This window comes from Podarcis muralis, chromosome 10 (genome assembly GCF_964188315.1).
Source record: "Podarcis muralis chromosome 10, rPodMur119.hap1.1, whole genome shotgun sequence".
Taxonomy (NCBI): Eukaryota; Metazoa; Chordata; class Lepidosauria; order Squamata; family Lacertidae; genus Podarcis; species Podarcis muralis.
In genome coordinates, this window is record NC_135664.1 from 18,028,667 (window position 1) to 19,182,099 (window position 1,153,433).

Below are 1,153,433 nucleotides of genomic sequence, written 5' to 3' on the forward strand. Positions count from 1 at the left end.
TGCTGCCGCGCCGCCATCACGCGATTTCTGTTCTCATCCTGAAGCAAAGTTCTTATCCCGAGGTACTATTTCTGGGTTAGCGGAGTCTGTAACCTGAAGCGCATGTAACCTGAAGCCTCTGTAACCCAAGGCACCACTGTATTATTATGTATTTATTATTATTCTTATTCCCCCTCCCCACAACCAGGACTTAGGGCAGCACATAAAAATCAAAACAAATACAGATAAAATACACATAGCTAAAAGCATAAAATGTTATTAAAAATAATGAAATTATCTGCTAAAATGCACACACACACACACACACACACACACAGAGAGAGAGAGAGAGAGAGAGAGAGAGAGAGAGAGAGAGAGAGACTGACTTACGTGCAACACATTATTAAGACCTTTTTCCTTAAAAGCAGAAATGTTCCCCAAAACAGTCACCTCAGGTGGCACACTGGGGACATCTGGGAATGGCAGCTGATCTGGGTCCTGAGGAATTTGCCACTCACCACCTCCTGTGCTTATCATTCCCTCCTCACCATAGCTGTCAACTTTTCCCTTTTCTTGTGAGGAATCCTATTCAGAATAAGGGAAGTTCCCTTAAAAAAAGGGAAATGTTGACAGCTACGCTCCTCACCCACCCACCCCTCTTCTCTTGTCCAGCCTCTGTTTCTCCTCCACCACCTTCAGCATGCCTGGGCTCTCTCAGGCCACCTCCAGTTGCCTCAGGTGGAAGTGGATTGGTGGCAGCAGCAGCCGGTACTATTTTCTGTTTGTAGCAAAATGTCCTGGGCTACCCTGCACCAAGATCATCTTTGGAGGTTCTCCTCAAATTGCCTCTGCCACGTCAGGTAAGGAATGTAGTGACAAGAGAGTGAGGCTTTTCAGTGGCAGCACTCCCTTTCTGGAATTCCCTGCCCTCTCCCAAAAGCCTTTGTTATTTGTTTTGGACCCCACAAACTGCTTGTTACACAGAAAGGAAGAACTGAATTCTATGTAGTATCTGCAAGCTGTTCCTGCTTTTGCAAGGAACCTCAAAGATGAATATTAAGCTCACCTTTGAACACCTTGTAGGATTTTTGTATGTGCTGAATTCACCGCCTTGGCATCACAAAGAAATTTCATGCGGTCTCCCCTTTCTGCTTTTCATACAGCTGAGAAATCAAGCGTTGTGTTTAAATACGATTATGTAAATAGCAGAAATTAAGAAAAATTGGGAGACTATTTGTGGGAAATGCTTTTCAGTGAAACATTTGGTCCTGGCAAATATTAACCACTCTCAGTTCCAACCTGATAATTGCTACCTGCCCAGATTTTAACTTGTCTGAATTAATTTTAAGATGTATTTTAATTAATTGATGTCTGCTTTTATGCATATTGTGTTGTTTTTATGATGTTAGCCGCTCTGAGCCCAGCCTTGGCCGGGGAGGGCGGGATACAAATAAAAAATATTATTATTATAATTATTTTCCGACTGGCATCACATTGCAGGTCTCATTGCACTCTTCCTGTTTGTGGAAATTCTGGATCATCAAGCGCTTAAGCCAAATGTTAGTGCCGGCAAATCACAGCTCATAAAATGTGTAGCGTTTCTTGCAGCAACATTATGCAACAGACACCACTAAGTGGCAGTGCTGCGCAATTCGTCATCCCCGAAGCTGCTCTTACTCTCTATTTGCCGGTACCGTATATTCTGCAGCATGTCATCGATGCTTAAATCCTTCATTAATGGTGGCTTTATACCTGACTGTCTGCACATCATTCTGCCTTATTAGTGGTTCTCTGATGCTCCCCCAGTGTTACTGCATTATTGCTACTTAGAGAGGCACTCTTGCAACAAAAGCGGGGACCGAAAAGACAGGCTAAACTGGAACACCTGTAGCATAAAAAGCTGCAGGATTTCAGCATGAAGGCTGTGGGACTTTCAGCAATTAGAAATGAAGCAAAACTTTTGCAGGCAAAACACTACTGAAAGCAGGATTGCATATAACTGTCCCTACACCATGCTGAGCTCAAATAATAAACGCACAATAAAAAGGACACCTGGAAGCCAGCACACAAGCAAAAGGTTCGTTCGTCTTTTCTTGCCCAGGGGGGCCACCAGCAAAGGCCTTTGCCACACTTGTTAAGTTGTGAGTGAACATATCAGACGACACAGTGATTCTTCAAACAGCTCTTGTTTATTCACAGGCCAGAACAGAACTGAACTGAAGGGTTCAGCCAGCCTGCTTATATAGAGCTCCACTACAACGCAACAGTAACCACTTTCTGTAACTATCCAATCACTGAACATCACTTTCAGTCCCTTATTTGCATATGTGGACCTGAGTGAAAACTATCTACAGTATCCCCTTGCTGGCCCAGGGTGAGAACTTCAGTACATAACAACACTGTCATAGAATTATAGAACTGTAGAGTTGGAAAGGAACCTCAGGATCATCTTCTAGCCCAGGGGTCAGCAAACTTTTTCAGCAGGGGGCCAGTCCACTGTCCTTCAGACCTTGGGGGCGGGGGGCGGACTATATTTTGAAGGGGGGGGGATGACCAAATTCCTATGCCCCACAAATAACCCAGAGATGCATTTTAAATAAAAGCACACATTCTACTCATGTGAAAACACACTGATTCCCGGAGCATCCGCGGGCCAGATTTAGGCGGCAATTGGGCCAGATCCGGCCCCCGGGCCTTAGTTTGTCTACACATGTTCTAGCCCAATGTAGGAATATGCAGCTGTCCCGTACGGGGAGTGGACAGACAACCTTGCTGTTATCAGCAGCACACTATCTGAGCTATCCAGTTCAAATTTTGTTCTCATACATCCTGCTGATCAAAATCTGGATGCACATTTTTGGCTCTCGAGCTCTTGCGGGAGTCTCTTTTGGAGACGAATGTCTGTTGGTCCAGCACTCTGGCATGAGCCAGCTGATTTGCGACAGAGCACGAGACCCCAAAACCACCAGGACATTCTGGGATCCAATCAAAAGCCAGGATGGCTTCTCTAATTTCCTGGGTGTCCCACTCAATTCAAGACAGTTGAATTGCACTCTTTCTCTAGCCCTTTCAGCTCCTAGGTATCCGTACCTTGGTTGTTTCCCAGTATGTTTCCAAGCACAATTCAAAGTGTTGGTGCTGACTTTTAGAAGACATCTACCAGACTTTTAGAAGACATCTGAAGGCAGTCCTGCTCAGGGAAGCTTTTAATGTTTAATAGGTTATTGTATTTTAATATTCTGTTGGAACTAGCCCAGAGTGGCTGAGGAAACCCAACCAGATGGGCAGGCAGGAAACAAACAAACAAACAAACAAACAAACAAACACAGGAGTGAGCAGCTGTGGCGCTTACTATGGAGGAAGGCTCCAGCAAATCATCTGTTGTTGTTCATGTTGGGAAGGGGGGCACCCAGGACCCCGCTGTCTTATTTCACGTTGCCTGCTGACCTTGGCACCGAGTGCCCACCAGGACAGGCAGAAATCTTTGAGTTTTAGAAGGTTGTTGACAAATACTCCCTCTGAACAGATGCGCAAGCCAAGCAACACAACTCAGGTAGCAAAACTTGCAGATTGCTCACTGCAGCTGGACTTGCTCATAACAGGGGGAGGTGAGGGGAGGAGAATGCACGGTCCTTTTCCTGAATGATGCAAGTTAATCTGGCAAGATGAAATATACCCAGAGTTGAGAGTGAATTACATGCTCTTTATTCAGCTCGTAGTAGCAATGAATGAAACTTTCCCCAAAACTTCTAGCTATATATACATATTATTTACACAATGGGCCCTGTGTGACTGGCTAACTCTGGGCTGCTCCTGTAGGCCAATCATATCACTGATTCACTTCCACCTGGAGCTGGATTGGGTGGCTCCTGCGGACCAATCAGACTGCTGCATTCTGGATCCTATTGTTCTAGGATTCAGCTCAGTACATAACACAAGATATTACACCTGCCACCCAAAAAGACCTCAAATCCACATTTGAAAGGTGCTGTGTTAAGTCTGTTACATAAAAAGCAATGAAGGGTCTTATGGCACCTTAAAGTTTAACAGATTTTATTTTTGCATAAGCTTTCATGGCCTGGAATCTGTTTCATCAGATGCATGTATGTGTTTGTACACACACACAGGCACTGTAGTAAGTGGGAGTTGAAAGCTGTGGCGTGACAGAAAACGAAATGCAAAACTACAGATAGTGACATTTCAATTGGAGCTAGAATGTATGCAAAATAAGCACAGTTGACCCTTCAGAACAGCAGTGATAGGTGATAAAACAATTAACTCGGCAATGCGGCGTTAATTAACATCTGTAGTGGGAAAGGAAACATTGTCTCTATTCAGACCCAAATGAATAGAGTTTCACGCTCCAGTTTCATGCTGGAGGCTCCTTTTGAAATCCCTTTGTTCAAGCAAGGCCACCTTAAGATCAGTGTCAGAGTGTCCTGATAGATTGAATATCCACCCCCCCCTTACAAATATTGCCATTTTTGATGTCAGATTTGTGCCTGCCCATTGATCGTTTTGCATAGCGTCAGGACTGTTTCTCCCGCGTCGAATCCAGAAGGACATTACTGGCAGATGGCGGGGTATACTTCCCTAGAAGATAAGCAGTGAACAAAAGCTGCTTTCTGCTCCCACCCAAAGACATTGCTATAAATAACAACAACAAAAACTACTAATGAACTGAAACACTCAGGAAAATTCTCTTGGCATTTTTTAACCCAGATGTTTTGGGGTTATTTTGGAGGGAGGTCTGGCTGCCGAGGAATGCAACAAGGCAGTCCAAAAACAACCACCACCCTAACCAAGGTCAGAGACACTCCAATATGTACTTCCAGTTCAGGCAGCTTCAAGGAACTCCATGAGCGAATCAATGATAATAATAATAAATATACTACTACTACTACTACTATATTATTATTATTATTATTAAGATTTATACATCGCCCTATACCTGCAGTTCACAGGATAATTTCACAATATAAAAACACAGAACACATAATCAAAACAAAAGCAACTGAACACCTCTCATCCAAAAACCAAACCAAAACAAGAATAAAACCACTTTAAAAGGGCATTTGATGACAATCCACCAAAGGCCTGGTGAAAGAGGAATGTTTTTGCCTGCCGCCTAAAGGTGCACAATGAAGGCGCCGGGTGAACCCCCACTGGGGAGAGGATTCCCCAAGTGGGGAGCCACCGGAAAAAAGCTTGTTCTTGTGTTGCCACCCTCATGGACAGTGGGATAGCTAGCCATTTGGGTGCCCAGGGCACCATGCACGCTGCACATGGAGGACGGGGCTGTCAGGAGTTCAGCCTACACTTGAGTAGGACTCTGGCAGAGACACATGCCCGACTGGCATGTTCTCTCCCTCCTGGTTGGTCGTTCGGGAGCTTCATAAGCTTTCTTCCGCCTGAACATCACAGCGACCGATGCCAACCGACACCGGCACACTTAGGGATCCACAGAGTTTGCGCAGTTGCGTGACAGACCTCAGCAACTCAGCATTTTTGCTAATATACTTTATTTACATGTAAACACACACAGAGCACTGCAACATGGCTCCCTCTCTCTCTAGCATCAGGCAGCAAAGAGGGGAAAGAACAAAGGACAATAGTCCCATTTCACGGAACACAGTAACACAAACATCCTGTCTCCGTCACTTCCCACTCTGTGGAGTCAAAACATACACCGTCATGTGATAGACAGAAATCCCATGACTGCAGTCACGGAGCAGGAATTCTAACAGGGGCAAGGGGGCCTGCAGAGCAGGATGCATCAGAATCCCAGCGCCCAAGCCCTGCTCTAGCACCCTGCAGGCTCGCGTTGCTTTTTTGGGCACCCAAGCCACTGCATCATGCCCAGGAGAGATGCGTGGCTCAAGCAAGTGCCACACCTCTCAGTGTGGCACCCAGTGCCTCCCGCCCCTCCTTAGCTATGCCTTTGCTCAGGGAGGAGGCACACAAAGAAGGGCTCAGGAGATGATCTCCAGGACCGGGTAAGTACATATGGAATTATTCAAGCTGCCTCGTCTTTCTTTGGTATTTGGCTCACTGAAAGTGGATAGGAAGAGAGCCAGTGTGGTGTAGTGGTTAAGAGCGGTAGTCTCGCAATCAGGTGAACCGGGTTCGCTTCCCCGCTTCTCCACATGCAGCTGCTGGGTGACCTTGGGCTAGTCACACTTCTTTGAAGTCTCTCAGCCTCACTCACCTCACAGAGTGTTTGTTGTGGGGGAGGAAGGGAAAGGAGAATGTTAGCTGCTTTGAGACTCCTTCGGGTAGTGATAAAGCGGGATATCAAATCCAAACTTCTCCTCCTCCTTCTCCCCCCCCCATGTAATACCAGAACTTGGGGGGCCATCCTATGAAGCGGAATGTTGGAAGGTTCGGGGCGGACACCAGGAAGTTGTTCACACAGTGCAGAGCCAATCTACAGAATTTGCTCCCCTAGGAGGTAACTATTGCCACCTTCCCACTCACACTTTACAGCCCTCCCGATCTCCCAAGTCTCCTTGCAGCTCCTGGTACAGTGGTACCTCGGGTTAAGAACTTAATTCGTTCTGGAGGTCCGTTCTTAACCTGAAACTGTTGTTAACTTGAGGTACCACTTTAGCTAATGGGGCCTCCTGCTGCCGCTGCTGCGCAATTTCTGTTCTCATCCTGAAGTAAAGTTCTTAACCCGAGGTACTACTTCTGGGTTAGCGGAGTCTAACCTGAAGCATAGGGACGCGGGTGGCACTGTGGGTTAAACCACAGAGCCTAGGACTTGCTGATCAGAAGGTCGGTGGTTCGAATCCCCACGACGGGGTGAGCTCCCGTTGCTCGGTCCCTGCTCCTGCCAACCTAGCAGTTCAAAAGCACATCAAAGTGCAAGTAGATAAATAGGTACCGCTCCAGCGGGAAGGTAAATGGTGTTTCTGTGCGCTGCTCTGGTTCGCCAGAAGTGGCTTAGTCATGCTGGCCACATGACCTGGAAGCTGTACGCCGGCTCCCTTGGCCAATAATGCGAGATGAGCACCGCAACCCCAGAGTCAGTCACAACGGGACCTAATGGCCAGGGGTCCCTTTACCTTTACCTTTAACCTGAAGCATCTGTAACATGAAGTGTCTGTAACCCGAGGTACCGCTGTACTGACATGTGATGTCACGTGGCTCTGGCCACCCACTGCCCGCCTGGTTTACACAGGAAAAACTGATGGTGGCGTAATATACCTTCTCCTTTTCTTACAGACCTTTCTGTAGCAATTTTTTTCATTAAGTCAGAAAAAAGTATTTGTCCTCTGTGACTTCAGATGTGTCACAATTGCTGCTGGGTAAAACCCGTTCTGGGAGGAATTGGGAGGGGAGCCAAATATGCAAAAGTGGCTCTCATACCTCAGTGCTGACCGAGTCAATTTTATATATATTTGGTACAAATGATGGGAACAAAAACACACACACTAAAGCGCTCTCCCCCTCTCCCTCTCCCCTTCCTTCCACTGCCCGCTATGCAGCGATCTGTAAAAGGAACCTACTCTGATGCAGTTTGAAAAGTGCATTTTGTACTTGGCCGTCCCTTTGATCAAATTAATCTGAGCCTTTTTGTCGTCCTAAATGGGGGCCTATGGGTTGACAATGTAGCTGTTTAAAGGGGATTTTAGGGGATAATAGCCAATGCAAATAGTGCCATGAGAATGGCAACTTTGCTTTTGCACTCTCTCAATTACATAGTAACGGCAAAGGAGGCTTAAAAAAAAGGGGGGGGGAGAAAAAGAATTGAAATTTTGTGGCCACGCCATCTGGGATTATTTGAGGGGAAACCAGTTCTGAATGCTGCAGTTGTATAAAAAGTTGTATGAAAGAGTGGGCCACTCTTAAGCTGACATGTTTCAGATGGTAACCTTATGCTAACTGCTGCAAAGTTGGCTAGCATTCCCCCCCCCCCTATATTTCTTCCTTTCTTTTTGGGTTATCTGCCCCCCACCCCACTCCTAAAATGTCTTTTGGGCTTGGAAAAACTTTGTCATTGTCAGGAAATTCAATTCAAGCCCCTGGCAGCTGCTGATCCTGTCATTGTTCTGATCATTATATATATGCCACAGAGATGAATGTAGCCCAAGCCTTTTAGTGCCTTAATAGGTGTCTGCATAAAGGTCATTTCTTCTTGTGCCCTTGTTTTAACAAAAGTTTATACACAAACAAGTGCAGTGAAAACATCCAAGTTGATCAGGGCGCTCCTTGTGACAAAAGTGACGAGGATGGGTAATGGAAACCTATATGAGGCATGGAAGATATATCTGGCATGCCATTAAAATCCTGAAGAAAAACTGCACCGCATCAACAACGGCCATATAGAAAAATCGTTTCGTAGATTTTCCACCTCCAAGGGGTTGTATAGAGCTAGAAACTGTTGAAGTATTTTTCAGGTGCAGCTGGCCTTTGGGGCGGTGTGTGGATTTGATGCAGAATTTTTATTTTATTTTAATTTTCCGAGCACATTTCAAAGTGTTGGTGTTGACCTTTAAAGCCCTAAACGGCCTCGGCCCAGTATACCTGAAGGAGCGTCTCCACCTCCATCATTCTGCCCGGACACTGAAGTCCAGCGCCGAGGGCCTTCTGGCGGTTCCCTCATTGCGAGAGGCAAAGCTACAGGGAACCAGGCAGAGGGCCTTCTCACCTGAAGGCAGCCCTGTTCAGGGAAGTTTTTAATGTATGACATGTTAGTGTATTTTTGGCCTTTGTGGAAGCCACCCAGAGTGGCTGGGGAAACCCAGCCAGATAGGTGGGGTACAAATAAATAATAATAATAATAATAATAATAATAATAATAATAATAATAATTATTATTATTATTATTATTATTATTATTATTATTATTATTATTATTATTATTATTTTCATTTATATAACACTACCGTATTGGCCTGAATATAAGCCTCACTTTCCCCCCAAATTCCTACTGTGAAAAGTTAAAGTGTGGCTTATATTTGCGAACTTACGGTATGCAGCTGGGAGCGTAGCAAAGCGGTGCCTGCCCCGCTTGTAGTCCCCAAGGTATGACTGTATACATTATTTACACAAGGGGCCCTGCATGATTGGCTAATTCCAGGCTGCTCCTGTAGGCCAATCAGGTTGTGGATTCACCTCCTTCAGAAGCCTGATTGGGTGCTCCTGCAGACCAATCAGACTGATGCATCCTGGATCCTATTGTTCTAGGATTCAGTTTAGTACATAACAGTATAATTTATCCCTTCCTTTGACTGTAACAGGGAGGGGGGAGCGAGGGAGGGGACGCCGACCCTCACCTCCCACTCTGGCCAGTCAGCTGGCAGTGCTTGGAAACGGCCGGTTGCTGAACCCTGGAGTCTCACTCCTCCCAGTGTGGTGTAGTGGTTAAGAGCGGTAGTCTCGTAATCTGGGGAACTGGGTTCGCATCTCCGCTTCTCCACATGCAGCTGCTGGGTGACCTTGGGCCAGTCACACTTCTTTGAAGTCTCTCAGCCTCACTCACCTCACAGAGTGTTTGTTGTGGGGGAGGAAGGGAAAGGAGAATGTTAGCCGCTTTGAGACTCCTTAAAGGGAGTGAAAGGCGGGATATCAAATCCAAAATCCTCTTCTTCTTCTTCTTCTTCTTCTTCTTCTTCTTCTTCTTCTTCTCCCTGATACCAAACTGGAATGCTAGTTCCCAGTGTTCTTCAATCAAAAGAAAAACAAAACCTCGATTTCTCCCTGCGCAGAAAATTAGGAAGCTCTCCTACAATATCTCAGGCTCCTGACCACAATTAACATGGCATGACTTAGCTTCCTGGTGATGGCGTCACCTGCCAATGAACAAAGATTCTCAATACTCAACTGATCAGAAGAAATGCAGGCAACATTTTTTGGCTTAGTGGGGCAGATCTTTATCTCCCCCACCAGGCCAGCTACCTTTGTTGGACTGTGCTTAGAGATCTTTTATTTCCCTTCTCTTCCCTCCCCCTCCTCTTTTATGAAGATCACCCGCTCTGAGACCCCACAGCTAATTCTCCCCTGGCCTCCTCGCTTGCCCAAGTAGGACTAATTCAGCCAGCTAGCCCTGGTGACCATCTAATGCTTATTAGATGGATTTTCCCCAAATTGATTTCTGAACTTTGAATTTTATTGTTATTCATGTTTTTATATTGTATTTTATGCTGCTTTTAAAATTAAGTGTTTTAAATTTGTTGTTAGCTGCTCTTTGCCCGGTTTTCTGAACCGGGAAGGGCGGGGTATAAATAAAAAAATATTATTTATTATAGTCACATGGTTTACAGCTTTGATTCACTTGGTTCACGCCTGCCAGAGCCAGCTTCTAAGTATCAATATGCGCCCCCTGCCCTTTGGGCAGAGGCTTGAAAGACCTATTCTCACTTTTCAGCAAGGGACCAGTTTCCCTTGCTTATGAAAAGTGATCATCTTCAGGCACTCCACCTCCATTTTAGAATTTTCTGCAACAATGCACAACCCATAAATTTGGGAAGGCTAACAACAATTTCACAGTCAGAGGGTGTGTTTTTTTGGCCAACAGATGTCAGTCTTGCAGTAGTCTTTTCAGCCTCACTCCCATCTACGCTTCCTATAACCTTTAGTTCTGACATACTGAATATTATGGCATCCCTCCCCTCTCTAACAAATGAAAGCGAACAAATTCCACTGCAGCAAAACTGTCTTGAAGCTTATTTTACGTGGACAGGCGGAGTCCCCAGATCCCGAGCGGTCCCCCCCCCCCCCGTCATGTGGAATAACGACTCAAGACAACATGCTATGGGATTAAATTGGCCACAACTTTATTAAATTTCAAATGTAGGTAGACCTTGGCTCAGGCATTGGGCGTTCTCCCTCCCCAGTCCCCAGCCGGGGACCTAGGGAGCTTCAGGGTTATCCAGTGTGTGTGGGGGGGGGTGGGCCGGCTCTGGAGGACATATGTTCAAGCAGAGATAGCCGCCCCCGTAATGCCGCCGCTGCAGGGGAGAGCAATGACGACCTTTCGGCGTACGGTCAAAGCCTCCCTTCAGAAACCCCTTTAACAGGGAACCCTGGTATCGCCGCCGCAAAGAGGAAGATGGACTAAAGGATTCTGCCCAAGGCCTGATACTGCCAAAGTTGTGACGTTTTGCTACAGGAAAGGCGAAACCTGCCAATGCAGGGAAATTCCTTTCCGGCCCTTTAACAGCGACCTTAACGTAGCAGCGCCCGCATACCTGTGAAGAAAAGTTAACCTGCAAAACTATGAAGAAAAGTTAACCTGCAAAACCTATGAAGAAAAGTTAACCTGCAAAAGAAGACATTTGAGGATTCCCAGGTAAGATCCTCCCTCTATTGTGTGGGCAGGTAATCCCTCCCCTACCTGGCCTGGTCTCCTTGGCAACGCTTCCCCCAGGTGGGATTGGACAACTGACTGAGGTAGGCGGAGACCTCCAGGTATCCCACCTGAGGGAAGGCAAAGCCAAGCCTATGCTGATGGAGCTGCTCCAGATCTAGGGCTGTGCCCGTCCACACAAAGGGCGCCCCCCGTTTTAAGCGGGGAGCGGTCATTCCTGATGCTTCCTGGAGACGAAGCAAATTGGCGCAATCTTTTAGGAATAAAGTCCTTTCCCCACTCCATTGCAAAAAAAAGAGAAAGCAAAACCAGCTACAGTGGTGTGCAGTAGCGGAGGTGCACAAGAAGAAATGAAAACGAGGATGGGATGTGCTGGAGTTGCCAGTGTATCTAACTGACCTTTGGAATCCATCGCTGCAAAAAGTGGCGGCAACACTAAGTTGGTGATAGTGCCCTTAGACTATTTCTGATAAGGACTGGACAAATTCATGGAGGGCAGGCCGGCCAACAACTATTGACAAAATGGTGTCAAAACAGACACCCCCTTATTCAGGGGGAGCATAGTGGTGAGAACCAAATGGCTAACAAGGGAGGCAGTTCAAGGCTGATCCATTAGAGTGAATGGGGCACTTCCCAGCCAACCTTAGTCTGCCCTCAGCCAGCTCCCACCTGCTGCCTCCTTACTTACAACCAGTCCAGGGGGTGGCAATGGGTGTGAGCTTCCTTCTCCTTATTCTCTGTGTTGCCTTTGTCGAACCAACAGGGAGGAGGTTGTGTAATAGGGAGGGACTGGCTGGATGAAGAGGAAGAAGAAGAAGAAGAGTTTGGATTTGATATCCTGTTTTGTCACTACCCTAAAGGAGTCTGAAAGTGGCCAACATTCTCCTTTCCCTTCCTCCCCCACAACAAACACTCTGTGAGGTGAGTGAGGCTGAGAGACTTCAGAGAACTGTGACTAGCCCAAGGTCACCCAGCAGCTGCAGGTGGAGGAGCGGGGAATTGAACCTGGTTCACCAGATTACGAGACTACCGCTCTTAACCACTACACCACACTGGAGGAGTGGTGGGAGGCACCAGCTGGGGAACCTCCCCCAAATGAAATCCCAGAGGAGGAAGGCTCAGAGCCAGGGGGGGTTGGTGGTGGGACACTGAGGAGAGGTTAGATGGGGAAGCTTGGGAAAAGAAGCAGTATACTGAAGGGGCAACAAGGTTTAGTGAGCAAGAAGAGTCTGTGATAGGGAGCAGTTCAGACTCAGAGGCAGATGCAGAGGAAGCTGTCAAGAGACACAGCTAAAGAATCCTGGGAGTCTCCCTGTCCTGCTGCAACAAGTTCCGCTCCCCCTGTTCTCCCAAGAAGTGCAGAATGAGGAGGGCAGGACAGGTGCGCAGAGGCAGTTTGAGAATGCTTGGGAAACGGCAGGGAGAAGAGCCGCCTTAGAAAGCGTGGAAGGAAGGTGCAAGACCTGCTAGGAAAGGTTGCTAAATTGTATCCTGTTTCCTTGAATAAAGAGCGAACTTCACCGACAGTGGAGCCTTGTGTCTTTCATACTGACTCCAGCCCTGACAGTTAGACCCTTGATCCATATAGCTCATGCTCATCTGCACAAGCCTTCCTGTCTTGCCAAATGAGATTCAGAGGCAATAGAAACACGAGTGAGAGAGAAGATTAAGGATTTTTATTCTAAACAGCAAGCAATATATACATTACCAAGCAAGCACTTCAACCTGCCACTTGGAAGCCCTCAATAAGCGAAGCAATAAGCGAAGCAATCCCCCAGGTAGCATTCGTTTGCATGGCCCTGTGGCCATCAGTCCGTGCATCAGCATCTAAGAACTCGGCCCCAAACCATCCGATTTATAGATAGATAATCTGTTAGCCTGCGTGGCTTCCCTGACTGCCTACATGCTACTAGCTACATGCAGAATATTCATTAGCCACCTTTTCCAATGTCTCACGTTCTACAAACAATGTCCAACATCTAAAGAAGGTACCCAGCACTATCACTTCCTTCCAACAGGGCTAGGAAATTAAAGGCTGTTCTTCAGCCGTCAAAGAGCTTAGAGAGGGAGAAGCAAACAGATGCATGAATGATAACCATGTTAGAGCACTATCTCATCGAAATACAATTATCTTCCAGGTAGATTGCCCATACACCTTTCCCAACCAGTTGCTTTCAGAGATATTTTGGATAATATGTATCTAATACTGAATAAGGTTGAGTGCCAGTAAAAGTGAATCTGCCTCTTTTGGGATCTCTACTTTGTTTGGCTCTATGCCCTCTTTGATGTACAGAAGTACTTCATTCCCACTGTACCCTGCTCTGCCCTTCCTAGTATAGAGGTTATATCCTGAAATAACCATATCCTAGTAGTCCCCACCCCCCATTCCAGCAGGTTTGTGCTATGCCCACTATAACTAATGTACCATCTGATTGTTAGAATTCCTGCTCTGTGATTGCAGTCATGGGATTATTGTCTATCACATGATGTGGTATGTTTTGACTCCACAGAGTGGGAAGTGACGGAGACAGGATGTTTGTGTTACTGTGTTCCGTGAAGTGGGACTAATGTCCTTTGTTCTTTCTCTTTGCTGTCTGATGCTAGAGAGAGAGGGAGCCATGTTGCAGTGCTCCGTGTGTGTTTATATGTAAATAAAGTAGATTAGCCAAAAGGCTGAGTTCGGGCTGAAGAAAGCATTTGAAGCTCCCGAACGATCGACCAGAAGGGAGACAACATGCCAGTCGGGCATGTGTCTCTGCCACGGTCCTACTCGAGTGTAGGATGAGCTCCTGACACTGATATCCTATGTTTAGTTGCAGTAATCTGTAATACTTTACTGAATATTAGTAGTTGCAAAGAAACAATGACCCCTCTCTGCGCAAAGTTGCTAGGGAAGAGGGATTGCTTGCTAAACCACTCTGGAAATTGTAGCTCTGGTGGGGAGAATAGGAGATTCCTAACAACACTCAGGACCCACAACACACTACACTTCCCAGAGTTCTTTGAGGGAAGCCATGACTGTTTAAAGTGAAATGATACTGCTTTAAGTGTATAGTGCAGATGGATGGGGCCAGTGTCAAAGAAATTACATCTTTGAAATAATAATACAGCTTTTTTTTCTTAATATCTTACTTGTAGGAATATTTTCTAATAGCAGAAAAACACCAATAACATCATTTACTAACTTAATAAATAAAAATGTACTGCAGCATTTCTTTTAGTTAATGTAAACATAGCCAGTGGAAAAGAACAAAATATATAATTTCTCGAGAGATAGTGATTGCACTCCATGTAATTTTCAACAGCAGGCATTCATTATTGCTAAGTGTTTTGTTACTATTTCGTTTTGGGTTGCAGAGTAATTCTCCCCCTCACGCTTTCACTTGAGCAATTTAATGTTTTAATTTGATGCTGAAGGTAGCATGGGAAAATGTGATGAAATTTTGCATCCATATAGAAAGTATTTGGAATAATCACAGTTTGTAGCAAGCTATCAAAGAGGCAAATGAGATTTAAAAGAAAAAATAAATCAATCAATTAAAAACCATGTTCGACAAATACTCTGTTATGCGCCTCACACATTTACATTTTAGAACAAATAAAAGTAACTGAAAACTTGCCAGAATAATTAACTGCCTGTAGCTTATTTAAATGACATCCACATTGCACTGGGAAGTATCGGGAAGGAATGAACCCATTTAGGATTCTGTTCTATCCATTGAAGAAAATTGGCGCACTACTGCTGGCTGTTGATAAGGCAATCTGGAAAAATCCTGTGCTCACAAATACACGCTATACGGCTCTATAGATAGCTGTGCTTAGGACATTTGCATTTTTTATATGTAGCAATAATGGCGCGGAACTGTGGTTAAATATTCAGAGAACCTTGTTTACATTTTGGAGATCGCTTAGAAACAAAAACAACCCAGAAATCCTACTTAACACAAAACTAGTAGTGTGGACCTCTGTATCCTACATGTTTACTTGGAAGTAAGACACACTGTGGTCAGTACAGCTGCCAGGAATACTAGTAGGGTCCAGGGAAGGATTAAACCCCTAAAATCAGGCTTCCTCAATCTTGGCCCTCCAGATGTTTTTGGCCCACAACCCCCATGATCCCTAGCTAGCAGGACCAGTGGTCAGGGATGATGAGAATTGTAGTCTCAAAACATCTGGAGGGCTGAGATTGAAGAAGCCTGCCCTAAATACTGATGTCTTGCAGAACATCTTCAGGAGAAAAGGCTAAGCAGTAAACTATACCCAAATCTGAAGCAGAGCCCCCAAGACAGTTGGATAGCACCTTGTACGAATCCCTCTGGCAACCCCTGCAGCAAAGCTGGTGCCAATGTATTGCTCTGCTTTCTTTTGGACCGCATCAGTGTTGAATGGTCTCCGTAAATTTGAAGGTTCATTATTGCTTTACAAGATGTGTATTTCTTTAAAGGCCAGAGCAAATAACGTGACCTAGTTTTATAGCTGTGAAGCAGTATAGCAGGTGCTATTAAGTTGTGGTAATTAAGCTGTTGGGGGACGCGGGTGGCACTGTGGGTAAAACCGCAGTGCCTAGGACTTGCCGATCGTATGGTTGGCGGTTCGAATCCCCACGGCGGGGTGAGCTCCCGTCGTTCGGTCCCAGCTCCTGCCCACCTAGCAGTTCGAAAGCACCCTTAAGTGCAAGTAGATAAATAGGTACCGCTTTATAGTGGGAAGGTAAACGGCGTTTCCATGTGCTGCGCTGGTGCAGGCTCGCCAGAGCAGCTTCGTCATGCTGGCCACGTGACCCGGAAGTGTCCTCGGATGGCGCCGGCTCCCGGCCTCTAGAGTGAGATGAGCGCACAACCCTAGAGTTGGACACGACTGGCCCGTATGGGCAGGGGTACCTTTACCTTTACCCTTTACTTAATTAAGCTGTTGGGTATGGTATATAAAGAGCAGTGTGTAGCTCCAAGCACCCTGGTCATGCTTATTGATATATTGTAATTTAGTATAAAAGGAGTTTTTGTTTTTGTTATTTGTTATGTACTGAGTTGAATAGGATCCAAAATGCAGCAGTCTGATTGGTCCTAGAACAATAGCATCCAGAATGCAGCAGTCTGATTGGTCCACAGGAGCCATCCAATCCAGCTCCAGGTGGAAGTGAATCCGCAACCTGATTGGCCTACAGGAGAATGCCAGAATTAGCCAACCGCGTGGGGGCCCATTGTGTAAATAATGTAAATAAAGCAGATATTTTGGGGGAACTTCCCTTCCTCCTCACCATTATGAGCTGAATTAAGAGCATGAAATCCACTCTCGACTCCGGAGTATATTTCATTATTAAAACCTAGCAAAAGTTATTTTGTGTTTCTTGAATGTGTGGTCTCCCCAGCATGCTTTCTGCAGCGCAACTAATCTGCAGTAACCAATAATCAGTGAGGCCGAGAGGGCGGGTCTTGTTGTCTGGGCAGCCCAGGACCTCCATACAGGCTTGTGCTCCAAAGACATCACTTTAGTGCTGCTATTGCAGTGGTTTGACTTCACCCCTGGAGGCACACTCCATTGTCTCTTGAGACAGACAGATGCCAACAACAACACCCTAACCGTTCATCAACGAAACTGATTGTTAGTAAGTAAGCAGCAAACACCATTTTTTCTCTTCACGTGTTGCAAAATATTGTGAAGCTTTACAAATGGACTAGGTACATTCATGGGTGACAATACATCAGTGCTCATTAGCCATCACAGCCAAAGGAATCTGCCATGTTCAAAAGAAGCACACCTCTGGATATGAGATGCTGCAGACAGACAATAAGGAACGACCATTAAAAGCATACTGCTTGTGAGTTTCCATCTGGCTGGCTACTGTTGGAAGGAGATTACAGAATGCTGTAGACAGATCTTGGTTTCATTCAGTAAGCTAACATTCTTATCCATTATATTAGAAAGATCAAAGTAGCAAGAACATATCCAAGCTTCAGCATTTTATTCCATGAACATTCTCCAGCAAAATAGGAAAGCACAATCAACTGTCTCTCTAAACTTCAGAGCTGTCATCCTTTCGTGGGGCTTCCAAAATCAACAGCCACTTTGCAAAAATGATGAGCTCCTTACTAAAGCAATTTGCTCCTTTTTAACGAGGACGGATAATGGAATTGAAAGTAGATTTGATAGAACAATGGATTGCTTAAGTAAAATAAATGTTTTAGCCACCCACCAGCACCATTCAAAGAGACACTGGACATTAACAATTCAATCTTAATTAGTGGAATTTAGGGCTATGATTAGAGCACACGTGACCATCAGGAAGTCAAGCTGCATATAGTTAGCCACACTGTTACCAGATCTGCTTATGTGCCTATCTAAACACACATGCACACAAACCGTGGTGATCATGGATCTCTGTCCTGAACCCCTGGCTTACCTGGCAGCAAGTCAGTGTGTCATGTCCCCAGATCAGAGTCAATCCATGTGTCCAAAGTCCAAACCAAAAGCACAGCCCTGCAGAGAACCTGGAGCATCCAAACTGAGGTCCTTCAACATATGCAGTTGAGCAGACACAGCACCACCATTTTGCTTCCCCTTTATACTATGCATTCTGATTGCAGCATCTGGGCTTGATGAATTAATAATAATAATAATTTATTATTTATACCCTGCCCATCTGGCTGGGTTTCCCCAGCCACTCTGGGCGGCTTCCAACTGAATATTAAAAACAGTACAGCATCAGACATTAAAAACTTCCCTAAAGAGGGTTGCCTTCAGTTGTCTTTTAAAAGTAAAATAGTTGTTTATTGCTTTGACATCTGCTGGGAGGGCGTTCCACAGGGCAGGTGCCACTACCGAGAAGGCCCTCTGCCTGGTTCCCTGTAATCTTACTTCTCGCAATGAGGGAACCGCCAGAAGGCCCTCGGCGCTGGATCTCAGTGTCCGGGCTGAACGATGGGGGTGGAGACGCTCCTTCAGGTATACAGGACCGAGGCCGTTTAGGGCTTTAAAGGTCAGCACCAACACTTTGAATTGTGCTCAGAAACGTACTGGGAGCCAATGCAGATCTCTCAGGACCGGTGTTATGTGGTCCCGGCGGCGACTCCCAGTCACCAGTCTAGCTGCCGCATTCTGAATTGCAGTTCCCGGGTCACCTTCAAAGGTAGCCCCACGTAGAGCACGTTGCAGTAGTCCAAGCGGGAGATAACTAGAGCATGCACCACTCTGGCAAGACAGTCCGCGGGCAGGTAGGGTCTTAGCCTGCGTACCAGGTGGAGCTGGTAGACAGCTGCCCTGTACACAGAATTAACCTGTGCCTCCATGGACAGCTGTGAATCCAAAATGACTCCCAGGCTGTGCACCTGGTCCTTCAGGGGCACAGTTACCCCATTCAGGACCAGGGAATCCCCCACACCCGCCCGCCCCCTGTCCCCCAAAAACAGTACTTCTGTCTTGTCAGGATTCAACCTCAATCTGTTAGCTGCCATCCATCCTCCAACAGCCTCCAGGCACTCACACAGGACCTTCACCGCCTTCACTGGTTCTGATTTAAAGGAGAGGTAGAGCTGGGTGTCATCTGCATACTGATGAACACCCAGCCCAAACCCCCTGATGATCTCTCCCAGCGGCTTCAAATAGATATTAAAAAGCATGGGGGAGAGGACGGAACCCTGAGGCACCCCACAAGTGAGAGCCCAGGGGTCTGAACACTCATCCCCCACCACCACGTTCTGAACACGGCCCAGGAGAAAGGAGCGGAACCACCGTATAACAGTGCCCCCAGCTCCCAGCCCCTCTAGACGGTCCAGAAGGATGTTATGGTCGATGGTATCAAAGGCCGCTGAGAGATCCAGCAGAACTAGGAAACAGCTCTCACCTTTGTCCCTAGCCCGCCGGAGATCATCAACCAGCGTGACCAAGGCAGTTTTAGTCCCATGGTGAGGCCTGAATCCCGACTGGAAGGGATCCAAACGGTCCGCATCCTCCAGGCGTGCTTGGAGTTGTTTGGCAACCACCCGCTCAATTGATGAGGCATGTGACTCTCACCTGCTCCAAACCTATCCACTTGAGGAATCACACACCTCCTCCCAGAGCTAGTGAGCTCCACCTAGCAAGCTAGTGAGCTGGGCTGTGGGCCCTTGCCTGCCTTTGCCTCCTGGAGCACCCCACCCGCTGCTCCCTAATGCCTCAGAGCCCACCATGTTCATGGAGATGGGTCCTTCTGGCTCTGGTGATGGGTCCTACTGAACTGGTTTGCTGTGTACTGACCATTACCCCTCATCATCCTCTGTCACCCTGTGAGTACTTCCTACATCTTCTTTCCCATCCTCAGCTTGTCCCAGCGCTGGTTACACCCCTTGCCAGGACCCTCCTCTTCCTCCTCCTCTTCCTTCCCGTAGTCCTGCCAGTTCATGACAATCCCAGACATTATATATATTTGCCTCTTGGTTTCCTCCGGCTTCTTTGCATTATTCAGAATCTTCCCATTTGAAAAGACGTTGGCTGGTGCCTTCCTATGGTTCTCGTTGCTAAACTTCTAATCACGCCTGATTAACATCAGACATGAATAGAATAACAACTGCAGATCAGAGGCAAGGGATGAGGAAATAGATGCAAGGGAAAGGATGCTGGCTAAAGCTCCAGGACAAGAGAAGCCCACTCCTCCAGAGATCAAAAGGGTCAAACTGTCTTGAAAAAGAGAAGTCTGAAGCTTCAGGATGTGTTGGAAAATTCTGAACCACTTGGGCAGGCAAAGTGGGGAAGGGGCTTTTCGGTGGGCATTAACCTGAATTTCTAAAGGGGCTTTCACTGATGTATAGGATGGGAAAGGGTAATGCCATATAAAAGGGCACAGGCAAGGGAGGTTAGAATCATAGAATCATAGAGTTGGAATAGACCACAAGGGCCATCGAGTCCAACCCCCTGCCAAGCAGGAAACACCATCAGAGCACTCCTGACATATGGTTGTCAAGCCTCTGCTTAAAGACCTCCAAAGAAGGAGACTCCACCACACTCCTTGGCAGCAAATTCCACTGTCGAACAGCTCTTAATGTCAGGAAGTTCTTCCTAATGTTTAGGTGGAATCTTCTTTCTTGTAGTTTGTATCCATTGCTCCGTGTCCGCTTCTCTGGAGCAGCAGAAAACAACCTTTCTCCCTCCTCTATATGAATGACATCCTTTTATATATTTGAACATGGCTATCATATCACCCCTTAACCTCCTCTTCTCCAGGCTAAACATGCCCAGCTCCCTTAGCCGTTCCTCATAAGGCATCGTTTCCAGGCCTTTGACCATTTTGGTTGCCCTCCTCTGGACACGCTCCAGTTTGTCAGTGTCCTTCTTGAACTGTGGTGCCCAGAACTGGACACAGTACTCCAGGTGAGGTCTCACCAGAGCAGAATATAGTGGCACTATTACTTCCCTTGATCTAGATGCTATACTCCTATTGATGCAGCCCAGAATTGCATTGGCTTTTTTAGCTGCCGCATCACACTGTTGGCTCATGTCAAGTTTGTGGTCAACCAAGTTATAACAATTAAGTTTCCTGCCGCAGAACTGTGGCACAATTACTGGTAAGTCTTTTTTTTTTTAAAAAAAATATTTTTTATTGCGTTTCTTTCCATAGGTTCACAAATTCAGAAGCATACAAGAGTAAGAAACAAGAAACAGATTATAAAGATAAGAGAAAATAAAAAAGAATAGATATGTAACAGATCATCTTTCCATAATTTATCACTGCCAATTGGACCTCCTCACATCTTCCAGACCTTGCGTTCTTTGCAATAACAATGTCAGCAATTTGTTACCTTGTTTCGCAACTTACTGTAACTTTCAAATTCAAAATGTTGTAACTCAATTTTAGTACCTTTAAAATAAACATAATATATTTGTTTCACATTGTCTCCTCTTTTTTTGTTATCACTTACTTTACCATTTACCTAATCAAATTGCTAAAGCGTAACATTTCCTAATCGTGCACAATCTTAACATTCATACAGCTTATAATGTTTTTGCAAATAGTCTTTAAATTTTTTCCAGTCCTCCTCTATTGTTTCCTCGCCCAGATCTCGGATTCTGCCAGTCATTTCAGCTAGTTCCATATAGTCCATCAACTGCGTCTGCCATTCCTCCAGTCTGGGTAAATCTTGTATCTTCCAGTGCTTTGCGATGAGAATTCTTGCTGCTGTGGTTGCATACATAAACAAAGTTCTATCCTTCTTTGACACCTTCCGGTCCACCATGCCCAGAAGGAAGGCCTCCGGTTTCTTAGGAAAGGTATATCTAAATACCTTTTTCAGTTTGTTATAAATCATTTCCCAAAAGGCCTTCACTTTTGGGCAGGTCCACCACAGGTGAAAGAATGTCCCTTCTGCCTCTTGACATTTCCAACATTTATTATCAGACAGGTGATATATCTTAGCTAACTTGACTGGGGTCATGTACCACCGGTATACCATTTTCATGATGTTTTCTTTCAAGGCACTACATGCCGTGAACTTCATTCCGGTGTTCCATAACCTTTCCCAGTCCTCCGACATAATGTTATGCCCGACATCCTGTGCCCATTTTATCATGGCAGATTTAACTGTCTCATCCTGTGTGTTCCATTTAAGCAGCAAGTTATACATTCTCGAAAGTACCTTAGTCTTTGGTTCTAACAGTTCCGTCTCCAATTTCGATTTTTCCACCTGGAAACCAACTTTTTTATCCATTTTAAAAACCTCTTGAATTTGAGCATAATGTAGCCAGTCTCGCACCTTACTTTTTAGTTTATCCTGGCTCTGCAACTTCCAATTATCTCCAGTTATTTCAATTATTTCCCAATATTTTGGCCAATGGGCCTCCATATTGGGTCTTTTTCGAGCCTTGGCCTCCACCGGTGATAGCCACCTCGGGGTCTTACCTTCTAATAGGTCTTTGTATTTCATCCAGACGGCAAAAATTGCTTTTCTGACAATATGGTTTTTAAACACTTTGTGAGCTTTCACCTTGTCGTACCACAAATATGCATGCCAACCAAAGGTATTGTCAAACCCTTCCAGATCTAGGACATCAGTGTTCTCCAGCAGGAACCAATCTTTCAACCAGCAGAAGGCTGCAGCTTCATAGTACAACCTCAACTCCGGCAGGGCAAACCCCCCTCTTTCTTTCGAGTCAGTTAGTATTTTAAAATTTTATTCGGGGCTTTTTGCCCTGCCAGACAAACCTAGATATATCCTTCTGCCATTTTCCAAAACATTCCACTCTGTCCACGATCTGTAGGGTTTGAAACAGAAATAACATTTTCGGCAATACATTCATCTTTATAGCTGCGATTCGGCCCGACAAGGTGAGTTTCAATCTTGACCAAATTTTCAAACGATTACTGGTAAGTCTTAACCAAACAGATTATATCTAAGAAAGTAACCCAGCACTTGCTAAAGAAATCTGTTTGAATTTCCCTCCAAAATGCAAGAGGAACTTGGTTTAATCGAAACAAAAAATGTTTTCTGCATGGATCTACTTTTCAAAAGAGATAATTAATTGCTGAAATAGATGGGGCACTGTGTTTGGGGACATATATGACTCATTATGCACATTGCAGGGAAATTTCCCTCTACAACAGCCACTCTTAAGAGGTTTGGTGGAAACCTCTGGAAATTACTGATGTGAATTATACGCAGCTCTTGCTGAGCCTGAGTACTTGCTGCTACCCAGTACATTTCTGAGCACAATTCAAAGTGTTGGTATTGACCTTTAAATCCCTAAAAGGCCTCGGCCCAGTATACCTGAAGGAGCGTCTCTACCCCCATCGTTCTGAGGTCCAGCGCCAAGGGCCTTCTGCCGGTTCCCTCACAGCAAGAAGCAAAGCTACAGGGAACCAGGCAGAGGACCTTCTCGGTAGTGGCACCTGCCCTGTGGAACGCTCTCCCACCAGATATCAAAGAGAACAACTACCAGACATTTAGAAGACATCTGAAGGCAGCCCTGTTTAGGGAAGTTTTTTATGTATTTTTAATCTTTGTTGGAAGCCACCCAGAGTGGCTGGGGAAGCCCAACCAGATGGGTGGGTTACAAATAATAAATTATTATAATATTATTATGATGACCCAGAGCAAGGTTTAATCCCAGGACATATAGTTTCAACTGAATGGGTTTCTCAGTAATAATCCCTAAAACCAGTAACTAAATTCTGAAATTAAAAGTGCTAGGGTCAGGGATGATGGGATTGGTTTTCCAGATGTTTCTGGACTACAACTCCTATCATCCTTGATTGCTGGCTATCCTGGCTAGGACTAGTGGGAGTTGGGTGCCCAATAACTTCATACTGTAAACTGTCCTGTGATCTTCAGATGAATGGCAGTATAATGGGAAGGGATGCTGAGGATCATGTAGTCCAACCCTCTGCAATGCAGGAATATGCAGCTGTCCCATATGGGGATCGAATCCACAACCCATGCTCTAACCAGCTGAGCTATCCATCCTCTTAATAAATAATTTTAATAATAGCAATAGTAATAATTGGAATGTTTTTTTCAGTGGTGAGAAGATTGCACTCTACAATTGTTCAAGGGCATCAAGCTTTATAATTTCCACATATTACATGACCATGCCTGGACTAGAACATAGGATTGAGAACTGAGATTTAGAGCAGGAGTAGGGAACTTGTGGCCTGCCATTTGGCCTGTGAGGTGGTTTTGGAGAAGCGATGCCTCCTGCCCTACACCTGGTGTCTGACTGCAAAGCCTGAAAGCAGGAGGCATGGGAGACTTGGAAAGCCTGCCCCTCTCTGATTCTTTCCATCTCCAGTTTTGGAGGTGGAAAGGATCAGTACCAGGCAGGCTTTGCAAGCACAAGTGGTTTGACAGATGAGGCAAATGCAACCCACGGATGACTGACAGGGGGGGTTGCCTGCAGGGTGCGGCCAGATAAAAGATCTGACCCCACAGCCAAAAAGGTTCTCAACCCCCACTTGAGAGCATGTGTTGCATATTAAGGGTTCATGAAAGTTGATCCCATTCATTGTACAACTCAGAAGTCTGATGCCTGTATGCTACACGAATGCAATGACAAAAGAAGCTGCAGAGTTTATCCCATTCACTGAACTACAGTTCCCAGAATTCAATGTGGGAAGCCACATTTGCAGTTGCACAACTGCATGGATATTGAGAAGCAAAAGTGCTTTAGATTGTTACTGATATACTGATATACTCTAAAATTCTCAGGGATGATTCACACCCTGGCCGGCACTTTCTTGATCTCCTGCCCTCAGGCAGAAGATATATAAGCATGATTAGTCGCACCAACAGGGTAAAGAACAGCTTCTATCCGTGGGCTGTTAGGCTGCTGAATGAAAAGATAACAACAGGGCAACTGACTTTCGGATTTGGTGTGTGTGCATCAGTAAACGAAGGGAATTAAAACAAAAAAAGAGCTGAGTGGAGGGTGGTACTCGTGTAATCTCACTGTATACAAGTTGTACAAATGACAATAAAGTATTTCAAATTTCAAATGTCCATACACACACTCACACATTCTTTATTTCAAACATTTTCAAAAGCAAAATAAAACAGAAATACAGGAAAAGGGTTCCAAGGTGGTTGCTTTGTTTTATCCAAAGTATGTAGGTTTATGTTTCTTAATACTTCCAAGAGGAACTTAGCCATGAACAGGGTAGTATCATTTGGCATATCTCCAAGCAGGTACTTAAGGTGGAAGGTTTCAGATTTTCCAGTTAAGTTTACCAATAGGAGCTTAATTAATTGATCCCTAGCTTGTTTGAACTGCTCACAGTAGTAGAATATGCTTTCATAGAGTCGACACCCTGAGAGCACGAGCAGAGCCTATTCTGATGTGGTATACCAGACAGTCTGCTATTTAGTACTTCTTATGGAAATACCTTTAGTCTAGCTTTGGTGAATAACCGGCGATAGTTAAATACAGACACATTCATGAAACATAATGGTAACTGAAAATCATGGCCATAGTGGATTCCAGATGCGAACGGTCCACAGGTTACATAGGATTTAGAGCGAAGATTGCTGTGTGAAATATCTCATAACCTCTACCTCAGGGATTTAAGGGCAATATCATAGTCCAGTTGATGTAAAAAGGATGATGAAATATCAAATCAAGTAGGCTTTTCAGTCCATAGTTTTCAGCCATGAGCTGATACAACTCCTCATTGGTTAGATGTAAACGTAATCCCTTCCTCAGGCCCAATACTGAGATCTTTAGCCAATATTTCAAGGCAGCCCACCATGCTTTGGTGGAGAATGGGCATTCACCTGTTTCCAACAATAGAACTGAGTTAGGGACACAGTTTGGGAGCTGTAGCAGGAACCGAAGCAACTTAGCTTGGAATCCATATAACTTAGAAAATAGACCATGGTACCAGATGTTTGAAGCATAAAGGAGTTGGGAAACAGATTTCGCTTAAAAGACCGTTATGGCTGATGGAACACATTATGCTGCTGCATCACACTGCTGACTCATGTTAAGCTTGTGATCTACTATGACCCCTAGATCTTTTTCACATGTAAGCCAGGTGTCGTCCCCCACCTTATATTTGTGCATCTGGTTATTCCTACCTAAGTGTATAACCTTACATTTGTTCCTATTGAATTTCATAACCCAGTTATCCCATCTGCTAAGGTCATCTTCAATCTCAATTCTGTCTTCTGCTACCTCTCCCAGTTTGGTGTCCTGTGCAAATTTGATGAGCATCCTCTCAACTCCTTTCTCCAAGTCATTTATAAAGACATTGAACAACAAAGGGCCCAGGACAGAACCCTGCGGCACCCCACATCACTTTTTTTCCAGGATGAGGAGGAACCATTCATGAGCACTCTTTGGGTTCAGTCAGTCAACCAGCTACAAATCCACCTAACAGTTACCTCATCCAGCTTCCTCACAAGAATATCATGGGGGACTTTGTCAAAAGCTTTACTGAAATCAAGATACACTACGTCCACAGCACTCCCCTGATCCACCTTGTAACCCTATCAAAAAAAGAAATGAGATTCATTTGACACGACTTGTTAGACTTGGGTCTAAGTAATCACAGCATCCTTTTCTAAGAGCTCTCAGACTGTTTAATTATCTGTTCAAGCACCTTTCCTGGTATTGATGTCAAGTTCACTGGTTGGTCGCTACCTGGGTCTTCCTTTTTCCCCTTTCTGAAGATGGGGAAAACATTTGCTGGCCTCCAGTTTGCAGGGACCTCACCTGTTTTCCAAAAATTCCCAAAGATTATAGATAGAGGCTCTGGGATTACACTCACAAGCTCCTTTAGTACCCTTGGGTACTGGAGGCCCTGGAGATCTGAATTCATTTAAAGTACTTAAGTGTTCCCATACCACATATTTTCCTATTTAGGGCTGCAGCTTCCACCCTGCATCATTTATTTTGTTATTGCCAGGTTAGACACTGCTTTCCTTTTGGATGATGACAGAGGCAAAGTAGTTCTACCTTCTCTCCGTCACCCAATAGCATTTCTCCGTCTTCTCCACGCAGAGGACCTACCACTTTCTTGTTCTTCTGCTTCTAGGCAAACCTCTCTTGCAAGCTCCAGCTTTTTCTGAGCTTTGACCTGCCTGACATTCACCCTGAAACTGTTGGCTACTCGTGTTGGCTACCTTTGTGAATTCCTCTTTCTTCAATTTCATATACATGCCCTTCTTCAATTTCAGTTCATCTGTAAGCTTCTTTTGCCACAGTTTTTTTTTTTAGATGCCTCCCACTTTTCTTTCTTGTTGGAATTGTCTTCATTTGGGTTTTCAATATTTCATCTTTAAGAAACTCCCATCCATCTTGGACTCCCTTCTCTTTGAGTATTTCTGACAATGAGATCACTAGCTCCTTCAGCATTTTGAAATGGGCCGCCTTAAAGTCCAGAGTGCATGTCTGACTATACTTTGCTTTCCGTTCCTGAAATCCAGGAAGGCAGGATCACTTCCTCCAAGGTTTCCTCCAATGTTAAGACAGTAAACTACCTTAAGCTGAACCATTATACAACAACAGCAACAATTATTTATTTATTTATACCCTGCTGGGCAGCTTCCAACAAAAGATTAACAATACATTAAAACACCAGTCATTAAAAACTTCCCTAAACAGGGCTGCCTTCAGATGTCTTCTAAATGTGAGATAGTTGTTTATCTCTCTGACATCTGCTGGAAGGGCGTTCCACAGGGCGGGTGCCACTACTGAGAAGGCCCTCTGCCTGGTTCCCTGTAACTTGGCTTCTTTGCAGTGAGGGAACCGCCAGAAGGCCCTCGGCGCTGGGCCTCAGTGTCTGGGCAGAATCTTGAGGGTGGAGAACGCTCCTTCAGGTATACTGGGCTGAAGCCATTTAGGGCTTTCAAGGTCAGCACCAGCACTTTGAATTGTGCTCGGAAACATACTGGGAGCCAATGTAGGTCTTTCAACGTAGGTGTTATGTGGTATTGGCGGCCGCAATAGTATTTATTGAGCTGAACAAAAGGCAGTCTAGAAGATTCACAGGAAAGCAGAACTCCATCTGCACCACAAGTTAAAGTTGGATGGTAACACTGATTATTTGGATTCATTTCAGTTCAGGCTGAGCCCAGGCTTGGATTAAAGCAGTCTTGGTCTGCTATCCTTTCCCAGCCTACCTCGGAGCAAGCCCTACTGAATTCAGTAGGACTTTCTGCTGAGCAAACATTGTGCTGTTGGTCATTCTGATGGTTGACTTGTGTGGTCACTAGAGCGGGGAAGAACATGCAGCCAAACTGGTTGGACCTGGGAGGTGTATTGTCACAGTGGCTTGTTAACAGAAGATGTTATTGGATGTTTACTGTTCCAACCCATGGCCTTTGGCCTACTAGGTGACTCAAGGTCCTACCTTGACCCACATGTTATAGAACATCTATATGAAAGCACTGGGAGAAGTCATCTGGAGCCTGGGGCTGCAGTATCATAAGAATACAGATGGAACACAAATTTATCTCTTTTCTGCCACTACTCATTCCAAGGATGCTATGGAACTGTTGGACTGGCATCTTGACGTGCTCTTGGCATGGATGAAGGCCAACAGAATGATCTTGATTGTGGGATACAGAATCCAGAACATGGTTGCCCCAATGATAGTGAACAATTTCCCCCAAGAGGTATATGCCTTAATTATTTAAAACTTACTTGCCAAAATAAGTGGCAAAATAAGGGACGCGGGTGGCGCTGTGGGTTAAACCACAGAGCCTAGGACTTGCCGATCAGAAGGTCGGCGGTTCAAATCCCCGTGATGGGGTGAGCTCCTGTTGTTTGGTCCCTGCTCTTGCCAACCTAGCAGTTCGAAAGCACGTCAAAGTGCAAGTAGATAAATAGGTACCACTCTGGCGGGAAGGTAAACGGCGTTTCCATGCGCTGCTCTGGTTCGCCAGAAGCGGCTTAGTAATGCTGGCCACATGACCCGGAAGCTGTACGCTGGCTCCCTTGGCCAGTAAAGTGCCGCAACCCCAGAGTCGTCCGCGACTGGACCTAATGGTCAGGGGTCCCTTTACCTTTACTTGTCAAAATGACTTTTAAGTGGGTTGTAACTTTATAAAAAGATAGCCTCGCATAGTTGAACTATACAGGAAAACAATTACATCACAACATTAGCATAAACATCCATAATTAAAATGTACAATAAACAACCCCATTAAAACAACATAACAATTAGAACAGGAAGTTCGAGCCAGGAGTGTCAGGGAATACTTGTCGAAGCAGGTGTGTCTTCAAGAGCTGGAGGAATGCCAATGTTAATGGGGGCTTCCTGAATTTTATATGTGTTCCTCCCTTGTAAGCTTTAAGCACTTCCATAACGCCAGCTTATTTTTTTGAAGGCTTTTGGATTGGTTGGAATGTCCTGTGTGCATCTGGCTGCTATAATGGCTCTTGTTTCTGCTTTTTCTTTTAATAAGGAAACTCAGGATATGAATAAAATACAGGATATAAATAAAAGACATGTTTTTTAAAAATTGGGTACAGTGGTACCTTGGGTTACCTACGCTTCAGGTTACATACGCTTCAGGTTACAGACTCCGCTAACCCAGAAATAGTGCTTCAGGTTAAGAACTTTGCTTCAGGATAAGAAATCGTGCTCCGGCTGCGCAGCAGCAGCAGGAGGCCCCATTAGCTAAAGTGGTGCTTCAGGTTAAGAACAGTTTCAGGTTAAGAACGGATCTCCGGAACGAATTAAGTACTTAACCCGAGGTACCACTGTACTTAATTTATGTGCTCCCGAGAACCGGGAACAGTGTTAGAAATATTTCAAAGAACTAAACAAATCACATTGTAATAATTTAAGTTGCCGGCCAGAATTTTTGCACAGTCACCATACTGCTGCTACTACATTATGCTGGAGAAAAGTAACCCAGTTGCGGCTAACTGCTATGAAGATGCTACATCAGTATTCAATATTTTAATAGATGTGTTGCTTTGCATGCTCCATCCTTGGATCTCTTTCCCTCCGGAGTGTCTGGTGACACGATTTGCATTCACTGTGGAGAGAGAATTCTTATAAAAGCTGAATGCCAAAAGAGAGTCCGCTGTCATAAAAAACAGAAACCACTTGCCATCTGCCATTTGGGAAGGCTTCCAAAATCACTTTGCAATAAAATAAATAAAGATTGCCACTGGGCATAATATTCAAATAAATCACTTGAGATGAATCATGAAATATCAATAATATGGAAGGAAACCATAAAATTAAGGGTGTGTTTGAGCAGACTATCAGTTGCAACTTCTGATTTGGAACAATCTCTCTGTTCTATTTTATTTTTTTGAAAAGGAATACAGTGGTACCTCGGGTTACAGACGCTTCAGGTTACAGACTCCGCTAACCCAGAAATAGTACCTCAGGTTAAGAACTTTGCTTCAGGATGAGAACAGAAATCATGTGGCAGCAGCAGGAGGCCCCATTAGTTAAAGTGGTACCTCGGGTTAAGAACAGTTTCAGGTTAAGAACGGACCTCCAGAACAAATTAAGACCATAGCGCCACCCGCGTCCCTACAGCTATAGAGTAATTAGGAAAACTATGTGGCTACTTGTACAGTACAAGACAGAGTACCAGTATAGCCCAGGAGACACCTAAAGGACATCTAAGGATGAATTGAGATTTGGTTTTTTGATTAGTTATTTTAGTTTATTGTTAGTTTAATAAACCACCCTACAAAAATCAAAGGGAACAAAGACATCAATGTTAGCTGGCAAAGCACACAGATAATAAAGAATAATTGAAAACACTTTTCGAAGAAAAGTGGCACAGCAAGCAAATGACCAAGCAAATGAATGTTAGGCACAGGAAAATAATTGTGCCTATTAACCCCTATCCAACTAAAATTAGTAGCAACTAAACACATTTTAGCGTGTAAACTCTCTAAGCTTCAATTATACTCACTTCTGTGTATAGTTTGGACTACACTACATATCCCATTGAAACCAATGGATCAGTTAGTCATACCTAACTTAAGTTCCATTAGGTTAAAGTCTGGTTAACCACAATCCCGCCCCCCCTTTTTATTTATTTATTTTCTGTTCTCTTTTGTTTTCTACATGGGTACTATTCCTTCTTTGTGTATTATCTTCTTTGTGTATTATCTTATTCCGTGCACTTGTAATTATGTATGTACTTTTTATTTTTCAATAAAGAACGTAACATTTAAAAGTTCCATTGATGTCCATGGAATTTGATTGTGATTAACTTTTCCTGCAGAAATTACATAAGTTTGCATAAGAAATATAGATAGCCTGATATTTTGAATTTTTGCAAATTGTGTTCAATGGAACTCACTCCCCGCTAGTAAATATGTGCCACAATTAAAAAAAAAAAAGCACAACTCTGTTCCTGCCATTTTCACTGGGAGAGAACCAGCCACTGGCCCAAAAGTTCCCAGTGCATATTATGGAAATGGGGCAGTGTGGTAAGCTGTTCCGATCATAGTATGGGTGGAAACAAGGGTTAAAATACCTCCCACATCTCAATTCCAATTCCTCACAGCTACAATTTAACTTTAAAAAGTGGAAGAATATTAATTATGCAATGCCAGACTCCTTTTAATTTAACATAAAGAAAACTAGATTCCCAAGTGCCATTGGAGAAGTGAAGGGTAGAAACTTTGCTGGTTCATTTAAGATTACATGACGTCAGCATGGACTTCTGTTTTTCATTCACCATGAATGGTCTGTCTCTCTCCCCCCTCCATTCTGCTCTTAGTTGGCACATCCTAGATTATGTTGGAGGCAAAGACGAGCTGGCACACTCCCTTGCCCAAGTCCTATTTTTTATCAGAAGCACATATTTCATTTTCCCTTTCTCCTAGCTGCAAGGTGATTCTTCTACCTAGCCTCTCTGAAACTGGGAGCGGAACAAGTCCAAAAGTTAAAATTGCTTTCGCTTTGTCATTTTCAACAAGAATACGCTGCTAAAATGGCTTTAGAAATATTTAATCAGAATTTAATGGTATGTAGGGTTGGTACAGCCGTGTACAGTGGTACCTCGGGTTACAAATGCTTCAGGTTACAGACTCCGCTAACCCAGAAGTAGTACCTCAGGTTAAGAACTTTACCTCAGGATGAGAACAGAAATCGCATGGTGGGAAGCGCCATTAGCTAAAGTGGTACCTCAGGTTATGAACAGTTTCAGGTTAAGAACGGACCTCCAGAACGAATTAAGTTCTTAACCCGAGTTACCACTGTATTTAAAATATCTGCTGATACGGCTCCCCTAAACTGACAACAGTAACATAGGCAGGACAATAGGAAGCCACCTTATAACGAGTCATACCATTGGTCCATCTAGCTCAATATTATCTACACTGATTGGCAGAAGCTGTCCATGGTTTCAGGCAGGGAATTTTCCCCAGCCCTAATCTGGAGGTGCCAGAGATTGGACCTGGGCTGAGCTGCAGCCCTTCCCTCAAGCCTACAGCACCTGGAATTCTCAGGTGATTCCCCATCTCACTACCAGCCATGGCTGACTCTTCTTAGCTTCTGGGATCAGAAAGGCACGTTCAGGGCAATATGGCTGTAGAAAATGCTCCCCATGTCTTTTTAGGAGTTGAGTGCAAAGTGAGAGTCCCTGGATTTAATGGACTGGCTTACCAACCTAGCAGTTCGAAAACACATCAAAGTGCAAGTAAATAAATAGGTACCACTCCGGCAAGAAGGTAAACGCTGTTTCTGTGTGCTGCTCTGGTTCACCAGAAGCGGCTCAGTCATGCTGGCCACATGACGCGGAAGCTGTATGCCGGCTCCCTCGGCCAATAAAGCGAGATGAGCGCCGCAACCCCAGAGTCGTCCGCGACTGGACCTAACGGTCAGGGGTCCCTTTACCTTTACCACTTCAACATGACTGTCTATATGTAGAAAGGAAGGGACACTCCCAATTTGCATTTGGCTATGATTGAGATGGAGAAAGAGAAAGCACCAAGCGAATGATGGGGCAGGGTGGAAAAGAAGTAGTTCAATTGGGCAGGGCGGAACCACTATGCTAGCCTCCAGACAGGCGGGTCGCTATTGCTTCCTAGGAAGGAGAGGGGCAGGGCAATTAGGTTAGTGTGGACAAACATACTGGCAAGAGTGCCAGATAAGCTCTCCCAGTGCATTTGCACCATGCCAATATCCTCACCGCCTACCCCTTTCCATTCTTGGTAAGCAACAGTGTCCCACCTGCTGGGAAGATAGCATAGTGGCTTCACCTCACCTGGCAAGCCACTTCTGGGTAGGACTGCTCTCTTGGCTTGCAAAATGCAGTATCTCATCTACTGCCCACACTGTACAGTGGTACCTCGGGTTACATACGTTTCAGGTTACAGACGCTTCAGGTTACAGACTCCGCTAACCCAGAAATAGTACCTTGGGTTAAGAACTTTGCTTCAGGATGAGAACAGAAATTGTGCTCCGGCGGCACGGCGGCAGCGGGAGGCCCCATTAGCTAAAGTGGTGCTTCAGGTTAAGAACAGTTTCAGGTTAAGAACAGACCTCCGGAACGAATTAAGTACTTAACCCGAGGTACCACTGTATTTTGTCCTAAAATGCATTATAGTTTCTTGCACGCAAGATAGATACAGAATGAGGAAGAGGCCTCAGAAACTGCCTTACACCAGAGGTCAGACTATTTGTAAACTTAGGTCACCACTCTGTACCTGACAGAAGCTCTCTGGGGTTCCTTTTAACTGACAGCAAGAGTCGGTGTGGTCAGAATCGAAAAGACCGTGTTCGGAACAACTAAAATGAGAAAGTATTTGGGAAGCAAGAAATTAGCAGAACCCAAGATCTTTCATGCCCAGCACAACAGCAAGTCTTTACCTGACCACAGCTTTGTAAGTCGCAGCTTTTCTTCAAGCTATATCTCCAAAACAGTTCAGCTGGAAAGTCTTGGCTGCAATTCTGCATTAAATAGACCTCTTAGCCTTGGAGGGGGATTAATGAACCAGACAAGGTGAATTACCTTTAAAAGCCAGATTGGACTGCTTAAAAGCATATTTCTAAATCACCCATCCTCCAAAAGAGCATAGGGTGATATACAACAAACATACAAACACCATTACACAAACAGGACAGCTTGTTCCAAATGGGCACACATGCTACATGGCTTAGAGTAGTGGAAGAATAAAATCTAGAAGCGATGAAATAAAAACGGTTCCATGATTGCCAGCATGGCCACCTACAGTAGCAAAAAGGCATGCTGTAACATGAACTACAAATATCACCAAAGCAAACCTAAAACACGGTGACAGGTTTCGTGTTATTCACTGTGCTGGAATGGCCAGGATGGCAACAGAAATGTGTTACACTGAAACATCTGGGCAGACACAGCATGAATTACTGCTTCTGTAAATCAGTGCCCATGCCCATGCCATTTCAATCTCCCAGCAAGCCAAGGGCGTTGAGGGAGAATTTCCCACAAAATCTGCTACCGGATCCCAGGACACACAAAAATTTGAAGTAAATGACCCAGAGGAGGAGAAACCTCCTTTGTTTGTTGCTTCAGAGTGCCACCTCATTATTTACTTGTCTTACTTCTTGGGCTGCTGTTCTTTAAGTGAAATTGTGCTTATTTACTTTGGTCTGATTGATTAGGATGCTCTCTGTGGGGCAGTGAGAAACACGTATAGTGGTAAAAGGTAAAGGGACCCCTGACCGTTAGGTCCAGTCGCGGACGACTCTGGGGTTGTGGCGCTCATCTCGCTTTATTGGCCAAGGGAGCTGGCATACAGCTTCTGGGTCATGGGGCAGCAAGACTAAGCCACTTCTGGCGAAGAGCAGCGCATGGAAACACCGTTTAACTTCCCACCGGAGTGGTACCTATTTATCTATTTGCACTTTGACATGCTTTTGAACTGCTAGGTTGGCAGGAGCAGGGACCGAGCAACGGGAGCTCACCCTGTTGTGGGGATTCGAACCGCCAACCTTCTGATCGGCAAGCCCTAGGCTCTGTGGTTTAGACCACAGCGCCACCCGCGTCCCTCTATATAGTGGTAGCCATGCCCAACTGCCCACAGGATAATAACCTGTTTGTGGGGAAGGGTTTAATCACCATAGTTGAGAGGGTAGGGAGAGGGTGTCTGTATTGCCCCAGATGAGGGGATGGTGAGAAAACGAATGCTTCTTGACTTTTCTACTATTTGATTGCTTTTACTTCTTGGACCTTTCTTCTGTATTGGTTAGATTTTTATTATTTCAACACTGGAATGTTTATTGAAGTGAGAAGTAGATAGATGGAGTGACATGTGGTATACTTTTTATATATTTATAAATTTGTAACTATATGTATTGCATTGAATGTTTATGTATCTTGATATGTTTTGCATATGGTTTATTTTGGATTCTTCTTTTAATTAAAGTTTGCATTGAGGGACATTTATTTATGTTACTTAAAATTTGGAATTGTGATGCTGATGACAATTAAGTCGTATTGTTGTTTTGAATGTGGAATTTGTATTCTATAATTATATGTTTTTTGGGATTTGTAAACTGTTAAGGGATTTCTGTTGCATTATGAGGTGGACTACAAATTAGATAAACAAATAAATAAAATGCAAGAGTACTTTATTTATATTAAATTATCTGCTGGAGATGATGCAATATATTTTGTTCCAAGCTCAGATTAATTTGCAGTCCATTTTCAACGGAAATGACCTGGAAGCATCCAAAGAACTTCACTTAATAGAGAAGTTTTGTTACATCTGTTACTGTAAAACCAGCAAGGCAGGAGCTCAAACATCTGCACCAAAGAAGCGCAGAATATCTGTATAAATTATGCAAATAGCATAAATTTGCTTATTTTTCTACAGCCCATTCTGCTTCGGTGCATAGCAACGAAAGCCTTGCCTGCTTGGATATTTCACTGTCCCCTCATCCAATTTGGGAGTTCCCTGCTCCACTTCATCTTTGCGGTCAAAACATTAAAAACACTTCAGTTTTGTCAATGAAAGACAGAGTTTCTCAGAATTATGCTTTTTTCTGCATGTGCACAGAATCTACACGTCTCTCGCCATTAGGGTTCCCCGCGCACCGGTATAAGCAGCCACAACCGGCGTTGTATTTTTTTTTTGTAAACACAGACGTGGCGGCTGGATTGCTAGGGAAAACTAAAAAAAGAGAATTTAGACCAGGCACGCGAAGTCGATCGGCCGGCGGGATTTTAAAAGGCTGCTAAGATGCGCCTGTCGCGAAACCCGAGTAAGCCGGCAATGGCACGGCAGAAAAGCTACCGTTGCGCCACGGATGGAGCCTTTTTTCCCACCAGCGGAGAAAACAGCGCGCCCGGAGAACCCGATGCTTCCCATCCGAGGGAGCTGCGGCGTGGAGGAACTTTCCTCTTCCCCTCGCGCGCTGGACTCCCTTCGCCCTGCGCGCCTCTGCGAGTGCGTAAAAACCATGGCGAGGCGGCTGCTCCAGGGCGCCAGACGTACCCAAGCGCCGCAGCCGGAGCATTTCCCTCGCTCAGCCCCTTTCTAAACGCGGGTCGGAGTGCCACGCCGAGCTCGCTGGCGTCGCGGAAAAGCAGGCAGGAAGGCAGGCGCGGCGGCGGCGGCTCCACCGCCCTTCGCCAAGCCGTGCGCCCTGGCACCAAGGCGCGCGCCACGGCGGCTCCAAAGGGCGCAAGCGAGCAGAGCGCAGCCGGAGCCTCCTGGGAGAGAGGGTGAAAAAAAGGCAAGGAGCCCTTTCTTGCCCCGGCGGGCCTCGAGGTGCCTTCCTTTGATTGGCTGAGGCGCATGCTGGAGAGGAGGCGCGCGCAGGGGACCCCTCCGCCGCGCGCCCAACTTTGCCCCCGCCGCCAACTTTGGTCGCCGTCGGGCGGGAACCCCGCGGAGCACAACAGCCACCTGCGCGCTCGGGGCTCTTGTGGGAGGAGAGCGCGAGCGGGAGAGAGGAGCGAGGAGGCTGGGAAGGGGGCGGAGAGGAGGGAAAAAGCCGGGTGCGGCGCATGCGCCGTGCGCTGCCCCGGGCCTGCCGCGGCCGCAGTCACTTCCTGCCCTTGCGCCCATCCGGCTCCGGGGTCGCGTCGCGGGGCCGCTTGGGCGGGACAGGCGACGGCGAGTTCGCGTCGGGGCGCGGCGACAACAGCGCGCTGCCCTTCCCCGCCGGGCCCCGCATCGTCGGCGGCGGCAGGGTCCCCCGCGCCCGCCTCCGCGGAGCCTCCTCTCCGGGCGCCCTGCTCGCTGTCACCTGCTGCCTGCGCCTCCTCGGAGCAGCCCAGGGGCTCCTTCTTCCTTCCTTCCTCTCCGCCTCCCGCGCGCGTCCCGCCGGCCGGTGGCGGGCAGGCGAAGAGGGGCTTCGCTCACGCCCAGCCGCTGCCCGCCCGGCAGGCACCCCACGCGCCTCGCTCGGGCCGGGCTGGCGTCTCCCGCAGGAGCCTTTCCCGTAAGTGTGCTGAAACTCGCCTCTCCGCCTTCCCTCCGTCACGGGCACCCTTGCCCGCCGCGGAAAACACGAAGGAGATGCGTGTTGGTTGGTTGGTTGGTTTGGCTGGCGTGTGGGTGTAGGCGCGCGTGCCCGCTCCCTCCCCTCGCGCGCCGATGCTGGGTTGTGTGAAGCGGGCGACCCGTGTGACAGGTGGCCCCGGAAGAGCGCGCGAGGAGTTGGTAACCTGGGAGGAGGTGGTGTGTTCGGGGGAGAGGGAACTTGTGTGGAGAGGGATGAGTGCCAGAGAGGGAGAGGGGTGTGTGTGTGTTTGGGAATGTGGGTTCTGCATTGGAATGCTTGTTGTTGTTTTCCTGCATCGGTGATGGAAAGGCTAGTGATGGGGTGGGTGGCCAGGTAGTAATGGTTGGCATGGTCTGGGTTGGCATTCCTGTGTGTTGCATGGATCAGTCCAGCACCAGATTTAGGGCAGTGTCGGGCGGTTCCACATCACAGGGTGCTGAGTCGAAGGATGATGATGATGATGATGATGATGATGATGATAATATCTTATACTGTATTTATGTGGGTATCTACTGAGACGATCTGTTAAAAAGCAACCGTGCCAAATTGAGTTATTGTCAATTTTTAAAAATATAGTTATTGAAAATTCAAAAAGTACATGATTATATGTACACTAAACGTTGTGAGATGTAAGTAAATGAGAGAAAAGGAAAAAGGGAAACAGAACCTGTGTAGAAGGGAAAATAAAGGGGAGAAGGGGGGAAACCCCAGTATTCTTACAAATACTGTAATAGGTTAGGATCTGGTGAAGTACAATGACAACCTTTTAAAGTATACAGTTTTCCCCTCCCCTTTATGAATTATTGTCAAATTAATATTTGGGGTGTGTGTGTACCAAATTTCATCCTCACTCACAGTGCCATATTACCCAGGGGCAAAACTAGGCGTTACTTCACAAGGGTCAAAGACCCAGTTTGGCACTGCCCCTCACGCACATTTGTGGGCGCTGGTGTTCGAAACTCCCACTGTTCCAGGCACATTTTGCGACAGGAAATTTTACCAACGCGAGCAGTTTTTGAGCTCTGGGCGCAGTACTGCGCCTAAGATTTCAGATTTAAACTGTGGAGTGGAAGGAAAGGTGGACCTTTTCCTGCCTCGCCACTTCCAGCTACTCTCTGAAGACTGGAGAAGAAATCCAGAATACTAGGGGGGTAGGCAGGGAAAGGACTAGTCCATGTGAAAAATATAATATTTTAGCTGCTGTTCATTCATTTTCAGCTTTGTATTTTTCTTAGGTTTAAGTTTAGCTCCTAGCTTTCACATCTCAGTTTCTAACACTGGTGTGTAAACACACACACACACACACACACACACACACACACAGAGAGAGAGAGAGAGAGAGAGAGAGAGAGAGAGAGAGAGAGAGGCTGGGAGCCTCAGTGGCATCCCTCTATGCTTCACCCAGGGCAAAAAACGTGGCTAGCTCTTGCATAGCTATGGCACTGTATTACCAAAGTCCGCCCCTGGATAGTCATGACTTTTCACAAGGGGACACTCTGAGGATTTGGCCAAGGATAGCGGGCCAGTGCATTGCCCCCTCTTCCCCATCTGCCAGCCTGCAACGTCTCTTGCCGTAGGGCCAACAGATTGATCCTACATATCCTCCAGCAACAGGATATTTACAGGTGTAGCATTGCTGACTTCTGTGATGCTGATCTCCTTTGCATCATCACATGTTCGAAGCTATGTGCACAGGACACATCTTATTTTGGTTTATATTTGACAACTGGAGGGCAAGGGAGTGCCTAGCTCAGGAATAGGTTTGGATCAAGTTGTTGATCCCTCATTTATGGTGAATGTGAGAATGTGGGGGTGGGGGTGGAACTGCATGATTTGACTTGTCAGGTAAGAAGGGACTGGTTTTGTCTCCTCAGTTGCAGTAGATCGTATGTGGTCATTTGTCTTTACACACTGGGATTGATTCCTGACAATAAAAATAGGTTTGTTATTTACTTACGACGTTTATATACTGCTTAATTATTTCCAATTTATAAGCAGTGTGCATAAAAACAGTCCACAGGAACCGAGACAACAAAATGGGTTCTGTAGATAGTTCTAAAATTGTCTCGCTTAAGTTGTCAAGGGAGTGTTTTGCTGCGTATATGGAGAGGAAGGGAGGCAGGAGGTGTCAAGAGGTAGGATGACTTTTTCGATGGAGATATTTGTGCAGAGAAATGTGCATTTTCAAATATAGTTGTGGTTGCCAACAATTAAACACATTTTTCAGCCCATGGGGAAGCAATAGGTGCTGGTGAAAAGTGATAGAAATAGTATTCTGGGATGTCGTGTTACTGTGACTGGGTACATTTGACATATTACATGTTATAATGCATATCTGGTTTAAGGAGCCGTTTGGTGCCTAGCTGATAGGCTATTTAAGTCTCTAACACTGGTCCACATGCACTGCATACAGACATGGAAATGAGATAGTGTTTGTCAAGGACACAAAGTTTGATCATTTATTTAGATGCTGGTGCTGCAATGCTACATATTCTTTTCTTGGAGGTGAGTCCCATGGGGGGGAAAGAGACTTACCATTGAGTAAACATGCTTGGATTGAGTTGTGTGTAGATCTTGCCATGATTTGTCTTCTTTGGCGATCACTCATAGCCGAGTAAGATTGTCTTCCATGAATATGGTCTTAACAGTGTGTCCGTAGGTGACTGTGGAAGCCAATTCTGGATCCACACATCCTTCCACAGTGGGGACATAGGTTTCCGGGGAGGAGTTGATGATGTTGAGGATTTGCCAAGCATGCCTTCCTCTTATCACATTTCTCCCTTTCATTTTGAGTTCGAGTGTCTTCAAACTCCATGACGCCTTTAGCAGAGGCCAGTTGGAGCACTCGCAGGCCAGTGTTTTCCAGTCGTCGGTGTTTATACTACATTTTTTAAAGATTTGCCTTGAGAGCATCTTTGAACCTATTGTTCATTGACATTACGCTTTCCATTATTATGTTGGGAATAGAGCTGGTATAAGTGGACAACATAGTACCAGTATTTTTCCTTTGAATGGAAAGTAAATGTGTTAAGGCATGGCCTGCAGTGGTTACTCCTGAAGGAGCTCTTGTGGTTCACGATTATTAAACCAATTTATAGACCACTTCAAAACATAAAGCCCTCAATGTGGTGTGTGTACATGTAGAAACAGAATTAAATGTTTTGCTGTTACGAAGGAGCAAGCATCATATACTTTATCTGCAAACAGTTGGACCATTTTAGAGAATGACATTTTGTAGTGCTCTTAACTCCTTCAATTGCAGCATGAGGGAACCTGCCCAAAGTTCTGCAGTTCTATGTATGTAGCCTCAAATGTGTGTGAGGCTGCAAAGGAGATCAGTGGCTTAGAAGCTGGCGGTGATGTGACAGGATGCATACAATTTGAAATCTGTATTGGAGGATATTTAGGAACAAGTTGCATAAAAAATACTGGATTGGTAAATGCACTCCATAAACTTGTATATATACTTTACTCTAAAGTAGTGTATTTCTGAAGTCTTTTAAACTCACTGCTATTCCCCATCCTCCAGTTTTGATTGGATGCTGGTGGAGTGCTGAAAACCGCAAACAGCCCTTTTTTTGAGTAGGCCATCATCTGTCGTTCTGTGAATTATTTCATTCCGATAAATAAAATCATTTGTGAATGTCAGTTTGCATTACAAAATGTTTGTAAATAGGGCTGAGTGAAAATGTTATTTTGGTTACTCCGATGTGCATTTTATAGGCTTCCAATGCTCGGCTGAAAGAATTCAGGAGACTTATTCTCCCTTTTGGATTAAAATGCAAGTCAAGACAATAATTGCTGTTTCAGCACCCTTTTCCAGCTGGAAAGTAGCAAATAGCCATGGGGAAAGAGAAGAAAAGAGATTTGCGAAAAGAGTTCCCAGCAGTGCTTTTCAGGAAGACTACATTTCCCAGACACTACTGTACTGGAGAAACTTTCCCCCTTTACACATCCCATGGGTATTTGCTGTTCTTGGAGCAGTATACCTGGCTAACCAGCCAGGTAACTACTTATAAGCCCTGCTTCATCACAGGGTGGTTCAAACATAACGGGGGGTTAGAGAGAAGGAATAAGTAGGGTTGGCGATTGAGGTGGGACAAAAGGTATTTGTGGGTTTACAGAGCTTAGATCGGCTAATTTGAATTAGCGCTGAAAAGGAGTGAAGAACTTTCCTGATTTGGGAGGGAATGACTTGCCTCTTTTCCAACCCTGTTTGATGCAACTTAAGCTGCCTCTAATTGCAATAGCTATTTCTAAAACAAAATTTATCCATGTATCCATGTCGTAGCAATGGAGGAGTTGAGAAGATTTCATTTTTTCATATGTGGAATTGCTCTTTGTATATATGTTCAATATTCACCGCTCATTCTTAGATCAGTGGTTTTTAGAGGGCAGTCATGTAACACTGCAGAACCTTCTTTTCCTTGGTAAATGATAGAAAATTTGCTTATTTTAGCAGAAACGAGCTACTAGATGTAGAAGGAAAGTAGGGCGTTGATGTAGAAAATGCCTCTAAGGGACAAGTGTTGTCAGACTGACCACCATCACCATGGCTGCTGTGAACCAGGTAAAAGTGCTTTAGTAATCTACCTTTCTTAAAAAAGAAATAAATAAATGCAGTAAGACGCTGTCGGGAAAAGATAGCCTATATTATGCTGCCGTAATGGAATTAGGACATCTTCAAATATTGTTGTATTGCCAGTATTTTAAAAATGGTTGGGTTTTGATGGAGTACTTCTTACATCTGTGTTTCCTTTTTGTAGACTGGGTTGAGGGAGAAGGCAGGGAATAAACATTTTTGGAAACTATGTTTCCAAGGCCTGCAAAACAAAATTTATTCAGCATACAAATAGCTTGATATAATTATATACAAATATTCTGATGTTGGCACGTTGCTGTAATAACCACATGAGCTTAAAAAAATGGCTTGTAACCTAAAAACACTTGAAACGAGAAAATGAAGAGAAATATACACATTAGTATGTGCTTCAACTTAAGATAGGGTACCTACTAACCTACTTACCTGAGCTTGAGTAGGCATGTATAAAAACATTTTAATTGACTATATGTACTGCCACATAAATAGAGGTCTGCTTCTATGTGTATTTAAGAAATACTTCTAACAAGTGCAGATAGGAAGTACCATCTTAAGATGGAGAAAAGTGTGTTTCCCCTTTTCTCTCATATAGTTGGAGTGTCTTTTTAAATTGATCCTTGGTATAATGCATATAGGGACGTGGGTGGTTCTGTGGGTTAAACCACAGAGCCTAGGACTTGCCAACCAGAAGGTCGGCGGTACGAATCCCCGCGATGGGGTGAGCTCCCATTGCTCGGTCCCAGCTCCTGCCAACCAGCAGTTTGAAAGCACGTCAAAGTGCAAGTAGATAAATAGGTACCGCTCCAGCGGGAAGGTAAACGGTGTTTCCGTGCGCTGCTCTGGTTCGCCAGAAGTGGCTTAGTCATGCTGGCCACATGACCTGGAAGCTGTACGCCGGCTCCCTTGGCCAATAAAGCGAGATGAGCTCCGCAACCCGAGAGTCGGCCACGACTGGACCTAATGGTCAGGGGTTCCTTTACCTTTACTATAATGCATATACTGTATGTATCATGTAAAAACAAAGGGTTTTATCCTATTAAGTCACACTTGGAGTAAACTTTTGAAACAAATGGATTTTAATAATTTAAGCCCATTAATATCAACTCATGACTTAAGTGGGTACAACCCAAAGAAAGTAAGTTGCTTCAGAATAGGGTTGTTACCTATATAGAATTAATTGATCAGATGATTACTTGACTATACCGTATATGGCTAATCATCTCAGATTTCTTTAATCGGGTGACATGTCTGTTAGGAATCTTTACAAATAAAAAGCTGTGATTGAAATAAATGTTCTTCCAAAGATGCCCAGTTGCGTCTTGACTGGCTCAACAGAGTTAACAAACACTAGCATAATTCATTACTTAAATTGAGATTAATGCAACTGAGCAGCAAACATAATCCTAATATGAATATAAGTACATGAGCGTAGGAATTGCTAGACAACATTGGTAAAACCTTATGGCAATTATTTCTAGCAATGACGCGTATTCTATCTTTCAAAAATGTTATTTGTCATTTCTAGTGGTAAATGCTTTCTAGATAAGCTGTATGTATACAGTGGAACCTCGGTTTCCAAACGCCTCCGTTGTCGTACGTTTCGGTTCCTGAACGCCGAAAACCCGGAAGTAAATGCTTCCGTTTTCAAAGGTTTTTTGGAACCTGAACGTGCGACGTGGTTTCCGCTGAGGGCAAGAAGCTCTTGCAACCAATGGGAAGTCGCGCCCCAGTTTTCGAACGTTTCGGAAGCTGAACGGGCTTCCAGAATGGATTTCGTTCGGGAACCTAGGTTCCACTGTATCTCTATTTGTGTGTGAATATGCTTTTTTGAGCTTAGCTGAGACAGTCACAGACATTACAGTTGTTTTGGAAATAGCAATAAAAAACCTACATATTTGTCATTTTTGATGTCCAGGCTATATTGCAATGTTTTAATAGAAATTTAATAGAACAGCCTCAGTGCAGTTAACATTTATGTGTGGACATGTACCTTAAGCTCTTTTTTTTACTATTTATTGTGACTATTTTGCAGTGCATATACTGGAACCTGGAGATCATCCTTTATTGCAGCAGCCTCTTCAGACATCAAAATCTGGCATTCAGCAAATTATTGAATGTTTTCGATCAGGTACGAGTAGGTTCTTTTTTATATATTATTTTGCCTTGAAGGTTTGGAATGCTTCAGTGGTAACATAAATAACATCTAATGAACAATCTAAAATCATTATTTCACATTTTAAGAAAAATGGCGCTCTTGGATTTTCATGGATTTGATTTTGGGTTCTATCCAACATTAGTCATATTCACAGTAGAACCACTGGGTTGTAACCAATAAAATAATCGCACATGAAAGCCTACTTCCGCAGGCAACATGGAACCTCTTCTCTCCCTCCTCCACCTCCAAAATCTGCTCTGGGGGTTCCCCCCAACTCTCTGGAGCAGATTTAGGGGTGAGGGTGGAAGGAGAAAGAAGTAAAGTTCTCATATGCCCATGCAAGTTAGTTCATGTTCACACTGATATCCTTGGATACAACCCACTGAAATTACAGTGGTACCTTGGGTTACATACGCTTCAGGTTACATGTGCTTCAGGTTACAGATTCCGCCAACGCAGAAATAGTGCTTCAGGTTAAGAACTTTGCTTCAGGATAAGAACAGAAATCATGCTCCGGCGGCACAGCAGCAGCAGGAGGCCCCATTAGCTAAAGTGGTGCTTCAGGTTAAGAACAGTTTCAGGTTAAGAACGGACCTCTGGAACAAATTAAGTACTTAACCCGAGGTACCACTGTAATGCACATGACTAACTTTAGTCCATTAATTTTGGTGGGTTGGCGCTGAGGAAAGTTCAGCTGGATGCTACCCAATGTTTTAAGAATTGCTTGTTTTAATTATGGTATTGATATTTGATTCCTATTTTGGGTTCCTATTTTAAGATGAGGACTTGGAGAATTTCTAAATGAATAAATAGGTCTAACCAAGATTCACCGACTCTACTATTCTGTTACCAACAGTAAGTAGTCAGTCAGATGTTTCTGGTACCTCCTGGCCTTTGCTGGTGTCCTGCGGTGAATGTTGATCAGACAGGGTGTTGTTGTCATCGTTTCAGCTTTTTAAATGTTCTTCTGTTGTAATGTTCTTTGGTTGTACAGTCGTGCCTTGGTTTTCGAACAGCTTAGTTCTCGAACGTTTTGGCTCCCGAATGCCACAAACCCGGAAGTGACTGTTCCAGTTTGTGAACTATTTTTGGAAGCTGAAAGTGCGACAGGCCTTCCGTGGCTTGTGATTCGCTGTAGGAGCTTCCTGCAACCAATCAGAAGCCGTGCTTTGGTTTCCGAACGTTTTGGAAGTCAAACGGACTTCGTTTGACTTCCAAGGTACGACTTTACTGTATACATCGTAGCTGAGACTGTAGCATTTCAAATTTTGAAAACCCCCTTGGGAAAATTTTCACCACAAATTATATATTTACAATAGCAGTGCAGTTCTGAGATATGCAGTAAAGTTTTTTTTTTTTATCATGGCTTTTGCTGGCAATGGGTGACAGCTGTTATGAGATAAAAATGATGTTTGATTGTTTATTTTACTGTATGATAGTTTATTGACTGCCTTGATATGCCTATATAAGAAGCATAAACAGTCATACCTCAGGTTAAATGTGCTTCAAGTTGAGCATTTTCAAGTTACACTCCATGGCGACCTGGAATTAACGGAGCGCGTTACTTCCGGGTTTCGCCGCTCGCGCGTGCGCAGACGCTCAAAATGACGTCACACACATCCGTGGAAGCGGCAAAACGTGATACGCGCCGTCGCGCCGTCGCGTCTTATGTTCTACTCAGGATGCGAGCGGGGCTCCGGAACTGATCCAATTCGCATCCAGAGGTACCACTGTAAATATTTTAATAAAATATAAATAAATAAATTTAGGTACAGAAAACTGTTAACTGTAAATCTACTCTAACCTTAATCTTGCCACTCCGTTTGTAAAATCATCTAAATTAGTGGCTTTTGCCATATCTTGTAGTAAATTGCATGTGCTTATTTTGTGTTGTAGGGAAGAAGCATTTCTTTGCCCTGTTTGCAGAAATTTGGAATTTCTCCTTTGTGACCTTAGAAATTTTGGGCTTGGGTTGAATGTCCGATGTGGTCTTGTTGCTTTCTGAGAAAAGGAGTAAGGATTCAAAGTTTGCATTGTCAAGCAGGATTGTAGTATATTGTTTCTATTTGAATGGTCTTTTCAAGTTAGGATAGCGATTGAATGGATGTTTGTGTTGCTAACTATAGTCATTTATGGGAGCGGGTGGTGCTGTGGTCTAAACCACTGAGCCTCTTGGGCTTGCTGATCGGAAGGTCAGTGGTTCGAATCCACGTGATGGGGTGAGCTCCCATTGCTCTGTCCTAGCTCCTGCCAATCTAGCAGTCTGAAAGCACGCCAGTGCAAGTAGATAAATAGGTACCACTGTGGCGGGAAGCTAAACAGCATTTCTGTGCACTCTGGTTTCTGTCACGGTGTTCTGTTGTGCCAGAAGCGGTTTAGTCACACTGGCCACATGACCCGGAAAGCTGTCTGTGGACAAATGATGGCTCCCTTGGCCTGAAAGCGAGATGAGTGCCACAACGCCATAGTTGCCTTTGACTGGACTTAACCCTCCAGGGGTCCTTTACCTTTACCTTTACCTTTAAGGTGTTTTTTAGGTGTTTATTGTTTTATGCTACTTGTATTTCTACCTTTCAGTGTTTTAATTGTTAGCAGTTTTTATCTTCACTGTTTTATTGTTTTATACTAATTCCTTTCATATGTAAACCTAAGTGATAATTTAGTTGCAAGGCAGTATAGAAATACGCAGAATAAGATAATAATACTGTGTTCAAAATGGTTGATAAGACAGTACTGGACTTCTATAAGTTTCGATCCAGCCCCTGCTTCCTTCCAGTTAGAATAATTATACTCTACTGTGGAATGGGGCAGGTAAGGGCCAGGTAGTGAAAGCTATAAAGAGGAAGCAGCTATCTCTATCTATCTATCTATCATCTATCTATCTATCTATCATCTATCTATCTATCTATCTATCTATATCAGCTATCATCTATCTACCATCTATCTATATCTATCTATCTATCATCTATCTATCTATCATCTATCTATCTATCTAATCTATCTATCTATCTATCATCTATCTATATCTATCATCTATCTATCATCTATCTATCATCTATCTATCTATCTATCTATCTATCATCTATATCTATCAGCTATCTACCATCTATCTATATCTATCTATCTATCATCTATCTATCTATCTATCTATCTATCTATCTATCTATCTATCTATCTATCATCTATCTATCTATCTATCTATCTAATCTATCTATCTAATCTATCTATCATCTATCTATCTATCTATCTATCATCTATCTATCTATCATCTATCTATCTATATCTATCATCTATCTATCTATCTATCTATCATCTATCTATCTATATCATCTATCTATCTATCATCTATCTATCTATCTATCTATCTATCTATAATCTATTATCTATCATCTATCATCTATCATCTATCTATCTATATCTATCTATCTATGCAGGTTTTGGTGTCCTCGGGTGTCTTCCCGTGTAAAAGTTGGGGTGTCTAGGCGACGTTTCGACGAGGTCTCACTCGTCATCTTCAGGCTGGTGCTTTCGGCTTCTTGTTACAAAGAAAGCACCAGCCTGAAGATGACGAGTGAGACCTCGTCGAAACGTCGCCTAGACACCCCAACTTTTACACGGGAAGACACCCGAGGACACCAAAACCTGCATACCTATACCCGTGAAAATCTACGAAAGCAACTATCTATCTATCTATCTATCTATCTATCATCTATCTATCTATCTATCATCTATATCATCATCATCATCTAAGTTCAAACATCACTGTTGTAATAACCATGGGTCAAGCTTCCTAACAATCAGGCAAACAGTGATTTAGAACTGTTTTTTCTTTTAATTTTCAGTCTACTCAAAACTTCTGAATTTAGCTGTAGCTGGGTTCCAGAAGAGGAACAGCAGACCATGTTTGGTATCTTAATTCAGACATTAAGCCAAGCTGTGTTTTCTCAAACATCTTTCAGTGAGGAAACCACCAGAAAGAGCTGGACCTCAGTGTCCGGGCTGAACGATAGGGGTGGAGACAATCAGTGGTACCTCTGGTTACGTACTTAATTCGTTCCGGAGGTCTGTTGTTAACCTGAAACTGTTCTTAACCTGAAGCACCACTTTAGCTAATGGTGCCTGCCGCCGCCGCACAATTTCTGTTCTCATCCTGAAGCAAAGTTCTTAACCCGAGATACTATTTCTAGGTTAGCAGAGTCTGTAACCTGAAACGTATGTAACCCGAGGTACCACTGTAATTATTAGGCCTCTTACAGTGGTAACTTGGGTTACATACACTTCAGGTTACATGCCCCATTAGCTAAAGTGGTGCTTCAGGTTAAGAACAGTTTCAGGTTAAGAACGGACCTCTGGAACAAATTAAGTACGTAACCAGAGGTACCACTGTATTTGTATCATGCCATTAGTGTAGGGCATCTTACAGAGTTCTGCAAAAAGTGAAAGATGTCTCCCCTCAAGAAGCTTAAAATCTGAAAGACAAGTCACGGTGGGGAAATCGGTTCTACTGTTTCTAGTAGAGTATACTTCAGTCACCCGTACACATTGCACTGAGCATAGTAACACACTTGCACTGCTGTTGTGTAGTACAAAGGAGGCTGATGTTTTCAGTTGGAAAGAGGATGGTGGTAATTTGACTCTGTTTCAGAGCCTCCCGTCCTTTTCAGTAAACATCCGTGCATTGCAAACTCTTATTTTAGTATGAAATATGCAGAAGTGGCTAAAGAGCTCCAGGTTTACTTCAGCTAAGTGAGTTGCAAATTGCACGATTAACATCTTTTAACAAAAATCTCTTGGTTTTAAAGCATAGCTGCCAACCGTCCCTTATTTGGCGGGAAAGTCCCTTATCCCAGCGCTGTGTCCCGCTGCTGTCCCTTATTGATGATGTCCCTTAAATTTCCCGGGTTTCAAAGGAAGCAGCTCCTCTCCCTCCCTCCTTGCCGGCCAGGGAGGAGGGAGGCTCCAACTTTGTTGCTTGGCTGCGTTGCTCACCCAATAAGGAGTCTAAGAATGACTGGGGGGGTGGAGCTTGCATGCCTTGTGCCGATCAAATCGGCCGCATTGCCTGGGGACTCGCCTTTGCTCAGCGCTTCCCAGCGGAGAGGTGACGGTGGTTTTCCTTGCTGCATCCCCTTTGCCGGGTTGCTGCGCTGTGGGAACCACCGCTTGAGGCTTCGTCTCGCTAGGCTGTCTGCCTTTGGCTCGGAGGGGCTCAGAAGTTGAACATACCTGTGCTTGGAAAATCCCTTATTTTCGAGGCTGCTGGTCCCTTATTTTCAAATCTGTATGTACCGTATTTTCTCAGTTTCCCCTCACGCCACTTTCTTACTCCTTGCTGGAATAGCATCTGTAGTTCTTGCTTTTTCTTACTTTCATCTTCATGGCCTCACATATCTTGCTCCCTGTACCTAGTACAGTGGTACCTCGCAAGACGAATGCCTCGCAAGACGGAAAACTCGCAAGACGAAAGGGTTTTTTGTTTTTTGAGCTGCTTCGCAAGACGATTTTCCCTATGGGCTTGCTTCGCAAGACGGAAACGTCTTGCAAGTTTGTTTCCTTTTTCTTAACACCGTTAATACAGTTGCGACTTGACTTCGAGGAGCAACTCATAGAACGCGGTGTGGTAGCCTTTTTTGAGGTTTTTGAAGACTTTGGTGTTTTTTGAAGCTTTTCCAAAACTTTTACGACACCGTGCTTCGCAAGACGAAAAAAATCGCAAGACGACAAAACTCGCGGAACGAATTAATTTCGTCTTGTGAGGCACCACTGTATAGCTCTTTTGAAAAGGAAAGCAACTTCCTGCTTCTCCAATACAATGAGTTCAAAGTGTTTTCTGAACTACCTTAGCCTTGTACTGCCCGCCACTTGGCTTCCCCGTGCCCTATATCCTTGTTCGTTCATCTCTGAACACACCTCCACCCCAGCCTTTTTCTTGTAAATCTAATTTAAATGGCAAGTCAGCTCCATGGCCTGACATTTCTATGTTCTCGAGTGTTTACTTAGTGCACCGACACTGTCAAATGGCAGCAGCAATAATTTATGGGACTACAAATGGCTTTTTTGCTCAGGTGTTTGATATAAGAGAAATGGCAGTGCTTTGAAAAGGAACTCTGAAACTTTTATAAAAGGCATGCTATGGGGACCCAAGTTTGTCTTTAGCTTTTAGGATATTTTACCAGTTCACACCTGATCAATCTGGATACCTGGTTATCTGCCAGGCAAATAAACTTTTGAAAATGGAAATAATGTTCCATATACCAAGCATGTTGTTAAGTGATCCCTTAAACACCGAAATAACAGTTTTACACAGAATTGCAGCCTCATTCTATTGCCCATTTAGTACCATTTTAAGTATTATATTTGCCTGTGAAAATAGTATAAGTATTATGCAGTTGTACTATTGTATGATCCTCGCTTTTGAAACCGTAGTTTTCATTCATTCAATCGATGTTTTAATATTAAATAAATTTGTGTTTTGAGGGGAAATGGACTTTGATTTTATATAATTTATATCTGAAAGAAATAACGCTAGTGAAAAATATACAATTTTGCAGTATTGGAGTAATAAAGGTAAAGGACCCATGGATGGTTAAGTCCAGTCAAAGGCAACTATGGGGTTGCGGCGCTCATCTCGCTTTCAGGCCGAGGGAGCTGGCGTCTGTCTATAGACAGCTTTCTGGGTCATGTGGCCAGTGTGACTAAACCGCTTCAGGCGCAACGGAACACCGTGGCAGAAACCAGAGCTCATGGAAATGCTGTTTACCTTCCTGCCGCAGTGGTACCTATTTATCTACTTGCACTGGTGTGCTTTAGAAGTGCTAGGTTGGCAGGAGCTGGGACAGAGCAACAGGAGTAATAGGAATAATAGGCTGTTAGTAGCATCAATTGGATCTCTACACTGATATTGCTTCATGTTGAGAGAGGTATATCCACATTCACACTTTTAAACAGAACTTTACAGCATCTTGAAGTCCAGATTTGGTTAAAAAAAGAGAGAGAAATATATGGATAAGAATACATCATAGAAAGTATCATTCATTATTCAGTAACTAGATGTTGAAGGGTTTGGAATAAATTACTCAAGATTGTTGTTAGTGTGTGTTCAAGGGTCTAACTGATTTCCGTCTGGCTTTGGCCTGTTTTTGAATCATTCAGTTGGATGATTTATGCTGGGATATTGTTAGGAATCGTCTAATTCTTTTCTGATGGGCCTCTAAACAGCTTTAAATACCATCAACAATGGGCTGTCTCTCTGGACCAGGACATTCCAGAGGTTTGGACCCAGAAGGTGGTGTTTGACGATTTCCGTTCCATCTTATAGTTTTGTCTTTGAGGTTCCCATGCTATTTAACATTCACATGAAGCTGCTGAAAGACGTCATTTGAGGAGGTTTGGATCAAAGTGTTGTCCCATAGTTCTGTCCCTTTATTCTACCTGCTGCGGTCAAAATGCCCCAGTAGAACTGACTTGGGTTGGATAGCACAGTCGCTGACAGAACCAAGTTAGGGGATTTTCCTGAACTTGATGCTATATTGAGTCTGGTGGCTATGAGTGACTTTTAGTAGGGCCAAAGCTGGTGAACCGGTCCAAGCTATCTAATCTAAATAAAGCAAATCTCCCGTTAAATGTGCTCTCTTTACATCCAGACCATATAGTGTACTCTACAACTGCCTTTATAGATTATTTGGAAATTTCAACTGCTTCAGAATGCAAGCACTAGTTTGCTTATGTGAGCCATTGTTTAGGGCACACCACAGGATGGATTTGATTTAAATCAAATCAAATCGATTTAAATCACAATTTAAATCATGATTTAAATCACTAGTCAGTAAGACTTGATTTAAATCATTTTTTTTACAGAAAGACTCATTCTTGCCGGTATAATTTTACAATTTACAACCAGATGAAGTTTTTATTTCTGGAATAATAAATTTTCAGAGTAGTTTTTACAGTTATAGTAGTACCTCAGGTTAAGTACTTAATTCGTTCCGGAGGTCTGTTCTTAACCTGAAACTGTTCTTAACCTGAAGCACCACTTTAGCTAATGGGGCCTCCTGATGCTGCCATGCTGCCAGAGCACGATTTCTGTTCTCATCCTGAAGCAAAGTTCTTAACCCGAGGTACTATTTCTGGGTTAGCGGAGTCTATAACCTGAAGCGTCTGTAACCTGAAGTGTCTGTAACCCGAGGTACCACTGTATTGTCTTTTTAATATTCAGTTGGGAGTCGCCCAGAGCAGCTGGAGAAACCCAGCCAGATGGGCGGTGTATAAATAAATTATTATTATTATTCTCATTCTCATTATTATTATCATTATCATCATTATTGACCACCGTGCAAGCCCTCCAGCGGCCCAAGGGGCCTAAAATTAAGTACTTAAGGGTTGCTACCCTGTACACACTTACATGCGAGTAAGTCTCATGGAACTCAGTGGGGTAACTTCTGGGTAGATATGTATAACATTCAACCATTAGTCTTACTGATGTCCATGGGAAAGATCTTGGCATATGATTAATTGAACATTTAAAGTACTTATCTTCACCTGGATCATGCCTCGGGTGCACCTAGTAGTAACTGTGTCTTTTTATATGTTTCAGGAACTAAGCAACTTAAACATATTTTGCTGAAAGATGTGGACACCATCTTCGAATGTAAATTGTGCCGCAGCCTCTTCAGAGGACTACCGAATTTAATAACCCACAAGAAGTTCTACTGTCCTCCAAGTCTCCGGATGGATGACAGTAAGTTTTGTTCTCTCAAGTCTCTTGTTCAGTCGTACCTTGGAAGTTGGACAGATTCTGTTCTGGAAGTCCGTTCGACTTCCAAAACTTTGGGAAACCAAAGTGCTGCTTCTGATTGGCTGTAGGAAGCCAATCACAAGCCACAGAAGTCCTGTTGGACGTTTCTCTTCCAAAAATAGTTTGCAAACCGGAACAGTAACTTAGGGTTTGTGGCGTTCGGGAGCCAAAACATTTGAAAACCAAGGTACAACTGTATCTCTAAACCTAGAATGCAGTATCTGTGCATCACAGGGTGTCTTTATTTTTCTTATTACTGGCATGGTGCTACTGCATTAATGTGGGCCACAACCAACACTGCAGCTTGGTGGGCACAGCAGACTTTTGTCTGGCCCCCCATGAGTCAGCTCTGGAGGGTTGGGAGCCCCTATGGAGCAGGTTTGGAGGGCGTGTGGTGGAGGAAAAGAAATGATACTCTGGTTGCGCCAGCAGAATTCTGTGACACCGTGCAGTAACAACGGCAAAAGACAGCTCTGTGTTCTCAAGAGCTAACAATCTAAAAAGAAGACAACACTGGAAAAGTAGAAAAGCAAAGGTAGCAATGGGAATATGAGTAAATGCAGTTATAAATATTTGGGCTTCACGTTATCCCACTTTCCTTTCTTTTTAAGAAAAAAAATCTACGATGCACTATATATAAGTGGCCACCACATATCATGGGTAGGCAAATTAAGGCCCGGGGGCCGGATCCAGCCCAATCACCTTCTAAATCTGGCCCGTGGATGGTCCGGGAATCAGCGTGTTTTTACATGAGTAGAATGTGTGTTTTTATTTAAAATGCATCTCTGGGTTATTTGTGGGGCCTGCCTAGTGTTTTCACATGAGTAGAATGTGTGTTTTTATTTAAAATGCATCTCTGGGTTATTTGTGGGGCATAGAAATGTGTTCATTCCCTCCCCCCAAAAAAGAAAATATAGTCTGGCTCCCCACAAGGTCTGAGGGACAGTGGACCAGCCCCCTGCTGAAAATGTTTGCTGACCCCTGTTATATATAAATGACCCATGAAGGTGAAGAGCCTTGGTGGGATGGATCCCTGCTCCTTAATGCTGGCATGGGCCAGGATGGAAGGGGCTGAATAGCAGCTGGTCTGGTTCTTCAGTGGAAGAGGCCATGTTGTCTCTCCCTCCTCTCCTAACACCGTTTTAGAACTGCGTGATTACGTCTGTTCATCTTCCGCACAATACAGCTGTTGCTGAAGAACCTTGAAAATTAAGGTTTTGTTAAAACCACCACCTCCACGATGGCATACAAATCAATATAGCTATCTTCACCCAACAACCCCACCACCACCACTCAAACAAACCTCACTGCTGCCAACTAAAGACAACCAACCGCACCCTGCCCTCCCCATCTTCCTCACTACCAAGGAAATGAAACTAGCGGATAGAAGGAGAATCTACCCAGTTGACCCTGACACAAAACCGCACATGTACGCTGTATAAGAGAATGTAACTTTCACCATCCCACCCTTCTTCCCGCTCTTCTTCCCCAAACATATACAGTGGTACCTTGGTTATAATAATAATATTTTTTTATTTATACCCCGCCCATCTGGCTAGGTTTCCCCAGCCACTCTGGACGGCTTTCAGCAGAATATTAAAATACAATAATCTATTAAACATTAAAAGCTTCTCTAAGCAGGGCTGCCTTCAGATGTCTTCTAAAAGTCTGGTAGTTGTTTTTCTCTTTGACATCTGATGGGAGGGCGTTCTACAGGGAGGGTGCCACTACCGAGAAGGCCCTCTGCCTGGTTCCCTGTAACTTGGCATCTTGCAGGGAGGGAACCACCAGAAGGCCCTCGGCACTGGACCTCAGTGTCCGGACAGAACGATGGGGGTGGTTTGCAGCCATTGTGGATTACAACTGTTTTGGATTACAAGCACGTCAAACCCTGAAGCGTGTGTCCCTTTTTTTGGATTATAACCCATTCTATTTTTTTGGAGGCCCCATTGGCGAAAGCGCACCTTTGGTTACAACCTGTTTTGGTTTACAACCGGACCTCCAGAATGGATTATGGTTGTAAACCAAGGTATCACTGTACTGTATACAACACTTAATGTCTCACATCATATGTAAGTAAGCCACAACCTGAAAAAAGAGACAATGCATGATGTAAACCAAGAAAATCTTTAATAAAAATTATTTTTTTAAAAAGAACACCAACCACCACTACCACTTGATTCCTTGTTGGGAGTGACACCTGTGAAATAATATAATGTAAACATTGTGTTGTTGTTTTTTAATCTACAGACTCTCCTGATGTAAATGATAAGCAGAGCCAAGCCATAAGCGATCTCCTGGAAGCTATGTATCCTAGAGTGGACAAGCAAGACTATATAATCCGTTTGGAACCTATAGAGACAAACCGGAATGCTGTCTTTCAATATGTTTCGAAGGCGGATAGCACAGTTGAGAACATTGAGATGAACGTCACCACCGAACCAGCTCCTGTAGCAGAAATGCCAGAACCTACCGCAGAACCTCCTAAAGCGGTTCCTAGCCCTTCACAGGAAGAAACGGCGGAGATTCCTGTGGCTGCTGCTGCTAGCAAGGTAATATTGACTCCAGAAGAACCGTCTCTGTCCTCGAAGCCTCAGCTGCAATGCGATAAACCAGATTTGGGTCACCAGTTAATTTGCTGCCTCTGTAAAAAAGAATTTCATTCCAGGCGCAGTGTACGCCGGCATATTAGAAAAGTACACAAGAAGAAGATGGAAGAACTGAAGAAATTTATTGAAATTAAAAGGCGGCCAAATCAGACATCTGGAAGGGGGCGCAATAAGAACATTCTTGTAACATTGGGTAGGAGCTGTCCTGTATGCTATAAATCCTTTGCTACAAAAGCCAATGTAAGGAGGCATTTTGATGAAGTTCACAGGGGACTGAGGAGGGATTCCATCACTCCTGACATAGCTACAAAGCCTGGGGAACCTTTGTCCTTGGAATCGGCTAAAAAATCTGTTAAGACCCGAAAACAAAAGTCCCTTAAGGCTGAATACAACTTAACCACCTGCAAATGCCTCTTGTGCAAGAGGAAATACAGTTCGCAGGTAATGCTCAAAAGGCATATGCAGATTGTTCACAAGATAACCCTTTCGGCAAAAAATGCTAAAAGAGAGAAGAAGCCCAATAACGCAGTTAGCACAGACGTGAAAGAGAAAACGGAACCAGCAGAATCTACGGAATCAGTGCCTCCCATCATCAGCTCCCCGCAGAGTGAAACAAAGGGAACAAATCATTCGAATGAAAGGAAGAATGCATCTTCATCGACTGAGAAAAAGAATGCCTCGTCATCCGCCGAACGAAAGAATGCATCATCTGCTGAACGAAGGAATGCATCAGCTGCTGAACGGAAGAATGTATCATCCACTGAACGAAAGAATGCATCAGCTGCTGAACGGAAGAATGTATCATCCACTGAACGAAAGAATGCATCATCTGCTGAACGAAAGAATGCATCATCCACTGAACGAAAGAATGCATCGTCCGCTGAACGAAAGAATGCATCGTCCGCTGAACGAAAGAATGCATCGTCCGCTGAACGAAAGAATGCATCGTCCGCTGAACGAAAGAATGCATCGTCCGCTGAACGAAAGAATGCATCGTCCGCTGAACGAAAGAATGCATCAACCGCTGAACGAAAGAATGCATCATCCGCTGAACGAAAGAATGCATCGTCTGCTGAACGGAAGAATGCATCATCTGCTGAACGGAAGAATGCATCTTCTTCCACTGAAAGGAAGAACGCACCACCCACAAAGAAAATTAAAGTTAAGCCGAGCTCTGAAAATTCTAAGTCAAGTAATCAGTCCATTGCAAGTGGTCTCCGAAAGCCCAGGAAGCCGAGACTTTCCGTTGGCTTTGACTTTAAAAAGCTTTACTGCAAGCTCTGCAAACGCCAATTTACATCCAAGCAAAATCTAACGAAGCACATCGAGTTGCACACGGACGGAAATAACATTTTTGTGAAATTCTACCGGTGCCCGCTCTGCCCTTACGAAACCCGCCGGAAGCGCGACGTGATCAGACATATAACCGTCGTGCACAAAAAGTCTTCGCGCTACCTTGGCAAGATAACGGCGAGCTTAGAAATCAGAGCGGTGAAAAAACCCATTGACTGCGTTTTAAACAAGGTGACGAGAAGAGGCGCTCCGAGGGATGAAGGTAAGCAAAATGGCGCAAAGCCGGATGTCACCTCTAACTCGCCGAGCAAGAAGTACGAAGGGGCTGATGTGGGCATTGAAGTGAAAGTCACAAAGAATTTCTCTCTGCACAGATGCAATAAATGCGGGAAAGCGTTTGCCAAAAAGACTTTCCTAGAGCATCACAAGAAGACTCATAAGGCAAATGCATCCCATTCGCCCGAAGAAAACAATACAACCAAAGGCAGAAGCACGCGATCTAAAGCTCTTGTCTGCTGAGGAACAACTAGTGCCTTGCAAAACGTTTGCCTGAATTTTCCACTGGTGTTTCTAGCTCAGACTCTGACGCTGTAGAACATAAAAAGAATATTGCATTTATTCTCCTCAGCCACGTATTTATAGGATTCAAGATGAATTTGTCTTTGTTCAAGAAAGTGAAGCTAGCACAGTTGTACATGGTCGGTTCCTGAAAGTTTAATACTATTCTGTAACAAGTTGTTTGGGGCATAATGTTTAGCGGTAGGGACCGTAGTTCCAAAGGTTTTTTTAAAATTAACTTTGCACTTCGTTGGTACTGACCAGGTAGAGGAAAGCCTTTGATAGGCTTGAAATAGCCTGTTAGTGCTGTGTTTCCCTGTGGTTTTAGTCCGTTAGCAAATATTTCTGGCATATAGAGTTTTTGCATAAATGCTAGCATACTTAAGATGAGCATAAATTTAGGGTATATAGCTCTATATAGCTCTATAGTTTAGAGTCAACACTTTTGCGTTAAAATTCCGTTTCTCTGTTTGACACAAGATGTCCATTCCTCTTAGAGAAACTAAAATCTCAGTTTTTTCCTGAGCTAGAATTTTGGGACCTGGACCTTTGTAGCTAGCATTTTAACCATAACGTTTGATTCCACATACCCTGTTTAGACACCTGCGGGTGGGGAAATTGGATATTCTACAGTTCAGTGGCAATTTTACATGACATACAAAACAACAGTCTTAACTAGCTTCAGTTGAAATGTTGTTGGGCAACCAACCACCGAGGAGAGAATAGTTTGGTGGGGTTTTTTAATTACTACTTTATACGAAAGATTATTAATCTCTAACAGATGTTTATTAAGAGTATATCTATGTTGATAATTCAGATCCAAAGTTCCCATTAGGTGAAGGTATCTTTCCAGAGTTAAACCACTTGTGGATTCTGGTTTTAATGTGAAAAGGTTATATGTAGACAAGCTTCCAGATATTTGGGAGCTACCTTCAGGTTGCTGGGGGGAAGTTGGTGGGTTTTTTCATTTTGTCTTTTAAAGGCTAAATAATAAAGATATGGGTTATTCTTACCAAAACCACAGTCAGCTTATTGGACACAGAAAGTGCTTCTGGCTTTTGTGTGGAAAATGTTCATGCTGCCTACAAGTAAAGCCCCCCTTTTTAAAGTTGGCTAAATATTATATTGATATATGTATTTCTCCTTAACATGAGATGATGTGTGGTAAAATTTGGAATTAGAACCACTAATATCTTGAAATAGTTCTATGAGAAGAAATATTTTTATAAGCTATTTTCTTAGTAAATGTATTGATTGTTCCTAAAAGGTAACGTCTTGTTTGAGTTTTTCAAGAGCGATTAAACTCCATTAAAAATAGCCCTTTGAATTAATAGCCAGCTTTCTTATTTCATGTGTGCAGTAGTGCTGGTAACAGAAAAATGAACATTTTAAAAGGGAAATTTTGCAAACCATTTTTGAAGCCCTATTCTTTTTAAGGACGTTATCAACTTGGAGCATGCGTTCCAGACTTGGCCCTTACTTAATTCTAATTTTGCTGAACAGATTTTACGTCCATTGTGATATACTACTAAGCAAACACTTGTTGTGTGATGTACTTTAAAAATATTTTTTTACAGATGAATGTATATGAGCAGTTTCTTAGCGTAATTTGAATGAACTGCAATTTGAATTGTATTTTTTTTAGCATTGGCGCTAATTTCAATTCATGGTTCAATACTTTTCTGGGAGTATTAAGTTTGACTGTACTGAACTTGCTGCAAAAAAAAAATGTATAGTAATTTTGCATGGTTAGCATATTGGTCAGTCTTTCATATGGAAGTTTACAAGTGACCCACATTCCCCTATTTTAATTGTTGTTGTTTTTTTAAAAAAAGATTATACACAAGCACTTTAATAGATGCAGTTTAAAATTTTAGTTATTTTTTAAAACACAGTACACTAATGTTCATGTGAAGATAGTAGATGGGTTTTGTAGACAATTCATATACAACCATAGTTCCTTAAATATTGTTTAAACGGAAGATAGTGGAAGGACTTTTTTTCTTTCTCTCTTTTTGCCCACAAGATGTTGAATGACCACTGTAGATGGCACTTGACTTTCACTGTAAAGTTTATGAAATTCTTGCTTCCTGTCTTATTTTATAATCGATTCTATAGCAAAACATTAGTATACCTACCATTATGAAATTTTTGGCAGGTTTCTGCGCTTTCTTAATTTTTAGAAAATGTTTAGTGATTTGTGTCAAATTGCCATAGTTTAAAAGATGATGGGTTAGATCCAGAGGACCTGTGAACAGGATCCCGCTCACAGGACCCTCCTACTGGAGGAAGGCTAATGAAGCCATTTTCACTGATTCCTCCTTCTCCCACCTCCAGAGCAGTGTGAGGTGTGACATGGAGGGCTAGAGAGGAAAGAGGAAGTGGCAAAAACCACCTCGCTTCACCTTCCTCCCGTAGGAGCTTCTGCTGGTTCTTGGTCCCTTCTGTTCACGGAAGGGACTCTCTCTGGATCCAACCCGATGTACAAATGAAGAAATGCCATTTTAAAAATATTGGTCGACTCCCTTGCTTAGGGAATGCCTTGTGTCCATATATACTTTTTTGTATAAAATATATCTAAAAATGTTCATCATAAATAAATAAAAAATATTCTTTTATGGATAGGTAAGTGTTTGGCCTTTTAGTGCTTTGCACTAAAAAAACAAAACTGTGAATGGGAAATAGACTGTAACTGTTGCTGGAAATGTTCTATGTTTGAATACACTTGCTTCTTGGAGAAATGTACTTTATTTGGAAATAAAGCAGACTGGAAGTTATTTGAGGTAAATGTACTCGAATGTTTGTACTTGATTTTATTGAATTTGTGCGTGTTTACAACTCCGAGAATAATATGGGTTATACTAGCCTTTATCTCAGTGCCCAGGTACTCTTGGGGCTAGGGACGCAGGTGGCGCTGTGGTCTAAACCACTGAGCCTCTTGAGCTTGCTGATCGGAAGGTCGGCGGTTCGAATCCTCGAAACGGAGTGAGCTCCCGTTGCTCTGCCCCAGCTCCTGCCAACCTGGCAGTTCAAAAGCATACCAGTGCAAGTAGATATATAGGTACTGCTGCAGCGGGAAGGTAAACGGCGTTTCCATGCGTTCTGGTTTCTGTCACAGTGTCCCGTTGCACCAGAAGCGGTTTAGTCCTGCTGGCCACATGACCTGGAAAGCTGTATGTGGACAAACGCCGGCTCCCTCGGCCTGAAAGCGAGATGAGCGCTGCAACCCCATAGTCGCCTTTGACTAGACTTACCCGTCCAGGGGTCCTTTACCTTTTTACTCTTGGGTCTGATGGGGAGACAATAAGAGAGCAGAAGGTTAGGGATGCTTGGAGAAGGAGGGGCGGACTGGATTGCTTGACCGCGCAAGGGGAACGGTCAAAACAGGGTGTGGTTTTTAACTTTGATTTGAATAGCTGAGTGCAGTGTTCCCCAACCTTGGGCCTCCAGCTGTTTTTGGACTACAATTCCCATCATCCTAGACCACTGGTCTTGCTAGCGAGGGATGATGGGAGTTGTAGTCCAAAAACAGCTGGAGGCCCAAGGTTGGGGAACACTGGTTGAGTGAGTGAAAAGAACTGATTTTTTTGAGCCAAGTAAGTGGTGCTTCTAACTGTAACCTTCAGTAGAAAGCATCCTTCATTGCGGCTTACCACACTCAGTTCCATCCGTTGCTACATCCAGAAAACTCACCTTGACCAACTCAGTTCAGTGTTGGGTTCCTGGGTCAAACTTACCTTCTCTAAGATACAGCCAAACTCCCATCAACTTAGTCAGCAATTATTTAATGATCCCCCTGTCCATTTGCTCTTTCACACTCACTGCTTCTTGACCTTCACCCAATCAGTAACGTTAATGCACGGGTGATCACTGACTTCTCTCGAGGAAACTGCAAGAGAACCTTAGACAACCACTTGCATAATGATTACAGGTAAGTAACTTGTTTTTAGCTGGAATGGGCCATGTGTAAAGACAGCCTTATGGTCCCATCATCTGAGTGCTGATACAGTGATATTTGTGTGTGTGTGTTCACTCTGATGAAAGCCATATAAGCTAGTTTTCTGATCTCAAATGATTGGGCAGTCCAGGCCACTGAAAATGGCAAGTTTTAAAAACAGTTTTCAAGCCTGTTAACTGACTTCTGTAAACTGTTACTAAATTTCCTTCAGGTCGCTTAATCAAGTGTTGACAGAAAGAAATGTTGGGGAAATAAATACATATAAACAGTGCTTTTTTTACTTTAAAAATGTTTAAGGGTACTCTCAATTTCCTTTAGGAGTATGCGTCTCTCTCTCACACACACACACACACGAAAAAAAGCACTGCATGTAAATACACTAAGAAAATTACAGGTCACATTGCAAGTTTTTCAGAGCTATCTATGTTGGTGCAATTTAGAATTCGTGGATCTCAAGAGCCAAGTCTGGGACAAGTATTCTTTGATGAGAAGACCCCAGCAGAGATTAAAAATTACAATACATGGAGCAAAGTAAAGCATGGAAATGTCTGCTGTTAGACCTTTAAAATATGCCATTTCAGGTGAGTTCCAAAGCTTCCTTCTTCACTAGCATAGAAAAAAGACCATGTTTGGTAAGCTAAAAATGGTTTACTTAGAAATTCTCCAAAGGTCATATTCATGTTCTTTTGCATACAGTGTTCAGAAAAAGTTGCACAGGCAGTAAAACTTAGTTTACTTACAAAGTATAATAATAATTTATTATTTGTACCCCGCCCATCTGGCCGGGTTTCCCCAGCCACTCTGGGTGGCTTCCACAGAAACCAAAATACACTAAAATATCACACATTAAAAACTTCCCTGAACAGTAGTGCAAGTTCCTAAATTATTGGTATAGGAACTCAAGGGTGGCTTGCGGTCTCAGGTGGAGCAACCAGCTCAAGCCTCTTCACACATTGAAATTGAGGGGGAACAATAGGATAGATTATCTATTTTCCCCCAAGGTAAGGGAAGTGGACATAGCTAAGTCTGGCAGGACAGCTTACTCTATGGTTTTAACCCCTTCATGCATTAATTAGACTTAAGCATGTTGGCTATATGAGGCTCATTATCCCACAGTCTATAAACACCATTCTTTTGGAGTGGCTGAAGCACCTAACAAACAAACAAACAAACTATATTTATAATTGCTTTGCTCTCCACCCAATCTCTAGGGTGTGTAGATTTCCAAAGACATAGAATCATAGCATTGGAAGGAACACAAGGGTCATCTAGTCCAACCCCTGCAATGCAAATATTTCTGATCACTGGACTCCAGAAATCCTGCCCTAGGTATCCCCAATTGTTTTGTTTTCTTTGTTATTGTTTCCACATAAGCATCTTATCCTCCCATTTCAGGTATGACTGCTTCACTACTAGAAAGATTATTACATGTGTAGGTTCCTGTCTGTGGCACCAAAGACACTCTGAATCAGGGCCTTTCAGATATCTTAGGTCAGGGGTCAGCAAACCTTTTCAGCAGGGGGCCGGTCCACTGTCCCTCAGACCTTGTGGGGGGCCAGACTATATACATTTTGGGGGGGGGAGGGAATAAACCAATTCCTACGCCCCACAAATAACCCAGAGATGCATTTTAAATAAAAGGACACATTCTACTCATGTAAAAACACGCTGATTGCCGGACCGTCCGCGGACCGGATTTAGAAGGCGATTGGGCCGGATCCAGCCCCCGGGCCTTAGTTTGCCTACCTATGACTTAGGTGGAGTTACTTATATAGGAATAACTAGCTGGCTTCAATTAATGATGTTTCAGAAGGGTCGTTGTAGGATGTGGATTCTAAAAAGGGATGCAGGTGGTGCTGTGGTCTAAACCACTGAGCCTTTTGGGCTTGATGATCGTAAAGTCAACAACTTGAATCTGCACGACAGTGGTGAGCTCCCGTTGCTGTGTCCCAGCTTCTGCAACCTAGCAGTTATAAAGCACACCAGTGTAAGTAGATAAATAGGTACCGCTGTGGCGGAAAAATGGCTTTTGCGTGCGCTCTGCGATTTAGTCATGCTGGCCACATGACCTGGAAAGCTGTCTGTGGACAAAACGCCAGCTGCCTTGGCCTGAAAAGCGAGATGAGTGCCACACCCCATAGTCGCTTTTGACTGGACTTTACTGTCCAGGGGTCCTTTACCTTACCTAAAAAGTCACGATGCGGATCTGGGAAGTATAATTAAAGGGGATAAGATTTTATAGCAAGTATAATCTACTCAGTTCATTACAGTCATGCTACTGAGTATTAAAATACGTTCCCACACTACAACAGAATTCAGCTTTCCCCCCTCTTTTCAGCGGTCCTCAACACTCAGTAAACCAGTGCAAGCAATCTGGACCATTCCTGGATTTTAGAACCTTTTGCAGAGCTGGTCCTCTTCAGCAAATAGGCTTAGCAATGTTCGATGTGATGTCAACAATTCTGAACATATTTCTTGTGGTGTGCGTCTTCCCCCAGGTTGCAGCACACACTTGTGAAAGATATATTTGGATCAAAGCCTGCGTAAATAAAATAAGACTTGACTCTTAGGCTTGGTTGTGCAAATACAACCCTGAGTTTGTTGCTAGTGGATAGATAGGCGAGTAAAAACTGCTCCCCTTTGTTTGTCTGTTTCAACAGTTATTACATTATCCAGTGAATAGATGGCAGCATCTCACAATACTTTGCTCTATCTTAACATTTTGTTGAAAAGTGGGGGACGTCAGTAGGCTATGGTACATAGGATTATAGTTGTGGTGGACTATGTGTGTGTTTTAAGGAGGGCATAACGTAGTCACAAAAGCTTACGTCAGCTGCTTCAGTCTGTGGTGAATGAATGAGGCCCTGATTGAACGAGGCTTGCTGTTTTCAGTACACGGTTCACAGCTTTCTAAATTTGTGATGCTTTTCTATGAACAGATGGGCTAGTTCATTGTGAGGTGCTAAAGGTTTTATTGATTAGTGTTGCTGCTTCAGTGCTGCCCCCTTCACTTTTTTAAAATAAGGGGTCCAGATCTCTTTCTCACACTCATTGTGAGTAGGCCCAATACTATGGTTTTGCTTCAAGTATGAGTCACCTTTTTTAAAAAAGGAGCTGAATGGCTCTTAATGACCTGGGGTCTTTTTGCAGTCTCTGGGATGCGTTGCCCCTCAGAGTTTGAGAATGGGACAGGAACAGCTAGAGGCAATCTGAGTTTGAAAGGTGTGAGAGAGCACCTTGTCAGTTTTAAACTGGAGTTAGCCAAAACTGCTCTTGAGTCTTGGGTAGGAAGGCTGCACCCGTTGCTTTTGGGGAATCTGGTACAGGATCAGTGCCTTTTCTGCCTGTTCTAATAACCCTTGCTTTCACTGTGACTGTTATAGTTCGCGCACACACAATCTACAGCCATCTCAGCTCATAAAACAGCTGACCAACCCTGCGATTTAGAAAGCTTTCTATATAGCCTATATTCACCAGACATAGAAAAATGCCCTAGGACATTGCGGTCCCAGTCACAGCACCACCTTTCCCTGTGCAGAGGCTATGGCTAAGGTGCAAATGAACAAACTTGACAAGACAACTACATGGGATAAAAATAGTTGCAACTTTATTGATTTCAGATGTTGGTGGACTTCGGCTAAGGCGTTGGGTATCTATCCATTTCAACCTCCTGCCAGAGGGCTGAATTTTTTTACAGGGTTCTGCCAAGGATTGTGGCCTCCCCAAGATGCCAATCTACAGAGGTGGCCATCCCCAGGTCACTGTGGGAAACTCTATGGCCTGTTTGCCCCACGCTTGGCTTTTGGACAGAGACTTCCACCTAGACCCCTCTAATGGGGTACCCTGAGTATGCACCTATTCTTTGGTCTGGGTGATGCACTAATTCACCCAAGACCTTGATGACTCCACGAGTCAGCTTTTCAGTGTAGCCGGTGGACCAGAGTGGAAGCATTCATTTCATGGTCTGCCAGCAAGGCTCCACCCCTTCAGGTGCCCATGATTGGGCAGTTTGAATTAGTGTATTTGGCAGGCAATCCTGCCCTGCAATGTGGTTCACTGCATGGACTAATTTGCTAGAGCTCAAACCACAGTATTGAATTGCTGTGATTTTCCTCCATCCCTCCCAACGCTTTCTTTGGAATATTTATGTGTGTTATGGTCGCAGGAACCTTATGGGCACGTATTGGATAGTGTCCATCATGACACTAGCGTCTAGTTACACCACCCTCCCTTTCTAGGTAAAGATAAAGGGACCCCTGACCATTAGGTCCAGTCGTGACCAACTCTGGGGTGGCAGCGCTCATCTCGCTTTATTGGCCGAGGGAGCCGGCGTACAGTTTCCGGGTCATGTGGCCAGCATGACTAAGCCACTTCTGGTGCACCAGAGCAGCACACAGAAACGCCGTTTACCTTCCCACTGGAGCGGTACCTATTTACTTGCACTTTGATGTGCTTTCGAACTGCTAGGTTGGCAGGAGCAGGGACTGAGCAACGGGAGCTCACCCTGTCGTGGGGATTCGAACCAGCAACCTTCTGATTGGCAAGTCCTAGGCTCTGTGGTTTAACCCACAGCGCCACCCGCGTCCCATTCTCCCTTTCTACATGTGTGCTATTTTATGCATCTTCTTCAAAGCTTGGTTTAATTTTTTTAAAATTACACCTATTGTGCCACTTAAGACGAACCCGCAGTAATATCCTGTCTCCACAGCAATGTCCCTGTTGTTTCATGGGTCTTTTCTATTTTTCAAATTGGTATCCTTTCTTCATATAAGATGTTTGCGAATAAAGTTTGCTACATGTACGTGTAAGAAGAACTTTAGTATAGGCAGTTAAAAATTCTAAAGGGTGGGGAAAACTCCCTTGCTGCAGCAGAGTACTGCATAGTTTCCCTGACTGTAAAGAAACACACACCCAGCAATGCCAAAATTCAAATGCTTCATACCTTTTGATGAATGAAACCGAGGTGGCAAGGGAGAGTAGCGTGGCAATGATCAGAGGCGAGGAAAGAGGCTGAAACTGCCAAGATTCGCCAAGGATCATGCTATTACCAACAGAGCACCTTTCATTAAAGGGGCCCGTTGAGGAATTGAAAACATGTTTGTAAAGATGTAAACAGGGCGATGGGAAGAGGTTACGTAAATAGCATCTTCAGGGGTTGATGAAATGGCAATTCAGGAGTGAACAGGATGAAGGGAGGGAGGGTCAGGTAATTGGAATGAGCTGGGGGAGATAAGAGGAGCAACAGTCTAGGGTTTGGGACGCTGAATGTAATATTTGGCTTTGATACATCCGTAGCCTAGAAAGAAATGGCAGGTGCATCTCCTCAAACTATTGCATATTGCGACGGGAGGAGATGCTGTTTGTTTAGGTCTGCCCTCGGGCGTTTTAAGGATGACGTTTTAAATAGCTCCCAAGAAATGATAACAGCAGTTTCCTTGCTTGTGTCACATGGAGACTCATCAGGCTTCCTGCATCTCAAAGTGATAAAATTTGTAAAGCTGCAAATCTTTTTATATGCTGACATACATACTCTGACAGTGTAATTTGGTGTAGCTCTATTGAAGGCTCGGGGACAATTCCGTGCTGATTGAAAGAGCAATCCTGTACTCTCTTTGAAAGATAAATCAGCATTGACTTCATTCTGATTTCTGTCTGCCCACAAACCGAGTGGGAGAGAATGAAATGATGGCCTACATTAACTTTTAACTTGTGGGAAAGAATGAATTTGATTAAAAGGCTATCAACTGCTCCGATTTTGCTGTCTTTGCCAACAAGTGATCCTCCTATTGAATACGTTCAGACTGTATTTCATAGTGAGGGAAAAGCTTCAAATAATTCATCCCTATGTATCAAAAGAGGTGTTGTAAGGCACGTTTCTTTGGAACCCACATCACAGTTCTTCAGTGAAAACATTTTTATTCGGTGCTAAATAAAGTGGAAATAACTGAGGCCTTTCTGTTCTGGTTTACATATGGATGTTTATCCTCAGGCAAATAACTCCTGGAGCCATTTCCTTACATATGCCCTTCCTGCTTGGGTTTAGTGTGAATTTAATTCATTCTGGAGGTCTGTTCTTAATCTGAAACTGTTCTTAACCTGAAGCACCACTTTAGCTGCTGCGCCGCCGGAGCACGATTTCTGTTCTCATCCTGAAGCAAAGTCCTTAACCTGAGGTAATATTTCTGGGTTATCGGAGTCTGTAACCTGAAGCGTATGTAACCTGAAGCGTATGTAACCCGAGGTACCACTGTAATACACATCACTCTGTGTGAATGTGGTGTTTGGAAGCTGCAAGACAGCAAAGGACTCCAAGCACACACACTTGGGGGAAATAGATGTGTGTACAGAGTTTTGCCCAGGGGTAGGCAACCTAGGCCCGTGGGCCGGATGCAGCCCAATCACCTTCTCCAGGAATCAGCGTGTTTTTACATGAGTAGAATGTGTCCTTTTATTTAAAATGCACCTCTGGGTTATTTGTGGGGCCTGCCTGGTGTTTTTACATGAATAGAATATGTGCTTTTATTTAAAATGCATCTCTGGGTTATTTATGGGGCATAGGAATTCGTTCATTTCCTCCCAAAAAATATAGTCCGGCCCACCACAAGGTCTGAGGGACAGTGGACCGGCCCATGGCTAAAAAAGGTTGCTGTGCCCTGGTTTTGCCACATGCTTTTGTAACTACTTTTTGGTTTAGCATAGGAGTCAATTCCTAGGGGCCAAGGTCCTAAGTTCTGTAAACAGCCTGCAGAGGAACACCAGCAAAGCAATTATTGTTCCAGGTCTGTTGTTTAAAGATGAGGGGGGCAGCTAGGCTTTCCGTTAATTCTAGGAAAGTCCACCTCTTCCTTCGATGACCTTGCTCTAAAATAACCAATACAAATATAGGTCTTGCTTCCACCTGCAGATCAGAAAAAGTGCCACCCCCCTTTATAGAAACAGCCAAGAAGGTGCAATGAGCTGTTGTTGTTTAGTCGTTTAGTCGTGTCCCACTCTTTGTGACCCCATGGACCAGAGCACTCCAGGCACTCCTGTCTTCTACTGCCTCCCGCAGTTTGGTCAAACTCATGCTGGTAGCTTCGAGAACACTGTCCAACCATCTCATCCTCTGTCGTCCCCTTCTCCTTGTGCCCTCCCTCTTTCCCAACATCAGGGTCTTTTCCAGGGAGTCTTCTCTTCTCATGAGGTGGCCAAAGTATTGGAGCCTCAGCTTCAGGATCTGTCCTTCCAGTGAGCACTCAGGGCTGATTTCCTTAAGAATGGATAGGTTTGATCTTCTTGCAGTTCTTGGGACTCTCAAGAGTCTCCTCCAGCACCATAATTCAAAAGCATCAATTCTTTGGCGATCATGTGTTGGAGCCTTGTGGGTAGTTATTGTAGAACCGTAGAATAAGACTGAATTGTGTCTATTCCCTTTAGTGCTCTAGATTCTTGTTTGTGGAGTGTGTGATCTGTTTAGCCCTTAGCAGGGCTGGCCAGCCCGCCCAGGAGGTAGACTGAAGCAGCTGCTTTGGGCAGCGGAATCCCATGAGGCAGAGCCCCTGTGGGTGCCCTGCCCTAGAGGGCAGCTTCAGGCAAAATCTTGTGGGGGAAAATGGTTAAATCTCCCAGAAGCTGCCATTCTGCCCCAATAAGGAAGATTTTGGCAGCCGGTTGCACCACCTTCATGTTTTGCTTCAGGTGGTGAAATGTACCAGGCCACCCCGGCCCTTACACTGACCTCTTTAGGCACTGTGACAGGAAACAGCAACTTATGCCATTCTAGTATCTTATGGTCTGACTGTGCTGTGTGCTTATGCAGTACCTTGCTTCTACTGTGTATTTATAAAGGGGGGGGGGGTGTTAGGGCTGTGGATGGTTGAAGGGGATAGAATGAAGTGTTCTGTGTCTTTTTTCACATTCTTGCAATCCTCATATCATTAGTTTCTTCAAATAACTGCTGTATTCTGGGAAATAGTGTGGTTTTATTCCTCATGGCAAGAGGCTAAGGTCCTGGCCAGGGGGAAAAAAGATGGATTTTCCCTTTAGCAACAGAAGAAGCTTTGAAAAAGAGAGAGAGAAATAAAGAAGAGTACAAAACAATGAATACAAATGGGGAGCTTGTAAGGAGACTGTATAAAGTTGTTATTAGGCCTGTCTGAGGTCAGTATGAGAAGAAGATTACATGGGAAGATTAGCTGTTGTCAGGTTGCCAGAAAACTCTCATGCTGCTGTTCTTTTACAAAGTAGAGCAGGCTTCCTCAAGCTCAGCCCTCCAGATGTTTTTGGCATACAACTCCCATGATCCCTAGCTAGCAGGACCAGTGGTCCGGGATGATGGGAATTGTAGTCTCAAAACATCTGGAGGGCCGAGGTTGAGGAAACCTGAAGTAGAGGATGCTGAGGTGACCATTCTGGCTGGAGTGGGATGTGGCGTGGCAGCGGCGGGGAGTTAGGGGTGCTAAGGGGCAGATTGCAGAAAATTGGGCATAGGTACCTTCTGTGAGTGGGAATCCAATTCAGATAGAGTAGCTCTGCCCAGACATGGGGGTCAGCTTCTGATCCACACCCGATCAGGCAAATTTCTGGGGGGGAGAGCTCTCAAAACTTAACGGCAGATCACCCTGATTATATAGGTGAAAAATTATTAAGTTTTGAAAGATAGGTTTTTTTAAAAAAATCCAAAAAATGACCTCCCCACTGAACAGGTTCTTCTCCACTTGGCACAGAAACACCTTCAGAAACCCCAGTTGAGAGAAGTGTGGAAGATGGTGGAAGAACATTGCACCTTCTCCTGACCTTCATCCACCCCACCCCCCCAGCAGAGAAGTGGCGACTGGGGTTTCCAAACCCACATTTTCTTTCTGAATGTGTAGATTGGCTGTTACACACCGGCACTGGGGGCTGGCTGGCGCCCATGGGGACTGGCGGGTTGGGCAGCAAAGAGGTCCCACAGTAGATGGAGGCAGAGCCTATGCTAATTCTAGTTTGGTACCCACCCTCTTGCCTGCTGAGGGATGGACACCACTGCAAATGCAAGAGGATAAAGCTGACTGGTGATTCGGCTCCCTGCTCCTGATTGCTTCTGCTGCCGCGGCCAAGCCTCCCAGCCGACCAATAGGGTCGGCTGGTGGGTGGGGCTAAATGTGTTTAAACAACCGCGGCAGCCCTCTTCTCTCAGTCTGTTCCTACTTTCTTCGGATCTCCCTCCCTCCCTCTTAGGTCAGCTTCTTTTGCGTACTGACCTTGCTATGGACTTCAGTTGGTTGCCTTGGTTGCCCAAGGGGCCTGGTAGGACTTTTTTATCCATTTGGCAAATTGGCACCAGCCTCTTGGTTTTTTCGCCTACCTCATAGCAATTCGTCACGACTTTCTGGTATTGGCGTTTAGGCATTGGAATATGTGTGCTGTGTTGGAGGATTGGGTATGCGCCATCATCTACCCCTCCTCTTTTGGGTATTCCGTTAAAGGAACCCGGCAGTCGTGGATCCTGTCTGATGCCCTGCTGGTGGCTAGGGCCAAGGCACGACCCCCGGTGATGTCATGGGGGAGCTTCCAGTTGTATTTGCATCAACAAGCTCCTCCTATTGGTTGTTAACCCTGATATGACTCCCGGCTGTGTGGGGTGGAGTCTTGTATTGCTGTTTCATCCAATGGCTAAGCCAATACTACTCACATGCTGTAACCAATAACCTAAAATAATGTGTCTGTGTGTCTTATTATAATCCTATGCGGGTGGAGGGTCCTCGACTCACAACCAGGGGCTGGCTGAGGGCATACTAAGGTTGATGGGGCAGTGCCCCATTTTCCCTCATGGACCAGCCTCCACTACACACCAGTGGTGGAGGGATGGTATCTGTTCAAGAAAGTCATATTCAGAGTAGATCCACTGACACAGATGGAGTTAGGTTAGTCAAGTATATTCATTCAATTAGCTCTACTTTTAGTTGGATACCATCCAGCATACTTTACTCACAGGTATGCTTGTGAACGTGGGTGGCGGGTGTGGTGCGGGTGGCACTCTGGTCTAAACCACTGAGCCTTGGGCTTGCCGATCAGAAGGTCGGGGGTTTGAAACCTCGTAACGGGGTGAGCGCCCGTTGTTCTGTCCCAGCTCCTGCCAACCTAGCAGTTCGAAAGCACGTCAAAGTGCAAGTAGATAAATAGGTACTGCTGCATCGGGAAGGTAAACGGCATTTCCGTGCGCTGCTCTGGTTTTGCCAGTAGCAGCTTAGTCATGCTAGCCACATGACCCGGAAAAACTGTGGACAAATGTCGGCTCCCTCAGCCAGTAAACCCCAGAGTTGTCTGCGACTGGACTTAACTGTCAGGGGTCTTTTACCTTTTATGCTTGTGAAAGCTTTTCGACTCTTTGCTTACCCACCTTATGAAAACGTTGTTAGAGGACAGGAACAGATTTTTAGTATACTAAACCACCTTGAATATGTGCCCTGCTCCGTTGTAATTCTATTTATGTAACTAAGCCAAAATCGCTGGATGCACCAGAGATTCCTGGATAGAAAAAAAGAGAGGTTTTAAAACATCTCTGTATAGTTTAATTAATTCATTGGTGCTTTGCTGTTTTATATATGTCTTCTGAGAAAATGAATGTTTTGATCAAAAGCCTTTAAAAAAACACACCAAAAGCCATTTTGTTTTCAAATAGAAAAATTAATCTATGTTTGAGCAGCTGATATTAAAGGCAATGGAAGATTAGAATTTAGGCTTTGGCATATTGAAAGGCTAAATTAAAGTCTCTCAGACAGCTTCCATTAATTATTATTTAATATGGGTTTCACATTTAAACATGAATTTATAAGTTCTTTCTTCTATTTTTTTTTTAATCAACACACATTTTGTCAAGGTTCTTCATTTTCTCCTAATAATGCAGTGGTTTGTTGAATTGTGGTGAGCCATATTTCAAATAGTACTTGAGCCAAAGTATACATAATGCCGAGAGATAACTCCTCACCTCCTTTCTTATATATCTAAATACAGCACTGGGGAATGTGTAGGGAGTTACTTGGGAGGAGCTGATTTGATCAGGAGGAATTAATATGATCAGGGAAACAGTGGCAGAGGAGAGGTTATTAATCGTCTTTCTCTGTGTTTACTAAATGTCCCATTTACTCTCTCTCATGTGTGTGTAAATACAAGCATGAGATAGGCACATATAGTTTGTCTCTGTCCAGCAAATCTTGCCTTGACAGAAAGGTGCGATTTAAATAACAAAAATGGCAATAGGGTGTGTGTCGCCAACATCATGTTGAGACTTCAGCTTCCAACAGCCCCAGCAAGAATGGCCAGTGGTCAAAAATGAGGGCACCATGTTGGCTATTTCTGACGTAGGGGAAAGGGTTGCTGCTTCCTTGATCAAATTAGCAGCTTTTCCCATTTCCACAGTTCCATTCAGGAGGTGTTTGTTTGTTTGTTTGTTTGTTTGTTTAAGGGAGCCAATCACAGGTCTCACAGTTTAATTTTTAGTTTGTCTGCAAGACTTAAAGCCAAGTATAATTTGGAATACAGTGGTACCTCGAGTTAAGTACTTAATTCGTTCCGGAGGTCCGTACTTAACCTGAAACTGTTCTTAACCTGAAGCACCACTTTAGCCAATGGGGCCTCCCGCTGCCGCCGCGCCGCTGGAGCACAATTTCTGTTCTCATCCTGAAGCAAAGTTCTTAACCTGAAGCACTATTTCTGGGTTAGCGGAGTCTGTAACCTGAAGCATATGTAACCTGAAGCATATGTAATCTGAGGTACCACTGTATAGTCTACACCAGTCGTTTTCAACCAGTGTGCCGTGGCACCCTGTGGTGCCTTGAATGATGGTCGGGGTGCCGCGGGCAACACTGGCCTCTGTCCCTCTTTCCTTCCCTCCTTCCTCTGGTGCCCTCTCATGTCTCTGCTTCCCAAAGGCTAGTGCAGCTGTTTGTTGCAGCAGCCCTGGCTACAAGCTCCTCAGGCAAATGGTGCCTCTGGGGTTGGCCAGGGGGTGCTGGTTGCCAGGAGCTGAGGCAGCCTTGGCGTAAGCAAGCAAGCAGGCGAGTGAGACCAGCCAGCCAGTCCACTAGCCCTTGCTGTTGGGAATGGACAGACAAGCCCCAGGCCCCTGTGGGGCAGTGTGAGGAGGCACCTCTCTTTGGGGCAGAGGCTCAGAGACCAGGAGCAGCAGTAGCCCAGAGGACTCCCAAAGAGAGGGGTGAGGAGGCTGAGGGAACACTCCACAAGGGAGGGTGTTTGAAAAAGGGTGAGAGGCTGCCAGCTTTGCAAGCAAGGGGTGACATAACTGGGCTCCTGAGCCCCACAGGGGTGCCACAGAAAGAATGCAGTTGGTCAAGGGAGCCATGGACTCAAAAAAGGTTGAAAATCTCTATGCTATTGATCATATATATGTTCTGCCCAGACACTGAGATCCAGCGCTGAGGGCCTTCTGGCAGTTCCCTCATTGCGAGAAGTGAGGTTACAGGGAACCAGACAGAGGGTCTTCTCAGTAGTGGCGCCCACCCTATGGAATGCCCTCCCTTCAGATGTGAAGGAAATAAGCAGCTATCTTATCTTTAAAAGACATCTGAAGGCAGCCCTGTTTAGGGAAGTTTTTAATATTTAATGCTGTATTGTTTTTAACACTCGATTGGAAGCCATCCATAGTGGCTGGGGAAACTCAGCCAGATGGGCGGGGTATAAATATTATTATTATTATTATTATTATTATTATTATTATTAATTATATCTTCCTTGTGTTGATACAAATTGGCACTGGCTGCCAATTAGTTTCCTGGCCTTGTTCAAAGTGTTTTGTTTTGAAGTATAAAGCCTTATGGTTCAGGGCTGCAATACCCCAAGGACCACCTCTCCTCATATGAACTGACCTGGACCATGTGATCATCATCTGCTCTTCATGTATCTCCTCCACAACAGGTCTGGAGGGGAGGGAACACAAGAATGGTCCTTTTCTGCAGTGGCTCCCCATTTGTGGAATGCTCTCCTGCCTAGTACCTTCACTTCATATCTTTAAGCACCAGATGAAAACGTTTTTCTATAAACCAGGCTTTTGCCCTTTACATAGGAACCAACTCCAGGGGGCCATGGGTACTTGGGCACCCCCGCTCTGGGGGCCAGGCACCCAGAAAGTCAATTAACAAAGCTCAAGAGAGGCAGCCAGCCAGCCTCTGCGTCGCTACCTCTGAGAGAAGCAGTTCAGCTTTGTCCTCCGCAGCCAACCAGTGAGTCCCCATTTTCAGGGCAGAGTTTCTTTGCTTCCGAGTCCGAGCCCCTCCCCGCAGAAAAGGGTGTGTCACAGCCGTGTCTCCTCACAGATTCTACTCACAAGGAGGAGAAGGAAGAGGAGCCACTGAGAGCGGCCACTGCAATACAGATGTGTGACACCACACGCCTCCAAAAATGTGACATACAGTGGTACCTCAGGTTAAGTACTTAATTCGTTACGGAGGTCCGTTCTTAACCTCTTTAGCTAATGGGGCCTCCTGCTGCTGCCATCCCTCCGGAGCATGATTTCTGAGGTACCACTGTATACAGAATATGGATCTTACATCCTGCTCAGATATGTGTGGCTGGTTGCACAACACTTCGTGGTTCAATCTCTGCCAATGTACTCTTATATGTGACCCACTGTTGATCAATAAAAAACTGGAAAGAAGAATACAGTGGTACCTCGGGTTACATACGCTTCAGGTTACAGACTCCGCTAACCCAGAAATAGTACCTCGGGTTAAGAACTTTGCTTCAGGATGAGAACAGAAATCGTGTGGCGGCGGTGCAGCGGCAGCGGGAGGCCCCATTAGCTAAAGTGGTACCTCAGGTTAAGAACAGTTTCAGGTTAAGAACGGACCTCCGGAACGAATTACCGGTAAGTTCTTAACCCTAGGCACCACTGTACTGGAAAGAAGAATACACAAAACTTCCTTGACACACAAGTGTAATCATTGATGGATGGATGGATTGATTGATTGATTGATTGATTGATTGATTACATTTCTATCCCATTTTTTCTCCAAAGAGCTCAAGGTGAGTTACATGGCCTAGTGGGGATTTTAACCCTGGTTTCCCAGGTCCTAGTCTGGCATGCTAACCATTGCACCACACTGAGGACTGACCGTCCTACTGGATGGACGCAGAAAAATCTGTCTATAGTTTGAAAATGAAAACAGGGTTATAGTTTAATTTACGCTGTGAATATTTTAATCAAAACCATAGATGTAACAAAAACTGTATTATGCCATTAGTGTCACCATAATAAGGAACTTGGGAGATGGCGAAAAGGGAAAACCCAAAACCGAATACAAATGATCCTTAGATAAAGTATTGATAAGCTGGCTCCAACATGAATTTCTGTGCTCCAGAATGTGGAAAAAAATAAATGTTTATACTCTGTTGGAATTCACCTTAGGACTAAATTCAGTGACTTCCAAGAATGAAAGCTAAAGAAGAGGTAGGAACTAGAAAAGGGATTGAAGTTGAAAAAGCAAAACAGAGCAGCAAGCTATAAGAGATTATGGGAGCAAATATAAAAATAGAGGTCAGTTTGAAGAGTAAGGAGGCGCAGTGATGGCTGGGCCATGTCTTTGAACTCAGGCCGATGCTTAGCTTAAAAGTGCCTGGGAAGTCAGACAAAATTTCCTAAATTTTATGCAGTTCACATCTCTTCTGGAAAGTCAACCATGCCTGGTCTACAATAGGTCTTTTCTGTCTTTGAGCCCCTGTAATGCTAGCAGAAAATTGGTTTCCCACTGAAGCAGTGTTAATCCCTTAGCCACCCAACTTGGCTTGGTAAAAAAATTAAGCAGGTATGTTCTGGGATACTTTTTCCGGGAAGAAAGAATGTAAGCATGGATACAGTTGAAAGCTGTGCCTTTCAACAATGGCCAGCCCAAGCATGATGCTTCTTGGTGACTGTCATGTCATTATCTTCTGATATTAATAATGACAATAATACCCTCCACAGGTCCCGATTTTCCAGGGATGGTCCTTGAATTACAGAAGCCATCCCGGTTTCTGATTTGATCCTAGAATGTCCCACTTTTCCTTTTTCCTCCCCTCCACATCTCTGAGAACAATTAAAAGGTGTGTGTGTGTGTGTGTGTGTGTGTGTGTGTGTGTGTAGAAGAAAAGAGTCCTGTTTGTATGGAAAATAAAATCCCTTCACCAAATGAAGGAAATGGTGAAGCTGGCCTACAAAGCTCTTCCTATAATTTTGATGGAAAATCCACTGTCAGTTCTTTAATTGTAACGTTTTCGCAGCCAGACATTTCTTAGGAAATGTGGGGAATGTTTAGAGCCAGTGTGGTGTAGTGGTTAAGAGCGGTAGTCTCGTAATCTGGGGAACCGGGTTCGCGTCTCCGCTCCTCCACATGCAGCAGATGGGTGACCTTGGGCCAGTCACACTTCTTTGAAGTCTCTCAGCCCCACTCACCTCACAGAGTGTTTGTTGTGGGGCAGGAAGGGAAAGGAGAATGTTAGCTGCTTTGAGACTCCTTAAAGGGAGTGAAAGGCGGGATATCAAATCCAAACTCTTCTTCTTCTTTATTCCTTTATTGTAAATGGAGTCTTACACTGTCTACTCAGAAGTAGTATTCAATGGAACTTTCTCCCAGGTAACTGGCTCAAGACTGGGCAGCCTTACCCTGCAATGTTGTTGTTGTTTCTAAAAAAATTATTGATTTTCCAAATTTATAACAAATATACAAGAAGAAAAAAGTAGAAAATAAAAAAATAAAAATAAAGAAAGAACATACAAATAAACACTTAATCCTTCTAAAATCCAATTTAGTTTTCATTGTTAACTGACTTCCTCAAATCCCCCCAACTGAATTCCATTGTATCCCCTTGTAACAGTTTTCCAATATCTTCTTTCTAACAAAATTTACTTTTTCAAATTACTTTCTTTACTTCTTTTCATAATTTCGCCCATAATGTTTTACAACTTAGTCATATTCTATTCCTCAGCCAAATTGATACATTCAAGTAGCTTCTACTTGTCTTATATTACAATATTTAACTAAATAATCTTTAAATTTCTTCCATTGTTCTTGATGTTCCTCTTCCTTCTGATGGTGGATTGTTGTTGTTGTTGTTGTTGTTATCCTGTTGTTTTCCCTGACAGGGATTCAAGGCGTCTTACCACTACAATTTTATTTCATTGCATTTATCTGTGGAAGGTGTTATACAAGGTCCCTTGCCTCCCACATTATTTTTTTACAGCAACCCTCTGAGGTAGGTAAGGTGAGGAGGTTGCAATTGGCTTGAGGTGACCAATGTAGATGTGAATATGACATCTGGGGGGGGGGAGAGAGATGCTTTCTGATGTAGATAGGCTGTTCCTAGTTTCATCGGAGAAATGTTTGAGGGTACTATGTTATGTATTTTTGTGTTTTTACCTTGTAAGGTGCCTTGTGATCATTGGATGAAGGGCAGTGTAGAAATTTAATGACTAATAATAATACCAAAGGACACTTTGGGCTTGTATGTCTTGCACAATAGCCACCTCTAGTCATGTGCTAAATCATTTCAGCAATTCAGAGCAGGTAGCGATCTGACAGAGAGGCTATTAATCAAAGTAAAAAATAAAATAAAAATTCCATTCAGTGTACCCAAACACTTGGATGCATCTAAAGTGCATTCCAGTCACTTTCTTGGTAGATAACCTATAACCTTAGGGGAAGGTTGTTGGTAGAGCACCTGCCTTGAAACCCAAATGTCTGGAACTCAATCCATCACATCTCCTGGCAGGACTGAGAAAGACTCCTCTCTGAAAATCTGGGGAGCTACTAGATCAGTCTTCTTCAACCCAATTTCCTCCAGATGTGGTTGGACTACAGCTCACATAATAACTGACTACAGGTCATGCTGGCTGAGGCTGATGGGAATTGTAGTCCAACAACCTCTAGAGCAGTTTTGGGACTACAATTCCCATCATCCCTGACCACTGGTCCTGCTAGCTTAGGGATGATGGGAGTCTAAAAGCAGCTGGAGACCCAAGTTTGAGAAACATTGCTCTAGAGCAGTGTTTCCCAACCTTGGGCCTCCAGCTGTTTTTGAACTACAATGCCCATCATCCCTGACCACTGGTCTTGCTAGCTAGGGATGATGGGAGTTGTAGTCCAAAAACAGCTGGAGGCCCAAGGTTGGGAAACACTGCTCTAGAGGGCACCAGGCTGAAGAAGGCAGGTGTAGACAGTACCAGATGTGATGGACCGATAGCTTGGGTCAGAATAAGGCAGCTTCCTATGTGTGTTGACCCTAAAGGCAAGCTGGTCTGGAAGCCCTGCAGCTGTAGCGCTGAGCTCATTTGTGTTTCACATGCCTTGATGCATCCACAGGCCCCAGGCATAGCTGGAGGGACAGGCAATGGTTGACACCAGCCACCTGGGCTTCCAAGGAATCTCAGGCAATAGTTAATAGGACCCACCTGGGCCTAAAAGGATTGCATCTTTGCTTGGGCGTGGAAAAGCCATCTCCTTGCCACGGAGTCTGTCCCATGGAATGCTGTGAGCCCAGGGCAAGGAAGAAGCTGTCAGACCTTTGCTGTAAGTTTGTACCCTTCCTTAACAAATCCTTAGACCTGATCACTTTGATGGTTTGGGGCATCTTTCTTTGGAATTACTGTGTAGCCGAGCTCCTGTGAACCCCCCTCCTCAAAGAGTTAGAGGAAGCCATGCAAATTCAATGGGAATAGGCACTTTAGGGATTGATTTTGACTGCAACTCCGGGAAAGGAAAAGAATTTGAATTGCACAACCATGTCAAAATGCTTCTTTGAACTTACACAAGGAACAAAAGCTTTAAGAGGATATTGAATTATGTGCAGAAAAATTGAATCTCCTGGCCCTGAAGAACTAAGTCTAATGCTTTGGAGTCTCTCTCTCTCCCCCCCCCCCCAATATCCCACTCCTCCTCTTCTGGGTGTGAGGACAGGAATGCCCCACATGGGGAAAATGGTTAGCATGTTAAGGTAAAGGTAAAGGTACCCCTGCCCGTACGGGCCAGTCTTGACAGACTCTAGGGTTGTGCGCCCATCTCACTCAAGAGGCTGGGGGCCAGCGCTGTCCGCAGACACTTCCGGGTCACGTGGCCAGCGTGACATCGCTGCTCTGGCGAGCCAGCGCAGCACACGGAACGCCGTTTCCCTTCCCGCTGGTAAGCGGTCCCTATTTATCTACTTGCACCTGGGGGTGCTTTCGAACTGCTAGGTTGGCAGGCGCTGGGACCGAGCAGCGGGAGCGCACCCCGCCACGGGGATTCGAACCGCCGACCTTTCGGTCAGCAAGCCCTAGGCGCTGAGGCTTTTACCCACAGCGCCACCCGCATCCCTTGGTTAGCATGTTAGTGAGCAGCAAAACCAAAGATTTTTGTGGGTGTATCTTGCCTCAAATATTAACATCTGCTCTGCTGGGGGCGGGGGGGGAGGCTTGTAAGAAATCTACTACAATAGGATTTATCTCGGTTATCAGACAGAAAACGGGGGGATTTTTATTAGTATTATTATTTTGCTAGCATCCCATTACGATGACAGATGAGGTGGCAGTTAATAATCATAAATTCTGCAATTGCATAAGAATTTTTCTGCCTCTTCAATAAATCTCTGGAATAAAACCCGATCTAATTACACCATCTATGATTGCTAGTCATTAGGCTACAAGAGTGTGCTACAATTAGGCAAGACTCATTAACCCTAATACCAGGCACGAGACTCGAGTGGCTTGGAAATGCCCTCAGTCTGCCAGCGCCATTTATCATAGCTTGCCTGTTTTTCTACATATGTCGTGCCATTGCTTTGCACCTAAGGCTCTGTGGAAGGGAGCACCCCAAATTCTAATACTCACAGCTGTTATTAGCATGGGGTTGTTGAGAGCTACCTAGGCTGGAGATCAAGATGGACATAGATTTTGTGTTGTTGTTGTTTAGTCGTTTACTTGTGTCCGACTCTTCGTGACCCCATGGACCAGAGCACTCCAGGCACTCCTGTCTTCCACTGCCTCCCGCAGTTTGGTCAAACTCATGCTGGTAGCTTCGAGAACACTGTCCAACCATCTCGTCCTCTGTCGTCCCCTTCTCCTTGTGATCTTTCCCAACATCAGGGTCTTTTCCAGGGAGTCTTCTCTTCTCATGAGGTGAAGTATTGGAGTCTCCGCTTCAGGATCTGTCCTTCCAGTGAGCACTCAGGGCTGTTTTCCTTCAGAATGGATAGGTTTGAGGCGAGTCCCCATGTCTGGGAGATAGACAAGGTACCTGTTTGGGTTGGGGTTATGCTGCCTCTGAAGAAGAAGGTGCTTAGCTTGGACGTATTCCTGGATACATCTCTGTCAGAAGAGGCTCATTAATCTTCTGTTATTAGGACTGTCTTTTACCAGCTTTGTCTGGCTCACTAGCTATGGCCACTTCACTAGCTATAGTCTGACCAGACATGGATGGCGCTGTGGTCTAAACCGTTGGGCTTGCCGATCAGAAGGTCGGCGGTTCAAAGCCACGTGATGGGTGCGCTCCCATTGCTCTGTCCCAGCTCCTGCCAACCTAGCAGTCCGAAAGCACACTAGTGCAAGTAGATAAATAGGTACTGCGGCGGCGGGAAGGTAAACAGCCTTTCCGTGCGCTCTGGTTTCCGTCACAGTCTTCTGTTGTGCCAGAAGTGGTTTAGTCATGCTGGCCACATGACGCGGAAAGCTGTCTGTGGACAAATGCCAGCTCCCTTGGCCTGAGAAGCAAGATGAGCGCTGCAACCCCATAGTCGTCTTTGACTGGACTTAACCATCCAGGGGTCCTTTACCTTGTACCTTAGTCTGACTACTGTAGACCATGTATTGGTAACCTCTAGGCTTGGTTACTGTAAGACGCTCTACGTGGGGCTGCCCTTGGGCCTGGTCCAGGATCTGCAACTGGTGCCGAATGTGGCGGTCAGATTGCAGGTGGCAGGCAACATTTGACACCAATGTTAAAACATCTGCAGTGGCTGCCTGTCTATTACTGTGTCGGGTTCAAAGTCCTTGCATTAATGTGCAAGGCCCCAGACAATTTTGATCTAGAGTACTTTATGGACTGCCTGAACCCTTATATCCCAGCTTGATCACTGAGATCTATAGGGGCATCAGTGGTCATCCCTGGAGTTAGTGAAGCTCATCTGACATCAACACAAAATTGAACTTTTAGTTTTATCGACCCAGGCCTGTGGAATGCTTTTCCAATAGAGATTCAGCTTTAATCCTTTACTGAAAACCTTTCTATGTCCCCAGGTTTAGGCAGACGGCCAAGAAAGCATCTTGTATAATTCTTTAAAAGGTTTTTATTGTGTGTGTTTAGTTGTAAACTACTGATATATTTTTTATGAAATTGTGATATACACTAGTGGCCAAAATTGTGGAAACCTTTTGGTAAAAGTGTATTTCTGACGTTTGGTGGCTCATAACACCACTGTTTTTGGAGTAATACCATAAAATTATATATCAATGGAAAGATAATGTAATGAAGAATGTAATACAACAAAGTTTGTTCAGTTATCTATGCAGTGGTACCTCGGGTTAAGAACTTAATTCATTCTGGAGGTCTGTTCTTAACCTGAGGTACCACTTTAGGTAATGGGGCCTCCCACTGTCGCTGCGCCGCTGGAGCACAATTTCTGTTCTCACCCCTAAGCAAAGTTCTTATCCCGAGGTACTATTTCTTGGTGAGCAGAGTCTGTAACCTGAAGCGTCTGTAACCCGAGGTACCACTGTATTCTATCAAAAGTTATAGCCAAATAACTAGAAAAAGGGAGCACAACTTGCTTAGGTTGATATGCAGTAGGTTTCCTTCATTTGAATGTAGCCAATGAGCATGAGTGTTCAGAGAGCCAATCAGGTGTTATAAGCCATCAAACCTCAGAAATACACTTTTGTAGTCACGCCCTCCTGTCAGATGTGAAGGAAATAAGCAACTATCTGACTTTTAGAAGTCATCTGAAGGCAGACTTGTATAGGGAAGTTTTTAATGTTTGATGTTTTAATTTGTTGGAAGCTGCCTAGAGTGACCGGGGCAATTCATAACAACCCCCTCTTTCTTTTTTCTTTTTTCTTTCTCCTCCTGTGATGAGGCTGCATTTTAATGTTTTAATCTTGTATTTTAATCTTGTTTTTAAGTTGTATTCATTCAACTTGTTTTTATTATTGCTTGTTAGCCGCCCTGAGCCTGGCCTTGGTTGGGGAGGGCGGGGTATAAATAAAATTTATTATTATATTATTATTAGTAGTAAAGCTACCATGATTTCAGATCCATCACTAGCATATGCCTTTTGCTCTAAATCCAGCTTCTTCTAGCCATCATGTTGCACTCTGGAATGGGTCATTCTTACAGATTTGAAGCACATGGTGGAACATATGCTTAATGTCCTCATTGTTGTGTCAAAGAGATATTTCAAGTTGTATTTAAGTTGAGACCTGATGTGGCTTTGGCAATGATAAAACAATGCTGGAGATGTGGTCAGATGCCACTTTGAAATGTCTATGCCCTGTATCCTTCAGCTGCTTATCTGTGCCTGGAGCTTTGATGTCATTGACTATGCACATGCCGTCACAGATCCCTGGCATTCCATCCTCTGGAAAAATAATCTCTCAAAGGACCTGTTGGTGGCATTTTACCATTGTACTGTTGAGAGTGTATTAACTTATGGTCTCTGTGTGTCCTTTGGGAGCTGCACGGTCAGGGGAAAACCAATGCTGTCCAGGGTTGTAAAGACTGCGGAGAGAACAATTGGGTGCACTCTTCCCACTTTGGATCAAATCTACGCTTCCAGATGTCATAAGAAAGCTGCAGAGATAGTGCAGGATAGTGCACACCCCGGAAATGATCTCTTTCAGCTTTTGCCTTCTGGAAGAAGGTACAGGGTTATAAAGACTAGGATTAGCCGCCTGAGAAACAGTTTCTATTCAAATGTGATTTTGGTTTTAAATGCAATGTAAAGTAGTCTCATTGGGAGTATATTGTATTTAATTATGGGGTATCAGAGTTTTTAGGGGGCTAACCAGGCTGGGATAGGTGGGATAGCAGGCTTGTTGGTTTCTGAATGTCTGATGTAGATTTTCAATTTCGTTGTTCTGTATGGGACAATGACAATAAAGAGTATCGTATCGTATCCTTACTGCTCTGCGGGGTAGCAATGCCAAGTGCAATGCCAAGACCCAACAGATCCTGAGAGTGCACTTCCCAGAATCCTTCATAGCATTCAAGGGTTCCTTGGCAGGTCCAGAGGTTTCTTGTCAGGTGGATCAAGGTGGAAAGAACTGCCCATAGGCAGGAAAATTTGGGGGGAAATAGTGGACTATAAAATGATATGCAGCAAAACGAAAGGATAGAGGTCATTGAAAGAAAAGAAAGATGAAGGTGCTGTGAAGGTAAAGGATATACACACTCATGTCTTTTGCCCTGCTGTTGTTTGGAACTTGAAAAATTGTCGGGAGACAAAAGTAATAAGAAAAAGCCCTGCTGTATATGGGGGCATTTTGACTCAGCATTTTGTTTGTAATCGTGGCCATCCAGAACTGGTGATTTATTTATTATTTTCATTTATTAAATTGGTATAGTGCCTTTCACCCACTGATTTCAGGGCGGTTCACAACATAAAAATACAAGATAAAAACCATAATAAAAAGAACCCCCCTCAATAATAATAAAAATTACTTGTACCCTGCCCATCTGACTGAGATGCCCAATGACACGTTTAATTGGGTATCGGATATTAATCCCCTAAAGGTCTGGTTGAAGAAGAATGTTTTCACCTTGTGCCTAAAGGTGTAGGATGAAGACGCCAGTCAAACCTCTCCGTTGAGAGCATTCCACAAACAGGGAGCCACTGCAAAGAAAAGGCCGGTTCTTGTGTTGCCAAATTTTGGGCCTCTCATGGAGGAGGCGCATGAAGAAGGGCCTCAGAGTGTCCAGGTCAGTTCATATGGAGAAAGGTGGTCCTTGAGGTAATGCGGTTCTGAGCCGTTTAAGGCTTTATAGGCGAAAACCAGCACTTTGAATTGCTGTGGTTAGTCCACAGCAGGACATAAAGGCAACAGGGACAGAGTGTTTGACTAGCACTGGAGAGACCCAAGTTCCAATCTCCACCAGTTATTCCTGAAGCCTCCTGAGGGAACTTTAGCCAGTCTCTCTCTCTCCCCCTCTCTCCCTCCCTCCCTCCCTCTCTCACCCTCACCCTCACCTCACAGGGATGCTGTGAGGATTAAAATGAGGGGAGAAGATAAATTTATGCCACTATGAGCTCCTTGGAAGAAAGATGAGGTAAACAAAGAATAAAACAGATAAAGGTTCCTCCGCTGTTGCTTGTCCCCTTCTACCATCAACTGGTATTCCAAGTGTGTCTGCCCCAATTAGCTCTCTTGCCTCCTGTCCACTGATAGATCTGTCTTCCAAACATTTGTCTAATCACATTTAAAGACATCCGGATGGTGCTGTGGGTTAAACCACAGAGCCTAGGACATACTGATCAGAAGGTCGGCGGTTCGAATCCCCGTGATGGGGTGAGTTCCCGTTGCTCGGTCCCTGCTCCTGCCAACCTAGCAGTTTGAAAGCACATCAAAGTGCAAATAGATAAATAGGTACCGCTCCGGCGGGAAGGTAAACGATGTTTCTGTGCGCTGCTCTGGTTCACCAGAAGTGGCTTAGTCATGCTGGCCACAGGACCCGGAAGCTGTACGCTGGCTCCCTCAGCCAATGAAGTGAGATGAGTGTCGCAACCCCAGAGTCGGTCACGGCTGGACCTAATGGTCAGGGGTACCTTTACCTTTAAGACTAAGCCCTCTCCTTGTGGTGGCAAGTTTCACAGTAGGCCAGATGTGGACATGACTGGTGACAATCGCTGCATCAGGCCATGTTCTTTTGGCCAACCAGTTGGAATTTCCTAGCACAGTCAAGGCGTCCCATGTTGCCTCTAATTCCATTTCAAAACTGAGTGAAGCACATCTCGGCCTGTAAAACTGGTTTATGGGAAAGGTGCTTAATTAGGGCATCATCATCAAGCTAGATGTAGAGTACACTTTTGGAATGTGCAGTGTGCTCTTGTAAATGATCTCATGATTGTTATAAAATGGGCTGTAATAAGAATGGCGGGCTTGAGGGACCCATTGAAGGTTGATACTGCACCTCTGCTTGCATAGAGCAAGCCATGGCTGTGCAAGATTAACAAGGTAACTGATGGGAGAATTAGACATGAATGGGGAAGACTTCGATCCAGAATCCCAGATTCTTAGGGCATTTACCCCCAGGGTGCCATGGCCCTTTCTGTTCATCTGTGCATGTGTGGTAGAGGGTTTCTTCATGTTAGCAGTTAAATGCTAACCCTTTCTTTAACATTATAATGTAAGAGCCCCATTTTCCAACAAATCTAGGGCTACCCAAACTGGTAATCAAGTATCTTACTGTCTTAAATACCCAAGGCCATGCTATGAGTTTATGCTCAACACAGCCATGCAGTCATAGGAGCCAGCTCCTACGGGCTGAGGTCCCTTTGCTCCCCCCAATAAAATATTTGAGGGGGCCACCTCCTCATGTTGATGGACATTGCCACTGATGATGTCTGTGTGCTGCACCATGTGATTATGTGGGTGGAGCTTACCTGCTCCCCTTAATTTATTCAAGTTGGCACTTGAATAAATGCAGAGAGTGTATGCAGAGAGTGCATGACACCAAGGGGTAGTAGTACCCCTCATTTCTTGCTATCTCATTTGCTGTGCTGGTTGTCAGCCAAAGGTCACATTTACAGCACATGGCTTCCTAAAAAAAAAAACCAACCCAACAAAACCATGGGAACCATAGTGCTGGGAACTGTAGTTCCATCAGAGGTAAACTACTGTTTCCAGAATACTTTGGGGGAAGGCATGTGCTCTACATGTATGCTGTAGAGGTGACCACAGTATATTAAATTTGTGTATACTATAGTAGGCGCAGATAGATCTCTTGGCAGACTTCTGAGGGATCAGCAAGCATTGTTTAACAGCTGACTGACACCCCCCCCCCCAATTGCTTAACAATAGCAGCAGCCAAAACAAAAAAAATTCCTTCCAGTAGCACCTTAAAGACCAACTAAGTTAGTTCTTGGTATGAGCTTTCGTGTGCATGCACACTTCTTCAGATACACTGAAACAGAAGTTGCCAGATCCTTCTATATAGTGAGAAGGTGGGGAGGGGTATTACTCAGAGGAGGGTGGGGATGGGTGATTGGCAGATAGCTGTGATGAGCCTGTTGACGACTATTAACGACTGCAGTAGGTCTTACAGGAAAAAGCAAGGGGTGAGAAGGTGAAAAATGGCTTTGTCATGTATAGTGAGATAAGAATCCAATGTCTTTATTCAGGCCAGGTGTCTCCATGGTTTTAAGTTTGGTAATGATTTGCAATTCAGCAGCTTCTCTTTCCAGTCTGAATTGCAAATCATTACCAAACTTAAAACCATGGAGACACCTGGCCTGAATAAAGACATTGGATTCTTATCTCACTATACATGACAAAGCCATTTTTCACCTTCTCACCCCTTGCTTTTTCCTGTAAGACCTACTGCAGTCGTTAATAGTCGTCAACAGGCTCATCACAGCTATCTGCCAATCACCCATCCCCACCCTCCTCTGAGTAATACCCCTCCCCACCTTCTCACTATATAGAAGGATCTGGCAACTTCTGTTTCAGTGTATCTGAAGAAGTGTGCATGCACACGAAAGCTCATACCAAGAACTAACTTAGTTGGTCTTTAAGGTGCTACTGGAAGGAATTTTTTTTGTTTTGACTATGGCAGACCAACACGGCTACCCATCTGTAATAGCAGCAGCGAAAAGGCTTCTCTCTGCCTGCCCACTTCTAAATTCAGTTGCTAACATGAACATAACTTAGCGGCGGAAGGGGGGAGTCAAGAGTGGGTTTTTGTCTGACGTGAGTTTGAACTCAGGTTTGGTCCTGAGTTTTCAACCGTTTTCAAATGAACACACTGCGGGGCCATGCAGAATCGACCCGCGATAAGCTTTCATCTTCAGAGCGAAACCACTTTCACAAGCAGCACTTTTCAGGGGCAAATCATATATACAGTAGATTTGGAAAAACCAGTGTTTTCCAAACTTGGGTCTCCAGCTAATTGGGACTACAACTCCCACCGTCCCTGGTTACTGGTCCTGCTGGCTAGGGATGATGGGAGTTGGAGTCCCCAAAACGGCCGGAGACCCAACTTCAGGAAACGCTGATTGTAGATCATGTATCGACAACGCGGTCTCCATTGATTCTGGAAAAGTATCGTGTGGCTACGCAGCCCAAATCTGCAGAAACGCGCAGCTGAAAACAAAACAATAGTTCTTTGGGGGTGGGGTGGGGAGAACCTTTCTCTGTTTTTCGAGGATGAGCCCCAGAAGGTAGCTTCTTACCAGAGGAATTCGGGGCGGAGGTGCGAGGAATGCCTCTTTGAAGGTGGCTGCTGTAAACTTGTGGGTTTGGCAAGCATTTGTGCAGAAAATAACCACTGAGCGACGTGAGGGGAGGAGGGACTTTTAATCCACAGCTTTAAAATCAATTCGCCCAACCGATTGATCGCTGCCCCGCGTAATAAAAGCTGCGAGTGGCAGGTTCTGGACTCCCCTCTCCAGCTGTTCCGCGAGGTCCCCGTAACCCTGGACGGTCCAGACTCCGGCCACGCTCCTTCCTACCTCGCCGCACCTGCCGCGTCCTTCTCCTTTCCTCTCCAGTCTCCAACGCAGGGCGCCTCCTTCGCCCTCTCCGTCTTCTCTCGCTCCCTCCCGCTTTCGTCGCCGCTCTAGTTGCGACAGGGCGACGTCGTCGGTGACTCATCCTGTCACCCGAAGCGAGAGAGTGGTGCGGGGGAAAAAAAATCCTGCCCGGGCAACCTGGGCGAGCCTGCAGTTGCAAGCAGATGCCTGCAGATGGAACCTGTTCACCAAGGCAGCAATGCACCCAGAAGGGGGCGAAGGAAGCGCAGCGCATCGGGAACCATGGGAAACGGACGCGGCGGCGGATTCCCTCTAGGGCCGCTTTCCGGAGAGATCAGAGAGGGATACATCCGATTCAGGAGGAAGAAGCGACCCGGCGGCTTTCCTCCGACGAGAGGGGGCGCCATCGGAGCAGAAGGCTCCGACGCGCGGCGTTGGGAGACTAGCGCCCCTTCCTCGGACGGTTGGACAGCCAGCCGGAGGCAACTCCAGGCAGCGAAGAGGAGGCCTTGCAAAGTTTGATGGGCAGCCTGCGTCCGCCGTCGGGCTTCCCCCGTCGCAAGAGCCCCGAGCGAGTTCTAGAAGGGGCTGCTTAAGACCTGGGCGCGGCGTGACGCCTGGAGCGCTAGCGACGCGCGTCGCTTAATGAGTGTACTCGCGGGCGCGCTCACACATAGACACACAAATCGGGGAAAGGGAGGCTCGCTTTCTCCTCCCGCCCCGCTTCCCTTGACTGACTCGCCTTCATTCAAGAGAAGCCGCAGTTCATACCCACACATTCCTGATTAGCCCCCACCTCCGCAACCGAGCCCTAAACTGGCTCTTCCTTTCCAATAAAACCTGGTGGAAACAGTTCTTGTCCTGAGCGTTTGTGGTGCCAGATTAAGGGGGGGGGGACAGGGGGGGGGTCGGGAGAGAGAAAGCGTGTGCGCAGGAAAGCTTTGCAGGGGAAAGGGGGCGGGGGGGAGAGACTAGATCCTGCTGTGATCTTTCCGATCCACATTAAAAAAAAAAAAATTGGGGGCGGAGAGAGCGCGGAAGAAAGAGGAAGGATTAGCCGATGCAACCGGCTCTGGGAGCTTTCCGTTGTGTTGGGAAGGCTGCGGCATTTCAGGAGTGACTTCGGTTTGGGCGCTCGAAAACTGCCCCCCGAGTGTGTGTGTGTGTGTGCGAGAGAGAGAAGAGGCGGGGAGCAGAATTGGCCGGGATTGGGCTGGGCTGCGGTGGGGGAGGTGGGGGTGTTGTGAAAGCGACGGAGCTTCCCCGACTATCTCCCCGCCGCCACCTCTTTTCCTTTCGCCCGTGGCCAGGCTGAACGTCTGATAAGAGGTGGATTAGGAGGGGAGTTGAGAGACAGACCAATAGCTGCTGCCAGTGGGAGTATTTTGTGATTCACATGTAAGAGGCTCGGGAATCGCTGCCTCCTCCTTTCTTTCAGCACCAAGAACAGCTACAAGTGCAGCTCCTCGCTCGCTCGCTTTTGCTTCCCCCTCCTCGGAAAAGCCAGGCAACGTGCGCGCAAATGGAGCCGCAAGAAGGCGCCCCGAGGGCTCCTCTCCAGCCCGGGTGAGTGAGCGAGCCGGGACCCCGCACCCCACCCCGTCTGCAACTTCGCGACGGGAGCGCATGCATCAAGTTGACCCGGAGTTGGGAGCCAGGGGACTGGATCCCCGGCTGCTTTGATCGCTCTGCCAAAAGCCACCCGGGGCCGAGGCGCCCCGGAAGCCCCGGAGTCTCCCTCCGGCTCCTTCTCGAGAAGTTCGAGGGCGCGGCGATGGAGGAGGCTGGCACCGCTGCCCCGGCGCTTTGCAGCCCTGCCGGGATCGCCGGATCTCCCGCGGGGGGCGGGGAGCGGGCCGAGGGGGCGGGGAGTCGCTTGGAGAGAGAGGTTGGTGGGCTGAAATTACCTAATCCTCTCTCCGTACCCGGGCGCCGCCGCCGTCTATTAATTCCACCACTGACCCCCGCCGCTCCCCGCGCGATGGAGCTGCAAGTCTTGCCGAGCGATTGGGGGAATCGAGGTAGCTTTATTATTACTATTATTATTATTATTTATTAGGCTGAATGCAGTGTGTATGTGGGAGGGGGGGGATGAGAGGAATGATATCAAGGGAAATGGGAGGGGGTGCAATCCAGGAGGGGCAGGAAGAAGAGTGATGCGTGAATGCAAGTTGTGTGGGGGTTTTTTTGGGTGGGGGGTGTTGAGAGAAACCCGACTTGCTCGCCAGAGGAGCTGCCGGGGTTTGTTTCTGTAGCACTTGGTGGAGCTTTCGGATCTGGAAAGACACCTGATGGGGAGCTGGGGAAGGAATTGGCAACGTGAAGGGGCAGTGATCAAACAGGCGTCTTGTGCCTGGTGCAGGGATGAAATCCGAACACACACACAGAGCTTACACCCCAGTTTCGACACCCTTTTTATTTATGGCTCCTCACCACCATCTGCTGATTTTTTTAAAAAAATTGCATATGGCTTTCAGTCCCGAAGACTTTTTTTTATTTGCTTTTTTAAACGCGCCTGTTCCCCTGGGTTTAATCCGGAGTTATGAACCATTCCTAGGGGGCGCGGGAGCACTTGGGGGCTGCCCCCCGAACTTTCCTTTGAAAGCTATGCAAAGCGGAGCTTGGCGAAAGTCCTCCCAGCGCGATTTCTTCCTCTGATCTCAGGATTTAAATTTAAGCAGCTTGATCCACTTCCTCCTTGAACCTCCACCCCCCCCCCCCACCTCACCGCCGCCCGGAGGAAGGAAGTGGAGCTTTTAAGGCTCTTGGAGATCAGCAAGCCCACCCTACTGTGGAGAGGGGGGTGGGGAGAGGTCCCTTGAGGCTTGTTCAAGCTGGTAAAATCGCTCAGGATTGACCCGTGTGCCTCTTCGTGTAAATTGTAAGCTGGCGGGGGGGGGGGTATCCTAGCTGTCAGATTGTGCAGGACCTGACAGGAGCCCCTGGGAGCCCTCACCAATTGATTCCCCAGACTTGTATTTCAGAGGAGGGGGGAAAGAGGAAGCTCTCTTGATATCTCTCCAAAAAAGAAAGAAAGAAAGAAGCTATTTATAGAAAAGAATATGAGATGTCTGCTAATGGAATCTCATCCCTTTTGGAGATGTCTAATCTGTCCTTTTTTTATTTTTAAGGCAGGTATTTTAAAGACAAGTGGGTAAATGGATCACATTGAAAACACATGCCCCCAATAACCATTTCAAACTATCAAGAGCAATTATGGATTTAGGAGAGCAGTAAGGAGCCGGCACACTGACATTTGCCATTACAAGCAAGCTCGGGGGTTGAAATTCCTCACTAAAAAAGGATGTTACATTTCCACAGAGGGATTTCTATGCAGAGGGAAGCAATTGCAGTTCTTCCTTTCTTTTTAAGGAGACAGGGCTGTGGCAGTTGCATCTGAGCACATATGCACACACAGGACATTTGGGAAGACTCGAACGCTACATGCCTTGTGAACCTGCTTTTTTAAGAGAACGAATGAAGCCATTTCATTCTAACATTTCAAAGTCTACAAAAGACTGGGCTGCAATGAGAGATCGCGGAAGGGTTGCTGCTCACCCTTTGGCGGCAAAATACTCCACCTCCCCTTGGCAGTCTTCCAATTAGGGTTGAAATTCCTTAGGTGCAGAAGGAAATTGTATGGGGAAAAGTAAAAAAAAAAAACCAAACAGAACTCAGCCGTCAACAGAGGGCACCCGCCTGAGTGCATTTACTATCCAGATAGCAGCAGGGTTTTGTGTGATTTTTTTAATGGAACAAAGTGGTGAAATCTTGCTTGCTGATTGAACTTCTGGGCCTCCCAGTCTTAAAGCTGTTTGCTTGGAAGGGCACCCCATAGATGTCAGGGGAACTTACCTTGATCCCCTGCAACGAATGGCTACTGTTAGACTGCACTGCAAATATGAATGGAAGATGAGTATAAGTGCTGGGAATGAAAGTGCGGCCGATTGTTTGGGATGAAACTGACTCTGAGAGGTGAGAGGAAGGGGAGCTGGAATACAATGGCAGGCAAGGTTTGATTCAGCCAAATGTATGGAGAGTTGGCAGAGCCAGCGAAAGCTGCTCTTTGGCAGCTTTTCCTGGGTGAAATTGGCAGCCAGACAGGCAGTAGCCTGATCAGACAGTGACCTTGGCAGCATTAGGGCATTAATGTTCACTTTTGGACGAACAGATCTCCAGCATCCCCAGTGCGTTAGGTGAAAGGAGGCCCAGCCTCCTGAGATTAGATATGTGCCCTGTTCCATTCCCCCTCTTTCACGGTCCTCCGACAAATGCATTTATGACAGCCAGCGCGAGGAAACTCCTCCTCTGTTTTTCACGTTTGTTCTCCGCTCTTCCGATCGGAGTATTTTGGGTCACTGATGCAGAACAGGAACTTCCGATAAACTGGAGCTGCAGCAATCTGTTGGCCAGAGCAATGCCTCCTCCAGGCTGATTTGGAAAGTCTGCTTGCATTTCACAAAGGAGACCGGGGATGGGAAGATGCTGCAGTTGAAGGATCAGTGAAGCACAGAGAGGAGCATTGTAGCTCTCTCTCTCTCTCTCTGCACCCCAGTTTCTCAACTCGTTGGGGAGATTTCTCCCCTTTCCTGGCATCAGGATGTGGCTGTCTTTAATTTAACAAAAACCAGAGGGGCGGAGGATCAGTGCAGAATATTTTAAAAAGAGAATGCAGCTGTGTTCAGTGAGGAGCTGATTTTCCCAGATAGTGTTGGAATAGGCTTATTTGAAATACTGTGGAAGCATTTTAAGAGTCCCCCCACCCCATGGAAAACATGTTCTAGAACTGATGCTGGTAAGAATGGCTGTTAGCATTTACACTGCTTTTAGCATTCCTTACAAGAATTATGTAGGATAGTTAAATTCTCAATGCATTGTCAGCTGGGGCTTAGAGACCGTGATTTGCCTCCAGTCACCCACTAAATGGATGGCAGCTGATATGTGAATTGGGGGCTTCCCAGATCACACTCTCAGCTGTCAGCATGGGGCCAGGTTTTTGATTAGGACCACGAACTTGGGAGAAGCACATCTATTTAGTCTTGCTCCCAGCCTAGTGCTGGATCTAAAATACAGGGTACAACTACTGAAACCCTGAGCTATCGCTGTCTAACATCTCTCCTTCATTATCTCCAGCAAAACAGAGCCCACCACCTCCCAAGTCAGTCTTTCCTGCTATCACATAACTCTTGCCATTAGGAAGCATCTCCTCATGTTTACTCATTTTGGGGGAAAGTTATAAAGAGTTTGCTGAGCGAGGGAGAGTTTGGCCTTGCAAATCGTTATGTGCCTTGATAAAGAAGGATGGTTTTGAGGAAGACCTGGTCCTGTAATGATAAGTTGTGAGATAAAGGGACCCGCCTTCTGCTAGTCCCAGGACTGGATCTTGCCAACAGCTTATCATTTGCCTTTTATTGTGGTGTGTGTGTGGAGGTATGAAACTGTATTAGCCGGCAGTTGAATTCTCAGACTTGGTCAGGTTTAGAGCTGAGCCACTGAAATAAACGGGTCTCTTCTGGACACAACTCTGGATACTTTTCCCATGTGGCACCTCAAACAGGGCAGTAAATGGCACCCAAAACGATTGAGAAGGGGCTGGAATATGTTCCCCAGGAAGAAAGGCTGCAATGTCTGGAGATCTGTAATTCAGAAAATAATAATGATAAGGCGGGTGATGTTATAAGCACAGTGTGAAGAAAGGAGATGGAGAGATTGGTAATAGTAAGTTAACTGTACCTGCAATACACACCCTGGCTGATTTCAGGCATTAGATCACAGGGACTAACTTTCCTTAGATGTAGCAACAGCCAAAATTCTTAATGTAGCCAAGAGATGCAAGGTTTGCTACATTCACTGCTGAAGGTGTCCCACACTTTCTGCTGACAGTTTTCCAGCCTGTTAGCAGCAGCGTTCAGCAACACCCACTGCTGTCCACAAAAACCTGTTGCCACCATTTGTCCAGAACAGCTTTCTTAGAAACACCCCCCCCAAACAGCTTTTCATGACATTGGGTGTCTCATTGCTCCCAAAAGCAACCCTTTCCCCTGTACTATGATTTACCTAATCAAAATCCCCTTCCCACTTCAAGAGTTGTTGGCATTTCCCCCTCTGCCAGGATAAAAGCACTCAGGTAGCAATTTAGACCAAGGAATTTAGATATGTGGAAAAGGTTAAGCATCCTCTCCTCATCCTCTGTTGCACTCATCTCCTTCTTGCATGTTTTCCAAAGGCATCTGGTTGGCCACTGGGAGAACAAAGTGCTGGATAAGTCTGGCTTTTAGCCTGATCTAGCACAGCTCTTGTTATGTTTGTGGGTGGCAGACCACTATGATCTCCGGATTGAGCAAGTGTCAGAATTTAATAAATGCTTGGGGAGTTAACAGCAGGAAATTACTAGACCCATGTGTATTAAGCTGTGTACTAGACACATCTCTAACCCACCTGGAATCAGCATGTGTTAAAAGCTCCTGTGATTTAGCCTGGGGTAATGCACCATTAGGACAACCAAAGATCAAAGGAACTCTGCACGAGACGCCCAGTGAGTGGGGCTTCGCCCTACAGATAAAGCCAAGAGCTTGGCGTGGACAGGGGTAGCAGCAACAGAAGCCATGTGAGCTGGAAGCTGAGGTCTGTTCGAATCCAGGGCCGCAGCTATGGGAGAAGCAAGACCCTCTTGGAGTATCAGTGCTGGGAGCCCATCGTAGGGTCAGGTTGTATATGTGTATATATCTTTATACATCATAAAGATACCACAGTCCCCACTGTGCCTTTCCCCCAAAAGAGAGCACGGACCCTGGGTAAGCACACCTGGAACCCCTAGTATCTTGCAACGCTTGGAGATTGGGGTGGCATGCAACAATATGTTCTTATGTTGTGTTTAGTGGCGTTGCTTTGATCAAATATGGAGTTCTCACACCTATCGAGACACCCATATAACATGTTGTTTGGCATTCACCAAGTTTTTAGCAGCAGAGCTGGTAAAATATTGGTGAACTATGTAGTTAGGATGAATAATTCACATCTCTCTCTTTGCAGAGCTTGGAGAAGGGGAATCAACCATTCCCACTTGCTGTGTATATTTAGACGGCAAATCCAGGCTGAGTAGCGTTACTGGAATCCTCTCAGATAACACTGCTACCACTGCCATGATACTCTCCCAGAAGCAAGCAGTATTTGGGGACTAATTTAAGGAGCTTGGGTAGATTTGTTGTCTAAGTGTCCATGATTGACCGGCGTATTTGTCCTTCAGCCTAAGTTAGTCACATCAGCCCGCATTTCTGTGGGGCATTACAGCACCCCTTTGGGCACCAAGGCTTTCTGTTGTGACTGTTGCAGAAAAGTTGTCTGTGTTGCTTTGAGAAGTACTTTCTGCAGCGTAGATTGTGCACTAGAGCTCTGAGCTAAAGTGTGTTCAGCTACCTATATCGATGTGTTGACAGGATGTGCCTGGAGGGGGAATGGAAAGAGTTTGTATTTTAAAAATTGTGCCCCCAATACACACAGACATTGCAGGTTTTTCCTTCCAATTCTGTATTTATAAAGTTTTTGAACTGCAATGGAATTATACTTGAATCACCCAGAACATTTAATTTTTTTAAAAAAACCCTTTTGGTCACCACTAAACCGGTTTTTCAGGATTTGCTTATTCCAGCACACCATGCTCGGCTGTACTTGTTTATTAATTAATAAAAATTATATACTGCTTAATTGAGACTGCTAAGCAGTTTACATAAAATATAACAAGATCTTTAGGAAGAAAGTCCTGTATCACCACATTATAATCAAGACCTCAAAGTGTGTTTATTCACATTTTTCATGTCTCATCTATGCAATCAGCCCAATTTCTAGAGGGCTTTCTATAACTCTTTGTATAGGAAGATCAGTGTGATTTAAGAATTAAGTCTCAGTTCATCTGGACAATTGTAATCTGAATTATTTTCTTATTCTGAATACTATTAGTATTCCCCATGTGGTTTCTTCACACACACACACACACACACACACACACATACACACACACACACAGTGTCTCCCAAGCTGGGACAAATCTTGTGTCTCCTTGCATCATTTGATACATTGAGATTTTGTAGTATTTTTACATATGTTTTCCTCATTTAAGCCATTATCTCTTTGCCTGAGAGATAGCAAAATAAGAATGTGCTGGGCAATGGCGTTCTTCAAACAAAACATTTACATTTTATGTCCTCTTCTATGCATCTCATTTAAAATGACAATACAATGGTGGTGGTGGTGTTGTTTTAATGCCCCGATATTCTATTTTTTTTTTTAACCAGTAGAGATCAGCTGTCAGAACACGACCAGTTTCAGTATTCTGTATAGAAACAAAATGGATCACTGAACTGTGTTGCCCAAACAGGCTTGACCTTGCTTTGAAACGGAATCAAAAATAATGTGTGTGAAGTGGTTTGTAACTCTTGTCTCCACCTTACTTTCATTTCGCATCAGTAGTGTGCCAGGTACCTTACAGAATAAAGATATGAAATCATATCTGTTTGGAGTTGGATAAGGTGGGTTTGGTTGCTTAAGCATTATACGCGGGGCAGCCTCTGAAGACAGTTCAGAAACTTCAGCTGGTGCAGAATTTGGCAGCCAGGTTGCTCGCTGGGGCAAGGTGGTTTGAGCATATTACATTGATCCTGACCCAACTCCACAGGCTGCCAATTGGTTTCCTGGCCCAATTCAAAGAGCTGTTTTTCACCTATAAAACCTTAAATGGCTCAGGACCATAATACCTCAAGGACCACCTCTCCTCATATGAACTGACCCAGACGCTGTGATCATCCTCTGAGGCCCTTCTTCATGTGCCCTCTCCATGAGAGCGGGTGGCGCTGTGGTCTAAACCACTGAGCCTCTTGGGCTTGCTGATCAGAAGGTTGGTGGTTTGAATCCCCATGACGGAGTGAGCTCCTGTTGCTGTCTCGCAGCTCCTGCCAACCTAGCAGTTCGAAAGCACACCAGTGTAAGTAGATAAATAGGTACCGCTGCGGCGGGAAGGTAAACAGCATTTCTGTATGCTCTGGTTTCTGTCACGGTGTTCCGTTGCACCAGAAGTGGTTTAGTCATGCTGGCCACATGACCCAGAAAGCTGTCTGTGTAGAAACGCCAGCTCCTTCGGCCTGAAAGCGAGGTGAGTGCCACAACCTCATACAGGGCTGTCTTAAGCATATGCAGCACTTAAGCATATCCACCCCCCCCCCAGGTTGCCCAGTCCCAGGGTGCTAATGGTTTGTTGTGGTTTTTTTATGTTGTTTTTTTGGGGTGTTTTTATCCTGTATTTTTACACTGTGATCTGCCATGTGATCTTCAAATGAAAGGCATTATACAATTTTAATAAATAATAGAATTGTCAAATTGGAAGGGACCTCGGAGGTCATTGGTCCAACCCCTGCTCAGTTCAGGATCTGCAACTGCAGCATCCTTGAGAGATGGCTGCCCATCCCCTCCTTCAAGAACTCCAGCAAAGGAGAGACTTGATTTGCAGCATCCTAGGGGGATCAAGTAATACAGGCACGAGCAAACAAATCCTCTTTAACAGCCCTCATATGGGAGTGCAGAGTCTTCTCAAGTCAAGTTGTGCAAGGGCCAAACACTCCCTATTTGTATTCATCGGAGTGCAGTCGCTATAAACAAAACTCCCTGCAGTCTTCTTACCAAAATGAACCCGGTACTTTGCACGGAACTAGCATTGCGATGCATTATTTAGAGTTCATTAATATAAAGTACACTACAGCTGACACTGGCGACTTCTGTAAGAAGTAATGAGCTTGTAATAAGAATAATGACTAGTCCCATTAGCCTCTTCTTTCTCCCTACTCTTTCTATTGTCAACATGGAATCGCATGCTGAGCATGAACTTAACTTTGGCCACGTATGGGAAGATGAGGCCATTCCTGCGCATCGCTAGTCATGCCTAAGTCCAACTGACACCAAGCACAACTTGTAGATGTTGAACTGCAATGAGGATTGCAGTCCACAGTAACCAGTGAGAGCAAGATTTGCAGAAGCCACCCGTTCTTACCTTCCAGCAGAACACAATTTAGTTTCTTCCTTTATTCATATATAAAGCAATGGCTTTTCTAGCATTAAAGCAACAGTCTGTAATCTGTTTGGGGAAAAGGCCCACCTTTCACTCAAACTGCTAAAATATCCTAGGCTGGTTGTCCATTGCTACTAAAACGGCATTTACACATGAGTAGATTTCTCCAGAGTGGTTCTGTGCATTTGAATCCACATCTCATTGAAAGCAATGCCATGCACCAAGGCAAACACCACAGCTATATGCATGATCCCATGTGCATCGGAATGTGCGTCTGGTTTATGCTTGTGGTTCCTAGTACAGAAGCTTGCTTATGTAGGAGGAGCTCCTCTGTTCTGTTGGATTAGGACATCTCTTTGTGAGCTTTTTCTCCTCCCACTTATATAGTCTTCCTCTTTTGTTTCTCCTTTCTGAAACAAACTTAAAATGCTTGTCTGCCAGTGATTCAACACACTCCTGGGCCATGTCTGCACCATACAATTTAAGCACCACTTTAAACAGTCATAGCTTCTTCCCCCAGGGAATTCTGGGAGCTGTAGTCTGTTGAGCTGTCAGAAGAGTCCGCTTCCTCTTGGAGAGCTATTAATTCTTGGAGTTCCCTAAGCTCTCAGCACCCTTAACAAACTACAGTTCCCAGAATTCTTAGGGAGGAACCATGACTTTTTAAAGGGATATCATAGAGCTTTAAAGGTATAGTGTGAATGTGGCCTAGGTGACACTTCCTGCCTGTAGGTCACAACATACCAGCTGAAGATAAATGCATTAGTGTATCTGCGTGCTTATTCAACACAATGTAATTTAGATCCACTATGTAGACTCAAGGTATTCTGATCATGCACATTCAGTAAGTGACATGCAAATCTAGGCATGCTTTCTGTATTTATTTAATATGTGGCCACTGGCTGAAACTATACATAAAAAAAATCAACCCACACAACTCTGATAACTTGGGAATACAGTTGGATTAATTCAGATTTATAGCTACAGGAGTGAGGTTTTATTTTGAATAAGAATTCTGACTATGAAAGGAGGCTGTCTGGATTTATAGCACAGCAGGTCAATATTTTTTCATTTGTCTAAAGTGCATTGATAACAATGAAAACAAATGTTTATGAAATTATTTTGCTGTTAGCTGCAGGAGTTCAGACGACTGCATTTGTATTACTGTAATATTTAATATTAATCAATAGAGCAAAAGTGATGTGGTTTGAATAAGCCAGGGAGTCTAATGAAAGCTTTTACTTATTCAATGACATAAAGAGCCTAAAAGTAATTCAGTGCAATGTAATTTTCATTGCATTGGACTGTGACGTAGTCTAAAAATAATGCATTATAAGCAATTCATTTTCTATTTCCCAGACAGGTTTTAGCCATTAACAGCAATGAATCAGATGTCCCCTTGTTTTAGGCAGTGGAGAGTGATCTAACCCTTTGATGCACAAGCATCAAACATGTATGTAGTACTTTATTCTGCTTGTGGGATTTCTTTATGCTTCCACACGCTATAAATGTCCCTACGTTTATAGCGTGTGGAAGCATAAAGAAGTCCCACAAGCAGAATAAAGTACTACACACACATTTTGATGCTCATACATCAAAGAGTTAGTTCACTGCCTGCTGTTGAAGACGGGACATGTGATTCATTGTTGCTGGTGGTGAAAACCTGTATGGAGAACAGAAAATGAATTGCTTACAACGCATTGTTTCTGGGAATACGTCACAGTCAAGTGCAATGAAAATCACATTCCTCTGAATTACTTTAGCTCCCTTATGTCATTAAATAAGTAAAAGCTTTGATCACATGGCCATCCTGGCTATATGACAACAATGTCATATTATGGAATCCCTGAAATAGCTGCTGGAGATTAGCTTATTATGCTTCCCCAGTGTAGTTACAGAGTGCCAGGCTAGGAGGCCCTGGTAGACCACAGTTCAAATCCTCACTCGGCCACCAAGCTCACAAGGTTGCCTTGGGCCAGTCGCAAGTCTCTCAGCCTAACCTACCTGGCAGGGTGGTGGTTGTTGTGAGGAAAAATATGGGGAGGAGGAGAGCCATGTTAAGGTGGAATAGAGAAATAATAAATAAAACTGACTGCAGAGAAGAAGAAGAGGAGTTTGGATTTGATATCCCGCTTTATCACTACCTGAAGGAGTCTCAAAGCGGCTACCATTCTCCTTTCCCTTCCTCCCCCACAACAAACACTCTGTGAGGTGAGTGAGGCTGAGAGACTTCAGAGAAGTGTGACTAGCCCAAGGTCACCCAGCAGCTGCATGTGGAGGAGTGGGGAAGCGAACCCAGTTCACCAGGTTACGAGTCTACCGCTCTTAACCACAGCACCGCAAAGCTAGTCTCGGTGGCTTCCAACAAAATATTAAAATACAGTAATGCATCAAACATTAAAAGCTTCCCTAAACAGGGCTGCCTTCTAAAAGGCTGGTAGTAGTTGTTCTCTTTGACATCTGGTGGGAGGGTGTTCCACAGGACGGGCGCATTACCAAGAAGGCCCTCTGCCTGGTTTCCTGTAACTTAGCTTCTCACAGTGAGGGAACCGCCAGAAGGCCCTCAGCACTGGACCTCAGTGTCTGGGTAGAACGATGGGGGTGGAGACGCTCCTTCAGGTATACTGGACCAAGGCGGTTTACTTCTGAGTAATCTTTCAGAAAAATGTGGAGCCTATGGAGCTATTCAATCAAGCTAACGTTGCAAAGAATCAGTTGTAGCAAAGCAGCAACAGGGGTGTGCGTGCGCTTGTGTGTTTGTGTTGTGCTGGCTTTCAAGACCAAAGTCCTCCTCCGGCAGCACGCATATACAGCTTTGAATATAGATAAATATCAAACTCATTAAGATTATGCAGTCAAGAACCCTGATCCACCATACTGCATGTTGGAGGGTGTTTGCAAGAAGCAGAGACTCGTTCTCCAACTCCCTCTGTTCACATGTGCTGGGCTCTGTTGCTGTTCAGGCTCTGGTCCTGCAGAGATTGCCACTCTACCTGTTGAAAATACGGATGGATGGATGCTCCCATTGGTAGTATCCTCACTGGTGGAAGCAGCTCAAAGCCCCAATATGGGGTGTTGCAGAGGTGGAACAGCACGCTTGCATCCTAAACTGGCCCAGTGAGCTGCAAGTTGTGGTGTTTGTGGGATAGAGGCCTGCTTGCATTTCCAGCTCTGGAGCTGGAGTAGCAGAGCAGCCTGTTTTTCATGGCTTGGCGTGAGTGATGAGGCTGTGGAAGCAGCGGTGGCGCCGCCATAGCCCAGTTGGGGTTTGCTTTGTGCCCAAAGGCAGCAGTCTAAAACCACTCCATAGCCCAGCACAGCAAGACCAATAAAACAATTTGAAACCATTTAAAACTGAGAGGACAAGAGTATAAACAATAAAGGAACTGGCACAGTGCCTTTTAACAAAAAGCAGAGCACGGCAAAATGGTTTTCAAGGCTCATCTAAACATTGGTAAGGGAGGGGCTGAATGTGCATTTCCTCAGAGGGGAGTTCCACAAGTTAACATACCCTCCGCCATGTTGGAGGCAGAAACCGAGACTCAATTCTCCGTAACGCCATCTTCCAGTTTTTTCCTCATGAGAGCACGGCGGTCATTTTGAATGTGTGATCTTGTACAATTTCACTCCACAATTCACCTCAAAGTGCTTTTGGCCCAAAAATGCATGTTTTGGGGTGATGTACAAGATCATGCCCCCCAAAAAAGCGGCGTGAAATTGTGTGAGATTACAATGCCCAAAATCGTGTGAGATCACGATGTCCAAAATGGCTGCCATGGTCTTGTGAGGGGAAAAAAAGATGTCCTGGTTTTTCTGGGACTGTTGACGGGTATGCAAGTATGGGATCATCACTGAGATGGTTTTGTGTAAAATGCCTACCAGTCTCGTTGATCGTGATAAAGGGCCTACAAACAAGGGCCTCTGAGGCAATATTAAGGCCTGGCTCTAATATTCATAGGGGTGTAGAAGGTCCTTCAAATTGCTGGTTTTTACACTCCTCAGGCCGATACAGGGCCATACACCTGGCTTCTAACATTCATACAGAAAATGGGGGTGCTTGAAGGAATAGGGGACATCACAAAGTCACAGGAGTCTTGCTTTCGGCGTGCTAGAAAAATAACCTGCTTCCTCCAAGTTCCTCTTTCCAGTCACTTCTAAGTTCATTCAGTGAAAAAATAAGACGAGAGCTTTCATTTGTGCACCATATTTTGCTGCTTGGGGCATACTTGCATACCTGTCAACAGTCCCAGAACAGTTCCCCTCACAAGAGCATGGCAGCCATTTTGGGCATTGTGATTTCTCATGATTTCACCCCACTTTTGGGGGGGCATGATCTTGTGCATCACCCCAGAACATACTTCATCATCATCATCATCATCATCATCTATACTCTTGCATCTTTAATTTCAGATTTTGACATTTAAATATGAGGTGCATTAAATGATGTGTATAGAAAGATCTACTTTTGCCATTCTTCAAGAGCTGCGTTAAAATTCTGAAGCAGGCATATCCCATTTATAATGGGAACCAATGACTCAGCATATGCAATAATCTAATACCCGGGAATTACTGTTAACTGTAGATACTGTTTTTATTGGAGTGTTTTCTACCTGGAGACACTATCCAATAAATGTAAAGCTGATGTCCAGTGTTTTGAGGTTAAGGGTGACTCATAATCAGCGGGGCCAAATTCTGCTTTCTGAGTTACACAGCTATAAATCTAGATGGATATATATTTAAGCCACTGAAGCTACTTTAGACTTACTTATATGGAACTAAGAGCAGAGAGTGTCCTAGTCGCTTGTCTCGAGGAACCTGAATAGAACAGAATCTGTACAGATTTATACCTTGAGATGTGCCAAGAAGGCCGGTTTGATGGTATCTGGTGTCCTGTAAATCTTGGACTCACAGAGGCTTAACCTAAGCCAAATAATAGGAGGGAGAATGGTGCTATCCTTAAAAATAATATATATATATATATCCTTGTGCTTCACACAACCCTGATCCCTGATACTTCTAATAGGTACACTCTCTCGTTCACACTGCTTCTCTCTGTTTCATTTTCAAGTCTTTATTTTGGTATCACAGTGAGATATTTTTACCGTGAACACAGGAGATTTCAGCCTGACTCATTTTCACAAGCTTTGAAATGCTCATCCATTTATACTTCTCCTGTTAGGTCTATGCCCTATTAAGTTTTAACTGGTGGAATATTCGAAACCCAAACAGGATTCACTAAGAGGTGGTAACTTGGGAAATAGGTCATGTGAGTGGTTAAACTGTGGGGCCAGGGCATGGAATCACATTGTTTTGGTAACGAGTCAAATCACATTTTGGTTGCTTGGTTCATACTTTAGATTTACATCCTACGTTTGGCTATCAACTGGGCTTTGGCGCTGAAATTTGGGTGTCGTTCTTAAATTGCAAAAAGGACTGCTTACCCAATTTTGTGGTGGGCGGTGGTTGTGACCTATTTCAGGAGGCCCCAGTCCCTGGACAGTTAGCCAGCAGTTGGGGGATTCTCCTGGTTGCTAACTTTGCATGTTGTGGATAACCCATTAATCCTAGGCTTGATCCTGTCATGCCCCAGCCCTCCATCAGGAGGCTGAGAAGAATATACAGTGGTACCTTAGGTTACAGACGCTTCAGGTTACAGACTTTTCAGGTTACAGATTCCGCTAACCCAGAAATAGTACCACGGGTTAAGAACTTTACTTCAGGATGAGAATAGAAATATTGCGGTGGCAGCAGGAGGCCCCATTAGCTAAAGTGGTACCTCAGGTTAAGAACAGTTTCAGGTTAAGAACAGACCTCCAGAAAGTTCTTAACCCGAGGTACCACTGTACACCTAATGCCTAAGCCAAATCCTTCCTACACCTGGAATCAATAAAGTTCTGGCCAATTTTAAAATCCCAGAACATTGTATTATCCAGCTTATTCACCTTCCTTAGTTGAGGCCTTGCAGTTGCTTCCACACAGCGCCTTATCACGCCACTGCAACAATGCTAGAATAGGGGTGCCCAAGCTTTTTTCAAAGAGGGCCAGATTTGATATTTGATGAAGTGAACACACATGAGAGCCACTAAAATTTTAGTGGCAAGAAATTGGGAAAATACTAAAACACCTAATATTGCAGACTGGCAAACATTCGTGGTAGAATACTTGCAGCTAGCAAAGGTGACGGGAAGAGTTAGAGGCCAAACAAAACAAAAAGTTCACAAGGAATGGAGAATATTTAAAGAATATTTGAAGAACCATGGTATAAAGGGTAATTTCCTGGCAGACCTAGACTGAGCCTTGTAGTATATAAAGGTAATTGACAATTTACATAGAAATATGATAAAAAAGAAAAGAAATAAGTAACTGTGAGGTAAAAGTTCATTTAACAGATAACATACAATGAGAATGTTTGGAAGTCTTTTTTAAAACCTCAACTACTTTTTCTTCTTAATTTTTTTCTTTTTCTTTCCCCCCCTTTCCCCCCCTTTCCCCCCTTTTTTCATAAATTGTAGTGTCGTGTGTATTGTGAGGTATACAAAGTATCTTTGCTTCAGTTGCTATCATTTTCTTTTTTGTTACAAACAAAACCAGACAGTGTTGTATAAATGTATATTTTTTAAAATAATAAAGATTGAATAATAATAATAAAAAAAATGCATGAGGGCTGACCAAAGTTGTTGGAATGAAGTTATTGAGCTTTTTTTAGGATTAAAGTTGTTGAGTTTTTTTTACCCCAGGAGATAGACTGCCACAAGGGCCGGATTAAACCAATTGGCAGGCTGGACTAGGCCCCCGAAATGGACTTTGAACATGCCTGTGCTAGAACATGAGAAGTGATGCGGGAAAGATGGATCGCAGACCCTCCAAAGTTCCCTATTTTCCAGAGACAGTCCCAGATTTACAGAAGCCTTTCCGGTTTCTGATTTGATTCCAGAATATCCTGCCTTTCCTTAGGACATCCCTACTTTCATCAGAGAAATATTGGAGGGCATGAAGTTATCCAACCCCTGAGCCGTCTGAGGACAGCTCTGTATAGGGAAGCCTTTTATGTTTAATGTTTTATTATGTTTTTATATATATTGGAAGCTGCCCAGAGTGGCTGGGGCAACCCAGTCAGATGGGCCGGGTACAAATAATAAAGAAGCTGTTGTTTTGTTGTTGTTGTTGCTGCTGCTATGGAATAGGATCTCCCTATTTTCACCAGAGAAATATTGGAGGGTATGGGATAGCATGATTTCTTCACATGTCTGTGCTGCTCACCTACCGGAAACAGTTGTTGTTTAGTCATTTAGTCGTGTCCGACTCTTCGTGACTCCATGGACCAGAGCACGCCAGGCACTCCTGTCTTCTACTGCCTCCCTCAGTTTGGTCAAACCTCAATCTTATTAAGGCAGTGGAAGAACACAACCTTAAGTTCTCTATCTGTAAAGTGAGGAGAGTGACATCTCTCAAAGAACTATAGACCACCTATAGAGGTAACATAATTAGTAGCCATATCCATGATAACAACAACAACAACAACAACAACAACAACAACAACAACAATAATTTATTTATACCCTGCCCATCTGGCTGGGTTTTCCCAGCCACTCTGGGTGGCTTCCAACTGAATATTAAAAACAATACAGCATCAGACATTTAAAAATTCCTTAAACAGGGCCACCTTCAGTTGTCTTTTAAAAGTAAAATAGTTGTTTATTGCCTTGACATCTTCTGGGAGGGTGTTCCACAGGGCAGGTGCCACTACTGAGAAGGCCTTCTGCCTGGTTCCCTGTAACCTCACTTCTCACAGCGAGGGAGCCGCCAGAAGGCCCTCAGCGCTGGACCTCAGTGTCCGGGCTGGATAATGGGGGTGGAGACGCTCCATACAAGATGGCTTCCATTTTCCTTCAACCATGTTGCATTTCCGTCCACATGGGCAGCCGTAATATTGCAGTGGTTTCAATATGGTTTCTTTACACAGTGAGCCCCCTTCCCAAACCCTTGAGGTAGACATAAGATGAGTCTACTGGATCAAGCCAGTGGCTCAGCCAGACCAGGATCATGTTCTCACAACGGCCAGCAAAGATGTCAGGTGGGCCCTGTGATTTGCAGCAAATGGCCTCTGGAGGCTTAATGCCTCTGACAGGGGAGATGGAACAAATAAGCTGGTGGCTGTTGAAAGCCTTATGCTCCAGAAATTTGTCCAATCCACTTATACTACAAATACAATTTCATATGATATACAGTTAATTCTTTACAGCCATCCCAAAGTAGCTTTTAGTTTTCAGCTGTGAACATAAAACCCAAACCTGATGGAAGATTTAGCTTTTATGGCGCTTGATCCTCTAATCTGCCATGCAGGACAAGAAACGGACAGGATCAAGTACTGTTTTTATGGCAGTGTTGAAAGTCCTGGAGTTACGCCGTTTCTACAAATTTCCCAGCAGGAATGTTGAATGAGTGAAACAGCTTGGGTCAGTGGAGCAGCGCTGGTGAAATTCATTTCTTCTTTTTTTGTGGGGGGTAATTTTCATTTATTTATTTATTTATTACATTTATACCTCCCATCTTTCCTCCAGGGAGCTTAAGGTGGAATACAGTGGTACCTCAGGTTAAGTACTTAATTCGTTCCGGAGGTCCGTTCTTAACCTGAAACTGTTCTTAACCTGAAGCACTACTTTAGCTAATGGGGCCTCCTGCTGCTGCCACACCGCCGGAGCCCGATTTCTGTTCTTATCCTGAAGCAAATTTCTAAACCTGAAGCACTATTTCTGGGTTAGCGGAGTGTGTAATCTGAAGCGTATGTAACCTGAAGCGTATGTAACCTGAGGTACCACTGTACATAATTCTCCTCATTCCTACTTTATCCTCATAGCAACCCTGTGAGGTAGGTCAGGCTGAGATTGAGTGACTAGCCCAAGGCCTCCCAGTGAGTTCTATGACTGGGTGGAAGTTTGAACTTTGGTCTTCCAGGTCCTCATCCTATACACTTAACTATTATGCTGCACTGGCTCTGTAATCCATGCTAATAATAAATATCACATCACTGATAATATATCACTTCTCATTAAAATAATACTAAGGGTGTGTGCAGTAAAAAACAAAAAATACAAAACCATTTCAACACCTCCCCCAATCAAATATACAATAAAAACATTTCACTATGAATTCAATTACAGTAGCCAGTAATCATCATTCCACTGGTGTCAGAGGCCAGGGAAAGCTTTGGGAAATAGATATGTTTGCCATTTTTTTGCCTCACAAAAAACAGATGTAGGCAGAAGAATGAAAGTACAGGACAATGCGGCGGAATAGCAATAAGATTATACAGTCTTTTCCTTAGGAACATGATTGGGCAGAAATTCCCTTATGCTGATGCAGTTTTGCAAACATAAAGGATGTGCATTATCTCAACAGCATGAGCACTATGTTTCAAGGCTTATATACCTGCAACCCAAAGGAATAGAATGCAAAGAATAGAATGCAATAGAACTGTCGGTTCAGACCTTGTTGGGTTGAGCTTCTGCTGTTGCTTCAGCTCTGCTAATGTAATCGTTGCCTTGCTCTCTCAGGGGTAATAATGGAATCATAGAATTGTAGTGTCGGACATCGTAGACTTGTGCCAAAAAGAGACTTGTGAATGAGTTGTGCATCTTTCTACAATACTGGGTAGTATCTGAAGTGGCAGATTTCCCTTCATTCCCCTCTGAGACACGTGAGCTAAAAGTGCATCTGCGCTTGAAATTCTTCCCGCAGAGGAGATGTTTGAGCCACCCCTTCAGTTTTCCCCCTGAAACTAATGTTTCCAAGTAATGGAATGTGTGTATATTGACAAAGAGCAACCAGTTAATATCTCTGGAGGAAATGAAGGGTAAAACCTCAGCAATAAACTCTGCTCCAGAAAATGATAATAGTGTAATAGCAAAATTAAGATAGCTGAACTAAGCAGTTTTCTATATTTTTCCCTGATATTTCAGGAGTGTCTCCATCTCAGGACATCTTCGAAGGATGTGAACTGCTGATCTCCTCCCAGCATCGGATGCTTTTACCCTAATGACAGTCTGCCATCACTGAAAATACTCCACAAGCAAAGGTAACACATGGAAAAGTTCATCCCAATGGATTCCTTTTGTGAAAGGCTTCTTGAGGACTTTTGTTGAGAAGCAACTACCGCCCTACTGTCCTCCTTTTCTACCTACTGCATGGTCCTATCTTCTGATTCATTGGGCACTGATGGTAGCCTTCAGAAGGGGCAGTTTCAAAGCGTCCACCTTCACCTCTAGCCAGAGAAGAACCTGGGTCTTGGATTGCAACAACACCTTCCGGAAAAATGGTATACGAGGACAAGCATCTAGTCTCCGGCCACTGTTTCTTCCTACTCGCAGTCAAATTGTGTTGGATGCTCCCGATGATGCGAGGAACTCACGGCCAGGAATATGCCCACTCCATCCGACTCGATGGAGATATCATCTTGGGGGGACTTTTCCCTGTCCACGCAAAGGGGGAAAGAGGAGTACCTTGTGGGGAGCTCAAGAAGGAAAAGGGGATCCATCGGCTCGAGGCAATGCTATATGCAATCGATCAGATCAACAAGGACCCTGACCTCCTTGCCAATGTCACTTTAGGCGTCCGGATACTAGACACTTGCTCCAGGGACACCTACGCTTTGGAGCAGTCTTTAACATTTGTGCAAGCCTTGATAGAGAAAGACGGGTCCGACGTGAAGTGTGCTAATGGAGATCCACCTATTTTCACGAAGCCGGACAAGATAACAGGGGTTATAGGTGCAGCTGCAAGTTCAGTGTCCATTATGGTGGCTAATATTTTAAGACTTTTTAAGGTAGGTGTGCTTTTAACTCTTCATCTAATGTGCGAAATGTAATGAACGCAAGTAAGAAGCAATCCAGCTGTGGTTTGGGGTATCCCAGCAAGAACATTTCCCCAGTATAATGCAAACCATAGTTCAAATATTAGGGGGAATAAATTTGCACACACACCCCATTCACATATGTGGTATGTGTTGGAAAATATTTCATATCTTAAGTGTGTGTGTGTGTGTGTGTGTGTGTGTGTGTGTGTGTAAAAGGAAAGGTCTAATGGGGGGAAATGAAGATTGTTGTAGACTGTATATTATTATCAACAAGTGCCATATAGAAATGTTCATGGCACTTCACAGGACATGCTAATGTCCCTGCCCTGAGAAGTTTACAGTCAAATATCTTCTCCCTTTGGGGAGATGATGGAGAACAGTGATGGGTGTTGAATGACAGTGTAGGCTTGTAGACTTGGCGTAGGGGATGAATAGACTTCACTACATTTATTACTATTACCAAATAAGGTAAAAAGGTAAAGGACCCCTGGACAGTTAAGTCCAGTCAAAGGCAACTATGGGGTTGCGGCACTCATCTCGCTTTCAGGCTGAGGGATCCGTCGTTTGTCCACAGACTGCTTTCCTGGTCATGCGGCCAGCATGACTAAACCACTTCTGGTGCAACAGAACACTGTGACGGAAACCAGAGCGCACGGAAACGCCATTTACCTTTCTGCCACAGTGGTACCTATTTATCTACTTGCACTGGCGTGCTTTCAAACTGCTAGGTTGGCAGGAGCTGGGACAGAGAAATGGGAGCTCACTCTGTCTCAGGGATTCGAGCTGCCGACCTTCTGATCGACAAGCCCAAGAGGCTCAGTGGTTTAAGATCACATTACAAGTCATATGTGGAGTTTTTGCTTAGACATGAGTGTGTGACTGTGTTCTAATATTATTTCGAAACCTTTGAAGCAGAAGTCCATTCAAACAACTTTAGGAGTGGCCTAGATGGGATAATAACAAAATACAACAACATAGGGTTAGAAGTAATGCCTCAACGCAGCAGATTAAATTCCTAGGTAAAAAATCCTGTTACAGACTGATAAATCTAAATGGCTTTGACATTAAAAAAAAGGCATTCCCTTGAGTATAAAAATAAAACAGAAATGGTGCCAGGGAAACCTTCCTGGGGAGGGAATTCCACACCAAAGATGGGATGTCACAACTGAATCAACTCTCTCTCTGGTCACCACCCACCTTTCTCCTGATGGCATGCAGACTTGCAGACAGGCCTAAGAGGATGATCTTATTACCCAGACAGATTTGTGTGGGAGGAAAAGCAATCATTTAGACCCTTAGCTATTTTTGCTTTAAAGCAGGGCTGGGGGACCTTAGGTCCAGGGGGCCAAATGTGGCCATTTGCGCTTCTCTGTCTGGCCTTTAGGACTCTCCCCAGAGCACACACTTTCCTCAGCCTGGCCAGAGTGTGTCTTGAACCCTTGTTTGTCTGGATGGGGGATAGAGAGGGGCGCAGGAATGTGTGAATATAGAAACCAGTCTATATACAAAGATAAAAGTTACACTCATTGCTCTAACCATTTTTACCTCTGTCTCTGTACTCCACTGTTATGTGGCCCCTGGAAGGTGGTCCAGGATGGAATTTGGTCCTCGGTCTGAAAAAAAAAAAAAGGTTTCTTATTCCTCACTTAAAGCTTAAGGACAGTGCTCTGAATTGTGCTTGGCTTGGGGGATCCAGAACGGGATCTTTGCGCAGAACAGAAGCCATTGTGTGCTTAACAATTGCTAGCGCAGACTTTTGTTTTGCAGAACTTTGGTTATGCACCTGTGAACTTAATGGATCATTTAATTGAGGTAGATGCAACTATCAATACTTAAGTGTATTCACTGTTGTGGCTCAGGCTATTTCTGTATTTAATTGTAAGTTCTTCTAGACTACCTCTGTCTGACAACACAATTATAGGACAATCAGATCCAAGTCTTACACACAGATCTGCTTGTAAGAGGACCAGGGAGGATCTTTTAAATGGGCAAATATGCCTGGAATGCTGGAAATATTGATCCGTATGTCTAACCAAATTAAATATAATGAAGTGTCATTACTTCTCTGGGAAACTTAGCCTCTTCCTTAATTTTCGCAAGGTTATAATTTTTCCCAGACGAGTCCCAGCAGATTGCTTCAGAACAACAATTGTGTTGACGTGTAATTGATTACCTTCATCATATACTTTATTATGTCCTAGAGCATAAACAGTGGAAAGGTAAACCTGCCACTTCTAGACTCATCAAGCACAGTGGACAGATGACAGAGCCCTAATCAATAAACTCAGTTGGAACTGATTAGGCAGCTAGCATTTAATTTTAAATCCTGCAGGATGGTAAATAGATAATGGTGCATTAGATGGTTTCAGTACATACCATGGATGCTGCCTCTGATTATCTGGAGTGACACTTATTATGCCAGTTCTCTTCTCATCTTCTGTTGGGAATGATCATGCTTATTATGAAGCCTACATACCACACACAAACACAGATGTGTGAACCGCTTCCATTTGCAAAGCCTCCAAAGTATCTGAACTGAATGTTGTGAAAGTTCTATCCTTTTCATTCGTACATGAAAATGTCCGGCAACTGGAGTTAGCATTCGGCTAGCAGTTCAGCCACAAGATTCAAACAAGAGATGGGGGACGGTGCTGAATGCTCCCTTAAGTTGCCAAGAATTAAGCTCTCCTTTTGGAGGATGGCGCAGTTGTCTCATGGAGCCTCCACACTGGCTGTCAACATGGCTCTAAGCATTTAGGGATGGTCAAGCTATAGAGGGCAAGGAAGGGGTTTGACTCTCCATTGGCAACTGTCCAAGGTCACCCAAAGGAATATTTACACCACGGAGACTAGAGATGGACGAATCTCTCAGTTTCATTTTGCCGTTTTTCCATGCTTAAGTTCCGTTCTCTTCATTTCCACATCAGTTTGCAATTTTTGTAAGTCACAAAAATTCACCAAATTTCTTCTAAAATACACGTCTTGTACTTTTGCCCAGTGCATGTTTTTGCAAAGCAGGTTCCTATAATTTAACGCATTGTTCGCTGCTGCCTTCACTAATATGTGCATCTTTATGCATACATTACCCAGTATATATAGGGACGCGGGTGGCGCTGTGGGTAAAAGCCTCAGTGCCTAGGGCTTGCCGATCGAAAGGTCGGGGGTTCGAATCCCCGCGGCGGGGTGCGCTCCCGTTGTTCGGTCCCAGCGCCTGCCAACCTAGCAGTTCGAAAGCACTCCCGGGTGCAAGTAGATAAATAGGGATCGCTTACTAGCGGGAAGGTAAACGGCGTTTCTGTGTGCGGCTCTGGCTCGCCAGAGCAGCGATGTCACGCTGGCCACATGACCCAGAAGTGTCTCCAGACAGCGCTGGCCCCCGGCCTCTTGAGTGAGATGGGTGCACAACCCTAGAGTCTGTCAAGACTGGCCCGTACGGGCAGGGGTACCTTTACCTTTACCTTTACCCAGTATATGCATATTTTGTACACATCACTTGACTGGAGAACTTCATTGCAAAATTTGAAGGTCTGCTTCGTTTCTGGTTCACGTCCTGTTTCAGGAAGTGCAAATTAGGTAAATGTGCCTTTAAATGCAGACTATATCTAACGTCCCTAACTGAGACACATGGTTTTGAAAGAGATGCTTTTTTCCCAGCCATTCCTCATGGCATTCCTTGGAGATGCAGTAACACATCTGGTGTGAATTCACTTGCCTGCAATTTTCCAGCTGCTGCCAGACACGATGAGTGAAAAGGATCAGATCAGTGAAGGCTTATAAGAAATATTGTTCATATTTGTATCTTGCCATTGCCCACAGAGTTCTGGAAAGTGATTTTAGAATCATAGAACTGGAAGGGACCTGAATAACACCAACTGCTTAATGTAGGAAGTCCAGAATGAGAGCACACTTAGTTTGCCTCTGCTTATAGACCTCTAGCAAGAGAGAAGCCACCACCCCTTTAGGGCACTGGTCGCCATTGCTGAGCTGCTCTTACCATCAAGTCATTTTTCCAAAGGCTCTCTAGCTAAATCTTATAACTTAAGCCCTCCTGGGCAATAGAGAATACAGCAATCCTATGAAGTAGATCAGGATGAAGGAAATGCAACTTTTCTGGCTCAGCTGGCAAACAGCATAGCTTAGTAAGGATGTGAGACACATTTCTCTCCCCTCCTGAATCCTTATGCTATAGGGTGCTTAGAATCATGGAAATCATTTTTATATTTAAATGGCTGAGAGTGCAGCATAGAATAAAAGCATCTAAGCACGCTCAAAACACTCCTTTTCTTTATAGCATTGGTTGTGAGTATTGGCTGAGAGGTTTGCAGGGAATTACTCTTTCATACCTTAAAAATCATAGAATCATAGAATAGAATCATAGAATAGAATCATAGAATCATAGAGTTGGAAGAGATCACAAGGGCCATCGAGTCCAACCCCCTGCCAAGCAGGAAACACCATCAGAGCACTCCTGACATATGGTTGTCAAGCCTCTGCTTAAAGACCTCCAAAGACGGAGACTCCACCACACTCCTTGGCAGCAAATTCCACTGTCGAACAGCTCTTACTGTCAGGAAGTTCTTCCTAATGTTTAGGTGGAATCTTCTTTCTTGTAGTTTGGATCCATTGCTCCGTGTCCGCTTCTCTGGAGCAGCAGAAGACAACCTTTCTCCCTCCTCTATGTGACATCCTTTTATATATTTGAACATGGCTATCATATCACCCCTTAACCTCCTCTTCTCCAGGCTAAACATGCCCAGCTCCCTTAGCCGTTCCTCATAAGGCATCGTTTCCAGGCCTTTGACCATTTTGGTTGCCCTCCTCTGGACACGTTCCAGTTTGTCAGTGTCCTAATGCTGCTATAGAAATGAGTGTTTGAAAATGATCTGTCTAGGTGGTAGTTTAACCCCCCCCCCCAAAAAAAATCTGAGTCACTCTTGATTACATTCCTGTCTTTGCAGGTAACTATCATACTGCCTTCTGTGTGCATCTCTTTTTTAATTGCCTGCTCCTTTTTCTCAAGTCTTTTCTACCCCGGTTAAATAATACATAAATCAGAAGTAGTGATAGACATCTTGGTCACTTAATGCAGGGTCAACTAGATTACAGCTCTCCCTCGTTTTTTCCTATTGGAGACAGCAAAGTCGACTGATTTTAGAAACTAATCCCTGTAGAACATGCATTAGCTGCACATTGAGAACAGCAAGAAGGAGAGAAGCCTATGAATTGTCTCCGATAGCAGCAATTTGTCTTCTGAAAGCATGACAGCTACTTCCTGATTTCCATTATGCAATGAGATTGCAAATAACATTCCACCGCAGTCTTAATCAATACAGAGTCACATGGTGCCCCCCTCTGGGGAAGCTCCTACTTACCCATTTAATTGATGTAACACAGTTGCTGGCGAAAGGAGGCGACATCTCTTTCAGGTTTTAATTATAGATCATGCAAAATAACTTTAATGAGAGTGGGGTGGGGGAGAACCCCGAACATGATATTTGAAGGGACTTGTATTTTAGGGCTTATATAGGTGTTTGAGAGTTAATCCCTGAGAAGTACACAAAATTGCTTTGGAATGGAGGAAATCAACATTCTGTTCTTCACAATATTGTCATTGCCGAATCTTATCACATGAGTTCAAGCTGAAGACCAGACTCCCTGAAAGACCTGGGGCAGTTCACTGTCTCAGCCGCCTCTTCCTCAAGAACCACCTCATTCCTCACACTCTCCCAAAGCCATTTCCCAACATACTGTCACACTCTGCTGTGGCTAAGAATAACTCTGGCTCTTGGCATACCAGTAGGAGCAAGATTGATATCCATATTCAATTGTTGCAGAAGTGTGTGAAGAAATTAGTAAAAAGAGAGCTTAGCATCACATCCAAACCCAATGTTGTTGTTTAGTCGTTTCGTCGTGTCCGACTCTTTGTGACCCCATGGACCAGAGCACGCCAGGCACTCCTGTCTTCCACTGCCTCCCGCAATTTTGTCAAACTCATGCTGGTAGCTTCGAGAACACTGTCCAACACTCTCATCCTCTGTTGTCCCCTTCTCCTTGTGCCCTCCATCTTTCCCAACATCAGGGTCTTTTCCAGGGAGTCTTCTCTTCTCATGAGGTGGCCAAAGTACTGGAGCCTCAGCTTCACGATCTGTCCTTCCAGTGAGCACTCAGGGCTGATTTCCTTCAGAATGGAGAGGTTTGATCTTCTTGCAGTCCATGGGACTCTCAAGAGTCTCCTCCAGCACCATAATTCAAAAGCATCCATTCTTCTGTGATCAGCCTTCTTTATGGTCCAGCTCTCACTTCTACTGGGAAAACCATAGCGTTAACTATACGGACCTTTGTTGGCAAGGTGATGTCTCTGCTTTTTAAGATGCTGTCTAGGTTTGTCATTGCTTTTCTCCCAAGAAGCAGGCGTCTTTTAATTTTGTGACTGCTGTCACCATCTGCAGTGATCATGGGACCCAAGAAAGTAAAATCTCTCACTGTCTCCATTTCTTCCCCTTCTATTTGCCAGGAGGTGATGGGACCAGTGGCCATGATCTTCGTTTTTTTGATGTTGAGCTTCAGACCATATTTTGCGCTCTCCTCTTTCACCCTCATTAAAAGGTTCTTTAATTCCTCCTCACTTTCTTCCATCAAGGTTGTGTTATCTGCATATCTGAGGTTGTTGATATTTCTTCCGGCAATCTTAATTCCGGCTTGGGATTCATCCAGCCCAGCCTTTCTGCATATAAGTTAAGTAAGCAGGGAGACAATATACAGCCTTGTCGTACTCCTTTCCCAATTTTGAACTAATCAGTTGTTCCATATCCAGTTCTGACTGTAGCTTCTTGTCCCACATAGAGATTTCTCAGGAGACAGATGAGGTGATCAGGCACCCCCATTTTGTTAAGAACTTGCCATAGTTTGCTGTGGTCGACACAATCAAATGCTTTTGCAAACCCAATATCGTGTTTAATTATCCCTTACAAGCCACAACCCCTAGCCAAACACAATGCATAGCTTGGTGTTGACTTACAGTCAGGGCCGGCCCAATGCATTTTGGCACCTGAGGCAAACCACAAAATGGTGGACCCCTACCAGGGAAGAAGGGATGAGTGAAAATTTATAACAGGCTGCCTCGGCCCTCCAGATGTTTTGAGACTACAGTTCCCATCATCCCTGACCACTGGTCCTGCTAGCTAGGGATCATGGGAGTTGTAGGCCAAAAACATCTGGAGGGCCGAGATTGAGGAAGCCTGATGTATAAGAAGAACAAAAGGGGAATAAACAGACCTTCCAAGTGTCCCTATTTTCCAGGGACAGTCCTGGATTTACAGAAGCCATCCTGGTTTCTGATTTGATCCCAGAATGTCCCTATTTCCCTTGGAGAAATGTTGGAGGGTATGGTAGGATGTTCCTATTTTCACTGGAGAAATGTTGGCGGGTATGGAGTTATGCAACCTCCGAGCCAAGGCGATATGTAACTATACAATCTTTGGAAGACATCTGAAGGCAGCCCTGTATAGGGAAGGTTTTTTTTTTTTTAAATGTTTCATGCTGTAGTATGTTTTTATATATGTTGGAAGCCACCCAGAGTGTGGATGCAGGCAATGGCTAGGGTCATAAGAAAGTAAGGAGAGCCCTGCTGGTTTAGGCTAATGGTCCATCTAGTCTAGCATCTTGTTCCCCCAGTGGCCAACCGGTTCTTATGAAAATCCTGCAAGCAATAGCACTCTCCTCACTTGTGATTTCCAGCAACTGGGTCTGTGGGGAAATGGTGTCTCTAAGATGTTTAATGATTCTGCATGCCTGCCAATTTTCTGCTGAAAAACCACCTCTGACCACCTCTCCCAAGGCTTCAGATACATATTCCCCCTTCTCTACCGAACCATGGGGAGGATGAGCAGCTGCAAGCAGGGAGGGTTTTTTTGCAGAGAGTGGGGGGTGGAGAGGAGCAGAGACAAATTGAACCTGCCTACTGCTGCTTTCCCACTCCAAATCACTCTTTTTTGAGGCTGCTTTTTCTCACTTCTGCAAGAAGTGGCTGTTTGCATAACACCTGTTCACATATAGTCGTTCTGTAATGCTCCTCTTAGAGGGATAAAACATAATGACTGCTGCTCCATGTTTTTATTGCTTGCTGTGTATTGCACAGACCTGTCTCCTTAGCCACAGCCACTCATGAGCCAACAACCTAACAACCTAAAGGCTAACAACCTTTTAGGGGCTGAGCCTAGGGCTTGCCGATCGGAAAGTTGGCGGTTCAAATCCCCGCGACGGGGTGAGCTCCTGTTACTCAGTCCCAGCTCCTGACAACCTAGCAGTTCGAAAGCACGTCAAAGTGCAAGTAGATAAATAGGTACCGCTCTGGTGGGAAGGTAAACGACATTTCCATGCGCTGCTCTGGTTTCACCAGAAGCAGCTTAGTCATGCTGGCCACATGACCCAGAAAAACTGTGGACAAAGTCAGCTCCCTCTGCCATTAAAGCGAGATGAGCACCGCAACCCCAGAGTCGTTCACGACTGGACTTAACTGTCAGGGGTCCTTTACCTTTACCTAATAACAAGGTGAAAACTTGGCATCCTTCACTCATGATGCCTAGGATTTTCCCTGCATCTCTTGATCACACAAGTAATGCATGCTTTGTGAGTGTTTGTGTGTGTGTGTGTGTGTGTGTGTGTGTTGATTTATCGCATCCTGATGTAAGCTGCCTTGAGGATCACTTTGATTCAAAAGTAGGTATAAGTAAATTAATGCTTTGCTCCAATTGCATCATTGAGATGGGCAAAAATGTATAGGCTTCCTTGATCTTTCTCAAGTGTCCCTGAAGGCTTAGAAGATACACCAATCTCATAGCTAGGCAAGAACTGTACTATCTTTGTTAAACAAGAACATAACAGCAACGGGGAACTCCCTACTCCGCCCAGTAATGATTAAATCCTGTGATTAATCTATATACACACTGGAGCTTCATGGGGAAAGGAGCCGCACTCTGGTTGCTTCTGAAGACGCCTTTCTTATCAGTCAGTCCTCCTACTATCCACATGAAAGAGATTGTAATCATTCCAATTAGTGCAGGGAATTGTTCATTTTGCCTCTTTCTTGTACACCCACATTGTACCTAGTATAAATTTGTCTCCAAACAGTGTGTTTACATGATCTTGGGGAAGCAGATGCTGTTGCAAAGGCTGCTAATTTAGACTTGCTAACCTGATGGCAACTCTTTGGCATCAGGAAGGAACTTCAGGGCGTTTGAATCCCCTTCCTTCCAATCTAGCCTGCCGTTATTTTCACCAGCTGATGTGTGCAGCAAAGGTGGCATTTTTCCATCTCCGACATATTAAGCAGTTGGTCCCTTACCTTTCTCGCCCTGATCTGGCCACAGTGATCCATGCGATGGTCACCTCCAGGCTTGATTATTGTAACTCGCTCTATGCCCTTGAAGCTGACCCAGAAACTCCAGCGGGTGCAGAATGCATCGGCGAGGCTCCTTACGGGGTTCTTGCCGCGGGATCACATTCATCCAGTGCTTTACCAACTGCACTGGCTCCTGGTGGAGTACAGGGTCAGGTTTAAGGTGCTGGTTTTGACCTTTAAAGCCCTATGCGGCCTAGGACCCACGTACCTACGGGATCACCTCTCCTGGTATGCCCTGTGGAGGACCTTAAGGTCCACAAATGTCAACACCTTGGAGGTTCCAACTCGCAAGGTGGTTAGATTGGTCTCAACTAGGACCAGGGCCTTTTCAGTGCTAGCCTCGACTTGGTGGAACGCTCTGTCACAAGAGACTAGGGCCCTGCAGGACTTGACATCTTTCCACAGGGCCTGCAAAACAGAGCTGTTCTGCCTGGCCTTTGGTTTGGACTCAGTCTGACCCTTATGTTTCCCTCCCCTTATGGTTTTGATCTATGGGCTACTATTAAAATGAGGCTGCATTTTAAATTGTATTTTAACCCGTATTTTAAATTGGTTTTCCCCCCATTATGTTTTTATTGTAATTTTACTGGTGTTAGGCACCCTGAGCCGGCTCTGGCTGGGGAGGGCAGGGTATAAATAAAAAATTATTATCATTATTACATTTAATTCCTCATTCAAGCTAAATGAGAGACATGTTGCAGACATTTATTTACTTTTGTTAAGAAACGAATGCTCCATCTTTCTGACATCATTGGCAAGATGGCTTGTGAAAATAAGTTTTCACCTGATACATAAAAGATAATAAAGAAGGCACCAGGTGAAAGGTAGTTCATGGTTGAGGTGCCACCACAGAGAAGCCCCAAGAAGCGTGTTGATAATTCAAAATCCTTTTTTTAATCACTGAGAAAGTGTCAAGTGCCATGTCAGAGGGTCTGTACAAACTGAAGTCCGGGTTGAATGGCTCAACAATAAAGCTTCTTCTTGGTCGCAACAGAATCCTGTGTATTGGGCCAAAGATGTAAATCCAGCTACATATCTCCACCCACGTTATTATGTTCATTGGCTCTATTTTGAACTGGAGGCATGCTTCTTTTGATGTGAAGATGGATATGCAAGTTTTACATTGCATGAACTGGAAGCGGCATTTGGGTATTTGCGTGCTGCTAATTTTGGTATATTTCGACAGACTTTTTCTTTTTAGCAAGTAGGAACATTTGTTTTTACTTGGTTGCCTTTGTTCTTCGTGTGTGAGAGAATACTGACTGACACCAGTTACTTCAGTGCTCGTTATTTTGGCTGCCACATTTAAATATCATAAACAATAATCCAATCAGTGGTCTATCAGAGGTGCTGTGGTCCAAATCTAATGGAAAGTTATCGTTCTAAAGTTCTACTGAAACCAGTGCAGTAAGTTACTTGTGATTACTTTCAACTCCATGAACTTCAATGGGCCTTGACAGTGCTATTTTTCTAGAAAAAAAGGTGCCGGAACTCACCATGAATGCCTCCCTTGTTCTCTTATAATGGCAATGGTGCTCACCTGAGAGGAGCTGGAACTGAGTTCCAGTTTGTGGCTGAAAAAAAGCCCTGGGCCCTGGGTGCAATAGCTAATGCATTCCTGTGCATGAATACTCAGAAATACGTCCAGTCAGTTCCCTGTGAGTTACTGCAAACAAGATATGACTAGTTTTGCAGACTAATGTTCTTTCTTTGGAGATGTGAGGGTTCAGGGAGCACAATCCAACTCCCGGTGCCAAAACACTGCGCTAAATATTTTACCGCACTTGGAAGAGATAATTGATTTTCAAATTCCATGTACATTGCTTGGATTGATTAGCATCAACATTAATTTGTGTTAATTTTCTTGAGCTGAAGGAGTGTCAACTTAACAGTGCATTAATTTGGGGTTTTGCAGGAGATTGTAGACTTTTACACCCTAGGTGTCATGAACATGATTCACCCTTTCTGGTGTCTGCTAGGTGTCAGAGGACGTTTCTGTGCTATGAGTGGGAGTGAAAAAACACATACCGGATTCTCAGGTTCAGAACCTGATTACAGCCACAGGGGACCTGTGCAGAGAAAGTGGAGAGGCTAATGCTTCCTATAGTCTTCTTTTTGAGTTTGATTTGAGCCTATACAACAGGTCTGGGGAAACTTTGATCCTCCAGATGTTGCTGAACTGCTACTCCCATCATTCCTGGCCATTGGCCATGCTGGTTGGGGCTACAGTATCACAACATCTGGAGGGCCAACGGTTCCTCACACTTGTTGTACAACCTTAGCACCATATATTAGTTGCACATCACATGCACAATTGTAACACACAACCTGCGCTGTAGTCATAGCGTGAGTGCTAGTTTGTCTTGTCCCAGTTGCTCCTTTTTGTAGAGGTCCGTGGCGATATGATTCTGCTCAGCTCATGGCAGTATTGATGGAGCTTGAACGTACAGGCAGATGCAACCGATGCTTGATAACTTACCATAATGATGTGAACAGATTTTATTGTGCACTTAAACTCAGAGGAAAGTTAAACATCCAGATGCGTCCCAAACTGTTATAGTGTGAAATTATGTGAAAAATTGAAAGGATGCATGAAATTGGAAACCACACAACTTATCTCCAATTCCAAAATTAACTCTCATGTGTATCTGGTGTCATAACTGATCCTGAAGTGTTATATATTATATTATACTTCTTTCCCTTGAACCAGTATATCCCATTCTTCTTAGTGGTTTTATTTTGCTTTAATTTGAAGGTTTCGCTAGGAGGAGATGGAGCCAATTAAAATCCTGGTTGAAGCGAACGTTCAAGACAATGGGACACAATGACCTCAAACTCTCATTTCATATATCTTGTATTTTTTAAATTTAAAAAGATCAAGTTTGCAGTCCTTAGCAGCTGCAAAGCTATTCTTGAAAGTGTGTGGGCCAGGCCTGTGACAATTTCCGAAACTAGAAGGATGCCTGAATATAATTTCCCATGGTTGGGGCCAGGACTTCAGCTTATCATAGCTCCTTGCTCCTCTACAATACTAGCAAAACCAGAATATGTTATGCAAAATAGCTTATGCAAAATAAGAGCGACTCTGGAAATGCACTGAGTTTGTAATGCAGGTCACAGAACTCAGCTTCCTTCGGCACAGAATTGTTATTGATTTGGTGCTGAATTTATTTATTTAGTGCAGAATAAACTCTGCCCTGTATAAGGAGATGCACAAATGGAGAGGAGAAACTTGATTTCCTCTGGCTGAGGCCCAGTTTATGCATTAGCTATGTGGCATGCTTGCTGCAGCGAAACTTCTCCTTGACATTTGGTTTTCTGTACATAGGAATTTGTCTCCCTTGGTGCGAGAAAGAGTGTGCCGTAACAGGAACTCAAACCCGCAATTTGAAGTGCCATAGGCCAGCCATTTGTGAGGATCAGATTGTGTGAATCAGGGAACACTTGTTAGGCACAATGGGGAATTTCATGAGAGTACATGGATAGTTTATTTGAAGGCTATCAACTGCATTGGTTATTTTGCATGTGTCCCAATTTTCCAGGGACAGTCCTGGATTTACAGTCCTGATTTGATCCTGGAATGTCCTGCTTTTCCTTTGTTGTTGTTGTTTAGTCGCTTAGTCGTGTCCGACTCTTTGTGACCCCATGGACCAGAGCACGCCAGGCACCCCTGTCTTCCACTGCCTCCTGCAGTTTGGTCAAACTCATGCTGGTAGCTTCAAGAACACTGTCCAACCATCTCGTCCTCTGTCTTCCCCTTCTCCTTGTGCCCGCCATCTTTCCCAACATCAGGGTTTTTTCCAGGGAGTCTTCTCTTCTCATGAGGTGGACAAAGTATTGGAGCCTCAGCTTCATGATCTGTCCTTCCAGTGAGCACTCATTGAAGAAATGTTGGATGGTATGGAATTATGTATCCCCCGAGCCAAGGAGATAAGTAACTATACAACCTTTAGAAGACATCTCAAGACAGGCCTGTACAGTGGTACCTCTGGTTACGTACTTAATTCGTTCCGGAGGTCCGTTCTTAACCTGAAACTGTTCTTAACCTGAAGCACCACTTTAGCTAATGGGGCCTCCTGCTGCTGCTGCGCTGCCACCGCACAATTTCTGTTCTCATCCTGAAGCAAAGTTCTTAACCCGAGGTACTATTTCTGGGTTAGCGGAGTCTGTAACCTGAAGCGTATGTAACCTGAAGCGTATGTAACCCGAGGTACCACTGTATAGGGAAGTTTTTTTTAATGTTCAATATTTTATTGTGCTTTTATATGTGTTGGAAGTTGGAATAGGATGCCCCTATTTTCATCGGAGAAATGTTGGCTGGTGTACACCCACCTGCCAATCAGCAGACATCACTGGATGAGTAAAAGTCACAGCATTTGGGGCTTTTTAGCTTAGTTTAGGGGAAAACTGAGTAAGGGTGTATTGACAGAGGTGTATGGAATTACGCACAGTGTGAAAAAAGCGAATAGGCATAATTTGTTCTCCCTCTCTCTTAAAGCTAGATCCTGGAGTCATCAAATGAATGTTGGAAGTTCTAGGCAGACAAAAGATCAACACAGAGCTGAACTATATAATTATTTACCACAGAGTGAATCCATTTTACTTTTAAAAGCCCATGAACCTATCTGTCTGCATTTTGGGATGGCTTAATCTACCCTAGGTGAGCTCTTGTGCCCGTAAATTTTACCAACTTTGGCCCAAAGAGGAAGAGGTTACTCGCAATTTTACATTCCCCATGATAGGGAATGGGGAACACAGAATTTCATATTATACGAAGCAGCTTGGAACCCTGTGGCAGTTTAAAGCAGAGCGAGCGCAGAGTGATTTGGGAACATATCCTAATATTTCTTAAATGAAACCCCATCATACAATACTGTTGTAGTCAGGACCTGTTTGCAAGTTGATCATAGGCATCTGGTTGGCTGCTAAGAGAATAGGATATAGGACTAGATGGACTTTTGATTTGATTTGGCATTGTTTTTCTTATATTTTTATGACTTTAATGACCCCTTCTCCCCTGCTGGGAAATGTATCTCTGGTTCCCCTTCTAATTCTTGGAATAACCAGGGTAGCTTCCTGATGAGGTGAAAGCCTGGTTAATGGGCCAATATGGGAAGAAAGCGAGCGGTTTGTACCAGAGAGCAAACGAGTGGGCTGGCAGTTAGAAAGACAAAAAGCCAGAGCTGGGAGTTGAGTGATGTGAGCTAGATGCTAGAAGCAAAGTTTCAGACTGGGAAGCCATGGAGAGTAAGAGGGATGTTTCCGTTCGAATTCAAGGTTGGGGGTTATGGGGGAAGCAAGGCCCTCTTGGGGGTGTTAATGCGGTGAACCCCTCCATCATAGGCTCAGTTTGCATATATAGTGGTACTTTGGGTTAAGTACTTAATTCATTCCGGAGGTCCGTACTTAACCTGATACTGTTCTTAACCTGCAGCACCACTTTAGCTAAGGGGACCTCCTGCTTCTGCCGCGCCGCCGCCGCGCAATTTCTGTTCTCATCCTGAAGCAAAGTTCTTAACCTGAAGCACTATTTCTGGGTTAGCAGAGTCTGTAACCTGAAGCATATGTAGCCTGAAGCGTATGTAACCCGAGGTACCACTGTATGCACATATTATAGAAACACTGCCTTCTCTGCCATGCCTCATTCCAAGGGAAACTCAAACCCAGGTAGGATCCTGGAATTCCTGGAATATTGCACTGCTCAGAGATTGGGTTGGCATGTAGCAATATTTTGGACTTTGGGTGTTATTGGTGCTCACCGTTAAATGTCCTATAGTCTCCAGTTCTGTACATCATACAGCCAACCACCAATAAAACCTATACTGGGTTACAGTTTAAGATGAAAATGCCCTGCATTACCATTTCATCTAAGTGTAATGCTCGTCTGAAGTAAACTTCTATTTGCTGGTGCTGCAGAGAGCCACAGATGCCACACCAGGTCCCTGGCGAGCGCATTGTAACTAAAATAGCTCTCCCCCCCCCATTGCCTTATGTTCATTCCCCACCCCCTCCTCCTAGCCCAGCATGGCACAGTAGAAGCAACGCAGATTTCTCTCTCTCTACCTCCACTGCAGAAGAGGAGCAATCTGTCAGCTGGACAAAGGTGACAGGCAACAAAAGTGTGGCTCTTGCTTTCAGATCTCGGAGGGTGCCCAGTGTCATTTACCTCTTTAGCAAAGATTATGATAGCAACAGGACATGCAGCGTCTGGGGAAGTTGTCTCAGATACATGAGCATAATCTGAACCATAAGCTTTATTCTCCCAATGACAACAAGTGCTGGTTGTGCAACACAGGCGACTCTATTTATGCAGGGGTTACTGTGGCGATCACACAGGGTCTCCGGACCTTTCACCGTCTATTGATCCCTGTGCCACCACTTTATTTCTCACTGCCACCACCCAGGCCCTACCTGGTACAATACTGAGTCCAGTCAGAGCTAAATTGGAACATAAACTTCTGTTTCTTTATTGCAGTTTAACAAGTGCGTGGTTTCATAGACGGTATTGGTCAATTACAATCACGGGGTGCCTATCCAGACCTATAACTTCCACTACCTACTCTCACTCACTAAACCACCTCTCAGATATTTACTTGTCTTCCTAGCTCCTAACTGGTCCTGACTCAGCTTATTTCGCTACACTAACTCAACCTACCCACAGACTCTATCCCAATTCACTCCCACTCCAACCAACCACCCAACTCCCAATGAACTCCCCCCTTCACCCCTCCCAGAGCTGGTTTTATAGTCCCTCTGACTCCACCCCCTGGGTCCTGATTGGGTAATCTGTTTAACTATTTCACCTCCAGCACTCTCATATGTTAACGTCACAGTTACGTACTGGGGATAGCACATGGAAGCCAAAATTGAGTTTAGACAAAACACATTGGGTTCAATGGTGGGTGGGGTTGCCAAAGTCTTCTCCCTCCATGCCTGCCCCCTTCCCACCCACTTTTTCATTATTATTATTATTATTTTTTTGCTGAGTGGGTAAAGCTGAATGTGCAAAAGTTAAATGTGCGCAAGTTGAAAGTTGCCTGTAATGATAATTAACGTCAGGTCTGCACACTCCTCCTCCTCTTCCTGTCTTCTTGGCGCCTTCATGCACCAACTTAGGTTCTTTAGTCCTGGTTTGCCTAAGAATTTATTATTTGAAATGGGAAACTCTGGTTTACATAGGGTTGCCAGGACGCCCCAAAAGTCATTGAGCTTTTTAAGGAACCCCCCTGCAAAAACCCCCACGATTTTTCGATTGCCTTGCCTAAGATCCTGGATGCCTTTGAAACCCTGGTTTCAGCCCTAGTTTAGGAAAACTTTCCAGCAGTAAGAGCTGTTTGACAGTGGAATGGTCTCTATCAGGAGGTTGTGGACTCTTCTTCCTTGGAGGTTTTAAGGCAGAGGTTGGATGGTCATCTGTCATGGACGTTTAATTGAGATTCTTGGGGTCCCTTCCAACTCTACAATTCTATGATACTAATGTTAGTATACCTTAAACCACACTTTGTTCCTCAGAGTTTCCGATTTTGAATGTAAAAGGGAATTCCAGAGTAATTCCCAAGTTTCTGGACAAAAGAAAGAGTATGCTGGTCTGATGCTTGTTCTTGAAAGCCAGGATTGTTGGTCTGTACCCTGAAATGAAAGGTCCGTATAGTTTAAGCTATGGTTTTCCCAGCAGTGATGTATGGAAGTGAGAGCTGGACCATAGTCGAAGAGTTGATGCTTTTGAATTATGGTGCTGGAGGAGACTCTTGAGATTCCCATGGACTGCAAGAAGATCAAACCTCTCCATTCTTAAGGAAATCAGCCCTGAGTGCTCACTGGAAGGACAGATCCTGAAGCTGAGGCTCCAATACTTTGGCCACCTCATGAGAAGAGAAGACTCCCTGGAAAAGACCCTGATGTTGGGAAAGATTGATGGCACAAGGAGAAGGGGACGACAAAGGACAAGATGGTTGGATAGTGTTCTTGAAGCTACCAGCATGAGTTTGACCAAACTGCGGGAGGCAGTGGAAGACAGGAGTGCCTGGCGTGCTCTGGTCCATGGGGTCCCAAAGAGTCGGACACGACTAAACAACTAAACAACAACAACAACAACCCTGAAATGAACTGTTCAGTTGACTTGAGCAGGGATAGCCAAAAGGGTGCTGCTCTCCATTGGCCATGCTGGCTTGGAGTGATGGGAACTGAAGCCCAACCACATTTGAGAGGGACCACATTGGTTACCCTGCTCATACCCTGCTTTTGACACAAAAAAAGATGGATGCTCACTTCTGCTCTCCATAATTCATTCCAGAATGAACACAGCTAGGTTCATAAGCTATTTCTGACAGTGAAGCCCTTGTTTGTTTTGTTTTGTTTTCAACTTCTCCTCCAACCAGGAAATTCACATAGTTTGGCAGCACATCAATTATTTTCTTCTCTCCCCCCCCCCCATTCAGGAAATAAGATCCTTGTCAGGTGTGCAATATGTATTAGGCTTCTAGGCCATACAAAAAGGAAAAGTCTGCCAAGAAACCATGTGGCCATGGACTATAGACCACTTCCTCTCCATGTCCTTGCAGCCCTCATTCAGGAAATGTTTGTGAGTCCTGTTTGTGAGTACAGCAGCATATCTGACCATCAGTTAATTTGATAGAGAAATGTAGGGATTGGGAATCCTTCAGAGAAGACAGACTCTAGAACCCTGACTTGGAGCCAGGAAGCAATGGCTCCTCTCTCCATTTTGGGAAAGTCAACTGAGTCTGGTCGCAGCAGCAGCAGCATCTGAGATACTGGCTTACAAACGCATAGCAACAGATGAGTCGTTATCTGTGGCAGAAAGGCAAAGAGATAAGGGGCCCATAAAGCTCATGAATGCGGGTGCCTCTGGATTTAGTACAGGCTAATATTGTCCTAGGGCTATGCTGAGCTCCTTCCTACCATGCAAATCTAGCGATTGACTACAACAAGTGAAGCACAGCAGGGAGCTTCCCCCAAGCTCCTGTCTCTGGCAAAAATGTTATATATATATTTGTTCATTTCAGCCCGTCACAGTAAATTTGAAGTCTGATGCTTCTGAGGCTTTCTCCACTGTTAACTGGCACTTGCTCCACAAAATGCAATTGAATTACATTTGTGTATACTCAGTTTGCACCGAGCAGGGAATAAGTGGCCCACGGAGTCCAATTTTGGGGACTATGCAAGCTGGCATTTGACTCCTTGGGCTTGAATTCCCAGTCTTTCTCTCTAGCAAGGCAAAGAAAGATTGAACAAGAGAGAGAGAGAGCACTGCAACCACTAGAAGTGCTAGCCTAGCCAGGTCTACTCAGAAGTAAGTCCTATGGAATTTAGTGGCGCTTACTCCCAGGTCAGTGGCATTAGGATTGCAACCTAACACTATAATTTAATTTATAGCTGCACGTTTAGACATTCAGTCCTTATTTGTACTGAATATTGCATTTGCCGTACACTCTAATGCATACCCGATAAAAATAGGGATGTCCTATTCTATAATCATTCCACTCTGGGTGGCTTCCAACACATAAAAACACAATAAAACATTATGCATAAAAAAAACCTTCCCTATACAGGGTGGCCTTCAGATACCTTCCAAAAGTTGTATAGTGGTATCTCAGTTTATTAACTTAATCCGTTCCAGAAGTCCATTCTTAAACCAAAACCATTCTTAAACTGAGGTGTGCTTTCCCTAATGAGGCCTTCCGCCACCAGTGCTCTTCCACCATTCGGATTCCGTTCTTAGACCGAGGTAAAGTTCTCAAACCAGGACACTACTTCCAGTTTTTGGAGTTTGTAAACCAAATCGTTCGTAAACAGGACTGTTCTTAAACCGAAGTACCACTGTATACAGTCATACCTCGGGTTGAATATGCTTCAGGTTGAGCGCTTTCGGGTTGTACTCCACGGTGACCCAGAAGTAACAGAGCGCGTTACTTCCGGATTTCGCCACTTGCGCATGCACAGGCGGTCAAAATGACATCATGCGCATGCGCGGAAGCAGTGAATCACGACCTGCATATGCGCAGCTGTGCAGCTGCAGGTTGCATTCACTTCAGGATGCGAACGGGGCTCCGGAATGGATCCCATTCGCATCCTGAGGTACCACTGTAGTTACGGTACTTATCTCCTTGGCTCAGGAATAGCATAGCCAACATTTCTCTGAGGAAAATAGGGATGTGCTAAGGAAAAGCAGGACATTCTGGGATCAAATCAGAAACCGGGATGGCTTCTGTAAATCTGGGATTGTCTCTGGAAAATAGGGACACTCGGAGGGTCTGTCTAAAGTTGATTTGGTTTAATTGCCACATGTGGCTTGCCCCACCCCACCTCAACCCCCAACCATGGTACAGGAACTCATGGGGAGGCTTCTCATCTTTGAAGGATGGCATCATCACATAACTGCAGTTCACAGTGTTCCTTTGGTCTTGACGGGTAAAACAAGTTTAAAATAGGTCAGCTGTGCAGTGGGAGGACAGCGCTATGTATAAATGTGGAGTGTGGCCCTGTCAATGAAATTGTGGTAATGTGAACTGCTTCATTTTGGGACTGTGTCTGTAGCACATGATGAGCAGTGATTCTGCACCCATGGCAACCGCCTGGGTTAAAATAGCTCAAGGCACCTGTACTGGACCGGCTGTTCAGAGAGACCTCATCTGTGGCATCACGCATTTGATAATGGATGATCAGGAACTGTTTCAAATCCTTCTAAAGGCACAGTAGGTTCCAACAAGGTGTTGCCTCCTTGGTGTTCAGGCCTGGGACAAGAACTCCAAAGAGGGAATAATGGTGCATAACATTCCCCTCTGTGATTGGCAGGTAGTATGAAGGCTCTAGATCAGTTAGTCTCATTAGAGTTGGTATTAGGAGCCTGGCCTCTTGATTCCTCCTGGTATTCCCTTCTTGCTTTTCTCCTTCCACCTCATTGAGTGGTGACTTCCAGGACTCTGATTTTGAGGAAGACACTCCCCTAGGTCTAGATTTGGGTATTGTTATGAATTTGTGGATGTCAGACCACTATAAATTCCTGGATCCAGCAAGTGTTACAATTTCATCAAAGCTTAGGTGTTAAACTGGGTGCCAGACACCTATTCCCTGGACCCAGCAAGTGTTAGAAGCCAATTAGGCCAGGCTAGCTTCCTATGTTCAGGTAATCGCCTGGGTGAAGGGCCATTAGGAGAACAAAGTTAAGGTAATGAGCCATTAAGAAAGCAAAGGAGATGGGTCTCTGTGCCAAACGGTAAATGGATACTTACCCAGGGTTCGTGTCTCATTTTGAAAAAGAGGCACAGTGAACAGTGTGGTGTGTTTATGATATATGGTATATATATCTGGCTCTTAGTTACTGTATTTGCCACTCTATAAGACGCACCAGACCATAAGACGCACCTATTTTTTGGAGGAGGAAAACAAGAAAAATAATATTCTGAATCTCAGAAGCCAGAACAACATGAGGGATTGCTGCGCAGTGACAGCAGCGATCCCTCTTGCTGTTCTGGCTTCTGGGATAGCTGCGCAGCCTGCATTCGCTCCATAAGACGCACACACATTTCCCCTTACTTTTTAGGAGGGAAAAAGTGAGTCAGAGTTTAGTGGTTAGTAAGCTGTGATGTGAACCAGAAGGAAAACAACAAGCTGGAAGTCCAAAGAGGCAGAAAGCATGAACTTTGCCTGTAGGAGAAACAAGACCCTTTGGGGGTTTGATGCTTGTGAACCCCTCCACTTTTAGGTTCAGGTTTCATATATGTGTAAAGAAACATATCATAAAAACACCAGCGTTTCTGTTGTGCCGCATTTCTATGAACCCTGGGTAAGCGCCTGTAACCCCTGGAATCTTGCGCTATTTTGAGATTGGAGTGGCATGCAACAGTATTGTACCTTGCAGTCCTTACCTGGCCACGACAGGAGGGAACTCATGATCATAAACATCTAGCCTACTAGACAGCCCTGTAGCCAGCCTTCCATGTTAGGTGGGGCAGTCGCAGTCCTAGTTTTAATTTGCTCCAGTTCTTAAAACAAGCTATCCTTTTAAGGAAGGTGATCATTGCCTGTCATGTCACACACACACACACACACACACACACACAATTAAAAATCTGGGGGTGATGGTGGAGCAAAGCACAGCTCTAGGGGGACGCTGTACCCATTTGTCCCACTTTTGCTGCAGAGCTGCAGCTAGAACATAGAATGATTTGGAAGCAAAACATTTTTCTATCTGTTGAACTGTGTCTGGGGACTTCTGTAGCTTTTAGCCACGCATTACATTTTTAAAGAAATGTGATGGAGTTGCTTTCTCAAGCAGTATAGCACTGTTCTGCATTTATGGGGGGGGGGGGGTGAGATGACATTTCAGCGCCTTTTCAATATGTATTTAAAGCACTCATGCTGCCTGCTTTTCTAAAAATGTCGCCTCATTTTGGCAGCATTCCATCTGACCTGGGGAACTTGCCCTGTGACATTCTCCTATCCAATACCCATCCATCAGCAAAAGGCTTTTCAAGGTCAAGTATAATGCTAGGTCTCTATGAGGAGAGATCCCAGTACCAAACTGTGTTGCATGTCACATTGCTCCTGTTTAAAGAGGATCTGTTTTGTCCAGCAACTATTCCTCTGAGCTCATGCACAAGGGTTAATGCCCCCATGGTCTACAATTACATTTCATTTGCTTCTGCTGCACTAACTGGTAGCTGATGATGATGATGATGATAATAATAATAATAATAATAATAATAATAATAATAATAATAATAATAATAATAATTTATTATTTATACCCCGCCCATCTGGCTGGGTTTCCCCAGCCACTCTGGGCGGCTTCCAACAAAATATTAAAATACAATAGTCCGCCAAACTTTAAAAGCTTCCCTAAACAGGGCTGCCTTCAGATGTCTTCTAAAAGTCTGGTAGTTGTTTTTCTCTTTGACATCTTGTGGGAGGGCGTTCCACAGGGCAGGAGCCACTACTGAGAAGGCCCTCTGCCTGGTTCCCTGGTTTGGATAGCTCAGTGAGCATAAGACTCTTCAGGGTCGAGGGTTTGAGCTCCATGTTGAGCAAAATATTCCTGCATTGCAGGGCCTTGGACTGTCATGGTCCCTTCCAATTCTATGATACTATGAAATTTAACAATCAGCATCCCCATCCCACCCCCGCAAACTCACTCATCAGTGTGACTGGGAGATGTGAACCAGGAGAGGGCTATATTGTCTGAGGGTTGCACTTCCTTCTGGTGAGGCCAGAGGCAAAACTGGGTAGATCGCCTAATTTAATTTTACCTTTGTAGAATAGGCTAGATTCTACACACACTCTCACACCTGATTCTGTTTTTTAGCAACCCAGAGGCACTGTCAGAGTTCACAGACACACTACAGCCAGACAAAAATAGGGTGAGGTCAGAACCAAGAGGGTGTTGGCTGGGAGTGCTTAATGGTTGAGCCAGAGGGACCTTGAGGACTTCATTTGGCCCCAGGGGCTGAGGTTCCCCACAAGAGAGGTAGAGAAAGGGACTGAGTGTTGCAGGTAACTGAGCTTGGTTACCAGCAGCTCCTGTTGTTGTTTAGTCATTTAGTCATGTCCGACTCTTCATAACCCCATGGACCAGAGCATGCCAGGCGCTTCTGTCTTCCACTGCCTCCCGCAGTTTGGTCAAACTCATGCTGGTAGCTTCAAGAACACTATCCAACCATCTCGTCCTCTGTCGTCCCCTTCTCCTTGTGCCCTCCATCTTTCCCAACATCAGGGTCTTTTCCAGGGAGTCTTCTCTTCTCATGAGGTGGCCAAAGTATTGGAGGCTTAGCGTCACGATCTGTCCTTCCAGTGAGCACTCAGGGCTGATTTCCTTCAGAATGGAGAGGTTTGATCTTATTGCATTCCATGGGACTCTCAAGAGTCTCCTCCAGCACCATAATTCAAAAGTATCAATTCTTCAGCGATCAGCCATCTTTATGGTCCAGCTCTCACTTCCATACATCACTACTGGGAAAACCATAGCTTTAACTATACAGACCTTTGTTGGCAAGGTGATGTCTCTGCCAGCAGCTCCTAAGGAGTGCCAAAGGATAAAGATGACAGGATGAAGCTTTCAACAGAGTAAGAGGCAAAATATACTTCTCCAAGAAACTGGGAATGTCATAAGTAGAGGGCAGGTTTAGGTGGCACTCTTATCCATTTCCTGCAATGCATACACCATTCTTTTCATCCCATCTCACTGAACAATCACCATTCATTTCTGCGATGTAAAGTGGATTGCTTCCCTTGGGGTACTGTTGTGATGAGAGCAAAATCCGCTTCCTGCCCTTGAAGGGGGTAACCACCTCCACTTAAAAAAAGAGGACCAAATGACACTAGCAGGATTGACACTAGCAGGATTGACATAATACCTCCAATGTATAATAGTACTAATTTGAGAATGATGTATGTGATGGAAAGAGGATAAATATACCAGTTGTGGGGAGGGAGGGGGGTCGTGACTCGGCAGAGTCAAAGGGAATGTATGGTGCTATTACAATTTGTTGGAAAAGAATATGTAAGGAAAACAATAAAAATTCACTTGGAGAAAAAAAAGAGAGGACCAAATGGAGATGGGTTTTGCAGTATATTTCCGAGGACAGAGCATGCAAAGACAACTTTAACTAAGCTTAAACTGTAAACTAAAATGGCCATTGTGGTCTTGTGGGGGAAAATGGGAGGTCCCAGTTTTTCCGGGGCAGTTCACAGGTATGGCATTGTCCCAAGATCAGATCATTCACGTTACGATTTTTTGGGGGGTGGGGTGGGGGGTGTATTTAAGTGCAATTATTTACAAAGCCCAGTAAAATGCCTGTATCATGTTCTCATTTATATGGTGAAATTGATGCACTGTATCCCCCCCCCCCAAGTTGGCAGTTCATCAATACAGTCCCCGCTACCCACTTTCTGTCTTTTAATGCAAGAGGAATTTCACGCCTGTGAAAAATGCCACACTGGCAGTCCTAGACATTGAAAATTTCAATATATTCTAGAGGTTTATTGCAAGGGAGAGATTCTTAAGAGCCTGCCCAAGCAAAGAAAAAAAAGGTAGCACACTGTTCAGTGCCATTCCTAAGTATTAGAGAAACAGCTAGTTCCTCCAAGATTTGGGACCTCTTCGGTTTTGTGGCCCCTGCTAGCTAAGCTCCTCCTCCTGCTGCTCTGGCCATTTTCTTCTGCTGTAGTGGTCCATTTTGCCATGTCAGTTAAGTAAGGAAATAATCACATTGTGGTTGCCTAGAAACAGAGCCCCATCCACTCCTTGCCACTACTCTGGCAACATGTTTTGCTTTTTTATCACTCTGTATTTATTTAAAATATTTATAGGCCACTTTTATGAGTAGAACCCATTCACGGCTATATACAAAATGGCAAATAAAAATAAACTTTCCCCAACAAAAATAAAATAGAATACAAAAACCTTCTGTAAAGCTCAAAACGTTAACAAAACTGGCAATAATAAATATATATCCAGGGCCTTTCTGAAATGTGGTGGTTTTTTGGAGATTGAATTCATGGGGCCACCATGGAGAAAGACTTCTCCCTTATGCTCAAACTGGCTGTATTGAAGCTGTTGTCCTCAGAGCTGTCTATCTAAAGTCTTGATCACACTACATCATGGGCAACCAATGTGGGGTCCTCCAGATATTGCTGAGCTATAGATCCAATAATCTCTGACCGTTGGCCATGCTGGATGGGGCTGATGAGAGTGGAGTCCAAAAACATCTGGAAGTGACCATGTTGGCTATACTTGCCACTACTCAATGTCTTCATGGAATCACATGCATGACCTTATGGAGAAATGGTTGTGAAAACAAAAGTGGAATGCAATATATACATATAGCCATCTTTGTGATAGTACCTACTTTGCCCAGGCAAATTCACACTCGCCGTATCACATGGAGATGCATCAGCCTGTCCTGTGATTTACCATTTACTGGGGTCCCATGACAGGACTAGACTTGCTGCCTATCACCTTTGCCCACAAGGGTCAATTTTTACTGTTTAAAGATTGGAGGGTTGAACAGTTGAGGGCTAAAAAAGTCACATGGCCTACTGAAATTTCTTTAATCATTCATGGCAAAGTTGCCAGGTCATATCTTCTGTAGGAAATCCACCTGATTCTCCCCAATAGCTGAAGTACGACTGGTGAGGCCTGGGTTTGTGGGAATGGTGGTAGGGAATCCCCTCTTAGACAGGATACGAATAACCTTGGTCTAGCTCCACCTCAGGACGTGGGTGGCGCTGTGGGTTAAACCACAGAGCCTAGGGCTTGCCGATCAGAAGGTCGGCGGTTCAAATCCCCGCGATGGGGTGAGCTCCTGTTGCTCGGTCCCTGCTCCTGCCAACCTAGCAGTTCAAAAGCACGTCAAAGTGCAAGTAGATAAATAGGTACCACTCCGGCGGGAAGGTAAACAGCGTTTCCGTGTGCTGCTCTGGTTTGCCAGAAGTGGCTTAGTCATGCTGTACGCCGGCTCCCTCGACCAATAAAGCGAGATGAGCATTGCAACCCCAGAGTCGACCACGACTGGACCTAATGGTCAGGGGTCCCTTTACCTTTACCTTTAGCTCCACCTCACAGGGTTGCAGTGAGGACAAAATAGGGGAAGGGGAAAATCATGTAACGCTAGTTGAACACTTTAGGTAGGATACAAGTATGACAGAAACAACCAATAAAACAATCCTTAAAAAATTAAAAAAGCCTCTCCATGATTGCTGCAATTCATTCTGACAAATTATTGGGGCGTGTGTGCATGTGATAGGGGATAATTGAGTGACCTTCACATGCCATACCTTTCAGTTCTCTTCAGGAGTTAATTTCCCGGGCACACAAGAGCAGCAGTAAACCTTTAATACGATTCAGTGTTAAAAGTTTCCCGAAGCATTAAGGAAAACGAATAATTGTCCTCCTGCAAGTCATTTTCCAATCTCATTTGGCTGTCATTTTTCTCAAGCATTTAAAGGGGGGGGGGGAGGAAATAATCCCCTCACCTAGATAGAATTAATGTAATTTCTAGCACACCTCTCTTAATCTTCTTTTATCACCCACTATTTAATACCAGGCTTTTGTTGCAATAATGACAGCCGTTTGTTTCTTCAGTCATTTTCCTATGGATTTGGGCTTCCACTTTTAACAGTCTTAATCTTGAAGGGATGGTAATCTGGATATAGTTTTGACTCCCCCTCCTCCTGGATGGATGGATGGATGTGGAGTTCTTTTGCTTTGACTGTCACGCTGTTCTCTTGAGGATACACAATCTGTAATTACTGTTTAGGCAGGGCTTCAGAACTTGCTTTAGAGCATCTGATAACTTGCATGATAAAACTATACAATGACTCACATAATCACCTCCCATAGAATACAGCAGCCGGGTTTCTTTTTGGGGTTTTTTAACCAGGACTCACTGTTCTGAACATACTTTTTCTGGTTTAGAAAAACTCTGCACTGGCTTCCCATTCCTGACAGGGAGGCTACTAAGCCAGAAGCTCTCAAGCTCTCTCAGGGTGGGAATTTCTGAAGCAGATCTAGAAACCATAGGGATGCTGGAGGCAGTGTTTGTGTGTATACTTCTTTTCCTACCCACCTCTAGCCCACACATATATGGGCAAATGCCTGACTAGGACTGTCGTGGGTGAGAGATAACGTCAAGCCCATCAAATTACTGAATAGTGAATTGTCTTTTGCAATCTTCTTCTTTGGCAGTCACTCGTAGCCGAGTAAGATTGTCTTCCATAAACACGGTCTTAACAGTGAGTCCATAAGTGACTGTGGAGGCCAATTCTGGGTCCACATGTCCTTCCACAGTGGGGACATAGGTTTCCGGGTGGGAGTTGATCACGGTGAGGGTTTGCCAAGTGTGCCTTCCTCTTAGCGTGTTTCTCTCTTTCGTCCTGAGTTTGAGTGTCTTCAAAGCCCATGGCACCTTTGGTAAAGGCTGTTCTCCAATTTGAGCCCTCGCAGGCCAGTGTTTCCCAGTTGTCGGTGTTATACTACATGCTTTTATATTTGCCTTGAGAGAGTCTTTAAATCTCTTTTGTTGACCACCAGCATTACCTTTCCATTTTTAGTTTGGAATAGAGTAGTTGCTTTGGAAGATGATAATCAGGCATCCCCACAACATGACCAGTCCAACGAAGTTGATGTTGAAGAATCATTGCTTCAACACTGGTGATCTTTGCTTCTTCCAGTACACTGGCATTAGTTCGCCTGTCTTCCCAAGTGATGGGTAATTTTTTTCAGAGAAACTGTTGATGGAATCTTTCAAGGAGTTGGAGATCCTGGTCCTCAAACACTGTGCACTTCAAACGGAAGAAAGCTCCATTTGCAGAGCTCAGACAATGCTGGATTTTGGCATCAATGTTGGCCCTTGTCTTTTGCAATGAAGGGTATTTCAGTGATCAAGAATTTGATCACCTGTACATTAAAAACCCCAGATTTTGGCTCCAGAATGGCATAGCCATTCCTTTCAGGGTCCAGTTGCGAGACATAGCCTCTCTCCCTGACAATTCCATGTAGGGTTGACACCTGTCATGTATAATACAAGATTGTCCTGTATTTTAATGTAAAATGCTGCATCCTGTATTGATACAGTTTTGTCCTGTGTTTCAGGTCTTCTCTATCTTTATCCCTCTGCCAAGTTAAGGATCCTCTCCAAATGCATGTGTTTAAAGGGTCTATGAAAGGTCGCATATTTAAGCTCTGCGTAGCCAAGCACAGACAGATTTACAAATTCATTTGTATGTGTGTGTGTGCATGACAAATTCTAGAGGGGCCATCCTTTTAGGCTGTAACAGATATTGCTTTGAAGTCATTTCAGCACCAGATGAAAATAACCTGCCCCCAACCGCCCCACCCCACTCCATCCTGTATTTTACCAGAACATAGGTAGCAACCCTACATTCCATACATTGAAATTTCTTTTAATAGTCCTGAACTTGTTCACAGCATTGGCAATCGGGGTCAATGTGGGTGTATATATATAAAAAGCCCTCCACTTTGATGCAAGATGTTTGTGAAGACCGTAATGAAATTCATGCTTAAGCATTGTGTGGGATAAATTAAAGGAACGTCTCTAATCAGTTCACGTAAAGAAACGTAGACATTTGTAATGTTTTCTGCGTCTTGGAATGAGTCATAAGTTTTTGTCTGGAGGGAGAGAATGTACATATGCTGTGTTTTTGTTTAACATAAGTAGTTCTCCAGTACGTGATAACTTATAATGTTTTATATCCCGGGGATTAAGAATGACATTTATTGTTGGCTTTCTTGGTAGTCATTATGAATGGTATTCATTACTTGAGTTTGGTGCCCATATTATAATAGAAAATAACTTTCCATTTTATGACACTTATCGGCTGCAGCCCTGTAGGCTCCTTCCTGGAACAAAGTTAAAACCACTAAGATATTGAAACATGGACCAAATGAGCCATAGTATTTACTGTCTCATGGACAGATAAAACAAAGTGAATGGGCAGTTTCTCTGTAGCAGAAGTGACCAGGCCTTTGTAACTGAAGTCCAGGGACCTCTTTGCTTCCAAAAGACTGGAGGGAAAAACCAAAACTCACACATTCTTGAAGGTCTTAACGAAAGTATATAACAGTTGCGACATTAACCAGGGATGCCTTTCAGACACAGTGACTGAAAAACAAGACGTTGTTTAAGTGTATGTTACAGTAAGTGAAATCACATGGAATGTGGATTGGCAAAAAGAAGGAGAAATTTCATAGATGGAATCCACTACAGGTTAGCTGCAACTGTAATTCCCGCTGAAATTTATGATACTTCACTGAAATTGAGATGCAAATCACAGTCAAATGCATGCTTACTCAGAATCATGTTCCACTGAGGAAAGAGAAAACTCAAGTGGTCAGAGGCAAAAGAGGACAGGTGTAGATCCTTAGTAAGAGTGAATTTCTGCAAATGTGGTTTGCTGAATTGTGGAGGCACTCAGAAACAGTAAGATGGCAGGCTCTACTTCATTGGAGGCTTTTAAGCAGAGGTTGGATGGCCATCTGCCATGTATGATTTAGTTGAGATTCCTGCATTGTGGTGGGTTGGATTAGACGACTCCTTGGAGTATATTCCATCTCTACAATTCTATGGTTCTGTTATTCTAAGATGCTGATTTTTCTCTCTGCAAAGCCCAGCACAGATAAGAGATGAAGCTGTATGCTTCGGCTGGCTTTAGGTTCTGGCCTTGTTTTTAAATTGCACTGAGTTCTGGAGGCAGCAAGACATCTGGCTTCTGAGTGCCTCCAAAGCCCAGCACTCAGATCAGAGATAGGCCCAAGCCCCTTGTAGGTAAAGGTAAAGGGACCCCTGACCATTAGGTCCAGTCGTGGCCGACTCTGGGGTTGTGGCGCTCATCTCGCTTTACTGGCCGAGGGAGCCGGTGTATAGCTTCTGGGTCATGTGGCCAGCACGACTAAGCCACTTCTGGAGAACCCGAGCAGTGCACAGAAATGCCATTTACCTTCCCGCCAGAGTGGTACCTATTTATCTACTTGCACTTTGATGTGCTTTTGAACTGCTAGGTTGGCAGGAGCTGGGACCGAGGAAGGGGAGCTCATCTCGTTGCGGGAATTTGAACCGCCGACCTTCTGTTCGGCAAGCCCTAGGGTCTGTGGTTTAACCCACAGCACCACCCACGTCCATTGGTATTTTGTGTCAAACTCTGGACGTCCTATTCATTTCTCTCCTTTGATTAGCATGCCTAGCACACTGCAAAGGGGAGTTTGTTTGTTTACTTTTAAACTATTTCTATACCGCTTAATTACCCAAACGTCTAAGTGGTGTTCATAAAGATTAGAGAGCACATACAGTGGATAGAATCAATACAGTTTAATCATGAAATGCAGAAAACTTCCTTGAAATGCCCAGTGAAACAGAAAGGTTGTGAACATGCAGTCGCCTCTGTCCTGCACAGTTTGCATACAATCAAGTGTCTGATGGTCAATTCCTGGATGATAAAGCCATCAAGAATATAATAACAGCTATTAGCCAGGATGGCTATACTCTGCCTCCATGGTTACATCTCCTTCTTTGGAGGCTTCTGAACAGAAGTTGGTTGGCCGTCTGTCATGGATGCTTTAGCTGAGATTCCTGCATTGCAGGGGGTTGGACTAGATGACCCTTGGGGGTCCCTTCCAACTTCTACAGTTCTATGGTTGACCACTGTGAGAACAGGATGCTGGACTAGATGGACCATTGGCCTGACCCAGCAAGACTCTGGATAGAGAGGGTCTGATCTTAGCTGGCAGGGAGTTCTACTGAATTGGGCTAATAATACTGAATGCCCAGCTACTGGGGGATGCAAGAGGTGCATCTGAGCCATGTAAGACCACTAGAAGAGACTCCCTCAAAGATCTTAGTGGTTGGAAAGGGTTATAAGTTATATTTGACCCAAGTTGATGAAGTCTTGCAAATTAATACAAGAACCTTGACCTGGTAACGTATGGGCAGTTGGTGCAAGCTTTTAAGCCCCACTGTGCTGGCAGTAGTTTGGGAAGGTCATAATAATAATAATAATAATAATAATAATAATAATAATAATAATAATAATTTATTACTTATACCTGACCCATCTGGCCAGGCCTCACCAGCCACTCTGGGCGGCTTCCAACAGGATATTAAAAACACAATAAAACATCAAACATTAAAATCTTCCCTAAAGGAGGGCTGCCTTCAGATGTCTTCTAAAAGTCAGATAGTTGTTTATTTCCTTGACATTTGATGGAAGGGTGTTCCACAGGGCAGGCGCCACCACCGAGAAGGCCCTCTGCCTGTTTCCCTGTAACCTCACTTCTCTCAGTGAGGGAACTGCCAGAAGGCCCTCGGAGCTGGACCTCAGTGTCCGGGCAGAACGATGGGGGTGGAGATTCTCCCTACTGTCTACCATCTTACTTTACCCAGAAGCACCTATACACATAAGTGCATAGGCACCTATACACATAAATAAGTACATGCACATTTCTGGCCTTGACCCATGCCCTGATCTTAGCTGAAGAGTGCTCTTTTGTTTTTCTTAATGAACACAATCTCCAAATTTGGCTATGAATTCAGAGCAGCAGCAGCGGTTTCCTATACCCCAGGATTGTTTCTTAAAGCTATAGGTGTTTGTTTCATTCCTGAAAGCAATTTAGCTTTTGCGAACTGAACATCTGTCCTGCAGGCGCTGTAGCTGTGAGTTTAGAACCAAGAGCAATGGGTATAATGATTTGCTTCTCAACCCTACGCTGTAAACTTAGAAATATTAAGCAATGCAACCCAGAGCTCCGATCATTGCATGAACCGACACACCAGCAATCATTTTGACGTTTATAATATTAGCAATGTTCTTCCCCATGCACAGTAGGGGCATTCTTATGTGCAGCTGTATAAATTAGCGCAACATAAAGCATATGTAGATAGCGGTCAATGATTGCACATTTGCATGGAGAAGGAGTAGGTTTTCAATCACAGAATACAACCCCGCCTTCAGTTAGTCAAAGCTAATAACTAGCTGCAAGATCGCATTTGTGATTTGTGCACTTAGATTTCAATTGTTCTTTGTAGATGTAATCATACAAGCATTTCTCTTGCTTTTTTATTGCCCAGCAGTGATGAGTGATGTGGAACATAAATATTGTTGATGCTCTCCTTTGGGTGTGCTCACGGCACACATTTTAACACTTAGCAACGTTTAAACAATATCTGGGAATATCTTTCTTTCTTATAACAAATGTCACTAAATTTATCTATCTTCTTGCTAAGGACACAATCCTATGCATGCTTGTTCCTTACCAAACATGGTGGGGCTTACTTCTGAGTAAACATGTTTAGGATAGCACTGCATGACTCCCCCTGGTGCTGGCTTTTATTCTGACTCTCTCTCTCTCTCACTCACACACACACACACACACACACACACACACAATTTCATTGTGGGACTCCCAATAGATACTTTGAGTATAATTTTGACATGATACACAGTAGGCTAAAGGTAAAAGTAAAGGTAAAGGGACCACTGACAGTTAAGTCCAGTCATGAATGACTCTGGGGTTGCGATGCTCATTTCGCTTTACAGGCTGAAGGAGCCGGCATTTGTCCGCTCCGCAGACAGTTTTTCCGGGTCATGTGGCCAGCATTACTAAGCCACTTCTGGCACAACGGAACACCGAAACCAGAGCAGCGCACGGAAACACCGTTTAGCTTCTCGCCGGAGTGGTACCTATTTCTCTACTTGAACTTTTGGCATGCTTTTGAACTGCTAGGTTGGCAGGAGCTGGGACAGAGCAACAGGAGCTCACCCCATCACGGGGATTCGAACCACCAACCTTTTGATTGGCAAGCCCTAGGCTCAGTGGTTTAGACCACAGCGCCACCCGACCCCTACTCAGTAGGCTAATTGGTATGAAATTCTTTGGATCAGCCTTGGAACCTTTTTTGTGAGTGAGGACAACTATACTTACTCCCCATCTTTGGGTAATCTTCCCATGATGATTGACATGGGTAAACAATGAAGCAAGGACTGGGGACCACCAACTGGGATTTGATTTGAATAATTCTCCAGGGAGCATATCTTCTCCAGGAGCCCTTTTGGGAGGGAGGGAATTAATCAAGACATTTATTTCATCATCAGTTACTGGGTCCCATTCAGGGCAGCAAGATAGCACATGTGTATCTATGTTCTAATGGGAATTCAAGGAGGTTCCTACGTAGATTAAACTGATTGAAGAGAGAAGAAAAGTGGGCATGCCATTGCACAGAGGTGATTTGATTATTAATGGGGACATGGGTGGCGCTGTGGGTTAAACCACAGAGCCTAGGACTTGCCGATCAGAAGGTCGGTGGTTCGAATCCCCATGACGGGGTGAGCTCCCGTTGCTCGGTCCCTGCTCCTGCCAACCTAGCAGTTCGAAAGCACATCAAAGTGCAAGTAGATAAATAGGTACCACTCCAGCGGGAAGGTAAACGGTGTTTCCGTGCCCTGCTCTGGTTCGCCAGAAGCGGCTTAGTCATGCTGGCCACATGACCCGGAAGCTGTACGCCAGCTCCTTCGGCCAATAAAACGAGATGAGTGCCGCAACCCCAGAGTCAGTCACGACTGGACCTAACGGTCACCGGGTCCCTTTACCTTTATGCCTTTCTTGTATTGTGGGACTCCTGTCAAGCCACAAATTGTGGGATTTAGTTTACAGATTAGTATTAATCAGATTCCAAAGAATGCAAAGTCCTTAAGAAAAATCAAGTTTCCAGACCGTAGAACTGTAGTTTTAATACATATTAAACACTTGCAGACAATATTTACTAAATGAAAAGGCTCTTGGGACTGTCAGATGTTGCTGGCCCTCCTTCTGGGTTTTTTTCAGTCCACAAAGATTCCCTCATCCCATCTTCAGAGTCGCCTACAATCTTATTTGCTTTGCCTAGGAATGCTCCATTAGAGGACCCTGGGGACTGGAGTGGCTTGTCTGCACGATTCAGAACATAAATAGGCATTCCAATTCTGCTGAAGATGGTAGGAACAAGAGAACCTTTGAAATATAGAAAGGAGAAAGATATATCTCTTCCTTTTTCTATGAATGGTACATCTAACAGGGATACATTTTCAGTTATCTGCAGTAGTTCAGTTTGCACAGCACAAAGTTAACTTTGAAAAAGCTCCAAACTCCTGGAATTTAGCTCAGCATAACAATTCATTTTAAAACATGCTCATTTCCTATCTCCTATAATCTATGCAATCAACTCCCACCAGTGCACAAGAGCTAAGGGCATCATCTATCAATGTCACTATCTGCCCATTCCTTAATGAAGAAATTACACACACCACAAGTTTGAATGGGATGGAATATTCCTTGTTAAAATTATATTGTCATGGTGATTTTTTTGTTATATAAAAAAATCCTATGAACTTCAACACAGATTTTGTTTTGCTTTTGGGCAATCAGCTTATGAAAGTTTGATGAATTGGCCTTGTTTTCCTTTCCTTCATGTCAAAATAATGATAGCAGATTTACAGTTATTTTGGAATTAACCACTGCATTTCTATTCCTAAAAAAAAAACAAACCAAAAAACGTGAAGTAGAGAGAGAGTATTTTCTACCACCAGGAGACCTGCTTATTTGTCAGTATATGGGGGTCCTTTCAGTGGTGTAGCAGGGTTTGCTGGTGCCCAGGGCTAGCACGGAGGGTGAGCAGAGCCCACTGTTCAAGCACAGCCGAGCCCTCACCACCATTGCCGACAGAACAATGTCGCCGTTGCCGACAGAAGAGCCCCAAACTACTTTGTGAGGCTGGAATGATCCCAGCCTCACAAAGTGACTTGGAGCTGGCAGAGCAATGTGAGAAGGATGCAACAGCCATGCACTCTTCGATCCCAGCCGCACCCTCACTGGGATCAAAGAGCACATGGCTGCTGCATCCTTCTCATGCTGCCCTGCCAGCCCTGAGCCTCTTTGTGAGGCTCTGATCTGAATGATTCGCCTGCTACTCACAAAGTAGCACAGGGTTGGCAGAGTGGCGTGAGTAGCACCCCCCAGAAAAATGTGCCAGGTCACCCGGCAGCCCCCAACGTTATGCCCCTGGGTCCTTTTGTTCATAGCCTGTGAAATAGCTACAGGTATACTGCCTGAATTGGGTCACTCTTTATGAGAGTCACAAATTCATATTCATAATATGTCTAAAGCAGGGGCAGACGTTTTTGTCCTATTGAGGGTCACATTCCTTCGGGGTAATCTGTTGGAAGTCAAATGTCAGGCATGGCCAAAGCTTGAACTAATGACAGACAAAGCAAGAGATAAAAGTATTATGGATTAAGTAATCCAGAATCAATGACTGCCCTGCTTCAGTTTTCACCAGGGCAGAATTCCTAATCCTAGGAAGGTCTGTTCAGAAGTAAGTCCCATGAGGTTTGATAGGGTTACTCATATACAGAGGATCTTTTTACAAAGTAGACTAAACCAATGCAGCTATTATTCTGGAAAGCAAGATAAAGCAATCGCTTTCTGATGTCAGTGTGCAAATATCTATCAATTTGTTCTCTGACATCTGTGTGTGAAAACTTCTTTTCTCCAAGTCATAAAACTAGGGTTTCTTTCTTTCTTTCTTTTTTTAAAAAACTATCATCATAAATTTATTTCCATCAAATAATACTGCCACTTCCAATTGTTCTGAAACTACATAAAAGGAAGGACTGTTTTAAAATGACAGGGAAAATAACAAAGAGAGGAACAGGGAAAAGGAGCACTGATTGCATAATGTAGAAGCTTCAGGGGGTATCAGAGGCCACACAAAATATTGTCAGTGGCTGTATATAACTCCTGGACTGCAGGTAGTCCACCTCTGATCTAGAGAACAATGGTTTATAGTTGAGAGTACTTATGTTTCCATGAGACCTATATGAATTAGGATTTGCAGTGTAGTATCATGGAACAAGCACTGGCTAGGATCCAGAGAGCTACTTCAGATACTGTAAAGAGGTGGGGCACAGCTAGTGGGATTTATGGTTTATAAACAAACAAAGCAAGAGACTCCCTTTGCCACGACACAGTCTGCTTTTAAGAGTCTCTCAGGTTTCCCCCCAGTGCCCAGATCTCATGGGGTGAATCCCATGGATGGACCAGGAGGTTACAGGTCCAGTCACATCAGCCTGGAGCAGAGGGAGAGGAAGTCTGGTACACTGGGTGAAATCTCTGATCAGAACACCAGTAAACAAGACCCGTCAAAGCAAGGCCTTTCAGGACCCTGGACAGAGCCCATAGAGAAGATGAATTGTTCCTATGAGGATCAAACAATATGCTCTGTTTATTGCAATTAATTGCACAACTAGTATTAAAGCCACAGGTTTTCCTAGTTGCCCCAATCTTCATTGGGGGAACCACAGGTTAACCCTTCCGTCACCTGCAATGACCTCCCAGTGGAAGTTGCCTCAGCTAATTCTATCTAGAAGGATGATTTTTGTTCAGGTATCAGCTGTATGCCTGATGACAACTAAGGGCCTCCATGCTGGTTCACATAGTATGCAGTTCAGCCCTCAGGCATGAACATATTCACACTTCTGGGGCTATTTTGGCTATTTCTCTCCACATACCTTTTGAAGTATTCAGGGCTTTAGAGGAGCAGCCTCCTGGCCCGGAGTCTAAAAACTCTCCCTGATTTCTCACCGGGAGTGTTGGGATTTACTTTATTTTGGCTTCAGCCCTGTATACCTGAAGGAGTGTCTCCACCCCCATAGTTCAGCCCAGACACTGAGGTCCAGCTCTGAGGGCCTTCTGGCGGTTCCCTCCCTGTGAAAAGTGAGGTTACAGCAAGCCAGGCAGAGGGCCTTCTCAGTAGTCGTACCCTCCCTGTGGAATGCCCTCCCATCAGATTGCAAGTAAATAAACAACTATCTGACTTTTTTAGAAGACATCTGAAGGCAGCCTTATATAGGGTAGTTTTAATGTTTTATGATTTACTGTGTTTGACATTTTAATTTGCTGGAAGTCACCCAGAGTAGTTTGGGGAGCTGACATAGATCGGCAGCATATTATTATTATTATTATTATTATTATTATTATTATTATTATTATTATTACAACAGGCTGTTTGGGAGCGCATATGAACAAAAACAAGGGTGTCACATGGAAATGACTTATTTTTGAGTGAATAATGTGAAAGCATGTACCAGCACTTTAGATGTGAGTTTCCTGGGCACGTATCTCCAGTGTCGCGATTGTGCATCACCCGTTCTCCCTCACGGAACAATGAATTGGCAGTGCTGTTGTTTTTCAAGCACAAGTCCTATGTCTGGCCTTGATCGCTGAATGAGTAAACATTCTGTGTGACACTTGAAACATTTCAAAAGGATACGTTTCAGGTGATAAACACTTCAGCATCAGAAATGGTATAACGTCGTATTTAAAGTGCTGAGGGGGCCTCAGATGCTTTCGAAGCTCATATTGTCAATGAGCTGCCTAAACTTGAACCAACACAATGAGCGTGTCTAGAATCTCCATTCAATATGCAGTCTTGGAGCGGTGTGCTTTATTTTAGAGTATCTGAGCACCATTTGCCTTGAACGCAAAAAGCACTTGAATGGTATTGTGCAATTCTAGGCAAATCTCTGATGGAATCAAAGCTTTCTGAATCTTGGGCACTCCAACTGTTCCTGTTTACCAAATACAGTTCCTAGTTTCTCCTGCCTGTCCCTAGTAAAATGTTGTGCTCCCTGTTTTTGCCTTGCAGGAGGGATATTGAAAATACGCCTACACATGTATATGTGTGTACAGTGGTACCTCGGGTTCCATACGCTTCAGGTTACAGACTCCACTAATTCAGAAGTAGTACCTTGGGTTAAGAACTTTGCTTCAAGATGAGAACAGAAATCGTGCTCCGGCGGTGCGGCGGCAGTGGGAGGCCCCATTAGCTAAAGTGGTGCTTCAGATTAAGAACAGTTTCAGGTTAAGAATGGATCTCTGGAACGAATTAAGTACTTAACCCGAGGTACCACTGTACTAGACTTGTGTCGTGGATGGATGGAGGAAATAATGACATGGAAGATGTTGTGATGGCCATAATTTTTCTTGTTTACCAAGTTGGGTCAGGGACCCAGTCATCAGGCATCCCAAATGCTGGCCAATACTGAAACACCATTTATGGAAGTTGCATGAACCTTTGATGTGAGTTGCATAAACCATGGTTCAGACTGATATGGTGGGCCCATCATGCAACCTGGAAGTATTGCATCTGAGTTGGACCCCAAAGCTGGGACTGAATCTCTTATGGTGAGCAAGGTGCCCACCCCTCACTTACCCTTGGTTTGGGTCTGACCCATTGCTTCCAGCACCCACAATGAGAAGTTGTGATAAAATGCAGCATAATATAGGAGTGGTTAACCTGTACCCTAGGGGCCTGATCTGGCAGAAAAAAATAAATCCAAGTACAGTTGTAACTTGGATCCCGAATGCCTTGCGAGTCAAACGGTTTGGCTCCCAAACGCAACAAACCCAGAAGTGAGTGTTCCAGTTTGCAAACAGTCTTTGAACCCAAACATCAGATGCAACTTCTGTGGTTTCCGATTGGCTGCAAGAGCTTCCTGTAGCCAATCGGAAGGCATGCCTTGGTTTCTGAACATTTTAGAAGTCAAACTGACTTCTGGAACAGATTCTGTTCGACTTCCGAGGTACCACTGCATTCACAACTCTAGGATGGGAAGAAAGGTTTAAACATCTCTGCCCAGCACTCAGATAAGGTTGCAAACGATAACTTTTGCTTATAATAATTTCTTATACACTTATGTTCTTAATGCTTTTAAATCTCTTAATATAGTCACAGCTATTTTATTTCAATACATAATCCATATGGGTTTGGAACTCTGCATCCCCCCTCCTGCTTACAAGTGTTTAATTTCTTGTTTATTTGTATCTTAAACAAACCAAAAAAGTCTCAAGTAAAATAAGCACAATTTTGATTAACTCTCTTTAGAATTTTGAACAAGTGGGAATTTTAGTAGGGGGGGGAATTAATAAATTATCAGTTTCTGTTCTATAAAAGAGTTGAAAATTGCAGTCCTAAATCAATGTAATGTGGCAACAAAGCAAAATAACAGATTGTTCCGGCTGCTGGAGGTAACAAAATCCTACCCCCTCCCAGAAATATGTGCTCATACGTACTGCTGAACAACATATTCTTCATCATGTTTATAGTGGAAATATTCAAGAGAGGCAGGTGATGAGTTGAATTAAGCATAATGCCTTTCTGGTGGCTTAGACTGGGAATTATATAATGTATATTAACTGGCAAAATAGCCCAGCAGTTTGGAAGCAATTACCACAGTTTTATGTTTCGTGCTCTGCTCATAAATCTTGGTAATGATGGCACCTCTCTTAGGAGCTTACATTAACAGGTTACAGTAATTGTATTCAAACATAGCCAGTGTCCAGCCACATAGGTAGCAAATGTCCAGTCACATAGTATGACTTGAGTGAAAACCTTTCAATGGTAGGCATGGGCAGAGCAATCCAGCCCCCTGATCTTCTGAGCCCGAGTGGGTTTTGCATGAGTGGCAGTGGCGGCATGCCCACAGATTCTGCCCCCTGAGTTGGCTGCCTCAATCTGCCTCATGGATGGGCCGGCTCAATACTCATATTGACTCCCCATTGCAGAAGTTCTCCTTCCCAACACATGGAAGGTGATGAGGCCAGTAACAGTGATGTGGATGGAAGGGGTGGGGACAATGGGCTCATTCCCATTTGCCCTGATCACATGATGTTTGAATGCCTGAATGCCTTCCCCTAATATCGCCATAGCTGGTGTCACTATATCACTTATGGGCATAGCTGTCAGCTTACAGATTTGAAAATAAGGGACTAGCAGCCTCAAAAATAAGGGATCAGCAGCCAAAATAAGGGATTTTCCAAGCACAGGTATGTTCAACTTCTGAGCCCCTCCAAGCCAAAGGCAGAAAGCCCAGCCAGCAGCCAAACGAAGCCTCAAGTGGTGGTTCCCACAGTGCAGCAACCCAGCAAAGGGGATGCAGCAAGGAAAACCACCGTCACCTCTCTGCTGGGAAGCACTGAGCAAAGGCGAGTCCCCAGGCAACGTGGCCGATTTGATCGGCACAAGGCATGCAAGCTCCACCCCCCAGTCGTTCTTAGACTCCTTATTGGGTGAGCAACGCAGCTAAGCAACACAGTTGGAGCCTCCCTCCTCCCTGGCCAGCAGGGAGGGAGGGAGAGGAGCTGCTTCCTTTGAAACCTGGGAAATTTAAGGGACATCATCAATAAGGGACAGCAGCGGGACACAGCGCTGGGATAAGGGACTTTCCCGCCAAATAAGGGACGGTTGACAGCTATGCTTATGGGTTTTGTGAAAATGTGCATGCTCCTCTTGAAGGTGAATCGGTTCTACTGATTTGGCCCCACTGCTGAAATTTACAAGAATTTAGGTAGCAGATCCAATTTGTTTAAAAGGAAGCCGAGAGTAGGAACATAGCAGTAATTTTCACAACTGAGAGATGCAAACAATGCGATCCCCCAAGGATCTGTATCCGGGACGGAGAAAACTCAAGCTGAATGTGCAGTACTCCAAAACAGCATTTCTAAACTGGGTGACTGGACAACAAAATGGCAACAGAGATTTTGAAAATGCACACAGTTACAAGCTCATCTTCATATGTAGGCTAATGGGATCTGAGGCCATCTAGGAAAGAGCTCTGTGACCATGGTGGACAGGGAGCTCAAATTAAAAATGTCAAGTCAATGTGCAATGGCAATGAAAAAAAGGCAGCTCCCATGTTGAGGATTATTGGGAAATGGGCTGAAAACAAAATGGCCAAGCATCCTAATGTCTTTATATAAATCTCTGATGCAGCCACATTTGGAATACTTAGTGTAGTTCTGATTGCCCATCTCACAGAGGATGTCACCGAATACAAAATGATCAGGGAATTGAAGCACGCTCCCTATGAGGGAAGGCTAAAGCATTTAAGCTGGGCTTGTTTAGTGTAGGAGGTGAATGACTAAGTGGGGAAAAACATTAGAAATGGAGAGAATAGATGCATTATCTCTTTCATAATACTGAAACTCTGGGTCACCCAATGAAATTGATTGACACAAGATTCAGAAGCGTTTCTTCATACAACACACAACAATTTACCTATGGAATGATCTGTCACAAGATAGCTCAGTTGGTTAGAGCGTGGTGCTGGTAACGCCAAGGTTGCAGGTTCAAGCCCCGTATGGGACACCTGCATATTCCTGCATTGCAGGTAGTTGAACAGAGCCCCTTCCAAATCTCTGACTCTATGATTTCTGTGAAGATGTGGTGATGCTCAATTACTTAGATGGCTTCAGAGAATGGTGGTCTAGAACAGTTTCTGAGTATAGGCCACCCAACAGCTGTTAGCTATGGCTTTCAATGTAGCTTTAATGTTTATGGGAAATTGCTGGAGTACAAGCAATGGGAGAGGACTCTTGCATTTCCCCCTTGCTTGTAGGCTTCTTATGAGCATCTGACTACCCACTGTTGGAAATAGAAGGCTGATCTTGAAGAACGGTTACTCTGAGCCAGCAAAACTCTCCATATGTTCTCTCTTAAGGCCTCTGGACAGACCTTAATTTGTGATTCATCTTTAGCAATCCCTCCTGTAGTGGCATGAAAGGCTGTATTCCTCATTTATTCATAGGAATGAATATTTTTTTTTAAGTTTTAAAAGCACCAGACAAGTGTGAGAGAGAAACCAGATCTAACAGACTCTTTCTTTTTGTTTAGCCACAGGCTGTTCCTTTCCATCCTAGCTTGGTTTGTCCGCCCTACTGTATCCTTGCATTGATCTTGACAAAGGTTTGGTTTTAGACTAACCATATCAACCTGAGACTGGAGGGCAACGCCTAAACCCCTGCCGCAGGTACAAAAATGCAAAGTGCTTTATCCAGTAATATAGCGGGCGCCTTTGGAAAAAATGATTAAAACATGAGCTGCACACTGTTGACTCACTTCGGCTTCATATGAAAATCTCACCATATTTCAACTACTGCTGTTTTCATCTGATCTGAAAGATGGATTACAGCTCGCCTTGCATGAATGAAGAAAAGAGAAGGAAGTAGCTATATTCCTCCCCCAGTCCCTTTAGCAAGCATCAGATTTTTATTTCAGTCTTCTATTCTTGACTGTGCAAGGTTTGCTTTAATTTTTTTTAAAAAAGATGCAGGGAGTCAAAGAGAGCTTCTGATTCTGCTGCATGTTGAAGAAACCTAAACTAACCACCTTGACAGGTGTCTTGACCTGCTAAGTAGCTGCAAAAAAAGCCTATTCGTATTGATGACTGTATCTGGACCATTTCATTGGCTAACAGCAAGCACCTAGTCAGGGCTGTCAGCAGAAGTTAAGGCCAAATGTGACCTCCGCTCTTCCCCCATAACCTATTTAAGGGTGCTTGCCTACAGGTTACATACATATGTAGATTAAACAGAAGCAAAAACAAATCAGACACATCACAGAAAGTTAGATCCCAAAGTGACAAGTTCCCACTAACTTGAATATAATGATGCCCCTTTCTGCTTTGGCTAAATATCAATCAAGTGATTTCTGAATTTGGGCAATGAATCACTGGCTACATAAACAAGGTGTCTGACAATTGGCAGCATTTGAGACGGGCAGTAGCTTATGAGAAACAGCACTGATAAGAAGATTTAAGAGGCTGCTCTCAGACAGTAAGTAAATAAAGGTCTAAAGCAAGCTTCTCCAACCTCGTGGCACCAGGTTGCAACCCCCATCAGTCCCAGCCAGCTGATAGGAGTTGTAGTATAAACCACCTGGCTGGTCTAAAAGGAAACAACTCTCTTCGCCACAGTTGGTGACTGTATTCTACATCTTTAACCAGCCTTTCTTCTCCTAGGAACTCAGATAAAGGTTACATGGAATTAACCTGTTCCATCCTCCCATGAACCACAGGCAGTTCATGCCTTGCTTAGTAGGAATTTGAACTCTGGTCTCCCTAGTCTGTCCAATGTGCTTTTTTTACTTCCACATTGGCTCCCCAGACAGATTCTGATAATAGAGACAATAAGAGCAGTAGGGACTTTAGTTGTTGTATGTCCTTTCCCTTGGCAAGCGGGTGGCGTTGTGGTCTAAACCACTGAACCTCTTGGGCTTGCTGATCAGAAGGTTGACGGTTCTAATCTGCACAACGGGGTGAACTCCCGTTGGTCTGTCCCAGCTCTTGTCAACCTATCAGTTCGAAAGCACACCAGTGCAAGTAGATAAATAGGTGTGCTGCTGTGAAAAGATAAATGGCATTTCTGTGTGCTCTGGCACTTGTCACGGTGTCCCATTGCACCAGAAGCAGGTTAGTCCTGCTGGCCACATGACCCGGAAAGCTGTTTGTGGACAAATACCAACTCTCCATTGGCCTAAAAGCAAGATGAGCACCACACCCCATAGTCACCTTTGACTGGACTTAACTATCCAGGGGTCCTTTACCTTTACCTTTACCTATGTCCTTTCCAATTATTAACCCTTTAGAATAGATCATTGTGGGAATAACAGGCCCTCCTCCCTATTTTGAGATGTAAGTTTCTTCAGTCATCCAACTGGAGGCAAACGTGCATGGAAGTTGGACCCAGGAACACAGATGATCAATGACAGCATTGATCACCGGTCTGAGAGTGGAAGGAGGTTAGATTTATCCCCCCGCCCCAGCTAATTGGTGTTATTTGAATTTATTTAAATTGAGCTATTTGCACATAGCTGTAGCTGATCTGGAGAATACTCAAAGGTTGCTTGTCTGTGAACAGCTTCTACCTAATATTGAAGTTTACAGGCTAAAACTGCAATCCTGTCCCCACCTGCTTGCGAGAAACCTCACTGATTCCAATAGGAGCAACCATGGTTAGGATTGTGCTGTAAGTATACTTACTTTGCAGCACACCAGGCTAGATCTCATGAATCTACTTGTGTGCAGTAAGTTTTGAACTTTTTGTGGGGAAATGATTGGGAGGTGGGATATTTTGTGGAGCTAACTGTACCTAAATGTATACACTTCATATTAAGTCCCAGATTATTATTATTTAAATAAAGAAGTAGGTTTCTTTATTTGAGACAGAACAAACTACTCAATGGTACTCTAAAGCTTGACTCGAAGTTCTTTTGCATGCTATACATTTCATTATCATGGGAATTTTTCAAATACAAAATAACCTTTTTCATTTGTAGATGAATGTTTTTGGCAGCCTAATCTTTTGATTCACACATCGGGTTCCATCAGATGCTGGAATTTATGTGCTATTTACAAGTCTTCCTAAAAGAAACATAGGGTTATTAAAGGCTTTTTTAATGGGCCCAGTTAACTGCAGTAGCCGTAGTAGTATTTTTCCACTCTCAATGACCTTTGATTTAAACATTAGATTGAACCATAAGAGTTTAATCATGTATGAAAATCACTGTAGAGCATAATCATTTTAGAAAATTACATAATTTAAGGCTATGAGCTGAAGGAGAAAGAAATCTGGAAACATATTGCATATACCTGTATTCCATCTTTCCTACAACAATCTCAAGGTTCCTAAGTTCCTTTTTATGCTTACACCAACCCTAGGAGATAGCGTAGACTGAGCAATAGCGACTGATCCATAGTCACCCTGTAACCTTCATGAATAAAGGGATACACGAATCCAGGTCTCCATTTTAGACTTACTTCCCTAAATATAAAATAAAAAGGTGAGGTTGCTAATGATTTGTGATTTCTGTGAGGGCACATCAAACAATGACCTTTGAGTCTATTGGGATAAAGCTCATTCGATTTTACTTATATCAGCTGCAGATGGGACAATTATTGTGATTAATGTCATTTACAAGTTCGAAACTCTTCACGTTCCCCACAACTCTTCATATATGAGGGGTGTGTGTAAAAAAATATTATCTTTTAGTTAGTGATGGGGGATCTAATTTTGTTTATCAAATACCGGATGGTATCAAGTGTACTGAGTCATTTACTTTGTTGGAGATGGATTACTGTTTGCATGTGCTGGCATGAAAACCAGGTTCATAGAGTAAGCTCTGGTGAGCCTCAGCTCTTAAGTGAACTATGCTTAGGATAATGTTCAAGAGGGCACATAAGTCAAAGACAGCTTTCCCTATTTAGTGGCATGAGACTCCCCAGGGCTTTTAGATGTGAAAGGGGGCAATGTTTGAAATCCTATCTATTTCATATTAACTTACATGCTGACTGGTGAATGTTGCAAGGGAAGACCTGGGAAGGCCTAAGTAAGATAATTAGAAAGAAATCGAGGGCATGTGGGAATAATGAGACCAATGTGAGGGCACAGAAGAAGCCAGCAAATGTAATTTGAAATTTAGAACTCAAGTAGAATGATAGAGAATTTCTTTCTGCCTGATCATCATATCATAATACATACATTTCTTGTCAGTTTTTGAGATGCCTCTAAGATTCTTTAGCAGGTTAAAGAATCACTTAGAAATTGGTCTGATAGAAATAGATAATTTCCTGTCCAAAGTGCTTTTCTAACTATACTCATCTTTTAAATTACACTCATATTTTAAAAAAGTAAAATTATAGATGAAACATAACACATTTGGAAATAGTGGTGGTGGGGGGTGTCACTTGAATTTCAGAGTTAATCACTGAAATATTCAGCCTTCATTTTTTCAAAAAAAGGGGATTTCTTTTCTCAGTTATATTACTATTCCACACATAACTGCAAACTCAGTCAACTGGTATGTGCATCTCTAAATAAGCCGGTTATTTTTAACTCACTAATTTTATCGTATCTTTGTATCATAAAGTTGTTGTTCACATGCAACTTAAGCATTAAGAGTGGTATTTAGTATTTAGTCTACAAGTTGCTTGATCAGGGAATGAGGTATTCTGAAACACTAATTTTTGGAGGAATTAATTTTGCTAACTGCTTTCCACTATGACTCCTAACAATCTTCCACCATGGACAGGCTGCTGTCAGTCTGGTAGAGCTGACCAAAACCAGCACTCTCAACAAAATGCATAGAAGTCAGGCATGAGCAGTGTCCAGATGGTTAAGTCTGGGTAGTAGAGTCTTGAAAGATCCATGAAGACGGAGCATTTCGGAAAAATAAGTTTTATTGACAAACATATAGCAAGGTTGGAGGTAAATGGCTAACTATGAATGGCTTCCCAGAAAGAGAGTGAGTGAGTGAGAGAGAGGTAACAGAAGGAAAGGTGGCATGTCTGCATGGTGAAGAGGTGGAGGGAGGGAGAAATTGCAGTGGGATTTAGAGAAAGCAGGAAATAGATTTAGGGGAAAGAGGAAAAGGGCACTGTTACCTATGGGGGGGGCACAGGGATGGTTGCCCCGGGTGCATAATTGTTAGGGAGCTGAAAAATTCAACACCCAGTGCTGCCTCAATACAGCTGAACACTTCTGTCACTGAGCTGCATTGAAAATGGTTTCAAGCAAACCAGGAAGTGACCTCTCCAGATAACACAATGACTCTCCTTTTCTTATCTCTGCAGCTGCACTCTCCTGGGTGATGTGGACGCTGTTATGCAGTTGAATGAGCATGCGTCCTCTGTCCCTTTCCCTCCCTCCCTCCCTCCGCTCCATGCAGCCTCGGGCACTGGCAACCCACACTATGCCACTGCTGTTACCACCCCTTGCTTATGGTTCTGCCCGGGAAGCAGATAAGGCATAATTCAAGGGCGCAAAGAAGACACAGAAATTTTAGGGGATTTAGGAAAAGAGAAGTTGAAAAACTTGGGGGAAGGGAATGGAGGCATCAGGAAAATCTGGAGATTCTGGGGATGAAAAGTCAGAGGAATTCTGGCATGCCAGGGCAATTCTAGACCTGGGTGGAAAGAGGCAGGGCTGGTAGTTCAAAAGGGTAGTCTTGGGAGAACAATTTCAGGTGCACATAAAGACAGACCATTTCCTTATGCTTGATTAATAAATGGGGACATTAGGCAACAACTTCTTTTTTTGGATTTTAGAGTGGGATTTACAGTACAGTGGTACCTCAGGTTACAGACGCTTCAAGTTACAGACGCTTCAGGTTACAGACTCCACTAACCCAGAAATAGTACCTTAGGTTAAGAACTTTGCTTCAGGATGAGAACAGAAATTGTGCGGCGGCAGCACGGCAGCAGCAGGAGGCCCCATTAGCTAAAGTGGTGTCTCAGGTTAAGAACAGTTTCAGGTTAAGAACGGACCTCCGGAACAAATTAAGTACGTAACCAGAGGTACCACTGTACTTTGTGTCCACCATGTTTTCTTAGCATTCTCACAGCTAGGCAATAGGACGGTGGCTTAAAGCAGAGTATCTGCCTTCCATGCAGGCAGTTCCTGGTTCATTCCCTGCCATCTCCAGGTGGAGATGGGAATGTCCCCTGCCTGAAACCCTGGAAAGTCACTATTGAGCTACAGTAAATGGACCAATGATCTGACTCAGTATAAGGTAGCTTCCTATGATGCTTGATGAGAGTGGAGCTGAAGACATGTAGAGTGTTTACAGTCTGAAGAGGTCCCATGCTAGCTGCACGGTAGGTAGGGATCATTGTCCTATCTATTCATTTGGCAGAGAGAGACCATGAACTCAGTCTCTGTTTAAGCTATGCTAACAGACAGGGACGCAGGTGGTGCTGTGGTCTAAACCACTGAGCATCTTGGGCTTGCTGATCAGAAGGTTGGCGGTTCGAATCCCCACAATGGAGTGAGCTCCCATTGTTCTGTCTCAGCTCCTGCCAACCTAGCAGTTCAAAAGCACACCAGTGCAAGTAGATAAATAGATACTGCTGTAGCAGGAAGGTAAACAGTTCTGTCACGGAGCCCTGTTGCACCAGAAGCAGTTTGGTCATGCTTGCCACATGACCCGGAAAGCTGTCTGTGGACAAACACCAGCTCCCTTGGCCTGAAAGCAAAATGAGCGCCACAACCCCATAGTCACCTTTGACTGGACTTAACCATCCAGGGGTCCTTTACCTTTACCAGACAAAATGGATCCCTTTGGAACCAGAAGGAAGGTATTTGATCTCCTGCCAGGAGCAAAAGGAATCCTGAACCCTTTAGTAACTTTTTATATTGTGGGTTGGGAACCTCAGACCCCTCAGAGCCTCTTTACATGGCCCTTGGGACTCTCCCAAGCCACACTCCCAAGCCACACACCAGCCCTGTTCTGCACCCTTGTTGGTTGGAGTGTGTCCTTAAACTCTTCTAGTGCTGTTTGCTTGGTTGGATGCAGGCTGGAGAGGGGTAGAAACTAGTCTACTGTACACTTTTGCCTCTGGCCATGCCTGCCTCTGCCTCTGTCACTGGTATGTGGTCCCTGGAAGACTGAGCATAAGGCAGCCTTCTCAACCTTGGATTCTCAGATGTTGCTGGACTACAACTCCCATCATTCTTAGCTAGCAGGACCGGTGGTCAGGGATGATGGGAGTTGTAGTCCAACAACATCCGGGGACCAGAAGTTTTGAGAGAGGCTGTCATATAAGGGATTGCAACCTTCGGGCCGAGAAAGGATTCCACAACCCTGGTGTAGATCATTGTCCGTTGACTGAAGAGTAAGGTTGTGGGGTTGCTGGCACTGTGTTTTCCAGTGGTTAAAGTCTCTCACTGGGAAGTTTTGAAAGATGATGCTGGAGAACGGTTTTATTTAGTTTGTTGAACATTTATACCTTTCTGTTATGAAATCAAACTCAAGGCAGCTTGCAAATAAAAATATATAAATCACAGCACAATTAAATGCTCCTAGCAATAAAATAAAACAAACAACAGCAGGAAAACAGCATCATAAAAACCATATCAGCAACAACAGTTGTTCCCAGGAGAAGTTCTCTTCTGTGGTCCCTAGGGTCTATTCTGTTTCTAATGCATTTCAGCATCACATGAACTGCTGGAGGAAATCATCCGGAGCTTTGGAATGAGACACCTAGATCTTTCCCCCGTGCTATCTGGCTCAGGCATGGTGATTTTGTGTTTGAAGTCTCTAGTGGACTAGCTGAGGGATGTATAAGTTTAAACTCAATGGCGATCAGAGGGAGTTATGCATGGTGGACAATGTCAATTCTGGTGATGTAGTGGATATCGATCTACATGTGGTCACCACAGTATGTCAGAAGAAACACAGTTATCATTGGGAAGTGCTTCTGGGTCCAGGATTCCTCCCAAATTCCTAGGATGAGTCAGTGACCAGAAACATGGCCTACCAACTTCAATTAGTACATGAAACATGCCCCTTCTTGAACACTGAAATTTGACTGCTTTAATGCATGCTCTGGTAACCCTCCTTGCTTTTTAAAATTTTCAAGACTTTATTATGAAGTCAAAATAACAATCCAGAGAGAAATACAAAGTAAAATAGGGACATTTTTAATGACTGGTGTTTTATTTTTAACCTTCTGCTGGAAGCCGCCCAGAGTGACTGGGGAAACCTAGCCAGATGCACGGAGTAGGAATAATAATAATAATAATAATAATAATAATAATAATAATAATTTGGAGTGGAGGTAGTAGACACCAACCAAAATCTGCTTGAGGAACTGCGTGGCCTCCTCCTCGTCCGTCAGCGATTCCTTCTCAGCCAGGAAATTGAAGAGCTCTCTGCCGGAGACCAGCTCCAGGATCAACATCACGTGATTACAGTGTAATCTCACTGTATACAAGTTGTACAAGTGACAATAAAGTAATTCAATTATTATTAATATTATTATTAAAATAAATGAAGAAGAAGATGAAAACTGTGTATAAGATGACTGCAACAACAGGTTCACAGCTGTTACCTGATGAAACAAACTGCATTTTCATGAGACAATAAAACTGGCCTGATATGGGAAGAATACAGAACACATGTTCTGTATACCAAATAAAGCAACATTTCATTGGGACTTGCCTTCCCTGTGATTGGCTTATCATATAAGCCAATAAATGACCATCAAATGGAGGCAAAATCCATGTTCATCTGCTCCCCAAGATACCTTTACTTTTTAACTCTAAGTTAGAAGTTACCCTCTGATAACTGTTCATTGGTTCACCTATCCCAGTATTGCCTCCTGACTGGTAGAGACTCTCCAAACCCTGGGCTCTTTTTTCCTTTGCTAGCAGTGCCAGCGATTGAACAAGATGTTTGCACTTCCATTGAGTTGATGGCAGCTCCCCAAGAAAGCTTAGCAGAATTTTTTTTTTCTTATGTAGGAGATGAAATCCACAGGGCAATAAAAACCAAATTTCAAATCAGACTCTAAAAGAAATTAAAGCACTTCTTTAAAAAAAACATAATTTGCTGGATGCATTTGCAACTGAAAACAACTCAGCATGGGATAATTTATCTATCATTTGGGAGCACCCGAGACTCTGCTGGGCTTGCATTTTTTTTTATATAGTCTAGTAAGAAATTTAAAGGAGTTCCATGCCAAAGGTATATGCATGCTAGTGGCAGATTAAAAGAGAAATTGTGACTTCTGATGGAGTGAAAGGGTCTGTTGACTCTGCACTTCTCATTATTTAATGTGCCAGTGTCTGGAGCTTGGCTGAAACAAGGATGGGATAGTCGTAGAACTCATTGGCTTGGCTCTCTGTTATTTTTTGCTAATAAGAAGGAGATTCTGAATGAAATATCTCAAGTGAGTTCTGGGAAAGAATTACATGCCTGGTCTTTCTTTCTTTCTTCTTTTTAGATGCCTAACTGCGAATATATAGCGATGGTGATGAGTGCACCTTTGTATAATGATGAAATGGTTTGCGTTTCAGGGAGTTATCGGGGGGGATGTCAAAGCAGAGAGACTCTAAATTTGTGTGGTCTTAGGGCGTTAAATCTTAAGAACTTAATTCTTAAGAAGTTAATTCCTAAACCATTTAAGTTGCCTAATCGGCTCCTGCCTCTCAATGCAAAATAAAAAGCTAAAGAAAGGGAGAAGATGCAAATAGAAACTTTGCAATTGATCACAAGAAGAAATGCCAAGACTGGGAGATGAAAAACTTTTCTAAGTGCCAATTGCTTAAGCTCATCCCCCCCCCTCCACCCCCGGACAATGAAAGCACCTGCCGTCTCCAAATCAAGGATCTTTTCTTTGCTGGGAAACATGTCTCCTTTCTCCCTGAGTCTATATTTATAGTCTTTCTTCTTATTGTGCCTCTCAAACTTTTCCAAATCAAATACTGACTTGACTTTCCCTCTGGGACTGAAACGGAAGGGAAATTGTATGCAAGCCATTGAATTATATTCTCCTTCAAGTGGTTTAGTTCAGATAAGATATATTTGCCTTCCCAGCAGACTCTTAACTGAAAGCAGAGCGAGCTGGAGAGAGAGAGAGAAAGGGAAGGAGGGAGGTGTGGAAAAAACAATCAGGCTGTTTTAAAGCCTGTTCGTCATGTAAGCTTTTCTGTGCTAAGTGATAAAAGAAGCATCTCTTGAGAACTCTGTTTTTCACTATAGGGGCATCCACTGGACACACCCACCAGATGCACCCACCAAACACTCCCTTGTACTGAGTCCAGTGATTGCTCCATCTACTGGAAGTGGCTAGGAAGCGTCTTTTCCAGCTCTGCAAAGCACCTTTCGCAGGCAAAATGTCTGCTCCATCACCAAACAATGGCCCCTTCACAGCCCTTTGCATGACAGCATCTCAACAGAGATTCTTGTGAAGTGTTTCAGACTGTTCTAAGTGCAGATATTCTCCGTAATTCCAAAGTGAATTCAGCCGGAATGTTTAGATTTCACATTGCTGAATTCCACCCAACTTTTAAGCAGCGTAATTTGACCCAAATACCTTAGGAGGGAACACAAACAAACTCTGGCAGTCCTGATCTCTGGGTTAGGCTACCCGGGATCCCAGAAAAAAAAAGCTAAAAACCAATATTGAGCGGAAATCACTTTGTGCTATTTGAAAGGAAAGCCCCACACCAAAAGCATGCACGCAAGTCTCTGGCTGTCATACGTTTAAGAGGAATGAAAACGACACTGCTAATTTAATTCCATTCATTGCATGCAATTTTAAAATTGCTCAGTGACTATCACAAAACTTGACGTGTCATATTTAAAATTGCCCAGAAAATAACGCTGATGCTGACCTTTTAGAAAGCAACATCACTCTGATCTGGGATGCAAACTACCCGTTTTGCTCATTCACAACCAGCCAAGTGGAGTTGGTGGCTTTCAGTCTAGCAATTTCTTCAGCCAAAACTACCAATCAACAGGAAAGGCCTGTTTACTCTTACATGAAGGCAGCAATGGAGTGCACACATTTCTTTCTGAAAGCAGCTCTTCCTTGCCTATTGTAATGCACCAGGGGTGTGCAGAAGGTACACACAGGAAGCTGTTTATATAGAGCCAGACTATTGGTCTATCTAATCCAGTAATTGTCTACACTGGGGATGGGGAACCTGTGACCCTCCAGATATTGCTGGAATACAACTCCCATCATTGGCCATGATGACTAATGTTTGCAGGTCAATTCTGTGTCCAGGGCAGCTGTCTACCAGCTCCATCTGGTACGCAAGCTGAGACCCTACCTGTCCACAGACTGTCTTGCCAGAGTGGTACAGGCTCTAGTTATCTCCCGTTTGGATTACTGCAATGTGTTCTACGTGGGGCTACCTTTGAAGGTGACCCAGAAACTACAACTAATCCAGAATGTGGTAGCCAGACTGGTGACTGGGAGTGGGCGCCAAGACAATACAACACCAGTCCTGAAAGACCTGCATTGGCTCCCAGTACGCTTCCAAGCACAATTCAAAGTGTTGGTGCTGACCTTTAAAGCTCTAAATGGCCTCGGCCCAGTATACCTGAAGGAGCGTCTCCACCTCCATCGTTCAGCCCGGACACTGAGATCCAGCGCTGAGGGCCTTCTGGCAGTTCCCTCCCTAAGAGAAGTGAGGTTACAGGGAACCAGGCAGAGGGTCTTCTCGGTAGTGCACTCTCCCTGTGGAATGCCCTCCCATGAGATGTTAAAGAAATAAATAACTGACTTTTAGAAGACATGTGAAGGCTGTCCTGTCTAGGGAAGTTTTTAATGTTTGATGTTTTATTGTGTTTTTAATATTCTGTTGGGAGCCACCCAGAGTGGCTGGGGAAACCCAGCCAGATGAGCAGGGTATATTTAATAAATTATTATTATTATTATTATTATTATTATTATTATTATTATTATTATTATTATTTAATTTATTATTTATTATGAACTTTGCTAAAGAGCTTAGAATGACCATAGGAAGCTGCCAGACCATGGCCCATCTTGTGGTGTAGTGGTTAAGAGCGGTAGACTCGTAATCTGGTGAACCGGGTTCGCTTCCCTGCTCCTCCACATGCAGCTGCTAGGTGACCTTGGGCTAGTCACACTTCTCTGAAGTCTCTCAGCCTCACTCACCTCACAGAGTGTTTGTTGTGGAGGAGGAAGGGACAGGAGATTGTTGGCCGCTTTGAGACTCCTTCGGGTAGTGATAAAGCGGGATATCAAATCCAAACTACTACTACTACTACTACTACTACTACTACTACTCTTCTTCTTCTTCTTCTTCTTCTTCTTCTTCTTCTTCTTCTTCTTCTTCTTCTTCTTCTTCTTCTCCTCCTCCTCCTCCTCCTCCTCCTCCTCCTCCTCCTCCTCCTCCTCCTCCTCAGTATTGTCATCACAGACTGGCAGCAGTTCTTTGGTGTTTCAGTTTTATATGCACATTAAGAAGCACATCTAGAGCTTTCTAATAGGGACAGTGTGATTAGGAGGGGAGCCTAATTTCCCTAAAATTCAAAAATTCTTTTGTTAGCCCAGCGGAGAAGAAAACTCTAATGCATATTATTCCCAGTAAACTGTATTTGTGCTCTCCTCACACTGTGTAAGCTCAACAGCCGCTATGAAATACGTGATGAGTAAAGACTAGGGTGGATAAATTTAGTACAACTTGTCATTAACCCACGCAAAGAAAGTCCTGCATTCTGGCTCACATGCAGGTGTTTCCTTTTGTGGTTCATAAATATACCAGCCACTGCTTTAGCTCCTGTAATGCGCTGACCCTGCATTTTGAACCTATCATCACTTCATATGCACATGATTGAATTGCAGTAGGAGCTGGGTCCTAATTAAGCGACTGCCTCTTCTGCTCTGCTAAGTCTTCTACAACATCAGAACTTTTGACGAAGGAAGTGCAGTTTTCTACGTTAAAATTTCATTACGCCAAGAAAATTGAAATAAAGGAGCTAAACCTCTTTGTGAGGATTCTAGTGTACACATGCTCCTTCGTTACTTTTCACGAGTTCTTCATTTAATTCAGAAGCAAGAAATCTTTTTCAGCCTAAAGGCTGCATTCCCCTTCTGAGGGCTGTGTACTAGGAGTGGGAGGAGCTAGAAGCAGAAGTGGGTGGAGCAACAGAGGTGACCAGGGATGGGTGATATCTGATTTTCAACATCACAATTTATCACCAGCTAAACATTGCGATGAGGGGACGCGGGTGGCGCTGTGGGTAAAACCTCAGCGCCTAGGACTTGCCGATCGTCAGGTTGGCGGTTCGAATCCCTGCGGCGGGGTGCGCTCCCATCGCACGGTCCCAGCGCCTGCCAACCTAGTAGTTCGAAAGCACCCCCGGGTGCAAGTAGATAAATAGGGACCGCTTACTAGCGGGAAGGTAAACGGCGTTTCCGTGTGCTGCGCTGGCTTGCCAGATGCAGCTTGTCACGCTGGCCACGTGACCCGGAAGTGTCTGCGGACAGCGCTGGCTCCCGGCCTATAGAGTGAGATGAGCGCACAACCCTAGAGTCTGTCAAGACTGGCCCGTACGGGCAGGGGTACCTTTACCTTTTAAACATTGCGATATACTGAAATACTGTATCACGATATTTGAAATAAGGATGGTGTTATATAGAGGTATTGGCTGGTTTTAAGGTTTTTCCTCACATTGTAATTTTTGCATGGCACCCACCATGATTCATAATATGCAGCCAGGTCAAAAATTATGAAACTGATATCACGATATGGACTTCAAACCAGTTTTGGATGATATATCAATACATTGCCCAGCCCTAGAAGTGACTCATATTTTTACAGTTGACATTCCAGTCAGGCACCATTTATTAATTATTATTTATTGAATTTATACTCCGTCTTTCCTTCCCAAGGAGCCCAGAGTAGCGAACAAACTGCCAACTTACAATCAAATACACCTGAAAGCCATTACAGTTAAAAATGTTCTTTTAAAAAAATAAATATTTTATTTATTCTTAATAAATGATACAAAACATGAAAATAAAATAAACTAACATATACTGATACAAAAAGAAAAAATACATATACCCCCCTATACTACAAACACAAACCCTACATACCCCCGTGACTTCCCTCCACCACTACTCTACTTCCTTTGGTTCAAATTTGAATATTATCATTGCATTCTTTGGGTAATGCATCTCTTATACAGTGGTACCTCAGGTTAAGAACCTAATTCGTTCTGGAGGTCCGTTCTTAACCTGAAACTGTTCTTAACCTGAAGCACCACTTTGGCTAATGGGGCCTCCTGCTGCTGCCATGCCGCCGCTGGAGCATAATTTCTATTCTCATCCTGAAGCAAAGTTCTTAACCCGAGGTACTATTTCTGGGTTAGCGGAGTCTGTAACCTGAAGCGTCTGTAACCCGAGGTACCACTGTAACCCTTTCTACTTATTATTCTCATTTATACTTTACATACTTAATCCATGCATATCAACGTATTCTAATGATCTCGGGGTTGCCAAGAACAGTATTCTTCAGCCACCAAATGCCTGGGTAAACAGAAACGTTTTCAAATTTCTCCCAAAAGTTACTGATGATAGAGACCAGCGCACTTCAGTAGGGAGAGTTTCCCACAACCGAGTGGTCAGTCCCCAGTGGTGGCATTAAAAACAAGGCCAGGGACAGGCAGTCCGCGATTTAGAGAGAACGGGCAAGCCTTAGAATCTGAACTCTGCAGCACATTAGAAAATGTACTCAATTAAACAGAATACGCATTGTACCATGGATGACAATCTGTTGGTCCAAATTGGTCGAAGCCGTCTTAGAACATTTTGCTGCGAATGGGCAACTCTTGCCGCTTGCGTACATGGAAGTTATTTGTGGTAAGGTTGTAGGCACTTCTGAGCAAATCTTAATACTCTAATCTGTCCACTCCACTTCCTTCACTTTTGGAAAACAAAACCTAATTAGGAAAGAACACAAATTGGAAGTCAGAATTAATATTCATTAAAAAAATAGATATATATATATAGGCCTCACTGACCTCTAGGCTGTTTGAGATTTACTTTAGAGACGGATGTTGCAATCAGTTTAATTTACTAGGACAAATGTGGACCATCAAATTTGTTTCTTCCACTGGAATTAATCCATAGGCAGGAACCCACTGGAACACTACCCCACCCCACAAAGTTTTTTATTCTTTGTTTGATGTGGGGAAGGACTTCATTTTTTATCGAGTTTTCAGGCCTGTAGCTCAGTAGACGAGCATCTGCCTTGCATGAGGAACTTCAGAGCTTCTGTCAGTCAGTGAAGGCAATACTGAGCTACATGGACCAATGGTTTGACTCAGTTCAAGCCAGTTTCTGTTGGGACATTGCCTGTGTGCTTCTGTGCAGCTTTGCAGAGTGAGCAATTAGTAAGTTGGTCGAAGGCCAGGGAGAATGACCCATGTGGTGGTGTGGTGTAGTGGTTAAGAGCGGTAGACTCATAATCTGGGGAACCGGGTTTGCATCTCCGCTCCTCCACATGCAGCTGCTGGGTGACCTTGGGCTAGTCACACTTCTCTGAAGTCTCTCAGCCCCACTCACCTCACAGAGTGTTTGTTGTGGGGGAGGAAGGGAAAGGAGAATGTTAGCCGCTTTGAGACTCCTTCGGGTAGTGATAAAGCGGGATATCAAATCCAAACTCCTCCTCCTCTGTGTAGGAGAGTCTTGGAGTGAGTTGACGTTTGTTGAGAGTTAAAATCCATATCTGTAACTTGTATATAGTAACTTGTAAATCTGCTGTTGTACATAATAAATCTCTAAGAAACCAGGTTACTAAAGGTAAAGGTAAAGGAACCCCTGACCATAAGATCCAGTCGTGGACGACTCTGGGGTTGTGGCACTTATCTCGCTCTATAGGCCGAGGGAGCCGGCGTCCAGCTTCTGGATCATGTGGCCAGCATGACTAAGCCGCTTCTGGCGAACCAGAGCAGCGCACGGAAACGCTGTTTACCTTCCCGCCAGAGCGGTACCTACTTATCTACTTGCACTTTGACGTGCTTTTGAACTGCTAGGTTGGCAGGAGCAGGGACTGAGCAACGGGAGCTCACCCCATCGCGGGGATTCGGACCACCAACCTTCCAATCGGCAAGCCCTAGGCTCAGTGGTTTAGACCACAGCGTTTGCTCCTGATCATCCTGCCAGCTTGCAAAGAAATGCTTCCAGATAGTTTGCATATGCAATATTGCGTCTGCAATATTCAACAGTTTCCAATGTTCCTCTCACAAGGGATTGATGCCAAGCAAGCCACAACGAATTCAACTGCTTAGAGATGCGTTGTTTGTTTGTTTGTTTTGTGAATACATTTTTATTAATTTTCCACAATTACGTTTTCACAATTAAAAACAAAAGTTAACTCACATTTCTACCAGATCTAGATTTATGCAAATACAGTTTCACAAGTCTTCTCTTTGTTGATTCTTTGAATCTCTAGACTTCCCTCCATACCTTCTTCTGGTTCCTTATACAGTATAAACAAAGTTCTGCTGCATTTCCATACTTTTGTTGTTGTTGTTGTTTAGTCGTTTAGTCGTGTCCGACTCTTTGTGACCCCATGGACCAGAGCGCGCCAGGCACCTCTGTCTTCCACTGCCTCCCGCAGTTTGGTCAAATTTCTATACTTACATACTTACACTTTTCCAATTATTATTTCCTTTAATTTCATCTAATTTTCTGCTAGTTGCAAGGGTTTACTTAAAATCCTGCTAATGTATCAACTTATTTACTGTATTTTTGCAAATAATAATAATAATAATAATAATAATAGTAATAATAATAATAAATTTATTATTTATACCCTGCCCATCTGGCTGGGTTTCCCCAGCCACTCTGGGTGGCTTCCAACAAAATATTAAAATACAATAGTGCATCAACTATTAAAAGCTTCCCTAAACAGGGCTGCCTTCAGATGTCTTCTAAAATGATTCCCACTCTTTTTTAAACTCCTGGTTGTCATAGTCTAGAGATACATTTTTTGAACCTGGACAGCTCATAGCCTTTGGCTGGAATCTCGTCAAGTGAACTACATGGGGTTAGAACTTCACTTTAGAAGCATCATATACCTTTTTGGTATGCAAGGGGGGGAAAGCTGTACTTGAAGTGATCTTGCTCCAGTACTAAACCAATGTGTCATAATGTAACAACGATTTCAGTAACATAAATGATTTGTTTGCCTTGCTTCATTTTCTGTCTGGCTGATCTGTGTACTTATTTTTGCTCTATCAGTTCTGGCATCCTGCTTTTCTGATTAACAGGCCAATAGCCACAGTATGGCAGGGCTGAATTTCTGCCTTAGACGGAGTTACGTACATGGATGTTCATTTCTGACTAAGTGTCACAGCCCACTCTTGTGAGCTGTTGCACAATGGCCAATATTTTTGATGGCATTTTCAGCTGAGTACATATGGATTCCCCACTCTGTTTCCTTTTTTTTTCCCCCTTCCTGGAGCGACCAACTCAAGTAATGTAGCTTCCGCAGCTGTAATACACTACATAGCCTTTGAAAAAAAGGAGATTGGATTGTCATTTTTCCGGTGCGCGGTGATAATTTTTGCAAATTTTCCTGGGCCCGTTTCAGTAATGGCATGCTTGTTTAGTTTATTATAGACAACAGGATGTTGGAATGATTTACCTGCTCTCACTTCATTCCGCAGCACCTGTTAGAAACTGTGATCACATTCGCACATTTATGCTGTCGTTGGAGCCTATTGCCACATATCAGTGCCAAATCTTACCAAAGTGGAGATCGTCATGCTGCTTGAAATTCTAGACCCGGGCAGGGGGATGATGATGATGATGATGATTTATTTCTATACCATCCTTCATTCAAGAATCTCAGGGCAGTTTACAATATAAAGCACAATACTACTACTACTACTACTACTACTACTACTACTTTATTATTTATACCCCACCCATCTGGCTGGGTTTCCCCAGCCACTCTGGGCAGCTTCCAACTGAATATTAAAAACAATACAGCATCAGACATTAAAAACTTGCTTAAACAGGGCCGCCTCCGTTGTCTTTTAAAAGTAAAATACAGTGGTACCTCTGGTTGCGAACGGGATCCGTTCCGGAGGTCCGTTCGCAACATGAGCAGAATGCAACCCACATCTGCGGGTCGCAATTTTCCGCTTCTGTGCATGTGCGTGACATCATTTTGCATATTTGCGCATGCGCAAATGGTGAAACCCAGAAGTAACTCTTTCCGGTACTTCCTGGTCACAACAGGATGCAACCTAAAAATGCTCAACCTGAAGCAAACATAACATGAGGTATGACTGTAGTTGTTTATTGCCTTGACATCTGCTGGGAGGGCATTCCACAGGGCAGGCGCCACTACCAAGAAGGCTCTCTAGCTGGTTCCCTTTAACCTCACTTCTTGCAGCGAGAGAGATATTTTAGGGAGCAGGCTAGGTCCATTACTTTCATCATAGCAGCCTACATAACACAAAACACTGTTGCTGTACGTAGGTTTTATTTTGTTTTTTATCTTATATTTTGGAAATGTACATCCAGTTTTTTTTGGGGGGGGGCCTAAACTGTAGCTTGTTTAGCTTATACGTAAATCCAGCACTGGGTGACCCTCCTTCTCTCCAGACTGAATGGCATTTGATCACTGAAGCCTGCTGTTACAGGGGTTTGTGATGTTGTGATATCTTATGAGTAGCAAAGTGCCCTTTAGTAGGACTGGTATAAATTACTTTTGTTCATGGAAATGAGTGGTGTCCATTGAGTAAGGCATACTGCACTAGAAGCCCAAGATGTTATGGGGCAGGCTAGTATTCGGATTGGTATTTGGAAACATTCCCTTATTCCCCACCCTACCATCAAGAGTGCGACAATCCGGGCATTGTTCTGTATGCTAGATTGATGGAATGTGGGCACAATTGGGAAATAGCTTTTATGGTTAGATGCAATAACCAAATGTCCTATGAAGGCAATCTAAGTCATTGAAGGCAGAATTTAGGCCACAACTTTATTGATTACAGCAAGTGAGTGGTTGCATAGGCTCTGGTTTTACTAGCTCCCTGCACTGTTGCAGGTAGTGCTGACCCAGGGCACCAGCATAGGTCAGCCTAGGGTGAACAGCTGGATAAGCAGAAAGCCGGGAACAGGCTAACTCCGCCACCCAAATGGCCCCTTGGGGATTGTGCCCCATGGCACGAGCACAACCCCCTCTCAGGGGTTGACCAAACCATCGAGTCCCTGGATTCCTTTAACGGAATACCCTTCACATAGGGATGGTGAGAGCGTTCTGCCATCTCTATCACCTGAACCAGAGCCTATCCGCAACCTTACAAGTTGTGACGATTTGCTACGCGGCAGGCAAAACCCAAATGGCACCAGCCAATCAGCCAAGTGGGGAAAATTCCTGCCGTGCCTCTGTCCCACTGACAGACGACACATGACAGTATAGCAAGGTCAAGCACACAGCCCTAAATATAGGGAGAGGTGGGTGGGTGTTCCAATTGCACGAGCTGAAATAGGAAGCTCTGGGTCATGTGCATGGGTATAAATAGGTCCCTCAAACCGTTTAGCCTGCGTCCCATTGGCCTGATTAAACCCTGCATCAAGGGACCTACCAATTGGGTGTTGTGGCTATCCAATCTTACCCACCCACAACGCAGGGTTTGGTTGCCAGGTCTCACCGCAACACGTGCTCTCTTTAAGGGAGGACCCGATTAACCGAAATGGAAAGCAGTGGGAATGTCTCTGTGGGATCGCTGATCAGATTGGGGAGGGGGAAGCAAGGAAATGAGAAAACTGATGTATCATTTTGAAACAGGGTGATGGTTTGATGGCATGCATAAACCAGATTTAATGCCTTAAAAGGAGAGAGAGAAAATATAGTTTTGAAATTGAACGAAACTAGGAGGATGATAATTAGAATGATGGGTACTGAGAAATGTAAATTAAGTAAGATTAGTACATATCTGTGAGATATTAACTTTCATGCCAAGAAATTCAAAAGTAGAGCATTCATCAGAAAAGAGCATGGTTCACTGTAGACACCACGAGCTGCTTGGAGTGTATCCTAGTGATTATATGGAAATAAACACTGTGCAGATCTTAGGAAGCTATGCACAAGTGACTGAAGAAGCTGTTGCACCACTGGATTTCTAGCAGGACATTCAGTGTCCTTGTTGCTGTCTCTTGTTTTGGGGAGCATGGTGGCTTTTACAGATGTCTCAGGAAGAAATTCTCTACACAGTATATGCCTTAACGAGTGTGAGGGAAAGCTGCACCTGTTGAATTTCCGCCAAGACACAGACCCGCCCAATGTCCAAGTTGATAGGCCAGGACAAAGTGTGGCAGCATGGAGGCTGTTTTGTCAGTGTGTGCAATACATATGATATTTTAAATATATATTTTTAGTGTTCTCAGGGTGCAGGAGGTAAGGTATATGCCTTAATTTACTGTTCTTTTTGGCAGGGGCAGGTGAAGCATGCTTCCTGCAAGTAGAATACAGTGGTACCTCGGGTTACATACACTTCAGGTTACGTACGCTTCATGTTACACACTCCGCTAACCCAGAAATTGTGCTTCAGGTTAAGAACTTTGCTTCAGGATAAGAACAGAAATCGGGCTGCGGCGGCGCGGCGGCAGCAGCAGGCCCCCATTAGCCAAAGTGGTGCTTCAGGTTAAGAACAGTTTCAGGTTAAGAACAGACCTCCAGAACGAATTAAGTACTTAACCCGAGGTACCACTGTAATAGAATCCTACAATTGTAGGGTTGGAAGGTTACCCTCTACATTCTCCTCCTACAGATTCCTTTACGACAGAGATGCCTAGTTCTATATGTGCTGCCTAACTGACTATATCAAAACCCATATCATTCGGACGTACTGAGCAAATGTTCCGGTCTCCATTTTATTTTTCAAGTGGCAAGATGTGGAACATCTTGATTTTCAGAAGAAATACCGCAAGGCTGTTAATGCGTGTTCCGATTAAAGCCATTTACATTCTAGAATCAAGATTTAGCCAACAAGCTACCACAACTGAACTCTTAGAGATAGCAGTGGAAATGATGGTCAGCAAATCTACTTACAGTCTTTTCAGATGCACTTCAAAGTGTTTGAAGTCAGGCACTTCAAATCTTTCCCCCCACCATGTCCTTAGGATCAGGACGCTCTTGTCAGTCTAGAGGACTGATTAATTTTGTTATGTGGAGCAAATGAATTTTCATAGTTCATATGAATGTTGTTTGATCCATAGCAAGTGTGCCTTATTCCTCATGCTATCAAATTATTGCAGCCTATATACGTAACCGAATCGGAGAAATGAGAAGGGGATAGTTTGGTGATTCTGGAAAATTACTGAGGGCACTGTTCTCACAAAGTGATGATATGTCACTATTAAGTCATCCCGATCTTACACACAGGCCCAAAAAAATAGGTTAATCTCCCACATTTATATTACACTTTTCCTCCAAGGAGATGAGCATATTTCTTTGCTCCCTCATTTTATCTTTACAAGAGATAGTGTCTGGACCAAAGTCAACCACTGAGCTTCATTGCTGAGTCAGGATTTGAACCCTTGTTCAAATTAAGCTAATATCTAGTTTGGTCTTTAGTTTGTCATCTCACCTGTGAATTGAAATTGGTACGATTTCAATGGAAGCAAATGGCTGGTTATATACTATTAAGTACTAGTTTGGGGCAACCTTATTTCATGTTTTATGACCTTTGGTTATGTTGAACTCATGTACAAATAAATGGATGAAAACAGGACATGATCAGATTTTCACCCTTGGCTTTTCTATGCAATAAATTGGGATGAAAGGTCTTGTTATGGCCTAGTTACAGCTTGTCCAAAGAATCAAAGATGTTGATTGACAAAATTCAGTTGCTCGTCTCAGTCTGGATTTGATGTTGCATAATCAGGCAGCTGAATATTTGTGTAATTTATTTGTGCAAGTAATTTGTGAAATTTACTGAAGAGTGTTGCCTCTCACATGGACTCTGCCCATGTGGTGATTTGTTGGTGAATCAGTGGCACATGAATTATTAGTATAATAATAATAATAATAATAATAATAATAATAATAATAATAATAATAATAATAATTTATTTATACCCTGCCCATCTGGCTGGGTTTCCCCAGCCACCCTGGGCGGCTCCCAACCGAATGTAAAAAACACAATACAGCATTAAGCATTAAAAACTTTCCTAAACAGGGCTGCCTTCAGATGTAAATCTATAAGGATTTACGATGGTGATTCATATTCTCTTGGCTAACTCCTTACAGGGTTTTTCAGCATCCTGTATATCATTATTATTGGCTGATGCAGATAACCAGGTTACAGGGGGAAAAATGTAAATTTTTTAGCAGTTGCCATGCGCATTAAGAAAAAGTATATAAAAGACCAGAAAATTACTCTTAGCAGTGCAGCAGGGACAAGTGTGGGTTTTGTATTTTACCTGTTTTACATATCTTAGAATTTCGAAAGTTTATAAACTAGATTTTTTTTCAATAAAAATAACCTGGAATATAGTTCTTTGAGTGTTTGTTGGAAAAGAGTATGTACATTTGTGCATATATCTGCACGTTCTAAAGTGAAGTCCCCTCACTTCCACAGTTGGTGTTGTCTCTCATTGAATGTAGACCCTCTATTGCGGCTTTCCTTCATTCCATGCCTCTCGGCTTGCCACAATGCTATTGTCTACATCAACCTGGGTGTGTGTCTGTGTTCTGTGCTATTTGGGATGGTGCATTGTTGTGCTTCAGAATGCATCTCTATGCCACTGTGCTTTTTATTAAGTCTCCGCAGTAGGACACAGGTGCACACACAGCGGGACCAGGTGCTGTTAAGCTTCCTTTGCCAGGATTAGTCTTTTGTGTAAAGACATTGGCAAGTAAAAGTGTAACCACTGACTGTTTCATGAACACGGAAAGGTGTTAATGTATGTCCTCAGCCGGAAAGAGGCAAGGTACAATAATGATTATGGTACTGAAGCCGAACTTGGAAGAGTAATGTTGAGTCGTCTTTTGATGGCCTCTGTGATATTTGAGGGTCTTTTCGGGGGGGTGGTGGTGGGTAAGAACCTACTCCAAATAATGTGCTCGGTGGAATAAGGTATGGTGTCTTGCCTTAAAGTGTGTGTGTGTTACAGAGACTAACAAAACAGAAACCAGCATCACTTAGCTTCAGAGAATGTAGGCTTTCTGACCATTAGATCCTCAAAGCTCTGTAACTGCCGCCTTTGAAACAGCATCATTTTTATCTGAGCAACTGATGAAGGCAGAAGCCAAAACATTTTTCTATAAGAATTTAAGATGTTTTTCTTAGTCACTGCAATAAATATCTGGTTTCAGTGATTTAGTGCATCCTACCAATATCCAAAACAAATGTGTTTAATGCTTTCATTACATCTTCTTCTTCCTCTTTGGTGATCACTCGTAGCCGAGTAAGATTGTCTTCCATAAACATGGTTTTAAAAGTGAGTCTGCAAGTGACTGTGGAGGCCAATTCTGGATCCACACGTCCTTCCACAGTAGGGACATTGGTTTTCGGGTGGGAGTTGATCATGGTGTGGATTTGCCAAGCGTGCCTTTCCTCTTCAAAGCCCATGACACCTTTGGTAGTCACTCCAGTTGGAGTGCTCACAGGCAAGTGTTTCCCAATTGTTGGTTCAGGTAGGTAGCCGTGTTGGTCTGATGCAGTCAAAATAAAAAATAAAATAAAATTGTCAAGTAGCACCTTAGAGACCAACTAATTTTGTTCTGGGTATAAGCTTTCATGTGCTGAAGAAGGTATCTGAAGAAGTGTGCATGCACACGAAAGCTTATACCCAGAGCAAACTTAGTTCGTCTTTAAGGTGCTACTGGACAATTTTTTTATTTATTCCAATTGTTGGTGTTTATACTACACCAAGGGATGCGGGTGGCGCTGTGGGTAAAACCTCAGCGCCTAGGGCTTGCCGATCGCATGGTCGGTGGTTCGAATCCCCACGGCGGGGTGAGCTCCCTTTTTTCGGTCCCAGCTCCTGCCCACCTAGCAGTTCGAAAGCACCCCTAAGTGCAAGTAGATAAATAGGTACCGCTTTATAGCGGGAAGGTAAACGGCGTTTCCGTGTGCTGCGCTGGTGCTGGCTCGCCAGAGCAGCTTCGTCACGCTGGCCACGTGACCCGGAAGTGTCTCCGGACAGCGCTGGCCCCCGGCCTCTTAAGTGAGATGGGCGCACAACCCTAGAGTCAGACACGACTGGCCCGTACGGGCAGGGGTACCTTTACCTTTACTATACTACATTTTTAAAGATTTGCCTTGAGACTGTCTTTAAACCTCTTTAAACCTCTTTTGTTGACCACCAGCATTATGCTTTCCGTTTTCAGTTCAGAATAGAGTAGTTGCTTTGGAAGACGATAATCAGGCATCCGCCTGTCCAATGAAGTCCAACAAAGTTGATGTTGAAGAATGATTGCTTCAACACGTCTTCATTACATCTATGCACACATGCTTTCTGTTCTCTGGAAACACTAGTTTGGGGAAGCTGTTGTGTTGCTGTGCCGCATTGTGCTAAACCGACGTAGCTCTCTCCAGGCTAGTCACAAGCCGAGGACAAACCTTGCTTATGGCTCATGGTTAGTCTGAAAAGAGCTAAACCAGGAGCAAAGGTTTGGATGGCATTGCAGTCAAAGTATGGCTTAACACAATATAGCACAGCAGTGGAGCAACCGTGAAGTGAAGTGACCGTGATCTCCACATTCTTGTTTGTTTATGCTAAGCCATGGGTTTGACTGAGCATGACAAGTGAGCCTGGTTATTGCGATGAAGAGAGTAACTGGAGGAAATTTATTAGAGTGTTTTCTGAAGAGTTTTATGCTAGGTTGCAGGATGAGTCAGTGTGGCCCACACTGCCACTGTAAGTGTGAAGATACACAGAGGCTTTGCATTTCCCTCTCGACTTCTCTTGCCGATTGCAATAGCTGTTTGCTCTGTTCTTTCTTGTAAATGCCACAATAAAGTGCTGGGATTTATAGAAAGCTGCTTGAGGTTTTTGACAGTTTCCACATACCAAGGGTATCCATGTGGTTGGCACACACTGCAAATAGATTACAGCGCTTCCTTTTTCCATATCTGGCACGAAAGAGATCTGTTTCCAGTATGAGCAAACCACATGCGGTCCAAATTATGAAGCTTTACGTTTATTATATGGTTAATAATTTAATGAAACAGCAAAACATAAAGTGGTTTTAGAAATGTTTGCCTAATGGCAGCTTAAGTATGCAGTGTTTTCCACTAAGGTATATATTAGTCTTTGACTTTTAACGACATACGCTTTTAATAAGTTGGTATTTGCTTTGTGATTATTGTGGTCTGATGTTTATCTTGAGATAATGGCTATGGGCTCACAAATAAATTAATCCCCACTTTTTTTTTAAGGTTAGAGAAACTATAAAGAGAAATGCCATTAATGTGAGTCACTAAAGTTGACTGTTTCTAATTTAGTTTGATGCGTACTAGGAATACAGGTTAAAATTGCTGGCAAGATAGATGGATGAATAATTCCAGCAAATTAAGAAATATAAAATGCATTGAGTCAACAGAAGGACGGTGTAATCAGAACATGTGTACTTATATTACAAACATATGCTTGAAAATATTTAATTCATTACTTCAAGTGGATTTTTTCCCACCTTTAGGGATCATTTAATTATTGCCTTTAAGTGTCATCTGCTGGGTTTGTAAATTGCAAAGCTTTTCTGTACTTAATTTCAGCCTCTGTATCCTCGCAGCCACAAAAGAAATGAACTGAACCAATGCAAATGGCAATGACTTGGTACTAAATAATGGGCTTGATGCTAAATAAAGGGAAGTAGTATCTGTGATGGCATCTCTCTCCATACCTGTTGGGTGTGGCTTGCTGGGCGATATGTAGCTGCTATTCTAATAGGTGGGGTGTTTTTGCATACCAGGAGAGACAAGCACAATGCAGACGCATTGGTGGAGTCAATCTGATGCTCCTGTCAGTGTGTTTGCACCACACTGACCATCCTGCTGCCTGGCTCCTCTGCCTTGCCCTCCTAATAAGCTACAGCAGCCCACATGCGGAGCAGCTAATGTAGCGGCTCTGCCCCACCCAGTCCATTGCTTCTGTCTCTGAGTGTTGCTTGTGCCCACCAAATCAGGGCTTTGGGGTGGATTTGATTATCAGCACAGTGCGGTTCCCAAGTACAGCAATTGACTTTCCCCTATATCAGGGGTGTCCAACTTCTAAGAGACTGAGATCTGCTCCCACTATAAATAAACTAGCAGTGATCTACCCATTGGATTGACCAGAATTGTTGAGCTTTTGGGGGGGCAAAGGTACCCCTGACAGTTAAGTCCAGTCATGAATGACTCTGGGGTTGCGGCGCTCATCTCACTTTAAAGGCCAAGGGAGCCGGTGTTTGTCTGCTTCCACAGAAGTTTTTCCAGGTCATGTGGCTAAGCCACTTCTGGCGAAGCCAGAGCAACACACGGAAACACTGTTTACCTTCCCGCTGGAGCGGTACCTATTTATCTACTTGCACTGGTGTGCTTTCGAACTGCTAGGTTGGCAGGAACAGGGACCAAGCAACGGGAGCTCACCCTGTCGTGGGGATTCGAACCGCCAACCTTTTGATCGGCAAGCCCAAGCAGCATAGTGGTTTAGCCCATTCACATCCCATTTTTTTTTTTTTGGGGGGGGGGGGAGTAGGATCAGCCAAAGTTGTTGACCTTTTTTGGGGGGAGAATCAGCCAGTGTTGTTGAGCTTGGGGGGGGGGGGATCAGGTACACCCCACTATCAACAGGTAGGTCGCAATCGATCTGTTATACACCCCTGCCCTATATGAATAAATGGCATGTCATTCTACTTCCTGCAGATCCCTTTACAAGATGTTCAAGGGCTGCAGGGCTGCTTCTGTCTGTTAAAAATAAAAACCGTTTTCTTTTTAGAAATCTGCAAAGGGGGTCAGCCTGTTGCTGGGTGTTTGGAATACAGGCCTGGGGGACATTCTATAGCTCTCAGTGGATATTGTATAGGGTGGGGGTGGGAGACAAGGCTGTCCCCATGTGGGAACTGGTTGTATGCTATACCTCGGGTTACAGATGCTTCAGGTTACAGACGCTTCACGTTACAGTCTCTGCTAACCCAGAAATAGTACCTCGGGTTAAGAAATTTGCTTCAGGATGAGAACAGAAATCGTGTGGCGGTGGTGCAGCGGCAGCGGGAGGCCCCATTAGCTAAAGTGATGCTTCACGTTAAGAACAGTTTCAGGTTGCGAACGGACCTCCAGAATGAATGAAGTTCTTAACCCGAGGTACCACTGTATGTTATGAACTGTCCCCTTTACATGTCAGCCAAACATATGATTGGTTCCTGCCATCGCTTATATTTGAACGACCCAGGTATCTAAAAGATCAGTCTGTTGCATGTGGATAATAAGCCTTCAGAGCTTCTCTCCCTATTGAAGAGGGGCTTTGCAAGGCAGTGCAATCACTTGGAGTGACTTAAACAACCCTCATCAGAACACAGGAAGAGGCCTTCTGGAGCATGGCAAAGGGTCATTTAGTTCAGCTCTCTGTTTTCACAGCATACAACCCAGGGACTCAGCTACATTAGTCTATTTATAGCGTTATAAATGCATTATAACAATATGACACCAGATGGTGATGTAGAGCTGAAATCCAAAGTCAATGATAATTTCCATTGTGAGCTTTAAAACAGGTTTTTTCCACAGTGTTTTTTTTATAGCAGTGCAAATCCAGCCCAGATGTCAATAGGAAGTCCACACAACGGCAATCTCCTCACTCACATTACAGAACGTCAATAATGAAAAACATAATAAAAAGCATACTGACAGACAAATAATAAAATAACAGTCCTCTCCCCCTTTCACTTTCACAGGCCATAGATTATTTAGTAGCCATAGGCCTGGGTAAAGAGAAATGTTTTTGCCTGGTGATTAAAGACATGTAATGATGGCGCCAGGTGAGTCTCTCAGAGGAGAGCATTCCACAGTCAGGATGCCACCACAGAAAAGGCCCGTTCTCATGTTGCCACAGTCCGAACCTCTCTGGGATGGAGAACATAGAGAAGGGCCTCAGATGTCATGGTTGGTTCGTATGGGGAGACCCAGTGTGGTGTAGTGGTTAAGAGCAGTGGACTCGTAATCTGGTGAACTGGGTTCGCGTCTCCGCTCCTCCACATGCAGCTGCTGGGTGACCTTGGGCTAGTCACACTTCTCTGAAGTCTCTCAGCCTCACTTACCTCACAGAGTGTTTGTTGTGGGGGAGGAAGGGAAAGGAGAATGTTAGCTGCTTTGAGACTCCTTAGGGTTGTGATAAAGCGGGATATCAAATCCAAACACCACTTCTTCTTCTTCTTCTTCTTATTAAGGTATTGAGGTCCTGAGCTGTGTAAATGCAGCCAGCATGGCTGCTTATTAGGGTATTTATTACCTCTTTCAGGATAATAAATGACAAATTATCCAGGGTCATAATTTGAGTTGAAGGGCATTCTCAAAAGTGAATAAAATGGCCCATTCGCTATTGGGACAAGCCAAAGTCCAGTTCCACAGGCTGGCAAAAAAAAAAAAAAGAAGAAGAAGAAGAAGAAGAAGAAAAAGTCTATATACTATGCACCAATAAATCCACATGTTAATAAATTACTCTTTTAATTAGGCATAACCAACAATAATTAACACTTGACATTTTAATGGAATTTCCTCAAGGAATGGAAATAGCTGAAATCTTTGTTGATTTTTCAGACTGGCAATCTGACTGCTCCTTCAAAAAGCTTGACCTTCTGTGCTAGCACATTAGTGGATAATGTTTCAATTTCCCTTCATTCCCACCCCCCAGCAATCAATTTTATGACAGGATTTGCAATTTACTAAGTTTCTCTCAACATCCCACCCCTCACCCCTTCCCTTTCGGCCTCAATGCCATGAGCAAATGGCATTGATAATCCTCTGGGTCCTCAAAAGATTAGTAGAACTTCAAAGAGGCGTGGGAATTCAAGAACCCTCCCTGCTCCCTGCTTCCCTTACAATGCATGTGGTAGAAACAAACACACAACAAAGCTTGGAACCATATTTGCATCCTGCAGATCTTTGCACATATATTTCTGGTTGTTGGTTTTAGGTCTCTTTCAAACCATGCATCTAAAGCACTATGATGCCACTTTAAACAGTCATACAAAAGGGTCACCCCAAAGAATTCTGGGAACTGTAGTTTGTTAAGGGTGCTGAGAGTTGCTAGGAGACTCCTTATTGCCCTCCCAGAGTTACAATTTTCACCCATCGATTTTTCTTCACAGGGAACTCTGGGAATTGTAGTTCTGGGAGGGCAACAGAGGTCTCCTGGCAACTCTCAGCGCCTTTAACAAACCACAGCTCCCAGAATTCCCCTCGGCGAAGCCATGACTGTTTAAAGTAGCATAATTCAGTGCTTTAAACGTATGTTGTGAATGTGGCCTTATTCCAATCTCGAATAGGAACACCATCAAAAGACAGTTAAAATGCAGAGGAACGTTTACTTGTAAGCCGCAACACTGAAACACATGAACACCTGTCATGCTTTATCTGGGCCTCTTTACTTTAGTTTATCTGGGCTGTAGATAATTTGGCAGAGCACCACAATTCCCTGGAACATAATGAATGTCTGCTATTTCATATCACAAGCAGTGAAGGGTCTATTCATTCTGAGAATTAGATGTGGCAAATCTGCGACCATGCACCTATCTCTGCTATACCAGAGAATTTCAACAGGAGAACTGTGTATTCTCCCTCTGAATTACTTTATAATCAAGATAAGAACTTTCTGTATGATTTTCTATTCCGGTCTGCAGGGCTTCTGCAAGGCCAACCAAAATCGATCAAATTTTGTATCAACATGAAAGTTGGTTTGCTAATGCTCCTTTGCTCATTGTGACCAGACTGCAGATTCTTATATATCTTCTAGCATATTGGTGATATAATTGTGTAAGGTGTTTGTGTGATGGAGACTGTATTTGTAAATGTGTATGCCGGTATCATACTTCAAACAATATTCTCCGGAGAGGTTTGGAGCACACAGCTACAGCAATAGTTTTTATACTATGCATTGAATAGATAAGCAAACAAAAACTTATATATCACTTCCATGCCATCTTTAACACAGGACTTTACAACTAGGTTGGGAAAGTTTGTGATTATTTTTCTAGCTATTAGACTTTTTCATTCACCCGCTTTATCCTAGTGAATCTCCAAACATCATTGAGACTAGTTCATCCTCTGTACGGCTTTGTGGGCTAAGCTATTCCACCCCTGGCAACACCATATCTCTCAGTACGTGTGGATGGGACTGCATTTAAACTGGGACTTGCCTGACTAGCCCACAAAGGCAAAAATGCAATAGAAGTCATTTGCATGGAGAAGTCCTGAGAGACAATGACCAGTGACTTTTCTCATATTATAGTGTAGCACCCTGCTTGTGGTTAACGCTTAGCTGGAATGAAATATTCAACGCAGCAATAGAGAAATTAAAATAATAATTTATTTGTCAGACAAATAAATGATAGGCACAGTGGTATATGGTTACCAAAGCTCTGCCCCCTCCAGCCCTGATGGCCAGCACTTATATTTCCTCAGCCCAGCCCCCTTGCTCCTCCTTTGGCTGCCTCCATCCAATCAGCCTGGTTGAAGTTCCTATTGGCTGTTTGCTAGAACCAATAATAAAAGATACACCCATTTCCTATTACCTTTTATGGGAGACAAAGAGCTATATTTCCTTCTATCCATAAATGGCAGACAAGTAGCCATATATCTTAGATTTGCCTCGACAAGGCACCTTAATTACCAGATCACCTTTTGCCCTGTTGCCCCTGCATTCCAAAACAAATGGCTAAAACAAATGGCTCATGGTATTAAATTCTATCTAAACAGAGATCTTGGGTTCACATTCTCACACACCATCAATGAAATAAGAATCTAACATTCCTTACTTTCTAAATCCTTTGCATAATTACATTAAGCCAATAAATCTCATACATAACACAGATAGCTTTTTAGAAGAAAAGGCCTTTGCAAAGTAAAAAGGAACTCAGTAAAAACAGCTTCAAAAAGAAGCCTGTTCAGTTTACAACCCCCTTTCCCAGCCAGCTGCTTTTCCCATTAGCTCTTGCCCTTTAACTTTAGGAAAATATGGCTCGAGTCTGATAGGAGGCACATGGTATTATTTTCTGTTAAACAATAAATCTTACTATTTACCAACTCTTAATTAGTGTTTTTGCAGCTTGATTGTATTCTGTAATATGTAGGGTCAGTATAACCTTTGCTCCCAGCCTGTAATTCCCTTTTACAACTTTGAGAAATTTGTCTCCTGCTACTGCTATAAATCAGGGGGGCCCTGTTCAAGAGGATAGACAACTGCCAAAGTACTTAGCCAGCTGCTTTTCTGCCTGGCATGAAACATACAAACATTTGCAAATATATCTTTAAGCTCATTTTAAAATACAGGCCTTGATCAGATGCCTCAATAGAATGGAGAGGGGGAACTTGAAGCAAGGTCTCTCATGCCTACAAACTATTCTGTCTACTAGATCATGGTGTTTTAGGATTTTAATATTGCTATGACTTTGGGGGGGGGCATAAGTATGCCTGACCCCCTTCTAATTCCTGGATTCAGCATGGATTCAATTTCTGGAATAGCCAGGCTATCTTCCTGGTGACCTAATGGCCCTGTAAGTATGAGCCATTAAGGTAACAAAGGAAGTGGCTTTGTGCCAGAACACAAAAGGGTGTGCTCCCCTCCCTCAACTGGCTGGAAGTTAGAAAGCCAAAGGCCAGAGCTGATAATAGAAGTAGATGCTAGATGTAAGGCTGGGAAGGCAGAGGGTCAGAGGCGTGCCTGATTTCTGCTTGAGTCCAAGGTTGTGGCTATGGAAGAAGCAAGACACGCTATCATAGCAGGTTATATATATATGTAAATACACAACAGACTCCACTGTTCCTCATTCCAAGGAAACTGAACTTTGGGTAAGTGCCTGGAATCTTGCACTGCTCAGAGATTGGGGGTGCTGTGCAACAGTATATAGAGAAACACTGAGTGCTCTGTGTTGCCATCTAAAGGTTGCAAGACCAGCGATGCAAACTGCGCCAACACAGTGTCATCCCAAAGTATTTTTCTGCGTATAAGATGCCCCCATGTATAAGACGGCCCCTATTTTTTTAACCCAAAATTAAGAAATTAAGTTGTTTAGCTGGTTGTGTGTTTTTTTTTGGGGGGGGGGGTCACTTACGCGAAGCGCTCACCCGCCTGCCCGCCACTGCCGATTGCTTGCCACAGTCACTGCCGATTGCACACCTTGCCAGAGCCACCAATTGTCTGTCTGCTCACCACCACCAACAGCCTGTTAGAATTCCTGCTCTGTGATTGCAGTCATGGGATTGTTGTCTATCACATGACGGTATATGTTTTGACTCCACAGAGTAGGAAGTGACGGAGACAGGATGTTTGTGTTACTGTGTTCTGTGAAGTGGGACTATTGTCCTTTATTTTTTCCCTTTGCTGTCTGATGCTAGAGAGAGAGGGAGCCATGTTGCAGTGCTCCATGTGTGTTTATATGTAAATAAAGTAGATTAGCCAAAATGCTGAGTTCTGTCATGTGAACTGTGAAGACTCTGCGGATCCCTAAGTGTGCCGGTGTCAGTTGGCATCGGTCACTGTGATGTTCGGGCTGAAGACAGCTTTTGAAGCTACCAAATGATCGACCAGGAGGGAGGGAATATGCCAGTTGGGCATGTGTCTCTGCCAGGGTCCTACTCAAGTGTAGGACGAGCTCCTGACACAGCCCACCTGCCCACTTGCTGCAGCTGCCAATTGCCTGCCCGCCTCGCCACAGCCACCAAGCGCCTGCCCAGTTGCCACAGCCACAGCCAATCACCAGCAGGCCTTGCTGCAGCCACCAATTACCCGCCCAATCACTGCTGCCAATCTTCTGCTTGGTGGTGCCATTGATCGCACGTCCCCCCTCTGCATTCACTATCAGTGTATAAGACGACACCCAATTGTCTTTTTTTTAAAGCAAAAAGCATCATCTAATACACAGAAATATACGGTACTTAAGCAAATACAGGAGTTCATGTTGGTCACTCAGGGGCCTCATAATTCAGATTTCACCATCTCAAAAGCCACCTAAGTACTGTTGGCTGATGGCAGCACAGGTAGACCAAAGCAGCCAAAAGGGCTGTGAAAAACCTTTATGGCTATGGCCGCTGTGTCCTTTGAGCAGACCAGCTGTAACAGAAAAGAAGAAGAGGGGGAAAGATCAGAGGTAGAGGTTGCCCGGTCCAGCACTGCTTTGATAACACCCTCAGTTCACAGTAAAACATATACAGATATGCATAAGCCCGTCCCTTATTTTTACAGCGATTTCTCCTATGCCTCCTCATGCTCTTTACCTTTTCGTTCAAACGTTTATAGCCTGCCTTTCTAACATAAAAGCAATTTGCTCAAGAAAAGAGAACAAACAAAAAACTACCAACACAATCAAATCAGATAAATAAAAAAACCCTTAACAAACAAGCAGCAGGTAAAAGTTAAACAAAGCCACAGAATTAGCCAGCAAAATGAACTAACATGCAGGCCAAACACCGCAGTGCTGTTTTCCAAGCAGGGTCTCATTTTCCCCTTAGAAAGCAGTTGTGGCAACTGATTCACGCAGTATTAACAAGCCACAGCTCATATGCTTCGGATGAGCACATGAGCTCAGATGTGTATTCCAATTTGTCCCTGGAAGTGCATTCAGACTGTCTGTTTTTTTCTCCATTGTGCTTGCACTAGTGTCACTGATTGTTTGTTTCCCAAATCAGATAGGACTGGGCATAAAAAAGATTTGGGATAATTGTTTGCATTAGCAGAACAGTGTCAGGGTCAAACATTGAACCTGGGAGGTGACTGTGGCAGGACTCAGTTCATCAATAGGTTCTGAATACTAATGAAATATGAACACAATAAGCTTTAAACTTTCAAGGGAAAAATGGTGCCAGTACTGTGTGCTGGCATGTACCGCCAGGAAACAAGTCACTGAGGTTGGGAAGAATGGGGCATCACCAACTTCCTTTCCCTTCGGCTAATCTCATTGCACTTATTCATTGGCCTAGCAGATTTCAAAAAGTTGTTAGGAGCACACATTAGATATAACTACATATTGTAGTCCTTGAGGAAAAGATGCATTCTCTCTGTCTCCCTCCCTCCCTCCTCCCCCCCCCTCTCTCTGTGTGTGTAGAGATACCCAAGGACACGGGTGGCGCTGTGGTCTAAACCACTGAGCCTCTTGGGCTTGCTGATCGGAAGGTTGGCGGTTCTATGGGGTGAGCTCCTGTTGCTCTGTCCCAGCTCTTGTCAACCTAGCAGTTCGAAAGCACACCAGTGCAAGTAGATCGATAGGTACCGCTGTGACAGGAAGGTAAATGGCTTTTCCGTGCACTCTGGCTTCCGACATGGTGTCCTGTTGCACCAGAAGCGGTTTAGTCCTGCTGGCCCCATGACCTGGCAAGCTGTCTGTGGACAAAAGCCAGCTCCCTTGGCCTGAAAGCGAGATGAGCACCACAACCCCATAGTCACCTTTGACTGGACTTAACTGTCCAGGGGTCCTTTACCTTTTTACCTTACGTTGAAAAGCAGTTGCAGCTTCTGCCTGTGGAAAACCGCTTCCAGCCTCCAGCCTTTGCTGAGGAGGTAGTAGACTGCTTCTGTGTCTGAGAGGGTTCACCCTACCTCCCTCTGCAACCTTGTTTCTGAAAGCAGCTGATCTAGTTTATCCTACAAAACTTAAAGAAAAGACATTGCACGCTGTGTGTGGGAAGCAGGCTGCAATTGAGGGTGCAAGTTTGGCCTTTGGAGGCTGTCATTTGCAATTACAGAATTGGAGGGGAGGAAGAAGAAGAAGAAGAAATTCTGCACCTAGGGACACCATTGTGGTGGCTACAAAACCCCCCAGCAACCCAAATGCAATGCATTTGGCCTTCTCTGCCTCCCGTCGCAATGATGGCACTTTGACTAGTACAGTAATAGCAGGTCTCCTTTCCCCACCCCCTCCGAATCCTTCTGCGTGTGGATTCCCTTTGACAGGCACATTTCGTTCAGGGTGGCTAAGTGCTGCATGCAAACGGCTGCAGAGCTCGGATTTCTGTCTCGTCTAGAGATCTATTCATGCTATAATGCACCTGCTACGCTTCCTCCCCCCCCCCCCCCACTTTCCAGAACTATTATGTCTTGTTGAATCGTATTTGACTTACTCCTGCCTCGCTGGAAGAACTTGGGAGAAAATGCCCTTTCGGATTAAAGTCCTGAGTGTGCAATCGTAAAGGATGACACACCTGCAGCTTGCAGAGGGTCAGCGGTTTTGCGGGCAGATGGGAGATCCAGTCATATGCACTTACCATTGCAAAAGACTTGGAGAAGGGCAAATACAAAGCCAGGTGCTTTTGTGCAGATTTAATTGCTCATGTCAGGCATAGCTTCTTCTCTTCCTTGGCTAGGAATATAATAGCTGTGAGTAAGTATGGGGTTGATTTAACAGTGTTTAATTTCATTTATATTTTCTGTTGAAGAATAACCTTCAGAGGCTTGGAGGGACTGAGTGGGTTATAAAAGCCAAGAATGAAACTCAATAAATTCAGTCACTATGGTCCAGCTCTAGTTGTGGCTAGTGACCTTAGGTCAGGATCTGACTCTTTGCCCCATCAAAAGATGCATTGCATTTTGCCAGCTCAGTGGGACCTAGATGATAATAATAATAATAATAATAATAATAATAATAATAATAATAATAATAATTAGAATAATATCTGACTTTTGGAAGACATCTGAAGGCAGCCCTGTTTAGGGAAGCTTTTAACATTTGATGAATCATTTGATGATTGTATTTTAATATTCTGCTGGAAGCCGCCCAGAGTGACTGGGGAAACCCAGCCAAATGGTTGGGGTATGTATGTATGGCTGTATGTATGTATGTATGTATGTATGTATGTATGTATGTATTATTGTTGTTGTTTAGTCATGTCTGACTCTTCATGGCCCCATGGACCAGAGCACGCCAGGCACTCCTGTCTTCCACTGCCTCCTGCACTTTGGTCAAACTCATGCCGGTAGCTTTGAGAACACTGTCCAACCATCTCATCCTCTGTCGTCCCCTTCTCCTTGTGCCCTCAATCTTTCCCAACATCAGGGTCTTTTCCAGGGAGTCTTTCATTCATTCGTTCCAGGCTTTTATAAACAACCCCTAAAACAGCAGTTTAACATGAATTTTACTATCTAATGAAACCATCGACCCATAAAATGAAAGAAATAAACCATGTACTGCAGTCACACAATCAAACAATCAATCAATAGCTGAACTGGGTTCCACACAGTCACAAAAAGAGCCGCAAAAACAAAAATGCAAAATAAATAGCAAAAACAGACAGACCTCAGCGTAACACTCAAAACAGAAGTGTGGCACTCAAAACGGAGCACGTTCGGCTTCTGAAAAAAGTGTGCAAACTGGACGACTTACTCCCGAATTTGCAGTGTTTGGGTTCCAAGTTTTTTGAGTACGAGGGTTTTTTAGAAGCAAGGTATCACTGTATATGACATACATACAGTTGGGCTGCCTATGGGTATTTTGTTGAAGAAGAAGAAAATTCCTTGCTCCATTTCCCATTTCAGCTAAAACCAACTACTAAATAGTTCTTTCCCTTTGTGCAAATTCACCAGTTAAAAACATTAGAAAGCCTAAATAACTGTAGGGCTTGTGTGGCTAGGTGGATTGCACAATTTCCTACAAGAATTAAGGGTGAAAGTGGAATAAGAAACAGAAACCATAGAGAAATACAACTCAGTGGTTCCAAAAGACAGGTGGTGGGTGACTCATTTCATGTAATTCTCTCCCATTTTTGACCATTAGTGCACAAGGCAAATGATAGCACCAGATGATGAATCCTTTGCAATTTCCGCAGCAGCACCAAACCGGAGCAAGTTCACCTGAAGTTCAGGCATGGCTTGACAAACTAGAATAAGTGTTTCATAGAAAACCCTCTGGAGGGACAAAAAAACCCCAACAGCTTGTCATAACTTCCTTGCAGCCTCCCAAACCAACAACTGCATGACATTCATTACCTTGGTTCAGCAAAGTGGATACATATTCAGAAGCAGACTTAGACATGGAGATGTAGTTGTGAATGTGGATTTGTTTTCAGGCTAACACACATTGAGATGCAACTTGTTGGATGGGGCTGAGCTGCTGGGCTAGCTTCTTGGCAGGTTATTCACTGTTGCTTGCTGAAAGGGAGACGGGTGAAGCAGCAAGGATGCACACATGGTGGAAATGCACAAGGAGGATAGCAGAATTGGCTCCACCACTGTTTTCACTGTGCTGACTTCCTGCCTCCTCCATTCCTCCCTCCCTCCCTCTCTCTCTGTAAACAACTGTGACTTACCTGCCAGGAAGCTAGCATAACAAGCCACTTCTGTTCACATTGCACTACTCAGTACGTTTCCAAGCACAATTCGAAGTGTTGGTGCTGACCTTTAAAGCCCTAAACGGCCTCAGCCCAGTATACCTGAAGGAGCATCTCCCCCCCTATCATTCAGCCCGGACACTGAGGTCCAGCTCCGAGGGCCTCACTGCGAGAAGTGAGGTTATAGGGAACCAGGCAGAAGGCCTTCTTGGTAGTGGCACCTGCCTTGTGGAACGCCCTCCCATGAGATGTCAAGGAAATAAACAACTCTCTAACTTTTAGAAGACCTCTGAAGGCAGCCCTGTTTTAGGGAAGTTTTTAATGTTTGATGTTGTATTGTATTTTTCATATTTTGTTGGAAGCCGCCCAGAGTAGCTGGGGAAACCTAGCCAGATGGGCAGGGTATAAATTATTTATTTAGTTATACATACATATATACATACACAGGGACGCGGGTGGCGCTGTGTGTAAAACCTCAGCACCTAGGACTTGCCGATCGTATGGTCGGCGGTTCGAATCCCCGTTGCTCGGTCCCAGCGCCTGCCAACCTAGCAGTTCGAAAGCACCCCCAGGTGCAAGTAGATAAATAGGGACCGCTTACTAGCAGGAAGGTAAACAGCGTTTCCGTGTGCGGCTCTGGCTCGCCAGAGTAGCTTCGTCATGCTGGCCACGTGACCCGGAAGTGTCTACGGACAGCGCCGGCTCCCGGCCTCTAGAGTGAGATGAGCGCACAACCCTAGAGTCTGTCAAGACTGTCAAGACTGGCCCGTACGGGCAGGGGTACCTTTACCTTTTTTATATAGATACATACATACATACATACATACATATGTATGTAGGCTGATCGCCGAAAAATTGATGCTTTTGAATTATGGTGCTGGAGGAGACTCTTGAGAGTCCCATGGAGTTCGCAAATTGAGACACTACTTCTGGTTTTGCCGAGTTCTTAAACCGAATAGTTCATATACAGGGCTGTTCTTAAACCGAAGTACCACTGTATTCTGTAGATCAGGGATGGGGAAGCTGTAGCTCGCCAGATGTTGTGGGACTCCAATATTTATAAGCCTCAACAGCCAGGGATGATGGGAGTTGAAGTCCAACCGCACCAGGAGGGGCACCTGTCTCCCATCCCTGCTGTAGAAGCAAAGAACCAGGAGGAATGGTACAAGGAAGCATCAAAACAACAACTATATCTCTTATGTTGCTAGGCAGGAAATAAGCTAATGCACCAATAGGACCCAGGCAAATTCAGAAGAGACCTGCAAAGCCTCTCCTGTCTCCAGAAAGTTCTCCAGGCAATTCGTTCACCCACTTTACAGGGACAACTTGACTCGCGAAAAGGAAAGCAATGGCAGAAAGGGCAAAGGAGGACCACCCTATGTTGGTTTTCCTTGGGAAGTCCTGAACATTTACCAAGAATTATCCCAGGGACCTCAGAAAATCTGAATCTGTTGTGATGTGAGTGTGCAGGTGAGGTGGAGAGCGGTGTGACCAAACCTTACCTTTCTTCTCACTAAAGCACTATATAAATTCTAAGTGCTGTTGTTACTACTTACATATTCCAGAGCTATTTTGAGAAATGTGTTTCTTCCTGCTCCATTGAGGATGTGTATTAACACAATCATTCAATATAAATATGTCTCCTAAGGACGCGTTATTGATTGAGGCATATGTTCCTGTTGTAACGGAGCAAGTTTGAGATGTTGTGTTAGGAAAACAAGAGATCTATTGATTCAGCTTCATTACAGGTCCCGAGGTACCTGTGTTAAAAATCCAGGGTAATGATTGGAAATGAACAGAACCAGGCATCTTAAATTGCTTTAGTGCCAGCTGTGTGACGTAAGAGCCTTTGAAGTCTTCCTTGGGAGGTGGAAGACAAAGAACTGCATTTGCTCACCTTGGCATTGAAAGCCAGAAATGAGTAGGCCCCAAATATTGGAAAGTCCACCTTCATCCCAAGGGAGCTCTCCTGGTAGTTCTGTTGCACTCAGAAACTTTGTCGGGGATGGCAGCACAGGAGAGGATGTTCTCTATAGCAGACCCTAAAATGTGGAACTCCATCCCCATAGAGGGTACGCAACAACTGCAGTGAGAAACAAAGGAAACAAAGAACCCACACTAATCAGGGCGGAAGTTGGTTGCTGAAATTTTTCTGTGTTTTTGAGTTGCATTGTTTTTGTTTGTTTGTCCCCCCTTCTTTTTATTTGTGAACTATGTTGTGTGTTTTTTGTGTGTATGCCATCTATAAACGGATAAAGATTGAATATTAAATATATATACAGTGGTACCTTGGTTTATGAACAGTCCTGTTTATGAACTATTCGGTTTACAAACTCCGCAAAACAGGAAGCAGTGTTCCGGTTTGTGAACTTTACCTTGGTCTACGAATGGAAGCTGAGCGGTGGAAGGACACTGGCAGCAGGAGGTCTCATTAGGGAAAGCGCACCACGGTTTAAGAACGGATTTTGTTTAAGAACGGACTTCAGGAACGGATTAAGTTCATAAACCGAGGTACCACTATCACAGACAGAGGGAGGGGAGGAGATAGATGGCATTGTGGGGGTTGCTATGCAACCAGGAGAAAGGTAGCGTTTAGAGGCTCCTTCTTTTCATAGCTGGGGGGGGGGAGAGTTAACCCACCTTCTCCTGGAACTAGAAGAGCTGGAAGGGTTAAAATGCAACAGCAGTAGAAGAGAGGAAGGACTGGACTCTGGCGCCCTTGGTGCTGTGAAAGGGGCGGTGACTCAGAGTGACCAACTTGTAGCAATGGCGGCAGGCTCGGAGCTGCTCTCTGGATCTAAATTGTAAATAAACGTCTATACAACTGCCAGAGACTCATTCATTCTTATCGGAGCTTGCTAGCCTGCCTGAGATCATTACAGCGCCCATTGATCAGGATGAACCCCCATTGATCAGGATTGATCAGGATGGTCTCTAAATGCCACAGGGTTGACTCACAGCACATCGAAGTAACTGAAGTGAAACATCTAAAGAACATCTTCCTCGGCCCTGCAGAAGAACATTAAGTCCAGAGTCTGAAATTGACTAAATGAACAACTGACTTTACTACAATTCTGACAGTTAGCGCGTAGCTCCTTAATCTCCTTGCAGGTAGTGTTTGTCACTCCCTACTTATATACTCAATGCCTACTAATGTCCTGAGAATCTCATCCAGCTTCCTCCCCCCCCCCCGCTATCTACACTCTTGTGTAAGCATTCTACATCTACCAAAGTGCCCACGTTTACAGAATGCATGCAAATTAACACACATTAGGGAAATTGCCACATGCTGTTTAATTTATTTCAATTATTGGGTGGAGGAGAATGCAGATTCTTCCCAGAGAAAGTTAAACGCACTCAATTTTCTACAAAAATCAATTTTGGGTTTGTTTGTTTTTTAACTAGGGTGTCTGGGATTGGGGAGATATGTGGGCCGCAATGATGAAATGATCCTTCTAATGATCCCTAGATGTAAAAGGCTTTGATCTACAGAGGGAGTGGTTTCAGAATTACTGACATGAGCTATGTATATTTTATTCCAGTTACTGGCACCAGCTATCAAAGATCAGGAGAAAAACACATTTGGCTCTCCCATGGTTCATGTCAGGGTGAATATTGCAATTTCACAATTTCCCCCGGAGACAATTTTAATAGTTGGTAAGGGGAAAAATATATATAATTGCAATATTCTGACTTTTTCAAAAGAATGTATTTGACATCCTTTTGCCTGATGCCATCTCAGCCTGAAATATCCTGCATAAAATGAATAAATGCAGTCAGGACTGGTTATTACATGGACAGTTTTGACACATTTTATTTATTCTTTGGTTTGTTCCTATCACAGATATGAACAAGTGGTGGTGGTGGGGGGATGAAGTGTGGAAATCGATGCAATTAAGTGTTTGATGCAGTTTGAGGAGGCTCTCAAGTGACTTTCATTTCCTGAGAATATTGTGCAAGTGTGTTTTAGAAATGAAAAAGAAATGGATGGCACTGGGTACTTAGCCAGTCTTTGTGCTAATCTGGTAAATAGCAAATGACAGCTTTTGTGTGTGTGTGTGTGTGTGTGTGTGTGTGTGTGTGTGTGTGTGTGTCTGATGCATGGACACTAACCCAGATTGTTCTCAACTAGTCAAACATTGATATTCAAGTGGGGAGTACTGAGTCAGTTGAAGGAAACAACATTCTCTTCAAAGGACACAGATTTCAACATAAACCTACAACTCAAAGGGGTGGGATGATTTTCCACTATAACTAATTTAACTCCTCTATGAGAGCAACTCCCTTTCTTCAATAGAATCTTCCAATGACAGTATGTGATGAGCTTTGTTGAGATTGGCCTTACTGGTGGAAAAGGTTGAGGTTGTTGGGAAATTTTCCATTCCACCTTTAGTAACAGACGTGGGTTTGTCACATGTCACATGTCTGTTTACATTCCAGCACTGTTGCTGGCGTTAGCAGAATGGGGGGGGGGGGGGAATAAGGATATTTTCCAAGGCTACCCCACTGCGGAAGGCTCTAATACAGAGTCTGTTAACACTGCTAACACAGTCTGCTGATGCTAACACTGAGGTGAGTTCCACTGATACAGTGGAGGAGATGCGCCAGATGCGCGGATCAGGAGGAGCTACAAAGGGTGACATGCCCACCAGATATGCTCAGGAGTTTGCTAACACAGCTGTTGCAGATTTAGCTGTGGTTAGTGGCTCGACACAGGTCTTGGAACCCGAAGTCTTGAAAGGGGGGAAAGGGTTTGTCCTCAAGGGAAGGGAAACCACGCCCAAAGGCTGTGAGGGTAGACACTGTTTCCTCAGAAAAGGAAGCAGAACCACGTCCAAAGGCTGTGTGTGTCAACACTGATTCCTCAGAGAGGAACGAAGCTAGGGTTCGAGTCCCAACAAAGCCAAGTGTGAGACTTCCTGATAGTCAGAAGGTTTATGATGCCAAGACAGTCAGAAGTGCAAGATGGTAAGGCCCAAGGCCAGTCCAGTTACAGGTAGTTCCAAGGGTAGAACAGGTGATACAGAGGTATACTGTGTGTATGACATCTGTATGTTTGTTGCAGTTACACTGATGACTGCAACACAGTGCATGAATTGGGGGAGGTTATTGGAGACTCATTCCCCGTGTCTGCAGTCATGGGATTGTTGTCTGTCACATGACGGTGTATGTTTTCATTCCACAGAGTGGGATGTGACAGAGACAGGATGTTTGTGTTACTGTGTTCCGTGAAATGGGATTATTGCCCTTTGTTCTTTCTCTTTGCTGTCTGATGAGAAAGAGGAAGGAGCTAAGTCAGAATGCTCTGAGTGTTTTATATGTAAATAAAGTCGATTAGCCAAAATGCTGAGTTGCTGAGGTCTGTTACGCAAGCTGCGAAGACTCTGCAGATCCCTAAGTGTGTTGATGTCTGTTGGCATCGGTCGCTGTGATGTTCGGGAAGAAGAAAGCTTTTGAAGTTCCTGAATGATCGATCAGGAGGGAGAGAACATGCCAGTCGGGCATGTGTCTCTGCCAGGGTCCTACACGAGAGTAGGACGGCTCCTAACAGAGATCTGGTGGTGATGCCACAATCATTGCCTAGACCACTTTTGCCCCATAACACCATTGATTTCTGGTTTTATTAAATTGCTGAATGGTTCAGTTTTGCCTGTGTTTATTTTTATTAGATGACTCAAATGTATATATAAAACAAAATGTCAAGGATACAACAGACAGCAAATCTAAACGTCAGAGCAAGAGAAACGAGCTTTAATATATTGCAGGTTAAGTTATTTTAGAGATTGATACTCCATAGGCTATTAATAAAAGCAACCAGCTAGCTTTCATCCTAAATGTTGCAAATTATTCATGGGGGTTGGGGGTGCTTCATAATAAGGACATCTGCCAATCAGTCGAATGAGGCAAGTGGGGTTTGGACAAGATGAAGTACCTTCTAACACCATGATGCAATGATGGGAGCTTGAGGCTCTCAGGCAAAGTGGTCATTGTCTGTTGTTGTTGTTTAGTTGTTTAGTCATGTCCGATTCTTCGTGACCCCATGGACCTGCTTTGCAGGGGGTTGGACTCGATGGCCCTTGTGGTCTCTTCCAACTCTTCTATGATTCTATGACCAGAGCACGCCAGGCACTCCTGTCTGCCACTGTCTCCCGCAGTTTGGTCAAACTCATGCTGGTAGCTTTGAGAAAACTGTCCAGCCATCTCGTCCTCTGTCGTCCCCTTCTCCTTGTGCCCTCCATCTTTCCCAACATCAGGGTCTTTTCCAGGGAGTCTTCTCTTCTCATGAGGTGGCCAAAGTATTGGAGCCTCAGCTTCAGGATCTGTCTTTCCAGTGAGCACTCAGGGCTGATTTCCTTCAGAATGGAGAGCTTTGATCTTCTTGCAGTCCATGGGACTCTCAAGCGTCTCCTCCAGCACCATAATTCAAAAGCATCAATTCTTTGGCGATCAGCCTTCTTTATGGTCCAGCTCTCACTTGCATACATCACGACTGGGAAAACCATATCTTTGTCTAGTCTGCATCAAATCAAAGTGGAGCTCAGACAAGAAAAGGCTCTTGGGTTGCTCTAATGGGACCCTGCTGGCTGAAGCTTTGTCCTTCTGCTGCAACCAGAGAAGATGCTCTGCAGGGAGCTGGAACAAACTGAAGCTTCGTGTAAGCTTCCAAGAACTGGAGTGTGCTGGGTTCCACCTGGTTAAAGCCCCCCTGCTTTATTTTGTAGTCTTTGGCTTTTGTGAGGATGGAGGGCCCGAATCAGTCACCCACTGATTGAGGGTATGATAGCAGGGCTGTATCCTCTGGCCAGGAGGACCCCAAATAATGTTCTGGTGGTTGTCTTCTCCCCTACTCCTCAAGGACATCGCCTGAGCACTGTCCTCATCACAGCTCTCACCACATGCTGCAAGTTTTAGGTGATGATGCATATGAGGCATATGATATTGTAGATTACTATAGCAAACCGCAGGTGACATTTTGGTCTTTTTTCATGGGTTATACAAATAAATGGCATTTTTTTAAATGGATCAATTCAGTCCAGCCATCTGGGAGTATCCATTTCTTTTTTAGATATGGTTTTAATGGTGCACAGTCAAAATGGAAAACTAGCAGTTGACATGTATCCAAAACCAATTAACAAGAATGTTATTTTGCTCTATGGTAGTTTTAATTCCTTCTATCTGAAACATGATATGCTGTTTAGTCAGTTCTCCCCCTTAATAGAAATGGTAGCTTTGATGAAAATGTTTATATTCTACATCCTTTGCAGATTCCCTTGAATTAGGCTGTATCCTTGGTGAGGTAGTCACAAATGACATTTATCACCAGTGTTCATACGTAATGCCAAGCCATGGTTTATTTTAACCATGGCTTGTTCCTCCAAAGTTTGGTTTGTTTCCTATCTGTTCTTGTTTTGGGCTTTGTAGTTTGGCAGGTGTCTGGAGTGTCTGAAAAAATTATGGTTAAGCAAGGATTTTGAAGTTTGTCATAATGCCAGCAATACAAACCATGGTTTGAAAACCTGCAGCAAAACTGGGCTTCACATCATGGTTTGTTAGTGGAAAATAAACCATGATTAGTCTGCTGGGCTGGGTTCATAAGTTGAAACAAATGATAGTTAAACGAAGCACATCATAGCTTAGCATTGTGTTTGAACCAGGCCGTAGTAAATCTAGGTGATAATTGTTGCATAACCCCAAGCAATTGCAGAAGTAAAAAAATGTTATTTGTTTTGACTATACCCCCTTGATGAATGGTCTTAGAAAAGTAATATATCATTACGAACATATTCTAGATACAATGCCAGGTTGTTCTAGGCTTCCAATTCTTTGGTTTATATAAAATAGGAAGCATGAAAGTTGAATTGGTTCATTTGGATTTTGTTAGAATTACAGATGGCCCGGTTTTACATGGACATTTCAAATGCCACAATTGTTGTTTCTAAAAAGCATTTGAAACCAAAATGCTTACAAATTCTCATGATGGTAGGAAGAATATTTTACAATTGCTCTGGTGGGAATGTAGCTTGCTTGATAATATGCAAATACAATATATTTTATCTGAACAAAACACAGCATGCACTTAAAATTCACATTTTGGAAGACAAAAGTAAAATGAGAAGTTTAGTTTCAGAAGCCCATGGACTTTAATATGTTGTGAAGTATAAACTAAAGTTTGGATAGATTTCGAGCACTGGAACCAGGGCTTTTTTTCAGCTGGAACTCTGACGAAACTCAATTCCGGCACCGCTCAGGTGGGCGCCATTACCATTATAGGAAACAAGGAAGCCATTCATGATGAGTGTGCAGATAGTGGACTAGGGGGGACTAGGTTAGTCTCCTAAATGTCCCCCTGGAACCTCCTTCCCAAAGCTGGTTTAGGGAGGGAGGCAGGCATGATGCTCTGACAGAGTCCAAAAGCCCTCCTGCCACCTTCCCAAAGCCTGCCCGGCTCCAGAATGCTGTTAGAGCCCTGGCACCTGCTTCCCAAAGGCCAGGAAGCTTCTGGCTGGCTTAGGGAGGGGTGTGTAATGCTCACATGTGCAACAGCAGACGTTATGCATGTAACATCAGCTCCCTCAATTGCCCTCTCAAGCTGGCATCTCTGGCCTTAACTGTTCCCCTGCAGAAAATTTCACCGCACACCACTGGTTCCGGCCTTTTCTAGAAAAGTAGCGTTGATTGGAACCAATATGAGCACACTCATTTAAGAGTCTAGACATGGATAACTCGTTACTGCCATGCAAAGTCTTAGAGAACTTTTACATTAAACACTTGCAACCTCCAAGTTTCAAGAATAGGCTTGGTTGTAATGCTTTCTTGTAAGGAGCTATTATGGGTAAAAGTTTTTTTAACGTACGTATGGGTCACCTGCGGCCCCCGAGATGCTGTGGGATTACAACTCTGGGACGCGGGTGGCGCTGTGGGTAAAAGCCTCAGCGCCTAGGGCTTGCCGATCGAAAGGTCGGCAGTTCGAATCCCCGCGGCGGGGTGCGCTCCTGTTGCTCGGTCCCAGCGCCTGCCAACCTAGCAGTTCGAAAGCACCCCCAGGTGCAAGTAGATAAATAGGGGCCGCTTACTGGCGGGAAGGTAAACGGTGTTTCCGTGTGCTGCGCTGGCTCGCCAGACCAGCGATGTCACGCTGGCCACGTGACCCGGAAGTGTCTCCGGACAGCGCTGGCCCCCGGCCTCTTGAGTGAGATGGGCGCACAACCCTAGAGTCTGGCAAGACTGGCCCGTACGGGCAGGGGTACCTTTACCTTTACCTTTATGGGTCACCTGCAGCCCCCGAGATGCTGTGGGATTACAACTCTGGCCAATCCTGCTGGCAGTGGATGATGGGAGTTGGAGTCCAACAGAATTCTGGGCGGGTGGGGGGGCAGAGAGCACAGATTCCCCATTCAACCACTCTTCATTCATTTATGCATTTTTTTTATGCATTCTTGGTTACTGAAAGATTTGGAAATACTGTGAATTTCAGAGGAGAGCTGCATTTTTCAGTTCGCAAGGTGGGATGTGCAAATTTGGCGGGTTTCCATTAAAATGTGAGCTGGATGAATTCATCCTTCCCCCCTAGCTGGGAAAACTCTTCCCTCCTTCCCTTATCTGACAGCTTAAAGAGGTAACACGGGAGCTGCTACTGTGTAGACTGATACAATGCATTCTAATAGATACTTGAATTCCAAGTATTATAAGACCCAGGCAAGTAATTAATAAAAGGTTACCATGAATCTGAATAAAAAGAATATGCAGACCTTCCTGTCTGGATAAGATTTCTCAGGAACTTGGTGCAAAAAACATTGCTCCAGGAGGAGGCAAATCTCATAATGACCTCAATATGTAGGTTTAATTATACACAAGGAAATATAGTTTAAATGTCCGCAATGCATAATAGTGACTTATTCATCTCTTGCAGGTAATCCTGGGTAGGCAGTTCAGTGAATGGAATGAGATTAGTGCCACATCGCCCTGTTTTTATGCTCCCACGCTGCACACTGTGTTCATCTGTTAGCTTGAATGCTAAGAAGTATGTTTAAAGCCAACCAGCCTTTTTGTTAGCTTCCGACTGTTGTGACATCTGTGCATATAAAGCCAGCATTTCAATCTTCTCTTAGCAATTTCGTGTTAATCGTTGCTTCACTGTATTGCAGGCAAATTAAGTCCCTTTAAAGGATAGGTATTATTATAATTGTGTGGGATTTTTTTTTTTTAAGTGAAAAGCTTTGAATCAGCAGTCATGTGGATTTGTAAAGATTTGGAGGAATGCATGTATTTGTAACAATGTCAGTTACAAATTAATCCATTTCCCCCTGTGACTGGATCTCATTTGGAAATTTAGCATAAAATAGGGCAGCCTTCTCATGGACTACAACTCCCATCAGCCAAAACCACCATGGCCAAGAGTCAGAGATGATGGGAGCTGTTGTCTAAAACACCTGGAGGGCAGCAAGTTGAAGAAGGCCGATGACTGCATTTGTGTCTGAACCATTTTATTTTATAGCAGAGACATCACCTTGCCAACAAAGGTCCGTATAGTTAAAGCCATGGTTTTCCCAGTAGTGATGTATGGAAGTGAGAGCTGGACCATCAAGAAGGCTGATCGCTGAAGAATTGATGCTTTTGAATTATGGTGCTGGAGGAGACTCTTGAGAGTCCCATGGACTGCAAGAAGATCAAACGTATCCATTCTTAAGGAAATCAGCCCTGAGTGCTCACTGGAAGGACAGATCGTGAAGCTGAGGCTCCAATACGTTGGCCACCTCATGAGAAGAGAAGACTCTCTGGAAAAGACCCTGATGTTGGGAAAGACTGAGGGCACAAGAAGAAGGGGACAACAGAGGATGGGATGGTTGGACGGTGTTCTCGAAGCTACAAACATGAGTTTGACCAAACTGCGGGAGGCAGTGGAAGACAGGAGTGCCTGGCGTGCTCTGGTCCATGGGGTCACGAAGAGTCAGACACAACTAAACGACTAAACAACAACAACAACAACCTCTGGATTCGAACGGGATCCGTTTTGGAGCCCCATTCGCATCCTGAAGCGAATGCAACCCTGTGTCCGCGCATCTGCGTCTGCACGTGCCGTGATTCGCCGCTTCCGCACATGCATGTGGCGTCATTTTGAGCATCTGCGCATGCGCGAGTGGCGAAATCCGGAAGTAACATGCTCCGTTACTTCCGGGTTGCCGCAGAGCGCAACCCGAAAATGCTTAACCTGAAGCTACTTCAACCCGAGGTATGACTGTAGTTGTGGCGGCACTGTGTAATTTTATTCGTGGAAGTCAATATGTCCAGCTTATTATGATTCTTATCAATTGCACTTCTATTTAGAATGTTGAGGAATTCAAGCAAGACACAGATTTTTTGCACATTTAATTCAATTCAATGTAATAATGGTAGCAAAATCCTGCAAAAACCACCGGGAGGTTCTGCAACTGCCCATAGCCAGTGGCGTAGCGTGGGGGGTGCAGGGGGGGGCGGCCGCACCGGCCGCAACATCTGGGGGGGGCGCTCACACTCGCAGCTCTCTGCCCCTACCTGGCTCACTCAGGGTTAGGGGGTGCAAATCACTTGCCTTGCCCTGGGTGCTGACAACCCAAGCTACGCCACTGCCCATAGCTAAAAACTTCAGTGGGAAATAGAAGTGTGCAGTCATCTCTGAAGTGCAAAGAGGTTGATCTGCTCTGCTCCTTATCATTTCTAGGTGGAAGAATAGAATAATAGAATCATAGTATTGTAGAGTTGTATGGGACGCGGGTGGCGCTGTGGGTAAAAGCCTCAGCGCCTAGGGCTTGCCGATCAAAAGGTCGGCGGTTTGAATCCCCGCGGCGGGGTGCGCTCCCGTTGCTCGGTCCCAGCGCCTGCCAACCTAGCAGTTCGAAAGCACCCTCGGGTGCAAGTAGATAAATAGGGACCGCTTTCTAGCGGGAAGGTAAATGGCGTTTCCGTGTGCGGCTCTGGCTCGCCAGAGCAGCGATGTCACGCTGGCCACGTGACCCGGAAGTGTCTTCGGACAGCGCTGGCCCCTGGCCTCTTGAGTGAGATGGGCGCACAACCCCAGAGTCTGGCAAGACTGGCCCATACGGGCAGGGGTACCTTTACCTTTACCTTTATTGTAGAGTTGGCAGGGACTATGAGGGTCATCTAGTCCAACCCCTGCAATGCAGGAATCTTTTCCCTAACATGGGGATTGAACCCATAACCCTGAGATGAAGAGTCTCATGCTCTACCAGCTGAGCCATGTTAGAGCAATAGTAGAGGGCTTACTGCAGGAGATGATACCAAATTAACAAAGCCTTAACATTTTCCTCCCCCTTGAGAAGTAGCATACAAGGACTCTACGACATGATTATTCTGAGCCAGATTCCTCCAGTCTCTTGCTACTCCTGAATGTGGACTCTATGATCCGGGCGACCAGGAAAAAGTAGATGTATGCAAGAGGATACACAGAATAACACAGTCTTTTGCAGTGGGCAGTACGATTTTGTATCACCCAGCTGAGAAAATAAGGAGGTTAGCTGCAGTAATTGTTGCAGATGCACAGTCAGGGGTCTTGCTTGCTAGAAAGGCCTAGTTTGGTATTCCACAGCAAGAATACAATACCTGGCACTGGATTTTTAAGGTAGCAATATGCTTTATAGCAGGAGTGGAGTCACGACTGGCCGGCAAAGGCTGCTAAAAATGGCAAGAAAAAGGGATCAGGAACTGAAAGGATTATTTTAGGTCCATTGAGGTTGAAGTCCCTAGCTATTTTTAGCCTAGAGTAGAGAAGGGGTGTATGGGGTGTTATATGAGGGGTGGTACCTCTGGTTGAAATCACATCGTGCTCCACCTTTGGTCCTCACCCTGCACTCAGCTCTCACCTGTGGCTCCTAGAAGCTGTCAGCATGCGACAGCAGCCACATCCTGGGAAACAGCTTTGACTGGCCAGCTAAACCAGGTGAGGGCAGCTGATGGGTTTCGAACCCTCGGTGTGCTGGTCCCGGGGGGAAGGTTACTGTTATCGTAGTCAAAGTTCAATCCTGAGTCACTAGCCTGGAAATAGTTCACAAGGTGTGAGGCGAGGTCCGAAGCAGGGAGCCGGGCGGGGACAGGAACACTCAAAGATCAGAAGCAGGAAGCCGGGCGGGGAACAGGAACACTGGAAGATCAGGTCTGGGTGTGGGTAAAAGCAGGTACTCAACAACGACGTTGCTCCCGCAATCTGGGACCGGGCTGACTGGCCTTTATCTTCTCTAAGGCCAGGGGCGGTCCCGGCCCCCAGAAGCCCCGCCTCTCCTGGCTTTAAGGCGAGCACTCCTCCTGGGAGAAACCAGTTCCCTTCGCCTCTCTGCCCTGAGCCTCTGCAGTTCAGGAGAGGCTGAAGGGTTACTGGGCCCCGGGGGAGACTCACCTGTAGGCACTGAGTCCTCAACCACCTCTGGAGCCAGAATGGATTCACCTGGTGCCTGCTCCTGAGGATCCGGCACAGGTGCAGGCTCCTCAGCATCAAGGCCTTGCCCCAGTTCAGCCGGCCCTGGAGGCGGGGACTCCTGTGCTGGCTGGGATTCCTCCGGTTCACTCTCTGAATCGGAATCCCAGGCCATCACACTCGGTGAGTTAGGGGCTTCCCCTGCATGCAAATACAGGCTCTAGCAGATTAAGCTAGTGAGACCAGTAGTGGGCCCAGTGGTCAAGAAGGTGGTTTCTGTATGTACTGTAGAAGGAAGTGAGGCAGATGAGGCTCATCAACCTGGGAAGGGAGACCATCTAGGAGATGGAAAACTCTGGTCCTAAACCTCCACTCATTCGTGAGAAAGGCTTTGGGGGTAAACTCCAAGGAAAAATCTGTACCGCTGCCTGTGTGAGACATCTTTGGGAGAAATAAAGTCTACCTAAATCTGGAGTGGAGCCCCTAAGACAATTGGATGATACCTTGTATGCCTCCTTCCAGCAATTTCAAGCTGGTGTCAGACATACTGCTCTGCTTTCCTTTGGACCACATCAGTGAGGCTGAGAGGCAGGTTTTGTTGTCTGGGCAGCCCAGGACCTCCATACACATAGCCCAGGCTTGCACCCCAGAGAGGTCACTTCGGTGCTGCTCATGTAGCAAAAACAATGCAGGAGGAAGCAGTTACAAGTTAGCTCTCTCTGCAGCCACAGCAGGCGCTGAGATTCTCCCTGGAGGCACTCTCCATTGTCTCTTGAGATAGGGTGATGCCAACAACAACAACAGCAAAAAGCAGAGAAGACCATGGGGATATCATGATGACATTATTCAAAAACCTGAAAACTGTTACATGGAACAAGACAAAGGCTTGTCTGCTATCCCAGAAGGCAGGACCAGATCTGATGTGCTTCAAGCATTAGAAAGGTAGGTTTCAGTTGAACATTAGGAGAAACATCTAAATTGTAAGAGCCAGTGGTAGCTGGTGCCAATTGGGACTGGTAGACCAGCAGACAGGGAGCTCAACAGTAGCTGGGGCCAGAGCCAATAAAAGGCTAGTTTAGTTTCCATCCTCTTCCCTGCTGAGATTTACGAGGGCAACACTGAGACAGAAGAAGAGGAAGCTGATGGCCAGGGCCATTCCCTTGACTGGTTTTAAGCAAGAAGGCAGGCACATATGACTGAGGGCAAACTGATATTGGTGGAACAGAACTCTGTTTGCTCTTATGGACCATTTGCCACTGGTAAGAGCAGATCAATCAAAGACCAAGTATGTACAAGGGTGATGACTTCTCTCTTTCACTGAAGGTCTTTAGGCAAAGGCTGAACAGCCATCTGTTGAATATCTGCTGGGGTAGCTCGGTTGGTAGAGCATGAGACCCTTAATCACAGGGTTGTGAGTTCAAGCCTCATGCGTTGGGCAAAAGATTCTTGCATTGCAGGGGGTTGGACTAGATGACCCTCATGGTCTCTTCCAATTCTATGATTCCTCTAGGTCTCGTATTCCTTTATCAAGCAGGGGGGTTGGACCACCTGAACCTTTCCGTCTCTATGACTCTAAGATTTAAGAATGATAACAACAACAAAGAGGGCTGCAAAGATGAATAGGGAATGGACATGTGGATTAGGAAGCAGAAAACAGCTATTCCCTCTTCTGGGAGAAACTTTCTTTGAAAAATATGCATCCAAAAATGGCAGAAAGACAATTCTGTACTCCCTGTGGACTCTCCTAATGGTACAGTGAGGGAAGATTATTGGAAGTCATTGCTGCCAGCTCTATTCCTTTTCTTAGCTCTGTGCCAAAACAGTGAAGAAATTCTCATGTGTTGGATGAAGGGTTTTGTTGTTGCACTTAGCTTATTTTCATCTGGCCAGGGAGTGTTTGTGAGGAACCGTTCTTCAGTTTTACAAATCACCTCTACAGTACTCTGCAGGCTTCCTGGGTGCTTGCCTTTCCTGAAATCTCCATGGCATCCTCAGCCAGGCTTTCGTGTAAGCACAGGAAGGATGGGAAATTACGTACTGCACAGCTGACAGCTGTTCATTGCCGTTGTTTCAAGTGAAGTTCTTCTTTACTTCTAATGTAACCAGTGTTTATTATAATTTTTTAAAAAAAAAGGTAGAAGAAAGGACTTCCCCTGAACATGAAATCAGTGAGTGAAATTGGCATTCAGTAACGAGTGTCCCTGGTTTCATGTACTTTGGTTAAAGCTCTATGTGAGACCCTGACTGCATGCACACCATATATTTAAAGCACATAGAATCTTGGGAAGCATAGTTTGTTAATGGTGCCCTGTGATGGGTAAACTACAGTTCTCAAGATTCTAAACCAACATATGAGAGTGCTGGAGGTGAAATAGTTAAACAGGTTACCCAATCAGAACCCAGGGGGGTGGAGTCAGAGGGACTATAAAACCAGCTCTGGGAGGGGCGAAGGGGGGAGTTTGTTGGGAGTTGGGTGGTTGGTTGGAGTGGGAGTGAATTAGGATAGAGTCTGTGGGTAGGTTGAGTTAGTGTAGCGAAATAAGCTGAGTCAGGAACAGTTAGGAGCCAGGAAGACAAGTAAATATCTGAGAGGTGGTTTAGTGAGTGAGAGCAGGTAGTGGAAGTTATAGGTCTGGATAGACTCCCCATGATTGTAATTGACTGATACCATTTATGAAACCACACGCTTGTTAAACTGCAATAAATCCCCGCGATGGGGTGAGCTCCCATTGCTCGGTCCCTGCTGCTGCCAACCTAGCACTTCGAAAGCACGCCCAAAAGTGCAAGTAGATAAACAGTAACGCTCCAGCAGAAAGGTAAACGGCGTTTCCATGCACTGCTCTGGTTTCTGTGTTCTGTTGCACCAGAATCACCTTAGTCATGCTGACCACATGACCTGGAAAAACTGTCTGTGGACAAACACCGGCTCCCTCGGCCTGTAAAGCGAGATGAGCGCCGCAACCCCAGAGTTGATTGTGACTGGACTTTACTGTCAGAGGTCCTTTACCTTTACCTTTTTATGTGCTTTAGATGTGCCTAGTATGGGGGAGGATCACATTTAAAGAAACAGCTAAAAGTCAAATGGCGGGTTATGAAATAGGTGCTGGTGTTCAAACTGAAAATTTAGAATGTATGCACCAGATTTCAATATGTGCACTGGTAAAGGCAATCCAGTGCTCCTGCCATTGCAGTTGCACCATGCTGCCCTCTCCAATTCCCCTCCCCTCCCTTTGCCAGGAAGTGACATCAACCCACTTGGTGAGAAACTAGTATGGCGGCTGTGCCTTACCTGGTGGGCTGCTTCAGCTGTCAACTTTCAACGAATTAAGGAAGAAGCTTACAAACTGATCCTAAAAGGCCAAGTTAAATGGAAAGCCTATTTTATTCAAGCGGTGAAGTTAGGTGTGTTTTAGAACCTTTGAACACACATGCAGAGACTGAGGAAGATTCCAAGTCCAGGCAAAGCAAGTGATGTCACGAAATCTGAGTTTCCCCACAATAAGTAGAAACAGAATTTTAATGGTTCAAGAAATCCCTTAGGCTGTCTGATCATCTTTGCTCTCCTTTTGATCTGCTGATTGGGAGAGCTCTAAAACTATAAAGGAAGAGTCCAAAAGCCCTTCACAAACTCAACTTTCCACTCTCTTTTTCTCCACTCTTCCCATGAATATCATTCATTTGATCTTCAGCTCCTTCATCTTCCACTGCAGAATGTGGACCTTGCCTGGATTTAAAATATTTAGATAAAAGTTGCTTACAGATGGTGGGACATTTAATGTGCAGCTGTTTTAATGCAGTGAGTTTGGTTTGGTTTATTTAATTATTATTTTTTTAAAAAAAGAGAGAAGAAAGAAGCTGGATTTAAAAGTGATGGAAGTATTATAGCACAGCTCCCTTGTTGGGAAAAGGCAACTGTTAAACATTTATCAGTTGGCTGCCTTGTGGAGAAAAAGCGTGCCGACAGCCCAAGCTGTCCTTAGGTGCAGCCTCATTTTCCCAGACTTCCAAAGCTGTGCACAGTGTGACAAGATGAGTGTTAAATGCAAAATATTGCATAATGCATACCGTGACTTTTAATGTCTTTTTGCCATAAAGTGTAGCATTGCAGGGCACGGAGCGGAATGTTTCTTCCGTTTTGTTCCATTCACCCCACATCTTAACATGAGATTCCAAATTCCGCAATCAAAGATTACATTCCTTTGCAACAGCTCTCATTAAAAAGGACTTTTTAATGAGTCTTTCACATGCCCTTACCCTATTAAAAAAAAGAAGCAACACTGAATTTCTAGTACCCCACAGTGCGCAATATCTTTTTTTTTTAATTTACTACATTTACACTGGTATATTGACACAAGAGAGGATGCAAACTAACATACTGTGATAGAGAACGATCACTTATTGGATTAGAGAAGTGTCTGCTCATTAGCACTTAAGAGCTGATTGGAGTAAAACACAGCTGCTGACAAACATCTCTGAGAGGTGTGGGTTACTGCAGGAGAATGATCTTCTGTATGTTCAAAAGCTTCCACATTTTAGCACCCAATTAGGCTCAAAATTGTTTATCCATCTAGCCAAGCATCCATCCATCCTTCCATCCATTCATTCATGACATTCATATCCCACCTTTCCTTCAAAGATCTCAAGATCCCCCTGGTTTGTCCTAATAGCAATCCTGTGCTAGGTTCGTGGAATCATAGATTTGTAGAGTTTGAAGGTAACCTGATGTCCAACTCCCTGAAATCCAGGAATTTCCACAAGTGGTCTCCCATCCAATTTGAAACCATACCGGACCCTGCTTAGCTTTGCTAAGGCCACCGATTGTTGAGTTTGGATGCCATGGATGTGGTTAAAACATAGCTGTCAACATTTCCCTTTTTAAAAGGGAAATTCCCTTATTCCGAATAGGATTCCTCACAAGAAAAGGGAAAAGTTGACAGCTATGGGTTAAAATGGAAGAGGAGGAGGAGGAAAGCAAAATGCGGAAGTCGGGGAAAGGCTAGGCTTCATATTGTAATGCTAAACCACGGCTTAGCATTATCGCTAAACTAGCCTAATATGCCTCTCTGTGCTTTCTCTTCTTTGTGCAGTATGATAATAAAAATGTTCCGAGCAGAACACTGAAGAGCAAGTGATATCTTATTCCAGTGTTTCCCAACCTTTTTTGGGCAAAGGCACACTTGTTTCAAGAAAAAAATATCGAGGCACACCACCATGCCAGATAGGGAAAGGTCACTTTTTACTTATGTAAAAAAAAATAAAAAAAATAGTAACAGCATAGAAGGTAATGGTTATCTCTTTGATGTCTGATGGGAGGGCATTCCACAGGGCGGGCGCCACTACCGAGAAGGCCCTCTGCCTGGTTCCCTGTAACCTCACTTTTCACAGTGAGGGAATTGCCAGAAGGCCCTTGGCACTGGATCTCAGTGTCTGGGCTGAACGATGGTGGCGGAGACACTACTTCAGGTATACTGGACCGAAACCGCTTAGGGCTTTAAAGGTCAGCACCAACACTTTGAATTGTGCTCGGAAAGGTACTGGGAGCCAATGTAGGTCTTTCAAGACTGTCGTTACGTGGTCTCGGCGGCAGGTAGCAGCGCTCACAGCTTACGGACTGCACCGTGTAACAGGTGTCTGGCCCAGCAGCCTAAGGCGGACAAGCCACTGAAACAGGCATTCAGAATCCATTCATTTCATAAAACCTGCAGGGCTCAATCTCTGTGTTTGTGTATGTGTGTGTTTCTGTTTTGCCCAAGGGTCTGGGGGTGGGAGAGAGCTCTTTAGCATGATGCTTTTAAAACAATTAAATTATCAACAAACAAACCTGATGATACAAATAGCAACGTCAGGTGCTACCGGGGGGGGGGGGAGAAGGGGGCCTACTCGGAAGTAAATACTGCGTCCAGGCGCAATTAGCGCTGATTTAAGGTGCACCAAGACTGCCTAAAAACCTCACCAAAGATATGCAACAAAGCGCTTCGTTGCAGAGGGGAGAGTTTGTGCACCGTGGAGGCTGGAGGGCTTCTATTCTACATGCGGGGGTTGGGGGGGCGAGGAAAATGTGCTCCGTGGGGGGGGCGGGGAAGGCAAGAAAAGGAGCTGAGCTCTAACTATAGGCTCCCACGCTTGAGCACGCCCGACTCGGTGGGGCGGACCACCCTCTCTCCTGGAGGAGGAGGAGGAAGAGGAGGAGGAGGAGGAGATTCCCATCCACGGCGTGGCCTCCCGCGCTCCTGAACGGGAAATCTCTGCAGCCCAAGACTCTCCACGAGGCAGCTCCTCCCTTCCTGCCTTGAGCCGCCGCCAGCCGCGCCCCCCTCCCCAGTTATCTGCTGCCTGCCAAGCCCCGCCCCTCTTCATTGTCCTCCCCTTCTGTTTATTCCCCTTCCTCCATCCCTCGCTTTTTCCCTCTCTTTCCTTTTTTAAAAAAAATATTTTCTCTTCCCCTTCTTTTTTTCCACCCTTTCTTTTTTCTCTTTCTCCCCCCCCCCCCCGCCCTCCTGGGTTAAAGGATTTGAGCAATGGGTCTGGAGGTGGAGCTCATCGGAGGATTAGCCCGACTCGCCCGCCTCCCTCCCACGGCACACTAGGCAACGTCCGGCGGCACACTAGTGTGCCGCGGAACACCGGTTGGGAAACACTGTCTTATTCTGTGATGCACATGCCTTGCAAAATCATTTTGTGGCGGGTTCCTGCACAAAACCTGGTTCAGGGTTTGGTGGAAATGAACCACCCAACTGTTCCTTGATAAGCAAGAAGTTACATTGATAAGCAAGGAGTTACAGCAGTGTCCACAGGAGGAAGCTCACGTGTGCTTCCAGTTGCTTCTGAAAGTCATTTTGGAACATTAGGAATACAGTGGAATCTCGGGTTAAGAACTTAATTCGTTCTGGAGGTCCGTTCTTAACCTGAAACTGTTCTTAACCTGAGGTACCACTTTAGCTAATGGGGCCTCCTGCTGCTGTCGCACCGCCGCCGCACAATTTCTGTTCTCATCCTGAAGCAAAGTTCTTAACCCGAGGTACTATTTCTGGGTTAGCAGAGTCTGTAACCTGAAGCGTCTGTAACCTGAAGCGTGTGTAACCCGAAGTACCACTGTACACCCCATGAGCCAGGATTATGATACCTGGAATGAAAAGTATTGTTTTTCCTTTGGATAAACAGCATTGGACGGAGCAATCCAAGCACCCTTTGAACCTGACTGGAGTCAGGAGATTGGGTTGAGATGTCCCTCTGTCCACCCCTGCCAGGCTCTGTCAGTCTCCCCCTAGCTGCTGGCTGCAGAGTGATGCCAGTGTCACTCCACTGGCACATCCCCTTCTACCCATAGAATGCAGGTAATTCTGGAGTCATGGCCCTCTGGCATCACCTGAGGCATCTGACCGAGTTTGGTCCTGATCAGTGCACCAGATCTGGCCTGATACAGCGACCTGCCTATCCTCTCACCTCCTGCCCTGGCTGCCATGAGTGGCATGGCTGCAGAGGTGGTACTCATAAAGCCCTGCCTTTCCTGGGGCGGTTGTGGTGGAAAGCCTAGGACTGCTCATAGTGTCATCACCTAGTTCTTTGAGAAGAGCTGTGCCCATTTCACCTAGACTGGAGAACGTGAAAACAGAGGCGATATCTGTACCTTTCTGTCTTCCAAATATGATATTAGTGGAGCAGAAGCAATGTCACATAAGGAATACAGTGATAGCACATTTCCTGAACGCTTCTACATGCCTGTAGAAATTTGTAAACCATTTGAGATGAGAAGCTGTATCAATTGGCCCTAAATCACTACCTGATGACAGCTTTGCAAGAACTCTGGTTTGCCTCAACTCCCGTTGCAGCGACTGTATTTTGACTTGAGAGTTAAGATTGAACATGGATGCCTTTGTCAGTTTTCCTTTTCCATTGGAAAAAAAGGAAACGGAAGGCAACATTTCTTTGAACAGGAGTGGACTGATTTTGTACTTTTAGCAATGGTTGCTGAATGTGTCGGCATGCCTAACTGTTCCCTACGTTACACAGGCCCTATGAGGAGTTGAAAGATAAATTAACAGGGTGGCTACAATTTCATCAAATCAATGCTTTATGGAATGAACATAAAAAAGTTGGAATGAATGAGAAAAAGTCTAAATACCAGGTAGAAATAATAGAAGGGAAGACCAAACTCCTATCCAAAATGTATAACATATTACTAGATTGGGACACCATGGATGAGGTGGTGAAAGAGGTCATGACTAAGTGGGACATAGACCTGGGATACACTCTAGACTATGATAGGTGGACAAAACTTTGGAATAATGATATGAAATTCTCAGCCTGTGTGGGACTCCGAGACGAAGTTGGCAAAGATGTATAGGACCGGGGATAAGGTCTGTTGGAAATGCAAAAAGAAAGAGGGGGATTTCCACCACACGTGGTGGACTTGTGAGGAAGTGAAGAGGTTCTGGGGCCTTATCTACGACGAATTAAAAAAGATTCTAAAGTATACTTTCCCCAAAAAGCCCGAGGCGTTCCTTTTAGGAATGGTGGGGGATGAGATTAAGAAAGATGACCAAACCCTATTTCAGTACGCAACGGTAGCCGCCAGGATACTGTTAGCGCAGTATTGGAAAAAACCTGACATCCCAACAATTGATGAATGGCAGACCAAGTTATTTGGGTACATAGAGCTAGCAATGATGACACAGAAGATCAGGCATCAGAAAAATACCAAATTTATTAATGATTGGAACAAATTTATCTCATACATGGAAACGAATTTAGGAAACATCAAAATCACAGTAGGTATAATATAAAACCTGCGAGGCTGAGATAACAGTAGGTAAAAGACACTGCAGAAGACAATACTGAGATATAGCTCGGACCGTGGTGGAGGGAAGTCAGATAATCATCACAGAATGATGTAATATTTTAGTACTTTCGTTTTATGTAATTTGTTTTATTTTTGCTTCTTTTGGATGTTTTGTCATGTTTGTGTGTTTTTACATGTTGGAATAAAATAAAGTTTTTAAATTTTTTTTAAAAAAAAGATAAAAATGAATGTGGTGATGAATGTTTTCTCTATTCTTGGGCCGGAATTAAATTTGCTGCAATCTGCTTCAAAGCACCAACTCTGTGGAACTCCTACACTCATATCCAAAATGAAGGTGTGGAAACTAGATTCAGCCACCTGCGGGTCTTCATAACAGTGAACTGGGGGGTAGGGATGAATGGGATGCCCAGAGAAAGCATCATTAGTGGGTCCTGGCAGGAAGTGTTGGGCTAAGGATATGTTGTGTTGGGGTCCAATGCTGGATCCCACAAAGAAGGTGTTGAGGCTGGTCAGAAATTGCAGGACCACAGAGTGACATTTGGCTTGCTTGTTGGGTAATGTACAAAACATTAACAGGAGCAATTGCTGGATTTCTTTTTTATGGTCACAAAGATTTGGTAAAGAGATTTTGTCAGTTTAAGTGCTTTTTCTTTTGGTCCTGTTCTTTATTTTATATATGCACCAAGTGAACCAATAAACTGAAACTGGCACGGGGACAAATAGAAGAGGACGCGTTCACCCCAGTATGGCTCCCCTTTATCACATACACAGCCCAATAAGACAAGAAGAACCCGCCACCAGCATACAAATGAATCTGGCTTCCTTGACCCAAACAAACCCCACTGCAGCCACCCACAGACAACCAACCACACCCTGGGCCCCCAACCTCTCTCACTACCAAGGAAACGTAACAAGTGAATGGAAAGAGAACCTGTCTAGTTGACGCTGATACGAAATCCCACACGTACACTGCAATAAATATAAATTTCACCACCACCCCTCCTCTCCCCCCTCGTCTTCCTGACCTTATACTGTACTCAACACTAAAGTCTCATAACAAATGTAACTGATCTGTAGAGAAGACTGTACAATTTGAAAAGAGAAAGACATGTACTTTTGCAAATCAAGAAAATCTTTAATAATAACAATAATAATAATAATAATATATATGCACCAAGTACTTTCTACTTAGAATAGACCCATTTAATTTAATGGGCAGGACTAATTTAGCCCCACTAATTGCAATTGATGTTTTGTTTTTGAATTATGGTGCTGGAGGAGATTCTTGAGAGTCCCATGGACTGCAAGAAGATCAAACCTATCCATTCTGAAGGAAATCAGCCCTGAGTGCTCACTGGAAGGACAGGTCCTGAAGCTGAGACTCCAATATTTTGGCCACCTCATGAGAAGAGAAGACTCCCTGGAAAAGACCCTGATGTTGGGAAAGATGGAGGGCACAAGGACAAGAGGATGGCAGAGGACGAGATGGTTGGACAGTGTTCTTGAAGCTACCAGCTTGAGTTTGACCAAACTGCGGGAGGCAGTGGAAGACAGGAGTGCCTGGCGTGCTCTGGTCCATGGGGTCACGAAGAGTCGGACACGACTAAATGACTAAACAACAACAATTGCAATGGGTCTACTCTGAGTAAAACTTCTGAAACCTACAATTCTTTCCCCCCACCCCAATTACTTGTTAGCTTCTCCCTGTCATTCCAGAAGGAGCCAGGTTTTGGCAAGTAGATACAACCCACTGCATTTTAACTCACTTTCTATGAGAAATTTGTGTTAGCAATCATTTCAGTGCTTTAGTTTGTTTTTAAGGGGTCTCCGCGTAGTAATATTTTATATATCTGTCTATCAAATGCTACTAACTCAAGTAAAAGCATTAAAATAACATTATAGCTCACAAAATACATAACTGTAAAATAAAAATAAGTGAATATTGGCATCAATTAAAAGTAGCCATGAAACACCCACGTCTTTAAGGCCCATTTAAAAATAGTCCTCCTTGAACATTTACCAGCGAATTCCCAGAAAAGGTTAAGAAAAACCTGGCCCATCCATCATGCTGCTCATGGAAGTTAAATACAGTGGTACCTTGGGTTAAGAACTTAATTCGTTCTGGAGGTCCATTCTTAACCTGAAACTGTTCTTAACCTGAGGTACCACTTTAGCTAATGGGGTCTCCCGCTGCCGCCGCGCTGCCGGAGCACGATTTCTGTTCTCATCATGAAGCAAAGTTCTTAACCTGAGGTACTATTTCTGGGTTAGCAGAGTCTGTAACCTGAAGCGTCTGTAACCCGAGGTACCACTGTATTGGGGGGAAGGAAGCAACAGAACCAGCTGTGGATTGGCCACAGCTTATTTATGAGTCTAGCCAAAATGCAGAGGGATTTTGTCTTGTATCGTCAAGAGTTCATTATTTGCAAGCAATGTGGTCATGCATTGGTCAAATCCTACTTCTCCCTTTTCATTCTAAATCTCAGCAATATTACTATTCCAAAGTGGGTGTTCTCTCACTTTAGTGAGAGAACATATAGATCATGTTATACACTCTTGATAGAAATATACTATTAATTATAAGAGTATTGAATCTGGTAGTCTTAGTGCCACCAGTACAAATTGTTGCAGTGCCAAAGATTAAATTTGAAATCTTTTTTTTTAAAAGCAAAGTGTTAATACAGCACAGGCTTTTAATGCTTAGAACCACAACACTAAAATGACAGTATCAGAAGCCTGCTTTGATCTTTGTCCATCTATGTTGCATGCACTAAAACATCACTTCACTTATTGAACTCTATATGGTGAAGGCAGACAAAGATGGCACTTTAGAGATCTAAGAAACAGCTGGGAATGGTGACCTGCCCCCTGCCCCATGGAAATCTTCCATTTCAAGGCCCTTAGGATCCATTTAATTCCAGCGAAGCTCTCATCTTCACAAAGAACTTGCTGTCGTACAAGAGGAGGTGATAAATATCTCAGAAGACTAAGGCTCTGAATAATTGGTGATAAATATGTAATAAGGCAACATTTCAGCGACACAAGAAAGAGCCTGTATTTCTACTCCAAGGCCTGCTAGTGGAAATACATGACCTGAAACATTAAAACCAAACTGGCTGGTGTCCTGCTTCTTCTGACAAAAAAAGCAATTTTCGTTTTTGGCCCATCAGATGACAAAAGGTACTGTGAGATTACTTGCATGAATGAGGAGATAGCACTGGTCTCCAAAGATATCCAAGGATGGCAAGCGTCAATATGGAATGAGTTATTAGCAATTTGTATCTGGTCTGTTATAGCTTTGGGCAGAGAAAACATTGCTGAGAAGCATGCAGGATATTTCGACAGTCTCTTTATGCCTAGATTGAATGTGGAAACCTAGATTGAAAATGAAATACAGTGGTGCCTCGCAAGACGAAATTAATTTGTTCCGCGAGTTTTGTCGTCTTGTGATTTTTTTCGTCTTGCGAAGCACGATGTCGAAAAAGTTTTGGAAAAGCTTCAAAAATCACCAAAGTCTTCAAAAACCTCAAAAAAGGCTACCACACCGCGTGCTATGAGTTGCTCCTCGAAGTCAAGTCGCAAGTGTATTAACGGTGTTAAGAAAAAGGAAACAAACTTGCAAGACGTTTCCGTCTTGTGAAGCAAGCCCATAGGGAAAATCGTCTTGCGAAGCAACTCAAAAAACCAAAAACCCTTTCGTCTTGCGAGTTTTCCGTCTTGCGAGGCATTTGTCTTGCAAGGTACCACTGTAGTGCTGGAACAACTTCCTTCTCAAAGCTACATCCTCAGGGCTACTTTGTAGGACCTATTTCTGAGCTTAGGAGTTGGGCCTTATAAGACTGCTCCACACTCGTTCTCTGAAAGAAGGATGCTGGTAAAAGCAGATCTGGCATCCCAGGATTTGTATCCTCCTGTTAGTGTCTGGTGGGGAACCCCATGTAGCAGAGGAACTAAAGAAAAAGAGTTCAGAGCGAATGTGCAAAGCTGCCACTTGTAGCTATACCACACCAGGTACAGTTGTACCTTGGTTTTTGAATGCCTTGTGACTCATACGTTTTGGCTGCCTAACGCCGCAAAACCAGAAATGAGTGTTCTGGTTTGCAAACTTTTATTGGAAGCCGAATGTCTGACGGGGCTTCTGCGGCTTCCGATTGAGTGCAGGAAGCTCCTGCCGCCAATCGGAAGCCGTACCTTGGTTTGTGAACGTTTTTGGAAGTCGAACAGACTCTGTTTGTGAAATATACTCGGAGTCGAGTGTGAATTTCATGCTCTTTATTCAGCTCATAGTAGCAATGAATGAAACTTTCCCCCAAACGTCTGCTATATATACATTATTTACACAATGGGCCCCACGTGATTGGCTAATTCCAGGATTCAGCTGTAGGCCAATCAGGTTGCTGATTCACTTCCACCTGGAACTGGATTGGGTGGCTCCCGTGGACCAATCAGACTGCTGCATTCTGGACCCTCTTGTTCTAGGACCAATCAGACTGCTGCATTTTGAATCCTATTGTTCTAGGACCAATCAGACTGCTGCCTATTGGATCCTATTCAACTCAGTACATAACACCTGATGTGCCCTAGTTCCCCCGGTTGGGGGGCTGGGAGGGATACATGCCCAAGGCTTAAGCCAAGGTCTTCCTACATTTGGAAGTTTAATAAAGTTGTGGCCTAATTTTAATTCCATATAACGTTGTCAGAGTCTTTATTCCTTCGTTATGATCCCTGAGGGGCTGGGGCTGTCGCCGCCTGGTCAGGCAATGTGAGACGTTGCCTTGTGCCACAATTCTGAAGTGACACAAAGCTCTTTCCCCATTCTAGATAACTCCCCGTTCTTGTTTTCTTCGGTTGTCTCAGATATTTATACCAGCAGAACTTCTCCCCAGTGCTCTGTTTTGTGAATGCTAATGCCCGCCTAAACTTCTGCTCACCCTTTGAAACACTGGTAACTGCAAGCTCAGTGTTTTGTTTTGTTTTATGTTATTATTTTAAAAAGCCTTTTCTGGTGTCAGGGAGTTATTGCTTTGACTTTCCTTTAATATGGTGCCAAGATTGCCCTGCTCCCCCCGGGAGTTATTAAACATGTTTCAAATCATGCAAGCCCAACTCTTTAAGGGCTTTTAAAGTGTTACCCCACACCACGGGAGCGGAAAAATACCAAGGAACTTTCCCAACAAAATCTGCTGTAAATTACTACAAGACTCTGACAAGAAAGAAAATTGAGTATAAAAATTCTATCATAGGCCTATTGTGCTGTAAATCTTCAGGCAGAGTTCCTCACCCCCTCCCTCAATTGCCTCTACCTGTGTCGGCTTGCGCTTGACTAAAATAAGGTCGATGGTATTTCACAGCTATTAATTGGGCAAAAGAAGATGGGAGAGTGAGAGGAGTAAGAAAGACAAAAAGAGAAACAATGGTAGAATGGCTAAACATTGGGAACGTTTTAAAGGTGCCTTTCCAGGTTAGCCCTATGTCAATACTTCTGTCGCTAGGGTTTGTTTACTGTTTACTCTCCCTGTTCCTCACATGCAGTACTGTTTCTTTTCTGCTACAGTTCATATTCCTTCAAAAACTTCATTATTCATCTCACGGTGTGCTGCAGCAAAATTGCATCATTTACACAATTAAGTGCAGTCATACCTTGGGTTACAGGCACTTTGGGTTGCGCAATTTCGGGCTGTGTACTGTGCTGAACCCGGAAGTACCGGAATGGGTTACTTCTGGGTTTTGGCGCTTGCGCATGTGCAGAAGCGCTGAATTGCGACCTGTGTGTGCGCAGACACACTGCGCTGCGGGTTGCGAACACTGAGGGTTGCAAACATGCTTCCCGCATGGATCACGTTCGCAACCAGAGCGTCCACTGTACATAAATGATCATTGCATCATCCCAACCCATTTGTTTCAGTGCAAAGGAAACACAATGAAACTTGAGTGGAGGTTGAGAAGGGATCAATTGAGCATAATTTCTGGACTGACAGCAACATCAATTGCTAGTCATATTCACTGGATTGCTTTCCATTCTGGAGATGGGGCAAATAATTGCTGCTCCTGTTTCCATATTTTCCAACGTCCCTTGATGCCACCTTTAAGAATGAAGATGTGTAAGACCTGTTCAGATTATGACTTGAACACTAGAGGGCTTTATAAAAAGGTGGATTGGGGTACTGTACAGGTGCGCATAGAAGCCTTTTCCTTGACATTCCCAGGTGTGTTGGGCTCCTCTTTTGACCTTCATGTCTTTAACACAGAGGTCTCCAGAGTGTTTCTAGGCATGTTCAGTTGAAAATACTTGGAAACCTCCCTCAAATCAGGAACGCTGAGCAAGGCTTTAATAAGAGAAACACACTTTATAAAAGCACTGTCAAGGTGAAATTTGGTTGTCAAAACTTTAAAATGACAGTAACCCCCCCCAAAAAAAACTTTAAAATGACAATAAAAAAAAATCCTGTGCCAATTTATACCTCAGTAGCTGAAGATCTATATTGGGTATGTAGCCAGAATTTAGTGAGTTTTTAAAAAGTAAAATAAAATACACATTACCGAATTTACTAGATTGTTGCAGTTACTCTACTTAGGAAGCATTATATTCCATAAACATAAAAATGCACTTAGTGTGTGTGTTTTTCTAATATAAAAGCCATATAAATCGAATGCGTAAATTCCTTATCCTTATGTAACAGAGCTTGTAAACCGTAACAGGTTTATTTTTTCTCCTTTTACCAACAAAATATTTTCAAGAATTTTGATAAAAGTCATAATTTCTTTCATGGTTTCTTACTCAGTGTGTACTCAGTTGAAGTCCTTTGATTGTCCATTCCAAAACCACCTCATTCCCCTCTCATTTTCACATTAAACGCCAAAGGAATCATTGGCGATGTGTTCATGTAATCCCTTTGTCTATCGGAATAACATCAAACAAGGGGGAATGGACAAAACATGGCGCAAATGTTTAATTCTCTGTCACTGGAAGAAGACTGCATCATCTGTTTAATCCAGCTGATTACTTTTGAGCCTGTAATAAATAAGAACATTTATTATGTATAGGACAGCCTGTCGTGAAATGTGCTTGCAGTTTTGTCCCATCTAGGAAGATGTGCTCTCTCATTCCTTAGGGTGGCAATGTTCTTTGCTAATACTATTGGCTTAATTTGTTATGGGGGGACGACAACTGCAGAATAGACTACTGCAGAACAAGGTTGGATTCTGACTGCCTCTACCATGAGGGTTTTTTTGTGGTGGTTTTTTAAAATATGCATGTATTTTTGGGGGGTAGTATGGTGGCTAACTCTTTCTCTAGCAGCCTGTGGCTGGTGTGCTTCCTTCTGGTTTTTGTCCATTCATTTTGTTTTGTTCACCATCTGCACACTGAATTTTTATCTTGAAATAAAGTTAAAAATCCCAGCAAGAAAAAGGACAAACACTGTATAACAATACAGCAAGGTCACCAATTAAGAGAAAAAGGGGGAAAGCGAACTCACTGCTGATAGGCTTTGAATATGCAAGTTTTGTAGCTGAATCACAGGTAGAAAAGCAAATTGTGCATCTATGTGTTTGTTTGCAATGGGATCAGAATGGCTTCCACACAGGAGATAAACAGAAAATGTGCACTATAACTACTTATTACAAACAAACAAACAAACAAACAAACAAACAAACAAACAGGAAATTCTGTTGCCAGGTTTTTAAATAGATGTTGGGTGCCCTTCTGTCGAGGATTATTTAGCTGTGATTCCTAGATAGCCTTGAGGCCCCTTCCAGCTCTGAAATTCTATGATTCTTTGCTTGCTGGATTTGCTAAATAGGTTTGTACCTAATCATGGAGGGCTTCCATACTGTCACTACTTTCGGGTGGGATTCACCTGCCGGTAAATTCAGGTTGTGCAATTGAAGTTGATTTGGGACTCTTGTACAATAAACCCGTTTCCTTAAAATATCATGCTGTTGGTGATAAGGAATGTGACACTGGAAACTGTGGGTTGACAGCTGTTTGATGCAACTAACCTTTCTGCAAACAAATCAGAGTGAATTCTCAATAAATAGCCAATGCCGTATTAACCTCCCTGCAATTTGTGCAAAAAGAAAAGAGAAGAAATCAGGATGAACAGGTCATCTGAAAGTTATCATATTCTCTCTAATTTTTTATCAACCAACTACTGCTACTTCAGAGTAACTCCCAGTCCCATGCCACACATGACTTTGCTGCTGCATACAATTGCTTAGGAAGGTCTTTATACAGGAATCCAGGGTCAATAGGTATAATATGACAAGGAAGCATAGCATTTATAGTTTGAAGAAGAAGAAGAAGAAGAAGAAGAAGAAGAAGAAGAAGAAGAAGAAGAAGAAGAAGAAGGTGGTGGTGGTGGTGGTAAAGGACCCCTGACAGTTAAGCTCAGTTGCAGAGGACTCTGGTTTGCGGTGCTCATCTCACTTTCAGGCCAAGGGAGCTGGCGTTTGTCCACTCCACAGACAGTTTTTCCAGGTCATGTGGCCAGCATGACTAAGCTGCTTCTGGCACAACGGAACACCAAAACGAGAGCAGCGCATGGAAACACCGTTTACCTTCATGCCGGAGTGGTACCTATTTATCTACTTACATTTTTTGGCATGCTTTCGAGCTGCTAGGTTGATAGGAGCTGGGACCAAGCAACAGGAGTTCACCCTGTCGCAGGGATTTGAACCACCAACCTTCTGATCGGCAAGCCCAAGAGGCTCAGTGGTTTAGACCACAGCGCCACCTGCATCCCTATTATAGTTAGACTACAGACAGTCTTATGCAGGGCAATTCTTGGCCATAATTGGCAACCATATTCCAGGACACCCACATTGTTGGACATTCCCACCCAAAGTGAAAGAATAAACCAGTCAGTCCAACTCCCTGTTAGCAATGTTAGGTAAGGGTTTTCTATGCCATCCACGGGTAATAATCTATCTTCTGCTGTTGCGCTCAGGTCTTCAGACATCCCATAAGAATCTGGTTGAGCACTGTGAAAATCTTATAATCTTATGAAAGCTTTGCTTTAGGATTCCTCTGTATTTGTGTCAACCGATAAGGATGCAAAGAGACTGGGATAGAGCATTAATTGTCTCCCTTATAAAACCTATCCTAATTATTGTCCCATGTTACAGGAGGGAATGTCATCCAAATGATGGCATTTGGAGACTGTAATACATAGTTGATTACAGACTGTAGCGGAGGAAACACTAGCATCTACTAAAGATTCCCAATAAATTGGTGGCTGTTTGGCTCCCTCCTTGGTGGGAAACTGGTGCAGGTGTTGCTGATAGTGCCAAGAGATCAGTTTCACTTCTTTTAGAGGTAGCTGCATGCAAGAGCGATCCCCCTTTAGCCAGTCGGTGAAACAAGCAATATGCTTTTCCTGCTCTCTGAGTGTGAAAGCCTTGAGGATTGTGGCGTGCTTCTCATTTTGGACGATGCGACACTGGATGATAAAGCTCTCTGAGTGTGAAAGCCTTGAGGATTCTATTGTTCCTCTCATTCTGGGTGAGGAGGCGCTGATATTGATAGAGAAAGACCAGCGGTCGGGGTTTCTTTCTATATATTTTTTACCAGCATTGCCAAGCAAGTGCATTGTCTCTAATCACTAAGTGCTCAAGGGTGATTTTAGGCTTGCCCCTGCAACTGGTGGCATAGCATAGGTTGCCAACATCCGGGGCCATGCAGAGAGGTTGGGAGGAAAACAGATGGAGGAAACAGGCACATTCAACTGCCTTATGGTGTCTATGTCACCCAGGAGATCACAGCTGCAGAGATAAGAAAAGTCATTCTATGACCCTCAACACTTGCCCACTGCTGCTTGTTCTGGGTGCACTCATTTAGTGCTCTGAGGAAGAGCATACCCATCCTACAAGCAGTGCTATTTTTATAGAAAAATAGGTGCCAGATCTCACCATTAATGCCTCTCTCATTCTCTTTCTGAGAGCCAGTGTGGTGTAGTGGTTAAGAGCGGTAGACTTGTAATCTGGGGAACCGGGTTCGCGTCTCCACTCCACCACATTCTAGACTAGCTGGGTGACCTTGGGCCAGTCACACTTCTCTGAAGTCTCTCAGCCTCACTCACCTCACAGAGTGTTTGTTGTGGGGGAGGAAGGGAAAGGAGAATGTTAGCTGCTTTGAGACTCCTTCGGGTAGTGATAAAGCGTGTTCTCACTAAGGGAGAGCACGTGTTGCGGCTGGGGCCAGGCAAAGCACCCTTTAGTTGCCAGGCAGAATCGTGGGTAAGGAACTGGCCAGGATTGGTGTTGGTGTTGCTGGGGCAAATTATATGTTGCCAATTTGGGGGTGGAGATCAGAGGATATTTAAGCAAGGCCCACAGAAAGTTGCTTTCTCTTTTGCTGTGGGCATCGGATCACCTGGAGCACCTGGACTGTCTGGAGGACAGTGGAGCGATCTTCTCATTGTCTGGTTACAGTTCTTTATTTTCCCCTTCTTTTCAGTCTTCTCTAGTCCCTTAATTAATTTAATTCCCCCCCTTTTTTCTGTTTGATTTCCCACCCCACTCCTTACCCTGCCCTTTGGGAAGATGCTCCCTGTACCTGTGAGTGCTGCCTGTGCATAATCCTCCTGGGCTTGCCTTTCCCAATAGGGAGAGAGCCCCCATTAAGGGGCTTTCTTTTGCAAAAAGGTTTTCCCCATTTTCGTCCATGCAGTGCCACTATATTGAGTTCCTTTAATATTGCAATGAGACTATAAAAGGCAGAGAGCAGAGCAGGGAGGCCTTCACGGCCTGCTCGGCCTGCACATATCATTCAAGCCTAAGCCTGCTACAGTTAGCAGTACAGTAAATTCCCAGCTTACCTGTAATCACTTTCGTTTATAGTATCCTCATAGGTTGGTTTTATTTTGGGTACATGCAGTGCTGTTGGCTGAATTTTAATTTAGCCTTGGGCGGGAGCACTATATTGAGTTCCTTTAATATTGCAATGAGACAAAAAAGGCAGAGAGCAGAAACAGGGAGGCCTTCACGGCCTGCTCGGCCTGCACATATATTTCAAGCCTTAGCCTGCTACAGTTAGCAGTACAGTAATTGTTAAGTCACTGTGACATGTGACTCAGTCTCTCTATAAGTATCTGTTTGTTTGCAGGCTCACTTGTTGCTAATGTATATCTTAGGCAGACAGAGTGGAGCCAGAGGCTCTCTGTGCCTCCAATGAGCACTCTGTGTATGCTCTTTAACTATGCTGTTTTAGAACAAGTTTATTTTCTTCAAGTTTGTTTTTCCCTGATAGTGGCAATTGCCATTTTAGAGATGAGCCATTGTTGCTTAGTGGCTAGAGCGCAGGACTAGGACCTGGGAGACAGGGTTCATATCCCCCACTTAGCCATTGTTATAACAAAGCAAAACAAGCTGCTCCTTTTGGACTATTTTGTTGCTGGGTAGTTTGGCCCATTTGTGATATTGCTCCCAAAAAGAACTTTGGGTTTCTTGAGGAAGTGCTTCCCTCTAAAGGGCAAGCAGGGGTACCTGGACAGGCGGCGGGCTGCCTCAAGTTTGTTATCTCATTGGAAACATTTTTGTCTGGCCTAGCAGGTGATCCTAGGTCTTGGCCCACTTGGCCCTATAATTTGATGGCCTCTGGCAGCGTTTCTGGCCTGAATAGCGTCCCCATGTGGTGCACAAAGCATTGGTTTCACCTGTTCCTCACATTGTTTAGGTTTTTTCTTTTGCAGACTATGACAGGGCCTTTGCAGATACCTCCAGAGCTTGCCTCTCCTGCAGAGGATGACTTGCTGATGCCCCAAGTGCCTTCTTCCAGAAGGAAGCGTCTTCAGAGGCAGAAAAAAGCGGAGCAGGGATGATGCTTACACCTCCTTGCAGGTAAATCATCCCTGGGCTCTGATGATGATGCAGACATCACCTTGGACCTCTTCAGGGGTCAGGGGAGGCTGTTCCGGGTCTTTAGGGATCATCCTGGATAGCTCAGCTGGTCAGCATATGGCGCCGGTAATGCCTAGGTTGCAGGATTGGTCCCTGTATGGGACAGCTGCATGCTCCCTCATCACTCTACCCGGACACTGAGGTCCAGCGCCGAGGGCCTTTCTGGTGGTTCCCTCAATGTGAGAAGCCAAGTTACAGGGAACCAGGTGGAGGGCCCTCTCAGAAGTGGCACCCGCCCTGTGGTACACACTCCCACCAGATGTCTACTACCAGACTTTTAGAAGACATCTAAGGCAGCCCTGTTTAGGGAAGCTTTTAATGTTTGATGCACTACTGTATTTTAATATTTATTTATTTATTGGACGCTGCCCAGAGTGGCTGGGGAAGCCCAGCCAAATGGGCGGGGTACAAATAGATGATGATGATGATGATGATTATATAGTGGGAGAGTGGACTAGATGATCCTTGGAGTCCCTTCCAACCCCACTATTCTATAAGTGGTAATTCACTATGATGATGATGATTATTATTATTATGATATAGTGGGAGAGTGGACTAGATGATCCTTGGAGTCCCTTCCAACCCCACTATTCTATAAGTGGTAATTCACTATGAGGGGAATGTTAGACGCAGGGCTGCCATCATCCCCTCAGCTTGCTAGGATCCCAGGGACGGGGACATGTGGACCACTTGCGCAGCTCCACATTTCAAATGGAAATTCCCTGAGCAATAGAACCTGAAGCTGGTATGCAGGAAGCTGGCCCGGTGGCAGCTTTGTTGGGACTTCTTTAGGGTTTCTGGCCAGCGTTGGCCCTGTAAATTTACACATCATGGTGGCAACACAAGGCAGGGCATCTTGCCCAAGCGAGAGCCGGCAAGCAATAACTCAATACCTCTTGCCCATATTTCCATAAAAATATCTCCTTGAAAGCCTGGCTAAAAGGTTATCTAGATGGGTCAGTGGCTTTGTGCTTGTGGGAAGGGTTTTTCCCAATGTTTGGGATTCCTCTGGCTTTTCAGCCAGTGGCTCGGAATACAGCAACTCAAAAGCCAGTTAGAGAGCTACCGGTGGTAGCCTGAAAGAAGGTTAGGAAGCAGCTTGCATTGGGACGTATGGTGGGATCCCCTTTATTCTCCTTCTAGTCCCGATTTTCATTTATCCCCATTGGGGATTGTCCCTAGGAAGCCCCATATAATTCCATCGGATCCAGATTTATCGCACCCCAAAGGCACCTCAGTGAATGATGCTATCCCTCCGGAATTGTTCCGTGAAATATGCATCTTTGGATCAGGCAGTTGAGCTTACCAACAAATTGGAGGAGGTGCCTTGTTGGCATTATGCAATATTGAATCGGCTGTTAGGCTGCTGCCGGTTCACCCTCAAGATTTTAAGTAGGCTTTAATTGGATGGTCCTTATATTGATAAGGCGATGCCAGTGGGTTGCTCAATAGGCTGTGCAGCACTGAGTCCTTTAGCGCCTTTCTGGATTGAACATTGCAAGTCAAGACTCGTTTAACTGGGGGTATTGTTATGTGGATTATTTTACTGGCTGGTTCATGTGACACCAGCCACTGCTTAGGCTAACTGGACGCCCCTTTATTCCCTGAGGAGCTGGGTGTTCTGTTGGCAGTGGAGGACAGTGGGTCCTACTGCCCCTTTTAACGTATTTGGGGGCTAGCTGGATACCATCGCTCAAACATCTGCTTGCCTGTGGAAAAGCTGTTTGCCTTGAAGGACGTTATATATGAAGCAAGTGTTGCTTTGTCAGATCCTATCATTCCTAGGTCAGTTAAATTTTGCATGCAGGGTGGTTGCTCCAGGCTGCCCCTTCCATTCCTGCTTGGCCAGGTGGTTTCATGGCCCGGGGTCCCTTCATCATCATGTACAGTGGCCTTGAGCTTGGCAGGGCAAGGCAATCACATGTGACCTAACTTTTCTTGAGTTTTCTCCATTGTAGTGTCAGCGCACATCTGGACTGAGGAGTTTAGGGACCGTCAGGTCTGTCTTGGTCTGATAACCAAGCAGTGTGAGAGTCCTGGCAAAATGGTCCTCGTGCTCTGGCAGAGTCTTCGCACTGCTTAAGGTTTAATATTGCGTTTCTGCTCTCTTTATTTCGGGATCATCTAATGTTTTCGCTATCGCTCTATCCTGTTTTTTCAGTTGGAGAGCTGCAGATCCTGGGCTCTGGACGCCCAGCTATAGCCGGATTTTTCCGGAGCTCCCGGATCATCTCTGGAACCTTGGCAGCACTTAGTTTTACAGGGAGTAGCTGCATCTATTGCCCCCTCCACATTGCGGTCCTATAAGAAGGCTTGGACCGATTTTTTGCATTTTACAGGGCGGTCAGTGGTAGGGGAAACGCGCACACCTCATTCTACCGCACAGGTGCTAAAATATTTGGCGCATCTATTTCAGATGCGGCGGGCAGCCAGGACTCTGAGGTTGCATTCAGCAGCAATTTCCTTCTTTAGCAAGGTTTATTTTAATAATGATCCTTGTGGGAAATTCGTTGTGCGCAAGGCTTTGGAGGGTTGGGGGCGTCTCAGCCCGTCCAGACCAGTTACAAGGAGGCCTATAACGTTTGGTTTGTTGACCGAGATGCGATGTAAATTGAAGGGCATCTGTTGGTCCAGGTTTGAGGCTCGGCTATTTTCCGCAGCCTATTCGCTAGCCTTTTTTGGGGCCCTGAGAGTTGGGGAGGTGGTGTTTGAACCTAAACAGGATGGTGGTTCTAGAGGCTTGTTGCTACAGGACGTGAGCCTGTCTCAGTCAGAACTGCAGGTCCATGTCAGGAGTTCCAAAACTGATCAACTGGGTAGGGGAGCAGTTATTCGGCTCCCAGCAACTGGGATGGGGGGCCCTTGCCCAGTTAAGGATCTCCAGAGATATATGGCTTTGCGACCTCCAGGAAGTGGGCCACTGTTCATTCATGAGGATGGGCGGCCATTGGCGCGCCATCAGTTCGCCGGGGTCTTGCGCAAAGTCGTGGCTGCCTGTGGCCATGCAGCCTCTGAATTTGCTCCGCATTCCTTCAGGATTGGGGCAGCAACGACAGCTGCCCATTGGGGCTTGTCGGTTAAAAGGATAAAAGACCTGGGTCGTTGGAAGTCGGGCGCATACAGGGGTTATGTGCGGAAATAATGTTGATTTCATGTACTCACATCTGTTGTTTTACCCTAGGTCTTCCCACTATCCGGGTCTGGATAGTGGGGCACAGTATTGTGCATTGGGCTGCTTGCAGAGCTCGGCAATCCGAATTGGGAGCTGGCCTTGGCTTTCCTCAGCACGTGCAAGTGTCCTGGATCTCCAGAAGGGGGATGCTGTGGAAGGAATTCTTACCGCTCATGCAGAGGCGGGTTCTGCTGGAGGGCCCCCCAACAGTGATTGTGGTGCAGCTCGGGGAAAATGATATGGTTTCCTCTTCTTGTTATGTTTTACGTGCAATTATTTTGCAGGATTTGAGGGATTTGGCGGCCTTGGTGCCCGCTACTAAGATAATTTGGTCCCAGTTGCTTCAGCGTTGCATCTGGAGGGTTAGTCCCTGCCCTGTGGCCACCGAAAGGGTGCGAAAGCGTATAAATTCAGCTGCGAGCAAGCTGGTGTCTGATATGGGTGGGTTTGTGATTCCCCACCCAGATATTAATGTTAAAGCCACTGATTGCTACAGGTTGGATGGGGTTCATCTTACCTCAGTTGGGAATGATGTATGGTTGAGGTCAGTGGTGGCTAAGTTGCGGGAGTGTTTAAGTTTGTGAGTGGTTTGGCGGCGAGCGTAAGGGCTCGGGTGGCGGTTAGGCATTGGTTTATATTGGTTGGTGGAGGGGCATGGATTGGCTGTGCCTGCCCCTCAGGTGATGCTGCTGCACGGGAATTCCGTTAAAGGAATTCAGGGGCTTACCATCCTTTTGTCCAAACCCCTGGAATCGGGTTTGGGCCGAGTAAGGCCCCTAGGAGCATGTGGGGAGAAGCTGAGGGTCTGTGTCGCAGCTCCAGTTATCCCGGAACTTGTTCCTCCACACTGGCTTCCGCTGGAATCCGGAAGTCAGTTCTGTCCCCAAGGCGGGGGGACAGATAGTCTTAACCAATGCCTAAGCAACCACTCACAATTATGTATGATAATAAAGTTGTGGCCAAAATTATGCCAAAAACCTTAAACAAAAATTATGTGTGAAGTGTGAGTTATTGGGGAAGGGGTGTTTTGGGGGACCTCAGCACGCAAAGCGTGTTCTCACTAAGGGAGAGCACGTGTTGCGGCTGGGGCCAGGCAAAGCACCCTTTAGTTGCCAGGCAGAATCGTGGGTAAGGAACTGGCCAGGATTGGTGTTGGTGTTGCTGGGGCAAATTATATGTTGCCAATTTGGGGGTGGAGATCAGAGGATATTTAAGCAAGGCCCACAGAAAGTTGCTTTCTCTTTTGCTGTGGGCATCGGATCACCCGCCCGCCCTCCCTTGTTTGGGCTTCGCTTTGACCTTGCTATTGCCTGTCATGGGGTCGTTCGCATTGATGCGGGGGCCCGGTAGGAATTTTGCCATATGGCTGATTAGTGTGTGCCATTTGGTTTTTGCCTACCGCGTAGCAAATCGTCACAACTTGTAAGGTTGGCGGTTAGGCATTGGTTTATATTGGTTGGTGGAGGGGCATGGATTGGCTGTGCCTGCCCCTCAGGTGATGCTGCTGCACGGGAATTCCGTTAAAGGAATTCAGGGGCTTACCATCCTTTTGTCCAAACCCCTGGAATCGGGTTTGGGCCGAGTAAGGCCCCTAGGAGCATGTGGGGAGAAGCTGAGGGTCTGTGTCGCAGCTCCAGTTATCCCGGAACTTGTTCCTCCACACTGGCTTCCGCTGGAATCCGGAAGTCAGTTCTGTCCCCAAGGCGGGGGGACAGATAGTCTTAACCAATGCCTAAGCAACCACTCACAATTATGTATGATAATAAAGTTGTGGCCAAAATTATGCCAAAAACCTTAAACAAAAATTATGTGTGAAGTGTGAGTTATTGGGGAAGGGGTGTTTTGGGGGACCTCAGCACGCAAAGCGGGATATCAAATCCAAACTCTTCTTCTTCTTCTTAGAATGGCACCTGAGAGGTGCCAGAAGTGAGTTCTGGTGAGTTTCAGCTGGAAACAAGCGCTGCCTACAAAGGGTCTGAGTAGAGCAGCATCGCCATGGCATACTTTCAGATGCAAGATCTCCCTTTGTACTTATTTCCCATTTCTCTAGAAGTCTCTCTCCCTCTCTCCCTCCCTCCATTTTTTGAAAACTGGAGAAATTGCTATTTTGTCATTCCCTCAGGCCCTTCACTCCAAGCGTTTCCTTGAGAGACTCCAATCCAATTAATTGCTAAAATAATGAAGAAAACTGTAGCAAAATAGGGAGAGTAACTCTTTTGATCTTACCATGCGCACGATGTTGTATTGTTTTCCTTTGGTTATTTCCCCCTCCCTTCCCCTGATAGCTGATTGCTATCAAATTTCACACTGGATAGGTTTATATTTTATAAGAAGATGGACACTATTCAGATGTTCTTTTGAACAAGTAGGTTGTGCTTGCGGCTGATCTTATGTTTGGTGTGAAGTCGGAAAAGATCCTTGCAAGTAGCTTGCACATGTAGGTTCTGTCCATGACTGTTTAGAGAACTTTTGAATAGGCAGGGTCCTAATTGCATGGAAAGAGGGTGGCGCTGTCGGTTATACCACAGAGCCTAGGACCTGCCGATCAGAATCCCTGCGACATTCGAATCCCTGCGACAGGGTGAGCTCCCATTGCTCGGTCCCTGCTCCTGCCAACCTAGCAGTTCGAAAGCACGTCAAAGTGCAAGTAGATACCGCTCTGGCGGGAAGGTAAACAGCATTTCCGTATGCTCCTCTGGTTCGCCAGAAGCGGCTTAGTCATGCTGGCCACATGACCCGGAAGCTGTACGCCGGCTCCCTTGGCCAATAAAGCGAGATGCGTGCCGCAACCCCAGAGTCGGCCACAACTGGACCTAATGGTCAGGGGTCCCTTTACCTAGGCTTTTATAGACATTATGCCAAATGCACATAGGGGAACGTCTATCAGGCCATCTTCTCACCTCCATGTGCATTTAATGCCTGTGTTACAGTATACTCGGGGTGTACACAGGCCCAAGATTCACTTTGAATCTGCATCCATGCATTATTATTATTTAATCCATTCTGTTTCCAAGCCACTCTTATTTTCTGTCAGTGTTTTGGGTTCAGTTTCACTATCATAAGGAATACAAGGCCACATTCACTCCATATATTAAAAGCACTCATATATCGGCCTAGATAGCTCAGTTAGTTAGAGCATGGTGCTGCATATTCCTGCACTGCAGGGGGTTGGACTAGAATCAGAGGTCAGCAAACTTTTTCAGCAGGGGGCCAGTCCACTGTCCCTCAGACCTTGTCGGGGGCCGGACTATATTTTGGGGGGGAAATGAACGAATTCCTATGCCCCACAAATAACCCAGAGATGCATTTTAAATAAAAGCACACATATTACTCATGTAAAAAAACCAGGCAGGCCCCACAAATAACCCAGAGATGCATTTTAAATAAAAGGACACATTCTACTAATGTAAAAACACGCTGATTCCCGGACCATCCGCAGGCCAGATTGAGAAGGCAACTGGGCCTTAGTTTGCCTACCCATGGACTAGATGGTCCTCAGACCAATTCTATGATCTCTATTTGGCATGTGGGTTAATGAATATGCATAGGACATTATTGGCCCTATGAGGCACCTGATTCAGGCCTATTTGCGGGGATTTGCGTGGACCTGTTGTACTAGTCAAGTCTGAGTCTTGAATGAAAAGGGAACCATTCATCCGAGCCTCATCCTCTGTAACAAGGAAACCATTATGAAAACTCCAGGGATAAGCTTCTATGGATGCTGTGACCATTGTCGCCAGGCTAGCATTCCAGACAGCAGCATCCCCTGAGGAACTGCAGGGTGACATGCTGAGAAACCAGCGTGACAGAAATTAGCGTTTAGGGGACAATTTTGCTTCCTTTGGAAAAATGTCACATTCGGAAGACTAAAAATGTCAAGGTTTCGGTGCTGGTATCTATAAAGTAATAATCCAATGTTTGAACTGGAAGAATCTTTATTTGTGGCTTAAGGAGATAGCCTAAAATGACTTTTCTTTAATGATGGATTCCCACCCCATGCTTTTAATATGGGTAGTACGGGTCTTTGAGGGCATCCTATTTTTTTAAAAAAATGTAGACTCCTGATGCCCTTCACAATCATCTCCCAACAACAGCTGACACAGTAAACTAGACCTTAGAAGGGCATTGAAAACAAATGAGTCACTAAAGGAAAGATTTGATTAAGGTCACGCAATGTCAATGGCAGGTGTGGGACTACCAGACTTACTAAAGTATATTTCTACTCCTATTATTTTCCCTTGTTGTTGTAGCACCCTGCTTGTGGTTAACGCTTAGCTGGAATGAAATATTCAACGCAGCAACAGAGAAATTAAAATAATAATTTATTTGTCAGACAAATAAATGTGAGGCACAGTGGTATATGATTACCAAGCTCTGGCCTGGCCTCCTGCCATTATGGCCAGCACTTATATTTCCTTAATCCAGCCCCCTTTGCTTCTCCTCTGGCTGCATCTGTCCAACCAGCCTGGTTGGAATTCCTATTGGCTGATTGGTATGACCAATCACAAAAATACACTCATTTCCTATTGCCTTTTATGGGAGACAAAGAGCTATATTTCCTTCCATTTATAATTGGCAAACAAGTATTAATATATCTTTACATGTGTCTCAACAAGGAATCTTAATTACCAGCTCACCTCTTTGCCCTCCTTGCCTTCTAAAACAAATGGTTAATCTTAAATTTTTATCTTAAACATATGTCAAGGATCTTGAGTTTCACATCAACATTGAAAGATCTACTTCATATGAAGGTTTCTAAACAAATGTCTGACAACCATATATATCAGAACTGCTCGGATGGCGTCTCATTTCTGGCAGGGGGGCTAGGCTCATCTGCCCCCCTGGTCTCCTACAGCAATATGACTCTATGAAATAAGAATTTAACATTTCTTTCTTTCTAGATCCTTTGCATAATTACATTTAAACCAATATATTTAAGATAATATATTTCATACATTATCATAGGTAACCTTTTAAAAGAATAAAGCTTCTCAAAGTAGAAGGGAAGGAACTCAGTAAAAAACAGCTTTTAAAAGGAACCTCTTCAGTTCACCCCCCCCTTTCACCCTCCTTTCCAGCCTCAAAATAAAATAGGAAATAAAAAGCCTCTTCCTCTGTTCATACTCCAGCTAGTTGTTTTCCATTAGCTCTTCCTCAAACTCTCTCAGTTTAAGAAAGAAACAGTTTTAAAAGACTTCCCAAAAATGCTTTAAAAAGACTTCCCAAAAAGCCTCTCTTTCTGCCAGCTAGATGCTTCTCCATTTGGTCTTGGCCTTTTAACCTTAGAAAGAAGATCTGGCTCAAGTTTAAGGCACATGGTTTTATTTTCCGTAACCTTGCTCTTTAACCTGTAATTCCAGCTTTTATGACTTTGAGAATTGTTTTCTGCTATAAATCAAAGGGGGGGCCCCTTGTCTTAGGAGAATGGCCAAGGTTTTCTCTATAAACAGTTGGCCTTCTTGCCTGGCATGAAACATTTGAAAATCTAAGCCCATTTAATTTAGGAACCTGATCAAATATAAGCCAATATATGCCTTGATTAAAAATGCAGTCTATATTCAGATGCCACATTCCCCCCTTTCAAGCTCAAGGACCTGGCTACAAAGCGTCCTTGATAGCTTGATCTTCCTAAGTTAAAGCTCTGTATAGGGCCATGATATGAGGTAGAGTTTCATTCGAAATCATCTTGCTAATTGTACGTCTAAAACATGAGATGATACATGGCATCATACATAAAACCATTATTACTACCGTCAAGAAAAACAAGCAAGACAATAGTATCCCTTTGAGTCCTGTGACATTAAGTAACCAATTGGTGAGCCATCCCATATCCCATCCTTCCCATGTTTATACTGGGACATGTGCTATATTCTCCATCTTTGTAGCCAACACACGGATTGCCTCACCATTATCAGAAATGTTAAAGCAACAGGCATTCCCTGTCAAGTTCAAGACTCCACATAGACCTCCCTGCTTGGCAAGTACATAATCCATTCCCATTTTCAGCTGCAAAATAGCGGCTCTACTTTCATCCAGCTGTTATGCAATAAGTCTCAAACTCTGGGCCATTGCATTGGTTACAAGTTCCACTACTGCTTGTAATCGAATTATTCTGTTTAGATTATAAATAGGATCCCGTGCCCCTTGTATGAGCTCACCAGGATTCCAGGAGGCAGGATCATAATAGGCTATAATGCGCTCTGGTGGCCAATCATTAGTACCGCTCCAACTTTGGGTACTTCCTCCTGCTATACGAGAAATATCAGCATTCCTTCGTGTTCGCTTAGCTGAACTAGTGGGCAAATCCACATTGGTGGTAATACCCATCCCAGGAAACAAGTCCCACTCCATTTGGAAGGGAGTTTCTTGTATGCCCATTCTCCACATATCCACCACAACCATCGGGTCTGAGGTTTTTTTGGTATGTGGAGTGTATAAGGCGAAATATCAAAAGGGGTATAGAGTTCACAGTGCAGTATGTTAGATTGCCTTTCTCTGTCACAGTTATGTTCCATACCACTTTCCATGCATGAATAAAAGGAGGTGCACAGGGCAAGGTATTCCGAGTTCGATAGGTAGTACCGTGTGCCCAGGTATGACTATTCTTAATATAATCCCAAGTATAGTGACAATGAGAAGAGCCTATCATGGTAGAATCAGCTGCATCTGATGATTTATGTACACAGAATTCCCCTTGTACAGGTATAGTTGAGTTCCATCCGGGGAAATTCTGTACTTCTGTTTGGTGTGGCATTTCGCTTACCATACCAATGGCATTTAATGGTATCAGTAATAAGGGCATACCTCCCTCTGAATCATCTGGCCCAAGAGAGCAAACAAGGCAATTGGTCCTATTTGCCACATTGCCTACCATTTCAGCTAAGCCTACCCACATATTGTGGTCATGGCTGAATCCATATTTAACAAATTTGGTCAGATTCAAGGACCCTTCCCCTTACCAAGGGATCAGGATTAATAATAAAATCATGTTGATGTCTAGCATATGCATTCCTTCCACAAAAGATTACCTTATTGTGATAGCATAAAACTATTAGTCCCAATATAATTCCCCCAGTGACAGAAATGGGGAACTACCAAGACCAAAACATATATCCCAAGGATCCCCAATGTGTAATATCTCTGATAATTGTTCCACAAGGGGGCAGTCAATCAATTGTATAAGAGAATCTTCCCGCTCACAGTCGCTGGTTCAGACGCTCCTCAAGCTTCAGGCGTGCGCAGGTCAGCCAGCTTCCAAGTTGTGGCTGCAGCAGGCCGGTCGTCTAATGTTGCCCGTGACCTAACCCGTTACCGGTAGGGCTAGATACAGGGGTTTTTAGAAAGAGTCAGTTTTAAAGGATTAGAGGGGTCACCTTTGCACGTCCAACTGCCTTCAGACTTCTTCAAACGAGAGTGATGAATCCAGGGGGTCACCTCAGCTACCTTCACCGCTGTTGGAGTAGAAAGCAAGACGGTGTAAGGTCTACGCCACTTAGGTGCAAGTGGATCACGTTTTCCACTCTTTCACCCATATGCTATGCCAGCCTGGAGCTGATGAATCGGCTTGGCAATGCTGCACGGCGTGTGCTTGAGGGCCCACCTGTTAAGAAAAAAACAACAACAAACAAACAAACACGGGAGAGAGACAAAAACACGGGAGAGAGATTGCACTTATCCCTGTGTCACATGGTCTCCTATTTGTTTGAGGTCAGTTGGAATATCCTGAACAAAGGAGGGCGGCCTCCCATACAGGAGCTCAAAAGGTGACAACTTAAGTCTTTTTGTGGGTGCGCACCGAACACGAAACAGTGTTATGGGTAACACATCTACCCTCCTGAAACTTTAGACACATTAGTGGGCTTCTGGCATGCCCTGCAAATACCTTGCACAAGCGTCTGGCGGTAGGTGGTAAGTCTGGCCAGGTGAATTGCATTGTTTGGATCCCAATTAGGATCTTCCAAGGGAAAGTTGTCTTGGAGATGACGGTCAATATTATAAATATTTCCCACTCTGGCCTGCTCACGCAAATATATCTGTGCCTTTTCAATTATGTCTCTCCTTTCCTCAGTGGTGAAGAGAGTATTACTATTGAAGTCACCAAGTCCATCATAGCCTGAGGTTTTTCTGCGAAAGATGGGGCGTTTTCCAATTCATCAGACTGTAGTTGTGAATGGAATACATTGCAGGGTCGAAGTTCGAGGTGGCCGTGGTCCAGGTTGCCCATTAACCAGCACAGGCTCCTCAAGTGCATCAAATACTCTTCTGAGAGGGGCTACTACGTGACCTTTTTCTTCACTTTGCTCTAGGGGCCTCAAATCATAGGGGATGGTATTTGTCCCAAGGCGTTCTTTTGGCAGCTCTATACGCCTAGCTGTATTGCTTGCTGACCGATTAAGGTCTCCCTGTAACTTCTGTAATAATTCTCTAGGACTTGGATGTACAGGGGTTTGGGGTAGGCAATCAGTTGTTCCACTAAAGGAGACTGTAGATGGAGTTCTACTGGGACTCACAGATGGAATAACCACTTCTGCTTGGGCTTCATTATAGGACTCCAATGCCTCCTGAAGATATTTATCATAATCTATCAAGGAATCAAGTTCTATGACTCCACCCCCATTATTCATTCCACTTTCTTGCCTTGGGGTTACAACTGGTGGAGGGTTTGAATTTGTTTGGCAAGATTCCTTTCCTAGCTTTGGCTTTTACAGCCAATAATTTGCATCGTTGGACTTTGCATTCCCTTATCCATGGAGGATTTTTATTTAATGTGCTCAGCCAGGAATCTATATATGAAAATTGTTCTGGGCACCCTCCAGTTTCTTTGGTGATGTTAGACCAAAGTTTGCTTACTAAATTTATATCAAAGGTTCCTTGAAATGGCCATTCAGTATTTTGTTTTGGCCATTCTAGTTCACATAACGTTCTCAAGCGCTCTGGCGTCCTTTTGACTCCATATGCCCCTGAGAAGGCTTTCTTAAAATTATTTCACATACATTCAAGAGGTGTATTTCCCCCCTTTGAACCCCCAACTCCCATTGTATGGCCCTGTGAAGTATCCACTCAGTCACTCACACACACACCTTACTGGGAAACGAAGTAGCACTCACTCCACACTTAGGTCAGCTACACATTGTACTTTCTCACACATGCAATGCGCAAGATACTTCACCCACACTCTACCTCCCAATCTTCCCTTTTGCCCTACACCAGATCACCATCTGATGTACCCAGCCACCTAGCGTACTCAGTTCCCCTTTACTGAGACGCAGAAGTTTGATCAGGACTTCTCTTCCTCCCAATTAATTGGAGGGCCAAAACCCTTTAGTGCACTTACCCTTAGCTGGTTCCGTTTCCCCCCGGTCCGTCGCCGTCGGTGGGCAGGGTATCAGACAGACGAGACTGCTGCGTTCCCCTGGAAAAAAATTTTCCATTGCGCGCTGAGTAGGCAGTGAGTGATCCTCTGTCTTGTACCCTGCTCAGTAGGCGAAGGGGCTGCGTTCCAGCAGACCACTTATCCGAGTCACGGCACCATAAAATGTAGCACCCTGCTTGTGGTTAACGCTTAGCTGGAATGAAATATTCAACGCAGCAACAGAGAAATTAAAATAATAATTTATTTGTCAGACAAATAAATGTGAGGCACAGTGGTATATGATTACCAAGCTCTGGCCTGGCCTCCTGCCATTATGGCCAGCACTTATATTTCCTTAATCCAGCCCCCTTTGCTTCTCCTCTGGCTGCATCTGTCCAACCAGCCTGGTTGGAATTCCTATTGGCTGATTGGTATGACCAATCACAAAAATACACTCATTTCCTATTGCCTTTTATGGGAGACAAAGAGCTATATTTCCTTCCATTTATAATTGGCAAACAAGTATTAATATATCTTTACATGTGTCTCAACAAGGAATCTTAATTACCAGCTCACCTCTTTGCCCTCCTTGCCTTCTAAAACAAATGGTTAATCTTAAATTTTTATCTTAAACATATGTCAAGGATCTTGAGTTTCACATCAACATTGAAAGATCTACTTCATATGAAGGTTTCTAAACAAATGTCTGACAACCATATATATCAGAACTGCTCGGATGGCGTCTCATTTCTGGCAGGGGGGCTAGGCTCATCTGCCCCCCTGGTCTCCTACAGCAATATGACTCTATGAAATAAGAATTTAACATTTCTTTCTTTCTAGATCCTTTGCATAATTACATTTAAACCAATATATTTAAGATAATATATTTCATACATTATCATAGGTAACCTTTTAAAAGAATAAAGCTTCTCAAAGTAGAAGGGAAGGAACTCAGTAAAAAACAGCTTTTAAAAGGAACCTCTTCAGTTCACCCCCCCCTTTCACCCTCCTTTCCAGCCTCAAAATAAAATAGGAAATAAAAAGCCTCTTCCTCTGTTCATACTCCAGCTAGTTGTTTTCCATTAGCTCTTCCTCAAACTCTCTCAGTTTAAGAAAGAAACAGTTTTAAAAGACTTCCCAAAAATGCTTTAAAAAGACTTCCCAAAAAGCCTCTCTTTCTGCCAGCTAGATGCTTCTCCATTTGGTCTTGGCCTTTTAACCTTAGAAAGAAGATCTGGCTCAAGTTTAAGGCACATGGTTTTATTTTCCGTAACCTTGCTCTTTAACCTGTAATTCCAGCTTTTATGACTTTGAGAATTGTTTTCTGCTATAAATCAAAGGGGGGGCCCCTTGTCTTAGGAGAATGGCCAAGGTTTTCTCTATAAACAGTTGGCCTTCTTGCCTGGCATGAAACATTTGAAAATCTAAGCCCATTTAATTTAGGAACCTGATCAAATATAAGCCAATATATGCCTTGATTAAAAATGCAGTCTATATTCAGATGCCACATTGTGACACAGTTAAGTAGGCCTTATGGAGATGTTAGGGCAATTGCGCACCTGGCTGGTTTGGAACGGGTGTTTCCTTTCTAGCCAACGGGAGAAACTTTATTGCCTTCCCTTGGTAGTGAACAAACGTGAATGCGTGAAAAATATTACAAAGTCTTTGGGTTTAGTAGCATGTTAGCCTCTGGTTTCTTTCCTGTGGCTTTTCAGGTTCTATACTAGAGTGAGGCCAGATCTCAACCTCCTCCCCTCATGAATGTCAACCTTTACATTTGTATGAGGCTTCCCACCTGCCAATCATCTGATGTCATTATCACATCAGGTGACTGGGCTTTGCCTTTGGAAAGTAGTTTAAATACAAACAAACCTCAAAGTGATGGTGCTCACAACTTTTACCTGCATCATGCCTCACTTCCTATGTGATATCGGGGTCGGGCAGGTGGATGTGGTTTGAGGGTGTGTGTGAGAAGGGCTTTGTAATTCAACTGTCAGGTCAGACGTGCCCCAGCCTTGTTATGCACTATGGGGTCCAGAAATCAAGAACCATGTATAGGTTTGATATATTTCATTTATGGATGCTGCTCAGTTTGGACAGTGCTCAGTTACACTTTCATGGGTCCCTTGATTGACTTAGGTTTATGATTAATGTACTGGAATATTTTACAGGGGTTTATAGGACTGTTACTGTCAAGATAAACTCATAAAATTTACAGCTCCGAGCGAAAGTCATAATTTTTAAGTTGTAATTTTTATTTAGTAGCATTACCGACAGCACACATTATTGACAAAAAAACCCAAGAACCCATCTTGAAATGTACTTAGTCATTCTCTTTGGAAACAATATAGAAATCATATTAAATTTTGAGGAATGCAGGGTTTTCCAGCTGTTTTGGTTTTTTTTAAAGAAAAAGAACATGGAGGAGTGAAATAATATCCATGTTTTTGAGGACCCTGCATACAAATTTTTGATATGGTTCCTCTTTGGAATAATCAAGCTTTGGAACACTTTTTTTTTGTCTTTAGAAACATGTGCGCTTTGGGTTGTGTTCATCTGTTTTTCATGCACAACACCCTAGGTTCAGTTCTCTTGCATCTCCAGGTAGGACTGAGAGAGAACCGAGTCTGAAATCCTGGCAAGCCAGTCAGTGTGGACAAAACTGAGCTAAGTGGGCCAACAGATCTTACTTGGTATAAAGCAGCCTTCCTAACTAAGTCCTACCCAGATTTCAGAGTAGGCTGAAATGAATAAACCACTGAAATGAATAAACCTCAGTTATTGAATATCTGAAACACTTCCTATGAAAAAGAAAATTAACTTGTAATATCTGGATTTGAAGATTGAAATAATATTGGCTTTTAGAAAATAGTTGGTTGTCAATTTGAGTGAATACTTTGAACAAGTTACTATATTTAGCTGACAGACAGGGAATCAGAAGTCTTTTCATCCTCCCCCCCTTTCAAATTTTCTTTTTCTTTCTTCTGTTTCTTTTCTCCATCTCCCTTGTCTTTGCTCCCGTTTCTTTTTAGATTAGATTTTAAAAATATTTATTTTATTCTTGTATATTATAAAAAGATACTTCGTATGGGGGAAAAATGTTTGCATATCTGTTGATGAGTATCTATAAAATCACAGGTTTATTATTGGTATTTGTGCCTCAAAAGGTTTACTGATAATTTGCAGCTTAGTTTTGATTGCTTACTTTAGTTAAAGCAGATTTTCAATGTTAGTTAGACTTTCTGGGTCATGTGGCCAGCATGACTAAACTTCTTCTGGCACAACGGGGCACCATGGTGAGTGCCAGAGTGCACAGAAACGCTGTTTACCTTCCTGCCACAGTGGTACCTATTTATCTACTTATGTTGGTATGCTTTCGAACTGCTAGGTTGGCAGGAGCTGGGTGCCACACCCCATAATGAAGTCTGACTGGACTTAACCGTCCAGGAGTCTTCTACCTTTACCTTATACCCTGAGTTGTTTGTTGTTTAGTCGTCTTAGTCGTGTTCGACTCTCCGTGAACCCATGAACCAGAGCACGCCTTGGAAACTCTCACTTTCTTCTCACAACTTCTATTTTATGTCCATGGAGTTTTCATGGCAAAATACTGGAGTGGGTTGCCAGTTCCTTCTCCAGGTGGATCACATTTAGTCCAAACTCTCGGCTAATGACCTGTCCGTCTTGGGTGGCCCTGCATGGCATAGCTAATAGTTTCTTGGAGTTATTCAATCCCCTTCGCCACGACAAGGCAGTGATCCATGAAGGGGATACCCAGAGTAGACCTGTTGAAATCAGGGCACTTCCTTTGTGGATGACTTACATTGGAGATCACTCTTGGCTTGTAATTTACGCTTCAGAGATGTAAAAACTACCTTTGTTCTGTTCCTCCCTCTGCAGATACCTCAAATCAGCTATGCATCTACAGCACCAGAGTTAAGTGATAACACCAGGTATGACTTTTTCTCCCGGGTGGTCCCACCCGACTCTTATCAAGCCCAAGCCATGGTTGATATTGTGACAGCACTTGGATGGAACTATGTTTCGACACTGGCTTCAGAGGGGAACTATGGAGAGAGTGGTGTCGAAGCATTCACACAGATCTCGAGGGAAACTGGTAAGTGGACATCAGTTTTTTGTTTCTTTTGTTTTGTTTTGTTATTTAAAAAAACAACAACTGTGTTTAGTGCCGGCAAGTTGGTTTGGTTCTTCCTGTTTAGACCTGCATGGAATATTTAGCCCCTGCAGATACCTTTTGAGGGAAGTTGCGCATGTGGTGGCTGGTTTTGTTTCTCATTTGTCTCTCAGTGTGACATTTTTGCACCCAGTTAGGAAGGAAATGTTTTGACCAGGAAGCCAGGTAAATTAAAAGTGGCTATCAAAAAAGGCAAGCTAATTCCTAGGCCTGGTTTGGAAGGTAGCAGTGGTAGTTAAATCTTTGATGGTTAGCAAGCGATATACAGCAGAGATGAGGATGCTGTGGCGTCTCCGATTTCTCTGTTGGACTCCAATTCTCATCAACCCAGGCAGTGGTCAAGAATGATGGGACCTGTAGTCTAACAAAACCTGAAGGACCACAGGTTCCCCAGCGCTGATATAGACTGTGTATGTACCTCCTATTGCTTCAGTGTGCAATTAAGTACCTTTATATCAGAGAGTGGGTGTAAGAATGTAGTGTTCTCAAGGATATATGGCTCCTTCATGACGTGGTGACTACACATTGTTGTCTTATGGATTCCATAGGTCAATTCTGAACTTGCAGGCCTCACATTCTGCACACACAGTGAGCCTGCCTTTCAGTGCTTTTACATTGGCAAACGGTACCTCAAACACTCTTTGGGCAATACAACACCTCGAGGAGAATAAGAAAAATATGCATTGTGTGATAATCAAGGATTTTAGGTGTTTAAGTTCTACAGTTGGTATACCTGTTCCATTGCATTTTATGAAGTTCTTAATCTTGTCCATCCATTTCCCCCTTACGTGACTAACTCCTAACATACCCTAGTTCTTAAGTCATTAGCATGAGGTGCCCTCCCCCTTCCACCATCTCTTTGATCTTTATCTTGTGCTCATTAGAGTTGTTCTCTTTTGTCTGGGAAATTGGGTCTTCTTGAAGAACAATGGATTTTTAAAGCCTCCATTAAATGATGAAAGAGAACAGTGAATGGTAGGTGTGGTGGTTGCGGTAGCCATGAAGTTTAATTTGCTCAGTGTCGCTCTTGCAACCTATTCTCAGTGAAACTCTCACTACAGAGAATCACTCAACATACTTGCTACTTTTCCACCCACAGTACCTAGGGCCTATGAGGTGGAGTGAAGCATCCTGCTTCGGGTGGTGGAATCCTATGGGGCAATGCCCCACACACCCCTGCTGCCATCACTGCTTCTGGCATGGTTTTGCAAGATCTCGCTGGAAGCTGCTACTGTGCAACCCGAATAAGCAAGGCTTAGGCAGTGTGTGTGTGGAGAAGGGTGGCATCTTCCTGTTTTGCCTCAGATACCAATATGGGATGGGCCACCCCTGATTGGGTGGGGGAAGTCTTGGACAAGCTGCCCTTTCCCCAATTACTTCAGTGTGACATGTGTTGGAGATCCCTTGTCAGGTGGACCAGTTTGAGAGAGCCCAGAGGCCAAGGAATTCAGCTCAGATGTCAGGCTTTAACAATTTTAAAGTTGTTTTTCTTTCAAATGCAGCTTTGCACTTTCGTTGCTTTAATTGTCATGCAGTCCGGGGAGGCAGACTTCCTTGTTTTAAGCCTTTCCCGTTTTCGGCCAAATTTCAGAATTTAAATTTAAAAGTCCCATTCAATCTTTAAATCCTACTCACGGGTGTTACAGTCGAATTTCAGTTTTCAGGAAGGACCAGTTTGAGAGAGCCCAGAGGCCAAGGTTACTTAGTGAGCTTTATGGGTGAGTGGGCATTTGAACCCCAACCTCGTAGCCCAACTCCACCATCCATTAACTATACCTTCATGGGTCTTATCATGGCAGTATGTCTTTTGACCTTTAAAGCCCTTTGTGGCTTAGGGCCCTTGTATTTATGGGACCGCCTCTCCTGGTATGCCCCGCAGAGGACCTTAAGGTCCATGAATAACCATAGTTTAGAGGTCCCGGGCCCTAAGGAAGTCAGACTATCCTCCACCAGGACCAGGGCCTTTTCAGTGATGGCTCCGACCTGGTGGAATGCTCTGTCCCATGAGACTAGTGCCCTGCAAGATTTAACCTCCTTCTGTCGGGCCTGTAAGACAGAGCTATTCCGCCTGGCCTTTAATTTGAATTCAGCTTGATCTTTCATTTCCCTTCTCTTCCCTCTCTCTCCCCTTTTATGAAGATTACCTGCTCTGGAATCCCACAGCTAATTCTCCCCTGGCCTCCTCACTAGCCCTGGTGACTATCTAATGCTTATTGGATGGATTTCCCCCAAATTGATTTCTGAACTTTGAATTTTATTTTTATTCATGTTTTTATACTGTATTTTATCCTGCTTCTACAATTAAGTGTTTTTAATTTGTTATAAAATTTGTTAAGTTATAAATTTCCCCCATTGCTTATTAAAATTTTGGTCTTCCTGATTTCTGATTCTTCCGGTCATTTTGGCCATTTTGGCATAATCCATCAACTTGATCTGCCATTGTTCTCTGGTCGGGACTTTATCTTCTTTCCATCTCTGGGCCAATAACTTCCGTGCATGCTTTTGTCTGGTTGCAATGTGTCCTTTGATGATTCCTGGATGGAGGATAGGATGGAAAGGCATTTATCTGCATGTAGAAACAAACACCTGGCTTTTGCAAGGCTGGAATGTACAAGGGCAAAAGTCACCTCTTTTGCTCCTTCCCCTCTTCCCAACACTGGCAAACAGCCTCCAGATAGTTGCCCACTAAGCAAGGCAGAGCTCAGGCTAAAACAGGTTCCTCACTCCTACTTTTAACACTATGCAATTTTTGGAAAGATTTTTGGATCTTCCAGGTATTTAATAGCTTGCTGATGAACGGAATGGGAACTGTTTGAAGGATTGGTCTGGTGACTTAAACAAAAAACCCCCAGCTCTTAGTAAAAGATGAATAAATTCCGTATTGCTTTAGGTTATGATAATCTGAGCCTTTAAACATTTTGCGAATGCATTTGACTGTCCTTTCTCCTTGTCACTTCCTTAACTATGCGGAAGAGAAAAAGGAACGGACTGTCGGTTGAAATGCAGCATAATGAAAAGGTCAACGCAGTACCACAATAACATGTCACAGGTTTATATTAGGCATCTGCAAAGATCACATGTAGTACACATCTGAGCTGAATATTAATATTTCCTGGGACAGTGGTGGCAAATGGAAGTGAGAAAGTACTGATTCTAAAAATGTCCAAATGTGAAGATGTAATAAAACAGGGGTGTGGAGTGTTAGGCCTCTCCCCAGGTCGCATTTCCTCTCCTCAGGACACATTCTTCACTTGACTCTAATTATTATTATTATTATTATTATTATTATTATTATTATTATTATTTCTGATTGGGTTGCCCCTGCCACTCTGGACAGCTTCCAACAAAATATTAAAAACACAATACAATATCAGCCACTAAAAACTTCCCTGAACAGGGCTGACATCAGGTGTCCTCTAAAAGACAAATAGTTGTTTATCTGCTTGACATCTGATGGGAGGCTGTTCCACAGGGCGGGCGCCACTACCGAGAAGGCCCCCTGCCTGGTTCCCTGTAACCTCACTTCTCACAGGGAGGGAACTGACAGAAGGCCCTCAGCACTGGACCTCAGTGTCCGGGCTGAACAATGGGTGTGGAGACACTCCTTCAGGTATACTGGGCCAAGGCCATTTAGGGCTTTCAAGGTCAGCACCAACACTTTGAATTGTGCTTGGAAACATACTGGGAGCCAATGTAGATCCTTTGGGATTGGTGTTATGTTGTCCTGGTATCCGCTCCTAGTCACCAGTCTAGCTGCCACATTCTGGATTAGTTGTAGTTTCCGAGTCACCTTCAAAGGTAGCCCCATGTAGAGCACATTGCTTCTCATCCTAGGCATTTTTGCCTATCTGGTATGTCTCCTTGAACTGTGATAATGGTTCCTGCTTCTCTGGATAGACGGTTGGGAGGAGTGTGTGTAGAAACTATGCACTACTGTACAAAGAATTTTTTAATAAATTGGTTGCTCCACCCACTTTTGCCTCTGGCCCCACCCATCTCTGGCATGTGGCCCTCAGAAGGTTGTTCAAATGGGAATGTGGCCCTTGGTGTGAGAAAGGCTCCTTACCCCTGAACTAGACTGAGCTTTCTGGTGATTCTTGGAGGGCCAGGCCAGTGGGCAGGAGATAAAAATGGACAGCAGGGTAGGTATCAGCAACAGCCCTTGTCATTAATGAAATTAAGGGGGGGAAGTAAGTGACTTTTCCCAAGAGGCCAGAATATTTCTTCCTAGGGTTGCTAGACAGTGAAATCCCAAAGAAAACCTCAACAGTATTTATATTTGTGACTACAATGGCAAGGATTCTCTATGCTCAGAAATGGAAGGAGGCGAGAACACCCTCAAAAGAAGAATGGTTGGTGAAAATCTTGCAATATGCAGAGATGGCGAAATGGATGGCACTGACAAAAGATACAAATTCAGAGTCTTTTAAAGAAGGCTGGAAACCCTTTCTAGCCCATATAAAAAGTTATTTCCCATAAGCAAAAACCACAGCAGGGTTTGAAGTGTAAGAAAACAGCAGAGTATATCAAGAGACTTGTTAGAGAGGATGAAATTACATTGATTTTGGGTGAGCTGGGAAGTCAATACAGTAGTTTTGTTGATTTGGAATGTAATGGTTGAGTAACAAAAGCAACTTTTTAAAAAATATTTTTTATTGAGTAACAAAGGTACCGTATTTTTTGCTCTATAGGACACACTTTTCCCCCTCCAAAAATTAAAGGGAAATGTGTGTGCGTCCTATGGAGCGAATGCAGGCTCCTTGGCTTCAGTGATAGCAACGCAAAGCCTCTGAAGCGCAGAGTGAGCACTCCCTCTGTGCTCCTGAGGCTTCAGGTTGCCTTCACTGAAGCCTGGATAGCGAGAGGGGTCAGTGCACAGCGACCCCTCTCGCTCTCCAGCCTTCCAAGGTAGCCGGAGGCTTCGGGTGAGCGCACCTTGACAGCACAGAACACACCTTGTTTTAGAGGGGGAGAACAAGAAAAAAAAATCTCCCCCTCTCTGTGCAGCACCCCTTAAGCAAAGCGGCAGGAGAAATGGAAGGGGCTCCATTTCTCCTGCCGCTTCGCTGAAGGGGCGCTGAGCAGAGAGGGGAAGAATTTTTTCCCCTTTGTTCTCCCCCTATTAACAAGGTGAGTCCTATGGTCGGGTGCGTCCTATAGAGATAAAAATACGGTAACTTACGCTATGGGGAAAAAATTACACACAGAAACACATAGAGGAACACACACAATGGCTCTTGCCAAAGGAGGAAGATCCAGCATGCAGCATCCAGCGAGCTGCACCATCAGGACCATCTCTCTTCCCCTGACATGATGGGAACATGGAAGAGTTGCCTTGATCAAGACATCCCTGAAGACGAATGGCGTTTTTACCAAGCTCTCACTCGGATTGCCAGCGCTGTTCCTTTTCCAGCATTTCCTCCCTTTCCTCAGTTTATCAAAATGTTTGTTGGTAAATTGAGGCTTCCTTCTCCCTAATCTTTCTCATATATATTTTTGTGCCTCGTTTGAGCATCATGTGTCCCAGAGAAGTGACAGCCAGGGAGCCTGAGTCGCAAGCAGGGAAAAGAGCAGCGGCTGGCCTTTCATTTCTCAAAGTCTGGCAGCGGAGAATGATTAAACAAAGTCTCTCTAGGGTGCTGGCTTTTTTTTTTGCTTGGTTCGGTTATTGCAACATTCTTATTACAAAACCCAATCCGTCCCCTTAATGGGATGTGTGGAATGCTGGAGGACAGGTTTTATCCCTGCTTGTGGCCAGTGAAGCATCAACATGAGTCTTGATGGGAAGTAGCTGCCTCCTTTGACAGGCGGTTAAGGGAGAGAATAAAAAACGACAAGGCAGAACGCTCTGGCTTATTATTAAGGGGAAACATTTAGCACCTTCTGAACTCTCTCTTACTCTCTGCTCATAATACGGAGGAGCCGGATCATCTGTCAGTGGGAAGGGGTTGAGTGGGGTGTGCGTGTGTAATTGTTCTGCGGTTTGGAAAGTTTAGAGTTGTTTGGGAAAGGGGTTATTCTGCAGCTACGACGAGCCAGTCCAAACTTAATCCATTCTGAAAGTCCGTTTGACTTCCAAAATGTTCGAAAACCAAGGCACAGCTTCTGATTGGTGCAGGTACCATGAAAACAATTGCCGACAACCGCATCGGACATTTGGCTTCTGAAAAATGTTTGAAAACCTGAACACTTACTTTTGGGTTTTCAGCATTTGAGAACCAAAGCATTTGAGTACCAAGGCGTTTGAGAACCAAGGTACCACTGTATTATGTATGGATGGGAGTCTTAAACGTGGATGTTGGTTTGGGTTGGCAGTGTGAGTAGAAAAGGAAGTGTAGCAAGAAAAGGGCAGGAGGCCCTGCAGAAACGAAAGGTCTGTAGATCAGAAGAGAAGTGCTATAGCTCAGTGTTAAGAGCATCTGCTATGGATCCAGAAGACTGTACTATCTGAAACCCTGGAGAGCTGATGCCAGGCAGTATAGACCATACTGAACAATATAGATGGATCAGTAGTTTGACTTCCTATAAGGCAGTAATGTATGTTTCTGTTGTGATCTGAGAGCTGGTGCTGCTGCATGTGTTGTGTAGCAGCAATCCCAGGAAGCCATTTATAGCAACACAGTGGCTGGCTCTCTGGACATTGTTGTGTCACTTCTGTGCCCTGTATAAGACTTTGTACACCCTTGGAGATGTACAGACAGTAATTTGGTAATGCAACCAAATTGTAGCTGGTAGTGTGATAGAGAGAGAGAGAGAGAGAGAGAGAGAGAGAGAGAGAGAGAGAGAGATGCATCAGCTTAAATTTTGGAGAATATGTCTTGAGTGTATGTGTGCATGGGAAACCCAAAGTATGCAAGAAGACATTAAAAATCTGTACTGCTGGTTGACATCTGAAATCTTTGAAATTAATATATGGCTGAGGGAAAAGTCCATACACGTTCAAAAATTTGTAAATGTCATACTAGTTGCCACTATGCTATGTACCTGAAAGGACGACGATAATTTTGCACTTAGCACGAAATATTCTTTTTAGTTTGACAGGTGGGTGATTGGCTCAAATGTTTTTAAAGACTAATATTGCCTTTTTCTTTAAATAGACAAATCCCTGGTGATAACAGGGATCTTTGTAATCTTTCTTTTTTGAGGCGTTTGTGTTGGGAAAATTGTAAATGAATTTGTTGTGCTTGGATTCAAAGTTAAACGATTACTTACACTGTCACAAAGCAAAAGCATTTTAACACAGTGTCATTATAACTTTCATCCTTTCCCTGCTGAATGTGTATGAGATCTGGATCACAGAGGTCTGTCAGTAGCAGTGGGGACTTGAAAGGCCATCTCCACCCCCACAAGTCACCATGTCGGCCAGAATCTCAGTCTGGCCTTGACTCATATAGGCTAGTCTTTTGGGAAAGCAAATCAATGAATGCTGTTGTGCCAGCAGAATCTGTTGATGTAGCTAGGACTGTCCAATTTTTCATTCTTTAAAGCAGGTAATTTTATCTTTAAATTCAATATTCAACACACTTGTTCTTTCAGTGCAGAGACTTTGGGCTACGCAACACAACTTTCCCTCCTTCTCCACTGCCAGTGTATCCCCTGGACCTAAATCTGTTCCAAAGTCTTCCCTAATCCTCTGGATCAGATAAGGGGAGGGCCCAGGGCAAACAGAGGTAAGGAGAGGAAACACGTTCTGTTGCACCATCAGATAGAACTTATAGTGCATTGGCTGCTGCCTAACATTTAAAGCTCCAAGATCCCAGTTTAAGGCTATGCACATGCCATAAAGGTAAAGGTAAAGGGACCCCTGACCATTAGGTCCAGTCGTGGCCGACTCTGGGGTTGCGGCCCTCATCTCGCTTTAGTGGCTGAGGGAGCCGGTGTACAGCTTCCGGGTCATGTGGCCAGCATGACTAAGCCACTTCTGGCGAACCAGATCAGCGCACGGAAATGCCATTTACCTTCCCGACAGAGTGGTACCTATTTATCTACTTGCACTTTGATGTGCTTTCGAACTGCTAGGTTGGCAGGAGCAGGGAATGAGCAACGGGAGCTCACCCCGTCGCAGGGATTTGAACTGCCGACCTTCTGACTGGCAAGTCCTAGGTTCTGTAGTTTAACCCACAGTGCCACCCGCGTCCCTGACATCCCCCCTATTCCATATATCCCCACCCAACAGCTTCAAACTGTGGAACTGGTACTGTTACATGTGCCACATAATACAGTCGTACCTTGGATCCCGAATGCCTTGTGAGTCGAACGTTTTGGCTCCCGAACGCCACAAACCCGGAAGTGAGTGTTCTGTTTTGCGAATGTTCTTTGGAACTTGAATGTCTGAGGTGGCTTCCGATTGGCTGCAGGAGCTTCCTGCAGCTAATCGGAAGCCGTGCCTTGGTTTCTGAATGTTTTGGAAGTCGAACGGACTTTGGGAACGGATTCCGTTTGACTTCCAAGGCACAACTGTACTTGTGGAACAATTGTAAGAAATTAACACTTTGGTGTGGCAGCAGCACATTTTGGAATTCACAGCCTATTGACAGCAGGCCAATACATTTACTGTACTCTTCTTGGTACCTGCTAAAAACATTTCAGTTTAGGTGAGCCCATTCGGATATATAGAATGCTGACATGTTCTATAGTCTGGTTAGGGGCTTATCTTTGCTTCTCTTTATTTTTATTGTTGAATTCTTTTTGTAAACAGTTTTGAGGTGTGTATTTCCCTCCCAGTCAATAGGTATATGCATTTTATGAAATAAAAAACTGATAAAATTTAAAGTAAGCTCCATATATTACTGTGGTTGGTTGAGGATCCTGAGAATTGCGGCTCTAGGACAGGTAAACTTCAGTTCTCAGGATTCTAGTGGTGTGTGGTTGTGCTTTAAATGTATGGTGTGGATGCAGTAATTCCCAATATGATAAAGGGTCTGGAAATGGTTGAATGAGCTGGGTACGCTTAGCCTGGAAAAGAGGAGACTGAGAGATGTGATACCCATCTTTAAATATCTCAAGGGCTATCACATGGAGGAGGGAACAAGTTTGTTTTCTCCTCCTCTGGAGGGTAGGACTCGAACCAATGGCTTCAAGTTTCAAGAAAGAAGATGCTGACTAAACATCAGGAAAAACTTTCTGACAGTAAGAGCTGTTCGACAGAGGAATGGTCTCCCTCGGGAGGTGGTGGACTCTCCTTCCTTGGAGGTTTTTAAGCAGAGGTTGGATGGCCATCTGTCATGGATGTTTTAGCTGAGATTCTGGCATTGCAGGGATTGGATTAGATGACTCTTGGGGTCCCTTCCAACTCTCCAATTCTATGGTTCTATGAATTCTCCTGATTCTGCTTCTGCTGCTGAATAGCCTTGCTTTCCATAAAACATAAAAGAAGAGAAGAAGAAGAGTTGGATTTGATATCCCGCTTTATCACTACCTGAAGGAGTCTCAAAGCGGCTAATATACTCCTTTCCCTTCCTCCCCCACAGCAAACACTCTGTGAGATGAGTGAGGCTGAGAGACTTCAAAGTAGTATGACTGGCCCAAGGTCACCCAGCAGCTGCATGTGGAAGAGCGGGGAAGCGAACCCGGTTCACCAGATTACGAGTGTACTGCTCTTAACCACTACACCACACTGGCTGTATGCAGGGTCTGCTCCAGGTCAGACCTTCAACCTGGAGCTGAACTTCATCGTTGAGTGCATTTTAACTTGCGAACTGTAATTAATATGAAATACCCAAATTGAGCAACAAAGGCTAAGATACATGTGAATCATCGCCACACAAAACTCTCCAGTGCATTAATATTGCAGGAGCATTAAAAAGAATTCCAGGGGAAAAGAATTAAGCAATTTCACCAGTTATTGCAGAACCTGTTAGAAGTGCAACATATTTTTCAGGATCTTATTGCAAAAAAAGGGCTATTTTACTTCTAACTCTTGCTGGTGTTAATAAACATAATGTTCTGCTACTTCAGCAAGGGGTTCAGCCCTCCCCTCCAAACTGTTTACTTGAGCGTAAGACATCTGCATTAAAAACTATGCACAAAACCATACTTTGCAGTTCAGTTTAATTGGATTTCCCTCTGCATCCTTGTGGCAATGCTGAAGGCTGAGATTTTTCAAATTCACTTAAGGGAACGACGATACCCACTTCCCATTAATTTAAGGAATATAGTTTTGACAAGCTCGGCTTATGTGATCAAGATCTAAAAATTAATTAATGGAATTAATTAGAATATATGATTTCCTCACCCTCTGAGATAGGGCAAAATTGGGATATTCTCTCTCTCTCTTTTTAATGCCTTATAGCCCTAATTTAGTGATTGCAATATGTTTGCTGGTTGTTTAATGCACATGTGTAACTTTCCACCTGCTAGGATTCACCAATTTTCAATGCATGATGAACATGTTTCCTTAAAAATTCATGAAAAGTCCCTATATACCGTATATACAGTGGACCATCCAGATACGAACTTAATTCGTTCCGGGGGTCCTTACATACCCCGAAAAGTCCGCAACATGAGGACTTCCATATGCATATCATCTCCCGAGAGAACAAGCAGCAAACTTATTTTCTGTGTCAACTTAAGTATATTACAGAATTTTAATATTTTTTTGGAAGCCGCCCAGAGTGGCTGGGGAAGCCCAGCCAGATGGGCGGGGTATAAATAAATTATTATTATTATTATTATTATTATTATTATTATTATTATTATTATTATTATTATTATTACCACCCAATGGAATGGTCTTCCCTTTTCTCCCCTGCACTCTATTTTGGGGGAATCTCCCAAACGTCCAAAGTTAATTTGGGAGAAGCCTGAGGGAAGAAGAGGAGGGAAACCCCATTACGCTAGTAGGAGTCTTTGAAGCTGGCTTCCGCTAGCGGAATGGGGTAGTTGAATCTGGTCCAGTATGTTTAAAATAAAGTGTGTATTCACTCTAAATTGCTTTCAGATGATGGTATTCTGGAAGGCTGAATCTGTACAGTCCTGGCTCCCCTTCAAGGAATAAGGATTTTGGCACTGAATTCCTTCCGTCAGATTTCGCTGATAATGTTTTGTTTGTTTTACTGTAACTGCTTCTGTGTGCAGTTTTTGTCTGGATGAAGTGCATGTTTACAGAAAATTATAAAAGGGGCTTGCAATAAAATGTTGCAGTGTAGAATGCTCTCGTTCAGTGTTCCAGCGTGCTATCAATCCTCTCTTGATTGGTTCTTTATTCCTTCCCTGCCAGTTGCCCATTTCCCCCCACTGCCAGCAATAGACACCTAGCATTCTGTGGCCATTAAGCTTGTCTAAATGGGCCGTGTTTGATTTTTCCTCCCTTCATATTTCCCCCCTTAGATGTTCTTTTTCTAATCCTGAAAACCTTTCAGTTTCCCTAAGTATGTTGTTGTTGTTTAGTCGTTTAGTCGTGTCCGACTCTTCGTGACCCCATGGACCAGAGCATGCCAGGCACTCCTGTCTTCCACTGCCTCCTGCAGTTTGGTCAAACTCATGCTGCTGGCTTCGAGAACACTGTCCCACCATCTCGTCCTCTGTCGTCCCCTTCTCCTTTCCCAACACCAGGGTCATGGACCCCAAGAAAGTAAAATCTCTCACTGCCTCCATTTCTTCTCCTTCTATTTGCCAGGTGATGGGACCAGTGGCCATGATCTTCGTTTTTTTGATGTTGAGCTTCAGACCATATTTTGCGCTCTCCTCTTTCACCCTCATTAAAAGGTTCTTCAATTCCTCCTCACTTTCTGCCATCAAGGTTGTGTCATCTGCATATCTTAGGTTGTTGATATTTCTTCCGGCAATCATAATTCCGGCTTGGGATTCATCCAGCCCAGCCTTTTGCATGATGAATTCTGCATATAAGTTAAATAACCAGGGAGACAATATACAGCCTTGTCGTACTCCTTTCCCAATTTTGAACCAATCAGTTGTTCCATATTCAGTTCTAACTGTAGCTTCTTGTCCCACATAGAGATTTCTCAGGAGACAGATCCCTAAGTATACCTCTTGTTTTTCAGGGGTTCCCTATTAGCTAAATAGTCTTTGGCAGTGACATTAATGAAAGTTGTCCAAATCAGCCTATGTCTGTCCCATTTCATTTTTCCAGTCATACCTCTAGGTCTGTTCTGTCCTATTCTGTGCATATCCCCCCCCAATGCATTTCCCCCCCCACTGTAGATAGGGCTGGGCGATATATCAATATATCGTCCAAAACCAGTTTGAAGTCCATATCATGATATTGGTTTGACCTAGCAATATATCACAATGTGTATGTGTGTGTAAACGCACTATGCAAAAATCACAATGTGGGGGAAAACATGGAGCCAGCCAATGCCTCTCCATAGCTCCATCCATATTTCAGACATGATATATTATTATGTTTAGCTGGTGACATATCACGATGTTGAAAACCAGATATTGCCCAGCCCTACTGTTCACATCTACATAGTTCCATTCTTATTTCAGACATCATGATATATCACAATATTTAGCTAGTGATATACCATGATGTTGAAAACCAGATATTGCCCAGCCCCAATTGTAGGCTTTGTTGTGCACACTTTTGGATACATTTCCCCCGAGATACACATCCGTCATTCTTTTTCAATGCATTTTCTTGTCAAATACACATTTTATATGCATTTCAACTGTAAAATACGTATTTCCGTGTGCATGTCTCAAGGGAATCCGATCTCTCCCATGGGGGCAGCCAAGAAGCAGATAAACCCAAAAAACAGTTACAGTGGTACCTCGGGTTATATACACTTCAGGTTACATACGCTTCAGGTTACAAACTCCACTAACCCAGAAATACTACCTCGGGTTAAGAAGTTTGTTTCAGGATGAGAACAGAAATTGTGCTCCGGTGGCATGGCAGCAGCAGGAGGCCCCATTAGCTAAAGTGGTGCTTCAGGTTAAGTTTCAGGTTTCAGGTTAAGAACGGACCTCCGGAGCGAATTAAGTACTTAACCCGAGGTACAGCTGTATTACCAAGTAATTTATTCACTATGCACAGAGAGACAAAAGAATGCAGTCTATCTAGCTAATGGCGTTGCTCCAAGCACTGATGGAGGAACAGGAGTGCGGAGGAAGCGGGCCACCCCCAGCACCACTATTCCGGTAGGGTGCTATCGTGGCGGCCCCCCCCAACACGCACTGCACGGCCCTGCGCGTGCCGGACACCACACCCCCACAGGCGGCATGTCATGCCCCCAGAACACACTCCACGCCCCTGTGGGCGGCACACCATGCCCTTGCGGGTGGCATACCAGGACCCCGGGTGCGTGTCATGCCCCCGCTGGTGGCATGCCATGCCCCCGCCTGCTCTCCGCCCCCGGTAACAGAGCATGCAGCTTCGCCACTGGCTCCGAGTAAAGTCCCACCCCCCTACGTCGTCCCTATTCTACTTCACCCCTGTATCAGATAATCTGAGTTCTGTGCCTCTGAGCTCTCTGTTCTACTACCCTCAATGCCCGCCTGGTCCTGGGAGGGAGTGATGGTCAGGAATGCTTTCCAAGGACACTGAATCTGTCAGCTGTCTGTCCCCTGGTGCTTATTCTTTTTCTTTCTGTTCCTCTTTCAGTATTTCCCAGCTTCTCCACTCTGCAGCCTCTGAACTGTGACCTTCTGCAAACCGCTGTTCTAAATCTATACTGTCCTCCTATTCTCAGGAAGGTTCAGGAGAACGGGCATGTCTTGTTCACCAAAACCACACAGCAAAATCCAGGAGTGCATTATCGGAACAAATTATTCCTCCATTCCTAATAGATGCACATTGCTGTTGACTTTAACTGAAGCTTTTTGTGCACTAAACCATTTCCTTCTATAAATAAAAGGACGAACCATACTTTATTTTTTATGGCCAACTCACATAATTAACTGGAACATTGTCTGAAAGGAATCTGAAACAAAATGTATTAAAATGGGAAACATTCATATGTGCAAAGATTTGCCAGAATTATCTTCTGCTATTTTTTCCCAAGCAAATTTAATACATTTTTAATTATGCAATGTGATCTGTTTCCTGGGGAGTTTAAGAGAAGATAAATTACTCCCTAGTAATAAAATTGTGAGGCTTCTGATTTAGGAGGATACTGCATACTGAGAATAGCACTTCTTGTTACTTTTCTACCTCAGGAGAGGAGGGAAAAGCTATTCTTAAGAGGGGAATGATGGCTTCTACTGAAAACCTCTTTTTTTGCATGTGTCTGTGTGTGCACAAATAGTGAAGTGAAATTAGAAGTCTTTGCAAGGTTGGTTAAATTTACAAAAACAGACCTTGATTTTAGAAAGCATCTACTTCAGAAAATGGTTGATCGATTCATTAGGGATGGAAGGATCTGTCAATCTTCCTTCTCTGTTTCTCATTTTTCCAATCTTAAATTCAGCTCTCTACACTGTGTAGCATTTTGCAGATAAAAAAAGATCCCCCTGAAAAAGCACAAGCATTTCAGTGCAAATTTCTCCTAGTAAATATACTTTTATATGCAATTTTGACTCTTGTACATATTTTTGCAAGCAACTTTCCATACTTTATTTTCATTAACATTTTCATTTTTATGCACACATTTTCCTAGGCATGCTGACTGCTTAACATAGACCAGATTCTATCTATGTAGAAAATGGAAATGTTATGTTTTGCATTCTATTCTACTGTTTTTCTGTTGATCATCTATACAGTGAAATCACACTTCAGATTTGCTAAAGACTTCTTCTGGACTTCTGCTGAGAACTGGAACATTTTAAAACTTGTGATAACAACTTACTCTCTTACCTATCCAAATGTTCTGTACATTTCCATTACCTTGAGAACTACTTATAGAGTTTCTGGAAATCAGTGCTAATTCTAGACTGAAAGCACCACTCTTCATTACTCATTTGAGAAAAATATGCATTGGTTTGTGCCTCTGTAATACTTAGAAAGACTGCTATGTCTCTCTCTTTCTCTTTCTGCAAAAAAGATGCCTGATTTAAATGCAAATTACAAGCTGTGATACAATCACTATAAATTGAGTTTGCAGCAATATGCATATTTTGTAGATTTTTTTAATTTTTTTTAAAAAAGCTTTTATCCCTGGCTGGAAGACAAATTGTTTCTCCGGTTATGCAGATCTTTCTCTTTTACTTAGAAGTTCTGCTGTGTCTTCTCTATCACTTTTGCTTTTGGTGCTACAATGATCTGGATTTTAAGATTTCTGTTTCACTGAAATTCATTTAGAACTCATTGTTTCAGATGCTGAAATTCTATCTAAGACATTGGCATTTCCCTAGCAATTCATACTGGCAGTGGCGTAGTGTGGGGGGTGCAAGGGGGGCCGGCCGCACCGGGCGCAACATCTGGGGTTAGGGCAAATCCACAGGTTAGGGGGCGCAAATCCACGGGTTAGGGGGCGCAAATCCACGGGTTAGGGGGCGCAAATTACTTGCCTTGCCCCGGGTGCTGACAACCCACGCTACGCCACTGCATACTGGCCTTTTTGAAAATAAGGACTACATCAGAGAGCGCACAGAAATAGGGGACAGGAAGTGTGTCCTGTCTACACTTCCTCTTTTCATGCTTTCTACATATTTTGCATTTCTACCATGGTAAGATGCACAAGTCTGTTGAGTGTCCAGTGGAAAGAAGAAACATCTTTTAGTTTGGAAAAGGATGGCTTAAATATAGGGATGTAAGTCTCAGCCCAGAATACCAGGCTTTGAGAAGGACCCCCTAGACCAGGCATGGCCAAACTTGGCCTTCCAGATGTTTTGGGACTACAAATCCCATCATCCCTAGCTAACAGGACCAGTGGTCAGGGATGATGGGAATTGTAGTCCCAAAACAGCTGCAGGGCCAAGTTTAGTCATGCCTGGTCCAGACCAGATCCCAGCCAAGACCGGGAGGTGGAGGTGACTGGCTAGCTGGCCACCACAGATGGGAGCTGGGCCCAGCAGTGAGTAAGTGAATGAGTAGATGGCAGGTTGGACCACCGGCCAGTCTTCTTCTTTGGTGATCACTCGTAGCCGAGTAACATTGTCTTCCATGAACACGGTTTTAACAGTGAGTCCATAAGTGACTGTGGAGGCCAATTCTGGATCCACACGTCCTTCCACAGTGGGGACATAGGTTTCCGGGTAGGAGTTGATCATGGTGAGGGTTTGCCAAGTGTGCCTTCCTCTTAGTGCGTTTCTCCCTTTTGTCCTGAGTTCGTCTTCAAAACCCATGACACCTTTGGTAAAGGCTGTTCTCCAACTGGAGTGCTCGCAGGCCAGTGTTTCTCAGTTGTCAGTGTTTATACTACATTTTTTTGGTTTGCCTTGAAAGAGTCTTTGAACCTCTTTTGTTGACCACCAGCATTACACATTCAATTTCTGAGTTCGGAATAGAGCAGTTGCTTTGGAAGATGATAATCAGGCATCCACACAACATGACCAGTCCAATGAAGTTGATGTTGAAGAATCATTGCTTCAACACTGGTGATCTTTGCTTCTTCCAGTACACTGGCATTAGTTCCCCTATCTTCCCAAGTGATGGGTAAATTTTTTTGGAGACACCATTGATGGAATCTTTCGAGGAGTTGGAGATGGCGTTTATAAATGGCCAACATTTCACAAGCATACAGTAAGGTTGGTAGTGCAATAGCTTTGTAAACAAGCATCTTGGTTTTCCTGTGAAAGCCCTGGTCCTCAAACACTCTGCACCTCAATCAGGAGAAAGCTGCCCTCGCAGAGCTCAGGTGATGCTGGATTTCGGCATCAATGTCTGCCCTTGTGGAAAGATAACTGCCCAGGTAGGAGAAGTGACCAACATTTTCCAGTGTTACACCATTGAGTTGGAGTGCTTAATGGGCCATTGCTGGTGCTGGGACCGGTCACTACAATCCCATGGAGCACTTCATGTAGGCTCTATTCAAGACTGAACTCGGTCAGTGTCAAAATTAGTCCTGTAATGCAATTTCGGATGGTGGGTGGTATATAAATATAGCAAGCAAACAATAGTAGCAGAAACCAGTCAAGTTGTCACTCATCCTCTTCCTGTTACATGTGATGAGTGCTGGATTAGACAGAAATCCTCTCAGGATTCCATGCATATGGGTCGTAGAGCATCTTGACTCTACAGCCAAATTAGCATAGTCCCAACAGTATTTTTGCTCTATTTATTGTTTGGCTCTTCAGAAGAAGAGTTTGGAATTGATATCCCGCTTTATCACTACCCAAAGGAGTCTCAAAGCGGCTAACATTCTCCTTTCCCTTCCTCCCCCACAACAAACACTCTGTGAGGTGAGTGGGGCTGAGAGACCTCAAGGAAGTGTGACTAGCCCAAGGTCACCCAGCAGCTGCATGTGGAGGAGTGGAGACGCGAACTCGGTTCACCAGTTTTGAGTCTACCGTTCTTAACCACTACACCACACTGGCTTTCTTCAGGGTCTTCTTGGTGCAAAAAATTATTTTAGAGAAGTACACTTGGCCCCTCAGGCACAGCAGTGTTGTGGACCAGTGCCATTCTCCCGATTCAACCCAACGATGGGACGCTATTTGGTAGCAGCCACCAGCCATTGGAGACTTTACAGCCTACCTTGATGACCTTGGCTGCGGATGCAAGCCTGCCCGCAAAATTGGCCTGTCGCAGGCAGGCTAGGGGGCTGGCCAAGCCCAGGGGGCAGGCTCAACCCAGTCTGTGGACTTTGCTTGGGTCTCCTCCTGGGGAATATTAGAAGGCTCACAGTTGGGAGGGGGCAGTTCTCGTAACATTGATGCATCTACAGATCAAGACACCGGCATCCTAGTCCTTGCTGCGAAGGAAGTGGCCTTTGCTAATTGGCCTTACAAATCACACTCTTTCATAACAACTCAGTAACGGTAAGAAGAGAGTGCAGTTTCGCCTACACCAATACGTTTGCTCTTGCCACTTTGTCATCATAAATTCTATGCAGATCATAACTACCTGTGCTGAGCACAATTGAGTGTCGGGAAATAGAGCAATTCTCTTACAGCCCCAAAGTTAAACGCTGTTATCATTACTGCTAGCACAGTGGATGAGCTGAATGATAATCACCTGATTAGTCCATACTGAACAGCTTAGGTTTGGGGTGTGCATGTAGGCATGTGATCATGGATGATTTGATTGATTGATTGTATGTTTTCTCCTGCTTTTCATTAAAATCATTAAGTGGTGTATCACGCAGAAACAAAACCACAAGGGAAGCCAGTGCACACACTGCAATAATAAGAGAAGCAAGGAGCCACCGCAACACATTAAGAACAAACTGATATTAAGTGCCCGGAAAGGCTTGGGAAAGAAAAGAAATGGGTGGAATACATGGGAAAATAAATGGGTGGAAAACGAGCGCCGAAAAAACAGTGTTGGAACTTGCCATAACTCAAGAGGGGAGTTGGTTCCATAGGGAAAATATATACAATGGTACCTTGGGTTACAATACACTTCAGGTTACATACACTTCAGGTTACAGACTCCGCTAACTCAGAAATAGTACCTCGGGTTAAGAACTTTGCTTCAGGATGAGAACAGAAATCATGCTCCGGCAGCGCAGCAGCAGCAGCAGGAGGCCCCATTAGCTAAAGTGGTGCTTCAGATTAGGAACAGTTTCAGGTTAAGAACGGACCTCCGGAACGAATAAACCCGAGGTACCACTGTACAATATATTTAAATAAAATACAGTGGTACCTCTGGTTACATACGCTTCAGGTTACATATGCTTCAGGTTACAGACTCTGCTAACCCAGATGTAGTACCTCAGGTTAAGAACTTTGCTTCAGGATGAGAACAGAAATCGTGCTCCAGCAGCACGGCGGCAACAGGAGGCCGCATTAGCTAAAGTGGTGCTTCAGGTTAAGAACAGTTTCAGGTTAAGAACGAACCTCCGGAATGAATTAAGTACTTAACCCAACGTAAGACTGTATACGATCTAGAGGTTTTGTTGTATTCGATGATTCAAAAATCTTGGCAGTGCTCTAAGTCCTATTTGGGAATTATTTTCCTTTATGTACTGACAATTATGGTAGGGAGAGTGGGGGCATGCTGAAGGGGGGGCCCTATCTGAAATGGGGACCCCCTTCCTTTGATTATGCAGGATTTTTATACATGCAAGAATCTTCCACAAGCATAGGAAGCTCTCTGCTTCAGAATAATGCTTTTCAACGCACAGAGAACTGAAAAGATGGAAACCACAATGTACTGGAGGGGGCAGAGCTTGCCAGTATGCCCCCGCTGTTAGCAAACTCACTTAAATCATGCAGGAAGAGTCCAGAGAGAAAAGTCTTGATAACAGTTCACCGAGCAAACTGAACAAAAGCAGTGTATAATTTGAGATGGACAGAGATGTTTTGCCTTTCTTACTTCAGCCCTTGTACATAGCAGAGGGTCATTCAACTAAATATATGTTGGTGGTGGTGGGGAACCCCTGAGAACTACGTAGCCAAGGAGAGCACATGCCACCTCACTGAATATTATGTCACTCTGCTTGGCTGCTAAGCAACACCTCCACCCCACCTCCCTTCTTCGCTAGTTGACTTCAACACTGACACAATTAATTCTTAAATTACAAGGTGAATAATCCCTGCTGTTCTGCTTCCAATACCCTTCATGTGATTGCCATTGCACTAGGGCAGGCTTCCTCAAACTTGGCCCTCCAGATGTTTTGAGACTACAATTCCCATCATCCCTGACCACTGGTCCTGCTAGCTAGGAATCATGGGAGTTGTAGTCCCAACAACAGCTGGAGGGCTGAGTTTGAGGAAGCCTGCATTAGGGGAATGAATGCACAATTGGGGCTGTAGTTCCACTGTATTCTGCGTCTGCTACCCTGCAGGACTTTTACAAGGGAGTAAGCCCCACTGAACTAAGGCCCACTGAGCTAAGATCCCTCCAGGTTGCTGGGTGGTGGTTGTTTGCTGCAGGAGTATTTTTGCCTCACTGATAGTACATTAGTGGTGTATTTATATTCGACCATCTGTTCACCCTTACACTTTATTAGCTGTTCTACAATACTTCCCCAATTATGCATCCTGCATTATTGCTGTCCAGAGGGACAATCTTGTGTTGTAATGCAATAAAAGCAGAAGAACCGCACCCCCTCCCTCTCGGAACGTTTATGGTATGCAAAGTTACAGGCTCTCATCAGGAAGCTATGGGACATTACTGACTGGAAATAAAGCGATACGACCATCCCCAAACTTGCAGGTGCAAATGGCTTTCAGAGCACGATTGCGTGCAACTGGCCTTGATACCACCATGTGCACAAATAATCATGGGTGCACAATAAAAAAAAAAGGACATCTGGAGGGGCTCCTTCTGAAAAAAAAATATGCTTAAGAGCGTGAGGTCACTGTTCAGTTGGCCAAATGTCTAATTCTTCTTCTCAGTTTGTTTGGAAAGCTAAGTGTCAGCGAAATTCCAGGATTGCCTTTGTAAAGGAAAATTATTTTTCTTAAATTCTGAAAGGAGAAATATGATCCTTGTTATAAAACTGGTTGATGGTGGAGGACAAAAAATGGGATTTCTGAACGTTTGTGTGCTGCAGGCTTGTTGGGAAGTCCCTCTGGCTGACATGGTCTTCAGTTCTCTCTAGGGTGTGGGGAGGTCAAAATCAACCCAAAGGTTTTCTTCAAAGAAAGAAAACAAACCTGTTTCCTCCTGGATACGATTTTTAATTGCTTAAGTATATATGCATTTACTTTTTATGGAATGCTTTCAAAACACATAGGAAGCTGCCATGTCTGACCATTGCTCCATGAAGTTCAGTAGTGAATTGAAATACTTTATTGTCACTTGTAAACTTGTATACAGTGAGATTACAGTGGGGACTCAGCTCTCTTAGTCTTAATTCCGCTTATTTACTGACACACACACACCAAACCCGAAAATCAGTTGCTTTGTTGTTACCTTTTCATTCAGCAGCCTAACAGCCCACAGATAGAAGCTATTCTTTACCCTGTTGGTGTGACTAATCATGCTTCTATATCTTCTGCCTGAGGGCAGGAGATCAAAAAAATGCCAGCCAGGATGTGAATCATCCCTGAGAATTTTCCTCACTCTTCTGAGGCAACATTCTTCCACGATGTCATCTAGCGGATTCACGGGACAGCCCATAATATTTTGTGCTGTATTCACCACCCTCTGTAGGCACTTCCTATCAGTTTATGTCAAACCAGCGTACCACACCATGATGCAGTATGAAAGGACACTTTCTATTGTGGACCGGTAGAAGGAGATCAACAAATGTTGATTGACATCATTCTTTCGCAATACTCCGAGGAGATGGAGTCTCTGTTGGGCTTTCTTAACCACCTGCCTTAAAGCACCAGCCTTCTTCAACCAGGACTACAACTTTGCCATGGATTGGCTGGACACAGAGGAATGGTGGGAGCAACTAGCTTGGGAACCATCAAGGGAAAAAATCTCAGAGCCCGGGGAGCAGTGGTGGGATGACAATGCGTGGCCAGAGAAGACTGGGAAGAGAAGGTGTTGGAAGTTGAAGGGGTAACAGGGCTTAGTGAGATGGGAGAGTCTGTGGCAGAGACAAGTCAAGAATCAGAAGCTGGTGATTGGGACGATGGAGTTCAAGAGGCAGAGATGAGTCAGTCTGGTGAAGAGTCATGGCTGCCTCCCCTTCCTGCTGTGACAAGTCCCTTGGTGTTTCTATCTTGGAAGGACCTAGGCCTTCTTTCAAAGTGTATGCTGCTCCTGAAAGAAAAGAAAGCCCATGCTTTTTGTTCTAAAAAGAAAAGATCAAGAAGAGAAGCAGACATAGCATATAAAAGATTTAGGGAAAGGGAAAGAAATAGGCATGACACATGTTTTACCAGGCTTATTTCAATAAGGAGGGTGGGAAGGAGAAGAAAAAATGAGTGGAATAGTCAAGGCAATTTTCACAAAAAGCCATAATAGCTGGTTCGAATTCCCATCAGGCATTTTTAGATTCAAGTCCAGAAATGGAGTTTCTGTTTTCTCGGTACATGATGTTCAGAGAAAAATGAATTTATCCTCTACCTCCCCCCGCCCCCAAACTGGTTAGAGAGTTCTCTGCTTCCTTTTTTCACCCTGGCGCTAATCGGAAAATAGGCTTACTAATTCATTGATCTTCTTTGACTATGGATCCAGTAGAACTGGCGATATCCAACTAAGCAGAATTGCTGTATGTTAAATAACTTGGGCTACTTAAATCTACTTATTTCAGTAGGTTTACTCTGAATATGACAAATGCTGGATATCAACCAAAGTTTAGAAGCTAATGAGGTCTTTACCAGAGACTTGTAAATTAAGCTTGCTTATTGATTTTAGGCACATCAGGTAATGAGGGATTTGGCTAGCATTATTGTATGAACATTCATTCTTTTCCATGTATCATCAAAAGCTTTTGTGCAACTCACGCATATCAGCATTTATTTGCTTATTTTCAAAACACAACCATGTATATATCTAGTTTTTTGTCTAAGGATCTCAAGGCAGTGAAATGCTTCTTCTTCCTGCCATTTTATGCTAGCCTCAGTGATAAGGATGGCTATGTTCTACCTCCACTGTCAACTCAAGTTCGTCTCTGGATACCAGTGGCTGGGAAATGCGTTTGGAGGAGAATGCTGCTGCATTTACATCCTTTCTTATGGACTTCCCACAGGCATCTAGTTGGCTACCAGGAGAACAGGATTACATTGACCTTTGGCCTGATCCAGCAATGCTCTTCCTATGTTCCTATGGCTGGCCTAGCGGGATGTGGGTGGTGCTGTGGTCTAAACTACTGAGCCTCTTGGGCTTGCCGATCAGAAGGTTGGTGGTTCGAATCCCTGTGACGGACTGAGCTCCCATTGCTCTGTCCCAGCTCCTGCCAACCTAGCAGTTCGAAAGCACGCCAGTGCAAGTAGTTAAATAGGTAGATAAATAGGTAAAGGGCATTTCTGTGCGCTCTGGTTTCTGTCACGGTGTTCCGTTGCACCAGAAGAGATTTAGTCATGCTGGCCATACTGTTCATAGTTGAATGGAGAGCTAAGCCTGGGACTCTCTAGCCCTAGGCTGACATTCTGATCTGTACACAACTCTGGCTCTCATTTCGCTTCAGAAGTATGTGTCTCCACAAGTTGTTGTTTTCTAATCAAAGAGATGCTTTTTATGGAAGGTATTTTTCTGTACATAAGAGCTACTGGACTATAAAATTGTCACCCTGCTCCCCAATTTCAGCAAATAGGGAGGATAAAAGAGCTGAAATTCAGAGCCACTATAACATGGGATATAAGAAGTAGCTACAATGGGAGTTGCCTGCAAGTTATCAGATGCATGTGTTTGGCAAAGTCCCAGATAGTGCCACCTTCAGGATATAGAGCAGGGGTCGGCAACGTGCAGCCCATGGGCCGGATGTGGCCCACAAAGACTGTTTTACCAGCCCACGAGCCACACCCGAACCAAGCCGCCCACTTGGCGAGTCCCCCACGTGCTACGCTAAACCAGCGCAGCACGGTGCGGGGACTTGCCAAGCAGTGCTAGAAATCGCATCTGCACATGCACAGATACTGGAAATTGCGTCTGTGCATGTCCAGATGCCGAAAATTGCCTCTGCACAGGCACAATTTCCAGCGTCTGGGCATGCGCAGAAGCAATTTCTGGTGCTGCGGACATGCACAGACACGATTTCTGACATTGTGCTGCACCAGTCCGGCCCACAGACAATCTCTGTGGGAGTGATCCGGCCCATGAACGATAACCTTGCTGACCCCTGATATAGAGAGTCCTTGGGCAATGTATTATCTGTGGTCTCTCTTAACACTGCTCATTAATTCTCTTTTAATTCTCCTTCACTGTTCCTGGTCTGATATGTGAATGACCACACACTCATGCATCTTGCCAAAAGCGGAAGTGACCTGAAAATGTCACTGAAACGTCACAAAAAGGAGTGGGGTGGGGGCAGTGTGTGAGGAGCAGGGTGTTTGCAGGCTTTTTCAATGGGTGCCTCAGAACTTAATCCCCGTGAAGGTCGGTCGCTGCCTGCGCATTGTGATTTTGCTGATCACCTAGCCCTTTGAGTTAATATTTCACTCTGTTCTGTTTAGTATCAGCAAGATGATTACCATTATTTTGGACACTGTCAATACTAGTCTTGAATATCCTTAACAGAGTTTGTCGTATATTTGTACAAAAATAAATGAATCTGGATTTACTTTAGACATGATGCTTTTCACTTGAAAATGCATTTATCTTACCAGTGAAACTAGCACTGGCAACTGCAGAACCCAAGCACAAAACAGGTTTGCTGAATGAGAAGGCCCCACATGTTTATATAGCAGAACATCTTTCAGTATAACATAGAAATCACTTATTAAGATCAATGCAATTTCAAAGGAAATAGGTCAGATAGGAATTTGGACCTGGTTGCAGACACTGCTGGATCTCTTGTTAATCTCTATTCAGATGTTTTTTAAACCTAAAAATCCCCCAATCACAAATCTCATAATGAATTTCTTAATACACTAATCTTTCACCTTTGAAAATGAATTCAAATCTTGGTAAGATTACACATGCTAATTTACATTTAGGGACATTTGATAGTTTTCCTGAGAAAGCCAAATTGGTGTTCAGGGCCCCCAAACAATAATAATAATAATATAATAATAATTTATTATTTATACCCCGCCCATCTGGCTGGGCCTCCCCAGCCACTCTGGGCGGCTTCCTAAAGAATATTAAAATACTATAATACATCAAACATTAAAAGCTTCCCGAAACAGGGCTGCCTTCAGATGTCTTCTAAAAGCCTGGTAGTTGTTGTTCTCTTTGACATCTGGTGGGAGGGTGTTCCACAGGGAAGGCGCCACTACCGAGAAGGCCCTCTGCCTGGTTCCCTGTAACTTGGCTTCTTGCAGTGAGGGAACCGCCAGAAGGCCCTCGGTGCTGGACCTCAGTGTCCGGGCAGAAAGATGGGGGTGGAGACGCTCCTTCAGATATACTGGACCAAGGCCGTTTAGGGCTTTAAAGGTCAGCACCAACACTTTGAATTGTGCTCGGAAACGTACTGGGAGCCAATGTAGGTCTTTCAAGACCGGTGTTATGTGGTCTCTGCGGCCGCTCCCAGTCACCAGTCTAGCTGCCACGTTCTGGATTAGTTGTAGTTTCCGGGTCACCTTCAAAGGTAGCCTCATGTAGAACGCATTGCAGTAATCCAAGCGGGAGATAACCAGAGCATGCACCACTCTGGCGAGACAGTCTGCAGGCAGATAGGGTCTGCGTACCAGATGGAGCTGGTAAACAGCTGCCCTGGACACAGATTTGACCTGTGCCTCCATGGACAGCTGTGAGTCCAAAATGACTCCCAGGCTGCGCACCTGGTCCTTCAGGGGCACAGTTACCCCATTCAGGACCAGGGAATCCTCCACACCCGCCCACCTCCTGTCCCCCAAAAACAGTACTTCTGTCTTGTCAAGATTCAACCTCAATCTGTTCCTCAAACAATTTCTAATTCAGTATGGCTAACGACATCAGATAACTTGGTAGTACAGATGATCTCCCAAATACAAATTCAGGGCCCAAGAATAATGAGAGTTGTGTTCCAGCAACATTTGGAGGACACCAGCTTGGTTCAGACCCTGCTCAAGGTGGCTTACAACATGAAGAAAATATATAACTGCAACATAACAAAAAGTAGTCATAAACAATAAAAGCATCCCAAAATACACAACCGAACTGAACAACTTCCACCTAAATCACAATTAAAAATAAAGATGCAGAACATCAACAGCAACAAGCCCCCACCCACAAAAATGCCCAAGCGCAAGAGTCTGTTCAGCAGCCTCAGTTTTTGTAACTGGAGTCAGTCACGGCCCTCCCCCCTGGGCAGGTGGAAAAGGCCAGCAAGGCAGGGAGCAGGTCTTCCAGGACTCACCTCCAAGATGATCATAGCCAACAAGGAACTCCAAGAACTGTCTCCAGCAGCTACAGCTGTCCTCTGCCCTTCAGCCCTGGTTCTGTTCTGCAAAGTTCTTACAGTGAAAACTCATTGTTCATTCTCTCTCTGTTTAGAGAAACATCACAGGACCACGCTGAAATCTTTCTTCAGAACCTGCAGGTATCTTTCCTTCTCCAGCCTCTTTCTTCTCTTGATCTATAGCAGCTGCACCAGAAGCTCAGAGAGAGACTCCCAGATTAGCAGCCTTAATCCGCTCTCCTGTATATATTTATCTGAGAGCGAGTTCTACTGAACTCACTTCTGAGTAGCTAGATAGCATTGCACTGTCAGAGGTGAAAATGTTGTTGTTGTTTAGTCGTGTCTGACTCTTCATGACCCCATGGACCAGAGCACGCCAGGCACTCCTGTCTTCCACTGCCTCCCACAGTTTGGTCAAACTCATGTTAGTACCTTCGAGAACACTGTCCAACCATCTCGTCCTCTGTCGTCCCCTTCTCCTTGCACCTTCCATCTTTCCCAACATCAGGGTCTTTTCCAGAGAGTCTTTTCTTCTCATGAGGTGGCCAAAGTATTGGAGCCTCAGCTTCAGGATCTGTCCTTCCAGTGAGCAGTCAGGGCTGATTTCCTTCAGAATGGATAGGTTTGGTCTTCTTGCAGTCCATGAGACTCTCAAGAGTCTCCTCCAGCACCATAACTCAAAAGCATCAATTCTTTGGTGATCAGCCTTCTATTTAGCTCTCCTGCAATTAGAAATGTAGTCATCTGTGCATTAGAACAAAGAAAAAACCACACACTTGTGGAACCTCTAGACTGATCATATGGTTGGAGTAACACATAACTTCTTCATTGTCTGTTGTTTCAAACACATTCAAAAAATCTTATCTCAGAGGTCAGAAGGTGCTATTTTTCATGGCAGTGAAGTTCTCCCGTGTTCTCTTAGAATGGCAATGGCACCCACCTGAGAGGTGACGGAGCTGAGGGATAAGAATTTGGTTACCCCTGATTTAAGGCATAATCCACTAGAAAGTTATCTTAGGTTAACCATTAGGTTGGTGGTTTGAGCCCACCCAGGGTAGGAAGATTGCATTCCAGGGGGTTGGACTAGATGATTCATGGGTCCCATTCCAACTCTCCAATTCTATGATTCTAAGCTCCATTGAAATGAATGGGTCCTATGCAAGAGTATTATGTGCTTTTCAGTCATTTCAGTGGGTCCTGCGCAGGAGAACACCTGAAGGGCTGGGTTGCATTATGATCTCAGCTGGCGCGTTGATCATTTTCCCCAGACAAACCCACAGCTGGAATTTCCAGAGATTTTTCCTGCGATGTAGGCCATTTGTTAAACCCTTCCCTCTGTTGTATAAGTAAAGTGAACTTGTGATAGGTTAAGTACAAAGCTGAAGTATGGGGATCATTCATCAAACACAGTCGTAAGAGGGAAAAAGATTGAATAACAAATTTTTTTTCTAGACCTGCTGTTTTTGTCCATTAATCTTGTTAATTGCTGAATGCGCCTTTTCAGCATCCGCAGCTAATGAAATTAGAGTTTATAACAGAATCTTTTTGCGTGTGGTATTTTTAGGTGCTATACATCTCTTGATTTAATATAGTTCCTGCTTTATTCTACGTTCACTGTTGATGTAGCAAACGTTGCTCAGATGGGACAGAGGGAGGGAGGTGACGGCACTTGTTAATATTCACATCTCCTTGTTTGAAAGCTATCGGAAGTAGATGGAGGGGAAATGCAGTGTCATATATAGTCTGCCATTAGGCTCCTGGCAAACTAAAAGCTTTACTTTGAGACAGCAGCTTATTGCTCTCATCCAGACAAAACAAAGAAGAGAAATGTCTTTGTCAGGAGAGAGGGAAAGGAATAAGAAGGAAATGGAGAACCTGGGTGATTTACTATAAAAGTATAAGAGCTCCATTCTAGGGTAGGAATGCTTCCCTTAAGAATCAAGACAGATACTCCACTAAAGAAAGATGGCTTCATCTCAGAAATATAAATGTATAACATCATAAAGGATATCATTTGTAAAGGGGAGACCAAAACACTTCACACCATTGCAATTTGTGAGGACAGTCAGGGATGTTTTCATTCAAATAGCATTTGGATCCATTATGATTATCATGGCATCAAGAGCAGTCTCGGACATTTTGGAGCCTGAGGCAGGGCAGGAGATGGCCTCCTGCCCTCCCATCCAAATGGAGGTACCTGGTATACATTGAGGTGATTACTGCTTCTCCCCCACCCTGGCAGTAAAAATACAACAAAGATAGACAACAATTTGCTGCCATTTCATGACACTCAAAACCAGCCATCTGGGGCAGCACTTTCATGCTACCTAACGGTAGGGCCGGGCCTTCAGGTGCTGTCCCAGGTTCATGAAAAATGATAGTGGATAGTGCAGTCTGGATTATATTAAATTCAGTGTTCACTCTCTTCCACCAAGCCACTCATTGAACTGTGGCAATTGTGATGCACTGGCTCTGAAGGGCATGCAGAGTGCAGGGCCACCCTGGGCAGGAAGAAAGGGGGAGCAGAATAGAGTGCAAGGAGTCTTGTTTTTATATATGTTTTTGCTCCATGTTTTGCTCCTGTCTTCTTTGTTTAGCAGCTGGGACTGTGCATATACAGTGGTACCTCGGGTTACAGACACTTCAGGTTACAGACTCCACTAACCCAGAAATAGTACCTCGGGTTAAGAACTTTGCCTCAGGATGAGAACAGAAATCGCGCGGCGGCAGCAGTGGGAGGCTCCATTAGCTAAAGTGGTACCTCAGGTTAAGAACAGTTTCACATTAAGAATGGACCTCCAGAACAAATTAAGTTCTTAACCCGAGGTACCACTGTATTTATAATACTTTGTATTTTTGCCCCTTTCTAAAATTTATTTATTGGTATGTGTTTTTCTTTTGCAAATCTACCATAAAGGTAAAGGGACCCCTGACCATTAAGTCCATTCACGGACGACTCTGGGGTTGCGGTGCTCATCTCACTTTACTGGCCGAGGGAGCTGCTGTTTATCCACAGACAGCTTTCCGGGTCATGTCGCCAGCATGACTAAGCCGCTTCTGGCGAAACCAGAGCAGCACACGGAAACCCCGTTTACCTTCCCACTGGAGTGGTACCTATTTATCTACTTGCACTGGTGTGCTTTTGAATTGCTAGGTTGGCAGGAGCAGGGACCGAGCAACAGGAGCTCACACCGTTGTGGGGATTCGAACCGCTGACCTTCCGATCGGCAAGCCCTAGGCTCTGTGGTTTAGACTGCAGCGCCACCTGCATCCCATAGAATAAAATAAAATTGGGATTAAGGGGTTTTCTCAGGACCATGGAGGATGTGTGCACACTCACTATTCTTCTGATAGGAAATGCTCTTCTGATAGGAAATGGAGGAGGGCGGCAAATACAGAGAGGATCAAGAAGGGTCTGTTGGGGGGGGGGTAGTGGGAAATGTCCCTATTTTCCCCTGAGGAATGTTGGGAGGGTATGGCATTATGGACCACTGTTGTGAGACTGTTTCTGGCCTCCAGCTCAGTTATGAATGAGGGTGGGAACGTATAAGAAATGTGCAACGTTTAATTTTCGGTGAATTATTTAGCATCTATGTACTGCGAGACCCCCCAAAATGCTCCTGCAGTTATTCTACTGCTCCATTTACCTTGCCAGCCGTGTTTTGCTCCTGTCGTCTCTGTTTAGAGGCTGGGATTGTGCAAATGCCACAGTAAAATCAACTGCTGCGGATTGTAAATGCCAGCATTTTAATTGCCCCTAGTATACAATGGGGTTTCCCATAGTTTGTGTAAAAAACGGTATGTAAGGAAGCTCCCCTGGGAAGTAACAAGATGAAGGGTTTCATCAGCATGGCTTACCTGCTGCTGCTCAACAGGCGTAGCAGTTGGTATATTGTTCTGAAATATTCAACTAGGAAAAAGGAAAAAAGAACAAGTGAAAGGAGGTGGGAGACTAGGTTTCGCTGGCTCCGTCTCTTTTGCACAAACATAACTTTAATGCCACAAAGTAAATTGTCGGCACAGCAGTGTGATTTGAAAGGCAGCAATGGGTTACTCTCGATTCAATGCAGAATTCTGTTAGAAGTGTAAATTATCATTTTGCGCCGGTCCTTGTCGATGAGTGAAAATGAAAACAAATGCTAAAATTGCAGGTGGAAGGCTTCCCTTGGCTGGGTTAATGTTGTGGCATGACCACGTCATTGTGCAACTTTCGTTCCATTAGTGATTTTATTTGAACACATGTGCCGCAGTGATTTCAGCATTTTCAAGCTGGAGCAGAGCAGAGCTGGTCTGTTATTACTGTATGATGCAATTCCCCAAGGTAAACTATTCTAGATATGCTTGCTAGCTGTGGTTTAACCATTGAGCAGATCCTTTCTGCAAGAATGTAAAGAATCAGTACAGGGAGCTACTCAAACATTAAAATGCCAACACACACACACTTTCCCATTGACATCCAGTCTAAATATGGTGTCCATCATTTTGCATGGGGTCATGCAATTGCAGAAGAGCAGTTAATGTCTCTTCTGCAAAGGTAGCTAATTTATTATTGGGTGGTTTATTGGGTTATGCCCTAACTTCCTAGGATATTGACCATCAGAAAGCAGGTGCCTTTTGCATTTCATGGTTTTCCTTTAATGAACTTTTTGATTGCTTTGCCTACTGGAATAAGGAAAAGCTTCATACAAATACTAATAAATGAACACATGAGCTGTGCTGGTTAGAGCATGGTGCTGAACTATCTCAGGTTAACCAGAAGGTTGGTGGTTTGAGTCTACCCAGAGATGGCTGGGATTGTTGAACTAGATCAGGGGTCAGCAAACTTTTTCAGCAGGGGGCTAGTTCACTGTCCCTCAGACCTTGTGGGGGCCCCCGGACTATATTGGGGGGGGGGGTGAATGAACTCCTATGCCCCACAAATAACCCAGAGGTGCATTTTAAATAAAAGCACGCATTCTACTCATGTAAAAACACCAGGCAGGCCCCACAAATAACCCAGAGATGCAGTTTCAAATAAAAGGACATATTCTACTCATGTAAAAACATGCTGATTCCCGGACTGTCTGCGGGCTGGATTGAGAAGGTGATTGGGCCAGATCCGGGCCTTAGTTTGCCTACCCACGAACTAGATGATTCACAAGGTCCCTTCCAACACTATGATTCCATGACAAATCATAGCAAGTTTGTGGAATGCAGAAGAAATATTCTGTTTCCCACCCATATGAACCACTGGGATTCTCATCTCTATTTTGTTAATTTTAAAAATTTTCTGTTATTTTGTCCGGGAGAGAGAGAAAGTGCTCATCTGCCGCTAGCTCCATTTCTGCATTAAGGCTGCTCCTTCATTCTGTAGCCCATTACGAGTGAAAAATACCAGTCTGACACATTCTCATTGAAATCCCATACCTGCTCCTCCTCCTGTTAGTGTCTATTACACCATCTCTCCTGTCTCTTTCATTTGTCCTTTACTCAGCCTCTCCCTTTTCACCCACTCCATTATATGTCTTAGTTGCTGGAGATACTTAGTTCTCCTTGCTGTTCCCCCCTCCTGTCCCCCCCCCCCCATTCTGCCAGGAGACTGTCTTGTTGCTTTACTGAGATGTCACTCGTCTGCCACCTTGTCCTTTAATGAGCTTCTCATCTCTTATCAACAGCACAACATAACTATCTTACCCTCCCCAAGGTTTCATTTTTCTCACCTGCACATTCTACTTTGCCATGTTTCCCTATTAGCTATACCCAATGGTTCCTCCCTCCACCCATTTTCTACTTTTAATGTGTTTGGGGGCTGAGCCATCTCTTATGCTGCTTCTTAGATCTGGGAATAATATGACAGTTCCTTCCAGCCCACTGTGACTAATCTACTTTTTTAAGAAAAACAACAACCCCGACCACAACTGTTGAACAGCCATATTCGAAAATCCTTAATCCACACTGATGAACTTTATCTCCACTCTTCAAAAGTTCATACCAATAACAAACTTGGTTGGTCCCAACAGTGGAGGGATGGCAGATGAAGGTGATGGATTTTTGGGAGCTAGCCAACATGACCGGAAGAGTCTGTGACCAGAGAGGAGGAGCACCAAGAGGATTGGAAGAAATTCAAAGATTATTTAGCTAAATATGTTAAGATAACATAAATAGAATTGCGAGTACCAAATAGGCTGAGGATTTAAAAATGTGATGTTGTAAAATACTACGTTAAAGTTAAAATGAAAAGAAAGAAAGATATACCGTATTTTTCGCTCTATAGGACGCACCAAACCATAGGACGCACTGGACCATAGGAAGGGGAGAACAGGGGGGGGAAATTCTCCCCCTCTCTGCTCAGCGCCCCTTCAGCAAAGTGGCAGGAGAAACGGAGCCCCTTCCATTTCTCCTCCGGCTTCCCTGAAGGGGCGCGGCACAGAGAGGGAAAACTGTGCAGCACCTCTCCAGCGAAGCTCTCCAGGCTTCAGGCGGCTATCCGCAAGCCTTTGGAGCGCAGCGGGAACTCCTCAGAAGACTTGCGGATAGCTGCCTGAAGCCCCCGGAGCACAGCAGGAGTTCGCGCTGCACTCTGGGGCTTCAGGCAGCTTCAGTGAAAGCAACGCAAAGCCTCCAGAGTGCGGGGGAAGCTCTCCCTCTGCGCTTCGGAGGTGTCGCGTTGCTATCACTGAAGCCAAGGAGCCTGCATTCGCTCCATAAGACGCACACACATTTGCCCTTAATTTTTGGAGGGGGAAAAGTGCGTCCTATAGAGCGAAAAATACGGTAATTTGACCAAGTAAATCTTATGTGAAAATAGTTTTGGGAAACTGCTACAATGGACTATATGGAAGTCATTTAACAATGTTATAAAAAATATGGAATTATTATAGTAAGGATGTATGTTTTTGATGTTTTCTTCTTTTTTTTAATATAAAATTGGAAAATCAATATTTTTTTTGAAACCCCCCCCCCCCAAAAAAAACCAAACTTAGTTGGTCTCTAAGGTGCTACTGGAAGGAATTTTTTTATTATGCTTATTTATGGTATGGAAAAATGAAAATTCATAAAGGATTCCACAATCATATAATAAGGAAACGATTGTTGAAGGTATGGGACAAACATAAAGAATTATTAGAAGCCAAGACACCTTGGTGGCTATCACCTATTGAGGCATTATCATTAAAAGTATTGAGGGAAAAGGGAGACTGGCCGACATATAGAGAGTTGCTAATAGAACAAGAAGGGAAATTAGAATTGAAAGAATATGACAAAATAAAGGAACATCTTCAAAGTTGGTTGCTCCACAGGCAACTAAAAGATACAAAGGCTGATGACTGTGTGGCCCAGGAAGAATTCCATGGGCCGCATTGGGAAGCCTGGAGGGCCACATTTGATGTTTATTTCCTATAGAGGTAAATCTGATAGGTGGATGATTTTTGGGGAAAGGTTGAATGGAGAGAGGAGCACTGCCTGAGTGGAGTTCCATTGTTCTGCATTCTCCATCAGGGGGCCAGAACTGTGTGTGTGTTTGTCTTGCATAAGGGCTCCCTGAAGGCGAAGCTCATCCGAGCTGACAAGAGTTTTCTCCACACTGCGGTGATAAAGTAATTCACCATCCGAGGTACTTTCCCCACGAATGGCAATGTTTACAGCGAAGCTTCGTTGAAATACTGGCTTAGCTGAAGTCCTTGAGCAGAAATGTCTGAAATGCACTTCAATATAGTAAAGGAGCATTTATAAATAGTTTATAAAGTGTTAATGAATGTTTAATAGATGTTTTATGAAATGATAAATTTGTCAGGCACACTTTCAGAGTGGAGCCCAACACATTAAAGGGTATTTTTTGAGTAGCATTTTCAACTCAGGCTGCCCACACAGGATTCCCTCCTGAGCTATGGTGACTAGGCCTGGGCAGGGGCTGGTTTGAGGGCTAGAGGGTGATGGTGGCTCCCATAATATATCACAGGTGGGGCTTGTCTGCGCCTTATCTTCCTTCTCCACTGCCTTCTTCCTCCCTGTGCTGAGCGTGGCAGAGGCAGGAGCAGGAGTGATGACTGTTATGTACTGAAGTTCTCACCCTGGGCCAGCAGGGGAATACTGTAGATAGTTATGCAAATGAAGGATCAAAAGTGACGTTCAGTGATTGGATAGTTTGTATGCAAATGAAGGATCGAAAGTGACGTTCAGTGATTGGATAGTTTTAGAAAGTTGCTACAGTTACGTTGTTCTGGAGCACTATACAGTGGTGCCTCGCAAGACGAATGCCTCGCAAGACAAAAAGCTCGCTAGACGAAAGGGTTTTCCGTTTTTTGAGTCGTTCTGCAAGACGAATTTCCCTATGGGCTTGCTTTGCAAGACGAAATGTCTTGCGAGTTCTTGTGAGTTTGTTTCCTTTTTCTTAAAGCCGCTAAGCCGTTAATAGCCGCTAAGCCGCTAATAGCCGTGCTTCGCAAGACGAAAAAACCGCAAGACGAAGAGACTCGCGGAACGGATTAATTTCATCTTGCGAGGCACCACTGTATAAGCAGGCTGACTGAGCTCCTAAGTTCAGTTCTGTTCTGGCCTTTGAATAAACAAGAGCTGTTTGAAGAATCGCTTTGTCGTCTGATATGTTCGCCCACAACTTAACAATGACAGTTTCTCTTCCTTCCTTCCTTCCTTTCTCTCTCTCTCTCTCTCTCTCTCTCTCTCTCTCTCTCTCTCTCTCATTTTCTGTTTTACAATTTAAAATACTCATTTTAAATCCTGAATATATCAATGACTTCCTTTCTTCTCTTTCTTCCATGGTTCATTTTACATATCATAAAGCCCTGCATATTTTACAAAAACTATACCATTTGCTTACACTGTTGCTTACACTGTTGAATTTACCTTAATGCTGCCAGCGTTTTCAACTGTATATAATTATTTCCCATATATTCAATAAACATTTTCCAATCTTCTTCAAACATATGTTCTTCTTGTTCTCTTATTTCTATATGTTAAGCCTGCAAGTTGTGCATATTCTGTCAACTTAAGTTGCCATTCTTCTTTGGTTGGGACCTTGCTCATATTCCATTTGGGGGCTAACAAAATACAGGTAGCAGTTGTTGCATACATGTCAGATGCTGTTGTGGTTGCTCGAGAGGCAGGATTCCGACCTGTCTTTTACAGGCTTCATTTTGCTGCAAACTATTTACAGCGCAGAGAATCATAGGTTCATGTCTGGCTCAATCGCTAGCAGAATCCGGGAGTGGTCTGTTCTTGTACCTCCCCCAACATAAAAGTTTCATCACCCCCAGCCTTTTCCACCCCTCCCTGCGCCTCAAGCTACTGCGCATGATGGGTGAAGGCAGGGGTGTGCTTCCCACCCCTCCAGCTTGCTCAGGTGTGGTGTTAAGGCTCTTTCTAGCATCCTCTGGTTCTTGCACCTCTTCTCCACTGGAGGTGGGGGTTTCCTCCTTGCCAGAAGAGGAACCGCTTCGCAAGATTTTCAGGGGCTCCCTGTAACACAACTCCCCCTCTATCTCTCGCCCCCGCACCGATAGTAGTTCCCTGACAATACATAAATAACCTTTTCTGACGCCTGGGAATTTCAGTCTGAATTATCCCCAACAGAAATGACTCTAGGTTTTTGCGGGGGGGGGGGAGTACTATTAAACATTGTTTTCAATTCATTATGGATCATTTCCCAATAGAGTGATGCCGGTTTCACCCCAGCGCCTCATGGGGTCAGGGCCAACGCTGCATGTTCCTCCCTCCACTTTTCAACCTAGCGATGTATCACTATACAGTGGTACCTCAGGTTAAGTATTTAATTCGTTCTGGAGGTCCGTACTTAACCTGAAACTGTTCTTAACCTGAAGCATCACTTTAGCTAATGGGGCCTGCCGCGCTGCCGGAGCACGATTTCTGTTTTCATTCTGAACCAAAGTTCTTAACCCAAGGTACTATTTCTGGTTTAGCGGAGTCTGTAACCTGAAGCGTATGTAACCTGAAGCATATGTAACCTGAGGTACCACCGTATTGCAGTATTTAGCTGGTGATACATTGCGATGTTGAAAAGCTGTTATCGCCCAACCCTAATGGCGACTGTGTGGCACAAATGGCGGATCAGACAGAATGACAGATTGTGACTCTCGGACTCCACTCTCATTGTTGAGTAGCCACCTGAGTGCTGCTACTGGCTACTTGACCCACTTCCTGGGGCCCTTCTTCCTGTGCACCAGCCAATAGGTGCCTTCCAGAGTGTCGACCCTATGCATCCTTCTGAGATATTGTTCCTCAGACTGAGGCATTGCAGTTGAACAGTAAAAGCTCCTGTGCTGCCTTGTTATGATTTCAGGAAATAATATTTAAACAACAGTTGCTGCCATAGTGGACAAATACAGCTCTGGTGCAATCACTCTTCTGGATGACATTGGTCACAATACAGTACCTTGTGGGAGATGTAATCCATTGGAACAGTCAAGTACAACATTCCTTGTTTCCCTAGCGTGGGCACAGGCAAGGGGATGTTACTCCAATCAGTATAACTTCCTGTTCCACTGGTCTGGAGCATCTTCCCCCTGCATGTGGCAGGAGCCAGCGTGGTGTAGTGGTTAAGAGCGGTGGACTCGTAATCTGGTGAACCGGGTTCGCTTCCCTGCTCCTCCACATGCAGCTGCTGGGTGACCTTGGGCTAGTCACACTTCTCTGAAGTTTCTCAGCCTCACTCACCTCACAGAGTGTTTGTTGTGGGGGAGGAAGGGAAAGGAGATTGTTAGCTGCTTTGAGAATCTTAAGGGGAGTGAAAGGCAGGATATCAAGTCCAAACTCCTCCTCCTCCTTCTCTCTCTTGCTCTCCTCTCTTGCTTGCTACTCTCTTGCTGCCATGCTGCTTTCCTGCAGCCATTTTGTTTTCTTACTGTAATTTTGCTGTCAGCTGGCTCTCAGCCAGCAGCACATGAGCTCAATCTCCATGTGACATGAACTCACAGTTTGTTAAGTAACTACAAAGTGAAGCCTGACTTTCAGGGATGGAACTGTGAACTGAAATGTGAGTAAACTTCTTGTTAATTTTAAGGAAAGACTCTTGTGTGTTTATTCTTTAAAGAGGGAAAAAAAGGGACACCAGGAAAAGTCCAATCTGCTTAACTAAAGAGATTCAATATAGCTTTCTGCTATATTGAAGGGAATCTGCTCTGCTACATCACTCACTAGCGTGAGTGAAGGAAGGATGATACTTATTCTATATATCCTCTCCTACTATCCTTAACATTCCCACACCTTGCACTGAAGAAGAACTCTTTTTAACACCTATACATTGCTTGATCGAGGAAGCTCTTGGTCATTGTTACCATTACGAATAACAACAATTAAAAAATCAATAAATATAGAATGATGGGCAGTGTATCGGATAACTTCTGGCCATAGGGTGAACTCATGGGAACATTTCAGATAGCGAAATGAAGCCACAACCTGCATTGTATCTCTTCATTCTCCCATAGTAGTGATTTTGTCCCACAGTATCCCTTTGTGTAGTACAATTGCTGTTAAACCATGCTTTTGAAAATTATTGAAAAATTAGAGCCTGCCATGTTGTAAATGTATCAGCCTGTGTGTTCAGAAGACAGCATTCACTATGAAGAAATGGCACCTCTTGCAACATTCTCCTGTCAAAAACAGTACCATAACTTCATCTGTTCCCATCAGTAGAAAACAGTTATTAGTATTCGCCTATTGTTGGTTGCTTTCCATGCTATGCCTATGCACATGAGTAGAGGGTATTCAAGTCCGGAAAAAACACACTGCTGTACCAGCAAGATTTCCCCTGCTGAAAAATCTAGCCAGTCTCCTGCATTATTTTTTTAGTGTTTTAGAGGAGAATTACGGCTTGTTTCAGGTGACTCAAGGAAATATTGATTACCTTTGTCAGTTCTTCAAGTAAAGCAATTTTAAAGAGATTTTTTATAACCTCAGAAGATATTATTACTCCTTTTGCACACACCAGCTAATTACTTTATACATCATCTAATGGCATGTAGAGGTGAGATGAGCGTAAAAAGGGAAAGAAACTCTTGCAGTGGCCGAATAATTTCCTTGTATTGCTCTATATAGTATCGTTCCAGCTTACAGTTTTGGCTTGCAGCCACCCAGGGACTTGAAAACTATGTAGTTCCTGCCTTAAAATACCTGGAGGCTTGGAATTTTTTCATATTAGCTCAGTACTGCTAAATTCCTCAGGGACTCTTCCAGTGCCTTGTCTTCCTTAGTCTTGAGATGGCACGTCTAAATCTTGGCTTTCTCAGGGGAGGAATCATTTACCCCCCATGAACAAGCAAAAACCAAAACAAAACCCACCAGCACAATTCTGTGTTATAACATTTACCTTGCGTTGCTCTGAAAACAACAAAAAGAACAAAACAGCTGTAGTATTAACCAAATGTTTGTGTTTCAGAAAGGCATACTCCTTCAATTCAAGGCCGGTGAAGTACTTACTATTTATTTATTAAAATTAGTTATATACCACTATTAATTTTTTAAGAAACTGAACGGAAAGTATACATTTCCTACAAAAGGGTCACAAAGCTTTTGATTCCTGAGTACAGTGGTACCTTGGGTTAAATACTTAATTCGTTCCGGAGGTCCGTTCTTAATCTGAAACTGTTCTTAACCTGAAGCACCACTTTAGCTAATGGGGCCTCCTGCTGCCGCCGCGCCGCCAGAGCACAATTTCTGTTCTCATCCTGAAGCAAAGTACTTAACCCGAGGTAATATTTCTGGGTTAGCAGAGTCTGTAACCTGAAGTGTATGTAACCTGAAGCGTATGTAACTCGAGGTACCACTGTATGCTAAAGCTATCCAATATTAGAAGTGCCAAGGAAACCATAAAACCATACAAAAATGAATATATAAAAAGTTAACATCAGAAATCAGCTAACTATTATGGAAAAATGTATTCTTAGTTGTCCGCATAAGCCTGACAGAATGGAAGAGTTGAAACAGAAGGCACCAGCCGAGTCGCTATTGGCAGAGTATTCCACAATTCTGGGTCAATGACACTAAAGGTTTCTTCTTGTTATCAAAGGAGCCTTGCCAATTCGGGGAATGACCAGCATCGCTCCTGCAGATAATTTCAGTGATTGAGCTGGAATCATCTTTAGCCAAAGGATGAGTAAGGAGAATGTTGAGTAAGAGATGTGTTTTTCAACCGGTAGAAAGGTGAAGTGACTTTTACTCCATTATACTGGAGAGTAAAGTTTACACCACATTGTTCTTCTAAAAAAAGTTGCAATCCAATGCTTGCCAAGCCACTGGATGCTGGTGTATGAAGGTTAAAAGGGTGCTGCCTCAGGAACCTACTAGGGCTGGGCAACATCTGGTTTTCAACCCTGTGATATATCACCAGCTGAAAATCACGATATATCAATATAGCACAATGTCTGAAATAAGGTTGGAACTGTGTAGAGGCAAGCAGTAGGGCTGGGCGATATCTGGTTTTCAACTTCATGATATATCACCAGCTAAACATTGTGGTATACTGATCTATCAGTGTCTGAAATGAGGATGGCGCTATGTAGAGGCAATGGCTGGCTTCACTGTTTTCCCTCATTGTGATTTTTGCATAGTATATACGCACACGTGTGCGTGCTCACACCCATCATGACTTGCAATATATTGCCAGGTCAAAAATTATGAAACCGATATCACAATATGGACTTCAAACCGGTTTTGGATGATATTTTGATCTATCGCCCAGCCCTAGCCCCTATCTGTTTGCCTTGTTGTTGACAACCAGTCCAGGGGAAAGCACAGCCTGACAGCTTCCTCCTCCTGGCTTTTAGTGTTGTAGAACTCAGCAGGGAGGAGGATTGGGAGAAAACTAGAATTAGTTGCCTCTGCTGGTCATTGGCTTTGTCTCCACCTGCTGTTGGTCACCCTACCTTCCTCCCTACTAGTCCCAATGGGCATCAGCTACCACCAGACAAAGGTCTCTCTACGCCCATTGACTTTAGCAGAGATTTGGTTCATCTGGAACACAACACAAAGCCACTTCTACACATTGACTGGGACCCCACATTGCAGTGCTGATATAGGGTTGACCTTAATCACCAAGTTATTTCCTTGTAAGCCATGCCTCCAAACAAGCCTTAGGAGCAATCTTCTAATACTGTATCTAAATGTGTTCTGTTTGGCTTGAAACGTCTGTCACCAGGCCCTCAACAGTGCTGGCTGCTGCTGCTGCTGTTTAGTGTTCAAATGTGAGGAAATTCCTTCAGAAGATGGAGTAAATGGCACGTAGCCTCTATGGAGAATAATGTGCAATAATTGTACTCGTTATCACACAACTGAACTGTGTTTCTGCCCAAGTAGTTTGGCACAGGATGTGAGCCATCCCCCAATTAGTAGATTGCCTCCACTCGAAACATTTCTGGGAATCAGTTTTGTTGCAGCGTGAAAGCACATGCTTTGCGGGGTGAGATAGCACACAGGAAACAGCTCATCATGTGACGTGCCAGTCATGTGGAAGCAGCACACATGGCTCCCTACATGCCAGCTGCATTGGGAGAAACAGTCCAATTGAGTGTTTCCCAAAGCTGGGTCTCCAGCTGTTTTTGGACTACAAGTCCCATCATCCCTAGCTAGTGGTCAAGTATGATGGGAATTGTAGTCCAAAAACAGCTGGAGACCCAAGTTTGGGAAACACTGGTCTACTTAAGTGAATCAGAAAAAGATGGTAAAAGATGAGATTAGGCAGATAACTTGACTGAGGTCTCGTATTAGATTCATGTCAGCACCAGAGTGCTACCAGTTTATGTTATTGTCTCTCCTATCAAGAAGTCCATCTTCTTAGCCTCTTCTCTGCTGATATGGGATACTGTTCCTCCATGTGCTCCACAGCCACATGAAGAGCGCACTCTTGAGACAAATGAAAGTAATGAGGAGTATATCATGTAGCAAACTGGTTTCCTGTAGGTAGTGGCAGAAGAAATGCTTCTTCAAGAATTATGAGTTCCTCATCCATTTTTCTTGCTGCCAAAACACCACGATGCAAATATTGCAGCGTTCTGCCAGAGCTACGTGAATGGATTGCTTTGTGGTTCCCTTGGGATTAATCCAGTGACACATATTGAAAGTTTTGTATGATTGATGGAGATGGTTGCCTGGTTGAGAAAGTAAGGACAAAACTGGCGAAGAGAGTGGGACGACAGGGGAAGTGGGCTTGATCCTGAGAGTTACATTGCTAAGCAGATCACTGTTATTTATCTGGAGTTCATTATCATTCAGACAAACATTTGATTATCTAAATTACAAATAAATGCTGTTCCTTAAGATGGATTCCTGTAGAGAATAATTACAGTTGTCAGCATGCTCTTTGACCTCATGGGCCACAGCGGTATCCAAGTCTCATAGAAAACAATCTCTTACTTCATTGAAGAATAAGAACTTGCTCTAAAAGCAACAGCAGGAAAAATGCATATGTGCAAAATGTCCTGTACTGCTGATGACAATGAGAACAACAACAACAGCAGCAGCAGCAGCAACAACAACAACTGACTGGGTTTCCCCAGCCACTCTGGGCAGCATCCAACAGAATATAAAAGAACACAACAAAACATCAGATGTTAAAAATTTCCTGATGCAGGGCTGCCTTCAGTTGTCTTTGGAATGTTGTGTAGTTGTTCATCTCTTTAACATCTGATGGGAGGGAATTCTACAGGCAGGCACCACTACCGAGAAGGCCCTCTACCTGGTTCCCCGTAACTTCACATCTCGCAATGAAAGAACCACCAGAAGGCTCTTAGAGCTGACCTCAGTGCCCAGGTTGAACTGTGGGGGTAGAGACACTCCTTCAGGTATACAGGTCTGAGGCCTTTTAGAGCTTTAAAAGTTCACACCAATACACTGAATTGTGCTTGGAAACATACTGGGAACCAATGTAGGTCTTTCAGGATCGGTGTTATATGGTCCCAGCAGCCACTCCCAGTCACCAGTCTGCAAGTCACCTTCAAAGGTAGCCCCAGTAGTCCACGTGCAAGATTACCTAGGCATGTACCACTCTTCCCCTCATAGCTGCTATGCAGAAGCATACTGGGTGCGATGCTGTGGGTATTATATAGCCATCATGACAAGTAGCCATGGATAACCTCATGCTTCATGTGTTTGTCTCGTTCTCTTTTAAATTCATTCAAGTTGGCAACCACCACTGCATTCTATTGTATCACATTCCATAGTTCAGCTATGCATGGTGTTATTCGTATGCCCCACCAGTGCACCTTGGAGCCACTGCCTTGAAGACAGACTATTGCCAAGAGCACTTGCAACAACAAGAGCACCATTAAAAGAGGCAGCTGGGCAATGAATAAGGGCCATGGCGATTGGATCAGACATGCAAAGAAAAACTAGAGCGACTGGGTTTTCACACAGACAGGTAGCTGTATTAAAGTCATCAGGATTTAACAAATGTGATGTTGCAGACCTGCTGTGATTTGAAGGGAAGTGACATGCAATTTGAATTTTTAAAAATAGGCTAAACCAGTGCAAATATTAAGGAAGCCCAAATCTCATTTTCTTCTGTGGTGTTTGCTTTCCTGGCCTAATCTGGTCTGTTAACTGTAGTCCATGCAGATTGGCTAGATTTATCTTTCCCTTGGACTTCTTATTGAACATGGTTTGCATGTTACTCTGGAAGTTATGAAAGAAGATGGAAGGATCACTCTTTTTTTTTTTAAATCCCACCCTATACTTACTGTAACATCAAAAACTGTTTTCAGAATCTGAATGGAAATTGGGGGACAGAAATCCTCTAAATGAGGGCCCAGTTAGAAAACGGAGGGGGGCACAATGAATATCATCACACTTGTAATTAACAATGAAGTGGAATACTACATTCTGCACAACTATTTGCAGAGGGTTCTACTCTACTGGGATTTGTGCATGAAGCGTCTGTGTGCTATGAGAGCTGGGGTGTTAAGAAATAGCCATGCTCCTCAATAAATAACATAATTATCTCTTGTTGTGTGGATCCTTTGGTGGTGAAGAAAGGGATCTGTTTGAAGGAGGAGACTTTTGCTGAAAGGAAGTGAAAATTCAATATAAAGCCTGTCTATTTATTGTCCTAGACCTGGGGAACCTACATCATTCCAGATGTTTCTGGAGTAAAAATTGTTAGGATTCTTGCTCCGTGTTTGCAGTCATGGGATTGTTTTCTATCACATGACGGTGTATGTTTTCATTCCACAGTGTGGGAAGTGATGGAGACAGGAAGTTTGTGTTACTGTGTTCCGTGAAGTGGGACAATTGGCCATGTTCATTAGAGCTGATGAGTCCAGAAACATCTGGAATCCCACAGGTCCCCGTCCCCCTCATCCTAGAAAAATGTATCAAACTGTTAATGCTCATGCTATCATTTTGATAGCAGGTTGGCTTTGATATAGTAAACACTGAGGAAGTTAAAGAAAGCGGCAAGAAATTGTTGTATTTATTAGCTGCTAACCACCAGAACGGCTCCCTAGCACAGCTTATTTCTTTTTCATATGATTTTTTGTGTGTGTATGTGTGTGATGTGTTAGCAGCAAATGTGTTAGCAGCCTGGCCACCATCCTGCATCATCCACATTGTCCCCAGACCTAGAGGCATTCTGGGGCACCGTGTGCACACATGTGCACATGCGTGTGTGCAGGGAATGGTGGTGGGAGAAAGCGATGGTCGCTACCATTAAAAGGGGGGGGGGAATTCTCACAAATTTCCTCTGAAAAATGTCTTCTGAGAAATTTGGGCTCAGCGACATTTGCACATTGGAATTGAAAACATTGCACTTCTCATTTTCGGAACCATTTCATTAGCATGAACTATGTTGCTGAAGGCAATCAGATGTTCAAAGATGTGCACAGAGGTAAGAGTGGAGCCTAGAATACCATATGTCTAGAAAGGGTGAAGGGAGGGAATGCGTCTGCCAGCATTTGCTGAGCTATGCAAATGTAAATATAAAGAAACCTTGTCCCCTATTGCAGGGACGTCCAACTCCCAAGAGACTGCGATCTACTCACAGAATAAAAAACTGGCAGTGATCTACCCCTTTTTTGGGGTGGGTGGGTATTTCAGGTCAAAGCTGTTGGCTGTTTTTTAGGGAGCAATGTCCCATTTTTTTGGGGGGGGGAGGTTAGGGCAAAGTTGTTGAGCTTTCTTTAGGGAGAAAAATCCAGTTATGCAGAGGTAAATGTCAAAAGTCGCTCACCCGATGATCGCTAAGGAATCAATCTGCCCCACAGCGAAAACTCTGTCTGCCATTCCAGCGATCATGCAAAAATGGAGGACAGGGGGAGGCGGTGGGGCCGGATGCTCTTATGCCACCTCAAAGGAAAAGGAGCCAGTGATCGACCGAAACCTCCCGTGGATCGACCAGTTGATCATGATCGACCTGTTGGACATCCCTGCCCTATTGCATTTGGTTGACCCAGTCATAGTGCACAGGTCTCTAGGCCCCTGCAGTCACCGCTTGCTACTGCTCAGGTGCATAGATATAGGGAATAAGATTGCCGAATTCTTCCACTGCTAAGAGAAGCAAGGTATGAGCTAGACAATAAGCAGAAGATGAATGGCTGCTATTGACATTCATGTTTAACTACACTGAACCTTGCTGTTGTATTATTTATTTATTTATTGGTGTATTATTTATTTATCATTCATGGCCACCATTAGTACGTCTTCTTCAAATAGTGGCTGTGATGAGAATTTTAGTGTGGAGTGTGCAGCCCTGGCTGGCAATGTAGCTCCCGTCATGTTTTGTAATGCATAACAATTATGATACCTCCCGGTCTGCCATCTTCCCAGAATAGGTGGCATTATTTCTTTATTATCCTGGACAATCAAGGACATCTGGTCGCTTTGCCCCAAGGATATCGCCAAGGATACTCCTGACACGTCTTCCATCTGTACCATCGCATCTGCTCATACTTTCAGAAACCAGGCCTGGGACATTCTGTTCCTCAGAGAACTGTACTTGTTTTCCAAGAGGAAATAAATTGTCGTTTCCTGAGCAGGAGGATGAGAACCTGCATAGATAGTGGGTGAGGTTCATTCTCTGCCATCTGCCTTTCCCACTCTTTAAATACAGTGGTACCTCGGGTTACAAACCCTTCAGGTTACAAACGCTTCAGGTTACAGACTCCGCTAACCCGGAAGTAGTACCTCAGGATGAGAACAGAAATCGCGCGGCGGTGGTGCAGTGGCAGCAGGAGGCCCATTAGCTAAAGTGGTACCTCAGGTTAAGAACAATTTCAGGTTAAGTACAGACCTCCGGAATGAATTAAGTTCTTAACCAGAGGTACCACTGTAGGTATATTTGTAAGAGTCTATGATGAATCCAGGTGAAAACAACAGTCTCTTATTGAACCGTTTTTATTATCACGTAAGCTTTTGTGGCTGGAGTCCACTTTGATCAGACGCATGAAGTGTAAGCATCTGTTTCCAGAAATATATAAACCCACCCACAAGAAGGGAGTAGCAAGAAGTAGGGTCAAAGGGAAATGAAACACAAAAAAGATAGTGAGAAATCAATTGGAATCAGAAGGCATGCAAACGAAGCAGTCATCAGCTGCGAAGCTGTCAAGTTGCCAATCCTGAGCTAATTAACATCTGGAGTGGGAAAGAAAACCCGTTCTACTCTGCTTTGGGGCTTTTCAGGTGGATTTAGAAATGGCCACTGTTTTTTTCCTTAAAAAAATGTTTAGGGGTACAGTGCTACCTCGGGTTACAAACACTTCAGGTTACAGACTCCATTAACCTGAAAGTAGTACCTCGGGTTAAGAAATTTACCTCAGGATGAGAACTGAAATTGTGTGGCGGCAGTGGGAGGCCCCATTAGCTAAAGTGGTCCCTCAGGTTAAGAATGGTTTCAGGTTAAGAATGGACCTCTGGAATTAATTAAGTTTGCAACCAGAGGTACCACTGTACTCCCATTTTGCTACTCGTATTGAAATATTGCCCCTCAATGAGGCCAAACTTCGATTCACAAAATGTTTAGGGGTATGCGTACCCTATGTCCCCCCGGAAAAAAGCACTGGAAATGGCATAAATAAATAAAACTTTTTGTGGAATCCAGCAGTTTCATGCTGGAGCCTCCATTTGAAATTCCTTCAAGTATGTCCACATCATGATCAGTAAGAACATTATAGTCTACTGGATCAGGCCAGTGGTATCCTGTTATCACAGTGCCTGTGGAGAAACCAGCACAAGAACACTCTTTTCTCTGGTGGCCCCCAGCTGCTGGTGTTCAGAATTTCTGCCTCCGACCATAGAGGCAGAGCATAACTATCATGGCTAGCTTTTCATTTTTCCAAGCCAAAGCTCAGTTCTCCACATTTCATCATCATCATCATCACCACCACTTTTAATTTGTATACCATCTTTCTATCTTACAGTACCCAAGGCGGTTTACAAGCTGAAGAAACAAGGAATGTACACCTTATAACAATCTAATGCAATACAAAAATGTTATTTAGAAAACATAACTTTAAAATAAGCAACCAGCATCAAAAAGTAACATTCAACAATCATTAGAATAGTATAGAATAATATCAGCATATAAAAATTAAACAGAAATTCACTCTGAACGATTACACTAAATAATTTCTAAACTACAATCAATAAAACCACGGCAAGCCACAATGCATAAAATAATATAATACAAATTGAGAAGCAGAGACTAGGGGGTGGAGCAAGGCAGGTGGAAGAAGGCTTTGCCTGATGAAGTCTCTCCCCTCACAGTTCTTCCTCCAGGCACAGCTCCCTTAACGCATTACTGTGTTAGTGTGTGATTTCCTTTTGAAAAAAAGCCATTTATTCATCAGCATTTTAGTGTGAATTTCTTCTGCTATACACATTTTTTTGGGTGCGATTCCCCTCAGTGTACGTGCTTTTGCTTTTGATATTTTTGCTAATACATACATTTTAATGTACAGTTTATTCTGGTACGTGCATCTCTGTACACATTATCGGAGCACTTCATTGCAAAATGTGGAGAAGTGCAAATTTCAAAGGATGGCGGTGTCTCAGTTAGCACTGTGCTTCAGAAAGTGCAAACCGGGTAAGTTTGCCTTTAAATGAGAACGGATTCAAATTTCTCCGCCATTCCTACAGTTCCATACATTTTATGGAAATGCTGGCTCTGAAATGATAACAGTAAAAAAAAGTTAGGATTCAAAGAACAACCTTGTTCCCTTCCTCAAAAGGACAGGAACCAGAGAGATTGATTTGTAAGTCAAGAACTAAATGATACAAATTAATCTATGACACAAAATGCACCAAAATCCTAAGAAAGGCATTAAGACAGTAGGGAGTTGATTAATTTGTTTCCAAGAGTTTTGGAGTAACAAGATGAAAAGAAAGAAAGTGCAACGCCACGGTTAGAGAAGTTCCCTTCCTTCCTGACATTTGACACATGGCGAAAGAAGAAATAAGCTTGTCCTCAAGGCTGCCGTCTTCCTAATGTCCCCTATTCTGATCCTTTAACCACAGTCTGAATCCTAGATGCTCAGCACCCCTTGCTTTTGCTACCTGGGCACAGGAAATGGGAAAAGCTTCAGCTCCTAACATTCTGGGATGTAAAACTGTTGTTAAGGGCCCAGAAGCACATGCTATGAAAAAGAGGCAGTCCTAGGAACAAATCCCAATGGCAGGGCATGGTGAAGGCTGCTCAGATAAAAGCAAAAAGGTGACAAGTCCGCTCCACTTCCCAGTGGGGAGGAGTTGCGGTGGACCACGTGGCCACCCACTCCCCTCCAGGGGCGGGGGACAGAGTCCCATGTCACCCAGAGACTTCCAGTCATGCCATCGCCCAGCCAGCCAATCTGCTGGCTGGGGAGGCATGGCCGGACCCCATTTAAACAAAGGTGCAAGCCAGAGAGCTTCCTCTCTCCTCACTTTCTCCGTCTCCTGCCCTCCCTCCCTAATTTGCAGGTTTTGACATTGGCCTTGCTATGGACAGCAGTTGGTTGCCATTGAGGGGCCTGGTAGGAATTTTTCCACTTGGCAGATTGGAATGGCTATTTGGTTTTCGCCTACCTTGTAGCAATCGTTACAACTTTGTAAGGTTTGGCAGTTAGGCATTGGTTGATCTTGTGATGGGGAGGGGAGGTGTGGCCATCACCTGCTCCTCCAAGCTTAAGGAATGTTAAAGGAATTTGGGGTGTGGATCTTGTCCGAAGTCTGGGGCTGGACTAGGGCCATGTCATGACCCCATCGGGAAACCTGGGAGAGCTCAAGTTGGTTTGCATCAACAGAACTCCCCCTACAGGTGGTTGACCCTTACTGGACTCCCTGTGTGATGGGCAGGAGTCAGATATAGTCAGGTCAATTCCAATGCCTAAATCAATACCACTCACATTCCGTAACCAATATAGTTGTGGCCTAAATTTGCCCAATAACATTAACTTAAATTCTGTGTCCTTGTGTCTCATTCATCGACGAGGGGGTGGTTACAGGATCTCAACACGCAAATATTGCTGTGCTTTTGCAAAAGCACAGAAATATTTGCGTGTTGAGATCTTGCTCCAGATGCACTTTGCTGCTCTGTCTTCTCAGCTCTGCCTCTGAAGTGAAATTTCTAGCATCCAGCAAACTATTCAGGGATGAAAGGGAATTTTATTACCAGCGGCACTTCTAAAGAATTCAGCCGGCTAATGGGTGGTGGGCTTTAAGAATGAGCCCCGTGGATCCTGAGCTGCAATCTTGCACAGCGAGGCTGCTGCTTCCATTCAACTAGAACTCCATTGGGCTGTGAGCACAATTTTCGCCTGGGGCTTCTACCTAGCTTGATAGGTTATCTAGGACTGTGCAGGCTGAGGTTTCAGGACTCTCTTTAGGGACATAAGGGCATAAACATGTGCCATATCAGCCCCTGTGAAGCAGGCAATATGAAACTGCTGGACTGGCCAAGGGTAAGTGCTAGGAGCCTTGCTATCTACCTGGGCTTGGTCAACCTTTTGTCTTCAACAAAGGCCCCTGGTGTAATGAGAGTATGAATCAACAGCATGCCATGAACTCAGGATCAGGTTGTAGTCTGAATTAGCCCAATGTCTATGCCATGCTAGTTAGGTAAAGGTAAAGGGACCCATGACCATTAGGTCCAGTCATGACCGACTCTGGGGTTGTAGCGCTCATCTCGCTTTATTGGCTGAGGGAGCCGGCGTACAGCTTCCGGGTCATGTGGCCAGCATGACTAAGCAGCTTCTGGCGAACCAGAGCAGCACACGGAAATGCTGTTTACCTTCCTGCCGGAGCAGTACCTATTTATCTACTTGCACTTGGATGTGCTTTTGAACTGCTAGGTTGTCAGGAGCTGGGATTGAGCAACGGGAGCTCACACCATCACGGGGATTCGAACTGCCCACCTTCTGATCGGCAAGCCCTAGGCTCAGTGGTTTACCCCCCGGGGCCACCTGTGTCCTGCCATGCTAGTTAGCTCTCTGCTAACTAAGGTGGGTTCTAGAAATCACTTCAAAGCACATGTGAGGGGCTCTCTGGTTTTCATTGGGTAGAGCCATCTTTGCACCAGACATGTCCACTTCCAGCTGCATATTTAGTGGCCCTTTGCATATTGGGCTTTTCCACACAAGAGGGGATTCTAGCCCAATCCTTTGTGCAGAGGAGTTCTATGCCTGTACATCTCTACAGGTGCAATACTGCTTCTCATAGCCACTGAACATAAAGTGTGTGTGCTTGCTGTGCACCATTCACTGGCTCAAGCCGACCACCCCTTCATAATTTAACGTGTGAAGGGGTTTGTGTGGACCTCCTCTAATGTGGTTAACAACAGCAGGTGGTTTCATAGGGTAGGTCCAACTGGGAAGCTTGCAGCCAGTTACGGAGCAGCATATAGGAGACGAAGTCAAGGCTGAAGCAAGGCATTTTCAACAGACTGCTCCCAAAAGAGCAGGCACATCATTTAGCCACAGTTTCTAAGCTTCCTTGGTTTCCAGTTGGCTAATATAGATCTTCCACCCTAGCTCATTTTAACAATCACCTGTTTCCAGGATGTAGTCCTCTCTCATTTTCCCTTCCTTTCCAGCCTTTGCTCTTCTGTTTTATTTCCTCAGAAAGGTCAACCCTCTTTTTCTGAGCCTTTTCTGACAACAAACAGTCTCTGGGCCTTTTAGATGATGATGGCAGTGGGAGTTGAGAGGGTTTGGCTGGGAAGAAAGAGGGTGTGAAGAGAAAGAACCGGCAGACCAGTGGATGGCAATAGTCACGGGCAGCTAATACAGGGAGCAACATCCTGCTGCATCCTGCTTGCTGTTTGTCTGGATACAAAGACAGGTGGGCCAGAAGAAGAAGAAGACCACTGTGGTGGTTCTAAAACAATGTTCAGTGATGTACCATGCTAGGATAAAGTGGGGTTGTGGGCACCCTAAAGTGAGTGAGATTGACTACTGTGGAGCGAAACTGAGCTGGAGAAGAAGAGCGAGAGAGACTCTAATTGACAAAAGTGCTTCAAATCTATTTACAGCCTTAGTGTGGGGTTTGGGGACTGAGCCTCGAGGGTTGTTGGAATGTAAGTCTCTGTCTGAGTGCTTGAAGGGAAGGCTGGGGAGTGTGTGATCATTTATGTCAACCTTTTTCTGAGTTGTCAGCTTGGTGGCGAGCCAGTAAATTCACTTTATGTGCAAAGCCGACCTGAAGAGTCCTGTGATGAGTCGGGCTTTTAATCCCCTTTAGTATTAGAGATTCCCCAGGTGAACTCTGAGGTAACTCTGGGACACCTGGGGGCATCCTCCTGAAATTACTTAACACTGGGATTACATAGACTGAGTCAGGCCATTTGTCCATCTAGCACAGCATTGTCCACTCTGACTTTCAGGCAGGAGTCTCTAGGCTTTCCAGCCCTATGTGGAAACACCTGAGACCATTTGCATGCAAGATAGATGCTGTACCATTGAGCTACAGTCCTTCCGTAAAAGGCAAAGATGGTGAGGTTGCTGCTTCTGCAATTGCTGATCCCTTTAGAGAGAGAAATCCCATTGCTTCCACACGGCTTGGATTCTTGCACTCCTGCTGAGTAGAACAAACTTGGTGTCCCCCATCTTCAAACTCGATATTCAGTGATTCAGGCTGCAAGCCTAATTAGACTTACCTGGCAGCAATCCCATTGATCTCAATGGGACATATTTCTAAGTAGACATACATAGGATTGTGCTTAAAAAACAACAACAACAACTTCATTCAGGAAAGAAAGAAACCTCAAAAGTCTCCCTGGCATTGGGGGACAGAATTGATTTCAAAGAGACTGACTCATAGCAGGCTAGTTTGTTTTAAAATATTTGCATAGACGTATTGTGTTCATGCATACTTAAGAGCTTGGACTGCTATATTCTAATAGGAATTAATGTGTCTATTTTTATTCACAAGGACCCCAAAATAAGGTACTTAAAGAACATTAGCGGAGTATAGGGCTTGCTTTTCTGTAATGCATTTTGTTGTTGTTGTTGGCATCTGTCTGTCTCGAGAGACAATGGAGTGAAGGGGTCTCTCCAGGGGTGAAGTCAAACCACTGCTTTACCAGCACCAATGTGACCTCCCTATTAGAATTCCTGCTCCATGATTGCAGTCATAGGATTTTTGTCTATCACATGACGGTATATGTTTTGACTCCACAGAGTGGAGGGAAACTGCTCAGTGGAAGCTTATACCACTGTAACTATTTTAGTTTTGAAGGTGCCACAAGTCTCTGGCTTTTTTGTGGTAAACATTGGACTGTGTCATTTTGGGAACATTGCGAAAATGGGAGGAGAAGTGAAAGAGAGGCAAAATGTCCACTTCTGAAAATGGCCTATGTATTGATTGATGGAACCAAGAGGTATAAAAACATGAATGAAATCAGACCCTCTGCCTCACGTCCTTCCCTTTTGATTTCTTAACATGCCATGTTATCTCTCACAAGGGCAGGAGAGCTAGGAACTTGCTTTGAAAAAGGGAGTTAGAATTCTCAAAGTTTTAAGTTGAACACACGAAAAATGCCTCAGGACCCACATGTGATCTGTCGTGCATGGGTTGCATGCTGAAAAATGTAAATCAAAGAATACAGCTGCCACCAATTATCATTGCTCCTAAAGCTGTTTAGATACTGACTGTTAAAACAATGCCAAATGAAATAGAGAATTTGCATTAGAGTCAGTGGGATTTTGCTTTCTTAAAATAAATGAATGGCTAGCCCCACTGTAGGACTGTGTCTGGGGCCATCTTTCCCATAGGGCTTAGTGGTGCATTGCACCAGGGCGCCAGCCTCTCAGGGGCGCCCCAGCAAGTGGGGGAGCTGTGGGGCTTTGCCGGCGGCCTCCCCTTTCCCTTCATGCCCGCCAGCTGTGCCCTATCAACCATAAGGCTGGCGGGCACGCAGATTCCCTCCCAAGCCTCTGCAGGGATCGCTCTCCTCCCGAGGAGGCTTGGGAGGGAAGCTGCACTCTCCTCCCACGGAGGCTTGGGAGGGGCGCAACTTCACTCCCAAGCCTCTGTGGGGATCACCCTCCCACAGTGGCATGGGGGAGAGTTGTGCTCCCCGGATGGCTGGCAGTGCGCAGCTACGACCAACCCAACACTATCCGTGGTAATTTGGGGGTGCTGGGTGGATATTTGCACCCCGGCGCCACATCTGCTAAAGACAGCCCTGACTGTGTCCCACCATGTAATATTGGATGCTTACAGATGATTTTTTTATTGAGGATCCTGATATATCTGCACACCTCTGCCTATTTGAATGACATTCATTGTGATTTGTTTGTGGGGTGGGTAGAGGATATTGCATTCACATCCTCCAGTTTCCACATTTCCCCATGCATTTCTCTGTCCTTTACTTATCACAAAAAGGCCGATATTTTTCGAGAAACGGACTTGCTGTGCAAGACCTCCTAATCAACCATAATTGCACAACCTGAATTTGTCGGTCTGTGACAGAAAATGAGGACGGTCTGGAGGCACCCATTGCTAAAATTCAGAATGCATGACACACGTTTTAGCATTTCTCAGTGGTTCTGCCGCACTTGGCAGGATGAATGTTTGTATAGCATTTGTCTTTCACTTGCATTGCTCCAACTGGGTTTGTCTGGCAAGCTCTTGGAAACCACAGGTGTTTTTAGAAGTGTTTTTATTTCCAAACAGCTACACATTCGCTCCCATGTGCTCAAGTTTATCGTTTCCTAAATTGTGCTTTCAACTGCACAAATACTTTTTTTGTTCAGAGGGGGGAGAGAAAGGTCACAGCTTGTGTTCTTTGCACCAGGCTCTGCAAAAACTTCTTAGCTTTCCTCTGCTGGCTCCGCGGCAGCACTTAACAAACAAAAACCACTCTTCAGAGCATCACAAACGATATTAATGAGAAGCAAAACATGAGTTCTCACTGCGAAATGCTAGTCAGGAATAGGATTATTTGGTCTGCATCACTAAATCCTTGCTTTCTTAAAAAAAGGGGGGGGGGAGAATCCATTTGATGAAGCTGATCAAAGCTAGTTGTTTAATTAAAAGCACATCAATTTAAAAAGGAAACGGTGCCTCGTTCCTGCCTGAAATGAGTTTGATAAGTAGTCGTTTTTCATATAATACAAGCCCACACGACACACAGAAATGTTTACGTACACATGTATTGGAGGGGAATAGCCAATATCTTGGGAAGCTAATTAAGACTGTGCTTGTAAAAGCAACAACATTTACAGCAATACATTGGCCACAGTGCCTTGTCTTTGTTTGAATGGCTAAATGCAAGGCTTATGCATGTGAATGCTAAAGAGCATTATCAAAGGTTGATCACCTTGGTGGCAATGGCGGACCCTGGAGTCTCAAATTTCAGCAGTGCCCTGTGCAACACCAAAATTCTGTGCCCCCTGCCTCTCATACTCCATTCTACAGAATAGTTGTGGCACACCTGTGACACCCCTGGGGTTTCGCACCCAGTGCAGCTGTACTGATTGCTGTCCCCTACATCTGCCTCTGTTGGTGGCTTCCTGCGGGAGGGCCTTTTTAGTTGTGACTCCACAATTGTTGAATTCCTTCCCCCTAGAACTCTAGGACCTCCTGCCTCATAGTTTTTTATGTTGTCCGAAAAGACTTATTGTAATTCTACCAAGCTTTTCATTTGTCTTATTTTTGGCCAGTTAAATATGTTTTTAATCCAATGTTTGTTTGTTTTGCTTTTAATATTTTCCTTGTGAGTGCTTGCCCTAAAAGATACGGTAGAAATGTATAAAGTGAAACCAACAAATACTTTCAAACCCATATATCAGTATTGGGCTGTCTCTGAAGATAAATGCCAGCCACTGAGTCTTGCCATGCAAAATCTAACGGATTATACATCTAACAGTTAAAATAGGCCAGTCACCCAGTGAAAGAATTACCGTATTTTTTGCTCTATAAGACTCACTTTTTCCCTCCTAAAAAGTAAGGGGAAATGTGTGTGCGTCTTATGGAGCGAATGCAGGCTGCGCAGCTATCCCAGAAGCCAGAACAGCAAGAGGGATTGCTGCTTTCACTGCGCAGCGATCCCTCTTGTTGTTCTGGCTTCTGAGATTCAGAATATTTTTTTTCTTGTTTTCCTCCTCCAAAAACTAGGTGCGTCTTGTGGTCTGGTGCATCTTATAGAGCGAAAAATACGGTATTTTGTTGATTAATGAAGTTTAATTGGTTAAGCAATCAATTAGAATTTGTTTTTGAGCCAAACATGAGGAGACATCCTTTCTGCTTCTTTAGAGAACATGTGTATGCGTCGTACAGAGTTCTTAGATGCTGGGCTCTTTCCTTTATGAAATAAAAGAAGAAATTTTTCTTTAAAGATAGCATTTGCCTACTGCAAATTTTATGAGTGCTTATAATAAGAATAATCCTTAAATTCAGTCTCAGCTGACTGATTGGGGCTGCTTATTTATGTAGCCCTACGTTTAGGTCCTTTGTCTGATTTCCAGCCTAAATTTGATAACATCAGATTTGTATAATTCATTCTCACTACCTTCTTTAACCCGAGAAGCTTCCTTCTTTGTCTGGTATTGCTCATGTTGATTGATTATAATTCAAAGCATATTTGAATGAAGGAAGAGGTGCATAAATCTTCCCGATATTGGTATCTTTCCAAAAGCACTCGGGATCAGCCGGGCAGTGAGCCATCTGCCATTATAAGATCACATAGCCTTAAGGACAGTCCCAGCGGTGCTCGTCTCTCAGAAAAGATGCCAAAGACGCTAGCTTTACAGTTATCACAGTGCAGTCCTATACAGTGGTACCTCGGGTTACAGATGCTTCAGGTTACAGACTCCACTAACCCAGAAATAGTACCTTGGGTTAAGAACTTGGCTTCAGGATGAGAACCGAAATTGTGCAGCGGCGGTGGCAGCGGAAGGCCCCATTAGCTAAAGTGGTACCTCAGGTTAAGAACAGTTTCATATTAAGAACAGACCTCCAGAACGAATTAAGTTCTTAACCCGAGGTACCACTGTACATGAGTTCAGAGAGGAGGGATGTGTGTACTGCATAGCCTTAAGTCTAAGGTAGTGAACTGCAGGCCAAGTGGCCAAATGTGACCCTCTAGACCTGTATCTCTGGGCCTTGGGACTTTCCTGAGATCACAGTAACTGTGGGGTGCAGAGGCATATGTGTCTTGGACTCATATGCAGCTTGTTTAGTACACATGGTAATCAATTGTACTCTAGCACACCCAGGGCCGCGGGACACGGGTGGCACTGTGGGTTAAACCACAGAGCCTAGGACTTGCCGATCAGAAGGTCGGCGGTTCAAATCCCCGTGACGGGGTGAACCCCCATTGCTTGGTCATTTGGTTCTTCTTTGGTTCGCCAGAAGCGGCTTAGTCATGCTGGCCACATGACCCGGAAGCTGTACGCCAGCTCCCTCAGCCAATAAACGAGATGAGCGCCACAACCCCAGAGTCGGCCACAACTGGACCTAATGGTCAGGGGTCCCTTTACCCTTTACCTTACACCCAGGGCCGGATTTAGGTTTGATGAACCCCTAAGCTACAGAAGGTAATGGGGCCCTTTATATGTACAGCTGTCCTTTATCAACAACAAATTGTTGCCATTTTTTTGTGTTGAATAGGATCTACACTAAAGATAAGAAACTTCCTCTCTGTAAACTCCCGGAAGAGTCTGCTAATAAATTAATCTTACAACTGGCTTCTAGTCATTTATTTCCCAGTTTATAAAATGCCAGCCGTTAACTGCCACTTCAATATGCTACTGAGTATTAATTGTCCAGTCATGAGTTCTTATGGTTGGGCTGCATGGAGTATAATCAGCATTTATTTCATCTCGATTACTTAAAAAAAAAAGAAATACAGTATATGACACTAGGAAGAGAAGGGAGTAAAATAAGAAAAAGGTGAGTGGGGAAAGGAATAATACTTTCCAAATGCCACCAGACATAATTCTCCTCTTATTATGTCTGTGTAGCTTCCCTGCCTGCAGTCGTGGTTTTATACCAATGAAAAATGCTGAAGAATAGAAATGGCAGTTTATTTTCCAAAGTGAACTCTATACACATAGCAGGATGATAGAATCTTTTTGGCTGTGTGGGTCTTGGATGTTGTGTTGTTATCTCTAAAAAAAAAAACCCACCCTGCAGCTATATGGGGTTTTTTTGGGGGGTGTGTGTGTTAATTTTGAAGGTTGAGAACTCACCTGTAGATAGAGTACAAAGAAAGGAAAATGCATTTTTGCAGCAGCTCAGAGAGCTAATAATCCTGCACTCACCGTTTCCATGACTGATGCTTTTGCTGCATGTTCTTTTAATTCTTTTTTGAATACCGTATATCTCGACACTGGCTCTTTACCATTCATTCTTTCTTTCGCTTAGTGGAGGAAAAGGAGGAGACAAAGAAGATCAATAAAGCCCTTGGTTATCTCAGATTGTCAATGAGCAGCGCCTTTCTAGCCCACGCTGTTTCTTGGGACGTAGTGTTTGTAGATGACACCCGAAGCAGCCTGCGCAAGGACTGCAGATTTGGTTTCTTTTGCGGAGAGAGAAAATGCCTTATTTGTAATGCTTTTTTCTGGGGGGGGGGGGGAAGAGGCTGCAGTCATGAATAATGCAAGCACTTCCACTGATGCGCGTAAGAACAAGCCTGCTTCTTCTTTTATCCCTATTGTACAGATGGAGTCCGCTGTACAATTTTCCTCACATGTAACTCGCTGCACGCTACTGCCGTGGCCTTGTTCTGCCAGCTCCTGGGCACTTCTGATTCAGTTGTCTTGGTGGCATTTTGTAAAGATGTTTTTGTGTGTGCGTGCAACTTGGTTGAAAATGTGGGCAGGCATTCTAAGAATGAAAGCGACGGGGCTCCTACAATTCACACTTCTGTGTTTGTCATGTTGTTTTGGATGAGCCATGACAGATTTATCACTTTGGGTAGAACTTTCATGTCCCGCAATGCCTAGTTAAAGGCAGTGGAGAAAGTCCCATGAATTACAGTCGGGCTAGGGAACCTTTGGCTCTCCAGATGTCGATGGACTCCAATTCCCATCAGCACCAGCCAAGATAGCCAATGGTTAAGGACGATGGGAGTTGTAGTCCAACAACAACCAGTGTGCCAAAGGTTCATTGTCCCTAAATTAAAGTCAACAAGGGATGAGAGTGTTGATGACTTATAGAAATGACTGTTTGAAATAGAATATTCCAAATACTGTATATGAGTATATCTATATTAATATATTATGCACATTGTATTATCCTATACGTATTTTGCATAATATTTTGTTCTCCCAAGCCTTTGGTGAATTAAACAAGCTATGGCCTTTTAAACTGTGTGGGGCAATTATTGTTTTGTTTGTTATTACATTAATGTATTTTTTCAGTATGTATTTTTATAGTATGTTTTTTCATACTGTAGACTGCCCTGTACGATAATCTCTATTGTCATTGTCCCATACAGAACAACAAAATTGAAAAAATCTACATCAGACATGCAAAAACCAACAATCCTGCTATCCCAACTATCCCAGCCTCGTTAGCCCCTAAAAACTCTGATACCCCATAATTGAATACAATATACTCACATAGAGACTACCTTACACTGCGTTTAAAACCAAAATCGCATTTGGATAGAAACTGTTTCTCAGGCGGCTGGTCCTAGTCTTTATAACCCTGTACCTTCTTCCAGAAGGCAGAAGCTGAAAGAGATCATTTCCGGGGTGTGCACTATCCTGCACTATCTCTGCAGCTTTCTTATGGCACCTGGAAGCACAGAGTTGATCCAAGGTGGTAAGAGTGCACCCAGTTATTCTCTCTGCAGTCTTTACAACCTTGGATTGAAGGCCAGTATATAAATTTAATAAATTTAGTAATAAAAATAAGTCCTTTTGAAAGCTTAAACAAGAGTAGGAAGTTGATAGAACAGGATTGGTCTTCCAGGTGTTTTTGGATCTCAGCTCACATCAGCCCCAGCCAACATGGCCAATAGTCAGGAATGATTGGATTCATGAGCCAACAACATCTGGATGACCTCAGGTCCCTCACCTCTGTGGTAGAATTTGAAATGCAGTGCATTGTGGATGTAGGAAGTAAAGAGACCTGTGGGAAAAATTCTAGTGGGGTACATTCTGTTTCAAGCAGCCCAGCAAGACAAGATTGTAGAGGAAACCAATAACCCGATCTACTTTCAGCATCATCTTGCATTAGGTCAGAACAGGAATTAATAAGGTGTAGGCTTGAGACAAGAGGGTAACAGAAATGTGAAACTGAAAAAGAATGAGATTGTGAATTCTTCATGTCAACCGTACCTCACTTGAAATAGGATACTGGTGACCTTGAAATGGTTCACAAGGAGGGAATGAAAACATTTAAAGGTTAGAACAGTTTTTAAAATAAAATAAAATACAAGGGCAGATTTGGATCATTTAGTTTAGAAAAGACAGCAAGAGAAGACACGACAGGAAGAATGTAAAATAATGAGGAAGTTAGTGAAGACAGATGGCTGGTTCCCTTATATTCAGTCTTGAAATACAAGGATACAGCAAATCAGTGGTCATTTACTGGAATAGATCGGTAGCAAATTTACCGTGGATAAATTTAGAAAAAGATAACTAACTCCTTCACACAACATAATTAATCTGTGGAATTCCCTCCTACGGGGAAATTGAATCAAATAGTTTAATGAGATTTAAATGGGAGTTGGATAGATGTGTGAATAACTACCGCACAGGCAGTTAAGCTAATATACCCAACTTACTTCAGCATGACAAGGGAGCACAAACATTTCCTTTCTGGACAAGAGCTGATGGTGTGTAGGAGTAATTAAAGATTGCTATGTGCAAATAGAAACTTACTTTCAATAGTGTTTCAGCTCCTGGCTGGCTATTTTGCAAATTCTGAAGGAAGGAGTGTGGAACATTGTTGCAGTCAAACCACCAGCAGCCATCTCTTTCTTCATCATGTTTCCAAGCTGACAACATGTGCATGTCTGAGCTCAGACACCATTTTTGAACTTACATTTTGTATTTTTGTAATTATAGTTATTATAAACCTGCCTTCATTTTGCCACTGTAAACTGTTGCTCCAAGACCTAGATTATGTAAGTAGATACTACTTTTATTTCTTCAACGTGTGTGATTGTTGTTTTTAAGGGGAAGAGAATACCAGGAAAATCCAGTCTGCCTTAAACATAATGGATTAGTGTTTCTAGAAGATGAAATCAACCTTGTCTTAGCTTCTAAGTTTAATCTGCCGAGGATGGTACTCTGCTGATCTCACTGACATGAGCAACAAAGAATAATAAGAAACACCCTCTCCTAGTGTCTAAATCCATTCCTACAAGAAGTTCAGTTGGTAAGACTCCCATCAACACAGAGTATTTTCAGAAGCCCCTTCTCTGATTCCTAGATAGTCACAAAGAAAGTCTTCTTTCTGACATCTCTCTACAGAGCTAACAGTATAGTGGCTAGCAGCTGAAAGTGGGATCAGATAAAATGGGGTAGTGAAAGATGTCCATTGTACCCCAAAAACCTGTGGCTTGGGCATGTTTTTCTGTGGTTCTTTTTGAATGGGCTGATGATGAAGAAGAACAGTAAGGTCTACAGAACTGCTTGCATCATCGTTATCCTGAACTTAAATGGATTTTAATAGCATGGGAGCTGCTGGATACTAAGTCAGAGATCATTGGGCTGCCTAGTCCACTCCAGGACAGCCAATGTGGTGGGGTCTCAAATTTCCACAGCACCCTGTGCAATTCCAAATTCAGTGCTCCTTCCTCTCACCCTCCATTCTACATCATGGGTTTGGCATCCCCAAGGCTCTGTGCCCTTTGTGACCGAATTGGTCATGCTCACCTAAATCCGTCTCTGCCTCCATATATTGTTGGACTGCGGATGTTGTTGGACTGATTGGTTTGTCTGCTGATCATCAGGAAGTGCAAAACATACCATTTCCTTGCAGTCTGGTATGCTCAATACCTTACTTCTGACCACCCCTGCAAGAGTCGCTTGATGAGACAACCTATGTCGCTGTGGGTTAAACCACAGAGCCTAGGACTTGCCAATCAGAAGGTCGGCGGTTCGAATCCCTGTGACGGGGTGAGCTCCCGTTGCTCGGTCCCAGCTCCTGCCAACCTAGCAGTTCGAAAGCACGTCAAAGTGCTAGTAGATAAATAGGTACCGCTCCGGCGGGAAGGTAAACGGTATTTCCGTGCGCTGCTCTGGTTCGCCAGAAGCGGCTTAGTCATGCTGGCCACATGACCCGGAAGCTGTATGCCGGCTCCCTCGGCCAATAAAGCGAGATGAGCGCCACAGCCCCAGAGTCGGCCACGACTGGACCTAATGGTCAGGGGTCCCTTTACCTTTACCTTTACCTATGTGTAACTGTGCACGACATTGGGAGAGCAGTGTATAATTCTCTTGGGAATGCCTATTCAACTTAGAAAAACATAACTCCAATGCTGCAGGAATTACAGTACTACCTTGGAAGTCAAACAGAATCTGTTCCGGAAGTCCCTTCGACTTCCAAAACATTCAAAAACCAAAGCACGGATTCTGATTGGCTGCAGGAAGCTCCTTCGGCCAATCGGAAGCCACGGAACCCCCACTGGACATTCAGCTTCCAAAAATAGTTCTCAAACCGGAACAGTCACTTTGCGACATTCAGGAGCCAAAACCTTCAGGAACTAAGGTGTTCAACTTCTAAGGTACGACTATATATGTGTCTCCCTGGCCATGTTGGGAGTAGCCAGATGTTAAAGGACAGCTATAGGTGGCTCACATCAACCTCAGCCAGCATGGGCAGTGATAAGAAATTATGGAGTTGTAGTCAGACCCAAGGTGTACACTGTCTGCTCTTAGGAAATGATACCCAGAAATGCCAGCAATCTGGTCCCTTTGCATGCAAAAAATGTGCTCTATGAGTGTTGATAATGTACAGCTGTTGGAAATGTTTTGATATCTTCTGGAGTGCACTTTCAGTTAAGGGGGGTGGGAATGAAGCCCAATAAACACTCTGCATGAACTGAGCCTGCACCCCTAGAATCATCTGCAACAGATGGTGATTTCTGGATGCTCGCTGAATTTAGTGAATATTCGAACATGCACAACTGCGTTAGCCACATGGTTCAGTATTGTTGGTTATGCAATATTTATATCTAGACTGTGCTGTAAAAACAAAATAACATTGAGACTATTTCCCAAATCAAAAGAATCTGCCTTTCCAACAGCTAAAAGGTTTGCATGATTCTTGTTCAGCGAACAGCAGGTGGCAAGACTTTAAAGTGGTCCCTAATAAACTGAAATGAATATTTCATGCCTTAAAAAGGAATTTTGCAGATAGAAGTTTAAAAAGGTAGTGATTGTCCTGGGTTGATATTTCCCAATTAATACAGTGACAGTGCAGTCCTTTGCATGTCTACTCAAGAGCAATCCCTACTGGATTAAATGGGCCTGGTAAGTGTTTATAGGACTGCAGCCTAAGTTGATGAACCTCCTTGAGATGTGTCCCTCTACTAGCTTGATATTAGTGTTTAAGGTAGCTTCTAAATATTAGATAAGAATTCATAAAACTGATCTTAACATAGCATCAAAGGTTCAACTCTTTCCAGTTGCAGTATTCAAGATCTTGTTTATATTTTACAAATAGGTTGCTAGCAGGACTGAAATGGTCAATCCATTCAGAGTACATTTCATTTCCATATAATGCCTGATGCTGTGGGAGTCGTTTATGCATCTGTGCATATGGTTGTGGACGGATGTGAAATGAGACGCTAACATATAGATCTCACTTCTGTGCACATCAGTGCATTCCAACATGCCATAATGCATTCCAGAGTGCATAAATCTTTCTTTGTGATGTGATTTCAGGAAACTGTTAGCTGTTCAATTCATTCTTTAGTTGTAAACAAGATTGTGCAGATTTTGAGTAATTCCTGAAGCTATAGAAATCTTGAAAGATGTAATTTGTCTATTAGCCGATTATATTGCCACCACCCCTGAAGTATGGTCTTTGATTAATTTGAACTAAACTAGGGGTTAATTCTGTCAGGCTTTCTACATACAGAAATATCATTACTAGTATATAATCAATGGAGAGGCCATTGCATTAATTGTACTGCTCTTTTATAACTTGCATATTTCAGCAGAATTTTTTGTCATGCACTTTAAAAAGAAATTATCTGAAAGGGCAAAGTTTTACTCTGGGGATCCAGTATGTGGAATAAACCCTGTCTTAAGCGTTTTATAATTTTAGCAGAAATGGTTTTACTTTCTGAATTTTGTATTATAGCCAGATTAAGTTTATACCCCCATCACCCCATCTTAATGTCATCAGTTATCTAATACAATAGTTGAGCATTAAAGAATTTAAGACAGTGGCATTAGCTACAAATCCTTTCCCTGCTGCTTTGGAAGAACGTTTGTGTCTTGTACTTGTAAGGCAGACAACTTAGCTCCCTTGCAAGTAAATTAATTTAGTTTATGAGCCCTGCAATTTGGTCCATGTCGTAAATTATCTAATTCAGTAGTTAAGCATCGTAGGAGTGAGAAGCAATGTTGGCTATGGATACAAATCCCTGCTCGGCTGTTTTGAAGAACAACTGTAGCCATTTTCATAAGTTAGCTTCATGCATGGACCAAATGCGTGGAGAAGGCGTTGGCTTTGCTTTTTGAGCCTTAACCCCAAATTTGTGGTCATGTGCAACATTTGAAAAGAAGGGGATCTTACATATGGACGGCTCTGTGTACATAGGGTTGTTGCCAACAATTAGTCATACTCAGAGTAGACACATTGAAATTTATGGAAATGACCGACTTATGACTATTAATTGTAGTGGGTTTACTCTGATTAGAACTTAGTTGAAGACTAGCCATGGTTACTAGCCTTGATCAATATGATGTGCTGCTACTTTCAGAGGCATTGTACCAGTTTCTAGAAATCACAGGTAGGAAGAGTGCTGCTGTGCTTGGGTCCTCTTTGTGGGATGCGGGTGGCGCTGTGGTTGAAACCACTTCTTGGGCTTGCCAATAAGAAGGTCGGCAGTTCAAAACCGCGCAACAGGGTGACCTCCCGTTGCTCTGTGCTAGCTCCTGCCAACCTAGCAGTTCAAAAGCACACCAGTGCAAATAGATAAATAGGCACCGCTGCGACGGGAAGGTAAACAGTATTTCCATGCGCTCTGGTTTCCATCATGGTGTTCTGTTGCACCAGAAGCGGTGCTGGCCACATGACCTGGAAAGCAGTCTGTGGACAAATGCCGGCTCCCTCGGCCTGAAAGCGAGATGAGCGCAGCAACCCCATAGCTGCCTTTGACTGGACTTAATATTCAGGGGTCCTTGACTTTTTTCTACCTCCTTGCAGGCTTCCCAGAGGCATCTGGTTGTGAAAAGAGGAAGTTGGACAATGTGGGCCAGTGCTCTTCTTATGTTCTGTTTTAGAACTTTCGCTGAACATGTGGCATATAATGTCATGGGTGTTCCAGCCGGCATAATTTCATTCCTGCTCTTTTTAGCCTATATGACTCATGAAAAGGGCCTCCATGTACCAGGCAAAAAGAGCAGAAAAACCACATATTGGTTAACCACATTGCAGCTGCAAAAATGCTTAACTTGCCCTGGCCTTAATTTCATTCACAAACTCTGTGATTAGGCTGATTGCCAATGGTAGCCTTAATTTACCTGCTGCAGAACAGGCTGTTGTTAGGATGGCAGAAGTCAACTTCAAACTGGATGGCTGAAAGGATACTCGAGAGAAAATAATCGAGACTAACAAAGGGGAATAAAAGTGACTTATCATTGCGGATGTAACTTTGCTTGCTTGCAAAAGGGAGACGGGGGGCTGGGAGCAGGAACTGAAAAATCCAGGAGTATGAAATGGACTGAAATAAAGGATCCTTTGCTTTTCAGTTGTTCTGAAATTGTGTAGGGTCAAAGACAGCCAGTTACTTCTGAGTAGGGATGGGGGAGAAATTTGAGTCAGTGCACATTTAAAGGTGAATCTACACCATTTGCACTTTCTGAAACTGTATTGAAACTGAAACACAGCCATCCTTCAGAATTCGCACATCTCTGAACTTTGCAATGCATTTCCCCCCAGTCAAATAATATGCACAGAAATGCATATACTGGGGCAAAGTATGCATAAAAGTGCGTATATTGATGAGAATATTCATTATATTGGGGGAAATTGCATTGCAAAAACATGTATGTTAGGCAAATTTGCATACAAACATGCACATATTAAGAAAAATACACACTAAAACAGTGGATGTCCCAGTGTGCGGGGTTCTGGATGCCAGGGCTGACTGGAAGTTTCATAAGCAGAGTGTTCCACCCTTTAAGTCCTGTAAATGTGTTTATGCAAGAACTACGTTTCATGAAAGATTTTGGCCACTAAGTCCTTTGCTAATGGCATGAGGAAGGTCACCAGAGCAAGGCAAGAAGGTGCTGGAAGGTTCCTCATGCAGAGAACAGCTTTCATTTCATTTCATTTTCATAATTCCACGTTGCCTTTATCCATCTTTTACAAGGATTTTTCATCATTGCTTTGTACTCGGAAGGTACGCCACATGTATTGTTTTAGGGATTTTGTCAGGAAGAAGGCACTTTGGTTAAATCCAAAACCTTTGTGCTGTTCTATTCCAGTGACAGGATCCCATTTTAACACACAAGGGTAAGAGTGACATCAATTTGAGAATGTGTGGTCTGTAATTTTATATAATATGACAGATTCTTTCCTTTTTTTTACACTAAGCATTATTTATTTAGACTGTTGTTCTTTTGCCATCTAAACAGCATGCAGATAAAACAAGGATTGTGCTAAATATAGTATCTAGATAATTAGATGGAAATAGCATATATTGTTTCATTTCTAACCATTTTGAGTAGGCCCTGAAGAGTATAAATTAGTTATGGTAATAACGGAAGTCCATATGCTCCCATTTCCCTTGAAATAGCAGAGAAGCTGTAAGCCTTTTACATATGATTAACTAGATTTCACAGGATTATTGACTTACACACAGACCACCCGGTTCACTTAATGCTCATGTGATAAAGAAATGCTTCTGGAAATCTAATTTACAGCTGTTTTTCTAAATCCTGGCTGATCATTTACATACTAGATTTCATTCTGGGATAGGGTTTTGCAGAACCTGAATTGGTCCAGAACCGAAAACTCCTAGATCAGAGCAATATGGTCAAGGACCCATGTTACAGTATTTCAGTGGAATAGCTAGTCCGGTGGTTTCTCACTGTGCTGCCTTCCAGATGTTGGACTCCAATTCCCATCATCCCCAGCCAGCATGTCAGTGATCTAGGATGACTCCATGTTGTTTACCCATGCATCTATGCTAAACCATTCTTATATTCCCACATATAAAAAAGGTAAAAAGGTAAAGGATCCCTGGATGGTTAAGTCCAGTCAAAGGTGACCATGGGGTGTGGTCCTCATCTCGCTTTTCAGGCCAAGGGAGCCAGTGTTTGTCCACATACAGCTTTCCAGGTCATATGGCCATCATGACTAAACCGCTTCTGACACAATGGGTCACTGTGACAGAAACCAGAGCACACGAAAATGCCATTTACCTTCCCACCATCGCAATGGTACCTATTTATCTACTTGCACTGGTATACTTTCGAACTGCTAGGTTGGCAGAAGCTGGAACAGAGCAACAGGAGCTCACCCCGTCACATGGATTTGAACTGCTGACCTTCCAATTGGCAAGCCCAAGAAGCTCAGTGGTTTAGATCACAGCGTCACCTATATCCCTTTATTCCCACATATAACTAGTAGGGGGACATAAATTTAGGAGACTGAGTATATAGACAAGCTACTTGGATGTTTGACACCTATCACTTGTTCTTTGTACAACTTCGCTATTGAAAACAACTGAAGCTGGGCTCTCATTAGGGCCTTGGTGGTTACCAATGCTTCCTTAAGGGAAAGGATGGTTGTGCCCACATTGAAGCAGTTGGTAGCTCTGCCTCTGTTAAAGCAACACAGTCTAGAACAGTGTTTCCCAAACTTGGGTCTCCAGCTGTTTTCAGACTACAATTCCCATCATCCTTGACCTCTGGTCTTGCTAGCTAGGGATGATGGGAGTTCTAATCCCAAAACAGCTGAAGACCCAAGTTTAGGAAACACTGGTCTAAAATTTAATGATCTGGTCAACTATTGTCAGGGTCAAATTTATCATTCTCAACCAAGGTATTGGAAAAGGCTATGAAATCTCAACTCCAGACTGTTTTTTATTATTGTTATTCATTCAGGTACAGCTTTTGGCCTGGTTCAGAATGGAAACAGCCTTTGGTCATGCTGGGGGATGACCTGTGTTGGGAAATGGATTGAGGAATTCAATCCTTTTACATTCTCCTGTACTTCTCAGTGACATTGAAATAACAACTGTATCATTTGGGACTGCTTCTCTGAAGCAGGTCCTGGGTGCATGGTGTTAAGAGTGATTGTCGTCCTTCTTGTGGTGGTTGGCCCAGGACATGTACTTTCTGCACCACTGTGATAAATGTTCAAGACCACACCGGAGATACCAGCAGTGAGAAGTCTTCTGATTCCAGTGTTGCCCTTTCTGGAATTTTGAGCAGATCTAGTATAAGAAGGGTAGGCTCCATCCATCCTGGGACAACTGGCTTTCCTGGAGTGGTATGGGGAGGATGGAAAGAACAATGGCTCCCACACCACTAAGAAACCTTAGCTCCATTGACTCCAGTGGGAATTGTGAATCAACAGTAAGACATAGGACCTCAGCCTTTGTTATTAGTCAATAGCCTTCCAAACTGAATGCACAGTATTCACAGTGTGCCTTGAGATGGATGAATGAAAATAACTCATTAAAGCGAAACATAGGCATTGATATGAAGAACAAATAATACACAGAGGAACATGTACATTCGATATATTGTGAGTATTTCCTTTTGATTGCATTCTCTTATCACCCTTGGAAACAAAGAATAAATTGATTAGGATTTATTAATTTTTTTGGTTAGAGTGCAACTTTTTCGTTAACTTCTCATGTTTACAACAAAATCATTGCCTATCGATTTTCACCAGTGCGTGGAATGATTGTACAGTAGCATTTCTGTTTTAATAAACCCCTTCCCCCTTCTCTCTGTAATTTTAATTGTGCCTTATTGCTGTTGATATTCTGTAGTTCACAGCCCTGGCTGTGCTCTGAAGCAACAGAAGACAATAGCCCTACAGCAAGATGCAAGAATAAAAGCTTGAATACTGATGAGTCGCCTTTCCTATGTTTAAGAGGTCACTTGCAGACCTAGAGCAGAGGTGGGCAATCTGCAGTTCTTGTGATCAGATCTCTGGAAAGAGCAATCTGTGTTTTTCCCAACAGCCCACTAAGTAGGGAAAGAGAGAGAGAGAAAGGGGAGTGGGAAGAAGAGAAAAGAGTGAGTAGCAGAAAACGAGAGAAAAGACAGAGATGGTTTTGGCTCCTCCCTTTGTTTTGACTCTTCATGAAGCCTCTGACAGATTTCCAGAGGGAATGCAGCCTTTGACAGTTAAAAAACAAGTTAACTAACTCTTTATAGAGGCTGTGGCAAAGGCCATGTCCTTTAGTCCTTTTAAAGACCTTGCTTCCAAAGTAGCTGAGATAGTGGCATGTGGGACACTGTAGCATAAGCAGGAAGAGTAAATATCCAGTGGGCTTCCTCTTGTCAGCAACTTCCATATCACTCCTCTTTGGGGGAGTCTCAGCGCTGGCACATCTTTCATAGCTTGTAGTTAGCGGACATGAGAAAATTTTATTTTGGGCAATTTGGCATCGTGGAGGAACAGGAAGCACAGGACTCATTCACTTCTTGATCGCTCCTCAGAACCCTTTGTCCACAGCTGCTCAGAGACTGCTGGGCTGCTCCTCTTGACTAGGCTGTGATTCAAAGAAATGCTTGTTCATTATTGAATTATTCAGCAAGCTGGAGAGCAGGCAAGGACACCTCTGTAGTACAGTGGTACCTTGGTAATTGAACTGCTTGCCTCCTGAACAAATTGGTTTATGAACTTTTTTTGGAAGCCGAATGTCCGACTGCTGCTTCTGTGGCTTCTGATTGAGTGCAGGAAGCTCCTGCAGCCAATTGGAAGTTGCGCCTTGGTTTCTGAACCATTTCAGGAGTCAAACGGAGTCCCAGAAGGGATTAAATTCGAGAGCTAAGGTACCACTATACAGTGGTACCTTGGGTTAAGAACTTAATTTGTTCTGGAGGTTTGTTCTTAACCTGAAACTGTTCTTAACCTGAAGCACCACTTTAGCTAATGGAGCCTCCTGCTGCCGTTGCACTGCCACTGCACGATTTCTGTTCTCATCCTGAAGCAAAGTTCTTAACCTGAGATAATATTTCTGGGTTAGCCGACTCTGTAACCTGAAGCGTATGTAACCTGAAGTGTATGTAACCCGATATACCACTGTATTTACTTCCAGACCATGTAACAAATGGTTTGTTTTTACCATGCACACCGCTTGGCTGGTTACCAGGAAGTACTGCAGCAACTGTAAACATTTTAGTATCATGGCCCCAATCTGGACCAAAATCTTGGGGTTCCACTTATGCATCATGAAAAAGGACACCAATCCACATAACTTATACATTTGCTACTTTATATGTCTAGAAACACATTTAGCAATAATTACTATAATTTAAATAGAAATGCAATCCATTTCACCATAGCAGGTGTATACCCACTCAGTCTGTTCTCCAGGTGCTAAATGTTGTTAGTGCTAAATGTTGCCAGCTGCACTGGCTCCCGGTGGAGTACAGGATCAGGTTTAAGGTGCTGGTTTTAACCTTTAAAGCCCTATACGGCCTAGGACCCTCGTACCTACGGGACCGCCTCTCCTGGTATGCCCCACAGAGAAACTTACGGTCTTCAAATAAAAACATCCTGAAGGTCCCAGGCCACAGAGAAGTTAGGCTGGCCTCAACTAGAGCCAGGGCTTTTTCGGCTGTGGCTCCGATCTGTCACAAGAGACCAGGGCCCTGCGGGACTTGACATCTTTCCGCAGGGCCTGCAAGACAGAGCTGTTCCACCAGGCCTTTGTCCAGGGCACAGCCTGACTCCCTCCCTTGGCAATCTTCGCGGAGCTCTGGCCCAATGGTTGCCAGTGGCTTGAATTAATTAATTTTATAATGAATGATTTTAGAATGTTGTTTATGCTGTACTTTTGTACTGTTTTATTGTTGTTAGCCGCCCTGAGTCCAGCTTCGGCTGGGGAGGGCGTGATATAAATAAAATTTATTATTATTATTATTATTATTATTATTATTATTATTATTTTCAGCTGTCCTCCTGCTCTGCCTTCTTAAGCTTCTTTATCTTTGCATTGGACTTCCACTGGGCAACCCTTCAAGTAGAGGACACCTTCAATAGAAGAATGCCATGTGACAGCCCTTTATATAGAGAACTATCCTGACGTAGAACATGTGGCTAATTCCACATCCCTATATTTTACCCATGTTTGCTTTCTGCATAAGTGTTTCTAGAGAACAGGAATGGTCCAAATGATCACATTAAGAATCAAGGTCAGAAAACGGATTTTTGACAGCGGGTGATTTGGAAGAAACAGTGGGTAGTGGCCGGCCAAGCTTCACTTCTTCGCCCTCCCTATGCAGTCATTAGCAGTTCTTCATTTCTTCTTCTTTTGATGTTCAAGTATGAAAAGTTATTTCATCAAGTAGTGTTCCACTTCTTTTAAGCTGCAGGAGTTGTGGGTTATAAGCTTTGGCTTTTGTGAATTCATGCGTGCGACTCTACAGCAGATCTCCTGCGAAGGTTGGAACTGTCTGTAAAAATATGTCATATACGACTTCTAGAGTTTCTGCTGAATGTGACAAGTCACTTTGATGCCTGGTACTGGAAGCAGTCTAGTAACTCCTGTAATGACTTTGCACTGTGGAAGCAGACAATTGTTTACCTGCTGTGTGCTTTTGATGTAAAGCTTATGGGGTGGGGGGAAAGCTATGTTTTGCTGAGGAGCCCATTCAAAACAAGAAATGGTCTCTACAACTCTGCTGGTGAATAGACTTTTAGGTGTCTCTGCAGAAAGGCATCTTAAATGCAGATAACATGATGAACGTTAAGAAACTCAGAGCAGTATGTACCTATCTAACCTTAATTAGCAAGTTTCCATATTCATTTCGTAGGAAAAAGTAAGCTGTTAAAAATATATATTTATCACCAATTATAAAACTGGGATGAGTTTTCGGACCTTAAGAGAAGGTGTTGAAATGAGTGCTGGTTAAAAATGTGGAACTTTCTTTGGTGTGCAACTCTGAATTTGCACAACGCTGACAAATGTTTTCACCTGATTTACCTTGCTCCCTTATATTTAGTAATTCTCCATGGTAGTTGGCTCCTCTCATCGTCAGTGCTGCAGAATGTAAAGAGGTGCTTCAGACTTTTGCAAGACAGACTCCCATGGTATTCAAGCAGGATTTAAGCCAAAGTTTCTTAAGTTTAATTGACACTGAAATGAGACTGCCTAAATGTGTATTGGTGAAAAGGTTAAACATGTGGATTTTCCATAGAGTGATATTAAAGCGAAGGAGAGCACTTTGAGCTCTTGCTGAGTTATTAATTAACTGATAGTTGTTCTCTGGTAGCTAACATGTGAGTGTTGTAACCTTAGATCATGTGATGAAGGTATTGGGTTGCAAATCTCCATTTTAAAGGGAGTTGCCTTTCAGTCTTTGTAAATGAAACTCTCCTGAAGGGAGAGTAAACATCCTGGAGGATGGAATGTAGGCTGTGGAGAGAGGGGGGAAGGGAGGGAGAGAGAGAGAGTTTATAGGTATGTTTGGATTATTTCATATTATCTAAGATGCTGAGCCTCTGCTGGACAGCACAATACATTGTATGGATGTTGTGGTTGTATCTTTGATGCCTATGTTTTGTTGTGAGTTCTGCTTGCAAAAGTTTGAATAATATTTTTATGGGTCTGGACAATGGTTCATTTCCAAAAGGAGTCAGTTCTCAGGCTTCCAGTCTCTTCAAACTGTACAGTATTAATATCTGCAACAAAGTTCACCTTGGATCCTGTTTCAAACTCAGCCCAATAAATGAATTATTTTTCTTTTTGGAGAGACTTCATTGCTGAATAGCCACAGTCAGCCACCCTTGCAGATCTAGAATCTGGGAAGAGAACTCCTAGGGCAGATCTCCAAGTGAGCCTGACCTTTGATTCCCAGTGTTGTTGTTTAAAAAACTGCATCCTGGTATTACCGTAAGTCAAATTGGAGCAAATAAACCTTAGAGAATTGCAGACTAGCTACAATTTCACTACTACAGCCAGAATGTAATATTGCTGGTGGCTGCCAGAACAAGGGGCTACGCAAAGCCGGGGGGGGGGGGGAGGAGCCCTTGCTGTTTTCTCTGTTAAGTGTGTGGCTACAGCACGTATATGTGTGAGTGGCTATAGTACATATAAGTGCACTAAGGTGATAGGGGCTTTGTTTTAAACATGGTAACATGCCCATGTCATGAAACTGAATGCATATGCACTACTCTGTCTTGTTGCATTCTGCTCTTTATAAAAGTCCTACCAAAGTCCACCAGGCAGTCAATGTTAGCATTCACTGGCATATGTTTAGGCTATAATATGCAGTCTATACAGGTTCAGAAGCAGTATATTCTTGGGCCCACATCTTTAAAAATCTTAATCTGGTCCCTTTCACAATGGCAAAGGAGTCTGCACATGTTCTGAAACATTTTGCCCGAGTTGCCAGGATGTTTGAAAACATAAAAGTAGGAGCCACGGTTGAAGATGAAAACCCATCTTTTATCAGCAGCCTATTTCCATCTGTAGAATAAAGTGTGCCCACTTTATTAATTTTAAAAAGTTGGTGACTAAATACACTTTGAAAGTGCCCTGCTCTTGTTACTAGCCTCTGAGTTCTTTGCCATGATGAGTCAGCTCTCCTAGAAATATTACTGCTTCTGATAGATAGTGCTCTTTGTGCTCACACTGACTCAGACAACTATGGGATAGGAAGCCAGAAGGCAGCAGGAAGGGACCTTTAAAATCCAATACCTCTATTCCCCAGTGCATCATATTACTCCAATTGCCTGAGCAATGATAAATCCTATTGAGGGATAGCGGGATATAGAGCTCATTCATATTTGTGGTTTCCGTAGATATGCAGCCTTCCTCAACCTGGTGCCACAGGATGTTGCTCGACTCCAAATCCCATCAGCTGTAGCCAGAATGGCCAGTGGTAAGGGATGATGGGAGTTGTAGTACGAGAACATCAGGGGACTCCAGACGGGGAAAGGTTGGCATATGTTTACCCATAGCAACCTTTGTTGTTGTTGTTTAGTCGTTTAGTCATGTCCGACTCTTCGTGACCCCATGGACCAGAGCACGCCAGGCACTCCTGTCTTCCACTGCCTCCCGCAGTTTAGTCAAACTCATGCTGGTAGCTTCGAGAACACTGTCCAATCATCTCGTCCTCTGTCGTCCCCTTCTCCTTGTGCCCTCCATCTTTCCCAACATCAGGGTCTTTTCCAGGGAGTCTTCTCTTCTCATGAGGTGGCCAAAGTATTGGAGCCTCAGCTTCACAATCTGTCCTTCCAGTGAGCACTCAGGGCTGATTTCCTTCAGAATGGATAGGTTTGAGCTTCTTGCAGTCCATGGGACTCTCAAGAGTCTCCTCCAGCACCATAATTCAAAAGCATCAATTCTTCGGCGATCAGCCTTCTTTACCTACTTCAGTGTTTATCTGTCCTTCATCCTTCGCTCCACTGACATTCCCCTTCTGCTTCTTCTCAATCCACTCATTCAGTCCACACAGCCATATTGCAGTTGTTCCACAATAACTGAAACCCCATCAGTGGTGGAGGAGATGGAGTACCTGAAGTGCTGAGGTTATCATTTGCTCAACTACTCAGTGATTATCACTCCAGCTCAGGCGTGCCAACTGTGTGGGGCTGAGGTGTCTTTGGGCCCCCCCAATATCTGTTTGAAGGGGGCCAGGCCCCCTCAATGTTGAGGGGACAGAGGGGGCTGAGCGTAGAGCTGAGCTCCTCCTCAGCCTGAGAGAGGAGGAGCCACTGGTCATTGAAACTGCACTGTGCTGAGCTCTGTGCTCGGCCTCCTTCCAGTGATGTGACGCCGCATGCACGTCATGCCATGACACCACACACGTTTCACACATGACGCCACATGCATGCAATGCATGCCAGGCCTCCTCAATCTTGGGCGCGATTCGGCACCTCTGCTGCAGCTGATTAACTATCTCTGTCTTTCAGAGCTGGGAGGTGTAACAGGGAAAAGCAACCAGCTTTTAGAAAGCTCCATGATACATGGTTATGGATGTGTTGAGGAACCTGCTTATGCTGGGAAGATCAAAAAGGGTGCAATGGAACTGACAGAGTGCTACAGTGGAAGCCTAATATGAGGAATCCTAGAAAACAGGCAACCAAATGGAAGTGTTTTGGTTTCTAAAGATATCTAGAAGTGGAAACAGAAAGTAGATGAACTACGAGGGCTATCATATTCACCAAGGTCAACCTCAATAAAACATGGCATATGTTGGGAGAGCTTGTTCTGGACTCTCTCCCCATAGTCACCAAAAGGGGTGGGAAAGAAATTAGGTTCACTTGGTATTTTACTACCACAGACATAGGAACAGATTTGCAGGATCAAGAAAAAAACCAGCAGTTTTCCAACAGTGTTCACTCTGATGCCCCTGGCATACTGAGTCTCTGCTCATTTTCTCTCCCCATCTCTCTCCCTCCCCTTTACCATTAAAGGTACCCCATTCTAAAACATAAAGGCTTCAAATAGCATTGGCCTGAAATGTAGCATATGTTTTATAAAACACATTTATTATACATTCCTTAAATGTGACACCTCTCCTGCTGAACGTGTTAGATTTCAGCCACACTTGTTGTCAACAGGAATCTTGTAAGATGAAGAAATGTGTAAGGACCATCGGGTAATGAATGAATAATCTATGAAGTTAAGCAGTGAATTGCGGATCTTTGTGTTCCCCTGCACATTTTGGTTGAAATAAATGTTTTGGTCATTGTGGCGATCACACAGGGTCCCCGGACGTTTAACGGTCTATTGATCCCTGTGCCACCACTGTGCTCGCTTCCCCGCTGTCATCAACCCGTTACTCTCGGGTAAAACACTGAGTCCAGACATTTGTAAAATTGAACCAAATAAACAAGTTTATTTTATAAGTATTAACAAGTTTATGGTTTCTCAGATAATATTCTTGTCAGTTTTTTAACTTTAGTTTCTTTACCGGCCTATACCTTCCTAATACCTTCTGACTGATTATCTCAACTGTTTGACTGACTCCTCTTAACAGATTCTCTCACTCTCTCACACCAGAGTAGCCCAACCCACAGACTTATCCTCTCCATCTCCTCTCTAACTCCAGACTGACTTCTCAACCACCCTAATTCTGACTCTAACTCCTCCCCTTGGGTTCCTATTGGTTAGTCATTTTACAATTAGTTAACCCTTTCCTTATGAACCCAGTATGATGTCACACACCTAGGAGGGAAAACGCCACAGTCATTTATTTATTTATTTATTTATTTGCTGACTTGTTTATCCAAAAAAAATGTATATAATGTATATTCCACCTTTCTTCTAACAAACAGACAACTATACATGGAAATCTGCTGCACAGAATAATTATCTTGTTAGAAGATGGCTTCAGATCCTCAGATACCCAGGAGGTTCATGACATTGTTTCCCACAGCAGTGCAGAATCGGGTCCCCAGCCATCTTTCCTAGCCTGCCTTCCACCAGCCCTCCAAAATGGTTCTGGCCTGCCCAGCACTCACTCCCCACGTGAAGAAAGCTGGCACATTTGGGAAGAAGGTTATGCTAAAATGTTTCTTCCTAGCTTTCCAGATCAAAAAAGCTTTTGAAGTAGGGGGAACAGAGTCCTATCTATGCTATATCACAACTCTTTCTCTGACTTTTTGAACTGGCTCCTAGACACTTGGAAAGTGGAAGAGAGACATTGGGGACTTTCAAAAATAGGCTTCTGTACACAGAGAAATGCAATGGGAAAAAAGAGTAACACATCATTGAGCTACAATGCCGAACCTATGCTCCAGTGTGTGTTAAAATCTTTTAACAATCGAAAAGGCAGGCATCGTTGTGGGTTTTTATTCTTCAATAAAATATGTGTTTATTGTAGAACAAATGGACCTTAGACATGGTAGGACAGCATTCACCTTTGATGCTAAAGTCTAGTCCTGAAGACAAAGCCATAACTCCTATTCATCCCAGTGGACATTTTCTCTTCACAAACAGTAGCTAAAGTCTGGATGCTTTGCCTGAAACCATTTTGCAGTAGCAAACAAAACAAAACAAAAATGATTCAAGCACATAGAAGCTCATATTTGCAGACCGGTTGCGTACAGATATCACTGCACACATCTTTTGCCTATATGCATACATGGGGAAGAGTTGTGCATTCACAGGGATTAGCACACTGAATGCATGTTGCCTGGGATTCTGCACATAAATGAGCTTGCTTTTCTTTATTTTAGTTTAAAGCCGCAGTGAGGGCAAGGACAAGAGGACATAAGACACATCCTTGACATAATTAATAACCAATGGCAAGATCAAATTCTTAACTGATAACAAACAGTAACAGCAAAATGTCAACACATTCATAGTTCAGGTTGCTTTTGGAAATAAAAATATGCATAGCTCAAATCAGAAGCTGTTAAAAAAGCATACTTCATAACTCACTATGGGAGCATCATCATAACTCAGTATTGGAGATACTTTCATATTTTTTTATATTTTGGAGCTGGTCTGCTTTTAGTTATGGAATGAAGTGAGTGAAGCAAAGAGAAAACCTTCCATCATGGTTTGGGGCTGTATCTAACTAAGCCATCGCATGAGCCGAATGACTCTTACTCGCTACGAGTGATCGCCAAAGACAAGAAACTGTCTTTTTTCCCTGCCTCCCTTTCTGCCACTGACTGCATGTTTAATTAGGGTGCTGAACATGTGTTCAGAGGAGCAGTGGCGTAGCGTGGGTTGTCAGCACCCGGGGCAAGGCAAGTAATTTGCGCCCCCTAACCAGTGGATTTGCGCCCCCTAACCTGTGGATTTGCCCTAACCCCAGATGTTGCGCCCGGTGCGGCCGGCCCCCCCTGCACCCCCCACGCTACGCCACTGCAGAGGAGGGAGAACGAGATCCAAGTGAAAATCTCTGCCTCTTTCTCCTTTCTCCCTCTCCTTGCCACTGCCGCCATGTTTAATTAGAGATTGAAATGTCACATAAACAGGTGATATGGGGAGGAGAGAAGGCAGTGCTGGCAAAAGGCTCTGTGTCTCCTTCTCCGCCCACCTTTGTCATAGAGCACATGTTTAATTTGGATTTAAAGTCACATTTCGGGTCTGTCCCTAGATCAGGTCAGCTTAGGTCAGGGTTATCCTGGGTTGAATCAGGCTCCAAACTGGATTCAGGGGGAAGAGGCATATACAGCCTTACATTTTACACGATACTGTAAATGGCGGTATGTTCATGTATATGCACTTACCGTATTTTTTGCTCCATAAGGCGCACCTGACCATAAGGCGCACCTACTTTTTTTTGGGGGGGGGGGAATTCCAGGAAAAAAAGCCTTGCTCTGTCCCTTCCCCCACCTCCCGCAAAAGCCAGGGATAGCCGTGCAAAGCCTCCCCAGGGCAGTGGGATGAAGGCTCCCCGCTGCCCTGCGGAGGCTTCCCGGGCTACCCCAGAAGCGCTTTCCCCCACCGCCAGCCCCAAAGAACAGGTCGGGGGTGGCAGGGGAAGCCCGGGTCCCCCCCCCCAGCCCCAGGGACTACACATTCGCTCCATAAGATGCACAGACATTTCCCCTTAGATTTTAAGAGGAAAAAAAGTGTGTCTTGTGGAGCAAAAAATACGGTACTTCCTTTGTTGCCACTAAAATACTGTTGGAATGCTTGAGAAACACATTTGGCAGCTTTGCCTTCCACAATGAACTTTCTGAAAAGTATTGTTGACTCATGAAAGTTGGCATACCTATCCCAATTCTTTGCTCTAAGATAGAATATCTAAGATAGAATTGCCTTTCTTCTCTTTTTGGAATACCTCCAACAAATTATTTCCAAGTATTTTTCATTTTCTTGATCCTTTCCCCCCTCCTTTCTCTGAATCTTTTCCAACTCTTTGGTATGCTGTGGTGCCCAGAATTGATCCAAGTGCTTCAGGTGAGGTTCAGCTATTCGTCAATAAAACTGTAATATTTGCTCCCAGGTTTTGGAAACGAAGCTTCTGTTAATGCAGTCTCAAACTGTGTAAGACTTTAATGGCACAGCATAACATAACTGGCTTTTCTAAAAAGTTATGGGAATTAATTCATGCTTCATTTAATACAGAGTTTGATATTAAGTTGGGAATGTAGCCCAACTCCTGAAGTCCATACAGCCCTTTTTCATTTTGTATCATCTGTGAATTTGATTAGTGTACTGCCGACCCCTTCAGCCAATTCATTAGTAAAAATAACTGATTGACACCAGATCCAATACTGATTTTCGCCTACCTAGTGCCTCCAGATGTCTTGAATGACAATTTCTGGCTATTAGCCATGCTGACTTGGGATGATTGGAGTTGCCGTCCAAAATGTCAGAAGACATCCGGTTGGTGAAGGCTACTCTGGAGCACAACGGATGCGGGTGGCACTGTGGGTTAAACCACAGAGCCTCTTGGGCTTGCCGATCAGAAGGTCGGCGGTTCGAATACCTGTGATGGGATGAGCTCCCGTTGCTCGGTCCCTGCTCCTGCCCACCTAGCAGTTCGAAAGCATGAAGTGCAAGTAGATAAATAGGTACCGCTCCAGCGTGAAGGTAAACGGTGTTTCCGTGTGCTGCTCTGTTTCGGCAGAAGTGGCTTAGTCATGCTGGCCACATGACCCGGAAGCTGTACACCGGCTCCCTTGGCCAGTAAAGCGAGATGAGCGCCGCAACCCCAGAGTCATCCACCACTGGACCTAATGGTCAGGGGTCCCTTTACCTTTACCTTACATCTGTTTATAAATTTTATTTTTTCAACCAGATGAGCACTATGCACATTTTTAAAATTTATTTTATTTATTGCATTTATAGCCCACCTTTTGTCCAAGGAGTTCAAGATGTCATGCATGGTTCTTTCCTCCTCATTTAATCCACACCACAACTCTGTGAGGTAGGTTATGCTGAGAGGCAGTGTTAAGTAGGGATTTGAACCCTGGTCTCCGAGGTCCTAGTTTGACACTAACCAATACACCATACTAACAACACTGTGTGGTATATTTTTCTCATTTGATTTTCTGAAGCTTTATTATAATGCAATCCAGATACATTATTACATCAGTTGTTCCCCTAATCTACTAAACCAGTTACTTTGTTGAAGAAAGAGGGTAATAATGTTGGAATTTTGTTTAAAGAATAATAAGAGAATTCCCTCTCTGCATAGATCTAGGTTTGGGGCAAGTACCAGCAGAGATTTAAAATCACAAAACATGTAGCAAAGTCAAGCATGGAAATATAGGCTGCTAGAGCTTTAAAATACCTAAGTTTATACCAATGCTATCCACTTCCCCTTAGTGTAGAAATTGTCCACATGTTTGGTAAGTTAAAAATCATTTACTTACAAGCTCTTCAAAGATCAGATTCATGTGCTTTCTGGCACAGCAGCAAGAAAAGACAGGCTGTTAAACTTAGGTTACAAAAAGTGGCAAATATTTCTAAATTATTTGTATAGAAACACAAATATGGCTTTCTAAAACTATGTGGTCTAAGTCTGAATCATTCAGCTTAGACATCCATACTTGTTGGTTTGAATAGTGGAAAAAATGGTGGAAAGAGGGATAACAAAGAGTTTAGTAGCTCTTCCTCCTAAGGTGAGAGATGTGACCTAACTAAGCTTGATGGGACAGCTTGCTCTATAGCCTTAACCCCTTCATGAATTAATTAGAGTTAAACATGTTGATTATATGAGGCTGGATACAACCCATGGTCAATGATGATGTGACTCAGTTTACCCTTGATAACGACATGCTAATATATTATTAAGATATTCACGTCCTTGCAAAGTATTTGTTCTATCTATTGGGACTGTGATACCCAGTAAAATTAATCTCCTCACCCCCAAACGTAGGCACAATATTGTGATATTACACAACTTCTCATTAGGATCGCAGACAAGAGATACAGTAGGTCTGAAAGTTTCTCATTTAAGAAAGCTCAGGAGAATGGTGTTAGTCCTCAGTGACACAAATTCATTTACGTTTCATAAAGTATTTTTTGTCAATATGCTGCATTTTTATTGTGAGCGATCACCTCTTCCTTTTTCCACTTTGGGTATTGTTGCTAAACACTTTCAAGTGCTTGCTTGTAAAGATGAAAGCAAAGTAGATATTGAGTAGTGTGGCTGTCTTTTTAATCCTCTATCAGTGCTTCACATTTCTAAGAAAAGAGCGAAAACGTGAGTGGTTTATCTTAGCCTTGCTTTTGGCTTGTGACGGACTTGAATTAGAAAACAATTTTTCAGAAGGGTCAAGAACATTTTCCACCCCTTCTTATATTAACATTCTTCTCAAGTTGAGACAGCTTTCTGTAGTTAAGAAAAGAGGTTGAAGGGCAGCCTTATATTTTAAGGACATGCATATTTACTCTTGTAAACGAAAGTGTGGCAAGGCCAAGAGCAGTGCTTTCAAAAGAAAACAATGGTGCTTATCTGCGTGGAACAAAGAGAGGAGGTAAAACCCACTAGTATATAAACATCATAATCCAAGATGACATCTATATAATGAATTTACTGAAATAATTTTTAGAAGGCTTATTAAGGTTGGAAGTGAGTTATTTGTATCAAGAATGTGCCCTTGAAATTATTACTGTGTGATGCAAGCTATTTGTTGCCATTGCGCATGGTTTTAACTCCTTTAACAGGAAATTCCAAAACAAAAATCAGCCTCCGTGATAAAGAGTGCTGAGATTTCAACCAGTGCTAGGGTTGCCGTTTTCCCCGCATAACACAGGATTGTCCCATATTTCAGTGCAAAATGCAACACCTTGTATTGATATAGTTGTTTTGTCCTAATCTCATACTAATTCACTTTGTCCCATACAGCGAGCACAGGCTCCTCCCTATAAACATTTAGGGATCTTTCCCTGTCAGCTTCACCCCAGACAGACCACACTGACACACACTGTCCTCAGCAGCATCCAAAGAAACCTCTCTCAACAGAGAGAAGGACAGAAAACAGTTAAAAATGACAGTTGCTTGAATAACAGTCACAACAGAATGGAATGCCTCTCTCATGTGACTCACACTCAGCCAATCACATGAGAGAGCTACTGCCAAAGGAAAAACCCCATGCTAAAAATACATAGCAATTAAACATAAGCAACATTCCCATTTCATGAAATTAACCATTATCCTTAATCTTATAGTGGTATGCTTCCTCTGCCTCTCTGTGACTACAGATTTAGTTTTCCTTGCCCATCCTAAGCCCTAGGTAGACCTAAGCTGAACAGCAGAATCATAAGCCCCACCAGTTACATCAATGAAGGCACACACAGAGGATGAAAAATAACAGCTGAGTTTCCCCAGCCCATCTGAGATATGAAAAACCACCTGAAATGTTGCTCCAGGCATTTAACATAGATCTTCCATTCCCATATTCTGTTGATTGTTAACCCTAACCCTGTAAAGACTAGCTTGTCACACTAAAATACTCAGACAATGGCGTATTGGCGAAGCGGCCCATACTTTCAGTCACTAGATGTCTTAAAATTGCATTTCCTGGAATGTGTTTTAATTATGGGTCCCAGTAGGCGAGACGACAGTATCAAAATATGCCAGGCGTTTATGTCCCTTGCATAATGAGCGCACACAAGTCTTTAGCGCAAATGAATGGATTACAATTCCCAATGCGCCATGTGAATGCTTTAGAATGGCAGCATGTTTTCCTTTTGTTTGACATCGCTCCTGTCCTCAGTGTTTCTCTAATCCTATTATTTCTCCCTTTCAGAAGTGCAGAATGCAGGAGCTGCATCTAGAGAGGGAAAAAGGCAGGCTGACAAGATCACTTGCTGGATTATGCACTGTTGATAGGTTGCTTAAAATCCAGCATTTGTAATGCAGATGGAAATAAATAGTTTCTGAACAAAAGCTGATTAGAGAATTTAGTCAGCGTTTTGGATCACAAAGAAACTGCTTACTTAAGCAAAATGAAGGAATTGTTGGGACTCCCGGGATTAAAGAGCACCCAGAGTAAGCCTGTTTCTGCATGCACTCTTGTTCTCCCTTAGAAACTTTTGGATGTTTATGCTGTGTAAATAATTTGGATTCCATGTTTGCAACCAGCAGAGTAGTCCCAGGGTGGGAATCACGTCAGTACATCAGTGTAATACGGCAAAGTTCACTTTGGAGAAATGTAAACTCTTACAACCTTGACTGAGATACGTGCTCAGATTCACAAACCAGTATATTCAGGCCTGCTTAAGATGGGATGCAAAGTACTTACCTGTTAAGTTTTCCACATCGAAAGAGATAAGCGAGGGTTGAGACTGTCATCTCAACCTGAGGCTCAAAGCACTGAGAACAATAGGCTTCAGGTGGCTTTTTAATGTACATGCGCCTGTAGCAAACAGAAAGTTGCTATGCTACAACCACTTGGCTAACTGCTCTTAAGGCAGAAGGAATTTGCACAGTTATAGCATACAGCTATAACTGGGACGGGACGCGGGTGGCGCTGTGGGTAAAAGCCTCAGCGCCTAGGGCTTGCCGATCGAAAGGTCGGCGGTTCGAATCCCCGCGGCGGGGTGCGCTCCCGTTGCTCGGTCCCAGCGCCTGCCAACCTAGCAGTTCGAAAGCACCCCTGGGTGCAAGTAGATAAATAGGGACCGCTTTCTAGCGGGAAGGTAAACGGCGTTTCCGTTTGCGGCTCTGGCTTGCCAGAGCAGCGATATCACACTGGCCACGTGACCCGGAAGTGTCTCCGGACAGCGCTGGCCCCCGGCCTCTTGAGTGAGATGGGCGCACAACCCCAGAGTCTGGCAAGACTGGCCCATACGGGCAGGGGTACCTTTACCTTTACCTAGCATACAGCAGCTTCATGCAGTAGCAGCGATAGGAATGGTACCAAACAGGCAAGAGAACCGATTTAGGAACATAGGAAGCTGTCCTATTGGCTTATCTGATTGGCAGTGTCACTTCAGGAGTTCAGACAGGGAGTCTCTCCTAGCCCTGCCGGGCATTGTGGTAATGTTAAGGATGGTATGAGAGGATATATTGATTAAATATTATCTTTCCTTCACTCACGCTACTGAGTCATGTAGCAGAGCAGATTCCCTTCAGTACAGCAGGAAGCTAGTTTGCATTTGAATCTCTTTAGTTAAGCAATCCAGTCTGGCTTGATCAGATTGGATTATTCCTGGTGTCCCCTTTTATCCTTCTTAAAATGAATAAAGACACAAGACTCTTTCCTTAAAAGAGACAAGAAGTTTACTCACATTCAGTTCACAGTATGATCCCTGAAGGCAGGCTTTAGCTAGTACAGTGGTACCTCGGGTTAAGAACTTAATTTGTTCTGGAGGTCTGTTCTTAACCTGAAACTGTTTTTAATTTAAGCACCACTTTAGCTAATGGGGCCTCCTGCTGCTGCCGTGCCGCTGCTGCGTGATTTCTGTTCTCATCCTGAAGCAAAGTTCTTAACCTGTGGTACTATTTCTAGGTTAGCGGAGTCTGTAACCTGAAGCGTCTGTAACCCGAGGTACCACTGTAGTTACAGATACAGAGAAAAATGTGTAGCTTACATCCTTTGTAAGAATTGAAGCCCCTGTGCTGCTGGCTGAGAGCCAGCAGACAGGAAAATGCATTCAGAGAACAGCATCAAGAGAACAAAATGGCAGCAGGAGAGCAGCATGGCATCAAGAGAGAAGATGGCTGCGTGACTCGGCTCCTTTATGGAGTCAGCCAGGGTCATGCCCATCTCCCTGGTCACATGCAGGGGGAGGACACTCCAGACCAGTGGAACAGGTTATGTGTGTAATTCCTCTTGAAATTAATAGTGCTTGCACTGTTATAATTGGACTGTAGACCGCAGAGCTATTACAGGGACATGGAAAGGTTTTGCTGTATGGAGTTCAGTCGTAAGGTAAAGGTAAAGGGACCCATGACCATTAGGTCCAGTCGCGGAAGACTCTGGGGTTGTGGCGCTCATCTCGCTTTACTGGCCGAGGGAGCCGGCGTACAGCTTCCGGGTCATGTGGCCAGCATGACTAAGCTACTTCTGGAAAACCAGAGCAACGCCCGGAAATGCTGTTTACCTTCCTGCCAGAGCGGTACCTATTTATCTACTTGCACTTTGATGTGCTTTTGAACTGCTAGGTTGGCAGGAGCAGGGACCGAGCAACAGGAGCTTACTCCGTCACGGGGATTTGAACTGCCGACCTTCTGATCGGCAAGGCCTAGGCTATGTGGTTTAACCTACAGCGCCACCCGCATTCAGTCATAGATAGTGTTTAAATAAACAGGGGCAAATCATCCCTGAGGACTAGGTGGGGCTGCTGAGAGTTGGCTGTCCAACAATATATTGGGATGGGGGATGCTACAGGTTCCTCATCCCTGATCCATACTATATAACTCCATCCTATACTTACTCCACCTTCTACATCTCTGTTAGCTGAACTATGTTAGAGCTCTTCAAGACGCGATGGAGTGCTCTCTGAAACTTTGAAGTGAGACCTGCTGCCAACCGAGATTGACTAAATCCAGGGCTAAAATAGATGCCTGGTGTGGTTTTAAAGCAGCACTTTTTTTGTACTTGATGCTGCAAGATGCCAGTCAATTACACAGATTTTTTTAAATAACTAACTCTCCTAGCCTTTTCAGCGCTGTAAGTGCCTAATGTTGATTGATCTTGAAAAAACACCCCAAAGGAATCCTTTTCTTTTCTTTTTCTTTTCCTTTTTTTTACTATGCAGACAAAATCAAGGATGCTGCTAAAAGAGAAACTTCAATATTGAAGCATTCTGTACATTTCCAGTCAACAAATTTGATACAAAAGTTTAAGCTCTGAGTCATATGAAGGAGGTGGTGTGTGTGTGTGTGTGGATAAACCAGAAAGGTTGAGAGAGAGAATGCTGAAGAACTTTCTTAAGTGTCACCAGCACAGCTATACACTTAAAGGACATAGGTAAAGGTAAAGGGACCCAAGACCATTAGGTCCAGTCGTGACCGACTCTGTGGTTGCGGTGCTCATCTCGCTTTATTGGCCGAGGGAGCCAGCGTACAGCTTCTGGGTCATGTGGCCAGCATGACTAAGCCGCTTCTGGAGGACCAGAGCAGCGCACGGAAATGCCGTTTACCTTCCCACCGGAGCGGTACCTATTTATCTACTTGCACTTTGACATGCTTTCAAACTGCTAGGTTGGCAGGAGCAGGGACCGAGCAACAGGAGCTCACCCCGTCACGGGGATTCGAACCGCTGACCTTCTGATCGGCAAGTCCTAGGCTCTGTGGTTTAACCCACAGCGCCACCCGCATCCCTTAAAGCACATGGTGCCCTCCAAAGAATCATGAGAACTGTAGTTTAGCAAGGGTGCTATGAATTGTAACTCACTGGGGGGCAAACAACAGCTTCTAGGATTCTATGTGGGAAGCCATTGTCAGTTTGCATTTCTTAGTACAGAAAGTATTGCTCTGATGTGTAGAGATATTTCCTATTCTAATCAATTCAAGAGGGGTTCTGGAAGCTTCTCTGTGTGAAAGAAACAAGCAGAAGGTTCATGACGTTTGGGTCATTCCTTCAGAGAAGCTTCGTACAGCTGGCTTAAACTGGTTCTGTTATCTTTTTCTGTCAAGGTCATGCTGACTATAAAAGTAAGGCCAGAAGGAGCCTGGGCTTCACTTTCTCTTTCTATCTCTCTTCCGTCTGGTGTGGCGTTCTGTGTATAGTGTTACGGTTTAGTCTTATTATAAGTTATTTCAAGTTTAAGTTAAATCTGCTGCAACTGGATTTCTTATGGCCAGTGCCAATCCAGGTTCTGCTGGATGAAATACAATTGCCTCTGGTCTATTGTTTGGGAATCCTGCAACAGGTTTAAGTTGTTGCTCTGCTAACTATACATTGGAATCTACTCTGGATCAATGTTGAGTAGAATTCCATGGCAGCCATGCCCATTAAATGCATGGAGTTGTATCCAGTGTTCGTCATATGCAGAGCGGACCCATTGACATTACTGGACACGACTAACTTAGATCCATTACTTTCAGTGAGTCTGCTCTGAACAGAACTTAGTGGAAGAAAATCCATGGTGTGGAAGTGACCAAAGTGATATGAGACTTGCTTCCAGGAAAGGACTGTGGTTTCAGGGTGACAGGGATGGATACACGGGCAGGAGCACCTCTGCCTGTGCACTCACCACCACATTGCCACTTCCATTCCCCGTAGTGGCAACAAAACTGATTCTGGTAGGCTGTTGCTCAGACTCCACTACACTAGGTGCTTGCAACACCCTGCAAATCAATGTCATTATCCTCCATTATCCTCCATATTGTAGATAGCAAGGGTGGAGGGAATGAGAGTGAAAGACAATAGTTCTTTAAGTAAGTTCACGGCAGAAGTAAGATTCAAGCCAGTGTCTTCCCAGTTCGTAGCTCAGTCTCTTACTGTGATACACCATTTGTTCACTACCGTGAAAGGCAAATGAGACCCGTCCTTCGTTGCATCTTGTCTCCTCTATCTCATCCTGCCTGATTTCATTGTTCTTCCGGATCACCATGATAATACACTTAAGAGAATTCAAGAGGAGATCTCAAGCTGAGTAACATAGACTTGAGAATTTTGGAGGAACCTAGAATTCATTTCGTAAGCGAAAAGGAGACCATGGAAATACTCTACTTAAAGGCCATTTATACTTCGTGTGCATAGGAGAATCAAGTGGCTCAAAAGCTAAATAATGCTCAAATGTGGGCAAGCCCATAGTTTCAATTGGTTGTTGTTGTTGTTTTGTAGCTTTAACACCTGGAACAACGACCCTTCCTCCCTCCTCCCCCGACAAACCCAGCTTCTATCAGATTCTCTCATTTTCCTTTGCATGACCAGGCCAGCAAAATGCACAGAAACGAGACAATTGAGCATAAATAAATTTAGCTACCATTGATCAAAGCCATTGAATGAAGTCCTGTTTGTGTGCTCCAGGATCTGTAATGGATTTTAAAAGTTGGAGTAAAGGATAGCTGAAAGTAAGTGAAGAGGCTCAAAATCCACATGCTAAAAGATTGCGTGTGTTGATCTTTTAGCATTCACGTCACAATTTTAATGAACACAAAATGTCCTCAGTCGCTCATGAGGCCATGCTTGTACAGATGACCCACAGAAGGCATTGGCAGTGGAGAATTAATTGGCGATAGTGAGTGTTCTGTAACCTTCTTGTTACATTTTATTACAGTGTCAGAGGTTTAGATTTTTTTCCCAGGCTCCTTCCTGTTATGGGGCTAGAGTTCATTTATCTGTTTGTGGTAGATCTGACCATCTTAATAAGTCACATGGGACGGCGGCCATGGAACCTGACACACATTGACCATATAAATCTCCAATTTGCTGTGGGCTATGAAAATATTAAATGGCAAATAGGGTCTTGAACCTTTTGCCTGCTGACAGGAGCAGTGACTATTTCAAGTTTAGTCAGCCTGGATTCTTCACAAATGCAGAACTCTTGTTTGCTAGATTATTGTTTTTCGCGTTAACTCCCAGAGCGTTGGCATCAAGGCGTTTCTCTCCAGGAGCACGTGCATTGTAGGAGTTGTGTGTTGTATGCAAGGCTGTTAGGCATCATGATTTGGAAGCTCCCACCTTAGCCTCGAGGTGCATAAGAATTTCCAAGCACTCCAAACGAAGGAGAGGGGTAATGAGCTCTGCTCTTAAATTATGCAGTGAAGGTTTTCGCTCTCCGAGGATTTTGTGCACATTTCAAGCAACTTGCTAACTGTGCAAAAGGAGAGAAAGGGGATGATTGAAGAGGGGTGGCTGGGGTAAAACAGCTTCAGTACAAATGAATGGAAACCACGAAATGGGAATGAAAATGGAGCAGTTTTAGCTTGCACGTTTTCAACAGAAGAAAGGAAAGGCAAGATATAATTTTGGGAAAAGCAGCTTCATTATCCATGTGTTAGGGCTCTTAGGTGTGAACTTGTGAATTGAAACCTGCTTCTTATCATTTCTTTTACATGAATATAGCTTGACTCTCTTATTTTTATTTTTAAAAAACCCATCATGCACATTTTCGGTAAACACAGTCACTGGGGGCAATGTAAAAGAAAAACCAAGAAGGCCTAAATAGCACAGAATGAAATGCCCAAATCGTTAAGCTGCATGTAGCTCTGCAGAGAAAAACAGCAACAACTGTCCTATTAACCTTAGACCAGATCCTCTGGACTGAGTCTATCAGCTGTCTTTGGGCACTGACACTTTTTAAACTGTTCCACTAAATAGGTTCTCAACCCATATGTAGGGTGTGTGTGTGTGTGTGTGTGTGTGTGTGTGTTGCAATAGGACTCGGGCAAAGTCACAGAGAAGTGAGATCATTTGAGGCCAGTGCATACAGAAAGATTGGTTGTAATTCTTTTTAACAATCAAAGCAATGCAATGAGAGTCTGGGGATTGGCTGTTTTCTCCATGGCCAAGTGTCTTCCAATTGAACTGGTCCCTGAGTAGTGCAATAGGTCAGGATATTTGAGCTTCCAAGGACCAACAATGCTTAGGCATAAATTCAATTTTATTATATGTTAATGGAGCCCAATGCCGAATCCTTTACATTTGAGGGAAAGCAGTCACGGGGCCCTGATCCAAATTCTCACCCTATGTCAATTTTCTGCTGACTCCCGCCCCTCCACTCTGACTCCTATATGCCCCACCATGTGATGTTTGCAGAAAACAAAACCTTTTGGGTGCACACAGCTGCCAGGAACTCGGTGCGCCCCACTCAGATGTGCAAGGTTTCCCATACAGCACCTCAACCTGTATGCTGCCTAAAAGCTCAGCCGTAAGTCTTGTGATTCCAAAGGCACTCACATGGGGCTGCTGCCAGTATGACCGGGATCTACATTGCTATGCCAAGTGTTAAGAAGAACCTTGTCACTTCCCTGTTTCTTTGCATTTCAGGCGAAAAGCAAAGTTTGGTTAACATCCTCATCCTAAAGCGATGGGACAAGGGGAATGATCAGTTTACCAAGAGGTTTATACACACATTATGCATAACCTCCAACATTTCTCCGATGAAATTAGAAATGTCCTATTCCACCACCACCACAACAACAACATACCCTGTCCATCTTGTTGGCTATTTGCAGTTTAGTAGCGCTGCAGAGAGCTTACTGGGGAGACCATGCATTAAAAAGGGACTCAAAAATAACTTAAACAAAGTTTTAATTACAAAAACTCCTTATACCCTAAATACATCAACAACAAACCAGACCCAACCACCAACCCACCCCCCAGGGTAATGGGAGAGCTAGGTGCTGCTCCTTATATACTACACCCAATTGCTGACACGGCTTAATCAATACAACTCAGCAGCACCTGCTATGTTTCACAGCTGTAAAGCTGGGTCTCTTTATTTTGCTCTGGCCCGTGCTCTGGCCCCTTAAAGACATACACACTGGGTGGAACAATGATGAACCTTTACATTTAAAGAAACCATTCAACACATCTGACTAGGTTTGCCTCAGCCACTCTGGGTGGCTTTCAACATACCTAAAAACATGATAAAACATTAAAAATGGGGTGGGGGAAACACTTCCTTAAACAGGGCTGCCTTCAGATGTCTTCTAAAGGCTATATAGTTGCTTATCTATATACGTACGTTTCCGAGCACAATTCAAAGTGTTGGTGCTGACCTTTAAAGCCCTAAACGGCCTCGGTCCAGTATACCTGAAGGAGCGTCTCCACCCCCATCGTTCAGCCCAGACACTGAGGTCCAGCGCCGAGGACCTTCTGGCGGTTCCCTCACTGCGAGATGCCAAGTTACAGGGAAACAGGCAGAGGGCCTTCTTGGTAGTGGCGCCCGCCCTGTGGAACGCCCTCCCACCAGATGTCAAAGAGAACAACAACTGCAGTGGTACCTCGGGTTAAGAACTTAATTCGTTCTGGAGGTCCCTTCTTAACCTGAAACTGTTCTTAACCTGAAGCACCACTTTAGCTAATGGAGTCTCGCGTTGTCGCTGTGCTGCCGCTGTGCGATTTCTGTTCTCATCCTGAAGCAAAGTTCTTATCCTGAGGTACTATTTCTGGGTTAGCGGAGTCTGTAACCTGAAGCATCCGTAACCTGAAGCGTATGTAACCTGAGGTACCACTGTACCAGTCTTTTAGAAGACATCTGAAGGCAGCCATGTTTAGGGAAGCTTTTAATGTTTGATGGATTACTGTATTTTAATATTTTGTTGGAAGCTGCCCAGAGTGGCTGGGGAAACCCAACCAGATGGGCGTGGTATAAATAATAGATGATGATGATGATGATGATGATGATGATGATGATGATTATCTCCTTGGTTCAGGGGGGTGTTGCATAACTCCATACCTGCCAACATTTCTCCGATGAAAGTGGGGATGTCCTAAGGAAAAGTGGGATGTTTCAGGATCAAATCAGAAACCGGGATGGCTTCTGTAAACCCGAGGCTATCCCTGGGAAATAGGGACATTTGGAGGCATTATGGTATGTTTGTAAATGCTTGTCTGTATTCACCCTTGATCTCTCGAATTCCTGCTTTTATTTCCTAGATCTCTTGAGACCATGTTTGTATTACCCAGTCAGTTTTGAATACCTCTCTGTTAAATTAGGCACAAGCCACTTTTATTTACACTAAACAGGAATGCCTGCTTCTTTTTTCAGTATAATGGCATAAGGCAGAGAAACAACAACCTTCTTTATGTGTGTGATTCTACCACCACTGCTATGTTGCTCAAGGGCAGTAATAGCAAGAGTTCAAGATCATACCTTTCATTTCCTTCTCCTCTCAGGCTTTTTCCCCCTCTAGGATTTCCCCAGCCAAGGAAAATGATTCTGCATTATTAGCGGAAGAAGGGTAGATTATTTACTTTTGGAAAACAAGTTCTTTCCCAGGTGTTTGCATTAGCATTTGCTTCTCACTGTGTGCAAAAAACAACTGCTTGTCAGGGTCAGCAACAGCAGAATAAAAATTGCTGGAATTTGCATGCTACATGAAGGTAGTTTTGCTTCATGTTTGCGTATGAATCCCAGAAGCCCCCTGCCCCCATTTATTTTGTTTGGTATGATAGTTTGTTAAAATATACCTGGCTGATCATGACAGAAATTTGTAGTATGTGGAACTGGAGGGAAAGGGAAAGCTTGATTACAGTAGCCCATTGTCGGTGGCCATGAAAGCAGCATGAAGTGACGGAAACGAATTGAAACGTTGCAAGTTGTTTTGTTCAGTGTAAACAAAGTAGTTTACACCGGTTTCTGATTTGATCTTGGAATGTCCCACTTTTTGTTAGGACATCCCTATTTTGATCAGAGAAGTGTTGGAGGGTATGGTAGGACGTCTCTGTTTTCTTTTTTTATAATATTTTTTATTAATTTTAACATATTATAAAATGTACCACAAAACTTATCACTTATACAATCTTTTTAGCACCTCTGATGATCCACCGTTTTAACCACTTCTTATGCATTTCTTAACTTTATATTGCCTTTACATCTCTTAACAAATCATCCTCCCCCTTGTCCATTTTTACTATACTTCTAATAATACTCCTCACAAAACTTCTTGCAACCCTACAAACGCCATCTGTTCTTCACAATTACTTTTCAAATAGTCTGTAAATTTACTCCAGTCTTCCGTGAATTTCTGGTCTCACCAGTTTCAAATCCTTCCTGTTAGTTTATCTAATTCTGCATAGTCCATTAACTTCATCCTCCATTCTTCAATTGGCGGCAACTCTTCTTGCTTCCATTTTTGGCCAATAATATTCTTGCTGCTGTTATTGCATATAAAAAGAGCTTCTCTGTTTTCATCAGAACATCTCTGTTTTCATCAGAGAAATGTTGGAGGGTATTCAATTACTGTACCATATAATAAAATGTAATTTAGGCCTATGGAGGGAGGAGGCGAGGGGACAATCCCATTGCACCAGGGAGAATCTGTGGCACATGCAGGTGGACTTCCTTGGATCTCATCCCTAGTTTCTGATTCTCTCTGTATGTTTAGGCTTTTTAGCCGGTTACTTCTGATCATGTCTTCTGCCGCTGACTAACCAGGTCTAATGATGAGAAGTTGTATCCCAGGGATGCCTTCGTTCATGATTGTCATGGATTGTGCATAGTTTGCTCCTGTATATAGTTAAGAAAACTCAATAGGGATAAAGCGTGCTCATACTTTTATTAAGATGAACTATTCCTTAAAAAGAGCACCCTAGTGAATTTCTCGTGACTGATGCATTTAAAAGGATGTATATATCATTAATCAATACGTTATGCATTGATAGAGTTGAAATATGAAACAGTTGAAATAATTAAGATTTTGTGACACCAATGATTAGAACATCACTAATAAAAGGCACTGGAGACTGCTCAGATGGGGGGGGGAAACCTCTGACCATAGAAGAAAGGGCGAAATAGTATGGAGAGTCTTTGTTTCCTTAAAACAGTGAGTGTTTATTACATATTGACTATGACATTAGAGTTTACAAAGATTGGATTTTCCTATATTTATGTAGCTTACGTATTTATTGATTTTGCTGGATTAATATTTTAAATAATACCTTTTTAAAGTGATGGTGTGATTGGGGAGCAGCCGTGAGTAAGGCTGGAATAAGCCCCCCCTTGTTTTTGCACCACTGATGTGTCAAAGGGTACCGATGTCCATAAGGTCAAAATGTGGCAACCCCAGTGTAGTCAGATTGGCAAAGCCTTACTACTCTGTATCATTCTGTTGACAGACTGAAGAAATGACGCAAGGCTGTAGGCAACATGCATTGATTTCCTGCTGTGGAGTATGTAGTGTGTTGATAGCTAAGCTGTATAATTGTAAAGGTACCCCTGCCCGTACGGGCCAGTCTTGCCAGACTCTAGGGTTGTGCGCTCATCTCACTCTATAGGCCGGGAGCCAGCGCTGTCCGCAGACACTTCCGGGTCACGTGGCCAGCGTGACGAAGCTGCTCTGGCGAGCCAGCGCAGCACACATGGAAACGCCGTTTACCTTCCCGCTAGTAAGCGGTCCCTATTTATCTACTTGAACTGCTAGGTTGGCAGGCGCTGGGACCGAGCAGTGGGAGCGCACCCCGCCGCGGGGATTCGAACCGCCGACCATGCGATCGGCAAGTCCTAGGCGCTGAGGTTTAACCCACAGTGCCACCCACGTTTAACCCACTAAGGGTTAAGGCGCTGAGGTTTAACCCACTAAGCTGTATAATTATATCCCCCTACTATTAGTCATTGTTCTGCATTGGCCTTACCCCTTCAATGTTGGGAGAGAGAGAGAGAGACAGAGAGAGAGACAGAGAGAGAGACAGACAGACCGACCGACCGACAGGTGTAATTTCTTGTGACTCTGTGGGAACGTTTATATAATTTAGCAGAGTTTAAACGATCCCCTGTTTGAGTTTATGCAGCGACAAGCGGGTTGCTAACTCATTTGAGTCCTATCAGTAATTATACCTTCCTGGTTGATAATCCCTTTCTGTCCCTCTTAAAGAAAAACACACATGAATCTGAATCATATTAACATAAACTACTTTACTATCAGATTCATTGAGGTTTACACAGTTGTTCCTGAAGGCAGGCTTAGGTTACATAACAGATAAACTATATACAGTGAGTGCTCGGGTTGCGAACGCGATCCGTGTGGGATGCACATTCGCAACCTGCAGCGTTCGCAACCCACAGTGGCGCGTCTGTGCATGTGCGGGTTGCGATTCGGCGCTTCTGCACATGCGCAAAGCGTGATTTAGTGCTTCTGCGCATGCACGACCGCCAAAATCCGGAAGTAACCCATTCCGGTACTTCCGGGTTTTGGCAGGTCCGTAACCCAAAAAAACGCAACCTGAAGTGTCTGTAACCCGAGGTATGACTGTACTATATAGTAGTGTGTCATGAGAAGACTGCATCCGAGCAGTTACCAGTTAACACTCCTTGCAGTGACCAACCAACCAACTGACAAAACTGCCTGCCACATAGAAGCAGCTAGTCCTCTCGGAATGTTGGACTTGACTGACAGCTTTATATCCCACATCTGCCCCCCTCCCCACAACCCCTGGACAAGGAAGCCTGGATAGAGAGCATCCATTTGTCAATATTAGAGCCAAACGAGACTCTGGGAAGAGAAGGAAGATGGGAGAAACAGCAGCATCCGAAGAATAAATGCTTGCCTGTTTTCCTTCTCAGTAGATGTTTTTTTTACTTGCATGTTTACACCGTAGCTGCACAAATGCCCCAGCCTTCCCTGCCAGATCCATAGAAGGAAACTCGGAGGATGCAAGAGGCTTAAATGGGAATGCTTATGGTAGGTCTAATCTCAGCAGGCTGCTGTAGTTGGCATGATTTGCTCTAACCGCGGGTATTCTGATAAAATTGTTATATGTTCTCAGCGAAGCACTTACGTAAAAAGCCTGGTTGCAGTCGGAATTTGCTAACATGAGTTAAGACACAGTATGCAAAAATCAATTATTCTACAAAGCTTTTAAAGTGAGCACTTTGCATTATTACATTATTAACAGCCACTTGGATGGGGTGGCAGCCACGATGGTGGTTTTCCTCCCCTCTGTACTGTAACATAAGAGACTCCCGCAACTTAACAATTTCAGGTAGGGCTACACTTGACTCGGCAATTACCGTTCCTATTGTGGAGCAAAATCAGAAGTGAGTGTTCCCGAATCAAAGCAGGTCTTGGGTGGCAAAACAAGCATGTATATTTTCAACGGCTTTTTTCCTATGCTAGCACAATGCCCATCATTATAATGGGTGGAATGTGTATTATAACAACAGCAGGAAGGTGTTCAATTACTCGTGGGATATGTGTACAACACGTGGTAAGAGATGGGGAGCAGATAGTCTCCAAATGCAGTCCCTTTCCTATTCTTTATGGAAATGCTTCTTTGGCGATCGCATGTAGCCGAGTAAGACTGTCTTCCATAAACACGGTTTTAACAGTGAGTCCATAAGTGACTGTGGAGGCCAATTCTGGATCCACACATCCTTCCACAGTGGGGACATAGGTTTCCGGGTGGGAGTTGATCATGGTGAGGCTTTGCCAAGCATGCCTTCCTCTTAGCACATTCCTCCCTTTCAGGGCCATCTTACCCATAGGCACGCCGGGCAAATCTTTGCACTCCGGCGCCGCATATACTTAAGACAGCCCTGCTCCCTTTCATCCTGAGTTTGAGTGTCTTCAAAACTCATGCCGCCTTTACTAAAGGTTGTTCTCCAATTGGAGTACTTACAGGCCAGTATTTCCCAGTTGCCAGTTATTATACAGTGGTACCTCAGGTTAAGAACTTAATTCGTTCCGGAGATCCGTTCTTATCCTGAAATTGTTCTTAACCTTAAGCACCACTTTAGCTAATGGGGCCTCCTGCTGCCGCTGCGCCACTGCTGTGTGATTTCTGTTCTCATCCTGAAGTAAAGTTCTTAACCCGAGGCACTATTTCTGGGTTAGTGGAGTCTGTAACCTGAAGCATCTGTAACCTGAAGCGTATGTAACCCAAGGTACTGCTGTACTACATTTTTTTTAGATTTGCCATGAGAGAGTCTTTGAACCTCTTTTGTTGACCACCAGCATTACGCTTTCCATTTTTAAGTTTGTAATATGGAAGTGCATGACAACTGTGTTGGTGAAATATGGGGGGGAAATGGGTGAAATTCAGCACTAAGAGCTTGGGCCATGTCTCAAGGAGCCTGCCCCCATGTCTGGATTTTGTTCAGGTTAGCATGACAACTGCACTGGGTAGCTAGAAACAGCCCAAGGCCAAGGGCCTAAGCAATACTCAACCAACCAATAGTTGCTGGAAACTGCAGAAGGAAGAGTGCTCTTGTGCTCAGGTCCTGCTTCCACAGGCAATCTTGTTGCGTGTGTAGGTCCCCAGGCCACCCCTCAAATAACTTCACACATAACACATACTTTAGTTTTGGTTTTTGGGCACTATTTTGGCCACAACTTTATTAAAATACAAAATCAGTGAGTGGTTGTTTAGACATTGGTTATGACTATCTGTCCCCCCGCCTGGGACAGAACTGACATCCCGAGGTCCGATCGGTAGCCAGTAGAAGGGAAAGTCAAACTTGGGGGTCATTTGAGCTAAGCATCGGACCCACGCCGCTCACCCCAGCAGCTCCCCGAAAGCTTGCCGGCCCAGATCCTATGACAAGGATTCCCATGACAGGGATTGGGCGGCCCTGGTCCCATGACAGGGATTGGACGAAATCATGGCAAGCCCCAGGATTCCTTTAACGGAATTCCCTTCAGCGCAATAGGAAGGGCAGGCACAGCCTATCCTGACCCCTCCACCACCAGCGTATTATAACCAATGTCTAACCGCAACCTTACAAGTTGTGACGAATTGCTGAGTAGTAGGCAAAAACCAAATGGCACAGCCAATCACCAAATGGCAAAATTCCTACTAGGCCCCTGCGCCAAGGCAGACGACCCCATGACAGGCAAAGCAAGGTCAACCGGAAAAGAGGGCGGGCGGGCGGGTGATCCGATGCACTCTGCAAAGAGAAAGAGAAACCAGAGTGCACCAATATTTAAAGACTATGGTCCCACCCACCCAATTTGCAACATACAATTTGCCCCAGCAAGCCGGTTATCCAATCACAATGCCAGGCAACAACTATTAACCTGCCTGGCAACAAGAGGCCTGGCCCGGTGGCCCACACCGCAACACATGCTCTCATTTATTGGAGAACACGCTTTGGCCGTTGTGGACTTTGCTGGACTAGCTGGGCCACTGACTTGTCCCAGCAGGCTGTTCTTAAGACCTTATGTCCATGAATTCCATGCACACTCTTGGAGCCTCCCTTCAGACCTTTCTGCTCAGCATTTAAAGGTCAGAAGAACAGAGAGGGCAAAGCTGCGTATTGTGGGCATTGGCAGGCAGGCCCTGTGTTTGCAACACAGTGAGGTTTTTGCCCTCGCATATTAGTTTGAGTGCCTGCAGAGGTAGAAAACCCGTAGGCTTCTGCAACATCCATTTATCTTGCTGAGGCTGAACAGAAAACGTATGTGTTCAAAGAGAGAGTGAGAAAGGAAAGTGTTCTCGATGTAGCCACTCTGTTATGTTCCTCCCTTGCAAATGAGAGAGGGTAGCAAGATGAGTTCTACCTAAATGGTACCACCAGGATATTTGTATGCCCAAAGCTTTCACTTAAATATTCCTCGTACCAGCGCGGCTCAGTGAACTGTCAGAGCGCATGTCTGTATTCAGTACTTCTTACGACACCAAGGCAAACTCCCCTGGGTTTGGCAGTTGCTGTGTATGAAATTCAATAAAAGCCAGTGCAAAAAGCTAATGAAATGAAATATCAATGCACAGTGTAAATGGTAGCAAAGTAAATTAAAAGCAGCTTTGAAATTTTTTAAAAAGACAGCCAGACTAATGACATTGTTGGAACTATTAGATCTAAAATAATGGGGAGAAATCCTTTGATCAGCAACTACAGTGGATGAATTTTGTTTTATTTGAGTAATCTGCCCCCCTACAAAGCATGTTAAAAGCCAGCTAGATAATCTTACATGTTTTATATGCTTAACCTTTATACATTTAAAAAGGATTTTCCTTATCTTCATTTTATGTGAGCCTGGAATAATTTAGATCAATACCTTTTTAGACATTTGAACATTTTCATGGTTTGGACGCAGTGATATATCTATATAGCTCCACATTAAAACGGGGGCAAGTGGATAATTTACAACTTTTCTACTAGTTTCATAATGTGCATTGGGAATAAAGAATAGAATTAACATTTCTTGTTCAGCTGTGCATGTATACATAAAGAACCTTTAATGTAATCTTTAAAATATGTGTGCTTTCTGGACCACATAGTACTCCAAATTTATTATAAGGGTGATCATCATATTTGGCGAAATGTAGTAGAGTCTGGGTTTGTACCAGTTCACACTGTTAGCAGTAAGGGGAAATGTTATTGAAAGCTCCACTGCATTTAAACACCCAACTAATAACTCTGTCCAAGCACAGCATTTGGGAATCAGCTTCACACATAGCACTCAGCCGTGGATTGTTTTAACCATGGTTTGCTGAACAAATGACAGATGAGCAAACAAGCCATGGGTTGCTTCATCCAAGCTTGGTTTGTTTCTCCCTGCCTACCCTTCGCTGCCTACCTGATATCCTGAATGTCTCCATAGCACCCTAGTGTAAAGGTAAAGGGACCCCTGACCATTAGGTCCAGTTGTGGCCGACTCTGGGGTTGTGTACAGCTTCCGGGTCATGGGACCAGCATGACTAAGCCACTTCTGGTGAACCAGAGCAATGCACGGAAACGCTGTTTACTTTCCCGCCGGAGTGGTACCTATTTATCTACTTGCACTTTGACATGCTTTTGAACTGCTAGGTTGGCAGGAGCAGGGACCAATGGGAGATCATCCCATTGTGGGGATTCGAACCGCCGACCTTTTGATCGGCAAGTCCTAGGCTCTGTGGTTTAATCTACAGCACCACCTGCGTCCCTGCACCCTAGTGTAGGGATATGTAAAAGGTAAAAGGTAAAGGACCCCTGGACAGTGAAGTCCAGTCAAAAGCGACTTTGGGATTGCGGCGCTCATCTCGCTTTCAGGCCGAGGGAGCCAGCGTTTGTCCACAGACAGCTTTCCAGGTCATGTGGCCAGCATGACTAAACTGCTTCTGGTGCAACGGAACACTGTGATGGAAATGATAGCGCAGGGAAACGGCATTTACCTTCCTGCTGCAGTGGTGCTTATTTATCTACTTGTACTGGTGTGCTTTTGAACTGTTAGGTTGGCAGGAGCTGGGACAGAGCAACTCAAGATGCTCAGTGGTTTAGACAACAACGCCAAATGCATCCCTAGCATATGTAGACATGCTAGGAGAGGATATATTTAGTAGATATTATCCTTCCTTACTCACGTCCGTGTGTTCAGCTGTGTGTTCCCTTAAAGCGGAAGTTTTGATAGGCTAGTTTTAGCCTTTTGATTTAAGTACGGTAATCCAGGATGCTTCAAGGCAGACTGGATTCTTCTGTTATCCCCCCCAAAAAGAAAACAAAAATTACACAGACAATCTTGTAAAAGGCAATTAATAAATAAATACATTTACTCACTTAGAATACTTGTTGAAGAGCCACAAATACAGCAGCTTTGTTCAGGCATGCTTAACATTGTAATCCAGTTACAAAGACATACTTTAGTTCCGTGGTACCCAACATGGGGCACCCACAGGGAGGCAGTTTGATTTTTAAGGGGGGCAATTCAAGAATGAGTTATTATCAGTTAATGGCCTTTTAGGCTTCCTCCACGTGAATAGGAGTTTACTTTGTGAGAAATAAGAATTATACGTCATGGGGGCAGGGGGAATCAGGATATTAGAGATGCTTAGGTGGGGCATGGCCCAAAAAAGGATGGGAACCATTGGTCTAGTTTAAAATGGAGATGTTCTCACATTGCTGAGATGAGGTGAAAGTTCAGAGAGCAAAGAGGAAGCGCCCTGGCCAGATGCGTAGATTATATGTATGGCTATGCCTTCCCCCTAGGGACGCGGGTGGCGCTGTGGGTAAAAGCCTCAGCGCCTAGGGCTTGCCGATCGAAAGGTCGGCGGTTCGAATCCCCGCGGCGGGGTGCGCTCCCGTTGCTCGGTCCCAGCGCCTGCCAACCTAGCAGTTCGAAAGCACCCCCGGGTGCAAGTAGATAAATAGGGACCGCTTACTGGCGGGAAGGTATGCAGCTTTGTCACGCTGGCCACGTGACCCAGAAGTGTCTCCGGACAGCGCTGGCCCCCGGCCTCTTAAGTGAGATGGGCGCACAACCCTAGAGTCTGTCAAGACTGGCCCGTACAGGCAGGGGTACCTTTACCTTTATGCCTTCCCCCTAACAGGGCACAGTGGGAGTGTCTCTCAGAGTCCTCTCTAGGAAACTCACAGGACTCTGCGCTTCATCTCCTATCATGTGTCTATCTAGCATACATGCATTGTTGGTTTCAGTGCATTCAGTGCAGATCCTACCTCTAGTACTGGCATTACTTCGCCACGCCACCAGCTCCCTTACTATACAAACAGGGCAGGCAGTTTTCCTCTGAAGTTTTTGCCTGGGCATTTTGACTTAGACTTTTAGGTCAAAGCTAGAGAGCCATAATACAGAAGCAACTGCAGCAGCCTGCAAAACTCCATAAAGTATGGATCTGAAGCTTTATTGGAAGTGCTTTTTCTTTGTCAACTAGCCGTGGTGACGGTAGCAAGAAACGTCGTCGAATTTCTTCATGTTTATGAGGTTCTTTTCTTTCAGAGTGCAGAAGTCTTTAGAACTTCAGGCACTAGGCTTTGTGCTCATTGAAGTTCTTCTGCCAAATGGTCTGCATATCTCAACCAGTGAAAATTAGGAAAATAAGAAATAATTATTGAGACATGAAGATAGGCAGGTAGACTCTTGATTACTGTATTGTCAAATTTTGTACAAATGTATACACATCAAACTATTTTAGTACCTTGTCCCTTGCTGAAGAAAAATACAAATGATAAGGCACATGAAAACAATGTTTACTAGAGCAGAGTTTGGAAATAATAGAATCTGGAAGTGATATAATGGAAAAGGGCAAAGGCAAATAAATATATATATACAGAATGTCAGAGTAAAAGCTTTTGTTAGGAAGAAAGGCAGCTTGCTCACACACAACCTTAACAAAAAGCTCCATAGTCCATGCATAGGTGAAGCAAATAAATCTGCTACGTTCTTCTCCAACCCCAGCACTTGAAAGATTGAGCTAAATCAACACCAGTTGCTAAATTGTTGGTCATAAACAAGAAACACCAACCACCATTCAGTATAAATAAGCTCATCGAAGGCACAGTCCTGCAGGTTCACTTTGATCAAGATCCCAACAGTAGATTGAATTTATCTCTTCAGAAGAAACATAGGATTAAGACATGAATTTCAAACCCTTGGAGTATTGAGACTAAACTATGATGCCTCTCTGGTTTCATACCAAAAGTGATTCCCTCCCTCCAACCTAAAATTCAATGGAGTTGACCGGCTTTCTGCTTTGGGAAATTGCCCCAAATCAAGCTTCGACAGCAGCAGTCCAAGACATTTTGCTGCCTGAAGCTCCCCCATTCAGTCAACAATCTCTGCCTTTCTCTGTCCCCCTGAATTCTTCTGCCTGAAGCAACCTTCTCCCTGCTGACTGCTGGGGCTTATCCTGTGCTTCTCATTTCTGACGCATGCCAAATCTTCACTGAGCCTCTTTTCAGCTGTGAAGTCATCCCAGACCATTTCAGCACCCAAGATGCATTTGCCATTCAAGCAAAGTGGATCCGTCCCCTTAATCATATTGCATTGTTCTGTTACCTATTGTTTTTGTTATCTGCTCGTTGCATGAATCCGATCCAGAACCAACGGTGCAAAGAAATGTTAGCATTTTGAAAAACCTTCAAAGGTATGGCAGAAGAGATATGATAAGCATGCTGTGGGAGCCTAGAGGATTATGAAAATATTGGGTGGCATCCAGTGAAATCATCCCGTCAGCACAAGCCTCTGCACCCTGAGCAATAGTACTTCATTTCATTCTCCTTCCCACAAACTGCTCATGCTCCCTCCTCAATCTGATCTGGATTTCCCCCCAACCATTGGGAAGAAATTTGGGGTGTGTGCATGTGGGAAGGGGAGGAGAAGTTCTGTTGCACAGGTGGAAATCCTTGCACTAATTTAATAATAATGATCATCATCATCATCAACTAAGATCATGGCCACTGGTCCCATCACCTCCTGGCAAATAGAAGGGGAAGAAATGGAGGCAGTGGGAGATTTTACTTTCTTGGGCTCCATGATCACTGCAGATGGTGACAGCAGTACGAAATTAAAAGACGCCTGCTTCTTGGGAGAAAAGCAATGACAAACCTAGACAGTATCTTAAAAAGCAGAGCCATCACCCTGCCGACAAAGGTCCATATAGTTAAAGCTATGGTTTTCCCAGTAGTGATGTATGGAAGTGAGAGCTGGACCATAAAGATGGCTGATTGCCGAAGAATGGATGCTTTTGAATTATGGTGCTGGAGGAGACTCTTGAGAGTCCCATGGACTGCAAGAAGATCAAACCTATCCATTCTGAAGGAAATCAGCCCTGAGTGCTTACTGGAAGGACAGATCGTGAAGCTAAGGCTCCAATACTTTGGCCACCTCATGAGAAGAGAAGACTCCCTGGAAAAGACCCTGATGTTGGGAAAGATTGAGGGCACAAGGAGAAGGGGACGACAGAGGACGAGATGGTTGGACAGTGTTCTCGAAGCTACCAGCATGAGTTTGACCAAACTGTGGGAGGCAGTGGAAAACAGGAGTGCCTGGCGTGCTCTGGTCCATGGGGTCACGAAGAGTTGGACACGACTAAACGACTAAACAACAACAAAATAATAATATATTATTTATACCCCGCCCATCTGGCTGGATTTCCCCAGGCACTCTGGGCAGCTTCCAACAAAATATTAAAAATACAATAAAACACCAAACATAAAAAACTTCCCTAAACAGGGCTGCCTTCAGATGTCTTCCAAAAGTCAGATAGTTGTTTATTTCCTTGACATCTGATAGGAGGGGGTTCCACAGGGCAGGTGCCACTACTGAGAAGGCCCTCTGTCTGGTTCCCTGTAACCTCACTTATTGCAATGAGGGAACTGCCAGAAGGCCCTCGGAGCTGGCCCTCAGTGTCCGGGCTGAACGATGGGGTGGAGACTCTCCTTCAGGTAATGGAATGACTTTGAGGGGTCCAAACCATTGTTCTCTCCCCTGCCATTTTTAAAATCAGTTTCCCCTGTTATGCTACACACCCATTATTTAACCCTGTTAAATCTGAAGAAAAAAACCTTCAAGTGGATCACTTCTCTTCACATTTTATCTGTGTTTCAGTTCATGATTCAGCTAACACCCTGGCTCTCTGCCTTCCTCTTAACTGATTCCATGTTAGAATTCTGACTGGAAAGCTTCCATATATTTTCAAATTTGTGTTTGGCCACAGAATCCACTTTTTCAGTCACAGGCTTTACCCAACTAGTTTAAATCGTGCTATTGCACCCATTATTTCTCACCGTCTTGTTCAGAAGGCCGAGAATAGACTAGCCACTCAAATATATACAGAAAGAAATGGCATCACGGCCACAGTAATTCAGAATAAGGAGGGTCCTGTCAGAAAGGTTTTGGCTCTCCCGTCCTCCATTTCTCGCCAAACTGAATGCAAGCAGAGGCTGTGCAGATGGTTGATAAATATCTGCCCGGCATGTTTATTGTGTAGATCCATATAGAGGTCTCTTTTTATGGGCAAGGCTGCTTGAGAGGGACTTGAGGCTGGCTCTGCTACACGCAGCTGTTCCCTCACCTCATAAATGTTTACTACAAACAACTTTTTCAGGATCGCAGGTCAACATGCCAGCCTGCCTGGAAGCAGCGCGAAGAAGCGGTGCTTCATTTAAATGAGGAAAATAATTGCTGCCATTTAATGGTCAGATTCAAAGCAGACAGCCAGAACTGAAGGAGGAAGAAGGCAACGCGGAAGTCAGGGCTGAGAAAGAAAGGTTAAGGTAGCTGGCTTCTTAGTGCTAAAAGCTACACGTAATGAGCTTTTAATAAAATACTAGGCAAATATTTTGTTCTTCATCATTGCAGAAATTCATTCTGTGTGATTCTCTGGTGGGTCAGAAATTGGTTAAGTTACATGGAGCAAAGAGTAGGGGGGGTGAATGGACAGAAAAAGGTATTGGGACTCGTGCTTTTTAATTTCTTTTTTTTAAAAAAAATATTTATTAAAAGTTTTTTAGGAGATACATAAAAGTACATAGCAAACAAAATAGTACAAAACATAAAACAGAAAAAAGAAAAACAAAACATAGAAATCCCTTCAAAATTCTGAATTTCATAACCCTATTTCTTGGCTTCCCCACTCCTCCCTTCCTTGTGTTCCTGTTTATCGTCAGCTTCAGCAAATTCCTACTCCAGATCTCATTTCTATCAAAGTATTTAAATAAATCTTGTCTCCAAACTTTCATCCCTCTTACATTCCTTATTGCCTCCTCATAACTTATTCACTAATGCCATATTATTTTATATTTCACATCATTTTAACATTCATAAATTTTACAATGTGTCTGCAAGTAGTCTTTAAATTTCTTCCAGTCCTTTCCCACCAAGTCTTCTCCCTGGTCTCGGATTCTGCCAGTCATTTCCACCATCTCCATATAGTCAATTACTTGCATCTGCCATTCTTCCACGGTGGGTAGATCTTGCGTCTTCCAATGCTTTGCGATAAGAATTCTTGCTGCTGCTGTTGCATACATAAAAAAAGTACTATCCTTTCTTGGCACCGATTGGCCGACTATGCCCAGGAGAAAGGCCTCTGGTTTCTTCAGGAAAGTATATTTAAATACCTTCTTCATTTCATTATATATCATTTCCCAAAAGGCCTTAATCCTTGGGCATGTCCACCAAAGGTGAAAAAAGGTACCTTCAGTCTCTTTACATTTCCAACATTTGTTATCGGGCAGATGATAGATTTTTGCAAGCTTGACTGGAGTCATGTACCACCTGTATACCATTTTCATGATATTCTCTCTTAAGGCATTACATGCCGTGAATTTCATACCAGTGGTCCATAACTGCTCCCAGTCTGCCGCCATAATGTTATGTCCAATGTCTTGTGCCCATTTAATCATAGCTGACTTAACCGTTTCATCCTGCGTGTTCCATTCTAGCAGCAAGTTATACATTCTTGACAATATTTTAGCTTTTGGATCTAACAATTCCGTTTCCAGTTTTGATTTCTCCACCTGGAAGCCAATTTTTTTATCTAAATTATAAGCCTCTCTTATTTGAAAATAATGTAACCAATCTCGCACTTTATCTTTTAATTTCTCAAAACTCTGCAATTTTAATTTGTCTCCTTCCTGTTCCAAGATTTCCGTGCTTTTTAATTTCTTCATAAATGATATGGATTAGGAGTGAGTAGTGCGGAGACGAAGTTTTCTGATGATACTAAATCGCTCACAATCATTAAAACAGATTGTGAAGAGTTCCAAAGTGACCTCTTCAAACTGAGAGAATGGGCAGAAAAATGACGAATGCAATTCAGTATAAACAAGTGTAAAGTGATGCATATCGGGCAAGGTAGATAGCACAATGGAGATGGCATCCCAGTGGCTGTGAAGAAGGTGAAGTCCATGGAATCATTAGGAAAGGAACTGAAAAAACAATACAAAACTGCTAATAGCTCAGGGGTAGCCAGGTGGTACCCTTGGGGTGTTGTTGGACTGTTGTTGTTGTTCTTCTTCTTCTTCTGAATAATAACAACAACAACAACAACAACAACAATGGTAAATATAAAGGACCCCTGGATGGTTAAGTCCAGTCAAAGGTGACTATGGGGTTGTGGTGCTCATCTCCCTTTCAGGCCAAGGGAACCACTGTTTGTCCACAGACACCGTTCCGGGTCATCTGGCTAAACCGCTTCTGGTGCAATGGGACACCGTGATGGAAACCAGAGCACACAGAAACACCATTTACCTTCCCGCCACAGCGGTACCTATTTATCTACTTGCGCTGGCGTGCTTTCGAACTGCCAGGTTGGCAGGAGCTGGGACAGAGCAACGGGAGTTCACTCCGTTGCGGGGATTCAAACCATCAACCTTTCGATCGGCAAGCCCAAGAGGCTCAGTGGTTTAGACCACCCACGTCCCATTATTATTTACAGTGCCTTTTTCCTAAAAAAAAATGTTTAGGGGTACTCTCATTTTCCTACTCATATTGAAATGCTGCCCCTCAATAAGGCCAAACTCAGATTCACAAAATGTTTAGGGGTATGCATACTTCTGCGTACCCCCAGGGGAAAAAAGCACTGATTATTTATACATCATCCTATACCTGCCTCTCTCTGGGCAGTTCCCATCCGCTCCAGCCAGCACAGCTATTACACAGTGTACCATGACACTCTTTGAGACGTGGGTGGCGCTGTGGTTTAAACCACAGAGCCTATGGCTTGCTGATCAGAAGGTTGGCGGTTCGAATCCCTGCCAGGGGTGAGCTCCTGTTGTTCGGTCCCACCCCATGCCAACCTAGCAGTTCGAAAGCACATCAAAATGCAAGTAGATAAATAGGTACCACTCCTGCGGGGAGGTAAATGGTGTTTCCGTGCGCTGCTTTGGTTTGCCAGAAGCGGCTTAGTCATGCTGGCCACATGACCCAGAAGCTGTACGCCGGCTCCCTTGGCCAATAAAACGAGATGAGTGCCGCAACTGGACCTAATGGTCAGGGGTCCCTTTACCTTTTACCATGACACTCTGGAGAGTGTCATGTTAGCTACTCCTGATGCAAATATTGGAAAGCACCAGACGTATAGATCCGAGTCTTGTGGAACCCCAGAAGACAATTCCATCGAGAAATACAGGAATACTGCCTTCTGTATTCTACCAATAGATACGAGAAAAGCAGTTCCACCTCCTCGCAACACTGTCCAGAGACAATGGCGTACATCTTTCCGATGCGGGAAATGATGTCTAGTTGGCTGGTGTATCCGCTGGGATTAGGGATTGGTTGCAGGTCTGAGGGTATTGGCAGCGAGCGATTGCTCGAGTGGTGGTTAGGCATTGGTAGGGGTATTGTTATGTAAATGAATGGGGGGAGGAAACGCCATCACCTCCCCCAGATTGCGAAGAGTAGTCCAGTAAAGGATTCTGGGGGGCGTGGCCCTGTCCGAAACCTATGGAGGTGAGGGCCTAAGGCATGTCCCCAAGCGGTGACCCCGGGGGAGTTCCTAGTTGATGTGCATCAGCAGATCTCCCCCTACTGGCGGTTAACCCTTCCCGGTCTTTCAAACAAACAGGCTGAAGCCCGATAGTTGGTAGAACCAATGCCTAAGCCAATACCACTCATCACCTGTAACCAATAAAGTTGTGGCCATTTTTAGCCCATTAACCTAAATACTTGTGTCATGTGTCGTTATTTCCACCGGGGGGAGGCGGGAACTCGCCATGCAAATACAGGAATACTGCCCTCTGTATTCTACCAATAGATAAGAGAAAAGCAGTCCCACCTCCTCGCAACACTGTCCAGCAGTGCAGGAGGATAGCTTAGTCAAGTATCAGAAGACAATGAAAGGCTCAAGCGTCTCAGCAGGGACACACTCCCCAATTCTATCCTTGGCCTCATTTGTCATCCTTTACAGAGCTGCTTTTCAGGGAAAGAAAAGCATGTACTTTTTATTAGTGTTTCAGACCCAAAGTTTGTTTCCCAAGAGCCCATTGGACTAATCATGTTGCTTTGTTAGATGTCTTTATTCAGACCAATTGATGTAGCTTAATTTGCCTTCCATTACGCCTGGGCCAAGCTTGAATGACTAATACAGTTGTGAAGTTAATGATGCTGAATAATATCTATATATATTTTTTTCTTTTATAATGTTTTAGGGATAATAGATTTTTGTGTGGTATAGTTTTTGGCATCACTTTTTAAAAAACAGAGCTTTTTAAAAAAAAATGAAGAAAGAAAGAAAGACCCATCATATTACCATAGCTAGCATTTTTTCAAATAAAAAAAAAAGCACAAACCTGCCGGCATTCTTCATGTTGAGAAGTCTATCAATCATGCAGATATAAAAGAAAGGTTATTGATAAATTATCTACAAGGAAATTAGATTCACAATAAAACTCGCTCTTCTTTGTGGTAATGTTTTACAGGAATAATGATGTCCACTAATGCACAGTGTTCACATTTTGTGGTGAAGTTAATTGTATACCTGTGTAATTGCAGGCTTTTCAGAAGCTACTGCCTTATCTAAGCTCATTGCCTCAGAAAGACAATGTTTCCAGTAAACGTTGGAGGGTACTTTTGCAAAGAAGTACTTTTCAAACTAAGCTCTTTCGCTGCTGTTCTCTACAGCATTTCCCCCAGAGCATATTTTTTAATTCCTCTCTTCTACAGCTTAGTATGTATTTGAGTAGGACAATAACTTCATCTTGGGTAACTGGACACTTTCTTCCCTACCCAAAACTCTCCCATTAAAGATTTAGAAGTACAAACAAGCACAGAGAATCTTCTAGGTAATCTTTTTAACCAAGCCCACAAAATATTCATCTATCTCAGGGGTAGGCAACCTAAGGCGCATGGGCCACAAGCGGCCCATGGGGGTCATTTAACTGGCCCACAAGCTGCCCCTGAACCAAGCCACTTGCTCGGTGAGCCCCCGCATGCTGCGCTAAACCGGCGCAGCACGGTGTGGGGACTTGCTTCTGCAGCGCTGGAAATCGCGTCTGTGCAGACACCAGAAATCTTGGGCGTGCATGCAATCCAGCCCACAGAGGGATCTGCACTGGAGTGAACTGGCCCAGGCGAGGTAAAACTTGCCGACCCCTGATCTATCTATTGTGCACTTCATGGGGGTGGGGAGAACTATGAGATATTTGGAAGACAGCTGTACCACAGTAAACATCTCAGCCTGCATTGTTTCTGGATATCCTGCACACCTTACTCTCGCCTGCTAAAATGCCATGAGACCTAGGCTCCATCTGTACCATACATTTATTATACAACTTTAAGGAACCGTAAAGGTAAAGGTACCCCTGACCATTAGGTCCAGTCGCGGACGACTCTAGGGTTGCGGCACTCATCTCGCTCTGTAGGCCAAGGGAGCCGGCGTTTGTCCGCAGACAGCATCCGGATCATGTGGCCAGAATGACTAAGCCGCTTCTGGCGAACCAGAGCAGCGCACGGAAATGCTGGAGCGGTACCTATTTATCTACTTGCACTTTGACGTGCTTTCAAACTGCTAGGTTGGCAGGAGCAGGGAACGAGCAACAGGAGCTCACCCCATCGCGGGGATTCGAACCGCCGACCTTCTGATCAGCAAGCCCTAGGCTCTGTGGTTTAGACCACAGCGCCACCCATGTCCCTTAAGGAACCATACCTTTCCCAAAGAATCCTGGGAACTGTAGTTTGTTAAGAGTGATGAAAGCTATTCCCTTCACAGAGTTACAATTGTTGGAGAGCTTTAACAATCAGTTCCTTTCCCCAGGGAATTGTAGAGGCCTCTTAACAACTCTTGGATATCAGCTGCACAAAATAAATGCCTTGGAAGAGTGCTGAAAAACAAAGATAATGGCTACAAGACACGATGGCTGTGATCTGTCTCTACAACTTAGAGGGACCAATGTTTCTGAATACCAGCTGCTGGAAACCACAGGACAGGAGGAAGAAGAAGAAGAGTTTGGATTTGATATCCCGCCTTTCACTCCCTTTAAGGAGTTTCAAAGCGGCTAACATTCTCCTTTCCCTTCCTCCCCCACAACAAACACTCTGTGAGGTGAGTGAGGCTGAGAGACTTCAGAGAAGTGTGACTAGCCCAAGGTCACCCAGCAGCTGCATGTGGAGGAGCGGAGACATGAACCCGGTTCTCCAGATTACGAGACTACTGCTCTTAACCACTACATCACACTTGCTCTTGTGAGGAGAGTGCTCTTGCGCTTGAATCCTGCTTACGGGTTTCCCACAGACATCTGGTTGGCCGCTTTTGAGGACAGGATGTGTGACGAGATGGGCCATTGGCCTGACCCAGCGGATTCTCTTTTTTATTGTTCTTATGACAAGGTTCAAAGGAATATTCACCCATGAAAAAAGGATTAAAACTGATTCTATCCACACTGCCACATCTGTTAAAGGTTATATATGGGCCTAGCTTATATCGAGTCAAACTATTAAACCCTTGATTGTCTACCTTGCCTTTCTTAAGTCTGACACATAGGCCTTTCTTAGACTCTAAGCTCTGAGACATAGGTCTTTCTTAGCCCTACTTCACATGATCCATTACCTGAAGATTTTAGGGCCTGAATTGGTGGCATTCTGTTCCCAAGGCTTGTATTCTTTTTCTGAGCTATGGCCTCTCTGAATAACAAAAATTGCCCCTGAAATGCTGTCTTCCAGACAGGAGAAACCAATATTTCCAGCACATCACTTACTGCCCTCATTACTTTATGAAGATAACATGGCCATGTTCCCTGGGGAGGCAATTATCTTATTGGGGGCGACGTTCCCCAGCCTCCTTCTTTATGGGTGGGATGTGGACCAGGCAGAAAAACTTGCATCATCTGGCAAATTATATCTGAGCGGGTAGAAAGACTTATGCAGCCTGTTCGCTCCTAATAGGTGGAGAGGGAGAAACAAAACTCCTGAGAGAGACATCACTGCTTACTTGACTAAGCAAAGTAGGTAATAGCCCTGCCTACAAAGAAGGAATCTCACAGAGGACCAGCAGAATAAGGACAGTGCTTGAATGCACCATGGCCAGTTTGAACATCACTGTCATGGTCTAGGGCTCGGTAACAGAGCACATGACATGGTGGCAGGTCTGGTCCCTGATGCTTGTACTTAAAGGAATCAAGTAGCAGGTGGCAGAAAAGATTCTTGCTTGGAACACGTCTGGCAGGGGTGCCAACTATAGGGGGCTCTGGGTGTCTGAGCACCCACAAAAATTTTGTTGTGGGTGCTCAGCACCCACACCACAGGTCCCCTGATGCAACTTCAGGTGCCTTGTGAAGCACCAGGAGTCATGTCTGGGACCTCGCAAGACCTCAAAGCTGCTTTCTGAGGCCAGGGCATGCACTGGGCACTCATAACCTGGGGCCCAAGTTGGCTCCCCTGACATCTGGTAGGAGATAGCTGTCAGTAGAGCTTGAGATTCCCAATCTCAGGGTTGTGGGTTCAAGCCCAACATTGGGCAAAGGATTCCTGTACTGCAGAGGGTTAGGCTAGATCACTGGAACCTAAGCTTTTTGGCCATGCCCCACCTAAGCATCTCTAAAATCCTGATGCCACACCCCTGTGACATATAATTCTTATTATTCAAAGAGTGAAGTCCTATTCATGTGGAGGAAGCCTAAAAGGCCATTCACTGTTGATAACTCATTCTCAAATTGCCCCCCCTTAAAAATCAAATTGCCCCCCTGTAGGGCATGTGCCCCACGTTGGGAACCACGGGACTAGATGGTTCTTGTGGTCCCTTCCAACTCTGCAATTCATATATACCGTATTTTCCCATCTATAAGATGACCCCATGAATAAGACCCCCCCACACACATTTCTAGTGACTAGATCATTCCCCCCCCCCCCCACAGCAGCATCAGGGGAAGTTGCACTCCCGCCAACTGGCTGGGTGGCAAATGCGCCGCATCTCCCCCACCCCCATGCCACTATCCATGTATTGGACGACCCCAGTTTTTTGACATGATTTTTGAGTCAAAAAACCTTGTCTAATACAGTGGTACCTTGGGTTTCATACGCTTCAGGTTACATACGCTTCAGGTTACAGACTCCGCTAACCCAGAAATAGTACCTCGGGTTAAGAACTTTGCTTCAGAATGAGGACAGAAATCGTGCTTTGGCGGCGTGGCGGCAGCGGGAGGACCCATTAGCTAAAGTGGTGCTTCAGGTTAAGAACAGTTTCAGGTTAAGAACGGACCTCTGGAACGAATTAAGTACTTAACCCGAGGTACCACTGTACACAGAAAAATACGGTGGTTGTTTTCAAAAGCATCAGAAACAACACTCAAACTTGCGGGTCTCTCATGGATACAGCTGCCTTCAAAAGTCCCAGGATGGGTGACGATGACATGCCATATCTGAGAGCCAGTGTGGTGTAATGGTTAAGAGCAGTGGACTCGTAATCTGGTGAACCGGGTTCGCTTCCCCACTCCTCCACATGCAGCTGCTGGGTGACCTTGGGCTTGTCACACTTCTCTGAAGTCTCTCAGCCTCACTCACCTCACAGAGTGTTTGATGTGGAGTAGGAAGGGAAAGGAGATTGTGAGCTGCTTAGACCCCTTAGGGTAGTGATAAAGTGGGATATCAAATCCAAAATCCAATCCAAACACATCAAACAGAGCATCATAGTCCATATCACTGAGTGCAAACAACCAGGATGCTGTATCCAGTAAATGGGTAAAACTACAACTGACTTACATGCACATGTTAGAAACCACATATCTGCCCTTTTAACCGCAGGAGTGGAGTTGCTAAGCATTTCGATTCTGAGAACCACAGCCTGTCAGAGTTATCAATAATGGCAAGAGAGATGCCAGCTGATCCTACAATGTTAGCTTAGAGAGAGAACTTCTGGTTATAGACTGGAGACATTAACATCATGTAGCGTCAACCTGGAGCGCGGTACAAAGCATCACTTAGCTTTGGCAAATGAAGTCCTCCTGAACATTTCATCCTCATAACTCTGTAATGGCCACCTTGGCAGTATCATCCTTTCATTTTCATCAGACAAAGGCAGAAGCCAAAATGTTCTGCAGCAGAAATTAAATACCTGTTTGGTTAATCATAATCTATTATATCCGTGATTAACTGAATCCCAAAAGGGAGCAAACTTATGTGAAGTGCTGTGGAATGCTTTTTAAAACAACAACAACAACCCAGCATGTATATGTGTTCCTGCATCTATGTATTTATATACATATATGTATATGTATATGTATATGTATATGTATATGTGTATGTGTATGTGTATGTGTATGTGTATGTGTATGTGTATGTATATGTATACAGTGGTACCTTTGGATATGAATGGGATCCGTTCTGGAGCCCCATTCACATCCTGAAGTGAACGCAACCCGTGTCCGCGCATCTGCAGGTCGTGATTTGCCGCTTCCGCGCATGTGCATGACGTCATTTTGACCGTCTACGCATGCACGAGCGGCAAAACCCGGAAGTAATGTTCTGTTACTTCTGGGTGGCCCAAAAGCGCTCAACCTAAAGCAACTTCAACCCAAGGTATGACTGTATGTATATGTATATGTATCTATATCATCTATCTGAAAATTCAGGAGCTAGGACAGAGTGGCAAAACAGCAGCTGCCCTGCAAGTTTAGAAAGTAGGCCTAACAAGGTTGTCTTTTTATGAATTTTGCGGTGTTTCTGTGGACTTTGAGATAAGGTGTGATGCAGTCCAGAACTTGAGGCGATTGGAATGAGAATCTGAGATTTACTCCTAGTTGTTCTTGCTGGCTCCTGACCAGCTCTGTTCCTGCAGAGACGTCACCAATGCTTACTTGCCCTGAATACCTGGCAAGCCATGCCACTACTTTAATCCCTGCCCATGCCAATATCCAGCCATTCATATCATAGCAGCTGCAACACTGTACACCACACATAAAGCACAGAGCGGGGCCCCGCTGCTTCGATGAGAATCAGTAGTTGAGAAATAGTGACAGAATGTTGTTTCCAGCTGCCCATAATCTCTCCATAAAGCAGAGTGCAGGAACGGACATCAACAGAAGGAAAGGGAAGTTTCTAAATTCCAGGCAACACCACAGGATTCCACAGAGAGGAGAATTTGCTGAGCAGCAGAGATGCATTTATCCACTTTGAAAATACTTCTATATTATCTCTCCCTGCCCCCGTTAAAGTCTGTCATGTGTTTTCTATTGTGCTTTGCACCTTCAGGATTCAGCTGTCAATATGGAAGTGTATTATTGCACATTTAAATGCACTGCCCACAATATCTTCTTTAACAGCCCGTTTTTTAAAAAATGAGCACATAGTGCCTCAAAGCGCAGGGACACGCTTTCATCCCATCTCCAGGCTCTTGAAGAAATGCCATGTGCAGAATTCCTGTGCATTTCTCTGCTTGAGCATTTCCTGGCGTTATCCTTCCGAAACACATTTTGTCATCCCCCAGCTCCTCTGGTTCTGCATGCGCTCCTTAGGGCTTTTATTATTTGTGCTAATCGCTTGCTCTTCCATGACACAGTCAAGGATAATTAGCAGATCCATTCCTAAAACTTTGTCCGCCCCCAAGGATAGTTCACCTTTTGGCATTCAGCACTTAAAAGACACCCGGCCATTTTCATAAGCCTGATTCTCTGAACCAAATCTCATAACCAAACCCTCCAGGCTTCTCTTAAAGCTGCCGCAGTGATAAAACCAACTCCGCGATTACAGGTTTTTTTCTTTAAAAAAGTTTGACTTCAGTAGGATTATTTAAGGCAAGGACTGCCAAATGACTCCTTTGCTCACTGACTAAAGCCATTTCTCTTTTTGCTGTTCCATTACGGAAGAAGTATTGCAGTGCCTTAATATCACTAAACTCTCAAATGGTGCCCAGCAACTGAAGTAGTACACAAGATTTAGTTTTATTCTCGTCATATTTTACAAGGGAAGAGAATTGGGCAGATGGAAATGTACTAATGCCGTCAAGCCTGAAGGTAATTTTTGCTCCGATTTTTACCCTATCCTTTTGTGTAAAGGGGGGGGGGGCGTCATCAGCAATCATAACCAAAAGCAAAACATGTACTGGAGCGACACAACTGCACTTCTGTAGAATAGCCATGGTATAAATCAGGGACTGGGAAATCTCTGGCCCATGGGCCCAATTAGCCGGCTAATGGTTGGTCTTGTAGCAGCTGATTGACATGTCTTGTGAAGTCCCTATCAAAACACTCTACAAGGGCTCCACGGAGCTCTCCAAGGTGTGCATTTGCCTGCATAGTTTGATTTCAAACTCTGCAGGCAAAAAGGGGTCGCCTGACATCCTTGTGACACAAGGTGATTGACAGGTGGGTATCCTGGCCCACCTGTCAGATATGGCCCACAAGGAGTGGGGGAGATAACGATTGGGCCCGCTGCCCAGACCCAGTTCCCTCACCCTGGTTTAAATAAAAGGACTAGATTGTTCAGGATTCTAACGTGGAAGGATTGTTGAGGGCTTTTATGGACAAGTACTTCAATAGATGCGGAATTGTTCCAGGGATAGTCATCATGTGAGTCATGTCATGGAATATATACTGTATATACACATATACACATAAAGGGCATTTTTCAGCAGAACTTAGTTCTGGCACCTCTCAAGTGGGCGACATTGCCATTATAAGAGAACAAGGGAGGTGTTCATGGTGAATTCCGGAACCTCTTTTTCTAGAAAAAGAGCACTGTGTGTGTGTGTCTGTCTGTCACTGGTAAATGATTGTATTTGCTGCACATACAATCTTTCCCTCTTGCACAAGATGTTCTTTCAATTATCTAGAATAATGTTTGTACTTATCCGGTGCACCTGTGAAGTGCTCAGTGTTATGACATGTGGCTGTGAAGGTACACTGAGGTCTTCGTCAGGTGGGTGTTGTGTGTTAAATTCACTGCAAGCAAATGCCTTAGGGAGGAACTGAACATGGACAATGTGGGACTGCTGTTGAAAATAGCATCACCGTCACTTCAGTACTATGTGATATTGCCCTGGCCTTGCCAGTGGCAGCTGATCATCATGTTGAACAGAAGTGGAGTTTCTCTAGGAGTTACCTGAAGCAAACAAGGCATGCCAGCAGAAGCTATGCGTCTTCTACAACATTTCATTGTACCCTCAGACAGACTTCAGTTGTTCTCAGCAAGTGGGGAGGAGAGAGAGGAAGTCCTAGTTTATTCTAGGTCCTCTTTTCTTGCTTTTTAAATATAATATCTGCAGTTAGTAGGCAGTGTTGTGTTCCAGACTGTGCTGCTTAAGATGTTGTGTAAAATTTCTTGTGTGGCATTAACTAGCACAAGAGTGAGAGTGTTAAGACTAATACTTTCATCCTGATGGGCTTGCTCACTAATGTGTGTGTCTGTGTGTATTTTTTTTGGGGGGGGGGCGAGGAGCAGGACCAATCCTACCATTAAACAAAGTGAGGAGGCTGCTTCAGGTGGCCTCAATCTATCTAATGGAAAGGCGATTCCTTACTACACCTGTGTGGTATAGGGGTTAAGAGCGGTAGACTCGTAATCTGGTGAACCGGGTTCGCATCTCTGCTCCTCCACATGCAGCTGCTGGGTGACCTTGGACTAGTCACACTTCTCTGAAGTCTCTCAGCCCCACTCACCTCACAGAGTGTTTGTTGCAGGGGAGGAAGGGAAAGAAGAATGTTAGCCGCTTTGAGACTCCTTCAGGTAGTGATAAAGCGGGATATCAAATCCAAACTACTACTACTACTACTACTACTACTCTTCTTCTTCTTCTTCTTCTTCTTCTTCTTCTTCTTCTTCTTCTCACCTCCAAAAGCTCCCTGTATGTAATAGCAAGGGGCAGGGAGTGGAAGGAGCATAGGTTGAAGGTAGGGATGGCGCAGGAATTAATTTCAGTTTGCATTTCAAGGTGAAATTATCAAATTTGCACTTTTCAAAATAACATGCAATCCGAAACACAACTTTCCTTTAAAATCCACATTTCTCCAAAGGTTGCAATGCAGTTCTCCAACCAAATGATGTTTCCTGATTTGCATATATAGGGAAAGAATTGCCCATATAAATAACATGCAAAAATATTAGGAGAAATTGCTTGCAAAAATAATAATATAATAATAATTTATTACTTATACCCTGCCCATCTGGCCGGGCCTCCCCAGCCACTTTGGGTGGCTCCCAACAGAATATTAAAAACACAATAAAACACGATAAAATTATGCACATCAATCAAAGCTACATACAAAAAAATGCGCTTACAGTATCAGGAGAAATTTGCACTAAGATGTTTTAAATTTTGAGGAGGTTTTTAAAAAATAAAATAAAAATGGTTCATGAATGTGGAGAACTGAATTTACAACTGGAAAAATGAGAAATGGAGAGAACCAAAACCAACAGCTCCTTCCGTATCCAGTTGGAGGGCAGAGCTGCGTGTGTCACTTATCTTGTCCTGTGCCCCCTAAGCTGTTTTGCCATCAGGTGCCATGGAGAATGTTGTACCCATTCTCCAGTGCTGAAGTCAGAGGCGGCTGTTGGTCTGGCTGGCTTTTATTTGTGGAACAGTCGAGGAATCATCCTGTCCTTCACTTCACGCAACAGAACTTCATGGGTTGGCTCTGTGCTCCAACCCATCCCTTTTCAATTGGCAGTGAATATTAGCATTCCACCTTCACAAAATGAAAACCATTGAGTTTATCCAGTTGCTAATATTGACAGATAAAGTCAATTTAGCTCAGATGATACTTGATCTGCGTAATCACTAAAGTAATGCCTCTGTTCCTAAAATGACTGTGAATATATGGAGAGCCAATTATGTTTGCTGGCTGCTGGCCTGAAAGGTAAAACTAGGCCAGACATATTTTGTTTACAGTTGCAATGAACATAGCGTAGCTGTTCATATTTCACTATTGGCCCCTCCATCTGCACATACCTTAAAGCTAAAAAGAGAGCAGGTCAGCATCGGGGAAGTTAGAACATCCTTTAGCTTATTTTCAGGAAGAAGAAGAAGAAGAAGAAGAAGAAGAAGAAGAAGAAGAAGAAGAAGAAGAAGAAGAAGAAGAAGCAGCAGCAGCCATTAATGCATTTCTAGTCTTGTTGGAAAATGGTGCAAATCAACAGATACACCACCTCTAACTCTTGGGGTCTGAGGCTATTAATGAGAAAGATTTGTCTTGATATGGATTTATCCCTTATCACATTAGAATTTTATCTGTACGGGTGGAATTTGCATTTGGGGTTGATAAGCTTCATTTGCAAATTGCAAAGCTTTTATTTATTATTTGTTGAGCTTAACCTCGGTGGAATTCCTGGAAAATAAGATCAGCTTTGCAAGATATGAGCTACCGTGTCAAAGAGCTAACTTGAACTTCAGATTATAAGATTTAGCTTGACGGATCAGTCCGAGCAAACATTTGGTCCAGTTCTCAATCTAGAATCCATTCCTGGGAATCCCAAGCAGCATATGATAGAAAGCTGGTATAGCATAGTAGCTAAGAAACTGAGCAACAGATCAGGAAGTCCCTAGTGAGAATTTTGCCAGGAACTCACTAAAATTTGCCTTAGGTAAGTCACTCAGTGTCCATCCCACCCACTGATGTATTGGGAGCAATAAAACTGGCTTACATTACAGGGTTGTAATGAACACAACTAGATGAGACATAATATGATGGTGATAGCCAATCCCTTTTATTTGTTCAGCACTTCTGGTACTTGGCCAGCTCCTATAGTTCTAATACTTTTTTTTTTTAAGAACATAGAAACTATTTCTTCATATAATACCCTGTGAATTTATTTCCACATTTCATAGTAGTAAGTTTATCATGCCCTTTCTGAAGAAAATGTCTACTTCTGTACAGAAGGCTGGGCTAAAATGTTCTCTTTTGAGTTCCTCCTGAACTGTTGCTAGATTTCAGGGGGACTCTGAGGAACATTAAGCAAAACAACCTCCCCAGTTTCTAGCCTTTCAAGTTCTCCTATCTCGACATATTGCCTCCTTTACTCACCAAAATGAAATAGCAATAGAATTGTGTCCAACACTAAGTAAACTGAAGTTTCTCAGAAGATACTGTTCTGAAAGAATTTCTGACATATTCTCTTTCACCTCTACCAAAGAGGATTGGAGAATTTCCCCTCGCCTCAGTCAAATCCCCTCTCCCATTTCAACATCCACAAATGGTGTGGAGAATTGGGGGAGGGCATTTTCACTTAGCCTTTCCACTGCTAGTGCTTGATAGCTGCAGCCACCTTGAACATGTGGCAGTAACAGAGAGCATGGGGACACTGTGCCATTCAGTTGACCTCCCTCTAGCTGAATTGCTGCTGCACACTTGGGTGCAGATGGGAAGGGAGTGAGGTTGGAGCAATGCAAACATGCTGGCAGTAATGCCAGATTGGGTCTGCTGGTGCATTTGCACCGCACTGACCTCACCACTGCACTGTTGGCCCTTTCTCCTCCTTCCCATCTTGGAATACATCAGTGATTCAGCTGAAAGGAGGTCAAGTGAAGGGTGCAGCCCCATCACACCATCTACAACCAGTGCTGGGGAAGAAGGGTGTGAGTAAACTAATTCTAAACATTTCTATTAAGGTGGCTGGGATGCGGGTGGCGCTGTGGGTTAAACCACAGAGCCTAGGACTTGCTGATCAGAAGGTTGGCGGTTTGAATCCCCGTGACGGGGTGAGCTCCCGTTGCTCGGTCCCTGCTCCTGCCAACCAAGCAGTTCAAAAGCACGTCAAAGTGCAAGTAGATAAATAGGTACCACTTCAGTGGGAAGGTAAACGGTGTTTCCGTGTGCTGCTCTGGTTTGCCAGAAGCGACTTCGTCATGCTGGCCACATGAGCCGGAAGCTGTACGCCGGCTCCCTCGGCCAATAAAGCGAGGTGAGCGCCACAACCCGAGTCGGTCACGACTGGACCTAATGGTCAGGGGTCCCTTTACCTTTATTAAGGTGGCTGGCCCCATGTTCTGATATTTTCACAACAGAAATTAGTTCTTCTTTAGCTGCTGCTACCATGTCCAAATTAATTTCATGAATACAGGTATTAGAATACTTGACTGGTGTTACTGAGTTGGATTCTTGAAAGGGACTGGCACACAAAGAAAATAAGTACAGAGACTTTGCCTTCTGGTTTCATTGTTACAAGTCCCCATTGCTGAATAGACTTGCTGTTTTTTAGTGGCATTTGTATTGCAGCAAAACCAGCAGGTTTAACTTCTGGCTTCATGTTCAGTTCTCTTCCACACTTCCATGCCTTTTCTTTAGATGTCAACTTTAATTTTCCTTTCAATTGCAGTTACATCGGCATTATACATTTTTAAAAATTATTTTTATTAATTTTCCAAATTATTGCAAATCAAACCAAATTACTATAATTTAATGCAATTTCTTAAAATCAGGTTTCCCGCTCCTGTTGCAAACATTATACATTTTTGATACTGGTATACTCAGTGAACTGAAACTCAGTGCCCTTAACAAACTACAGTTCCCATGATTCTTCATGACTATTATATCACTTTAATAGTTTTTTAAAAATGTATGGGGTGGATGTGACCTCAGTGAGGGGAACCTGTAGTTCAGAAACAGAGAGGAGTCAGTACAGTGGTACCTTGGTTCTCAAACGGCTTGATTGATGAACAAATTGGCTCCTGAATGCCACAAACCCATAAGTAAGTGTTCTGGTTTATGAATGTTTCTCAGAAGCCAAACAGTTTTGGGAGTTGAACGGACTCCTGGAACAGATTAAGTTTGAGAACCAAGGTACCGCTGAATGCCAAAGCAGTCGCAGTTTGCAGAAAGTTAGGAAAAGGAATGAAAAATAGCAAGAATGCCTTTTACAGTGGTACCTCAGGTTAAGTACTTAATTTGTTCCGGAGGTCCGTTCTTAACCTGAAACTGTTCTTAACCTGAAGTACCACTTTAGCTAATGGGGCCTCCTGCTGCTGCCGTGCCGCCGGAGCAAGATTTCTGTTCTTATCCTGAAGCAAAGTTCTTAACCTGAAGCATTATTTATGGGTTAGCGGACTCTGTAACCTGAAATGTATGTAACCTGAAGCATATGTAACCTGAGGTACCACTGTATTTTGTTTAGCCAAATAGCATCAGAAAGGCACAGACCTCTATGAGTTGAATGCCCTTTTAGTTTTTAGTTTTTTTAAGTTTAAAAGTTAGAACTCGAGGCGAGTTTTTAATACCACAGAGGTAGGAGGAACCTTGCAAGAGAAAAACGGGTCACCCAGACGACAATTACTAACAAGCAGTTGTAAAATAAAACAACAAAGGTGTGTTATATAACCAATTAAATATTAAAACTAAAACAAGAAGGGGAGTTAAAAAAAGAAACTGCTGTGCAAAGGAAATCATCCGGGGATAGATTAGCTTGTGGGGTGGTTCAAGGGAGGGAGAAAATGTATATTTACAGTGAAAAGACTTTGGGCATAAATATGACCTGACCCACATGAAGCAAAGAGAGCTCTCCTTCCAGCTCTTTTTATGTAAGCGGCTTAAGCAGTGAATGAAATAATAGAGTGTGAACTTGCCAATTAGGATACAGATTGTGGGTATTTGCAATTTAGAAGTGCATTAACTCCAGTCAGTTGTCTCGAGAGCCTATGCTGGGATCTGCCATGGCATCAGGGTACCTTGCAATCAATCCTAATCTAAGATGTTCCAGGGCAGGTATACTACAATTATTCCCTAATGGTGGGTCAATGGAATCTTTTTGATTGGTTGATGGAAATAGTGGGAACAAATATATTCAAGGCCCTCAGTATGATGCTGTCAGTGCACCTCTGGTGCTGACTTGGACCCTGCCTGGCATGGCTATCACCCACCCATAGCTTCCTTCCTTCTGATAACATCAACTGGTGGGTGACAAAAATACATTCAGATTGTGGGAAAATGGCTGCTCAGCTCAAATCTGTGGTGGATAGGTGCAGTCTGTGGTGGAGAGCCAATGTGGTGTAGTGGTTAAGAGCGGTAGACTCATAATCTGGTGAACCGGGTTCGCGTCTCCACTCCTCCACGTGCAGCTGCTGGGTAACCTTGGGCTAGTCACACTTCTCTGAAGTCTCTCAGCCCCACTCACCTCACAGAGTGTTTGTTGTGGGGGAGGAAGGGAAAAGAGAATGTTAGCTGCTTTGAGACTCCTTCAGGTAGTGATAAAGTAGGATATCAAATCCAAATTCTTCTTCTCTTAAAGGGTAAAGGGACCCCTGACCATTAGGTCCAGTCGTGACCGACTCTTGCTTTATTGGCCGAGGGAGCCGGCGTACAGCTTCCGGATCATGTGGCCAGCATGACTAAGCCGCTTCTGGCGAACCAGAGCAGCACACGGAAACGCCGTTTACCTTCCCACCTATTTATCTACTAGCACTTTGATGTGCTTTCAAACTGCTAGGTTGACCGAGCAATGGGATCTCACCCCGTCGCGGGGACTCGAACCGCTGACCTTCTGATCGGCAAGTCCTAAGCTCTGTGGTTTAACCCACAGTGCCACCCGCGTCCCCTCTTCTTCTCTTAGACTCCTCAAAATTCAAAGCATGGTGCCTAGAGCGAATATTGACAGCAACAGTGCTGGGTGGGAGTCCCTTGTTGTTTGAGGTACTGCAGGCATAGGCAGACTCAGCCCGCCAGATGTTTTGAGACAACAATTCCCATCATCTCTGACCACTGGTCCTGTTAGCTAGGGATGATGGGAGTTGTAGTCCCAAAACATCTGGAGGGCCGAGTTTGCCTATGCCTGGGGTAGTGGGAAGGCTGCCAGTAGCCATGGTGGCCCTGCCAGTGTACATGGAGCCAAGCAACTGCCCCAAGATTCTGTTTGCTGACACTTACTGCAGCTGTTTCAGCAATGACTAGACTGTATGCTACTGTGGTAGTTTGGATGACAACTATATAACTACTACAGTTGTACCTCGGCTCCCAAACGCCTTGGGAGTTGAACATTCTGGCTCCTGAATGATTGAAACCTGGAAGTGAGTGTTCCGGTTTTCGAATGTTCTTTTGGAAGCTGAACATCCGACGGGGCTTCCGTGGATTCAGATTGGCTGCAGGAGCTTCCTGCAGCCAATCAGAAGCCGCACTTTGGTTTCTGAATGTTTTGGAAGTCGAACGGACTTCTGGAATGGGTTCTGTTCGACTTCTGAGGTATGACTGTACTGGTGATTTTTATTTTATAATGGTACGCTAGGATCTGTACCATCCCAGGGAGGGACAATGGTATAAATAGAAATGGAGTGAATTGGATGGAAACATAAAAGAAAGAATAGTCCTTCATTTGGAGTTTTTCACCTAAAATTATATTAAAAAATGATGCCATAAGGAAGTAGTTCTTAAATAATAGAGGGCCCTCTCCTGTTGCCTAATTTTCTTTATACAGTGGTGCCCCGCAAGACGAATGCCTCGCAAGACGAAAAACTTGCTAGACGAAAGGGTTTTCCGTTTTTTGAGTCTTTCCGCAAGACGAATTTCCCTATGGGCTTGCTTCGCAAGACGAAACGTCTTGCGAGTTCTTGCGAGTTTGTTTCCTTTTTCTTAAAGCCGCTAAGCTGCTAAGCCGTTAATAGCCGCTAAGCCGCTAAGCCGCTAATAGCCACTAAGCCGCTAATAGCCGTGTTTCGCAAGATGAAAAAACCGCAAGACGAAGAGACTCGCGGAACGGATTAATTTCGTCTTGCGAGGCACCACTGTAATTCTCACATCAAAAGACTACGACACTTGTGCTAATGTTTCATTGACTTAAATAAAATTCATGGCACAATCCTATGGATTTTCTACTCAGAAGTAAGTCCCATTGATTTCAGCAAGACTTGTGTGTAGGAGTGCATCCCAGTGCAATCCAGTTCATCTTCAAACTTCAAAACAATGAGCTTTTTTTTTGACATGCCACAACCACAATCTGAAAGTTTACTAAGAGTGTCAGTTACCACAAATCAATGGCTTCTAGTAAGATTTAATGCAACGATGAATCACTCAGAGGGAAATTCTGGAATCCGTAGACATGAAGAAAAACATTGGGATAGCAACAACAAAGGAGTACAACCCATTAATCCGCAGAGCAGGCTTAATGGTTTTCTTGTGAATAGTTCCAGTTTTAAGAATGTGAGAGAGAGAATGTACAACTTTGTGTGTGATAGAGACTGTAGTGTTTTATATGAGTGCAAATAAAACTGTGCTGGGGATTACGTGAGTTATGCATGTGAAATCTATCTTTCTTCATGCCTTGTAACACTAACATTGGGCTCAACCAATGAAATTAAGGAGCAGCAGAAGAAAGACAGACAAAAGAAAGCACTTCTTCATTTGTTACCTAAGTAATTTAAGGCATTCGCTGCTACAGGATCTGCTGCCGATGTCCTTAGATGTCTTTAAAAGGAGATTAGACAGATTCACAGAGGAAATCTTGACTAATTCTAGTGGATGGGACATATAGCAGGTCCTAGATTGAATCATCATCGTATATTATTTATACCCCGCCCATCTGGCTGGGTTTCCCCAGCCACTCTGGGTGGCTCCCAACAGAATATAAAAAACACTATCAAACATCAAACATCTCCTGCTACAGTCGGGTAACACTCTGAAAGCTTGGAAAGCTTTTGCCAGTCAGCATTGAGAATACAGTGGTACCTTCGGCTACATACACTTCAGGTTACAGACTCCGCTAACCCAGAAATAGTACCTTGGGTTAAGAACTTTGCTTCAGGATGAGAACAGAAATTGTGCTCCGGTGGCGTGGCAGCAGCAGGAGGCCTCATTAGCTAAAGTGGTGCTTCAGGTTAAGAACAGTTTCAGGTTAAGAATGGACCTCTGGAATGAATTAAGTACTTAACCCGAGGTACCACTGTACAGTGATAAGATGGACCAAAGATCTGACTTGGTGTAAGGCAACTTCCTATGTTCCTAACACTGTTAAGGTTTCTAGCTGAACATAACCTTGAGATTCAGGGGCAAGATGCCTCTGGGTTCCAGTTGCTTTGGGAAAACAGCAGGGCAGAGGTGTTGCTTCCAGGCCCTGTTTATGCGTTTTAGAGAAGCATCTGGATGGCCCCTGCTGGAAATGGGATGCTGGTTGGATCGCGTGAACTTTGATCTGTCATTAAGAAAATGAAAAAGCAAGGCAGTTAGCAAGGTTGAGAAAAACAAGGTCTTGCTAGGATGTGGTCCATGGATATGTTGAGGCTGGATTCTGGATTCTGTCTAGGTCAGCAAAGTGTAGGATTAAGGTAACGAAAGCTAGTTCCCATGCCATCCATCATGCTTCTGGGTAATCTTGCATTCTCATAGCCACTGTTATTTGCCAGGAATTCCCGCCCCGCCCTGGCCACAGTGATCCATGTGATGGTCACTTCCTGGCTTGACTACTGTAACTCGCTCTACGCAGGGCTGCCCTTGAAACTGTCCCACAAACTCCAGCGGGTGCAGAATGCTGCAGTGAGGCTTCTGATTGGGTCCTTGCCATGGGAGCATATTCACCCAGTGCTCTACCAGCTGCACTGGCTCCCGGTGGAGTATCAGGTCAGGTTTAAGGTGCCGGTTTTGACCTTTAAAGCCCGTCACGGCCTAGGACCTACAGGACCGCCTCTCCTGGTATGTCCCGCAGAGGACCCTAAGGTCCATAGCTTAAAGGTCCTGGGCCCTAAGGAAGCCAGACTATCCTCCACCAGGGCCAGGGCTTTTTCAGTGATGGCTCCGACCTGGTGGGATGCTCTGTCCTACGAGACTAGGGACCTGCAGGACTTGAGCTCCTTCTGCAGGGCCTGTAAGACAGAGCTATACCGCCTGGCCTTCAATTTGAATTAGCCTGATCCTCTATTCCCTTTTCCCTTTCCTCTTCTATGAAGAAACCCTTTCTGGGACCCCACATTTAAATTCTTCTCTGGTCTCCTTGCTGGCCCTAGTAGGACCAACTTGGCCAGTTAGCCCTGGCGATCATTTGATGTCTACTAACTGGGTTTTCCCCCCTTTTTCTCCCCCCCCCCCCAATGACCTCTGAATTTTTGAATTTTATTGATCTTGATGCTGCATTTTATGTTGTATTGTATGCTGTTTTATGCTGTTTTTACGTCACATTTTAATCAATGTTTTATATTTGCTGTTAGCTGCCCTGAGCCCGTTTTTTAAACCAGGAAGGGAGGGAGATTAATAAAAATTTATTATTATGTTCCCAAACTACACAAGGTTGCACATTATTTTATTGTGTTTCTATTGTTCCTTTTATTTCTTATCTTATATTTTTTTTTCCTTTTGCAATTTGCACTGCATGGAATTCAAATGGCAATGCAATTAATCACAATATAAGAAATAAAAGAAGCAACAGAAATATAATTAAAAATCAATGTGGATATTTAACATGGGCATGCCGCGAACTAGCTGAGGGATGCTTGTGAACCACTGGTGGTCCGTGGACCACAGTTCACGAACCCCTGCACTATTGCATTCATGAATGCCTTGGTTCACCTCTCAACTTTTCTGAACACCACTAAGGGAAACATAATCTTCAAGGGCCAGTCTTCAGGCAGAAGTTGGCATAGGGGTCAGGCATCATCACTGGACATGATGGCTGGGAAATAGCCATTGGAAAGTGCATTCCGGTATGATAAAATGAAAATCCCAAACATCCTGGAAATACCTCTATATACAAAGGCTATAGGACTTCCATAGGAGCCTGTCATGCCATAATTCAGACAAGGCCATTGTTTTGCAGAAGCAGCATGTGAAAGCTGTTTGCAGGTTTGTGTTACACTTTGCCATACACATCGGTTCTCTGTGCCGATCAGGTCTTTCTTCAGCCTCTCACTTCCGAAGCTGTGAAAGCCGGCTCTCATTTTCACAAACAGCGAGGAGTCAAAACAGGAATGAAAAGGGTGTTTGCTTTTCTGCAAACTTGCAAAAATGATATTTGTCATTAGCTTTGCTGGTGGTGAGAGAAGGGCCCTTGCGGTTATGTCTCAGCATATGCTGTTCTTTGTGGCGACACATCCTATGCTGCTGCTGCTGCTGCTTCAGAGGAAGAAGAGATCTTTTTCGGAAACTTGATTTGTGTGTGTAGAATTACTATACGTGCTATATACTTGGAAAACACGCACACACACCTTTTTGACAGCAAGATTTTTTCACTCAACAAGGTCCTGCGCTGTCTTGGAATCTTAAGATGATACCAGCACTGTCTATCATCCCTCAGAACCCAATATATTTCAGTATCCTGAATCCTGAGTGCTTCTTGGTGCTTTCAAAGTAAAGTATGCTGAATTATTAATTCTTTTCCCTCCCATTTAACTCCACCAGAGCACTGCCTTGATGAACTGCACGGTCAACAGATACCATGATGTTAGCCAGTCCCTTTGTTTATTGAATTAGATAAAGGTGCAATTACAGATTGTCGTGGATATAGCAATGTGAGAATCGGCCTTTGTGGGTGGCTACTGGAAGTTGTGGGCTACTGAGTAATTGCACTTGCATTATGAGAGATCATGAGAGAATCACTTATGTTGTAGTGATGCAGCTTAAATTAAACCTTTGCCCATTGCCTAAATCCCCAGTGGGAAAATGATGCTGTGTATTCTCTTCGTCCCAAGGAGATGTTTTCAGTATCATTTCCTAGTTTCTGATAGAAATGGATGCTCTGCACTCACAGTGGTCCCTTCTGCCCAGGGTACATAATTCCCCCTTAGCGTGGGTGTAGATTTCTGGGGTCAGGGCTGTTAACCATCTTAAGATATTTCCTGTAGAGTGGCAGGACATAATCTCTCCCCTCCCTGCCACAAAATTAAATAATTTTGAAGCTTTATAACTGCACTAGCATCTGGCTGTGAGCTAGCTCTTCTGCAGCAAGGAAATAGTTCCTCTTGAGTTATCCTGTCCCGTTGCCTTCTCTCTGTTAAATTTCTGCTTCTGGTTCTTGAGAAACCGCCTGCTTGCTTGCTAACTCCTCCCTTAAGAGTGTTCCCCTTCTTGGCCTAGTTATTTTTCTTCGCTGTCTTTGATCAGTTACTGTAATTTCAGCCAGCAACCAGCAACAAGGAAGGGAAGCCTTTGGCGCTTTTACTGTTTTGCTCCCCAGGCTTGGTTTAGTGATGAGGAGGCAGTTTTGGTCAGCCTTGAGCTAAATCCAATGTTAACCCTTTCACGTTGAATTATTCAGTGTATTCTGTACCAAATGGAAGCCTTTGGGGGAAGAAAAAGTCTGAGAAGTGCGACCCAGAACAACCTTTCCTGACCTTGTGTCCTCAGATTTTGGATTTCCATATATCTCACCATCATTGAACATTCACCATGCTATCTGAGGTTGATGGGGGTTGTAGTCCAACAACATTTGGGGACCCCAGGTTGGGCAGGCTGACCTAGAGAAAGAATTAATGAATGGTTGTCTGCCAGAGGAAGAATATTCCTCTCTAGAAATTTGAGCAACATTCCAAACATCATAAATGCAGTTTTCTAAAGTGTGAATTACACTTGACCAGGCACTGCTCTAACCCTTTACAGTGTTCTATTCCTTCCCAATAGGCAAATAGAGCACTCCTGAGGCTTGCTTGCATTCTATATAATGTTTATTCCTCAAATTAATAATAATTTTTATTATTTATACCCCACCCATCTGACTGGGTTGCCCCAGCCACTCTGGGCAGCTTCCAACATACATAAAAACTTAATAAAAGATTAAAGATTTAATAAAAAAAAACCCTTTCCTATACAGGGCTGCCGGCAGATGTCTTCTAAAGGTGGTATAGTTACTTATCTCCTTGGCTTGGTGGTTGCATAACTCCACACCCTCCAACATTCGTCCGATGTAAATAGGGATGTCCTACCATACCGTCCGGGACGCGGGTGGCACTGTGGGTTAAACCTCAGAGCCTAGGACTTACCGATCAGAAGGTCAGCATTTCAAATCCCCGCGACGGGGTGAGCTCCCGTTGCTTAGTCCCTGCTCCTGCCAACCTAGCAGTTCGAAAGCACATCAAAGTGCAAGTAGATAAATAGGAACCGTTCCAGCATTTCTGTGTGCTGCTCTGGTTCGCCAGAAGCGGCTTAGTCATGCTGGCCACATGACCCAGAAGTTGTACGCCGGCTCCCTCAGCCAATAAAGCGAGATGAGCACTGCAACCCCAGAGTCGGCCACAACTGGACCTAATGGTCAGGGGTCCGTTTACCTTTACCATAGCATACCGTCCAACATTTCTCAAATTGAAATAACAACGTCCTAAGGAAAAGTGGGACATTCTGGGATCAAATCAGAAACTGGAGCAGCTTCTGTAAATCCTGGACTGTCCTTAGAAAACAGGGACACTTGGAGGGTCTGTATACCATAGTTTCCTGTTATATCTGCATGAGGAAACCAGTGTAATGCTTGAACTCTAAGCTATGCTGTGATCCTTGGTTCGTATTGTGATTTGGAGAACCAGATTAAACCAATACCCAGGAACAGAAAATTGTGATAATAATAATAATAATAATAATAATAATAATAATAATAATAATAATAAATTATTTATACCCCGCCCACCCCAGCCAAAGCTGGGCTCAGGGCGGCTAACAACAATCAAAATAATCCAACATTCCAAAAACCTTTCATTATAAAAATTAATTAAAACCAAATTGATGGCAACCATTAAGCACAATTCTGTGCAGATTGCCAGAGGAGGGGGTCAGGCTGCGCCCTGACCAAAGGCCTGGTGGAACAGCTCTGTCTTACAGGCCCTGCGGAAAGATGTCAGGTCCCGCAGGGCCCTAGTCTCTTGTGACAGAGTGTTCCACCAGATTGGAGCCGCGGCCGAGAAAGCCCTGGCTCTAGTTGAGGCCAGCCTAACCTCTCTGTGGCCTGGGATCTTCAAGATGTTTTTATTTGCAGACCGTAAGTTCTTCTGTAGGACATACCAGGAGAGGCGGTCCCGTAGGTACGAGGGTCCTAGGCCGTATAGGGCTTTAAAGTAGGAGTGGTCAACTAGAGCTTAGTTTCGTGCAGAAAGCAAGCACAGAGAAAGGGGGAGGTGGAAGGACAGAGAAAGAAGTGGCACTTTTGGCTCTTCACCCTCCCTCAGATCCTGCCTCACCGTAAGTCAAGATGGTTACATCCAAGCCATCCTTATGTGGCCATTACTTTTTCCTTCAATGGGTTAGATCCAGCAGCAGCTGGATGGATTCAGTTCAAAAGGGGTGAATATTGGATATTATCCCACTGACACAACCTGCTCAGAACATAGCTAAAACCGGAAGACCCCCAACAGTCACAAATAAGCAGGCTGAAGTGCAGGGAACAATACTCTCAAGGATGTTTGGGAATAAGTCAGCTATGAACCTCCTTCCTTGGAGGTTTCTAAGCAGAGGTGGGAAGGCCATCTGTCATGGATGCTTTAGGTGAGATTCCAGGGTTGGACTGGATGACCCAACTCTATGGTTCTATGATTTGGGCTCATATTTAGAAAACATAAATGTACTGTATTTACAAAAGCTATAACAGAAGAAATCACAGAGTATATATATATCTCTTATCCCGTGCCCCCACCCCATGGGCTGGATAGCAGCTAATGCCTGTAACCTTTCTAGATAAATAGTCAGACAACTCTCAACACTTAACACCTCCTATGAAGTATTTATTCATGAATCCTTCTACCCTGCCTGTGTTTGATTTCTTTCTGGTTGGTTAGCTTGTATTTCTGGCTGGTAATGTATTTTAATGCTCTTTTATTGGATTTTGCGGTATAATGTGGATGTATGAAAGCCTTTGAGTTTTTGTAGTGAAAAATAAATCTTGCAGAAACTTTTTTTTTAAAAAAAAGGAAGATAAAGAACAGCGGCAGGGAGGGACTGATTCAGAACCTTCCCTATCCACTCCCCAAGAGCTATTTTTTATTCCTTTACGAGTAGAGCATTAATGCTACACTAGAAGTGCTGACAGTTATTGTCGTGTGCATGCGTGTGAGGGAAAGAAAGATCAAGCAGGAAAGAGCGAATGGGCTGATGATCGATGAATCGAGTGTGCGCTTGTCTCTCTGTGTCCGCGTGTTTGTGTATGTCTGTTAAAGAGAGAGATAATATATATGAACAGATAGAGAGATGGTGGATGATTGGAGTGCAAAATTCATAAAGACAAACTTGTTAGGTCTGCTTTCTAAAATTGCAGGGCAGCTGCTGTTTTGTCACTCTGTCCTAGCTCCTGAATTTTCAGATGATAGATAGATAGATAGATGATAGATAGATAGATAGATAGATAGATAGATAGATAGATAGATGATAGAGTGGTACCTTGGGTTAAGAACTTAATTCGTTCTGGAGGTTCATTCTTAACCTGAAACTGTTCTTAACCTGAGGTACCACTTTAGCTAATGCAGCCTCCTGCTGCCGCCGCACAATTTCTGTTCTCATCCTGAAGCAAAGTTCTTAACCCAAGGTACTATTTCTGGGTTAGCGGAGTCTGTAACCTGAAGTGTCTGTAACCTGAGGTACCACTGCATATATGAACAGATAGAGAGATGGTGGAGGATTGGAGTGCACCTTCATGTGTATGTGTTTTTGTGAAGGTGTTAGAGAAAGAGAGAACATGAATGGACAGGTAGATAAATGGTGTGTGTGTTTGTGTGTGGATGAGAGAATGAATAGATTATGAAAGAGAGGGAAAGGGAAAAGAAAGGAGGGAGAGAGAAAGGGTTGCAGAAAAGGATAATGAGAAAGCGGTGTTTGACTTTGGACACACTCATCTTTGGCTTAACTCCTTTCCATTTAGCATAAACAATTTCCCCCTGATTGAATGTGCCCCTTTATTTCCAAAAGTCATGTATACATTCCAAAATTATTGATAATGTCCATGTTAAGGAGTTAACAATGCTCTTTGGCAATCACTTGTAGCCGAGTAAGATGGTCTTCCATGAAAACAGTCTTAACAGTGAGTCCGTAAGTGACTGTGGAGGCCAATTCTGGATCCACACGTCCTTCCACAGTGGGGACATATGTTTCCAGGCAGGAGTTGATCATGGTGAGGGTTTGCCAAGCGTGACTTCCTCTTAGCTCATTTCTTCTTTTCACCCCGAGTTTGTGCTTCTTCAATGTCCACACCACCTTTGGTAAAGGCTGTTCTCCAAGCGGAGTGTTCGCAGGCCAGTGTTTCCCAGTTATACTACATATTTTTAGATTTGCCTTGAGAGCTATATATACCAGTGGTGTTATTAACTGTTGCCAAACACGGCTGTGCATATGATGTTTTCATCCTGATTCATACATTACCTTTTTAGTGTGGTTGGTTCTAGAAAGCTGATACCCTGTTTTTGGGTCCAAGGAATACATGCATTCATATCACTATCATACGGATGTTTCTATTCAGTGGGTAAAGCGTATCATGTATGGTAGCCCAGATTGCCAAAGGGATTTCAAGAACAAATTCAGTGACTCTCATAAAAAGACCCCAGATGAAGAGGAGACGATGACTCAGAGAGTACCCATTGGATCAGGTTACCTATATAACCAAAACTTTCATTACAAAGGTAGGCCAAATCTATGTCTAGCCCAGGAGAAGCAGATTGCAGTAACAGCTATAGTGTAAAGCACAGGTGGGGAATCTTTTCTGGTCGGCAGGCCAGGTTCATATCATTCCCACCCCTGGAGGGCCAAATTTGACATCAGGTAATGCTATGTTTTGAAGTTCCAGCTGTTTACTTTACCCTAATATACACATTTTGTACACATCACTTGCTAGAGAACTGCATTGGGAAAAGGCAGTGATGTGTTAATTTCAGAGGATCACTGTGTTTCGGTTTGTGTATTGCTTTGGAAGCTGAATTAAGCCCTACATGGACTAGGACCCTCATACCTACGGGACCACCTCTCCTGGTATGTCCCACAGAGGAACTTACGGTCTTCAAATAAAAACATCTTGGAGATCCTGGGCCTTAGGGAGGTTAGGCTGGCCTCAACCAGAGCCAGGGCTTTTTTGGCCATGGCCCTATCTGGTGGAACGCTGTGTCACAAGAGACTAGGGCCCTGAGGGACTTGACATCTTTTCGCAGGGCCTGCAAGACGGAGCTGTTCCACCTGGCCTTTAGCCAAGGCACAGTCTGACCCTCTCTCTCTTTCTGTAATCCTCATAGAACTCTAGCCCAATGGTTGCCATTAATTTGATTCTGAATTGATTTTAGAATGTATTTTAATTAATTGACTGTGTGATTTTATGTACACTGTGCTAGTTTTACCTGTTGTTAGCCGCTCTGAGCCCGGCTTTGGCCGGGGAGGGCGGGATACAAATAAATTATTATTATTATTATTATTATTATTATTATTATTATTATTATTATTATTATTTAGGAAGGGTCACCACTTCTAAATGCAAACTGAATCAAATTTCTCTAGCATTCCCTGCTAGTAGTTCCCTATGAAGTTGAATAGGCCCATACATTGCCTATCTATCATGCCAGTGCCACCATGTTCCATCATCTGCATGCTTCTCAGTTTTGAAGGGGAATGGGAGATCCCAGACCATGATGGCTTTGCTTTGTTCCGTCCTGCTGAGATTCAAATGGGAAATATTTGTTTTAGGAGTTATTTTCTGTAATACTGGAGTTGCATACCGAGGGAACTAATATATGCCAGTATTGTGTTTCCCAGGAAATGTAGGCGGAGAGCTCAGCCACTGCAGTCTTTTCCATAGAAATGTGTGCTTTTAAATACAAAGGGGTCTCTGTAGGTCCTCTATTGTGTGCTTGGCTTGCACAGCCCATTGTCCATGCCATGAACACATGAACTTTGCATTGCAAACTTGGTGTAATAATCTTAGAGAAATTATTCATGGACACAGTAGGGGGGGGGGGGACACAGAGTTATATACAGTGCTTGAGAACTGTGCCAAAATATTGTTTGCTTGCTTTTAAAAGAAGTGAATGTTTTAAAGAACCACAGCATGAGAGCCTTTTGCCTGCATTTAGTAGGTGTAAGACTGGTTTGCAGTTGTAATGGGCTACACCTAGACACTCAAAAGTTCATATATGAGAAAATTAAGGGCAGTTTACATTAGTCAATACTATGATAAGAGATATACTTAGCCCCATTAGCGGCATTCTGCAACTTGAGCCACGCATGGTTAAGTCGTATTCTGAGGATTTGTTTTTTAATGGTGAGACAAATAGCACCAGCAACTCTTTACATTGCTTTTATAATTGGAACAAAAGCCTTTTAAATTGGTATTTCTACATCTGGCAACAGGAGGCAGCTGGAGGCTAATTTCTCAAGCAGATGCAACATATGGACTGAGCTCACCTTCGTGCTACATTGCCATAGTCATTTTCTTGTAGTGGAGTTCTTGTGCTTAACTTTGCGACTGAAGTCAATAAGATTTCAAAGTCAGGATATTGCAAGCATTTGAATGAATGATGGGATGAAAAGGAAAAGGAAAAGCGAGCACCCTGCATGGAAGTTGGTTCTGATTTCCCAAAGTTTTCCTGTTAGTTTGTCATTATATTTAAAGTTCACACGATGAGAATGCCACTCCTAGAATAATGGTTCACCTGGGGCTCTGGGAGGGTGACGTTTGCCACATAGTGCAGCTACTTCCAGCATGGCCAGGGGAGAAGATGGTCCAGCAAGTAATAAAATCAAAAATTTTCCCCTACACACATTTGTAGTGTAGAAAGTATATAGAAAAAGTAGGCTTATAGTTATTTTTAGGGCAATATTTGCAGTAAAGTTGTGCTGGTGGTTAAAATTGAGAATGAGCAAATACATACGATGCTTTATTTTTCTTTCTTTGTATATTTGTGAAGAAAATATGAAACAACTCTGTATGGCAGATTTCAAGAGGTGTGAAATTATCTTAAAATAAATATCTACTTGGTGCTACTCTTTCTTTTTTTAACGTTCAATGCCTCACCAACAAGTTTCCATAAGCTATGTAAAGTTACTAAAAATTTCCTCACATTTAAGGGATGACGAAAGAGTATTTTCTATTCCTCAGGTAAATAAGATGGCCTTTTTTTAAAAGCCATTGGGGAATAAATTCAATTAATCTTGGAACGATTATTGTCAGTGTAGCAATTTCTCCATTTGTCCTTAAAAGTCTTCTTCTTGCTTGGCCCCTTTACTTTTCTAGAGGGAACCCCCCCCCCCCAATTTCAGCAGAAACACAACATTGAGGAAATATAGGTATGTGAAGAGACTGGATGTTTGAACAGACAGTAACAGCAACCACTACAGAGGCACAATATATCTAGCTGGCTTACAATTCTATACTCCAGGGGAAGGGAACCCATGACTCTCTCTCTCTCTCTCTCTCTCTCTCTCTCTCTCTCTATATATATATATATATTGTATGCACACTGCAAGGGGGGCAAGTAGTCCTCCTCCCCACCCCACCCCAGCCCCAGCTGCCTTCTCGGTTTGCTGCCTGCCTCATTCGCCGAAGGGCTGGTGGCAGTGGTGTGAAACGGGCTTATAATAATAATATAATAATTATAATAATTTATTATTAATACCCTGCCCATCTCGCTGGGTTTCCCCAGCCACTCTGGGCGGCTTCCAACACAATATTAAAATACAATAATGCATCAAACATTAAAAGCTTCCCTAAACAGGGCTGCCTTCAGATGTTGTGTAAAAGTCTGGTAGTTGTTCTCTTTGACATCTGGTGTGAGGGCGTTCCACAGGGCGGGTGCCACTACCGAGAAGGCCCTCTCTCTAGTTCCTGTAACTTGGCTTCTCACAGTAAAGGAACCGCCAGAAGGCCCTCAGTGCTGGACCTCAGTCTCCGGGCTGAACGATGGAGGTGGAGACGCTCCTTCAGGTATACTGGACCAAGGCCATTTAGGGCTTTAAAGGTCAGTACCAACACTTTGAATTTTGCCTGGAAATGTGCTGGGAGCCAATGTAGGTCTTCCCCGCCTAGAGAAAGAAGGCACTGCGCTTACCTTCCCAGGGGCTGCTGCCACCACCACCACTGCTGTTGGTGCTTCTCGTGAAGAGCGAGCTTGTTCGCTCCGCTCTCTGGCCCACAGGAGCACCAGGGCTGCAGTGCTGTGGTGACGGGAGGAAGAGGCAAGCGGTGGCGGTTCTGCCAGTCAAACGCCATGCCTGGTTTACCTCAGCATGGTGCAGGGATGTCTCTGCCAATCAAACGCTGCTGAGGTAAACCATGTGTGGCGTTCGAGCCACTGCCGCTCAGCCTCTTCCTCCCGTTGCCATCACCAGGAGACTCGGCTTCATGGCGGGTTCCCGCTTTGTGGCGCGGGCCGGATTTAGGACCCAGGTGGGCCTGATCCAGCCCGGGGGCCTTAGTTTACCAACCCCTGCACTAGATGTTGCGAGACTCCAACTCCCATCAGCCCCAGCAAGTGTGACCAATGGTGAAGAATGATGGGAGAAGTAATCCAGCAGCACTTGTTATTGATCTCCCAGGGACACCATTGACCACAACGCCCTTTTGGAGTATTTTTGGAAATTGGGGAGGCACTGTGATATGGTGGTCCTGCTCCTCTGTTCAAGATAGCTACCAGAGAACAGCATGGGGGAACTGTTGTTTGGGCTCATGATACTTGCAATGAATATTTATCATTCTACTGCTCACCTGACAGAGGAAGTAACATCAGAGTTTCCATATTGTTTGATGTTTCGTAAGCAAAGCAGGAAAAAAAGCTATCGATCTTATTGGTATTATCTTCAAAACCTCAAATGTTCCTGAATGCATTAAGTTGATATTCTACTTCCCATGGCTGTAATGGAAAGGAAACAAGCTATCGATGGCAATGAACACTTCATTTAAAGCATTTTCTTCTTCAGAAGGGGGAAGAACAACCCTTTATTTATCATCTGCACATTCAGCACTTACAATGTGCTTTTTTTCATAACCAGCATTAGGTTTCACTGAAAAACGACAAATGGAATTATAATGGTTATTTATGAAGAACTCCAGCAATAAATCACAACATTTTGCAGAATCTTGAGTGGTTTGAGAAAGAGGCCGACGTGGAAGAAGCAGTTTAAAGTGCTTGTTCTGAGTCAAAGATCCACGGGCACTGAGATCATATATGGGACATTCTTGGTTTGTTTCACTGAGAAATTTGATCCGATTCCCAAAGGCATCTGGTTGGCTCTTTCCCCAACTCTTTCCCCAATTCCTCATAATGAGTATATTAGCACTTTCCATGCCTAACATCACATGAGTGGTCAAGCAAGGACCCTTTTCTAAGGCATGGTCAATGGCCAGGAATGTGGGAAGTTTAATTCTGCAACACCTGGAAGACCACAGATTCCACACTCTTGCTTTAAAGGCAGTATTCAGTGCTACTACTCAGAACAGTGTACTACTCAGAACAGAGAGCCAGTGTGGTGTAGTGGTTAAGAGCTGTGGACTCGTAATCTGGTGAACCGGGTTGGATTCCCCGCTCCTCCACATGCAGCTGCTGGGTGACCTTGGGCTAGTCACACTTCTTTGAAGTCTCTCAGCCCCACTCACCTCACAGAGTGTTTGTTGTGGGGAAGGAAGGGAAAGGAGAACGTTAGCCGCTTTGAGACTCCTTAGGGTAGTGATAAAGAGGGATATCAAATCCAAACTCAAATCCAAACAGATCCACTGAAGTCAATGGATGTGACTAAGGTAGATTCAATGGCTCTACTCTGAATAGATGACATCTTCATTCAGCTGACATAGACAACCCATTATTCCTTCCATTTCAGTCTCTTGATCCTATCTGCAATATGGTGTGATATTCTGAAAACGCATGAGAAGAACTTTCAACATTTTAAGTATATACAAACGTTATTTTTCCCCCTTCCTTATCCTCATCGCTAGGGAGCCAAAGGTTCAGAAAAGCTGATTTGTTGGAGGCTATACACTGATTCCAATGCCCCAGTTCCAAAAAATAAAATAAAAAATGATCTAACATTCCTCTCTTCTTATGATTTCACTTTCCTATTGCCAGTCAGGCATAATAGATGTGTTTGTGGATTATGTTTGCAAACCCTGTTTAAATACGGTGCTTAATGTTTCCCTGTCATGTTATTTCCAGTGTTGATTGGCTCCTATAAATCAATATACAGCTCCTTGCTTCCAACGCGCGGGGTGGGTAGTGTACAGATAAAGAGATAAACCAATTGCTGCGTTTGTCAGGTAATAGCTTGCGGAATTTATTATGAATGCAGTGGGATAGCTGAAGTGCATTTTGATTTGTTTCTATTAGTGTCAAAGACATTCTTCAACGCAGAGATGTGAAGATGCCCAGTGTAGTCATGATTGAATGAACTATTGTAATGATGGAAGTGGCATTTCTCTGGTGCCATTAAACTCTAGGAAAACAACCATTCAGATACTGCAGTGTGGTTCCCCCCCCCCTCTTTCTTCATTCCTAGATAGCCATTCTTTCTGGATGGCAGAATGCAGTATATAATAGATAAGCATTTGTAACTTTTCAGGGTCTATTACATGCAAGGGGAATGGTTTTCTTAAAAGCCACTGCATGACTAGCAAGAGCTGAAAATTCTATTAGTGAAATTTATGAGGTAACATATTGTCCTTCCTTTGTCACTTTTCCTTAAGAATCAGTTTCCCTTCCTGTGCATGGATGATTTTAGGAGGTGACTGAAAGCTTAATGTTTTTTTTCATATATATATATATAGAGAGAGAGAGAGTGTCTTAGAGAGCTCTGAATACTTGGGTAACAAAAAATAACAGTATATTTGTTCACTGTTTCCCAAAGAACCCAAAGCATACGTTGTCAGCTTTGAAGCCCCATTAATTCAAAAATAGCCAGCCTCTTTATCTGATTGACTGTGTGTCAGAAAAGTGAGGTTGTTATTAACGTATTATTTAAATACATTCATGTCAATCTGTCTTTTAAAATGTATGACACCATGAAAGCCCACACGTCAAAGTTCCTGGAGGCTATGGAAGAGTCAACAGCAGAATCCCAATGGGTCCGTAAGTCAGGGCCAGACAAAAACAACCAAGCCAACTTGGAGAGACTTTGGTGATAATCTAACATTATATTAGTAGGTGGAAAGTTTAAAAATGGCACAAGAAATCACATGAAGACCAGTGACAAATAAAATGGAGGGTTGTCTTGCCATTGCCTGCTAGTGGAAGGCATGCATCTCCTGCATAAGTTCCCAGAGAGAATCATTCACATTTCCTATACAGTGGTACCTCAGGTTAAGTACTTAATTCGTTCCGGAGGTCCGTTCTTAACCTGAAACTGTTCTTAACCTGAAGCACCACTTTAGCTAATGGGGCCTCCTGCTGCTGCCGCGCCGCCGGAGCCTGATTTCTGTTCTCATCCTGAAGCAAAGTTCTTAACCTGAAGCACTATTTCTGGGTCAGCGGAGTCTGTAACCTGAAGCGTATGTAACCTGAAGCGTATGTAACCTGAGGTACCACTGTATCGTGTATATCAGGCACGTCCAACAGGTAGATTGTGACCTACTGGTAGATCACTGGGCATTTGTGGTAGATCACTGGCTCCTGCCAAAGAAACTCAAGAAGCTTGGCTCCCCTAAAAAAAGCTCAACCATTTCGCGCTGCACCCCTCAAAAATGCAGCTTTCCTCCTCCCTAAAAACAATTCAACAACTTTCCTCAACAACTTTGACCTGAACCCCCCAAAGGGGGTAGATCACTGCCAGTCTTTAACACCGTGAGTAGATCGCAGTCTCTTGGGAGTTGGCCACACCTGATGCATATCATGGGGAAACCCAGCCAGATGGATGTGGTACAAATAATAAATTATTATTATTATTATTATTATTATTATTATTATTATTATTATTATTATTATTATTATTATCACAGTGGTACCTTGATTCTCAAACTCAACCGTTCGAAAACCAAGGCATGGCTTCCAACTGGCTGCAGGAGCTTCCTGCACTCAAGCGGAAGCTGCGTTTCCAAAAAATGATTGCAAACCAGAACACTTACTTCCGGGTTTGCGGCATTCGGGAGCCAATTTGTTTTACAACTAAGTCGTTCGGGAATCAAGGTACCACTGTATAAGGGCTGGGAAGAAGGCAGTGATAGCCAAAAAAAGTAAGTAAGCCAATGGTCTTTCTTGATGTAAGCAGTGCTCCCCCCCCCCTTTAAAAAAATGTTTAGGAGTACTCTCATTTTCCCACTCATATTGAAATACTGCCCCTCAATGAGGCCAGACTTAGATTCACAAAATGTTTAGGGGTATGCGTACCCCCAGAAAAACAGCACTGGATGTAAGCCAAATTTTATTGTCACATTGGGTCAACTGATCCAACCAAGGATTTAGAGGTTGCCAGACATATGTGGAAATGATACGCAGAAACAATATTGCATGCATAGGGATTTCAGAGAAGTTTGATTCAGTTCACACTGCAAGGTGAACATACCAAAATCACATCTTCTGAAACAATACAAGAACCAACACACATAAGTCCCTCAAAATTCATACTTTTCTGAATTTCATGATGCTGCTCTCCAACCAAGTAATGTGTACAAAAATGCATACTTACCCTGAGACGTATGGCCACTTGGCTGAGATTTCTAAAATGTTTAGTCTTTTTATTGGGTCAGCTTCATTGTGTAATAGTGTAAAACATGACACTGTGTAAACAGCATTTGGTGTAAACAGCAAATTATTGTGCAAGATTTGTTGTTGTTTAGTCGTTTAGTCGTGTCCGACTCTTCGTGACCCCATGGTCCAGAGCACGCCAGGCACTCCTGTCTTCCACTGCCTCCTGTAGTTTGGTCAGACTCATGCTGGTAGCTTCGAGAACACTTTCCAACCATCTCGTCCTCTGTCGTCCCCTTCTCCTTGTGCCCTCCATCTTTCCCAACATTCAGGGTCCTTCCCAGGGAGTCTTCTCTTCTCATGAGGTGGTCAAAGTATTGGAGTCTCAGCTTCAGGATCTGTCCTTCCAGTGAGCACTCAGGGCTGATTTCCTTCAAAATGGATCGGTTTGATCTTCTTGCAGTCCAAGGAACTCTCAAGAGTCTCCTCCAGCACCATAATTCAAAAGCATCCATTCTTCGGTGATCAGCCTTCTTTATGGTCCAGCTCTCACTTCCATACATCACTACGGAGAAAACCATAGCTTTAAATATACGGACCTTTGTTGGCAAGGTGATGTCTCTGCTTTTTAAGATGCTTTCTAGGTTTGTCATTGCTTTTCTCCGAAGAAGCAGGCGTCTTTTAATACTCAACATATTTTGGAGCTAATTTCCTCATGTGGGGCAGTGGCATCACTTTAATTAAGAAGGTATTCTTTCCACAACAAAAAATAACTTTGCCTTATTTTGACTGACCAAATTTGTATCTACATGCCCATTGATAGTCCTAGGCAGCTAGGATTTCCCTCCATCTTCATAATCTAGGTATTGTGTAGGTTCTTATTAACTCTTAATGGTTGTTCCCTACAAATTTAGCATGTCTTCCAAGGCAGTGTATTATTAGCTGCATGTAATTTTAAATTTCTTCATGCCCCAGAATTTCTGCATTGCTGATTGAAGCTTAACTTTTATTTACTAGATTACTGTTTGCCCCTGAATTGATTTAACTGTGGTGCAAATTGTGTTGCCTTGCAATATATTGAAATTATATTGCTCTTGCCTTTGTATGAAAAAGAAGTACAGTGGTGCCTCGCAAGACGAAATTAATTCATTCTGCGAGTTTTGTCATCTTGCGATTTTTTTCGTCTTGCGAAGCACGGTGTCGGGAAAGTTTTGGAAAAGCTTCAAAAATCACCAAAGTCTTTAAAAACCTCAAAAAAGGCTACCACACCGCGTTCTATGAGTTGCTCCTCAAAGTCAAGTCGCAACTGTATTAACGGTGTTAAGAAAAAGGAAACAAACTTGCAAGACGTTTGCGTCTTGCGAAGCAAGCCCATAGGGAAAATCGTCTTGTGAAGCAACTCAAAAAACCAAAAACCCTTTCGTCTTGCAAGTTTTTTGTCTTGCGAGGCATTCGTCTTGCGAGGTACCACTGTAAGCTGTAGGGCTGGAAAGCCACTTGAATTAGTAAGGAAAGAAAGGTGTGCATCAGCCAGGAAAGCTTTGGGTCATGTTCATAAATGCTGTTTTACTAGTTCATGCATTCTAGCTATCACAGTTCCTCTGTACTGTCAAATTCTACTTGATTCTTTTAGAAAAGTTGCTGCTGTAAAATATTCACATTCCATGCTAACCAATGTTTAGCACTGTTGGAATATATCAATCATGAAACAGCAACAATACTCAGTTCAAAGGCCTTCCTAGTCCAGCATCTTGTTCCAATAAAGACCAGATATATGCTTCCAGCAAGCTCAGAGCCATAGCCTGAATACCAAACCCTTCTGTGTTGTCTGCCTCCCAGCAAACTAGCATCCAGAGGTATCCTACCCTTGAACTTGAAAGGTCCATTTAGCTATTGTGCCTGACAAGTAGACACTGATAGATGCATATCCGTAAATTTGACTATCATCACATCTTGGGGGAGCAAAGGCTGAGTTATTTATGTGCGGAGGGATACGGTACTTCATTTTCTCTGTCCCATATTTGTTGCTACATATTGCTTTCCTCTTCCTGTATATGGAAGCTATGTCAAGATATCTTGTTGAGATGGGGCATTCTATCTGCCAACAGTATTCTGACTGCAGTTGCACCATCACTTTCTATCAGGGCCAGATTTAGGTTTGATGAGGCCCTAAGCTACTGAAGGTAATGTGTCCAGCTGTCAACAACAAATTGTCGCTTTTTGTGTGTAGAATATATGCTATATGGTAATTTATGGACCTAATAGGTATCTAAAGCCATTTGCACATAACAAAATATGTATTTTATCAAACTAATTGATATAGAAATGAGCAAACCAGTGATATTTTAGGGAGCAGTCCATCAGGCGTGGCCCATTACTTACATCATAGGAGCCTACACAACACAAAACACCGTTGCTGTATGTAGGTTTGATTTTATTTGTTTTTTATCTTATATTTTGGAAATGTACATCCAGTTTTTTCCCCTTTACATTTTTTTTTGGGGGGGGGGGGGCAAGAGAATGGCGCCCTAAGTTATAGCTTGCTTAGCTTATACATAAATCCAGTACTGCTTTCTATAGAGGGTTTTACGAAATAAATAAATAAATAAATAAATAAATAAATAACTGCCAATGTTACTGTCAGTCCCTTTCTGAAGAACCCTGGTATGAAATGTTCATTTTGCACTGCCACTGTACACTTAAGGTAAAGGTAAATGGACCCCTGACCATTAGGTCCAGTCGTGGCCGACTCTGGGGTTGCGGCACTCATCTCGCTTTATTGGCTGAGGGAGCCGGCATACGGTTTCTGGGTCATGTGGCCAGCATGACTAAGCCGCTTCTGGCGAACCAGAGCAGCGCACCGAAATGCTGTTTACCTTCCCGCTGGAGTGGTACCTGTTTATCTACTTGCACTTGCACGATGTGCTTCCGAACTGCTAGGTTGGCAGGAGCAGGGACCAAGCAACGGGAGCTCACCCTGTCGCAGGGATTCGAACCGCCGACCTTCTGATCGGCAAGTCCTAGGCTCTGTGGTTTAACCCACAGTGCCACCTGCTTACTAGCTGTTGAATAAGGATGAAGTTCTGGCAACCCTGAATCTCCCTTGTGCTTGGGTACGAATCTGGTGCCCACCCCCCAGCATGAAATATAATGTCCTCACCTTTTCAAATGTAATAAAAGTTTCTTCAGAGCATGTTGGGTTATGTGGACAAAGACTACGGGTATCTGAGAAAGTATACGGTAGCTTAAAACGCCATTAATAATTATGCTATAGTTACTATATTTATTTTTTATTACCACTGCTACAGTTTAGCTATACATTGCATTTCAGCCCAAAGGCCCCAATACTCAACTTTTTAAAACAAAACATAAAAATAGATCACAATAAAATGCCACAGATCAATCAGCAATCAAAAGACTGCAAGACAGCACAATCACAGCATTGGAGGGCAGCGAAAATCATTCCTAAACTAGAGGATTAAAGAAGATCTCATAAACCCTGCATCCTGCCCATTTCAGGGCTGGAAAAAAGAAAGAAGACAAACTTGCCACAACCTCACAAGGCATAGTCTTGAAGTACCACCTTTTCAAGAAGTTAAATGGCATTCCATTAACCCTAAGTATTACATTTGATAGAGGGCATATAGCTTTCCTAATAGGCACAACCAGATTTTGTAAGGAAAATGTGTGTATGCGTATAACATACTTCTGCTATTGTGCTTCTGCTGTGAGTACCTGTGAGTAACATGGGAGTTTTACTGATGACCCAACACTGCTTTAATTAGATGTTTAAATAACGAAGGCAACTTAATTAAACTGCTGTGGTTAGCAACTGGAATAGATACGGCTGTGGTTCCCGGGAGAAGAATACACTTTCATTGTACCCACCACAATATTTCCAGTGAATTGAATTCTTACCGTCATGCTTAGTCACAGTGTTCAAGGGAGATACTGAACCTGCTAAACAAATGACATTTTTCTATCATTGATGGGAGTCTTTGACAAAAGGGTAGAGGGAGGGAGAATGGATTTGGAGCATTTGCCACCATCTACAGTTTTGTTATGGGATGCAGGTGGCGCTGTGGGTTAAACCACAGAGCCTAGAACTTGCTTATCAGAAGGTCAGCGGTTTGAATCCCCGCAACGGGGTGAGCTCCCGTTGCTCGGTCCCAGCTCCTGCCCACCTAGCAGTTTGAAAGCACATCAGAGTGCAAGTAGATAAATAGGTACCGCTTCGGCAGGAAGGTAAACAGCGTTTCCGTGCGCTGCTCTGGTTCGCCAGAAGTGGCTTAGTCATGCTGGCCACATGACCTGGAAGCTGTACGCTGGCTCCCTCGGCCAGTAAAGCGAGATGAGCGCCGCAACCCAATAATAATAATAATAATAATAATAATAATAATAATAATAATAATTTATTATTTGTACCCCGCCCATCTGGCTGGGTTTCCCCAGCCACTCTTGGCGGCTTCCAACAAAGATGAAAAATAAACTAAAATGTCATATATTAAAAACTTCCCTGAACAGGGCTGCCTTCAGATGTCTTCTGAATGTCAGGTAGTTGTTTATCGCTTTGACATCGGATGGGAGGGCGTTCCACAGGGCGGGCGCCACTACCAAGAAGGCCCTCTGCCTGGTTCCTTGTAACTTGGCCTCTCGCAGTGAGGGAACCGCCAGAAGGCCCTCGGAACTGGACCTCAGTGTCCGGGCAGAACGATGGGGGAGGAGACGCTCCTTCAGAGTCGGCCATGACTGGACCTAATGGTCAGGGGTCCCTTTACCTTTACAGTTTTGTTGGACGGCAGCGGGCGTATTGGAACTGCAAGACTGCGCTTCCAAAGTGAGTTTGGCTTGGCAGTTTCCTATGAAACCACTATGCTGTTTCTGTTGTGCACTGAATATGGTGATCATATGCTAACAATATTTTCGAGCTTGTCACCAATCAGCTTGCTTTTTTTATTATTTCCCCCCCTCCCTGCCTAGGTGGTGTCTGCATTGCTCAGTCTCTAAAAATCCCCCGTGAGCCAAGACCAGGAGAATTTGACAAGATCATCAAACGCTTGATGGAGACTCCAAATGCTCGTGCGGTGATCATGTTTGCAAATGAGGATGATATCAGGTGCTTACTTCTTTCTCTATTTCTGTCTTGCACAGGATGGGCAACTTGCTGCTGAAAGTCATATTTTTAGTCACACATGCTGCTTGCCTTAAATGGCTTGAGGCTTGACATCAAGACAGATATGCTTGCAACCTTCAGATCTGTGGGGAGAGGGATGTTGCAATTTTATAGTGCATTGTGGACCCCTGCGTTACTAACAACTTCAGGTTGACAAGAATGGCAAATTGGTAGTTCCTAACATATAGAATTAGTCGAAATATATAACTAAAATTGTCCAGTAGCACCTTAGAGACCAACTAAGTTTGTTCTGGGTATAAGCTTTCGTGTGCATGCACACTTCAGATATAGAATTAGATGAGCTTTCCTTTGATTACCGCATTTTTTGCTCTATAAGGCACACCAGACCACAAGACGCACCTAGTTTTTGGAGGAGGAAAACAAGAAAGAAAAAATTCTGAATCTCAGAAACCAGAACAGCAAGAGGGATCGCTGCACAGTGAAAGCAGCAATCCCTCTTGCTTTTCTGGCTTCTGTTTTTTTTTTTTTTAAATTTTTTTTATTAATTTTACAATTTTTTATACACAATACAAACAAATAAAAAGACAAACAAACATGTATAATTTCATAACCTTTTTTTTCATAAACCTTACATCTCGGACTCCCCCAAACCTCCCCTTTCTGCATCCAAAATTTAAAAATTTTTTCAGCAAATCCTAACTTTAGACTTCTCAAATATATTCCTTCATTATTCTTTCCTTTAACTTAATCTTTTATCGCTGTAATCTCCTTATCTTTCTAAAGAGCCTCAACACTTTAACATTCATCAATTTTGTAATATTTCTTAAGATAGATTTTAAATTTCTTCCATTCTTCTTCCGCCATCTCTTTCCCCTGATCACGGATTCTGCCAGTCATTTCAGCCAATGACATATAGTCCATCACCTTCATCTGCCATTCTTCCAGAGTGGGTAAATCTTGTGTCTTCCAATACTTTGCAATAAGAATTCTTGCTGCTGTTGTGGCATACAAAAAGAATGTCCTGTCTTTCTTTGACACCAATTGGCAGGCAATGCCCAGGAGAAAGGCCTCTGGTTTCTTAGGGAAGGTACATTTAAGTACCTTTTTCATCTCATTATATATCATTTCCCAGAAAGCCTTAATCTTCGGGCACGTCCACCAAAGGTGATAAAAGGTACCTTCAGTTTCATTACATTTCCAACACTTATTATCAGGCAAATGGTAAATTTTTGCCAGCTTGACTGGAGTCATGTACCACCTGTAAATCATTTTCATAATATTTTCCTTTAGGGCATTACATGCCGTAAATTTTATACCGGTGTTCCACAACCATTCCCAGTCAGCTTTTCTGGCTTCTGGGATAGCTGCGCAGCCTGCATTCACTCCATAAGATGCACACACATTTCCCCTTACTTTTTAGGAGGGAAAAAGTGAGTCTTATAGAGCAAAAAATACGGTAACTTGGACATTAGTCAAGTGTGTGTGTGTGTGTGTGTGTGTGTGTGTGTGTGTGTGTTTTGGAGGGTAGCAAAATCAGAAAAAAAACATGGACCAGTTTTCTGAGCCAGTTTAATAACTTGGAAAAAAATGGACCCATGATCTTGCTATTTCCTAAAATCACCCCCACCAATCTCCAGCCATCCAAATACTGTGCATTCACTTGGCTTGCATTCAAGCAGGGGTGAAAACGATGTGAACAGCAGCAGCAGAGCTTGAGGAGGAGGAAGACATGTGTGGCTCTTTCCTCCCTTTCTCTTTGTCTCAGTGACGTGCTGGATAATGGTCAAAAAGCCCATGGGAGCATGCAAGAGCTCTTGTGGAAACCAACTATCACATCAGTGTGACACAGAAAGATGGATGGAAGGGGGAAACCTTCATTCTCCCCACCCCCAGGCTGAAATAAAATTCAAGAGATGGCATGGGTTTTATTGATTTAAATATCATGAAATAGGGGACCTGCTGGTCAAATTGGACCAAATTGATCCAATCCAACAAATTGCATTTCAATGGGCAGGCAGGCAAAAACTTTGTCAGACTCTTATAGAGAAATCACTCTCTTCCACACATACCAGATCCATGGCATGTGCTACAGCCTTAGGATGTGGCTCCTCAGCTAAGGATCCAGAAAGAAAAACCCCTTCATTGTCAGATAAACCTTCATTTGGTCCCCACATGCATACCCAGGCCTAGTGCTTCAGTGTACACCCAAATGTGCATGCCATGTTTCACAGGTTGCCCCAAGCTCTTCAGACATAATTCACCCACAGATGATTGAAGGGTGCCCCAACCCAATAAAATAAAGGTAAAGGACCTCTGGACAGTTAAGTCCAGTTAAAGACGACTATGGGGTTGCACCACTCATCTCGCTTTCAGGCCGAGGGAGCCGGCGTTTATCCACAGACAGCTTTCCGAGTCATGTGGCCAGCATGACTAAACAGCTTCTTGCGCAGTGGAACACCGTGACAGAAACCAGGGCACATGAAAATGCTGTTTACTTTCTAGCCACAGCAGTCCCTATTTATCTACTCACACTGGCGTGCTTCCGAACTGTAGGTTGGCAGGAGCTGGGATAGAGCAACGGGAGCTCACTTTGTTGTGGCGATTCGAACCGCCAACCTTCTGATTGGCAAGCCCAAGACGCTCAGTGGTTTAGACCACAGCGCCACCCCAACCCAATATTGCCTCAGTCAACCTAGAGTTTTTTTCTCCTCCTGCTTCCTCACCTGCCCAAACTCAATGCCAAATTGGCAAGCAAAGTCACGCCTCTCTCTAAATGCCAATTAAATATTCCCAACAGGGTGGAGTAAGTTAAAAAAGGAGAGATTTTAAAGTTGAGTGGCCACCCAAAATTTCTCACTCAACCCTGTGAAACTAGCAGCTAGCCTATATCTCAACCTGCATAAAGGGAGAAGGGCATTTCAAATAATAATAATAATAATAATAATAATTTATTATTTATACCCCGCCCATCTGGCTGGGCCTCCCCAGCCACTCTGGAGAGAGTAAGGCAGGCCTAGGCAAACTCAGCCCTCCAGATGTTTTGGGACTACAACTCCCATCATCCCTAGCTAACAGAACCAGTGGTCATTGATAATGGGAATTGTAGTGCCAAAACATCTTGAGGACCGCATTTGCCTATGCCTGGAGTAAGGTTTGCGGGAGGCACCGCCTTAACTACTCATTCCCAAACATCATTCTATTGGCCAGTTGTGGGCATGTGACCAACTCCCTCCCCACTTCCTTATTGGAGCAGCAGTGATCTCATGGCTCTTTCTCTCAGAAAGGGTGGAAGAAAACACATCCCCACCAAATTGAAGGAGCAACATTGTCTCCCCTACCCACTGCTTCTACTTCTGCTCCTAGCACTGTTGCTCCTAGCACATTGCTTGACAAGTGAGTAAAGCAAAGGGATGAACATGTTTTGGGCGTAAGGTTTGCAGGGATTGCTTTGGGGTGACAGCAAGTGTTAGCAGGAGTAAACAGGGTGGAAGCCAGGAATTCTACTGTGGCTCAGATTTTTATCCAAGCCAGAGAAGTATATGGAGATTTTGAAAACTCAACTTTCATTTAAAGTGGACTTATATGAGCCTTAAGAGTTTTGTCTCTGATCTGAACTTGGCACCCCAAGTAACCTGGAGTTGTGAAAAAGAAAAAGAAATGAATATTGAAGAAGCATGAAAGCAAGGTTAAAGGCAAATTTTACCATGTATAGGATTGAATTTTCAGAGGGAATACTTGGTTCTATCAGAAAGAATGCTTGATGAACAGGATAAAAGCAACCACTTTTGCAATTGCCTTATGCATAACCATTTTCAGTGTCAATTTTAAAAGAATGACTTCTTCTGTTTACTTACTTGCAGGAGAATATTAGAAGCAGCAAAGAAAACCAATCAAACTGGACATTTTCTTTGGATAGGCTCAGACAGCTGGGGGTCTAAGATTGCACCTGTCTACCAGCAAGAGGAGATTGCAGAAGGCGCAGTCACCATTTTGCCCAAAAGAGCTTCCATCGATGGTAAGACAATCCCATCAACTCTGGTCTATGAAGTCCCTAAAAGACCATGTAGAGATCCCCTTGAGCTCAGTGCAGCAGGGAGTTAAAACTCCTTTATGGTATACTGAAGGAGACTTTTACTTACTTGTGCACTGTTTTTCCTTCAGCGGCATTATCCCTTGGTTCCCTTATGTATAATTACTGAGCCAAATAGTTTTTCAGACCAGTAGTGTGAATCAGTCAATGCAGATTTCATTGCACTTCCAATGCAACCTCTGCAAAATACAAAGAAATTTCATTCTACAACTAGCTGTATTTGTAAATTTTGTTTCCCACAGGCTGTATGTGATATATGCCCAGTTTCCCCCCACCATTCACATCGCCTTCTTGCAATGTCAGCCGTAACTCTTTTTGTGCTCTTTCACCACCCTCCAGGCCAATTTCCTTGTGTTATCTGATGAGCCTGTTGCTTATGGCTGGGAAGGAGACTATATCATCCTATTTACTTGCAGATTCTAAAACGGTGCTATAATGGGCAGAAGTCCTGTAACTGATCTAAAAGCAAGAGTTGCAAAGAACATGTCTTTTAATACCTTTAGAGTAGACAAGGACATTTTCCGTAGGGTAGTCACATGGACTGAAGCTCTTCAAATGGATTTCATATGGGGACAGATCAAAGTTCTGTCACAGAATAAATGCTTTAGTTGTAAAAGATCCCATCTTGGGCATGTCTAGTTAAGAAAAGGGATTGTGTTGCATGTGATGGAAAGTGTCTCTGGTGAGACCTTGCAGTGGCCCTGTTAGTCAGTTTACATCAGGAGTGGCTAATATGTGGCTCTCTAGATGTTGGTGAACTACAGTTCCCATCACTCCAGCCAGTTTATTGGCTCCAGTCTATTACTGCTTCCAGCATCTGTATCCCCTCACCTGATTACAATGATGGGGAGAAATAGAGCTTTGGTGTCATCAGCAAATCAATAACACCGTGCTCCAAACCCCCATTGACCTGCCATAGGCTGAGCAGAAGTCCCCTAATGCTTTTTATAGAACTGGCCTTGGAGGTAGGTATGAAGCTACCATACTCCCTTGTCCCCAACTCCCAAATTCAGTCCAGCAGGACAACATGGTGGAGGGTATGAAAAGCCAATGAGAGATCAAGCGGAATCAAGAAGGTTACACTCCCCCAGTTCTTCTTCCAACAGAGATCATCCATCAGGTTGACCAAGATTGCCTCAATGCAAAAACCAAGCCTGAAGCTAGATTTAAATAGATCTAGGTAAAGGTAAAGGGACCCCTGACCATTAGGTCCAGTCATGACCGACTCTGGGGTTGCGGTGCTCATCTCGCTTTATTGGCCAAGGGAGCTGGTGTACAGCTTCTGGGACATGTGGCCAGCATGACAAAGCTGCTTCTGGCAAACCAGAGCAGTGCACGGAAACGCCGTTTACCTTCCCGCTGGAGCGGTACCTATTTATCTACTTGCACTTTGACGTGCTTTCGAACTGCTAGGTTGGCAGGAGTAGGGACCGAACAACGGGAGCTCATCCCGTCACCGGGATTCGAACCACTGACCTTCTAATCAGCAAGTCCTAGGCTCTGTAGTTTAACCCACAGCACCACCCGCATCCCTTAAATAGATCTAGCTAACGTGTATTCTCCAAGAATGCATGGAAGTCAACAGCCACCACCCTCTTAAGGACCTTGTCCAAAAAGGTGGCATTTATCACTTTGGTCGGTAACCCTTCCGGAAAGGCATTAAGGCGTAACAACTTATGAATGTTCCCCAGATCAGGGATGCTGGTTTTTTAAAGAAATTATTCTTATTCTTAATCATAATAACAATGATGATAACAATAAATATTAAAAAGTTATTATTTATAATACTTATGTTCATGTGCTACATGAATATGCACCACGGAAGCTAAATGCAACTTAGGTTTTTCTGATCTTCACCAATGCAGACTTTAGGCTAGAATCCTGAGCATACTTACTTAAGGAGTAAGAATCATTTTACTCAGTGGGAATTACATCTGAAAAAAACATGTACAGTGGTACCTTGGTTCTCAAACTTAATCCGTTCCGGAAGTCCATTCCAAAACCAAAGCGTTCCAAAACCAAGGCTCGCTTTCCCATAGAAAGTAATGCAAAACGGGTTAATCCATTCCAGACTTTTAAAAACAACCCCTAAAACAACAATTTAACATCAATTTTACTATCTAACAAGACCATTGATCCATAAAAGGAAAGCAAGAATCAATGTACTGTACTATAAAATAAATAAGACAGTATTGCAGATGATAAAAAATAATTATTATTTTTTCTTACCTGCACTGATGATAGTCATTGTTTGGATGGGGCGCTTTTATCCATTTCTGCAGTCACACAATCAATCAGTAGCTGAACTGGGTTACACACAGTCACAAAAACAAATTAGCTGAAAAAGCCCCAAAAACAAAAATGCAAAATAAATAGTAAAAACAAAAGTGCCAAATTTAATCCGTTCTGGAAGTCCATTTGACTTCCGAAATGTTCGAAAACCAAGGTGCAGCTTCTGATTGGTGCAGGCGCCCCGGAAACGATAGCTGACAACCGCATCGGAAATTTGGCTTTCTGAAAAACGTTCCAAAACCAGAACACTTACTTCTGGGTTTTCAGTGTTTGAGAACTAAAGCGTTTGAGTACCAAGGCATTTGAGAACCAAGGTACCCCTGTGTAGGATTTTCTTTGCCTGACATACAATAGTTTTTTAAAAAGGGATTTAGGTATTTATTAAAATATTTTACATGGTATACGTATGTGTGTTTCTATACAATTCAAAGCAAGCATTTCACTTTACATAGTAAGATGTAATTTTAATGCTTGTTGTGTTTTTGTGTGTGTGTGTGTCTGTTTTCATCATAGGTTTCGATAGATATTTTAGAAGCCGAACTCTAGCAAATAACAGAAGGAATGTGTGGTTTGCAGAATTCTGGGAAGAAAACTTTGGATGCAAGTTGGGTTCTCATGGAAAGAGGAACAGCAATATAAAGAAATGCACAGGTAACTTTATGAATAGTCTTTGCTGCCTCTCTTGAGAGGACTTTGTTAAGAAATTGAAATTTGTTGAGCAGTTGAATAATTCCCCAGGTCAGAACACAACTATTCTTCATCTGAATCATGCAGTCTCACTCATATATTGGTAAGATTTTTTTTTAAGATCCATTGACTGCTAATTAGATTTATAGAAGCAATTTGTGACTGATTTCATCATGTAGCCCTATCTTGGAGTTCATTTCCAGTAGAGCTCAATCTCAAACTGTTGCCTGTAGTTGGTTATATATTTTTCCTAATTAGTTATATAGGGTAGATGGACTGGATGTGATTGTGGTCAACCAAAATATGTGAGTGAAATATTTTACTAACATTTCAGTCAAATCTTTTTCCTGTGATGATTAAGTACAACCTATGGCCAAAGGTATATTACCACTTTTCTTTTTGGGCATTTCCTTTTGGGAAATTCTGCAGTGAAATATCTGTCAATACAAATAAAATTTAGCATCTAGGATTTAATATATATATAAGGAATGTACTGATATGTAGGATTCATATGTGAGATTGAATTGCTTTAACTGGAAGAAGAAGAAGAAGAAGAAGAAGAAGAAGAAGAAGAAGAAGAAGAAGAAGAAGAGTTTGGATTTGATATCCCGCCTTTCACTCCCCTTCAGGAGTCTCAAAGCGGCTAACAATCTCCTTTCCCTTCCTCCCCCACAACAAACACTCTGTGAGGTGAGTGGGGCTGAGAGACTTCAAAGAAATGTGACTGGCCCAAGGTCACCCAGCAGCTGCATGTGGAGGAGCGGAGACGTGAACCCGGTTACCCAGATTACGTGACTACTGCTCTTAACCACTACACCACACTGGCTCACACTGGAAGTTTAATCAATCAAGTTTTTCTTTGATGATTAATGGGTTTCCAAGTTTAATTATTGATGGTGTTGAAGTTATTTTGTTTTGTTGCTGTGATATGGAGTGAAATAGAAAATATCGAAGATGCTTTGACCTTCTAGAACTAAGTGATAAATGGTAATATGCATATTTATATTGTCAATTTATTGATTAATAGCTTAAGAAGTATGTGGCTAATCGATCAAAACTTAATCACTTGCCAGTCTTAGTAAACTGTAATGTTTTGGAGTACATATTCAGTAGATAAAATACTGGAGAACTACACATATTTTCAGCGGAAGATGTAAAGTGAGAGACTAGCAGAAGAGCTAACTAGAATGCATGTTTTCATTTAGAATTATGTACGTTTGAGGACTAAGCTAAATATTGGTTTGCTTCTAGCTAATCAGTTGTATGCATATCAGTCACACTTCATTGTCTCAAGCATAATATATGATTTCCTTTTGTGAAAAATTTGAACCAGATTGTGTAGGTGGTACAGAAGGTTCAACTCCATTAAGATCAAGTCTGAGTTACTCACCTAACGCTGACCCGAATGACTTACTTTACGCTTTGGATTAAATTTTTGAGCACAGAGATGCTCTCATTGAAACATCACCCAAAATGTTAATTAAAATTATTCCTTCATGCATATCCTTTTACTGAGAGGGAAGCAGCTTTATCTTTCTGTATGGTTAGCATTTTGTTTTAACTATTCTGCAAACCTAATCAGCCTTTAAATGCCTATAATGACTAACTGCAGCGTTAAAAATAGAGATGGAGACGAGATTCCATGAGCCATCTACAGTAAGTTCAGATTTGCCTCATTTGTGCAGGTCTTGAACAAGCCATAATATTTGTTTCATTGAGAGACATTTATGGTGCTTTATAATAGATATAAAATCTATATTTGATGGATAAGAACTGCTTAATTCAGTTATCTGTTTTGGGTTCCCCTCTTAGGGATTTTTTTTTTTTTTTGAGGTTAAAGAATTAGAACGAACTATCTATGCACTGATCAATCACCTGCAAATGGTTCCTAACATTCGAATAAGCTTCGATGAGAGTTTATATCATAAAACATGGCTTTAAAACATGGTTTTCGTACTTTGAATCCAATCATATTAACATATCAATATATACCCACACTTCTGAACCTTTATAGCAGGGTCATAAATATGATAGAAATGAATAAAGGATTTCCCCTGGATCAAAAGCCCTTGAGCTCATGCAAGGGCACCAATTGGATATATCATTTATTTCGAATCTTGGTCTAAGTTGGTAAACCATCGTCCCGGTCAAATTTGACTGTGTGGTTTCAGCCACTTTAGATTACAGCTAAAAGCTTTCTGGTTGGTATTCAGCTTCTCCTCTGAATATTGATAGGCATGTAGAAATGGCCCTGTATTCCAGAGATGTCTCCTTCCTCTCTCTGTCCACATTGCATAAGCCGCCTTCAGTGGCACTCAGATAAAATTCCCTCAGGCAGCCGGAATCCTCAGGAAAACTATGGAAAAGTCACCCAAATTGAAAATCTCACCCTCTTGGTCCTTTGCTGTGGATACAACGTTATGAACCTCAGTCTACAGGCTGTTTTGAGACTTTAACCTTTGTATCCCTCTTGTCCCTGAAGAAGTTCATGCAGTGTTCTAAGAGTGAGAATTTTCCATGTAAGGAAAACTAGTGCTCCTGATACCACACCACACAGTGCATGTAGGAATAGGTGAAAGCACCACTTAGCTGCTGCTGCTTCTTATGATAAGTGGTAGTGAATGCTGGGGGACTATATCCTTGCTGTTGCTGGGGGAACTAGAGAAGTCTTCTAAGGAGCATATTTCTTAAAAGAAGCAATGTAAGGAAGATTTTTCAGCATGACTCCATGGTATGGATGTATGAAGCACATAGAGTGCAAGGTATGGTAGGTACCTATATATAAAAAAGAAAAAAGGTAAAGGACCCCTGGGCACTTAAGTCCAGTCAAAGGCAACTATGGGTTTGCAGTGATGATGATGATAATAATAATAATAATAATAATAATAATAATAATAATAATAATAATAAATTTATACCGCGCCCATCTGGCTGGGGTTCCCCAGCCACTCTGGGAAGCCTCCAACAAAATATTAAAATACAGTAATGCATCAAACATTAAAAGCTTCCCTAAACAGGGCTGCCTTCAGATGTCTTCTAAAAGTCTGGTAGTTGTTGTTCTCTTTGATATCTTGCTTTCAGGCTGAGGGAGCCGGCGTTTGTCCACAGATAGCTTTCCGGGTCATGTGGCCACCATGACTAAACCGCTTCTGGCACATGATGGAAACCAGAGTGCACAGAAACGCTGTTTTCCCTTCCTGCCACAGCGGCACCTATTTACCTACTTGCACTGGTATGCTTTCGAACTGCTAAGTTAGCAGGAGCTGGGACAGAGCAACAGGAGCTCACCCCGCCGTGGGGATTTGAACTGCAGACCTTCCAATTGACAAGCCCAAGAGGCTCAGTGGCTTAGACCACAGCGCCACCTGTGTCCCTATATACCTGTGCACAACACTTATGAGATCCATCTTGTGTGGCTAGATTATGTGGATGAACCCCACACTTTCTGAGATATGTACAAATTTGCTCTGCATCGAACGTCATTCTCTACATGCAAAGCGGCAAACTGGACTGAGGGCTGTAAACGATTTCTAATTACCAGCAGTAACTGAATGGAGATGTTCTTTGTGTTTTCTGTGTTTAGCTATCTCAGCTTTTGCTATATTGGACACTGAAGGGTTTCAGGGCAGTAATGGATTGAATTAATCTTCCCTGCCTTATTCTTATCTTGGCATCATCTCAGAATATTTATAACTTGTGTTTGATAAACTCAGCTAAAGCAAGGAGGTCCACACTGCTGGATGTAACATTAAATCAACCCACTGTCATCAAAGCATTTTCTTAAGTAATATATGGCACTTAACTCTGCCTTTTAGACCACTGATCATATCTCAGGAGGCGATAGTAGAAAAAGAGCCATATGCATTTACTGTGTGATAGTTTAGATCGTCATTTTCCCCCAAGCACCCAGATCTTGACTGGTTTGCAGGTTGTAGACACTTAAGTCCAAGGGGTGGTGGGCAGGCATTAGAGGGAGAAACTGGTGTGTCCATCGACAACAGAAGTTACAAGACAGGCAGCAGATTTGTATTAGCAGAGGCATAGAACCCAAATCCTGGACCATAAAGAAGGCTGATCGCCAAATAATTGATGCTTTTGAATTATGGTGCTGGAGGAGACTTGAGAATCCCATGGACTGCAAGAAGATCAAACCTCTCCATTCTTAAGGAAATCAGCCCTGAGTGCTCACTGGAAGGACAGATCCTGAAGCTGAGACTCCAGTGCTTTGGCCACCTAATGAGAAGAGAAGACTCCCTGGAAAAGACCCTGATGTTGGGAAAGATGGAGGGCACAAGGAGAAGGGGACGACAGAGGACGAGATGGTTGGATAGTGTTCTCGAAGCTACCAGCATGAGTTTGACCAAACTGTGGGAGGCAGTGGAAGACAGGAGTGCCTGGCGTCCTCTGGTCCATGGAGTCATGAAGAGTCAGACACGACTAAACGTCTAAACAACAACAACAAAGCACCAAAATCACAAGTAATAAGCCCCATTCAGGTCTTATGTTAAAACTCTAGCACTCTTATCATTACAAAATGACTTACGTGATGTATAGTCTCTTCTGCATTTAATTTCACACCGGAATAGTTGCTTAAACGATGGTGACATGGCAGACAAAGAAGGTAAAGACATCCCCCATACCTTTGTGATGATTTTGCTGTCTATTGATGGTGTATTTTGCTGCTGGAGCTTTTGCTGCTGCTTGTTTTATAGGATATAATGTGGATTTTATTATAATACATTGTTCTTTTTTATTTTATGCCATGCTTTATGTTTTTTAAATTTGGTAAGTCGCTTGGAGACTCCTTGTGTGCCAACGGAGCCATTAATACAGCTGCTGCTGCTGCAAATATAATGCAGAGGGGACGTCATGGGGTTGTGCCAAAGGAAGTAGTCATGGTACTGAATTTTTAGAAGGTGGTGATATATAAATGTAACTAGATCATCCTATTTTGAATAGCCACTCATTCCCTCATTCCTCCCCACCCCCCCAAAAAACACAACTTATCCAATGGTGACAGGACCACATAAGTATCCCCCCTAAAGATGGCTTTGGTTTTTTAAATTAAAGTATTTAAATAAATAAATTTAAATAAAGTTGGAAACTGTAAGCCTTAGCAGGGCTAATCACCTGTTGGTTCACACTCTGCTTCCTGTTCTACCTCCCACTTTGGAGGCAAAGTCACATGCACGTCACCGATGCTTGCAAAGCTTTTCTGAATAATAATAATAATAATAATAATAATAATAATAATAATAATTTATTAATTTATTAATTTATTAATGTATTATTTATACCCTGTCCATCTGACTGGGATGCCCCAGTCACCCTGTGCAACTTCCAACATACAATAAAACATTAGCATTGAAAAGATTCCCTGTACAGGGCTGCTTTCAGTTGTCGTCTAAAGGTTATGTAGTTACTCATCTCCTTGACATCTGATGGGAGGGCGTTCCACAGAGTGGGTGCCACTACCAAGAAGGCCCTCTGTTTTCCCATTTGGGTGAGAAAACCCACAATTCTGTTTTGGGAAAGCATACTCGGTTCCTATGAAGTAGACATTCAAGCTAAGACAAAACACAACTTCCATGTTGCCCATCTTCTTCTTCTTTTGGTTGCTTCTTCTAATAAGAAAAATGCAATGAGAAGAAAGCAAAACATTTCAATTAACTATGTTGTATTTGTTCTATTTGTATTCACCATGGGGAATCTGAGCCTCTGATTCCGTCAGCAAACCCATCCCTTTTAGATTTGTAGCTTTCCCCCACCACCATGTGATAAGTCATGCCTCAGTTCATGGGTGCTAGGAAGGCAGTTTATCTTCCCAGCTTAACAGTAATGCACTTACTCTGACAGAAGCTGCAGCCTGAATCCTATCAACCCCAGATCTATACGCTCACTTACAAAAGCAGAAGACACTTACTTTTGAAGTTGTTGGGAGCACTGTGAGTAAAGTCTAATTATACTGAGGTGGGAAACCTGCGTCTGTGCATACTGTTCCAGGTTCAGATGTCTGAATGCTGCTCCAGGCCAAAAGCCATTGGGATCAGGGGCCAAGTCTTCTTCCTGGCAAGTTTTCTATGCTTAGGGTCTTTGTGGGTGGTTGCGAAGGCCGGGGACAGTAGTCTGTCAAGCACAGTATGAAACTACAACACCTCAAGCGCAGGTGTCAAGGAGCTGTCAAGTGAGCCAGATCAACCACAGAGCAGGCATTTAGCTCTTTATTAACAGAAAATAACAACACTGCAAAGTCCTCTGCTCAGAATCCGCCTGAGACATTGCTGAAACTGACTACTAGCTCTGTCCTTTTCCCTTTAGCCTTCATTCTGGATCCCTCCCAAGCAGACAAAGTCTGCGTCCAGGGGATGAGCTCCTCCTCTGGGCCTGCCTGGTCTGTTGCTCAGCAATGTGCAGGACTGTCTTCGAGTGGGGTGTCGGGGGGTGGGGTGGTAAGCCAGCAGCACTGGGACTGTGCTCCTGCTCAGTAGCAGGGCCAGTCTCTGACTCCTTTCTGTGAGTCTGCACTCACACTGTGACTCTCAGCCTCTAACCCTGTCCTGGAAGACCCTCCTTCTCCTGACCCCTCTTGATCACTCAAACGCCTTGTTTCTAGGGATTCCCAACTCATCACTTCCACAAACTACTCTTCGGTGTCCCAGCACCAGGATCCGGGATCTAAGTCGTCATCTTCTGTGCCCTCCCTGGGCAGTTCTTGGGCAGGAGGCATCTACCATCCTATCTCATTCAGCCAGTCCCTGGCAACAAGTTTGCCACAGGTTTGGGTTATAAACAAAGGGTACTTTACTATGGGACACGGGTGGCACTGTGGGTTAAACCACTGTGCCGCTTGGGCTTGCCAATCGAAAAGTTGGTGGTTTGAATCCCCATGACGGGGTGAGCTTCCGTTGTTCGGTCCCAGCTCCTGCCAACCTAGCAGTTTGAAAGCACACCAGTGCAAGTAGATAAATAGATACCACTCCAGCAGGAAGGTAAACAGCGTTCCTGTGTGCTGCTCTGGTTTTGCCAGAAGCGGCTTAGTCATGCTGGCCACATGACTCAGAAAAACTGTCTGCGGAAGTGGACAAATGCTGGCTCCCTCGGCCAATAAAGCGAAATGAGTGCCGCAACCCCAGAGTCATTCACAAATGGACTTAATTGTCAGGGGTCCCTTTACCTTTGCCTAACTAACTATAGCTCAGTTCCAAATCATATGCATTAGGCCCTATTCAACAAACCTTCCATAACCGTTTGGAAAAGTTAAAATGGGTCTGTCACTTTCCACCTCTGGGACAGGCACCTATGCTAAGATGGTAGTCATCCCAAAGTTTTGGGGTGAGGCTTCCCCCTCTATTGCCACTGGACCTCTTGGCATTGCCATCTTGCCTTGAAGCCAACCAACAGTAAGGGCATTGGGATATGATACATGAACAGGCACCAAAATCATGTAAGCCAATTGAGAACTTTTCCTCCCTAAAAAAAAGAGCTACCTTTACTTTGATAATTTACAGAGGAAGCTCTTAATTAGTGGCCTAAATTAGATTCCATTGGAGGGAATTCACACATCATTAACTCAGACATCACACCATATTATACTTACGCTTCCTTAACCATAGTTTTTGAGCTATCTGTATCGAGCCAGTATATCATCAGAATGCACTATATAACCTATTCCTATATACAAGAACTTAATAAAACAAACTTAGTTCCAGTGACATCACTGATTAGTTATGAATAAAACTAATTAATTAACTCTTGTCAAATGTTCTGAAAAACCCATGATGTATATAGTCAGATTTGTCACTGCTGTCTGTATGGATGATATGCCCTAGAAAAAGGCAGATTTGTCTCTTCAGTTCCGCTTCATTATTATAAAGAAAGCTAGTTTTACTCGCATCACATTTAAGTTACAGATTCGATTATGCAATAAATATGAGAGATATATCCCAGCAGCTTCCACTTTATAGTCTCCACTTTATAAATTTGTTTGTGATTTGCAAGATGTCAGTGTGTCCCCCAAATAAGCTGATTTAAGGGCAAGAAAATGACAAAAAAATAACAACAGGGAATGATGATTTGAGTTTCATTGCAGATCATTTTCTCTGACCTTAATAAAACATGGCTGTCCTTAATAATATTTACATTTTGCTAGGGATGTGTCTGCTGATTTAATTATGCTATGGATTTATTTTAAAAATTGACAAAAGGAAATGCTGCGGATATCTCAGTACAACTGATTACATGCTGGCTGAATTCCCAAGAGACAGTAGGAAATATACTGAGTTTGTAAAGCCTTAAGTTTAGGTCCCAATATCCTTACAACTTAAGATATTTCCCCCTTTTTTTTGCCCTGTGGAATAGATAAGAATCAGGCATTCTCTAAGCAACAGGAAACTGACCCATGTCCAAGCCCAGCCAAGGGACAAACAAGGCAGCATTGTAAATAACTGTAGTGATATTTATTGAGAGAAAAGTGGAAGTTATCTAGGGCCCATACAGGAAGCGTTGGTTAAACTCTGTCATATCTTATATACCAGCCTTCGCCAACATGGTGCCCTCCCCAGTGCCTTGGACTATAACTATCATCCCTTTCAAGCATGGCCAAAGGTAAGGCATGATGGGAGTCCCAAACACCTGGAGGGTACCAAGTTGAGGGGGCTGCTATTTACTATATATTAATGCCAAACAACAATGTCAATACTGTGGCGATCACACAGGGTCCCCGGTCGTTTCACCGTCTATTGATCCCTGTGCCACGGCTTTATTTCTCGCTGCCAGCACTCAGGCCCTACCTGATACAATACTGAGTCCAGTCAGGTTTAAATTGGAACATAAACTTCTGTTTATTTATTGCAGTTTAGCAAGAGTGTGGTTTCATAAACGGTATCAGTCAATTACAATCATAGGGTGCCTATCCAGACCTATAACTTCTGCTACCTGCTTTCACTCACTAAACCAACTTTCAGATATTTGCTTGTCTTCCTAGCTCCTAACTGTTCCTGACTCAACTTATTTCACTACACTAACTCAACCTACCCACAAACTCTATCCCAATTCACTCCCACTCCAACCAACCACCCAACTCCCAACAAACTCCCCTTTCACCCCTCCCAGAGCTGGTTTTATAGTCTCTCTGACTCCACCCCCTGGGTTCTGATTGGGTAACATGTTTAACTATTTCACCTCCAGCACTCTCATATGTTAACATCACAAATACCAGGAAAGATCCTAGAACAGATAATTAAACAGTGGGTCTGTAGGCACTTAGAAAAGAATACTGTGATTACTAAGACCCAGCATGGGCTTCTCAAAAATAAATCATGCCTAATGAATCTTGTCTCTTTTTTTTATAGAGTTGCAAGCATGGTAGATCAGGGGAATGCTGTGGATGTAGTGTATCTTGGTTTCAGTAAGGATTTTGACCAAAGTCCCTCATGATTTTCTTGTGGAGAAGTTGGTAAAATATGGGCTGGATGAGGGAACTGTTAGCTGGGTTTGTAGCTGATTGATATACCCAACCCAAAGAGTGCTCAGTAATGGTTCCTCACCATCCTGGAAAAAAGTGACAAGTGGGGTGCTGCAAGGTTCTGTCTTGGACCCATTGTTGTTTAATGTTTTTTTATAAATGACTCAGATAAAGGAATTGAGGGGATGCTCATCACATTTTCAGATGACACCAAACTGAGAGGGGTACCTAATGCTGTAGAAGACAGAATCTAGATTCAAGAGATAATTAACAGATTGAAGAACTGGGCCAAAATTAACAAAATTAATTTTAATAGGGACGAATATAAGGTTCTGCACTTAGGCAGGAAGAAACACCTGCACAAATATAAGATAGGGGACACTTGGATTGCTAGTTGTTGTTGTTTAGTCGTTTAGTTGTGTCCGACTCTTCATGATCCCACGGACCACAGCATGCCAGGCATTCCTGTCTTCCACTGCCTCCCACAGTTTGGTCAAACTCATGCTGGTAGCTTCGAGAACACTTTCCAACCATCTCGTCCTCTGTCATCCCCTTCTCCTTCTTCTCTTTCCCAACATCAGGGTCTTTTCCAGGGAGTCTTCTCTTCTCATTAGGTGGCCAAAGTATTGGAGCCTTAGCTTCACGATCTGTCCTTCCAGTAAGCACTCAGGGCTGATTTCCTTAAGAATGGATAGGTTTGATCTTCTTGCAATCCATGGGACTCTCAAGAGTCTCCTCCAGCACCATAATTCAAAAGCATCAATTCTTTGACAATTAGTCTTCTTTATGATCCAGCTCTCACTGCCAGTAATACACGTGAAAAGGATCTAGGGGTCTTAGTAGACTGCAAGTTTAACATGAGTCAACTGAGAGGTGCAGCAGCAGCAGCAAAAAACCTATCCTGTTCTTGACTGCATCAACAGAAGAAAACTAGATGCATGCTGGTATCCGGATTCTGCGCAGTTTGAAGTTCTTGTTTGGTAGACCAGTCAGTCATGTGAATTCTCACCTTCAATCTGAAGTAGTTCAGCTGAGACAAAGGTGTTAGCATCACAGTGAGAACTGGGGCTCTGGTGAGAACAACTATGCTTAGGATAAAGAATCACCATCTGAATGGTTATATATGTCTAAGTATACCTGGTACAAACAATACAGTGGTACCTCGGGTTACATATGCTTCAGGTTACATACGCTTCAGGTTACAGACTCTGCCAACCCAGAAATAGTTGGGAGCTGCCCAGAGTGGCTGAGGAAATCCAGCCAGATGGGTGGGCTTTAAATAATAAAATATGATGATAATGTTGATGTTGAGGATGGTGATGATGATGATGATGTGTAAATCCAAGCTTCAGTCCTTGCACTGTATATGACACAATATACACAGTACAGTGGTACCTCGGGTTACATGCGTTTCAGGTTACATACGCTTCAGGTTACAGACTCCGCTAACCCAGAAATATTACCTCAGGTTAAGAACTTTGCTTCAGGATGAGAACAGAAATCGTGCTCCTGCGGTGCGGCGGCAGCAGGAGGCCCCATTAGCTAAAGTGGTACTTCAGGTTAAGAACAGACCTCTGGAATGAATTAAGTACTTAACCTGAGGTACCACTGTACTTTTTTTTACCCCCCTCCTTTATACAGTGGTACCTCAGGTTAAGAACTTAATTCATTCTGGAGGTCCGTTCTTAACCTGAAACTGTTCTTAACCTGAGGTACCGCTTTAGCTAATGGGGCCTCCCACTGCTGCCACGCTGCCACCGCACAATTTCTGTTCTCATCCTGAAGCAAAGTTCTTAACCCAAGGTTCTATTTCTGGGTTAGCATTCCCAGCACTGCTCGGGAATGCTAGGAAACAAAGAAAAGAAAAAACCAGTGCGGTTTTGAAATCAGTGGTTAAAACTATTGGAGTTTTGAAAAGTTCATTCCACTATCTTCATTCAAAATTGTGTCTTAAACATAGACCAAAACCTTCTCCTTAAGATCTGATTAAGATCGGAACAGTTTTGAAAGGTCCAACCTTCTATCATGATTCAAAATGGTTTTCAATCATAACCAAACATAGATGAAAACCTGCTATTTGATATTGGGAACAATTATGTACACAAAATGTTATGATATTTGAAGAGGTGTCCAAATGCATAGAGAACAGGTAACTTTCCAAAATATATAGTTGTTCTGTGGCTGCAACTTTGCATTTGATTACTTCTACTGAGCCACAGGCAGTTGCTTCTAAATAACTTTGTACAGGACTGCAGCCTGTTTCAAGATATCTTGTTCAGATTCAGTACCCTAAACATTAATGCTTGATAGATGTGACCTTTCCCACTTCCAATATTAGTCAAGGCAGGAGGGCACATTAATGGTTATTAGACAGATTGGTTTATTTATTCCCTGCAATAGTCATTTATTTCAGTGATGAGATAATCCCGGGAGGTAAACAAAATCATATTTTTGGGTGGGAGGGGGCATTATTTGGTACACCTGTATAATAGATGTATCCTGCCACTGAAACAAGAATTGCTGCTGTTTGAACCTCACATGTTTTGTGTTGAGCAAAAAAGCAATTTGGTTCACTGCATGAAAAATGTGTACTTTCTCTGTTAGTGGTGCTAGTAGAGTTTTGTTACTGCAGTTGTTGTTTCCAAGTCCCGTTAAAAACCCATCTGATCCTTGCCCTCAAACTGCTGTTGTTTCACAATATGGAAGGGGCACACTCATTTTTCATATACAATATAAATGTGAATAAATCATGTTTCCATAGGCTTCTACTTGTTCATTAAAGGTTGTGTGGTTCTCTTTAGAATAAACTTCCTCACTGTATGGATGACCAACCCATTGCTGGATTTTAATTGCTTGTTCAGCTTAAAAAATACAAGGGTTTATTCTGGGTTGCTCAACTATATATATATATCCATCTGTTTATCTATTGTTAAGGAATGAAGGGGATTGTTTTGGATGATGCTTTGCGACCCTTTCAGTAGATTTTGTATCTCTAAGACTGGCGTTTGTAGTAAAAATAACTGCTGAAAAAGTCAAGACTGTCTCTTTGTTAGCCAGCTTGTCAAACACTGTTGTTGTTTTCTACATATGTAACAAGTTGACTTTGTTGCCATGGAAACAATTGGCTAGAGATGCTTTCAGTAGGCTTCCCCCCACCTGCATCACCTGGATGGATGCCACATCCTCCTAGAGATAGGAAGAAAAATAGGTCAGAACCTAGTCTGAGAAGGCTGGAGCTGGGAAGACCACAACGTGACTTACTGTGCTGAAACCATACCTATAGCTTTGGTGGACTTTCCAGAAAAATTAAGGGTCAGACAAGGTCTGTTGGAGTCTTAATGCTGTGAGCCCTTCCATCTTATTCTTGTATTTTCTTGTAAACCATTTAGAGGTTTTACTGCAATCAAATGGTATACAAATACAAAGCTTGGTATAGCTCAGTCTGTAGAGCATGAGACTCTTAATATCAGGGTTCTGGGTTCAAGCCCCACATTGGCCAAAAGATTCCTGCATTGCAGAGGGTTGGACTAGATTATCCTTGTGGTCTCTTCCAGCTCTATGATTCTATTATTATTCTCCGGTTGTATATGTTTGTGCGTGTCTATATTTCTATATATCACTGCTGTTTATCAATATGACGTGTGATCCAAAAGCTGTTCAGCTTGCAGTGTCTTGACATTTACTGCTGTTTTCCTCATGGCGTGGGAAACTTACCAATTCTGTTGCATTTTAGAATACAAGATAGATTACAAACCGCCTCACTGTGGCCGTACTCACAATAGTCCAGCGAAGTTTGCTATTTTGCAGATAGAAAAACCAGCATTGAGGGATATTCTTCTGCTCGTGGGTTCATGACTGAGAAGAATGGTTCAGGCTCAAGTCCAACACTATTTTTGGATCATACGCTGGCACTGAGCATTTGCCACGTAACTATGATGCTGGAGCTTCATTACATCCTCCTAAAGTACTTTAGCATTATCACCTGAAGAGGAAACCCAGGTAAAACAGCCCTTAGAGCTGTGCAACTCCTCTGGCTTGCTTTTTTTGTTTGCATTTACAGTGAAAATCTCCAGAAAGGTGCCTGTGGAACTGCTGAGGGTGGCAGGAGAGGATATATTGATTATTAATATCCTTCCTAATTTGTGCTAGCAAGTTTCTTTATACAGCAGAGTGCATTCCCCTTCTTACACAGCAGAAAGCTGGCTGCAGACTCGTGTGAGCCTCTTCAGACAATAAACAATTCAATCTGGCTTGCCCAAACTGAGATATGTTCTATTATTCCTGGGAAGACCCCTTTGATCTCTCCTAAAAGAATGCAGTGGTACCTCAGGTTGCAGATGCTTCAGGTTACAGACTCTGCTAATGCAGAAATAGTACCTCGGGTTAAGAACTTTGCCTCAGGATGAGAACAGAAATTGTGTGGCAGCGGCGGGAGGCCCCATTAGCTAAAGTGGTACCTCAGGTTAAGAACCATTTCAGGTTAAGAACAGACCTCCAGAACGTATTAAGTTCTTAATCAGAGGTACCACTGTAAAGACACCACAGTCTTATTCATATGTAACAAAAAGTAGTTTTACTCATGATCAGGCAGAGCACAGTGTGATCCCTGAAGGCAGGCTTTGGGCTTAAAGTTACAGACATGTACAAACAGGTTATGGGAGATAACCTGGGGAGGCTGATGGTTGGCAGCCAGAAGTACAGTCTGGGTGAATCAGGAAGTTCACAAGACGAAAAAGAAGATCAAAGAGAGGGAGGTGGCTGCGTGACTTGGGCTTTTACCAGGTCTGGAAAGGTCACGCCCACCTACTAGTCACATGCAAGGAAGGATGCTCCAGCCAGGTGTAACAGGAAGTTCAACAGACTGGACCAACATCCCTTGCATGACCACTCTAGCAAAACAGGTGATGTTGTTCTTGACTGCTCCCAGTGGATTACATCCCACAGTGCCTTGTGTATCTGTAGAGGCTCTCCATATAAGTGTCACTAAATCTATGCGCCTGAATCCTGTATGCCTTCCTCACACTTGCTTTCCCATGTGTAAAACTTCAGAACAGGAACATAGGAATCTGCCATAGACTTAGTCAAATCATCGGCCTGTTAAGCTCCATATTATTATGCCAGAGTTTCAATTAGGAGGCTTTCTTAGCTCAACCTGGAGATTGCTGGGGATTGACTCTGGAACTTTCTACATGCAAGGCATGTCCTCTAATATGGATCTACAGCCCTTTGCCTGAGTTGTGGCTTCTTCCAACCACATTACATCTGGCCACCCCAACCCAGATTAAAATGAGACTGGGGTGGAATCTATACACACATATTGAAAAAGCTGTGAGAATGTTTTTGTTTTTTTTAAAGTTTTGAAAAATATATTGAATTTTGCATAGCTCACTCTCGCCATCTAGTGCCACATTTGTATATTGCACTTTACAACACATTTAAAACATTTCATTTGCAGTTGTGTAGCCGAGTCCTGAAAGGGACGCGGGTGGCACTGTGATCTAAATCACAGAGCCTAGGGCTTGCCAATCAGAAGGTCGGTGGTTTGAATCCCCGCGACGGGGTGAGCTTATGTTCCTGCTCCTGCCAACCTAGCAGTTCAAAAGCATGTCAAAGTGCAAGTAGATAAATAGATACCACTCCAGTGTGAAGGTAAACGGCATTTCCGTGCACTGCTCTGGTTCACCAGAAGTGGCTTAGTCATGCTGGCCACATGAGCCAAAAGCTGTATGCAGGCTCCCTCGGCTAATAAAGCGAGATTAGCGCTGCAACCCCAGAATCGTCCGTGACTGGACCTAATGGTCAGGGGTCCCTTTACCATTAGCTGAGTCCTGGGAATTAGTAATGGTTCTTATAGTGAATTTTGGACATACGAAATTCTGTTAATGGTGAATTATTTTATGTTTTTTTCCCATTTTCTGTAGCCTTGGGTGCCTTTGTTCAGAGCAATTATTTATAAACATTGAAACTATCTAGCTGAAGGAGGTCCATATGGTATACATAAAATGCAACATATGACGATTTAATGGTTCGTTCTCTCCTGTCGACTAGGGTCGACAGGCAAGATCCATGGCTCAGTGAGCAACTATAAACCTCCATTTTGAGGCACCTGTGACAAGGCTGTGGTGAAGCATACTGATTGGCAGCTGCTACTCTAGCAGAATGCTTTTCTGTGAGGTGCAATATCGCAACACATCCCCAATAGAAGACAACGGCAATAATATCTCATCATGAAACAACCAAAGGCAGCATTATGCCAGCCTCCTTTAGAAGATGTAGCCATGCCTCAGGATGGCTCCTTTTCCAATTATTTATTTTGGTTTTGCCCTTGATTTCTGACACGGTCATGAGTTCTTTAAGTTGTCAAAGGTTGATGATGAAGAACACAAAAGCCGTAGTGTCTGGAAATGCCATAATATAAGCTTAAAGGGTGGGGGTGGGGAGAGAGCATATTAAGATTTCCAAATCCCAAAGGGCTTGTGGCAAAAAATTCACCGCTTACAAAAATCTAAGAAGGCAAAATGGAAAGGTGTGCAGTTCATTGGAATGTCCTGCTTGCACACAAATGGAGATTGTGCTGTTGGAATGTGATAGAGCCCTAAAGGTTAGACTTGCATGCCCATTCATTTTCTGGTTGTATTTCTGCTGGAGCCTAGGTGTGTTTGTTCTCAAGACTGAAATGTGAAATGATGTGTGCTGGTCCTGTGGTGTGCTGGTCCCATGGGTTAGCCGAGAGGCGAGGTCCTAGTCCAGTCCGTGGTCAAAGAGGCAACAAGGAGGCAGTCCTTAAAAGCTGAAGCTGGGTGCAGGGCAGGGAGTCGGGTGAAGTCAGGAACAGGCATCCAAGCAGGGAAGCAGGGCTGGTCAGGAACTCCGGCAGGAAAGCATGACAGGGTTCAGGCAAAACAAAAAAAATTCCTTCCAGTAGCACCTTAAAGATCAACTAAGTTAGTTCTTGGTATGAGCTTTCGTGTGCATGCACACTTCTTCCAGATCAGTTCAGGCAGGAACTGATAACCCACAACATTGCTCCCACAACCTGGGACTGGGGCTGACTGGCTTTTATCTGCCCCGAGGCATAGGGCGGCCCCGATCCTCAGGTGACTCGCCTCTCTTGGCCTGGAGGCAAGCACTCCTCCTGTGGGAACTTAGTTCCCTCCGCCTTTCTGCCCTGAGCCTCTGCAGCTCAGGAGAGGCTGGAGGGTTACCGGACCCAGAGGCAACCTCCGCTTCCTGATGGGGCTGAGAGTGGAGCACCTGCAGGCAGTGGGTCCTCCCTCACCTCAGGAACCAGAGCAGACTCAGCTGGAGCCTGCACCTGAGGATCCGGCACAGGTGAGGACTCTTCAGGCTCAGGCCCCAGCCCCGGCTCAGCTGGTTCTGGAGGCGGGGAATCCTGTGCAGGCTGGGATTCCTCAGGTTCAGCATCTAAGTCTGAATCCCAGGCCATCACATGATGTTTGGAAGGAGCCCTTAGCTCAGTAGCAGGGGTACTCACCATACCTCACTGTTATGTACTAAGCTTTGATCAATAGGCAAGTAGGATCCTAGAATGCAACAACTGATTGCCACTGAAAAGCAATATATGCCTCTGATAATGTTAAAAAACACACCAAAACCCTCCCAACTTAAAACATCATGGGATAACCAGGTGCCCACAAAATGAACTCTTACATAATGCACAGGAATAAAAACAATCTGAACAATTAGAGGTTTTTTTGTGGTAATGCTTGGTGCCACTTCCAAATGTAATCTCCTGGGCATGCAAGAAATAAAAATTGCATCTCCAAATAGGGTCTCAAAACTGAAGGTCACAACCGCTGCAGGAAATCATGTTTCTATCATAAGAGCCAACTTCTAGGGGCCTAGGTCCCCTCAGCCCCCCAATAAAATATTTGAGGGGGCTGGACCGCCCAAGTTGATGGGCATTGCCATTCAAATGCTGTTCATACAATGCATCATGTGATTGATTATGTGGGGTAGGCCACCCTTGTTGGCTATGCTGTATACTCCATTAGCTAACAGGGCCACTTTTTGTCAAGCGGTTAAGCAAGGCCACTTTTGCATTGGAAAAGTTGCATTGTCCTGGAGCATTGAGGGGGGAAAGAAGAAAACTCTTCAGTTCAGTGTTGCACAATCTTCGTACAATCTGTTGAGGTTTCTGTAGCCACCACATTGGGCATGTTTAGTTGCTGTAATCAAATCTTAACCGAACTGCGTTTTTTGCAGCAGAATTATAGAGCCCTAATTAATTAATTAAGTAATTGGGAGAAAAACAATGACAAACCTAGACAGCATCTTAAAAAGCAGAGACATAAACTTGCTGACAAAGCTCCGTATAGTTAAAGCTATGGCTTTCCCAGTAGTGATGTATGGAAGTGAGAGCTGGACCATAAAGAAGGCTGATCGCCAAAGAATTGATGTTTTGAATTATGGTGCTGGAGGAGACTCTTGAGAGTCCCATGGACTGCAGGAAGATCAAACCTCTCCATTCTGAAGGAAATCAGCCCTGGGCGCTCACTGGAAGGACAGCTCCTGAAGCTGAGGCTCCAATACTTTGGCCACCTCATGAGAAGAGAAGACTCCCTGGAAAAGACCCTGATGTTGGGAAAGATGGAGGGCACAAGGAGAAGGGGACGACAGAGGACGAGATGGCTGGACAGTGTTCTCATGAGTTTGAGCAAACTGCAGGAGGCAGTGGAAGACAGGAGTGCCTGGTATGTTCTGGTCCATGGGGTCACGAAGAGTCGGACACGACTAAATGACTAAACAACAACAACAAATTAAAAGTAAGAAAGAAGATGAACATAGTGGAAATATTCAAGGATGGGATAAATTACTTTTTTGCATCTTGGATTGGATATTATGCTCATACATTAAGCTCATGTCATAGCTGAGACTGCCCATTAAATATTTGAGAAACAATAAGACTTCCCACCCCTTCGATGTACCCAGTCCCAAACCGAAGGGGCATAGGGGCTGATTTCACCTTCCTGCACCCAAAATGTGTGTGACTCCAAATATTGAGCAGCTGGTCGTAGCAGAACATATGCAGGCTGAGTCAATCACATTAAAGCCACCTTCTGCTTGCTCCCTTGGGCCTCATTGATTGGACCAATTAATAGTGCTTAACTGATTTCAAAATGTGAAGCACCGCATAAATTGAATGTATTGTTATGTTGAAAGGTTGCTGACAAAGCACTAGAGGCCTAGAAATGATTGAGTGCTAAGCGGGGAGTCATTTTGCCTGCTGATTGCTGTCCTGACTGTCCTCTTTCAGCACTGAGGTTGTTTGACCCTCAGAATCCTGTTTGCTTTCCCCCTACAATGATGATGATAGTAATAATAATAATAAACGGGTATTACAGCATATCCATAGCATAGCCATGGTTTGAGGTGAGCAAAATTATGCTCTAAATTCAGGTAGATGTGAGAAAAACTTATTTTATCCCCCCCTTTTTTTGTAAATCAGATGGTAGAATGAGGCCTATTTTGCAGAGTGTGCATTGAACCAGTCCTATAGTTCTGCAGCATCATTATCAACAACATCATTGTTTAAGGTAGCTTTCTGCTTTAATGTGCTGTGAAAATGTTATGTTTTTATGCTTTCCCCCCTCTTCTTTGAGGTGGGGAACCTTCAAAGATGAAGCAGGTTTTCAAGTTCAAGGTGCTCACACTAGTTTAATGCCCTAAATGACTTAGGCCCCAAATAGATAATTGCCACCTTCTCTACAGACCCCCCTCGGGTGTTGAAATGAGCAGATTCTGGTCTCTCTTGGCTGTTCCACCATGCTCAGAATTTTTTCAGGTTGTGGTGGTGGGCCAGGAGAGGATATTCTTAGTGGCAGGGTGGCGCTGTGGGTAAAAGCCTCAGCGCCTAGGGCTTGCTGATCGAAAGGTCGGCGGTTCGAATCCCCGCGGCCCGTTGCTCGGTCCCAGCGCCTGCCAACCCAGCAGTTCGAAAGCACCCCCAAGTGCAAGTAGATAAATGGGGACCGCTTACTGGCGGGAAGGTAAACAACGTTTCCGTGTGCTGCGCTGGCTTGCCAGATGCAGCTTTGTCACGCTGGCCACGTGACCCGGAAGTGTCTGCGGACAGCGCTGGCTCCCGGCCTATAGAGTGAGATGGGCGCACAACCCTAGAGTCTGTCAAGACTGGCCCGTATGGGCAGGGGTACCTTTACCTTTACCTTTACCTTATGTTTCCAGAGCCCACCCTCTTCCTGTGACTAATTTGTTTTAACTGTTTTTAATATTGAATTTTAGATTGTTGTAAGCTGCCCTGGGATTTTGTAGGATAGGGGTGGGTAATGATGACATGCCCTCCAACATTTCTCTGAAGAAAACAGGGATGTTGTTGTTGTTGTTGTTGTTGTTGTTGTTGTTGTTGTTGTTGTTGTTATGCTCTGCCCATCTGACTGGGTTGCCCCAGTCACTCTGGGCAGCTTCCAACATATATAAAAACATAATAAAACATTAAACTTCTTTTTTTAAATAACAACAACAAGAACTTCCCTATGCAGGGCTGCCTTCAGGTGTCTTCTTACTTATAGTTACTTATCTCGACTTCCGGTCGGTGCCAGCGCTTAATGGCGGTCCTACCTCCGAGCTCCGGAGAAGGACTGCTCCGCAAGTTCGGGTCTTACCCGCTACGGCGAGCGGGGGACCCCTAAAATCTCAGGCGCGGAAGCCTGAGAGCAAGGAGACTCGGTGGGCACCTTTGCGCCCCCCGGTACTGTGAAAGAGCCTTTTTAAAGGCTCCGGAGCGGCATCGGGAGTGAGCGCGGTGCTGAGAGTCGCTACCCAGCCTGCGGAGTGAAGCCGCGTCGCCATTAGCGGAGAGCGCCGATTCCTTCCTGAAAAGAAAATCTGGACTGGATTCCCGTGAGTAAGAAGGGAAAAAATTAGGAACCTTTAAAAATTGAAAATTTGGCTGAAAACGGGAGGGCAAAAAATAAGGAAGTCTGCCCCCCCCGGACTGCAGGAATTTAAAGCAACGAAAGACCTCGCTGCAGTTATTAGAGACTTAGTTGCGAACTGTCAAACCTGAGCTGTCAAAAGTATCTCTCCCCTCCAGATTGGCAGGAGAAGGGGGAAAAAAGACAGTCTTGTGAAGATACTTTTAATTTAAAGGGAAACAAAGTTTTTCACTGCTCTGATCCCCGGGACGACCTGCCAGGACTTAACACCGGGAAAACTGTTCTTTAAAATAACTTTGAAGTGGATATAGACTATACCTTAAATGGTGGAAAAATTTTAAGACATTTAAGAGGGACTTTGTTACTGATATTGGACTAACCAAATTTAAATTGGAGAAAAAGTTTTACAACTTTAATGGCGGACTTGAGATTTTCTACATCCGGCTTTCTGTCTCTTTGTTGTTTCTAACTTGGAAACCTTTAACTGCTCCCTCTTGAGGGCTAAGAGGGAAAAATTGTAAAGTAACTGACTAATACTGGGATTTTCCATTGCAAGTTTTTCCTGTGAGAACGGCCTTGGGATATGAGTGGCACGGCAGAGGAGATAAGAACCAGATCTAAAGCTAAACTAACACAAAAGAAAAGAGGCTCAATCTCTGGCAACACAGTGCCTGTATCAGACACTGGGACAGCAGCATCAATGGAACCTATGACACAGGCACTGCTTAAAATAAATCAATCCCTTGAGGCCTTAACAAAGCAATCAGCAGAAAATTCAAAGAAATTGACAGAACTTACAGCAAGATTGGATTTGAATACCACATCAGTGGCAACAAATACAGAATCTATAAATAGACTGATTCAGGAATCTTCAGAAACAAGGAAAATTGCAGAGAGTGCAAAATCTGTCGCAGGTGAGACACAGGAAAGACTTGTGCCGATTGAGAAAAAGGTGAATGAGCATGAAGCGGCCCTCTCCTTACTGGAATTACAACGGAAAGAACGAAATCTGAAATTTAGACAGGTTCCAGAGAAAGAAGAGGACAATCTGGCGGAATTTCTCACAGAGGCAATTCTGGAAAATTGGCAAGAAGATCTGGAGGAAGATGAAGTGGGGATAACAACTGCTTTCAGACTTGGTAGAAAGCAAAGCAAGAAGTCAAGGGATTGTCTGATCACCTTTAGAACCAAAGAGGAAAGAGACAAGATACTGAACCTTCATTATCAAAAAGCTTTGGTGATTGGAAACATTCAAGTCCAAATCTTCAAGGACATCCCTAAATACATCTTGGAAGTGAGGACCTTTTATAGAGATCTTGCCAATTTGCTGAGGAAGAACCTCATACCTTTCAGGTGGGAATTCCCACAGGGGTTGTCCTTCAACTACAAAGGGAAGAAAGTAAGAATAAGAACAGTACAGGAGAAAGAGTACTTCTTGGAGAGAAACCTAGAGGACCTACAGAAAGGTACGGTGGATCCGGCAAGAGAAGGGCAAGGATTAACACCAGAAGGAGGAGGGCTAACAGACATTGCAAATCTATCATTTGGTCTACCACAACTGCCAACTGAAGAGGAAGAAAAACTTGGAGCAGTCGGAGGATCAAACATCTAACAAACAAAATGTCTCTGCAACTTCTAAGCTGGAATTGCAACGGTTCGAACCATCCCAGAAAAAAACGACAGGTTTTCCACATTTTGAAAAGGGAACAACTGGATCTGATATGTCTACAGGAAACTCACATAACTAGAGCACACAGGAAATTGTTGGTGAACAAAAGACTGGGACAAGAATTTATATCTTCCGATAAAGTAAAAAAGAGAGGAGTAGTGATTTATGCAAAGGAAAAATTGGACCCAAAGTTAAAATTTAAGGATGAAGAAGGAAGATACCTGGCAATTGAAGTACAGATCCAGGGGGAAAAATATTTGATAATTGGAGTATATGCACCAAATGATGGGAAGGCAGAATTTTTTAAGAAGTTGCATGAGACCTTACTAGATTATCTCGACTGCAAAATAATAATGATGGGGGACATGAATGGAGTGGTTTCTACAAACATGGACAAGGCACAAAGACAGACAATATCTAAAGAAGGAAGACTACCAAAGACTTTCTTCGAGATGACGGAAAATATGGACTTGATTGATATTTGGAGAACAAAGAATCCTCTCGAGAGAGAGGGAACTTTTTTCTCGGAATCTAAAATGACATGGACGAGAATCGACCAAATCTGGGTATCTAGTGTGATGGCTACAAAGATTAAAAAAGTAGAAATCTGCCCAAAAACCTGCTCCGACCATAATGCCGTAAAGATGGAAATGAAAATGACAACAACTGGATCCTTTAGATGGAGAATGAATGACTCCCTATTTAGAGATGAACAATTCTGTACAAAGGCCCTAAAGACATTGAAAGATTACTTTGAGATAAATTTGAGAACAGATGTGGAAAAAAGAACAATTTGGGACGCAAGTAAAGCCGTGATGAGAGGCTTCCTGATACAACAGAATTCAATCAAGAGGAAAAAGCAAAATGAAAGGAAAGAAAGAATTTTAGAAAAAATGAAGGAAGGAGAAAAGAAATTGAGGTCAAAACCAAAGTCTCAAGAAATTTTGAGAGAAATAAAATATTATCAGACGCAATATATGGAACTGACAAATCAAGAGATAGAATGGAAAATTAAACAAATGAGACAAAGGACTTTTGAGTCTGCAGATAAGTGTGGGAAGCTCCTTGCATGGCAATTGAAAAAGAGACAAAAATTGAACACAGTTACTTGTTTGGAGATAGAGGGAAAGAATGTTCATAAGCCAAATGAGATAAGTAACTGTTTCCAAAGTTTTTTTAGGAAATTATACACACAAGGGCCAGTAAACGAACAAGAAATAGAAGAATTTCTTAAAAATTATGGACTACCGAAAATTCCAGAACAGGGCAAGTTGATTTTGAATGAGAAAATAACAGAACAGGAAATAGAGGAGGCCATTCAAAAGGCACAACTGGGAAAGTCTCCAGGACCAGACGGACTGACGGCTAGATATTATAAAGCTTTGAGAGAAGGTTTAGTGCAACCACTAAAAGAAGTTTGCAATGAAATATTGGAGGGGAAAAAGGCACCTGAAACGTGGAAAGAGGCTTTTATCTCACTTATACCAAAGACCGAGACTGAAAAGAACCAGGTTAAGAACTACCGCCCGATATCATTATTAAATGTGGATTACAAAATTTTTGCAGACATTTTAGCAAAAAGACTGAAGAAAGTATTGATAGGTGAGATTCATAAGGATCAATCTGGCTTTCTCCCGGGTAGACACATGTCAGACAATGTGAGGAACATAATAGACATTGTGGAACTGTTGGAAATGAACATTAACAGAAAAGCGGTTTTGATTTTTGTGGACGCGGAGAAAGCCTTTGACAATATTTGTTGGAGTTTTATGAAAAAGAATCTCCAAGGGATGGGGGTAGGCCAAGGTTTTGAAAATGGTATAGGTGCAATTTATTCTGAGCAGAAGGCAAAGCTAATTGTGAACAATGTGGTAACGGAAGAGATAGCCATAGAGAAAGGAACACGACAGGGATGTCCTATTTCCCCCCTACTTTTTATACTGGTTCTGGAGGTTTTGTTAAATATGATTAGAAAGGACCAGTTGGTTAAAGGAATTCAGGTCGGAGTGAAAGAGTACAAATTAAGGGCATTTGCAGATGACCTAGTTTTGACTTTGCAACAGCCAATCACTAGCACAAAAAGAGTTTTAGAACTGATCGAGATATTTGGTCAAGTTGCAGGATTTAAGTTGAACAAACAAAAAACTAAAGTATTGGAAAAAAACCTAACAAATGAAGAAAAAGAGACATTCCAGAATGAAACAGGTTTGGAGATAGCAAAAAAAGTGAAGTACCTGGGGGTGAATTTGACATCGAAAAATGTGAATCTTTTTAAAGACAATTATGATAAATGTTGGACAGAAGTTAAGAAAGATTTAGACATATGGTCAAGGCTGAGACTTTCCTTGTTAGGCAGAATTGCTGTTATCAAAATGAATGTATTGCCTAGAATGTTATTTCTGTTTCAGACATTACAAATAATAGACAAGATGGACTGTTTCAAGAGGTGGCAGAAAGACATATCGAAATTTGTTTGGCAGGGCAAAAAGCCAAGAATAAAATTTAAGACATTAACAGATGCGAAAGATAGAGGGGGTTTTGCCCTGCCGGACTTAAGACTCTACTATGAATCAGCAGCGTTTTGCTGGTTGAAAGATTGGCTGCTCCTCGAGAATACAGACATTTTGGACCTTGAAGGATTTGACAACAGATTTGGTTGGCATGCATATATATGGTATGACAAGGTAAAATTGCATAAAGGTTTTAAGAACCATATGGTGAGGAAAGCTCTGTATAATGTTTGGATTAAGTATAAAGACCTGTTTGAAAGTAAAACCCCCAGGTGGTTGTCACCAATGGAAGCAAAAGAGGTGAAAAAATTGAATATGGGTGCTAATTGGCCTAAATATTGTGAAATTATAGAACAAGATGGTGAAAATGTAAAATTGCAGAGTTTTGAGAAACTGAAATTTAAGGTGAGAGATTGGTTACATTATCGACAGATAAATGAAGTATTTAAACAGGACAGAAAGAAAGGCTTCCAGGTGGAGAAGTCAAAACTAGAAACAGAACTGTTAGAACCCAATACTAAAAATTTGTCAAGAATGTACAACTTGCTGTTGAAATGGAATACTCAAGATGAAATGGTGAAATCTAATATGATTAAATGGGCACAGGACATTGGGCATGACATTGAATTTGCAGACTGGGAGCAGTTATGGACCACTGGTGTTAAATTTACGGCATGCAATGCCTTAAAAGAAAACATTATGAAAATGATCTACAGGTGGTACATGACTCCTGCTAAGTTAGCAAAGATCTATCATTTGCCCAATAACAAGTGTTGGAAGTGCAATGAAACGGAGGGAACCTTCTATCACCTTTGGTGGACCTGCCCGAAGATTAAGGCTTTCTGGGAAATGATCTATAATGAAATAAAAAAAGTTCTGAAGAGAACGTTTGTTAAAAAACCAGAGGCCTTTCTCTTGGGTATGGTGGGCCAAATGGTGCCAAAGAAGGATAGGACATTTTTTATGTACGCCACTACAGCAGCAAGAATTCTTTTAGCAAAGTATTGGAAGACGCAAGATTTACCCACGTTGGAAGAATGGCAGACGAAGGTGATCGACTATATGGGACTGGCAGAGATGACTGGCAGAATTCGAGACCGGGGGAAAGAAGCGGTGGATGAAGATTGGAACAAATTTAAAGTTTATCTTAAAAACTGTTGTAATTTGGAAAATTAGGGGCTCAGAGTTATAAGAGATAAAGAACTACAGTTGTATTAATAACTAACTGAAGTTAAATACATGAAATATATTTAAGTTATGATCAGAGGGTTGCTGAAAAATCTTGAAACAAGAATGCAGAAAAGGGGTGGTATGGGGAAGTCATGTTTTTGTTTGTTTATGTCTATGTTTTTGTTTTGTTTATTCTTTATTTATGGAAAACTAATAAAAATTTATTATAAAAAAATAAAAAAAAAAAATATAGTTACTTATCTCTTATAACTTATAGTTACTCATCTCTTTGGCTCAGGGGTCAGATGAAACCATACCCTCCAACATTTCTCTGACGAAAAGAGGGATGTCCTAAAGGAAAGCGGGACATTCCAGGATCAAATCAGAAACTGGGATGGCTTGTGTAAATCTGGGACTGTCCCTGAAAAATAGGGACACTTGGAGGGTCTGTGGACATGTTGCTTAAGGAAGGGATGAGCTGAGTTGCTGATTGCTTAGGCCAAGGATGTGGAATCTGTGATCTTCCAGGTCTTCTTAGACTTCAGCACCCACAATCCCATTTTGCCCATTCTAGCTAGGGCTCCTGAATTATCTCAGGTTCCCCTTCCCTGTGCTGCCGAGTGTGGCTGCCATAGTATGGCATGGGAGGAGAGGGCCAGTTGGCTAAGCAATTGGATTGCTCATCTTTCGCTTCTGCCACTGTTCTGCAGTTCTACTTCTGTAGCTGTGAAGTTTTCGGACAGTCACAGGACAAGCAATTAAAAGCACAGTTGGGGTTTTCACACCTGGCCTCCCCCATTTTGTTCTGAAGTTTTAGCCCAGTGATGTTTCATCTTAACACTCATATCGGATGGAAAGTTAGGAAGCAAGGTGTTAATGAGTTGCACAGTACAAGTTGTTACAAAAGAAATGTTGCATCCACCAAACCCTTGTTTTCTCATGAGTGGCGCTGTGGTCTAAACCACTGAGCACCTTGGGCTTGCCGATTGGAAGGTCGGCAGTTCGAATCCCCGTGATAGAGTGAGCTCCCGTTGCTCTGTTCCAGCTCCTGCCAACCTAGCACTTTGAAAGCACACCAGTGCAAGTAGATAAATAGATAAACGACATTTCTGTGTGCTCTGGTTTCCATCATGGTGTTCTGTTGTGCCAGAAGTGATTTAGTCATGCTGGCCACATGACCCGGAAAGCTGTCTGTGGACAAACGCCGGCTCCCTCAGTCTGATAGCGAGATGAGCTCCACAACCCCATAATCGCCTTTGACTGGACTTAGCTGTCCAAGGGTCCTTTACTTTTACCTTTTACCTTTTTCTCACAGTGCTAATGTGGGATCTGGGAGGGTACTTATCTTTCTCTTCACCGCTGATTCTCTCCTTCAAATGTCCCATTCCTAGTGTAAAGGGTCTTTTCCCCTCCAGTCACTGTCATTGAAAGTGAAACAATCAGGGGACATTTGGAGTGAAAGTTGACAGATCGTTTAATACCCTACTTCCTTTCTGCCCTGCCCTGTAAATAGGGATGTGGTAATCTGTCAATTCTCTTTTTTCCTAGTCGTAAATTCAGTTGTCCACATTTCCACATCAGTTGCATTGAAAACATCATCATGGAAATCAGCCTTCTAGTTGTCCTGATGTCCATTTTTGTATGCAATCTCCTCCAATGTACACATTTTTGCAATATACACATTTTTCATAGAATCATAGGTAAAAGGTAAAGGTACCCCTGCCCGTACGGGCCAGTCTTGACAGACTCTAGGGTTGTGCGCTCATCTCACTCTATAGGCCGGGAACCAGCGCTGTCCGGAGACACTTCCGGGTCACGTGGCCAGCGTGACAAGCTGCATCTGGCGAGCCAGCGCAGCACACGGAACGCCGTTTACCTTCCCGCTAGTAAGCGGTCCCTATTTATCTACTTGCACCCGAGGGTGCTTTCGAACTGCTAGGTTGGCAGGCGCTGGGACCGAGCGACGGGAGCGCACCCCTTCGCGGGGATTCGAACCGCCGACCTTTCGATCAGCAAGTCCTAGTCACTGAGGCTTTAACCCACAGCGCCACCCGCATCCCTCATAGAATCATAGAACTGTAGAATTGGAAGGGACCCTGAGAGCCACTTAGTCCAACCCCCTGCAATGCAGGAATCTCAACTTAAGCATCCATGGCAGGTGGCTATCCAGCATTTGCTTAGAAACCTCCAATAAAGGTTTTTAAGATAGCATCTTAGATAACATCTTGTTTGCGTAGAAGATCCCATTGTGTCATACTCTTTGTTCTTTGTGCCTAATTTTCTTGAAATTCTAGCTACAAAGAGCAGCGACACAGATAATTGTCAGGTGCTGTTACTGTGGTATTCTGTTTGAAAGAACAATGACTATTTCATATTTCTAGTAGAACCTTTCACTGAGTTAGATTACATTGAGATAAAATGAGAGAATAGTTGATTTGGAATGAGGCTTTTATACCATATAGTCCAGGGGTCACTCTGTGTTGCTCCTGGATGCCATTATGCGTGGCACTCCATTCTACTGCACCAGCCAAAGGTCTCAGCAAATATCATGTCAAAAATCCATAATGCACTGGAGACTGTTTGCTGGTCCTGCTTAGTTCCTGGGTTGGCCTCTCCTACACTGAACATGGGCTGATGTCAGGGGCTGGACTGCTTGGAGCCCCCACTTCTCCCGGACCTTACCAAGGGCAGGAGGAAAGTATTGATTTAGAACAGTGGTTTGCAGAAGGGCATAGTCCAGAGGGGGAAAGCTGGGAAATACTGGGTGAGGAACAGCTAGAAGAGGAAATACCAGGAGAAAGACAGCTGGCAGATTCAGTGTCTTTGGACAGCATTCCTGACCCCCCTTCACCTAAGATTAGACTGGCTTTGAAAGTGATAGAACAGAGAGCTCAACGGCAACTAGCTCAGATTACCTGATGTAGGAGTGGTGTAGATTAATGGGGATGGAGGGGGTGAACCTTTACGGGGAGCATCACCATTTCTAGAGAGATATTCATTCCTTTGTCTCTCACTGTGATTATTAAAGAAACTAACTGGTAAGAACGCTCCTTTCATTTGATCTGCTTATTTACTGTCACCAGGGGAGGGATCCGATTCCCCGAAATCTGACAGCTGTTAAACAGACCCACCCTCTGCACAGTGCAGGAAATCCGGAGGTAGAGGATCTCCAACACATGGCTGACCAGACTCTGCTTGAAGTCCTCTGGAGGGGAGAGTGCACACCTCATATCCATTGCCAAACTGCTCTAACCATTAATGCACTTCTAATACAGGAAATGCCCCCCCCCCATGTACACACATCCCATTTATGTGGATCTCAGTGAAATAAAGAAATAAATATATTGGCCTTCATTTGGGGCTGCTGCCTGTGTGAGGGAAGGCGGCCTTTGATCAGCCAGTGGGAAGCACCTTCTCCCTGCTGCCACCATTCCACCACATGTCCATGTCCCCACCTTGGCACCAGTTCTGTTGGCCCTCCTTTTTGGTCCTTGCTCTCCATGCCAGCCGCTGCCACCACAGTCACTGGCTCCCCTTGGGCAGGCAGGTGGGTTCAGGACAGGACAGGCAGCGGCCTCTTGCGATTTCCAGGCTGAGTCTCTTTTCCTCGCCTTCCAGCATATTAAGGTGGGGTGCTCCCCACTTTATTCAATTTCACTTATGCACACGGGCCCTCAGAACATAATAGCCACGTAGGTTGGTGGATGCCTGTAGTCAGCTGAAGAAATGAAGCCTTTTTTTCGGCCCGGTCTGCCTGCATTGACTAAGCGGAGCTTTGTTGACGAACCATAGTATGAGCTAAGAAAAGGCCTTTCATTGAACCATCGTAGATTTTATATGCTTCTGTGGGCACACCTGCTGTGTGAATTTAGTGCCATGGCTCCCTGCGTTGAATTGTACTTTTTATGAAGGTGCTGAGAATTCTCTGCTCTGCTGGGGAATGTGCATTCACCCCGTCTCATTCTGCACAGAACAGAAATATGCTTCTGTTTGCCCTGATTAGCATGGTTTCACTCTGTTTGCAAGATTGATCAGCGCTTGTGGTGCTTCAGCAACGTTTACCAACACTGAAAATGACCAATTAACAGTTTAAGTTTCAATAATAATTATTCCCCAATTGTTTAATTATTTAAATAAAGCATTTGGAGTGTTTTAATAGTTCCGCCCTCCCTGGAACTGGAAAATGTCCATTTGGACCCAGGCTTTGTTGTTAATGCTCTACAAAATGCCCTTCCGATTAGTGCATGAATTAGACTCCATGGTAACAACATGGTCACAATGCCTTATTATTTGGGTAAGTCAACAATGGAAGTCCATGGAATGGGAGTCAAAAAAACAGGAACAGATAAATATATTTGTATTTGTACCGGGCACATTTATCATTTTTTATGAAAAGCAGAGTAAAAGCTTTCTGCATAGGATTTTCCATTTGTGTGTGTGAGAGAATTTGTTTTCAAAGCTATCTGGATATGCAGATGAAATCTAACAACCATCAATACCCAGTTTGCTACATTTCCACCATCAATGCGAGCATCAAAATGCTTTCAATTTTGGATCGTAGTGTCGGTGCAAGGTTCTCTTAGGTAATATCTGATATTTTAGTTTTAGCATTATAAAGTGGGATATACCACTTAAATAGCTCCAAGAGGCCACTTGAAGGTTGCACAAACAACTTCCTACCCTGTTTACTCAGTGGCACAGTGGCACATGGCAAAACATATGTGAGGAGGATGAACCACTGATAGCGTTTGGCTGATGTGCTCCCTTTCTCTTCTTCTTCCCTGGAGTGGCCATGAGGATGAGATGGGAAGCTTCTATTTCCTTCTTAGGTAAGATGCAAGCCCTATCTGGGCAGTCACCACACCCACATAAGTAGAAGACATGTACTGCCAATCTCTGCCCACTTTGGCATGCTGTCTCTATTCCATGTAGAGTCCTGTACAAGTCTGTGGTTGAAGACCTGCAGTGAGGAATCTCCTCTACTTGTGAAGGCACAGCTCAAAACCCTGATTGTGCAGGGTTCAAAATTGCATAAGGAACTTCCATGAGTAAAGGAAGCTTCCTGCTGCAGACCTTTAATAAGAATACATTTTTATTTATACCCCACCCTCCCCAGCCAGAGCCGGGCTCAGAGCAGCTAACACCAGTAAAATTACAATAAAAACATAATAGGGGAGGGGGGGACACAATTTAAAATACAGGTTAAAAATGCAATTTAAAATGCAGACTCATTTTAATAATAGCCCATAGATCAAAGCCATAAGGGGAGGGAATCATAAGGGTCAGACTGAGTCCAAACCAAAGGCTAGGCAGAACAGCTGTCTTGCAGGCCCTGCAGAAAGATGTCAAGTCCCGCAGGGCCCTAGTCTCTTGTGACAGAGCGTTCCACCAAGTTGGGGCCAGTTCTGAAAAGGCCCTGGCCCTAGTTGAGACCAATCTAACCACCTTGTGGCTTGGGACCTCCAAAATGTTGTCATTTGTGGACCTTAAGGTCTTCCGCTGGGCATACCAGGAGAGGCAGTCCCGTAGGTACATGGATCCTAGGCCACATAGGGTTTTAAAGGTCAAAACCAGCACCTTAATCCTGACCCTGTACTCCACCAGGAGCCAGTGCAGTTGGTAAAGCACTGGACGAATGTGATCCCACGGCGAGGACCCCGTAAGGAGCCTCGCTGCGGCATTCTGCACCCGCTGGAATTTCTGGGGCAGCTTCAAGGGCAGCCCCGCATAGAGCTAGTTACAATAATCAAGCCTGGAGATGACCGTTGCATGGATCACTGTGGCCAGATCAGGGCAAGAAAGGTGAGGGACCAACTGCTTAAGACGACGGAGATGGAAAAATGCCACCTTTACTCTCAAATAATGTAATAATGATGTGCTGGATGGGCAAGGCTTGGGAGCAAACCCCCTCCACCTAGTATGACTGCTTACACCTGAGTTTACTGAACACCTGAACAGGGCTATGGCCCTGTGTTATGTCCAAACCTTAAACCATAGTTCAGGCATATGCAAACTCGGCCCTCCAGAGGCCATCACCCCTAGCTAACAGGACCAGTGGTCAGGGATGATGGGAATTGTAGTCCCAAAACATCTGGAGGGCCGAGTTTGCCGTAGTTAATCTTAACTATGGTTTAGTGGGGGGGGAACCATCTTCTTACACTATGTTTTTGCAGTTGACTTGTTTCAACAAACCATAGCCAAGATTAATCACATTTTGTCAGGCAACAGAAGCAAAAGATTGTGAACTTCTGCTCACAGTTGGGCTGGGGAAAGAGGAATGCTTGTGTCAGAACCACATCTAGGCTCATTCTCATCACATCTAAATATTACGTCTAAACCAGCCTAATGGAACTGTCAGAGAATTCACCACACAAGCAAATCTGGGAACAATAAACCACACACTTTTGCTGCTCAGCTGACATTCATTTCCAAAAGATGTCTCTCTTTTTTTAAAAGCTTGTCACAAAAACTACAAGAGTTGAATCTCTTTGCTTTGTTGAAACAGATGGAGATTTGGGTGTGTGATAGAGTGAGGCGGATACCACTGGCAAACGAAAGCCACGCTAAACATCAAACAAATGTACACAAAATATGACATATAGGACTGGCTTTTGTGTGAGATTGGTTTTTATTTTTTATATACATTGCTAGAAAATATATGTTGATATGTGCATTTTAACAGATAACTAAGATTTATGTTGGAAGCCTCTGTGCATGATCTTTCTCTTGGCTGATTGCTTTGAATGATTGATCTAGGCGGCTAGAAGTCGGCAGGATGATATGGCAGTTCTTACTGAACAAAAAATCTGGAAGTTTCCCTTGAGTTTTTCAAAGGGATTTTCATTGTTGCCAGTAATTGATAGTGAAGCATATGGTCGGTCTGTCTGACAGATCAAATTGACCTATAGAAGTTTTGGAAATAACAAGGTATAAAATATTGGAGAAACTTTACAAAATGCTGTCCTCAAGGAGGCTGTTCTCTTTTATAATTGAGGGCTGATTCACACAATCATTTATTGGCCTTGCCTCAGTTTGATTCAACTTCTCCCCCTTGTCCTCAACCTAGTTTGAATTGGCACACCGTGACTGGTTGAGGCAAGAGGTATACCAGGGCTAGCACTCCAATCAGAGGGTTTTTTGTCAGCATGTATCCTCATCAAGAACTGATCTCTACTGAAAGACAGGCTGATAATCCTGCCACACAATGACCCAATTTATATGGACAGCCATTGTGTGCTTGTTCAAACAAACTGGAGTCACCTCCAGACTGCCAGTATTTTGTGGGATGGATTCAAATGCATACTAGAACTTTAGGTAAAGGTAAAGGTACCCCTGCCCATACGGGCTAGTCTTGACAGACTCTAGGGTTGTGCGCTCATCTCACTCTATAGGCCGGGAGCCAGCGCTGTCCGGAGACACTTCCAGGTCACGTGGCCAGAGTGACAAGCTGCATCTGGCGAGCCAGCGCAGCACACGGAACGCCGTTTACCTTCCCGCTAGTAAGCGGTCCCTATTTATCTACTTGCACCTGGGGGTGCTTTTGAACTGCTAGGTTGGCAGACGCTGGGACCGTGCGATGGGAGCGCACCCCGCCGCGGGGATTCGAACCACCGACCTTTCGATCGGCAAGTCCTAGGCACTGAGGCTTTTACCCACAGTGCCACCCACGTCCCACTAGAACTTTAGGTTCGTGCAATTAAAGTGGATTAAAGCACTCTGTCAATGAACTTTTTGCAGTAAGGAAAGTAACAGAGAAATGCACTGAAAAGCATAGAACGAATGAATGATAAATGGGGAGGTGTGCAAGCATCACAAACCAAATCAGGATGAGTGCTTAGTAAAGACCAAACATAGTCTTACCTCCACTTAAGGTCCTGTGTGAGTGCCTGGAGGTGGTTGGAGGATGGATGGCAGCTAACAGATTGAGGTTGAATCCTGACGAGACAGAAGTACTGTTTTGGGGGGACAGGGGGCGGGCGGGTGTGGGGGACTCCCTGGTTCTGAATGGGGTAACTGTGCCCCTGAAGGACCAGGTACGCAGCCTGGGAATCATTTTGGACTCACAGCTGGCCATGGAGGCGCAGGTTAATTTTGTGTCCAGGGCGGCTGTCTACCAGCTCCACCTGGTATGCAGGCTGAGACCCTACCTGCCTGCAGACTGTCTTGCCAGAGTGGTGCATGCTCTAGTTATCTTCTGCTTGGACTACTGCGCTCTACGTGGGGTTACCTTTGAAGGTGACCCGGAAACTGCAATTAATCCAGATGCGGCAGCTAGACTGGTGATTGGGAGTGGCCACCGGGACCATATAACACCAGTCCTGAGAGATCTGCATTGGCTCCCAGTACATTTCCGAGCACAATTCAAAGTGTTGGTGCTGACATTTTAAAGCCCTAAAGGGCCTAGGTCCTGTATACCTGAAGGAGCATCTCCACCCCCATCGTTGAGCCCGGACACTGAGATCCAGCGCCAAGGGCCTTCTGGCGGTTCCCTCATTGCGAGAAATGAGGCTACAGGGAACCAGACAGAGGGCCTTCTCGGTAGTGGCGCCCGCCCCGTGGAACGCCCTCCCTTCAGATGTGAAGGAAATAAGCAGCTATCTTCTCTTTAAAAGACATCTGAAGGCAGCTCTGTTTAGGGAAGTTTTTAATATTTAATGCTGTATTGCTTTTAACACTTGATTGGAAGCAGCCCAGAGTGGCTGGGGAAACTCAGCCAGATGGGCGGGGTATAAATAAAAAATTATTATTATTATTATTATTATTATTATTATTATTATTATTATTATTATTATTATTATGTTTTGTGTCATCCAATCAGGATGAATGCTAAATAAACAGGGTGCCTTGTGGGTTGACAAAAAGAAGGTTATCAACCCAAATGTTGTATGAAGTGCCTGCTAGCTGATATGTAAGCAAGTTTGTTTATTCAAGGAATATACTAGCTTTCCTTCCCATGCCCCAAAAATTCACTAGATGACATGTTACTTGATGTCAGCCCAAAAGATCAGTGTTCTGATGTAGGATGTTAGGTTAGGTTATGTGCCGCTCAGGGAGACCCAAAGGAAAAATATATGCATCTTATTTTGCTATGCATTGCCCTAGCAGTCATTCTCATTCTTTGTATCTTCAGCAATGACTTCTCCCATATGAACGTTGAGATCTGTAGCCAGATTTCTTGCCCAAGGCACTATGTTTTTGATAGATTACACCTTATAATTTCTGGAGCAGAGCATCTTTGTTATGGCACCACAGTTTTGTAATTGCTTTCCCTGGTAACCCTCTACGATACCTCATTGGTTAATTTTTCTTGTGTGACTGGAAACCTTTATTAAAATATTACTGGGCATTTTAATCTGAACTGGTTAGATCTATGGATATGACAAGTGAGTGGTATCAGCAGTGCATTTTGTGTTTGGTCCAGACCTTTTTCAATGGGTATATTTCCAACATTTTATGGCATTGCATCCTATTGAGTATTTTGTTTAATAATACATTTAAAGTAGGGGCTTTGCCAAGCTGGCTTTGCTCGCCAACCCCACCTACCCTCAGAAACTCTATTCAGGAAAACATAGGGTCAAAATTAAAAATTGCATCAATAATTGTCGATTCTGTTTTTTATGTTGTATTGTTGCTCAGGATGTCAATTACCGTGGGTTGTATCCAAGTAAATAACTGCATGTGTGGAACAATTTCGAGAAGTGCTCCCTCCCTCCCTTCCTTTCCTCTTCCAACATGTCTGCCTGTACCATCACCAAATCTGCTCTGAAGGGTCAAGGAAAACCCCAGTGCAGATTCGTGGGGTGCCCAGGGGCGGGAGAGCGAGGGGAAATTCTGTTGTGGTCTCAGAAGTCATTCCACATGAACAATGATTTAGTTGGGTACAACCTCATCTATAATGAATACAGAATTGTAATCTACATATTCATGAGTAATGGTGCCAGACTCTAGACTGGATGATTAATTTTAAAGTATATCAGATCATGCTAAGTTTCCACCACACTGCAAAGTACTGTTTTGAGTAACTAATTTAAGAACTATTTATTAAAAGTGAAAATGAGCAATTTGCATATAATGAAGATACATTACGGTTAAAAAAACCCCCACAGATATATTTTCTTTTTGAAGGTGCCATCTCCTAGCATCTTGATGTAAAAAACAAAAAATAATAAGCTATTAATCTTTTGTAAATGTTGACGGGCATGGGGGACATTTTAACAGGCTTTTCCTTCAGTGTCAATGAGTCTTGTTTAAACAAGATTAAACAAAAAGCACCAGAAATTCATAGTAAGTAAAATACCCACTTTACCCACCACACATCCAAATATGGATGTTTATTTTAGGGAGTGGTATATTTAGGGTAAAAGTAAGTGTACGTTTTAAAGTGATAGTTGTAAATGCATACAGTGGTACCTCGGTTCTAGAACGTAATCCATTCTGGAACACCGTTCGAGTTCCGAAACGTTCAAAAACCAAGGCGCAAAAGGTTGTCTGCAAATTCCATTAAGAAAATTGAAAAACACGCAGTGGAAGTCATTTGACTTCTGAGGCGCATTTGAAAATGGAAGCATTTACTTCTGGGTTTTCGGGATTCAGGTTCCAAAACGTTCGTCAAAGGAGATGTTCGAGAACCGAGGTACCACTATACTTGTGTTATGAGTAGCCATCTGATATTAGATGTGGAATTATCCAGTTTTATGATTTGGGGCATGAGTTTTAAAATAGCTCTGTACAGTACTAACCTATCCATTACTCACATCCCCTGATCCTCCATATGTGTATTATTGGTTTTATATATATATAAAAGTCCTTCTGTTAAAACAAGGACTTCCATTTGTACAATGGAACCTCCCCTCCCTCTTCTCTCCTGGTGTGCCCCCAATGCCCTCCCCAAAACTCCTCTGTGGGGTTGGGTAAAACCCCACAATAGATTTGGAGACATATTAGGGAAGTTACATGGCAGAAGCAGAAGTCTTTGCGCTAATGAGATGACTTTACTGGATATAACCCTGTATTTTTCTTGAAGAGCCAGTCATTTAAATGATTGATCTCATATTGCTTAATTTTTTTTGGAAAAAATTGTTCTACACTGATGTTTTTTGAGATGGTGGTATATGAATACATTTGTAAATAAATAGATTCCTACACACGTGCTGTGGGATGCGGGTGGCGCTGTGGGTAAAAGCCTCAGCGACTAGGGCTTGCCGATCGAAAGGTCGGCGGTTCGAATCCCCGCGGCGGGGTGCGCTCCCGTTGCTCGGTCCCAGCGCCTGCCAACCTAGCAGTTCGAAAGCACCCCCAGGTGCAAGTAGATAAATAGGGACCGCTTACTGGCGGGAAGGTAAACGGCGTTTCCGTGTGCGGCTCTGGCTCGCCAGAGCAGCGATGTCACGCTGGCCACGTGACCCAGAAGTGTCTCCAGACAGCGCTGGCCCCCGGCCTCTTGAGTGAGATGGGCGCACAACCCTAGAGTCTGTCAAGACTGGCCCGTACGGGCAGGGGTACCTTTACCTTTTACACACGTGCTGCCATGTATACATCCATGCATACATATATAATGTTTGCTCCTTTCCTCCTGCTTCATTCAAACCGCTTGACACCTGCATATTTATAGTGTTTTGTCTTGGCTTTCAAAGCTCAGAGGAAAAATGCAACTTTGAGTGTCTTTGCTCCAGGGCCTCTTCTGCATTTACCTCACAAACGTAAAATATGCACTTTCATATCAGCATCTGCCAAAACAACAAAGAGGGTCAGGAGTGTCTTTTGTCATGCATCACTCAAGGATACGACCTTTCACCTGTCCTGTTAGTCTCTTGCCCTAGTTCCAAGTCAGGGGTCACCCATATTTTGGGGGCCTATTGGCATCTTTGACTAGATAAACTGTCAGCAGCAGCACATGACTGCAACGAAGCGCACACAACAACCTATTGTATTGCCTTTGATAGAATTCTTGTTTTAAGCATAATTTCAGTCAGAGGTGGGGTGGGGTGGGGACACTATGAGCACCAGGGAAGCCTTCTGTGGGCAGATATGTGTATGTGGGCACCATGTTGTTGATCCCTGTTCTAAAAGCTTAGGACTCAGACCAATGGCTTCAAGTTACAAGAATGAGATTCCGACTAAACATCAGGAAGAACTTTCTGGCAGTAAAAGCTGTTTGGCAGTGGAACATCCTCCCTTGGAAGGTTGTGGACTCTCCTTCTTTGCTTCTTTGGAGGTTTTTAAGCAGAGGTTGGATGACTATCTGCCATGGCTGCTCTAGTTGAGTCTCCTGCACGGCAGGGAGTTGAATTAGATGACGCTTGGGTCTCCTTTCAACGCTACAATTTTATGATTCAATTATTCTGTTTTGCCTAATTTAGAAACGGAGACAGATGAATAGACTCTTGTACAACAAGCAGGCCTGTGTACAGTGGTACCTCGGGTGAAGAACTTAATTCGTTCTGGAGGTCCATTCTTAACCTGAAACAGCCTCCCGCTGCCACCGCTGTGCAATTTCTGTTCTCATCCTGAAGCAAAGTTCTTACCCCGAGGTACTATTTCTGGGTTAGTGGAGTCTGTAACCTGAAGCGTCTGTAACCTGAAGCATCTGTAACCTGAGGTACGACTGTATTACCTATTGAATTACATTAATATCCAAAACAGTCAGTAAGCAGAACGTCAAACCATAGCACAAAAAAAGGAATCCTATAGCATATTATATATAATCTGTAGGGAAACAGAAATAGGGTCAACTCCAGAGTCTGAAGTAACAACAGGAGCAACAGGAGTTTTCTTCCAGCTGTTCATCATCAAAAGAAAACCCAAGCCCGCAACTTGCTCATAATGCCAGATCTTGAGAGCATTCAATGAATCTGAATGTTGGAAGCTGAGGACAGGCAAAAGAAAGTATTTCTTTATTCATCAGAGTTAAATGATGAATATATTTGCCAGTCACTTAACTTTCTGAAATTTCCCTATATACATTAAATAAACCCACTATCCCCATCCCTCCAGATGTGTACTGCTCTAAAAATATTTACTATCCTTTTTTTAAAAAAATGGATGTATTCCACAAAGCATCTTGTTTTTTCCAGTCATCCTTCTAACAGTGTAAAATTAAAGGTAAAGGGACCCCTGACCATTAGGTCCAGTTCTGACTGACTCTGGGCTTGCGGCGCTCATCTCGCTTTATTGGCCGAGGGAGCCGGTGTACAGCTTCCAGGTCATGTGGCCAGCATGACTAAGCCACTTCTGGCGAACCAGAGCAGCTCACGGAAACACCGTTTACCTTCCCGCTAGAGCGGTACCTATTTATCTACTTGCACTTTGACGTGCAGGAGCAGGGACCGAGCAACGGGAGCTCAGCCCGTTGCGGGGATTCAAACAGCCAACCTTCTGATCAGCAAGTCCTAGGCTCTGTGGTTTTACCCACAGTGCCACCCACGTCCCTTCTAACAGTGCAGCTGAGCCTTTTGTTTTATTCTTGTAAAGTAATAGTCCAAAGACCACCGTGCTTGCTCATTGCCAAGCTGTTCCATCATTACTTAAACACATGAGCAAATGCTTCTCAAAACAGTCATAGACACAGTGCATCAGAGATGCAGCATATAAGAGGAACTTTAGCCCTAAATCTAAGGAGTGGATTTTTAATTTTATTTTTGATGTCAGGGGAAATGGCCAAGTGTTGGGGCCAGTGTGGTTGTGTTGTTTCAGGTTGTGGGCACATCTTCCCATCTCATTCTAATCCACCATTTCTGCAGAGTCTTATTTGCAGCTGCAACAGAGTGTTGGCATGCAATGATTCAGAAGTCCCATTGCGAGGTGGTCCATCTGCTTGAACCATGGGTTTTCAGAAGCATTTTGATCCGTCCCATGCTGATGTGCTGCTTAGAAAATAAGCAAACAGATGTTTTGTTTTTGGACAGGATTGATCGAGCCATCTGCACTTGTGCAAATTTATTTGACCCAGGACCACCCAGCGGGTAATTCATTGGCTGGAAAACACTGACCCTCATTTTAATACGTTTCCATTCTTCTAAATCTTCCCATCAACACATGTTCACTAAAAAAATGAAATAAACTCTCTCTGTTATATAAGCTATCCTTATGAAATTACCTGATTATCAAATGCATATATATGGACTGTAATTCCCTCCATAATATAAATTCAGAGTACTGTCTTATACGATTGAAAATGAATGGGAGAAAAATGAGAAACAAACACAAATCTCACTCAGTTTGATATTAGATTGCGTTTCTTTCCTTTACAAGAAGATACCCACAGAGTTTGTTTTCTCACTTAAGACCATTTGCCTAAGAAATTGTCTGTTTGAAGGTCTTGTTTGGTCAAGTGGAGTTCACATTTTGCAAGCAGCTAATTGGGGCAAAAAAATGAAAAGAAAATGGCAGAAAGCAACCAATAGTTAAGAAAATTAACACATATAGCAGGATTGTTGTTTGTGCTGACCAAGGGAGCCTGAGTGTTTTGCCCTGGGCCCCTGATCTCTGCCCACCCTCCCTTAAAAAAATTGTTTAAAACAATGAAGGGGTTTATTCAACAAAGTTGTCCCGTTGGGGCAAGACTTCTTGTGCAATGGGGCTTCTCTCCCCTCTCCTCTCACCATGCCCTCACAAGATCTACTCCAGAGGTTTGGGGAGATCCCCAGAAGAGATTTGGGATATATGTGGACAGAGGAGTGGAAGGGGAAGTTTACTTGTGGAAGCAGAAATCCTTGCGCAAATGGGACAACTTATTTGAAGCAACCCCTTTGCTTAAGGAGCAGCTTTGGCTCTCAGTTCCTTTGTTTAAGGAGAAGCCTCATTCTGCATCTGTAAAAGGTAAAGGTAAAGGGACCCCTGACCATTAGGTCCAGTCGTGACCGACTCTGGGGTTGTGGCGCTCATCTTGCTTTATTGGCCGAGGGAGCCGGCGTACAGCTTCCGGGTCATGTGGCCAGCATGACTAAGCTGCTTCTGGCGAACCAGAGCAGTGCACGGAAACACCGTTTACCTTCCCGCTGGAGCGGTACCTATTTATCTACTTGCACTTTGACGTGCTTTCGAACTGCTAGGTTGGCAGGAGCAGGGACCGAGCAATGGGAGCTCACCCCCGTCACAGGGATTCGAACCACCGACCACCTGATTGGCAAGTCCTAGGCTCTGTGGTTTAACGCACAGTGCCACCCGCGTCCCTGCATCTGTACATACATTAATTAGCATGTGCAAAATTTATGCAAACTTGTGCTATGAGTCTGTGACAAGACCTAGAAAAGCCCTTGGCAAGTAGCATTCAGTTCAGGGCTAGTAGGAAGCAGGGGGGAATATTTCCCCAAAGATGGTGTTAACCTACACCTGTCAATACTTAACAAAAGATAAAATGGCAAGGAAAGACACAAGCAGTAAATACACAAAACAACTTGTCATAATAAGAGACAATCTTATAATAAGATTAGTAATTATCTTCCAAGTGGTTGTAAAACATGTAAGACAGTTGATTGTAATAATAATAAAGATGAAAATATTCTCCGTGCTACACACTGTAGTTGTTTTTCATTCAGTGCTTGCTACTGCTGTTATTTGTTGAACTGGTGTTTCTTTCAGTTTCAGGACACAGCCTGGCAGGAAAAATTTCATAGATTTTCTTTTGATGCTTTGCTCTCCCTCATCCAGTGGTACCTCGGGTTAAGAACTTAATTCGTTCTGGAGGTCCGCTCTTAACCTGAAACTGTTCTTAACCTGAGGTACCACTTTAGCTAATGGGGCGTCCTGCTGCCGCTGCGCGCCAGAGCACAATTTCTGTTCTCATCCTGAAGCAAAGTTCTTAACCCGATGTACTATTTCTGGCTTAGCAGAGTCTGTATCCTGAAGCGTCTGTAACCCGAGGTACCGCTGTACACTGCCCCTTATTTCTTGTCCTCATGGATGCTGCAAGCACGAAGTTCACTGAAGTCTATAAATATGCATCTGCACTATTCATCAAGAGTTATCAACTTTTTGATTGTTGGTATGGACTTCTTGGGAGAAAAGCAACGACAAACCCAGAGAGCATCTTAAAAAGCAGAGACACCACCTTGCCAACAAATGTCCGTATAGTTAAAGCTATGGTTTTCCCAGTAGTGATGTATGGAAGTGAGAGCTGGACCATAAAGAAGGCTGATTGCTGAAGAATTGATGCTTTTGAATTATGGTGCTGGAGGAGACTGCAAGAAGATCAAACACATCCATTCTTAAGGAAATTAGCCCTGAGTGCTCACTGGAAGGACAGATCCTGAAGCTGAGACTCCAATACTTTGGCCACCTCATGAGAAGAGAAGACTCCCTGGAAAATACCCTGATGTTGGAGAAGGGGACAACAGAGAACGAGATTGCTGGACAGTGTTCTCAAAGCTACCAGCATGAGTTTGACCAAACTGTGGAAGGCAGTGGAAGACAGGAGTGCCTGGCGTGCTCTGGTCCATGGGGTCACGAAGAGTCGGACACGACTAAATGACTAAACAACAACAACAATGGACTTCTAAGGAAATAGCTGTGCCAAGTTAGTTGCTTCTGGGGAAGACTTCCCAGCAAAGGAAAGAAAAGGGGAGGAGGGCCTTGGGCTACTATATACTTCATATGGCAGCAAGCCTGGTGTCTATACTTTACCAGTTGCTGCAGCCAGTCCTGGGTTTCATATGAGTGTTTCTGCATGATCCACATCTGTGTCTCAATTAGAGATTACTTTGTCAGATACATGCATAAACAAACCTTATCTAAAAACCATAGCACATGAAGTGGTCCTAATTATAGCTCTGCGACAGATATTTCCTTTGCAATCTAAATATTAGCAAGCTTTAAGTTAAAGCTGATTGTAAACTAAATCCCTGAAAGACAGCAGCAATTAGCCAGCAATGATGATGATTTAAAAGAAAAAATCTTTTGAATAATTCCACTAAAGTCAATGTAATTATTAATTAAAAACGGTAACCAGGTTTCAGTTTCTGAATTTTGAAAAATCCTTTTGTGACGTCCGTGAATGATGTTGTGTATACAACTAGCTATCAAAAGATTTTGTATGGCAATGTTTGATAGAGAGAGATACTTTTAGCGATTCCTCAGATTTTGCCTAATTGTGCCAGGGTGCAACTATGACAACTCTTAGAAGTGTCACAAGAGGCTAGGGCCCTGCGGGACTTGACATCTTTCCGCAGGGCCTGCAAGACAGAGCTGTTCCACCAGGCCTTTGGCCAGGGCACAGCCTGACTCCCTCCTTCGGCAATCTTTGCGGAGCTCTGGCCCAATGGTTGCCATTGGTTTGATTTGAATTAATTTTATAATGAATGATTTTAGAGTGTTGTGTTGTGTTGTGTTGTGTTGTGTTGTGTTGTGTTGTGTTGTGTTGTACTGTTGTCCTGTTTTATTGTTGTTAGCTGCCCTGAGCCCGGCTTCGGCTGGGGAGGGCGGGATATAAATAAAATTTATTATTATTATTATTGAATGGCTTGAGTGAAAATCCTTCTTTTGTGTAGATGGAAAACTTCCCTGCTCCCACAGCAGTAAGAGATTTTTTTTTAACTCAGAGAGATCAGGGATTATTGCTTCCAGACTTATCTGGTACCCATGCAAATACATCTTTCTTCTAAAATTAAAAATCCTACATAAAAACATCAATGACTACATATTTGCAGATGTGGGATTCATTATTCTTTGGAGATATGTTCTCTGATAAGGGTGTGTAGATACAATGCACTCTGTATCTCAAATTTATGGATGTCTGAAAATGGTTACCTTTTAAGTTCCACTGAGAGGTAGCCTTCATGGACACGTTACTTTAAGATAATATGGTTCTCTATCCCGCTTTTAAGTGCAGTCCTGCGAAGCTTTGATTTTCTGCAGTGCTGCTTGAAAGATGGAGGTGTCACATTGGATGACAACTAATGAACTGAATGTTCAATAGTTCATCACCTTGGTTTTCACCAGAAAACATTTAGAAAGCAAGTTTGCAAAGAATTTCTCTCATCTGGTAAAAGTGAGATTGCTCGGCTGTCATGCGACAAAATGTCAGAACATCAAGGGCCCAAACAGGTGATTTTAGTGCTACAAACTAAAGATCATTGTTATTACCTTACAAAAATATCTTTGCAACCCCTTAAAGTGTGTTGCACCATCACGGCTTAAAAAACCCCAAAACATATATTTCAAAATGCATCCTGTATCTCTTATAGGAGCATTGGATATTTATTTTACTCATTAAACAACCCTGTGGTGCTTTGACCCTGTGGGGCCAGCTATATGAACCCAGTGGAATGCCATTCACCAGCCGCTTATCACCAGCTGAAAATAATAATAATAATAATAATAATAATAATAATAATAATAATAATAATTTATTTATACCCCACCCATACCCCACTCTGGGCAGCTCCCAACACAATTAAAAGTGCAATAGAACATCAAACATTAAAAGCTTTTCTAAACAGGGCTGCCTTCAGATGTCTTCTAAAAGTCAGATACAGTGGTGCCCCGCAAGACGAATGCCTCGCAAGATGAAAAACTCGCTAGACGAAAGGGTTTTCCGTTTTTTGAGTCGTTCCGCAAGACGAATTTCCCTATGGGCTTGCGAGTTCTTGCGAGTTTGTTTCCTTTTTCTTAAAGCCGCTAAGCCGTTAATAGCCGCTAAGCCGTTAATAGCCGCTAAGCCGCTAATAGCCGCTAAGCCGCTAATAGCCGGGCTTCGCAAGACAAAAAAACCGCAAGATGAAGAGACTCGCGGAACGGATTAATTTCGTCTTGCGAGGCACCACTGTAGTTATTTATTTCTTTGACATCGGATGGGAGGGCATTTCACAGGGCGGGCGCCACCACCAAGATATACTGATATATCTGAAATAAGAATGGAGCTATGTAGAGGCTTTGGCTGGCTTCACGGTTTTCCCTCCATCGCGATTTTTGCCAGTGCCTGCGCCTGTGATTTGCTGCTCACTGTAGGAGGCAGGGGAGAGCCGAGCTGGCAGAGTTAGTAAGGGCTTCAGGAATCAAGAAAATCATTGGCGGGTTTCATGTCTGCCCCCTCCCACATTGTGATTTTTGAAAGTACACCCACCCACACATCATGATTCACGATATACTGGCAGGCCAAAAATTAGGAAACCAATGATATGGACTTCAAACCGGTTTGGGACAATATATCGACCAGCCCTAATCTGCTTTGCATGCAGATTCAATTCAATTCCTGACATTCCTCAAATTCAATTCCTGATATCTCCAGGTAGGGCTGGGAGACAGTGCTGTCTGCAGCCCTGGAGTCAAGGAATCCAATCCCCCTCCCTCATGGCCAGCAGCCAGTAAAGGAAAGACAAGAAGCTCTTACCAAGATATTTTATTCAATATTCACAGAGAGAGAGACGTAGAAACGTCATCTATTGGATAATGGTGTTGCTCTGAGTAAAGCTCCATCCCTGTTGGGATATTCCGTTCCACCTTAAGGAACAGGCATGATTGTTGTGTGTCACATGCCTGTTTACACTCCAGCACAGCTTGCTGGGAACTTCCGTTTGTGTATAGCTTTTGCTTTAGCCGTTTTGCTTTGGACACGAAGGAGATCAGACACGTTTCCTTTTGTCCTGCTGTACGCTGAATAAACTGCTTGTAAATATGCTCACACAGCCTCTCCTGTCACTTCTGTTTGCGCAGCATTTACTCTGCTGAGTAGCGTGCCCTAGCTTCTGAAGCTCAGGTCGCAGATTCATGCTGCACCAAGGACTGGCGTTCGCCCAGCACACTGGCCGGTGGGCTGGAGCCAGCTGGGGGCCTGCCAATTGCCCCCGTTTCCTTGGCTGCTTGCCAACAATCCCCTCCATCTCTCCTATTATACGTCATCCCATCTGTGCTTTCTGCCTCTGAGCTTTCTGTTCTCCTACTTTCAATTCCCGCCATTGGGCGGGGGGAGTCTGGAATGCTTTCTAAAGACACTGAATCTTTCAGCTGTTTTTCCCCTTCTCCTCTCCCAATATTTCCCAGCTTCTCCCCTCTGCAGCCTCTAAACTGTGACCTTCTGCAAACCACTGTTCTAAATCTATACTATCTCCCTCTTCTCTGGAAGTTTCAGGGGAGGGGGGGCGCTCTCCACCATTCCTCCTCAGTCCAGTCCCTGACACCTGGAGAGCCACTGCTCAGTCAGTGTGGACAATAATGTCGGAATCTCAGCTCGGCCAAGCTGATAAGGCTCATCTTCGTCCCAGCCGAGCCTTTGAAATCGCCTCCGACGAATAACGACCTCGAGCCTTTAATGAGGCTCCAAGGCACGTCCTCCCAGCAGAGTTTCCAGCACAGGGAAGGGTGAGACAGTATGAGCTACATTGTAAAGAGTTTTATTTCTAAACTACGCAGAACAGAAAAGACATCCTCTCTATGGAAGCAGAAAGCAACAGAAACAAAGGAACAAAGGAAACAGGAAACCACTAACGTCACATCCCGTCTCCCTTTTCCGTGAGACTGCAAGGTCTCTGGAATGTAAACAGAGTCCTGTGACTCCCAGCAGCTGCTCAGTGAGAAACAGAAACTAACAAATAATGTATTAGATGGACCAACAGTCTGACTCAGAAGAAGGCAGCTCCCTATTTCCCCCATCCTGTCCAGGCCCCGGTTCAGTTTTGTGACTCTTTGTGTATTCATGCTTTTAGCTCCATTCTTCAGACACCTAATATAGTCTGGTTCTGATGCATCTCCTATTATATAACAAAATACCCATCCCCGATTAGAGAGCAAGAGTCCTCCTTCAGGTTTTCTCAAAGGATGCAGAGATAATAAAAATGACATCATGGACAACAGCACGCTGCTGGCCTCTGAATAATGCTGAGAAAGAAACTATTTCAATTTTAATGGACTGTAGCCGCTGAATTCTAAATGCAATTCAAATATTTTGCTGAATGTATACTATATATATATATATATATATGATCTTTCTCTAAAACCTGTTTCTCAGTTGTGGTGAAAACGCTAAGCAGGCAGAGAGATCAAAAAGCACATTGAAGTCAGTGAAATTACACGAGGAAATAATTTGGTATCTTTGACAAACATTAATGCATCTGTATACAGTGGTACCTCGGGTTACAGATGCTTCAGGTTACAGACGCTTCAGGTTACAGACTCTGCTAAGCCGGAAATAGTACTTCAGGTTAAGAACTTTGCTTCAGGATGAGAACAGAAATCATGCTCCAGCGGCGCGGCAGCAGTGCGAGGCCCCATTAGCTAAAGTGGTACCTCAGGTTAAGAACGGACCTCTGGAATGAATTAAGTTCTTAACCCAAGGTACCACTATACGTTAAAAGCTGTGACCATCTTTCCTTTAAACAAATCTTAAGGAAATGACTGGTGCTCCAGCAGGGCCATCCCTACCATTAGACAGAGTGAGACAAGCACCCCAGGTGGACGACTCTGGGGTACAGCCTCCTGGCCTTTCCCTTCCATAGAAAAACATAGCTGTGCGTGCCATGGGACCTGCATTGTGCACCCTAAATTAGCCTGTTGTCCTCTAGTCGGGTGGAGGATACTGTACCAGTGTTGAGGTATGAGTCAGCTGTCAATCCAGGTGGTATCCTTTTAACGTGAACAGATGCTTCACATAGCTAGATCCCTGAGTGGTTGCAGGTGTTTCGCAGTGAGGTTGCAAGTGGCCACTATGCAACAGTCATCACCTCGACCAACATTGTTTTTGTTCTTTTTTTGTGTTGAGGGAAGAAAGAAAGAAAGAAAGAAAGAAAGAAAGAAAGAAAGAAAGAAAGAAAGAAAGAACTTAGTTTTTCCCCTATATTTTCTAAGAATTGGATAGGAGAGTGAATTATATATGATCCAGGGCTGTTCAGAATTAAGCACTTTGTAAGTCAAGAGTAGTTAAAGTAGGCTGGTCCAGAGGATTGGTGTTACAACTCCCATCAGCCCCTGACAAGATCAGGAATGATGGGAGTTGTAGTCCAGCAATATCTGGAGGCATGGGAAACAGTCAGAAGTGTGCCTATGGAATATGGTCTCCCAGATCTTTTTTCTAAGCTCCTATGTGCCCATATGTGGTTAATAATATAGAAGAAAATTAAATTGAGCGGGTGATCTGGGTTACTGGGTTAATTTGCAGGAATATTGTAATTATATCTAGAGATAATAGGGACGCGGGTGGCGCTGTGGGTAAAAAGCCTCAGCGCCTAGGGCTTGCCGATCGAAAGGTCAGCGGTTCGAATCCCCGTGGCAGGGTGCGCTCCCGTTGCTCGGTCCCAGCGCCTGCCAACCTAGCAGTTCGAAAGCACTCCCGGGTGCAAGTAGATAAATAGGGACCACTTACTGGTGGGAAGATAAATGGCGTTTCTGTGTGCTGCGCTGGCTCACCAGATGCAGCTTTGTCACGCTAGCCACGTGACCCGGAAGTGTCTCCGGACAGCGCTGGCTCCCGGCCTTTAAGTGAGATGGGCGCACAACCCTAGAGTCTGTCAAGACTGGCCCGTACGGGCAGGGGTACCTTTACCTTTATCTAGAGATAACCCAGGGGCAATTAAAAAGATTTTCAGCAGGCTCTGTTAGGGTTGCCATATTTTGAAGAGCAAAAAAGAGGACTGACTTCTACTATGGATCGCTATGACGACTCTCCCCATGAAAAAGAGGACGTGTCCTGGAAAAAGAGGACATATGGCAAATGCATTGATGTTCAACTGTTCTTGGGTCATCTGGGTTGAGGTGTAGATTACATCACCCTAGAGAAAATCACAATTGGCATGTATAAAATAAACTTTAGCAAATACAAATCTACATATATGGCCCCATATTTCAAATTTAGCAGTGCCCAATGTTTGGAATATTTCAAATTTAGCAGTGCCCAATGTTTGGACGTGGGTAGCGCTGTTGGACGCGGGTGGCGCTGTGGGTAAAAGCCTCAGCGCCTAGGGCTTGCCGATCGAAAGGTCGGCGGTTCGAATCCCCGCGGTGGGGTGCGCTCCCGTAGTTCGGTCCCAGCGCCTGCCAACCTAGCAGTTCGAAAGCACCCCCGGGTGCAAGTAGATAAATAGGGACCGCTTACTAGCGGGAAGGTAAACGGCGTTTCCGTGTGCGGCTCTGGCTCGCCAGAGCAGCGATGTCACGCTGGCCACGTGACCCGGAAGTGTCTCCGGACAGCGCTGGCCCCCGGCCTCTTGAGTGAGATGGGCGCACAACCCTAGAGTCTGTCAAGACTGGCCCGTACGGGCAGGGGTACCTTTACCTTTAATGTTTGTAGGGCCATAGGTTTCGCACCCCTGGCATGATGATAAATTCAAGCACTGAGGAAAACTGCTTGGATTAAGGTTGTGTCTCTTCAGGATCATAGGGCAAACCATGAATGAGCAGTGCTTCCCCCCCCTTCCCCGGAATCCCATTTCTCCCCCCTCTGAAGAACCAGAGGACCTGCCAAGCCTAGTCACCCATTTATTTATTTCTATCCACATCTGCGTATCTAGAAACTCACAATAATAAGCACCAAATGTCACTTTGCCTTGCAGGAGGCTCTCTGAGTTTTGCAGAGTAGGATTTTTCATGCAGCAAGTAAAAAAGGCATAAACATGACCAAAAATATACTTCCCAAACTAAGAACAGAACACCTATCTTTTTATATAACCGTGATCCACAAAGATGGAGAAGTACATTTTAGCATATTGGTTATATTCTTCCACTGATCTTCATTAGGCACCCGCTAACATACAAACAACACCTGAAACCTTTTTTTAAATGCAAAAAAATAAACACCGTGTTTTCAATGCTTTCTTTAGAAGTTGATGACTTTTTGTTAGATTTACTGAGTTATACTTCTCTTTAAGCCTCATCACCACAGATTGTTTTGTTGTTATTTTTTAAAGAAAACAACAACATATTCTTCCCTTTTTATTTTGAAGCTATTGTTTAACCCCCTGTGATGTCTAGCTGGTTTAATCACAAACAATAAAACAATCTTTACACCCCAGAGTGTCTCCTGAATGCTAGACAGTCAAATTACGGTTACGTCTCTAAGGAAGAGATTTTGAGTATTGACAATCGTTTGACTTTTATCACTCATCATCGTGTGTTTGGTTTTTTTAAGAAACAAAAATAAAATATTGATAATACGATTGTTGAAACTGTCTGCTCTCCATTCCCAGTTAGAGGGAAGTTCACGCAATTTTTGTGGAGAGAAATAGACCCGGGACTTAGCTACCTTGGCAAAGAAAAAGTGCTTTGTATGCGTTGTTTATGCATTCTAACACTATGACACCAGATGGTGCTGTGGAGTTCCGTTTTTGCTAACCCGATTTCTCATACAAAGTTTGCAATGTGTTTAACTGAAATGCTTCTTTGATGGGACTAGATCCAGCCTGACAGTGCAATCCTAACCTTGCCTGCACAGAAGTGTGTCCTACTGAATTCAATAGGACTTACTCCCGGGAAAATGGAGTTAGGGTTGGTGTAGATTTTCAAACCAAATTATACAGATTGACAATGGCTGTTAGAGCACAGCATCTACCACCAGCAGTTCTGGACATTGAAAAGCCTCAGTTAAAGCCTCTCATCTCTCTCGTACAAAACCCTAAACGGAGACGGCTGCTTTCTATAAATTCATCTTTCCCTAAGTTTCCTTATCCCTACCTGGTTGGCCAGCTATTAAAAAAAGAGAGAAAAGGTCAAGGGTCTTATTTGGTTTTGAATTGTGCCCAATTAAAGCATTGGCGATTTGAGATTTATGGAATTTGTGAGTTGACTGGGGATGCTGTTGATATTTTCCCAAGCCTGGCTCAGAAATGTTAGCCCTGATCTACTTGGATTTCAAATAAAAGCCAAGCCTTTAAAGCCCTGAAATTCTTCCCTAGCTCAAATGCAAGTCAAAGAAGAATTTCTGGCTCTCTATCGCTGCCACCCCTCACTTTCTGAAAAGTGTGCCAAGTAACACACTTCATGCATTGTCGTTCTTCCCACTGGTAGCTTTCCTCCTGGTGCAAAGCCTCTCCTCCTTCCGGAGGGGAGGGATTGTGAGCGGGAGACGATTCCTGCATCACGCTGGCGTGCCACGCCTCCTAGTTGGGCACCCAATAGGGTGACACTGTGGGGGTGTGGTTTAGCCACTCAAATGCAGCCGCGCCAGCTTTCTCCGCCATTACGCTCCTGATTGTCCACGAGTCACCCACCCACCACTCCCTGTAGGGTGTAGCTTCTCGCTCGGCCTTGCTATGGACCCATGGTTGGTCGCCCTGGTTGTCCAGGGGGCCTGGTAGGAGTTTTTTCCAATTGGCAAATTGGCACCGGCCTCTTGGTTTTTTTCGCCTACCTCGTAGCAATCGTCACAACTTTCTTGTTATTCGGCAGTTAGGCATTGGAATGTGTTGTTGGTGTATGGAAGGGCAAGGTGTGGACATCGCCTACCCCTTCACTTATGGGTATTCTGTTAAAGGAATCCGGCGGTCGTGGATCCTCTCCGATGCCCCATGTGGCGGGGGGCCATGGCACGACCCTCGGTGACATCGGGGGAGAGCTTATAGTTGTTTTTGTATCAACAAGCTCCCCCTACTGGTGGTTAACCCCTCATCAGACTCACCCCTCTCCGAGTGGGTGGAGTCAAATTGTCTGTGGTCCAATGCCTAAGCCAATAGCTTCTCACATGCTGTAATCAATAAAGTTGTGGCTTTAATAAAGCGGGAATCAGGTCCTTGAATCACAAATATCAGTTTTAGGAGAGGGCAATTTTCACTGGGACTGTACCAGCGGCGTAGCGTGGGTTGTCGGCGCCCGGGGCAAGGCAAGTAATTTGCGCCCCCTAACCCGTGGATTTGCCCTAACCCCAGATGTTGCGCCCGGTGCGGCCGGCCCCCCCTGCACCCCCCACGCTACGCCACTGGACTGTACTCCTTCCCTCCTTGTGCATAACAGTCCCAATCAGCCCCCTTCCTGCTATTTTCAGAAGCAAAAATACAACAAACAAAGTTTGGCTAGGTACTTCAGGAAGGTCAGGGTATAACATATTTGCGAAGGTGCACCAGAATTATTTGACATTTCCAACTTTCACAGAGCTCTCACAATACATGCACATGTATATTTCAGGTGCATTGAGACAATCCGTTGATCCCCCCTTTCTATATTTCAGTACATTCTAAAACCATTTAGAATCCCAGTCGCATGATTCAGAATGAAAACACATCAGCTTGCATTTAAAACAAGGTTAAATTTGGGATCAATCTGCCATGAATAGGCAATGAGCTTTCCTTGAGAGAGAAAAAGAGTGGTAAGTCTATTATTGGCGGAGACCTTGACTGGAGGAATTAAAGTACAATTGCTCCTTCTAATTTCTCCAATGTTGCCGTTGTTATTAACTACCGATCAAAAAATGATAGGCTTTATAAACACACGATATCTGGAAATTTGTCCACCGAAGGAATTAGCTGACCTCTATTAACAATCAGATGAGCGGGAGTCGGTAATTCACAAAGGTAATCTGATCCCTGCTTCTGAAGGACCTTCTAGGTCAACAGAACACTTCATAACTAATGCAAACCCTTGACTGGTGGTAATCAGTGCAGCAAGGTAGGATTAGGGTCAGATAATTGAACTTCTTAGAATCAATCAGAATCTAAGGGTACTATATTCTGCACCAGCCACAGCACGGCAATTGTACAAGATGAAATGTCAGCAGGAAAGGCATTTGTACATGGCATACTGACAAAAGGAAAAAACGAGACAGCGAGCCATCTGTGGGCAGGATGAAGGGGAGATCTAAACTTCTTCCCTTGTTAGCGAGGGCAACACTTTCAGTGCAGCAGCACCCCCCAGATTAGAAGTGAGCTTATTACAAACCTTCTTTAGAAAATGCTTCGGGGTAGAGTTCTCTTTTGTTTCGTTTGGGGTGTGGGTGGGTGTGCGCCCCAGCTGCACATTTGCTCTCCCTACTTTGCCTCCACAAGAAGTGCTCATTAGCAGACAGCGCTAACAAGGCGGCTTGCCAGGAGCTCACCAAGCTGCACATTTCCCCAGCACTGGTTGATGTTGTGTTTGACAGTTCCTGTGGCTACATGTTTCCTAATCATAATGGGAGAATTCTGTATGGTGCTTGGAACACTGAAAAGGCTCTGTGAGCACGCGGATTGCAAAATCTTCCAGGTCTCTTCATTTCTAAACGTCCTTTTGGAAAACTTGCATCATATCATCACAAGGCTTGTACCTTTATGTAGTTCGGATTTCAAAACATGTACCGTACTTTTCCGTCTATTGGACGCCCCCTTAAAAATCAAATTGCCCCCCCTGTGGGGGGTGTGCCTCACGTTGGGAACCACTAGATGATTCTTGTGGTCCCTTCCAACTCTGCAATTCACATATACTGTATTTTTCTGTCTTTAAGATGCCCCCATGTATAGGTAAAGGTAAAGGGACCCCTGACCTTTAGGTCCAGTCGTGGCTGACTCTGTCGTTGCGGCGCTCATATCGCTTTATTGGCCGAGGGAGCCACTTTTGACGAACCAGAGCAGCGCACAGAAACGCCGTTTACCTTCCCGCCAAAGCGGTACCTATTTATCTACTTGCACTTTGATGTGCTTTTGAACTGCTAGGTTGGCAGGAGCAGGGACCGAGCAATGGGAGCTCACCCCATCGCGGGGTTTTGAGCCGCCGACCTTCTGATTGGCAAATCCTAGGCTCTGTGGTTTAACCCACAGCGCCACCCATGTCCCTGCACCTATGTATAAGACCCCCCTATTTTTAGTGACTCAGTTTTAAGCAAATGAGGGGAGATGGCCCAAAGTTGTTGAGCTTCTCCCCCCACTCAGCTGCAGGAAGGAAACACTCCCTAGATCATTTCCTGTGTGCAGGTAGGGAGTGTTTCCCTCGTGCAGCAGCATTGAGGGAAGTTGCGCTCCAGCCAGCCGGCCGGTTGGCCAGAGTGCACCTTCTCCCATGCCGCTGTGCATGGGAAACAATCCAGGGAGTGCTTCCCGTGGGCAGTGGCATCAGGGGAAGCTGCGTGCCGCCAGCCAGTGCCCCCAGATCGCTCCCTGCACACAGTGGCACCCCCCATGCCTCTATCTGCGTATTGGATGACGCCAGTTTTTTTACATGATTTTTGTGTCAAAAAACCTCGTCCAATACATGGAAAAATATGGTATTTTTACTAGACTAGTAGGGGTAAATTTGTTTGAGTTTTTAAATTTGCTTCCTGCAGCCAATCAAAAGCCACGCCTTGGTTTCCAAACATTTTGGAAGTCAAATGGACTTCCGGAACAGATTCCGTTCAACTTCTGATGTACCTCTGTATGTGGGTACTCTTGGGAGGATTGGCAGTTCAGAGCTTCTCAAAAAAGTCAGTGTCTGATATAATTGCATCATTTCTTGTTGTTGTTTAGTCGTTTAGTCGTGTCTGACTCTTCGTGACCCCATGGACCAGAGCACGCCAGGCACTCCATATGCCTGTTGTCTTTGTCCATGGAGTTTTCTTGTCAGGGATACTGGAGTGGCTTGCCGGTTCCTGCTCCAGGTGGATCACGTTTGGTCAAAACTCTCCACTATGACCTGTCCATTGTGGGTGGCCCTGCACGGCATAGCTCATAGCTCCTCTGAGTTATTCAAGCCCCTTCACCATGACAAGGCAGTGATCAATGAAGGAGAATTGCATCATAAGCAATCTTAAAAAAAATATCCCCATCATCAAATAGAAAACGGGCTTCCTTTCTGTTTCAGTTCATAGCCTTTGGCAATGCTGTGTCTTTGAAATCACTGGCTTTAGCAGCTTTTCAAATGGAATGACACGCTGAGCCTACTTTACACAGCAACTGTCTTGATGGTCAGAGTTCGTTCTAAACATCTTGCTGTTGTTCCTGTAGAGAATTGAATGGACAGAAAAGGATTTACTCTAGGGCAAGAGCTGTGAGGTGGATACTGATAAGCCCTTGTTAACCTTACATTTGACTAGTGCTTTGTGTCATGTGAATTAACGCCAATGTTTCCTTAGAAGAATATCCAGCACTTCCTTCCTTCTCCTCTCCACCCCCCTTATTTTGAACCAAAGGCATTGAACTCCCAAAGGATTCTGATAGAAAATAGAAGAACTGCAAAGTAAAATCAGGCGCTAAAAGCAGTAATCCAGTAACAGTCAAATAAGCTGCTCTTTGCAAAGGCGATTTGCTACCAAGCATTCACTTACTATATCATTTGTAAGGTATGTGTTCTTGAAGAAAAGTGTGTCAAAACGAAGGCAGAAATAATGAACCAGGTGAAATGAATCTTCTTCTTCTTCTTTGGCAATCACTCATAGCTGAGTAAGATTGTCTTTCATAAACACAGTTTTAAAAGTGAGTCCGTAAGTGTCTGTGGAGGCCAATTCTGGATCCACATGTCCTTCCACAGTGGGGGCATTGGTTTCCGGCCGGGAGTTGATCACGGTGAGGGTTTGCCAAGTGTGCCCTCCTCTTAGCACGTTTCTCCCTTTCGTCCTGAGTTTGAGCATCTTCAAAGCCCATGACGCCTTTGGTAAAGGCTGTTCTCCAATTGGAACACTCGCAGGCCATTGTTTCCCAGTTGTCGGTGTTTATACAACATTTTTTGAAGATTTGCCTTGAGAGAGTCTTTGAACCTCTTTTGTTGACCACCAGCATTACGCTTTCCATTTTTAAGTTCGGAATAGAGTAGATGATAATTGGGCATCTGCACAACATGACCAGTTCAACAATGTTGATGTTGAAGAATCATTGCTTTGACACGGGTGATCTTTGCTTCTTCCAGTACACTGGCATTAGTTTGCATGGCTGCATTGCATCCTTTTCAAGAAGACGTTGATTCCCAATTATGTATATACCAGTATTCACTTAGGGATATTGCTCGTACTGTTGGGACTGTTGCTGTGGCTGAAATAGGACAGAATGCATGAAGGCTCCTTGAATTATTGGGATAAGAATGGGTCTGTCTGCTACACTGATGACTAAATTGAGTGCAACAGAAAGGGAAGAAACTGGCCTGCAGGAAAGTTGGGTCCAAAGTCTCATGAGACAATTTAGAAGTAAGCCTTGAAGCCCTGCTCGTGTGTGTGTGTGTGTGTGTGTGTGTGTGTGCGCGCGCGCGCTGATGACTAAATTGAGTGCAACAGAAAGGGAAGAAACTGGCCTGCAGGAAAGTTGGGTCCAAAGTCTCATGAGACAATTTAGAAGTAAGCCTTGAAGCCCTGCTCGTGTGTGTGTGTGTGGGTGGGTGGGTGAAACTGCTAATTTAATTTTCACCCAGTTTCAAATCCTCCCCCCATCTTAAGTTCGGTTTCCCACATTTTCACATGAGCTTTAAAAGTCTTCAGAAAATTCACCAGCATTTTGCGTGAATTTCTCTTACTGCATCCACATTTCCCCCCTAATATACACATTTTGGCAGAACAGTTTCCCCTAACATAATTACTTTTTGTATGCTTGTTTCATTAATATACACATTTTTTTCTGCACACTTTCAGTGTACATTTTTGTACACATAACTTGGCTGGAGAACAGCATTGGGAAATTCAGGGACTTGTGAATTTTGAAAGGTGGGTGTATTTTGGTCCTTGTGCTGTTTTGGTAGGTTTGTCTCTAAATGCAAACTGAACTGAATTTCTCTTCTATTCTGAGCAGACTTATAAAGGATCACACTGTCAAGCAGTACCTATACTAGGATTTGAATCCAGGTGTCTTGTTTATTTCTCATACCCAAGCATTTGGCTTCCTCTGTGATGCTGTCTGTTTATTTCACCTCCATATCTTTGCTTTATTGTCTAATGAATCATGCCTGTACTGTGTTCCATGGATAATCAGGGGCCATTAGAGTTTCCCTGGTCTCTTTAGATCTCTGATTTCTGATTTGGTTTGCTATGAACCATGATGTTTATATTGAAATGCAAATACATCCAGCAGAACCCTCCTGAACAACAGTGTTTGTGTACCTATTTAATAACATACTCATCAAATAGCAGATCCTAGCACCAGTACATAAACATGGCTTGGTATTTTGGATTACCCGTTTAATTTGCAACTCAAAAAATTCCACTGTGTTTCTGCACAGGATCTATTAAACACCTTGTGTATGTTTCAATTTCCAACGCTTGTTTGTAAATTGGATATTTGCTCCATACCAGCACAGATGTCTCCAAGTTGCCTGGTAGTGTATGTGAACTTAAAGTTACTTTCTCTCTCTGAGGAAAATTAATATATTAGCTACGGTGGAGCATGAACTTGGCAACCCATAGGATCAGGAAAATTGACAAAGACCAGTTGGGACTAGGAGTAATCTCATTCAGTGCAGAAGGTCTGAGGCAGTTCACACTGCAAGGTTAATGTGTGTTGGTTCTTCAGGACGGTGGGCCATGTGGAAAAAAAATGTAGATAATTAACTTGGCTAGTGCCACTGGCTGTTTTATGTGTCTAGTGACAGTGTAACAAAAATACGAGAAGACTAGACAGACTCTCCCTTTTGAGATTCCCTGACTAGGAAGTTATTAGAGATTCACTTGATGGAGCTAAACCTTGCTGCAAAATTTAATAATAGAACAGCAACAAAGGAATTAAAAAGATTCATTATAAAAACGATAAATCTTTTCAGCTATCTTTGTTTCTCCTTGATGGCAGGATTTTTGTTTCTAAAAATTCTGGGTCTAGTAATATACACATTTTTTCACACAAACACACACCCCAGTTGTGTGTTTTGCAGTTAAATGGTTAAGGATGTACAGTACTTGGTTTCTGGGATTCAGATAAGATGGTGGCTATTGGACTCCTTGGCTGCCTAAATTTATTCTGTTGACACTGCTTCCATGTGTACACAGCTCAGCAAGGATATACAACAGAAAAGCAAAATAATTTATTTGAATAACAATTCTCAAATCCTGTGTGGCTGAGAAATCAGGTCTCATATTGGCCTCAATTCAAAACCCAGCAGCCCATCTTCACTCCCCAGGAGGGGAAAAATCACATAACAACAGGAGGTGCTCCATAGTTATGGGAAGTAAACTGTTTACAGAGGAACCCAGGTTTTGGTGTTGTTGTTTTTTGTGTGTGTGTGAAATATCGTTCTCCTTAGCTTCCTTTTTCAGAAAGATTCTGTTCTACCTTTAAGCTATAACAAGCTCTTTCCCCTCCGAGCTTATTAATCCTTTAGTCTGATAGGAACTGTTTTCCACAACTCGTTTTTCTTCCGAGCCTAACAGATCCACCCAAACCTGGGTTCTTCTCCCTGCCACAATGTGTATTAATATCTCAGTCTGATAACTTATTTTGGTTTAGCAAATTAGGCACAGACCCTGAAAGTTTTTGCATTCAGTGGTTGCATGCCAGGGTGGGGCAGGGGATTCAATGAGGAGTTTTTCATATGTTGTTGGACTCCAATTCCTATCAGCCCCAGCTGGCATAGCCAAAGGTCAGGGATGATGAGAATTGTAGTCAACAGTATCTGTAGTTCACTGCATTGGCTATCCCTGTTTTATACAGTATATGCATGTTCATCTGAATTAACTACAAAACATGTAGATATTCAAATAAACAGGCATTGTCTTGCACAACCCGCTTTTAATCATTTGTTCCAGGTATATATGATAAAGTCAGATAGTCCCAGACTTTTCATGACAGCAAATGGCTTCTAACTGCTCCTAAAGGACATTAGTGTGGGAATGTTCAGTGATGCAGGAGAGGATATATTGTTTGATTATAGCCTTTCTAACTTGTCTTAACAAGTTCACAATTTAGCAGAGTAACATTCCCCCTTTTAAACTCACAGCGGATGTGTTTGCTAAGGCTTGCTAAAGCTTCTATAATAACTGTTCTGGTATTTCCCCCTTATTCCCTCATAAAAGATAAGACACGACACAGTCTTCTATAAAAGTATAAAAAGAGTTTACTCACACATCATTCTGTTCACAATTGGATCCCAGAAGGCAGACTTAGCTTAGAAAAGTAACATACACCTGGAAACTATCTCATAAGGAGACAGTCCCTTTGTCCTCTCTTGGCTGGAGGCCAAGAGAGCATCTTTGGCTAAGCAGATGTCGCTTCTTTGATGCATATAGTCAAAGAGAGAAAGATGGCTGCCCTGCCCTGTGCTTTTGTCATTACTTGCACAGGTGAGACCACACCTACCTCTAGTCACATGCAGAGGAAGTCTGCCCCAGCCAGAAGGAAACAGGAAGTTTACCTGCTGGCTGGACAAACATTCCTCCCCATGTGTAAACATGTTCACTCTAGGAATCTTGTACTTGACTGCTCTTGTGTTTCACATGCCACAATTAGCAGTATGCACTGAGAGCCACAGCAGCCCCACATCACCCAATACCACCTGGGAACCTTTGCCACCAAGCCCTGATGCCTCTTTGGGGCTTGCTGCCAGATCTGGGTAAGGGGCTGACATTGGAGCCTGTGGCGAGGGCTCAGGCTGTTGGCAGCTGTTCAACAGTGCTGATTCCTGATGCCAGTCTTGCTGCTGCTGCTGTAAGGAAACATCCTTGGAGAAAACAGATCCACCTGTGCCCAACAACTATGATGGCAAAGCTTTGCAGCTTCATATGATTTTTGTGGCCAATGCACATTTTGTTGTGCTTTACGAAAGCCTGTGAGAATTAGGACTGTGTACAATCTGGAATGATTTCAAATGTTATCATGCAGAAGCTCTGCTGATTCCCAGCCGTGATTCTTCTAGATGGCAGAAATGAGAGACCCATTACATCCATATCCCATTGAGAGGAATGGGGGGTGAAAGTTGTAAATGCATGGAAAACGTTTAGGGTGTTGGAGTGGATTAAACTTTTCTGGAATTCTTCATATCATGTGAAATTGCTAGCTTATACAACAAGTTGGGTGTTCTTTCAAAATCTATTTCCTCCCCCCCCCCTTGGATTGACAATTCTTTTATCCACTATATGACAAAAATAATGTTCTCACTTTATAAAATATAAATTGCATTGCATTCTGCAGCTTGTGCCTCTCAACATATTAGCACATCTGCTGCCTACATTGGCACACTTTAAAACTGACAGATTTCAAGACTGCTTGTTGAGCAGTTCGCAGTTTTGAAATGGGAGGTTACGTTCCGACTCTGCTTTTTCATTAAGGCATGAGCCAGGTTTGCAGTCCGGGTGAATGTCTATCATTAAGCACTTTTGAAAGATCTTCAGTTATCAATTTATATACGTTTTGAAAAATGTCTTCCTTTCTGTTGCCAGGGTATCTCCCCCACCTTCCCAATATTTAATTTTATTGGCTCGCTTACTGGTTGGGCTGCAGCCAGTTCTCCCTTCCTTTTACAAGCTGAGCATAGCATCGTTTTAAGTCTTTGAGCTGACAATTAGTATCCCATTTCTGGCCGCATAAAGACATCGCACGCAGCAGTATGCATATACATGCCACCGAAGCCAATGGGATTATGCTCAGGTTAACTGTCCATAGGATTGCAGCCTGTGTTTTCCTTTTACTAGCTTTCATTTATAATGTCCCACTTTGCCCTTTGGCCACAACCCAACAGAGAGTTAGGTGTGCTTAAGCCCATTAAAATCAATGGACTTTCACAGGCCTCCCACTGGGCTATAGCACCTGCCTGCAACACACAAAGTACACCAATAAATTTCACAGCTTCACAAGCAGCCTGATCCTCAAAGGGCACTAACAACTGAAGCACCTCTGAAGTGAATTTGGTTGCCAAAATCAAGTGTTTTTCATCTTCGCTGAGCATTCAAGCAAAACCCACCCAGTAGTCAAGAGGAAATATTCATAGTTTTTGTGTCTCTCTATGTCTTAAAGGAGGGTTTTTAGCAGTCGGTGTCAAAGCGGGGGGGGGGGGGGGTGAAATCTATCCTTTGTATTCTGAGATGATACAATATTTATTTTTGTCATGAATATACCTGGGCAGAGTCACCTGCCTTGTGGGGAAATCTGTGCATGAGAGGGAACACAGAACATCAGAATGCAGTGGTACCTTGGTTCTCAAATTTAATCTATTCCGGAAGTCCATTCCAAAACCAAAGCATTCCGAAACCAAGGGCACGCTTTTCCATAGAAAATAATGCGAAACAGATTAATCCGTTCCAGACTTTTAAAACTACCCCTAAAACAGCAATTAAACATGAATTTTACTATCTAACGAGACCACTGATCTATAAAATGAGAGCAATAACCAATGTACTGTACTATAAAATAAATAAGATAGTATTGTAGATGATAAAAAATAAAATTAATTTTTATCTTACCTGCATGGGTGATAGTCATTGTTTGGATGGGGGGGCTTTTATCCATTTCCGCAGTCACACAATCAATCAATCAATCAATCAATCAATCAGTAGCTGAACTGGATTCCACATAGTCAGAAAAACAAATGAACCGAAAACGCCTCAAAAACAAAAACGCAAAATAAATAGCAAAAACAAAAGTGCCAAACTTAATCTGTCCCACAAGTCCATTTAACTTCCAAAATGTCCGAAAACCAAGGTGCAGCTTCTGATTGGTGCAGGTGCCCCGGAAACAATAGCCGACAGCCGCATCAGACGTTTGGCTTCTGAAAAACATTCAAAAACCGGAACACGTACTTCTGGGTTTCCGGTGTTTGAGAACCAAGGCATTTGAGAACCAAGGCATTTGAGAACCAAGGTACCACTGTATACGAAGTTGTCATAATGCCAAGGCAGCCTGACCCTCCACGTGCCACTTTGACAAATGGACACGATGTCATATAACCTGGTGTCATATCTGACATCATATCACAGGACATCGGGGCTGCTAAACTTCACGGAAGAACTGTGAGTGTGCTCCCAATTATTTCTTTGCACCCCAGCTTGAATGCAAGTCTGGTTGCAAAGGATGATTGCGACCCCTTCTTGAGCTACAAAGGAAGATTCAGTGCTTGCAACTGTGGCTGGAACCAGAAGAGAACCAGAAGAAGAATTCAAGCCGCAACAGCAAAGAAAAATATGAGGTGCACTGGGTGTGCTCCGGAAATTTCCTTTAAAAGGGGGCTCTGTGTCTTTAGCAGACCCATGCCTGAAGTCGGGTAACATGATGTCTGCATGTTTTTGGCCAAACAATGTCACAGGCCAAGGGGGAGAAGCCCGATAGGCCTAACTGGAAAAGGGAAACATTTCTTTTAAAAATGTAGAATAGCTTTTTTAAAAAGCTTGTTTTCTGTGGCATGCTCGCTGGAGTTTTATTTAAAAAATAAATTAGCTTTTGTAGAACATTAACCGGTACATCTGGATGCTGCTATTTCTGAAGAGAGCGATAGCCTAATAACTACAGATTTCCAATTCTGTGTCACAGCACTGAAGATAAACAGCCTTCAAAACCCATAAATTTATAGCATGGGAACTCGCTGGTTGTTTTTAGCTGTTTTTTTATGTGTTTCCTTGTTTCCAGGGTCATAATTAAAACTGACTGTAGCCAGGGGTGGGGTATGTGGAGATATCCCTGCTTCCCAACCCTGAATAGTAATTACTGTGATGTTGTCTTTTTTCACTCTCCTTCTGTTGAGCTTTTTATTACGGTACCAGTCCTATCTAAGTTTACAAATAGCCTTAAAAAAATAACTGCGTCCTCAATCCATGGAATAGTGAAGGTTAAGCAGCTCATCCACAGAAACTGCTGGATTAAGATTGTTGATCTCAGCCCAGTATACCTGAAGGAGCGTCTCCACCCCCATTGTTCAGCCCAGACACTGAGGTCCAGCTCCGAGGGCCTTCTGGCTGTTCCCTCACTGCGAGAAGTGAGGTTACAGGGAACCAGGCAGAGGGCCTTCTCGGTAGTGGCACCTGCCCTGTGAAACGCCCTCCCATCAGATGTCCAGGAAATAAACAGCTATCTGACTTTCAGAAGACATCTGAAGGCAGCCCTGTTCAGGGAAGTTTTTAATGTTTGATGTTTTATTGTATTTTTAATATTTTGTTGGGAGCTGCCCAGAGTGGCTGAGGAAATCCAGCCAGATGAGTGGGCTTTAAATAATAAAATATGATGATAATGTTGATGTTGAGGATGGTGATGATGATGATGATGTGTAAATCCAAGCTTCAGTCCTTGCACTGTATATGACACAATATACACAGTACAGTGGTACCTCGGGTTACATGCGTTTCAGGTTACATACGCTTCAGGTTACAGACTCCGCTAACCCAGAAATATTACCTCAGGTTAAGAACTTTGCTTCAGGATGAGAACAGAAATCGTGCTCTGGCAGCGTGGCGGCAGCGGGAGGCCCCATTAGCTAAAGTGGTGCTTTAGGTTAAGAACAGTTTCATGTTAAGAACAGACGTCCAGAACCAATTAAGTTCTTAACCCGAGGTACCACTGTATATTATCTTAGGTGATTAACTGCATCCTTCAGGGATGCAGAGCAGACTTGTCTAAAGCTCTGCTTAATACTTTACAAATGTGTGTGTGGAGAAAGAGAGAGAGGGAGAGAAAGAAAGAAAGAAAGAAAGAAAGAAAGAAAGAAAGAAAGAAAGAAAGAGAAAGTACGTGTTCCCTTAGCCCAGTTTGTCCTAAACTTGGGTCTCCGGCTCTTGTTGGACTACGACTGAAGTCAGCCCTGTTTAGGGAAGTTTTTAATGTGTGACATTTTAATGTATCTTTGTTGGAAGCCACCCAGAGTGGCTGGGGATACCCAGCCGGATGGACAGGGTACAAATAAATTATTATTATTATTATTATTATTATTATTATTATTATTATTATTATTATTAATCATTACAACTCCCATCATCCCTTGCTACCAGTGGCCAGGGATGATGGGAATTGTAGTCCAACAAGAGCTGGAGAAACCCTGCACTAGCCCCAGTTGAGCTTTTCCACCCACACCCAATGGAGCCTCTCCCACCCACTGACAGTAGTGGGTGGTGTTCTGTAAAACATGGAATTGGGAATATTGGGGGAATTGTTGCCCCAGAAAAACTTAAGTGAGTGAACATGGAACATAGGAAGCTTCCTTATACTGAGTCAGATCATTGCTCCAGCTATCTCGGTATTGTTGACAATGACTGGGAGCAGGAGCTGTCCAGGGTTTCATCTACTAGGAGATGCCATTGGGGGAGCAGATGTACCTTTCACTCACACCAAGGGCCCATTTGGATACAAGCCATGGATTAGAGACTCCACAAGTGCACTCAGATGTAATGCAATCTAACCTGATAGGACGTGCTTCCATGTGAGATCGCCTCCTCCCAGCATCAGTTTATTAAAGCGTTTTATCTGTGCTCCAGGAAGGATTGTGACAGAGTGACCCGTAAATATGATAAACAAACAAGATGCCCTTTCCCCATAATCCCGTCTGAATCTTCTGCAAAGCAAAAACAGATATGAAAATGTTTTCAATATTCCCACCCCACCCACCTCTTAATGGTATAATGGTATAATGACTAACTAAGCATTAGCCTTTGTTATTTACATTTACATTTTATTTAATTTTTTAGTTTTTAACAGACGTTGTTAAAAAAGAAAAGAGAGAAAAGCACAGCTTTGGAGGCCAAATTGCACACTGGCGTAGATGTGCACCTGTGCGCATTTCACTGCAGCCCTGGCTCATTATTTCTGCAGTTGGCTTATAATTTATTCTATAAAGCTCATTATCTGAAATACAGCAGTTTGAGTGTGTTCCATCCGACAAGTGATAGTTATTTTATGCACTGATCTTTATGATGATTGGAGGCATTAATCAAACAACTGGTACAGTAAACCAAAAACAGCATCATACCTTCTCCCATTAGCATAATCACATTATGTCTCTTAAACAACATTCCATAAGCCTTCACATTCAATCTGGTGCAGGGAGGGAAATAATTGATTAAAGGCCAGAAATAGTGGCGTGGAGGAAAATTGGCCCTACATCCCAGAAGAGTTTATTATGTGCAAGTACCAGGGTGGGAGGGCGGTGGAAATGAACATTGTACAATTTAAGAACTAATCCCTATCATGCTCTTTTTTTCTGGTACAGTGGTACCTCGGGTTAAGTACTTAATTTGTTCCAGAGGTCCATTCTTAACCTGAAACTGTTCTTAACCTGAAGCACCACTTTAGCTAATGGGGCCTCCTGCTGTCGCCGTGCCGCCGGAGCACGATTTCTGTTCTCATCCTGAAGCAAAGTTCTTAACCTGAAGCACTATTTCTGGGTTAGCGGAGTCTGTAACCTGAAGCGTATGTAACCTGAAGCTTATGTAACCTGAGGTACCACTGTACATGGATGAGAATGCTTGTCTTGTGACAGCAAAATGACCACCTCTTTCCCTGAATTGTATCCAATGTATCCAATTGTGTCCAATGTCAAAATCCTGTGTCCCCCCCTTTTAACTGTCCCCCCCATACATTCACATCTATGATCTCAACTACTTTATCTCAGCTATTGTCATCTGCAGGCCATATGACTGGCTGTGGTCTAAACCACTGAGGCTCTTGGGATTGCCGATCGGAAGGTCGGTGGTTTAAATCTGCATGGCAGGGTAAGCGCCCATTGCTCTCTCCCAGCTCCTGCCAACCTAGCAGTTCAAAAGCATACCAGTGCAAGTAGATAAATAGGTACCGCTGCGGCAGGAAGGTAAATGGCGTTTCCATGCGCTCTGGTTTCCATCACGGTCTTCTGTTGCACCAGAAGCGGTTTAGTCATGCTGGCCACATGACCTGGAAAGCTGTCTGTGGACAAACGCCAGCTCCCTCAGCCTGAAAAGCGAGATGAGCGCCGCAACCCCATAGTTGCCTTGGACTGGACTTAACCATCCAGGAATCCTTTACCTTTACCTTTCAGAAGGGATGTATTTGTCTCTCCCATGTTGCTTGAATTGCTGATGTTGCTGCATCACTCCTTTTGAAAGCTTTTTAGAGCATCAAACAGAAATTGGCACATCTGTGGTGAGCAACTCCAAACACAAGTGTTGCTTATTTATTTACAATATTTTTTACACTGCTTTTCAGATGGAGCCCACAAAGTAGTTTGCTTAAGATTACAATAAGCATCATTTAATATGAGAAAAGTTAAGATAAAATGGAAAAGACCACTTGTTTGTTTACGTACTTCTATCCACTCCTCTCAGGACAAGATGGTCTTGCAGAAGCCCCTGTGGCCCCATTATTCTGAATGATTATTGTTGATATTATTCTAAATCTTGATAGACTTTTAAATATTTTATTGGAAAAAAATAAAATATAAAGCAGTTAAGTGATACAAAAAGGAAAAAAAGAATGAGGAAAAAATAACAAAATGCACAACTATGTAAAGGGGGGAAATTATATGAACATATACAAAAATATCCTAACCCATACATTCTTTTTTAAATTTTAAATTATTATCCTAATGTAAATATTACATTTTGTACAAATTCGTTTCAAATATTGTCATATTTATCCAGGCAGAGTCTACGTCTGTAAGCAGACCATTCATAGGTGGCAAGTGTTAACATGTTATATTGATTAAAGATCATGTCTTTATTCTTGCAGTTCATCAATATCAATCTCTTGGCTACCATTATAGCATGTAAGATCCATTTTTGTTGTCCAGTTGTTAACTTCTATATAGTAGGTATATAGTTCAGAAGAATATTTTCTGCTGAAAATATTAGGTACATCTAGTCAAATGTGGTCCTCCAAGCCCAGGTCTTTTTTTCCCAGCTGGAACTCAATTCCGGCACCTCTCAGGTAGGTGCCATTGCCATTGTAAGAGATCAAGGGAGGTGTTCATGGTGAGTTCTGGCACCTCTTTTTCTAGAAAAAATAGCACTGTCCAAGCCTCTCCATCTCTCCTTTAGGTCTTGCCTAGGCCACACCCATCTCTTGCTCACACCCTCCTCAGTTGCTTTTGCCTGGTTGGAATGCATTGATGATAATGCCTGTTGTTTGTCTGGGGCAAGAGGGAAAGACATGGATTTGGGTGAAGAAACTCCCAACTTCTGCAGGGCTGCAGTGTAACTGTGTGCAAAGGTTAGAGTCCTTCCCATGTTTTGCCTCCAGCCCATAATAAGTCCATGCAGTTCTCGGGCTGAAAAGGTTTCCCCTCCGTGACTTAGAGCCTTACGGAGTTTCGGCGTTGTGATAAAAATAGATTCAGGCCACCCAAATAAATTCCATTTCTGTTAATTCCCAGGCTAAAGAAAAGTCAATGAAGAGCTAGCACCGTAAATGTCCTGTGATACAGAAATCAGAAATGCTAAAGCCCTTAAGTCAGAGATTCATATCTCCATTCTGATTAAGTGTCTTTTGTCACTCGAGAATGGAAAATGCAAGATTGGAATTTTGCGGAGTTTAAGTGATTATGTAAATATTTAAGAAAGCTGCAGAAGACATGGGTTGCATCACAAATGAAGCTTGAGCTGGTGATTGATGTTTGGAATGAAATTATATAAACCAGTGAAAGCCTCCTATCACAGTGGCGCTGCAGTGCCACCCAATCACCTTTATCCTCCTCCTACAACATTTCCTGTGCCTCTCCTGTAGCCAGTTCTAAAGAGTGACTAAGCCCCTTAAGGGCTGCCACTGCTTGTTGTATCTAAAGCCTGGGCAGCAAAGGCACATTAATCACCCACAGAGGTATCCTCTTTCATGAAACGTCTGTGGAAAGTTTCTTCCCTGGTATTTTGTCTATAGGCAGAATAATGGACTAACTCGAATGTCATTGCCGCTATTTATTGCTTGGCGTACAATTTATGGGGAGGTTCAACTTCTGATAGCCATAGTCACGCAGGAGTTATGTGGTACAGGAGTCTATTTATTCCAGACTCTTCTGTTCAAAGTACTTCATAACTCTGAACGTTCTATGGAAGTCAGATATTTGGATGGGTATTTCAAATTCATATATGAACTTCAGCCTTCTTCATCTCTGCCATTCCTGATGATGTGAACTTGACCTCTGGTTTTCTCACTTGCACACCTACTTCCCTTTCCGTCTTGGTTTCTCAGTACAGTGGTACCTCGGGTTACATACGCTTCAGGTTACATACGCTTCAGGTTACAGACTCCTCTAACCCAGAAATAGTACCTCGAGTTAAGAACTTTGCTTCAGGATGAGAACAGAAATCGTGCTCTGGCAGCGCAGCAGCAGGAGGAGGCCCCATTAGCTAAAGTGGTGCTTCAGGTTAAGAACAGTTTCAGGTTAAGAACGGACCTCTGGAACGAATTAAGTACTTAACCCGAGGTACCACTGTATCCTCTTTCCTCTTCAGCTGAGACCCATCACTCTTCCATCTCCCCTACAACTTTTACCCTTGCCTCCTTCTGATCAGGCTCAAAACTATTCCCTCCCTCCCATGTTTCCCTATTCTCTCATTCTCTTTTTAGGCCCTACTGTCTGTCCTGCTGCTGTTGGTCAATTTCTTATCACATTTGGACTCAACATATAGTGGCAGGTGCAGGATTGTGCCCACTAATACTGCTCCAGAACATGTATGTGTTCAGCAGGTGACAACAGATTTGACAATGTTGTGCAACTCTTTATACTGACAATGGGAACCCTGTGTTCTCCAGGTTGTGCTCTGAGCCCCCAAACCCATCCCTCATGGAAATAAAGACACAGTGGAGACAGAATTTAAATGTTAATGGGCAAATTTTGGCCACAACTTTATTGAATACACAAATGTGACTGGTATTGACTAAGGCATTAGTATCAAAACTATATGTGGCTCCTGCCCCACCCTGCAGGAAGCCTGGAAGGGTAAACCGCCAGCAGGGGGATCTCCGTCAGTGTATATTGACTGGTGCTCACCCCTGGGGTTCTCAGGGGTCCTGGCATGACCCTAGCCCCTCTCTGGGCTTCAGAGGAGATCCAGACCCCCGGATTCCTTTAATGGAATACCCTATTCATTGGAGGGGCAGGTGATGGCCGCACCTCCCCTCCCCACATTCCCCTAAACCAATGCCTAACTGCCAAACCTTACAAAGTTGTGACGATTGCTAAGAGGTAGGCAAAAACCAAGTGGCCACAGCCAATCTGCCACATTGGGAAAAAGCCTGGAAGGGTAAACCGCCAGCAGGGGGATCTCCGTCAGTGTATATTGACTGGTGCTCACCCCTGGGGTTCTCAGGGGTCCTGGCATGACCCTAGCCCCTCTCTGGGCTTCAGAGGAGATCCAGACCCCCGGATTCCTTTAATGGAATACCCTATTCATTGGAGGGGCAGGTGATGGCCGCACCTCCCCTCCCCACATTCCCCTAAACCAATGCCTAACTGCCAAACCTTACAAAGTTGTGACGATTGCTAAGAGGTAGGCAAAAACCAAGTGGCCACAGCCAATCTGCCACATTGGGAAAAATTCCTACCCGGCCCCCGTTCCAAAACAGGCAACCAACCGAAGTCCAAAGCAAGGCCAAACATGACCTAATTAACGGGTGGGTGGGCAGGTGTTTGGCAGCATGAAGCAAAAGGAGGTGCCCACGTCACGCTACCAAATAAATACCCCCCAACTCCCAACCTTTGCCATGATGCCGATTAGCTAAAGGATAGTGGCATAATTGTGGCACCACCGGCTGTTGGGGCCGAGCACAATATGGAGCCTCTGTTAGCAGGATCCAACTTCTCAGTCACAATAACAGACCCTACAAGGTCCACTTCTCATCTTCCGTTAAATGGCAGGAGTGTGAGCGGGAAGCCCACCATGTAAGCTCCAGTCCCAATCCATGTGCTTAGTCTACACATGAAGTGAAAGTGAATACAGGGCTATTGTGCGTCACACTTCAAATAAAACAACAAAGGTGCTCAGTCAATAGCAGCTGGTGGAGACTTATTTCTGCCCTGCCTTCCGTCACCTATTATAGCTGCTCAGCCAATTTGGCCAGAAACTTCTTCATTGAAAGTATCAAGTCTTGTGATGTAGTGATGTTCAAGCAGCATTCGGGGATTATTCAGGAACTCTCCAGAGGTTTTCAATGAGCAAACCGGCAACAGCGAATATACTTGCTCCCTCAGCACATCCTCTGATATATGCCCTGGAAAGGGATGGGCATGTTTTAGTGTGTTGTGCCAACTTTCATAGTGGCACAGTAGACTTTGCTGTGCTCTTCGAGAGCCCCAAATCCACAAGGGTTGTGTGGCAGATATGCAAAGAGGTGGAAAGAAGTGGTCTAAAAAAGGGTTCCTCATCCTTGAAAGAGTGTGTTCAGGAAGATGAATGGTTAGATTCGCAGCAAGCATTTGGTCCCTATTGCCAGCATCCCCGTCATAACCAGTCAGCCCAATTTGCCAACACCTCCATTGGGTTTAAAGTGTCTGGCCTGGCATGTTAGGCCTACTGCTGTCAGTGCCACTGCCACAAGACCTATCAGTTGGGCTAGTTCAAGGAGACAAGAGAGCCCTGGGCAGTATGGTCAAGATTCATTTGCTACGTACTCAGAGTGGAGCTATTACCACTCACACAGGCTTCTAGCATCTCTCATGCCCAGTGCTCATGTATTAAAAATGAAAGCTAAAGCAAGGCAGGGAGTAGTCTGTGGGTTGGGGGTGGGTGTGACTGTATTTTTCAGAGCCCGGTGAACTTATTATGGCAGTCAACCCAGAAACCCCCCAATCTGTCTGATCAGGTGGTTCTGCTGAGGTGGCAGCCCCACTGAGAGAGCTCACCTGGTGTAGTAGTAGTGGTAGTAGTAGTAATAATAATAATAATAATAATAATAATAATAATAATAATAATTTATTACTTATACCCCGCCAACCTGGCCAGGCCTCCCCAGCCACTCTGGGCAGCTTCCAACAGAACACCAAAAACACAACAAAGCACCAAACATTATAAACTTCTCTAAACAGGGCTGCCTTCAGATGTCTTCTGGAAGTCAGATAGTTGTTTATTGCCTTGACATGTGATGGGAGGGTGTTCCACAGGGCGGGTGCCACGACCAAGAAGGCCCTCTGCCTGGTTCCCTGTAACCTCACTTCTCACAGTGAGGGAACCGCCAGAAGGCCCTCGGAGCTGGACCCCAGTGTCCGGGCTGAACAATGGAGGCGCTCCATCATGTATACTGAGGTCTAGCCTGATTCTGGTTTATTTTGCTCTTCTTTCTACACATCATATATGGCTAGCTAGTTTGAACTACTTTGTGGAATTGCTGCCCCTTCTTTACAGCTTCATAGTGGACAACACAAGAACTTGGGGTTTTTCCAGACCCTGGAACAGACCATGAGAAAGAGAAGCAACTGTAACTGAAGGAACTGCGGAAGAGTAAATTTTTGCCAGATACAGCTTTCCCCATCGTAGTGTTGTATTGATGAGAGAAACGTTGGGATTCCAACATAGGTATTTTATATAGCTTAAACCCACACTGTGAAAATGTCGTGATTCCATTTCCAGTGACCGGTGCAAGCATATTTCATAACAGAGAATACCAAAGGTGTGACATTTTTTGGTGGGTGGTTGACTTATATTTATGGCATTCACGATATGCATCATTTTGCAGCTATACATTAACATTTACTTTGGGAAGTACAGCTATAATTAAATTTTACAGCCAATTAAGTTGATGAGTCACTGTCACCTGGGTAAATTACTGTTTTAGATCTTGAAACAATTAAATTGGGAACATTCTTAGCAACCTTGTCCCTTTTTGTATGTATATATTGATGGAGAGGAAAGATGGTCTTTGCTATAGCTGTGTACTTCAGGAAAGCTGGAATCCTGAAGCAGCTTAGAGAGAGCAGGGCAGAAAGAGTATGCAGAAAACTGTAATCTCATTCCCTCAGTACTTAATTAGGAAGAGACATATAGGGCTAATAAAATAATAAACTTGTTTCTAATTTATGTGGCAATGTGATTTATGAGCGACATGTTTGCAAGGGATGAAAATGAAAGATTATGTTGCAAATAAGAAGTTATCTATCTAACTCTCATGTGCACTGGCAATAAAGTAGACCTCTGAATAATGAGTATTGGTATGAACCAGAAAAACTCTGAGAAAACTGGACTACATATTTCCCCTTAATTGGATCTCGTAAGAGAGAAAAGCTATGCATCTGCCTCCTTGCAATACGTTTAGATTATACAAAATGACACAGCCGTGAAGATGCCTACATGGAACTCTGTTTTTGGATATAATCTGAAATGTAGAAGGTTTAATTGCAAATGGAAACGGAACAGTTCTTAAGAAACAAGCAGATGTAGAGTGCAGGGGGCCCAGACCAGAGGAACAAACTCTTGGACAAGGGTATTGTTTGGGGGGGGGGTTGTCGGTAGAGGGTTTGTTGCTGTTGTTGATAATAATTTGTTGTATCTTTATTTTTTTATCTGTTTAGATTTATGTGGAAAATGTTCAATTTGGCTGTGTACTTTTTGATGAGTTTTATTTATTGTTTATGACTACTTTTGTTATCTTTGTAATTATGCACATTTTTTCATGTTGCAAGCCGCCTTGAGCATGGTTTTAACTATGGAAAGGTGGCACCCAAAAAAGAAGATTAATTGATAAATAGAACTATATCTTGGGGGGTGTTGTTAGATAATAAGTCAGTTTCTTGATTAGATGAGTCAAACAACTGACTTATTCACACACAAGCACCCTAAAATATCATGAGTATTTAGACTATGAACCAATTGTATACAGAGATGCAATTTTTTTTTGTCACATGTTGCTGCCCATTCTAAGACTATGGAATCTTAAGACAGAATATAAAGGATAAATTAATGGGGAGAGTTACCTGCTTTTTCAAAAGGAGACAAAACTTCACAGCTCCCATGGAAATATACTGGAGAAGCAATGTCACAATGACCCGCTTAAAAGGATGTGTGTGAGGGAGACCAGGGGGGCATAGATTGGGCACACCGGCATGCCAACACTAGTGGAATGCTTGACCAATTATGGGCACATTCCTGGTGTGCCTTATGTAAGGCAGGCCACACTGTAGCCCCTCTCCACTTCCTATGTGCCATCTGTGCTTCCCACTGCATGGGCTTGAATGGGTGATGCCACCTTGAAGGGGGTTGAGTAGGGATTTTGGGAAGGTCTCCCACATTCACCTTGAGCTCCCCCTCGTCTACCTGCACCAGACTTTTCACAGCTCAGGGAGGGGTATATTAAGTATCTGGCTGATAGTGTTGTTGGGATGTGGGTGGCACTGTGATCTAAACCACTGAGCCTCTTGGGCTTATCCCTGCAACAGAGTGAGCTCCCATTGCTCTGTCCCAGCTCCTGCCAACCTAGCAGTTTGAAAGCACGCCAGTGCAAGTAGATAAAGAGGTACCACTGTGGCAGGAAGGTAAATGGCGTTTCCGTGCGCTCTGGCTTCCATCAGGGTGTTCGGTTGCACCAGAAGCAATGTAGTCATGCTGGCCACATGACCCAGAAAGCTGTCTGTAGACAAACGCTGGCTCCCTCGGCCTGAAAGAGAGTTGAGCTCCGCAACCCCATACAGTGGTCCCTCGGGTTACGAACTTAATTCGTTCTGGAGGTCCATTCTTAACCTGAAACTGTTCTTAACCTCAGGTACTACTTTAGCTAATGGGGCCTCCTGCTGCTGCCGCGCTGCCGGAGCATGATTTCTGTTCTCATCCTGAAGCAAAGTTCTTAACCTGAGGTACTATTTCTGGGTTAGGGGAGTCTGTAACCTGAAGGGTCTGTAACCTGAAGTGTCTGTAACCCGAGGTACCACTGTAGTTGCCTTTGACTGGAGTCCTTTACTTTAGTGTTGTGGTAATAACTAGTACTACACAAGAACACAGCAGGATACTCTTTTAAGCATAGCACTTGTTGGGGGATAGTTACCCACACAACCTCTTATTGGCATCTGGTTCCAGAGGCCAAGGGACTGGGACTGCTTACGGATGGGCAAATCTCAAGCCTCTCATTTTCATATTTTTATCCCTTTCTTGTAACGTGAAGCCATTGGTTCAGAGTTTACCCTCCAGAGCAGCAGAAAACAAGCCCGCCCCATGTGACAGCCCTTTAGGTACTTGAGGATGGCTATCATATCACCTCTCAGTGATAAATATCAGGCCATATCTGTTCACTGGTTAAATTTCCGTGTTTAATAACTGCCTATCTAGATGATCAATTAATGTCTCCTTTTTCTAGTCTCAAATTCTGTTCTCCACATTTCCAAATCAGTTTCTTTTATATATATATAAAAACCTCCTGTGAATTTACTAGTATTTTAGCGCTGTTTTCTCCTAATTTGTTAATGCGGATCCTTATGTGGCCAAACCAGCACCAATTAACCAGCATGCAATTAACAAATACACTGGTGGGTTTGGGACCCCGAGGTTCCAGTAATTAGTCCAAAAAGGTGCCTTATTAGGCACCAAGCAAGGGTTAAATCAGCTATGAGTCAGTTTCAGAACCCAATCAGACATGAGTCTATTGCAACTATCCCAACCATCCCTCTTGGTCCTGTCCCTTCTATGACTAGAGCCAGCGTGGTGTAGTGGTTAAGAGCGGTGAACTAGTAATCTGGTGAACCGGGTTCGCTTCCCCGCTCCTCCACATGCAGCTGTTGGGTGACCTTGGGCTAGTCACACTTCTTTGAAGTCTCTCAGCCCCACTCACCTCACAGAGTGTTTGTTGTGGAGGAGGAAGGGACAGGAGATTGTTGGCCGCTTTGAGACTCCTTAGGGTAGTGATAAAGCGGGATATCAAATCCAAACTCTTCTTCTCTTCTAATACATGCCAGCCTTCACCTCTATTGTGTACAAATACAACTCTGTGTCTATGCTGTGCCTTCTGCACAATACCCATTTTCCCCTTCTGGAATGACTGAATTTACATCATGTTTGGGGTGACTAATATTTTTTTATAAGTTCTTGTTGCATTGGGTTACGAATTTTGATATTGAAATAACTGTAAATTCAACATAAGAATACCTTTCCCCCCCATTTTCTCTCTCTTTCTTCCCCCCCAGCCTGTGCTTTTCTTTCTAAAAAAATGTTTAGGGGTACTCTCATTTTCATTCAAGAAAATCACCTTTTTATAATTTAAATTGGGAAAAATAAATACAGTAAGTGGACAAAAGTACAAAGATTCACAAAATGTTTAGGGGTATGCGTACCCCTACATCCCCCCAGAAAAAAGCACTGCCCCCACGCCATTCCTGCAGATAATTTGAATATGTTTTTGACATTTCCGCTAATGACATTGGGATACGGTTCTGCAATTATTTTATATTACTGATGTTTTGAAGCTGTGAGGTTTACAAGATTATGTGTTTATGACTAAGAAGGGAAGTGCTCAATATGCATGTGTCAGAGACGAAACATTTACACCTCATATATTTTTAGTAGTGCTAAAGAACAAACATGTTTTCCTTTTGGGTGGAAGAGCATATTGGATATTAATTTTCAAGAAAAAACAGTTTTTTAAAAAATTGTTTAACACAATAAAAATATAGGCTTGCCTGATATAGGAAACACATTCTGGTGTTTATTTAGAACCAGTGGGGGTGTAATGGTTAGAGTGTTGGACTAGGACTTGGGAGATCAAGGTCAAAATTCTCACTTGTCCATAAAAGCTATCTGTCACTGCCTCTCAGGATTGCTGTGGGGATTAAAGGGGGGGGGGCAGGGAAGGGACCAGATATTCCACCTTGGGTTCCTTGGAGTAAAAGGTGGGAAATAAATGTGATCAATCAATTACAGTGGTACCTTGGTTCTCAAACTTAATACATTCCAGAAGTCCATTCCAAAAACAAAGCGTTCCAAAACCAAGGCGCACTTTCCCATAGAAAGTAGTGCGTCACCGATAAATCTGTTCCAGACTTTTAAAAGCAACCCCTAAAACAGCAATTTAACATGAATTGTCTAACAAGACCATTTATCCATAAAATGAAAGCAACAACAACAACAATAATAATAATAATAATAATAATAATAATAATAATAATAATAATTTATTATTTGTACCCCGCCCATCTGGCTGGGTTTCCCCAGCCACTCTGGCAGCTTCCACAGACACCAAAAATGCACTAAAATGTCACACATTAAAAACTTCCCTGAACAGGGCTGCCTTAAGATGTCTTCTGAATGTCAGGTAGTTGTTTATCGCTTTGACATCTGATGGGATGGTGTTCCAAAGGGCGGGCGCCACTACCGAAAAGGCCCTCTGCCTGGTTCCCTGTAGCTTTGCTTCTCGCAATGAGGGAACCGCCAGAAGGCCCTCAGCGCTGGACCTGGGCAGAACAATGGGGGTGGAGATGCTCCTTCAGGTATACTGTACTATAAAATAAATAAGACAGTATTGTAGATGATAAAAAAATAAAATCAATTTCCCCCCCTTACCTGCACTGCTGATAGTCATTGTTTGGATGGGGGGCTTTTATCCATTTCCGCAGTCACACAGCCAAACAATCAATCAGTAGCTGAACTGGGTTCCCCAAAGTCACAAAAACACATTAACTCAAAAAGCCTCAAAAACAAAAACGCAAAATAAATAGCAAGAACAAAAGCGCCAAACGAATCTGTTCTGGAAGTCCGTTTGACTTCCAAAATGTTTGAAAACCAAGACCCAGCTTCTGATTGGTGCAGGCGCCCCAGAAACAATAGCCGACAGCCGCATTGGGCGTTCGGCTTCCGAAAAACATTCGAAAACTGGAACACTTACTTCCAGGTTTTTGGCGTTTGAGAACCAAAGTGTTTGAGAACCAAGGCGTTTGAGAACCAAGGTACCAGTGTAGTTGTTTCTCACTGCAGTATAATTTCTTATGAAAAGAATCCGAATACAGACCATTTTCAGTTGTACCTTGGTTTTTGAACACCTTAGTTCAAACTGCTTAGTTCCTGAACGTTTTGGCTCCCGAACGCCGAAAACCCAGAAGTGACCATTCCATTGATTTCATTGTTGAAACAGAAAGAACTTTCAACAGGACTCCATCTTTGAAGACAAGAGAGCCCACAGTTGTTCTCTTACTAATTCTGATAATAACGGATAACAATAACAGATTTGTTATGGCATGATTAGTATGCATTTACCTGGAGATCATCTGGTGTCAGTTTTTCTTATCTCATTAGCAGCAAGCCCATGGCTGAAAAGTAAATGGGCTGTGACCAGCGAGAGGAATGAAGGAGCTACATCTGTGCACTTAAAATAAGAAAGGATTTTGTGAAAGTGGCTTTTTCGTAGTGGCTGAAAAGCGGGGAACTTCCTTTTGAATAGCTGTGATTAGGCAAATTATGGATAACAGCTAAAATGAGCAAATTTACTAAATGTTTGCACATATGAAGCAAAATAAATTAAAGACAGATTTTGTATGTAATCCATTTAATAGTGCACTGGGATGAAAAACAAAACAAAACACCCAGAATATAAGTGATTTAAGAATTAGATATATTGTGACTTTTTGTGTTAAGTAATATGTGATGTGTTGGCTTCTTCCTTGGGCAGTTGGCTTCTACTCAGAGTAGAAGTGAACATATTATTATTATTATTATTATTATTATTATTATTATTATTATTATTATTATTATTATTATTATTATTTCAACTTATATACCCTATACCAGGAGGTCTCATGGTGGTTCTCAACAAGACCACAATGTATGAAAAGATTTAATTGGATGCAACCCACAATATTTGTCAGTATCTAATAGGTTTGCTTAAAAAAAAATAACCCAAGGGTTTCTCAATAACAAAAAATAAACAAACAATAACAATAACAAAAAAGAAAATTTGCGCTCTGCCAAGACAGCTGAATCTGAATGTTGGCAACTTCACATTCTCCCTAAAAACTGAAATAGGTTATGTGTTGACCTCGGTTTTCTGTCTGCCACGCTTTTGCTGCTCCTGTTTAAAAATAGTGAAGCATAAGGCAGCCTTAAACACAGTGAAAGATGGTGGCACCTCTTGGCACGAAATACAGTTTCCTTCCAGCATGTTATGTTTATCAGACAATAGATGTAGGGGGGGGGGAGGTATTCTCTCCATTTCATTTAAAACAGACTGACAGAATGCTGTAAAAATATCCTATAAATAACTTTAGCCAGCTGTTCAGTGAGAGCCACTAAGCTGAAAACAGAGGCTTTGGAAACAGTCTATGTAGCTAGGCACTCCTCCTTGAAATGTTCTCATTATTTACCATCCCAGAATGAGTTTATAAGGGTGGCTCAGTGTACAATAACTGGAGAGGGTCATATTTCTCTCTTATGTACTTCTTTTTTGTGGGTATAAAAAAGGGGGGGCCTTGTTTTGGCTGGCAGTGTGTATCTAGTCTTAGAAGACAAAAACTTATGTTTGGCAATAGTTTTAAATTTTGCAATCACGTTTGTCAAAAAAACCCCAAAAAGCCCCCAAAACCTGCTTCCATCATGGTGTGAGCAGGATCCAGGTAATCTGCCCCACTCTCTTGACGCAGAGGTCCATTGTGAGAGGCTGTTGCTTAGCAACTACCATCTATGGAAGACTTGGCTGTACTGTAGCACCCTGCTTGTGGTTAACGCTTAGCTGGAATGAAATATTCAACGCAGCAATAGAGAAATTAAAATAATAATTTATTTGTCGACAAATAAATGAGAGACACAGTGGTATATGGTTACCAAAGCTCTGCCCCCTCCAGCCCTGATGGCCAGCACTTATATTCCCTCAGCCCAGCCCCCTTGCTCCTCCTTTGGCTGCCTCTGTCCAATCAGCCTGGTTGAAATTCCTATTGGCTGTTTGCTAGAACCAATCATAAAAGATACACCCATTTCCTATTGCCTTTTATGGGAGACAAAGAGCTATATTTCCTTCTATCCATAAATGGCAGACAAGTAGCCATATATCTTACATTTACCTTGACAAGGCACCTTAATTAACATTTTACCTTTTGCCCTATTGCCCTATTCACTGCAAAACAGATGGCTAAAACAGATGGTGCATGGTTTTTAATTTTTATCTTAAAGAGATCTTGGGTTCACCTTCTCACACACCATCTATGAAATAAGAATCTAACATAAGAATCTAACATTTCTTACTTTCTAAATCCTTTGCATACATTTAAGCCAATATATTTCAAACATAACATATATAGATTTTTAGAAGAAAAGGAAAGGCCTTTTCAAAGTAAAAAGGAAACGGCTTCAAAAACCCTCTTCAGTTTACAACCCCTCTTTCCCTAGCCAGCTGCTGTTTCTATTAGTTCTTGCCCTTTAACCTTATGAAAATATGGCTCAAGTTTAATGGGAGGCACAATAATTATTACTATTTACCAACTCTTAATTAGTGTTTTTGCAGCTTGATTTTATTCTGCAATTTGTATGGTCAGTATGACCTTTTTGCTCCCAGCCTGTAATTTCCTTTTACAACCCTGAGAAACGTATCTTCCTACAATAAATCAGGGGGGCCCTTGAACAGGAAGATAAACAGCTGCCAGAGTACCCAGCCAGCTGCTTAATGCCTGTCATGAAACACACAAGCATCTGCAAATATATTTTTTAAGCTCATTTTAAAATGCAGGTCTTGATCAGATGCCTCAGTACCATAGACCAAACGAGGTCCGCTCGTTCCAGAAATCCTCTGTGGTTGTGCTTGTCTGACAATAGGAGGGAAGTCCAAAAACGAGGCAAACCCATGTTATTTCCACTTACCCATGCAAATGTTTTTGAATGTGGCTGCATTGTCCAGATCTTTTGAGAGCTTCTTGTATAAATATTCTTAGTAATAATAACAATACCAATAACAGGGGCCTGAGGGCCCTGTTCATGCCACTCTCTGCCTGGCTCAGGGCGGGACCTGACAAGCATCATAAGGATGGCTGCTGCCCAGCGAGGACTGGGGTCCTTTGAGGGAAGTTTTGTTGGGAGTGTTTGCTGTTGTTACTGATATTAACTGATATTACTGATACAGTGGTACCTCGGGTTACATACACTTCAGGTTACATACGCTTCAGGTTACAGACTCTGCTAACCCAGAAATATTGCTTCAGGTTAAAAACTTTGCTTCAGGATCAGAACAGAAATCGTGCTCTGGTGGTGCGGCAGCAGCGGGAGCCCCCATTAGCTAAAGTGGTGCTTCAGGTTAAGAACAGTTTCAGGTTAAGTACAGACCTCCGGAACTAATTAAGTACTTAACCCAACATACCACTGTATTAACTTTTTGCATCTTTATTTTTCTGTGGAAATTGTTCAGTTCGGTCATGTAGTTTTTGATGTGTTTTGTTTATTTTTGACTACTTTGCTATGTTTGTAATTATGTCAGTCTTTTCATATTGTAAGACGCCTTGAGCATTGTTTTAACTGTGGAAAGGCGGCATGCAAATAAAAAATGATGATGATGATAATTTATTATTTATACCCCGCCCATCTGGCTGGGTTTCCCCGACCATGCTGGGCAGCTCCCAACAGAATATTAAAAGCACAATAAAACGCCAAACATTAAAAACTTTCCTAAACAGGGCTGCCTTCAGATGTCTTCTGAAAGTCAGATAGTTGTTTATTTCCTTGACATCTGATGGGAGGGCTTTCCACAGCGCGGGCACCACTACCAAGAAGGCCCTCTGCCTGGTTCCCTGTAACCTCACTTCTCACAGTGAGGGAACTGCCAGAAGGCCCTTGGAGCTGGACCTCAGTGTCTGGGCTGAATGGTGGGGGTGGAGATGCTCCTTCAGGTATTCTGGGCCAAGGCCGTTTAGGGCTTTAAAGGTCAGCACCAACACTTTGAATTGTGCTCAGAAATGTGAATTAAATAAAGAAGTGAATTAAATATATACGGTATACACACATTTTTTTTAGGTGCATGTAAGTAACTTTGCGGGACACGGGTGGCGCTGTGGGTTAAACCACAGAGCCTAGGACTTGCCGATCAGAAGGTCGGCGGTTCGAATCCCCGTGACCAGGTGAGCTCTCGTTGCTTTGTCCCTGCTCCTGCCAACCTAGCAGTTCGAAAGCACGTCAAAGTACAAGTAGATAAATAGGTACTGCTCTGGCGGGAACGTAAATGGCATTTCCGTGCACTGCTCTGGTTTGCCAGAAGCGGCTTAGTCATGCTGGCCACATGAACCAGAAGCTGTACGCCAATATAGTGAGATGAGCGCTGCAACCCCAGAGTCGGCCATGAGTGGACCTAATGGTCAGGGGTCCCTTTACCTTTACCTTTAAGTAACTTTGCAGAAGCTATAAAATAAAGCACAATAATCATCTGGTTTGTTTGCTTCCTTTCCCCCCTGCAGGATTGGAACGAATTGCAAGGGACTCTTCCTACGAACAAGAAGGAAAGGTCCAGTTTGTCATTGATGCTGTGTACTCTATGGCGTATGCACTGCACAATATGCATAAGGATATTTGCCCTGGATATATTGGCCTGTGTCCACGCATGAGCACCGTCGATGGCAAAGAGCTGCTTAGTTACATCCGGGCGGTGAACTTCAATGGTACGTTTGCACTATTTTTAACTTCTCTAAATATACTTCAGAAGTGACAAGATGTGTTTTCATCTCTATATAGGACACTTTCAAACACAGAAGTCACTCTTTCCCTTAAAACACACACACACACACACACACACACACACACACACACACACAATGTTTTCCCACCTAATTTGAAACGCTGGTTTTATTTTTTCCCCACCTAAGCTTTGCCTGTGAAAGATAGAAGTTAAAAATAAGTCCCTGTCAATCACAACAATGGAGTGGAAAATGACTGTTCTAGAAGCAGCTCCTGCTTATTGGCTAACCTCCTATGGCTGTGATAGTTAGCATGCTCATTAAGGAAAAGAACGATAGCAAACTCTCTTTCTTTCTTTCTTTCTCTTTAATTGCCATTAAACTAGCTTAATGATTTCCCTGCAGTAGAACAGCATTTGAAACTGGCTTCATCTTTTAAAGATGGCTAATGGAAAAATCACTTTTCTTTTTAAAACTCCATTGTGTTTGACCTCAGCAATTTGGCCACATCTTGATGAGTATCAGGTTTTTCTTTTGGTTTTGGTTGTGTGTTTAGGTCCCCCCCCCCCCAAATAAAATAGAATAGAGATATGTGGAAAAACAGGGACGCGGGTGGCCCTGTGGGTTAAACCACAGAGCCTAGGACTTGCCAATCAGAAGGTCGGCGGTTCGAATCCCCGCGATGGGGTGAGCTCCCGTTGTTCAGTCCCTACTCCTGCCAACCTAGCAGTTCGAAAGCACATCAAAGTGCAAGTAGATAAATAGGTACCGCTCCGGTGGGAAGGTAAACGGTGTTTCCGTGCGCTGCTCTGGTTTGCCAGAAGCGGCTTAGTCATGCTGGCCACATGACCCGGAAGCTGTACGCCGGCTGCCTCGGCCAATAAAGCGAGGTGAGCGCCGCAACCCCAGAGTCGGCTACGACTGGACCTAATGGTCAGGGGTCCCTTTACATTTATGTGGAAAAACAATATTTTGCAGCTGGGAGCTACCTGCTAGGAAAAGATGGTTAGTATTGCTTAATGTGTATTAGTTTGAGGAAAAGAACAGGAGGGTGAAAGACAGTTCCTAAAAGCTCCTGCAAAACCAGAGTTGTGCTAGATTAGATTTTTTTTTTTAAATGTTGCTTTCAAAGCAAATGACAGAAGGTTCTTTACAGTATAATTCCTTTTGCCAGACATGCCTGCAAACTATAGGAAGACTTGCACTGTCGATCACACTATACTCCAGTGACCTCAGCTGCCAGCCGCCTTCTCTTTTTGTAAAAAAAGAAAAAAAAAGCACAAGGTCATTTTCAATTTAGCTTCCAAGTGGAAACTGCTTTTGCTTCAGGTAATGCACCAGAAAGGGGAAATAAATAAATAAAGGCATAGATGGGTTGATAGGCACGTTTGCTGTGCTAGGCAATGTTTCCTCTCCTAATAAATGCTCGTTCTGTTTCTTTCTTTCTTTGGGAATTTCCATATGAGGAACCCCAGGCTTCAAGTGATAAACAAAACAGGGTTGAAAAGCTGTGAGTGTGAAACAAACAAAAGCTCAGGCTTTGAGACCTCATGTGTTAGAAAAAGTAAATCTGTCTCCCTCTTGCTAACATATTCTTTCCCAATGCTTTGGAATATCTTCCTTGGGAACGATGCCCAACTCTCAAACCTTCACAAGGAAGGGACCATAATAGCTATCTCCTTTATTGTTTTGAAATGAAGACCCTTTGCTTGGATAGTCACTGTTTAAAGTTGGTTCCTTGTTTAACCCGTGAACTTTGAAAAATTGTTGTTGATATAGCCTTAGTGCATGAAGGGACAAATGCAAAAGGTTGATAACTGGAGAAACATCCACCCTCTGCTTTTAAAGGATAATGTCTGATCTTTGAATAATGAAACATACGATGGCTTGCTTTAATGTCTCCTGTTTACTTGTGCTTGTGTCGTAAGGAAAATTTTATTCCCCCAACGGCTTCATCCATGTAATATTCTGTGACACTTTCATGGCAGCAGAGCGATCATACTCTCTGTAGCACAGTGAACCGATATAATTGATATGACATTGGATTTTGTTTAGCTATGTTTCCATAACTTACAATTTGAACGTGGAAAATCATTTCACTCAGTGCAATCTTAATGGGGGTAACACATCAGTACTTTGTCACGGGATGAGGGTATAGAGTGATTATTTGTCATTTTCCCAATAATAATCCAGCAGTTTATGCTATTTTGTTTGGTTCTGAGACATCTAGCAGTCCAACAGAAAGCAAGGCATATTGAAAACAGAATCAGTTGGTTTTTCCATGTAGAGGTGTTTCAGTGACTGATCCAGTCACATATGGAAAACTGAGAGTCTTCAGTTTCTATAACATTTCAGAGTGCTTTATTGGAATGATAAAACTTGTGACCGATGGGAACTCTGTAGAACAATGTAAAATGTGGACCTAGGCTGTTGTGATGTTATATATTTAGCTGCTGGTGCCCTAGATTTGTAGCGAGCGGGGGGAAATAGAATATAAATAAAATTTGCTGGTCATTTGGTTCATAAACCTGTGTATTTCATGTTTTCTAAAATTATAAATAAGGACAAGTATAAGCATACCTGAGCATGATTCTGTTAGAAAGAAGCAGGTACGTGCTGTGGAAGGTCTTGTTTTCTTTGATTGCACACAATCCTGCCACAATTGTGTTTCGGAAGGTTGTTGTCACTGGCCGGAAGGGAAAGCAGGTGAGGTGGACAATGGCAGGAAGGCAAATTTTCTGAGGTTCCCATTTCCATAAGACTTACCAGCTCTTCTTCACAGATTTTGGACAGCATGTTTATACAACCTCAGTAGACTCTGAACATCATTGTTATGAAAACTTCACAAATCTCCAAAGGCAATCCTCTGAATATTTTGGAGGGTCTACATGTTACACTCACTATGTAGAAGCTGCATGCAGCAGCATCCTCAGAGCTGCTAAAAGATCATAGATGCAGTTTAGGTGTATGTGGTGTGATAAAACTGCAGAGTCGTCTCATGATACCATTCTCACTGCTGCCTGCCTAAGTGTGGAGTGCCAAGCTTGAGGCTGCTTGAGAGCACTGGATTGACAGTGGTGCTCCTACTGGTGCAGCTGTGTGGCCCTGACTTCATTGCCACATGGTCTCAACCCATCAAGGTAGGCAACTTCATCAGTGTTGGTAGGGTGGCGCTGCATTATCCACCTTTGGATAGATATCCCCCCCACACCACATTGGAAATAAGTTGAATGAACCAGCTTCTATCTGAGTGACCTCATTATATCAGACTATTCATTATGTCAGAAGTTTATCAGACTAGAATTCTGCATTGGGTCCAGTCACTTCTTGCACCAGTGGCTTGCCACTGCCCTTAGCTCTCCCAAAGTACAGTAGATAGGTTAGACGTGAGTGGCTCTGTGATCTAAACCACCTAGTCTCTTGGGCTTGCTGATCAGAAGGTCAGATGTTCAAATCCCCGCGACGGGGTGAGCTCCCGTTGCTCTGTCCCAGCTCCTGTGAACAGTTCGAAAGCACACCAGTGCAAGCAGATAAGTAGGTACTGCTGCAATGGGAAGGTAAACAGTGTTCCCATGTGCTCTGGTTTCCGTCACGGTGACCCATTGTGTCAGAAGCGGTTTAGTCATGCTGGCCATATGACCCCGAAACCTGTCTGTGGCTAAACACCGGCTCCCTTGGCTTGAAAGCGAGGTGAGTGCTGTAACCCCATAGTTGCCTTTGACCAGGGTCCTTTACCTTTACCTTTTAGATAGGTTGGAGTGGGTCTTGTATGTTGCCCACATTTTTTTGCTTTTTCTTTGTTTGAAATATTTGTCTGCCAACTTTTCAAGCAAAGCATGCCCTTAAGGCAGCTTTCACAGTACGGATTTCTGAAATGCGACAATGCAAAATATAACTATGAAATAACATGTACAAGCATAACAGGACTAAAAGCTAAATTTTACACACACACACACACACACACACACACACACACACATGCTCACTTCCCAGAATACGTGGTCTCCCAGTTTATCTATCTCACAGAATAGTTGATCTCAAGATGCCATCACAGGTTTTTGCAGGGGAGTCATGGGAGTACCTAGGCACTGATGTGAGCCTGTGCTATGTATTTTATGGGTTTTCTCCCATTCTTGAATGTACATTCCAAGAGCAGCACCAGCGGGGTTAATAGAGCTTTCCCCTGCACTTCCCATGAGTAGTCTTCCTCCTGAAAGAAATGCAGCTGTCACGCAACACTTCTGCCTGCTGATCAAGCAGAGGGGAGCATATTGCATAACCACCCCCTAAGCATTGTACTTTATGAGATCCTTAGCATGCATTTCTCTTCTAAGGTGTTGGACTTCTGTGGATTCAGGCAAAACTGAAACATTCATTCATATAGACATATTTTGCTCCAAGGCAGCTTTATAAAGTGATTAAGCTGTCAACCGCTTTCCTTACCAAGGATAAGCAGGCAATGTGTACGGAATAGATACCTCCTTGGGGCAATAGCAAAGCGGCAATAGAATTGATTGGCCGGCCTACTGCTAAAGCTACTCCTCTGGAGCAAAGTGTGGTACTAGAATTATTTGTCTGTGATCTGTAATCTTCAAGATAAAGGATTCCTATGTTTTATGTGCTTTCTTCAAATAAAACGGTGTCAAGCAATTGCTAAGATGCCAGTCTCTGATTTTTGGACTTTAGGGTGAAAACCTAGGCCATTCTGCGATTTAGTGGACGAGAACCCAACATGGTACATGCCAGATGCTGTTAAACTACAACTGCCATCAGTGCCAGCCGGCAGGGACAAAGATCAGGGATGATGAAACTGTTAATCCAGCAACATTTGGAGAATAGGGTAGCCTGTCTCTGTTTTAGGGATGCAGGTGGCGCTGTGGTCGAAAACACTGAGCTCCTTGGGCATGCTGATCAGATGGTTGGCGGTTCGAATCTGTGCAATGGAGTGATCTCCTGTTGCTCTGTCCCAGCTTCTGCCAAACTAGCACTTCAAAAGCATACAAGTGCAAGTAGATAAATAGGTAACACTGCGGTGGGAAAGTAAACGCCATTTCCGTGCGCTCTGGTTTCCATCATGGTCTTCTGTTGCACCAGAAGTGGTTTAGTCCTGCTGGCCGCTTGACCCAGAAAGCTGTCTGTGGACAAACACCAGCTTCCTCGGCCTGAAAAGTGAGATGAGCGCCACAACCCCATAGTCACCTTTGACTGGACTTAACCGTCCAGGGGTCCTTTACCTTTTACCTCTACTCACCTTATCTCTGTTTTAGTGCTGTGTACATAAACCCCAAGACTCACATGCTTCCCCCTCCTTTCTCCTCCTTTGTTGAAACCACATGTAAATCAGGCTGTCACCCTTCCATTTCCAGCTCCCGACACTTATTTGTTATGCCTGAACCTTGAGGAACTGTGACTAGTGTTGGCTTGTTTTCCTAAACTGTAATTCACTTCAAACCATGGTATATGATCCTGGCTTGTTTCCATAAACTGTAGTCAGTGCAAACTTCTGTATAGTTTTGGCATGGATGAAATAAATGACTACATTTAATTGGCCATGGAAGCAAAATATTTAGAACTCCTTATAGCCAGCCTGAGGGAGCTCCCATAGCTAGAAGTGGAGAACTACAGGTGCCCAGCAGTCAATAAACCTGGTCACAATACCTGGCATATGAGATCCTGAAGTATGAAAACCTGTTTCTTTGCTGCTGAAATAAGTGTCCTTCTATGTAGGACCTGGGCATGCCTTCCTCTTGCTTCTTTGGGTTTCTAAACATACTTAGCAGACTTTTGCTGAAGGAAGAACTCCAAAACCAGGGGCTATGATTCCAGGTTGACATAGGCCCTAGCAGGAAAGAATTGTCTGGGAAATGTAGGAATGCAGAACACACCACATTAGAAATTGATTACTTTTCTGGCACGTCCAGGTCTATGTGTCTTGTTCCTTGCAAGTGGTCTCCTTAAAAATATCTGGCTAGTAGCTTCTGTGTTTTGCAAAACCTTTTGTATGTTTCTCACATAAATTGATTAGGGTTTCCAGATCTTGTTTTGTATGTTTATCAACAAAATAATTGTTATCTATGGTGCTGTGGGTTAAACCACAGAGCCTAGGACTTGCCGATCAGAAGGTCGGTGGTTCGAATCCCCACGACGGAGTGAGCTCCCATTGTTCGGTCCCTGCTCCTACCAACCTAGCAGTTCGAAAGCACAACAAAGTGCAAGTACATAAATAGGTACCGCTCCAGCAGGAAGGTAAACGGCGTTTCCGTGCGCTGCTCTGGTTCGCCAGAAGCGGCTTAGTCATGCTGGCCACATGACCCGGAAGCTGTACGCCGGCTCCCTAGGGCAATAAAGTGAGATGAGCGCCGCAACCCCAGAGTCGGCCACTACTGGACCCAATGGTCAGGGGTCCCTTTACCTTTTTATACATTTAGCAAGCAAAAAGTTCGTAGAGTAGCTTGGGGGGTACAGCTGGATACATCTGTGTCGCTAAAGGTCAGGGGTGTTTTAGGCCAGGTTGGCCTGGTTCTCCAGCTGTGGCTGTTCTTGGACAAGGTTAGTCTGACCACTGTAGTTCATCCACTGCTGAGTTCAAGGCTGGATTACTACAATGCACTCTGTGTGAGGCTGCCTTTGGATCTGGTCCAGATAGTATGGTGGCTACTGTGCTGATGGGAGCAGATAGCCAACAGTATAGGACACCATTGTGAAAAGACCCGCACTAGTTTTTCCTATGATTCCAAAGATGGAATTGATGTCTGGGGGAAATTTCCGAAAGGTGGTGCCTTGTTGGATCTTAGACAAATCAATTGAAAAATCGTGAGTTTTTGGTGTTTTTGTTGGGGGAAAAAAGCTCAACATCTTTGGAGTATCCTGGTTTTTACTGAAAATCCTACCTCGATCACTGAGATAATTTGTAGGTGTGTATTTGATTGTCCCCAGAGTAGGTGATGCTCATCTGATATCAAAAGGTAGTTGTGGAATGTTCTTCCTACAGAGACTCAAAGGCACCTTCATCATCAACATCATCATCATCATCACCACCATTATAAATGCTGAAAAGTTTTCTGTGCTAGCAGGCTCATGCAGATAAAATTTAAGGCAAAACTCCCCCCTTCTATTGAAGTTAGCTGATCTGTGATTTTGATCTTTATTGTGTGTGTGTGTGTGTGTGTGTGTGTGTGTGTGTTGTACACTGCTTTGATATTTTTAATGACATTGTGGTTTGCAAGTATTTTTTACAAATAAATCTGGTATAATTTATGCATTCCGTTATTCACTGTTTACATTCAATAGGGCTTAATAGGGTGGTGGGAGCTTATTCTGTGCTTCTGACTGGAGATTTCCAAGTTTTCACCCCCTTCCTCAACAAAGTCATTGCTGTGGCTTTGCGTACATCCCTTCCTCCGGCATTTCGCGGCTCATCTGAGCAGACCACTTGCAAGCCCTATTAGGTGCATGCAAAAGTTGTGGAAGGCAGTCAGCTGTATGAATCAACCCTAAGGCAAAGTATTAATGGGCATTTCTATGTTGCATTAAGCTTTTAATTACATTATTAACTAAAAGAAAGAAAAGCCAGGAAGGAAGGAAGGAAGGAAGGGGGAAGTACCTCTATAACATCCTGTTCGTACAGTGGTACCTCTGGTTAAGAACTTAATTCATTCTGGAGGTCCATTCTTAACCTGAAACTGTTATTAACCTGAGGTACCACTTTAGCTAATGGGGCCTCTGGAGCACGATTTCTGTTCTCATCCTGGAGCAAAGTTCTTAACCCGGGGTACTATTTCTGGGTTAGCGGAGTCTGTAACCTGAAGCATCGGTAACCTCAAGCGTCTGTAACCCGAGGTACCACTGTATTCTGTGCAGTCAGACCACACCTTGAGTACTGTGTCCTGTTTGGGGCACCACAACTTAAGAAGAATATTGACAAGTTGGAACGTATGCAGAGGAGGGCAACCATGGTGATCAGGGGTTTGGAAACCGAGCCTTATGAGGAATATTTGAGGGAATTGGGTATATTTAGCCTGGTAAAGTGGAGGCTAAGAGGAGGTATGATAGTCAACTTCAAATATTTAAAGAGCTGTCACATGGAGGATGGAACCAGCCTGCTTTCCCCTGCTCCAGAGGCTAGGACCCAAAGCAATGGCTTCCAGTTACAAAAAAGGAGGTTTGGACTAAGTATCAGGGAGAACCTTCTGAGAGTACGAGCTGTTTGACAGTGGAACAGACTCCCACAAGATGTGGTGGATGGACTCACTTCACTTGGAGGCTTTTAGGTAGAGGCTGGATGGCTACCTTTCCTGAGATTCCTGAATTGCAGGGGGTTAGACGAGGGTCCCTTCCAATTGAATAAATTACAAGAGCAGCTTGAATGTTTGGGAAACTGGAGTGAAGTTTCAAAGGAGATAAATCAGTGTGATAAATGGCAGGGGTGTTTCCTTCCGTAGAGGCATTTCATTTCATAGGCAGAATTCTGTTTATTCACAGATGGATTCTCTGCTGTGGAGCACCTTCTCTGCTCCACACCTCATTGGAATGTGGCACATGAGCATGGGTAGTAAATTTCAGCTTTGGCATTCTAATTAGAATAGCAGTGTGGTGGAGAAATACATTGTTTCCAGGTCTAAATCTTAAGATTCATGGATGTTATTGCAAACCATCCTGCAGAAGATAATGCAGTTTTCTGACTGTTGGGTTCTTTAGTGCAAAGCAGAGTGCGAAAACTATAGCTTGCGAAAGGAAGAAGATATTCAGACAATCACTGAAAATATCATGTGTGAGAAGAGATCACACCTGCTGTCTCTGACATCCTTTGTATAGCGCTTTCATGCACATGATTTTTACACCAGATAGGTAAAAGACCCCTGGACTGTTAAGTCCAGTCAAAGACTATGGGGTGCAGCGCTCACCTCGCTTTTCAGGCTGAAGGAGCCGGTGTTTGTCCACAGACAGCTTTCTGGGTCATTTGGCCAGCAGGACTAAAGCACTACTTGCGCACCAAGGACTGTGATGAGTACCAGAGTGCTCAGGAATGCTGTTTACCTTCCTGCCACAGCAGTGCCTATTTATCTACTTGCACTAGTGTGCTTTTGAACATGCATGTAATATAAGTATTATAGAAAGCTTGTACAGGTGGTAAAGAAGATCAAATGAAAGAATAGCAGTGAGGACCAGGGAGTGTGGTTGTGATCCTTCCTTCCTTCCTTCCTTCCTTCCTTCCTTCCTCTCTCTCTCTCTCTCTCTCTCTCTCTCTCTCTCTCTCTCTCTCATGCATGTGCACACAATTTAGTAGCTGAAGTAGGCTTAATACAGTCATACCTCGGGTTAAGAACTTAATTCATTATGGAGGTCTGTTCTTAACCTGAAACTGTTCTTAACCTGAGATACCACTTTAGCTAATGGGGCCTCCTGCTGCCGCCGTGCAATTTCTGTAGTCATCCTGAAGCAAAGTTCTTAACCCAAGGTACTATTTCTGGGTTAGCGGAGTCTGTAACCTGAAGCGTCTATAACCTGAAGCCTCTGTAACCCGAGGTACCACTGTACTGGAGAGCAATGTTTTGAGCCCATTTGTCAAATTAATGTTGTGAACATTAATTCACCTCATCTGAACACTTCCAACAAATAGTCATAAATGCATGTGGTTTCACATGGTGAGAGCTGGCATTTGTTTTTCCCTTCCAAACTCTTCATCAATACCAGCTCCCACCATGTGACAGAAGCACTCCAGTGAAATCTTCCCCAATGTAAAATCTACATGTTCAGACCACGTGATGGTGATTTTGCAACTGCAGAAATAACGTTCAAATCAGGTCAACGTGTAGCTGAGGGCAGATATTTTAGCAGCGCTAGGCATATGCAAGCTCATAAATTCACACACCTTTAAAAAATGGTTTCACCCTTCCTTACACATCAGCAGCTAAAGTGTGCTGCCAGTAGGTGGAGGATATCTTTTTTAAAAAATCCATCAGAATTAGCTTTTCACTCAGACTCAGAGAGATCATTACCTTGTGTGACCAATAGTTCCTTTTACTGAAAAATCATGATCTGTTTTATGTTCCTTCAGGGGAAAGGTTTTCTCAAGATAGAAATAATGAATCACTAGGCATATCTACACCACAGACAAAGTGGTTTAAGAGTAATTTTGCTACCCCGTGAGTCCAATCAGGAGCTACCTGCTATGGCTAACACTTTTAAAAGTCTATCTATGCTATGCAGGCTGATCCCCAACTCATGACCCTTCCTGATGCAGTTTGCTTTCCCCTACTTGCTAGCCCTGAGTAGAAAAGGGATGTCTCTCAAAATATAGTCCCTAGAACTATTTATTATGGTGGGCGGCAATAGCAGTTGTCCTAGCATGAAACCCAATACAAATGGGTGCAGATACAACCTATGGCATCTTTCATATGTTAGCAGAAGCGGTTCACCTGGTGGAGTGGAGATGCTATGCAAACCTCCAAGCAGGTGGGTCATTATTGCTTACCGAGAGGGAGAGGGACAATGGGGAGAGTAGGTCAACACAGGGTCAATGCACCGGTGGGACCAGCAGGTTGGCTCCATTTTCACAGCACCAACCTCCCTGCTGCCTCACCCTAACCTTTCTCCGTTCCAGTAAGCAACAGCAACCCCTCAGAAGTGCCAACGAATAAAATATTGGGGGGTCCAGGTAAGCCCTGCTCCACATAATCCTTCACAAGAGTGGTGAAGGTACACAGTTTGAATGGCAGTGCCCATTAACTTGGGGGGGTGGCCCCCTCAAATATTTTATTGGGGGGGGGGGCAAAGGGACATCGGCCCCTAGGAGTTGGCTCCTATGTCAACCTGCCTGCTGGGAAGCTAGCTTAGTGGTTCTGCCCAGTACAATATAATTTTATTTTTATTTATGCAGTTTTGACAGCTTTTATACACACATCGTACAGTATCCATCACTTCTCTCTTTTCCTAAGATTTCCGAATCCATCTCTCTGTGGCATTCTAGGGAAAACTTGATATGCTGCATATCCTGATATTTCACCCATTATCGCCTCAAGTCTTCCTTTTTTGATATTATCCGCTGCTCATGTATTAACTCCTACTTTCAGGTTAAATTGTATATTGCACCCTCTAAGATAATCTCCAAAACACCTCTATTCTTCTCTTCTCTTCAACTCATCCTTCTTCCTTAGTTTTGCAGTCATGGTTATTAATTCTATGTATTCTATCAAATTGTTCTGCCAAATTTCCTTTGCGGGTATCTCTTCTTCTTTCAATTTTTTCGCATATACTATTCTGGCTGCAGCAGTCACGTACAGAAAGATATTGAGTGCCCCTTTTTTGGAATGTCATCACCTATCATCCCCAATAGAAAGGCCTCTTATCTTTTGGGAAATGTGAGTTTCAGAATCTCTTTTAATTCTGTGTGAACAGTTTCCCAATACTCTCTAGCGTATTTACACAACCACCACATATGAATCTGGGTCCCCTCAACCTCATGACACTTGCAGCATAAAATAGCCCCTTTTTGTACATTTTCATTAATTTGCTGGGTGTCAAGTTCAGTACAGTACACAGTGGCAACTTGGTTCTCAAACATAATCCTTTCCGGAAGTCCGTTCCAAAACCAAAGCGTTCCAAGGCGCACTTTCCCATAGAAAGTAATGCACAAGGAATTAATCCATTCCAGACTTTTAAAAACAACCCCTAAAACAGCAATTTAACGTGAATTTTACTATCTAACGAGACCATTGATCCATAAAATGAAAGCAATAATCAATGTACTGCAGTCACACAATCAATCAGTAGCTGAACTGGGTTCCACACAGTCACAAAAACAAAACAAAAAAGAGCCGCAAAAACAAAAAGGCAAAATAAATAGCAAGAACAGACAGACCTCAGCGTAACACTCAAAACAGAAGTGTAGCCCTCAAACCAGAGGCGTAACACTCACAACAGAGTACGTTCGGCTTCCAAAAAAGTTCGCAAACTGGAACACTTACTTCCGGGTTTACAGTGCTTGGGTTCTGAGTTGTATGAGTGCCAAGGCGTTTGAGAATCAAAGTACCACTGTAATTTTAATATGTGGTACAAACTGCATCATAATAAGCATTTCAGTGGATATAATAATTATGTGCAAAGGATGAACTAAGCAGTGACCTTTGGAGAAAGTCATGTGGCTGGCATGGAATTTTGTGAGCTTCTGAACAAAGAGTCAGCTCCCGGTCCCTGCATCAGGCAGAATGGGATCTTGACAGCATATTTCTCCTACTGTATGTTTAACTACTTTAATGCTGCCAAGTTGGATTGACAGGGCATACTCAAGCAACTGGGTTGGCCATAAAGGGTGAATGCATGTTGTATCATCCTGCTCCCTTTGTTGTTGTTGTTTAGTCATTTAGTCATGTCTGACTCTTCGTGACCCCATGGACCAGAGCACGCCAGGCACTCCTGTCTTCCACTGCCTCCTGCAGTTTGGTCAAACTCATGTTGGTAGCTTCAAGAACCCTGTCCAACCATCTCATCCTCTGTCGTCCCCTTCTCCTTGTGCCCTCCATCTTTCCCAGCATCAGGGTCTTTTCCAGGGAGTCTTCTCTTCTCATGAGGTGGCCAAAGTATTGGAGCCTCAGCTTCAGGAGCTGTCCTTCCAGTGAGCACTCAGGGCTGATTTCCTTCAGAATGGAGAGGTTTGATCTTCTTGCAGTCCATGGGACTCTCACTTACCTGTGTTCTATTCATTAAAATATATTCATTATAAAGTAAAAAAAAGAAAGGAACATGCAGATGTGGCAGAAGAAAGACTACAGAAGGTTCTTTAAAGGACAGTGACTGTTAGTACAAAGAGCCTTCATCCGCAGTTCATTTATGTAAACGGAAAGTTACAGGCTAACTCAAGAAAACAATGAAAGTCATTCTTCAGGCAGGTCACCAACAGTGACAAATTGTCTACTTTCCTCCTTTGAAGAGAAATCAGCAGCTGCTGAAACGTTAAAAGGATTCAGGTAGACACAATTCTCTAAGGCAACAATTACAGGCAGGATAAATTTATAATTAGCAGGCATTGCCTGTTTTGTTAGGGAACGGTTATTTAATTATTATTTATGTGCTCTAGGGATTTTGGCATTTACAAAGAGTTAACTGCTTTTCAAATTTGTGCCCAAGCACGTTGGGCCTCACAGTCAATTATAGCTGTGTGAGTTGTGAAACCAAGTGAAGAAAATCTAAAATGCACACACACACACACACACACACACCCTTCATCAAGAATCAGAGCAACAATTCTGCCACATCAAAGCAATGACATGCACTGTTCACTATCATCTCCTAGGAGAGTGTGGTGTGTTTGATATGGGTGTTGTGTTGGACATTAGCTATATCCAATCCAGCTATGAAGCTCACCGGAAGCCCTTCAGAAAGGTCCTACCAACCTCATAGGATTGTTGTGTGAGAGAGAAATGAGGTGATTCCATTTATTTTGGACAAGGTACTTGGAGAAAATGTGGGTGATGAGTGGAATTAATAGAAAAACACAGGTTGACAAGGAGCATTGCATGAGTTAGAGCAAATATATAAAAATGCACTTAACCTCCATGCTAGACCAGAAATTAGTTTCTGCTAGGATTCACAGAGGATAAACTTCACAGGAAGCTGCTGCCTACAGAGTCAGACCATTTGGTCACTTAGGCCATTATTGTCTACGTTGACTGGCAAGGGCTCTCCATGACTTCTTAGTTCTTAGCTCTTCTTAGTTACAAAGACCCACCTTTATGAATTCCTGTCATGTATTTTGAATGCAAAATACATTTTTTTCTTTTTTATTGAAAGCTTTATTCAACAAACAAGATCTTAAAATACATATAATACCAATGAACAAACACCCACTAAATTATAATTTTTTAAAAAAAGAATGTATAAATAGAAAACTGAACAAAAAACAGAATAAAGAGAAAAGAAAAATAATAATGTAACGGAAAAGAAAAACATACAGATATCCAATATGTAAATTGACAAAAAATAGAAGCTTCCGACTAAATCCATTGTACTAATTTTGCGATTAAACATTTCTATGTGACTCATGAAAAGCACAGGTTTGAGTCCCACAGTGATAAGCAGAGTGACCACCATTTACGTGCCTTGCCATGGAGAAGCATTAATTACCAAGTTTCATTTGGCATGCAGTGAGGGTGATACACCTGAGTCTTTTTCGTTTGGTTAATAAGGATATTCTCCCTGAACCTTCATATCGCCTTCTTAATTGGAAAATTATATTATATGATTGTAATCTCCATTGGCACTGGAGGATCAGGGTTACATGCACCAGTGAATTTTCACATTAAAAAAAAATCTATGATAATTTCTTCTCTACTTTTATAATTATGTTGAAGTCTAATCTAATCAATACGTTTTGTTTCAGCTCCTGAAATGGAGATGATCCTTTCTTGATGCTTCAGCTTCCTCTCTCAAGTGGTAGAGGGACTGAATTTTTCTAAATGTTTTTGTTGGAAATAGAAAGGGCCCGTAGTAACCAGGAAAGTGATAGCACTCTGTTCTATTTATTTTGAAAGTGGTGTGTGTATGTATTCAAACCTGATGTGGTATATGTGCATTTTTTAAAAAAAACAAACAAAACAGGTATATATAGCAGTATATAAGCATTCAAGGTCAGCTGTAAAAAAACCTACCATCATTTAGGCTGCAGGTGGGAACCATACTCAAAATCCACAAGAACTGGAAATTCAGCAAAATTGCTGACTCAAGAGTCTGGCTGCATGAAATAGCCTTCTGACTGGTTCCTCCAAATACATAAAACATGAGTCAATGTTTGCCTAAGCAACTATTGTCTTTGCCACGTCCTGCATTCACTCACTTTTCCATTTCAAAATATCTGGACTGCCAGAGCTCATCAGATCATTTCAATATGATGATTTGATATTGGTGGCTATGCTGTTGATTACTTACCTCTAGATGAGGAGTTCCTAGTATGTACCAAAATGTATCTACACTTTGTATTTTACATACCGTATTTTTCGCTCCATAAGATGCACTTTTTTCCTCCTAAAAAGTAAGGGGAAATGTGTGTGCATCTTATAGAGCGAATGTGGTCCAGAGAAGTTTAAGGCTTTATAGCTCAAGTATCAGTATCAATCATCATCATCATCATCATCATCATCATCATCATCATCATCATTTATTATTTATACCCTGCCCATCTGGCTGGGTTTCCCCAGCCACTCTTGGCGGCTTACAACAGAATATTAAAATACAATAACCTATTAAACATTAAAAGCTTCCCTAAACAGGGCTGCCTTCAGGTGTCTTCTAAAAGTCTGGTAGTTGTTTTTCTCTTTGACATCTGGTGGGAGGGCGTTCCACAGGGCGGGTGCCACTACCAAAAAGGCCCTCTGCCTGGTTCCCTGTAACTTGGCTTCTCGCAGGGAGGGAACCGCCAGAAGGCCCTTGGCACTGGACCTCAGTGTCTGGGTAGAATGATGGGGGTGGAGATGCTCCTTCAGGTATACTGGACCAAGCCCGTTTAGGGCTTTAAAGCTCAGCACCAACACTTTGAATTGTGCTCGGAAACGTACTAGGAGCCAGTGTAGGTCTTTCAAGACCAGTGTTATTTGGTCTCGGCGGCCGCTCCCAGTTACCAGTCTAGCTGCCGCATTCTGAATTAGTTGTAGTTTCCGGGTCACTTTCAAAGGTAGCCCCACATAGAGCGCATTGCAGTAGTCAAAGCGGGAGATAACCAGAGCATGGACCACTCTGGTGAGACAGTCCGCGGGCAGGTAGAGTCTCAGCCTACGTACCAGATGGAGCTGATAAACAGCTGCCCTGGACACAGAATTGACCTGTGCCTCCATGGATAGCTGTGAGTCCAGAATGACACATTCTGAAATGGCTGACCTGAATATTCCGCTGATTTGCTTTATGACTTGAAACCTTTTAAATTTTACATTACCCCCCCCCCCCCAGCAGCTTACAACACTTCACAGCCACTGTTTCCCAACTCTGCTTCAGCTTTTGTGCCATCCTGTTTCATTTCACTTCCAGTAATCGCAGCTAATAAGGGACCGCAGAATGTACCGTATTTTTCCATGTATATGACTAGGGTTTTTTCTTTAAAAATTGGCTTAATAATTTGCCCTTGTCTTATACATGGGTAGTGCAGAGGGGGGTTGGGCGATTGGTTGTAGCTGCGAGCAGGAGATTTTCTGTGGCGACAGGGCGGGTGATCGGTGGCTGTGCGAAGGGCTGTTTGCAATTGGCTGCCTCTGTGGCAATAGTGCGGTTGATTGGTGGCTGCGGATCTTGGTTGGTGCGCACAATTGTCAGTGGTGGGTGAGTGATTTTTGGCAATTCCACCCCCCCAAAAAAGATCAAAAACTGTGGGCAATCCCCTCCAAAAAAAGCTCAACAACTCTGTGCCATCTCCCCCCATTTTCTTAAACTGGAGTCCCCCCAAAATAGGGGTCGTCCTATACATGGGGGTGTCCTATAGGCGGAAAACTACTACAGTATATGCTGAAGACACAATTCTGCATAGCCAATCAGATGGCAATTTAAACCTGATTAGATTAAGGAAACACTTCTTGTACCAAACCCAAACAAGAAACAGCATAACAAGCCAACACTTTTGTAATCCTATTATGATACTTGTTCACACACGCCACTGAACTCGAGCTATCTCTACATTTGGACAAATGTTTGTGTGAAATAGAACACTCATTGAATGTTATATGTGGTTAAATGTATAAGTTACAACTCAGCTATTATGTACACAGGTATACAGACTGTGGACACTGAATATAACATGTGAACACCCATATGGTGAGTTCCTAAAAATTGCTAAAACAGGGATTTGAACATTTTTCTTAATAGCTTCCCCCACCTTTCTATTCAGCCGTGCACTCTAAAATCATATTTTATTGTGGTTTTCTCATTCCTCAAAAATACAGGTCTACTGTTCCTCCCAGTCTTAAAATGTGGATTTCTCAGTCACCCCTGCAATAGGGTAGACTGCTGTTTGATTCAGTACAATAATAATAATAATGTCATTTTGAGAGAGCTTCCCCCAATGGTTGCTCATTATTCCATTCACACAGTTGCCATTTGAAAAAGAATAATTAAAGGGAAAAAGGATAAACCATGATTACCCATAGAAATCTGAAACAAATCCAGGAAAAAGGAGAATGAGGGAAGCATAATCAGTTTAGCTTTATCTGCCAGACTCTATTATGAATTTTAAAGCCTACAGATGCGTCGCTCAGATTCAATCTTCAGCCACTCCAGGAAGCAGAATGCTAATGTACGCTACCAAGATTTGCTCTATTTAACATAACGTTCTGGACATGTTTTCATATGCTTTGCACTTAAACGGAGACCAGGTAACCAACACATCCTATGAAAACAAATTTGTAAAAAAAATATTTGAAAATACACATAAAGGCAAGTGTTACTTTCTTCCATTGAGCAGGGCTGCATCTCAAAAGACAAAACTGATTTTGTTTTATTGGTAAATGTGGCTGGAATCCTATACAATGAGGGTAGCCAACTTGTGGCCCTCCAAGGACTCTCAGATCCCATCACCCCCTTACCAGTATGACCAGTGGGCAAGGATGATGGGAGCTTTGTCACAATAAAATATAAGGCAGAAAAGTTAGTCACCCCGGCTATTCAAATTTATCAGGGAATAGGACACCTTGAACTCAATAGGGCTTACTTCTGAGTAAAAATACACAGAATTGCACTGTGTTTCTTTTATAGATACTGTGTGTCTTTTAAAAATAACAACTATCCCTTTAGGCAATGTTAGCTTCAATACAGCCAAGAAACGTATTGTAGACTTGTTCTACCCTGATGTCCCTTTGATCCCAGGGACGGGGGGAGAAATTTGATTCAGTTGGCATTCTTCTTGTTAAAGAAAGAGCCTCAGCCACCTTGTGATGCTAGTGTCCCCACATTCCTTAAAACTCCTTGGAAATTATTTCAGAAAAAATGTGTCTATGTAGGCAGGGGAAGGAGAGTTCCCAAAACTGGAGAACTGGATTTGGCACAGCCCTAATTGAAATCAAATTGTATAAAAAAACCAAGACATATTGAAGGGTAGGCTGCCTTACAATGTCAAAATCTAATTTCACAACATTTTCATCATAGTAGCTTGAATAGACTACAGCTAACCGGGGGAAAGTAGGATAAACAGTAGAAAACGTGTATATTTGATTAAATAAGCAAAGCAAACATTTGTATAATACAGTGCCAGTTTGTTTCTGGGCTCATTTAAAGTTGCTGGTGTTGATTTGTAAAGCCATTTCCAATGTGTTCCTCCCTGCATGCTCTGATCATCAGCTGAGGCCATCTCCAGATAAGTTGACTACATGAGGAATTGACTAGGCTATACTCTGTGATGGTAGCCACCCTATGGAATGTTCTGTCCAGGAAGCTGAATCAGAATTCATCCCTATATGGTTTCAGGTGGCTGATGAAGATGTGACTGTTCAAAAATGGCAATCAGGTTATTTCTCTGCCTCTCTTCGTTGGAATTATGACCGGGTTTTGCTTTTTGTGATTGGGTTTAACTTGGGGGTTGTTTTGTATTTGAAATATTGTTTCGGCGTTGTAATAGCTCCTTAGAAAATAGGGATTAGAAGTTTTGAAAATAAAATAAATCGTATGTAGGGAATGTCTGCTTAAAAGTCCATTTAATCAGGTCGCAGGTGGTACTATTCTTTTATTAGAATGTGGTTGTATTTTACTGAACATTCAGGCACTATTATGAAATTAACCAAATGTAAAAATGTTTTGATCCACTAAAAAGGTACTGCTGATTAATCAGCTAGCAATTTAAGTTTATAAAGAAACCATTTAAACACTCCAGACAGCAAATACCATTGTAAGAATCATATACTTCTCTATTTATGAGAGAGACTACTTTTTCCTTTAGATTAACAGAGCTATACAAATCCATTTTGTGCCAGACTGGGGTATGTGTGGTTAGATTGGATGGAGGTGCCCCTCTTCTCAGGCCTGCTGGCTTCTGCCTGCATCACTTCACTAGTGATACCATGATATCAGTGTCTCTCTGCCTGAGTGGAGCTCTCCTTTTTGCCCCCCGAATGTGCAGGGAGGCAGACAGAAAGCTGTGAAATGAAGCTTTCCAGGGGGAGTCAGCTGAGTCAGCTAAGGATGTCCCTTCGCCGCTGTCAGGGGTTCAGGGACAGAGGCACAGGTGAGGGGGGAGACGGAGAGCGAGGGGGAAGAATCCCAGGACAGCGAGGAAGAGGATGACAATGATTTGAGGGATTCCATGAGTCTTTCAAGTGAATCGGAGGATTCCCAGAAGGGGGCGCCTGTGGTAAGGCCGAGGGGAGTCACAGGGGGGACTCGTCAGGAGCAGGGGACCAGCAGGGGAACCCAAAGTGGGAGCTGGGAGTCGGGACCGGCTTCTCCGCCAGAGCGCAGTGAAGGGGGTGGAGATTCCAGTGTGACAGGAGAAGCAGATCCGAAAGCAGAGAGGGAGGGAAGATCGGAGCAAGACATCCTCCCGGAAAGGGAGGGGAGTAGTACAGGGAGTAGTGTAACTGTCAAGAGGAAGGTTGGAGGTTGCGAACGCGCGCCAAGTTCAAACGTGGAGGCGCGCGGAAGAACAGGGAGCCTGGGGGAGGAGCCAGGTCCCAAAGCACGCAGGAGGGGGGAAGAGCTGTCTGGGGATTCAGCGTCAGGGGAATCCAGGAGGGGCGAAACCCCAGGGGGCAGGAAGACCCTGCGGAAAAGGAAAGAAAGGAAGAGGTGGAGCAGCACAGCCCTCTTAAACTGGTGCAGAGGAGGGACTGACTCAGAGGGGACTTCAGCGGTCTAAGCGTAACAGACGTGGGGCTGCACGCCTCGGCTGTGGAGCGTACAATGGACTTCAATAAACATTTTTGTATATAAACTGGACTTGGCGTTGGTCTCTTGTGAGCTGGGACCTGAGGCAGCCCTGACAGCCGCCATGAGATCACGACCAGTACCCAACTTGGCCAACCACTGACACCGGGCCTGGTTGGACCTCATTGACTATTTACCACCACGAAGTTATGTATGTTGATTAGCCCTGTCCTCTGGTGTCCTCTCTCAACTCACATGTTTCGTAAGCCTGAGCGATAACTTCTGAAAAGGACTGAAGAGTTTGGCTACATAATGAAATTTAAACTTTTAATGAGAGGATAGCAGCCATGGAAGATTACATGATACGCTCAGAGCTGTCTTGAGTAATAATGACAGCTAATTATTCTGTCAATCACTTCATTTTGTTTGAGTGAAACTGAGCTACTGGATACCCAGCTATTTGAAAGCTGGCATAATTTAAATGTTACAGTACACCACCTTATTCAATGGAAGGCTGCTTGATGAGCTATCACTCAGATTCAAACCAACAATAATAGTGGGGTTGGTTTTTTTCCTTGTTGATCACAATAAAATCAGAACGAACCCGGATAGGGATTCTTGAAAAATAGGTTGAATAAAGATTTATTTGAAGTGTGATTTCTGAGCCTTTCTTATGAAGGCAACAGTAAATATGCCTTTCAAGCTGAGAAGAGCACCTGCTGTTTGATCCCAATCGCTCTGTTCTGAGCACACCTGAAGACATTGGAGTTATGTGCTTAGGTTTAAATACAACTGACATCATTGGCATCAAGTCTGAACATATTTCCCCCCATAGAATTTTGCCCTTCGTGAAACAATGTTCTACAAATTAGATAAACTACATTCCTTGCATCTGTCTAAATATACAGTTTTCATGAACTGCTACTTGAGTGAGTCTTTAGTGAGAATCATCTCATTCAATATTTTAAAATTGCTCCTCTTTTGGACATACTACCACAGGCATAGGCAAACCCCAGCCCTCCAGATGTTTGGGACTACAATTCCCATCATCCCTAGCTAACAGGACCAGTGGTCAGGGATGATAGGAATTGTAGTCCCAAACAGCTGGAGGGCTGGAGTTTGCCTATGCCTGTACTACCAATTCAGTGTTGAAACAAGCTCAGGGTTTTGAATGGTACAAATGTTCAGTTGAAATAGAAATTAAAGTAATTCTAGTACAGTGGTACCTCGGGTTAAGTACTTAATTCGTTCTGGAGGTCCGTTCTTAACCCGGAGCACAATTTCTGTTCTCATCCTGAAGCAAAGTTCTTAACCTGAAGCACTATTTCTGGGTTAGCGGAGTCTGTAACCTGAAGTGTATGTAACCTGAAACGTATGTAACCTGAGGTACTACTGTATATGTCTGCTTTGCTTTGAAATGCATATGGTTGTGAATAGTATACTGTTGTCTTACCATTGTGTTGAAGAGGCCTAATATTATATTGTGGTCTCGGTGTTACTATACCACAGTTGCAAACCTACAGAAAAAAGAGACCCACTGATTTCATGAGGACTTAAAAAGTTGCTTCTAGCTTTAAAATGGCAGCGTATGAATGTTATCAAACTGCCTCTTATTTTTCTTGCTTAGCTTTCTTGTCATGTTGAGGCTTCTTTGGCTTAGAGCAAGTGTTCATCCAGAAGCCAAAAGGTTCTTGGCACCATACCCAAAATTGATTTTTTAAAAAGCATTTTCTAGGTATCATAGAGTCACAACTTCTAATACACTGACTTCTGCTTATGTCAGTACATTCTCAAATGAATGCAATCTGATCAAATATGTCCACGTTTTACAATCATTCTGTAGGAAAGAGGTACAGTTTCTCAGTTTCAGAAGGAGGTGGCTTGAAAAGCTTGGGGCCATGACTGTAAAGACCCCACTTTTTGTGGCAAATGTTTGTATTATGCGGATTGACAGTGACTTAAGGAGGCCTGATTTGACGAATGGAGATGGTATGAAGGTTGATAGAGGGGTTCTGGGCTCAGCATATCAGAAGTCACTATAGTTGGTGGAGCAAATGCTGTATATACGCCCAGACTTCTAACTGCAGATGGGCCGGCACATTTATGCTTCAGGAAAGCAGTAAAGGCACATGTGCTGGAGCAAAGTTGGCCTTGCAACACTCCAGGCCCAGATTTACAGAAGCCACCCTAGTTTCTGATTTGATCCTGGGATGTCCTGCTTTTCCTTAGGACGTCCCTACAGTGGTACCTCGGGTTACATACGCTTCAGGTTACATACGCTTCAGGTTACAGACTCCGCTAACCCAGAAATAGTACCTCGGGTTAAGAACTTTGCTTCAGGATGAGAACAGAAATCGGGCTCCGGCGGCGCGGCAGCAGCAGGAGGCCCCATTAGCTAAAGTGGTGCTTCAGGTTAAGAACAGTTTCAGGTTAAGAACGGACCTCAACTCCGGAACGAATTAAGTACATAACCAGAGGTACCACTGTATTTTCATTGGAGAAAGGTTTGAGGGGATGTCTCTAATAATTATAATAAAATAATTGTATTTATATCCTGCCCTCCCCAGCCGAAGCCAGGCTCAGAGCAGCTAACAACAGTAAAAATAACACAGTTTACATAAAATCACAATCAATTAATTGAAATACATTCTAAAATCAATTCATTCTAAAATCAATTCAAAATCAAATTAATGGCAAGCATTGGGCTAGAGTTCTATGAGGATTACAGAAGGAGAGAGGAGGTCAGACTGTCCCTTGGCCAAAGGCCTGGTGAAACAGCTCTGTCTTGCAGGCCCTGCGGAAAGATGTCAAGTCCCGCAGGGCCCTAGTCTCTTGCGACAGAGCGTTCCACCAGATTGGGGCCACGGCCGAAAAAGCCCTACCTCTGGTTGAGGCCAGCCTAACCTCCCTGTGGGCCAGGATCTCCAAGATGTTTTTATTTGAAGACCGTAAGGTCCTCTGTGGGACATACCAGGAGAGGCGGTCCCGTAGGTACGAGCCGCAGGTACTCTATTTTCATTGGAGAAATGTTGGAGGGTATGGAATAGGACGTCCCTGTTTTCACCACAGAAATATTGAAGGATATGACAACGGTGTCACTGACCAGAAAAAAATACTTGCCTGAGTGGGTGGAGTTAGAATATGCAGTGGCAGAAATACTGGGATTGTGCAGTTGTCTTAATTCACCCAGGTCATCATAAGGGACATTATATAACTTCCAGGTTTCAGCCCTATGAAGACCTTACTTCTGAGTTAGCATATATGCTGAAAATGAAGCCTGGTTAAGAATTAGTGCCTGTGCTTGCTTGCTGTCCTCTTTTATCCAGTACCTTTCTTCCTTTTGTGTGATGGCAATTAGACTGTAAGCCTATGTGTGAGGGCTGTCTTGTTTCTTGGTTGTTGCTTCTAGTCGTTATGCAGGGCCTAGAAAACTTGAACTCATTTTACAATAACTGAAAAATAATATGCTTGAGAAATTTGATCTTCAGCATCAACACACCTGATCTGTACTTCCTGGATTGATGTGCAACTGATGACTTTTTGCACTTCCTGAAAATTGTGATACAGTTTTTGGCCAAATTATGGGTTTAGAAGCAAGTATTTTGAGAGGAGGAAAAGGTTTAGAAGTGTGTCTTGTGACAGAAAAATGTTTTAAAGGTGTGCATTTTGAGAGAATGCATGTTTAAAAATACATATATAAATATATATTCAAATTTGTATTTTTGTCCAGATTTTTGTTTCCTTTTGTTGTTGTTGTTGTTTTTTGTATTGCAAAATAGTACAGAAGTGGAAAGAATGGACAAAGGGACACAGAATACGAATAGACTGTTTTGCCCATCTCTCATATTCCAAACAATATAGCAGCACAATATAGCAGCAAGCAACGACAACATCAACAATTATCAAGCAAAACCAACAACCTTTCAAAAGCATTGTAAAAAAAAAAAAAAAACCCACAGTAAAAAGTAATGTTGCATAATAGCCTGGGGAATAAGTTTTTAAATGATAAAGTCTCTCGAGCACCTGTGCTGTGTGGCACGAATCTGAAAATTGCACACATGAGTGCAGATGTATTCAGCAATCGGCATTTAATCGGGTTTGTGTATGAGTGCTGAAGTGGGGGTTGCCAAAAAAGAATGCCAAAACAGCTGAATTGTTTTGTTCCCTCATGCATCTGTGCTCTGACGTTTTTCATTACTATCCCTCATATGAAATCTTACACTGTCAGTAATTAACATTTCAAGTACTTATGCCTATCTTCTCTCAAAACGCTTTTTACCCTGCCCTTTTAGTGTAAAATCATCATTCATTGAGGGTTGGGGTGAAGCGGCTTACATCTAACATTACAGTTTTATAAAACAGTTACAAAGAAAGGGACTCATGGCCACCATTAAAAAAAACCCCACATACAGTGGTACCTCGGGTTACATACCCTTCAGGTTACAGACTCCGCTAACCCAGAAATATTACCTCGGGTTAAGAACTTTGCTTCAGGATGAGAACAGAAATCGTGCGGCGGCAGCAGGAGGCCCCATTAGCTAAAGTGGTACCTCAGGTTAAGAACAGTTTCAGATTAAGAACGGACCTCCAGAACCCGAGGTACCACTGTAAAAGCATTGTCTAAAAAATGAGTATTGGTACAGTCATACCTCAGGTTAAAGACGCTTCGGGTTAAATCTTTTCAGGTTGCGACCCAGAAGTACCGGAAAGGGTTACTTCTGGGTTTTGTCGCTCGCGCATGCGCAGAAACTCAAAATGACGTCATGCGCAGAAGCGGTGAATCGTGACCCACGCACGCGCAGACGCAAGTTATGTTCTGCTCAGGTTGCGAATGGGGCTCCGGAACAGATCCCGTTCACAACCAGAGGTATTATATTTCAGGGACACGGGTGGCGCTGTGGTCTAAACCACAGAGCCTAGGGCTTGCCGATCAGAAGGTCGGTGGTTTGAATCCCTGCGACGGGGTGAGCTCCTGTTGCTCGGTCCTTGCTCCTGCCAACCTAGCAGTTTGAAAGCACGTCAAAGTGCAAGTAGATAAATAGGTACCGCTCCGGTGGGAAGGTAAATGGTGTTTCCGTGCGCTGCTCTGGTTTGCCAGAAGTGGCTTAGTCATGCTGGCCACATGACGTGGAAGCTGTCTGTGGATAAACGCAGGCTCCCTCAGCCTATAGAGCGAGATAAGCGCACAACCCCAGAGTCGTCCGTGACTTGACCTAACAGTCAGGGATGCCTTTACCTTTTTATTATATTTCAATGACATAATATGCCTAACAAGCATAGACACCAACTATAGCATTTCCATGAGTACATGATGATCATTGCGAGGTGGGCAAGACTGATATGCTGTTTGCATTCACTTATCTGTGACCTGCACTCATAGGACTTCATGGTTCAGGAAAGTGTATGGCCCAGGAAGGGTAAATCTGGGAGAGCTGTCTACAGATGAGTATCAGGGGGGATATGATGTTAACAGTGTAATGGGGCTAGGGAAAGCAAAAGAAACTCTTATGCAAGGGGGAGGGAATGGTGCTATTATTGGGGAACAATATGCTAAAATTTTCACAAGCAGAGCAAAAGGAGACAGATATCTATATACTGTCCCATTGAACTACCTGTCCCTGTGAGTAATTCTGAAGTTGAGATAGTTTCAGCACAGGACTGCCTGCCAACACAAATTCATTCCTAGCCCAACTGATAAGTTGAGTCAGATTTCCAACTAGTCTATGCCACAAAAGAAAGCCATGGGCTATAACTATTGCCAAGTGTCAGACAAGACAATTGGGTCACGATCAAAGTGTTAGGAAACAAAACTCTTGTAATTGCTATCAATTCATAATACCCCCCATTGTTCAGCCTGGACACGGAGGTCCAGCTCCGAGGGCCTTCTTGCGGTTCCCTCCCTAAGAGAAGTGAGGTTACAGGGAACTAGGCAGAGGGCCTTCTCGGTAGTGGTGCCAGCCCTGTAGAATGCCCTCCCATCAGATGTCAAAGAAATAATCAACTATCTGACTTAGAAGACATCTGAAGGCAGCCTTGTTTAGGGAAGTTTTTAATGTTTGATGTTTTATTGTATTTCTAATATTCTGTTGGGAGCCGCCCAGAGTGGCTGGGGAAACCCAGCCAGATGGGTGGGGTATAAATAAACTAATAATAATAATAATAATAATAATAATAATAATAATAATAATGCCCCTTAAGGTAAAGGTAAAGGTACCCCTGCCCGTACGGGCCAGTCTTGACAGACTCTAGGGTTGTGCGCCCATCTCACTTAAGAGGCCAGGGGCCAGTGTTGTCCGGAGACACTTCCGGGTCACGTGGCCAGCGTGACATCGCTGCTCTGGCTAGCCAGAGCCGCACACGGAAACGCCGTTTACCTTCCCGCTAGAAAGCGGTCCCTATTTATCTACTTGCACCCGGGGGTGCTTTCGAACTGCTAGGTTGGCAGGCGCTGGGACTGAGCAACGGGAGCGCACCCCGCCGCGGGGATTTGAACCACCAACCTTTCGATCGGCAAGCCCTAGGCGCTGAGGCTTTTACCCACAGCGCCACCCGCGTCCCAATATAATAATAATGCCCCTTAGCTTGAGTCTATACATTGGGGAGAAATTACTTTTAAACTGTGTTTGTGTGTTTATTGTTTTTGTTTGTGTTTTCATATTGCAAACTGTCCTGTGATCCTCAGATGAAGGGGCAATGTAGAAATTAATTAATTATATTCAATTCAGTTCACATATAAAGGTAAACCTACCTGATTTGCACTTTCTGACATGATAGGTGAACCAAAAATCTGCCATCCTTCAGAAATCCGCACTTCTCCAAATTTTGAAATGTAGTCCTCCATCCAAGTAATGTGTACAAAAATGTACATACTGGGGTAAAGTATGTACCATATTTTTCACCCTATAGGACGCACTTCCCCCCCTCCAAAAATGAAAGGGAAATGTGTGTGTGTCCTATGGGGCGAATGCAGGCTTTCGCTGAAGCCTGGAGAGCAAGAGGGGTCGGTGCGCACCGCCCTTCTCTCTCTCCAGGCTTCAGGAGAGCACCACCGCCAGCCCCACAAGCTCGAGGGACAGCGGGGAGGCGGAACGCTGCCATCCCCCTGTCCCCCGACCTTGTTTGGAGGCTGGCGGCGGGGAGAAGCGTGTTTCTCCCCGCCGCCAGCCCCACAAGCACAGGGGACAGCAGGGAGGCGCAGTGTGCCATCCCGCTGTCTCCCGACATGGTTTGGAGGCTGGCGGCGGGCTTCCCTCGCCTGCAGCCCCGCCTGCTCCCAGAGCGGGCTTTGTGCAGCTCTCCACAAGCTGTGGGAGCCCGGCACGGAGAGCTGCCTGTTCTGGGGGCTGGGGTCGGGGGAAGCTCGGGCTTCCCCCGCCCCAGCCCCGCACCTGGGGAAAAAATATTTTTTCCCCTTTATCCCCCCCCCCCAATCTAGGTGCGTCCTATGGGCCAGTGCGTCCTATAGGGCAAAAAATACGGTATATCAATGAACATATTCATGAACATAGCATGCAAGATTGTGTCTATCGGAAGAAATGTACACTAAAACATGGGTGCATTTTCAGGAGGACTTTTAAAGCAAAATTTGCTACTTGATTTGGGAATGTGGAAAACTGAACGTAAGACTGGGAAATAGAGAGGAATCGCAAGACACCAAAATTTGACAGATTCGCCAATCCATACTTGAGCCCTCCATAAAATCCCAACTCTCCCAAAATAGTGCTAATGCTCCCCTGAAATGTTTTTCTCTGCTCTTTTTATTGTGTATTGTGTATCATTGTCTGCAACGGACCTCACCTACAATAGAGCTCCTTTTCTTGAGCGAAAGAATGAAAGTTGTGTTGCAAGTCAGAGCTGCTTCTTTATCACACATCTGTGATCTGTCCCCTCGGGACCCTTCCACCGAAATCAATAACACCCAGATCAATAGAAGAAATGCTTCATAAAAATGTAGATGGTTTCATCTTTATGACCCTGAATTGCTAATAATGATTTATTAAATATAATAATAAAAAATAATGACAACAAGTGCAGGGCTTTCTGTGAATTATCTCATCACTACAAAGAAAAGTAAGGGAATGTGAAGAGACTGTCAGATAATGAAACCTGATAATAGCACAGGAACTGTGGGACCAGCACAAAGCATGAACCCAAATGGGAATGACTTCCACAAAACTACATCACCGGCTAGCGCTTGACCTGTGCACTTCTGGGCATATAAAAATGAAATACTAATGCCAGAAGGTTAGCAGCAGAAGAAGCCTTTGGTTCAACAAGTGCGTGACTGTAAAAACAACAGGATAAACAAGGGTCACCTACGCAAAATTAGAAACGGCTCGTTTAAAACTACGGAAAGTATGCGAACTATTTGGCCTGGGTTGGCAGTGAGACATTTGCGGCTTATTTATTTATTTCTGCATTATTCAGAGACCATGAAATTGATTGTTTTCACATGCCTGCATTTTGACAGCTGTCAGTCAGCATCAGCTAAGTGCTTTGGAAAAGAAAGCATTAGAGAAAGGAGGTGGCTATGTATTTTTTTTAAAAAAATATTGTTCCACACTGGTTTTCTCTGCTTAGCCTCCTCTAGCATCACAAGTATGTGTAAAGCAATAATGCTTAATGTTAGTATAGCATTTTCAAGTGTTCAGAGTGCTTCCGTGTATATTTAATCCTTACAACCACCCTCTGTGGCAATTTGTTATTATTACCATTAATAATGTTTTAATAATGCGGTAGGACAGAGGCTGAGGCTGAGTGACTTGCCTAAAGCTACCTAATGAGATCAGGATAGACATAAGGCTCAAACTGAGAATTTCCCCCGATTGACAGCTCAGTCTTTTAGTCTCTATCCTATACCAGCTAGGTGTCCGTTCTGAATGAGAACAAGCAGGGTGGAATTATGTAAAGTACTCATTCTTTTTCTTTTTCTATCATTGATACTATGTCAGTGTTTTCCAGTTGGCTTCCCCCAACCCTTTTTATTATTCACAGCCAGTATGATCATTTGGAACAAAGTTTTACAGCAGGCACAGGCAAACTCGGCCCTCCAGATGTTTTGGGACTACAACTCCCATCATCCCTGACCACTGGTCCTGTTAGCTAGGGATGGTGGGAGTTGTAGTCCCAAAACATCTGGAGGGGCGAATTTGCCTGTGCCTGTTTTACAGGCTGTAATTGGTAAACTATAAAGCAGCTTGCGTCAAATAAATAACCAATACCAAGTGGGAGGTGGGAGGTTCAGCCAGACCCCAGTCTATTGCCAAGAAGGATTTATATACCCTAATTTCTAACTGTGCTGGTCCCGGGGGGAAGGTTACCGTTGGCGTGGTCAAAGTCCGGTCCTGGGTTACGAGTCTGGAAACAGTTAACAAAGAGCGAGGTGGGGTCCAAAGCAGGAAGCCATGCGGGGACGGGAATTCTGGAAGGAAAGGTCTGGGTCCGGGCAGAAGCAGGTATTCAACGACGTTGCTCCCGCAACCTGGGGCCGGGCTGACTGGCCTTTATCTTCTCTGAGGCCAGGGGCGGTCCCGGCCCCCAGGAGACCCGCCTCTCCTGGCCTTAAGGCGAACACTCCTCCTGGGAGAAACCAGTTTCCTCCGCCTCTCTGCCCTGAACCTCTGCAGCTCAGGAGAGGAGGCTGGAGGGTTACTGGACCCAGGGGGAGACTCACCTTCCCCTGACAGGGCTGGGAGAGGCGCACCTGTAGGCAATGTGTCCTCAATCACCTCCGGAGCCAGAGTGGAATCACCTGGTGCCTGCTCCTGAGGATCCGGCACAGGTGCAGGCGCTTCAGATCCAAGGCCCTGCCCCAGCTCAGCCGGCCCTGGAGGTGGGGACTCCTGTGCAGGCTGGGGCTCCTCCGGTTCAGCCTCTGAATCGGATTCCCAGGCCATCACACTAACTGCAGGATTCAACTAACTGGTCCTATCAGTGGATGCCCATGCAGTGCTTTCTGCTTTCCTCCTCCTGCCATGCCCCCATTGCACCCCCCACCACCAATTGCCTCTGGTGTTTGAGTGTCAGAAAAACCCCAGGAACAGCATGCAGGACGAGGAGAGGGGAGCTTGTTCCATCAGGCAAACGGTTGCGCTAATGGAACATTTGTCATAGCGCAATGCTGAATTCCTCCCGACAATCTTATGCCCACTCACCTGGGAGCAAATCACATTGAAAACAATGTGATTTATTTCTGAGTATGTTTTTCACTGTATTTATGTATGTCTGCATCTACAGGAACCGTCATATATTAATAATATACAGTGGTACCTTGGGTTAAGAACTTAATTCGTTCTGGAGGTCCGTTCTTAACCTGAAACTGTTCTTAACCTGAAGCACCACTTTAGCTAATGGGGCCCCCCGCTGCCGCTGCACTGCAGGAGCACAATTTCTGTTCTCATCCTGAAGCAAAGTTCTTAACCCGAGGTACTATTTCTGGGTTAGCAGAGTCTGTAACCTGAAGTGTATGTAACCCGAGGTACCATATATATACTGAGGAACATAAAAAGAAATATATTAGTGAAAGCAGCATTGTAAAAGGGGACATTGCTGTGCACAAATGTTGTTTATTGGGCAAATTTGAATGCAATAATGCATATATTGGGATAAATTCACAATAAGATGCTGGTGACTTTTATTTCATACTTTTGGAAATGATAAGAGAACCAAAACACAGCCATCCTTCAAAATCTACACTTTTCATAATTTTGAATGCACTTCTCTAACCAAGAAATATGGAGAAAAGTGGATATTCTACATTAAAGTGTGCATTATACATATTCATGAAAATTGCATACAGATATGCATTATAATAAAACCTCTTTGCAAAAATGTGTGTATTAGGCAATACAATTTCATGCAAACATTTACATATTAGGTGAATTCACACCAAAATGCTTATAAATGTTCACGAGGACTTAAAAATGGTGACCAGAAACTGATATGGATGCGTAGAGAAATGAGAATCTTGGATTCACCCACATTGCTAAGTAGGAGTGTTCCTTTGTTTTTGCTATACTTTACTTGTATGTTTGTGAATATTGCAAATACACTTTGAAAATTCAGGCCACTTTCATCCAAAGGAAAACGTAGAACCTGTAGGGTTGAGCCAGGAATGTCTTGCCATTTGGCAAATATATCTTAAGGCTATTATCTAGAGACGAGCATTTCTCAAATTTCTGCTCACATCAGGCATCCTTGAGCATATTGCAAGAGCTTTTGCTTCATCAAGCTAAATAGTTCATCAGACAACCTAGTCCCGTTTCACTTTTTAATATACTGAGGAAAATGTCAGTGTTTGCTAAAAGAACTAATTTCAGTGCTGGCAGTTACTGTTGGCAAGTGTGATTTAAAATGTATTATCTGGAGGAATCAAAATGAATTTTAGATTAATACGAGACTGCTAAAATTAGCACTATTGCTAAAAATGTCATGCCAATCATTTCTTGTTTTGCAATCACACAACTTTATTTGAGTTTCTTAGATTTCCCTGTTGTAGCGAAACCATCTAGCATGCATGGCAATTAATTTCTTAATAAATTCTTCAAGCGTCTCATTCTCAGTAGAAATCAGATGAATTATATTTACAGATATACTTGATAACCATAGTGGTGCCGCGATTCTTCCTAGATAGCCAGTGATGGATCTTCCACAGAGATCTGCATAATTACTGCTCAAAGGTCATACTATGAAAAGGATATTTCCAAATGCTATTTCATCGGGCAGTACACAATTATCCTCCCGAGCAAATTAAAGGACAATCTTTGTCTTGTAGCTGAGTCTTAGTTACTGGAACTCAAGTGCTTTGACCATAAGGGTGCACTCCATGATGAACTTTTCATAAAACATCACGTAGGAGAATGGAAATATGGTTTTAGCTTCTCTGTATAAAGTGGGCATGGCAGGGTGTTATATAGGTGGAGGATAGGAAGTCAATAATTTGAGGTGGCTGAAGTTGACATGTAGGGAGGAAGGGAAAATCTAGTCCAGCCCAGCCACCCCTCCCCCATCTCTCCTGATGTTCAATGATGCTATATCCCCTAGGCACATTGTGCCATCCAGGCTACCAGTCTAGATTGCTTCATGTGTCAAGGGAATGGGCACACCATCAGGAGGAATTTTGATTTGGCTACAAGGAAGAGAAGAATCTGTCATGAGCTGATCCAGCATATTGCCACCTTATTGCAATTGCTGGGCAAAGTGTGTCAGGGAATGGTCTGCAGCAGAAGAGTGGGGAGGTGCATTCTCAGGCAGATCAGCTGCTCTGAGAAGAGGAGCTGGAGGGGGAAGATTCACCCCCCTTGTCTACAGCTGTCTCATAAACTGGGAGAGACACAGACACAGAGCAGATTAGACAGGAGTTACCTAGCTATGAGATAATGGCAAGGAAAACAGAAGGGAGGGGACAGATAGCAAAGATGTCATTAGAGAGTGTGGGGAACCTTCCCTCCCCACAAACTAGGAGGTCTGACCGTATTAGAGAACAAAGGATGTAGAGAGGAGGAGGGACTTCCTGTTGGTGTCTAGTATGTTGCGGAAGATGGAAGGGGGAAGAATTAGAGTAGCCAACCGCTCTCCTTGTGGAGGGATGTGGATTTTTGCTTGCAACCTGAGGCCTGGATAAAAAGGACTATAAAATATAAACTGCTTGTTAATTCTTATCTCTGTGAAGCTACCGAAGGGAGAGGCAGACTCTCCACGCATGACACAGTGTCAGGAATAAATCACATGCAGTAAGTGAAGTTAACTCTTTATTGGAAGAAACATGTTCAGCTCAGGAGCGCCAGGCCTAAGGAGCACAGCAACTTTTCTCAATAGGTCTTGCCCCTATGAGGCAGTTGTGAAGGCTACCTAAATCTTTTCCTCCCCCTGGGTCCTACCCAAGCAATCTGAGGGTATGTTAGCATACCTGTTGCAGCAGGAGGGGGAGACACCCTGGCTTCTTCACTAGCATATCTACCTTTTTGGCCTCCTTCCTCTCCTGTTTCCACCTCTGATTCTGGGCTCCTCTCTGCCACAGAATCTCCCTGCTCACTAAACCCTGTTGCCTATTCAGCTTCCAACACTTCCTCCTCCCAGGAGTCTCCTTCTGACCACTTTTGTTCCTTGGGGGGTCCCTCAGCTGGTGGGGGACCACCATTCCTCTGAGTCCAGCCAGTGATAATTGCTGGTGTAGCAAACATCCTTCACCAAATATAGAATGGCAGACATGTTAAAAGCTGTTACAGGGCTTAGAATTGCTTGGAGGGGTGTGTGGAATTGACTCATGTGCAGTCCTAGCAGCCTGTGTCAGCACCTGTGCATCTTTGCTACATTATAGAAATAGCAAGCAATTATAATGGGGTTGCGATTTACAGGCAGCATAATAGGATGGATTTGTTCCACTTGTCCTACAGAGATGCTACTGAAGCTTGTTGGTGCAAGCTACGCCTTATGTTGCCACAGCTGTGCACATTTATGTAATCAGATTGTTTGTTTTCCATGGAAAACATTGTTTTCCCCCCAACTTCAGTGTGTTTTGCTTTTAAAGCTGAAATGCTCCTTCTATTTTGCCACCTACAAATCATATGATCATAGAATTGTAGAGCTGGAAGAGACCCCAAGGGCCATCAAGTCCAACTCCCTGCAATGCAGGAATCTCAACTAAAGCATTCATGACAGATGGGCATCCCAATTCTGCTTAAAGCTCTCCAAGGCAAGAGTGTCCACTACCTCTCATGGGAATTTGTTCCACTGTCAACCAGCTCTTACTGTCAGAAAGTTCTTCCCGGTTTTTAGTCAGAATCTCCTTCCTTGTAACTTGAAGCCATTGGTCCTAGCCTCCAGAGCAGAAGAAAACAAGCTTCCTCCAGCCTCGATGTGACAGTCATTTAGATATATGAAGATGGTTATCATATATCCTCTCAGTCTTCTCTTTACACATACCCAATTCCCTCAACCATTCCTCATTAGGCTTCATTTCCAGACCATTGATCTTCTTGGTCACCCTCCTACATATTCCTGGTATACACTTTAGACCAGGGGTCAGCAAACCTTTTCAGCAGGGGGCCGGTCCACTGTCCCTCAGACTTTGTGGTGGGCCGGACTATATTTTGAAGGGGGGGAAATGAATGAATTCCTATGCCCCACAAATAACCTAGAGATGCATTTGAAATAAAAGGACTCATTCTACTCATGTAAAAACACACTGATTCCCGGACCATCCGCCGGCCGGATTTAGAAGGTGATTGGGCCAGAACAGGCCCCCGGGCCTTAGTTTGCCTACCCATGCTTTAAAACATGGCCTTCTATAATAACAGCACATGAAAATGGGCAAAAAGCTTGAGTCTCTGCTGCTATTGCAGATCGGTTTTGTAAGCTGTGCCTTTGGTCAAGACAATTGCTCAGTAGTGAATGTTTCAGAATGCTTGGAATCTTGGAAAGCTATTAGATTGAGAAGGCGAACCCCTGACTGAGAAGAGGGTCTGGTGGCAGCTCTGTGTATCAGTGGCTACTAGTGATAATGGCTACATAGAATCAGTTGCTGCAGGAGAGAGCTGTTGCCCTCTGGTCCTGTTTGCAGGTTTCCTGAAGGCACCTGGTTTGCTGCGGAAAGCAGAATAATGATCTAGAATGCCCTTTGGTTTAATCCAGCTAGGGATGCAAAAGAAATGTGCTTTCATTGCATAATAATAATAATAATAATAATAATAATAATAATAATAATAATAATATACTTGTACCTGCCCATCTGACTGGGTTGCCCCAGCCATTCTCATCAAACCCACCACATCTGTGCTTTTTGAATTAATATGCAAACCAAAATGTGGCTATCCTTTGAAATTAGTACTTTTCTTAATTTTGTGGTGCAAAGAATGTGCACAAGAATGTGTATATTAGAGGCATGTGTGCACAACAGTGTATACAGTAGTAAAAGAAATGGCACGTATTTGGCATATTGGGTAGCAATATACACAACAGTCTATATAGTAGGAAAAGAATATGTGCACAAAAGGGCACATAATTTTTCCTGCCTATATGCAATATATGGGGAAATGATGCAGAAATTGGGAAATGGTGGTCAGGCCATTAGTGGGAGCAAATTTCCTCCACCACCCTTACCTGAAGAAGACTCAGATCAGACTATGTCAAGGGTAGGGGGTGAGGAGGTCACCTGGGTTGAGGTGACCAACCCTGTGGGAACAGACCTGGCCAGTTTAGGGTCACTCAGACCTTTCCATGTCCTCTGGTAAATGAGAAATTGAAATTGACAGCTTCCTCATTAGCTAAATCCAGCAAGGCTCTTAGCTTTTGCTTTTAGAATATTAATTAATGTTGGGAGAAATATACAAGCAAATGACAACAATGCATTGCAGCAATTTGTTAGCATCTCTTTTCTGACTCTTTCAGTTCGCTATAATCACTTGCGGTACTCACGTGCTCAGGTTCCTTGTTGCCTAGTGCTCACAGCTGGAATTGCCACTGAAATTTCAAAGTGCCAAACCTCTATAAGTATTTGCGTGGCGAGTTCCCGCCTCCCCCACAGAAATAAAGACATGAGACACAAGAATTCGAGTTAATGGGTCAAATTAGGCCACAATTGATTACAGGAATTGAGCGGTATTGGCTTAGGCATTGGTCCTATCAACTAACAACTAACCGGCTTCAGCCCGCTTGCTTGAAGACCGGTAAGGGTTAACCACCAGTAGGGGGAGTCCCACTGATGCACATCAACTAGGAGCTCCCCCGGGGTCACGGCTCGGGGGCATGCCATGGGCCCACACCTCCATAGGCTTAGGTCAAGGCCACACCCCCCAGAATCCTTTACCGGACTACCCTTTGTTTTGGGGGAAGGTGATGGCACTTCCTCCCCCCTTCATCTGCATAACAACACCCCTATCAATGCCTAACCACCCATACCGGGGAGTTGTGACAATTTGCTACGAGGTAGGCGAAAACCAAGTGGCTGGTGCCAATCTGCCAACTGGAAAAATTCCTACCAGGCCCCTTGACGGCGACCAACCGAAGTCCATAGCAATGTCAGAGAGCCTAGCCTAACGGGTGGGAGGGGAGGGGAAACTTGATCAGCTGAGGCACGGGAACGAGGGAGATCCTCGGCCGTGCCAGCCCTAAATAGGGCGGGCCACGCCTCCCGGGCCAGCCGATTGGCTGGCCGGGGGGATGACGCGACCGAAGATTCCCCTGGTATCGCGGGGGCTGAAAGCCAGCCCCTGCGTGTGTGGGGAGGGGCGTGAAGCCCGCAACCCCACCTCCTCCCTAGCTTGGAAGTGGCTTTGTGAAGGAAGCTGGAACAATTTAGAACTGAGCCAAAGGTTCTCATTGGAGCATTTTCAGGTTGAATTTGGAGGCAGCTGGGGAGAGGGCAGAAGTGGGATCTGACTACATCATACAGAGAGGGTCAAAAATATCAATAGAAAAGGGTCAAACACCTGCCTGAAATTCTGGAAAACTACTGCCAGTCAGTGTAGACAATACTGATCTAGATGGACAAAGCTAGATGAAACCTTATTTCCAGTCTCTTGTGACACTTGCATCTCATGTAACATGGCGTTCAACATAAGTAGATAAACAACACCCTGGCAGCAGCAGAAATTGTGATAGGCAATTCTATGTGCAGATATAGATTTGCCAAGCTTCACGTTTCATGTGATCCTCTTAATAAAAAGTACCCTTGCCTTTTGTCAGAAGCCCTGTGATTTCTGAGTACTTGTAGCATAGATGGCATCTGGTTTCATGGAATGCTGATATTTTACTTATTTTACTTTATAGAGATCCCCCCCCCCCTTCTCAAAGGGAAGCTTCTGTCAACTCTGCTAGAGATAAAATCAGACCTTTGCATCTGTATCTCAAGGCTTGAAAAACCATTCCACAGAAAAGGAAAACAGAGAATGAAGTGGCAAATAACTTTACATTATTCTGTGTAACAGCAGCATGCTGCTGGAACGATGCAAATCTGCTTGTGCCCTGCTTGTGCCCTGTTTGGGTTCTTACACCACCAAATTTTAATTAATAAGCACAGTATTTGATGGAGCTATGGAGGTGGTCGTTTTTTAAAAAAGGTATATCCTTGTTATCCTGTTTGTTCATTTACATTTTCCATGAATTGTATATTGGGGCCAGGGGAAGAGAGATGAGTCAATTATTTACTTTTTAGTAAACCAAGTGAAGCCTTTGGGACTCTCTTGGGGAATATATAATCTGAGGATTGCAGGCTGCATGCTTCATACATTGTAGGTTTTTTTTTGTGAAGCCATGAAAAGCCGGCATGCAATACAAATGTTTAACTAATAACTCTTCTGAGAAAACCAGTGGAGCTGCTTGCTGCTGTTATTGAGCATCATTGTAATTGACTTACAGTGGTACCTCAGGTTACATATGCTTCAGGTTACATACGCTTCAGGTTACAGACTCCGCTAACCCATAAATAGTACCTCGGATTAAGAACTTTGCTTCAGGATGAGAACAGAAATTGTGCTCCGGCGGCGCAGTGGTAGCAGGAGGCCCCATTAGCTAAAGTGGTGCTTCAGGTTAAGAACAGTTTCAGGTTAAGAACAGACCTCCAAAACGAATTAAGTGCTTAACCCGAGGTACCACTGTAGTTGAAGGAATTTCTCATCAAATTTGCAGATGACACCAAACTGGGAGGGGTAGCTAATGCCACAGAAGACAGAATCGGGATTCAAAATGACCTTAACAGATTGGAGAACTAGGTCAAAACTGACAAAATTAATTTCAATCGGGACAAATGTAAGGTTCCACACTTAGTCAGGAAGAACCGGCTGCACAAATCTAAGATGGAGGACACCTGAATTGCCAGTGGTACATGTGAAAAGGATCTAGAGGTTTTTGTAGACTGCAAGCTTAACGAGAGTCAACAATGTGATGCAGGAGCAGCAAAAAACCTATTCTATTCTTGACTGCATCAACAGAAGTATAGTGTCCAGGTCAAGGGAAGTAATAACCCTGTTGTATTCTGCCTTGGACACACCACACCTGGAATTCTGTGTCCAGTTCTGGACACCACAATATAAGAAGGATATTGACATGCTTGGACATGAGTTTGGCACCCATCACTCAAGGAATGATGTTTGTGTGTCATTACCTGGATGACACCAGTCCTTTTCTGTTTGTTATTTTGCTGCCAGCTCTGCTAGTTCTTCCCACCATTGTTCTTTTCCGAGGGGACAAACAGATTTCTGTTCATTTCCAACATTGGCTTCGTGCCCGTCTACCAATTGGAGAGTATGGGAGGTTGCCATCTGGATGGGACCAATCTCTTCCTTTACAGCAATGTGAGATGCAGGACACAGCATGAAGTCACCATCTCTGGCATTGCAAACAAAACCAGGTTGTTAGTCCTGCAGATTAATGAGACTACTCCTGCAGTGGCGACCATTGCCAAATGAAGCATACCGGCACAATAAAATTTTGTTGCAGAAATGTATGCAGAGAACAGGTCTTGGGAAGGGGAGTGGGGATAGAGGGCCAAGCAACAGAAATAGGGATGGGGGTTGGAACTTGGCCTGATAAATGATCTGGGGCACTATTGATCATGTGTCAGAACATTGTCTCAGTGGGAACAGAGATGCTCATCACCTGAGTAATTGCTTAGCTAGCAACGAGAAGCCTTTAAATTGCCTATCCTTTAACTCTTGTTTGATAAACAGAACACCTATCTGTCCCCTGCTCTTCTACTTTTTCCTCAGATTTTCCTGCCTTATAGTCTTTTCTAATTCATTCAACCTCCAAGTCCTGCCTCTCACTAGCTCTATCAACTCTCCCAATTGGGAATATCCACCTCTTGCCTCGTAGTGCTTGCTGCAAGCTCAGAATTTCAGGGTGCTCTCCATGGTCCTGACATGTCCTTGATAATGTTACACATCGCCACAGCACACATTTCCCATGCAGTAAAGCTGCAATAACTATTTCTAATGGGATTAAAAATAGAAGGCAGTATGTTGTTTATTTAAGTTTACATTATTATATTTACACAAGGCCACCAGAAAATGTTGTTCTCTGAGTGGCAAACATAAAACAGCAAAATACAATATTTTAAAATCACAGTTTACAGTAGAACTGGCCTACTTAGATAACAAAGGATGCCTTTGTTGCCGGAGCCACTGAGGCTAGGTTGGGACAAGCGATGGAAGAAAAATTCAAATCTATCAAATTTATGAAACAAGATGTAAACCAAAATACAGGTATCTTAAAAATCTGCACTTCTCTGAATCTTGTGAAGCAGTTCTCCAACCAATGTTTACAAAAATGCATATACAAGGGAAGTATGCATAAAAAGTAATATATTGGTGAACGTAACATACACATTATATTTGGGGAAATTGCTTGCAAAAACGTATACCTTAGTGAAAACTGCATATTAAAAATTAGCACAAATTCATACTAAAATGGTGAGGGATTTTCCTGAGGATTTTTTTCCATTTTAAAAAAAATTCAAATTGCTGCAAAATGGGAAGAACTGGATTTAAGACTGGGAAAACAAGAAGCTGAGAGACGTTGACACATCCTCCCATCTCTACTAGTGACTGTGCGGTCACAACGCTTCAGGCATGGAAGGGAATAATGTTGTAGATCATTGACCTTTCACTTCTGAAGCCACTTGATTGGACAGATCAGGTGTAAACACTAAGATATTGCTAATTGTCCTCCAGATGTTGTTGGACTCCAACTCCCATCAGCATGACCAGTGATTGAGGATGTTGGAAATTTTGGTCCAGAACATCTATACAGCCATTCTCTATCTCTGACATGCTGTCTGTGCAGTATCTTCTGTATACACAACTTTAGACTTAGTTTCTAGCTCAAGCTGTCGAGTTTGAGATTCATATATGGCTGTTCTCTGACCTGGATTGGTACTGATAGCTAATTTGGTAAAAGCGACAATGTGTGTCCCTCAAAGCTATTCAGATTGTTTGCAACCTCTCAAAAGAGCTCAAGGCAGCTTTTAAAATGCAACGTATAAAAGCTATAGAAATATAGATATTATAATAACAGCACTTTTTATTATCATTGTAATAAAATTTTCTCTATTGATCAATCACACATTAGTGGATAATACTCCCCTGGTGACTTAATCATACTCTGTATATCTCAGATCCTTGGAACAAAGAACTAAAATTAGATTAGAGAGTGTGAAGAATGAAGCGTAATGGGAGTTATTTTTGAAAAGGTGCTGAATGATTTTAAAGCCACACTTGTAATTAATGTTATTCTTATCATTAGGTAGCAGGACTTGCCTCATTAATGCTTACATATCTTGGAGAAACATTTTAAAACACTCACAACCTCTTTTGCATGAAAGGCTAGTAACAGAAACAAGGCAGGAGAAATTCATTTCCAATAGGAAAGTGAAAGGGGGATGACATTAATCCACTATCATTGCAAAATTCTTAGAAAATGGTCTAGTAGTGGAAGATGGAGCAATCTTGTTTCTTTTGCTCTAGAGGGCAGGATGTGAACCAATGGATTCAAGTTACAAGAAAGGGAATTCAGACTGAAAATCAGGAAGAACTATATGATGGTGGAATGGACTTCCTCAGAAGGTGATGGACTCTTCTGCACTGGAGGTTTTTAAGCAGAGGTTGGAAGCCATCTGTCATGGATGCTTTAGTTGAGATTCCTGCATTGCAGGAAGTTAGACCAGGTGACCTTTGGGGTCACTTCCAACTCTACAGTTTTATAATTCTATGAAAATTAACATAATAGAAGTAAATGGTTCAGATTACAACTGTATATTTCTGCATCTGGAAGATATATAATTTTCTGCCAGTACATACTACCAGGACACATCAAGAGCTTCCAAAGCCAATTTTGATGCAACTGTTCACCAAATCAGAGGCAGATTTAGGGAAGTGTGATCGCTTCTTCCACACTGGGTGCCGAGCTGAAAGGGTGCCACAACAATGATATCAAGAGAAGAGAGGCAGAGAATTTTGGCATCACACATGCCAATTTTGGCATCACACAGGCTTCCCCTGAGATCTGAATGCCCAGCGTCTGTCACTGTCCAAATTATGCATCACTCCCTAAATTTGTAAAGAGGGGTGTGTGACTGCAGACCGTGGAGATCCAAAGCACACACTGGCATGGTAGCTTACAAGTGTGGGGAGTTAAGAGGCAATGGGGCCCTGTGTCACCATTCTCATCCCCTTCCAATTCATGTGTCAGAAATGAGCCAGCTCCAAGCAAAGGTTTGCTGCCAACTGCAGAAAGCAGCCAGGAACAGAGAGGCTTAGATGTTAGTGAGGCAGGGGAGAGCCAGCAGCTGCAGACTTTGGCGCTACCTGATCTTGACGGGCTGACTGATAAGGCAGTAGTTGAGAGCAGGCTAGAACACAGCCAAAGCTCACCAGAAGCACAAATAGGCACAAATAGATTCAGAGACAGCCTCTCAGAAAATGAAGAGGTTGGCGCTGATCCACTAAGTCCAAACAGTTGGTGAATGGGAGGGCTGCTAGATAGGAAGCAAAACAAAAGACGTAAAGGTCATAAGTTCAATATCTTCTGTCAAAGCCGGAAGCGGTCTTCAGAAGTGTCATCTTGAGTAATGATGCCGAAGGTTTTGTCAGAGCTGTCCAGAGATATCTCTTTGCTTTTGTAATAAATCCTCCTTTTTAATTACCTACACTTACTGTGTTATCAAGCTGGGAACCTGGACTCCTAATATCGTGGAAGGCACTGTAAGATGAGAATCTTTTGTATCGATGAAGATTCTGAATTTCCAAGGGCTTCAGAACACAAGGGGGCATCCACAGTTACAAAATGCCCCTCTCTTTGGGCAGTCTCCTTATGCGAGTTGGAAAGCGATTAAAATGGCACCAGAGCAAGGGTAGAGCCACTATTCACCTTGTTCCCCTTCTTTCATGTTTACTTCCCAACATTTGTAATGCCCAAATAGGGCTTTTAGAGTCTTCCCTAAACTTGCAGAAAAATAGTAGTTACAACAACCCTTCATTCCTCAAAAGAGACTTTGACCAAAGGTGGCATATGTACAATACACGTTGGTATTATCTGCAGTAGAAGCAAGCACATAAATCCAAGTCTTGGGGCACAGACTGGGTGAGACAAGAAAATTATGTTATCTTAAGCAGGGTCTGGTTTTAAACCAAATAAGGGCCTGCCCATATTTGTCTGTCTCAAGTTTCTTTGGAGAAGAAGGAAATATACCCCTCTTCTTAATCTCTGAAGTGAATATTGGGTATTGAGGCTAAGAGAAACAGGTTAGCTAATCAATATAAATGATCTAATTCAATTTATTAAATGTCAATCATGTAAAATAGCTGCTGAACATATTTATTGATTCATTTTAATATTATGGGTGAAATATGTGTTTGAATACGTATATAGGAACAGGGAACAGAATCTAACTGGTCTCTTTCCACTCATGGAAGGGCTTTTGATTTAGCAGACACCTTTGCTTCCATCCTGTTCTGGAGCTCCCCAAACTCTCTTGAGCTCATTTGTTGTTGGACTATAGTTGCCCATCATCCTTGCCCACTGTCTGGGGCTGATGGGAGTTATAGTTCATCTGAAGGCAGCCCTGTTTAGGGAAGTTTTTAATATTTAATGCTGTATTGTTTTTAGCACTCGATTGGGAGCTGCCCAAAGTGGCTGGGGAAACTCAGCCAGATGGGCAGGGTATAAATAATAAATTATTATTATTATTATATTTATTTTGTGGGTGCACAGGGAAAGGGGAGAATCAGCATTGAAATGCCATTTGATGTTTATCTGTACAAGCCTCCTAGGATCAGTCCATGAAATGCTTTGATTGAATCTATGTAAGGACAAGTATTTATATTTATGAAAAGCCAATATAGTCTATTTTTAAAAATATGAACTGCCTTGGGGTGGGAAACCTATGGCCATCCAGATGTTACTGAACTACAACTCCCATCAGCCAAAGGCAGCATGGCCAGTGGGCAAGGATGATGGGCAACTATTGTTGTTGTTGTTTAGTCATTTAGTCGTGTCTGACTCTTCGTGACCCTATGGACCAGAGCACGCCAGGCACTCCTGTCTTCAGGGCAACTATAGTCCAACAAAATATGGAAGACATTGGGTTGCCCATCTCTGATCTGTATTATCTTCATTTCAATCTCTACAAAGCATACAGCTTGGCATGTTGTCTCTGAATTCAGTTGTCTCCCCCATGGTTACTTCAGGAGCAAAGAGTTGACTGTCATGTATCTATTTATTGTTGGGAGAGAGGAAAAGCCCCAGAGGAAGCTTTTTCGGAGTGCATTTTCCTTGCCTAGCCACCAATTTGTTGCTACGGGAAGGAAAGGTAAATTAATAGAGCACTTGTATGTGCAAACTTGTCGTTCTCATAAAGTCAGTGCTTGGCACACTGCTGTTGTAGAACATGAAAAGTTTTCTTTTTAATGGTGCAACAGTTTGCATTTAATATGCGGTATTTCTTATATATATATATATAAATCACCTTATTAAAATACAACTTGGGTATGACATTGTGTGTTTTATTTGACAAATGAGTTGACCTCAGGCAGATGGCACTGAAAACAGAGAAGAAAGAATCAAACAAAAATGGCTAATTGCGGGGTTGACTCTCTCATTTCTTTTTATGTAGATAATCTGTAGAGCAGCAAATTGTTCTTAGATGGACAGTTTAAGCAAATGGTGTTTTTTTCCCTGCAATGGAAGAAAGGCTTTTGAAACACACACACATATCTGGATTTCCATCGGGAGCACTTTGCAACAGATGCATTTTTATTATGGGATTGCCACTGCCATTAATAAATTCCTTTACTGCCTTTGTTTCTCACGCCGAATGGTTTTTACAGGATTTATTTTATCTGTTTTCCCAGAAACTTCATATGCTGAAAACATATATAAGAAAAGAGCCTGAAAAAATCCTGTGCAATAGGTGGCCTCTTCTCCTGTTGCTGAAATGATGGCACTGGAGTTCTGCCACTTTCCCCAACCCTCTGTTTTCCCTTTCCCAACTCCTCTCAGGTAATTGTGTGTATGTAATAATTCAGCATAAGAGGAAACTCATTTTTTCCCTCCAATCTGAATTTGTTTCCATTTGCTCTGCTAATCGCTTTCCTGAGCTTTGGAAAGGTCTGAACCTGTATTTAGAAGCATATGGCTGATGACATCACCAGAGGTCAATGCAACCTGCCCACGGCTATTAAAGAGCAATTATGCAAATTGTGACTTCAGCATATAAAAAGGAACTGACCTTTTCTCTTCAATAGTAAATATTAGTATACTAATTGCAAAAAAACAACAACCCCAAAACTCACACCGCAACCTTTCTACAGGGCTTCTGCACTGCATCTCAGCACTTTATTACATTCCCCTTTTTCACGGCAGTCTCATAGTTCATGAAGTCTTTCGCAGATTATTCTATGCCAGCAAGGTATCTTAATTCACAGATTCCATTGCATTTGCTTTGTGTTTTCAATTTAGAGTACCGCAAGTGGATCAAAAGGTCAAGGTCTCTTCTGCCAAGTCTTTGTTATTTTTTATTCATTTTCTGCTGGGATAGCTCAGTCAGTAGAGCATGAAACTCTTACTCTCCGGGTCGTGGGTTCAAGACCCACGATGGGCAAAAGATCGCTGCCTTGCAGGGACTAGATGACCCTCGCAGTCCCTTCCAACTCTACAATTCTATGATTCTATACCAAAAGGTATACCACACATTTCTCCTCCAAAAAGGAGTCTTTCAAAGTGGCTTACACAATATAAAGAGCATGAAAATGATAATAGCACAATTGCAAAAATAAAAGCAGCATCAACCAGGAAGAGCACGAAGACTATTGGTACATTCAATTAAGCAACAACTAGAATCCTTTTCAGGCATCCACAATCTGGAAAAATTTCCACGTGGTGGGGGTACCACCAATGTGTGGTAGTTCTCTCCCACCTCCCTTCCCATTACTGTTTCAGTCACCTTCAGATTTGTGGGAGTACTAAAACTAATACTACTACTAGTAGTAGTAGTAGTAGTAGTAATAATAATAATAATAATAATAATAATAATAATAATAATAATAATAATAATTTTTATTTATACCCTGCCCTCCCCCGCCAAGACTCAGGGCAGCTAACAACCAATAATAAAAACAAGTTGAATGAATGCAACTTAAAAACAAGATTAAAATACAACATTAAAACATTAAAATTCAGCCTCATCACAGGAGGAGAAAGGAAAAAAGAAAGAGGGGGAGGGAATCAAATTGACTCCAAGCCAAAGGCCAGGCAGAACAACTCTGTCTTACAGGCCCCGGGGAAAGAAATCAGATCCTGCAGGGCCCTGGTCTCATGAGACAGAGCGTTCCACCAGGCCGGAGCCAGTGTTGAAAATGATGATGATGATGATTTATTTATTTGCCACCTATCCTGGGCAGCTTCCAGCAAATAAAAACATCAATCACAGTAAAACATCAAACATTAAAAACTTCCCTATACAGGGCTGCCTTCAAATGGCTTTGAAAATTCAGGTAGTTGTTTATTTCCTTGACATCTAATGGGAGGGCATTCTACAGGGCAGGTGCCACTACCGAGAAGGCCCTCTGCCTGGTTCCCTATAACCTCATTTCTCACAATGAGGGAACCGCTAGAAGGCCCTCGAAAGTGGACCTTAGTGTCTGGGCTGAACGATGGGGATAGAAAAGCTCCTTCAGGAGCATCCTTATGAGAAGTGGAGAGCGTTTTGTGGAACAGGTCATGAAACACGTTTTATATGTATATTTGTATTTATTTTGTATGTATTTATTGTAAGTTGACTAGAGAACTCTATATTATGAGATGCCACACAAATGCCATGAAGAAATTGGTTGGGCTTCATTATTAGATGTGAGCTCCTGTTTTTGACAGCCAGCGTTTGTGGTAGGTCTTTTGTGCATGATGCTTTTCGATGCTCGCTTGCACTTTGCTTTTGGCGGTCGTAGCTGCGGAGTTGCTGTGTTGTAAATAACCGAATCATGCCAACTGGGAATTGTCAAAACAAATAGCAAGATCGATAATCAAAGGATACAGCAGATTGCTACCTGCCAACTGTCGGAATAGATCGAGGAATATTAATTACTTGAGATGTGTCACCCTTAATTGCACTCGGGTAGTAGGAAAATAATTTAATCCCAGTTAATTGCAGATCAGTTTAAAGTAATGAAGAAGCATATTTCTTCTGGACAGAAAGCAGAGCTGAGCGCAAACGAAGCCTGTGGTACATATTTTGAGGAATGCTGTGTCTCATCAAGATGGCTCATATCATGTCTGTCATGCAACGTAACAGAGCAATAGTGATATAACTGAATGTGATACATCACCAGCAAGGAAATGTGACAAGATTTGTGTAAAGCAATTTTAAGGGAGAGCAGAATCAATTACTTCTCCCTGCTTCCATTGTCAAAAGATTTCCATTCCCTTGTGTATGGAAGTGTTTTGTGTCTGAGGGTTTCTATTTCAATTTGCTGTTACAGACCCCAAACTTAAGTGCTCTGGGTTCCAGAGGAGCTTGCAGCACCTATGTGTCACTTTTACCTAGCTGTGGGGTAGGATAAATGCTCAATGCACCCTCAGATCAGTCAATTCCAATGCCATCAAGAAGCCATTTACATTAGCAGGTGAGCTGAAATGAATGCGCTCCTCTGCAAATGTTGACGTCGAATACCTCGCCAGAAATTCTCTAGCCATTCAAATATCTATCAAATGTTTTACAGAAAATTTTGTCTCTTTAGCTGACACCCCAAAGGTATTGGATTTCGACATCCAATATAAGATAGCTGGCATGGAGTGATATTTTGCACATGGACACATTTGATATTGGCTGGCATTCAGTATATGCACAATAGATAGCATGCAAAGTGCCAATGGTTTTGGCATGGAAAAGCATATTTCAGGGCGTTAGAATAGACTTTCTCCCTAAACTTACATTTTTATTTCTTTTTTTACAGCTGTAGGTTGTTGTTGTTTTTTTTGGGGGGAGGGAGCTCTCCAAATGACCTTTAAGGAATAATTTACAACCCTATTCCTAAACTTAAAGTGGACAGTCACACTACCAAATAATTGAACAGCTTAATTCTCATATTTAAACAGTTATAAATACCTAACTAATATCAGGCAAAAACAAAAATACACCTCTAGTACAATCCTAAATAAAGGCATTCTATCTAAACAAAAAGTTGCACTGTCTATTATTCTGTTCTCTTAATACAGTGGTACCTCTGGATAAGTAATTAATTCGTTACGGAGGTCCGTTCTTAACCTGAAACTGTTCTTAACCTGAAGCACCACTTTAGCTAATCGGGCCTCCCACTGCCACCAGGGGATTTCTGTTCTCATCCTGAAGCAAAGTTCTTAACCCGAGGTACTATTTCTGGGTTAGCAGAGTCTGTAACCTGAAGCGTATGTAACCTGAAGCATATGTAACCCGAGGTACCACTGTATTTCCTTAGCCATCAGGGTAAACTCCCAGCATCTGTTAGACCACTCTGGAATAGCTGGAGTTTTATTAGATCTCTACTTCCCTGCAAACAGAATTCTGATGGCTGCTAGTAAATAAGAAACTATTTCCACATGCTCATGTTTAACTGACCTGACGAGGTGATTTAGTAAATAAGCCATCAGATGGAGTGGAACTCTCTAGCCCAGAATCTCAGTCAGTTAGTCCATCCTTCCTGTATTATGTAGTGAAACCAGATTTAAACCACTGCTGATTCAGAACTGCAAGCTAGCCCATTAAATGGGACTAGAAATCCATGGGACTGGATGTGGGAGCTTGAGAACCATAGCTGTCAACTTACAGATTTGAAAATAAGGGACCAGCAGCCTCGAAAATAAGGGATCAGCAGCCAAAATAAGGGATTTTCCCAGCACAGGTATCTTCAACTTCTGAGCCCCTCCGAGCCAAAGGCAGAAAGCCCAGCCAGCAGCCAAACAAAGCCTCAAGCCTCAAGGAAAATTACCGTCACCTCTCCACTGGGAAGTGCTGAGCAAAGGCGAGTCCCCAGGCATCACAGCCGATTTGATCAGCACAAGGCATGCAAGCTCCACCCCCCCCAGTTGTTCTTAGACTTCTTATTGAGTGAGCAATGCAGCCAAGCAACACAGTTGGAGCCTCCCTCCTCCCTGGCTGGCAGGGAGGGATGGAGGGAGAGGAGCTGCTTCCTTTGAAACCCGGGAAATTTAAGGGACATCATCAATAAGGGACAGCAGCAGGACATGGTGCTGGGATAAGGGACTGTCCTACCAAATAAGGAACGCTTGACAGCTATGTTGTGAACACACATTTGAACTTCTTGCACTATTGCAACTCCTCATGGCTTCTAAAATGCTACTTGTTCTTCTGGCTCAACATGCAAGTCAGTACAAGGGAACTGAATTAGAAATGAGAGTTGGCAAAGCCCCTATCAGTGTGTGGAAGGATCTTGTGATCTTGGTCTATGTCACTTCAAATGCTTTCTGTCTGATGAAAATTCCTATTTGCATTGTGTAAAGCACATACATGCTATGTAGATAATTATAGGTACCAATGTTTAAAGCCTACTTCTCACTGTAGTAAGGTAAAGGTCTTCTGGGCGGTTAAGTCCAGTCAAAGGCGATTATGGGGTGCGGTGCTCATCTCACTTTTCAGGCTGAGGGAGCTGGTGTTTGTCCCCAGACAGCTTTCTGGGTCATGTGGCCAGCACAACTAAACTGCTACTGGTGCATGGAGGACCGTGATGAGTGCCAGAGTGCACGGAAACTCCATTTACCTTCCCACCACAGCGGTACCTATTTATCTACTTGCACTGGTGTGCTTTTGAACTGCTAGGTTTGCAGGAGCTGGGCAGAGCAATGGGAGCTCACCCCGTTGTGTGGATTCAAACCGCTGACCTTCTAATCGGCAAGCCCGATTAGTCTGAGCTATACCACTTGAGACTGTGCAAGTGTGGGGCTCACATAAATATAGTCTCCATTTAAAAACAACACAAATATACATAACTATGTGCCTAGTCTCCTCTTCCTTCTCTGTATGGAGCAACATTCAGTTATGTAACCCCCACCTGTGGTCTGCATTAACATAGACACTTGAATAAAACAGATGGAGTCCACAGAGAAAAATTTAGTGAAAGTTTCCTGAACTGAACAAAACAGTAAATAACTTAAGAAACAACCGGCTTTGCCTTTTTGACAGGCATTGTTGCAGGCTAAACATCCAAAAGAAAACTCCCTCACAGCTAGACAGCCCTCAGCATATGGGCTGCATAAGTAAAGTTCATGCTCCATTCCCTGTGTGTTGTGTGCCGGAACTGTGCTTATGAAAAATGGAAAAACAGTGATGTCTTGTATGGGGGTTTCAGTTTGTATCCATCCCCTAACTGTGTATCAGATGTAAGGTTTTACTGCCCACAAGCAGGCACTCGGAAAACATAATCAAGCCCGATAATTGAGTAGTCAATCCAGAGCAGTCCCAATAAGTAAAACACGGGCCTTTTGTGTGCATTGCATCGTCTGAGCTAACTATTTCAATAGGAGGAGACAGGCTATTTTCTAATGCTGCAATCCCCAAACAAGATATATAAGTGACTTCCTTTCTCCACTGTTTGAGGGCAGAAGCAGATCAAAAACGGCATTTTCCCCTCTTATTTTTCAGGGGTTTCTCATTTATTATCATTCCTTATGATAAATATCGTAAAGGCTCTCAGTGAAAGGATTTCTGGTTAGTGAGACCCCTGTGGGCTTACTGCCATTTGCACGACAGACTTGCTCTTCATCTAAAGCCCAGAGAAGCATGTTAGCAAGATTTGAGAGGAAGGCAGAGCCTTAAAAAAAGGCAGGGAAAATTGTGCCCTCGAGTCAGGAGCAAATTCATATTAATTCAAGCATAGGGACCAGCCAAGATTGTGAAATGTAAGTAATCATGTTCAGAATGAAATGCAAATGATGAAACATAAATGGAAAGCAGAGGCCACCTCACATGCTAAGTAAAGTTAACAGTGTCAGGATCCGCCTCCTTCTCAGCTGATGGTGTAGAGCCTGTGGACTGTCCAATGAGCACTTCACAAGCTGGATCGGGGCCATTGTTGCTGCTCCTGACATTCTGGTCCTGAAAAGTCTTCATTAGCTCCCAGTACGTTTCCAATCATAATTCAAAGTGTTGGTGCTGACCTTTAAAGCCCTAAACGGCCTCGGTCCTGTATACCTGAAGGAGTGTCTCCACCCCCATCATCCAGCCCGGAGGTCCAGTGCCGAGGGCCTTCTGGCAGTTCCCTCGCTGTGAGAAGTGAGGTTATAGGGAACAAGGCAGAGGGCCTTCTCGGTAGTGGCGCCTGCCCTGTGGAACGCACTCCCAGCAGATGTCAAGGCAATAAACAACTATTTTACTTTAAAAGACAACTGAAGGCGGCCTTGTGTTGTTGTTGTTTAGTCATTTAGTCATGTCTGACTCTTCATGACTCCATGGACCAGAGCATGCCAGGCACTCCTGTCTTCCACTGCCTCTCGCAGTTTGGTCAAACTCATGCTAGTAGCTTCGAGAACACTGTCCAACCATCTCGTCCTCTGTCGTCCCCTTCTCCTTGTGCCCTCCATCTTTTCCAACATCAGGGTCTTTTCCAGGGAGTCTTCTCTTCTCATGAGGTTTAGGGAAGTTTTTAATGTCTGATGTTGTATTGTTTTTAATATTCAGTTGGAAGCCACCCAGAGTAGCTGGGGAAACCCAGCCAGATGGTGGGGTATAAATAAATTATTATTATTATTATTATTATTATTATTATTATTATTATTATTGTGTAGTGAAAGGACCAGGGAGAACTGGCATAGGAATATCGACATAAGACATTGAATTCCTTGCTATTGCAACCTTATTGGCTGTTCTTTGAGAAGTGTGGGCCACCTCCCAATTGTTCCAGCCCTTGAGGAAGGTGGCAGTTCTAAGATGCAGCTCATCCTCTTCGGAGGAGCTCTCATCAGGTTTGGAATCTGAACCCAGATGAACCCATCCTTGGTGAGTTTCGTCCGATCTCTTCCCATTGGTCCATTTTCCTGTCTGTTGCTCTGGCCCGGCCAATTCTTTGCTTCAGGAATTCCAAGCAAAACAGCAGCATAATGTAGAAGTGGATTCAGGGTAAGAAAGGGGGAGAAAGAAGCGGGTGGGAGTCCTGTCGTTTAAAGTTAAGACATTAAAGCTCACTAATAGCTTTTAAATTAAAGAATGAGGCTTTTCACATTTGACTTTTCATTTCTGAAATTGTTTTTTTTCTCACGCAATCAATAAATGTTGAAGAGAAATAATGAAGCAGTAAAAAGAATTTGGACAAAGAAAAATAGGGCAATAGCTTCTCTTTCATCTCCCTCACTTTCTTCCCAAAAGAATACTATCTGTGCCTCCCTTCTTCAACTAAACTTATACTTTCTCAGGCTGTGTCCACACTAGGACATTCAATGTGCATATGAGTCACTGTTCCTGCATGCCTGTTTGTGCACCTTGGTTCACACATGAGCACTGAAAACTTGATACCTCCCAAATCTATCTTGATGTTTCTCATGCACACTAGTATGTTGTGTTTGATGAGACGTATTAGGCTGTGTCCTCCCCATTCCCCCACCTCAGAGTTAGCTCTTCCCTACCCACCAAAAGTTTCGCCAGAGCAAGGTGCTTCGAGCATATTATACCAATCCTGGTCCAACTGCACTGGCTACCAATTAGTTTCTGGGCCCAATTCAAAGTGCTTGTTTTGACCTATAAAGCCTTAAATGGCTCAGGACCGCAATACCTCAAGGACTGCCTCTTCCCATATGAACCTACCCAGTCCATGATATAATCTTCTAAGGCCCTCCTTCAAGAAGTCCAGAGGGTGGCAACACGAGATTGTGGTGACTCCCTGTCTGCGGAATGCTCTCCCCAGGGAAGTTTGCCTGGCGCCTTCATTACATACCTTTAGGCACCAGGCAAAAACATTCCTTTTTAACCAGGCCTTTGATTGATTTTATTTACATCCAACACCCTTTTAGAATGTGGCTTTGGGGTGTGTGTGTTATTGGGTTATTGCTTTTGGTTTGATTTTATATGTTGTCATCTTGTTGTGAACCGCCCTGAGACCTCCAGGTATAGGTCAGTGTATAAGTTGAATTAATAATAATAATAATAATAATAATAATAATAATACAGTGGTACAGTGGTGCCCCACAAGACGAATGCCTCGCAAGACGAAAAACTCGCTAGACGAAAGGGTTTTCCGTTTTTTGAGTCGTTCCGCAAGACGGATTTCCCTATGGGCTTGCTTCGCAAGACGAAACGTCTTGCGAGTTCTTGCGAGTTTGTTTCCTTTTTCTTAAAGCCGCTAAGCAGTCAATAGCCGCTAAGCCGCTAATAGCCGCTAAGCCGCTAATAGCCGTGCTTCGCAAGATGAAAAAACCGCAAGACGAAGAGACTCGTGGAACGGATTAATTTCATCTTGCGAGGCACCACTGTACCTCAGGTTACAGATGCTTCAGGTTACAGACACTTCAGAAATAGTACCTTGGGTTAAGAACTTTGCTTCAGGATGAGAACAGAAATTGCAAGGCGGTGGCGCGGCGGCTGCAGGAGGCCACCATTAGCTAAAGTGGTGCTTCAGGTTAAGACCAGTTTCAGGTTAAGAACGGACCTGCGGGACGAATTAAGTTCTTAACCTGAGGTACCACTGTGATAACAATAAACTAAGGTGGGCTTACCTTGTCCCCCTCTGGCGACCTTGCCACTTTCTAGTATAGGAATAGCTCAGCCAGAGGCAGCTCTTACTCCCCTGATCTGCTCTTTCTGTGAAATGGGGGCTGCTCAGCCAGTCGCTGCACCAGATGTATCACAGCTGCAATCATGAAAACTCAATAGATACAAGTCAGGGGCTGGCTGGACAATGAAAAGAAATGGGAGACACTCACCAGAGAACCCCCCCAGGGAAGCCTCAGAGGGGGAATGAGCAGAGCCAGGGTGATGGGACACAGGAGACAGGTCAGAGGATGATGAGGGCAGGGGCAGGATGGTTGGAATCTGAACAAGTGTGAGAGAGGAACCAGAGGCAGAAAGCACTGCAGACGTGGGACAGGCAGCTGAGGAGGAGCAGGGGGGACAGGGATGGGACATGGGCTGCAACAGCTTCACAGGAGCCTGCTTGTCCTACAGTACAGTGGTAAAGGTAAAGGTAAAGGTACCCCTGCCCATACGGGCCAGTCTTGCCAGACTCTGGGGTTGTGCGCCCATCTCACTCAAGAGGCCGGGGGCCAGCGCTGTCCGCAGACACTTCCGGGTCACGTGGCCAGCGTGACAAGCTGCATCTGGCGAGCCAGCGCAGCACACGGAACGCCGTTTACCTTCCCGCTAGTAAGCGGTCCCTATTTATCTACTTGCACCTGGAGGTGCTTTCGAACTGCTAGGTTGGAAGGCGCTGGGACCGAACGACGGGAGCACACTCTGCTGCGGGGATTTGAACCGCCGACCATGCGATCGGCAAGTCCTAGGCGCTGAGGTTTTACCCACAGCGCCACCCGCGTCCCAATTCACCTCGGGTTAATTACTTAATTTGTTCCGGAGGTCCGTACTTAACCTGAAACTGTTCTTAACCTGAAGCACCACTTTAGCTAATGGGGCCTCCTGCTGCTGCCGTGCCGCCGGAGCACGATTTCTGTTCTCATCCTGAAGCAAAGTTCTTAACCTGAAGCACTATTTCTGGGTTAGTGGAGTCTGTAACCTGAAGCGTATGTAACCCGAGGTACCACTGTATTAAACTCTCCTCCTCCCTTGTCTCCAAGGGCACAGAGGGCCTTGCATGTAGCAGAACTAGGAGCAAAGTGATCACCCCCCAGCAGAGTTTAAGACTGCTTGGAAAACATCCTGCTTAAGGAGACTTAGGGGGAAATGGGAGGCACAGACCGCCAGCTCTGGAAACTGCTTTACTGGGGACCAGTCTTGCCCGTCGGTTTCTCTGCTGGTATTCTGTTTCCTTGAATAAAGAATGCACTTTACTGCTCACCTCTGAGTCTCTGTGCTGACCTGCAACTGAACCAGCCCTGACATTACATCACTACAGGTGAGACACAATGATTTATGTTCCTGCAGTGGGAATGTACAAACCTAGGATCTGAATGGATTTTGGTTGTGCCCAAGCTGAACAAACTTTATTTATTTAATCAGGAACAATAATAGTCCTTCTCCATGAAAGGCAGCAGCAAAGAAACAGAAGATGGGTTTTATTGAATGGGATCTGTTCTTCTTTAGGTTTAACGTATGCCCCTCTGTCAAATAACATTTACATCAGGTGCTTTTTAGGTCACCTGGAAAGATTTCAAGCAAATTAGTGGGTTTTGTGTATGACTAGCTTTATTTTGCTTCCCTGCTTTATGTTATGTTAATTTCTTTTTCTCTTTCCCCCCCCTTTTTTTTAAGCACTCGTTGACTTTAATTAATCTTGCTCCAGGCTTCAAAACCTAGGAAACCTTTTTTAATGAGCTGATTCTCCTAGCTGCCCTGCGCCTGTAATAACAGAGTTGCACAAGAGAGAATTGTACTGAATGCACAAGCAACCAAATTGTACAGCCAGGCATTTAACTTCCTTATCACTTATAAATCAAAGATGGTACAAACGGTGTCCGTTTGTAACTTTTGGTTGTAGCCATCTCAAAATGGCTGCTGGTAGTGGAACCATAGGTGCCATTTCACACCAAAGGTTGTGGGTTCCCTCAATGAAGGGCTTCAACTTTGCTCACTGTCTTTGTGGGGGCCCTGCCCCACAAATACATTATTATGGGCGCCAAAGCACTCGCAGCCATCTGGAGTTGGCTCCAGTGACTGGAACACTGGGTCAGATTACTATGTGTGTCTCTGGCCAAAACACTGGAAACCTTTTGGGGAAAGTGTATTTCTGAGGTTTGATGGCTCATAAAACACCTGATTAGCTCTCTAAACACTTGTGCTCATTGGCTACATTCAAATGAAGGGAAGCTATTGCATATTGACCTAAGCAAGCTGTGCTTCCTTTTTCTGGTTATTTGGCTATAACATTTGATAGAATACAGATAATTGAACAAACTTGGTTGCGTTACATTCTTCATTAAATTATCTTTCCATTGATATATAATTTTATGGCATTACTAAAAAAAAGAAAGTGTTATGAGCCATCAAACTTCAGAAATACACTTTTCCCAAAATTTCGGCCACTAGCGTGTGTTTGGTACGTAGGGATGGCCAAGTCAATTTTGGTTTCTCTCAGTTTTTCAAGTTTCAAGTTTTTCATCTGCATTTCCACATCTGTTTGCAATTAGGAAAAGAATTCTCATGAAATACCTCAGCATTTTAGAATTTCTCCGAATATACATGTGTTTCTATGCATTTCTGCCTAGTCTCTCTCTCTCTCTCTCTCTCTCTCTCTCTCTCTCTCTCTCTCTCTCATCATTGTAAGAAGAATGGCTATTATGCATGGCCACCAACAGCTTGGAATAATTGCTGAGGAAAGAGCAATATTTAAAGGAGGGTAGAAGGTGCTTTAGAGATTGATTTGGTAAACTGCATTCTGACGCAAACCCCCCCACGATTAAACATAACTGAGGCGGTGTTTAAAGGAATGCTCTGTCAAACATCACTGGAGCAACATTTAAAGGAATCTGAGAGGCACTTCAGAGAGCATATGTTATTTAATATAGGCACTTTAATGCACACTTTACCCTAGTATATGCATTTTTGTACACATTACTTGGTTCAAGAACAGCATTACAAGTCCAGAGAACTGCAAATTATGAAGGATGGTTGCGTTTGGGATTGCATATTGTTTTGGAAAATGCAAATTAAATGCCTTCAGATGCAAACTGAATCGAACTCTTCTCCCCATCCTTATTGGTATGCTGACAACTAGAATTTGGACAGAATTTAAAATGGAGATTCCTTCCAGAGTCTAGACCGAATGTTAATTGAAATTTTTTTAACCCCCATACATCCTACTGTGCCCGGTGGAAACTCCCCTTGTTCCTTCTTTGCTATAACATTCTGAAGCAGATGTGACAGAGTTTGGACCAGATGGATTCTGCTTCTGGACTTGATGTATAATAGAGTGCTCTATGTTTTCTAGTTCATTCAGTACACCACATAAATTTATTAGATTACCATCTAATCTAATAAAATGGGTGAAAAGATGGACCTGTGGAAATATGTTGTATGTGTGTGTTTTCATAAACATGAAATTCCTTTAGGTGAAAGCCAGTCTTTTTCAGAAGTGCCAGTCAATGTTTTGCTTGAAAATGTAAGGAAGGCCTATGATAAAACTCTTCATTTTGTGGTTATAAATTTAGTAGACTGGACCATAAATTTCGAACTGTGAGGCTTCATAATGGAGGGGTTTAGGCAACTGGTTTGCAGAAAGAAACTGCTGCATAGATATATCCTTCAAAAGGGGTTTGGCATCCACCATATTCTTAAAAGTTAGTTTTGTGGCAACAGAATACACAAGACATTAGTGACTTTCCAGATCATCATACTTTGTTGTGGATGGTTGTACCTGATCTAAAAGAACTCAGCTCTAAGAATGGGGTAGAAACATGAGGTGATGCATTTTACAATACTTTAGTCTAGTAAATAAATGTTTCCAAGCACTAGGCTAGGCTGGGTCAGTCAAACTGTGCCTGTTCCGATAAGGAAAAGTGTAAACCAGATGCTCAATTATATTCATCAGTAGATAGCAGAAACTCACAAGACTTTATTGTGCCGTTAGTGGTGGCATGGTGCTCATTTACTTGGTTTTATTATAGTCTCATTCGTCCTTCAGGACAGAAACTTAATGTTTGCTTTTCACCCTGTGTTCAAGTAACAGTCTCCAATGGATTTTTCTTGCCTTTGCCCCAGATAGAGGAACGCAGAGCAAACCTCTTCCTCTCTAAGACCCTTCTTTTCTCTCTGATCGTAATCACCTTCCATTCTGACAAATGTGAGCTTGCAAAAGATTTGGCACATGCATTTGCAGTTTATCTGAGTTGGAACAGGCTTCCACCTGAACTTTTCTTACCATGCTACTTCAGTAATTAGGCATCTGTCTGCACTGCAGAGGATACCATACGAAAAAAGATAAATGGAACAGTTAAGAGAACAGAATCGAGGGGAGGTTCTGAACTCAGTTTTCTGCTTCAACCATTTCTCTTTAGCTTCTAACAAAATTGGCATTATTATCCTCCAGAGTGCTAAAATAGATTAGCAGTGACAACAGCGATGGTTAGCCAAGTTTCCTTTTCTCCAAATGAATCCAGCGATAATTCTTTTACCACCTGTGGTTCATAATTAAGGCCTTGTCGATAAGTACTGAAATTGGCTACAAGAAACAGAATTTTACCAAATGGCAATCCAATATTTGGCAGAACTTGTAAGTGACTGACATAACGACAACAGCATGCCTATGCTAAACATCTCTGATTTTATGTGTGTATTTATTAAAAGTACTATTAATCCATTCTTCAGCCTGAAAACGATCTCAGAGCGGCTTATGATTGTCATTGATAAGGCAGTCCCTCCACTTGGGCTTATGATTTAAAAAGATGTGACACAAAAGGAAAAGAGTTTGGGAGGTAGGAGGAGAAAAGCAAATTCAGGCACTATTTCTTAAGTTGCAGAGTTCTGGTAACAACTAGCTGGAATTGAGAGAATTCAAGGAGAAGAGGAGCCATGATACTTAGGAGAAGAGTAGTGGGTGAAAAAAAGTTGGTTGGGTTTTGTTTTTAATTGTAAACCACTCTGGATATAAGCATTTAATTCACTTCTGAGGTGCAGTTTGTGTTGACTATAACTACTAAGTGTCACAACTTGTACTGAATTCAAGTTCCTCTATACTGTGTTGTGTTCTGAAGTAGACAGGGAGAAACCGTGTGACAGTCATCTGTATTTTATTTAGAGTTACTAATCAGGAACCTATTCAGTATGTGATATAAATGTGATAGTGCAGGCATTAATGAAAATGCCAAAGAACAGGAAAACCTGAAATTAGGAAATGCAAAAACATATTTTGGTGGGGAAATTGTTCAGTGATGTATCCTGAATGATAACTTTAATATTTAAGGGGTGGGGTTCTTTTGGCAACTTAACAAGTGTATAGCGTTTCAGGATGAACATTCATATTTGGAAAAGTCAGCTGATTATATTTGCATCTGCAATGAGGTAGATGTGTTGTATGTGTCAGGATATATAAGTACTGCCATATCATCTTTGGGTAGTCTGCCTAGCTATGTTCTTCAAGGGTTGCAAGCTCACTGCACCAGTTTGCTGTGAACTGTTATGTACAAAAATATCCCCCTTTTCACTTTCAAAAAAGAGCCACTCAAAGTGATTTACAAAACATAGCAACAAGGATAAAAATAATAATCTCTCATTAAATCAGAATCGCCAGACTAAAAGCAGCATAAAAGGGCAAGAACACAAAATTAGTCAAAACTAATAATCAGTGCATTAAACCAGGGAACCAGTAACCTCTGAGATGTTGCTGGACTACAACTCTCATCATCCCTGACAATGCTGGGATGATGGGACTTGTAGTCCAACAACACCTGGGAGGCTACAGGTTTCATATCCCTGCATTAAATGAATCAATAGCAGAATCCAGACTTGTTTAAAGAGAACTAGAAAGGAGCATCACCTTGTCTCTTGGGGCAGTGATTTCCATGTATGTGTTGCCACCACAGTGAAAGCCCACTCATGAGTTGCCACCAAATGGGCTTTAGAGGGTAACTGCACATGCAAGAGGAATGCAGCAGTTGAGCTTAAAGGATGAGCAAATTCATAAACAAGCCATAAAATATTAGTTTTGTGGGCTAGCTTTGGAGTATCTAGGATGACTTTAGCTCATTAGTCATCCCCAAAAGCAGGATTAGCAGTGGGCAGCAGTAGCAGAGCCCTGGGCACCACTGCCATTCCTTCTTCTCCAAAGTGTATTTGGGAAGGGACCACCACAACTGTAGGCTGATTCCCTCTGGAGGTCATTTCAGGGTCAAACCATGACCTTCGTAATGAAACTGAAATGGGTGCTCTGCATTTAGCAGCTTTGAGTAGGATGGTGAGCTGAGAACAGATATTTTGGCCCACGCTTACTGTTCCCATACAAAACATGAAGTGGGCTTCAGCCACCAGCATAGATTTTATTCATTACTTTTGAAATGGGCAGGGGAGCTCGTATCTGAGTGAAGCAGCTTAATTTACAAATTGCTTGCAAAACACACGTTACCAGGGCCTCAATCATTCCCTGAGCGCTCCTCATCTATTTTTGCAGGTATATTTTCTAACTATCCCTGCCTTTTAAAATTGTTACAGAGGAGAAGGAATGTTAGAAACTATCTATCTACTGCAATCACTCTTACCCAGCTGAGATGCCATTAAACTAAATATTACATGCCTGAATTCAAAATGCAACTGTTTTTCTCAGTAGCATCGCTTCGTTCTTCCACCTTCGCCATTGCAATGCAGCCCCTGTGTGATAATGCACAACTCATTTGCTGAGAAAAGTTCAGGTCCTGAAATAAAATTGCAAGCTGATGCTCAGAAGGATAGTTTAGGTTGCTTGAGGTAGCAGCAATTTCTTTCCCTTTCCCTTTTATCAATATACATTTTTGTCACCTCGGCTCTGTGATTCATCATTTGTAATATGAATAATCTTCCCAGAGATGTAAAGGAGAGATCAACCATGGGATAATGGTGAGCTTGCTGAAGGCCCGAGAAGCAAATGCCACAGCATACGCTTTAAATTCCAGGTACTGCATAGAAAAAGCACTTTGTGCTTTTAAAAAATTTACATTGTGCCAGTTCTACTGTAAGCATTCCCTTGGTGTTTTCAACCCTTCCTGTATCCGATGTTCTGCTGAGCAGCTTGACATTTCACTTCATCGCAAGCTGTGTTTACTAATGCCTCGTGAATGCCCTAACAACCTTGAGATTTTCATTTGATTTACGAAGCACAAATGAACATGGATTGAGTTGTTGTTGTCCCTCAATAATACCTGATCTCTTCATGGTTAATGACAATAGGAAGCAATTTTCTGGATAAATTATTTCGGCAGCAGGCCTTGATAGAAAAGAGGGTCTGAGGCCAACAAGCTGTTCTTGATGGAAGTGGAGCTATGATGCCATCATAAAGACTACCAGTCCTTCAGTTAACTGGTGGGTTTTTTTTCACATCCCCAAACAGGCCACCAATAGTTGACATGCTTTATGCTTCATTCTGACACTTCCAGGTATTAATTTTCTGTCTTTCCTCTTTATGAAAATCCATGCCACACTAAGGAGATAGATAAGGAGATAGAGAGGTTTGCCTGGCACCTTCATTATATATCTTTAGGTGCCAGTCAGAAACATTCACATAGTCCCCGGTTGCCACAAAAATGCTTCACCAGAACCCTTAAGTCATGCGGAGTCTTGAACTCCCCAATTCAAGCCTTTCCTCCCCTACCCTAAAAAATCCCTCAAATCTTTCTCCACCTTTTTGTTCGTTCCTCTTTCCATCCAGCGGTGGAGGAAGCCTCTCAGGCGCCTGGGGCGGCGCACCTAGGGGCGGGGTGTGCCGCCCATAGGGGTGGGGCAAGGGCGGGGCCTCCGGAGTCTGCCTGCCTCCTCCCACTCAGCTGCCCTACAGCTGAGGCAGTGGGTGGACCATTTGGGCAGCGCGGAGCCTGTGCGCGCCCAAGCCACCACGTCTCTCCCAGGAGAGACTCATGGCTTGGACGCACTGCATTCCCGCTGCCATTTTGTCACCCCCCCCCCCAGAGATGACACCCAGAATGGCCCACACCCACCACACCCTCCTTCCTCCACCCCTGTTTACATCTCCTGGCCAGGGAAAGAGAGAATGAGCAACCTATTTCGGATCCAGTGCTGAGGGCCTTCTGGCGGTTCCCTCTCTGCATGAAGCCACGTTACAGGGAACCAGGCAGAGGGCCTTCTCGGTAGTGGCGCCCACCCTGTGGAACACCCTCCCACTAGATGTCAAAGAGAAAAACAACTACAGTGGTGCCCCGCAAGACGAATGCCTCGCAAGACAAAAAACTCGCTAGACGAAAGGGTTTTCCGTTTTTTGAGTCGTTCCGCAAGACGAATTTCCCTATGGGCTTGCTTCGCAAGATGAAACATCTTGCGAGTTCTTGCGAGTTTGTTTCCTTTTTCTTAAAGCCGCTAAGCCGCTAAGCCGTTAATAGCTGCTAAGCCGTTAATAGCCACTAAGCCACTAAGCCGCTAATAGCCGCTAAGCCGCTAATAGCCGTGCTTCGCAAGACGAAAAAACCGCAAGACGAAGAGACTCACGGAACGGATTAATTTCGTCTTGCAAGGCACCACTGTACCAGTCTTTTAGAAGACATCTGAAGGCAGCCCTGTTTAGGGAAGCTTTTAATGTTTAATAGACTATTGTATTATAATATTCTGTTGAAAGCTGCCCAGAGTGGCTGGGGAAACCCAGCCAGATGGGCGGGGAATGAATGAATGAATGAATAAATAAATAAATAAATAAATAAATAAATAAATAAATAAATATTATCATTATCATTATCATTATCATTATCATTATATCATTATCATTTCCACGCTCCTATGAGCAGATCAGAAACATTGCACACAATGGGGAGGGTCTGCCTTGCAACCACACTTCTTATGTTCCTGAACCGTATCTTTGCATTGCTGTTTTATCTTTCATTGCCAGTTTCGTTTGGGAACCTGAAGTGTTCCTGAACAGCCGCCACTTGTTTCTGTAGCAGGTGTTTCCTCCTTGGCTCCTGCTTTGAGAGAGATGCAGAGAGATCTGACCCTGCAGCTTGGCTTAATATGAACCAGACTAGATTCCTAGAGAAGGAGGAAATTTGTAAGGGGTCATTCGAAGCAAAATCGCCTCCCTCCAAAGCCCCTTCCTGCCTGGCTTCTCACATGGGTGGGGAAAAGGCATTGATCTCTCCCAGGAGCTTAATTGGTGGTGCCTTTTGAAATCTAATGAGTCTCCGATGAGTCTGCCCATTTTCTGCAATTCAGTGTGGGAGAGTCCCAGGGCAGCTAGGGGATCAGATTCCTGGGGGTGGGGATATCTGTGCAGCTGATCCATCCAGGATTCACCACAACACCAGGTTGCTGTAGTTGCTTACACATTCCTAAATTGCTGAGAAATTTAAAACACTAAAAAGGGGGAAAGTTTAAGTATCCCCGAACTCAAACGTTCATATGTTCCTGGACCCCAAAATAAACATTGGGATACTCCATATCACATACCTGCATAATTACAATAATACAGTGGGTACCTTAGCTTAAGAACTTAATTCGTTCTGGAGGTCTGTTCTTAACCTGAGGTACCACTTTAGCTAATGGGGCCTCCCTCTGCCACTGCGCTGCCGGAGCACGATTTCTGTTCTCATCCTGAAGCAAAGTTTTTAACCCGAGGTAATATTTCTGGCTTAGGGGAGTCTGTAACCTGAAGCGTCTGAAACCTGAAGCGTCTGTAACCCGAGGTACCACTGTAATGGTGATTCACAGAGCCAGTGCGGTGTAGTTGTCAAGATCGATAGACTCGTAATCTGGTGAACCGGGTTTGCTTCCCCACTCCTCCACATGCAGCTGCTGGGTGACCTTGGGTCAGTCACACTTCTCTGAAGTCTCTCAGCCCCACTCACCTCACAGAGTGTTTGTTGTGGGGGAGGAAGGGAAAGGAGATTGTTAGCCGTTTTGAGACTCCTTTGGGTAGTGATAAAGTGGGATATCAAATCTAAACTCTTCAAAGTTATCATGCTTCCAAAACACTCATAAATGCATGATGACGTCACATAGCCTCCACACACATACACACAAACACAGAGTTGTATTTATTGATTTGAGGTTTTCTTTTTCCCTCAGGCTTCTCTAAACACAGTACATAAATCCAAAGATTTCTGGGCTTAAAATACTGCCGGTTTGTGTTTCCTCTAATAACTTTTGTACTTGACCAAGAGGAAATGCTCATGCAGTGATACTGATGTAAAATAGAATGTCCCTATTTTCATTCGAAGTATGTTGAAGGGTAGGCAAATTAAACGATGTACGGCCTTTTAAACGGAGGTGGGGGGCATCATTTTTGTTTGCTATTGTGACAGGTATTTTTGTGTTTTTATATTGAAAACCGCTCTGTGATCCTCAGATGAGGAACGGAATAGAAACTGATTTAATAAATAAATTAATAAAGCAGTAGCTGCTTTCATGAGGGGCTGGGATTAATTTGAGTTTACCTTCCACAAGAAATTAACACCCAAAACATTGCTAGACACACTGAAAATTCGGATAACGAAACAGTCAGACGTGTGCTTTGCTGGTCTGTGGCAGCTGTTTCACTCAAAACCATGGTGGAAGGGAGTTGAAGGGAGAGGACCTTTTCCCTTTCTTGTTGGCCTTTTGCAATGTTTCAGAGGGTTTTCCAGGTTTTTTTGTGATCATTTTGGGGTCAAAATTCTGCAGTCAGGAATGCATCAGAAATTTCCCCATAGGATTGCTCAACTGAGAATGCATTGTGTTCAGATAGCATGCATTTTGTTGGGTTTGGGTTTCTGTTCCCTACTGCTGGGTTGGCCAACATTCCTGGAGGTAGGACACACATACATTGCTCACATCCACATAATATACCACTTTAACAGTCATGGAGAATCCTGAGAAATGTAGTTTGTTAAGAGTGCTGGGAGTTGTAGCTTTGTGGGCTCAGCACCCTTAATATTTGATCTGATTTCATTTGTATTTCTATGCCACTTTTCATTCAAATGAATCTCAAAGTGGCTTACAAACAATAAATCACAGTTGCCAGGATCCTCCATGATCGTTAAAGTCGTACAAGAGTTATTTAAATGCATAGGCTGGGTGTGACCCATGCATAAAGTATAAACTGTGGTTTCGACTGAAGAATATATATTTGAATTGTTTTCACTTAAGAATTCCACAGCTTTTGGGGGTCCCTTTTCCTATGGCTAATGTCAAAAATGCACTATTAAATAAATGGTGCATATATAAAACCACCTGTTTATTATTCATACCCAGAGTTCTCAAAAATGTGAGGCAGACCTCCCTGAGGAGACATGGGTGGACGGTTGGAAAGGAAGTAGCATATAAAGGCAAAAACAAACCCCAGGAATTGAGGGAAGGGAAATGAAGCAAAGAACGCTGTAAATGTGGGAGAAAAATGAAGCCAGGGTTGTTATTTAGCTTAGAAGTAAGCCACCCCCCAAAATCATTCAGCTAGTTTAATTTCTGCTGAGGTTGAAAGGCCGTTTGTGTCTGTCATTCTTTCAACACCTGTTATTGATCATTACAGACCCTCCAAGTGTCCCTATTTTCCAGGGACAGTCCCTGATTTAGAGAAGCCATCCCGGTTTCTGATTTGATCCCGGAATGTCCCACTTTTCCTTAGGACATCCCTATTTTCATTGGAGAAATGTTGGAGGACATGGAGTTGTGGTTCGAGGACCCGATCCCCGCGTAGTAGAATGAAAACACAAGAACACGTGATATAAGGTTAATGGGCAAGAAAAGGCCACAACTTTATTGATTACAGCAAGTGAAAAGGTATTGGCTTAGGCATTGGATTACATCAGCTGACTCCACCCCCTCAGAGAGGGGTGAGTCTAAAACAGGGGGGTTTATTCACCAGTAGGTGGAGCCTGTTGATGCTAATCCAACCATAAGCTCTCCCCTGATGTCACCGAGGGTCGTGCCATGGCCTCCCGCCAAGCAGGCATCGGACAGAATACACGACCGCCAGATTCCTTTAACAGAATACCCAAAAATTGAAGGCATAGGCGACGTCCACACCTAGCCCTTCGACACACCACAACACATTATTCCAATGCCTAACCTACCCACCAATACCACGAAAGTTGTGACGATTGCTACGAGGTAGGCGAAAAAACCAAAAAGCCTAATGCCAAATGGAAAAATTCCTACCAGGCCCCCCGGACAACCAGGGCGACCAACCTAAGGTCCATAGCAAGGCCAAAAGAAAACTGAGACCCTGAGCTCTAAGGGAGTGGAGGGTGGGTGACTCGTGATGGGACGACGAAAAGTGAGGCCGGAAGGCTGGTGCCGCAGCAATTTAGGCTGCTAAACACGCCCCCTCACAGGCACCTGGTTGGGTGCCTGCCCGTGTGCGTGGGCGCCAGCCAGGTGAGTGGGAGGCAGGGGGCAAACGCCCCCTGCTTGAGGCGGAGTCCGGCTCCCGACCACAACCACTCCCCTCTCTTGCAGGAGGAGAGTCTTTCTCCAACCCCTGAGCTATCTGAAGGCAGCCCTGTATAGGGAGGTTTTAATGTTTAATGCTTTATTATGTTTTTCTATGTGTTGGAAGCCTCCCAGAGTGGCTGGGGCAACCCAGTCAGATAGGTGGGGTATGAATAGCAAAATTATTATGATTATTATGATTATTGAATAGTATTGAATAGAATATTGGAGGGATATTGGAAGGTACAGTGGTGCCCTGCAAGACGAATGCCTCGCAAGATGAAAAACTCGCTAGACGAAAGAGTTTTCCGTTTTTTGAGTCGTTCCACAAGACGAATTTCCCTATGGGCTTGCTTCGCAAGACGAAACGTCTTGCGAGTTCTTGCGAGTTTGTTTCCTTTTTCTTAAAGCCGCTAAGCCATTAATAGCCGCTAAGCCGCTAAGCCACTAAGCCGTTAATAGCCGCTAAGCTGCTAAGCTGCTAATAGCTGCTAAGCCGCTAAGCCGCTAATAGCCGTGCTTTGCAAGACCAAAAAAACGCAAGACGAAGAGACTCGCGGAACGGATTAATTTCGTCTTGCGAGGCACCACTGTATAACATTATCCATGCACATTTCCCAGTTGGACAAGGGACCTATTCTCCCTGTTGTTTGTTTGCTATCATGTGCAGAGGAAAACAAGGGCACTTTTGCTTTTCCTGCTGCCTCCCCTCTATTGGGGCTGAATGTCAGCAATAGGGAGAGTGCTTCTTCTTCTTCTTCTTCTTCTTCTTTTTAATCTGTGGGAGCAGAATTTTCAGTTATTGGAAAAGTAATTTTTGTTGGCCTTTAAAACACTTCGTACTGGGAAACCTAGATTTCATGTTTTTTTTTAAAGAACTCCTGCAGAAGTAAAGTTCATATGACATCCTAGGTAATATAATGTAAGTTAATATAATGAGTCATAACAGGCATGGTTTAATGGCCCATTAATACATGCCCTGGATGCATTTATTATAGTGACAGCTTCATCCACAAGAGATGTGCATTCATGGGATAGTAATATCACACCCTGAAGCCTCCTGGTGCCATTTGAGTTATTCATGAGCGAACCTCGGAGTTTTGTGATAGGAGACTTACTTCAAATATAAGGCTACAGGATGGGGCTTATTCTCAACTATATATTTTATATCAGGCAAAGAAAAGGTGATATAATCCATTTATTGTGAGGCAGGAGAGGAATGTAAGATTTTCAATAACTCAACGAGCCAGAGTAGAAATGAATTCTGGAGGTATGTAACAGTTGGGATTTCTTGCAAATTGTTTCTTGCAAATCTGCCCATTTATTATAGATTGGCTCTGAGGTTTGCGAGACTGGACCTTTGTGAACCTGGCAGAGGCTGTGGGTGGAAGGGTGGTGCTAGAAGAGTGAAAAGACATCCAATTAGGCAGTGCCTACAGGACAGGGAAAGGGACGTGGGTGGTGCTGTGGGTTAAGCCACTGAGCCTAGGGCTTGCTGATCAGAAGGTTGGCGGTTCGAATCCCCATGACAGGGTGAGCTCCCATTGCTCAGTCCCTGCTCCTGCCAACCTAGCAGTCTGAAAGCATGAAGTGCAAGTAGATAAATAGGTACTGCTCCGGCGGGAAGGTAAACGGTATTTCCGTGCACTGCTCTGGTTCGCCAGAAGCAGCTTGGTCATGCTGGCCACATGACCCAGAAGCTGGATGCCGGCTCCTTCGGCCAGTAAAGAGAGATGAGTGCCGCAACCCCAGAGTCATCTGTGACTGGACCTAATGGTCAGGGGTCCCTTTACCTTTACCTTTACAGGACAGGGAGATGGGGCTTATCAACCTAGGGAGGTAGCCCACCTAGTAGAAAGAAAAATGATACTAACCCTCTCAGCCTTAGGAGGAAAAATCCATATCTGCCGCCTTGTGAGACGTCTTTTAGAGAAGAAAGGAGTAAACCCTACAGAGATCTGAACTTGAATCCCTAGGGCAGTTAAATGGCTTTATTCATTCTTCTATCCCGCCCTTCTTCTCAGAAGTGCCCAGGCAGGCTACGAGTATTCATAAAATACAACATTAAAAACAAAGGGTCAGCTAAGTCATTGCATGAGCAAAATTTCTGCTTATGCAACAGAACTTCCCCTCCTTCTCTTCCCACTACACGCTCCCCAGTACCATACCCAAATCTGCTCCAGATGATTGAGGGGAACCCTCAAGCCACGATGTTGGATACAATCCCAAATTCAAACCGCAATCTACGAGCAAATGCAATATGCAAAAAAAACCCAAACCATATAACATCGTACAACTAGGGCTACTCCCACTATGCATTGATTAAAACCAATGTCCACTTATTTAATCAATTAACATGATGGTTGATTAATCTGCTGATTCAGTCATTACAGTCTGCAGTCCTACTGGTTAGGTAATGGAATTAGTTAACTAGGAAGGAAATACCTGTGTTACACATCAATTTTCCTTGATAATGTGCTTTTAAAAACTAGCTTCCAGATGGTGCAGTGTAAGGACTATATAATGTTACAACAGTCATCTTTCATGAGGGAGAAGAGCTTTGTGGGTACTGACCTGGAGAAAATAAACAATATGATTTATCTTTGTCTGGAAAGTAAAGTTCTATCACAGTTTTGGATTAACTTTCTCTGATGTATACTTCAGTTGATGAAATATAAGCTACTAAGTGGAATCCTTCCCCACATCTCCTAAAGGGATGATCACTCTTTAATACTTGTGTAACATAACCCCATCAATAAATCCTTTCTGAAGTTTCATCTGCAGTGCCTTGAAGCTCCAACATTTTGTGAAAGATGCGATTGCCAGTCTGGAATTGAAGCAGGAAGGCATGGTGCATTCACAAAACTTTGTTGAGACGAGGTCTCAGGGGTCCATTCACAGTTCCTCCAAAAGCCAACAGATAGACTTTCAGTAGCCTCAGTGAAAACTGAATCCCAATCCTTGATCACTTGATTTAAACTTAGCATACAGTACTTTTCACAGGGGCACATATGAATAGAAGTTCTTCTTCTTTCACTTTGGGTTGGAGAGAATATAAAAAAACATTCTGATGAAGATTTGTTTGTTTGTTTGTTTGCTTGTTTGCTTATTTAATGGGACACGGGTGGCGCTGTGGTGTAAACCACTGAGCCTTGGGCTTGCCGATCAGAAAGTCAGCAGTTCGAATCCCCACGATGGGGTAAGCTCCCGTTCTACACTTGCTGAAGTTTCCAAACCATTTTCAGAGGCAGCCCTACATATAACACATTGCAGATTTTATAAGTATGTTGATGGATCTGTTCATATGTCCTATATGAACCTGTGGCTTTCATATGTCTTCATGAGCATCACACTTTGGGAAACTTTTCTGGAAATGATTGCGTGTCACAGAGGTTACTTTAGAAATATCCATATTGCCTTGCTTCCTTGGGATAATTAGATGAAATGCCATTGTATATGAATATTAAATGCTTATTTGTGCAAAATGTCAGGCAGTGAGTAAAATGGTTCTGTGGCTCGAAGCGCCAGTACAGAAATATAAAAGAGCAAGATGATTAGTTGTTATGCAGGCTGCTGGAGCCCATGCTGCTTGGCCCATCAACTTAACTTCTAATGCAGGGATAGAGATAGATGGTGAGCAGAGATTAGTGGCTTTGGGTTCTAGCGAACTAGGCCGGTTAACAACAGAGCCCTTAAAGCAGAGAAGGTGGAGAGAAGCTGGAATGCAAATGGCTGTGGTTTGGATACTGTGAGGGTTAAAAGATATTTAGATTAGGAAAATGACAGCTGTAGATATAGGAAGGAGGGGTGAGATGTATGTCCTAAGGAAGAGAGGGTAAAAAGAAACAGTCTCCTGTGTTTCAGCATAACCCGTCTGTGAACAGTTACGGGTGAGTCTGGAGGGGGTTTTGGGGTAGTGGTTGAAAAAGTTTGCAGAACTTTCCAGTTTCCAGAGACAGCTAGCTGCCTTTGCCTTCACAAAGGGAACTCAGAAGGTTCAGGCTGTGTTGGCGCAACCAAAGTTCAGCAAGGCCTCATAAGAAGTCCCTGAGCCAGAGGACTGATTCCACCCTGGATTCTCAAGAAGCCTTTCAATAAACATCCAAAAAACAGAACATTTTTCCTTTTGGAGAACAGTTGCTTGTTTTTCCTGTACAGGTCCTGACTAATCTGAGGGAAAATAACAGTTGTTCCCTTCACCCCTGACCATTGGGCCTGCTTGCTGTCATGGTGGAAATGGAGTCCCACAGCATCATTTATGACCTGTTTGGCCTCCTGCCTGAAATATCTGACAAAACACAATGGAAAACAGACTGAGGAGAATTACTCCTCGGTCACAGACTAAAACCCTGGTTCCAAGTGTGATCTTATCCAGTTCAACATCTTTGCGGATCATATTCAGCCTTCTCCCCCAAGCCATTCATGCTTGGGCCCACTAAAAGAAGATTCAGTTTAGACCCAAGAAGCACATCTGAGACAGCTGGAATATATCCATTCTGATAAGGAGGTTGCAAGGATGTTGTTGTTCCATCACTGTGACTAAATACATTTGTTTGTTTAGCTGTTTAGTCGTGTCCGACTCTTCGTGACCCCATGGTCCAGAGCACGCCAGGCACTTCTGTCTTCCACTGCCTCCCACAGTTTGGTCAAACTCATGCTAGTAGCTTCAAGAACACTATCCAACCATCTCGTCCTCTGTCGTCTCCTTCTCCTTGTGCCCTCAATCTTTCCCAACATCAGGGTCTTTTCCAGGCAGTCTACTCTTCTCATGAGGTGGCCAAAGTATTGGAGCCTCAGCTTCAGGATCTGTCCTTCCAGTGAGCACTTAGGGCTGATTTCCTTAAGAATGGATAGGTTTGATCTTCTTGCAGTCCATGGGACTCTCAAGAGTCTCCTAAATCCATATTAGAGTCCTAAATGTGCAGATGTTAGTGCTTCTGTTAAGACCACTTTGCCTTCAGCCCTTTGAAAGGAGTGTGATATAAGGTTCGTGCAATGGCAGACTTTGGGCTTTAAAATTCCAGGGGCGCCCTGTGTGATGCCAAAATTTGGCACCCTCCCACCTCTCGCCTTCCATTGTTTGTATTTGCTGTGCCCTCTTGGCTCAGAGCCCAGTGCGGGTGAAGCCACCACTCTCTTCTAAATCTGCCTCTGGTTTCTGTCTAAGTATTAATTTCCAGAGTGGCTATTTAGGGTGCAGGAGAGAGGACCCAGTGTTCCACTCAATGGCAACTTGCAAGCTCTCAGTTCAAATGCTGCTTTACACTGACACCATTATTAGCATGCAGCATTCATTGTAAGGCTAGGAAGCCTTAACTATCAAAACTGTGAGTACATCAGGGTGCTTAATCACCTAATCCTTGTTATGGAAACTTCAGCATGAGACATTCAGATTTTCCTTTGGTTTGGAGACTCCTGCCAGCCCGCTTAACCATACTGCCATAAATCCATTGCACATTGCTTGCATCTTAATAAAACTTCAGCCTGAAAGCTACTTAGAGTTACGTTTACAGGCCATAATGTGTGACCTCTGGAACAGCAGTATCCAGATTAAAATTGGGTGGCGGAACTAAAGACAAAATAGGAAGATACTATGGGGTTGTTAAGTGAGTAAAAAGGGGCAAAGGAACTTGATAAAAGATGATACACAGATAAGATGGTGGTTGGTGAAGGGTAATGTGTGGGAATGATGTGAAGTGTTGAAAGGTCATTGAAATTATCAATATGTATTTAGACAGAACTATAATGGAAATAGTTTGCACGTGTCTTCCCTGTGCTGTCTCTTCACCTGACATTGTAAAACCACCACCACAAGAACGACCAAAGACACAGATACAGAAGGTATAATGAAATAAATAGTTTTTTTTCTAATTTGAAATATTTCATCTTATTTCAATTCAAGGTGTGTGTGCGTGTGTGTGCGTGTGCGTACGCAGGCACACACAAACAAACACACACAAACTCCTTGACTGTTTATAAAGCTTGATGAAGCATTTTTTTTATTTTATTTTTTGGTGAAGATAAAGTGGGAGACAGATCCATACTTGATATTGTATAGGCTATTAGCTTCTTTCCTTTAAATATTCCATAAGTCAGTCCCTTTCATGAAAGCAGATAAACATTATTAAAGCATCCTTTAATGAAAGCAAATACAGTGGTACCTTGGGTTACGAACTTAATTCGTTCTGGAGGTCCGCTCTTAACCCAAAACGGTTCTTAACCTGAGGCGCGCTTTTGCTAATGGAGCCTCCCGCTTCTGCTGCGCCATTGGTGTGCAATTTCCATTCTCATCCTGGGGCAAACTTTGTAACCCGAGGTACTACTTCCAGGTTAGCAGAGTTTGTAACCCAAAGTGTTTGTAACCCGAGGTACCACTGTACAGATTTGAGCAAACAAATTATAAATTATTACCTTTGCAGCGTACATGTACAAAGATTCAGGAGCAATATTAGCATCTGTTAAGGATTCCAGGGTGAGACTCATGAATGGATTGCGGCAGATTCATACTGATCCAAGGATGCAGAATAGCCACAGGTTGGCTTGGCTTGGCTCCCGAACTGTGGTGTTCCCCTGTGAGCCTCTGAAGTTCACAATGTTTTGTGTTGTTGCAGCAACGGTGTTTTATTATGCGAAGTGGCACTCTCTGTGAGAGACTGTACCTTGGATGAGCCCCTGCTTTTGTGACAGCTGTTATCTCTGTTGACAGATTAGGGGTTGAAGCAGGGATTTTCAACACTAAGCAGTGTTAAATGATGCTCCAGACCTAGCTTGTATGGAACATGCTTGAAATTTATTTAGGAACCCAACAGAAAACATGAATACTCAAAAGATCCCCTGCAAAGGGAAAGCAAAACACACTGACTTCAGTCGGCGCTGATTTTGGATTAATTGATTTTTGGATTGCAGCTAAAGCTGAGCCAAAAGAAGAACTGAGTTATGGGACTGTTTTTGTGTCTCTGAAAAGAACTCCTCTCAGGGGTTGCCTCAAAGGGTGCAAAATGTTCACAACGGGAGTGCTCCTGCTCCTGATATGGCTGCTTACCAGGGAAGGTAAAAGGAGTGTTTGGGAGATTGGTAGAGAGAGCTTCCAGGCACAAAGAGATTGCCATGCTTGGCCCTGAGCTGGTACCAGACACAGAGAACGAACCAAACACCCCACAGATCAAGGACCTTGAGGAGCAGGTTCCTTCTTGGCCTGAGGATCCCCTTGAGGGATCCTTTGGTGCATGAACTACTGAAGAATTACCGGAGCTGTCAGAAGAAAAGGAGGAGGTGGGGCCACCACCATTCAGTCCTCAAGAATACCAGCATCCATCCAGAGGCAGCATTGTTATCAATTTATAATAGGGTGGGAGGTTCACAGGCTATGAAGGACTTGCTCACAAATTTATTGACAACTGCACGAATTATTATAGCTAGGAAGTGGAAGGGGCAAGCAGGATATAAAATGGAAGGATGGTGTAAAGAGGTGTGGGATATAGCTATTAACGATAAATGAACATGTGCCATTAAGGTAAGACGGGGAATATGCAAGAGAAATGATTTTGAGGAGATATGGAAGGTGTTTGTAGACTGCGTACTGTTAAAATGGAAAGGGGTCAAACCATCGCAAGAAGTGTTGAAATTTTGGGATGTTGGATAGTTACAATGGAATGGTCTGCGTGGTGGGGTGCACTTTTTATTCTAATTTGTTTATGGTTATTACTTTGGCCACCTCATGAGAAGAGAAGACTCCCTGGCAAAGACCCTGATGCTGGGAAAGATTGAGGGCACAAGGAGAAGGGGACGACAGAGGACAAGATGGTTGGACAGTGTTCTCGAAGCTACTAACATGAGTTTGACCAAACTGCGGAAGGCAATAGAAGACAGGAGTGCCTGGTGTTCTCTGGTCCATGGGGTCACAAAGAGTTGGACACAACTAAACTACTAAACAACAACAACTCTGTATAAAAAAGAGAAGAAGTTAGCAATAAAAAAGAATAGGTAAAGGGACCCCTGACCGTTAAGTCCAGTCGCGGATGACTCTGGGGTTGCGGCGCTCATCTCGCTTTACTGGCCGAGGGAGCTGACGTCTGTCCGCAGACAGTTTTTCTGGGTCATGTGGCCAGCATGACTAAGCCACTTCTGGCAAACCAGAGCAGCGCATGGAAACACTGTATACCTTCCCACCAGAGTGGTACCTATTTATCTACTTGCATTGTGATGTGCTTTCAAACTGCTGGGTTGGCAAGAGCAGGGACTGAACAATGGGAGCTCACCCCGTTGTGAGGATATGAACCACCGACCTTCTGATCGGCAAGCCCAAGGCTCTGTGGTTTAGACCACAGCGCCAGCCAAATGGGGCAGGCCCAGGCTGAAGAGCAGCAATGTAGTCTATGGACTCGGAGTCATTGCTCTGTTTATGAGTAAGGGGTCTTCTTAAGAGTTAGCAACCCCCTGAAACCTCTTCACTACCAGCAGCTGTGGCTGGGGAGTGGTCTGGGTGACCAAAAAATTATAAGGTCTTCCTCTTGAGCCTTCCAGGTGCTGGAAACAACACAGGCCTGTGGCTCCTTGTGCCAGATTCTACTTTCTCCATCTTGCCTGAACTCCCTGTGCTGTTCCTTGACTTTCTTTCTGGACCCCACATTTGGACCTAGACTTGAGGCTTGAGTCCATGCTTGAGTTTGGTTTGTTTCGAAAGGGCTGCACTTGGGACTCTGCTTATATCTCCTGAGCTTGGGACCCCTAGTGCCTGAGGGCAAACAGTTGGAGCATGGCAGTGACAGTCATTTGTCAAGCCCTGGATGGACTCCCAAAAATATTATTTATTATTTATTTATTTCATAAAATTTATATACCGCTTGATTGTTTACAAAGCTCAAAGCTGTTTACAAAAAATATAAAACAAGAAAATCAAGGGGGGGAATCACATTCATACTTGAATCTGTACAAAAGTTAGAATACAAAAACAGATTAAAATTACCCCAGTTTTCTAAGCACCTGTGTGGGCTTGTCTAAACAAGACGAATTTTTAGGATTCTGCTTATTCCTTCTCCCATCCTGAACTCATATCATTTCTAATTTAAGTGGAGATGAGCTTCTCACTGGGCAGCCCTGATTATTCAGCGATAGAGAAAATATAGAACTCTGGAATTGTTTCTGGTACCATGTATATTGAAGCCACATCATGATGAACCAGCACCATTACAAAAAGCAGGAGTTTTTTTCAGCCAGAACTCACCGGAACTCATTTCTGGCACCTCTCAGGTGGGCACCATTGCCATTCTAAGAGAATGAGGGAGGTGTTTGTGGTGAGTTCTGGTACCTCTTTTTCTAGAAAAATACCACGGAGAAAAAGCAAAGGGAAAAACTCACGCAGAGACTCAATTGCATAAAGAGAGAAAAACTGTGGCATTGCGTGTGGCAGGTAAACATGCGAATCCACTCAGCTGCAATTTAATTTTGTGATGTGAAAATTCTCATTTGAAAAAGCGAGTTCCTTTTTGATGAGGAATATGTATGTACCTCAGGTTAAGTATTTAATTTGTTCCAGAGGTCCATTCTTAACCTGAAACTGTTCTTAACCTGAGGTACCACTTTAGCTAATGGGGCCTCCCACTGCTGCTGCGCCGCCGGAGCACGATTTCTGTTCTCATCCTGAAGCAAAGTTCTTAACCCGAGGTACTATTTCTGGGTTAGTGGAGTCTGTAACCTGAAGCCTAAGTAACCTGAGGAACCACTGTATATACCTCACACTTTTCCTTAGGTGGGTGCAATTAATTGTTTGAAACCAGTCAGTTTTATGTCATCATGACACTTTCAGAAAACAGAATAAATTAAACATTTTAATCCCTGCTAAGGAACCGAGCAGGCCCGAGAGGGAAGCCTAAGAGATAATACAACGCAGATGGCACGGATATAATCACAACTCACAGCGTATAGGACTGTCAGCGCTCTCCAGTCAGGAAATAATACAGTTCCGTAACAATGTACCATATTCGTGTTCCCAATCTGGCACAATTACATCTTAAAACTTGAATCAGCACAATCCCTTTCTCTTCTTCCCTGCTACCTAAGGTTTAGCGTTAAGGCTGCTGCAGGAAACAGCGAGGGGAGGTAGGATTTTGCCACACAAAACTCGGCATCCCAATTTTTCAAGTTCATAAATTCTCTTGAACTGCAGCTGCTCCGAGGGCTTTAAATATTTTTTTCTTTGAGATTCTCAAAACAGAGCATCTCACATATGTTGCTGCATCACCTGGCGGGGTGTGCTTCTCACACGCTGCGCTACTTCTAACCAAGAGGTAGGTGTGAATTGCTTTTAACTCAGCAGGTTTGGCCTTGCCCTTTTAAATTGGCTCAGAGTTGGCCAGTTCTGGGCCTCGTTTTCGACGCACATTTCTTCCTTTCTAGCAGAAAGCGGAGAGACCTATCACTAATTAGCCGTTTGGACTAATTTGGCATCCTGGGCACAATCTGCTGGTTTCTCTGCCCTCTTCGCCAGAACATATAGATGACCACCCAGTTATGTATACACTCCATCCTGCTTGACACTAGCCAGTGTGTGCATTCACACATAGTGTTAAACCACGATTCAGTACTGCACTACTCGCTTGCTGCCTTCCCTGCTTAAGGATAAGCTCTGGTTTCGTTAAACAAGGTAGATTCATAACCTATGGTTGGTAGTTGGTGTGTCTGATCAGTGTTTGTTTGAAAGCATGATACTGTATCTGATTCATCCCCAGATCTCAGCCAGAATTCCCTCCACATAAGCTCTTTTGCTGGTTGTGTAGTAGTAGTAGTAGTAGTAGTAGTAGTAGTAGTAGTGGTATTTATTTATTTATTTATTTATTTATACATACATACATACATACATACATACAGTGGTACCTCTAGATACGAACAGGATTGGTTCTGGAGCCCCGTTCGCATCTAGAGGTAAATGTAATTAGCAACGGCGTGTCTGCGCACACACACGCCACTTTTTGCCGCTTCTGCGCATGCGCGTGACGTCATTTTGAACGTCTGCACATGCGCAAGCAGCACTCCGTTACTTCCGGGTTGCCGAGGAGCGCAACTCGAACGCGCTCAACTCGAAGCATATTTAACTCGAGGTATGACTGTACATACATACCCTGCTCATCCGGCTGGGTTTCCCCAACCACTCTGGGCAGCTCCCAGCAGAAAATTAAAAACACAATAAAACATCAAACATTAAAAACTTCCCTAAACAGGGATGTCTTCTAAAAGTCAGATACAGTGGTACCTCGGGTTACAGACGCGTCAGGTTACAGATCCGCTAACCCAGAAATAGTACCTCGGGTTAAGAACTTTGCTTCGGGATGAGAACAGAAATCGTGCTCCGGTGGCGCATCGGCAGCGGGAGGCCCCGTTAGCGAAAGTGGTGCTTCAGGTTAAGAACAGTTTCAGGTTAAGAATGGACCTCCAGAACGAATTAAGTTCTTAACCCGAGGTACCACTGAAGTTGTTTATTTCCTTGACATCTGATGGGAGGGCGTTCCACAGGGCGGGCGCCACTACCGAGAAGGCCCTCTACCTGGTTCCCTGTAACCTCACTTCTCGCTGTGAGGGAACCGCCAGAAGGCCCTTGGAGCTGAGCCTTGGTGTCCGGGCTGAACAATGGGCGTGGAGATGTAGAGGAGGAGGGAAGGGAGATATATGGACCCCAAGGCATTGTTTGATCTTGCTGCAGCTCATATACTTAGCACTAAACCAAGGTTTAACACAGGGCTGGCCCACCCATGAGGTGAAGTGAGGCAGTTGCCTGAGGAGAACAGGCTCCAGAAAAGCAGCAGATCCTCCTCTTGCTGAGGCTCATGTTGTTATTGTTGTTGTTGTTTAGTCGTTTAGTCGTGTCCGACTCTTCGTGACCCCATGGACCAGAGCACGCCAGGCACCTCTGTCCTCCACTACCTCCCGCAGTTTGGTCAAACTCATGCTGGTAACCTCGAAAACACTATCCAACCAATATGATCTGAGCCACAGTCAGCTCCAGGTCTTGTTTTTGCTGACTGTATAGAGCTTCTCCACTTTGGCTGCAGAGAATATAATCAATCTGATTTCGATGCTGCCCATCTGGTGATGTCCATGTGTAGAGTCGTCTCTTGTGTTGTTGGAAAAGCGTGTTTGTGATGACCAGCTTGTTCTCTTGACAGAACTCTATTAGCCTTTGCCCTGCTTCGTTTTGATCTCCAAGGCCAAACTTGCCAGTTGTTCCTTTTATCTCTTGCCTCCCTACTTTAGCATTCCAATCCCCTATAATGAGGCTCATACCCTCTCCCAATGGCGATGTTCTGCAAGTGCTTTCCTCTGGGGCAGTGCTTGTGGGGCCTCACATGCCCCATCCTGAGGTGAGGGTGCAACAGGGGCAGGGAGGGCACAGGGGCAGATCTTTGGGGAGGGGAGGGCCATTTTGCCTCCTGGAAACTCCTTTTCCTAGAAGCAGTAGCCCAGGGGAATTAAGTACATTCTTGTATGCAACATATCGTTTGACCCTGAGTTACATGTTTCATTCTTAAGGAATAATTCTCTGTTGGTTTTTAGAAAACTCTGAAATATGTATATTTTTTAAATAAAAAAAAATTCTGGTCAGCTTTTTATGGTACTGTGGTACCACACGTTACATACACTTCAGGTTACAGACTCTGCTAACCCAGAAATATTACCTCAGGTTAAGAACTTTGCTTCAGGATGAGAACAGAAATCGTGCTCTGGCGGCGCAGCAGCTGCAGGAGGCCACCATTAGCTAAAGTGGTGCTTCAGGTTAAGAACAGTTTCAGGTTAAGAACGGACCTCCAGAACGTATTAAGTTCTTAACCCAAGGTACCACTGTATTTGTTTTGTTTTATTATGATGGCACTGTTTTCAGTTACTGCCTCCCTTACGCCTGTATTTTTTAGAAGTGTTATTTTACATTATAGTTTTATTTGTTGTGAGCCACCTTGGAAGACAGAAGCTTTTAATACTGAAATAAATAAAATAAAAAACAAGGTGGCTGCTTTATAATCTTGCGATAATTTTAATGTTCCATCCCCAAAGGAATTAACTTCACCGGGATTATTTCAAAAGGCTTAATTCCAGAAAAGGCCACAAGGCATCATCTCTCGTTTTGGATCAGAGACAGGCTAATGTTTTCCATTGATAAGCTTAAACCTGTGGCCTAATAAGTTCTTTGAAGGCATGGCATGGCAATGTCTTTTTAAATGCTTTATTGATAGTTTGCATATGACTTTGGGTATTAATATCCCTGCAACAAGCGCAGCAAATAGTTTTCTTGTTACACTGAACAATAATCCATTGATAGTTGCTCTAATTACCAAGGATTAAGACAGTAAAGAATAGTAATGATTTCTTATCCCTCCATTTCCAATCTGTAAATAGTCTGCTAACCCCAACATCTCAACTTTAATGGTTTTGCTGCTTATGGATGAGATTTCTCTACAGTCTCTGTTTTTCCTATCTGATGGTTGAGAATGAATACAATTTATTATGCAGAAAGGGTGCGAGGGATACTGTAATGATACTAGGGATACAGTCAAATGTAAGCCACACTGAATGCAGTGGAATGCATTTTTGAGCAGCCCTTTGTAAGATCAGATTGCATGCTTTGCATGGCTTTGCTATGGAAATGCTACAACAACTGAAGTGTAACTGAAGCAGCGTCTCCACCCCCATTGTTCTGCCCGGACACTGAGGTCCAGTGCCGAAGGCCTTCTGGCGGTTCCCTCCCTGTGAGAAGTGAGGTTTCAGGGAACCAGGCAGAGGGCCTTCTCGGTAGTGGCGCCCGCCCTGTGGAACGCCCTCCCATCAGATGTCAAGGAAATAAACAGCTATCAGACTTTTAGAGGACATCTGAAGGCAGCCCTGTTGAGGGAAGCTTTTAATGTTTGATGTTTTATCGTATTTTTAATATTCTGTTGGGAGCCACCCAGAGTGGCTGGGGAAACTAAACCAGATGGGTGGGGGTATAAATAATAAATTGATGATGATGAAGAAGCAAAGCAGGTAGGGATGAGTAAATGTGATTCCTTGAAGGTAATGATTGACCAGGCTTCCTCAAATGTGGCCCTCCAGATGTTTTGAGACTACAATTCCCATCATCCCTGACCACTGGTCCTGCTAGGTAGGGATCAGCTAGAGTTGTAGGCCAAAAACATCGGGAGGGCCAAGTTTGAGGAAGCCCGTGATAGACTAATCATGAACCTAAACAGGATTTTAAAAAAATAAGAATAAAAAATATAAGCCATTCTTTAGTTTTAATAAATAATTGTAGAAAGAGAAAAACTGATTATTAATACTTTCACAACTTGCCTTTCTGTAATGCAAGCGATTAAATAAATACCCTGAAATTATTTCTATTTTGTTTACTTACTTTTATCTATTAAATTTCTATACCACACTTCATCAGGGCACCAGAGGGTGGTTTACAACATAAAAACACAAAAATACATAACATAGTAACGAACAAACTCAATGTACATTTCACACGGGGCAGAGATTTGCGTGTCCCCAGGCCACCCCTCAAATAACTTCACACATAACACGTAATTTAGTTTTGGTTTTTGGGCACTATTTTGGCCACAACTTTATTAAAATACAAAATCAGTGAGTGTTGTTTAGACATTGGTTATGACTATCTGTCCCCCCGCCTGGGACAGAACTCACATCCCGAGGTCTGATCGGTAGCCAGTAGAAGGGAAAGTCAAACTTGGGGGTCATTTGAGCTAAGCGTCGGACCCACGCCGCTCACCCCAGCAGCTCCCCGAAAGCTTGCCGGCCCAGATTCTATGACAAGGATTCCCATGACAGGGATTGGGCGGCCCTGGTCCCATGACAGGGATTGGACGAAATCATGGCAAGCCCCAGGATTCCTTTAACGGAATTCCCTTCAGCACAATGGGAGGGGCAGGCCCAGCCTGACCCCTCCACCACCAGCATATTATAACCAATGCCTAACCGCAACTTTACAAGTTGTGACGAATTGCTGAGTAGTAGGCAAAAACCAAATGGCACAGCCAATCACCAAATGGCAAAATTCCTACTAGGCCCCTGCGCCAAGGCAGACGACCCCATGACAGGCAAAGCGAGGTCAACCGGAAAAGAGGGCGGGCGGGTGATCCGATGCACTCTGCAAAGAGAAAGAGAAACCAAAGTGCACCAATATTTAAAGACTATGGTCCCACCCACCCAATTTGCAACATACAATTTGCCCCAGCAACCCGGTTATTCAATCACAATGCCAGGCAACAACTATTAACCTGCCTGGCAACAAGAGGCCTGGCCTGGTGGCCCACACCGCAACACGTGCTCTCATTTATTGGAGAACACGCTTTATCAAAGTATGACATAGAAGCAGCTAGTGAGGGTTTAAGGGTTGCAAGGTGGTACAATCATCTTCTTGGCTTTGCCTTGGCACCATATTTTGCAAGTGGATATTCCAGTCATGGCAGTGCAGGATTTTGTGTTACCTCCTGACGCATTGGCCTTAATCCCGGGTGATTGTTGGGGCTCCCATGCCTCTACATAATCTTTTGCCTTTCCTCTTGTCTTGCTCTTTCAGAAGTTATCCAGCTACAAGGTTCCTGTTCATCTCTTATCTGCTGTTTTCTCTAATGTAAAGCCCGGTTATCTCCCTATTTAAATCAATAAAGAACAATGCTTTCATTGATTTAAATAAGAGCATTTAGACTGCAATCGCGTGCTCAGTTGCGTCGGAGTGAAGCACATTGAAATCAGCGTGGCTTGTGTCTGAGCGTGGATGGAGGAGCATTTTTTGTTGGTCTAATTTGGGCTAATGTAAAGATTGAATCGGGACGCGGGTGGCGCTGTGGCCTAAAACACAGAGCCTAGGGCTTGCCGATCGGAAGGTCGGCGGTTCAAATCCCTGCGATGGGGTGAGCTCTCATTGTTCGGTCCCAGCTCCTGCCAACCTAACAGTTTGAAAACACAGTAAAGTGCAAGTAAATAAATAGGTACTGCTCCGGCAGGAAGGTAAACGGCATTTTCGTGCGCTGCTCTGGTTTCGCTGTCTGCGGACAAAAGCTGGCTCCCTCAGCCTATAGAGCGAGATGAGCGCGCAACCCCAGAGTCATCCGCGACTGGACCTAATGGTCAGGGGTACCTTTACCTTTAAAGATTGGATGCAATTAAGTATTCTTTGTATTTCACACGTTTCCAAATCCTATGATAACATTTTCCAGCTCAAAACTTCATCAAGGTGCATTAATGGATTTTGGGTAAAACATGTTTTGAAATGCACACACAGAACTTAATTGTGTACTCTAGAAAAAGTATATGTGTGCAGAAATAGGACAGAATGGACTTAGATTAAAAGCAGATGCAAAATGGACCAGGGACAAAAATAGACTGATCAGTTAATCCCTAAACTAAAGATTTATGCGATTGTACTGCACAAGATGCTGGAACTCCAAAAAAATGTCATGCAGGGCAACTGTGGTTATGGCAAGCAACAAACCATTGACGAAGACCCTTTGGACAGCAGGATTTGAAGTGAAGCGTTGGTTGTTCTCTCCATCAGGACTGACTGAGTGGGTGGGATGTTATCTGAGACCTCTTCTCTGATTTGTCATTTATCGGGCACAATATTGTTGTACAGGTGGCAAAAAAGTACACTAAATCCCCTCTCTATTGTATGTATGCTTTCAAAGTCCCTGTCTGTAATCCAGCACTGGTCATTGTCGGAGGAAAGATCTTCAGTTTCATAGATCATCTACTTTACATCTTAATCCTAAATCTGTAAACCGCTTAGAGGTTTCATTTACAGTGAAGCAGTATATAGATATTGTTAAAGAAACGAAATGAAAAAGAAGTGGAAATTATTTAAAGCAAAGCTTTATTGATTTTTGTGGAATAAGATCCCAAGCAGGTACCTTTCTGCAATATCTGGCACACTCATTTGAGAGCGGGTTGGAATTCTATGCTAGAAGAATCTTTTAGAGCCACCAAGTCAAAATGAGCATCTCTTTTACACTGTTCTGATAATAGATCCTGCCTTTGTCTATGCCGATTCTAATAGCTGTTGGAGGACAATCATTTTCTATTTTCAATCCCGTATTGAAAAGCATTCTTCTGTTTGTGGGTTTGCATTGATAATAGCTTCATTTATCACGAAACTGGATGCAGCGCACTTTTATCTGCCAGTGTAACAGTCTCTAATTAGAATGCTTTAGTTCCACTTAGTTATCATTCTTTCTTTGGCATTCTGTCTTTAAAGTGAGCTCTAAATTTTATAAGTTTCTCTTTCCATTTAAACCTATTATACCAGTCTCTGTTAAATGAACAATAGAGGTAAGCAGGTTAGCAACCATCCATTTTTTTATTTTTTTAAAAAAGATTGTCTTTGGGGCACCTGAGTACTGTACATTCATATCAGCGCTCTTCTTTTTTCTGTTTCATCTACCACTGTAATTTAATTTATCTACATCAGACAATTTTGTGGCTGCGTTTAACAGCTAATTAAAAAGGAAAGCAATCCAGGTTTGGGGGGGGGGGGATCCTTGGCACTCAAACTGATTATAGAAATTAATGATAATGACAGATGAGGCTATAAACCACAGCAGACTCTCAATATGGCTTCATATTTGAAGCAATTTTTATTTTGATCTGCACAGCGTTCAAGGATCACATGCTGCTCCAAAATCATTCTTGCCTGCTTTTGAAGGAGTTACCCTGCCTAACCAAGTTGCTTTCCTCTGAATTAGATCTAGGCATCTGGCTTTTTGATGGCGTGGATTATGAATATTAGAATTAAAAGTATTTGGAGGCCCCATTCCTTGGAGTTTATTTCATCAGTAGGATGAGCTCAATGACAGACACTAACAGCCCTGAATTTTCTAAGCACATCATGGCATGACACAATGCAATGGACAAAGGCATCACCTCCCCCATTAGGACATCACAAAGCTAGTTTCCAAACTTAGTACAAATAAGGGATGACAGAGCTGAGAGTGACTCAGGAGAAATGGACCATCTCAAGGGATTGCTGTACACTGTGGAGTCAGCAGTTTTGTCTAGCATCCTTTTCTAGTGAGAATGCGATTCGGTCAGCATAATGTCGGAGACCTGCTTTGCCTCACAAAGATGCTAGTTAAAGCAGTGTTTTTGTGTCCTGTTGGTGTGCCTTTGCAGCATGCCACAAAAACTGTGCTCCTTTTTGTTGATGGTACTAAGCATTACACAAGTTGACATTTACACACCACACCACTACGGGTGATATTTTGAAAATGTTTGATGTGTCTTGTTTCAGCTGATCTAAATTTATTTTGACAAGAACGAAACAATTGTTTAGTGTGATTGTCCAAAAGTCTGTATTTAATTTCTCCTTGATAGAAGATGTCTTGCCAGTGGTGGGGGGAGGGTTTACACTGCCATTGAACACTGCCATTAAAGAATTGTATTTCTGATCTGTGTTTAATACTTTGTATAAGTTGTTTCACATTGATTACTGGCTCGTACCTTTCACCAGGAATCAAAGAGTAGCCATACATATGCAAGAGAGAACCAGCTTACACATGCTTTCTCATTACAGCAGTTTCCTCTGACAGAGAATGCAGGAAACTGCCCCATGCCATTGCCCCATCTAAAGCAGTATCATCTACATTTAGGCAGGAGACGCTTTCTCAATTCTTCCAAGAGATATCAAGGACTGAACTGCAGGATTTTTCCATGCAAAGCATTTGTTCTGCTCTGAAATACAGGCCTTTGCCTGACTTGTCTCTTGGGCAGTGGAAGATTTAGTGGAGGGAGGGCAAATGTACCCTGTTGTGGCCATGTATCTCTGGTCCAACATGGGACGTGGGTGGCACTGTGGTCTAACCCACTGAGCCTCTTGGGCTTACTGATCAGAAGATTGGCAGTTCAAATCCTGGCAACGGGGGTGAGCTCCCATTGCTCTGTTCCAGCTCCTGCCAACTTTGCAGTTCAAAAGCACACCATGCAAGTAGATAAATAGGTACCACTGAGGCGGGAAGCTAAATAGCATTTACCTTCACGTGATTTCCATCACGGTGTTCCGTTGTGCCAGAAGCGGTTTAGTCATGCTGGCCACATGACCCAGAAAGCTCTCTGTGGACAAAGGCCAGCTCCCTCGGCCTGAAAGCAAGATGAGCGCCACAACCCCATAGTCGCCTTTGACTTAAACACCCAGGGGTCCTTTACCTTTTTTACCTTCTCTGCTCCAGTAGTAGCTGGTGTGGTGGTGTCACATGCCTTCCCTGACTTCCTATTGTGGTGTTAGAATTCCTGCTCTGTGATTGCAGTCATGGGATTGTTGTCTATCACATGACGGTGTATGTTTTGACTCCACAGAATGGGAAGTGACGGGGACAGGATGTTTGTGTTACTGTGTTCCGTGAAGTGGGACTATTATCCTTTGTTCTTTCTTTTTGCTGTCTGATGCTAGAGAGAGAGGGAGCCATGTTGCAGTGCTCCGTGTGTGTTTATATGTAAATAAAGTAGATTAGCCAAAATGCTGAGTTGCTGAGGTTTGTCATGCAAGTTGCGAAGACTGCGGATCCCTAAGTGTGCCGATGTCTGTTGGCATCGGTCGCTGTGATGTTTGGGCAGAAGAAAGCTTTTGAAGCTCCCGAACGATTGACCAGGAAGGAACATGCCAATCGGGCATATGTCTCTGCCAGGGTCCTACTCGAGAGTAGAATGAGCTCCTGACATGTGGAAGCTGCTGCCAATAACCAAGACAGAGAGGGGTGCAGTGGCAGGTAGGTTGGTGCAGTGGCAGAGCCAATCTGATGCTTCTACTGCTGCATCCACACTGTGCTGAGCTCTGCACTGCCTCCCTGCTTGGTTAACAGCAACAACCTCCACGTGGGGAAGTCCTGTAAGCCAAGCCACCCCACCCTGCCAGCTGCTACCGTCCCGTTTCTTGGGATTCCAGCATTTTCAGCATCCCAATTTGCTATACTGTTGCTGCTGTTGAAATGTACGGAAAGACTTTGGGAAGTTCTGGGGTACCGTTGCTGTAGGAGACTTTGGATGTGCAGTGTGTTACACCTCGATGCACTTTCATCCAGCATCCAAAGCAAAACAGCAGTATATTAATTAAAATGCAGCGTCGGACTGTGCTGATAGACTGCTGATAGAGTCTGACATGTTTTTCTCTGTCTCTCTCTCTCTCTCTAAAAAAAAGGTTACCTACATCTACAGAATGCTGACCAATGCACTAATGTTAGGCACCTTTGCAGATAAATCAATACGTGTCTGTTGCTGTCAGCCACTGCCTATATCAAATTTCTCAGAGCCGAGTAATTCTCAGAAACATGTGCAATTTCTAGTTTGCTAAAGCTGTGATCCTGTTAGTACGTCCCAATGAAGTGTGTGGTTTTATACCTATTCAAAGCAGGAGTTGGAAGCTCATTGTTCTATTAGCTAAATTTCTACCCTACTTTGCCACCAATGATGAGTTTTCCAGAAGGTGGGTTGTTGTTGCCTACTGGGAGGGAGAAAGGGGAAGCAGTGGGGAGATAGGTGTAGTGCGAACACATCAGTGGAACCAATCTGGCACTCCTGCCAGTGCATTTGCACTGTGCTAACCTTCCCGCTGCCTTGCCCTCTGCCCTCCCAGGGAACAACAGCAACCCACCAGCTAGGCAGCTAGTGTAACAATAATACTATTTATTTATTTATTTATTTATTTATTTATTTATTTATTTATGTCCCACCCTTCCATGTTCAAAAACCGGGCTCAGGGCAGCTAACAACAAATTTAAAACACTTAATTGTAAAAGCAGCATAAAAGACAGTATAAAAACATCAATACAGTGGTACCTCGGGATGCAAACGGAATGCAAGACGCGTCTGCGTGTGCGCGGGTCATGTTTTGCCGCTTCCACGCATGCGCGTGATGTCATTTTGAGCATCTGCGCATGCGGGAGCGGCGAAACCCGGAAATAACACGCTCCATTACTTCCAGGTTGCCACGGAGTGCAACTCGAACGCACTCAACCTGAAGTGCATTCAACTCGAGGTATGACTGTAACAATAAAATTCAAAGTTCAGAATTCAGTTTAGGGGAAATCCATCTAATAAGCATTAGATAATCACCAGGGCTAGCTGGCTGAATTAGTCCTACTTGGGCCAGCGAGAAGGCCAGGGGAGAATTAGCTGTGGGGTCTCAGAGTGGGTAATCTTCATAAAAGGGGAGGGGGAGGGAAGAGAAGGGAAATAAAAGATCAGGGTGAATTCAAATTAAAGGCCAGGTGGAATAGCTCTGTCTTACAGTCCCGACAGAAGGAGGTTAAATCCTGAAGGGCCCTAGTCTCATGGAAGGGCCCTAGTGCAATGGCTCCTGGCAAGCGGTCTCTGTTGAATTAAATAGTGCTTGTTGCAACCTACTATCTTTGGTTTGTATGTAACAACAAAGCCATTTCCCTTCCCTGGGGAAATGGAGTTGTGGGCTGGCTGGGAGCCAACCCCGTGCATGGGGGTGTGGCTAGCCCCCGCATCATAGGGAGTCCCCTCCGCGTCACGCCCTAGGCCGACCAATCCGGTTGGCCAGGGCGCGTAGCGCGCACCATTTAAGCAGCCTACGGGCGGGAACTCGCCCCCTTTCTCTGGTTCCTGCTCTCACAGTTCTCCCGTCCTTCCTCCCTAAGATTAGGCTCTTAATCTTTTGACCTTGCTATGGACCTCAGTTGGTCACCTGCTGAAGGGGCCTGCTAGGAATTTTTTCCACTTGGCAAATTGGCACCAGCCATTTGGTTTTTCACCTACTTCGTAGCAAATTGTCACAACTTTGTAAGGTTTGGTGGTTAGGCATTGGAGTATCCGGTTGGCGGTGAGGGAAGGTAGAGGCCATCACCTACCCCTCCTATTTCAAGGGTATTCCGTTAAAGGAATCCGGGGGGCGTGCCCCATCCAAAGCCTAGGGCCATGGCACAACCCATATCGTTGACCCTGGTGGAGCTCCTAGTTGATGTGCATCAACAGGGCTCCCCCTACTGGTGCTTAACCCTTCTGAGACTTCCTGCATGGCGGGCAGGAGTCAGATATACTTGGTTTAATAATAATAATAATAATAATAATAATAATAATAATAATAATAATAATAATAATTTATTTATACCCCGCCCATCTGGCTGGGTCTCCCCAGCCAGATGGGCGGCTTCCAACAAAATATTAAAATATAATAACCTATTAAACATTAAAAGCTTCCCTAAACAGGGATGCCTTCAGATGTCTTCTAAAAGTCTGGTCGTAGTTTTTCTATTTGACATCTAGTGGGAGGGCATTCCACAGGGTGGGTGCCACTACCGAGAAGGCGCTCTGCCTGGTTCCCTGTAACTTGGCTTCTTGCAGTGAGGGAACCACCAGAAGGCCCTCGGCGCTGGACCTCAGTGTCCAGGCAGAATGATGGGGGTGGAGACGCTCCTTCAGGTATACTGGACCAAGGCTGTTTAGGGCTTTAAAGGTCAACAGAACTGGTTTGGTTCCAATGCCTAAGCCAATACCACTCACATTCTGTAACCAATAAAGTTGTGGCCTTTTTTAGCCCATTAACCTAAAATACTGGTGCCAAGTGTCTTTATTCCAACAAAGGGGGAGGGTTTGGGGCCTTGCCACGCAAGCCAGGATTCACATGAAGTGAAACCGAATGCTGCAGGAGTCTATCTCCCCACTGCCTTAGTAAGCATGCAAGCTCAGGACTTTGCTCGGACTTGTTTCAGCTCACTCACACAGCGCTGAACTGTGGTTGAGAATTAGGTGCAAACTGGAACAGTGAGTTTTCTAGCCAAATACAAACTTGGAACTGAGATTCCCTCATTCATCTCCAACACGCTCTCCAGTGATTTCCCCCAGCTTCACAATTGGACATTATGGAAATGAATTTATTTATTGATATAGTGCGTCTGTGTGGCGACCCAATAACATGCATTCTCTGGGCGGCTCCCCAAAATTAAAGAGATAAAATATAACATTGAAAATGCAACGGAAAGCCATAAAAGCAGCATTAAAATGGTTCTTTCTGGCAGATCTACAGCAAAATAGAAAATGTACAATTGTGAATCCCAGCTCTATAAAAAAATGCAAGTTGTTATAAAAAGTGAATAAAAAGGTCTTCATAAGGATGAAGCGCTTCCTGTTTCACTTCTTATGCTGTATGTGAACATTCTTAGTTCATTATGTTTCTTTCTAGGTATGTCTTCTGGCTAATAGGCACTAAATTGAGCTCTCATGTGTGTTCAAGCTCCTTCAGTCTTTCAAAAATATTTGCCTCATAGGCGACTGTTCATTACTGAAGCTACTCCATTTGACCGTTTTCCCTGTGACAGGGAGTGAAGGAGGAATATTTTCTTAAGGAGATAGTTCTAATAATGTATGTTAAATAAAAATGACTGTGGACAGAGTAAATGGTATTCTCTCTTTTATTCTCTCCCCCTCCTCGTTATTTCCTTGACTAATTATGGCTCTAATGGAGTGTAGGCTCAAAGTGATAATGGGACATATTTAGAGGAGTTCTATAGGAAATGTAATTTTCAGCAATTCTCTCCCTCCCTCCTCCCCTATAGATATCTTGAAAGGCAAATGCCTCTTTGTGTCAAACAGAAATTATCACATGGTACTTCAAGAAAATGATGGTGGTACCTGTTCATATCAGGTGAGGGGAATGCGACTCTGCTAGCCACCAGGCAAGGGCTTTCCCCACCTGCCTTGCCCAACCCTCCAACCTCTGGGAGCTGTTTCCAGAGGAAGAATTGGAGGAGAAATGGGACTCTCTGCTGACCAAGCAAGGACTTGTTCCACCTGCCTTGCCCCACCTTGCCCTACCGTCGCTGAGTGATGTTGCCTTATTCTTTTTCATAAGACTGTAAAATTACATGTCTGTTTGAAGAGGACAGGGACACAGGTGGCGCTGTGGGTTAAACCACAGAGCCTAGGATTTGCCAATCAGAAGGTTGACGGTTCGAATCCCCACGATGGGGTGAGCTCCCATTGCTCGGTCCCAGCTCCTACCAACCTAGCAGTTCAAAAGCACGTCAAAGTGCAAGTAGATAAATAGGTACCGCTCTGGCGGGAAAGTAAACGGCGTTTCCGTGCGCTGCTCTGGTTCGCCAGAAGCGGCTTAGTCATGCTGGCCACATGACCCGGAAGCTGTACGCCGGCTCCCTCAGCCAATAAAGCGAGATGAGCGCTGCAACCCCAGAGTCGGTCACAACTGGACCTAATGGTCGGGGGTCCCTTTACCTTTACCTTTGAAGAGGACTGGTTTGACAAACAGAAACAAAGGGGGTGGGGTTTGCGGAAGGGGATTTTGGGGTTGCCCCCAAGTCACTCATTAATGGAGTTTTAGTGTTCCTTGTCCCTTACTGGATAGGAAATAGTTTAACACAGCTGGCAGCCCAGTGAATCCTTACTGATCTGAACTCCAAGCCAATTTGCCAGAGAGCAAAAGGATTTAGCCAGTAGTGTGACTAGATAAATCTGCTTCTCTTTTTTGAACAGTGGAGTGCTTTTCATGTTTCTTCCCTTTTCTTTTTCTCTTTTCAGTATTGCTGGAAGTGATGCAAATCCGCTTTGGCCATGTGTAGTCATAGTTGTCATAATTCATGTGCGTTACTTTCCCCAGCAAGACATGTCCGCTGTAGAAACCTCTTCCTTCAACCATAAGTAAAGTGTTTGTAACTAGGAAAGTTGTGGATGTGTGGTAGAGCTACCATGGTGATCGCATTACTGCTAAGTTTTGTTTTCCAACCACAATGGATTTTCAGCACTTTATGCCGTAATTTAAAAACAACAACACAGAAACCTGAAATCCTTATGTTACGATCTCTTACAGGCAGTGCTGGAACACCTGTTATTTTCAATGAGAATGGAGATGCACCTGGGCGCTATGATATCTTTCAATATCAGCTAACCAACAGAACCGCAGAATACAAAATCATTGGACACTGGACAAACCAGCTTCATCTAAGTGTAAGTCATTGCACATTGTTATTTTCAATTGCACAGTTTAGCTCATTTGGCTACTCTTACTTAAGAGGAGCAAAATAAAGCAGAATGCTCCTTGCACTGTTTTCTCAGAGCTTCTAAACAACGTGTTTCTCAAACTTAAAGTCATTCCTGTTAAAGAATACTAAAAGGGTCGATATCAAAAGAGAAGGCACAGGTGTTGCTTCATACTGTTTGTGATTAATATAAAATAAACATCCAGTTGTTTTTGGACAATAGTGTCATCACTAAAATATCAGAGACCTCTTCTGCAAAGGCCGCTCTAGTCCAGCATGTTGTTTCACAGTGGCCAACTAGATGCCTGTGAGAAGCCTGTAAGCAGAACCTGAGTGCAACAGCATTCTCCTTAGCTGTGATTCCCCAAAACTATTATTCAAAGACCTACTGCCTCTAAGATATGCCTGATAATTCACCATTCTGCTTGGGATTGATGGGAACTGGAGTCAAACAGCATGTTGGGGGCAGGGACTGTTTAATGCTATACTGGAATACAAAACAAGGTGCTGGATAACACCTCACTTTTGTAAAAATTGTTTACTTTTTCATAATTCTTATGAGCGTTTGATTTAATGTTTTATTATTTCATGTCTTCTTTTTAAAACAAAATTTATTCAGAAATAAGAAAAATAAATAAAACGTTTCTTTAAACGCTGTTCCACCATTGCATGATGTATCAATATTCAATTAATACGTGTTGGTTAATTAGGTAAGATCAAATGTTCTGGTACATCTGATCAAGGTGGATTAGTCAGGATGGTGGTTTTGAAACTGTGTTCTAGAGAATGATGGGGTTACCAGAAAAGCTGTCCAAGTTATTCAGTGTAGTGCTGGATATTACATTGTCCACCTTTGCATGCACTAATGGCGAAAAGCTTTCCTGAAAGACAGCTTCCCTACCAATATCAGAAATTGGTACTGGGTGTGTTAACATCTCTTACACATGGGCGAGTGGTGGAGCCCAACAAACCTGTCCACTACTTGAATAGAGTTGAATGGTAGCCTAGTGTCCAGTAACAGAGAATTCTTTTATCTCGTGTGATAAAAAACAAAAAGTTTAAAAGACAGACTTGGTTTGATAAGGAATGTCAGAATAGCAAAAAAAATGCCTAGTTAGGGAACTTAGAAAATTGAAGTTAAAACAGGATAAGCACAATCTTGCTCTACAAGCTAAGGTAGCCCAATTACGATACAATTATAAATTATTACCTAAAAGCAAGAAACAAATATATTATGAACAACAATGGAAAGCATAGGGAGACGCAGCACTTCAAAAGGACTCATGGAGATTTTGGCATCTGGTTGCCCAAGGTACAAATGGGCTGGGCTACTTGTTAGAAGCATCTGCCCAAGGAAAGGATTGGGTGACATATTTTACAGGAATATATGGACCCTGTCCTGACTCACCCCCACAAGTTTACTGTACTCAGTTATTAGAACTGCCAGAATGTTCTAATCAGATTAAGAGGCTAATCGCAAGACAACTAGCTAATAAAGCTCCAGGAGAAGACATGATCCCAGTGGAGATCTATAAGATAAGACCTGATTTCTGGTCACCCATTTTTGCAAAATTGTTTTCATACATTAACAGCTCAGGTCACATACCTGAAGGGTGGAAGCTGAGTTGAATGGATTGTTTCTCTAGAACAACCCTTCAGATATTGTAGACCCACAACTCCCATCATCACTGACCATTGGTTGTGCTGGCTGTGGATGAAGGCAGTTATAATCCAATAGCATATGAAGGGCACTGTGCTGGCTACCCTAAGCTATAATATCACCCCAAATCCTCCCCATTATGGAAAAGTTCTGCAGCACGTGTTCAGGGGTCCTTTGACAGAGCAAATGAAATAGGAAGGTGTTGTCGTTTGATAAATGCTGGACTAGGAGCTACAGAGAGTGTGGGCTTTGATCCCAGAAGACAGACCCGTGCAAATATATATATTTTTAGTGAAATGCCAAAGCTGGATTTTGAGTTGGCTATTTTCCCCCTCCCCCATTTTTTTAAAAAAATACTATATAAGTATCAAATAAAGGGGTGCAAACCTTTAAATGCTTCATTTATCACTATGTATTTCCTGACAGACCGAACAGGCATTGTATAGCTTTGGTTCATAGTGTAACAGGCCCATGATAAACAATAACAAAAAGAACAGTGTAAGTATTTACAAATGATTGTTCCTCGGAGACTACTTTGCAGTAATTATCAGTGTGCTACCAACAGTAATGCATATAATAGCTTCCCGTTTCCAGCCGCTACAGTGATAAAACACCTTTACCATATCTGCTCTTTTCTTTCTATTGCTCCCTGGCAAAAGGCCATCTAGCTCTTTCAAAGCTGTGGTCTTTGGCTCAGAAGCTGGAATCGGTTCCTCTGCTTTTCTGTGGTCTTGAGTCCGCCCCTAAACTATAAATCTCTGCTGAAAAGAAAACAGGAAGAGGAACACAAAAGAAGCAAGAAATCTTTAATATAAAATATCTTTAAAAAAAAAAAAAAAAGGAAGAAGAAGCGAGGGACAGTTTTGGGATGCAGTTCCAGTCTGGAAACTTTGTAGTTAACAGGAACAAATCCTTTGTTTCCAGGCATTTCGCCCCCTGATAAATTCTAGGTTCTGTGTACGGCTACCATTCAGTGCTACTATCCCGTGAATGCATTTTAAATTACTGTTTTCAGGTTTATTTGGATGTAATCATCCCTCCCCCAAAAGATTTACTGAATCAGCTCTGCTGTATTTCCAGTTGTATAGTTGCTTTTCTGCCTATACAGTGGTGCCTCGCAAGACGAAATTAATCCGTTCCGTGAGTCTCTTCGTCTTGCGGTTTTTTCGTCTTGCGAAGCACGGCTATTAGTGGCTTAGCGGCTTAGCAGCTATTAACGGCTTAGCGGCTTAGCGGCTTTAAGAAAAAGGAAACAAACTCGCAAGAACTCGCAAGACGTTTCGTCTTGCGAAGCAAGCCCATAGGGAAATTTGTCTTGCGGAACGACTCAAAAAACGGAAAACCCTTTTGTCTAGCGAGTTTTTCGTCTTGTGAGGCATTCGTCTTGCGGGGCACCACTGTAGTCTGTTTAGATGTGATGTGCAGACACGGTGCTCTCTTAATTAAAAAATGTCCGGGTTTATGGGATATTACTGAAATATATGCCTCTGTCTGCTTTTCCCTCCATACCTTCTTCTCAATTTGTGTATGAGTTATCAATTGCTACAATTTCTGATGATATGATTACTTAGAGGTGTGTGGAGGTTTTTTTTTAAAGGAATGACACATACCCAATACCAATATGGAACATGCATTCCATATTATGTGAACCAGTTGACTTAATGGTAGTCTATTGACTTTTACCCTACGACTTTGGGGAGTGGTGGTTAATCTGTGGCCTCTAGATTCTGTTGACTCCAACTCCCATCAGCCCAAGCTAGCATGGCCGATGGTCAGGGGTGATGGGAGTTGTAGTCCAACAACGTCCTCAGGTCCTCAAGAACTTCTAGAGGGCTACCAGTTCCCCATCCCTGTCTTTGAGGAATTAAGCTAATAACACACATACCTCTGGAAATCCAATCAAGTCTTAAGATGTGAGCTTTGGACATTGCCTTTTTATTATACTTGCACTTATTTCTGTGGTTCATTAAGCTTCATTAAGGTTATTACTCTGCTACAATTTGTGTGTTGTAGATAATTAGGAGATTCACTTTGCTCAGCTCCGAATCGGGGGCATTGCTCAGATTGCGCCTCAACCATTAAGCTCCACTGAGTGGCGTTTGACAAGTCATGGTCATCGTAAAGTTGTAATGATAAAATCAAATAATGCTGTGCAGGCTCCCCCAAGCTCCTTAGAATAGAGGTGGAGAACCCCTGGCCCCCACATGCTAGATTACTGCTCCCATCATCCCTGACCACTGGCCATTCTGACTGGGGCTGATGGGAGTTGGAGTTCCACCAACATCTGGAGAGCCATAGGTTCTCCACCTCTGGAACAAAGAGGGTTTTCCTGTGATAAGGAACCAGTTCACTTTGTTTCTGTTGTTTTTTTTATGTTACTTGGCAATTGAAATACAATCTGATGTAGGCTCAGCCACAAATAAGTACCTTGTTCAGTAGGGGCTAACTTTCAAAAAGTGTGCTTAATATTGCAGTCCTTAATTGGTTATCCCTTCAGTGTCTCAGCTGTCCAGTAATCTTCCCAAACAATGGCCCACTCTTGACAACCCCCGAAGAAGCAGATTGCTAACAGCAGTCTGGGGTCAAGAGCATGGGTAGGCAAACTAAGGCCCGGGGGCCGGATCCGGCCCAATCGCCTTCTAAATCTGGCCCTCGGATGGTCCAGGAATCAACGTGTTTTTACATGAGTAGAATGCGTCCTTTTATTTAAAATGCATTTCTGGGTTATTTGAGGGGCATAGGAATTCGTCCATTTCCCCCCCCCCTTCAAAATATAGTCCGGCCCCCCACAAAGTCCGAGGGACAGTGGACCGGCCCCCTGCTGAAAATGTTTGCTGACCCCTGGTCAAGAGCAATTGCTCCTTCTAGTAAAATACTCAGGGACTGGATGTTTTCAGAAGTGGGGATAGCATTGGCCACTGGCATTGCAACCTTATACATGCCTACTCAGAATAGAGATAGATGAATCGGTCTGTTTTTTGTTTTTTCTCGCTTTATCATTTTTCCAATCTCCACAATTCCATACTTGTTCATGGTTTGTTTGTTTTTAAGTCTTCATCCTCTCCCCCATCCCTAGAGTGCAATTCTACATACGTCTCATTAATTAAATGGGCTTACTCATAAAAATTACAGGAAGCAGCCTTACACTGAGTAAGTGTAAGATCCATTGGTGGATCTTGGGGCTACCTTTGAAGGTGACCCGGAAACTAAAACTAATCCAGAACGTGGCAGCTAGACTGGTGACTGGGAGCGGCCGCCGAGACCATATGAAAGACCTACATTGGCTCCCAGTACGTTTCCGAGCACAATTCAAAGTGTTGGTGCTGACCTTTAAAGCCCTAAACGGCCTCGGTCCAGTATATCTGAAGGAGCGTCTCCATCCCCATCATTCTACCTGGACACTGAGGTCTAGCACTGAGGGCCTTCTGGCGGTTCCCTCACTGCGAGAAGCCAAGTTACAGGGAACCAGGCAGAGGGCCTTCTCAGTAGTGGTGCCCTCCCTGTGGAATGCCACCCACCGGATGTCAAAGAGAACAACAACTACCAGACTTTTAGAAGACATCTGAAGGCAGCCCTGTTTGGGGAAGCTTTTAATGTTTGATGTATTACAGTATTTTAATATTTTTTGGAAGCTGCCGATATTATTATTATCATTATTATTCAATATTGTCTTCCCTGACTGAGAGCAACTCTCCAGAGATTCAGGCAGGGCACTCTCCCAGCACTGCCTAGAGATGTTGGGGATTGAACCTGATACCTTCTGCATGCAAAGCAGATGCTCTATCACTGATCTACGGTCCTTCCCCTAATATGATCACCCCAATGATGATTGAAAAAATGCTCAATGACCATTAATGTTTACTGGTGTTTGGAAAAGAAAATCAGAGAAGCCTATTCACTGGCTGACTGGCTTCATGCATGGAGCTAGGCTAGGCTGGCAGAACTCTTGAAAAGGATCATTTTTACATGTGTGTGTGTGTGTGTGTGTGAGAGAGAGAGAGAGAGAGAGAGAGAATGTAACATTTTGTTTTAGATCCCACTTGCAGAAAAGTCTATTCCAAATATAACTGAGTAGCTAGATAAGACAACTTCAGCTATCATTCTTGCATAGCAGCGGATTTCTACGTACCTTACAGTCAGGCAAATACACATTTAATGAGCCAATTTACTTAAACCGAGTGCATTTGTTTATTGCACATGGTATTTATTGTGAAATTTATCACATGATGGGCATTTCAGCTGTATATATATATATAAAATGCACCGGGGCCAGTTGAATCTTATTGATTGCCAGTGCTATTAGGAGCCTGATCCACAACCTGTTTAAACCAAAGTGCCTTGGATGCCAGCCAAACTTTAGGACCAGTGATCCCAATGGATGTAAATTGCCTTCTTTTAACAAGGTAGTGGATCAAACTGTCTGTGGCCACAAAGGGTATAAATCGCCTTGTTTTAACAAGGTTGAACTTATAGATCAACTGTATATTGCTGTTTAATAGGTTCATGGATTATAACTTACAATGCACAGAAAACTAGGGTAGTATGGGGGCTTACCGCACAGTCCTAACCATGTCTACTCAGACATAAATCCTATTTAATTCAATGGTGCTTACTGCAGGTAAGTGGAGTTACGACTGCAGACTTAGGTGCTAGGACTGCAATCCTGTACCCACCATTGAACTCGAACGGTGCTTACTTCTGAGTAGATGTGTGTGGGCCTGCACCATGCAGAAATTCCTCAGTGCAAACTTTGCCTCTGCTCTGTGCCCATTAGGTGGCTCAAGGCAAGCCACTCTCCCTCAACCTCATCGTGCCCAGCTGTAAAATGGATTGATACTGACCTTCCTTACCTAAGGATTACAGCAAGATAATGTGTGTGAAGGGCATGGAACACTCTCTCTCTTTCTCTCATCTGTTCTTACAGAGATATAGGTCATGCTGGCCCTGTTCATTAGCCTCTTTGCAGCAGATTATGAGCAGGACCTAGCTTGACTTGCACTTCCTCGTGAGGAATCCAACATGGATAGTAGTAGTAGTAGCAGTAATTTATTATTTATACCCCGCCCATCTGGCTGGGTTTCCCCAGCCACTCTGGGCGGCTCCCAACAAAATATTAAGAACACGATAAAACATTAAAAAAACTTCCCAAACAGGGCTGCCTTCAGATGTCTTCTAAAAGTCTGGTAGTTGTTGTTCTCTTTGACATCCGGTGGGTGGCATTCTACAGACAACTGCTCCAGTTCCTCAGGCTCTCTTTCACCACTTGTCCTCCTGCTGGTGTGATTCTGACTTCCCCTTTGGGCAGAAAATGCTGACTCAAGCCTGATAAAGACATTGTCAAGTCCCCAAAGCTGTCTCTGTCAGCAGACTTCACTGACTTCAGGGTTCCCTCCAGCTATGAAATTGCTTTCTGCCTTTAGTCCTCAGTAATGTAAATGCTTTCCTCAAGGCACACTAACCTTTCAGATTCTCTCTGGAGCAAACACAGCTTCTAGGAAGAGACTTTTTTATATACTTTATTTAATGAGCGCTGCACAGGGTTGTAGTGGGCCTTTTGCCTCCCACTAAATGAGCCATGTTTAAAACAACAGTGGATGGAAAACAGAATTTTGAAAGGGCAAGAGAGCAAAATCATGTCAATTTCTAGGTATCAGTCTTCATGAAGGAATAGAATTTGGCCTATCTTAGCAGACTGGAATTTCCACCATTTCCTAGGCAACTTTCTGATGGGGAAAAACTGTCTCATGGAACCCAATTCATATTGTTTCAGAAGGAATATTTATCGGAGGAACCCCTGAACAGCTTTTGAGCCTCCAGTCTGATTGCTCCCAATAACTATTTTTGGTGGTTCATTAGGCACTTGATGATGATGACGATAAATTTTTATTTTTATCCTGCCCTTCCTGGTTTAAAAACCGGGCTCAGGGCAGCTAACAGCAAATATAAAACATTGATTAAAATGCGACTTAAAAACAGCATAGACAGCATAAAATACAACATAAAATGCAGCATCAATATCAATAAAAATCAATAAAAATCAAAAATTCAGGGGTCATTTTTTGGGGGGAAGATGAGCTTCTAATCTTTTTTGCTGTGTATTAGAGGTAATCATATGGGGGATATGTATTATTTTATCTGTAAGCCACCTTGAGTCCCTGTCAGGGGAAAAGGTGGACTATAAATAAATTAACTGGTTAATTAGTTACTTCATTAATAATATTGCCAGTGGGGTTTGTTTCTTTTGTCAGGGTGGGGGTGGGAACCAGGTGCTGGTACTCATATATTGACGAAAGCGTCATGGGTGCCACCACAAAATGGCTGTCATGGGCAACATAAAAAATAAGAGCTGGTATGGCAAGGAAGTTGGTATTGTCACAAGAGAGCTCTGCAAGTCACACAAAAAGAAGATAGGGGATGCAGATTTGCATAAAATGTGCATATGATAGTTTATATGTATGGATACAATTTTTAGAAATCTTTACTATAGTTTAAGTGGAAGGGACATGGGTAGCGCTGTGGGTAAAACCTCAGTGCCTAGGGCTTGCCGATCGCATGGTCGGCGGTTCGAATCCCCGCGGCGGGGTGAGCTCCCGTCTTTCGGTCCCAGCTCCTGCCCACCTAGCAGTTCGAAAGCACCCCTAAGTGCAAGTAGATAAATAGGTACCGCTTTATAGCGGGAAGGTAAATGGCATTTCCGTGTGCTGCGCTGGTGCTGGCTCGCCAGAGCAGCTTCGTCACGCTGGCCACGTGACCCGGAAGTGTCTCCGGACAGCGCTGGCCCCCGGCCTCTTAAGTGAGATGGGAGCACAACCCTAGAGTCGGACACGACTGGCCCGTACGGGCAGGGGTACCTTTACCTTTACCTGTTCTGCTTGTTCAAAGTGCTGTCTGTGGCTACATTGCATACCACTAAGTTTTCTTCCTTGTAAGTTTTTCCTAAGCAGGAGCCTACAAGTTCACCTCGAAATACCACTTTAGGCCATAAAAGAGTGTGTGTGTGTGTGTGTGTGTGTGTGTGTGTGTGTGTATTAACTATAGGTAAAATTTCACTGCTAGCATCAGCTGGATCTGACACTGAAGATGAACTTTGGTTATTGTGCTGACTTACCAGCCAGACTCTCAAACAGGCCTTCAAAGACACAAGCCCAACATAGGATGATGTGATGTTTCTGGGCTACAGAAGCCATCATTCCTAACCATTGGCCTTGCTGGCTGGTGTTGATAGGAGCTGGAGTTGGAAAACATTTGAGGGGCCAAAGGTTCCCCCATCCCTGATGTAAGACTGTTTCTTCATTCTTCGACTGCATAGCCAGATCAATTCTATTCACGTCAGCTACATGGCTGAACTCATTGTAGGCATCTTAAGCGTTACCATTCTTGACACGTCTTAACCTCGCAGCACCTCATATACTGTTTTCACAATGAGTGCAGGAAGATAAAAGTCCCTGCCCATATCAACAATTATGTTGATTTTTATAATGAGTACAAAGCACACAAACTAGAATCTTCATCTAAGAGAATGAAAATAAATCATGTTTTATTCATTTAGCTACAATATTTGCGCACCGGTCTCATGTATTGCCTCATGACAAATGTGTGGATTTAGCAAATTTGAGTTCTCAGCTCTATAATTTCCATGGGAGGAAAGCTGTTAAGAACAAGCGTGCAGTCCTTGGCATTTATAAATTAGGAAATCTACTTCCCTTTGTGATTAATAATGAATCTTCTTTTAGAATTGGGTCATTTACCAGTGAATGCTGTACACGTGTGCTGTAAAATTGCCGAGTGACAAGTTTCCTCAGCATCATGGCCTACCATATGCCTTGCCTCAGCCAGAAATACATTTGGAGTGCTTATTAATTTTCAAAGGAAGTTCAGCTCTGCCTCCTTCATGGGACATGCTTTTGAAAGGCTACTGCCAAGCTGAAAAGGACCAAAAATATATGTCAAAGTAAGGTAAAGACTGACTTTTGGATTTAGGATGGTGTAGGAGTTGGTCTACATCCAGCTGATGTGGTCATTTGACTTTCATATATCTGCGGAGAAAGGGTCAGAAAACCTCAGTCCACACTGAGAAAGTTTTCAGTGAACATTGTTTTTAAAAAAATGCAAAGTCTTCTCAAGAGAAATTATTTGTTTGCTGCAAGGGAAGCCTACCCGAACCATTTAGCCACCTAAAGCAGGATATGGCTGCTACTGATTCATAAGAATAATGATAATGATGATACTAATAATTTTATTATTTGTACCCAGCCCATTGGCTGGATTTCCCCAGCCATTCTAAATTAATAAATACCCTTACATTGTCCTTACACTCTAAATGAATAAATACCCTTATATTGTGGGGGTTTTACCTTGCCTCTGGTAACTACGAAGATGCTTCCATGGAAAGAAGGGGGAGATGTTGAAGTAAACAATAAAGAGAAAAGGGACGTGGAATACAAAAACATATTTTCAGTGGCATGACATCAAAATTTCTTGGGGAAGCTTTCTATGAGCATACGCAACACCTTTCTTCTCAGTCATTGGCTCAGTCATTGGTTTCTCTTCAACAGACAGAGGCGAACTGGAATGCTTTAAGGCAGAGGTGGAGAACCTGTGGCTGTTGAGATGTTGTTGGACTACAACTCCCATGATCACTGGTCATACTGGCTGGGGCTGAAGGGAGTTACAGTCCCAACTTGGAGGGTCCCTGTGGTTCTTGTTGGAGGAGAGAAGGAAGAGCAATAGTGTTTGTTGCTTTATATCTCTAGGTTGGGCTTCGTGGCTCTTAGAATTCAGTCAAGAACATGCTGCAATTCTCTTGACAATTCAAGGGATGTACCGAGTTCATATGGCATGGGAAGAGATGACAGATTGCCCCACAACTGTAGGAATTTATCTTGAAGGTTCTCTAAGACCTAAGTGTGCATGCCATTTGGTCGCACTGGGAACCATTCTATTTTGGCTGAATGCATAATGTTTGGTACATTTGTTATCTTATAGGTGTGATCCTAAGCTCTCTTTGTGCAGTGGCTTCCTTTTCTGTGGAGGGAAGTGCTCCATGTACTCAGAGGGGTCCTCTATTGCATGAATGGAGAATTTGGTCAACTTAGATCAGGGATAGCCAGTGTAATGTCCTCCATATGTTGATGGATCACAAGTTGAATCAGCTTTTCCCAGCATAGCCAACATCATCTGGAGGGAACCAGGAACAGTAACATATTTTTATCTGCTGGTGCTAAAGTTCATGCTAATGATTCATCCTCCCTCATGTCTGGAGATGTGTGGCAGCTTTCATAATGTCCAGTTAAGACCCTTGATGGCCCAAGTACAGGGACTGACAAACAGATCTCTGCAGGAGGGAGGGGAAGATGCACAAAAAAACAACAACACCCAGATTGCAAAATGCTTGCAGTTCTGTGTGAGAGTATGGATGTGTGTGCATAAACAACAAAACAACTTGGGAAATTGCTCAGGTTTCCTTGAGAGTTGAATAGCCAGAAGAATACCAGCAGTGTGGTCTTGTTGTTTACAGATCTGTTCCTGAAAGCACTCCCTTGGGCTTTCTCTATTTCACAAGCAGTTGTGCAGATGGGTAATTTTTACACGTTGGACTTCATGGGCTTACAGAGGTGGTGTAGAGCCACTTTTTAGATGGTTATGTGATCTACTGGATTTCCCTCAACATGTAGCAAACCAGTCTTGCTGTGACTGGGAATCCTCTTTGTCATTTTCTCTGAGTCGGGCCCTTAAAGACTCCTGCCTCAAAGCCCTGCCCAGACAAGGCCACTGTCTCCAAACCAAGTAGGCAAAGATTGCTGGATGGCTGAGGAGGATTGCTAGCCTTTGCTCAGACAGATGTGGGTGTTTGATAGTTCTGACAAGAGAGCACAGCTCATGTGGTGTTCTCCTTCTCTAACAGAGTCTGAATTCATCAGGGAGCCTCTTTGCAGAAAGTGCCAGTGCCAGGCTTAACAGCCTGATCAATAGCGGCAGGCAGAGGATGGGGTCTGCAGGCCTAGTCTTCAAGAACACTTGCAGCGTGATGGGATAAGGCTTTGTAATTGCTCAGCCTGTAGTTAAAATATTGAGACTGGGGAGAAGGGAGACAGAAAAAACTGTAGGGTAATTGAACCCCCAAAGAGAATGCATTTCACCATGCTGTTGAAGATGTTGCCCTTACAGGAAAATGTATTGAAATTAAATATGAACAACTGCATAGGTTAATACTTATACACCCAAGCTTCTTTTGCTAAACAGCTGGAGAAACCTCTGGCTCGGGGTTCCAATGAGACAGGAAGAGAGAGACAGACTGTTACATAGTGACACATTTGCTCTGTAGTCAATTTCCCATCCTTAAGCAGGTGGCAGTGCGCATACACACACACGCACACACACACAGCAGATAGAGCATCAGGAAAAGCACATGTGTACGAAAAGCAGTGCTCACTGGAAGGACAGATCGTGAAGCTGAGGCTCCAGTACTTTGGCCACCTCATGAGAAGAGAAGGCACAAGGAGAAGGGGGCGACAGAGGACGAGATGGTTGGATAGTGTTTTCGAGGTTACCAGCATGAGTTTGACCAAACTGCAGGAGGTAGTGGAGGACAGAGGTGCCTGGCGTGCTCTGGTCCATGGGGTCACGAAGTGTCGGACACGACTAAATGACTAAACAACAACAACAAAGGAAAAGCAGATGCTAAGAAGTGTTGTTATGATTATGATTAGAAATAGAAATATTTTAGATTGCAGCTTGACCTCTGTCTGCTAAAGAGAGGGAGAGATTTTGACTTTACCATGTCAGGGTCAACGAGAGTTGAGTTTCTCAAATGAAGCATGAGGGATGCTCAGACAATCCTGAGCAAGTAAATGCGATGAAAAATTCAGCTTCAAATTTGTGGCAAGGTTCTGGCTCCGGTAGTGAGTGCTATGCCCTTTTTGTGACTCCCACACAGGGGGAGCATTGAGTTGGATTTGAACTAGATTATATTTCTGAAGGCAAAATCACCACGCAGACAAAAACAGTATCAGTGTCCTTAATACATTTATATACCACATTCTGTCAGCGGTCTCCAACCCAGTGCCTATGGGTGCCATAGCACCTATGAAGGCTTTCAGTAGTGCCCCTGGGCAGGTGTCCCAGACTCTGAGCTTTCATTTGTTGAAAGAGTAAATTTCTAGCTTCACTAGAAAGAAAGTTAGGTGGCAAAATGAGCATGTAACTTCTAAGTGATTTCTGTGAAATGGGAATGGTTTGGATACCTTGTATATTTTTTCCTGGTGCTGAGGAATGCACCCAAACAGAAACAGTATGTGTGTGTGTGAACACAGCTCACTTCCCAAGAATAAGGTTGTAAAGGGTGCTTGTCTCTCTAATTTCATGTTATTCCATGTTCCCTGTGGCAGCCATTTTGTATTACATCATGCCCGCTCCATGGCCACTGTTTTTACCTGGTGCTCCGACACGCTCTCAAAATTTGAAATGTGTTCACTAGTCCCAAAAGGTTGGCAATCCCTTCTCTACTAAATCATTGGTAATATTCATTGGAGCTCATCGATCCAAGGAAAGCTACTGTAAAGATTTTGCCAGTATTATTGCAACTGTCACGTACAAACATGGATTCCGGTTTCACACAAGCATTCAGTGTTTTAACAGCAGCCTTTTGGTATTAAATTGAAGATTCCATTGTCTTCACTGAAATGCGGCATGAGAATTCCATTAGTTCATTATTTTTTTAAATGAAAATTAAACTGTACTTCAACTCAGGTGCCAAAATTGGCCATTGGTTAAATTACCTTTAGTTGTTCTGAATGTGCTTTCGGTAGCTGGAGCTCTCCTAGTAAATTAAAAATCATTAAATGGGGATTGGGCAGGGAAATCAATCTAGAATAAGATTTTTCAGTAGGCTATAAAGCATATATAACAGGAAGAACCGCACATAATTCTTAGTTCATTAGCCTAAAGCACAATTCTCCCAATGTTAAACACATTTATCCTGTTTATTTCATTGCAGGGTTAACCGCAACTCTTTGTAATTAAAATAATTACGATTTCGCCTGGTTTTTGCACAGCGTGCCAACATGCATAGGACCTTCAGTGTGAAAGATCTCTGCACACAAATAATTTGAGGCAGGGACATTGTGGTGCTGAATGTACATGAATGTAGCCCATTTGATTTCTCATCACCTGACAACACGGAAGTGAACCTGCGAAACATTCCCATCGAAAGGTAGTGTGTTCAGCATGATGTCAGGTGATCTGAAAGCTTATGCTTGGCTGTTAAACCTGTACAATCCTTCACTGATGTTGCTTTCGTCCTATTCAGCCACAGGTATAGCCTGAGAGACAATTGATCTATGACAGGAGTAATGAAAGGATTATTTGAAACCTTCTCTGGAACCCATTATCACTGTGCATTTAAAATTAATGATGCATGAATTCTTGACGCACAGACCCAAGCACTTCACACCCAAACAACACAGAGCTAGTTATATGTTCGCTCTTTTATGCACTGTAATAACACCCCATCCTAAATAAACCGTTATCCGTTTTACATTTAATATGATTTCCACCCCTTTTGATTTGCTTTTTAATTTTTTAAAGAAATCCCGTCAAGAAGTCAGTATACATATACCTTGGGAAAATTACAGCCATACCTCAGGTTACAGATGCTTCAGGTTGCATTTTTTCAGGTTATGGAAAACCTGGAAGTACTGGAATGGGTGACTTCCGGGTTTTGGCGGGCGCACATGCGCAGAAGCACTAAATTGCACTTTGTGCATTTGCAGAAGCACCAAATCGCAACCCGCGCACGCACAGACGTGCTGCTGCAGGTTGAGAATGTGCATCCCGCACAGATCACGTTCGCAACCCGAGTGTCCACTGTACTTAAAAGAATAATTCAGTTGGGTTGGAAATGAAGAGAAATTACAACCCACCCACACTTTCTAAGCCTAGGCTGTGCAAGGGGGAATCACTGCTCTGAGTTTTCTCTTATCAGTGCCAGATTGCCAAATACTCAAAGTAGGAACCAGCCTTTTAGGGTCCGCCCCCCCAACAATGGATAAAAATAATATTGATTTGATTTTGAAAGAAAGTAACTATCAAGCTTTCTTAGTTCAATGCGAGGGGGCCCCCAAGATTTCAGCTTCCTTGGGGCCTCCACAAGATGTTATTTGGCACTGTCTCCTATGGCAGTGTTTTGTATTTACCCGTGTAAATAATGTCTCATGCCAAAATTGAACATACCATGGCATAAATCCCCACACTAGCTTACTGTGAGCGTCTCATAGTGCTAAGCTCCCCACAGCTTATTGTTAAACAGAACACAGCATTGTTCTGGCTTATCTTACACAGATATAATGCCCATACATTTGGACAGATGGTATTACCTGTCAATTACATTCAGTGAAAGATGCAGAGACATTGTCCATGCACTTCCTTTATATATATATATATATATATATATATATATATATATATATATATACACACACATATATATATATATATATATATATACACACACACACACACACACACACACACACATATATATATATATATATATATATATATATATATATATATATATATAATTTTTATTTAATTTTCTGTTTTAAAATTTAGAATATTCATTTAAATAACCTTAATATATCAATGACTTCCCTTCTTCTCTTTCCATGGTTCATTTTGCATATCATAAATCCCTGCATATTTTACATAAACTAAACCATTCAGCTTTCCATTATTATATTCATCAAAACTTGTTTACACTGCTGAATTTATCTTAATGCTGCCAACGTTTTCAAGTGTGCACAATCCCCCCCCATACATTCAACAAACATTTCCAGTCCTCTTTAAACATGTGTTCTTCTTGTCCTCTTATTCTATATGTTAGGTCCACAAGCTGCACATATTCCATCAGCTTAAGTTGCCGTTCTTCTTTAACTGGGACCTTGCTCGTTTTCCAATTTGGGGCTAACAAAACACGGGTTGCAGTAGGGGCATACATAAATAACCTCTTTTGACACCTGGGAATTTCCATCTGAATTATCCCCAACGAAAAGGAATCTGTTTTTTTTTTTGGGGGGGGGGGAGTACTTTTAAACATTTTTTTCAATTCATTATGGATTATTTCCCAATACTCTTTTACCCCTTTACAAGTCAACCACATATAAAATAGCATTCCCTCAACTTCATTGCATCTCCAGCACTTATTTGATCCAGTCTTATACATCTTAGAAAGTCCATACACTTCTAAGAAATTCCCCAGGGTCAGGAAATTGGGGAAAGTCTTTATTACTATGGACAGTGGGTGAAGTAGCTGCAGCCAGCTCATGCCAAGTATTCTTTGCAATGCCAAAATACTTCATTTACCAAAAAAATGACATTTTAACTTTATACCCAGATGGTGTTCACATTCATCAGTACTTTTATCAGGACAAGGTTAGTTTGGTCATGAAAATTTGTCAGCACTGTGTTCAAATTCCTTCCATTAAACTCATACTTATGTACAGTTTTGAGCAATTTACACATTTCTGAAAGCAATTTCCCCTAATATAATGATTGTATGTTATTTCTGTTCAGGGAATGCTCTCCCCAGAGAGGCTCACCTGGTGCCATCCTTATATATCTTTAGGCCAGCTTTTCTTAACCCTGGATCCCCAAACATGGTTGCACTACAACTCCCATCATCCCTAGTGAGAAGGGGCAGCAGTCAGGGATGATGGGAGTTGTAGTTCAAAGACATCTGGAGACCCAAGGTTGAGAATGGCTGCTTTGGACACCAGGTGAAAACATTCCCCTTTCATCAGACCTTTGGCTTTTAATCATCTATGACCTTTTTTGCATGGGGGGGATGTTTTTATTTTATTTTTAAAGCTGGTTTTAATATACAGTGGTACCTCGGGTTAAGTACTTAATTTGTTCCGGAGGTCTGTTCTTAACCTGAAACTGTTCTTAACCTGAAGCACCACTTAGCTAATGAGGCCTCCTGCTGCCACCGTGCCACCAGAGCACGATTTCTGTTCTCATCCTGAAGCAAAGTTCTTAACCTGAAGCACTATTTCTGGGTTAGCGGAGTCTGTAACCTGAAGCGTATATAACCTGAGGTACCACTGTATGTATGTGTTCATCTTTTGTTTTAAAAGTGACTCTGAGCTCCCATGGCAAAAAACAACTAATAATCATAATCATATCCCTTTTATGCACCCTTCCCCTAATAAGTGAATTTTTGTAAGCATAGTTTGGTTGGAAAGCTGCATCACAAAATTCAGAGAAGTGCGAATTTTGCAGGCAGTGTTTTGATTTTTCATATTGTTTTCAAAAGTGTGAATTACGTAGGTTCACATTTGAATGTAACTTGAACTGAATTTCACCCTCATCCCTAGTCCCAGGTAAACTTAACTGAAAGCCAGCAGAACAAATGGACACATGTTTGATGTCTGACATTATGGTCAATGACACTGAACATCCCTCTCTCTACTTTTAAAAGTCAAACATGGAAATCCATTAGATAGATCAATTTATAAAAATTGGTGAGTAGATACAATGGGTTATATTTTACCTACTGCACCTACCCTCAAATTTTTAAAATCACCATGATGTTCTTTGGTCTGTTTACAAGTGACTGATTGGGAACTAATCACTATGCAAAAAAAAAAAAAAAAAAAAAGTAAATAAATTGGCATGTAGGTTTTTTTTGTTTTTGTTTTTTTTAAGGGGGAGTAGTTTCGCTTTTATTACAGACATAATACCAGTTTATGACTCATGGTCTGGTATTCAGATATGTTTCTAGTTTACAGTGGCACTCAGGAAAAAAGAAAATTGGACCTGAATAAGATTTGCATTTTCAAATTACAACCCTTCTACGTCTTCCTGCTTTGCTTTGTATCACATGTCACCGTGTTTTGGGTGGTGGTTGTTTTTTTACCTGTTTTTATTATCATGTCAGTTGATTAGAATTTGTCTTCTCATATGTCATGCTCGGTGATCCAGCCATTATATTTTTCCTGGAGCTGCTTCCTGGCCTCGTAGACATGATTTGGTCTAATATCTAGAATAAGCCAGGGACATTTAGCTAGGTTCCAACATAGGCTTTTCAAAGTCTGGTTGCACCATTCAGGCACCATCTCCTGCCTTCCTCTGTCCTACACCTCATGGTACCTCCTGAAGGAGGCTGCATCACCCAGCTTCATGGCAGCGCTCATCCTGTAAGCATTAGTCTCCTTGCTGGAGGATAAGTTTATCCCATTCTATTTATAACCCCAACCTGATTGCCTTATTTCATCAATCCGCACACTAGAGAGTGGCCATCTAATGCTCATTTTACAATTGAACTGAGGCAGAGAAATAGAGCCTAGATTGGGGTATTATATGCAATACCCTGGCTATGTCCAATCTCACATGTACCATAACATTGCTTCTTTGTCTTTAAATGATGCCACTCAGCCTTAGAACTTGACCGTCTATGATGGGAGGCAGGGATTAAATTGAGCAGCAAATACACTTCCAGGCTTTGGAAGATGGTCATTCTTGCTCCGGATAATAGAAAATAGAGAGAGGTGTGACCTGCAGCTAAATGTTGCAGTGTGGTGTATTCACCCCACTCCTGACAATATGTTCCTGCAGAGAACAACCACCAAGAACAGGCAACTTCCCATCAATCCGGTCTAAGGAACACCAGTCTTAGCTGGATTGAGCTTCAGTATTTTAGCTCTCATCCAGTCCATTACCAAGGCAACGGTCCAGCACATCCTATGCCATACCTGTAAATATAAAGGAGAAGCAGAGCTGTGTGTCATCAGCTTATTGCTGACAGCACACTCCAAAACTCTGGATGACCCCACTCAGTAGTTTCATGTCAATGTTAAAGAGCATGAGGGATAAAATTGAACCCTGAGGAACCTCATACTGAAGACCCCTGAGAGTCTACCTCTAAACATGAAATGATCTGACCACAACAAGGGATTGGTGTCAGTACCCCCTACTTTCTGATCACCCTGTTCCTGCCTAAGAAAACAAGGTTCAGAGTGTGACCTGTCATGTGTGTTGGGAAGATGGCATCTTAGGACAGCCCCATGGTTATCATGGCAGCCATGAAGTCCTGAGCTACCTTCCACGTGGATGTTAACGTTTCCCAACACCAGCAGTCTGGGAATCCTCAACATTGCCTTCAAAACCAGTCAGCTCAGGCAGGCAGACTGTTGGGCAGCGAGGTGGCCAGTAAACTAACACAATCCCTCATCTGTCCCGATTACCCAGTACCAGGAACCCGCACTCAACTGAACAGAGAGCTTGGAGAGAGAGATGAACTCTTTATAGGCTACAGCAATTCCCTATCCCTGATGCTTTTGAGTACACTGGTGGGTGAGACCAACTCCCCATTTCTCACCCACCCAAGTCTCAGTAATACAGACCAGATTGGCCTCCCCATCCACAATCATGGCATTCAGCAGTGGCAGCCACAGACCTGAGGGCTGATAGGACCACCACAATTCCCCAGGTGGGAATTGTGCCCCAGGCCGGCACATGTCACAGCCACTAACTGCCTGTGCCATATACCTCTTACCAGCTCAGCCCTACCCCCCATACTATAGGTTTCCTTGGCCAAAACGTCATCTCTTGTCATACAATCGTATCTCCCTTAATTAAAAGGAACAAAAAAAATTCAAGTTAAAAATACACACAAGCTAAATAGCAATGTAAAACAATTTTAGAAGCATCAGTTCTGCAGCTCAGAATCCTGACACGAACATCAGAGAAATAGAGGAAATACCGATTTACTTATTTTTTAAAAAAGACACATCTGTAAGGAAATTAGAAAACTTATTGGCTTGCCTCAGTTCTGGTTGGCTTCTTCTCCTGTAACTCATTACATTGATTTACTGAGTGATCCATCTGTCTCATTCTTCTGACTGATATTTTGATTCCATTGATGCATTATTTTTCCTCCTGTGGGAAATGGGCCTCAAGAATCGCTTTGGAAAGTCTAAGCATGCCATAGGGTAGGAAGCTAGCGTGCACATATTTAGACTGGCCAGAAGGCATACTTTGGCTCCCTAAATAGTCCATCTCCAATTTTGAGTGTTTAGAGAAAGCAGTTTTGCTTGCCTCGCCAAAGCTACGAGGATGAAGAACCCCTCCTTTTAATCTGCTGGTATGTTTTCATCACACTGGGCAGGTGAAAATTGAGGTCTCTGGAACCTCTGTTGAAGTCCCCCGAGAAGGATCCTGATTAGAAAAACAACATGCCATGAAGAAAACAAATAGAAAAGGGTAATGCAGGGTAATGTAGTGTTTTGTTTTGTTTTGTTTTTTAAAAAAGAATGTTTGTTTATTTCTTTTCATTTAAAAGAATGCGCCCAGCCTGGACTCTAAGTGCATTAATGGCAATTAAAATGTACAACTGCTAAGCAATTAATTGAGCCAAATGGAAATTAATTCCTAGGTGCCATGCAAAACCCAAGCACTTAATCTCTACCTGAAAGCTAATAGGCAGCTGGTGTAGATTATGGTTCAGTAGCCTGATGTGCTCCCTCTTCCAAATTCATCCCTCGCAGTGCTCAGCTACAGTTTAATAGCATAGCGCTGGATCACAGTCCTGCGCACTGCTGCTGTTTGGGAGGCAAAGAGCTTTGCAACCACATATTTATTCATCTCTGGCTCTACTTCTCAATTTCTCCTTCCGTTCTGCGCTTGCTGTTATCTCCAACTGTTGCCCTAGATCAAACCCCTTTCTTATTGTGAGCACAAGATAAACAGTAAAGCTTTACTTAATCCCAGAGACAGCCGGTCCTAGAGTCTAAGAAAGTGGAGAGGATAAGGATGTTTTTAATCAGTGCTGGCAAGACAGAATCTCACCAGTGTGCATTTACCTCCCAAATACAAAATGTGCATGCTTTACACGGGGTGCAAAAAGCACAGGCATGTCTTAATTTGGTGCGCTTCCCCCAAAAGACTCATAAGAGAGCGAGGGCTTCATATTTTTGCAGTTGTCATTGGCAAGTATTTTGAAACATCAGAATTGGCTTTGTATAATACCAGGGCAACCAGGCTAAATTTAAGCTGGTGTTTAGTGCTTGGCACCTGAACAGCCTTTAGAGGGAATTGGAAAATCCGTCTGTTTCTGGTGTGTTCCACTTCTCTTTGTTTTCACCCTTAATTCCATTTCGTTTCTGGTATTCATCAGCAATTAAAAACAAAACAAAACACACCCTTCCAAAGTATTTGAATTTGTACTTGATTTCAAAATACGCATTGAAATGACTATTTGCATACATTTGAAACTGCCAATAACTGTGTTGCAACATTCAAAGAAGTGTGAAATCCACTTGACAGCTTAATTCCAAGAGTTGCAGATAAAGTTGTTTCATGTAAGGATTCTCAAAGATCAAATTCCTGAAGTGTCCCAACCTGCTGAATGCCACATGTTGAAGAAAGGTTGAGATATAAATGCATGGGAATCAATAAAATACTGCTATAATCTAATATGCACATATTTTAAGCGCTGTACCCAACTGCTCAGTAGACCCCCACTAAATTTATGTAACTAACTAGTAAGTAGGACGCGGGTGGCGCTGTGGGTAAAACCTCAGCGCCTAGGACTTGCCGATCGCATGGTTGGCGGTTCGAATCCCCGCGGCGGGGTGCGCTCCCGTCGTTCGGTCCCAGCGCCTGCCAACCTAGCAGTTCGAAAGCACCCCCGGGTGCAAGTAGATAAATAGGGACCGCTACCAGCGGGAAGGTAAACGGCGTTCCGTGTGCTGCGCTGGCTCGCCAGATGCAGCTTGTCATGCTGGCCACGTGACCCGGAAGTGTCTGCGGACAGCGCTGGCTCCCGGCCTCTAGAGTGAGATGAGCGCACAACCCTAGAGTCTGGCAAGACTGGCCCGTACGGGCAGGGGTACCTTTACCTTTACCTAGTCATGCCCATTAATGCCAATGGGTCTACCTTGAGTATGACTAACATTGGCTATATTACTAATGTTGTTGTTGTTGTTGTTGTTGTTGTTGTTGTTGTTGTTGTTGTTATTTGTTCAATTTATATACCACCCGAAGATGATTGGATGGTGCCTTGTACACCTCCTTCTGGCAAGTCCGCTTGCCTTATTTGGTGGGTGACGTTGCAGCCAGGACCCAGGCTACCCAACCGAGGGTTTAAGACTGGTGCACCCCGCCATTGGCTCACCGCATCATTGGTGCTGGGCAGGCCCTCTCTCAAGGGGTGGGCCTCGCCAGCCAAGCAGTGCCAGTAGGGGCATGTCCACAGGGAGTTTAAACTCCAGCATGGCAGGGAGGCCATCCTCTCGCACCCTTCACCGGATTCCCCACTCACCTCACCCTCTTTTTCTGTTTTGATGCATTATGACCTTGCTATGGACTAATAGTAAGAAGCCATATTGTTGAGACTGGACTGGAATCTTTCCCACTTGGCAAATTGGCTCTGCCATTTGGTTTTCGCCTACCTCGTAGCAAGCATCACAACTTTGTGAGGTTAGGCATTGGGTAAGCCTTTGTTTAAGGGACGCGGGTGGCGCTGTGGTCTAAACCACAGAGCCTAGGGCTTGCCGATCAAAAGGTCAGAGGTTCGAATCCCCGCGACGGGGTGAGCTCCCATTGCTCGGTCCCTGCTGCTGCCAACCTAGAAGTTTGAAAGCACAAAGTGCAAGTAGATAAATAGGTACCGCTCCAGTGGGAAGGTACACGGTGTTACCATGCACTGCTCTGGTATGCCAGCAGCGGCTTAGTCGTGCTGGCTACATGACCTGGAAACTGTAGGCCAGCTCCCTCGGCCAATAAAGTGAGATGAGCGCCGCAATGCCAGAGTCGTCCGCAACTGGACCTAATGGTCAGGGGTCCCTTTACCTTTACCTTTAAGCCTTTGTTTGGATGGAGGGGAAGTTGTGGCCACCTCCTGCCCCTCCATCATTAAGGCTGTCCTGTTGAAAGGATCCGGGGGTGTGGATTTGGTTTAATGCCCGGACATGGTCTAGGGCCATGTAATGACCCCAACGGGGACCCCTCGGGGTGCCCCTATTTGATGTAAGTCTTAAAGGTTAAGGTAAAGGGACCCCTGACCATTAGGTCCAGTTGCGGATGACTCTGGGGTTGTGCCACTCATCTCGCTTTATTGGCTGAGGGAGCCGGCATACAGCTTCCGGGTCATGTAACCAGCATGACTAAGCTGCTTCTGGTGAACCAGAGCAGCACACGGAAACGCCGTTTACCTTCCCACAAGAGTGGTACCTATTTATCTACTTGCACTTCGTGCTTTCGAACTGCTAGGTTGGCAGGAGCAGGGACCGAGCAACGGGAGCTCACCCCATCACAGGGAATCGAACCGCCGACCTTTTGATCGGCAAGTCCTAGGCTCAGTGGTTTAACCCACAGCTCCACCCATGTCCCAGTGTAAGTCTTAGGGACCCCCTTTTGGTGGTTTACCCTTAGCTGGACTCCCAGCAGACAGGTGGGAATTGAGGTATAGTCTGGCTTCACCCAACGCCTAAACCAAACCGCTCACATTTGTAACCAATAAAGTTGTGGCCTATTTGAACCCATAAACCAAAATCTACATGTTTGTGTGTTTTATTTATCCACTAGGGAACCGCAGGTCATGGGGCCTTGGCACGCAATTCCTGCAGCCAAGCCAAAAATATTGCTCTGCTTTCCTTTGGACCACATCAGTGAGTCTGAGAGGCGGGTCTTGTTGTCTGAGCAGCCCAGGATCTACACACACACTACCCCAGTTTGCATTCTGGGGAGCTCACTTTGGTGCTGCTAAGACAGTAGCTTGCCTTCACCCCTGAGGCACATCTCAAGACAGATGGATGTCAACAACTGTGATTCCTCATGTAATATTTTTGTAATTAAGTAAACATTTTCATTTTGCATGCTGCCTTGAGCCTGGTTAATTATGGAAAGGTGGCATGCAAATAAGTGATGATGATGATGATGATGAATTTTTCTTTTGCTCATATCAAAAGGCCATACCGGAAGCAGAACACTTGAAGTATTGTCTCTTTGCTTCTACTCAAAACAAAACAAAACACACAAGCAACAAGCAACCCCAATGTCAAACCAATTGAGAGGCTACAGATTAGTGTGGTGAAGTATATTCTACATGGGCATCAATGGAGCATATTTCTCTTCCGCTTGATGGATCTGTTGAAAAATAGATGAATTCACCAAGAGACACCTAACTAAAACAAAACACTCTGTTATGCATTCCCTCTGGTAACATGTAGCATAGGTGATGAATGGATATGCTAAGTGAATCCACACATAATTTTCATTCTGCACTCAAATCTCGGCAGTGTCATTGCCAAACTGTATTGCTTTTTCTTAAAAAACAAACAAAAACATAACTGAGAAGGTTTTTTCCCTGCAAAGTTTGGCTTTTGAATGTCTTCTTTTTGTTTAAGGTTACAACAAACTTCTTTATCTTAATCGTTTTAGATGCAAATCATTGGTACTATGTCAGTTTTGCTTCGTATACATAGATAATGATGATGTCCAATTTATTTATAGATAGAAGCAGATATATAATTTCCTCCAGAGGGGGAAAAAGCTACTTCCATTTCTTATTTAATTATACTTTAGGATGATATATTACCTAATATTAAGTCTCAAGTAAAGTTACATCCCAAATAGAAGTAACGGGGGGAAACAGATGAAAAAATAAGCATGGAAGATTATGGATTATGCTCCAAGAGTTTAGCAATGGCAATTTGGAATATGAAGGAACTGAACTGTCATTTTTTTAAAAAAAAAAAGAAGTTCAAAAAATAAGATTAAAAGAAGAAAGTAAAAAATAAGATACACAACATATTTTTTCAGAACTTTATGTTTTTCTAGTGGACTGCAGAATTGCGTGGACAGGCGGAGTCCCCAGATCCCGAGCGGTCCCCCCCGTCATGTGGAATAACGACTCAAGACAACGTCCTATGGGATTAAATTGGCCACAACTTTATTAAATTTCAAATGTGGGTAGACCTTGGCTTAGGCATTGGGCATTCTCCCTCCCCAGTCCCCAGCCGGGGACCTAGGGAGCTTCAGGGTTATCCAGTGTGTGTGGGGGGGGATGGGCTGGCTCTGGAGAACATATGTTCAAGCAGAGATAGCCGCCCCCGTAACGCCGCCGCCGCAGGGGAGAGCAATGACGACCTTTCGGCGTACGGTCAAAGCCTCCCTTCAGAAACCCCTTTAACGGGGTACCCTGGTATCGCCGCTGTAAAGAGGAAATAGACTAAAGGATTCCGCCCAAGGCCTGATACCGCCAAAGTTGTGACGTTTTGCTACGGGAAAGGCGAAACCTGCCAATGCAGGGAAATTCCTTTCCGGCCCTTTAACAGCGACCTTAACGTAGCAGCGCCCGCATACCTCTGAAGAAAAGTTAACCTGCAAAACCTGTGAAGAAAAGTTAACCTGCAAAATAAGACATTAACTGAGGGTGGGTAGGGTGGGAGAAGCTCTGGAGCCAAGTGAGGATTCCCAGGTAAGATCCTCCCTCTATTGTGTGGGCAGGTAGTCCCTCCCCTACCTGGCCTGGTCTCCTTGGCAACGCTTCCCCCAGGTGGCAACTGACTGGGGTAGGTGGAGACCTCCAGGTATCCCACCTGAGGGAAGGCAAAGCCAAGCCTATGCTGATGGAGCTGCTCCAGATCCAGGGGCTGCGCGCGTCCACGCAAAGGGCGCCCCCCATTTTATGCGGAGAGCGGTCATTGTAGAACAATTATTAGTCATGATTCTTTACAGCAATTTCATGTGAAATCTTGATCAAAGCTTCTAGTAATAATTGACTCCCAGTTTGGTAATTGTCTACGAGATGACCTCAACTTTTGCTCATCCAGGAGACATTAGAACACTCCTTGAGCATCTTTTCCCCCAAATTCCAAATATAGACATTTTCTATATTGTTGGTTTTTGTGGGAAGCTTCTGGATAACAGCATCATTTACATTTATATTTGATTTACCAATGGAGCGTTATTTACTCCATGTGTAGATCCAAAAATAATACCATGGGGTGTTATATTCAGACAGATGAACTATTGGAAATTCCAGCACATCCCAACCATTTTTCAGCCAGCAGGCATACATTAGGTGGAGGGACTGAGGCCATTCTTAGGAACCTTGGCAAATGCAGTAATGAAACTGACTGTCAATCCAGGTTCTTGACAGCTTTTATTTCCGGGTCTGTTTGCATTCTGATAGATTGGTTGCCCTTGACTTGTTTCCTTGACTTGTTTCCTATCTACAGTTCGTTTTAAATATTTGTAATTTTAGCCTGCACCTACAGGCTGCCTGAGATGTTAAAGCTGAAACCAATTATATTTTTCTTTTTTTAAAAAAGATTCATAATGGGTTACATTTGCTTTAGCATAGGTGATTCACACCTAATTTCTGAAATCATCCATGTGCTTGGGCAGGGTGCAACGCACATCAAACCTCACAATAAATATTTACTTCAAATGCATGCAGTCCATGATTGCCTTATTTTGGGAATGGACCTTATTCCAGAATAGAGCAGACACATTCTCTGCTGAAGAGATCTTGAAGCAGGCCATATAAAACTTTTGGCTAATAGCAGCAATAAAAACACCAGACATGTAGCTCTTGGTCGGAACCTGCAGCATGGTCTAGAGGCCAGGACTTCTGGAGTTAAGCAAGTTCAGCTATTATCTGCAGACCATCCAAATGTCCTTATTTTCCAGTGACAGTCCCAAATTTACAGAAGCCCTGGTTTCTGACTTGATCCCAGAATGTCCCGCTTTTCCTTAGGATGTCCCTATTTTTATTGGAGACATGTTGGAGGGTATGGAGTTATGTGACCCTTGAGCCAAGGAGATACGTAACAATACAACCTGTAGAAGACATCTGAAGGCAGCCCTGTATAAGGAAGTTTTTAAATATTTTATTATGTTTTTATGTATGTTGGAAGCCTCCCAGAGTGAATGGGCAGGGTATAAATACGATGGTGGTGGTTATGATGATGATGGAATAGGACATCCTTATTTTCATTGGAGTAATGTTGGAGGGCATGTTATCTGTGTCTGAATGACAGACTGCCTAGTAAACCAGGAGTCCAGAGGGTTGTGTGCTCACCAAACTAGCACATTATGTAGTGGAGGATGCTGGCCTGTTATCAGTGCCAGAGTAAGATCCAGATTCTAGTCTGGTCAGCTTCTGCATGTGAAACATGAGCAATGCTGCTATCTGGCACTTTGTCTTTGGTAGCCAGTTGTCTTGGGCCAGTCAGTCCTGCCTGTGTTGCCTGCATGAATTCTGTGGAAGGAATGACAGGATACAGATGTAGTAAATAGGTGCTTCCACATATGTAGCCCATTTCATCAACCACCCAAGGGAAGTGAAAACAGCCTTGGTACTTCAGATGTTCATCACAGCGGAATCTTACCCAAAAGGATTTTTTAAGGTGAATGCATCTAATGTTTATTGGATGGATTTCCCCCCTAAATTGATTCTGAATTCTGAATTCATTGTTATTCACATTTTATACTGTATTTTGTTGCATCAATTAAGTGTTTTAAATCTGTTGTTAGCTGCCCTGAGCCCGGTTTTTTGAACCAGGAAGGGCGGGGTATAAATAAAAATTTATTATTATTATTATTGTTGTTGTTGTTGTTGTTGTTGTTGTTGTTATTATTTACAACTAACTGGCTAGCTTATATGTAGGGTTATTGTTTGCGCACTGGGTGTTGTCAACCACGCTGCTAATCAATTTAATGGTTGTACAAGAGCCCGGAAGGTGAATGTGCTTATTAACCTCTATGCACAACATGTTGAGCCCATGCCCCTCATCTTAATTCAGCTTTCGCAACATGAATGATTAGTGTTGTCATTAAAGATGAAATGGTACACTCAATTCAGAAGACCTGTCCTGTTCCACTCATTCTTCTCATTAAGTGGCATGGGTGCCTATGTTTTTAATGTTTAGCTTATGACATGTCAGGGGTATGAATTAGAGCAAATTATGAATCATAGCTAATACTTAGGTGGTGATTATGCCTTTTCAAACTGTGAGAAAACCACACGCCAGCCAACTTGCCCTCGTTTCACTTCTAAAAACAGAAATATAGAGGTGTTCCTTTATCGTTCAGTTTTGGTCACTGAAGCGATCATAATTAAAGATAACAAAAAAAGGAGAAAGGTATCATTTAAAGGAAAAGTATGGAGCTTGTTTGCATGCAAGCCTGTGCAAAACCTTGGATTATCCAAATAAACTTCTGAAATAAATTAAATTGAGGGGTTCGGCACAATCCAGCCAAAGTTATTTATGCTCAAATACTTATTCAGTGGGACCCAGGTTAGTTCTCATTTCCATCTAGGAGCTGCACACTTCTTTTTGCTCTCGGAAGAAAGCTGGCGTTTCTGCCAACGTGACTTCAAGATGGATGGGAATGCTTTTCTACACAGTGGGAGACTCCCCATGTTTGCTGGAGCTAAAAATGGAGCCCCCTCACCATCATCAACCATAGTCAATGGCAGTTTCATTCGTTGGCCCTTTTCTACCTGTAGTTTTTTCCTATGAACAAATTTGCAAATTGATGCTTCCAGGTTTTGCAGTTATTCATGAGGGTTTAGCATAGAGGAAGTCCGAGAAGGAGGTGGCACTTAAATGGTAGCACTTCTTTTCAAGGTTCTTTGCGTTTCTAATTTAAGGGTTACATTTCAATTGCCTGATGATCATTTTGTCGTATAGCATCTTCTGTACAGTTAAAAGTAAGCACCATTAAGTTCAATGGCGCTAACTTCCAGGTAACTATTCATAGGATTGTAGTTGCAACAGGTTGAATTGCAACACGCCAAACCACTACAGCATCCTTTTGCCAGCTCACTGTTCTGTGACTGCCAGCTGATAAATTCGGCCTCAGGTTATGAATTGTTTCTCCATGGTATGTGTGTAGGACCTCCTGCACTTCAAAATTTACCAGTACACCACTGGACAATGCAAAAACAAGGAACAAAAAAACAACAAGTCCTTGCATCCCTCTATCTCCTCTCCTCCTCACTTGTGTACAAAAACTGTTCAACCTTATCTGCTCAGTTCTCAAATGTAAAAAAGAAACCCCGAGCCAGCCTTTTCAACAAACCCATTACATAAAAAATGGTAAAATCCTTTTATGCTTTGGTTGAAAGTTGGCAAAAGAAAGCGTGCAAGTCCTATGAGCCTCTGACTTCATAAAGTCACACAAATTGAATGTGAGCATGAAAAATTACTGTTCACGCAGCCTTTCCCAAATACAGTCATTGGTATTAAATATCTCCTATTTTTATTCACGCATTTTTGATGTTCAAAACACCACATTTTAGTCTTTAATCTTTCTGTGACATAACAGCCTAGGGCTGTTGAAACCCTTTATTTCCAGAAATTAGAAGCAATCTTGTTCACCCAGAATGTTTCCCAGCGCTTGTACCAGTAGGGTGTCATAATATGAATTATGCGCTACATAGTTTATTTGTCAGAGGCACTGGAATGAAAACTATTATATGAATCATTACTACTGACCTTCTCGAGATGGGGATTTATTGCCTCTGCTGCCCCTGGAATCTGTAACCTGTGGGACATTTCAAAGTGTATTTAACAACTGCAAACATTCTGAGAGGCATCCTTTACTTTAAGTGCAATGACAATAGTTGGATGAAATTCTGTGAAATACTGCCTAGTAGAAGATTAAAGGAATACCACAGCCCTCTCATTCAACCCAACAATAGAATTGCCCAGGATCCAATGTTTCTTACTTCCCTTTAGAATAACCACTTTCAAATGGTCTACCCTTCGTTCGCAATTAGCTGTCTGAGATGGTACTAGGGTACATTACAAAGGATTCTGGAATAGGTTATAGGGCAGGGATGGGGAACCTGCAACCCTCCAGATGTTTTGTTTTATTTATAATGTCTGTTAAATTTATAAGCTTCCCTTCCTCCCAAAAGAGCCCAGGTGGCAAACAGAGAAGTGATGTATTTAAAACAACAACAAAAATAAAGTAAAGACATTTCTAAACATTTTTAAACAAATCCAACACAACTCACATCCCCATGTAAAACATGCTCTTACAGCTAACCATCTCAAGGTTCCCAGAGACTGTATCTTTCAGGCAGGATTTTTTTTAAAAAATAATTTGTCCAGAAAGGTAAGAATGAGAGAAAGAGACAAAGGAGGACATTCCACAAATGGGGACCTGTCACTGAGATGGCCCTGTCTCAGGTTAGCACCAGCAGCAGTGTCAGGAGCTCAGCCTACACTCGAGTAGGACCCTGGCAGAGACACATGCCCGACTGGCATGTTCTCTCCCTCCTGGTCAATCGTTCGGGAGCCTCCAAAGCTTTCTTCTGCCCAAACATCACAGTGACCGATGACAACAGACACCGCCACACTTAGGGACCCTCAGAGTTTGCACAGTTGTGTAACAGACCTCAGCAACTCAGCATTTTGGCTAACCTACTTTATTTACATATAAACACACACGGAGCACTGCAACATGGCTCCCTCTTTCTCCAGTATCAGGCAGCAAAGAGAAAAAGAACAAAGGACAATAGTCCCACTTCACGGAACACAGTAACACAAACATCCTGTTTCCGTCACTTCCCACTCTGTGGAGTCAAAACGTTTACCGTCGTGTGATAGACAACAATCCCATGACTGTAATCATGGAGCAGGAATTCTAACAAGCAGAACCATCAACTGAATATCCCCTCCAGTCATAGGGCCCAATATGGTGGATATTAGACTCCAGCAGTCATCATGCCTTACCATTGGCCATTCTGGCTAGGGCTGATGAAAACTAGAACACGTTTTATCCTACCCTTGCAGCAGATGTGCATCTATATTGTATATATTCTAAATGTTGTTGTTAAGCTGGCATGGGAAGGATTTTCCTTGAAAGGGCAGCGTAAAGGTACTTTTAAAGGAACAGATTAACTCTTTACAAGCCTGAAAAGACTGATACACTGGATAGCAAGGGATAATGCTATAGGTAGTGAAACAGGAAGGATTGCAACAGGGGTTGCAGTACTGGGATTGACAGAGCCTGAAACAAAGTTGAAAAGCGCTGCTACTTCTCTCTTTTTTAAAAAAAGCTCTCTTGCTTCATGGTTTTACTTCTAAAATCAAGATAGACCCATTAATTCCATAATAGTTTTTGCTCTTTGCAGGTCAATGCACCAAGATTTTTACTCTCTCCTTATACTGTAATGCAAAAATTAGTTCCATACCCACCTGCCATTATTTCCTAATTAAATGTTTGAGAACTCTATTTGCACGTGATTGGCTCATAAATTCCTTTTTATAGGGTGTCTTGCTGCAAAACTAGCCTGGAGTCGATAAATCGTTCTACAAATGTCAATTTGGTCAGCAGTAAAGAGGTAAATAGAAACTAATGGCACTCATCAAGCCCGTGGCACAAATGATTTATTGGGCACAATCATTTAGCAGTTTCATAAAGTCAATATGAGAGAAAAACGGGTTTCTTATCAAGGTAAACTGCATTTGTACTGTCAGCACAAAGGTGATTTATGACAAACCTGTGACCAGGATTAGGATATTATAAATGGGAGAAAATGAAAGGCTCATTAATTTTCCCCCTTTAATATATATAACCACAGGTAGAAGACATGCAGTGGGATAACAGAGAGAGAACTCATCCCACATCGGTCTGTAGTTTGCCCTGCAAGCCTGGAGAAAGGAAGAAAATGGTCAAGGGAGTGCCTTGCTGCTGGCATTGCGAGCGCTGCGAAGGTTACCATTACCAAGTGGACGAGGTCACCTGCGAAATGTGTGCATTCGATAAGAGGCCAAATGCCAACCGCACCGACTGCCAGCCGATCCCCATCATCAAACTGGAATGGCATTCCCCATGGGCTATTGTGCCTGTCTTCATAGCAATCTTCGGGATCATCGCAACCACTTTTGTCATCGTGACGTTTGTTCGGCACAACGACACGCCAATTGTCCGGGCCTCGGGTCGCGAACTCAGCTACGTCCTCCTGACGGGGATTTTCCTCTGTTACTCCATCACTTTTTTAATGATTGCGAGTCCAGACACCGCCATCTGCTCTTTGCGACGGATCTTCCTCGGGCTGGGCATGTGCTTCAGTTACGCAGCTTTGCTCACCAAAACAAACCGAATCCATCGAATATTTGAGCAAGGGAAAAAATCGGTCACCGCTCCAAAGTTCATCAGCCCGGCTTCCCAGCTGGTGATCACCTTCAGCCTCATCTCCATGCAGCTTCTGGGAGTCTTCATCTGGTTTGGTGTCGATCCTCCACATATCATCGTGGACTATGGAGAACAGAGGACTCTGGATCCTGAAAATGCTCGTGGGGTTCTCAAATGTGACATCTCTGATCTATCTCTCATTTGTTCCCTTGGATACAGTATTCTGTTAATGGTAACATGCACTGTTTATGCCATCAAAACAAGAGGCGTTCCAGAGACTTTCAATGAAGCGAAACCAATTGGATTTACTATGTACACCACCTGTATCATTTGGTTAGCTTTTATTCCAATCTTTTTTGGAACTGCACAGTCAGCAGAAAAGGTGAGTGGCAGTGACCTGTCTTTATTCATCTTCTTGTTGTTGTTCAGTTGCACGTTTATGTCAACTCATAGATGTCCTGTGCTGACGATTGAAGCTACTTCGGCAGAGTAAACTCTGACTGGTACATTTTTAGAGAAGGAAAATGCTTTAAGAGCAACTTTGTGTAATTTGACCATTAAAAAGGCATTGTTGTTGTTGATATCACCAAATTATCATCATTCTTCTTTGCAGCACTTTGGTGGATGGAGCACCTAGGTATTTCTAAGTTTGGGGAAATAATTCATTAGAATGAAAGAATCTACTTTTAAAAATGGATGATTAAAAGGTGGTTTTAAAAAGACTGGAAATTATCCACATTCTGAATATTTATATGAAGTTGTTGAAATGAGAGAGCTTGGCGCAGCATGTTCAGAACCTGGTTCTTTCTTGCAATAGTAGAAATAGAATTTTCTCCCCGATGCAGATACACTAAAAAAACCACTTTCATGTATATTGCATAAAACATACTGTCTAAAAATATATAGTGTTGTGTGTATGTGTGTATTATGTTGACCCACTTAAATTTGGCTTATGCAGATTTCTTAAAAATGGAATCATCAGAATTATAACCATCTATGTTTCTCCCAGGGAGGCGGGTGGCACTGTGGGTAAAAAGCCTCAGCGCCTAGGGCTTGCCGATCGAAAGGTCGGCGGTTCGAATCCCCGCGGCGGGGTGCGCTCCCGTCGTTCGGTCCCAGCGCCTGCCAACCTAGCAGTTCGAAAGCACCCCCGGGTGCAAGTAGATAAATAGGGACCGCTTTCTAGCGGGAAGGTAAACGGCGTTTCCGTGTGCTACACTGGCTCGCCAGATGCAGCTTGTCACGCTGGCCACGTGACCCGGAAGTGTCTCCGGACAGCGCTGGCCCTCGGCCTCTTGAGTGAGATGGGCGCACAACCCCAGAGTCTGTCAAGACTGGCCCGTACGGGCAGGGGTACCTTTACCTTTACCTTTATGTTTCTCCCAGCATATGGTACTCAGAGGCATAGCTTCTTTAAACATGAAGTCTCAATTTAGCAACGATGGCTGAAATCCACTGATAGGACTATTCTGCATGAAATTACCAAGCCCTTAAAAAAAAAAAAAAGCTCTAAATCAGTGACACCTCTACTTCTTATGGTAATGAATTCAATTATGCATTGTGTGAAGATATTTTATTCTTGCTTGGTCTGAACCTAAATCCACTCCGCTTCACTGGATGACCCCAAGTCCAAGTCCCTACAGTTTGCGCATGAGAGAATAATTTCTCTTTGTAACTGTTTGACTCAGATTGGCATGTCTTTTGTTCAGCAAGTATATCAAGAGCATGCTCTAGGCTTTTCCTGATTCTTTCAGTTTTAGCACTGAGCAATCAACAATGTTGTCTCCTAGTACAGCTTAGGTTGATCTTGACAGAAACTTCACTTTTGAAAATGTATTCTGGGCACTGTGGGTTGTTTCTCAAATGGTGAGAAATTTGTTTCTCAAATGGTGTGTTTCAAACTCGGAAAGGGGGAGACAGGAAGAGTGTGATATCATAACAATGAATCAATGTTTCATGGTGATTCTTTAAAGGTTTCAAACAATTTCCATTCACAAAAAGGAATGAAAATACTGGGAATGAAATGAGAAGCATTTTGACAAGGATCATTGCCAGCAAAGAGGGAAAAAATGGTGGTGTCAGAACGTTGGGCCTAGTTTGTAGGTTAGGTTCCCAGCGCTTGAGTGTATTTAGCTCAAGCAAAGTGATGTAACTTTGGAGGAGTGAATTTGTTGACTGTGTGTTAGCCGAGATTTCTGGTTTCAGTGCAAACTCTTAATAATCTGCTGGCAGGACTGAACAGCAGTCCTTAGTGTTCAATAGAAGCAGATGCAACTTCTTCCATAACTCTAGTAGACACAGATTCCATGTGGGAAATAATGTGCAACTCTGAGTAATTTTTGTTCACGTTATTGGAGCGCATTTTTTACTGCCTCCCTTATGGCTATATTCCAGAAAAATCACATGGGCACCACAATGCCATTTCACATGACTTATAGGGCCAGGGATGGTAATGCTCCATGTCTACAACTTCCACAGACACAGAAGCAGCTGACCAGTTGGCCTGGAGCCACTGTGGTAGCTTACCATCAAGTAGATTGCTGTTGCTTACTGGGAAGGACTTGGTCAGGAAGTGGAGAGGTTGGCACAGTGCAAACACAGTGGCAGGAGTGCTGGATTGATTCTGCTGGTGCCTTTGCACCTCAGCTCTTCCCCTCTCCTTCCTTGAAATCGATAGCAATCCAACCACCGAGGTGCCAGCTCTTCCCCACCTGGCAAGCTGCTTCTGTGACTGAGAGCAAATTCATTCCAATCATTTGGAAAATCATCTTGCAGTAGTTAAAATAATATTTTGGTTTGTATCTTTGGGAGGCAAGAAAGGAGAAAACCAATTGCATGAGCAGGTGCCTGTATGTGCTATGTTGGATCTCATTTTAGCGATGTGTTATGGCATAAAGCCCACTTCATTGGTATGATGTATAATCCTAAATTAGCACACAAACACACGGGCATAAGGAAGGGAATGTAAAAGTGGGGGTTATAATTTACCGTATTTTTTCGCTCTATAGGATGCACCTGACCATAGGACATACCTTATTTTCAAGGGGGAGAACAAGAAAAGAAAAAAATCTCCCCCTCTCTGCTCAGTGCCCCTTCAGTGAAGTGGCAGGAGAAACGGAGCCCCTTCCATTTCTCCTCCCGCTTCACTGAAGGGGCGCTGCGCAGCTCTCCCTCTCTGCTGAAGCCTTGCTGAGTCTTGCTCTCCCGGCTTCAGCAAAAGGAACCCGAAGCCTCCGGAGCTCTGGAGGCTTCCGGCGGCTATCCCTGAAGCCTGGAGAGTGAGAGGGGTCGGTGCACACCGACCCCTCTCGCTCTCCAGGCTTCAGCGAAAGCAACACGAAGCCTCCGGAGTGCAAAGAGAGCATTCCCTCTGCGCTTCGGAGGCTTCACGTTGCTATTGCTGAAGCCAAGGAGCCTGCATTCACTCAATAGGATGCATACACATTTCCCCTTAATTTTTGGAGGGGAAAACGTGCGTCCTATAGAGCGAAAATACGGTATAAAGAAGTTCAGTTCTTTTCAGTCTATATATTTTGGCTGCTAATTACACATAATCTTGCCCCTTTACCAAGACTATAAAAAAGAGTAGTGATATAGACAAGGTGACTCACCTCTTGCCAACTGCAGCAAATCTAGAGAAGTTATTTCACTGTATAAGTGAAGCTGATGAGGGGTTGTTTGTTGCAGCTTTTGCATGCAGTACTCCGAGTTAAGCTTCCTCTGTACATCCAACCACGTTTAATTTCTTTACCAGACAGAAATTAAATGGAATATAAATTGACATGAGGTGGAGCTAGGATACTTGTCCACACTAGAGCAGAACAACAATAAATCAAATCTGACAGCAACCCTAGCCTGGCTCCAGCTATAACTGTCATTTCTTGTCTTGCTCAATTGACAACAAACATTTACAGATGTGTTCACGAGAGGCGGGGTTGAGCCGAGTTCTGTTATTGTCTCACTCTATTACTTTTCATCCAACGGAGGTATGTAAAACAGGCAACATGCTGAATGCTTCCATTCCAGATGCTAACAGAGACGTTAAGATAACCTGTGGGATCCTATCTGCATCTGATATTGGAGAAGGTGTCTAGTCAGTTAAATCAAAAGCAATACAACTCGACAATCGATAAAGGATTATCCACACTAGCAGTTTTTCATGCCACCTACTGCTGATATTCCCATGCTTCTGCTTAAGGTCATTGATTGGTTTCTGAGGACCATTCTCAGCATTCCCCAAGACGTAGCTGATGAGGACAAAAGGGAGAGGCTTTTCAGTTGTGGTCTGAAGTAGAAAAAAAAGGAGGTGTGTGTCATCTAACCCCATCCTTTCCCGCCTTTAAGGAGGCTTTTCAAATCACTTTATTGCACCCAGTTATTTTTAATTAGACCCTTTAGTTCAGGGGCAAGGGAACTTTTTCAATCTGAGGGATATATTCCCTTCTAGGAGCCACTTGAAAGTTGTGTACAGGCACCAAAGGAAAAGGTGGACAGTAAATATAAGCTTCACCTTTCTACAGTATTCTCACTCATTTGTTCTGCCGCAATGAAGGATAAACCTAAAATGAAGCTACACCCTAAGAGTGAACATGATCTAGCCAAGTGAAGCACTATTTAAGGACTGTTGATGTCAGGGAGAAGGAGCTAAGTTTAGAATTCCTATAGAAATCCACGAGATTTCAAATATTATTTATTGTTTTCTTTATTACATGTATATCCCCTTTTCTTCCAATGAGCTCAAGGTGGCATACGGGGTCCTACTCTGTTTTATCCTCAGAACAACCTTGTGGGGTAGGTCAGGCTGGGAGAGTGTGGACTGGCTCAATGTCACCCTTTGGGTTTCATGACTGAGTATTTGAACTGCCTTGATTATCCCCTGGGTTGGGATAAAGCCTTACAACTGAATGGAGCACCCCAAATGCAGTGCTGTTCCCAGACTTTTTGCCACCTGCAACAGCCCAAAAGGCATCTCACTTTCAAGGGTGAATCTCTTGAAAAGTCTTGCCGCAGCATTCAGATACAAATTGCATCTATTTACACACAGACACTTGTCACTTCGCAGTCTTGCATGCCATCCCTCTTCCAAGTCATACTTTTTCTAGTAGGAAAGAACCCCAAAAATAGGTATCAAAAAATGAATCAAAGAAGCTGGTACTGATAAATTATGCAGCAGGTAGATAAGAGACTTTGCTTGTTCTTTTCTTATAAACCAAGCTACAGTGGATTTGAGCACAGCAGGCACCAATTCTGGTCTGGCATAAATCCCTCCAAAGAAAGAAGCAATCATCAGCACGCTATTTTCTTCTCTGCTGCAGATGGGTAAAGCTTCTGTAACTTTGTACCACTTAAAAGATGCTAAGCGGGCCATGGTTGCCCAGTTTGCCATGAAACAAAGATATGTGACCTTCCACTGCATGAAGATGGTGTGTTCTTATATGTGAAGTGAAAGGCTGTTATTTTTTAATAAAGAACCGAACCCTAAAGGTAGTCATGTACGAGGGTCATTCATTAAAGATTTCCCCTGACCAACTTCTGTTTATCGTAGGAGGATGAAATTGCACATGTATACAGTGGTGCCTCGCAAGACGAAATTAATTCGTTCTGCGAGTTTTGTCGTCTTGCGATTTTTTTCGTCTTGCGAAGCACGGTGTCGGAAAAGTTTCGGAAAAGCTTCAAAAATCACCAAAGTCTTCAAAACCCCCAAAAAAGGCTACCACACCGCATGCTATGAGTTGCTCCTCGAAGTCAAGTCGCAACTGTATTAACGGTGTTAAGAAAAAGGAAACAAACTTGCAAGACGTTTCCGTCTTGCGAAGCAAGCCCATAGGGAAAATCGTCTTGCAAAGCAGCTCAAAAAACAAAAAACCCTTTCGTCTTGCGGGTTTTTTGTCTTGCGAGGCTTTCGTCTTGCAAGGTACCACTGTAATTATACCTGGTAATACGTGGTAATTTGTAGCTCTGAACTCTTAACAGTTTCTCTGTTACGGGTGCTAACGTGGAGTAATGTCTGATAATGGAACCAGTTGAATGCAGAGCAGCCATCAGGTTCCTGTACTTGAAAGGGCACACACCACGGGAGATGTTTGATGAAAGGGACTTATGGGGAGGATGCCCTATCATATGATGTAGTCAAGCACTGGCATCATCAGTTCAAGTGTGGTCAAACTTCAATGGAACGGCTCCCATTCCTGGGCGGCCACAGTCCTCCATTGATGAAGACACCATCTGGCAAGTGGAGGCCGCCATTCTGGAGGATCACCGCATAACCATTTGCCAAGATCAGTGTGGGCTCTGTAGAAAAAAATATCCATGATCATTTGCACATGGGAAAGGTGTCCAGACAGTGGGTTCTCTGGCTGCTGATGCCTTTCCGGAAGCAGGAACAAGTCACATGCTCATGGGCTTATTTGGCCATGTGTAATGAAAACCATGATGACTTCTTTGCCAGAATAATTACTCAGGACGAAACATGGGTCCATCATTATGACCCAGAGACTAAATCCCAGTTCAGACAATAGAAGCACTCTCTCACACCACCTCCAAAGTAGGCACATGTCGAACCATCAGTGGGCTGGTCTTTTGGGACTAGTGCAGAGTAGTGATTATGGATTTCCTGGCAATGGGTACCACAGTTACCGGGACATACTACGCTTCACTGCTGCAGAAATTGTGGAAGGCCATCAAAACAGAGAGGCGTGGTATGCTGACCAAAGGTGTCTGCCTCCTGCAGGATAACACATGTTGCTCAGATGGAAGCATGGTCCTGTGGCTATGAAATCCTTCCTCACACCCCTTATTCTCCCGACCTCGCACCATCAGACTTCCACCTCTTTCCAACCATAAAGATATTTTTGAAGGGCAAGCTTTTCCCAGACGATGAAACGCTGATTTCTGAGGTCAAGTCGTGGCTTCTGACGCAATCTGCTGACTTCTACAGACGAGGTCTCCACAACTGCATAAAGCGATGGGAGAAGGGTTTGACTCTTCCTGGTAGCTATGTGGAGAAGAACTAATAACTGGGCCCAGTTTAGTTTGTCTCAGTCCAGGGGAAATCTTTAATGTATCTTAGGCACAGCAGAGGAATCCTGGCTGTTAAGATTAGGACAGATATAGGGAGGAGCGCATTCAGACTGTAAGTCCACAGATGACTTTCAAGGCAGATGTGTTCATGCATATATTTCCCTCACAGCAGGAGCCCCGAGTGCATTTATTTCCATTTGATCCGGAAAATTTTTGCTAGCAGAGGTTAAAATCTAATGGAAACATCTACTGTGCAAGTTCCAGGGAAGCAAACAGGAGTTAAACAAGTGTATTGTTGACAAAAGGCGATCTTGGACAAACATCCAATTCATTTCTAGGCTGCCTTTTCATTTACACATGTTGTGATTATTGTGTGCCTGGAGATTTTTCTGCCATCCAGCCTTCTGTCACCACCCACAAAAGAACAGGATTATATGTCATCTAGTAAGGGGATCCAGAGACTTTCAAAGCACCATGCCCCCTTCCCCACCCCAAATCCTCCTGAGGCCAGGCCAGTTTCTCTTTGTGTTGCTTTTAAAGGACTATTTTCATTGCCAAACCTATATTGTTGAAGGACAGGGCTGGGCAACTTCCATCTTGGAGACTGATTGTGGCCTTCAAAGCCTTTTTGTCTGGCCTTCAGATTCTCCCAAGGACACACCCATTCCTAAGGCCACACCACTCACCAGCCTGGATAGCTCAGTTGGTTAGAATGTGGTGGTGATAACGCCAAGGTTGCAGAATCAGTCCCTGTATGGGACAGCTGCATATTCCTGCATTGCAAGGGATTGGACTAGAACAGTGTTTCCCAACCTTTTTTGGGCAAAGGCACACTTGTTTCATGAAAAAAATCTCGAGGCACACCACCATTACAGCCCCGTGACGTCAGCGCGCAGCGTCACACCGGGAGGGACGCACGAAAGTGTAAGTTTCAATTTTTTCCCCTCCCCCTTGCCTTCCTTCTGTGCCAACCGCCAAAAAGCCAAGAAAAAAGCCAAGACTTTAGGGCAGCAGGTCGACACGGAAGAAGCTCCTACCTAAGGACAGGTGCGACGGCCGTGTCCTCTTCTGCCACACTTGGCAGCCCTGCCTCACGGTCGTGACTCCCACCCTGATTTCTCCCCGCAGGTCGAGCGGCACAGGCAGCCCAATGTGTCCAGCCCAGACACAATCCCCGCTTCCCCACTCTAGATCCTGAATGCGACCAAGTGCTCTGGACTCCCGAGCAGGGTGGGAAAGAGGACTCGCATCTGGTAGCCTCCGGGCTCCTCGCCTGCTCGAGGGATGGCATTGCAGGCAAGCTGCCGGCCGTCGCCATCGCCGCCCCCTCATGCGAGTGGACCTGCCCGGAGTGGTGGGACGGGGGAGGCTCGCTCTCTGTGGGGATGTGGCCCGCACGCGCGTCCCCGCTTCCTCCTGCCCAGGGCTGAGCTCCTTACCCGCAATCTCGGTCTCGTGCACGCGGATCCCACTTATTCTGAAGCTCGCGCCACTAGCTGGGGCTCTCACACTGTGCCAGGGCGAGGCGGCGCGGCCCACTGACATCATCGCGGCTCGCCGCCGCCCTCGACTTCCCTGTTCCCTCCCCTCCCTCGGGTCGCCGTGGTTACCGAGGACTGCAAGCTGCTCGGGCGAGCGTGGGGCATTAAGTGGGAGAAGGAAAATTAAAATTAAAACTCGCCTGAAGGCCGCCTCTCCGGATACAGTGGTGCCTCGCAAGACGAAATTAATTCGTTCCGCAAGTCTCTTCGTCTTGCGAGTTTTTCGTCTTGCGATGCACGGTTTCCCATAGGAATGCATTGAAAATCAATTAATGCGTTCCTAGGGAAACCGCCTTCAGACCAGGTCCGGGGACAGTCTGTCCCCCGACCTCTTCTGAAGGCTGGGGGGGGGGACAAGGGCTTTTCTTCCCACCCCCAGCATTTTAAAAAACCCCGGGACAGCGGAGGACTTCTCCGCTGTCCGGGGCAATCTTAAAATGCTAGCGGGCGGCATTTTAAAATCGCCCGGGACAGTGGAGGACTTCTCCGCTGTCCGGGGCGATTTAAAAGCCCCTGGGAAGGCAGGCAGGGGGGACAAAGATTTTCGCCCCCCGCCCGCCTTCAGAAGAGGTCCAGGACCTCTTCTGAAGGCCGGCGGGGGTCAAAAGTCTTTGCTCCCCCCCTGCCTGCCTTCCTGGGAGAGCGGAGAAAGGCAGTGCGTTTCTCCGCTCTCCCAGGAAGGCAGGCAGGGGTGAAAGTCTTTGCTCCCCCCCGCCTGCCTTCAAAAGCCGTCGGGGACAGCGGAGAAACGCTCTGCCTTTCTCCGCTCTCCCGGGAAGGCAGGCAGGGGGGAGCAAAGACTTTTGCCCCCCGCCGGCCTTCAGAAGAGGTCCTGGAACTCTTCTGAAGGTGGGCGGGGGTGAAAGTCTTTGCTCCCCCCTGCCTGCCTTCCCGGGAGAGCGGAGAAAGGCAGCGCGTTTCTCCGCTGTCCCGGACGGCTTTTGAAGGCAGGCTTTTGAAAGCCGTCCGGGACAGCGGAGAAACCCAGCGCGCCCTTGCCGCTGCCCCCCGACTTGGCTGGAAGGCTGGCGGGGGGAGAAGCCTGCTCCTCCCCAGCGCCAGCCCTGCAAACTCGGGGGACAGCGGGAGAGGCGCAGCGCGCCATCCCGCTGTCTCCCGACATGGTTTGGAGGCTGGCGGAGGGCTTCCTCCTCCCCCAGCCCCGCAAGCTCCCAGAGCGATGCCAAAGCTGCGCGCAGCTTCGGCATGGCTCTGGGTCCCGTTCTGGGGGAGGGGGAAGCTCGGGCTTCCCCCGCCCCAGCCCCACGCCTGGCGGTGGGGGAATAATTTTTTTCCCCTTTATCCCCCCCCCGCCAATTTTTCCCGCGGCACACCAGGCAACGTATCGCGGCACACTAGTGTGCCGCGGAACACCGGTTGGGAAACACTGGACTAGAAGATCCCTTCCAATGGTCCCTTCCAATTCTCCAATTCTATTAAACTCTGTGAGGCTTTCTCTGCTTTCTCCTCAAGTACTTTGGCAGGGCTGCAATGTGTCCTTAACCATGATAGTGCCTCTTGTGTGCTTCAAGGATTGATAGATTTATGTGTGTGTAGGGTGTGTATATAAATGTCTCACTGACACATGCCAAGAATGGGCCCTCCTGTACAAAGGCAGGAGGCACATCCATTGCTCCTATTTTTTGTCCCTTGCTTTGCCCACCTCATGTATGTAGACCCCAAAAGGTGGTCTGTAAAGGATTGCGGTCCTTGGTCTTCAGAAGGCTCCTTACCTTTCGTTTAGGGCATGTATATGTGTGGTGCTTTATCTGGGTTAACATTCAGACTTTGGCTTAAATGTGCAAGCAGTCACTACTTTTTCAATTATGTGTTCTATCACAATAAGTACAGGCTTCTCTCTCTCCCCCCCCCCATTTATGCGTCTTCAATTCACACGTGACAACGCATTCACAGCCCTGGAAACCTGGAAGTGGGGAGAAAGACCTGACAAGGATACTATCCCCAGAGCCCAAAGGGTAGATGTCACCACACTAAGGACCCAAGATATAGACACACATTTTTTTATTTGGCTGGAGATTTTTTTGGTTGATCTTTCATGCAATGTTATCTGTCACCAACATAAGGATCAGCCACCAGTGCATAAGGATCAGCCACCAAAGCAGCCAATGTCTTTCTAAAAGTGTAATGTCTCCTGAATCTTTGGAGATAAGACAGGTTATATCATTCTTTCCACATTCAACAGATAAGATACTGTGCAACTCCGGCTGGAGTGTAGATTTACGTTAAATCTGAGGGGTTATTTTTTTTTGCAGCATATTAAGAATTTAACTCTTTTTTAAAAAAGAAGGAAAACAACCCCTAAATTAAAATGCTAATTCAATGATTTTGCAATTCAGATTTTCTTTGAGCTGTCTGCTATAAATAATAATCTGCTGGCACACAGCTTTGTGGCTCTCACCACAAGAGTTCAAACATGTGTCCAGTTAATTGTTCTTTTAAATGAGCAAAATTTAGTAAGTCATGCTCATGTATATACAACTGGTTGGCTATGCTCTGGCAAGGCTATTTTTAGGTTGGAATGTTTTCATTAACAACAAAAACAATACAGGCAACAAAAAAACAAAACAAACAACAACAACAACACCCTAAAACTGCAATACATAATTCCGTTATGATACAACTAAGTAAACCAGACACATTATTTAAGTAATACTGGCACAATTAAAGGTATTCAAATTCATATCTCTTCTCCAAAAAGAAACCTTACTTTCCCATCCAAATAAGCCATACATTGTCTGCCATTTCTTAACCAGATGTATTCGACATGCTTAAGAATTTCTGTCATATGATAAGGCATATGTTCGTCTCCAGTTCCATACAGTGCTAGCCAATATGAACAATGGTCAAGGACTATGGAAGCTGCAGTTCAATAGCATCTGGAAAACAACACTTTACCCCAGTGGCGTAGTGTGGGTTGCCAATGCCTAGGGCTGCACGGAACGGCTGGGTCGGAGGGAGGGAAACTGATGGAGTTTGCATGTGCATTCCACTGCCTAATGACATCTGTGTCACCCACGAGAAAGCAGCCATAGAGATAAGAAAAAAAAGAGTCATTCCATTGTCTGGATAGGTCACTTCCTGGTTCACATAGAGAAGCTGTTTTTAATGGACTGCAGCTGAAGGCTCTTTCTCCCTGCAGACTATCTCAGCTTCAGCCTCATCTGTGGTGTTTTGGCTTCTTCAGCTTGGACCACTGACTTTTGCCACAAATTTCTCCAAACTCTCAGCCTCACTCAGACTTTGGGCAGCTTCCTTTGGTTGTTCCTTCAGACTCTAATCAAGCTTGCCTTTAGCCTCTTCTGAATCTTTTCCTCGGCCCCTTGATGATAATCTCTTTTCAACATCTTCTCACGTTCTCCTACAGTCTTGTAATATTTTGGATTGTGTCTCTTTAGCTGGACTCTCTAAACAATCACAAGGTTCTGTTTAAAGACTTCCCATCTCTTTGGACCATAACAGAGGACCAATAGGTTTAAACAGAAGGTTCACCAAAGGATCAATCACAGCTTGACTTGTTGAAGTCTATCAACCCATATAAAGGCTACTGCTGGCTATCATAACACTACATTTTATGAGACACATGGTCACCTCTTTGTGAACTGTATCAGCCTAGCTGTTTCTTGGGGGACTGCCAACTGAAAAAACCCCATACACTGTATCTTCCGGGCTTTGTTTCCACATGCAAGTCTTTCCATCTCGTTTAATTAGCTAGTTACAAACCATTGTTTTTATAACAGAACAACATTCTTACATATAAATTTCTTCTTACAATGTTACTGTTCCTTCACATTCACACTGTAATTTAGATGTCTCGCTGGAGCAGGGAGCGAATCAAGTGGAATTGTTACTTGCCTCATCTAATAAAGAACGTACTTTCAGAAATATAATTATGTATCTGCACTCCCATAAAGAAATATCTTTTTGGGAGACTGAACTGCCAATATTTAATGCTATTTAGTTTTATATACGTTGCTTGTTTCCTAAGGTACCTGACAAAAGCATACCATAATTTATAATGATTCTTCTTAGCAAGGCTATTTGAGTTCTCCACATTGATATAAAACTTCTAAAGGAAAATGTTATATGATGTTAACACACCATAAAATATGCTAAAAGGAATTTATACACGTAACAATGCCCTGATAAGGAAATGGCAAAAGGAATTAAATGAAGCACTTCTTACAAGTCTGCAAGACTTGTTTACAGTTCATCTTAGAATCTCTATAATATTTGCATACACTCTTCAAAAGAAAACTTGCAATAAATAAAGGGGAAGTTCATGGCAAAATTAGTATACTTGAAAAATAATAATAAAATGCAACTGTGCACGCTATTCTTCACAATCACTGCAGCAGCTGTTATTCATCACCATCATTCTCTAGGATACTAAGTAGCTGTCTTCTGCAAGTAAAATCTCTCTGTCCCTAAATGATACAGATAAAATAAAGATGTTTTACTTCTTTATGTGTAGGATTTTTACCCCACCCTTCCTCACAAGTCATCTCAGGGCAGGATAAAATACATTGTAAAATAGAATAGACCAAAATAATACAGTTGACTTGTAACTTGTGTGCATTTAACTTGCATGATCACAGCTTTATGTGATTGGGGGCTGGCCAGCTGCAGCCACACAATTTAGATGCACGTAAGGTAGAGAGCTTAAAAGTTACTTCTGTCCCAGGTTTTTCCTTCATGGAAAGAACATGAAAGCTCTCAGACTTGCTTTCCAGGCTCTGGGGAGACCATTGAAAGGTCTCATGGGGCCAGCCAATATCTCACAAGAACCTCCAGAACTCTGAAAGCAAGGTAAAGGGACCCCTGACAGTTAAGTCCAGTCGTGAATGAATCTGGGGTTGCGGCACTCATCTTGCTTTACAGGCCGAGGGAGCCGGCGTTTGTCCACTCTGCAGACAGTTTTTCCGGGTCATGTGGCCAATATGACTAAGCCACTTCTGGTGCAACGGAACACCAACACCAGAGCAGTGCACAGAAATGCCATTTACCTTCCCGCCGGAGTGGTACCTATTAATCTACTTGTACTTTTTGGCGTGCTTTTGAACTGCTAGGTTGGCAGGAGCTGGGACCAAACAATGGGCACTAATCCCGTCGCAGGGATTTGAACCGCCGACCTTTTGATCGGCAAGCCCAAGGCTCAGTGGTTTAGACCACAGCACCACTTCCTAAAAGCTCTCTTCCTTTGTATGGAGGGCAAGACCTACATGGTGTGCTAGGTTCTGAAAGGTAGGGATGTGGTTTCGATGTTGTTCTGACTATACATAATTTCAGGTTTACATGCAATCCCTGGAATGTAACCCCTGTGGAAGCTGCAAGTTGACTCTAGAGTTAAAACCCATCTAGCTGCCTATAAAAAATCACTACAACTGTATGGATGTATACATATGGATGTATACATGGAAGTTAAAATGATTATAGGTGCCACTTGCTGGCGTTCAACCTCCTACACATATCAAAGTAGAAAGCTCTCCTTTTTCTATAACATTTTTATTTATTTATTATATTTCTGTACCACCATTCATCTGAGAATCATAGGGCAGTTTACAGTGTAGAAACAGAAAAATATGTGACCTAATAACAAGCAAAACAATTACCTCCCCCATAGTTTAAAAGACTTAATTAGCCAAAGACCTGGCAAAAGGGGAATGTTTTTGCCTGGTGCCTAAAGATATGTAATGAAGGCGTAAGGTGAGCCTTCCTGGGGAGAGCATTCCACAAATGAGGAGTCATTGCAGAAAAGGCCCATTTTCCTGTTGCCAACTTCTGGACCTCTTGTTGACGGGGTACATGAAGAAGTGCTTCAGATGTGGGGTCTGGGTTGGTTCATATGAGGAGAGGCAGTACTTGAGGTATTGGGCTGTTTAAGGCTTACAAGTCATAGCCAGCACTTTGAATTAGGCCTGGAAAGTAATTGGGAGCAAATTCAGTTGGGCCAGGATTGGTGTTATATGCTGTAACCATCTTGCCCCAGTGAGAAGCTGGCCACTGAATTCTGCGCCAGCTGATGTTTCCAAGGCATCTTCAGAGGCAGCTCCATGTATAATGCATTGCAGTAATCCACAACAGAAAGCAGGCTATTCCTGTCCAAATAGAGGCACAACTGTGCCACCAAGCCACCTGAGCCTCAAATGACAACAATTGATCCGAGAGTACCTGCAAGCAAGCAACCTCTTATCCAGCCAGGCTATGGAACCACCCTCTCACCATGCCTCAAACTTACCTGAATTGATCTTCAGTTTATTGGCTCTCATCAAGTCCATTACTGAGGCAAGACATTGGTCTAGTGCAGGCATGGCCAAACTTGGCCCTCCAGATGTTTTGGGACTACAGTTCTCATCATCCCTGACCACTTGTCCTGTTAGCTAGGGATGATGGGAGTTGTAGTCCTCAAACATCTGGAGGGCCAAGTTTGGCCATGCCTGGTCTAGCACATCCTCTGCTACACCTGCAGGTCTAAAGGAGAAGTAGAGCTGTGTGTCATAAAAATATTGCTGACAACATACTCCAAAACGCCAGACAACCCTACTCAGCAGTTTCGTGTAGATGTTAAACAGCATGGGGAATAACATTAAAAGCTGAGGAACCCAGTATTGAATTCTTTCTGTTTCTCTTTCTGCACCATCTTTATTTATGGTAGTTTCTGGCAGTGGGACTCACTGAGTGTTCATAAATGAAATATATGTGAGTTTGTTTCACAAGCCATCTAAATCAGCATCAGTAAACATCAGTAAACATTCCTGCAGAGCATTGTTCAGCTACTTTTCCCATTTCCTTGTTTTGTCAAGTCATGTCTATGCTGTCTTTCGCTACACCTCTTGCAACAAGAAAAGGAACCCAATTCAAGCAGTGCAGAACTTTGCAATCATCTGGTTATAGGGGGAAGGAGGTCAAGCCCTCAAGCCATCAAACAGCATATCCCCAGCATATAGGCAAATGTCACGAAGGCTGCTGAAATTAGAAATGGAACATTTCTACAAAAAACAGACTGTCCAATATATAACCTTTGGCTCCGCACTTCTACAGCAAGGCATTAAAACTTCGGAGCTTCTGGAAACAGAGTTTTCCTTAATGTCATGATGGTTGCCGTTCTGTAGTGTAAAGAATGAAATTGGCCGCATGATTAAAGCAGATGTTTTATGAACCTCTGGGTAAAATTAAGTTACAATGGCAGGCTGCACCAGAATTGGCTGAGGATAGATGACTGTCTAAAGTACATCCCTATTCGCTGAAAAGAACTACTTTAATTTCCTTGCATTACCTATTCTTACAAGTTTTGACAGGTGGATGAATCATGTTCATTCAACAGATAATAAAGATATCATTTATTATATTAGTGCCTAAAACAGCTCTGTTTTGAGTGAACAGATGAATACTGTACTGGTTTCCTGTCTTTTTTTTCCAAAAGAAAGGAAGCATTTCAGTTTTTATAGGAGAAAAGAGGCTCAGAGATACTAAAGTTTTCCACCACTCAGAAATCAATGAATGATTTTAATGTAACTTACTGAGGCAGGAAGATATCAGTAGTTTTCTGCACTACTCTGACAAACTGATATTTCTTCCATCACTGGGGCACTGGTGGGGAGATAAGATTTAATAATAATAATAATAATAATAATAATAATAATAATAATAATAAATAATAATAATAATAATAATAATAATAATAATAATAATAATAATAATAATATATGGATAGTCATTTAGCTATAAATTAGTTTTTAGTGTCTCAGAGATGTCCAAATGATTATCCAGTGATCACTTGCTAGTGGTTTGCAAAACCAATGCTTGTGTAACTTGCTATTTTGGCAAAACAGATGACATATTCATTAGTTGACTCTTAAAATTCATCTAAATACCAGTCCTTCAATTTCCTGAAAGTTTCCCCACCCCCACCCCTACAAAAATACACTTCCATTTTCCTTCCTCCTTTGCAGGGCACTTTAGACTTCTCATGGGTGTGGGGTTGAGCTTACCTATGGTCTAAACCACTGAGCCTCTTGGGCTTGCTGATCGGAAGGTTGGCGGTTTGAATCCCTGTAACGGGGTGAGGTCCCGTTGCTCTGTCCCAGCTCCTGACAACCTGCCGTTCGAAAGCACACCAGTGTGAGTAGATAAATTGGTACCACTGTGGCGGGAAGGTAAACGGCGTTTCCATGCACTCTGGTTTCCGTCACAGTGTCCTGTTACTCCAGAAGCGGTTTAGTCATGCTAGCCACATGACCCGGAAAGCTGTCTGTGGACAAACGCTGGCTCCCTTGGCCTGAAAGTGAGATGAGCGCTGCAACCCCATAGTCACCTTTGACTGGACTTAACTGTCCATGGGTCTTTTACCTTTTTTTTTACCTTTTAGTGTTGTGAGGTGGCTGAGGGTCATGCTAAAGCCTCCTAGGAGACTTTGTATGGACAGAATCGAGTCTACACTCCTAGAGTTAATGCTAAATACATTCCTTCTGGTTAAGGGAGCCACCATAGCTGCTAGAGAGCCGTGAAAATTTGTGTCCTGGGCTTTATAGACACGTCTATCCATGTACTATCTGAAACCAAAGGGGCACATTGGTGGCCAGGTGTGGAATATATTATAATTATTTTCAGTTCTCTTATCCCAAGATGAAGTTCACGTGGCCATAAGTATGTGTGTGTGTGTGTGTGTGTGTGTGTGTGTGTGTGTAGATGTCTTTCACTTTAAACTACAGTGGTACCTCGGATTAAGAACTAATTTGTTCTGGAGGTCCGTTCTTAACCTGAAATAGTACTTAACCTGAGGTACCACTTTAGCTAATGGGGCCTCTCGCTTCCGCCGTACGATTTCTGTTCTCATCCTGAAACAAAGTTCTTAATCCGAGGTACTATTTCTGGGTTGGCAGAGTCTGTAACCTGAAGCGTCTGTAACCTGAGGTACCACTGTAAATGCATAATACTATAGGGTTTTTTTAGGATGACCCTTTGCTTGAAGAGGAGAAGTTTCATAGAGCTTACAGGTCCTGTACATTAAAACACAGGAAGGGAAAAATACAGATTTCACAGCAGCGGCTACATAAAAAAGCCATTAAGAGTACTTGGCCCTGCTGTACGTTACATAACCTAAAAGCAGTTACCACAGAGTCTTATTTGGAAGGCAAACTTATGTAAGGCAATTAGCTGTGGAAAATGATGAACTCAGAAAAAATTGGACCTGATTAAAGTCAACAATTTGAAAAGCAGCTTCTCAGGAGCATCACCCCGTTGTTCAACAAAGTTGTTTAAATGGCCTTTTATTGAGGTCAGAGGAAGAAAGGAAACTACAAATGGCTTGAAAGAAAGAAAGCACCACCACAGGAAATGGGTTCCTAATTATATGAGATTTAGGCTTTTGCATCTGTGTCTTAAACTGCTATAATCAAAAAGATCCTTTGAAATTAATGCAGCAATGTTGCAAAAACCTAAGGCCTGGGGGAATGGAAGACTGGAGTTGGGGTATATGCCATGTCTTCATTTAAAATCGTCTGAAGCAAAAGTGACATAAAGTATACAAATTCACCTGTGCCTCTGATGCATTCTCATCAACATGCAGTATTAGAAACTCCCTGATAAATGCTATGCTGCTCGGGGCAATGCTAATTCCACGACAAATGCTGTAACTGCTAGAGAGAAAAATATTTGAACCTCATAAGTGGTCCTCATGCTCTAGCTATCTTGATTGCTGTTCCACTAAGAGAACAGCTGCATATCGCTGCGGTTTCTTCTTAGGTTTTAGAATCCCTAAACTACAAAGACCAATAATCTTAATTTTGTTTTTGGTCTAGAACATTGGATAAATTTCATTTGAAAATTAGCAACAACGACAACAAATAATAAGGGGAGTACTAGACACCCTACAGCCCATCTCTTTTCCAAGGTCTTCTTGTTGTTTAGTCGTTTACTCGTGCCCGACTCTTCGTGACCCCATGGACCAGAGCATGCCAGGCACTCCTGTCTTCCACTGCCTCCCGCAGTTTGGTCAGACTCGTGTTTGTAGCTTCGAGACCACTATCCAACCATCTCGTCCTCTGTCGTCCCCTTCTCCTTGTGCCCCCCATCTTTCCCAACATCAGGGTCTTTTCCAGGGAGTCTTCTCTTCTCATGAGGTGGCCAAAGTATTGGAGCCTCAGCTTCACGATCTGTCCTTCCAGTGAGCACTCAGGGTCGATTTCCTTAAGAATGGAAACCTAAAGTCTTATGTTTCCTCTTTTTTGGTTCTGCTTTTAATATTTATATTTTGTCCTGCTTTTAATATTCATATTTTATTGAAAATATTTCAATTAAACAAAAAAGGGAAAAATAAAAAGGGAACAAAAATTGCATAAAAATACAAAAAGAAGAGAAGAGGAAAAATACTATAATTCTTACATACTTGTCTAATCCAAAGGCATATAAGTGAAATTATTATTGTAATAAATATACATTTATTTATTTATAGCTTACTATTTTTGTATATAAATGCATTCCAAATGTCATGATATGTGTCCATACACAATCTGTATCCATAAGCCAGTGGTTTTCAACCTGTGTGTCGTGGCACCGTAGAGTGCCTTGAATGATGATCAGGGGTGCTGTGGGCAACACTGACCTTTGTCCCTCTTTGCTTCCCTCCTTTCTTTGATGCCCTCTCATGAATCAGGAGGGCGGGAGGTAGTGGAGGACAGAGGTGCCTGGCGTGCTCTGGTCCATGGGGTTACGAAGAGTCGGACATGACTAAACGACTAAACAACAACAACAACATGAATCAGCCTCCCAGAAGTTTGTATGCCTTGCATGATGGTCAGGTGTGCCATGGGCAACACTGGCCTCCATCCCTCTTTCTTCCCTTCCCTCCCTTCTCTGATGCCCTCTTGCATCTCTGCCTCCCAAAGTCTTGCACACCTGTTTGTTGCAGCCACCCAGACTACAAGCTCCCCAGGCGAATGGTGCCTCTGGGGCTGGCCAGGGGGTGCTGGTTGCCAGGAGCTGAGGCAGCCTTGGCGTAAGCAAGCAAGCGGGCGAGGGAGCCCAGCAGCCAGTCCACTAGCCCTTGCTGTTGGGAATGGACAGACAAGTCCCAGGCCCCTGTGGGGCAGTGTGAGGAGGCACCTCTCTTTGGGGCAGAGGGGGCAGCTCAGAGACCAGGGGCAGCAGTAGCCCAGAGGACTCCCAAGGAGAGGGGAGAGGAGGCTGAGGGAACACTCCACAAGGGAGGGTGTTCAAAAAAGGGTGAGAGGCTGCCAGCTCTGCAGGCGAGGGGTGACATAACTGGGCCCCTGAGCCCCACAGGGGTGCTGCAGAAAGAATGTAGTTGGCCAAGGGAGCCATGGAATAAAAAAAGGTTGAAAACCTTTGCTAGAAGCTATCCATTCATATGTTGTCATATCTTCTATCCATTGATTAAAGGAGGGCATAGATTTATATTTCCAGTGGTTCAATATCAGCCTTTTAGCCATGGTGAGGCCGCAAAGAATCAATTTACATTGGGCAGTTGCCAAATTCCATATAGCAGGTACATAATTCAAAATAAAATTATCCTCTGACAGTATCAGTTTCCTCCCCCCCATATAATATTTATGCAAACTAATACTTTCTCCCAAAACTTCATAAGCATAAGCAAATGTTTCAAAGAAGCATTATCCTTATTACATTTCCGCCAACATATTGCCTCTTATGTAAAAAAGCTAAGGTAGTTTTGTATTATCCATAATTTGTTCTTTATGTGCTGATGGTTGCAGAATTGGACTTCGGCTGGTGGGTTAGGGCCCGAGCTGACCTAAAGGAGCACCACAGCAGCAGCAGAATCACAATACATACCGGTATATGTGGTAAAAAATTAAGGGGGCCTCCAGTTGCCTAGGTGGGCTAAACAAGGGTTGTTTGGTCAAAAAGATAGAATACTACTGTGTTTGAGAATGATTTCGCTGTTGACCTTTCTTCTGTTAGAGATGCATTCGTATTCCGCTGTGGTTATGGTTCCTGGTCCGACATGTCTTTTGTTGATGAGTTGATCTATACACTTTAGGTAGTCACCCCAGTATTACTCAGAATAAGTGATCTGCACTTCCTTTAATTTTTTTTTTTTGGGGGGGGGAGGGAGAGGCAGAGGGGGGTTGTTAGCCTCAACTTGTTAATAAAATGGAGCTTAGAAAATTGGCCAATGGCAACTTTCTGGAAAACAGATATATCATTTCCCCATTTGCTTTCTTAATTTATTCACTGGACAATATGTGCTATCCTGCTCATGAAGGCTGCAAACTTTTTTGTACTTTTTGAATATTCAACTCAGCCTAAATGTCACCAATCAAAAAACAACAACACAAAAGAAGCTTTCTTGTTAACTTGTTGGACTATACAGGGTTCCCCCCACAAAACAGATCCACTTGGGAGAAAGCAAGATATACAGAGCCTCTGATTCTCCCCTTCCCTCCTTTTGTTGCTGTCTGGCAGTGTCAAGATGCAACGCCAGATGGTCCTTTTTAGGAATCTCTGCTGATATAATTGATTTTGTTAAATTCAAAAGGGGTTGTCCAAATTCTGTTTCTCTTTTGAGATGACATGCTGCTTTTTGGAATCCATCCTGTTGGAACTGGAATGGCTCCAATTGCCCCAGTTTCAAGCACACAACCTGAATCTACCAAATATTCTGGATACTCTTCATCATATTGCCTTTTTTTTAAAAAAAATCCAGGTTTGTTGGTAACCTCTGCCATGTCTTGGCCTCAGTTATGGCTGGAATTTAACCTTTTTCTTTTATTAAAAGAATAAAACTTTTGTTAAAAGTTTGTTTACACAATAATGCATAACAGCATAAATTATTAAAGTTTTATTTTTAGGTACATCTACATTCATTTTATTAGCCGAATGAGCAAATATTGGGACTGATCTGACTGCAAAGTGCAAAAGTGGAGCAGATTGGTCTGGCTGCAAAGTGATGGTAGCTGACAGGGAACATGAAATGACTTGTTGAGATTCGGTTTCAGTAATGTCATGCCCAGGAAATAAGTAAAGGGTTGATTATAAATGAAAAGCATTTTCTAAAATGGAACAGAACACATATTTAGCAAACTTGCTGCGGACCTGGCCCATAGGAATTGGAATTGCTGTGTATTCATGATTGACCCAGCCTAAGTTTGTGGTCTTTAATGTGAAAATAGTGGTATTAAAAGTACACAAGCATATCCCAATTTCATCTGCCAAGTGGTGATGGGATGTGTATTAGAAGCTAGGCTGGGTTAATTGTGCAGGAAAAAAACTTATGAGAGTAGTACGGTTGTAACCCCCCTTTTAAGGAATAACTCCTCAAACTATCCTCATAGGAGGTCTTTATATAAAAGAGAAACAGAATTAGTTCAAGACACATTTACAACACCATCCCAGCAACTAAACATGCTTTTAAAAGTGAGCAATTAATTGAATTCTGGTAAACATCTGGCTAGGGAGTTAATTGTCTCCCTCACGGTTTGCCTAGGCCTTTTTTTCATTGTTTGGTTTGTTGGGCAGAAATCACTCCTCAAGGTAAATGTTATCAACTCTGAATTTTGCTCCAATGGGCAGAACTGGACATCAAATTCACATTTGAATTCCATTCCTAAAGAACAGCACAAATTATTCAAGTGTTAAGATGAATCCAAGGCTGCTGCTGTGGAAGAAGCAAGACCCTTTTGGGTGTTAATGCTGTGAACCTCTCCATCGCAGGCTCGGGCTTTATATATGTGCAAATAAACAATATATCACAAAGATGCTACAGTCTCCACTATTGCCTGCATAGAAGGGAGGCTGTTTTACACTTCCAGTGCCACAATAAATTAGAATATCCATGCCAGGAGATTTGTTGGGATGTACAGTGGTACCTCGGGTTAAGTACTTAATTCGTTCCGGAGGTCCGTACTTAACCTGAAACTGTTCTTAACCTGAAGCACCACTTTAGCTAATGGGGCCTCCTGCTGCTGCCATGCCGCTGAAGCACGATTTCTGTTCTCATCCTGAAGCAAAGTTCTTAACCTGAAGCACAACTTCTGGGTTAGCGGAGTCTGTAACCTGAAGCGTATGTAACCTGACGCGTATGTAACCCAAGGAACCACTGTATCCAATTTTATTCCTATGCAGAGTAAATGCAAGAAAGCTGTTGGATTGGGCCAATGACCCATCTAGGTCAGCATCTCACGTTGGCCAACCAAATGCCTATTGGAAGCCAGAAACCAGGACTCAAGGACTACATCCCTCTGCCCACTTGTGATTCCCAGCTCCTGGCTTTCAGAAACATAATGCTTCTGACAGTGAAGGCAGACCATAGCCATTGTGTTTAGTAAGCATCAATAGCCATATTCTCAATGAGTTTGTCTAACCCTTGACTAATTGAAAAAAAGGACTTGACTAACTGAGGTTCATTAACTTCAGTGGGTCCACTCTGAGTTTGATACAAGTCATTAACTAAAAGTAGAAAATGATAGGCACTAATTATTAATTGCTATGCCTAAGTAATTAGCATGACCTCTTCAGAGTCCATGCATGTGCATGTGCATGATCATGATCATCATTATCATTTATACCCCACCCATCTGGCTGGGTTTCCACCACTCTGGGTGGCTCCCAACAGAATATTAAAAATAGAATCAAACATTAAACTTCCCTGAACAGGGCTGCCTTCAGATGTCTTCTAAAAGTCAGATAGTTGTTTATTTCCTTGACATCTGATGGGAGGACATTCCACAGGGCAGGCGCCACTACCGAGAAGGTCCTCTGCCTGGTTCTCTGTAACCTCACTTCTCTCAGTGAGGGAACTGTCAGAAGGCCCTGGGAGCTGGGGCTCAGTGTCCAGGCTGAATGATGGCGGTGGAGACACTCTTTCAGGTACACTCGGCCGAGGCCATTCAGGGCTTTAAAGGTCAGGACCAACACTTTGAATTGTGCTCGGAAACGTACTGGGAGCCAATGTAGGTCTTTCAGGACCGGTGTTATATGGTCTCGGCAGCCACTCCCAGTCACCAGTCTCGCTGTTGCATGCTCATGAACATAGCATGCTCTCTAAATACAGATGAAAATAGGGGCAAGTTTGTAACATCTCTGGCCTCACACCAAAAATAAAACTACAAACCTTCGCAGTTAGACTTTGTTGCGGGCTCTTCATCACTGTGTGCTTAATGCTGCAGTAATTTACTCTGAAAACATCTGTCATCCTTTGATTTAAAAGCAAAGAAGGTGCTTGTTCTTTTGTTTAGAGAATTGTTGTTGTTGTTACTGTTATTAAAAAAAATTCACCAGTAAAATAATTTGCTAGCATCAGTTAAAAATGTACGGTAGGTGAAATTGATTCAAATTTTGGCTAGGAATTTCACCATCTCAGAACATGTCTTCCTAAGGGCATGGTGTGATGGTATTTATGTCTCATTCCCAATCATTGCCTCAATTAGCTTAAAGGTCCTCAAATTCTGCCATTTTAGACAGCCATATGAACTGCTAGTTTGGCTGCTCTTAGCAGATGCTGCATAGCTTGAAGGGTGCATAGAAATTAGGGCATTTCTGAACACTTGGGGACCACTAAAGAGATTTAGTAGTCAACTACTAAAAGGTCATTCTTTGTTGCAGTACATGGCTGTCATTTAAATCCGGTGGCCTTGGAACATGATCATTCCTAGTCGGCTACAGAGAGTTGACAAAACAAATGGCACAATTGCAGCTCAGCGCTTTAAAACCCGGGGCTGAAAATGAATGAATGTGTGTCTCTGACTTTGGTTGGCTGCTTTATTTTTAAAGTGAAATTTTTAAACGTTACCGTGCTTTAATCTTTAGCATTCTCTCCCTGAACTGACGTCTGCACAATACTTATTCAAAACAGGAGGGGTGATAATCAATAGCTGCATTCTAGAAAATACCGTATTTTTTGCTCTATAACATGCACCTGACCATAACACGCACATAGTTTTTAGAGGAGGAAAACAAGAAAAAAATATTCTAAATGAAACAGTGGATGTATGATTTTTGTGGTTCATGCTGTGGCCACAGACGTGATCTGACGGTGAGTTTGGGGTAGCCCAATGCAAAAATCCTGAGGATCCACGTGGATCCATGCTTTGTAACCACATTTTTGCGCCATTGCAACCCCATGAAACAGTGTGTGTGTGTGTGTTTTGGTGCAGGCTGTAGCCATGGATATGCTATGTGATCTGATGGTGAACTTGGGGTGACCCAGTGCAAAAATCCTGAGGATCCATGTGGATCCGTGCTTTGTAACCATGTTTTAAGTGGGGAGGGAAGGAAAAGCATTCAAGGGACAAGGAGCACGTGTGGGGTGTGTGGAGAAGGATGCTGCTAATAATGCAGAAGAGGGGTTTAAGGGAAGAAGGAACATGCGTGGGGTGTGTGGAGAAGGATGCTGCTAATAATGCAGAAGAGGGGTTTAAGGGGAGAAGGAACACGCGTGGGGTGTGTGGAGAAGGATGCGGCTAATGATGCAGGAGAGGGGTTTAAGGGGAGAAGGAGCTCGCGTGGGGTGTGTGGAAAAGGAGCTTTTCAGCGAGCTGAGCGGGGAGGGGGGAGGGAAAGAGCACTGTTGCCAACCGGACAGCAGCCACTTACAGCAGTGTAAGCAGTTCCTTTCCCCTCCCGCTTTGCTCCTTCTCTCCCTCTTTGCTGCTTTACACAGCTAATGGCCCAAGTCCTGCTCAGCGGATCAGCTGAGATGCTGGGAGAATCGTAATTTCCCCCTCTCCCTCATCCCGTGCCCTCCTGTCCCCAGCAGCCTTTTTAAAAACCTTTTTACTGGTTTTCACTGCGCTCGTGGCTCAGAGCCCTCCTGTGCCCTGCCGTCCCTCTGCAGCCCCATTGCTCCGTTTAGAGAGCGCACAGACCTTTGCTAGCTGAGGCTGCAGCAGCTGTTGCTGGCTACGCGGCGCTTTTTCCGGCTCGCTATGGCTCCCGTCTGTCCCTCCTCCCGTGTAAGCGGCTGCTGCCCGCTTTGCTGCCATGGCTCTCCTTCCCTCCCTCCTCCTTGGCTCCTCCCCCTCCTCCTGGCTGTAAAGCAAGCAAAGCTAGAGCCGTGCAAAGCCCTGCAAGCGGCTCCCGCTTTGCTTGACTGACGGCAGCCATGGCTCCGGTGGAGTGCATTCGCTCCGTAACACGCACAGGCATTTTCCCTTACTTTCTAGGAGCAAAAAAGTGCGTGTTTTGGAGCGAAAATTACGGTACATCTTACCTGGTCTTTCTACTCTGAAGTTCAGTCTTTCTGCTTATCTATTTGTGTTTGCGTCTTGTTGATTCTTTAGCAAACACAATGCCAACGGTGTGTGTTTGCCACACTTCATGCTAAGTTCTGCTGAGTAACCCCTGGGGCACTTTTTGAGTGGTGCGGAACAACAGTACTCTGTTTGACTGAGAGAAGGAGAAAGCAGTCTCTCCATAGCTTAAAATGCATCCATCTTGTTCGCAGAATGCTTTTCAAGGATAGAAGAAAAGACATTGCACTGAACCATAACCTGCCGCTCCAGACAGCTCTGGAAAATAAGCTGTGCCCTTACAGCATTCCGACACAATTGTTGCATCTTTGCCCTTTGCTTTTCACCCTGTTCTGTTGTGTTTCCTTTTGTTGGTGTGGGGGAAAAGGTTTCCCATTGTTTGCAGTCCTTCCCACTCTTTCCACCCACCGCCAATATAGGCAGTGTGAGAAGCATTGCCACGGCGTAATCTGGCAGGTTCAGATTTGCCAAACTTCCAAGCTGCTCAGTATTTCTGAACTAATCCAGGACAGGAGACCCACATCATTGCAGCCCCATCACCACTCACCTAGCGCCTTCCTCGTGAAGGGGTGGCCAGGACTGTTTGAAGCATCGGGGGGGGGGGTTAACTGCATGGGTAGAGCCCCCACGAGGATGCCTGGAGCAGCAGTGAAAGTCAGCTCCCTTTCCTAGCTCTGAAGCTGTGCTGTCTCCCAATGGGTCACGAACCTCTGCCATGCCTCCGGGTCCACATGCTTGTTTCACGTGTGACAGTTGTTAGGAGTTCAGCCTACACTCGAGTAGAATCCTGGCAGAGACACATGCCCAAATGGCATGTTCCCTCCCTCCTGGTCGATCGTTCAGGAGCTTCATAAGCTTTCTTCAGCCCGAACATCACAGCAAGGGACATCAGCACACTTAGGGATCTGCAGAGTTTGCGCCACTTGCGTAACAGACCTCAGCAACTCAGATTTTGGCTAATCTGCTTTATTTACATACAGTGGTACCTCAGGTTACAGACGCTTCAGGTTACAGACACTTCAGGTTACAGACTCTCCTATCCCAGAAATAGTACCTCGGGTTAAGAACTTTGCTTCAGGATGAGAACAGAAATCGTACGGCGGCAGCGGGAGGCCCCATTAGCTAAAGTGGTACCTCAGGTTAAGAACAGTTTCAGGTTAAGAACAGACCTCCAGAATGAATTAAGTTCTTAACCCGAGGTACCACTGTATAAACACACAGAGAGCACTGCAACATGGCTCCCTCTCTCTCTAGCATCAGGCAGCAAAGAGAAAAGGACAAAGGACAATAGTCCCACTTCGCGGAACACAGTAACACAAACTTCCTGTCTCCGTCACTTCCCACTTTGTGGAGTCAAAACATATACCGTCATGTGATAGACAACAATCCCATAACTGCAATCACGGAGCAGGAATTCTAACAACAGTCATCCCCCAAATGTTGGGTGCAACTCAGTGTATCTGCTTCTGGGGTAGTGTTAGACTGGTATGGAAGCTGGCTCGTTCTGCCACATGTGATGCAGAAACAAAACCATTTGGAAGGATGCAAGCCACACACGGAGTCTTAGCCTTACAGATGCCATTCAATATTTCATCGATTTAGTGATCTTGGTACAGTAGTGGTTCTCCGCCATAGGTGATAGTTGAAGGTGTTTGTTAGGTTCCCTCCAGTACACAGAGCTCCCTGGCTTAACCTCTTATTTTGTAACCCTGCTTTTAGTGCAATAGCTATAATGTGAATTGTTTCTAATCCTGGGAGTCTCATGCATGTGAATTGATTGCCCCCCCCCAAAAAAAATTCTAAATATGGGTGGTTGTTTTCCTAACAGATGCTCAATCATCCATTACTATTTTCATGGGTTGCAACTTGAATAAAATATGGGGGGGGGAGTAAGCCCTGCCCTGCATGGACACTATTTGAATGGCAATGCCCCCAAAATTTGGGGGTCCCAGACCCCTCAAATATTTCATTGGGGGGCTGAGCTCACCCCATCACGGGGATTCGAACCGCCAACCTTCTGATCGGCAATCCCTAGGCTCTGTGGTTTAACCCACAGCACTACCCGTGTCCCTTCTCTAAGTGGTAGCTATTTTATTATTGTTTTAGGTACACTGCTTAGAGGTTTGTTTTGTAAGAAGTGGCTTTTTAAAAATAAATAGTTATACTTCCTTTTCATTTCAGAATGTCCCATTGATATTGTGCTGTGTATCACAACATAGCATTGTTGTCACTGATGCTCATGGGTAATAAACATGGCTGCCTCTAATGGTCCAAAAGAAGTTTTTCTATTAAAAGGGTGGGAATGGAGAACTCATCTACCTTGTCCTCAAGCCTGATCTGAAGTTCTGAAAGCTCTTCCCTGAAAATTGAGTTTGAGCATTTTCGCACTCCTCTCCCCCAATGCTGGAAAAAGTCTGAGTAATGTGGCTTCTCACTAGCTGTTATATTTGAATAATAAATCTACATGGTGTACACATTATGCATTATTACAGCAGGAAAATGTAGCTGTCAGAGTTCCCAAACTATGTATTGACAGCCTTAGAAATAGATTCACCCAAATGTATATATCTGTAAATGAGGAATTCCATTTGTTTTCTCTAAAACTGAGGTGAGCAGTTAATATTTTGGTTCAGGTCACCCCCATATGACTATTTAAGACAAACACAGCCCATAAGTAAAGTGTTGTGGACTGCCAGGTTCTTGACTCCCTTGCTAGGGATAGCAAACCTGCCAATTTTTGTTTTGTTCAGTTTCCACATTTTCACATAAATTTGCATCAAAAAAATATTCCTGAAAATTCAGTAGCTTTTTGTGTGATTTCTCCTAATTTATATAGAGTTTTGCCTAATATACACATTTTTTCAAGGCAAATTGCCCTAATACGGCATGTTTATATGTTGTTTTCAGAATAAATGTATTCTTATGCACACTTTTACATGTGTGTGTGGGAGAGAGAGAGAGAGAGAGAGAGAGAGAGAGAGAGAGAGAGAGAGAGAGGAAGGACACATTACTTGGTGGAAGACCTACCTTGCAAAATTCAGAGAATTTTGAAAGATGGCTGTGTTTTGTTGTGTTGTTTCAGAAACTTTGAATTATGTAAAGGTAAAGGGACCCCTGACCATTAGGTCCAGTCGTGGACGACTCTGGGGTTGTGGTGCTCATCTCGCTTTACTGGCCGAGGGAGCCGGTGTACAGCTTCTGGGTCATGAGGCCAGCATGACTAAGCCGCTTCTGGCAAACCAGAGCAGTGCACGGAAATGCCGTTTACCTTCCTGCTGGAGTGGTACCTATTTATCTACTTGTGAATTATGTAGCCCTGCTTATAAATGCGCACTGAATTAATTGCAGAAAGAGGACTTCCCTTTACATCCCTATACAGTAAGTCCTTCCCCCATTTTTTTTAGTCCCAGACATGCCAAAAACCAAACCAAAAATCCATTCAGCTTTGCAGTCAAATTTGCAGTCTAAGGGGTGTGTGCGTGCCTCAGGCATAGCCGTTTAAACAGATTGTTTTTAGTGCGGATTGAAAAGAAAGAAAGCCCTGTGTTTAAATGCTGTAATGGTGTGCTTTGCTGTGTTGCTGGTTGCTTGCACTCTTCACATTAGCATGCCCTTACAGTGATGTGCCTCTGGGGCAGCTTCTTGCCGTTTTTGTGCTTCTGATCAGCCTTCTGATGCACACAGTCCTTGTCAACTTAGGTGCCATCTGCTTGTGCAATGTGTGCTGTAAATGTGGTCATTTACTCAGTTATTCTGTTTGATGAGATCAAGGCAGTGTAGAAATCCCTTGCCTATTTTCGGGATAAAGGAAGTTGTTTGGTGGTCCTCCTTGAAGGTGTTCCATGGTTTTGCTCTCTTAGTCAAGGAGACCTGCATCATGTTGCATACCAACAAAGGCATCTCTTAAGGAATGTTATTGCAGGTTTGATTCTCCTAATTGCCACCTTCCTTTCATCTGATCACGCAAGGCACCGTGTTTGATACCTTCTTAAATGCATAATGCATGACTTCTCATCTGTAATAGAGGTTTTTAAATTCCACAGTAGGTAAGATTCTCTAATTTGACATAATTGTTGTGGCATCAGCAGTTTAACGACGGCGCTCTTTATGGAGATAGAGATAAATAACTATATATAGTTCTGTTTGTACATCTCTCTCCATCTACCCCCTTTACCTTTTCTCTAAAGCAAAACATGATGCTACACTTTCTTTCTTTTTTTTTTTAAAAAAATCATTTTTCATTTTCATTCATTACATACATCTCAAATTCTTAACGTTTACTATATATTCCTCCCTCTACTCCAAGACTTTCCCCAACTTGCGTTTCTGGTTTGTTTCCATTTTCACCTGCTTGGCTATCTCTCAACAGAAAAAGTTATTAATAACATAACATCAAACCTTAAAAACATAAAAATAACATTAAATACATCATCTTATTTCACTATCTTCCAAACATTTTCTGATGCTAATAATGTGGATGTTTATTTAAATCCTGCCATCAAGTCTATTGCCTTTCTTTGTTTCTGCAAATATAATATGAATGGTTCCCAATCTTTTTCAAAGTCTCTGTTGTCTTTTTCTCTTAGTCTTTCTGTCATTTTTGCCATTTCTGCATAGTTCATCAACTTCTCTTGCCACTGTTCTTTAGTTGGTATTTCTCCAGTCTTCCAATTTTGTGCATTCAACATTCTTGCTGCTGTAGTGGCATACATAAATAAAGCCCTCGTTTCTTTTGGTATGTCTTGACCTAAAATACCTAATAAAAAGGCTTCTGGTTGTTTTTTTTACAAAAGTTATTTTTAACATTTTCTTCAATTCATTGTATATCATTTCCCAGTAGGATTTTACCTTCTTACAATCCCACCACATATGATAGAACGTACCTTCTGTTTCACATCTCCAACACTCTTTCTTTTCGTTTTTATACATTTTTGCCAATTTAACCGGTGATAAATACCACCTGTACATCATTTTCATATAATTCTCTCTCAATAATGACCGCTCCCCGCTTAAAACGGGGGGCGCCCTTTGCGTGGACGCGTGCAGCCCCTAGATCTGGAGCGGCCCCAACAGCATAGGCTTGGCCTTGCCTTCCCTCAGGTGGGATACCTGGAGGTCTCCGCCTACCTCAGTCATTTGTCCAATCCCACCTGGGGGAAGCGTTGCCAAGGAGACCAGGCCAGGTAGGGGAGGGATTACCTGCCCACACACTAGAGGGAGGATCTTACCTGGGAATCCTCACTTGGCTACAGAGCTTCTCCCACCCTACCCACCCTCAGTTAATGTCTTATTTTGCAGGTTAACTTTTCTTCACAGGTTTCGCAGGTTAACTTTTCTTCACAGGTATGTGGGCGCTGCTACGTAAGGTCGCTGTTAAAGGGCCGGAAAGGAATTTCCCTGCATTGGCAGGTTTCGCCTTTCCCGTAGCAAAACGTCACAACTTTGGCGGTATCAGGCCTTGGGCGGAATCCTTTAGTCCATCTTCCTCTTTGCGGCGGCGATATCAGGGTTCCCCATTAAAGGGGTTTCTGAAGGGAGGCTTTGGCTGTGTGCCGAAAGGTCGTCATTGCTCTCCCCTGTGGCGGCAGCATAGTGGGGGCGGCTATCTCTGCTTGAACATATGTTCTCCAGAGCCAGCCCATTCCCCCCCCCACACACACTGGATAACCCTGATGCTCCCTAGGTCCCTGGCTGGGGACTGGGGAGGGAGAACGCCCAATGCCTGAGCCAAGGTCTTTATGAAATTTAATAAAGTTGTGGCCAATTTAATCCCATAGCACATTGTCTCGAGTCGTTATTCCACATGACGGGGGGGACCGCTCGGGATCTGGGGGCTCCGCCTGTCCACGCAATATGCAATCTGTAAACTTCAAATTTACTTTCCACAATTTTATCCAATCCTGAAATTGTATATTATGCCCTACATGATGCTACTCTTTCAAGCGTTATTACTTGCTGCCAATGCTAACCACACTTGGTCGGCCCATAAATGTCAGTTGATTAAATTAATGAGTATGGTCTGAGTAGACTAACATGAGATAACACTCACTATATTGGTATTAAATATATCTGCTCAAAAATAGGTGCAGGACATTTAGCCCCCTTTTCTTTTCTTTTTGTAAAATCTATATGTGCAGTCCACCTACACTTGCTGAAGCACAGCACAACTTTTAGGATACTCAGAATGCTTTGAGACTGCTTTGTTCTTAAGAAGCATATAAATAAATGAAGTAGATTTACCAGTAAATGCCAGAGAGATGTTTTATAGAAGAAGATCTCCACTTCTGTAGTAAAAATCCTAAATGTACAGGATTACAAAAAAGAAATTAGAGTAACAAAAATTTGTATCGTAATGACAGTTTTCCAGAATCACTAGACTGATGGCCCAACTGGTCCCCTGATTTTTCAGCCACATACACGTCAATTATTTTCAAGATTTACTTCTTAGTAAATAGGATTGAGGTGTTGGGCAACATTGCCATCTCAAGCTTCTTCAAACCTTTAATGTGTAGTGGCTTTTTTAGATGTGACAATCACTTTGTGTTACGCCACAGCTCCATGGCAACCATTTTGTGTTATATTGTTATATCCCACAGCCCATGTGTCCAGGGCAGCTGTTTACCAGCTCCATCTGGTAAGCAGGCTGAGATCTTACCTGCCCGCAGACTGCCTCGCCAGAGTGGTGCATGCTCTTGTTATCTCCCACTTGGACTACTGCAAATCACTCTACATCGGGCTACCTTTGAAGGTGACCCAGAAACTACTACTAATCCAGAACGCAGCAGCTAGACTGGTGACTAGGAGTGGCCGCCGAGACCACATAGCACCAGTCTTGAAAGACCTACATTGGCTCCCAGTACGGTTCCAAGCACAATTCAAACTGTTGGTGCTGACCTTTAAAACCCTAACCGGCCTCGGTCCAGTATATCTGAAGGAGCGTCTCCACCCCCATTGTTCAGCCCGAACACTGCGGTCCAGCACCGAGGCCCTTCTGGCGGTTCCCACACTCTGAGAAGCGAAGTTACAGGGAACCAGGCAGAGGGCCTTCTCAGTTGTAGCACCCGCCCTGTGGAACACCCTCCCAGCAGATGTCAAAGAGAACAACAACTACCAGACATCTGGTAGTTTAGAAGACATCTGAAGGCAGCCCTGTTTAGGGAAGCTTTTACTGTTTGATGTATTACTGTATTTTAATATTTTGTTGGAAGTCTCCCAGAGTGGCTGGGGAAGCCCAGCCAGATGGGCAGGGTATAAAGAATATATTATTATTATTATTATTATTATTATTATTATTATTATTATTATTATTTACCTAGGATTAAGACTCTGAGGTACTACTGACTTGTACGTATAGAACTGACTGTGTGAACAGTTAATAGATGTATCCCAGATCATTTTTGTCCCTGGAATGAAAATGGTAAATATTGCAGATAGGTAAATCATGCCATTCTTGTTGCCAGATGCACTTTACCTAAATACCTCTTAATGCCACCTCATTTCCATTTTCTTACTTTACACATAAAGAGTGGTCCTGCAGCGTTTGCATTTGAAAGCAAGCATTAGCGTGATTTGCTGTCTCTTCCTAGGAAGAAATAGAACACATTTCATCTTCAATGCTGCTTTTTTTCATTTGCTTGCTCAACTGATTAAGTTTCATTTATAAGACCCTAGTATATTACCCAGTGCTAGTAAAGAGTACTATTACAATTTTTCGTTCTTTGGAGAAGAGTACATCTGTATCCTCAGTATGACAGTATTAAATACAAATGATTTTACTACAAAACCAAGAATTTAGAGGTGGTGGCAGCTGTCCAACTTTAGGCATGCCTAGAGAAAGCGGATTACCTCAACTCATTTCAATCCGCAACCCTGTTGGTAATCTTTGATCCCTACATAAGTGCCTTTTGATAAGCTTGACCATTGCATTCTCTTTGATCAACTGTGGATCGGACATTGGAAGCACATTCTTTCAGTGCTTCCACTTCTATCCGCAGGGTTGGTTTCAAAGAGCAGCTGTGAGATGGTGGGATTTGTTTGGTCCCATGGGAGTTGTTTTGTGGGGGCCTCCAAAGTTCCATCTTGTCCCCTGTGCTCTTAACATTTTCATGAAGCCATTGGGAGTGGCCATCAGGAGATGTGAAGCAAGATTCCATCAATTAGCAGACATCATGGCTCTGTTTATCTTTGCTATCTGAGTCAGGTGAACCTGGAAAGGTGTTAGACCAGGCAGTAATGGGTTGGATGAGGGCTCGTAAAATGAAGATGAACCCTGACAGGACTGTGGATTGGTCGTTCCCAGGTTCAGGAAATTGAAAGGCAGCCTGTTATAGATGGGGCTGCACTCCCCCTGAAAGATCAGATGTGTTGTCTGGGGAGACTTCTGGATTTGACTCTGTCATTGAAGGCCCAGGTGGCTTCAGTGGCCTTTTTCCAACAATGAGCAGCTCGCCACCTATATGGTCTGAGATGGCCTGGGTGCAGTTATCTCTGTCCATGAAACTCTCAGCTGGACTACTGTTGATTGCTCGACACTGCAAATAGTCAAGGCAAATGAAGCTGGTGCAAAAAGTAGCAGCCGGAGTTTTAATTGGCTTATCTTCAGGGGAACACTGACCTCTCCCTTTCACCACCCTGAACTGTCACTACCTGTTTGGTTTCCACAAAACAACCCTCTTGCAAGTGGATTCACTTTTCGTACTGGAGCTCATCGGGGGGGGGGGGAGCGTGGAGAGACAAATACAATGATAAGAGTCACATACAATGGGAAGATTTAGCACAACCTACCTGTTCAATGGGACGCGGGTGGCGCTGTGGGTTAAACCACAGAGCCTACGGTTTGCCGATCAGAAGGTCGGCCGTTCGAATCCCCGCAACGGGGTGAGCTCCCGTTGTTCGGTCCCAGCTCTTGCCCAGCTAGCAGTTCAAAAGCACGTCAAAGTGCAAGTAGATAAATAGGTACCACTCCGGCAGGAAGGTAAAAGCCATTTCCATGCACTGCTCTGGTTCTCCAGAAGCGGCTTTGTCATGCTGGCCACATGACCCAGAAGCTGTACGTCGGCTTCCTCGGCCAGTAAAGTGAGATGAGCGCCACAACCTCAGAGTCGTCCATGACTGGACCTAACTGTCAGGGATCCCTTTACCTTTACCTGTTCAATACATTGGCCTTTTAAAGTGCCCCCCCAATGTTGCATGTGATTGAATCAGACCCATATCCAAGACATTCCACCAGTAGTTTATTAAAGCAGGCTAGCAACCGTTCTTCAGAATAGACCCATGTAGCTGCTCCTTAATTGCACAAAATCAGAGGGTTTTGAAAAAGAAAGAAAGAATCCTGCCAGGTTTGCTTTCTGTCATAGAGCCCACACCATGTGACTAAAGAGGCAAATTACATTGTATAGAAATCAAATTGCACAGGTGCTGGATACAGAAAAAAATAGAAAAACCAGAAAGGAGGGCATATGGGTAATGTGGGAAAGGGCATTCTGAGGAAGAACGATTTAACTCCAGTTTACTATGCTTACAGCTGCTGGGTGGCTTTCCCTTTTGTCAGGCAGATTGCTGGTTAATACTCCAAAATGATCTGCTGTGGAGAACTGAGATTGTTGAAACCTCTCCGTGTCTGAATGAAATATTGATCAGAGCTTTGGAATGGTGATATGCCAGCACACTCGCCAGATGAGAGGGAAGGCCAAATGCAGATAGAGAAGGAGAAGAAAAGCAGTTTGAAGTTTGGAAGACACAGAGCGTGCTTCTAGACTTTCGCTATTTGGGGGGTGAATGCTATCACATACCTGCAAAATCAGGGCGCTTCATTATAGTTAATTGGGAGTTCTTGCACAACAAAACCACTTCTCCCAAAGTTTCAACCTTTTACAATAACGAAAGGGACTTTAAAATGTACCAGAAAGTGTGAGATGACTTTTCCACAAACAAATCAGAATAGATGCTCAATAAACTGGTCATCTAGTTTTGATCTGAATTAATTTTAGAATGAATTGATTTTAGAATGTATTTCAATTAACTGACTTTGATTTTATGTAAACTGTGTTACTTTTACTGTTGTTAGCCGCTCTGAGCCCAGCTTTGGCTGGGGAGGGCGGGATATAAATAAAAATTTATTATCATCATCATCATTATCTAGAGGGGCCTAGTAGCAGAAAAGAGCTGTGGGTCGCAATGGGAGAGAAATTCGGTTTAGGTTGCATTTATGGGTAGACCTACCTAAGTCACATTTTCAGAAACAATAAATCAAAATGTGGCCATCCTTCGAATGTTGCGCTTCTCTGAATTTTGCAATACAGTTCTCCAGGCAAGTACTGTGTACAAAAATGCATATACATGGGTAAAATGTATGTAGAAATGCATATATCAGTGAAAACTACATACAAAAAGCATTATATTAGGGGAAATCACTTTGCAAAAATGTGAATATTGGGAAAAATTGAACAACAAAGTGCATATTAGGATAAATTCATACAAAATGCATAAAAATGTGGTTATATTAGGATAAATTTGCACCCTAATGCAGATGAATTTCCATGAGGTGTTTTTATTTTTAATTGCAAACTGAGATCAGAATTTAAGACTGGAAAAATGAGAAATGGATATGGTCAAATCCACCCTTCCCTAGCTGTGTTAGAAGGTTAAAAGCACCTTGAAGGAGAAGAGCTTTTCTCTAGTGATCTGTGGCACAGCAGATCTCCAGCGTATCCTGTTTGTCTCTACTGATGCTCTGCTTGTACTTTTTTCTTGCTTGTAAATATTACAAGGATGCCATAAGTCTTCGGTGCTCTCTCATCCAAAGGAAACGAAACCTGACAAGTGCTGCCCCTGGAACTTCTCACCACTCATGCAAGTGGAGCTTGCGAAACAATATTAATACATCAAAAGACATCTGGGATCAGTAAGGGTTGCGTTTTAAATAGGTTTTATGTGATTATGCCTGAAAATCGAGGCTGTGGGGAGGCCTTGGACTCAATGGGAATAATGCTTGCTTTAGGGGCCATCTAGTATCTCTTAATAAAATCTGGTAGGCCAGGCAAGATATGCTTATAAACTGTGTTGTACCAGTAAAATATTTTATCACAGGACACCCTGGATCTGTTCCTACATTTTTAAAATCCTAAATATTACCCTACAGATCTGCAGGTATAGTTTGCCAGAGGGTTTGATTTATTTGCTTTTTCCAGTGCTTTATAAACTATTAGTGCACTAAATCACATTGAACAGTCACTCCTTAGATACTTGAAACAATTCGTCCTGTACTATATTTATACTAAAGTAGCTAGTAAAATCCAGCTATGGCATTTCTTTGCTCACTGGGTTTATTGCTAGCCTGGATTGGAGTAAGCAGCATTATTCCATTGGAAGGCGAATGTTCGGTCTGTGTGTCTTTCAGTCTAAATTTAATATCTATTGATTTTCTTTCTTTTTCAAAGAAAAAGATCAGCATGACTAAGGATGAGATGAAGTAATGCTGTAAGAGAGAGTTAGTAAGGCTTTGCAGGGAAGAATTTAGCATAAAGTTGACATAAAGCATCTTCTAGTTGGGAGACGAGCTTAGCACGATTCCGTTCAACTCAGCCGGAGAAAATCTATTTTTATTCTCCCCCTTAAAAGGGTGAAGGTTGTCCAACAATCCCAGGAGTGTCAATTTAAGACTTGGTTGTGGTAATGGACACTGTTCTTTGTAGCATCTGCTTGTCTTGTTGTTGTCAGTTGCTTGTAGCTCTGAAGGATTTCTTCCCCAGCCTTCTTTCCCAAACCTTATTATCTCGCACACAACTGGCAAGCATGCATCTTGCACCCCAAATGTCTTCCGTTCAACCTCTTGAATAGTCTTTTGCTTTGCAGTTCTTGTGTGAACAATGGAGGGATAATGAATTCGAAAGCTGGTGCAGAAGTTAAAAATCAGTGTTTGGGATATCCTGGGGGTTAAACATGACTGAATGGTTGCCCAAACAAACAAAATGTCAGAGGGAATGGTTCTGAATTCTCTCGCCTTGCCCCTCACACACCAGTTTTCAATGTTCAGGAGCATTTTAATGTGTTGGTGAGAAGCAATGTGTCCTATAAACCCCACCCACAGTCTGAATTGGTCCCATCTCAAAGATATCTAGTTCTAGACTTAGATTGCTTTATTATTACAGAAGTCACACTAAGGGATTTGCTTCTTGTGACCTACTATATTCAGACTCCAATTTTCATAGTGTATATATAATATTGCATCTGTTAAGAGAAGCGCACATGCATATAAATTATGACTTCTGCCTCCAAAATACGTATAAGTGGCATCAGGAATTGGACCTACTTGTGAGTATTTTGAAAAGGAAAGCTGTGATCGTTGTGCCTGCATGTCCTTCCCAAATAATGCAATACACACATAATGTATATTCAGGTGAAAGAATGTACAATGTACCACGTAATAACCTAGATGACAGTTTGTACACAGTACTGTAATGGTAAAACATATTCTACCATAAAACATAAAAAGAAACTTAAGCAAAACCATGCAAAGCAGAAGTGAATGGTTTTGGGGTGTGAGATGCCTTCATAGTCTCAAAGCAGCAATAGTATACCCTAGCTGTAACTTTAATAGTAAATTGCTTATCTGCTTTGCCTGCACTGCCAGTTCAGTCAATAATACCTGTTCACTTTGTTGTGTCTATAGTACTGAGATGAATGACTGTGTTGCTGAATTTACTGGGAGATACTGCTGCTCTAGAAAGTAGGTGTGAGCCAGCCAGTAAATCAGTGGCACCAGAGTATTATTGGCCATCCGTGGTGTAGTAGCACATTTTGAAGTGCAGGAGTACATCACAACAGCCCACAAATCTGCACCCACATTGAGAGTCTGTAGCCATGCCCCCACATACAACTCCCAAAAAACTGCGGCATAATGTCCAATTTATTAGAATCTGAATGATTATGCAATCCTTTGCATTGTTACTAGGAATCAGATGCATTGACCTCAGTGCTCACTTGTGGCTGTAGAGGTTCACACCATGAAAGATCTCAGCCCCTTGAAATGTCACCTTGAGCTTTTAATTAATAAATGTAAACAGCCTTGCATAGAAGGTTTGCCATGTAACTGATAACATGAAATAAGAAACAAGAATATGAAATAAGAAGGTGAAAGAAGTATCCAACATTTTCTCTATGCTAACCTGTCAGAAACAGCAGTAAAACTCGAGAGCTTTGTTTTCACCACATACAGTTGCCAGAGCAAGGTGTGCCCATCAGTTATCAGATTTCACCATCATTGCTGCTGTAAAAAGAAAAGTCAAACAACTCTTCCCTCTTCACGACACCATTGGGTGCCATTTTTTTTTTAAAGCGACTGTTGATTTTAATCATCTTCTGAATATTTTAATACCTGTTTTTAACTCTTTTTGTTAAGTTTTTTAAAAAAAAAAACAACAACAATTTTTATTAAAGATTTTCTTGAGTTACAAAAGTACATGCTATTGTCTCTATTTTCAGGTCTACAGATCAGTTATATCCGATGTTAGACATCCATGTTGTATAGAATATAAAGCTGGGGGAGAAGAAGGGGGGGAAGAGGGGTGGTAGTAAACTTACATTCTGTTCCTTAGTGTGTGTGTGAGGTTTTTGCCTCAGTGCCACTTGGGTAGGTTCTTTTACTATTCATTCATTTTCCCCCCTTGGCAGTGAAAGAGATTGGTGGGGGGCAGGGCGTGGTTGCTTGTCTTTAGTTGACTGCACGGAGATTTGTTTCTTTTATTTTATATTGTAAACCTCTTAGAGCAGCCTTTCTCAACCTGTGGGTCCCCAGATGTTTTTGGACTACAAGTCCCATCACTCCTAGCTAGCAAGGCCAGAGCTCAGGGATGATGGGAGTTGTAGTCCAACAACATCTGGGGACCCACAGTTTGAGAACCGCTGTCTTAGAGGGTTGTTTTCATATCTATTCAATCAGCATATACGTTTTGTTAAATAACAAATCATTAAATGGGGAAATGCTATTATGCATTGTGAATGATCATCCTCATATCATCATTCAGTTTAGCTTCTATGATGAAATCTATGAAGAAAGACTGACTCCTTAGCTGAATTTTGGTATGCTGTCTGGTTATCTGCTTATGGGACATGCCAAATCTTGTTTTTAGTGTTTGAAGCCCTCCTAAACAACTTGGGTTCAGGTTACCTAAGGGGATGCCTCTCCCCATATATTTCTGTCAGCAACTGCACTCCTCTGATGGGTTATTGTGGGTGCCACATGCTCTACAAATGTACTAACTTTGCTCTAGATAGAAGTCTTTGGGTGTTGCAGCTGCAGCCCTCTGGAATTAGTTTCCTGCTGAAATCCGACATGTGCCAGAGGTCTTGATAGTTAGTTTTTTGGTAGTTTAATATGCCTTTCCCTGAAGTATGACCCAGCCATTTATGGGATATCAACCGCACAAATTTAAAACATGGTTTTCTGCTTTTTAGAGTCTGTTGCATTTTACCTTATTTTTTAGAGTTTGTCTCTTTGGTATTTCATACTTTCCTAGGCTGCGGTGGTTTATAAATCTGAAGAATCATATTTATAAAATCTAGAATGCAGGCAGAAGACTTGGATGAGAGAAAATGGTTTGCTTGAGGGAAAATGGCTAACTTCAAAGGCGAGATGCTATATACAAAAGCGCTTTTTAAATTCCTTGTAAAGCTCTTTTAGAACTGCAAGTACTCATTCTAATAACTGTTAATTATTTATAATGACATATTATCCCCATTAGAATTGCAATTGTACTGTCATGTACTTAGTATCATGTCAGAGTTCCCTACCAGTTCTATAGCAGTCTAAGAAATATATTCAGTCAAGCATAGAAGTCTGTGAATGAGCAGATTTCATTCACAGGTGATGGGATGTGGTAAAGAACAAACCTGTAACCAGATGCTCATAATTTGTGACCTGCCAAGGTGGACATTGCATTGTGACCTTGATAGATCCTCTATTATTGTGGTCTTTCGTGTTTGACGAATCCTCTATTATTGCAATCCTAGGCAGTAAAAAAATAATACAGGAGATGCGTAAAACTTCTTCTGATGATCTGCTATATAAGGCTGGCATTCTGTGCTGTTGGCCACAAGTTGTGCAGGCCTGTCTTAAATGTTAAGCTTCTAATTAAAAAGTACTCTTGTTTCCCCCCTGAGAAGTCATTTCCTTCAGTATGGTTGTAGCTCCTTCCCTAGTACCACTGAGCCTAGGGTTTGCTGATTGGAAGGTCGGTGGTTCGAATCCCCATGACGGGGTGAGCTCCCGTTGCTCGGTCCCAGCTCCTGCCAACCTAGCAGTTCGAAAGCACATCAAAGTGCAAGTAGATAAATAGGTACCACTCTGGCGGAAAGGTAAACGGCATTTCCGCACACTGCTCTGGTTCGCCAGAAGCGGCTTAGTCATGCTGGCTACATGATCCGGAAGCTGTCTGCAGACAAACGCCAGCTCCCACGGACAGTAAAGTGAGATGAGTGCCGCAACCCCAGAGTCGTCCGCAACTGGACTTAACGGTTAGGGGTCCTGTACCTTTACCTTTTTATGTACAATATATTCAGAAAACTACAAGCTCAGCTCTAAAGTAATTATTCAACCAAAGTGCCAATTTAAATCAATGGATTTGCTTGCCCAAGAACTAAGGCAACACTTTACAATTGAGTCCTTTGTGATGGATTAATCCTGACAGAAAAGTTCTACTTGTGGAGCATCATAACAAATTGCATAATAGAGAAAGTCACAGAACCAAGGGCAGAGAGAAGCTTTCTTTGTCTGACCTGGAAGAAGGTTGAAGAGAGGGTGCTTCATGCTTTTTAAGAGGTCTCCATCGCGTAGACCATTTAAAATGAAATTAATGTATCTATTTAACAAAGATGTGCAAGATACGTTCTGGAAACAGCGTTTCATGATGAATAAATGAGGTTCAGAATCAACTTACTAGGAAGAACCCACTTGGATAGAAAACATTCAAATGAACATTTTGAACATTAGCATATGAATAATTTCAATGAAATATCAACCTAGGGACCCATTTTTTCATTTTCAAATTTTTTAAATTTTCATTTCATTTATGTGTTCTATATCATTTTAAATATAATTAAGAAAATGTGATGAGATGTTAAGTTATTTATGCATGAGGTGGAAAAAACGCCCATCCTCAAACACTTTATCATAGACCACCTCCTGACATGATTTTCAGTAACATGCATTACACAAGATTCACCTGAAAGTAAGTCTCAGTAGACTACTTGATAAACATTATTTTTTCCTTCAGCACTGGCATTGTTGTACAAACCAGTAGTGTGTTGTGAAAATCAACTACTTTGAACAGGGGCTTGTTATCCCGTTAAAGGCTGTTTTGACCCAACCTTGATTATATTAATTTATAATAATAATAATAATTTAGTATTTATACCCCGCCCATCTGGCTGGGCTTCATCAGCCACTCTGAGCGGCTTCCAACAAAATATTAAAATACAGTAATGCATCAAACATTAAACGCTTCCCTAAACAGGGCTGCCTTCAGATGTCTTCTAAAAGTCTGGTAGTTGTTGTTCTCTTTGACATCTGGTGGGAGGGCATTCCACAGGGCGGGTGCCACTACCAAGAAGGCCCTCTGCCTGGTTCCCTGTAACTTGGCTTCTCGCAGTGAGGGAACCACCAGAAGGCCCTCGACGCTGGACCTCAGTGTCTGGGTAGAATGATGGGGGTGGAGACGCTCCTTCAGCTATCTTTAGCTATCTTCCATCAGCACCAGAATCAGCAGTGGAGAAAATGAATCAAGTGGAGAGCCAAGTAGTTATTCTTGACTGTTCTGCAAACTTCCCACAGATCTGGAGCTGGTGGATGGAGCTGCTCACCGTCCAACAGATGGAGCCACCAGCATTTCATGGACAATGGTTTGAGAACCTCTGCACTAGACCTTCTCATATGGTTGGAAACAGTGCACTTCTAATTTGTGGAAGGGGAACTGGATGGCATCCATGCCTTTACCTAATTCTATTTATTCATCAGCTCTGTGTGGAAGGTCTGAGACAGGAGATGTGTGTGCTTCTCACCCACACATTCATTCTACACAATTTCCAGATGGGTAGAAAGAGGGAAAAGACAAGGACAGGTTTTCCCAGGCTTGGGTCTCCAGCTGTTGTTGGGACTACAACTCCCATCATCCCTAGTTAGCAGGACCAGTGGTCAGGGATGATGGGAAGTGGAGTCCCAACAACAGCTGGAGACCCAAGTCTGGGAAACCCTGGACTAAGAGCATGTGAAATGCCAAAACCATTCTTTTAAATGGACCGTTAAAGTGATCAGTGATTGCTGCACAAAAATAGGCAAATATTTGTCCTGCAGTAATGAAGGACTGTTTTATTGGTGTAAGTCTCTGAGACTGGACTCTGAAGAAATGTTTTGGAGACTTTTTGCAAACCCTCTCATAGGAAACAATCCAACAAAGCATCTTCATCATTTGCTACAGTTTTAAGGTGTTCACAGCTTCTAGAGCAATAGTAGCTAACCTGGTACCCTCTAGATCAGAGGTCGGAAACCTAAGGCCCATGGCCGATTCCGTGGATCGGCATGGGGATTCCGTGGTTGTTGCTTTTTTCGCAGTGCTGGCACCTCTTTTTTCCCTGCCAACATTCCCCCACTCCCTCACCGTGGCAGATCCTCCTCCCTCCTCCCTCCCCCCTCCTGGTGCAGAAAATCGCCAGCCGATCACCTGCTAAGGTTTGAGGCCCTGGCCAATGGGAGAGCGGCGGCTGCACATGGCCAAGAGGAGGAAGGGGGCTGGGCAAGCTGTTTGCCACCGCTGCCACCGCCGCCACCACCCATGCCACCACTCCGCCAAGTGTGGCTCCTGTGCATAGCTGTCAACTTTTCCCTTTTCTTGCAAGGAATCCTATTCGGAATAAGGGAATTTCCCTTAAAAAATGGTGAATGTTGACAGCTATGCTCCTGTGCCTGCCCTTGTGAGTGGCAGAGGCTGGCGGCAGCGGAGGAGGAGGAGGAATGAGCAGCCCGAAAGCAGCCCTATCGGGCTGCTCGTTCCTCCGCCCCCACTGCCGCTGCGAGCCTCTGCCTCTCAGCAGCACCCTAGATAGGCAGGGGGACGGAAGGGACTGGGGGAGAGAGGGGGAAAGAGAAGCCCCCTCTGCCATGTGCGTATGTGTGCGCACACACACACACACACACACTCTGGCCCACCAGGAGATTTGTGGTACGGTGAACCTCTGGCCCACCAGGAGATTTGTGGTGCGGATGTTTTGGAAGACAGCTCCCATTATCCTCAGCCAGCATCGCCAATAGTCAAAGACGGTGGGGGTTGTAGTCCACAACATCTGGAGGGTACCAACATCTGGAGGGGAAATCACAGAGGGCAGCCCTGTTCTAGATCCATCACTGGGGTGGGGGGCAGAAGCAGCATATATGAACAAACATACTGCCTCTCCCCACATTGTCATTTTCCCTAAATTGCTGGTGACTTTAACACTTCCTTTACCAACATAACAGCAATTAAGCATGATCTTTGGGAGCACTGAATGTGAAAAGAATGCCAAAGGCGAAAGGGTGTTCTTTGTTTTTCTTTTTCTTGATTGATTTTAGCTGCTTTTTTTCTTCTGCCTGACGCCATGACCATTAACACAATACATTGGCTGTGTTTGCACAGCTTTGCCAATGCGAAACTGCCCTGCATTTACCCAGCCGTTGGGATAACCAGCTGTTACTGATTTCAGCATCCATCGTTTTGCACTGGAGAGCAGCTTAATTATGCCATGAAGATGCTCAACAAAATTACCCCCTCCCAAGTGAAAAAAACCCGTACTTCATTTAATAGGATACGATATCAAGCACTTGAACTTTAACACTAGTGCCATATGCAATAAATAAACAAGCACATCACATCAAACCAAAGCTCTTATCAGGTTAATGATTACAGAATTGAAAGGATGTTTCTGATAGTATTAGTATTCCACATGCCCTTATTATTCATTCCTGGATTTCCTCCCAGGTAAAGGGTTTGGAGAAGAAAAACAGAGTTAATATTAATGTGGGGGCCTTTGTAAGAAACAAGCAAAGATGAGTGAATATTAAAAAAGCATTTCCAATCAAGATACATGCTCTAAGTTTTATAGCTAAAGAAGGAAACTACTTCTTTTGGCACCATTCCTATCTCACAGAGGTGTGTTTGGCACATGTGTAATACAACTCTCATCAGATGCTGAAGACACACACCTTTGACACTTGAGATATGTGTTTTGGGGGGCTCACCCTATTCTAATGAATTTGATTTGTTTTAACTGTTTTTAATGCTGAGTTTTAGATTACTGTAACCCATCCTGGGACCTACTTGTGAAGGATGGATAATAAATTGACTACTACTACTACTACTACTACTAGTGATTGCACTCATTAATAACCATGGAATTCGACAAAAATGTTCTTAAAAATGTGGAGACAGAGAAACCAAACTCAACACCAACTTCATTTTATTAATGCATCTCAGGTCCAAGCTATATTTTTTAGCTTGTGAATATGAAGCCAACAATTTACAGCTTTCCAGGCTGATGTCCCGGCTTTTGAATATTCCAAAAAGTTAGCTCCCTTATTTTTAGGTGCACTGCATTTGAAGATTCGCCAGTCTATTTGAATTTATTTTGAGAGGCTTCCCATCTGCCAAATTTCCTTGTTGATTTACTCTGTGGGCAACACTTTTAATTAGCATTCAGCACGTGTACCTGCAGACTGGATTAATTAACAGTGTGTATTGGGTACAAATGCATTTTTGGCTTAAAATCTCAAATGATAATGTAATTAATTCACATTGTTATTGGACACGTTCATGCTAATAATGTGAATGTGGGCAGATTAGAACTAGTGTCCTCTATTAAAAGTTTTGTAAATTGCTTAGTATTAAGTGGGAAATAATATCTGAGCCTAATTGTTTTCCCTGACAAGTACACAGCAAGAAGAACAACCCTAAGAGTAATTGAGGAATTGTCTTCTCATTTTCTCTGTGTTTATTAAAATATTTATACCCTGCCTTTCAATTCTACAACTGAAGCCCCCCAGGGCTTCTATTACACATAATAGTCATGAAAAACTTACAATAAAACAAAGCAATTAGTCATAAGAACTGCAAACACACTAAAGCACCCAAAAAATAGCAACACGAAGATGTCTTCAGAAGAATGAACCATTTCAGAGCAAATGGCTGGAAGTCACAGTTTTTGCTTAGTGCCTAAAGGTTCTTCCAAATGCTTTGGACAAAGGAATTCCACAACCTGGGTCCCACTAGTAAGAAGGCCCTGTCATTTCCATGCCAGCTAACTAAATTTCAGGCAGGCCTGAGAAAAGGGTATCTTCCAATGATGAAAAGTTGGTAGGATAGCTCAAATGAGCAGAGGATACATTTTGTTATTTAGATCCTTATTAGTTTAGGACCTGGGGAATGGAAGGCAGAGTGAGAGTATATGGGTAAAATTGTAGGAGAAGGAAACAACAGTGACTGTACTGTGGGTGTCTGCTGTAGACCTCCAAGCCAGACTGAAGACTTGGGTGATGCCTTCTACAGCAGATTACCAAGCATTCAAAAAGAAGAGATACAATAGTCATGGGAAACCTCAACTACCCCAATATCTGTTGGAATGCATACTCTGCCAAGAATGTAAGGTCTAACAAATTCCTTAATTGCCTTGCTGACAATTTCATTTCCCAGAAGGTGGAAGAAGCAATAAGGGGATAATCTGTTTTAGACGTGGTCCTTGCAACAAGGGGGAACTAATCAATGAAGTGGATGTATTGGGAACCTTGGGAGGAAGTGATCATGTCCTCTTGGGTCTCATTATATGAAGGCAAGGTGAAGTTGTCTCAAACTATTCATAGAATTAGAGAAGTGGATGGACTTTGGAGGTCATCTAATCAAACTCCATGCTTGATGCATGGAGGTTGCAGCTACACCATCCCTGACAGCCTCTGCTTCAATAACTCCACTGAAGACAAGTCCACCTCCTGAGGCAGTCTATTCTCCAATTGGAGCACTCGCAGGCCAGTGTTTCCCAGTTGTCGGTGTTTATACTACATTTTTTGAAATTTGCCTTGAGATAGTCCTTAAACCGTTTTTGTTGACCACCAGCATTACGCTTTCCATTTTTAAGTTCGGAATACAGAGAGCCAGTGTGGTGTAGTGGTTAAGAGCGGTAGTCTCGTAATCTAGGGAACCGGGTTCGCGTCTCCGCTCCTCCACATGCAGCTGCCGGGTGACCTTGGGCCAGTCACACTTCTTTGAAGTCTCTCAGCCCCACTCACCTCACAGAGTGTTTGTTGTGGGGGAGAAAGGGAAAGGAGAATGTTAGCCGCTTTGAGACTCCTGAAGGGGAGTGAAAGGCGGGATATCAAATCCAAACTCTTCTTCTTATTCTAGTTGCTTTGGAAGACGAGAATCAGGCATCCGCACAACATGACCAGTCAACGAAGTCGATGTTGCAGGGCCACTGACAGGAAGCTGGGTGTATGATGCTTCCTTTCCTCGCTGGTAGCCCTACTCTTGGGTAAAGATGGCATCATCTTTACTGGAGGATCAAGGAGAGGATTCTAAGCACATCTGGCCACACATCCTTACAATACACCCCACTCCCTGCTAGTAATCTTGCAGCTGTGTTCTGAACTAACTGCTGTTTTTGGAAGTGACTGCAATCCCTACCATGACCTTTGCTAGCAATATCTGTGACCCTTAACAGCAACACTTTTCACCCCACCTCTTGTCTTAGTTCAGGGGTCAGCAACCTTTTTCAGCCATGGGCCTGTCCACAGGCCGGACTGAGAAGGCGATTGGGCCGCATCCGGCTGCTGGGCCTTAGTTTGCCTACCCCTGTCTTAGTTTAATACCCTGGCTGAGGAAGGCTCTGCTAGCTTACCATTTTGCAACATTTCGGTTGGTTTCAATTAAGCAATGACCCTACTGCCTATAGAGTACAGTATGACACAGCAAGGAGCTTAATTCAGAGTGTGTCATTCAGAGCTTAATAGTGAATTAAACAGAACTGTCTTTGTGCATCGAGGTTATTGATTTTTTGCTTTTATAAACAACAACAACCACCTTATTTGCTGAAACAGTTTATTTTCAAAGCTAAGGCAGGCACTCACAAAAACCACCTACGATGCAAAGTAATTAAAAAAGCTTAAAACATAACATTGGCTTCATCTGCCAGGTAGAAAACAATCAAAGAGGATACAAATTCAATCAAATGTTAAAAGCAAATTACATGGTACTTTGCATCAGGCTGCTAAGGAAAGCCACTTTCTAGTACAAACATATATGCAAAGGTTTTTCTACAAAGGAAAGAACATGATATAAAGTGACAGCTTCCTTTAGTTTCCAATGCTACCTTATTTCCAATTCTGTTTCAGCACACAGCAGTTTACCTAAGCAGTTGCCCATCTCTTTGCATGCACAAACATATTTTCTGTGCCGAAACTGTTGAGAATGTGTGTGTAAGTGGTTATCTTTATGTGTGAAACTATAGCGTCTGAAGACTTTCTACCTAAAGATATTAAAATGAGAATTTTTGTTTTTTTGTAACAGTAGTGGAAGGTGTGTTGGGGCACCATTGCTCACTTGACCTCTAATTGGTTATGTTTGTCCCATAGCTGTCAACCTTCCCATTTTTTGTGGGAAATTCCCTTATTTCAGCACCGTTTCCCGCTGCTATCCCGGATTGTTAGATATCCCGTAGACTGTCTCTAGGACAGGTGAGGCTGCTGATCCCTTATTTTCAAATCCGAAAGTTGACAGCTATGCTGCTGATCCCTTATTTTCAAGGCTGCTGATCCCTTATTTTCAAATCTGAAAGTTGACAGCTATGGTTTGTCCTTCTTACCAGGAGGCAGAGGGGGAAAGGTGAATGGTGGTGAGGTCAGTGCTGTGCAAATGCAGTGATGGAACAAATGGATGTGTTTGCACCGCACTTCCCTCATCACTATCTTCTCCCTCTCTCTCTGCCTCCTGATAAGCAACAGCAAGGCGACCAAGCGAAGATCAGGTGAGCAGTAGTGCCCCATCTTGCCATCTGCTAATGGTCTATATCAGGGTCTCCAGCTGTTTGTGGACTGCAATTCCCACCATCCCTGACCACTAGTCCTGCTAACAAGGGATGAATGGAGTCGTAGTCCCAAAACAGCTGGAAACCCTGGTCTATATAGTCATGAAAAATAAAATATGAAATTGAAAACTGTTCATCTTGCAACAAAGAGAGCCAGTGTGGTGTAGTGGTTAAGAGCAGTGGACTCGTAGTCTGGTGAACTGGGTTCGATTCCCTGCTCCTCCACATGCAGCTGCTGGGTGACCTTGGGCCAGTCACATTTCTCTGAAGTCTCTCAGCCCCACTCACCTCACAGAGTGTTTGTTGTGGGGGAGGAAGGGAAAGGAGATTGTTAGCCGCTTTGAGACTCCTGAAGGGGAGTGAAAGGCGGGATATCAAATCCAAACTCTTCTTCTTCTTCTTCTAAAAAAATGTACTGTTATTCGGGCTACATTACACCTTTTATCACCTCATCTTTCTTTCTGGTCTAACTTTGACAGAACACCAGCTCCAGTAAAGCATTTGAGAAGAAGGTTTGGGATTATTACTGACAGAATATCTCTACAAAGCACTTTTAGGTTACTGTGTGAGTGTTCATTGTGCCATAAAACACAGTAGACAAGATAGAATATCATTGAGACCTTATCAATAAGGGCATGGAATGGCTTTCATGATAACCCTCCTTTTCACTCACAGGGTATACAAAAATTCTAAGGGAGTTCTGCTTAAGTCATGCAGGGCCATAGTAAGACGTTCCATCATTTCTAGCTGTGAAAAATAATTATAAAACAGAATTGTGTGGTTTAAAACTGGCTCTTTCATTGCTGCTATGATTAGCAACACACAATGACAAGTCTAGCGCGTGATTCAGGATGAGATGAGTAGCACTTTGTTGTACCAGTGGTAGATACGCCTGGTCAGCTGGAATATTGGGTGGATGAAAGGGAAGGGTCAATGAATGGGGTTCATAGCTTTACCAAATGAACAAAAAATGTCAAGGTAAATCTAAATATACATGTTGAACCAAAATACCTATCAATATTCAGCCGGCAATAACTAACACTGACAAACCTAATACTGAAACAATATTGTGCATGGATAAAGAGATACTGAAGGGGCCAAATGAGTTACAATCTCAAAAGTTCTTCTTCAGCAGGAAATTATACAATTCAAAAGGAGAGTTATGCCTGCATGGCTTTAAACCACTTTTATTCCAGCATTGTTTTACAGTCTTAGTGTTTACACACACACATGAGGCAGCCCTGATGATGTTTTCCCCTCTGCACTTAGAGAGAGGTGTCCAAAATTAGAGCTAAAGGTGGCATACATGGTTTTCCCCGCTCTCTGTTTTACAGACACAACAGAAATGTGAGGTTGATTAGGCTGAAAAATAATAACTGGCCCAGTTATAGCTGAGTGGGAATTTGATTTCCCTGGTCCAAGTCATTCTAACATTCTAACAACCATGCCACACTAACTCAAATACAGTCTATTAAAGGGGTGACGTCACAAGTTTCCAATAAGAAGCAACACACAATGAGTATTTCCAACCTTAATGTTTTCCATGCGTCACTACTGTAAAAATGCCGGCTACGTCTCCATTTCAAGTCCGATCCCTCTTCCCTAATTTTTCTTTGGAATCCCAATGGTTACTTTGCATTGAGATGTAATTAAAACCATTGGCCTATCTTTGGACTCGTTACTTATGCTCCCATTGTTGTAAGCATTCCGGACAATGAAGCACAGATTGCTAGAGATTGAATTTCGAAATCTCAGTAGCACAGCCAACAAATTTTACTCACAACTGAAGTTAGGGATCCTACTTTTGTTTGGCCGCTCCATACCCACATCACCTACACAATCCTCTCCAACGTAGAGCTTCTTCTCTTGAAAGGTTTAACGTTATGTCATCTGCAATTCTTCAGGGAAGGTTCTCAAAGGTCCCATATTCAGAGAGGCATTGTCGCTGTGGTTTAGGACAGGTTGAGACTATTGCATCTGTCTTGTTCTACTGTCTGATTTATGCAATAGGTAAAGGTAAAGGTACCCCTGCCTGTACAGGCCAGTCTTGACAGACTCTAGGGTTGTGCGCCCATCTCACTATAGAGGCCGGGGGCCAGCGCTGTCCGGAGACACTTCTGGGTCACGTGGCCAGCGTGACATCGCTGCTCTGGCGAGCCAGAGCCGCACACGGAAACGCCGTTTACCTTCCCGCTATAAAGCGGTACCTATTTATTTACTTGCACCCGGGGGTGCTTTCGAACTGCTAGGTTGGCAGGCGCTGGGACCGAACGACGGGAGCGCACCCCGCCACGGGGATTCGAACCGCCAACCTTTCGATCGGCAAGCCCTAGGCGCTGAGGCTTTTACCCACAGCGCCACCCGCGTCCCCTGGATTTATGCAATAATTCATGACAAATATTTGAGCCCCATGCCAAAGGAGAGGTTAAGATTAAAATAATTTATTACGGTCGGAGACATTGTACATTGTCTTAAATGTCTGTTTTAACCATATTTGCACATCAGTTTCTAATGTTGTGAGTGTCCTCTATTTCAGAGGCTTCTACTCTGCAGCCTCTTATAGTTGTTTTAACTGCGAGTCTCTTAGTTCTTATGCTCTTACAGTTATTTTAACTGCGTGTTTTTGTTTGTTTTTAGTTCTTATCTGTTTTAATTATCAGTTTTTTATCCATCCATTATCCGTGTTTAATCTTGTATTTTATTCAGATGTTTTATCCAATGCTTGTTTCTTTGTCCTTATTTACTCTAACAATTATTGGTTAAAAAAATCCTAACTGCTATTTTATTTATATGTTTGTTTTTGTTGTTTTTTATCCTGGTCTGTGACCGTAATAAAACACACTTGGGGGGTACACTTGGGGGTACAGACACAGAAGAAAAACAGACAATTAAAACAATATACAACAATCAACTATCGCAGGGAGTTGACCCAGAGTCACCCATGGAACCGAGTTTAGGGATTTTCGTGACGGACTAGTTTGAGTTGGGAGATGGTCTGCGCCTACAGATCTGTACACAGAATCTGGTGACCATCCAGGTCATCTTCTGATCTTTGCCTAACAGGAAAAGGTCAAATTTTTGCTTTTGCGGGAGGTCAGCAAGCCTCACCAGTAGGGGATCAATGGTCTTACTACGTGCCTCTTCATAAAAGGGACATCTAAAGAACAAGTGTTCTGGGCTTCCTATCTCTCCCAATGGACAGGTGCAAAGTCTCTGAGCATACGGGACTTTTCTAAAGGCTCCTTCCAGGACCGGTGAGAGAAGAGCCAAGTTTCTGGCAAGAGGTTAAATTGTTCTGACTCCTACAGACATTCCTTTTTATTGAATAGCTGCAGAATATCTTTTATTGAAAGTAGCAGAATATCTGAGCAATGCCATGAAATTGCAACACTATAACACTTGAGTGGTACTTTTTAACCTTAGGTTTTGTTTTGGAGTGTCTTTTCCCGTGAACAATTCTGTGTATCCCTGTCTCCTCTGTTAGCCCAACTGGCACTAATTGTATCATGTTTTCTCTTTTCTAGATGTACATCCAGACAACGACACTTACAATATCCATGAGTTTAAGTGCTTCTGTGTCTCTAGGCATGCTCTACATGCCCAAGGTTTATATTATCATTTTTCATCCAGAGCAAAATGTTCAGAAAAGGAAGAGGAGTTTCAAAGCTGTAGTCACAGCAGCCACAATGCAAAGCAAGCTGATCCAAAAGGGAAACGACAGACCAAATGGCGAGGTCAAAACTGAACTTTGTGAAAGTCTTGAAACCAACAGTAAGTCATCCGTAGACTTAACCATGGTCAAGAGTGGCAGCACTTCCTAATAGATGTACGTTCACAGGAATGTTTAATAAACCACATTTTTTCTTGGCTTGACCTGCATGAACATAGAGGTGTGCCAAAAATCATGTACCCATTTTTTAAGGTGCTTTAAAAAAAAGATCTGTAGCAAAAGAAATTAAAAATGATCATTTTAGGGGGGAAAAACTCCACTTCAAAAAAAGCTTTAACCTTGATCTGATTATATCGTGATGATGGGCTTCTTATTTCACTATTGCAAAGCTGTATTACAAACACCCTCTATAGTTTTTCAAATTCCAATATTGCATTTATTGGTGGTGGTATCCATACATATACTTTTTACAAGTCTGTGTAGGTAATGCCATCCTTATCTTACTTTATGACCTTCTGAATAATTGTAAAATTTGAGCATCATCTTCCCCTCCCTCAACCCACCATCTTAAGTGCAGCCTTGGTTTTTGCCATGTTGCAATAAGTAGCTGGTTTTTTTCTTTCTAGGGCAAGAAAAATGCTGGCTTAGTGAGTGACGAAGACCAACAGGAACTCCTTAAGTCAGGGGCTCCCGAGCTGTGGTCTTCAGTCCACCAGCGGTCTACAAGCTTTATTCAAGTGGTCCACAATATGTCTATAGATTTGTAGTCGAAGATGGGAGATGGGGCACATCTATCACATGAAACATTCACATTTTAATTGTATTTTAATAGCTTCATTTATTTCTTATATATTCTATGGAATTCATATTGTATTAGAACAGGCTTCCTCAACCTCAGCCCTCCAGATGTTTTGAGACTACAATTCCTATCATCCCTGATCACTGGTCCTACTAGCTAGGGATCATGGGAGTTGTAGGCCAAAAACACCTTGAGGAAGCCTGTATTAGAATATAATGCGGTATAAAAGAAGCTACAAAACGATAATTAAAAATCATATATGGAACATTCCAGTTGCTACAATAGACAGAAAAATTATTAAGTTTCTCACAAAAACCCTCAGAATTTGTAAGTGGTGTGTGTTAGGAAGAAAGATTGGAGATCACTGTTCTAAGTGATGCTACTTCTGGCATTCATTCTTACTACACAAAGACACAAGACCAACCTTCTTGATGGTGTTACACACTAGTCTGAAGAATGTTGTCTTACTCATGTGTTTTCAACATGGAGCTGGTGACACTGTTCAGTCAGACTTCTCATTACCTGTTGGAAACTACACCTGATCAAGGCATTTCCCTTCAGGCTAGCACTGACTATGCATTAGCCAGGGAATATGCTTGGCACTTCCACACCTGATAAAAAATCTTGAGAAGCAGAGGAATGTTAAAATTATTATTGTTGCTTGGTAGGATAACACAGGAAACCAGCTTCCCAAGTGATCATATGCACACACCATTGCAAGTTAACAATTGGTAAGGAACTATCTGTAAATTCATCCATTGTCTTTTGTCTAAGTAAAGGTAAAGGTAAAGGGACTCCTGACCATTAGGTCCAGTCGTGGCTGACTCTGGGGTTGCAGTACTCATCTCACTTTATTAGCCGAGGGAGCCGGTGTACAGCTTCCGAGTCATGTGGCCAGCATGACTAAGCTGCTTCTGGCGAACCAGAGCAGCGCACGGAAACACCATATACCTTCCCGCTGGAGCCGTACCTATTTATCTACTTGCACTTTGACGTGTTTTCGAACTGCTAGGTTGGCAGGAGCAGGGACCGAGCAACGGGAGCTCACCCCGTCACGGGGATTCGAACCGCCAACCTTCTGATCGGCAAGTCCTAGGCTCTGTGGTTTAACCCACAGCGCCACCCACGTCCCATTTTCTAAGTACTCATATGCAAATTTCATCACCAACTAGCAAAATATGCAATTAGAAAAGCTGGGTCTTCCCCTTCTGGAATTGGTTCATGAATCCTGGCACATCTCGAAATAACTCTTTCAAGTAGGTTAGTCATTGCACTCTATGGGAGCATGTTGTCATAGCATGTTATATGACATTTATTTGCCTGCATACTTATCTAAAAAGGCAAAATAGATCTGGGCAAAGTGAAAGGCCTAAATACAAAAGATGAATTGGCCTTCACCACATTGAAGTCTGCATTTTGTTGCATGCGTGGTAAAAGAGAGAAAAAGAAAAGAAAAGAAAGTAATTTTTAATGCAAAAGGTTTGTTTCCGATAGCATGCTTTTACAAATGTCAGAGCAACAAAGAAATTATTCAGTGCTGTCGATCCCCAAATCACAAAAGGCTATTGGTAAAATCTGAAAATTCCTGTTTGCTGGCTTTTGTAGGCTTAGCAATGATTCATAATTTGATATGAGAAAAGGATATGCTTTGAAACAAAGTAAACAGCCCTTGGTATTGCAGATATGGAAGCATGAAGCATGAACTATAATGTTTATTATGATCTTTCTTTTAAATGAGGCATAAACATACCAGATAAAGACAGTTCCTGTAGTCAAGGGAGGGTGAGGGGTGTGGCCTGATACCAAGACTGGGCAGTGAGAGCGGGTTAGCTGCTTGCTGCTCCCTTATCCACCCACCTACCTGAGAGCTGCCACCCAGGTGAAGAGGCTTCGACCTGCCCAGCTTTGGGATAATAATAATAATAATAATAATAATAATAATAATAATAATAATAATAATAATAATTTATTTATACCCCACCCTCCCCAGCCAAGACCAGGCTCAGGGTGGCTAACACCAGGTATAAAAACAATTGATTAAAATACAACTTAAAAACAAGATTAAAATACAACATTAAAATGCAGCCTCATTTCAGTGGAAGCCCAGATCAAAAACTGTTTGGGGATGAAAACGTCAAATCTTCACCAAGGCCAACTACTATCCAGACTGGTCCTATGTGGGCCAGGAAAAAAACCAGGGAAGTCCCCAAGTAGGAGTTCCATCACAGAAAGAAAAAGGAAAAAGGAAAGAGGGGAAGGGGATCAAGTTGATTCCAAGCCAAAGGTCAGGGGGAACAACTCTGTCTTACAGGCCTTGCGGAAAGAAATCAGATCCTGCAAGACCCTGGTCTCATGAGACAGAGCGTTCCACCAGTCCAGAGCCAGTGCTAAAAAGGCCCTGGCTCTGGTTGAGGATAATCAGACTTCCTTAGGGCCCAGGACATCTAGGGTGTTGCTATTTATGGACCTTAAGGTCCTCCGCGGGGCATACGGGGAGAGGCGGTCCTGTAGGGATGGAGGCAACAGGGCTCTAGGATCCTGTCAGAGCATTGTGCCCCTTTCCCTAAGCTGGGGGAAGGAGAGGTGATGCTCTGAAGGGTCTGAGAGCCCTCTATCCACCTTCCCAAAGCCCACTCCTAAGCTGGCCAAACACTTCCAGGGCTTGGGGAAGGAGGCACGATGCTCTGATGGGGTTTGAGAGCACTCCTGCCTCCTTCCCCCCACAAAATATGGTAGTGCTGCTGCTTACCATTGCGTTTTGCCAGGGGGGGAAAGCACTGGCTAAAGAGAGAATGGAGTTGGTGACAGCAGATCTTGAAGTTTGCTCTTGTTCCTTCAATGGCTGCGTGGCAGGGGAAAATGTAGGAAGTGTACACTATGGTGGAAGCAGCCATACCTTCCAGACATTTGGATGCTGTGGAAGAATTACAGACACCAAAGATAGATAAGGGAACTGGCAATGCTTGGCAAAGGATTTTTATCATGATTATTATTCATCAAAATAATGGCCACTGTTTTATTTTGTGTGGTGAGCCACCCTCAAAGCAGTTTGCTTTCTTAAGAAAAGGCAATCAGAAACCCAAGAATATTGATCAGTTTATCACAATGCGCTTGCTAATCATTAAGCTTTCTTGATTTCATATGCCAGTATGGGAAGGTAAAAATGTCTTGGTTTCTCTCACAAATGTCTCAGAGGCCCAGAAGAATACAAAGGAAAAGAGACAGCCTGTCACTGTTGAACACCCACTGAATATGCTCCATCCTTATTAAGCTTTTTTTTAAAGGCTTGGGTTTATTTTATTTTATTTTTTAAATTATATGAGTGTTTCTGCAAATTTTAGGATTGCCCCAAGTTTTCTAAAAGCCTTCCTATTGTGTGTGAATGGTGCTGTTTTGGCTTCATGAGGACCAACACTCAGAGAGCGAGTTCCCTATCTACATGCTAGATGGGAGTGGCTGAATCTAGTAAAAGCACTCTCTAAATGTGATTTCTGAGTGACAACTGGAAGCAAACCTATTCCATCCAGTAGCCTGATGTGCAGCAAAGTGTTTTTGTGTTTTACTGTAGTCTTATCTTGGCTTCAGCCCCAAAACATTGATATGATTTTAAAGCTCATCTTCAGCGCCTGCCTTCAGGGTATTGATCCTCGTTGTTTACTGCTTGAGAAGCAGGAAGATTAGAAAAGGCAACACATCCCCATTCTCAGGAGTCGTCCCCCCCCCCCTCCATGGTGTAATTGAGCTGTCTTGGCTGAAAGACAGGCAACTCAGAATTGGCGCTTGCTTTTTTCAAAAGTCATCCTGTAGCTATTAGACCATCTTAACTTTACTCCCTGCTGCCAAAATAATTTGCGGAAACTTTTTAGAGGCACCAGCACACTTATCGCTGAGTTTCTTGAAAGCTGCTCTTTGAAACCAGCTAGCTGTAATAGTACTCAGAATACCATCTAGAAAATATTCCTTCTTGCTAACAGTTGGTGACCCTCAGGTCTCAAATTACTTTTGCAGTGGCAGTCATGGCATTGTGCGGCAATGACATCATTTGCGGTGACGGGGCGAGGGGAAGCGTGGTGCCGTGGAGGGAATGAAACTCAACAGTCGGGTTGCGAACAAGCGTTTAGTGGAATATGATCTCATTGGGGCTTAGTTGCACATAGGTGTGCTTAAGAAGACTTCTAGGTTTGGTTCCTGACTCTGTCGTGATTCTTGTGACCTAAAGGGCACAACAGCACTTTTACAATGTATTTTTATAATGTAGTACGTTTTGAAATTGCTTTGAAACTTGGTGTTTCTCCCTGAACAGTAATGATTATGATATAAACTCATCTAGCTCTAAATCCTGGATCAGTTGTGCAACTGTTCCCCCAGCCCACATGCTAACTATTTGCTAAAGAGGCCTTTTAAGTTCCATCAGGGAGCAACACTGTGAGAGTACCGTTGCCTTCATGTTTTTCTTGAGTGGGTATCCAACTACAGGAAGCAGGGTTCTGGACTCAATGGGTCTGACCCAGCTGGACTCCTTATCTTCTTAATTTTCATCATCCCTGAAACATTTAGCATTGGGGCCCACGAGACCATTCGGGCCCAACAGTTGCTCCACTGCCTGTGGTTGTAGTGTGTGTGTGGGAGCTGCCATGGTGATTGCCCCGGGCACATTTTTCTCGGGAGGGGGGACGCTGCTCACACCATTCTCCCTGAACCAGCCCTGTGATGTTTTGCGAGGCTGGACTCTGATCATATCCCAGCCTCACAAAGTGGCCTGTGGAGGGCTTGTGAGCACCTCATGCACCATTCGATCCCAGCTCCTTGAGGACAAGGCTGGGATCAAAGGTTCTCATGTCGCCCTCCCCAAACTGCTTTGTGAGGCTGGGATTATTCCAAACTCATGAGGATCCTTGCTTTCTTCATAGTATTGTTATCATTGTCAGAACAGTGACAACAGGTAAATGCTCCAAAAAGGTTAGGCTAAGGTTTTCTTTTCTTTTCTTAGATTTTCCAAGCAGTTAAAGGTAAAGGTACCCCTGCCCATACGGGCCAGTCTTGACAGACTCTAGGGTTGTGCGCCCATCTCACTTAAGAGGCCGGGGGCCAGCGCTGTCCGGAGACACTTCCGGGTCACGTGGCCAGCGTGACAAGCTGCATCTGGCGAGCCAGCGCAGCACACGGAAACGCCGTTTACCTTCCCGCCAGTAAGCGGTCCCTATTTATCTACTTGCACCCGGGGGTGCTTTCGAACTGCTAGGTTGGCAGGCGCTGGGACCGAGCAACGGGAGCGCACCCCGCCGCAGGGATTCGAACTGCCGACCTTTCGATCGGCAAGCCCTAGGCGCTGAGGCTTTTACCCACAGCGCCACCCGCGTCCAAGCAGTTAGTAGGTGAAATAGCAAGGTGCAGGGGGCAGAACTAATTAACAGTTATGGTTGCATCCAGTGAGCCCTGGCTTCAAACTGGGCCTGTGTGCATGCGTTGCTTAGCAACTGTGTAGAGCAAAATAAGCCTGATTTTCTTACGTATAAAATGGTCAACATGTTTAACGTGTTCTAGTCGTAGTCTCATTCTGTTAGAAATCTGGCCTGACCTGCTGTGGTGTCTGACTGCTTAAGCAGGGGACTCCATTCATACACTCTAATTTACAGCAGTTTTCTAGGGTAAGTCATCAATTAACCTGAAATTGAAATACCCACCCTTTTCTGCCGCATTTGCCAGAGTGAAACCTCCTCCTTAATGCAAACTTCTTTTTGCAAATGTAAAGCTTTACATGAATTGTTCAAACATTAGTCCATACAAACATTACATTTTATGCATATTAAACTTACATCTTTAACAGACACCCAGTGTATTTTAAGTGTAGATGAGCTGTATTATACCATGAATGTCGAACCTGTGGTCATGTTAGCTAGGGCTGATGTAGTATAGTGAAATCTGGTGGGCTACGAGTTAGTCACTTCTGTACAATATATATAGTTCTCAGTTCACTGACTTCAATCGTAGGGTGGTATTCAACTAATCTTTACTCAAAGCAGAGTCACTAAAATTAAGGAACATTACTAAGTTAGCTCCATGGGTCTATGGGTAAAACTTTGTTACCACCCCCATTAACCACTTGCTTGGGAGACAGCCTGGTTATTGAAATGCCTGCTTTCAATTCAAGAGAGCTGCATGTCATTTTGATTTGTCTTTATTTTATTCCAAAGGACTAAACTGATCTTTTAAAAGTCTGTTAGTTCCTCGAGTTTATTGTGCCAAATATACAGCCATCTCTGGTCACCTATGCTTGCCAAGTGTGATTCGTATTTCAACTGTGAATAGCCCACAGTCTTTAAAACCAAGATACCAGCTGCTGAGGCTTTCAAATCCCCAAACAGAAGCAGTAAGCTCATTATAGTAAATTGTGGATGATGCTTGAGAAGATGTTCATGAAAATAAAGAGAGAAGAGGAAAGCTGGGTACACTGGTAGTCAGTGTTTTCTTCCTCTCCTTTTTAAAACCACGAAATGAAATTGACAAGAATGTGAGACCTTTTCAGAAATCACACACAAATTCTTAGGAGTACTGTTAATTTAGGCTCATTACTACCCTAAGAAGCCATAGGCTCAGGAGGACTTGTTACTTCTTCTTTTAATAACATTTTAAATGGAAAGACTGGACACAAGCAGTGCAGAAAATTTCCTTCATTGGGTAAGTGGAGTTAAACTAAGTTTTCTGAAAAATCCCAAGATGGAGAAATTTCTCTATAATTTTCAGGAGAGGGTTGCTGCTTACCTCACTTATACTTTACAATGTAGCCAAGTGCTTTCCAATTTTTCTTGCTTTTTAACTATTTAAAAATGTCCTGCACTGGTTGTAGTGGTGCAACGTTTTCTGCAAAGTTCCCTGCTGGCTGCTTCTGGGAGTGCCCTGAGATATTCATTCTGGTTCTCTCAGTTTCTCATTTTTCCAATCTTAAATTCAATTCTCCAAATTTCTGCAGTGGTGTGCTTTTCTCTATTTGCACCTCATCAAAATTAAGCATCATTTTTGTGCAAATCTTTCCTATGCAATACATTTTGATATGCTGTTTTGACTACACATTTTTGCAAGCAATTTCCCCTAATATAATGCATTTTTGTATACTATATACATTTTGGGGTACACTTTTCCCTAAGGCATACTTTTTTTGTAAACCGCTTTAAGTTTTGCTTTTTTTACAGTATATAAACTTTATGAAATAAATTAAATAATAAAATATTTGTGAACCTTGGTTGGAGAATTGCAGCGCAAAACTCAGATAAGTACGAAGTTATAAAGATGGCTGTTTTTCAGTTCTTACATTTGGACAGTGTGAATTTGATAGATTTGCATTTAAATGGCAACTGAACCAAATTTCTCCTCCAGCCCTATCTGGGAGCAGTGTCAAATCCCATAGCTCTCAAGCCATTACAGGGAGTATGGCTGGAGGGAAGCAGAGTGAGGCTCTTTCTCCATAGATTCCCTACTGGTGGAACTTTCTGAGATGACCCAGGTCACTTCTGGAAGATCTGTTCAGGTGGAAGTGGTCATCAGGGTGCTGTGTTGCCACCTTCCTGATGGGGTGATACTGCCACTTACCAAGGCAGTGTGGTCAGGATACTAGCAGGAATGCTGGTTTGGCTCCACCCCCACAGCCCCCATGCTGCACCCTTGACTTCACCACTGCCCTGCCCCACCACTCCACCACCGCAGTAACCAGCCCTGACAACACTGCTAGGATTGCCCCACAATGCTAGGTATATTTGGTTCAAGTACTGTGTTGAAATGGGTTTGCGTGATGCCCTTTGCTGAGACCAGAATCTCTCTGTGATCCCTGAGCTTGAGCAACAGGAACAACCTGTCCGCTGTGTCTGTCAGCAGCCCTGGTTAATGCCCATGCCTAATTTTGTTCAGTTTCTTTGAAGACATGGCACATCACCAGCCCGAAACATTTCACAGGGTTGTTAAGCTTCTTTTCGTATCCATAAGAAGGGCTTTTCCCTGTTTGGCTGATCTTTGCTTGTTTTTGCCCGCAGCTTCCTCCAGCAAGACGACTTATGTCAGCTACAGCAATCATGGAAACTGAGTGAGGAAACCAAACATACCTGAAGACTTGCAGGATGCGAACTTAAGAACAACGTTGACTATAGCATCATGAGAACTCAGCCTTTGAGATGTCTCTAGACCATAGTCTAAGCTGTAAAAGGACAAAGACTAACCTCTTGAGCCCAAAGCAGGAGGGGCGGGTGGGTTGGGAGAGAAATCGCCCAGAAATATATTATATGACTGTGTGTCAAATGTCCAAACTGTTTACTCATGAAAGAAGGTGAATCACAAAAGGAAAACAAAAAATGTTAGCTTGTGAAAAAAAAAATGCTGTTGAAATAAAAAACCATGTCTGATGTTCTACTTGTAAGTACTTTTTTGTGATTGTGAGAATTTCCATTCCCGTTCCACACTTGTTCAGCTTGTATAAGAAGATGAAGTTTGTTCCTTGTGAAGATGGCTGACTGAATTGAAGCCCTGCGTTGTGCTAATGATAAATGCAATGGTTGACGCATGCAAATTTTTATACAAAATAATTTATTTCTATTAATAAAGGAATGTTTTGCAAATGTTGAGACTTGTTTCGTTGCCATTTTGAGGGCTGCGTTCAAATGCCTGGTGTGAATCCCCACCCCCACCCCCCTGCAGTGAAAGGGAGAGATATTGTGTGCTAGGGAAATTGCAGCTGTAATGTGGGAGACTGTAGAATCAGGTGCTAGTATACTTGGGATAGTATGCACAAACAGGCTTGGTATCTTGGTATTTCACAGGCATGGGAAAATAGGTGCCTGCTTTCAGATCAGGTCTGGGCTGCGCCTCCCCACTGTCCCCAGAGCTTGCAGGGCCGGCAGCGGGGAGAAGCGCTCTTCTCCCCACCGCCTGCCTTCAGATCAGGTCCGGGGACAGCGGGAAGACGCGCTGCACCTCCCAGCTGTCCCCAGAGCTTGCGGGGCTGGCGGAGGGGAGAAGCACGCGTCTCCCCGCCGTCAGCCTCCAAACCACATTGGGAGACAGCGGGATGGCGGCGTTCAACCTCCCTGCTGTCCCCCGACCTTGTGGGGCTGGCGCTGGGGCTCTCCTGAAGCCTGGAGAGCGAGAGGGGTCGGTGCGCACCGACCCCTCTCGCTCTCCAGGCTTCAGTGAAAGCCTGCATTCGCCCCATAGGACGCGCACACATTTTCCCTTCATTTTTGGAGGGGGAAAAGTGTGTCCTATAGGGCGAAAAATACGGTAGGTACAAGCTGCTCTCACTCTCTTAGCTCTTTTTTTAAAAAAACAAAATTAATCATTTCTTCAATACAAACAACAACCACAAAAAAGCATACAACAAAAACCGCAATAATACTAATAGCACAATTTACCATTTCAGATTTGAGTACTGATATACCTATGACTACACCTTTTAAACAATATTTCCCCACCTCTCATGCCCCTACTTCCCACCACCGTCCGCCTTATCGCTTAAATATTCCTTCCAGATTTCTTCATATTTATCCATTCTTAATTTGTGTTGACATGCAATTCGTTCGTATGTGGCTAGTCTCTTACCTCTTTTTGGTGGTTGCACCCATTAACAGTTCCTCTTTCGTGGTGTGGCTATGGTGTTGACCTTTGGGCATAGTAGAAATCTTGGTCAGCCCGACAGACTGGTGTTTTCACCTGCTCCACACCGCCTGGAACTGGATGGTAGTCTGCTAAATAGTTGATTGGTTAAACTGGTTACTTTGGCAGGCAGGGAAGAAGTAGGTCGGCTGACTGACCCCCTTAGGCACCTCTGTGGGTGATGGGCAGCTCCTGGGTTTCAGGACCCAGTGGTGGGAATTAGGGCCATATTTCCTCCTCATCCACTTGGAGTTGAGGCATCTCCGGGGGTGATCATGCAGGAATGCCTCCCTCTTCTCCTTCAGGGCAGGAAGAATTGGTTCTACCCATCCTTGCGGGAACTGACCACCTGCATAAAAAGGTAAAGGTAAAGGACCCCTGACAATTAAGTTCAGTCACAGATAACTCTGGGGTTGCGGCGCTCATCTCACTTTACAGGCCAAGAGAGCCGGCGTTTGTCTGCAGACAGTTTTTCTGGGTCATGTGGCCAGCATGACTAAGCTGCTTCTGGTGCAACAGAACACTGAAACTAGAGCAGCACTCGGAAACGCCATTTACCTTCCCCCCAGAGTAGTACCTATTTATCTACTTGCACTTTTTGGCTTGCTTTGAAACAGCTAGGTTGGCAGGAGCTGGGAACAAGCAATGGGAGCTCACCCTGTCACAGGGATTCGAACCGCCGACCTTCTGATTAGCAAGCCCTAGAGGCTCAGCGCCACTCGCGTCCCTCGCCCACCTGCATACCTTTGGGCATTTGCCTGAAATTTGGTTATATAGCTCCTGCACTGATAGCTTTTCCTCTGCTGGTTCTCTTTATGTTTACATGGGCCAAAGTGAGCTATAGTTCAAGTAGGTACTGGTATCAGTGTTTTTAATTCAGCTCTCAGCCACAAAGAAAGGAAAAGAAGCACACCACTTTTATTGCTGAAGTTAATATGGAAGGAGGGGTGGAACCCAACCACAACCACCCTTACTACTATAAACTACTTCAAAAGGTAGGTGCAAATCCAGGTTGTTTGTGAAACTGATCTAATTGTAAATCCCCTAAAGCCAGCAAGACAGGGCAACAAATTATTTCAACAGGGAGGCGGAGACAGAGAATGACTTTCAGCCTAGAAGTCCTTCATTTTACTACCTCCCTCCTTGTCTGTATTGATATAGGATTAAGATCAAGGAGATACAGAGTTGCTGGGAAATATTTGGATTGGCATAGAGGCTGTCAGTGTGTGCTTTGGGATATCAGACACTTTTTCCCTGCCATCTATAAAATGAATAAAAAATAATCCAATTCACTTATTTCCAAGCTAGGCTGTATTTAGGCTACAATCGTATACCCACTTATTTGGAAGAAAGCCCAAGTGCACTCAATGGGACTTCCTTCTAAGTAGACATTGACAGGCTTGTGCTGTCAGTCTTGAATGTATGGATACCCTGATAGGCTGGTCATCATATACTGAACAAATACCCAGTGTCATCATACTAAACAGATGCACAGAGAGTCCCAGACGTTTCCAGAGACTTAAGCCAAGCAGCCACAAGATAACTGTTCATCAAAACTAAGATGCAAAATATTTTTCTACATCTTTTAAATAACCAAATGAACCAATACAGGTGTAGCATTAATGAACTATCATAAAAAGAATATGTCGAGCCTCTTCAGCATTCAGAGTAGAACTTCACACACCGCGCAACCAAATAATATATTGGATTATACAATGGCGGTTCAGCAATAAAGGTAAAGGTAAAGGGACCCCTGACCATTAGGTCCAGTCGTGGCCGAATCTGGGGTTGCGGCGCTCATCTCGTTTTATTGGCCGAGGGAGCCAGCGTACAGCTTCTGGGTCATGTGGCCAGCATGACTAAGCCGCTTCTGGCGAACCAGAGCAGTGCACAGAAACACCGTTTACCTTCCCGCCGGAGCGGTACCTATTTATCTACTTGCACTTTGACGTGCTTTCGAACTGCTAGGTTGGCAGGAGCTGGGACCGAGCAACGGGAGCTCACCCCGTCGTGGGGATTTGAACCGCCGACCTTCTGATCAGCAAGTCCTAGGCTTTGTGGTTTAATCCACAGCACCACCTGCGTCCCTGGTTCAGCAATAGAGGCATATTAAATTCAAAAAAGTAGATGTCCAGGAAGCACACACAAAATTCACTAAAAATACCCCACCTGTTTGGATGAGTGTGTCTGTAGTATCTAGAATTCTAAAAATACTCATCTCCATTCAGTGTGGCCTAGAACTGTCCCTGACTTTTCACATGTGATCAAAGCTTTCTGGGGAATCCCACCCTCCACATCAAACAAACATGTTACCATTTATCTTTCCTAGTTCTGCACAAAGATGTTTGTAGCAACTGCTTTCTTTTTGCTCTGGCAACTTTTACAAGACTTATTCTCAGTGCTTTTTTAATAAAAGGAAGGAAGGAAGTGTTATGTAGTGTAGTTTCACCCTGGGCCAACAGGGGGATACTGTATATAGTTTTCACTCAGGTCTGTAGATAGTTTTCACTCAGGTCCGCGGCAGTTATTTTAGGCGGGAACTCTGGGCTGTTGTGGTTACAATGTGACAGCCGGCTGCCTATAAATACAGGCCGGCTGAGCTGTTCACTGTCAGTTCTATTCCAGCTTACCAGAATAAAGAGCTACTTGAAGAAATCGCTGTGCCGGCTGCTATGTCAACCCACGACTTAACACTGGCGACGAGGATGGGATTGATGGACATCAGAGCACAGCCAGATGCGGCCAGCCTCTGAACTGAGCTGAATCACTGAGCTGAATCACAGAGCGAAATCACTGAGCGAAATCACTGGGCAGAACCAGTTCAGAGCTGACTGTTCTGGCTAGAGCACTGTGTTCCATCCATCGCCCTTCACGCCGGCATCGGAATCATGGCTTCACTTGTGCCTCTACCGCCGTTTGCGCCAGCCTCTGAATCATGGGACTCCTACCTCGCTCGGTTCGACTGCTACCTCCAAGCCAACGAACTGACAGCAGTATCACAGGATCGGAAGCGGGGCCTATTCCTCAGCCTCTGTGGGCCTGAGGTGTTTGAGACGGCCCGAGCGTTGGTTGCGCCTGAAGCAGTCCAGGCATCACCATGGGACACGATCCAAGAGAAGCTCCGCAACCACTACGCACCAAAGCCGTCCAAGATTGCTGCCCGCCATGCGTTCTACCACAGGAACCAGGCAGAGGGGGAGTCAATCAACAACTACACCACCGCCCTGCGACAGGCTGCAATGCACTGTGAGTTCCGAGACTTAGACGATGCCCTGATGGATCGAATCGTCTGCGGGGTCCGGGACATCCATCTGCAACGGCGTCTCCTAGCCAAGCCAGACCTCACGCTACAGAAAGCCATTGAGGAGGCTGTGGCCTCAGAAGCTGCTGAACGCTCCGCTCAGGAGATCCGCAAGTCCAGCAGCCTGCGTCTTGCTAGGGAGCCCGTTCCGGTGCATCATGAAGAGGCCAGCAGTGAGGAGGCATCCTCCAGTGAAGACGATGATGTGCACCAGACAAAGCGGGAGCGCAGGAAGTTCCAACAGAAGTCCAAGGGCCAACCGGAATGTGCTGGCTGCGGAGGCAACCATTCCCGTGCCAAGTGTCGATTCAGAGACGCCATCTGTAGGAGGTGTTCCAGAAGGGGCCACATCGCTAAGGTCTGCCGATCGGCTCCGTCTGACACCCCCCCTTCATCGACTCGCAAGTCCAAGTCTTCACTCCAGTCTGCCAAGGAAAGTTGTTTCGCTCTCACCAACTGCCGCTGCCCGTCTGGAACCACGATTGGCCAAACCGACTCGCCTACGAGACGCAAGCTGAACGTCACGGTGCTCATTGAAGGAGCTCCATGTGACATGGAGATCGACACCGGGTCTGCCCTGTCCATCGTGTCATGGAGCACCATCAAAAGACTGGTACCCAGAGTGTCCAAAAGGCAACTCGACTCTCACCGCGTACACCTGAGAGACTACCAGGGAAACGACGTTCCCATGGTAGGCGTTGGCCGGTTCCGGATCGCCTTCAAGGATTTTTCGGGCCTGCTCCGGTTGGTGGTGGTCGAAGGTCAGCGGCCAAGCCTCCTAGGGCTAGACTGGTTTGATGCCCTCGGCCTGGAAGTCACCGGCATCAACTGCATCTCTAACGCAGAGACTGAGGGTCTGGTCAAAGACTTTGCCGAGGTTTTTGACGACACCTTGGGCCAATATACAGGTACGCCCATCTCCTTTAGCCTGGATCCACAAGTCGCCCCCATCAAGCTAAAGCCACGCCGGGTTCCCTTTGCTCTCAAGGCTAAGGTGGACGAACAACTGGACAAACTGATCGCCCAAGGAGTTTTGGAGCCGGTTGACCACGCAAAGTGGGAAACCCCCATCGTCACGCCTGTCAAGCCAGATGGGTCGGTGAGAATCTGCGCTGACTACAAGTGCACGATCAACAAGGCACTTCAGCAGCACGCTTATCCGGTTCCTGTTGTCCAACACCTGCTGCATTCCCTGGGTGAGGGTAAGGTCTTCGCTAAGCTGGACCTTGCCCAAGCCTATCAACAACTGCCAGTCGATGATGCCACTGCTGAAGCCCAGACGATCGTCACCCACCGGGGGGCATTCCGTTGCCGCCGGTTGCAGTTCGGGGTGAGTGTGGCTCCTGGCATCTTCCAAGGCCTTATGGAGCGTCTCCTGCAAGGGCTTCCGGGCGTGGTACCATATTTTGATGACGTCTTGGTGTCTGCAGACTCACACCAGCAGCTGTTCGAGCGCCTCCGTGCCGTGCTGACCAGGTTCCAGGAGGCCGGGCTCAAGGTAAAAAGGGAGAAGTGCCAGATCGCCGTTCCACAGGTAGAGTTCCTGGGCTATCTTATCGATGCCTCCGGTCTTCATCCAACCACATCCAAGATCCGCGCTATCCAGCAGGCCCCCACTCCAAAGAACAAAACGGAGTTGCAGGCGTTCCTGGGGCTGCTGAACTTTTATAACATGTTCCTGCCCCACAAAGCCACAGTGGCTGAGCCTCTTCACCGACTCCTTAGCACTAAGACGCCTTGGGCCTGGGGTCATCGGGAGACGGCGGCCTTCAACGCGGTCAAGGCTCTCCTTTCTTCGGACAGTGTGCTGGTACAGTACAGTGAATCCAGGCCACTGGTCCTTGCCTGCGACGCCTCACCTTTTGGCATCGGGGCTGTCCTTAGTCACCGTTTTCCAGATGGAAGAGAAGCACCGCTCGCCTACTTTTCCAGGACACTATCTCCGACGGAACGGAATTACAGCCAGCTCGACAAGGAGGCATTGGCACTTGTGGCTGGAGTGAAGAGGTTTCATGAATACCTCTATGGCAGGACTTTTGACCTCATCACTGACCACAAGCCACTCCTGGGCCTCCTCGCCGGTGATCGTCCAACTCCACCGGTCCTCTCACCACGCATGCTGCGATGGACTGTTTTCCTGGCTGCCTACCACTACCGGCTCATCCACCGCCCGGGGAAATCGATGGGCCATGCCGACGCCCTCAGCCGTTGCCCTCTTCCAGCATTTGTGGAAGACCCGGCTCCAGCTTCATCGCTCCTTCTGATTGAGGATCTTCCGGCAGCGCCTGTGTCGGCTGCCACTGTGGCCTCCGCATCTGCCCAGGATCGCACCATCAGCCAGGTGCTCAACTGGGTGTGGAGGGGGTGGCCACAAGGGCCCTTTGCATCGGAGTTCCAGCCCTTCGCAACCAGACAACATGAACTCTCAGCTCATCGCGGCTGTCTGCTGTGGGGAGACCGCGTCGTGATTCCCCAGGGACTCCGTCAGCGCGTCCTGGAGGCTCTGCACGTTGGCCACCCGGGAATTGTCAAAATGAAGGCGTTGGCTCGGTGTTACGTCTGGTGGCCTAATATGGACGATGCCATCACTGCCTGGGTGTCCGCCTGTCAAGCGTGCCAGGAGTCGAGGCCTGCACCACCGGCAGCTAAGGGATACACGTGGGAGACGCCAAAGACACCCTGGTCGAGGGTGCACATCGATCTGGCTGGCCCCTTTCACGGCCGGACCTTTATGGTAGTGGTGGACGCCTATTCCAAATGGCTGGAGGTCGCCCTGATGCCCTCCACCACTACCGAAGCTGTCATCCGGGTGCTGCGAGGCCTGTTTGCAACGCATGGGTGTCCTGATGTCCTTGTCTCTGACAACGGACCGCAGTTCACATCAGGCACGTTTGAGCGGTATCTTTTGGGACTGGGCATCCGCCATGCCCTAACGGCACCCTTTCATCCATCCAGCAACGGGCAAGCGGAAAGAATGGTGCGCTCGACAAAAGAGGCACTGGCGCGCCTGGACCGGGGAGACTGGCATGAGCGGGTCGCCGAATACTTGTTCGCGCAACACATCACCCCTCATGCGGCCACAGGGAGGAGTCCTGCGGAACTGCTTATGGGCCACCGCCTCAGGTCACCGCTCGACCGGCTACACCCAGACTTTGCCGTGGCTGAACCCCCAGGCTGTGCCAACGCACCACGGTCATTTGTCCCAGGAAACCAGGTCTTTGCCCGGAACTATGTGGGGGACATCCCTTGGGTGCCAGCCACAGTAGTGGGAGTCACTGGACCTCGCTCGTACCAGGTGGCACTCGAAGACGGGCGCTTGTGGCGACGGCACATAGACCAACTTAGGCGCAGGGTTGGGGACTTGGACACTACCGAGGTGCCCCCAACTGCGCTTGCGGCTCCAGAAGAGACACGTACAGATGGCGAGGCTCCACCTACACCTCCCTCGCAAACTGCCAGCGTGGAGCCGAACCAAGCCGTCTCAGAACAGACTCAGACCACTCCACTTGCGGAGGCTCCACTCACAGCAGCGGATCCAGGGGAGTTGGTTCCAACGCCACCTAGGGTCGCACCACAGCCTCAGCGAGAACTGTGTGGCCCTCCGGACTTGGCTACCAGTCCCCGGCGGTCTGGCAGAGTTTCCAAGCGCCCAACTCATTTAAAGGACTATGTTGTTGGACAGGTATCACTGTTGGTCTAAGTATGGGAAATGTAACCGATATGCTTTTGTGCCTAATTGAACCATTACGCGTAGTGCTGTATATAAGGAAACCATTACGATTGTAACTAACGCCTTATCTCGGTGGGGAGGGGTGTTATGTAGTGTAGTTTCACCCTGGGCCAACAGGGGGATACTGTATATAGTTTTCACTCAGGTCTGTAGATAGTTTTCACTCAGGTCCGCGGCAGTTATTTTAGGCGGGAACTCTGGGCTGTTGTGGTTACAATGTGACAGCCGGCTGCCTATAAATACAGGCCGGCTGAGCTGTTCACTGTCAGTTCTATTCCAGCTTACCAGAATAAAGAGCTACTTGAAGAAATCGCTGTGCCGGCTGCTATGTCAACCCACGACTTAACAGGAAGGAAGGAAGGAAGGAAGGAAGGAAGGAAGGAAGGAAGGAAGGAAGGAAGGTGCCGATACTCACCATGAAGTTATTACAGTGGGTGCCACATTTTGAACATTTGGGGGGAAGGTCCTGGTACTGTGTACCCTCGAGTACCCCCAGAAAAAAGCACTGCTTATTGCTGAATAGATCCCAAGCAAAAAGGGATCACGCAGCATCATGACGCTATGTTGTCAGTCCAAGCTGGCTACGTGATAATGTTCCTCAGGCCAGCTGAGAGTAAGGACAATTGAACGGTAGTGAAAGAACACAGATGATGCATGAGAGATTGCCCTCATTCTGAATGAACAAATATTTTCACCATCTTGTGCTTATAAATTGCAGAAGGTTGAAAGTCTATTTCCAAAAACAATCCCTGTTCCTTTTGGCTTACGTCTAGTGGATACTCTGTCACATCTTGTGTTTATAAATTCCTTCTCCTGCAGCGTAGCTACTGCCCTCAATTGCCAGTTCCTGAAACTGAATTGATCGTGGGGTTCTCCATCATTCAAACTCTCTACCATCACTGGTATTCAAAAAAAATTGATATTCCAGACAATTCTTCCCAGGTTTTCAGCATAAAATGTGGGCAACTTAAGCAGACAAAAGCCAGTCAACTCAGATTTCTCTTGGGTCTCCAGCTGGCCCTGCCTGCCCCAATTTCCCCTAAGCTGTCTTCTCAGTCTTCTGAGCCTGCTTCCTTCCTCCACCCCTCCACCCCTCTCCCAGTCTTTCCCATTGGCCACCATGTCTGTTTGTGACATGACAGTGAGTCTAATGTCACTGGCAACAGCTGGGGAAGAGTCTGCACAGCCTTCCATTATCCATATTGAAGGAACAGGTGCCATGAACACTATAGGGGTGTATTTAGAAAGACACTTATTTAGAATTAGAAGGTGGCTTATGTCGTGCAGTTCTCTTCATAACTTTCACAGGTGTCTTGGGAAAAGCTTTGCCAGCTTCCAAGACAAAAGCAGGCATGGGGAAGTGGATGACTACCACCTGACAGCATCACCCAGGTTTCTGCCTGGCAACTTCATTCCTGATTCCAGCCTGCCAACTTCCACTGGATTCCATACATGAATGTCCACCACTTCATCCATACACCCTGTGCTTGATTGAATGGCAGTGCATCTGGACACAAAGTGACAATATGAAAGATTTGTGGGACCGCTGTGTTAAAACGGTTTAAGCTTTTATTAAGCAACTCACTACCATTTTGCACTTCAATAGTTTAAAAACAATGACAAATAGCTACTCAAGGTATTGTTATCAACCCAAGCATAGAAATGTCTGAAGACATTATTTCCGAACTTTCCACTCTGCAAGACTTATTGAATCAGAATGCATTCACCTTGTTTGTTTATATGTATCCCTCATTTCGCAATCTAGATGAGAAAGCCACAGACGCTGTGTGATGTGGGGGCACAAAATGCCTGTTTTATTGTGTTCCATCACTGTGATCCAATTTCAAAGTGCACATATATGACAGGCGTATTTCACTATCGTGTTGGACATTAAGTTAGAAAGATTGCTTGATGCGGTACCATATTTGCAAATAAGACGCATGCCAGGGAGCAGATTAAGAACGACAAGTAGGGATCTGCATACATCAAGCTCTTCAAAATTGAATGTGGCAAAACTTAATCATGGCCCTGGCATTAGCCTTGTTTCCTTGGGCTGCAGTTTGAAACTCTGGAAATCCAATTCTCAGCTCTGTAGTTGCCCTGACTTCACAAGAGCTACAAAGGATAATCGATGGGGTCAGGCTATTATTATTCTTTTTCAAGAAATTATATAGGGAAGTATGCAAGGGAGCTCTCTCTCTCTCTCTCTCTCTCTCTCTCTCTCGCTCTCTGCCTTCAGGTTTGCTCTTAAGAGTGAATAACAACAAACACAGGAAAGGAAATTTACAGTATGCAGAGAAAGCTAGAGTTAGATGAATGGAATGGGTTGCAGCAGTAGTATTAGTATCACTGAGGATATTTGAAAAACAGCCATGGATTAAGGCTGCAATGCTATAAACACTTACCTGGGAGTTGGTCCCCCCAAACTCAGTGGCACATATTGTCTGAGGTACCATGAGAGTCATGATCAAGTCTGCAAGAGTACACAAATCAAGATGGGAATAGTGCACAGATCTATATGAATATACAAGGCACAATCAGATCTAGTGGTATTCGCTTGTGTTAAAACCAAACACAAATCAGGCTAAACCTAAGTCCTATTGAAATGAAGGAGGTTTTAGTCAGTCACCCCAGTTTCCCCAATCATGTACAACAGTGGCATGCAGCAATTTTTTTCATGGGGGAACAGTTAGGGCCAGAGGCACCAACTTGTGAGGGCAATTGCAACAACAACAACACTATATTACGGTCATAGACCAGCATAAGGAGGGAGGGGTACAATCATTTTTTTAAAACCTAACAGGAGTTAAAAACAGAATATATATATATATATATAAGTGCATAAGAATCCAAAAGAAGCTAAGAAAGTCTAAAAGAAGGGTTAGGAACATCAGACAAGAGTGAAAGAGTGCAAAAGGCTAGTGTGTGTGTGTGTGTGTGTGTGTGTGTGTGTGTGTGTGTGTATAACCACAGCTATCAGTCTACAGAAAAGGGACATGGGTGGCGCTTGCCAATCAGAAGGTCAGGGGTTCAAATCCCTGTGATGGGGTGAGCTCCCATTTTTCGGTCCCAGCTCCTGCCAACCTAGCAGTTTGAAAGCATGTCAAAGTGCAAGTAGATAAATAGGTAACACTCTGGCAGGAAGGTAAACGACATTTCCGTGCACTGCTCTGGTTTCAGTGTTCTGTTGCTCCAGAAGCGGCTTAGTCATGCTGGCCACATGACCCAGAAAACTGTCTGTGGACAAACACTGGCTCCCTCGGCCTGTAAAGCGAGATGAGCGCTGCAACCCCAGAGTCATCTGCAACTGGACTTAACTGTCAGGGGTCCTTTACCTTTACCTTTTTATCAGTCTACCGTGCACGCTCATTATATCTGATTTGTGGCACAGGTCATCATCTGATGAATTTTGAGCACTGCTGTGCAGAATCTGGCAACATTGTATGTTGCAGCAGGATTGGTATCTGAAAGCAGCAGGGAGGTATAGAATTGTCCAGTGCACCATGGGTACTTATGCAGTAATGGTAAGATGAGGCTCGTACGAATGTCTCTATAATAAAGACACTGGCGAAGCACATGCTCAGTTGCTTCTATTTGTCCAGAGTCACAAGGGGATTGCCTCTCCAGATAAGCAATCTCCCTGCATTGTGAGGGCAATTGTGGGTGATTTCACAACACCTTGACATCACACATGTGAGCATTGCACCCCCCTCCATAAGCCAGGCAGAAGTTGACCAGGCTTTGGGAAAGTGGCGCTAGGTCTCTGACAGCATGCTGGAGCTCGCCCGCCTCCTTCCCAAAGTTGAGCGCGCCCTGGGCCCTGTCAGAGTATCGTTCCTCCCTCCCTAAGCTGGGTGAACGCTTCCTGGGCTTCGGAGAGGAGGCACCAGGGGAACATTTTAGGGGAGTACAGTGGTACCTCGAGTTAAGTACTTAATTCGTTCTGGAGGTCCGTTCTTAACCTGAAACTCTTCTTAACCTGAAGCACCACTTTAGCTAACAGGGCCTCCTCCTGCTGACACACCGCCGGAGCACAATTTCTGTTCTCATCCTGAAGCAAAGTTCTTAACCCAAAGTACTATTTCTGGGTTAGCGGAGTCTGTAACCTGAAGCGTCTGTAACCCAAGGTACCACTGTAGTCTATTTTCACCAACCCACTGACTGCATGCCGCTGATGTAGAACTTTTTTTCTCTTGACTGGGGGTAATAATTTTTTCTGGGTTCAGCACCACTGGTTTTTTGAAAGAGAGAGAGAAAGTTGTTGGTCTTCTTTTCTTCCCTTTTTATTTTTCCCATTTCAGACTTTGGAATCTGCATTGCTTATGGAATATCCAAGCAGTAAAGGAGTATTTGCATTTTTCATGAAGCAAGGGTATTTTATACTGTGACCTCCTAGTTGTCCAACCACTCCCATCATCCCTGAACATTGACCGCAATGACTGAGGCTGATGGTAGTTCTGGTCCAAGAACATCTGTAGGGTACCAGGTTGAGTACCCATGCTATGAAAGTGGTATGCAGGTGATGTTCCTGTTTAACAATGGGAAGACCAGTACTAAATGAGACATCTGATCTTCTGCCAAAGAAATCTTCTGAGAAATAAGCTTGGGTCCAGAGAAATCAGCTGTGCAAGAAATATACAGATGTCTCACTACATAAAGCGTCTCTGCAAAATTCTTCATCAGTACTATGAATTTTGTAACGATATGGGGCTTTTTAGTCATTACATTTCCAGTGGAAGGTATCAAAACCATCTGACAATATAAGCATATCTAAAACATGTTCATTTACGAAATAATTCAAGATCCAAGACTGATGCAGACTGGGATAAAAAATATTTTTGTGCTCCTCAATCAGCAAAGAAGAAACTAAACCAAATACCAGCATGTTGAGTGTGATAGCAGGTGGTTAGCTGCAAGGAGTATGCTTTTTTCAGAAGGTGGCACACAGAAATAAAAAGACAAACAGAAGGGTCCCCTGAAGCCAAAATCAACAATGTTGGCAAATTGGGCAAGATTCACAACATTTGGTTTCTCATAATCAGATGTAAGATATCGTTTTTGGGAGGGGATCAGAACTCACATGATATACAGCAAAGTATGTAAAGGGCTTTTAATTGCAAACACTTGTGAAAATGAAAGAGAGGGGAATATAAGAAGGAAAACAGTCTGGCATCACCCCAACAGCTCCTTTTCCTCAATTCTGCCTGAGAAACATAGTGACTCATAAAACAGGTACTGCGGGTGACAAATTGATCGAAGTTTAACCATGACAAGAAAACAAAGGAAAAAAGAGAAAGAAAGAGAAGAAAACAATTTGGAGCAATTTGGACTGCCGTCTGGATTCAAAATGGCACTTGACAGTATTCAAATGTAGACCAAAACCTACTCCTCACTCTCAGGAAACAGTTCGTGAATATATGCAGAGGGATCCAAATCAGCACAGTTTGGAACAGTTTGTTCCATCATTTGGATTCAAAATGGTGTCTGACAGTATTAAAACATAGGCCAAAATCCACTCTTCCATCTTGGGAACTGTTATGACAAATTGGGTGACGATATCTTCAGGGACATCCAAATCGGTGAAGTTTCCGTCTGCCATCTTGATTCAAAATGGCTTCCTACAGCATCCAAACATAGGGGGAAAAAACTAGATCTTCCCCCTCAGGAATTCCTATGCCAAATTAGGTGACCATACTTCAACAGGAGTTTAAATGCACAGAGAACAGAAAGAGAAGACAAATAAACAAACATATTTCCAATATATACATTTGAGGCACAACATAGAAGCAAGCAACAATTTATTTTAGACTGGAATAAATAGCTATAAATTGAGTATAAGGCAAATGAGTTCCAGAAACTTCTAAATATTCATTTTTTTAGAGAGACAGGACCTGGAGGTTTCTGGTTTTGACTGAACTGTTCATGTTTGTAGTGCATTGATATTCCCTGTGAAAGTCTAGAGACTATGAGCTCCTGTCAGGCTTTTTATTTAGTAACATCTGGCAACCCTTTCAGAGTCACCAGGGAGAGTGTCCTCAGTTGAAATTATCACCACCTGCTGTGAGGTATAGAGGATATCTTTCCTAGGTGATTTTTTATTTATTTATTGTGCAGCATACATTATTAATTATAAACTGAATTTCCCCAACACAAATTGATATTCTTTCTTTTCTTTTTTAATTCTATGAAACCCTCTATGGCTGCTAGGCGTTTTTTTAAAAAGTCATCCACTGATCATATTTTTTAGCATCTATTTGACTAGAATAAACAAATGAAAATATCTAAAAGTAACATCACTGAGATGCAACGCATGGTAGCTGCTGTGCTTCTCCGGATGAAGTGATTCCTTTCTTACCCATCTCAACATGTTTTGTGGGTAATTGGTCTGAAAATTGCTAGCACAACAACCGAATCAAGAAGCCTCTAAGGTGGTTGAAGCTGAATCAAGCTGTATCATGAAGTACTAGCTGGGGGCCATACTGAACCATGTGGTTGCTTGACTATGTAAAGTAACACAAGTCAGTATACTGATACTAAAGTATTTACAGTGGTACCTCGGGTTACATACGCTTCAGGTTACAGACTCCGCTAACCCAGAAATAGTACCTCGGGTTAAGAACTTTGCTTCAGGATGAGAACAGAAATTGTGCTCTGGCAGCACAGCGGCAGCGGGAGGCCCCATTAGCTAAAGTGGTGCTTCAGGTTAAGAACAGTTTCAGGTTAAGAACAGACCTCCGGAACGAATTAAGTACGTAACCCGAGGTACCACTGTACTAATATTTATTTATTTACTGTTTTCTTGATGGATTCGCAGGCATTGGAGGTGAGGGTTTTCTTCTTCTTCTCCCAGTGTGCCATATTCGCATCCTCAGAGGTAGAGAATGAAGTCACATATTGGTAAAAGATCTACAGAAATGTTTATTTTTAAAAATTTAATTTAACCCCCCCCCCCCCCAAAAAAAACCTAGCTGTCACATATCTACTATATAACTTCACATAGACCAAGGACTAAAAATTGGCCACTGTTTCTTTATTGCTAAAAGAACTAAGTCAGCATGAGTCAGCGGCCTACAATGACTCATGCAACCTTTCACCAAATTGTACCTGTATATATAGAGTGGTCAATGTTAGTGTTGGGTGTTAGGTTGGTTGGATGGTAGAAAGCTGGTTGCGTTTGGTGTGTGTAAAAAACTTTCGGTCGTGGTTGGAGAAGAAGACTTTTTGAGAATAAAAGCAGCAATACTCTGCAAGAATACTCTTTCTCAAAGACTCTTTTGTGCCAACTAAGGTCTGAGGACAAGGAAAAGCAGTAAAAAAGGAGGTCAGAACCTTTGCTTTTTTCAAACACTGACAAATTCTGAGCTTTAGTGAATGCTATCAGGCTATAATTATTGAGCAGTCTTGCTGCTCAGGAGATAAAGTGGGCAGATCCTTTTGATGGGAATGGAAGGGTTAAGGGCTTTTGAGAAGGAATCTGAGCATGAAGACAGATGTGAGGTGAACACAAACTTGTGGCATTTTAAGCATCAGCTGCAGGGCAGCAAACGTGTGTAAACTTGGGGTTCACGACTGGCATTCGATGCTTTGCAAATACTTGCGGTTTTTTATAGTGTTTCATTCAAGCTGTGTGCTGTTAATGTACTGGAGGTCAGAAACTGATATCATATCAACCCCTTTGCCTCATGAATAGTACTGTATTGGCTTTCAAACATTCTGGGGACATAGACAGGATTAAGGGACTTCTCCACAGGAGAAGATAAACCCTGCAGGTGGAATAGCTCTGACTTTAAAAGCCTATTAAATGGAGATGTTCTTATCACAGTCTGCATCTGTACTGGATTTTATTTTTTAAAATAAATAAATAAATAAATAAATAAATAAATAACCGTACTTTTCCATGTATAAGACTAGGTTTTCCCCCTTAAAAATCATGCAAAAAAGTGGTGTCTTCTTATACATGGGTAGCGCATAGGGCGTACGTTTGATTGGTTGCTGCCGTGGCTGTCAGCAGCTATTGTGCGTGTTATTGGTTGCTGTGTCCATGGTTGTTGTTGATTGGCCGATGCTGGGGCAATTGAGCAGGCGGTTGTCAGCTTCTGCCGGCAAGGGGACAGATGGGAGGTGGATTTTGTAATGCGTGGGTGAGCGGATTTCAGCATTCCCCCCCCTTAAAAAAAGCTCAACAACCCTCCCCCCAAAAAGCTCAACAATGCCCCCCCAAAAGCTCAACAACTTTTTGCCCTCTCCCCCCATTTTCTGAAATCTCAGTCCCCCAAAATAGAGGGTGACTTATACATTGGGGCGTCTTATAGATGGAAAAGTACGGTATTTATATAAGGAATATTTATATATACTCTAAGGTAAGGTGCTTTTTTGCATATTAAATGGTTTTAGATGTGTTTTCATTGTTAGATCGCTCCAGGATGTTTTATAGGAAAGGATTCATAAACGGAATCAAACAAATAATAATCAGAGCTTGAAACTGGTCATTGAACTTCGGAAAGGACCAAGGAGTCAGAGCAGATCAGAATCATTACCAGGCACCTATCATTCTTACTCACACACTCTGTGGGTTTCATGAAAATAAACTATGTTCCAGATAGTTCCTTGTAAAAGAAGCTATGAAGTTCTCAGTCCGGGATGTGGAAAATCATGGATATATGTGATGCCACATGGCAGGCATTTGAAGGCTCAGAAAAGGTTGCTTTGACACCTGGCCTCTATTTATTTTCAACTGGCTCTACATGCCTCTAGTAACTCACCAGTAAGGGAGGGGAATCTCTTTTTTCTTATTGCCAAATGCTAATTTCTTCATTTCATAGTCACCGCCGTTATCTGACAATGCAAAACAAGTTGCAGTCATTTTGATATACAGAGGTTATCATTCCTTGTGTGGATTTTCATCTGTCACTATCATCTCTCCTGTGACACTGAACCGAGAATGACAGGATGATTAGTTTTATCTAAAATTCAGGGTATTTTTCTCCGAATGGCAGCTATGAAGTGCACAATTTGCAAGATAAAATAACAAAAATGTGATTATTGCAAATGCCTGGCTGCTGGTAGTTTATTGCCTAAAGCAGGGAATGTTTTGGACAGATGCCCTGAAAGTATATTCTGGAGATATAGCTTAGAATGATGGTGATTCAGAAAAGAAAGAAAGAAAGAAAGAAAGAAAGAAAGAAAGAAAGAAAGAAAGAAAGAAAGAAAGCTCTTAATTCCTTCCAATAGGCAGGATACGTAAGAAGGAGGTAGAATAACAGCAACAACCACTTATTAGGGAAGTGCTAGCAGGAGAGTTTAATTTGATATTATGACAGTGTTAATTACCTTATCAGTGGGGGAAAGACCTTGTGTTCAGTGGCTTTTATACTGTGTTCTGAGGAATTCTAATATCCCATTGAAGCTTATCAGCGACCCTCAGGGAGCAGATCATTAATGCAACCAAACTTCCCTGAACTGCAGTGAGCCCATTGTTACCAACTAGGATGGCCAGGTAAAAAAAGAAAAAGAGAGAGGACAGTGCTTCTACACTTTAAGCGATTGTACAGAAGATGGAATATCAGCCTGTGTGTCTTGTTGTGTCATACAACTCTTCTGCACAACTATTACAGGGGCAGGAGTGATTGCTCGTGTGGCGGTAGGCATTGGTAAGAAGGGGTTAAGAGGATGTGTGGGGGGGAGGAACGCCATCACCTCCCCCCAGCGACCGAAGGGTGGTCTGTTAAAGGACTCCGGGGGGCGTGGCCCTGTCCGAAGCCTATGGAGGTGAGGGCCAAAGGCACGCCCCAGAGCGGTGACCCGGGGGAGCTCCTAGTCGACGTGCCTCGGCAGGAGACTCCCCCGATATAAGGTTAACCCTTCCCCGTGTCTCCAGCAAATGGGCTGGAGCCGGATAGTCGTTAGGACCAATGCCTAAGCCAATGCCTCTCATTCCTGAATTCAATAAAGTTGGGGCCTAATTCGCCCAATTAACCTTAAATTATGGTGTCTCGTGTCTTTATTTATCCTGGTGGGGGGCGGGAACTCGCCACGCAACCAAACTTCCCTGAAGTGCAGTGAGCCCATTGTTACCAACTAGGGTGGTCAGGTTAAAAAAGAAAAAGAGAGAGGACAGTGCTTCTACACTTTAAGCGGTTGTACAGAAGATGGAATATCAGCCTGTGTGTCTTGTTGTGTCACACAACTCTTCTGCACAACTATTACAGGGGCAGGAGTCTTGTCCGCTTTTGCATCTGTCCTTCCTGCTTCCAATCTTATGTAGTCTAGTGCTCAAGAGAGTTTTAAATTACCGTATGTTCTAGGGCTGCGGTCTTCAGCCTTTTCAGTCTCTGAAATTATATTTAACCCAGCACACAATATATACACAAGGTGTGACCGGAAGGTTCATTGAATGGTCACAGAAATCAGAAAGAGAGAAATATTCTAACATACAGTGGTACCTCAGGTTAAGCACTTAATTCATTCCAGAGGTCCGTTCTTAACCTGAAACTGTTCTTAACCTGAAGCACCACTTTAGCTAATAGGGCCTCCTGCTGCCGCTGCACCGCCAGAGCACCGCCAGAGCCAGATTTCTGTTCTCATCCTGAAGCAAAGTTCTTAACCTGAAGCACTATTTCTGTACATACCTGAAGCGTATGTAACTCAAGGTACCACTGTACATACCTTAGTAAAGGTAAAGGGAACCCTGACCATTAGGTCCAGTCGTGACCGACTCTGGGGTTGTGGTGCTCATCTCGCTTTATTGGCCGAGGGAGCCGGCGTACAGCTTCCGAGTCATGTGGCGAGCATGACTAAGCTGCTTCTGGTGAACCAGAGCAGCACACAGAAACGCCGTTTACCTTCCCACTGGAGCGGTACCTATTTATATACTTGCACTTTGACGTGTTTTCAAACTGCTAGGTTGGCAGGAGCAGGGACTGAGCAACGGGAGCTCACCCCGTCATGGGGATTCGAACCACCAACCTTCTGATCGGCAAGTCCTATGCTCTGTGGTTTAACTCACAGCGCCACCCGCATCCCGTACACACCTTATAGGCTTTCAAAGTAGGCCCCCTCTGATACAATGCACCATTGACAACATTCGTAGAACTGTTGGAAACTTCTGGAGAAGTCCTCTTTTCGTACTGCTTTCAATTCCTTCATCACAGCAGCTTGGACGTGTGAAATGTTGGGAAATCTGTGCCCTTTCAGTGCAGACTTCAGATTTGGAAAAAGAAAGAAATCTGGTGGGGCCAGATCAGGAGAATATGGAGGGTGGGACAACTCAGTAACCTCAGTAACAATTTCACGTGGAATATGCAATTCTTCCACCATCATTCAGACGGACAAACACCGATCCCACATCAGTAACTCACGAACTCTGTCGACATTTTCCGCCATTCTGCTTGTCGGCAGTCTGCCAGACTTAGGGTCATCTTCGATGGTTTGCCGCCCTTCATGGAAATGCTTAAACCACTCATACACTGTCTTTCGAATTACAGCTTCATCCATACACAATTGTGAGCATTTTGTGGGTTTCCGATGCCGATTGTATGTTCAAATATTTCTCACTGTCCAATTTCTGTGACCGTTCAACGAACTTTCCGGACACACCTTGTATATTTTTCATGTGTCTATTCTCCTCTCCCCATTCCATTTTTCTCCACTTTGGCTATGTCCACACCATCCATTTAAAGCACTATCACACATACATAAATTACGGTAAAAAGTCATGCCTTCCTGGAATTAATCCTGAGAACTGTAGTAGTTTGTTAAGGGTACTGAGAGGTCTTAGGCGACCCCTAGTCCCCTCATGAAGGGGCAATTCCCAGAGTTACCTGAGAAGAATGATTGGTGGTTAAACCAGCTTTGTGAGGGGAATATGGGTCTCCTAACAATTCTCAGCTACAGTTCCCAGGATTTTTGTGGGGAGGGGGGAGCTTAATTGTTTACAGAAACATGATGTTTTAGATGTATGGTGCAGATTTGGCCTTTTTCTGTTCTTTTTTCTTACTTCCACTCCTTGTCCTTTCTCTCAAAACCAGAATTCTATATATGCCTGGTTCACAATTTCTGTAGTGTCATGGATCAATCTAACAGGAGATCCAGAGCTCTACAGGAAATGAGAATACACACTAGAAAATGCCCCCAGGATCCTCTGCAGTAGCTGTGATATAGAAACAGGCATTCCTCAGCAGAGAAGGAGACAGAAAAAGAATTCCTAGAAGGTGGTAAAGCTGCTCGATTGGTTGAATGTGAAATTGCGGAACAGTTCGGTTTTTTCTTTCAAACAAGTTTTTGGAGAGAACAAATTTATAGCCTTTTCATTTGAAAATGAATGTATGATTCAGGTTCTCCCTTAGCAACATATTCCACCAACTTCACTGGGTTCCAGGGTTGATACACTCACCCTGCATTCTTGAAAATGGTCTACTAGAAGGATTGTGAGTGTTAGGATTCAGAAGCCTGAGGCTGCAATCCTATACACATGTACCTCAAAGTAGTGAGGGCCACCACCTCGAATGGCTTTCATGAATAATATTCATGAAGAGTAAGTCTATCAGTGAGTACTAGTTATGGTGGCTATAATGCCCATAGTATCAGAAGCTACATGCTTCTAAATTCTAGCTGCTGGGCATCACAGATGGGCAATTGTGCTTATGTCCTGCATGCAGGCTTCACATAGGCATCTGGACTAGAATGGACGTGGGTGGTGCTGTGGTCTAAACCACAGAGCCTAGGGCTTGCCGATCAGAAGGTCGGCTGTTCGAATCCTCGTGACGGGGTGAGCTCCCGTTGTTCGGTCCTAGCTCCTGCCAATCTAGCAGTTTGAAAACATGTCAAAGTGCAAGTAGATAAATAGGTACCGCTCTAGCGGGAAGGTAAACTGTGTTTCCGTGCGCTGCTCTGGTTTGCCAGAAGCGGCTTAGTCATGCTGGCCACATGACCCAGAAAAGCTGTCTGCGGATAAATGTCGGCTCCCTCAGCCAGTAAAGCGAGATAAGCTCTGCAACCTCAGAGTCATTCGCGACTGGACTTAACAGTCAGGGGTCCCTTTACCTTTATCTTACCTGCATGCAGGCTTCACATAGGCATCTGGACTAGAGAGCCCATTGGTCTGATCCACTAAATTCATTGGGCCTTACTTCTGAGTAGACATGTATAGCATTGCACTGTAGGACATCTTGGAAAACTGGGAGAAGCCTACTTTATTTCTCATTATGATGTCTGTTCTGGTTAAGTCTGCCCAGCCTTAGATTCATCTTTCAACTCTATACTAGTGATGGACTCACTTCAAAGTATTCCACGCACAAACACACACCAATTGAAGAAACACATACATTGTACTATTCTTGTAATTTCCGATTCTCCATCTTGTTCTCTGTTGTCCCCCCTTGCAAAAAGAATTTGTTAGTCAGATCTGCCTACAGGTATCCTTTTCCTTTCTTCTCTGATATACTATGTAAATAATAATTGTGTTCTGAGATACATGCAGAGATCAAAGCTCTTCCCTACTCAGGCACTTAACAATTAGGTCAATCTAAGAAAGGAGCATTCTCTGCATTAAAAGAAATCAAAATGAATCAGTCACGCTTGACTCAAATGGCTCATCCTCATGCCTTGTTAACCTTAAAATGTCACCTGTTTCCTTTGTGCAGATAAACACTAATGACATGCTAGCTGGGTTGGTTACGTGTCACCATATCTATAGTTTGAACCCAAACTTCACAGTAGGCACAATTATGCATGCCAGATTAGTGGTGTAAAGTAGGTGTCAGGGGCTGGGCAAAGGAGGAGGAGGAGGAAGAAGAAGAGGAGTTTGGACTTGATATCCCGCCTTTCACTCCCCTTAAGGAGTCTCAAAGCGGCTCACAATCTCCTTTCCCTTCCTCCCCCACAACAAACACTCTGTGAGGTGAGTGAGGCTAAGAGACTTCAGAGAAGTGTGACCAGCCCAAGGTCACCCAGCAGCTGCATGTGGAGGAGTGGGGAAGTGAACCCAGTTCACCAGATTATGAGTCCACCGCTATTAACCACTACACCATGGTGGATGCAGGAATGGTAGAGACCGCCTCCCCATCCTGATCCTTCCAGGGAGGGGGAGGAAGGCAGTATAGATTTACAACAGGGGTTTGTGGGAGGTCACAGCTCAGAGGCAAATGAGGAGGAAAGTTGGGAAATAATAAGAGAAGAGGAGCAAGCAGAGCTGTAGCAACAGCTGGCTGACATATTGTCACTAGAAAGCATTCCAGACCAACCATCTCTCAGAACCTGGCGAGCCTTAAAAGTAGGAGAACAAAGAGCTCAAAGACAGATGACACTTAGGGTCACCCATAGAGGAGGTGATGAGGATGACAAATGAAGAAGTGGGAGAGAAGCGGGGTGGAGAGTCACTTGGAACTATGCCATTATCCAAGAGGCTGGGTTCTATAGCCTCTCTCTGTAAAGTTGGAAACAAAAAAGGACTACAAGAAACTTTTACTTGTCTTTATACTTTCCTGGGCAACCAGCCGGGAGCCGCTGGCAGCATCCTGACAGTAGGCATGCTTTCATACATAGTTTATTTTAGATTTATTCCAGGTGCGAAAAAGAGGATGAGAAGATTGGCAAGGAAGTTAGGAGTTTGGGCTGAAGGGTTTTAGGATTTGAAATTGAAGGAGAAACGGCAGGTGGGGCAATTAGATGCAGCATTTGGGAATATAGAATTTAGAGAAAAGGCGAGTAAGAGGTGACATTATGGAATCACAGAAGTGTAAACTTTGAAGGTACGCCAAGGGTCATCTAGTCCCACCCCCTGCAATGCACGAATCACAGCTAAAGAATCCCTGACAGATGGCCATCCAACCTGTTTAAAATCGTCCAGTGAAGGAGAATCCACCATCTTCTGAGGGAGACTCTTCCACTGTCCAACAGCTCTGACCATCAGAATGTTCTCCCTAATATTTAGAAGTTTAAACAATTATGCATAAAATGGAGGAAGTGGGTAAAGAAAAGCTCCCCCCCCCACCTCATAACACTAGATTTTGTGCACATCCAATGAAGTGGAAGGATGGTGCTGTGGGTTAAACCACAGAGCCTAGGATTTGCTGATCGGGAGGTCAGCAGTTCGAATCCCTGTGATGGGGTGAGCTCCTATTGCTTGGTCCCTGCTCCTGCCAACCTAGCAGTTCGAAAGCGCGTCAAAGTGCAAGTAGATAAATAGGTACCACTCTGGCGGGAAGGTAAACGGCGTTTCTGTGTGCTGCTCTGGTTCGCCAGAAGTGGCTTAGTCATGCTGGCCACATGACCTGGAAGCTGTACGCCGGCTCCCTCGGCCAATAAAGCGAGATGAGCGCTGCAACCCCAGAGTCAGCCACAACTGGACCTAATGGTCAGGGGTCCCTTTACCTTTAATGAAGTGTAATGTTGAAAGATTCAGGACAGATAAAAGAAAGTATTTCTGCACACACCACACCACATGGTTAAAGTATGGAACTTGCTCCCACCAGAGGCAGTCATGGTCACGATCTAGACTTATCTCAAATGAGGATGGGACAAATTCATGGCTACTAGGCATGGCGACTATGCTCTGCCGATGATCATAACCAGTAATGTTTTTGAATTTCACTTGCTGGAAACCACAGAGGGAAAGAGTGCTCTTGCTCTCAGGTCCCGCTTGTGGGATGGACCATCTGGATGGACACTGTGAGAACAGGATGCTGGACTACGTGGGCCATTGGCCTGTTCCATCAGGTTTCTCTTAGGTTCTTATAAATCAATACCAACTGAACAGCTGATCTCAAGCACAGTTCACACACAGCGAGCCCTTTTGTATAATAATAATAATAATAATAATAATAATAATAATAATAATAATAATAATAATAATTTATTATTTATAGCCTGTCCACCTAGCTGGGCTTTCCCAGCCACTCTGGGTGGCTTCCAACCAAATATTAAAATACAGTAATACATCAAACATTAAAAACTTCCCTAAACAGGGCTGCCTTCAGAGGTCTTCTAAACATTTGGTAGTTGCTGTTCTCTTTGACATCTGGTGGGAGAGTGTTCCACAGGGTGGGTGCCACTACCGAGAAGGCCTTCTGCCTGGTTCCCTGTAACTTGGCTTCTCGCAGTGAGGGAACCGCCAGAAGGCCCTCGGCGCTGGACCTCAGTGTCCGGGTAGAACCTTCCCCAGGGAAATGGAGTTGCAGGCTGGACATGATCCCACTCCATGCGTGGGGTGTGGCTAGCCCCCGCATCATAGGGAGTCCCCTCTGCGCCACGCTCTAGGCCGACCAATCTGGTTGGCCGGGGGCGTGGCGCGCAACATTTAAATTGCACAAGGGCAGGAACTCGCCCCTTCTTTTTTCTGGTTCCGGCTCCTGCTTGAACCATTAACCTAAAATACTGGTGTCAAGTGTCTTCATTCCAACATAGGGGGAGAGTTCGGGGTCTTGCCACGCAACTCCTAGAACAATGTCACACATCTGTGTGTAGAGATGTAGGAGGAATCTGCTTTAAAGGTATTCATACATGGATTTTGGCTGATCCAGCCTTACTGAGCATTTTGTGCATTGGGCCACCTCTTGCAGGGACGTCGGTGGCGCTGTGGTCTAAACCACTGAGCCTCTTGGGCTTGCCGATTGGAAGGTCAGCAGTTCAAATCCACATGACAGGCTGAGCTCCAGTTGCTCTGTCCCAGCTTCTGCCAACCTAGCAGTTTGAAAGCACACCAGTGCAAGTAGATAAATAGGTACTGCTGTGACGGGAAGGTAAACAGCATTTCCATGTGCTGCGGCTTCCATCACAGTCTTCTGTGTGCCAGAAGTTGTTTAGTCATGCTGACCACATGACCCAGAAACCTGTCTATGCCCAAACGCTGGCTCCCTCGACTTGAAAGCGAGATAAGCGCCACACCCCATAGTCGTCTGCGACTGGACTTAACCGTTCAGGCATCCTTGACCTTTTACCTTTCCACTGAATGTCCATTTATGTCAAAGTCACTCATACACTGTACGGTTTTTAAAAAGGTGGGGGAAGCCTAGTTAATTATATGCACAATTATATGCAAAATTATGTCTGTCATATGTATGATAAGCATAAAAGACTCAAGCCTCACACTGTGCTTTACATCTGCAGCATCACTGTATAAGCATATTAATACATGCATTTTTATACAGCTGTAAGCATTTTTGCATGTATCTGTTCTTGATGGATCTCAACCAAAACTTTTGCTACCAGTTGCCAAATCGTACAATTCCAGGACGATGAACAGGAACGGAACTTGCTTGACTAGTAACTTGATTTTTAGTTAGCTTTATTATATACAGCACAGTAAAGCACAGCTTTGTACAAGTCACTATATACACAGACTAGATCCAAACTTCTTTCCAAACTTCAACACTCCGATACTCCAACAAGAAAACTGCTTTGTCATTCTGCTTATAAGGAATAGCCAATCACCACCTGTTGCTAGGATTCCTTATCTGCAAGCAGACTTTCTCACATACTCCGTTTAACTTGGCTTGTTGCCAACCCACTAATTGTTAACTCCAAAAGCTGCTAGAAAACCAAAGTCTCAACATCTGTTGATATGGCAGTTACCATTCAGGTGAGGGACCACCAGAAGGCTTTTGCCAAGGGCTCCTTCATGCCAGGAAGCAATCTTACCTATCCATAGGTGAAGGTAAAGGGACCCCTGACTATTAGGTCCAGTCGTGACCGACTCTGGGGTTGCGGCGCTCATCTCGCTTTATTGGCCAAGGGAGCCGGTGTACAGCTTCCGGGTCATGTGGCCAGCATGACTAAGCTGCTTCTGGCAAACCAGAGCAGTGCACGGAAACGCCGTTTACCTTCCCACCGGAGTGGTACCTATTTATCTACTTGCACTTTGATGTGCTTTCGAACTGCTAGGTTGGCAGGAGCAGGGACCGAGCAACGGGAGCCCACCCCGTCGCGGGGATTCGAACCGCCAACCTTCTGATCGGCAAGTCCTAGGCTCTGTGGTTTAACCCACAGTGCCACCCACATCCTTACCTATCTATATACTACCATGAATTAAGAAAAGGGGTGCAGACTGCCACAGATATTTGGCTTGGCAGCCAAGTGTGGAAAATAAATGTGAGCATACAGCAGTGTGAGCAACAGCACATCCGCTCTCTATGCATTCCCACCAAATGATGAGTTTTTGCCTAGTATGGTTTAAGCCTCTTCTCAAAGAGTTATCACGAACCAGAGCATGGGTCTTTCCAGCAGGTTCCCTGACTGCTACAGACCTTTCCTGTTCTGTACACTTCATTCTTAGGTGGAGATGCATTAAAAACCCTGCTTTTAAGATCTCTAATTACTTCATATTGATTTTAGGATTGGAAACATAAGTTCACTAGTTTGCGAGGGGGGAAGTAATGCAGTCGCACAAAAGTTACACCATCCATAACATGGCTAGAAAACGCACTGCGCGCCAGCACATTGGGCTTTATGGAGAGCCCTGCGATCTTTCGATTTTTAGACTCCCTTCCATGCCATGAATACTAAAGCAGTGTTATGTTTTCATCCTCAACCTCTCGGAGTTTATCGCTGCATGGACATCTGTGTTGTTACAAGCTACACTATGAGAGGGGGATAAAACGATGTCGTCCAATGGACAGCGTCCCTTGGAGGTAGAGAAACCTGAGTTTGATTAGCTTTGAAAGATTCTCTCTCCCTGTCTTTCTGCCTCCTTTTTTCGGTACATTCAGCTGAGAAAGGGCCAAAGACTTATTCGAGATTGTTGGCCTCATCTGTGCTTTTTCACAATCCTTGTTGTAAACACCACCTGTTGTCCATCCTGTTTTTGTGAGTTCCAAAGAGCTTGAGATCAGCTTAGCTCTGCTTTGTGTTTTAATTAGCTCCTAATGCATGCATAGGCAACCTAAGGCCCGGGGGCCGGATGCGGCCCAATAGCCTTCTCAATCTGGCCCGCGGATGGTCTGGGAAGCAGCGTGTTTTTACATGAGTAGAATGTGTCCTTTTCTTTAAAATGCATCTCTGGATTATTTGTGGGGCATAGGAATTTGTTCATTCCCCCCCCCCTTCAAAATATAGTCTGGCCCCTCACAAACTCTGAGGGACAGTGGACCGGCCCTCTGCTGAAAAAGTTTGCTGACCCCTGTGACCTAATGTGAATGTGAAGCCTCGGGAGAGTGCTGTTGTGCATTCAGCTTCTCTTTTGAATTATCATCCATGGTACTAACCTTACCTTTTCATGGAAATGGAGGGTTGGAAGGGACCATGGGAGTCATCTAGTCCAACCTCACGTAAGGCAGGAATCTTTTGCCCAAAGTGGGGCTCAAACCCATGAACCTGAGATTCAGAATCTCATGCTTCACTGACTGAGCCATCGCTTCAGCCACATCAAAAGTGCTTTGTAAGTGCCGCTCTTGAAGGTGTCCCTATTCAAGGCAATGAAATAAATGGAGGGCAAACCACTGTCTCCTCTAGGTTTTATTCTCATCAAGAGATTGCTGGTTATTTCATTGGCTTCTGTGGAGGAACAAAGCAGTGTGTGTGTGTGTGTGTGTGTGAGAGAGAGAGAGAGAGAGAGAGAGAGAGAGAGAGAGAGAGAGAGAAAGAAAGAAAGAAAGAAAGAAAGAAAGAAAGAAAGAAAGAAAGAAATTGACAGATGGTGAAGAAAGTTTATGGAATGGAGCCTTGATGTGTGGTGGAGACAGGGAGAGAGGAAGAAAACTATAACTGTGGGGTCAAGATACCCTTTCTCTGAGTGCCCACAAAAAAATATTAAGCCAGTTCTGCTCTCTACTGCTCCATATCTTAACCTTTCCACTGATATTTTCCCACTGCTCCACTGGTATATATTTTATTGGCACTCATATCCTAGTTTTCGTGGCATTTGTTCCTATGAGCTAGTGACAACACCTTTATTGCCTCCCTTGTGGCATTTTTCTACAATTAGGGAACGTATTTATTTTTGAAAAGGACAAACAAAACCAAATGGAATGTTTTCCTTTCAGCCATGCTTATATCTTCTCTTCTGCTTGTGCCAGATCTTCCTTACTCAAAATATCTCACACATGCTTTGCAATTATGTGTCTTTTTAATTGGAAGAGCGCTAGAAAGTAAAAAAAAATATATTCCTTTGCTCCACAAACAACCAATATTTAATTTATATCCATGTGGCAGAATTTAATGAAGAGGGGGGACAGCTGTTATTTCAAGAGAGGTGTTCTGAAGACATTTGGTTCCTTTCACAGAGAAGGAAGTTCTGTGGTGCAATTTCATTCTTATGGAGATGGAATTTCACCTCAGGAAACTGGTTTCATCTTCAAGAAACTTGTTTAAGAAAGAATAATGCTACATACATGTGGGGTCTTCTTTTATATGCTCCTGTTTCTGTATTCTGCATGTATGCAAATAGAATTTTGAGAATTTCAGGCCTACACACATTTTTGTTTAACATAATATATTTGTTTTCCAAAGCTTCAGAATACCTAAAGGGGAGGGCAGCTCTTTATATGCAGAAGGACTCGGGTTCCTCACAGCAACTCTAAAAAGTACTTGGAAATACTTCTGTCTCTTGAGAGCCACGAGCAGTCAGTGGATACAATACTGAGCTAAATAGATCAGTGGTCTGACTTGGTATAAGCCAATTTCCTGTGTTCCCAGGTCAACTCAAAACAATCAGTTTTGAGAATGAAGTTTAGGCCTAGACATACCTTTGGTCTATCAGGATATATTTCTTTTTCAAAGCTTCAGAATGCCATCTCCCGTGATTGTTTTCGAATTGTCTCCAGCGATTTTGCTTTTAGAATATCGCCTCTTAGGCTGTTCTGCATATTTCTAATCTTTATAAAAAAAGGGCTTTGTGGCATCTTTTCAGAGGTTTCTGTTCTGCTTATTTCTGATGATGCCCTTATCCTGTTATTCCTAGGGATGAGGAATCAAAGGCTTTGGTGTGACATATGCTGTTAAAAGATTCTGCGTGCTCCAGTTAAACTATGTCGTCCAGAGTTACCATAGATGTCAGCCTTCTACATACTAACAACATAGATCATTTTGTAAGGCACACCATTTGATGACTGGCACAGATTTCTTTAAATGTTTGGATGGTGGAAAATGCTTTGAAAATTGTAAGCAGCCTACAAAGTAACACTGAGAAATTCTGCTGTAATTAGTTATGGTTACTGTCAGGGAACTGCCATCGGAGCCAGGAGTGGAGGCAAGGCTCCCAAGCGATGCCGGAGAAGGGCCCAGCAGGGAGAGAGGGGACTCATCGGCCGGGGAAGGAAATCAGTGTGACACCAGGGAGAAAGGGGGGCAGAGGAGGGCTTCAGAGAGATGGCTCCAGGACTCTTCGCCAGAGACCAGCGGGGAGAGCACGGGTCCTCCGCTGCACCCACCCACCCTGCGCAGAAGATTTCCGCGCAGGGAGGCTAGGCGGAGACTTGGCATCAAAGAACTTTTATGCTGGAAGAAGTTCAGGAAACGCCCACTGACGGATTCTGCCAGTGACTGAGACAGTCAGGGCTGTCCAGCCAGGGAAAGGTTTAACCAGGCAACCTTGCCAAGAGTGGCGGCAACTTACGCACGAGCAACCCCAATTTCCATTACAGGTTACAGAACAAGTTAGCTTTTCCTATTAAATATTGAACAAGTTTTTAAGAGAGGAACTCAAATTGTTGTCTTGGAATCCACCAGTTTATAGAAGGAATGAGCAAAGCAGGAGAATCAGAAACAATATAAATAGAAGCGACAACCATTTTGTGTGCGTTCAACTGATGTTTGACTGCTGACATGTGGGTCCTTTGGACCTGGAAGAGAGCAGAACAGGGGGAGGAAAGGGGGCAGAATTGGGACAGAACTTTCAGTTCAAAAACACTTTGGCATTAAATACCAAATGCAGAACAATGGCAGATGAAAAAGATGATTGCCTTTATCTTCTTCCTATGGATTTCCCAGAGACTGTGGTTGGTCACTGTACCAAACAAGATGCTTAATTAGATAGACCTTTGTTTTGATCCAGCAAGTCTCTTAAAGATGATTTCATTGCAGTGTGTGTGTGTGTGTGTGTGTGTGTGTGTGTGCATATTTTACCAGCAACAAGCTGGTCGTCATCTCTCTTAGACCAGGTTCTCAGCACCTTCCGGGAAATGAAATTGTCAGCAAGGCCATTGAGCAATTTGTTGGACCTTACATTCTTTGCAGAGTTTATTGGCAGTACTTCCTTAAGCTCTTTGAAACCAGCTTAAAGTCCAGAGCTTATGTGTGTCTGACTGCACTCAACTTTACCTTGCCTTTATATAAGGAAACCCAAGAGGACTTGATCACTTCTTCCCAAGGTTCCCAGTACTTTCACTTTGTCGATTCGTTCCTCCCTGTTGATGAGGACCAGGTCCAAGACAGATTATCCCTTTATTGCTTCTTTCACCTTCTGGAAAATGTTGTCAGCAAGGCAATTGAGGAATTTGTTGGACCTTACACTGTTAGCAGAGTAAGCAGAAATCAGGCTACTTGCGATCTCCCACAACTACCATATCTCTCCTTTTTGAGTGTTTGGTAATCTGCTGTAGGAAGGCATCGTCCAAGTCTTCAGTCTGGCTTGGAAATCTATATCAGACACCCACAGTAAGATCACTGTTGTTTCCCTCTCCTACAATTTTTACCCATATATTTTCAATCTGCCTTCTGTGCTCCAAGTCATGGATCTCTTGACAAGTGTACACATCCTTTAAACATAATGCTACTCCTTGTCCCTTTCTGTTCCATCTATTACTTTTGAGCAGGCTGTGCCCTTCCATTTCTATATTCCTTTCATGAGTCTCATTGTGCTAGGTTTCAGTGTGGTCTATTATGTCATATTTTCCAACCTGTATTAAGAGCTCAAATTCCTCTTGCTTGTTTCTCATACTCTGTGCATTTAGCTAGAGACAATGAAAAGCATGAATCATTCCTACGCACACTGCTGCCTCTGTTCTTGTCAGTAGGGAGTCGCCTGCAACCACCACACATCTCTTCCTTCTCTGAGGAGCAGCAGAAATTGTTCTGTACACTGTACCTTCCAATGCCACCTTGGGTCAGAGGTCTGAAACTGTTGTACTTCCTCTTCTGGCTGAGAATCAGTGTCCAGGGAGAGGGCATGGAATCAATTTTTTAGCTCCACAGAAACAGCATGGTTCCTGATAGTCCTGCTTTATCTCTGAAGGAGCTCCCTGCAGCCCACAATATTTATGGGAAGGGAATTCTTGGAAATTTACTATCTGTTCCAACAGCACATCTGCAAAGGAAGGAGATGTGTTATTGACATGCAAAGTGCATTTTTCTATCTCAGAACGTAAACATTCAGAAAAGAATGGCTAATTCCTTGATAGGCAGTAAAGGAAACATCATGAAACTGTCTGCTGCATTTTTAGTTAATAATCTAACCATCTATATAATAAATAGCATATGTGAAAAGGGCATAAACAATGCAACCCTTAGTAAAGAATGTTTGCTACCAAGGTGTTTGGGGGGGGGGGGGGAAGGTGGGTTTGTTTGAAAGGTTAAATCCAAAGAAGAATAAAAATAGTTTCTAGGTATGTTCTACAAAGGTCATGCTTTCAAGCAAAGGTTTACCTAATCCCTGTTCTATATAGAAAATAAACAGGAGAATTTCAGGCAGTGTGTAAGAATACAAGCACATGATTAGGGAGACCAAGTACTAGCGACAGTCAAATGTCAGTGCATAAGGGGCTGAGATTGTAATAATCTCAGAGGGATTTTACAAGTAATAAAATGAAACATCATATGCATTACTTTGTGTTCCTCTTGATCAGCTCCCCACCTTTTTTGCCAATAGTTTGACACCTATTCAAAATACTGCTTTTAAAGAAGAAATTAGTTATTTGCAACTAGTAAAGGCCTATGCTCTGACGGTGGTTTCGCTTAGGTGAACAGTTGTGCATGTGCTGAGCCACTCACTTCAAAGGAGCTCCCTGCAGCCCACAATATTGAATCTGCTGACCAGCTGGTAAACGGAGGATTCAATCCTGCAAGGGGTTTGCTTCCCAGGCACATTCTCAGCAGGGAACAAGCTAGTGATACCTCCCTGAAGTCTTCCTCTGCCCCTTTACAACCCTAGATGTGGCCTGACCAGAAGTGATCTGGTGTTAAAGGCATAAACTGAATATGCATACACACACACACACACACACACACACACACACACATAATGTTTGAATGCATTGGGTTTGAAAACATTTTGCAAAGAGATGTTTACATTCGGGACGGGAGGTTTCACTCTGGCAAATGCAGCAGAAATGGTTGTGAGTTTCTCTTCAGTCTTTGGAGTAATTGATGACTCATCCTGGAAACCCAAGCTATATATGTCTCACAGCCTGAAGGTGAAACTTGAGAACAATGTATGCTTGTCACTGAAGGGGGCAGCAGCAGTGGCAGTAATTGCTAAGCAGTGCAAGAAAGTTGCTTAGGATCTCTGTGGGGCAAGAGAGAGGAAAGTTCTTGGACAAAACTGAGGACTAAAAAGGAGCTGAGGCTAACTTGCCTGTTTAAGAGCAATGTTTTATTTTGTATCTTGCAATGGTTATTTGTAACTGCCTTAAGACTGTTCTGCAGCAAAGCTTTGGAACTCATTCTTGTAGTGGACTGAAAATTCATTTCTACTCTGTACAAGGCCCACATCAGGGATTCCACTTAAAACAACTCTAACATCTGGTGCTGGCTCAACTTGACTTAGCTAAAGCTAAGCCCAGGCTGGTCAATTCTGTGTCCAGGACAGCTGTCTACCAGCTCTATTTGTTACACAGGCTGAGACCTTACCTGCCCGCAGACCGTCTCGCCAGAGTGGTGCATGCTCTAGTTATCTCCCTCTTGGACTACTGCATTTCACTCTACATAGGGCTACCTTTGAAAGTGACACGGAAACTACAACTAATCCAGAACGCAGCAGCTAGACTGGTGACTGGGAGTGGCCGCCGAGACCACATAACACCGGTCTTGAAAGACTTACATAGGCTCCCAGTACGTTTCCGAGCACAGTTCAAAGTGTTGATGCTGACCTTTAAAGCCCTAAACGGCCTCGGTCCAGTATACCTGAAGGAGCGTCTCCACCCACATCGTTCAACCTGGACACTGAGGTCCAGCTCTGAGGGCCTTCTGGCGGTTCTCTCACTGCAAGAAGCGAAGTTACAGGGAACCAGGCAGAGGGCCTTCTCGGTACTGGAGCCTGCCCTGTGGAACGCCCTCCCATCAGATGCCAAAGGGGGAAAAAACAACTATCTGACATTTAGAAGACATCTGAAGGCAGCACCTGTTTAGGAAAGTTTTTAATGAGTGATGTTTTAATGTACTTTTAATCTTTTGTTGGAAGCTGCCCAGAGTGGCTGGGAAAACCCAGCCAGATGGGCAGGGTAGAAATATATTGTTATTGTTATTGTTATTGTTATTGTTATTGTTATTGTTATTGTTATTGTTATTGTTATTGTTATTGTTATTGTTATTACCCCACCCACCCCCCAGATTAGTCTATTTCTATTCCGAAGTTGGCATTTGGCCAAATCCATTGCACAGCCCTGGGCTCTTCCACTGCCTTTCAGGGAAGCAGGCTAGCTTAACAGGTGGTAGGGCAAGGCATGCGCCACACATAGCCCTCTCCTCCAATACCATGCTGTCATCCCACAAAATATGCTGCCTGAGGCAGCTGCTGCACTCTGCCTAACGTTAAAACTAGCTCTGCCCTTTAGATAATCCTATGACATTTGCAGCAAGATACTTGGCCTTGCTGGGAATTCTGTAGTAGATGTGGTAAAATAAATCATAGGGCACATGAAACAAATGCCACATAGAATTGTTTTCCAAATAAACTGCATTTCAATATGTTCCAGTAAAGGGCTTGCTGTATATCACACTTGTTCAGTTGATTTCTTTACATGACTGCCTATTGGACGTGTGAACTTCACCCAAAAGCACTGAGTCTCAGCTGCAGCAATCTGCAAATAAATAAATAAAGATGAAAAAATCTGCCTCTGTTTATGTCTCTGTTGCTTTCTTCACAAATACAGGTCATCACTGGATGTTGCAGTTGGGAGACAAAAATCCTTACACGAACCATACCTATCCAGGATTGATTGTTATTCTGCAAAAACTGCTGCGACACTGCTAGTCATTACCTTCAAAAAAAGAATGGTTTTAAGAGGAAAAAGCCCGAAGCTGTAATATGGTTAGTTACGCAAATAGCCAACATAATGGTCACCCACATTTTCATCTCTTTGTGCACCCATAGGATGGGAATACAGAAGGGACTGTTTCATGATCAGAAGGGACTGTTTCAAGTGCTAATGATTCATCTTATGTTCCTAGCCTGCAAACTCAAACCTGCCCTTTCGCTCACTTGCAAGAGGCAGCCAACTTCTGCCCAAAGCCAAACCATGACGGCATTGACATTTCATTTTGAAGTCCAAATGAAGAACTAAGATGTGCTGGCTTGATTGCCTTTATCTTCATATCAGTCTTATGTGGTAATTTCCAAGTAGAACATGGGTCATCTCAACCAATATCAGAAAGAGAGAGAGAGATCTGCCAGTTTTGGGTTCTCATTCCCCCCCCCCCCAGTCTTAAATTCAGTTCTTCATATTTCTGCACCAGATTGTGATTGAATATCATCTTGGGACCACACTAAGGCAGAGGTGAGTGGAACCAGGAATATTGCTGAAGATTGCAACCCACCAAAAAGAGCTTCCAATGCACAACACAAATCACACAACACAAGGCGCTGCAAATTTTGATAGCAATTCTACTAAATTCGTTACCTTTCAAGTACAGTGGTACCTCAGTTTAAGAACAGCCCTGTTTACAAACGACTCGGTTTTCGAACTCTGCAAAACAGGAAGTAGTGTCCCGGTTTGCAAACTTTACCTCGGTCTAAGAATGGAAGCCGAAAGGTGGAAGGGCACCGGTGGGGGGAGGTCTCATTAGGGAAAGTGCACCTTGGTTTAAGAACGGTTTCGGTTTAAGAACGGACTTCTGGAACGGATTAAGTTCGTAAACCAAGGTACCACTCTATTTGGATCATCACCCCTAGTTGTTATTTGCACCCCCCCCCCTCTTCTTTGGGGTAAGATATTCCTTGCTATCTGAACCCAGTAGTTGCGATAATTTTGTCTTAGGTTCTTCAGTGAACCCTCAGAGAAGGATGATAAGCGGCTAGAAATGTATTCAGTCGTTTTTGTAGGGGAAGTGGCGGCCCCTTTTGCATCCCACAATAGGCTTTCGAGTTTGGTAATAGTAAAGAGCAGAAATATTTGCCTTTAATGAGACTAGCAAGCGTGTTTTCTGGGCACAATTCCAACCACTTCATTCAGAATTAAAGCTCCAGGGCCTTCTTGCTCAAAAGGTATAAAACATACAAAACTCAGAAACCTGAGCCTATTAGCAGCTCTGATTTACAATGAAATAAATTTACAGTAACACCATTAAAGCCAACAGAGGTGGAACTTGGAGGAGGAACTATAACGAGATCTATTTATCAGTCTCCGTTCAAATCTGCCCAAATTGCCACTCATTAGCCAGACGACTTTTATCTACTTGCTGTATACTGGGAGGCAGGATGGTCAAGTGAACATTTTGCTACTTTCCCAAAGTTATGGGTTCAGCTCTCACCATAACTTTTCTCGTTTTTGCTAGCGTCTATGCTTTACCAACTAAAGGGTGATAAAAACCACCTTGTTGAATTATGCAGGACAGCCTTGCAAATGGAAAAGTTATATTTAAAAAAAAATAATGGCCTATATGCATGTGAATTTAAAAAGTCATTTTTAAAAAAGGATCTAATTTCAAACCCTATTGGGGGAAACAGGCTAAACCTCCAACAGTTTTGGAGTTCTACTTTTACAAGGTTAGAAGTTAAATAAATGAAAACCGAACCAAATATAGACATGCGCTTTTTAAATTTACTTTGATGTAACTTCAAAATGAACATAAAGGAGCATATAGGACAAAAATGATTGCGCTTATTTTACTTTCAGTATTTCTATCCGACTGTCTCATTAATCTTGCTTAACGTGGCTTTCAGTATTTAAAATGCATAACAACTCAAGCAAAACAACAACAATAAACAGCATTTGCATAGAACAAAAGCCAATCATTACTTGAGTCCTTTCACCGATTCCAGTGTGCCAAAACCAAACAAAAACAACTTTTTGCACAAACTGGGAGCTATTTGCAGCAATATCATGCATGGCTTTCTAGGTGAATATTCATGTCCTCTTTCCACTCCTCTCCCCCACCCCTACCCCTGATTTGAACCATGTTTTGCCAGAACTCTTTTGCTATCTTGAAATTTTTTCCTGATACATTACATATTTAAATTATAAAAAAATGAAATTTTGAATATATATTTTAAAAATATGACAAATTACTATGGAAAGGGGGTAGAAGATATTTAAGAATGAGCACATATGAAACTGGCATGGACCAGATAATTTCATCCCTTCTCCAGTTGAGAAACGCCATTTTACTTTTCTTCAGTGATCCAGAGCACCGGACATAGTGTCACTCTGGAGTTCTATGGACGTTTAGGTGGTGGCTCACAGACCCATCTGCCCAATGGGGAGGGCCAGGGGCCAGCGCCAATCCTGGTGGGCCCTACTGAGGTACCGGGTCCCTTGTGGTTACGCTACGATGCTGGTTGCTGGTGGCATACTTTAAAGGCAGTTTCCAGATGGCTTTTTGCTAACACAGTTGTAACTTTTGCAAACAGCGCATTAGAATTCACTGCATACCTTTCGCAGCCCCAGGGCAAGGAACTGTAAATACAAAGTGGAAATGTAAATAAAAAGGAGATAAGAGCAGCTCCTTCCACAGACAAAGACCACACTCACAGAGCACAGGCAATCCACTTACTTGGTGTTATCTTAATTTACTGTGTGTTGATTGGAACCTTTTCCAAAGGAATCGGGAAAGCTGTTTCTTTTACTTGATAACTGAGCAGAGCTCAATGTTCTTTTAAGAATATGCATATTTAAAGGACTATGCTTATGCAGGAGCTGGGCTACACAAATCCAGATCTAAGTCATCACAGGTTTCCTCTGGAGATTTCTACTTGCCAATGGGAGCCTGGTGACTCATTAAAGATCAGTCTGCTGTAGGAGTAGGCAACTAAGACTGGGGGCCAAAAAGGGGGGGAAGTCCAGTCATTTCCATCACATGGTAACAATATGCAATGTTCATAGGAACAGCATGAACTGTTCTGTGCTCTAACTACACCCATAAAAGAGATCATATTGATTTAGACTAGAATATTCTTGTAGTATGGATGTGAGAGCTGGACCATAAAGAAGGCTGATCGCTGAAGAATTGATGCTTTTGAATTATGGTGCTGGAGGAGACTCTTGAGAGTCCCATGGACTGCAAGAAGATCAAACCTATCCATTCTGAAGGAAATCAGCCCTGAGTGCTCACTGGAAGGACAGATCCTGAAGCTGAGATTCCAATACTTTGGCCACCTCATGAGAAGAGAAGACTCCCTGGAAAAGACCCTGATGCTGGGAAAGATGGAGGGCACAAGGAGAAGGGGACGACAGAGGACGAGATGGTTGGACAGTGTTCTCGAAGCTACCAGCATGAGTTTGACTAAACTGCGGGAGTCAGTGGAAGACAGGAATGCCTGGCGTGCTCTGGTCCATGGGGTCACGAAGAGTCGGACACAACTAAATGACAAAACAACAATTCTTCTAGTGTCTTGCCAACAATTGCATTTTTTAATGAGTTCAGCTATGATTTAAAATACCACCCCAGACCATTGCTGTTCATGTATGTTGCAATGAAGCTGGCTTCTCACTTATAATTATTCATTGAAGAACAGGGCATGCTCCAAGGCTGAGGATCTGAAGCATCTTCTACCACTATGAACGCAGGATTCTTGGTAGCCATCCCTAATTGTTCATGTTTGGCTTATTTATTTAAACGCAGGTGTCGGGGTAACAGGTACGAAGGGAGGAGAGCCCTGTTTTCTAAAAGTGTCTTGGCTAGGACTGAAAGTGCATTTTCATTCACTGCAGAGTCTGGGGACTCTTGTCATTTTAAATTTCCCGTGAGTCGAGTTGCTCTGTGATGTGCCACATCGGGTTGTGTCAGTCACTTCACCTTAGTCATGTACCAATGAAGAGATTTCAAGTGGAGCAGAAAGTTGGGAAGGCTTTTTAAAGCAGCTTGAAGATGACAACGGCTTTGCTCTCAAAAAGTCTTGCTTCCGGATAAGGAAAGTGCAGAAGCACGTCTAAGAAAAATAGATGGCAAGGTCTTTACAAACTCCACGAGTCCAAACAACAGCTACCTGGATTCTGTGTACAGATTTTGGAGATAATGAAATCAACCTCAAAATCTGACAGGCTGTGGACGAAATCTGTGAGAATGTTGATTACTCTTTGGACCATTCTAATTGACATGTTGGGTCAGTTCCATAGGTCATTTAGTTTAGGGTTGGGGGAACTGTGACATTTCAGATATTTGTTGAGCAACAGCTCCCATAATTCCTGGCCATTGGTTCTGCTGGCTGGGGCTGATGGAGGGCCCCATTCAAGTCCCCCATCCATGAACTAGCTCTGCATTCTAGCTGGTCTCAGTTATCAAGAATTATATTCAGAACACTGGTTACTAACCCTGATGACTACGTTCTGCCTCCTCTGTTGGAGGCAGCATGCTTCTGAATACCAATTGTTGGAAACTGCAGGAGGGAAGAGTGCTGGGTTTCCAATGTCCTGCTTGTGGACATGGCATAGGCATGTGGTTGATGAGAACAGAATGCTAGACTAGATGTGCCAATGATATGGTCCATGAGACCTTCTAAGCCCTGTCAGTTTGCATGGGCAAGGGCAAGAGTGAGGGTAGCCACTTATAATCCAATATCTCTTGCTGGTATCTCTGGTTGCCTTTTCTTTATGCAAGTGTGAAGAGTATTAAAGGTAAAGGGTAAAGGGACCCCTGACCATTAGGTCCAGTCGTGACCGACTCTGGAGTTGCGGCGCTCATCTTGCTTTATTGGCCGAGGGAGCCGGCGTACAGCTTCCGGGTCATGTGGCCAGCATGACTAAGTCGCTTCTGGCGAACCAGAGCAGCGCACGGAAACGCCGTTTATCTTCCCGCAGGAGCGGTACCTATTTATCTACTTGCACTTTGACGTGCTTTCGAACTGCTAGGTTGGCAGGAGCAGGGACCAAGCAACGGGAGCTCACCCCGTGGCGGGGATTCGAACCACCGACCTTCTGATCAGCAAGTCCTAGGCTCTGTGGTTTAACCCACAGCACCACCCCGCGTCCCTGTGAAGAGTATTAGCCAGATACTAATTTTTAGCTGCAATGGGGGAAAAGTAACCACGCCAGCTTCAGAGCTGGTTGTCGTTTCTTCGATGGTTTGAAAGTGTGTTTAAGGAATGGGTGGGTTTTAGGTTCTGTAGATCTGTGAATTCCTCTGATCCACCCCTAAAATGCCCAGTTTCAGTCTTTTCCAGTATCAAAGCACTGATGATGGAACTGGCACAGCAACGAGGAAGGATGTGATTGTGCACCTCCTTTTAGGACCACAGACTTTCCTGTCAGACTGTGGAGAAGGAATTTCATGGCATCCTAGAGCCTCAAATCTGCCTGCCCTGGCCTCATATGATTCCTCCCTGGGTCTCCCTTTGAAATGTATTTTGAAGAAACATCATTGCCATATATCCCTATTTTGCAGCACTATATTATGTCAATAGCTGTAGTTTGGGCCTACAGTTCTGTCATGAGCAGTTAAGTTATTTATTAGATTTCTGTTCCTTTATCCATGATGAAACCATGGGAGAAGGCACCAATTACAATATTCCTTAAGCAATGACCGTAAATATTTCAATCCATCCTTCTCTTCTTCTGTTTTGCAACACAGACAAAATAGCACTGTGCATTATTATTTTACTTTAAAACTGGGGATTCTAAAGCAAAAACCTTCCTTTCCCGTGGTTTTTCAGAGGCAATTACAGAAGTAGGATGTGATTTATCTCTCCTGCCACTCAGGATATCACCGCTAAGCTCAGACCAACCATTCCCTTTCGAGTGTAAAAATATGCTCTGAACTGTGTTTTCCAAAGCTTTCCTGTGGATTTTGTTCTACCGTTATTAATAAAACCAGGAAACAATTTCCAGGACAAGAACGTGAATTTGTCCAGCTCATAATGTTAAGTGAATTACAAATCTAGCACAATTTCACCCCAGGCTAAAATACTGTTTTCAGGGCAGGCCCAGCACATTTTGCTGCTGCAGAAGCATGGAGATTGCTGCTTCTCCCCTGACCTCAATTGCCCCCCCCCCACAATGCTGCTTTCTCCTCCCCTGATCCATTGACTCCACTGATTCCCCCCCCCCCCTTTCCACATAAGGAGGCTGAAAAAGAGGGGAGGAGTCAGTGGCGTGAAGGAGGAGAAGGAATCAGTGGCAGAGGAGGAATTGGGTGGTGAGTAGGCCCGTATCTGCTGCCCTAAGGCAATTGTTTCACCTTGCCACATCGGCAGGTGGGACTTTACTGTTCCCGTGTTGTACATGTGGGATGTGATCCATGAGAGGCAGTCACGGACAACATTCCTTGAAATGCTAGAGAAGACATGCGAGGGAATGTTTGGTCGAAACTTCCTGTTCCTCCTGGCAGGAGCATCCTTCCTTTTGCATGTGATAGAAGGTGGGTGTGGCCTAACCCATCCAGGTAATAAAAGGATGAGTCACGCAGCAACCTCTCCTTTTTGACTTCCTTCTTTGTTTGAACAGCTTTTAGCTAGGACAGCTCTGCTAGCTCTCAGCTAGCAGAAGCCCTGGGATTATTTCCCCATGTGGGGTAGATCCACATGTACATATTTGTAACTAAGTCTGCCTTCAGGAGTGACGTGGGTGGCACTGCAGTTAAGCCACTGAGCCTAGGGCTTGCCAATCAGAAGGTTGGCGGTTCGAATCCCCTTGACGAGGTGAGCTCCTGTTGTTCGGTCCCAGCTCCTGACATCCTTGCAGTTCGAAAGACATCAAAGTGCAAGTAGATAAATAGGTACTGCTCCGTCAGGAAGGTAAACGGCGTTTCCATGCACTGCTCTGGTTTTGCCAGAAGTGGCTTAGTCATGCTGACCACATGAGCTGGAAAAACTGTGGACAAATGTCAGCTCCCTCGGCCAGTAAAGCGAGATGAGCGCCGCAACCCCAGAGTCGTTCACGACTGGACTTAACTGTCAGGGGTCCTTTACCTTTACCTGCCTTCAGGAATCCAACTGTGAACTGATGTAAGTAAACTTCTTTTATGGACTTTGAATAAGATTGTGGAGTTTTTATTCTTTTAAGAGGGATTCAAGGGAACTTACCAGGAACGTACAATTCAATCTGAAGACAGACTGAATTGTATAACAGTGAGAGGCTCACATGAGCCTGCAACCAGCTACCTGCTGTGCATGTAAAAAGGGGAATGTAACTCTGCTAAGTAAAGGAATTTGCTAGCGCAAGTTAGGAAGAAGGATATTAATAAACAATATATCCTCTCCTGCCACCCTGAACATTCCCACAGTACACTGCATTGGAATCTTTTGACCATCGCCTTTGAGACTTTTATTCCTATTATTCCTAATAAGAACACTTCAGGCTTTGGGGGGAAAGCAATTTTGAATATCTTTTAAAATACATTATGTATCATTTCTCAGAAGCCCTGTTGTTTTTTACAAGTCCACCGCAAATGGGGGAAAAAATTCCTTCTGCCTGTTGGCACTTCCAAGTCATGTTTGAATTCTTAAGGTGCTGAACTAGCACTTTAGACACATTATTGATAGCTGTACAATAAGTTGTGCTTTGGTGCGTGGTGGGGTTTGGGGTGGATCAGTTCAAATGCTTTATCTGCACAGAGGCTTCTGTGTTCCTGTAGTTGCTGCCAGTCCATGTAGCCAATACAGGAGCTCATAGCTGAGAGGCTCATTTTAGTCCTCTTTCTCGCTTGAAATTCTTTGGAAGCAGAGAGCTACCTTTATTGTTTTCCACTCAATGGAAACTTAACTTGCTTCCATTTGCTGCAAGGAAGCAAGGAGACTCCAGCACAGGCTTTATTCACTCCTCGCTGTTTCTGGCATCAGCTGCCCTGCTCTGCCATTTCCTGCCGACTGTAGACAAAAGCACCTGATGCCAGGGAGAAATCAGGAAGCATCTGACTAATGTGTGAACTGACCCCATGCGCTCATTCCACTGCAATGGAGAGGGAAAGGGTTGGCACGAGCTGAACAGAAATTCAATAAGTAGCCATGTGCATTGGCCTTAGATGTTCCTTGTCAAATATTTCAATTCATGGTTGTGTCTTTCGTGACTGACACGCAATGCTATTAAATGCATACCTGATTCAGGATATTGCACTGCTTTCAAGTGCCAGGGTGGCATCTTTTTAAATTAGTTTAACATCTAGAAACCTTGAAAATGAAAAAAAGAGCTATTTTTTAAAAAACAAACACAACCTCACTGAAGAGCTACTATCAGGTTAACTCATGGATTGCAACAAATTATACTGAATGAATCAATTTAAAATAAATCACTGAGCACATTAAGTAAATCATTAATATGTTTCTGTGCCCTCTGCTTATCAATATGCTTCTGCCATTCTTTTATTTTGCTTAATTTCATGTATAGAATTAAATGAGGTGGTTTTTCTTTCTTTCCATGAGGCAGCTTACATCTGCAAATCTTAGCCCGGCAAGAGTATAGACCCTAATCAGACACTTAAATGACCAATCTCTCTTTTATGTGATAATTCTGAGGTCAGTAATTAACTAATTGGCTACTTATGTCTACCCCAGCTGTTTGTAACTGTCCATATGCAAATAGCTTGTGAAAGCTGCAGTGCATATGCTGTCATGTCCCAATTAGTGCTCCCCTGCTAGTTCCTTACAAACACACACACACAAGATGAAATTAAACATGTCCATTGTGCTAATTTGGACGTACATCCCACATAACATGGATTCCCACCAGTGGTCTGCAAGGTTCATTCTGGTGGTCCATGGCACTTTCTCATTCAATATTCATCTTGATTTTCAGCTGTATCATCATTGCTTTGTTTCTCGTATCATATTTTGATGTATTACAATTTGAATGCAAATTGCCATACAATAAGATACCTCGTGCAAGATACAAAAGTGGCAATAAAAAATACAGTTAAAATGAATATACCACCTAGCACAGCATGTTCCAATTACGACAATTGTCTGAAAAATCATTAAATGGTCCACTAAGACCATCAACAATTTTAAAGTGGTCCATGGGGGTTGGGAGGAGAGAAAGTTTGGGAAACATAGAGCATCATTGCGGCTGTAGACCTGGTGCTTCTCCTCAACAGGGTGTCCCTGAATGAAGTGAGAGTACGGACCTCCAGAACCCTTTGCAACAGGGATGTGTTACCTGTGGCTGGCTAGATATTTTGGACTATATTTGTATTTGTCTTTTAAATGGGGTTTCAGAGTTTTTAGGGGTTTTTGAATGTCTTATGTAGATTTTTCAATTTCATTGTTCTGTATGGGACAATGACAATAAAGATACTGCATTGTATTGCATCATAAAAGTGCAAGTAAATAGATAAATAGGTACCACTCTGGCGGGAAGGTAAACGGCATTTCCGTGCACTGCTCTGGTTCACCAGAAGCGGCTTAGTCATGCTGGCACATGACCTTCAGCCTATAGAGCAAGATGAGCGCCGCAACCCCAGAGTTGTCCGCGACTGGACCTAACGGTCAGGGGTAAGGTAAAGGTAAAGGTACCAGACTCTAGGGTTGTGTGCTCATCTCATTCTATAGGCCAGGAGCCAGCGCTGTCCGCAGACATTTCCGGGTCACGTGGCCAGTGTGACAAGCTGCATCTGGCGAGCCAGCGCAGCACACGGAACACCGTTTACCTTCCCGCTGGTAAGCGGTCCCTATTTATCTACTTGCACCCGGGGGTGCTTTCGAACTGCTAGGTTGGCAGGCGCTGGGACCGAACAACGGGAGCGCACCCCGCCGCGGGGATTCGAACTGCCGACCATGCGATCGGCAAGTCCTAGGCGCTGAGGTTTTACCCACAGCGCCACCCACGTCCCCTAACGGTCAGGGGTACCTTTCCCTTTAATCTGCTCTAGGAGCTTTTCTAACTAAAGAACAGGATATATAAATGCTTTGAACAAATGAATGAGTATTGCACAACCAAGGTGAAGCAGCCATTGTATGACTGACTCAGGTTGTTATAGTGTGAAGCTATCCAGGGGTGCATGGCTGCTGCATACCCACACTGCCCTCCCTGGGCAGCCTTTCAAAGGTCAGATCTGGGCAGGGTGGCGCGAGGAGGGTGCAACAGCCATGTTGTTTGGGGCTGGTGTCAGTCCAGCAGTGTAGGCAGATCTGGGACTGTCCCTGGAAAATGGGGACAGTTGGAGGATCTGTTCTTACATTGCTACATTCCAAAAGCAATTAATAGCATGAGTTGGGAAGTCTCCTGTACTAGAATAGCAAGAGGAAGCCCTGGGCCTTGCAGAAAGTTGCTCTTTGAATTCTTGCCTCTAACCACGAGTTTAAAACAGATTTAACTTGAGAGGCAGATTTCAGAAGACCATTTCATTGGGGTTTTGAAAAAGCACTCTCCTGATCTTGATAAATGGCTTCTGTGCATCTAGATATTTATTTGGATAACAGCGGCTTCATATTTCAGCATCAAAAAGGCATACATTCTTTATAACTCATTCTCCCTTCCAAGGAGGTTTGCTTTCTGAGGCTTTGCCTGTGCTTTCCGTAGGACACCCAAATGCTGACAGCTTGAAGAATGTGCTGAAGCCAGCAAGCAGAAGACACAATCGATTCTCCGGTTCTTTTAAAATGTTTTTTTCCCCCCCCTTCACAGTTCATATTCTGAATGACGGTCTTAACGGGTCCCTTTATTTCGAAAATGAAAAATGAAGCCCTTAAAAAAGCAAATGCTGTTAGCAACTATGCTAAAGTGATAATAGCATACGATGGATGAACATTGTCAACACTTCAGGAAACCAACGGAGAAAAAAGGGCTTAAGGTGATCTCCGAAAGACTAGAACGTGTTTAGTGTTTAAAGAAAATAAACAGATCTATTGCTGTTCCTCATAATCTGCTGGCGATCATTTGGATTAAAGGTTTGGTGACAAAATGAGTTAGTCTCTGAAAAAGGATGTTGCCTGCCTCATTGTTATTTTACATAGATATCCCAAGTTTTCCTTCCTTACAGCAGTTTGAAGACTAGAAAACTAACAAGCAAAGAAGTTGGTACCCCATGATGCAAACTGGGTGCTTGTGGTCAATTGAGGTAGAACAGGTGGAGTATTTTCAGATCCTTGAGCTGTGGTTGGCACCAAGGGACATCCTTGTTGGGCACCTCCTGAGGCCCACATCTCGGGGGGTGGAAAGCTTTGCTGACTGCCACAACGCCTGCTTCCCCTCTTACCTGATCTTCATTTGAGGGCCTCCTTTGAGTACCTAATCTGAGGGAGGTTTGCAGTATGGTGACAACGGAGAGGGCCTTTTTGGTTCCCTGCTTGTGGAGTGCATGCCCTGATGCGGTTTTTCATTTATTAGATTTATTGACCGCCCTTCATTGTAAGATCTCAGGGTGGTTCACAGAATAAAATATAGGATTAAACAAGTAAATAAGAAAAACAAAACAGCAAAACAATAACACTCCCTTAGATTTAAAAGGCTGTAGATTATTAGTCAGTCAAAGGCCTGGTTGAAGGAGAATGTTTTTGTCTGCTGCTTAAAGGTGTGTAATGAAGACTTGAGGCGAACCTCCCTGGGAAGGGCATTCCACAAACAAGGAGCCAGTGCAGAGAAGGCCCGTTCTCATGTTGCCACCCTCCAGACCTCACATGGAGGAGGCACAATAGAAGGTCCTCAGATGGTTCTTGGTTCTTGGTAATGATGACGATACTACAATTGTCACTTGATTACCCACTCTGTCTGTCTTGCCCAGAAAATAAGAGGCAGTACGTTAATAAGAGCAGTACATTATGAGAGTGAAACAGTAGTTGTACTGGACACTACCTCCTCTGCCAACACCTGCTGGGATAGCTCAGTCCGTAGAGCATGAGACTCTTAATCTCAAGGTTGTGAGTTCGAGCCCCATGTTGGGCAAAAGATTCCTACGTTGAAGGGGTTGGAATAGATGAATCTCATGGACCCTTCCAACTCTATGATTCTATGGGGCAGATTGGACCCAGAGACAGAGCAAGAGCATGTGGGCAAATATAGAAAGCAGAAATATAGTTAAGTCCTGGATTGAACGTCTTGCTTTAAAAAAAAAAGTCTAACTCATGAAGTTTCTCAGCCTATACTATATTATGTTGAACATGAGATACAATTATGTGAAATGAACTTATCCATGGAGCTTGAAAGCTTAGGCATTATCACCAACAAAGAAGGATCCGGTAACTTCCACCTTAACGATTTTTATTCTTTTTTTCATTTTCTAGGATCAACATGGCAATGCGACTCCAAGGCCATTTTCGCAGCTCACAATCTGGGGCAAAATGTGTGTTGTGAGGGTTAAACGATCCCTTTATGGCAAGTAGCAGCTCATTTCAGTTAAAAGCTCCAACCGGATGGGTGCCAAGATGCCACAATTTAATTAAAACATGGATTACATCATTTCTTGCTACATCACTTGCCGAAAATATCAAGCACTCTGATCGCATTTATAATTAATTAGTGTGCATAGTGTAGTAAATTAACATAATAAATAAAGTTCTAATTACAGGAGCTATACATACAATTACTGAAGGAACAATCATCATTAGCAAGAGAGCTTTGTTATTGCGTTAGAGCTGGCGTAGGTTTGCAGCTTTATTTATCAGGGAAAGTTTCTCCAAGCCAAATTGCAGCAAAACCAATTATTACAAACAAGACTCTCTCCCCCCCCCCCCCCCTTGCTATGGCCTTACAGGGAATGGAGAGATGAGAGACTCTCATCTCTTCTCCAAAATACTTGGGTAAGATGAAAGCTGATCGTAGAGAGATGGATAAATGAAAACAAAGGGATACACTTAGCAGTAACAATGAGTGGATGAACCCCATCTCCCCACCACTATGGATGCTTCAAATCTCCCTCTCCAGATTCCTTGCAATTGAAATAGTTTTTCTTTTTCTTTTCAGACTATCTCAGGCAATTCACAAAAAAGCTCAGATATATGGAGGGAACTGGCATGGAATTCTGGCTGGTACCAAACGCAATGCAACTCAGACCTGCTCTCTGCTAAAACTCAGTTTCGGAATTTCTCCCATTCCAGATGTGCATGTCTAACTCATTCCTAGCTTTGCTTTTGCTCACTCTCATAGGCTTTGGACAGTGATAAGGCCAAAACTGCTGGATAAAAAGGTAAAGGGACCCCTGACCATTAGATCCAGTCATGACCGACTCTGGGGTTGCGGCGCTCATCTCGCTTTATTGGCCAAGGGAGCTGGTGCGCAGCTTCCAGGTCATGTGGCCACCATGACTAAACCGCTTCTGGCGAAACAGAGCAGTGCATGAAAACGCTGTTTACCTTCCCGCCGGAGCGGTACCTATTTATCTACTTGCTCTTTGACATGCTTTCGAATTGCTGGGTTGGCAGGAGCTGGGACCGAGCAACGGGAGCTCACCCCGTCGTGGGGATTTCAACTGCCAACCTTCTGACTGGCAAGTCCTAGGCTCTGTGGTTTAACCCACAGCGCCACCCGCATCCCTGATGGATATACCTTGTTAAATTTTACTCTGCACTTTAGTACGTGTCACTTGCTGGCCACTGCCAACGAAACATCATAGCACTTACAGCAGGGATAGAAAGGTTGTGTTAGGCTAGATCTGAACATTGAGAATGCTCCCACCTATCAGTGGGTGAGTGGAGAATTTCATCCTGCTGGGTCCTTATTCCCCAGCACATTCACTGTGGGGAACACACTGGTGAAGGAGACCTCTGCAGCCTTTCCCACACCTTGGCAGCCTCAGATCATACTGGGAAGCCTGACCCAACCCAGGACTATATGTAGTTGTCTCAACATGACTTGGCCCAAGCCCAGATCATAGAATTGTAGAGGGGTCATCTAGACCAACCCTCTGCAATGCAGGAATCTCGAGTGAAGCATCTAAATCAGCGCAATTCAGTTCAGGTTTCAGGCTTTTGCTGAATCCAGCACACAGCCCTAGTGTGCACATTCTTGCCTGAACACTGCTCCATAAAATAATTTGATTTGCTATAGTATTTGATGTCTGAAGTCTTTAGTGATAAGCAGAGCTACCAGTTCGTTTGTCACTTGTTTTAGGTAATATATGGTACCCAGGGAAGGAGAATGTCGTGATTCCTTGCTCGTGAATGTCAAATTTACCTACATTTATGCACTTCTGAGATGTGCCACACAGTTTTCATCTTCCCACTGCATAATTGTCACGTTTTGGCAAGACTAAAACTAATTATAGTGTTGCAATGTGATGTTTTACACAAGCTGATTGCTTGATTGTTTGTTAGAACCCTTCAAATGAATCAGATGCATGTTTAAGCCACTGCACGATTCCTCCTGTGGCAAGGAAACGGCTCTGCTGGCATTTGGATATGGTCAACAACCGGAATGTAAAATAGCTAACATATTTTCATTACTGGCTAACCATTGTTTGTGTTCAGAAAGAGTTCAACCAGTAGGAAGGACACACAATTCTAGCCTCCCAGCATCACTGCCATTGTCACTTACCAGGAAAGCCATGGGTTGACTCTGCTGGTCTACCTACATAGCCCCAACCTCCCTGCGGTTGTTGGGAGAATAGCATTGCAGCTCCACCCCACTGGACGAACTGCATCTCCTTTCCTTGGGAAGATTACTGCTGATTCATAACCCAGAATAGTCAGCTGGTGGGAGTAGGTGGGGAAAGGTTGAGAATTAATTCCTAAAGAAGGATAGGACGTTTTTCATGTATGCCACTACAGCAGCAAGAATTCTTCTGGCAAAGTATTGGAAGACACAAGAACTACCCACCCTGGAAGAATGGCAGACGAAGGTGATCGACTATATGGGATTGGCAGAGATGACCGGCAGAATCCGTGACCAGGGGAAAGAGACAGTGGAAGAAGACTGGAAGAAATTTAAATTATATCTCAAAAATTGCTGTAAAATTGAGGAATGTTAAGATGTTAAGGAACTAAGAAATAGAGAACTGCAGGGTAATCAATAAGCTAAAGAAAAAAGAATCTAATGAAAGTGATTTAATTAATTAATTAATTGGAGGAGTTGCTGAAGAAATCTAAAACAAGGATGCAGAAAAGGGGAGGTATGGGGAAGTCCGGGAAGTAAGATGTATGAAAATATGATTATGAAATTATACATGTTTATATGTTTGTATGTTTTTGTTTTGTGTATTGTTTGTTTTTATTATGTGTTTGGAAAATCAATAAAAAATTATTTAAAAAAAAAAGAGAATTAATTCCCTGGGGAAGAAGAGGAGGCATAGAATAATTGAATCTTAGAGTTAGAAAAGACCTAAGGGTTATCCGGTCCAGCCCCATGAAATGCAGGAATGTCAGGTAAAGCATCCATGACAGATGGCCATTCAACCACACAAGCATATGTGAGCTCGTGTGCACATGTGAAGAATGGTAATAGTTATGCAAAAGAGTGGGTGGGGCCAGAGAGCACTCATGGCCTCACATGAAAATAATTGTGCAGGGGTTGGAACATCTGAACAGGGTGTATATCTTTATCAAACAACATATTCAGAGAGGGCCTTCAGACCCTGACACGTTAATTGATTGATTTCCGGTTTGGTAATCAAAGAGCTTTGCTTGTAAAAGAACTAGAAACAACAAATATAAAAGAATATGCAGAATGCAATGAAATAATAATAATAATAATAATAATAATAATAATAATAATAATTTCTACCCTGCACATCTGGCTGGGTTTCCCCAGCTACTCTGGGCGGCTTCCAACAGAAGATTAAAAGTACATTAAAACAACAGTCATTAAAAACTTTCCTAAACAGGGCTGACTTCAGATGTCTTCTAAATGTCAGGTAGTTGTTTATCTCGTTGACATCTGATGGGAGGGCATTCCACAGGGCGGGCGCCACTACCAAGAAGGCCCTCTGCCTGTTCCCTGTAGCTTTGCTTCTGCATATGTTTGAGAAAAGCGGGAGGATAGTGTGGTAGGGAGAGGAGATATTGTCCACCACACCATTGTAGAGAAAAATGGACAACTTCAAAGAACGTTTGATAGAGTATGTCAAGTCAGTGTGAGAACCAGCCAGCAATAACCAGCTGGGTATGATTAAACTCTCTGCACCCACAGGTATCAAGAGGCGCAGCGTTGCAGGGGATGCCACGGGAAGAGTGGGGTGTTAAACACAGAAGAGTTTCTTCTGGTTTTTTTCCGCAGCACTGAAAAGCTGTTCAAGAAAAACAAAAAGAGGAGGCAAACTGTTTCAATGAATTCTTTTGGGTCTCTGTAGGTCGCAAAGCACTACCCAGGAAGAGAGAAGTGAGAAGAACATGAAGCCAAATCATAACAGCGAAGTACCCCTTGCACTGAGGAGTTGGTTTCAACATGAAAGCCCGAGAGAGACTTCTTGAAGCGAGTTATTTGACTATTTTATACCTCAACCTCTCCAAAGAGAGCAGATTTTCAGCATGTATATGTTCCCCTCAGTGTTGGGAGCACAGATTCCAAAGGCTAAGAAGAAATCCTTCTAAACCTTAGAGTGGGGAACTCTTTCAGGCTAAGGGCCACGTTGCTTCATGGTCAGACTTCCAGGGGCCACATACAATCTGTCAATCTCAGTTTATCTCATGTCATCAGTTCTGCACATGAGTTTCCACTAATAATATATATATATATATATATATATATATATATATATATATATATATATATCATTGTGAAAATTCAGCAGCATTTACCTGCAAATCTCTCCAAATGTACACATTTTTGTATGCAGTCTTACCAAACGCACATATTTTTACAAAGCAGTTTTCCTTTATATAATGCATTGATGTGCTGTTTTCACAAACGTATGCCTTTTGGGGCACATAGCTTGGCCTGAGAGCCATAGTGCAAAATTCGAAGAAGTGTGAATTTTGACAAATGGCTGCGTTTTGGTCTGCATATTGTTTCAGGAGGTGTAAACTAGGCAGGTTCACCTTGAAATGTGAAGTGAATCAAATTGGTCCATACTAGACCCACCCTGCTGTCAAGCCTCCATCCAGGCAACAAGAGTGGTCATAATTCAAGTGCCTGTTACCACCAGGTAAAATCACTAGAGGAAAGTGATTGTGCATGGAATTGAGAACTGGAATATCTTATTTTGACCTCTACGTTGAACTTCCCCGGGCCCAAGAATCTCTGCCCCTGGCTTTGAGAAGGCAGGCAAGTGGGCTTCGAGAAACCAAGGCTGAGGTCGGTGAGGCTATTGGTTTTCCCTAATGGGATCAATTGGGAGTTATGATCCCTGCTGTTACTCTGGGGAAAGGAGAAAAGAGGGCTGGACATGTTCTAGGGCTGTTCATGAGAATGAATAGGCTGTCAAAGGCGAAGATCTCAAAAAATATTTCAGCAAAATTGCGCAGGTTTTGCTTGCAGCATTTTAAGCTGGCTGCAATGCCCCGAACTTATGGAATCAGAGGGCAAGATATGCATTTATATTCCCCTCTTTCTGTCTTCCATGACTCTGCCCTCGCCTGTTATCAAGTGTCTTCTGTAGTGATCATTTAACAACAAACACCAGAGATGTTAGTTCTTGTTTCTGTGTGGTGTGTGTGAAGAAGCTTGACCTTTACAGGCCTCTTGTTTATTTTGAAAGTGCAGAAGTCTTTGGATCAAAAGATGTGCAGGGATTGCCCAAGGGCTTGTCTGCACTACCATCTGAGCACAGAGTTCAAGCTGATTGAAACTGTGGCTGAATTGCAGCGTTTGAACTAAAAACATTCAGAATTGGTGTTAATACAGGAAGAAACTGGGCTGGTATCATTCAAACAGCATCGTTTTGAAATGAATCAAATATTCCTCCTTCAGTGGGAATGAGATTGTTTGGTGATATAAATCACATTCCCACTAAATATGAGGGTTTTCAATGGCAACATTCATATTTACTTTTGTACCCTCCAACATTTCTCCAATGAAAATAGGGACACCCTATTCAATAATAATAACAATTTTCTTATTTATACTCCACCCATCTGGCTAAGTGCTTCCAACATATATAAAAACACAATAAAACAGTAAACATTTTTTTTAAAATCCCTTCAGATGTCTTCTAAAGGTTGTATATTTACTTATCTCCTTGGCTCACTCCATACCCTCCAACATTTCTCTGATGAAATAGGGACATCCTAAGGAAAAGAGGGACATTCCATTTTTTAAAAAGATATTTATTAGAATTTTACAAAAAGAAAAAAGAAAAATACAAAATAAAAATAGATAAAAAACAATTCCATCTTTCCATCACTTTCTTTCATTTGCTTATTTCCCGGACCTCCTCACACCTCCCTTTTTGTATTCCAGTTCAATTTGTTAGTTCAGCAAATCCTTCCCCTCTTTGTTTATCCTAATCTTTAATCTTAAAATAATGTAACATTAAATTTTTGTCTCTTGATAGTCCATTTTTTTCATACTCCTTATAGTGTTATAGCTAAAAACCACATAACTTTTCATCCAACATCGAAAAGAGGGACATTCCAGGATCAAATCAGAAACCAGGATGGCTTCTGTAAATCTGGGACTGTCCTTGGAAAATAGGGACACTTGGAGGGTCTGTATTTGGTATGAGTGGTACATATATGAACCTTATAATCCACTATGGAATATCTTCTACACCACTAATTCATTTTAAAGCTCTCTGTGACGATTATGATTTTCATTTTATTGCCTTGTAATTTTATTCTTCTTGCTTTTATGATGTTTTTATTGTTACTTTTAGCTTTATGCTTTGTTTGTTTGTCTTGGGTGATTTTTTTTTAAAAAGGAATTCCTCTTTCAACTTCATATATTTCATTACAATATTCATTGTGTTATTTGTGGCAAGATATAAATGGATCAGGATGTTTTGCACTGTATTGCTTAGATAAGGTTTATCTGAAGTTTGTATGCAGCTGATACCAAAGAAAATGCAAGGTAATTATTATTCTTTTTCAATCCTTGAGCATGCTAATTATCCCACAAGCCCAATAAATTTGTGATTTCATCTTTATTATGTTACATTTGCGTTTGATCTTCCTGAAGTGAATCAGAGTAGTTCTTATTCGGCAATATGCAGAATTGGGCACACGAAATCAATAAGACATGTATGTAACTGTGTGAAGAGAACTGTTGACTGAGGTTCCATCTGCTCCACAATTTTCAAACCAGTTTATCTCTCACAGATTGCCACAAGGAATCTCAGAAGCTGCAGTTTCCTAAGGGTGAAGAGCAGTTTTCAGATCCCCTGGTGTCTAACACAGACTTTTTACTGCAGAAGAATTAAACCAGTTTAAAGCAGGGTGACATTTGCAGATGCAGCCTGAGTCTGTACGTGACCTATAATATAATCCATCTCCAGGGGCAACTAACATTTGCAACTATGCCCTGACCGGAGGAAAAAATGTGGTTCCTCATCACCTCTAAAGGGTTGGATTTATGCAATTTCTGCAGTGTTCTCCACCTCGATTCTTTTAGCGTATTGAATGTGTATCCAATGTGCATATTTATCCCTGCCAGCCATTCCTGACAGGCAAATTTATTTTGTCCATTTTCTTAGGAAGCAACATTTACATTTAGGAGCACTAGTGATGGGGAGATTTGTCTCCAGAGACAAGTAAGGCTAGTTAAAAGGGGAAAGTGTGTCCGTTTAATGAGTAATAAAAAGACACTGATGGCAGCAGGCACCATTCTCCTTGTTCCCAGTCTAGGGACGGAAGAGGCAATAGATTCAGTTCACATTTAAAAGTGAATCAACTACATCTACACACTCCAACACCACCTGACCACCAGTAAACTGGAAGGGAAATTCAGAGGTCTAAATAGAAAAAATATTCAAGGCTGTGTGGAGACCCTCAATTTACGCATGTACCTGCATTTTATGATGGTTCAGGCAAAGGTTCTTTTTTTATATATGTAGATATATAGAAATATAGATTCCCCACCCCCTTTGGTAGTGTCTGTGTGGTTTTGTCATGGCTTTTGGCTAGTACAATAAAGCTTATTTACTTACTTACTTACTTACTTACTTACTTACTTACTTACTAACTAAATCCACATTCTCCAAAACCATCTGACCACCAAGTTTGGACTGATGGCAATAATTCCCCCTGAAGCCTGCACAAGATGGCACACTGCCAGAGAGTGATGGAACCAAAAGGGTTCCTGAATGCTGAGAGGGAGAGGCCTAGCTCAGTGGTACAGTATCTGCCTTGCATGCAGAAGGTCTCAGGTTCAATCCCTGGCATCTCCAGTAACCAAAACCTGCTTTTTAGGGAAGGTGGTGGAGAGGGCCATGGTGTGGCAACCACAGGCACCCTTGGATGATATGGATTGTCTAGACCAGGGTTTCTCAAACTTGGTCTTCAGCTGCTTTTGGACTACAATTCCCATCATCCCTACCCTTAGTCCTGCTAGCTAGGGATGATGGGAGCTGTAGTCCAAAAACAGCTGGAGACCCAAGCTTGGGAAACCCTGGTCTAGACCCATTTCATTCTGAGTTCACTCATGATCATGGGATCGAATTGGCCTTAGTTGCCCTCATGGGTGATCTTTATTGAGAGTGGAGCAAGGGAAATGCAACTTGGTTCCTTCTCCTCAGTCTTTCTTTGGGTATTTATTACCATTGATCATTATAGCCTCCTGGATCAGTGCCTTGGGGTGGGTATTGGGGGCATTGTTTTACAGTGATTCTGATCCTATGTCAGGAGCTAGGATGCCGTCTTGATAAAACAGCAAGCAAGTTGTAATTAGCTGGAAGATTTATTGCAATACAAACACTCAGCCTCAGACGCCTATCTGCACATCCATGACTTGTCAATCAGTTGACCCTTCTGGGGGATGATTCCAGGTATGGCAGAATATCCAGAACCTATGCCCTTTCCGTTACTGGCTTTGTTTTCTATCTAAGACCTTTCCCATATGTCAGCCCCTTGGATAAATTAACTCCCCTTCCCATATGGAACTGCATTCCCTCCCACCTTCTGACATCGCCTGTGTCACTTGAGAGAGTCGGGTTCTCTCTTGCACACTCTCTGCATTCCTGTCATTCTCACAGCGAGGGGGAATTGATAAACTACCGTTTGCAGCTGTCTGGGAAGAACGCGAGCCTCTCTCTTGTTGGCTGCGTCCCGACTCCTCTGAAGCTCTTGGGCAGAAGTGCTCATGACATCCTACATATGGGGCAAAGTCCAGACAATAGTGTTGGGGGAGTGGTTTTTTGGAACCATGGCAATTTACTTATTTAGGAGTATTTTTACCCTACCTACTAGCCGAAGTTCTCAAAGCAACTTACCAGTATATTAAAAACACAATAAAGTAAGCAACGATACAAGAGTCACAACAGCAGGACAAATGTGTATCTAAGTGTCCCTGCCCCCTAAATTCTCTGACATTCCATCAAATGCCATTCTGCTTAGCCTTAGAGGGCAAATGCTAATAGGACAGATTCATGCATGCACATCTATCACTTGATGATGCTATCTATGTTGATTATTATTTTTCATATAATTTGGGTAATTTAGAGAGTCAAGTGATCACTTCATATTACAGTCAAAAGAAGTGATGACATGCATGGGTGAATTGGCTCCAGTAATATCCGCTGTTAGGAGATACTGGTTTACATGACAGGCTTGTTCTTGAAGAAGCCCCTCCGTCTGTTATTTTCTCCAAAGTGCATTGTCCTTTTCACAACTTCTCAGCAAGGAACACTGGCATCCAAGGGACAGCTGTGTGGCTGACATCATAGAGCTGGCTTGTTCGATAAATTGCAACTAGCTAGAGACAGAGCTACTGGTGTTTCTGTTTCCTGCAATACGATATAACTAATGAGACAAGTCACCAGACTGCCTGCCTGCACGCTTCATTACTTTGGAAGGAGTGGGAGAGAGAAGATTTGGTTTGCTTGCTTGGTGACATGCAATTGCAAGGATAGACAGTTGTCACAGCAAGCTGGTTCCCTAGAGGAACCGCCCGGGAAAAATATCCATCTCAGGAATGACCAGTAAATGTATGTATGTCAAATGTCACACTAGGACAAGTACTGACTATGTTAGAAGGAAACAGCTTATCTGAATTCTAGCATATCCAAAACACCCAGGTCCAGATCCAGCACTTCTTCTGCAGTGAACATGCACACAAAAGAGTTCTTCCAGACAAAGCTCAGGGCCTTGGATGATAAACAAAATCATTATATGTAGCCCCTTCATGATTTCATCAGCAATGGCACTTTATTTGCATGCTTCCTATAGTTCAAGCCATGCTCATTACAAAACTGGTCATGGACAATAAATAAAACACATCAAAAAGTACACAACCAAATTGAACAATTTCCACATTTTAATAATATTGTCTGTTGTTTTTATGTTGTACACCACTTAGAGTTTTTTGAAGGCTGCCTGCCATTTTTCTTTTCAAAGGGAATTTCAGCTACCTAAGAGTGGCTAGCCAGCACGCAGGCTTTGAAACCAAGATAGCCATGGTTCTTGATAACTATCGTTCTCAGTGGGCATGTTATGTACATATTGCGTATTTTATGTTTAATTCCCCCTTAGAGTCGTAGGGAGACTTGTACATAAAATATGTAAAATGTATGTAAAATGAATAAACTGTACACAATTATGTAACATTCTCACTGAGAAGAAGAAGAGGAAGAGGAAGAGGAAGAGGAGGAGGAGGAGGAGTTTGGACTTGATATTCCGCCTTTCACTCCCCTTAAGCAGCCAACATTCTCCTTTCCCTTCCTCCCCCACAGCAAACACTCTGTGAGGTGAGTGAGGCTGAGAGACTTCAGAGAAGTGTGACTAGCCCAAGGTCACCCAGCAGCTGCATGTGGAGGAGCGGGGAAGCGAACCCGGTTCACCAGATTACAAGTCCACCACTCTTAACCACTACACCGCACGGGTACCATCAAGGCCCATTGCTAAATTGATTTTGGTGTGCCCAGCAGCAGGAACGGCACATGCTGGTCAGCCTCTTCGACCGCTGAAGTTACTTTTTAAAGAAGGAGGAAAGACATTCCTTGAACCTCCTTCTGTGGGAATTCACAAGAGAGTAGGAATGCCCCAATACCCATATTCTGGAGTGAGCCCATTCCCTGATCCCACATTCATCTTGGCAGATCAAGATCAAGCGTGTCTGCTTTGTGTGTTAGCAGGATTTTAATCTCACTTGCAATGTAACAAATACTATGGACAATATGGATAGATATAAAATATAGATTATGAAATAATATGCAGTTGAAAACATTGACAATAGGACCCACGGAGGGGATGGGGGAGGTCTCGAGATTCAGAAAAATCAATGTATATGGATATGTAATAATAATAATAATAATAATAATAATAATAATAGTAATAATAATAATAATAATAATTTATTTATACATCTAGCTGGGTTTCCCCAGCCACTCTGGGTGGCTTCCAACAAAAGATGAAAAACACAGTCATTAAAAACTTCCCTAAACAGGGCTGCCTTCAGATGTCTTCTAAAAGTCAAATAGTTGTTTATTTCCTTGACATCTGGTGGGAGGGCGTTCCACAGGGCGGGTGCCACTACCAAGAAGGCCCTCTGCCTGGTCCCTGTAACCTCACTTCTCACAGGGAGGGAACCATCAGAAGGCCCTTGGAGCTAGACCTCAGTGTCTGGGTTGAACGATGGGGGTGGAGATGCTCCTTCATGTATACAGGGCTGAGGCCATTTGTGGTTTTGTCATAAATTTATATCTTTAAAATCTAATAAAAATGATTTTTTAAAAGTGTGTCTGCTTTGAAACCACTGCTTGCAATGTTCCTTTCCTATCCTTGATGGAAGTTTTCCCATTAGTATTTGCTATTGAAAAACAAAAATCAAATAATCTTGTGGCACATTGAAGAGTCTCTCTCTCTCTGTGTCTGTCTGTCTGCCACCCTTACTCCTTCCTTCCTTCCTTCCTTCCTTCCTTCCTTCCTTCCTTCCTTCCTTTTAAATTTTTTATACCACCTTTCATTTGTAGATCTCCTTTAGTGGTACGTCCAGCTCAGTATATCCAATCACTGTTATTTTTGTGTGGTTCATAATCTGTGTGGTGACCATTTTGTGTGTGTTCAATTGACGCATGAGTGCTGATGTGTGAGTCCTTTTGGATCTGGAAGAAGAAGAAGAAGAGTTTGGATTTGATATCCCGCCTTTCACTCCCTTTAAGGAGTCTCAAAGCGGCTAACATTCTCCTTTCCCTTCCTCCCCCACAACAAACACTCTGTGAGGTGAGTGGGGCTGAGAGACTTCAAAGAAGCGTGACTGGCCCAAGGTCACCCAGCAGCTGCATGTGGAGGAGCGGAGACGCGAACCCGGTTCCCCAGATTATGAGACTACCGCTCTTAACACTACACCACACTGGCTCTCGAGGGCAGAACGAGGATGGTGGTGGAACATGATGTAACGGAACGGGGCATAATGGGGGGGTGAGCTGGGGTGTAATTGGGTGTAATGGGACATTGCGGGGTGGACTTATGCACACTCTGCCAACACATGCGGTAGCCAGGAACAGACCCCCCCCCCCACAAAACCCCCACAAAACTGTCACCACCTGTACAAGCAGGGTTGTATCTAAGTCATACTCAAATTCAGCCCTTTGAAATAAGTGGCCTTAATTGGTGATGTCCATTAAATTCTATGGTTCTGCTCTGAGTAACATTTAGCTGAACATGACATATTGGATCAGGAGACTTTTAAAATGCCAGACCACTGCTATTTGTATATTAGGTGGCTCTGAATCACCTGCAATATTCGCATACTGTACTCATTTCCACTGAAATACTGACCATAGAATACTGTTTTCTTATACAGAAATAAAAGGCCCGACATATAACCATAATAAATGCTTATTTTAAGCTTAAAAATGGCTGCTCTGCATGAACACTTAAATACTATATATTTTGGGTGCATGTAAACCTCTGGTATAGAAGGGGATGGTAAAATACAATTCAGACTCTGCCAGGATATAATCGCAAGTTTCAAACAGCGAGGAATCAACTCTTTCCAGGCTGATGTATTTGTGATTGCAGACCTCAAAGCACTTACGCAAACAAAAGAAAATAGTCTGGAGTCTATATAGTAAATAAGTACTACATCAGAATGGAAATTGACTTTTTAATCTCGGGAATTACGTCTCGTACATAATGAGAAGTTGATCTTTATTCATCTTTACACCATCGCCCACCTACTGTTCCTCTTGAATGTGAGAAAAACTGTGCTTATATTCAAAGGTTTTCCTTAAGAGCAACAGGAAAACTTGAAAAGTCAGAGCTTCACCAGAGGACTTGTTTACTCAGCAATCACCCTATTTTCCTTTGCAAAGCTTAAACAGTGGTTAGACTGGGGCCATGTACAAATTAGTGGCTTAAGGTAAAGTGAGGCGGTGGTGGTTGTTGTTGTCCCCCTGTTGCATTTCAAGACACATTCTCATGTTGCTGTATACACCAGAGAGCAGGCAACTATATCTTCATCTATGCATATTACTTGTTTGGTTCCCCTCTGCCTGCAACCCCGCAACTCATTTTCAGGAAGTGGCCTAGGACCCACGTACCTATGGGACCGCCTCTCCTGGTATGCCCCGCAAAGGACCTTAAGGTCCACAAATGACAACAATTTAGAGGTCCCAAGTCACAAGGTGGTTAGATTGGTCTCAACTAGGGCCAGGGCCTTTTCAGTACTGGCCCCGACTTGGTGGAAGCCCTGTCACAAGAGACTGGGGCCCTGCAGGACTTGACATCTTTCCACAGGGCCTGCAAGACAGAGCTGTTCCGCCTGGCCTTTGGTTTGGACTCAGTCTGACCCTTATGTTTCCCTCCCCTTATGGTTTTGATCTATGAGCTAATATTAAAATAAGGCTGCATTTTAAATTTTATTTTTAACCTGTATTTTAAATTGTGTTATTTCCCTCTCCCCTTTTATGTTTTTATTGTAATTTTACTGGTGTTAGCCGCCCTGAGCCGCTCTGGCCGGGGAGGGTGGGGTATAAATAAAAATTTATTATTATTTATTATTATTATTATTTGCAAATGTACACACCTCAGCTCAACTGCTCAGTAAATGTGGCTCACATTTTCAAAACTGGGTGGAAGCCGTTTTGAGGGAAAACACATCAAACAGGAGCATTTCTCAAGAAACTGCATGATCGATATGGATTGTGGCTCGTGCTGTGTACACATAGCTTCAAACACCAGTGGTGGGACACACTAGAAGCAGAGTAAATGGTAATGTGTATGCAGGCTATGTCTAGTCATTATTGAGCATCCCCCCCCCCCCCCGGTTATGGGGCAGTTATATGACAATCAGCATTATTCCCGATTCGCTTGTGGGGCAATGTCTTCCTAATAATAATAATAATAATAATAATAATAATAATAATAATTTTATTTATATCCCGCCCTCCCCAGCCAAAGCCAGGCTCGGGGTGGCTAACAACAATAAAACAGTACAACAGTACATTTACCCACGCCACAGTTTTCAATGCATTGCCATACCACTTTCCAAAATGCAAAAAAATCCATTAAAAAAAGTGTATTTGCTGTGACAGAGCACTTTCACCTACTTTACGTCCGGAAACCTAAAGATCTGGTATGAATGTGAATCCCTTCTGAAGATTACTGACAGTCTGGTGGCCCCCCCATATAGCACTGAACAGGACCCAGGAGAAGAATTCTCAAGGAAGCAAATGCCCTACATCTCTCTCTCTCTCTCTCTCTCTCTCTCTCTCTCTCTCTCTCTCTCTCTCTCTCTCCCACACCCACCCACACCCACCCACCCACCCACCCACCAAGAGCCAACAAACTCTGGCTGCTTTGTTAATGCCCACTTGACCACCAATTGCCGGGATCGTATTTGCTTTTCATTTTTCAAAAGCCAGATTTTCTAGAACAATCCAGCTGTACGTTTAACAAAGTGATAAAGAGGTGGTTTGGAGGTTGCAAAATTGTTTGTTTACTTGTTACATATACAGCCCACTTTACCATTTTAAAAAAATCCAAGATGACATTGACAGATAAAATGCATGGACACCTTATGTAGCCATTACGTATTCCTTGATGTAGGAATTACCTGCAGATCTTTGGATGTCATCACTGGTGACATGTACGCCTATCAGCCGACCAATCCCTTTTCAGCCCAACTCACTAGCATTCATGGCATCCTGTGCCACTTGGTTGTTCAAGAAGTAGGCAGGGCTGTAGGACAGAACCCTATTTCTGTCCTTCAGGCAAGGGTGGGAAACTAGAACTCTTATCATCCCCACCATTGGCCATGCTTGCTGCGCTAATGAGAATTAGACTCCCACAACATCTGGAGGAACACAGTTTTTCCATCATAGTCTTGTCCTGAAGGCCATAGAAATGATTACAGCACATCCACATCTGTAACACTGGAGTTCCCTAAGAAATGTGTTTTTCAATGTTCCCAGGTTACCTCAGTGAGTCACGTGGCCATTGTGGTGTTCATGATGACAACTCCAACATAGGTTTTGCAGCCCATAACTACATTTGAATTTGTTATGAGTCAAGACTTCTAAAATAGAAGGTTCATTTTACTACAGGTGTTGGTTGCAATTGTAGCGTCTTCAATATGTGAGGGAAGAGGGTGAAAATAATCCTCTCCTGCAGTAATTAAGAAGAAACAGTCTGCTTTCTGCATGCAGGTAAGAACATACTGAGATGATGCTCCTCTGTCCTGGGGTGTGAATGTCTAACATGCAGATATTATTACATTTCAGACACCTTAGGGTGGCCATGCAAGCATCTTCCCTGGGTGGAAAAGCAAATTTAAAGTCCATGCAGGAGCAGGTGTTATTCCTACTCTAAATACCTGCTTTGCCAAGTTTATTGGCTCTTTCACTGTAGGATGTAACAGAGATGTGGCGTTGTCTATGTTTACAAAGAAACAATATTCATAAAATTACTCTTGGAGTGCGTGAACATAGAACGTTATGAGGATGTCTCAGAGAGTTCTAGGCTATTTGCAGTTATTATTCTTCTGTATGCATGGCTTGGCTAATTGTGGTTGTTACGTTCTTAGGAGACATTACTGTCTATTTAGCCTTGCTACTGAAACTGAAATATGGACATGGAGTAATGTAACAAACAGTTTTGCAAAATATGATAAATCTTCCTTGTGGAGAGAGAAGTGGCTTGAGAAAAGAGTTAGGGAAGCCTTCTATAACTTTGTTTTCAGGATCCATTATGCCTTTTTTATTGATTACCTGTAAAGAGAGACAGGATTCCGGCAAGCTAATACCTAGATCACTGTTCTTTTGTCTCCTTGAGTCCCATCCTTGTGTATCTGAAAACATATTGTAAGTCCATTTCGTCCTTTTGCTTCGATTGCCTGGAAGAAGCATGATTTCTGGTCCCTGTGTCTATCTTTTTAAGTATGCATGATATAATCACCTTTTAATTACTAGTTTTTATTCCTTACCTGTTTAAAGTCTTAGGTGTTCAGTTTATCTGTATGCTTTATCTTATGCTGGTCTGTGACCAAAATAAAGTTTGATACTGATTTGGTACTGATACTGGTCTGCATTGAGGAGGAATTAAAGAACCTTTTAATGAGGGTGAAAGAGGAGAGCGCAAAATATGGTCTGAAGCTCAACATCAAAAAAATGAAGATCATGGCCACTGGTCCCATCACCTCCTGGCAAATAGAAGGGGAAGAAATGGAGGCAGTGAGAGATTTTACTTTCTTGGGCTCCATGATCACTGCAGATGGTGACAGCAGCCACGAAATTAAAAGACGCCTGCTTCTTGGGAGAAGGGCAATGACAGGCCTAGACAGCATCTTGAGAAGTAGAGACGTCACCTTGCCAACAAAGGTCCGTATAGTTAAAGCCATGGTTTTCCCAGTAGTGATGTATGGAAGTGAGAGCTGGACCATAAAGAAGGCTGATCGCCAAAGAATTGATGCTTTTGAATTATGGTGCTGGAGGAGACTCTTGAGAGTCCCATGGACTGCAAGAAGATCAAACGCATCCATTCTTAAGGAAATCAGACCTGAGTGCTCACTGGAAGGACAGATCGTGAAGCTGAGGCTCCAGTACTTTGGCCACCTCATGAGAAGAGAAGACTCCCTGGAGAAGACACTGATGCTGGGAAAGATGGAGGGCACAAGGAGAAGGGGGCGACAGAGGACGAGATGGTTGGATAGTGTTTTCGAGGTTACCAGCGTGAGTTTGACCAAACTGCGGGAGGTAGTGGAGGACAGAGGTGCCTGGCGTGCTCTGGTCCATGGGGTCACGAAGAGTCGGACATGACTAAACGACTAAACAACAACAACTGGTCTGCATATCAAGGAAATCTGAAATTTACACAGAAGCAATGCGGCATTTTAAAGCACCCTGGAATCCTAAAATATTTTTACATCCAAAACATGTGGATTCCATGAAATTCCATGAGTAGCCTATACTAGTAGAGGAATTGTCCTTTTCTGTCATTCTTAAACTTGAGAAGATGGGAAAGGGTTGTAGCCCAGTAGAAGAACATCTGCCTTGAATGCAATCTCTGGCACCCTCAAGTAAGATCAGAAATGACCCATCTTTGACATTGTGCTATATGTAGAAAATATATTCCCATTCCCACCCTTTAAAGCCCTGTATGGCCTAGGACCCTCATACCTACGGGACCGCCTCTCCTGGTATGTCCCATGGAGGACCTTACAGTCTTCAAACAAAAACATCTTGGAGGTCCTGGGCCACAGAGAGGTTAGGGTGGCCTCAACCAGAGCCAGGGCTTTTTCAGTCGTGGCTCCAATCTGGTGCCACCCTCTGTCACAAGAGATTGGGGCCCTGCAGGACTTGACATCTTTCCACAGGGCCTACAAGACAGAGCTGTTCCACTAGGCCTTTGGCTAAGGCACAGTCTGACTTTGGTAATCCTCACAGAACTCTAGCCCAATGGTTGCCATTAATCTGATATGAACTGATTTTATAATGAAATGATTTTAGAATGTTGTATCATTTTACTGTTGTTAGTCGCTCTGAGCCCAGCTTTAGCTGGGGGGAGCGGGATATAAATAAATTATTATTATTATTATTATTATTATTATTATTATTATTATTATTATTATTGATGCAGATTTGCCATACCAGAGTTCCTCCAAGAATAAAATACTTGCTTGGTTTGCCCTGGAATGGTAGCTTTTTCATCACCATCTTACTTCAGCATGCCCTTCAGCTCTGCAGTTAGAGCTCAGAGACATTCTGTGGTAATAAAGATGGCAGCAGCTACTGTGGCTGCTTCTCCTAGTGCATCTGGAGTGAATGTCAGGTTGAGCACCATTGCCCACCCATTGTTGCCCTGGTATGTTTATTGGGGGAGGGAGCTGCAGAAAGGGATGGCAAGGATGGTGCTGAGCACGGTGCTCACCGGAGAAATCTGAGTGAGGCAACTGCAATAACCACAGCAGTCTTAACTTCCATGGAAGGCCCACCTGGGTGGTGTTGGGTGTGTAGGAAGGGGAGGTTACTCAGGGTCCAAACAAACCAGCATCAACCCTGTAGAGAACAAATGAAAGAAAAATGACTGTAGGAGAAAATCTCAATGAGTTCTTTAAATTGGTCTTCATTGTGAAATATATTGAACAGATTAATCATACCTGAGTCATCTTTTCTTTTCTTGGAAGGGCGTCTGAAGAACTGTGTCAGATAGAAGTGACAAGATACAAAGTTCTTGGGAAGATAGACAGATCATTGAATTTTTTCTTTAAAAATGTGTAAAGGTTGCACACACCCAGCAATTTTTAGAAACTGAAATTCTTGACCTTCTACAAAAAATATGTAACTTGTCACTGAAGCCAACCACCTTGCCATAGGTAGCCATTGGGATAACATTTTTTTTTAAAAAAAAGCAAACAAATTATAGTCATATTTGCATGGCACCTGTTCCTTACATTAGTAGAAAACATTATTAAAGGTAGGATTATTAACCGTATGGAAGAACAAGCCTTGCTGGGAAAGAATCAGCATGGCTTCTGGAAATAAAAGCCCTTGTCTCTGTTTTTGGAAATGAATGACCAAAATTCGAGTGATCCAGTCTTACTTGGTCAATCATCAAAAGTTAGCCTACTTTTGGCTTTTCTCAACCTTTTCCTATCAGCAGAGAGAAAACCAGCAGCAATAGTTACATCCTAATCTGGTTAAGAAGATCCATCTGCTTCCAGGTGTGTTTCACTTGCTGAATGAGGAACTTCAAGCATAAACCTAATTTTCAACCAAATGCATAACTGAGTGTAACTAACGTTCTTCTGCCTTTGTTGATCTCGCTAGGATGTATTTTCAAACACAGTATTTCAAATACAGAATATTCATATCCAGTATTTATTTACTCAACTTTTCTCACACTATTTAATAGAAGGGGTCATTAGTCAAAAGGCAAGAATTCAAGAATTGCCTTTTCCCCTTGTAACAGAATGGCAAATGGAAAAGAAGCCTCAGATTCTTGGGAAACTATTGTGTTTCTATGTCTCAACTTACTAATGAGCAAGCTCCATTGAATTTGAAGGAATTTACTTCTAAGTAAATGTGCAGAAGATGTTCTGTGAATTTTTCACATACTGCAAAGGTGACGTGAAGCATGCCAATAATTTGTCAAATTTATCATAGTGATGCAAAGTACAGTAGTGCCCCACAAGACGAAATTAATTCGTTCCGCAAGTTTTGCCGTCTAGCGAATTTTTCGTCTTGCGAATTATTATTTAGACAAAGGAAACAAAGTCGCGAGACGTTTTCGTCTTGCGAAGCAAGCCCATAGGGAAATTCGTCTTGCGAGGCAACTCGCAAACGGAAAAACCTTTCGTCTAGTGAGTTTTTTGTCTTGCGAGGCATTCGTCTTGCGAGGTACCACTGTATTAAGAATCAAGAAACAGTTCTTTTAGGGATGAATGTATTTTTGTAAGAGTTCTTAAAACCAAAGTTTAATTTCCCTAACGCAGAGAAGGAAATCTGTGCACTTAACAGAAACTGTAACTGCAAATTAGGTGGGCATCTGACTGCATATCCAGTCATCTATCTTCTCTTCATTGTCTCAAAAGCAAATCAACTACAGTACATTTTTTAAATATAAAAAACCCTGCTTCTGAAACCTATGGTCTTCAGGCTAATATCATTGTGTCCCCCCACTCCCGAATTTTGTTTTTAATTAATTTATGATGCATTTAATATACACAGTTTGCTCTGCTGTTTTCAGATGCTCTAATGAGTGGTGTCATATTATAATTGAAAAACAGCTCTGGCTGACTCGTAGATGACTTTCACCAGACAAGAGGGAGAAAAACGCTTGGATAAAACAAGTCAATATGCTATTTGAAAATCTGCCAAACGTTAGGTGATTCACCAGGGTCAGCCTGAAAAAAGAAAAAAAAGAAAAAAAAAACCTTTCAGTATCACTGCAGGCCTTTTAGCCTCTAATCACTTGGTGATTCGTACTTGAGGGAGAAAACAACAGCAGCAACAACAACATTTTATCCAGGCTGATACCAAGATATGATTCCTTCCAAGTGCTGCACACAACTCTACTGTTTCTGAAAATTACAATATAATGGAGGAGAGAACAAAATGTGCTACGTTTCAAGGTCACATATGTGAGATTAGCTTGTGCCTCATTATTTACTGGTTATTCTTGAAAACATTTGACCTATTTGCTTTGATACCAAGCAATTAAGAGGACATTTCACATGGCAGACTTGATCGCAATAAATGCACTACTGCAACAATGGAGGCATCGGCTTACAAAAGAGAAGGGGAGATTGTTTGTTTTCCAGTTTCCTCTCCCCCTTTGCGGCCACCAGTGACCCCTTGAAATCTGTTCTAGATGGTCAAACCATGGGGGGTTCTATAAGATTGGACCCACAATACTGAATTGTGTGGCTTCTGGTAAGCAGCACTATCCGATTCTCACTTCCTGGAGCAATTTTTTTCCAGCTGGAACTCACTGGAACTCAGTTCTGGCACCTCTCAAGTTGGCACCATTGCCATTATAAAAGACCAAGGGAGGTGTTCATGGTGAGTTCCAACACCTCTTTTTCTATAAAAATAACACTGGCTACATTTGAATCATGGGAGATGGCTAACAGAGACTTTACCAATTATCTTAGTAATTCAGCAGGTATATAGGGGATAAGATGGTCTTTAAGATATCCTGGACAAAAGTTCTTAAGGGCCTTGTAAATTGCTGCAAGAACCTTGAACCTGTCTTGGTATCATATGGGAAGTCAGTGCAAGTTGTTGTTATCACTAGTATTATGTGTTGGTCATAGTTGGTTCCCACCAGCAGTCTACCCACAGCATAGTGCACCTGATGAAGCCTCTGGTTCAAGTGTAAGGTGGTCCCACATAGAGTGTGTTGCAATAATCAAGCCTTGAGGTTACCAGTGCCTGAATCACTGTGACCAGGCTATTTCTGTCCCAGAATAGCCACAGCTAGAGTACCAGCTGTAGCTGGCAAAACCTACTCCTACTCACTGAAGCTACCTGCATCTCAAGTGAAAGAGATAGATCCAGGAGCACCATCAAACTACAAATCTACAAATATTTCAGATGGAGAACAAACACATCCAGAAAAAGCAAATGGCCAATCTCCCTGACACAGGAATCATTCACCAACAGTATTCCTTCCTATCTTCCCAAGATCAGTTTAGTAGCACTCATTCATTCCACAACTGCATCCTGAAAATGTTCCATGCTATGCCAACCTCTCCTGGATCACATGTCATGGGAAAATAGAACTGCATAACATCAGTGCACTGGTGACACTTTGCCCCCTACAGCAGATTGCGCGGTGCCATAAGCGGTGTGATGCTTATATGACCTCCATCTGGCTAAGCTTCTGCAGCATCCTAGAATGGAGAAGAGGAGGGTTGCAGTGGTGGCAAGGTTGGACTACAACTTCCATCATCCCTTACTACTGGCCCTGCTAGCTAAGGATGTTAGGAGTTGTAGTCAAACAACATCTAAGGGCCCAAGATTGAGAAAGACTGGTCTAGCATCAAGCGAAGGAAGATTTTCTCATGCTCAGCTTATTCTCATGCAAATAAACATTGATTGACAGTCTGAGGTCATCTTGGAATGCAGGCATTCTTGGGAGACTTCTAGTGTGTTCATGACTTGCCTGCTAAGGTGAAAAGGTAAAGGACCCCTCAATGGTTAAGTCCAGTCAAAGGCGATTATGGGGGTGTGGCACTCATCTCACTTTCAGGCCGAGGGAGCCGGCGTTTGTCCACAGACAGCTTTGTAGCATGACTGGCACAATGGAAGACCGTGACGTAAGCCAGAGCGCATGTGTTAAGTTGCAGGTGAACATATCAGACGACATAGCAATTCTTCAAACAACTCTTGTTTATTCACAGGCCAGAATGGAACTGAACTGAAGGGTTCAGCCAGCCTGCTCATATAGAGCTCCAGTACAACGCAACTGTAACAACTTTCTGTAACTATCCAATCACTGAACGTCACTTTCAATCCCTTATTTGCATATGTGGACCTGAGTGAAAACTATCTACAGTATCCCCCTGCTGGCCCAGGGTGAGAACTTCAGTACATAACAGCATGAAAACATCGTTTACCTACCCGCCGCAGCAGTACCTATTTATCTACTTACACTGGTGTACTTTTGAACTGCTAGGTTGGCAGAAGCTGGGATGGAGCAATGCAGCTCACCCATCATATGGATTCGAACTGCCAACCTTCTGAAAGGCAAGCCCAAGAGGCTCAGTGGTTTAAACCACAGTGCCACCCATGGCCCTTTTTAGTTTCCTGTTATCATTAGGTATCTGGTTAGACATCATGAGAACAAATGGCTTTGGTGCAATACAGCAGGGTTTTCTTCTGTCTGGGACAGGCTGGATGAAGAGGAGGATAGGGAAGATGAGGACTTAGACCCTGGGTCTTGGTGGTACTGGAGGAAGCTGGGGAAGGGACGAGCTGGAAGGTACTGGGACCAGGAGGTTGGAGCAATCAAGAGGATCAGACATAGAAGACCCTTCCAGGACATGGCTGGAGGCTAATCATCTCAGTGTGAGCACAGATACAGACAGGGAGGAACCAGAGTGTACACCTGCCGTCCCACAACAGGGCAGTCTGGGTCCTGCTGGCTCTCCTCCTCTCACACCCCGCTCTAGGAGAACCCTGCATGTTGTCAAGCAAAGCGCCAGAAAGGCCCAGAGGAGGAGTTCACCCCATCACAGTCTCCATTTGTTGGGGAGGGCTCAAGAAAGACGGGCTAGATGGGAAAGGTGGGGCCAGAACTCAGTTTCCAGCAACATCTCAAGCTGAAGGAGTTGACCCAGGGAGACCCCACTGCTTTACTTTCTGTGAATAAAAGTCAATTGCATTCCAAGCATCCAGACTTTTCCTGACCTAACATTCCTATCAGCCTGGTGACATCTTCTCTGGGGAATCTGGGAGGTAAATGTGGCCCTCCAGTCCTCTCCATCTGGCTCTCAGAGTTCTTCCTAGACCACAGCTTATTTCTTCTTGCTACAGACCTCACTGGTCCAGCTTTGCACCCCAAGCATTGTTGCCTGGCGAGAGTGTGTCTTGAACTCAGATAATGCCTGTTGCTTATCCAACTGGAGGACAAAGAAAGGTGAATGAATGGGTGTAGAACATAGCCTATGGTGCCAAGGTAACATTTGCATTCATTCCTCTGCTCAGTTTTGCTCCTGTCCCCACCTGCCTGACACGCAGCCCTCAGAAGGTAGAAGGTTTTCCTAGGGCTGAAAAAGATTCCCCATCCCTGTCATCGACTCATTGCTTGACTGCTGCAAGTTCAGCTGAATAAATTAATGGATCCCTCGACACAAAGCGATACAGAAAAGAGTAAATTCAATCAAAACACCGGGGAGATTCTATGTTTCTTAAGTGTATGCGTTTGTGTGTTTTCAAATATGCACGCAGAGGGCATACTGCCTTGTATCATTTGCTTCTCAGTACCTTGACAACTTAATGCTTTTGTACCAGTGATAAAGTATTGATCTCTCCTGTTTAATATATTATTTCACATGGTATTGTTCTTCCTGAAAACAAATATTGTTTTGTAGTAATCATGTTTTAAGTGCACAGCAGGGTACAGGGGAGTGAATGAATATCGATTTTTTAATAATACCAATACGCACATTAGTCATTTGCAAGGGTATTCTGGTATTTAAGAGTTGGTCCCTGGATATGTTATTACTTAGGATGTGTGTAGTTATTTACACAGCATTAATATAGGAAAATGAGACGGAAGATTCTTAGCTTAGCATCTTAATTAAGGATGTGGTTAGATATACATTGTGTTATACTGTAGCTAGGACCGGGACAGTGATGAGGTGGGGGGGGGCAGATTAGATTACATGCCCTCCCACGACATTTCCGTTTGCTAGAAGGGTCACTTTTTTTGTTTAGAAGAGTTTAAACAGTGGTTCAAGCTTGTACTCAGCCTCGGTGAGAGAACGGATTCAAAAAGTAAACGCAAGGAGGCTGACATTGTGAACTATGTCCAGAGATGGGCAGTTTGAAGGTCAGAGGAAAAGAACAGGGACATAATTCAGAAAGCAATTTCTGCATGCCTACTGCTTTAGATATAGGTCTCCCCAAGGCCAAAGTTGTTATTTTTATCCAGATGCCCTTAGAGTCTGGAGCATTTTTGAACAAATCAGGTTTAAGCATTTTGTACTGTTCCTGGTATTGAAGCCTCTTAGACATTTACAGTCTCATACAAAGCTCTGTGAATCATCTCTGGCTCTTAAATATCCGTATCATGTGTGAGTGAGATTTTGGTCCCATATCTGAGTGGGTCTTTTCAGTTCTAATCGAATACTAATGCCCCAAATTTTTATGTGCAGCTCCTGTCCTCCACTGTTCTGTTCTTTGCCTTACAACAACAACAACAATTTTATTATTTGTACCCCACCCTTCTGACTGAGTTGCCCCAGCCACTCAGGGTTGCTTTCAACATATATAAAAATATAATTAAATTTAAAACTTTTTTTTTGAGAAAAAAAAACCTTCTCTATACAGGGCTGTCTTCAGATGTGTTCTAAAGCTTGTATAGTGACTTATCTCATTGACATATGATGGGAGGGTGTTCCACAGGGAGGGCTTGGGAAATCCACACCATGTCCCCACTGTGGAAGGACGTGTGGATCCAGAATTGGCCTCCACAGTCACTTACGAACTCATTGTTAAAACCGTGTTTATGGAAGACAATCTTACTCAGCTACGAATGATTGCCGAAGAAGAAGAAGATCTACATAATATGACCCCCCCATCTGCCCATTCTCCTGTGCTCATCATGTAAAGCACTTACTAAAAGTTGAGACACTTGGCTCCTGTGTTTTTGAAAGCTCAAGACTTCACAGATTAATCATAAGGTGCCTGCATTCAATAATCTAGTAGATTTAGAACTGGCAGTTTCAGTGGTCATTTTTACAGGATGAAAACACCCCTGTATGTGTCATCACAAGATGGGAACTGATAGGAACACCCTATAAGTGTGAAGTTCTAGAAAGCTTATTGATGGATTCTTAGATCAATGGAAAAGCCAGCCGTCTGCAATATTCATTCTTGTAAAAGACATCTTTGCACATTTTGAGACATGGAAGTGAGCATTCTGCATTTGCAAAATGCAATGTGGGAAGCAGCTTTCACTAAATCATCACTCATACTTATTTTGAGAAGTCAGAATCCACTGAAGGTTTGCCCATTTAGGTTAATGAAAGTTGTGTGGGAGGAAGACTTTAAAATCACCCCAGCTATGTCTATATTGCATTCGCTTGATAAGGGAGAGTTTATATTGTATAGACAGGTGGTTTATTTATTTTTTTAAAAAAGCAAATCATAATCAGAAATAGACTCCAACCTTTGGAGGTTATTTATTCTTATAAATGTCCCACCACGTGAAGGGAGCAGGTGGGCGATGTGGTCTAAACCACTGAGCATCTTGGGCTTGCTGATCAGAAGGTCAGCAATTCGAGGCCATGTGATGGGGTGAGCTTCCGTTGTTCTGTCCCAGCTCCTGCCAACCTAGCAGTATGAAAGTATACCACCACAAGTAGATAAATAGGTACCGCTGTGGCAGGAAGGTAAATGGCATTTCCGTGCACTCTGGCACTAGTCACGGTGTCCTGTTGTGCCAGAAGCGGTTTAGTTATGCTGGCCACATGGCCCAGAAAGCTGTCTGTGGACAAATGCCAGCTCCCTCAGCCTGAAAGTGGAGATGAGTGCAGCACCCCATAGTTGAATTCTACTGGACTTACCTGTATGTTCTACCATGTGGTGATGAAGATTAATTTCTTTTAAATGCACCATCTTTTGTCATTTGCTATGTACAGTCCGATGCATGAGTATAGGATTGTTGTAAGCCTATCCATTTACTTGGGAGTAAGCCCCACTGTACTCAAACGGACTTACATTTGATTAAAAATGTATAGTAAAAACTAAGACTCTGTGCATTTACTTAAAAGGAAATTCTATTGTATTCAGTGCGGCTTGCTTCTGAGTAGGCATGCATAGTATCTATACACACACACACACACACACACACACACACACACACAACTGCTTCCTCTTGCTTGGCCTAAAAAGCCCAATGACAGAATCATTGTTTTTCACCTAGCCAGCCCATTCCCATTTATTGTGAACATGTCAGCGGAGGCTTTTGAGACCAAGCATTTTTAACAATCAGTGTCATGTTGTCTTCCATCCAAAGAACAGGCACCATTCTGCCTAAAACTGAAAGCAACACCAAAAGTAGACGATAGTGAAAAGTATCAGTAGTGGCACAGCAATGTAAAAGCCATGCCAGTTAACCTAGGAATCATCTCAGTGCAGCGTGTCGTCTGTGTTGTTTTAGTCTCTGGCTGTTCTCACAGCTTGACTGTCAGGTGTTTTTAAGAAATGGAGTCAATGGGAAATGACACTGTCCTCAGGTAGGATATGACTCTGTGGGAGAAACATCACCAAGTTTTGCATTGAGCCTACTTTGTCCTAGGCAACGAAAGTTTGAATTATAACTGATCTTCAGTGTAGCCTGTGAATGTCACAATAGATGGCAGATTCTGACTTGTAGACAGGTTAAGTTCCCAACACAGGAGAACTTGAAGCAAAGTCTGGTTGGAAAATATGTCTCCCTCTGAAGTATACCATCAACCTTGATAGCCACTAAACTAGTTGCCTGGATTAGGACAACTTGGAGGATCAGATGCATGGTGCTATGGTGGGGTCTTGCCAAAGCCAAGGGGGTTCTTTTTCTGGGATTCGAAAGCAGTGCAAGAAACACAAGTGGTTGAGAAGTTTTAAGATTTATTAGACAGTAGGCAGATTGTGAGCCAAGACACCCGAGCCCCAAAGTTCCCAGCAGAACAATAAAGACCCAGATGCAAAGTATTTTGGTTTATGGGTTGAAATAAAAAGGTAAAGGTAAAGGACCCCGACAGTTAAGACCAGACGCGACCGACTCTGGGGTTGCGGCGCTCATCTCGCTTTACTGGCCGAGGGAGCTGACGTTTGTTCGCAGACAGTTTTTCCGGGTCATGTGGCCAGCATGACTAAGCCGCTTCTGGTGAAACCAGAGCAGTGCAGGGAAACACCGTTTACCTTCCCACCGGAGTGGTACCTATTTATCTTCTTGCACTTTGAAGAAGAAGAAGAGTTTGGATTTGATATCCCGCCTTTCACTCCCTTTAAGGAGTCTCAAAGCGGCTAACATTCTCCTTTCCCTTCCTCCCCCCAACAAACACTCTGTGAGGTGAGTGGGGCTGAGAGACTTCAAAGAAGTGTGACTAGCCCAAGGTCACCCAGCAGCTGCATGTGGAGGATCGGAGACGCGAACCTGGTTCCCCAGATTACGAGACTACCGCTCTTAACCACTACACCACACTGGCTCTTTGATGTGCTTTCGAACTGCTAGGTTGGCAGGAGCTGGGACCAAACAACGGGAGCTCACCCCGTCACAAAGATTCGAACCGCCAACCTTCTGACCGGCAAGCCCAAGGTTTACACCACAGCGCCACCAGTGTATGGGTTGAAATAGGCCACAACTTTTATTGGTTACAGATGTGAGCAGTTTGGCTTAGGCATTGGGGTGAAGCCAGACTGTATTTTGACTCCTGTACATCTATAGAGAGTCCACTTAAGGGTAAACCACCGATAGGGGGTACCCTATGACTTACATCAAATAGGGGCACCCCAATGGGTCCCTGTAGGAGCTGTGACATAGCCCTAGCCCATGTCTAGGCATCGGACAACATTCACACCCCAGATTCCTTTAACAGGATACCTTTACTGAGGAGGGGCAGGTGAGGCTACAACCCCCCCCCCCGCAATCTAACAAATGCTTACCCAGTACCTAACTGCCACTTGAGTCCAAGCAGCTCACTACCAAGACCCTCGCACCTGTAACCAATCCCTAATGCACGCTGAAATGTTATAAAGCCAAATATCACTGCTGCCACTGCAAGTAAAGGCGCCACAGCCCAGCTGGTCCTTGGAGGCTTCGCTGGGAGAACAACAGAGGCAAAAAATCCATGTTTAAAAAGGAACAAAGGCAAAACACGACAAACAAAGATCTAAACAGAGAAACAGTCCTTTTGGATCCGGCGATGGGGTGAGTGAGATGGTGATGGCTGGTAGCACTGTGGGTTAAATCTCCTGCAGTCACTCCTGAAGCTGATTGGCTGGGGGCTGTCCTACGGGGCACAGATCCCCCAGCAAGGATGACGTGGGTGGCATGACATAGGAGGAAGACGGAACCCTCCATCCCTAAGCCGGGCCCTATTGTGACCTGGTTGCCCGGCCGCAACACGGCCCACTGGGAAAAGGTGAGTGGATAATGTGGAAGGTACTGGTTCATTAAAGCTCAAAAGGAAGGTTTGGACAATTAATGACTGTGAGTTGTTGCATCATTAAACTCCAGATCACGGACTTGGATAGCATCCTGGATTGGAATGGAGTCAGAGGAAGCTGTGCTGGTAAAAAGGCAGTTGGAAAAATATATACATACAAATAAAGCTGTATTCGACGGATTAAATGATATATAATGTCTGACATGATTGAGAATCGTGGAACTAGGGCCAGATAAATTTAAAGTGTTAAAATCGAGATGTGGAAATATGGAAACAACGTGGAGAGGCAGGACTGAGATGTGGAGATATGCTTCAGAGGTCCAGACTGTGGAAAAATCAATAATTATAATTTGGATTATAATTTGGTCTTTTTTATTTTAGTTTTTTATATTAATTGGATTTTATGGTTGGATATATTAATTGGGTGTTTTTATTGGAAAATTAATTAAAATGATTTTAAAAAAGAAAGAAAAGGTGAGTGGATTTATACATAAGAATATACCATACCAAGCAAGCAACATCTCCATACAGATGCCAGGAGCCCCAAAAATACAGCAGCGGTGTGGACCCCTCTGTAGCCACCAAGTGACACAGCACCCCAGGTCTGCAGGTGCATGCTGAAGCTCCCCTTGTGTCTGAACCCTGAGGTTTATAGGCTTAATTACCTATCTCATGATGACTTGGTGAAATTTTACTATATTGCCTACACCTGGGGTAGACTGCATAATTAGGGTTACAGCTGCCAACAATAAGCCTTCATTGCTATTAATCATGGGATCCTCCTCATGTACAGTAGCTGTTATCTCTCACAAGTATTTAGGCTATGTTCCCAAGATGGCACAGCCCGTATGCTATCTCTTGTAGATACATAGGTTGGCAAATGAACAAGACACATGGTTAGAAAATTGAAGCTGTTTAGCAATAGCTGCTGCCCAAAAGAGCAGTGAAGGCCTTATATGTCGGTGGCATGGAGGACGAATTGTGACAGGCAACTACAGCTCCTCGATTATACAATATGTCTTCAGGTGTGTTTCCCATACAGGTGGCACCGGTTCTTCCTGCAGGATCAAATCCAGATGATGGTGCTGGGTGATCTCTGTTTTCCTCCTTGGTCCTTGACCTTGTTGTTGTTGTTTAGTCGTTTAGTCATGCCTAACTCTTCGTGACCCCATGGACCAGAGCACACCAGGCACTCCTGTCTTCCACTGCCTCCCACAGCTTGGTCAAACTCATGTTAGTAGCTTCAAGAACACTCGAACCATCTCGTCCTCTGTTTTCCACTTCTGGTGGGAGATGGTGGGTCTGGAATACTTTCTAGTGACAATATGTCAGCCAGCTGCTGCTCCAGCTCTGTCTGCTCCTCCTCTCCCATTATTTCCCAACTTTCCCCCTCATCTGCCTCTGAGCTGTGACCTCCCTCAAACCCCTATTGTAATTCTGAACTGTCTTCCTCTTCTCTGGAAGGGTCAGGCTGGGGAGGAGGCCTCCACCATTCCTCCTCTGCTCAGACCCTGACAAGCACACTGCTCTCTGCAGCATCAATGCACTTCATTTCATTATAATCCAAGGGCCACTTTTCTAGATTGCTTGAAGTACGATTGTGTGCCATGCAAGCAAAGAAAAATTGCTATTATCCACATGTAGGAGGGAAGCTGACCATTTCTACAGTATAAGTACTGACAGTGTTTTGTTTTAGAAAGAGGGGAGACAAGGGGTGAGTATTCCGTGGCATTCACTTCCTACACAGTGTACTGTATTGGTTTCATAACAGTAATTATACACTGTTAGATCATTAATACATTATTCCTAATTCAACCTGTCTGGCAGGCACACAAGGTATGTGCCATAATTTTTAATTAAGAAGCATAAAATCACTAATTGCTTTCAGCTGAGGTGTTTGAGCAGAATGAGGACCAAGGCCAGATCTTTTGCTTTGTCGGTTATATATCCCCACAATGGAAAGGGAGCGTGTGTACAAACTGTAGGCAGATGCTGGCTATAATTCCTTTACACAGAGGAGGACAACAGCTGGCCATGGTAGCTGATGGCACTTTTGACACTAAGACAAGTACCACTTGTCATTAAGGGGTTTCCAGGTAGCTGGGGAAAAGGGTCTTCGTGCAAGCTAGAAAGTCCATTTTGGAATGTGCTGATGCACAAATTAGAAATGTTCTACATTGGTTTTGAGCAAACTACAATTTTCACACTTTGCTGGCCATTTCTAGAATGTCCTCAAAACTGGCATTTCTCTTCTGTGTTTGCTCTCATTTTTGGATACCTTCATATGTGCCTGAGCATCGATTGGTCCGTAGTATACTTCTACTTTCTGTACACACACATGGATGCTGGTTGAAGGATAATGTTATAGTTATTTTGGAATCTGCATATGTCTGATGTGAAGTTTGATATACCATCCCAGTCCATCCACTGGGAAAACTAGTGGGAGTTAACCAATGTAAAGGACTAAGAGTGGTGCAGAGCAATGCAACTGGAGTTGGGCCAGGAGCTGGTGTGTCCCCTTAAGACCCCAATTTCTTGAGGGTGAAGGGTGCCCCTTATGATTAGATCCTGCCCAATGTCATTTCTTCCCTATTTGTTAAAATAAAATAATAATAATAATTACCAATTAAACACCTTGCTATCCACTGAGAGCAAGGTGAAAACCAAGAGCCAGTTGTGATTGGGAGTAAAATCTCTTTCTCGCCCTGTAAGCCAGCAGCCACATAATGCCTCAATGGAAAACTATAAAACCAAGAAAGGGAGGGAAATCAAGCCACAATTCCTATGCCCTTGTTCTGAAATCTTGCAGGGCTGTGTGAGATTGTGAGGCCCTTCAAAGTCCTGAGGAGGACTGGCTCCTTCCTTGGCCATGATGGCAGCCGCCCCACAAGTTGGGCCTATTATGGAGAGACACAATGAGTTTGTATGATTCCATATCGGAGACAATTTTGTCCTTCATTAAGGCATGCAACAACTTCTAGTCTTGGGGAGAGGGCCTGGGATTTAATTCAGTATCCCCCACCTTCAATTTATATCCTGCCTTTCTTTCTTAATGGAAACTCAGGGCAGCTGAGGCCATGACGTTAACACTCCACTTTAAAACTCTCAAAACAACAAGACAATAGCAAGACAAATATTGCTAATCTTAAAAGTACTCCAACTCCAATTAGTTCAAGCAAGATGAAACAAAGATGCAACAGCTTCTGAAAGAATACAGGAAGTTTCTGGCATAAGAATGAGCAATCACACTCTCTCCACCTGTGATTCTCAACAATGGAGATTCAGAGCATACTGGCCCAATTCATTTTGCTGCCTAAAATAGAGACCAAATGATGTCCTCATTCCAATTAGAGACAGATCATGATAAAGTCTTGTGACACCATTCACATACAAATTCCTGCCTACATGTATTCCCTTTTCCACATCACAATGGCGCCTGAGGAATGTTGCTCCACTCTGCTGCATGAATGGGCCAGAATGGGGGGAAATCACACTGAATATTCTTATTTCACTTTAATTCTCAGAGGGATGGTACTTAGATTGGGAACCCCTGGGGAATTTTAGTACATCAGTATCATGAGACTACCTGAGATAGGGTTACCCAATGTGGCGGCCTCCATATTTTTTGAATTGCAACTCCCATGAAGCCCAGTTTGCATCTGCAGGGCACTGTGTTGGTAATTCCATACTTAAGGCTGATGAAATGAAGAGATCAAATGGTAGAGGATCATTTTCTTGGGATTGCTCGAGCTCAATATTTATTTCTGCTCTGGATTTTCTCCAGAAAGACAGAGCAATCAATAGACTAGCTTTCAGGGATGTTTGTAGCAACATAGCCTACCAAAAAGATTTGTGTTTGGGTGAACCTCTTCCAACTCATCAAATCATACCGATTTTGTTTTGCTTTCAAGCAGACGTAAGCTCAGATATTGGGGCCAAAGTATTCTCAAAACCATATGCTACAGCAAGCTATTGGCAGATTTGAAAGGGCCTAGTTCATTGACTATTTTCATTGCATCTTTTGATGGAGAAGAAGTCCTTGGCATATCTTTTTAAACTGAGATAATAATAAAAAATAATTTCTCAGGCTGTGACAGGCTTATGTTGTGTTCTCTCTCATGAAAATAATAAGCTGACATACTCCAAAGAAAAATAGCATCTGTGTCCACTACATTTATAGCAATCTGAAGCTGTAGTTTTATGTGCCCTTTCATTATAGTAAATGCCATTGAACTCAATAGGGTTTACTTACAGGTAAACACGCATACAGGTAAACTTACAGGTAATTTACTTACAGGTAAACATGCATGCCTGGCATGCTCTGGTCCATGGGGTCACGAAGAGTCGGACACGACTAAACGACTAAACAACAACAACAAACACGCCTAAGATTTAACTGCATGACTCAATTTACATTGAGACAGATGCTAATGAATATTTTAACTTAGTTAAAGCAACTTGAGCTCTGTTTTCTGGGTAACTTCAGCAAATTTGAAAGAAACAACAGGTAGATGAGACTCACCAGAAGTTAACCAAATTCTGCAAAGAGTATTAGGGACCTGGGATCTGATTAACGGTTTGTTGTCATGATTAGCATTCCTTTCACATGATAAAAACACGATTCTGTATGGAAGTTGCATTTTGATTCCTAAAGCAGTTTGGAAATTTACATCCCCCTAGTACATACATGCATGCAGTTAACCACACCTTCCTGTTTTTAAGGGACTGTAGACCAAATTCTAGATAAGAAAAATAATACTATATATTTAACGTAAAAGAAGGTTTTTCACATTAAGTGACTGAAATCAAAGTAGTTGCTAGAATGAAAAGGAATTCTTCCATCTTACGAATCTTCTGAGAGAACTATATATAACTTGACCAGACATGTTAAGGAGCATTTTTCAACTTACCTGGCTCTTTGTGTTTAACAGCATATTACTGGACTTTTATCTACGCCTTGTATCCAGTTAGACTTAAGAACTGCAGTTGATCAAAGGCTTTCATTTTATGTGACTCAAATTTCAAATGCTTTGTAGTTTTTAAAATAAAGTTTCTAGAGTTATATTACGGCATGAAAAATGAAAGTTGGATTTGAGTGTTGAGCTAGATCACTGATCTCAGCAAAGACACCAATAAGGATAAAACATTCAGGAGAGAGTTAAGGCTAGGATTTAAAGATGATCAGCTACAGGAGCAACATTAATTCAAAATTACATAAAAGGACGATGGGAATCTTTAATGGAGCAATGTTGTTCTTCCAGCAGAAGGTGGTGCTATGTTCAGAGCTAGATAGGCAGTTCTGGAGTTGCACGTTGCCTTCTTAGCACAGTTATGAAAAATAAGAGAGCTGTGCATTCTGTGAACTCCTAGTAGTGAATAGAAAGTCACTACTGGCTAGGATGGCCCATGAATGCAAGTTTGGCGTCATCCACACTTGCATCTCTATAGTGTAAGCTTCATTTGATTAGTGTTGGGTATTAGATCACTGACTGTGTTCACATTGCTTTAGTACCAGAAATGCCAGTCTAGAGTGCACTGACACTTACGAGCTGCTAGATCCCATGTGATGAAAATCTGAGCTCTTACAGTGAACTGTCTCCAGCTCATGGACTGACTCTTCCACACAAACCAACCAGCGGATCCTCCAGGACAGGAAGAAGAGAAATAAATAAATAAAGAGAGAGTGCTCCTTGTTCCATTTGAAACTTGCTCGAGCAACAAGGTCACCCTGAGCTCAGATCTGTTCCTGTAATCTTGGTCCTGACTTCTGTCTTGCTCCTCAATCCTTCTCCTGATATGTCCTCCATTCCTGGCTTCATGTTTGGTCCAAACGACTGGCTGGTCCCATAGTTCCTGGCTCATCCTGGACCTGGGGTAGTGAGCCTTGAGATGCTTCACAGATCATACCTATCCACAGACTTCACCGTCCTGGAATGCCTTTGCATGGCCGGAAAGTATCCTTGAGTTGTGATGATGCCCTTTGCTTGCCTGGAAGGAGGGTGGAGAGATGTGTGATGTCTGTAGAAACTCTGACCTCTGCATGACTGCCACTGGTATTTGGGTCTCAGAAGATTGTCCAAAAGGCTCCCTACCCCTGCACTATGCTGTTGCCCACAGCACAGGCCTGACACTGAGATCCTTGGAGTCTTAGAAAGTTGTACTCTTCAGAATGTATTTCCCCCCAGACTCTTGATGGAATAACAATGCCCAGAGTCAGATCTACTGGTTGACCAATAGAGAGGTCAATGCTCTAAAGGGGGTATGAAACACAATCAATATTTTACCATAACTTTATCTGAACAATGAACCATAGATATTGCACAGGTGTGCCTCAGTTCATATACTATATAAATTTTCTGTACACTCTTTGCACAATAACTTGTAAGAATTTGTACCTAATTTCTGCCAGTTTTCTGTTGTGTACTTAAACATTATTATTTAGATATACATATATACGCACAATTTTTATGCATTGATGTGAAATTACAGCCCTGTATTGGGAAGTTTTTAATGTTTGATGTTTTATTATGTTTTTATATGTGCTGAAAGCTGCCCAGATGGGTGGAGTATAAATAGCAAAATTGTTGTTGTTGTTGTTGTTGATAAAATGTTGGGGCTACTATGTTTTATATCCCATTTGGAAAATTGGCATCTCTGTTGGTTAACCAGCAGTTCTGATTCCCATAGAAATGTAGACATTGTAATTCAAATTGCAGTAAAATTTACATTATCTAGATTCCACCCATCACTCTGTGGTGAATGCATGGTGATGGGTCACATGAATGATCTAGTTTGTTGCAGATACGTAATGAGATGTGAGTTGAACAACGTTGGAGGGGAGCCACAATCTTGCCGTGTCAAATGTTTGTTTAATATTGAATGTTTGTTTGATATTTAATGAGCCAGCGCTTGTATCTGCACAGAGGCATTTATGGAGATCTTGCTGAGGTTTTATTCTTAAGGAATACCAAATCAGGACAGTGTTTTCCCTGTACAGTTCAGTCACTATTTTGCTAGTGTCAGAAAGAAAATAAACCTATTTGGGGGGCAAAGACTGCTTACTGCATGAGTCTATTATGCCACTACCCTGAGGAAATGTCTGTCCTCTCTGCTTTCTGCACTATTCTGGAACTCATGCCAAGTGGGAATACATACTCTTAATTATTTAGATTCCTAGCCTGCTCCAACCTGACAGTCCAGGGGTATAAGCTACAAAAATATACAGTAAAAGCACACTAAAGTATGGGGGGAAAATCAAATGGCAACCTTAAACAAAAGTCAGGACTTGGGCTTCAAAGTTCTCAAGTGAAGGGAGTTCCATATATGTTTGAGTAGCCAGAAAGAATACATTTTCAGAGTAAATTCTTCTAGAAGTTTCTTTGTAACAACACCAACAATGGTTGACCTTTGTTTGGGCCCCAAAAAAGGTAAAGGTAAAAGACCCTTGACAGTTAAGTAAAGTTGCAGACGACTCTGGGGTTGCGGTGCTCATCTTGCTTTACAGGCCAAGGGAGCCGGTGTTTGTCTGCAGACAGTTTTTCCGGGTCATGTGGCCAGCATGACTAAGCTGCTTCTGGCGTAATGGAACACCGAAGGCAGAGCAGAGCACGGAAACGTCATTTACCTTCCCGCCAAAGCGGTACCTATTTATCTACTTGCACTGGTGTGCTTTCGAACTGCTAGGTTGGCAGGAGCTGAGACCGAGCAACGGGAGCTCACCCTGTTGTGGGGATTCGAACCGCCGACCTTCTGATCGGCAAGCCCAAGAGGCTCAGTGATTTAGAGCACAGTGCCACCCACGTCCCTTAGGGCCTACTATTACGTAAAGTGGGGCTGATTTGGAGTGTTTTGAAAGGGCAGGAAGTGATAACTTTCTCATTTACAATTATTTCATTTTTACTTCCCAGGGAGATGGACTCCTGAGTTTTCTCGTGAATCAAAATAACATGGCCACCTTTGGATACTATATATTGTACTTTGTTTTGTAGGAAGGGGGGAAGGATTTTCTCTTCCCCTTCAGGCAACACAATGCCTTGGCCCAGCCCTAAACTGAGGAATTGCACAAGACTGCAATACTATGGCCACTGGGAGCTCTGACATTGGAAGGACCAACAAGGCTGTCAGGGTGGTCTGAGGGTGAGCCAGGGGCAGACCTGAAAACGGCGTGGATCTAAAGCACCCACAGTTTCCCCAGCCCCCTGACATGTCCCTAAACCCAGGAGAAATTTACAACAGCTCCGGAACTGGTGGAAATCAACCTCTTTTGTGGGGGGGGGGGAGCATTGCTGGGTCACACCATCCAGCCCAACACTCTCTTCTCACAGAGGCCAAAGAGATGGAAATTGGAGGGGGAGGACTCCCCTGTCTTAATTTCCATCTGACCATCAAGCCCCCCATCCCCATTTTTTGATTGCACAGTTCAGCTCTTTGGAGCATGAATCACCAGGAATGATTCCTCAAAGTCTACAGAAAACCAGGTGATTCCAGAGCACAGGTGTAATACAAAGCATGTTCTCCATAACAGAGAGCATGTGTTGTGGTGGGGGCCTGAAAGCCACCCCACTGTTGTTGGGCAAATTGGTCACATTCTGTGATTGGGCAAGGAGTGTTGCTGGGGAGATTGTTATGTTGCTAAATGGTGGGAGAGGTCAGAGGTCTTAAATACTGGGCTCGCAGCCTGGGGCGTTCTCTTGGGCTGTGTGCACCGGATCACCCACCCTCCCTGAAAAGGGAGGGTTCGTTGTCCTCTGACCTTCCTATGCCTGTCATGGGGTTGTCTGCTTTGGGGGCAGGGGCCTGGTAGGAATTTTGACCATTTGGCTGATTGGCTGTTGCCATTTGGTTTTTGCCTTGTTGTTGTTGTTGTTTAGTCGTTTAGTCGTGTCCGACTCTTCGTGACCCCATGGACCAGAGCACGCCAGGCACCTCTGTCCTCCACTACCTCCCGCAGTTTGGTCAAACTCATGCTGGTAACCTCAAAAACGCTATCCAACCATCTCGTCCTCTGTCGCCCCCTTCTCCTTGTGCCCTCCATCTTTCCCAGCATCAGTGTCTTCTCCAGGGAGTCTTCTCTTCTCATGAGGTGGCCAAAGTACTGGAGCCTCAGCTTCACGATCTGTCCTTCCAGTGAGCACTCAGGTCTGATTTCCTTAAGAATGGATGCATTTGATCTTCTTGCCGTCCATGGGACTCTCAAGAGTCTTCTCCAGCACCATAATTCAAAAGCATCAATTCTTCGGCGATCAGCCTTCTTTATGGTCCAGCTCTCACTTCCATACATCACTACTGGGAAGACCATGGCTTTAACTATACGGACCTTTGTTGGCAAGGTGACATCTCTACTTCTCAAGATGCTGTCTAGGCCTGTCATTGCCCTTCTCCCAAGAAGCAGGCGTCTTTTAATTTCATGGCTGCTGTCACCATCTGCAGTGATCATGGCGCCCAAGTAAGTAAAATCTCTCACTGCCTCCATTTCTTCCCCTTCTATTTGCCAGGAGGTGATGGGACCAGTGGCCATGATCTTCGTTTTTTTTGATGTTGAGCTTCAGACCATATTTTGCGCTCTCCTCTTTCACCCTCATTAAAAGGTTCTTTAATTCCTCCTCACTTTCTGCCATCAAGGTTGTGTCATCTGCATATCTGAGGTTGTTGATATTTCTTCCGGCAATCTTAATTCCAGCTTGGGATTCATCCAGCCCAGCCTTTCGCATGATGTATTCTGCATATAAATTAAATAAGCAGGGAGACAAAATACAGCCTTGTCGTACTCCTTTCCCAATTTTGAACCAATCAGTTGTTCCATATCCAGTTCTAACTGTAGCTTCTTGTCCCACATAGAGATTTCTCAGGAGACAGATGAGGTGATCAGGCACTCCCATTTCTTTAAGAACTTGCCATAGTTTGCTGTGGTCGACACAGTCAAAGGCTTTTGCATAGGCAATGAAGCAGAAGTAGATGTCTTTCTGGAACTCTCTAGCTTTCTCCATAATCCAGCGCATGTTTGCAATTTGGTCTCTGGTTCCTCTGCCTCTTCTAAATCCAGCTTGCACTTCTGGGAGTTCTCGATCCACATACTGCTTGAGCCTTCCTTGTAGAATTTTAAGCATAACCTTGCTAGCGTGTGAAATGAGTGCAATTGTGCGGTAGTTGGAGCATTCTTTGGCACTGCCCTTCTTTGGGATTGGGATGTAGACTGATCTTCTCCAATCTTCTGGCCACTGCTGAGTTTTCCAAATTTGCTGGCATATTGAGTGTAGCACCTTAACAGCATCATCTTTTAAAATTTTAAATAGTTCAGCTGGAATACCATCACTTCCACTGGCCTTGTTATTTGCAGTGCTTTCTAAGGCCCATTTGACTTCACTTTCCAGGATGTCTGGCTCAAGGTCAGCAACCACACTACCTGGGGTGTACGAGGCATCCATTTCTTTCTGGTATAGTTCCTCTGTGTATTCTTGCCACCTCTTCTTGATGTCTTCTGCTTCTGTTAGGTCCTTTCCACTTTTGTCTTTTATTATGGTAATCTTTGTACGAAATGTTCCTTTCATATCTCCAATTTTCTTGAACAGATCTCTGGTTCTTCCCATTCTGTTGTTTTCCTCTATTTGTTTGCATTGCTCGTTTAAGAAGGCCTTCTTGTCTCTCCTTGCTGTTCTTTGGAAATCTGCATTCAATTTCCTGTATCTTTCACAATCTCCCTCGCATTTTGCTTGCCTTCTCTCCCCCGCTATTTGTAAGGCCTCGTTGGACAGCCACTTTGCTTTCTTGCATTTCCTTTTCATCGGGATGGTTTTCGTTGCTGCCTCCTGTACAATGTTACGAGCCTCCATCCATAGTTCTTCAGGCACTCTGTCCACCAAATCTAAATCCTTAAACCTGTTTGTCACTTCCACTGTGTATTCATAAGGGATTTGACTTAGATTGTATCTTACCGGCCCAGTGGTTTTTCCTACTTTCTTCAGTTTAAGCTTGAATTTTGCTATAAGAAGCTGATGATCTGAGCCACAGTCAGCTCCAGGTCTTGTTTTTGCTGACTGTATAGAGCTTCTCCATCTTTGGCTGCAGAGAATATAATCAATCTGATTTCGATGCTGCCCATCTGGTGATGTCCATGTGTAGAGTCGTCTCTTGTGTTGTTGGAAAAGCGTGTTTGTGATGACCAGCTTGTTCTCTTGACAGAACTCTATTAGCCTTTGCCCTGCTTCGTTTTGATCTCCAAGGCCAAACTTGCCAGTTGTTCCTTTTATCTCTTGATTCCCTACTTTAGCATTCCAGTCCCCTATAATGAGAAGAACATCCTTCTTTGGTGTCACTTCTATAAGGTGTTGTAAGTCTTCATAGAATTGGTCAATTTCAGATTCTTCAGCACCAGTAGTTGGTGCATAAACTTGGATTACTGTGATGTTAAAAGGTCTGCCTTGGATTCGTATCGAGATCATTCTATCATTTTTGAGATTGCATCCCAGTACAGCTTTCGCCACTCTTTTGTTGACTATGAGGGCCACTCCATTTCTTTTACGGGTTTCTTGCCCACAGTAGTAGATGTGATGGTCATCCGAACTGAATTCGCCCATACCCGTCCATTTTAGTTCACTGATGCCCAGGATGTCAATATTTATTCTTGCCATCTCATTTTTGACCACCTCCAACTTACCCAGGTTCATGGTTCTTACATTCCAGGTTCCTATGCAATATTTTTCTTTACAGCATTGGACTTTCCTTTCGCTTCCAGGCATATCCGCAACTGAGCGTCCTTTGGCCCAGCCGCTTCATCAGCTCTGGATCTACTTGTACTTGTCCTCCGCTCTTCCCCAGTAGCATGTTGGACGCCTTCCGACCTGAGGGGCTCATCTTCCAGCGTCATAACTTTTATATGCCTGTTGTCTTTGTCCATGGAGCTTTCTTGGCAAGGATACTGGAGTGGCTTGCCGGTTCCTCCTCCAGGTGGATCACGTTTGGTCAAAACTCTCACTATGACCTGTTCATCTTGTGTGCCCTGCTCGGCATAGTTCATAGCTTCTCTGAGTTCTTCAAGCCCCTTCGCCACGGCAAGGCAGTGATCCATGAAGGTTTTTGCCTACTGCAAGGCAAGGCAGTGATCCATGAAGGTTTTTGCCTACTGCAAAGCAAATCGTTACAACTTGTAAGGTTGACGGTTAGGCATTGGTTAAAATTGGTTGGTGGAGGGTTAAGTGCCTACCCCTCCAATGGTGGTGCTGCATAGGGAATTCCGTTAAAGGAATCCAGGGGCTTGCCATCCCTTTCATCCTAGTCCCTGGCATCGGACTTGGGCTGTGCAAGCCCCAGGGGGGCATGAGGGTGAGAGATGAGGGACTGATGCCCAGCTTCATTTCTCCCCAATATAGTTCTCCCTGACTGGCTTCCGCTGGAATCCGGAAGTCAGTTCTGTCCCTGGGGCAAGGACAGATAGTCGTAACCAATGCCTAAGCAACCACTCACATGTGTGTATTTAAATAAAGTTGTGGCCAAATTCATGCCAAAAACCTTAAACAAAAATTGACGTGTGAAATGTGAGTTATTGGGGTGGCTTGGGGGACCTTGATGCACAATATGTTCCACTGTTTTAGTGCTCTTGAGGCACAGCCAGACAGCCTATGGAGAATGACATGAAACCGTGCTCAACGATAAGGCACTCCTGCAGATGCTGACCAGCAGGTTTGGCCATCCGGGTGAGCGGAGTGAGACAAGCTCTTCTTAATATTTGCTTCGTATTCCAAAAGCTGTTTGAAGTGCTAATGGACACCCTCTGGGTTTGACTTTCATTAGCGAAGCGCACTCTCTTTTGCTCTCATCATATCTTGCTTTTTTCAGAGCGTCTGACAAATTGCCCTAAAAGGCGAGGCTTGAATCACCAGTTTGTTTGACGATAGTTAATGAACATATGCCATTACAAAGAAAAGAGAGCAATAGCATACTGCACTGAAATCCCTTCGGACCTGTCTGCCACCCCCCGGTTTCTTATTAAAGACCCCTCATTTCCGCTCCCTCTCCAGCACACCTGCCTCTCATGCCCTGCACATCACAGATGCTCTAAATGAATTTTCCTTGGAGACAGGAGGGTCATTTTTCACGAAGCAAATATTTTAGATTTGAAAACCACTACATTAATAGCTCACTAGTAACAAAGTTATCAGTCCTTGCCACAGATGGACAGCTCTCATCTTAATAAAATGGGCAGATGGCTCTAATCGTATCACCAAACAGCTCTTCATCCCTCTGTATGATCTTACTCCATCTTCTTCCAGAAGCCATCTGCCTTCCTCAAAGGAAACTGCTTCATCTTGTGTCTGGAGCTCAGCAGAGTTGATGGTGAGAAAAGGGAGTTTTCCCTCTCACGAAAATTCCCATCAGTGATGGCAAAGGGATGCAATTATTACATCTGGAACAGCAAGTGCAAATAGGATATTAGGATACTGACAGAAAGGGCTACTCAGCTGCGCAGACTGGACTTTCCAAAGCTAAGGCCCATGAACTGTATAAAACTTATCTAACACACAATAAATTTCTGGAGCAATGCACCCAGGAGAAATACTAAGTCAGACAAATGAAAATGGTTAGTCACATCACATGATCCTGAAAGCATAGAAGCACTAAGGCTGAAGGCAGCCCTGTTTAAGGTAAAGGTAAAGGTACCCCTGCCCGTACGGGCCAGTCTTGCTTTCTTTGCCTCAGTCTTCTCCGATAAAGAAAACAATGCCCGACCTGAAGAATTTGGAGCAAATGATTCAGCAGAGGAAACACAACCCAGAATAACTAAGGAGATAGTACAAGAATACTTGGCTAGTCTAGATGTATTCAAGTCTCCAGGGCCAGATGAACTGCATCCAAGAGTATTAAAAGAACTGGCAGATGTGATTTCAGAACCACTGGCAGTCATCTTTGAGAATTCCTGGAGAACAGGCGAAGTCCCCGCAGACTGGAGGAGGGCAAATGTTGTCCCTATTTTCAAAAAGGGGGAAAGAGAGGACCCAAATAATTACCGCCCAGTCAGTCTGACATCAATACCAGGGAAGATTCTGGAGCAGATCATTAAGCAAACAGTCTGTGAGCACCTAGAAAGGAATGCTGTGATCACCAATAGTCAGCATGGATTTCTGAAAAATAAGTCATGTCAGACTAACCTGATCTCGTTTTTTGACAGAATTACAAGCCTGGTAGATGAAGGGAACACAGTGGATGTAGTCTACCTTGATTTCAGCAAGGCATTTGACAAGGTGCCCCATGATATTCTTGTAAAGAAGCTGGTAAAATGCGGTCTTGACTATGCTACCACTCAGTGGATTTGTAACTGGCTGACTGACCGAACCCAAAGGGTGCTCATCAATGGTTCCTCTTCATCCTGGAGAAGAGTGACTAGTGGGGTGCCACAGGGTTCTGTCTTGGGCCCGGTTTTATTCAACATCTTTATCAACGACTTGGATGATGGACTCAAGGGCATCCTGATCAAATTTGCAGATGACACCAAACTGGGAGGGGTGACTAACACCCCAGAGGACAGGATCACACTTCAAAACGACCTTGACAGATTAGAGAACTGGGCCAAAACAAACAAGATGAATTTTAACAGGGAGAAATGTAAAGTATTGCACTTGGGCAAAAAAAATGAGAGGCACAAATACAAGATGGGGGACACCTGGCTTGAGAGCAGCACATGTGAAAAGGATCTAGGAGTCTTGGTTGACCACAAACTTGACATGAGCCAACAATGTGACGCGGCAGCTAAAAAAGCCAATGCAATTCTGGGCCTCATCAATAGGAGTATAGCATCTAGATCAAGGGAAGTAATAGTGCCACTGTATTCTGCTCTGGTCAGACCTCACCTGGAGTACTGTGTCCAGTTCTGGGCACCACAGTTCAAGAAGGACACTGACAAACTCGAACGTGTCCAGAGGAGGGCAACCAAAATGGTCAAAGGCCTGGAAACGATGCCTTATGAGGAACGGCTAAGGGAGCTGGGCATGTTTAGCCTGGAGAAGAGGAGGTTACGGGGTGATATGATAGCCATGTACAAATATATAAAAGGATGTCACATAGAGGAGGGAGAAAGGCTGTTTTCTGCTGCTCCAGAGAAGCGGACACGGAGCCATGGATCCAAACTACAAGAAAGAAGATTCCACCTAAACATTAGGAAGAACTTCCTGACAGTAAGAGCTGTTCGACAGTGGAATTTGCTGCCAAGGAGTGTGGTGGAGTCTCCTTCTTTGGAGGTCTTTAAGCAGAGGCTTGACAACCATATGTCAGGAGTGCTCTGATGGTGTTTCCTGCTTGGCAGGGGGTTGGACTCTATGGCCCCTGTGGTCTCTTCCAACTCTATGATTCTATGATTCTATGATTGCCAGACTCTGGGGTTGTGCGCCCATCTCACTCAAGAGGCCGGGGGCCAGCGCTGTCCGGAGACACTTCCGGGTCACGTGGCCAGCGTGACATCGCTGCTCGGGCGAGCCAGAGCCGCACACGGAAACGCCGTTTACCTTCCCGCTAGAAAGCGGTCCCTATTTATCTACTTGCACCCGGGGGTGCTTTCGAACAGCTAGGTTGGCAGGCGCTGGGACCGAGCAATGGGAGCGCACCCCGCCACGGGGATTCGAACCGCCGACCTTTCGATCGGCAAGCCCTAGCCGCTGAGGCTTTTACCCACAGCGCCACCCGCGCCACCCATGTTTAGGAAGTTTTTAATGTTTGATGTTTTATCCTGCTTTTAATATTCTGTTGGGAGCCGCCCAGAGTGGCTGGGGAAACCCAGCTAGATGGGCAGGGTAGAAATTATTATTATTATTATTATTATTATTATTATTATTATTATTATTAAGGTTGCCCTGAATAACAGAGAGATACTTCTTCTTCTCTGGCGATCACTCGTAGCCAAGTAAGATTGTCTTCCATAAACACGGTTTTAACAATGAGTCCGTAAGTGACCATGGAGGCCAATTCTGGATCCACACGTCCTTCCACAGTGGGGACATTGGTTTCTGGGCGGGATCACAGTGTGGATTTGCCAAGCACTCCTTCCTCTTAGCATATTTCTCCTATGGCGTTTATACGTGGTAGTTGAGGTGTTCATGGCTTTGGGGCTGATGAGAGTTATAGCTCAAAACATCTCGAGGGCACCATGGCCTCTTGGGGAAATCCACTTCTGAAAGCAAATTCCTCAATTAGAAGCATATCTAGCAGAACTTTGTGTGGCAATCTCTAGGGATTGGTTGAGCATTCAGGGTATGTATGTTCAACTCCACAAGCACCCCGGTTCAAATTGCTATGACTAGAATCCTTAGGCAGACTCAGACCACTGCTACCAGGACCAATGTCTCAATTCTGTTTGCACCCACCCAATCTTACTCTGCCATCTACTCTACACTTCACTTCCACAATAGTAGATCCCAGGGTCATACAATGAAGCTGAGTGGTAGAAGACTCAGGACAGAAAGTCTTCCATGGTAGATATTTAGACTGGAATTTGCTTCCGCAAGTTGTGACTGTTGGTCATCAATTTTAATTCTGGAGGCTGCATGCAGCCATCATCCCTAGCAACCATTGGTGACCTTATCCTCCATGAATTTGTTTATTCTCACTTCAAAGCCATCTGAGGCATCTGAATGGCATTTGATGGGGAGCAACAGCAGGATATGGCTATTGTGCTGATAGTCTGCTTCTGGGCGTCCCATAGACATCAATGGAAAATGCTAAACTAGATGGGTCTTTTTCACAATTTTTTAAATTGATTTTCTGTAATCTTTTTACAAATTGTTACAAAATTAGTACAAATTTAAAATCTGACACACACACACACACACACACACAGAGAGAGAGAGAGAGAGACGTTCCTTCTATTTTCTTCACTCCTTTGCTGCTTCCAGTGAAATAACATTTTCAACTTTCATTTCAAAATTTCATCCCTTCTTCCTACACATCACATGTTCAATTACCGATTTTTGCTAAGACTTTTCTACATTTCTTATAAAAGAGACTAGCGTTTGGTCTGATCCAACACGGCTTTTCTTCTCCCTCGAGGACAAAACAATACTCACAGTAGAGAAGAGAAACAGACAATAGGTAGTCAAGAGCTCCATAAATAACAGGACAAGCCTGCTTCATCTTCACTATACCACAAACTGACATTTCCTAAATATATTTTCCTTCAGGGGGTGTCAGAGCTCCAAATGAAACTGCCTTGGCCACTCTGAATGATGTCCTTCAGAGAGAGGCAAGGAAAATGTACCCATGTTGATTTTGCTGGACATCTCAATAGCTTGTGATTCCGTCAATCTGTAGCACCTGCATCAGAGTACATGGCGTTGCTTTGTAATGGTTTTGTCCTTGTCAGGTAGATGTGACAAGGCGATGCTGAGGGATTTCTGTTCTGCCATATGGGAGCTTTTGGGTTCCATTCCGTCCCCTTTGCTTTATATCATCTACATGAAACTACTGGAGTTGCATATCAGGGGATTTGAAGTACGGTAACATCACCACGCTGTTGACAGTCGATTGCACATTTCCATCTGCTTAACTCCCAGTGAGTCAGAGGAATCCCCAAACTGGTGCTGGAAATCAGTAATGTGTTGGATGAGGGTGAATAAACAGAAGGGCAAGAGAATAACAATAGTAATAATAAATCTGATATTTAAGCAATTGTTTGCTGGCTAGGGAAAATACAAGGTGCAACAAAAACCTGTCATCTAACCCTCCCCTTGATGTCCTGACTGTAGCCAAAAGGATGATTTGTAGCCAAGAGGATGACTTGCCAGAGTGATGACTGCCTCTCGTGGTGTTTTCCAAATCTCTGTGCATCATTAAATTTGAGTATATCAAGAGGAAGTATTTGTGTTATCAATAGCTAACTCTCTTTGGCAGTTTTCTGAGTAAAGCAAAGTCAGATGGAAAAAATCTTGCACACATTTGTCACAAACACTTTGGCGTACAATCCATCAATATGCCATTTCCGTACCATGCCAAACTTTTATAGACAAAATTGGCTATGACCTTACAAGCAAGCAAGTTTAAGTTGGTGCCTGGAGAAGCAATTAACAGTTCTATTTACATAGTAATAAAAGTTTAATGTTGTCTTGGGTCATGTCCTAGTTTACTGTGAAAAATATGCTCCAACGCGAGAAGTACACATGGAAAATATAATTACACAAAAATAAATTAATATAAATCTGTTACGAGAAACTAGATAAAGTGGAATTCTAACTCAGCTCTTCCAGCAGAGTTCACACAAAAGCTGATAAAGTTGCTCAGCAGCTATATTTGACAGAAACACTGGAAGAAAGCTGTAAAAGAAAAATGACAGTGGGAAGATGAATCTAGTTGCAGTTGAAGAATAAACCAGGCTGCGTAAACTTATGTATTCTTCATTCATGTTTACCATCACGCATCTTGTCTACATCTGTATTAAACTTAGCAAGTCTCTAATGAAAAGAGTGTATTTATTTAAATCATTGGCACATTTTGATCTCCCATTTAAATTGATCCCTCTGTTTTGTTTTCCTGTCTAATTTGGATTGCTGTCAGCATAAATTTGGAAAACATTGGCTTAGCCACATTGTCCGCCATTTTCAGATGCAAAAGAAATTAGATTCAGTTTGCATTTAAATGTGACCCTATCTAATTCTATCTATCTGAAAGAATAAGGACCACCTCTCCCCATATGAACCTTCCTGGACTCTGAGATCATCGTCTGAGGCCTTTCTTTGTGTGCCTTCTCCATGAGAGGTCCGGAGGGCAGCAACACGAGAGTGGGCCTTTTCTGTGGTGGCTCCCTCTTTGTGGAATGTTCTCCCCAGGAAGGCTTGCCTTGCAACTTCATTACATATCTTTAGGTACCAGGCAAAAATGTTTCTTTACAACTGGGCCTTTGGCTGATTAGCATTCTGTGGCCTTTTAAATTTGTTTGGGGGGGGGTGTTAGTGGTTTGGGGTTTTTCATTATTTGTTCTCATTTTGTACTTTTATGTACCATCTGATGATCTTTGGATGAAGGGCGGTATACAAATTTAATAAATAATAAGAATAATAAGAAAACCAACAGCCATCCAGCATTAGCATTCTCTCAGTTCTGCAGTGCTATTCTCCAGCCAAGTAATGTGTTTCAATAATGCCAATACTAGGGTATACAGGACATAAATATGCATGTACAGATAGGTAGCCGTGTTGGTCTGCCATAGTCAAAACAAAAAAAATTCCTTCCAGTAGCACCTTGAAGACCAACTAAGTTAGTTCTTGGTATGAGCTTTCGTGTGCATGCACACTTCTTCAGTCTTTAAGGTGCTACTGGAAGGAATTTTTTTTGTTATAAATATGCATGTTAGTGAAAATGCCATGCAAAAATGTGTTATATTAAGGAAGATTGATTATCAAAAATGTGTATATTAGGCAAAATTGCACACAGAGATTCATGCTAAAATGGGTTTTAATGAGGGTTGGTTTTTTGGTGTGGTTTTTTTTTGTAAAGCAAACTGATGTGAAAATGTTTCAAACTGAACTTAAGACTGGAAAAATGAGAAACAGAGAAACCAAAATTGACAGATTTGCATACCCTCCAACATTATTCCAATGAAAATAGGGACATCTTATTCCATCATCATCATCACCACCATCATCATTTTACTATTTATACCCTGCCCATCTGATTCGGTTGCCCCAGCCACTCTGGGTGGTTTCCAACATATATAAAAACATAATACAGTGGTACTTCAGGTTACATACGCTTCAGGTTACATACGCTTCAGGTTACAGACTCCGCTAACCCAGAAATAATGCTTTTTTATAATAATAATGTTTTTATACCTGGTGTTAGCCGCCCTGAGCCCAGTCTTGGCTGGGGAAGGTGGGGTATAAATAAAATATTATTATTATTATTATTATTATTATTATTATTATTAATGCTTCACTACAATAAATTCATGCACTAGATTACAGGCACAGCAGGGCATAAACATTGCAGAATGGCAATCGTTCACTTCACTGCACCTTCTTGAAATCTTCACTAAAGCAGGAGAGTCAGTTCCTCTGATCTTCAGGCAAAAGTTGAACCCTGACATTTTCTGGTCAGTCCAATGGAACAGGCAGGCCTTTCTGGAATTAACCAACCAAGAAGTCCTTTCTGAAAGTCTAAGTATCATTTTGTCTTAAATCAGTGTAGCTGGAGTTAATTGTGATAGATTGTTTTCTGTTAGAGATGTCTCTCTGCTACTTGCTCCTTAGTATACAGTGGTACTTCAGGTTACATACGCTTCAGGTTACATACGCTTCAGGTTACATACGCTTCAGGTTACAGACTCCGCTAACCCAGAAATAATGCTTCAGGTTAAGAACTTTGCTTCAGGATGAGAACAGAATTCGTGCTCCGGCGGCGCAGCAGCAGCAGCAGGAGGCCCCATTAGCTAAAGTGGTGCTTCAGGTTAAGAACCGACCTCTGGAACGAATTAAGTACTAAACCCGACGTACCACTGTAAAACATTAAACACTAATAATAATAATAATAATAATAATAATAATAATAATAATAATAATAATAAAACCATCCCTATACAGGGCTGCCTACAGATGTCTTCTGAAGGTTTTTTGGTTACTTATCTCCTTGGCTGAAACTTCCTGTAGAGGGAAGGTTTTTTTTAAAAAAATATTAATGTTTTATTATGTTTTTATATACGTTGGAAGCTGTCCAGGGAGGCTGGGGCAACCCAGTAAGGTATGTGCGTGTGGGGGGGGTATAAATAATAAAATTATCATTATGGAATGAGGCATCCTTATTTTCATTGGAGAAATGTTGGAGGGTATGCAAACTGTCTCTTGTCTCAACCTAGCTGTTCGATGAGCAGAAGAATTTGGTTAAAACAGACAAGGTTGCACTGGGGCGCCTGTGACCTTATCTGAATAATAATAAGCTGAAATTTCACTTTGCAAGTATTCTTGGTGGGCACATTAGAAATATAGCCAAAGGGGGAGTGGAAAGATCATACCAAGCAGAGCTACAGGAAATTCTTCTCTACCAGCCAATACATGCACAATGTTTTCTTAGTGGAATGAAAGCTGTTCACAGGTCTGCAACAGTGATCAGAGATTATAACGTTTAGTATTTAGGTTTAAGAATTCAAATGCAAAAGGGCTCTCTTGTACCTAGTGAGCAAAGGGTGGTGGTATTAAAACAAATAGATGTTGCCTGGAAGTGGCTATGTGAGATTGCCTTCTTTTTATTTTTAGAATCAACTCAACTGCCATAAAAGGAGAAAATTAATATCCACAGTGTTTTATTGAATCTCTTCTAGGCAAACAAAGGAGAGATAACTAGAAAAGTCAGCAGGGAAATCTAAATTATTTTCCAGAGCAAAACAGATAAAAGTCTAAAAAGGGTGGCGATATCGACATATGGGGAGATATGGGAAGCATAAAACAAAACAAAAGAACCCACATCCCACCACTCCCACCAAAACAGATTGATCAAAGTTTCTTTTTTTGGCATAGCAAATGTACATTTTTATGTGTGACTCTGCCAGTGTTTAAGGTTCATCTTTTGCCCAGACAGGCACATTTTGTGACCCATGAGATCAGCAAAATAACAAGTCTGTAGAACGGTGATGGGATAAAATGAAACCAAATCTCTATTGAGAACACCAGACAAGGTAAGGGTTGGGATGGCATTGGGTCCCAGGATCAATTCGTCATTCCACAAGCCCCATGTTGATGGAATGGACCTGCCAGGTTTTGACTGCCCCAAATCTGTTCCGTGGGAGCCGGCCAATGTTGAACCTTGCCATGGTGCAAGCCGAGCAAGTAAAGTCCGACTGGGTGACCAGGGTTCAAATTCCTACCAGGCAGATATCCCAACACTGAGCTTGAGGGTGCCATGGTCATGTTAGAATTCCTGCTCCATGATTGCAGTCGTGGGATTTTTGTCTATCACATGAAAGTATATGTTTTGACTACACAGAGTGGGAAGTGACGAAGACAGGATGTTTGTGTTACTGTGTTCCGTGAAGTGGGACTATTGTCCTTTGTCCTTTTTCTCTTTGCTGTCTGATGCTAGAGAGAGAGGGAGCCATGTTGCAGTGCTCCGTGTGTGTTTATATGTAAATAAAGTAGGTTAGCCAAAATGCTGAGTTGTTGAGGCCTGTTATGCATGATGCACAAACTCTGCAGATTCCTAAGTGTGCCGGTGTCAGTTGGCATCGGTCGCTGTGATGTTCGGGCAGAAGAAAGCTTTTGAAGCTCCTGAACGATCGACCAGGAGGGAGAGAACATGCGGGTTGGGCATGTGTCTCTGACAGGCTCCTACTCAAGTGTAGGCTGAGCTCCTGACAGGTCAGTCCTCCCCTCAGGCCCCTTATGGGGACCCCCCCCTATTGTTGATCCTACCCAATGCTCTTTCTGCCCTTATACAAACAACGTTTCTCACCTTACAAAGGAGGGCCATAATTTCACTGAGGGAAAGACCAAAACAAACAAACAAACAAACAAACAAACAAACACCACCCAGCAAAAGTGTTAAGAAGCATGACAGGTGGGGTTCATTTCCGACCCTGTCAATCAGCAACCCCAAATTGTTCAGTGAAGGCTCTAACCTGAATGTTGGCAGGTGGAAAACTCTCAAGGCAAAATGGCCCTGAGCTTCAGGGGAAGTAGGCTTATATAGGCTTTACCCTCCCCTTTGGAAGGGCTCATGGGACGCTTTCCCCCATGAGCCCCCCACATTGAGGCCATCACATTCCAGTGCTTTACTGTGTTGTTCCCTAGTCTTCTGCAGACCTGATTTGTGTGTCCCCCCACCACACTAAAGATGCACTTATTGCTTCACTCTGTCCAGTGTGAATAGGCAAAGAACCAAACCACTTAACAAGGCTCCTGTGTCTTTACTTAGAAGTTTCCTGTTGGACACAGATGAGTTTCTGCTGCTGCTGATTGCTACTTCTTAGCTGCATGGTTGTTAACTTAATGAAACATTTAAAGACAATTACTCTTCTGAGAATGAAAAAAACAGGGAGTCAGTAGGAAATATTACATATTTTGAACTTTTTAGCATTCTATTTAATTGTTGCAGCCTGTTCTGGGTTCTTAGGGTTAAGGGCTAATAATAATAATAATAATAATAATAATAATAATAATAATAACAACAACAACAACAACAACAATAACAATAATAATAATAATGGATTTGGAACTGAGAAGGAAAGCTGATTTCTCCCCTTCCACATTTGCTTTGGGATAAGAATTAAAAAAAGGGAGAATGAGAAAGATGTTTTCACCATATATGTTATTTAAAAGGTGAATTTGCATACCTGCACTAGTGCGCTTACATATTAATCATTGGTTTTGTTTGAGCTAAGCCAGGCAGAAAGTACACATGTAACTGATGTATAAAGAAAAATCATTGCCAGGAGCCACCAGACATTAGTAAATACATTACATGGCTCAATGCATAGTTCTAATGTTCTTCTTCCCTGGTGTTTATGATTTGCCAATCTGCAGGAAGTTATTGCTGACAATTAATCTTTTTTATATTACCAAACTGCAAAATGATCATTATGTTACAAAGATGCCTCAGCTAGCAAAGGTGCTGTGTTAGGGAATTAAACACTGGAGTTGCACATGTGCAAGTAATGTACATTAGCAGCAAACACAATCTAGTGGTTATTGTACCGTTACTATATTGGGTACCTTTTGAGTGGGACAGATGCCATTTAGCATCTGCTGGGAACCATTCAGACACTTTTATCTCAGCATTACCTTAGAGTGAGACAGGCTCATCCACCCGATGGATATCGGTTTTATTTGAATTGCAGTTCTCTTCAGGGCATACATGACAACATCTGATGCATTTTGCAATTTTCTGTGCAGCCTACAATTAGAGGAGCATAAGGTAGGAAGGTTACTTACTACAGTTAGGTGCTATAACAAACCCTTCTCCAGTCTGCATTTAAGACTTTAGGGAACAGGAAGCTGGTAGCTGTTTTCTCCTGTCCTCTGCAGTGCAAAGATGGTTCAAGGTCACTGTACACCATCAATGGTTTAGATGGGGAAGTGTTTAAATATATTCTAAGCGGGATTGACTTCTTGAATTTATTACCCTGGAGGAATGCCTTTGAATTAGGATCATGTTGCTTTCAATGTATACAAAACCTAAGCAGAGGTGCAGAAGGATGGACTCACCTTGAACTGAGTTCTAGTTGTGGATAAAGGGTAAGGAAGCTGGGCTCAGGGCTCTAGATTAGGGATGTAAGAAAGCATCCTTTTCTTTCTGTCTGTAATTGTTCCATTGCAGTTCATCTTTTGCCATTAGCTACATCTTTCTGTCCACTATCCGTCTTCCAGCCCACTGCGGTGAAATTACTTAACGCATGCAATTCATTACGTACAAACATCGAAGTTATGTTGTCGTTACAGTATTCCATCCCATTCACTTCGTTGCAAAGGAGATGCAATTCAAATGGGGAGAAAAACCATAATAAATTATGCATTGTTTGCATACTGAAAGCAACAACAACAGTGAATACCTATCATATCCACTGGGTTGATTTCCATTCTGGGCATTGGATGAATCAGTAAACATAGGCAATTCCCACGCCTGCTTCTGTTTTTGTAAGAAGTTGCCAACGTTCCTACTCTAGAAAAGGCAGCACCTGGCCTTGTACTCTTCTATTTTTAATAGCTCTATGGACAAAAGAAAAGCATTGCAATAAGGGGGAAAGTGCATCTGCTATAATGATGAATATCTATCACCCAGATGGAATCCAGTGGAGGAAATTATTATTTTTCTGGTGGTTCTGCATAAGGGGATGAGAGGGAGGCTTTGGAAGTTGTCAGGGGGAGGCAGGGAACAGGACTCAACAGAGATTTGCCTGTCTTCTGTGGCGGGTGTGTGGGAATGGAGAGAGGGGGTAAGTTCAATGGGAAATGGTGAGCACCCTGAGGCACTTTTCAGGCGATTGGTGGTTCCAGGGGCTTGCTCACAGGGCCTTGTGCCCTATGGGTAGGACATGGATCACCATTGAGGTTAACTCACTCCATCATCTGGTGGCTTGGAGGGGACATGAATCAGGAAGACCTCCTTCCTCACATTAAGAGTGTGGCAGGGGGAATAAGGGCTGGGAGAAGTACCAGCCTGACTTCCTCCAGGATAGTCTCACTCAGTTCTAAGAGGCTTAGAAGCCTGGTGGAGCATTTTGATGGCTTCCCACACATGGTCTCATTCTCCTTATGCAGAAGCTAGAAATTGATGAGGTCCTAAGTTCTAATATTCTTACACTGGAGTTAATAAAGTGGCCCTAGCAATAAAGTGCCACAGCAAACTATGGCAAGTTCTTAAAGAAATGGGAGTGCCTGATCACCTCATCTGACTCCTGAGGAATCTATATGTAGGACAAGAAGCTACAGTTAGAGCTGGATATGGGACAATTGATTGGTTCAAAATTGGGAAAGGAGTATGACAAGGCTGTATATTGTCCCCCTGCTTATTTAACTTATATGCAGAATTCATCATGTGAAAGGCTGGACTGGATGAATCCCAAGCCAGAATTAAGATTGCCGGAAGAAATACCAACAACTTCAGATATGCAGATGACACAACCTTGATGGCAGAAAGTGAGGAGGAATTAAAGAACCTTTTAATGAGGGTGAAAGAGGAGAGCGCAAAATATGGTCTGAAGCTCAACATCAAAAAAACAAAGATCATGGCCACTGTTCCCATCACCTCCTGGCAAATAGAAGGGGAAGAAATGGAGGCAGTGAGAAATTTTACTTTCTTGGGCTCCATTATCACTGCAGATGGTGACAGCAGCCACGAAATTAAAAGACGCCTGCTTCTTGGGAGAAAAGCGATGACAAACCTAGACAGCTTCTTAAAAAGCAGACATCACCTTGCTGACAAAGGTCTGTAGAGTTAAAGCTATAGTTTTCCCAGTAGTGAGAGTATGGAAGTGAGAGTTGGACCATAAAGAAGGCTGATCGCCAAAAAATTGATGCTTTTGAATTATGGTGCTGGAGGAGACTCTTGAGACTGCAAGAAGATCAAACCTATCCATTCTTAAGGAAATCAGTCCTGAGTGCTTACTGGAAGGAGAGATCGTGAAGCTGATGCTCCAATACTTTGGCCACCTCATGAGAAGAGAAGACTCCCTGGAAAAGACCCTGATGTTCGGAAAGATTGAGGGCACAAGGAGAAGGGATGACAGAAGACGAGATGGTTGGACAGTGTTCTCAAAGCTACCAGCATGAGTTTGACCAAACTGCCGGAGGCAGTGGAAGACAGGAGTGCCTGGTGTGCTGTGGTCCATGGGGTCATGAAGAGTCGGACACGACTAATCGACTAAACAACAACAAGTTCACCCCCAGCATGTGTCTTGCCTCTTTAGTTCTGTTCTTCTAACACAACTGGGCTGTGGACTCCCAGGTATGTAAGGGTGGCAGTTGTTTTGTGGGACCCACCTCTTTTGCTAAATTTGTATTTGGTTTGCACTTTTTGGGATAGTTTTATGTGTTTTATAATTGTAATTGTTTTATCATATACTATTGTTGTAAACCACTTTGAGGCGAAGACCAGGTAAGAAATATTATTACTAAATGACCAAGCAAACAACATATTCATAGGGGCACATATTTTCACTGCTAGTAACACTACTTTAACACAGACCATATTTTCCCTTCCCTGGGTCAATGGTTTAACTAGATAATTTTATAGAAATACTTGGTTTCAACAGCAGGACTTTTATCACTGGTCATCTTCCCAGTTTTTATTATCTCTCTGCCAATCTACAAAAATGTATTTCTTTTCTTGAACATGTTGAACAAGTCACAGAATTCTGAGCTTTGTGAAGCACCATTCAAGCAATCCCCAACTTTCTTGTTTAATTTGTAATTTAGTATGGATGTCTCCGAACATAAAATAAATGGCAAAGAACTTGGCTCTCCTAATTAACAAAGCTTCTGTGACTCCTAATCGTCGAACTTACTATTTTCCCAAGATTTGGGCCAATTTAATTATTTCTCATAGTTAACCTGGGCCCAGCCAAAGTAATTTGACTTTCCAGCAGTCTTCTGAAGATGAAACAACCTTTATGGACAAATTCATAAATATGGTAACCCTGTCTTGTTAACTAACCTTGATCTAATATGACATCCTGATAAATAGTGAATATATATGAAGTTACTGAATATAGCTGACAATGATTGTTGTTGTAAAAAAAAACAAAAACCCAAAATCCCTTCCCTGCACACTAATGGTTTAAGCCTAATATACTTGTGAAAACTCTTAACTGATTGTAGAGATCTTGACGGAGCATTGAGAAGGAAGTGGGGTATTTTTAACAGTGCTGTCCATATGCTAAAGTAATATTGTGATAGCATCTCTGTTAGTAAACAGAAGCTGTTCTATGAGAAGCCTCAGGATTCTCTGAAAAACCAGAAGTTAGCGAGCGGGTAATATAGACTTATCATTTTAGTGGAATGCCCTTCTTGTTGAAATGTGAGAGGACCCATCAGTATTGGCCTTCCGCCAGCTTCTAAAAACACACTTCTTTAGCAAAGGATTCCCTGAATTGAACTACTGGTCTTATTTTTCTTTCAAATATTTTAAATGCTGTGCTTTATACATTACCTGACTTGTTTTATTGTATATTTTAATTTAATACATTTTAATGCTCTGACGGAATAGTTATTGGGTATTTTAATTATATTTGATTTTGTAGTTGTAAAAACCTAGATGCCATTTTGTCATATAAGTGGTATATAATCACTGATATTTTCAAAGAAGTGCACTCAACTCTTTGAGCATGAAACTGAGCAGGTCAGGTGAGACAGAGTTTTTGCTTTTCTTAAATCACAAGGCAAAATATTATTTACTTCAACTATTTATTTAAAGCAGAAGTTCAGTGCATCAAAATGAAGCAGATAGCTATCCTATCAACCATGTTTCCTCTATGTCATTAAGGTGACATCAACTCTGTATTTTTACAGTGCATGGCTTTCCCCCAAAGAATCCAGGAAGCCACAATTTATTTCTTAAAGGGCTACAATTCCCAGTACTCTTAACAGAATACAGTTCCCAGGATTCTTAGGGGGAAGCCAATTCTTTAAATGCATGATGTGGATGTGATCCAAGAGGCAGCCTCTATAGCTCTAATGTGTAGTTCATTTTCACATTCTAGCCCTGATACTGAGGTTGTTGAAAACATGTCCACATAGTGGTGAGCCCATGCAAATATCTATGTTATTGCATTAGCCCAATCCCATAGAGCAGGGTTGACTAACTTGTGGTTCTTCAGCTTTTGCTAGACCACAACTCCCACCACCCTTGACCAGTGGCCATGCTGGATGGGTCTGATGAGAGTTGGTGCGCTGCTGGTGCCGAAATTCCAAGAGAGCAGAAAAGACTATTTATGTATGCGACCACAGCTGCATGGATGTTATTGGCCCAGAGATGGAAAGAAGATAAAGTTCCTACCAGAGAAGAATGGCAGATGAAGTTGATGGGCTAGGCTGAAATGGCTAAAATGACTGGAAGAATCATAAATCAGGAAGACCAAAATTTTAATAAGGAATGGGGAAAATTTATAACTTATCTTAAAGACCATTATGAACAGTTAAAATCATTAGTAGGATTGCTTGTAGTTTAATGGTGAATTCTGGACACAAATGAGATGTAAAATATTTGGAGCATCATAAAAGATGCAGGAGGAAATGATTATTGATAGGACCCACAAAGGAGAGGATGGAAGTCCAGGAGATTCCTTGGAATCTTATTTTTATGATTTATGTTTGATATATCTCTGTAAAATTTTAATTTGAAAAACAAAAACAAAATAAAATAATAAAATAGAGAGTTGGTGCGCTGCTACACCAGAAGGGCTACACATTAACCACCCTGACATGGATGATGAACATGACTGGCTGACAAATGGTAATGGGGTGATAACATTAAAATGTTGTGTGAAGTCATTGTATAAGTGCCCTCTCTTGACAGTGGCGCCTTATTGTTAAAAGTTCAAATGTTTAATCAAAGAAGCATTTGGAGAACAAATAAGTCCCAGAGCGGTGAGCAAAATGTAAGTTTCACCATGAAGAACCAGGAGACCAGAAGGATGCTAGTTCATGATTCCTGAGTTACAGTCACTTTCTGGTTTGCAGGAGTGAAGAGCCAGGTTTAGACATTTCCATACTGAGACATGGAAGAATTCCTTCCACATCAGGTGAATATACAATCCGTTTGATTCAGAAAGTTTTTGATTATAACAAAAACCAGTGTAGCTTTCCTAGCAAACATCCCTGTTGACTTGTATAAACAAAGAACCATCAGGTGATACTTAAGAGAGTGGGAGAAAGAAGGAAACAGGAAAACAAATATGTTGGCACATAATTTCACAATGAGATCAACTGAAACTCGAAAGCTCACCTATTAAAAATGGCACAATGAATGGATACAATATAGAGATTTGTTACAGGGCATTTAATGTGTTTTTGGTTGGATAGAATTTTATTCTGCTGTAATGGGATAATTCTAGTCAGTTTTTATATGCTCTTTTTAATGCTTTGTTATACGCTCCAGGTCAGGGATTGAGAGATAAATGTAAAATAATCAAATAAATCCCATAATAAATAGCTTGTCATTTCATATGACAATATTATCGTCTTCCAAAGCAACTACTCTATTCTGAACTTAAAAAAATGGAAAGTGTAATGCTGGTGGTCAACAAAAGAGTTTTAAAGACTGTCCCAAGGCAATTCTTTAAAAAATGTAGTATAAACACCAACTGGAAAACACTTGCCTGCGAACACTCCAATTGGAGAACAGCCTTTACCAAAGGTGTCATGGGCTTTGAAGACACTTGAACTCAGGATGCAAGGGAGAAACGTGCTAAGAGGAAGGCATGCTTGGCAAATCCACACTGTGATCAACTCCTGCCCAGAAACCTATGGCCCCACTGTGGAAGGACATGTGGATCCAGAATAGGCCTCCACAGTCACTTAAGGACTCATTGTTAAAACCATGTTTATGGAAGACAATCTTACTCGGCTATGAGTGATCGCCAAAGAAGAAGAATTATTGAAGCATATATTTTTTAATCTTATTACGGCTGCAGCCTGACAGACACATCCCCAACATAGACTCTATGCCAAGATATTATCCCTGCTCGTCTCTACATTCCAGGCAGGGTCATTTGGCTGGATTGAGCCATCCTTTTGAATTTCCCACAATGCTTATGGCCTAATATTGCTCTGGGACATTGTGGGAATTATCTAGATTGAGCCTCTCAAAGTACTGACACCACAGCCACATAAGCTCACTAGGGATCATTGTCAGATAGGTCCATCACTTTGCTCACAGCATTCCCCAAGCCTTCTCTAACTAGAGAGGACAGACTCATTGACTTTTAAGACTCTGGGCTGTGAGTAAAGCAACGTTCGCTGAAGCTTCCCATTTTTTCTGCAAATCACAACTATTAAAGGTACAGGAGTCCTGCCTCATTTCCAAATGACCACTCTATCTAGTTATTTAGCTTTAAAACAGCAGCAGACTCTCTATTTTCCAGGGGCAGTCCCAGATTTACAGAAGCTGTCCCAGTTTCTGATTTGATCATAGAATGACCTGCTCTTAGGACATCCTTATTTTCAGCAGAGAAATGTTGAAGGATATGGTAGGATGTACCTATTTTGGTCAGACGGTATGGAGTTTTGTGACCCACAAGCCAAGGAGATAATTAACTATACAACCTTTAGAAGACATCCAAAGTCAGCCATGTACGGGGAAGTTTTTTTAAAACATTTAATGTTTTATTATATTTTTATATGTGTTGGAAGCTGCCCAGAGTGGCTGGGGCAACCCAGTCAGATGAGCGGGGTATAAATAATAAAATCATCATCATCATCATCATCGAAATATTGGAGGGTATGCAGCAGGAAGGCCCCCTTCAGAAAGCCATGCAGTATTTGAATTGTAGGGACGCGGGTGGCGCTATGGGTAAAAGCCTCAGCACCTAGGGCTTGCCGATCGAAAGATTGGCGGTTCGAATCCCCGCGGCGGGGTGCGCTCCCGTTGCTCGGTCCCAGCGCCTGCCAACCTAGCAGTTCGAAAGCACCCCCGGGTGCAAGTAGATAAATAGGGACCGCTTACTAGCAGGAAGGTAAACGGCGTTTCCGTGTGCGGCTCTGGCTCGCCAGATGCAGCTTTGTCACGCTGGCCACGTGACCCGGAAGTGTCTCCGGACAGCGCTGGCCCCCGGCCTCTTGAGTGAGATGGGCGCACAACCCTAGAGTCTGTCAAGACTGGCCCGTATGGGCAGGGGTACCTTTACCTTTTTTTTATTTGAATTGAATTTTTTGACTTTCCATGAATGAATGTTATGATCGTGGCAATGGTTGTGTATCATTCTTTGTCTTCTTGAATACACATACTGATTGGGACAAAAGGAATATCAGTTTCTCTCACCCTCTCCCCCATCTGTGTGATTGTGGTTACTGAAGAATGGGATACTTTTTCAGAAAAACAGTTGCTTTTTCAGGAACACAGAGAAGCGGGATTTCACTCGCAGTTTCTCAATGCACACCCCCCCCCCCTTTTAAAGCTCATCCTGCTTGCACTAGTTTAGACTGCTGAATTGGGGAGGGTGTGATGGGGTTTAATGCACCTGCAACTTTGTCACCAGCAAAATCATATTATCATGAAAATATTGGCCACTATTGGAATAAAATAAAATGCTACTACATAAACATTCAATGAACTATGTTATAACCTTTTATTTTAGGTCATGAATTAGGATGTAAGACCACATTAAGATTTTACTGGGGAGGTTTTATCCTCATATTTCCTGAATAGCACATCTACCATTAAAGTCAGTGGAAAGATCTTTCTCAATTCAGAGCCCAAATGCCTTCAAATAAGTGATGCTAAATCTTATCACTCACAAGGGCCGAATTCAAAGGAAATGTTATTGGTTCACACTATCCTGTTAAATTATGGTCGTATGTTTATGCCAGACAGCCAGAATTTCTCATACTCTCAATTAACTCCATTCTAATATTGTATAAACACGCATTTCCTTGATTCAGAAGCTGAAACAGAAAGATATTGCTATATGTACAATATATGAGACAAGCCGGGACATGGGTGGGGCTGTGGTCTAAACCACTGAGCCTCTTGGGCTTGCTGATAGGAAGGTCAGTGGTTCGAATCCCCGCGATGGGGTGAGCTCCCGTTGCTCAATCCCAGCTCTGCCAACCTAGCAGTTTGGAAGCACGCCAGTGCAAGTAGATAACTAGATACTGCTCTGGCGGGAAGGTAAATGGTGTTTCTGTGCACTCTGGTTTCCGTCACAGTGTTCCATTACACCGGAAGTGGTTTAGTCATGCTGGCCACATGACCCGGAAAGCTGTCTGTGGACAAACACTGGCTCCCTAGGCCTGAAAGTGAGATGAGTGCTGCAATCCCATAGTCACCTTTGACTGGACTTAACCATCCAGGGGTCCTTTACCTTTTACCTACATGTGAGTGGATGACTTTGCCAATACTATGTTGCTGGTATATATAGAGCTGGCTGACTGTTGACTAGGGATGTGTTAGGCTCTCCCTCGTTGGAGGTTTCTAAGCAGAAATTGGATGGCTATTTGTCTTGGATGCTTTACTTGAGATTCCTGCATTGCAGGGAGTTGGGCTATATGACCTTTCCAATTCTACAACTCTATGATTCTAGGGAATCATAAACAAATAAACAAATTTTTGTTGTCCTGGCGTGGTGAACCTCTAAAATGTTTATCAGAGTTATTATGGGTGAAATTGAGCCATCTCTGTTCATCACCAGAATGGATACCATTCATGGAATAGATTTACCACTCTTCCTGTAGTCTCTCCACAGCCCCAAAATCTGCTCTGAAGGGTTGGGGAGAACACCAGAGCAGAACAGGGGGCTGCAGGGGGCGAGGAGAGGAAGTAGAGGTCTGCTTCTATGACACTGAATGTTTTCCGGTACAAAGAAAAAAGAATAGACCTGCTACTAAATGCATTTTGATCAGCATTCCATCACTGCCTTGATGAAGAAGACTGACCACTGCTGTAATATGCCATTGAACACAAGGAACAATCTTTTGGCTATAATAAACAGCATCCCTAACATTTTATTCGCATTTGAACCTATCAAGATGCTTTTAAAGCGTCTGTGTACCAGATTTATTATTGCTATTTATAATGGGCACCCACTTGAAAGGCATGGGATAATGCTAGCAATACGTAGCTTCCTCTTTCAGAGCAGGGACACATTTTTTAAAATCATTAAAATGCAGATTAGGGTTCAACTTGATGATGGATTTCATTATCTGATTATCTAAAGCAATTGCTGCTCTTTGAATAAGTCACCACTGAATATTTATATACGCTGCATGCCACATATGCAATCGACAAGAGGGGGAGAAGGATGAAATTTTATTTTATTATTAAATGGGGTAGTTATACATTTATTTGCTAATAGTTCTTTTTGCTATTCACATTTACAGCACGTGTGTTTTTGGCTTCACACACTAGCCTTAGGCGGTGTCCTTCAGTGATACACTGAATGCCTGCTGAAGCAAAAAGCATTTGCCTCACAAATTTCAGATTCCCAGTGCATAGGTCACTTGTGTTGACTGATGTTATTTTCTTATTTTTTAAGTCAGTTGTGTGCCATTCCAAATCAGCAGTTAGCATTGCCTTGGGAAGAATCCTTTGCAATATTGAGGGTGTGCAATAACAAACATGACGTGAGCTAGCAACGTTGTTAAATCCTTGTGCTTAACCTTTCCTGTTAACTTGTACCGCAAAGCTTCTAGAACACAGTTGCCTCTTTTGATACTAAAAATCTGTTCTGGTAACAGCTGCCAACCATATAAAGTTCAAGTTGAATCATATAAGGAGAAATCCATAAATGAGGGGCAGCCAGTGAGGCTCCATCCAGCTGTTTTGGACTACAATTCCCATGATCCCTGGGTGGTAGCCATGCGGGCTGGGGTTGATGGGAGTTGTAGTACACACACACAAATACACAGAGGTCACCTCTGCTGTAAATGATGGGTGACCAGCTGCCCATGAATGCTTTAGCTGAGATTCCTGCATTGCAGGGAACCCCAGGGTCTCTTCCAACTCTAGGGCAGTGTCCCTTCTATAATCCTATGAACCTGCATTCAAGGAGGTTTCAAGGGACCTGAAAATGGCAGCATTTGGGCAACAAAATGTGGTTTATGGCTGTGGATGTGTCAAGGCTCTGTCAAGGCTCTGGGAAAGCTATTACTCCCCCAGTTGCAGCAAGAGCAGATAAAACAAGGTAGAGTCCTTTTAATGAGTTTTATTCAACCCTAATAGTGAGAGACAAACGAAACCAACAGGCCTTAACAATGGCGTTGCTCCAAACTGGGCTCCTCCTCCCTCCTCCCTAGCAACAGCATTTTCCCTTATGGTGGCCACTGGTGGACAAATGTCTTCGAGTCCTTTGTTCCTGTACTCTTAATGAACGCCGCATTCTGGGAGAAGGGGGATCAGAAATACTTTCCAGTGACAACGTGTTGCCTGGCTGCCCTGCCACAGTCCCCCCCACTTCTAACACTTCCCAACTTTTCTGTTCCTCTGTCTCTGAGCTGTGACCTTCCTCAAACCCCTCAAAGTCCTTCTGTAAATCAAGGCTTTCTCTTCTCCTGCAGCATCAGGAGAAGGGGCGGGTGATCTTCACCATTCCTCCTCCTCCATCTCGCCATCTTAAGTCCGATTCCTGACATGATGGTAAGATCTTGTGAGTTTCTCCACATGATTTTGACTAAAATCAAATAAATAAAAATAAGTACATTTTGCTAGACTGGCAGATGAGTTTCATAAACAACTTGGTACTGTTTTGTGAATGAACATTACACTGCATTCAAGATAAACATGTTTACTGCTTTGACATTTTCTTGCATCTAAAGGCCAGTATGCTTGATCACTTCATCTCCAGCTTATGCCGAGTTTTTCCATAGCTTTGAATGTGATAGACTGGTCTTGTATATGCTCTGTTGCACACCCAGTTCATAACTCAATGTACCAGTTTTTGAATATTTGTTAGGATATGTTGAGTCTAATCAGGACCTGGGCTAAGAAGAAGAAGAGTTTGGATTTGATATCCCGCTTTATCACTACCCAAAGGAGTCTCAAAGCGGCTAACATTCTCCTTTCCCTTCCTCCCCCACAACAAACAATCTGTGAGGCTGAGAGACTTCAGAGAAGTCTGACTAGCCCAAGGTCACCCAGCAGCTGCATGTGGAGGAGCGGAGACGCGAACCCGGTTCCCCAGATTACGAGTCTATCGCTCTTAACCACTACACCACACTGGCTAACCCATGTATACTCTGATTCAACACATGCAAGTCAGTCCAGCAGTCCATCAACAGGTTAAGCAAGCTCTGCTATACAGAACTCTTGTTTCTATTGACTGCCATTCCCCTTGGACCTGTGGCAGCTTCAGAGAGGTGAAACAGCAAAGCCCACCCCATTGGGTCAGCTGAGAAAAGAATTGCCATTTGACTCCTCCTCTTCTTAAATTATTAGCAATCATTCATCCCATTTCATGCCTCAGAGGGAGAGGTGAGCAGGCAAAACCCAGTCCATCATCTTGGTTAGACTATAGTTTGGTTCCAACCACAAAAAACCTGAAAAAATCCATCTTGAGGAGGCCATCCCACCTGACTATTGTAAGATTTATTCCTGCAGTACAACAGAGTTGGGTTCCTTCCAACTCTACAATTCTATAATTCTATGTAATGTTACGTACATTTAGAGTTGGTGCCTAAATCTTCGTGTTTTCCTTGTTCCTTCCTTTTATTTTTTTGTATTGCATTAAATAGAGAGCAAATTTGTGCTTTCCCAGACAAAATAATAATTTACATAAGATGCAAATGATCATTATTTCATTCAACAATATGGTGCACCTCACAGCTCCCCTAATATTGCAGGGACTTGTTGAAGGTTACATTATTCTGCATAGAATACTACAATAGCGCATTCTTTTATTGCTCTTTTTTATATCCAGTCCGTTGGACTTGCCTCCTTCAGCTTCACTTTTCTCTTTTTCATGTAAATAAGCCCCAGGAAATTTCTCTTGCTGTTGAGCATCATTGAGAATGATCATTGTGGTCTTCACACTTTCAAGAAAGAAGACACTCGTTTTCTTCACTCGTTTTCTATAGAAAATCAACAAAAAAGAAGGCACGCAGTATATTTTAATGATTTTAACAGTCATCCTGGAGTATTTCAGGGCAGCTGTTTCCCCGCAGGACTTGATCCGAAATAGGTCAATACCTTCATTGACACACGTTCCCCAAAATGGCAAATAGCTGCGCAAATATCCGAATTTATGCACCTCATGGGGTAGCAGCAACCTGCTACTTTGAACTTTGAATGTCTAAAAGAAAAGCCTGTGCTGATTACATAATCATTTTTGAGGGGGCTCATGGTCACCTTTTCTGTCAGGCACATCTTTGTCTCACATCTGTGTTTCTCTCTAACTTTTTTTTAACTGTTCTTTATATTCTTGAATGGCTTCAAGCCTCAACTCATCCATCCATTTGAAACCTGTGGGGTTATTTGTGATGGGAGCTGTGATTAGGGAGTGGGGATAGATTCAACTCTCTTTGCATTTAGAGACAATTAAATCTAATACACATTTCTGAGATTAAAAACAAAGGCTGAGGAATGGGAAATCACTGCTCCCACCCAACTCCAATGAATTCTGTTTTTTTAAAAGGGGGTTTCCTTCCCTGATAGACACGCCACCCCTACGGGGCTGAGGCCTCTACAGCTCCCACAATGTCCGCTGGGATGGAGCACAGCCCTCCCAATCTTGAGGGGGAAGAGGGGGCCTGGTGGAATGTTGCCCCAATGCAGCCTGGTCTGGCATGAAGTCACCCCGGGCCAACCAGTGTGGCCTGGCATGCAAATGTTACATTAAACGGCCTTGTTCCAGTATACCTGAAGGAGCGTCTCCACCCCCATTGTTCTGCCCGGACACTGAGGTCCAGCACCGAGGGCCTTCTGGTGTTTCCCTCACTGTGAGAAGCCAAGTTACAGGGAACCAGGCAGAGGGCCTTCTCGGTAGTGGCGCCTACCCTGTGGAATGCCCTCCCACCAGATGTCAAAGAGAACAACTACTACCAGACTTTTAGAAGACATCTGAAGGCAGCCCTGTTTAGGGAAGCTTTTAATGTTTGATGCATTACTGTATTTTAATATTTTGTTGGAAATCACCCAGAGTGGCTGGGGAAGCCCAGCCAAATGGGTGGGGTATAAATTATTATTATTATTGTTGTTGTTGTTGTTGTTGTTGTTGTTGTTGTTGTTGTTATTATTATTATTATTATTATTATTATTATTATTATTATTATTATGGCTGGGCAGCCTATCCTAATGTGACAGTCATCACACATGGTAACATTACATGCAGCTCCTATCCCCCAAGACTGGGTGCAACTCAACGCCTGTGCTCCCTGGAGACGGGGATGGGATCTGCTGCGAGTGATCTTTTGATTGGCTAAGCGGAGGAGATGGACAGAAGTATCTGGAAAGCCCCCCAGTCACTGAAAGTGTATTAATGTGGTAGTGTGTGAAAGGAGAAAGACTGAACCATGGCTTTCAATGGTTGGTTGGTTTTTTTTAATGCATTTCTTTCTTTCTTTGCTTCCAGGAAGACATCAGAGTGATTAACAGTTCTGTCCTTGACTTTAGGGGTCCTTTATCCCAGTTCCACAACAGATTAGCGTTTTAATATATGTAATCATTTTATTTTGCATGGTGACACCCTACAGTCCATTCCTCCTGTTATGCTGCCGTTAACTAATTTCTTCAAATTTCCCCTCTTCCCACATTAAACAATAATTTAACAGTCTGCTCTCTCAGGAGAGAGGCTGGCATTTTGCCATTGCGCTTTTTCTGTCCCCCCTGTGGCTTCAGTAAATATATATTGATTTATATCTTTGATGCTTACTTATGTGGAGCCATCAGCCGCTGCTAGTTCTATAAAAATTCCCCAACCAAATAAAATGGTTCCCTGCCTACCATGCTGCGTAAACTTAGCATATTAGGGTCACCTGCACTGTGAATACTTGGTGTGTTACAGAGCAATCTTAACACGGGAACCAGTGTAAAGTATCCAGAGCCAATTCAGAGGCCCTGGACAGAGCAAATGCTTGTTCAGCCAACCCTAGCTTGGTGGAGTGGAAATAAGTCACTGAAACACAAACCCATCACCTCAAGGTCTGGCACCATGCTTATGCATTTTAACCTATGACCTCTGTCCAAGATTTCTGAATCATGGGCCATTTCATTAACAAGCATATTTAGAAGCACCAATGGTTATGTTTCCCCCCAGCAGTTCCTTGTTATAAAATCTTTGGGAGGTAATGTGCCCTGTGTGATTGTATTCATCACAGTAGCAATGTCTAGCTTGCATGGTACACAACCATGTCAACTGTCCGAATTACATGAGTGAAAATGTCAGACATACAGGGGCGACGCAATAACCATACTTCAGAAGAATGTACAGTGGTACCTCGGGTTACATACACTTCAGGTTACAGCCTTCGCTAACCCAGAAATAGCACCTCGGGTTAAGAACTTTGCTTCAGGATGAAAACAGAAATCATGCTCCGGCGGCACGGCGGCAGCAGGAGGCCCCATTAGCTAAAGTGGTGCTTCAGGTTAAGAACAGTTTTAGGTTAAGAACGGACCTCTGGAATGAATTAAGCACTTAACCCGAGGTACCACTGTATAGGTGAGGTATAAGGTGCTGCCTTACTGAAATGCTCCACCTGCCATTGTTAATATGCAGGCCTTAGTCTAACTCTGTGATGGGCTGTAGCTGGGATCCAGGTTTCCAAGCACAATTCAAAGTGTTGGCACTGACCATTAAAGCCCTAAACAGCCCAGTATACCAGAAGGAGCGTCTCCACCCGCATTGTTCAGCCCAGACACTGAGCTCCAAGGGCCTTCTGGCAGTTCTCTCACTGCAAGAAGTGAAGTTACAGTGAACCAGATAGAGGGTCTTCTTGGCATTTGCTCCCTCCCTGTGGAATGCCCTCCCAACAGATGTCAAGGAGATAAAGAACTACACAATTTTTAGAAGACATCTGAAGGCAGCCCTGTATTGGGAAGTTTTTAATGTTTGACATTTTTTATATGTGCTAGAAGCCTCCCAAAGTGGCTGGAGAAGCCTAGCCAGATGGATGGGGTATGAATAATAAAATTGTTGTTGTTGTTGTTGTTGTTGTTGTTGTTGTTGTTGTTGTTTCCTATGACAGCATTAGAGAGCTGAAGAAAACAGAAGCAGCTATGAGGCTGCAATCCAAGACAGAAGTCAGGGGAAAATAAGCAATAGGCGGAATCATCCCAATCAAGACAAGTTTTGCAGACTGATAAGCTACTGAAAACCTCAGATCAATAAAGCTGTTTGACGGCAAGGACATTTACAGGGCCTGATGTGTCCCAATTGACTTGGAGAGACAGCTGACAGTATTCAGGGAAGGAGAACGATTGGCTCTCTTCAAGCTAGGATTGCAAGGTAGAGGACAACCCTTTCTCCACCGTGCAGCTGGTAAAGCACTGGATGAATGTGATCCCATGGCAAGGACCCCGTAAGGAGCCTCGCTGCAGCATTCTGCACCCGCTGGAATTTCTGGGTCAGCTTCAAGGGCAGCCCTGTGAGAGCGAGTTACAATAATCAAGCCTGGAGGTGACCGCCGCATGGATCACTGTGACCAGATCAGGGCGAGAAAGGTAAGGGACCAACTGCTTGATATGGCAGAGATGGAAAAATGCCACCTTTGCTGTGGCTGTAACCTGCACCTCTAAGGAAAGGGAGGTGTTGAAGGTGCCAACTCTACCTTCTCTAAGCAGAATTGTCAACACCAGCCGTCTCTGGGTATCCAAAATCCAGGTCCTAATAAATAGAAGTGCACAGGACGATGTGGATTTCCACTATTATTAATAGCCCACTGTTCACCTGCTGCCTCCGATTATGGATAGCTCCTCACACCGCTTCTTTTTCATTGTGCTACTTGCCTTTGTGTGCATTTGAATCTATGAGTCAGCTGTAGAGGTGAATAACCCACACTCCATTGTGCTGGATTCCTACAGCATTATCGCTCTAACTTAGAAAAATGTCCCGTACCAAATTTAGGATGACAAATTTTGCAACTAGTAGAGATATTTTTATCCCCCCCCCCACTATTCTCCTCATGCACACATGGTGTAACCCATCTCACTGACTATGATTAAAAAGTAATAGTTGCTTCTTGCTTTTGCTTTGCATTCCTTTTCACACATCCTCTTCCTTTTCTTAAAACTTACTCATTTTTGCAATGAGTTTATGCTATGGGAGATAGTACAGGATTCTAGCCTAAACCAATCTGCCCCAGCCCTGGAATATGGGGGTTGTAGAAGCCGCTGTTTCTGAAACTCAACATTATCTTCTGTCACCCCCTGAATCTGTTATTATCTGTACAGAGATAATAACACTGGACTATAGCAACCAATGGTGGTAAAAGCCAGTCTCTCACAGCTAAAAATATAGTAGGATTCTCAATAGCTTTTGAAGTAAGGCATCTGGAATTTTCTATTAACTAAATAAAATAAAATCTTTTTTTAAAAAATCATTTCTACACATGTATTACTTAAATAGGAAAGAGGGGAATATGTCACTTAAAGGACCATAAATCTGGAAAGTGCAAGTGTTGCAAACGGTGTGTTGGTTTCCAAAATTAATTATAGGAATTCTCCACTTCAGTTTGACAGGCAAAGGAGAACAGAAGACTGGGCAAAACCCCAAATTCGGAAATGGAGCAGAGGAAATCAGTCCGCCCTTAGGTAAGTTCAACTTTCTTCCCTTCTGGCAGTGAGAAATTGGGAGAATAATCAGAGATAATGTAACATACTTTCAAATTAGGGCCACTTCACAGGGGACGATGATACGCCAATATCCTGCACAGTAGGCTACATTCCAGCCGTGCAGATATAGATACACTCACCTCCATCAAGACAAGCAAGAGACATTAGCACAGTTCAAAGCACTTGAGGAGGTTGATGAGGACTGTTTCCTGTAGAAAGACACAGTAGACTGTTGGAGGGGGCTTAGAGCATAGGAAATGGTCAGACCAATGGCCCATTTATCTCAGTTTTGAAAAACGCTGACTGATAAAAGCAGCTTTCCAGGGTTTCAGGCAGATGAAAATAGGGACATTTCTTATTCCCCCCCCCCTCCAACCAACCTCGCCCATTTTTGTACCCTCCTTGCAGAGCATTTCCTGTCAGATAGGGTTGCCATATTTCAAAGTGGTTGAGCTTTCGACAAAAGGGCTGAAAAGAAATGCTGTTTTGAGCTATCTTTAAGGGGAAATGGCAGAAATGGCACTGTCGACACGGGCTGCTATACGTCCGGATTTTCCCAGACTTTCCACAATTTCTGCCTGGACACTGCTGCCGACTGCAGTATTACGGATATGTCCAGGATGTATGGCAACCCTATGTCAGAAGTGGAACAAATGCCACCACCACTACACAAACCGGACACAGCACACACACCCTCCACCGGAGAGCCAGTGTGGTGTAGTGGTTAAGAGCAGTAGACTCGTACTCCGGTGAACTGGGTTCGCTTCCCCGCTCTTCCACATGCAGCTGCTGGGTGACCTTGGGCTAGTCACACTTCTCTGAAGTCTCTCAGCCCCACTCACCTCACAGAGTGTTTGTTGTGGGGGAGGAAGGGAAAGGAGAATGTTAGCCGCTTTGAGACTCAGGTAGTGATAAAGCGGGATATCAAATCCAAACTCCTCCTCCTCCTCTTCTTCTTCTTCTCCACCATCCTCAGAAAACCCTTTCATCCCCATTTTTAAATTTTTATTCTTTGGTAGATTTACAAAAAGAAAAACACACACCATTAAATAATTTTTTAGAAAGGTGCCAGATTGGATGTGGATGCACAAAGCATTTGTTTATTGTTTAAAAACTAGATGCCTTACGCTCCACTCTGCTCCCCCTTTCATCCTGCCCAGGGTGGCTCTGCCCTCTGCCTCAGAGCCAGTGCATCAAAAAGGGCTGGACCTCAGTGACAGCAGCCTCTCCTCCTCGCCCTCTCTCCAGCAGCTGCTATGAGCGGCCCAAGAGAGGAGGCCAGCAGTGTCAGCCCTGGAGAGACAATGGGATGCTCTTTTGCAGCCGCAACCACTATTGTCACTTGAGACCACCATCACCTCCTCCTCCTCCTCTCCGAGCTTGGCAGCAGCAGCACTGGCAGGGTAACAGGGACATTCCAGGATCAAATCAGAAACTGGGGTGGCTTTCATAATTCTGGGACTGTCCCTGGACACTTGGAGGGTATGCCAGCCATACTTGGAATTGCTGTGGGTTGACCCTGAGATCTTCTGTGTGCAAATAAGATGCTTTACCATAGAGCTATGTGCCCCTTCCCTGAAGTATGGATGGCTTGACCTGACTCATGGATAGTCATGGAGGTTGGCAGAGAGGCCTTCAGCCCCCAGGCCTATGCTTCCAATATGGATCGTGTGTACCTCGGGTTACAGATGCTTCAGGTTACAGGCACTTCAGGTTACAGACTCTGCTAACCCAGAAATAGTACCTCGGGTTAAGAACTTTGCTTCAGGATGAGAACAGAAATTGCGTGCTGGCATTGCGGCGGCAGCGGGAGGCCCCATTAGCTAAAGTGGTACCTCATGTTGAGAACAGTTTCAGGTTAAGAACGGACCTCTGGAACGAATTAAGTTCTTAACCCAAGGTATCACTTGGGATTCGTGCAAATATTACACTTTTTTAAAACACTACAATTGCACATATAGTGAAACAGTCACAAATGTGGTGTTGAGAGGAATGATATTCACACAGGAAATTGTGACATTAGCAGTGCAATTCTATACCTGCTTATTCATAACAAAGCTTACAGGTCTGCAGAATGTCTTCATGCTTTTCATTTCAAACAGTAGGAACAGAAACTTTTTTCAAAGAAAGCTGTGATTATAATGCATCTATTTTGTTAAGGAGCTGTGTCTTTTCTTTACCAGGCTAGTTATAATGCTTCTATAAAAATAAATAAATTGAAGCTCCTGAATTCTAGAATACCTGAACTTCCAAGTTGTGCTCGTGTTCAAAAAGCTTTCATTATTATTATTTTAATCTCCAAAGATAGATTGTAAGGCTAGCCTGGGAACATGAAAAGCAATTATCAAAATCCACTAAATGAAACTTAAGGCTACCCAAGACATACCAGTTCTTGCTGTGAGAAAATTCAAGATATCGTGTATGGTTTGTTTCCCCCCAACAAAAATGAGATTATGCATTAATAAGCTTTAGAGAATTGTTTACCTCTAGGAAAAAATAGAATGAATTGTCTTTCTGGGTGAAAGCTGCTAGTATAGTTTAAATACAGATTTATTAAAGACAGAGAAGTCAATTCTTAAGAGAAACTTTTTTCTTCAACTTGTGTGTACAGTGGTACCTCTGGTTAAGAACTTAATTCATTATGGAGGTCTGTTCTTAACCTGAAACTGTTCTTAACCTGAGGTACCACTTTAGCTAATGGGGCCTCCCACTGCTGCCATGCCACAATCACACAATTTCTGTTCTCATCCTGAAGCAAAGTTCTTAACCTAAGGTACTATTTCTGGGTTAGCGGAGTCTGTAACCTGAAGCGTCTATAACCTGAAGCATCTGTAACCCGAGGTACCACTGTATACCTGGACGTAGGCCTAGCATAGAAAGGGTAGACAACCCTGACCCAGACATGTTACTCCTGTAGAAAGCTAAAATGGGGCTGGAACCCCAATCCCCCTCCCCTTACACACAGTTACAGGCGACATATAGCGGCCTGAAGATTAGGCCTGTTGGAAGATTTGTGGGGGCCTTTGTAGGTGTGGGACAGAAATTCAACTGAGTTTGTATCCAAATCTGCCAAATTCACACTTTCTGAAACAATAAGCAAATGAAAATGTGGCCATTCTTGGAAATTTGCCCTTCTCCGAATTTTGCAATGAAGTTCTCCAAGCAAGCAATATGGAAGAAGAAGAAGAAGAAGAAGAAGAAGAAGAAGAAGAAGAAGAAGAAGAAGAAGAAGAAGAAGATACTGTTGTAAAGTGTACATAAAAATGCATTATGCTCAGCGTAATTGCTTTGCAAAATATGTATCATTAGGCAAAATTTCACACGAACAAAATGTGTTGATTGGGATAAATTTGCACTAAGATGCTGATGAATTCTCACGATGACTTTTTTTTTGTACTGATATGGAAATTTGGGGAGCTGGATGCAGGATGCAGTGAATGAGAAACTGAGACACAGAAATTGACAGATTTACCCATCCCTAGGACTTGGGGCTGGTTCCCAGTCAGCTTGGGTAGAGCAGCAGAGACTTTCCCACCATCAATGCTCCTCTCAACTGATGGAGGCAAGAAGGGAGGTGGCTGTACACCTTCCTAGTGCTTTCAATCAGCATTGGAGGTTAGGATTGCTCTGTTAATACTGAAGTGATTTAAGAAGAACGCATATATGCATGAATCAACCATTGGCTCTTAAGGATCCACTCCTCTTTTTGTCTTTTGGGTCTGATGAATGGTTCCTGCAGGGAAATTGACTTGAGTTTGATACATGGCATCATTAGCAGCCAGACCCTGCTATAGTGACATTCATTTATCTGACTCCATGAGTATTATTAATCAGGATAATTGGCCTTGCAGGCAATATTTCCTTATTTCATTTATTTTCATAAGAGAACTCTGAGGTAGGTAGGACACTTTGATTCCCATTTTACAGAAGGGAACGGTGTTTATTGTTATTTTGATGATCTTTTAAAGGCTATGCCTGAGGCTCAATGAAAGCCCTGATACGAGCACACTTTTGTATCAAAAAAGAATAGAGGTGGGTTTTAAAATGGCTTCTTCAGTTTGGCCTTGCCCCTGTTTCTGTACCAAAATAGGTAATGGAATGTGCATTATATTGAGAAAGAAGAGCCTGCCCTCACTCTCTCTACCCTTGAGCGCCACAAACTTTAGGATATGAATTAAGGACACTGGGTCCATTAAATTAAACGAGAAAAGAAAAAAAATGTCAGGAAGAGTGTAAGCCACCATTCATTTTTACGACAGTGTAATATTTGTTAAGGAAATGTTATATTAGGCATTCCATAAGGCTGAATGATGAATAGGTTTGTGGAGACTATGTTCCAAAGTCATTTGAACATTCATCTAGCCTGTTTTATAGAGCTGACAGTTAAATTTAGGAGGTGAACTTTTGTGCCTCAGCCCTGTACCCAACATGAGAGGGAGCAGGGCAGTCTTGCGTAAGGATTCTGATGAAACACCCCCACCGCATCACTTCAGGGCCCTTACTTGATTATTTGTTTGTTTTAAAGTATTTTTCCATGTATAAGACGACCCCATGTATAAGACACCCCCTATTTTTTGAGCCCAAAACTAATAAATAAATTTATTTATATATTCAATTGCAACATTCCATGTATAAGACGACCCCCAATTTTAAACTTTAAAAATTTTGGGGGAAATATAGTCTTATACACAGAAAAATACAGTATTTTAAATTTGCACTTCATCCCAAAGTGATCCCAAGGTGAGGAATGACTAAAACTAAATATAGTACAAATCGTAATTTAAAAATGAGCAGGTAAAACAACAGCAAACCAGTAGCAGAGTAACAGTCACATCAGTCATTTCGGTTAAAGGGTAAAGGTAAAGGACCCCTGGACGGTTAAGTCCAGTTAAATTAGACTAGGGGTGCAGCACTCATTTCTGCTTTCAGTCTGAGGGAGCCGGTGTTTTGTCTACAGACAGCTTTTCCAGGTCATGTGGCCATCATGACTAAACCTCTTGTGGTGCATGGAACACTGTGACGAGTGCCAGGGTGCAGAGAAACGCCATTTACGTTCCCGCCAAAGCAATACCTAATGATCTACTCATGCTGGTACACTTTGAAACTGCTAGGTTGGCAAGAGCTGGGACAAAACAATGGGAGCTCACCTCATCGCATGGATTTGAACTGCTGATGTTACAGTCGGCAAGCCCAAGAGGTTTGGTGGTTTAGACCACAACGCCACCTGTGTCCCTTTTGTAACCATATCAACAATTGTTATCAGTTGTACAACATGGGAAGTTGTTCCACTGCCTTGCTTCCCCCTTCACCTGCTGAGTAAGGGCCCAACCACACTTAGGTTTATCCAGAGATATTCCAGTCATGGGTCTGACAGGGTTTTTGTTGCTGTTGTTGTGCCACAACTTTGACGCTTGTTCCAATTCAGCAGTAAACAGGAGGTTTTCCAGGGGAAAGCAGCAGGACAAAAAACTAAAACCAAAAAAGAAAAGCCAAATGGAACAAATTCAATCGTAACTGCCAGACTATCCAATAGTGCAGAATAGAAGTACCCTGTACTTGGTTACAACATATTGTTTGATATGCTATTTCTCAAATTAGCTGCACACTGGCTGCAGTCCTTAAGCAATTCCTAATTCATCTCTAGCCAAGATGTGGACACCATCTCAGAGGGGAGTGATTTCATCTTCCCAGTGTCTTCCTTAGAGCAAGTGTCTGCACAACCAGAAACAAATTTGACACTATTGAAACCATGCTGATGTGAACAGTTAGGGTGGAAAGAGCTGTTAAATGCACCAAAACAACAACAGCAACTTCAGTGCACTGCAAAGGGACTGCATAAACACATCCTCAGACACATCCACTTGAAATAACTCCTTTTCAACAAGGCTGATTCTTGAACTGCATATTTTCATAGTTCTATTTCGCCCCTCAATAAAGGAGAAAAGCAGGAACTAGCTGTAACTTTGGCTCTTGATACCGCTACTACTGAAAACATAAAAGCATTAGTCTTTTGGAATTCACATCAATAAGAAAAGGCTGATTCTCATTTGCCTGTTGTCCATGTAAGCGCCTTTGACAGATCCTTCACCTCATTTATATTCCACATACAAGTGTTACCGTGATAGCAAGAAACGTGGCCTTGTTTCTTTGCAAAAGTCAGACAAATTCAATCACAGGGTGACTGAATACTGAAGCAGATTGAAAAGACTTTCCTTTTTTAAAAAAAAGAAAGAAAGAAAGAGAAAATACATACAGCAAGAAAGAAAGGAGGCGAAAAGATGGATTTCTATCAGAATTCATATTACAGGAACTCTGTTAAGCATCTACAGCAATATCCAATTATAAGAATGTTCTAAACTAGGATATGAAAGGGAAATAAAAATAAATAAATATTTCACAACTGTAGGCTGTTTCCAAGAATGACCTATGAACCTGGCTCTGTCAGAAGGAACCAAAAGCATTTTTATTATATTTGTAATACTAGCAATATTTCTGAGCCACCTGGCGCATAAGTAGAAAAATCCACTATTAAAAAAAATGCTCAAACCATATTGCCATTCACCTCTGACAACCTCTGTGAGGCTTCCTTGTGTACTGAAACTGGTGGCAGTGAATGTGCTGGGGCACCCCATGAGGAGGTAGTACATGACATGTTCCAAAAAAAACAGCAAAGAATTCAATAAAGCAAAGTTACATTTTCAGCAGTGTGAACACCACCCTAGAATGTTTCCATGAATGTGAACATGAGCAGAAGCCCAGCAGGAACACCGGCCTAGTGTTTTATGCCATACCTGAAGTCTATTTGTAGTGCATACAAAACATGCCCAGACTTCTCTATATTCATTTAATGTGAGACGTAAAGCATATAAATAGATACCAAGGCAGGTGCGGCGGTATCAATAAACAACCAGAAAGGTGCACAGTGAACAGTTCCCAGAAAAGCACGAAGAAACCTACGTAGCATTTAAATACTGTAGACCATTTATGTCAGTGGATAGAGAAAGCACAGTGATTTTTGCTTTCCATCAACATTAGCCGTTAGAGAAGGAAATGGTCTGTCACTAATTGGCAGAGCTGGCTTAGCTAAAGCTGAAATGGCCATAAAAAGACCTGGTGGGGGAAATTAAAAAGAAACAATTTTTTAATATAACTTAATGACAGGACTTCTGGCAGAACCATATACAGCAGCGTAGGAGAGGCTTCAATGTGGGTGAGTCTAACTTTGGGCATTCAGGTCCCAGTTCCCAATGCCCAAGAGAAGAGAAGAGAAGAGAAGAGAAGAGAAGAGAAGAGATTTCCTGAACAATTTGCTAGTGATCTTTCTATACTTCCAGACAAATGACTTCAGAGCCTGTTATGTTACATTAACAATGTGGGAGCCACTCCCGATAGTTACTTCCTACTTTCATCTATCCAGAATAGGGCGTTCAAATGAAATAAGAGGACAAAACCAATACAATGGAGCAAACTGACATAGGAAATGGCCCGCAGAAATGGCCCCCACAACTGTGCCAGGATATCGTGTTCAGTCCAGACACAGGTGTTTTAATAGGTTCTACTGAGAGTTAAGCGACAGTCAAGGACAAGAGATGGATGTGACCCATTTTGGGAGGCAGCTACCTGTGCCATGGGGCACAGAAAGGGGGGGTGCGGTGGGGGCAGTCCTGTTAGAATTCCTGCTCCATGGCTGCAGTCATGGGATTGTTGTCTATCACATGACGGTATATGTTTTGACTCCACAGAGTGGGAAGTGCCGAGACAGGATGTTTGTGTTACTGTGTTCCGTGAAGTGGGACTATTGTCCTTTGTCCTTTTCCTCTTTGCTGCCTGGTGATAGAGAGGGAGCCATGTTGCAGTGCTCCGTGTGTGATTATATGTAAATAAAGTAGATTAGCCAAAATGCTGAGTTGCTGAGGTCTGTTACACAACTGTGCAAACTCTGCGGATCCCTAAATGTGGCGGTGTCTGTTGGCATTGGTTGCTGTGATGGGCAGAAGAAAGCTTTTGAAGCCCCCAAATGATCGACCAGGAGGGAGAGAACATGCCAGTCGGGCATGTGTCTCTGCCCGGGTCCTACTTGAGTGTAGGCCGAGCTCCTGACAGGTCCACCCCAGGTGTCACCACTGAGGGGGGCGACAAAATGCCAGGTGGCACTCACCGCAGGGCCGGCAACGCGCCCAAGCCACGTGTCTCTCCTGGGAATGACGGTGGCTTGCGTGCACGCAGGCTCCGTGCTGCCCGAAACGGTCCGCCCTCTGCCTCCCCATCAGCTTTAGGGCAGCTGAGTGGGAGGAGGCAGGCAGACTCCTTGGAGGCCCCGCGGAACATCCTGCCCTGGCTTGCCTCACCCCATGGGTGGCTAGCTGTGCCCCTGGGCGCAGGGCACACACACTGACCGAGGTACCCAATCGGCTTGCTCCACAGCTGCCTGTGCCTCCTGGTCCATCTTGAATACCTTCAAATTTATATTGCATCAAAACAGGGGGGTTGTGTGGGGGCGCCAGGGGGGCTATGACCCCACACAAAAAAATTTTGTGTGGGTGGGTGTGAACCAGACATCCCCATGCAGGTCTCCTGGCACAGCCCAGCCTGGTGCTCCTCTCAGCCCACCAAGGGCTGTGTCAGCCTGCCGGTATGGGTGGGGTCACTCTGGCAGCATTGACTGTGTTGCCCTCCTCCTGAGCTAGCACACACACACACCACACACTACCTGTCCTGGGCGCTGACAACCGACACTACACTGCTGCACCAAAAGCATTAGCAAAGTCTCTTAGATGTGGAAGAGGGGAAGCCATTTTCTTTAAGGTGATGTTTTTTAAATGGCTTGATATTTTATGTGACTATTCTGAATTGCCCTATATACTTCTCGTGTGAGAAACTTAGGAGGAAGATGAGGGGAAGGGTCTAGATGGGGAATACATGATAAAAACAGATACCAGCTTGACCTAAGTGGACTCCATGAGTCAAAAGGCAGGGTAGAGTTTTGCAGTGAGTGCAGATTCCCGACAAAAGAGCACAGAGAAAGTGTGGAAACCTATGCTTCTTCCGCTCATGTAGGACAGTGTTAGCTTGTGCAAGGGACTGTGGGAACTGCCTCTTCTGAGGTGGAGTAAGAGATTTAATGATACATCAAAATGGGGAAGAAACAGACCATTTAACTCTGTCACATTTCCCTCAAGAAATATACATAGGTTTGTGCTTTAAAGACAGGCTGTGGAGAGGTGGTGTGTTGCTGAGAGTAGATGAAATGTAATCTAGCGTTACTGAGTCTTCCCACACATGAATATCACCTGTAGAGATGTTCCTTTCAGTTAAAAACATGCAGGGAATGTGGGTGATGGCCTTCCATGTTGTTGCGCCCAGACTTCAAATGTTCTTTCCCAGAGAGATCTGCTTCCCATACTATTTACTGGTCCTTCACCAGAGTAAGAGCTCCCCCCCCCCCCCGCAGGAACTCACCGGAACTCAGTTCCTGGCATCTCTCAGGCCACTGCCATTCTAAGAGAACAAGGTTCCCAACAGTTCATGGTGAGTTCTGGGATCTGAAAAGAACTGACCATGGTGTTAGAAAGATGTTGTTCAGAAAAGACTTTGGCCTTTAAGGCTCTCATGGTGGGGAAGTGATGGGTTTTGTAGTATTTGATTGCTCCTGTTTTTAAAAAAGTTTGTTTCCCTAACTAAAGAATCATGGCAAGAAAAATTGATGGACTATGCAGAACTGGCAAAACTGACATATAAGCTACGGGACAAGGATAACTGTGACTTTAAGGATGAATGGAAACCCTTTACAATGTATCTGAAGATGCAACAAAGCGAACTGGACTCCTTGGCAGGTTTTGAATAAACATTCACAAACTTTTTATTGATAATAATCAGCCAAATAGTTTGAGGATCTATACAACTTTGTAACATGCAGAAAGCAGCACTCTTAGAGAAACCAAAGACTGGAACTGAGGGAAGTCGGGGGGTGGGGTGGGGGTGGCGGGGTGGTTTTTGTGGGGGGGGGGGAGGGAGGAAAAATGGGAGGGACAAGGATGATATGTTTTTGGATAATATGTCTTGTTATAATTTTGAATAAAAATAATAATAATAAAGTTTGTTTCTCAATCTGTTGTTCCCAGATGTGGCTTGCCCAATGGTGTGGAGCCACAATGCTAGCTCCGTGGCATGAAATTCATTTGCACTTATGAACTGGAAGGGGTGCAGGTACAACAGCAAAACTGCCAGATTGGCTCTGCCAACGTACCTGCCCTGCCCTGCCCTCTCCATCACTTCATCTCTCTCATTAGGCAGCAGCAATGTGCCTACCAGGAGGTTAGTTTCTCTATGAGCTGCTTCTGGCTGTTCTTTTAGGTCACTCTGATTTTTTGTATTAGATTTCCGAATCATCTTTATATTGTAATTAATAGTAGGTTGTTTGTGAGCCACCTCAAACTTTCATAGGGAAGGTGGGGCATAAATATTTAAATTGTTTATTTACATGTATAAACCACCCCACCCCCAGCAATATCCCAGGGCAGGGAAGGCACATAATAAAAACATAAAATGAAGGAATATATTTTATTCATACTGCAGCTGGGAGACAGGTGAAGCTGAGAAGAGAGATGGGGAGAGGCTTAAAATAACATTCAGCACTCTCCCCATTATACTTAACTATAGAATGATGGTACCATGGATTGCCGTGTAAAAATGGAAAACAGATAATGAACTACATCTCCCACCACCCCTAACCATTGGTAATGCTGGCTGGGGACATTATATTAGCTACCCTTGATTTAGTTTAATAGATTCAAGGTTGTATCCAAATTAGTCATACTCAGAACAAACCCATTGAAATCAGAGGAGACAGTTCTACTCTATAAGTTAGTTGGATATCAGCCTCAGGCTGTAATCCAATATTCACTTACCCTTAAGGAAGCCTCACTGAATTCAATGGGATTTTCTTCTGAGTAGGCATGTAGAAGACAGCTCCATCAGCAATTTTATTAGTTTCCCAGCAGCCACTGGGGCAAATATTCTCACAGAAATTGTTTAAAATCTTAGCATCTATTGAAAGTTTTATACACCTGGTGACAGCATATGTTCCCTGTGTCAAGAAATCATTTACTCCTCAAATCCAGATGTAAGATCACCAAGATCATAAGACCTTAAAGTCATGTGGATTTCAATGTCTATGCCTGCTGCTGATGGTAATTCAAATTGCTGCTCTTACACCCAAGTCAACTTTTGTGATATGTCCATCCTGCTTCTAAACTTACTTTCAAAAGGAACCATTGTGATTGTATTCACAAGAGAGTTTGCAAAGACACAAGAGGTTAGAAAAGGTCAGTTGTTGTTTTTACAAAAGAAGTGGAATCAATTTGGTTTGAGGGGAAAAGTAAAAAAGTTGTTCAAGTTGTATTACTTCTGCTTCATTTTTTAACCATAGAATTAAAGAGGAGATACGCCTGTCGAATTATAGAGGAGATACGTCCCTCAAGTGTAGCCTAACCCTTTGTACAGAGAGAGGCATCATTACGCCAAGATTGCTGCCTTAATTACACAATAGCAGAAATCCACACACCAAAGTAATTGTTTATAGTCTGATCTGCTAGTCAGGTTCCGAGAAGGTCTGCTGTGGGCACAATGCGATTGTTAATTATTCACACAAAGGAGAGGAAAGCACATTTTAACAATTTTCAGAATACAGATACCTTTGCATGCAGAAAGCTTTATGATACTCTTGATATGTTAAAGATCTGAGTTGAAATCGTTTAAAAATTAGTGAAGAGAATGTTGTTCTCCACTCCTGCTTGTTGGGCAAGGGGTACATTTGCTCTGGACCCAATCTTCAGTGTAGGGAAAGAGAAGAGGGCAATGGATATGATGCCCATTTTGAGCAGGAATGCAGCCAATGAGGGCTTGCTTGTCAAAGGCCCATCCCTTCAATGAACCAAACCTTTGTCCATGTGCCAACCCACCCAGTCTGCCCAGAGATGATGATGATGATGATGATGATGATGATGATGATGATGATGATGATTTGTTATTTATACCACGCCCATCTGGCTGGGTTTCCCCAGCCACTCTGGGCGGCTCCCAACAGAATGTTGTTGTTAAAGCGATAAAACATCAAACATTAAAAACTTCCCTAAACAGGGCTGCCTAATGTGGGGGAGGGAGACAGTGCTCCTGAAGGTAGGAGTCTATCAATTGATGAAGATGATCATCCAAATGTCATAGACCGAATGGAGCAAAGAGCATGCAGACCTAGTGGTGGGAGGAGAAAATCCTTAAATAAGAGACACGGGGGAATGATTAATGGACTTCAATGTCTGTACACTAATGCGCAAAGCATGGGAAATAAATAAGATGAGCTTGAGCTCCTGGTACAGCAAACTAAATATGACATAATAGGAATCACTGAAACCTGGTGGGATAAATCCCACGATTGGAATGTAATAATGGAGGGATACAATCTATTTCAAAGAAACAGACCAGACAAGAAAGGAGGAGGAGTGGCATTATATGTCAGGGATGTGTATACCTGTGAAGAGATCCAAGATTTAGAACCTCAAAGCCAAAGTGAGAGCATTTGGGTCAAAATTAAGGGAGAGAAGAATAACAGTGACCTCATTGTGGGAGTTTACTATAGATCCCCAAGCCAAACGGAGGACATAGATGATGCCTTCCTGGAACAGATGGCCAAGCATGCAAAAGGAAGGGAGATAGTAGTAATGGGGGACTTCAATTACCCGGATATTTGTTGGATGTCAAACTCAGCCAAGAGCATAAGGTCAAACAGATTCCTCACTGCCCTTGCAGACAACTTCATTGTCCAGAAAGTGGGAGAAGCAACAAGAGGAACAGCCATTTTAGATCTGGTCCTAACCAATGTTGATGACCTGGTTAGTGGGGTTAGAAGTGGAAGGATCATTAGGCGCGAGTGATCATGCTCTTCTGAAGTTTACTATACAGCGGAAAGGAGCAGCCAAGCATACTAGGACTCAATTTCTCGACTTTAAGAAAGCCGACTTCATAAAGCTTAGGGAAGTGCTGGGTGAGATCCCATGGACAGTAATACTAAAAGGAAAGGGAGTTCAAGATGGCTGGGAGTTTGTTAAGAGGGAGATAGTAAAAGCACAACTTCAGGCAATACCAATGAGACGGAAACATGGAAGGTGCCTAAAGAAGCCAGGGTGGCTATCTAAAGAACTTTTAACTGAGTTAAGATTAAAAAAGGATGTGTACAAAAAATGGAAAAGGGGGGAAACCACCAAAGAGGAATTCAAACAAATAGCCAGCACGTGTAGACACAAAGTCAGAAAAGCTAAAGCACAAAATGAACTCAGGCTTGCTAGAGAGGTTAAAAGCAACAAAAAAGGCTTTTATGGGTATGTTCGTAGCAAAAGGAAGAACAAAGAAACCGTGGGGTCACTCAGAGGAAAAGATGGTGAAATGCAAACAGGGGACACAGAAAGGGCTGAACTCCTCAATGCCTTCTTTGCCTCAGTCTTCTCCGATAAAGAAAACAATGCCCGACCTGAAGAATTTGGAGCAAATGATTCAGCAGAGGAAACACAGCCCAGAATAACTAAGGAGATAGTACAAGAATACTTGGCTAGTCTAGATGTATTCAAGTCTCCAGGGCCAGATGAACTGCATCCAAGAGTATTAAAAGAACTGGCAGATGTGATCTCAGAACCACTGGCAGTCATCTTTGAGAATTCCTGGAGAACAGGCGAAGTCCCGGCAGACTGGAGGAGGGCAAATGTTGTCCCTATTTTCAAAAAGGGGGAAAGAGAGGACCCATATAATTATTGCCCAGTCAGTCTGACATCAATACCAGGGAAGATTCTGGAGCAGATCATTAAGCAAACAGTCTGTGAGCACCTAGAAAGGAATGCTGTGATCACCAATAGTCAGCATGGATTTCTGAAAAATAAGTCATGTCAGACTAACCTGATCTCGTTTTTTGACAGAATTACAAGCCTGGTAGATGAAGGGAACGCAGTGGATGTAGTCTACCTTGATTTCAGCAAGGCATTTGACAAGGTGCCCCATGATATTCTTGTAAAGAAGCTGGTAAAATGCGGTCTTGACTATGCTACCACTCAGTGGATTTGTAACTGGCTGACTGACCGAACCCAAAGGGTGCTCATCAATGGTTCCTCTTCATCCTGGAGAAGAGTGACTAGTGGGGTGCCACAGGGTTCTGTCTTGGGCCCGGTCTTATTCAACATCTTTATCAACGACTTGGATGATGGACTCAAGGGCATCCTGATCAAATTTGCAGATGACACCAAACTGGGAGGGGTGGCTAACACCCCAGAGGACAGGATCACACTTCAAAACGACCTTGACAGATTAGAGAACTGGGCCAAAACAAACAAGATGAATTTTAACAGGGAGAAATGTAAAGTATTGCACTTGGGCAAAAAAAAATGAGAGGCACAAATACAAGATGGGTGACACCTGGCTTGAGAGCAGTACATGTGAAAAGGATCTAGGAGTCTTGGTTGACCACAAACTTGACATGAGCCAACAGTGTGACGCGGCAGCTAAAAAAGCCAATGCAATTCTGGGCCTCATCAATAGGAGTATAGCATCTAGATCAAGGGAAGTAATAGTGCCACTGTATTCTGCTCTGGTCAGACCTCACCTGGAGTACTGTGTCCAGTTCTGGGCACCACAGTTCAAGAAGGACACTGACAAACTGGAACGTGTCCAGAGGAGGGCAACCAAAATGGTCAAAGGCCTGGAAATGATGCCTTATGAGGAACGGCTAAGGGAGCTGGGCATGTTTAGCCTGGAGAAGAGGAGGTTAAGGGGTGATATGATAGCCATGTTCAAATATATAAAAGGATGTCACATAGAGGAGGGAGAAAGGCTGTTTTCTGCTGCTCCAGAGAAGCGGACACGGAGCAATGGATCCAAACTACAAGAAAGAAGATTCCACCTAAACATTAGGAAGAACTTCCTGACAGTAAGAGCTGTTCGACAGTGGAATTTGCTGCCAAGGAGTGTGGTGGAGTCTCCTTCTTTGGAGGTCTTTAAGCAGAGGCTTGACAACCATATGTCAGGAGTGCTCTGATGGTGTTTCCTGCTTGGCAGGGGGTTGGACTCGATGGCCCTTGTGGTCTCTTCCAACTCTATGATTCTATGATTCTATGATTCTAGGGCTGCCTTCAGATGTCTTCTAAAAGACAGATAGTTGTTTATTTCCTTGACATCTGATAGAAGGGCGCTTCACAGGGCAGGCACCACTACCAAGAAGGCCCTGTAACCTCACTTCTCGCAGTGAGGGAACCGCCAAAAGGTCCTTGGAGCTGGACCTCAGTGTCAGGGTTGAACGATGGTGGTGGAGACGTTCCTTCAGAGATATTCCATGGGATTAGCCAGGAATTGTCTGCTGTGTAAGGCAGGCAAAAACAGCCCAATCTTGGAAATGCCTCCAAACCTTTGACTCAGTGCCTAACACCGACTGGCTAAAGCCACATTGCAAGACTTTGAGGGTTTCTGGGCACAGCTGCTGCCGGTCAAATGCTGCAATATGGGAGAAGCCCATGCCTTCCAAGGCTGGTTACTCATCCCCTTTCCAGTTGGCTAGATGCATATCAAGGCTCCATGCTTCTTCTTCATGCTTCTTCCCCTAAGGGTTAGGGTAATCATACTTCTGAATACCAGCAGTGGAACAGTATCACTGCATTATAGCATGCTGATCATCTGATAAGCATGCCATCCATCTCATCTAGCCAAGGATCACAATTGCTGCTGGGGGAAATGACATCTGAATTTGGTCCAGCTCTCATCAGTACTGTGACAGCACCACCTGTAGGCAATCTAGCATGGCAATGCTTGTCAGTTAGGCTGGGACGGGGAGATTCCAGTCTTTTTTCTTTCCCAGTTGAACAGATGAACATATCAGCTACTGGGGTAGAAAACACCGCTACCCCCCTCCTCTCCAAACCTCCACTCTCAGCAGATTAGCCTTGTGATAATACTGCCCTAAAGCCATCTGTCTTTGAAGCGTGGGTGGTTGACACTTGGAAACAATTAATTTGACAAACCAGAGCAATGTACATACAAGAAAAGCCACTCTTGTGTGCGCTGGGAAATTATGGATATACAAAACCGGTTTCTTCATTAGCATGGGATTTTCCATCTCCCTGCACACTGCCAGCCCATGTTCAGGACACTCATCTTCAAGAACGGATGTGTGTGATTTCTGCAAAGCAGATCCACATCATTTGATCATTACATGGCTATATTATTTGCAATCTCTTTCTCATGCTAAGGCACAAGTAGCAGTGTACATTGATCCAGTTCCGAAGCACTGCTGCGTGTCACCTTTGCAATTAGCTACATTGCATAATTAAGCTGCTTCTTTCTTTGCAATGGCACTGTTAACATTGGCAGACATGCTACCTATTTGAGACACTTACCCGCAAGTTGAAAGATGTGCGTGCACACAGAAACAGATAGCGTAGAAAATAATGGATATGCATAGCATCCCAGAGGAGAACTTAGGAGATATTGTTCTTTTGTCTACAATATTAGTTTATGCTGCATTTATCATGCACACCAAGATGAATAGACGGAACATTTCCATCTCATTTCTGAACCTCTGTATATGGAGCGGTGATATTTCTTCCTTTGTTTGCTATTTCTCCTACACCCGATTTCATTAACTACAGGTCAGTTGTTATCACTTTGCTTTATCCTCAACAGTATTTCTTGTTGTTAGGCTTCTGCTTCCAACTGATTTGGATTCCCTTTTCACTTTGACAGATAGTGTTCATTCCAGATACAGGCAAAACCCTCTATTCTATTCAGAAAATAAAATCTTCAGGGTTTTTTATAGCCTCAATTCTTTTTACATTTACTACTCTGCATCCATAATAATGAAACGGAGAACATAGATGCAATACAGTATTGTTGATTTAGGGCTGGAAAGGCTGAATTAAAAATGAAGATATATCCATACACAGCAAAATGTAAATTTTCACTATGACACACATATTTCTATCCTTTACTTTCAGCATAGCAGTTGCTTTAAAAATAAGTTGTTCAACATTTTCCACATTTGAATGGTTATGTAGGGTTTTTTTTGCAACCTATACCCTGAATAATATTGTTAGTCTTTGTGCTTCAAAATATTTTTCGGTGTGGGTTTTGGGGGGGCTTTCCTCAAACTTTCTTAGATGTTTCGCTTTAGGACCAAAGAAAGCCAAATTATGTTAAAGAAGAGCCATTAATTTTTGTGGGCATTTCACATACCCCTATTTTTTTTTTTAAAAAAGTTAAAGGACCCCAGTATGGTTAAGTCCAGTCAAAGGCGACTATGGGGTTGTGGCACTCATCTCGCTTTCAGGGCCGGCATTTGTCCACAGACAGCTTTCTGGGTCATGTGGCCAGCATGATTAAACTGCTTCTGGCACAACGGGACACCGTAACAGAAACCAGGGTGCACGGAAATGTCATTTACCTTCCCACTGCAGTGGTACCTATTTATCTACTTGCACTGGCATGTTTTTGAACTGCTAGGTTGGCAGGAGCTGGGACAGAGCAACGGGAGATCACCCCATTGCAGGGATTCGAACTGCCAACCTTCGGATCGGTAAGCCCAAGTGGCTCAGTGGTTTAGACCACAGCGCGACCCACATCCCTTATTTCTGTGTAGCACACTATAAATATGTATTAAACATTACATAGATGAATCTGTTAGAAAAGCTTGGACTTGAAGGTGTCTGTCTGAGGGCTGATCTACAGATATATATTATCCCTCAGTGATGCCATATGGGTGTCAGCAGGTTTGCATACTAAAATTAAATCCCAAAGTGATCTTATTGAGAATCTAGGTGTGCATATAGATAGATGGATGGATAATTTCTGTATGTATAGGAGATTCCTACACTGGCAGTCTCTAGAAAATTTACAGAAGAAGAAGAAGAAGAAGAAGAAGAAGAAGAAGAAGAAGAAGAAGGGGAGGAGGAGGAGGAGGAGGTGGAGGGGAGGAGGAGGAGGAGGAGGAGGAGGAGAATAGGCTTTCACTTTTTCAAATGGCTGAAAGCTGAAAATCATATTTGAGCCAATTTGCAACTTGCTTCACAAGGGAAATTTATGGTTGGCATTTAACATGGTCCACGTGCAGGAATACAACATGGCTTTACTGTACACAATGAAACCACTGTATCTAGATGCAGACAGCTATATCACAAAACTTTAAAATGGAGTAAGACCTTAACTGCTCTGTAGCAGGAAAGTTGGCAAGATCCATTTCCTCAGAAATTCAAATCTCAATCCTCTGTTCTGCATAGTTCTTCAGACTGCTGACATATTAGTGAAATGATATTGCCTGTTTCCTTGGAATTTGAGTGTGCTAACATGCTGACATATCACCCTTAATTCAGAATCAAAAAAGTTTGGCATATATGAGGACACCAGCAAAAATCATTCTGTTGGCATGGGATGTTAGTAGCAACTTCTGCAAAATGGCAGAAATGTGTGGTGTACAGCATTTGAGAAATTGAAATTAACAGATTGAATATTTGCAGAGTTAGAGGGACACTTCCCAAATTGCCATTGAAAAATATGCTCCCTCCAAATTCAAACCCATCTCCTTGAAAAAACAGCAGTATCCTCAATTTTGAGATCACCAGTTCCACATCATTCATTAAAGATAACAAGGATACACTTCATTAGCCATCTGCTAGCTTTATGTGCCTAGCAAATCCAGTGCTAAGGGCAAAATCCTGGTAGATAAGTACCCATGCTAATAGCTCCAGTCTATAAATATTAAATGCTGGAAATGAATGAGCTCAGCGAGGGCCACTATAAAATGACCACAACTGTTATCAACGGCAACCATAGGACTAATGGGGTTGCTTTCTCTATATTCACAGCAATATCTCTACATCAGAATGTAACTAGCAACAACAGCTGCTTTTGTATCTGTGGGGACAAAATAGTTACACATGGTCTATCAGAGATGTAAATGTGCTTATCATAGTCCAGCAATGTATTGCTGCTCTCTTCTCACTTAGCAAAATGTTGTCGGAAATCAGGGAATATCATTCTGTTTTATAATTTTTATTAAAGTTTCTGTCTTACCATTTCAAATACACGTTTTACATCCTTCAGATATCAATGACTTCTCTTCTTCTCTTTCCATGGTTCATTTTACATATCTTAAATCCCTGCATATTTTACAAAAACCAAACCAATTGGTTTTCCATTATTACATCCATCAAAACTTACTTACGCTGTTGAATTTATCAATGCTGCCAGTGTTTTCAGCTGTACACAATTATTTTCCATATATTCAATAAACGTTTTCCAATCTTCCTTAAACGTATGTTCTTCTTGTTCTCTTATTCTATATGTTAAGTCTGCAACTTGCTCATATTCTGTCAACTTAAGTTGCCATTCTTCTTGGGTTGGGACCTCACTCATTTTCCATTTGGGGGTTAACAAAATATGGGTCGCAGTTGTTGCATACATAAATAACCTTTTCTGACACCTGGGGATTTCAGTCTGAATTATCTCCAACAGAAAGGCCTCTGTTTTTTTGTTTTTTTTTGGGGGGGGGGTATTTTGAAACATTTTTTTTCAATTCATTATGGATCATTTCCCAATACTCTTTTTCCCTTTTACATGTCCAAGAAATCAGGGAATATCATTCAGTCACAAGTTCAGTAGCACTTTCTGAGGTAGACAGACATTGCAACTTCTCCCTGTCATGTCCCGCCATTGGTGTGGAGAGGCCCTTTCCTGTGGGGAGGGGCTGACAATTAAACCACTTTAAGTCTAGATATGCCCTTAAAAAGAAATTTGTTCATAAACCCAGAGTACCCACCCTTTGGCCTCAGGTGGTTTGCATGCACCCTTCTGTGGGGACTGAAGCCATTTCCAACAGAAAGGGAATTTCTTGAATCAAACATTTGGCAGGCAGCTTTTGGGGTTATTTCAGTGCATTTCCCCTGCGAATTGAAGGAAATTCTATAGAACATTTGTGGATTGCATTAGTAATGCCATATCAAGTTGTTCTCAGTGTGTTGCTGCTTTCTTTGATTGTACCATCACGCTTAAGAGGACAGTTGTGGGCACTTCATACTTTTCTATTACCTCAAGAGATCTTCCTTCCACTTCTGCTATTCTAGGATCATCCATATAGCCTGACACACTGAGGGTTGTGTAGGGAATAGCAACAATGTGACAAAGGAGAAATTTAGTATTGATTAAAATGGGAAGGAGGGGCAAATAAAAGCCTGAAACATATTTCTGACAGATTTTCATGGATAATAATTCCTATGAGTGATGGCAGGTTAACCTTGACCTTGGTTATGAAAAACCCAACGGTTTTATATATATTTAGACTATCTTACTGTGAGGGCTCTGGGGGGAATTATATTAACAATATGGCAGACATAGGAATTTGATGATAAGCTAACAACCAAATGTTTATTCACAAGACTTAAACTTCCTCCCCGGTTAATCATATTTTATTACCTTTATGCATTGTGTGCTATGTGTGTGTGTTTTAGAAATTGCTTGGTATATTACTTCCACTAATGTGCATTTCTATGCACACTTTGCCCCAGTGCATGCATTATTACACACATTATTTGACTGAAAGTGCACTGCAAAATTCAGTGCACTGCAAAATTCAGTGCACTGCAAAATTCAGAGAACTTCAAATTTTGAAGGATGGCTGTGTTTCACTTCATGCATTGTTTCAGAAAGTGCAAATTAGTTAGGTTTGCTTTTAAATGTGAACTGGATTGAATTTCTCCCTCAACCGTACAGCCAGATGCATGACTTAGACCTGTTTGTCCTGCTCTAACTGTGACACTGTAGGTCACCATGATAGTTGCTTGTAAAATTGATGATGCTGGTCGCAAGCTGGTCCAAAGGGAGACTTGTAGACTCTGTATTCTGCTGGATATGACAGAAATTTCTTTACAGACCTTTCCCAGCAAAATTGGACTTTTAACTTGGGTGATCTGCAGCAGTGGTATTATTTATGGATCAGCAGTACTTCGTATACACTCGCTATGGTGGTGTGACAGATGTGAGGACCCCGTTGAGTCATCCCAGTGTGAGGTGCTTTAACGCTGCATAAAGTTATAGGTCAGTTATTGTGGAATCATACAACTGTGAATTCAATTATCTCTTGTATCAGGATGGAAGTGGGTTGAAGTCTCTTTCTCTCTCCAGGGTAAAATGGAACTAGAGTTTGAGGGGGGAAAGAAATTGTGCCGAGAAAAGCCAAATGGTATCTGGGTCTGCAGAGAAAGTTAAGACTGTAGCTGCTATTCTAAGTACAGCCATACCTCAGGTTACATATGCTTCATGTTGAGTGCGTTCGAGTTGCGCTCCGTGGCAACCCGGAAGCGACGGAGCGCGTTACTTCTGGGTTTCGCTGCTCACGCAGGCGCTCAAAATGACATCACGCGCATGCACAGAAGTGGCGAAAAGTGACGTGTGCATGTGCAGACATGCCGTTGCTAGTTACTTATGCTTCTGGATGTGAACGGGGCTCCAGAACGGATCCCGTTCGAATCCTGAGATACCACTGTAATGCATCATCTCATAAAAAAGGCCCATGCTTAAGTTCTGCATAAGGTTTTACAATTTAGAATATTCATTTAAACAACCTTAAAATATCAGTGACTTCCCTTCTTCTCTTTCCATGCATAGCATAAATCCCTGCATATTTTATATAAACTATACCATTCAGTATTCCATTATTGCATCCATCAAAACTTATTTACACTGTTGAATTTATCTTAATGATGCCAGTGTTTACAGCTGTACGCAGTTATTTCCCATATATTCAATAAACGTTTTCCAATCTTCTCTAAATGTATGCTCTTCTTGTTCTCTTATTCTATATGTTAAGTCTGCAAGCTGCATATTCTATCAACTTAAGTTACCATTCTTCTTTGGTTGGGACCTTGCTCATTTTCCATTTTTGGGCTAACGAAACACGGGCCACTGTAGTGGTATACATAAATAACCCTTTTTTGACACCTGGGAATTTCCATCTGAATTATCCACAACAAAAAGGACTCTGGTTTTTCTTTTGGAAAAAGAATTTATAACATAATTATAAATTATTTCCCAATACTCTTTTACCCTGTTACAGGTCCACCACATATTAAAAGTTTAGCTATGTAAGAGAATACTAATAGCCCTGCTAGACCAAGTCAAAGGCCCATCTAGTCCAACATTGTCTTCACAGTGGCCAGCCTATGGGAAGCCTGCAAGCTGAACATCAGTGCAACAGAACTCACCCACCTGCAAATCACACCAGCTGGTATTCAGAAGCATATGACCTGCAACAGTCAAGGCAAAACTTAATCATCATGGTTAGTAGCCTTTGACAGCCTTATCCTAGTAGTCACTGATAGATACTTAGTGACCAGATAGCCTTACAGCCAAATCCTATGTGCCCTTCACTTATGTTGAATCTATACTGTTCTATTCCATTTGGAACAGTTTTTCCTGCTTCTTGTAACCCACCTAGGGACCTTACTGCGAAGTTAGGTAAGCAATGTTAACACATGAATAAATATGGTTAATTTGGACGTTGGTTACAGTGGGGTACACTCCAAGTAAGTGAATATAAGCTTACAGGCTTTAGTTATAATTATGGCTATGTTTATGTTAGCTTGCAGGGCAGCAGTTTGGTAAGGATTACTGATGTAATATCTGTGAAACACTTAGAATGTGATCAAATGCTAAAGAATTTCACATGCGGAGTATTATGTGTATATCTCAAAAACAACAAGAACCCAGAAAAGCATTAACTGATTTCTGTTGCTTTCCTGGAACGTGGTAAATTGGCTTATCTGCTATATGTGTGGCACTATCACACATTTGATCTGGATTGTAGGCAATTTCAAAATCCTCCAGGGTGTCTGAATTATTAAGCTGCTGTTTTCCTTGTCTAATGCATTCCATTTTCTTAATTTTGCACTGGTCCACATTGAAAAGACATCAAGTGCTGCGTAACCTGAAAACAATCTTTCCCTTCATGTAATGAATGCGTCAAAGGGTCTAATGTTTGCAAACCAAAAGCGCAGGCTCATTAATATGAGGGTTGTCACATCTACCTTCCTCCAGAGCAGCTGTGCTGATTACAAGAGCTTCTCTTTATTTACAGAGTCTCTGTCAGTGAATCTGCTAATTGCTGACACACCGGAAATGAGACAGAACGGGCGGGGGGAGGGGGGAGGGAAGTGTCCCAGAGGTAATGGTCCTGTGGGTAGCTTATTAATGGATAGTTTGGGTATGTAATGAAGAGTAAGTCATCATTTCAGCAGATGATCCTGCTGGTAAGGTCAGACATCTGCCAGAATTCTTACTGACTCATTCCTTCAGTTTTGCAGAGTTGATGTAGCTCTCCCATCTTTGGAAATCCAAACAATGTTTGCCGTTTTGCTTAACCAATTATGATTCCTTGAGCAATCACAACCCAAGAACTGTAGCAATCATTTCATGATATGCCATTTGTTTTTATAACTGCTTTTAATCAGCTACCACCATAGGATTCAGTTGAGGTTAGGAGCACCCCAGAGCAGCACAGTTATCTCCCGCTTGGACTACTGCAATGCGCTCTACGTGGGGCTACCTTTGAAGGTGACTCGGAAACTACAGCTAATCCAGAATGCAGCAGCTAGACTGGTGGCTGGGGGCGGCCGCCGAGACCACATAACACCGGTCTTGAAAGACCTACACTGGCTCCCAGTACGTTTCCGAGCACAATTCAAAGTGTTGGTGCTGATCTTTAAAGCCCTAAACGGCCTCGGCCCAGTATACCTGAAGGAGCGTCTCCACCCCCATCATTCTGCCCGGACGCTGAGGTCCAGCGCTGAGGGCCTTCTGGCGGTTCCCTCATTGCGAGAAGCAAAGCTACAGGGAACCAGGCAGAGGGCCTTTTCGGTAGTGGCGCCCGCCCTGTGGAACGCCCTCCCATCAGATGTCAAAACGATAAACAGCTACCTGACATTCAGAAGACATCTTAAGGCAGCCCTGTTCAGGGAAGTTTTTAATGTGTGATATTTTAGTGTTTTTTGGTTTCTATGGAAGCCGCCCAGAGTGGCTGGGGAAACCCAGCCAGATAGGCGGGGTACAAATAATAATAAATTATTATTATTATTATTATTATTATTATTATTATTATTATTATTATTATTATTTTCAAGAGTTATGTGGATAGTTCAGAATATTTTCTTTGTTTTCACCATAGCTTGCTGAGTACAGTCACCGTTTCAAATCTATTGCTTTTCTCTGTTCCAGACTTATTGTTGGGGAAGATGGGATGGCCACCTGGGATGCAGCCGGGAAAATAGATGGAGACAGAAACTAGTGCCTAAATGATGCAGCAAGACCTTTCCAAGTACTACAGACAATGCAAAGGATGGGGACACTTAGGCTCTGACTCAGACAGCAGAACATTTTGAACCAGCACTGAAAACAATTTTTCCCCTCCACTATCACTTGCATCTCAACAAAACATCTGTATTCAGATGACGCACTGCTAAAGTAGTGAGTAACTTATAAAACTGAAGTTACCAGAAGTGTGCAATCGAATGTAGAATTAGAACTGTGGCCTGTGAGACTGCAAATGGTATAGGTTAGGGTTAAACAAACCAGGGTTGTTGTTTTTTTCTTTTTCAAAATATGGGCAAATACCAAATTGCTATTCCAGGTTGTGATAAAGTCTGACAAAATTGTACCTCCAGAATACCCCAGATACCCATGGTTCATTTCTTTATCTCCTGCTTTCCCCCTTCTTCCAACTAGGCAAATGTTGAGTTCTGAATGCTGTCGATGGAGGATAGAGCAAGAAGTAAAAAATGGGATAAGGAATGGGGGAGAAGCAAATCCAATTATTTTATCAATGCATTTCATGTGTGCTGACAGCTCTATGAACTGATATCCAGCTGGGGTTGTAACCACACACATAGACCAAGGCCAGTTATGGATTTAATAAAGCCAACCAAAGGGAATTCAATATGTAGTATCTTCTATGTGCTTCTATGTTGTATTACAATTAAGTGTTTTAAATTTGTTGTTAGCTGCCCTGAGCCCAGTTTTCTGAACTGGGAAGGGCGGGGTATAAATAAAAAAAAAATATTATTTATTATTAGTAATAGCTAGCATTTTGGACAGCTTTATAACAGTTTTAGATAAATTCAGAGAGAAATAGGCTATCAGTGGCTACCAGTCATGATGGCTATGTTATACCTCAGCCTCTGAATACTGGTTGCTGAGAATCACAACAGGGAGAGTGATGTTGTGCTCTTTTCCTACTTTTGGGCTGGCCATGAACAGAGTGCTGGTAGGTCTTTGGTCTGATCCCACAGGACTCATCCTATGCTTCTGTGAAAAATAACGCAACTCTGTTATTCAATAGTACAATCATGGCAAGTAAATTCTAGCACAAGGCCTGCATCCACAGTCAGATTTAAGGTGCTGGTTTTGACCTTTAAAGCCCTTCACAGCCTAGGACCCTCGTACCTACAGGACCATCTCTCCCGGTATGCCCCGTGGAGGACCTTAAGGTCCATAAATAGCAACACCCTAGAGGTCCCGGGCCCTAAGGAAGTCAGATTAGCTTCAACCAGAGCCAGGACCTTTTCAACACTGGCTCCGGCATGGTGGAACGCTCTGTCTCATGAGACCAGGACCCTGCAGGATCTGATTTCTTTCCGCAGGGCCTGTCAGACAGAGTTGTTCCGCCTGGCCTTTGGCTTGGAATCAACTTGATCCCCTTCCCCTCTTTCCTTTTTCCTTCCTCCTTCTGTGATGGAACTCCTATTTGGGGACTTCCCTGGCTTTCTTCTGGCCCACGTAGGACCAGTCTGGATAGTTGGCCTTGGTGAAGATTTGACGTTTTCATCCCCAAAAAGTTTTTGATTTGAGTTTCCACTGAAATGAGGCTGCATTTTAATGTTGTATTTTAATCTTGTTTTCAAGTTGTATTTTAATCAATTGTTTTTATACCTGGTGTTAGCCGCCCTGAGCCCAGTCTTGGCTGGGGAAGGTGGGGTATAAATAAAATGTATTATTATTATTATTAATGCTTCACTACAATAAATTCATGCACTAGATTACAGGCACAGCAGGGGATAAACGTTGCAGAATGGCAATCGTTCGCTTCACTGCACCTTCTTGAAATCTTCACTAAAGCAGGAGAGTCAGTTCCTCTGATCTTCAGGCAAAAGTTGAACCCTGACATTTTCTGGTCAGTCCAATGGAACAGGCAGGCCTTTCTGGAATTAACCAACCGAGAAGTCCTTTCTGAAAGTCTAAGTATCATTTTGTCTTAAATCAGTGTAGCTGGAGTTAATTGTGATAGATTGTTTTCTGTTAGAGATGTCTCTCTGCTACTTGCTCCTTAGTATACAGTGGTACCTTGGGTTACATACGCTTCAGGTTACATATGTTTCAGGTTATAGACTCCGCTAACCCAGAAATACTACCTCGGGTTAAGAACTTTGCTTCAGGATGAGAACAGAAATTGTGCTCTGGCGGTGCAGCAGCAGCGGGAGGCCCCATTAGCTAAAGTGGTACCTCAGGTTAAGAACAGTTTCAGGTTAAGAACGGACCTCCGGAACCAATTAAGTACTTAACCCGAGGTACCACTGTACTGGCTTTCCTGTATAGGAGATACAGCTTGTCCTGCTGGTCTGAAAAACTGAGGTCATCCAAACATTTTAGTGATGTCAGTAAACCAACCTATTGGTGTCAGCTATGTAGCAAGATCAGCAGAACAATGTGTGAATTCTAATTAATGGGTTCACCAAAGTTAAACAATATAGCCAATGATTGTATTTAAATATTTAGCAATGTCTTAAGCCACCTCTTCATAGATTATGTTGTTCAGGGTATTTTCTCAACGCTCATGTCCTTGGCCTCCTATACTAATGTCCTCAACGGTTAAGTGTCTGTATATATACTTATTTGTTCCATAACACCAGCAGGTATCCTCATGCCAGCCCCGAACCACTGACCATTTGCTAGACTAAGGTTTCCCAAACTTGGGTCTCCAGCTGTTGTTGGACTACAACTCCCATCATCCCTAGCTAGCAGGACCAGTGGTCAGGGAAGATGGGAATTGTAGTCCAACAACAGCTGGAGATCCAAGTTTGGGAAACCCTGTGCTACACTGTGGCCTTCCAGATGTTGTCGGACTCCAGTCAACCAGCATGGCCAAAGATCAGGAAATATGCGAGGTGAATTCAACATCTGGAGGGCCACAGGTTCCCTGCCTAGACCTTTGTCATCCCGACTCATTTATTCAGTGGTGTCCTAATCCTTCAGACCTGAGGAAAGTATTTATTATTATTTTAATATTTACTGAATTTGGATACTGCCCTTCATCCAAAGATCCCAGTGTGGTTCACAACTGAAAATACAAAATGAGAATACAAGATAACTACTTAAACCTAACTGAAACAAAGTCACTAAACCCTTCTCCCACAAACACATTTTTTGAGCCATGGAATGTTAATCAGCTGAGTGCCTGGTTGAAGAGAAACATTTTTGCCTGGCACCTAAAGATATGTAAAGAAGGTACCAGGCAAGTCTCCCTAGGAAGAGCATTCCACAAAAGAGGAGAATGGCTGGAATTTCTATTGCAGTTCAAGATACAAGCATTCAAAATGCCAAGAATGGCCAGATGAAGCTGAAATTTTGGCTGGTCGAAAATTGCATCTATTATTTGTGGGTGCAACTGAATTGAATAGTGAAGCAATTCTTAAGGAGCTCCAGGCAACAAGGACATGGTTTAAATATTGTTTTTATTATTTTACCCTTGCCCAGGCAGTTCCAACTAGTTTCTCTGATGTATTCCAATAATTTCATTTTCATTTCCCTCTGTCTAATAAGATTACATAATTTTTCTTTCAGATTTTAGATTGATTCTCACAGTGTATTTAAGACATAAGCAAGCTAGTTCTTTATTTGTATTTTCAGAACTTAAATTGAATTGGGGAGGGGTCATTCTAATACTTGAGCAACTGTTTGTTGCTAAAGGGAATTTTTCTTATTACAGTGTTGAGCTCTTCACTAAGTCTAGATTTAGATATGTTAATGCAATTTCCAACAGATATGCATTTTAATGAGGTCTGGTGGTAGAGAGTGGCCAGTATTATATATTTGTTTAATACTAAACCAGTGGTCTAGAAATGCACGCTCTAACAATTGTGTCACAAAGCGCAAGTCTTAAGTTCAATACAGGATTGTGGGATGCAGATTTCCTAGAATTGCACTAGTCATCTGTGCTAAAACGGTTCCTTGTCATATTGATGTTGGCAGTGTTAGCTGAAGACCAGGAAACTAGAAGCATTTTTTTCTTCTTTTTTAGGGAGTGGTGGAAAAAAGACAATTTGAAAAACTGACAGGAGGGAGGCAGTGGGGAAATATCCCAAATAACTGCTGCATACTGGCAATAAATGATTTTTAATCCCAAACTCAGATGTCTTGGTCCAATCTGGAATGGATCCAGGCGTGGGCTGAGTCTGAAGTTCTTGGGTTTGAAAACAAATGAACCCAACTTGCTTTGTCACTAGGTCAATCTAAGGCAGGGTGACCACTCAAACATTGCCAACAGAAAGATGTTGTTTAGACGTTTAGTCGTGTCCGACTCTTCATGACCCCATGGACCAGAGCACGCCAGGCACTCCTGTCTTCCACTGCCTTCCGCAGTTTGGTCTAACTCATGCTGGTAGCTTCAAGAACACTGTCCAACCATCTCCTCCTCTCCTGTCCCCTTCTCCTTGTGCCGTCAATTTTCCCCAACATCAGCGTCTTTTCCAGGGAGTCTTCTCTTCTCATGAGGTGGCCAAAGTATTAGAGCCTCAGATTCAGGATCTGTCCTTCCAGTGAGCATTCAGGGCTGATTTCCTTAAGAATGGATCGGTTTGATCTTCTTGCAGTCCATGGGACTCTCAAGAGTCTCCTCCAGCACCATAATTCAAAAGGAGATACTTGCTATTAAATTCAAAAGAGGACTCCAATTTTCACTGAATTTCTATAATCTGATTTATCAGTTAATGTAATTCTTAGAATTTAAATCTCACAGAATTTTAATTTCCCATCCAAATCACCTTCCAGATTTCTTTAATTGGCAGCTTGCCCTAGATCACCCAAATCAGCTTCTATTTATTTAATTTCACCTTCCCAGTGATCCACATCCTGCCCCCAAATCCATTTCCTTTTAATTAACTACCCCTATTCAATTCAATCATTAAGCACTCCCTCCTAATAAAATCAAATTTAAAATAATTAGAATGTGCTTGCTCCCATTAGGTGGTGGTAAAGAGGTGAGCTTTCTTTCAATGAAATGAGTGATAAGGATTATCATTTTATTTTATTTTATTTATTACTGAAGACTAGATGTTCTGCGACACAACTTGAACGTCAATCCATTGGCATGATCAACAATGTGGGGGCACTGCATGTGGTAGAGCGTAGACCCACTTCTGTATGCACCATAAAACCAGAAAAGTCTCACACAGGTCTTCAATATCCATGGAAATATTGTGGATGTGTAGCTGGATCTACAGATGTATTCATGAGTGTCTGAAGAGAGTGCTCTTATGTACAGCTATGTATTTTGGATTTCATAGAAATGCAGATGTATAGGGGTACAGCTTGCTATCTCCAATATATTCATGCAATATTGGATAAGACAAAAGTGGGGGGTTCCTTTTCCAGAGGATGGATTTTATCTAGACTTTATCCAGCCTTCTGGGTCCCAATTTAGATTATCACCTGTTCAGCGGGGGTGGTTGAGGCCTTGATGTTGTGCAACTCCAGCTCTTTCCTCTGCAAGACTACCTGCTGCAAGAAAATAAAATAAAGTCTCAGCAGAGTTGTGTCCATCGTAAATATGAAAAGCAGTCCTTGCATTTTATAATTGTATGCTATTTTTTGCTCTTCAAACTTTGAGGCTCTAAATAGCTGGAATGCAGTCCTTGCAGTTCAACCTTGCATCAGACACATTTGTGGTGTTCTTCTGGAATTGCTGTTGGGGCTGGGAATATGGCCCACCAAGGACTCTCATCATGCAGTTTATTTTCTGTTTCTTTGAATCTGACCCATCCCTACTTCTTCAACTAGGGATGTCTGCTTACTCTCATAATAGTCATGGCCCAAGTCTTCTTTGTGATTCAGAAGACAATGCAGTAGAAATCACTTCAGAAGGGAAATGGATATAGCTTATTGCTTCTGTGAATCTGGCCCATCTTCTGTTCTTTGACTTGATTTCCTACATATGGCTGTGCATACTTTGCTATTAATACAAACAGTCACATACGAGAGATTCCTGGAGAGCCAGTGTGGTGTAGTGGTTAAGAGCGGTAGTCACGTAATCTGGGTAACCGGGTTCGCGTCTCCGCTCCTCCACATGCAGCTGCTGGGTGACCTTGGGCCAGTCACACTTCTCTGAAGTCTCTCAGCCCCACTCACCTCACAGAGTGTTTGTTGTGGGGGAGGAAGGGAAAGGAGATTGTTAGCCGCTTTGAGACTCCGTAGGGTAGTGATAAAGAGGGATATCAAATCCAAACTCCTCTTCTTATTATTCCTCAAAAAGCAAGTTTTGCATCTCTGCATACGAAGATGAACACACTTTTCTCAATTCCCTAAGCCTAAATTGTTTGTGCAAAGTTCTTTTAACTTCTTAATGAGCAATGTCAAAGAGGTGGGATGACGTTAAAGTTTCACCCCAGCAATATGGGAGCCAGAATGAATATGTTTTCTAGAATAAAGCAGATAAGCACGCATATGCATATGCGCAAAATCACCACCACTAACAACAAATTCAGTCTCTAAGATAACAAATAAGGGCTTAGATGAAAAGTCAAACGTAAGTGGAAAATTGGGCTTTGATTACACTGGCCATGTTGCATATATTTGTTCAAGATGAAAGGAAATGAGTGGAGAAGAAGTTAATTACAATCTTTTTTGGTGTCTTGCATAAACAAAACAGTCAAAAGAAGTCTGTAGGTGCACATTTGATAATGAAAAGAGTGCACTGCCAGGGAAGCAGTAAAATCCCCAGAATATATGGTTTTCATTAATAGTGGTAATTAATAGTTAATTAGTTTCCATTATAATTAACTGAAAGAAAAGGAAAAGAAGCAAAAGAGGCATGTTGGTATAAAAGTTGCCAAAACACCTGAGTTCGTGCTTCATGTCCAGAAATGTAGTACGTGTACTTTTCTACAGGTGCATACAGAGGATGTGCAGAACACAGAGATCCTGGGCACTGAGATCTCTGCAGAATTCTCTCTGCTGGTTTCACCTCTGAGCAGTGGTGGAGATTGGGGGTCTCAAATTTCAGAGCCCCTTCCCCTTGTCTCTCTTGCTCCATTCTAAATCATAGTTGTGGTGCCTCCAGGGCCAAACCAGTCATCCTTCCCTAAATCCGCTTCTGCTTTGAGGTCTGTGAGGTTGGTGCTCACAAAGACAAAATGTCTCCCATGTTGGGCCCACAACTTTAGAACTCCCTTCTAAAAGGGAGCTCAGCAACTATGTGGTGTAACATCTGATTTGTATGCAAAAGGCCCCAGGCAGGACTGGGTGGGATCCCTGTCTGAAATCCTGCAGCTCTGCTACTAGTCAATACAGTGGTACCTCGGTTTTCAAATGTAATCTGTTCCGGAAGACTGTTCGACTTCCGAAACATTCAAAAACTGAGGTGCAAAGGGCAGTCTCCAAATTTAATTGAGAAAAATGAGAATCAATCAGTGAAGCCGTTCGACTTCTGAGGCGTATTCAAAAATGGAAGCATTAACTTCCTGGTTTTCGGCGTTCGAAAACTGAAACATTCAATTTCCGAGATGTTTGAAAACTGAGACATCACTGTACTTAGTTTAACAGACTGTGCTGGTCCCGGGGGGGGGGTGTTTACCGTGCGGCGTGGTCCGTGTCCGGTCCGAGGCTGAAGGCAGGGAGTTGGGCGTGGTCAGGAACTCTGGCAGAAAGCAGGACAGGGTGCCAGCAGGAACAGGTAACCAGCGATGTTGCTCCCGCAACCTGGGACTGGGCTGACTGGCCTTTATCTCCTCTGAGGCATACGGCGCCCCCAGTCCACAGGTGACTTGCCTCTCCTGGCCTGGAGGCGAGCACTCCTCCTGCGAGAACTTATTTCCCTCCGCCTCTCTGCCCTGAGCCTCTGCAGCTCAGGAGAGGTGGAGGGTTACTGGACCCAGAGGCAACCTCACCTTCCCCTGACAGGGCTGGAAGAGGAGCACCTGCAGGGAATGGGTCCTCGATCACCTCCGGAGCCAGAGCGGATTCAACCGGTGTCTGCTCCTGAGGATTCGGCACAGGTGAGGGCCCTTCAGGTTCAAGCCCCTGCCTTGGCTCAGCCGGCCCTGGAGGCGGGGACTCCTGTGCAGGCTGGGATTCCTCAGGTTCAGCCTCTGAATCATATTCCCAGGCCATCACACAGACCCATGGTCTGATTTGGTATTCTCCAGCTTCCTTTGTTCCAGTAGATACACTTCAGGGAATTCAAAAGGCCTTAAGGACCTATCTGTTTCAATGGCCTTCCACTGAGTAATTCTCTCCCTCTCTCCCTCATTGATTGTGCTATGTTTTACTGGCCTACATTTTTTTTTTTTTTTTGTAAATCAGGAAAAATGAAATAAAGCAGATGCTTTGCCGGCTAAGATATAATGCTGCCTGAAGCAGAGCCCCCATGTTACTATCACCACTGCTGGGATCAATACTTAGAACAAACGTTGCTGCACCATTCAGGCGCCAGCTTCTGACTTCACCTATCCTTCCCACATGCTGCCATATGAAGGAAGTTGACTCACTCTGCTCTATGGCAAGACTGGTCCTAGTTGGGTGTGAATACACAATGGCATGAGCAACTGATGCTGCACCTTCATTTTTATTATATGGGGGTGATAGAGCCTCATAGCACAAATACCACTGGCAATTCTTAGACTAGCAGAGCCAGTGTCCAGACCAATAATCATCATCACGGTAAGCAAATCCGTGAATCTCTCTCTCTCCTTCTCTCTTGCCCCTGCCCCCGCAGCAGAATTGGGGTATAATGGTTATTAGTTGTTGCCTTGCTAATATTTTCCTCAGCTTTGCAAGATGCAAGAGCTCTAAAATAAGGAATATGGCAGCAGGGGTGAAGCACCTTACTCCCTTGCACCACCATAGAAGCTTGTGAAGAGTTGAAGCCATTAGCCTGATCTCAGTTGTATTGCTGGCTGCTGTTGTAGATGGCTAGGAAAGCTAGTATTATAGCTTCCAGACAGCAGAAATCAGGTGAGATAAAGAGCCAGTAAGGTCCCATCTGGCCTGTTCCTCAATCTAAGCAATCTGTCACTCAAATTTAGGCTGAAATTCTTCTTCACCCACTTTGCTGCCTTCTTTCTCCCTTGCTTGGTAATCCAAGGACTCATCCCTGGCCTCTGGTTGCTAGCCCTGATAAGCTTTTCCATATCAATCTTTCAAATATTTTAGAAAAATTCCTGATTTATTCACAGGGCAAATAACAAAATGTGTGTGTGTGTGTGTGTGTGTGTGTGTGTGTGTGTGTGTGTGGCTGCTGGTTTTTACTTGCAATGCAAAACTGCTGGAGAAAATGTATTTCGTTGACCTGCAGAAACTGAAATAGATGGAGTACACCAAAGGATCAAGACAATCCGGCTGAATAAATGTTATTCTTCACAATCAACACTTGAAAACTCAAGCGATCTTCCAGCAAATGATTTTGTGACAAAACACTTCCAAAATAACAGAGAGAAGCTAAACAAATGCCATCTCCTGGCTCCCAAGGGGAGCATCAAACTCTGATTGTATGGCTCATTTTTCAGTATATTGGTCCATATGTCATTGCCTTATATTCAACATGAGCTCTATAAACTCAGCCAATCTATTCTGATAAATGGTCATCTGGCAGAAGAAGCTGGTTATCTACAGAAGTCCTTAAATGATCCATCTGTGTCATCTTACTTGATATCTTCAAATAGTTTCATTTCCTGCCTTTTCTACTGTTATGTTTTCTTCTGGTTGAAGTGTGATGCATGGGCCTTTTCTTCCTTTTGCATCATAGGCCTTGAGATCCTTCTGCCCTTTCAAAGCTGGACCGTTGCTCAAATGGAGTACTTTTGAAATGACTTAGAGCTTCAAGCAGCTCAATGGTTTTCAGTCACAGAAAATGACTCCCGTGTAAAATAAAGCCAGATACATTTATATTTGTTTGCCTTGTTGTTGTTGTTGTTGTTTAGTCGTTTAGTCGTGTCCGACTCTTCGTGACCCCATGGACCAGAACACGCCAGGCACCTCTGTCCTCCACTACCTCCCGCAGCTTGGCCAAACCCATGCTGGTAACCTCAAAAACACTATCCAACCATCTCGTCCTCTGTCGCCCCCTTCTCCTTGTGCCCTCCATCTTTCCCAGCATCAGTGTCTTCTCCAGGGAGTCTTCTCTTCTCATGAGGTGGCCAAAGTACTGGAGCCTCAGCTTCACGATCTGTCCTTCCAGTGAGCACTCAGGGCTGATTTCCTTAAGAATGGATGCGTTTGATCTTCTTGCAGTCCATGGGACTCTCAAGAGTCTTCTCCAGCACCATAATTCAAAAGCATCAATTCTTCGGCGATCAGCCTACTTATGCAAAAAGGGATGCAGGTGGCGAAGAATGTGGTGGTATCTCATCACAAAACAAATGAAGAAGAAAAGGACAGAATGAGTGCTAGGCTCACCACTAGGCATGCAGACCAGGGATAAGATTCACCATATCTGTACAACTGTACATTTTAAAAGAAATTCCAATCTGTGAGCAACAATCCCTTTCCTCAGCAACCCACCCTAAACAATGCCCCAACAGTGGCGCCCACCCTGTGGAACACCCTCCCATCAGATGTCAAAGAAATAAACAACTACCATATTTTTCGCTCTATAGTACGCACTTTCCCCCCTCCAAAAATTAAGGGGAAATATGTGTGCGTCCTATGGAGCAAATGCAGGCTCCCTGGCTTCAGCGATAGCAACGCGAAGCCTCTGAAGCCTGCACTCCGGAAGCTTCGTGTTGCTTTTGCTGAAGCCAGGAGAGTCTGGTCTTTGAGGCTGGCGGCGGGGAAAAGCAGCGCTTCCCCCCACCGCCAGCCCCACAGGCTCGGTCGAAAAGCCTGCAGGAGCCTTGTGCTCTTTAAAGGGGGCTTTTGCAGGAGATGGGGGGGAAATACGGTATCTGATTTTTAGAAGACATCTGAAGGCAGCCCTCTATAGGAAAGTTTTTAATGTCTGATGTTTTATCGTGTTTTTAATATTCTGTTGGGAGCCACCCAGAGTGGCTGGGGAAACCCAGCCAGATGGGCAGGGTATAAATAAATAAATTGTTGTTGTTGTTATTGTTGTTGTTGTTACCTCAGCTTTTTTAGCTGGTGTCAGTCAGGGCCCTGCCCACCCTGGCCAGGTAGAAAAAAGCCTGCAAGACTGGGAGCAGGTCTTCTGGGACTCACAGCCTAAATAACAGAAGCAATGCAGAAAGTTTTCTTTTTTAAAGTCATGGTAATGAATTTTCATATGCTTAATTTTGCTATATGCACATTTTTAAAAGTATGGAAATGAAGCATCATTTCCAAGTGTGATAACTCTCCACATACTTATATTATTGCTTTTGGAGGTACCAAAATATAGAGGGGCACAAAACTAATATGTACCACTTAGTAATGCAGAATAACACTTGTGCATTTACATCATCAGCTCAGTCCTGGCTAAATATAATTAGTCAGTTTAATCTATGGACTTAGGCTTGCTCAACTTTGCAAAGGATTGCAGTGTGTTGATATGACTTTATACCCAACAGCTTATAAGGATTAATGTTTGTTTTGGAATGACTGTATTTCATTTTAAAGCAATTATTTATTAATGATTTGTGTAAGCAATAATAAAAATGATACATTTCAAATGGCTGAGTGGTAATACCTCAGGAAAACTGTGTCAGGCAGATATATTTGTACAGTGGCTCATTTAGAAATCAAGACGAGCTGAGTAACAATATAGTTTTTAGGACAGGTTATTTGATCATTCATGCGTACCTGATGAATGCCTAACCATGTTGCATATTTCATTAACTAAATTCAATGTTTATTCTGCAATTAATGAGAGCTTTCCCTAGAAGGGGCAATGAAGAGGATATGAACCTAGCCATCAAGTTAACTGCCTCATAACTGAAGGGGAAATTAAGAAAAACTAATTGTTTTTAGCTCAAACTGCATCCTATTTTGATTACAGCAATCTGGAACTGTAATACTTGAGCACCATTGTTACATACATTTCCTCTAAAGCAATGTGGGATGAAATCAGTGCTAAAAATTAATAGAGTTCAATCCTCTCGTTCACTATAATCACTTTATCCTATTGAATGTAATTTATACTGGAGCAAGTTTTCTGTATGATCTGATTCGAGAATAGGCTTTTATACATATGGTATACAGTGGTACCTCAGGTTACATATGCTTCAGGTTACATACGCTTCAGGTTACAGACTCCGTGCAAGTAGATAAATAGGTACCGCTTTATAGCGGGAAGGTAAACGGCGTTTCCGTGTGCTGCACTGGTGCTGGCTCGCCAGAGCAGCTTCGTCATGCTGGCCATGTGACCCAGAAGTGTCTTCGGACAGCGCCGGCTCCCTGCCTCTTGAGTGAGATGGGCGCACAACCCTAGAATCGGACACGACTGGCCCGTATGGGCAGGGGTACCTTTACCTTTATGTGTTTGTGAAAGGAATTAATGTGAACAGTCAAACATAACTGAACAATCACTTATTAATGCAGTTAAATATCAGTGAATGTAAAATTCATTCATAAGTTGTGCACGTGCTGAGAATGATCCAATTGTAGCTTTCTGAAAATCCATTTTTCTTGGGTAAAGTCTTGGGTCTCTTAATAGCTTGAAAGAGTTTTTCCTCAATGTGTTCTCTTTGCAGAAGTACAAAGAAACAGGAAGTAATACACCCGGTGCCCAAAATAAATCAGATGTGACTCAGGAGTTGGTCTGATAAAAAAGAACGATGTATGTATTGCCCTTATTAAGTCTATGAGAAGATTGAATTCTATTATCAGGTATAATTGTTGTGTGACTAGGCATAGCAGGGTGAATCAGCCACTGCAGATTGTCAAGGAGGAGGCTGATAAATTTAGATGATTAGAAGAACGTAGGAGAAAGTTCCAAAGATGCTAATGAATGCATGAGAAAATACGACATCAAGGATTAGAGGGGGGGGGGGACTCCTGCTTTATTTGTTAATGTGCAGGTGTCATCCCTATTCCCTAAATAAGTACTACTGTACCAAATGGTTCAGATACCCAGTTTACACATCAACTCCAGAAGAAGTAACATTGAATTGAGCTTGCTCAAATATATAGAGAATGGAGGCATCAATGTCTACCATCTGTTGATTAGACGGTCACTACTTGCCAAGGGAAGTTATTAAGATGTACATAAATATGGAAAGCCAAGACAAGCCTTATATCTCCACCAACATGAAATGAAAATATGTTGATGGAAACAAAAGATATTTCATACGTACAATGAAATGACATTTAGCTGAACTTTCAGAGAAATGCTCATCAGGGCATACAGAAAGTTGCACTTTAATCAAGGAGCTAGAAGAACGCACTGTGTTTCATCCCGAAAGCCCAGAATTGTATGGAATTATCTTCTAGCAAATAAACTTTAAGAGAAAAGAGCCGTAGTAGATCAGGCCAAAGGCCTATCGAGTCTAGCATTTTTTTTCTCAGAGTGACCAACCAAATAACTTTGGGAAGCCTGCAAGCAGGACAGGGCTCTCCATACTTGAGCGACAAGTTGCATATTATAGGCTCCTGACGGGAGCAACTTGTGGTCTCCTTACTGGTCTCTTGTTGGAAATGATGGTTGGTGTGATGTGTGCAGTAGAGAGTCAGCTGGAAGAGGGCAAGAAGGATTCAATGAGCTCTGTGTCCATCCTATGGAATGCATGTGTATTATTGCATCATGTGTGATGCTTTTCCTTTCTCTGCAACAAAATGAGCATGCAACATATTCCTTTTAACACACCTATTTTAACAGTGCCCTGATTGGTCAGCATACAGGTTTGTTCCCATCATCCAGGTTGGACTTTTAAGGTTGGGCATGCTACAGACTCTACTGACTTTTATATCCTCCCTCAATTTCCTGACCTATTTTGCAAATCTTAATATTGGTCATCAGGGGAGATTTTTGCTGTAGCTCCCCCTGTTGGAAGGAAGTCTATCTGCTCTTAACAGACCTTGCCCCTCATTCGGCATGTCTGCATTTGCAGCTCTCTAATCCACTTGTAATTTACATAAAGGCGAAATAACCTTGCCCTTCTTACTTCAGTTATGCAGCTTTTGCAAATAATTATTCCAAATATGTCACATTGAAACCCAAATGATAGTAATTAGTACTATTGCTTCGTTCAACATGCTACAATCATCTTTTGGTTCTTCATGGCTTTATGTAATTAAAGAAGAAGAAAACAATCAGGAAGGTAATCTGGCATTCATAATCAACTGATGTAAAGCATGTGTTACTTATCAGTCACAGACTTTAGCCCTGAGTCTGAAGGTCTGCATAGATTATATCACTCACATGATATAATGGAGGGACTTTGAAGACTCTTTCATTAGGTGGATGGCTGATGAAACACTATTAACTGTGACCTGAATGCATTAAGAATTTGATAAGCCTTAAATAAAAATATCAGTCTTCTTCTAGGGTAATACTTCAAATTGATTTATGTACAGAAAGACAATTGCTAAAACAACAGCAACAACAAACTAAAACCAGAGAGAATTTAAACATATTGTTGGATAATCGGTATAATTAGAGTTTGTTCTGATCAAAGGGAAACTTGTTCCCTCTCTAGGGATAGACAGTTTGCTAAATATTTGCGGCAGGAGGATTTTTAAACAGAATTTCTATTTTTTTTAAAAAAAAAACCTCTTACCATCTGAGAAATTTTGGCTCATTTAACATGGAATTGAAACTTGTTTAGTTTGTAGTGGTGGATGAAGGAAGTGATGTGATAAGAGAGGAGATTTGAAATGAGTTGAAGTCAAGCTCACGGCTGCATTCAACATTATTGAAACAATATGAAACAATGTAAGCACTGGATTCATGGGGGGCAAAATTGCAGAGAACATTTAATGGAATATTCTCCATTGTGGATTTCTCCAACTGTTCTGAACTAAAAAAGGAAAATGTTCAAAAATGTGTCAGAAAATTATTCTCTGAGAAATTTCAACACATCCCAAGCTTATTTTGCAAATGAATTGATTTCTCTTCCCACCTACAATTACTGCATGACTCCAGATCTTCTCCAAAGTGTTGGAGGACCCTTTGGAATAGCATGTGAAGTGCTGTGGAGAGCTAAAGAGGGGATGAGGAATCACCAGATACCATCCCTATGCCTCTTCCACTGACCAAAGATTCTACTGGATCAAAGTCTCTTTCATCAAGGGATACCAAATGGATACAACACATCACTACCAATACACTTTCTTTCATTCTTGAACAGGATGGAAATTTGCTGTGATCTGAATTCGCAGGTGGTGCTGTGGTCTAAACCACCGAGCCCAGGGCTTGCCAATCGGAAGGTCGGCGGTTCGAATCCCCGCAACGGGGTGAGCTCCCATTGCTCGGTCCCTGCTCCTGCCAACCTAGCAGTTCGAAAGCACGTCAAAGTGCAAGTAGATAAATAGGTACCACTCCGGTGGGAAGGTAAATGTCGTTTCTGCGTGCTGTTCTGGTTTGCCAGAAGTGGCTTAGTCATGCTGGCCACATGACCTGGAAAAACTGCCTGCGGACAAACGTCGGCTCCCTTGGCCAGTAAAGTGAGATGAGCACCGCAACCCCAGAGTCGTTCACGACTGGACTTAACTGTCAGGGGTCCTTTACCTTTACCTTAATTCTAAGCCATGAAACATAAATTTAAAAGTTAGCAAGTGAAGACTTTTCCTTCCTCCATCCCTTTTGTACAAACTGCAAATGAATTGTTCACTTTTGTCTGAAACTCAACCCTCTCTATTTCAAGCTGATCCACACATTGGCTGCTTTTCCTTCACTCTTCTGAGAGACAATGCTTGGATTCATAAGAATAAGAAGTCTCAGCCAAAGTCAATGTAGCAAAAAGAAGCAACAAGTCAAGATTTGGTATCTTTGCACCTCGGCCAACTTTGGACAGTGTGCTTCCAAATTAAAATTCTAGTGGGGAAAAACTTGAGCTGAAAAGCAGGGCCAAATGAGTAGAATTTCTTAAGTCTTCCATGAAGAAAATATTCATGTGAGAACCTGATAAAAGATGCCTTTCAACTGAGCATTCAGGTATTTCGGTGATGCATATCCCACCATATGCCAGCTGACAATTCAAGAAGGATGAGCACTTAACACCTGATGAGAATGAGCTATTTCGGAGTGGCTCAGCTGGAACAGAATTTAGAATATGCTATTAGTAGTGAAATTAATTGTTCCTTCACTTTGTCAGCGGGAAAAATCCTTCACTGCACAATAAAATAGAATTTTTTCCCAATACTGCAGTTATACATCTATAGGATGAGGCTGTTAAAAAATGTAAAGGCCACATATTGTTTCAGAGCGGCAAAATATCCAATTCAATTTCTGAAATAATCAAAGGTGTCTTTTCTTTTTCCTTTTCCTTTGTGCTCAAATATGGGGGAAAATGTGAATGAAGAGGAGGATTTAACATATTTTTAAAAAGTTATACTATTTCATTACTAACAGAGCTTACACATGAGACTGGCAGCGAAGGAGCATTTTACTCTGGGCATTTATCTACTCATATCCTGATACAACACAGGATGCAGCAACAAGAGTATCAAATGGAAGCTTTCCAGAAAGAACAGTTAGCACCTCAAGGAGCAGCATAGCATTCCCAACAACTTGCAGACTCAAGTCCATCTTTTGCAATGATAGGAGCCAACGCCTAGGGACTAAGGTCCCTTTGCCCCCTCTAAAATATTTGAGGGGGCCAGCCCCTTCCCCAGTTTGTGGACCTTGCCATTCAAATGGTCTGCATGTGCCATGTCATGTGACCGATTCTGTGGGGCAGAGTTTACCTTGGCCCCAATAATATTTTATTCAAATTGGCACTCCTGTTTGCAGCTGAACCCATCACCTTACCAACAAAGGCCCGTATAGTTAAAGCTATGATTTTCCCAGTAGTGATGTATGGAAGTGAGAGCTGGACCATAAAGAAGGCTGATTGCCGAAGAATTGATGCTTTTGAATTATGGTGCTGGAAGAGACTCTTGAGAGTCCCATGGACTGCAAGAAGATCAAACCCATCCATTCTGAAGGAAATCAGCCCTGAGTGCTCACTGGAAGGACAGATCCTGAAGCTGAGGCTCCAATACTTTGGCCACCTCATGAGAAGAGAAGACTCCCTGGAAAAGACCCTGATGTTGGGAAAGAGTGAGGCCACAAGGAGAAGGGGACAACAGAGGACAAGATGGTTGGACAGTGTTCTCGAAGCTATCAGCATGAGTTTGACCAAACTGTGGGAGGCAGTGGAAGACAGGAGTGCCTGGTGTGCTCTGGTCCATGGGGTCACAAAGAGTCGGACACAACTAAACAGCAAAAGTTCTCTGATTCCTGACTATTCTGCACTGTTGACAAAGCTCCAAGTAGCATGTAGCTTATGATATAGCCGTGTGGTTCAAAAGAAACAGAATATGTTCTTTCAAACAGCTGAATCTGCGGAGCCAAATCATTTGGAACACCCTGCATGCCCATTTCCCAAACTGAAAGAAACACACACAGGTTAATTTTCTGCAGTTATCTGGGGAAATTATAGGCTTGCAAGTAGATGGTAGCCTCCCAGTTGGGCTATGTGGGAGTTTATAATCTAGGCTTGATGCTATTTGCATGTAACAATTCTTCCAATATCGATGAAAGCACAGCACCTGCAGAGAAATATTTTTTTAAAGATTGGATGAGATGACTTTATACAAATTTCCACAGTATATAAAAAAAGTTGTCTTTCAGCTGCCAAGTTTTTCAGAATGTGTGTCTTAGAACAAAATGATTGATGCTTGCAGAAATGGATCTTAGCTAGAGGTTTGATGAATGCTCCCTGAATCATAAGCTCTTCTTACTTTCTTTTTAGCACTATCAAAACGGCAAAATGTATTCCCTAGAGGCAGAAGCAATGCACTGGTGTCAGGGGGCATCCAAAATAAGCCAGAAGCTATGCTAGTGCATTATTTAAAGACAATGAGCACTCACACTTTACATTGTGGGTGCCCTTTGCGGGATCGAGCGTGGTGCAACAGTTCCCAGGGAACTTACTGGCAGACAGGGACTGGCCTGCCTCTCAGTGTTACTATTTGGAGGTTCACACCCAGCCTCAGTAGTCAAATTTCATTGCTGGGAGGTGGGGCCAGTCCCATTTATTTATAGGGGGTGGAACCAACAGTAGCCAGGCAGTCGGCTCAGGAGATTCACCCTCCCTCCCCTCCCTTAGTTTAATGTTTTCTTGTTTGCAAGTTAACTTTTTCTTCCTGTTTAGAGGGCGCTGCTGCGGTCTTTGACTGGTTACTGTTGAAGGACCGGGAAGAAATTTTCCTGCTTTGGCAGGTTTTGTCTTCCCTGTAGCAATTTGTCACAACTTTGGCAGTTTATGGACCTGGGTGGAATCCTTTAGTCTTTTCTTCCCTATAATTGGGGGGGGGGGGTTGAAGTGGTGACTCACCCCCCTGCGGCGTCGATTCCAAGGTCCCCTCTTAAAAGGGGTTATATAATGGCTGTCGCTGGCCATACACCAAAAGGCTGTCAGTGAACTACCTTGCATGCGGGGATATGGGCTGGGCTGCCTGCTACACATACGTCTTGCAGTTCACCCCCATATCCCATTTACCCTGATGTTTCCCAGTTTTCCCAGCTGGGGGGCTGGGAGGGATGCTTGCCCAAGGCCTAAGCCAAGGTCTTCCTACATTTGGAAGTTTAATAAAATTGTGGCCTAATTTAATTCCATAACATGTTGTCAGAGTCTTTATTCCTTTCTTGCGGTCCTGGGGGCTGGGGCTGTCGCGGCCTGGTCACACAATTTATAATAAGAAAAAAAGATGTGCATGTTAAAACAATAATTTTAGTAGCTGTTTGCCCTACATTAATGTTACCTAGAGATTATGCTAGTGTAATGCATTCTGCAAGGGGCCAGCCCTTGAAAAGCATTGAGAAAGTTGTCAGGATCCTGACTGGAGCAAGTCAATTTGACCATATTCCATCTAATGACAGGTCATGGGGAAACACCTCTCTGATGCCAATACCAGATCATTCACTTTGAGGTCAATCTCGTTAGAGGTGTTTACACATCACATTTAACAAGGATTGCAGGCTAAATCTAATCTTTCTTTCCTCCCCATGCAAGTTATTGCTATTATAAGGCAATGAGAATGGACATAACCAGTGAACGAATTCACGGAATCTGAATAAAAGGATCTACCTCTTTTGCATGAGAAGAGAGACATTTAAGCATCAACAGTCCAAAACTCTGCTGTGTTCCTCTGATCAATTGCCATGAGAACACAAAATGGAACAACATGACCTATTGTCATCCTAATAATGAGTACAAGGAAAAAAGGAAATAATTCAAATGTGACCATGGAGCATTGCATTCATAATTTATAATTTCTCATTAAGCAAGCATGAGAAATCTCCAAGAAACAAAACCTAACAACAACACCAGTTTCCAAAACATTTTAATGCATGGATAGATTGGCATGATTTATTTATTTTTAACTCAGCCTAATTATCTCAATTTAGACTTTGTAGTGATCAGAATGGCTATAAATGCAACATATAATGGAAAGAGGGTGTGTAAATGGGCTTTTACTGGATCTGGCCAGATCTATGATCCCAAGCCAGATTGCAAAGATATGTGTTGATCTCGGACTCAACCAGATTAGGTTTGAGGCAGCCCTGGATTGCCACCTGAAGCCTTATTGCATTGTCAAAAGGGGGTGAAGAACAGTTTGCCAGTGAGGAGGAGGAGGAGGAGGAGGAGGAGGAGGAGGAGGAGGACGGGATGCCCAAGTAGCCTGTATGTGTCTCATTCTCTCCCCTCACAAACACATATTTATTCTAGGTTTAAATTCCTGATCAAATATATTACCGAGAGAGGATTAGAAGGAGTAGCAAGTTTCCTTCCTTCCCTTTCCAACTGCATGACTCTGCAAGGTCCTCAAATTGGTTTGGAGGTCTGTGTACAGTTGAGTTGGCTGCGAATTATCCAGCGTTTGATCAGGGCCACTTTGTTGTGCCAGATTGCGGGGTCTGTGCACAGCTCCAGTGTGTAAGTAGCTTGATTTGACCTCTCTATCTATTCTCTCGAATAGCTTAGTGTGGCTCACAAAATATACAAGCATGTAAATGTCAGCCACACACGCAAAACAGGATGATATACAGCAATCCAATTCCCTAAATATTCAGATCTGGGTTTCATTTCTTCCTTCTTGCTATCTCTCACTCATATGAACACACAGCCCTCAGTTAACCCTCCCCACCCATCATGGGGGCTTGGAAAGTGTGAGTCACCTTCTTTGAACCTCTGGCTCTTGAAAAAGTCAAGACTGTCAAGCTCGGAGAGCCCTCCCCTCACGTTGGTAACTTCACAGATAAGAATTAACAAGCAGTTGATAGGTTTATAGTCCTTTTATGACAGCTTTATGTTGCAAGCACAAAATACACAGCTCTCCACAAGGAGGGTGGTTTCCTACCCTAAACCCTCCTTCCAACTTCCACAGCAAGAAAAGCGCCAATGGGAAGTTCCTCCCTCCCTCTGCCTCCTTTGTTCTCTGATACGTTCAGACCGCCGAGTCCATGGAGAGGGGGGTCCCCCACACTCTTAATTGACATATCTCCTAGCTGTCCCCTCCCTTCTGGTTGCCTTGTCCTTATCTCGTAGCTGGGTAACTCCTCTCCAAGCTGTTCAGCTTCTGTGTCTCTGTCGGACTCCCTCTCTGTTTCTGAAAATGCTGGAGGCAGGACCCCCCGAATATGCCCCCTCCTCTTCTGAGAGAAGCTGATCTGCCTATGACTGCATTCCCCAATCTTCAGATCCAGACCATTCCCTGACGCACACTTCATTTGGAAGTCATCAAGCACCCATTATGATGTAATCTAGCCTTGCATCACAACTAGGGTTACCAGACGTCCCCGGTTCCCGGGGGCAGTCCCCGGATTTGCAAATCTGTCCCTGGACAAATTCCATCCTCAGATGTCCCCAGATTTGCAAATCTGTCCCCCAAAAATGTGGCAGTGGCAGCCTCAACAGCCTGGTAGCACAGTTGGCTCTGGCTGGCTTCTGGAGCTGCTTGCTGCTTGCTGCCATGGTGCCTGCTATTTTTCCTTGCTGGAAGTCCCCATAAGATGTGTTGCACACAAGACACATCATATGGGGACTTCCACAAGGCAAACTGGCGGGTGCCACGGCAGCAAGCAGCAAGCAGCTCCTGAAGCCAGCCAGAGCCAACTGCGCTACCAGGCTGGCTCCCGGCTGCTGACTGCCGCTGCTGCTGCCCCTGCTAAAGGGGAACCGGGGACGTCTGGCGGTACAGATCTCCTGCCCCCTTCCCCCTTTGTTTTGACTGATCGGGGGAGGCTCGGGAGTTGCGGGTGGGTGGCCGTTGCCCAGTTTTTTTAAAACTCTGCACATTTATGTTTCACAGGGCGCGAAAGAAGGGCTTTGCACCTTTATACAATATGCATGTATGCTTGGGCCCAGGATCTTTTGCCTCACCATCCACTACTGATTCCCTGTTGCTACTTAGCTTCAAAAAAAAAAAGGGGGGGGAAGGGGGGGTCCCCGGATTCATTGAAAAAAATCTGGTAACCATACTCACAACCACATTCACAAATTGCTGCAAAATGTGGAGAAATTATTTTAAGACTAGGAGGAAAAGTGAAATGGGGAGAACTGAAATGGACAGAGCCTTCCATTCCTACCTCTGATGGCTACCAAAGATATAAATTGTCCCCTGCCTCTTCTGTGCCACTTGCTGGGAATGAGAGTACCTGTTAGGGACTGGAAGGGCTCGGAAGAGGCGACCAGGGAAGTGACTCAGGAGAGGGGACCAGCGATTTATAAGGTTTGGTACCTCCCACACAAGGCAAGCATTGGGGCAGGAGGAGGAAGAGTGTCTGAGATGGAGGAAGGCATGCAGGATGTGGTAGAAAAAGAGGCTTTTCTGGTGATAGACTCCTCACCTTCCCCTGCTCTGCTTTCTCCTGCAACCAGTAGGGGCCTGAAGTGGGAAGAGAAGAGGCTACCTCTATGCAGGAGAAGTGTCAAGTTGCAGGCAAACAGAGGAGGGAATATAAGCCAGCAGAGGGGTGGGTTCTCACTGTCGCTGCAATGGCTCCCCAGAGCACAGATCTGAGGGGCAGCTGCTTAGTGGTAGAACCATGTGTGTTCATGTGCATCCAAAGCATTGCAGGAGTTGCTATCAATAAAGACTTAACTATCAGATGTGTGCCTTCCTGAGCTGGGATGGGCCAGGACTGTGTCCTATTATACCTGTAATGCTTCTAGGGGTTGCTCGTGCGTAAGCCGGTGCTTATCTCCCCGGCTGGGTGCAAACACCTTCTGTCCGGACAGCCACTCTCTTGTGGCTGTCTCAATCGCTGGCAGAATCCGTCATTGGGCGTTTCTTAAACTTCTTCCAGCAAAGAAGCTCTTTGACGCCTAGTCTCCTCCTACTCTCTCTGCACGAAAGCCTTCTGCGCAAGGAGGGCGTGGGCAATGGAGGACCCCTATTCTCCCCGCTGGTCCCAGGCAAGGAGTCATGGGACCGCCTCGCCGCTTCCCCCATCTGCCCCCCTTCTCCACTGGTGCTACACTGATTCTCTTCCCCCGAAGATGGGCTGCTTCTCCCGATCTCTGGACGCTCTCTGGAATCCCTCTGGCTTTTGCTCTCTCCCTCCGGCACTGATGGCAGTTCCCTGACAATACCCCTTCTCAAAATCACCACAGTTCATTAATGTCAGGGACTGGACTGGGAATCGCCCCCTCCTCCCCCTCTGCTTCTTTCAGAGGAGGGGGGGGATTGGGAAGAATCCTCCCCCCTTCCCCAGCAGTTCCAAGAGAAGAGAGAGACCAGCCTGAATTATAGCAGAAAGCAGAGTTGCCAAGTTACGAGCTATTGGGAGAATATAATAACAATAATTTATTATTTATACCCCGCCCATCTGGCTGGGTATCCCCAGCCACTCTGGGCGGCTCCCAATCAGATATTAAAAACACAACACAGCATTAAACATTAAACATTTCCGTAAACAGGGCTGCCTTCAGATGTCTCTTAAAAATAGGACAGTTACTTATTTCCTTGACATCTGATGGGAGGGTGTTTCACAGGGCAGGCGCCACTACTGAGAAGGCCCTCTGCTTGGTTCCCTGTAGCCTCACTTCTCGCAGTGAGGGAACTGCCAGAAGGCCCACAGCACTGGATCTTAGAGAAGATGGGGGAGTTGGAGAACTGCCAACAGAAACATCTTTAGAAAGCATAAAACCACCACCCTCCCCACGTACACGCAGGTCACTTAGAATTCAAGAGCAAAGGACTCAAAGATATTTGACTGCTGATGCTTTCTGTAGAGCCACAGGCTGTTGCTGGGAAAGGAAGGTGAGGGGCTCAGAGCAAGCGATGTCACCATGGATTGAAGGGCTGGATTCTTTGCCTTGCTCTAGTATTACTGAATAAAACCATAATTACAAACTTTCTTGTTTCTGTTTTGATCCTTGATACTTGATGCTCGAGAGGATCCCTCGAGCCTGACAATTAAGGATATATGTGCTATGCTCCTTATGTTGATCATAGTGCTGATTATTATACTTCATTCGCTCCTTTTATTTCACTCTCAGAAATGTGGCAATGGTCACTTAGAAGGCCAAAGGGATTGGACAAAGTTGTGGAGAGAAGTCCAGAAAAAGCCATTAGTCCGAGTAGCTAGCTGGAGTCCCTGTAATCAAAAGAACTAAAAAACAGGGAAAGCTGTGGTAGAAAATGGGACACTGAATTAGATGGACCATAAGTCTGATCCAATTAGGTGCTTCAGGCTCATTACAGAAACATTTACGAATGCTGAAGGTAGCTCAAATAGGAACCTTTTTTCAATTTGCGTCTAATCATTTCCTTTCATGAGTGATTTTAAAATATTTGCTTATTTGCTTCACTGCTCCAGTTCAAATTTATGTCATGCGGATTGCTGAAAATTGGTTGGATTTAGAGTTGCTTTTATTTTTTAAAAAAATTAAAAATCACAAGACAAATGTGTTCGTTCATTCCCTTTGACAAACATTGCATTTCATGGTCTTTTATGGGACAGATCATTTGGAGAGAACATTTACAGCCCACATCCTCTTTTCGAATTGGTGTACGTATTCAGAAATTCTTGTCGCCACAACACAGCCCTTCTGCACATCCATCATTCCATCAGCCTAAGACTCTGCATGCAGTTCAAACCAACAACTTCCTTTATGAGGTTTGCTGCTTGTTGTGGTGTCAGAAGGACTCAATCAACCCCAGATCAAGATCAATGAAAGAGAGGTATAACAAGAGGGGAAAGGCATATGTGTCATAAGAAAAACAGATCAATCACTTACAGGTAAAGGTAAAGGGACCCCTGACCATTAGGTCCGGTCGTGACTGACTCTGGGGTTGCGGAGCTCATCTTGCTTTATTGGCCGAGGGAGCCGGCGTATAGCTTCCGGGTCATGTGGCCAGCATGATTAAGCCGCTTCTGGCGAACCAGAGCAGCGCACGGAAACACTGTTTACCTTCCCGCCAGAGTGGTACCTATTTATCTACTTGCACTTTGATGTACTTTCGAACTGCTAGGTTGGCAGGAGCAGGGACTGAGCAACGGGAGCTCACCCCGTTGCAGGGATTCAAACCGCCAACCTTCTGATCAGAAAGTCCTAGGCTTTGTGGTTTAACCCACAGCACCACCCGCATAGAAAGGGGCAAAACAGCATCGAAAGGGTTGTCTCTGGCTTCTGCCAGATGATGGCATGCAATTTCCCTGCCCCTGACATCTGCATTTGGGCTGAGGAAGTCTATGTACCCTATGTGAATGTAGGGTTTTGTAGGAACTGGAACCTTGAATGATCAGAGTTCCAGTTCCCCACATATAATATTCCCATCTAGGGAACATCTATGCCTAATGGGTGCACATGGAGGGATGGGGTTGGAAAAATTGTATGATGTTAGGGTGGAGCTAGCGGTGTGGCCCTGGAAACCCTTTCAACTCAATATCCCCTTGACACAGTTAACAGCAACAGAGATGCATTTATGGCAGTGCTGCCACTGGGCAGAAGAAATTTACCGCTCTTCGCTGATCCCGGTGAGGGTAAAGGCCAAAGGAAGGGGGAAGGAAGGTTTGCCATATTTTGCACAGCTGTCCCTGATCCTCATGCCTGAGCCCCAAGATGAACTAGGGCGTGTGGGTGGCGCTGTGCTTATTAGGTCGCAATCATCCTGAAACTGCAAGAAGAGGTGGCATAACCTCCTTCTCATGGTAGAGATAAGGGAACAAGCAGGGTGGCAGAATTAGTGGAGGAGAGAGAAAGGCATGTCACAGGGCCATTGCTTCATCCATGCTTCTGCCTTGGAGGAGGTCATGAGGCAGTATGGCAGTAAGCCATAAGCCATCAAAAACAAGCAAGTGACTAGCTGCATGGAGCAGAACCCCTTCCAAGCCAGCCATGCAGTCTAGGGCTCAGGGCACTGGCATCTCACTCATGTGGGAAAAGGGCCCGCGAGAATTGGTGGCTGCCCTTGTCTCACTGTGAAGAGATGGGAAACAAAAGGGGAACATACCCAATGGCTTCATGTCACATGTTCAGGACGAGAGCTTGCCACTACCTCCTCAAATAATTCTCATTTTGAATCTTGTGGAACCAGGGAAAGGGACTGATTCGTGCATTTGATCCTCCAAGTCATGTGAGCCTCAGCCCAAATCTCTTGGGTCTGAGCTTTGTGACATGGCATCTCCATCGGCCCAGGGTAAGGGACCTTTGTCACACAGGTGGAAAAACTAGAAAATAAAAGGTGATAACTGAGACATATTTTTAATGGCACGGGAGAGTGTATTCTTTGAACCTCTTCCATGTGTACAGTTCAGATGGTGGGCATTATGAAAATTTAAACTTCTCTGCATTTTCTTTGAAGAAAAAACTCACAAGGAAACACCTTCCTGCACATTTTTTTAAGAAAAGCAAAAACCTGCAACAGGTTAGCTAGAAGGCTGTGCTATAACCCCACCTGCTACCTAAAGTATTAAAGTCTAGCAACAGATTCATTGTATGAGTTTACTGAGCCCATGCAGAGTTCCCAGTATGTTTCCCTTGGATTAGGGATATAACAAATATTTGTGATAGCGTTGTGTGTTTTTGTTTGTTTTCAGGGGTGAAAATCACTGCTGTGGTTTTGCAGCTGTGAATAAGCCGCCTGAGCACAGATCTGAAAGGTTATTGCAGATCTATGGGGAGGGGGAAGGAGGAAGCAGTAACAGGATTGTTGGCACCTTTTATAATGCAAGCCTTGTTGGAGGACAAAGACCAGCGATAGCAGGGCATTGTGAAATCGCTAGCCTGTCATCTTTAAAGAGGAAGGATCTCTCCCTATGCAATTTTCTAAAGTTTTAATAGTGGGAAGGATGTGTGCCCCTGTGTGAAAAGTACAAGCTCTTATTTCAGTGTGTCTTTCAAAGCAGCGGAAATGCAAAATAACACCAGGCTACAATAAACAACAATCACCATCATGCAAAATAACTATCCATCCAAAACATCCTATGTACCCTTGTGAAGACTGCAATCTGCTATTGAAGGTATATGCAATAACATTTTGGAGGTAAAGCCATCCACTAAAGCAGGCATAGGCAACCTTTGGCCCTCCAGATGTTTTGAAACTACAATTCCCAACATCCCCAACCACTGGTCCTGTTAGCTAGGGATCATGGGAGTTGTAGGCCAAAACATCTGGAGGCCCGAAGGTTGCCTATGCCTGCACTAAAGAAAGTGTCAAGGTTTCATGCATCCTTACTTAGAGTATCGGCCTAAGTTATCAATAGAACCATAGAATCAATAGAACCATAGAATAGAACCATAGAATCATCTAGTGCAACCCTCTGCAATGCAGGAATCTCAACAAAAGCATCCAAGACAGATAGCCATCCAATTTCTGCTTTGAAACCTCCAAGGAAGGAGAGTCCACAACTTCCCAAGGGAGAACGTTCCACTGTCGGACAGCTCTCACTGTCAGAAAGTTTTTTCCTGGTGTTTAGCCGGAATCTCCTTCCTTGTAACTCGAAGCCATTGGTTCGAGCCCTACATCCTAAGTATGTTTTTCAGTGCTCCTCCACAGGGGGGTCTAAACACTGCAGGAAGAGACTGGACACAACTACAGGTTTCCCTTCCATACAAATACAGGGATGAGTAAATGAATTTATCCCTGACACATGGCTGGCAAATGAATAAACTCACCAGGATAGATGGAGTTAAACCCTATGGCGGATCAAGGGGCAAATGCAAGCCCCCAAAGGGAACCCAAGTACAGTGGTACCTTGGGTTAAGTACTTAATTCATTCCGGAGGTCCGTTCTTAACCTGAAACTGTTCTGAACCTGAAGCACCACTTTAACTAATGGGGCCTCCTGCTGCCGCTGCACCACCGGAGCACAGTTTCTGTTCTTATCTTGAAGCAAAGTTCTTAACCTGAAGCACTATTTCTGGGTTAGCGGAGTCTGTAACCTGAAGCATATGTAACCTGAAGCGTATATAACCCGAGGTACCACTGTACTAAAATCCAAGAGTTTCTATGCTATAAAAAAACAAAAGGATTGCTTTGAGTTTTCAAAGAAGAAAAGGCAGCCTGTATGAGTCTCCTGCCTCCTGATCTGTTTTGTCAAGTCCTAGTGCATTTCCCCTCGTTCTTTTGTTTACAGGCATGCAGAGTAACTAAATCACACTCAGCGATTTACAGTCCAGTGGAGCCGTTTCTTTGAAATAAAAATTCAGCGATGGGAAATCAAAAATATATAAGTAGTAACCCCAAGTGGTGACAGAGAGCACACTGCCCATCAGTGTAACTGGTGTCACAATTAAGCTTTCTGGGCCAGTGCTAAAGGGCTCCCCTACATCTGATCCAGTCGCTCATTCCTCGGGGGCTGCAGTTGATTGTCACCTGACTACCGTAATTGAAATTCTGCTGCAATGCTGGCTGCTGTTAGAATCCTGACATCATGGCTTGTTCTATCAGACTAGCAGATAGCGTCTAGGTCATTCCAAGCGCGGCTGAAGTAAGTTACTATGAGACTCGTCCCTATAATACCTGAAGGGTTCAGAGCACTGGAGTCAGGAAGGATATCAATCTTTTCTTTTTCATCAGGGACTGCCCGCCTGGCAGAGTGCCGCACGTCTCCTTTGTGACTCAGAGGTTCAACTGTCATTGTGTAGCCTCTCTCTTTGCAGAAAACACTTTATCTCGGAGAGCCAATCGTGGCAGAAATCATGTTTTATTTAAAATGCCTCCTTGCATTTTTATTGAGAAGGATCACAGAAAACAGAACGTTTGAAAAGTCCACCACAGAGAATAAAGGGAGAGGTGGGGGGCAGGGAAACCTTTCTTTCGAAACAAGTCGTGAAAGATGATTTTCTCAAACGGTTTGGAATTTGTCCATAATTTATGTTGATTCCTTTTCTGTTTTGTTTTGCTGGATGCTGACGCACTGGAGTCAAATGTGCTGTAATACCAGTGGATGGGCACATACGCACAAAATGCGCACTATACAGCTGTTGTGAGCTTCTGTTCAATTATGGCTTCATGTTCAATCAAATGATCTGTCAATAAGCATTAACGCTTATGACTTTTCACATGCTCAGCTTTCCCAGTTGGGCAGCTGAGGAGGAAAAGGAAGAGGAGGGGCCAGAACTAAGTGGCTGAAACATGATTGGATGGAGATACCGTATTTTTTGCTCTATAAGATGCACCAAACCATAAGACGCACCTAGTTTTTGGAGGAGGAAAACAAGAAAAAAAATATTCTGAATCTCAGAAGCCAGAACAACAAGAGGGATCACTGTGCAGTGAAAGCAGCGATCCCTCTTGCTGTTCTGGCTTCTGGGATAGCTGCACAGCCTGCATTCGCTCCATAAGACACACACACATTTCCCCCTTACTTTTTAGGAGGGGGAAAGTGAGTCTTATAGAGCAAAAAATATGGTAAATGACAGATGGTGTAGAGTTGTGCCGAAAGGAATCAGGTGCAAATGGAGAAGTGTTCACTTCAAATCTCTTTATTCAATAAATTGCCTTCGCCGAGCCAATCTCTCTCTCAGCCTCTGCACTTTCCCATCTTGTAATATGATCAGTAATACGGGATTAGCAATGTGGGTAGGGAAATTATTTGGGTTTACATTTAATGGTTCACACCTTCTGAACCAATAAACAAACCAAAGCACAGCTAAAGTGTATTCCTCCAAATTTTGTGTAGCAGTTCTCCAAGAATAGAGTGTGCACCCAAAATGCATGCACTGGTGAAAATCGCGCACAAAAATGTATTGTATTTGGATAAATTGTTTGGAGAAATAATAGGCTGGGCAAAGTTGTGTGCAAAATTGCATGCATTTTGGGAAATAGGCACATTTTGAATTTTCATGTGAACTTTAAATATGGCAAAGTGATGCAGAAAAAGGGGTGAACTGAGATTAGAGCCTAAATTTTAAACAAATCTCAGTGGTGAGACCAGGAACTATGATAGATAAGAAATCAGATGTAAAGCCAAGTGGAAAGAGTAAACAGCACTTGAAAGGATAGATGGCCCCACAAGGACTGAGGAACATTAGTGTTGTCATCATTAACTATATCAATAATTTTATTTAAATCTTATCCTATTGTACTAGCGCCCCACTCGAAGGCAACATAATTAACTTTATGGTTAATGAATGGATATTATCTCACCTATGACACCCCAGGGATCATGTAAAAAGGGAAATAATTTCAGCCAATTTTTGTGTGGGTTTTTTTATATCTTCCCCAATGAACATCTTTGAAGCAACTGTGTTTCAAGTAGCAGGCGTCCTGACAACAGGCTTCAAAGAGGATTTCCTGCTAGACAAGAGTGCAGTAATAATAAACTCTAAGGACCTGGAAGAAATGGGAATTCTGCACTTTGTGACCAATTTAATTTATATTACTCAGAGTTTGAAAACCTAACCAGGCTTGCTATTGAACTGAAACTTCAAATCTACACTGTGCCTTTTTAATAGACCATATGTTCACATTTGCCTAGGAAGCCGTGTGAGAAGAAAGTGCTGCTTCTCCTTAACAGCTGTGCTTATCTTTCATTGACCACATTTACACCATACATTTAAAGCACGAGAAGACCATTTTGAACAGCCATGGCTTCCCCCCAAATAATTCTGGGACCTGTGGCATGCTGAGAGGTCTTAGGAGACTCTTACCTGTCCCAAAGAGCTACAATTCTCAAACAATCAATCCTTCTTCCCAGGGAACCTTGGGAATGGTAGTTCTGGGGAAGTAGGTCTCCTAACAACTCAACCTGATGGAGGTTCCTGATCACATGGAAGCTTCTGAGTATGTTCAAGTGAGCTCATTTAGAAGCCCCCTTCAGATACTGCCACTCAATGCGCAAAGACCAGGGGTGGACAGCACAAGACTGGTGCCCATGGTCCCACATCTACAAGACATTTTCATGTCCCTGAAGAGAACTATTACAGTGGTACCTCAGGTTACAGATGCTTCAGGTTACAGACTCTGCTAACTCAGAAATAGTACCTTGGGTTAAGAACTTTGCTCCAGGATGAGAACAGAAATTGTGCTCTGGTGGTGTGGCGGCAGTGGGAAACCCCATTAGCTAAAGTGGTACCTCAAGTTAAGAACAGTTTTAAGTTAAGAACGTACCTCCAGAACGAATTAAGTTCTTAACCTGAGGTATCACTGTATCTGTTCCCAAATCAAACCCTCCAATGTGCTCCCAAACAAAATTCTCAGAACTCATATTCTGTGTTCAAAGTAAGTACCTTGGCCTATGTGCATTTGTGAAATTCTTATGTATATAAACTATTCCATGAAAATGTGAACATAAATATTATGGTTTTACACAGCGCCTCCACCCCCAACCTGAGGTTCCAGTCCTGTTGCTCAGCAGAGAATTTAATTCATTGCTTCTCCAGTGGAAGAGTCAATGCCAACAGGTTTCCTGTGGGGAACATGTTGTTGAAGCAGACCTTGTTAGTAAATCCGTCCACCGAGGCTGCATTTTGTGATTGGTATAATTCACATGACTGTCTGAGAGAGTGTGAGAACAGGAAGAAGCAATCTTAAAGCGGACATTAAAGTGGATGTTAAAAATTCTGCCCAGACGCCATTTTCAGGATCAAAACCCTGGTGATGTCCGGGATTTTCCAAACATATGTCAGCCCTAGTACAGCGATTGCTGCAGAGAAAGACAAGTCTTTGCAGTGCTAGAAGTAAATAGTTTTGTGTGGTTTCACAAGGCTGCATTTTCATTAATACTTAAAAAGAACAAATGCCATCCCACGAAAAAATGGCATTGGAAACAAATGATATGTGCTACAGTGCACATTTAATCTGGGAGAACAACAGCCAGCTATCCTAAGACACTGAACATGCCAGGTTGTTCCATTGCTGATTGCTTCTCTTTAGTTAATTAAAACATTTAAGTGCATGGGAGAATATATATATCCATGCCATAGCTTTGTTTGTAGCAGCAGTAGAAATCTCCTTCTGCACCCTGCTGTAGCTATGTGTGTGTGAAAAGCTGGGTTTGTCTAGATGTTATCTATTTTCAAAAACTCAATTATTTATAGAAAGAGTAAGTGGATTAATTTAATGGGGTGTGAAGGGGAGGGGGTGGATGAAGTTCTGAAGGTGAATATGTTTAGGTGAGCTGGGGAAAGTTCTCGGTATGAAAGCTTTGGTGAGCATTTGGCCATGTCAATGTGGAATAATTCTTCAAAGGAGAATGAATACACCTGTTCCTCCCATACTCTCCTATAGACTATGTCCATGGGCCAACTGATAAGAACGTAAGAAACCTGCTGGATCAGTCTGAAGTCTGGCCTTTGGGAAGACTTCAATGAGGACCTCAGTGTAGTAGCACTCTGCCCACTGGTAATTCTTAATAGTTGTTCTTCAGAAGCATAATGTCACTGACACATGAATTAGTGCATAATCCGTCACTACTAGCCATTGATAGCCTTATCCTTCAACATCAACTTTGTTGGACTGGTCGTGTTGTTCAGATGCCTGATTATCATCTTCCAAAGCAACTGCTCTATTCCGAACTCAGAAATTGAATGTGTAATGCTGGTGGTCAACAAAAGAGGTTTAAAGACTCTCTCAATGCAAATCTTTAAAAAATGTAGTATAAACACAGACAACTGGGAAACACTGGCTTGTGAGCGCTCCAATTGGAGAACAGCCTTTACCAAAGGTGTCATGGACTTTGAAGATGCTCGAACTCAGGACAAAAGGGAGAAACATGCTAAGAGGAAGGCACACTTGGCAAACCCTCACCATGATCGACTCCCACCTGGAAACCTATGTCCTCACTGTGGAAGGACGTGTGAATTCAGAACTGGCCTTCAACAGTCACTTATGGACCTACCGTTAAAACCATGTTTATAGAAGACAATCTTACTCGGCTACAAGTGATCATCAAAGAGAAGTGCCTTATCCAGCATAAACTTGTCCAATCAGGCTTCAGCACACCACCAATGTGCATAGAACTGTATGCACGTAGATGCACCATTCTAATGGAAACCCTGAGCATGTTGGGTTCCCAATCATGTGGAGCTCCATGTACAAACAGATTTATGTGTCTAGGTTACCCCTCTTTGCTGATGGAATATGTAGTTATTGGGATGGAGTCAGTGGACCACACGATAGCAGTAGATCCAACAGGTACTTTCCAATCTTCCTCCCCTTATTTTCTCAAAACAGAGAGGGGGAATGAGGAGGAGGAGGAGGAGGAGTTTGGATTTGATATCCCACTTTATCACTACCTGAAGGAGTCTCAAAGCGGCTAACATTCTCCTTTCCCTTCCTCCCCCACAACAAACACTCTGTGAGGTGAGTGAGGCTGAGAGACTTCAGAAAAGTGTGACTAGCCCAAGGTCACCCAGCAGCTGCAGGTGGAGGAGCAGGGAAGCGAACCCGGTTCACCAGATTACGAGTCTACCGCTCTAAACCACTACACCACACTGAGTGAAAAGGATTCCAATATCTTGTTTGTTTTTTAAATAGAAAAAAGTAAAATAAGACAAAAATGCAAGGTGATTAAGTAGACTTCATTAGCACTGCTATTTTCCTAGAAAAAGAGGTGCTGGAACTCAACATGAATGCCTCCCTGGTTCTTTTATAATGGCAATGGCACCAGCCTGAGAGGTGCCAGAACTGAGTTCCGGTAAGTTCAAACTGAGGGGGGGGGGGGAGCCCTGCTTATTAGCTAATTTGTATGACTGCTGTGTGGAACAGTTTCAGAAATTTATAGCGTTTTCAAATAACTTCAGATGAACTGTGTTCTTACTTTGGCACAGAACATAAAAGAAATGGACTTCTCTACCGTGGGAGTGTTTTGAATTTTGATCAAATATGATCCAAGGTCTCAGCCATGTAAATGATTGCTTCATGTACTTTTACTTAAAAGTTCCAAATGACTTTGTGTTTTATACATTTGACCAGAAAAATAAGGTCTGCAACTATTTAATCCATGTGTCATCACCCATCACCTTAATCTCTTTCTATCAGGTTCAAAAGAACATCTTACTGTGGAAAGGAATATTCTTATGACAGGTCATCAACTGAAGTTTATCTCGTGCTCCCAAGATTTTGTCAAGCTGACTTTACATTCATTCATTCTTGGTAGCTGTGTGAGATGCTTGAAGGCACAAACTTATTTTTCTCACTTTAAACTCCCGTTGACTTACTCCCCCTTGAACTGCACCCTGATTCCACCATCCAGTTGCTTTCAGAACAAACACCAGCTGTTATGAATCATAGTTCCCCCTGGTTTTCCCTGAAATGCTTGGTTAAAAGTAACAATGCAAAACCTCTCATCTCCCTGGTCTGAATGGGTTAACTGTGCCCCTGAAGGACCAGGTGCACAGCCTGGGAGTCATTTTGGACTCACAGCTGTCCATGGAGGCACAGGTCAATTCTGTGTCCAGGGCACCTGTCTACCAGCTCTATCTGGTACGAAGGCTGAGACCCTACCTGCCAACAGACTGTCTCGCCAGAGTGGTGCATGCTCTGGTTATCTCCTGCTTGGACTACTGCAATGCGCTCTATGTGGGGCTACCTTTGAAGGTGACTTGGAAACTGCAATTAATCCAGAATGTGGCAGCTAGACTGGTGAGTGGGAGCGGCCGCTGAGACCACATAACACCGGTCCTGAAAGATCTTCATTGGCTCCCAGTACGTTTCCGAGCACCATTCAAAGTATTGCTGCTGACCTTTAAAGCCCTAAATGGCCTCGGCCCAGTATACCTGAAGGAGTGTCTCCACCCCCATCGTTCAGCCTGGACACTGAGGTCCAATGCTGTTCCCTCGCTGCAAGAAGTGAGGTTACAGGGAACCAGGCAGAGGGCCTTCTCGGTGGTGGAACGCCCTCCCAGCAGACGTCAAGGCAATAAACAACTATTTTACTTTTAAAAGACAACTGAAGGAGGCCCTGTTAAGTGAAGTTTTTAATGTCTGATGCTGTATTGTTTTTAATATTCAGTTGGAAGCCACCCACAGTGGCTGGGGAAACCCAGCCAGATGGGCAGGGTATAAATAATAAATTATTATCATCATCATCATCATCATCATCATCATCATCATCATCATCATCTCACTTCTACAAGTGCCCACATAGCATTTGCTCTGCACTTGCAAGGAATCAATCTTTTGGCAACACCAAATCTCTGGAACTTCCTGTTTCTTGAGATCATGTGGGCACCTTCGTCGCATTGTTTCCAAAGCCAGCTAAAAGATTTGCTTAGGCAAGTCTACCCAAAAGTGTAATTTTATTATGTATGCTTGTTTTTAAAGTTGCTGATTTTATCTGTATTTTGATAATGTCATTAGGGCTATTATCAATATTTTTAATGAATATGTTATAGTACTGGTTTTTATAGTAAGCTGCTTATTCATTTCTATTACTATTCGGAAGGATATAAATCTTGCTAAATGAAAACTGGAACAGATTTGTCACTGGCAGATGCATCTCAACATAGACAAATCTCATCTAAAGATATTCCATTTTGAACAGATCCAGAGGCAGAGCTGACTGCTCCGGCACCTGGAGCGGCATACATGCTGTGCACCCGGGGGTGGGGCTAGCCGCCCGTGGGGGCAGGGCAAGTGTTCCAGGGGGGCGCTGCCCGCGGCGAGCGTCCCAGGGGGGCGATGTCACTGTTAGAATTCCTGCTCCGTGATTGCAGTCATGGGATTGTTGTCTTTCACATGACGTGGTATGTTTTGACTCCACAGAGTGGGAAGTGATGGAGACAGGTTGTTTGTGTTACTGTGTTCCGTGAAGTGGGACTCTCAGCTGAAGTTCCTCTCAAGTGAATCAAGGAGGAGGAGGAGGAGGAGGAGGAGGAGGAGGAGGAGGAGGAGGAGGAGATTGGCATCCATCTGTCCCTCTGGGGGTGAAGTCAAACCGCTGTCTTAGCAGCACTGAAGTGACCTTTCCAGGGCACAAGTTTCTGGAGGTCCTGGGCTGCCCGGACAGCAAGCCTCATAGCCTCATGTGGCCTCATGTGGTCCAAAGGAAAGCAGAGCAATACATTTGCCAGCTTGGCTGCAGGAGTTGCTGAAGTTTGGGAGGAGTTGCTGTACCTCTCAGCTCTGTGCAAAGATGGTTTGAATTTGGGTGACCATTTTGAATGCTTTAGTTTTGAAATTACAAAAGCTAGTGAATTCAGCACCACCACCACTTCTGTGGCTCAGCATTTCTGTTTAGCTTGCTACTACAATAAACGCCTGCCATTTTCAAATTCCTTGCCCCTCCTTCTTGTGGAAGGGGAAGAAACACAAATTGGTTTTCACTGCAGGAATTTCCATCGTGTTCTTATCATTTCGGTAATTTGATCTCATTAACTTCCTCTATATTTACTCGGAGACAATATTAGAAAAGAGGCTACAGTGGCCTAGCGATGGTATCACAACGACGGTTTAAATATTTCATGTCTTCCTTGACGGCAGGCAGCGTATAAGTACATTCATTAATGTCAGAATTATTCTGTTTTGATCAGATCAAAGATTCTATCGCACATCCCCAGCTATTGTTTTTCATTACTTGAGGACAAATTATAAAAAGGGCATTTCTTTTGGTGATCAATCATATGTGTTAGACAAATATATTCTAACACTACAGAAATTCTATTTTCAAGATTCTAGCCACAAAAGAAACTGCTTTTCTTCATATGCCTTTGTATATATGGAAAAAGCCAGGGAAATATTCAGTTGTGCAAATACAGACCCTATACTTCTCACATAGGAATCTGACAATGCAATTCTATGCAGTCCTATCTGGCATATTGAATTGAATGGGACTTGCTCCTAGACAAGTTTGCATAGGATTTGTGCCTTAGGCTGTGATTCTTCACACACATACCTGGGAGTAAGTCTAACTGTAATAAGTTGGACTTCTGAGTAGTTGTGTATAGGATTGTTCTGCTAGTGACTCTGAATTGTATCCAACAAAGTTCTATTTGAAGTAAACCCATTGGAATCAATAGGTGTATGTTAGCTGTGTTAATTAATTTCAGTGGGTCTACTCTAAGTATGACTTACATTAGATACAATCCTATGGGTTGATATATTGGGTTGTATCCAACAGTAGCATTCAATTGACACTGAACTTATGCGTCCATCAGTGGAATGGAGTGGAAAGAAAATTTTGTCGATTACCCTCTGCTACCCCCATACCCCCACCAAAACTGCTTAAGGGAAGTGTAGAACAGATTTAGGGGAGTGCAGAGGGATGGGAAATGGCTAAACCCTACTTCCCTCCCCATTCCACAAATGGGAATCTTAATGTCAGTTGAGAACCACTGTTAGACAATCCTACATTCTTGCTTTCAAGAACTGTGCTGAAAATGGTTTCGTTTTGCTTGTTTCAATTGTTTTTCAATTCCTTCAGAAGCAGATTTCCTAAATAATTGCACAAATAAGTGCACACATGGTGTAAAATGTAAAAAAAGCAAAAAAAAAAAAAGATCAATTTCAATATTTTGTGTAAATGCTATCAACGTGGCAGTACCATGACATGAAATTCCATGTTGTCATTCATGTGTAATACTTGCGTCAAGATAATCTCTGACACAATCTCTTTAGGCTTTTGACCCCCTCCTTAATTAGTGCCTTCCTTCTCACTGTTCAAAGCAGATAAGTGTCTGTCTCCTGTTAGGGAACTCAGGGAAGGAAGTTGACTCAAAGAGCTTTTAGGCATCCTGGGATGTTGCACTGAGAGAGAAAAGCAGAAGAACAGCAGAGGTACAAAGCAGAACACAGACAAACATAGGTAGATAAGGGTGAATGGACTGCGGAATCTGATCAACAGCTCAGATAACAAGAATAATGTCACTGTGAAGCAAAGAGGGGGAGAAAGTAGAAAGCACCGGGAGGGGGGGGGATATCCTAGATCTGGACAGTGGTAGTTAATCTCAAGGGCTGAGCTGAAACAAGGATTACTTTTCATGAAAAGCTTCTCTGAAATGCAGAGAACTGTAATTTTTAGGAGCTGGCGGTGGTTCAAAATGGCGTGATGCTGTTTATCCATTCAGAGCAACGGAAGAATTGATCCTCCATCAAGGTGATTTTGTGGCATAATAGCATTGCAAAATCTGATTGGCTCCCAGTTGAAGTGACTTCATCACACTGCCTATATGACTGGCTAGGATCACCTCAGCAAAAAAAAAAGGGGGGGCTCTTTTGCTTTCAATTTTGACAAAGGAGGAATGATGGAGTTGTGAACAAGCAATGGAGAGAACAACACAAAGGACCTTTTGTACAAACATAACCTGCCCCTTTGGCCTGAATATTTTCTAGGTGAATATTTTGCCTGCATTTTTCATTCAAATGCTCCTTTCACACAGAGGAAACTTGCTAACTTATTAACTGTCCATTTATTCAGGCCCCCTCATGTCTTCTATTCCTCTGTGCTGTTTGGACTACATGCTAAACATTCCTTTAGTTTCTAGAGTAGCTAAAAGAAAAGAAACTGCTGAAAAGAAAAACCACTTTATCATTTTTAATTCTATTATTTCAAAGGGCCAGTGCAGGTTTGGCGATGAAGACATCATTTCCTTTTTCGGCATAAACAAGGTCAGAGTCATTAAGGACGTTCAGACCTGGTATACATGTTCATGGACCTTAGGTCCTCAGCATTAACTTTGAAGATCACACTATAATAATAGTTTATAAATTTATTATTTATACCCCACCCACCTGGCTGGGTTTCCCCAGCCATTCTGGGTGGCTTCCAACAAAAGATTAAAAATACATTAAAACACCAGTCATTAAAAATTTCCCTAAACAGGGCTGCCTTCAGATGTCTTCTAAATATCAGATAGTTGCTTATTTCTTTGACATCTGATGGGAGGGCGTTCCACGGGGCAGGCGCCACTACTGAGAAGACCCTCTGCCTGGTTTCATGAAATGCAGCAGCTAGACTGGTGACTGGAAGTGGCCGCCAGGACCATAACACCAGTCCTAAAGGATCAGCACTGGCTTCCAGTATGATTCTGAGCACAATTCAGTGTTGGTGCTGACCTTTAAAGCCCTTAACAACCTTGTATATCTGGAAGAGTGTCTCCACCCCCATCGTCCAGCCTGAGGTCCAGCTCCAAGGACCTTCTGGTGGTTCCCTCACTGTGAGAAGTGAAGTTAGAGGGAACCAGGCAGAGGGCCTTCTTGGTAGGGGCCCCTACCGTGTGGAACACCCTCCCATCAGATGTCTAGGAGATAAACAACTATACGACTTTTGGAAGACATCTGAAGGCAGCCCTGTATAGGGAAGTTTTTAATGTTTGACTTTTTTATCTACGCTTTTATATTTGTTGGATGCTGCCCAGAGTGGCTGGGGCAACCCAGTCAGATGAGTGGGATACCAATAATAAGACGACGATGATGTTCCACCCTGTGCTAAAGGAAAAGAGCAGCTTGCTTCCCAAGCAGGCAGCTCTTTTCCTTTAGCATAACATCACAGTCTCTCTCATTCACAATGCATCTTTCATCAAAGCCTTTGCAATCCCCATGCTCAGTCTCAAACACTTCCACACTGCTTTCTGCAGAGACCCATCGGTTTGACACGTGACCCAATCAGATCTGTTTTGCGAAAGCAGGCTGCTGCGAGCCAGGAAGAAATGAGAAATTGGAGAAGACCACAAAGCAGCCTGTGAGGCACTGGCTGGAATACTCACTCATTAGTGCACTGCAAGCCTCTAGTTCTGCAATCAGATCCACTAGCCTGCCTTTTTTGTTTTCAGTTGGAGTCCACTAACCTGAATATTAAATTCCAAAAGCACAGCAAAATTGCCTCTTTCTTTCTTTTTATTCAGTGCTTGATATGATACAGAGCTGCCTAATAGATCACTGTCGATGGCTGGAAATGTGACTGCATTTACTAGCATACAGAACAAAAATTACCTGTCTAGACACAGGTTGTTTTCTTTGCTGGTGTGCTATATTCTTTGTTTTCTTGATCATTTCCTCTACTGCCTGAGTATAATCAGCCCTCAGGGGTTCTCGGACTCAATCTATTGTTAGCCAAAGCCATCTTGGGATGATAGGAGATGGAGCTGAACATCTAGAAGGCCATAGGTTCTACACCAGGGGTCGGCAACGTGCTCCCCATGGACCGGATATGGCCCACAAAGACCATTTTAACACCCCACGAGCCACCCCCGAACCAAGCCGCCCGCTCCGCGAGTCCCCCACGCGCTGTGCTAAACCAGCGAAACACGGCGTGGGGACTCGTCGAATGGCATCAGAAATCGTGTCTGCGCACGTGCAGATACTGGAAGTTGCATCTGTGCATGTCCAGAAGCCGTAAATCGCTTCTACACAGGCACGATTTTCAGCATCTGGGCATGCGCAGAAGTGATTTCCGGTGCCAAGGACATGAGCAGATGCAATTTCCAGCATCGCACTGCGCCAGTCCAGCCCAGGGACAATTTCCGTGGGAGTGATCCGGCCCATGGCGGGTAAAGCTTGCTGACCCCTGTTCTACATGCTTGTCAGAGCCTTTATAAATGTAAAGGGACCCCTGACCGTTAGGTCTAGTCGTGACTGACTCTGGGGTTGCGGCACTCATCTCGCTTTATTGGCCGAGGGAGCCGGTGTATAACTTCTGGGTCATGTGGCCAGCATGACTAAGCAGCTTCTGGTGAACCAGAGCAGCACATGGAAACACCATTTACCTTCCTGCCGGAACAGTACCTATTTACCTACTTGCACGTTGACGTGCTTTCAAACTACTAGTTTGGCAGGAGCAGGGACCGAGCAACGGGAGCTCACCCTGTCGCAGGGATTTGAACCGTTGACCTTCTGATCGGCAAGTCCTAGGCTCTGTGGTTTAATCCACAGAGCCACCTGCGTCCCCTGAGCCTTTATAGATAGGACTTATATCAGTGGTGTGTGGTCAGTGGACTAGTGGGACTAGCCTAGTCCCCTTTATGTTCCCCTGACAACTTCTTCCCAAAGCCTGGGAAGCTTCTAATCCAACTCAGACACATATTAAGTCAGTAATGAACTGGCATAGCAGGCATGAGGTTTAAATGAAGAAACACTGCACCTTATGGGTTTCAAAGTTTTTATTGTTTAACTCACAGTGAATGCATTATTCAACACCATCACAACCGCACCAGCCTTCCGTTAAGTTTTTTTAGTTTAAAGAAGACTGGGTTTTGATGCCATTTTAAGTTTTCTGATCGCATCAGTGACATGTTACAGCCTTCTTTTCAAGATAGTCAAGGATTATCACCAGCTGTTAAGACTTTGCTCACTGTATTGACTCTGAGTCAACTGAAGCTCAGTTAAGCGTTTTCAGAATTTCCTTTTTCCTGTCTATCGGAACATCAATCCCCAGTGGCATAGCGTGGGGGGTGCAGGGGGGGCCGGCCGCACCGGGCGCAACATCTGGGGTTAGGGCAAATCCACGGGTTAGGGGGCGCAAATCCACGGGTTAGGGGGCACAAATTACTTGCCTTGCCCCGGGTGCTGACAACCCACGCTATGCCACTGTCAATCCCCCCCTTTATTGGTACTATTTGGAAATACGATGTGTCTATGTTGTATAAACTCCTTCCTGTTTTCTGCAATGTTCTTTTATATCAAGATTCAGTGTGGTGTAATGGTTAGACTAAAACCTGGGAGATGAGCGTTCATAATCCTCACTCAGCCATAAAGCTCACTGGGTGATCTTGGTCCAGTCACAGTCTCTTAGTCTAACCTACCTCACAAGGTTCTTGTGAGGACTATGTATGTCATCTTGAGGTCCTTGAAGGAAAGGTTGGATATACCGTATTTTTCGCCCTATAGGACGCACTTTTTCCCCTCCAAAAATAAAGGGGAAATGTGTGTGCGTCCTATGGGGCAAATGCAGGCTTCAGGAAGCTCTGCGCAACCCTCGGGAGACCGGCTCCGAGGGTTGCGCAGAGCTGCCTGCAGTCCCGGGATCAGCGCAGCTCTGCGCGGCCATCGGGAGAGGGGCGCGAAGTCCCGCCCCGCTCCGGATGGCCGCGGCAGAGCTGCCTGCAGTCCCGGGATCAGCGCAGCTCTGCACGGCCATCGGGAGCCGGGCGCGAAGTCCCGACCCGCTCCAGATGGCCGCGGCAGAGCTGCCTGCAGTCCCGGGATCAGCGCAGCTCTGCGTGGCCATTGGGAGCGGGGCGCGAAGTCCCGCCCCGCTTCGGATGGCCACGCAGAGCTGCCTGCAGTCCCGGGATCAGCACAGCTCTGTGCGGCCATCGGGAGCCGGGCGCAAAGTCCCACCCCGCTCCGGATGGCCGCGCAGAGCTGCCTGCAGTCCCCGGCTCAGTGCAGCTCTGCGCGGCCACCGGGAGCCAGGCGCGAAGCCCCGTCCCGCTGCGGATGGCCACGCAGAGCTGCCTGCAGTCCCGGAATCAGTGCAGCTCTGCGCGGCCATCGGGAGCCGGGCGCAAAGCCCCGCCCCACTCCCGATGGCCACGGCAGAGCTGCCTGCAGTCCCGGGATCAGCGCAGCTCTGCGCGGCCATCGGGAGCGGGGCGTGAAGCCCCGCCCCACTCCCGATGGCCGCGGCAGAGCTGCCTGCAGTCCCGGGATCAGCGCAGCTCTGCGCGGCCATCGGGAGCCGGGCGCGAAGCCCCACCTCACTCCCGATGACCGCGGCAGAGCTGCCTGCAGTCCCGGGATCAGCGCAGCTCTGCGCGACCATCGGGAGCGGGGCGCGAAGTCCCGCCCCGCTTTGGATGGCCACGCAGAGCTGCCTGCAGTCCCTGGCTCAGCGCAGCTCTGCGCGGCCACCGGGAGCCGGGCGCGAAGCCCCGCTCCCGATGGCCGCGCAGAGCTGCCTGCAGTCCCGGGATCAGCACACTTCTCCCCATCGCCAGCCCCACAAGCTCGGGGGACAGCGGGGAGGCAGAGCGTGCCTTCCCACTGTTCCCCAACCTGGTTCTTCCAGCCCCGCACCTGGGGGGGGGGGAAATAATTTTTTTTCTTTATTTCCCCCCCAAAAAAACTAGGTGCGTCCTATGGGCCGGAGCGTCTTATGGGGCGCAAAATACGGTAACTAAATACCTTTCTGCAAAAAGGTAAAAGCTTATTGGGAAATGATATATAATGAATTGAAGAAAATGTTGAAAACAACTTTTGTAAAAAAAAGCCAGAAGCCTTTCTCCTAGGTATTTTGGGTCAAGATATACTGAAGGAAAAGAGGACTTTATTTATACAGCAGCGAGAATGTTGTTTGCACAAGACTGGAAGACTGGAGAAATACCAACTAAAGAACGATGGCAAGAGAAGCTGATGAATTATGTGGAACTGGCAAAAATGACAGACAGATTAAGAGAAAAAGTTAACAGTGACTTTGAAAAAGAATGGGAACCATTTATATTATACTTGCAGAAACAAAGAAAGTCTATAGACTTGATGGCAGGATTTAAATAAACATTCACATTATTAGTATTAGAAAATGTGTAGAAGATAGAGAAATAATACGATGTACTCATTTTTATCTTTATGTTTTTAGGTTTGATATTACTGTATAAATATGTTATTAGTATTTTTTTTTATTTTAGGAGGTAGCAAAGTGGGTGAAAGGAGAAACAAACCAGAAACAGAAATTGGGGGGAGCCCATGAGGGGAGGGGGGAAGGAATGTATAGTAAATGTTATGGATAAGAGATGTATACAATGAATGAAAAAGAAAAATGAATATATTTTTTTAAAGGATATAACTAAATAAAGTACTTTATAATAGCTCTTTTATTATACAGTATACTTTGTTACATCCCCCCCCCCCTTGGTTGTGCTTGATGCATTTTGGGGTGACATTTATGATTTTTTTCTGAGTCATTTGTCACAAACACAAGTTGTCACTTTAACGTATCAGCACTTGGGTTACACTGGTATATATTTAAGTCCCAGACTGTGAGCAGAGAGGTTTTATGAACCGAACATTTTCTACACTACATAGGAATGGTAAAGATAGTTTTGACTTTTCAACCGTAGACAACGGTGCTATGCAGTATCTGCCTAGTGGGATCACAAATCTGAGGAACAAATATTGTTTGATTGATTGACTTATGTAGGTTGCAATCCAGTACACACTTACCTGGAAATAAGCCCCATTGAACTCCGTAGCGCTTACCTCCAAGTAGACATGCACAGGAAATGCGTTCCGTGATCAATGCGCACAATGCATTATGAAGTTCAAGGGGACTTTTCCTTGTCTTGAGATTACAACAAAAGCATCAGCATAAGGAAGTCAATGGAGGAAGAGGAGAAAAAAATGAGCCAAGAGTAGGGAGGGGGAGATTCAATTGGTTCGCTTTTAAAGGCAAACCTCCCTCATTTGCACTTTCTGAACTAATATGCAAACTGAAACCCAGACATCTTCCGAAACTTGCGCTTCTCTGAATTTTGCAGTGCAATTCATCAGCTAAGTAATGTGCAAGATAGATGATAGATAGATAGATAGATAGATAGATAGATAGATAGATAGATAGATAGATGATAGATAGATAGATGATGATGATAGATAGATAGATAGATAGATAGATAGATAGATAGATAGATAGATAGATAGATGATGATAGATAGATGATAGATAGATAGATAGATAGATAGATAGATAGATGATAGATGATAGATTAGATAGATAGATAGATAGATAGATGATAGATTAGATAGATGATAGATAGATAGATAGATATAGATAGATGATAGATAGAAGATAGATAGAAGATAGATAGATGATAGATAGATAGAGATAGATAGATGATAGATAGATAGATGATAGATAGATAGATGATAGATAGATAGATAGATAGATAGATAAATAGATAATGATAGATGGATGGATGGATAGATAGATGGATAAACAGACAGACAGACAGAGACAGACAGACAGATGATAGATAGATGATAGATAGATAGATAGATAGATAGATAGATAGATAGATAGATATAGATAGATAGATGATGATAGATAGATAGATAGATAGATAGATGATGATAGATAGATGATGATAGATGATAGATAGATAGATAGATAGATAGATGATAGATGATAGATTAGATAGATAGATAGATAGATAGATGATAGATTAGATAGATAGATAGATAGATAGATAGATATAGATAGATGATAGATAGAAGATAGATAGAAGATAGATAGATGATAGATAGATAGAGATAGATAGATAGATGATAGATAGATAGATGATAGATAGATAGATGATAGATAGATAGATAGATAGATAGATAGATAGATAGATAGATAAATAGATAATGATAGATGGATGGATGGATAGATAGATGGATAAACAGACAGACAGACAGAGACAGACAGACAGATGATAGATAGATGATAGATAGATAGATAGATAGATAGATAGATGATAGATGATATAGATAGATAGATGATAGATAGATGATAGATATAGATAGATAGATAAGATAGCTATAGATGATATAGATAGTTTTGAATAAATGTGTATATTATGTAAAATTGCAGACAAAAAATGTGTATATTAGGGGAAAATTTGCACTAAATTGCTGCTGAATTTTCATTAAGGTCTTAAAATCTATAAACCAGTGATGAAATGGGGAAAACAGGACTTAACTGAAACTGAAAGAAACCAGCAATTACCAGATTCACCCAACCATAGGTAAAAGTAAGCAGGGAAAGGATATGCCTTTATTTCCCTTCTGTTCTCTTATGCTCTGATGCAAACTTTCCAGATGTAGCAAAAAAATTATGGCAGCTCACCAGTGCAGCCCGCCTGTCTGACATCTTCTTAGAGCTGAGATGGCCATTACAGTGTGCCCATGAGAAAAACAACAGCAACGTAAGAGTACTTAATTTGCATTTGGTCTCAAAATTGCCACCTCTCTCACATTTTGAAAATGTGTTAATTATCTTTGCTTCTCTCCTCCTAAGTAAAATTCAGGTAGAAAATTGAAGTCATGTGTGAGTTCGTTCTCTCTCTCTCTCTCTCTCTCTCTCTCTCTCTCTCTCTCCTAAGTTACTTCTTGGTTTGTTCACAAACCTGAAAAATGAGAAATAAATCTCTTCTACAAGTACAGTGGTACCTTGGCTCTCAAACTTAATCTGTTCCAGAAGTCCATTCGAAAACCAAAGCGTTCCAAAACCAAGGCACGCTTTCCCATAGAAAGTAATGCCAAATGGATTAATCCGTTTCAGATTTTTAAAAACAAGCTCTAAAACAGCAATTTAACATGAATTTTACTAACGAGACCATTGAGCCATAAAATGAAAGCAATAAACAATGTACTGCAGTCACACAATCAATCAGTCAATCAGTAGTTGGACAGGGTTCCACACAGTCACCAAAACAACAACAAAAGAACCACACAAAAAAACGCAAAATAAAAAGCAAAAACAGGCGGACCTCAGAGTAACACTCAAAATGGAAGTATGGCAATCAAATCAGAAGTGTAACACTCAAAACGGAGCACGTTTGGCTTCTGAAAAAAGTTCACAAACCGGAACACTTACTTCCGTGTTTGCAGTGTTTGGGTTCCAAGTTGTTTGAGTACAAAGGCGTTTGAGAACTAAGGTACCACTGTATATACTTACTTGCACTTATCCACCAATAGCCAGGCTATCTCATGAGGCCTTTTCGCACAAGGCTGAAGCAGATAAGCAAAATATTCTGATTGGTTCTTACTTTCTAATCACTCAAGATCAGGACATCAGTTGTGTTGGCTAGTCTTTCGCTCCCTCCCTGTTTTTCCCATTCGTACCCTTTTCTCTCTTTTTTGTTATTGTGGAAGAGGGCACAAGTCTTCCAGCTCATGGCCATATATCAAATTGATGTTTCAATTTCTGCTGTCTTCAGCCAATATTTATGGTCTTTTCAACTCTTAATCCAAAGCGTTACACTCTATGGCTCTCTAGTGGTAAACATGTGCCTGGACTGAACATGAGAACACACACGATTTCTTAGTTTGTCATTTCCTTGATGCTAAATTTCTCGTTTTGCCATTTTTAAAAACTGTGACAATCTCTTCCCATTGGTTTTAACTGACTTGCACCACACCTTCAGGGTTATCATCCACTGAGGGATAATAAACCTTTGTTTAAGCAGTACCACATCCAATTACAGGTGGAGTTAGGGATTTTTTTACCCCAGGCAGAACTCAATGGAACTCAGTTCTGGCACCTCTCGGGTGGGCACCATTGCCATTATAAGAGAACAAGGGAGACGTTCATTGTGATTTCCGGCACCTCATTTTCTAGAAGAATAGCACTGGGTGGAGTTAACATAAGAAGTCCATAAAAAAAGTTTCACTTTGCATAAAAAACTGGGTGTCACTAGGCATCTGCCTGATGCCTGGTCTTTTTAAATTTAATAATTTATTTATTTATTATTTTGAACAAATAAATAAGAATAAAAATGTGCACCCCAGCCCCGAGACCATTCCATTGTAACTATCCAACCTCCCAAAATTTCAACACCTCTTGCAATTGTTTGACTGCCTAGTCGTCTGTGTGAGGGAAGTACCTTGGGATGGATAACCATTCAAGTTGATGTGAGCCTCACCTAAAGTTGGAAGTGGTGCATCGCAAGGCTCCTTGCAAGCAAGAGGAAATCCTGATTGTCTCACAATCCCTCCTTCCATGAAGGACTGCTGCTCATGGCTAGCTGGCATATGGGTTAGTGGGCTAGCCTGCTTGATCCTCTGTTTTATGCCGGTAAAGGCCTAGGGTACTCTCTAGTGAGCACATGGTCAACCTGCAGGCCACATGTGGCCCTCAGTGGCCTTTACGGTGGCCCCCACACTTGCCAAATCCTGCTAAGTTTGTTGTCCCCCCATGCTGATGAGGAGATAATGATTGTGCTGGGGACAGTGAAATACAAGGAGCGTTATCCCAGTGCATCAGTCTTTTCATGTAAATTGTGTTTCCCTAGCCTGTCAGTTAGCTAGTGGGCAAAACACAAACAAACCTCTAGTTATGTGAAACATATTCAATAAACACACAAGACGTAACCGGCTGTACGTTTGAAAAAATAATATATACTATTCATTGTATTGAATTGTAGATTTCAACAGAAGTACAGTGGTGCCTCGCAAGACGAAATTAATTCGTTCCACGAGTTTTGTCGTCTTGCGATTTTTTTCGTCTTGCGAAGCACGGTGTCGGGAAAGTTTTGGAAAAGCTTCAAAAATACCAAAGTCTTTAAAAACCTCAAAAAAGGCTACCACACCGCATTCTATGAGTTGCTCCTCGAAGTCAAGTCGCAACTGTATTAACGGTGTTAAGAAAAAAGAAACAAACTTGCAAGACGTTTCCGTCTTGCGAAGCAAGCCCATAGGGAAAATCGTCTTGCAAAGCAGCTCAAAAAACAAAAAACCCTTTCATCTAGCGAGTTTTTTGTCTTGAGAGGCATTCGTCTTGCGAGGTACCACTGCAGCTCATAAAGTTCAATGAAAAATGTAGAAGACCCAGTGGATCAGTTCATTCTCTAATCAGTTTATGCATGAGGTCCATATATGTGAAAGTGTCTATTCCACCTGTCTGTTCATAGAGTCCAACAATCCACACAAAAGGTTGTTGCAGTTCCACAGAATCCTTTCACAGAGTCTAAGACAAGGATTTCCAGAATATTAGCCTTGTTTCACCATCCTGGGCTTCATCAGTAGTGCAAACTCATATATGATATCACAGGACAGTGGATCTAGTAGTAGCCGCGTGAGAGAAAGAATGTATATGTTGCATGAGTTAGAGTAATTGTGTGTGAACAGTTTGGCCACCAGCCCAGGCCTGCCTTGTCACTGATTCAGCCATGTCCACTGGTGCAAAGTCCTTGCCATCTACCTAATACTGTATGGGCAAACAGATTGCCCACTTTCGCCCTAATAACTCTGAAGAAGAAAGAAATGCCATTAAGCTGAACGGAAATTCTTTAACGTTAGCATTGTGTTTTCAGTACACAAGTATAGGCTTGTAGGACACACACACACACATATGTACACAATCAGTGACGTGGGATAAAGTATTTAATTAGTATTTCCTCCTTCAAGGTTAAATTGAATATTTAAAAAATAATAATGCTCAAAATGCCTATGCCACATATTTAAGAAGCATAATATCAACATACTATTAACCTTGATGCACACAATAGACTAAAAATGCTCTACTGAACAATTAGGAATATTGCATTTGTCATACACAGAACGATGATTCCGTGAATGTAAAGTTGTGGGTTTTTGGGGCTAATTCTCTGAATCATATAATTTCCCTAGAAACAGTCTCTTTGTGAGCTCATCTGACTAATTAATAAACAAGTCCTTTTGATTCCAGCAAAGTTGTTCTTAGAATTACTCCTTGATGTTCAAGGCTCATTCCCAGGATTCTGATTCTTCAAAATACACACTAGATATAGTCAAAATCAATTTATTCACATATGACGTTTTCTACAAGTATGGTCAGAATGGTTCATATAAGCAATAAACAGTCTACATCATTATATCACTACAACATAACACTAAAAAACCGCAAATTATAAGTTCATTTAACATACATCAGCATCCATGTGAGCATAAAGCCCATCAATAGATCAATAAAAATACCCAATACCTTCACCTCGAAAAGTAACAAAAATGTTGCTGACATTAGTACCCAGCATCACCCCCATCTTTTATGCATCATCATCATCATCATCATTTTATTTGTATGTCGCCTTTCCATAGTTGAAACTATGCTCAAGGCGGCACACAACGTGACAAGATTTCCACAATTACAGATTATGTAACAGAAGTCATAAACAATAAATAAATCACATCAAGAAGTACACAACCTAATGGAAACATTTTCCATACAAATCATAAGATCTAAAACTAAAGATAATAATAATAATAATAATAATAATAATAATAATAATAATTTATTTATACCCCGCCCTCCTCAGCCAAGGCCGGGCTCAGAGCGGCTTACAAGCAATAATAAAAACAAGAAGAATGATTACAACTTAAAAACAAAAATAAAATACAACATTAAAATAATGGAACGTTAAAATATTAAGATACAACAATAATAACAGCAACAGCTCTCTCAACCCCCTGTAACAAATATTCCAGCCCAATAATCTGTTCAACAGCCTCAGCTTTTGTAGCTAGAGTCAGTCAGCACTCCGCTCTCCCAGGTCAGATGGGGAAAGGCCCAGTAAGGCAGGGTGCAGGTCTTCCAGGGCTCACAGCCAAGATAGTCTCATTTAAAACAACACAGATAAAAATTAAAAACAATTTAAAGAACAGTCCTCGGCAGCAGCCACAGTCCTTGTGAAGCCTGTCCACCTTGGTGGAAAGAGACAAGGGCAGGACCCTTCAGGCCCTCAGCAGACAGTCAACCCCAAAGCCCAGAAAGCCCCCAGTGTCAGGAACATGTCCCCCCCCAGGACCCAACAGAACTTCAGAACTAACAGTCCACAGGCTGACTTTTCTGATGAGTGAGAAGAGCTAGATTCCAAAGTTGACAGTCCACGGCCTTCTCTTCACAAGGTCCTAGTTCAGATGAAGAGGGAGAGTTGGAAGGTGGCCATGGCGAGGCGAGGCTGCAAACAGATAAGAGAGGCTCGGAAACTCTATCCACTGACAGGGTTGAAGGGCTGGTCCAAGCTCCCAGACCTAGGTCTCGACGTTGGGAACGCCGCAAAGAGGAATGGAAGGGAAGGGGTAGAAATACGAGGTTCTGGCATCATTCCTGCTGGAGGCGGAACGCTGATTCAGATTAGAAGATCTATTGCCACTAAGATGGAGTGTGAAGCTCCACTCTGTATGTTTGTTTCTGTAAATAAATCTACCTTGAACTGACGGGAGTCTGCTTGTGCTGGTTAGCGGGTTCGTTACCAGGGGTTGTTATACCCAGAGTATGCCTGGGAGCAGCTCATTTATGAAAGCTCCCATGGCTGGAGGATAGGGCAAGGAAAGTGGAAACAGCCTGATGACAAAGAGTCTCTCTCCAGTGTATCTGGTGTGGTGCTTCTGAGCCAGTGTGTTGCAGTGGTTAAGCGGGGTGGACTCGTAATCTGGTGAACCAGGTTCGCTTCCCTGCTCCTCCACATGCACTTCTCTGAAGTCTCTCAGCCTCACTCACCTCACAGAGTGTTGTGGGAGAGGAAGGGAAAGGAGAATGTTAGCCGCTTTGAGACTCCTTCGGGTAGTGATAAAGCGGGATATCAAATCCAAACCCCTCTTCTTCTTCTTCTTCTTCCTTCATCCTCCACCTGGGAAATGACAGTGACTCCATGGCCAGCTGTGTGGTGGCACCTCTCCTCACCGATTGCTCCCGCCCCTCACATTTCTTTTAGAGGCAGCTCCCACCTAAAGGCTCTTGGACTTGGGGGGCAGAGCAAGGCAGCTGGAAACAGCCATCCCCAATGGCAAACACTGAGTCTCTCTCCTCCCTTGCCATCAAAAAGCACAGGAGCCGCTGCTCATTTTTTGAGTCAATGGCTTGCCAGTACCATTCATCACAAAACAGTCTATATCATTTCCAACTAGTGGAATGGGTGTGTGTTTGTGTTCCACTTTGCTTTGCGCCACTTCAAAGCAGTGTCAAGGTTCAGCTCAAATAGACCTTGGTGCCTCTGCAATTCATTTCAAAAGGGAAGATTACAGATCTCTTTTCCCCAACTTCAAATAAAACCCAGCTCCGGTTCATAGGAGCATTGCACACATTTCCCCACCTCAAGAAGAGTGGGGCGGGGGAGAAAAATATTTCACAGTAAATAAACACATTATTGTACTTATTTGTATGCGAAGTAACAGCTATCACATTACCCACAAGTTATGTCACCATTTTAATCAGCTTCTGTATTTCAGAAATGATGGCAATGTGTTATTACTATTATTATGAGCTTGACCAACCCCATCTACTTACCAGCCTCTGCCACCCCAACCCTGCTGGGTCCCCTTCCCTTTACATTTCTTCCCAACTCCTGTTCAGCTTGCAGCTCACCCAGTCTCCCATCTCCTCACAACTTGCCCACCTCCTCTAGATTTTATCTCCTTCATTCCCCTCTCCCCAGCTCATGATGGTCACAGGGAGACGTGCAGTTCGTGATGCTGTGGGAAGGGAATTAAAAATCCTCCATAGGTTTGTCCCATGGAGCAGAACAAAAGGTAGTTTGCAGAGAGAAGGAAATGGAGCCTGGGCAAACTCTGAAAAAACTTAGCTGTAATGTGTCATTTCTCTGTAACTACATTCTGTGAATGTTAAAGGCTTCACAAGTTCCATAGCAAGCAGCTTCAGCGGAACCAGGAATGGGTTCTGTAGCCATGGAAACTCCAAAGTGATGGAAAAATCCAGGTGGATCAAAGAGTTCAGCTGAGACAGGCTATCCTTCAACAGCTGATAAACGGTATATGGCAGAAATGGCTAACCTGTGGCCTTCCAGATGTTGTTGAACTCCCAACTCTCATCAGTACCAGCCAGCATGACCAATAGGAATGATGAGAGCTGTAGTACAGCAACATCTGGAGACCCAATGGGTAGTCACCCCTGCTTTTATGGAATAAAAGGTATATGGCTGCCTGCCAATATACCTCTCTGATGGATGAAACATACTTCATAGTAATGAGGTTAGAAAACTCATATTTTCTGATTTAGGGGTTCCGGATGTAATTTCATCCACACAGTTCCATAGTCTGCATCTTCCATAATGAGAATTTATGGTGAGTTTTGCATAATATACCTAGATAACCGAAGGTAATTTCAGTAATTAGGATGGATGATAAAACCATGCCCTTCACTCCGAACCATTCATATTTCAGTAGGATACCAAGAATAGTATATTGGCTGGATAATTACAGTTCTTATTAGTTTGTTGCAAGTTTGCAGTTGCTACAATCATGCCCTGTGTGTACCTGATTAAACTGTCATTCATTCAAAGATTTCTGGTGATCTATTCTCCATTCCCACTGCTTTTAGGTCCTATCACAACAGATGCACAGGTACGTAAAAGACAGACATGGATCGTATGCAGTGCTTTATTTCTAGAAAAAGAGGTGCCAGAACTCACCATGAACAACTCCCTCGTTCTCTCAGAATGGCAATGACACCCACCTGAGAGGTGCCAGAACTGAGTTCTGGTGAGTTCCGGCTCAAAAGAAACCCTGACAGAATGGCATACAGTGGTACCTTGGGTTACATACACTTCAGGTTACATACGCTTCAGGTTACAGATTCCGCTAACCCAGAAATATTACCTCGTGTTAAGAACTTTGCTTCAGGATGAGAACAGAAATCATGCTCCGGTGGTGCGGTGGCAGCAGGAGGCCCCATTAGCTAAAGTGGTCTTCAGGTTAAGAACGGACCTCCAGAATGAATTAAGTACTTAACCCAAGGTACCACTGTATTTTTGAGTCTTTGCTTCTTCAGAGTACTATATCTGGATTATTCTCCCAATATGCCTATACCCCAAAACTCATTTCTCTAGTTGGGAGTTGCGTTACTGAATATGCAGTAGAGGAAGACAGAAAAAGGAGGGTTGAAAACCAAATAAAACTTCAGTTCAGTTGCCAAATCGATCAACGAGGCACACAAGTAAGCTTCACAGCCACACAGTCCAGTCACCATACAAATCCACAACATTCTGCCAAATGGCATGACATTTTCCAGAGTTATCTTGCTTAGAGCAGACCTCTGCTTGGTCTAATGAATCCCTCAGCTGTTGGTCAGTGCTAGGAGTAATGGAGGACTTCCAATGTTTTAGGATAATGCCCTTGGTTGAGAAATGAGCTCTTAGAAACCATGCCAACTGGAGTTTTGACATGCCCTTGCTGCTAGGAACAAAGCTTAAAATATGGACAAGGAGAGGGACATTTTCAAAGTAATATTTATGCATGCTGCAACTTCTTTCCCCAAAGGGGTTGTTTATGACCACACAACTCTATAGAAGGCAAGAGAAGATTATCTCCATAGCCCTTCCGTCTCCAACATCGTCTAAATATGTGTCTAAAGTAAAGAGGTTTTAAGGAATCCAGTAGATTCACAGCAATTATTTCCTGTAGGACAAACCTTGGATGCAAGTTAGGAGAAGTCTAACTAATTGCTGCCAATGCAAGCTTCTATTGAGAAGGTTATACAGTGGTACCTCTGGTTATGAACTTAATTTGTTCTGGAGGTCCATTCTTAACCTGAAACCATTCTTAACCTGAGGTACCACTTTAGTTAATGGGGCCTCCCGCTGCCACTGCCCGATTTCTGTTCTCATCCTGGGGCGAAGTTCTTATCCTGAGGTACTACTTCTGGGTCAGCAGAGTCAAAGTGTTTGTAACCCGAGGTGTTTGTAACCCGAGGTACCACTGTATTGGATCTTCACTCCATTTTCCCTTCAGCAACAAAGCATTCCTTAGACAGATATGTAAGATTGTGCTCCCAAATATATTCAGCGGTATGTGGGATCATAAGCCCCATCCACATCCCTGAAGTGAAGAAGGAATTGTCCTCCCATCACATTTTTATTAAAATATTCTGAATGTTGGTATGCTCTGTAGTTTCTTATTTAAGGCTTGCTTTCAATGTGTGTTTGTTTTGCAATGAATGGAAAATGGAAGTGAATGGAGCCCAACTGGCAGAACAATAAATGGGACTCTATAAAAATGTGAGTGAACAAATGATGTCAAGATGTAGTCTTCGTATATGGGACAGGTTTTGTTTTGTTTTTATACAGAGAAGCAAACAATAATCTTCATAAATGCAAAATGGAACATTGATATATATTGACCCTGTTCTATAGACCTTTATGCACTCAGAGGTGCAAAGAGATGTATTGTGTGCATGGATTAGAATCATAGAATCATAGAGTTGGAATAGACCACAAGGGCCATCGAGTCCAACCCCCTGCCAAGCAGGAAACACCATCAGAGCACTCCTGACATATGGTTGTCAAGCCTCTGCTTAAAGACCTCCAAAGAAGGAGACTCCACCACACTCCTTGGCAGCAAATTCCACTGTCGGACAGCTCTTACTGTCAGGAAGTTCTTCCTAATGTTTACGCGGAATCTTCTTTCTTGTAGTTTGGATCCATTGCTCCGTGTCCGCTTCTCTGGAGCAGCAGAAAACAACCTTTCTCCCTCCTCTATATGACATCCCTTTATATATTTGAACATGGCTATCATATCACCCCTCAACCTCCTCTTCTCCAGGCTAAACATGCCCAGCTCCCTTAGCCGTTCCTCATAAGGCATCGTTTCCAGGCCTTTGACCATTTTGGTTGCCCTCCTCTGGACACGTTCCAGTTTGTCAGTGTCCTTCTTGAACTGTGGTGCCCAGAACTGGACACAGTACTCCAGGTGAGGTCTGACCAGAGCAGAATACAGTGGCACTATTACTTCCCTTGATCTAGATGCTATACTCCTATTGATGCAGCCCAGAATTGCATTGGCTTTTTTAGCTGCCGCGTCACACTGTTGGCTCATGTCAAGTTTGTGGTCAACCAAGACTCCTAGATCCTTTTCACATGTACTGCTCTCAAGCCAGGTGTCCCCCATCTTGTATTTGTGCCTCTCATTTTTTTTGCCCAAGTGCAATACTTTACATTTCTCCCTGTTAAAGTTCATCTTGTTTGTTTTGGCCCAGTTCTCTAATCTGTCAAGGTCGTTTTGAAGTGTGATCCTGTCCTCTGGGGTGTTAGCCACCCCTCCCAGTTTGGTGTCATCTACAAATTTGATCAGGATGCCCTTGAGTCCATCATCCAAGTCGTTGATAAAGATGTTGAATAAGACCGGGCCCAAGACAGAACCCTGTGACGAAGCCTGAGCATGCAAAGGAATCCACATACAGACTTATTTTCTGCAAAGAATAGAAATGATTTTCAGCAAAGGAGCCCCTTGCAAGTGGTGGAAGAGCTGTGAAGCTCCATGGAAGAAACTGCGAGATTGTGATGACAAAGTAAGAAATAACGGAAAGAAACCCTCTGCAGCAAGGAAACATCTTTTGCGTGTCTAGACCCCGCAACTACCCCCTCGTTGAGGAATAAAACACACCAGGACACAGATATTAGGTTAATGTTATTGGGTAAATTTTGGCCACAACTTTATTGATTACAGAATGTGAGTGGTAACTGGCTTAGGCATTTAATGGACCCGACTATATCTGACTCCTGTCCCTTGCACAGGGAGTCCAGTAAGGGTAAACCACCAGAAGGAAGAGCCCCGTCCATGCAGACCAACTCAAGCTCCCTCAGAGGTTCCCAACGGGGTCATGTCATGGCCCTAGCCCCGGCCCAGGCTTGGGACAAGATCTACACACCTGAATTCCTTTAACGGAATACCCTTAAGCTTGGAGGGGCAGGTGATGGCCACACTTCCCTTTCCCCATCACAAGAGCAACCAATGCCTAACCGCCAAACCTTACAAAGTTGTGAAGATTGCTACGAGGTAGGCGAAAACCAAATGGCCCGTGCCAATTTTGCCAAGTGGAAAAATTCCTACCAGGCCCCTCAACGGCAACCAACCAAGGTCCATAGCAAGGCCAATGAAAATCTGCAAACAAGGGAGGGAGGGTGGGAGATTGAAGGAACAAGCCAGGAGGAAGCCCCCTGGCTTACGCCTCCGTTTAAATGGTCGCGGCCACACACCCCACCAGCCAGCGGATTGGCTGACTGAGTGTTGACGTGGCCAGGATCCCCAGGGCAACACGGGACTTCATCCCCTGCCCCTGGGGAGAGTGGGTGGCCACATGGTCCACTGCAACTCCGCAACTCCACCGCAAGTGGAGCGGACTAACCAGGTTTTCATCTTTGAATGTATAATCTGTGCTTTGTTGTTGTTGTTTAGTCGTTCAGTCATTTCCAACTCTTCGTGACCCCATGGACCAGAGCTCCCCAGGCACTCCTGTCTTCCACTGCCTCCCTCAGTTTGGTCAAACTCATGCTGGTAGCTTCGAGAACACTGTCCAACCATCTCATCCTCTGTCGTCCCCTTCTCCTTGTGCCCTCCATCTTTACCAACATCAGGGTCTTTTCCAGGGAGTCTTCTCTTCTCATGAGGTGGCCAAAGTATTGGAGCCTCGGCTTCACGATTGGTGTCCCTAATAGAGCTGACTGTCGGAGAAGTGTACTGTAACATTCCTACAAGTACAACATTTATACTGATGCTGAGAACTGGAATTGTACAGAGGTTACACTGAGGATCCAGGGGTCTACTTTGTTGCTGTATGAGTCATTTCCCCATGCCTACAAAGCAGATGTCTGCCCCAGTAGAGACGGGAAGAGGAAACACAGTAATTACATGCTGCGCTACCTTTAGGCTGCTGACTCAACGATCCTGTATTATCTGGTAGAGTCTGCTGTGGGAGTTAAAATATATACATGAAGGATCAAATATCAGGATACTGGAATAAAATGCAAATTAGATAATATATTTCAAAGCAAGGGGGTTTCACACAGGAGAGGGTGGGGGGGAAAGGCAGCTAACTATAATTGTAATAATGACCTTAATGTCATATGCTTCACACAAATCAACTACTTTAATTAGAGCTCAGCTTGCACTATAACAGTCTGATTTGCATAAGCTACTGCTTCTGCATTTATAGGGTGATTCTGTTCTATGGGCCAGTGCAGCAAAAATCCAGCACTTCAAACATTTTATGTAGTACTCAGAGCCACCCAAGAATGGCCCAGGTATTTTCCATACCCTAAGAATAAGCATTCAAGCTGTTTTTTTCTGCTCAGTACAAAATTATTTGTGGGAGAGACCGTGATGGGGATCTGCTTGGGGAAAACCTAAGCCTATCCAAGTTTGTCCGCAGGACTGCTTGACACTGCACCCTGGAGGACAATGGTTCAAAAACCTAGAAGATATTTGACTTCCCAAATGCCATACATAGCTAACCTTGAAATACCAAAAGGGCTTTCACTTTGACCCGATGTCAGGCCCTCCGTTCAGCAGTCCAGGAAGGCCGTTATAGCAAGATACCATACGAGGAGAGGAAATACCCATGTGGCTCTGGGCAGCAGGAAACAACGGATCATGCCCTTCTTCCTTGCCAGTATTACATAGACATTCGAGCCAGGTTTATCCAGCCTATCCTATAGAAGTTCCCTGGGCCTTCAGAACAACACTACATCTCCCTATTACTACAAGACGAAAGCCCAGAAGTCACATATTTAGTTGCCAGATTTTGCGCTGGCATGATAGATATTCGTCAAAGGGTGATCTATGCTACAAATCAGTCCTAAATTGAAGGCCTATACTGTTAGATCCACACTTCTGAAGCCCCACCCTCTATAGCTGTTTTTAACTGATCTCTTTTAATTTATCTTATCAGTTGTTGTTTTTTAAATATTTTTTATTGATTTTCCAACACATAATAAAGACAATACAATACACAATACACAAACAAACAAACACATAAACACGTATAATTTCAAAACCTTCTTTTCATAAATCTTACTTCTCCGACTTCCCCATACCTCCCCTTTCTACATCCCTGTTTCAAAATTTCTTCAGCAAATCCTCACTTAATTTAACTAATTGCTCATTTTTCCCTCCTTCTCTTTTACATAGTCGTTTACAGCTGTAATCCTCTTTTTCCTGTACCCTTGACATTTTAGCACTCATTAATTTTACAACAGTTCTTAAGATAAACTTTAAATTTCTTCCAATCTTCTTCCACCGTCTCTTTTCCCTGGTCGCGGATTCTGCCTGTCATCTCGGCCAGTCCCATGTAGTCGATCACCTTCATCTGCCATTCTTCCAGCGTGGGTAGTTCTTGTGTCTTCCAATACTTTGCTAAAAGAATCCTTGCTGCTGTAGTGGCGTACATGAAAAAAATCCTATCCTTCCTTGGCATATCTTATCAGTTTTTACTCATCCATTACCTATGTTTAATCAAGTATTCTAGGTATATGTTTTAATCTACGTTTGGTTCTTGCTCCCATTTATTTAATAATCATCGGCTTAGAGATACTGTTATGCTATTTGTTTAGATGTTTTGCTGATGTTGGTCTGTGACCGTAATAAAGTAAATTCATTCATTCATTCATTCAAAAACCCTGCTCACTGGGTGACCGTGGATCACAAACGCTCAGTCTCACCTACCTCACAGGGTTGTTGTCAGGGTAACATGCGGAGGAAGGGAACCATGTGTGCTACCTTGAGCTCCTTGAAGGAGAGGTGGGATATAAATATCATACATATAGATAAAATTAAATACAGGTGTTGGCTCCTGTAAAGGCTCCTCCACACCCTTCCTAGGTAATGGTGACGGTGTGGTTGTGAGGAAGGTGCAGGGGAGGTTGTATTTCCTGAGAATGCTCAGGGGACTGAATCTATCTCAGCACCTACTTCTGTCCTATTATCACAGTACCATCGAGAGTGTCTTAACCTATAGTATATTATCGTGGTATGGGAGCAGCTCTGAAACGGATAAAAAAGCTTTACAGAGAATAATTAAAATTGCCCAGAATGTTATTGGGCTCCAACTACCAACCCTGGATGAGATCTTCACGTCTCGCACTTTGAAGAAGTCACACAATATCCTGAGAGATCCCACCCATCCCGCTCATAACTTCTTTGAACTGTTGCCTTCGGGCAGAAGATATAGGACAATGAAAACACGAACCACACGCCTTCTGAATAGTTTCTATCCAAGAGCTCTGATTGCACTAAATAATGATGTCAGGGCCAGTTGCAAGAAATAGCAAGCAGGGAGTAGGAAGGAATGAGATAGGTTTTAGGTTATGTTATGCCTTTAATAGGTTATGTTATATTCTGGATTATGTTATGTTTTTATAGATTATGTCTGAATAGGATGAGAGTGTTGGAGATACGTGCAAATGTGTATGTGAACCCGGTCTTTGGGTGGGCGTTTGATTTTCGTTGTTGTGTATACTGTGTATATACGGACAATGACAATAAATTTATCTAAATCGAAATCTAAATCTAAATGGTTGTGAGCCCTTTCACACGGCAGCTATTATCATGAAAAGAAACACTCAACATTGTCCTGCATTGCAAGATCAACACCTCAGAAACAGCTAAACATGTCGCATGCTTGGAAACAGAAGTGTCAGAATTGCATTTACACAATATTATGTGCACAAAAACAACAGCAGATAAATGAAACCCCATGCTAATAAAAGCTAAATGTGGCAACATTTAGTGTAATGTATTTGTAATGATTTAAAATTCCCTTTACGAGACTTTAACAATACCCATTGGGGCTTTAGCTGCAGCTAGCTGAAAGAGAATTCATAAAAGGCAAACAGAACAAAGGCTCAGGGGGCTAAATTGACCCAGGAGAACTTTTCAAACATGACACTGTTCTGAGGAGGGAGGGGCAAGGGAAGGAGGAAGAAGATGAGCCACAGAAAGGAGAACTTGAACTCATCTCACAAGAGATACCAGTCACATACATTATCTGAAGTGGTATTATTTCATATGCTAAAGAGTATACAAGTCATTGAAGCATCCTTCCAACATTTCTCCAATGAAAATAGGGACATCCTACTCCATGATGATGATGATAATAATAATAATTTTACTATTTATACCCTACCCATTTGACTGGGTTGCCCCAACCACTCTGGCATCCAACATATATAAAAACATAATGAAACTTTAACATTAAAAAAACTTCCTTATACAGAGCTGCCTTCAGATGTCTTCTAAAGCTTGTATTGTTACTTATCTCCTTGGCTCAAGAGCTGCATAACTTCATACCCTCCAGCATTTCTCCAATGAAAATAGCTGGATAGCTCAGTTGGTTAGAGCATGGCGCTGATAATACCAAGGTCACAGGTTTTTTGTTTTTTTAAAGATATTTATTAGAATTTTACAAAAAGAAAAAAGAAAAATACAAAGTAAAAATAGATAAAAAACAATTCCATCTTCCCCTCACTTTCTTTCATTTGCTTATTTCCCGGACCTCCTCACACCTCCCTTTTTGTATTCCAGTTCAATTTGTTAGTTCAGCAAATCCTTCCCCTCTTTGTTTATCCTCCTCTTTAATCTTAAAATAATATATAACATTGAATTTTTGACTGTTAATAACCCATTTTTTTCATACTCCTTATAGTGTTATAGCTAAAAACCACATAACTTTCCATCCAACATCATTTTAACATTCATTAATTTTACAATATTTCTGTAGATAGTCTTTAAATTTCTTCCAATCTTCTTCCACCGACTCTTCTCCCTGGTCTTGGATTCTGCCAGTCATTTCTGCCAGTTCCATGTAGTCCATCACCTTCATCTGCCATTCTTCCAGGGTGGGTAGATCTTGTGTCTTCCAATACTTTGCAATAAGTATTCTTGCTGCTGTCGTGGCATACATAAAGAAAGTTCTATCCTTCTTTGGCACCTCAAGGTCACAGGTTTGATCCCCATATGGCACAGCTGCATATTTCTGCACTGAATGGGGTTGCATTAGATGGTCCTCAGATCGTCCTCTACAGTTCTATGATTCTATGGAATCAGAAATCGGGATGGCTTCTGTAAATCCGGGACTGTCCCTGGAAAATAGGAACACTTAGAGGGTCTGGATGAAGTGAACTGAAAGGAAGCCAAGAAGCCCAGGCAAGATTCACCATCCTGCAAACTTTCATCTCAGATCCTGGAAAGTATGGTAGGCTGGATTTGAGGTGGAGACAGTCCACAGTATTTATGAAACACACTGTCCACTTGCAAGTGTTCTGTCTGAGCACAACAAGGGTGCTTGCCTTTAAAAGCATAAATAAATTGGGGCCTAAGTAACAAGAGGACCCCATGAGTGCCCATTCGCTAATCCTATTCCCCTACAACAATCCAGATCACTTTCCTCTCTTATTATATGCATCAATGTTTAAAAAGACCAGAGATGAGATTCACGGACCGTCCACTCTGTCCCAACAAGTGAAGAAACAGAGGGGTGAGGTTTTGATTTGGTTTTTGGTGCATGAACCTCACGCACGATTGTTACGGCTGTTTGCTGCTTCCAAGGAAGAAGCATAAGATATTAAACCTTAGTTTAATCACTTTGAAAAATGCTGCTCTTCCCTTTATCAGGTTAAAACTGTGGCAACTCTTTAAGAGGTATCTTAATTGATGTCTTTGTACTCACCCGCTCACAGTTCTGCTGAAGCAAAGGAATTTTTCACACTGTTTACTGTTTTGCTGCTGTTGTTCCTCTTTTATCTATTCTCATATAATTGTTTCCCTTTAATCACTCCTCCGGCACCCTGTATCTAGCCATGCCACAGCCATGTTCCATGCCCATTGTTGCTGGAGGAAAACAATGCGGTGGCAAGGCACTTACTTACAAGTAATCAATGCGGCTCGGGGCATAAATAAATCAATAGGATTACTGAGGAATAAGAGGTCTGAGGATTTTAGCTGTGTTTTATGTAAACTCTGTAGCGGTATGATTTTCGCCAGCAGACTTCCACGCGTAAAATTCACTCACTGTCAGCTGAATTGCTAGGTCAAATCTCTTCTCTGTAGCCTGCATCTATCTGCAATTTCTCTCAGCCTGTCAAGGTGTAATCCTTTTGGCATTCCTGCAGATCTAACTGATTGGAAGCCAAAGAGGAAATCTATTTTATATGGGGGAAGTGTTGTTGTTGCTTTACATCATGGTAGGTCAGGAAAATGTTTCTTCTCTTGTGGATTTATGGAAATGTGCACATTTTAGAGCACCTCGGTCACCTCATCTGACTCAATGTTATGAGCATAGTCAGTGGTTCTGCAAAGTGTAATGTTAGATTCAAGCTTCCAAGTTCTCCGGGGGGGGGGGGGGGAATCAGTCAAAATCTGGGAGGTGGTGGGACAGGCCAGAGAGAGTGTGAAACCACTGTACACATTTTTAGGGTGGGTGGGAATTATGAGTGGATTTCTGTTTAATTATTATTTGTGGATGTTTAATTTTATTGTGTGCTATTGCATTCTAATGGAATGTTAGATGTTACTTTATTTGATAGAGGTTGTTCCTTTTGAAGTTATGTTTTTATTATGGCATTTTTGTACTGGATCAGATCGTTATAAGCTGAGTGATCTTTGTCGTTTCTTCAGCCCCATATATAGTAATATAGGAAGGTGGTATATGATTTAAAAGTGAAATGAAATGAAATTACATTTATATCCCACCTTTTCCTCCAACAAGCTTAAGGTGGTGCACCTGGCTCTCCCTGCCCCCCGCCTCCACAATTAACCCCCACAACCTTGTAAAGTAGGTTGGGCTGAGAGGTAGTGACCGGCCCAAGGTCCCCCAGTGAGCTTCATTTCTGAGTGGGGATTTGAATTCTGGCTTCCCAGGTCTTAGTCTAACACTCTAATGCCTACACCACAATGTAGACATTTGGGTTATAAAGGCTTATCAGGCAGTGATGGCAGTTTCCATTCTTCCTTCCTCTCAACAGACAAACACACAAAATGTCCTCTTTGTGTTGATTCTATTTCCTGATGTACAGTGGTGCCTCGCAAGACGAAATTAATCCGTTCCGCAAGGCTCTTCGTCTAGCGGTTTCTTCGTCTTGTGAAGCAACCCTATTAGCAGATTAGCACTATTAGCGGCTTAGCGGCTATTAAAGGCTTAGCGGCTTAGCGGCTAAAAGGCTATTAGCGGCTTAGCGGCTTAGAAAAAGGGGGGGAGCGAAAAAAATTGCAAGACTCGCAAGACGTTTTCGTCTTGCGAAGCAAGCCCATAGGGAAATTCGTTTTGGGAAGCAACTCAAAAACGGAAAACCCTTTCTTCTAGCGGGTTTTTCGTCTTGTGAGGCATTCGTCTTGCGGGGCACCACTGTACCATTGTTCAAGGGGCATTATAATTTATTTAGTGCATATTTTATTTCTTAATGCCAATCATCACAAAGGTAACCGTGATAATTGCTCCCAGGACAGTTGATGGGTGAGATGCTTTGTTGGAAGAAGGTAGAACTCATTACCATAAGGACTAATCTGTTCATAAACCCAGTCATGAGCACAAGGTTTGCAATTCACAAGTTCTTTAGGCTTGAAGGGGCATTATAAATTAACCGTGGTGTGCTGGCTTTATTTTACCTGTTTAATATAAATTGTACTTGTTTTCACTGTGGTTTTTGTAATGTGCCCTGGGACCATTTGGCGAAGTGCGGGCTTTAAGTGCTATTATGCCTATGACTACAACCGCTACTAATAACTATTAGTTTGCATGGGCTATAAACATGCAGCAAATCTAGGTCTTCCATTGCTTTCATTAGCCCCATCAGTGTATGACAGCGCATCATCCCCCACTCCCTTCGTGACAAATTGGCAAGTAAATTTTGCGCCTGAGACCCCAAATGGAAAACATTGTTAGTGCGACATACACACTTTGGACGGTAACAGATTTATGAGTCCTGACAATCCAATTTACAACTTGACTGTTTGTACATTCCGTCTCTGGTCTGTGTCTATCAGGAGCGCCTATTAATTATCACATGAAATAAAGTCACGGTTTTGTAACTCAGTCTCTAGCACGCTGCAAAACAGCAAAGAAAGAAATGAAGAAAGGGAACAAACAGATTTGTTAGTCTTATGCGTGAATGTTGTAGGAGAAATTTGATAATGATACTTCCTGGCTTACGCCTGACAAATCTAGGAGAAATGTTGTTTGTAGCATGAGGGTTTGGGGGGGGGGGAGGAACCAAGGCACCAATCTGCAGAATGTAAGCATTTTTAATTTGAGGCCCATTAATTTTAATGGTAAAGTTCAGCTCACTTTAATATTGCTGAATTTCTATGGGTATTCGGGTCCAAAACAACTGGAAGCTACCAGATAGGTTTGCCACCTTCGGCTGGGCAAAATGCGGGCCAGGGCTGGCAAAATAAAGGACAGGCCAAGGGGTGGGGATTGAGGGGCACACACACTCTCATGTAACAAAATTCTCCCCCTCTTTGTGAAAGGGGGTTCCCTGCATTCAGCCTTCTGCCTCCCTCACCATTCTGGCCCTGCACTTACCCTCGACTTGCCGTACTTTCCTGTGTATAAGACGAGGTGTGTGTTTTTTACTCTAAAATAATGTTCAAAAACGTGCCTCGTCTTATACATGGATAGTGAATGGGGTGGACAGGTGATTGGCTGCAGCCGCGAGCAGGAGCTTGTCAGCAACGATTTGGTGGGTGATTGTTGTCTTTGGATTGGCTGCGGCTGCTCTGCTTGGGTTGGTGATTGGTTTCTGCAGCAAGGACTGCTCTGGATTGGCTGTCGCTGCCGCGATTGGCAGCTGATGTTCTGGGACGCGTGCGATTGTCAGTGGACAGCTTTTCTCAGGCGGGTTTGTGCTTTTCAGCTGTGGAAGGGTCTGTTGGTGATTGGCTGTCGCTGTGGGAAGTGGGTGGTCAGTTGGCGGCTGCCGGTGGTAGTCAGCATTGGAGCTGCAGGTTAGCGATTTTCGGCAACCCACCCAAAAAAGCTGTACAACTCTGTGCAAACCCCCCCCCCCCATCCAAAAAAGGCTCAACAACTTAAATTCGAGTCCCCGCAAATAGGGGGAATCGTAAACATGGGGGTGTCTTATAGACTGAAAAGTACGGTCCACCATTTTTGTGGAGGCCTGGCATTTGCTTCTGCACCCTACAGTACATAGAAGCCTGGGCTTTGTGTGAACTGCCTCTTAGTTCATCTTACATGAAATATACTAAGTGTTTGTAGTTTAATTTCCATTAATCCCTGTGGGTATCTTCCTCCCCTTCAATACAATCAACCAGCTCACAAAACATCGCTTCAGTAATACGTTTCAAGCAAAAGCAGACTGCCTATGGAAAGGAGCTATAGTTAGAACTATGCTGTTGTGTGTGCAGAAAGTTCATACTATGAAATAATTAGGCATTCTGAAACAGATTAGCAGCAAAAGATTTCAGCTCTGAAACAGATTGCCCTCCTACAAGACACAAAAATGAGTGGAGGTGTGGAGAGTATACAAGCAATTAAATGATTATCCGTTGTGCTCAGAAACAAAGGAAGTACATGATCTCAAAACAACACCAAATTGCCATAGAAACTGAAACACATGGAAGCAACAAAACTAATAATCGGAAATCATGTAGAATTTTCTACCTTAAAAAAATAAATAAATCTGCACCTAGGAGTTTTTCTCTCTCCTATGATTATTATTAGTTTTGGATCTTTTGAAAACTAGATTGACGGCATTCCTGGTGAAAGTAAACAATGCAGCGGAGGAGCATACAAACTCCGCCCCTTCTATCAACATTGCCATCACATTTCACATTTCTAATGCTATGAACACTGGGAGGAGCACAGAGGCAATAAACACCATCTGAGCGGCACAATTGGATGCCTTCATCTGCCCCAGCTGCAACAATACATGTCTCTCCCATATTGGTCTCTTACAGATGCTGTAACTTTTCAACAGTTTGACTTCATCCCCAAAGGCGCACTCCTCCATTTTCTCCTGAGATAGATGGGTGCCAACAATGTCTATGCTATTACTTTCAAGCTGAAATAAAGGATGCTCAGCACATTATATGGGACGGGGGTGGCGCTGTGGGTTAAATCACAGAGCCTAGGACTTGCTGATCAGAAGGTCGGCGGTTCGAATCCCCGAGATGGAGTGAGCTCCTGTTGCTCGGTCCCAGCTCCTGCCCACCTAGCAGTTCAAAAGCACGTCAAAGTGCAAGTAGATAAATAGGTACCACTCCGGCAGGAAGGTAAACGATGTTTCCGTGTGCTGCTCTGGTTCACCAGAAGTGGCTTAGTCATGCTGGCCACATGACCTGGAAGCTGTACATCGACTCCCTTGGCCAATAAAGCAAAATGAGCGCTGGAACCCCAGAGTCGGCCACGACTGGACCTAATGGTCAGGGGTCCCTTTACCTTTACCTTTAGCACATTATAAGTATTCATTGCCTTCCTGATGCCAGGATTCCTGTGTCATCAATGGTGAATCACTACCTTTACTTTTCTGCAATTAATTTCCCTCTGACCTGATTATGACCCCAACCCCCAAAAAACCTCATGGACATACACACATCTCAGGAAAATTCTTCATGCATCTGATGGACTGAATTGTAGTCCAAAAAATATCATGCCATAATAAATATATTAGTCTTTAAGGTGCCACAAGGCTTTGCTGTTCCTGTTTCTTGTGAAATTTGCAAGTTAAATAGATTCCCCAAACTTCAGAAGCTTAAGAATTCCTAAATCTTTCCTTTCAGATTTCATTTTGATGGTCCCCCCCCCTTTTAGTTCCTACAGCCTTACCAAATGCTTCCACCGACTTGCGTGTAAGTCTCCAAGGCTTCCAGCTTAAAAAAGAAATGATAAAAAGAACAGCATTTTTTCACCCTCTTATCAGGAGCTTACCATTTATATTCTTATATATGACATGTTACATTTTGTCAGACTTTTAAAAGTGAAAATTCTGTGGGACATTACAAGGTATTGCACTGGAAATGAAGAAATAGGTCTGTATAACATGAACTTGACAGATAATGGGAATTAGTGTGATCCTCATTTTAAGGTTCTATTTCCTATCTGCTCTATCTTCTAATTTACTTTAGCCTTTGCCTAACTCATTCTTCATGCCAGTTAACATGGGAATCTGACTCAACAATATATCCCTGAATTGAAAGACATGCTTTTGAAATATGAAAGATGTGAAACTTTCATTAGAGTTGTCTCAAAAAACCCCAAAATAAACACTCTAGTTTAATCAGCATTTGTAAGCATTTATGCAATACTGTTTTCCTGTAAACGTTTAAATATTTAAGAACATTCTGAGAATTCAGTGTTCCTAGTGCTTTTGTTAACCAACTGCTTAGTTTCATAAAGAAATATTATCAATATACTGTGTCAGTGTTTATTTGTGTAAGTCCAGGTCCCAGGCCTCTCTATCTGGCCCCATTAAGTATAACAGTTTCATTCACACAGAAATGATAAATGTTTGTGCATTAATGAAGGTTTAAAATGGAAAATGGCTAAATGTGTATTGTTAACACAAAACTGTTTTCTAAAGGATTCTGAGCTCCTTGCAAAGTTAATGATTAACTAACTGATAGTTGTTCTCTGGTAGCTAACATGTGAGGATTGTAAACCTGGGATCATGTGAGAGATTTGTTGTTCTTTAGTTGTTTAGTCATGCCCGACTCTTCATGACCCCATGGACCAGAGCACGCCAGGCACTCCTGTCTTCCACTGCCTCCCGCAGTTTGGTCAAACTCATGTTGGTAGCTTTGAAAACACTGTTCAACCATCTCGTCCTCTGTCGTCCCCTTCTCCTTGTGCCTTTCCTAACATCAGGGTCTTTTCCAGGGAGTTTTCTCTTCTCATGAGGTGGCCAAAGTATTGGAGCCTCAGCTTCAGTTCTGTCCTTCCAGTGAGCACTCCGGGCTGATTTCCTTCAGAATGGATAGGTTTGATCTTGCAGTCCATGGGACTCTCAAGAGTCTCCTCTAGCACCATAATTCAAAAGCATCAATTCTTCGGCGATCAGCCTTCTTTATGGTCCAGCTCTTCACTTCCATACTCTCACTACTGGGAAAACCATAGCTTTAACTATACAGACCTTTGTCGGCAAGGTGATGTCTCTGCTTTTTAAGATGCTGTCAAGGTTTGCCATCGCTTTTCTCCAAAGAAGCAGGCGTCTTTTAATTTCATGACTGCTGTCACCATCTGCAGTGATCATGGAGCCCAAGAAAGTAAAATCTCTCACTGCCTCCATTTCTTTCCCTTCTATTTGTCAGGAGGTGATGGGACCAGTGGCCATGATCTTCGTTTTTTGTTTTGTTTTTTTATGTTGAGCTTCAGACCATATTTTGCGCTCACCTCTTTCACCCATTTTGAAAGGAGTTGCCTCTGAGTCTTTGTCTCCAGAACTTAGTGGAGTGAATATGCAAATGGAGTTGTCTCTCTGAATGCTACAGGGAGAACAATGCTGTGAAGCATGAGAGAGAGAGAGAGAGAGAGAGAGAGAGATTTGCTTATAGGTCTGTTTGGATTATTTCATATTTTAAAAGTTGTTGAGCCTGTGCTGGACAGTTGTTTTAATTCTGCCAGTAAAAGTTTGAATAATATTTCCATGGGCCTGGGCAATGTTTCATTTCCAAAGGAGTCTGTTCCGCTCACTTCAAAATACCCAAAATATCTGCAATAGGCTTTCGGGACACTCCTTAGCACATGGCCCTTCTAGTACACACACATAACGTGCTTCTCAATTTCCTTGTTCCACACTCGTGTGTTGTTGCCTGGCTGAACTGTGTTTTTGAACTGTGATAACACCTCTTGCTTGTGTGGACGGCGCTTAGGAAAAGGTGTATGCAGGGTTCAAAACCACTGACTTTTGCATGACTGGGATGTAGTCTACGGTCACAAAGGAAAGAATCGTGTCCATTGCCCTGCCCCCTTTTGCTGCTTGCCCCACCTATCCCTGGCATGTGTGGCCCTCCAAAGATACCCTATGAGGGAATGCGGCCCTCAGTTGACAATGGTTCTCTACCCCGTTATACAGTGATGCCCCGCAAGACGAATGCCTTGCAAGATGAAAAACTCGCTAGACGAAAGGGTTTTCCATTTTTTGAGTCGTTCCGCAAGACAAATTTCCCTATGGGCTTGCTTCACAAGACGAAACATCTTGCGAGTTCTTGCGAGTTTGTTTCCTTTTTCTTAAAGCCGCTAAGCCGTTAATAGCCGCTAAGCCACTAATAGCCGTGCTTCGCAAGACGAAAAAACCGCAAGACGAAGAGACTCGCGGAACGGATTAATTTCGTCTTGTGAGGCACCACTGTGTATTATAGTTTCATAATGCTCTGCTTGACACTTATGAGGCTTTTCTGTCTCCATTTTTATCACAAAGTTTCCAATTCTTGTAACCTGTGAGGGGGAAGCACCACAGACAGACTCTTTCCAGGCTGACCTTGCAAGGATCTGTGAGGCCCTCACATGGGGAACTATGTAAAATGGTTGCAAAGATGAGCCCCTCATAACAGAATTGTATTGTATTGCTGGATGTCGTCGTAACCCTTCATTCCAGAAGAATATGCAAAGTTCTGAATAATACGATATGATACGATACGATACGATAATCTTTATTGTCATTGTCCCATACAGAACAACGAAATTGAAAAAATCTACACCAGACATTCAAAAACCAACAAGCCTGCTATACCAGCTATCCCAGCCTGGTTACCCCCTAAAACCCCTGATACCCCATAATTAAATACAATATACTCCCATAGAGACTACCTTACACTGCGTTTAAAATCAAAATCGCATTTGGATAGAAACTGTTTCTCAGGCAGCTAGTCCTAGTCTTTATAACCCTGTACCTTCTTCCAGAAGGCAGAAGCTGAAAGAGATCATTTCCGGGGTGCGCACTATCCTGCGCTATCTCTGCAGCTTTCTTATGACAAATGGAAGCGTAGATTTGATCCAAGGTGGGAAGAGTGCACCCAATTATTCTACATAGGATTGCTAATTTAGCACTAGGCCCATTCCTCTGAAATAAAGTAAAATTCTACTTTCTCCTTACATAATCTGGACAGCTCATCTTTTTCTTTAGTTGCAATGCTTTCTTTGGAAATAAATAAATGTTGTCTTACAGTGGGAGCCATGCTTGGTTCAACCTGCTGAATTACAGTTCCGCTAGTGGAGATGGCTTATTAAAGATTAAAAGCAGAGGTGCTTCTCTTCGTCTTCAAACCTCATTTCGGTGGTTAAACCGTGCCAACGGATGAAGGTCTGAAGTAAAGATAACATGCCAGTTTGCATCTATTTCACATTCTGTTCGTGTTCTTGAACAAAGATGGGCTTTAATTATTCATGTGACCCTAGTGTGGGGTAACATCCTTTTCTGTATCTATGAAATAAAGTGGTTCCTCCTTTGCCAAATTCATTTAAAAGGAGTTGTTTGCTTTGTGGCTCTTATTTTCCTTGCCGTTTCTAAGCAGGTTTTGTAACACCTGGGCTTGAAGGGACCCCTAGGCCTCCAGAAACTAAATGGTAAAAGCAAATGTGGTTGTGGTGGGTTTTCTTCCAAATGCATGATGGGAGATGCCGTGCTTGCCAAACATTTCTCTGACACAGAGCTGTTCTCATGTGCAAATATATCTAAATAAATATACGTTGCAGCATTGATCACCCTATCACAACTTTCTTAAAAATAATAAGGCAGAGGGTACAGTGAAGGTGGGCTTGAAACCATTTTATAATATATAATATATATTATAATAGTATAATAATAATAATCCCCAGCCACCCTGGGCAGCTCCCAAACCCAGCCAGATGGGCGGGGTATAAATCATCATCATTACCATCATCATCATCTCTTGCAAGTCATTCTATGCATGTCAGATGACTACATTCCATAAGCAGAGAACAAGTGCCCTGAAAAAAATGGTGCTTATTTGAACCCACAGCTTAATAGCACCCAAGGAACTGAAACAATACCAAGTACTGCAACTGAAAAGAATTCACCACAGGGCCACTAGCCCATGTTGTTTAATATTCACAAAACTCTTGTTTTTTCATTTAGAAATAGTTAAAGCAAAACCCACACATCCAAGTATCCTGGAAACTGTAGTTTGTTAAGAGTGCTGGGAACTGTATCTCTGCAGTTTCCATTATCCTCTTTTTTTTTTGGAGGGGGGATGCTTTAAATGTGTATATGCAGTCCATTTCTGCTAATTATGTGCTTAATTGTCGCATCAATTGCTACACAATGGATTCTGCCCAAAATTTAAATATCTCCTTTCCGCAAGAGATTATAAAAAACTTGACTATTTCTTCCACTCTTCTGAACCACCCTAGTTAAGCAATTCTTATTTCTTCATGTGGATCATACAAATTACAAATCCCATTGAGGAAGTCCAAGGCTGAATGAGGAGTACAGAGGACAGGTGTTTCAAGGATATCTGCCAAGATTTTAAGTGGTTCTGACTATGGACTCCTTTAGTCTGTGATTTCCATGTTCCCAACGCCTGCTCTCTGACTAAACATCAACTCTGTAAAACAGAACTCATAGTCTGTATACAGTGGTACCTCGGGTTACATACGCTTCAGGTTACAGACGCTTCAGGTTACAGACTCCACTAACCCAGAAATAGTACCTCGGGTTAAGAACTTTGCTTCAGGATGAGAACAGAAATTGTGCTCCGGCAGCGCGGCGGCAGCGGGAGGCCCCATTAGCTAAAGTGGTGCTTCAGGTTAAGAACAGTTTCAGGTTAAGAACGGACCTCCGGAACGAATTAAGTTCTTAACCAGAGATACCACTGTATATTGTAGTTGTACATCCTGCCAGCTCATTTCCATTTTGTCCTCATACTTTCCTCTTCTCTGCTTCTCACAAGCAAAGGATAATAGCTCATGGTGAAGGCGCTTGACTGTCAGGACTAGCCTCCACCCTCCATCAAAGTGAAAGAGAAAAACTCCAGAGCTGAATGCCCCAGGCCATGGAACCCTGGCATGTGCTAAGTCAAGTCTCTTGCCCATCCTAATGCAATCAGGATGACACTTTGGTGTTTTTTGATTGACAGTATCAAGAGCCTGGAGCACTTTTGTGACTTAGAGGTCCAGCATCTGTTGCCTTCTTTTCAGAGGGTATCACTGCTATCCCCACCGCTTTTTGTCCCCCAGAAATTCCAGTAGAACCCATTGTTTTTGTTTTTTAAGAAGTATAATTGTTTTTGAACCCCTGGACTAAGGCTGTTGGACCCCTGAGCTGCTTTTCAGAGCGCTTATAGGAACAGCCATGTTGCCTGGGTGTTCTTGAAACTCCCCATGGGGTGCCCATCCATCATCTCTCACTCCTGTCTTGTGGAAGCCCTACCACAGCTTAGGGATACTTGACTATTCTAGGTTTTTGGTGCCTTTGGGAGAGTCTCTGTTTCCCATGGTTCTCTCCCTCTCCCTGCCTATCCCTCAGCTCTTAGCCAGACACCTATATTTATATCTCGGTGCAATGTTTTTAACCAGAGGGGAAATCTGGTTCTTCAGAGTTCCTGAGTTTATACATGGTGAATGCACTGTCATGGTCTGAGAATAGCTGGTCATTTATTCTTGTTGGATTTGATCTACCAATAACAATTCATTCTCCTCCTTTCTGTTCATTCTAGCAAGCTAAGGATACCTTCCACTCACAACCTCCTCCTCCTCTGCTCTTCATTTTCTCCTGAAGGGTTAGCACAGCTGTCCTTGGGTTGTGACCGCTTCTCTTCCTTCTTCCTCTCTGAAACAGCCTTCAGTAACTTGACTATGGTTTTGTACCTTACTGCCTTTTAATAAGAATCATTTTCGGGGTTAAGCCTCAGCTCTGTTTCTCCTTCCTGGAAATCTTATGGACATGGTCAACTATCTAAACCAGGGGTATCCTTTGGCTTTCCACTTATTGCAGGACTACAACTCCCAACATCCTAACATCCTTGACCATTAGCTTTGCTAGCTGGGGCTGATGCAACCTGGAATCCAAGAACATCTTGAGAGCTGTATGTTATACATGCCTGACATGCGTTCCCAGTCATGGGAAGGTTTCTAATTGTGCACAACTAAGTTTCTTCTGTGCAATTTCTGTGCCATGTAAAAAATTCCCAACTAATGACTAACAGTACATGTCTACTCAGATGTGAATGCATTTGAGTTCAATGGCGCTTACTCTCAGGTAAGTGAGTACAAGATTGCAGACACAATTTATTATCACGGTTGTCATTTTGCATAGTTTCTTATCTTGCAGAAGAGCTGCTCCCAAAACTGTTATTAAAGCACATTGGTTATACAAGGCTGAGATGCCAGTAAACATTCATAAAGCCTATCTGCGCTACACATCTGTTGCAGAATATTTGTGTGGCTTTGCTACAGCTAAGAAGAAGTGGAATGTTGACAGAGGTCTCCCAAGGATGATCCTCTCTGTCTCTTTTGTTGGAAGGATGATTTTCTGATTCTTTTGTTGGCTTTTCAAGCTGGCTCACCCTGGCAAGCTTTTCCTTCAGCATATATTAGATCAACAAGGCAACACAGTATTTCAGACTTACCTTATTCTGTTCCATATGAAGAATATGTTGTGTTTAGCCTGTCAATGTGAAATTGGGAGTCTCTCAAATCTGACACTATGGCACTAGAGTGATCATAATGTCTATTCTTTGTGTGCTGAACAGGAATTTCACGCACCATTTCATCATCCAAGTTTACAACCAGACACAGTACAGTACGTAAAAAAAGAAAATACCCTATAAGAATATCAGGCAGAAAATGTTTTAGTGTCTGATGGATGACATAAAATCCATCAGATTCTATACCTTTCATATTTCCATGAAACCCATTTACATAGCTTGGAACTCTAGAAAATACTGGCAGCTTCTCTGCTGAGAGGTAATTTCACAAAATACACAGTGTATTAACGTATGATGTTTCCTCTTCTATATGATTAATCCGTTGTGATACAATATGCATGCATTCATATTATATCATCATCATCATTTCCTTACTGTCTATCTAGTTTGGTGCAGTGCCGGATTAAACCCTGTGGAAGACTCCTAGGCAGTTGAAATCTTGGGGGCCCTCTCACAAATTATCTCCTAATACGTTTTTGATTTTACCAACCAGCAATTTTAATAAACCAGTTCCAAGATCAAATCTATAAATCATGTCAGTAATCAGTTTTGCCAAATCCTGTGGTCTCCTCAGGGAATTGGCTTCCTCCCCCATGGCAGTAAATAATAATAATAATAAGTTTGGACTTGATATTCTGCCTTTCACTCCCCTTAAGGAGTCTCAAAGCAGCTAACAATCTCCTTTCCCTTCTTCCCCCACTACAAACACTCTGTGAGGTGAGTGAGGCTGAGAGACTTCAGAGAAGTGTGACTAGCCCAAGGTCACCCAGCAGCTGCATGTGGAGGAGCAGGGAAGCGAACCTGGTTCACCAGATTACGAGTCCACTGCTCTTAACTACTACACCATGCTGGCTCCCAAGAGATCAAACAAAAGGAATGTCTTACCAGTTAGATTCTTTAATAAACACAGGGAAGGACAAAAGAAAGCATCTAACCAGAATGGTGGTGCTCCCAATTAAGGCTCACTCCCCCCCCCCCCCCGTCCCTATTAATCTATGTCAACCCTACGTTTTGTCATCTGAGCTTATAGCCTCTGTGCTTTCTGTTCTAACACTTTTTGAGCTCTCCGAGACTTTGGGGAAGGGGGGGGGGTGGGTGCTGTCCAGAGACTGTGGATCTGTTAACTCTTCTAGTGTTTCTTCTGCTAGCTGTTCCCCATCCAGTATTTCCCAGCTTCTGCCTTCTGAACTATGCCCCTCTGCAAACCACTGCTCCAAATCTATGCTGTCCTTCTGCTCCTGGGAAGATTCAGGATCAGGATCAGGGGGAGCAGGTGACTCCCACCATTCTTCCTCAGTGCAGCCCTCCTCAGCACAGTCCCTGAAAAATGTGCCCTTCAGTGCTGTAGCATAGGGAGTGCCGGAGGGGTGTTGCCCTGGACGCACATTGGGATATGTGTGAACCAGGCGCCCCCCAGAGAGATCCAGCATGTGAGTGCCTGCCTATCAGCAACAGGGGCTGGGGGGTGCAGAGGGTCTTTTCCATATGACCCGTGCTGGGGCATATGGAGGGTGAAAAGCACCCTTTGTGCACAGTGCCCGTGCGGCGATGAAGGCTGGGCGAGTGTGCTCTGCCACCATCTGGCACATGTACGCTCACACTCACCCCAGTCACTGGCAGACATCGCTACACCCCTATGAATATTTTTACCTATGAGTGGCGCTGTGAGTTAAACCACTGTGTCGCTTGGGTTTGCTGGTCTAAAGGTTGGCGGTTCAAATCTCCATGACGGGGTGATCTCCCGTTGTTTGGTCCCAGCTCCTGTCAACTTAGCAGTTCGAAAGCACGTCAACGTGCAAGTAGATAAATAGGTACCGCTCTGGTGGGAAGGTAAACGGCGTTTCCATGTGCTGCTCTGGTTTCACCAGAAGCGACTTAGTCATGCTGGCCACATGACCCAGAAAAACTGTCTGCAGACAAACGCTGGCTCCCTCGGCCTTAAAAGCGAGATGAGTGCCACAATCCCAGAGTTGTTCGCGAATGGACTTCATTGTCAGGGGTCCCTTTACCTTTTAAGATAGTATAAATTGGTGGCAGCAAATGATACTTCTTTTTATGCTAAGCTTAGTTTTGTTTTGCCCTTTCCCTAGCATGGTGTTAAAAAGTGTGTGAAGACCAGTTGCTGACTTGGTGACACCTGACTCTGATAACAACTATTATTATTCTATTATAATTGTGGGATTCAGCATTTCACACAGACACTTTTCAAAATTTCTCTCTTGGGTCTCCAGAATTAGTGAAAATATCTTTCTTAGCAGACTGACTGGCTGACACTGATATCAAGTTACATCTATGTTTCCTGATTCAGAAAGAGGATCTCCCGTATTGTGAAGTCTTCCTGGATAAAAATGATCTGATAGACAGCTTGTCTGCTGATGTCTGAGGATGCACATGGCAACTAAACTGCAGTGTCTCTATGAATTCTAAAACCCTGCAGAGGTTCTTGCAGATTAATGTTTGCTTTCAAGGTTTGTCCTGGATTCATAAAAGGTGCCCAGTCTGTGCTAAATCTTTGCTTTTAGCATGCACTCTTTATTTCCAAACATATGGTATATCCTGAAATAGGACATAAACTAGGTACATTCAAAACAGGGCTTTTTTTCCAGCCGGAACTCACCAGAACTCAGTTCCGGCACCTCTCAGGTGGGAGACATTGCCCAGTTCTACCACCTCTTTTCTAGAAGAATAGCACTGGTTCTAAGCCTAGAACAAGCTAAGCAGTTGGCTCCTTACCTCTCTCGCCCTGACCTAGCCACTGTGATCCACGTGACGGTCACCTCCAGGCTGGATTATTGTAACTCGCTCTACGTGGGGCTGCCCTTGAGACTGACCCAGAAACTCCAGTGGGTGCAGAATGCTGCAGCGAGACTCCTTACTGCGAGATCACATTCACCCGGTGCTATACCAGCTGCACTGGCTCCTGGTGGAGTACAGGATCAGGTTTAAGGTGCTGGTTTTAACCTTTAAAGCCCTACATGGCCTAGGACCCTCGTACCTACGGGACCGCCTCTCCTGGTATGTCCCACAGAGGAACTTACGATCTTCAAACAAAAACATCTTGGAGGTCCCAGGCCACAGAGAGGTTAGGCTGGCCTCAACCAGAGCCAAGGCTTTCTCGGCTGTGGCTCTGATCTGGTGGAACACTCTGCCACAAGAGACTAGGGCCCTGCGGCACTTGACATCTTTCCGCAGGGCCTGCAAGACAGAGCTGTTCCACCAAGCCTTTGGCCAGGGCACAGCCTGACTCCCTCCTTTGGCAATCTTCACAGAACTCTAGCCCAATGGTTGCCATCAATTTGATTTGAATTAATTTTATAATGAAATGATTTTAGAATGTTGTATTATTTTATTGTTGTTAGCCGCCCTGAGCCCGGCTTCGGCTGGGGAGGGCGGGATACAAATAAAAATTTATGATTATTATTATTATTTATGTAATCCTCCCAAAAATGCATATATTAATGTGGGAATGGTCATTCATTGCCCAAACACTGGGTGATAATTCACAGAAGAAAATGTGAGTGATTCTTAAAGATACATAACACAGAGAGCTGCATTAAATAGAAGTCAAGCTTATTATATCTGTAAATAAATAGAAGCTGTGACTAAATTATATGACTCTGGAAATGATGGGTGTGAAAAATCATTCTCACCCTGGGTGAATGCCTGTCTTCAGTGAACTGAGCTATAGGTGGATATGCCTTTAATCCATCTGTTGGGGATGTAAAAGGCAAAATAAGAGGCAATGCTGTGTTTGTATAGAGAGAGAAAGTGTGTGTGAGAGAGGGAGCATGCTTGTACTTAATGCTTTTAAAACAAAACAAAACCACAAGTTAAAATAGAAGCATCTGTGATATGTGACTCTGAGGTGATATAGCTACAGGTATTCCTGGAGGGAATTCCTGGAGGGACACAGGTGGCGCTGTGGGTTAAACCACAGAGCCTAGGAATTGCCAATCAGAAGGTTGGCGGTTCGAATCCCCGCAACGGGGTGAGCTCCACGTTGCTCGGTCCCTGCTCCTGCCAACCTAGCAGTTCGAAAGCACGTCAAAGTGCAAGTAGATAAATAGGTACCGCTCCGGCATGAAGGTAAACAGTGTTTCCGTGTGTTGCTCTGGTTCACCAGAAGCGGCTTAGTCATGCTAGCCACATGACCCAGAAGCTGTACGCCGGCTCCCTCAGCCAATAAAGCAAGATGAGCACCGCAACCCCAGAGTCGGTCACGACTGGACCTAATGGTCAGGGGTCCCTTTACCTTTATTCCTGGAGGAAACTGATTATTTAGACCTATTCTAATCTGGGTTCAGACCCAATTTCAGGACTGGACCTTCCTTGGTCACCCTGATGGATGACCTTTACCAGGAGAGGGTCATGGGGATTGCAATTCTGTTGCTCTTATTGACTTTTGATATCTTGAACCATGGTATCCTCCTGGACCATTTACAGGAGATGACTACTGAGAACCCTGTTCTGCAGTAGTTCGAGTCTTAGCTTCCAGAAGGAAGCACTGGAAGAGTGCTTCTCAGTCACTTGGCTTTTGAACTATGGGTTGCTGCAGGGCACTATACTGTGTCTCATGCTCTTTAAGATCTACATGAAGTCGTTGGGACATTAGGAGTTTTGGAGCAAGGTGTCATCAGTATGCTGATGATGCCCAACTCTATTTCTCTGTAACATCTGAATCGGGAATGGCTGAGCAGGCCTGTCTGGATGCAGTGTTGGGCTGGATGAGTCTGAGTCTGAACCCTGGGAAGATGGAGGGTCTGTGGGTGAATGATTCCCATGTCCAGAAAGTTGGTAAGCGACTTGCCCTTGATGGGGTCATAATCTCCCTGAAGGAGCAAATTTGGGAGCTTTCCTAGATAAAGCTCTGTCACTGGAGGTACTGAAGTCTTTGGTGGCTGGGAACGTCTTCTTTGAACTTCACTTGGTAGGACAGCTATGGCAATTCCTGAATTGGGATAGCTTGGCTACAGTTGCGTACACAGACCCACTATCTGCACTCTCTGGTAACAATCGGAGACATTTTTGTGCTGACAGTCTTGCTCAGTTGTATCCAGGCAAATAATACTCAAAATATACCCATGGAAATCAACTGACAAGTTTGGCCACAATTCTAGACCTACTTACCTAGGAGTAAGACCATTGGCCTCAACAGAAATTCTGAGTAGGCATGTATGGGATTGCAAATTAGTAATGACTAACTTAAATACATTGATTTCAATGGGTCTATTCAGAGTATAACTTGGTCAGAAATAAACCAATCTCTTTTTAAAAACAACAACTACTCATAAAGTATGGGATTATTGCAGACACATCGTTTGCTGTCATTGAGTCAGCGCCAACATTTCACGTTGATCTTGTCTTCTTGGTTCAACGATTTGTTATATTCCTCTGCTGTGTTATGTTTTTACATGACCTTTTTCAAATTAATGGCATTCTGAAAGATACCCTGGTGAGGACTCAGGTTACTGAAAATGAGCTTTTGGCAACAATCAGTTTATTAGTCAAAAATGTTTTGGCAAATAGAGATTTAGCTGATTAAAATTTCAGAATTACAGATCACAATTGTACTATAGCAGATCATCACTTAATTAAATCATGAAAAGCTTCCCAAGTAATGGGCAGAAATTAGAGTTTGGGTTGCCTAGAGAAAGTTACCCATCTCTCAAATGTGGAATTATCTTTAAATGTAGCCTTCTAGGTGATTACAGTAATCACTCTGTCAATAGCTCACATCATTAAGAAGCTGAAAACCATTTAATGTTTTCTTCTAGCTATGTAGCGCTCACTGTTCACTACCTTTATTATATACAAATTCTAAAATGTGCCCATTTATAAAACTGAGTGCAAATTGTTTTAAGTCAGAAAAATTCAGAAGCAAGTTAATTCAACTAAATGAGTCAAATCAAATTACGCAATTCTGTGCTGTATTGAACAACTTGCATGCTGCTGCTTGCAGCTTGCTTTTTCCTAATCAACTTATTATTTGAGATATAGAGGTCATTAAAAAACTTGGGAGCACTTGAAACCCTTTGATTACTCTAATGAAGCAAACAGCCCATACAGAAATAATAGCTGACTATCCTTTCTTCAGCAGTTTATGGTGGTGTGGTAAAAACTGGTAGACTTGCACAATAATTGGCTGTGAATCAACAGTCCACCATTGGTGGAGCCTTGCTTTTGAAGTATGTGATCTGATCAATAATGACTCATGTATGCGTCTGTTCTATAGTAAAGAACCTGTTTTTGTTTTTTTAAAATATGTTGAACAATGCTTTGTGAGCTTTGCGGGACTTAATGCTTCAATTGCCTTTATTGAACTTGCTTTTTAAAGCATTTCTGGGTTTAATAGTGATGGCATGCAAAGTATAGTACACTTAGTGGTTTGCAGCATTTTAGAGGGGATTAAATGAAGCACATAATAAGCTGTCAATGTGGTTACAAGGAACTGGACATTATGCTGTCAATTTTAGATCCGTTGACCAGCCCTAAATTTGAGAATTGTCTTATGTAATGGAGTTGTCCTAGCTGTCAGAATGCCAACAATTTCTGAGACATCTTCCCAAAGGGATTTGTAAATTATGAGTAAAGTCAAACACTTACAGCTAAAATATGAGATTACACAGATATAGTCCATCATAGATTACATGGCTGGAAGTGAACAGTTGCCTGCAGAATTTCACAAAGAGAAAACAAGTATATAGAATTAGGTGTGTGTGTGTGTGTGTGTGTGTGTGTGTGTGTGTGTATGCTTTCAAGTGATTGTGTGTCAATGCCCCCAAGCCAGCCCCCGTTAGAATAAAAATTCACACTGCCACAGAATTTTGGTTTAATGTGAATGGGCAAAAATTCAGGCCACAACTTTATTGATTACTGCAAATGTGAGTGGTATTGGCTTAGGCATTGGCAAAGGACTTTATCGGACTCCTGCCCTGTGTTCAGGAAGTCAGTAAGGGTTAACCACCAAAAGAGGAAGCCACATCGGGGGAACCTGCCTGTAGCTCTCCTCGGTGTTCCCAGAGGCCTGTCATGGCCTAGCTCCTCAACCTCATTGAAGAAGGTAACCATGGTTACCCAGACCTCATTGCTGGTTGCGAAGCCTCCCACCATAACAGTTTCAGGGCCCCAGAAATGTAAGTCTGCCATTGCAGTTTACACTAGACAATAGGATTCAAAAAGTCAAGTTTCAATAGGCTAGGCTTTTTAATGTTGTATTGGCTCTCATTGGTTTGTAGCTGTTGACCAACGGACTGGCAGAGATGAAGGCAACTCAAAGTCATTGGTCATTGGGTCCTACCTGAAACTGTGTAAAAGGACATCATAGCATTATTCAGGATCAGCAGAAGCAATGTAGTCAAAGAGCCAATAAATCTAAAATTGATAAGTCTAAAATTGATTAAGAGGTCTGTAATGCCTGCTTCATATTTGATGGAAGCACCATTAGCCCCAGAGATTCACATTTCTGAGCTAGGAAACTTGGTGATGTCACTATTTTTTATTATTCGTTGAAGTCTAAGTCAAGCAGATATTTGATGGAAACATAAGCTTGTCTCACATCTTCCAAACATGAAGCATGTGGTGTATATATCTTGAATGGTCTAGAAGGTAAAAGTATGCACCCGTATTTCTGTCCAATATTCCAGTCATATGTCTGCCTGTTTACCTCTCTGTGTGCTGTAATTCTGATGTTAATTTCCTGTGCTGACCACATTAATCTGTCATATGATATAATCGCCAACAGCCATTGCACCATAACAGGTCACCCCCTTGCAGAATATAAGATTACTAAGAATTCACTATAAAAGGCAAAGCTGGGAAGATGAAAGTATTTTTTTTAAAAACCCCACTATTGATTATTTTATTCAGTGTTAATGTGTCATCCTGGATCATTGCTAGAACTTTACCATTAGGGAAAATGAGAGAAGAAAATGCTTTCATATTATTTCTACTGTGTGACCATTTAATCAATTCCTTCTCTAAATTAGCTGCTTGACTTCAAACAAGCACCCCAGGATCAGTAGCAGTATATGAAATTCAATGTCTTCCTTAGATTAAACAGTAAAGGAAGAGAAAAGCCAACACTTTGCACAAATGATGATTTGTTTATTTTTTTATTAGTCTAATAAAGAAGGCTGATCGCCGAAGAATTGATGCTTTTGAATTATGGTGCTGGAGGAGACTCTTGAGAGTCCCATGGAATGCAAGAAGATCAAACCTATCCATTCTGAAGGAAATCAGCCCTGAGTGCTCACTGGAAGGACAGATCCTGAAGCTGAGGCTCCAATACTTTGGCCACCTCGTGAGAAGAGAAGACTCCCTGGAAAAGACCCTGATGTTGGGAAAGATGGAGGGCACAAGGAGAAGGGGACGACAGAGGATGAGATGCTTGGACAATGTTCTCAGAGCTACCAGCATGAGTTTAACCAAACTGTGGGAGGCAGTGGAAGACAGGAGTGCCTGGCGTGCTCTGGTCCATGGGGTCACGAAGAGTCAGACACGACTAAGTAACTAAACAACAAAATAGCTGCTTGCCTTTTAGATATAAATGCTTTCCTGGAAGAGGGAGCGCTGTTGCTTACCAGAATGAGGCAGCGGGGGGGGGGGGGAGCAAGGAGGTGAGGAGGTTGGAATGGTGCAAATTCATCAGCAGAACCAATCTGGTAATCATGCTATATTTCCACTGTATCGTCCTCCTTGCCACTTAGCCCTCTCCCAGTAAGCATCAGTAAGCAACCACATGCCAGGAGGGAAATATAGTGGCTCCACTCCCCTGTTAGGCATCAGAGGATCCAACCCCCACAGGTTGCCAGGAAGGGATAAGTTCTTACCAACAGCTTTTTGTTCAATATTCACAGAGAGAGGCTTAGAAATGCAGCCTCTTGGAATAATGGCCTTGCTTTGAGTAAATCTCCAACCCCTTCTTTATTCATCAACAGCACCACCACCCTTACAGTTGGTGGTAAGGGACCAACTGTCTCTGAGTCCTTTGCTCTCCTACTTTTAAGGCTCGCCGGGTTCTGGGAGACGGTGGGCCTGGAATGCTTTCTAGTGGTAATGTGTGAGCCAGCTGCTCCGGCTCTGCCTCCTCCTCTTTCATTATTTCCCAGCTTTCCCCCTCATCTGCCTCTGAGCTGTGACCTCCCTCAAACCCCTGTTGTAATTCTGAACTGTCTTCTTCTTCTCTGGAAGGGTCAGGCTGAGGAGGAGGTCTCCACCATTTCCTCCTCTGCCCAGTCCCTGACACCTGCGCAGCCAGCTACTTCTGCCCCCAAGTGAGTTAAGGCTACAGCCCAAGTCAACATCCGGCCACCTATTGGCTAAACTGGATGCTCCAATGGGAGTTGGGGGTGATTCTTAATTTGAATATTAACTGCTTCTGTCTATCTGTGGTGAATGATTTACATGGATCTCAAATGCTGATTACAGTGGTACCTCAGGTTACCTACGCTTCAGGTTGCAGACTCCGCTAACCCAGAAATAGTACCTCAGGTTAAGAACTTTGCTTCAGGATGAGAGCAGAAATTGTGCTCCGGCGGCGCGGCAGCAGCAGGAGGCCCCATTAGCTAAAGTGGTGTTTCAGGTTAAGAACAGTTTCAGGGAAAGAACGGACCTCCGGAACGAATTAACTACTTAACCCGAGGTACCACTGTATTAAGATGTGATGGAAGAATATGCACACCATAATTTTGCATTGCAACAATCCTGAAGTGACAATTCGCTGTATATTTATATACAGTTGCGTTAACTCTCAAATACAGTGGTGCCCCACAAGACGAACACCTCGCAAGACGGAAAACCCGCTAGACAAAAGGGTTTTCCGTTTTGGAGGCGCTTCGCAAAACGAATTTCCCTATGGGCTTCCTTCGCAAGACGAAAGCCCATAGGGAAATCTCCGGGACAGCGGGGAAGCGCAGCGCGTCTTCCCCACTGTCCTCAGACCTCCTCCGAAGGCTGGTGGCGGGCGGAGAGACCTCCTCCCGCCGCCAGCCTTCGTTTCTCCACTATCCCGGAAGGCTTTTGAAGGCAGGCGGGGGGGGGGGGAGCAAAGACTTTCGCCCCCCGCCGGCCTTCAGAAGAGGTCCAGGACGTCTTCTGAAGGCCGGCGGGGGGCAAAAGTCTTTGCTCCCCCCCTGCCTGCCTTCCCGGGAGAGCGGAGAAACGCAGTGCCTTTCTCCGCTGTCCCGGAGGGCTTTTGAAGGCAGGCGGGGGGGAGCATAGACTTTCGCCCCCCGCCCGCCTTCAGAAGAGGTCCTGGACCTCTTCTGAAGGCTGGCGGGGGGCAAAAGTCTTTGCTCCCCCCTGCCTGCCTTCCCGGGAGAGCGGAGAAACGCAGCGCCTTTCTCCGCTGTCCCCGACGGCTTTTGAAGGCAGGTGGGGGGGGGAGCATAGACTTTCGCCCCCCGCCCACCTTCAGAAGAGGTCCTGGACCTCTTCTGAAGGCCGGCGGGGGGGGAAAGTCTTTGCTCCCCCCTGCCTGCCTTCCCGGGAGAGCGGAGAAACGCAGTGTGTTTCTCCGCTGTCCCGGACGGCTTTTGAAGGCAGGCGGGGGGGAGCAAACACTTTCGCACCCCGCCCACCTTCAGAAGAGGTCCTGGACCTCTTCTGAAGGCCGGCGGGGGGCAAAAGTCTTTGTCCCCCCTGCCTGCCTTCCCGGGGGCTTTTAAATCGCCCCGGGACAGCGGAGAAGTCCCCCGCTGTCCCGGGGCTTTTTAAAATGCTGGCGGGCGGCAGAGGAGGCTTCGCTCCCGCCCGCCAGCATTTTAAGATTGCCCCGGACAGCGGAGAAGTCCCCCGCTGTCCCGGGTTTTTTTAAAAATGCTGGGGGTGGGAAGAAAAGCCCTTGGTTCCCCCCCCCCCCCAGCCTTCAGAAGAGGTCGGGGGACAAACTGTCCCCGGACCTGGTCTGAAGTCGGTTTCCATAGGAACACATTAATTGATTTTCAATGCATTCCTATGGGAAACCGTGCTTCGCAAGACGGAAAAATCGCAAGACGACAAAACTTGCGGAACGAATTAATTTCATCTTGCGAGGCACCACTGTATGTTTTGTCTGAGGAAGATGCTGAGAATCCTTTGATCAATATCTGCTAATGCCAAAGAGTTGGAGACCTACTTTTCCCTATTGTTTCAGTGTCAGTTTAAAATATCTTCCTAGTAAATCTCACAAAAAAGATAAAGGATGCCAGAGGCCCCTCTCATTAACTATCCTGTCTTTGGCTTGTCCAAGCAACTTCCAGTATCAGAAATGCCAGCTCACGAAGGCGATTGGGAGCGCCAACATCGTGTGTGCAAAGTCGGTGTCCTGACAGCACACAGATGGTGCCAGGACACTGGGAAGAGCAGGGGGTGGGGACAAACATGGCAGCCGCATAGCTTCAAACAGCTTTTTAAGTATTCTTAAATTTTTAAAAATGTTAAAAATTGTATTTATATGTTTTTATGATTTTTTTGGGGGGGGGGGTTATTTGGCTGTTTCTGTTACACCTTTATTATATATTTTGTGTTTTTATATTGTAATTTTATCTTGTGAACCGCCCTGAGTAAAAAGTAAAAAAGTAAAAGGTAAAGGTAAAAAACCCCTGGATGGTTAAGTCCAGTCAAATTCAACTATGGGGTGTGGCGCTCGTCTTTGCTTTCAGGCTGAGGGAGCCGGCGTTTGTCAGCAGACAGTTTTTTGGGTAGTGTGGCCAACATGACTAAACTGCTTCTGGCGCAACGGAACACCGTGACGGAAACCAGAGTGCATGGAAATGCCATTTACCTTCCTGTTGCAGAGTCACCTATTTATCTACTTGAACTGGTGTGCTTTCGGACTGCTAGGTTGGCAGGAGCTGGGACAGAGCAAGGGGAGCTCACTCCATCACGGGTATTTGAACTGCTGATCTTCTGATCAGCAAGCCCAAGAGGCTCAGGGGTTTAGACCACAGTGCCACCCGCATCCCATTATATATGGCTGTGATGGCCTGGGATTCAGACTCGGAGGCTGAACCTGAGGAATCTCAGCCTGCACAGGAGTCCCCGCCTCCAGAACCAGCTGAGCCGGGGCTGTGGCTTGAGCCTGAAGGGTCCTCACCTGTGCTGGATCCTCAGGTGCAGGCACCAACTGAGTCTGCTCTGGCTCCTGAAGTGATGGAGGACCCATTGCCTGCAGGTGCTCCACTCTCAGCCCCGTCAGAGGAAGCTGAGGTTGCCTCTGGGTCCAGTAACCCTCCAGCCTCTCCTGAGCTGCAAAGGCTCAGGACAGAGAGGCGGAGGGAACTAAGTTTTCGCAGGAGGAGTGCTCGCCTCCAGGCCAGGCGAGTCACCTGTGGACCGGGGTCACCCTATGCCTCGGGGCAGATAAAAGCCAGCCAGCCCCAGTCCCAGGTTGCGGTAGCAACATTGTTGGTAGCCTGTTCCTGCCTGCACCCTGTCCTGCTCTTCTGCCAAAGTTCCTGACCTCATCCGACTGCCTGCCTTGGACCCCGCTTCAGCTTTGACGGACAGCCTCCATACCGCACCCTAGACCTCGGACTGGACTCAGACCATGCCACACGGTTAACCCTCAGGACCAGCACAGTGGGCCAGCAGCTTCTCCTGCTGCTGGCACCATCATCAGGGGGAGACTGCTTCAACCCTTTACCTTCATGCTTTTTGGGCATTTAGGGGGCCCCACTCCAAATATATTTTGCCCCCCTGGAGATGGTGTCAGCACCCAGTATTCTCAACTAGTATAGATTTCCACACCAAATGCTCAGAAACCAGGGGCCTAGTTTTCTGGATAAAACAACAACTGGGTTTTATTTTATTTTTTATTTGCTGCCAATTGCATGTATTGACCAATTGTGGGAACTGGTCTCTCAAGTAGAGAGGAAAAGGGGGATTTATTTAAGTATGGGGAAAGATTCTAAAATACAAAGCAGAAATGGGACCTGAATAGTTGAAATGATTGCAGCCTCTGCCACTGCCACTTTTACTCATTGTCACTTTGATTTGCCATATAAATCAAAGATGTCCATATCAAGCTTTGAAGAAAAAATACACCACATTCCTAAGTGGTGTATTCATGTACTCAATGCACAGCTGCACGCCAGCCAAAACTAAAGATAAGATTGACACACAACAGTCAGAGGCAAAATCCGATTTCCCCGGTAACAAATACACTTTTTGTTGCTTTCTTATTTTCTTTAACCATACTTCTCATTTATGTGGCTATGTTTTCTCTGAAGTTCCTGAGCCACACACGAGCAGATTGTGCAAACATTTAGAAAGGAAAAAAACAAAGAATCGTGTAGCTTTACAACTAACAAATTAGTTGGTAGTAAAGGTACAGAAGCACAAATTCATGCTTCAGAGACTACAACACATCTGTATGTGTTTGAGTGTGTTAATGTGTACATGTACACACACCGACATGAGAAGTACAGCCAGAAGTAAATAAATGAGTAAATAAGTTAGGCCAAATGAGGCAAGGAACAGCAGACAGGTGTGTCCTACAGGTTATGCAGATTAAAATAACAAGGTAATAAGCAGGGCTTTTTTTCAGCCGGAACTCACCAAAACTCAATTCTGGCACCTCTCAGGTGGGTACCATTGCCATTCTAAGAGAATGAAGGAAGTGTTCATGGTGAGTTCCAGTACCTCTTTTTCTAGAAAATAGCACCGATATTAAGATACACCATAGTGCATGTCATCCACACTTGGCACTGCAATGTGAATACTGTAAAGAAGGATAGTAGCTCTCTTGAGGGACATTTTGGAGCAGATTTTGGGCAGCCTGTGGTGGGCTACCGGGGAGAGGAGAAAAGGTTGAAGTGCTGTTGTGGAAGTGGAAGTCCTCTCACACAATGTTGCATTCTACCCTATATTCTTTTAACATCATTATTGTTTGGCTTCTTCACTCCCTTTACCCACCTATTTTTAAAATTATTTGTAATACCTTGTATTAGTTCAACGGTATCCTTTGTATACCTCTTTCTATAAACTTTTTGATGAAAGCCAGCAATAAAGATGATGGCTCTTAAATTTATTTCTAATGAGTGATTACAACTGTAATCACAATATATCAGAGTTAACAATCATAACTGAATAGTGTGAGGCTAAAGAACATTTTTAAAATAGCAAAATAATCAGTAATTGTTATTATATAACTCCAGCATAATTTGAGTAATTAAGAGCATTCAGCACAGGGACACTTTGCCTGCAGCTTTTTATATTATCTCTATTTAAGCTTTGATGCTATATACACAGTGGGACTTACTTTTGAGTAAATAAATATAGGATTGCATTGCACTTCCTCCTTATGTGTTTTTTTCCGTCAAGCTGTGATATGTTCCTTTCTGCTGATCAGTTTAACCCTTATGAAGAAGAAGAAGAAGAAGAGGAGGAGGAGGAGGAGGAGGAGTTTGAATTTGATATCCCGCTTTATCACTACCCTAAGGAGTCTCAAAGCGGCTAACATTCTCCTTTCCCTTCCTCCACCACGACAAACACTCTATGAGGTGAGTGAGGCTGAGAGACTTCAGAGAAGTGTGACTAGCCCAAGGTCACCCAGCAGCTGCATGTGGAGGAGTGGAGACACGAACCCAGTTCCCCAGATTACAAGTCTATCGCTCTTAACCACTACACCACACTGGCTCTCAGGAACAGTAGGTAGTTCCCTATATAGGGCTGCCTTCAGATGTCTTCTAAAAGTCGTATAGTTGTTTATCACATCAACATCTGATGGGAGGGTGTTCCACAGGGCGCCACTACTGAGAAGGCCCTCTGCCTGGTTCCCTGTAACCTCACTTCTTGCAGTGCAGGAACCACCAGAAGGCCCTTGGAGCTGGACCTCAGTGTCTGGGCTGAAAGATGGGGGTGGAGACGCTCCTTCAGGTATACTGGACCAAAGCCATTTAGTGCTTTAAAGGTCAGCACCAACACTTTGAATTGTACTCGGAAATGTACTGGGAGCCAATATGAGTCTTTCAGGACCAGTGTTATGTGGTCTCGGCGGCCACTCCCAGTCACCAGTCTAGCTGCCGCATTCTGGATTAGTTGCAGTGGGCACCACTACTGAGAAGGCCCTGTGCTAGGTTACCAGTAACTTCACTTCTCACCAGTGGCAGATTTACCTATAAGCTAAACAAGCTATAGCTTAGGGCCCCACTTTCTTGCCCCCCCAATATACTTTCTTCTTAATTGTATTTCACTATTAATATACTTCTTAACTGTATTTCAGTTCAACAATTGCTTTGATAAAATACATATTTTGTTATGTGCAAATGGTTTTACATACCTATTAGGTCCATAAATTACCACATAGCATATATTCAACACACGAAAAACAGCGACAATTTGTTGTTGACAAAGGACAGCTGGACATATAAAGGGCCCCATTACCTTCAGTAGCTTAGGGCCTTATCAAACCTAAATCTGGCTCTGCTTTTCACATACACATTTCCCGCTAATGTGCTATATTTTGTATGTTATTTCACTAATATGAGCACTTCCATGCACACTTTCCCCGACAAATGCATTTTGGCAGACATTTTGTTTGTTTGAAGAATTGCATTGCAAAATTCAGCAAAGTGGAAATAGTTGCGCTTTGATTTTGTATTGTACATACATACATACCCAACCAAACTTCTCCTCCATTCTTACTTAAAGGACTTTGGTCATTGGTTACAGTCAGGAGTGCCAGCTTGGCCCTGTGACCATGGTTGCCCGGGGCCATGGGTACGATGCAGCGTGCATGGCCCTGGCACCAAAATTTGTGAGTGCCCGGACCCTTCATGGGGAATTTTGTGAGTGCTTGGACACCCAGGGCCCAAGGGAGCTGCCACCTATGGTTACAGTGTAGAAATCCAAAGAAGTACTTCAGTTTGTGAAGAAATATAATGTTGCCATTGTACGACATCCTTTTTGTCTTCCACAGGAAGCCCAAATTTAAGCCCTGTCCGAAAATATTGATCTATGAAATGTAGGGGCTCTTTGCATACTTACTAAACCATATAGTGAACAATTCTATGTGGAGTATCTTATATGTATTTGCTGTGCTGTGCTGTGTATGTGTATTTTTCTGTGTATGTGTGTACGTGACAATTGTGTAGGCAGAGCTGATGGCCTCCATCTGGCCTCCATCAACATTTTAGCTCACAGTTGGGTGCCAATTGCATGAAAGGCACCCAACATGGTTGTTCCCCAACCCAAGAGGGCAGAATATTCACACCAATTTGTCAGCAGCATAATGTCACTCCACAGGGAAGTGGTTCTCACTCTGCGGTTTCCATTTCATGTGTGAGGAATCTATTTAAACACAGTTATTATGGGGTTAGAGCGGCCAAGGAACATTTTTGCTCCTATTCATTCATAGATTAATTCCAGCCGATCTGTGTGAATCCAACAAAATAGAGAATACAGAAGATTTCACATGTTTAACTAACTGCTGCAAATGTTGGGGTTTCTGTCTGGCATACAGAGAAAGGCAATAATAACTGCTGTTGAAGTGCCCATTGAAGTACTTACCAGTAGTTTTAGATAATATGCATGTTATGTACACCAAATTTCCCTCCACACAAGTATGCTTAATGTCCTCTCACATACTTATTCATTACAATGGAACTTATAACACAACTAGTTTTCCCTGGATTGCACTCTTCTCATCACTTCCTCATGTCATTATTGAAAATAGTATGAAGTACAGTATATCAGCTTTATGGCATTGTGGGTGTGTTATTAAGCTGTCAATAAAACCAGAGAGAAATAGTGGTTTCTACTAACTACCAGTTGATGTACTGTATAACAAGCCAATTTACATCTTACAGCTATAGTCCACATCTACCAGTAATCCAGACATGAAATGTTACAGGATACTTTAAGAAGTGGCAATTGACCCTTAATTTTAAAGCGTTTGTTTTTTTATCTAAATCTCATCATTCTCAATCCATCCTAGATTTTGGAGGGCCTAAGTTTATAGAGTTAAGTGGTCCAAATTTCCTTCTAGATTGTGACTTCCATGTTTAAATTTGGTGTGTGTGTGTGTGTGTGTGTGTGTGTGTTTTGCTACTCCCTAATTTGGGTAATCACTTTAAAATTAGCACATATTCAACACATCCAAATTACTAAAAGGAAAAAGGAAAATCTACTACTTAATGAATAGTTGTTCGTTCTTCTTGGTGCCATTTCCCTCAGTTTGCCACCACTGTCCACCGCCCCTCACTTACCTTCATTGCTAGTGTACTTGAACATAGGCGCTGAGTGGGGGGGCAGGGGGCCAGGGATCCCCCAATATTTCAGATGAAAGGGCTGCCCCCCCCCTGCTGCAGCTGTGCGTGATAAATTCACATGTGGTGAGGGGTGGGAGGGGAAATTGCTGAGACGCCCTGTCCAAGTTTGCTTTTAAGTAAAACAATTAGGTTCTGAATCCTGGCAGGAACATATAGAAATCTATATCTGACAGACAGTTCAGAAGAACAGCCAACTAAGGTATTAACTCAGCAGTAGAGAATGGGATTATCTGGAGCAGCAGAAAATTGGGGCGATTTAACAGCCTAACCAATTGCCATTTTAGTACCTTTCTTGCATCGGCCATCAGCAGATCGATATGACTGAGTGGAAGAGATAACAAAGAAAGCTGAATCTAAATGTTTAGCTAAAACTGACCCCTTTTCTTTTAACTGAAGTCATGTTGATGTGATGCTTAAACATGGGACTGAGCGCACACCTAAACCCTTCCCTGCCCCCCCCCCAATCCAAGGTGCCCAGCACACTGTAACACAACAGGTCTTAGCACTTATTTGCAAGGGCTGTTCTGAATATTTAGTTTTGTATTTGAAACGTAGATATGGAAGATAAGAGTACCAATAGCCATAATGGCTATGCCCTGCTTCCACAGTCAGGGGCAGCATGCTTCTGAATACCAGTTGCTGGAAGCCAGGGGAAGAGAAACTGCTCTTGCGCTTGGGTTTTACTCGCCAGTCCCTCCACAGCCATCTGGATGTCAGACCAGATGGGCCATTTGCCTGATCTCGCAGGCTCTTATGTCCATAGGTTCTTACTTCCTTTCACGGCAGAATTTTTTAGGAACGGAATATTATTTATTTATTTTTCGCTCCATAAGATGCACCTGACCATAAGATGCACCTAGTTTTTAGAGGAGGAAAATAAGAAAAAAATATATTCTAAACGAAACAGTGGATGCATGATATTTGTGGTTCATGCTGTGGCCACAGACATGTGATTTGACGGTGAGTTTGGGGTAGCCCAATGCAAAAATCCCGAGAATCCATGTGGATCTGTGCTTTGTAACCACGTTTTTGTGCCACTGCAGCCCCACAAAACAGTGGATGCATTTTTTTTTTTGGTGCAGGCTGTAGTCATGGACATGCTATGTGATCTGATGGTGAATTTGGGGTGACCCAATGCAAAAATCCTGAGGATCCATGGGCTTTTACCTCCCCCCTCCCAGGCAGCCTCCTTTATTGCTATCATCCCTTATCTCACTTCTGATCGCTTGCCGATCAGCGGCTGTGTTTCAACACCCACGTCCCTCTTTCAAAAAAAGAAAAAAGAAAAAAAGCATGATCTGCATTTTTGCCCCTGGCCAATTTGGCTCCAGGGACCACACATTCGCTCCATAAGACGCACAGACATTTCCCCTTACTTTTTAGGAAGAAAAAAGTGCAGCTTATGGAGCAAAAAATACGGTAACTGCTCCACAAATCCTGTTTCTTCATGCTGTAAGAACATTGGGTTCTAGGTAACTATAATGCCACCTATTCCAGATCTGAAATATCGCAGTAAATGAGTAACTGAAACTCTTTAAAAATAGCATACAGCTATAATATACAGTAATACCTCTGGTTATGAACCGTCCTCCTTGTGAACGCTTCGTGTTATGAGCTCCGCTAACCCAGAAGCAGGTCTCCTGGTTGTGAACTTTGCCCCGAGATGCAAGCAGAAGTCGTGTGCCAGAGGCACACGCAGCAGGAGACCCCATTAGCGAAAGCACGCCTCATGTTAAGAACGGTTTCAGGATAAGAACGGACCTCAAGAACGAATTCAGTTCGTAACCAAAGGTACCACTGTACAGAATATAAGTTAAGAAGCTTAATATAATAATCAGAAAACTATCATATTTAGACAGGGATGCAGAACCTGTCACCTTTCAGATCCCATCATCCCTAACCATTGGCCATTTTGGCTGGGGTCGATAGAAGTTTGACACCTGGAGGGTCACAATTTCCCCCTCCTCATACTAAGGAAATGGTCCATGATGCAACCTAAATTTTCTAGATCAGGGTTTTCAAACACTGGTCTGGAAAATCCTGGGGTCCCTTCTCAAGACTGAGTCAATGAGAAGATGAGTAATGATGGACATGTTTTCCTGGAAGACATGTCATTTCCCAAGAATCTTTGGTCTTCTCTAGTGTAGGGATGAGTCAATCAATCTATTCCCAGTCCATGTCCCTTGGTTCATTCGTAAACTGTTGTGTCCTGTTTCTTAATTTTTAAAATAATTCTTGCACACACACACTGCCTTTAAATATGTATTTAAAAATGTGTTTTCACTCAAAATACAGTTTGAGCTGAGAACGACGTCAGAATATTCAGGAAGTGCAAATGCTTATGGAAACTGAGCTCCAATTTATGCATTGTTCCAAGAGGGACAGATGAGGTCAGCTTGTAGCTGAACTCCTCAAGCCTCGGTACTATAAGCTGCACCCTAATTTCACAAGAGGACAAGGTGATATGCAATAGTCCTGGCCAATGCCCTGTTTGAAATGAGTGTTCACCCAAGAATGAAATGCATCCATTACAGAATACTGTCAACTGCTAAATAATTGCTGTGGTTTGTGTGTCCAAAAAGCTAAACTTGGTAGCCTTGTCTTCTCCATGCCCATCTTTAATATGAGAGGAAAAGTTTAAGTCAGGGGTGGGAAACTTTTCCAGGGACACATTCCCTTCTGGACAATGCTTCCAGGGGCTTAATGCCAGTGATGGGCAGGGTCAGAGGCAAATGTGGTCAGAGCAATAAGCCCTGTTCCATGCCCAATAAGTACGAGACGCCTTTGCTGGCAGCTCTGTGGCTCCAAAATGGCAGCAAAATACTGGGCAAGGTTTTCCCCAGTATCTTCTCTGTGTGGTGGGTTCATGGGGAAAAGCTGTTCCATGAGCCCTTGCTGCAGAGAGGAAGGGAAAGCCTATATAAGGCTGCTTCCCCTGGAGCTTACAGCTATTTTGCTTTGACTTTTGGCCTGATTTTATCCCACCACCATTGCAGTCTGGCTATTTTGCTGCTGTCATGGGTCACATAATACACGAGCCTGGGCAAATGTGAATTTTACATTCATGCAGTACAGTGGTACCTCAGGTTAAGAACTTAATTCGTTCCGGAGGTCCGTTCTTAACCTGGAAATGTTATTAACCTGAGGTACCACTTTAGCTAATGGGGCCCCCCGCTGCCGCCACACGATTTTTGTTCTCACCCTAAAGCAAAGTTCTTAACCCGAGGTACTATTTCTGGCTTAGCGGAGTCTGTAACCTGAAGCGTATGTAACTCGAGGTACCACTGTATAGTTGTCAGGAGTGATTGGTGAGTGCTAGAAGAGATAAGAGTCCAGGAATCCAGCCATATTTACAGGATTTATTGGTTTCTTTCTGCTATTTACATGGAGCTCTGAGAGTACATCTGCATCATGGAGTGTCAGTTGCAGAGACTGGCGATGCTTTCGCTTTCTTCCACCATAACCACTTCCTGAACCCTCCCCCTTTCTTTCCTCTGTCACGAGAGTGGCTGGGCCCCAGAAGCTGCTCCCCCCTCTCTGATTCATTGCTTCCTGACAGCCGTTTGGCACCCTCATCCTCCGAGGAAGCACAAATGCTAAGTATCGGAGGCTTATCTCTATAGGTCCCCATTCTCTCACCCTTCTCTGCCTCCAATTCCCTGACCATAGTACTTTCCACACACTCGCCCATCCCTGTCTCCTTCATCTAGGCAATAAGAAGCATTATGAGGGTTGAAGGACGCCTTCCATCCAAACAAAACCATTCAAGGATCAGGCAAAGCAGGGCTGGGGAAGGGTGTGGCTCAGGAGGATGTGTGACCTGGGGGAAGTCATGAGGTCCACATAGAGAAGATCGCATTTAGTCCCATTGGCCTTTGGTTCTCCATCCCTGGTTAAAGTCATCTAGCACTATCTTTGCGTACACAAAGGCTACAGCTGTGCTTATCTGCTAAAAAAAAGAAATGGCTGTCTTCTCATTTGCTATGGTAAGATAAAAATCTGGCTCCACCCAGACTCTATTTAGCTTTAAAGATGTTGAAATGGCTTCTTTATCTATGCTTATATACCCCATTTACCACAATCAATATAGCAATTTGTATTAATATAACTGATGGAGCTATAAAACCTATACCAGAAGATTTTTCTTTCCTGAAGGCAATGTAGCAGAATAATCTACTATAACTTCTGTTCTCCAAGTTTAGAGAAACAATTGATTGTATTTTATATTATCTTTACATTATTATTTCCTCCCCACCCCAAAGCAATGTAAGGGGAAATGTTCCACTATGCTTGAACTTTTCCCAGTATTTCAAGCAATGCCTGAACTTATAAGAACAATAATGTATTCCTGGGATGTATCCTGTGGATCACCCATCTCCTCCTAGAATCACCTGTGGCCCTCGAGGGGTCTCTCTGCTCTTGTGGGTTTCCTGCGATAGTAAGAATCGGAGCATGGAATGCTTCTGTAAGTAAGGAGATTGGTGCAACTGGGTTCTTGCCTGGAAGGAGAATATTCTGCTAGTGCAAAGCCACCACTAGACATGATCCTTTCTGAACATTTATGACAATAAATATGCAAAAGTGACTTGGCGGATGGGGTGAAGCTGCTCTGTTGTTTCCCAGAGAGAGCTTGGAGGCAACAAGACATTCCGTGCGGTGCAAAGACACCAGCAGAGCCAATCCAGTGTTTCTGCTGATGCATTTGTACCTCCTCAACCCTCTCCCCTTTCCACCTGTTAGGAAGCTAACAGAGTGGCCCTGCCCCACCCAGCAAGATGCTTCTGTAAAATCATAATAATTAAGAATTGCTTACGCGGGTGGTGCTGTGGGTTAAACCACAGAGCCTAGGACTTGCCGATCAGAAGGTCGGCGGTTCGAATCCCCACTACGGGGTGAGCTCCCGTTGCTCAGTCCCAGCTCCTGCCAACCTAGCAGTTCGAAAGCACGTCAAAGTGCAAGTAGATAAATAGGTACCGCTCCGGCGGGAAGGTAAACGGCGTTTCTGTGTGCTGCTCTGGTTCGCCAGAAGTGGCTTAGTCATGCTGGCCACATGACCCGGAAGCTGTATGCCGGCTCCCTCGGCCAATAAAGCGAGATGAGCACCGCAACCCCAGATTTGGTCACGACTGGACCTAATGGTCAATGGTTCCTTTACCTTTACCTTAAGTAGGCTGAAGCCTAGGGCCTCTAATTCTAGGGGGCCTCGCCAACCCACCCGCTCCCCAGCGGGCAGTCTCCCCTCTCCCAGAATTGTAAACCCAAGACTTCATGCAAGGGCAGGGCAACTCAGGCCCAGCAGCTATGAGACTCAGGGCTAGCCACTGGGGCCAAATTTGAAGCAGTGGGGTGCAACTTGATATTTTTTTTGTAGGGCCCCAGTTCACAGCCGAAGTGCAAAATCTTATAGATATAAATAAAATCAATCTAGATTGCCCTGGTGCGGGGGGCCCCTTAGGAGCAGCACGCGGGGTCCAATTTGGCACAATTGTTCAAATTGCCTTAAGGTCAGCCCTGATGAGTCTGTGCAGGGGTTGGACTCCCACCCCCCAGATCTTTGCACCCCAGTGCCACATATGCTTAAGACAGCCCTGCACGATGGCCCAACCCCTGGCTCAGAAGGAGGGGGGCAAGGGGGGGCTGAGACAATCCTGCTCCACCCCAGCCCAGCCCTGTTTTGCTCAGGTTGGCCCCACGACCTCCTGGCACATGTGGGGAATGGATTCCCCATGCAATTAACATATCACAACGTCCAGAGCGGCTTCCCCTTCTTCACTGTGCCACAGCAGCTGCTGTGGCCTGCCTGTCTTAGGACCTGGGAGACAGAAAGGAAAATAAAAAACAGAGGAAGTAACCAACCAGTTATTCACAACAGAAAATATCATCTGGGGACCACAGCTGAGGACCTGCCAAGCTATCAACAGCTGTGGACAAGTCAAGCCAGGGAGCCAAGCCTCATGCACCAGTGACGGGTGACACTAATAATAATAATAATAATAATAATAATAATAATAATAATAATGTTATTTCTATGCCACTCATCTCCTCTGGGCCTTGGAGCTCCTCCTACCTTTAGAGTTGCTTTTCATGGTCACTGATGGGCACACTTGGTCCTACTGCTGGACTAGTGGTCCTGAAAAGCTGCCCAGCCCAGCTTCAGGTCCCCCACCAAGTGCCTTCCTTCTAGAACCCACTGCTCTCAACTGACTCTCACCTGCCTCCCCACCAACATTCACTCTCCCTTTCCAAGCCTCCTCCAGTCTTCTCTCTCCACCAGAATTCCTCTCTCTCTCTTCCCCCCTCCCTCCCTGCTTGACATTCCTTTGGGAATTCTAATAGAATCACCTTAATTACCCTACTGCAGAAACAGAGGAAGAGGTTACAGATGGGAAATGTCTGGGAATCCCAAAGCCTGAACTCACAGACCCTGGTTTATTATGTCTCCTAGGAGGACTCAGGGTCTACCCTGGAACGCAACCTTTCTCTGTCCCCTCCCTATGTCAGATTAAAGATTGTAAGCCCCTTGGGGCAGGAACCTCTTTCACAAGGGTCACATGCAGCAATGGTGCAAAGAAATCATACAAAATAAATCTTGCAACGCTCCTGCCCCATGCAAGCTGAAGCCTGCCAGACGCCTTTCCCTGGAAACCAAAGGCTGTGTATGCACCATCCATTTAGGGCTCATGCAGCATGAAAAGGAGCTAAGTCTGTACACCTGCATTGCTGAGAGGCAGGGACTCGGATCTTAGAAATACAATGGGCAGAGAGGGCTCATTGTGACGTCCTTTCTCCTGCTCTCCTGGAGAGAAAGGAGAATATTGCACTTTGTGTTCCCCTCTCTCGTCCTTTGACCCGCGTTGGATGCAGACATGCCTCTTCCGCATGTTATCATGTAAATACCAGTCTTGTTACAAAAGTTGGGTGCCACTTCTACACTCTGCAAGATGCCGGGGGGGGGGGAGGAGTCACCCAGGGTCCGTGTTCCTTTGGAGAATGGGGATATGGCAAAGACTGTTGTAGCTCTAAGAAATATGCTTTATTCCCCTATTGGCCCTTTCCCTCTGTGTGGAGGGAGTCCACATCTGACAGCATGGGCCTGTCAAGAGGGGCTTGTCCCCCACAGCAGGGCAGCCCTGGAGTCCCAGGTATTTCTCGCAGCCTCTCCGATTGGCCATTGCCCCCTTTTGGCATGTTCCTGTCTCTATCCCAGGTGAAGCCCTGGCTTGGAAAGAAATCTGAGCCTGTACTTTCCCACTGACTTCCATCTTCCTTTCAATACTCCAGATCCTCAAAATCCTACCATTTATTACTCTCTAGGGTTTAGGGGTGTCACCTGCAAATCCATCCCACTATTTTGCCTGCATGGTTTTTATTGCTACCGTTGCTATGAATCAACGCATGATAAGAAAGTAAGGAAGGCTTGTTTTTCAACTTCTCAGCTCGCTGCCTGATTCTTTCTGAAGTGCCCTAAGAAGAGGGAAGGCAACTTACTTCACAGCTGGACTTGCTGAAATCAGGTTGCACAGCCTAATTCCTAAGCTTTTAGTTTTGCTGCCAAGAAGGGGATTTTAAAACTCTGTTCAACTCACATTTGTGGGTATCTGGAGGGATAGATTTCAATCAACGTATACTCGCCTTCCTGTCAAGACCCATCTCACACAGTGTCAAGATCCCAAAACTTTGGGCGGGCCATCTTATATACCTCCAGAACCAGAGCAGCACACGGAAACGCCGTTTACCTTCCCACCAAAGCGGTCCCTATTTATCTACTTGCACTTTGATGTGCTTTCGAACTGCTAGGTTGGCAGGAGCTGGGACCGAGCAACGGGAGCTCACTCCGTCGCGGGGATTCGAACCGCCAACCTTCTGATTGGCAAGTCCTAGGCACTGCTAGAGGGCTCGTGAGAAAGGCACTTTCAAAACCAACACCACAAAGCAGGGAGAGAGGGAGGCAATGGATGAAATAAATGCATATGTGAAATTGCTTACGATGCAATTGGTCTTAACTTTATACTGATTTCAGTACTTATCTGCCATTTTCACTTTGTTGCTTGCTGAATTTCAGATTATCGTCTCCTCTGAATGGTGTAGTTAGGCACACAGCTACTTGTATTATTATGAACTGGAAGGCATTTATCTTTCAAGGATATGTTTTTGTATTTCCATAGCTATTTTGGATAACGTGGCTGCAATTCTTCCGAACGGTTGCAGCCATATCCAGCCCAAGAGATGGCACACTTTTACAAAATGTAATGTTGTAGGGGTGGGTGGGTGGGTGGGCGAGGGAGGAAGGCAGCATGAAATGAAAGGAAAAGGTGAGAATGTTATAAGGCAATGTTCTGTTAAAACTGGGAGTTTTGTCCCTGAAATAAATGAAATGTCAGAAAATGGTGTTGAACTAGCCCTGAACAAACTGAAGTTGTTGATTTATAAGAGCACACGGTGTGTATAAACATAACCCAGACATTTATTTTACAGGGAGCAGGTAAATAACAACTTAACGTACAGGAAAACAGCATTTCGAGGGTGGAGGGAGAAAATTATATATGTGGTTTTGGATATAATTGACTGAGTGAAGTTCAGTACAAGTTTAGAAATCAAAAGAACGTTCTGATTAGCTAACAGTGCCAGCCTGTGACATGGTCAAAGCCAGTGTGGTGTAGTGGTTAAGAGCGGTAGTCTCGTAATCTGGGGAACTGGGTTCGCGTCTCCACTCCTCCACATGCAGCTGCTGACCTTGGGCCAGTCACACTTCTCTGAAGTCTCTCAGCCCCACTCACCTCAAAGAGTGTTTGTTGTAGGGGAGGAAGGGAAAGGAGAATGTTAGCCGCTTTGAGACTCCCTAGGGTAGTGATAAAGCGGGATATCAAATCCAAACTCCTCCTCCTCTTCTTCTTCTTCTCTAGGTGCATTACTAAGTTGCAATCCTTACATCAGAGATGCAGATCCTGAGACTTTCTGTCTGGCCCTCAGGAGTCTTCCCAGGCCACACCCCTCATCAGTTCTGCTCTGCTTGCTCTTCAGTTGCATTGGCCTGGCTGGAATGTGTCACAGAATCATAGAATCACAGAATTGTAGAGTTGGACAGAACACGAGGGTCATCTATTTCAACCTTCTCCAATGCAGAAATCTTTTGTGTGTGAAGACCCCAAAACCACCCCCCAAATAAAGACACAATCGACACAGATTTTTGTTTAAGGTTTTTGGCCACAACTTTATTGATTGCAGCATGCGAGTGGTTGTTTAGGCATTGGTTCCAGACTACCTGAACCTGCACAGTGGCAGGAACAGGACTGACACTGGGCACCACCATATGTCAGTAAGGGAAAGCATCCTGGGGGAGCAAGAAGCTGACTTCGATCTCACAGCTCACCCCAGATGCTCCCAGGGGCTCTGGCGTGGCCCTAGCCCCTTGACAGGGTTCGGACAAAAGCAAGGCGAGCCCCTGGATTCCTTTAATGGAATTCTCTAGCAGCAGCAATGGAGGGGCAGGCACAGCCAACCCCTCTGCAAAACATTGAACCAATGCCTAACCGCCAACCTTACAAAGTTGTGACGATTTGCTACACGGTAGGCAAAAACCAAGTGGCACCAGCCAATCAGCCAAATGGCAAAATTCCTACCGAGCCCCTGCTCTAAAAACAGATGACCCCTAGACATGTATAGCAAGGCCAAAGAACAACTCTAAATATAGGGAGAGGAGGGCGGGTGATCTGCTGCACGTCACAAGAAACAGAAACTCTCCAGCAACGTGCAGCAGCTTAAATAGTCTCTCGGCAGCCAATAGCCATCCCAACCAGCCAAATTTCTACCCCAGCAACTGAGGGGCAACCAATGGGGCATTGTGGCTATCCAAACGCTCCTGCCCTACAACAGGGAGGCAGTTTATGGTGATCTCACCGCAACACGTACCCTCCCTGATGGAGGACACAATTTGCCCAACATGGGGCTCAAACCCTAACATTAACAGTCTCTCTTCCCCCCTACAATAAATTTTTATTGGTTTTCAACAATTTAACAAATTCAATTCAGTTTCCATACAGTATTCCCTTGACATTTTGACTTCCCAGCCTTACTTCCATGATGTTTCTGTTCAAATCATTTATCTACTGCCTTAAATGCATCCCCCCCCCCATAACATATATCCTACATTACATTCCCCTATCATTCTCATTCTTGTGCTTACATCTCATGCCCTGCCTGTGATTTCATTGGACTATAGTATTTTCTCAGACAGTCCGAAAAGGGTTTCCACTCTTCCAAAAGAATTTCTTCTTTTAGGTTCCTTATTTTTGCCGTCAATTTCACCATCTTCGTAGTCCTCTTTTGGAACTTCTTCTTCTTTCCATTTCTGTGCATACTATGAATCCCAATTTGATGTGTCAACACACACTTGCACTGGAGATTAATGGCACAAGACTCTGGCAAGGTTTTTTTTGAGGGGGACGGCACCAGATTTTGCGATTTGAAATTAATGGAGCTGTTAAATTTCTTACTGTGGATGGGGACAGCCCCAAAGCTGGGATTATCAAGGAGATGAATCGTGCCAGTTCAGCCATTCACATCCCACCCACCTCCCAATCCAAGTTGTTGTTGTTTTAATTCCTTTCCAAACAATTACAAAAGGCAGCATGATGTCCTGGAGGTTTAACAAATGCTGTAGGCCACTCTGCTGTGCTTTGAGAGAAATATATATATGGAAAGATTGTGCCAGGATTCTAGCTGGGAAGCCAAAGAAGCATCAGTGAGTGCCATAACAACGAAGGATAAATAAAGCAGAAGTTGCCAACACCCAGGAGAAAGAAATTGCTTTAGAGGCTGTTGTTTACTATGTCAGCAGGCAGAGATATCTCCTGGCTTCATCTGGAAGAGTTTGAATGTTATGGGTCCACAATTCTGGAACATGGGGCCACAGGGATGTAGGACAGCATCTAATTTTGCATCTGGCAAAGGAGCTTCCAAAGATGATGAAAAGGAGTTTTACAATATCTGGGACAGACAATTAAAGCAACAGCTGCAAGCGTGAAGATTTATTTAGCCGGACCAGAGTTAAGAACACCCTGGGGTTTCTGTTGGCCTTATAGTAGAATACTTTCTGAGATCTTGGTGGTGACCTGCCCTAGTTGAACATTACTACTATCAAGTGCAAGATTTCTCAGGATGTTACGCAGACATACTATGGAAAGAGATTCAGAATGTGTCTCTTTGTGCTTTTGAGTCATTGCAGAAAGGGTTCATGGGACTCTTGGTTTAAGACTTGGTTTCAGTAAATATTCTGCTAGCAGCTTCAACGGAAGAGTTGGCTTCAGTAAAAATTCTGCTAGGTGATCTCAGCAGCCATCATTGCTTTTCATTGCAGCTGCAAAATAATAATAGAAACCAGGGCCTACTGTACAGAGAAGGAAGAAGATATGGTTGGTTCTCCATGTGACCACATTTGGAGTACTGAGTGCAGTTCTGGTCACCACAGCTCAAAAAATGGTTATTGTAGAGCTGGCAGAGTTTCAGAAAATGGCAACCAAGGGTGGCGCTGTGGGTTAAACCACAAAGCCTAGGACTTGCCAATCAGAAGGTCGGCGATTCGAATCCCCGTGACGGGGTGAGCTCCCGTTGCTCAGTCCCTGCTCCTGCCAACCTCGCAGTTCGAAAGCACGTCAAAGTGCAAGTAGATAAATAGGTACCGCTCCAGCGGGAAGGTAAACGGCGTTTCCGTGCACTGCTCTGGTTCACCAGAAGCGGCTTAGTCATGCTGGCCACATGACCCGGAAGCTGTGCGCTGGCTCCCTCGGCCAATAAAGCGAGATGAGCGCTGCAACCCCAGAGTCAGTCACGACTGGGCCTAATGGTCAGGGGTCCCTTTACCTTTTGGGGGGAGGGTGCACCACCGACATTCGCTCTACAGCCTGCAAGCCAACTTAAATCACACACATCGCTGTGGCCACCAATTGTCTGCATGCTCACTGCCTAAACACTCAACGCAACCAGAATTCGATAGCACGCACACCTCGCCACTGCAGTAAATAAAACGTCCAAATGCCGCAGCCACAGCCAATCATCAACAGGCCTTGCTGCAGCAACCAATCACATGCCCAATCGACGCAGCCAATCTCCTGCTATCTGCTGCCCCCAATTGCCCTTCCCCCCTCTGCTATCCATGTATAAGACGACCCACAATTTTTGTCTATTATTTCTAAGGAAAAAATATTGTCTTATACATGGGAAAATGTGGTACTCCTTTATACAGCACACAGTTATACTATGGAATTTGCAAGGTGTAATGATGGCCACCAGCTTGCCGTGCTACAATCCCTACCTCCAGCATCAACACTGGTGGCAGGGAGGGGGAGAGAAAGCCATCAGGATTGCTTTCGAGACTTAAGTTACTGTGCAAAAAAATAGAAACAAAATGCTTCTGTTCTCTTTCTTCTGAAATTAAAACTGAAAATAATTTTTATCCATAAAAGAGCTAATAGTCGCCAATGTTAGTAAAATAGGATATATATCACATGCATATTAGGGGTTGTTGTTTCATTTTTATGGGAGGCACATTCAGTTTTATCATGGATAGGGAACCAAAGTCAGATGATGCTAGACTACCTCTTATCAACCCTGTCCATTGGGCATTGTGGTGATAGCCAGTCTGGTGTAGTGGTTAAGAGCGGTAGTCTCGTAATCTGGTGAACCGGGTTCACGTCCCCGCTCCTCTACATGCAGCTGCTGGGTGACCTTCGGCCAGTCATGCTTCTCTGAAGTCTCTCAGCCCCACTCACCTCACAGAGTGTTTGTTGTAGGGGAGGAAGGGAAAGGAGAATGTTAGCCGCTTTGAGACTCCTTCGGGTAGTGATAAAGTGGGATATCAAATCCAAACTCTTATTATTATTATTCTGACAGCAGCTGATGGGAATTGGAGTCCAGCAATTTCTGGAGGGCTATGGGTACCCCATCCCTGATTGTTTTTAATATCACACACCCCTCTAATCTGACATGGTAGAATCCAGATACAGGTTCGCCACCCCAATGGGAAGAAGCAGCTGATGTTACTGACAATAGGGCAACCATAAATGGTTGTAGGGACAGATGAGCATTTTGCTCAAGTGAGGCTGAGTGTGCTCTGCAGGTAGATTACAAGGGACACAGGTAGCGCTGTGGTCTAAACTACTGAGCCTCTTGGGCTTGCCAATAGGAAGGTCAGCGGTTCGAATCCCTGTGACAGGGTGAGCTCCCGTTGCTCTTTCCCAGCTCCTGCCAACCTAGCCGTTTGAAAGCATGCCAGTGCAAGTAGATAAATAAGTACCACTGTGGCAGGAAGGTAAATGGAATTTCTGTGTGCTCTGGTTTCCATCATGGTGTCCCATTGCACCAGAAGTGGTTTAGTCATGCTGGCCACATGACCCGAAAAGCTGTCTGTGGACCAACGCCGGCTCCCTTGGCCTGAAAGCAAAATGAGTGCTGCACCCCATAGTCGTCATTGACTGGACTTAACCATCCAGGGGTCCTTTACCTTTTACCTAGATTACTACAGCTGCTTTTCCCACCACAAATCTTCCAGAATTAAAAAGCCCTTGTATCACAACTATTTACCTGGTGAAAGGTATTTTATGTTGTTACAATTTTTAAAAAGCACACACACCCTTGTTTGCCCCCCCCCTTTCTTTTTAAAAAAGACCTGTTGACTTTCATAAGAACAGACATTACAGTAGTAAATAATCAGCCTTAACTTTACTGACTCCTCTGGGGAGTGGCTCGTGTGCATTTCTCCCTTCCATTGCTATAGTATATATTGATTGGAAATGCAAGATGTTTTTAAGAATTAATGCCTGAGGGCGGCTGGGTCTGTCTGTCTATCCATCTAATTTAATAATTCATTCCTAATAGCCCGTATATATCTCCTGTCGTTTCCGTACGTAGCAGAGAATCTGATTACAGCAGGTAAAATGAAATTAATGAGACTAGCGTGTGTTAGATGAGATAAGAAGTAAGATTGCTTATTCCCATGACTTTGAAAATCAGCCATATGCAATTCTTATCTAGCCATATATGTATTTAGCACAGGAGGAAGGCACTCATGTTTGGGATTGTAGCCTCGGAGGGATGTTTCATATTGCATCATTCATGTTCCTTGGATGTAGTAAATCAGCTTGTCTTTATTTGAACAGGGATTTTGCTTCTCTGGAGGGCTTTTGGAGAGCATCACTGTTTTAACAGCTAGAATGGCTGGAAATGAAATCCACACAGAAGGAAACGTTATCTGGGCTGTTCTTATTGCTGTGAAAGATATCGGCATTATGGAGACATAGCTGGGATATGAAAGCAACACAGCGTGAAAGAAGCATGCAAATAATGTTTATGTGCATCCATAATATACACTTGATCGAGCTGCGTGCTTCGAAATAATTCAACATCTCTTTCTGCTGTTCATCATATAGTGCATATATACTCATCTATTCAACTACAGTGGTGCCCCGCAAGACGAATGCCTCGCAAGATGGAAAACCCGCTAGACAAAAGGGTTTTCCGTTTGCGATGCACTTCGCAAGACGAATTTCCCTATGGGCTTGCTTCGCAAGACGAAAATGTCTTGCGAGTCTCACCATTTTTCCCCTGCTTTCCCCCCTTTTTCTAAGCCGCTAAGCCGTTAATAGCCTTTTAGCAGCTCTGCCGCTAAGCCTTTAATAGCCGCTAAGCCGCTAAACCGCTAATAGCGCTAATCCGCTTAGCTGCTAATGGGGTTGCTTCGCAAGACGAAAAAACCGCTAGACAAAGAGAATCGCGGAACGGATTCTTTTTGTCTTGCGAGGCACCACTGTATATACACATATGTACATGGGAAAATATATTAACACAGATGCAAATGCATTCTGTAAATGTATAGTTTGACGTATGTGAAATGACAGAATCCTAGGAAATTCCTTCCCAACAGTAGCCAATTCTTAAGAACAGGGAGGTCAGCTGCTAGAATGGATGCAATACTGATTGTTGGCATCCTTCAGTCTTGTGAGAGACAATGAGGGGTGTGCCTTTGGGAGATGAGGTCAAACAGTTGGAAGGTTATAGTGTCTGCTGTGGCCATAAAGACCAATACAGGAGAGACATGTTTTGTTGCAGCTGGAGCAAATGAAGGCATCTGGTTGTGCTGCTGTAGATGCACCATGGCATTTCTTCTTTCTCTCTCTCTTTTAACAACATTTTGTTGGTTTTCCAAAAATAACAAAAAATAAAAACAACAACACAAAAACAAAACAAATTGACTTCCCTCTAATCCCTTCCTTGGTTCTATTATCTATCAACATACTGCACGTGTATTGTTAAATTTTAACCTATTTAAATCCCTATTATCCATTTATAACAAAATTACAAGTAATCTTAAAAAGGTAAAGGGACCCCTGACCATTAGGTCCAGTCGCAGATGACTCTGGGGTTGCAGCACTCATCTCGCTTTATTGGCTGAGGAAACCAGCGTACAGCTTCTGGGTCATGTGGCTAGCATGACTAAGCCACTTCTGGCGAACCAGAGCAGCGCACAGAAACGCTGTTTACCTTCCCACTGGAGTGGTACATATTTATCTACTTGCACTTTGACATGCTTTCGAACTGCGAGGTTGGCAGGAGCTGGAACTGAACAATGGGAGCTCACCCCGTCACGGGGATTCGAACCGCCGACCTTCTGATCGGCAAGCCCTAGGCTTTGCGGTTTAACCCACAGTGCCACCCGCATCCCACAAGTAATCTTAAAACCCTGCTAATGTATTGCACAATGTAGTGCACATTGATTCTGTAAATATTCAATAAACATCTTCCATTCTTCCTTAAATTCATTGTCGTCTCTTCCTCTTAATTTCATAGTCAATTTTGCCATTTCAGCATATTCCATTAATTTAACTTGTCAATCTTCTTTAGATGGAACACCTTCTTTCCAATGTTGTGCTAATAAGGTTTGTGCAGCTGTTGTTGCATTAACAAGTTCTTTTGTTATTTTGATAGGTCCACTCCTATGATACCTAATAAGAAAGCTTCTGGTTTTTTAACAAAGGTTATTTTAAACATCTTCTTCATTTCATTATAAATCATTTCCCAATATTTCTTTATAATTTTACAATCCCACCATGTATGAAAAAAATGTGACCTCTGTTGCTTTACATTTCCAACACTTGTTTTCCTTAGTTTTATAGATTTTTGCTAATTTAGCTGGAGTTAGATACCATCCATATATCATTTTCATATATTTTTATTTAATCTCCACACATGGCATTTCTTCTCTCTGCATTCCTCCCAGTGGTCAGTCCTCCTCTGGTCACTGACATGGATACACAACCTGACTTATTTCCAGGCATTGCGGTCCTCTGAAAGTGATTCCCACATGGTGGGCTTGAAGTTGCCATCCTTTTGCTCATGTTTGCAGACATTTTTGTAACACAGAGCTGGTCTGTCCACAGGTCTGGTGCCTGAAGCACGTTTCCCATAGAGCACATGACTGGGAATCCTCTCATCTTCCATTCTGTGGACATGACTTAGCCAGCATGCTGTTGTTGTTGTTTAGTCGTTTAGTCATGTCCGACTCTTCGTGACCCCATGGACCAGAGCACGCCAGGCACTTCTGTCTTCCACTGCCTCCCACAGTTTTGTCAAACTCATGCTGGTAACTTCGAGAACACTGTCCAACCATCTCGTCCTCTGTTGTCCCCTTCTCCTTGTGCCCTCCATCTTTCCCAACATCAGGGTCTTTTCCAGGGAGTCTTCTCTTCTCATGAGGTGGCTAAAGTACTGGAGCCTCAGCTTCAGGATCTGTCCTTCCAGTGAGCACTCAGGGCAATTTCCTTCAGAATGGATAGGTTTGATCTTCTTGCAGTCCATGGGACTCTCAAGAGTCTCCTCCAGCACCATAATTCAAAAGCATCAATTCTTCGGCGATCAGCCTTCTTTATGGTACAGCTTTCACTTCCATACATCACTACTGGGAAAACCATAGCTTTTACTATACGGACCTAGCCAGCATAGACATCACTAAAACAGGAGTGTGACTATGGGAGTGGGCTTGGGAGAGCACATCTTTGTTTGAAACTCTGTACTGCTATGTGATACCCAAAATCCTCCTCACATATTCAGTAAAACATAGGATGACTCAAAGTATTTTCAGGAAACAGTGTATTCTGCTGGGCTCACTACTGATCTAGTCTATCTTCCTTGACCCAGGGCTGGACACTGGGTCTTTGGGGGATGAACTTAGGGATCCATAGAGTATTGGCAGTTTGCGTAACAGAACTCAGTAACACAGCATTTTGGCTAATCTATGTTTATTTACATATAATACACTCAGAGCTTTCTGAGTTAGCTCCTTCCTCTTTCTCATCAGACAGCAAAAAGAGAAAGAACAAAGGATAATAGTCCCACTTCATGGAACACAGTAACACCAAAACATGCTGTCTCTGTCACTTCCCACACTCTGGAATGAAAACATACACCGTCATGTGATAGACAAGAATCTCATGACTGCAAACAGGGAGCAAGAATCCTAACAGAAACGGTGGATTCTGCTGGGCTCACTACTGATCTAGTCTGTCTTCCTTGACCCAGGGCTAGACACCAAGTCTTTGGGGGATGAACCAGACCTCCCATTGACCAAAGACTTGGGGAATGAAGGTTGTTCCCCCTTACCCTTCTTGGACTGTATAGGCTAGGCACCTAACAAAACAGGACACAACCCATTGAAAATCAAGCTTTTAAACAGCACAATGCATGGGATTCTGTACTTCTCATTATGCAATAGACACCATATAATTGTGTTTGCTGCTGGCCTGATTGAGCATTCACACCATGTATTCAGCCTAAGGCAGACCTACACAGAGTTCAGTTTGGGACTCGTTCTTGGCTATGAGAGAACTTCATTTGTTGCAGTGTCTGCGGCATGCTTTGAAGTTGGAAATCTTGCTCACACACTTGTCAGCAGACGTTGCCACCTAGTGCTTTCTTTGAATAGATTACAGCTCAACTCTTAACGTATCCTAGGTGGTAGATTAGGAACATCACATGGTATGAATGATTGCTCTAATTGGCTAGTGGTATTTTGAACATTTTCCCCAATGGGATTTATTGCAATTGGCATGTGTCTACTTTTTGTGATGACATGCATCTACCTTTTCATGTACAACCCTGAACTATTTCATTGTTCATTTCCCCAGAGCTGTTCTGAACTTTCTCTTTGGGAATCGTATCTCTGATCAACAGTGATTAGAAATAGTAGGGCTTGCTTTAGTGGCAGACAGCGAAAGTGAGAGAGGATACTTTAGTGATGGGGAAAGTGTGCTGCAAACGACAGTCAAATCCTATGAAACTTTACTCAATCGTAAGTCCCATTACATTTATGAGATGTACTTACTAGGGAATAAGTTTGTTGTAGCCTAAGACAACAAGAGGGACGCGGGTGGCGCTGTGGGTAAAAGCCTCAGCGCCTAGGGCTTGCCGATCGAAAGGTCGGCGATTCGAATCCCCGCGGCGGGGTGCGCTCCCGCTGCTCGGTCCCAGCGCCTGCTCACCTAGCAGTTCGAAAGCACCCCCTGGTGCAAGTAGATAAATAGGGACCGCTTACTGGCGGGAAGATAAACGGCGTTTCCGTGTGCTGCGCTGGCTTGCCAGATGCAGCTTTGTCACGCTGGCCACGTGACCCGGAAGTGTCTCCGGACAGCGCTGGCCCCCGGCCTCTTAAGTGAGATGGGCGCACAACCCTAGAGTCTGTCAAGACTGGCCCGTACAGGCAGGGGTACCTTTACCTTTTTAAGACAACAAGAGGATAATGGAATCAGAAAAGCCATGTCCGTACACAAGATGTCCTACATGCATTCAAGAGAGAAATATGGCCAAGATTGCTGGCTTGTATCTGATCAACAGCCCACAAAAAAAAAAAAAAAAAAAGAGCCAGCCACTTTAGTTTTACTCATCCAGCTACAGGCTGGTTGCTTGCTTGTTAAGCAGAGCATAAAATTTAAACTTTTACTACTTGCCTGTAAATTGCTTTACACACAGAACCCTCTTATTATTATTTAGTAGGTGCTGATAGCAAGCTCACTGTTGCACAAATGAAGATGTAAACCTCGTTTCTTTGCCCAGGATCTTGTAGACCATACTGGATAAGAAAGATATATGCTTAGGTCACTTGCATTACCCTAACAAAAATATAGATGTATATGAGCTGGATTTCCTATATACGCATCTCTTTGGTGGCTGTTAGGGTTGCATACTGTACATCAAATCATTACAGTGTTAGCTGGTCTGGATGATTCTACTTGAAGCACATGATTAAAATAATTGAAATAAATTTAAAATAACTTGAATAATTTAAAATAAAATAAAAATAAAAATAAATTTTATTAAAGATTTTCTTGATTTACAGAAGTATGTGTAATGTCTTTCTCTTGTATTTTTTCCATGTAACATTTTTACAATTCAGTTTCATTTGTTGAGACATTAGGAAGAAAAGGGGGAGGGGGAGGGGTGGAAGATGGGTGGGTGTGGGTCGGGTGGCGATGTTTCTTTTTTAAAAGCCAAATATCTATGAGATCGTAGTGATATTCATGCATTTTCTATCAGAGGGGATGTGGGGCTGCCTTATCTCTCCACCCTGATTCTGACTTTCAACAGGGGGGTTGTTCAGCTGAGGGGGACACAGGTGGCGCTGTGGTCTAAATCACTGAGCCTCTTGGGCTTGCCGATCAGAAGGTCAGCGGTTCAAATCCGTGCAACAGGGTGAGCTCCCGTTGCTCAGTCCCTGCTCCTGCCAACCTAGCAGTTTGAAAGCATGCCAATGCAAGCAGATAAATAGGACCACTGTGGCTGGAAGGTAAACAACGTTTCCATGTGCTCTGGTTTCTGTCCCTGTGTCCCGTTGTGCCAGAAGCGGTTTAGTCAGGCTGGCCACATGACCCGGAAAGCTGTCTGTGGACAAACGCTGGCTCCCTCGGCCTGAAAGTGAGATGAGCGCTGCACCCCATAGTTGCCTTTGACTGGACTTAACCATCCAGGGGTCCTTTACCTTTTACCTTTTAACTGTTCAGCTTAACACAGTTACGGTCCCTGTAATCACAAGTGCTGCGCAATCAGAGTTGTTGATTACAATGAGTATGGTAAGTTTGTAACTGGTCATACAAGAATGCCTGCAATTTCCAAAGTTTCCCAATCAACACAGCAGGGCTGGTATGCATGCCTCATGTTCTGTTGCACAGGTGAAATTTAAGAATGCCTCGTTAGGGATACCCTGAGATCTTTTGATGAAGGGCGGTATATAAATTAATAATAATAATAATAATAGAAGACATATTAGTGCTTTGAATGAGCATGAATTTTGAGACTAGGGAAACCTTTCCAAAGATCAAATCCAAATACCTCAAGTGCAGTCAAGTGATGGTTTGAGACATATATTTAAAAGAAAATAAAGTAAGTACAGTGGTACCTCGGGTTACATATGCTTCAGGTTACAGACTCCGCTAATGCAGAAATAGTGCCTCAGGTTAAGAACTTTGCTTCAGGATGAGAACAGAAATCGTGCAGTGGTGGCGCAGTGGCAGCAGGAGGCCCCATTAGCTAAAGTGGTGCTTCAGGTTAAGAACAGTTTCAGGTTAATAACAGACCTCCAGAACGAATTAAGTTCTTAACCTGAGGTACCACTGTACATGTCAGGGACTGGACTGAAGGAGAAGGCTGGGAATCACCCCCTCCAACTCCTTTGCTTCCTTCGGGGGAGGAGGGGGAGTGGGGTTCATGCCCCCCCCCAATCTCCAGTAGTTTCAAGAGAAGGGGGAGACAGGCTTGAATTGTAGCAGAACCCAGAGCTGCCAAGTTATGAGGTATTAAGAGAAGGAGGGGAAGTGGGAGAATTGCCAGCAGAGACGTCCTTGGAAAGCATAGAAAGCATAGAAGCGCCACCATCCCCTCGTACTCGACGTTCACTTAGACTCCAAAAGCAAAGGGCTCAAAGATGTTTGACTCCTGAGGCCACCCGTAGGGCCACAGGCTGTTGCTGGGGAAAGAAGGGGAGGAGTTCAGAGTGAGCAACGACACTATGGAGTTAAGGACTGGATTCTTGCCTCACATCACGATCACTGAATGAAACCATCAATATAAACTTTCTTGTTTCTTCTTTGATCCTTGAGGCCACTGGGGGAGGAGAGAATTCCCCACGCCTGACAGTACGAGTCGTTGGGTTGGATGTAGCCTTTGCCATTCTCTGAGTAGCTCCATCGAGCTCAATAAGACTTACGTTAGTCATTGATCTGAAGCATCCAAGTCTCTATTAGGAGTGGGACTATGGGTTACTGCTCACCACAAAGCGTGTATTAGCACAGTGCTGCGAAAGCCTTTCTTTGAGATGCCTTTTCCCTGCGAAAACAATTGCTGGCAGCACTGCAGCCTGGTGTGCGTACGCATGCAGTAACCACATAGGCTGTGTAGATAATATGTATCCCTAGAAGAGGAAAGTGAAAAAGAGTAATTGACTTTGGTAGAAGATAAACATATCCATTAGCATAAACATGTGGTGCTGAAGCCAGCAGGAAGGAGGGGGGAAATTTCCGGAGAGAGAAGCTAAATTGATTGATCAGGGAATTTAGCAAGAACATATGACAAGTTAAGCAATGTGAAGCCCCAGTTTTATTTCTTATCTGGGCAAGAAAGGAAAGGAGGACTTAGTGAATAAGAAGCAGGCCCACCATGAGCTTAGGGAGCTATAGCTTTCCGTTTTCATTTCCAAGTGTAATTGTGGAGATAGCAAGTGAAACTCGAAATGCAGCCAGGATAAAGTATATGGCTGCCTGGAATCATCAGGAAAACCCTTTCAGCCAAAAGGTCCCAGGATGCATGATGCTGGGAAAGTTACTGGTCTGCAGTAAGGGAACATCAGGTTTCAGTTATGGAAACATGAAAGACGTAGGCAAGAAGTCAAAGAAAGGTACCTGGGAGATACCCAAGTGTTTTCACATACCTAGTATAATATTTGATTTTTTTCCCCTTTTTTAAAAAAAAAAATTATTAGAATTTTCCAATTTAATACAAAAAGAAAAAAGCAAAAAAAGTTTAAAAACACATAACGTTTACAATACTTAATTTTCAATAACATATTTCACTGACCTCCTCATACCTCCCCTTCTTGTATTCTTATTCAAATTGTTATTTCAGCAAATCCCTATCAATAATTTTAAACCTAATTCTTTACCTCTTTTCTATATCACTCTCAACAGTACAGCTAAAAACCCCTTAGTTTCTATCCAACATCATTCAACATTCATTAAATTTACAATGTTTCTGTAAATACTCCTTGAATTTCTTCCAATCTTCTTCCGCCGACTCTTCTCCCTGGTCACGGATTCTGCCAGTCATTTCTGATAATCCCATACAGTCAATCATCTTTATCTGCCATTCTTCCAGAGTGGGTAGTTCTTGTGTCTTCCAATATTTCGCGATGAGTATTCTTGCTGCTGTTGTAGCATACATAAAAAAAAGTTCTATCCTTCTTTAACACCAATTGGCCGACCATGCACAGGAGAAAGGCCTCTGGTTTTTTCAGAAAGGTATATTTAAATACCTTTTTCAGTTCATTATAAATAATTTCCCACAAAGCCTTAATCCTAGGGCACATCCACCAAAGGTGAAAAAATGTACCTTCGTTTTCTTTGCATTTCCAACATTTATTATCGGGCAAATGATAGATTTTTGCAAGCTTGATTTTTCTTTCTTTCTTTCTATCTATCAATAGCAGACAGAAGAGCACAAACAGAACCCTACTGGATCAGGTCCAAGGGCCATTTAATCCAAAATCCCAGATTAAAAATCTCACAGTGGCCTACTAAATACAGTGGTACCTCGGGTTACATACACTTCAGGTTACATACGCTTCAGGTTACAAACTCTGCTAACCCAGAAATAGTACCTCGGGTTAAGAACTTTGCTTCAGGATGAGAACAGAAATTGTGCTTCGGTGGCATGGCAGCATCAGGAGGCCCCATTAGCTAAAGTGGTGCTTCAGGTTAAGAACAGTTGCAGGTTAAGAACGGACCTCCGGAACGAATTAAGTACTTAACCCAAGGTACCACTGTACTATGGAAGGCCCATAAACATGGCATGAGCACTTGTGATTTCCAGCAACTGGTATTCAAAAGCATGCTGCCTCAGACAGTGGAGGCAGAACAAAGCCATCATGGTTAGCAACCATTGATAGCATGTGCTGTTAAAACACAAAGCCCCAGTCCCTTTGGCTGCATGGAACTAGTCAAACCAATCTATCTATCTTCCTCCTTCCCGTTCCTTCCTTTTCTCCATATCATAGAATTGTAGAGTTGGAAGGGATTCCAAGAGTCATCTATCCCAAACCCCTTGCAATGCATGAATCTCAGCTAAAGCATCCATGAGAGATGGCTATCCAAGCTCTGCTTGAAAGCCTCCAAGTGTCAGGGACTGGGCGGAGGAGAAATGGTGGAGACCACCTCCTCAGTATGACCCTTCCAGAGAAGAAGACAGTTCAAAATTACAACAGGGGTTTGAGGGAGATCGCAGCTCAGAGGCAGATGAGGGGGAAAGCTGGAAAGTAATGGGAGAGGAGGAAGAAGAAGATCTGGAGGGGTGACAGCTGACAGACACAGTGTCTTTAGAAAGCATTCCAGACCCCACCTCTCCCAGAACGCGGTGAGCATTGAAAGTAGGAGAGCAGAAGGCTCAGAGGCAGAGGGCACTTCTCAGCACCCGTAGTGATGATGCATGAACAGGAGAGAGGGAGGGGTGGAGACTCAGTCAGGACAACGCCTTTATTTTGAGAGGCCACACCCCCAAGCCTCTCTCTGTGAATACTGAATAAAAGCAGATGGTAAGGACTTTCCCTTGTCTTGTCCATTCCTGGCAATCTGTCGTGGGAGTTGGTTCCTCTGCTGCCTGACACCAAGGAAGGTGAGCCCGCAAGCTCCCAACGGAGTCCGTTCCACTATTGAATAGCTCTTACTGTCAGAAAGTTTTTCCTGATGTTAGGTCGTAATCTCCTTTCTTGTAACTTGGAAATTTGAGTCCTACCCTCAGAGCAGGAGAAAACTAGCTTGTTCCATCTTCCATGTGACGACCCTTTCTATCCTTTCTATTTCTACCTGCTCTTCCTTCCAAGGAGCTAAGGGAAGCGAACACTAAAGGAATAAAGCAATACAATTTAGAAAAGCAATTAAACACCATTATGAATTTCCAAAACATTTAAAAATCTGTTTCAAATATATGAATAAATCAGGCATGGTTAATCAATCACCATCCAGGTGGTGTTGGGCTCTCATCTTGATGAGTAAAACAAAAAAAAGGTAAAGTCCAGTCAAAGGTGACTACAGGGTTCTGGTTCTCATCTCACTTTCAGGCCGACAGCTTTCCTCGTCATGTAGCCAGCATGTCTAAACTGCTTCTGGCATAACGGAACACCGTGACGGAAACCAGAGAGCACGGAAACACTGTTTACTTTCCCACCACAGCAATACCTATTTATCTACTTGCACTGGTGTGCTTTCAAACTGCTAGGTTGGCAGGAGCTGGGACAGAGCAATGGGAGCTCACTCCATTGCAGGGATTTAAACTGCCGACCTTCTGATCAGCAAGCCCGAGAGGCTCAGTGGTTTAGACCACAGTGCAGACAAATGTAGGACCTTTTTTTAAAAAAGGTTCACGCCACTACAGATAATTTTCATGTTCTGGAGTGACCCCCATTCATTTCAGTGGAGCAACACTGAATCTTGAATGAATAGTACACACTCCTCCACAAAATTTCAGTGGTTTAGACCACAGCGCCACCTGTGTCCCCCATCTTGATTATCATCATTGACTATTGGGCATGCTGTCTGCCACTGATGGGACTAGAAGTCCAACAACACAAAGAGGTTACCAATTCCCTGATTTTTCAGATCTTAGCCATGCTAAAGAGCATCAACTGCATCACCAGTCCTTAAAAGCAGTGTGGTGTCCACGCCCCCCCCCCTTTCTCCAAAGATAATTTGAAATGTTTGTTCTGGCAAAGTTGACGTTGCATGTTGACCTCAAGCAATCTCGAGAATGCATTTGCGGTGGGAGGGCAAGAAGAGCAGCTCTGCAGCTTCAATTCATTATTGACCTATTAGAAATTCATGTGCCGCACCGACAGCCACCCCAATGTATTTACATAATGAATAGAATGCCAAATTATTAATAAAACTGTGATTAGTTAATCTAAACTCAGTGAACAATTTCATAATTACTGCAGAAATAATTCCAGGACTGTGAACTGCAACAGCAAATGAGTTCAGCCTGGGAGTTCTTTTAAAGATATTATATGTGGCTGATTTTTCCCCACATTTTTGGACAGTTGTCTGCTTATGTGCTCCAGGCCAGATATTGCTTCTGGGGCCCTCTCATCTCTCCAGCAACAAAACAACAGAGGTGTGTAGATTCTCCTAAGAAATCTCATTAAAACTCATTTCCCCCTTGCAGTTTTTACAAATTATTTCACCACAGTAGATTTCACAGGGGGCTGCCTCAGTTGCATAGAGCTGTTACACATGAGCAGGAGCTTGCAGACGGAACGTGTGGTTGCTAAAGGAACTGGTGTGATGTTATGGGCAGGACTGAAATTATACCTTCACTCAGGGATGGTGCATCCTGTTTTGCCGCCTGAGGCAGAATGGGAAGGTGTCACCCCACCTTGCTGTCGCCACCCTGCCACTGCTGCAGCCTACCTCACCAGGGTTGTGCAGCGATAGGTTTCAGCAAGGCACTGGCGAAGTTGCATGCTCCAGCACCGGGGGCGGAGAGCAGGCGGGGGTGTGGCTGGCGCACATCTCGGGGGTGTGGTGTGTGTCCTGGGGGCGTGGTGCCCGGAGCAGTGAGGGGTGCGCGGCATGTGTCCGGGGGCAGCTGCAATAGTACCCCCTCCCCGATGGTGCCGGGGCGGTGCGCTCCCACTGCCCTCCCTTCCTCCGCCAGTGCAGCTTGGACTTCTGAGATCTTTCTGAGATCTCATGAAATCTCTTGAAACCTCAAGATCTCTTGCTGAAATCTCAAGAAATCACCTCCAAACTGGATTATTGTAACTCGCTCTACGTGGGGCTGCCCTTGAGACTGACCCAGAAACTCCAGCGGGTGCAGAATGCTGCAGTGAGACTCCTTACGGGGTCCTTGCTGCGAGATCACATTCACCCGGTGCTATGCCAGCTGCACTGGCTCCTGGTGGAGTACAGGATCAGGTATAAGGTGCTGGTTTTAACATTTGAAGCCCTATATGGCCTTGGACCCTTGTACCTACGGGACCGCCTCTCCTGGTATGTCCCACAGAGGAACTTACGATCTTCAAACAAAAACATCTTGGAGGTCCCAGGCCACAGAGAGGTTAGGCTGGCCTCAACTAAAGCCAGGGCTTTTTCGGCTGTGGCTCTGATCCGGTGGAACGCTCTGCCACAAGAGACTAGGGCCCTGTGGGATTTGACATCTTTCCACAGGGCCTGCAAAACAGAGCTGTTCCACCAAGCCTTTGGCCAGGGCACAGCCTGACTCCCTCCTTGGGCAATCTTCACAGAACTCTAGCCCAATGGTTGCCATCAATTTGATTTGAATTAATTTTATAATGAAATGATTTTAGAATGTTGTATTATTTTGCTGTTGTTAGCAGCCCTGAGCCCAGCTTCGGCTGGGGAGGGCGGGATATAATTTTTTTTTTTTACTATTATTATTATTATTATTATTATTATTATTATTATTATGTGCTCTGTGGGATCTCACAACATTTCAGTGAGATCTCATGTAATACTGTTGGGATACTGCTGTGGAGAGGGGGGGGCGTCAGGCAGGCCCCCAGCTGGCTCTAGCCACTGGCCAGCAGGCGGACGATCACCGGTCTCCCTTGAAACAGCATCAATCAGCGACACGAGCCTCAGATACGTTTAGAGACCCATGCATGCTCTATCAAGCAGAGTGAATCAATCTTCTCACAGCAGAAGTGGCAGACAGAGCCATGTGTAAGCATTATTTTACAGCATTTATTCAACATAGTTCAGGAACAAAGGAAAACATGTCTGCTTCCCTTCGTCTCCAGCAAAACAGCTAAAAGCAAAAGCAATATACAAATGGAAGTTCCCAGCAGACTTGTGCTGGAAGTAAACAGGCATGTGACACACAACAGTCATGCCTGTACCCTTTTAAGGTGGAACGGAACTATGTCCTAGCAAATCGCCACCCTGCGCTTCTCAGCTGGTGGTAGCAGAGGCAGGGCAGGTATGGTGCCCGCGGGCATGCCACCTCTCGGTATTCTGCCACCTGACATGGCTCTCCTCCTGAATGAACCTGAAATTGCCCTGCCATAAAGTAATGTGTTGACATGGGGTTTATACATAAAGAATGGCATGCAACTCCCAGGATGTAAACATCACAGTTACATTGGCCCAGTGATGAATATTCCCCCATTGTCTTGGAAGCAAATCCTATTGATTTCAATGGGGCTTGCTTCTCAGCAAGCGTGCTTAGAGATTGCAGGCTAAAGAATAGAGCCTAATGATTGTAACGGAGCAGAATAGGTCAATAGGCATTGTAATTCACACACACACTGCCCGGTGCTGATTATGTGACAGGAAGGTGTCTATGCACTTCCAAATAAAGTCTTTCTGCAAGAAAGTTTGACACGGTGAGCTAGGAATGCAAACCATTTTATGTGGAAACCACAGTTCTTGTCATTTTCAGTGGCGTTCACCCAGTGTGTGCACAAAGATTTGCCCTTCCATGTTTTCAAATGATTAAGAAAATAAGTAGAAAAAGTAGAAGACCTGTTGGATCTAACCCAGGGCTCTGTTCCCACAGTGGCCAACAAGATGTCTGTGAGAAGGCCAAAAGTCCACTCCTGTGGTTTCCATCAACTCATATTTGGAGTTAGAACATAGAGATAGAACATAGCCATTAGGCCAGGGGTAGGCAACCTAAGGCCCATGGGCCACAAGTGGCCCATGGGGGTCGTTTAACTGGCCCACAAGCTGCCCCCAAACCGAGCTGCCCACTTGGCCAGTCCCCACGCACTGTGCTAAACCAGTGCAGTGCAGCACGGAGACTCACTTCTGCGGCGCCGGAAATCACGTCTGCGCAGACGCAAGTGCAGGAAATTGTGGGCGCATGCAATGCAGCCCACAGACGGATCTCCGCTGGAGTGAACCGGCCCAGGCGAGGTAAACCTTGCCAACCCCTGCATTAGGCAGATGATAAAGTAAAGGTACCCCTGACCTGATAAGGTAAAGGGACCCCTGAGCATTAGGTCCAGTCATGGCCGACTTTGGGGTTGCGGCGCTCATCTCGCTTTACTGGCCGAGGGAGCCGGCGTACAGCTTCCGGGTCATGTGGCCGGCATGACTAAGCCACTTCTGGTGAACCAGAGCAGTGCACGGAAACGCCGTTTACCTTCCCGCCAGAGTGGTACCTATTTATCTACATGTACTTTTGATGTGCTTCCGAACTGCTAGGTTGGCAGGAGCAGGGACCGAGCAATGGGAGCTCACCCCATCAAGGGGATTCGAACCCCCGACCTTCTGATCGGCAAGTCCTAGGGTCTGTGGTTTAACCCACAGCGCCACCCGCATCCCTTCCTAGGCAGATGGTATTTAACACCGAACAAATTATCTAAAATGCATACGGAGGTTTCTAATGATTCCTGAAAGTATAAACAGGTAAATGGATCTTTTTTTCATATGTGGTGGACTTTCAAGAAAGCGAGGATATTTTGGGAAATGATACATGATTAGATAAATAAAAAAGATGTTTAAAATGGGTATGTATATTTAAAAAGCCCAAAGCATTTCTGTTAGGGATTATAGTATAGGGGCAGAAATTCCACCAAAAAAATGTTAAAGTTGTTTATGTATGTAACAGCGGGTAGGACTCTATGGGAAAGGGGTGGGAAGTTGACAAAAATACAAGAAAAGATGAAATTGTGTTTTGACTGTATATGTTAAAAATGTTGAAACTTAATAAAATACATTTTTTCCAAAAAAAGAATATAGCTATTAGGGTTAATAAGCACAGATAACCTTATGCTCCATTAATTTGTCTAATCCTCTTCTAAAGCAATCCAAGTTGGTTGACACCACTGTCTCTTCTGGGAGTGAAGAATTACTTTCTTTTAGCAGTCGGGAGTCTTCCTAAATTCAGCTTCACTGTTTGCCGGTGAATTCTAGTGTTATGAGAAAAACCTTTCTCTATCCACCATCTCCATACTGTGCCTAATTTTATATATTTCTCTCATGACACATCTTACTCACCTTTTCTCTAAATGAAAAAGCCCCAGATGCTGTAATCTTTCTTCATAACCTTGGAATTGTTATGCGATTGCCTACGAGTCATTTGAAAGTTCCATCACTTTTTGAAAATCTCGCCTGTTATTGGCAACTGCTTCCGTATTCCTTGACCATGCAATCCCCACACCACCCCGTTAATTCATTCAGCGGCAGGATACTATAAATATACATGAAAACAAATCTTGGAGAGGGGGTGGAGACAGTAACAGAAAATCCATGTGAGATAAATCAAAGAAGTCTTAAGGGATGGGGCTCTAAAAATTAACACTAAAAAAACGAGAGGAAAATCCTATCACGGTGTGTCTCAGCGTGCACAGAATCTGTACACAAACAATTGAACATATTTCCTTTCATGTATGATGAGGCACAGCTGGATGTTATAGTCCCAATCATGGCACAATGAAAGGAAATCTCAGTCTCCTTCATTCTTCAGGGATAAATGTGCCTCACATTTTCTCACTCGGTCCTTCGTAAGTGGACTGAGCAAAGCTTAAATGCCCTGGGTTTTCACAATCTGACGGTATCAAGGACCCCCCAGTGTTTCATCTCAGGATGAAAACTGCAAGGGAAACTGCCTTTGTGATATTGCTTCCAGGGGGTACACATTATGAGGAACATAATACTTAGAAAAGGAAGGGACAATGCTAAGAATATCTGGCTTCGGGACTCATCCTTATACGGATAACACTAGGCCTTGTGAAGAATATGGGGGTTATTGACACTGTGCTTTGACTTGGAAGAGGTCAACCCCCCCCCATCACCCCAATTCCCTTGTTATTCAGCCTTCACACTGTGTTGATGGATAGCTCTAATACATTTCAGTGTTTTGTTTTTATGTCAGGTTCCCAGCTTGATAACACAGTAAGCGTAGCTCATTAAAAAGGAGGATTTATTGCAAAAACAAACAGATAGCTTCAGACAGCTCTAACGAAGCCTCCGGCACCATTACTCAAAATGACCCTTCTGAACACCCCTTCCGGGTTTTGCAGAAGATACTGAACTTGCATATCTTATGTCTCTTGTTCTGCTTCCTGTCTAACAGCCCTCCCCTTAGCTGACTCTTAGGAGGGATTGGATCAGCTCCAATCTCTCCCTGTTCTGACAGACTCCTGCCTTCTCTCTCCCTTCCTTCCAAGGGGCGTGGGAGTTGGCACTAGCTGATGTTCCACCTGCATGACAGTTAGCTCTCTCTGTTCCTAGCTGCTTTCTTCAGTTGGCTGCAAACCTTCACTGGGAGCTGTCTCATTCATGACATTTTATCTATCACGATCACACTTCCATGAAGATACCTCATGCACACACCACAACCCTAGATTTTCCATACAAGAACTCTCTCTGCCTCTCTCTCAGTATTCTGACCCTGCACCAAACTTTGGAAATGTTATTTGTGCTACTGAAACACTGCCTTCAGCAGTGGCATGTGGTCAGTGTGTTGGGTGATAACACCAAGGCCTGGTGCCTCCCCCCACAATGCAGCATCGCCCGGGATTCATCACTCCGGTCTCCCATCACGCTGATGTGGCCTATATCCAGGGGCATGAGCACACAACAAGCAGAGTTCAAAACAGAAGCTCAGCCTTGAGGAGTAACATCTAAGCCTAATTTATTGCAAATTAAATCAAACATAAGAACAAATAAAACATGGCCTCTTTCTCTGCCTTTCTTCCTAGGAGAGAGAGCTGCAAAAGCAAAAGCTATACAGAGCAGAAACAGCGTATCTCAATTTCCTCTCACAATACTCCAACAATCATTGCTGGAATGTAAACAGACATGTGACAATCCCACACACACATCTGCAGCTCGGGAGGAATGGAATTCTCAACACAGTGGACTAGGGGGACTAGGCTTGTACCATAAATGTTCCCCTTGGGCCTCCTTTCCAAAGACCAGAAACTCTCTGCCTGGCTGAGGAAGGGAGGCACAATGCTCACACATGCAACATCACACGTGCAACATCCCCCCCCCCCATTGCTCTCACAAGTTGGCACCTCTGGCCCTAACTGTTCCCCTACCAAAAAAAAAAAAAATTCACCACACACCACTGGCCTTCAGCAAATCACATCAAATGAGCATAGAAGAGATGGGCATAGGAGATACGTTTACATAAAAACACTCAAGTATGATCTGTAATTTAGCCTCAGTCTTTTCCTCATGGAATGAGTTTGTAGCCTAGACTGGGGACCTGTCCTTAATTCATCTGAATGGCAATGTCTAGATTTAAAATGCACAATGCTTGGGTTTAATCTTTTCAGTCTTAATTGTGCAATGGATATGGGTGTCATTTAATGCTGAAATACATGGACAGGCAAGTGCGTTTAATAATAATAAATAATAATTTTATTATTTACACCCCGCCCATCTGGCTGGGTTTGCCCAACCACTATGGGCGCTTTACAGCATAATTAAAAATATAATAAGAACATCAAACATTAGAAATGTAAGAGGAGATGTCACAAGGTTCGAAGCTCTACTCTTGAATATTTATACTTAAATTGCAATAAAGAAGTTTAGCTTAACATGATACGCCTTGGTAATTAAAAAAAAACCTGTCCATAAATAACTAGGTTGTCTGAGCAATATGTGGTTCGGTGGACAGGGAATGGGGCAACTGTTCTCTCCAAAGAGCACCCTTGGCATTGGATGAGAAGAACAAGCCTGCCTGTGTACATGGAAGGAACAGATTAATGGAATCCTTCCCTTGGAAAACTAGATCATGAAGTCCAGTGGAAATGCAATAGAGTTTGAAAATAGTCACACGTCTTCTGCAAAATACAGAAATAAATGAGTTGCTGTCTTGCTAAGTATCAAGGTGAATATGTGTTATCACAACACATATGTGCCCACATTAATTCTGCATCCTGTAGCATCATCTGCTCACTTTGCAAGGCACTAGCTGTCTTCAGCCACTGATTCAACATATTTCAGAACATTTGCAACATTTATATTTTTACTCTTAAAAAAAAAAGTCCTGCTGGCTTCATGTCATAAACTTTCCAAATGCTCACAATTAGAGCTTTTTTCCCAGCCGGAACTTGCAGGGACCCAGTTTTTGCACCTCTCAGGTGGGCTCTACTGCCATTATAAGGGAGGTGTTCATGGTTAATTCTGGCAACTCTTTCCAGAAAAATAGCAGTGCTCACAATGAAACAAAATTGTAACACTTCCTCTGAGCTCCCCACTCCCCCTGCCCTTTTCAGGCATGTCTTCAGTTCATCAAATGTTGAAAAAAAATAACCAATGGAAGGTTCAGATGAACACGACTACAAACCATTAGCACCAGTTTCTATGTCAAGACATTATGATGGCGGGATATTTACTATAACTGAACACAGGGATTCAGCTGTAGAGGCTTGGGACTGACAGAAAGGTAACTGAAGTGGGTCCTGAGCAGATCTGAAAAACGTATTTAATGTCTTCATCTTCCAATATCTCCTAACACTTAACTTCTTTAGGGCATGGAGGTGTTCCGCAGAGAGGTTTGTTACACCAATAATTTCCTTGAACTCGTTGCTTTATAATGGAGTTCTGCTCTACAGCAGTTGGAAGAGGAGAAAGGGCAGGTGGACATCATGGAGGAACACTGGAAACTACCTCAGAGCAGCTAAGACTACAGTGGTACCTCAGGTTACATACGCTTCAGGTTACATACACTTCAGGTTACAGACTCCGCTAACCCAGAAATAGTACCTCAGGTTAAGAACTTTGCTTCAGGATGAGAACAGAAATCGTTTGACAGCAGTGTGGTGGCAGCGGGAGGCCCCATTAGCTAAAGTGGTGCTTCAGGTTAAGAACAGTTTCAGGTTAAGAACGGACCTCCGAAACGAATTAAGTACTTAACCTGAGGTACCACTCTATTTGGTCATCTCACCCAGTTTTTGTCTTCTATGACAGTCTGCTCTCTAGGGCCAGGGTTTTCACCCCTATGCTAAGACAATCTTGGGACCTCCTGTGAAGGATGTGAACAAAGGTCTGCTTGCTATTACATACAAATACAGTGCTATGAATCTAATAGCTATTTACGAAGGGGGGGGGGGGGCTCTCTAAGAATCTCATTCCCTGTGCTGCTTTCTTTAGCTTGAATCTATTACACTATGGCAAAATTGAAATGGCTGAAGTTCAGATGTGGGCGGTGTTTCTTTGGAACCCTGCCTTTTCCAATCACTCTTTCAGGAGCAATGTGGCTTCACTCTATTATGCTGACACCAAATGAGATTTTCCTGCCCCCCCTTCCCTCTCTTGTCTAATGTATTTTTACAACACATCTACACAAGCAATTTTGCCAGACTTAGCTTGAAGGATTGTTGATTTTCTGAAATGTAGTGAGGAAAAACTGTTCCGCTTTGATTTGTAACCAGCATTTCTGAAGTGTAGAGGAGGGTGATCGGAGTAGTGTCTTGGAACACATCTCTGTGGGTTAAGTGACCTTCAGCTAGTGATGGACAAATTCCTTCTCAGCTCAATTTGGAATCAGCTCAGTAATTATGAGCTTTCTTAGCAAAGGGGCAGGGAGACCTTTCTCCTTCCTAAGACATCCACAGTATTGGATGTCAGTATTATCATATTACCCCTTTGAGAATAGTTCTTTTCAGCACCCAGGCATGCTGGACAGCTGCTATGAAATTCTAATCACAGCCTGAAACACACATCCCTCTAGAAAAAGGATTGCATTGCTGGATAGGGAGCTACAATTACATAAAATGTTTTCAAGAAACAATGGACTCAAATGGAAAAGATGCACACTAGGCTGAAGCTAACACAGTCAGAGAATCTGATCAGATATTTCAAAGCTCTTAATAAGAGTCTCATCACGAGTAAGGACTTCACGTTAGCAAAATGTTGGCTCAAAACTTGGGAATGATTATTTCCTCAAAGTGCGCATTATTATGTAGCCAAATTGGCACTATCGACACACAAGAGGGGAGATATTGGCAGACTTGGGGAAGATGTGAGGAAGTAATACAAACCCTTAGATAAAACCCTGAAAGGGGAAGAGCCCCAAAAATCATCCCACTGAGGACTAAGTAGACTCAGAGCTCATAGGGCAAAAAATCCAGAAAACTGAGTTGGAGAAGGAAATGGAATGGAGTGGGTGGAAACCAAACTGGTGGTCTCACTTATGCAGAGGAATTCATAAGATGCTGTCAAATAGGTTACCAAAAGTCAAGAGGACGGAGTTACTCATTCTGACACTTTCAATCCACCCAGAAACTGTATGAATCCCTGTGCTGAGCTTTGCACCGGTTAACTACAGTAGTAGATGAAAAGCATATTTCCTTATTTATTTCACTCACCCTTTGGTAATAAAGTTGCCTCCTAAAATGGCGCTCATCCTTTAGTGGGGTGAGTAGCACGTGCCCTTATTGCTATGCTACTAGGTGAACATTTTATGTATTTTGTTCATTGTTTTATTTTTGTCTTGTTCATTTGTTGTATTTTTGCTTGTCAGGTTGCTTTGAGACTTTTTCTTTTGTATAAAGTTACTGATTATTAATAATAATTATTAGAATAACAATGCATGGTCGTTCCAAACCCCATAACTAGATGACATCTTTTCCTTTCAGTTCTGGTGGAAGCAGGATCACTGAAGTGATTTTCTCTGTCCTTAAATACATTACAATGTCACCCAAAGGTTCAATTTTAGTTTCCTCTGGCGCTACAAGAATATCCTTCAGGCTTGAGTTTACTGGGATGTAAGAAGCTGTCATACCAAGTCTGGCTATTTGGCCATCTAGACCAGTATTGTCTACTCTGGTAACAGCTCTCCAGGATCTCAGTTAGGCAACTTTCACATCACCTGCAACCTGATCCCTTTAGCCAGGTATGGCAGGGTTTAAATCTGAGACCTTTTGCATAAAAATCATGTGTTCTACAACTGAGCTATGGGTCTCCCTTGAGTTAACTTTACACTGAGAATGCAGATAAAGTATTATTCATAATATGGATCAGGCAACTTATGAGGCTATTTCTTGCTAGTTGTACTACTCATCCCCGCCTGTATGTGAACAATGAACGGTGTTCAGGCATAGAGCCAAGAAACTATTTGTAAAGTTCTAAATGAGAACATCTTATTGTGTCTTGAGTCAAAAGGCCACCATGCACTCCTGAACTTAGGTTTACAGTCACCAGTAAAGTAGAAGAGTGGTTATATGATTCAGGAGCAGATATAATGACTAATTAGCTTTCATGTGCAAACACAGCAGTCTAAATTCACCAAACTAATTAGCTGTTTTATGATTCAATAACACTGTGTGTTTATAAAGCAATAAAAATGTCTCTTTATTAGAAATTGATTACAGATTGCTGCGGATCCCAAATGTATAGGTAGATGCCTCCTGAAGAAGTAATGGGTTGGATGACAAACACAACATTCATAATGCAGATAGGTAAGTGTCTTAACATTTGATTACCAGAAGCAAAATCTTTCCTTTTATAACACTAATTTATGTCTTGTGGCTACAACCAGCAGCCCTTTCACTGCTGATCTATCTGGCTCCCTCATTGGCAGCAAATCTCTAAGATATCAGGCAGGCAATCTCTTACAGCCTTGCTCCTGTTAAGAGCTTTCTGTCCTAAATAAATATACCACAGATCGAACCTGTGGCCTTCTATGCACAAAGCATGTCCTCTACCACTGATCCATGGCCTATTCTGAGTTGACATGGCTATCACAGATTAATCAACACAGGTGGCCTTTGAGAAGGATGCTGACCCTGAGAATGGCAACGTCTTTTCAATGAGCGGCCCACCTTTTGTGACCAGCTTGAATGGCAGTCGTACTAATTTGGTGATGGAAACAGGATTGCTCTCTACAGATTTTAGATTATCCACAAGACCCGAACAAGCAGGGGACACTGGAAGGAACATAGGAAGTTGCCTATTACTGAGCCAGACCAGCGATTCCCCTAGCTCAGCATTCTTTACATTGAATGGCAGCAACTCTCCGGGTTTCAGGTGGAGTCTCTCCCAATCCTACCTGGAGATGCTGGGATTTGAATCTGGGACCTTCTGCAGGTAAAGAAGATGCTCTACCTCTGAGCAATGGGAGTGAGGTTGACTTAGGCTTTTGTGATTCTGATACAATCTATGAAGAAGGAATGTGTACATTCCCATCAATTAAATATACAACTCCCCCTTCATCTATTGCCTCACAAGCCTGAGAAAAGGAAGCATGGATTCCTCATGCATCTCATGCCACCCACAGAGGTGGATTTAGGGCAGCAAGACTGGTTTTCCCAGACAGGGCACCAAGCTGGGACAGGGCACCTTCCCACCCTCTTCCCAAAGCCTAGTAAGCGCTTGCTTTGGGAAGGAGATGTGAGGGAATCTGACAGCCAGCAAGGTCAGCAAGAAGAGAGATAGGGAGAGAAATAATTGTGGGGCAGGCAGGGCCAGCCCACCCTTGAGGCAAGGTGAGGTAATTGCCTCAGGTGGCAGGGTCCACAGGGGCATCAGATCCAACCTCCAATGAATGCATCACCTGTTGCCACCGCTGTGGCTGCAGCACTGGCAGCACTGCACTTCTTGAAAGCTGAACCTGCCACTTCCATAGAAGTGCCTCTTCCGCCATGCTGCCTTTACAGCACCCTCTTGGCAATTAGGAGGCGCTACCGGTCTCCTTCCATGACTATGGAGGAAATGGCAGAGGTTGCCTTCTGGGGTTTTTGCACGTGCCCAGTGTGATTCAGAGAGGACCCCTTCTCCATCTCCATTATGGCCTTTGATTCTCCTTCAACTGTTGGGTAAGGTTGCTTTGATGCCCACCACCACCACCACCGCTTGCCTCTTGTTCCTATTGTAGATCTTTACTTCCACCTTGTTCCCCAACAGAAGGACACCATTTTGTGGTTTGCCCCAAGTGCCAAAATGGTTCGGGCCAGCCCCGATGCGTCTGTGTGCGTGTCTATTTTTAGAAAACATTCTAGACCCCTTTGCACAACCCCTTAACTATAGGGGCAGAACTATTATAAATATAGGCCTTTCACTCAAAATAGTTGCCCTCTGTCAGATTTTTTTCCTCCTCTGTAACATATAGTACAGCTTACAGGACCTGGCACCAATGGCTGCCACTGTTCAGCATCTATGGCTGCCAGTCGTGGATTCAGGGATATGCTCAACATAACAATGAAAATACCCAATTAAAGTTATACTATATATTATGAGGTGCGCATGTAGAACTTAGTGTATCTATATATGCCTGAAGAAGACATATCATCAAGTAAATGCTTTATACACTTCTCACTTTGGATGGTGATGGTCTTTGTCTATTTCTCTGCCTCATTGCTTTTCCATTTCATTTCTGCCAAGGGCAAAGCTTTTTCTCCCTTCCTTGTATTTCTTAATTCTGTTCCCTCATATATAGCTATTTATTATTTATGGGACTAATTCTAGTGTGGGCTACAGGAGCGTAGTTCCTATTGACCTGTATATCTGCTAATAAAATTTGACCCCCATTCAGTATGACTGTGCAATCAAAGCCTGGGAGGTTTTTAAACACCAGCTAGTCAATTAAGATTCTCAAACAGTGCAGAAACCACATCGTAGATGAAGTTCAATGACTTCTCCTGAATACTTCTGCCTCTCAGCCATCAAATACTGTATGGTGAAATGCTCAGATTCCTTTGCATGCTCCACGATAAAATAATATGAGATGTGGAAATCAGCAAATCATGGGAGTCAAATGCAGATATCAAAAATTCAAAGAATGACTGAAAATTCAAAACAACATTTGCAGAGCAGAGGTTTGAGGATCATATTTGCTCTTAACAAGGCATTAATAGGGTAAGTAAGTAAATAAAGGGATGTTTGTGAATTCATGAAAGAGCGTCTCCACCCCCGTCGTTCAGCCTGGACACTGAGGTCCAGCTCCAAGGGCCTTCTGTCAGTTCCCTCACTGCGAGAAGTTACAGGGAACCAAACAGAGGGCCTTCTCGGTAGTGTAGCCCACCCTGTGGAATGCCCTCCTATCAAATGTCAAGGAAATAAACAACTATCTGACTTTTAGAATACATCTGAAGGCAGCCCTGTTTAGGAAAGTTTTTTTTGTTTGATGTTTTATTGTGTTTCTAATACAGTGATACCTCTGGTTACAAACTTAATTCATTCCAGAGGTCCATTCTTAACCTGAAACCATTCTTAACCTGAGGTGCCACTTTAACTAATGGCATAGCTGTCAACTTTTCCCGTTTCTTGCGAGGAATCCTATTCGGAATAAGGGAATTTCCCTTAAAAAATGGGAAACGTTGACAGCTATGGCTAATGGGGCCTTCCGCTATTGCCGTGCCACCACCACGCGATTTCTGTTCTCATCCTGAGGTAAAGTTCTTAACCCAAGGTACTACTTCTGGGTTAGAGGAGTCTGTAACCCAAAGTGTTTGTAACCTAAGGTGTTTGTAACCTGAGGTACCACTGTATTCTGTTGGGAGCTGCCCAGTGTGGCTGAGGAAACCCAGCCAGATGGGCAGGGTATAAATAATAATAATAATAATAATAATAATAATAATAATAATAATAATGTTAGAATGACAAGAGTCTTGTTCCAGAATTATGAAGAAGGTTATGTGAATGTTTGAGGAAGGGCAGCAGAGACAAGTCAGCTAGGTCAGTGCCTCCCTGTCGCTTCATGAATGGAAACTGTCTGCACCAGGGAGACTTCCACATCCATGGAGGCTTCCCCAAACATTTTTGAACCCTACATATTCAGTGCTCAAAAACTACATGAGGAGCCTCTGCAGATTGCTGTGGACAGTTGCCACTGCTTCCTCCCATGTTCAATAACATAGGAAACTGTTGTATACCGAGTCAAGTCATTGGCTCATGGGACTCAGTATTTAGAGATGTCCAGTTGACTTACTTTTTAAAACAGAAAGGAAGCTAAGAGTCCAGGCACCCTGCTGGCAGAAGGCTTGGTAGATGTGTGCCCACTGTCAGTGGACATCTCTTCCAGCTTAACCTGGAAATGCCAGGGATTTAACCTATAAATTTCTACATTCAAAGCAGGTTTTATATCATTGAGCTATGGCCCAAAAGCTCTCTTCCTAATGCCTGAAGATAGCTATGATATTGATAGGAATCTCAAGATGGAAGTAAAGACCACATTCATTATGTTTCACTTACATTTTCCTCCATAATGTTGCTGTATATTCAACCCACAAAACACACCATCCTATATTGGCCCTGCATTATAAAATGCCCTCCACTATATCAGATGTCTTATAGAGACATATTTTTTGCTCAGGCTCTCCCTGATCCATAAGTTTGAACCCTGTTATTACTGAAATTCGGTTTTTATAATATTGCTTTACTGATTTTTATGTTGTACCTCTGTTTTTATGGTACTGTTTTATTGTTTTTATGGCATATTTTTGTATTCCACTTAAAGATTTTTTAAATGTTATGTAGTTCAGAAAAGCTTTAAAATAAAATAAATAAATAGTCTCATTCCGATTCAATGCCTGGTGTGCTGTTGCTTCTGTAGCTGAAACTGCCACAGTCACATGCAAGGGTATATCAGCAAATTTAGAAGAACCGTGACATTTTCAGAAATACAAAATAATAGTAATCATTTAACACCCTCTCCAAGCAGGAAGTGAATGCACAGCATGCTTCGTGTCAATAAAATGGTTTATTGACCACCAAGAGGGAGGAAAAAATGAAAACCAGGTAGAAGGAGGAATGGGATGGAGTGGCTGGAAATGGAAGTTGGAGGAAGAGATAAAGGTAAAGGGACCCCCGACCATTAGGTCCAGTCATGACCGACTCTGGGGTTGCAGCGCTCATCTTGCTTTATTGGCTGAGGGAGCCGGCGTACAGCTTCCGGGTCATGTGGCCAGCATGACTAAGCCGCTTCTGGCAAACCAGAGCAGTGCACGGAAATACCGTTTACCTTCCCGCCAGAGCGGTACCTATTTATCTACTTGCAGTTTGATGTGCTTTCGAACTGCTAGGTTGGCATGAGCAGGGACCAAGCAACAGGAGATACATTGATATAAAAGGGGTAAGAGAGTCATCTAATTGTTTAGATTGGTCATATCCTGATTCACATGGTATTTTAAAATATGCCCATGGACAGAAAGTGATAGTTGCTCATAGAAATCAATGAAAAAATTGAAGAACTGGCAGGCCAAAGTTATATGGGGCCTGAGCCTGCACAGTTGCAATGATGACTGACTTTGCTTTTTTTGGAGGGGGACAGAAACACCCAGGTAGGGAATGCAGGGAAGGGAGGGGGTGGAATACTCAACAGAAGCATTCCACGCTGCAACATGTTGTTGCAGTGCCTCACTGGTTCCTTTTAATAGCAAACTGAAGTGATTAATTCATATTAGTTTGGGAAAGGACTGGGACACACAGAAATAAATGCTTTGGTAAAGGTAAAGGTACCCCTGACTGTTAGGTCCAGTTGAAGACAACTCTGGGGTTGCGTGCTCCTCTCACTCGATAGGCCGAGGGAGCCGGCGTTTGTCCTCAGAAAGCTTCTGGGTCATGTGGCCAGCATGACTAAGCCGCTTCTGAGCTGAAGAAAGAAAGAGAATGACAGAAAACAGCCCAGAGGGGACAACTCACTTGTCCTCAGGAGCTATAGGATGTAGATGTCAGTTTGAAAAGCGTGTTCCAGTTAGTGGCTGGATTAAATCAGTTCATAAATGAATAGCTGTGATAAGATTTTATCTGATATTTTATTTTATTTTTTGCTCAATGCAGGGAGAAAAGAAAGCTTTCAACCTGGTAAGGCAGCATATTTTGGGTTTGGATTTTTGCAAGTTCTTGGCAGAGATTAATGCTCAGAGAGCATCTCCCTTGAACTCAAGATAGGATATCAGGGGCTCTCTTCGCCTTCTTGTAGTTGTGTTAGGCTGGTTTAGAGGGATTCCTCTGGAGAAGCACTTGTGTCAGTGTGGACAACCAGCTGCAGAAACCCTTAAATATGTAAGGGTGGCTCAATGAATTTATAGTCTATGTAGCTGTTAATGAAGAAGAAGAAGAAGAGGAGGAGGAGGAGAAGGAGGAGTTTGGATTTGATATCCTGCTTTATCACTACCCTAAGGAGTCTCAAAGTGGCTAACATTCTCCTTTCCCTTCTTCCCCTGCAACAAACATTCTGTGAGGTGAGTGAGGCTGAGAGACTTCAGAGAAGTGTGACTGGTCCAAGGTCACCCAGCAGCTGCATGTGGAGGAGCAGGGAAGCGAACCCGGTTCACCAGATTACAAGTCCACCGCTCTTAACTACTACACTACACTGGCTACAATAGTTGAGCAGTACAAATAAGCAACTGGACATCCTTTCAGTCATACAGATGTACATTTGTAGAGCTAGCTTGCACTTGTGTTCAGTGCAACACATGAACAAGCCTAGAGTGTTGCAATTCCGTTATATAGTTGCTCAAGACCAGTGCTTTTCTTCTAGAGGGATGCAGGTGGCGCTGTGGTCTAAACCACTGAGCCTCTTGGGCTTGCCAATCAGAAGGTCAGCAGTTCGAATCCCCGTGACGGCGTGAGCTCCCATTGCTGTGTCCCAGCTCCTGCCAACCTAAGCAGTTCGAAAGCATGCCAGTGCAAGTAGATAAATAGAGGAAGGTAAAGTTGTTTCCGTGTGATCTAGGTTCTGTCATGGAGTCCCATTGCACCAGAAGTGGTTTAGTCATGCTGGCCACATGACACAGAAAGCTGTCTGTGGACAAACGCCGGCTCCCTTGGCCTGAAAGCGAGTTGAGCGTCACAACCCCATAGTCGCCTTTCACTGAACTTAATCGTCCAAGGGTCCTTTACCTTTACCTTTTTACCTTTTCTTCTAGAAAAAAGGTGCTGGTACTACGTACCCTTGAGTTTCCCCAGAAAAAAAAGCACTGCTGAAGACTATAGTCAAAGGAATTGGGTAGGAGAGGATATATTTGTCTTTTTGTCAACCAACCAGACACACAGGATTATATTTAACCTAGCTGGTTTCCTAGTTGCAGTTCTCTCACTCTCGCTCACTATATATATATAACATAATCATTCTCCCAGCAGACAAAGGTAATGCCACTGTTGTGATGAACACATCGGACTACCAAGCAAAACTATCAAATCTACTCCAAGACCCTACCTATCAACCTATAAAAACAGATCCCACCACCTATCTGGAAAAAACCACCAAATCCAAAATAAAAGCCTCTCCTATCAGTGAAGAAATCCAGCTAAGAATCATCCCCAGAGAAAAATCATCCAGATGCCCCAAACTCTACGGCCTCCCCAAGATACACAAAGAAGGAACACCACTCAGACCAATAGTCAGCTCCATAGGCTCACCTCTACAAAATCTCGCTAAATTTCTCGCCAAGCAACTTCAGCCCTATGCAGAATCCATCTCTTCACACGTTCCAAACTCCTTCCAGTTCATAGAAACAATAAAGAAGCAAAACCTACATCCCAATGACCTACTTGTGAGCTTCGATGTTGTATCTCTCTTCACACAAGTGCCCATTAATGAAGCCTTGACAGCCATTCAAAACAAATACAATCCCCCCGAATACATCTTGGACCTGACCAACCACTGCCTAACCAACACGTACTTCATCCACAATGGACAAAGATACAAACAGATAGAAGGAGCACCTATGGGATCACCCCTCTCACCGGTCATCGCAAACCTGTACATGGAACACTTTGAAACCAATGCTTTAGACAAGTCAGAACACAAACCCAAACTTTGGCTCAGATATGTTGACGACACCTTTGTAATTTGGCCACACGGGAAAGAAAAACTGGACAGCTTCCTCACACATCTCAACAGCCTACACCCCAAAATACAATTCACTATGGAAATAGAAGCCAACAACCAACTTCCCTTCCTTGACGTCCTAATCTACAAAAAACCTGATGGCTCCCTAGGACACACTATCTACCGGAAAAAAACACACACCAACCGCTACTTACATGCACAATCACACCACCACCCTGCACAAATAAACTCCGTAGCCAAGACTCTCATCTCCAGAACCAAACGCCTGGCTGACAAAGACCACCTGACAACTGAGTTACAGAATCTCTCAAATGTGTTAATTGCCAATGGATACCAGCAAAACAGGGTTATGAAGCTAATCCAAAAAGAAACACCCCCCAAAAACCAAGACACAGAAGAAAACAATGGCATGGCCCTCCTTCCTTATATCAAGGGCAATACAGATAAAATTAGCAAAATCCTCCATAAACACAATATCAAAACAGCCTTTTGCACCAACCAAAAAATAGCCAATATCCTCAGAAACCCCAAGGATAAAATCCAGTTGGAAAACCAAGGGGTCTATGAAATACCCTGCAAAGTCTGCCCAGCCACGTACATTGGACAAACAAACAGACGAATAAATGCACGTATTGCAGAACACAAGAATGCCGTCAAAAAAGAAGAAAAAAACTTCCTCTCTTTTCCAACACATGAAAGAAACAGGACACGAAATTAATTTTGCAGATTCCAAATTGCTCTTTAACATGGAACATCACCACAAGAGAATAATCATGGAAGCCATCGAGATAGAAAAACACCCTCACAACATGAACAAGCGTGACGACACATCCCGCTTGCCAGACATCTGGAAATTAGCCCTCCCCACAAAAACTGACACCAGAGCCAGAGGCACACAGAACGCCATCACCAATCAACCACACCAGATCCAAACCCAGACCCTCTCCACAGATAAATTACAGACACCATCCAGTAGCCAAACCATGGTGGCACCTCCGGATGCTGCACCCCCCTGCAATCCCTACACAGATCTGGCTGGCACAGGCCACAAAACCACAGCTCGCCCCTATACACGAAGCCAAGCCAGAGCACAACTAATTTCAGTACAGCCATCTTCTCAGAAAAACTCTTCACAAAGTTCAAGAGGTCAAGACACAAAGGCCTTAGCAACTAATCCACACCTAATGACCCACCTAAGTGGTACTCAGGATATCACTCAAGAAATCACTCAGGATATCCCTCAAGTAATTAAGGAACAAAAGAAGAAAAGGCACACTAGCCTGGGAACTTCCTCTCTGCCCAGAACATTGGAGGCTATACAACACACCTCCTCAACAGTATTTATAGGAACTCAAACACTGAGATCCTGCTCTGTTCCAGTAACAAGAAGCCGAAAGCACCAGCCTGAAGATGACGAGTGAGACCTCGTCGAAACGTCGCCTAGACACCCCATCTTTTACACGGGAAGACACCCGAGGACACCAAAACCTGCATTCCTGTACCCGTGAAAATCTACGAAAGCATATATATATATATATATATATATATATATATATATATATATATGAGAGTACAGGCCAAATCCCATATCATTGACTGCCAGCACGACTTAGAAAAATGAAAAAGTGGATGGAGAATGCCAAGTTGGAAGCTACCAATTTTGTGTCAAAGTGCTGAGTTAAATTATAAATGCTAGTATTCTGCCTCTTTCGGAATGAGTAGTTTTTATATTATATTGGATATTTCAGAAGATTATGCTAATTTTGGTTTAACAGTGTTTTGAGTGACATTCCAGAATTTTTTGCACAACTGATGACCATTGACTAAATAAGAAAGATTGGGATCTGAAAAGAAAAAGGGAAAAACAGGAGCAGGGGAAAATAAATTGCTCTGTTTGAGGTGTTAGGAGCTTATGTAGGATCCAGTGGGAAGCTGTGGCTGGTTGGTTGGTTTGAACCCTGAAAAGGAGGACTCCTGTTATGGAGTGACAAAAATCCCCAGACCTTTGTTGTGGGTCCCACTTGTTTGTACTAACTGCTAACTTTGAAAGAGAGCAGTAGCCATTAAGTTGTTTTCTAACTGGATAATTAATAGCCTACTTACATTGAATAAATGAGACAGAGGGCATGCCTGCATTTTAATTAAGCCTTGAATAAGCTTATTTACTCATAAATTTAATTATATTGGATGTCGGAACAAAAGGGCAATGCCTGCTCTGGAAAAAAAAAAGATGAATTATTTGCTAATAAGCACAGCTTCGTTATTAGCCCATAGTTCAGTTATGGAGCCTTCCTGTGTGGCCTCGCAGATTTCAGGGCCTGATAAGTCAGGAATGTCCATCTTTGAAGAGAAAACATAGAGTGTCTGTAGACATCAGCTGCATTCTGAACGAACTGCAAATAATGGAATATATTGATTGAATAATGCAATATTCACATAAGTATATAGGAAGCTGCCTTATACCAAGTCAGACCCTTGGTCCATATAGCTCAGTATTTTCTAAACTGACTGGCAGCAGCTGTCCAGGATTTCAGAAAGACAGCCTTCCCCAACCTTACCCTGAGATACCAGGAACTGAACCTGCATGCAAAGGAGGCACTTAACCACGGAGCCCTAGTCCTTCGCCTAATGGAGAACTGAGAAAAATGAGACATAAATACAGAGTTTGTGCCCATTTACTTCTGCCTGTTGAAATGCAGGACATACAGTAAAGTGGTAGCTAATAGAAGGGTTCAGCATTTGAGCATCAGGGCTGAATATTTGCCTTTTCTTCATTTCATTTACCACTGATTTACCATTTTGCCATTGTGCTATTGCTGTAAATGCTGGGGTGGGAGGGAAGGGGATGGGTAGCATGTTTCTCCCTGTATATCCTAAATGTCACATCTTATCTCCCAGTACTAGATCCTGTAATACCTCTGTGACTTTTGAATGCTGACAGATAAGTGCTTTATATGTGAACGCACCATGGAATCAAAGGAGGGGGAAGCAGGAAAGGAAAGGGTTTTTTTTTATTCCAGCTTTTTCTTTAAAAAAAACTTCAGTGAAAGATAGCCTAAATAACCAGCAGTAAATTGTTTACAGAATATATCTGTCTTAATGAAATATTTCGCTGTATTTTATGTATAATATTTCAGAGGTTTAAAATACGATCCGTGTTTTCCCGGTCTAGGTAAAAAGACGAAGAAGAAGAAGAAGAAGAAGAAGAGGAGGAGGAGGAGGAGGAGGAGGAGGAGGAGGAGGAGGAGTTTGGACTTGATATCCCGCTTTTCACTCCCCCTTAAGCAGTCTCAAAGTGGCTAACATTCTCCTTTCCCTTCCTCCCCCACAACAAACACTCTGTGAGGTGAGTGGGCTGGGAGACTTCAGAGAAGTGTGACTAGCCCAAGGTCACCCAACAGCTGCATGTGGAGGAGCGGGGAAGCGAACCTGGTTCACCAGATTATGAGTCCACTGCTCTTAACCACTACACCATGCTGAATATTAGGATCTAATCATGAGTCCCACCCATATGGAAGAGAACAAAGCCCTAGCCCTCTATTCCCTTGAGAATATCTTCTCCATCCAATAGAAATGAGCAAAGAAAACACATGTTTGGACTAATTTTGGACTAATAATCCAAAATTTTGTTTTCCCTTTTGTTCCATCCTGTCTGGCAGTAGTAAACCAAGAGGAGGGTCATTTTCTAGTCCCACAGTAGTTCAACAATCAACCCCTCTTCCCAGGGAACTGTGAACTGTAGCTCTTTGAGGGGAATAGGGGTATCCTAACAGTTCCTTGGATTTTTTGGGGAAAGCCATGACTGTATAACACCGCTTTAAGTCCTGTTCCATGCCCAATAAGCATGGTGCACCTTTTCTTGGCAACCCTGTGGCCCATAGATTGCAGCAAAATACTGGGCAAGGTTTTCCCCAGTATCTTCTCTGTGTGATGGGCTCATGGGAAAAAGCTGTCCCATGAGCCCTTGCTGAAGAGGGGAGGGGAAAGCCTATATAAGGCTTCTTTCCTTGGATCTCACAGCCTTTTTGCTTTGAGAGCTTCCCACCCGCCCGCTGTCAGGTTAGAGCCTACACTGAGCAATTTTGGGTCATTGTTTGAAAGGGCCGGAAATTTCTCTCAACCTGATTGGCACTTGGTTGGGATTTCTTTTGCCTTTCCCTCAGTGAAATTATGGCTTTCCTTTGTTAGGTAGAAGAACATTGTTTGTCTGAGTGCAGAAATAGCATTGGGCAGGATCAACAAAGTATAGGGGGCCCCCCATAAGGGACCTGAGGGGAGGATTGACCACCACAAACCCAAACGTGGGTTTTGTATATGCCTGGTTGGAATCTGCACCCTTGTCCCCCAGTGAGACCTTGCTTCCTTGGCTTGCACCACGGCAAGGTTCAACACTGGCTGGCTTTCGTCATACAGGTTTGGAGTGATCCAAACCCAGTGGATCCATTCCATCAACATGGGACTTGTGGAATGATGAACTAATCCTGGGACCCAATGCCATGCCAACCTTTGTCCTGCCTGCTGCCATCAATAAAGATTTGGCCTAATTGTATCCCAGCACCGTTGTGAGGTAAAAGTAAAGGCACCCCTGACCATTAGGTCCAGTTGTGACCGACTCTGGGGTTGCGGTGCTCATCTCGCTTTATTGGCCAAGGGAGCCGGCATACAGCTTCCAGGTCAGGTGGTCAGCATGACTAAGCCACTTCTGGTGAACCAGAGCAGCACACGGAAACACCGTTTACCTTTCTGCCGGAGCGATCCCTATTTATCTACTTGCACTTTGATGTGCTTCTGAATTGCTAGGTTGGCAGGAGCAGGGACCGAGCAACGGGAGCTCACCCCGTCATGGGGATTCGAACCACTGACCTTCTGATCGGCAAGTCCTAGGCTCTGTGGTTTAACCCACAGCGCCACCCGCGTCCCGTTGTACAGTCTGGTTATTTTGCTGCTCTCATGGGTCACATAAGGCACCTGCCTGGGCAACTGCATAGTGAAGATGGGGCCTTAAAGCTACTTCTGTGGGTGAGATCCAATAACTCTGTGCATGCTACCTCCCTCAACTTCACCATCCTTTTGTCACCAACTGATGGAACATGATAATTTGTAATGGGGAGGCATTGTTATTGAGATCACAGGGAGGGGAGGTTTAATCACTCCCTCCCCAGCGACCATATCCAATAGATTTGCTCATCCCCTGCATGTGGCAATTAACACCGGGACTGGAGAGGACTTTGATAGGTGCCAATAGGAGGGAGATCTCCAACATTGCACGAGCAGAAATTGGTACCAGCTAGTGGCCCATTGTGTGATTTCATGTCGAAGGCTGTCTTGCATAATTGCTCCTTGCAAATGTCAAGATATTCATGTCGATTAACTGATATGAAGCGTTTTGGTTAAATCAGATCACTGAGTGCAGATTCATTACTCGGGGTTATTGTGGGATGATTTGATACTCCCTGAAGGACTCTGAGACCTACACTAATGAATGAGACATAAGTACCATTCACTGACTTAATGTGTGACAATTAATCTTGCTCTAGTTTCTTCCCCCCCTCCCCCTGAAATATTCTTATTATAGAAAGCCATGCTCATATTAGTTGGTCCAGAAGTTTAAAAGTTCAGGCACACATTGCGGCATGATTAAACTGCAAAATGTGTTTGAAAGAAATTGCTTCTGACAACTGCTGCTAGACACATATTTTGCCAATATCTCTTGTAATTCATTAAGAGTGAGAAGTACTTGTTATCTTTTGAACTTTCAGGAACACCAGGTTTTTTCACACTGTTGTGAAAGCACGACTGAATGAAGATTAATTGCACTCAACGCGTCATATATTTTTTGACCTGGAAAAAAACTTATTTTCCCCAGGTACTTTTATTATATCCAAAAGCAATTTACTGATGGGTATGACTAATGCCCAGATAATTTCTAGCTTTCATTTTCAAATAGGGGTTAACACTTAAAAATCCTGTTCAGTCATTCATCTTGGTCAAAACAGTGTGTGACAGGGGAGTGTGACAGGAGAGCTCTGTCCATTTCTTCTATCTCCATTCCTCTTCTATGTGTTGAGAACTCAGGTTTGGTAAGATGTATAAGACTGAATCAGATAAGTGCTGGAGATGCAATGAGGTTGAGGGAACCTTCTTTCATATGTGGTGGACTTGTAAAAGTGTATTGGGAAATAATCCATAATGAAAAAAATGTTTAAAAGCACCTTTAAAAAAAAAAAAACAACAACAAAAACCAGAGTCCTTTTTGTTGGGGATAATTCAGACAGAAATTCCCAGGTGTCAAAAAAGGTTATTTATGCATGCCACTACTGCGGCCCGTGTTTCGTTAGCCCCAAAATGGAAAACGAGCGAGGTCCCAACTAAAGAAAAATGGTAACTTAAGCTGATGGAATATGTGCAGCTTGTGGACTTAACATATAAAATAAGAGAACAAGAAGAACATACATTTAGAGAATACTGGAAAATGTTTATTGAATATATGGGGGGAATTGTGTACATTTGAAAACACTGGCAGCATTAAGGTAAATTCAAGAGTGTAAATAAGTTTTACTCTATTCTGAAAGGGAGCTAAATAATGCAGTTAAAACAAGCAAGACTATCAGGTGAATTGTGAAATGTATGAAAGAGTAACTATGCATGTGAGCATCAGTAGCAGAAAAAATAAATCCATACCTTTTACTGAATGCAGAAATTCATTCCATTGAACCACATCTGCCACTCAATCTACAGTGGCATATCAGAAACAGATAGAAATGGTGAGGAGGGAATTAGATCATTAGCTAAAATACTGTGTGAAGTGTGACAAATGAGGAATCTATCAGTATTTGTAAAAATCCTGTTTGACTACAGTAAGCCAAACAATGAAGTTCTTCAAGAGTTTAGCCTCCTTTTATTTTGATTTACATAAACAATTAACTGGAAATGCCAAACATATATTAAATCCTTTTGTGAAGACAGTAGCAGAACCTGTTTGGGAATATTTAATCTTTACGATGTCCTGAATATACTGTCTATTCTTGTCTGGATAACTACACAGTAGAAGTAAAAGAAGTGTCAAATTAATTGGTTTTTCAGTTGTTCACAAAAGGCTGTTGATAGCTCCCTTATGCATATGCCCTTTCTCTAACTGTATCTGGCTGCTCCATTTAATAAGAATATCAAAGTGTTGCTTGGTGAATATTAAATATTACGCGGGAGACAGACAAAATGTGATTCTAAAGGGTAAATGCTGACCATATTGTGGCTTATGATAATGAACATGATGCTGATATAACTACCATTTCACGGCGTGAGCCTAACCATGGGACCTACTTGCTTGAAGGTATGCTTATAAATGTAGGCTTCGGACCACATTCACTAACCCATTCCACACGCAGAAGCCAGCACAAAGGCTTCCCACCACCACACACTGACACCCCCCCCCCCCCCGCTGAAAAGCGTATTGAGAGACCCTCCCAGAACAGAACAAAGGGGAGATCATTCCATCTGGCAAACAGCAATGCTTGCACTGATTTCCTTAGCACTATGTGGAATTCCACCCAAAATTCAGGGACCAAGGAAATAGTTCATTTAGTTGAATTTGACCCAGTGGGTCCAAAATGCTTTCCATTCTTTGTTGTTGTTTGCTTAATTTTTCAATTAATTTGTGAGCCTAATCCTTATTATCCCCATGTCATACCCAGGATAATGAAAATCAGTCAGCAAAATTACCCACCCAAGGAAGGTTATGGCGAATTTCAATAGGCCCAAGATTTATTTCTGTATTCGATGTATTCGATTTTGTATTCTACTGGTTTCAAGAAGTCATTTTTCTCCTGAAGTTCATTTTGGTTCTTCTTCTCTTGCTTGCTCATGTAAGATCTAGCCACCTACCCACCTCCACACAGTGACATAGAATCATAAAATAGTAAAGTTGGAAGTGACCCCAATGGCTAGACATAAGCCTGGGCTTTCCTCTTCCAGCAGCTAGAGACTGTGTTGTCCTTTTCGGAGGTTGCCCGGATGCAGAGATGGGTGTGTCAGAAGGGGAATGTCAGGGTGATAGGGTGATATAAAGGGACACACTGCACCAACATAAGGTGCTGGTTTTAACCTTTAAAGCCCTATACGGCCTAGGACCCTCGTACCTACGGGACCGCCTCTCCTGGTATGTCCCACGGAGGACCTTAATGTCCAAAAATGACAACACCTTGGAGGTCCCAAGTCACAAGGTGGTTAGATTGGTCTCAACTAGGGCCAGGGCCTTTTCAGTACTGGCCCTGATCTGGTGGAACATTCCGTCACAAGAGACTAGGGCCCTGCGGGACTTGACATCTTTCCGCAGGGCCTGCAAGACCACCAGGCCTTTGGCCAAGGCACAGTCTGACCTCCTCTCTCCTTCTGTAATCCTCATAGAACTCTAGCCCATTGATTGCCATTAATTTGATTCTGAATTGATTTTAGAATGAATTGATTTTAGAATGTATTTCAATTAATTGACTGTGATTTTATGTAAACTGTGCTATTTTTACTGTTGTTAGCCGCTCTGAGCCCGGCTTTAGCTGGGGAGGGCGGGATATAAATAATTTTTTTATTATTATTATTAAATGAGGGAGATGGAAGATGCAAGGAGTGTTTGGGGGGGGGGACTTGGAGCAAAGAGGTACATGATTTGGGGGAAAGCAGTTTTTGGGAAACAGCCTTTTCCACCTGCACTATCTTGCTTAAAGTTTTAAGGGCTCAAGCTGGGACCTCACATCTGCTGCTACAAAATGCTCACCCAAATGCTTGAAAATCCTTGAAAATAAGCACAATGAAAAACAAACCCGCATAGACCTATTTGCAAAGCCACAGCAGCTGGACACATGTCTCTTCTCACTTTTCCTCCCTCCATCAATTAATGAGAAGATAGATTACATTAAAAAGTTATCAGACCGGAGTTTGGTGAAATTCTCATGGGTGGGCTGTAGGCGTCTTGCCACACTTTGCTTATGTTCGAGGTGGCTGAGGTGTGTTTGTGTCTTTTTTCTCATTCAGAAAGTTTACCTCTCTGGTAGTCGGCACTCAGCTGCCTCCCTGGGTGAATCCACTTCTGCTAAAGCCCAGGGGAAGGCATCACAAGGGAAATCCTCCCACTGGGCTTCTTTCAGATCAGGAAGTGTGGGCAGCTGTGGGGAGCTGCAGAGTGCTGATGAAACATTCATTGGGATGAAAAAGAAACATGTTGCCCTCAAAATTCCACAGCCACAGAAATTTGAAAGAACTTCTAAAGTTCCTTGAGAATGAGGCAGAAAAAATGGAATGCCTCTTTTTTGCAGGAGATGAAAACCTTTGAGAAATTAGAGGATATACAGTGGTACCTTGGTACTTGAACTTAATCCATTTGATTCCTGAAACTGTTCGGAAACGAAGGCGTGGCTTCCGATTGGCTGCAGGAGATTCCTGCACTCAATTGGAAGCCACGGAAGCCACGTCAGATGTTCAGCTTCCAAAGAACATTTGCAATCTGGAACACTTCTGGGTTTGTGGCATTCTGGAACCAATTTGTTCGACAACTAAGCCATTTGGGAACCAAGGTACCACTGTACTTTGATACAGCACTGGTAATTCTATCAGGGGCGAAGGAAAGCTAAACAGCACCCGGTGCGGGGTGTCGGGGGTGGGGCAAACTGGCAGTGCATGCACATGTGCTGTACATATGGCGCAGGCATGCCACTGCTACGTACTGAACATGCACAGTACATAGCGGCGCCACACATGCGCCATGGGGTGGTTTGCTGGCGGCGCTGCTTGAGCGCCGTACGGACAGAGGTGGGATCCCTTCGCCACTGCTGCAGCTGGGGTCAGCGGGGCAAGCCCCCCGTGGGGTGCCTTCTTGTCACCCCCCTTAGAGGTGGCACCCAGGGCGGCCGCCCCCCTCCCCTTCCTCTGCCACTGAATTACAGTGGTGCCTCGCAAGACGAAATTAATTCGTTCCGCAAGTCTCTTCGTCTTGCGGTTTTTTCGTCTTGCGATGCACGGTTTCCCATAGGAATGCATTGAAAATCAATTAATGCGTTCCTAGGGAAACCGCCTTCAGACCAGGTCCGGGGACAGACTGTCCCCGGACCTCTTCTGAAGGCTGGGGGGGGGGGACAAGGGCTTTTCTTCCCACCCCCAGCATTTTAAAAAACCCTGGGACAGCGGAGGACTTCTCCGCTGTCCGGGCGATCTTAAAATGCTGGCGGGCGGCATTTTAAAATCGCCCCGGGACAGCGGAGGACTTCTCCGCTGTCCGGAGCGATTTAAAAGCCCCTGGGAAGGCAGGCAGGGGGGACAAAGACTTTCGCCCCCCGCCCGCCTTCAGAAGGTGTTCCCGCCCCCCCCCGCCCGGCTTCGCAGCAGCGCTACGAAGCCCGGCGGCTGGGGCAGGTGTTCCCGCCCCCCCCACCCCGCTTCGGAGCAGCGTTCCGAAGCGGGGTGGCTGGGGCAGGTGTTCCCGCCCCCCGCCCGGCTTCGCAGCAGCGTTCCGAAGCGGGGTGGCTGGGGCAGGTGTTCCCGCCCCCCGCCCGGCTTCGCAGCAGCGCTACGAAGCCCGGCGGCTGGGGCAGGTGTTCCCGCCCCCCCCACCCCGCTTCAGAGCACCGGGAGAAGCGATCTCCCCGCAGCCCCTTGCTTCAAAAGAGGTCCGGGGGCAGACCTCTTTTGAAGCAAGGGGCGGTGGGGAGAAGCGATCTCCCCGCCGCCCCTTGCTTCAAAAGAGAAGACCCGCTGTCCCCGGGGCAAGCTTCGTTTTGCGAAGCAAGCCCATAGGGAAATTCGTCTTGCGAGGCAACTCGAAAACGAAAAAACCTTTCGTTTTGCGAGTTTTTCGTCTCGCGAGGCGTTCGTCTTGCGGGGTACCACTGTATATACCATGTTGTGGTTGAATCCTTGTGGACAGTTGGGTTGAAGTGGTGTGTGGTAGCCTTGTGGACACGTTGATTGCTTTGTATTTTTGACTGATTAACTGACCGTACATATATGAAGGAATTCAAGCAGTGCACCATATAATGAGAATATCATCATCGAGTTTATACACATTTATATTTGTATGCAGTAAAACTTCATTTCCCTTTTGTGGTCTACATTTCCGATGCTGCTTACAGAGTCTGTAGAATACTCACCTCCATCAATGCTTGTGAGATGAACAAGAATGTGACTTTGCGTAATGATAAACCAGTGCATTTTAAATTCAAATATAAAAGAGTATCAAGCACTGATCCATCATTTCAGCAAAACAAACATCCTTGAAATCTCAGTGCCTGGCACACCTGCTTGCTATTATTTAACAGCTATCTAGCATGAAACATTCCTCTTTTGTTCAGCTTTTAAAATAACTAATTCTATACACAGTCAAACTATTGTGCACCTCAAAGGATGGTCCTTCTTGTATGTTGCAAAAACAGCATCTAACCTTTTGGAAGGCCAAATTAAACCTGGGGTTGGACTGTTTTGTGCTTTGCTTCTCGTTCTAGTTTTTCGAAGAAATTCCTTAGGCAGAGCAGTAATCCACAGCTGGTTCTATTGATTTCATGTAAGGCAACTAAGGATACTTGCATGCTAAATTGCCATATAAATGGTTATTGTAGAGTATTATAGTATTAGTGCCAATGGCTATGACCTTCCATTTGTATCTCTCTCCCTCAGGCTTCCTTTTACTGAGATCTTAAGTTCAACCACGGTACTTTTCAACCAGTACAGTGAAACCAAGCAGAAATCTATATGGTCCCAGGATAACTTCAGAATGTTTGTTTTTATCAATGAGGCTCAAGTTAGAATGTATGTAACAGTAGTATACCCTGAACCATTAGATGTCAAGTCAATGTCTGCCTTTAAGGATGCTATTGGTTGTGATGACAGCAAGATGCAACTTGGGCCTGGATAATTCCCTACAAAATGGGGGGGGGGGGGTGTAAGGATGTTTTTAACCACAGCATAGGCCGCAGGAGGAAACAGGGTCCTCCTTCCATTCAATGGCTTTTCTCCCTAAGATCATTTTTGGGGGGCAGATATTTTAGTTGTTTGTCTCCAGATAGGGATGTTTTCGTATCACAGAGACTCAAATGCCTACAGCAAAGGCATGGAAGGTTCACCTGATCACCTGCATGCCCCAATTATTTTCTAGGGCAGAGGTTTTCAACCTTTTTGGGTCCACAACTCCCTTGACCAACTGCATTCTTCCTGTGGCACCCCTGTGGGGCTCAGTAGCTCCGTTATGTCACCCCCCTGCCTGTAGAGCTGGCAGCCTCTCATGCTTTTTCAAACACGCTCCCTTGTGGAGTGTTCCCTTAGCCTCCTCTCTTCTCCCCTTCCCTTGGAAGTGTTCTGGGTAGTCTCAGCTGCTTCCCCTGGTCTCTGAGCTGCCCTCCCTGCCCCAAAGAGAGGTGCCTCCTCACACTGCCCCACAAGGGCCTGGAAAGCACCCCCTGACCAGCCCCAGAGACACCATTCGCCTGAGGAGCTTGTAGCCAGAGCTGCTGCAACAAACAGCTGTGCAATCCTTTGGGATGCAGAGACATGAGAGGCCATCAGGAGAGGGAGGGAAGGAAAGAGAGACAGAGGCCAGTGTTGCCAGTGACTCCCATGACCATCATTCAAGGCACCCCAAGGTGCCATGCCAAATTGGTTAAAAACCATTGTTCTAGGGAATTCAATGGCAGATGCACATCTGCACATAGCTCTGCAGCAGCCATATACAATTTCACATAGTTTTATTTGGTCCTGAGTAAGATCAGCTTGTTGTACAGGCAAAGTCATTCTTGGCAGTTGCCACAGGTCTCTGAATAAGGTGGCTACTTATGTGTTGCAGAAAGGGGGGGGGATCCCCACCAAAAAAAACCCACAGAACCCAAACTAATTAAATGTACACATGCAAATATGAAATTGATTACTGTAATTTAAATAGAAATTCATATTTCCATACCAGGGGAAACTGTGGCTTGCTGAGTTTGCAGTCCATGCACTGTTGATAGGCAAAAGAATTCACTGGCGTTCTTTTGAGTTGGGATTGGACAGACATTCAAGAACATGAAATTTATCTGTAGCGGCAGGAACCTGGCCACATGACCTGGCCACATGACGCTGGCCACATGACCTGGAAGTGTCTTCGGACAGCGCCGGCTCCCGGCCTCTAGAGCGAGATGAGCGCGCAAACCCTAGAGTCGGTCACGACTGGCCCGTACGGGTAGGGGTACCTTTACCTTTACCTTTTTAACCATCCAGGGGTCCTTTACCTTTTACTTTTACTTGCTTAGCCACTTTTTAAAAATAACTTCATTGGAAATTTGCCTCACCAAAAGGATTGCCTGTTCAGCATCAAAATAACATTGTCAGCTGCAATAAAGCCAATGATTTAATTCCTTTCCCACCTATACAGCAGAATCATGAGCTGACAGAACACGCTGCATCCTTATATAGGACTACAAGAAGCTGCCTGGAAGGAGACCATGGTCTGGAAGGAGACATAATTTTTCCTAGCCCTACTGGAGATGTTAGGGATTGAATCTGGGATAACCTACCTGCATGTGCCATACCAATTAGTTTCAGTCCTCAACCTCTTCCCCCTTTTTAATTGGGCCAACGCCTCATGTGATGGGGGAGTGAATATGATTGGATAGTGTTTTCTTCCAGTATATGCCAAGTAGAAAGCTGCTGCCTCTGGGGAGCAGTTCCTACAAGTTAGCTTCATTCCCTTTTTATTTATTTTTACTTTCATTGAGATACAGACAAAATAATGTCATGGCACGACCTTATAGAAGAATCATAGCAGTAGTGTTTTTTGTGTGTTTTTTTCAATCAATAAAAATCATTAATCAAGCTAGTTCACAGGAAGCTGACTTTAAGATTGTTCTACAAAGTCACATTCATTATGCAACTTTCTGTGATAGCCACAGCTGCGACGCTCAGTCTCACAGATGCGCCTTCGATGATAACAGGCATTTGTCATAACATGACCTTCTTTTGCCAAGGAATCTCAACATGCTAATTAGACCTTTTGAAAAAAAGGGGGGAGGTGGAATCTCCCATTGCAAAGTTTAGCCTGTCCTTTGCAACCCTCTCTGTGAGTATGAATGTGCAGACACAAATTTATTTTTCTTCTCCAAGCCCACTGCAATCCTCGCATTCTCTCACATTCAGAATGGGTGTCAAGCTGGCAATGAGCGATCTGCAAAGATAAGGTGTTTCACATATTGTGTTGAATGTGTGTTACTTCCCTCTCAGCGTGATTTAACATCTCATTTTGTGAAATTGACAGAGTGGACCTTTTCATTAAAATCTGTGAAACGGCTGATATTAATGAGCTTTGTAGTACATGAGCTTGAACTGACACCTTAACAGATTGTAATTGGCATTTACAAATTTCTTCCACAGGAGAAATAAATTCAACCAGGCTGTGCCATAGATTATTGGCAGAATGATACTTGCCAGAAGTACATCAGACTTCCAAAATCTCGTTTTAATTAATTAATTATATAAGCAAGATTTTTTTTAGTTCACCGGATATACCAGTACATCAGCGTTACAATGCTTAGGAAGGCTTGTGGTTGAAATAGCTATTTTATAAAGAGGAGAATTTGAAAGGCATGTTAATGGCCCATGTTTATTTGTACTGAGTTGGGAAATATTTTTGTATTAAATCTTATTATCTGCTTCGTAAAGAAAGAGAATCATATATAACTGTGCTGCCATGTTAAGTATAGTAATTCAATTCACTGAAATTGTAAATGCTTGTATTCATTGCTATATGTTTAAATTTGGTTGGTTGGTAGCTGAATTCTAGAGTTCAGTAGTTCTCATGTGATTGGCTAACACTGGTCACATAGAAGGCATATAGTGAAGGAAAGACTCACTTTTATATGAAACAAGATGACTGTTTTAGAATCCACTGTGAACACTGCTATGTCGAATAGAGGGTTGGGGTGCTTTGTCTCTGCTCGAAAGCAAGCAAGCAAAGCTTCAGGAGAAGGCAAATGTGGAAATTTCTCATAGGTGATGCACAACATGACCTAATTGAGATGCAGAAGGCTCAAAGTGCTGAGCTCTGGAAAGAGAGGAAAATACAATTGTTTGGAAGTTAGAAGAGACTGAAAGCCCATGTTTAGATGAGCAAGTGACTGTAAATATTATGTTTTAATTCTTCTGTAACTATAAGATTCTGCAAGTAAAGTTTTTGAATGTTAAAGTCTGGACATTGGTTAAATTTCCAAAGAAGGGTGTCAGTCATATAGATGATTTGAGCTTTTTGGCTGCATTTTTGCCACCCTTACATCAGGCATACTGGGCATGGGCCAGATCACTCCCAGGGAGATCCTCCGTGGGCCAAACCAGCACAGCGTGACACCGGAAATCATGTCTGCGCATGTCCACAGTGCTGGAAATCACTTCTGTGCATGTCCAGATGCCAAAAATCGCGCCTGCACAGAAGCGATTTCTGGAGCCATGGAAGAGATTCCCCGTGCAGCACTGCGCCAGTTTAGTGCAGCACACAGGGACTCGCCAAGTGGGCGGCTTGGTTTGGGGGTGACTCTTGGGCTGGTTAAGAGACCCTCATGGGCTGCTTCCAGCCCATGGGCCTTAGGTTGCTGACCTCTGCCTTACTTCAACATGCCAGAAGGCTCATTGGAATGAAGAGAACTGTTGTCAGATTCCTTTCCTGGTTGTCCTGGTTTTCGTTCTCATTCTTTGATGTTCTCACATTTGAAATCTTCTCCATGACTGATATTCTCACTGCTTGCTCTGCCTCATTTGATGCCATTGGCTGACCTGCTCTGATGTCATATGGGGTATGGCGATGTGCATGATGCACTAGACACTGGGCACTGGGCACTTAGCGAGTGATTGCTCAGTGAGGCATTGCTCCAAGGGAGTTTGGGGTCTTTTTAGCAAAATAGACAATTTAATTTGTGGCTGGATGTGGGTTGATCTCTGTCCTTGCTGCTACTAACTGATAAAACTCTCAAATGTTTTGGTTAATTACAGAGATTTCATATATCTGGAAACCAAGCAATGTGGCAATCTGTTAGTTTATAACTTTACATATGGGTTCATTGAGTTGGAACAATGTAAAGTTTAGCACTTAATCACTGTGTAGATATTAAAAAAATTAAAGTGGAGGGAAAGATGATCTTCTGGGTCTGAAAGTCCAAAACTTTTTTTCATTTAAAAGATGCATAATTTTGTAGCTCAAGTACAAGCAAACTGAGGCTTAGTTCAAGGACTTGTTTTAGTCTTCTGACAGGCAAGAAATGCCATTAAGTGCTTCGCTTCTCATATGAAAATCTAAATGCCAGGATCTTATTTTCAGTTCACCCTGAAAAGTCTGTCTTTTTAGTGTGTGGGTGGCATTTTACTTAAGTGACTGAAAGAACAACTTTCCCAGAGCTGACAGAAGGAAGTCTATTATATGCAGTAATTTTATTTTCAAACCCGGCAGATTCTTCATCTGCATTTTCAAAATGGCATGTAGAGATTGCTCATTTACCGTACCCGCACTTGTTCTTTCCTGAAGTTGCTTCTCATGGTCGTAGCCCCAACTTTCAGCTGTCTCACAGATACAGAGGGTGAGAGTCCTGGGCTAAACACTGAGCTGGTAATGAACCTCAGCCCTCATCCAAATTAGCCCAATACAAACATCCATGAATTTGCTGAGCCTGGATCTCCAGCTACTACAAACCTTGAGTTAGATTGAATCAAGGAACTGGCATCCTCTTACCCAGGGCTTCATACACCACTGATTCCATCTATGGGGTAACTATGCCCCTGAAGGACCAGGTGCACAGCCTGGGAGTCATTTTGGACTCACAGCTGTCCATGGAGGCGCAGGTCAATTCTGTGTCCAGGGCAGCTGTTTACCAGCTCCATCTGGTACACAGGCTGAGACCCTATCTGCCTGCAGACTGCCTCGCCAGAGTGGTGCATGCTCTGGTTATCTCCCGCTTGGACTACTGCAATGCACTCTATGTGGGGCTACCTTTGAAGGTGACCTGGAAACTACAACTAATCCAGAATGTGGCAGCTAGACTGGTGACTGGGTGCGGCCACCAAGACCACATAACACCGGTCTTGAAAGACCTACATTGGCTCCCAGTATGTTTCCAAGCACAATTCAAAGTGTTGGTGCTGACCTTTAAAGCCCTAAACGGCCTCGATCCAGTATACCTAAAGGAGCGTCTCCACCCCCATTGTTCAGCCTGGACACTGAGCTTCAGTGCCGAGGGCCTTCTGGCGGTTTCCTCACTGCGAGAAGCCAAGTTAAAGGGAACCAGGCAGAGGGCCTTCTTGGTAGTGGCACCCACCCTGTGGAACGCCCTCCCACCAAAGAGAAAAATAACTACCAGACTTTTAGAAGACATCTGAAGACAGCCCTCTTTAGGGAAGCTTTTAATGTTTAACAGATCACTGTGTTTTAATACTTAGTTGGAAGCCACCCAGAGTGGCTGGGGAAACCCAGCCAGATGGGAGGGGTATAAATAGTAAATTATTATTATATTATTCCTAGTCAGTCCAACATCCTGTTGTCACAGTGGCTGAACAGATGCCTCTGGGAAACCAGCAAGAAGGATTTGAATAAAATAGCACTCTTCCCTCCTGTGGTTTGCAGCAACAGATATTCAAAAGCATGACTGCCTCAGACCATGGAGGCATAACATAGCCATTGTCGCTAGCAGCCATTTAGTCCTCTTCATAAAAGGAGGAAGGCCTGTGATAAATAGCCCCAGGTAGTAGAAAATGGCCAGTTGAGACTTGAGTAATCCAAGTCTGCTAGGGTCCTGTAAATATGTCACTCAGTGTCTTTTCCCCCCTGGAGTTCTGGACTAGAATTGAACCTTCCTTTCCTGTCCCCCACTCCACCCCTGTTTGTGGGCCTGTTTGTGGACCCTTCACCAGGGCTGGATACATATTCCACAGCAAAGTGGAATGCAAAAAATTCAGGCTGTTTTTGTTTCATACTTCTCCTGTGCAGAAAGACAGCAGTCGAAGAGAACAGGAACATATCCGGCGAGACTTTGTTTACCCATTCCATGCTCCCCCCATGGGAGAACAGATGATGAAATGTCAAGAGCAGCCGGCATGGCAGTGCAATGCTATGCTGTTGCCCTCCCAACATGGCCTCATGCTGGCTTACCTGCATGGTGCAGGGGCACAACATCAGTAAGGCTGAGACTCTGCCACAACAATGGCACAATGGTGTCTATACTGGGTTGCCTCTGCTGGGGCGCTCAGTTGCCTCTGCTTGCTGCCCTGCTGCGACACTGTCCTGATAAGTGTCTGTGACACAACTGTTGTGTACTGTTTCTGGGTTTTCATTCAGCAACCCTAGATTCGTACAATATAACATATATTGTGTCCGTGTGTGTGTGTGTGTGTGTGTGTGCGCACACACACACACAAAAGTAATACACCACCCCTCCGTACAAAACACTTTATCATAATGACTTTTTTCTCGTTACATAATGTAATGGGATAATGCAACTCCTCTTCATTTCATTCCCCTTCTAACCTTCTGAAAAAAAATGGTTCTTCGGCTGTTCCTAGATTATATAATCCATTTTAAATACTATTCTGGAATAGATGCCTGAATGTGTTATGTTCTCCTGAGTAAAAACATTTTACAAAACCAGCTAATTAGTTTAACCCCCAAATGGGAGATATATTCAAAGGACATTTTCATTTGCTCCAGGAAAATGTATATTTTGTACTTATTTTTTAGGGGGAGGGAATTGCTTTGCAAACTAAACACTCATTTAAACAATGATTATAAAAAATACACAGCCTTACAGTTTCTTTAGCAATGAGACTTCACACACTTCTAATGAAGTCTAGAGAAACACAGGCCGTATTTAAAAGGTACAGCATATTTTACATGTTCATTTTGTAACAAAGAGAACAAAACAAGTCTCTCCTGAAACACATAATACTGACAAGAGCTTAGCAATACAAACCTAATGCAACGCTTTACCTTAAAACCCTTCTGCAATTATGTCTCCTTGTTAAAAAGAGAGGCAGGTGTATATGTACAAACTTACTAGTTTGAATGAGTTACAGTCAACTCGCTGGAGTTTTCTTTCAAACAGATATGTATCAGAACCAGCACTCAGGGCTACAATCTTATGATGTTTACTTGGGAGATAGGCAATGTGGCAGGACTAAGGCATTAAACACATGAAACCCAGGTATGGGTCTCTAGATACACGCCCTCCATTGCTGCTTCTGTTCTTTTCCAACTTGTGGAAAGTGACAATCTGAAGCAGAAATAGACTCATTTATGTGTAGTTTTTGGAACCTACATAATTTTAATGTATATATTATATTTTATATAAACTGCTTGGGGTGTTTGGGGAGGGATCGTACCTATGATGGGGGACATGTTGTGTTCTTTCTGGGGTAGTCTGTCCACCTTTGGTGCCCACCTTGCACTCAGCTCTCACCTGTGACTCCTAGAAGATTCTTGTTAAAGGAAACCTCACTACTAACTTGGCTCTTAAGGGTACGGGACCTCACAGAGAGGAGACAGCCAGAGAACTCCCAGACCCTGCAATCATTATCTGAGGCCCTTCTTCATGTGCCTCCTCTTTAAGAGGTCTGGAGGCTGGCAACAGAAGAGTGGGCCTTTTCTGTGGTGGCTCCCCATTTGTGAACCCCTCCTTGCACAGACCTGGATTCAAAAAGAAAATCAAACATGCTCCAAAACGTGCCTCTGAGCCTCTCCCCAGCTTGCAGACTTATACAGACTGCAACATCACTGCAAAAACTCCACCCTAAGCTCTCCTTAATCAGTCAAAGGTCTGGTTGAAGAGGAATGCTTTCGCCTGACACCTAAAGGTGTATAAAGAAGGCATCAACCAAACCTCCCTGGGGAGAGCATTCCAGGCACCCCTCAAACCAATAGCAAAATTATTTATCAAAGCTCCCATCTATGTACAGTGGTACCTCGGGTTACAGACACTTCAGGTTACAGACTCCTCTAACCCAGAAATAGTACCTCGGGTTAAGAACTTTGGTTCAGTATGAGAACAGAAATTGCATGGTGGCGGCACAGTGGCAGCGGGAGGCCCCATTAGCTAAAGCGATACCTCAGGTTAAGAACAGTTTCAGGTTAAGAACGGACCTCCAGAATGAATTAAGTTCTTAACCCGAGGTGCCACTGTATATAGTGGAAATATTTTGAGGTAATGCATCGTAAAACTTGCACGTTTCTTCTCTTCTCTGAGTTAATGACACGTATATAACTTAGCTGAGATAATGTGACATTTCAAATTAATAATGAAATCTGTTTATAGCTGGCAGGCTAACATTAACATTTATTTATTTTTATAATCCCCACGCAAGCCAATCTACTTTGGAAAGGCTACAGAAATCCTATTCCTAGATGGATTGTTAAACAACCAGGCTCCGGTTATTGCTGTTCGATGAAACAAGTTAAAATTCTAAAAGGCAAGAGAAGCTTTTCCCTGTGTAAAATATGCTACCCAAAAAAGTAAAAAGTAAAAAAAAAACCTATCGCTACCAGCAACCCAGTAAGTTGAAAGGCAAGAAGTATATTTTACAGGGCCTACATAAAATTGATCGGTTTGCATTTATTTTTATATGCACCATTTTATAAGACTGTAAACAGTTTTTTGGAATACATCAGCTTGCTTAATTATACACCAATATGCCTAAGCTTTTCATTACTTCTTCAGAGCTTACCATGAAGCAAATAGGCCCAGCCTTTAGCTTTCTCAGGAGTTGAACTTCTTACAGACTAAAGATAAAGTAGATAAGAGCTCAAAAGCAGGATCTGCCCTGTGCCCCGGAAGACAATATCTGCATAAAACCCAGACTTGGGTCTGTTCAGCAATGTTGTGTCATGTATAATTGATTGTAAAGGGAGATTGCATAACTATACTTACACTACATAAAAACGTGGGGACAGAGTGCTCTGGATCACAGAATGGGGGGGTGAAATAATTTGCTGATTATCATGATAACAGCCAAGTGGGCCCCACTAGAAAGATAGATTTCCAAATGAAATATTACTTGGTGTATAGATGGTTTTATAAAACCCACTCAGCACTCATAAAATGGCAAATTGGATGAGAAAGGTGCTTAAGAACTACAAATGAGTTGGAAAAAGTGATTTTGTGTGCTGGTTTTCCATAAATCTGCCACAAATCAATAGTGTTAGTCTGGCATAAGCAATTCCAGTAACATGTAACTATTGACCATATGAAGAAACTGTCTGTGTTTGTTGGTTCATTGAGATAGATTCTTATCAATATGTTGGATCTCAAAGCTCCTCTGCTTCAATGGAAAATGTCTTCCTTTGGTAAAAGGAGACCTTCTATGGATGAAAGGGCTTTCTCTACTACAGGAAAACTCCTTTCAGGGGGGGGGGGGGACCCTTAGATCATCCATCCCAAGGTGCTGTTTATTTCTAGATTGTGAGAGGATTTTTTTTATCGAAGTCAAGCTTATAGATGCAGGGAGAAAAGGAATTCCAAGTATGACGTGTAGAAGCAATTATAGAATTGTAGAAGCAATTGAACATCAACCAAAGAACAGAGTTCTATAACTTCCCCTCATAATTATTTTACTTTTCTGTTTCTTACGAAACTCACTTCCAAAGAGTCTTCCATCTGATGTCACTCCCAGTTTTGCATACTTCTACATTGTGAGAGGATTTTTTTAAATGGAAAGACAAGGTGTATAAATGAACACTTCACTCGCTCCCATCATTTTGGACATTTTTTCCTCTTTTTTTACACTCTGGTTAGCAATTTCCCCATGACTCATATTGCAACACAGGGTGGGGAAGCAATATACCTTTCCCCTCATACTCTTCCCATAGTTCCAAGTTCACTTGCTGTGGCATTTGGGAATATTACAGTGCAGCACGACTGTATGGGTTTTGTTTAATTAAGGACAGGTAGAGAGGCCTATACTTGATCCTGTTTAATTTCAGTATTTGTTACCTAATGTCGAAAGGTCACATGTGCGATGTTTTAGCATTCCAGCAAAGAAGCAGTCTGAACAGACTGTGTGATTGTTAAAAGCGGAGTGAAATAATAATGCCTTAAGTTGGCTATTCTGAAGGCGGCAGCAAAAAATGAAGAAGCCGAGCTGGATGCGATTGCAGGATAACATCTGTGCTACTGAGCTTGGAATGTGGAAATGTAATAACATGAGTAGGCTCATTTGCATAATGAGATTGTAGGGTTCGTGGCATGAAGAATATCCCATGCTGTGAATATGCTGTCTTAATATTTTCTACAGAAGATCTGACTCTAGGAATCCTTCAAGCTCTACAGATCACATTAAAATAAAAATCACCTTCTGCACTGCTTTGTATGGCACTATGCTACATTTCAGACAATTATGAACAATAATATAGAGACTTTAATTACTGGTTTATGGCTGTCAATATGCCAGCTGAATATGGGAAAAGATGGCCTAAATGAAAAGAGATTATTTTTAGTAGTAGTGCCACTGATTTAGAAGACAATATTTGGAGCCACTTTGACTTGAAGAAAATTGCAATCGAAGGTTTTATTTCCTATTCAAGAATCAACACCCCTTTTAGTAATGTACTGATTCATTGTTGCAACTAATAGCTGCTTTTCCTCAAGAGATTATTTTTGTAAAAAATTAAAAAAATATATATTTTATCTTGTCAGTCACAAGGCCTAAGATTCAGATTGTAGAAGAGTCTCTGTTCTGGCTCTTTTGACACTTGGCATTCTTAGTGTGTTGGATACATAACACTTTGCCGTACTCTCTGTACTTTCCTTCTATACAGACATAAAATTTTCATACCCCACAAAAGCCATTAAAAACCCTTATTTAGCAACACTTGAATAATGCATTGATTTTTTTTTACGAAGGAGCTACATGGGAGGAGAACATACAATTAAGTCATTTCTACATCTTCCAATGCAGCTAAAATACACGGTTTTGTGTATGCAAAATTCAATGCATGGCTCGGAGTGCCTGGTCTAAAATTGTCGATCAAAAACTTAACTCTTGTGGTTTATCCCCACAGCAGCTACTCACCGTAGGTTACAGTAAAGCAAACAGTCTAATTTGCCAACGCCTAAACGATATCGAGCATCAGAACAACCTGGCCACAATAAGGAAATTTTGTCCATGGTATGACTATTTTCCACCTTCCCATTTCAACTCTCTGGCACCCTATCTGCATAACCTAGCAACTCCAAAATATAGACATGCCTTTACCCTTGCAAGACTGAATGTACTGCCCTTGGCTGTACTTGAGGGACGATTCCAACAGATTCCACACAAAAAATGCTTATGGCAGTACCGAATCAGTGGCACATGCCCTCCTCACGTACACTCTTTACAAAGTTCTGAGGAATGAGATTATCACCCCTCTTTTATTGTCCATTCTGGGTTGCCCAACCACTGCCCCGGTGTCTTTTCTCCCAGCAGATCAAGAGGAGCAGATGACAGCAAAGGTTGCAAGGATCTTAGCTGGGGCAATCAGAATAAGGTCCACTGTTCGTCTGCTGATTCAAGACCCTAAACTCTGTTTTATATACAGTGGTACCTCAGGTTACATACACTTCAGGTTACATGCACTTCAGGTTACACACTCTGCTAAACCAGAAATAGTGCTTCAGGTTAAGAACTTAGCTTCAGGATGAGAACAGAAATTGTGCATTAGCTAAAGTGGTGCTTCAGGTTAAGAACAGTTTCAGGTTAAGTACAGACCTCCGGAACGAATTAAGTACTTAACCTGAGGTACCACTGTACTGTGCAGATGCAATCCGGCCCATGGAGCAATCTCCATGGGAATGAACCAGCCCTGATCTATATCTATCTATCTAATCTATAGCCCTAATAGTCATTTAATCTACATTTGCCCCTCTCATAAGCAGGATAATTAAAACACATGACCCATTTTTCCTTAACTTGCTGTCATTTGTATTAGACTTTTAAAAAAGTAGTCTCCAAATTATGATTCCTCTGCATATTAACAGTTCTAGAGGTGCTTGGTAAATAACTCTATGTGTTGCCCAGCTCCTTTATGGTGCTAGCTATAGCTCCTGTTAATTTTATTTATTTAAAATAATATTGTAATAACACCACTGTGTGAAATATTCAGTGTCATTTACAATAACAAATAAAGAAACTTCCAGTGGCCTTCAGTACAAGAGCAGGAAGTTTATCAAATGCCTGACTAGACAAATTCTATTTCATTTTTAATTAATTATTAAGAGGGTGCACCTACCAAATAATAATAGTAATAATGATGATGATGATGATGATGATGATGATGATGAATATCTAAGTTTTTGCACAAAATATGTGCAAATGCAAGGAACACGTATGTTTGCAATGCTTCCTTTGTTTGTGAATGTCATGAAAATCAGAAGGGCCCAAATCTGTCCCCATTGCATAGTGAGAGAAGGACAAAACACATTCTCTCAGCAAGAAGCAGAAGTCCTCACTTCTGATTTAAATGATATACCTTAGGAACATAAGATGAGTCTCCTGGATCAGGCCAAAGGCCCTTTGAGTCCAGCATCCTGTTCTGAGATTGGTCAACCAGATGTCTATAGGATGGCTGGGAACAGGTGCCGAGGGCAACAGTGTTTTCAAGTTTCCAGCTCCCGTTATTCAGATGTATACAGTAAGAAGAGGAACTTCTGAGCATACTTGAGGTGTCCGTTGCTGCCACAAGCTTCTGTAGTTGTTTAGTTCATTCTGACACAATTACCAGTATGTTTCCGAGCACAATTCAAAGTGTTGGTGCTGACCCTTAAAGCCCTAAACAGCCTCGGCCCAGTATACCTGAAGGAGCATCTCCACCGCCATCATTCAGCCCGGACACTGAGGTCCAGCTCCAAGGGCCTTCTGGCGGTTCCCTAATTGTGAGAAGTGAGGTTACAGGGAACCAGGCAGAGGGCCTTCTTGGTAGTGGCACCCACCTTGTGGAACGCCCTCCCATCAGATGTCATGGAAATAAACAACTACAGGGGTACGTCAGGTTACATAAGCTTCAGGGTACATACGCTTCAGGTTACAGACTCCACTAACCCAGAAATAGTACCTCGGGTTAATAACTTTGCTTCAGGATGAGAACAGAAATAGTGCTCTGGCGGTGCAGCAGCAGCAGGAGGCCCCATTAGCTAAAGTGGTGCTTCAGGTTAAGAACGGACCTCCGGAATGAATCAAGTACTTAACCCGAGGTACCACTGTATCTAACTTTTAGAAGACATCTGAAGGCAGTTTTTATGTTTGTTCGTATTTTTAATATTCTTTTGGGAGCCGCCCAGAGTGGCTGGGGAAACCCTATTATTATTATTATTATTATTATTATTATTATTATTATTATTATTATAAAAAATAAATAAATCCCAACCCATTTCCATACTTCTTATTGCCACTGAGTGGCCTTCATTGCAGTGAGCTGGAAACTTGAGGAAGAGCTTTAACTATGCATCTCAACTGCAGTTTTCTTTTGCCCACAATTAGGTGAGTATGAGAAAACCACAGGAAGAGGGGAAATTGGCAGAAAGGTCAGCTGGCAGCAGTGGAGTAACTTCACAGACTGGGACATTACAAACTTTTGGGCAAATTCTCAAGGGGAAAAGTCCAAGCTCTGCCCCCCTTCTCAAAAATTGGTTTGCAAATTGAAACGTATGGGTTTGAGTTTTTGTTTTTGTTTTTTCCACCCCAAAAGACACAAAACTGAGGGAGATAACAGGCCTATAGCGCTGCCAAGCAGTTTCAGAGGATGCCTGATAAAATTGTGCCATTAGCAATTGGTTTTTGTGATCTTAGTGTTAAGAATGTTTTATTGTCCTAATGGACAAGCTGGCACTGCTTAGCTGAAAGTTAAGTTGCTTTTAATTAAAATTGCAGACATCTAAAAATGCCACCTTGTTTTCAAACACAAGGAATAACACCTTGTTTTCAAACACAAGGAATGACAGGTAAGTTTGATAGGGTAAACAACCTCTCTATCCCAAATTACTTCATTAAGGGAAATTGGTGTCAGGAGAAAACAGGTCTTCTGTCTTTGAAAAAGTGAGCCGCAGAAAACAACTTACATGCAACATGGAAATAATGTAGTTGGATAATAATAATAATCCATATCTATCCATTATTAATCCATGTTCCCTATCAATTTCATTGGGCAGCCTGCTTAAACATTAATGATAGATTTTGGCCTATAAACTGCAGAGAAAATCCATAGGGAGGAAATTTATGATGTAGGTATACGGAAGGAAATAAATAGCTTTTGTGAATTATTACCCAGAGCGCAACTGATGGATTCAATAACCTCTTTGTATATTGCTTAGGGTACAATACCAAGGATGTTACACCTGATACATACAAGTATTTCCACTATATGACAGAAATGAGATCCATCACTCTGCAGACTTAAGAAACACATTTTCTTCCATTTGTCTTTCAAAGAGAATATCAGTTTCATTGTGGGGATGCTTGAGGAATCTGGTTTCTGTGAATTTCAATGTGAACCAACCTGATTTGCATGTAATGTGCAGACAAAAACATAATTATCCCTCAGATATTTTTTAAAATTGCACCTTTCTAAATGTTGCAATGTAGTTATTGGCCCAGAAAAGTACCAAAATGCATTGAAAATGTGTATTGTGGAGTAAAATACGTTGTGAAATGTGTACATTGGGGGGGGGGACATATGCCTTGAAACATGTGTTTTGTGACAAAATGCATATTTAAATATGTGTTTTGTTTTTAAATTAAGGGCAGGAAGGACATGGCTGTATGGCTAAGGAAAGAAGGGTTTGTTCAGTATTTTTAGATCAGCTTGAGTTTTCCTGTTCTCCCTTCCCAAGAAAAAATTGGGTGATTTCTGGGGTGATCCCAAGCAAATTCTAGAGAACTCATCAACCTCTGAATCCCAAAAAGAAGAAAAACTAAACTAAAATATTATATAAGTATGTATTTACACTGATTGATACAGAAATAAGATGGAACAGACTTATGGATGAAGACATCAAATTTGGCGCAGGCCGGAAGTAGACTGATCTATCCAGCGCTTTTTTTTCCTGGGGGGATACAGGGGTACACATACCCCTAAACATTTTGTGAATCTTTGTACTTTTGTCCATTTACTGTATTTATTTTCCTCGATTTTAACTATAAAATTGTGATTTTCTTGAGTCAAAATGAGACATAGCTGTCAACTTTTCCCTTTTCTTGCAAGGAATCCGATTCGGAATAATAAAAAAAGGGGGGGGGAACGTTGACGGCTATGAAATGAGAGAACCCCTAAACATATTTTTTTTTAAAGAAAAAAGAGCACTGGATCTATACATCCCTTTCTCACTACACAAAGCAACTTTTGTCTGACCTTACATCACCTTTCCTTCCCTACACTAGCTCTGTTCAAGCATTCAAAGCCACATGATAATAACTGAATGGAATAAGGCGCCATTTGTGCTCATTTTGCCCTTGCTGCTACAGCTGCTGTTGTGCCCTATTGCTAACTCCTCCCTCCATGGAGAACATCTGGGTGGGGGGCAGCCGATTGGGCCTTTATAGGCTGCGCTTTGAGCTGAAACCCTAAGCCCTCAAAATTCCTACTCTTTTTTTCATCACGAAACTATGATACAGAGTTCCGTCCGCAGAACATTAAATGGAACGGGATCAAGCCAGAGTGGTGCATGCTCTGGTTATCTCCTGCTTAGACTACTGCAATGCGTTCTGTGTGAGGCTACCTTTGAAGGTGACCCGGAAACTACAACTAATCCAGAATGTGACAGCTAGACTGGTGACTGGGAGTGGGCACTGAGACCACATAACACCAGTCTTGAAAGGTCTACATTGGCTCCCAGTACTTTTCCAAGCACAATTCAAAGTGTTGGTGCTGACCTTTAAAGCCCTAAATGGCCTCGGTCCAGTATACCTGAAGGAGCATCTCCACCCCCATTGTTCAACCCGAACACTGAGGTCCAGCGCCGAGGGCCTTCTGGCGGTTTCCTCGCTGCAAGAAGCCAAGTTACAGGAAACCAGGCAGAGGGCCTTCTCGGTAGTGGCGCCCGCCTTGTGGAATGCCCTCCCATCAGATGCCAACTAAATAAACAACTACCAGACTTTTAGAAGACATCTGAAGGCAGCCCTCTTTAGGGAAGTTTTTAATGTTTGAAGGACTATTGTATTTTAATATTTTGTTCGAAGCCGCCCAGAGTGGCTGTGGAAACCCAGCCAGATGGGCAGGGTATTAATAATAATAATAATAATAATAATAATAATAATAATAATAATAATAATAATTACAGAGCAGCACTGCCCACGGAAGGGGCTGTTTTTCTATCAGTCGTCCCAGTGATTCAAATTCACTTCTTAAAGGGCTACATGACTTTCTGCGGCTGCTACTTATTAGCAATGAAATTACTAATACATGCCAGCTCAGGAACAATTGGTTGTGCCTGGGGGTACAATTATCAATTTAAGCATGCAACAGCATTTTCAGTGTTATTAGTTGCCTAATTATGCATTTAAGTTCAGTTAATTCATTTGCGCGCACACATATCAGAGACAACAATGGATCGCAAAGCACCATTCCCCATCTTTTACTTCAACATTCATTCTAGTCAAATTAGGGTGACCCAAAGCACAGCGAGAAATTAGTTGGAAGTAATTTCCAGCTGTATGTAATCCTTTACACCCTTACTTGGAGGTAAGCCTCATTGAACACAGTCCAAGAAAACATGCAAGGGATTGTGCTGTTACTCAATCCCTTTTTAACAGTGGTTTGGTGCGCAAAAAAAAATCAAGAGAGAAAGCTTTTCAAGCCATTGGCCTGTCTAGTCCAGCATCTTGTTCTTACAGTGTTCAAGCAGATGACTATGGGATGGAGGTATGCTATGGCATGGAGGCAAACATAATTGCAGTATGTATGTGTGTAAATGTTGTTGTTGTTGTTTAGTCATGTCCAACTCTTTGTGACCCCATGGACCAGAGCACGCCAGGCACTTCTGTCTTCCACTGCCTCCCACAGTTTGGTCAAACTCATGTTGGCAGCTTCGAGAACACTGTCCAACCATCACATCCTCTGTCGTCCCCTTCTCCTTGTGCCCTCCATCTTTCCCAACATCAGGGTCTTTTCCAGGGAGTCTTCTCTTCTCATGAGGTGGCCAAAATATTGGAGTCTCAGCTTCAGGATCTGTCCTTCCAGTAAGCACTCAGTGCTGATTTCCTTAAGAATGCAGAGGTTTGATCTTCTTGCAGTCCATGGGACTCTCAAGAGTCTCCTCCAGCACCATAATTCAAAAGCATCAATTCTTCGGCGATCAGCCTTCTTTATGGTCCAGCTCTCACTTCCATACATCACTACTGGGAAAACCATAGCTTTAACTATACGGACCTTATGTGTGTAAATATTAGATGAGAAAACCAGAACTGTATACAGTGGAACCTCGGGTTAAGAACTTAATTCGTTCTGGAGGTTCGTTCTTAACCTGAAACTGTTCTTAACCTGAGGCACCACTTTAGCTAAAGGGGCCTCCCGCTGCCGCCGCCACACGATTTCTGTTCTCATCCTGAAGTAAAGTTCTTACCCCGAGATACTATTTCTGAGTTAGTGGACTCTGTAACCTGAAGCGTCTGTAACCTGAAGTGTGTGTAACCCGAGGTACAACTGTATAGTTTACCAAATATATATTTATCTCTCTCTCTCTCTCTCTCTCTCTCTCTCTCTCTCTCTCTCTCTCACACACACACACACACACACACACACACACATCAACATTATGATCCTCACTATCTTGTTTTTTGTCCCATTTCTAATAATCCATAACATGGAATTTGTCATTTTCCCCACTGCCGCAGTACATGTTAAATTACTTTAAGGGATAAAGTAGCACCTCGGTTCCTTAATTTTTCATGCTGTGATCACGCTTTGCTTGCTAGTTTCAAATTGCATATTGAGTATTCTAAATTTATTTTTAAAATTTTCATGTGCATATATATTCATGCAGAATTAATGCTGCTACATTTTCAAAGACTAATTCTTCCTTAAAAATGGCTACGGGGACATAGGCATTATATTGATGCAGTTTGGTTTTTTTTAAAGGTGAAATCTGATAACTTGACAAAATATAGGAGGACAGGAGATATAATTCCCTTTCTGCTGTTATGGGATCAAAATTTCTAGTCTTGCCAGGAACAAGGGAATTGGAAGGAGAGTAGGAACTTATAAAGGATAGCATCGTATTTTCTTTTAAATTGTACTTTATATATCTAGGAGAGTCATATATGGATAGGAAAATTCTAAACTGCTGAGAGCATGCTGAGTTTATGTTTGGACAGGATGGATATTTTTATACCGACATTATTATTATTATTATTATTATTATTATGAAGTATGGTTGATTTTAACTGGTATTTATATTGGTTGTTTTTGTACACCAAAACATTGTAAAGTTTATTTTCTTAAGAAACAGTTTATCAATTAAACTTAAGGAAACCAATTCCCATAGTGTTCAATTCAACCCTAGATGCCAACTTTATACAGAAAAGGCAGGTGTCTTGATGAAAAAATTGGATGGGGAAAATTATTGTTGGAAATAATTGAAATTAGTGGGTGTTTTTTATTCTAATAAGAGACGGCTAGATTGAATCACACTGATTTGTTGATAGGGAATCCACTTGCAGAAGTTATAAACACAAATAATATGCGTGTCTGAACTTGAACTTAGTTAATTGCACTTAAGGTGATATAGATAAGCTAGAATATATTTTTAATTGCTTTTCATGTTCCACAATGGAGAAAGTTGTTTACATTCCCACTTGGATACCTCCAGGGTTTTTATCATTTCCCCCCCTGCCCAGCAGCCCCTAATGTTTTTCCATATCACTTGTCCATTACCATCTGCAATCAGCTTTTGTAGGTGTATCAGTGGACAGAGTGATTTATAGAATTTCCTGGAGGGCTTAATAGTTCTTCCCAAAAAATGCAAGCTCAGCCGTGTTAATGCTGTTTTGTATAGCTGTTTCCAGTATTTTGTAGAACATTGTAGACTAGGAAGTAGCACTGTTGCTGAGTACCCAGATACCTGTATTATTTATAGGTAATATGAGGAATAGTCTGAGGATACATTGTGGGATTTTATTCCTATTTCCACATTAACAAAGGCGATCTGCTGAGTTACTTTAGCAGTAAAATGGAACAGAAATATGCCTAAGAAAGGATCATGATTCAACATCAAGCATAGATGTGTCCAGCACTTTCAGTTAGGTGAAGTTAAACTGGTCAAGGAATATATAATTTTCCCCCAAACAGCATTAAAGCAGTATAAGGGAGAAACAGAAATGGAAACATTTCCTCCAGGAGTTTAAAAGTTGGCACAAAAGGCCACAGAAGTTAACTACTGTCATATATCAAGACTTACCCATCCACCCACAAATAATGAGCAATATGCCTGAAGCCAAGTAAGGATGCATTTGTCAAAAACATGAGAGAAACAAAAAATTTCATGGATATTGTTACCTTAATCTGGAAAAAGCTGTGGCCCATAGTCTATTTGCTCATGAGTAGCTCAGTTGAACCCTTTGAGGTCTTTTCCAGAATGACATTGAAGTTATGGCTTACGATACAACCCTATCTATCAGAAGTAAATCTCAATGAGTTCAATGAGCCTTACTCTGAAGTTGGTGTCAATTATGGTTTCTCCCAGTTTCTCATTTTTCAAAACTTGTGACATATTTACCATATTTGCGCATTCGTTTCTGACGTTATTTTAAACTGTTGCTACAAAACTTTGTACATGTTTTCATGCTTATTTCTTCTAATATACATTCTGCCCAATAAATGCATTTCTGTATCTTAGTTTCACTTATATGATTTCCTGTGTGTATTACACCTTTTTTGCATTCAGCTGTCAGTTAGATAACTGCATTGCAAAATTCAGAGAAGTGTATATCTTGAAGGATGGCCTTTGTTGTTGTTGTTGTTGTTGTTGTTGTTCATGCATTGGTTCAGGAAGTGGAGATTCTGTAGGTTTGGATTAAAATCACCAAAGAAACCTCCTCATCCCCACTTTTATGTACGAGTACATACGATTGCAGCCTGAAACCCACTTCCCTAGAAGCAGACCCTATGAAACTCAGTGTGACGTACTTCTGAGCAGATACGTATGGTATTGTGGTGTTAATAACTTGACCTTTCAATGGAGTTTCATATCAGTGGAAGTTTGTGCGAAGTGAGTTTGGTTAGTTCAGCTGTTCCCTCTGGGCTTGCCTCAATCTTGTCTGCACAGGAGAAAAACAAAGCAACTCTGAATTATATGTAACTTATCTTGCATGGGTCGGGAAAGATTCAGATAATTACAGCACTACAAGGGCTTGATGTTCTCATTTGTTATTTGCTATTATGCCTGTAACAGATAGTAATTGGCTTGTGTACTTAATGCACTCCGTATGTCATTAAGACAAGATTGTTCTCCACAACCGGTGCTGTCTGTTTTACTTCAGCTAATGAAAGATTAGTTTAAAAACATTGAACTCCAGCTTCTAAACAAGAATTCTTTTTTTAAAAAAAGTTTCCAATATGTAAAATGGTTTCTCTTGTGTTCTAAAGTACTAAATTGTATCGCAATTATTCCTGCAGAGATGTGGAGCCTGGGGGCCTCACTCTGTTGTTGATCTGTATCCTTGCCATTGGTCTTGTTGACTGGGGCTGATGAGAATTGGTGTCCAAAAACATCTGGAAGGCCATAGCTTAGCCTTCCAAGGATCTGAAGCTCACAAGAGCTCTATCTAAACTTTACTCAAGTTACAGGTCATGCACACATACTGAGTGTAGTTATTTCACACTCAACACTAAACACTTGCTGTTAAGCATAGTAATTTAATTCACTGAAATTGTAAATGTTTGTATGCAGTACTATGTGTTTAAATTTGATTGGGTTCTCTAGTAGTGCTCATCACATAGGAGATATCTAGTGAAGGAGTGGTCTCCATTTTATGTGAAGCAAGATGACTGTGTTTTAGAATTCACTGTGAACACTGCTATGTTGAATAGAGTGCTGGAGTGCAACTTCTCTGATTGAAAGAAAGAGAGCAAAACTTCAGGAGAAGGTGAAAGTGGAAATCTCTCATACGAACTGCAAGGCATGGCCTAACCCAGGCATAGGCAAACTCAGCCCTCCAGATGTTTTGGGACTACGACTCCCACAATCTCTAGCTAACAGGACCAGTGGTCAGGGATGATGGGAATTGTAGTCCCAAAACATCTGTAGGGCTGAGTTTGCCTATGTCTGGCCTAACCTCAGTGCACGGCCCAATCTCAATACATAAGGCTGAGTGCTGAGCTTTGGAAAGAGAGGAAAATACAGTTGTTTGGAAGTTTAGAAGAAGAGACTGTAAGCATGCTTGGATAAGCATGAGATTGTAAATATTATGTTTTAATTCCTCTATAACTGTAAGATTCTGCAAGTAAAGCTTTTGAATGTTAAAGTCTGGACATTGTTTTCATTTCCAAAGGAGGGAGTCAGTCATATATATGATCTGAGCTTCTTAGCTGCGATTTTGCTACCCTTACTTCCACACTTGCATGGGTGCATTTTGCCTGAAACACTCTGTGGCATAACAATGGCCACTAAAGTCATATTACATTATGGAATGGCACATTGGCACAGTTGTATCCCACACCAATCACTTGGCTTGACCTATTAGTTCAATGGAAACCAACATGGAAAGGACCACAGAACTGTGATTTAAAACAACAAAGCATTAAGGGTTTGTTTGTTTTTTGTACATTTTGCCAGATGCAAGCTTTTCATCGCTACAAACAAATTGGAAATCCTGCATAAGGATTGTGACTAAATCTTAGTGATTTCAGTGAGCTGTGCATAAATCTTAGTGACTTCAATGAGCTGTACAAGGGTATCAACTGTGGATAGGACTGCAGCCAGAATCACTGCAGATGCAGGAGTTATTATGAACACATGTGGCTAATAAACAAACAGAATGGGAGCTAATTTTGATTATCCTGCATCACTAGCTGCCAGCAAGTGGCGGCGACGTTAAGCTTCTTTAGCCATCATATAGATGCTGGCAATAAATGGAAAGGAATCATGTTGTGGCTTTTATTTTATTTTAATCTCATGCCTTAGCACAACTGCAGACCCAGATCATTAAGAACTGCAGCTATGATATGCAAAACAAACAGGGAAAAAACCACAGTACTGATCTCCTACTAACGAAGCTGCAGGGCTATTCTCCTGGTGTGTGTTTTGCAAATCAGGAGAAATGTGCTGGGAATATTTAGAGGTTGATATATGTTGTACCATATCCCCATCCACATGCAAAGGAATAAAATCAATAACAAGAGTTTGAAAATTACCAGAAAGGGCTCTCTGAAAGTAAGCAAAATAACACATAGAAACCAAGAAATGTATGGGGAAGGTAGCTGCAGCGATGAGGACCCATTCCATATGCATATACAGGTTATTCATAGCTTCCACTGACAAACTGGCACATTGGTTTGAAGTAACCAAAGGAATCACCTAGCAGCAGTGAAGGCAGCAGTGAAGGCATACTTTGCTGCTTCCATCGTCTTCTTCTTCTTTATTTTTTGCAGCTATCTTTTGGGGGTTAAGTATGATTTTTTCTTTTGAGGGGGGGTGGTACCTGTCTGGCCTTTGATACTCCTCTTTTTCATCTGTTTTACTCTGTTGTGATCCTATTTGCTTCTAGAGCGCCATTTTATGTATTTGGCTTAGCTGGCATTTAGTTGGACATCAGATCTGGTTGGTTAAACACCTAAGGTGTTATTCAGTTAAGGGAACTCTTTAGTCATCTTCCACTGCTTTTGGTTTTGGGGGTGCTTGGGGTGCCCTTTGGGGTTGGCATGCACATCTTGGTGCTGGACAGTGGTACCATTATGTCAGGCTAAGGTTCACATAGGTAAAGGTAAAGGTACCCCTGACCGTTAGGTCCAGTCACGGACGACTCTGGGGTTGAGTGCTCATCTTGCTCTATAGGCCGAGGGAACCGGCGTTTGTCCATAGACAGCTTCCGGGTCATGTGTCCAGCATGACTAAGCCACTTCTGGTGAACCAGAGCAGCACACGGAAATGCCGTTTAACTTCCTGCCAGAATGATACCTATTTATCTACTTGCACTTTGATGTATTTTCGAACTGTTAGGTGGGCAGGAGCTGGGACTGAACAACAGGAGCTCACCCCATTGTGGGGGATCGAACCGCCAACCTTCTGATCGGCAAGCCCAAGAAGCTCAGTGGTTTAGACCACAGCGCCACCCGCGTCCCTTAGGTTCACATACCTAAGGTTTAAGTAGAAAAGAGGGAGAAATTCCTTACAGTCCTTTGCTGTGTGGCCACAGACTGTGGCTGAACATATGCCCAGAATATGGGGAGGATCATCTCCTTCCTTATTACTGGATAACCCACCTTCCCAGACTCCTATGATTTTGTTAATCCAGTTGATTGTTTTTGCAGATCCTGAAATTTGTTATACTTTGCGCATCTGCAGTCTTCTCTATGGGTGTGCTAGCAAATCCACAGTGCGATCTCTGCAAAGGGGCTGCAATTGTATTTGATTTGTGTATATTACCAAAAGGAAGGCAATGTATTTAAATAACGGACACCTTCCAATTTAAATTGGAGATTAAGGGGGGTGGGGGAAGGACAGACAAGAATCTGGCTAGAAGGAGCGCTGCTTGATCTGATTCCTATTCATTAGGTTTTAAAATCATTTTCTTTATCTGTTGGAGGCGGAAGTCCTGCCATTTGTGAAATCATGGTGAAAATGAAAAGTCATTGCAGTATGGTAATCCATCTTTATAAAAATCAATGGGATTTTTGGCACCTGGAAGAAGAGGATTGCAAGCAGAATTTATGGAGTTCTTTATATGAAAAGTAATCCATTCACTACACTAAGGCTTTCTAAATCTTCACATTGCTGTTCCTCTCATGTGTTCAGCTGAGATAATTTAACAAGAAATGCAGTTTTAAATAGTGAACAGAAATTCTCCCCGCCCCCCCAGCATCACTTTAAGAGAGAGAGACAGAATGAATAATAGACACCAAAACGGAGAAGGGAAAGAAAAGCTTACTTTAGGAGCATTGCCTGGTATTCAGACACACCACAATCGCCTGCTTAGTTTCTTTGATAAAGAAAAAGAGACTCGATGAATACTACATGAATTAATTCCCAGAGGGGTAGCTGTAGTCTTTAAGGTGCCATGAAACTCTTTTTCGTTTTTGCTGGGAAAGGGAACAAATGTATTATGGCATCAGCTTTCATGGAGTACAGTCGATGTCACCAGATGAATGGGGGTGGGGAGGGTTGGGTTGGAGGGGGGAAGGGATTTTTAAAAAGTGAGGTCAGGAAGAAATGACATGCAGAAAAAGTACGGAGAGTGATGGAAACAAAATGCCAAAAAGTACAGGCAGTGATAATTATGCAATTATCACAGTCTGTATTTTTTGAATTTCATTTTCCTCTGGCCTCACTTTTTACAATATCCTCCCTAAAAAAGTAATGTGCTATATCCCTACTCCCACCAACCCCTCCCATACTTATAATTCAGAATAACCCTTAATGTATCTGATAGAGTGAATGTATCTGATAGAGTGGATTAAAGGTAAAGGGACCCCTGACCGTTAGGTCCAGTCATGGCTGACTCTGGGGTTGTGGCACTCATCTCACTTTATTGGCCGAAGGAGCTGGTGTACAGCTTCCAGGTCATGTGGCCAGCATGACTAAGCCGCTTCTGGTGAGCCAGAGCAGCGCACAGAAACGCCGTTTACCTTCCCGCCGGAGCGGTACCTATTTATCTACTTGCACTTTGATGTGTTTTCAAACTGCTAGGTTGGCAGGAGCAGGGACGGAGCAACGGGAGCTCACCCCGTCATGGGGATTCGAACCGCTGACCTTCTGATCAGCAAGTCCTAGGCTCTGTGGTTTAACCCACAGCGCCACCAGTCAATCAACAAATGGCCCAAATGACATTGGGAGATTCATTTGTGTGGAGTTCTGAAGTCCCAAAAGGGAACTGGAGACAGGGAATATATTTGCAAGAGGACTTTCTCACAGCCTGTGGTTTAACTATGTATTCCTGTTCCCAGCGTACATAGTCAGACTGAGCAGAACCTCAGTCTGTTGATTCAGGTAGGTAGCCGTGTTGGTCTGACGCAGTCAAAATAAATTAAAAAATTAAAAAAAATTGTCCAGTAGCACCTTTGAGACCAACTAAGTTTGTTCTGGGTATAAGCTTTTGTATACAGTCATACCTCATGTTGCGTCCACTTCAGGTTGCGTGTTTTTGTCTTGTGTCCCGCGGCAACCCAGAAGTACCGGAACGGGTTACTTCTGGGTTTCGCTGCTCGCACATGTGCAGAAGCGCTAAATTGTGCTATGCGCATGCGCAGATGCAGCGCTTCTGGATCTGAACGCTTTGAGTTGTGGACGTGCCTCTGGGACAGATTACGTCCGCAACTCCAGGTTCCACTGTAACCTCAATCTGTTGAGTTGAGGGTTCAATCCTGTAAGCTGCAGCAGTCCGCTTCGCCAGCATATTACCAGCAAGGTATGTGCTACAGAAGCAGACCCCAGCAGGATTGAAAAGGAGTTGCAAAGAAAACAGAGACCCCAATGAAGCATAGGAGCCAACTCCTAGGGGCCAAGGTCCCTTCACCCCCCAATAAAAAGGAAATAGAGACCCCAATGAAGCATAGGAGCCAACTCCTAGGGGCCAAGGTCCCTTCACCCCCCCAATAAAATATTTGAGGGGGCCAGCACCCTCAGAAAAGTTGATGAGCATTGCCATTCAAATGTTTTGTGTGTGCTGCATCATGTGATGAATTATGTGGGATGGGGCTTACCTGCTCCCCCATATTTTATTCAGGTTGGCACCCCTGCAATGAAGGAAGCAAGAAGCAACCCCAGGACTTAGGGGATGGAAAGATGGGGAAATAAGAACTGACCACAACCTCCATGTTGAACCAGTGCTAGGGGCTGATCTATTTTTTGCCATTGGCTATGGCCCCAGCGTGGCAGCAAATGAGGTAGGTTAAGCTTAGGCGGTCACTTCTTTCTTTCTTTCTTTCTTTCTTTCTTTCTTTCTTTCTTTCTTTCTTTCTTTCTTTCTTTCTTTCGAGTTCCCAGGCCATGCTAGGCACCACTTTCAGCTGGTATTAAATGTGTTGGTTCTACAAGTTTACGTCTGAGCGTTTTACAAAGTTCCAGGCAAATGCCACCCAGCTGTGGTGATGCATTACTTTTTAATTCACCACCTTTTATTAAACTTCTTATCTTCTTTCCTCTTTGTGACACTTCATCAGATATACCATCTGAAAACAACTGCTTCAAGTCTGTATCTCTCTCCATCATCTTCTACTGTGAAGACCGATGCAAATAATTAATTCTGCTTCTTGGCAATTTCCCCACCTTCCCTTGATGTTCTTTTTACACCTCTGTCATCTAACAATCCCACTGGCTGGTGTCATGCTTCTGCAATACTTAAAGAAATTATAGTTTTTAGTTTCTTTATAAAGGTTTCCTTTTTTCTGTTTGACAGTTTTGTAGTTTTACCTTTGGTTTTCATTGGTTATTTTAAAAAAACACACACCAAGTTTGTACTTTTTCAAAAGTAAATAAAAATCTTGCTACTTATAATTTCATTGATTCCTGTGTTAAAAAGTGATAGCAGCATTTTGGACACACGTTTGCTCTTTAAAATGTGTAATATACAGACCCTCCAAGTGTCTCTATTTTCCCAGGACAGACCCGGATTTACAGAAGCCGTCCCAGTTTCTGATTTGAACCTGGAATATCCCACTTTCCCTTAGGATGTCCCTATTTTTATAATAGAAATGTTTGATGTTATGGAGCTGTGTGACCACTGAGCCAAGGAGATATTTAACTATACAACCTTTAGAAGACATCTGAAGGCAGCCCTGTATAGGAACTTTCTAATATTTAATGTTTCATTATGTTTATATATATTTATATATCTTGGAAGTCTCTCAGAGTGGCTGGGGCAACCCACTCAAATGGGGAGGGTATTATTAATTATAATTATTATTGAATAGGAAGGAAGACGCTGTAATCTTCAACTAAATAAAACTAAGCCCATGCTTGGATAAGCATGTGAATGGAAATACTTTGTATATATTCTTCTTTAGCTATATGTTCTATATGTTCTGCAAGTAGAAGTTTTTTTTTTACTATTTAGTAAAACAAAAGTGTTCAGACACTGTTTTAATTTCAAGAAAAGAGTCAGTATCACACATGATCTGGCTTCCTAGCTGTAATTTAGCTAGTCTGCCAAACACAAGATTGTTATATACTGGGATGTCCTGTATATCTTGAAAACAGATTCATACTGGGCATTTTAATCATGGGCCAATAGTGATTTGTTTTAAATGCTCATTAGTCACATAGAAGATGCTGAAAGCAATATTTCAGAGAAGAGTGGCTGAATTGCTAATATGAAATGCAACTGACCAGTGGCGTAGCGTGGGTTGTCAGCACCCGGGGCAAGGCAAGTAATTTATGCCCCCTAACCCGTGGATTTGTGCCCCCTAACCCTAACCCCCAGATGTTGCGCCCGGTGCGGCCGGCCCCCCCTGCACCCCCCACGCTACGCCACTGCAACTGACTGAGCTTATGCTGCTGGGCTAGATGTTTACAGGGCAAGCCATGGTAGGTTCAAGCCCTCCATCTGAGAGCCTGAAGAGAAATGTGGGATCCATCGAAAAAACCAGGACAATCAAGAGACTAAAGGTAAAGGCACCCCTGACAGTTAAGAACGACTCTGGGGTTGTGCACTCACCTCGCACTATAGGCCGAGGGAGCTGGCGTTTGTCCGCAGACAGCTTCCGGGTCATGTGGCCAGCATGACTAAGCCGCTTCTGGCAAACCAGAGCAGTGTATGGAAACGCCGTTTACCTTCCTGCCAGAGCTGTACCTATTTATCTACTTGCACTTTGACGTGCTTTTGAACTGCTACGTGGGCAGGAGCTGGGACTGAGCAACGGGAGCTCACCCCGTCGCAGGGATTCGAACCACCGACCTTCTGATCGACAAGCCCAAGGCTCTGTGGCTTAGACCACAGCGCCACCTGCGTCCCTAGACTAGAAAGTATTAAAAATGACTAGAAAATGAAAGAAAACCCCAATGCTTCTTTCTCATCAACCGCATCATCGTGTTTTGGGGGCCTATTTTTATTTACACTGCTTAGGCAATTTATATAATAAAACTCATGGATTTGACTCCTCTCAATTCTGGGTGTCTTACATCAACGTCTGTGACACCAATTTTTCTCTTTTCTTTTTGTAGGATTTTGAAGCGAGTCTCAATCAAGTCAAAATAATTGAGTTTCCCATTCTCAGTAACCTCTGCAGCAGATAGCTTTTTGAAAATGAATATATTTTCCTATAGAAATACAGAGGGATATTATCATGATCTTTTTTCCTCTTCTTTAGTTATCTGCCCATATTGGCAGTGATGGATAAAGGAGGGGAGAGGTAGTTTTATGCCTATAAGTGACATGCTTCATGTCAAATACATTTGATTTGCAAGCTGAAAAGAACATGATATAGTGAAGACAGCCATTGGGAAAATGTCATATTCAAATGGTGACACTCTTTATAATCCACTTCCTATAGAAGGCAACAGCTAATGCAATCATATGATAAGCCGGAGTTCGTTTCTTCAGTATTTATAGTATATATTTATCACGATGTTCTGCAATTATATGTGAAAGCTTTATAAAAGGTCAAAATGATCATCTTTGAGAAAAAGAAGCTAGCTGTATTAGAGATAATTCTGATGAGACAATTATGCATGCAATAAAAATAAAAAATGTATATGCATTTTACAAGGTAAATCTAAAAATAATACTTTAGAAATCGTATTTTATACTATGTTTATAACAAACTTTTGATTTCTTTAAAGGTGATGGCTAACTTATGAGACCGTGTAAACTTCAAAGTTTCTTTTGAACTTCATTATTCTTGATCTGATGTTTCTCTATCTCTCTACAAGAGACTGCAGTATTGATACAAGCAATTTAGCTGCCACTAAAAATGGCTTCCCCCATGATTTAGCAGTGCTGGCTCCCATGGATTCATAACACTAGTGTGTGGGTACATCAGGTGTTATAGATCTTTTCATATCACATTTAGAGTAAGTAAATACGTATGGGCAAGGTGGGGTGGGGGGTTATAGGAACGAGTCTCACTCCTGACCTACAGGTATTCCATTAATGATGTTTAGTTAACAGGCTCTACAACAGGCATGGCCAAACTTGGCCCTCCAGATGTTTGGGGACTACAATTCCCATCATCCCTGACCACTGGTCCTGTTATCTAAGGATGGTGGGAGTTGTAGTCTCAAAACATCTGGAGGGCCAAGTTTGGCCATGCCTGCTCTACACAAAGATGGGAAACCATTGTCACTTTTGATGCTATTGGATTCCAACGTCCATCAATTCAAGACAGCCACTGGCCAATGCGTATGGGAGTTGTAGTCTACAATCACTCCTGCTTACGTACAATTTGAATGTCCATAGGGTATATATTTACTATTGGGTGCCCTAAAGAAAGGATTCTCAATTGAATGGATGAGCCTATGCATGAATACTGAGGATCCGTTCACATATTTTGGTGGGTGTGAGAATATTGGGGAAGTGGCTTGCTCTTGTTATCCCCCCCCCCAGCCCCCATGGAAATTCTTGAAACCATGACAGAGGCTGAAAAGTATGCCAGGAAATGCAGTCATATCTAAGAGAAAAATAAAATAACTAAGGACTATCCACAAGTAAACAAAAGGAGGATTTAAGTAGGTAGCATTCATTATGTGTGTGTGTTGCAGTTTCCACAATCTCCTGAGGTCCTCAACCTTGATAGGCAGAAAATGAATTTTCTGAGGTTCCTATTTTGATACTCCACGTCATAGCTAGAAACCCATATGGTGACATCTAAAGCTTTGAGAGATTTCATCTGAATGTTTAATGTTAACATTGCTATTGATGGGCTGGTGATACATTTTGTGACACAGATTTTGTTTGTTGCATAGCTGTTCCAACCTTAGTGCTATCGTTGTCAGATGCTGTAGAGGGTTTCTGCCAGAACACCCCCATCCTGATTATTAGAGCTAAGAGGGCCTTATGGAGAAACAGCTGTCCATCAGCGACAACGAAGAAGGGAAATAAAACATTAACAGAGCTTAGATCAAAGCACTTACAGAACACAAGAGGAGAAGGTTATGGAGACAATTCCCCGACCCATATGTTCAACAGTTCCTCAACCTAATTTATTATCTATCCAGTGCAATATTATGTCTTCTCCCATAAGAAAGCAAAAGGAAATCACTATGTGCACAGCAACTTGAATTCTCTTTCCATGAAGCCTTTACGTAATTCTGGCAACCATCTGCTCTTGTTTCAGTTGTGCAAACAATGGCTTGCTCTGTCACAGCTGTGAAGGAACATTTGTGTCTGGAAAGCAAAATATGATAGGACAGTTCTGCCCACTGCCAATGCAATGAGCTATTTGCATGGAAGCCAGGGCCAGAGCAATGTTGGGTTTTCTTGTTTATTTGTAAAAAGGCAGAAGGGACTCGCTGTATGGGGTGGAATGACTACATTAGCTTCCTGGCAGATAGGTCACTGCTACTTCCTTGGAGAGAGAGGAGGAGGAGCGAGGCATTGGGGAGGTTTGTGTTTTGCCCCCTTCCCCTCTCCCTCTCAGGAAGCAACAGTGACCCACCTGCCAGAAAGCTAGTGTAGTTGTTCCATTTCATACCATAAGCCACTTCTGGTCAAAGGGGAATTTAACAGTTCCATCACCCATAACACAGTGGGTCACAGGCCAGCCTTGAAATTGCCTAGCGCAACAACATTAATGCAGTGGAGTCACATACAGCAGAGGTGGGGAAACCTTTTCAGCCTGAGAGACAGATTCCCTTCTGAGCCAGCATGGTATAGTGGTTAAAAGTGGTGGATTCGTAATCTGGTGAACTGGGTTTGATTCCCTGCTCCTCCATATGCAGTTGCTGGGTGACCATGGGCTAGTCACACTTCTCTGAAGTCTCTCAGCCTCACTCACCTCACAGAGTGTTTGTTGTGGGGGAGGAAGGGAAAGGAGATGGTTAGTCACTTTGAGACTCCTTAAGAGGAGTGAAAGGTGAGATATCAAGTCCAAACTCCTCCTCCTCCTCCTCCTCTTCTTCTTCTTCTTCTTCTTCTTCTTCTTCTTCTTCTTCTTCTTCTTCTTCGAGCCACATGCCAGTGTTGGACAGGGCGAGAGGCAGAAAGGGATGGAGCAACAAATGTAAATTTTGCCTTTCTACAGTAGGCAAAATGCAGATACTCACACAGCCTTCTCCATCTGGGGAAGGCTCTCCATTTGGAAGGGCATTACCAAAGTTCAAGGACACATTCCAGCCAGCCCGAAACACACATGGTGCAAAGTAGGTCCAGCGAGGTGTGCGTCCTGGGGAGAGTTCTGAGGATCAGAGAGGGAGTGTCATGAGCCAGGAGTCAGTTTTGCCTGCTGAACAGCAGTCTGAAGATGGGGGACAGCATAGGGACTTCACCTGCACCTGATCAGCCTTCAAGGTCACAGAACAGAAGGCACGGATGGGAACCAGCTGGCACTGATGAGAACCAGCTCTGGGCTTCTTGAACAGAGCTCTCAGCAGCGGTCAAATACTGGAAACAACACCCTGGCCTCTGGACTGGACCCTTGGTTCTGTAATCATCTGGATTCCCTGACCTCAAGACTGGACCCTTGAATCTGTTTTCCCTGACCCCTGGATTGGCTTGACTTTGTATGTGGATTCTGCTCTTAGTCAAGAGTTCCTCAGAGACCCTTGCCCCTGCTTGCTCAGCAACAGGACACAGATGGTGCTACAACAGAGAGGCCTAGACATGTCTTGGGCATGAGATTTGCCACCCCTGACATTTAGGAACGTGGGAAGCCTCTTTCTACAAGCCACACCTATCTCAAGGTTGTCTGCAATGCCTGGTTGCAGCTGGCCAGGGGTTTCAGTATTTCTCATCTCTATTTGGAGACATCAAGGACTGGGTCTTGGGGGTTTCTGTATGCAAAGCATACACTCTGTCACTGAACTATATTTCGTACATATACATTCACAGTAGTGTGAGCCCCTTAAGAGTAATCCTATTAGCTTCATTACCAGTGCAATCAGCTACAGGAAAAGATTGTTTTTTTTTAAAAACAAAAACATCAGCTGCTACTGATCACGACCAAAATCACCAGAAAGAAATCTTTGCTGAAATTAGTGCTCTGCTGAACATTCATTCACCAATTACCTATTTCACTATTATTTAGTTAAATATTTATATACTGCCTGCTTTCAAACTCTCTCAAGACTATTATGGAAATATCTCAAGGTGGTTTGTTGAAAATACAATAACAGCAATAAAATAAATCCAACTGCTTTAACAATCAGTTCAAAATGTAACTTTAAAAGGCCATGTCTAATAACTGGCATCAGCAATGGCATCAGAAGGCAGGCAAATGTTCAGCATGCGTCCAAACCATGTTACCATGTTTATCCTGTATTTTATTTTGTGAACTCTGCCGCTCTGAGATCCTATAGTGAAGGGCGGTATATAAATCTAGCAGCAGCAGCAACAACAACAACAACATTGACACATGCCTTATTTCTGGCTCAGTTCCATATCCTACACAACAACACCTCACTCAGCTCAGGCAATCCTCAATCAGCACATTCCCATAAGCCACACAACTAACAATTCACACACTCATACCACAACATTCCATGACTCTTCCCCACCTCCCTCTTCCCCACCTTCCAGCCCAAAATTCCAACCACCATCCACTGGCTGAACACCATTTTAACACACCATGCAAAAATGGCTTGTTCCATGAGGAGTATCCTATACAATAATAAAATACGTTATGCAAAAATCAAAAGAAGCACCAACTGCTCCTCCATTCTCTTCCTCTCCTTACCTCAGTCCACTATTGCAAATCCAATAAATAACTTCCAAATTACAGCACCCAACCCAAAGCTCCCTGCCTCTCACTTGTTGAGTACACCTACCCATGCCTCCTTAGTATAATAATAATAATAAATTTTTATTTATATCCCACCCTCCCCAGCCAAAGCCGGGCTCAGAGTATCTTAGTTTTTTGCCCTCTCTTCTCTCAGAGCACTGGAGGAGGGACAGCTGTAAGGAGGAAGGGAGACTGGCAAAACCCTATAACTCAGACATGGAGGCAGCGTACTTCAAGGATTGCCTCACCTTTTATACCCTGCCTGAGCTTTACAATATATAACTAAGGTACCATGGACAGCTCCTTGTAATGCTATGCTATCAACTGAAAATGCTATGCTATCAACTGTATTAAGTGTTACGGTGTCAAGGTGATGGAACTTTTTCCTACTGAGGTTAGGCTGGCCCCATCATTAATGCAATTTAGGCATTAGCTTAAGGCTTGGTTGCGTCAGCAAGTCTTCTCTTGAAGGTGGTCCATATTGTGCTTCTGTGAACATGTTGCATTTCATTTTTTCTGCATTGATTGGTTGTTGTTGTTTTTTTTTGGGGGGGGGGTTATGCAGGATTTTGAACCTTGCAAAGATATAGTTATAGGATTGTGTGACATAAAACTGAACCCACAAGAAATGTCAAAACAAGTTTCAGCACAGCACCAGATAAAATGCAAGAGCCCCGTCCAGTATGAGTTAAGACAAACCCACCATGCATAGATCCCAATAATTACTGTATCTCATGTTATTTCCATGCTGCTGCAAACTTACAATCCTGGAACGTTATCACATAGCTAGTATTCATCTTCAAACCACTCACAAGATTCCCTCTTCCTCTTTGGCACATCTATTCACTCAGTGCCTAGTAAACATGGGGCAATTTCATGAACAGATTGGAATTGTTTGTGCTTCAAAATATGGTTCAAAGATCACCATTTATTGACTACACAGGCTCTGAACTTGACTTCAGCTGTTATAAGGAACAAAAAAGATTATGTACTGGTCAGTTCAGCTTGGAAAGATGATGAGGCTAATGATGATGATGATGATGATGATGAAGAAGAAGAAGAATTGAAATATAGGGAGCTTATAAATGGATTACTTTTGAAACTATATTTACAGGAACCTGCAAAGAAAACCTGAAAACAGAGGTTACTAACAATGCCTGTAGATGCATGAGAACTTTCAGCTCCTCTCTAATATCTTCAAAGTAATCAGAAGGGGAGAGAAATATTACCACTTGGAGGCCTGCTAGACTTATTCAGCACTTTTCTTTTTAACATTCATCACAACGATAATAAGCAAAGTATCTTTCAAGCATTTGATCAACAACAGTATCCACATCTAATGCATTAGCTGAAGCAATAAAGCAAGAGTTCTCTCAGACATGCAGGAAAATGCCTAGACACCGTTCCCCCCTCCCTCCTCTAATTCCCTTTATGCATGAAAATTATAGTGCTGAAATCATTGTGAACAAAAATGTCAATCTAGCTTAGGTTTTTCTTTTACATGGGGAAAAGGAAGCAAATTTGTCAATAGAAAGGAATTAGAAATAAATATCATTTTCAGTTAAAGATATAAATCCAAAATGGGGCAAGGATCCCTTTTCAGCCCAATCCTTTTGGTGGTAGGAACATCTACAGCCCGGCTTTGGCTGGGGAGGGTGGGATATAAATAAAATTTTACTATTATTTTTATTATAGAAGCAAAAAAATGAGCAGAGTGGTAAAGATAAATCTTCTCTTTGTGCAGTTGGTTAATGCAACCTTCTCAATCAACCCTCCAAGCAAGGCAGAGGCACCATCAGACTTCAAGGACACAGTCTATGTTAAGTATAATTGTTTAATGTCCATTGAGATGGGAAATATATGATGTTCCTGTATTGTTGAAGAAGAGCCTACCAGGTTAATCATAATGGGGCTGTATCATGGGACTCTATTTTTGTGGCTCAGTCACAAGGTGATTATCTCAGAATCACATGAAAAGGGTAGTATTAGAGGTCTATGCATATGCTAATCTGGTAGGCATCTATGTTGGGTGTGGTGTCTCTTTGTTCTAAGCTACTGAAGAGAATGGATGTGTTTTCTCTCTGCCTCCAGCAAAGAGCCTGAGGCTTATAGCGGCTGCAATGGAGAAGAGGCAGAGCTTTGATTTTAGCTCACAATGCAAGATATTCATAATTAAGTTATTTTGCCTTATGCTGGGATCAGCGTAAGAAATATGCAACTAACCGAATGTAATTTTTATTGTTTTATGTTGCTTTGAAGTTAAGTTGTGTGAGTTTTGAGCCACATTTTTGGACTGGATAATTTTTATTTCAGCACAAGAGTCCATTTTTATTCATCCAGCAGCTTCCATGAAATTCCATTGTTTATGTGATCACCTAAATTTGGCCCTCTGCTGTGATCTGCTCATCACTGTTCATCTTTGTTTGATCCCAGGAAACATGTGATATGTACAATTTCAAAGGGTAAGAAAAATGCAGGGGTTTTTGCTAGGTTTTTGCTCCAGGCTCAAAACAGTATCACACACATATGCCATCAATAAATATATAATTTTGGAATGAAAACTCACCTGGTCGCCACTGGTCTCTTAGTCTGAAAATCTGAAACCAACCTTTATGATCCTAAGTGCAGTAACTGAGACTGGTCTTGGGCTGAGAGGACAGAGAATGGAACTGAGGTGGACACCACTGCCTGGAGTGTGGAGGGAGCAAGAAGAGGAAGGGAGCCTCTTATTATCTGGAAAACAAAAGGCAGAATATGTGCATTGTCTGTTGCATGCATGTAACATGGAAGGGTTTGTTAAAATATGCATATTTTAACCAAGCTTGAGAAGGAGTGAGATGGTATTAGAAGAAATTCAAGCAGATTAAACTGATCACAAGATTTCTAGAATCATCCATGTCTAGCACAATTTTCCAACCTGGAGCTCCAATGTAATGTGTAAAGGTAAAGGTAAAGGGACTCCTGACTATTAGGTCCAGTCATGACCGACTATGGGGTTACGGAACTCATCTCGCTTTATTGGCCGAGGGAGCCGGTGTACAGCTTCTGGGTCATGTGGCCAGCATGACTAAGCCGCTTCTGGCGAACCAGAGCAGTGCACGGAAATGCTGTTTACCTTCCCACCGGAGTGGTACCTATTTATCTACTTGCACTTTGACATGCTTTCGAACCGCTAGGTTGGCAGGAGCAGGGACCGAGCAAAGGGGGATCACCCCATCACGGGGATTCGAACTGCCGATCTTCTGATCGGCAAGACCTAGGCTCTGTGGTTTAACCCACAGTCCCACCCGCATCCTTAATGTAATGTGTAGTTTGGCCTTAAAATTAATGGGATCCAAGTTCAAGCTAGCTTTCCAAAGAAAGAATTTATAATGTGAATATACCAGGAAGAGGAGGAACAGCTGAAAATTCCACCGGTGATTCTGGTAGCTACCGTATTTTTTCGTGTATAAGATGAGGGGTTTTTTTTTTTTTTTTTTTAAATGATGTTAAAAATTTGGGGTCGTCTTATACACGGGTAGTGTAGGGGGTGGACTGACGATTGGTTGCTGCCATGAGTGGGGTGATTTGTGGCTGCAGCAAGGGTGCTGTCGATAGACTGGCTCTGCAGCAATAGTGCGGTTGTTTGGTGGTAGCTGGCGGCGAGTGGGCAGTCGATTGGTGCATTTGGTGGCCGTGGAGTTGTCATCAATGGTCAGGCGGATGAGCGATTTTAGGCAACCCCCCCAAGCTAAAAAACTGTGGGCAATCCCCTCCAAAAAGGGCAACCCTCCCCCCATTTTCTTGATTTGGAGTCCCCTTAAATAGGTGGCATCTTATACACAGGGGGCATGTCATACATGGAAAAATATGGTAATTTGTTACCAGCTAATTTGCCAAGCAGTCAGACTGTTTTCATACTTGTTCCGGCAATTCACAGAGACATTTTCAATTTTAGAGGCACTGTGAGAGATTTTTGTCTCAAAGGCTAATCATTTTAGTTTGTTAAATAAATTCGGAAAAGAATGGCAATATGTGTGTGTGTGCCCCTACTCTCTGCTCTGGCAGGTTAATCTTCTGCAAAGACCTAACTGATCAATACATCTCACTTGTCAATACAAGATTGACAGGAAGCTTTTTTGTACAGCACAGCCTAATATCTTGCTACTACACTTTTTTACATTTCCCTAATGGTAATATTGCCAGTATTAAAATGCAACCCAAGAAAGTATTTCCTATATAACAGCATTCTTGCTGAAGTAAGAGAAGTATTTTCATGAGAAATAAACTTTTGTGGAACAGCTGTAAAATAATTACGTTACTCTAAATATGTCTTTAATATAGGGTGGTTTCATCAGAGCAGACCTGTTGAAATTAATAGACCTTTCTTAGACATGGGTATTAATTTCAATGGATCTGCTCTGAGTAAAATTAGCAGAATACTACCTATAGGGTTGTGGCCAATGCTAGTCCTGCTCAGAGTAGACCCATTGGCATTATGTGACATGACCAACAGGTTCATTGATTCCAGTGGTTCTACTCTGGGTATGACATAGTGGGAAAACAACCCATGTATTAAACTCATTCAGAGAAGATTAAGTCCAGCAAGCCATTTTCACGAATGGCTTTTTCCATTTGTAGAATGGACTCAGGTGCAGTGACTGCTCCTGTTGGAAGAAGCGATTTTTGCCAATTCCCACTGCAGCCCACCTTCTCTTCTCCCAAACTGTACTCAGTTCAACTGGAACTCCGCACATGCCCCATAACTTATGCATTATTTGGTTTTGCTCTCAACTATGTCACATTGTGGTAAATTAGGGGAAGTCCCTATGGTACAAGTCAGCACTGGTTTAAGCATGTCCCAATGTGCCACTCACAAACAGAAGGCTGAAATGGCCCTATTTAATTCTATAATTCATTGCCACATCTAATGGGAACAACAGCTATTAGTAAAACCATCCTGTGTGGATGAATGGGGACAGCAACAAGAAGAAGATTTGATATCCTGCTTTTTCACTATCCGAAGGAGTCTCAAAACGGCTAACATTCTCCTTTCCCTTCCTCCCCCACAACAAACACTCTGTGAGGTGAGTGAGGCTGAGAGACTTCAAAGAAGTGTGACTGGCCCAAGGTCACCCAGCAGCTGCATGTGGAGGAGCGGGGAAGTGAACCCGGTCCACCAGATTACGAGTCTACCGCTCTATATCACTATATCACACTGGCAGAACAAGCATAACCTGACTTAATTAAACTCATACAATTGTACTTCTTGAAAGATCCAAGCTCATCCTTATACAAATATTTGCCAGTACGTTTCCGCGCACAATTCAAGGTTCCGACCTTTAAATCCCTAAACGACTTTGGCCCTGTGTACCTGAAGGAACGTCTCCACGCCCATTGTTTAGCCCGGACTTGGCAATGCATCTCTGAGAGCTTTCTGGTGGTTCACTCACTGTGAAAAGTGAAGCTACAGGAAACCAAGCAGAGACCTTCTCAGCATTCGCTCCCGCCCTGATGGAACGCCCACCCACCAGATGTCAAGGAAATGAACAACTATCTGACTTTTAGAAGACATCTGAAGGCTGTTCAGGGAAGTTTTTAATCTTTGATGTTGTATTGTGTTTTAATTTGTTGGAAGCCGCCCAGAGTGGCTGGAGTAACTGTATTATTATTATTATTATTATTATTATTATTATTATTATTATTTTACCAAGGATGAGATACCCTTATTAGAATAAGATTGTTGGATAGATGGAAACGCTTTTCTGACTTTGCTTTAGCCCTTTCTTCATGACACTTAATAGGCATGACCACCAATGTTTCTGGCTAGGTAATGGCATTCTGGTCCAAGCCTGGATATTTACAGGAAAACGTCCTTTCAGATTCAGATCAAATTTTGCATGCCTGGTTTATTCAACTTTTTGAATAAAAAGAAGAAGAAGAAGAAGAGTTTGGATTTGATATCCCGCCTTTCACTCCCCTTCAGGAGTCTCAAAGCAGCTAACATTCTCCTTTCCCTTCCTCCCCCACAACAAACACTCTGTGAGGTGAGTGGGGCTGAGAGACTTCACAGAAGTGTGACTAGCCCAAGGTCACCCGGCAGCTGCATATGGAGGAGCGGAGACGCGAACCCAGTTACCCAGATTACGTGACTACCGCTCTTAACCACTACACCACACTGGCGGCAACCACTACACCACAAGGAGGCAACTCTATACAATAACAAGGAGGCAGCCCTGTTTAGGGAAACTTTTAATGTTTGATGGACTACTGTATTTTAATATTTTGTTGGAAGCCTCCCAGAATGGCTGGGGAAACCCAGCCAGATGGGTGGGGTATAAATATATTATTATTATTATTTACTACTACTACTACTACTACTACTACTACTACTATACTGCTTTCTCAGGAACTCTATTCCATGGATGGCCATGGGAATTGGCTCTTATATATTTCTAGAGACTTTTATTAAATCCACTACACTCTCCCTTTCTCTGGCTGCCCCTGTTCCCTCTGAGCCATATTTGTTATTTTGCTTCAGAAGCAATCAGGAAGGCACCCACAAGTATTTTTCGGGAAGGGGAGATTTTTTATTCAAAACGTCGATGATTTGATGGGTTCACAAGAACTTGGGGAAGTTGCCACAGGATCAGATAACTGGCCACTCTGATTAGACATTTTTGACAGGTGAAAGGATTAATTTGATCAACTATTCCCACCTTTCCAAAGCATCTAAGCTTAGTGTGATAGCATTTCCACTTGTCACTGAAAAATTTGGAAACTTGGGTTTAGCATTCTCTCCCTTCCTCACTCTCCTTACCTCTCCCTGTATTTTGTTTCCACGATCTCATTCATATAATAGTGTTCTCTTTCTGTTTCTTCCACTTTCCTCCATGGCAAAGCTGAGGCTTTAGAATTCACCTTAAGGCAATTCCTGCCTCTAGTCTTTCCCCCTGTTCCTGAAATAGTAACTAAGCATATGTTGCAGGCAATATATGGATGGGTTAGTTCATTTACTGCATTATTAACCCTTCATATTATGTCTTTTTTCTGTGGTGGTGCTTCAAGCTGAAAAGCCACTTTGCTGCTTTTATATCATTTTATATTGGGAAGTTCTTACATTCAAGTCATTATTCTTCCATAAAGAAATATTGTCATTGAAACTGCGGAGTGTTTATTTGTAGCTCTCCAGAGGTAGCACACAAATGTTACTTTCTGGTTATTGGTGTTGCTTTTAGTCATTGATGTTATTATTACTTATTTCATTTCATTTATGAATTGCTTCCTGTGAGGCACATGGAATCTGCATGCTTCAATGTAGATTGAAGCAATCTCATAGGCGCCGACTCCATGGGGCTTGAGGGGGCCCGAGCCCCCTCAAAAATTCGTTTGGGGGGGCTCCGCCCCCCCAATAATCTCCGGCGCCCCTCCAGCAGAGCGCCATCGCCGCCCCTCCCCCAGCCCAAAATGCACAGGGAGGGGCGGGCTGCATGCCTCCTGCCCTCCCTCCCGAGCAAAAGCTCCACCCAATTTCCTTTGGAGCTGATTAATAGGCGCAGCACGCTCTCCCCTATTCGCTCACGAGGAGGCGGCGCCACTTTATTTGCATATTCATGAGCTTATTTATTATTCATGAGCTTTCCCGGGCCCCCCCCAATATTTTTTATAAGTCCGCGTCCCTGAGCAATCTACAATAAAAACACATATAAAATAACTGCATACATAAAAACAGCTAAAACAACTGCAGGTATAAACAAAATTTAAAGCAAAAATTGATATGAAACCATTTTAAAAACAGCAGAATCATATATAAAATCAGTTTCATATACAATAGCAACTGGCACAACTATCTCTACTTAGAAGTCTTGTTGAAAGTTTCCAACAAGCACCTAAACAACAACAGAGATTGTGTTTTCTAATACACAATTGTGTAATTCCCCAAAGTAAGCAATGTAATCACAGCCAACACAAACCATGCAGTATGTGTGATGTTGTCTCAGGTAAAGTTCCCAAGGATAATATTGTTTGTGGGAGGAGCAGTATTGGTTGGTTTTTGTTTCCGTTATATTATGTATTTTGTATTCTCATTTTGTATTTTTTTATTGTGAACCACCCTAGGTTTTTCGGAGGAAAGATGGTATACAAATTTAATTAATAATTATTAATAACAAAACAGTATTGCTAATCTCCCCAAATTAACTTTTCAGTGAATACAAATGAAAGATATGTGTTTGCATGCATGTGCTCACAAGACGCACAAGCAGATCAGGTAAAAGAGGGTCCCCCCCCCCCAAAAAAAACAGCTTTTCAGGAGATAAAGGGAATATTTAGGATAATTATAATTATAATTTATTATTTATACCGCACCCATCTGGCTGGGTTTCCCTAGCTACTCTGGTCGGCTTCCAAAAAAATAATAAAAAGACGATAAAACGTCAAACATTAAAAACTTCCCTAAACATGGCTGCCTTCAGATGTCTTCTAAAAGTCAGATAGTTGTTTATTTCCTTGAAATCTGATGGGAGGGCGTTCCACAGGGTGGGTGCCACTACCGAGAAGGCCCTCTGGATGTGGAAGAATTGGTGAAAAATCACATCCCCTTCTTCATTTAGAAGTAGTTCCCTTACAGGGTGCCCAAGATCTAACCCAATACATTTGTCCAAAGAAAGAAAGAGAAATTCCCAATCAGTAGCATTTATAGAATGTCTTCCTTAGGCATCAGAACCAATGAGGTTCATCGAAGGCATGATTATTGCTAATTGATGTCCCCCTCCCAAATCTGTTCTAGGGGTTCACTGGGGCACAGCAGTGGAAGGAGAAGGCAGGAAAGTTCTGTTGTATGCATGAACTTCATTTGCTTCCATTTATGTCATCCAGAAAGGGATGCGGGTGGCACTGTGGGTTAAACCATAGAGCCTAGGACTTGCCGATCAGAAGGTCAGCAGTTCAAATCCCCATGACGGGGTGAACTCCCGTTGCTCGGTCTCTGCTCCTGCCAACCTAGCAGTTCGAAAGCACGTCAAAGTGCAAGTAGATAAATAGGTACCGCTCTGGCGGGAAGGTAAACGGCATTTCCGTGTGCTGCTCTGGTTCTGTACACCGGCTCCCTTGGCCAATAAAGCGAGATGAGCGCCGCAACCCCAGAGTCGGTCACGACTGGACCTAATGGTCAGGGGTCCCTTTACCTTTATCTTTTATGTCATCCAGAAAACAAACCTGCACCTTGCCATCCTGTTCCATATGAAGCAGATAGCCTTTCTCGATCAAGTTGAGTCAGATGAAATAGTGGCCATTAGGAGTGATTTATCACCAAGCGACAAGCCAGAATTACTTTGTGGTGATTGTTGATGTTGAATCGCTGCCACTTGGCTGCAGGGACCTTCGGAGGGATCAAAGGGGAGGCCTGTGTCGGTTTTTGTTTTGTTTTGTTTTTTAAGCCTGTTTTGCCTACTCAAAGAAAACAACATCTGTGGCGTCATAATCATCACAACATTACACCCAGCAGTAGCTGGGCCTGCAGTTTATCAGCTTGGCTCACATGAATAAGTATCACTTCAGTCAATGGGAATTCTTATAAAGGGGATCTGTGTGGCTGTGGAGATAAATCAAGCAGCTAAAGAGGAATAAAAATTTTTACAAGTATGGCAAAAGGGTACAAGTAGCTTACCATATATTTAAGTGAGCACACAAAAGAACAGAGCTTGGTTGCTGGCACAGCTTTCATGTTAGGGGCCCTGCAAAAAAATAATTTGAAAAAAAATTCCTTCCTGTGATTTTGCTGAAATCATGTTAAGGACTGAATAGGAGAAGTAAAAAAAAATGGGGGGAAAAATAGATTGAAAATAAAAACTTTATTTTTTGTTTTGAATCTCTCTTAGTTTATAACCCAGATATGGGTCATCATCTGGAGGGTACTTCTTTGCCTATTCCTGGCTTAAGTTCCTATTTTATTATCTGGCAGTTCCTCACGTAATTATTTTCAGACAGGATCATGGTATCCATCTGCCAGGCAACATGGAGTTACATAAATTAGCATTGCTAAAATGTTAGCATTCTTTTAATGTTTTTCAGCTGATGAAGTTGAAGAAGAGATTTCCTCCCTCCGCCCTCTCCCCCTGCCATCTGGTATATATATGCAACTGGTTGTGAAATAAGCTAATGTTCCAAGACCTGAAATGAAGAATTTGAGTATGCCTCTGGGATGTTCAGCTATGCTATTCCCAAGTCCCTAGCACAGAAATATCACAAAAGCAGGAAGATAAAATGGATGCAGGCAACAAAACTGTATTATCAACTAAAGTCAATTTTCCCACACTTATATGGCCACTTACAGCATTCCAGTCCAGAAGATATGAAGCTCTAATGACTCTAATGACAATGGCTCTTCAGTCGATGGGCTTCCCAAGAGGAAGTTGCATCAGCGGCATGGCAACCATCTTTATGAGAGAGGAGAAAGAGGGAGGAAAAAGAATGGGAAGACTGAGGGGAGAGAAAAGAAGAATGAAGAGATCAGAAGGGAAGCTCTAGATCTAGATAGAATTCTTACCTTAGATTCAAAATTTACAATAAGGAGGAAGCTCTCAGCTCTTAAATGTATGGATTTTTGATTAATGTGAAACAGAATCCAGTGGGTGAAAGTTGAACAGGTCACAAACAATGGATGAGGTGCCAGAATCCATGACTTTAGGAAATGTAAATTGAATATTCAGCCGCTTATTATTGAGGGGAAGTGTGTGGAACAGGCCTCGGTGTTTCGATTTCTGGGAATGGAGTTGAGAGATGACCTAACCTGGGGAGAAAACAGCAAAGACCTGATGAAGAGAGCACAGCAGAGGTTATATTTTCTGAGAATCCTCTGGAAAAATAATCATCAAAGGACCTGTTGATGGCATTTTACCATTGTACTGTTGAGAGTGTATTAACTTATGGTCTATGTGTGTGGTTTGGGAGCTGCACGGTCAGGGGAAAAACAATGCTGTCCAAGGTTGTAAAGACTGTGGAGAGAATAATTGGGTGCACTCTTCCCATCTTGGATCTGGGCATCTTCCAACAAAGTATTAAAATACAGTGGTCTGTTAAACATTAAAAGCTTCCCTAAACAGGGCTGCCTTCAGATGTCTTCTAAAAGTCTGGTAGTTGTTGTTCTCTTTGACATTTGGTGGGAGGGCATTCCACAGGGTGGGTGCCACTACTGAGAAGGCCCTCTGCCTGGTTCCCTGTAACCTCACTTCTCGCAATGAGGGAACCGCCAGAAGGCCCTCGGCGCTGGACCTGAGTGTGCGGGCTGAACAATGGGGGTGGAGACACTCCTTCAGGTATACTGGACCGCAACCTTTAGGGCTTTAAAGGTCAGCACCAACACTTTGAATTGTGCTCGGAAACATACTGGAAGCCAATGTAGATCTTTCAAGAGCGGTGTTATATGGTCTTGGCGGCCACTCCCAGTCACCGGTCTAGCTGCCGCAATGATTCAATGACTTCAGATTTCCTTTCCTTCCCAAATTACTTAGAGGAGTAATTACACCCAAATGATAGGCGAGATTTCACATTGCTATTTCACCCCTCACTTTGGTCACTGAGGGGCAAGTGAGAGCGAGGGCAATGTCAAAGAATATGGGGGCATACATCAGCAGCATTGAGAAAGTATTTGCAGAAAATGTGGATTCTTTTGTCTCATCTCTTAATTCTAGAGGCCTTGGGACTTAAAACAAAAGGGAGAAGAATTGCATTAACTATTATTATTAACACCCAAATATTTAGGGCTTTGTAGGATAATACAAGCAGCCAGTACGGATGAGTGGCGGTGGGTATGCTCTGCATTGGGTAGAAAACAGCACAACGCCTTACCAGGCACATTAGTAAATCTAATTAATTGGATTTTCTGAGTATTTGTTTTAGCAGTCCACAGCTAATCGTTGCATAAGCCTGTCTCAGAAGAAGGAACATGAACAAAGGAAGCTTCAAACCAGTCAGGATATAAGAGGTCGGGTTTTTTTCCTGTTTTCTTTCCCCAATGTAGGTTTTCAGTGTGAAGAGGTGTCTCCTCCAGCAGGTTTCTTCTGGAGATAAACTGCTCTTTCGACATGAATTCCAAGCCGATATTGTCTTGACATATTTTGCTTCCTCCCAACAGGCTCTTAATCAAGTTTATTTGTTCAGATGGTCAGATACTCTCATTCATTTCATTGCTTATCACGTAACGCCTTATTTATTTGGCAAGGCCAATTATTTCTTCATGCACTTGGGAAAGGTTCTGTTATAAATGCAAGATGGGAGCTATTATACAGTCAAAGGCCCTACCCCAGCCCTTCAGATAAAATACTTGCTCTTTAAATCAAGTGATTTTGGCAACATCCCCCTCCCTCTCTCCTCATTGCCATATTTCAGGGTCATATTTAGTCCTGGTATAAGCCAGGCAAGAAAACTGCAGAGAAGTCAATTGTCAAGCTTAATATAGAAACCAGAAACTGAGGCAGTATTGGGATAACTGTTGTTGAGATTCACAGCTGCACAGGAAATCCAATAGATTAGGTGAAGTCAAACCGAAGTGATAAACCACAGAGAACAGTTTTCCTGTCAGGAAACTCTGTGCCTTTAACAGCTGCACAGAAAGCCAAAATTAGTGCTGTCCTGAATCCTGTCCTGGAGGCTGGGAGAGACTTCTTCTGCCTCTTTTTCAGGATGCTTGACAAAATCTTTTATATTTTCAGTTTCTGACCAGGTTCTGTCTGTCTCTCCCACTATTGCTTCGGAAGTCTTCAGCCCTCTCAGCCACTTCCTCAAAACCCCATGATGACCATGGATGGGCTGTTCTGCAAGCTCAGGCAGAGGGCAGATCGCCAGAGAGCTGAGTTGTAGAATGAAAAAAAAAAAAAAAAAAAGGACACTCACAAACATCCCCCAGCCATCTAACATACGTGCAATACCTTGCCATGGCTCAAGAGCTGCAGACCAGATTAGGAGAGACAAGGAGACAGGTGGATACTGCCTTCCACTGTGGTTGGGCTCTGAATTTGAGCAGGAACCTACTTGTCAGACCAGTAATTTTCTTTGTCCTGATTCTGCTGCAGGGTGGAAGGAAGGAAGGAAGGAAGGAAGGAAGGAAGGAAGGAAGGTGCCGTTAAAAGACTGAGAGTCACACGTGGGCCGTGGGTTGCCACCTCTGCAACAGTGAATTTCAAAAAGAAAACAAAAGGAGGAGGAAAGATAACGCATAAACAGAAGCTCTCCTTGGACATTTAGAAACATGTGATGATCATCCTATGAGAGGGGATGGTGGGGATAAGTCCACTGGCTCTCTGCTTTGTTGCCTCACCATGCCCAGATCCTTCCAGATGTTGTAGGGTGCAGTAGTGAGACTTCTGTACTTGTGAAGGCTCTCTGTGAAACTTAGAATGCTGGTTATGCACCGCTCTTCATTATATGGAGAACCTCCATAAACAGAAAAGGCTTCCGATTGCAGAAGAACACGGGGATGTCAGAAAGAGTCACATGGCAATGCGGGTGGCACTAAAGGTACCATCATAACACACTTTTTCAAGTTTCGTAGCCCTTTTATGGGTGTAACAACTAAAGAGGACAAAATTGTGATGTGTGTAGCAGAGTATGGTCTGCTTGGCTAACAGAGAAAGAACTCTCTCTCTCTCTCTCTCTCTCTCTCTCTCTCTCTCTCTCTCTCTCCCAGTGGTATTTTTCTAGAAAAAGAGGTTCTGGAATTCACCATGAACACCTCCCTTGTTCTCTTATAATGGCAATGGCGCCCACTTGAGAGGTAGCAGAACTCAGTTCTGCTGAGTTCTGGATGAAAAAAAAAAAGGCCTGCTATTTTGCTTGTGGTGCAGTGTGATGGTCGGAGAGGAGTTTTGACCATAGTGATTACCATTTTTATTTTTCCAGAACAGGGTTGCTGTTTTTTATGAACAAAAACCGAATCCTGCCCCACCTGATTTGAACAAAACCTCAAAGCAAGATTATAGGACTGAAGCAGTGGTGTGTCAACAAAGCACAACTATGTTTGTTTACAGGCCCTCCAAGTGTCCCCATACAGTGGTGCCTCGCAAGACGAAATTAATCTGTTCCACGAGTCTCTTTGTCTTGCGGTTTTTTCATCTTGCGAAGCACAGCTATTAGCGGCTTAGCGGCTATTAGCGGCTTAGCGGCTTAGCGCCTATTAACGGCTTAGCGGCTTTAAGAAAAAGGAAACAAACTCGCAAGAACTCGCAAGACGTTTCGTCTTGCAAAGCAAGCCCATAGGGAAATTCGTCTTGCGGAACGACTCAAAAAACGGAAAACCCTTTCGTCTAGCGAGTTTTTCGTCTTGCGAGGCATTCGTCTTGCGGGGCACCACTGTATTCCAGGGACAGTCCCAGATTCACAGAAGCCATCTTGGTTTCTGATTTGATCCCAAAATGTCCCACTTTTCCAAAGGACATCCTTATCTTCATCAGAGAAATGCTGGAAGGGGTCTCTCTATTTTCACTGGAGAAATGTTGGAGGGTATGGAATAGGATCAAATTTTGTTCAAATTTTTGTTTTGGTATGGTATGGAACAAAGAGCAACTTAAAGAATCTTCTGGAATGTTGGGAAAGAAAAGTGGGGAGCTTCCAAAGGAAAGGGAACATACTAAATTTGGCAGAGAGAACTTATGGCAGGACACTACACCTGATGTTGGTCTTCATGTATATTTGTTGTTACAACAAACGCCAGAGGAAATTTATAAGGTGATAAATCCATTCTGGCTATGAGGCAGAAATGACTGTCCATTGACAGGGATGGTGGGGAAAATCAATGTTGAGATGAAAAGCTGCAGAGAAGTACTTGGCTAACACGACTAGCTGTCAAATGGACTTTTTTTGGGGGGGGGAGAGATGTAAGCTTGTCTGTTCTGGTAACCATTAAATAAAAATCAAGACAGGAGAGATCTGGCCTAATGCAAAGATATTATGCTGCTTGAAATTGCTTTCCTTTTTTATACCTGTGGTTAGGAAAGCAAAATAAATTCCACTGTAAAAGGCAAATTATGAGGGGGAGGGGGAGAAAGAAATGGAAACACCTTCAGTGTTTTAGATCATTTAGTTTTTCCATGCATGAGCAACTGTTGAATAATGTCTGCTGGAGTGAATATTATTGTGCAATAAAAGCAGTGGCAAAGGAAATCAAAGTATAAATTATAAATGAATTATGTATTCCATGAAAAGCACCATGTTCTCTGATCATTCATTATTTTATTTTCCGTGGGCAGGACGGATACAAAGTGCCCCTGTCTCCTATCGGGAGATATATATATTTCAGATGTTGTCCTGCATCCTTTGTACAGAGAAGAAGAAAATGCTAATACAATGTAAGCTCATGAATACATTGCTGTCCCGTCCTAGGATCAATGAACTATATTATACTTTTAGTCTGAAGAATTTCATTTTATCCTGAAAAAATCTTTTCTTAACTCAAACACAGCACAAGGTGGAGAGATTAATCTTCATTCGGGCGGTGTTCAGCATGGCAAATTTCAGTATATTGTCAATAGTTTTCAACTTCCATTTGAGTGTTATATTTTGTTTTTCTTTCCTTTTTTAAAAAAAAACCAAAAAATATTCTTTTAACATTTTCCTCAGCTTGTTTCATTCTGTTGCTGTACTCAGAATTGCTCATTCTTGAAGGCTTCAGCTACTTAGGAAAACCTTGAGAACACTACAGAATCTCTGTTTAGGTAACCATCCTTGAATGCAATTCAGTGTCAAGGCTCTGTGAGTGATTGCCAGAAATGAGCAGTCCACTGAATGCTTCCCAGAATGAATAGGGCAGTGTGAGCATTACTATGGAATATTCATTAAGGTATTTGACCTAATCAAGATGTATTGGTTTAGTCTCTGGAGTTCCTTAACTTCATCTCTTTTTGTGTTTTTAACTGGGCCCTAGAACGTCTTATCAGAGGTTTCAACACATCTATTAAACCCCAGGTAGAGTTGGTGAGAGATTTTACTTTCTTGGGCTCCATGATCACTGCAGATGGTGACAGCAGCCATGAAATTAAAAGACGCCTGCTTCTTGGGAGAAGGGCAATGACAGGCCTAGACAGCATCTTGAGAAGTAGAGACGTCACCTTGCCAACAAAGGTCCGTATAGTTAAAGCCATGGTTTTCCCAGTAGTGATGTATGGAAGTGAGAGCTGGACCATAAAGAAGGCTGATCGCCGAAGAATTGATGCTTTTGAATTATGGTGCTGGAGGAGACTCTTGAGAGTCCCATGGACTGCAAGAAGATCAAACGCATCCATTCTTAAGGAAATCAGCCCTGAGTGCTCACTGAAAGGACAGATCGTGAAGCTGAGGCTCCTGTACTTTGGCCACCTCATGAGAAGAGAAGACTCCCTGGAGAAGACACTGATGCTGGGAAAGATGGAGGGCACAAGGAGAAGGGGGCGACAGAGGACGAGATGGTTGGATAGTGTTTTCGAGGTTACCAGCATGAGTTTGACCAAACTGCGGGAGGTAGTGGAGGACAGAGGTGCCTGGCGTGCTCTGGTCCATGGGGTCACGAAGAGTCGGACACGACTAAACAACAACAACAAGAGTTGAGTCTGGCACCTTCATTTTATAGCTATCATCATATGCCGAAGATACATCTCTTTACCACGGACTCAAACACCTGATATATGGACCCACTCTGTTCCTCTAATTGGAAACTACAGTGGTACCTCGGGTTACATACGCTTCAGGTTATATACGCTTCAGGTTACAGACTCCGCAAACTCAGAAATAGTGCTTCAGGTTAAGAACTTTGCTTCAGGATATAAACAGAAATTGTGCTCCGGCGGTGCGGCAGCAGCAGGAGGCCCCATTAGCTAAAGTGGTGCTTCAGGTTAAGAACAGTTTCAGGTTAAGTACGGACCTCCGGAACGAATTAAGTACTTAACCTGAGGTACCACTGTATTTAAACTGATTTAAAGATTATACTTTTAGGAAAATATGAAGCAAAATTATATTGAGTCAAACCATTGGTCCATCTAGTTGTCTACACTGACTAGCAAAAGTCTCTCCCAGCCCTACCTGGAGATGCCAGGGATTACTCATGGGACCTTCTGCATCCAAAGGAGATGTCTTTCAGAAAGGACCTGTCTTTCAGAAAGATAGGTAGAACATCATCCTTAAGCCATGTCCTTCAGCCATGTCCAGCAGTTACACTACGTTTTCCCAGAACAGCTCAATCTATCATGCTTTGTGTGATAATTTGACCACCATCCTCACCAATTAATATCTTGATTGCCCCTGGGGATGAAGATAGCAAGGAGGACCTGATCTGTATGGTGCTGGCCATAGCCTAGGCACATGCTTATCTTTGTCAAGAGAAGAGAGTACAGTGGTACCTCGAGTTAAGAACTTAATTCGCTCCAGAGGTCCATTCTTAACCTGAAACTGTTTTTAACCTAAGCTACCACTTTAGCTAATGGGGCCTCTCGCCGCCACCACACGATTTCTGTTCTCATCCTGAAGCAAAGTTCTTAACCCCAGGTACTATTTCTGGGTTAGTGGAGTCTGTAACCTGAAGTGTCTGTAACCTGAAGCATCTGTAACCCGAGGTACCACTGTATAAATTACTGGCTTGGGGTGCCTTTAGAACGCATATAACCTTTGTTCTAAAACAGCTGCATTAGCTGCCAGTTTTCCAGACCCAATTTAAGGTGCTTGTGCTAGCGTTTGAAGTCCTAAATGGTCTAGGCCCCACATATCTGAAAGGCTACATACTACCCCGGAGAACCTCCCAGGTATCAAGATCAGCAGAGAGACCCTTTTGGTAGTTCCACCTCCTTCAGAGAGCCAAGTGTGAAAGTTGAGTTGAGCTTGGCACACCTTCTCTCTCCCTCAGCCCGGAGAAACTGAGGGTATGGTGGTGGTGGTGGTTTTGGGGGTGTTTTTCACTGCTTGACCAGACACATACCTATCTATTCTCACCCTCCAGGGTCAAATGTTGGCGGGTGATCATCTACTCTCAACTCATTTATGCCTCTCTTTATTTACACACTGACTGACCTTTACTGACCACATGACTTTTTAAAAAGGCACCTGTTGCTGGGGAGATTTTTCTGTTGCCTAGCAACCTGTTCAAGACCAATTTCAAGTTCTTTCTAGAATATTCCAACACCCCCAGAGCCCCTTCACTACAAGACACCTCCGCCGCCTGCCACTTGCCTCAGCTCCCACCACCCGACACGTGCGCTAAACCCCTTGGGCAAATCTGCCTTCTTTTGCAACTTATTTTCACCACTTTTGGAGCTTTTTGAAAATAATAATACAAAGTGGTGTTGCCATACGCCAGAGTTTCTCCAGACATTATGTCGCAGACTGGAAATTTCCCCCAGACGCAATTTTCAAGGTCAAAATCCCAGATATGTCCCGGAAACCCTGGACATATGGCAGCCCTAGGTACACCTGGCTTCTCACTATACAGCTTTTGGCAGATGCTGAACACTCACCTCTGTCCCCTGGCATTTGACACCTGAGATGTGTGCTTGCAGGGCCCACCCTATCCTGTGATTCTAATCTGTTTTAAGATTGAATTTTAAATTGTTATAATCCACCCTGGGACCTGCTGGTGCAATAAATTTAGTACTACTGCTAATAATAATTTGTCCCCAAATGCATTAAATTCGGTGTAGTATTTTTGTCCCTTTAATTAATTGAGAAGCAAAGAAATGCTGTAACCAAATGCATGGGGCATCTATGAAAACACTTGCGCTCCCATTCTTAAAACACATCCTTATTTAAAATCCTCTGAATGATCCAATGTTAGGTAAACGGGCTCACCAGGCAAGCGCCAAGAAGAAAGAAAATTAGCAACAATTGTGAATATCAATAGAAAAACAAAGAATACAAAAGGCTATTCAATCATCATCTCCTACTGGTAGGGTTTTGTTTTGCTTTAATGAGTGAAATGCAGGTGCAAATACTGTGAAATTTACTGTAAGAATGGAAACAAAGGGGGGCGGCAGCAGAAGGTGACAATTATTGTGAGGAACAAACAGTGAGTATTGAAGGTTTGCAGTTTGATTACACATTAGATGCTATCAAGAATCATTTTGCTACTCCCAGGTAAGAAAGTAGTTGAGGGTGATTTATATAGGAAATAGGCAACACTGAGAACACATCAAGTTTAGCAAGAAATGTCTAACTTGCTGTTGGCAGTTGTTATTATTATTATTATTATTATTATTATTATTATTATTATTATTATTATTACTACTACTACTACTACTACTTATACCCCACCCATCTGGCTGGGTTTCCCCAGCCATCCTAGGTGGCTTCCAACAAAAGATTGAAATACAATAGTTCTTCAGATATTAAAAGCTTCCCTAAACAGGGCTGCCTTCAGATGTCTTCTAGAAGTCGGGTAGTTGTTTTTTCCTTTGACATCTGGTGGGAGGGCGTTCCACAGGGCGGGTGCCACTACCGAGAAGGCCCTCTGCCTGGTTCCCTGTAACTTGGTTTCTCGTAGTGAGGGAACTGCCAGAAGGCCTCGGCGCTGGACCTCAGTGTCCAGGCAGAACGATGGGGGTGGAGACTCTCCTTCAGGTATATTGGGCCGAGGCCGTTTAGAGCTTTAAAGGTCAGCACCAACACTTTGAATTGTGCTGGGACCCAACGTAGGTCTTTCAAGACCAGTGTTATGTGGTCTCAGCGGCCGCTCCCCATCACCAGTCTGGGTGCCGCATTCTGGATTAGTTGTTAGTTAGAGCAGAGATAGTTAAAAACTGGAAACTGGCATACACATTGACCATTGGCTACATTGACTCTGTAATGGCACTACAGCGTAAAGATGGACTTTCGCCATAAAGCTTGCCAAACTACCAAGAAGATCCTCTGTCAGGTTCCCTGTAACTTCACTTCTCAAAATGAAGGAACTGCAAGAAGGCTCTCAGAACTAGACCTCAGTGTCTGGCCTGAACTATGAGGATGGAGAAGCTCCTTCGGTTATCCAGATAATCAATTGTTATTTTTTGGCCTATTTCTTTATGGAGAACCATCCATGGCAATGGCGAGAAGGCCAAAGACCAACATGGTTGAGATAAGGGATGTGACTCTTCCCATTGTACATCCCAGTCATACAAAGCTCAGAAGTTTCTGCGTGTAAGAGGCATTATCACAGTTGAATGACACATTCCAGTCAGGTAAAAGCATCGGGGATTTTAACTCATGGACTCCTCAGTCAAAGTCCACCTAGTTAATTATGCCAACATACTTTCTGAACTCATGTATGTTGTGGGATTATGGACTCTCTCTGGGTATGTGGGAAGTGGTCATGCAAATCCAGTAAATTGAAGGACTCCCCTCTCTTGGCACATACTGCTAAGAGTATGTGCATTACTGTCTCTGCACTTGCTCCCACGCTGGGTGAGCAACATTTAAATGCATCCATCCATGTGATTCATGAATTATACCAGTGCATATATTCAACACAAACAAAGGAATCACCAAGGGAACTGGTCATCCTCTTGTATTGTATGTAAACGCAGGTCAATGTGAAGAATCACATGAGCAAGAAAAACATATATTTACGTGCATCTCTGTTGATGTGGAAGTAATTGTGAGGCGCCCACATTATTTAAGGTGCCTTACATCCCAGTGAACAGTTTAGCTTTATCAAAACACATTTTAAGCTATGAAAAGGAGGATATTTGATGGACATGATATAGATACTTGGTCTATACAAAAGTGTGAGCAAGAAAGTAATTTAATCAAGCCATTCCTAATTCTTCACGAAAGGGAAATGACTGCCGAAATCTACACTAAGCCATTGTTCCATTTATTTCTGATTCAAAAGTACAAGTGGGATATTCTTACAAGTATTAAATAAATATGCAGCAACAGATCAGTATATATATATATATATACACACACACACACACACACATACACACACACACACACAAAATACACAGTGCACTGATGTATTGATTCATAGTATCTCTGTTTTACAATTTTACCGCATCACAGATATGTATATTTTTTTTACCATTGAGAAAGTTCTGTATATCAAGTAAATGCCAGCATTGTGTATTATATAAATAAATTCCAACAAATTAAATAAGGCAAATCATATGCTATCCATTTGCCGAGTATAAAAAGAACTTGATTTTAATGTAGTAGAACAAATAAAATTTACAAGCGTAGCAAGTTGGGTGGCTCTTGGGGAAAGGGAAGACAATCAGTATGCCTGGCCCACTGCCAGACTTATAAGCACGGTATAGCCACACATCCAAGGTGTGCAACTGTGCAAATGGTTCAGGCAGTGCCTGAACAAATACCCAGCAAAATGGAACATATATAGAGAGAGAATGGGTCGGGTCATCATGGTAGAATTTTGATTTAAAGTGCCTTGATTGTGAGGGTTTTTTCTTGGGGGGGGGGGATCATAATCCAGAATGCGGCAGCTGGACTGGTGACTGGGAGCGGCCGCCGAGACCATATAACACTGGACTTGAAAGACCTATACTGGCTCCCAGTATGTTTCCGAGCACAATTCAAAGTGTTGGTGCTGACTTTTAAAGACCTAAACGGCCTCGGCCCAGTATACCTGAAGAAGCGTCTCCACCTCCATCATTCTGCCCGGACATTGAGGTCCAGCACTGAGGGCCTTCTGGTGGTTCCCTCACTACGAGAAACCAAGTTACAGGGAACCAGGCTGAGGGCCTTCTCGGTAGTGGTGCCTGCCCTATGGAACGCCCTCCCACCAGATGTCAAAGAGAAAAACAACTACCAAACTTTTAGAAGACATCTGAAGGCAGCCCTGTTTAGGGAAGCTTTTAATGTTTAATAGGTTATTGTATTTTAATGTTCTGTTGGAAGCCGCCCAGAGTGGCTGGGGAAACCCAACCAGATGGGCGGGGTATAAATAAATTATTATTATTATTATTATTATTATTATTATTATTATTATTATTATTATTATTATTATTATTATTTAAAATTGATTAAAATAATTTTTCATATCCTTTATTACAGTTGATGGCCTCTAGTTTACAATGCTGCTTTCTTCACTATGAGAGCAATGGGATTCTGTTAGGATTATGATATGATTATGGCACTTGAAATTAAGGCCTGATACACACAGATGAGCACCATGTGGGTGGCTATTTGCAGCACCATCACTGCTATATAATGCACACTTCTTTTGGTATATCACTGAGGTGAAATTGCTTCCGTGGATGGAGGGTGCAGCAATTTTCACCAACCCAATGCAGAGCCTCATTTTTATCTTTAATTCGAGATTCGCTATAGCGTAGGGGAAAACGCCAGCACTACAGCAGAAGCTAAATATATATGCTACAGCAATGTGCATGATAAATCCAGGGGACTTGGCTTAGATCTAGGCTGCAGGGTATGTGGCTTAAGCTACCTTTTCAATTTACTTGTACCATGAGTGCTCTTCAGATAAACAACATAACTTTGCCCTTCAAGGTATTAAAGCTTTTTCTGAATAATATTCTCCTGTGATCCAGAGATCGCTGTTATTTTACTCAACTTTTCATCGACAAAACTGTTTTGTAATGTCAGTGGCCATTATTTTACGTACATTTCTACCTCTATTTGCATTTATTTTATATAAAAAAGTCCTAATGAAAATTTATCATCAGTTTAGAGCACATTTTTTGAAATATACACGCTTTTGTCTGTAATTTGGCCAAATATTCGCAGTTTTGCAAACCCCAAATATGATGCATTTCTGTGAGTCATTTTCACTGGTACATCCTTTTTCAAACACAGTATGTGGCTAGAGAACTGCATTGCAAAATTCGATAAGTGTGAATTTTGAGGGATGGTGGTGTTTTAGTTAGCATCTTGTTTTGAAAAGTGCTGATTAGGGAGTTCTCCTCCATCTCTACTTTTGAGCTACCTACTCATGATCAGGCTGTAATTAAGAACAACAACAAAAGATAAAGCCAGGGTGGTGTCATTTACTGTACTGATTTGTGATGTTGGTTTTAATTCTCCAGGTTTTCATTATATTCAAGTTTTAATTCTCCATTTTGTTTTGTGCCTTGCCAACTATTCTAGTGGAAACCAGTGTAGCTGATATCACCAAATTCTTTTTTTGGGGGGGGGGGGAATGCAGTGCTTCAATAAGAGAGCAATTTTCATTTTTCATCTCATTAACGGGTGGGTTTCCTTTGGAAATAACAAAACAAAACAAAAAAACTCATTCACTCAAACAAAAAAAACTCATTTTCAGATCTATGCCTCTGTTATACCATTAGACTCTGAATGATGATCACAAACACTTTTCAAAAATATCCTGTTTCGAAGCAGCCATTTTGGTTTTACACTTGAGAGATGGACAACCATCCCCTTTAAAGTCTGTTAAGTTTTCCATTGACTATGCCAAGTGCCGCTCCAGAGACTTGGGGGCTGAATCGATACTTTACCGGATCAATGAAAGCTTTTCTGTCGACTTCAATAGACATTGACTAGGTTCAAGGAAGACTAATTTGGGAAGCACACCTATGCTGCACTTTCATTAATCAGGCAACAGGTGAGGTTATCTTATCAAGCTCAAGATTATTTCGAAAGATGCTTACTATGGCCTTTCTTGCCCAATATTTCTAGCTCAAAATAAATGCAGCTATATTTTCAAGCTGCACCTATGGAAACACTGTCATAACACAGCCCAGCCACATTTATCTTAGCTGTGTGTTCTTCTTAGCGCTCCAATCCCCATTCACCATCACCGCCATTAGAGTTATAGCTCTCAGGTTTGGTATAATGGCAGAAAATAGATTTGCTTCTTTGAAGCACAAACTGAAATTATAGTGAGCTGATCTCTGTACACTCGGAATGTGCTACACTAGGTGCAACATATGCCCTTTCCAAGTGTTCTGCTAATCAGGAAATTTCACACGCGCAGTTTGGGGGGGGGGGGGGATGAACATGCTAGCTATGCCTCCCATCCCTATTGCCTTGTGAATGTTATAATAATGTTATAATAAGAACTGTTTGAAGTCTCATATACTTGTAGGGGCTCCCCACCTCTGACAGGTGCCTTTCAATTCACATAGGATGAAAGGCATGGAGGCAGAACAAGGATACTCATCCTTGTGTGTCCCCCATGTGGAATGTCCCAATATTAATAATTTTAATTGGAGAATCTCACCCACAGCTGGCTGCTCTGTCTAGCACTACTGGATGCTTTGAAAAGCAAGGTGTGTCTCAACTTTTACCCTCCCTAAAAACTGCAGAGCTGCATTTCCACCTGTCTAGACTTAGAATAATGAACACAGTGGCAACTGATTATTAAAGAGTCTGTATTACCTAGGGGAAAGATGGGTAGCCCCCTTCACTGAAACTATATAAGATGCGTTTAAAAATTATTCACAGTACTTATTAATTGTAATGCCACAGTACAACATCAGAACTTGCATTCCAAAACTTATAAATCTTTTTCTTGTTCCTAATGTATATTCAAGATTGCAATAGTCGCACCTATTGTAGGGAAGTTCAGATAAAGCCCTCCATGCTTTGGAAGAATGCAGTCCAGCCCCACATGACTATTGCAATGCAGGCTAGCTCTGTTCTCACCCCCAAGATCCATGTGTTCCACAGATTGTTTGGTTTAATGTCTCATTACAGGGAAGAGCTCTACCCATATGTGTGTAGAACTCCATCTGACATCAGCTGGACCCACAGAAATGGGGTGGTGTCAAGGGACAGGGCTAGTCAATGTTTTTCAATGCATGGAGGGGGTTCTTGCAAAAGCCCTTCTCTAATCATGACTTCTTATTTAACATCCTCATCACTGCCTGTTTTGCAATCTCATACATTTCTCTGCTTTTAGAAAAGTGAATTACTGAAAGACTATCACTACATTTGCGTCACACCAGTGCAATGCCCCCGATAGCTACTGAGAGTCTGGATTCGTGTTAGGAAGATGTGTGTTTGTGGGCTCCAAAGGATAAAGGTCTATGACAAAGACTAAAACCTCCTTTAGAGATAAATAGAACCATTGTGCTTTCAGGCAGTAAACAAAAAGGGACCGGTGATATATTGCTCAGCTGGTTCAGACCAAATCAATATCCCACCCAGAATCAGATAATGATTCAAAGTCAAGAGACTCAATAAGCATAAAGTTCAGCCGTTAGTGGCCCTGAGGAGCAGACTACCGCTACAGACTATGTTGAAAGGGGAAGCAGCACAGTAGCAGAGATCGCAAGTCCAATACTCTTCCCCTGTGTTTCTTTTTAGATGCAGGGAATGAGGCAAGCTTTCCTTCCACTTGCTTAAAGCCAGAGCTCTCGGATCTATTTTAGGCACTCCACAGAAGGTCTCTGCAAAACAGCCATTGAAGTCCAAGTTGAAAGGAGCTGTCCCCATTGGTTTGCTACATGAAGCTACTAAAATAAGTGGCCTGCTATTTCCAAGAGGCTAGAGATTTACTAAAGAGCTTTGATGGAAACTATGATGTAATTAAGGGACACGGGTGGCGCTGTGGGTTAAAGCCTCAGCGCCTAGGACTTGCCAATCGAAAGGTCGGTGGTTCGAATCCCCGCGGCAGGGTGCGCTCCCGTCGTTCGGTCCCAGCGCCTGCCAACCTAGCAGTTCGAAAGCACCCTTAAGTGCAAGTAGATAAATAGGGACCGCTTACCAGCGGGAAGGTAAACGGCGTTCCGTGTGCTGCGCTGGCTCGCCAGATGCAGCTTGTCACGCTGGCCACGTGACCCGGAAGTGTCTGCGGACAGCGCTGGCTCCTGGCCTATAGAGTGAGATGAGCGCACAACCCTAGAGTCTGGCAAGACTGGCCCGTACGGGCAGGGGTACCTTTACCTTTATGATGTAATTGGCTTGACTGTCCCTTCACTCCAGTGTATAGTGTCCTGTATAGCACAGTGAAATTTTTCAGCATTTTTAACAGGTGCAGTTTTTTTCAAATACTCCTCTCTCTCTTATACACACACACACACACACACACACACACACATGTTATGATACAATGAGCCAGAGATTTTGGGTATAATATACAATTTAAAGATTGGATTAAACTATGGAGTGAAAACATTAAATTCACCGCATGTACTGCGTTAAAGGAAAATGTTATGAAAATGATTTATGGATGGTATATTACACCGGTAAAACTTGCAAAAATGTATAAAACATGTAAGAAATGTTGGAAATGTAAAGAAAAGGATGGCACTTTTTACCATATGTGGTGGGAATGTAAGGAAGTGAAGAGCTTCTGGGAACTGATATATAAAGAATTGGAAAAAAAAATGTTGAAATATACATTTGCTAAGAAACCAGAGGCTTTCCTTTTAGGAATTATAGGAAATGAAATAAATAGAAAGGTCTGTAAACTTTTCCAGTATGCAGTAACAGCGGCGAGAATATTATTGGCCCAGAGATGGAAACAAGAACAAGTACCTACTTTGGAGGAGTGGAGAATGAAGCTGATGGACTATGCAGAACTTGATAAAATGACAGGGAAGATCAGATACCAACGAGATCAAAAGTTTATCGAGGACTGGGGGAAATTAGTTGAGTATTGGGTAGGTTTAAGTGATAATGAAATAACGTTTGTGGCATTTAAAGAAGCTCTGTAAAAAACTAAGAAATATTGTAAGAAGGAAAAACAGGTGTGGATGGCTTTGTTAAAAGGCAATAGGAATTGAAGAAAATGTGTAACTAAAAAGTTTAATTCGGATGATTGTCAGAATGGCTGATGGAAGTCCAAAAAACGAGAAAATTTGTAAAATGGAAATGTTTATTTATTCTTTTTGGTAAAAACTAATAAAAATATTATAAAAAATAAATAAAAAGAGACCAGCCCACAAAACACACACACACACACACACACACAGAGAGAGAGAGAGAGAGAGAGAGAGAGAGAGAGAGAGAGAGAGAGAAACAAAAAACAGGCTAATTACTGCATCCTTGTCTTGGCCATAGCTCAGCGGCCAGCAGCTTAAACCACCTACATTGTCTGCAGAAGGTCCTGTGCTCAATGAAGGGTGGTGCTGGTGGGGACACCTTTCTGGAGAGATACTGCCAGTCAAGGTAGACCAGGAGTGGGGAAACTTAGTCAACTTTTGAGAGCTGAATACAGCTCTCAAAGCCACTCTATATGGCCCACATGACTCTTTTCCATGCCACACCCCTCACCAGGCCTGTGCTGCCTACCTCTTAATATGTCCTTGTATGCCTGGATGGAGTACAGAGTGTCATGAAATTCTACTTTTATTGATCCAGAGCAGAACTCCGACGTATAGTTAGCAGAGTCAAAACTTAAACACGTTTCAGGATTCCCTCCAAAATAGACCAGAGGCAATTGTATTTCATCCAGCAGAGCTTTACTGCTACCGAAGGCAAATGAGCACGATGGTCACAAATCCAATACATTCAGGATTGGCACTGGCCATAAGAAATCCAGTTGCAGCAGACTTAACTTAAACTTACAATAACTAATAATAAGACTAAACCTTAACATTATACACAGAACGCCACACCAGAAGGAAGAGAGACAGAAAGAGACAGTGAGGCCCAGGTTCCTTCTGGCCTCACTATTATAGCCAGAATGACCTTGACAGAAAAAGATAACAGAACCGGTTTATGCCAGCTGTACGAAGCTTCTCTGAAGGAATAACCCAAACATCATGAACCTTCTGCTTGTTTCTTTCACACAGAGAAGCTTCCAAAACCCTCCTGAATCAACCATAACAGGAAAGTTATCTACACATCAGATCAATATTTTATGCACTAAGAAATGCAAGCTGACACAGAGGGGTGTGCATGTATGCGTAGACATGGTTGATGTGTACATGGCTGAAATGCAATCTACTGGATGAAGGTAAGAGTTGCATGCATTGTTCCATCCATTTTTGCTTTTGGCTCCGCCCAGCACTGTTATAAGGTCTTCAGAAGTGAATACAGCTCTGGGACTGAAATTGATTCCCTACCCTTGGAGTAGACAATACTGAGCTCAGTGGACCAATGGTCTGATTCAGTATACAGTGGTACCTCAGGTTAAGTACTTAATTCGTTCCGGAGGTCCTTTCTTAACCTGAAACTGTTCTTAACCTAAAGCACCACTTTAGCTAATGGGGCCTCCTGCTGCTGCCGCACCGCTGGAGCACGATTTCTGTTCTTATCCTGAAGCACTATTTCTTTATTAGCGGAGTGTGTAACCTGAAGTGTATGTAACCTGAAGCGTATGTAACCCGAGTTACCACTGTAAAGTAACTTCCTATGGACCCCAAAAGCCTAGTTTCTACTGCTGTACACATGCTGTGTGAGCAGAGGAATAGGACCCGGGGGAAATATGAATTTCTTTCTAGTCTTCTAGTGGGAGAATGAGGCCACAGCATTGATTCTATAAATACTGCTTCTATTGCTGGCCAAAGAGACTGTGACGGCAGTTCTGAGGTACAGGTTGAAACAACTGCAGCAACCTCTCACAGTGCTACCATGCAGCTTTTGTGTGAAATGTCCCAGAACAAAAAAATAAATAAAAAAAAATCACAGTCTCCCTCAACAGCTTGTTGTCACAGTAAGGAAGATATTATTAGAACTGCCCATCCCAAATCTACTATCCTATAACTAGAAAGCATTGGTCTGGCCTGGTCCTGAGTTGATAAGGTGAGCCATTGTTCCTCTTTGTCTTTCTGACATCCTTCTATGTATTGGGAAGCTGTCAACATGTTCAGCCTTGTTCATTTCTGTAGGCTAAGCGTGTCTGATTCCTTTGGCCTTCTATGATTTCTTTTATATTACCCTCAGCAGGCTTCCATCCTCCTTTGTGAAATGTACCATCCAAAACTGAACATAGCGGCACAAATGAAAATCTTATCAGTGCTAGCCAGCCTTTTTGTGATCATTTCCTAGATTATAGAAACTAAGTCTCCCATGCACATTCACATTCACTGAAATGTGTAGTCTGTTCACATATGTACATGGAATACTTCATGAGTTTGTTAACTAGGGGCGGTCTACTTCTGTTCTGTTTCTCATGGTTTTCAATATTAAACTTAGGTCTCCACATTTCAACAGCAATTTGCATTTTTTTTTAACCCTCATGAAAATTTGTGTGTGTGTGAATTTCTCCTTATAGATAAATTTTCGTGTGCAGTTTTGACTAATGTGCACATTTCTGCAAGCAATTTCCCCTACTATTATGTATTTTTGTATGTTGTCTCCATCTATATATATGCCTACTTTCCCTCAATAAGTGAGATAGATAGATAGATGATAGAAAGATGATAGATGATAGATGATAGATAGATAGATAGATAGATAGATAGATAGATAGATAGATATAGATAGATGATAGATGATAGATAGATATATAGATAGATAGATGATAGATGATAGATGATAGATGATGATAGATATAGATAGATAGATAGATAGATAGATAGATAGATAGATAGATAGATAGCAAGATAGCAGCTACGCTGAAGAACTGCATTGCAAAATTCAGGGAAGTGCAAATTTCAAAGAACAGCTATGCTTTGGGTTCATGAATTGGTTCAAGAAGTGCAGGTTAGTGGTTTCTCGTTAAGATGCAAAGAAAATCAGATTTTGCCCCCATCCCTAGCATGAACTGATTTCACTGAAAAATACTGTGGCCCATTGTATGATAAGTCAACACCATATAAAATATGACTTGTACATCTGAAAGATCCTTAGAGAGTAACTACAGAGAGACTTATTACATTGCCTCAGACTAGGGCTGTCTCCTTTAACAGGTTATGAGATTGGGTGCCTTTTCTGCTTATTATGTTTGTGGGGAAGGGGACTGAAATTCACAATCATTGGAGGAGTCACCTAGGAAACTAGGGCAGTGGGGCTTTTATTCTTTAAAAATAAGCATGGACTCACGTCTTCCTGTTTTCCATAGCTGAGCTATGAGTTCTCGCTAAATATCAGTGCCCTCTGCCTTGCTCGTGAACGCAATTCAAGTACGTGTGTACTTGTGTACTCAAAATCTAATATTCTGAGGAACTCCTGGTTAAAATAGGGCCACAGCATCTGGCAGAATATATTGGTTTATTTATAAGGCTATTTCTAGCCTTCCTCTTGGGTGCAAACCACACATGGGTTGTATAACAGTTTATATGATATTGCATAATTATAATTATATTAAAATATATGGGGCTGCTGTCCCTGCTCTCTCTGCTTGTCAGCCCCAGATATCCACGAACCCTCTCACTATTTTTAAGTCAGCTCAGTGTTCCTTATGTAGTTCACTTTCAGCTGATGAGCATCTCTTTCACTTCAAGCCAGTCAACGACTTTAAACGTGTTTGACATCCACAGTGTGGTTCTTTGTCCTAAGTCGCACTAAGAGAGGCGGGGAGTTTGATAGCTTCATAAGATATAGGATTTCTAATTCCATATAGTATAATTTCATGAAGGTACAATTTTTGTCCTCCTTGTCACCTTCCCATGAGTTTTCTGTACAGGAGTGAATAAGGTAGTTTCATCAGGGCTCTATTGATGAAACTCACTTAAATCAGCTGTACAACATATGAAAGAAACGTTGACGGGTTCATTTTCATGTCCATCACTGTGCTCCTCTTGCAACAAATTAAGGTTGGGGAATGAATCAGTGCAATCATTTTCTCAGGCATATGTAACAGCAGCCCAGAAAACACCAACGAGCGAAATATGGAAGTACATAAAGGTGACATTTTTCTTGGTTTTATTCAGAGACTCTTCCAATCCTCAGGTTTAAAACCCAATACTTAACGTGTATTTACATGCCCATCTTTCATATGGACACCTGACAGCTCTAAATGGTTTCAGATTAATTGGAATGTCTTAGACTAGAAGCTGGGTAACTCTTCTATCTGTTAAATCATAACCACAATATTATAATCTGGGAATTTTTAATTTAAACAAGGAGGGATTACAATTTTAAGTTCTGAAAATTTGCATATCTGAACAATTAACTTTCTAAAAGTTTTTATTAAATATTTCCTTGTGTAACAGACAAACAAATAAACAAAGAAAAGTACATATAGTGTCTCCGCTTTCAATTTGTAAGAGTCTTTTTCATAGTTCGTTTACATTTGGTATGAGACACTGTTGTCATATGCATTATACAGTTGGGGGGAAAGAGAAAGGAGAGACGGGGGGGATAATGATATGTATTTAATCTGTATTTCTTAGATTGTCCCCCCACCATCACTCTACAGACACACATTTTGTGACAGTCCCCATGTAATAACAGATCCTCAGGCACGTTTGGTCATCCACAGTGATTGCTTTTGCCCATTTACATGACAGCAGTGTTGCTCAGAGAACATTAAAGCCCACATTGAAGTGCTTAAATGAAAACCATACTTCAGAAGCTACAAAGAGAGCTCCCAGGTGCCCATCAGAACCTTTTATGGTGCTTTGCAAATGGGCAGCAGGCCAGCTGATGGGACCTGATGGCAGGAGGAGCATGTGGCGTGGCATTAGCATCTCATGGTAGAGCAATGATTTGGTTCATTTAAATAATGAAACACGAGCCTGGGGTAATTGAGAGTGCATTATCTTTTATGGGATGTAGCACGGGCAAAGCCACAAATCAAGCGCTGGCTCCTCTGGTTCGGCTAACCTCTTCTGTTAAAAATGCAGGAGGATGCATAAAGGAGAGCGTTGGGTGATTATAAAAGTGTCAATGCCACCCCAGCAAAGCGCTCCAAGATATAAAACGCCCCTTGACTTCATCCAATTTTATAATATTTTGAAACAAAATTATAGGTTTCATTGCAGACCTTGGAATTTTTGTAAGAGCTGTTATGAACAGCTGACTCCTTTGTTGTGCATTAGAAGGCTACATCACCTGAGCTGGTAACAAGGGCATGCGATATGAAGGAGGGCCTCAGTGGTAAATCAAATTGGTTATATCTTCTCGGGACCTTATAAAGCTCATGTTTATTTCATCAATTGGCTCGAGGCTGTCCATACTTAAAACATACTAAAGAAGCGATACAGTTGGAAAACCCAAATGTAGGCTTCATCAGTCTCTTTAGGCCCTAAAGTTTAGTGTTTATAATAACGTCAGGTTTTGGTTTGCAAGAAAGCTGAAAATTTCCAGTTATGCACACAGCTAGCTAGAGAATACCGGATCTATATGCTTGCAGATTTGACATAAAAGAGCCGAGTTTCTTATTAAGCCCGGAGCTGAGTTCCTAAACCAAAGGAAGAGCACCATTGTTGTTTTGTTCAGGGGTGGAGTGGGAAACAAGAGAATACAATAGTTGGAGGCATGTGCAATTCAGGAACACACCATTCAGCAAGGCCCGACAGGCTGGTCTTGCATGTGTTCAAAGTCAACTCATGGGAAATTAAAGGATTTTTAGACCATGTGTTGTTATTATTTTCTATGGGTGTTCTATAGCAGGGGTGGCCAACTCCCAAGAGACTGCAATCTACTCACAGAGTTATAAACTGGCAGTGATCTACCTCCTTTTGGGGGGTTCATGTCGGGTTGAGCTTTTTTCTTTTTTTAGGGGAGCCAAAGTTGTTGAGCTTCTTTGGGTGGAGCCAGTGATCTACCAATGATCTACCATAGACGTTCTGTGATCTGCTAGTAGATCACGATTTACCTGTTGGACGTGCCTGTTCTATAGTAACTGATAATATAATTAACACAGGCTGCCATCTCATGAACATTTCACCAATAGGAATTACTTTGAATTCTGCCGGGGGCATCCCTTTAAAAACAATCAAACAAACAAATAAATATTTATGATTTGGCATCTACTTCTAGTACACAGATCCATTTCACTGATCAAAATTGCACAGCTTCCTTGTGCACAAATAGCCATAACATGCTGGGAGCTCTCAGATGTGATGCAGAGTATGGTAGTTGCCTCTTCGGCTGGTTCTCTACATGTCAATGGTCTTCTTTTTGCATAATATAAGAACATAAGAAGATCAGGCCAATAGCTGTTCAGGCTAATGGCTGATCTAGTCCAGTATCTTTTTTTCACAGTGGCCAATCAGACGCCTGCGGGAAACTCACAAGAAGGATTCGAGCACAAGAACATTCTCCCCTCCTGTTGTTTTCAGAAACTGGTTTTCCAAAGAGGTGTGGCCTATTATGGCTAGTAGGCATCAATGACACTCTCCTCCCTGAATATGTCTAATCCTCTTTTAAAGCCATCCACATGGGTGGTCATCACTACCTTCTGTGGGAGCGAGAGGTAGAAAAACTTTTCTCTATCCGATTTCTCCATACCGAGCATAATTTTATACTTCTATCATGTCACCTCTAAGAAGAAGAAGAAGAAGTGTACCCCAGCCATCTGACTTGGTTGCCCAAGCCATAACATTCCAGCATTTGCAGAAACATAATAAAACATCAAACATTAAAAACTTCTCTATACAGGGCTGCCTTCAGATCTCTTTTAGAAGTCAGATAGTTGTTTATTTCCTTGACTTTGAGTAAAAGGCAAAAGATTTATACGATCTGAAGAGAAACCAGAGTATATTTCCTTGACTTCTGATGGGAGGGTGTTCCACAGGGTGGGTGCGACTACTGAGAAGGCCCTCTGCTTGGTTCCCTGTAACCTCATTTCTCACAGTGAGGGAACTGCCAGAAGGCCATTGGAACTAGATCTCAGTGTTGGGGTTGAATGAGGGTGAAGATGCTCCTTCAGGTATACAGGACCAATGCCATTTGGGACTTAAACACAGCAACCTTTCTTCATAGGGGAGTTGTGCCTTCCCTCATTTTGGTTACCCTTTCCTCAACCTTTCCTTACTCTTCAATAGTCTTTCTAAGTAGAGGCAAGCAGACAAAGGGGCCAACCTGAACAGAATATGGGGGGAGGGCAGGTAAGCCCCAACTCACATAACTGATCACACACACACCCATTTGAATAGCAATGACCATCAACTTTAATGGCCCCTGACCCCCTAAAATATTTTATTGGGGAGGGGGTGAAGGGACCTTGGCCCTTAGCAGTTGGCTGCTATGAGACACTACTCCTACACAGTATTCAAAATGTGATCACACCATAGATTTGTGTACAGGTTAAGAACCTAATTCATTCTGGAGGTCCATTCTTAACCTGAAAATGTTCTTAACCTGAAGCACCACTTTAGCTAATGGGGCCTCCTGCTGCCACCCCGCTGCCGCTGCACGATTTCTGTTCTCATCCTGAAGCAAAGATCTTAACCTGAGGTACTATTTCTGGGTTAGTGGAGTCTGTTACCTGAAGCGTCTGTAACCTGAAGCGTCTGTAACCCGAGGTACCACTGCAATGGCATTTTAGGTTCATAACCATGGTGAGCCCACCAAGAAGATGCTGCCATGTTAAGTCTTCTTGTTCTGTATTCTAGTCAGTCAGCTACAGTATTTGATCCTCCACAATGCTCTGTTTGATTCCTGCCTCACCAGGTATTTCAGCCCTACCCCCAAGAGCCTGTCAGCATTATGTGGCCACTGATCATGGTTAGTCCTCATGAGGCTGTTTTGGGAGTTTCTCCCACCCCAGGGTCATCCACCCTGTCAAAAAATATTTATATTTCTGCAGACAATTCCACTGATACCCACTCCCCCCACGAGTGTGCATGGTGCCGTTTTTGTTTCATATGTTCTCAAGAAGCCAGACTCACAAAATGGCTTCTCTACTATCCAGCAACGTATTTTTTTTAATTTTTTTTTTTTTTGTAACCATAGAACCACAAGTGACACAGAAAATTAGCATGCTAGCACATTTAATTAATTTTGACTTGGAGTATTATTTTTGGTGCGTTTTGGGACAATGGGTATTTATGTGCTTAGGGACAGGATGATAACCTCTGCCACTGTCTTCTCAGGAAAAGAATAACTCATAATGCCTATAAAATTTGAAGAGTCAAGGGCAGCCATTACCTGTCCTTTTAAATGCATGAAATGCCCTTAACATTTCACATTTTCTGTCAGCTCAGTTCAATTGCCAACCTGGAATTAATTTGCTAATCTCCCCAGAAATATGCTTCTGCCCTGTAGCAAGATGACTAACACACAAACTTTCCAAGGTAACAACAAATTACAGGCCAAACAGTTTAATTTTTCATTGTTCTGTCAGGGGCCTGTTGAATACCCCTAGCATGCCTCAACGGGAGCGCCTTCTCAAGATATCGCTCCCTGCAAACAACCAAGTTGTTATTGTGACAGATTTTGGAGTCAAATAGTAAAGGAAATAGGGCTTTAACGCAAGCAGGAAGGCCTAAGCACATTGACATATGTATCTACTTTCCTTTGAAGTAACAAGTACTATGCTGGCAAAATGTCCACCTCACAGACAGGGAAGAAAAACCTGACCAAGCCAACTGTGCCTTAGCCTCAACTAGTTATTTATCTGCGTTTCCATCTGGCTCCTCTCTTATACTAAATTGTAAATTATAACATGACTATGTTCATATTAGTACGCAGGTGGCGCTGTGGGTTAAACCACAGAGCCTAGGACTTGCCGATCAGAAGGTCGGTGTTTCGAATCCCCGTGACGGGGTGAGCTCCCGTTGCTCGGTCCCTGCTCCTGCCAAGCTAGCAGTTCGAAAGCACGTCAAAGTGCAAGTAGATAAATAGGTACTGCTCCGGCGGGAAGGTAAACGGCGTTTCCGTGCACTGCTCTGATTCGCCAGGAGCGGCTTACTCATGCTGGCCACATGACCCAGAAGCTGTACGCCGGCTCTATTGTCCAGTAAAGCGAGATGAGCACCGCAACCCCAGAGTCGGTCACGACTGGACCTAATGGTCAGGGGTCCCTTTACCTTTACCTATGTTCATATTATGGGTGCTGGTAAAACAGAAGGAGCTGAAGCCATAACTCTGATCCTATAAAAATGAACACTCCAATATGGAGCATTCTATCTTGTTGGGATGGATTTTGAAGGTAGGATAGGATATATTATTGATTAATTACCCTTACTCACTTGAGTAAGATGAGTGTCTAGTTTAGCAGAGCTAAAAATATGCCATCTTTTGCAGCATTAACTTTGGACAAAGTTTTGTCGCTTTCCATACAGTTGTACTTTGGTTTTCAAATTTAATCCATTCCGGGAGTCCATTTGACTCCCGGAACAGTTTGAAAACCAAGATGAGGCTTCCAATTGGCTGCAGAAGCATCCTGCAGCCAATCAGAGGCCCTGGAAGCCATGCCAGATGTTTGGCTTCTGAAAACCGTTTATAGACTGGAACAATCACTTCCGGTTTTTTATCATTTGGGAGCCGAAATGTTCAAGTTCAAAGGCGTCCGGCTTCCGAGGTTCCACTGTACTTATTCAGGATGCCTTGGCATTCATCCCTTAAATAAAATAACAACACAGAAGTTTGCAATGTTCAAAATATAAAAATATTTACTTACACAAAGTTGCAGACTGGATTCAAGCAGGAAGTAGCAGTGAAATAAGTCAGGTAAAATACCTTTCTATATCATAAAACACATGGCTTAGATCAAATATGGTGCCTGTGCTCAGGAATACACAGAGCCTGCATCTTACCCCTACAGCTGCATTATGAGAAAGAGAGTGTTCTTCAGGTGGAGAGAAGTGATCAAGATTATCTTTCTATTATTACCCTTCCCACCTGGGCAAGCAGAGGATGTGACCTCACAGAGTGCCCTCTAGGAATTTACAGAAACTCTTAACCCTTTGCTCACTTGGCAAACATGGATTTTTACATTTTGACTGGGGCATCATTTCCCCACGCATCTGAGGTAAACAGAGCAAATCTATCCTGTTACAGTACCAATCTCAGAATACTATCAGGTATTTGGTGTTTCCATCTGTGGCAATTGAAAATTCTTAAGAGGAGTGCATAAGCAGGTTATGCTTCCCTCTGTCCTACTCAGCCAATGTATAATCCCTTGTGGTTGGTCACTAAGGTGCATTTGACAATTCCTGCGGACACAGTGATGGCCAAACCTGGCCCTCCAGCTGTTTTGGGACTACAACTCCCATCATCCCTAGCTAACAGGACCAGTGGTCAGGGGTGATGGGAATTGTAGTCCCAAAACAGCTGGAGGACCAAGTTTGGCCATCACTGATCTAGCATGTAAGTATTGTCTGAAGTTTATTGCAAATGTTAATATTCCAACATCATAGCTATCCTTGTATCCCAAGGATGGGGAACCTTCTTCAGCCCAAAGGTTGCATTTCCTTCTGGGAAATCTTCTTAATGCATGGCAGTTGTGAGTAGGGGGAGAGGCAAAAGAGAGAGGAGTCACACATGTACATCAGTGGGGGCTGGCCCCTATCAGCCTCAGTCTGCCCCAGCCAGTCACCACCACCCTTCTTAATTCCATCCAGTTCAGGAGGTTGCTCAGTCTGACAGCCTCTTCTTCCTCAATCTCAGTGTTGCCCTTGTAGAACTCAACAGAGAGGAGATTGGGAAACTAGAAACTAGAAACTAGAGTGGCTGGGCAAACCCAGTCGGATGGGCATGATATGAATAATAAAATTATTATGATTATTATAGAATTACAGTTGTACCTTGGAAGTCGAACGGAATCCTTTCTGGAAGTCCACTTGACTTCCAAAATGTTCAAAAACCAAAGCACAGCTTCTGATTGGCTGCAGGAAGCTCCTGAAGGCAATCGGAAGCCGCAGAAGACCCGTTCAAAAAGTCGTTTGCAAACTGGAACACTCACTTCTGGGTCTGCGGCGTTCGGGAGCCAAAACATTCGAGAACTAAGCTGTTCGAAAACCAAGGTACGACTGTACAGTACATGGCATTGCCTCTAGCTCCACCTGCTGTTTGGACTCCCTGTATTCTGCCCCACCAGCCTTAATGGGAGGCAGAATGTTACAGATGAAGGCGATTTGTTTTTGGTACAAACCAGAAATATGCAGAAGAATGCGATTTTCATGTCTTTCTGCCATTGCAGTGCAATGTTGTCATCACGTGGCTGCAAAACTCAGGATAGGGTTGGAAGTGCTTAAGCTCTGGCCATAGTCTTTAACATATGCAGCAAAATCATCAAAGCCCTCTGAGCTCCTTTGTCAAGTTTTTTTGTGTGTTTTTTTTGAAAAACAGAATTGTGGGCCTGTTTCAAATGGATCCTGACAGCTCCTATACATATGGAAAGTCTATAGATGCCTTATACATTTAGAAAATGTTACAGAGTTTCCCTAGAGGAAAGCCATTAGCAGTCTGAATAGTACAGCGTATGCCATTTTCACTTATACGGGAGACATTGAGAGATTACAGCAGACAACTTGAAGAAAGTGGATCTAATTACCGATGGTCATGAATTCTTAATATTTCCTGACACAAACCTATTGCCAGTTCATCAAAGATAGAAACTGCTATACTTTTTGGGGGGAGCCCAATCACCAGTGGGTGAGTTTGTTGTTATTTTATTGGTTTGCTTCCTACGACTTTTGCAGAAATCCAGCTCGATTGTAGGATTTGAATTCAATCCCATTCTATTCAGATTGACCCTGAACTTGGCGGCAGGATCTACCACTTAAATGTTTGGGAGGACAATTAATTTTTCATATTTCCTCTTGCCAGATTCTCTGGTGCAAGATGGAGGAATATTTTAATTATGCATGGTGTCTGCCACACTCCTTTTCCCTCGTCTGTTTAATCAAATTTTGTCAGGTTTAATGACTTTTAATCGATGCATTACTTTAGTCAAGGAAAAACCTCTCTGAAGAGAATGCCTACCGCAGACCATTTACAATCAAGGAGCACTCTCAATTCATTTGGGATTGTTCTCTGAACTAACACGCACCTGCGCTTTACAATCAAATATTCCTAATTTGGAAAGTGTTTTTCCTTTGCCCTGATGTTTGATTTAAGACCAGCAATGAGATAGTTGTCTGCAGAAAAGAAAGTTAAGATGTAAAGTGTCATCAAAGCACAACAGAAGTATAGAGGAATAGTATATAGATGCTAAGGCTACACATTAATAGATTATGATGACTGGAGTTGTGTGGAGGGGCTGAGAAGTGTGAGCGAGTTTTGTGATCTGAAACTATACAGACCCAACAGAGAGCACTGCCCCACAGCTATGAAAATCTTGCTAGACATTTGAAACAAGAGAACCAAGGGGTGCATAACACAGAACCTTGAAGGTGCACAGTCTGATCTTCTGATCAACCAGCTTCTGCTGCAGCTACTCTCCTGAAAAGTCACTGCTGTTGGGTGGAAGATGGAACAAGCCACTGATGTGCTCACAGGGTTGCAAGTGAAAGGAGCTTTACTGCTGTTACCTCTGAGGCCACCAGGACATCCTAACTTTAGGACAGGGATGGAGAACTTGTGGCTTTGCAGATGTTGCTGGACTTTGACTTCCATCACTCTCAGCCAGCAAGGATGATGGGAGTTGTTTTCCAACCACATCTGACCTTGATACAGGTCCTCCATCCCTGTAGTAGTAGAAGGAAGAGAGGCAGAGGGGAAAAGAAGAGAAAAATGAAACTATTGGAGATACAGTGGTACCTTGGTTCTCACTCTCAATCCATTCCGGAAGTCCATTCCAAAACCAAAGTGTTCCAAAACCAAGGCACACTTTCCCATAGAAAGGAATGCATAATGGATTAATCCGTTCCAGACTTTTAAAAACAACCCCTATGTCAGCTGCGTCCCATTGCTGACAGAGGAGAGCATGGAGAGATAAAGGTAAAGGTAAAGGGACCCCTGACCATTAGGTCCAGTTGTGGCCGACTCTGGAGTTGCAGTGCTCATCTCGCTTTATTGGCCGAGGAAGCCAGCGTACAGCTCATGTGGCCAGCAGGCTAAGCTGCTTCTGGTGAACCAGAGCAGTGCACAGAAACGCCATTTACCTTCCCGCCGGAGCGGTACCTATTTATCTACTTGCACTTTGACGTGCTTTCAAACTGCTAGGTTGGCAGGAGCTGGAACCGAGCAATGGGAGCTCACCCCGTCGCAGGGATTCAAACCACGACCTTCTGATCGGCAAGTCCTAGGCTCCTACGTCCAAGCGTGGAGAGATAGGAGCAGGTAATTAGGCAGGAATGCAGAATGAGGGAGGAGCAGCCAAGTAGAAGCCTGAGTTCCAAAAACAAGGAGAAGGAAGGGGGGAGTTCCAGGGAGAAGACACAGACTTACAGATTATATAGAGGGCATAATCATTTTCAGTAGTTTGCTTGACCATGTGACCTATTTTTTATTTATGGATGGTGGCCAAAGTCCCAATGTTCCTAGGCTTGTGCAGCCTCAATCTGCAACTATCTCTGTGTTGAATGGGGGAGATTTGCAGAGGGCTTCTACTCACATTTGCTCAACCCTTTGCGGGATTGGAAGCCCTGATAAAGTGTCTCCAATAATGCATGGCATCATTGAACTGCCCTGAGAGCTGCGAGTATAGGGCCATATACAAATTTAATAAATAATAATCATAATAAATAATTGCATTGTACTCATGTTCAAGTGGGACACGGGTGGCGCTGTGGGTTAAACCACAGAGCCTAGGACTTGCCGATCAGAAGGTCGGCGGTTCGAATCCCCACGACGGGGTGAGCTCCCATTGCTCGGTCCCAGCTCCTGCCAGCCTAGCAGTTCGAAAGCACGTCAAAGTGCAAGTAGATAAATAGGTACCGCTCCGGCAGGAAGGTAAACGGCGTTTCCATGCGCTGCTCTGGTTCGCCAGAAGCGGCTTAGTCATGCTGGCCACATGACCCGAAAGGTGTAAACCGGCTCCCTCGGCCAATAAAGCGAGATGAGCCACGCAACCCCAGAGTCGGCCACTACTGGACCTAATGGTCAGGGGTCCCTTTACCTTTACCATGTTCAAGTAATCATGTCTAGAAGTCCCCTGCAGACCTTCCTACTCAACACAGAAATAATCAGGGACTGAGGAAGTACATGACATGCACAAGGATATTGGGACTTGTGTACCCGCTCTTCCTCCCTGGTACAAAGTTTCCATGTTCTGGCAAATGCCTGAAACTCACCTGCAGAACATCCACACGGGGAGAATGGATGTCTAATGCCAGTAGGAGTCTGAGCTTATCCTGGGCTTGATCTTCATATCTCGATCTTCGCATGTATGATTGCATGTGAAACCTTTGTGCCTTACTTGTCTGCATGGACTTGCAGTGGCAGAATTATTCCCAATTATTCCAAAGACTGATGTTTTATTAGTGTGCCTGGGATAACACTACGTGGCCCAAAGGGAGACCAATATGATGTGGCTCACATCTTCAGACACAGCAATGCCATCATTTTGGTTTTGTAAGTCCCTCCTAGACCTTTTATATTGAATTCCAGAGCGAGCAGGTGATTTATAACAGCGCTGATTTCACACCAACATCTTAATCCTTCCTTTAGCCCTGGAGCGCTTAACTCTTGACACCACATGGCATTTAGAATTTCTAAGAAAGGAACACGTTCGAGAAATCTGCCTGGATACAAGCTCCCCATGCAAAGATTCTCTGCAACACTGAGTAGCAAATCTATAACTACATCCCATAAAACAAGCCGTTTATGTAAAGTTTAATACATATAGTAAAACGCAGTTGTTTCCAATGTACAGATCTTTTATAAATACAAAATGTTGACAACATAATAAACACATTAACAGAGGGAAGACATAACCATTAAAAGATGAAGGCCTTGGATATATGTTGATGCATAAAGAAGACATGGACTTTTTATAGGCAGAGATTTCATTTAATGAACCAAGAAGCTTTAATATTGGATGTGGGCTAATAAACTGTGATTTAATCCAGGCCAGACAAAAGTGTTGTTGGTCAGCAGTAGGATGGGTGATCAGGGCTTGGACTGCACTCTGCTTGAAGGATCAGGTCTGCATTTGGGGAATGCTCATGGACCTAAAGGTAAAGGGTAAAGGGATCCCTGACAGTTAAGTCTAGTCGTGGACGACTCTGGGGTTGCGGCACTCATCTCACTTTACAGGCCAAGGGAGCCAGCATTTGTCTGCTCCGCAGACAGTTTTTCCGGGTCATGTGGTCAGCATGACTAAGCCACTTCTGGTGCAACGGAACACCGACACCAGAGCAGCGCACGGAAACGCTGCTTACCTTCCTGTTGGAGCAGTACCTCTTTATCTACTTGCACTGGTATGCTTTCGAACTGCTAGGTTGGCAGGAGCTGGGACTGAGTAACAGGAGCTCACCCCGTCGCAGGGATTCGAACCGCGGCCTTTTGATTGACAAGCCCAAGGCTCAGTGGTTTAGACCACAGCGCCACCCACGTCCCATGTTCATGGACCTAGCTGCACATTTAACTAGATCATGCAACTTTCGCCAGTTTCATTCATACATGATCTCATACAGAATGGACTGCTGCAATGTGTTCCACAAAGGGCTGCCCTGGAAAACTTTCAGAATCTGCACTTGATGCAAAAAGCAGTTATCAGAGTGGCTTGGGGTGTTTGCTTCTCAGAACATATTACAGTAGCTCTTCCTCATTTTCGCTGGCTTCAAATTTGTTTCTGGCTGCGATGAAAAGCGCTAGCTGAACTAGTGCACCAGCTCTGGCTGAATCCCAGATAACTAATGGAATCAGGCCAATTTGGGTCAACTGGACATTCAGGATGTTGAGGCAGCCTAGGATCACCGTCAGTCACATCATGTCCACCTAGAGTAATCTGAAACTATCATAAAGGAGGTAGTTTAGCAGCAATGGGTGGGGGAAATAGGTGCATGTGGTGGCTCCTTTCCCCACCCTTCTGATCACTTATTTAATACAGGTTTCAACCCTTAATTCAAGGGTGGGAAAGCTCTTGCCCATGGGCCAGTCTTGACCTGCCAGTGGGTTCAATTTGGCACATGAGACCATTTTACTCAACCTACATCCACCTGCCCATCATCAGACATCACTGGATGCCCTGTTCCTAGCACAGAACAGGCTTGTGCAGCCAAGGCAGCAGGGTTCAATTTCTGCTCATCTACTGATGAATGTAGATTAAATCCTACTCAGAAGTACTGTTTGAAGCAGCTTGTGCACTTTTCCTGCCAGCAAACTGGTGGCGGTGGCAACAGGGGGATAGGGAAGAAGACTCTCCCCCCTGCAACTGCCTGCCTGCTCACAGAAGAAGCATGCAACCTGCTTCAAACAGCGCTTTTGCGAAGTGCTGTTTGAAGCAGCCGAAGCCCCCCACTCCTTCTTTAAAAGGCGAATGGGGCAGATGCTTCAAACAGCCCTTTTGGAACCTTGCACTAAGCAGGATTGCTCTCCCTTCTCATCAGCCAATGAGAAGGAAGATTGATCCTGCTAAGTGCTGGGCTTGGGTGCATGTGGTTGCTGCGAGCTCTTTCATGCACCCAACCCCAGCACTAAGCAGGATCCCCCCCCCCACACACCTTGATTGATGCAAAGGAATAGAGATCTTGCTTGTTCTGGCTGTTCACATGCAACAGCAGCAAGAGAGGCTTTGCTGCTTTTGCCTGCAAAGCCCATGGCTGATTCTTCACTTGGTGGGGACAGGAGAAACAAACTACATCTTGCAAGCAAAAGCTGCCAAGCTGTAGCTTAAAAACTCTTGTTTCTCTCATCCCCATCAATTGCTTGGCGGAGACTTGAAAGCGGACCTTCTTGACATCAGCACCCAGTTCCCTTTTTCACAGAGAAAAGAAGAAATCAATAAGCCCTTGGACCACTTTGCTCTGCACTGCTACCCCTCATGTACTACTCAGGTGTGATGAACTGGCTGGAGGAAGGTTGATTTCTCTTCAAAAATAATATACCTGAAGGAGCATCTCTGCCCCCATCATTCTGCCCAGACACTGAGGTCCAGTGCCGAGGGCCTTCTGGCAGTTCCCTCACTGCGAGAAGTGAAGTTACAGGGAACCAGGCAGAGGGCCTTTTTGGTGGTGGCACCCTCCCCGTGGAATGTCCTCCCATCAGAAGTCAAAGAGATAAACAACTACCTGACATTTAGAAAACATCTGAAGGCAGCCCTCTTTAGGGAAGTTTTTAATGTGTGACATCTTAATGCATTTTTAATCTTCGTTGGGAGCCGCCCAGAGTGGCTGGAGAAACCCAGCCAGATGGGCGGGGTACAAATAATAAATTATCATCATCATCAAAAATAATAGGCCTTCTCCCAATGGATGCAACTGAACAATACTGCTTGAACTCAAGAATGTGGGTATTTGCGGGGAGGGGGCGAACGATGTAAAGACTGGGAACATTTGAGGGGGGGGGTGTTTGTGGGCAAGTTCCTGTAAAAAGCTTACAGAAGGCTGCTTTACAAAATAAACATTTTTAAATGTAGAACTAGAAATCATGTCTTACACCACAACCATGTGTGTTGAAAATGAGGTGCAATTGTCGGTGGGAGTGACAGTATGTGATGATGCGTCATTCCTTTTGAGAGCATTGGGGAGGTGACTGATCCATGCATGTTATATAGCAAGGCTCAGAAACCCTTTCCTGACTCCCTGGGGAGCCACTGGCAGCCAGGAGAGCCACTACCAAGCTAGATGAACCAAGGGGCTGAGGAAGGGGGCGGTGGGGGCGGACCGCCCCAGGTGTCCTCACTGAGGGAGTGACATTTGGTGCACCACCTGCCCACGACTCCCAAGCCTACCCCAAACCGTCGGGGGAAGGGGGGAGCTGCGCCGCTTTGCCTGTGGCATTCCCCCCTTCCCCCTTCGTTTTGACAGTTCGGGGGAGGCTTGGGAGTCGCAGGTGGGCGGTGTGCCGAATGTCCGCCATAGGTGGCTTGCTCCGCCCCCGGCTGCAGGGTGTGCACGTGACTCGGGACACCCGAGCGGCTATCCCACGCCTGGGAGGGCACCCTCTGCAGCCCCCCCCCCCTCGGGAGCACAGGCATACGCTCCACTGCTAGATGAACCAATGATCTAACTCAATATAAGACAGGGAAATGGGGGAACTGTTTAAAGTTGCCAAAGTGAGATAAGAAAATGAAAGAGAAAAAGAGAAATAAAGAGGAAGGGATTTTGAAGGATAACATGGAGAGGAGATTCGACAAGGTCAATATGGAGCAATCTAGGATCAGGAAGTTATTTTCGTGATACTGAAATATTGTATCACATGAAAGGATGTGGCACTGCTTCCAAAGTGAAGTCTGCTTCGTTCATTTCATTTGGAGCAGTGTTTCAACTGAAAAGAGGTTTCAAAATGGTATTAGTGCAGCTGTTTCATCTATAAACGTATAGGCACAGCTCACTCATTCTGGGCTGCTTCCCACCCAGTTCACATGTAATAATATTACTAGTAATAATAATATTATATTTTTTTGTATCCAGCCCTCCCAGGACAAAGACGCGCTCAGAGCGGCTAACAAGTAAAAATAGCACAGTGTACATAAAATCACACAGTCAATTAATTAAAATACATTCTAAAATCAATTCTGAATCAAATTAATGGCAACCATTGGGCTAGATTTCTATGAGGATTACAGAAGGAGAGAGAGGGTCAGACTGTGCCTTGGCCAAAGGCCTGGCAGAACAGCTCCAACTTGCAGGCCCTGCAGAAAGATGTCAAGTCCTGCAGGGCCCTAGTCTGTTGTGACAGAGCGTTCCACCCGATCGGGGCCACAGCTGAAAAAGCCCTGGCTCTGGTCGAGGCCAGTCTAACCTCCCTGTGACCCGGGATCTCCAATATGTTTTTATTTGAAGATCGTAAGGTCGTCTGTGGGACATACCAGGAGAGGCAATCCCATAGGTACGAGGGTCTTAGGCCGTATAGGGCTTTAAAGGTTAAAACCAGCACCTTAAACCTGATCCTGTAATCCACCAGGAGCCAGTGCAGATGGTATAGCATTGGGTGAATGTGATCCCTTGGCGAGGACCCCATAAGGAGTCTTGCCATGGCATTCTGCACCCCCTGGAGTTTCTGGGTCAGTCTCAAGGACAGCCCCACATAGAGTGAGTAGCATTATCTCCAGATCTCCAATTAGTATCTGATGGGTCATTCCTGGCAAACCATGACATAGAAAGAGCAGTTTACAATGCCCTTGGAGAAGATACAATGGGCCCTGTCAAGCCTCAGAGAAAAAAAGGTTAATTGAAATAATGCTTGCATATTGTATCATTTCAGTTATTGCTGACGGGTTAATGATAAGATGTGTGATTTGGTGTTGCATGGGGGGAAATTACCCGCAGTAGAAATTTCATTGAAGGAAAAGAAGGAGGGCAATTGCAACAAAGTAACAATGTAATAAAATTAGGGTTGATCCAAACCTTTGACCCTGCTTCCAATTGTGGTATATTCAGGATGATGGTGGGGAGGAATGGCAGAAGAATGGGACACGAGGTGGTAGTATATGCACATGATGTCATGATCTCAGACGCAGGTCAGCACAGAAGACACAGGGCTCTCTTGTCAGTAGAGTTAACTCTGATCAAGGAAACAGCATGCAACTCAGCAACCCTTTTAGTATGGATTACACTATTTTTGTCTAGTTATATGTGTGTGCTTTCATGGTTATCACCAGGGCTTTTCCCCCAACTCAGTTCTGGCCCCTCATAGGTGGGCGCCATTCCCATTCTAACAGAACAAGGAAAGTTTTCCTGTTGAGTTCTGGCACTTCTTTTTCTAGAAAAAATAGCACTGGTTTTCACATTTCATCATACATAAAGTTTGAACACCTTAGCCTGACTCCCAAACCTGACAGATAACCAGATTCTTAAAGATGTCATCTGAATCAGGTGATAAATATGCCCTGGGGTATATTCCAGTGTTCAGGGTGACGTGTTATTTAACAGTGCTTGTCTTCCAAGCAGAGAAGCACTCAGAACTAGGACTAGGAGTTTTGTAATATCTTGTATGGCAAAGAACAATAGCATCCAAATATTTGGTCCTTTAGGATGTGTCGATTATACATGACCCACTTAGGGCCTGACTGCTGCTGGTGAAAACCAAGCTCAAGACAACCTCAATTCTAGTAAATGTATGTATTTTGGCAGTTGTAGTATGCTAAAAGACTCTCCAAGCAAAGTTCAGCAAAGTTCAGTGGCAGTCACATGATGCTGCTCAGGTGGAATACGGTGCAGGCTGACTGATGGAATTTTACTTTGATTTGTTTTGGGAGTGGTGGTCACTGTGCTGGGCCCAGGGATTAACCCAAGCAACGCAGTCCAGGTCCGGTCCCGAATCCAAGGATTCTGCAAAGAGTCAGTCCCACAGGGCCAAGGCAGGAAACCAGGCTAGGTCAGGCATAGGGTCTCAGGCAGGTTATCACAAACAGCAGTGTTGCTCCCACAACCTGGGGCAGGGTCCGACAGCCTTTTATCTCTGTCGGGGTAACGGCCGGTCCTGATACCCCGGTGACTCACCTCCCTGTCTCACCCGAAGCTGAGCACTCCTCCTGCGAGTACTTAGGTCTCTCCTTCTCTCCGACCTAAGTCTCTGCAGCTCGGGAGATGTCAATGGGTTACTAGACCCAGAGGCCGCCTCAGCCTCTCCTGACCCAACTGGTAGTGGAGCAGCTGTAAGTGATGGCCCAGCTGAGGGCAACGAGGTAATCCCCGCATCTGGAGCCAGGGCAGGCTCAGGCCCCTGACTAGGCCCAGCTGGTGCTTGTTGCAGGGGAACCTGTGCAGACTGGGTCTCTTCAGAATCAGCCCCCAGACTAGGTTCAGCTGCCGCCTGAGGCAGAGGATCCGGTGCGGACTGAGACTCCTCTGGTTCTGAGTCCAAGTCCCAGGTCATCACAGTCACTCATCCTCAATATGGGCGATAAGAATAACCTCTACCCTTGTGTTAAGCGGGTCTGCATGGTCTATATGATGGAAATAAATAGGGATGGAGTCAAAATGAAGAGAATCAATTCACTAGATAAGCTGCTACTAATTACTTTAGGGTATTTTGTTTCAGGGGTGGCTGTGATCCTTTCCTTGTCTACTCCTTCAAATTGGCATACAGCTTAATCGAGTTGTTTCTAAATGTTTCATCAAAATTTGATGGCTCTTTGCCATTTGCATGCAAGTATCGTGCCCAGAAGTGTTAGCCCAGGTTGAAACATTCCTGGATGAATAGAGTTTATTATTCATGCTAATTTGTATATAATTATATCCCCTTCCTTCTTCTTGACAGAAGCCCAAAGCAGCTAACAATAAAAAATGCATTTAAAGAATATAAAATTATAAATCTTGCTCATAAGACTATACATAGAAGGAAAATTATATCACATGGCGTCCGTAACTGTCAATTTGAATAAAGATTTAATATTTCTATGAAAAGAAATACAAAGTAGGGCTCTCATGGACCATCCTATGGTACGTGGCCGCTTCCTCTGATTATATCAACTAGTAGTAAGTAGCAGAAGACATGTTGGGACACTGCTATTTGCCTGACCACCAGTTGGTTGTGTCATTGCTGCTTACCAGGAAGTAGAGGGGCAAGGCAACAAGGAGGTTGGTGCAGTACAAGCGCAAGAGTGCTGGATTAGCTCTGCTGGTGTGTTTACACTGCGCCTACCTCATGCTTCTTCTGCTACCTCCCAGTAAGCAGCAGTGACATGATCAACAAGAGATCAGATGAGTGGCAATCTCTCACCACACTGTCAGCTACTGCCATTGGCTCACTTTGTCTGCCAGTCTCATTTTGTGTTGAGATTGCTATCCACACCTCAGACTGAACTTAGCAGCAAAGAGGCAACTGGTGCCATTCTAGGGTGGGCACTTATGCTTTGCCAAAGAAGAGGAAATGAATAACTTCAAACAAAGATGAAAGAGGGTGCCAATCTGCATAAAATGTATGCATGCTATGTTATATGTAAATATGAGCTTCTAGAAACACATCACATAATTTAAGTGGAAAGACAGTACGTCTCATCAGATTGGGAAAGTCTGGGGCCCAGTGACCTGTACCAGCTGCCCGCATGGTAACTGCGGAAGGAAAACTTCTGGGACCCTGTTCTCCCTTCTTAAGGTTATTTATCTTTAAAATGAAACTTGGATTGGACAACCTTTCAAATAGAGGATGCTTGCAAATGGAGGGTTGTCCTCTGTAAAATGGGAAACAATGTCACCCTATGCTCTTAAGAAGGTACAATGGTTATATATTCTCTGGGATCGACTCATGCCATCAAGACATGTTACTGTCATAATGCCTCTGAATATTGCATGTATCCTGTTTGTACCAGCGTGGTGTAGTGGTTAAGAGCAGTGGACTCATAATCTGGTGAACTGGGTTCGCGTCTCTGCTCCTCCACATGCAGCTGCTGGGTGACCTTGGGCTAGTCACACTTCTCTGAAGTCTCTCAGCCCCACTCACCTCACAGAGTGTTTGCTGTGGGGGAGGAAGGGAAAGGAGAATGTTAGCCGCTTTGAGACTCCTTCGGGTAGTGATAAAGCGGGATATCAAATCCAAACTCCTCCTCCTCCTCCTCTTCCTCCTCCTCCTCTTCTTCTGCTTGCTAGTTTTTTAACTGCTTACTGCAAATATAACCAAACAGGAATGTTTGGCACAAAACCAGCATAGTTTAGCTATCATGTAAGTACTGACTGCAACCCAAGACGAATCCTGATGGAATAGTGACATCTTTTTCGTTTTGGTGTGAATCCCAGGGCTTTTTTTTCCAGTCAGAACTCACCAGAACTCAGTTCTGGCACCTCTCAGGTGGGCACCATTGTCATTATAAGAGAAGAAGGGAGGTGTTCATGGTGAGTTCTAGAAAAAGAGCACTGGTGAATCTATTCTGGACACAACACTGGATCCAGAAACACTGGATGCTATTAAGGGAATTATACTGTGAGAGGAGAGTCTTCTACATATGTTCCGTCCATGTTCATTGAAAAAATGTGGGAGAAGAATTTTGGGGATTGTTTTGATATGTGCAAAACAAAATAAAAAGAGGATTCCTAAATTAAATAATAAACTTTCATTACAGAAACACATTTCCACAGTGAACAACTGCAGCATATAAATAGGGGCTCTGGTGGTCCATTAGTGAGCTGGTCACAGATGTTTCCTTTTCCTCCTCACTATGATGATGACAAAGAGGAGTAAAAGGAGTCAGCTGTGTTTTTCAGTAATAGCACCCTTTGTGACAGCCTTGGTGCAAAAACCAGATCCATTAATCTATGTTACCCTGTGAGTCACTGTCAGATGTTATACCCTTCTGCAAAGCTAGACAGGACACACCGTGATGCATGTTGCTGATAAAATGTGTTTCTTTTTATCAACAGAATTTTTTTTAAAGGATCTCCTGGCAATGTTTTAACTTGCAGACTACATCCCATGGCCATTCTGAAGAGGAAATAACAATATTCATTGACTCCAGAGAACCACTATAGAAGAAGCAGAATATGTGATAGGCTTCAAGAACCTTGAAGAGAAGGAATTGTAGAATTTCAGCCTGCTTTCATTTTGACACACTATTTTATCATTTGTGATCATTTAAGACATGACAAAATCACCAGCTCTTTGTACTTTCTTATGGGAAATGAGGGGGCGTTGGGGGGGATTCAGATTAAATAGTTAGACTCAACAAGTAGGACGTGTTTGTTAAGCCACCATGCAATTCTAGATAAAAAACTATTGATTTGAATAATAACATACCGTATATACTTGAGTACATTTTTTATGCTGAAAAAGCGCCCCTCAGCTTATACTTGAGTGAGGGTCCTTTCGGACCTCCTCCTCCTCCTTTGCCGCTGACTGGCAAGCCCAAGATGCTCAATGGTTTAGACCACAGTGCCACCTGCGTCCCCTTGCTCAGGTTGTATATATGTTTAAATAAACCATAAATCCTAAAGACACCACAGTCTCCACTGTCTCTCATTCCGAGGAAACCAAACCCTGGGTAAGCACCTGGAACATCTGGAATCTTGCACAGTTCAGATATTAGGGTCGCAAGACTATTATTTGAACCTTCCATTTTGTGCCTGCCCCCCCCCCCAAGACATGAAGGCAAGCCCTTCTTGATGCTACCATAAACAATTGCTGGAAGAAAATGAAATGGCACATTCATAATACATGAGATTTAGATATCGGGAATATGTTAGAGACATTTTTTCCAACTTTAAATTTACCTCTGTGCCTCAGACTTCCCTCCCACCCTCTGGAAATAACAATATGCTCCTGTCTCCATGCCGGTTCATTTTCAATATTTCTGATTCTGATTAGATTCAGACTCTTAGTAGCATTGGGGAAAGTACTGGAGAGTGTTTTGTGGTGTTCACTACAAAATAGTGACAGAGCAGCAATACAATATATCCGCCAAGAACTCCCCAGGGGATGTATAACAAAATACCTTGTGGGGGGGGGACACAGGCTGCAGGGACCTTAGTCAGTGTGCTATTGAAATTTACAAGTGCAGCTACACTCTACAAATAAGTGTGCATTGTTGAGGTTTGAAATGCGGCAAATAGTTATGGGGAAACTGACAGGATTGAGGTGACCCACATCAAAAGCTGGAACAAAAGCTATTCTTTATGTCAGCCTTCCCCCACCTGACATCTTCCATATGACAGATTCATCCATCCCTACTTAAAGTTCATCTAGACCATTTCCTGTGAAGCTGCAAAGTTTTTAAAAACTATGCAAAGCAGGACACACACCACTAGACTACATCCTAATTGTTTTAAGGTACAAAATAGACTGTGATTATCATCTGAAGCCCTTCTTTGTGTGCTTCCTCCGTGAGAGGTCCAAAGGGTGGCAACACGAGAACAGTCCTTTTCTGCAGTGGCTCCCTGCTTGTGGAGGGAGCCTCCCAATGGAGGCTCACCTGGTGCCTTCATTAAATATATTTTGTCTCCAGGCAAAGACATTCCTCTTCTCCCAGGCCTTTGGGTAATTGAACAAACTGTGGCCTTTTAAACTTTGTTGGGGAGGTTATTGTTTTTGTTTGTTATTATGTTATGTTATGTATGGTCTGTATAGTAAAAGCTATGGTTTTCCCAGTAGTGATGTATGGAAGTGAAAGCTGGACCATAAAGAAGGCTGATCGCTGAAGAATTTATGCTTTTGAATTATGGTGCTGGAGGAGACTCTTGAGAGTCACATGGACTGCAAGAAGATCAAACCTATCCATTCTGAAGGCAATCAGCCCTGAGTGCTCACTGGAAGGACAGATCCTGAAGCTGAGGCTCCAATACTTTGGCCACCTCATGAGAAGAGAAGACTCCCTGGAAAAGACCCTGATGTTAGGAAAGATTGGGGGCACAGGGAGAAGGGGACGACAGAGGACGAGATGGTTGGATAGTGTTCTCGAAGCTACCAGCATGAGTTTGTCCAAACTGTGGGAGGCAGTGGAAGACAGAAGTGCCTGGTGTGCTCTGGTCCATGGGGTCACAAAGAGTCGGACACGACTAAACGACTAAACAACAACAATGTTATGTATTTTTTTGTTTTTATATTGTAAAATGCCCTGTGATCTTCAGATGAAGGATGGTATACAAATTTTAACAACAACAACAACAACAATAGTGACTAAGAAGAATCCAAGAAGTAGATGAGGTAGCAATAAAATTATATGTTTAGCCATTACAAGATCTTCATCCATAGTTGCCAGAATCTTATATCCCATTTTATATGCAATATCCAGTAATGTCAATCTATTGCTTCATCCTATTACACCAAGGTAATTCCTGAAAGAGTTTCATCTACATGTGACTGATTAGTGAGGATGTGGGAATGAAAGTAGTATGCTAAGATATTCAGAGGGAAAAACCAAACAGTTTTGTGTTTAGTACCCAGAAGTTCAAATATTATGAACAGCTTACTAATAATATACAATGATTTCCTTCCGCAGATAATTGATTATAAATTATTATTTATCTTTATGGACAACTTATTTAGATTGTCTAATATCTGGGCATAGCAAATATAAGAGAAGGTATAATACAGTGCAGGTGGGTAGATATACAGAATAGTTCAGTTCATCTTAACACACAAATTTAATCTTGCAGGAGTTTTCAGGTCTTTTGTTACCAACTGTTAACAGTTCAAGAGAAAATGAAAGCTTCTTGATCCAGCTCTGAAGTTTAGGTCTGAAAAACAGCATGGCTATTATATCCTCCCACTGATATCGGAAAGAAGCAATTTTTTATTTTTTTTGGCATTGCAGTTAAGGATAACTTCTGTGTTTTAACTGGCTTTCTGAGTCTGGATATTCAGCCTAGTGAGGGGAATTTGTTGTGTAATGTGCTCTTCCTTTCACAGCAGTCAAAGGAGAAGAGGTGTGACTTTGCTGCCTGCAGAATGGAGCTGAAGAGTATTGTTATTGTAGGCACCTACCCATGTTCATTCTCTTTAGCTGAGGTGATTTTACTTAAAGATCCCCATATAGCAATCTGCAGTACTTTCGGTGTCTTGGGCCTGCCATGCCAGGGCGGCAAACAAGTGATAAAACAACAGCAACATCTTAAAAACATGTAGTAGAGGGTCTTTGTAAGCCGTGTATGTTCTTGGCTAAATTGTGATTTAAACCAGGGGTGGGCAAAGATCTGGCTGTGGAGTTCTGATTTGTTTTCTCCCAGAAACCCCAGATCTACCAACCAGAGCCAGGAACAAAATTCATTTAGTTAGAATCAAAGAATTCTGGGCCCAGAAATTTGTTCTCAGCACAGAAATGAATGGAGCTCACCATCCTTCTATGCATAAAATATACCTCTAGCTTTCCCAGCTTTTTTTGCTTCAACAGTTAGTGATTTGGGGCAGAAGTCTCTGTGCAGTGGGGGGTCATTTGAATTCAGCTGTTGTTAAGCAGTTAGGAGTCAGAAAATCTGACTGATCTACTGAAAGTTCTCTACCAGTAAATGTCAATGTACCTGCTCTGCACCCTCAAATTAGACACATTTTTTCAGTATTTTGGAAGCGGAGGTTGTTGCCTCTTTAGTTTCTTAGCCTAGCAGAGGAGAAATTATTCCACCATGGCTATTTTCCATAGGGAAAAGATGGGAGGCTCCCTTACTGTCTGTTCCCTGTATTACAAACAGACATTTTCACAGAAGATGCTTTAAACACATCACGGACAATTTGAAGACATGGGTCTGGAATTAATGCAGCTAGAAAATAACACCACTTTGGGTCACCTTTAAGCATTGAGCCCTAATGAACAACTAAGTTAGCCAACTGAAAATAAAACCAATAATTCTGACAGAACTCTCTAAGTCATGTTGCAGAACAAAGCTAAATTACTGCCATAAATCAGGGGAACGCATCTGTCTCTGACTTCACTGCAAAGCAGGACCCTCTAAGTTAGCAAGGTAAAGGAGGATCATTCTCATGCATACATTTCGGGATCCGTTCACATGAATCTCAGATAAGCATTCTATTGCAAGGAAGGAAAGATGAAAATGTGTCAAGAAGATGCTATTATTATTATTATTATTATTATTATTATTATTATCATTATTATGTGTAACGTTCTGGAATAATTGTTGTGATGGGGCCTGTTCACATGGAGAAATAAATGTGGATCATAAATTGAAGTGAAGGCCCAAGACAGGTGTTGATCATCATGTGAGCTGTGCACAGGTGGTCTGAAGCGAGCGAGCTACCACCATTCCTGTGGAGCCTCCTTTTATTGAGACAAACATGCAAGCCAGGCAAATACATTTTTGGGCTGTGACCTTTACACATCTTCCGTCCCGAGATTGTGGGGTGGTACAGAGCTATTTTGGCACCTGTTCCACAGCGTCATTTCCCCCTTGCACAGTGTATGACGTAGGAGACAAAAGGTCTCAGGGAAAAACTTACAGACAGGACACCGCTGACTCCGAGACCGCAAAAGGTCAGACATGGGTGGAACGATGTACCAGACAGCTGTGGCTTGTCTGGGGGGGGGGGGGGTTTCCTGCACCCCAAGGCCACGCGTGCAGGCAGATTGTGGGTGCCTGCTGGTGGGGAAGTGTGCTCCCTTCAGACCCCACTCCCCACTCTGCGATATCCCTACATAAATTTTATTTCTCTACTTCTTTAAATGTATCTACTAGCTCTTAGACTACTGTAATACAAAAAATGGGGGAGTGCTGTGGGCTGATTTATATAATTGTGCAAGCCATGAATCTGCTCCCTCCATTCGCCATTGTGCAAGAAGCAATTATATCACAGCAGTGTTGCTCAAAACTGATTCCCCATGGACATTTTTGCACCACATTTAAATATAGAGTTATCATTGAATTTTCACCTAAAGTGAAATGATTACTGCTGCTCAGCTGAAAGATCTAATGAATTTGGAGAGAGCCCATATGAGCTCTGATGAGGGTCACAAAATATCTCAGGCGGTTCTGAACCTCCTTTCTTGACATTCCCAGAATATATTTATGTAGCATGTCAGTTAAGCCAGGTTCTCAGTGTTATCTGTTACTCATGAGGCATGCTGTTCAGAGGAGTCTGGAGCTGGTAAAACACATACACACTCCAAAAACATTCCTGTAGCAGACGAGTTATGTGCTTCCAATTGCCATATTAAGTGGTGTTCCATTCTTATGGAGAATGAAGACTGCTCAGCTATCACTCAAAGTATTTCCAGCAATTCAATAACTGATTGGACTAGTTCTGTTGTATTAATAATAATAATAATAATAATAATAATAATAATAATTTATTATTTGGCTTCCATAGAAACCAAAAATACACTAAAATATCACACATTAAAAACTTCCCTGAACAGGGCTGCCTTAAGATGTCGTCTGAATGTCAGGTAGTTGTTTATCGCTTTGACATCTGATGGGAGGGCGTTCCACAGGGCGGGCGCCACTACCGAGAAGGCCCTCTGCCTGGTTCCCTGTAGCTTTGCTTCTCGCAATGAGGGAACAGATGTATTCTGATGATACTTATATTTGCAGTTTTCACATTTAGTGGCTATTGGTTTAGGAAATGGCTATGCACAAAATCAGCTGAGAGAGAATTCTATCATGGCCTGATCAGTTCTTAAATATGCAATTTTCTGTAAGAATGGTCTTCACAAACAAACAAAAAGCAATCTGGTCCGGTGTTATCCTAGTTCGGCATCAGTCATCAGATGAGTACAATCATGCAAGGATGTTTTCTTTCCCTGATACAGAATGAACTCAATGCCAAAGGTCATACACCTTCCATCAAAGGAGATTAGGAAGAGAGCAAATGAAAATCTACTAAGCACAAGAACTGTGTCATCTTTATAAAAACCCCAGGTGGATTAATGTTTGTGGAGTGGGTCTAAAAAATACTTCTTGAATAGAGTATGTGACTGAATTCCAGTTGCTACCTGGCCTAAGAGGAATCAGTTTATCAAGGCTTTAGATTATAGGAGCAACACCAGGCTGCTACAATTCTCTGCTGTTCCACATTCTGACTCTGGAAGTGATCCGCTTTACTCATTTTCTTACCCCTGAGAAAGACAGAAGGTTGGAGTAACCACTATAGGATCTTCAGATGTCAGCTCCCTTCATCACATTGCTGTATGAACAAGTAGCAATGGCATCAAAACCATCAGCCAGAAAGACCAGGCCTGCCTAAAGGAGCTAACAATATAAATTTCAAGAAAGGAGAGGGCAACAAAGGCAGAAGATGGTACGGATAGAAAAATAAGGATAATGTGGGATGATTGGACAATTTTGGATCAGTTCCCATTTAAAGGCAAATTTAATTTGTACTTCCTAAAACAAGACAGAGATGATAGAGGATATATTTGATGGAGTTCATATTTAAAGGTGAACCTCCCTAACACACAACACATGAAGGTTGAGAGTGCTCTATCAAACAATGTATCCAGATGCTTCTAGGAAGGAAACAAGCAATGTACAGTCATACCTCGGAGGTGGAACAGAATCAGTTCTGGAAGTCCATTGAACTTCCAGAACGTTTGGAAACCAAGGCGCGGCTTCTGATTGGCTGCAGGAAGCTCCTGCAGCCAATCGGAAGCTGCGGAACTGCGTTGGACGTTCAGGTTCCATAGAACGTTTGCAAAAGAACACTCACTTCCAGGCAGTGGTGGAGGAACCCTCTCCATTACCCGGGGTGGGACACCAAGGTGAACTGCCTGGTGACGCATGTGTGATGTCCGTATGGACTGCGCACATGCTGCAGCCCATACAGTCGCCATGCGAGCGGCAGCCTGTACAGACGCTGTGTGGATGCGCCACGAGCGGTGCCCACACTGAAAGCATGCACGCCCTCCGCCACTCTACAGCTGGGTGGAGGCCATCTTGTCACCCCCCCCCCAGGGCAGTCCACACCCTCCGCCCCCTTCATACGCCCCTGCTTCCGGGTTTGTGGCATTCGGGAGCCAAAAAGTTCGAGTCACGAGGCATTCAAAAACCAAAGTATAACTTATGGTAGAATATCTGTTCTGTGTTGTCTATTCCCCAGAACTGACTGTCCGAAGTACAGCACATGTTTTCAACTACAGTCATACTTCGGGTTACAGACGCTTCAGGTTGCATGTTTTTGGGTTACGGACGTGCCCAAACCCGGAAGTACCAGAACACGTTGCTTCCAGGTTTCGGCACTCGCGCATGCGCAGAAGCGCCAAATCGCAACCGGCGCGTGTGCAGACACGGCACAGCAGGTTGCGAACATGCCTCCCGCACGGATCGTGTTCGCAACCCAAGCGTCCACTGTATATAAAACCTGAAACATTCCTCAGTAGCAGCACCAATTCATCATATCTTCCAACATGTCCCAGAGGAAAACTGGGATGCATGGGCTGCACTCCCACACAAGACACATGACCCATTCTAGAGCATGGTGCCAAACAATGTTTGTCTTTCGGGGCCACAATCTTGTGTGAGAAGACAGCACCCAAAACCGGGACAGTTGAGGGGTATGCTTCATACCTTTGCTTTTTCCTACATGGAGATAAGTTCTCCAATCAAAATGAAATCCAAATGCTTTTAGTTCTATTTTTCTGATATAGAGAATATTTCCTATCTTCAGTTGTCTTCTAAAAGTCCAATAGTTTTTTATTTATTTGACATCTGATGAGAGGGCGTTCCACTACTGAGAAGGCCCTCTGCCTGGCTCCCTGTAACTTCGCTTCTCGCAGTGAGGGAACCACCAGAAGGCCGTTGGAGCTGGACCTCAGTGTCCGGGCCGAACGATGGGGGTGGAGACACTCCTTCAGGTATACTGGGCCGAGGCCATTTAGATTACACCTGATTAGAACTGTTTTGCATGCAAAACAGATGCTCTGGCAGTAAGCTATGGTCCATCCCAGTAATTGTAGCTACAGGGGAGATGGTGTTTCGGACTAAAGCTCTTCTTACCATAGGTATCAAGAAATGGCTGAAAATGGAATAAATCACTAAGAGAACAAAGGTGAATTTTGTTCTGCCATCATTAGGACATGGATGCCAAACTCATAATTATGTGTTAACTACGTTTGTTGAAAAGTTCTATGTGGGTGATCTTTAACAGAAAAGAACCAATTGATTTCCATTAAAGATTCTTGTGGCTAAGCACTGGTATCTGTCTTTATCCTTGATTTGAAAGAATGTTACAAAAAAGGATAATAATACCAATGCTTATTCCAACTCTACATTCAAATCAATTCCAGAACATTCATTTTGGAACTTTAGACAGGAAGGCTAAATATAAATCTATTGGATGTGACATACTTAATCCACTCATTCACGTTCTCAATAGCTCAGTGGCAAAGCTAAGCACTCCGTTGTACAGCAAATGTGATATTCCACCAAATAACGCTGTGATGCTTTGAAAGTTTTATTACTGCATTGAAAATTTACATTTCACCTGAACACAGATAACCATGCTATATTTTGGTTCAACAATTTCGAAACATTTTGTTGAGCCTCCCTTCACAGCCATACATCCCGGGAAGTGCATGATGAACATGAGAGTTAGAATAGGAAGTAGAGAACTTTACCATTACATTATATCTAGAAACCATCAAGAGATCATTTGATAAGGGCAGAGAGATTGGTGGTGTGGCTAATCACAGGAATCAGCTAACAAATCTGAGAGATCAAGAACATCTGAAGACATGTTGTTTTTGAACCTATGTTGTTGCTTAGTCGTTTAGTCGTGTCCGACTCTTCATGACCCCATGGACCAGAGCATGCCAGGCACTCCTGTCTTCCACTGCCTCCCACAGTTTGGTCAAACTCATGCTGGTAGCTTTGAGAACACTGCCCAGCCATCTTGTCCTCTGTCGTCCCCTTCTCCTTGTGCCCTCAATCTTTCCCAACAACAGGGTCTTTTCCAGGGAGTCTTCTCTTCTCATGAGGTGGCCAAAGTACTGGAGCCCCAGCTTCAGGATCTGTCCCTCCAGTGAGCACTCAGGGCTGATTTAAGAATGGATAGGTTTGATCTTCTTGCAGTCCATAGGAACTTATAGTCTGTACAATTTTATAATAAAAGATATGGAGAAAGGACTCTGTGCCTTATGCAGAGTAAATGGTAGCGAGCTTCAGATCCTGACATGAAAGCAGTTTCAAGATGGGGTTAGGGGGTGTGTGATAGTTTCCAAGGGCCAAATCTCAGAGGTGAGTGGGACTAGAGAGAAAAATGGAGGTTTGGTTTTGACCTCTGTACACAAAAATAGTTTCTTCAGTCACACACTCCTCCCTGCCGTTCATTCAACCAACTACGAAGCATCAGCAAGACTCACGTTCTCCTGTCCTGCCCCCTTTATAAAGATCTGTGGAATGAGATCATCACCCCACTCTTACTTACCATCCCAGGCCACCCATCTGCAGCCACATTGTTCTTTTATCAGACCAAAATGATCGGGCAACAGCAAAGGCTGCTAGGTTTATCGAGGGTGCAATGAGATTAAGGGCCACTATAATCTTGGTCATTTGAATGCCCTTTTTACCCATTGTTGTCTTTTTAATTGTATATATTGCTTGTTTTATGTTGCTATGGCCGTTGGCTAATGCGAATAAAGTTTATCTATCTTTCCATGGAGGCTCAGATTGCAGCTATAACAAAGGCGGCATTTTTTCATCTTCGCCAAGCTAAGCAGTTGGCTCCTAACCTCTCTTGCCCTGACCTAGCCACTGTGATCCACGCGACGGTCACCTCCAGACTGGATTATTGTAACTCGCTCTACGTGGGGCTGCCCTTGAGACTGACCCAGAAACTCCAGCGGGTGCAGAATGCCGCGGTGGGACTTCTTACGGGGTCCTCGCTGCGAGATCACATTCACCCGGTGCTATACCAGCTGCACTGGCTCCCAGTGGAGTACAGGATCAGGTTCAAGGTGCTGGTTTTAACCTTTAAAGCCCTATACGGCCTAGGACCCTCGTACCTACGGGACCGCCTCTCCTGGTATGTCCCACAGAGGAACTTACGGTCTTCAAATAAAAACATCTTGGAGGTCCCAGGCCACAGAGAGGTTAGGCTGGCCTCAACCAGAGCCAAGGCTTTCTCGGCTGTGGCTCTGATCTGGTGGAACACTCTGCCACAAGAGACTAGGGCCCTGCGGCACTTGACATCTTTCCGCAGGGCCTGCAAAACAGAGCTGTTCCACCAAGCCTTTGGCCAGGGCACAGCCTGACTCCTTCCTTTGGCAATCTTCACAGAACTCTAGCCCAATGGTTGCCATCAATTTGATTTGAATTAATTTTATAATGAAATGATTTTAGAATGCTGTATTATTTTATTGTTGTTAGCCATCCTGAGTCCGGCTTCGGCTGGGGAGGGTGGGATATAAATAAAATTATTTTATTATTATTATTATTATTATTATTATTATTATTATCTATCAACAAGGATGATTCCAGCCTGGCAAAAACACTCATGGAAGGTGCAAAGTAGGGCTTCATGAAGAGTGTGCCTCAGGGGGGTGTTTGTCCTGAGGTTCCCCGGGGGGTTCTCCATGCCTGCTTTAAGAGGTGAAGAGTAAAAATAATGACTGGCTGGTTAAAGCAGGTGAGGGTAGCCGACTGGTCTCAAACTTTTCTACGCACAAAGGTGGAAAGACTCATCATTGCCAACGATGGAGGAATGGTTGTTAAAATGATTAGACTTAGCTGAGATGGCAAAATTGACATGTTTAATCAGAGAAAAATCATTGTCAACATTTACTGAAGGTTAGAAGCCTCTCATAGACATTTTGCGTGGAAAAGAAAATGAAATAATGACATTTGGGTTTGAAGGTTGAAGGTAATGTTGGTTTATAGAAAGTAGTTGTGCTCGGTGTTATATTGGAGTGGATGCGTTGAATAATGTTTTTATATAACTGACAAAAAATCAGAAGTTCCTTAGTTTCTTATCTTCTCTCTCATTTAATCCTTCTTCTATCTCTCTCTTTTTCTCTCCTGCTTTCTCTTTCCCCGTCTTTTTTCTTTCTTTTCCTCTCGTTCTGTGTTTTTATTTCATCAAGATTAACGTTTTAGTCTGGACAAGAAGAATAGTTGATAATAATCTTTGTATCTCTCTTTATAAAATCTAATAAAATTTATATAATGTATTACACAGAGAGAGAGAGAGGAGGGAGAGAGAGAGAGAGAGAGAGAGAGAGAGAGAGAGAGAGAGAGAGAGAGAGTTGTCACTGTTCCAATCATATGGACTGGTGTTATGTCAGGATGCCAAAAAAATATTGTTGAAGTCGGGGATTTGATGACAGAACAATGCAGTCACCATGTTACCAACAGGAATGGGAGCAAAGGCATAAAATATCCCTACAGCACTCTGTAGCATATATGAAATTCTTTAGCCAGAGGTTTCTCTCTCTTTTTTTGACAAAGTAATAATCATAAATAAATAAATAAGAATAAAAATGTGCACCCCACCTCCAAGACCATTCCATTGTAACTATCCAACCTCCCAAAATTTCAACACCTCTTGCGATGGTTTGACCCCTTTCCATTTTAACAGTACAAATTCTACAAAATCATTTCTCCTGCCTATTCCCCATCTTGCCTTAATGACACATGTTAATTTATCATTAATGGCTACATCCCACACGTCTTTATACCATTCTTCCATTTTCTATTCTGCTTGCCCCTTCCACTTCCTAGAACCAGAGGTTTCTGTTTGTTTGTTTGTTTGTTTGTTTGTTTGTTTGTGGATCAGGCTTTCCAGATGTAAAGTGCTTCACACTTTAGTTGCACTGTAAGATGAAGAATAATGCAAGCTTTTGTCTCACTTTAACCATATAGGGTTTATTTACAAAAATGAATAAAAATAAAAATAAATCATTGACATCCAATAGTTTTACAGCAGGGGTCAGCAAACTTTTTCAGCAGGTGGCAGGTCCACTGTCCCTCAGACCTTGTGGGGGGGGGGGCGGACTATATTTTGGAAAGAAAGAAAAAAAAGAACAAATTCCTATGCCCCGCAAATAACCCAGAGATGAATTTTAAATAAAAGGACACATTCTACTCATGTAAAAACATGCTGATTCCCAGACCGTCCGCGGGCCAGACTTAGAAGGTGATTGGGCCGGACCCAGACCCCGGACCTTAGTTTGCCTACCCATGGTATTACAGAGTAACTAAGCCATATTAATGGACCTCCAATATGTACCATAGAAAAAGAAAGACATGCACAGATAAACAGTCTATAGTGTCATGATATAGCAGAGCCACAATGTGTGCCTCATCTGATTCAAAACAATGAGATATGGAGCCGGACAGTCCCCCCTCCCCCTTTTAAAGGACAATTGTGTGGATGAAAAATAATTGCTATGCACTGGTATGAAAGGGAGTTTCTATATTTCAGGAGGCTTTTTGGTATGCAAATCCCCGACCCAGTATGAAACCCAAGCATCTCCTTAATTCATTTATTTTGTGTCTTAGAAATACAGCAGAAATGCACATCTCGCTAAAAATCAAGCAAGCGAACTGCACAGCTAATTGAAATGGAAATAAAAAAAAAAAACAGGGAATGCTTATTGTCAGTGTGTTTGAACAACGCTACACTTGTACTGATGAAGCTCCTTAATAATTCAGAAAATCTGTAATCTCTGACTTTAGAAGTTGCCGCATTATCCTCAGCCTGGGGAAGTGGGGAGGGTGGAAACGCAACCTCCTCGCTAGATATTCATCCATATGTCATTAATATCTTCACAAGAGACTCCGATTGTTGTTCTGATGAATAGGCAAAATGAAAAGACTTACTCGGCATAACTTCTGGTTTGGCCGCTGTGCGCCATCAGCTGAAGGGAGTGATATTGTCAGGAGGTCCTACACACAAGTAGGAGTCCCACCACTAGTAATACTGTTGAAACTAGAGGCCCACAGCCAACATTTTGGCTGGTCCATTCCAGCATGCACAGCTATTCTATATCCGGTGGTACCTCGGGTTAAGAACTTAATTCGTTCTGGAGGTCCGTTCTTAACCTGAAACTGTTCTTCACCTGAGGTACCACTTTAGCTAATGGGGCCTCCCACTGCCGCCGCATGATTTCTGTTCTCATCCTGAAGCAAAGCTCTTAACCTGAGGTAATATTTCTGGGTTAGCGGAGTCTGTAACCTGAAGCGTATGTAACCTGAAGCATCTGTAACCTGAGGTACCACTGTACACAACTGAATGTGGGGTGGGGTCAGGGCCATCTTTACCCGGGGGTGCAAGGGGGGCAGGGCACCCAGGTGCCGAATTCTGGGGGGTGCCAGGCGCCCGCCGCTGAGAGGAGCAAATGAGAAAACTGCAAAGGCAACCCTTGGGTGGCAACACAAGAGAATGCAATGTTGCTGCCACGAGGTCTCGACAAGACAAACCCCTCCGGGTTCCCAACCCCCTTAGAAGTTTGGCCTTATGAAAATGATATATAGGTGGTACATGACCCCAGTCAAGCTTGCTAAGATATACCATTTGTCTGATAATAAATGTTGGAAATGTAAGGAGGCTGAAGGGACTTTTTTTCACCTCTGGTGGACTTGTCCAGAAGTGAAGGCCTTTTGGGAAGTGATTTACAATGAGTTAAAAAAGGTATTTAGGTATACCTTCCCCAAGAAACCAGAGGCCTTCCTCCTGGGCATTGTCGACCAGAAAGTGTCAAAGAAGGATAGAACCTTATTTATGTATGCAACTACAGCAGCAAGAATCCTTATTGCAAAACACTGGAAGACACAAGATTTACCCACACTGGAAGAGTGGCAGACGCAATTGATGGACTATATGGAATTGGCTGAAATGACTGGCAGAATCCAAGATTTGGGAGAAGAAAGAATGGAAGAGGACTGGAAAAAATTCAAGGACTATTTGCAAAAACATTATAAACTGAATGAGTGTTAAGAATGTGCACGATTTGAAAATTTTAGCTTCAGCAAATAGATTTGGTGAACTGGAAATTATGTTACAAATAAGACAAGGTGGAAATTTAAAATAACTTTATTATGGGTATCTTAAGGTACAAGTAACGGAGAAATAGTATTTTGAATTTAGAAACATAATATTTGAAAGATACAGTAAGGTATGAAACAAGGTAACAATTTGCTGATATCTTTATTGTAAAGGACGCAGGGTTTGGGAGATGTGGGGAAGTCCGGTTGGATTTGTAAAAAAGATTTGAAAAGTGGACTATTTTTACTTTTTACTTTTTTTCGTTTTTGCCTTTTTCTTTTTTCTTATGTTTATATTTTTGACTTTGTATATGAAAATCCAATAAAAATTTATTAAAAAAAAAAAAAAGAAGTTCGGCCTCCCCCTCAAAAGAGAAACTCGGGGGGTTGTTGCCTTTTGCTGGCGGGGCTGGAGCAGGAAGATGCTTCCCTCAGGCCCGGTGTCCGGCGGTGGAGTGCACTGACCTTGGGGCCACTGGCAACAGGGTAAGGCTGGGTGGGTGCCACTGCCAGTGCCGCGTGAGTCTGTGGGGCAGGAGGCATCAGGACAGGCAAGGGGTGGTCGTGGGGCATTGTTGGCCTCGTCCAATGGCGCAGAGGTTAATTTGGGGGCTAAACTAAATTTGGGGGTGCTGTGCAGACCAGATTAAATATAATTTATCAATTTTTGAATGGAGGGTGGCCATGGGCGGATCTTTGCACCCCAGTGGCACATATGCTAAAGACCGCCCTGGGTGAGGTGGGGAGAATCAAGTCCTTCTTGGGACAAGATTCCCTTGTGCAGTCACTGAACACGTGATGGAGGAGTGGGGCAGACACATATGCTGGCCACACATCTCAACTCAAGGAAAGAAATCCACCATTTAAAGTACATGATCATTTATTTAATAATAATAATAATAATAATAATAATAATAATAATAATAATAATAATAATAAATTTTATTTATATCCCGCCCTCCCCAGCCTTAGCCGGGCTCAGGGCGGCTAACAACAATAAAACAGTACAAAAGTACCGCATAAACAACACTCTAAAATCATTCATTCTAAAATTAATTAATTAAAATTAATTAATTTAAAAAAAAATAAAAAAGGTAAAGGACCCATGGACAGTAAAGTCCAGTCAAAGGTGACTATAGGGTTGTGGCACTCATCTCGCTTTCAGGCCGAGGGAGCCGGCGTTTGTCCACAGACAGCTTTCTGGGTCATGTGGCCATCAGGACTAAACCGCTTCTGGCACAACGGAACACCGTGACAGAAACCAGAGCACACGGAAATGTCATTTAACTTCCCACCACAGTGGTACCTATTTATCTACTTGCTTTGGTGTGCTTTTGAACTGCTAGGTTGGCAGGAGCTGGGACAGAGCAACGGGAGCTCACCCCGTTGCGGGGATTCGAACTGCCAACCTTCTGATCGGCAAGCTCAAGAGGCCCAGTGGTTTAGACCACAGCACCATGATTTATAAGAGGACCTAGCCATCCATTGATCAAATTAAACCTCTTTTCAAGTTTACATCCTGTATTATTTATGTAGTTCTGTGGGTAATCTGCCTGCCAACCCGTTCAGCTTTCCAAATATACTTCTCAGCTTTCTATTCTCCAAAATGGATAACGGATTCATCCCATTTTCCTAAGCATTTATTTATAACTGTTCTCAAATGCCACCTGGCTCGTGTTCAAGCAAGGAGCTTCTACCCGTGACCTTGAAATCCTCTTGCCATTATGAAAAAATACCTATTTCAAACTTTACAAATTAGTCGAGAGCAGCAGCAGATCAGTGGGCACTTTTAATGTGTTATCCTCTTCCTAATTTCAATCCCTCCTAACCTAAGGCTACCTACACAGTTTTTCAAGTGACTGAACAATGAGGGGGATTTTTTTTTTCCTGCAGGCAGCAAGAAATTGCATGGGAAATATAATGTTTCGGAAGATGAAAGGCGCCACCATTTCCCCCCTTCTGCCCTTTAATAAAGAAGAAATTGATACTCCAAAGAGCAAACTCCCGTGCAAAATACGAGTGCCATGTCAGTGCTCTGGTCCCAAAGATGATGTTTTATTGCTCAGTGCTGAAGCAATGATCATGCTGAAAGCAGAATAAGCCCACAAAGCCATAGCTTCTGGAAGAAAACAATTTATAGCTTGATTTGGCCTCTGACCTTAAAACAGCAACAGATACTCTCCATCTCTTAGTCAGCACCCATTCCACAACACCTACAGCTGGATATCTACTCATAAAACAAAAATGCACGCTTGCCTCTTTGCGGAAACCAATAAAGATTTTAAAACTCCACTGTACTTCTAACCAGGCCCTAGTTTTCAGCATTCTCACTCTAATCCCTGGCCCTTCAAGTATCCCTATTTTCCAGGGACAGTCCTAGATTTACAGAAGCTGTACTGCTTTCTTATTTGATCCCAGAATGTTCCGTGTGTGTTTTTTTACTTAGAATGTCCCTATTTTCATCAGAGAAATGTTGGAGGCTATGGTAGGACATCCCTATTTTCAATGGAGAAATGCTGGAGGGTATGCAGTTATCTGACCCTGAGTCCCCTGAAGTCAGCCCTGTATAGGAAAGGGTGGTTTGTTTGTTTTTTAATGTTTAATGTTTTACTATGCTTTATATATGATGGAAGCTTCCCAGAGTGGCTGCAGCAACCTAGTCAGATGGACAGGGGCATAAATAGTTAATAATAATAATAATAATAATAATAATAATAATAATTTAATAATAATAATTCTGGAATAGGATATCCCTATGGTCATTGGAAGGGACGCGGATAGCGCTGTGGGTTAAACCACAGAGCCTAGGATTTGCCGATCAGAAGGTCGGCGGTTCGAATCCCCGCGACGGGGTGAACTCCCGTTGATCGGTCGCTGCTCCTGCCAACCTAGGAGTTTGAAAGCACAAAGTGCAAGTAGATAAATAGGTACCGCTCCAGCGGGAAGGTAAATGGCGTTTCCATGCGCTGCTCTGGTTCACCAGAAGCGGCTTAGTCAAGCTGTACGCCGACTCCCTTGGCTAATAAAGCGAGAAGAGTGCCGCAACCCCAGAGTCGGTCACGACTGGACCTAATGGTCAGGGGTCCATTTACCTTTTACATATAGCTACACTTGCATCAAAATGCAATCAGCCCGGCTGCATTTGCTCCCTGGCCTGCCATCTTCATTCTGTTGAGCAGGTCCCAAGGAATCCTGGAAATTGGAGCTTAGAGCTGCTAGGAGACCTCTGTTCCCCTCATGGAGCTACAATTCCCAGAGTTCCCCGGGAAGTGGGATTAACTGTGAAACCACTCTGAGAATTGCAATTCTGTGAGGGGGAAATCAGAGTTCTGAACAACACTCATCGCCCTTAACAAGCTACTGTCCCTGAGATTCTTCGGGCGGAAGCCATGCCTGTTTAAAGTGGTAGGATACTGTTTCCACTGTAGAATGTCGATGGGGCATCAGCCTCTCTCCTTGCCACTCTAATTTAAATTTACCAATTCTGTTGATCAATTATTACTTTTGGTAATAGGGATAAATATAGTGTGTGTCATGAAGACCTAATACATTCTTAATAAAGATAAAATAGACAATATCATATTTTATATCTGTGCTGAGCTTTGAATTTTAAGACGGGGTGGCCAAGGCATAGCAACTGGATGAAATTAAGGCCACAACTTATAGCTAAAATGTGTATATAATTTTCAATTCTTCAGCAGCTCAGACAGGTAGGAACCGTTTCATATAGGCTGTAAAAAGCTGAGATGAAATGACTGTGGAAAACATCAATGATAATGCATCTATAAAGTCTAAGTTTCTCCGCTATCTTGCAGAAAGAACCTGATTATTAAGTTTATTGCCTTTCCTTCTCATGCAAATAAGTTTAATAAACCACTGAAGAAATTACCACAAAGAAGTTAAAATGTAACTAAGATGTTAGCTGCATTCTAAATAGTATCGGGAATGAAGAATTTCTAATGCCAATCAGGAGTTTTATCCTTTCAGATTCCATTTGCACTGGGTGGGGTGTGAGTGAATGCATAATCTTTACCTCATAGTAAGAAACCAAAAAAGAGGGGGAAAGGAAAAAGGGGTGGGGGGAGAATTAACAGTATCTGTATGCATTCCTGTTGATGTGCTGGGCAGAGAGAGTCCAATTTACTGTGTTCATGCTAGCTCTTCACAAATGCTAAGGCTCACATTTCTGCAACAAAATATTGGCATCCATGGATACCTGCATGCTCGGCTAGCTTTCAAAGTACCTGTAATAAAGTGGTTTGTATTCTATCACAAATGGACAGAGGAGTGCCTGTCATGAAAGAAAACTATGTCATTAGACTGCCTATTAGGAGACGTCTTGAATTTTGATATAAGGGAGGCTGAATCCAGACCTGCACTCTTACTTATTTTACACATGGGCTTTTTTCTTTCTCTGCCTCAGTATGAACCTTTGTGAATTCCACCCATACCTATACCTATAGGGATGCGGGCTGCGCTGTAGTCTAAACCCACTGAGCTTCTTGGGCTTGCCAATCAGAAGGTCGGCGGTTCGCATCCCCACAACGGCGTGAGCTCCCGTTGCTCTGTCCCAGCTCGTAGCAGTTCAAAATCACACCAGCACAAGTAATGAAATACCTTCTCTGCGGCGGGAAGGTAAACAACATTTCCGTGCATTCTGGTTTCCATCACAGTGTCCCGTTGCACCAGAAGCAGTTTAGTCATGCTGGGCACATGACCCAGACAGCTCTCTGTGGACAAATGCCAGCTCCCTTGTCCTGAAAGTCCTTAATACGTTCTGGAGGTCCGTTCTTAACCTGAAACTGTTCTTAACTTGAGGAACCACTTTAGCTAATAGGGCCTCCCGCTGCCACCGCACAATTTCTGTTCTCATACTGAGGTAAAGTTCTTAACCTGAGGTACTACTTCTGGGTTAGAGGAGTCTGTAACCTGAAGTGTTTGTAACCTGAGGTGTTTGTAACCCGAGGTACCACTGTAGTGTGCATAATGGGTATTTCAATAGGATGGTATCTGCAGGAGGCCTCTCCTTCAGAGTCCAGTGAGTGGCAGGGTATATAAGGGATGAGATGATTTTTTAGGTCCTGAGATCGAGACTCAGGTTTCAATCTATGTTCAGATAATAACCGGGTGCCATTTTGAATCAAGATGGCGGACGAAACCTTTCAAAACTGCACTGGTTTTCTTCTCTTTCTTTCTTTGTATTTTGTATTTTAGAATTCCTGAGTGGTCCTAAGTACGAAGCTGCTAGTAATAAATAAATCCGCCTTCACTTTGCCAGAAAGCGTGGACAGACCTTGAGAAATGAAATCGCAAAGTAACCAGGTTCATCTACAAGGTAAAATGCAGAAGAAAGTGAGCAAAAGGTCTATGGTGACTATGAGTAGTGCAAATTCAGCACTTTAAAAGGCTCCACTCAAGAAAGGATTTTGTACATTGGGTAGGAAAAGAGTTGACACTAGATCTCTGTCCTGTTCCATAGTGGGACATTCAATACCTCTTTACCTGAATGCTAATCTAAGCTTTGATATCAGAAAATAATATTTCAGACTTTGTTCTAATGTGCCTGTTTAATGCCCTCCCCCGCCTCCGAGTGGTATTTAAACCCAGCAAATCATAATCCTCAACTAAGAATGGTGATTAATGAGAATACAGTACTAATACGAAATTGCCTACAATTCTGTAATGATAATACACATGGATTTACATGGTAAACTTTTATGAAACATCAGCAATTAAATAGAAAGTGTGACTAATTTGCTGAGCATTAAGTGCTGACAATATGTTGATGTAGCTGGTCCAAAATCCTTAATAACTTCATTCATCTCTGCTACCTCCCGCAGTGTAAGTGGAGGATCAACTGTGTGCACATAGTTCATAAGAATATCTTGACAATAGCACTTCGCGTGGTGCTTTTCAGCTGGCAGCTTCCTAATGGTTTTTCTTCCTTTTTTTTTTAAAAAAAAGTATGAATAAGGTGCAGGGGCACAGTGAATGCTGGGAACAAGAGAGTTAGAAGATGGCTTGAATAAAAATCAGAACCCCGTGATTTTCTTGCATTGCATGAATTACAGAATCCTTCGTAATTTTCTTCCATATTTACACTTGTAAAAAAAAAAAAAAATAGCTATTTGATAACAACCGAGTAAGAGAGAAAGATGAAAGTCTTTCCTGAACTTAGAAGTAAAGAGCTGCAATTACTTGAATGCTCTGCTAAAGAATCTGGATGGGGATTGATACTAGTGCCACCAGTAAGGGACAGCCAAATTGGTCCATTTCCAGTCTACATCATTATTACATTTGTTTATTCACAATTCTGGCATTGTCACTTTCACATTTGTTCCCCTGTAAGTCCATCTCTGTAATTAAGAAAATAAAATTTCCACTTGTGGTTCAATTCACTTTTGAGGATGATTCACAGTTATCAAAATGACCAAACCCTCTCTCCCAGCCACCTCTCTCTCTCACCCAAATCCTTACTGGGCTGGGTTGCCATATTTTGAAGAGCTAAAAAGAGGACACTATGACGACTCTCATTTTAAATATCCCCTACTGTATGTAGGCTGTGGAAGCTGTGATATGTTGCTCAGGGGGCAGGAGAAGAGAATAGGAAAGCAAGTCTTCAGCCACCAGTTATGTCTATGTCTCATCCAGAAAGTATAGCTAGAAACATGTTGGCAAATTTTATATTAAAAAAATCCACCCAGACGTAAATTATACCCCTGAAAAAGAGGACGTGTCCTGGAAAAGGCAAAACCCTATGAGAGGATTGTGAAATCCAGGTGGAAAAGGTTATTCCTAGGTTGCTCCCACAGACGAACAAATGGCGTGTGCAATAAGAAGACCAGTTGGAGCTACCAAGAGCTCAGAAATATCAGCCTCTTCTGGCAGAAACATGGTCCATAAGGTACCCGTTGAACATCACTAAGTCGTCATCAGCGAGTGAGGGGATGACAAAATGATGGCCAACAGAAGAGGAGGGAGTTGCTACACTAGATTGCTGGTTAATGGGCATGTTTGTGCAGTGCAAATGCATGATGGAGTCAATCTGTGTCAGAAATGGTGGAGACCGCCTCCCCATCCTGACCCTTCCAGGGAGGAGGAAGAGGGAAGACAGTATAGATTTACTACAGTGGTTTGAGGGAGGTTGCAGGCCAGAGGCAGATGAGGGGTGTGGCATTTGCCCTCCTAGGTGTGTGACATCATACTGGATTCATAAGGAAAGGGTTAACTAATTGTAAAATGACTAACCAATAGGAACCCAAGGGGAGGAGTTTTAGAGTTAGAGTTGTTAAGAAGTCAGTCTGGAGTTAGAGAGGAGATGGAGAGGATACGTCTGTGGGTTGGGCTAGTCTGATGTAGGAGAGTGAGAGAATCTGTTAAGAGGAGTCAGTCAAACAGTTGATATAATCAGTCAGAAGGTATTAGGAAGGTATAGGCCGGTAAAGAAACTAAAGTTAAGAAACTGACAAGAATATTATCTGAGAAACCATAAACTTGTTAAAATAAACTTGTTTATTTGGCTCAATTTTAAAAACTTGTCTGGACTCAGTGTGTACCCGAGAGTAACAGATTGGTGGCAGCGGGGAAGCGAGCACAGTGGTGGCACAGGGATCAATAGACCGTTAAACGTCCGGGGACCCTGTGTGATCACCACAAGGGGGAATGTTGGGAAATCATGGGAGAGCCAGACTGACACCTAACTGACAAGTTGTCACTAGAAAGCATTCCATATATATATATATATATATATATATATATATATATATATATATATATGCAGGTTTTGGTGTCCTCGGGTGTCTTCCCGTGTAAAAGTTGGGGTGTCTAGGCGACGTTTCGACGAGGTCTCACTCGTCATCTTCAGGCTGGTGCTTTCGGCTTCTTGTTACTGGAACAGAGCAGGATCTCAGTGTTTGAGTTCCTATAAATACTGTTGAGGGGTGTGGTGTATAGCCTCCAATGTTCTGGGCAGAGAGGAAGTTCCCAGGCTAGTGTGCCTTTTCTTCTTTTGTTCCTTAATTGCTTGAGGGATATCTTGAGTGATTTCTTGAGTGATATCCTGAGTACCACTTAGGTGGGTCATTAGGTGTGGATTAGTTGCTAAAGCCTTTGTGTCTTGACCTCTTGAACTTTGTGAAGAGTTTTTCTGAGAAGATGGCTGTACTGCATTTAGTTGTGCTCTGGCTTGGCTTCGTGTATAGGGGCGAGCTGTGGTTTTGTGGCCTGTGCCAGCCAGATCTGTGTAGGGATTGCAGGGGGGTGCAGCATCCGGAGGTGCCACCATGGTTTGGCTACTGGATGGTGTCTGTAATTTATCTGTGGAGAGGGTCTGGGTTTGGGTCTGGTGTGGTTGATTGGTGATGGCGTTCTGTGTGCCTCTGGATCTGGTGTCAGTTTTTGTGGGGAGGGCTAATTTCCAGATGTCTGGCAAGCGGGATGTGTCGTCACGCTTGTTCATGTTGTGAGGGTGTTTCTCTATCTCGATGGCTTCCATGATTATTCTCTTGTGGTGATGTTCCATGTTAGAGAGCAATTTGGAATCTGCAAAATTAATTTCGTGTCCTGTTTCTTTCATGTGTTGGAAAAGAGAGGAAGTTTTTTCTTCTTTTTTGACGGCATTCTTGTGTTCTGCGATACGTGCATTTATTCGTCTGTTTGTTTGTCCAATGTACGTGGCTGGGCAGACTTTGCAGGGTATTTCATAGACCCCTTGGTTTTCCAACTGGATTTTATCCTTGGGGTTTCTGAGGATAAAATCCAGTTGGAAAACCAAGGGGTCTATGAAATACCCTGCAAAGTCTGCCCAGCCACGTACATTGGACAAACAAACAGACGAATAAATGCACGTATCGCAGAACACAAGAATGCCGTCAAAAAAGAAGAAAAAACTTCCTCTCTTTTCCAACACATGAAAGAAACAGGACACGAAATTAATTTTGCAGATTCCAAATTGCTCTCTAACATGGAACATCACCACAAGAGAATAATCATGGAAGCCATCGAGATAGAGAAACACCCTCACAACATGAACAAGCGTGACGACACATCCCGCTTGCCAGACATCTGGAAATTAGCCCTCCCCACAAAAACTGACACCAGATCCAGAGGCACACAGAACGCCATCACCAATCAACCACACCAGACCCAAACCCAGACCCTCTCCACAGATAAATTACAGACACCATCCAGTAGCCAAACCATGGTGGCACCTCCGGATGCTGCACCCCCCTGCAATCCCTACACAGATCTGGCTGGCACAGGCCACAAAACCACAGCTCGCCCCTATACACGAAGCCAAGCCAGAGCACAACTAAATGCAGTACAGCCATCTTCTCAGAAAAACTCTTCACAAAGTTCAAGAGGTCAAGACACAAAGGCTTTAGCAACTAATCCACACCTAATGACCCACCTAAGTGGTACTCAGGATATCACTCAAGAAATCACTCAAGATATCCCTCAAGCAATTAAGGAACAAAAGAAGAAAAGGCACACTAGCCTGGGAACTTCCTCTCTGCCCAGAACATTGGAGGCTATACACCACACCCCTCAACAGTATTTATAGGAACTCAAACACTGAGATCCTGCTCTGTTCCAGTAACAAGAAGCCGAAAGCACCAGCCTGAAGATGACGAGTGAGACCTCGTCGAAACGTCGCCTAGACACCCCAACTTTTACACGGGAAGACACCCGAGGACACCAAAACCTGCATTCCTGTACCCGTGAAAATCTACGAAAGCAAATATATATATATATATATATATATATATATATATATATATATATATATATATATATATATATGAGTTTCTTTTCTTAGGATCATAGACACAAGATCGAAGCAAGAAAATACTAGAAACAAAAACAAAGAAAAATGATAAAAAAATTATTACAATCCAACTTTCAACAGTTTTTCCAATATTCCAAATGGACTTCCCCATATCCTCACGACTCTGCGTTCTTTGCAATAAAAGTTTCAGCAATTTGTTACCTTGTTTCTTAACTTACTGTATCTTTCAGTTATTATGTTTCTAATTTCACAATGTTATATCCCAACTTTGTACATTTAAAGTTAACATAATAAAATTGTTTCATATTTACCACCTCTTTTTTCTTGTCTTAATTTTCAGTTTACCTAATCAAGTTGCTAAAAGCAAAAATTTCCTAATCGTGCGTATTTCTTAACATTCATACAACTTATAGTGTTTTTGCAAATAGTCCTTAAATTTTTTCCAGTCCTCTTCCATTGTTTCCTCCCCCAAATCTCGGATTCTGCCAGTCATTTCAGCCAGTTCCATGTCGTCCATCAACTGCGTCTGCCACTCCTCCAGCGTGGGTAAATCTTGAGTCTTCCAGTGCTTTGCAATAAGGATTCTTGCTGCTGTGGTAGCATACATAAACAAAGTTCTATCCTTCTTTAACACCTTCTGGTCCACCATGCCCAATAGGAAGGCCTCTGGTTTCTTGGGAAAGGTATACCTAAATACCTTTTTTAACTCATTGTAAATCATTTCCCAGTAGGCCTTCACTTTTGGGCAGGTCCACCAGAGATGGAAAAATGTCCCTTCTGCCTCCTTACATTTCCAACATTTATTATCAGACAGGTGGTATATCTTGGCTAACTTGACTGGGGTCATGTACCACCGGTATGTCATTTTCATAATGTTTTCTTTCAAGGCATTACATGCCGTAAACTTCATTCCGGTGTTCCATAACCTTTCCCAGTCTTCAAACATAATGTTGTGTCCAATATCCTGTGCCCATTTTATCATGGCAGATTTAACTGTCTCGTCCTGTGTATTCCATTTAAGCAGCAAGTTATACATTTTCGAAAGTGTCTTAGTTTTTGGTTCTAACAATTCCGTCTCTAATTTCGATTTTTCCACCTGGAAACCAACTTTTTTATCCATTTTAAAAACCTCTTGGATTTGAGCATAATGTAACCAATCCCGCACCTTATTTTTTAATTTGTCTTGGCTCTGCAGCCTCCAATTGTCTCCAATTTTTTCAATTATTTCCCAATATTTTGGCCAGTAGGCCTCCATGTTGGGTCTTTTCCTGGCCTTGGCCTCCGCCGGTGATAGCCACCTCGGGGTCTTGCCCTCCAGTAAGCCTTTATATTTCGACCAGACCGCAAAAATTGCTCTTCTGACAATATGGTTTTTAAATAGTTTATGAGCTTTAACCTTGTCGTACCACAAATATGCATGCCAGCCAAAAGCATTATCAAACCCTTCCAGATCCAGGACATCAGTGTTCTCCAACAGAAACCAATCCTTCAGCCAGCAGAAGGCTGCGGATTCATAATACAACCTCAGGTCCGGCAGGGCAAACCCCCCTCTTTCTTTTGAATCAGTTAATATTTTAAACTTTATTCGGGGCTTTTTGCCCTGCCAGACAAACTTAGATATATCCTTCTGCCACTTTCCAAAACATTCCACTCTGTCCACGATCTGTAGGGCCTGAAACAAAAATAGCATTTTCGGCAATACATTCATCTTTATAGCTGCAATTCTGCCCAACAAGGAAAGTTTCAATCTTGACCAAATTTCCAAATCCTTCTTAATTTCCAACCAACATTTTTCATAATTGTCTTTAAATAAATTCAAATTTTTCACAGTCAAATAAACCCCTAGGTATTTCACTTTTTTAACAACATTTAATTCTGTTTCTTTCTGGAACCCCTCTGTTTCTGTAGGTGTCAAATTTTTGGCCAAAACCTTGATCTTTTGCTTGTTCAACTTAAATCCCGCCACCCGACCAAATTCATGAATCAGTTCTAAAACTCTTTTTGTACTAGATACTGGCTCCTGTAGTGTTAAAACTAAATCGTCTGCAGTGTCACTAGAAAGCATTCCAGACCCTCCATCTCCCAGAATCCGGCGAGCCTTAAAAGTAGGAGAGCAAAGAGCTCAAAGACAGAGGACACGTAGCCGCACCCATAGAGAAGACGATGAGAACGACGACTGAGAAAGTGGGAGAGAAGGGGGGTGGAGATTCACTCAGAAGAATGCCATTATCCTAGAGGCTGGGTTCTATAGCCTATCTCTGTAAAGATTGAAATAAAAAAGGACTATGAGAAACTTTTCATTGTCTTTATACTCTCCTGGGGAACCAGCTGGGAGCCACTGACAGCATCCTGACAATCTGGTGCTTCTACCAGTGCATGTGCACCATGCCACAATCTTGTCCCAGCACATCTCCCTCCTGGTAAGCAACAGTGACCAGTCTGCCAAAAAGCTACCACAGTGGCTCTGTCACAACAGTTAAGCCATTCCTGATGGGTGGAACGACAACAAGAACAGCAGTTCCTTGGCTTCATCAGCTAATCCAGACACCAGAGACTTTAAAATTTAGGTTATAAATGTGTGTTTTTTGATGGGCTATATATTTCCGTGAGAATAGTGGAAATGGTTCTCTTTGTATTGTGACTCACGGCAACCCTGATGAATTTTAAAAAAGACCAATCTTTTCATTCTTTATTTAATGTTTTCCCATTGAGCAGAGAGAGAGCCTGAGGTATGCAAAACGTTGTTTTAAAAGGAAAGAATGATGCCATGGCAGAAAGCCATTCCAGTGGAAGGGGGCAAAAGCTCTTGACCCGATTACATTTTCATTTTCATGGAAAGAAATGGTTCTTTAGTTGGTGTAGAATTCCATCGTGCTCTTCAGAAATTCTTTTAAATGGCTACTCTACAGCCAGAGAGAATGCACTGCCTCAAACTGAAGGAAATATCCTAAGCTGAATACATTCCTTAGGATAAAGGAAGTGTCAGCTCTGTCCTCTTAAGCTGTCGAAAAATGATAATGGCATCTAGATAGCATGCATTTAAATGTGAATGCGGTTTGAGATATGTACCCAAACGAAGACAGCTGTAGATAAATCTACACCTGAACCGGCCTATCTTGGAGGCATCTAAGCAAAGCATCTTTTAAACATTCTGAAAGGTGAATACACAGGAAGGTGTCTGAAGCCGTCAAATATTTGCTCCTGTTACTGGTTTAATAGAATTCATGCCAGCTCATACATTTAGAGAGCAGCAATTGGGGGCATGCTAAAAGAGGTTTAATTCCTCATAAGTCTGGAAAAACCAGCTCTGTTGGACCCCTTTTTAATTAATTAAAATGATCTTTTCAATATGTGCTGCTTTGTTTTCACTCTTTGGGGATTTGATTGTTTTATATTGCCTTGTAGTTTTCTATTATACTGTAGTTTTTCAGTTTTGTTGGTCGTTATACATACATATGGTATTTGTTGTTTTGCAAACTATTTATAGAGACTATCTTAATATTATGTGGAATATAAATATATAAAATAAAATAAAAAAGGCTTGACAGGTTAGGAAATGATTGTATACATATGCAAACATCCCTCCCCTCTCTCAAGTACGGCAGCCTGTGATCCAGGTTATATAGATTAGCAACATGGTGTCATCTGTGACAGAATATAATTTTGGGGGAAAACACTTTTCAACTTCCCAAAGTGGTAGGAACCTTCAGAGGAAGTTGCTATAGGGCCTATTTCTTCCTGAGTAGAGACTGCTGGAGATTTCTGATGCCCCCACTTCCCACCCACCCACAATAATGTTTATTTATAATATATACATTTAAGATATTGATGACCTGTCTTTTAGTTTATGAAATTCTCAAGGCAGCCACCAATTAAAAGGTCAGTATGAAACATCATGAAAATGTTAAGAAAAACATCAGTGGAAAGAAAAGAAAAATAAAGCAGATAAAGATCATAAGCAGCAGTAAAATCATCATTAGGGGGGGGGGGGTTATTCATTAAAATCCCAGGCAAATAAAGGCATGTCCATGTGGCATCTAAAAAGGCAAAGGGACCCCTGACCATTAGGTGCAGTTGTGACCGACTCTAGGGTTGCGGCGCTCATCTGGCTTTATTGGCCAAGGGAGCCGGCATACAGCTTCCGGGTCATGTGGCCAGCATGACTAAGCCGCTTCTGGTGAACCAGAGCAGCGCACGGAAACACCGTTTACCTTCCCGCCAGAGCAGTACCTATTTATCTACTTGCACTTTGACATGCTTTCGAACTGCTAGGTTGGCAGGAGCTGGGACAGAGCAACGGGAGCTCACCCCGTCACAGGGATTCGAACCGCCGACCTTCTGATCGGCAAGTCCTAGGCTCTGTGGTTTAACCCACAGCGCCAACCGTGCTCAGCAAAACTGACTCCAGTCAAATATCCCTGGGGAACTGAGACGACAACATGCCAAAGGCCCTGTCCCCAGTCTCCACCTATCTAATCTCTGGAGAGAAGCCCTCAAATATTTTAACTATTAGATTGACCCATATGGGCGTAGGACAGGCATAGGCAAACTCGGCCCTCCAGATGTTTTGGGACTACAACTCCCATCATCCCTGACCACTGGTCATATGAGGTAGGGATGATGGGAGTTGTAGTCTCAAAACATCTGGAGGGCCGAGTTTGCCTATGCCTGGCGTAGGAAGTCCACTTGGAGCAGTAAAGGGCTTGAAAAGATTGCAACCAGCACTTCTAAGGAAGCCAGTGAAGATACACTGCATAACCTCCAACATTTCTCTAATGAAAATAAGCATCTTGCAATTTTAAGCATCTTGCAATAATCTAGTGCAAATTTTGCTAGATTATTTGTTGAATGTACTAGTCTAGCTATATGGCATAAATATTGCACCTCTCCCCGTTTACTATCAGGAAACCAAGTAAATGCTGTGTTTTTCGGCAAGTAATAAATGAGAACAACTTGTGTGTACTTAGCTGTATTTTGTTCATCATAAAAATGTCACCAAAATTGATATTTTAATGCTTTCAATTTAATACAATAAAGATGAGTTTCAGCTCAATTTTTCTGTTCTCCTTTGATAAATGTCAATTCTACAATGGCTGGCAGATTATTGCATGACTGAAGTGTATTCTACAATGCCTGGCAGTATACGGTATCGCTTACACCACACTGAAAGCTGCCGCCAGATACTTTGAAGAAAGAGTTGGTCAACAGTGTGATCTGTTCACTTCCTTCTCAACATCACAATAAATCTATGTTACTCTATGGAAGCAAGTAACCCCTACTGCCTTCACATAATAGTTTTCGTTGTTTTCAGTTTTTCACTGTTCCACTGTTTCACTATTTTCTCTCTGTACCAACAGTCCCCTGTCCCAGTTTGGTCATCTGAAAAATTATGTGATCCAGAATAGCAAAAAGGACATTTGGCATGCCCAATGTCCCTTTGGAGAAAGAGCTATGAACCTTCTCCAGTCCTTTGCAGGCTAGACATAGCATTAAAGGAGGATCTGGCTGATTCATCTTTATTCTTAGAGTAAATCCATGCTAAAATCCATTGAGAATTGGTAGTCTGCAAACACCATCTATTAGACAGCTGAACAGTAGGGGTTCTTATATACTTGGAGCAAAAGTTGAATCAATTTAGAAATGGAGTTAGATAAATTTGTGGACGAGAAGACTATAAATTGTGACTAGTTATAATGGCTATACAGTTACATATGTAACCTCAGGTTACATACGCTTCAGGTTACATACGCTTCAGCTTACAGACACCGCTAGCCCAGAAATAGTACCTCAGGTTAAGAACTTTTCTTCAGGATGAGAACAGAAATCGTGCTCCAGCGGCGCAGCGGCAGCAGGAGGCCCCATTAGCTAAAGTGGTGCTTCAGGTTAAGAACAGTTTCAGGTTAAGAACGGACCTCCAGAACGAATTAAGTATGTAACCAGAGGTACCACTGTATTGCCTCTCATAGCCTCTGAATACCTGGATTTATCTCATAGTTATTTTATTTATCTTCAGCCAAGTTAATATATTCCATGTGATGGTGTCAGGGACTGGACATCGCAGGAGGAATAGTGGAGACTGCCTCCCTCTTCTCCTGAACCTTCCCGAGAAGAAGAGGACAGTAAAGATTTACAATGGCGGTTTGCAGAGGGTTGCAGCTCAGAGATAGAAGAAGGGCAAAGCTACACTATTGGTTTCCAATTTCACAGGCATGCTGGAAACAATAGCGGAAGCCACACAGGACTCTCGGCTTCCAAAAAAAAAAGTTCAAAACCTGGAACACTCATTTCCAGTTTTCAATCATTCAGGAGCTGGAAGGTTTGACTCCCAAGGCGTTCGGGAGCCAAGGTACGACTGTACAGTGGTACCTCTGGTTACGAATGCTTCTGGTTATGCACGTTTCTGGTTATGAACTCCGCTAACCTGGAAGTAGCTGCTACTGGTTGTGAACTTTGCCCCAGGATGTGAACGAAAATTGTGCGCTAGAGGCGCACGTGCAGCAAGAGGCCCCATTAGCGAAAGCGCACCTCAGGATAAGAACGGTTTCAGCTTAAGAACAGACCTCTGGAACGAATTAAGTTCATAACCAGAGGTACCACTGTACTTGTTACTAAACTCCATCTTGTCATCATTCTCCCCCCCCCCCCCCCGTTGCTCATATATCAAATACTGCTCACAATTTCATATCGCTAAAATACTTTGACAGGTAATCCAAAAAGGCCGCTGATTTTCCATAAACAGCCCATCATTTGATCTCTTAGTTTTACAGAAAATTTGGCCATTTCAGCACAATCCTTTAATTTTACTAGCCATTCTTCTTTAGTTCTTTGTCTTTCCATTTTGGAAGGCAGGGCTACTTTGGTAACTGCCCTGCCATTTGAGACCGGCTTTGAAATTACAACTCAGGCGAAGCTCACCATAAGCCCTGCAGAATTTGGTCCATAAACTTCCATTTCTATATAGTCTCTTCTGATTTTGAACCATGCCACTATTATTAGTCGTAGGAGCATTTATCTGTGAAAGGTTAAGCAGATGGCATGCATAATGACATACTTCATTAGAGCTTGTACTTTGGTACACCACTCTGTTGTGTCCCGAGTGCTCTGACAGCTGCTGGAAGATTTGGAGTTATGCTGAGCCATGGTCTGATCCTCTGCCTTCTTACTATTCCCTAATGTTTGGTGGAGGATTCACTTTTTTAAGCCTCCCCCAAAAAAGATGCCTGTGAAGCTTGGAAGAAATTTGACTGCACTGTATTATAAAAAGAAAATAGCCTGGGTCTTCTGGGAAGTAACATTGCCTTCTAACAAATGACTTCAATAGCAGCCCTTTCAGAAGGGTTGCAGGATTATGCCCCCAGTGTGCACTGTCTGATGACTAATCGATAGGGCCTCTGACTTTGGAGCAGGAGATTGAGAGTTCAAGACTCTTTGTGGCTGATACTTTCTTTTCGGTGGATATATTTAGAACGTGGCAAGGCATTTGATACTGTACCTCTCATTTTTAACACTTGACTAAGTTCAAAGCAGATAAAAATATCATGGCGTGGATTAAAAAGTGACAGGTACAGAATAATCATTTATGGTAAGTTCTCTGTGGTGCGCACACAGAACGTAATTTGAAGGTTTTTTCTCCCATTAATGGAAGGTAGAAAATCACCTCTGATTAAATTTGCCAGTGACAGCTAAATTGGAGGGGCAGCAAACATGGACACTGGAGGACTTATGCAAACCGTGGGTGACCCAGAGAGATCAGAATCATAATTAGTTGCTTTCAACATGATGAAATTTAATATTATTCAGTCCTCTGTTGGAGTGGAGTATTGCAAGAAGGGGAATGTAGGCCTCTAGAAAGCAGGAGGTCAGTAGAAATAACCAGAACGGATTTTACACCACAAGCTAACTATAAAGTGGAGCAAGGGACACAGGTGGTGCTGTGGTCTAAACCTCTGAGCCTCTTGGGCTTGCCGATCAGAAGGTGAGCAGTTCGAGTCCACGTGACGGGGTCAACTCCTGTTGCTCTGTCCCAGCTTCTGTCAACCTAGCAGTTCAAAAGCATACCAGTGCAAGTAAATAAGTACCGCTGTGGTGGGAAGGTAAACAGTGTTTCTGTGTGCTCTGGCACTCATCATGGTGTCCCGTTGCGCCAGAAGCGGTTTAGTCATGCTGGCCACATGACCCAGAAAGCTGTCTCTGGACAAACGCCACCTCCCTCGACCTGAAAGCGAGATGAGCGCCACAACCCCATAGTCATCTTTGACTGGACTTAACCATCCAGGGATCTTTTACCTTTACAGTGGAGCATGAAATCCAATAGAAACCTCCTAATAACATTTAATGTGTTCCATTTGAATACAGTCATACCTTGGGATAAATATGCTTCAGGATAAGTATTTTTGGGTTGCGCTCTGTGGCAACCTGGAAATAACGGAGCGCATTACTTCTGGGTTTTGCCGCTCACGCATGCACAGACGGTCAAAATGATGTCATGCGCAGAAGTGACGAAACGCGACCCACGCACGCACAGACGAGCTGTCACATCTTACGTTCTATTCAGGATGCAAACGGGGCTCTTGAACAGATCCCGTTCGCATCCCAAGATACCACTGTATGTCTAAGAAGATTCCTATAAAAATATCCATACTTCCAGTTACAGATAGGTAGCCGTGTTGGTTCCAGAAATAGACTGGAAAGAGAAGCTGCTGAATTGCAACTCATTACCAAACTTAAAACCATGGAGAGACCTGGTCTGAACAAAGACATTGGATTCTTATCTCATTATACATGACAAAGCCATTTTTCACCTTCTCACCCCTTGCTTTTTCCTGTAAGACCTATTGCAGTCGTTAAGAGTCGTCAACAGGCTCATCACAGCTATCTGCCAATCACCCATTCCCACCACCCTTCTGAGTAATACCCCTCCCCACCTTCTCACTATATAGAAGGATCTGGCAACTTCTGTTTCAGTGTATCTGAAGAAGTGTGCATGCACACGAAAGCTCATACAAAGAACTAACTTAGTTGGTCCTTAAGGTGCTACTGGAAGGATTTTTTTTTTGTTTTGAATATCCATACTGTATATTATGTCATAATTTAATGGTAAATTATATATTCTGTCAAAGAACAAGATGACTCTGCTATCATGTTGGCATCTGTCTGTCCGGAGAGACAATGGAAAGTGAAACATTGGGGGTAAAGTCAAACCATTGACTCCTGTGGCTGTAGAGACCAATGCAGGAGAGATGTGGTTTATTGTGGCTGGAGCAGGTGAAAGCGTTCAGATTCACTAGTGCAGATGCACCATGGCGTTTCTTCTCACCAGCTCAGGCCATCAATGTCCTGGGGGGAAAGGTCAACCTTTACCTGACACCAAAAATATGTTAATGAAAGGGACAGGTGGACCTCACTGGGCAGAGCATTCTACAGAGAGGGAGACAACTGAAAAGGCCCTATATGTTGTTCTCACACTCTAAGCCTCCCACAGGTGAAGATCTAAGAGTCCAGGTAGGTTCAAATCAGGAGAGAGATTGCAGAAGAACAATTCAAAAATTGTTCTACGCTGGTTTCGTGAATAATTTTTGAATGGTCTTACATTTATTATAAATTGGAGGAGAACGGTTTGCTGCAATACCTCTCATTCTCTATTTTAGAGGTGGCTGGCAAAGGAAATAGAAACGATTGTTTTTAGCAATAGTCTCTAGAAATCACTGGCAAGCACTTCCAAGTACAGTGGTGCCCCGCAAGACGAATGCCTCGCAAGACGAAAAACCCGCTAGACGAAAGGGTTTTCCGTTTTTCGATGCGCTTCGCAAGACGATTTCCCCTATGGGCTTGCTTCACAAGACGGAAACGTCTTGCGGGTTTTTTTCACTCCCCCCCTTTTTCTAAGCCGCTAAGCCGCTAATAGCCTTTTAGCCGCTAAGCCGCTAAGCCTTTAATAGCCGCTAAGCCGCTAATAGCCTTTTAGCCGCTAAGCCGCTAAGCCTTTAATAGCTGCTAAGCCACTAATAGCCTTTTAGCCGCTAAGCCTTTAATAGCCGCTAAGCCGCTAATAGCCTTTTAGCCGCTAAGCCTTTAATAGCCGCTAAGCCGCTAAACCGCTAATAGCGCTAATCCGCTTAGCCGCTAATAGGGTTGCTTCGCAAGACGAAAAAACCGCTAGACGAAGAGACTCGCGGAACGGATTATTTTCGTCTTGCGAGGCACCACTGTATCAGAGAGATCCACATGAGGATGCATGATACCAGGATATGTTACCTTCAGACAGAATGTGCAACCCTGTAAACAAGGCCAGAGCTCCCAGCTATAGAACAAAACCTGGCAGTGGGGTGGAGCAGCAGAATTAGAAGAAATTTGGATCAGGCTGGACAGGGAAAAGGGGTGAACCAGGATGCTAGTAAATCCCATTCATGTGTTTTTTGAATGAATAGGCTGCTCCTTCTGCCCACATGATTACAAGCAGCCATGAGGTCTCCACATGGTCATCCTCCTTAAAATTGCCACAATGAAATCAAGCAAGGTGAGCAAATGAGCAGGTGACAGTGAAGGCAAAGAGGAATAGCAATGGTTGAAGCAATGAGAATATGTTCACAGCATAAATAAAGCTGAAAAGTGAAAGCAGATTTTGACACTCATGACACGAAGTGAAGAGATTTGAATCAACTTGAGTCATACCAGGTTTCCCAGCAGCTTCCTATTGGCCCAGGGGGACAATTTAAGTTGATGTAGGAACCTGTAAAGTCCTGAAGGGTGAGAAGATACCTCCTGACATGCCTAGGGCCAATGTCAAGCATATCAAATCAATATTTTATTTGAATTACAGAGTTCTGATGAGCCAATACTTATCCAGAGCCATATTTTGCACACATGCCCAAAGGATTTAAAAGAAAAGAAATATAGGTAGACTTGACAATGTTGCTCACACGGCAAGGTTCATTTAATCATCTAGGCTTTTCTTTACCACCCAATCAACTCTGTCCTCTGGGCAGCTTATAATTTAAAAATCAATAAAATGCAAATATCATCAACAGTCCTAAAAATATCCCATATATAAAAGTGACACCAGCACAAAATTAATAAAACACAGTGTAAGATCCTACTGCAGCATAAAATCAGTAGGCAGCACTTAAACATGAGCAAGGAGAAGGCAAAATAGTTCTAAGAACTAAAAGCATGGAATTTTAAAAGTGCCTGCTTTTTAAAGGTCTGCTTATTGTGAGCTATTTGTTTATAAATATTAAAATAATTCATGAACCACTTTATGGACTAGGACCCCAAAGCAGTTTGCAGGGGGGAAAGCCACACTAAAGTGTTAAAATCATTTAAAATCAAAGTATTCACATGAAAATAGAACCAGAGAGCTAACTCTGACTCCACAGGGTCAGAGAGAGTACATTTTGCTTTGCTGAAATGCTTGGGGAAGTGTATGTATTGTGAATGTTATGACTCCTTTCAAGTCGCTTTCTCCTGCTCTGTATTTTTGTGCTCCTAATCCTCCCTGCTCCTCTTAAGTTTCTCTCTCACCTCCCCACATATCAAATCCTGCTGCTGCTCTTTACAGACTTGCTGAGGACCACCTGAATGAAGCTCAGGGACCATTGGTGATCCATGGACAATACTTTGGGAACCTCTGGTTGGTCTAAGCACACCAAAAATAATGACATGCATAAAGGTAAAGGTAAAGGGACCCCTGACCATTAGGTCTAGCCGTGACCAACTCTGGGGTTGCGGCACTCATCTTGCTTTATTGGCCGAGGGAGCCGGCGTACAGCTTCCGGGTCCCGCACTCAAGTATAAGCCGAGGGGGGCTTTTTCAGCATAAAAAAATGTGTTGAAAAAGTCAACTTATACTTGAGTATATACGGTATGTTATTATTCAAATCAATAGCTTTTTATCTAGAATTGTGTGGTGGCTTAACAAACATGTCCTACTTATTGAGTCTATTTAATTTGAATCCCCCCCCCAAAAAAACCCCCCTCATTTCCCATAAAGGGACCCCTGACCATTAGTTCCAGTCGTGGACGACTCTGGGGTTGCGGCACTCATTTGGCATTATTGGCCGAGGGAGCCGGCATACAGCTTCCGGGTCATGTGGCCAGCATGACTAAGCCGCTTCTGGCGAACCAGAGCAGCGCACAGAAACACTGTTTACCTTCCCACCGGAGCGGTACCTATTTATCTACTTGCACTTTGACTTGCTTTCGAACTGCTAGGTGGGCAGGAGCAGGGACCGAGCAACAGGAGCTCACCCCGTTACGGGGATTCGAACCGCCGACCTTCTGATTGGCAAGTCCTAGGCTCTGTGGTTTAAACCACAGCGCCACCCATGTCCCACCAATGGCATGCATAAACATCAGCAAATGGCACAACATCTTCACTTTTGAGTCAAGCAACTAATCCAATTTCCCCTGGATACTGGTATGAGTGCCTGATGTTACAGAATCATTCATATTCATGATATTGCGCACTCTTCCATTGTTCTTTCTGCACACTTTCCCGTATTCAGAAATGCTCTGTCTGAAACTCACTGCTGTTTGGTTGAGTTTGTTTAGCTTGACATTCACTGCTGTTATTTCCATTCATGTTTTCCTTGCGATGATCGTCTTTACAACATACGCGAATCGCCGCTCCATCTGTTCCTGCAACTCATTTTCTGGCTCGGCTTCCTGACGCTCTGCTACACATCAAACTGTTTGCTAATTGGGTTCTGCACAGACTACATCTCTTATGTCATTTGGCTTATTTGTGAACCAGCCACACGAGTATTTTTAGATACTCACGGCAAAGACAGAAGAAGTTAGCCATTCTAATGAATACCAGCACTCTTGAGACTTGTATAATTGAGAACGGTCTCCCCTCCCTCCATCCTTCCATTTAAAAATAGATATAAATGCAGCCACTCCTGGGGTGATGTTCTGCAGACCTCCAGCTACAGTTTCCCAGACCGTGATGGAGGAGGTTAGCATAAAATCTTCACAAGGACAAAGTGAGCTCGGCTGAATGAGTTCATTGATCTCTCCCAAATCATGTCTCTCCACATTACATTCAGTTCGATAACCTCTTCTCCCACTCGAAGAATGAAATCCCTGGCAATCAGCAACCCCTAATTTTAAAAGAGTATCAAATACATTCTTGTAGTCAAATGATGGCTAGATGGCTGCTTAGTGTAGTGTGTCTGGTTCTGACTGACAGGAAAGGTACTGCCTGCCGCTGAACACCAGAAGGGATTCTGGAAGCAGTTGCCATGGTAAGCCCAGGGAAGTCAGCACCTAAAGTTGGTAGGTGATAAAAGCCAGTGGGTTTCCTAAAACCATCTGTGCTGGTATGAAGTTTTAAATTGCACAGGACACTGTTTTCATACTCCTGGGATGCTAACAGATGTGGGGTGAACTGATAGCTGGAGATCTGTTAGTATTTAAGCAGGGTTCCTTCATACTTGTTAGTTTTGCCCAGGAATTAAGAACTATCAGATACAAGGCATGACAATCATTAAGACTATAAATGGGAAAGGAGTATTGCGTGATCAGACCCAGAGTAAGGTAAAGGGACCCATGACCATTAGGTCCAGTCGTGACCGACTCTGGGGTTGCGGCGCTCATCTCGCTTTATTGGCTGAGGGAGCCGGTGTACAGCTTCCGGGTCATGTGGCCAGCATGACTAAGCCGCTTCTGGCAAACCAGAGCAGCACACGGAAACACTGTTTACCTTCCCGCCGGAGCAGTACCTATTTATCTACTTGCACTTTGATGTGCTTTCGAACTGCTAGGTTGGCAGGAGAAGGGACCGAGCAACGGGAGCTCACCACATCACAGGGATTCGAACCGCCGACCATCTGATCGGCAAGTCCTAGGCTCTGTGGTTAACCCACAGCACCACCCGTGTCCCTTCAGACCCAGAGACCTCCCCCCTAAATAAATTCACACTTGACTCAAATTTTAGTTTTGGTTTTTGGCAGAATTTAGGCCACAACTTTATTGATTACAGAAGGTAAGTGGTTGCATAGGCCCTGGTTTGACTAGCCGTCTGCACCCTTCCAGGCAGCGCTGTCCCAGGGCACCAGCATAGGTCAGCCAAGGGTGAACACCTGAGTAGGTGAAAAGCTGGGAACAGACTATGTTCACCACCCAGATGCCCCCCTGGACTCAGGCATGCGCACAACCCCCTCTCAGAGGTTGACCAAACCAGTTGAGTCCCTGGATTCCTTTAACAGAATACCCTTCACATAGAGATGGCGAGACTGTTCTCCCATCCCTATCACCTGAACCAGTGCCTATCCAGAACCTTACAAGTTGTGGTGATTTGCTACGCGGCAGGCGAAACCCAAATGGCACCAGCCAATCAGCCAAGTGGGGAAATTCCTGCCGTGCCCCTGTGATGACACATGACGGCATAGCAAGGTCAAACGCAAAATGCCCTAAAGTAGGGAGAGGTTGGCAGGTGTTCTGATGCATGAACTGAAAGAGGAAGCTCTGGGTCACGTGCATGGGCATAAATAGGTCTCTCAAACCGTTTGGACTGCGCTCCATTGCCCAGATTGAACCCAACATCGAGGGGCCTACCAATCAGGTGTTGTGGCTGACCAATCTTACCCACCCACAACACAGGTGGTCAGTCTCCAGGTCTCACCTCAACACGTGCCCTCTTTTAGGGAGGACACGATCTATTGGATCTGATGGTGATATTGCTGGGTCACAAAGAAAATCTAGGTAATAAATTGAGATAAATCACCTATAATGGTAAGGGATGGAATAGATTAAGGTTGTCAACATTGACATATTTTTCAATATAAGGAAAGCAGATCAAATCATACATGAAATTTATCATTTCCCCAAGTTTAGGGCACAAAAGGAAGGTAATTGGATACTAGGTGTATGTGTGTGGTAGGGAATGAGCTGTTCATTTGATAGTGTAAGGGCTGTTAGGGTTGCCATATTTTAAAGAGCAAAAAAGAAGACGCTATGATGACTCTCATTTTAAATACCCCTACTATATATAGGCTATAGAAGCTGTGATATATTGCTGAGTGGGGCAGGAGAAGAGAAAGGGAAAGCATGTCTTCAGCCATCAGTTATGTCTATGTCTCATCCAGAAAGTATAGCCAGAGACATTTTGGTAGATTTTTAAAAACCCACCAGGACAGAAATGTTACCCATAAAAAGAAGGACAGGTCCTGGGAAAAGAGGACACATGGCAATCCTATTTTTTTGCAGATAGGTTTCACATTAAATTCTCTACATCCACTGTTGGACACCAGTTGTTCTGATTATCCGGACCCTGAGATCATCTTCTGAGGCCCTCCTTCGTGTGCCTCCTCCTCAAGAGGGTGGCAACACACGAACAGGGCCTTCTCTGCAGTGGCTCCCAGTTTGTGGAATACTCTCCCCAGGGAAGTTTGCCTGGCGCCTTCATTATACACCTTTAGGCGCCAGGCAAAAACGTTCGTTTTTAACCAGGACTTTGGTTGATCTGATTGACATCCTATGCCCTTTTAAAATATGTTTTTTTTGGGGGGGCTATTGGGTTGTTTTTCCATTTTTTATTATGTATTTTGGGGTTTTAAATCTTGATTTTATTCTGTGAACTGCCCTGAGGACCCCCCTGGGTATAGGGCGGTATATAAATTCAATAAATAACAATAAATAAAATTGCCAGTTGCTCTGGAAATTGCAGGTGGGAAAAGCACTGCTGTATTCTGGTTCTGCTTACTGGTTTCCCATAGTCATCATCTGGTTGACTCCTGTGAAAACAGAGTACTGGACTAGATGAGTCGCTGGACTGACCCAGCAGACTTTCCTTACATTCTTCCAAGATTGTAAGTATTTCCCAACCTGTGGTCCACGGACCACTCATGGTCCATGAACTTCATTCGGATAGTCTCCAGCAAGTCTAAAGAATGAAAGGAGTTGTGGCAGAATGGAGCAGAAGCAGTGTGTGTGTGTGTGTGTGTGTGTGTGTGTGTGTGAGAGAGAGAGAGAGAGAGAGAGAGAGAGAGAGAGAGAGAGAGAGAGAGAGAGAGAAGGCACCTGAAAGGAGCAGAGAGGATTAGGAGCACAAAAATACAGAGCAAGAGGAAGTGACTTGAAAGGAGTGGGAAGGATTAGGAACTAGAAAGACAGGCAGAGAGGAACAGAAGAAGTAACAACACATAAAAGAAGCAATAAAAATGCAATTGGAAATCATACAGCATGTAGCACAGTGCATTATAATTGCTACAAAAGGCAGAAAAGTTGTCTGCGAAGACCCTCAGCAGTTTTCACGTTGGGCCAAGCTGGCTTGCTATGTGTTTTCTTATCTTTGTGACCTACCATCTCATTATGACTGGGAGTGGCCGCCGAGACCATATAACACCAGTCCTGAAAGACCTCCATTGGCTGCCAGTACGTTTCCGAGCACAATTCGAAGTGTTGGTGCTGACCTTTAAAGCCCTAAGCAGCCTCGGCCCAGTATACCTGAAGGAGTGTCTCCACCCCCATTGTTCCACCCGGACACTAAGGTCCAGCTCCAAGGGCCTTTTGGCGGTTCCCTCACTGCAAGAAGTGAGGTTACAGGGGACCAGGCAGAGGGCCTTCTTGGTAGTGGCGCCAGCCCTGTGGAACACCCTCCCATCAGATGTCAAGGAAATAAACAACTATCTGACTTTTAGAAGACACCTGAAGGCAGACCTGTTTAGGGAAGTTTTTAATGTTTGATGCTTTGTCACATTTTTAACATTCTGTTGTGAGTCGCCCAGAGTTGGTTTATCATCATCATCATCATCATCATCATCATCATCAAAACTCCTACTAGGAGGAACCACAATCATTGTACCCACACTTAAAAATTAAACGGCAGACTTGCATTTCTGCAGTCCTTGTTGTGGAATTGAAAACCAGTATCATTTCCCCCAGAGCTGTACCTCAAAGTGTGACTCATTTCATATCAGAGGCATAGACACCTTAATGAGCTTGTGCCACTGTTATTAGGCAGGGTTCTACTCAAAGAAGTGCAAAATGTAAATTTTAATGTTCCCCAAACAGGAACAGGAAGAGATATGGCAATAAATGATACATTTAATTATAACAGCCGAAAGAACTATCTATAAAAACTAAAGGGTAAGCCAATCTAAAGCAGGCAACGGAACTTATGAAAAGAAGAAAAGAGCCTAATCTTCTTGAATAACAATTTTAATTGTTTGGCAGGTTTATTTCTTTCATCAGAGCTTGGCAAACAAAGACTATGCTCCAAAGGTCTTTTAATATTTTTATGTGCTTAAATATAAGAAAAGAAAAGCAATCCTAAGGCTGAATAAGTAGCAAAGCCCAGAAATTCTGTGAAGCACATTTTTAGATTAAAAGCGTTATTGGAGTTCTCTCAACCAAATATGGTCAATTACAGGAACTTTTCATATTCATATTGCAAAAAGGATACAGAAGGAAAATCACATATTAAGGAGTAGAGTACATCAGGTGTTTCTCCACACTTGGTAATAGCTGAAGCCTGTGTAAGATTAAGCACTGCCGCTTCTGAGCTGTGCCATGGCAATTGTTCAGTTAGCTATTACTGGAGTGGGGTGTAAGGGATGTTAGGAGAGGGGCAGTAGCGCTGGTGAGGGATATGTCTGTGCTCCTTCTGGAATAGTTTGGTCCCCTTTGGTCCCCACCATGCACTCAGCTATCACCAGTGGCTCCTAGAAGCTGTCAGCATGCAACATCAGCCACACCTCAGAAATGACTTCGATTGGGCGTCTAAACCAGGTTAGGGTAGCCGATGGGTCTCAAACCCTCAGTGAGTTAGGGACTTCCTTTGCATGTGAAGAGAGGCTCTGGCGGACTGAGCAGAAGAGACCAATTTTGGGTCCAATGGTCAAGAAGGCGGTTTCTACAAGTGCTGTAGAGGGAAGTGAGGGGCAGATGGGGGTCATCAACCCAGAAAGGTAGCCCTTCTAGAGGAGGAAAACTCTGATCCTAAACCTCCACTGCCTTGTGGGATATCTTCGGGAGAAGAAAAGGCTAAGGAGGAAACCCTACACAAATCTGGGGTGGAGTCCCTAAGATGGTTGAATGCCTCCTTCTGGCAACTCTTGCAGCCAAGCTGGTGCCAAATGTATTGCTCTGCTGTCCTTTGGACCACATCAGTGAGGCTGAGAGGCAGGTTTTGTTGTCTGGGCAACCCAAGACCTCCATGCACACTCCCCAGGTTTGCACCCCCAAGGAGATCACTTCAGTGCCGCTAAAGCAGCGGTTTGGAGTCACATTCCATTGTCTCTCAAGACAGATGGATGCCAATACAACACTATTACTGTGGTAGTTTGAGGACCATCAATCTAGCTTTGTAACTGTGATCACACATATGGCATGTGCCATAGGTGTAAACACACACACAAAATGGGAATCATCTAATGGAAAAGACAAAAGAGAGAGAACCCTTCGATATTTTTTGTGTTCTCCATGTGTCAAATGTGCATCTTATGATTTGCCATGTGCAGCAGATCCCACACAATAACAATAATAAATAAACAACAATAATAAATAATATCAAGTGGCTTCGTTTCTGTTTCCTCTAGTACAGCTGACCTCGAATGGTGAGGAAACTTTGATTCCATGAAATCCCTTTTAACGATAGTACTAATGAGGTTACCATTATCAATTACTTACAAGAGACACTTCCACTTCCACTGTTGGAAATGATGGCCTTTGGATTGTTTAGTGCCATAGATAAGCATAAAAGTACTTAATCATTTCACCAAATAAACGTTGAGGCATTTTCAGAATGTAGCACTGCTGTTTTATACACCATCTCCTACCTTCAACTTATGATGTAGGATCTATTATATCATAACTCCTGTCATAACCAATAATGCAACTGGGAGTGAAGCAGGTGAAAAGCAAAAGAACCATAAGAACAACCTTTCTTCTTTTCAAATCTATCAATGAAAAGTATTATAAAGTGTGCTCAGCAACATGCAATTTGAGCTAGTACTATAACTCTGAGTTGGGGATATTGAAAAGCTTGAAGTACAAAGCACTTCAGATTCATCCTTGACATGTTTTTTTTTATCATCCTGTAGAAAACTGTCTATTAAAATGCAGGCTGTATCTGGTATAGTTGGGGATAGTGTATTATCTGTGTATTGCTGCCTAACACGAAAACATCTGGTACAAGATAGGGTGTTGCAAATTGCAAACATTTCATCTGCAGCTGTGTCCATGCAGCTCTTCCTTGCAAAAGCTGTCTTAAGAGGCTCCACAAAGAACAATGCTAGTAGAAGCCATTACATTTAATAACCAGATGTAAAATGCATGTTGCACGATAATATTCTGTCTAGCTCGTGGCTGATGCCTTTTCTTTTGCAGGCAAGGGAAGAGAAGATATGTACGGAAGTATAGTGTAGAACGTATAGTGTAGGAACGCAGGTGGCGCTGTGGTCTAAGCCACTGAGCCTAGACTTGCCGATCAGAAGGTCGGCGGTTTGAATCCCCATGACGGGGTGAGCTCCCATTGCTTGGTCCCTGCTCCTGCCAACCTAGCAGTTTGAAAGCATGTCAAAGTGCAAGTAGATAAATAGGTACTGCTCCGGCGGGAAGGTAAACGGCGTTTCCGTGAGCCGCTCTGGTTCGCCAGAAGCAGCTTAGTCATCCTGGCCACATAACCTGGAAGCTGTACGCCGGCTCCCTCAGCCAATAAAGTGAGATGAGCCCCCAGAGTTGGCCACGACTGGACCTAATGGTCAGGGGTCCCTTTACCTTTACCTATAGTGTAGAAGTGGGCTTCAGAAGTGGGACAAATCCATTCCTTGAGGGGATTTTAGGTGGGCCGGAGATAGAGACTCAGAGAGGGGTTGCATGGGCCTAGTCCAATGGAGACTCAGGAGAGAGTTTTTGTATAGTCAGAGAGAGGTTGTTCCAGTTTCCTTACGTCTGGTGGTGAATAAAGCACTGTAACACCTGTGTGCCATTTTAATGGATTGCTTTGAAGTCATTTCTCCATCAGGTAAAGTATTTTTAAGCCACCCAGTCCCCGTCCTCCCCGACCTGTCTCTGCATCAGGTAAAGTATTTTTAAGCCTCCCAGTCCCCGTCCTCCCCTAGCGGAGCAATGGCAAAAATTCAAGCAAAGCCAAAAGATTTTCATTGATATCTACACATCCCTAAATTCTTAGTGAGCAGATGTTCTTTTAGAACAACAGTGAGTCCCTTTCCAAAATCCCTGGGGTAGTCAATATGGTGGCCTCCAAATGATGAACTACAAATTTCATGATCCATTGCTGGCTGCAGTTCATGGGAACTGTAGTCCACAAAATATGAAGGTCGCCATGTTGGTTTCTGCCAGTTTATCCAATTCTTTGCTAGAATTCATAGCCCATTCAAGTTGTAAATATTACTCACATTATTCTAAATCAAATTTGGCTCTCCCTGCCTAAATGGTCTCTATTCAGAAAGCCAACTCTGTGATTTGCCTCCTTGGAAAGATTCCTGTTTCTTCTTGGCCGCTGCCTGTCTCTTCCCTGCCAGACAAGTGCAGTTTCACACACCTTTGCAATGTGAAACTCAGAAGTGACAGACGCAAAACTTTTCCATTCTTATACAAGACTGCTAAGCGGTTTTGAAATGCCGCAGAGTAAATAACTAAATATCTCAATACAACCCAGAGGGATCTTTGCAAACACAGTTAGAATGACAGTGAGTGATGAATATAGCCAGAAAAGTTTTAAAGAAAAGCTCTTTAGTTGCCTCATATGTATGTTACTCATTTTATACATGTTCCACCCCTTCCCTGTTTTTCTTTTTTCTCTTTTTTACTCAAGAATATTAAAACACACATATTACATAAGCAAATATTATGCTTGTTAATCTCTGGGTACCCGCCCCCAGTAAAAAGAAAACAACCTACAACTTTTCTAATCTAATTTCCACTGTCATTGAAGAGCAAACAGCAAGTCTATGGATTGCATTAATGCAGTTTTTCGAGTTCTGAATTTAAAGCAACATTACCAGAATTCCTTTGTTAGGTCCCAATAAGGCTCACCAAAAACCGAACAAGCTTTTGTGTTAATCAGGAGTCTTCATAATCAAAACAAAGAACAATAAGGGTAGGGAGAGAAACAGATATTGTTGAGCCTGGTGTCTATTGTTTGCACATCTGCCCAAGAAACTTTGCTGCCCAAAGGAAATATCAAGATGTCAGCCCCACTCTTACCATTTACAGAAACCAGCTGGAGTGGCAGTTGAAGCTTGCATCAACTCTGGCAGTACAAAAGAATTCTTCAGGGCAACAGGCTGGCTTAGGGGGTGCAGGAAAGGGCTTGATGTGCAGACAGTTCTACCCTCCAATATCTTGCTACAAAAAAGAAAGCATCACTGCCAGCCTAGAAGAATGGAAATAAAATTCTAAGCTGTATTAACAGAAGTATAGTGTCCAGATCAAGGGAAGTCATAGTACCACTCTATTCTGCCTTGGTCAGGCCACACCTGGAATACTACGTCCAATTCTGGGCAGCACAATTTAAGAAGGATGTTGACAAGCTGGAACGTGTGCAGAGGAAGGCAGCCAAGATGACCAAGGGTCTAGAAACCATTTGACCAAGATGACCAAGGGTCTAGAAACCATTTGACCAAGATGACCAAGGGTCTAGAAACCATTTTGAGGAATGGTTGAAGGAGCTGGGGATGTTTAGCCTGGAAAAGAGACTGAGAGGAAATACGATTGTTGTTATCGTTTAGTCGTGTCCAACTTCGTGAATCCATGGACCAGAGAACACCAGGCACTCCTGTCTTCCACTGCCTCCTGCAGTTTGGTCAAACTCATGCTGGTAGCTTCGAGAACACTGTCCAACCATCTCATCCTCTGTCGTCCCCTTCTCCTTGTGCCCTCCACCTTTCCCAACATCAGGGTCTTTTCCAGGGAGTCTTCTCTTCTCATGAGGTGGCCAAAGTATTGGAGCCTCAGCTTCATGATCAGCTTCCAGTGAGCACTCAGGGCTGATTTCCATAAGAATAGAGAGGTTTGATCTTCTTGCAGTCCATGGGACTCTCAAGAGTCTCCTCCAACACCATAATTCCAAAGCATCAATTCTTCGGCGATCAGCCTTCTTTATGGTCCAGCTCTCACTTCCATACATCACTACTGGGAAAACCATGGCTTTAACTATACGGACCTTTGTTGGAAATACGATAGCCATCTTCAAATATCTCAAGGTCTGTCACAGGGAAGATGGAGCAAGCTAGTTTTCTTCTGCTCTGGAGGATAGGACTCGAACCAATGGATTCAAGATACAAAGAAAGGAGATTCTGACTAAACATCAGGAATAACTTCCTGACAGTAAAAGCTGTTTGACAGTGGAACAATCCCCTATGGGAGGTGGTGGATTCTCCTTCCTTGGAGGTTTTTAAGCCGAGGTTGGATGGCCATCTGTCATGGATGCTTTAGATGAGATTCCTGCATTGCAGAGGGTTGAAGTAAATGACCCTTGGGGTCCCTTGCAACTCTACAATTCTATGATTCAATGAAAATTGGGGGGCTCAGGGGGAATGACTGGAGGGGGACTGCTTAATCTTCCCCTCCTCTGATGCCTGAAGTAGTCACCTATCTGGCTGGCCCAGATAGGATGGAATGTGGTGCAGGCTGTATAGGTTCCGCTATACCGTGGTACCTCGGGTTACAGACGCTTCAGGTTACAGATGCTTCAGGTTACAGACTCCGCTAACCCAGAAATTGTACCTCGGGTTAAGAACATTGCTTCAGGATAAGAACAGAAATCTCGCAGCGGCGGCATGGCAGCAGCATGCCATTAGCTAAAGTGGTACCTCAGGTTAAGAACAGTTTCAGGTTAAGAACGGACCTCCGGAACGAATTAAGTTCTTAACCAGAGGTACCACTGTACCTGGTGAAAAAATGCCCTTGGCTTTAATTTGCAACAAACCAAACTCCATACACCAGTGTAAAAACAAACAAATTAACTAATAAAAATGAAGAGGTAAGAGGGACCTTGCCATAGCACTGTGTATTCAAAATATATTTTCCCCATAGTAGATTTAATGTTAAATTCATGGATCTCAATAGAAATTAATGATGGTGTACCCAATATGAGCTACTTTGTCTCATCTATTCCCATATGCAAAAATAGTAGAAAGTCCTTTAGATAATGAACCATTATGGCCTGAGAAAACAAACAAATAAGATTGTTAAGCGAATTCCACTCTCTAGGCTAAAAAGAAGACAGTAGAAGTGCAATCTAGTGCTTATTGAGACAAGGGAAAGATGCTGAGGAGGAAGCACATATGGAACATTGGCTGCATAATGTCAGCTAAGAAAATAATAATAACCAGCTAACTGTTGAGTATATCTGCAGAGATTTCAGCTTCCTGTAAGCCACAATGTTGGAAAACGGGCAATAACAACACTGAAAAGGCTTATGAAATGTGGAACATATTATTACATAACTCATATTCAGGGCATTATAAAATGCACACAATGGAGATGAAATGAAAATTTCTGGGTACCTAGATTCAGCTGTGTGTCTGAATTTGCGCACAGAAGAGAAATATTCATTGCATATCTTGAATGCAAATTGGAAGCCCGTTTCACATGTTAATTGCTTGATGGGTTTCATGCATATACAGTGGTACCTCTATTTACGTACTTAATTCGTTCCAGAGGTCTGTTCTTAACCTGAAACTGTTCTTAACCTGAAGCACCACCTTAGCTAATGGGGCCTCCTGCTGCTGCCACACCGCCGCCACACGATTTCTGTTCTCATCCTGAAGCAAAGTTCTTAACCCGAGGTATTATTTCTGGGTTAGCGGAGTCTGTAACCTGAAGTGTATGTAACCCAAGGTACCAATGTAAAGCTTCCTTACCCCAGTGCTGACATCCATGGATGTCTGAGAAAGGGCAAGGGCATTGGTGCCTGTGGGATCTAGAACACCAATTGCTTGAATGGAAGTTATTTCTGTATGCAGTAACAGCAGCAAGAATATTATTGGCCCAAAGATGGAAACAAGAAGAATTACCTACAATTGAAGAGTGGAGGGTGAAACTAATGGAGTACGCAGAACTCGATAAATTAACAGGAAGGATCCGGAACCGACGAGACCAAAAATTCGGTGAGGACTGGACTAAATTTACAGATTATATGAAAAGTATATGTAATGATCAGACAAGTTTTGTAAGTTTTCAAGAAGCTCTGTGAAGAATTAATAGTAGAAATATTGTAAAAAAGAATAAGATAGGTTAAGTTATTATTATATTGCAATATCTATTAGGGAATGTGAAAGAAGTGATTAAGACGGAGAATTATCAGATGAGCTGATGGAAGTCTAAAAAAGATGATGTTGGTGATAATGCGGATGTCTTTCTTTTTATAATTTTATATTGGAAAATCAATAAAAAGATTTATTTTTTAAAAAAAGAATGCCAGTTGCTCAGCATCCTAGACTATCTGTCTAGAAAGAGGCCTGTCATGAAAGCTTCTGCTTCTTTGACATTCACACTCAATGTGCAGGCATAGAGAAGGCAGCTTTGGGTCTCTGGAGGGAGTCAAAGCAGCATGGTCTTACTGCCCCTTTTTTTGTGAGGAGGACTTCCTTCAGGGTTTGTAAGGTGTGTCTGTTTGAAAAGGGGCAAAGCTTAGGGATGTCAGTAATGAGCACCCACACTTTACATTGTGGGTGCCCTTTGCGGGATCGAGCGTGGTGCACCAGTTCCCAGGGAACTTACTGGCAAACACGGACTGGCCTGCTTCTCAGTGTTATTAATTGGAGGTTCACACCCAGCCTCAGTAGTCAAGTTTCATTGCTGGGAGGTGGGGCCAGTCCCATTTATATATAGGGGGTGGGGCCGACAGTAGCCAGGCAGTCGGCTCAGGAGATTCACCCTCCCTCCCCTCCCTTAGTTTAATCTTTTCTTGTTTGCAGGTTAACTTTTTCTTCCTGTTTAGAGGGCGCTGCTGCGGTCCTTGACTGGTTACCCTTGAAGGACCGGGAAGAAATTTTCCTGCATTGGCAGGTTTTGTCTTACCCGTAGCAATTTGTCACAACTTTGGCGGTTATGGCCTTGAGTGGAGTCTTTTCTTCCCTATAATGGGGGGGGGGGGTTTGAAGTGGTGACTCACCCCCCTGCTGTGTCGATTCCAGGGTCCCCCCTTAAAAGGGGTTATATAATGGGTGTCATGGCCATACACCGAAAGGCTGTCAGTGAACTACCCTGCGTGCGGGGCTATGGGGTCAGTTGCCTGCTACACATACATCTTGCAGTGCACCCCCATATCCCATTCATCCTGATGTGCCCCAGTTCCCACGGCTGGGGAGCTGGGAGGGATACACGCCCAAAGCCTAAGCCAAGGTCTTCCTACATTCAGAAGTTTAATAAAGTTGTGGCCTAATTTTAATTCCATAACACGTTGTCAGAGTCTTTATTCTTTCCTAAAGCTCCCTGGGGCTGTCGCCTTCTGGTCATGCAATATAACTCTGGTATCTTCCTGATAAGGGCTCCTTTGTCTGTCACATATTCAGGAAAACCTACCTGCCCTACCAGGAGCCTATGCCCACCGCTAAGCAGATCTAAGCTCCTAATCAATTGCCTTCCCACCTCTAGTCAGGTGACTGAAGAGGGCGATCTTCATTCCATTACAATGTTCCCCCTAAACCCTAGAAATTAAGAAATGGCATGATTTTGATTAATTGGGATATGGGTGAAAGTACAAGCTCTGCCAGACAGGGAATCCCTGAGCCAGCTTATGCAAACCAATCTGGCTGGCCTAGTGAAGAGCACATCTATTAACCTGACAAAAGGGCTTGATGGGCCATCTGAGAGGAACCCTTTGGCCCGGGGAGACGGATGTTGCCAAGGTGGTGGGGTATGTGTTTGCAGTGACAGGTAAAGAGTTTTTGAGCAAGGTGTTCTGGGAAGGAGGAAGAAGAAAGACTGGGATTCATCTTGGGCGGGCTGGCTGAAGGCAGGCTGGGAGAGGTGCCTTGGACGGCATGGCTGCACTGCTGTGGAGGACAAGCCCCTCTTGAAATGACCATGCTGTAAGATCTGGACTCATTTCACAAAGACTGAAGGTGTTAATAGGTGAATAAACCATATTTCTTAAAGCTACGACAATCTCTACCTTGTCTTGATTCTTCAAAGGAACACAGAATCTGGGTGAGTGCCTCTCTTGCCACACTTGGCAGAGACAGGGGGAGGCACCCAACTTTTTTAACAGTATATAAAATGCACCATTCATTTTAACAAGGACAGGATTTAGTAGTCATTCCCTCCTTCCTTCCTTATCACCTTAAATTGAGTGAGACCTGCTTATTGTTACACTCAGCTTAGATTTTATCTTAACTGTAGCTTCTCTAGCAACATGGTTGAAGTTTTTCCTTTTATTTTGACAGATTGCTGAACACCTTCCTTTGTTCTCTTTCTTGCTAACCACCGGGAGCCTGGGCATGCTTTACTAGCCAACTTCATGCTTTTGAGCCGTCCAATTTTTCACATTGCATTGTTTGATGTGCCGTATTCATACCTCTTCATTTGGTCTCTTCCCTTTATCGGCCTCTCTTACACTGCAGTCTGTCCTTGAATGAGTTCAAACGCGGGAAACACAACTCAGCTGTAGTTCTGGCCTTGGTACTCTTGCATGACTTTGTAAGAGGCAAAAAGCCATTGCTGATTTTGCAGTGTTGTAGAAACACAATGGCTGTGGGTCAGCCTTTACATAGCACCTGCCCTATTCCATTTTGAAACAACTCGGGGAGATGGAGTAAGTTGGATGATAAAAAAAATTCTGCTCATGTCTATTTGTCTTTGTAATTTACATGTCCACAGTCAAAGCTGAAGCATATACAGGAGCTCATTATAGTTCCAGTATGATTAACACACTGCCAAAGCATAATAGTGACCTGAAATTCAGCAGAAATGATTAAAAAGCATTAAATTGCACACAGTGTTCTTTTTTCTTCTAAAAAGGGGCATTTTGCAAAGAATATTTTTAAACCGGGAAAGCACAGCACCTCTTAGAGACTCACTTTCTTTCAGAAAATCCAAGACGATAAATGAGTATTTCTATAATTTCAATGTGAGATCTTACACCCACCTAACATGTTGGAGTTCTGCCTCTTACATAAAATATTGTCTGTTTTAAAAATGAATCTATGAAGATATTAACATAAGGCGAATAAAGCCATTGGCCCCTGTAGATCAATCCTGCCTATTCTGATTAGTGATATTGTCTCTCAGTCTTCATTCTAAGCATAATATCTAAAACACTGAAAACATGATTTCTATTATTATAACAGGGCAGAAGTTGCTGGTGTTTATGCTGCTCTGTCTTTGAGCCAAGCGGAGGTAAACACAAGTAGGTCAGGGTCAGAGTTAGGTGCTCACAGCAAACTGGTGCCGTACTTACATTTACCGGAAAGGACAGCTTCAAGGAGGACTCAGAACACAATGACTGCTGGGAAGATGAGAAAGAAATGGGGACATGAAAACCTTGAACTTGCTCCATTCAACTTCAGGAATGAAGCCAGCTCTTTTGATTCAGGAATGGGGTCTAGAGGAGAAATCTGTTATGTGAGCATGAGCCTGATGAGAGGGCTCCTGAATTTCCTGTTTCAGGAAGAAAGGATTCAACAGGATGTCTCAGTTAAAGTCAGGGAATCTTGGGGCTCTGGCAGTCACCTGAGCTAAGGGAGGGGTGTGAGAGATGATGAAGTAAGATGGAACATTACGAATACTGAAACGAACATGGTGGAAACCATTCAGTGTGTCTGTTGCAACAAGATACAGTGTAAATTAATAAGGCTGCTCTAGATGTGTTTTATCCTGGTGTTTGAATCCCATCAAAGCTGAGACATTTGCACCTAAAGTCTGCACCTAAAGGAAGAAAGAACTTAACAGTCATTGTGTCATCACACAGATGATTCAATCCCATGTTGCCACCACTCATACAACCACCTGGTGGGACAATGAGAAGGACTCTATTCTGGGTTGGGTGATATAGAAAGAGGATCTCAAAGAAATATCTGAAACCCAGACTACCTACTCCTTCAGACCATGCACAACTCTGTCTAGAACAGGCCAACAATCCAATTCATGGACTTGGAAACAATCCGTGGAGAATTTTTCATTAGGGCAAGTACTGCACCAGCAACCTCCTTCTGCCCTCAGCCAGTCTCCACCTGCCTGCTTTCCTACTTACAACCAATCTACTGATTTTTTAAAAAAAAACAATTTCCCCAATGTAGCATTGCTCTAGCACAGTGTTTCCCAAAGTGGGTGATACTGGGGAGTGCTGGAATGATCCACAGGGGCGGCAGTAGCCTCAGCATAGCAGTCAACTTTCAGATTTGAAAATAAGAGATCAGCAGCCTCACCTGTCCCGGGGACAGTCTAAGGGATATCTAACAATCCGGGATAGCAGTGGGAAGCAGCAGGAAACGGCGCTGGAATAAGGGAATTTCCCGCAAAAAGGGGAAGGTTGACAGCTATGAGCCGCAGGTGCAATTGGAGGGCATTGAATTTTGAAAAGCCATTCATAGCTATTTCACCTGTTGTGTAAGGATGCTTGCCACCAGGTCAGGCACTGTTGCGGGATGGCGACAATGCCTCCCCTGGATCCGGCAGTTGTGCTGGAAGTTAGGAGTTTTTCCGGGCTTGGGTGAACCCTTTTCGGCTTCACCCAGGCCCAGGAAGTAGATCACAATTTGCCTGCCCTTTTGGCCAATGACAGGAGGGCTGTGGCACCAGCTCCACCACCGGGGCGGATTGGACTGAGTCTGCCCCAATTTTATAATTCCCAGCTTCAAGGTGTCTTATTTACAACATCGTTCTTTACTATGTTGTAGGATGTGGGTAGAACTATAGATACGTAAAAGAATGCAAATTTGTCAGTGCATCTTTCTGTTTGTTCCCTGAAAGAAGGTAGATTTCCAGGGGCCACTGAGGTTTCTTTTCTGAAAAGGGAGTGGTGGGCCAAAGAAGTTTGGGAACCTCTGTTCCAGGGCATTATGGGGAACTTAAATGGTCATCAGATCTAGTCAACTTTGTGGGCTTAACGGTGGCTTGAGGCAGTTTTCAGCAATGGACCCTGTCAGAGCACTAGGGCCCTGTCAGCTGTCTAAGGAGACCAGGTACTGATGTAACTGTGGACTCATGTTGTTGTTGTTGTTGTTGTTGTTGTTGTTGTTGTTGTTGTTGTTGTTGTTGTTGTTGTTGTTGTTGTTATTCTTTTGTATAAAGCAGCTTAATCTGTACATTTATTTGTTCAGTTAGGGAAGTTGCAGCCTACTAAAATGGTGCCATTTCAGATACGAGGTACAAGATTGCATCTAAGAGGCTGCTTCCTGTGGAAGCAAACAGAATGGCTTTTTTCAGAACAGAGAAAATGGCTTTTTTAAAAAGAGAGAGAGAGAATTACAAATGTTCGTAAATGTATAAGAACAAAGAGGTTGAAGGACAGCAGCACAGAATGGTTACGATGTCAAGAACAGCCCCAATTATTTCAGACACCAACTACTCCAGGGTTATCCTGTTGCTAGGTATTCATACCATGAACAAAATAAGGGGTCGGTCAGAACTCACTTTCAGATTCAGTCAACCTCATGTCTCTGATACAAGCATATTATCTCAGTGGGGCCCTCCAAATGTTCTCTTTTTTGCTTTTTTCATGAATTCCGACAGCACAACTCTTAAGCATACAACAATCCAAAATGTCCTTTATTCCTCGAGGGAAACGGCCCCTCCTGTAGCCTTTGTTTAGACCAGCAAATCAGTATGTCGAGTCCGCAGTCCGAGGCTCAATCCACATGTCCAAAGTCCATACCAAAGCCCAGTCCCACAGAGCTCCTGTAGCATCCAAGCTGAGGTCCATCAACATGGGCAGCTGAGCAGACATAGCATCTCAGCTCTGCTTCCCTTTTGTACTTTCCATGCTGATTGCAGCATATGCACTTGATGAGGCAGGTGACCCTCAGCTGTTCCAAGGCTACTCCAGCTGAGGAATCAGGGTTCTCCCAGAGCTAGTGAACCCCACCTGGCCAGCTAGGGAGCTGGGCTGTGGGCCCTTGCCTGCCTCAGCCTCCTGGAGCCCCCTATGCCTCAGAGCCTGCCATGTTTGTGGAGACAGGGGTCCCTCTGGTTCTGGTGATGTGTCTTGCTGGTCTGGTTCCTGTGCACGGACCCCCATCCCCTGTCACCCTGTGAGTACTTCCTTCCTCATCCCCTGCTTGCCTCACTGTGTCCCAATCCCAGTTGCACCCCTCGCCTTTCCCCCCTTTTCATCCTCCCCATCGTCTTGCCAGTTCATGACATCAGAGTAGACACTCCTGAGGCAGACAGACTTGGTATAAGACAGCGTGCTATGGCACTAGGCCCCTTCCCACCTCTCTGGACTTTCAGAAGCCAAGTTGGAGATTTGTTTAGAAACAATCTAACAGTTCTTAAAGACAGGGGCAGATGAAGACCTCCTCAGATGTTCATTTCCGCCCTGCCCCACCCCAGCCTAATGTTACAGTGCCATTTACCATCAACCGTCCTGTGGGAAGGATTTGGGGCCGGGGGGACACACACAGGCAAATACCACCTCAGATGGACTCCCTCACTCACCCAGTGCAATGCCATGTAATGCCACCAACTAACCTGTGCTGGTCCTGGGGGGAAGGTTACCATTGACGTAGTCGAAGTCCGGTCCTGGGTCACTGGCCTGAAAACAGTTCGCAAGGAGCGGGGCGAGGTCCGAAGCAGGAAGCCGAGCGGGGACAGGAACACTGGAGGGTCAGGTCTGGGTCCGGACAGGAGCAGGTACTCAACGACGACGTTGCTCCCGCAACCTGGGACCGGGCTGACTGGCCTTTATCTTCTCTGAGGCCAGGGGCGGTCCCGGCCCCCAGGAGCCCCACCTCTCCTGGCCTTAAGGCGAGCACTCCTCCTGGGAGAAACCAGTTCCCTCCGCCTCTCTGCCCTGAGCCTCTGCAGTTCAGGAGAGGCTGAAGGGTTACTGGGCCCAGGGGGAGACTCACCTGTAGGCACTGAGTCTTCAACTACCTCTGGAGCCAGAATGGATTCACCTGGTGCCTGCTCCTGAGGATCCGGCCCAGGTGCAGGCGCCTCAGAATCAAGGCCCTGCCCCAGTTCAGCCGGCCCTGGAGGCGGGGACTCCTGTGCAGGCTGGGATTCTTCCGGTTCACTCTCTGAATCGGATTCCCAGGCCATCACATAACCTGTCATAAGGAATAAGTGAGGGAGACCATATAACACCGGTCCTGAAAGACCTACATTGGCTCCCAGTACGTTTCCAAGCACAATTCAAAGTGTTGGTGCTGACTTTTAAAACCCTAAATGGCCTTGGCCAAGTATACCTGAAGAAGTGTCTGAACCCCTATAGTTCTGCCATGACACTGAAGTCCAGCTCCAAGGGCCTTCTGGTGGTTCCCTCACTGCAAGAAGTGAAGCTACAGGGAACCAGGCAGAGGGTCTTCTCAGTAGTGAAATGCCCTCCCATCAGATGTCAAAGAAATAAACAACTATCTGACTTTTAGAAGACATCTGAAGGCAACCCTGTTTAGGGAAGTTTTTAATGTGTGACATTTTAGTGTATTTTTAATCTTTGTTGCAAGCCGCCCAGAGTGGCTGGGGAAACCCAAGCTGGAGTATTATTATTTTTACTCTGTTTATTTATTGCAGGAGGATTGAGAGAATGCAGTTTAATATCTCTGACTCAAGGAAATAAGTTTTCTGGTGCTCCTGACTTGAAATTATCAATGCTTCCTTGTGGATTCTGCAGAGAAATGAGTGTTTTACTCAGACTTTGTGAATGTATCATTTGTGCTGCTTTGTTAAATGACACCTATCAACTTGCATTTGGGTTTTGTGCTTTCATTATCTTGTTCAGCAATGAAATTATTTATGACCCATACAGGTACTTTTCCGAATTGCGCTTTTCAGAATGGTAACAGTTACAACGTGAGTTACGGACATGTGAGCATTTAAGTGTTTGAGTTAAATGTACATGTGTAATTTCAGGAGGTAATCAAATCGGCGAATGCCAAGGTGTTAATAATGTGATTTTCTGCAATGTAGCCATTATTTGTCTTCTTTAAAATTTAAAGCCTATATAATTGCAATTTGCATGCCCTCAATGACACTTTCATTTGTCTGGTAGCAACAGTTCAAGTTTTACATTAAGCCTTTTGTTTCAGGGTATTAGCAATTATAACCCAGTTAAACGAAGTGCGGTGTAAAATTCCCAAAGGCATTTTGTGCAAAAGCTTTCACAAATCCGATGGTATTCCTTTAGATAAGCAACAGAGCTTTTACAGTCAATGAAAACTCCATACTTCAGGGCTGGATTTAAAGCCTTCCCAAGTTATCAGCATCTTCTTTTCTTTGGGGAAAAAAATTATTTTCTATGCAAAAGAATCTCTTGGCCCATGAGGGTTTCAGGGGAATTTGAGGTGAACTTTGTCAAAATGCTGACAATGTAGAGCTGTTCCCTTAGTAATCCTCCTAGTAATCTGAGCTGTTAAATTTGCCACTGGTTTCTTTTAAATAACTCTCCAAGCACTAGCTAGGGTAAGACTCCATTTACCTGCTCTTAGTTTTTCATCGCTAAGTAGCTTATATCCTGTAGCCGTTGTGTTATCGCTAGACTGCAGAGTCACAAAAAACACTTCTCCCACCATCCACCCCACGACTTCCTTCTAATTTAACGTTCTTGTATAGAATAGAGATTGACAACAAGTTTGTCAAGTCAGACAACTTCTGCCTATAGTCTCCAAGGCAAGTATTGTACACACTCTGATACTCCAAAATCTCTATCCAAATTTGATGTCCAGCTGCAACTATGAATCATAATGCAATGGAGCCATGTTATTTACATAGATAGGTAAAAAAGGTAAAGGACTCCTGGACAGTTAAGTTCAGTCAAAGGTGACTATGGGGTTGCGGCGCTCATCTTGCTTTCAGGTCGAGAGAGCCGGTGTTTTTCCACAGACAGCTTTCCGAGTCATGTGCCCAGCATGATTAAATCACTTCTGGTGCAATGGAACACCATGGTGGAAACCAGAGGTGCATGGAAACACCATTTACCTTCCCGCCACTGCAGTACCTATTTATCTACTTACACTGCTGTGCTTTCGAACTGCTAGGTTGGCAGGAGCTGGGGCAGAGCAACAGGAGCTCACCCTGTCACAGGGATTCAAACCACTGACCTTCTGATCGGCAAGCCCAAGAGGCTCAGTGATTTAGACCACAGCACCACCTGCATCCTTTACATAGATATGGGTGGCCCCATAGCTAGAACCAGATTGTTATCTGACCCACGGTCCTTGAAATTTGTTCCTGAAACACAACAAGCAAGAAATAATGTTAATGTTAATAATAACTATGGATCCCACAGAGGTATGTCAACAATTAATATTTCAGTAATTTTAATCGTTTAATATATATTTCACATTTCACTTTTGATTAAAGATGTTTAGGCATTTTATTTTGTCAAATAACCATTATGCAATTGACCTTTCAAATACATTTTTCTTTAGAGCAAATGTAAAACAGCCTCTCAAGGTGCTATGTTTCATGTGCATTGCTCCTTAGAACCAGTTCTTTCAGATGTGCCCTAGATAGTTTACATTCTTGAGGGATGCTCAGTTAGGCTGTGGGAATGGTGGAGAAGTAAAACTAAAATATAGTTTCATTAGAGATATACTAGTGCCTAGGTCAAAAAAGCATTTGTGTATCTGTGACTGTATCTGGAGAGAGAGAGGGGGGGGAGTACAGCAATGCCTTCTGATTGTTAGGTTACCCAGGAGCAATGTGCACCAGCACACTTTGTACATTTTTTTTCTGCCTTGTGACAAATTTCATTAGCATGCTCCGAATTATTCTGTCAGCCTTTTAGGTAGACATTTAATTAGACTTGTCTTTAAAAACTTTAAGTGACAGCAAGACAGCTGCATACCTACCTTGAAAATGACATTATTCATTTCTGCAAGCTGAACTGCTGCAGCTGTCTGATAAGTTTTTCCCCTCCCTTTTTTTCTTTTACAGAAACAAAGTGTAAGAACCAGACAAGGGAGCAGCTTTAGGCCAAAGCCTGTATTCAGAGTTATTTCTGAAAGCCGAGCCAATGAACAAAAGGGAAATTTATACATGGGAACGGGAGGGCCAAAAAATGGTCAGACACTTGAGATCTCCTCTTTGTCTCTTTTTGAGACCTTGGATCCGTCATTCAGACATTGTTTTATTGACTATGGTTCTCTTGAAAGGTACAGTATTTCTTAACCGTGGGCTTTTTCTCATTGGGTTGCAATCCAGACTTCCCATAAGCTGTAGTCTGCTCACAGGATGCTCACATGAAGGATGGGGGCAAGTCATTCCCCTCTCCCATTTCTCTTTTTCCTTGTAACCTACCTGTGTCCCCTGAAAATCTACTACAGAGAGCTGGGCGACCCTCTGAATCTCAGTCCCTACCACCAAGGAGTCCTTTTGCTCATGAAAGGAACACTCTGGATCCAAACCATAATATTTTGTCCCCACCCACTACAATGGGAAGGAATAAAAATGAACTTTAACATTTCTCTTTGTGAGCAAAAATGTGACGAAAGCAGACACACTGTTTTAAGGTCACCAACAAGAGCTGGTTTAATCAGCCAGTAGTCTAAAGAAGTATGCATTTGACCTATTACGGTATGTTACATTACTATATTCAGATTATTAACTATACAGTGGTACCTCGGGTTACAGACGCTTCAGATTACAGACGCTTCAGGTTACAGACTCCGCTAACCCAGAAATAGTACCACAGGTTAAGAACTTTGCTTCAGGATGAGAACAGAAATCACGCGGCGGTGGCGGGAGGCCCCATTAACTAAAGTGGTACCTCAGGTTAAGAACAGTTTCAGGTTAAGAACAGACCTCCGCAATGAATTAAGTTCTTAACTCGAGGTACCACTGTGATCAGTTGACACAGCTAACTGCATGGAACATACTCTGTGCAAGGACAAAGGAACACTTAAGCACTTTTAGTCCCATTATTTCAACAGGAAAGTGAAGCACCTAGTTAATTCAGGGGAATCAAAAACTATTTTTGGCGAAAGCATGCCATACACTTCTGGGGTGGTGGGGGAGGAATGTCCCCAACAGCAATGTGTTAACAATTTTATTTTGGGTTTTGTGCATTTGAACAACTGACAGGTGGAACAGTGGAATGTCTAGGGATGGAGGAATCAGTCTCATTCCAGTTTGTGTCACTTTCAGATTCATTTGTTTTATGGTCCATTGCAGCCTCTTCCCAACCACCACCACCCATACAATATAATAATAATAATAGTAATAATAATAAAAAATAAATAAATAAATAAATAATTTATTACCCCCAACCACTCTGGGCGGCTTCCAACAAAGGTTAAAAATGCAGTAAAGCATCAGTCATTAAAAACTTCCCTAAACAGGGCTGCCTTCAGATGTCTTCTAAATGTCAGATGGTTGTTTATCCCTTTGACATCTGATGGGATGGCATTCCACAGGGTGGGCACCACCACCGAGAAGGCCCTCTGCCTGTTTCCTTGTAACCTCACATCTCGCAGTGATGGAACCGCCAGTAGGCCCTCTTATCTGGACCTCAGTGTCCAGGCTGAATGATGGGGTTGGAGACTCTCCTTCAGGTATACAGGGCTGAGGCCATTTAGGGCTTTAAAGGCCAACCCCAACACTTTGAATTGTGCTCCTAATAGAAGGAGTGACATCATTCCCCACCAAAGAAGTGTCCAATAGGGAAAGGATCAGCTTTCATGGAATCTGAGAGTTGGAAGGGACCCAAGGGTTATCTAGCCCAACCTGCTGCAATGCAAGAATCTCAGCGAATGAACATCTTCTGACACCATTGTTGCTCTTGCATACAGAGATGGGGGTAGACACACCAGTCTGAGCACTGAACTCGATCCACTAGTGCATGCGTACCATCCTGACCTGGCTGGCACCCTGTCCCACCACCACACCATCCCGGCACACAGCAGCAGTGCTGTTACCGAGAGGACAAGTCCATTGCAGCACCTCCCCCTTCCAGTTCAGCCACTTGCACAGCAGCCCTTGGAGCATTTTATAAAACTAGGTGCAGAGCAGATTCCAAACGAGAACATTTAGAGTTGCGCATTAGCCTGGGAGGTGCATTCTACTTTGGAACATGCACTTTCGGATACGGACTTAACAAATTTCTCAAGCAGCCCTAGCCATGTCCTCACACGCATTCCTGAAAGGTAAACACTGATGGATGTTGCTTTTGTGAGACTAGCCCAGGGGGAAATTCTAATGTGCAGTGGAAGCCTAAGCATGTTTACTTAGAGAAGTAAAGCCTTATGAGCTCCCAATGGGACATAAGCTGAGTAGACATGCATAGGTTTGTGTTGTCAGGTCAGCATTCCACTCTTGAAATTGAGATTACTGATGTGCGGTTTACTTGCCTGTTTCATATATGAAAGCTGTTCTTCATTGCTACTGCTGTTTCAATTTAAAAGAAGTTTCAAATATGGGCTTACACTTTGAAATGCTGTGCAAATGCTTCAGTTTCACAGCAGAATCCCCCAAAGTGGTGAAATAATGATTCCAAATATTGTATACCTGGGGGTGGGGGAGATTAATTGCCAATTTATCTGAAAACGATGCTATAAGGTAAAACGTTCCACTGCATCAGAGGGCAGTAGGCTAGTTTAGGGAGTTATAGCCTTTCTATGTTCTCCAAGCCATTTTTACTTATTTATTAAATTTGTATACCACCCTAAACAACAGGGATGTGGGTGGCGCTGTGGGTTAAACCACATAGTCTAGGACTTGCTAATCAGAAGGTCGGCAGTTTGAATCCCCACGACGGGGTGAGCTCCCATTGCTCAGTCCCTGCTCCTGCCAACTTAGCTGTGATGGCCTGGGATTCCGATTCGGAGGATGAAACAGAGGAATCCCAGCCTGCACAGGAGTCCCCGCCTCCAGGGCCGGCTGAACTGGGGCAAGGCCTAGATGCTGAAGAGCCTGCACCTGTGGCAGTGCATCAGGAGCTGGCCCCAGGTGAAGCCCTTCTGGCCCCAGAGAGGCTTGACGACTCAGTGGCCACAGGTGAGCCTCCTCCAGGGCCCAGTAACCCTTCGGCCTCTCCTGATCTGCAGAGGCTTAGAGCAGAGAGGCGAAGGGAACTGGTTGCCCCCAGGAGGAGTGCTCGCCTTAAGGCCAGAGGAGGCGGGGCTCCTGGGGGCCGGGACCGCCCCTGGCCTTAGAAGAGGATAAAAGCCCAGTCAGCCCGGCCCCAGGTTGCGGGAGCAACGTCGTTGTTGGCTTCGGACCTTCCTGCGTTCCTGATCCCTGCTCGGCCTCCTGTTCCTGACTATCCGGTACTCCTGTTCCCTGCTCGGCTTCCTGTTCCTGACTATCCGGTACTCCTGTTCCCTGCTCGGCCTCCTGTTCCCGACCATCCGGTGTTCCTGTTCCCTGCACAGCCTCCTGTTCCAGCGTTCCTGTTCACCGCCCGGCTCTCTGCCTCGGACCTTGCCCCTCTTCGTGTGGACTCTGCTACACCCAAGGTACCTTACCCCCGGGACCAGCACAGTTTGCTCCCGCCACACCCGCACTCCCCCTTCGTAGGGGTGCGTTCGGGAAGAGCCAGAGGCCATGGCTGAACAGGCAGCTGCACTGGTGGCTTTGGCCCAGGAGAACCAGGCCTTGTCTCACACCGTGCAGCAGCTCAGTGACGCGGTTGTGGCACTTCAGCAACGCTTGGAAGCCCTACCGGCTCCTGGGGCCGACGCCCCGGCTCCGGGCAAGTACCCAGTGGCTTTGCCTGAGAAATTTGATGGAGCCCCGGCCAGCTTTCCCATGTTCCTGGCCCAGGCCAAGCTGTATATTCAGGGGCGAGCCCGGAACTTTCCTGACGACCGCACCAAGGTGCACTTTTTGATTAGTTTGTTAAAGGACCAGGCGGCCAAGTGGGCGTTGCCGCTACTCAGGCAAGACTCCCCCTTGCTGGCAGACTATACGGGGTTTTGCAATCGTTTGGAGGCCGCGTTCGGCAACCCCCAGAAAGAGAGTCAAGCCAACCGGGCGATTCGGCATTTGAAACAGGGCAAGTCCACGGTGGCCACATATACCACGGAGTTTCGGCTGTTGGCACAGGACTTGACCTGGAATGACTCGGCACTGCGGGACCAGTATCTCGAAGGGCTTTCGGACGAGGTACTGGACCAGTTGGCCACAATGGAACGCCCCACCACGCTGGACACTCTCATTCAACGGAGTCTACAAATAGACGACCGGTTGGAGGATCGTCGTCAGGCCCGGGGTCGCCGACACTTCCAGTTCACGGCACCAGCTTTTTCCGGCAGCCCCACGGTCACAACTGATTTAACGGAGGAGCCTATGCAGCTCGGGGCAGTGCGGCCACGCCTTTCCCCCGCAGAGAAGGCGCGGCGTCGGGAGGGAAATCTCTGTCTTTACTGTGGCGGAAGTGGACACTTCGCTCGGTCCTGCCCTGAGAAACGCCAGCCGCAGGGAAACCGCCAACCCCAGTAGCTGATGGCCCTAGCTACCGGGGGTCCCAAACCGTACAGAATGGGCCCGCACCAATGGACTTGCAACATCTTATGGTTTCGGTACGTTTATACCCTCCAGGTGGGCCCTGGATCCTCACCCATGCTTTGGTAGATTCAGGGGCAACCCGCTCCTATATGGACGCTGCTTTTGCCGCCCATCATCAGGTGCCACTTCGGAACAAGCCAGTACCGGTCCAGGTGGAAGCGATTGACGGACGACTTCTGCGTTCAGGTGCCGTTACTCAGGAGACCCAGCCCCTGGTCCTGTGTCTCCAGCAGCACCGGGAGTTGCGAACTTTGGACATTGCCTCTATGCCCCGCTTCCCCCTGGTGCTCGGGATGGACTGGCTGGAAGCCCACAACGTTCAGATTGACTGGGTCAAACGGACCGTGCACTTCCCAGACCCATGTTCCCATGCTCAATCCGGAACGCTGGCGGCCGCGCCCTCAGAGGAGGCAGCACCCACGCTCCCAGCCGTGTACCAGGACTACCAGGACGTGTTCGAGGAACGGGGGGCAGACCAGCTGCCGCCGCATCGGCCTTTTGACTGCGGCATAGACCTCCAACCCGGAGCGCCTTTACCAGTGAGTCGCTTATATTCCCTAACAGAGCCAGAGCGCGAGGCTTTGCAGGACTTCTTGCGCAAGAACCTGGAGCGTGGGTTCATTAGGCCTTCCACCTCGCCTACCGCGGCACCAGTGCTTTTCGTTAAGAAGAAATGTGGGGAACTCCGCCCTTGCCATGATTACCGAGCCCTGAACAAAATTACCGTCCCAGACCGGTACCCCTTGCCCCTTATCTCGGAGCTGCTGGAGCGGGTGCAAGGGGCACAGGTGTTCACCAAGCTGGACCTCCGGGGGGCCTACAACTTGATTCGGATCCGAGCCGGGGATGAGTGGAAGACAGCGTTTGGGACCCGGTACGGGCAGTTCGAATATTTGGTTATGCCTTTCGGTTTGTGCAACGCGCCTGCTGTGTTTCAACGCTACATCAACCACGTGTTTCAGGACTTGTTAGACAAGTACGTGGTGGTGTATTTGGATGACATACTGATTTACCCCCGTTGACCCGGCTACTGCGCCCAAAGACGCCGTTTTCCTGGGACAAGGAGGCAGAGGAGGCGTTTCAGGGGTTGAAGGCCTGTTTCCAGAGGGCACCAATCTTACAACATCCTGACCCCTCTCGACCCTTTGTGGTGGAGACCGACGCTTCCAGTACGGCTCTCGGTGCCGTCTTGTCTCAACAGATTGGTCCTGAAGCGCCACTCTTACCCTGTGCCTTCTATTCCCGCCAGCTCCTACCAGCGGAGCGTAACTATACTGTGTGGGAGCGGGAACTACTGGCCATCAAGGTAGCCTTTGAGGTCTGGCGCCACCATCTTGAGGGGGCACGACATCCGGTGGAGGTGAGAACCGACCACCGGAACCTGGAGTACCTCCAGACCACCCGCAAGCTGAACCAAAGACAGATCCGGTGGGCGTTGTTCTTTTCCCGGTTCCAGTTCCGGATCCGCTACATCCCTAGCTCTCAGAATCAGAAGGCGGATGCCCTGTCCCGGAAACCTGAAGACAACGCAGACACGGTACAGCAAGCAGAACCCACCACGATCCTACCTCCGGCTGCATTCCTGGCCACCCAGGAGGCGCAGCCACTGCAGGTTCGGGTGCGGGAACAGCAGCGGGTCGACGCTTGGGCCCAGGAACGACTCCGGGAGCTGGCTGAAGGGTCCAGCCCACAGTATCCGGGGCTGGTCCTGCATCAGGGCCTTCTGCTGCACCACGGTCGTCTGTACATCCCGCCAGGGCCACTACGGCTGGAGGTTCTCCGGATGGCCCATGATGCCCCAGCAGCGGGGCACTTTGGACGGTATCGGACCACCCATCTGGTCAGTCGAGAGTTTTGGTGGCCCCGCCTGAAGGCTGACGTGGCTCGCTACGTTGCTGGTTGTGATGTCTGCCGGCGCGCCAAGGGACCTACCGGGCGACCCCCCGGCCTACTTCAGCCATTGCCAGTTCCACCGCACCCTTGGCACACGGTTTCGTTGGACTTTGTAGTGGACTTACCCTCGTCTCGTGGCTGTACCTGCCTTCTGGTTTTCTCCGACCATTTCACCAAGATGGTGCACTGCGCTCCCTGTCCATCTGTACCCACAGCCAAGGAAACTGCTCAGCTGTACCTTCAGCATGTCTTCCGCCTGCATGGCCTACCTGAGCGCGTGGTGTCCGACCGGGGCGTTCAGTTCACATCCCGGTTCTGGCGAGCACTACACCAGACCCTCGGGACGGAGGTCTGCCTCTCGTCAGCCTACCACCCACAGACCGATGGCCAGACGGAACGGGCGAACGCGGTGCTGGAGCAGTACCTCCGGTGTTACTGCAGCTACCAGCAGGATGACTGGGTCGACCACCTGGCATTGGCGGAGTTCGCCTACAATAACGCGGTGAATGCGTCCAACCAGCAGACCCCGTTCCAGGCCAGTTATGGTTATCATCCACGGCTGTTTCCAGAGGTGCTGCCGACATCCGCAGTCCCGGCGGTGACGGAGTGGCTTCAAGAGCTCCAGTCCCAGCAACAGCTTTTGGTGGAGCAACTGCACCAGGCCAAGGAAGCGTACAAGGCCCAGGCCAACCGCCACCGCCAGGTGGGGCCGGAACTTCGCGTCGGTGACCTGGTTTGGCTCTCCACTCGCCACCTCCACCCCTCTCGACCTTCGCGGAAGTTGGACGCCCGCTTCACCGGCCCGTTCCCTATCGTAGACCAAGTCTCTCCTGTGGCATTTCGTCTCCGGTTACCCGCAACCCTGAAGGTTCACCCGGTCTTCCACAGGTCCCTTTTGAGTCCGGTGGCCCCACCCGACGAGTTCCACCCGAACCGTCCCCGACCGCAGCCAGTGTTGGTTCGGGGAGAGCCTGAGTACGAGGTGGAACGCATCCTGGACTCCCGATACCGCAGGGGAAAGCTGCAGTATCTCATTGACTGGAAGGGGTACGGACCGGAGGACCGTTCCTGGGAACCAGCGGCCAACGTCCACGCACCTGCCTGCCTCCGAGAGTTCCATGCGACGTACCCCGGCAAGCCGGGTCCGGACCCTCGGTTGAGGGGGGGGCCTGGGAGGGGGGATGGTGTGATGGCCTGGGATTCCGATTCGGAGGATGAAACAGAGGAATCCCAGCCTGCACAGGAGTCCCCGCCTCCAGGGCCGGCTGAACTGGGGCAAGGCCTAGATGCTGAAGAGCCTGCACCTGTGGCAGTGCATCAGGAGCTGGCCCCAGGTGAAGCCCTTCTGGCCCCAGAGAGGCTTGACGACTCAGTGGCCACAGGTGAGCCTCCTCCAGGGCCCAGTAACCCTTCGGCCTCTCCTGATCTGCAGAGGCTTAGAGCAGAGAGGCGAAGGGAACTGGTTGCCCCCAGGAGGAGTGCTCGCCTTAAGGCCAGAGGAGGCGGGGCTCCTGGGGGCCGGGACCGCCCCTGGCCTTAGAAGAGGATAAAAGCCCAGTCAGCCCGGCCCCAGGTTGCGGGAGCAACGTCGTTGTTGGCTTCGGACCTTCCTGCGTTCCTGATCCCTGCTCGGCCTCCTGTTCCTGACTATCCGGTACTCCTGTTCCCTGCTCGGCTTCCTGTTCCTGACTATCCGGTACTCCTGTTCCCTGCTCGGCCTCCTGTTCCCGACCATCCGGTGTTCCTGTTCCCTGCACAGCCTCCTGTTCCAGCGTTCCTGTTCACCGCCCGGCTCTCTGCCTCGGACCTTGCCCCTCTTCGTGTGGACTCTGCTACACCCAAGGTACCTTACCCCCGGGACCAGCACATTAGCAGTTCGAAAGCACGTCAAAGTGCAAGTAGATAAATAGGTACCGCTCCAGCGGGAAGGTAAACGGCGTTTCCGTGCGCTGCTCCGGTTCGCCAGAAGTGGCTTAGTCATGCTGGCCACATGACCCGGAAGCTGTACGCCGGCTCCCTCGGCCAATAAAGTGAGATGAGCGCCACAACCCCTGAGTCAGTCATGACTGGATTTATGGTCAGGGGTCCCTTTACCTTTACCTTTACTAAGCAACAACAACAACTTACTGTAGTGTAAGCCATCCAGGGTGGCTGGGGAAACCCAGCCAGATGGGTGGGGAATAAATAATAAAATTTTTGTTGTTGTTGTTGCTTAGTAAAGGTAAAGGTAAAGGGACCCCTGACCATTAGGTCCAGTCAGACCGACTCTGGGTTTGTGGCACTCATCTCACTTTATTGGCTGAGGGAGCCGGCATATAGCTTCCCAGTCATGTGTCCAGCAGGACTAAGCCGCTTCTGGCGAACCAGAGCAGCGCACAGAAATGCCGTTTACCTTCCCGCTGGAGCGGTACCTATTTATCTACTTGCACTTTGACGTGCTTTCGAACTGCTAGGTTGGCAGGAGCAGGGACTGAGCAACGGGAGCTCACCCTGTCGCGGGGATTCGAACTGCCAACCTTCTGATCCGCAAGTCCTAGGCTCTGTGGTTTAACCCACAGCGCCACCCGCGTCCCACCAGCTATAATTGGTAGAGATTCTTAATCTCAGGGCTGTGACTTCAAAACCCACGTTGGGTGAAAAATTCCTGCACTGGATAAACCTTGTGGCTCCTTCCAACTCTATGATTCTATGCTTTGCATGCGAAAAGGTCCCAGGTTCAATTTCTAAGTGAGGCTGAGAGAGACCTTTGTCTGAAACCCTGGAGACCTGCGGCCCGTCAGTGCTGGCAATACTGTGTTAGCTAGATGGATCAATGGCCTAACTCGATGTAAGACGGCTTCCTGTATTCCTATGTCCATGTGCATGTGAACTGCTCCCCTCCCCAAAGATTTTTTCAAGGTTGACACAGATTTTTCCAAAACTTAATTTAAAAAAATGTTTCAAGCAATGTGTGGCATCTCACAGGCTTCTGATGGAAATATAATACAGGACAAATTAGGCTTTCCTTTAATAAGGTAAGACAGTTTGAATATATCTATTTCTCATCCTTGACAGGAATAGAGTTTGAGCAAAAGTTCAAGATGAATTTATTTATTAAAAGTTGGGGTTTGTTTTAACGGTGCTGTGATTCTTTTCCTGCTTGCCTATTTAACATGAATCACGCACCCAAAGAGTTGTTTAAAATGTGGGCAACTTTACAACTCCTTGGGAAACTGTCATATTACTTTAAATATTTGATTTGGCTCTTATTGCTCTAATATTTTAGATTCCCTCCAATCCCTTTTCTTTTTGGCAGGAATAACATTTATGTTCGTTCATTAGCCACATGTCAAAGGAAGATTTTTCTCTGAGCTTTCAGGAAGATTTTTTAAACAAAAGAAAGTAAGGGAGAGCACAAATAAGCTTTAACATTTTCTCTTCAGTTCAGGAGGAAAGTCTGTCATCTTAACAAGTGTGGAATAAAATGATACACTACATTTTAGAATCATGTACACCATCCACCAGAACATTTTATTGGGGAACCACAACATCTAGATTGTTGGCCAGTTGGCAGCTAGACTGAAACCATATAACACTGGTCCTGAAAGACCTTCATTGGCTCCCAGTACATTTCCAAACACAATTCAAAGTGTTGGTGCTGACCATTAAAGCCCTAAACGGCCTCAGCTCAGTATTCCTGATGGAGCGTCTCCACCCCCATTGCTGCTCTTGATCTACCCACCGAGGGCCTTCTGGTGGTTCCCTCACTGTGAGAAGTGAGATTACAGGGAACCAGGCAGAGGGCTGTCTTAGTAGTGGCACCCGCCTTGTGACACCCGACCTTCTCATCAGATGTCAAGGAAATAAACAACTATCTGACTTTTAGAAGACTTCTGAAGGCAGCCTTGTTTAGGGAAGTTTTTAATGACTGATGTTTTATTGTGCTTTTATTATTCTGTTGGGAGCTGCCCAGAGCGGCTGGAGAAACTCAGCCAGATGGGTGGGGTATAAATAATAAAATTACTATTATTATTATTATTCAGACTGTTGTGCATTTTCCAGATTTCATCCCTTCTTTTTTCCTCTTCTTGATGTCTTCTCTCCTTTGGTTTCTCTACATCCTTTCACATAGGCTACATTAGCTGGAAATCATGGGAGCTGCAGTCCAACAAAGCAGTAGCAGTCAGCAGGGCAGGTCACCAACATTGCTGTAGTCTACCAAGAGCAGAGGACATGATTAGGTTGGTGCAGTGCAAGCACACCAGCTGGAGTGCCAGATTAGCTCCACCGGTGTGTTTGCACCACACCAACCTCACCGCTGCCTTGCCCTTCCCCATCCCTCCTGGTAGTCTTTCGCAGTAAGAAAATGCACTAGAAGGAGGGATAGCAATCATCAGAACATCAGAGGAGCCTGATGAATCACTTCAGTGGTCCATCTAGTTCAGCATCCTGTCCTCACAGCGGCCAACCAGATGCCAGTGGGAAATCCACTGTGGTTTCCAGCAACTGGTGTTCATAAGCATGGTTGCTTCCAATCAGTTAATGGGAAGCTGCATAACCTCCACACAAAGCAATCAATATGTTGCATTTGTCTGTCTCTTTGAAAGTTGAAGTTTGGGTTGAGATTTTTGAGCTGGGTGTCCTCTGGGGACAATACGATTCAGAAATGTGTGCTTATGGTTTGCATCCTCCAAAAATGCATGTACGAGGTCCCTACCTCACTCAGCATCAGTGCTGTTGCTGATCATTGTTAAGACACTATACATGTCATATCTGGGAGTCAACAAGCTAATTTTGGTCATCCAAAGGAATGCACAGGTACAGTCATACTGGTACAGTCTGAGACTTCTACAGAACACTTTTTACAGTGAGGCTGATGCCCAAAGGCTTTGAGGCCATTGCTGTTGTTGTTGTTTAGTCATTTAGTCATATCCGACTCTTTGTGACCCCATAGACCAGAGCACGCCAGGCACTCCTGTCTTCCACTGCCTCCCACAGTTTGGTCAAACTCATGCTGGTAGCTTCGAGAACACAGTCCAACCATCTCGTCCTCCGTCGTCCCCTTCTCCTTGTGCCCTCCATCTTTCCCAACATCAGGGTCTTTTCCAGGGAGTCTTCTCTTCTCATGAGGTGGCCAAAGTACTGGAGCCTCAGCTTCACGATCTGTCCTACCAGTGAGCACTCAGGGCTGATTTCCTTAAGAATGGATAGGTTTGATCTTCTTGCAGTCCATGGGACTCTCCAGAGTCTCCTCCAGACCATAATTCAAAAGCATCAATTCTTCGGCGGGCAGCCTTCTTTATGGTTCAGCTCTCACTTCTATACATCTTGAGCCCATTACTTAAGTCAAACAATTTATAACATTGAATAAATAGCCACACCCACGCAAGTGGCTGGAATATAAAGGGGCAGCTGGGTTGTTTTTTATAGAAAACTATTTGGGGCAAAGCAGATTTCAAAACAGAATTCCTTCGAGCTTCAGACAGGTCTGTTCCAAATTCTGTAGTATTTTATGTACTGTAGTCTGAAACACATCATACTTATAAAAATAAATTGGACTAAACTGACTGATATCACTTTATGTTTTTCCATGTGAAAGAAAACATTTTTTAAAAAATATTTTCAAGTTTGTAGGCATCTTAAAGCTTAACAAAAGCAATTATCCTGGAGCCAAAGTTCACTCCAGCTTGCTTTTTGCTGATATAGGGAAAGCTGTCGCAATTTAGACAAGGAGTAAAGTATCCAAATCTCTCTGGTTCTACGTATATTGGACTTTTCTTGGGATTTAGCTGAGGTTATTAAATAGAAACACACAATCAACTTCAACATTGACCCCATCACCATGACAGTATATCAAGACTGTACATTTTACCATTTACCTCTGTTACAATAAGAATATTCTTTTTGAACGCAGAAACCTTTCCCAAATGTGATGTACAGGCATTATTTTAAAAATCAGTATTTATTTAAAATCAAAATGGCAAAAAAAAAGTATTTCATGACGGCCAGAAACATGTATATGTGAAATGTGCGCACGTATATTTTTTTGTTCTGTTTCTGCTGTGGGGTGGTATTGTTGAATAAGAAACAAGCATGGCACACACAAACACACAAGTTGACATGCACATAAGCATTGCACGTACAGTACATTAAGCATCACCATGACACATGAAGAAACACAGCCTGAAATATCTGCTGTAATAATTGAGAGGAGAACCTAGGAAGGTACATATCACTGGCATCTGCAGGCAACTCTTGGGGATAAACAACTAGGATTCCATGATAGATGATGGCTACCTTGTTAAGGTAGGAAGAAATTCTAGGGCCCAAACTAAAGTGCCAAAGACAGCAGCAGGGGACTTATAGCACTCCAGAGATGCTGTTGGACTCTAAATCACATCAGACCCAAGCAACATGGCTAATGGTCAGTGATAAAGAGACTTGTTGGCCAACATGTTGAGGGTCACTAATTCCCCATCTCTGGCCTAAGATCAAAGCCAGGGGAGTGTTTGTTGTAGAATACAATGATTCAGACTTGATACTGCTAACAACCAAATGCCAGAACATAGAGAGGGGTGGGGAAGCAATCCACAAATTATGAATATTACAGTGGCACCTCTGGTTAAGAACTTAATTCATTCTGGAGGTCTGTTCTTAACCTTAAACTGTTCTTAACCTGAAGCACCACTTTAGCTAATGGGGCCTCCCACTGCCACTGCGGGATTTCTGTTCTCATCCTGAAGCAAAGTTCTTAACCCGAGATACTATTTCTGGGTTAGCGGAGTCTGTAACCTGAAGCGGCTGTAACCTTCTGTACCTGTAACCCGAGGTACCACTGTATATTCAATAATGCTTATTGTGCAGTATGCAAAGACCACTCACAATTATTATTATTCTTTGGCGATCACTTGTAGCCGAGTAAGATTCTGTTCCATACACAGGTTTAACAGTGAGTCGGTAAGTGACTGTGGAGGCCAGTTCTGGATCCACACATCCTTCCACAGTGGGGACATAGGCTTCTGGGAGGGAGTTGATCACGGTGAGAGTTTGCCAAACTTGCCTTCCTCTCAGCTCATTTCTCCCTGGTAAAGGCTGTTCTCCAGTTGGAGCGCTTGCAGGCCAGTGTTCCCCAGTTGTCAGTGTTTATATTATATTTTTAAAGATTTGCCTTGAGAGAGTCTTTGGACCTTTTTTGTTCACCACCAGCATTATGCTTTCCATTTTTAAGTTCGAAATAGAGTAGGTGCTTTGGAAGACGATAATCAGGCATCCGCACAACACAACCAGTCCAACGAAGTTGGTGTTGAAGAATCATTGCTTTGACACTGGTGATCTTTGCTTCTTCCAGTACACTGGCATTAGTTCGCCTGTCTTCCCAAGTGATGTATAAAAAATTTCAGAGTATGCAAAGACCGCTCACAATTACACAATGGGCTGTAAGATATTAAGAAGAGCAATTCTGGGAACTAGCAAGAATGACCGCTCCCCACATAAAACGGGGGGCGCCCTTTGCGTGGACGCACGCAGCCCCTGGATCTGGAGCGGCTCCATCAGCATAAACTTGGCTTCGCCTTCCCTCAGGTGGGATACCTGGAGGTCTCCGCCTACCTAAGTCAGCTGTCCAATCCCACCTGGGGGAAGCGTTGCCAAGGAGACCAGGCCAGGTAGGGGAGGGACTACCTGCCCATACAATAGAGGGAGGGTCTTACCTGGGAATCCTCACTTGGCTCCAGAGCTTCTCCCACCCTACCCACCCTCAGTTAATGTCTTGTTTTGCAGGTTAACCTTTCGTCACAGGTTTGCAGGTTAAGTTTTCTTCACAGGTATGTGGGCGCCGCTACATCAAGGTCGCTGTTAAAGGGCCGGAAAGGAATTTCCCTGCATTGGCAGGTTTCACCTTTTCCATAGCAAAACGTCACAACTTTGGCGGTATCAGGCCTTGGGCGGAATCCCTTTGTCCATCTTCCTCTTTGCAATGGTGATACCAGGGTTCCCCATTAAAGGGGTTTCTGAAGGGAGGCTTTGACCGTACTCCGAAAGGTCGTCATTGCTCTCCCCTGCGGGGGCGGTGTAACGGGGGCGGCTATCTCTGCTTGAACATATGTTCTCCAGAGCCGGCCCATCCCCCCCCCCCACTGGATAACCCTGAAGCTCCCTAGGTCCCCGGCTGGGGACTGGGGAGGGAGAACGACCTGAGCCAAGGTCTACCCACATTTGAAATTTAATAAAGTTGTGGCCAATTTAATCCCATAGCACGTTGTCTTGAGTCGTTATTCCACATGACGGGGGGGGGGGGGCCTTGGGATCTGGGGGACTCCGCCTGTCCACGCAAAAACAAAGCAAATTGTGTGCCGATAAATACATAACACATTTGTGCATTATGACCAGCATTTATGGGGGGAAGCAGGAGAAACTTACAGAAGAAATATTGAGAGCCACCACCTTGAATCTTTGAGCTGATTCAGACTTCAGTTCATGTATTCACGTATGGATGTCTGAATAAAATGTCCACATGCTGAGCATCAAATGTAACTTTTAAATGACCACTTTTCCCTGCAGTATAATGAATACAAAAAGACTCGGCCTCCACTCTGCATATTTATTGCAGAGGAAAGCTGCAATTTCAATGTGCACGCGTCGTTCACAAATGATACACTGTGCATTATTTTGCAGTTAGGTCTCACAGGAAGTAAAATGTGAATTACCCCTAAGTCTTAAGGTCAGCTGTGCTATGACCTGAAACCTAAATTTTCCAGTAACTGCAATAAAAGAAACCCTCACCACATTCCTCATGATGATGGAGACAGGAATATGATCTTTCATTATCCCTTGTTGACGAATGCACTGGTACAGCCCTGGATGACCTGCCTTTCAACAAAATATTGGATTTTGCCCCTGTGCCCATTTATTTCTCTGGAGGGCATAATCTCTAGAAGAAAAATCATGGAGGATTGAAGTATGTCTAATAGCCCTATTGCATACACAACATTCTTAAGGGCCGCTTCAAATCAGTATTTATGCTTGTCTAGCCAGATTACTCTTACTTCAGTTGACTTTTGAGAGATTACTGCCATGTAAGCGATCACTGAATAACGCTTTTTTGGTGTGGATGCCCACATCACTATAGCTGCCATTAAAATAATGAAGCTTTTTCACTCAGGCCACTTCTGTGTGTCATTTGCTCCTGACCGCTTATGCAATTTCTTACATTTGAAAGATAGAAATGAAAATTCTATCAGGCAAAACTTTTCTGTAGACAATTTCGCTTAGCTTGAAATAGCCTTTCTTATAGCAAACTTTCCTCAGTCATAACCTACAAACCTGTGATTACATGGAAGAAATTCCACACAGAGGACTCTTTCCCCAGAAATAGTCAGGTAGAATTCCAAATCAAATACAATTCTGAAAGCTTCCTGCACATATATTTTGCGTCATGCAGATCCCACAACTTCATCCGTAATGTCTGACACATTTTTCAACCTAGCTGAATGAAATTGGCTCAACCTGTGAAATCAAATGCTGCCATCCCATTTGTGGAATGGTTTCTGATCCAGTAAAGGTATTTATGCTGACATTAGGGGTGGACAAGTCTTCTGATCTCAGTTTCTTATTTCCCCATCTTAAATCCATTTCTCCACATTTCTACAGTGATTTGAAAACCGTGTTTGTTTTTCTAAACCCTCATGAAAATTGGGGGTTTTAGTGTTTACATTTCTCCTTACACAAATTTTTGTATGCACTTTTGACAGTAATCACAAGCAATTTTACTTAATGTACTGCATATTTATATGTTATTTTTACTAATGTATGCATTTTCATCCCCACTTTCCTTTCATGTATGCATTTTTGCAGACTTCGGTTGTTTGGAGAACTACCTTGCAAAAATTGGAGAAGTGTACATATATAAAAATAATTGTGTTTTGGCTACCATATTGGTTCGAGAAGCACAAATACAGTCATTTGTTATTAAAATAAAAAAGAAAATCGAATTTCTCCCCCATCTCTAGCTAACATAAGGGGAGATGAGACTACCTATGTTCCCTTCCCTTTGCAGACCCCAGAACCCCTTTTATACTGTTTTGGAGGGTCCCTCAATCCTCTGTAACTGATTTTCAGGATGAACAGTGGAGTTGTAGTTAAGGAGGACTGGAGAAAATCACCTCCTCTCTTTCTACATTACGTGATGCCTCCATTGAATCAAAAGCTGTTCCCTGAACGGAATGGCAGCGCTGAATTTCATCACCCCAAATTAAAGAATTGTGAGTTCAAACCATGGGTAGGCAAACTAAGGCCCGGGGGCCGGATCTGGCCCAATTGCCTTCTAAATCTGGCCCGCGGACAGTCCGGGAATCAGCATGTTTTTGCATGAGTAGAATGTGTCATTTTATTTAAAATGCATCTCTGGGTTATATGTGGGGCCTGCCTGGTGTTTTTACATGAGTAGAAGGTGTCATTTTATTTAAAATGCATCTCTGGGTTATTTGTGGGGCATAGGAATTCGTTCATTTTTTCCCCCTTCAAAATATAGTCTGGCCCCCCACAAGGTGTGAGGGACACTGGACCGGCCCCCTGCTGAAAACGTTTGCTGACTCCTGGCAAACTTCTTTAGTGAGGATTGTACCAAGGGCAAACCTACACATTACAAGGGAGGTGACATATCTGACTCCTGCCTGTCATTCAGGGAGTCCAGTAAGGGTCAACCACTGGTAGGGGGAGCCCCATCGATGCAAACCAACTTGAGCTCTCCCAGGTTTCCCAATGGGGTCATGGCATGGCCCTAGCCCAGCCCTGGACAAGATCCATACCTCCGGATTCCTTTAACGGAACACCCTTAAGCTTGGAGGGCAGGTGATAGCCACACCTCCCCTCCCCCATCATAAGATCAACCAATGCCTAGCTGCCAAACCTTACAAGGCTGTGATGATTGCTATGAGGTAGGCGAAAACCAAATGGCCCATGTCAATTTGCCAAGTGGAAAAAATCCTACCAGGCCCCTCAACGGCGACCAACCGAGGTCCATAGCAATGCCAAATTCGAAACCTGAAAATAGGGAGGGAGGATGGGAGATCGAGAAAGTGAGCCAAGAGGAAGCTCTCTGGCTCGCGCCTCAGTTTAAATGGGGCCCGGCCACGCTCCCCAGGCCAGCGGATTGGCTGGCAGGCGAATGACATAGCTGGGAACCGGAGGGGAGTGGGTGGCCACGTGGTCCACCACAACCCCTCCCCACTGGGAAGTGGAGCGGATTAAGTACGTTGCAAACTCATACAGGGAAATCCAGTAGGGAAAGTGGAGACTCCACAGCGCCATCTGGCATCACAGTGTTATATCGCATATACAACGCATACAAAACGCTTTCTCTTCACCAATCTAGCTAAGTCCCAGCTACAATCCTTGAGATACACACACAAACACACACCTCTGCCCAGGAGCAAGCCCTATTTAATTGTGGGAGCTTAATTCTGAGTAAAACACACAGAGGACTATGCTGTGCCTTCGTTTGCTAGTTGGATTAAAAGCAAGTATAGGCATCTCTGAAGATCTTTCCAACGCGCTCTGACATTCCTATCCCTGCATCTCTACAAGAAGGGGAAAAGATTGCTGCATAAATTGATTCCACAGCTCTGTCTTCCACCTGGTTTGTGTTTCTTCCTCTGGCTTCCTATTGATTTTCCACTTAAGTGCAATAGGCTATTTAATGGCTGGAGAAAATGCACACACAAAATGTGAGGCAGAAAGACACCGAGAGAATGCAGTGGGTTTATTTGGAGTCTGTAAACCAAATACAAATCAATTACAGATTTTCTACCTGATTATCACAAAACCCAGTTTGAATAATTGTACAGTTTAACCGTTGCGCTCAAGAAAATGTGGTTCAATTTAACTGAGGGGAGAAGCAAAGCATCAGTGGAATGATTTTTTAGACAACAACAACAACTCCTTCATCTAGAGATATGTAAAACATTGTTCTAAAAATACATCTGAAATATCACTTTCAGTCAAGGAGCAGTGCAAAACCTGTGCTTAACATTTCAGATCATGACACAATTTAGAGCTGAGGTGAACCAGTATATTTCAGCATGAAAATATGGTAGAATTAACAACAACAACAACAACATTATTTATTCCCCACCCATCACCCATCTGGCTGGGTTTCCCCAGCCACTCTGGGTGCCTTCCAACAAAATATTAAAAATCCATTAAAACATCTGTCATTCAAAATTTCCCTAAACAGAGCTGCCTTCAGATGTCTTCTAAAAGTCAGATAGCTGTTTATTTCCATGACATCTGGTGGGAGGGTGTTCCACAGGGCGGGCGCCACAACTGAGAAGGCCCTCTGCCTGGAATTAATATCTCTATTTGCAAGATCTACTCTATGCCTCACATGTACTCCATGCCATTGGAACATGGGAAGATGTATTCTATTGAGTCAGATCATTGGCTTACACAATGATAGGCAGCAGTTCTCCAGGGCTTCAGACAGGAGATATTTCTTGCCCTTATATGGAGATATCAGGGACTGAACTTGACTGTATGCAAAGCAGACACCTTGGCACTAACTTACAGCTCTTTCCCAACCTCATTACACTATAATGTGGCATTCATTGCACTATATAATCTTGTTACGTGCTCTCCATTTCCCCAAATGATGAGAGCTTCCAGGGGAAGTGCTTACTCAGGTGTGATTTCTCTAGAAGGAGAGATCGTAGGAATAGAGAAAGCTACATGAGCCAGACAATTAGCTAACTTGCATAACCTCCAACATTTCTCCGATGAAAATAGGGATGCCCTAAGGAAAAGCGGAACCACAGAGCCTAGGGTTTGCTGATCAGAAGGTCGGCGGTTCGAATCCCCACTACAGGGTGAGTTCCCGTTGCTCGGTCCCTGCTCCTGCCAACCTAGCAGTTCGAAAGCACATCAAAGTGCAAGTAGATAAATAGGTACCGCACTGGCGGGAAGGTAAACGGCATTTCCGTGCGCTGCTCTGGTTTGCCAGAAGCGGCTTAGTCATGCTGGCCGCATGACCCAGAAGCTGTACGCCGGCTCCCTCGGCCAATAAAGCAAGATAAGTGCCGCAACTCCAGAGTCGTTCACGACTGGACCTAATGGTCAGGGGTTCCTTTACCTTTAAGAAAAAACGGAACATCCTGGAATAAAATCAGAAACCAAGATGGCTTCTGAAAATCTGGGACTGTTCTTGGAAAATGGGGACGCTTTGAAGGTCTGAACTTGTGGTCCTCCAGAAGTCATGGGATTCCATATCCTATCATCTGCCATCATCTCTGACTTTTGGCCATGCTGTCAAATACTTGGAGAGCCACACATTTGTTACCTCTGATCTATACTGAGTGCTATGTAGGCCTATGTAGAGATGCTGGGGAGAACCTTCTGCAGGCATAGCAGATGCTTCGCTCTTGAGCTACAGCCCTTCTTCCAGATTGCTGGAGATGTATGCTGTTTCTGTAATATTTGATTTGCAAATATGTATAGAAGTAAACACAGCACAGTACTTCTACAAACAGCCCCATTACAAATCTTCAAAGAGAAATTCCATCACCCCGGGATGCCTTCCAGCCATAAGCTCTTTCTCTCTGCCTCTGAATCTATCTTTCAAGCTACAGGGTTTTTTCCCCCCATTTCCTTTTTACAAGCAATTTGCCTGATAAAAGATACGTCCAGGCCAGCATTCATTACAACATATATCCAGACCTCAAATTTACATTTAGGTTGATTTGAAAAATAACCAATAAAATGAAATTATAAAGGAAGTCCCCGCATCGGTGTTAAAACTAAACTTCCTTTCTTGGCCATTTATTGGGTGGGTAGATTGACCCTCGTGGTTGCTTCCAACTCTACCATTCTATGAAATCTATGAAATCTCTGTGATTTATACAGGTATTATTTATTCTGGAGGGGTTACTTCTGTCAGAAGGGGTGAAAGATATTTAGCAGTTCCCCCCCTTCCATATGATCAAGGGTTGAGGTGACCAAGCAAAACTCAGACCTCTCCAAGACAAATTGGGCAGATGCTGAAGGGCTCTGAGCCAAAGTGAGCTTTCATAAAAATCGTCAAATTGAAGCCCAAGCCAAATTGCGTGGTCGGTGCAAAACCATAATACACATGCACTCTCGCACAGCCATGTAATCAGTACAGAGAATGAAGTTAGGAAGGCTATAATTACCACTTGGGAATGTGGCCAAGACATCATAGTTTGTGCCTCTACTCCAGAGGAAACTGCTATTTACCCTTCTGCAAATTAATGTAGTGCTTAATGAACCATTAGTCTTGGGAAACACGTCTGATTTGTTCTTGACTAAAATATAGTATTCGGGAAGCATTTATTAGATTCTGCTGGAGCACCCTGAACAAAGAGAAATCACTGCCTTCATTTAGTTGAGAATACATTAAAACTTTTGTATAATGTGGCTCTATGTAGGTGCCAACTTGTTATGTGGTGTAGCACTGAAGTGGCTGTACCTGAAGAAGTCCCTGGAAAAGGACAGGGGAAGGTAAAACCGCATGAAACCATCCCAGAATAATCCCTAGTATGTGCTGTACCTCTAATGCAGCTCGGCTAATCTCCTGATTTGGACAAGCAGAGATAAGCACCAAGATTAACACAGTTACAATGTGGCTCTCAGCAGTTATGGGCCCTATAAAGCCCCTGCTACTTATTTGTTTGAGATGGAATTCTTACCATGTAGAGAAGAACATATTTGTGCATAGCCTCTGGAGGAGTTCAAAGCAGGACTTCCAGAAGCTAGCTCCATACTTCCTGAGACACCAGTGCTCTCATCTGAGTGCTGTCAGGTGACCCCCACAGCTTGAAGATGGTGTGCTTATCTCACAAGCCACTGGAAACACAGGAGGCCATACGAAACCTTTCCTTCCAAGCTAGCTCTTTGATTTGAGCAAGGCTTCGCTTGAGTAGTAAGGCAGACTTGGTCTGCTATGACAATGTTCCCTGCCTCTTGCCTTTGGCTGCTTTTGGTCCAGTTGAGAAGCTGACCTCCAGCCAATGGCTGAAGTTCACGTCATTCTTCATACAAATCAGTTCACACAGGGCAGTTCACCTTTAATGTGATTCTGTCAATAAGCATGTGATTGTAGCGATGCCAGCAAAGTTCTCCTGACAAGATTAAAATTCAGTTTTGTTAAACCATTGCAGCAGCCACTGAAACAGCTAAATCCAGTGACATAGCATGGGTTGCCAGTGCCCGGGGCCACATGGAGGCGTGGGAGGGAGGGAGGGAAATGAATGGAGTACTCATGCACATTCAACTGCCTAATGGCGTCTACATCACCCAGCCACAGAGATAAGAAAAGAAGAGTCATTCCATTGTCTGGAGAGGTCACTTCCTGGTTTGCATGGAGAGGCCGTTTTCAACAGAGCCCAGCAATGGAAGCATGCAGCATTATGTGTTGAAATTTTGTGCCCCTAACTATTTTGCAGCTGGGGCAACCACCCCTGTGCCCCCCCCCCACACTATTCCACTGGCTACCTGTCCTATAGCCTTCCGGGATTTGTGTCCAGTGTGCTGCTATTTGCCCTGTTACGTTGATAAACACGAGGAAGAGAACGGCGCGACATCCCTGCACTTTTGGGGCTGCCCCCCACCCCATGTCTCCCAAGAAGAGTTTGGATTTGATATCCCGCTTTATCACTCCCCTAAGGAGTCTCAAAGCGGCTAACAATCTCCTTTCCCTTCCTCCCCCACAACAAACACTCTGTGAGGTGAGTGAGGCTGAGAGACTTCAGAGAAGTGTGACTAGCCCAAGGTCACCCAGCAGCTGCATGTGGAGGAGCAGAGACGCGAACCCGGTTCACCAGACTACGAGTCTACCGCTCTTAACCACTACACCACACTGGCTCTCCCAATTCCGTGGGAATTTATTTAGTAGATTTAGATCCTGCTTGTCAGCAAGAGTCCCAAAAGGTGCTAATTAACAACATTTATGAGACACAACAGATACACTAAGAGCCACACACTCGCAAAACAACCAGTCCCAATGAAGCATGAGCTGGTGTCAGATGTTCCTTCCTACACAGCAGATGGTGTCCTTTGGCCCTGCGGTGGGATGGGGTCAGTCTGATTGGGGTAGGCCCGGATGTTGTCTTTGCCCATCTCCTTGCGCTCTTCTTCTTTCCCACAGGGCAAATGGTGTCAATTGGCCTTGTGGAGGGGAGTTCAACTGGAGCAAGCTCTGACGTTACCTTTGTATCTGCCCCCACCATCTCTCTATTCCTTTTTAAATGTTGTTTCTGCTGTCACTTGACAGGTAAAAAACAAAAGGAATGGGGAAATGGCCTTTGGGGAGCTAGGATTTGCAGAGAAGGCTTTGGCAGCTGGTGGGGTTGGGCAGGAGCATTTTTCTGAAACCCCCAATTGGCTGAAGGAAATGATCCTGATTCTTAGCATGTTTAATGAGAAGAACTCAGATCATTTCTGAGCTGAAGCCAAGAAGACTTTAGAAAACTCACCCATTGCAAAGTGACTGGAGCTCTCTGGGCTTAGCAATTGGATTTCACAGCGCTCCAATACTATGTTATTTATTGTGTTTAAGCTTCTGCTTTTAAACCCTAATTAATATTTTGATTCACATTTAATTGAATTTGAAAATGGTTGTCTACAGGCTAATTTGTTTGTAGAGGTTGGCCATCTGTTGCCGTATACGAGCTCTGCATCTGCACTTAATGATTCAAAGAGAAGTGGACTCGCTTTTATGTTTCATTTTCTCCCTTTCTTTGATTCTCTCTTTCAGCTGATGAAAAAGCTGAGCCATAAGCAAAAGACTGGATATATTGCTTCATCTCCCCACATGGCAAATATGTGCTCATATAATCATCCAAATGTATATTAGAATAGCTACCACAGGTAGTTCAATCTCTGAGTAATTTCTCCAGGTATTATTAAGCTGGGAAAGTTTGCATTGTGTTATATTATTTGTGGGTAATCTTGATATTTACTGTGTAGCCAGACCAATATTCTCCTTGCTGCACGTTTATTTCTGTTCCTCACTTGACAAGTGAAAATGTTCACAGTGACCCTATAACATGGTTAGGAAATGGTTAAGAAAGCTGGGAGTGCAGGATTTTCCCCCCCCCATCCCCCTCTCTCATTCCATGTAATAATTTGTCCCTCTCCTGCTATCAAACACAATCCTAACCATGAATACTCAAAACTAAGTCAAATTAAATTCAACAGGGCTTATGCCCAGGTAAGTGAGTTGCAACCTTAATTCTTAAGAGAATTATTGTGTTTTAATGCTCAACAATAAATGTACTCTATTAAGGAAAAAATAACACAGTCTCAATGGCCAACAATAAATGAAATCTGCTGAGATGTATTCCAGTCTTTAAAGATAAGGAAAACTGTTCCATACGTCTAGATTTCCCTGGAGATTTCTGGGATTCAAATGACAAAATTAGCGTCAGGGGGAATTTTGAAAAAAAATGGCCAAATGTCTGGGTTTTTGCCAACAACAGAACCAGGAAGTGTGAACTTTAAGGTTCATTTCCCCGAAAAAAGCTCAACAACTTTTTCGGCAACTGTTATTTCCTGATTTTTACTTATTGAAATATGGCAGCCCTATAGGAACAGAATGAGGAATTCATCGCTCTGGATGAGAGGCCAGATTTAAACTTTGCTACGTGGCCTCAAGATGCATCTATAGCTACTTTCTTTCTAACCTATTACCTTTTTGAATAGTGAACAAGTTATGATTGCATTCCGGGCACCCAGCACTTGTTTTGCAATGTTGGTTTTGGACACTGATTCATATCTATAAGACTATTCTCCTGTTCTGAAGTAGAGTGACATCGCCCATTCCAGAAGGCTTTGTAATTTTTTTTAATAACCTGATGCTTCTACAATTCAAAACCAGGTTTAGTAATACTAGTATCAGCAATAAGAGCTGCTCCTACGCTCTTAAGTGCTGGTCGATTAGAAAGAGCATTCTCACCATTTGGCACATTCCTCAGTCATCCCTATTATCAGATCTGCTGCATTGTCCTCTAGCATCCAAGCGACCTTGATTGATTCCTCCCTTAAGGTTCTTCAGCATAAAAGTGCCTCCCATTCTTTTCTCTGGGCTGTTGACTTAGACCCTATATCATCTTTGACAAGCCCTCTTTTTCCATGCATTTTATTTTCTATCTCTTGGCATTATTTTACTTGACTCGCTCTTTAGTCTTAATATCGCAACTCTACTACTTTGTGACAATGTAAGCAATAGCATATATGCAGACTGAAAATAATCTTCAGTGAAGTGCACCACTGGGGAATGCGTTTTAAAACCCAGAGATCTCCAACCCAACAGGGGAAATAGATGCTTCCAGAGAATAATGACTTGAGATCTGAAACACAGGAAAGGTGATGGCTCCCTTGCCTTCCTGATTCCTGTACTCCATAATACAGTGGTACCTCGGGTTACAGACGCCATGGGGTATTTGTAATGAATCTTTATTTGCGTCAGCCAACGGCCATAGCAACAAAACAACAATACGACACACAAGGAATAGAAATAAAAAGTCAATTATATAAAATACATTTTAGAATTTTGAATCAATAGTCAGATAGTGGATCAATAATCTCAATACTTAAAACTTGGCAGAGGTGATAAAATAATAGTAGTAAAACATAATGATAATAATAATAAGATCCTAGGAAAGGAATCCGGGATGGCAGATAGGAGCGGGGTGATGGTCTCATCCCTGAGATCTTTATATAGGGAGCAAGACAAGAGAACGTGTGACACAGTCTCTACGTAGCCAGCTCCACAGGGGCAGAGCCGGTTCTCGAATGAAATTTTTTGATATCTACCTTCAAGAACAGCTGAGGGTAACATATTTAGTCTGGCCAGTGTAAAGGCCCGCCTGAGTTTTGGAATGGTTAAGGTAGACAAATAAGGTGCCCGAAAATCAAAGTGGGAGGGGGGCAGATAAGCGTACCAAGCACTAAATTTCTTAATATAGGCCAGGTTATTCTGCTGCTCAATATCCTTCATTCGCTGGTCAATAATAGTTTTTGCCTTAGGGAGACCCATTTTCAGGAGATGCTGTGCTTGGAGGCCACATATAAGTAGCTTTTGATGCACTACTTTGGACCACCGACTTCTATGAGCATCTCGTGCTACTAAAGGTAGTAGTCCGGATGGGTTTAAATTTAAGCGCAGCCAATAGTTAAATGTTCTTAACCAGGTTCGGGTTTCGACGGAGAGGAGGCCAGTCTCCAGCCGTAGGGCCGCATTTGGTGCGCATGGTGGAACGGCTAGAATCTGTCTTAAGAATTTAGACTGGACCGTTTCAAGTGTGCGGCAATGATTTCCCGTCCAGATTTGGGCCCCGTAGAGTAATTGCGCCAAGGGTTTTGCTTGAAAGACCTCCAGAGCTGCAGGGATATGTCTGCCCCCTTTCGTAAAGTAAAAGCGAGACAGTATTTTGGCGCTTTGAGAAGCTTTTTCCCTAGCATATTTATGATGGGCCTCCCAGGCCCCTGTTGACTGGAAAACTACTCCAAGGTATTTGAAAATTTTGACCTGTTCTATTGGCTGATTGTCCATCTCCCATCTGTGCTGTCTGTGTCTCCTAGCGAAGACCATGACTTTAGTTTTTTGGTGATTAACCACCAATTGATCTCTCCTGCAGTAGGCTGAGAATTCTCTTAGTAGCCTTTTGAGGCCTACTTTAGTTCGTGATAAGAGAACCGCATCGTCCGCATAGAGGAGTACTGAAATTGGTTTTTCGGCCAGTTTGGGGGCATGAAACTCCGGGGATGTTAGGTATATGACCATGTCATTTATATATAAGTTGAATAGGGCCGGGGCTAAAATACAGCCCTGCTTGACTCCTTTGGTGGCTGGTACAGGGCCAGTTAGTTGCCCATTTACTGAGGTTCTTACGTATAACTTGGAGTCTTTATATAGGCTTTTTATCAAGAATAGTAATCTTTTGTCAATGCTGGTAGCATTGAGTTTAGCCCAAAGTTTGACTCGTGAGATCGAGTCAAAGGCTGCCTTCAGGTCAATAAATGCTGCGTATAGAATCCCATGTGTTTTATTGGCGTATTTGTCAATGAGGTGTGCTAATACGAAACAATGGTCTATTGTTGTTCTGCCCTGTCTGAAGCCGGCTTGCTCCTCTGCCAGAACTGCCTCAGTTTCCATCCAATCAATTAGTTTGATGTGGAGGTGTTTGGCATACAATTTGCTGGGGATAGTAAGGAGGCTAACGGGTCTATAGCTCGCTGGATCTGCCATAGGACCCTTTTTATAGATTGGAATGATTACTGCCTCTGTCCAGCAGCCAGGGATTATGCCTGTTGAATCGATGTATGTGAATATTGACGCCATTATAGGAGCCCACCAACTGATATTGTTCTTCATGAGCTCTGCTGGAATGTGGTCTATCCCCGGGGCTTTGTTGTTTTTCAGTTGGGCAATTAGTTTCCCCACCTCCTCTATGGAGACAGGAGGCCAATATGGTAAATTCTTGGAGTAGGCACTTGGATCATTGTGCTGAGCTTTGTCGTCATAGAAGAGGTTTTGGAAATATTTCATCCACTTCTGGGGTTCTACAGTACATGTGGGACCAATCCGCTCTTGGCCCAGGAGCCCCCTAATGGTACGCCAGAAGGAGGTTGAGTCTTTCTCATTTGAGGCCTTCACTAAGTTACACCAGGCCAATCTCTCAGCTTTTTGTTTTTTTACCTTTAATAGCTGTTTATAGTTTCGTCTTAAATCGATGTAAGCCATAAATAGCAAGGGTGCTCCGGTGTTTCTGTAGTTCCGGTAGGTTGATCTCAGACGTTTCCTTGCTTGTCTGCACTCCAAATCAAACCATCTCTCTTGATCCTTTGCCCGCTTTGTAACAGAATTAAGTATCTCAGTTGTTAGAAAGGTCTTTAGTCTTGCTAATAACTCGTTGAACGAGTCCATGGCCTTTTCCCCGGTATTAGCTGATACAATGGCTGTATAGATGGTCTTCACGTCTTCCGAATGGAGGAGATGAGTTAGCTCTGTATTGAGCATGCGGGTTACATACGCTTCAGGTTACAGACTCCGCTAACCCAGAAATAGTACCTCAGGTTAAGAACTTTGCTTCAGGATGAGAACAGAAATTGTGCTCCCGCGGTGCGGCGGTAGCAGGAGGCCCCATTAGCTAAAGTGGTACCTCAGGTTAAGAACAGTTTCAGGTTAAGAACAGACCTCCAGAACGAATTAAGTTCTTAATCCGAGGTACCACTGTATATTAACGGCATCTATAATTTAAGACTGATTTGAATATTAATCAAATTTAGGTATGCTGTGCTAATAATAATAATAATAATTTATTATTTATACCCCACCCATCTGGCTGGGTTTCCCCAGCCACTCTGGGCAGATCCCAACTGAATACTAAAAACACGATAAAAGATCAAACATTCAAAACTTCCCTAAACAGGGCTGCTTTCAGATGTCTTCTAAAAGTCAGACAGTTGTTTATTTCCTTAACATCTGATGGGAGGGCGTTCCACAGGGCGGGTGCTGTTGGCATTCTGCCAGGGAAACAAAGGCACAGAAACTCCCTGTGAGCAGGAAGTACGCAGGCTTGTCACACACAACAGCCTGTTCCCTTTTAAGGAGGAAAAGAAATATCCTAACAGGTGTCACTAGCGAGAAGGCCCTCTGCCTGGTTCCCTATAACCTCAATTCTTGCAGGGAAGGAACCACCAGAAGGTCCTCGGAGCTGGATATCAGTGTCTGGGTAGAACAATGGGGGTGGAGACGCTCCTTCAGATATACTGGGCTGAAGCCGTTTAGGGCTTTAAAGGTCAGCACCAACACTTTGAATTGTGCTTGGAAACTTACTGGGAGCCATTGTAGGTCTTTCTGGACCAGTGTTATATGGTCTCTGTGGCCGCTCCCAGCTTCTGCATTCTGGATTAGTTGTAGTTTCTGGGTCACCTTCAAAGGTAGCCCCAAACACATCCATCTAAACACAGAGCAATGATTTCTACTCTTCTCTGAGATTCTTTTGGAACTGGGTGTGCCATATCCCAGAAGTTTACAGATATGCCCATTTTGCATGTTTATGCCATACAAAGCATATTGGGTTGATTGGGACTTGTACTTACAGAATGGCTCAATTTAGCTAACATACCGCTGTGTCTACACAATACTGTAAGCATATCGAACTCCTACATAAGCCCCTTATTCACTTCCCAAATATCTTTGTTTGCTTCATTTCCTTTTATAAAGGCCATCCATTTTCCCCAACACAGACACATGCCAGTTCTGGGCATCACAATTTTAAATCAGAGAAAGAAATAAAGTTTTGGAATTTTGGCCTATGGCAATGAAATGGAAGGCACGACTTTGCAGTGTGGTTCTTCTGTTACACAGGTATGGGTGATCATCTTTATAGCATCATATGGAGATCCGTAGTAAGATCTATAGTAATTGTGGGAAGCACAATTTAAGAAGGATGTTGACAAGCTGGAACGTGCGCAGAGGAAGGCAGCAATGATGATCTAGAAACCAAGCTTTATGAGAAACAGTTGAAGGAGCTGGAGATGTTTAGCCTGGAAAAGAGTAGACTGAGAGGAAATACGATAGCCATATTCAAATATTCGAAGGGCTGTCACATGGAAGATGGAGCAAGCTTGTTTTCTCCTGCCAGTGTGGTGTAGTGGTTAAGAGTGATAGACCCGTAATCTGGTGAACCGGGTTCACGTCTCCGCTCCTCCACCTGCGGCTGCTGGGTGACCTTGGGCTAGTCCAGTGGCGTAGTGTGGGGGGTGCAGGGGGGGCCGGCCGCACCGGGCGCAACATCTGGGGTTAGGGCAAATCCACAGGTTAGGGGGCGCAAATCCACGGGTTAGGGGGCGCAAATTACTTGCCTTGCCCCGGGTGCTGACAACCCACGCTACGCCACTGGGCTAGTCACACTTCTCTGAAGTCTCTCAGCCCCACTCACTTCACAGAGTGTTTGTTGTGGGGGAGGAAGGGAAAGGAGAATGTTAGCCGCTTTGAGACTCCTTCGGGTAGTGGTAAAGCGGGATATCAAATCCAAACTCCTTTTCTTCTTCTGCTCTGGAGGAACCAATGGGTTCAAGGTAGAAGTTGCAAAAAAAGAAGATTCTGACTAAACATCAGGAATAACTTTCTGACAGTAAGAGCTGTCCTACCATTCAGGCCTACGTGACTTTGGGGGGGGGGGGGTCTGTGGCAAGGGGAGGAGCCAGGTCATTTTAAAAAAAAGAACGAAATGTGGTTTCTGTGAAGTTGAGTGAATGGTCAAAGGAAGAAATCTGTTCTGAGCATACACATCAACAAGTGCTACGTGGGCTCCAAAATGGGACGTTAACTCAAAACACCTCATAATTAGTGAGTTTTTCGGAGTAGAACAGGCTTGTCCCACAATAAACTGAGAACTGTGAGCAGCCAAAACTTACACTGTGAGTACAGTGGTACCTTGGTTCTCAAATTTAATCCGTTCCAGAAGTCTGTTCCAAAATCAAAGCGTTCCAAAACCAAGGCTCGCTTTCCCATAGAAAGTAATGCAAAACGGATTAATCTGTTCAGATTTTTAAAAACAGCAGTTTAACATGAATTTTACTATCTAACGAGACCACTGATCTATAAAATGAAAGCAATAATCAATGTAAAAAGGTAAAGGGACCCCTGACCATTAGGTCCAGTCATGACTGACTCTAGGGTTGCGGTGCTCATCTCGCTTTACTGGCTGAGGGAGCCGGCGTACAGCTTCCGGGTCATGTGGCCAGCATGAGTAAGCCGCTTCTGGCGAACCAGAGCAGCGCACGGAAACGCCATTTACCTTCCCGCCAGAGTGGTACCTATTTATCTACTTGCACTTTGATGTGCTTTCGCACTGCTAGGTTGGCAGGAGCAGGGAGCGAGCAACGGGAACTCACCCCGTTGCAGGGATTCGAACTGCCAACCTTCTGATCGGCAAGTCCTAGGCTCTGTGGTTTAACCCACAGCACCACTCGCGTCCCAATAATCAATGTACTGTACTATGAAATAAATAAGACAGTATTGTATATGATAAAAATTAAAATTACAGTGGTACCTCAAGTTAAGTACTTAATTTGTTCCAGAGGTCCGTACTTAACCTGAAACTGTTCTTAACCTCAATCACCACTTTAGCTAATGGGGCCTCCTGCTACTGCCGCACTGCCGGAGCACGATTTCTGTTCTCATCCTGAAGCAAAGTTCTTAACCCGAGGTACTATTTCTGGGTTAGCGGAGTCTGTAACCTGAAGCGTATGTAACCTGAAGCGTATGTAACCTGAGGTACCACTGTATTATTTTTTCTTTCCTGCACTGATAATAGTCATCGTTTGGATGGGGGGCTTTTATCCATGTCCACAGTCATGCAATCATTCTGAACTGGGTTCCACACAGTCACAAAAACAAATTAACCAAAAAGTCTCAAAAACGAAAACGCCAAATAAATAGCAAAAACAAAAGCGCCAAACTTAATCCGTTCCGGAAGTCCATTTGACTTCTGAAATGTTTGGAAACCAAGGTGCAGCTTCTGATTGGTGCAGGTGCCCCAGAAACAATAGCTGACAGCCGCATCATACATTTGGCTTCCAAAAATATGTTCAAAAACCGGAACACTTACTTTCAGGTTTTCGGCATTTGAGAACCAAGGCGTTTGAGAACCAAGGTACCACTGTACTGTGTGTGTGTGTGTGTGTGTGTGTGTGTGTGTGTGTGTGTTCCTTATTGACTTCCCTAAGAAAGATTATATTGGTATAAAAAAACTGGCAGAGAAGCAAGATGTTATTGTAGTATAAGCTTTCATAATGCCTTGTTTCAAAGTGCGCCATTGAGTCACTGCAATCAGGAATCGAATGCAACATGGCATTACTCACATATAACACATAACAACAACAACAACAGGTGCAAGATGCATCTATGGCAGAATTTGTTTCATTGCAAGGATTGGAGAAAATGCCTCTTAGGAATCTTCCATGGTGATGAATCAAAACAGGGCATTTGGAAGTACAATTAAAATTTCCTAATGAGAGTTCAAAAAGATAGCACAGACTACGTATTATTGGTGCTGCTGTAATTGATTTAACTGGTTGTGTGACTGATTGCAAATCCAATTCTTCCCTCTCAGTATATTTCAAAGACCAACTCTCTCTGCTGCTCCATTCCTGTCAGCTCTGCATTCCCAGATGAGAGCTGCATCTCTGTATGGTAAATGTCCCAGCAGCGGTTAAGTTCCTTGGATTTCTTTGGCAACGTTTCAGGAGGATGAAAAAAAGGGCGAGATATTACTTCAAAAGTTTAAAAAAGGAAAGAAAAAGAGGAAGTTAAATTTACTGCTAACTTTATGCAAAGTCATGTACTGTGTTCCGCTTGTATAACTTTATGCATATTATATGGGAATCATAAAGATTAATCAATTCTCCCTTTAACATTGTCAGAACTTGGAATTTCTTGTAGTTTCACACACATTATTTAAGTGCCGTTGGGGTTGCAGGTGTCGAAAGAAAGCTGTTGTGAGAAAATATAAGGGCAGGAAACAGGAAGGATTGCACCATGCAATGCATTTGTTATGCATGTTTTTGCATGCTCTGCTGTAAAAATATTATAAGGGTGTAGGAAATAAAGAATTTTCTGGATCATTCCTGCACACGAAAAGTGAGTTTAAATTATCATATTTATTTCCTACTCCTTCTAAGAAAATATTAAATGTTCTCTGCATTTGGACCCATATATATATAATAACACACACACACACACACACAATGTTTAGATAAGTATGCAGATTAGGACTGTGTTGAAAGTTTCTTTTGCATTTCCCTCATCCATTCTCTATCAATCAACGAGTTAAAAAAATGCATTCTAGGACTCAACAACATTATTAAAGAAACAGCGTTTTGAATGCATTATAAACAAGCTACACCAGATGGCACTGTAGAACACAAAACCTTTCCATGAGATTTTACATAGTGTGTTTTTTCCTGTTATAACGATTTAATTTAGGACTAGTTTATAGCGTTTTTTTCCTTCTGTGTAGATCCAGCCCAAAAGTTATCAGTCTTCCTGGGTGCCCAAGCTTCAATTAAAACCCGGGGAAGATGTCCTAAAGTACCTCCTCTTGTGTGGCTTTTCCAGATCTTTGCGCCAACATGCAATGACAAGACAAGCCCCAAACCCACCAAAGTTCTAACACAATTTTGAAGTGTCCTAAGAATGGGGCAGGAAAATGAAAGCGTCTCTCATAGGCTTTCAAAAACTTTCAAGAAATTGTAAGATATAGCATTACTGCAGGTGCAAATCTAACCACTCAAACATTCCCTGCTTTGTTAAGTGGAGAGGGGAGCTTTACAAAATCAAGGTGACATTTCTGTTCTGCATTTGAAATATGTAATTTCAAATTGCTCAGCCATATTGCCTTACATTGTCTCAGTCTCAGTCAGTTTTATTGCACATAGCCGAAGGCTGCCACAATGTACACAGAATTATTTGACAATTAAAAAAACAAAAACACACACACATTGTAATGTCCAGCCTAGCTCGGAACACAATATGGGTGGTATTCATGAAAGGGGGTAGGTTTGCCAACATGTCAAATATTTTTGCATCATCTCCTTGAGAAATGCACACCATCAGCAAAGGAACAGTAGCCACTTCCCCACTCCTGTAAATATATTTTAATCATCTTTTTTTTTAGCAGTAGTAAGGTCTCAGAGGGGACGCGGGTGATGCTGTGGTCTAAACCACTGAGCCTCTTGGGCTTGCTGATCAGAAGGTCGGTGGTTTGAATCCCTGCGATGGGGTGAACTCCCATTGTTCGGTCCCAGCTCCTGCCAAAAGCACACACAAAAAAGTGCAAGTAGATAAATAGGTACCACTCCGGCAGGAAGGTAAATGGCGCTTCCATGCACTGCTCTGCTTTGCTGGCCACATGACCCGGAAATACTGTCTGCAGAAGCGGACAAATGTCGGCTCACTTGGCCTGTAAAGCGAGATGAGCACCGCAACCCCAGAGTTGTCTGTGACTGGACTTAACTATCAGGGGTCCTTTACCTTTTAAGGTCTCCGAAAAGAGGAGCTAATCATTGCTTAGAATTGAACCTGGAATTTATTTTCTTGCAATGTAATTTTCAGAAGATGGATGCCACCTTGAGAGTCCCATTTCGAATCTTTGTTCCTTTAAGGTAGGGTCGCCATGTTTCAAAAAATGAAAAAGGTATTGCCCGGACACTGTTTCCGCCTGGCGTATTCCTACTTAAGGTTTTCGTGATTCTAAGGTAGGCGTTGGGAATTTAAAACTTGCAGGCATCCAATATGCACACCAGAACCTCCTACAACACCTGCAAAAGTTCTCAATAAAAACCCCTCCAAAGTCCACAGTGCATGACAAACTGTTTGCTCTTCCTGTTCAGCTCCCATTTGCACCAGATCAGCCTTTCCTGCCAAGAGACACTTGGGATTGAACTTTCTGCTTGCAAGGTGCAGGCTGTGCTGCTAAGCTACATGTTTTCCCAATAGTAACTGGAATCTTTAAGAGCAGCAAGAATCTTGTTGGCCCAAAAATGGAAACAAGAAGAATTGCCTACGATTGAAGAATGGAGAATGAAATTAATGGACTATGCAGAGCTTGATAAATTAACAGGGAGGATCCGGAACCGACGAGACCAGAAATTCACTGAAGACTACAACAAATTTACAGATTATATGAAAAGTATATGTGATGATCAGATAACGTTTGTAAGTTTTCAGGAAGTTCTGTGAGAATGTATAGTAGAAATATTGTTTAAAAAATAAGGTAAAATAAGATATTAATGTAGTGCAATATTAAATTGAGAAATGTGGAAGAAGTGAGCAAAGCGGAGAATTATCAGACATGCTAATGGAAGTCCATAAAGAGGATGTTGGTGATAAATTGGATGTTTTGTTTTGTATAATTTTTTATTGGAAAATTAATAAAAAAATTTTTTTTTAAAAAAACGGAATCTTTAAAATGACTAGTAAAAAGAGTGTGCCTCAGACAGCACCAGTAGATTCTTTATTTCTATCTGATTCCGGCCTGGGTTATGGAAAGGTGTTGCTTACGAGATTTATTTGCTTGGAGGCAGGCTACAAATTGAGCATCCACAGCTGTATAACTTGCATTTTTCATTCAAGCATCATACTGTGTACAAATGACAGCACCACTATATGCATGTATGCATCTACATATTATTCTATCTCTTTAAAAAAAACTGCTGGAGGCCACACATCACAAGTACATTTAATTTATATTATAAAGAAAAATACAGGATTGTTATTTTATATTTTTTTAGAAACAGAACTTAATCTTTGTCATGTCATGTGTGTGTGTGTGTGTGTGTGTGTGTGTGTGTGTGTGTGTGTAATGTCCCAATGCTGCTGGAGATTTTTGATTTATGGGCTAGGCTATTGTAAATCGCAGGAAGTTTATCCTGAAATGTTTCTTTTTTCTTTTTGCCAAAGTTCTTGAGCTTTTTTATTTTATTGTTTTACAAAATAACAATGAATTTGGACCCTCTTTTGTTGCTATTTCTGAGGGAAATTGGCAAAAATGACACTGCCGACATGGGTTGCCATACGTCCAGATTTTCCAGGACATTTAACCGATCTCCGTCTGGATGCTGCTTTCGACTGCAGTATTCCATGTATGTCTGGGAAATTCCAGACGTATGACAACCCTAGTTTTTAGTAAGGTACATTTTGTTTTCTTCAGGTTTACAGCCCCAAATATTGGACCCAGTTTCCGCATGTGTAGATTTTTGCTTACATTACATTCAACAAGTGTACACTCAGTACATTTGTGTATCCGTATTACCTGAAGGAGCTTATCTGCCCCCATCATTCAGCCCAGACACTGAGGTCCAGCGCCGAGGGCCTTCTGGGGGTTCTCTCGCTGCGAGAAACCAAGTGACAGGGAATCAGGCAGAGGGCCTTCTCGGTGGTGGTGCCTGCCCTGTGGAACACCCTCCCACCAGATGTCAAAGAAATAAACAACTCTCTGACTTTTGGAAGACATCTGAAGGCAGTCCTGTTTAGGGAAGCTTTTAATATTTGATGAATTATTGTATTTTAATATTTTGCTTGGAAGCCGCCCAGAATGGCTGGGGAAACCCAGCCAGATGGGCGGGGCAGGCATAAATAAATAAATAAATAAATAAATAAATATTACTCCCTCATACAATTCTTGGCATGCAAAGGTCAATGAGTGTACAGTCTGGATACACAAGGGGTGGGGAACCTGTGGACCACGGACCAAACTGGGCGTACATGACATCAGGTGTGCAGCAGGTAAGTAGCGGCTTTAGAGGAACATTGGGGAGCTAAACTGGGAACATACATGGTTGTTCCTTTGCTGAAAATCCAGAAGCAGGACTGAAGGTAAGCTTCAAGTAACACTTTCAAATTTATGTGAGGTAGATTAGGCTGAGATTTAATGCCCTGCCAATGGTCACCCAATGAGCTTCATGGCCAGCTGGAGATTTGAGCCCTGTTCTCCAAAGTCCTAGTCTGACACACTAACTGCTATGCCACCTTGACTTTTTTGCACAGGTAAAGAATATGAGGTAGTCAATTGTGTGTGTTTGCATGAAATACAATATATTTAGCTGGCACAAGAGGAAGGCCTAGGTTGCTTATTCTGTAAAGGATGTCATATTTCATGAATTTGTCCATTTTTAGTCTGGCCCTATTAAGAAAAATTAGGCTATCTGATTAACTAGACATCTGGCATTGCACAAAACACAACAGTTACTATTTGCTGTAAGCAAAACACAGCGAGACCTTGTACGTCTCTACAAACAGGCCATATGGTCTGTCCTTTTAAAAAAAAATCAACACCACCAAATTCTAAGCCTCTCTCTCTTTCTCTCTTTGCTTTTGAGAGGCTTCACCTGCCATATTTATTTAGGCATATTCGCCTTTCCTTAGCTCATGTGTGACTCCTCCACTCTCACCCTGGTGGTAGAAATAAAATAATGGATTATGTTGCCTACTTCTGCTACATAGGGAGCCAGGAAAGCTTTTTGCAAGCTGGTAGTACAAAATGTCTTTCTGCATCACGGAGTTGTTGTTTTTTAAAAAAACAAACACCCATATTTAATATGTGTCTAAACTCAAGTGACACCCTGAGCCCAGCAGGAGCAGAAATCGCACGTACTACTTTAAAAAGAAGTAAAATAACACTGAGCGTTATGGATGCTGACTTGTATTCATCCGTCAGCATTCTTGAGATATGGCCAGCAGTGGTTTGACAGTGAATAGAGGGAGTATATACTATACACCCTGAAGCAAGACATGTTCCCAGAAGAACGCCCACACACATCCTGCAAAGTTTGATCCCACACCAGCTAAGCTTCAGAAGCACGCATATTGCTTTCAAAAAAATTGCTTCTCTGCCAGGACCCTGTGACTTAACAGCAGAGGTGTCTTCAGTCGTTGTTTATATGAATGCCCCACCACCCGCAACCAAAGTGAATCGAGGGGTGGGGAGATTTCTCTTCCGGTGAAGCATGAACTTAGGATTTTCAAGGGATGCTGCCAGAGACTTGATTCAAAATATTCTGCATCACTAAAAACAATGCAGATCCATCCCAGAATATTGAGAGGAGTGGAAAGTGATTTCATCCCAAGGAATTTTCAGAACTATACCAAAAACACGCCAAGTTTTTGTATGTGGGGACAAGGAGATGCATATCCATCCCAGAATATATCTTCAATATACCTGAAGGAGCGTCTCCACCTCCATCGTTCTGCCCGGACACTGAGGTCCAGCACTGAGGGCCTTCTGGCAGTTCCCTCATTGCAAGAAGCAAAGCTACAGGGAACCAGGCAGAGGGCCTTCTCGGTAGTGGCGCCCGCCCTGTGGAACGCCCTCCATTTGAATGTCAAAGAGATAAACAACTGCCTGACATTTAGAAGACATCTGAAGGCAGTCCTGTTCAGGGAAGTTTTTAATGTGTGACATTTTAAAGTATTTTTAATCTTTTTTGGAAGTTGCCCAGAGTGGCTGGGGAAACCCAGCCAGATGGGCGGGGTACAAATAATAAATTATTATTATATTATTATTATAATATTGAGAGGAGTGGGAAGTTCAGCAATAAAGTGATTTCACCCCGAGGAATTTTCAGAACTGTACCAAAAACACTTGTCAAGTTTTTGTACGTGGGGACAAGGGGAGCTGTATTCACAACAACAACAACAACAACAACAACAACAAAATGTAAGAGCCTGCTGAATCAGGCCAATGGCCCATCTAGTGAGCATCCTGTTTTCACAGTGGCCAACCAGATGCCTGTGAGGGAAACTGGCAGCTCTCCATCGGCCAATGATCACGAGGATCAAATCTGGACATTTCTTCCCCAGGACTAGAGGTCCCCATACCAGTGACCTGGTTTCCCACACAGCTCTGCGATCACCACCACTCATCTCCTCCAAAGCCATAGGACTAGAGGAGATGGTGACCCAGGTAGGAACTTCAGAGCCACCATTGAAGTGCCTGCCTAGCTGTTAGTGAGGCTACTCATGGACGGGCTGGGGGTGGGGAGTTTCTGGAAACACTTATTGTTGACATGCAGAGGGCCGGGAGGCCAGCTGGCTAGCCCAGGCTGGGCCATTCGCTTCCAGCCATCCCGCTGTGAGGACCATCATCTCTGCTCCAACGTAAATCAGCGACCTGGGCTTCAAAGCCAGGGCACACTATCAGCAGATCGAACTGCACACACAGAATAGGCGTGAGGCTTGTGGAAGCATACTACAACTACAGGTTTATTAATCATAAATCAGGACAAAGGAACATGTTGTCTCTCTCTCGTCGTCTCAGAGAGAACAGGAAAAACAAAAGCTATACACAACGGAAGTTCCCAGCAAGCTGTGCTGGAATGTAAACAGACATGTGACATGCAACAATTCCACACATCTGCTCCTTAAGGTGGAATGGAAATGTCAACACTTATGTGGATCAGGGCCTGGCTGAGAGACAGGAAGGGATGGAACTGCTCAGTCTCTCCTTGCTGAAGCAACAGCTCTCATTATAGCTCTGAGCTCCCGATATGTGATCGGAAATAATATGTAAATCAGAAATAAATACATAAAAGGTTGGATCCAGACTTCATCTCATTTGGGGTAGACCCGCTGAACTATATTGATTCAACCTAAAACAAATAAAGAACTAGGCACCAAAATGTCTTCCTAACACACAATGAGCTGAAGGCTGCAATCCCCAATGGGATTTATTTCTTGATAGACCTGTGTAGGGTTGCACTGCATCTTTTCCCATTTTTTCCCTTTCTCAGAAGCCCCATTTATGCAGAAGGTCTTGGTCCTTAACATATCTGCTTTGTACACACTGCAATCCTTTATCATACTAAGCAGCTAACCTTCCAAACAAGATTAAATAGATACAAAGATTCTTTCTCCTCAGACACACTTTCCGCTGTAGCTGTTTCAAGTCGGTGTCTTGACCCAAGCATCCATTAGCAGCTCTGAAGATAATTATTCTGCCCGTATAGCTTTTGACAGGAAGACAAAGCTCAGATCACAAAATTCTCATTTACTGAAAGGTGGGGGTGGGGGGGAGGCCTCTGAAAGGCAGCTTTTTGGCTGAGTTGAGAAAGAGGGTAGCCTCCATTTAATCAGTTTTGGCCCCATTACGACAGTCAGTGAAAATTATTATAGTTGGCTTCAGGGGACCAGCGGATAATTTGTCCAGCCAAGAAAAGAAATTAAACACGAGGAAAGAGAGAAAAGAGATAACAGCACACTTCGATTTGATGGCATGGTAATTGTTTCAAAAGTTTCCCAGCAAATTGTCTAAAAATTAAAAAGCTGCTAATAAACTGCCACACGAAACGAAACAAAATATGCACGGAATGAAAAAGAGGTCAGGCTTTACATAATATTTCCCTTCTGTGAGGTGGAAGCTTTTTGCAAAAAAATGCTTTGATCTTATTATGAACTTTTTTTTTATTGTTCTCCATATGTTTCCCTTTCTTTTGTGTTACCACGACTCAGCATTCTATTATGAAAAGCATTCAGCAAACAGATACCATTTGCAGACAAGCTAAAATGCCTGAAGCACTGAACTCTATTTGGTGAGCATGCAATGAGAGTCTTTATAATTTTTAAGCCTACATCACCTAACCCGACAATTTAAAATGCAATTGGGATCAATCTATTGTCAAAATGTGCTTTTCAGATAGGCCCATTTAGGAATACTTGCGCCACATAAGTGGAAGGACTTCTGATACAATATTAAATCAAAAAGAGGCTGTCTTTGAGATTTGGTTATGGGCCTGACAAAAAGGAAGATTTTTTGAGCGCTGAGGTTGAAAACAGTTGAAATTACACGCACTTATGAGGTGCCTTTGGCTCCAGACAGATGAAATATTCTAAAGCAGAAAATGAAGTCGTCAGTTAGAGACTACAATATTCTTTTTCGTTCAGGAACTTCAATGGGGGTCTGAGTGAATTTGAACAATAAATAAGAGAGAGAAGCTACCTGTATGCTGGTGCCAAGCTGCAACTGTCAGCGGGGGTCCTCAAACTCTTAAAATTAAAATTAAAAACCAGTATTAAGGCATAAGAACAGAAAGCGTTCACTGTTCCCACAGTAGGCCAAGACTGTTCTCACAGTCTTGTGCCCCAGTTTTCGTATTTGGATCTCGGGTCTGACTGGTGGAAGTGGGTAGAGAAAAGTTCTTCTCCTTCTCTCATAACACTAGAATTCGTGAACATCCAATGAAGCTGAATATTGCAAGACTGAGGACAGGGGAGGGAGTACTTTTTCATGAATCCCACAGTTAGTCTATGGAATGTTCTCCCACAGGAAGCAATGTTGGCTACCAGCCTTGTTGGCTTTAACTCAAATCCGTCTCACTGGTTTCCCATAGGCCATTGTGAGAACAGAAAGTTGGACTAGATGGGCCATCGAGCTAATCCAGCAGGCCTCTTTTTTAAGTTATCACCATCACTGTCCTATTTTGGGAGGTAATAAATGTCGCTTTTGCAGCTTCTTTATGGGCTTGTGTGAAGTTGTGTGCCTCTGTCTTGGATATAAACCATCAACTTTAATGTCCCAAGTATAGTGATTGAACAATTACCCCAAGCTTCAGGTGAAAAGCGATAAGGGAATTGAGTAAGGACTTCCAGAGCAAGCTTCTAATACCTTTAAATCGTCGTCGTCGTCGTCATCTAAAATTAATCATCATCTAAAATTAATCTTCCACAAGGTCATGAAGCTGCATTGTCTCCACCTCCATCATTCAGCCCGGACATTGAGGTCCAGCTCTGAGGGCCTTCTGGCAGTTCCCTCACTGCGAGAAGTGAGGTTACAGGGAACCAGGCAGAGGGCCTTCTCGGTAGTGGCACCCACCCTGTGGAACGTCCTCCCATCAGATGTCAAGGAAACAAACAACTATCTGGCTTTTGGAAGAAATCTGAAGGCAGCCCTCTCTGGGGGCAGAGAGCAGGCGGGGGCATGGCTGGCACGTGTCCTGGGGGTGGGGTGGCACATGTCCTAGGGGGTGTGGTGCCCAGCGTGGGGGGCAGCTGCGATGGCACCCTACCAGGATTGTGGTGCCAGGGGTGGTGCGCTCCCCCCACCCCCTCTTCCTCCGCCAGTGCTGCTCTGTGGAACACCCTCCCACCAGATGTCAAGGAAATAAACTATCTGACTTTCAGAAGACACCTGAAGGCAGCCCTGTTGAGGGAAGTTTTTGATGTTTGATGTTTAGTGGTGCTTTAAATATTCTGTTGGGAGCCGCCCAGAGTGGCAGGGGAAACCCAGCCAGAAGGGTGAGGTATAAATAAATTATTATTATTATTATTAGCCTGCTGTGGAGTTGTTCCATGCAGGAAAGAGGCTTCACCTGTGATTCCAAAGCTACCTGTATATTTCATCACTTTAACACAGTGACTAAGTGGCGGCAGGGCATACTGGCTCTCTGCTTAGAGGGCCGAAAGGTGATGTGCAAGGAGATGGTGGAATCAAGTTCACGAGCTCACATAAACTTTCTGCACTTGTCATCTTCTTAGACACACAGACTCCTGTAATACCCCTGAGCTGGATCTGGAAGAAGGAACTGATTTAGGGCATCTTAGAAGTCTGTCGTCCTAATTCAGAGCCCGCGAGGTGAGCAGTGACATTTGCGAAGGATCAATGATGCAGAGTGCCTCTGTTAAAATTATAATTAGTCGGGGAGAAAGAAACAATTAAGAATGTTCTCAAAAGATACAGAACCATTTGTGTGGCACTGAATATATATATATATATATATATATATATATATATATATATATGTGCAACGAGAACTAAATGGACCATAATTTAAATATGTACTGGAAGTAACAAATTGAGAATCGCTCATCCTTTAAAAATGCAAGCAAATGTAGCTCAGGCAAAATAAACTGAAATACAACTATTCAGTGGGACGGAACTTGAAATGCAGCGGAGCATTAAAAAGCCTTACTGAAATAATGGACAGCTAGATAGATATCATTAGCAAGCCTAGTGGCTGTGATAAAGGAAGGTTAGGCTATTAGGAGCTGTGTAGGCAGACTCTTTCTCTTTCTACTCCATTTAAAGAAAATTGGGGCCACAAATGTAGTCTGCGGTTGCCAACATATCAGGGGGGAAACAGGCTTGGGTGGGTTCAGAGTCGTCTTACTTCATATGTTTGTTTGCTTGTTTGGATGTGGTGAGTAGCAAATGAATTTCCAAAGCAGTAGATTTTAGGTAAAGGGAAAAAATTGCTTTCGACCCCCTCTACTGGGTTCACCATGAGATATTTCACTCTGCCCCTTATTTTCGTCACTGGACTTGTCTTGATATTGTCTCTCCCATCACCTGGAGCCAGATTTCTTCTTCCAAGAGTTATCAACCCTTATCTAAAATCTATGAGGGACTCCAGACATCAGATGTCCAAAATGATGCTGCAGTACAAGGGCCTGACTTGAGGAAGTATTCCATGTTTTTAAAAACAGGCCAAACCCTACGCCAAAGGATAAATGGACATAAATCTGATATCAGGAATCACAAGACAGAGAAACCAGTAGGAGAACACTTCAATCTCCCATGATTTTCTACACAAGATCTCAAAGTAGCTGCCTTATTACAAAAGAATTTCAGAAATAGACTGGAAAGAGAAGTTGCTGAATTGCAACTTATTACCAAACTTAAAACCATGGAGAGACCTGGTCTGAACAAAGACATTAGATTCTTATCTCATTATACATGATAATGCTATTTTTAGTCATCTCACCCCTTGCTTTTTCCTATAAGACCAATTGCAGTCATTAACAGTCATCAACAGGTTTACCACACCTATCAGCCAATCACCCATTCCCACCACCCTTCTGAGTAATACACCTCCCCACTCTCTCACTATATAGAAGGGTCTGGTGACTTCTGTTTCAGTGTATTTGAAGAAGTGTGCATGCACACGAAAGCTCATACCAATAACAAACTTGTTGTTGTTGTTTAGTCGTTTAGTCGTGTCCGACTCTTCGTGACCCCATGGACCAGAGCATGCCAGGCACTCCTGTCTTCCACTGCCTCCCGCAGTTTGGTCAGGCTCATGTTTGTAGCTTCGAGAACACTGTCCAACCATCTTGTCCTCTGTCGTCCCCTTCTCCTTCTCCTTCCCAACATCAGGGTCTCTTCCAGGGAGTCTTCTCTTCTCATGAGGTGGCCAAAGTATTGGAGCCTCAACTTCACGATCTGTCCTTCCAGTGAGGACTCAGGGCTCATTTCCTTAAGAATGGATACGTTTGACCTTTTTGCAGTCCATGGGACTCTCAAGAGGTCTCCTCCAGCACCATAATTCAAAAGCATCAATTCTTCGGCGATCAGCCTTCTTGATGGTCCAGCTCTCACTTCCATACATCACTACTGGGAAAACCATGGCTTTAACTATACGGACCTTAACAAACAATAACAAACTTAGTTGGTCTCTAAGGTGCTACTGGAAGGAATTTTTTTATTTTGTTTAGAAAAGGGAGTGTCTTATGGTGTTGAACTTACAAAAGACTTGGATCCTAAAATGAACTAACTTAACGGAAGTCCAAAGGAGAAGAGTTACCTAGACACACCTTTCTCCTGCCTCCTGCTATTAATCCAGAAAGGTTCTCAAGAGGCTTGGGGCCTCCTCCTGAACAATGTGGAAAGGAGAGGAGGGCAAGTGCAAGAGTGAAGAGAGCACGAGAATTTGTGGACTTTGGGGGTTTAAGCTCTTGTGATCCAGTGTGATGCATAAGGGCTCTAGATCAGGGGTGGGTCACCTGTGGCCCTGCAGAAGTTATTGGACTACAATTGCCACCATCCCTTCTCACGGACCTTGCTGGCTGGCGATGATGGGACTTGAAGTTCAACATCTGAATGGGCACAGGCCTACCATTCCTGCCCTAGAGGACGCCATCTCTGTGTTCAGTTTGTGCTGTCAGGGCACATTGAGAGGCTTTTGAACAGCCCATCCTACCTCCCCCTGAATATTTGCCAAAGCCAGAGCCTGAATATTTTTTCTGGAAGATATTCTTGCATGGGTTGGATTTTATGGTGTTGAATTATGGCATAATAACTATAATTCAATCAATCATCAATCAAATCTTTATTACGGTTATAGACCAGCATAGGTAAGGTGGGGTTCAATCATTTAAAAATCTGTAAAACCTTTTTGGAAAGCTAAAATTATTAAAACAGAAGGTATATATAAAAGACTATAAGAGCCTAAAAAGAAGCTTAAAAAATCTAAAAGAAGGGTTAGGAGCATTAAACGAATGTGGAAGATCATAAAAGGTTAGCCTATAAAAGGCTATGACTATCAATTTACAAAACACTCTTATGTGAGTGTTCATTAAATCTAGTTTGTGGCGTAGGTCACCAACCAACAGATTTTAAACACTGATATGAATAACCTGGCAACATTGTATGTTGTAGCAGGGTTGTTATGTGAAAGCAGGAGGGAGGTATAGAATTCTCCTGTGCACCCTGAGTCAGGTAAGGTAAAGAACACCTGGACTGTTAAGTCCAGTCAAAGGCGACTATGGGGTGCAGTGCTCATCTCGCTTCAGGCCGAGGGAATCAGCATTTGTCCACAGACAGCTTTCCAGATCATGTGGCCATCATGACTAAACCACTTCTGGCGCAACCGAAACACCATGATGGAAACTAGAGCTCACTGAAACACCGTTTACCTTCCCGCCACAGGGGGAATTTATCTACTTGCACTGGCGTGCTTTTGAACTGCTAGGTTGGCAGGAGCTGGGACAGAGCAACAGGAGCTCGCCCCGTTGTGCAGATTCAAACTGCCAACCTTCTGATCGGCAAGCCCAAGAGGCTGAGTGGTTTAGACCACAGCGCCATGCGCCCTGGGTACTTATGGAGGAGTGGGGAGATGAGGCTAATACGGATGTCTCTATAATATAAGCACTGGAGAAGCACATGCTCTATATAATTCAATATCACACCATACCTGTCTGCTCAGATGGTCTTGAGTACACTTTTACCTATAGGACTTCATACAGGTAAGTTGGTTTAGGATTGCAGCGTAGCCCATGTGTTTTACCTTAATGGTCATGATATTAACTGGAGCTATTAGATTGTCGTTTTTCGTATGGTAAGCCTTGAAATCAAACAAGCTGAAAGAGCATCATAATTTTCCATTACAGGGTGTGAAATGTGTCCACTACTAAGATCTTTACACACAAACTCTTTCGACCGGCTGAGTCATGTCCATCCTTCCTTTCTGTAGCAATTTTTGAGAATCACAATAGTGGCCTAAGAAGAAATTCACCTTGCTCACAGGTCACCGGCGTTGCACAGATTCAAGCCACATGGACACAGTTTTAGCAATGCAACGTTAACATATTAACTGGGCCATTGAAATTTAAATAACCTACATTTCTAAGGAGGCACTTGCACTTCTGATTCTTAATATTTTCATAAGATTGCAGAGAATTCCCCCACCCTTTATTGTCATGGCAACAGAGCCTTGAAAATACCATGCTTGCGATTCTGTCACTCCATTATCAGAAAGACAGAGGCCGACAAATTTGAGGGTGCAGAGAGAACAGCGGCAGTTGGACAATGCAAAGCGTGGCACAGCATGCCCTTTTATGGCAAGCTGGTAATTGTCTCCAAATTGCTATTCCAGACCAAACGCCGCAGTGAAAACACAAACATTAAGGCTGCAATCCTATACCCACTTACAGTATAGGGGACGGGGGCAAATTCAGCTTGGCTCACCCTTTCATACTGTAGCCTTATTAGACTTTACCGACTGGTGGGGTCTGCATTGCTCCCAGAGGGAGGAAGGAAGTCAAATGACACCAAGGTTGATTCAGAGAAAGAGTTTATTCTGCTCTCCAGATAGCAGAAGGCACTTGCGTGGTCAGTCCACAGCAAGTCCAATGAAATGAGAAATTTCATGCAGTATATATATCCTCCAGGCACCCTCTCCCCCCTTCCCCAGGAATCCAGCCACGTCAGCTTATATACGCAGGTTGACATCACAGATGTTCCTGCTCCGGTACTCTTAACCATAAAAGGGTGTTCCTGTTCCTATACTCTTATCTTGGAACAAGAGGTCACCAACTCTGAGAACACTCCTGGCACCGTTCCCGGGTCTCTTGTCAGACTTGACAAGGTCTGTGTGTCTTTTTGTGGTCAGGATGTAAGATAAGACCCATACGTGCCATTCCTGTTCCACGGAACTGGCAAGGTCATCCATTGCCGTCACAGACTGATAAAGGACAGGGTTTGAGCACTTGTTTATACAGCTGGCTTTCTGTTTATACATTGACTCAAAAGCTCAAGCTAATGCATTTTAGAAATGCTCCCTTGGAGGAGGAAAAATGTGGATTTTGGGTCCTGTTTCAGACTGACTGCACAGAAACCCATTCCTTCAATACCACCCTTCCTTATTCTAACTGCCCCAAACAGCTCATGCACCAAAATGCAACTAGGCTTTAAAATTCACACGCCTCTGAATGTTGCGATGCAGTTCTCCAATCCAATGATGTCTACAAAACTGTGTTAGGGGAAAGTGTGCATAAAAATCAATGTATTGGTGAAAGTAGCATAAAGAAACACATTATATTAGGGGGGAAATGCTTAAAAATTGCCTTTGAGGAGAAATGCATGCTGAATGTGGATGAATTTTGGGGAGGAAATTTTATATTAGTTACAAAAAACAAACTGAGGTGGAATGGAAATGTGGTGAACTGAACTTAAGAATGGGGAAAATGAGAAACTGTGATTGGCAAATCTGTCCATCCCTAAAGGGAAGCGGGTGATGCTGTGGGTTAAACCACAGAGCCTAGGGCTTGCCGATCAGAAGGTCGGCGGTTCGAATCCCCGTGACGGGGGGAGCTCCGGTTGCTCAGTCCCTGCTCCTGCCCACCTAGCAGTTCGAAAGCACGTCAAAGTGCAAGTAGATAAATAGGTACCTCTCCAGCGGGAAGGAAAACGGCATTTCCGTGCAGTGCTGTGGTTCGCCAGAAGCGGCTTAGTCATGCTGGCCACATGACCTGGAAGCTGTACACCAGCTCCCTTGGCCAATAAAGCAAGATGAGCACCGCAACCCCAGAGTTGGTCACAACTGGACCTAATGGACAGGGGCCCCTTTACCTTACCTGGGCATAAGCTCCACTGAACACAATAGGACTGACTTGTAAGTACAGTAGGCTAGGATTGTGCTACAAAGCTCCCATGCAACTGTTGCCAAAGGCTTCCATATGGTGACTCTCTACATCATGATGCTTGTCAACAGTATACCATGTGGCTGGGATTTACTGTATGAAATATTCTACCAGGCACAGGTTCACATGCGAGTCGATTAAACATGGTCTTAATTGGTTCACCAGTGAGAATTGGTTTTGGCCAAGTGATAATTACAGCATCTCATTGTGAGAATGAAAATCATTCTGCCGATGAGTTTTCAATGTCTCAGTCATAAAGTCTGGACCTATCTGGATGCAAAAACACCCCAGTGGGTAACTAAGCCAGGTCCAGACACGGACACTTAGATCACCATGCACTCATAATTTAACCGACATGCATTGAAGACTTTCTTTTTAAATGAGGCATTGCGTTGTATTTTGCATCTATATCGGCTGTCTTGAATGCCGGTGCAAAGGTCAAGCTGTGTTTTCTGCTTGAGGTGCAGAATGCTGTCTTAAACATGCATACCAGAATGTTCATTCTGCTGTCTCAAAATTAAAAGGAAATGGAATCAACAACTACAGAAAAAAAGCTAAGCACATTACATATTTTTTTTATATATATAAAAAAGCAAGCAGCCTCCCCTACATGTCTTAGTAAGGTAAAATGTATTGTTATAACACATTTTATAACACCAAAGCAGTGCACAACACAGAATACAAAATAAAAAAATGAGTCAATAGAATGTAAAACAGCAAATTAACGAGTTATCAACCTTGCCCACAAGTATAAAATAATATTGCCAAGCAAATTAATTTTTAAAATCTCTGTTTTCAATCTAATTTATTCTTTAACACATTCTGAGGAGAATATTTATGGACAATATGAACAGGGTTCTTCTGTCCTGTGTTCAGAAGATCCCTATGTCCAATCAAAGGTGACTATGGGGTTGCGGCGCTCATCTCGCTTTCAGGTCGAGGGAGCCAGCATTTGTCCACAGACAGCTTTCCAGGTCATGTGGCCAGCTTGACTAAACTGCTTCTGGTGCAACGGAACACAGTGACAGAAACCAGAACGCACAGAAATGCTGTTTACCTTCCCGCCGCAGTGCTACCTATTTATCTACTTCCACTGATATGCTTTCAAACTGCTAGGTTGGCAGGAGCAGGGACAGAGCAATGGGAGCTCACCCCGTCATGGGGATTCAAACCTACAACCTTCTGACTGGCAAGCCCAAGAGGCTCAGTGGTTAGACCACAGCGCCACCTGCTTCCACCCCCTAATACCTGGTTTCTACATTGTTCCTCTGTATACCCCAAGGGCTTGCATTCTTTCCCCAGGAGCACTAGAATCCTGGGTTAGACTGATAAAGCTGTATGTGCCTGACTGTTCCTTCTCAACCCACTATTGGTGAATCACTGCTTTATTAAAAAGCCAGGATGCTTCAAAGATGAAATTACCGACCAAAATTTCATTACTGCTAACCTAGTTTCAGTCAGAGCAAGAGACCTGAACCCAGGAGGTTACAGATGAAAGTCTTAATTAATATTGTAAAAAGTCTGAAGCTCAGAAGTGCCAAAGCTGTGTTTTGGAAAATCCTGACTTTGCTGTTAACAATAATTATGATATTGTATTATGCTCAAGGCAGAGTAAGTCAGAAATGAGGGTAAGAAAAGAACAATTGCACTTTTAAAAAACGGATTATTCGTTGTATTTAACTGTGCCTGATAAAACGGGTCATGTTCTGCATGCTAAATTAAGCTTTTCCCTGGGCAAAGGCTGCTAGTAATATGCTTAAAGGAAATAAGGTTTGATTTTAAAAAATAAATAAAACAGAACGTGAAGAGGACACAGTTATGCCACCTATTCAGCTGACATGCAAGCACAGAGCCCAGAAGTCAAATTTCAAAGTACAAGAGCCAGGCCAGAGGTTCATAACTGAATAGAAGCTACAAAGGTCGCCATAATCGACATACCCTTTCTGCCAATAAAATTGGGGAGGAAATGCTTTGCACTGTTAATTTTTAAAAATGACTTTTACATTCCATTGTGTGCATTCGGGGAGGAGTTCAGTACCACCAACTATGAATCGATTCAAAACTTCTGTTTTCTAAAAAACACATTTAAAATGGCAAACATTCCATTTTAGAAAGACAAATATGTTGATAAAAGCTTCCCTCCTCTTCCCAAGGAGGGAAGCCGGATGAGTCAGATGACTAATATGTTTCTAAGATTCATTTGTGCGAGAGATGACAAGAAAATTGTAGATTTAAGAGTTTGATCTTCCCTCCACGTGTCCATTTCCCTGTATCTGAAAGAAGAGATGAAAACAGAGGACAATGCCTTTATCAAATCGCAATTTACATTTCCCCCCACAAGTATTATTTAATCATTTTCGAAGACCATCGAAGTAGCAGTTATAGCTGGTTGTGACACAGATTGTCAAAGTTGAGCAAATAATTGGGGAAAAGAAAGGAAGAAGGAGTGTTTGGGAATATTAAAAGAAGCTCCCTTGATTTCGACGAAGTCCATAAAAATAAAGACATTAATCCCTTTGTACAGATTTGAAGTGCTTGCAGATTACAAAAATCTCTGATACGTTCATTTTATTGCTAAGAGCATGCATATATATATATATATATATTCTGTCAAGTTTTCACTGAGTCGATCGCTGGCTGGAGAGCACTTGCTTTAAGAATTCAGGACCACACGAAGGATGTACTTTAAGACCCTTGTTTTATCTATTTTCCTTAAAGCCTCCTGCTAACACAGATTAGAGAAAGTAATCTGATTTATGGAATTTCCACAGATTCAGAGGGAAGAGGAGATAATAGGGTATTAACATTTTCCTCATATGCAAATGCAATAATATGAGCGGCTCATTTTCTCTCACAGACATTTTTCTATTTTCTCTTCGGTGCTGTAAGGAGGAAAGCTCCAAGACATTGCCATTTTAAATGGATGAGAATTCAGATCCCACTGAAACCAAGGACTCCTTAAAAAAACAACCCTCATCTAGCATATTTCTTCTCACAAGGGCTTCTGAATTGCAGGTGCTCATTCTGGAATGAATACTTCATGGATGAATCGTAAGGAAGGTTTTGGTGATTCACTGATTTACAGGATCAAAACATTGCTATTTGTGGCCTATTTATTTGTGTCTCTAATTTCCATCCTATTCTTTGCAGTGCCAGATTTTTAATTAATTAATCTGAGGCAATAGAAGTAGCCTCCCTCCCTCCCTCCCTCCCTTCCTCTCTCTCCCTCCCTCTCTTTATCTTTCTCTCTCTCTGAATTCATGAATAAAGAAGGGGGGGAAATCTGTCTCTGAAAGGAACCACACAATTTAGGTATTGTTTTCTAAACCTTGAATATATATATTATATATAAATACATAGATCTTTTGTGTTCTGGCTAAGGTTAAGCTGTTGGTAGCTGTCAGAGGTGAGCCAAGAGGAAGAATCAGAAGTCAAGGGTTGAGCCAGTGCTGAGCAACCAAGCAGCAACTATGCCCCCCTCACCCTTTGCTGGGCTCCCCTTTTAACCTACAAGATGCCAAACTGGGCTCAGAAAGCATTGCCCTTTCTTTCTCTCTCTCTCTATATATATATAAGGTTTTTTAAACATATCATTTCCAACATTCATATAACATAATTTCTTATCTTATACAATATTTTTGACTTCCATCAGCTTCTCTGGTGATTTTCCGTTTTTTATCACTTTTTCTGCATTTCCTAGTTTTTCTATTACTCTTAATTATCATTAACTAATAATTCTCTTCATAGTCTTCTTTGGCTTCAGGGAGACCCATTGCCCTCTCTCTCCCATTGCCCTATTGAATTTGCACTTTCTGGAACAATATGTGAACTGAAACAGATGCATCCTTCAAAAATTGCACTTTCCTGAATTTTGTGGTGCAGTTTTCCAAACAGCAAATGTTTACGGAAATACCTATATGGTGGACACTCGGGTTGCGAATGTGATCCGTGCAGGAAACATGTTTGCAACCCACAGCGTCCACAACCCACAGAGCTGCGTCTGCGCACGTGCGGGTCACAATTCGGCGCTTCTGCACATGTGCAAGTGCCGAAACCCAAAAGCAACTTGTTCCAGTACTACCAGGTTCGGTGCAGTGTGCTACCTGAAATCGCACAACCTGAAGTATTTGTAACCTGAGGTATGACTGTAATAGGGGAAAGTGTGAATTAAAAAGAATAGATTAGTGAAAACAACATTGTTGTTTAGTCGTGTCCGACTCTTCGTAACCCCATGGACCAGAACACGCCAGGTACTTCTGTCTTCCACTGCCTCCCGCAGTTTGGTCAAACTCATGCTGGTAGCTTCGAGAACACTATCCAACCATCTCGTCCTCTGTCGTCCCCTTCTCCTTGTGCCCTCCATCTTTTCCAACATCAGGGTCTTTTCCAGGGAGTCTTCTCTTCTCATGAGGTGGCCAAAGTATTGGAGCCTCCCCTTCAGGATCTGTCCTTCCAGTGAGCACTCGGGGCTGATTTCCTTAAGAAAGGATAGGTTTTATCTTCTTGCAGTCCATGGGAAACAACATACAGAAACACATATCAGGGCTAGATGTGTGCATTAGTCAGAACTGCCCTCCCTCCATGTTGGGAGAAATTCACACTAAAACACTGATGCATTTCTGTGAGGACACATTAAAAAAAATATCAATCCAAATTGCTGCAGCAATGTAGAGAACTGAATTTAAGACTGAATGATGAGAAATGGTGATAACTGAAATTGGCAGGTCCTTCCACCCCTACTTACAGCTAGAGCAAATGATCCGGTGGAGGATGAAAGACTGAGGTTGCGATCATATGTTCCCAGTAACTGTGCACAGATCTGAGTATAGGATTGCAATGTCAAGCAAAACATCTAGTGTGTTTTCCTACTGTACCTTGGTTGCCCTCAGAAATATTTTATCCAAATACTCCCCCACCACTTCCCAACGTTATGCTGCTGAGCAACAGCTGGCAAATAAGTCAAATAGTAAGTAACAACGGTGTTTAACTTTGTGCGAGAACAGACAAGATCACAGCCTGAGGTGAGATGCCAGGAAAATCCATAAACTATCTATAATTCAACAATGGGACGTTGGGATGCCAGACACGAGCTTTTTCAAAGGAAAACATATCAATATTTTTGTGCATGGAACACTGTGGGCCATGTAAAGGAGAGAAGAAAGAGGAGTGAGTTAAGCATGAGAAAGGCACATCAATGTGTCAGTTTGATAGAGCGAACCTGTTGAAAGAACTCAAGGAAGCATAAACATGGCATACCTAATGTGTGTAGTGTTTCCAAAAGAGGCCCTTGCAACATTTAAAACCAAAGTTTAGCTTTATAAATATCTCCAAAGAGGCGAAAGGAAATGCAAGTGATTTCCCACTCTCTTCTCTTGTTCAGTGCACATGTGAGTATTCATTGAGAGTACCTGTTTTTTGGTCAACCCAGTTCCACACTCTGAGGACTATATTCCTTCTGAATATAGACACAAGCTGGCTCAAGGCAGCCCTGATTACATGCTTGAACACCCAAAGGCTGCCCAAGAGACCATTGCAGAAAATTGGCGTGTGAGGACCTCCCAGATCCATCTCTCCCTAGAGACACACCATGCAAATGGCTTTGGCTCTGTCTGAAGAAGAAGAAGAAGAAGAAGAAGAGTTTGGATTTGATATCCCGCTTTATCACTACCCTAGGGAGTCTCAAAGCAGCTAACATTCTCCTTTCCCTTCCTCCCCCACAACAAACACTCTGTGAGGTGAGTGGGGCTGAGAGACTTCAGAGAAGTGTGACTGGCCCAAGGTCACCAAGCAGCTGCATGTGGAGGAGTGGGGAAGCGAACCCAGTTCCCCAGATTACGAGTCTACCTCTCTCAACCACTACACCACACTGGCTCTTGAATGGTGTTACTTGAATGGTGCAGAGGGATAGAATTAGATGGCACTATGCATGCATAGATCTCCCATCCTTTACAATCAGTGTCGTAGCGTGGGGGTCCAAAGGGGCAGTTGCCCCAGGGGCAAAATTGTTAGGGGTGCAAAATTTCACGACCTGGGGCTGCCCCAAACAGCTGTGCACTTCCGTTGCTGGGGTCCATTGAAAATGGCTTCTCCATGCGACCCAAGAAGTAACCTCTCCAGACAGCAGAACCACTCTTCTATTTTTATCTCAGTGGCTGTGATCCTCTGGATGCCATTAGGCAGTTTAATGTGCATGCATATTCCATCCGTTTCACACCATCCCATCCACCCCTCTGCGTGGCCCCGGGCACTGGCAACCCATGCTATGCCACTTTTTGCAATATTCCTTTGTGCTGCCTGTGGAGTGCCTGAATGTGGCAATGGGGTGGAATCCTATGAGAATCCACAACCATTGGTGTTGCACCCACACTTGGACTGGGTGGGTGAAGATATGCTCATCTGATAGAAAAGAATTAGCTAAGGCTGTAATCGTTCTTACCCAGACGTAAGTCCCATTTAATTCAGCGGGGCTTACTCCCAGATAACTGGGGTTAGAATTGCAGCCTAACTCCCGATCACATCTGCTCCCACTCATTCACATTACAGTTTCCAAATTTCGGTCCCATCAGACTGCAAAAAGCTATGTAGATGGTTAATGGCAGCACTGGAAGGAAAGGACAACTAACAGATGTTATTAAACGGCTTTTAAAATTAAGAAGTGTCAAAGCTTCAAGACATTCACCACCCTGAGAAAAATAGAATCTTGGTGCCCTCATGAAATCTGTGCTAATGTATGATAAAGGTGACGATCATTAAGGTATAATATTATTAATGGGGTGCCCATTAAATGTAGATTAGCTTTAGTCTTAGCATTAATTTAATTTTAATTGATTTAAAATTTCTAGGACACAAAAGAGCCCCGAGGATTGAAATTAGGACCTGCACTTTTTACCATATTCATTAATGACTTGGGAAAGACAGAGCGAATTGTTCAAACCTGCAGATGACCATTTCAATTAGATTGATCTCAGCGTATGAGAAGCGGTACTGCAGAGTGGGCAAAATGAGGATTTTTGGGTTGGGATTTTTAAAGCTGTCTGAAAATGCATCTCCAATGATGCCAGGGCAGAGGGCGGGAGGGAGAGAATTTAGATTAGAGGGTAGTTCAAGGGGAACATGATGTGCCAAAAAGGTATGACACACACCCCTCCATGTTGCTATTTCCCATCTTCCCTGTTCATTGGGTTTGCAGCCTGGGGCTGATAGGAGTTGAGGTCCAACAATGCTTTGAGGGTCAAAAACACTCCACAATTCTTACAGCTTTTGTTATTTCTGCTATTGGGTGTTTTCAATGTAACCTTGCTACATTTAAAATGTTGAAAGGTTGTTACTTTTACTTTGTAAGACATTGTGCTGTTAGTCTATTAAGTTATTATGGAATTGTTTTTGAACTGTTCGATTTCGAGGTGCCTTCTTCCTGTTTTCTTTTATGCAAGCCACTTCGAGCATGGTTCTTTTTGTGCAAAAGTGGCATACAAATATACCGTATTTTTCACTCTATAAGACACACTTTCCCCCCTCCTAAAAAGTAAGGGGAAATGTGTGTGTGTCTTATGGGGCGAATGCAGGCTGCGCAACTATCGCTGAAGCCAGAACAGCAAGAGGGAGAGCTGCGCAACCTCTTCAACAACATTTGACTCAGAATTTTTTTTTCTTGTTTTCCTCCTCTAAAAACTAGGTGCGTCTTATGGTCGGGTGCATCTTATAGAGCGAAAAATACGGTAATTATGAATGAATGGATCTCACTCGGCATTAGCTCTTCAATCTTTCTCTCATGCTTCTGTTTCAAAATCCCCTCGCCACACACTTAACTCCACTTTGCTGACCTATTTCTCCCCCCTTGCTTTTTCACATATTTACTTAACACGAAACAAGCTTTTATCTCACAAATCCCTAAACTGCAGGAAGGAAAAGGTAGCATGGCGAGAACAACAGAGCCGATTGTCTGCGATTTCAACATCTTCCTTCCCTTAAGTTATTCAAATATCATGGTTAGCACATCTATTACTCCTACGCTTTTACGCAGCGAACAATAGCGGCATGGAAGATTTCAAAGAAACCACTGTACCAGAAATTAGCTTGCGTTAATTATACAGCGTAACATATTTAATTAATACAAATTAGGAAGTTGAGCATGTCAATGAAACACGTGCGTTGGATTAGGTGCAAACGGTGATACTCCCAGCCCCCCATAGATTGCCTCTCTAGGGTCACTCTTTTCAGGAAAATGTCAAAAACTCAGCAGGATTTTCCTCCCCCCCCCCCCCGCCCCATTTTCATGTCCAACAATTTACTCTGTTTCTTGCCAATTTCACAGCTGAGGCTAATAGAGGATGAGTGGCGGTTATCCAGCTCTCTGCAAACCCACAAAGTTGTCAAAATTACTTTGCCTTCCCTTAAAACCCATCTCAGGTGTTTTGTTTCTGCGGGGGGGGGGGGACCTTGAAATTTGCTTTACATTTTGATATGGGCAAAATCTGGCATCTCTCCCCTTCTTGGCTGTGAGAGCTGCACGATCAACTCCCTGCTTTGCTGGCCTATCCACACCTGGCCTGGGAGGGCAGGATCCTGATTGATCCTGGTTACAAAACCTTTCAATGCTGAATATTACAGAGACCATTTTGCTGTGAGTCTGGGAAAGCACTGCTCAGGGTGCCTGGAGACTATCAGGGTGGAGTGTTGCTTAAGGGCTTTTTGGGGGGGGTCAAGATTTAATTTAGGAGGTAAGTTATTTTTGCTGTTGGGCTTACGTTTTTTATATATAAACATGGGGTGGCATTTTTGCATCTTATTTTTAGGCCTTATGAATCAGGGGGCTGTTATTTTTTCCTCTATTAATTGATATTTTTGAATTATTTTTTACTATATTTTGCAACTAAGTGTATCATGCACTGGTTATTTAAGGGGTGAAATGAGCTTTGAGGTCTTCTGATCCCAAACTATACAGGGACTCGGGTGGCACTGTGGTCTAAATCACTGAGCCTCTTGGGCTTGCCAATCGGAAGGTCAGCGGTTTGAATCCCCGCGATGGGGTGAGCTCCCGTTCTGTCCCAGCTCCTGCCAACCTAGTAGTTCGAAAGCACACCAGTGCAAGTAGATAAATAGGTACCACTGTGATGGGAAGGTAAACAGCGTTTCCATGTGCTCTGGCTTCCATCATGGTGTTCTGTTGTGCCAGAAGCGGTTTAGTCATGCTGGCCACATGACCTGGAAAGCTGTCTGTGGACAAATGCCAGCTCCCTCGGCCTGAAAGCGAGATGAGCGCCACAACATCATAGTCACCTTTGACTGGACTTAACCGTCTTGGGGTCCTATACCGTTTTTACCTATAGAGTTTTATACATCCAAACTAGCAATTTAAACTTATCCCGGTAGCTAATATGACAGGTTTTCAACAGAGCCGTGCACAACTCAACTAACTGATATTTGGTGGCTGCTTGTCTTTCTAAAATGATTGCACCAAATATAAAACCACACTTAATAAATTGCCATACTCATTCAATAATTTCAGTGATATTTAATCAGGACTAGAATTGTGATAGATGAACAAACAATGTTGAAGTGCAACTAGATTGTGGATTACAACAGAGTGAATCCACCCACGCTTTGTAAGCTTGATTTGGGTGATATAATAACTCCTTTGGGCACTGGAAACTATTGGAAATTGCAGCCCAAAAGTAATGACGCCTTGCAACTGTCTCCATAATAATTCTCTTTGGGATTTGATTCTCTCTCTCTCTCTCTCTCTTATTCTCCCCCCCCCCCCCCGATCTTCCATCTGCAGCATCTCCAGATATATCAAGTCAACCTCACAGCTATTTTGCCAGTGCTAGATATTATGGCAGGTAATCAGTAATAGCCATCTCCCACAAGGTGCAGATATTGCTAGTTTTCTTCCCAGACAACAACCTAGCAATCCATCCACATAGAGAGGAATCAGAGCATATCGGGGAAGCAGTGATTACAATATAATACAGAAGGATAATACAAGGAGGGAGGAAAACATTATAAACCAAACCCCACCTATTTACTGCTGCTGCTATTCTTCACAGCAAGACACCTGCTGCCATTATAATGTTGCAGACAAGGAAAGGCATCATGAGTCTTCATGAGGGCTGGAGTGCTGATACAGAGCTTTTGGAAGTGGCAATTCCTACTTCGGGCTGTGCAAGAAATTCAACACATGCACGACTAACACTTGAGTAGAGTAAAAAGTATGAAGAAATATGAGCTAAGGTCTTGATGGTATTCTGAATTCATGTAACCCTATATACAGTAAATCCCCATCCCTCACTATGAACAGTAACAGTTTTTATGAACTACGGAGGATCAACAAAGATTTAAGAGATAAGCTATGTATCATGGAAGATAAAAGAAGTTAAACACATTGATTTTAAGCAGCAGGAAGAAATGGTTATAAGGGTGTTTTATTTAGGTTTGAAAAAATGTTTACAGACGGTTTGTAAGTCTAAAGGAGGTGTTTAAAAAAATGGAAGAGAGAACATGCGTTGGGCAAAATGATGGAAGGGTTATAACTGTTAAACATTCGCGCTTCCAAAGCTTCACTATAGATTTAGTCAAAGCTTAGTTGTGCAGAAGTGAATCACATTGACAAATCTTCTTATTTGGGTGGTTGGTGCAAGTAACGAAAAACACGCTTCTGGGGGCCAGGGGGTGACATTGCATTGGGGATTTCCCAGAGAGGATTCAGGAAGCCATTCCCCACCCCCAACCCCATGACCTGGGGGAGTTTTGAACTTGCTACAGGTACAATCTACCTCAGACTGTGCAGTGTTAAAGGGATTAGTCATCACATGATGTTTAAAAACAACCTGCAGAGCTCTGGCTTGAAGCAATGATGGTTGCATTTGATGGGACCAGCTTAAGAGACTCTGGGTGAGATGCCCATTTCTGGCCATCTCCAATTTTTACCCAGTTCACTCACCAGATAGATGTCTACTGCTCCTTGTTGCAATCCCATTGGTGGAATCGCCTTCTCCCAGCCCCAGTGGAGAACATCTAGTACTGGAGTCGTGGTGGTCATATTTTGATGAGGGACTTGGAGTTCAGCAACACCATCCCTGATCAAAGATTCCCCATACCTGATGTAAAGAACTAACTGGAGAAACTTCCATACATCTACCTATGTACTTAAAGAGCTTCTGGCGTGGAAGTCCTCTGAGAAATGTCCCTAGTCTTATCAAAATACTTTTAGCTTCCCAAGCAATACCTTAGATGTTTCCACCTCCACATTTGCCTTGAATTTTGCTTTAGGCAAACTTTGGAGGTAACACTATGAACTTCTCAGCGAAGGAAGTTTTTAAGCTTTTAAATGATTTATAGCTACAATACCTCCGCTGATAAGATGGCAGATAAAAGCTTCCAAAGGCACAACTGCCAATCTTCTCAAATCAACTTCAATGAGAAATGAAGTCCAACCTACAGCATTCTAGGCAAGAAAGACAGTCCAGCACTAGCAGTTCCTTTCAGGAGTTCTGTACAATTCCGAAGGGGAAAGTAAGACAGGTAATTTCCTGTCCCTGCCCAATAATGCCACCATGTTGTTGTTGTTTAGTCATTTAGTCATGTCCAACTCTTCGTGACCCCATGGACCAGGGCACACCAGGCACTCCTGTCTTCCACTGCTTCCTGCAGTATGGTCAAATCCAATCTTCGTAGCTTTGAGAACACTGTCCAACAATCTCGTCCTCTGTTGTCCCTTTCTCCTTGTGCCCTCCATCTTTCCCAACATCAGGGTCTTTTCCAGGGAGTCTTCTCTTCTCATGAGGTGGCCAAAATATTGGAGCCTCAGCTTCAGGATCTGTCCTCCTAGTGAGCAATCAGGGCTGATTTCCTTCAGAATGAATAGGTTTGATCTTCTTGCAGTCCATGGGACTCTCAAGAGTCTTCTCCAGCACCATAATTCAAAAGCATCAATTCTTCGGCGATCAGCCTTCTGTATGGTCCAGCTCTCACTTCCATACATCACTACTGGGAAAACCATAGCTTTAACTAAAGGGACGTTTGTTGGCAAGGTGATGTCTCTGCTTTTTAAGATGCTGTCTAGGTTTGTCATTGCTTTTCTCCCAAGAAGCAGGCGTCTTTTAATTTTGTGACTGCTGTCACCATCTGCAGTGATCATGGAGCCCAAGAAAGTAAAATCTCTCCCTGCTTCCATTTCTTCCCCTTCTGCTCCTACCCCACCCCAATTATATGAACACTGTGCAGTGCCAATGGATCCCATCTTCTCCATATGATGGATTGTGTGCATTCTTTGACTACTCTGTTATCACAATAAATACAGTATTTTTCAGGATAGCATCACTATCGTGAACACCAAGGAGCTAAATCTTGGGTCTGGAACGTCAACTTATATATGCACGAATTAAGCCTAAAGCATCTTAAGCGCTTTAGGCATCTGTTCTTTGCGTAGCAAGGGCTGATATCAATGAACTCGATCTGCATCTCCCAAACATGCCGATAGTTATCCTTCAGGTTTTGCACTTCTCCTAATTTTCCGATGCAGCTCTCAGTTCACAAAGCTCCTCAAAATGCATTTTAAAACACATATGTTGATCTGTTTAGAAACGCAGATAAATACATTGAGAAATGTGCACTTTGCGAGAAAAAAATAGGCTCAGAGACACATAGTTAGGAACATAGGAAGTTGCTTGATGCAGACTATTGGTCCAGGTTGTTCAGTATTGTCCATGCTGGCCAGCAGTGACTCTCCAGATTTTCAGGTGGGGTCTTCCCCAGACCTACCTAGGGATTCCAGGGATTGAATCTGGACCTTTCTGACCTATAGCCCTTCTCCATAATCAAGGACTGGAGTGGCCCAGGTCAATATAACTCGGTTGGTTAGAGCATGGTGCTAATAATCCCTGTATGGGACAGCTGCATAGTCCTGGATTGCAGGAAGTTTGACTAGATTTTTAAAAAATATATTTTTATTAATTTTTACATAAAATTTCCAAAAAACATACAACATATTTTCTTATCTTATACAATGTTTTGGACTTCCATCAACCACTTCTGAAGATTTTTCAGTCTTTATCACTGGATTTCATTAGTTTCACTATTACTTTTAATAGTCCTTCACTAATAATTCTCTTCATGCTTTTCTCTGCAATATTTCACCTAGTCCTCCTTACAAAACTTCTTGCAGTCCTACTAACGTGATCTGTTGATTACACTTGCTTTTCAAATGGTTCACATATTTACTCCAGTCCTCGGAGAATCTCTGATCCCGCAGGTTTCGAATCCTTCCTGTCATTTTATCTAATTCTGCATAGTCCATTAATTTTGTCTGCCATTCTTCTTTCATCGGTAGTTCTTCTTGTTGGGAAGTTTGACTAGATGATCCTCAGGGTCCCTTCCAACTCAACGTTTCAATGATTCTAACATTTTATTTTATTTTTTTAAAAAAAAGAATATAAAAATTACTATTAATTACAAGAATATTGTTCTTAATATGAATTTTCATGTTGCATACATTTGCATATATGGAAATAGAATGGAAGGGATTTATGATTGACTATATGAGAAACTGACACCGAGTGGAACTTGATTGCTCAAGCCATCTCAAGTTATAGGATAGTAGGATTTGCTCTCAACAGTGACATTTATGGCCGATCCTCTGTGATGGTCCTGCTCCGTCATTCTTCTGCCTCTGCGCAGCCTCTTGGTTCTCCAGGTAACTATATCAATGAATTACTTTTGGCTGTGACACACGTAGAAGAGCAGGAAATATTGCCCAGCTCTGTCTTTACTGACACTATCTAAATCAGCCCATAACATTGTAAATCCTAACTTGCTCACAAGCGATAAGTTAATTAAAAGTAGCCCACAAGTCTAGAAAAAGACTAAGAGCTAATGTGACCCAGCACACTAAATTCTAATACCTTTGAAAAATTAATATAATAGGCTGAAGAATCACAGAACAACAATGCAATAATTCAAATTTAGAGCTGCAGAAATGTAGCTTATTAATCAAAGGCATAAATAATTTTCAAGTGGAAAAGAAGTTGCTGTCAGTGCCAGGCACAATTTTACTGGCTTTGCTGGGGAGATCTTCTCTGAAGCCTAAACAGAGCTCGCATCCATGCTTAGATGATGGGACCAAATTTTTATATCACCAGACTTGTTCCTGTGGTATACACCTAGCATTGAGGCTGTATGCAGAACCCCAGCCTGTATTAGTGACGGGTGAATTCCCCTCGATGCATCTCAATTTCCTCTTGTCCTTTTTTGTGATCTTTCCTTGTGAGTGGTGAAAAAGCAAAGCTTGAATTTTTTTTAGGGAACTCGCAAGGGCCACAGCTAGAGGAGGAGGGGCAGTAGCAATAATGGAAAGCTCTCTCTCTCCAAGTAGTGGTCAGCAGAAGAGGGTGCCATTGGTCACCTGGCTTCCCAATGTGGAGGTTGCTGCCAGTAAATGAGCACGGGAGGAACAAAATCGTGGGAATGTTGGTGCGATGCAGGCACAGTGTGATGGCCTGGGAATCCAATTCAGAGGCTGAACCTGAGGAGTCCCTGCCTCCAGGGCCGGCTGAGCTGTCGCAGGGGCTTGAACCTGAAGGGCCCTCACCTGTGCCGGATCCTCAGGAGCAGACACCAGCTGAATCGGCTCTGGCTCCGGAGGTGATCGAGGACCCATTGCCTGCAGGTGCTCCTCTCCCAGCCCTGTCAGGGGAAGGTGAGGTTGCCCCTGGGTCCAGTAACCCTCCAGCCTCTCCGGAGCTGCAGAGGCTCAGGGCAGAGAGGCGGAGGGAACTAAGTTCTCGCAGGAGGAGTGCTCGCCTCCAGGCCAGGAGAGGTGAGTCACCTGTGGGCCGGGACCGCCCTATGCCTCAGAGGAGATAAAGGCCAGTCAGCCCAGTCCCAGGTTGCGGGAGCAACATCGTTGGTAGCCTGTTCCTGCCAGCACCCTGCCCTGCTCTCCTGAGTTCCTGACCATGCCCGACTCCTCGCTTTGGACCTTTGCTTCGCCCCTGACGGATAGCCTCCTTACCCTCAACCTAGGACCAGACTTAGACCATGCTGCACAGTAACCCCCCCCCCCCCGGGACCAGCACACACAGCAGTAGAACAAATGTGACACTCCTGTCATCATGGGTGTAGCCAGGGGGCAGAGGGGCAGCTGCCTCTCCTAAATCAAGTAAATAAATGAAAATACTTAACTAACTGACCAATTGTGTCACAGATAACTCGGCTCTGCCCCCCATAAAGCCTTCCTCCCCCCCAAAAAAATCCTGGTTATGTCCATGCCTGCCACTGCACCCACACCACACTAACCCCCCAGCCGCTACTTTGTCCGTTACTAGTAAGAACCATGTTGGGAAGTTATATGAGTGACACCTACTCTACTAACCACCTCTCTGTCTCCATCTCTTTCTCTCTCCACCCTTTCCCCTCTCTCCTCCCCTCCTCTTTTTCTGGAAGTTTCTATCTTTCTTCTTTCTTTAGCAATCACTCGTAGCCAAGTAAGTTTGTCTTCCATAAACACGGTTTTAACAATGAGTCCGTAAGTGACTGTGGAGGCCAATTCTGGGTCCACACGTCCTTCCACAGTGGGGATATAGGTTCCCGGGCAGGAGTTGATCACGGTGTGGATTTGCCAAGTGTGCCTTCCACTTAGGACATTTCTCCCTTGCGTCGTGAGTTTGAGTGTCTTCAAAGCCCATGACACCTTTGGTAAAGGCTGTTCTCCAATTTGAGCCCTCGCAGGCCAGTGTTTCCCAGTTGTCGGTGTTTATACTACACTTTTTTAGATTTGCCTTGAGACAGTCTTTAAACCCCTCTCCTTCCTTCTTTCAGGTATCTAGAATTGTGCAACAGGGTCCTGGGGAAATCCAGTTTCACAGGAATCCATGCACTTGGGCACCTGCCACCAACACAGAATAGCAAAAAGGGCGTGCTGGGACTGGGAAGAAAAGAGATATGTCAATAAACTTTGCTACCACTATCATTGCTGCGTCTGCCCCACTGTCAGGTAGGTTTGAGAAAAGTGAAACGGAGAGAGAGGTGTCTGTTTGGCTGTCAGAAGTGCAGCTCAGTTTCAGTTTATTATATTACTTGCAGATATCATTACTGGTACAGTGGTACCCCTGGTTACGTACTTAATTCGGTCCGGAGGTCCGTTCTTAACCTGAAACTGTTCTTAACCTGGGACACCACTTTAGCTAATGGGGCCTCCCACTGCTGCTGCGCTGCCACCGCACGATTTCTGTTCTCATCCTGAAGCAAAGTTCTTAACCCGAGGTACTATTTCTGGGTTAGCGGAGTCTGTAACCTGAACCATCTGTAACTTGAAGTGTATGTAACCCGAGGTACCACTGTATACACACAACGACATGCTCCTAGCCTAAACACTTCAATGCCAGAAAGCTCCACTGAGAATGCAATGCTCCTCTCTGAACATGAACGTTACTATTCGCTTCAGTGTTGGTGGAGGCACATTTTAGTGTACACATCCTCACTGTGTCCCCAACACTGTTGTCTCATTTATGCGGGCATTCCCTTAGTGCAGGCTTCCTCAACCTCGGCCCTCCAGATATTTTTGGCCTACAACTCCCATGATCCCTAGCTAGCAGGACCAGTGATCAAGGATGCTGGGAATTGTAGTCTCAAAACATCTGGAGGGCCGAGGTTGAAGCAGCCTGCTTTAGTGCATCAGAATACCTCTGTCATGAAATATAGCATTTAAAACAGGGGTGACATAACTTTGACCTACCTGATGTTTGCTGGGCTGCATCATCCCTGGCCATTGCCCATGCTCTCTAGGTCTGATGGGAGTTATTGTTCAGTAGCATCTGGAAGGGCAAAGGTTTCCCACACTTGATTTGAAATATCAAAACTCTTTTTAAGCAGAACATCCTGTTGCACAGAGTCTCCCCCCTCCCCCAGCTGCTAAATTCTGCTAAAGAAAAAAGAGAGGAAAGAAAAGAAAAATCCTACTTCTCTTAAGCTTCAGTCCAAGAGACTTCAGCTTTAAGGAGAAGAACCATCTCTTAGTATCCCTTGGCTATGCTCAACACTCTACCTCCACATTTGCAAATAGCAATGCTTTTGAATACCAGATGCTGGAAACTACAGGAAAGGACAGAGCTCTTGGGCTCATGTTCTGTTTACTGGTTTCTCTTTTGGAGGAAGAGAGGAGAACTAGCCCCACTGTACATCGGGGAGGGCTGTGTGGAGAGAGTCTCTTCCTTTAAGTTCCTAGGAGTTTATCTCAGTGAAGACCTTACTTGGAAAATCAATACAACCCAGGTGGTTAAGAAAGCCCAACAGAGACTCCATCTCCTCAGAGTATTGCAGAAGAACGATGTCAACATTTGATGATCTCCCTCTACCGGTCAACAATAGAAAGTGTCCTTTCATACTGCATCACGGTGTGGTACGCTGGTTTGACATCAACTGATAGGAAGTGCCTACAGAGGGTGGTGAATACAGCATAAGATATTATGGGCTGTCCTGTGAATCCGCTGGATGAAATAGCGGAAGAACGTTGCCTCAGAAGAGTATGAAAAATTCCCAGGGATGATTCACACCCTGGCCGGCACTTTCTTGATCTCCTGCCCTCAGGCAGAAGATATAGAAGCATGATTAGTCGCACCAACAGGGTAAAGAACAGCTTCTATCTGTGGGCTGTTAAATGAAAAGATAACAACAGGGTAACTGACTTTCAGGTTTGGTGGGTGTACGTCAGTAAACGAGGGGAATTAAGACTAAGAGAGCTGAGTGGGGGGTGCTCATGTAATCTCACTGTATACAAGTTTTACAGGTGACAATAAAGTATTTCAATTTCAATTTCTCACAGGCATCAGGTTGGCCGCTGTGAGAACAGGACGCTGGACTAGATGGGCCTCATTATTTAATGCTGTCTCCTTCCTTCTTAAATTTCCCCCAATAGCTACTCAACAAAGCTTTAAAAGTCATGGAAACCAAGAGTGCGGGCGATGAGGAGAGCATGCACGGCCAGCAATTAGAAGTGAATGTGTTGATCTTTTATCCTGGTCCATTTGGCACGATTAGTTCAGTGTTCCTACGCAGTGAACAAATGTTTGCAGCTGGAGGCAAAGCCCAAGAGGAGCGGATTCCACAAAGCCATCTCTGCCTAATTCGCCTTGCCGTCATCGTAGGAGCAAGGCAGCTAATCTAATTTCCAATGAGCATTCACTCACACATAGCCTCCGTTATTATACATGCTTTATTGCTGGCTCCGAAGCCAGGCATTCATGTGATGACAAAAAGACGCTCATTTGATTTGCTAACGAGGGCAGGATGTTGTTGTTTTTTTGTGGGACTGGAGTTCAATATATATTGATGGGTGAATTCAAGATGAAGTGTGAGAGGCCTCTGAAGCTTCATCCCCAGCAAGGATGTGGCTTCCTAACGCGAAGGAAGCGAGGCCTCTGTGACATCTGTAACGCCGGGATCGGATCAATTTGTGCACCATCTGGCAGCAAAGAGATCAGCGACTTGGAATCATAATGGAGCTATTTTGGCTCTCCCTGCAAATGAGCAGTTTAACAGCCGTCTGATGGTTTGCATGTTTGGTGCAAATACCCTGATAGAATTATGTGGCACCACGGGGGAGATGGGGGTGATATGTAGTGTTCTGTAATCTGGTTGTTAGCAGCACATATTGAGAACCGAGTCCAGGGCAGGAAAATAAATAGAGAGCTCTTCCACCCAAGATTGTGGGGTAAAGAAAAAACAACACCTGGCAGCTCTTGTCTTTCATGTTTGTTTCTTCATTTTGAAAAATAAATAAATCCCCCTTTTTTGTATTTAGTTATTAGAAATACACACAGAGTGCCCGTGGGCTTCAAAAGCTGGGAAATGCAGGGCAGGCTTAGAAAGGTATAGTGCACAGTGCCTGTTAAGTAACAGTTTGCAAGGAAATTGCACTCATTAGGGGGCAATGGCAAATAGTTTTTATTTCAGTTTAGTACAAATTAAATCTGATTCAACATACATCGGGGATTTGTGGTTATTATTATTGCCAGGAATGGTGTTAAAAGGGGGGGAAAGAGAGAGAGAAGATTTAGCTTATCTCGTCTGCAGACCTTTCATTAGAACGAGAGATGTTTCCCAGCACCACTATTAGGCATTATCTCACTTTCAGAGCCGTTATTGGAAGAAAGTGCAGCGCTGCAATTAAAGGAAGATGCTGATGGTTTGGACCAAGTTCCGGCCATCTTGATCAATATTTAAGCAGCTATTGAGATGCACCCGTGGCGAATGTACTCATCAAACCACCCACCAGTCTGTTATGAGATTAGTTCAGCTTGTGTCAAGAAAGAGGATATGTTCTGGAACATTAAATGATTCCGATTCAATGGGCTGAGGAGGTTTTAAGTGGTTGATTGCTAATTGTGCCCCATCGGTTGTGGCCTTACGTTATTAAGTATGGGTAAAAGAAGACACTGTGCTGATAGGGAAGGCTTATTTGTCTCAGCCATTTAAGCTACACTTCTGAGTAAGCTCATGGCAGTTTTTAGCCACCCTGACACATGAGCAAAGCAGGCCATGAGAAAGTCAGTGCCATGGGCTGAAAATCCAGCTTGAATGGGCTTTTGACATGTGTGAGAGATTTTCAGTCAACCCTAACAATGCTAGTTAGTATGTGAAGGGGTTAAGGACCACAGAGTTCTGAATTGCTGTCACATCCCTTCTTCTTATGAGAGGGAGGAAGTAAGGCTTATTTCCTGGTCCTCCCTCTCTCTCTCTCTCTCTCTCTCTCTCTCTCTCTCTCTCTGCCTGTAGGAGGTAGACATGCCTTAACATATCTCTCTGCCTCAGACATATGTCTAAGGCTGCCCTTGCTGTATTTTTCAACTACAAACATTTACCTGCATTTGCTGCTGAGGACAATGCATGGCTGTAAGTAAAGTATATTTTAAACTTACTTCAGTGTGTAGACTGCTTCTCTGCAGGAGTGGTTAAGGGGGCCAGTTGCCTCAAGTAGCTGGTAGACATTAAAAAGTTTAAAAGCCTGTTCCTATGCTTCACTAAATCTGCCTACATGGGATTTATACTCTGCTACTGATGATATTTATGTGCAAGTCCTGTGTTTTAAAGAGCAGGCACCAGCCATTTTTCTTTTGTTTGCTAACCTGCACACGTCATCATGATCTCAGAATGTTCTAGAAAGGCAGTCCTTTATTCTGACAAGCCATTACTCTGATTCAATTTGCTACTTCCTTATGTCATGGATGGACAATTTGATCAGCAAGGGCCAAGTGGAGGAGACTATGGCCCTGTTCCAGATTCACTCCCTTGTACCTCCAGGTAGATCCAGTCTCTACAAGATGGTGGCAAATAAATCCAATTGTGCATTCAATGTACAACGGAGATTCAGATCTGCATTTTACTGATAAGAGAGGTGCTTTGTTGTAAATCGGATAAAAATGTGCATTTAAGCTTGTCACAGGTAATTAAGTTCCATGTGATGCTGAACAATGATTTTGGATCTACATTGTGAAAACAGCGTATCTGTTTCCGCAGATAAATGCTCTGAACATGTGATGCCAGCATGTAAGAAGATGGAAATATCCATGGAAAGAAAGCGGTAGGTTATACAAAAGTAGTATTATGTAAGAGCAGTCGTTCTTTTGTAAACACAGAGGCAAAGGGCTATAAAATGCAATGGATTACGGTAGGTCTGTGACATTTTTATGCAAAACCGAAACGTATGAAAGATAAGAACAGAATGGCCTGTTCACAATAGCAGTCTCTGGAAACTATTACAGGTGTTAAATTGGCATAGAATTTTTTTTTCCAAAAGACAGCATAATGATAGTGACTGTGGAGACTGGATCATTTGCTTCTTATCTTGTATATGTATAAGTGGTACCAGAAAGGGACAAGGGGACAACTAACCCCAGACAAGTAGCTCACTGCCTGCCTCCCTGTTGCTAGAATCCAGCAGTGACTTGAAAGGGAGGCACTTTTCAGAAGCATATATGAACTGAATCATGAACTTTGAATTAGAATACAAGTGCAAACCTAAGCATGCTTATCTTGAAAGTTAACATAGCCAAATACAAAAGGATTCACTTCAGAGAAAACAATGAGAATAAGTGTGTTGATGTCGAAAATGTCTTCATTTCTCTGTTTGGAAATCTAATGTGGGGAGAAAGCTCAACCTCCCCTCTCTTTCACACACACACACACAACACACAAAATGCATTTTATTCATCCTGTACCTCCTTCTGAATACATTTTTTCGGTGCTGTCACTGTGTATACATAAAAGCATCGCGCCTTGAAGTTTACTGACCAGACTGCATTGTAAAATATGTATGTGCCCATCTCTTTATCTATCGACAATAGATGTGTTCAAACATGACATTCAGCAAGTATAGAATCTGTGTACCTGGGTACACATATAGCTGATTTGTAAACGTCACATGTAACATTCAATGTGTGTACAATCTCTCTACCTGTGCACACAATAGGTGAGCTATAGAGATCCAGCTGTGTACACTCTTTCAAGTGAAACACTTGGACATGTGTAGAGGCAGCTTGTGCCTGTGTTCACTGTAATATGTGAACAAGCCAAATGTCGCCATCCACACTGCTGATCAGGTGCAAAGCCCTGGTTCTCTCTTTAACTCTTCTCTCTCCTTTTGGCCCCCAAGTTCAGTTCTGGTCTGCAAGTGCCGACTGTAGTACGTGTAACATCATTATGTAGTAAAAATTATTATGTAGTACGTGTAAAAGTTTTGCTTCTGCATTTCAAATGGACATATATAGGGTAAGGCGATCCTTCGCGTAAACTGGTTCTGATCTGTTGGTAGCTTTACATACTAATAATAACACTTTGGCCCAATAACAAATCAGCAGTCAGTGCGGACCTTTAATCAGAGCTGCAATAGCATCTCACTCCTGTCAGTGACTGTGCTGCGACATTATGCACTAATTGGAGTTTTCAAGCTCAAGGGAAACCCCAGAAAGAGTGCATTGCAATATTCCAAGACTGGCCCATTGCCTGTACTACAGTTGTCAAGGTATCCCATACCCTCCAACATTTCTCCAAAGAAAATAGGGATGTCCTAAGGAAAAGCATTAGCATGACTCGGAAGCTGTAAGCCGGCTCCCTCGGCCATCAAAGCGAGATGAGTGCCGCAACCCCAGAGTCGTCCGCGACTGGACCTAATGGTCAGGGGTCCCTTTACCTTTAAGGAAAAGCAGGTCATTCTGGGAGCAAATCAGAAACCAGGATGGCTTCTGTAAATTCAGGACTGTCCCTGGAAAACAGAGAAACTTTGGAGAGTCCAGGAATAGCCGCAGCTGACATACCAGCTGAAACTGATAAAAACATCCAAGACCTAGTGTTTGAAGCTTTACATCAAGAAAGTTTCTTCTTTTAAAGAATCTAATGCATAGTGCAGCTTCATTTCACCTTCGGTATTCCCCTAACAACTGATGTACACCTGTTAAAACCGAATTCTTGCTTCTTTGCGGAACTGTGATTAGATGCCAATAGAACCAATGACACTGGGGCTTGAATTAAAAGCCACTGGGCTCTCATGGCCTGCAGACCAGTCACGAAGTCAATATCCCTTGTTATGCTTCATTCATTTCGCTTTCCCCCCCTGAAATAGGAGAGTGGCCTCTGGCTTTCAGGTTTCTAGTTTGAAATCAATAGCTGATGTTTTATTCTTTGGCCTTCAGAACATTTCAGTTTTTCGAGTGTCAGCTGATAATATGGTGTTTGTGTGTGGCGGGGTGTATAACCTGCTCCAAATAAAACTAAAAATTGTGGTGAAGAATTACAAGCATTCAGGCAATAACTCTATGCATTCTGAAGCTAATAGCATTTTGATTAATTACAGCATCCAATTATTCAATTCCGTTGCTTTTAACATTAAGTGACATATCCTAAAGATATTTATTTGTACAGGTTATGTTTTATTAAAAATAATAATTCTGGAGGAGATAACGCAAAATGGGAATCATTAATTGTCTATATAAATGGCACCAGTGCATCTTAATCATGGCTCTGCCTTCAAAGACCAATATTTCTTATGGTTGTAAACTTTAAAAGAAAATTGCTTCGTAAATCAAAATATGATTCATGTGAAATGCAATTGCCGCTGCTGCCCTCGTTGCTGGGGGGGGGGTGGTCCTAGACTACAGGGAAATGAGGGGGTGCTTCCACGGTTAGTCAACTTCCTGCTTAACATTCTATGTTTACCCGAAGAAGCGTCTCCACACCCATCGTTCTGCCCGGAAACTGAGGTCCAGCGCTGAGCACCTTCTGGCAGTGCCCTCACTGCGAAAAGCCAAGTTACAGGGAACCAGGCAGAGGGCCTTCTCGGTAGTGGCGCCCGCCCTGTGGAACGCCCTCCCATCAGATGTCAAGGAAATAAACAACTACCTGAAATTTAGAAGACATCTGAAGGTAGCCCTGTTCAGGGAAGTTTTTTATGTGTGACATTTTAATGTATTTTTGATCTTTGTTGGAAGCTGCCCAAAGTGGCTGGGGAAGCCCAGCCAGATGGGTGGGGTACAAATAATAAATGATGATGATGATGATGAAAGGGAGTGTGGAATTAAGGCAGAGGACCGCAACAGGATGCTCTCAGCTGGTCCATCCCACTTGCATGTGAAGACCCCCAAAACCACCCCCAAATGAAAACACAAAAGACACAGATTTTAGTTTAAGGTTTTTGGCATTAAATTTTGGGCACAACTTTATTGATTACGGCATGTGAATGGTTGCTTAGGCATTGGTTCCAGACTACCTGAACCTGCACAGAGGCAGGAACTGGACTGACACTGGGCACCACCATATGTCAGTAAGGGAAAGCAACCTGGGGGAGTGAGAAGCTGACTTCAATATCACAGCTCACCCCAGATGCTCCCAGGGGCCCTGGCGTGGCCCTAGCCCCGTGACAGGGTTTGGACAAAAGCAAGGCGAGCCCCTGGATTCCTTTAATGGAATTCCCTAGTAGCAGCAATGGAGGGGCAGGCACAGCCAACCACATCCCCTCCCCAAAACATGGAACTACGGTAAATGCCTAACCGCCAACCATACAAAGTTGTGACGATTTGCTACACGGTAGGCAAAAACCAAGTGGCACCAGCCAATCAGCCAAATGGCAAAATTCCTACCGGACCCCTGCTCCAAAACAGACGACCCCTAGACAGGCATAGCAAGGCCAAAGAACAACCCTAAATATATAGAGAGAGGAGGCCGGATGATCCGCTGCACGTCACAAGAAAGTGAAACTCTCCAACGACATACAGCAGCTTAAATAGCCCTTTGGCAGCTAATAGCCAACCCAACTGACCAAATTTCTGCCCCAGCAACAGAGGGGCAACCAATGGGGCATTGTGGCCATCCAAACAATCCTACTCCACAACAGGGAGGCAGTTTCTGGTGATCTCACCACAACACATGCCCTCCATGATGGTGGACCCGGTTTAGCACAAACAATATAATACAAATCATAGTGGGTTGGATCCCAGTTTGGCATGTCAGGCAACATCTCACCTCTGCCTAACTGCCAGGACATAGTCAGGAACAGCCTCAACTGCTGCACTTCACTAGATCTAACACATCTTGGTGTAAACACAGCTGGACCAAAGATGATGTCTTCTTCTTCTTTGGCGATTACTCGTAGCCTAGTAAGGTTGTCTTCCATAAACATGGTTTTAAAGGCGAGCCCGTAAGTGACCGTGGAGGCTAATTCTGGATCCAGACATCCTTCCACAGTGGGGACATAGGTTTCCATGCAGGATTGGGTTTGGGATGGGTTTTTGGAAGACGCCTGTGCGTGAATTTGCTTTATATGTGTAGATCAGTGCATGGTGACCAAGAGTAAGCTCTTTTTCGATGGCATGAGTATATCACAACAACCAGTAGACTCTTATCTGCTGCAGCCTTCATCTGCCTTCACAGCCATTGTAACATACTGCTTGTTGTCTTCCACCTGTTCTACCATTGGGGACTTTTTGGATCCTTCTTTGTCTAGCTCCTCCCCTTTGACCTTACCGCCTTGGGTGACCCTGCTGGGAGTATGAGACTCCCGATGGCTTCGCTCACAAGGGTCATAGGAACATGCAAGCCTACTCACCACAACAAGGTGATTATCCAGGAAGTGATAGATCATGTAGCTTGGTTGCAGCCTCCAGCCTCTGAGTCAGCCCCTGGCTGCATAGGAGGAGATGGGCAGGATGGAGGAAGAGAAGTGAGCAGAGGCGGTGGCAGCAAACGTAGGAGAATTAAGAGAAACGGTACTCAGAAATGGCTTGCGAGTTGGATGGAGCCACTCCACTGTAGCTTAGCAGATGGGTCACTTGCCAGGAGGTG

At 43.7% G+C, this 1,153,433-nt stretch overlaps 2 protein-coding genes across 5 annotated transcripts; both read left to right on the forward strand.

Moving 5' to 3' along the window:
• Positions 1–36,483: 36,483 nt before the first annotated feature.
• Positions 36,484–59,973, forward strand: ZNF800 (zinc finger protein 800). Of its 2 annotated transcripts, none has more exons than XM_077935829.1 (5): positions 36,484–37,109; positions 41,635–41,742; positions 43,805–43,900; positions 52,521–52,664; positions 54,972–59,973. In XM_077935829.1, the coding sequence occupies exons 2-5, from the start codon at positions 41,682–41,684 to the stop codon at positions 57,140–57,142; spliced, it is 2,472 nt and encodes an 823-aa protein (XP_077791955.1). In that variant the 5' UTR covers positions 36,484–37,109; positions 41,635–41,681; the 3' UTR covers positions 57,143–59,973. The 2 variants fall into 2 exon arrangements, with proteins under 2 accessions (XP_077791955.1, XP_028602022.2); XM_028746189.2 differs by having other exon boundaries at positions 36,485–37,109; positions 41,632–41,742.
• A 29,008-nt stretch (positions 59,974–88,981) lies between these two features.
• GRM8 (glutamate metabotropic receptor 8) lies at positions 88,982–653,714 on the forward strand. 3 transcript variants are annotated; one of them, XM_028746786.2, is made up of 11 exons: positions 88,982–89,369; positions 107,817–108,679; positions 237,765–237,981; positions 382,179–382,314; positions 386,193–386,347; positions 389,228–389,365; positions 470,108–470,308; positions 560,134–560,270; positions 591,568–592,503; positions 644,547–644,848; positions 653,516–653,714. In XM_028746786.2, the coding sequence occupies exons 2-10, from the start codon at positions 108,170–108,172 to the stop codon at positions 644,841–644,843; spliced, it is 2,727 nt and encodes a 908-aa protein (XP_028602619.2). In that variant the 5' UTR covers positions 88,982–89,369; positions 107,817–108,169; the 3' UTR covers positions 644,844–644,848; positions 653,516–653,714. The 3 variants fall into 3 exon arrangements, with proteins under 3 accessions (XP_028602619.2, XP_028602618.2, XP_028602620.2); XM_028746785.2 differs by having other exon boundaries at positions 88,983–89,369; positions 644,547–644,793; XM_028746787.2 differs by lacking the exon at positions 88,982–89,369 and adding an exon at positions 89,680–89,824 and having other exon boundaries at positions 644,547–644,793.
• The last annotated feature ends 499,719 nt before the right edge of the window (positions 653,715–1,153,433 follow it).

What these genes read in the sequence shown, in the direction of transcription:
- ZNF800 (XM_077935829.1), top strand. Translation starts at nt 41,682, where the DNA reads ATGCCTCTAAGGGACAAGTGTTGTCAGACTGACCACCATCACCATGGC. An exon ending in CCATGGCTGCTGTGAACCAG is followed by an intron (nt 41,743 to 43,804) that starts GTAAAAGTGCTT and finishes ACTATTTTGCAG; the next exon opens with TGCATATACTGGAACCTGGA. An exon ending in TATTGAATGTTTTCGATCAG is followed by an intron (nt 43,901 to 52,520) that starts GTACGAGTAGGT and finishes TATATGTTTCAG; the next exon opens with GAACTAAGCAACTTAAACAT.
- GRM8 (XM_028746786.2), top strand. Translation starts at nt 108,170, where the DNA reads ATGGTATACGAGGACAAGCATCTAGTCTCCGGCCACTGTTTCTTCCTA. An exon ending in ATATTTTAAGACTTTTTAAG is followed by an intron (nt 108,680 to 237,764) that starts GTAGGTGTGCTT and finishes CTCCCTCTGCAG; the next exon opens with ATACCTCAAATCAGCTATGC. An exon ending in CCGGGCGGTGAACTTCAATG is followed by an intron (nt 470,309 to 560,133) that starts GTACGTTTGCAC and finishes GATCTCTTACAG; the next exon opens with GCAGTGCTGGAACACCTGTT.